The 1,153,433-nt window shown below is 33.3% G+C and overlaps 7 protein-coding genes and 2 long non-coding RNA genes across 14 annotated transcripts; 4 read left to right on the top strand and 5 right to left on the bottom strand.

Annotated features, from left to right (window-relative positions):
- Window positions 1-66,868: 66,868 nt before the first annotated feature.
- On the bottom strand, window positions 66,869-325,188 carry LOC118205670 (uncharacterized). The gene is made up of 4 exons (XR_015039892.1): window positions 325,038-325,188; window positions 229,706-229,779; window positions 182,446-182,555; window positions 66,869-66,977 (listed from the first exon to the last, which is right to left on the bottom strand). It is a non-coding gene; the product is annotated as an uncharacterized LOC118205670 (long non-coding RNA).
- Window positions 220,474-225,235, top strand: LOC118192111 (DNA-binding protein inhibitor ID-2-like). Its single transcript, XM_035363010.2, has 2 exons — window positions 220,474-221,001; window positions 223,991-225,235. The coding sequence occupies exons 1-2, from the start codon at window positions 220,663-220,665 to the stop codon at window positions 224,057-224,059; spliced, it is 408 nt and encodes a 135-aa protein (XP_035218901.1). The 5' UTR covers window positions 220,474-220,662; the 3' UTR covers window positions 224,060-225,235.
- Window positions 325,189-382,146: 56,958 nt separating the features above from the next.
- On the top strand, window positions 382,147-529,651 carry Cc2d2a (Coiled-coil and C2 domain containing 2A). Of its 2 annotated transcripts, XM_085812156.1 has the most exons (36): window positions 382,149-382,669; window positions 384,860-384,925; window positions 392,676-392,865; window positions 396,404-396,495; window positions 396,583-396,651; window positions 399,346-399,441; window positions 400,576-400,720; window positions 400,989-401,132; window positions 401,390-401,523; window positions 407,414-407,536; window positions 408,144-408,344; window positions 410,346-410,464; window positions 416,457-416,597; window positions 419,742-419,898; window positions 431,789-432,008; window positions 434,539-434,605; window positions 434,745-434,837; window positions 443,003-443,087; window positions 447,455-447,608; window positions 450,798-450,930; window positions 458,490-458,628; window positions 460,953-461,165; window positions 465,422-465,511; window positions 469,800-469,891; window positions 469,991-470,184; window positions 478,933-479,062; window positions 482,791-482,986; window positions 490,186-490,353; window positions 497,895-498,095; window positions 502,265-502,354; window positions 505,016-505,267; window positions 507,222-507,344; window positions 508,657-508,817; window positions 511,905-511,980; window positions 518,637-518,864; window positions 529,433-529,651. In XM_085812156.1, exons 1-35 carry the CDS (start codon window positions 382,628-382,630, stop codon window positions 518,841-518,843), a joined length of 4,803 nt encoding a protein of 1,600 aa, XP_085668282.1. In that variant the 5' UTR covers window positions 382,149-382,627; the 3' UTR covers window positions 518,844-518,864; window positions 529,433-529,651. The 2 variants fall into 2 exon arrangements, with proteins under 2 accessions (XP_085668283.1, XP_085668282.1); XM_085812157.1 differs by lacking the exons at window positions 507,222-507,344; window positions 508,657-508,817; window positions 511,905-511,980; window positions 518,637-518,864; window positions 529,433-529,651 and having other exon boundaries at window positions 382,147-382,669; window positions 502,265-502,362; window positions 505,016-505,180.
- Window positions 529,652-531,314: 1,663 nt separating this feature from the next.
- LOC146998976 (uncharacterized) lies at window positions 531,315-553,858 on the bottom strand. The gene is made up of 4 exons (XR_015039891.1): window positions 545,467-553,858; window positions 543,394-543,453; window positions 536,735-536,846; window positions 531,315-532,319 (listed from the first exon to the last, which is right to left on the bottom strand). It is a non-coding gene; the product is annotated as an uncharacterized LOC146998976 (long non-coding RNA).
- A 2,064-nt stretch (window positions 553,859-555,922) lies between these two features.
- On the bottom strand, window positions 555,923-608,746 carry LOC118192994 (inositol hexakisphosphate kinase 1-like). Its single transcript, XM_035364023.2, has 7 exons — window positions 608,607-608,746; window positions 608,152-608,289; window positions 587,447-587,573; window positions 584,575-584,719; window positions 577,051-577,226; window positions 567,076-567,251; window positions 555,923-558,421 (listed from the first exon to the last, which is right to left on the bottom strand). The coding sequence occupies exons 2-7, from the start codon at window positions 608,209-608,211 to the stop codon at window positions 557,816-557,818; spliced, it is 1,290 nt and encodes a 429-aa protein (XP_035219914.1). The 5' UTR covers window positions 608,212-608,289; window positions 608,607-608,746; the 3' UTR covers window positions 555,923-557,815.
- Aps (diphosphoinositol polyphosphate phosphohydrolase 1 Aps) lies at window positions 608,747-635,723 on the top strand. Of its 4 annotated transcripts, XM_035364024.2 has the most exons (6): window positions 608,747-608,864; window positions 608,997-609,294; window positions 621,343-621,498; window positions 621,881-621,965; window positions 629,464-629,567; window positions 634,169-635,723. In XM_035364024.2, exons 2-6 carry the CDS (start codon window positions 609,196-609,198, stop codon window positions 634,229-634,231), a joined length of 507 nt encoding a protein of 168 aa, XP_035219915.1. In that variant the 5' UTR covers window positions 608,747-608,864; window positions 608,997-609,195; the 3' UTR covers window positions 634,232-635,723. The 4 variants fall into 4 exon arrangements, with proteins under 4 accessions (XP_035219915.1, XP_035219916.1, XP_085668285.1 ...); XM_035364025.2 differs by having other exon boundaries at window positions 608,846-609,294; window positions 621,881-621,959; XM_085812159.1 differs by having other exon boundaries at window positions 608,853-609,294; window positions 621,881-621,959; window positions 629,464-635,723.
- Window positions 635,724-637,449: 1,726 nt separating this feature from the next.
- On the bottom strand, window positions 637,450-665,282 carry Arfrp1 (ADP-ribosylation factor related protein 1). Its single transcript, XM_035364026.2, has 8 exons — window positions 665,006-665,282; window positions 661,030-661,164; window positions 657,139-657,226; window positions 656,875-657,039; window positions 653,390-653,460; window positions 652,487-652,587; window positions 646,374-646,490; window positions 637,450-637,752 (listed from the first exon to the last, which is right to left on the bottom strand). The coding sequence occupies exons 2-7, from the start codon at window positions 661,120-661,122 to the stop codon at window positions 646,403-646,405; spliced, it is 606 nt and encodes a 201-aa protein (XP_035219917.1). The 5' UTR covers window positions 661,123-661,164; window positions 665,006-665,282; the 3' UTR covers window positions 637,450-637,752; window positions 646,374-646,402.
- Window positions 665,283-674,725: 9,443 nt separating this feature from the next.
- LOC118192998 (uncharacterized) lies at window positions 674,726-938,216 on the top strand. 2 transcript variants are annotated; one of them, XM_085812154.1, is made up of 19 exons: window positions 674,726-674,894; window positions 740,270-740,373; window positions 757,170-757,247; window positions 765,282-765,376; window positions 778,627-778,734; window positions 785,790-785,910; window positions 793,770-793,837; window positions 805,545-805,620; window positions 808,249-808,354; window positions 818,520-818,601; window positions 823,622-823,766; window positions 825,125-825,187; window positions 835,127-835,303; window positions 837,787-837,852; window positions 839,770-839,847; window positions 844,743-844,832; window positions 849,177-849,242; window positions 868,383-868,502; window positions 937,687-938,216. In XM_085812154.1, the coding sequence occupies exons 1-19, from the start codon at window positions 674,780-674,782 to the stop codon at window positions 937,927-937,929; spliced, it is 2,001 nt and encodes a 666-aa protein (XP_085668280.1). In that variant the 5' UTR covers window positions 674,726-674,779; the 3' UTR covers window positions 937,930-938,216. The 2 variants fall into 2 exon arrangements, with proteins under 2 accessions (XP_085668280.1, XP_035219919.1); XM_035364028.2 differs by lacking the exon at window positions 937,687-938,216 and adding an exon at window positions 875,358-880,514.
- Window positions 882,531-1,092,422, bottom strand: LOC118204658 (transforming growth factor-beta-induced protein ig-h3-like). The gene is made up of 12 exons (XM_085812155.1): window positions 1,091,930-1,092,422; window positions 958,678-958,776; window positions 952,391-952,455; window positions 946,416-946,564; window positions 934,597-934,773; window positions 929,852-930,155; window positions 926,371-926,580; window positions 921,703-921,892; window positions 906,660-906,786; window positions 903,639-903,775; window positions 899,060-899,225; window positions 882,531-885,534 (listed from the first exon to the last, which is right to left on the bottom strand). Exons 1-12 carry the CDS (start codon window positions 1,092,043-1,092,045, stop codon window positions 885,310-885,312), a joined length of 1,965 nt encoding a protein of 654 aa, XP_085668281.1. The 5' UTR covers window positions 1,092,046-1,092,422; the 3' UTR covers window positions 882,531-885,309.
- Between the last annotated feature and the right edge of the window lie 61,011 nt (window positions 1,092,423-1,153,433).

The following is a 1,153,433-nucleotide window of genomic DNA, read 5'->3' as shown; positions in this document are numbered from 1 at the left end:
AATCATGCTTAATTCTTTCTGGAATTTTTTCGAGGAAATAAGCGTTTAAGATTTACTTCGTAATTTTTAATACAGATATTTTGAGTTTTTATGTAATTTTGCTTTGTCGCGAAGTGAAAACTGAATTAATTCAATGAGAAATACTCAGTCCTATGTGGGAAAACTGTTTCTTTTTTGTTTTGCTTGCTTAATTTCTTTTATACATCGTTCTAGTTTTATTATAGTATTTGAATAGAACATGTGGCAACGATTGGATAATTCTTTGAATGATATCAATTTTGTGCAATCTGAGTTATAATATGAACGAAATATAATACTGTTAAATGAACCTAGCGCCAGAGTGTCGCTATAGCAAACAAAGTGAATTTTAAAGAATGCATTTATTCTATTGTGGTTTATGCGCTGTCGGCGAAGTAGGTTTAATTCAATCTAATAAGTTTAAATAAAATGCAAGAAAAAATGCGTATAATTTAATATTCCGTACAAGGAAGTCATGTGGTGTACACATCAGATTTTTTTTTTTTTTTTTTTTTTTTTTTTTTAATGATCTCGCTGAGTTTGCAGTTTATTAATCTTCTATTCCATTTACTCCTGCTGGTACAGCTTTCTTTGTATTTTTAAAGTATATTATTCAACATCACTTTCTTCGTACATACCCGCATAGAATTTAACAGCAAAATCACGGAATTTTTCAAACCAGCATATTATTAGAATCCAAATGTTACCATATATATGATAATTTGGGAACGCCGACTGCGATAAAAATAAATGTTTAAGCACAGATAGAAGATCCGTAATGAAGAGCGAACTTTCAGTAGAGGCGTTTTAATAACAAGCGATCGTAGCAGATTTAACTATTCAGTTTATTTCAGTTGGCATTTGTGGCCACAATTCACTTCGCATACTAGTTATGCCTATCCCACAACATAACATTTACGTTTTTGAGATTTTTGCGGTAAGATGAGAAGCAGAAAGAAACAATTAATTCAGAATGAATCAGTTTGGGTTTCAATACCATCCGATTGGACAACTACCATGCTCTAAAATCAATATTAGTCGTTTAACTTCCATTTACATAACTAATGTCATGTAAAAATCAAATTATATGGATTAAATATAGAAATAACGTAATCCACAAAAAGTTAATATAAGCAATTATTTTTGGAGTAGGAAAGGGAAATACCGAAATTAAAATGAAGGATTAAAAGGCTATTTTGCTAATTAGCCCAAAAGGTGTTAGGCCAAAAGGGCTATTAATTTCGCTTTTGGCATTTTGCGTCGATTCAGTATAAACGGAGAATCATTTTTCAAATTGTAGCCACCAAATATTATCGCCCTGTGTTACATTTAAAGAAATTAAATTATGAATAATCTGCATAAATGTATGTATGTTACTCGTATTATGATAAAACAACGGTACCTATAGAGCAATATACTTTTGAATAACGTAATACTTCACCGAAAGTGGGCATCTGGAAGCCCAAATTTGGAATTTGTTTTATTATTCATTTCATATTTATGAGTTTTTAATTGATAAACTCAATGATTTCAGAGCGAGCAATGGCAGCACTGTACAGGGAAAGGGGGAATTATCTTCAGCGCGCGAGACTGTGTGTCTTAAATTCTAAAGATATGCTCATTTTAAAATTATTTTGGGATATTGCTGTTGAATTGAATTTTATGGTTCAAGTGCGAAAAACATGACATTTAATAAATGAAGGTAATGCACAAAACGCTAAAAAAAAAAACCGCCCCTTTGGGCGTAATTTAAAATCTAAAGGCTTTTATATATATATATGTGATGTACCAGCTTTTGTCCGGAATAAATAGAATGCTGAAGAATCATAAATGTAGTCGTAGCTTAAATAATCAGACGATAAGTTTAAAATACAGGATCCATTACTTATTATTCAGGAGAAAATAGCAGTTACAAAAAACAGATATCCGGAGTAAATAAAAGAATTACTAATAACTTTTTGTATAAAGTTTACTGCATCCTGACATTTAAGAAAAAGCCCCCATATTCATTTTGCAAGTTATTTTATAGCCTCTGGAAAGGGAGCTTCCAAGAAATGACGTCATTAAAAATGAAAAGAACATACAGTTAGAATTTAAGTGTATTCTTACTATGGAATTTTATATATATATATATATATATAAAGAAAGAAAGAAAAAAGAAAAAAAAAATCTGAAATGTTTCAGATTTTAAATTACGTCCAAAGGGGCGTTTTTTAACATTTTGTGTGTTACCTTTCTTTATTGAATATCATGTTCCTCGCACTTAAACCATAAGATCCAGTGCAACAGCAATATCGCAAAATAGTTTTAAAACGAGCATATCTTTAGAATTTCCGATACAGAGATTTACGCGCTGGAGATAAAAATGTTTTTTTCTGCACAACGTTGCCATTGCTCGCTTTGAAATCCTTGAGTTTGTTAATCAAAAATTCGTCAAAGTTTTAAAAAATAGGAAATCGATCATAAAACAAATTTCAAATTTCAAATTGGGTCTTCCACATGCTCATATTCGTTGGAGGATTACGTTATTCAAAATTCGATGACTCTATGTACCGTTATTTTATGACAATGTGAGAAATACACATACATTTACGCAGATTTTCATTATTTAATTTCTTCAAATATAATGCAGGACTCTAACATTTTATGGCAACAGTTTGAAAAGTGAACCGACATTTATCCGTCCGACGCAAAATGCCAAAACGAAAACAATAGTCCTTCGGGACTCAAGTCCCTTTGGACTAAAGAAAAGGAAAAAAAAAATAGTTTAGATTTACGTAATTTTCATTAGCATATGCATAATTTCCTTATTAGTAATACGTGACGATAAAATTTAATGGCAGCATCTTTTATTTGCGAGACTAACAAACGGTCTGGTGCTAAAAATTCAAGCAAATCCAGTTCCCAAAAATTCCGAATTTTTTAGCCTTTTGCACTGAAACGGACTTTTTTTTTTTTTTTTTTTTTTTTTTTTTTTGTTGTTGTTGTTGTTGTCTCTATAACTGCAGTGTAAGGTCATACTTTTTTACAATTTTTTTTTAAATTTTGCTTCAGAAACAATATACTTCTTCAATGTTTATACTTCTTATGTTTCTTCGTGAATATTTAAAAGAATAAATAAAATCGCAAAGTAGCACTTATTTTGCTTTATTTTACCAGAAATTTATGTTTTAATTTTTTTTTACATTGTTTAAACAACTAAGTAAAAATTATTCCATTTTTACTTTTAGTTTCTGCGTTACAAATGCTTTGGGACCGACTGTTAACAAGAACTGTGTTTTATGGCTAGAAAATTCCTTTGACGTACTAAGTTTGTTTTATTTCTGCTTCTTTTTGTAATTTATAGCTTCTAATCTTACTTATTCACTTCCTCTTCTGCTCTCCTGCTAATTGAAAAGAATCTTCAGATGTTGAACATTTGCTAAACATGTGCTTCTTTTAATGAATAGACAGGAAACGTATTATTATCTGCAACTGCAACTGTGAGAGTGGAAAATTTGATAAGCATGTAGATTAACGAATGTACAAAACCCTGACTTTTCTCTTTTAACGATATATACGCATTGTGTCTTAATTTCAAAGCTGGCGAACCCTTCCGGCATGTCCCCCCCCCCCCAATAGAGATTCTAAAAGGGTAATCCTGGAACACAGAGCAGGACGGAAGTGGCCGCCAAAAAGTCAGCTGTTGCATTGCCGTGAATGGACAGCGCAGCCTAATGGAAAGGATTCCTGATCCAATGAGCAAGAGGCGCCAGCAAGTCTGCTCCACAGCTGGGCGACCTCACAGCTGACCTCGCCCAGGAGGACAATTTAGCATCCCCCCTGTTTATTTCAGGCACGTGACCCATTGAGACGGCCTTCGAAGGCTACAAAGGCCGATACAGAATTGGCAAGCCGCGTTCCGTCAATATCCTCAGGTTTGGACGCGGATTCCCCCCCCCCTCCACACCTTAAATCTTTCGCATCGCTCGTAACTGTGTGGCTTGTAGTGTTTTTTGTACGTGTATCTGAGTCCTGATTCTGACAGAGGTTTAATTAAGTGTAAATTAATTTAGTAATCCACTGCAATAAAAAAAAATTGTTTACCTTATTTTTTTAATATCACAGACGCTGTGTTCTCATATAGTACGTGGAAGTTTTATGCGGTCCAAAACGCTTTGAATAAAGAGTTTTAAAAAAAAAAAACACTCAAAGGTTTCAGTTTTTAAATTACGTCCAAAGGGGCGGTTTTTTTTTTTTTTTTTTTTTTTTTTTTTACGTTTTGTGTGTTACTTTTATTTATTAAATATCATGTTCTTCGCACTTAAAACATAAAATTCAGTTCAACAACAATATGGCAAAATAAAAATGACATCTTTAGAAATTCCGATACGCAGTTACGCGGGCTGGAGACAAAAAGGGCTTTTCCCCCCCTCCCGTGCAAATGTTGCCACTGCTCGCTCTTAAATCGTTGAATTTGTTAACCAAAAATTCGTTAAAGTTTTACAAAATATGAAATAGATAATAAAACAAGTTCCAAGTTCCAAATTTGGTCTTTCAGACGCCCAAATTCGGGTGGAAACGTACGTTATTCAAAATTGGATGGCTCTAGGTCACGCTGTTTTAACACAATGCGAGAAACATACATACATTTATGCAGATTCTTCATTATTTAATTTCTTTAAACATAATATAGGGCTCTAAAATTTGGTGACAACCATTTGAAAAGGGACACAGCCTTTTGAAGTTTTCAACGCAAAATGCCAAAACGAAAATAATAGTTCTTCAGGTCAAATTCTCCCTTTGGACTAACAAAAATATGAAATCTTTTAGATTTCGCCTCAAAATTTTCAGACCAAGAGATGTTCTGTGTTACCTTATGAAATATCATGTTCTTCGCACTTAAACCATAAAATTCAATTCAACAGCAAAATCGCAAAATATTCAAAAGAGTATATCTTCAGAATTTAAAATACACAGTTTTGCGCGTTAGAGATTTTTTTTTTTTTTTTTATTTTTTTTTTTTTTTAAATTTTTTCCTTGTACATCGTTGCCATTGCTCGCTTTGAAATCGTTGAGTTTCTTAATCAGAAACTCATTAATGCTTTGCAAAATATGAAATAGATAATAAAACAAATTCCAAATTTGGGCTTCCAGATGCCCACATTCGGATGGAGACTTAAGTTATTCAAAACTTGATGGCTCTAAGGTAATCATTATTTTATTTCTTTAAATATAGTGCAGGGCTCTAATATTTGGTGGCAACAATTTGAAAAGTGAACCGACACAAAATGCCAAAACGAAATTAATAGCCCTTCTGGGCATATTGCACCTTTGGGCTGGAAGATAATTCAGTAAGATTTTATTATGGATTTTGTAATTCATTTAAAGCTGCAATTCGAATAAGTAATGTTTAATGACTGTAAACTAAGGTAAAAGTCATATTTATAATAATTATGCATACGGTGTTAAGCTTGGTGGATTCTTTAAATTCTGTGACATTATTAAAGCCTATATTTGAAGTTTTTTAGATCAGTTAAATAATTTTTTACATAGTGCCTAAATAAATGTACCAGTAATTAAAGAATTATCATGTTATACCTAAATCGGTGTCTTCACGAGAGGGGGAAAGGATTTAGAAAAGTAAAAGGATAGATTTAAAATTGTAAAGATGAGACAAATTTTAACAATCATTTTAACACATATACATGTAATCTGCACCCCTATACAAATTAAAACCTTTAAACAGCTCTTAAAAATTTAGGCAAGAGAAGATTTTGAACCCTTTTTACATAATTTCGAAGGCTTTTGACTAGCAATTGACTGATATTGCAATTTTTATTATTTATATTAGCAATTCCCTGGATTGAGCCTTCCGACTTACAGCACATATAATAATAACCAAAAGTCATACTGACACTCAGCAGAATTTTTTATTCCCACCTCAAAAAACTATTTTTTTTATATATCTTCAAGAATATTCGATCGATATGTAACATTCCTCCTTATTATTTATTTTTAAACACGTGTTTTTAAATTATTTTTAGATAATTATTTTTCACGCGTCCTAATTATTATTTCTGTGGCACTATAGCAGAAAAAAAAGAAGGCTTAAACTATTATTATTTTTCTTAAAGAATTTACAATAATTATTCTTCATGGAATTTTAGACCAAAGAGCCCGGAAGGTCTATTAATTTCGTTTCGGCATTTTGGATCGAAAACTTTAAAAGACTGTACCACTTTTCAAATCGTTGCCACCATATATTATCGCCCTGTCTTATATTTAAAGAAATTAAATAATGAAGAATCTGCATAAATGTATGTATGTTTCTCTCATGGTGATAAAACAACGATACCGAGAGCCATCAAAATTTTATTCCATAGAATATGGGCATGTGGAAGCCCTAATTTGAATTTGAAATTTGTTTTATTATCGATTTCAGATTTTGTAACGCTTCAACGAATTTTTGATTAAAAAAAACTAAACGATTTCAAGGCGAGAAATGGCAACACTGTACGAAAAAAGAAATATTTTTATCTCCAGCACGCAAAACTGTGTATCGGAAATTCTAAAGATATGCTCATTTTAAAATTAATTTGGGATATTGCTGTTGAATTGGATTTTATAGTTTGAGTACGTAGAACATGATATTTAATGAATAAAGGTGACACACAAAACGTTAAAAAAATACCCCTTTGGGCGCAATGCAAAACCTGAAAGATTTAAGATTTATTTCCTTACTTTCCTGAGTTATAAAAATTATAATTTAAACAATAATTTCAGGTTACAGGAAGATAAAACTACATTAACACCGCTTCTTACCACACATCCGCGAAAAGGGTGGCGTGGCAAATGCGGTCAAGAGCAGGAGACTGACGTTAATTACGGAAGGGGAAAGTAAACGGCTGTGTCAGAAATCATAAGGGGAGATATATATTTTTTTAAAAGTGTTTTTTGGCTAGTTTATACATTCAAAGGAAAATACAAGTTACTCACTGAACTTCGCACATTAGTCTGAATAACCTTTAAACCCGATGAACAGTACATTTGTGTGACAAGGCGAGCTTTCTGACTGTACAATCTGTTTTACATTTAGCGAGCTTGTGCCGAATAAGTTTATTCGCTATTTTATGTAATTTCTGCAATATTTTGTAATTCTTTTATTTTTTTCATTTAAATTTTATTTTTTTAAAGATAATTTCTTTTTATTCACAAATATTTATATTTTATTTTTCTAATAAGTGAAACATTTAATTAAATTCTGATATTTTGTTTTCATAAGATAAAGTACGAAGCCTTTGTTAAAATTTTCATAGCTCACTGTAGTTCAGTGACCGTATTTTAATGTGCCATTTTACTCGCGAGTCCATTCATCCGATTTAAAACTTGGGAATGAATTAACAAATCGATCTTTCCATTCAATTGGTCCTATCGACTTGAATACAGTGAGCCTGAGTAAACGGGAAGTATCTTTCGTAAATATAAAAACCATTATAAGCGCATTTCTAAATAATAATTTTAAAATATAATTTTCACAGCTGTTTGACGCTGCTTTCATTTCTTAATTATAAATATAAATATATGTACTGAAAATTACGAAGAGAATAACACATACGTATCTGTTATTACGAGAATAAGTATTGCTAATGTATGCGATAGGGCTTGAAAACTAATTTTGATTCACATTCTTTTCTTTATGAATGACGAATATCTGTTTGCCATACACGTGATCAAATAGGGAATAAGTGTTTAATCCGTAAGATTATAAGTATTGATTAACATTTCATATAACTACTTTTAATTGAGGCTTTCTAAGAGCAACCCCCTTAATTTTGACTCGCAGCTTTTAATTTTAGACTAGGATATGAGCATAGAATCTACCTTTAAACAATGGGAATTTTTTTTTTAAACACTGTGGCATGACAGTGCTAGTAATAATAGTTTTAGCGTTTAGTGACTAGTAATAATAGTTTTAGCGTCACTAAGAATCATTTTCTGGATTCTCATATTGATTTTTTTCCAAAAGATATTAAAAGCTGCAATTGACGAGTATGAGCAATGCATAATACATACATATATAACGTAAGCATACCATAAAGAAAAATGAACCCCAACAAAAGCTGATCGATGCTATTAAACTCTGAAGAGGGGTTTATCAGAGGGAAAATGGCAATTAAAATCAATTAAAATTCCATTTAATTGATTTTAATTATTTATTTACTGTATCGATTTATTATTAATTCTAATGGATTGGAATATTTGAATATGAATTAGCTGAATATTTAAGAAAAATATTATGACTGCGAGAATAGGAAAAAAAAAAAACATTTTTTGAATATTTACTCTCTTATAGAATGCAGATAAATTCATTTTTACTCAATGAAAATCAAAATTTAGTAGCTAATTAATCTGTCCTGTATCGAGCACTTTAGGTCAGTGATCCGTATTAATGTGCGCTTTTTTTTAAAAAAAATTTAAATGTTTCAAGAATAATTAGAAAAGGGCATAACTCTCTTCTTACCCTTAAATTCTTCAATAAAAAAACTGCGTTTTCAGCTATAACCAAGTGAAATAATTTTCTAAATATAATTCAAAGCATGAAAAATAAGGTACATAAACAGCTTGGAAATGGAACTAGCATTGAGATTCTCTTTAAGAAATATGGTGAAGCTTAGCAGAAAGTCTACGAAGTGAAGTAATTCCGTAGAATATTTTCTCTTTATGATTAAATTGCACTCAATTATACTTTATAAACGACATGTAAATACTATTTAATGTATATGTGTGGATGTGTGTGTGTGTAGCTCACTAGCGGCTGAGCTGTAAAACCTGGCAGGTCGATCCGGGGTTCGAATCCGGATCGACGGGGATGGCTGTATTGGCGTTTTCGAGGTTTTCCCCACGTGTAACGTGCATAAGAGTCAGTTTTGCTTCGAAAGTTCTCCACGAGGCACCCTTACCCTTAAGCAAATAACCGTCGAATGCTTTGCTATAATCAAACAAACCAGACCAAACAATAGATATAAGTAGCTTAAAAACTGCTATATTTTACGTATACTTATCAAGTAATATTTCAATATATATAATGATTAAAAGAAAGGAAAAGTAGGATCCTAACTGATTGTATATAATGTAATTCCTATGAAGGCCCTAACAATTCTTTCTCACTTAAAGTCGTAACCCAAAAAGAGAACAAATTAAACTTCAGATACGTATACAATACTGAATCTAATACAAAAAATACAAAATATAAAAATAAATTATATATGTACGAAACCTAACTAACCATTTATATTGATATTACGTAAATATACGTATGGTAATGAACATTGTATAATAAAGATATTTTATACCTTGTTCTATATATGGTTCCATTTATATATACCTATACATAGATATATATAATTTAAGGATTTCATTTAAGGATTATAGTAGTAGTTAATACTACTACATATAAAACACAAAAGTGCATCAATAATGTATCTTTCAGTATTATTTAACTTCCTTCTTAAGAATTTTCGGCAGTCTAGTTTGCGTTATTTTATTCATAAGTCTCAAATAAAAACAATTATTGGTTATATGTCATTAGAAAATTAACCAAAAAGCAGCGACCACAATGTAATTGAGAAACAGTCCTTAGCCGTGAAAAGGTTGAAAGCCATTCGGTTATGACTATTATCTCACATAATCAGCTACTTCGCATACATGGAACATAGCATTCGAAATGAAAAACTCAATATTTACTACAAATTCATTCGTGTAACAAATATCTGTCTTTCTACACCTATGGCTTTAAAAAAAGATGTTATTTATCTTACAGTTTATCGTTAAGTAATACATTTTCATTGTACAAAACTGCATTCATTCGAAGAATTCAATTTGTATTTTCCTCTGTATAAAACTGAATGTAGAGAAGTTAAATGTAGAGAAGTTTAAACGACCCCCAAGACCCCGAGCAAGATTACTCCCTACTTTTCAGCCCCCCTGTGAAAATAGGGGTTCTAAATTTACGTCCTGACCGCATATAAGGGTATTTCGCGAAAAGTAACGAAGAGTCGTAAATAGAACATTGTCACATTTTTTCTTCCGTGACGAATTTCCCGCCTTTTAATGACTCTTCCTCAACAGGTGGGCAGAATGGTCTTTCAATGCATTATTAATGAAGTGCAGAATTGAAATCCTTCCTGTCAGAGCAATGCAAAATCAGTGATGCGGAATAGATGAAAATTTTCAAGCACTTTACGTGAAACGAAACCATTACAAGTTCTGCAGATCCAGATATTTGTAAACATAATCACTGATATTGTGATTATAAACTAAATTTTTCAAATATGGAGAAGGAAATAATATGCAAATCTTCTTCTTCAGTAGTCTATGAACGAAATGTAGTACAATAGTCGAATTCACTGGAAGGAGCTCCATGTAACAGCTTTACATATTATTAAAATCTTGTAGTTTAAATAATTTAAATAGATGAACATTAAGATATTTGTGAATGGCAATATTTGAAACCAGATCGAGTGCCACGTGCGACTCTCGCACGAAGAATGTAATTTATTTTTTAAATGTTAGAATATGTTTTTTCTTCTTGTTTGTATGTCGCCATTTTTTTTTTTTTTTTTTTTTTTTTTTTTTTTTTAGTGTTAAATAAAAGTTATTGCTGTGTTCCATCATTGGAGTTGCTTCATTTCGCCAAAGAAGTATTACAGTCATAATTATTTTGGAGGCACCGGCGAGATCGAATAATCGTGCGTATTTTTATTTTATAAGTTCATCACTGAACATAATATTAGTGATACCAGATTATTACTTCCTGTTCATATAGAATTGCTTTATTTTATTAGTTCATCACTGAACATAATATTAGTGATACCAGATTATTACTTCCTGTTAATATTGAATTGCTTTATTTTATTAGTTCATGACTGAACGCAATATTAGCGATACCAGGTTATTACTTCCTGTTGATATTGAATTGCCTTATTTTATTAGTTCATCACTGAACGTAATATTAGTGATACCAGATTATTACTTCCTGTTGATATTAAATTGCCTTATTTTATTAGTTCATCACTGAATGTAACTTCCTGTTGATATTGAATTGTCTTATTTTATTAGTTCATCACTGAACGTAATATTAGTGATATCAGGTTATTACTTCCTGTTAACATTGAACTGCCTTATTTTATTAGTTTATCACTTGAACGTAAACTTAGTGATACCATTTTAATGCTGTTTCTACTAGAGCTCAAAGGAAAAGAAAAATATCTGAAGAGCAGATCTTGGAACCGATGAAGGAAGAAAATAAAGCATCCAGAGATGTATTTGAAGAAGAAGTTAAATCACCAGAATTAAACGTGGAAGATGTTCACGAAAATTTGAAAAACGATAAAGAAATTAATATTGAGAATCATTTTGCAATGCAGCGTTATCATTATCTTTCGGCTTTTGATTTAATATCAAAGCCGCTACTAATAGACGAAGAAAACAATTGTCGAAAACAAATGACAATTGAATATTATCCGAAAGGCACAGATGAACTGAGGAAAGGCTTTGCTGTGAATTATAGCCGAGGAACTGGTCCAACATGGAAGAGATCTAGGCGCCGTCAAGGAAAAAAAGGAAGACTAATTTGAACACTGTCCATTTTCTATTTAAATGTGGTGTAAAAATATTTGTTTAAAATTTAAAATTTTCGGCCTGAAAATTTGGAAACTTATGAGAGAAGTTACCTTTTCTCTTTAAGCAAATGAGCAAGCCGAGCTTATTAAACTGTCTCGGGAAAAGTCTCTCCGTTGGGGGAGAGGTTGTAACAGCTTTACATATCATTAAAATCTTGTAGTTTAAATAATTTAAATAGATGAACATTAAGATATTTGTGAATGGCAATATTTGAAACCAGATCGAGTGCCACGTGCGACTCTCGCACGAAGAATGTAATTTATTTTTTAAATGTTAGAATATGTTTTTTCTTCTTGTTTGTATGTCGCCATTTTTTTTTTTTTTTTTTTTTTTTTTTTTTTTAGTGTTAAATAAAAGTTATTGCTGTGTTCCATCATTGGAGTTGCTTCATTTCGCCAAAGAAGTATTACATCCAGATATCTGAATGATGATAAATAGCCAGACTCGCTAGAATCATAGCATATCCGGCTATTTAAAAAATTCAGATATTTTTTAAGGCGAAATATGTAACTGCTGCTAATGCAAGCCGAGATATTTCTTATTTTTTGATAATATTTGATTCAACATCCAACAAAGTTTATACAGTTAAAAAAATGAAATACCTTTATTCCTTCATAAACTGGTGGGGGAAAAGATAATAAATATAAATTAAAAATAATGAGATTGGAGAAAAATGTTAAGATCAACTCCGCGAATTATCAAGAGCATATTTAATACCCAATTTTCAATTAATGAAGTACACTGCATTCCCCCCAAAAAAAAAAAACTGAAATGTTTCAGATTTTAAATTACGTTCAAAAGAGCGTTTTTTTTTAACATTTTGAGTGTTACCTTTATTTATTAAATATTATGTTCTTTGCACTTAAACCATAAAATTTATTTCAATAACAAAGTCGCAAAATAATTTTAAAATGAGCCTATCTTTAGAATTTCCTATATACAGTTCGAGATAAAAAGGTTCCCCCCCCCCGGTAGAGTGTTACCATTGCTCGCTTTTAAATCGTTGAGTTTGTTACACAAAAATCATAAAACAAATTCCAAATTTCAAATTTGGGATTTCAGATGACCATATTCGCAGTAGGATTACGTCATTCAAAATTCGATGGCTGTAGATACCGTTGTTTTATCACAATGCGAGAAATATACGTACATTTATGCAGATTTTTCATTATTTAATTTCTTCAAATATAATGCAGGACTCTAACATTTTGTGGCAACAGTTTGAAAAGTGAACCGACATTTATACGAGTGCGACACAAAATGCCAAAACGAAAGTAATAGTCCTTCGGGACTAAAATCCCTTTGGACTAAAAAAAAAGTTTCAAAGGTGTCAGATTTGCACGCTCGCCCAGGAGGGGGGAGGGGTGTTGTTAAGGTTTTCAATAATCTCGTTGAGCTCGCAATTTACCAGTCTGCTGTTACACTCACACAAACTAACCTTTCTAGCGGTAGCTCAAGAGGGTTATTAGTTTCAAAACAGCATTTTGTGCCGTTTCACTATACAGTGCGAATCACTTTCTAAATTATTGCCACGAAATATAATCGACCTGTATTATATTTAAAGAAATTAAATAATGAAGAATCTGCATGAACGTATGAATATCTCTCGCAATGGGAAAAAACAACGTTACCAGCAAAATTCTGAATAACATACTCCTCCACTCAAACATGGGCACCTGGAAACCCGAATTTTGAATCTAGAAATTGTTTTATTATCCATTTCATATTTTTTAAAACTTTAACGAATTTTTGATTAACAAACTCAACGATTTCAAAAGCGGGCAATGGCAACACTGTACAAAAAAGGAAAATAAATAAATAAATAAATAAACTATAGCGCGCGAGATTGTGTATGGGGAATTCTAAAGCTATGCTATTTTTAAGTATTTGTGATATTGCTGTTGAATTGAATTTTATGTGTTTAAGTGCAAAGAGCATGATATTTACCAAATAAAACCCACAAAAACGTTAAAAAAATGTCTCTTTGGGCACAATATAAAATCTGAAAGCTTTCATTTTTTTTCTTCTTTAGTGTTAGCAATTGCAAGTGATGCAGCTGCAGATTGGTAGACTGTGAACTCAGCGACAGAGCAAAAAACCTTAATAAACATTTTTGGGCGACCGCTGAAATGTAAAACCTTTCAGATTTTATTTATTTTATTTTCGTAACTGCAAAACTGAGAGGCATGGTCATTTTAGGGTTTATACAGTTGGTCCCATTTTGTTCTGAAATTCTGACCAATGGTTTCCGAAAAATCGTGCAAGCAAGAAAACTATGCTTACGAGAAATAGTTACACTTATATTTAAATCCCATAACTGTCTATTATTTTCTTAAAAAAGAAAAATACACTTATAAATTCAAGTTTGTAAGTATGCATAATTATACGTTGAAGAAAACCTGCATACATAATTATCATAATTTTAATTGGGACAATGGAAAATGTGGAGTCAAGATTTTCATGCAATTTCAAATTTTATTATAGTTCTAAAAGATTTTAGGTCAGAGGTATAAGGGGCCATTTTATGCAGATACTGTGTTTACGCAATTAATCAAAATTTCTTGATTTTCCAATCAGCCAATTCAGAGAAATCATGCACGGAAACAGGGTAATCCTATTTCGAATCTTAATTCGAAAATGACGTTATCTTGAAATCGCCTAAGCACACTACTTTCTGAAAATTAATAAACATACAGACAGACATGTTAATTAGTTAACTCTTTTAGCATGTGTAACTATATATTTGTATAAAATTGTATACCGAAGTACATACCTAGTTCAGGAAATTTAATATAAGGCATTTGCTAAAATGCAAATATAAATGAAACGTGTGGCTCTTTAAATCTAAAAAACTAAAGAGGTTTTTTTTTTTTTTTTTTTTTTTAGCCCAAACGGGACGTTAGTTCCGAATGGGATATTAATCTCGAAACGGCATTTTGCGTCGAAACACTTAAATGCATTACATCACTTTTAAATTGTTGCCACCAAATATCAGCGATCTGAAATATCCATCAAATTCTGAATAACGTAGTCCTCCACCCAACCATGACTCCATGGCAGCCCGAATTTTGAATCTCGAATTTGTTTTATTATCTATTTCATATTTTGTAAAACTTTAACGAATTTTTGATTTACAAACTCAATGATTTCAAACCAAGCAGTGGCAACAATATACGGAATCGAACATTTTTATCTCTAGCGCGTATATCGGAAATTTTAAACATATATTGTTTTTAAATATTTTGCGATTTTGCTGTTGAATCAAATTTTATGTGCAGTAAAAAATTTTGTAAGACATTTAAGAAAGTCAGGTAACATTTAAGACATAGTAAGAAAACAACATAGATATGATAAACTGAGAAAAGACTGAAAAAAACAGAAAAATGAAAATGTACGCCAACACATAACGCTGCGTCGGGAATTCTGCTTTAAAAATTTTTGTAATGTTCCTTGATTATCATCTTACAACATGCATCTTACAAGTAATGCATCTTACAACAGAGAGAATGATACTGCTGTAATCTTTCTCTAATAACGATGCAAAAAATACGATTCATAGTCATACATTTTTCAATCTGATGCGATATGGAACCCGCATAAAAAATTTCGATAGAAAAATAAGCTAATTCTTTCTCATTATATCAGCAAAAGTGGCACGCAGTTTTTAATGATTTTCGTCTTTCTAATCAAATGGTCCTAAAAGCTCAAGTTTCATCCAATATTTTACCCATATTCAATTTTAGCCGATTAAATGTTTCAAAAACTTTATCATAATTGATGAGATATCAATAACGCGAACAAACACACAAAAGACATTCTTCCTTATATGCATCGATTTCGAAAAATTTAAAAATTTTTTATTTACAAACTCTACGATTTGAAAGCGAGCAATAGAATAGTAGCAACACTTTTTCGAAATAAAACATTTTTATTTCCAACTCGCGAGACTGTTGCCACTCAGAAAAACGAGTGCGAAAATTAATGTTTTCGGCGTTTTTAATTAATATCTCGGCTGATTAAAGTCGTACGAAGATGGGAACAGTCGAAATGGCTTCCCACGAATTTTTGAAATAGGAAATAATATATTTAATGTTTGGTAATGCTATTTTTATTTCATCGTATAACTTAGAATTTTTTATTAACAAACTCTAGTATTTGAAAGCAAGCAGTGGCAACAACTTTCGAAATAGAGCAGATTTTCATCTCCAGCTTGCATAAAGTGACCACACGTCTCGATTTTGGCGGGACAGTCCCGCTTTTTAGGAAACATCTGCATTTCTTATTTTAAATGTACTGTAAAAATATCTTACCTATTATTTATTAATAAAAACACATAAAATAATAATAAAAAAATCACATAAAATGCATGCAGAGTAAACTAAATTAGGCGATGTAACGAGTTAAATTTACTCGGTGGTGTTCGAACATTGTCGTAACGTCTCGTCAAGGAATATGTAACGGAGGAACAGCTAGCATTAGCTGAAGGGCTATTTGCTTTCCACACCATAAACCACAATCAATTTTTCAGATCAATTGATTGTACGTCGCAAATGATCAAAACATTGTACGCCAAAAAATCTGCACGTGCAAGGACAAAAACCGAAGCAATTATTTGTAATGTTTTTTTCACCATATTCGTTTTCACAATTGCTGAAAGAATTAGATTAAATACCCATTTATATCCATATATTATGATGCTTCCAACCAGAAAGATTTAAAATTATTTCCCACAATTGTTAGATTTTTTGATCCAAAAACAGAAATTAAAATTAAAATATTAGATTTTGTTTCATTGCCGGGTGAAACTTTTTTTTCTCTCAATGGCAAATTGTGAACAGTTATTATTCTGTTTAAAATGAAGGAATAACTCCGTCCATTTTTTTGTCAGTTTCCACATTTGCAGACGACCAACATTTAATTTTTTCATCAGTAATGTATCTTTTTACCAATGACACCTCATCAAAGAGATCATTTTCGCAAATATTATTTTTCGGAAAACGGTTACTAATATATTAAAAAGATTTTTCCACATATTCCCGTAAAATCTCCTTTTTTAATGTCACTCAATGAAAGTTTTTAATATCCTCGAATTGAACTGTCCGTTCTTCAAGATATTCCAAGCAGTTATTATAAAAATTTCTGACTTCTTTCAGAAAATCAGGTCGTTTAATATGGCACCTTGTTCTTCTAACCTAGTGACGTTCTTTCGAATAACTAAAGAAACGTAATCGTTATCAATTCTTTCTCGCAATTTTGTTTTTTAAATTATTGATTTCATTTGACACTTCCGTAATTGAAATTTTGTCCCCTTCAATAATTTTCACAGCATTGTGGAATAATGTAGCTTGGTTGTGGATGAAATGAAGACAAATTTATGATGTGTCATTTTCAAAAACAGCTGCAATATTCTTGGACATTTATCTTGTGATAAAAAGTATGATTTTAATGGGTTCGTATATTTTTAAAATATTTTCTACAGGTGGTAAAAGAGCTAGCCATCGTGTTTTTCTGTAACCAATAATTCTTTTATATTCGATTTCTGCGCTTTCACAAAAATCTTCAAACTTTCGACACGTACAGTATATATATATAAAAATACGAATAAATTTTTGAAATAATATTTTCAACATCCACTGGAAGTAAGTCAGATGCTGTTTGAATATTATTGTGTAGAATGTGCGCTGCACAACCTACTCGAATAGTTTTTTGGTTCAAACGTTCGTTAAGTTTTGTAAAAACGTTATTGACCCCTCTTCTAGCTTTTCCACCAAAATTTGCGTTAGTGTCAACAATAAAATTATTGCCTATTTTCAAATTATTCCTTTTTAAAATAGCACTTATTGAATCTAAAATTATTTATAAAGTTTCACTCAACAGTCGCCCAGACGGTATAGTGGTTAGGGGACCTGACTGCGATACAGAAGGGCCTTGGTTCTAATCCCAGAGAAGGCATGGTTGTAACTGTCCGTCCCTTCATAGGGGGCAATGGTGGCCCACCTGTTAGGTTCCTCCATAATAAAGAGACTACCTCGTCTGGCTTTAGTATATTTTCAACAATTTGTCCCGCGCTCCGCGGCGTTTAAAAAAAGTCCCGATTTCTGGAAAGAATGCACGACAAGCTAGGGAACGGTGGGAGAATACGGTTTCCGGCGGCTATGTGGCTACTTCGCCAGGATATGAGTCTTATATATTATTTTTGTTAATTTTGTAGTGCCAAATTTTAATAATAACAAACAATTGTTGACAAATGAGTATCGAGAATTGCTTATAAAAGTTCGCATTGTTGATCAGTTGTTAGAATTCGACCACCACTGTTTGGACTTATTGGCAATGACGAAAACATTTTGTAACTGTCTCACAGACGATACACATCAAACTGCGTGCTAGTGCTAGTTAAACAAGTGATGTTAACAAATCAGCTATTCAGATAATTTAGGTACGTAATTTATTTATTTTATAAACATATAAATTTTGTAATTGTCTCGCAGACGATACACATCAAACTGCGTGCTAGTGCTAATTAAACAAGTGATGTTAACAAATCAGCTATTCAGATAATTTAGGTACGTAATTTATTTATTTCATAAACACATAAATTTTGTAACTCTCTCGCAGACGATACACATCAAACTGCGTGCTAGTGCTAATTAAACAAGTGATGTTAACAAATCAGCTATTCAGATAATTTAGGTACGTAATTTATTTATTTATTTATTTCATAAACACATAAATTTTGTAACTGTCTCGCAGACGATACACATCAAACTGCGTGCTAGTGCTAGTTAAACAAGTGATGTTAATAAATCAGCTATTCAGATAATTTAGGTAGTAATTTATTTATTTATTTATTTCATAAACACATAAATTTTCTTGAATTTAGCAGACAGTAAGTACTCTTATCATTTATATTTTATAGTGGCGGCAAAAGGTCTAGCGTCGGCCTTGAAAGTGACGCTTACAACGTTACGCCAAATTCAGAGGAAAAATAATACATACGCACGCACGTACGTACGTACGTACAGACGCCACGAAAAAAAAATCTCTTCTGAATCCATTTTAAATCAGTTTTATGATTCCTTTGGAGGGGAAAGAGTCCTGTATTTGTATTCTGTCCATACGTACAGATGCCACGCAAAAACATTGTTAAATTTTATTCGACAGCGGTCAAAATGGATATTTTCGTTGAAATGGTACCTGAAATTTTTCGGGTTACAGTGCTTCCTTTACTTCGTACAAGTAACCTTTACTTTTCTTCGTTCCTTTACTTCGTACAAGTAAAAATGAAAGAAAGATTAAAGAAATAATTTTACTTTATATCATAAATATAAATATCTTTTCTTTATATCATATACAGTAAGACCCCGCTTAACGCGGGGGATACGTTCCATCAAATTAGAGCGTAATGCGACACAGCGCTAAACGAGGCTATCTTTACATGTAAATATTGGGGTTAGGGGAAGATGGCTAGGAAATTGGTTAGGTATTAAATTTAAAAAGTATGTTTTTTTAATAAAAATAAAACCAAACATTTATTTCTTAAAGCCCAAATTAATACCACATTATTATTTCTTGCAAAAATAAAAACCAAATATAAATAAAACGAATATTCTAAAAAAAAAAAAAAAAAATTCTAAGTCAGTCATATTTAGTTAGCCTTCCGCGTTTTCAGTGTTCTGCCTTTTTGTGACAAAAGCATCTAATGTCGTTTGCCTTTTTCTCTTGCGTTGTTCTCTTAAAAGTTCTTCATAAACGGATAGAGCATCTCTAACACCATGCCTTACTTTTGAGCTCCTGTCAAAATTCGGATCATTTTCAGTGAATTGATCCATTATTTCAGTTACGGTAGACAAACTCCTTTTTACAAACGCCATCGAAAGTTCTTTTTGCTCTTCTTCTGAATCACTGCTGTCAACATTTTTGTTTTCTTCTTGTTCAGTTAATTCCTTGAGCTCATCATTAGAAAGACTAGCCGCTGCTTCTTGAATTATTTCTTCGACATCTTCCACATTTACCCATTCAAAATATGTCTGTACAATACCGCACCAAACAAGAAATACAAGTACACTCTTTCGGATATGTATTTGAAACCTATCGCTGCATAATATTTCGGGGAATCCCCGTATGCTGCGAGCGATTTCGTGGAATACACGGGTTGAAATAAAAGAGCGCTAAACAGAAACAGCGCTAAACGAAACAGCGTTAAGCTGGGTCTTACTGTATATAAATATCTTTTCTCAGATCAGTGAAAAATTTTCACCAAAACCACATGGAAATGAAACTTTAACTTTCCGGTTTCCCTCGTGATTCACCGCCAAGTGTTCATGACATCGCTTAACGACTCCAGAAGCAGCTGAAAGTTTCCATTGCAATCCCCTATGGAGAACCCATGGAGGTAGGAACTATGGGAGAACCAAATAAAACTGTCCAAGACTCAGATGAACAGATTATTCCGTACAATACCCAGAAAACAGATAACAATCGAAAGTGCTCAGTGCAAGTTAAAAATTAAAGTGTCCACCTTCCTTTTTCTTGCAAACGACACCGGAAAAAGTCCGCTCCCCAAGGGGAGTATGGTTAATTAACACGTACCCCCTTTCCACGATTTCGGTAGCGATCCCCCGCTCCCACCTGCTGCAGGCGATCCGCATTCCAACTCCCGTGAAATCGAAAGAAAAAGAACAGCCGCGCGCTCGCTGTCGCCAAGCGTCCGTGGGAAAACTAAACTCGAAACCTCTCCTTGTGTCTACACGGACGCCAACGGAGGTGCCGTCCGGTCTGCAACACACCTGCAACGGCAGCACTCCGTTCTAGAAGTGGGGCACACTCCCTTCCAAAACAAGCTTTTGGAACCTGCGGATGGCTGCTTGCTACAGACTCCCACCCGTTCGTTAACTCGCAGCGGCGGACATTCGACAAGTGGAGCTAACTGTTGATAATTGACGATCTTTTGACCTCTGACACGTGTGACGGGGGGGTAGGGGGAGAGGACGGGCGCGCGCTTCGCAGCATCGGACTGTACTTCGCATTGTGCGAAGAATTTTTGAGACTGGCGCCGACGACACGATGGCGCCATCTCACCCGCTGAGTCGAGTAATAGTGAATACTCACTCACTCCCCAATCGTTTGACGTTCTTTGGAATCGGTGGTTTATCGTCTGCATTCTTCAGTTTGTTTAGGATAACGGGGGGGGGGGGGGATAAGTTAAAGAAAATGACGCAAAAAATTATTTTCCGTCTCCGATTATCACAATAGGTTCTTATCGATGTTCAGCATTACGCGACTTCCGAGTGCTGGTATTTAACTCTCAGAATTTGAAAACGCTAAGGAATTCCTCGAGTTAATCGCTGGAAAAATAAAATCAAAATAGGCCAGAAAATACGAGTTTTGTATCATTAAGAAAACTTTAAAATGCTGCGTATTTAACTTTTAAGCCTTTTATATATATATATAGTATATATATTTCAAGAATTTCGGCGCAATTAACTATTTCCATTCTGCTGGTCTAAATCAGTAGCAAAATAAGACAAAAATATTTTATGTAATGATTTCTGACGACAGTTTTTAAACCAGTAAGATAATAACAGTTTTTGAATGCTTGATAACCTGATAATGACTAATTTGAAATAAGACATGAATTAACGGAAAAGATATTTTGCTTTAATAAATTTAAAATAAGGATAAATATCAAAATCTGTGCGTATCTGTTTGTTTGTGGCCTTATCTTCTCCGGAACGACAGGCAGTTGAGTTTCGAGAGAGGTACCCCCAGATTCTAAAATTTCGTGGAAAGCCATTTCAACCTTTCTCATCATCGTACGACTTTAATGAGCCAAGATATTAATTAAAAAAAAAACCTTCAAAACGCCAATTTCCGCCAGCATTTTTCCGTATGGCAACAGTCTGGCAAGCTAGAGATAAAATTCGGCTTTATTTCGAAGAGTGTTGCCACTGCTCACTTTCAAATCGTTGAGTTTGTTAATAAAAAATTCCCAAGTTTTACAAAATATGAAATAAAAATAGCATTGCCAAATCTTAAATGTATTATTATTATGTAAGTTTATGTTCTGATGTCGAAGAACGGACGCAATTTCATGTGACGTCACTGTATGTCGAAAATTTTTCATTAATGTCAGAATTTTAAATAAATAGTGTTGTGGACACTTTTTTTGTTTCAGATTAAGATAACTGACACGGCGTGTTATTGCTTCGTTAATTCTTTTACTGATATTGAGAAAAAGGCCGTTCTATTACTTTTAATTTAAATCATGACGTCATACGTATACGTATTAACCTGAAGTGTCCAAAGTTTTTGTTTCCTGGTTTGGCAACAAAAAAATATTTACGAATTGGCTATTGCTTGGAAAGAATGAACTGACATCATTCATATTGAAATGTTTTTATGCACTTTCTTTTCAGGTGTACATAAAACTCATAAATTTTGCTTTGCTCTCAGGTACCAACTTTGTATACAGTACATAAATTAATAGTTCAATTTTATTTTCAGTTTTTCTGTACATAGAACCTATAAATATTGCTTTGGCTGTAGACAGCCTGGCAGTCTTACCTGCTCGTAAATAAATAAAATGTGAAAGGTTTCCGCTTTTAAAGATCACTTAAGAGTGTTTAAGGTTTTTTTATGCTTTCGCTGACTTTATTATTAAACATTATTTTCTTCGCACGTACGCCAAACACAATTCAATGATAAATTACAAAAATTTTAAAAGCAACATAGAAAGATGAAACTCTTAGAAAGATGGTTTGCAAAACTTTTTTTTAAAATTTTTTTTAGACCAAAGGGCTAATTTGTCAACATGGGCTATTAATTTCGTTTTGGTATTTTGCGTTGAAAACGGGTTTCACTTTTCAAATTGTTCCTAGCAAATATTATCCCCCTGCATTATATTTAAAAAAATTAAATAATGAAGAATTTGTATCATAAGAATAAATTGAGTTTAATTTAAAAAATTTAAATACATATTTAATTAAATTTTCTTTGCGCCATTGCTGCAAGGAATGAAATTTAAATTTAAACAAATTTAAATTCTTAACAAATACGTATAAAAGTAAAAGGTAAAAAAGCAAATTTAAATTCTAAAAAAAGGAAAAAAAGCCAAAATTTAAAATAATTTAAAAATATGCAAACATGTAAAAGATTTAGTAGAAGGATTGTTATGTTGGCTTTGATTAACAAAATTCATTGTTTATAAATTTATTTACCGCCTCACTACTTAACGTCCACATTGGTGACCCGGACGTGATATTGACAAGCAACCGTCTGATTTTTTAAGGCACCAGAAGTTCTGTATTGTGCCGACGATCTCGCACTTCAGTCAGTGTCCGGTTGTAAGATATCCCGAAAAATACTCTATTCTTACAGTTATTTTCAATTTTGTAAATGTATAGCTGACATGAATTTAGTCAATGCCTTTATTTACATAGGGTCAAGAGTACGTTTTTATGAGTCAAAAATATAGTTAGTAATAAAACAACCTTTCTTGTAGATACATGTTTTAAGAAACTCGAAAGATTTAAAAAAAAAAAAAAAAAAAAAAAAAAGACTGTTTTGGTAAAGAGCTTTTAGTTCAAAGGTCGTTAGCCCAGAAGACCTATTAAATTCGTTTTGGCATTTTGCGTTGTTTCACTTTTCAAATTGTTGCCACCAAATATTACAGCCCTGTATTATATTTAAAGAAATTAAATAATGAAGAATCTGCATAAATGTATGTATGATTTTCACATTGTAAAAAAACAACGGTACCTAGAGCTATCCGATTTTCAATAACGTACGTCTCCACTCGATTATGGGCATCTGGAAGCCCAAATTTGAAATTTGTTTTATTGGAACCAGCCCTTTCGCCGGGATTCATACCTACGTCGAACTACCAGAGATCAGCAACCGCTCGGTCGGTGGCGGGCGGAAGCATATTCATCGAACAATTTAAGCGGTTTGAAATAGTCTCTAAATCTGGTGTACTTTGACATACATCAACCAAATTACAAACTGCACTTTTTTATACAATCTGAGGTATGACTAAAAATTTTACACTTTTTTTAAAAGTAATAAAACAAAACTTCAGATAGCCATGTAAAATGACTTCGAATCTGCCTTTAGGTTTCGAATTAAGATTAAGAATACATTAAGCATTTTTGTCTTCCGTAGAATTTTTTTTTATCTCACTTTTTTTAAAGTGAGATTTTTAAATTTTATTGCCATATATTGTTATTGCATAATGAATGCACTACATTGAGAACCACTAAATTAGAGGCGAGTATTTGAAATATTTTAGATGCTAACTGCAACCATATCTTTTCTTATCTTTTACGAGTTTTACAAACTACATATATTATTACTTTAATCGTATTTTTTATAATACCTTAACACGTAATTACATATTGCATTTACTATCCATTTTTAACCGTTAAACCATAAATATACATAATATCAGTGTTTTTAATAACGCATACCGTGTAAAGGTAGCAGCATAATTATTAAAATACTAAACCCCCTCCCCCCAAAAAAAGTATGTAAATCACATCTGCTCACATCAGCTTTAAAAAATTCTAATTTTCGCAGGCTGGGGAGGGGGAGGATGAAAATTAAAATGAAATTCTTCAGCGGATTGAGTATTTTGGCCGACAGCGCAAACCCGTGACCCGAACCGCAATTTATGCAACAGTCGCAGAATTTCTGCCACGTGCGCGGTTGCTTGTGGCAACGGTTACCGCGAGAATTCCGTCGCTCCCTGTGTGCTTTTTGATCACCCTATTAGGAACTGCGGTCCCCCCGCTCCCTTCCTACCCCCTTTCCTCCGCGTGACGCGAGGGAACCAGGTGTGAGCCAGACTGATCGGCGACGGCGGCGAGCTGCAAGCCACCCCTCAGCAGAAATTGCGTTTACGATGCTTGTAGATACGGTTAAAGTTAAAAATAAGCGGATGGCATATATTTTTTTTAATGTATAATTAATTCAATGAGCATGGGCTCATTCGTTCTCAAGAAGCATAATAACAAAATAAATAAATAAATAAAATATATAAATAACAAAAATAATAGCAAAATAACAAAAGTTTTTCAATTTTGTTTCTGCGTTAGAAACTAGGAAAAATGTACCAACTTTACTACAAGGACACTTCAATTCCATTTCCATTTTCATTGTCATAATAATAGTGTATAAATACCAAACTGAGAGTTTTATTTAGCTACTGCTTATAAGTCTTTGGCCATTGAGTCTGAGAATCCAAAAAGCTGTAACAAATTTGGTGACTGAGTTCCCAAAGTCCGATAACTGATCGTGGTGACTGCTTTAATAAGGAAGTACCTTTTATGTAATAGGCAACTAGCATAATAATTAAAGGCATTTTTGAGTATCATGAGAATAGAATCTTGATCTTAGTCACATGCTCGCTGCCACAAGATTTTAAAAAATAAATCTGATGTGGTCACTGCAAGACTTGTATGGCCTATTAAATTATTCAAATTTTTTGCTGCACTTATTTCCTCGAAATATTCTAACTTAATTAACCGATTACTCGAAGCAAGTCAAAAATGACATCAAAAACTGAAAATTTTGAAATTAAATATTCCGGTCAGTTTTTGTGGTATAGTCAAACTTCTTATTAGCTCAAAGGACCATTTGCCCAAGAACAGCTATTAATTTCGTTTTGGCATTTTGCGTCGACTCACTTTTTAAACTGTTGCCACCAAATATTACAACCCTGTATTATATTTAAAGAAATTAAATAATGAGGACTCGCATAGTGATAAAACAACGGTACCTAGAGCCATCCAATCTTGAATAACATATACGTCTTCACCCGAATATGGGCATCTGAAAAGTGCTAATTTGAAATTTGGAATTTGTTTTATCATCTAATATTGATATTTTGTCAGACATTTAAGAATTTTTGAATAAAAAACTCAACGATTCCAAATGGAGGAAAGGCAACATTGTACGAAAAAAATTATTTTTTTTTTTTACTCCAGCGCACCGAGAAAATCTGAAACCTTTCAGTTTTATATATACATATATATATATATATATATGTAATAATTTTGATTTTTTTTAATAATGAGTATAAAATATTAACCGAAAGATCGCATGAAAAGTTAGATTTCGTTATTTGTCGAAAATTATTATTATTATTATTATTTAATTTGACATTGCCAAAACATGAATATTTTTGTCACTTAAAACACTTCTGGAAGTATATGACTACGACCAACGATTTCGACAACGAAGGCAAGGCAACCTCTTATCACGCTTAAAGCCTGATAAGAGGTTGCCTACATATATATATATATATAAAATCGAAAAAGGGAGGTGCACAACAACTCGATGTTATAGCAATCCCATATATAAATTTTCAATATTCTACGGCTAATTGTTTTTGAATTATGCGAGGTACATACGTTACGAACCAATTCATTTTGAATCTATTTCACAATCCGTTTTGGAAATAAAAAAGGTTTTTTTTTTTATTCTGCCCTTACGTACAGACTTCGCGCAAAAAAACCGTCCAAATGGATTCGGGAACGGTCAAAATGGATTATTTTCGTTGAAATATGATACCCGAAATTTTTCACTATTGCATTACTTTCTTTATTTCGTACAAGTTAGGGGGGAAAAAGGAAGAAGAAGAAGAAGGGAGGGGGGAAGAAAAGCACATTGTGTTTTCAGTACAATAGATAAAATTGGTGTTTTACTCCCTCTCCCTCCCCAATTTTTTATTGGACATTTTAAATATTTGGAAAGAAAAACAAGAGATGAAATTTCCAGGAGAGTCAATGGGATATTTAGATGAAGGAAGTAAAAGGTTCATTCCATTACAGAAATGCATGTGAGAGCTATCTGCCTAAATGGAAATACATAGCGCTCGCATCTCCCTTTAGGCCTCCCTCGGTCGTAGACAGCGTTCTAAGGAACACTGGTTTGCATCCATGCTACAAAATTTGGTGCGAAATTTACAGAAAAAATTTATCTTGGCGTATTGTTTTTCAATTTGCGACAAGAATAATTCATCTTGCAAACATTTTAATTAATAGCAAGCTATTTTCCTTTCCTTTTTTTTAATTGTACACGAGCAGAAAAAAGTAATCGTTCATACTTTCAGATAATTTTAACAAAGCGCCATATGTAACGTGTATACGAGCCAGTTTCCCTTATAAAGCCCTCCACGAAGGCATCCCTTCCCTTAGGCAGATAGCCCTCGTGTGCTTTGCCATAATTAAATACACCACCACCTTTAACAAAGTGCGTAAGCCATATTTGGCGTTATTATCGCCTATAGAAAAAAACATACTAAATTTCAAAACGGGTCAATATGTATTCACGTATTTCCTAGGAAATTTTGAACAAGCAATTCTAATTTTTCGCAGGTCTACTTAGAAATGCATCTACTTTAGGACGATGATAAAATTTTATGGGTTACAATTTTTTTTGAAAAATTTATAAAAAGTATTTAAAAGTACAAATTTTAAAAATAAATCACAAATAATGGTTAATTTCATTTGGAATGAATCTAAATTTCGAATTCTGGAAGAAAAAATCAAGTAAGTTTTAAAACAAAAAATCTGATGTGTACACCACATGACTTCCTTGTACGGAGTATTAAATTATACGCATTTTTGCTTGCATTTCATTTAAACTTATTGGATTGAATTAATCTACTTCGCCGACAGCGCATAAACCGCAACAGAATAAATGCATTCTTTAAAAGTCACTCTAGTATTTGTTTACCATAGCCAGTATTATATTTCGTTCATATTATAACTCAGAATGCACAAAATTTATATCATTTAAAGAATAGAATTATCTAATGGTTGCCACATGTTCTATTAAAATAATATAATAAAGCTAGAATGATGTATAAAAGAAATTAAGCAAACAAAACAAAAAAGAAACAGTTTTTCACAGACGATTGAGCATTAAACATTCAATTAATTCAGTTCTCACTTCGCGACAAGGCAAAAATACATAAAAACTCAAAATATCTATATTAAAAATTACGAAGTAAATCTTAAGCGCTTATTTCCTCGAAAAAAATCCCAGAAAGGATTAAGCATGATTTAATTCGCAATAATAAATGAAGGCGTTATCTTTGTTGTTGCGAAGCTAAGTTTCTCTAGATTGGCAACAAATCCACTATCCTGCTGTTTCAAATGTAAACAAGCAATGGCCGCCATCAAGAAAATTATTAGGCTTAGCGACACTTAAACAACTTTATAATTGTTGATAATTCTAAAAATATTGCATAGAGATTTACTAAAGGCATAAAAAACTTAACCGGAAGATAAGAACAACATAATTCAATCATTTTTAAAGCACAAAATGTACAATTTACAAACATATAAGAGTAAAGAAACTGAGATTACCGAGCCGGGTAACAGAGTGGATATATATATACATATATTTATATACGTTTGGTGCGGCCGATTGCAATCCAAATACGAGGTGCACATCTACATGTTATACTAGTCCTATATACAAAATTTCAACGTTCTGAGGCTACTCGTTTTTGAGTTATGCGAGATACGTACGTACATACGTTCGTACAGACGCCGCGAAAAATTCTCTTCAGAATTCATTTTGAAGCAGTTTTATAATTTTTTTGAAGGAAAAGAGTATTTTATTCTGTCCTTACGTACAGATATCACGCAAAAACATCGTTAAATTGCATTCGATAGCGGTTAAAATGGATATTTTCGTTGAAATATGCTGCCTGAAACTTTTCGCGATTACAATACTTCCTTTTTAGTTCTTACAAGGAAGTAAAAAAGAGAGATTAATAAATATATCTATCAAATTCAATTAACCTTTCATATCAGCCAGAGCAGCGCATGCAGGCGATGTTTTTCTTTCGATTCTGGGCTTTAATCTCCAGCATCCTTGGTAGTTAATCTATGGGAACATGATCTCCAACAGCAACACTATATTAGCTGATTCTATCTATTTGGGTTGATGAATTTGTCACACCGTTCTTGCTTGCTTGCTGATTTTATGGGTTATTTAGAAATCTGTAACAGTTTTTTAGCCCAAGGAAACTAAACTGTTAACGAAATAAATGAAGGGCTATTAATTTCATTCTGGCATTTCGCGCTGAGAACTTTAAATGTACGTTTCACCTTCAATATTTTCGCCACTGAATATTATCGCCTTGTGTTATAGTTCAAGAAATTAAATAACGAAGAAGCTGCATAAATGTATGCATGTTTCTTGCATTGTGATAAAACCACGGTACCCAGAGCCTAGAATTTTGAATACCTAGAGCAATGAATTTTTGAATTTCGAATCCTCCACCGAATATAGGCATCTGGAAGCCCTAGTTTGGAATTTGTTTTATTATCTACTAGCAGCTTCGCTGCCTGCCTTCGTCTGGCTTTTAAATGTACCGGAAAAATGGCTGAAGGGAACACCAAACGTTAAACGTTTAAAAACTGCGTAGAATTTTACTCTGCAGAACAACTTCATAAAAAAAAAGTTATTACGTATAACAAAATTACAATGAAAAAAGCAATATCCCTTAATACAAATATTAATTATCCTAATAAATATATTAACCAACTTGCCTTTGCAAAATCTTAAGAACTCAAATGGTATAAAGGAGGTTAAGAACTTTGTTTCCTAAAACAAATCACTCAAAACTTTTCAATATCTTAAAAACGGTGAAATGAGCAATAAATAACATAAGAGAATACAAAAAACAAAAAATTCTGAAAAGCAAAGCATAATTAATGATATTTTATCTTATATTTTCAAGAGAAAAAAATTACAATAAAATAAGCTATATCCCTTAATACAAATATTAATTATCATAATAAAAAATTTAACCAACTTTCCGTTGAAGAAAAAAAAAATCATGCAAAACTTTTCAATATCTTACAAACAGTGAAATAAGCAAAAAATAACATGAAAGCAACTCAAAAAACAAAAAATTTCGCGCAGAATTTTACTCTGCAGAATAACTATGAAAAAAAAAGTATTTATATATAAAAAAAGACAATGAAATATGCCAATCTCTTAAAAATAGTGGCATAAGAAATACGATGAAAAATTGTTGCCAAACCCATATTTCTAAAAGAAAATTTAAAATGATGCGATTTCATGAAAAATTTATCAACAACAGTAAGAAAGGAATATTTAAGCCAAAATCCCATTTTTAAAGATGTGAGATGTGAGAAGTGTACTCGGAAGCTTCATTTAAAAAATTTTTTTTAAATACAAAATATTATCATTTTTCCAAAATTCTTTTTGTAAAAGCAGTCGCAAGATGAAAGTTTAACGTGTCCAAAAATGAAAGAAAAATAAACTGTACATTTTTAAAAATAAACTTTTTTAGAAAAAATCACGTTGAAAAGGTGTTAAGCTCACTTTGTTACATAAATTCGTATTTAATCGATTTATTGAAAGACGAAATTTATTTTAAGTTCGTAAAATAGCTAAGTGAAAATAGCCATTTCATGACGATGTGAAAATGGAGTGTGTAGAATAAAATCTCCCGTTCCTACAGCCCATTATGTCTCAAATTGACGCGATTTCGTCACAAAACATAAAATAAAAAAAATTCGAATTCGAATTTCGAAAAAATCGCTTCGAGGTGCACTGGCTCTTGTCTAGATGCACCTATGCACCAAATTTCGTAGCCGTGGGTCTATTAGCTTACGCGCAGCGCGAACGAAAGACACACACACACACAGACAGACTTTATTTAATTATATGTAGTCTATTTCATATTTTGTAAAACTTGAACGAATTTTCGATTAACAAACTCAACGATTTCAAAGCGAGCAATGGTAACACTCTACGGGGAAAAAATAAATAAATAAATAAAAAATAAAAGAACATTTTTATATCCAGCCCGCGAGACAGTATATCGGAAATTCTATTGAGATATTGCTGTTGAATTGAATTTTATGGTTAAGTGCGAAGAACATTATATTTAATAAATAAAGGTAACACACAAAACGTTAAAAAAAATAAAAACATCTTTGGGCGTAATATAAAATCTGAACTCTTTAAGATTTTTTTTTTTTTCTTTATATTCTCTGGTCAGTTTCAAGGGCGGTCGGCTTAAAGATGTGGAAGTCATAAGCGGGTTATCTGTATTTCTGTTGTCTATAGGAAAGATCTCAGATTCAAGTATGCAGGCCGAATGAACAACGTGAAAGCAGGCGACTGGGCGGATTTTTTTTAACAAAATTGTAGTGAATTTAAATAAATACATATAGTCTGATTATATGTGTATGTGTGGTGTACTGCGTGTTAGTTTATAATATTGTTATGAAATGTACAGGCGCTGTGAGATAGCTTTCCCGCAAAGCGGTTTAGCGTTGCCATAAAACAGCAAGGTTAGGCAGGGTTGCCACATTTGGCGAGAAATCGTCCATTTAACGACACAATTGGCGATATGCCATGGACGGATGGATTCTGGAACGAATTCTTACCGGTTTAGCCCAAAATGTTCTCGAACACAAGCCGAAAGCTATATAAACCCTGCTGGTCCACAGTTAATTAGTGCCTCGTCTAGAGTCTAACTGCTGTTCCGCAGTTAATATGTGCCTCGTCTAGAGCACATATTAACTGCGGAACATATAGCACATATTAACATTGTCTAGAGTGCGAGTGCCTCGTCTAGAAATTTTATCTAGTTAGTCCGTGAAGAGACGATCGAGTGGACAGCCGGCCAGCGAGTGCCCATTGTGTCGTCGAGTGCATCGAAGAGTCTCTTAGTGTATCGCGGTTGGTGCATCGTCGAGAGAGTGTGTTAAGCTCCGAAAACGACTGAACCGAAGAGTCGGGAGCTGTGCTTTGTGTCTCGTCGAGTGCATCGAAGAGTCTCTTAGTGTATCGTGGTTAGTGCATAGTCGAGAGAGTGTGTTAAGCTCCGGGAACGACTGAACCGAAAAGCCGGGAGCTGTGCTCTGTGTGTCGCCGAGTGCATCGCGAGTTGTAGTGTGGAGAGTCTCGAGAGTACGCGGAGTTCCGAGAACGACCCAGCAATGTCGGGAGCTGTACTCTGGTGCTTTGCAGTGAAGCTGTCTGCACCGTTATTGCCTCACAGTGTGAAGGCTGTGTCGCTGATTGTTCCAGCGTGTTTAGAGTAGATCTTTGACGACTGTAAAAGTGACGTTGGAGCTGTCCTCATTAATATTGGCTAAATAAAGTGTGTTTCGATACTTCATCAAGTGTCGTCGTTAGTCACTCCAAATCTATGAACTCCGTAACAGCTGGTGTCAGAAAAAAAAAAAAAAAAAAAAAAAATATGTTTGAAAATTATATTTTTAAAATTAAATTTGCCTCGAACGTGATTTAAATGATAATTCAGTTCACTGTCGAAATATACTTCTAGCGCTATAGCGCTAGTCTTTATCCACAGGTCCTCCAGCGGCCGAGCGGTAAAGTCGCTGAACAGTGGTAGTTCGGTTCCGAGGTTCGAATCCCGGAAACCAGCTGGCTGCATCAGCGTTTTACCCATGTATAAAGTGTTAATAATACGAGCCAGTTCCCCTTTATAAAGTCCTCCACGAAGGCATCCCTCTTTTGCGTGTAGTGCTTTAGGGCTGAACACGTAAAATACATAGTAACAGTAATCTCTTTCCATAGTCTAAGCCAAAGCCATCCGTGTAAAATTTCTAAAAATTTATTTATGAATGGCTCTTTATTGATGCAAGGAGTTATACTGTATAAATTTCTCTACAAAGACGCTCTTGTTTCGTTTTTTTTTTTTTTTTTTTTTTTTTTCTCGTTTCAGAACGTTTCACTTTTTCGTTTCATTCCCTTTACGGAGGCCCACCAGCGGCCGAGCGGTAAAATCGCTGAACACTGGTAGTTCGGTCCGAGGTTCGAATCCCGCAAACGGGCTGGCTGCATGGGCGTTTTCGTGGTTTTCCCCATGTGTAACGTGTATACGAGCCAGTTTCCCTTAGAAAGTTCTCCACGAAGGCATCCCTCCTCTTAGGCAGATAGCCCTCGAGGCTTTGCCCTAATCACACACACACACACACATACATTCCCTTTACGGAAAAAGTTTTATTATATTTCATCATAATTAAGCAAGACTCTTCAATCGATTCTTTAATTCTTCTACCTGAGAGCTGTCTCAATAAAATCTTATAATAAAAGACTGCAAATTTGAGTTTTGTGAAATAATGTTTGTTTACTTCCATGCCTCTTGAATTAATTTACACTTTTTCGTTGCCCTGCGTTGGCAACACGCTTTGGATTTGTCGTCGATAGACTTCGGACGCTGGAAAACAGTTGGCCTTTTAACTGTTCTAATACTTATTTTAAAACTTGATTGTGTTATTGTATTGTTACTAGATGTTTGCGTATGAATATTTTATCATTATGTCTTTACAGTTCGGTTTGTATAAATGAAATTTTTTTTGCACTGGATATTGGGTTCTTTTGAATAACAGCTATTATTTGAAAATGTATTTACATAAAATCCATTTATATACCCATAAAATAGCATTTAAGCATTTATTTCGTAATTCAATAAATTTGTAACTTATTGAATTTCTGTTTTTATCTGATAGCCATTTTCAGTAGTTTATTCTTCAGTTGAAACGATGTCGATAGAAAACAGCTGCGCCGAAAACATGTCGATGAAGTCAAATGGACAGTATAAAAGTCCTGAATTCGGTAATGGTAGTATACCACTTAAAGAAGAACGTTTAAAATGCTTTTTCCAAGAAATGATTCCATCCAAGTTGTGTTTCCTCGAATACGAAAGTGTTAAAGTCTTATTTCCCAAAGGTCAACTTTAGTTGCACAGATCTAAGCTCGGTTAAGGTTAAGAAATGATTTCCTTTACAACTTTGTAACTTTTGGGACTATGCATCGTTCCAGTTGCATTTTATTAAATTCTCAGAAACTGAACAGAAAAGAATTATGTAGATTTCTATAAGCCACTGATCGCATTTACAGAAACTTCTAGAACAAAATTTTAAGTGTTTCTAAGGACAATATAGTAAAAAAATTCAGCAAATTTATTTTTAGAGAGCTAAGAATGTATAAAAAAAGACTCAGATGAAAGATTTTAGCTGTTTTATTGATCACGTGTAATTAATCATTTTATGATTTCCGCATTAACCACTTATTCTAATAAGCACTCGGAAGGATGTGTTTAGGAGTTTCGGGGGATATTACGGGATGTCCTGAGGATGTGCGCATATCCCGCGACCAACATCCTCAGGATATCCCGAGGATGTTTTTGTGCTATGTGGGTAAACTACATGATTCGAAGACCACAAAACTTTAGTTTTGCCCCAAACTGTGACACATTAAAATTTTTAGATATATACCATAAAACTTAAAGTAAAATAAATATACCTGATGTTGACACCACATGGCTTCCTTCTACTCCCTCTTAAACTATACACATTTTTTGCTGCACTTCATTTCGTCGAATTTCATTAGAGATATATTTTTCATTCAATCGATTCAGTTCTACATAAAATCTCAAAACATCTTCATCAAAAACTGTAAAATACAGAAAAACCTAAAACATCAAATACAAGTAAAAAGAGTTTATTTTACTTATTTATTTATTTTGACAATTAAAATACTAAGCAAGCTACTACTGTTAAACAAGCTATTCGGCTAACAGACAATAAAACCAAATTGTTGATGCGCAAAGCTGAAAGTTAAACGTTCTGTCCCACTGAGCGAAAAGATACTAAAACTGGCGCGTCAACTTACTTAATTCACTGTACTACATGGAGTTTCAAATGTAAACAAATGGGGCCTCGTTAGGCCTAGCCGCCCTTAAATTATATTATTGATTATTCTACAACTATTGCATTATTATATTATTGATAATTCTACAACTATTGCATGCATATTAATTAAAGGAATAAAAACCATAACCCACAGGGATGGGCGAGTATTTTCGGTCGAGGACCAAAAATCGAGAAAAAAAAAATTTTTGGTGAGCAAGAAAATTTTTTCTAAAATTTTAAAAACAATATACAATTATTACAATTTAAATATGTTAATGAGATGAATGAAATTCCGATTTCATTTTTAAAAGTTCCTTATATTGAGGTTCGAAGTAAGATGTGCTGATTCTAAGGAACGAGGCTAAATGCTCATCTGCCGCTCTACTTTTGAAATAATTCTTTCTAAGTGTTATAGTTGAAAACACTTATTCCCATATAATTAAGATATAAGATGAGTATATAAGATGAAGGTCATCTTGATCCCATATATAAGATGAAGCAAACATAGCACTGACTTTCTGGACGTGAGATATTACATCTGGGAAACTTACATTCGATAATGATTTGTAAAACTCTGATACATAGTTAGAAACAACTGCTTGAGATGATTGTTAGATTGCAACTCAATTAATTCAAGCTGCAAATCTGACCTCACAGCTTCACAATTTGCTTTGAAAGGCATGGTAAAATTATCCAGTTCTGTTTGAATGGCACTGAAATCTTGAAATCTTCGTTCGAACTCAAAATGCAGTTTTTTCAAGCCATCTTTATAATTCTTAAGCTTTTCTTCATTTACTGAGGGTATTGAATTTAACCTCGGGAAAGAAGACAAGTCGTTCTTAGCTAGCTGCCTAGCAACAGATTAAGATTTTTCTAAGAGGTCTAATTTACCTATATTGTGTTCCCATGTGTCTGCTCTCCACAGCTATAACTAACAAAGAACTTCCGCTTTTAACACTTTACCGATTGAAAGCCGTCGATTTATGTTCTGTACAACAAAAATAGAGAAAGTAAAAATATCATGAGACCTTTGAAAAAGGAAGGAAAAAAATAATATTCAAGCAAAGTAGAAAAAGAGATGGATATATAATATACAAATATATATTTCTTTTAATTTGCCTCGGACCGACAAACTAAAATTCTATCCGACGGCCGGATAGAACTTTCCGGCTAGCCGTAGTTGGCCTGCGAGCCCTAGTTTGCCCATCTCTGCCTTAACCGGATAATACAGTTCAATCACTTTTAAAGCAAAAACTGCACCATTTTTTAACATATAAGAATAAAAACATAGAGTTCACCGTGCCGGAGAAGGTGGGTGGTTACATGTTTGGTGCTGCCGATTTCACCACAATGTAAAGTGGTAGCCGTAAATATGTATATAGTTTTATCCAACTTATTTTATGCTAATTCAGAAGTCAAACAACAAAAATCAGCGTTATATTTACAAAATTTTCACAGGACTAGTTTCTATGGTTTTACCGAACCACCATCCTCAGCTGCAAAACCGCAAATGAACAAGATAGGAAATAATGATTAGATAAGATAAGAAAGCCTGGACAAGAGTAAGCAAGTGGCGCCATCTGTTGGTGAAACCAGAACTAAAACATAATTTCTTTAAAGGCCGAAGGCAAAGTTGGATTGGAATTAGGATCGTTAACTAGAACAGAAAGATTTTTATGACTGTGAAATGCCTCTAGAAAATCCAGTTCTCCAATGGAAGATGTTTTTTGAATAATTTTGAATAATTTGTTGTTTCACTTCTGAATTAGTATTTATTCGGCGTGTTATTGTGTCTTAATTATTCTATGCTATTTAAAGCATTCTAATCAAGCATTTAATTGGATGTCCATGGCCAGGGATAGAAGAGCTTGGAATTCGATTCTGAGGAAGGCAAGCGCTGTCTGGCCATTGAAGAAGAAGAAGAATCAAGCATTTAATCATAGTATTTATCCAAGTAATTTTAACCCAGATTTATTTCGTGTTTGTGAATTTGTGTTTGTGGTTACTACTAAGAATATGGACTTCGTGCCTGGACAGGCAAAGACTTTAGTGTTATTTGTGTATAATTGAACACAAATTGAACACAATTGAACAAAGTGTATAATTGAACTCACCACGCCTACTACTGTGGATCCAACCGTATTGGCTAGTATCGGTCACGTGATACTCATACCCTGAATTCTCACGAATTAGATATTATTCTCTCGAATCTCTCACTAAGCAGTTTTATGTTCTTCAGTCAGGACTTGAATGATTTTCATGACTTAAAAATTGAAATTTTTGCTATTATGTTAATGTGCGCCACTTTTTTTGCTATTACGTTAATGTACGCCACTATTATGTTAATACGCCACTTTGTTAATGTACGCCACTATTATGTTAATACACCACTTTGTTAATGTTCGCCACTATTATGTTAATACGCCACTTTGTTGATGTACGCCACTATTATGTTAATACGCCACTTTGTTGATGTACGCCACCACAATCTACTCACAGAGTTTATAAACACACTACCAAGCTCCGATTGCCTGATCTCTCAGACTCTTATTTTCGCCTTCGGGTGAGTGATGTGATAGCGCCCTAAAATTTTTCTACAACCGTGAATGGCCGCATGGCAAGTTAGAATGATCAGGTTTAAACTCTAAGAAGTTGATGCCTTTAGTGAAAGTAAAGCATAAGCCGATTTCAATTTAAAAAAAAAAAAAAAAAAAAAAGGGAGGTGCACAACTGCATGTTTAGCAGTACCATATATAAAATTTCAACGTTCTACCGCTATTCATTTTCGAATATATTCATTTTCGAATATGCTAGATACATACGTACAGACGTTGTGTCAAAATACCTATGTTAGAGCAATGCTATATATAAATCTAATATATATCCTAAGCCGCGCTTTCGAGACATGAAAAACGCAATTTGAATTTCATCAATCAGCCTAATAGGAACGGGAGATACAGAACTGTCTGTCTATGTATATATGTTACGGTGAAACACCGAAATCTGGAGAACTGGAGAATGTCGACTTTCACCGGTGAATGTCAACATTCACATAGTCTCTTGGTGTATGTCCGAAATATTTTCCAAATACTCTTATTTCTGACTTACACGGGTCAATGTCGACATTCACCATGTACTAATGGTGAATGTTAAACATATAACAATATTATATTTTCTTCTCCGTAATTCAGTCGCGAATAAACGCACTTGAAACTTGAAATAAGAACTTAAGAACATGAGAACCTAAAACACACTGTTCCGTCTTTTTTGGTAGATAGGTGGCGCTTTTGATGCACGCCGATGAAAAATATATCACTTGACGCTTGAACATGAAGAATGACGCATGTCATATTTATTTGATGCTTGATTATGTTTCATGGCCGCTATAGGCGGAAGTAATATAAGTTTATCGTTAATAAATGTTATTTCTATGTTCTAAGAAATCTTGAAGTTTTGATTTGAAATTCTAATGCTCTCCCAACCTTGACTCCTGATACGAAACGATCTTTGAATTCACGACTCATGAAGAGAGACACACATACAAATTTACTGGTGCCGAAACCCGGGACAAGGGGAATTACCTTTTGAAAGGTAAGACTTTTGATTCATTTGTTCTTGGTATCGATCTTTGAAAACGAAACATAATGGATGATTTAGCAAAAGAGAAAAAGAAACGTGCTATTGTACGTAGTAAAGTTACTACACTTCTAAATAAAATAGAGAAATTATTATCGGAAGAATTAAGTAAAGAACATGTAGAAGATCTAAATTCATCATATGAATTGTTAATTGAATACCATGAGAAACTTAAAACTCTTGACTCAAAGATCGATGCTCTCATAATTGATGAAAAAGAATATGATAACGAACTACTTGTATGTGAAGAGTATGATGAAAAAATTATAACGTTTAAAGCTAAGACTGTTAGTAAAGTAAAGAAAATTAACAGTAATGAAGTTGTTGAAAGAAGTATAATTGCAACTAGTAATGGTATTAGTAGTACTCTGAATGGTAATAATGTTGTTACAAGTAGTGCTTCAGTAAAGTTACCTAAATTAAGTATTGAAAAATTTGCTGGTGATCCCAGTAAATGGCTCGAATTCTTTAATTCGTATGATAATGCTATTCATTCTAATCCAAGTTTATCTAAAATAGATAAGTTTACATATTTGAAAAGTTTATTATCTGGTTCAGCATATAATTGTGTTTCTGGTTATGCTTTATCTGAAGAAAATTATGATCTATGTATTAAAAGTTTAGAAGAGAGGTTTGGTCGTAAAGATGTTATTATATCAAAATTCATGCAGATGTTGTTACAGTTAGAACCAGTTAAAAGTTCTTCAAATGTTTTTGGGTTAAGAAAGCTCTATGATCAGTTACAAATCTGCGTTAGAAATTTAAGTAGTTTAGATGTTACTAGCGGTTCATACGGACAGTTATTGAACCCAATAGTTCTTAAATTGTTACCTGAAGATTTAGCTCTTGAATTCCATAGAAAAAGAACATCTAACAAAAATATAGAAGTAAGTGAATTAATAGAGTTCATTAAAATAGAAACTGAATGCCGAGAAGCAAGTAATTTGATTAATAGCTCAAAAGGTAATAAATACACAGGGGTTAATCCTAAACAAGGGTTAAAAAATTATAAAGTCAAATCACAAGCTTCTGCTTTAACACATCGGTAAAAATGTTTTGCATATTCTGCAAATCAAACGAACATACATCTGCCGGATGTTTGAAATTTTCCGACGAACAAAAACGAAAGAAATTAAAACATGAAGGTCGCTGTTACAGATGCCTTCTGAGATCACATTTGCGGTCGTTTTGTCATTCAAAAATACAACCATGCGAAAATTGTAACGACAAAAATCATAATAAACTTTTCTGCCGTTTGAAATCGAAAGAAATGGGAGATGTTAACTCCGCAGATACGCAAAATAAAACTTTAGTATCTACTTCCCACTGTAACACTCTAAAACCTGAAAATAGTGTGCTTTTACAGACATGTTCTGTTATTGCTCAAAGCAAAAATAAATCGAGAATCGTAAGATTATTAATTGATTCAGGTAGTGAACGAAACTTCATCACCCACAAGTTAGCGCGCGATTTAGAATTGCAAGTCATTAGAAAAGAATTTCTAACAATTTATTCGTTTGGAAATCAGCGCGGTAACTCGCAAGAATTTGATGTATATAGTCTAAAAATAAAAAATAAAAACGATGATCGCTGCCTTGTTGTAGAAGCTATAGGGATAGAATTAATATCATCAATAGAATTCCAGGCGCCATCAACATGTCAAACATTAAAGAATTTATGACTAAAAAGGGCTTGGAACTTTCGGATACAAGTCCCGTTAATGAGAACATAAATATTCTGCTTGGCGCGGAGCATTTCTGGTATATACAAACAGGAAGTAATTCAATGATAAATGATAGTTTGTTTATAGTACCGACCATATTTGGATACACAGTGATGGGTAAAGTAAAAAATAATAATACTCGAATTAATGCGTTGTTTTTATCTGCCGTTGAAGGGAACACATTTGATTTGCAGTCATTTTGGAAATTGGATTCGATAGGAATTGAAAATGAAAACAAAACATTTTCGGAAACTGATTTGGATACTATTAAGCATTTTAACGACAGTTTAAAATTTAATAACGGCAGGTACGAAACAAAACTCTTTTGGAAGGACAATAAATCACAACTCGCAGATAATTTTTTCGTTGCTAAACAACGATTTCTAGGACTTAAGCATAAATTAAAGGGAAATGATTTCCTATATAATGAATATGATAATATAATTAGAGAACAAGTTGAAAGGGGGATTGTTGAACAATGTAAGTTTGTTGAAAATGAACCTAACTGTTATTATATGCCTCATAGGTCCGTTATACGTGAAGGAAAAGTAACAACAAGAATAAGAATAGTTTATGATGCCTCTTCTAAGTCTGAAGGAGCTAAATCGTTAAATGAATGTTTGATATCAGGAATGTTTGATACCCTAATTTAAATCCTAACTTGTTGGATATAATTTTAAAATTTCGCGTACATAAAGTTGCATTTTGTGCAGACATAGAGAAGGCTTTTCACCAAATTCAAATTGATAGTGAAGATAGAAATTTTTTAAGGTTCTTATGGTTTGATCATTCTTACGACAATAGTGACAATAGTTTAGGCTTTAAGGTTTTCCGAATGTGCCAAGTGCCGTTTGGAATGACAACAAGTTCGTTTATTTTGTCCGCCACTATCAAACATCATATTAAGGGTTATGAAAAGAAATATAGCAAAGCTGTTGACATGCTAAATAAGTCCTTATATGTTGATGACCTTATCCATGGAGCAGACTCCGTTGAAGAAGTTTTCTCATTATCCACTGATGCAGTTAAAATTCTTCAAGACGCTGGTATGAACTTAAGAAAATTTGAATCAAATTCCGTATCTTTAAAAAATCATTGGCAAGATATTGGTTTAATTAATAAGGAAGATAATTTGGATAAGAAAACGTTAAAGGTGCTGGGAATAATTTGGGATTTGGATGAGGACACATTGAAATTAGATGTACAAGAACTTTTACAACCAGTTGACTGGAAACACGTTACGAAGCGAAAGGTATTACAGATTGTGGCAAAAATTTATGACCCAGTTGGATTCATTGCACCCTTTGTTATCAGAATAAAATTCTTATTACAAGAGTTATGGGAATTGGGTATTGATTGGGACACAATTTTGCCCAGTTATTTGAGTGAAAAATTTAAAACTTGGTACTTTGAAATTGAAGTTATTCTCAACTTGTGTATTCCTAGAAAATACATATTAAATGATGAATGTGGAAATTTCGATAAAATAGAGCTTTTTGTCTTTTGTGACGCCAGCCTCAAGGGATATGGAGCTGTTGCATATTTTCGTGATCCTGATTCTTGCTGTACGTCTTTTGTTCTTTCAAAGAGCCGTGTATCCCCACTTAAAAAATTAACCTTGCCTCGTTTAGAACTATTGGGAGCTATTATTGCCGCAAGAATAGTTAAATATTTAAGGAAATTATTTAATATCCAAGAAGATAATGTATTTTGTTTTAGTGACTCTAAAATTGTTCTTCACTGGATCAGGGGTACCGCTGATAAATGGAAACCCTTTGTTGCTAATCGTGTACGTGAAATACAAGATGTTGTATCACCTTCGCAATGGAAATACTGTAAGGGAAATGACAATCCGGCTGACATAGTTTCACGTGGATTAAGAGCTTCTGATCTAGTGGAAAATAAACTTTGGTTCAATGGACCAGTGTGGTTAAAAGAGAAAAATGTACCTTCATCATCTTTTGATCCTTTGATCGAGCCTATGGTGGAAGAGGTACAGGTAGAACAGCGTCAAACTACTGTATGTTCTGTTATTAGCCAAGAGGCTGAATTTGAATTGATATCCAGGTTTTCATCCTGGAAAAAATTGAAACGCGTAACTGCATGGTGTTTTAGATTCTGCCACAATATTAAACCTACATCTGTAAAACTCAAGGGTTTTTTAACAGTTCAAGAATTGGATAAGGCAAGCAATTTGATTTTTAAAATCATGCAAAATTCCGAATTTAGAGAAGAAATTAGACTTTTGAAAGCAGGGAAGAAATTGAGTCTCAGCAGTAAAATCCTGAAATTAAATCCTTTTCTTGATAGAGAAGAAATCCTTAGAGTCGGTGGTAGACTCTGTAACTCGAATCTTTCAGGAAACTCAAAGTATCCAATCATTCTTCCCAAAAGTCACCAAGTTACTGAATTGATAGTCAAACACTTTCACGAAGTGAACCTTCACGGAGGAGCCACATTAACATTATCTGCTCTGCGACAGAAATATTGGATCGTTAATGGCCGAGAAATTGTAAGAAAAATAATTTGGAAATGTATAAAATGTTTTAAAAATCGAACAAGCACATCCAGTCAGATAATGGGCGACCTACCTGCTTCTCGCGTATTGCCGGATAGAACATTCTCGAATACAGGACTAGATTTTGTAGGCCCCTTTTTAATTAAAGCTAGGAAAGGAAGAGGAGAAACGAGATATAAATGTTACGTTTGCCTTTACATATGCTTCACCACAAAGGCCATTCACCTAGAAGTAGTCAGTGATCTAACAACTGAAGCATTCCTAGCATCTCTGAAAAGATTTGTGTCACGCAGAGGAAAACCCAAGAAAATCTTTTCCGATAGAGGAACCAACTTTGTTGGGGCTGATCGAGAATTAAGAAGATACATAGCTACATTTTCCTCTGACGAAGCATTTCAAAACTACCTGAGCGGTGAAAATATTCAATGGATCTTCAATCCTCCTGCTGCCCCTCACTTTGGAGGCCTTTGGGAGGCTGGAGTGAAACAAATGAAGATTCACTTAAAGCGGACTATTGGTACCCAGGTTCTGACATACGAAGAATTTCACACCTTAATTACTCAGATCGAGGCGTGTTTGAATTCCAGGCCAATAGTTTCCATCTCATCTGATCCTGAAGATTTTAATCCTTTAACACCTGGACATTTCCTAATTGGGACTACATTAACAGCAATTCCTGAACCTGATCTTACAAATAATAAGCTAACCCCTGCTGAAAGATGGAAATTGACACAGCAAATTTTCCAGAGCTTTTGGAAACGTTGGTCTAGAGATTATCTTTCACAATTACAAGGGCATACCAAATGGTTGAGGGATAAACCAAATTTAGCCCTCAATGACTTAGTCTTGATAAAGGACGAAAATTTGCCTCCATTAAAGTGGCGACTTGGACGAGTAATTGAACTATATCCTGGTGCTGATGGAAAAGTTCGTGTTGTGAAACTAAAAACTTTATTGGGCGAAATGAAGCGTCCTATACATAAACTTTCCCGCTTACCATTGAGTGAATAAGACTCTAAAAAAAAAAACCATTAATTGTATATTCATAATTTGTGTCTTTATTATTATTATTAATTCAATTATGTTTCAGATTCAGAGAATGGACCACAATTGTGGATTATGGTAATTTAGCAGTTTCATTATTTTGTTTTCCTTCTAGAGATTGTAAGTATGTTTTATTTGTAAAATTTGTGCTAAATTTAATGTTGTTATTCAATTTAAATTTGTCATTATGCATTTTATTTTATATTATATACTGTTGAACTTTGGAAAACTTGTTTGAATCTAAAATTGAAGATTTTTATAATAATGTTGTAATGAACCAATGTTCATCGGGGCGGAGTATGTTCCGTCTTTTTTGGTAGATAGGTGGCGCTTTTGATGCGCGCCGATGAAAAATATATCACTTGACGCTTGAACATGAAGAATGACGCATGTCATATTTATTTGATGCTTGATTATGTTTCATGGCCGCTATAGGCGGAAGTAATATAAGTTTATCGTTAATAAATGTTATTTCTATGTTCTAAGAAATCTTGAAGTTTTGATTTGAAATTCTAATGCTCTCCCAACCTTGACTCCTGATACGAAACGATCTTTGAATTCACGACTCATGAAGAGAGACACACACACACAATACATTCAAAATGAGAAAGGAAAATAATAGAAGTTAAAAACTTACTTGATTATACAGTACGTTCTAAATGAGAAAATAAAATAACAGTAATAAAAAACTTACTAAATTATGTGATTCAAATCTTATTTATTGCAACAACTTAAACTATTATGGCACTTTATGACCTCTCTTTCCGACTTTCACCAAAGCATATCTGTGATTGTCGACATACACCGATGAGGGTCCGAATATACAAGAATGTAGTGCAATATTCGATCTTTCACCGACGTATTTGGTGAATGTTGATATTCTCTGGTGAAAGTCGACATTCTCCAATTTCGGTCTTTCACGGTAAACATATATACACCAACCCCTCTTTCCCAGTTAAAAGTCCTTACCTGGCTTTTATTTTCGCAATCATTGTTCCTTGTCATATACTTCCAACTACAGAAGTGTTTTAAATGATGAAAATATTCAACTTTGGGCAATGCCAAATTTAAAAAACATTAATTTTGGACAAAATATAAAATATAACTTTTTATGCTGACTCCCGGAATCCTTTATTTATCCCAGATTTGGGAAAGTTTTATAATCGTTATAAAAAAAGTAAAACTTCAAGAAGTTTGACTCCCATATGACACAAACCGACTGGAATATTTAATATCAAAGTTTGCAATTTTTTTATTTCATTTTGACAGACATTTTCCGATTTGATTTCCTGACAGACAGTCTCGCGCTCTGGAGATAAAAAACTGTTCCTTTTCGTACAGTGTTGCCATTGCTCGCTTTGAAATCGTTGAGTTTGTTAATCAAAAATTCGTTAAAGTTTTACAAAATATGAAATAGACAATAAAATAAATTCGACATTCAAAATTCGGGCTTCCAAGTTCGGTCAGAGGACTGCGTTATTCAAAATTTGATGCCACTAGGTATACCGTCACTTTTTTTAATTGCGAGAAACATACATATACATTGATGCAGATTCTTCTTTATTTAATTAAATATACTACAGGGCGATAATATTTGGTGGTAAAGTGAAGTGCCGTTTATAGTGAAATGCCACAAAATGTCGTTTGGGGACTAGCTACTCCTTTGTGCAAGGAAAAGGGAGGGATCTGATTAACAGAAGAACTTATAAATTTTTACCGATCTTATTACAGAGCTTAGTAAATTACATTGCAGAGATAAGACCAAAATTATCCAATTAAATTGCTTGCCAGTTTAAAAGTCATGCGTATGGCCAGGACTACTATAGTCAAAAGACCCTCATATTCAAGTAACGCTATGAGCTACAAATGTTATAGGCACACAATACGGTATGCGAATTACGAAATGAAATATTACGAATTACGAAATGAATTACGAAATGGTATATGAAAAATGTTAGAATTCAAGTTTTAATTCGAAAATTAACAATACAGAACTTTTATTTATTTTCATATATCTTGTACTTATATTTTTTTTCATAAGAATAAATTGAATTTAAATACAAATTTAATTAATTCTTTGCGCCATTGCTGCAAGGAATGAAATTTAAATTTAAACAAATTTAAATTTTAACAAACATGTGTATACGTAAAAAAGCAAATTTAAAGTTAAAATAATTAAAAAATGTGCAAACATATAAAAGATTTAATTTTCGAACTAATCTACAATATCATTTAAATTCAGATAGCATAAGTAAATCAAGTGCAAAACCAAACCATGAAAATAAATTTACCAATTTAGCAAATTAAAATTAATCTTAAAAAAAAAAAAAAATCGTGTCGGGGAGGTTTCTGTAGACAAGGGTTTCTAAAATGCATTGGTTTCTGAATTAATATTTCTGAAAAAATAATTTTTTTTAAATTAATTTTTTTTAAAAGTTTAATTTAATACTTGACTTTACATTGCTTATTTCTCAAAAGACTTCATTGGTATTTTCCTTTTAAAACTTTAATTTTTTGCACTTTAATTTTTAATTGCTAATTTCTAAAGGTACCACTTTATTGGTATTTCTTTTTGGACATTCTTCACTCTTTACTTTTGGTTTTGACTTTTACCCTTGCCTGCATGAATGACGAAACACGAATTGAATGATTGGAGAGTTAGGTTTGGACGCAACTTTCCCTTGATAAGTCTCTTTTAATTTGCTAAATTGGTGAATTTAAATGATATTCTAGATTAGTTCGAAAATTAAATCTTTTATATGTTTGCACATTTTAAAATTATTTTAACTTTAAATCTGCTTTTTTACGTATATACATGTTTGTTAAAATTTAAATTTGTACTTATATTTCATAGATTTGATTTTTTGAATTGACGAATCCCCATGGTGTATTTAGAGGGCCGGCAGAAGATTCGCCATTGGATTCATGCAGCTGATTTAATTGTTTGTTAGACTATTGATACTATATTAAATTTTCAGTTCTGAACTTCATTTTGCTTATCGTGCTTTTCATTTTATTATAACCAACAAATCCAGCATCTGTTATATCTGTTATTTTTAGCGTTCGAACTAGGATTTTTCTTTTAACTTTTTAAAATTTTGCAGCGCAATGCGCAAAGTTTTTGACCACATAGGTGTTTTATCGTTTGTTCTTTCTACTTTATTTTATATACACTTATGTCCATAAATTAAGGATAATTCGGAGTCACGCGAAAATCGAACTCTAAAATAAATATATCACCTGTAAAATCACTATACACATCTTCAAGAATCATATGCAAATTTTAGGAAGTAACCAGATGACACCGATGGTACGTCACAATGACGAGAGTGTAAGAGAGTGATATAAGGAATACAGGCGAAGAAGTAAAATTGTTCGCAGGCACTTTATAAACATTTCAGTGCAATAACCGAATAGTTATGACACAAAGGACGCATTTGGATGATTTTTTACGTGGTAGAATAATCGGCCGTCTGGAATGTGAGCGTACCCAACTGGAATTATCAAACGAACTTGGAATTGCCCAGAGTGTCATCTCCAGGCTTTGGCAACGATTCCAAGATGATGGTAATGTGAGTAGACGTTACAGCACAGGTCGCCCCAGAGTTACAACGCCGAATGAGGACCGGTATTTGGCGGTTACTGCCAAAAGAAACAAGCCAAGTACAGCCTCAGACCTGTCTCGTCAGCTCTCTTCAGCCACAGGTACGACATTTTCAAGGCAGACCGTGTACAGACGCTTAGGGCAGATTGGTCTATATGCTCGTAGACCTGTCAGATGCGTTCCACTTACTGCAACTCACTGTCGGCTTCGGTTAGCCTGGAGTAGAGAGCATACCGCGACAATGGGCTTGTGTGCTGTTTTCCGACGAGTCCAGGTTTAGCTTGCAGTCTGATTCTCGAGAGCTCCAGGTACCCGTTACCACCAAGGAAACATCACTGAACGACATCGTTACGGTGGTGCAGGAGTGCTCGTTTGGAGTGGAATTATTTTGGGTTCCAGAACTGACCTGCATGTTCAAATTGGAACCATGACAAGCCAAATCTATCGGGACGTCATTCTGGAACAACATGTACGTTTGTTTCGGGGCGCCATGCGCGCACAATTTGTGTGTATGGATGACAACGTCCGTCCTCACCGTGCAAACATCGTAAGCGAATGCCTTCAATCGGAGGATATCACCCGTATGGACTGGCCAGCATTCTCACCGGACTTGAATCCAGTAGAGCACGTGTGGGACATGCTTGGGCGACGAGTTGCAGCCCGTCAACCTCCTTCTACATGTCTACCGGAACTTCGGAGAGCAGTGCTTTTTGAGTGGTGTAATATCCCCCAAGATCAAATCGATAATTTGATACTCAACATGTCTAGACGTTAGACGGACTGTATTACATCGTCTGGGACACATACAATGTATTAACAATCATACCAACCATGTAATATTGGTTTTTTGTAAATAGGTGTTTTTTTGTAATTTGCTCCAGGGAGAAAAAATCGCTAATTTTTTTTTAATAATATCAAACATATAGCATCTTTTTTTGCTCTTTGCCTTTTGTTTAATAAATAAGCTTTACAAATAAGTCAAATTTGTTTTGCTTCTAACTCTTCCTTTGCCTGATTTTGCATTATCCTTAATTTATGGACATGAGTGTATATATATTATCATCTAGCGAGCTGTGGCCAAAGTAAAATGCGTAAGTTCTATGTGCACATGAGATGAAAATATATAAAAACATTTCAATAATGGAATCAGTCCATTCTTTCCAAACAACATCCAATTCCTAAATAATTTTTTTGTTGCCAAACCAGGAAACAAAAACTTTTGACACATCAGTTCAATACGTACACGTATGACATCATGATTTAAATTTAATGAAATGTAACAACTTTTTATCAATATCAATAAAAGAATTAACGTGGCAATAAGATGCCGTGTCAATTATCCTAACCTGAAACAAAAACGCTGCCAACAGTGCAGCAATTTATTTAAAATGCTGGCATTAACGAACGATTTTCGACATAGAGTGACGTTGCATGCAATCGCGGACTTTCTTCAACGTCAGAATATGACCTTACATAATAATTAGGTACTTAAAGTTTGGCAATCTATTTTTAGCCCATTGGAGCATTGGCTCAGAAGGGCTATTAATTTCATTTTGACTTTCTCAGTCGATTCACTATAAACGGTGAATCACTTTTGAAATTGTTGCCACCAAATTTTATCGCCCTGTATTATATTCAAAGAAATTAGATAATGAATAATCTGCATAAATGTACGTATATTTTTCTTATTGTCATTAACCAACGGTACCTAGAGCCATCCAGTTTTTAATAACGTACGTTTCAACCCGAATCTGGGCATCTGGACGCCATAATTTTGAATTTTGAATTTGTTTTATTATCGATTTCATATTTTGTAAAACTTTAACGAATTTTGATTAACAAACTTGTCGATTTCAAAGTGAGAATGGCAACACTTTACGAAAAAAAAAAAAAAAAAAAAATTTTTATCTCCAGCGCGTGAGACTGTGTATCGGAAATTCTAAAGACATGCTTATTTTTTAAATTATTTTGCGATACTGCTGTTGAATTCAATTTCATGGTTTAAGTGAGAAAAACATTATATTTAATAAATAGTTATGCAGATTCTCCAATTCCTTTTACATATAATACAGGGCGATAATATTTGGTGGCAACAATTTGAAAAGTGGACCGACATTTATAGTGAACCAACGCAAAATGCGAAAACGAAATTAATAGTCCTTCTCGGCAAATTGGCCCTTTGGACTAAAAATAATCATCAGCATCATCAATGCAGTTCTCTTAATGGGGATCGACAGGTTATTTTTGCCAAGTTTCAAATGTTACGGGTTTCTAAGTTAACGTGCAGTTTATAACCGTCTGATAATAAGATCGGTCTGTAGACCTTTTAAAAAAGGGGAAAAAAACTGAATGTCGAAGAAACTGATAATCTGTTTATAAAAAATTTCGGAAACTTGGGAAAATGAAGTACATTTTTGGTCTCTGGGATGCATGTGGCTTAAATGGTTTACGGCGTAAAAGGTGTCTATTCTTTTTACTTTCTTGTACGAAGTAAAGTACTACAGTCGCGAAAAATTTCGGGCATCATATTTCAACGAAAATATCCGTTTTGACCGATCCCGAATTCATTTGGACGACTTTTTTCCGTCATGGTACAGCCAGAACAATGGATTCTTCTTTTTCTTTTTTTTCTTTTTTTTTTCTTCCCCGAAGCGAATTGTAAATTGGATTTAAAATGGCTCCTGGAGGGATTTTTTTTTTTGTGACATCTGTACGTGCATACGTACCTACGTATGTATCTCGCATAACTAAAGAAGGAATAGCATCAGAACTTTGAAATTTTGTATATAGGACTGCAATAACATCTAGTTGTAGGTCTCCCTTTTTTATTGACATCGGCCATACCAAAAAATAAAACTCACTCTTAGAAGAATTTTATATTCCGATTTGAAAATTGTATTTAAAGTATAACAGTACCGTCAATTTCTTATTGATTTTTAAATGGCAATTTTAATAATTTTAACTCAGTCTTACCAAACAGCTTTTTAGTCTTCATTCTTACTTGAGTAAAAAGATGAAACACTTTCGCATCTATTAATTATTGTTAATTGATCAGAAGTTAGTTTGTTCCCCTTGGAAGGTCAATTAATTTCCGATCAATCACGATAATTACTTAGTTTGTTGATTGCACTTTAGTTTTAAATTGTTCCATTTTAAATATGCTAATGAGTAAATTCATTTCAATAGAATTCTAACCACTTTTTTTCAAAGGAGATAGATAATATTTTCAATAATCTACTAGAAAATAAAGTATGTATATATAAGTAAATAAGATAATTATTAGTAACAAATTGCGTAATACGTGCGCTAAAGGCTGCAAAGTAACAAAATAATAATTTATTTACTAGCAGATTATTGAATATTATATACCTATTCCGTTACTTGGCCTTAATTAATAGTCGTAGTCAGATAAAGTGTTTCAAATGATAAACATATTAATATTTTGGCGAAATAAAATTTAAAAAATTAATTTTGGGTTAATAGCGAAATATAACTTTTAATGCGGTGTGTCCCGCTTCCTATACTTATATTTAGGAAAATTTTATACTCGTTATGAAGAAAAAAAAAAAAAAAAAGCCCGATGGGAATACCTTGTATAGCCCATTAAATTATACACATTTTTTGCTGCATTTTGCACATTTTTTGTTGCAAATTCGTGTTTGCCCGGGAAAAACGAGCAATTCGCCCAGCGGGCATGAAGACAGACCTTTTGGTGCACAAAACTAAAAGCGACTTTCGGTCCCACTCGGTAAAAAGACACTGAAGTTGGTGCACTAACTGACTTAATTCTCTACTCTACAAAGAGTTTCAAATATAAACAAATGACAGCCTCCTTAGGCTTAATACTATTTTAAAACACTAAACTGTTGATAATTCCACAACTATTGCATGCAGCTTAATTGAAGTATTAAAATCTTAACCGGAACATTAGAACAACATAATTTATCCACTTTAAAAGCAAAAAATGCACATTTTACCAACATTTAAATATAAAAAACTTAGCTCACCGAGTGCGGTTATATATATATATATAACTTTTACGAATAGTCATAGTAGTAAAAATTAAACTCCAAAATAAAAAGACTAACCTGTCCTGAAGTTGCAAGATAAAAATGATCAATTTCAAAATGAAGTATAAAGGTGGAAAGAAAATTAAATTTAATGTCAAAAAGCAAATATAGCTACGTTTGATGCCTGCCGTTTGCAACGAAAAAGGGAAGTGCACAACTATATGTTACAGCAGTACCACATACAAAATCTTCAACGTTCTGAAGCCGCTGGTTTTTGAGCTATGCGAGATGGTGTGCGGAAAAAATGTCACCCGGAAAAAAAGGAAACGGAAAGAATGTCCTCGGAAAATAAGGAACGGAAAAAATGTCACTAGGAAAATAAGGAACGGAAAAAACGGAACTCTAAAATCTCGCCAAATAATGTCGCCGATTGGAGTTGGGGAAACCTGCCAAATTCTAATTTAACGGGCAGGGTTATAGCAGGCTCTCTTGAGGGAGGTTTTAAGGGTAAGACGTTGAGCTGGCTGCAGCTGAGCAAGGTCATGTCGATGGCAGGTTTATCCAACTTGCCTGCAGGAAAATCGTATGTTCTCCCTCGTTTCTTGCTTCACCCGTTTCCTTTAGGAAACCGACCCACGTCACCCGGAAGGCAAAAATTCATGGGGAGCAAATGTTTCTCTTCTGTTAAATACCAATAATTGCCGTCCTTGAAACTAAATTTCATCCATCCCTAACTGGAAGCTAACAGTTTGTTCACAGTAAAGTGTTGATAAATAACGAATTGTCAGTAAAGACGACACGCGAAAGCTGCTTGTTTGCAGGACTAAATAGCTTAATAATTTGATAAGCTGTAAAAATTTAAACAGAACTATTGGCGTAGTATAGTCTGTTATTTTTTATTACGGTTTAACGAATCTAGCAATAATATTATATTATGCATTCCGTTATTATTTAATCTATCCGTAATAGGAAATATAATTTTTTAAACATTAACGGTTTATCATCAGTTAATTTATAAAACGATAGGTATTTTATAGTGTCATTTTTTTACATTTTAACGGTTTATCATTAGGTGGGGTTTTTTTTTTTTTTTTTTTTTTTTTTTTTTTTTTTTTTTTTTAGTCCAAAGGGATTTTAGTCCCGAAGGACTATTGCTTTCGTTTTGGCATTTTGCGTCGGACTCATAAACGTCGGTTCACTTTTCAAACTGTTGCCACAAAATGTTAGAGTCCTGCATTATATTTGAAGAAATTAAATAATGAAAAATCTGCATAAATGTATGTATATTTCTCGTATTGTGATAAAACAACGGTACATAGAGTCATCGAATTTTGAATAACGTAATCCTCCAACGAATATGAGCATGAAGACCAAATTTGAAATTTGAAATTTGTTTTACGATCGATTTCCTATTTTTTAAAACTTTGACGAATTTTTGATTAACAAACTCAAGGATTTCAAAGCGAGCAATGGCAACGTTATATAGAAAAAAAAATACTTTTATCTCCAGCTCGCGAGACTGTGTATATCGGAAATTCTAAAGATATGCTTAATTTAACATTATTTTGCGATATTGCTCTTGAACTGAATTTTATGGTTTAAGTGCAAAGAACATGATATTAAATAAATAAAGGTAACACCCAAAACGTTAAAAAAACGCCCCTTTGGACGTAATTTAAAATCTGAAAAATTTCAGATTTTTTTTTTAAAAATATTTATCTATTATTATATTATATCAGTATTCATTACTAAGTGTTTATTTTACTAATAAAAGTGAACATATTATAGGAGAAGATGAAAACTGCTCAGGAATCTACAGGATGAAATTCTTAGTAAAACTAAATGGTTAACTGGAATTCTATCAGATTGTAGAGACATTAGGTTATTTTTCTTTTTTTTTTTTTAAGTCCAAAGAGACTTTGATCCTGGAGGACTATTCTTTTCGTTTTGCGATTTTGCGTTGAATCGCTATAAACGGCGAATCACTTTTCAAACTGTTGCCACCCAATGTCAGAGTCCTGCATTATATTTGAAGAAATTAAATAATGAAAAATCTGCATAAATATATGCATATTTCTCGCATTGTGATAAAACAACGGTACATAGAGCCATCGAATTTTGAATGACGTAATCCTCCTGCGAATATGGGCATCTGGAAGCCCAAATTTGAAATTTGTTTTATTATCTATTTCATATTTTGTAAAACTTTAACGAATTTTTGATTAACAAACTCAACGATTTAAAAGCGAGGAATGGCAACACTATACGAAAAAAGAATTATCTCCAGCGCGCGGAACTGTGTATCCGAAATTCTTCTAAAGATATGCTCTTTTTTAAATTCTTTTGCGACATTGCTATTTAAATGAATTTTATGGTTTAAGTGCAAAGAACATGATATTTAATAAATAAAGGTAGCACACAAAACGTTAAAAAAAACGTCCCCTTTGGACGTAGTTTAAAACCTGAAACCTTTAAGATTTTTTTTTTTTGTTTGTTTGTTATTAAGTTTTTTTTTTTTTTTTTTTTTTTTTTTTTTTTTTTTAAATATGAATGATGGTCTCTCAGCCGACTTCGACTTGACCAGAAGCAGTTGTCACTTTATTATGCAGTCACCTAATAGGTGGGCCACCTTCGCCTACTCTGAAGGGACGGACAATTAGAACTATGCATTCCCCTGGATTCGAACCCAAGACGTAAGGTATCGCAATTGGCTCCCCCAATCACTACACCGTCTGGGCGGCATTTATCATTAGTTAGTTTATAGAATATGATATTCTATACTAATTAATATAGTTATTTTAAAATAATTAGCTAAACCGGCTTGGCTAGTTCCCCCCCCCCCCCGCCAAATATTTATTTATTTGAGGAAATAACTTAATTATACGCTTTAACGGTAACATATATTTTACACTATATTTATTTTATATTAAAATTTTTCCTATATATAAATAAATACGGGCATACACGCAATCGAATCGGCTTAATGTACTTTCATTTACACAATAATGCACTTCAGAATGTGAACAGTGAACTTTCTTCTGGTGATTATCTTCCTATGATGATCAGTATTTCTGAGAACTTGGACATCGGTGCTGAGAGCTATTTCTCTAATTCGCAAAAGCCCAAAATCTTATAAACCTGTGGTCATCTTAGAAAGGGTTTACTGTACTTTCTGTCTCTAACTGTGGCAATTTATTGGTATGAAAAAATTTCTTGTAGTAGAATATAATCCATTCATGCAAGCCCTGTTATAAGAATAATTTAATAAAAGAAGCAAAATTATCATTTTATTCAAAATTGCATTTTTCGACCAAGGTAGTAAGGAGTTCTATCGGTTAAATGTTGCTATTTTCGATTTTTAACTTGCTAATTTAACATTTATTTATTTATTTATTTTTAGCCCAAAGGGGCGTTAGTCCCAAAGGGCTATTAGTCTCAAAACGAGATTTTGCGTGGTTTCACTTTCTGCGTTGATTCATTTTTCAAACTGTTGCTACAAAATATTATTGCCATGCATTATTTTTAAAGAAACTAAATAATGAAGATTCTGCATAAATGCATGAATGTTTCCGCATTTTCAAAAAACAACAGTACCTAGAGCCATCCAATTTTGAATAACGTAGTACTCCAACCAAACATGAGCACTTGAAATTCCGAATTTGGAATTTGTTTTATTAGCTATTCCCAATTCTGTACAACTTTAACGAATTTTTTAATTAACAAACTCATCGATTTAAAAGCGTGCAACGGGAACACTGTACAAAAAAAGAAATGTATCTCCAGCGCCCGAAACTGTGTATCGGAAATTCTTAAATTTTGCGCTTTTTAAATATTTTGTGATATTGCTGTGGAATTGAATTTTATGGTAAAGTGCGAAGAACATTATATTTAATAAGTAAAGGTACCACACAAAACGTTAAAAAAAATCCTTTTGGGCGCAATATGAAATATGAAAGCTTTCAGATTTTCCTTTAAATAATGAAAAATCTGCATAAATGTATGTATATTTCTCGCATTGTGATAAAGCAACGGTACATAGAGCCATCGAATTTTGAATGACGTAATCCTCCTACGAATATGGGCATGTGGAAGACCAAATTTGAAATTTGGAATTTGATTTATTATCGATTTTATATTTTGCAAAACTTTAACGAATTTTTGAGTAACAAACTCAGCGATTTAAAAGGGAGCAATGGCAACACTCTACGGGTGGGAAAAACCTTTTTGTCTCCATCGCGCGGAACTGTGTATCGGAAATTCTAAAGATATGCTGCGGCATTGCTATTGAATTGAATTTTATGGTTTAAGTGCAAAAAACATGATATTTAATAAATAAAGGTAACACACAAAACATTAAAAACACGCCCTTTGGACGTAATTGAAAATCTGAAAACTCAGATATTTTTTTTTTCCCCAGTGGCGTGGTAAAATGAATCATTAAAAACGAAGCTGAGCTTCTTAATTACATTTTGCAGCTTTAGAATGATACCGCTAATTTGATTATCCAGAACTCGAAGTATTGAATAAATTTGAGTTAAATAAAATTCAAAATTAATGCGAAAGAATTTTAGCAAATTTCGTGAGATAGATTATGTTCTGCTGTTCTGTAATTTTTAATTGGGACCGTAAAAGAAATGTTTCTTGATGAAGAGGTGAAAACTGTTGAAAACAGTCAATTTCCTATTTATGAGAAAATATTATAACTTTGGAGATTAAAAAGTACATATAAATATTATAGTTCTCATTTTTCATGTTTAAATAATTAGTAAGAAATATGGATTCTAACGCAGCAATTGTAGTGTATTCTAAATGAACTATTTATAACATTGTTATCAATGAAGCAACAATCGTATAATTAAAAAAATGAATGCAAAATTCTATCATTATTGTTTTGAGCTCAAGTTCTATGTTTCAAGAGCTTTCAAGTCTGAATTAATTACTTTTCAGACTTAAAATTGCAGTATAACTTTTGTATTTAAAATTTTGTTAGCAGTTTCTTAGCAGTTCTAAAACAAATATCATGCAGAATTTTAGCAGTATTAGAAAAGGACTCAAAGAGCTGACAAGGAAACTTCCTATCTTTTGCCTTTTTTAATTGTTTAAGTGTATGGAGTCAAAATTAAAGCTACTAACCAGTTTTTAAGGTTGTTATTAATTAAAACATCTGTAATTTTTAATAAGCATCATGTTTATGAGGAAATAGCAATTCAGATAATAAGTATTATCTGAATTATCGTTTCCTAGTCATTCCTAGTATCACCAGGGCCGGTGCCAGAGCATACGCAATCGGCGCGGCCGCACCGGGCGGCAGAATTGAGAGAACGCAAAATTTTTAGAACTTTGGAAAGAGCTGGGCGGCAGAATTTTGAAGTTCTAAAGCAGGCACCGTGCGGCAAAACGTCTAGCGCAGGCCTTGAGCATCATTCCAAGTCTTAGTAAATCAGCTTAGAAACTTAGTAAATCGGAACTTACTAAAATAGTCGATTTGTATAATTCCGCTAAGAGCGAGTATTGCTTAACTTAAAACAGTATAAAACTTGTTCTTTTCCTGCAGTGATAATTTTAAAAGTATAAATGAATTATTTTGTACACTTAAATAGAATTGGTGCTCGTTGATTGAACACGTTAACTTATTTTGTTATTACACATTGTACTGTAATTAATTTAAACTTTTGTTACCATCAATGCTTAAGTTAACTATAATGTTACTGTACTGAAATTAATTGCTTTTTCGTAGTCTGTTGTTGCATCTGCACTGCATTGTTAATATAATTAAATAATTTATTGTGCCTTTCTTTCTTAAATGAAATCTAATTCCATTGCATTATATTTTTTCTACGTGAATTCCTTTGCATTTCAAAAGCCTTATATTTTATTTCTTTTTGTAATAGATAGAGTTTTATGGATTTTTTATGGTAAGCCTGACTGGCTCTAAATCTCAGCGTGTGATGAATTTTGTAAGAAAAATGCTACTTTAAAAACAGGCAAAACTTAAACGAGAAAGGTCTGAGTTTAGTAGTAAAATTGTATGCATTTCAAAGAAATATAGAGTAACTGTTGTAATATAGAGTACATAAAGTTATTGGATTCTACACTTTAACTAGTAATTTTATAGAATAACGATTTCCTAATCGTTAAAGAATTAGAAAAGATGGCACGGGAAAGCCGCTAACTAATGTAGCAATAATATTATATGTTCTGTTTTTCTTTATTATTTATAAATTATTCTATTCGTAATATGAAATATATTTTTGGAGAGAATTTCCCTCTTACTATTAGTTAATTTATCAAATAACGAACTTATTTTAATCTCAAATTGTTTATTTTTCACTTTACCGGTCTATCATTTGTTAGTTAAAGTATAACTAATTAAAGTGTGAAATTATTTATCAATTACATACTTTAACCGATTGGCTAGTTATTTCATTAAAAATCAATGAAACAACTGAATTATACGCTTTAGGGGTAACATATATTTGTAAAGTTGCATCATTGATAACGTCCACTGGTAAGACAAGATTCATGATGCGAAACTTAGTTGAAAATATCCTAGTCCTATCTATTTTCATGGTTTAAAATTTTAGCCATTTATGGTGGAATATTTTCAATTATAATGTATTCTTGGCAGTTATTAATTATGAATGAAATAAATCCTAATAAGCAGATTTCGTAGCATTGCCCGCTTTTGTATTTGAATACAAATACGAAAGTGTTTCATTAGGCAAATATTTGATTAAAGGTATAATTTACAACTAAGTGAGAACCCATGAATCAAAAGTAATGTTATACAATGTCGCTTCTCAGAAATTATAAGTATAACACAATGATTTCTGAAAAATCAATCAAATTTCAAGTTATTCTGAAAATATTTTCTACAACAAAATTTACTTGACAGAGCCATCGCATAAATGCTGCTTATTATTATTAAATCGTCATTTTGAGGAACTGGATTAGAATTTCATACTTCTTTTCATCAGTGGCATTTTGTTGTTCACCTTATGTCATTTGGTGAACCGTACACAACTGTCCAGGAGTAATTTAGTCAGGTATTTTTTTTTTTAATGTTAATATGCAAAATATAGAATTAATACTAAATATGCATAAATTTTAGACTTGAGCCTTCTTGACCTGCTTTCGTGGTGTAGTGGTCTGCACGCTGGGCGCGTATTCCAGATATCCGCGGTTCGATTCCCGGAGAGGGGGTTGCTCATTTTTCAAGTCTCCCGCTTCCATAAAATATCGAATGTCTCTGCAATCTAAGTGAAGAAATATTCTACATAACAGACATTTAACTTTTTCTTATAATATAAATTTTGGGTGGGAACAGTTTTACATTGAGCTGAAAATAAGTTTATGTATTCTGCAGTAAAAATACATTAAAAATAAAAGTAAAATTTACATTCATTCAATTAATTATTTATGTGTACTGAAAATTGTTTTTTCATTTTATGTAAAATTTATTTGGCGAAATTGAATTTAGAAATTTTCTGCATTGGCTATAATTTTCTTCCTTCTGCAGAGATTGATATGTAAACGAGACATATTTTGTCGAATGCCGTTACAGCATTGCCGTATCCCTTTGTGTGAATATATTCAAAATTTTTAAATGCTATTACGTAAATTACAGCATTATATGTTACATGAAGGGGATTAAATTGAATCCAAATTCAAAATATTTACATGTCTTTTCACTCATATTTCTACCAATTTTATTTTCATAGGGAAAGTTACCAAACACTGATGATATAATAACATTCACAGTAATTTGTGTTCTATATTCTTAAGCAGAATACATAATGCAGCTCATCAGCGCTCCAGCGGTCGCCAGGGCCGTAGCTAGAAGGGGGCAAGGGGGGCATCTGTCCCTGGGCGCAGAATCCAAGGGGCGCCAAACTGATGTTACGACATTGTAGAATTAAATGTTTTCCATCCTCGGCAAGCAGTAAGGGGCGCGAAATCTTCAGTTGTCCCTGGGCGCTGAAAACCCTAGCTACGACTCTGGCGGTCGCTTAACACTGATAGTTCGACAGGGGCTCAAATCCCAGCAAACAAGCTGGTTGCAAGATAATTTAGTTATTTCTTCATGTGTAAGGTAAATACAATCAAGTTTCCCTTTCTCATACTTCGTTAACTCCTTCACGAAGGCATGCCTTCTCTTAGACAGACAGTTCCCGTGCTTTGCCATGATTAAAATAACCACCAAAGAAGAAATGAGGAGAAAATACAGTAGGTACTAGCTATTCAAGGGATAGAACAATTATTAATAGATGTAGAAGAGCATTTTTGAAATCATTTCTTGAGTACGAATTCCGGGGAGTTCTAAATCACCGAGAGTTCTTAAATGTTAAATAACTTCAGTGCCTTTAATTGAGTCTGAAAATTGGATTGATGGAGTTGAATTTTTTGAATTTTAAAATTAGCAATTTGCTAGAAAAGACGAATTTTCTGCTCAAGTGCTTGCAACAATATTGAAAATTCTAAATTTGCGAATCTATGGGCGACGTAGATCATTAATTACATCAAATGCTTCTAATAATTCTTCTAATAACTATTTTAGAGTTTAAGGACAGGTTGCGGAGACTGTAAATAATCTAAAGATATTTAGAAATACAACAAGATTTGACAGTTGAGGAAAATTGAAAAATACACTAATTATCATAAAAGATGAACTGAAAATAATTATAATGTAAGAAAGAAAAATTTTCTCCTTTATTTTTGTTTATTTTCACAATTTAAAAAAAATGATATAAATCTAAAATTTGGTTACTTAGGGAAATTGCTATAAATTAAGCATAAAACAAATCAGTGCGAGAATGGTTTTGCATACGAACTGCGACTGCAACACATTTCAACCAGTTTTAAACAACCCATGCAGCCAGCCTATTTGACGGTTTTCGAAATTTGGATCGAACTACCAGTGTTCTGCGCCGGCTTATTCACGTATGCATCCACAGGATACTTCATAAACGTTAGAAATGCGGAAAATCTCAAAAACACACATGTAGTCAGCCCGTTCGCCGTTATTCGAAAGTTGGACCGAACTACCAGTTTTCAGCATTTTGCGATGGCTGCGCCCGCTATATTCACATATTCATCCAGAAGATACTCCATACACGATACACTTGCGTAAAATCACGAAAACACCCATGCTGCCAGCCCGCTCGCCGGGATTCGAAAGTTGGTCCGAACTACCAGTGTTCAGTGCTTTTGCGCTGGCTGCGCGCGCTTTATTAACGTATGCGTCCCCAATATCATGCATACACGATACACGTGTGGAAAAGCATGAAAACATCCATGCAGGCAGTCCATGGGCCTGGATTCGAAAGTTGGACCGAACTACCAGTGTTCAGCGACTCAGCCGCTAATGGGCCATTGTACGAAATATAATCACGAATATTTTCTGGTTTATTATTCCAAGAGTAGATCGCCGGGATCGAACTACCAGTGTTCTGCGGTTTTGCGCGCGCTGCGCCCGCTTTATTCACATATGCATCCTGAAGACGCTGCATACACGATACACATGCGGAAAATCACGAAAACACCCATGCAATCATCCCGCTCACCGGGATTCGAAAGTTGGACCGAATTACCAGTGTTCTGCGGATTTGGGTGGGCTGCGCCCGCTTTATTCACGTATGCGACCAGAATATACTGCATACGCGATACATATGCCTAAAATTACAAAACCACCCATGCAGCCAGCCCATTCGCGGGTATACAAAAGTTAGACCGAACTACCAGTGTTCAGCGGGCTGCGCCCGCTTTATTCACCTAGGAATCCAGAAAATACTGCATGCAATATACACATGCGGAATATCCCCAAAACATCCATGCAGCCAGGCCGTTCACCGGGATTTGAAAGTTGGACCGAACTACCGGTTTACATCGATTTTACCTGAACTGATCCCGCTTTATTTTGGTATGAAGGCATAAGATACTGCATACACGTTACACATGCGTAAAATCAAGAATACACCCTTCCAGCCAGCCCGCCGTCCGGGATTCGAAAGTTGGACCGAACTACCATTTTTCAGCGGTTCTGCGCGTGCTGTGCCCGCTTTATTCAGGTATGCATGCAGAAGATAGTGCATAAACGATACACATGCGTAAAATGAAGAAAACACCCATGGAGTCAGCCCGTTCGCCGGGATCGAAAGTTGAACCGAACTACCAGTGTTCATCGGTTTTGCGCGGGCTGCGACCGCTTTATTCACATATGCATCCAGAAGTCACTGCATACACGATACACATGCAGAAAATCACGAAAACACCCATGCATTCAGCCCGCTCGCAGGGGCTTCGAAAGTTGGACCCAACTACCAGTATTCAGCGGTTTTGCGCGGACTGCGCCCGCTATATTCAGGTATGCATCCAAAAGATACTGCATACATTATGCATATGTGGAAAATCACGAAAACACTCATGCGGCCAGCCCGCTCGCCGGGATTCGAAAGTTGGACCGAACTACCAGTGTTCAGCGGTTTAGCGCCCGCTTTATTCACGTATGCAAGCAGAAGATACTGCATACGCGTTACACAGACAGAAAATAACGAAAACACCCATACAGCCAGACCGTTCGCCGGGAATCGAAAGTTTGACCGAACTACCAGTGTTCCGTGACTTTACCGCTCAGCCGCTAATGTGCCGTTGTATAAAGTGCAATCTCGAAAATTTTCGCATTTATTATTCAAACTGTAGATTCGTTATTAAAATTCCTATATTTTATATAAACTTCAATATAATCACACACAAAATTGTATCAATATATATATTAATGCAATTAATAATTCATAATTATTTATAATAAGAAAAGTTTCCATATACCATCTCCAAGCAACATATATTCAATTTAAAACCCTGAACGGAACTACCAGTGTTCAGTGACTTTACCACTCAGCCGCTAATGGGCCGTTGTAGAAAGTGTAATCGCGAAAATTTTCGGGTTTGTTTATTAAAACACTATATTCGTTATTAAAATTCCTTTACTTTTTATAACTTCAACAGAATCACACACAATACTATATTAATGCAATTAATAATTCGTAATTATTTCTAATAAGAAAAGTTTCCATATATCGCGTGGTTATAGGATCCATTTTAATTAGATTTTAAAATTTTAGTAAAATAAAAAATCTGAAAGGTTTCAGATTTTGAATTACGTCCAAAGGGGCCTTTTTTTTAACATTTTGTGTGTTACCTTTATTTATTAAATATCATATTCTTCGCAAACCATAAAATTCATTTCAAGAGCAGTATCGCAAAATAATTTTAAATTGAGCACATTTTTAGAATTTCCGATTCACAGTCTCACGCGCTGGAGATAAAAATGTTTCTTCTGTACAACGTTGCCATGGCTCGCTTTGAAATTCTTGAGTTTGTTAATCAAAAATTCGTTACAAAATATAAAATCGATAATAAAACAAATTCCAAATTTGGGCTTCCAGTTGCCCATATTCGCAGTAGGATTACGTCATTCAAAACTCGATGGCTCTAGGTACCGTTGTTTTATCACAATATTTGGTGGCAACAGTTTGAAAAGTGAAACGGACTTTCAGAGTGATTCGACGCAAAATCGCAAAATGAAAACAATACTCCCTCAGGGACTAATAATTTTGAAATAAACCTCTTAATTTTAATAACTGTGGTATTCTTGTTTTCAAACTTAAGTGCAAAATTAAACAATTGTTTCCTGTGCAGATACGTTACTTTTAATTAAAATCAAATGAGAAAAAAAATTATGCGAAAATTAATTAGCTAAAAAATTTAGTACTATTCTTATCGCAAACCGTAACTTGAAATTGCATCTACAACTGTTTCTTATACCAAAGCTGAGGATGAATTCGTTTTCTGTTGTGCGTCAATAAATGTTTCACTAAACCGCAGCTTAAGGCTATAACTACATGCGGTGCCAGGAGAGTAATTACTAAAGACCTGACAATGACCGACGCTGGACAACCCGCCTTTCCCCTGGCTTCCATCGCGAAAGCTTTCCGCTCTTAAACAACCCTCTATTTTTAACCTTAACGAAGAAACCATGGAGGTAGGCTCCATGGAAGAAACAAGCAGCCAACACATCTTCTTGCTTCTACTCGCACATGTTTCCGGTCATCCGAAGTTACGGTTGTTGAGATAAAACTTTTATCACCCAGCTTGGCGATCTTTCTAAACATGCCTTATATTTCCCATTGCAAACGAAGGGGGACATTTTTTCCGTTCCTTATTTTCCGGGGACATTCTTTCCGTTTCCCTTTTTTCCGGGTAACATTTTTTCCTACAACCATGCGAGATACATACGTACATACGTCACGAAAAAGGTCTGTTCTGAATCCATTTGAAATCCGTTTTGGGAACAAGAGTGCTTTATTCTGTCCGTACGTACAGTTAACACACAGATACATCGTTCAAATGAATTCTAGTCATGTCAAAATGGATCTTCGTTGAAACACGAGACCCGAAATTTTTCGCGATTATAATACTTCCTTTATTTCGTACAAGGAAATAAAAAATTATAAAAAGCTTGACTTCCTTACGACAAAAATTGACTAGGATGTTTTTTAATTTCAAATTAAAATTTTTGATGCATTTTTCAACTTGACGGATAGGTTATTTACGTTAGAATAACTGGAGGAAATACGCTTAAATGAAGTGAAGTAAAAAATGTTTATAATTTAATAAGCTATACAAAGGGAGTCAGATTTTGCTTCTTGCAGTTTTCGACGTAATTTATTCCATTTTCGATTACTAGTGAAATCAAGGGTTTCTATGTACGAAATTTTCGTCGTTATTTTCAAAACTGGAAAATCAGCGAATTCTTTTAGAAAGTCATCCACGAAAGCTAACATTAGACAACTTCCAAGTAATATGCCGCAGCTTGATATTTTAATCAAACCTTCCTACAACAAGTTGACTATTGACGACTGTGGTAACTAAAAATTAACTAGTTAAAATAAATTCGAGTTATTTCGCTAAAAATATTTCCAGTCAACCGACAACGTAAACATGTTATTTATAATTAAATTAGATCATGTACTACACAACTCAATAATTTTCACTAATACGTCAATTGACGTAAATACAAAAAGTACAATAAAAATACGATCTTGGAAAAAAAAAAAAAAAAGAAGTCTGAATAATTATCCGGCCACCTGGCTTTAGTAAAATGCCACTGCCGTCCAGTAACGTCACGAAACATCAACCCTTTTATCACGAACGGGATCTGCATTTACGCTACAATCTTGTAGGATAGTAATAATAATAAATAAAAGTACAATAATAAAGAACACTTAACGTAGAAAATAATATCTTCACGAATTCCGTTAAAAAAATTAGGACCTCTGGGGTATTAATGGTGGCGAAAAAACGAAGTAAACAACTGAAAAACTACTGATAAAAGAAGTCTCGAGCATATCCTATATCTCCTTAAATGCCTCCCCCCCCCCCTGTTCACACGAATTTACCGATTGTTGCACTTGCAGTTCGCACGCACGTGCGTTCCTCTTTCAGCAAGGCGCGCACCTGACCTGGGTGTGAGTCGTCTGAAGTAAGAGAACACAGGTGTGCTGCAGACACAGCGTCGCCAGCAACGGCGGCTGAGCTGTTTTTATTGCAAATGCAAAAGCAATCAGCGATGTTATCGCCATCTGTGGTGCGTCGGTGTCATTCCCGTTATTGCATTTGTAAAAATAACTTGTACTTTCGAATTGCCAAGTAAACAGTTGTTGAGCCGCTTAAATTTCATCTTCTTTTAAACGTCAATTATAAAAGAAACTGATAATTGATTTCAACGCATTGTGAATCTAAATGAAATTAAGATATTTGAAGTTTTAATAATAATTTCGTAGCAAAATGTTTCAAAGATGTAACAGATTCATTTCTGTGCTACGTCGTATGTGTATCGAAATGACAGAAGTGGTATTGTTGACACCAAATAATGGTGACACACAAAAAATAAAACAATGTTTACAATAAATATTTAATAAATATTACAATTTATTTCACCTTTTCGAGGACTTTAACATATTTTAAATACATCCATCAACTTACATTCTTATGAACAATCTTGTTCTTTCTTTAGGAAAATGTTCACTATAGCAACCATATGAAATTAAAAGTACGATAATGATATTTTCGTTTAGTTAAACTTTAAAAATGATTTTTAAATAAGTGTAAATTTCCATTTATTGTTTTTAATATTACTGTTAAATACAATTATTAACATTTAAATATTTTTAGAATTCTTAATACTTTTATACTCAAAGACAGTATTAATTAATTTTACCGACTATATGGATTATGTTAAAGATTATTTTAGCTCAAAGGGGGCTTTGTCCCTGAGGGATTATTGTTTTCGTTTTGCGATTTTGCGTCGAATCACTCTGAATGTCTGTTTCACTTTTTAAACTGTTGCCACCAAAAATAACTTCTACTTTCGAACTTATCGCCCTGTATTATATTTGACGAAATGAAATAATGAAGAATCTGCATAAATGGTATGTATTTTCTCGCATTGTGGTAAAATAAAGGTACATAGAGCCATCCATTTTGAATGACATAATCCTCCTGCGAATATGGGTATGTCGAAGACCAAATTTGGAATTTTTTTATTATCGATTTCATATTTTGTAACATTTTAACGAATTTTTGATTAAGAATCTCGACGATTTCAAAGTGAGCAATGGCAAAACTGTACTGAGGGGGGGGGGGGACATTTTTATCTTTTTATTTTATCTTTTCGATTTATCGCATCATTTTGAATCGTTTCTTTCTTTAAGAAATGTGGTTTTGGCAACAGTTTTTCATTCAGTTATATACTGAAACGCTGACTCTTGAAAATCAGCCCTGTTGCCACTTGGAAAAATGAGGGTGATAATTCTGTGTGGTTTTTAAATTTAATGTTTCTCTTGGACGTTTGTCGGAGCAGCCAACGGGAAGTTGCTTAATTTATTTATTAGGATAATTAATATTTGTATTAAGGGATATTTATTTCATTGTAATTTTGTTACATGTAATTTTTTTTTTTTTTTTTCTTTCCCAGTCCAAAAGGGCTTTGACCCTGAAGGCCTATTGTTTTCGTTTTGCGATTTTGCGTTGGAACACTATAAATGTACGTTTCACTTTTCAAACTATTGCCACCCAATGTTAGAGTCTTGCATTATGTTTGAAGAAATTACATAATGAAAAATTTGCATAAATGTATGTATATTTCTCGCACTGTGATAAAACAACGGTACGTAGAGCCATCAAATTTTGAATGACGTAATCCTACTGCGAATATGGGTATGTGGAAGCCCAAATTTGAAATCTGTTTTATGATCGATTTCATATTTTGTAAAACTTTAACGAATTCTTGGTTAAGAATCTCAAGGATTTCAAAGCGAGTAATGGCAACGTTGTACAGAAAAAACATTTTTATCTCCAGCGCGTGAGACTGTATATCGGAAATTCTAAAGATAAGCTTAAAATTATTTTGCGATATATTGCTGTTCAACTGAATTTTATGATTTCAGCGTGAAGAACAATATTTAATAAATAAAAGCAACACACAAAAATTTTTTAAAAAAACGCCGTTTGCTTTGAATAATCAGCTGACAATAATTACTAGTATCCGAGATTTAACTGCAGTTTGGAATTTCTTACCTTTTATTTTCTTAGTTTGGAATTAAGCGAAACTGCTTCATACTAAAAATCTCCATATTGTACATCAGTTATTGAATTTTGTCTGTACTTCAGAAAATGTCTAAAAATAAATAAAATATGTCTAATAAATTTCTGAAAGTGATTTTCTACGCTACATCAATAACAGTGCTGTTCTCTGCCTACCTTTAAATTCTACAGAAATTTTGCTGCGTCTAAAATTTTTTAAAAAAACGCCGTTTGCTTTGAATAATCAGCTGACAATAATTACTAGTATCCGAGATTTAACTGCAGTTTGGAATTTCTTACCTTTTATTTTCTTAGTTTGGAATTAAGCGAAACTGCTTCATACTAAAAATCTCCATATTGTACATCAGTTATTGAATTTTGTCTGTACTTCAGAAAATGTCTAAAAATAAATAAAATATGTCTAATAAATTTCTGAAAGTGATTTTCTACGCTACATCAATAACAGTGCTGTTCTCTGCCTACCTTTAAATTCTACAGAAATTTTGCTGCGTCTAAAATTCTGCTGCTTACTGCCTTTCATAAATTCTCAAAATTTTGCTATTTCTAAATTTTGTTTTCAGTGCTTCTCTAAATTCTAAAAATTCTCCCTTGCCTAGATTCTGCTGCCCCGCACCGGCTTTGGCACCGCCCCTGCATCAACAATAAATGTATTTATATTCTCTCAAAATAAAAGATATCTCCGATCCGAAATCCCGTGGTTTCTACTGTAGCTATGTAAACAAACAATATGTCAAACGTTCAGAGAATTATGTTCTGGTAGAATTAATAAATAACTTCCAAACGATCTATAAACAAAACAACTTCGCGTGTTGCCACATTTCCTTTGACTAAATAAAAACTGAATTCGACAGTGTCGTATCCTGTGTGGTTCAGCTGTACTTTATCTGTTAACAGCAACAAAATAGCTTATTTTTTGTCTATCCGCATACATTTTCAATTTTTCTTCCAATAAAATAAAAGTGGTGAGTACAATATTCTTTTCACTTCCTTGTACGAAGTAAAGAAAGTATTGTAATCGCGAAAACTTTCGGGTATCATTTCAACAAAAATATCCGTTCTGGAATTCCTTTAAACGATGTTTTTGCATAACATCTGTACACACGAACAGGATAAAGGACTCTTCATTCCGAAAATGGATTGTAAAATAGATTTAAAATGGATTCAGAAGATTTTTTTTTTTTTTTCGTAATGTCTGCACGTACATACGTGTGTATGTATTTCGCATAATGTCTCGCAAATTCTAAAGATATGCTCATTTTAAAATTATTTTGCGATATTGCTGTTAAATTGAATTTTATGGTTTAAGTGCAAAGAACATGATATTTAATAAGTAAAGGTAACACACAAAACGTTAAAAAAACGCCCCCTTGGGCATAATGTAAAATTTTAAAGTTTTCAGATTTTTAAAATTTTATTTATTTATTTATTTTGTTTGGACAATAATAATGTATTAGTCCAAAGGGACAATTTGTCCTGCGGGACTATTAATTTCATTCTGACATTTTGCGTCGAAAACTTTAAAAGCTATATCACTTTTCAAATCGGTGCCACCATATATTATCGCCTTGTCTTTTATTTAAAGAAATTAAATAATGAAGAATCTGCGTAAATGCATGTATGTTTCTCGCACTGTGATTAAGGTACCTAGATCCATCAAAATTTGAATAACGTAATTTTCCATAGAATAAGGGCTCTAATTTGAATTTGAAATTTGTTTTATTGTCGATTTCAGATTTTGTAACACTTCAACGAATTTCTGATTAAAAATTGAACGATTTAAAAGCGAGCAATGGCAACACTGTACGAGGAAAAAAAATTATCTTCAGATCGTAAGATATGCTCATTTTAAATTATTTTGCGACTTTGCTATTGAACTGAATTTTATTGTTTAAGTACAAAGAACATGATATTTAACAAATAAAGGTGACACACAAAACGTTAAAAAAACTCCCCTTTAAACGTAATTTAAAATCTAAAACCTTTCTGATTTTTTAGATTTATTTATTTTGTTTCGATAATATATATATATATATATAATGATGTATCAGCTTTAGTCGTAGCTTAAATAACCAGACGATAAGTTTAAAAAAACAGGATCCATTTATTATTGTTCAGGAGAAATAGCAGTTACAAAAATCAGATATCCGGAGTAAATAAAAAGAATTACTAATAACTTTTTGTATGAAGTTTACTGCATCGTGACATTTAAGAAAAAGCCCCGATATTCCTTTTGCGAGTTATTTTATAGCCTCTGGAAAGGCGGAGCTTCCAAGAAATGATGTCAGCCAATCCAGTTCGCTTTAAATATCTCCAGAACATTCTAAAACTGTACGTGTAGAAAAGGCGGGAAAAACAACTTGACTACGGGGCTGTGGAATTAATTCTACGTACTTTCAAATAAGAGAACGTCGCCATTAAAAATGAAAAGAACATACAGTTAGAACTTTAACGTGTATTCTTGACTATGGAATTTTATTATTACATATATATATATTTTTAAAATCATTGTTCATTTATGTATTTCAAACAGGCTTAGAATTTTTGCAAGAAAACTGATTGAATTCAAATCTGTGGCAACTCAGATTTTTAATTCATTTTAGTTTAATTGACTCACTTTTTTATTATTAAAATTTAATACATAAGGATTTTTTTCAGTAGGCTTAAACTCAGTCCTACTATTCCAAGAGATTTTATTTAGAATTTTCAATGAAACACTTTTAAGTTGGCAACAAGCACAAAAATATTTTATGTTCGGTATAATGAATAAAACTTATAAGAAATATTCTTTTGCATAATTTTTCAGTAAATAATCATATTTAAATAAGCAAGCAAAATTACTTATTTTACTTTCTTTTGACTAAGAAAACATACATTTCACACTGTTCTGATTCTGCTAGCGAACATAATTTTCTTTACGCTGATTATCTTTCAAGACTTCTTTCCTCGCGGATTCGAATAGCAGACTACCTTGAACACATATCGCTTTCATGCTAAATTCTCATTTTTCTGTGCAACACATGTCCTACGTATAATTTCCTGGAATCTGCGTTTCGTCATTGGCTCATAAAATTCTTCCTCCTTTTTGAATAATATTTAGATCGATGTCGACATAACACGAGTTTGTTGACTATAAAAGCAATCTCCGGAAGGGTAGTCCATAAATCAAAGTCCGTTGCGGAGATTAACTCGAAGGGGATGCTCCCCAAACAAATGCCGATTTAAGAGATACGGAAAAATCTCCGCCGATAACGCTCGGTGGCGCTGAGCTAAACGAGGCACTTGATCTTTTGCGTTATCTCCTATGTCTTGCTGTGTTGTTTAAACGTTCAGTTACAAGTTTGTCTATGCGGAGCGAGATACGTACCGGAAAGAAAGATCAGTAACATGAGTAATGGAAGGAAAATATAAATCAGATACTAATTTACGGTGCGGATTTTTTGGGTTAAATCATAAATTCATCACGCGCTCGAATTAAATGAAAAAGAAAACAAGGAACCGCATTAACTCTCGATGTATAGATGTATAATTCCGGATAATGAGAGATATCAGATGGGTTGATTCATCAGTATGATTTTCTAGGTAATGGCAATGTTTCAGTGTGGTTGTATTCATCATTCTCATCATTACTGGGCACAAGAGTTGGCAGTCATGATGACATACCATGCAAGGCTGTGCCAGAGCACAGAAGTTGGCAGTCATAGGCAATTGCAAGGTTGTGCAAGGGCACAAAAGTTGGCAGTCATAATAGCATACTGTGCAAGGCTGTGCAAAGGCTGTGCAAAAGTTTGCAGTCCTAGGCAAATATTTGAAGAAATTAAATAATGAAGAATCTGTATAAATGTATGTATGTTTCTCGCATTGTGATGAAACAGCGGTACCTAGAGCCATCGAAATTTGAATAATGTAATCTTCCATAGAATATGGGCGTGTGGAAGCCTTAAGTTGAATTTGAAATTTGTTTTATAATCGATTTCATATTTTGTAACACTTCAACGAATTTTTTGTTAAAAAACTAAACGATTTCAAAGCGAGCAATGGCAACATTGTACGGGGAAAAAACCTTGTACGGGGAAAACCATTGTACGGGGGAAAAAGCTAAAATTCTTCAACGCATATCCACCGAAATCAGTCACACCTCAAGTTTAAAAGTACACTGAAATGGTCGCAACTTACATCCGATATTAATAAATTAAAACAGCTTTTTACTATTACAAAAATAGATAAAGCAACTAATAACTTTAGCATTATATGAAAACAATTCTACGCTGAAATTATTCATAAAGAACTTCTCAACGCAACTACTTATCAATTGGCCAACCTTACAGAAACATCTATAATAAACAGGATTAAAACTTTTCATAAGAAACTCAATATTACTTTCAATGCAAACTACAACAGATTTACTAATCTTTATGCGATTCCCAAATTCCATAAAACACCATTAAAATTCAGATTTATAGCTAATGGAACTAATAATTACAAGAAAAATGTAGACTATTATTTTTCAATTCAACTTAATAAATTCTGTAAATTTATTTTCAATGATTGTAACACTAATCATAACTATTGCTGGATCATTCATAATAACACTCCTGTCATTAATACCATTCAAACCATTAACATCCAAAACATTAACTGCTATGATTTTGAAAACTTATATACCTCACTTCCTCTAGAAGAAATCTATACCAGTCTACTTGATCTGCCTAAACTTTTCCCTAATATGCTCAATATCATGACTTTTAACAAATGGAAAACCTACCTAAAATGCACACTTTTTCATAACTACATCAAGTTTCAAAATCAACTTTTTAAACAAGTCAGAGGATTGCCAATGGGCTTACATTCCAGCACCTCGATCTGTAATATCTTTTTATTTGTCAAAGAATTTAACTTCCAAAAAAATCTACAACCACAAGAGTTAAATTACTACAAACACACCTACAGATATATTGATGACCTTATTACAATTAATAATTTTGATAAAATTGAACACTCCGAGATTTATCCGAATTGTCTTACACTTAATAAAACTAATAATTCACAAAATAGCATAGACTTTCTAGATCTTCAAATCATTAACTACAAAAAAATTTTACTTTTTGACAAAACAAGAAACTTCAATTTCAATACTAACAAATTAATAAATTGGAACTCCAACATATCCAAAAAAGTAATTAACAATACTATAATTAATCAAATACAAAGAATTAAAACTATATGCACAGATACAATAGATTTACAACGCGAAATTTTGATCCTTATTAAAATTCTCAAAAATAATCTAATTCCCATTCAATTTATCAACCATTGCCTTAAAAGAGCAGGCGTTAAATACTCACTCTAAATCATTTAACTGATAGGGATATGATAATTTGTTCCTAAACCTGAGAAGGCGGTATAAGTTGGATGACTGTCAGTTGAAAGATTTGTATATAGTGTAATTACTCAATTGTATATATTGTAAAAAGCTAATTGTCTTCAGACATATACTGTTACTATACTGTTACTAAAAAAATGGGCCTATTTCATGCCTTTAGTCTGTCTATTAGCTCTTGGACAGTGAAAATTCCTTTTTCCTTTCTTAAATTCTTAATCATTGCGACACGACAATTAGCCAGAAATTAATTAATTTCCATTCACTAGTATTTTCAAAAAAATCTTAACAGACAGTCTCACTCAGATAAGAACTCCACAAAATACACCCCTCAAGAATTCCACGTCCCACCCACTACCATAAATTACTTCACCCAAGTCTTACCGACTGATATTATTCAAAGCCCCCACTGCCGCTAAGAATTTTCGGACACCCTACATTTATGAGTCAGACACGAAGAGAACACTTTGCCAACTCCTCCACTAGAAAGAATGTAAGTTACTTAATACCTTTTCTGGCCTTTATATCTTCATGTACATTCACTGATCTTATTTATATTATTTTTATATTATTTTTATATTGTCTTTGATTTGTTTTTACAAAGTTTGCATTATTTATCTTATTTTGTAATCTTCTATGTTTATTTCAACTTTACTTTGAATTCGATTTCATAATGACAATTTCCAATGTTTAATTTCTACAAATAATATAGTACTCAAATGCATAAACATGAAAGTGTCGGGGACGGTTATTCGAGTTACTTAGGATTTCTCTACAGTAATTGATTTTTACTCCAAATTGAATTGACTAAAATGCTTCATAGGAATAAGTTCATTGAGTATCAGCATTGGTTCATAATTCCTTCTATTCGCGGAAATATTTGGCCTGACTAGAATTGCCGGTTTGGCTTTAACTTATAACTCGAGTAAAGACGAAACACTTTCGTATTTACGTATTTTTATCAATTATTGTTCATCGAACGGGAGTTGGTTTGTTCCCCTTGAAAAGTCAACTAATTTCCGATCAATGACAATGATTACATGTTTTAATTTTTCCTTTTACAATTGAAATTTTATTCTTCATGATGATTTAACTCCAGTCCCTGTTAAAACATTATTAACATTTGGCTTTCAAATTACTTCAAAACATCTTTCAAAATATAACTTACCAGTGTGGATTCCCACTTTTAAAATAATTCTACTTTAATTAAACTTAGGAGATAATATAATCAATTAATCAATACTGTTTAGGAAATAAATTATTATTAACTAACTTTGCAGCAATTGCGCAAGTAGTAATAACTTGTATTCGCACTAAATGGATTTCAGATCATAGCGCGCGAGACTCCAGCGCGCGAGCGTGTCGGAAATTCTAAAGATATGCTCATTTTAAAATTAATTTGCGATATTGCTGTTGAACTGAATTTTTATAGTTTGAGTACGTAGAACATGATGTTTAATAAATAAAGGTAACACACAAAATGTTAAAAAAACGCGCCTTTGGACGTAATTTAAAATCTGAAACTTTTCAGTTTTTTTGGGGGGGGTGGGGATTGGGGTGGTAAAATTTAAGTAGAATAACTCCAATAATGCTGCTAATATGTAAGAAGAAATGACAGAATAAACCTTTTTTTTCTCACTTTCCTTGTCATGGTAAGAAATTATTATTAAAAAAAATGAAAAGATAAAAGAAAAGAGAAAGAAAAGAAAAAAATATAGTCTAGCCGTCGTAACTGTTTGTAGAACTTCTTCCACGCCAATTTCATCAGGTGTAAAAATCGTCTGAAACTTCTCTGGCGTCAGGACCTTGTGACAAACATACTACGTGTCTGTTCTTGCGTAACATTTCTTTGCTGATTAATCGAGTCGCTTTTTAATTTTGCCTCTCCTTCCCCCTCTGTTTTTAACGATTTCAGCGTCAAAACAACACGTGACTACAGTAAAATTCGAATCCACCGCATTTCTTCGAATTGTTGTTAATAATAATATGCTCAGAATATAAAATGGAGAAAGCGCATTGCTAAATTCTATCAATATTTTTACGAATTTTGTACATATGCATATAATTTTGGTGAAATAATATTTGAAAATATTTTAAAGAAATAATATTTGAAAGTGTAGTATTTTTCCATATAATATAACATGTAATACTTGAAAGAAAGATGTTCTGCCAAAAAAATAATGAATACAGGGGCAAATCTATTTAACATTCAGTAAGTGGCTATCGTCAAGGTGGCGATGGTTTTGGCGACTGATTTTTGTCGCCAAAAGTCGCGGAGCTTGGCGAAATTTATGTTCGGTCCCTGTACAACTGTCATTGGTATTGTAATTGAATAACTAATTGATCCCTATATGTAACTGTAACCGTATCCGGCCCTCACATGGCTTCCAGCTATTTCGAGAAGGTACAAGGGATTTTTCGGCGGCTGGCGGGGGGAACTATATAAAACCGGGGAGAGCTTCAGTTTCTCAATTTTTTAGTTCAGCGTGAGTTCGGAGTATTGAGATATCTCCGTCCTAGCTTCGATCTTTAGATGCGCTTTTCATTGCGTTGTGTTTAACGTTCTTAGTCAATTAGCAGTTTGTAGTGGAGCTACAAACTACAAACTGGATTTCTGCAATAATGTGATGAACTGTAAGAGCATTTTTGTGGAACGTTCCAGAACTATGAAGTGTTTGTTGCTTTGGGTAAAAAAAAATTTATTAACCTATCATCGGTTCTGTGTGCATTCAGTCTATTATGAACCCGTACGCACGCAACAATTTTCTTTTTGATTTTAATCTCTGGCAACATACTGTATACTTTTTCGCATGGTGAGGAGAATTCATAACCGAATGTTAGTGCATCTAATAACTTGGAAGATTCATGCTAGTACTCGAAAGCGGATGGCCTGATCCTATCCCACATAGCACAAAAACATCCTTGGGATATCCTGAGGATGTTGCTCGCGGGATATGCGCGCATCCTCAGGACATCCCGGAATATCCCCCGAACCTCCTAAACACATCCTTCCGAGTGCTTAATGTTACATCCCAGTATCCTCAGGACATCCTAACTAACTCCCATCGACAGCGTACGTGACGTTATTAGGATCTGAACTCGTACTTACTACATCGCCTCCCTGTGGAACGGTGCTTGCTACACCAGGGTACCTGAGCCTAGGCCCTACCCCTTGTAGAATAGTTAGTAGCTTCGAAAGTTGACATAGGATTAACCTGTCAAATTAGGATATAATTTTTACTTACTACATCCTCAGGACATCTCGGGACATCCCACTAACCTCCTAAACATATCCCATTATATCCTAAGAACATCCTATCTATGTCCCATCGACAGCGTATGGGATGTAATTAGGATTTAAAAGTCCTACCTATTACACCCTCAGGACATCCCGTAATATCACAGTTTCCTCCTCAACTCATCCTCCCGAGTGCTTAATGTCACATACCAGTATATCCTTAAGACATCCTATCTAAGTCCCACCGACAGCATATGGGATGTTATTAGGATCTGAAATACTAGTTATAATATCCCTTTAACCTCTTAAAGACATACTCTCAACAGCTTATAATGTCACATCCCAGTATAGTATATCCCCTATAGTAGGCCTTTTGACTTAAATCTTTAGCAATTATATACTTTATGCTTTTTTCGTGTGGTAAACAGGTTGCAGATTCTTCATTATTTATTTTCTTTAAATATAATACAGGGCTCTAATATTTGGTGGCAACAATTTAAAAAGTGATTCTCCGTTTATAGTGAATCAGTGCAGCATACCAAAACGAAATAAATAGCTCTTCTAGTGAAATAGCCCCTTTGGGCTAAAGAGCCCCCCCCTCCAAAAAAAATAGGTTATCAAGAGTGAGTTCAAAAGCACGCTAAGAGGGAGCATAAAAAACCTTAACAAATCCTTTTGGGTGACCGTTAAAATCTGAAACCCTTCAGATTATTTAATTTTTTGTTGGTGACTTAATACCACAATACGTATAATTAAAATTAATTTAATTTCATATTAATTAAACTCCAATTAATTTATTTCAAAACTCTAACTATACTGGTAGGCAATATACTAAAAAAATTGTTTTCGGAAGGTGGTCCGCAAAATATTTTAATTTATAAAATAGGTCCCCACTTGGATAAACATTTCAGAAACGCAGTTGTTCGAGAAGTGAATTCCATGGAATGAAAGACGGTTTCGAACAAACAGTATAGAGTAAAATAATAAAGAGCAACTCGTATTGAAGAAGATTCTTTTAGATGAAAGCCACTTTCCCCCCCCCCCTTCCACTCACGAAATAAGCAAGTGACCTTTACAAGGTAATAACTCAAAAAAGAATTTTTTTCGCGAGGGGGGGGGAGAAGAATACGCTTATATTCTTTCTTGTCTTAGTTTTAAATTACAGAAAGGAAAACCTGCTACATATAACAGGAACAACAGCGGGAGATTTGTAAACAGCAAACGTCATCAGAGATTTCATTTCGTAATTTGCTTGCAGTGGTGGCAACAGAATTTCGTAACAAGCAAGAAATTCTTAAGATATTTTTTCCGCCTACCTATACGGAGATGAAGTGAAGAAGAATTAATATTCAACGTTTAACAAATTCCTCATAACTCCTGATCTCTGACCTAGTCCACGTGCTTGTAAAGCCAACGAATTAATCGCTTTCGAGGTAAAGAAAGTCAAAATGAAATAGCATTTTCGTCTTCGCGGGGAAGATTATTAATGTTGTTATTATTTTACCACAATGACGAAAATAACGTTCAGAGTTATAGCGGATTTTCCTGGTATGCCGATCTTCCGCTTCTCAGTTGCCATTACACACGTCTCTAAAGTTTTAAATGAATACTATCTGTCCGGGCTTTTATAGTTTTCAACCAGCCGCCGATATATTTCTAGTACTTTCTGTTTCTCGAAGTTACTGGAAAGCAATATGAGTGTGGGATTACAGTTACAGCTAACAAAGCGGTTAATTATATTTATTCAATTTCAATACATATTGCGATGATACAGAGGCCGGACCAAATGGTCGCCAAATTTTTCGACTTTTGGAGATTTCTCGCTTTTTTCTGGCAACGGCTTTTGGCCATATCTCGCCAAATTACCGAGATGCCCATTTACTCAATGTTAAATGCACTAGTCCTGTATTGTTACTTTTCCGGCATAGCTTTGACTTAAAAATTTGTGTCGCGTTACATTACACAGAAAACTACAACAATTTGACATGTAACTGCACTAAAATCATCTATCTATGTACAAAATTCGTAGAATGTACATATTCATTCCGTTGATAATGAGATGCGTTTTTCGAATGAATTATATTACGCTTCTATTTGTACACTACGGGAAAAAAAAAAAAAAAAAAGGGGGGGGGGTGGACAGCACTATATCTCCCGTTCTACCGGGCCTATTGACGAAATTCAAATTGCATTTTCCACGACTCAAATTATGCTTAGATATTAAATTTTATAAGAAATTTGTGGAGAAATTTAAAAATTTATGTTGGCACATTTTTTTCAGTTTGCGCCAAGAATAATTCACTTCGAACTTCTTAATTAACAGCAACTTATTTTCCTTTCCCTTTTTTTCACTGTCCACGAGTGGAAAAGTTCATACTTTGAAATAATTTTAACAAAGTGCGTAAATCACATTTTCGTTATTATCGCTTATAAAATATGCCAAATTTCAAAACGCGCCAAAATATAAATTCACGTATATTACGAAATTTTGAATAAAAACTCTAATTTTTTGCAGGTAAGCTTAGAAATACTTGTACATCTACTTTAAAATGATGGCAAAAAATTTTCGGTTATAATTCAAATTTTTGTTCAACAAATTTATAAAAATTATTTAAAAATACAAATTTTAAAAATAAATCATAAAAATGGATGAATTTTATTTGAAATGAAGCTGCATTTCGAAATATGAAAGGAAAAATAAAATAAGATCAATAAAAAAAAGGAGATATTAATAAATATATATCATATTAAATTAACATGGAGGAGCTAAAATTTTGAGTTAATTTTATAAAACCTACTCATGCGATTTTCACAAAACTTGGCACTTTCGCATAATTTGGGTCCTAGAATCGTAATATAGAAAAAAATTGGCATGTTATTTCAGAAAAATTCCGATTTAGTGTCGGAATACCTATATTAGAACAATGTTATATGTAAATCTAATACATGTCCTAAGTCGGGCTTTCGAGACATAAAAAACGCAATTTGAATTTTGTCAATCGGCCTAGTAGAACGGGAGATATAGAACTGTCCCATCTTTTTTTATTTTTTCCTGCAGTGTACACTCATTTTTTAACGTTCTTCCTCTCCATAATGCAAATTATTTATTCTATGAAGGATTTAGAATCTAATATCCTTAATCTGATCTTCAAAGGAACACTCCAAAAGGAGATGGACGATCGGTGGGATATATTTTTCTGTTTTTCTGTTTTTTTTTTTTTTTTTTTTTTTTTCAGTTTTTTCTCAGATCACCATATCAATGTTCAGTTTTCTTACTAAAATGGCTTTACAAAACCTTTTTCTAACTAAGCTGTTTTTATTCCAAAGTGGCTAATTTTTGTTTTGCGAATTTCCGTTTTCCAAAACAATTTTCGTTTTACGATTTTGCGTTGAATCATTATAAATGTCCGTTTCACTTTCAAACTGTTGCCACCAAATATTAGAGAAATCAAATAATGAAAAATCTGCATAAATTTATGTATATTTCTCGCATTGTGATAAAACAACGGTATCTACAGCCATCGAATTTGGAATGACGTAATCCTCATACGAATATGGGCATGTGGAAAGCCAAATTTGTAATTTGTAATTTATTTTATGATCGATTTCATATTTTGTAAAACTTTAACGAATTTTTGATTAACAAACTCAAGGATTTCGAAGCGAGCAATGGCAACGGTATATCGGAAATTCTAAAAATATGCTCATTTTAATATTATTTTGCGACATTGCTATTGAACTGATTTTTATGGTTTAAGTGCGAAGAACATGATATTTAATAAATAAAGGTAACACACAAAATGTTAAAAAAAACGCCCTCTGGGGCGTAAACCTTTCAGTTTTTTCCCCCCGCAGTGTACTTTTTGTAATTAAAAACATATTGCTAGGCATATTCTTTATTACTAATTCCAAATTTTATTACGAAATTCTAAAGATTTGTCTGCATGGGATCCGAGTAAATTCTTGTTGCGGGAAAATCAGTTGCAACAGTATTTTGACAGCATCCTTCTGTTTGAAAAATGATTCGACACAGCAATGAAACGGATACAAAACTGAGGATTGAGGCTTCATTTAATTCCTTCGTAACGAGAACTAATCTTCATAGCTTATTCCAAGAATACATTCAATGCTTATACGAGCTGCTTACGTAAATGTAAATGTGTTGTTCTCAATTTAACAAATATTTTGACATACTGTTACTGATTTTGTATATATGTAAATAACTTGAGTGAAATTGTATGTGAAAAATGTAGTATTTTTTGTATAATGAGACAAGAAATACATGAAAAATACGATGCTTTGCCGGAAAAATAAGATTACAAGGGGCAAGTCTATTTAACATTGCCTAAATGGTTATCTCGCTAAATTGCGCCAAGCTGGCAAAGGTTTCGGCGATTAATATTTGTCACCATATTGGCAAAGAATCGCCAAAAGTCGCCAAACTTGGTAACCATTTGACCAAAGTCGCCAAACTTGCCGACATTTGGATTCGATCTCTATATTGGAATTGAATAAATGTAGATTGATTCCGTATGTAGCTGTAACCGTATCCGCCGCTTATATGTCTTCCAGTAATTTCAAGACGTGGAAGGTACTAGAGATTTCTCGGCGGCCAGGGAATTGGGACAGCATCAGTTTCTCAGTTGTTAGTTCACAGCTAAATTCGTAGTACTTGAGATATTCGTGAGAGCTTCGCCTTTTAGATGCGCTTTGCACTGCATTGTGTTTTACGTTCTTAGCAGTTTGAAGTTTAGTTACTGATTGTACTCTGTGTTACTGAGAAGAATTGTACGAGTTTTTTTTTTTTTTTTTTTTTTGTGGAAAGTTCCAGAACTGTAAAGTGTTTGTTTCTTCTGGTAAAATAAATTTTATCTAGCTATCGGTTCTAAGTGCATTCAATCCTTTACGAATCCGTACACACGATACGATATCAAGTCTGAGAATTTTTGGATTGCTACATAATATAATTTTTCACGAAAGTCTGTTCAAAGCCTCAAGTAAAGCATCACTTCCGGGAAAAAGGAGGGCGATCATTCTGTGCAGTTTTTAAATTTAATGTTTCTCTTGGAGACTGGACGTTTGTTGAGAGAAGGCAACGGGATGTTGGTTAATTTATTTATTAGGATAATTAATACTTGTATTAAGGGATATTTCTTATTTTATTGTAATTTTGTTATATGTAATAAATTTATTTTTAAATTTTCTCTCTCTCTCTCTTTTTTTTTTTTTTTTTTTTTTTTTTTTTTTTTTTTTTAAATGAAGTTGTTTTGCAGAGTAAAAGTCTGCTCAGTTTTTAAATTTAACGTTTGGTGTTCCCTTCAGGCTTTTTTTCGGTACATTTAAAAGCCAGACGAAAGTTGGCCGCATAGCTGCTAGTATTAAATAGGAGTACAGTTATGTTCGATTCATTTATTAAAATTAAACTACGAGTAGATTTTCTCGTATTAAATTCGATTTCTAATTTAATTTCTACGCATTTATTAAAATTTAATTACGTGTACAGTTTTCCTAATATTAAATTCGATTTCTAATTTAATTTCTACACATTTATTAAAATTTAATTACGTGTACAGCTTTCCTAATATTAAATTCGATTTCTAATTTAATTTCTACTCATTTATTAAAATTTAATTACGTGTACAGTTTTCCTAATATTAAATTCGATTTCTAATTTAATTTCTACACATTTATTAAAATTTAATTACGTGTACAGCTTTCCTAATATTAAATTCGATTTCTAATTTAATTTCTACTCACTTATTAAAATTCAACTACGAGTACAGTTTTTCTCGTATTAAATTCGATTTCTAATTTAATTTCTATACATTTATTAAAATTTAATTACGTGTACAGCTTTAATAATATTAAATTCGATTTCTAATTTAATTTCTACTCATTTATTAAAATTCAACTACGAGTACAGTTTTTCTCGTATTAAATTCAATTTCTAATTTAATTTCTACTCATTTATTAAAATTTAATTACGAGTACCGTTTTCCTAATATTAAATTCGATTTCTAATTTAATTTCTACACATTTATTAAAATTTAATTACGTGTACAGTTTTCCTAATATTAAATTCGATTTCTAATTTAATTTCTACTCATTTATTAAAATTCAACTACGAGTACAATTTTTCTCGTATTAAATTCGATTTCTAATTTAATTTCTGTACATGTATTAAAATTTAATTACGAGTACAGTTTTCCTAATATTAAATTCGATTTCTAATTTAATTTCTACACATTTATTAAAATTTAATTACGTGTGCGGTTTTCCTAATATTAAATTCGATTTCTAATTTAATTTCTACTCATTTATTAAAATTCAACTACGAGTACAGTTTTTCTCGTATTAAATTCGATTTCTAATTTAATTTCCACTCATTTATTAAAATTCAATTACGAGTACAGTTTTTCTCGTATTAAATTCGATTTCTAATTTAATTTCTATATATTTATTAAAATTTAATTACGTGTACAGTTTTCCTAATATTAAATTCGATTTCTAATTTAATTTCTATATATTTATTAAAATTTAATTACGTGTACAGTTTTCCTAATATTAAATTCGATTTCTAATTTAATTTCTACTCATTTATTAAAATTTAATTACGTGTACAGTTTTCCTAATATTAAATTCGATTTCTAATTTAATTTCTACACATTTATTAAAATTTAATTACGAGTACAGTTTTTCCAATATTAAATATGAGTTACGTTTGATTCATTTATTAAAATTTCAAAAATTAAGAATAAATCTTGCAGTACCAGATATGTTACATTAAACCTCTTAAGGGCTTTCTGCGACTTAAAAAGAAATTTATTTATTAAGAATGTAGGATCAGTATGACTTCATGCTCAGTTACAGTTTACGAGTTTCTATTCGCATGGCTTAAGACTTCAGCAAAGAACAAGTCTCTCAACTGATTAAACTGTAAATCAGTTATATTGGATCATATAAAAAGTCTCTGCGTTTCTTTGTCATTAGATGGTGTTGATGCCTCTACATCCGGCAACACTCACCCGATTGTCTCAAACGAACATGTGCTTAAAAGGTGACATTCAGCTTCTATTGTTTGCGAAAATAGTTTTCTAATTCGTTGCATGTCTAAAAAGTTATACTGATTTGAAAATGAGTGAGATATCTTAAGAAATACGTTATGTGATGCTTTTTTACTATAAAAAGAGTAAAAAGGCTGCAAAAACATGCCGAAAAATTTATGAAGTGTATGGTAAGAATGCTGTGAGTGAACGAAGGACACGGGAGTGGTTTACTGGATTCCGTTCCGGGAATTTCGATATCAAAAATGCACCTCGCTCTGATCGGCCAGTCACTGAAAAAGTCGATGAAATTTTGCAACTGGTGGAGCAAGACCGGCTGTCAGGAAATAGCGGAGGCACTAAACATCAACCACATGACAGTTTGGAATCATTTGAAAAGAGCAGGTTACAAAAAGAAGCTCATTGTTTGGGTGCCACATAAATTGCAACCTAGCGAAACCATCCATTCGGCCCTTGTACTGTGCACAACCTGATCATTAGAACGAAGCAATACAGAAAAAGCGACCAGAATTGGCCAAAAGAAAGGCAGTTGTGTTCCATCATAACAATGCGCGGCCACTAACATCTTTGATGACTCGGGACAAACTGACGGAACTTGGTTGGGAAGTATTGATGTATCCACCATATAACCCACCGTCTGACTACCATCTTCTTCAGTCTCTGCAAAACTCTGTTGATGGTAAAGAATTGGCCGACCGAAGAAGCCGCCGAAAATCACTCGCCCAAGATTTTCGGCGATAAGCAACGAAAGTTCTACACCGATGGAATTATGAAGCTACCCGAAAAATGGCAAAAGGTCATCGATAATAATCCTCAATACGTACTTGATTAAAACTGATTTTCAATAAAGAAAACTTTTGTTCAAAAATGTACCAAAAAAAGCGCGGAGACTTTTTACATGACCCAATATTTCTTTCTCAGACACGTAACTGCAAGCGTCTTCCATGCGACCGTTCTCCAACCCATCTATCTCTCCTACGAGACATTATTTTCAAATCTGTCTACTCCTTTTTTGAAAGCGCTTATATTCTATATTAAGATTTATTTATGATTGCTTCCACAACGGGGACAACAAACCGTCTTCTTCAGTCAAATACGTAACAATTCTGTCTCCAAATTATTCCCCCGACTCTTCACGGAAATGGCTGATTTCTTTTTGCAGTGTCTTGAAGCGTGCCAAACGGTTTTAGGTATATGTACATATATAAAAAAAAGTCCAGAGATGAATGAGAAGAAAGAACATCAATTTAACATCTCCGACAGAACTAAAGTTAACGGTAACAGGTTCGGAAGAGCAACGTGGAGTGGAGTGCTATTTTAGAACACCGGCAGTGTTATAAGTGCCCGATTGAGTTAATTGCCGCCGAAAAGACCACCTGTCGTACGTACTTCTCTTTGAGTGACGAAGCGACGTGTAGCAATTCATTTAAGTTTTTGCCTCTGAGTTTTTTTTTAAAACACGCATTTCCGTGCCTGACGTTGCAATATACAGTGACATTGGCTAATTCCAAGCTTAACTGCGGTTTATGATGGCAAATTTTTGCGTTATGTTGTAACCGAAGACTATTATTAGTACATTTATGCTATTAACGTACAGCTTTTGCAGCACGCGTTATAAATGAACGGAAAATTTTATCACGTCATACAGTACGATTTAGATTATTCGAAATAAGTGAACTATCGAGTCAGTCCACAAGTTCGTGCGCATAAAGAGTATGCGTGGAATTCACTATGACGCATTTACTAAAACAATACAATTTTGAACCTGTTGAAACTTGTCGTCGTTTGACTAACATATTATTCAGTTCATCACCAACTTTCGTAAATATCGAACGCATTTTAGTAACCACAGAAGATGAATATAGATAATCAGTACAAACGTGAATTCTTTTAATTTAATGTAAAAGCTGATGTATACACCACATGACTTCCTTGTACGCAATATTTAATTATACGCATTTTTTGCTGCCTTTCATTTAAACTTATTTCCTCGAATTTCATGGGAGATATATTTCTCATTCAATTAATTTAGTTCTCACTTCGTGACAAGGCAAAATTACATAAAAACTCAAAATATCTATATTAAAAATGGAAAAATATAGAAAAACATAAAACAACAAAACAACAAATTTTTTTTTTTTTTTTTTTTTTTTTTTAATTTACAATTAAAATTACAGTTTCTATGCAAAAACAAGCAATTCGGCCAGTGGGGAAGAAGGCAGATCTTTTGGTGCACAAAACTGAAAGTTCCCTTTTGGTCCCACTCCAAAAAGACACTGAAGGCATAGAAACTGACTTAATTTGTTGTGGATGCTATGCTGACGTCAATATATGGGATAATTTAATAGCTTAATTGATAATTCCAGAATGCATTAAGCATGGTTTAATTCGCAATAATAAAAGAAAGCGTCACTTTGTTATTGCGAAGCTTAGTTTCTTTAGATTGGCAACAAATCCACTGTTCTCTTAAGTTTCAAATGTAAACAAATATGGCTGCTAGGGTAAAATAAAATTAGGCTTAGCCGCACTTAAGGAAAACAACTTTTAAATTGCTGATAATTCTACAACTATAATGTGTACGTTAACTACAGTCGTAAGAACCTTCAGCGGAAGATAAAAACACAACATAATTCAACCATTTTTAAAGCAGCACAGTTTATCAACATATAAGAATAAAAATACTGAGCTCACTGAGCCGAGTAACAGAGTGGTTATATATTAATATTTTTGTTGTTTTAGATTTCATGTGTAATAAATTCACATTGTTTACAGTATTCCTGTTTTAAGTGTAGTTTTTGTTTTCAATTTGGTATTTTTCTTTTATTTGTTTTTCACTACTTCAACTTTTTTCACAATTTGTTTTTCACTACTTCAACTTTTTTCACAATTTGTTTTTCACTACTGTTTCACTACTTTTTTTCGTTTTGATTTTTAAGATTTTAGCTTATTACATCGGGTTAGTTCATAAGTTCGTGCGCATTAAGAGTATGCGTGGAATTCACTATGACGCATTTACTAAAATAATACGATTTTGAACCTGTTGAAACTTGTCATTGTTTGACTAACATATTATTCAGTTCATCACCAACTTCCGTAAATATCGAACGCATTTTGCTACCGATAGAAGATGAATATAGATAATCAGTACAAACATGCTGTGCTACATTTTTGATTTTCGTATGGCGAATCTGCCAGCTTTGCAACGATAAACATTAAGAGTGTACACGGTGAATACACTATTAGTGTAAGGACTGCTCAGAAATGGTTTAAAAAATTTAAAGTTGGAAAAAGCAGCATGGATGATGAACCCCGTTCAGGACGTTTTGAACTGTTAGAACCAAATCAAACGATTCATTTAGAAGTTTACAGTGAACAACTTTGCAGTCTAAACTCAGAATGGATCAAAATGCCACATCCTGCTTACTCCCCAGATATTGCCCCAAGTGCTTTTCACTTACTTCGTGTCTTACAAAATTTTTTTACTGAGAAAAAAATTAGGTTAATCTTTGGATTATGGTAACTTGGCGATTTTTTGGTGAAAATTTGGCGACCAACCCTGCTACAGCAACCTGCGCGTTTTTGTTTGGGCGCCATTTTGTCTTCACGAAGTAAAGGCTTTTTTTTTTTTTTTTTTACTTAAAATTTTTTTCAACAATCTGCTAGCCGAATTACGCTTATGCTAGAACTTTTATGGAACAAAAGTGCTTAATCATGACGAAGATTAGGTGCGAAATTGGGAGAAAGTGCAGAATCGCAAACTGCTTGCCGCGTTTTTAAGAAGTGCACATACACAGTATCCATGTACACGTCGACCTATTTTCATTTAAAAAAACATCCCAGAATTGCACAAAAATGGCATTGCGCACACTCTTGACTTTATCTATGTACACTGCTAAAGTCCTAGGCAGTAACCTTTATCGCCTTACCAAAATGTCGCCAAACTACCTGTTACCATATTTCAAAGATTAACCCAAAATTAAATTCTAAACAGGATGTACACAATGAACTTTCAAGTTTTCTTGCATCAAAACCAGAGTCTTTCTACAGCAATGGCATAAAAATGCTGCCTGTAAGATGGCGAGACATTGTAGATAATGGAGGAAAATATACAATTGATTAAAATATTATATTGTGCTTTTTATATTATTTAAATTTACCAAAAAATGCGCACGAATTTATGGACTGACTCAATAGTTCTGATATTTTGCTTTTCCGAATAACTGGTTTTCATGCAGTTATGGTTTGATTTTCAGATAATTTTTTTTTTTTATTAAAATAGGAGTACAGTTTTTATTCTTACAAAAGTTTCTTTCGGCAAAATTGTCCTTAACAGATTATTAAAGCTCTCGTTGAAATTTATGAAATACTATCAACTACGCGGCCAGTCTTCGTCTGGCTTTTAAATGTACCGAAAAAATACCTGAAGGGAAACACCAAACGTTAAATTTAAAAACTGCGCAGAATTTTACTCTGCAGAACAACCCACAAATTTTTAAAAAAATGTATTACATGTAACAAAATTACAATGAAATAAGCAATATCCCTTAATACAAATATTAATTATCCTAATAAATAAATTAACCAACTTCCCGTTGCCTTCTCTCGACAAACGTCCAGTATCCAAGAGAAACATTAAATTTAAAAACTGCACAGAATTATCGCCCTCCTTTTCGCAAGTGGCAACAGTGCTGATTTTCAACAGTCAGCAGTCCAGTATACAATTGAATGAAAAACTGTTGCCAAAACCGCATTTCTAAAAAAATGAAACTATTCAAAATGATGCGATAAAATTGAAAAGATAAAATTTAAAAAAAAAAAAAAAAAATCTGAAATGTTTCAGATTTTAAATTACGTCCAAAGGGGCGTTTTTTTAACGTTTTGAGTGTTACCTTTATTTATTAAATATCATGTTCTTTGCACTTAAACCATAAAATTCAGTTCAAGAGCAATATCGCAAAATAATGTTAAATTAAGCATATCTTTAGAATTTCCGATATACACAGTCTCGCGAGCTGGAGATAAAAGTATTTTTTTTCTATATAACGTTGCCATTTCTCACTTTTAAAGCACTGAGTTTGTAAATCAAAAATTCGTTAAAGTTTTACAAAATATAAAATCTATAATAAAACAAATTCCAAATTTGGGATTTCAGATGCCCATATTCGCATTCGTTTATCAACATATAAGAATAAAAGTACTGAGCTCACTGAGCCGAGTAACAGAGTGGTTATATATTAATATTTTTGTTGTTTTAGATTTCATGTGTAATAAATTCACATTGTTTACAGTATTCCTGTTTTAAGTGTAGTTTTTGTTTTCAATTTGGTATTTTTCTTTTATTTGTTTTTCACTACTTCAACTTTTTCACAATTTGTTTTTCACTACTGTTTCACTACTTTTTTCGTTTTGATTTTTAAGATTTTAGCTTATTATATCGGGTTAGTTCATAAGTTCGTGTGCATTAAGAGTATGCGTGGAATTCACTATGACGCATTTACTAAAACAATACCATTTTGAATCTGTTGAAACTTGTCATCGTTTGACTAACATATTATTCAGTTCATCACCAACTTTCGTAAATATCGAACGCATTTTACTAACCATAGAAGATGAATATAGATAATCAATTTTGTCATTCAAAATTCGATGGCTCTATGTACCATTGTTTTATCACAATGCGAGAAATAGACAATCATTTATGCAGATTTTTCATTATTTAATTTCTTCAAATATAATGCAGGACTCTAACATTTTGTGGCAACAGTTTGAAAAGTGAACCGACGTTTATGAGTCCGACGCAAAATCGCAAAACGAAAACAATAGTCCTTCAGGGACAAAGCCCCTTTAGACTAAAAATCTGATTCGAATTTTGAAAAAAGCGCTTCGAGGTGCACTGGCTCTTGTCTAGATGCACCTATATACCAAATTTCGTAGCCCTGGGTCTATTAGCTTACTCGCAACACGAACAAAAGACACGCAGACTCTTTCTATTATTATATGTAGAGATGTATATATTAGACTGAAATATGTAGGCTTAATAATGTTCAAAACAGGTTCTGGAAAACCTGGATTTTTTTCTGAAATTTTCTTCTTGCTGCCTAAATGCTGTTTTCGATATGAGTGTCAAGTTCAAAGTAAACATTTTACCAGACGCAGAGACAGATTTATACTTGATAAGGCCCTAAACTATTTGAGATATAGGGTCCTTTATAAATCTGTTTTAATACATTTTAATACTATTTATACTATCTTTAAATTTTTTTTGGGGGGGGGCCTAAGCTAAAGCTTGTGTACCTTATACATAAATCCGGCCCTGACCAGATGTGTAACCGTTTCCAATAAGTCGAAATCCAAGCACCAAGAAAGAAGTTAAAATATTTTTAATTTTCATTTTGGAGAGTTGAAGAAAATGCTTCTATAAATCTACATTTGCATATCAAGCTAAAGTTTGAACAAAGCCTAGATTTTGAATCTTCTAGTAATTGCAAGCCAGTTTCGAAACACACCGGACAGCAGAGAACAGAAAAGATACAAGCTAATGTTGCAATAACAAATATTCTATATTTCCTTTTGAGTCTCGAACATTGTTTCAAGTCATAACAACTGTAAACTCAAAAGTTTTTAATTTGGATGGGCTTGCAGTTGTCATGTTATCACAAACATTCCGAGTTCCTATGGTATAGCGATTACCATAAATTTTTAGATTTTGCCTTTGGAATCTTAGAATAGTTAAAATAATGCAACAAACGTTAAAAAGAAAATAAATACAAGAATCAAAGAGATAAATATAAAAATTAAACAACAAAAAAAAAAAAAAAAAAAAAAAAAAATTGAAAGGTTTCAGATTTTAAATTACGTCCAAAAGGGCGTTTTTTCAACATTTTGTCTGTTACCTTTATTTATTAAATGTGCGCTGGAGATAAAAATGTTTTTTTCTGTACAACGTTAACATGGCTCGTTTTGAAATCCTTGAGTTTGTTAATCCAAAATTCATTAAAGTTTTACAAAATAGAAAATCGATAATAAAACAAATACCAGATTTCAAATTTGGGCTTCCACATGCCCATATACACAGAAGGATTACGTCATTCAAAAGTAGATGGCTGTAGGTACCATTGATTTATAACAATGCGAGAAACATACATACATCCATGCAGATTTTTCATTATTCCATTTCTTCAAATATAATACAGAACTCTAACAGGGCCCACCAGCGGCCGAGCGGTAAAGTCGCTGAACACTGGTAGTTCGGTCCGAGGTTCGAATCCCGCGAACGGGCTGGCTGCATGGGCGTTTTCGTGGTTTTCCCCATGTGTAACGTGTATACGAGCCAGTTTCCCTTAGAAAGTCCTCCACGAAAGGCATCCCTCCCCTTAGGCAGATAGCCCTAGTGTGCTTTGCCATAATTAAATACACCACCACACACCACCAGAACTCTAACATTTGGTGGCAACAGTTTGAAAAGTGAAATTCAAGGACAAAGCCCCTTTGGACTAATAAAGCATAAATAGGCATGTAGGAAACTAAGAATAAGCTTAGAAGAAACCTAAACAAAAATCGAAATATTGTCAGTCATTAAGTCAAATAATTATTGCCAGAACAAGAAAAAGTACCTAGAATTAAAATGAAATGGTTTAGGACAATTTACACAAAAACAGGTAATAATAATAATAATAATAATAATAATAATAAAAGACCCAGTATAACACCAGTGTTTAGCTTTAAGTTGTGCCTTTTAAATGGCATTTCCCGTCTTTCTGGTTTCACTTCCGGTATAGTTAATTAGCTATATCTTCTCTTCTAATTATCATAAACATAAAATTGAACCATTTTTGGAATCTTAAAAAATTACTCTTCAAACTGGGCAATAATAATAATAATAATAATAATAATTTCGAATTTTTTCGCCCAATTGCCTTTTTAACATAGGCAAATAGTTAAGAAAGAAACTAAATAATGAAGAATCTGCATGAATGCTTGAATGTTTCCCGCATTGTGAAGAAACAACCTGGAGGCATCAAATTTTGAATAACGTACTTCTCCAACCGAACATGGGTACTGGGAAGCAAGAATTTTGAATTTCGAATTTGTTTTATTATCTATTTAAAATCTTGTAAAACTTTAACGAACTTTTGATTAATTCAACGATTTCAAAGCAAGCAATGGCAACACTGCACGGGAAAAAGAAAATCTCCAATACGTGAGATAATGTGTCGGAAATACTAAAGATATGCTGTTTTAAAATATTTTGGGATATTGGTGTTGAATTTAATTTTGTGTGTTTTAAGGGCGAAGAAATAAATTTTAATAAATAAAGGTAACACACAAAATGTAATGTTACAAAAACGCTCTTTTGGGCGTAATATAAAATGTGAAAGCTTTCAGATTTTTTACCTTTTTAAATTCTTTTCATGGCTAAATTCAAATCTTCAAAACAGTACTTATACAAAGCACCTAGTTTTCACTAAGCAATGATCAAACGGGTAAAAGTCGGTGTTTGAATATCTAATGATCGGTTGCCTTTAAAACTTTAAACTTCTTGTTTTATTAACTTACCTTGTTTTCTTTGGTAAGTAAATTTTCTGTATAGAACACCAGGCTATAAAAATGTGAAAAATGAAGAGATAGCGTAGTTAAAATTTTGCCTAATTAGTTGTTTACTTTAAGATAAAAACCAACGCCAGAGAAATATGTCGTATACAGCTTTATTATTTTTGATGACATGGCAGGTAATCTTGTGAAATGATTAATAAATAGAGAAAAAATAGCGGTCATTGAAAATCAGGATGCAGAAAAATTATAGAATCCGAAGTAAAAAAAAATATTTGAAAACAGTTGCTGCATGCGTATGGGTTCGTAATTTGAAAGCTTTTAGATTTTACATTAGACCCAAAGAGGTTTTTTTTTTTTTAACGTTTTGCGTGTTAACGTTTTGCGTTTTTAACGTTTTGCGTTTTTTTTTAACGTTTTGCGTTTTGCGTGTTTATTAAATATCGTGTTCTTAGAACTTAAACTGTAAAATTCAGTTCAACAGCAAAATCGCAAAATAATTTTAAACTGAGTATATCTTTAGAATTTCCGATACACAGTCTCGTGCGACGGAAATAAAAATGTTGTTTTTTTTTTTTTTCTTTCGTACAATACAGAGGCTGTTCACACATTTTTTAGACGATGTATATTGTATTCACAAATTACATAAAATTCTTGTGTTTTAAATGTTCTATTTGACATCCCTTATTCAGAACTATCTTTCGACACCGCAATAGGATAATAAATAGGATTTCTAGGATAGGATTTCCGCAATAGGATTTCTAGGATAATAATGCCTTTTGAAGTGGCAGAAGAGATATTCTATCCCATTCCTCCCGAACACGTTTCCAGAGTCCTGTTAGGGTTTTTGGACAACGTTTGATAATGCAGTTTTTCAAAGTCCGAAAGCACAAAAATCCATAAATGACAACATCGGGAGATTTAGTAGGGATATCAGTGAAGGGTTATGGTCTTGATACCAGTTTTTTGTTCCATTTCTTTTAGGAAATTTACAGTGGATTTTGATGTGTGACTGCTAGCTTTGCCCTGATGGAGTCTCACAGATGGATGGCACTGTGGGTAAAGCGATCGTATTTCATTCAGAAAAATTGGCGATAAAATATGTTTCTGATAGTATTCGGAGTTAATCTTGACATTTTTTTGCACTCTCTTTATTTTTAACTTGCCATTATAAGAAAAACCAACAACAATCATGAATCCCTGAGAAAAACTTTCTTTCGATTCTTTGAACCATGTACTTAACTTTTTTTCCTCCCCTTTTATGATAATAAATGGCTCTTTTTTTTTTGTTACAATCATTTAAATACACCCATGCTTCATCTATTGTGACAATTGTTTTCCATTTTTCTTTGGATAAGTGTTTCTCATATAGAATTCTGCAGCGTGTCCTGCGTTGGGCGATATGCTTTGGAAGAAGACGATGCACATTGCGTTTTTTCGCTTTCTTAAGATTTAAATCAACGTTTATCATTTTATTTACAGTGGACACCGAGCATTTTAATGATTTTGTAACTGTCCTTTGACTAGAGGGATTTTCTTTTAACATTAAACAACGTACCTTTGCAATAGTCGAAGATGTCCTTTTTTCCTTGGATACTTGCTTGGAACTTTTGACTCACTCGAGGCTCCAATTTAACGTTTGTTTCCTTTCTTGTTGATGATATTACCTATCAACGCTTTAGACATCACAAAACCATGACTCTCACATCCTTTTTGGATAATGGAGTATGCATATTTCTTTTCAGAAAGAGCGTAAATTTAGCCTTCGAACCACTGCTTTGTTAAATTCGCCATTTTGAATAAAAACAAAACTTTCAAGCCACAGACGATAATTTTGACTTTTAAAAATATATTACAACTGCAATTACTTCTTTTGCAGCAAACGATATTTTATTACCGCTTACCAAAATCGTCTAAAAAAATGTGCGAACAGCCTCTGTATTGCCAATGCTCGCTTTGAAATTGTTGAGTTTGTTAAACAACAATTCTTTAATTTCTGACAAAATACCAAATAGATGATAAAACAAATTCCAATATTCGGTGGAGGATTACTTACGTTATTTAAAACTGGATGGCTCTAGGTACCGTTGTTTCATCTCAATGCGAGAAACAAGCATACATTCCTGCGGATTCTTCATTATTTAATTTCTTTAAATATAAAACAGGGCTGTAACATTTGGTGGCAACAGTCTGAAAAGTGAATCAACGCAAAATGCCAAAACGAAATTAATAACCCTTCTAGGCAAACGCCCTTTCGGTTAATAAATAAAATAAAATAAAGATTTAAAAAAAATGTGAAAATCATCAGAATAAATGGAAATGGCAGTCTGAACTTGGATACAGATTTCAATTTAAAACTCGTTAATGGTTAGCCATTATAGTAGGCCTTAGTTAAGCAACAATTAAAGATATGTAGCATCAAATTTTATCTTTAATTTAAAGTGTGTTTGTTGTTCAAAATGGCAGACAAAACTTAGGGAAAAAATTTGTTATCATATTGTACTTCACCGTAAATAAACGCCACTGGGAAACTTGAAGTTTATTTATTAAAGAAAGCATTTCATTATTCAGGCTGCTATGCCTGTGTATTTTTTTATGAACCTTATGTGCACAAGACGTGCAACGAACATTTCTCTCAAATGCAAATATTTTGTATTTTGCCAGGAAGCAAACAATGAAAACAACAAATAATTTTTTCAAACACCTCGCAGGAAGACTTTTCTAGATACAGTACAAATTCTGTAATCCAGACTCGTCGGGAGTTCGGCGATTCCGGATTAGGGGTTTTTCCGGATTATAGATCATCAGTTTAAATATGGTAAGATGGCATGCAGAAATTATACACTTAAATATATGAAACCGTAATTTATGAAATAAAGAGCAATTATGATCTAAAGGGTATCAAATTTTACAAAAAAAAAAAAAAAAAAAAAAAAAAAAAGCTTAATATTTATTCGTTTACTTTATTAAACATTTCTTTCAACGCGCGCATGCGTAAAGCGTTATGCGCATTCTTTACGCGCATGCGTTAAGTTTGTGGCTTTGCGGTACAGATCGAAGGTCAGCTTTGAGGTCATTCTGGATAATGGACGTCCGGATTACGGACTTTGTACTGTATTAAAAAAGTTAACTCCGCAAGTGTGGCTATCAAATAGAAATTAACCGAAATTCGACAGGTGTGAAACAGGGATCTAAAATATCAGACTACAATTTATCTTTCCCGGAAATAAACTAAAAAATTATACGTCGGAAAAAGAAACCAATGCTGAAAATAGTATACTCAAAATTAATTTTTAGTGTAATTAAAGTAATTAAAAAAAATTTAAATAAAATGGGAGCAGGAGGGGGGAAGGACGGAAAGAAGAATAAGAAACCTTTTCCTCCATTAAACATCCTGAGTGCAGTTCCGTCCGTACAAATCAATCTTGAGGAAAAATTTCGCTATCTCTAACAACTGATCAACAGACTGCTTTTTTCGTTAAAAAGGGAACTTTAATAGCATATCGTGATAGTCATCTCCTCTTTCAAGAGCGTCCCTAAAAGTCGCATATTGAATACCCCGAAGCATAATCGGCCTCAAATTGAGCAGCTTAATGATCGGGTGAGGGAGAATATCAGGGAGAGAAACCCCACCTAGAGGGAAAATGACCCATTTGGTTTGGACCAGCAGCCTCTAATGGGATTTCTTCTGTATCAGATCTTCTATCTTTTGACTTCGCCACATGCTGTTGACTTTGCAATTGTAATCGTGGCTAACTTTTCACCAGCGCCTTATCAATTCATGACCAGCATTTTGTAAAAATGAGAAGACAAAGATAGTACTGTTATCTATCTCTTTATATAAAGAAGAAAGTATGTGTGTTTGTTCGCTAATAACTCTGTCACTACTATAGCTATCGTCACCAAACTTCCTAAATTCTTTTCTGGGTTCTGAAAAAGGTCGACATCCATTCCCTCCCCCCCCCAAAAAAAAAGCTAAAATCAAAGATATTAATTAAAAACTTGGAAAAACGCACATTTTCGCCCTCATTTTTCCGAGTGGCAACAGTTTCGCAAGCTGGAGATGACAATCTGCTTTATTTCGAAAGTTGTTGCCACTGCTCGCTTTCAAATCCTAGAGTTTGTTAATAAAAACTTTCTATGTTTTACGATGAAATAAAAATAGCATTACCAAACGTTAAATACATTATTCCCGATTCCAAAAATTAGTGGGAAGCCATTTCCGCTTTTCCCATCTTCATACGACTTTAATCAGCCGAGATATTAATTAAAAACTTTAAAAACACTAATTTTCGCACCTATTTTTCCGAGTGGCAACAGTTTCGCGCGTTGGAGATAAAAATGCTTTATTTGGAAACATTTATTTTTACTGCTCGCTTTCAAATCGTAGAGTTTGTTAATCAAAATTTTTTAAGTGTTTCGAAATCGATACATACAAGGAAGAATGTATTTCGCGTTATTTATATCTCATTATGATAAATTTTTTGCCACATTTAATCGGCTAAAATTGAATATCTGTGAAATATTGAATGGAACTTGAGCTTTTAGGACCATTTGATTAGAAAGACGAAAATCATTAAAAACTGCGTGCCACTGTTGTTGATATAATGAGAGAGAATTAGCTTATTTTTCTATCGAAATTTTTCACGTGGGTTCCATATCGCATCAGACTGAAAAATGTGTGACTATGAATCGCATTTTTTGCATCGTTATTAGAGAAAGATTACAGCGATATCGTTCTGTTTGTTGTTAGATGAATTACTTTCAATCTAACTTGACTTTCATTGGGTACTTCCGCTAGTATTAAAGTAAATGACGGCAGAGTACTCTAAAAATAGTACAACATTCGCTTCGCAAAGGGGGTTCTTTATTTTCTCTGATACTGATACTAAACATTTCAGTCAGGATTTATTTATTTATTAGTCCAAAGGGATTTGAATCCCGAAGGACTATTAGTTTCGTTTTGGCATTTTGCGTCGGACTCATAAATGTCGGTTCACTTTTCAAACTGTTGCCACAAAATGTTAGCGTCCTGCATTATATTTGAAGAAATTAAATAATGAAAAATCTGCATAAATGTATGTATATTTCTCGTATTGTGATAAAACAACGGTACATAGAGTCATCGAATTTTGAATAACGTAATCCTCCAACGAATATGAGCATGTGGAAGACCAAATTTGAAATTTGAAATTTGTTTTATGATCGATTTCCTATTTTTTAAAACTTTGACGAATTTTTGATTAACAAACTCAAGGATTTCAAAGCGAGCAATGGCAACGTTGTGCAGAAAAAACATTTTTATCTCCAGCGCGTGAGTCTCTGTATCGGAAATTCTAAAGATATGCTCGTTTTAAAACTATTTTGCGATATTGCTGTTGCACTGGTTTAAGTGCGAGGAACATGATATTTAATAAAGAAAGGTAACACACAAAATGTTAAAAAACGATCCTTTGGACGTAATTTAAAATCTGAAACATTTCAGATTTTTTTTTTTTTTTTTTTTTTTTTTTTATTTATTTATTTTAATAATTAGGAGAATTTTACGAAAAAGTTAAGCACAGAGTATGCTGTAAAAGTAAAACGTAATTTTTAGTATGATCCCGTTTATGAAAACATACTGTTTGTAAAATACTGTTATTGTATATATGTAAATAATTTTAGTGAAATTGTAGAGTCATAAAGTTGTATTGTTTCAAGCAGGAGACATGAAAAATAAGCAATGCCTTCTAAAGTGGACTTCTCAAATACGCGCCGAATGGGCTAACATTACACCACGCAGGTATGCAGAAAAGAGGGAGAAAATACCTTACATACTCCCTCTTTTAAAGGGCAACTAGGGATTACGGAACGTAATCCTGGTGGTGAAGTATCATCATCCACCACCTTTTCGTTCGGGCGCCACTGTAGAGTCATTATGTTATTTTGATGCCAGGAAACTGGAGAAAGGTGCCATGCCCTCGCCGGGACTCGAACCTGGACCTCAAGAAACGTGCCGAGTGTGCTACCGTTACTTCACGAAGGCAGGCAGAAAGGAAGGAGAAAACAACCTTATAAAATTATATGCGAAACTGTAGCATTTTTTTTGTATAATTTAACATGAAAAGCTTGGAAGAATCAATGCTATGCAGAAAAATAAAATTACGGGGGAAAGTCTATTTGGCTTTCAGGTAAAATGGATATCTCTCTAAAATGGTGAGATATCGCCAAAGCTGGCGATGGTTTTGGCGACTAACTTTTGTCAATAAAAATAGCCAAACTTGGTGACATTTTGATGCGGGCCCTCTATAACTAATTGTTGCTGTAACTGAATGACTGTAAATTGATCCTTATATATAACAGTAACCGTATTCGGCTCTTATATGTAACTTTAACAATATATGCCTTCCAGTAATTTCGAGAAATAGAAAGCACTAGAAATTTCTCAGTAGCCAGAGGAACTGTATAAAACCGGAAAGAACATCAGTTCTCAGTTTTCCAGTTCAGAGTCGACTATGGGGTGTCTATCTCTGTGTGAGCTTCGCTCATAAGATGCTCTTTGCACTGCATTGTGTGTAACGTTCTTAGTAATTTGAAGTGTATCTACTGATTGTGCTGTGTGATACTGACAGGAGCTGTACGAGTATTTTTTAGCCACAAAACGGTATTTTGCATCCAACCACTTTAATTACTTTTCAAATTGTTGACACCAAATATTATCGCCCGGTATTATATTTAAAGAAACCGAATAATGAAGAATCAACATGAGTGTATGTTTCTCTCATTGTGAACAAGCAACGGTACTAATAAAATTTTGAATAACATAGTCCTCCACTGGAGTATGGGCACATGGATGCCCGAATTTCAAATTTCGAATATATTTTATTGTGTATTTCGGATTTTATAAAAATTTAACAAATTTTTTGATTAAAAAACGAAGCAATTTCAAAGCGAGCAGTAGCAATATCATACAAAATAAAATATTTGCATCTCCAGCAGCGAAGCTGTCGATTGGAAATTGTAAAGATATGCTCTTTTTAAACATTTTTAGCACATTGTGGCGTTAGTCAAAATGCTCTCGAAACGTGTATGTGCCTGCAAATGAAAAAGCGCCCGTATGGGGGCGTAATGTAAAATCTGAAAGCTTTCAGATTATTATTATCTTTTAACTACTTTTAACTGTATTTGGTGTGTTAGGTTTTTCTGTAGATGGCGATTAATTTTTAAAGAAGATATTTTGAGTTTTTACGTGTTTTTGCCTTCCCGCAAAGTGAGAACTGAACTGAATGAATGAGAAATATATCTCTAAATGAAATTCGAGAAAATACGTTTGAATGAAGTGCAGTAAAAATGTGTATAATTTAAGAAGAAGTACAAGGTAGTCACGTTATTTAAGTCATTTCATAATTTTAAGAAAGGAAGTCATGTAAATAACTTAAAAAATTTTAGAAGTTATGTAACCAACTTAAATAATAAGCATGTAAGTAACTTAAATATTTAAAAAAAAACATTAATAAAAAAAACCAAGCCCCAAATTACAAACTGTAAACCTCATTAATTTCAGGGAAATAAATATTAAAATTAAACTATGCTTCGTCTAAAACTTTTGATTAATATATCTCTTAATATTTTATGTTTACCGAATAAAGTTCTTTAATTCTCTCTCGTTATATCAGCAACAATGGCAAGCAGTTTTTAATGATTTTTGTCTTTCTAATTAAATGGTCGTAAAAGCTCAAGTTCCGTCCAATGTTTCACAAATATTCAATTTTAGTCGATTAAATGGGGCAAAAGATTGATAATAATTATTAGAAATCAATAACGATAGCGAACAAAGACACAAACAGGCATTTCTCTTTATATACTATATATTTTAAAACTTACCAATTCTTGATTAACAAATTCTACGATTTGAAAGCAATAGCAATACTTTTAGAAATAAAACAATAGCAACACTTTAAGAAATAAAACGTTTTTATCTCGAACGCGTGAGACTGTTGCCACTCGGAAAAATGACTTGAAAATTAGTGATTTCAGAATTTTTAATTAATATTTCGGCTGATTAAAGTCGTACGAAGATGGGAACAGTCGAAATGGCTTCCCACGAATTTTTGGAATCGGGAATAATGTATTTAACGTTTGGCAAGGCTATTTTTATTTCATTGTAAAACTTAGAAATTTTTTATTAACAAACTCTAAGATTTGAAAGCGAGCAGTGGCAACACTTCTCGAAATAAAGCAGATTTTTGTTTTCAGTGTGCGAGATTGTTGCCACTGGGGAAAAATGAGTGCGAAAATTAACGTTGTCAGAGTTTTTAATAATATATTTCTGATTTCTTTAGTTTTTTTTTTTTTTTTTTTTTTTTTTTTTTTTTCTTGAAAAACGTGGACGTCGACCTTTACCAGGACCCAGAAAAGAATTGCAGAAAATTTGGTGACGATAGCTATAGAAATGACTGAGTTATTAGCGAACAGACAAACACACAGACTTTGTTTTTTATTTGTATACAAATAGTAAGTATATAAATAACTTGAATTTTTTTTTTAAAAAAAAAAGATTAACTTAAGAAATCAAGCCCCAAATTACGAACTGTAAACCTCCATGGAAATAAGTACTCAAATCAAACTGTGTGTCGTCTGGAACTTTTGATTAATATATCTCTAATATTTTATGCTTACCAAATGAAGTTCTAAAAAATTAACTATATAAATAGAGCTTAAACATCTGTGTGAGATTTCACGTAGGTGTGGGAAAAACCGAAACACATTTCGGGTGCTAATTACGCCCTTCTTAATTCGCCCACGAAATATGACTGTAGCAGGAATTCTGCAATAAATCTCGCGTAATGTTTCCGTTCTCTCTTCTCTCACATCGAGTTAAGAAAAACACACATGTTATTCCAACGCATTTTGCATGTCAAGTTAGAAACGTCTAAATCTTTACTGACAGGTGATACTCAGACGTGCCCTTCAAATCTGTGAAAATGTGCAAGTACTTCTGCTATATTTTCGTTAAGCTTTACACCTTTTTTTTTTTCTTTTTCATTTGTGACCCTGACCCATGTACGTTATGTTTGTTACCTCTCTGTTAAGTGTAACTGTGACCGCGGGAATGAAAATTGAACCTCCGAGGGTGATAGTTCTTTCTTGCGAGGGTTGCACGACAGATGTGCGACACCTGTTTTCCATCACGATGCCTCCGCTCAACCCTCCAACGATAAAAGGATAAAAATCTGATGTTTAGACTCCATTTTTTGTGCAATTTCCATAGAACAGTGTAAGAATTTCTTAAGTTCCTCGTTAGAAGGATTCGTAGAATGGTTAATGAAGGGCGTGTGTATACAGGGTGACTCAGAAATGCTGATTCTTGTCTCAAGTAATGTATAGTGCAGGGGTTGCCAAAGTGCGGCTCGCGAGCCTGATATGGCTCTCGCAGGCAATTTGTGCGGCTCGTGCATATAAAATATATGTACGAAATATGGTAAATTAAAACTATTCAGTGTCCAAAAAGAAGTAATTAATTAGTTTAGACTCTTTTTACAAAGTTTTATCAGGGATTTCTGTTCTGTTTAAAACCTCCTACACTACTTCTATAATGATGTAAATATGAACTTGTGGCTTTTAGAAAATCTAGATGCAGCTCTCGAACCATCCTGAATTCAAACGTGCGGCTCATACTGACATGAAGTTTGGCCAACCCTGGTATAATGGGTTGCTGTATAATGTCGTGAAAAACGGTGATTGGTATGGTCGTACGTGTTCTTAATGGATTAAAAGCACACAGAACTGATCATAGCTTGACAGAATTTATTTTTACCAAAAGGATCACTTCACAGTTCTGGAACTTTCCACAAAAGCACCCCTACAGCTATTCTCAATATTACACATCACAGTTAGCAGTTACCTCTTCAAACTACTAAGAATGTTAAACACAAAAGAATGCAAAGCGCATCTAAAAGGCGAAGCTCGCACGGAGATGCTTCACTACTCCGAATCAGCTTTGAACTAAAAACTGAGAACTAATGCTCTCTCTCTCAGGGTTTTATAGTTTTACCCCAGTCACTTAGACATCTCTCTTACGTTCCAATTCTCGAAATTAGTGGAAGGCATATAGGATTTAAATAACATAAAAACATAAAAAAGTAAAGTTAGTGCTATTAGTACTTGAATTTTCCTGGTTTGTAGCCATTTTGTGCTTTTCACTTTTAAAAGTAAAAAAAAAAAAAAAACTTAAAGTTTTCATATTTTATATTAGGTCTAAAGGGGCATTTTTACTTCCTTGTACGAAGTAAAAAGGAAGTATTGATTGTAATCGCGAAAAGCTTCAAGCAGCATATTTCAACGAAAATATCCACTTTGACCGCTTTCGAATGCAATTTAACGATGTTTTTGCGTGATATCTGTACGTAAGGACAGAATAAAATATTCTTTTCCTCCAAAAAAACTAAAAAACTGCTTTAAAATGAAGTATGAAGATAATTTTTCGTGGCGTCTGTACGAACGTATGTATCTCGCATACCTCAAAAGCGAGTAGCCTCAGAACGTTGAAATTTTGTATATAGGGGACTGCTATAACATGTAGATGTGCACCTCGTATTTTGGTTGCAATCGGCCGCACCAAACGTATATAAATATATTTATACATATATCCACTCTGTTACTCGGCACAGTGATCTCAGTTTCTTTACTCTTATATGTTTGTAAATTGTACATTTTTTGCTTTAAAAATGATTCAATTATGTTGTTCTTATCTTCCGTTTAAGGTTTTTATGCTTTAGGAAATCTGCAAGCAATATTTGTAGGATTATCAACAATTTAAAAGTTGTTTAAGTGCGCGTAAGCCTAATATTTAAATAACATGGCGGACATGTTTGTTTACATTTGAAACAGAAGAATAGTAGATTTGTTGCCAATCTAAAGAGACTAAGCTTCGCAACAACAAAGATAACGGCCTTGTATATTAATGTGAATAAAATCATGCTTAATCCTTTCTGGAATTTTTTCGAGGAAATAAGTGTTTAAGATTTACTTCGTAATTTTTAATGCAGATATTTTGAGTTTTTATGTATTTTTGCCTTGTCGCGAAGTGAGAACTGAATTAATTGAATGAGGAATACTCAATCGTCTGTGAAAAACTTTTTTTTTTTTTTTTTTTGTTTTGTTTGCTTAATTTCTTTTATACATCGTTCTAGCTTTATTATAGTACTTGAATAGAACATGTGGCAACGATTAGATAATTCTTTAAATGATACAAATTTTGTGCATTCTGAGTTATAATATGAACGAAATATAACGCTGTTAAGTGAACCTAGCGCCAGAGTGTCGCTATGGTAAACAAATATAGTGAATTTTAAACAGTGCATTTATTCTATTGTGGTTTATGCGCTGTCGGCGAAGTAGATTTAATTCAATCCAATATGTTTAAATGAAATGCAAAAAAAAAATGCGTATAGTTTAATATTCCGTACAAGGAAGTTATGTGGTGTACACATCAGATTTTTTATGCAGATAGTCATGTTCGTGTATATTTCTTATATAGAGAGTAATGCTCTGCATATTTCTTACATACTAACGTTGTTCGCACATTCATTTTTTAGACAATTTTCATTGTATTTACAGACATAGTTTACCTAAAATATTTGTGTTTGTAATGTTCCATTTGATAACCCTTATTCTTCACTATCTTCCGCAATTTTCAACACAATAAAACTTTTATTTAGTATCGGAAGAAGTATTTTATCCCATTCCTCTTAAACAGCTTTCCAAAGTCTAAGGAGGTTTATAAGTCGACGTTTGGACAATCCGCTTTTTAAAAGTCCGAAAGAGCTAAAATCTGCGGATGACACATCAGGAGATTTAGTTGGGATATGAGTGAAGGGTATGGCCTTGATATACGCTTCTTATTCCATTTTTTCCAGGAAATTAGCAATAGATTTTGAAGTGCGGCTAATGCAGTTTTACCCTATATAAAGTCCATGAGTTCTACTGATTGGTGTCACTGTGGGTAAAGAGAAGGTATTTCATATTTGAAAGATGCGTATAGAATATGTTCCTGATATTACGTGGAGTTGACCTTAATAATATTCTGCACTCTTTAATTTTTATTTGTCGTTAGATCAAAACCCATCAACAATCATAAATCCACCTGGAAAACTTTCTTTAGATTCTTTGAACCATGCTGTTAAGAATTTTTTTTTTTCCCTTCTCTTTCATGATAATTCATGCATCTCCTTTTATTGCAGTCATTTAAATATATCCAAGCTTCATCTACTGGGACAATATTTTTCTGTATTTGTTCGAATAATTGTTTCTCATAAAGAGCTCTGCAGCGCGTTTTGCTTTCGGCGATATGTCGTGGAGAAAGATGATGCACATCCATGGAGGTAGGAAAGGGAGGAGGGGCCATTCCGCGCTAGAAGTGAAGCACTGCTTTGAAGCTTGGGTCACCAGACGGGGTGTTCTTTGTTTACATTCAGAAGCTCGCTTGACAAGATTCTGATAGTATTTCGAAACACAACAGTTCCATAGAAATCGAAAAAGGGACACTCTCGCATGAAAGAAACATTCATAGTGTGATGGATAATAGCAATTTGTATAGTTTAATGACATTTACGCAAAAATCACATCTTTGTTATTTTTCGATAACTAACAACAGCGATTTTGATTATGAATTTGTTTTATAAAATTCTAAGCTGTTGAACTACAAAAATATAGATTTTAAGAAAAATGTTATGCTTAAAGAATGAAAGATACCTTACAGTACATTTAAAATTGTATACGTCTTTCGATACCCTTGATAGAGTATTCGCTACTTTTATTTTATTTTCCAAATGCCAAAATGTTTTAAATAAAACAAATTTTTTTTCACATCCATATATTATTTAACATGTATACCTTTTAAAATTTTTTAGAGGAGAGGCTTTACTGCTGCTCATTTTAAACTCATCGTTTTAATTTTATATATCTAAAAAATAATCACTTTGGGCTTACACGTTTTACTTATTTGAGTTAATTAAAAATAAAATTACCATCAAATGCTGCAATCCTCGTCAAAATTAATAAATATACACACAGATATGCCAATAAGTTAGCTTTCCCTTGATTTGGAACCACACATGTGCGGTCAAGATGATGTGACCATGTGAACGTGCTACATCATCAAGACAGCTTATTAAGAATTTGAAAATAGGGTAATCGACGGAGGTTAAAACATTTGTATATTCTGCCAAAGGAGGTCCGATCATGAATGGTCCTCTTATTGATTCCAGATTGTTAAATGTTCCCACGCAAGTATTTTTTTCTCGGAAATTCGAGTTTTATGCTGGCTTCTTAGCGTACGCAGGTCATTAAATTATTTATAAATGTATTTGAAATGAAGAATTTATTCACTTATAAACAACTGTGAAAGTACTGTGAAGAAATCTAATGATTAAATGTATCTAATTTATAATGATTATAAATGTTATCTAAATGTATAATAACCTTAATATTGAATTGTAAACATAAATTGAAATCCTGTTGACAAATACGTTATAAAACTATTTAAGCAAGAATTGTTCGTATTGGAAAGCAATCTGTTAAAAGGTATTGTAAAGCAAATGCTATGAGATGCGCACTTAAGAACGTAATAAAGAGTTTTGGAATATGTATTGTTGAAATGAAGGGTAAAAAAAAAAAAATCTGATAAGTATAATTAAAAGAATTATTCCCTTTACATTTTATAATAACTCAGTTACAAGTTTTAAGTAATACTTAAAAAAAAAAAAAAAAAAAAAAAAAAAAAAAAAAAAAAAAAAACAACTTATTTTATTCCCTTTCAGAAATGTTTAGAGAAAGTCGAATACTATTTAATACCTATTTAATTATTAGGAATTAGCGAAATACTTATTTAAAGTATTTCGCTAATTCCTAATAATTCTCTAATTTAAAATGAACCGAATAGAGCATTAATTATAAATTGACTTACATTTTTCGATTTAAAAGAAGCCAAAAAATCATGTCATATTTAAGAAAGTATTTTAGGAAGAAGCTCTATAAATAGAAAGAAATAATGCATAATTTTAATATTAATGATACAATAAACTTTGATCTTAATTTTTGTACCTTAACCGAATAAAATCGAATTACCTTAATTTTTTTTTCTAATGTAATTAACGAAAACTAGTGAAAATATTTCATTCAAATTAAACCATTCTGAGAAAACTGTCCTGTGAAAAGTATAGCATTTAATTCCGTTCAGAATGAAATGTTGTTTAAAAATATGTTGTTTTCACATACTTAGGACTCTGAAGTGTTGTAGAAAAAGAAAATATATACATTTATATGTATATTTGCGACGTAATTACAAAATATTTACACCCGAACGCGTCAAATCCCATAGAACTCAATGGTAAATGACCCAATGTTTTGGTCACCACGTAGGGATCGCCGGTGCTTCAGAGCAGGGTACGGAGAAACTTGTTTAGGGCGACTCCATCTTACTTCCTACCTCCATGTGCACATCACGTTTTTGTTTCCCTTTTTTAAAGATTCAAATAAGTATTAATCATTTTGCTTACAGTTAACACTGACTTGATTACGCAACTGTCCTTGGACTTGGAAGATTTTCTTTTAACATTAAAGTTCTTACCTTTTCAATTAAAGTTCTTACCTTTATTCGATACATTCCATGTATTTCTTGGATATGTACTGTAGATACATTAGGTTATTTCGAAGCAGGAGAGATGAAAAATGACCCTCGCCAGGATTCGAACTTCGGACCTCTCGAATACGCGTCGAGCTGTTCTTAATGACTCATCGTGACATCTCCTGAGGAGCTGTGAGAGGGGGACTGTACTCTTCGATTTCGCGAGAACGGGAAGAATTTTGAAAAACGCTGAAAGATGAATCGCGGAAACAGAACTAATTCCTACGAAGGCGGTAAAAATACCTTACAGTACTTGGAAAAGAATCTCTAAAAAGATTAGAGATTCTTTGCTTGGAACAATTTTTCTCCTTGAAGCCAAATGTTGACTTTTTATCCCCTTTCTTATTGGCAATATTATCAATCGTTGCTTTAGATACCGAAAAATCATGGCTTTCGCAGCAATTTTTAATAATTAAATACGAATAATTTTCTTCGGAAAAAACCCAAGCATAGACTTCCGTCCATTGCTTCTTTAAAAAGTGTCATTTCGCATGAAAACAAAACTGTCAAATAGCAGACGATAATTTACACTTTCAAAAATATAGTAGTTGCAACTAAAATTTTTATTTTTCCAAGCAGGCGATTTTTTTTTATAGCAATACAAATTCGTTTAAAAAATGTGCTTCTTATCAAGACAGTCATGTTCTTTCTTACTACAATTTTCCTATAAGATCAGAATCGTTTGAAGCTATGGGTAGTCGTTTTAAAGAGGTCATTCTGTTCAAAAGAATTATGATTTGGAATACGTAGCTGGGTTTAAATTCGCAATATTTGTTTGTATGTATACGAAGAATAAACAAATGCGTTAAAAAAGTGGCTAATTTTATTTTCTTGAGAAATTTTTCAAGCTATAATCTCTACATATAATGAAAGAAAGAGTCTGTCTGCGTGTGTGTGTCTTTCGTCCGTGCTGCTAAAAGACCCAGAGCTACGAAATTTGGTACATAGGAGCATCTAGACAAGAGCCAGCGAACTTAGAAGTGATTTATTTCAAATTTCGAATCAGATTTTTTTTTAAAATATTTTTTGATGAAATCGCATCATTTTGAATAGTTTCATTCTTTTAGAAATGTGGTTTTGGCAACAGTTTTTCATTTAATACTTTGTATACTGGATTGCTCACTGCTGAAAATATGAGATAAAATATTGCTTATTTCATGCTGCTTATTTTCTTTTGATTTTTGGTCACGCAACACGCACATCGAAATCTTCTTATTCTGACGCGCATGTGTCTCGCGAGGCATAACAGAAAGAATTTCCTTCTTTTTTCTTCTCTTCTCTCAAAGAGGTTTGTATATTTTGAATTGTGTCATCCACAAAGCACAATTTTGATTGGTTATTGCTTTCTGATGATAGCTTCATTCATTTAGAAATGTGGTTTTGGCAACAGTTTTTCATTCATTGCTTTGGATACTGGACTGCTGACTGTTTTCTCTTGAAAGTATGAGATCCATTGCTTATTTCTTTGCAGTTTTTTTGTATTATGTTTTAATCATATGTAATTTTAATCATATAAAAAGTTTTGCATGTTTTTTTTTTTTTTTTTTTTTTAGGAAGCGAAGTTCTTAACTTCCTTTATACCATTTGAATTCTTAAGATTTTGCAAAAGGGAAGTTGGTTAATTTATTTATTAGGATAATTAATATTTGTATTAAGGGATACTGCTTATTTCATTGTAATTTTTTTTACTATGTGATACATTTTTATTTATTTTATTTTTTTTTCTTTTTGATAAAGTTGTTCTGCAGAGTAAAATTCTGCGCAGGTTTTAAATTTAATGTCTAGTGTTCCCTTTAGGCATTTTTAAGGTATATTTAAAAGCCAGACGAAAAGTCTATAGTGGTCTATAGTCTATATGGTTAGTTACATTTGGCACCAGACAGAGTTTGATTTAAAGAACTTTTAAACTCCTTCGATCACTCTTTACAATGTGCTAATTCATACAAACTTGACCTCATTCAAAAGCTTTCCTTCGTCCGCAGAGTATTGTAAATTGTATCCTTTGCACCATTTCTCTCTCTCTGCCATCTGAGATTGACAACTAGCAAATAAAGAAAGCTTCAATGACAAATCCAAGTCCTAGGAATGTAAAACATAGCAAGAAGAGGGAAAAAAAGAAAAAGAAAGAACCTATTGAGTTGCATTATTTGGCAATGCGAGCAGTGCCGAGAGCGAGAATTGATCGCTTTTGTTTCAAGAACGAACACGTCCAACAGGTGTTCAGGAAAAAGAGCCTATGGGGAGGGAAGGAAAAAAAATCTTGAGACCCGAGTCAGCGCCACCTGTGGCGGTAGCCATCATGCGGTTTTGATCTCACAGTGTGTCATTGTTCAATCATTAAAGAGGGCGCTACGAATGATGCAGGTGCGAGAGAGTTCGCCCTTTCGCTGGCTAATCACAATTTCCGCGCACGTGCATCGATTAGTTTGCGGGAGGGGGGGGGGAGTTATTTTGTTTTCATTTTGCTGAAGGGAAGGACGTCAAAAGACCGAGAGGTGTGACATACAGAGAAACGTCGATTGGTACGGTACGTGCAGCAATATATGGATCGTCTTGGCATGTTGGAAGACCACAGGGTTTGAAGCAATTGTTCGCATTCAAGGCCGTATAATTTCGTATTGCTAAAGTAAACAGGGCAGGTATTTGCTAAATGGAAAATCCACTTGTACAATGTAGGAAAACTGATGAGTCTGGTTTTCTTTTGAACTGACACTGCAGGAAGCTGCAGACGAGATTTCATCATGAAGTGGGTTCTGCATCATTATCACCACTCGCTGCTTAGTATAATATTGAAACAATAGACAGGGGTTTACTGGGAATAAAAAAGTATCATGGTATTGTTTCCAAAAAATATTTTTTTTAGCCTAAAGGGGGAGTTTGCCCAGAAGGGCTATTAATTTCGTTTTGGCATTTTGCATTGGTTCACTATAAACGGCATTTCACTCTTCAGATTGTTGCCACCAAATAGTAAAGCCCTGCATTATTTTTAAACAAATCAAATAATCTGCATGAATGCAAGTATGTTTATTGAACTGTAAAAAAAAAGGGAGTTTGGAATTTATTTTATTATCTGTATAATATTTTCTAAAACTTCAACGAATTTTTGATTAGCAAACTGAATGATTTGAAAACGAGCAATGGCAACACTGTACTGTGTATCGGAAATTCTAAAGATATGCTCTTTTTAAATTATTTTGTGATACTGCTGTTGAATTTAATTTTATGGTATAAGTGCAAAGAACATGATATTTAATAAATAAAGGTAACACACAAAACGTTTAAAATACGCCTCTTTGGTCGTAATACCAAGATTTTGTAATTCATTTATTTTGATTCTGTAACTCGATAGAGATCATATCCTGAACAGTATGATATCTGTGTTATTTTAAAGAGTATTATAAACTCCATACATCTCTATATACATCATCTTTTCCACTTACCTAGTATACTGGTACTTTTCTATTTCTTTAATTGTATATAGCTTGGGGAATCATATATAAATAAATGACTGTCATTATATCTATTTATTTGCCCCAAAATGACTTAAGTCCCGAATGGTATATTAGTCTCAAAAGGGTATTTTGCGTCGAAACACGTAAATGCGTTGTATCAGTTTTCAAATTGTTGCCACCAAATATTATCACCTTGCATTATATTTAAAGGAATTAAATAATGAAGAATTTGCATGAATGTATGTATGTTTCTGGCACTTTAAAAAAAACATCGAATTCTAGATAGCATAGTCCTCCACCCTAATATGGACACCTGGAAGTCCGAATTTTGAACTTCGAATTTGTTTTACTATCTATTTCATATTTTGGAAAACATGAAAGAATTTCGAATGAAAAAACTCAATGATTTCAAAGCGAGTGTGGCAATGCGGTATGGAATAAAAACATTTTTTTTATTTCCAGCACCCGAAACTGTCTGTCGGGAATTCTAAAATAAACTGTTTTAAAATATTTTGTGATTTTGCTGTCGAATCGAATTTTTATGTGACATAAGCGTCAAGAACGTGATATTACATAAGTAAAGTAAACATAGAAAACGTTAATAATAATAAAAATATTGAATAAATAAATAAATATAAAAAATAAAATAAAATAAAAAATATAAATAAAAAAAAATAAAATAAATTTAAAAAATAAAATAAAAAATATAAATAAAATAAATTTAAAAAAAATCTGAAATGTTTCAGATTTTAAATTACGTCCAAAGGGGCGTTTTTTAACATTTTGTGTGTTACCTTTCTTTATTAAATATCATGTTCCTCGCACTTAAACCATAAGATCCAGTGCAACAGCAATATCGCAAAATAGTTTTAAAACGAGCCTATCTTTAGAATTTTCGATACAGAGACTCACGCACTGGAGATAAAAATGTTTTTTCTGCACAACGTTGCCATTGCTCGCTTTGAAATCCTTGAGTTTGTTAATCAAAAATTCGTCAAAGTTTTAAAAAATAGGAAATCGATCATAAAACAAATTTCAAATTTCAAATTTGGTCTTCCACATGCTCATATTCGTTGGAGGATTACGTTATTCAAAATTCGATGACTCTATGTACCGTTGTTTTATCACAATACGAGAAATATACATACATTTATGCAGATTTTTCATTATTTAATTTCTTCAAATATAATGCAGGACTCTAACATTTTGTGGCAACAGTTTGAAAAGTGAACCGACATTTATGAGTCCGACGCAAAATGCCAAAACGAAACTAATAGTCCTTCGGGATTCAAATCCCTTTGGACTAAAAATTAAAAAAAAAAATAAAGCCATCTTAATTAGAAAATTGAACATTGATATAAGGAACTGAGAAAACAGTAAAAAAAGCAGAAAAATGTATGACAACACTTAATGCTGAATTGGGAATTCGGAACGGATACTGCAATACTGCTTTTTAAAATTTTGTAATTTTGCTGTTGAATTGCACGTGGCTTAAGTGCGACGAAAATTATGCTTAACAATAAAGCTGAAAAGATACCCCCTCAAGGGAGGATGCGTAAGAGTAAGTGTAACAGCAGGCTGGTAGACTAAGAAGTTAGTGAGAGAGTAAAAAAACCTTAACCCTTTTGAGCGACCGTTAAAATCTGAAATCTTTCAGGTTTTAATTTTTCATACACGTAAAAAGAGTATGTTTCATTCATGCAACTTGACATGATTTTTTTTCAAACCAGATTAAGGCAGCATTTAAATATATAAAATAGAATTTTTCCTGTATATATATTAAAAATTCCGCTTCATGTTACTGCAAAAACTCAGAAATATACAAACAAAAATCTTAAAAGTAAATATATTAAAATCTCATTTTTTCTAATTATGTATGCATTTGTCACATTGTATGTATGCATGTATGTATTGTACGTATGTGTTATATATGCATGTATGCATTTTACGTAAGTCTGATCATGTGAAATATTGTTGAACATAATTCCATATCAGTGAAATAACTCTCGTGAATGTATTTAATTTAATGCTATTAAACTATTAACTAACTATTAAACATTTATAAAACTACCTAATTAATTTACACGTGAAATTCTGCCCATAGTTACGGATTATTAAGGCTATTTGCTTTTCATTATAATTTCAAATTTGTTTCATTTCTTCTTCAATCAATTCTCCGGAACAAAACTTTGTTGTTATTATCTTTTAATTCAAGTCCATTGTTATTGATCTAATCCAGATTTATGTGATACTAGCACATCAGCGGCCGAGCGGTAAAGTCGCTGAACACTGGTAGTTCTGTTCGGGTTTCCAATCACGGCGAATGGGCTGGCCGCATGAACGTTTTCATGGTTTTCCCCATGTGTAACACTGATACGAGTCAGATTCTGTTAAAAGTTCTCCACGGGGCATCCTTCCTTTTGGCGAATGCCACTGTGTGCGACACAGTAATAAAATAAAACAGGGGTTCTCAATCGGTGGTACGTATACCACTGGTGGTACGCAAGAGAAAAATAGGTGGTATGCAAAGAAGCAAAGTATTTTTAACTATTAAATTCAAAAATTAAAACCCCAACATCCTGACTGAGGTTTTTCTCTAACACTCGTAAATTTATGTGATATGAGCTTTATTCACGACTGGTGGCGGTAGTAGTATTTTGTAATGGTGGTACTAAAGGTTTTCAGTTTTTGTTTAGATGGTACGTGTAGTCAAAAGATTGAGAACCGCTGAAATAAACAAACAAACAAACAAAAACAAAAACAAAAAAAAAAAAAAAAAAAATCTGAAATGTTTCAGATTTTAAATTACGTCCAAAGGGGCGTTTTTTAACATTTTGTGTGTTACCTTTCTTTATTAAATATCATGTTCCTCGCACTTAAACCATAAGATCCAGTGCAACAGCAATATCGCAAAATAGTTTTAAAACGAGCATATCTTTAGAATTTCCGATACAGAGACTCACGCGCTGGAGATAAAAATGTTTTTCTGCACAACGTTGCCATTGCTCGCTTTGAAATCCTTGAGTTTGTTAATCAAAAATTCGTCAAAGTTTTAAAAAATAGGAAATCGATCATAAAACAAATTTCAAATTTCAAATTGGGTCTTCCACATGCTCATATTCGTTGGAGGATTACGTTATTCAAAATTCGATGACTCTATGTACCGTTGTTTTATCACAATACGAGAAATATACATACATTTATGCAGATTTTTCATTATTTAATTTCTTCAAATATAATGCAGGACTCTAACATTTTGTGGCAACAGTTTGAAAAGTGAACCGACATTTATGAGTCCGACGCAAAATGCCAAAACGAAACTAATAATCCTTCGGGATTCAAATACCTTTGGACTAAAAAAATTATAAAAAAATATGAAGGGATTCAGCTTTTAAATTACGTCAAATGAGCGTTTTTTTAACGTTTTGCGTATTACCTTTATTTATTAAATTCCATGTTCTACGTACTCAAACTATAAAATTCAGTTCAACAGCAATATAGCAAATTAATATTAAAATGAGCGTACGTTTAGACTTTCCAATACAGAACCATGCGCGTTGGGAAAAATTTTTTTTTTTTTTTTTTCCCGTTCAGTGTTGCCACTGCTCGCTTGAAATCGTGTAGTTTTTTAATCAAAAATTCGTTGAAGTTTTACAAAATACGAAATCGATCATAAAACAAATTTCAAATTTCAAATTTGAGCTTCCAGGTGCTCATATTCGCAGTAGGATTATATCATTCAAAATTGGATGGCTCTATGTAGCGTTGTTTTGTCACAATGCGAGAAACATACATACATTTATCCAGATTCTTCATTATTTAATTTCTTTAAATATAATACAGGGCGAGGATCTTTGGTGGCAACGATCTGAAAAGTTTTGGACGCAAAATGCCAAAATGAAATTAATAGTCCTTCAGAAAAAATTGCCCCTTTGGACTTAAAAATTTTAAAAAAGCTGATGTATACACCACATGACTTCCTTGTACGCAATATTTAATTATACGCATTTTTTGCTGCCTTTCATTTAAACTTATTTCCTCGAATTTCACTGGAGATATATTTCTCATTCAATTAATTCAGTTCTCACTTCGTGACAAGGCAAAATTACATAAAAACTCAAAATCTCTATATTAAAAATTGAAAGATATAGAAAAACATAAAACAACAAAACAATTTTTAAAAAAAAATTTACAATTAAAATTATAGTTTCTACGCAAAAACAAACAATTCGGCCAGTTGGGAAGAAGGCAGATCTTTTGATGCACAAAACTGAAAGTTCCCTTTTGGTCCCACTCCAAAAAGACACTGAAGGCATAGAAACTGACTTAATTTGTTGTGGATGCTATGCTGACGTCAATATATGGGATAATTTAATAGCTTAATTGATAATTCCAGAATGCATTAAGCATGGTTTAATTCGCAATAATAAAAGAAAGCGTTACTTTGTTATTGCGAAGCTTAGTTTCTTTAGATTGGCAACAAATCCACTGTTCTCTTAAGTTTCAAATGTAAACAAATATGGCTGCTAGGGTAAACTAAAATTAGGCTTAGCCGCACTTAAGGAAAACAACTTTTAAATTGCTGATAATTCTACAACTATAATGTGTACGTTAACTACAGTCGTAAGAACCTTCAGCGGAAGATAAAAACACAACATAATTCAACCATTTTTAAAGCAGCACAGTTTATCAACATATAAGAATAAAAATACTGAGCTCACGGAGCCGAGTAACAGAGTGGTTATATATTAATATTTTTGTTGTTTTAGATTTCATGTGTAATAAATTCACATTGTTTACAGTATTCCTGTTTTAAGTGTAGTTTTTGTTTTCAATTTGGTATTTTTCTTTTATTTGTTTTTCACTACTTCAACTTTTTTCACAATTTGTTTTTCACTACTGTTTCACTACTTTTTTTCGTTTTGATTTTTAAGATTTTAGCTTATTACATCGGGTTAGTTCATAAGTTCGTGCGCATTAAGAGTATGCGTGGAATTCACTATGACGCATTTACTAAAATAATACGATTTTGAACCTGTTGAAACTTGTCATCGTTTGACTAACATATTATTCAGTTCATCACCAACTTCCGTAAATATCGAACGCATTTTGCTACCGATAGAAGATGAATATAGATAATCAGTACAAACATGCTGTGCTACATTTTTGATTTTCGTGTGGTGAATCTGCCAGGTTTGCAGTGATAAAGATTAATAGTGTACACGGTGAACATACTATTAGTGTAAGGACTACTCAGAAATGATTTAAAAAATTTAAAGTTGGAAAAAGCAGCATTGATGATGAACCCCCTTTCAGGAACGTTTTGAACTTTTAGAACCAAATCAAAAGATTCATTTAGAAATTTATTGTGAACAACTCAGAATTGATCCAAAAAACTCCCACGATAGGTGAATATCAAGAAAGTGTTGTTTCATCGTGATAACGCTAGACCGCCTACTGCTCGAACAACGCTGCAAAAAATCCGTGAATTTAATTGGGAGCTTTTGCCACATCCTGCTTACTCCCCAGATACTGCCGCAAGTGATTTTCACTTATTTCGTGCCTTACAAAATTTTTTACTGGGAAAAAAATTAAATTCTAAGCAGGATGTGCACAATGAAGTTTCAAGTTTTTTTTTTGCATGCAAACCAGAGTCTTTATACAGCAATGGCATAAAAAAGCTGCCTGTAAGATGGCGAGACATTGTATGGAGGAAAATATATAATTGCTTAAAATGTTAAATTGTGTTTTTTTATATTATTTAAAAATTTATCAAAAAATGCGTACGAATTTATGGACTGACCCAATATACTATATAAAAAGTCAACTAATTTCCGACCAACAGAGATAATTACTTGCTTTTAATTTTAATTTAATTTCTTTTTCAAAGTTGGATTTTTGTCATTCATGATTTAATTCAAGTCCCCGTAAAACATTTTTAATCATTTACATTCAAGTTACATTAAAACACAATTTTCGGAATTAAACTGCCTACATATGAGTTCACTATTTTTGATACTTCTACTAAATTTATATTAGGAGATAAATATAATCAATATTTCTTTAGTAAATATGTATAGTTATAGTTTTATAGTTTTGGTGCGGCCGATTGCAACCAGAAAGGGTGGTGTGGTATATTCAATTATGGCAAAGCACTCTAGGGCTATCTGCCTAAGGGGAGGGATGCCTTTCGTGGAGGACTTTCTAAGGGAAACTGGCTCGTATACACGTTACACATGGGGAAAACCACGAAAACGCCCATGCAGCCAGCCCGTTCGCGGGATTCGAACCTCGGACCGAACTACCAGTCCAACAACCAGAAAGGGAGGTGCACAACTACATATTATAGCAGTCCTATATACGAAATTTCAACGTTCTGAGGCTTCTCGTTTTTGAGTTATGCGAGATACATACATACATGCGTACATACGTACTTACGTACAGACGCCATCTCTTCTGAACCCATTTTAAATCAGTTTTATAATTCGTTTCGGTAAAAAGAGTCCTTTATTCTATCCTTACGTACAGATGTCATACAAAAACATCGTTAAATTGCATTCGATAAGGGGCAAAATGTATATTTTCGTTGAAATATGATGCCCGGAATTTTTCGTGATTACAATAGATCCTTTACTTCGTACAAGAAAGTGAAAAGTATGAAACGCTTCAGATTTTAACGGTCACTTAAATGGGTTTGTTAAGGTTTTTCTACTATCTCGCTGAGCGCGCAATCTTCCAGTCTGCTCTTGCACTCACCGTTATTGTTTAACTTCTGTTCCCTCTTTTTAGCTTTATTACGGCATTAATAGTCGCATTTTTTTTTTTTTTTTTCCCAATTTTTTGTTTTAAAAGTCTGAGTGCGACTATTATGCGGGGAAATCCGTTACACAATATTGTACACTTTTGACGATTTTTCTGCTTCAAAACGGGGGGGGGGCGAGTATTAAGCGAGAGCGACCATTACGCAAGTAAACACGGTATTTATTAAGCATCGATTTCTTCGCAGTTACACAATACACAATTCAACAGAAAAATCACAAAACTTTTAAAACCAGCATGTGTTTAGTATTCCAAACGCAGTGCTAAGTATTGCTATTATTTTTAAGTTATTTCTCAATCCATCACACCAATATTCAATTTTCTTACTAGGATAGCTTTAAAAAGTTTTTACTTCTCTTTTCAGTAACAACATTTTACGTGTTAACTTTATATGTTAAATACCACGTTCCTCACGTTAAGGAGTTTTGGAAGCCAAAAATCTTCAAAACATGGTGATTTCGGATTTTTGCATTTTCAAATTCTCTTTTGAAATTTCTTTTTTTGAACATTTTGGCTTTCTAAAAATACCATTCTTTAATCTCCATGAAAATTAGAACTGTAAAAAATCTAGCTTAAATTTGTCATCGAATGCTTTGATAAATGAAAAGTTTTACATAAAAACGCGTTTTTCTCCAAACGTGTTTTTTTATACTCGATGTACCTTTTCTCAGGAACTAATGCTTACAGGTATCTAAAATTTTTATGGCTTATTTATTACGTCTCCTAATATTTACTGAAATGACCTTTTTGTGACAAACTAAGAAAAAAAATATTAAAAAAATAAATAAATAAATAAATAAAAAAATTTAAAAAAATTAAAAAAAAAAAATCTGAAATGTTTCAGATTTTAAATTACGTCCAAAGGGGCGTTTTTTAACATTTTGTGTGTTACCTTTCTTTATTAAATATCATGTTCCTCGCACTTAAACCATAAGATCCAGTGCAACAGCAATATCGCAAAATAGTTTTAAAACGAGCCTATCTTTAGAATTTCCGATACAGAGACTCACGCGCTGGACATAAAAATGTTTTTTCTGCACAACGTTGCCATTGCTCGCTTTGAAATCCTTGAGTTTGTTAATCAAAAATTCGTCAAAGTTTTAAAAAATAGGAAATCGATCATAAAACAAATTTCAAATTTCAAATTTGGTCTTCCACATGCTCATATTCGTTGGAGGATTACGTTATTCAAAATTCGATGACTCTATGTACCGTTGTTTTATCACAATACGAGAAATATACATACATTTATGCAGATTTTTCATTATTTAATTTCTTCAAATATAATGCAGGACGCTAACATTTTGTGGCAACAGTTTGAAAAGTGAACCGACATTTATGAGTCCGACGCAAAATGCCAAAACGAAACTAATAGTTCTTCGGGATTCAAATCCTTTTGGACTAAAAATCTGTAAGGTTTCAGATTATAAATTACTTCTAAAGGGGCGTGTTTTTTTTTTAACGTTTTGTGTGTTACCTTTATTTATTAAATATCACGTTCTTTGCACTTAAACCATAAAATTCAGTTCAATAGCAATGTCGCAAAATAATTTTAAAATGAGCCTATCTTTAGGATTTCCGATACACTGCGATTTGGAGATAAAAAGTTTCCCCCCTTCCGTAGAGTGCTGCCATTGCTCGCTTTTAAATCGTTGAGTTTGTTACTAAAAAATTCGTTAAAGTTTTACGAAATATGAAATCGATCATAAAACGTATTGCAAATTTTTAATTTGATCTTCCACATGCCCATATTCGTAGGAGGATTACGTTATTCAAATTTCGATCGCTCTATGTACCGTTGTTTTGTCAATTTGCGAGAAATATACATACATTTATGCAGAATCCTCATTATTTAATTTCTTCAAATATAATGCAGGAGTCTAACATTCGGTGGCAACAGTTTGAAAAGGGAAACGGACATTTATAGTGATTCAACGCAAAATCGCAAAACGAAAACAATAGCCCTCCAGGGACAAAGCTCCTTTGGACTTGAAAAAAAAAAAAAAAAAAAAAAAAAATACATATAAAAGAAAATTACACTGAAAAAGTACTAAATTTTACTATGCCTAACAAAATATTCTGCAATTTACTCTAAAATTCGAAATGTTTCAAAAGCTCATTTCAGTATAATCAGATAGGTATACTTTAATTACACAAAATATTTCAAGCGTGTACCTACAGCAGATTTTGAGAAAAGATACTGTTAGAGGTTACTATGCGTATTTTTATATTCGTTATATTATTTCTTTAAAAACCAAACCAGTCGCTTAAAATAGTGATCATAAAAAAGAGAAAGTACATAATGATTTTAATGAGTTCAGCTTGTATAATTTCATAAAAATTTTGAATTTTGAATACGTCTAATTAGACATCTTCTGATTTTAATACATACTTATTTAAATCTATCACCTTAAAAAAAATTCTTATGAATTGCGTTTATTGCCTTTAAATCGCTTAGTTAATTACGAGTAATCGCTTAGTTAATAACCTTTCAGATTAAATTTGAAAGTATCTTAGGCTTTGCTAAATGGCAACAGGCTGGCGTGTGCAAGATAAAAAATATTTTATTTCCGGACGCGGCAAATCATTAATTTAGCAGAGCCGAATTTGTTAATTAAAACTGAAAGATAAATAAATACCTTGCATTTTTACGAATGAATGACAACAGTCTCGCGCGCTGGAGAAAATATATTTTGTTTCGAGCAATATTACCACTGCTGGTTTTCGAATCGTTGAGTTTGCTAATCAAACAATACATTAAAATTTTACAAAATATGAAATAAGTAGTAAAAGAAATTAGAAATTCAGGCTTCCAACTGCACATGTTCGGGTGGAGGACTATGTTATTCAAAACTGGATTGCTCTAGTTACCGTCGTTTTTTCACAGTGCGAGGAACATATATCCATACATGCAGATTCTTCATTATATAATTTCTTTAAATATAATACAGGGCGATAATATTTAATGGCAACAGTTTGAAATGTGATTCGCCGTTTATAGTTAACCCAGGAAAAATCCTATTTCGAGACTAGTATCCTTTTTTTTTTAGTAGGGGGGAGTAAAAAAAGGAAATTAAAGGAAAGAAGAAGGAGGGGGAGAAAGTAAGTAATATTTCATAAGAATAAATTGAGTTTAATTTAAAAAATTAAATTTAAATACATATTTAATTAAATATTCTTTGCGCCATTGCTGCAAGGAATGAAATTTAGCCAAAATAATTTAAAATAATTTTTAAAAATGCAAAACATGTAAAAGATTTAATTCTCGAACTAATCTACAATATCATTTAAATTCAGAAGCATAAGCAAATCAAGTGCAAAATCTATCCATGAAAATAAATCTACTAATTTAATAAATTAAAATTAAATTAAACAATTTTTTTTAAAAAATGCATATGCGAATGATCGTAGAGTAGGCAGGAGACAGACTTATCGAGGGGAAGTTGCCTTTTTGGCTTTTTTCCTTTTTTTAGAATTTAAATTTGTTTTTTTACTTTTTTACTTTTATACGTATTTGTTAAGAATTTAAATTTGTTTAAATATATATATATAATTAATCAAGCAAAGTAGTAATTATAATTTTAAAAAACCAATTTTGGTCTAGAAAACATCTTGCGCAATATGCTGCAAAATAAGAAAAATATAAAAATTGTAGTGAGCTCGCCTTAAAGTTACCAAGAGCTGCTGCTCCAAAAGGTTCAACACGTTTTAAAAAAAATTAATACATATGAAAATCAAACCATTAGACATGTAAAACATTAAAAAAACAGAAAAAGATAAAAAGTATGCGGAAAATGGTAAATTAGCCCAATTCGACCTCCAAATAGGCTTTTCAAGGGAAATTTCATTTATTTGAACGTCGAATCAAGCTAACCCCATTACGCGTTTCGCCGAAACAGACAATTGAAACTTTTTCGCTAAAATTTTTTTTTAAATTTAGACAAAGTGTCTTGGAAATTTTAATAGTCTCAATTCTCTGTTCCAATTTCCCGACGCGTCCGCACAGAATGACACATTAAGGTGTTAACATATGCTAAACAATACCTAAACTTCCTAAATCTAGACTAAAATCAAAATTAAAATCAAAATAAAAACGAAAATAAATAGCGATGAGCTATTAGTCCTAAAAATACAAAAACAGATATATATATTATTGTATATATGAAAAATAAAAATAAATGTAGTTCACTCATTAAAAAATTCCATTAGAATAAGACATTAAAACGGGGTCCACCGCTGCCCTTGCTGAAGGAACAAATTTCTTTTTCTTCTCTAATTCACTTCGCAAACAATGAAAACGTGGTTCACTTAACCTTCCGGAAACCAAATTTCCCCTCCCCTAACCATTATTATTTCAACTCCGGAACTTTCGTTGTTAAAATGCCCCAAGGCGACAAGAATCCACCGCCAATTGTCGCCCATAAAACAGCAAATGAGGTCGAATTGTAGCTTAATTGGAGAGACAATTACACGAAGAAAGTGGTAGTCACATGGGGATTTTTGATTTCTTCTACCGGGTCCTTCGCGTAACTGGCGATCCAGGAACAGATGTTTTGCCGCAGAAACAGAGGCGGTGAAAGCCCATGGTTAGCAATTGCTCAACAATGGGAGGTTTCTTTGGCCCCCTTCGTGAGGGACCGTGTATTCTCAACAAATAATGTCCGTCGGTCGTGAAGACAGGATTCTGAACTTTGTTCCTTACCTGTTAACAATTTCAAAGAAATTGTTATAAAAAGTGTTACAAAATATGAAATCGATAATAAAACAAATTCCAAATTAGTTCTTCCAGATGCCCATATTCGGTGGAAGATTACGTTATTCAACGTTTGATGGCTCTAGGTACCATTGTTTCATCACAATGCGAAAAACATACATACATTTATGCAGATTCTTTATTATTTAATTTCTTCAAATATAACATAGGACGATAATATTTGATGGCAACAATTTGAAAAGTGAGTCGGACATTTATTTATAGTGAATCAACGCAAAATGCCAAAACGAAATTAATAGTCCTTCTGGGCAAATTGCCCCTTTGCACTAACAGTGAATATGAAAATAACAATAGGTTAACATAAAAACATCTAGTGCAATTAGTAAACATCAAATTTAATCTCGAAGAAAATACCAAAATGTCAACAAAAGCACTGGATAGTGACGTTACTGTACACTCCAGATTAGCCGGGGGGGATTGAATTAACCCCGCTTGGTTGTGAATTACCGTCAATGAGAGAAATATGCGTACATTAATGCAAATCCTTCATTATTTAATTTCTTTAAATATAACAGAGGGCGATCATATTTGGTGACAACAATTTGAAAAGTGAACCGACATTTAAATTTTTCGTCGCAAAATGCCAAAACGAAATTATTCTTCCTTCTGGGCTAACAAAGTATTTATAATATAGTAGTATTTATAACATGTATGAATTTTTATTATTTTTTTCACGAACCCGTTTTCTACGTGCACTCGGTTATAACGAGTATATATCGTGGTACCTTTCACGTTCTACAAACGAGTTCGACTGTATTAACAAATATTTCTAATATACATTCTGTGGTTCAGCCTGATTGTAGATGTTTTTCTCCTAAATTATTAATTATGCTTCCAGTTTTTTCCCTATATCAAAACATTTTCAAAGGTTTTACATATGGATATTCAGCTTATTCCGAAAATTATTTGATGTTTTATTTTATTTACATGTTTAAAACTCAAAGTTTCAAACTCAAACTATTCAGAGCTAAACCCGATTATTTGGCTGCTTAGATTATAAGGTATTTCTCCCACTTTCCTAGCGTGCCTTCGTGGTGGAACGGTAGCACACTGGGCCGGTTTTCCAGAGGTTCGTGGTTCGATTCCCGGCGAAAGCGATACATGTTTTTCATCTTTTCTGCTTTCAGTTAACCTAATGACTCTACAAGTGGCGCCCGAAGTAAAAGGGTTGTGGATGATGATTCTCCGCACCCAGGATTTGGCGACTAGGTCCCCTAAAACCCTATTCGCCCTTTAAAAAGGGGAGTATATAAGGTATTTCTCCCACTTTCCTAGCGTGCCTTCGTGGTGTAACGGTAGCACGCTGGGCCGGTTTTCCAGAGGTTCGTGGTTCGATTCCCAGATAAGGCGGATGCATATTTTTCATCTCTTCTGCTTTCAATTAACCTAATGACTCTACAAGATGAGCACTAAATAAAATTTCTTTTCCTGTTATTCTTCTAAATATTGCCAAACACATGTTAATTAAAGAAGGTAAAATCAGCTAAAGTCGCCTTTAACAAATTCAGTGTGATTAGTTTGTACAGTCACTAAGTTACTAAGAACCAGGAGGTGTGAAAAGTGTGGGATTTTCTCACTGGGACTCGAACCTGGACCTCTCGAATACGCGCTGTGCTAGTGTTACACCACGAAGACATGCTGGAAGGAGCGAGAAAATACCTTACAGGTTTAAGGAAACGACAATAATTACCGTTTTGAGACAGATTTAATAGTATCAAAGACAATTAAATATTTTAAATACAAATTAAATTGCTATTAATAAATTTAATTTACGTTGTATGACATTAAGAATTGTCTTTTTCGAAAGCGAAAGCCTTCAAAAGTTTTGGACTGCTACGTTTTCCCCTTATGTCCGTTAGTTTTTCTTCAAATATGGATTCATCATCACGCGAATTTGCAAGTATGACTGATACGTTGATCTTAGATTTTTAATTTATCTTCCACGCGGCCTTGCAAGTAACCAATTTTTAAGGTATCGTCATTCAAGAAAACAAAAAATCTTTTAATTTATTTTCCAAATTTAAGGTATCTGTAATTAGTTAATTGCTTAAAAAAGAGATTTAAAAGTACTAAGCTTTTGTGTGTAACCTTTATTTATTTATTTATTAAAGATCATGTTCTTCGCACTTAAACCACATAAAATTCAATTCAACAGCAATATCTCTATCTCTACATATAATAAAACAAAGAGTCTGTCTGTGTGTGTGTGTGTCTTTCGTTCGCGCTGCGCGTAAGCTAATAGACCCACGGCTACGAAATTTGGTACATAGGTGCATCTAGACAAGAGCCAGTGCACCTCGAAGCGATTTTTTCGAAATTCGAATTCGAATTTTTTTCTATTTTACGTTTTGTGACAAAATCGCGTCATTTTGAGGCATAATGGGCTATAGGAAAGCGAGATTTTACTCTACGCACTCCATTTTCACATCGTCACGAAACGTAGGCACTTAGCTATTTTACGAACTTAAAATAAATTTCGTGTTTCAATAAATCGATTCAATACGAATTTATTTAACAAAGTGAGCTTAACACCTTTTCAACGAGATTTTTTCTAAAAACGTTTATGTTTAAAAATGTACAGTTTATTTTTCTTTGATTTTCGGACATGTTAACCTTTCATCCTTGCGACTGTTTATACAAAAAGTGTGTGTGTGTGTGTGTATTTAATTATGGCAAAGCACACGAGGGCTATCTGCCTAAAGGGAGGGATGCCTTTCGTGGAGGACTTTCTAAGGGAAACTGGCTCGTATACACGTTACACATGGGGAAAACCACGAAAACGCCCATGCAGCCAGCCCGTTCGCGGGATTCGAACCTCAGACCGAACTACCAGTGTTCAGCGTCTTTACCGCTCGGCCGCTGGTGGGCGTTTATACAAAAAGAATTTTCGAAAAATGACAATACTTTGTATTTTTAAAAATTTATTTTAATGAAGCTTCCGAGTACACTTCTCACATCTCACATCTTTACAAATGTGATTTTGGCAAAAATTTTCCTTTCTTATTGTTGTTGATAGATTTTTGATGAAATCGCATCATTTTGAATAGTTTCATTCTTTTAGAAATATGGGTTTGGCAACAATTTTTCATCGTATTTCTTATGTCACTGTTTTGATGAGATTGGCATATATCGTTGCCATTTTTTATACATATAATACATTTTTATTGATGTTTTTTATAAAGTTGTTCTGCAGAGTAAAATTCTGCACGGAATTTTTTGTTTTTTGAGTTTCTTTCATGTTATTTTTTTGCTTATTTCACTGTTTGTAAGATATTGAAAAGTTTTGCATGATTTTTTTTCTTCAACGGAAAGTTGGTTAATTTTTTTAGTAGGATAATTAATATTTGTATTAAGAAATATAGCTTATTTCATTGTAATTTTTGGTACTACTTTGGTAGACGGTCGCACGGATTTTGGCAATTTTTCTTTTGGCGAGTAAGACAACTTATGGTAAACCCATTGCTGGATAAGTTATTTATGGTAACCGATACTTGTTGTCTTTTTATTTAAAAAATAATGCGTTTTATTATGCATAAATTCCGTGTTTTAAATATTATTTATTGCTTCTAAATATTAAAAATCAACTTAATTTTGCATTTTTATTTGAAATAAAATTTTGTTGTTTATAATATTTTATATAATTTTATGTTGTGGATGATGTAATCAATAACGTCACCTTACTTAAAACGTAATTGGTTTTATTAATATCTATAAATTTAATCTAATGTTTTAAACATTATTTATGGCTGTTAAATATTAAAATACAATTTAATTTCGCATTTGTTTTAAAAATGATTTTATTATGAACTATTTATTATGGTTAATTTATTTATTAGGATAATTAATATTTGTATTAAGGGATATTGCTTATTTCATTGTAATTTTGTTATACGTAATAAGTTTTTTTTATGAAGTTGTTCTGCAGAGTAAAATTCTATGCAGTTTTTAAATTTAACGTTTGGTGTTTCCTTCAGCCATTTTTCCGGTACATTTAAAAGCCAGACGAAGGCTGGCAGCGACGCTGCCAGTCATAAAATATTTAAAAACAGTAAAATAGCATATCTTTAGAATTTCCAACAGACAGACTCGCGCGCTGGGGATAAAAATGTTATTTTCCGTACAGTGTTGCCATTGCTCGCTGTGAAACCGTTGAGTTTGCTAATCAAAAATTCACTAAAATTTTACAAAATATGAAATAGATAATAAAGCAAATTCGAAATTCGGACGTCCAGGTGGCCGTGTTCGGGTGGTGGATTATATTATTCTAAATTTGATGGCTCTAGGTACCGTCGTTTTATTTTTCACAGTGCGAAGAACATGTACATATATACATACATGAAGATTCTACATTATTTAATTTCTTTAAATATAATACAGGGCGATAATATTTGAGAGCAACAATTTAAAAAGTGAAACGGACATTTATAGTGAAAAAACGCAAAATGCCGTTTCGTAATTAATAGCACTTCTGGGCTACCGCCCTTTTAGGCTAATAAATAAATAAATAATTAAAAATGTAAAAAAAAAAAATAGGATTTGTTTACGTGTTTAAAGAGTTATAGCGACTGCTGTTATAGTAACATTTCTTTCCGAACAGTTTTTGTAATTATAATGTGAATTCCTTATCCTTTTACTCAGTACTAGCGGAAGTAACCGATGTCAGTTAATTTAGATTGAGAGTAATGCATCTAACAACAGAGAGACCGAAGGAAAAAAATACTATTCGTAGTCATACATTTTTCAGTCTGACGCAATATGGAATCCAGATAAAAAAATTCGATAGAAAAATAAGCTAATTCTGTTTCATTATATCAGCAATAATGGCACGCAGTTTTGAACGACTTTCGTCTTTCTAATCAAATGGGCGTAAAAGCTCAAGTTCTAACCAATATTTCGAGTATATTCAATTTTAATCGATTAAATGTGGCAAAAAAATTCATCATAATTAATCAAAAATCAGTAACGCGAACAAATAAACAAACGCACAAACAGACATTCTCCCTTATATATACATAGAGAGAGAGAGAGATTTTGTAAATTTTTGAATAACAAACTCTACGATTTGAAAGCGAGCAGTAGGAACACGTTTCCAAATAAAGCATTTTTATCTCCAACGCGCGAAACTGTTGCCAGTCGGAAAAATGGGTGCAAAAAGTAGTATTTTTAAAGTTTTTAATTAATATCTCGGCTGATTAACGTTGTATGAAGATGGGAAAAGCGGAAATGGCTTCCCACGAATTTTTGGAATCGGTAATAATGTAGTTAATGTTTGGAAAGGCTATTTTTATTTCATTGTAAAACTTAGGAATTTTTTATTAACAAACTCTAGAATTTGAAAGCGAGCAGTGGCAACAAATTTCGAAATAAAGCAAATTTTCATCTCCGGATTACGAGACTGTTGCCACTCGGAAAAATGTGGGCGAAAATTATTGTTTTTCCGAATTTTTAAATGACCCAGAAAAGAATTGTAGAAAGTTTGGTGACGATAGCTATAGTAGTGACTGAGTTATTAGAGGACAAACAAACATACTTTCTTCTTCTTTATATTAAAGAAGTTTACTGAGTGAAGTTTACTGAGCATGTGTTTGGCACTTCCGAACCAAATTTCCCGCGCAAAAATTTCGCGCTTTGTGAACGTGCCCGCGCGTCCTGCAGTCTGGTACAGATGCTCTTCCGAAGGTGCAGAAAATACCGAAAAGAAGTTGTGGCTATTTTTCCCATGGTCCGTCGCCATCTGCTGCGACCAGCAGATCTCTTCACCTGCCGCGTTTTTTCACCTGCGCGCGTCTCGATACTTTTTATTATTAGCAGTCCTTAAGGACTGTTTTTATTTACTCCCGACTAAACCGTGGGAAATATTTCGCCATTGACTTTTCTGCCGCATTTTCCATTCTCTCCGGACAGCTTGGAATGTCTTGTTCGTTTGTTTATTCATATTTTGTTTCTTTTCTGTTTTCTTTCTGTCTCTGTTATCAGCACGTGTTCCACATTAATTCTCAAAGAACGCGAGCTGGATGAATTATATCCCAATGTCCGCTAAATGCTGAGCACGTACATACGTGCGTTGAGGCTTGGTAGGCAATTTCCTTTATGCGTAAATTAGTCGTATTATAGTACAATTAACCTCAGATGTTAAAAAGAAAATCTGCTGCGAGCTGTCTAATAATCATCTAATTTAATAAGAAATTTTAAAATGAATACCTGGAGAATTAAGAGTATAATATGTCGAAGAGGATGTTAGTAAAGTTTGAAAAAGTTAAACATAAACATTGTAAAATTAAAAAAAAAAAAAAAAAAGGAGTACTTTACTTTTTAAAAAGCTGCAATTTATTATGCAATCTATCAGCAATTTCGTATGCTGACTCTGCTTTAACATATGGCACAATTTTACGATAAGTAGTTACGATAATAAGAATTAATTTCCTGGAAATTAAAGAAACAGAAGACAAGCAAAGCGAATTGCAAATTCAAAATGTGTGCGTCCAGGTCACATGCTTGGGAGGACGACTACGTTATTCAAAATTTCATGGCTGTAAGTACCACTGGTTTTTTTTTTTTTTTTTTTTTTTAACATTGCGAAAACATGCATACATTCATGCAAATTCTTCATTATTTAATTTCTTTAAATTGTAGAGCCATTAGGATTATTTGGAAGCAGGCAAGATGAAAAATTAGCAACGCCTTCGCCGGGAATCGAACCGCGGACCTCTCAATTACACGCTGAGCGCGCAGACCACTACACCACGAAGGCTCGCTAAGAAGGCGGAAGAAATACCTTATAAAATATAATACAGGGCGATAATATTTGGTGGCAACAACCTGAAAAGTGATATGCCATTTATATTGATTCAACGTAAAATTCCGCTTCGAGAATAATAACCCATTTAGCTTTTTTTTAAAAAAAAACAATAATAATAAATTAAACCATTTTAAAAAAATCTGAAAGCTTTTAGATTTCTTATTAGCCCCAAAAGGGCGTTTTTTTAACGTTTTGTGTGTTACTTTTATTCATTAAATATCATGTTCATCACACTTAAACCATAAATTTCAACTCAATAGCAATATCAAAAGAGTATATCTTTAGAATTTCCGATATACAATCCCTATGCTTTGCTATGCCTGCCCAATTTGGACTTAGTATTCCTGTAAAACTGTTCGCAAAAAACTTCAAACTGCACAAAACTGTATTTTAAGACAAATTACCAATTCACCCTCGTACATTTGCAGCAATTGTATTCACACTGGACTTAGAATTGATCAACTTAGGACTGTCTACTGTAAACTTGCACGTAACTTCTTTGAAAGTCAAAGAAATATTCAAAACTCTGTGATAAAAATCCGTAATTACAATGTTAACGATCCAGCAAACGTAAAACGCCCTATGGCAATTCTGAGTGGCAATATTATATAACTGTTATTGCTTATATTTTGATTTTGCTTACCTCACTTACAGTAATATTGTTTGGTTACCTTGAATGAGTTCTGTTTCCACGATTCCTCTTTCCGCGTTTTTCAAAATTTTTCCTGTTCCCGCGAAATCGGAGAGTGCAATACCCCTCCCACAACTCCTCAGGAGATGTCATGATGAGTCATTAATTAATTAAGTCATTAAGAGCCGGGCAGTTTCTTAGTCTTCCTCGTGACTTAGAAGAGATATTCCGTTTATCCCTGGTCTCCGTTAGATTGAAGACGTGTCTTAGTTTAGGCTCCTCTTGAAATCTTAAGTTTCATTCCATTTGTAATTCTGCTACAATATTAGCTGTTATTTTGACATCTTATGTTAATCAATCTGAATGTTTTAGACATTATTGGAAATAAAAGGAAAAAAATCTTTAGCTCTTTATAAAGGTTATCAGTATCGAATTCAGAACACAAACAAGGAAAAATGCAGTTTATTGGATTTGCATAAATGAAAGAATTAAAAGCTGCAAAAGCGCAATTGAGAGCAAAGAAGTCGTCGTTTTAAAAGAAAGAACGTCGTTTCAGAACGAATATTTATTCTGAAAGATTTTATTATAACTCACATTTATGCAGAATTTTGGAAGAAAATTGTTTTTTTACTTTAGGAAACAATCTTTTAGTTCATTGCCAATATCATCGCAGAGTTGAAAACATTTCTCTCCTTTTAAATACAGTATTATCTGAGGTCGTAAATATTTTTCAATTGTTTCTTTTAAAAATTCTTCTTTTTGAATTAAAAAATTTTTTGCTTTCCTACCTTTCAAGAGAGGCCAAGGTCCACTCAACCCCCCCCCATGTAACCTCTTTGGGAAGGGGGTATTGAAGATTGATGATTTCACGGAAACAGGAATGATTTTGACAACCGCGGAAACAGGAATCGCGGAAAAAGTAAGACACCGGTTACCTTATTTGTTCAGTATTGTTGTTCCTCAAATTGTTCCTACGAATGCATCCCGCTAGACTATTTGCCCTCAACACCAGTGTTCTTGTATCCCAATTGCATTATTATTAGTGCATGTTTACCACCACACGTGTTAGATTTTGCATGCCTTTTACTTTTTGATAACCTCCCACCGAAAGATTCACACTTACCGTTTTCCTTGCTACGTTTGTTTCGATGCTATAGTTTATCTTTCAGGATGTCAGTCACCAGCTCGTTCTGCTCTCGTCCAGATGTGCATTTTCAGAGTTCTCACCGCACAGTTTCAGCAAACTTACTTCTTTTAGCTATCAATTCTATATTAATTACGCTTATAAGCAACACATTCAGCTATGGTTAAACAATTATCAGACTTTTAACTTCTTAATGCACCAATAATTAGGAAATACCCAATTCTTGTTCGATAGCGATTTGGGCCTGCGGCTCAAGTACCCGGGTGTGTACCCCGTTCTCCAGTGATACACAGTCTCGCGAACTGGAGATAATTGTTTTCTCCCCGTACAGTGTTGCCATCGCTCGCTTTGAAGTCGTTGACTTTGTTAACCAAAAACTCGTTAAAGTTTTACAAAATATGAAATAGATAGTAAAACAAATTGCGAATTTGGTCTTCAGGATGCCCATATTCGAGTGGAAGACTACGTTATCTAACAATTGAATGTCTCTACGTGCTGTTGATTATCACAATGCGAGAAACATACATGCATTTATGCATATTCTTTATTATTTAATTTCTTTAAATATAACACAGGGCGATAATATTTGGTGGCAACAGTTTGAAAAGTGATACGCCTTTTATAGTGAACCAACGCAAAATGCCAAAACTTCTGGGCTTTAACTCCCTTTTGGGATAAAAAGAGGTATTTTCAAAAGATGCCATCTCGAGAGGATTCAGTAAATTTTGCAGGGGCGGGTGAAGAAAATTGCAAGGTTGCCTATAATTAATTTATAATGTTGCGAGGCCCCAACTGTTCAGCAACAGTAGTAGTGACTGCTATAAACTGTAAATTACACAAACTCGTAAGAAGGGTTTAAATCCCTTTTTATTCCACTTCAGAAGTTACAGATGCGTTCACTTGACGCTCACAAACTACGCCGACCCGGCGGTTAAATAAAAATAAGAAAGTACAACTAAAAATGAATAACAGGATGAATCAATAACAAGTCACTACCTACGAGGCTCTATAAACGTGATTACTTAACCGCGTACTAAGATACAGCTGAGATTTCAGCAAACTTTCTGAATAAGAAGTTGAAAGATTCAACTAACTGCCGAAGTAGGCACACAGGCCGAAACGCGCGATTCTTAACTTTCTACCTAGCAACCTTCACGCTCGTGAATCAAGAAAGCACACTTACAATCTCGTTTCCCTTCTATTTAACTCAAATTACTTCTGCTAAAATTTGAATACTCTGCGCGTTCTACTACGATTTACATACTCTGGCATTGGCAATTCTAGGGAAAAGTAAAGGCTTGACAGGAAAGATAGCTTAAAATAAATGTTAGTTAAAATAAATATAAACCCTACAAATTATTGTAGCGAAGTATTTTTCGAACGTCATGTATTTGTAGGAATCGTAACACTACCACGTAGTGTGCAGTTTCATATATTAATTCAAAGGTATTCACACGGCATGAAAGTTGGTTCCTTTTCGCACAATTCTTTTTATCATCCGAACCGCCTCTGCCCATGCGTGGAAATCAGAATCTACACCCTCTCTAATTTAGGAACTAGGAAATGAAACAAATTAACCGCAGCTGCGAGAACGATTAAGATCGTAAACACGGACACTGTTATGAACCTACTCGTGATTGATATCCGGGCTTGTGAGAGAAGTCGGTCCACACACAATTCTTCTATCTTCCTCCCCCATCCTGACCTGAATTGGTGGTTGTCCCTGACTTCGGAAGCGATACTTTCCCCGCCGCACCTCCTCAGGATCGCCGCAAAAGATGTCAAGGGCCTCAGACGGCCTGCCGGGTTGCAGAGAAGAAGGAATTTCCTATTTCATTCTGAATAACGGGTTTTGTCATGCACAGTCAACAATGCAACTTTCGAAACATTGGCCAGGAAAAATATTTATATCTTTAAAACTGAAATCACTAACAAAAGTTACCCCTGTCAGACGTCTACTGTCAAAAGTAAAGATACGATCTTTCTATCCACAGCTTCTTTGAACATCCCAGAAATGTCGTTTACGTTACATTGGAGCAGAGAAAAAATTTAGCCCTTTAAATCAATTTCAACTACAGAAATTAAAAGATTGTCCCCTTCCCCCCTCCCCACACACACAGAGAGAGAAAAAGAGAAAAAAAAATCTGAAAGTTTTCGGATTATAACGGTCGTCCAAAAGAGCTTGTTAATGTTTTACTTCCTTGTACGAAGCAAAAAGGAAGTATTGTAATCGCGAAAAGTTTCAGGCAGCATATTTCAACGAAAATATCCATTTTCACCGCTATCGAATGCAATTTAACGATGTTTTTGCGTGATATCTGTACGTAAGGACAGAATAAAATACTCTTTTCCTTCAAAAAAATTATAAAACTGCTTTAAAATTTATTCTGAAGAGAATTTTTCGTGGCGTCTGTACGAAAGTATGTGCGTACGTACGTATCTCGCATAACTCAAAAACGAGTAGCCTCAGAACGTTGAAATTTTGTATATAGGACTACTATAACATGTAGATGTACATCTCGTATTTTGGTTGCAATCGGCCGCACCAAACGTATATAAATATATTTATATATATATATATCCACTCTGTTAGCCGGCTCAGTGATCTCAGTTTCTTTACTCTTATATGTTTGTAAATTGTACATTTTTTGCTTTAAAAATGATTGAATTCTGTTGTTTTTATCTTCCGGTTAAGGATTTTATGCCTTTAGTAAATCTGTGTGCTATATTTTTAGAATTATCAGCAATTTTAAAGTTGTTTAATTGCCGCTAAGCCTGTTTTTAATGGCGGCCATTGATGTTTACATTTGAAACAAGGAGACTAGTGGATTTGTTTCCAATCTAGAGAAACTTGGCTTCGCAACAACAAAGATAACGCATTCATTTATTATTGCCAATTAAATCATGCTTAATCCTTTCTGGAATTTTTTCGAGGAAATAAGTGTTTAAGATTTACTTCGTAATTTTTAATGCAGATATTTTGAGTTTTTATGTATTTTTGCCTTGTCGCGAAGTGAGACCTGAATTAAATGAATGAGAAATACTCAATCGTCTGTGAAAAACTGTCTCTTTTTTGTTTTGGTAGCTTAATTTCTTTTATACATCATTCTAGCTTTATTATAGTATTTGAATAGAACATGTGGCAACGATTAGATAATTCTATTCTTTAAATGATATAAATTTTGTGCATTATGAGTTATAATATGAACGAAATATATACGTTAACTGTTATATAATTATTGAATTATATAACAGTTAACTTAGTTTCCGTTATATAATTATTATATAAGTTAACTGCTATATAATTATTCATAGTGTTAAGTGAATCTAGCGCCAGAGTGTCGCTATGGTAAACGAATACTAGAGTGAATTTTAAAGAATGCATTTATTCTATTGTGGTTTATGCGCTGTGGGCGAAGTAGATTTAATTCAATCCAATAAGTTTAAATGAAATGCAAGAAAAAATGAGTATAATTTAATATTCCAATACAAGGAAGTCATGTGGTCTACACATCAGATTTTTTTAAATGACATACCTATTCCTTTCCATATTTCGATTCTACAACCCAAATTATGACGAAGTGTTAAGTTTTGTAAAAATCGCACGAGTAGTTTTTAAAAATTAACTCTCTTCAATGTTAATTGAATTTGGTGTACATTTATTTAATACCTTTTTTTATTTCCTTGCACAGAGTAAAGGAAGTACCGTTATCGTACAAAATTTCGGGTATCATATTTCAACAAAAATATCCATTTTGACCGGCCTCGAATTCTTCTGAACGATCTTTTTGCGTGACATCTGGACAGTCAAAAAAAAAAAAAAAAATAATAATAATAATATGGACAAAATAAAGGTTTTTTATTCCCAAAACGAATTGTAAAATGGATTCAGAACAGATAGTTTTGTGACGTCTGTACGTAGGTATTTACGTATCTCGCAAATGGTTCAAACTGAAGTTCCTTTAAAAATTTTTTTTCACGATTCAATTTTAAATGCTTCTAAGTCACTTCGTTCAACTATCATTCTACTAACTTTATCTAAGGAGATAATATACTCAATAATATATTAGTTAATAAATTATTATTTTATTGCTTTGCAGCTATTGCACAAGTATTAGAAAATTTGTTTCCATTTATTAATGTATTTAATTTAATTCAGCGTGGTCCAACCCGCGGGCCGCATATAGCCCTCTTATTCATTTTGTTGGCACTTGCCCTTCTTTGCTGGAAAAAAATGGTAGTTAAATATTTGGAAAAACAAATGACCCTTCTTACTGCTTTAAATAATAAATAATAAATATAAATAATTATCTATACATATAATAAAAGAAAGAGTCTGTCTGTGTGTGTGTGTGTCTTTCTTTCACGCTGCGCGTAAGCTAATAAACCCACGGCTACGAAATTTGGTACATAGGTGCATCTAAGCAAGAGCCAGTGCATCTCGAAGCGATGTTTTCGAAATTCGAATTAGAAATTTTTTTATTTTATGTTTTGTGACGAAATCGCGTCATTTTGAGACATCATGAAAGCGAGATTTTACTCTACACACTCCATTTTCACATCGTCATGAAACGTAGGCACTTAGCTATTTTTACGAACTTAAAATAAATTTCGTGTTTCAATAAATCGATTCAATACGAATTTATTTAACAAAGGGAGCTTAACACCTTTTCAGAGGAAATTTTTCTAAAAAAGTTTATTTTTAAAAATGTACAGTTTATTTTTCTTTGATTCTTGGACACGTTAAACTTTCATCCTTGCGACTCCTTTTACAAAAAGAATTTTGGAAAAATGATAATATTTTGTATTTTTAAAAAAAATTTTAAATGAAGGTTCCGAGTAGACTTCTCACATCTCACATCTTTAAAAATGTGATCTTGGCAAGAATTTTCCTTTCTTATTGTTGTTGATATATTTTTGATGAAATCGCGTCATTTTGAATAGTTTCATTCTTTTAGAAATATGGGTTTGGCAACAATTTTCCATCGTATTTCTTATGTCACTGTTTTTAAGAGATTGGCATATTTCATTGTCATTTATATATATATATATATATATATATGTTTTTTGAGTTGCTTTCATGTTATTTTTTGCTCATTTCACTGTTTGTAAGATATTGAAAAGTTTTGCATGATTTTTTTTTTCTTCAATGGAAAGTTGGTTAATTTTTTATTAGGATAATTAATATTTGTATTAAGGGATATAGCTTATTTCATTGTAATTTTTTTCTCTTGAAAATATAAGATAAAATATCCTTAATTATACTTTGCTTTTCAGAATTTTTTTTTTTTATTTATTTTTTTTTATTTTTTATTTATTTATTTATTTATTTATTTTTTTTTATTTTTTATTTTTTTATTTATTTATTTATTTTTTTTTTATGTTATTTATTGCTCATTTCGTTGTTTTTAAGGTATTGAAAAGTTTTGAGTGATTATTTTAGGAAACAAACTTCTTAACCTCCTTTATACCATTTGAGTTCTTAAGATTTTGCAAAGGGAGGTCGGTTACTTTATTCATTAGCATAATTAATATTTGTATTAAGGGATATTGCTTATTTCATTGTAATTTTGTTATACGTAATAACTTTTTTTTATGTAGTTGTTCTGCAGAGTAAAATTCTGCGCAGTTTTTAAATTTAACGTTTTAAATTTAAACTGCATAAATTTCCAGCCATTTTTCCGGTACATTTAAAAGCCAGACGTAGACTGGCAGCGAAGCTGCTAGTATTAAATATCATAAATAAATAATAAAAATTAAGGCTCGGACAATGAAAACTGCTTTAAACACTGTAAATTTAATAAGGGGAGGCTATTGCATTTGTGGACAATTTGGATACTGAGTTTGGTGATATTTCATTGTACAGTCAAGTGCGCTGGCTAAGTACTGGAAATTGTCTGTAACAATTTTTTGGATTGAATAATAAAATTCTTACTTTCCTCAAAAAAGAAAACGTTGGGCACGAGTAACAAGAAAAATTGGAAGAAATGCAGTTTTTAAATAATCTTACTTTTCTGACAGATTTAACAACCCAAAACTTGAAACTACAAGGCAGAAAACAGAATATAGCCCAGCTTTATGGACATATTGAATGCTTTTGCAAAAAACCTAATGTAATGCAAATTACACTGAAGGAAAATAATAGGGCACACTTTCCATTTTGTCAGCAGCTGAAAGAAGAAAACGACACAAATTTTAGTATGTTTCATGAAATAGTTACTGATATCAAGAAAGAATTCCAGGACTGATTCCAGAATTTTGACTCACTAAAAACGAAACGAAACTTCCATTGTTAAACATATAAGGTATTTTCTCCCACTTCTCTAGTGTGCCTTCGTGGTGTTGTAGGGTTTATATTTATTTTAACTAACATTTATTTTAAGTTTAAACTATCTTTCCTGTCAAGCCTTACTTTCTCTTGGAATTGCCAATGCCAGAGTATGTAAATTTTAGTAGAACGCGCAAGGATTCAAATTGTCAGCGGAAGTAATTCTGTGTGTGTGTGTGTGTGTGTGTGTGATTATGGCAAAGCCTTGAGGACTATCTGCCTAAGGGGAGGGGTGCCTTCGTGGAGGACTTTCTAAGGGGAACTGGCTCGTATACACGTTACACATGGAGAAAACCAAAAGGAAGTAATTCTGAGTTAAATAGAAGGGAAACGAGTTCGAAAGTGTGCTTTCTTGCTTCACGAGCGTGGAGGTGGCTAGTTAGAAATTGAAGAACCACGCGTTTCGGCCTGTGTGCTTGCCTCGGCAGATTGTTAATCTTTCAATGTAATATTCAGAAGTTTGCTGAATTATCAGCGGTATTTTAGAACGCGGTGAGGTTAGTTACGTTTAGAGAGCCTCGTAGTTAGTCACTTGTTACTATTCTTTTCTTAGTTTCTTATTTTTATTTTACCGCCATGTCGGCGTAGTTTGTAAGCGTCAAGAGCACGCATTTGTAATTTCTAAAGTTGAATAAAAAGGGATTTAAACCCTTCTCAAGACTTTGTCTACTTTCCAGTTCTCAGCAGTCACCACTATTGTTGCGTGCAGGTTGGAAGCTCGCAACATTACAGTGTAATGGTGTAGGGTTTATATTTATTTTAACTAACATTTATTTTAAGCTATCTTTCCTGTCAAGCTTTTACTTTCCTCTAGAATTGCCAATGCCAGAGTATGTAAATTTTAGTAGAACGCGCAGAGTATTCAAATTTTCAGCAGAAATAAATTCAGTTAAATAGAAGGGAAACGAGTTTGTAAGTGTGCTTTCTTGATTCACGAGCGTGAAGGTTGCTAGGTAGAAAGCTAAGAACCGCGCGTTTCAGGTTGTGTGCCTACTTCGGCAGTTAGTTGAATCTTTCAACTTCTTATTCAGAAAGTTTGCTGAAATCTCAGCTGTGTCTTAGTACGCGGTTAAGTAATCACGTTTATAGAGCCTCGTAGGTAGTGACTTGTTATTGATTCATCCTGTTATTCATTTTTAGTTGTACTTTCTTATTTTTATTTAACCGCCGGGTCGGCGTAGTTTGTGAGCGTCAAGTGAACGCATCTGTAACTTCTAAAGTGGAATAAAAAGGGAGTTAAACCCTTCTTAAGAGTTTGTGTAATTTCCAGTTCATAGCAGTCACTACTACTGTTGCGGGTAAGTTGGGGTCACGCAACACCACAACGGTAACACGTTAAAAGGGGGAGTATATAAGGTATTTCTCCCGCCTTCTTGGCATGCGTTCATGGTGTTGTGGTCTGCACACTAGGCGCATATTCCAGAGGTCCGTGGTTCGATTCCCGGCGAAGGCGGTTGCTAATTTTTCATCTCTCTGGCTTCCAAAAAAATCCTAAAGTCTCTACAAACAACCCCGTGGAGATTGAAGTATGCGAGGTGCTTTGCGACCTTCAAATAGAAATTTGTGATCTTCATGCAGATCCATTCTACCGGCCTAAAAAGTGTGGTGTCAACTGAACATTTCTGGAAGATTCCTAAAGAACCAAACTGCATAAATTTCCGAACTGCATAAATTCTCTTTGCAAATATTATCACTGTTTGGCAGTACATAGTTGTGTGAAAGTGCTTTTCCTGCTTTTAAACAAATTAAATTAAAAACGAGAAATCGCACTGAAAGTCCTTCACTGGAACCGAGCTTGAGACTTTGCCTTCCAGAAATTACAATGGACATTGATAAACTTGTGTCAAAAAAGCAGTGACAATCATCACATTAATTTCTAGACTGTAAAATAAAGTGATATATTAAACTAGTGATTTATTTGTAATTCTTTTTTTTTTTTTTTTTTCTTTAATATCTCTGGCCTTCATTCTCCTATACTAACGTTTGATTGGCCCTCGGGTAACTAAACGTTGAACCACACTGATTTAATTCAATCTTTGATATATATATAACAGTAACAGAGTGGGTATATATATATATATATATATACCCACTCTGTTACTCGGTTCCGTGAGCTTAGCTTTTATTATTCTTATATGTTGCTAAATTGCGCATTTTTGCTTTAAAAAGGATTGAATTATGTTTTTCTTATCTTCCGCTTAACGTTTTTATGCCTTTAGTTAATCCACATGCAATAGTTGTAGAATTATCAAAAACTTAAAAGTTGTTTAAGTGTTGTTAAGCCTAATTTTATTAACTATTGCAGCCATATTTGTGTACATTTGAAACTTAGCAGAATAGTAAATTTAGTCTTTCTGCAGCTTCAGTATCTTTTTGCCGAGTGGGACCAAAAGGAAACTTTTGTGCACCGAAATATTTGCTTTCTAACCCGCTGGCCGAATGGCTTGTTTTTGCTTAGAAACTGTAATTTTAATAGTACAACTTTCTTAATTGTTTTAACTGTAATTGGTATTTTATGTTTTTCTATATCTTTCAATTTTTAATGAAAATACACTCATGTCCATAAATTAAGGATAATTCGGAGTCACGCGGAAATTGAACTCTAAAATAAATATATCACCTGTAAAATCACTACACACATCTTCAAGAATCATATGCAAATTTCAGGAAGTAACCAGATGACACCGATGGTACGTCACAATGACGAGAGTGTAAGAGAGTGATATATAAGGAATACAGGCAAAGAAGTAAAATTGTTCGCAGGCGCTTTATAAGCATTTCAGTGCAATAACCTAATAGTTATGACACAAAGGACGCATTTGGATGATTTTTTACGTGGTAGAATTATCGGCCGTCTGGAATGTGGGCGTACCCAACTGGAAGTATCAGACGAACTTGGAATTGCCCAGAGTGTCATCTCCAGGTTTTGGCAACGATTCCAAGATGATGGTAATGTGAGTAGACGTTACAGCACAGGTCGCCCCAGAGTTACAACGCCGAATGAGGACCGGTATTTGGCAGTTACTGCCAAAAGAAACAGGCGCAGCACAGCCTCATACCTGTCTCGTCAACTCTCTTCAGCCACTGGTACGACAATTTCAAGGCAGACCGTGTACAGACGCTTAGGGCAGATTGGTCTATATGCTCGTAGACGTGTCAGATGCGTTCCACTTACTGCAACTCACTGTCGGCTTCGGTTAGCCTGGAGTAGAGAGCATGCATTGTGGACACCTCAACAGTGGGCTCGTGTGATGTTTTCCGACGAGTCTAGGTTTAGCTTGCAGTCTCATTCTCGCCGGACTTTCATATGGAGAGGTCCAGGTACCCGTTACCACCAAGAAAACATCATTGAACGACACCGTGACGGTGGTGCAGGAGTGCTCGTTTGGGGTGGAATTATTTTGGGTTCCAGAACTGACCTGCATGTTCAAATTGGAACCATGACAAGCCAAATCTATCGGGACGTCATTCTGGAACAACATGTACGTTTGTTTCGGGGCGCCATGCGCGCACAATTTGTGTGTATGGATGACAACGTCCGTCCTCACCGTGCAAACATCGTAAGCGAATGCCTTCAATCGGAGGATATCACCCGTATGGACTGGCCAGCATTCTCACCGGACTTGAATCCAGTAGAGCACGTGTGGGATATGCTTGGGCGACGAGTTGCAGCCCGTGAACCTCCTCCTACATGTCTACCGGAACTTCGGAGAGCATTGCTTTTTGAGTGGTGTAATATCCCCCAAGATCAAATCGATAATTTGATACTCAGCATGTCTAGACGTTAGACGGACTGTATTGCGTCGTCTGGGAGACATACAATGTATTAACAATCATACCAACCATGTAATATTTGTTTTTTGTAAATAGGTGTTTTTTGTAATTTGCTCCAGGGTGGAAAAAATCACTAATTTGTTTAATAATATCAAACATATAGCATCTTTTTTTGCTCTTTACCTTTTGTTCAATAAATAAGCTTTACAAATAAGTCAAATTTGTTTTGCTTCTAACTCTTCCTTTGCCTGATTTTGCATTATCCTTAATTTATGGACAGGAGTGTATTTTAAGGTTTTATGTATTTTTGTCTTGCCACGAAGTGAGAACTAAATTAATTGAATGAGAAATAATATCTGTAATGAAATTCGAGGAATTTAAAAGAAATGCAGGAAAAATTGCGCATAATTTAATATTCCGTACAAGGAAGTCATGTGGTGTACACACGTTAGCATTTTTTAAAATTATTTTAACTGTACTTGATGTTTTATGCTTTCTATATCTTTCAATTTTTAATGAAGATACTTTAAGTTTTTATGCATTTTTGCCTTGCCGTGAAGTGAGAACTGAATTAATTGAATGAGAAATACATCTCTAATGAAATTCGAGGAAATAAATTTAAATGAAATACGGGAAAAAATGTGTAAAATTTAATAAGCTATATAAGGAGGTGATTTGAGGTCCACACCAGATATTTCAAATTACAGTACAGTTATTAATGTAGCACTTTAGCGTTTTCTATAATGAGATGCATAATACATTATAGTACTTACGTAACTATGTACTGTAAAGAGTTAATGTGTGGAACAAATTATTTCAAAAATAAAATGCGAGCCTTCCAGCTAAAACGAATTTTTTTGAACAATTGATTTGATTTTTCGGTTCCTTGAGATTTATGTCAAAGAGAGTTTAGTATGTTTGAAATAAAACTCTCCTTGTAACGAACGCTAGCAAACAGCCTCATATACTGCAACGCCACCATATCGGACGCTATTCAAAACATCTACGCTCGAACTATTTAGTTTGAGTTTTGGCAGAGAACTATGAACATGAACTTTTTATTTTCATTTGAGTAATATTTCTTTGTGTTACTTCTTCTCAGTTTTGTCATGTAACTTTCTTTATGTAGTGTTTGTGTTTAATTAAATTCCTTTTGTTAAATGTTAAAGTTTGTCTGGTTTAAATTTTACCAGTTTTGTTTAACAACTTTACAGCTAGCCGTGGTCACAACGCTACATCCTCTAACTTATCTGAATTTTAATTACTGCTGGATATTTATATATCTGAAGTAAATAAATAAAAACATTTTTCTTTTTCAATATCTTGTTTTCTATGATATTCGTGAATGTAATACTCTAGTTCCCCTTTGTAAAGATTCTTCATTAAACTCAGAATTCGGGGTTCGAGCAGGGGGGGATTACCCTCCAATATTGGTTTAACTTCCGCCCCTCCCTCGATCTAGTTTCCCGCAGTTTCTGTTGCGATAAAAGAACAAATAAATAAAAATAAAAATGAAATTTCCCACCCTTCCCACCCTCGCTGGGGGTTCATCATTGGATTAAAAACATTCTGGGACCGCCGTTCCCATGGTAAAATGTCGCGTGCCGTCATCCAATTCTCAGGGGAGGGCGATCGTTTGGCATATGGTTGCAGCGGATGCCTGGCGCAGTGTGCTTTATTAAAGAAGAATGTCACCTCTTTGGCACACAATATGTTCCCTCGTATTGTTGGAACCGAATCTGATAGATGCACACATGACTTGACTTTCATGAATATAGTCTACCCTAGGCCCATCCTCATCGCCCATTTTGGCGGACGCCATTTTCAATCTTTTTTTATTAGCCCAAAGGGGACCAAAAGGGCTTAAAATGTATATATGTTTCTCGCATTGTGATAAAACAACGGTACCTAGAGCCATCCAGTTTTGAATAACGTAATCTTCCACAGAATATGGGCACCTGAGAAGCTCGAAGGTTGAATTTCGGGTTTGTTTTATTACCTATTTCATATTTTGTAAAACTTTAAAAAAACTCGACGATGTGAAAGAGGGCAGTGGCAACACTGTTCGAAATAAAACATTTTTATCCTTAGCACACGAGACCCTTGCCATTCGAAAAAACTGCCTGCAGATCACTACACATTTCCTCAAATGGTTGAATTAAATTGGACACGGGCACCCTTATTTCTTTTACCAGATAGATTTTTTGCTATATAGTACTTACTGATTATTACAGCGATCGTCCAAAATCCAGCCTCGCACAATTACGACGTCGAAAATGACATTTAGAAAGGGATATTACTACACATTTTCTCAAATGGTGGAATTAAATTGGACACGGGCACCCTTATTTCTTTTACCAGATAGATTTTTTGCTATATACTTGCTGATTATTACAGCGATCGTCCAAAATCCAGCCTCGCACAATTACGACGTCGAAAATGACATTTAGAAAGGGATATTACTACACATTTTCTCAAATGGTGGAATTAAATTGGACACGGGCACCCTTATTTCTTTTACCAGACAGATTTTTTGCTATATACTTGCTGATTATTACAGCGATCGTCCAAAATCCAGCCTCGCACAATTACGACGTCGAAAATGACATTTAGAAAGGGATATTCATTTTTTATTGAAATCCAAAATTCTGTCAATTCCATAATTCCATGCTGAGAAATTTAAGTTTCAAACTGCTGTCGCAAGATAACTCGATAAGAATCTTTTCTTCCGCAGACGAAAATTCGTACGGAACGCTAGTCTGAGTTACGTCAGTTATAGACGTACGTACGTACGTAAAGACGTCACGAATAGTACGTAAAGACGTACTTTGAATCCATTTTAAATCCACTTTACAATATGTTTTGAAAAAAAAAAAAAAAAAAAAAAATTATAAAGTGGATTTATAATCTTTATTCTGTATTATAAAGTGGATTTATATTCTTTAAAGATAATAATAAGATTATAAAGTGGATTTATAATCTTTATGCTCTTTATTCTGTGCGTACGTATAGATGTTACGCAAAAACATCGTTAAAATGGATCCGAGAACGGTCAAAATGGCTATTTTTGTTGAAATGTGATACCGGAAATATTTCAGGATTACAGTATTCATTTCTCTTCGTAGAAGGAAGTAAAAATGCTCCCATTTGCGGTACTACTTTGAATGTAAGTGATTTGTAAACGAGCTTTATTCTACTTTTACTGTAAATGAATGCATCTCTACATATAATAAAACAAAGAGTCTCTCTCTCTATCTGTGTGTGTGTGTGTCTTTCGTTTGCGCTGTGCGTAAGCTAATAGACCCACGGCTACGAAATTTGGTACATAAGTGCATCTAGACAAGAGCCACTGCACCTCGAAGCGTTTTTTCGAAATTCGAATTTTTTTTTTTTTATGCTTTGTGACGAAATCGCGTCATTTTGAGACATAATGAGCTATAGGAAAGCGAGATTTTACTCTACGCACTCCATTTTCACATCGTCACGAAACGTAGGCACTTAGCTATTTTACGAACTTAAAACAAATTTCGTGTTTCAATAAATCGATTCAATACGAATTTATTTAACAAAGTGAGCTTAACACCTTTTCAACGAGATTTTTTCTAAAAACGTTTATGTTTAAAAATGTACAGTTTATTTTTCTTTGATTTTTGGACACGTTAAACTTTCATCCTTGTGACAGCTTTTACAAAAAGAGTTTTGTAAAAAAGATAATATTTTGTATTTTTAAAAAAAAATTTAAACGAAGCTTCCGAGTACACTTCTGACATCTCACATCTTTAAAGATGTGATTTTGGCAACAATTTTCCCGTCTTATTGTTGTTGATAGATATTTGATGAAATCGCATCATTTTAAATAGTTTCATTCTTTTAGAAATATGGGTTTGGTAACAATTTTTGATCGTATTTCTTATGTCACTGTTTTTAAGCGATTCGCAGATTTCATTGTCATTTTTTTATATATATAATACATTTTTATTTTTTATTTATTTATTTATTTATTTATTTTTTCTTGATAAAGTTGTTCTGCAGAGAAAAATTCTGCACGGAATTTTTTGTTTTTTGAGTTTCTTTCATGTTATTTTTTGCTTATTTCACTATTTGTAAGATATTGAAAAGTTTTGCATGATTTTTTTTCTTCAACGGAAAGTTGGTTAAATATTTTATTAGAATAATTAATATTTGTATTTAAGGATATTCAGCCATTTTCCCGGTACATTTAAAAGCCAGACGAAGGCTGGCAGCGAAGCTGATAGTTATTTATAAAACTGGAATCAAATTTAGAAACCTTCACTACGTGAAAAATAATCAAAGAGGAACTTTATTTATTAAAAATAAATAAATTAAAATCAACAAAATCCGAAAGCTTTCAGATTTTACATCACGCCCAAAGGGGCGTTTTTTTTTAACATTTTGTGTGTTACCTTTACTTATTAAATATCATGCTGTTCGCATTTAAACCATAAAATTCAGGTCAACAGCAATATCGCAAAATAATTTTAAAATGAGCATATGTTTAGAATTTCCGATATACAGTCTCGTGCTCTAAAGATAATTTTTTTTTTTTTTTTTTTTTTTTTTTTTTTTTCGTACATTGTTGCCATTGCTCACTTTGAAACCGTCGAGTTTCTAATCAAAAATTCGTTAAAATGTTACAAAATATGAAATCGATAATAAAAAAAAATTCCAAATTTGGGCTCTCAGATGCTCATATTCGCAGTAGGATTACGTCATTCAAATTTGGATAGCTCTAGGTACCGTTGTTTTATCACAATGCGAGAAACATACATACATTTACGCAGATTCATCATTATTTAATTTCTTTAAATATAACACAGGGCGATAATATTCGGTGGCAACAATTTGAAAAAGGTGAAACGGATATTTAAAATTTTCGACGTAAAATGCCAAAACGAAATTAACAGACCTTCTAGGCTGTTTGGGCTAAACAAAAGTCTTTTCACATAGCAGGTTTTAAGATTTTTAATATCAATTTTTTCTCTTTTCTTCGTTGCTAAAGCCATTCGGAATCTATCTTCAACCCTCAAGCAAACGATGAAACATTTGTTCTCTGTCGTGGGATGACAGCTTGGCGATGCGAATATCCGCAAATGGCAACCCCTCAGTTCTGGACGCACGTGGGATTCCCCGGAAGATGCGGCGGAGGGGGCCCAGCTGCCGTGGGTGTCCCGTGGGAAAGGGCCTGCGTTGACACATGCTCGCGCGTGGCCTGCCGTTATTCAGGGCCCGAGGCCTTTTATCCGTTATCGACTATTACCGATCCGAACACATGCTTCATTCGTCGAGTATTTACCAGATGCGCTGGAGTTGACGGTTACGGGCAGCTTGCTGCTCTCGATTAATTATATAAAACCTCTTCAGTTACAGTAACAGCATACCGTTCCCACACCAAATAGTAGATGAATGGCATTTTCTATATATTTTCCTCTCTTCGAATTTAAGAACTGCCAGTATTACAACGGTCTACATATTTGAATTTGCCATAGAAGCTGTTTTAATATTACTAAAAGTTATTAGTTAAGTCAAAATTATTAGTTAATTATTAGTAAAAATTATTAGTTACGTCAAATAATCTTTAATTTTATTTCTCAGACTGAAGGCTGATTACCCCCCCCCGAAAATTGACGTAGATTGATACGATTGCAGTTTGAACGTTATGGGGAGGGGAGGAACTTGGGAAGGGTTTTATTATTATTATTATTATTATTATTTACTTAGAGGCAGGAGAAATAATAAATAGGTATCACTCAGTAAAATTTATCGCAACATAAAGATAAACAAATGGCACGTAATTTGCATGAATGTAGTTATCGTGAAGACCCCCTCTGATTTCACACGGTTTTGATCCTCCATAGAAATAGTCGTCCTAGAAGAAGCGATGTTTTCAAAAATATTAATCACATTCAGACGTTGTGATCTCGGCAGGAATGGTCACCTGAGGGATGTACTGTATTTTTACTTACCTGTACGAAATAAAGGAAGTATTGCAATCGCGAAAAATTTCAGGTGTCATATTTCAACGCAAATATCCATTTCGACCGCTCTCGAAACCATATGAAGGATGTTTTTACGTGACACCTACGGAACCTACGGAAAGAATAAAAGACTGTTTTTGACAAAAGCAGAGTCGTAGCTAGGGTTTTCAGCGCCCAGGGACAAATGAAGATTTCGCGCCCCCTACTGCTTGCCAAGGATGGAAAACATTTAATTCTAAAATGTCTTAACATCAGTTTGGCGTTCCTTGGATTCTGCGCCCGGGGACAGATGCCCCTCGCTAGCTACGCCCCTGGACAAAAGGGATTCTAAAATGGATTCAGAAGCGATACTTTTTCTTGAAATCTGTACGTATGTATGTATGTATCTCGCATGCCTTAGAACGTTGAAATTTTGTACATGGGATTGTTATAACATATAGTTGTGCACCTCCCTTTTTTTTTCTCAATCAGCAGTACCAGTCATATATATATATATATGTTACGGTGAAACACCGAAATCTGGAGAATGTCAACTTTCACCGGTGAATGTCAACATTTACATAGTCTCTTGGTGTATATCCGAAATATTTTCCAAATACTCTTATTTCTGACTTACACCGGTCAATGTCGACATTCACCATGTACTAATGGTGAATGTTGACCATACAAACAATATTATATTTTCTTCTCCATTCAGTCGCGAATAGAACGCACTTGAGACTTGAGATAAGAACTTAAGAACATGAGAACCTAAAACACACAATACATTCAAAATGAGAAAGAAAAATAATTGAAGTTAAAAACTTACTTAATTATACAGTACGTTTTAAATGAGAAAATAAAATAACAGTCATGAAAAACTTACTAAATTATGTGATTCAAATCTTATTATGGCGCTTTATGACCTCTCTTTTCGACTTTCACCAGAGCATATCTGTGTTTGTCGACATACACCGGTGAGGATCCGAATATACAAGAATATAGTGAAATATTCGGTCATTCACCGACGTATTTGGTGAATATTGATATTCTCCGGTGAAAGTCGACATTCTCCAATTTCGGTCTTTCACGATAACATATATACTATATGATATTTTGGGAGTCAGGCACATGAGTTCCGGACATTGCTGTGGCTGAGTGTTAAGGCAGCATCCAATGACGACACAGAAGGATTTCACTTTTTACTATTCCATATCTCCATTTCAATTTTCACCGCAGATTAATTTTACTTTAGATGAAATTCTCCAAATTACATATTCAATAGTGATTTAAACTAAGTACGAATAAATTTAGACTTTCTGCGTCATAACTATTCTAACAGCAGCAGCGAAGTGTTGTAGCGCAGGAGGAGAGAAGCAATCTGATGCAAAATGGCGCGACTTCGTTATTTATAGAAGCGGTTATATAATAGGCGCAAATGTTCTGGAAAGTACTGGTCTAGGAAAAAAGATCCTGACTTGCAGAAAGTTAATTGGAGGTTGCTTGTTCGCGTAGAGCAAAGAAATCGTATTTTTTATATTTTACATATACACTGGTGTGCAAAAATTAAGGACGAAGTCGAAAAATTAGCATATCAGCTGAACGAAAAGGCAGAGCGGACAGAAAGACCAATCAGGAGATTAAGTAAGTTGATGTACGGTAGCACATGCGCAGATATGCAGGTAGACGTAATGGGGGAGTGTCTGAGTAGTATAAAGCATGCTGTCGGTGTAAGATCAGTATTTCTGGCAAAGAGATTGCACGCCGTATAGCAGTTAAAATCACACCGAGTTGCTGCCTCAGCGAGAAATGGCGAATAATCAATCTGTTAGACGACATCTGGATGCTTTTACCCGAGGTCGAATCATTGGGAAGTTGGAGGAAGGCCGCAGTTTGACAAGTGTGGCTGCAGAGTTCGGAATTGCTCACAGCATCATTCCACGACTTTGGAGACAATTTCAAACTACAGAAACAGCTATTCGGGGGTTTAGTAGTGGTCGTCCACGAGGAACCACACCCGCAGATGACCGGTATATTGCCTTACAGGCCAGAAGAAACAGGCGGCAGACAGCGGGAGAAATCGCTAGACACACGACACAGACGACTGGACGATCGATATCGCGTTTTAACGTGGGCAGATTCAGTCTGAATAGTGATTCTCATCGCATACTCATCTGGAGAGAGCGGGGAAGCCGCAATCATCCCTCGAACATCATTGAAAGGGACAGGTATGGAGGTGGCGGTGTTCTCGTTTAGGGAGGCATCATGCTTGGTAGTCGTACAGACCTTCACATCTTCGACGCAGGTTCAGTCAACGGGACCCGTTATTGTAACGAGATTCTTCTTCCATATGTGCGTCTTTTTAGAGGCGCTATGGGTCCGCAGTTCCTTTTCATGGACTGCACCATGTCATCGCACAGTAGCTGCCGAACAGCTCTTAGAGCGTGAGGATATTGAACGTATGGATTGGCCGGCACGATCTCCGGATCTCAATCCCATCGAGCATGTATGGGATTTTCTAGGCAGACGCTTGGCATCTCGTACCTTACCACCAGTAACGATTCCGGAGCTTCGATTGGAGCTGCAAGACGAATGGGCAGCAATGCCTCAACAACTCATTGACACCCTCATTCTCAGCATGGGCAGACGCTGTGAAACCTGCCTAGCAGTCAGGGGAGATCATATCCCCTATTAAAGACCGGATGTTTCTTGCTGGACACCCATCACAGGGATGTTTCGACCTTCAGTCGCATTGCCCTCCACGCTACTTTTTCAATAAAGCTTCTTTTCATCCCTCTGATTTCTCTTTTAAGTAAGTGTTGCTTACATTACTCATGTCCTTACGTATTCGGGATCTTACGGTATTAAGTGTGTTGATTTGGAAAGCTTTTGTACAAAGTTATATTAAAAAACCGTCTTAATTTTTGCACACCAGTGCATATTCTCAATCTGTTTTCTGGCTCGGTGAACTTAGTATTTTATTCTTATATATTGGCAAATTGTGCCTTTTTTTTTTTTTTGCTTTAAAAATGATTGAATTATGTGGTTTTTATGCTTTGGTTAAGGTTTTTTTATGCCGGCAGTTAATCTACAAGCAATAGTTGCAGAATAATCAGCAATTTAAAAGTGGCGAGCTAAGCCTAACGATCCGCCGAGGCGGCTGGACCTCCTTGCAAAGGATGCATCGACTAACATCAACAGTGAGGTGATTCATGTCCCGTGGTCCAAGTCCCATATAAAATTTACACTGAATGCAATTGTCGATTCAAAGTGGCAAGAAGAATGGAATTCTGCATTGCAAGGCAGAAAAGTCCACGATTTTTTCCCAAGAACTGACAAACAGGCACTGCACTATGACCATGTTCTGAATCAGTATATCACAGGGCACGGTCCTTTCTTCACCTACTCACATGGCAGAGTCATGTGCCCCACAGATCTCTGCATATGTGGCAAAAAGGGGTGACCCTGATCATTACATATTTGACTGTAATCTAACAGACGCTAAACATCTGATTAAGCTTAACAACAATTAATACCATTTAAGAAACGCAATAAAGAACAGACACCTTACGGCCAAAATCAGAGACGTTCTTATACATATCCAAGGATTCGGACTGGACATTTGTCATAGCTAATGCTTATTCATCTCCGTGTATTACTAAAATATACTAATTTAATTTTTCTTAAATTTATTGTTCCAATAATTTCATTTTTCTGTGCAATGCTGATGGACGGGATCTCCAAAAACTTGCTTATTACACCTTCCGCCTTAGACAGGACATTTGTTCATACATTTAGACTTTTGGAAGCATCAGTTGTTGAACTTTTCAAAGACAGTCTTTTCTCAGTATGATTTGTGTACACTATTAATACCAGAAATCAGTTATCTCAGAAAGTCCTCTCTAGGGATTAATGGTAAAAAACGAGGGGCAGGAGATCCTCTGACCGCCCCCTCCCCCCACCGGGGTGTTCTCCCTCAAAATTGGGGTGGAAAGTTTAACAGTTAGCGAGGTTCAGCAATACCTCAATTACCTGTGGAACTACGGAGGTCCTGGCCTAGCTTCTACCAACGACTTCATATAACAGTATATTCCAGTATATATCTCGTATCTACCAGTATATATCTCGTTGGCTTCTTTACCTGTTTACATTTTGAAATTCAGTAGAATAGTGAATTAAGTCAGTTTCTGCACTTTCAGGGTCTTCTTGCCGAGTGAGACCAAATGCAAACTTTCAGTTTTGTGCATCGAAAAAAATCTGCCTTCTTTTGCCTGCTGGCTGAACTGCTTGTTATTGCATAGAAACTCTAATTTTAATTATAAAAATTGTTTTTTTTTATTGTATTTGGTGTTTCATGTTTTTCTGCATTTTACAATTTTTAATGAAGATATTTTGTGTATTTATGTATTTCTCCCTTGCCGCGAAGTGAGAATGAATTGAATGAGAAATATATCTCTAAGGAAATTCGCGGAAATAAGTTTAAATGAAATGCAGCAAAAAATGTGTAAAATACATTAGGCCGTGCAAGATTTGTTTTTTGATCGAAAATTGTATGTATTATATACAATCTGAATATTTTGAATGTAAAAAATTTATCGCAATAAATATGCAAAAAACTAGAGCAGTGATATTTCTCTTTTTGTAATGCAAAAAATTTGTGTCAAGATATTCTCTTTTCATAATTTTAAGTGCCTACGTTCATTGATGGATTACTTCAGTTAGAATTTGAGTTTATTTATAGAGTTTATAAGGTATTTCTCCCGCCTTCTTAGCGTGCGTTCGTGGTGCAGTAGTCAGCACGCTCAACGCGTATTCGAGAGGTACGTGGTTCAAGTCCCGGCGGGGGCATTGCTCATTTTTCAAGCCTCCTGCTTCCAAAAAATCCTAATGCCTCTACAAGTTTATGTATCCGATTTCATGAAACTGAACATAGAATTTCATTAAATGTTTAAGAGTATGTATGTTCACATAAATTTTGTTAGAAAAGTCATGTTAGTTCACATAAAAAGCGTACAGTGTTCTTTTAAGATGATAAATATTTATTCTAGATGGCCAGATGGGTTTCATTCATATTGGCGTGATTTAAAGTCTGTTCAAACTAGTGTAAAATATCTGACATGACTTCCTTCTGCAGCCTACTAAATTGTAAAAATATCTTTCTGCACCTTACTTAATCTTATTTCCTCGAATTATTGTAATATAATTAACGATCTCTCAAGGCAAACTGAAAATGACACTAAAAACTGCAAATTTTGAAATTAAATATCCCAGTCAATTTTTGTCATCAATGCATTTGACATTTAATTAAAAAAATCTGATGTGTACACCATATGACTTCTTTGTACAGAATATTAAATTATACGCATTTTTTCTTGCATTTCATTTAAACTTATTGGTTCGAATTAAATCCACATCGTAGATAGTGCATAAACCACAATAGAATAAATGCACTTTTTAGAATTCACTATATTTGTTTACCATAGCGACACTCTGGCGCTAGGTTCACTTAACAGTATTATATTTCGTTCATATTGCACAAACTCAGAATGCACAAAATTTATATCATTTAAAGAATTATCTAATCGCTTGCCACATGTTCTATTCAAATACTATAATAAAGTTAGAACAATGTATAAAAGAAATTAAGCAAACAAACAAAACAAAAACAAAAACAAAAACAAAAAAAGTTTTTCACAGACGATTTCTCATTCATTTAATTCAGGTCTCACTTCGCGACAAGGCAAAATTACATGAAAACTCAAAATATCTGTATTAAAAATTACGAAGTAAATGTTAAACACTTATTTCCTCGAAAAAATTCCAGAAAGGATAAGGCATGATTTAATTCGCAATAATAAATGAAGGCGTTATCTTTGTTGTTGCGAAGCTACGTTTCTCTAGATTGGCAACAAATCCACTATTCTGCTGTTTCAAAGGTAAACAAGCAATGACTGCCATCAAAAAAAAAATATTAGGCTTAGCGGCGCATAAACAACATTAAAATTTCTCGATAATTCTAAAACATTGCATACAGATTTACTAAAGGCATAAAAACCTTAACCGGAAGATAAGAACAACATAATTCAATCATTTTTAAAGCAAAAAATGTACAATTTACAAACATATAAGAGTACAGAAACTGAGATCACTGAGCCGGGTATCAGAGTGGATATATATTTAAATATATTTATATACGTTTGGTGCGGCCGATTGCAACTAAAACTCGAGGTTCACATCTACATGTTATAGCAGTCCCTATAATCTGTCTTCTTGCCTGCTAGAGTAGCGCTGAATCGTCTGTGAAAAACTTTTTATTTTTTACTTGTTTCTTTTATATTACATCGCTTTAGATTTATTATACTATTTGAGTAGAACGTGTGGCAACGATTGGAAAATTCTTCAAATGATATAAGTTTTTTTGCATTCTGAGGTATAAAATGAATGACATGTAACGCTGTTAAGTGAACCTAGCGCCAGATTATCGCTATGATAAATAAATACAGTAAATTTTAAAAAGCGCACTTATTCTATTGTGGTTTATGCGCTATCGACGAAGAAGATTTAATTCAATTCAATAAGTTTAAATGAAATGCAGAAAAAATGAGTATATTTAATATTTCGTACAAGGAAGTCATCTGGTGTACACATTAAATTTTTAAATGAAATTTACATTAAGCCTGAAATTCAATTTTTATCAAATGAACTTCGAAATATTCGTTCATTTGATAAACTTCCATCATCTTTGCTTATATAAAAAATGCAAACGCTTTCTAATTTGATAAAAACAGGATTCAACCCATTAGCATCAAATGTACTGAGGGTGTTCACCCATTTTTGTAACGATTTTGAAAAGATTTATACATAAACAAACCTCAGAATTTTATTTTCTAATATGTTCACTCTGATACCCCTTTTGTTGACCTTCGTATTACATCTTGATTTCCAAGATAAAAGTCCTTTTCTTAAACATCAAGTTTGATTTTGTACCACTTCTCCTTCACAGACTTCCAGAGTGCATCCAATGTTTTGGGATACCGCTTATAAAGAGCTTGTTTCAAAATTCCAAAAGCACAGTAATCCGTAGGAGACACATCAGGGGACTTGGGTGGGATGCATTTAAAGGGAATAGCTTCCATTCCGGTTTTATTTTGCATTTTTTCAAAAAATAGAGCAGTAGATTAAGGGGCATGGATTAGAACCTTATCCTCATGGAACTTAACACAGTGAAGATTGTTTGGATAAAGAGATAGAATTTCTTCTTTAAAAGGTGTTAAAACATATTTCTGAAAGTAATCCGAATTAATTTTGACATTTTTTTTTCTACTTTCCTCATTTTAAGTTTTCCGTTATAAAAGAATCCAGTAATAACCATAAAACCTTCAGCAAAACTTTCCTCGTTTTCTCTGAAACAACATATTGTTATGTTTTATTATTCTGACACCAGTTGTTACTTTTTTTTCCCCTCCTTCACGTTCGTACGAGGTTCGTTGATTTGGAGTGAATAACATCGACAACACTTGATGGAATATCGAAGCACACTTTATTTACCAATATTAATCAGGACAGCTCCCAAACACTTTTTGCAGTCGTCGAAGATCTACCTTAAACACGCTGGAACAATAAGCGACACAGCCTTCACACTGTCAGGCAATAACGGTGGAGACAACTTAACTGCAAAGCACCAGAGTACAGCTCCCGACTCTACTCGGTCGTTCTCGGAACTCTATGTACTCTCGAGACTCTCCACGCGATGCACTCGACGATACACAAGAGTATAGCTCTCGACTCAGCACAGTCTAAGACAAAACTCGACGATGCACTAAAAGACTCTCTCGATGCACTCGACGACCACCTCGACGCTAGACTTCGAGACACTCGCTCAATGACTGACTATTAGCTCGCTAGACGAGGCACACACTAACTGACTGCGAACCAGCAGGGTTTATATAGCTTTCGGCTTGTATTCGAGAACATTCTAAGCTAAACCGGTAAGAATTCGTTCCAGAAGTTTCTCCATTCGTCCCTGATATATCGCTGATTTTGTCCGCAAAAGGGCGATTTTTCGCCAAATGTGGCAACCATGCCTTCACTTGCAATTTTATGGCAACCCTAAAAATTGCTTTGCGGGGAAGCCATCTTACCGCGCCTGGACATTTCGTAACAATATTAAGTCTTTTTCTCCTCTTTTTTGTTAGTAAATCAATCTTTTTCTATTGCAATCAGATAAGTATATCCAAGCCTTATCAATTGTAACTATACATTTCCAATATTTTTCCTGTCAAATAATTTTCATACAGCAAACTGCACCTATTTTACGCTGAGAAATATGCTTCTTCGTTAGACGATGAACATCATGTTTTTTGTTTTGAATCAGATTTTATAATTTTGTTCACAGTTCCTGCAGAGGTATTTAAAGATTTTGCAATAGCTCTTTGGCTAGCTGGATCTTCCCTTAAAGCATGAGACGCGACTTTAAATTTAATTAGAGCTGTACGTATCCTTGTTGGGTGTGCTATTTTTTGCTTTTTTCCCAGTCAAAAGTAAACTTTGGCGTTTCTTTTCCTTTCATATGAATTATGTCACTTATGTTACGTGTAGAAATATTAAATCCATGCTTTTCACATCTTTTTTTAATAACTGAATAAGAGTGTTTCTCTTCGGACAGCGAAAAATTATAGCCTTCGATCCATTGTTTATTTTAAAGCTACATTGTAAAGAAAAGAATATTTTTAATGCTGCTGAAGATAACTAAACCTTATTCCAATTACAGGTTAGTCACGTTTGTATTTTAAAATTAATATTTAAATTCATGGAGAAAATCAAAATCGTTACAAAAATGTGTGAACACCATCTGTATATCAAAATCCAGAAAAGGGTTTTATCAAATGCGTATTTGTTGGTTTTATCAATGTGTATGTGAAAAACAACTGGTGACTTTAAGGGGACTCGTATACCTTAAAACCCATAAGATCTTCGAATATGGGACTGTTGCAAGAATTGGGATAACTTATTTATTTTAAAAGTAATTACTTCCGACATTTTACAGCTGACTACATAATATAGCTGCTTTCTGAAATAGTTATCAGAAAGTTTGTGTTGCCACAAATATTTTTATAATTTAATCCGCTTTGTGACAAAATATTTCGTCATGTTTCCACCTTGCGCGCACAGATTAAAACATTCTGTTGCATAATTTAATTCCATATTTAATATATAGCATTTGGAAACTACTGTGAACCAAAAATTTTAAGAATTTCATGTTAAATTTTTATTTTATTTGGAGTCGAGTTTATAAAATGTATTTTATTAAAAAAATCTGTATTGTTTTCTTGCATAATTTTTTTTATATTAAAATATTCATCAGATTTTGGGTTCAGTTAGAAAATAGTGTCCATGTAAAGAATTCCATCCAATTTCAAGTATGTACCATTAGCCATTTTTAAAATATCATGCGATCAAGTTGCAAACATGACGAAAAATTTTGTCACAAAACGGATTAAATTACAAAAATATTTGTGGCTACACAAACTTTCTGGATACTAGTTTCCAAAGCAGCTGTATTATGCAATCAGCTGTAAAAAGTTGGAAGTAATTGGTTTTAAAATAAATAAAATATCCTAATTCTTGCAATTCGAAGATCATAAGGGATTTACGGTGTATGAGCCCTGTTAATGGCGGAGTCCAACAACAAATGAGTACCAGTTTTGGGATTGATACTGATTTCGTAAGTTATCAGTTGGAGAGGGGGGGGGGGATTTTAAACCTCTTTAATGGCTTTAAACACAATCCAAGAAAGAAGCTAAAAAAAAAAAAAAATAGTAATAATAATGCGCAACTGTAATATAAATACCACAAATCTTCATTCCCAGTCACCCCTTCCATTCTTCACACTTCGTTTTTTTAAGAGCATTCTTTATCAAGAGAAAAACGTCATCCCGCTAATAAGTAACAGAACAAAATTTTATTTAAAAAAAATCAAAAAAAGACAATTTTTTTCCTTGGTTTCTTGGGTAGAGTGTGAGGGCCTGCAGAAGAAATAAGCGAACCGAAAACTGAACAGGTGATTTGGGAAGTGTGGGAAAAAGCGAACAGCTGGGTTCACAAGGTGAGAGCTTGGATGTTGCCAGATGCCTACACCTGCCCTCTTTTCTTAATTCGTACTGCAGACGATGTCTTTTCGGTCGCATACGCGTTACTGTGTTTACGTTGTGGACGAGGTTGGAATTTTGATGCGATTTTGGGCGGTATTCATTTTTTAATCATGCACACGAGCGTTCCTAATGAAGGAAATTTGCGGAGATGTCTTCCCTGACGGTGACGAGGGTTGTAATGCTAATAAATATAAATTATTTAATGGCTTTTTAGAAGATAAATGATAAAAGAAAATTGGAGGATTTTTCCTTAATTAACTTCAGATCGTAGTGAAATGTTTATGGATTGTTACAGTTTTTCAAAAATTATTCATTAGCAACTGGCAACGGTTAAAATGTATTTAATGAAGGTTTCGATTGCCAGGTGTATTTGCATTCTTCTCTAATCATGCGATTTAATGTATCTTTAAGTATATAGAAACGCATTTAAATATGTTGCCACGATCAACATAACAAACTGACTAAAAAGAATTAAATACTAATTGCATGATTTGCGAATTCTAAACTAAAAACGAACAGCAAACGATGTTTGAATTTTTTCAGTTATTAAGCATAACAGTAGTCGTCTTGCCTAATCATGTGATTTAATCAAGGAGGTTAGAATAGAAGGAGGGAGGGTTCTCCTCCACTATCGGGGATTGAAACTTCACCGAACAAGTGTTTGTAACTTCAAAATATTGCATTACGGCAGTGAAACGTACGTGTTTTTAAGCTGTTCCGTGCATGTATTTTCCACTAAAAATATGTAAAATTTATAATGAAATACTTCGCTATTGTTAGTTTTTTGTTTTAAAGTTATAAAGATAATATCCGTAATTTACTACGTACAGAATATCATTAACAAATAGTTCGAAATCTAAATGCATGTGCATAACATTAAAGCCTTTAAAAATAATGTTTCTGCATATTTCAGGAATTTGTTTAGGTTTTATTAGCAACCTGTTGGGTGTACTTTCCAATTTTTCCTTTAAGAAGTGATATTTCTGATTTATTCACAATATTGTAATTTATTAAAGAATCATTTAAAATATATTTAACCTGAAATTAATAGCAGATAATTATCTAAAAAAGTAGTCACGGGTTGCATTTTTTTAAATGAAAGTTTTAAATAGATTCTTTTCACAAACAACAACCCCTTATAACAACAAGAAAATAAATATTAATAAAATAAAACAGATTTATGTGAATTCAGTAATTTCAGTTTATGCGCGTTTCATATTTATGAATCTCAAATAAATTGCCTTGAATAAAGCTCAATTATACCTATACCTATATTTTTGGATACATCTTTCCACATGTTCAGTTGCGTAAATATTTTACTTACTTTTATCGCTATACTGCCCACAAATTTGTAAATTTATGCAAAAAAATTTTAACAACAGAAAAGTTAGTTTATCTTGATCAAATGCACAAATTATATTCCTAACAGTTCATAAAACTAACTAAAATAACAGTTCATAACTAAAATTATCAAACGAACTAAACAAAAACTATATACTACTACTATTATAACTAAAATAACAGTTCATAAGTAAGAATTAGTGTCTTACTTTTCATGAAAATTATCAAACGAATTACATAAAACGTTCAAATTATACAGTTTAAATTCTAGCATACATCATCGTATGTTAAGGAACAAAGATGCCAGCTATAAACAGAAACATTAAAATGTATTTAACATATTTTGATTATTATTAAGTCCTTTTTTTCACATCTGGAAAGAAAACAACATGACATTGTGATATTTTTTACCTAACTTATCAAATTACATAAAAAAAAAAAAAAGAAAATCAATACTTACGCGGAAAAGTTATCCCAGGAACCTTTTTCGAAAATCTGTTTATGCATTCATATACAACACAAGCTGACATGCTTCAAAAAGAAAAGAAGAAAAAATATTGTAATTACGGACTTTCTTGCACAAGTCACAACGATAACAGTAACATGGCCGCCAAGCTTCACCGTTTGAGTTGAACCTTCCCTCCTTCTATTCTAACCTCCTTGGATTTAATGTACCCTTAAGTACATAGAAACGCATTTAAACATGTTGCCACGATCAACATAACAAACTGACCAAAAAGAATTAAATACTTATTGCAGAATTTGAGAATTCTAAACTAAAAACGAGTAGCAAACGATGGCTGAATTTTGTCAGTTATTAAGCATAACTGTTAAGATAGTTATAAAATTGGTTTTTGTCATTTTCCCTGTTAATTATTAAGCTCATCATAGTATTTTTATTTATTTAATTTTTTTTTTTTTTCAATTACAATACCTTGGATACTCGGTTCAGAGATCAGGGATTATTTCTTTAAAATCAAAAAGTTTTATTTATTAGTCCAAAGGGACTTTGTCCCTGAAGGACTATTCTTTTCGTTTTCCGATTTTGCGTTGGTTCACTATAAATGTCCGTTTCACTTTTCAAACTGTTGCCACAAAATGTTAGAGTCCTGCATTATATTTGAAGAAATTAAATAATGAAAAATCTGCATAAATGTATGTCTATTTCTCGCACTGTGACAAAACAACGGTACATAGAGCCATCGAATTTTGAATGACGTAATTCTACTACGAAATACGGGCATGTGGAAGCCCAGATTTGAAATTTGGAATTTGTTTTATGATCGATTAAATATTTTGTAAAACTTTAACGAATTTTTGAGTAACAAAGTCAATGATTTAAAAGCGAGCAATGGCAACACTCTACGGCCGGGGGGAGGGAAATACCTTTTTATCTCCAGCGGGAGAGCGGAACTGTGTATCGGAAATTCTAAAGATAGGCTCATTTTCAAATTATTTTGCGTCATTGCTACTGAACTGAATTTTATGGTTTAAGAGTAAAGAACATGATATTTAATAAATAAAGGTAACACACAAAACGTTAGTCCAAAGGCGCAATTTGCCCTGAAAGACTATTGTTTTCGATTTGCAATTTTGCGATGAAACCTTTAAAAGACTGTATTACTTTTCAAATCGTTGCCACCAAATATTATCGCCCTGTATTATATCTGAAGAAATTAAATGATGAAGAATCTGCATAAATGTATCTATGTTTCTCGCATCGTGATAAAACAACAGCCATCAAAATTTGACTAACGTACCTAGAGCCACCAAAATTTGACTAACCAAACTAGAGCCATGAAAATTTGACTAACGTAATCTTCCATATAATATGGGTATGTGGAAGCCCTAATTTGAATTTGAAATTTGTTTTATTATCGATTTCATATTTTGTAACACTTCAACGAATTTTTTATTAAAAAAACTAAACGATTTCAAAGCGAGAAATGGGAACTTCATGCAGAAAACAAACATTTTTATCTCCAGCGCGTGAGACTGCGTATCGGGATTTCTAAAGATAGGCTCAATTTAAAATTATTTTGCGATATTGCTCTTGAACTGAATTTTATGGTTTAAGTGCGAAGATGACATTTAATAAATAAAGGTTACATACAAAATATTAAAAATCTAAAACCTTTCAGAATTTTTTTTTTTTTTTTTTTTTTTTTTTTTTTGTTTTTGTTATTTAAAAAAATTTTTTTTTCCTGTATTTTAAAAATTTTTTCTTTATTGACCTAAGTAGGAATTAGCATTTTATCACTTTGTTTACACTGACAGTTTTAATGATTTTGCAACTGTCTTTCCAGTTTACGAATTTTGGCCCACCAGCGGCCAAGCGGTAAAGACGCTGAACACTGGTAGTTCGGTCTGAGGTTCGAATCCCGCGAACGGGCAGGCTGCATGGGCGTTTTCGAGGTTTTCCCCATGTGTAACGTGTATACGAGCCAGTTTCCCTTAGAAAGTCCTCCACGAAAGGCATCCCTTCCTTTAGGCAGATAGCCCTCGTGTGCTTTGCCATAACTGAATAATCCAGTTTACGAATTTTCTTTTAACATTAAAGATCTTGTTTTTGCAACATTCGAAATATTCCGTTTTTTCCTTGGATACCTTGTATTTGGAACAATTTTTACACTTGAAGCCAAACATTGACGTTTTTTTCCGTTTGTTGTTTTTTGATAGCGTTTTTTGATAACTACGTAGATATGCATAATGATTTTCGGAAACAGCACAAACATAGGCTTTCATCCATTACTTCATTAAAAGCGCCATTTTGCATAAAAACACAGCGCAGACGATAATTTATACATCCAAAAATATAGCTCAAGTTAAAAAAAAAAATCAGGCAGATGATTTTTTTTAATAACTAAGCAAAATCGTCTGAAAAATGTTCGAACAGCTTCTGTAATATGACTATCTCAGCCTAGGATCGTTCTTAACCAGAGACATAATTCACCATGGTATATGTAAATTCTGCTCCTGTATATGTGGTTTTCGTTCAAAGTATTCTTATCTGCACAGAAATCCGTCACGGAAGCCTTGCAAGTACTTACACTATAAGAACCGAGATTGCCACTTTGTCGAAAACATGCATGTCACCGTTTTATCTGTTGATTTTAATTGCTCACTTGGCAAACAGAGTTATTTCTACACGGAGTTCGTAATCCTATCGCTCAGCACCTGCGTAGAGTCAACAAATAAATGCGTGTTCATGGGTAGATAATATTCGCCATTTTATGCTGGCATTTTTCTTCATTTGTCTTCTCATTTAGTACTTTGTTAGTTAGGAGGGAATAAATAACATAATATTCCCAAGTTAATTAATCATTTAACTAAATTTAATTTAATTATTCCATTCCAATTAAAAATCTGTGTGAATGCATTTTTACTTTCTTGTACAAAGTTATTGTAATTGCGAAATATTTAGGGTATCATATTTCAATGAAAATATACATTTTGACCGCTGTAAAATCTATTTCAATGATTTTTTTATTCGTGACATCTGTACATACGTACATAATAAAGGACTCTAAAACGAATTGTAATATGAATTTAAAATGGATTCAAAAGAGATTTTTTCCGTCACCTCTGTACGTACGAATGTATCTAGCATAACTCAGAAACAAGTAGCCGTAGAATGTTGAAATTGTATATGGGATTGCTATAACCTGTAGTTGTCCACTTCTCTTTTACTTTGCAATTGGCCGAACCAAACATGTATATAGTTACACAATTTTTTGAAAAATTTATTTTGAATGTCTCTTCTTTATTTATTTTTCTGGTATTGGTTTTGGTATATTTTTTCAGGTATTTATAATTTTACGTTTTAATTTCACATTTCTTTAATTCTTATTTTGTATATTTGTAGGATATTTTGAAATTTATTGCTGTAGAATTTCACTTTTTAGGGGTCTTTGTGTAAAATGGGTTCTAAATTTCTTACTTTTTGTGTACACATTCTCACCCTGTTTACCCTACTCGGTGAGCTCAGTATTTTATTCTTATGTTTGGTAAATTGTGCATTTTTTGCTTTAAATGTGTTTGAATTACGCTTTTTTTTTTTTTTTAATGTTCCACTTAAGGTTTTCATGCCTTTGTTTAATCTGTATGGAATACTTGTAGAATTATCAACAATTTAAAAGTTTAAATGGTGCTAGGCCTAACGAGGCCGCCAGTTAATTACATTTGAATCTTTTAGTAGAATAGTGAAGGAAGTCAGTTGGTGCACCAATTTCAGCGTCTTTTAGCTTAGTGGAACCGAAAGTTAACTTTCAGTTGTGTGCATCCAAAATTTGGTCTTCCTGCCTATTGGTCGAATTGTTTGTTTTCCCGTAAAAATTCTAATTTTAATTATAAAAATACTTTTTTTTAAACTCAATTGGTGTTTTAGGTTTTCCTGTCTCTTCAATTTTTAATGAAGATGGTTTGATTTTTTTTATGTATTTTTGCCTTGCCGCGAAGTGAGAACTGAATTGATGAAATAAGAAATATATCTCTAATGAAATTCGAAGAAATACGTTTAAATGAAGTGCAGCAAAAAATGTGTATAATTGAATAGGCCATACAAGAAAGTCCATGTGATGTCCACATCAGAGTTTTTCACATTGCGAAAACATACATACATTCATGCTGATTCTTCATCATTTAATTTCTTTAAAAATAACACAGGGCGATAATATTTGGTGGCAATGATTTGAAATTCGAGGAAATAAGTTTATTGATATGCAGGGGAAAATGCATATAATTTAATAAATAGGCCGTACAAGGAAGTCATGTGGTAAAAAAATAAGATTTCCCGAAAGGTACTCTCTGTTATGTGCAAGCTTCTGTTTTCGCTTAATATGTTTATATGTTGTTAGCAGTGTGTTTAAGAATGAATAATAATGATTAGAAAAGAATTAGTATGCAGCCTATATGACAGCGTATGATCATTCTATACCTAGTAGAAAGAAAATCAATATTTGCAAAGCTTGTTTTCTATAAAAATTTTTGTTACTCACTACATCCACACTAAAGCATGATCAGAGCTTAAACTGCGCCGTAGCCCAACGCCGGTACGTCGTAATTTTTGGGACATATTCTAATTCTAGCCAGAGCGTAAGGGAGCCCTAAATAAGAAGACACCGTCACTTTTTTTATGTAATTGAACAATTATATCAGTAGAAATTTGATCTAGAAAATTTTATTTTTAGCAATAAAATTATACAAAAAATCGTTTATTAAATTTTTTCTCTTTACATTTTATTTAATTTTAATTATTAAATTACTTTAATCTTTAATAATTTAATAAATAAGAAGAAATTAATTATTAATTAATTAAATTATAATTATAAATTAAATAATAATCAAAAGTATTGATTATTAATATCAATCAAATAACAATTAATTTGATACTCATTAACTAATTAATTTAAAAATTACTAATGATTTTAATAGACATTTTATTTATTTACTAGCGGAAGTATCCGATGCTAGTTACGTTAGACTGAAAGTAATGCATCTAACAACAGAGAGAACGATACCGCTGTAATCCTTCTCTAATAACGATGCATAAAATATGATTCATACTCATACATTTTTCAGTCTGATGCGATGTGGAATCCACATAAAAAATTTCGATAGAAATATAATCTAATTCTCTCTCATTATATCAGCAACAATGGCACGCAGTTTTTAATGATGTTCGTCTTTCTAATCAAATGGTCGTAAAATCTCAAGTTCCATCCAATATTTCACCTACTATATTCAATTTTAGTCGATTAAATGTAGCAAAACATTCATCAGAAATCAATAACGCGAACAAACAAACAAACAAACGCACAATACACAGGTATTCTTCCTTATATACTATATATAGATAGATAGATTTTGTAAAAATCGCAAAATTCTTTATTAACAAACTCTACGATTTGAAAGCGAGCAGTAGCAACTACTTCCGAAATAAAGCATTTTTATCTCCAACGCGCGACACTGTTGCCACTCTGATAAATGAGTGTGAAAATGAGCGCTTCCAGTGTTTTTAATTAGTATTTCGGCTGATTAAAGTCGTACGAAGATGATAATAGCCGAAATGGCTTTCCACGAATTTTTTAAACCGGGAATAATGTATTTAATGTTTGGAAATGCTATTTTTATTACATCATAACACTTTGAAAGTTTTTATTTACAAACTCTAGGATATGAAAGCGAGCAGTGGCAACAACTTTCGAAATAAAGCAGATTTTCGCCTCCAGCTTGCGATACTGTTGCCACTCGGAAAAATGAGGGCGAAAATTATCGTTTTCTTTTCGAGTTTTAATTAATATCTCTGATTTTAGCTACCTTTTTTTTTTTTTTGAAAAAAGTGGACGTCGACCTTTTCCAGGACCCAGAAAAGAATTGTAGAAAGTTTGGTGACGATAGCTATAGCAATGACTGAGTTATTAGAGAGCAAACAACACACTTTCTTCTTTATATACATAAAATAGATTTACGCTGACGGTCTTCTATAGGGCTCCGGCACTTCTTACTTTTAGAAATTAAGCCCTGGGGAGGATAATTTAAACGAATCGCTGCACAGAATGGGCAGCAATAGTGGCTATAAAAAAATTACAACGTTCTCAAAGTTCATCACATGGGTGCTTTACTGACATGAGCTAATAAAGATAATTTAAAATTTTTAATATAAATCTAGCAAGTTAAACTCAAACAGTTGTTTATTTCATGCTTCTGTCAAAGCGCATAGAATTTATAGCTTAGAATACTCGTATCACAAGCTAACAGCTTTATTATAGACTGATTTTCAGATCAGGATTTATACAATAATAAAATTTCAAACACGTTTTCGTTTTAATCATGATTCATTAAATACATGATTAATGAAAAACATAATTCATGAATCAAACATGATTCATCATTCATGAATTTCAAACATAATTTATGAAAAAAAAAATTAAGAAAATATCTAAAAGCTTTCAGATATTATATAACGGCCAAAGAGACTTTTTAACGTTTTGTGTGCTACCTTTATTGATTAAATATCATGTTCTTCGCACTTAAACCATAAAATTCACTTCAACAGCAACTTGCAAATAAGTTTTAAAATGAGCATATCTTGAGAATTTCCGATACACAGTCTCTCCCGCTGGCCCTGCCCCCTCTGTACAGTGTTGCCATTACTCGCTTTGAAATCGTTAAGTTTCTTAATCAAAAACTCATGCTTTACAAAATATGAAATAGATAATAAAACAAATCCCAAATGCCCATATTTTTCGGATTAGATGTACTTTATTCAAAATTTGATGGCTCTAGGTACCGTTATTTTATCCCAGTGCGGAAAACATACATACATTTATGCAGATTCTTCATTATATAAGGATTACCGTATATACCCGCGTATAAGTCGACCCCCCCAATTCGACATAAAAAATTCGTAGAAAATAAGAAACCCGCGTATAAGTCGACCCCCCACCCCCACTTCCGAAATCGATCGAGAAACTTCGAAATTTTTTTTTAAGTACTACATTTATTCAAAATCATCTGAGAAAAAAAAGTAAATATACGATAAAAAATACCTTGGTAAATAAACAAAATCAAACTCCTTCAACGTCCGATTCATGGTCAGATTCGCCAAACATTTCACAGAACTCTTCTGTCGTCATTGGCTCGTCATCACACATATTTTCAGTCTCGAACTCTGTATTATTACAATCACTACTAGAGCCTTCGTCGTCATTTTCACTTTCAGAAACAGCATCATCTTCCGTTCCGTCTAGTTCGTTGCTAATGCAACATTTTTTTAAATGATTTTATAATCATTTCAGAGGGTATTTCGTTCCAAGCATCTTTAACCCACTGAGCAATTAATGTAATATCGGGCTTTTTAATGTTCCCTCCCTTTGCAAATGTTGTAAATTTTGACGTGTACGCCTGTTAACAAAAGTATTTCATGAATGAAAAATAACTATCATAAAGACTTATACGTACGTAAAAACTATCTGCATTTCTCTTTTCTTGGCGTGTTGGCGAAACTTTTTTATTGCTCGATATTGATCAACCGATCAATATCGATCAATATCTTCGGGGGCCGAAAATTCTTTGGTTTAATCGAAACTTATTCTAGTTAAAGTATGAAACTCTGTGATTAGTTCGTCACATAATTTAAGTCATGAAATTACTTCAAGTAAGTGACTTATTTGATAAGTCGTCCAATTTGAGTGCGGGAAGAAAATAACTGCATTATATAAAGATATTTTTGAACTTCCGATTCTTTTAATTTTTTATGGCCCCGCGTATAAGTCGACCCCCCCACTTTAAAGTCTCTTTTTTGTCCAAAATATCTCGACTTATACGCGGGTACATACGGTATGTTAATTTTATTAACAGTTAAATTTTGAGTTAAACTTCCATTCCTATCGATTCTTAATTTCAACTTACCACTTCCGGCCAGAACGTAGTTTTAGAATCACGTCTGAATGCTAATGAGGAAGAGTGAAAGAATGTCTATATGTAGAAAGTCTATATCTTGTAGAAGTCCATAGTTTAACAATATTGTTAATTAGATCAGAATCTCCTTGTTCAATCATTTTTATGGAGCTTTTAAATTTTCACAGTTGATGGATAAATAGTTTATGATATTTTGAAGTTTATTGCGAAGGAAGTTGCTTTTTAGTGTTTGTCTGAACCAGAGTTGTGCCGATGTTGTGGTAAACGGCTTGAGGTAGAGATCCTTTGTGATTTCGCAGTTAAAGAGGTGATGATCAAGTGTGTGTGTGTGTGTGTGTGATTATGGCAAAGCCTCGAGGGCTATCTGCCTAAGGGGAGGGATACCTTCGTGGAGGACTTTCTAAGGGAAACTGGCTCGTATACACGTTACACATGGGGAAAACCACGAAAACGCCCATGCAGCCAGCCCGTTCCCGGGATTCGAACCTCGGACCGAACTACCAGTGTTCAGCGACTTTACCGCTCGGCCGCTGGTGGGCAGGTGATGATCAAGAGTGCTAATGTGTCCGCAGATACATACTAGGTTTGAGTGATGGAGACCGAATCTGTTAAGATATTCTGGAAAAGGACCATGTGAGGGGAGAAAGATGGTGATTGCTCTATTAGAGGATAATAATTTTCTTGAGGGTAAGGTAAGAATAGGAAAGTTCTTCTAGCTGTATTTTCCATATTAACATACCTGTATTTTCCGTATTATGTATAATTACATGGACAACTACATAGACTTTATATTTTTTTATTTTATGACTTGATTATTAATTTTACTACATATACACATAATACGTATGGATATTCTACATATTGCAATATATGTAGAATATCCATACGTATTATGTGTATATTAATAATCCATACGTATTATGTGTATATACGTATTATCCATACGTATTATGTGTATATTATTATGCTGTAGGTAACAATATATGCTATAATACCGTTATATACTACTATATAACCGTTCCAGGATTTAACGAATATTAAAAGAAAGCTAATCCGCGAATTCGCTACAATCAACAAGAGCAGTTTTCTAAACAACAACAAACTAAGCAACTCCTACGAGCTGAGATGTTTTCCTCCTTTTATAAGATTTTAAAAATCACGCGCTAGAATTTTCCAGTACTTTCTCGAAATCAAAAAGAGATATTTATTTATTTAATGCACGCGCTCTTGTATTTTCAATTTTCCGGCTTAGCTTTCTTTTAATATTCGTCACGTGCTGCACTGCGCGAGAAATAAAACCAATTAATTTATAATTGAACTAACATTAGCTTTTTAAATACCAAATTCGTAACAATATGAACATTCTACAAGATGTGGACTTCTACATATGGTCTTATATTTATATGTTGACTTCTACATAGACTTCATATTTTATTTTTATTTTAAAAGTTATCTAAGTTTCTAGAGACATTAGGATTTTTTGGAAGCCAGAGAGATGAAAAATTAACAACCGCCTTCGCCGGGAATCGAAACACGGATCTCTGGAATACCGGCCCAGCGTGCAGAACCACTATACGACACCGGACGCAAGGAAAACCGGTCGTGCTACCGTTACACCACGAAGGCACGCTAGGAAAGTGGAAGAAATACCTTATATACTCCCCTTTTTAAACGGTGACTAGGGTTTTAGGGGACCTAGTCGCCAAATCCTGGGTGCGGAGGATCATCATCCACAAACCTTTTAGTTCGGGCGCCACTTGTAGAGTCATTAGGATTTTTTTAGAAGCCAGAGAGATGAAAAATTAACAACCGCCTTCGCCGGGAATCGAACCACGAACCTCTGGAATACCGACCCAGCGTGCAGAACCATTACACGACGAAGGACGCTAGGAAAGTGGGAGAAATACCTTATAAGTTGAAAGTTATATTATGTATTCAACATTTCTAATTACTTATGTTTTGTACATTAACCCATTGTAACGTAATATGTAACCAATCGTAACGTAATGTATAATAATTGTAACCAATTGTAACGTAATATATAATATTTCACTAAATTGTTTTAATAAATGCCGCTGAGTTGCAGATGGTGGATAGTACCCATCAATAGAGCAGACAAAGCGAAAATCTAAATAATGGTGCGGTTGGTTTGTTGACGGTCTTCTGTCTTCTTTTGTCACACGAACTCAAGCGATGATTCGCTTATCAGTTCTTAAGATTCATCACTTTCATCTGTAAATTAGAAGTACACAGTGGAGAATCCTACAATTATTTAATTTATTTAAATATAACACAGGGCTTTGATATTTGGCGGCAAGAATTTGAAAAGTGATTCGCCATTTATAGTGAGCCAACGCAAAATGCCAAAACGAAATTAATATCCCTTCTGGACTAACGCCCTTTGGGATCCCCCCCCCCCGAAAAAAAAAAAAAAAAAAAAAAAACACTTTTGGTGTCCAAGTCTGAAAGTGATCCGTATTTCAGGAAACATAAAATAAGCATCATTATTAAGTATCACCCCCCCCTCTCAGACAACGACCCCCACAGAAGAATAAAATCATCAGGAATCGCGTCTAGACTACTAAGAGACAGTTCATTGTATCAATCACATTGTCAGGTCTTCAGTTAAAGTTAAATAAAATTTTCATTGTACGCATATCAAATTCAAGTGCTCCAAATGGAAACGTGTTACTCTTCTATCCTAATTAGCCTTCTGTGGAATAAGTAGGAAATTCTGTGGGAAAAAGTTCGTCGTTTCGACAGCTGATACGCTGATCAATGGTGAACATCTGGCGAGCATATTCTGGACATCAGTGTCTCTTTTCACCAAACTGCGGGTGGTACATCAAGATGACCACTCCTTCGCACGTGGCTTGCACGCACCTTTTCCGGAAGGGAACCCCATCTGTAGTTGGGATTCTTCTGTTTCCTGCCGGACTTGGGAAAGGACACGTCAAGGGTGAAATTTTCGTCTAAAATGTTTTAAGGGGTGTTGGAACCCTAAAATCTTCAAAAAATCGTGATTTCGGATTTTTGCATTTTAAATTCTCTACACTTTTATCTTTCTAAAAATACCATTCTTTAATCTCTATGAAAATTAGAACTGTAAAAAAATCTAGTTTTAATTTGTCATCTACTGCTTTGATCAGTGAGGATTTTTACATAAAAACGCGTTTTTCTGCAAAAGTGATTTTTTTTATATTCGATGTACCTTTTCTCAGGAACTACTGCTCACAGGTATCTAAACTTTTTATGGCTTATTTATTGGGTTCCCTAATATTTACTGAAATGAGCTTTTTGTAATAAACTTAGAAAAAAAAATTTTTTTTTAAATTTTATTGTGTAAAAAAAATGCTAAATTTCACTATGCCTAACAAAATATTCTGTAATTTACTCTAAAATTCAAAATGCTTCAAAAGCTCATTTCAGTATAATCAGATAGGTATACTTTAATTACATAAAAAATTTCAACATTGTATCTACAGCAGATTTTGAGAAAAGGTACATCGAAAATGGCCAATTTAACATTGTCGGTATAGGGGTTTCTGATACCCCTTAAAGATCCTTCATTTTGGGCGGAAATAAAAACGAAGAAAAGTGGAAGTCGCATTTTTCATATAATTCTAGAATTATTTTATAAAAAATTATTGCTTTTTACTTTCATGTGCGAAGTAAAGGAAGTATTTTAGTCGCCAAAAATTTCGGGTATCATATATCAATGGAAATATCCATTTTGACTGCTCCTAAATCCATTTGGGCTATTTTTTTCTTGACGTCTGTACGTACGGGCAGAATAAAGGAATCATTTTTCCAAAACGGACTGTAAAATGGGTTTTTTGGTGACGTCTGTACGTACGTACCTATGTATGTATCCCGCAAAATTCAAAAACGATTAGCCGTAGAACGTTGAAATTTTGTACATCGAACTGCTATAACACCTTAGTTGTGCACCTACTTTTTCTTATTGCAATCAGTAGTACCAAAAGTATATAAGATTAAGTTCAAAAAGAGCAAAAATTATGATTATTCTATCCTAGGAAAAGGTGTAGAGTGGGGAATATTTAATATAATATATATTAAGAATATCTAAGTTTTTTAAAAAAGTGGAAATTTAAATTAGTCAAAAATGGCTATCTAAGCTTTTTGTACTCAATGTTAATACTTGTGAAAACATTGGTGGAATCATTATAGTTAAAGCAGCTATGAAAATATTATAAATGAAAAAATAAATTAGCAAATAAAAAAATGAATCTTCTCTACTTAATGTTTCAAACAGATCTCGTCAAGAGGTAAGTACTTAAAACATTAAACCTGGTTGATTAATGAATACTGAATAACATGTTTCGTTCGTCTCGACACTGCAAACCTCTAAACCGTTATAAATTAATAAATATATATAAATATATATGTAATAATAAAATTCAATAAATAGTCAAGAATACACTTAAAATTCTAACTATATGATCTTTCCATTTTTAATGGCGACGTTCTCTTATTTGAAAGTACGTGGAATTAAATTCACAGCCCCGTAGTCAAGTTGTTTTTCCCGCCTTTTCTACACGTACAGTTATAGAATTTTCTGGAGGTTTTTAACGCGAACTGGATTGGCTGACGAAGCTGACGTCTTTTCTTGGAAGCTCCGCCTTTCCAGAGGCTATAAAAAGACTCGCAAAAGGAATATCGGGGCTTTTTTCTTAAATGTCACGATGCAGTAAACTTCATTCAAAAAGTTAGTAATTCTTTTTATTTTCTCCGGATATCTGGTTTTTGTAACTGATATTTCTCCTGAATGATAAAAATGGATCCTGTTTTTTAAACTTATCGTCTGATTATTTAAGCTACGACTACATTGATGATTCTTCAACAATCTATTTATTCCTGACAAAAGCTGGTACATCACATATATATAAATATATATTTTAGAATTTTAGAAGTAAGAGGAACATTTAAAAGCTTATGCTAAAAAATTCATTTGACTCTATAGTTCCTTAGCAAAAAAAGTAAAATCATTCAACATCTCGAATAAAGTAGTAAAAGCAAACTCGTAAAAACTAAATGTTAAAATTACAAGTCCGAGATGACTTCAAAATCAAAAAGGACTGTTGTAAAAATTAAACATATTACAAAAATACAAGATATGTACAAAAAATTGCAACAAATGATAAATAGGTTCGCGCCGGATTGATCAAGGGAAAAGCAGCTAAAATATCGAATCAAGTTAATACCTATAGCGCGTTTCTTATATATATATATACTAGCTGTACCCGCCCGGCGTTGCCCGTGCATTTAGAAAATGCAGATAAGTGAATAGCGCAGGAATAGTAGTGTAGGACATGTAGACTGTCTCTCTCTCTTCCCCCCCCCACAAGCTACAAAAAAGAAATGAATTGTAATTAATCGATTTAATGTATCGTCAAAACAGCAAACTAACGCTAGAATAAAGAAATCAATTGTTACAATCGAACGTTATTTGAAAACAAATAATAATATCAGTGAGTCAAAAAAACCGTGATTAATTAATTATAAATAATAAGCTACAAAAAAGAAATGAATTGTAATTAATCGATTTAATGTATCGTCAAAACAGCAAACTAACGCTAGAATAAAGAAATCAATTGTTACAATCGAACGTTATTTGAAAACAAATAATAATATCAGTGAGTCAAAAAAACCGTGATTAATTAATTATAAATAATTTTTTTAAAATTTTTCTAATTCAAAAATCGAAAATCGGGCTTCGAGGTCTGGTGGCCAGCCCCTTTGTGCTTCCGTATAAAAAATTCCAGGTCCCTGCGTGCGATAGATTTGGCTGGAGAGCTCGGTCAGACAGACAGACACATTACACTTGCTTTTATTATTATAGATGTATATATATTAATTTATAACTAAAGGTTTGTAAGAGGATGGCTATTATACATATCCAATCCCTTACAGGCCTTTTAGTTTCGCAATCGTTGGTCGTAGTCGTATACTTCCAATTACAGAAATGTTTCAAATGACGAAAACATCCATGCTTTGACAATTTCGAATTTAAAAAGAAACTATTTTTTCACAAATAACGAAAAATCAAACTTCTAATGCGATTTCTCGCTTCGTATACTTATATTTATGAATGTTTTATACACCTTATGATAAAGTTGTTAAGAAGTTTGATACCCGTACGAAAAAAGCTGACCAGGATATTTAATTTGATTTTAAAATGACATCAAAATTTGATATTTTTTATGTCATTTTCAACTTGCCTCGAGGAATCGGTTAATTAAGTTAGAATAATTGGAAGAAATAGGCTTTAATGAAGCGCAGCAGAAAATGTGTATAACTTAATACACACAGCAGTCACTTGGTGTCCACATCAGACATTTTTTTTTTTTTTTTTTTTTTTTTTTATGTGCAAACTGTTGTCACCAAATATTACAGCCATGCATTATATTTAAAGAAATTAAATAATGAAGAATCTGCATAAATGTATGTATGTTTCTCGCCCTGTGATAAAAACACCGACAACTACAGCCATCCAATTTTGAATAACGTAATCATCCACCCTAATAGAGGCATCTGGAAGCCCAAATTCGAAATTTGTTTTATTATCTATTTCATATTTTGTAAAACTTTAACGCGAATGTTTGATTAACAAACTCAACGATTTCAAAATGAACAATGACGACACTGTTCGGAAAAAAAAAAAAAAAAAAAAAGCATTTTTATCTCCAGCGCACGAGACTGTGTATCGGAAATTATAAAGATAGGCTCAATTTAAATATTTTGGGATATTGCTATATTGAACTGAATTTTATGGTTTAAGAACATGACATTTAATAATAATAAAAAAAAGTAACACATAAAACGTTAAAAAAGCGCTCCTTTGGACGTAATATAAAATCTGAAAGCTTTCTGATTTTTATTTTTTCCTTATCTTCGGGGGGGGGGAAACGAGGCAATATAATGTAACATGAAAATCTAGAGGCGAGGCTTTGTCAGAAAAGTAAGAATACAGGGTCTATATTCTTACTTTTCTGGCAAAGCTTCGCCTCTAGATTTTCATAAGTCTTCTTGAATAAATGGTGCTATCACTAAATTGGCGAGAAATCGCCTAGCTGGCGATGATTTGGGCAACTAATTTTTAATTTGGCGGTTTCGTTGACTAACTGATTTTTAAATACTAATTTTATCGCCAATTTTGGCGGTAAATTGTTAAAAGTCGTCTAGTTTGGCTATCATTTGGTTCTTCATATGCCTTCTAGTAATTTGGAGAAGTGGAATGTACTAGAGATTCTTGGCATCCGGGGGAACTATATAAGATCGGAGACAGCATAAGTTTTTCTCAGTAGTTGTTTAGTTGAACCTCGAGTACAGATGGTAGAGATATCTCCTCGTCAGCTTCACCTTTTAGATGGCTCTGAATAAGATGGCTCTGAATAACGCTCTAAGTCGTTATTCAGAGCCATCTAAGTCGTTATTCAGAGCCAGTTATTGTTTAACGTTCTAAGTCGTTTGAAGTGTACTTACTGATTGTACCCTGTGATACTGTGAAGAGCTGTAGGAGTATTTTTGTGAAAAGATCGAGAACTACGACGTCCTCCTTTCGGTAAAACAAATTTTATCAAGTTATCATCGATTCTGTGTGCACGCAACAATTTTTGAAGTCAGAAGTGGGATTGGACACAATATCTGCAGAAGAAGAACTAACTCTGAACTCTACAAATCTTTTAAAGAACTAGATATAGTAAAATATATAACGATTCAGAGAATTAAATGGGCAGGACACCTGTGCAGAATGAATGAAAATTGTGTAAGTAAAAGCATCGTCTCGGCCAGACCATTCGGCACCCGAAAAAGAGGAAGACCTAAACTTAGGTGGCTCCATTGTCTGGAAAGAGATTTGAGAATTTTAAAAATAACTAACTGGATGTCCCAGGTCAAGGTTAGAAGAGCTTGGAATTCAATTCTGAGGAAGGCAAGGGCCCATCCTGGCCTGTCTAGCCATTGAAGAAGTGTGATTGGATGCCACTGACAAGAGCGATGGAGAGGCAATTAAGGCAGCTGGTGGTTGCCTCTGTTGCATTCACAGAAGAGATTAAAGCGGACCAAGAACGACTGACGCAGGTCAAGAAGAAATGAAAAGAGAATTTAGTATCATAACAGAAAACAAATTCGAGGGTATTAAAGTCAAAATAGACACGGTTGAAAACAAAGTTGGAGAAATTCAAGAAAGATATTCTGTTGTCGAACAACAAATCGAAAAAATCCGATGTGTACACCACATGACTTATATTATACACATTTTTTGTTGCATTTCATTTAAACTTATTGGATTGAATTAAATCTACATCGTCGGTAGTGCATAAACCACAATACAATAAATGCACTTTTTAAAACTCACTATATTTGTTTACCATAGCGACACTCTGGCGCTAGGTTCACTTAACAGCGTTATATTTCGTTCATATTATAACTCAGAATGCACGAAATTTATATTATGTGAAGAATTATCTAATCGTTGCCACATATTCTATTCAAATACTATAATAAATCTAAAACGATGTATAAAAGAAATTAAGCAAACAAAACAAAAAAGTAACAGTTTTTCACAGACGATTCAGTATTTCTCATTCAATTAATTCAGTTCTCACTTTGCGACAAAGCAAAAATACATAAAAACTCAAAATATCTATATTAAAAATTACGAAGTAAATCTGAAACACTTATTTCCTCGCATAAATTCCAGAATTGATTAAGCATGATTTAATTCTCAGTAATAAAAGAAGGCGTTATCTGTGTTGTTGCGAAGCTTAGTTTCTATAGATTGGCAACAAATCCGCTATTTTGCCAAGTTTGAAATGTAAACCGTCATCGCAAAATTTATTAGGCTTAGCTACACTTAAACAGCTTTTAAATTGTTGATTACTCTACAAATATTGCATGCAGATTTACTAAAGGCATAAAAACCTTAACCGGTAGATAAGAACAACATATTCCAATCATTTTTAAAGCAAAAAATGCACAATTTACAAACATATAAGAGTAAAGAAACTGAGATCACTGAGCCGAGTAACAGAGTGGATATATATATACATATATTCAATTACTTCTGGTGCGACCAATTGCAACCAAAATACGAGGTGAACATCTACATGTTATATCAGTCCTGCATACAAAATTTAAACGTTCGGAGGCTACTCGTTTGTGAGTTATGCGAGATACGTACGTACGGATAGACGCGACGAAATATTGTCTTCAGAATTCATTTTAAATCAGTTTTATAATTTGGGGGGGGGAAACGTCCTTTATTCTGTCCTTACTTGCGAATGTCACGCAAAAACATCATTAAATTGCATTGGATAGCGGTCAAAATCGATATTTTGGTTGAAATATTATACCCGAAATTTTTTGCGATTACAATACTTCCTTTTTACTTCGTATAAGGAAGTTAAAAGAGTTTCTGCTACTGTTGCTAACGGTTTGGTTTGGTTTGGTTAGGTTTATTTCATTACGGCAAAGCACCGGAAAGTTAACTGCTTAAAGAGAAGGATGCCTTAGTAGAGGAATTTCTAAGGGAAACTGGGTCATATGCACGTTACACATGGAGAAAACCACAAAAAAAAAAAAAAAAAGCCCATTCATCCAACCTATTCGCCGGGATCTGAACCCGGAACAAACTACTAGTGTTCAGCGACTTTACCGCTCGGCCGCTACAGTTTCTAACGAAGTGGACCGTTTAAAGAAATCCATAACGATGTCTTGTCCCGATTCTGACACCTTTAAATTCATAACAATATAGTCTGATGCTGCTGTTATGTGTAAAATTAGTAACTTTGTTAGGTTTATCTACGACCCGGCGTTTTGCTTTCGTGACCCAGTCTTAGATTACGACTTGGCATTTGAGAAACGCTGCTCATTAATATTAACTGTGTAGAGACATTAGATTTTTTTTTTTTAAGGTAGAGAAGCGAAAACTGAGCAATGCCCTCGCCGGGAATCGAACCTCGACGTCTAGAATAGGTACCGAATGTGCTACCGTTACACCAGGAAGGCATGCAGAAAGGAGGGAGAAAGTACTGTTATGAAATGTATATGCGTGGTAAGATAGCTTTCCCGCAAATCACTTTTAGGGTTGCCATAAAATGACAAGGAAAGGCGATATTGCCACATTTGGCGAGAAATCGCCCTTTTGGCGACAAAATTGGCGATATACCATGGACGGATGGAGAATTTTCTGGAATAAGTTCTTACCGGTTTAGCCTAGAATGTTCTTGAACACAAGCCGAAAGCTATATAAACCCTGCTGGTCCGCAGTCAGTCAGTGTGTCTCAGAGAGTGTGCCTCGTCTAGCGAGCTGTGCGGAGTCGATCGAGTTGACAGCCGGACAACGAGTGCCGAGTGGGTCGTCTAGTGCACCGAAGGAGTCTTAGTGCATCGTCGAGAGAGCTTGTTGAGCTTCGGTTATGACTGAACCGAAGAGTCGGGAGCTGTGCTCGTGTGTCGTCGAGTGCATCGCGAGTTGTAGCGTGGAGAGCCTCGAGAGTACGTGGAGTTCCGAGAACGACCGAGCAGAGTCAGGAGCTGTACTCTGGTGCTTTGCAGGAAGCTGTCTCCACCGTTATTGCCTGATAACCTGAAGGCTGTGTCGCTGATTGTTCCAGCGTGTTTAGAGTAGATCTTTGACGACTGTAAAAGTGACGTTGGAGCTGTCCTGATTAATATTGGCTAAATAAAGTGTGTTTCGATACTTCATCAAGTGTCATCGTTATTCACTCCAAATCTTCGAACCCCGTATGAACATGAAGGAAGGATATAACGTAACAACTGGTGTCAGAGAATAGGAAAAACGCAACAGTACCTTATAACTGTTTACTATGTTCTTAATCCTTATTTATGTTTTTTAATTTGTAATAGAAGATCTCTGATGCATTGGGGATGGCGGGTTATTACCCTCCGTAAACAAAGAAAGGAGGAATGAAAACCTGGCACAATATCATTGGGAATCAGGCCAACATTCCCATGCTGTAGCGAAATTACTATGTAACGGTGAGAAAATCAACAATTGTTAAGCAAGTTACACTTTCTATATCGGAGCAACAAATGTGTCTCCTGTAACTCGTTCTATAGATGTTAGTTCTTTTAAAAGACGATGCTCTTTAACGCATAGTCGTTTTGTTCTTTGGAAAAGGTAATAAACTTTTTTTTAAAAAACAAGTACCTTACAAACAAAATCTAGAAGTCTTTTTTTTTTCCCTCCTCAAATCTGTTGCCCAAAAGAAAATGGTTCCCTTTTTAAAAATAGTTTAATGAAAGCCTAAATACACCAACTTTTTCTAATCGTAGAAGGATATAACAACAACACTAAATAAATAATTAAAAAAGAATCTTAACGGTTTTAGATTTTATATTATCCCCAAGGGGGCTTTTTTTTAAAGTTTGTGTGTTACCTTTATTTATTAAAAAACATTTTCTGCTCACTTAAACCATAAAATTCAATTCAACAGCAATACCACAAAATAATTTAAAAAGAGTGTGGTTTTAGAATTTCCGATACACAGTCTTGCTCGCTGGAGATAAAAATGTTTTTTCTCCGCCTTACAATGCTGCCGTTGCTCGTTTTAAAATCGTCGAGTTTCTTAATCAAAAACTCATAAATTCTTTATAAAATATGAAATAGATAATAAAACAAATTCCAAATTTGGGCTTCCAGATGCCCATATTCGAGTGGAGGACTACGTTGTTCAAAATTTGATATCTCTAGGTACCGCTGTTTCTTTACAGTGCGAGAAACATACATACTGTTACGGATTTTGTATTTAGTTAGCTATTTTTAGTAGAGTTATAATTAAAATTGTTTTATATCCCCGTGCGCCGAGACATAATTTAAGAAAAAGCTACGCCGGAAAAGTAAAAATACAGGAACACGCGCATTTAACATTTAATAAATTGTGGTGTTGTGTGGCCCCAACTTGCCCGCAACAATAGTAGTGACTGCTATGGACTGGAATTACACAAACTTTTAAGAAGGGTATAACTCCCTTTTTATTCCACTTTAGAAGTTACAGATGCGTTCACTTGACGCTCACAAACTACGCCGACCCGGCGGTTAACTAAAAATCGAAAAGTACAACTAAAAATGAATAAATAACAAGTCACTACCTACGAGGCTCTGTAAACGTGACTAACTTAACCGCGTTCTAAGATCCAGCTGAGATTTCAGCAAACTTTCTTAATAAGAAGTTGAAAGATTCAACTAATTGCCGAAGTAGGCTCACAGGCCAAAACGCGCGGTTCTTAAATTTCTACCTAGCAACCTTCACGCTCGTGAATCAAGAAAGCACACCTACAAACTCGTTTCCCTTCCATTTAACTCAAATTACTTCTGCTAAAAATTTGAATACTTTCCGCGTTCTACTAAAATTTACATACGTCGGCATTGGCGATTCCAGGGAAAAGTAAAGGCTTGACAGGAAAGATAGCTTAAACTTAAAATAAATGTTAGTTAAAATAAATATAAACCCTACAAAATAAATATCTCGTAATTTATATTTACAACTGAATGAATGTAATTGACTACTGTGTTAGCTGTGACCGTAATGCTACCCTTTTGCTTTCTAGAAATCTGGAAAAAACGGAAATTACCAAAACTTTCACGTGCCCGATTAAACAGCTTTAAAAAGCCGGAGATAAATATCTCAGTTCAATAGCTTACTTAGTTGCTGTTGATTGAAGTGAATTCGCGGTGAAAGCGGATTAGCGTTCTCTGCGCTTTGGATTGCGTTCTATTTAACGTTTTAATACACTCATGTTCATAAATTAAGGATAATGCAAAATCAGGCAAAGGAAGAGTTAGAATCAAAACAAATTTGACTTATTTGTAAAGCTTATTTATTAAATAAAAGGTAAAGAGCAAAAAAAGATGCTATATGTTTGATATTATTAAAAAAAATTAGCGATTTTTTCTCCCTGGAGCAAATTACAAAAAAACACCTATTTACAAAAAACCAATATTACATGGTTGGTACGATTGTTAATACATTGTATGTCTCCCAGACGATGCAATACAGTCCGTCTAACGCCTAGGCATGCTGAGCATCAAATTATCGATCTGATCTTCGGGGACATTACACCACTCAAAAAGCAATGCCCTCCGAAGTTCCGGTAGACATGTAGGAGGAGGTTGACGGGCTGCAATTCGTCGGCAAGCATGTCCCTCACGTGCTCTACTGGATTCAAGTCCGGTGAGAATGCTGGCCAGTCCATACGGGTGATATCCTCCTATTAAAGGCATTCGCTTACAATGTTTGCACGGTGAGGACGGGCGTTGTCATCCATAAACACAAATTGTGCGCCCATGGCGCCCCGAAACAAACGTACATGTTGTTCCAGAATGACGTCCCGATAGATTTGACTTGTCATGGTTCCAATTTGAACATGCAGGTCAGTTCTGGAACACAGAATAACTCCACCCCAAACGAGCACTCCTGCACCACCGTCACGGTGTCGTTCAATGATGTTTTCTTGGTGGTAACGGATACCTGGAGCTCTCCATAGGAAAGTCCGGCGAGAATCAGACTGCAAACTAAACCTGGACTCGTCGGAAAACATCACACAGGCCCACTGTTGTGGTGTCCACAATGCATGCTCTCTACTCCAGGCTAACCGAAGCCGACAGTGAGTTGCAGTAAGTGGAACGCATCTGACAGGTCTACGAGCATATAGACCAATCTGCCCTAAGCGTCTGTACACGGTCTGCCTTGAAAATGTCGTACCTGTGGCTGAAGAGAGCTGACGAGACAGGTCTGAGGCTGTACTTGGCTTGTTTCTTTTGGCAGTAACTGCCAAATACCGGTCCTCATTCGGCGTTGTAACTCTGGGGCAACCTGTGCTGTAACGTCTACTCACATTACCATCATCTTGGAATCGTTGCCAAAGCCTGGAGATGACACTCTGGGCAATTCCAAGTTCGTTTGATACTTCCAGTTGGGTACGCTCACATTCCAGACGGCCGATTATTCTACCACGTAAAAAATCATCCAAATGCGTCCTTTGTGTCATAACTATTAGGTTATTGCACTGAAATGCTTATAAAGCGCCTGCGAACAATTTTACTTCTTCGCCTGTATTCCTTATATATCACTCTCTTACACTCTCGTCATTGTGACGTACCATCGGTGTCATCTGGTTACTTCCTAAAATTTGCATGTGATTCTTGAAGATGTGTGTAGTGATTTTACAGGTGATATATTTATTTTAGAGTTCGATTTCTGCGTCACTCCGAATTATCCTTAATTTATGGACATGAGTGTAGTTTAAAATATAACTACTGTGTGATACTGTGATATTGGACTAATATCTTTGAGGGAAAATCCTGCGTTTTGTTATATTTCTTGGGATAAGAATAAATGTTAACTTTTTACTGGACTTGTGCATTCAGTCTGTTATGTGCATTCAGTCAGTTCTATGCACGCAACAATACATTTATGCAGATTCTTCATGATTTAATTCCTTTAAATATAACGCAGGGCCCTAATATTTGGTGGCGACAATTTGACAAGCGAAACGTCGTTTATAGTGAACGAACGCAAAATGCCAAAACGGAATTAATAGCCCTTTTGGATAAATTGTCCATTTGGGCTAAAAATGCAGCAGTATAAAAAATAATATATAATGAATAATATTAATAGTAATAATGATAATAATATATTTCTTTAGGGAAAAAAATTTTTAATTAAAAAATTATGAACGGTTTTTATTCTACGAATTTTATACATCAGTTTACCTTTTTAAAACCAGCTCGAAATATTACAGCACATTTTAAGATTTTATTAGCTACTAACATTAAACTTTCTATCAGTTTACACAGCTACAGGGCTTGGACAAAAATATGGAAACACCTTTAAAAAAACATGTTTCTTTGCTTAATATGGTGTAGGAAACCCGTTGGCATCCAAAACAGCTTGCAGTCTTCTCGGAATGGATAAATACAGTTCCTGTATGTTTGCCAAGGGAATATTATACCATTCTTCCTGCAAAACGGTGGCAAGTTCAGATAACGATGTTGGCGGTGGATAACGAGAACGCACTTTCCGTTCCAATGTAGACCACAAAGGTTCGATAATATTCAGGTTTGGTGACTGTGGTGGCCAGGGTAGATGGGACAACTCATCCTCGTGCTCAGAAAACCAGTCCTGGACAATGTGAGCTGTGTGAACAGGGGCTTTGTCGTCTTGGAAGACACCATCACCATCGGGGAACCAAGTTTGTACCATGGGATGAACTTGATTGGCCAAAATGTTCACATAAGTCTTGGCAATCATGTGCCCTGACACAGTTATCATGGGGCTAGCAGAGAATCCCGATACGGCTGCCCAAACCATAACATAACCCCCGCCATGTTTCACTCTTGGCAACAAGCAGTCTGTATTATAGGCTTGAGATGGCGTTCTCCAGACGTAAACTCGGCCAGAAGTGGGAAACAATGTGAAAGAAGACTCGTCAGACCCTATTACTCGCTTCCACTGCTCTATAGTGCAGGCTTTATGACTTAAACACCCCCTTTTCCTGTTACGGGCATTAGCATCACTGATGAGTGGCTTCTCAATTGCAGCACGGCCAGCAATTCCCTGTTTATGAAGCTCCCTTCTAATTGTTTTGGTACTCACAGGGTTCGGTAACACAACATTCATTTCAGCAGTAACTTTTGCAGCCGTGGTCTTCTTATTTTTCGTCACAATTGCCCTTAATGATCGTCTGTCACGATCACTCAGGACGCACTTTCGTCCGCGCTGTGATTTAGCAGATGATGTTTTTCCGCTTTTCAAATATGCGGAATAAATCTTCGATACAGTACCTCTTGAAACACTGAACACCTCGGCTACCTTGCTTACGGAAGCACCTACCATACGTGCTCCAATAATTTGCCGACGTTCGAAGTCTGTTAACTCTGACATAATGCAATGACAACCTCACATAAAAGTACTCCGACAACAACTGAACTGTTTAGCACATTTACGAAGTTGTATAGGTGGCGTCAGTAGTCAAAAACGCCAGCGCCACCTACATATTTCATTAAAATCAATCTTTCTTTTCAAACATACATTTCACAAGGTGTTTCCATATTTTTGTCCATCCACTGTATCATGCCTTCAGAAGGGCAGAGAACTAAGAATTCTTTATATATTTTCTTAATTTTTATTTATCAAGTCTGAAAGAAAAAAATTTGTAAAAGTTTTCAAACCGATGATAGTTGATCATTAACGAATGACAAAATTAGCCCCCCTTCCGGTTCATTTCAACATAACATGGTCTTCTTCTCTCAGGAGCAATTTATTGTATTGTTACCTTCTGTCAGGGGCCCACCAGCGGCCGAGCGGTAAAGACGCTGAACACTGGTAGTTCGGTTTGAGGTTCGAATCCCGCGAACGGGCTGGGTGCATGGGCGTTTTCGTGGTTTTCCCCATGTGTAACGTGTATACGAGCCAGTTTCCCTTAGAAAGTCCTCCACGAAAGGCATCCCTCCCTTTAGGCAGATAGCCCTCGTGTGCTTTGCCATAATTAAATACACCAAATACACCAACCTTCTGTCAGAATTTTTTTTTTCTTTTTTTTTCTGAAAATGAGAGATCACCCCTTTTTATCTACTGAAATGTATTGATGTAAATTCTTTTGAAATAGTGCCAAACAGAACTGTTCTCATAGTTTATGTGGCAGTCCTTATTGCATAAATTTACTTTTTATTATATTTGCTTATTATCCGCTTGCGTCTATTACAGGAATGATTCCTCCCCCCGAATGCTCCAGATATGTCGTGAAATCTATAAACATGTAGTAATTTTTTCGGTTAAAAATTTGAAAGGATATTTAAAAGGCTATTATCATGTAAACATAATATTTTCAGAAACTAGGAAATACAAGTTCTCTGAATAACAAGCTTGATTTACCGATTAATTATTACTAGTTTATTAGACAACGTTCAGTCTTACGTTAGTCTGGTAAATAAAAAGTGGTCAGGTCAATTCCAGAAAATTAAACTCAAATATGTCTTATTTATGACTCACTGCAATGTATCAAGTGTACAGAACCTTTGTACTCAAAATAACTCCAGCGGAAAGTTTTGTTTCGATCATGTTGGTATGCATTTCTTACATGTTATTATCATTTCCTTGGCTTTAATTAAAGAGGAAACAAATAATGGAATTACATGAAGTTAGCATCAGACGCGTTTTCTTTGTTGATTACATTAATGGAAAATATAGAAATAATATTACTACTAATTACGCAAAATAGTTTTAAACATCTAAGTTTGTCATTCGAATAATCAATATACTGTCATAACTTGAAAGTTAAATATAAATGAACTCACAGTTTTACAGGCCTCGTGAATAATCAGCGTATTAAGACAGTGTTTCTACATCTGTGGTACGCAGACGACAGCTGACCTTCGAAGTCTCTCCTTGTGGTTCTCTAACATTTCTGAAAATAAATAAATAAATTGCTTAGGTGTTTGTTGTTAAATTACTTAAAGCTAGAAGGTAAAAAAAAAAAAAATTCTGAAAGGTTTCAGATTTTATATTACGCCCAAAGGGGCGTTTTTTTTAACGTTCTGTGGATTGCCTTTATTGATTAAATATTGTTACGAAATGTACAGGCGCAGAAAGATGGCTTCCCCGCAAAGCAGTTTTTAGGGTTGCCATAAAATGGCAAAGGAAGGCATGGTTGCCACATTTGGCGAGAAGTCGCCCATTTGGCGACAAATTTGGCGATATGCCTTGGACGGATGGAGAACTTTCTGGAACGAATTCTTACCGATCTAGCCCAGAATGTCCTCGAACACAAGCCGAAAGCTATATAAACCTTGCTGGTCCGCAGTCAGTGTGTGTGTCTCATCTAGTTAGTCCGTGCGGAGACGACTGAGTTGACAGCCGGCCAGCGAGTGCCGAGTGGGTCGTTGAGTGCATCGGAAGAGTCTCTTAGCGTATCGCGGTTAGTGCATCGTCGAGAGAGTGTGTTAAGCTCCGGGAACGACTGAACCGAAGAGTCGGGAGCTGTGCTCTGTGCGTCGTCGAGTGCATCGCGAGTTGTAGCGTGGAGAGTCTCGAGAGTACGTGGAGTTCCAAGAACAACAGAGCAGAGTCGGGAGCTGTACTCTGGCGCTTTGCAGTGAAGCTGTCTCCACCGTTATTGCCTGACAGTGTGAAGGCTGTGTCGCTGATTGCTCCAGCGTGTTTGGAGTAGGTCTTCGACAACTGTAAAAAGTGACTTTGGAACTGGCCTGATTAATACCGGCCAATAAAGTGTCTTTCGGTATTCCATCAAGTGTCGTCGTCTTTCACTGCAAACCCACACGAACCTCGTACGAACGTGAAGGAAGAAAATAATGTAACATCTGGTGTCAGAAAAGAAAAACGTAACAATATGATGTTCTTCCCCTTTAAACCAAAAAATTCAGTTCAACAGTAATATCGCAAAATAATTTTTAAATGAGCCTACCTTTAGAATTTCCGATACACAGTAAGAGATAAAACTGCTTTTTTTTTTTTTTTTTTTTTTTTTTCCCCGTACAGTGTTGCCATTGCTCGCTTTGAAATCGTTCAGTTTGTTAATCAAACACTCGTTAAAGTTTTACAAAATGTGAATATAGATAATAAAACAAATTCCCAATTTGGGCTTCCAGATACCTTTATTCTGGTGGAGAAATACGTTATTCAGAATTGGATGGCTCTAGGTGCCGGTGTTTTATCACAGTGCGAGAAACATACATACATTCATGCAGATTCTTCATCATTTAATTTCTTTAAAATAACACAGGGGGATAATATTGGATGGCAAAAATTTGGAAACTGATACAACCTTTTAAAGTTTTCGACACATAATGCCTAAAGGAAATTAATACCCCTTCTGGGCTAACCCTTTTGGGCTAATAAATGGCGTGAAAATGTAATTTAGAAATGTCTCAACAAAATACATTAATGTAAATTAAATCCAGAGTCTAATTTGAAAGTCTTTAAAACATACTTTTTTTTTAAGTTCTTGATGTGGCTGGAAAATCACATATGATTTCCTTATGGCAAAAATTCACCAGGATATTTCAAATATTTGAAATTTTTTATGTCATTTTCAACTAGCACTGAGGGATTGGGAAGTCAAGTTACAACAATTCGAAGAAATGAGTTTAAATGAAATGCAGCAAAAAAAAAAAAAAAAAAAGTCACGTGGTGTCCACAACAGAATTCGTTTCCCTTGCGACACTTACTGAACAATCTTACATCTAACATCTATAAGCATTTTATCTGATAAGTCATGGGATTCTGAAACTTCCTCTGCTGCAATCACTAAACGTGATCGCTTCAACCGCCAGAACTACGACTACAGAAAGCAAGTACTATCTTGTCTAACCTTTTGATGCCACTTTTGTTTATCAACAAGAGCTTATTTGCTGCGCGATTTCTTCTCAGTGTCATTTTTATGTATCCATTTGGCGATAAGTGTTATCAGCCGCACTTTTGAGTCAACAGTTATACAGATAAATCACATACTGGTTCGTTTCGGACCACCCTGAAATCCCTCCCTCCCATTCCTGCATTTCCAGTGGAATTTTTTTGCTCGATAAGAGCTGGAACTGGTACTAGATTATATTTTCTAATCCGAGGTTCTGCAGAAGCCCAGGGCTCTTCGAGCGATATTTTTAATATTTTTTCGCGGATGGGTTCTTCGAAAGATGCTGTGAAGTTTCCGTTAAGGTTTTTTTTAAAGTTTTCTCCAGGATAAAAGTGTTCAGAAAGACTGAATTAGATAAAGATTTTTCAGCTTTTTATATTGGAGGAAACTTTGAAATAATGGTCATCTCTCAGAATACCTGTAAATACAGAGACTGTTCGCACATTTTTTAGACGATTTTGGTAAGCGGTAATAAAAAATCGTTTGCTGCAAAAGAAGTAATTGCAATTGTACTATGTTTTTAAAAGTCAAAATCATCGCCTGTGGCTTGAAAGTTTTGTTTTTATTCAAAATGGCGAATTTAACAAAGCAGTGGTTCGAAGTCTACATTTACGCTCTTTCCGAACAGAAATATGCGTACTCCGTTATCCAAACATGATGTGAGAGTCATGGTTTTTAGATATGTAAAGCGTCGATAGGTAATATCATCAACAAGAAAGGAAAAAAACATCAAATTGGAGCCTCAAGGGGGACAAAAATTTCAAACAAGTGTCCAAGGAAAAATAAAATGTTAATGTTAAAAGAAAATCCCCGTAGTCAAAGGACAGTTGCAAAACCATTAAAATGCTCGATGTCCACTGTAAACAAAATGATAAACGTTGATTTAAATCTTAAGAAAGCGAACAAACGCAATGTGCATTGTCTTCTTCCAAAGCATATCGCTCGACGCAGGACACGCTGCAGAATTCTATACGAGAAACACTTATCCAAAGAAAAATGGAAAACAATTTTCGCAATAGGGGATATAAGCATGGGTGTAATTAAATGATTGTAACAAAAAAAAAAAAAAAAAAAAAAAGAGTAATTTATTATCATAAAAGGGGAGAAACAATTTAAGTACATGGTTCAAAGAATCGAAAGAAAGTTTTTCTAAGGGATTCATGATTGTTGCTGGTTTTTCTTATAATGGCAAGTTAAAAATAAAGAGAGTGCAAAAAAATGTCAAGATTAACTCCAAATACTACCAAGAACATATTTTATCGCCAATTTTTCTGAATGAAATACCATCGCTTTACCCACAGTGCCATTCATCTGTGAGACTCCATCAGGACAAAGCTAGCAGTCACACATCAAAATCCACTGTAAATTTCCTAAAAGAAATGGAACAAAAGACTGGTATCAAACTGGTATAACCTTCACTGATATCCCTACTAAATCTCCCGATGTGTCACATATGGATTTTTGTGCTTTCGGACTTTTAAAAACTGCATTATGCAAACGTTGTCCCAAAACCCTAACAAGACTCTGGAAAGCTGTTCGGGAGAAATGGAATAGAAAACCTCTTCTGCCACTTCAAAAGGCATTTTATCCTGGAAATTGCGATGTCGAAAGATAGTTCAGAGTAAGGGATGTCAAACAGAACATTTAAAACACAAGAATTTTATGTAATTTAATATTGTGAATACAATATACATCGTCTAAAAAATGTGTGAACAGCCTCTGTATTAACAACAATAGGAATTTTTCTCGTGGCTATATCGTCTCAGAAACACGACCATCTCCGAAAATGTGTCTGAATGAGAATATAATTATCTCTGAAACACGACTATCTCTGAAAGTATTTCTGAATTATCTCTTAAGAACGCGTGTCGAAATTGCAGGTCACTTGTGCTTCTAGCCTCCTGAAATGTTATCATAAAAAAGGGGGGAGAGAGAGAGAGAGAGAACCAGAAAAAGAAAATCTGAAAGGTTTCAGATTTTCAATTTCGTTCAAAGGGGCGTTTCTTTAACATTTTGTGTGTTACCTTTATTTATCTAATATCACGCTCTTCGCACTTAAACCTTAAAATTCAGTTCAAGAGCAATCGCAAGATAGTTTTAAATTGAGCATATCTTAGAATTTCCGATACAGAGTCTCGCGCACTGGAGATAAAAACGTCTTTTCTGTACAACGTTGTCATTTCTGGCTTGGAAATACTTGAGTTTGTTAATCAAAAATTCGTTAAAGATTTACAAAATATGAAATCGATAATAAAACAAATTCCAAATTCCAAATTTGGGCTTTCAGATGCTCGTATTCGCTGTAGTATTACGCCATTCGAAATTTGATATGGCTCTATGTACTGTTGTTTTATCACAACGCGAGAAATATACATACATTTATGCAGAATTTTTCATAATTTAATTTCTTCAAATATAATGCAGGAGTCTAACATTTGGTGGCGACAGTTTGAAAAGTGAAACGGACATTTATAGTGAACCAACGCAAAATCGCAAAACGAAAACAATAGTTCCTTCAGGTGAATAGTCTTTATTTTGCACCAGGCACAAAGCCTCTTTGGACTAAAATAAAATAAATAAAAATAAATAAATAAAAGTCTGAAAGCTTTCACATTTTATATTACTACGAAGCGGGCGCTTTTTAATGTTTTGTGTGCTGCCTTTATTTATTAAATATCACGTTCTTCGCACTTAAACTATTTAAAATTCAATTCAACAGCAAGACCGCAAAATATTCAAAAACAACATATCTTTAGAATTTCCGTTAGACAGTCTGGCGTGCGCTGGAGGTAAAAATGTTTACAAAATAAGAAATAGATAATAAAACAAATTCCAATGCCCGTATTCCGGTGTCCAGATGCCCGTGTGTTATTTGAGATGAGACCCAAAAGTTACTTTTATTTATTAAATATCATGTTCTTCGCATTTAAACCACGAAATTCAGTTCAACAGCAATATCGCAAAATATTTAAAAAGAGCATAGCTTTAGAATTTCCGATATAAAGTCTCGAGCACTGGATATATATATTTCCGTACAATGTTCCCATTGCTAGCTTTGAAATCCTTGAGTTTGTTAATCAAACATTCGTTAAAGTTTTAGAAAATAAGAAATAGATAATAAAACCAATTCCAAATTCCAAATTTGGGCTTCCAGATGCCCATATTCGAGTGGAGTACTCCGTTACTCAAAATCAGATGTCTTTAGGTACCGTTATTTTTTTCACAGTGCGAGAAACATACATACATACATTTATGCAGATTCTTCATTATTTAATTTCTTTAAACGTAATGCAGGGCTGTAATATTTAGCGGCAAAAATTTGAAAAGTGAAATAGTGGACGACGCAAAATGCCAAAACGAAATTAGCTCTTCTTGGTGAATTGCCCCCTTTGGGATAAAAAAAAAAAATTGAATTACCCCCCCCCAACAATATAAACGTATGGGATCTTTTAATTGTAATGTAATTTAAAGAATTGTTTATAGCAAAATAACTTGTTTTTTGATACGGTAATCAGCAATGAATGTATAGTAGTAATAATTTTCATACGTATTGAAATTCTGTGACGCAGAATACAAGCCAGTTTCCTGATAAAGTTGTTCACGAAGACAGTCCTCCTCTTAGCCCTTATATACTTTGCTATAATCAAATAAACAAACCAAAACAAACCTTCCTTAGGCTGATAGCCCTCGTGTGTCTCGTGCCCCTCAATACACAAATAAACTTTAAAACCCAAGAAAAAGGTTTACTGATAACTGAAATGCAGAAAAGATAATAGCTTGCATAATTTTACTAAAAGCATGCAAACAGTATCAGTGCTGATTGAATATTCTTCGCTAACTATTAAACATAGTAATTTTGTTTATTTCGTTTGTTTTGTTAGTATTAAAATCAATGCACTGTTTGGCATGCGGATCACAGCAGAGTACAGAGTAAAGAGGTTGGGAGAGATTAAAAAAAAACGAGGGGGGGGGAGAGACCAAGGAATGCGGTAAAGAAGTTGCGAGTTAGAGAAGCAGGTGGTTAGAGAAGAGTTTTCCCACGCTAGCGTTAAGCAATAAAAACCTTCTAACAGTTGCTTGACTCGCGATGTATAAAAATGATTTAACATTTTCTTCGCTCGACATCTGGCGTTCGTTCGGGTTGGGGCACCTTATGGACTTCGCACTTGATTTTGCGGACTGCTGCGCGCGTTTACATCTTTTGTTTAACTTAGGCGCATTCCGTTGCAAAAGCTGTTGCGGAACTTGAGGGCGCAATGCTTAAGGTATCTCCAACCGAGGAAGACCATCACATATGCATTTAGATCTACAAAAGATTCCTTTAAATGCGGTAGATAATGAACTAAAAGAATATTACAGTTGCGTTATTTCGCAAATCGTAACAAAGTATTGTTGCATGCGTAGGTGTTCGTAATAGCTTGAATGCAGAAGTCGGATGAAAAGCTAAAAAAATTTATTCTAATAACAAGAAATATAACAAAACGCTGGAGTATTCCTCGAAGACATTCGTGCAATATCACAATATCACGCAATATAAACAGTAGCTATATTTTAAACCACTAAAATATTAATAACAGAACGCAATATAAAGCGCAGTTCTAATCTCACCGCGAATTCGCTAGTCAACAAACAACATTTATCTAAACAACAAATGAGCTGAGATGTTTCTCTCCGGCTTTTATAGCTTTTTAAATCGGCGCGCGAGACAGTTCTAGCAATTTAGTCAATTATATTTATTCGAACTAAACATAAATTAAAAGAGATATTTATTTACTAAACGTTAAATGCACGTGCTTATTTTTAATTTTTGATTTCTCTTTAAATTCGTCACGCGCTGCATTGCACGAGGAAATAAAACAATTTTAATTATGATTCTATTACAAATATCTAACTAAATGCAAAGTTCGTAACAATATTACTAATTAAAAAATTCTTTATTGAAAATCTACACTATTAAAATATGCGCGTGTCTGTCTATTTGTTTTTATGACATCACTTTCTCCGGAACGGCGGAGAGTTGAGTTTAGTTGAGTTGAGTATTCCTCCCCCCCCCGGATTCCGAAAATTCGTGGAAAGCCATTTCGACCATTCTCATCTTCGTACTGCTTTAATCATCCGAGATATTAATTAAAAAGTCTGAAAACTCTAATTTTCCAGCTTATTTTTCCGAGTGGCAACAGTTTGTTATGCTGGAGATAAAATTCTGTTTTATTTCGAAAAAGTGTTGCCACTGCTCGCTTTCAAATCGTAGAGTTTGTTAATAAAAAATTTGCAAGTTTTACGAAGTATGGAAAAAAATAGCGTTGCCGAACATTAAATATATTATTATTATATCCCAGAAAGATTATCCGATGGTGTAATTTTGTTTATTTATTTGTTGCGACGTCCATCCGAAATTTGATGGTTCTAGGTACCATTGTTTTATCACAATGCGAGAAATATATATACATTTATGCAGATTTATCATTATTTAATTTTTTCAAATATAATGCAGGGCTCTAATATTTGGTGGTAACAACTTGGAAAGTGAAACGCCGTGTATAGGGAACTAACCCAAAATGCCAAACCGAAATTAATAGACCTTCTGCGCAAATTGCCCCTTGCGCCGTTTTAGCACGTAATTTAGAACGTTTTTCCCAGTACATGCTGAGAACGTTTCGAAATCTACCAGGATTGTACGTTGAAATGTGCGTTTTAAGAACACGGTTATAATACGCACCGATTTAGCACGTCGTTTGGAACGTATTTTCTAGCACATGTTGAGAACGTTTCGAAAAGTACCAGTGTTGTACGTTGAAATATACTTCCTAAGAACACTCTTATAAAACGCACCGCTTTAGCACGTAGTTTAGAACGTTTTTCACAGTGCATGTTGAGAACGTTTCGAAATGTACCAAGATTGTGCGTTGAAATATACATTTTAAGAACACGGTTATAATACGCACCGCTTTAGCACGTCGTTTAGAACGTATTTTCTAGTACATCTTGAAAACATTTCGAAAAGTACCAGTATTTTACGTTGGAATGTACGTTCTAAGAACACGGTTTTAACATACACAACTTTAGCACGTTATGTCGAACGTATTTTATAACACAATCTGGGAACGTTTCAAAAAACGATTGTTGTATCAGGACTTGTAATCCTCTTCACTTGCTTTGGAAACATGAACTGTCCTGACTCGGAACAGGGAGCTTACTCAAGCTATGTTCAATAAATTGTGAAGTAGAGAATACACACAGGAAGGGTATACGAAACCCTTTATTTTTCTATCTTTACAGAGATTTCCGGAACTTCGGAATACAGAGACTAACCACTTGTGGTCTGAACGTAAGAATATAAAACTACTAACTAAAACTCTAACTAAAAACTAACTTTGGGTTAATATACAAGTGCCTAGCTTTAAGATTGGCCGTTATTTAACAAAATCCGTATGTAGTACAGAGAGCTGCTAAAACTACGATACGTTTAAATTATCAAGAGGACTAAACCTCTGGCCTTGAAGGCAACCAGCAACCGAGTAAAACTACTATGGCAAGCGGTTTGCAGTAACTCTTTCCTCTCTCTTGCTTGGCAAAAAGCCACAACTTAAGTACTTGGCGTTAGCAAGACAAATTTGCATAAATAAGTTAAAGCTTTTAATTCTGACCGGAAGTAGAAAATAAGAAGTGATAGTAAAGATTTAAAATAAAATAAACGTTAGTAAAACTTAGGATCCTTACAGTTGTACGTCCAAATGTACGTACTAACTACACGGTTGTTACACGCACCAGTTTAGCACGTTATATAGAGCGCATTTTATAACACAATCTGGGAACGTTTCAAAAAACACGATTGTTCTACGTCGAAATGTGCGTACTAACTACACGGTTGTTACGCGCACCACTTTAGCACGTTATGTAGAACGTATTTTATAACACAATCTGGGAACGTTTCAAAAAACACGATTGTTGTACGTCGAAATGTACGTACTAAATACACGATTGCTACATGCACCACTTTAGCACGTTATGTAGAACGTATTTTATAACATAATCTGGGAGGTGTATTCATTCATATATTTACTTTTTCTTTCATAAGAGCTATGTCATATTAACCCAAGAATGCGACGTACCTTTGGATTGCTATTTATCCGCAACTCCCCCTCTCAACACCTAACAGATTTAGATACCATCTCAGTTTCTGGAATAGCGTGACGATACTTTTTGCTCCATTTAAAAGCAATGGAAAAATAGCGTGAATTTTACGTATTGAGCTAAGGAGTTAAAAGATACCTTTAAAACGTGACAATCGTGAACGGCAACTACTCTTTTTCGTGTACTCCACCCCACCTTTTCCGTGAATCACGGAACACGTAAACGGGCAATGATTCCAAATCTGATGAACTCCATTGGTCACGCAGTAACAAGTTCACCTGCCTTCGAGAATCGTAATGTTGACTGAAATCTCACAGTTCCTGGAATTTGAATTTGTTTTTCCAGTACTTTGTTCGAGAGGAAATCTTGCAAGAATGCAATCGGAATGTTTGTTCTTGCAATCTTAATCGTGGGTATAACGAAAATTTGAAGAAATTGTTTAAATTAACTTAAATCATCACTGTGGTTGCAGCCATTGCTAATCTCATTTTTAGTGCCATGGAAACTTGAGTTTATATAATCGGATTCAGCTTTTACTTAATTTGTGGTAGACGCGGTATAGTACACTGATGCACAAAGTCAGTCATTATTGAATACAGTGTCTCATTAAAGTGATGGGACACTTGTGCTTTACAAAAGGAAACTGTAATAAAATAAATTTTAAAAAAATGTAAACATTTTTTGTGGGTGTTTTTCATACTTAAATTTAGTAACAATTATTACATAACATACATTTTCTCAAAATATTAAAATCTTAATTTAATAAAAATACAATTGTTTAGAACGGAGCAGAAAATGGCTCACTTAAGTGATGGGACACTTACTTTTCCATCAAATATTTATCCAAAAATTTTACTTTTTAAAAGGTTTTAATATTTTGTTGAATTTCCTTTTACTTTTAAAAGATTTAATCTTCTTGGAATGGATTCGACTAATTTTTTTGTGATTTCTGGAGTGATTTTACCCCGTTCTTCTTGAAGCACCGATTTTAATTCTTGTTTTTAAGAAATGGTGTGTTTTCGAATTCTTAATTCCAATTCTTACCAAATATTCTCTATGGGATTTAAGTCGGGAGATTATGGTGCTGTTTTTATTATTTCAGGACAGTTATACAGCAGCCAGAGTCTAACGTTCAAAGTAGTGTGCTTGGGGTCATTGTCCTGGTAGAATTTAAAATCGTTATGAAGGTTCAATTTTCGTGCTGAAGAGTTCAAATTTTGATTTAAAATGGCAATATTCTTGTACTGATCCATTATACTGTCAATAAAAACAAGATTACCAACTCCACCGGACGACATACACCTCCAAACCATAACTCCTCCTCCATCATGTTTTACTGTTTGCATCAAGTTCTGTTTGCGAAATTCTTTCCTGGGTTTTCTCTACACCAAAATTCTACCATCAGAACCAAATATATTAAATTTATTCTCATCAGCAAATACAACTTCATTCCAGTAATCAGAATTCTTATTTATGTTGGATTTTGCGAAAGCCAGTCTGAGTTTTCTATTCTTTTTACTTACGAAGAATTTTTCCCTGGCTGCTCTACAGTAATATACGGCAGATCGAATTACTCTTCTAATCGTCTCAGGATTAACAATTACTCCATATAATGCTTGTAAATCAGCAGCAACTTTAGGAGCACTCATTCTTGGATTTTTTTTTTTAATGCTTCGAACGATAATTCGCTTTATTCCATTGGATAGTTTTGATGGTCGGCCAGGTCTTCTTTTATCCTGAATCATACGATTCTTTTTATATCGTTTAATTATATTAAAAACTGTTGAATGACTCAAGTTAACTATTTCAGCAGTTTCTCTAATAGATTTTCCACGTTCAGTATGCAAATTAATAACTAATTTTCGAATTTCAGGCAAAGTTTCTTTTCGTTTAGCATTCATGGCTTCACAGAGCTAAAAAACACAAAAATTCTAAAACAAACTGGAGAGAAATACTGCAGACGATTTTATAAATTATTTATAATTCAGCTTTTGAGTAAAAGTAAAAACCACGAAAAATATTTTTATTGTAGTACGTAGTAGTATCTAATGGTGTCCCATCACTTATGTGAGCCATTTTTTGCTCCGTTCTAAACAATTGTATTTTTATTAAATTAATATTTAAATATTTTGAGAAAATGTATGTTATGTAATAATTGTTACTAAATTTAAGTATGAAACACACTCACAAAAAATGTTTACATGTTTTTTTAATTTATTTTATTACAGTTTCCTTTTGTAAAGCACAAGTGTCCCATCACTTTAGTGAGACACTATTTAAACTTTAAATTATTAGCGCAAAGGGAAATTTGCCCAAAAGGGCTATTACCATGGTTCTGGCATTTTACGCTGATTCACTATAAACGGCAAATCACTTTTCTAATTGTTGCCACCAAATAGCACAGCCCTGTAATATATTTAAAGAAATTAAATAATTAACAATCTGCGTAAATGTATGTATGTTTCTCGCATTGTGATAAAACAACGGTACCTAGAACCATCCAGTTTTGAACAACGTAATCCTCCACCGAATATGGTCACCTGGAATCCCGAATCTGGAATTTAGAATTCCTTTTGTTATCGATTTCACATTTTGTAAAAGTTAAACGAGTTTTTCATTAACACACTCAACAATTTCAAAACGAGCAGTGACAACGCTGCATGGAATAAAACATTTTTATCTCCAGCGCGCCAGACTGTCTATCGGAAATTCTAAACATATGCAATCTATCTAAACATATTCTAAACATCTTCAATATTTTTAGCCCAAAGGGGCGTTAGGTCAAATGCTGGAGAAACGGCTCTCGAAACGTCTATGTGTGTCTAAATGAAAAACGACACTCTGGGCGTACTTTTTTTGGAGGGGGGGGGTTAACTGGGGAGGGGCGTAGAAAAGTGAGTCAAAGTGTGGAAGCGTTTGACATGCCCGTTCTGAAGGATGTTGACTAGCATTTATGTTTCATATAGGAAAAATCCGAGAAAAACCCATACAACTAGTTCGTTCTCCGTACCCGGACGAACTACCAGTGTTCAACTTTCGTATCTACTCTGTAATCTGCTTACCGAAGAAAGAGTGCATGGTAATAGTAAAGGTTAATAAACAAACCAATTAAACTAAATAATAAAACGATCGTTAATTCTAAATATTTTAAAACCGATATTTGATTTATAGAAATGGCTTTAGAGTTCAGTTGTATCTAACAGACATGACATTTAATGGTGCAAGATTCTTCTCTTTCATTGGGGGGGGGGAAAGCGCGCCTAAAATAATATTATATATAAAAAATGTAAAAGCTTTCAGATTTTATATTATGCCCAAAGGGGCATTTTTTTAAAATTTTGTGTGTTATCTTTATTTATTAAATATCACCTTCTTCGCACTTAAACCATAAAATTCAATTCAGCAACAATATCGCAAAATAATTTTAAAATGAGCATATCTTTAGAATTTCCGATATAGAGACTCGCAGGCTGGAGATAAAAAAATGTTTTTTCTGTACAACGTTGCCATCGCTCGCTTTGAAATCCTTGAGTTTGTTAATCAAAAACTCGTTAAAGTTTTACAAAATACAAAATAGATAATAAAAGAAATTCCAAATTTGGGCTTTCAGATGGTCAGATTAGGTCATTCAAAATTAGATGGCTCTAGGTACCGTTGTTTTATCGCAGTGCGAGAAACATACATACTGTTGCCACTCCTATTGAATTTAGCATTTCCTGTTTGTTATTATTAGTCTAAAGGGATTTGAATCCCGAAGGACTATTAGTTTCGTTTTGGCATTTTGCGTCGGACGGATAAATGTCGGTTCACTTTTCAAACTGTTGCCATAAAATGTTAGAGTCCTGCATTATATTTGAAGAAATTAAATAATGAAAATCTGCGTAAATGTATGTATATTTCTCACATTGTCATAAAATAACGGTACATAGAGTCATCGAATTTTGAATAACGTAATTCTCCAACGAATATGAGCATGTGGAAGACCAAATTTGAAATTTGAAATTTGTTTTATGATCGATTTCCTATTTTTTAAAACTTTGACGAATTTTTGATTAACAAACTCAAGGATTTCAAAGCGAGCAATGGCAACGTTGTGCAGAAAAAACATTTTTATCTCCAGCGCGTATCGGAAATTCTAAAGATATGCTCGTTTTAAAACTATTTTGCGATATTGCTGTTGCACTGGATCTTATGGTTTAAGTGCGAGGAACATGATATTTAATAAAGAAAGGTAACACACAAAATGTTAAAAAACGCCCCTTTGGACGTAATTTAAAATCTGAAACATTTCAGATTTTTTATTTATTTATTTATTTATTTATTTTTTTATTTAATCGTTTTGTTTTGTAATTTTATTTGATGTACGAATCTGGCATCCAGTTTTGTTTTGGAATATTGTGATCGGGAAATTCCCGTTTTAAGTAAGCAGCAGTAAAGTTGCGTTACTGAAATACTGAATGTTTTTTCATCATTAAGATGTACGAATCGTTTGATCATTATACTAAATTCTACACGTAAATAGTCGCATTAATATGTATGTGTTTGTAAAATGAAATAATTTTTATATTAAACGAAGTTGGATTTCGAGTCAAAACACGTACATTTATGATGTGAAGTTGAACCTCTACCTGATTATTATCTTTATTTTGACGTAATTTAGTAAATCGCGATTGGCAACAGTTGAGTTTTTACATGTACGCTTTCGAGTTTGTTCTATAGTTTTACTTTTCGTTTTAAGTAATGAGAATAATGACTTTTTGAGATGTTTTTCATGAGTATTTAAGAACTGAAGAGTATTATTTTATGCCATTTATGTTCTGAGTATTGCTTTGAGGTGTGAAAGCTAAAACTAACACTTAATTAGACTTGTAAATAGAATCGTAATGTTAAACTGTTTGTGTTGTGACGAGATGTCTTTCATTGGATAATTGATTGTATACTCATTTTCCATCATAATTCTTCTGATATAGAAGGTAAAACGGGATATATGCAGATTCTTCATTATTTAATTTCTTTAAATATAACACAGCGCAATAGTATTAGGTGGCAACAGTTTGAAAAGTGAAACGGATATTTAATGTTTTCGACACAAAATGCCAAAACAAATTTGATAGCCCATCTGAGCTAACGCTCTTTGGGTTAAAAAAAAATTTTTTTTTTTGGAAAGAATTTTGAGAAAACCGCAAATCCCCACTCTCATCATTGTCCTTTTTCAGATGCCTCTAATCTTTATCCTCTTGACGTTCTTGTGAGCCTCAAGTACAGTTCTAATAGTTTTCCGTCAATGAAAAGGCGCCCCATATCCCCCCCCTACACGCGCACATAATTCAAAGAAGAATTCATAGACCCGATAAACACAAAACACCTAAATCTGTCTTCGGTTCGAGCTCGTTCTGCGCATCACGGAGCGGCGGTTTGACATTACTCATCAGTTCGGCCACCTTTTTATTTGTAAGCAATGCCTATGGAGATGGCAACAGAAAAGCGTGAGAACTCCGTGCTTTTCGGACGTGCGGCGCCACTTCCAAATTCCGGGACGGCGCCGAATTTCTTTCCGACTCAATGTGGCTGCCACCTTACGCCTTACTTTCCTACACTCCGCCCCACCTACTCCGCAGGCGTCTTCTAAGAACTGAACGAATAGTGTTACCGAATTTTTCATGCCGGCCTAGTAGAAGAAAAGGGAGTTTTCTCTCCGCTGTAATTTTATTTAAGGTCTCGCGCGCGCGTTAATAGATTTACGTACTTTCTCCCAGAATTCCTCACGACGGAGGGGATGAATTACAGACCATATTTTCTTCGTATTGGAAGCTGGAGAAAGAAGGGGTGGAGGGACAGCAGTGCAGTTCGAGGTGTTTAAATTGGTTATCGTTATTAGCCCAACGGGCGTTAGCCCACAAGGGCTATTAATTTCGTTTTGGCATTTTGTGGCGTTTCACTATAAATGGCATTTCACTTTTCGAAGTGTTGCCAAAATATTATCGCCCTGTATTATATTTAAAAAAATTAAATAATGAAGAATCTGCATGAATGAAACACGGTCACTTAAACTCAACTGCATCAATTACAAATAGTGCAAAACAAATTTCTGCGCATTATTACTGATTCTCACTATCTTATCCGCAATAAACTTTTACACAGAGACTTAAAACTTGAGACGATTCCAGATTACATCAGAAGATCCAATGAAAAATTCTTCAACAAAGCTGTGCAATGTTAATTACTCCCAAGTCTTTAATTATGAAATTCTCTTCGAAGATAGAAGCGTCAAAAAACTTGCAGCTCACACCTTAATGGGAGGAGACGACAATTTTTTCACTTAGCTCCTGAATCGGTAGCTGTTTATACTTCCAATGCATCTGATTTTGATTGAAGTTCTTCTGTAGCTTGAATATTACTCATGGTGAATTATAAAACTAATGCTGTGAGATTTTTCGCATTGTGATGATATAGTAGTGTTGTAAATAGGTTGCTTAGGTTGTTGTTGAGTTGCTGTAGTGTATTGCGTTGAATAGTTGTTTTAAAATTGTGTTGTATAGTTGTATTGTATTGTGTTGTATTTAGCACTATTGATTGAAGTTGTTTAGTTGTATTTGAATTTGTCATTGGAACTCTTGCTGTAGTGTATCTTCTCATACTGTTGTCATTGATTTGCATTGTCTTGGGTCCTCCTTGAAAGCTATGATCGCTCGTCACGTTTTGCGAACTTGTCCGATTGGATTGTCTTACTCCTTTTCGTACTTCTCTTTTTCCCCTTTTCTCCGTTTTCTCATCTGACATTTTCTCCACATCCGGATTTCTTTATATAGTGCCGTTGGGCTTTAATTCTGGAACCGACAACGTTGCTCTTCGCAATAGCTCGGTCAATTATAGAGTCTAAGTATGTTTCTCCCATTGTCATAAAACCACGTTACCTAGAGCTATCGAATTTTGAATAGCGTAATCCTCCACCCGAAGATGGGCATCTGGAAGTCCGAATTTGGAATCTGGAATTTGTTTTATTATCCATTTAATATTTTGTAAAGCATTTATGAATTTTTGATTAGCAAACTCAACGATTTCAAAGCGAGGCATGGCAACAGTGCACGAAAAGAAAAACATTTTTATCCCCAGCGCGCAAGACTCTCAGTCGGAAAGTCTTAAAGATACGCTCTTTTTTAATATTTTGCGATAATGCTGTTGAATTGAATTTTATGGTTTAAGTGCGAAGAACATCATATTTAATAAATCAAGGTGAAATACATAACGTTGAAAAAAATGCCAATTTGGGCCTGATATAAAATATCGAAACTTTCAAGTTTTTTTTATTATAATTATTATTTATTTAATTTTGTATTTATAGGCATTTTTGGCATTTTGTGGCGAAAACTTTAAATGTCCGTTTCACTTTTCAAATTGTTGCTTACAAATGATATCGCTCTGTATTTAAGAAATTAAACAAGGAAGAATCTACATGAATGTATGAATGTTTCTCGAAATTTGAAAAAACAACGATAAGTAGAGGCATTGAATTATGAATAACGTAGTCCTCCCCCCCCCCAAATACGGATATCTGAAAACCCGAATTTGGAATTTGTTTAATTGTCTTAAATTTGCTTTTGAAATGTATATTTGTAAGTGCAAAGAAAATTATTCTTAATAATAACGCTAAAAAGATAAAAAAATCAAGAGTGAGTATGACAGTGGACTGGTAAACTGCGAGATCAGCGAGAGCGTAAAATACCTTAACAAACCCTTTTCGGTGACCGTTAAAATCTGAAACCCTTCAGAATTCTTTTTTTTTTTTTTTTTTTTTCTTTTGGCCCGAACGGGCGTTAAACCCAAAGAGGTATTAGTCTCAAAACGGCATTTTGCGTCGTTTCAATTTCTGCGTTGGTTCACTTTTTGAAATGTTGGCACCGTATATTAATGCTATGTATTATACTTAAAGAAACTAAATTATGAAGAATCTGCATGAATGCATTAATTTTTCTCGCAGTGTGAAAAAACAACCGTACTTAGAGCCATCCAGTTTTGAATAACGTAGTCTTCCAACCGAATTTCCAACTTGGAAGCCCGGATTTTGAATTTGTTTAATTGTCTATGTCATATTTTGCAAAACTTTATCGAATTTGTGATTAAAAAACTGAACGATTTCAAACCAAGCCGTGGCAACACTGCCAGATTATACAATAAATACCGTGATATAGTTTGTTTTTTTTAAGTTAGAAAAACACCACTGGCTTAGAGTAATCGGCTGCAAGAGAATGCAGAAGCTGGAATAATTACGTTTAGGTACGTTAGGTTAGGTTAGGTTATTTAATGACGGCAAAGCCTCGAGGGCTATCTGCCTAAGGGGAGGGATGCCTTGCTGGAGGACTTTCTAAGCTGGCTCGTATACACGTTACACATGGGGAAAACCACTAAAACACCCATGCAGCCAGCCCGTTCGCGGGATTCGAACCTCAGAGCGAACTACCAGTGTTCAACGATTTTACTGCTCAGCCGCTGGTGGGCCCTCATTTAGGTAGAGTTGGCAGAATTCTAACAACGCTAGGCCAGTGCCAGAAACTCTCTTCGACTGATATCCAAGAGCTCTCAGCTTAAATACACTATAAGATAATTTGCATTTTGGTGAGGAACATGCAAAGAAGTTAAAGGAAAGATAAAAATCATAACAATTGATCACTTTTACAAGCTCTAAGAACGTTACAATTTAATTAACTAAAATGGTAGTCAACATATAAGGTATTTTCTCCCTTCTTTCAGCATGCCTTCGAGGTGTAAGGTTCGAGTACCGGGGAAGGTAGTGCGGATTTCTTCAGTTTCCTGATTTAGGAAAAAAAAAAAAAAAAAATCTGAAAGGTTTCAGATTTTAAATTACGTCCAAAGGGGCGTTTTTTAACGTTTTGTGTGTTACCTTTATTTATTAAATATCATGTTCTTGACACTTAAACCATAAAATTTAGATCAAGAGCAACATCGCAAAATAATTTTAAATTGAGTCTATCTTTAGAATTTCCGATACACGGTCTCACACGCTGGAGATAAAAAGATTTTTTTTCTATACAGCGTTGCCATTGCTTGCTTTGAAATCGTTGAGTTCTTTTAATAAAAAATTCTTTAAAGTTTCACAAAATATGAAATCGATAATAAAACAAATTCCAAATTTCAAATTAGGGCTTCCAGATCTCATATTCGGTAGAAGATTACGTTATTCAACGTTTGATGGCTCTAGGTACCGTTGTTTTATCACAATGCGAGAAAGATATATACATTTATGCAGATTCTTCATTATTTAATTTCTTCAAATATAATACAGGCCGATAATACATGGTGGCACCGATTTGAAAAGTGATACAGCCTTTTAAAGTTTTCGACGCAAAATGTCAAAACGAAATTAATAGTCCTTCCGGCCAAATTACCCCTTTGGACTAAAAAAAAACAAGAAAAAATTATAATGACTTTACAATGGCGCCCGAACTAAAAGGCGGTGGACAATAATTCGTCACCACCAGGATTTGGAGACCATTCGCCTTTTAAAATTGGGGGTATATAAGGTTATAATCATAATACAGGGAAGACCCAATCCTCCTAGTCCCACTGGACCATATGATTATAAAGGGACGACCCCCTCAAGACCACAAAAGGAAAGAAGAGAGAAAAAGAAGCTAATTAACTAAAAATAATTGGAGGTTAATTAACGAACTAAAAATAAGGAAGAGACATACAAACAATGAAGCACAACACCAAACATTCAAAATCCAAAAACAATTAAAAACCCCACGGGCAAACAGAGTGGCGGAAACTCTCAAGAAATATTCATTCACATGAATTTTCGGAACAGGCACAGGCACAGGCGGTCCAAAGCCATCGAGGAATTCCCAATTTAAATAACCTACAGAAGGTCAAACCGAATTCTCTACAGTATTACTTTAATAGCATATTATTTGTATAATCATAATTCTATTTAAACTATTAATTTATTAGTCCAAAGGCATTTGAATCCCGAAGGACTATTAGTTTCGTTTTGGCATTTTGCGTCGGACTCATAAATGTCGGTTCACTTTTCAAACTGTTGCCATAAAATGTTAGAGTCCTGCATTATATTTGAAGAAATTAAATAATGAAAAATCTGCATAAATATATGTATATTGTGATAAAACAACGGTACATAGAGTCATCGAATTTTGAATAACGTAACGAATATGAGCATGTGGAAGACAAATTTGAAATTTGTTTTATGATCGATTTCCTATTTTTTAAAACTTTGACGAATTTTTGATTAACAAACTCAAGGATTTCAAAGCGAGCAATGGCAACGTTGTGCAGAAAAAACATTTTTATCTCCAGCGCGTGAGTCTGTGTATCGGAAATTCTAAAGATAGGCTCGTTTTAAAACTATTTTGCGATATTGCTGTTGCACTGGATCTTATGGTTTAAGTGCGAGGAACATGATATTTAATAAAGAAAGGTAACACACAAAATGTTAAAAAACGCCCCTTTGGACGTAATTTAAAATCTGAAACATTTCAGATTTTTTTTTTTTTTTTAATTTACTTTAATAGTCCGACCACTATCTGAATTCAAATGTATTAATTATCTTTAATAATCATAGAAAAGAAGCTCCAGGACTGCCAATGACCGAAACCGGAAAAATTTAAGAATGCCATGTATCATATTAAAACTTTAGCAATTACTCCATTAAGAACAGAATATAAGAAAAATTTTAAAACTTTAAAATTTCAGAACATTTTAAAATCAAAAACTACAATTAAAAATTTAAGAAAAAATATAAAAATTCCATAAAATTTAAAATTTAAAAATAAAAATCCTAAAACTGAAAACCACCATTAATTTCGATAATTTAAATCTGGTAATCCATCAGGATTCTCAACATTTGCAAGGCCATATCTATGTAACAATCAACTGCATCTCCTCGAAATGTACAAAACATCCACAATGCATTAAATAAAACAGTACACAAAATTTCAAAATTTTCGTAGTAAACCTATAAATACTCATAACTGAGTATATAATACATATAATCAAAAGATAAATATACACAATACTAAACAAATATTCCAAATTCAACTCTATTAGAATTAATCAAATCCATTGCACATTTAGAATATGTTTTTAAGATTTCCAAGTTCCATGACTTATCTCCCAAACATTTCTTTCTCAAATTTTCCAATAAGGGACAATGATTCAAGAAGTGATCGGCGTTACCAAGTTGATGGCAATGACCACACAAGTCTGAATTTTGTAAATTAAATCTCGAGAGGTACGCGGGAAATCTTCCATGCCCAGTTAAAAACTGGTTTAAATCAATATTACTAATTGGTCGCATACCATTTTGGATTTTAATAGACTTCAAAAGACCCACGCACCTCTCTGATTCATTCCATCTAGTATTCCAAATATCATTATAAAAATTTTTCATGTTTCTAATTGCATAACTTCTCGAACCAGAAATTTCTATTATATTCACAATCATCATTAGTGGTCGCCTTTTTAGCCAGCACGTCGGCCCTTTCATTTCCAACAAAGCCAACATGGGCTAATAACATATATATATAAGTTAAGGGGTATATATAAGGTTATTTTCTCCTTCCTTCCAGCATGCTTTCGTGGCATAACGGTAGCACACTCGGCGCATATTAAAGAGGTCCATGTTCGAGTCCCGGCGAGAGCATTGTAGATTTCTTTAGGTTCCTCATATAAAACAAGTCCTAATGGCTCGACAAACTCTACTCTACTACTATAATTCCTACAAATGTATTGCAGTAATAAGAGGAAGGGGATGGTCCAAGCAGGATGGTCAACTTGCATAAAAGTGCTGGCACTTTTTTCAAGTGGACCATCGTTCACCAAAATCCAGCGATGTCAGCACCCTCACAAGTTCAGTATCGCGAAGAAAGCAACCTCCGTCAGAATTGCCAGGACGTCCATGTTAAGGTCTTGATCTCGGCGAATAGTTACCGACTTGCATAAAGGTGCCGGTATCTTCATACCGTTCTACGAAATCGTCTGGGTGGCAGGAGATGAAAATTCCTTTTGTTTATGCAGTTAAGTAAAGGTTAGATCCAACAGTTATGAATGTGCAACAAGCTAACGACGTCGGGATTAAATTTAATGTGGTTAAGATTTAGTTTCTCTTTCTATTTTTTAAGAGTCTTATAAGGTATTTCTCCCGCCTTCTTAGCATGTCTTCGTGGTGTAGTGGTCAGCACGCTCGACGCGTATTCGAGAGGTCCGTGGTTCGAGTCCCGGCGAGGGCATTGCTGATTTTTCATGTGTCTTGCTTCCAAATAACATAATATCTCTATAGTTTTTATGAAGCTTTTATTTCTTATCTTTTTTCCTGCATGATCCCTACAGTTTTAAAGTTATGATTAATGTTTCATCGATATCAAACAGTTATGGTTCAATGTTTAAATCGATATCAAACAGTTATGATTCAATGTTTCATCGATACCAGGCAACGCAGTAACCCTACGGTCAATTAATATTCCATGGAATATGCAGGAAGAGTCATTTTCGGACTTTTGTTTTGAGCTTCCGTTTCATCTCATATCCGGTACGAGATTAAACTTTGCTGACTTGATATCATCGGTATTTTTTTTCCCTCAAACAACGTTTCTAGATCACAGAGGAAAAGATATCTGCGGTTTTTTCCACCTCTGCGTTCTTTCCAAAACCAAACGAATGTCTTCCGCGAATTTTCAGCAAGAATCTGAATTCTGTATTTCATTCGGTAAGCGCAATTACATACTTCTTTAATGCTGTATGTATACCTCCCCCCCCAACAGGAATCATGAACTCTTACAGTCGTAATAAAAAAAAGGGGGGAAGAAAGAAAGAAAATATAAAGTTTTCAGATTTTAAATTACGTCCAAAGCGGCGTTTTTTTAGAATTTTGTGTGTTACCTTTATTTATCAACTGTTATGCTCATAATTAAAAATTGGGTATAAAATAGGCTCCTGATAATATGTGGAATTGACCATAACAGTTTTTTGACTCTCTTTAATTTTCGTTTGTCGTTATATCAAAAACCAACAACAATCATAAATCCACTTGAAAAAACTTTCTTTTTAGATTCTTTGAACCATGTTCTATGATTTTTTTCTTCTCTTTGATGATAATACATGGATCTCTTTTTATTGCGGTCATTTCAGTATAACCAAGATGCATCTATTGTGACAACATTTTTCCATTTTTGTCTAAATAATTGTTTCTCATAGAGAACTCTACAGCGCGTTTTGCTTTCGGCGATATGTCGAGGAGAAAGACGATCGTTTTTTCGTCTTTTTAATATTGAAATCGGCATTAATCACATTCTTTACAATTGACACTGAGAATTTTAATTATACAACTGTCCTTTGACTTCAAAGATTTTTTTTTTTTTTTTTTAACATTAAAGTTCTTACCTTTGCAACATTCAAAACATTCCGTTTTTCCCTTGGATATGTTTTTTGAAGAAACTCTTTCCTCGAAGCCAAATTTTTCAGTTTTTTCCCTTTCTTATTGACAATATTATTTATCATTGCTTTAGATATTGGAAAATCACGGCTTCCACAGCATTTTTTAATTACTAAATACGCATAACTTTTCTTCGGAAGAAGCATAAACAAAGACTTGCGTCCATTGCTTTTTTAAGAACGCCACTTTGCATACAAATAAAACTGTCAAATAGCAGACGATAATTTACACTTTCAAAAATGCAGCTGTAGTTAATTTTTTTTTTTTTTTCTCATCGAGCGATTTTTTTAATAGCAAAACAAAATCGTCCGAAAAATGTGCGAACTTACTTTACATTAATCACTTTTAGTCCATATCAGGGGTTCTCAACAAGGAATAATTTCATAGTTTCAGAGGGAATGCGGTCAAGCTATTATTTAGCTCTGTTCAGTGTTCAGTTTTACTGCATGAATTTAAAAAAAAAAAAAAAAAAAAAAAAAAAAAAAAAAATCTGAAGGCTTTTAGATTTTATATTACGCCGAAAGGGGCATTTTTTTTAACGTTTTGTGTGTTACCTTTATTTATTAAATATCATATTTTTCGCACTTAAACCATAAAATTCAATTCCACAGCAATATCACAAAATAATTTAAAAATGAGCATTTCCTTAGAATTTCCGATACACAGTCTCGCGCGCTGAAGAGAATTTTTTTTTTTTTTCTTTCTTGTACAGTGTTGCCATTTCTCGTTTTGAAATCGTTGAGTTTCTTAATCAAAAACTCATAAAGGCTTTACAAATATGAAATAGATAATAAAACATATTCCAAATTTAGGCTTCCAAATGCGCATATTCGAGTGGAGAAGTAAGTTATTGAAATTTGATGACTCTTGGTATAGTAGTTTTATCACAGTGCGAGAAACGTACATTTATGCAGATTCTTCATTATTTAATTTCTTTAAATATAACACAGGGCTCTAATATTTGGTGGCAACAATTAAAAAAAGTAATTCGCCGTTTATAGTGAACCAACACAAAATGCCAAAACGAGATTAATAGCCTATCTGGGCTAACGCCCTTGGGGCTAAAAAAGAAAAAAAAATATTTTTTTCAAGTGTCGGAGTTTAGCAACAGTGTCTATAAGTTTTGTTGTTTAATTAATAAAACACGTTAATAAGTAATCTAAATGTAAGTAAATATATACGTATTTTTTTATTAATTTTTATAAAGGAGGGAGGATGAAATTTTACCATTGGTGAAAAAGGTGTACGGAACAAAAAGCTTGAGAACTTCTGGTCTACATCATAGCTTTAAATTCAAATTGCCGGCGGGCTGAATGCAGGATTCAAAAATAGCTGACAGGCAAAAAAACTTTTTTTTTTCATCAAAATATATATATATATATAAGAAAAAAAAAGAAATACTTTAACTAAATTCTAAATTTAGCTTACTAAATATTTATTAAAATATGCATAAGCAATAATAATAATAATAATATAATACAAAGATAAAAATTCATATTTATTTTCTATCTGAAATCTAAGTTTTGGTACCTGCAAAATATTTTTGTTGGTTATATTTTATAATTCAAAAAATTTTGAAAGTTAAATGATTATATTTCAGACTGACATTTATTTCAAATAACTTTAATGTGTTTAATTAACCATTAAGTTCGTAGTTTACCTTAATTTAAACTAAAAAAAATTGATACGGACACCGCATGACTTCCTTGTACGACCTGTTAAATTATACACATTTTTTGCTACATTTCATTTAAACTTATTTCCTCTAATTTAATTGGAGATATATTTCTCATTAATTTAATTCAGTTTTCACTTCTCGGTAAAGCAAAAATACGCAAGAACTCAAATTATCTTCATTAAAAATTGAAAAAACATGGAAAAACATGAAACGCCACATAATTGAAACAATTAAAAAAAACAATTTTTACAATTAAAATTAGAGTTTCCACGCAAAAACAAGCAATTCGGCCAGCAGGCAAGAAGGCAGATTTTTCGGTGCACAAAACTGAAGGTTTACTTTCGGTCCCATTCGGCAAAAAGACAACTGTAGGTTCAGAAACTGAATTCACTATTCTAAGTTTCAAATGTAAACAAATATGGCTGTTCCATTAGACTTAGCCGCACTTAAACAACTTTTTAGTGTTTGATAATTCTAAAACATTTTGCATTCAGATTATATATATATATATATGATGTACCAGCTTTAGTCGTAGCTTAAATTATCAGATGATAAGTTAAAAAAAAAAAAAAAAAAAAAAAAAAAAACAGGATCCATTTATTATTATTCAGGAGAAATAGCAGTTACAAAATCAGATATCCGGAGTAAATAAAAAGAATTACTAATAACTTTTTGTATGAAGTTTACTGCATCGTGACATTTAAGAAAAAGCCCCCGATATTTTTTTGCGAGTCCTTTTATAGCCTCTGGAAAGGCGGAGCTTCCAAGAAAATGACGTCAGCCTCGTCAGCCAATCCAGTTCGCTTTAAATATTTCTAGAACATTCTATAACTGTACGTGTAGAAAAGGCGGGGAAAACAACTTGACTACGGGGCTGTGGATTTAATTCCACGTACTTTCAAATAAGAAAATGTCGCCATTAAAAATGAAAAGAACATACAGTTAGAATTTTAAGTGCATTCTTGGCTATGGAATTTTATTATTACAAATATATATACATAAATCTTGTACAAGTTGACTAATAGCAATTCACTATTTATTTTATTCTGCACATTTGCTTAACCAGGCCAGTTTGTATAGTTTTTTTCTTGCATCATTAATGCGTTTCTCATTTACTTTTAACCAGCGAATGCGTCGGGAAATGAACCAGACAAATTGAGACTTAAGTTTTAATAGGTTTTTTTTGTCGGTTTAACAGTCAAAAAGTTATTTCGTGTTCAGTCTCAATTCTTCTGTTTTATCGAAACGCGATATGGAATTAGCTGGATTCGAAGATCATTGTGCATTTTCCCTGAAGAGTCCGTAATGAGATTCGAATTAGGCTAATTTGCCATTTACCGCTTCTTTGTATTTTTGCTTATGTCTTAAATAAATTTTATGTTCAAATGTTTTAGAATTGTTTAAACTTTAGTCAACATTTTTTAACATTCAAATTTAATTTGAGTTTTACATTCACTTTTTATTTGTCAGTTTTCTCGTTGTAATTTCATTTTTCTTGTATTTAAACTTTTAATTGTAATTTATTTTTTAACTTAGTGTTAAAAATTATTCAGGGGAACCACAGTATCACATTTGTTTTAAAGCAATAGCATGAAGAATTTCTTTTTTACCTTGTTTTCTAATTTTGCAGCTCAATGCGCAAAATTCCTGACCGCACAGGTCTTGTTTAATTTGTTCTCCTTTCTTAAATTATATATATATTTGGTTGCTACCGACTGAAAAAAAAAAAGGGGAGATGCACAAATACACATTATAGCAGTCCCATATACAAAATTTCAACGTATCTACGACTCTCATTTTTGAGTTATGCAAGATAAAAATTTACGTACAGATGTCACAAAAAAAAAAAAAAAAAAAAAAAAAAAAACTGTTCTGAATTTATTTTACAATCCGTTTGGGGAAAAAAGAGTCCTTTATTCTGTCCGTACGTACACATGTTACGAAAAAAAAAAAAAAAAAAAGTCTTTCAAATGGATTCAAGAGCGGTCAAAAGGAAATAAAGTACCCGGAATTTTTCGCGATTACAATACTTTCTTTACTTCGTACAAGGAAGTAAAAATTAGTGTCCAAAAGCATATATTAGCAATCGTAATTCTTCTTCTTCGAGATTACTTACAATTCTATCCATCCCTTAAAATATTCTAAATTATTATTATCTGAGAGAATTTTTTTACTTGTACATTTATAGGTAGTCTGTTATAACATATCCCGAGTTTGAATGTCATTTGTAAGACGACATTTTACAAGAAATGCTGCTAAAAGTAATTAAAGATTGCTATTACACCCAACTGTGAATGTCCAGCTATTTACTGTGTCAAGGAACAGTAATATATCGGGATATGTTAAAGATTTATTCGAAATGAAAAACTTTTCTTAATAAAATAATAAAAACACTCGAAATGATTGATAGTAATGTCACCACAAAGAATAACGAGTGGTTTTAAATTACACTTAAAACTATATAATTACAACATGATTAATCTGTTTTGTGAAATACAATAATAGGAATGTCTTAACATTTAACTTCTAGCGATAGCTTCAGCTGTTGCCACATCAATGAAGTAGAATATAATCATATATCATTTGCAGACGATCAACGGCATCAATGCATAATGCCATCAATTTCTATTGACACGATACTTTTATTACTTCTTTTATATACAGTAACGAATACTAATTATTACAAAGTATATATACATTGTAAAATATGAACCATTCTTTTAATTAGATATATATAATCTTCATATTTTAGAAGCAAATAGAAAAATAATTACGTAGTTGTAATGAAGATTCCTAGAATTATCTTCTAGTACGAAATCCACAGAAATGTTTCAGTTTTAAATATTACTTTTATCATCATTCTTTTAATTAATTTCATGTTTTCAACATACTGAAAAAAATTTAATATTTCTGCATTTAAAGTAATTTTCAAACGAGGCTTAGATAAAGGTTAAAAAATTAATATTAAAGTTTGTAAAATAGCTTCACTGTCTCATTAATTTTTTGTCCAAAGGGGCTTTGTCCCTGACGGACTATTGTTTTCCTTTTGCAATTTTGCGTTGGTTCACTATAATTGTTCGTTTCATTTTTCAAACTGTTGCCACCAAATGTTAGAGTCCTGCATTATATTTGAAGAAATTAAATAATGAAAAATCTACATATAAATGCATGTATATTTCTCGCACTGTGATAAAACAACGGTGTACCTAGAGCCATCAAATTTTGAATGACGTAATCCTACTGCGAATATGGGCATGTGGAAGCCCAAATTTGAAATTTGTAAATCTTTAATTGATTTTTGATTATCAAACTCAAACAAAGATTTCAAAGAGAGCAATGGCAACGTTGTACAGGAAAAACAATTTTATCTCCAGTGCCTGAGACTGCATATCGGAAATTCTAAAGATATGCTGAATTTAAAACTATTTTGCGATATTGCTCTTGAACTGAATTTTATGGTTCAAGTGCAAAGAACATGATATTTAATAAATAAAGGTAACACACAAAATGTTTAAAAAAACACCCCCTTGGATGTAATTTAAAATCTGAAACCTTTCAGATTTTTTATTTTTTTTTAACTATTATTTTAAGACGAAAACTCTTTAAGGCATTTAAGTTATATACTGTCATACTGTAAGTTATTTATTTTAATATATAACAACGCGTTAGATATGAATAGAATGCTAAATATTAAAATTGGCTCATCTCTTTTGCGTATTAAAAAACGTTGAATTAGAATAATTGCTTTAGGAACTGTCACTGATTTATATTTTGCAATTGTTGCCAGATTATATAAAAACATCGTGATATGGTTTGTTTTTGAAGTTAGAAAAACGTCAATAATTTACACTTACCATTTTTCACTTCTCGTTATTGTACTTTACGTACCTGGAGTACTTATCTTCAAGTGATCTTCCCGATATTGCCTTCCACGAGCCATCCACACTGAATTTTTCAAACCGCTAATTTTTTAGCGTATTGCCATTCGATATGGCAGAAATTCCTTCTCTTTCAAATCAGGGATTTAAAAGCGATATAAAATGTTTTAAGGCAAAGTTTCTAAAAACCAATATTTTAAATCAATACAGTTTTAAAGTTAATTGGTTAGTGTGTAATGTTAATTAAAGTTAATTGGTTGATGTGTAATGCTAATTAGCAACGCCATGCTAATAGTTAATGATATAAAACAATGTATACAGTTTGTTAATTTATTTCTTTATATTTTAGTAGTGTCCTTGGTTCATATAATTTGTAAAGTATCTAACCTAATAGGCTTTTAAAGTAATTATACTCGGTAATTTTTATAAATATTTGCATCATTATTACAGTTAATAAAATATCTGTGTTATGCTTTTATTATTATGTGTTTCGGTTTGAACAGAAACTTTCCTCTGCCTATGAATGGCAACAGTCTGAATTTGAGAATTTGATTTTCGATTTGTCTTTAAGCAGTTTGAATGCTGCCGATGAGATGTTATGATTAGATTCTAGAATTTGTGATATTCAATTAAATTCGTTTTTAAACTAAATTGGGTATTTCGAATATAGAATTATCACTGAACCACTACTTGTAGAATTTTAGATACTGCTTGTCTTAAATAGAATTATTGTAGAATTTCGGAGATACGCAGCGCCATTTTGTCTAGCGAACATTATGTCATAATCATTTGTACTCTGTTTGATAGGGAGTTATATATGTAAAGCAAATTTCTAGATTGGCAATAGTCCCTTTTATTTTTAATTTTATGCGTAATTCGTGTTTTTGTCTCGAAAATAGTAGACTACTTAATAAGATATCAATTTAAACTGTGCAATTTCAAAATTCATCCGCATCATAAGATCTGAGGTAACGCTGCAATGCAAGACACCTCTTATACAAGCATTGAATAAGATTTCTATTGAAACCAACTTTTTTTTTTTTTTTTTTTTTTTTTTTTTAAAGTCCAAAGGGATTTGAATCCCGAAGGACTATTAGTTTCGTTTTGGTATTTTGCGTCGGACTCATAAATGTCAGTTCACTTTTCAAACTGTTGCCACAAAATGTTAGAGTCCTGCATTATATTTGAAGAAATTAAATAATGAAAAATCTGCATAAATGTATGTATATTTCTCGTATTGTGATAAAACAACGGTACATAGAGTCATCGAATTTTGAATAACGTAATTCTCCAACGAATATGAGCATGTGGAAGACCCAATTTGAAATTTGAAATTTGTTTTATGATCGATTTCCTATTTTTTAAAACTTTGACGAATTTTTGATTAACAAACTCAAGGATTTCAAAGCGAGCAATGGCAACGTCGTGCAGAAAAAACATTTTTATCTCCAGCGCGTGAGTCTCTGTATCGGAAATTCTAAAGATAGGCTCGTTTTAAAACTATTTTGCGATATTGCTGTTGCACTGGATCTTATGGTTTAAGTGCAAGGAACATGATATTTAATAAAGAAAGGTAACACACAAAATGTTAAAAAACGCCCCTTTGGACGTAATTTAAAATCTGAAACATTTCAGTTTTTTTTTTTTTTTTTTTTAAATCTCTCCCATGTTTCTTCTTGAATGTGTCATACACTTTTCTACTTCCTCGCTTCAAGCCAACACATCGCTTGCGCTCATGTGAATGATGTGACTCGGAATATGTATCTCAAGAAGTAGTTGTGCAGTAATAAATTATCTACCTACAGCTGCATTTGTTTGCAAGTTTTCCGAGTATATCTACGCAATGAACCTCTTCATATATGCTCTCTATATATGTGCATAATAATTTAGATTCGTTGATTGGGTTAACATTGATCCATAATTTAAAAAAAACTCGGAAGTCTTGGCAGATTTAAAATAACGTCTTTTTATTTTAGTTGACCAAACATTCCAGTAAAATAACATAAATAACTGCGACTCCTGTTTTTGTAGAATTGAATCTGTATCGCTGCATATTAAAAATATAATTTTGACGAGAGCAGGTGTTAACAGGAGAAGCAAAAGTGAAATGCAATGTGTTCTAAACGAAATCTTATTCAGAATGAACATATTTTACTTTCGATATCATTTCATTTATTGGCTGCCTGATCGCTTGGAAATTGTTGAGTTTTTTAATCAAAAACACGTTAAAGTTTTACAAAATATGAAATACAGAATAAAATAAATTCCATATTCTAAATTCGGGAATATTTATTATTATTGCCTTGTATTATATTTAACGAAATTAAATAATGAAGAATCTGCCTGAATGTATGTGTGTTTCTAGCAATGTGAGAAAACAGCGGTACCTAGAACCATTAAATTTTGAATAACGTATTCCTCCACCCGAACATGGGCTCCTATAAGCCCGAATTTTGAATTTCAAATTTGTTTTGTTATCTGTGTCATATTTTGTAAAACTTAAACGAATATTTGATTAACAAACTCAACGATTTCATGGGCAGCAGTGGCAACAGTGTGCGGAATAAAAATTTTTTTATCTCTAGCGCACAAGATTGTCTATCGGAAATTCTAAAAATGTGCTGTTTTTAAATATTTTTGAGATTTTGCTGTTGAATCGAATTTTATGTAGTGTAAATGCCAGGAACCAGATATTTAATAAATAAAGTAAACACACAAAACGCTAATAATTTATAAAAAAAAAAAAAATAAAAATAAATAAATAAATAAATAAATAAAAAAATGCCAGCACTGAATGCTACATCGGGAATTCTAAACGTATACTGCTATACTGCTTTTAAAAGTTTTGTAATTTTGCTCTTGAATTGTATATCGCGTAGGTGCGCAATAGATGATGCTTGGTAATAAAGCTAAAAAGACAAAAAAAGGAGGGATTAGAGTAAAGTGACGACACGTCCCGATTTTGACGGGACAGTCCCGCTTTTTGGAGGACTCTCCCGCGTCCAGCCGATTTTTAAAAATGTTCCGCTTTTTAGAAAACATCTGCATTTCTTATTTTAAATGTACTGTAAAAATATATTACCTTTTATTTATTAATTATTACAGTGAATGTAAAGAAATAAAAATACTTAAATAAAAAACACATAAAATGCATGCAGAGTAAACTAAATTAGGCGATGTAACGAGTTAGATTTACTCGGTGGTGTTCGATCATTGTCGTTACATCTCGTCAAGGGGGCCCACCAGCGGCCGAGCGGTAAAGTCGCTGAACACTGGTAGTTCGGTCGGAGGTTCGAATCCCGCGAACGGGCTGGTTGCATGGGCGTTTTCGTGGTTTTCTCCATGTGTAACGTGTATACGAGCCAGTTTCCCTTAGAGAGTCCTCCACAAAAGGCATCCCTCCCTTTAGGCAGATAGCCCCCGAGGCTTTGCCATAATCACACACACACACATCTCGTCAAGGAATATATATTGTTAACGGAGGAACAGCTAGCATTAGCTGAAGAGCTATTTGCTTTCCACTCCATAAACCACAATCAAAATTTCAGATCAATTGATTGTAAGTCGCAAACGATCAAAACATTGTACGACAAAAAATTTGCATATGCAAGGACAAAAACCGAAGCAATTATTTGTAATGTTTTTTCACCATATTCGTTTTCACAGTTGCAGAAAGAATTAGATAAATCCACATTTATATCCATATATTATGATGCTTCCAACCACAAAGATTTAAAATTATATCCCATAATTGTTAGACTTATTGTTACAGAAACAAGAATTAAAATTAGAATATTAGATTTTGTTTCATTGCCGGGTGAAGCTTCATAAATAATTTTTGATTCAATAAGTACTATTTTAAAAAAGAATCATTTGAACAATACAATTGTTGCCTATTTTGAGGATAACACAAATGCAAATTTTGGTGAAAAAGCTAAAAGAGGCATCAATAACGTTTTTACGAAACATAACGAATATTTGGACCAAAAAATTATTCGATTAGGTTGTGCAGCGCACATTTTACACAATACTATTCAAACAGCATCTGACTTACTTCCAGTGGATGCTGAAAATATTATTGCAAAAATATTTTCGTATTTTTATATATATACACTGAGTTCTTTTACCAGCTGTAGAAAATATTTAAAAAATATACGAACCATTAAAATCATACTTTTCATCACAAGATAAATGTCCAAGAATATTGCAGCTGTTTTTTGAAAATGATACATCATAAATTTGTTTTCATTTCATCCACAACCAAGCTACATTATTCCACAATGCTGTGAAAATTATTGAAGGGGGCAAAATTTCAATTACGGAAGTGTCAAATGAAATCAATAATTTAAAAACAAAATTGCGAGAAAGACTTGATAACCATTACGTTTCTTTAGTTATTCGAAAGAACGTCACTAGGTTAGAAGAACAAGGTGCAATATTAAACGACCTGATTTTCTGAAAGAAGTCAGAAATTTTTATAGCAACCGCTTGGAATATCTTGAAGAAAGGACAGTTCATTTCGAGGATATTTAAAATTTTCATTGGGTGACATTAAAAAAGGAGATTTTATGGGAATATGGGGAAAAATCTTTTTAATATATTAGTAACCGTTTTCCGAAAAATAATATTTGCGAAAATGATCTCTTTGATGAGGTGTCATTGGTAAAAAGATACGTTACTGATGAAAAAATTAAATGTTGGTCGTCTGCAAATGTGGAAACTGACAAAAAATGAAAAGAGTTATTCCTTCATTTTAAACAGAATAATATTCCTTATGAAAATATTTTGAAAAGTGTAGAACACGCGCTCTCTCTTCCAGGAACAAATGCAACAACAGAAACGGGTTTTTTCTAGTATCAATAAAATATAGAAAATTGAAAAAAACGCAGTTGAGCTTTAAAACTTAAAAATCTGTATTAGGCATAAAATATAATTTGACGAATTTATTTGAGAAATTTCATGACATTTTAATAAATGATCCGAATCTGTTGCAAAGTATTCACTCGGATAAAAAATATGACCGTGAAAGAAAATCATTTTTAAATAAAATTTTAAATTAATTAAAAAATAATATTCAAATTATTATTTTTCACAAATACTTTTATAGTTACCAATAGTTAATAATAAATATATTTTTTATATTTATAGACAAGTATATGAATGTATACAATAAAATATGTATTTTTTTAATTATTGGTCTGCTTTCATAACTAAATTACAGTTCTCATTTCATTACATTTGTTCCGCTTCGTCTCAATGAAAATGTGGTCACTTTAGGTTTAGTGAGTATAACAGCAGATTGGTAGACTGTGGATGCAGCGAGGGCATAAGAAACGTTAACAAACCCTTTTGGGGGACAGTTAAAATCTGAAACCCTTCAAATTTCCTTCGTTAAGATTCTCAGTGTCAGATAATGAAAGACTTTAAGATGCTGTTTGTAATAGGAGTGTTTCAATAACGTTTTATTCCAAGGTATCAATTATGTTCTACCTCCTTTGAGCTTTCGGTGACCATTATCAAAACGTACTTAAAAATTACATTCTGAAGCATATTGATTTAATAGTTACACAAAGGATGAGATTTGAATGTTTTGACAATTTTTTGCCTAATATTTTAATTTATGCTTGCTTTTATATGCTTTGTCGTCATATTCTGTTATGTTAAAAACACTTTCCACTTTCTTTTTTTTCTTTTTTTTTTTCTTTTTACTTCCTTGTACGAAGTAAAAAGGAAGTATTGTAATCGCGAAAAGTTTCAGGCAGCATATTTCAACGAAAATATCCATTTTGACCGCTATCGAATGCAATTTAACGATGTTTTTGCGTGATATCTGTACGTAAGGACAGAATAAAATACACTTTTCCTTCAAAAAAAATTATAAAACTGCTTTAAAATAAATTCTGAAGACAATTTTTCTTGGCGTCTGTACGAACGTATATACGTACGTGCGTACGTAAAGTAGAAAAGTAGTATGTACGTACGTATCTCGCATAACTCAAAAACGAGTAGCCTCAGAACGTTGAAATTTTGTATATAGGACTGCTATAACATGTAGATGTGCACCTCGTATTTTGGTTGCAATCGGCCGCACCAAACGTATATAAATATATTTATATATATATCCACTCTATTACTCGGCTCAGTGATCTCGGTTTCTTTACTCTTATATGTTTGTAAATTGTACATTTTTTGCTTTAAAAATGATTGAATTATGTTGTTTTTATCTTCCGGTTAAGGATTTTATGCCTTTAGTAAATCTGTGTGCAATATTTTTAGAATTATCAGCAATTTTAAAGTTGTTTAATTGCCGCTAAGCCTGTTTTTAATGGCGGCCATTGATGTTTACATTTGAAACAGGAGACTAGTGGATTTGTTGCCAATCTAGAGAAACTTAGCTTCGCAACAATAAAGATAACGCCTTCATTTATTATTGCCAATTAAATCATGCTTAATTCTTTCTGGAATTTTTTCGAGGAAATAAGCGTTTGATGTTTACTTCGTAATTTTTAATATAGATATTTTGAGTTTTTATGTATTTTTGCCTTCTCCCGAAGTGAGAACTGAATTAATTGAATGAGAAATACTCAATCGTCTGTGAAAAACTGTTTCTTTTTTGTTTTGTTTGCTTAATTTCTTTTATACATAGTTCTAGCTTTATTATAGTATTTGAATAGAACATGTGGCAACGATTAGATAATTCTTTAAATGATATACATTTTGTGCCTTCTGAGTTATAATATGAATGAAATATAATACTGTTAAGTAAACCTAGCGCCAGTGTGTCGCTATGGTAAACAAAGTGAATTTTAAAGAATGCATTTATTCTATTGTGGTTTATGCGCTGTCGGCGAAGTAGGTTTAATTCAATCTAATAAGTTTAAATAAAATGCAAGAAAAAATGCGTATAATTTAATATTCCGTACAAGGAAGTCATGTGGTGTACACATCAGATTTTTTTTTTTGGTGGTCCAAAGGGGCAATTTGCCGAGAAGGATTATTAATTTCGTTTTGGCATCTTGCGTTGGTTCATTATAAACGTTAATTCACCTTTCAAATTGTTGCCACTGAATCTTAGAGCCCTGTATTATATTAAAAAAAAATAAATAATGAAGAATCTGCGTAAATATAATTATGTTTCTCGCATTGTGATCAAACAACGACACATAGAGAGATCAAATTTTGAATAAATTACGTTTCCACCCGACTATGGGCATCTAGAAGCCCAAATTTGGTTTTTGTTTTATTATCTCTTTCATATTTTGTAAAACGTTAACGAATTTTTGATTAACAAACTCAACGATTTCAAAACAAGCAATGGTAACACTGTATGGGGTAAAAAAAAAAAAAAAAAAAAAAAAAAAAAATCTTCAGCGCGCGAGACTGTGTATCGGAAATACTAAAAGATATGCTCCTTTTTAAAATTATTTTGGGATATTGCTATTGAACTGAATTTTATCGTTTAAATGCGAAGAACATGATATTTAATAAATAAAAGTAACACACAAAACGTTAAAAAAAGGGCCCTTTGCCCTTAATCAAAAATCTGTTAAAGTATTACAAAATATGAAATTGATAACGAAACAAATGTCAAATCTTAAAGCTTTCAGATTTTTTTTTTCTCCTCCTATCATATTCTTAACTCTTTTATAGATGTTAGATATTTTTTTAGACACTCCATATGGAAACATAAAAGGTTTAAAATATTCAGCTTTAAAATGATGGTGATTTTATACAGGAGTTTCATTTGAACATTTCGAGGGAATATAGCCAATGTTTCTCTTCTTCATTTTGCAAAAATAGTTTTCTTTAAAATAAGGCAATACTCAGAGTTAGTATGAAATAGGCTTCCTGCAAAACTAGTCCCAAACTAAAGATCAATGTCGCTTAAATTTGAAGTTCAAACCGAAGTCCTTTATTCCTACTGGCTAAAAAAAAAAAAAAAAAAAAAATATTAAGAGAATAATTTTTTATTCAAAAATTTAAATAATCTCACCCAGTAAACTTCAGGACATACTTTAGTTTTGTAATTGTATTCTTTTAAAATTAAATAAAAAAAATCTGAAAGCTTTCAGATTTTACATTGCTCCCAAAGGGGCGTTTTTTAACGTCTTTATTTATTAAATATCATGTTCTTCGCACTTAAACCATAAAATTCAACAGCAATATCACAAAATACTTAAAAACTACATATCTTTAGAATTTTCGATACACAGTCTCGCGCGCTGGAGATAAAAATGTTTTTTTCTCTGTACAGTGTTGCCATTACTTGCTTTGAAGACGTTGAGTGTTTTAATCAAAAATTTATTGAAGTTTTACAAAATATGAAATTAAAAAAAAAAAGAAGAAAAGAAAATATATATATATATTGAAAGCTTTCCGATTTTATATTACGCCCAAAGGGAGCGTGTTTTAACGTTTTGTGTCTTACCTTTATTTATTAGATATCATGTTTTTCGCAATTAAACCATAAAATTCAATTCAACAGCAATATCGCAAAAAAATTAATAGAGCATATCTTTAGAATTTCGGATAGTCGGCCTGGCCGCGCTAGAGATAAAAAAGTTTTTTTTTTTTTTTAAAGTTGTTAATCAAAAATCCATTAAAGTATTACAAAATATGAAATCGATAACGAAACAAATGTCAAATTAGGGCTTTCAGATGCCCATATTCGGTGGAGGATTGCGTTATTCAAAATTGGAGGGCTCTAGGTACCGTTGTTTTATCACAATGCGAGAAATATACGTACAATTCATTCTTCACTTTTTAATTCCTTTCAATATAGCGCAGGGCGCTAATATTTGTTGGCAACAATTTGAAAAATGATTCGTCTTTTATACTGAATCCAAGCTAAATGAGAAAACGAAATTAATAGCCCTTCTGGGCTAATGCCCTTTGGGCTAAAAAAAAAAAGGAAAAAAAGTATAAGTCCTTGGCATTCGAAATAGTTATTCAATTTTTATACAGTTAATAATATGATAATTTATATAATATATAAAAAATAAACCTATCACTACTTTTAATGAATGCAATTTTTCATAACATGTATATACAATTTCTAGAAATGCAAATTTTACATTTTGATAAAATGGAATTAATGGATGAAACAACCTTTATTTGCAATTCTTATTTTAGAATTCTGATGTTCATTCTGCATAAAAAAAATTGTGCACTCGTAAGTATACAGTCAATATTTATTTTAATTCGAAATAATTTTTGCAATGTGAATTAAAACAAAAATAACTAAATATTTTTTTTAAAAAAAAAAAGGGATATAGCTCTCGGTCTCAATGTAATGCACATTAAAATTTTGGAAACTCACTGAGCCGGTTAAGATTTGCAGGTCGTTTTCCCACGACTGTTTGTGATTTTTTAATTTACTGCTGTGATATTATCTTAGTGCGAACTCATTTAAGAGTAAGTTATAAGTGTTGCTGGACGTGACCAGGTGTACAAGATTCCGGAGCACACCTGCAAAATTCGCTCTCTTGCAATCTTTCCCACGCAACTAACCATGCAACATCGTCGATTAATACACGACGGTAGCACAACAACAACATACTGCAATGATACGCCAGCTGCCCAGCATAAGAAACAGCTGTGTTTAGCAAAAAGAAGGAGCTTGAGAAAAACTTTCTTGGCTTCTGAGGATCTAATTTGATTGACGCATGCAACTGCCCGGACGATTTCTATTGGCTTGTCGGCTATTCAAGAGATGTGACAGAAAGCGACTCTGATTGGACGATAGAAAAGTGACGTGTTTAACTCCGCCTCCATCTTCGCAGTCTATAAAACACCGAAATCTTGCGGAACGGCACCAGAATTCTCTCTGATGATGTTTCTCTCTTTTAATATCGTTTGGATACACTAATACCGTGCTTTGCTTCTCTTCTCTGCTGGCTACGCTTAACTGGTTTGATTACACGATCGTCTGTTACTGGTAATTGCAATCTTCCATCTCCGTCATCATTTCCGTGTCGATCTGTAAACATGAAGGCGCAGTGTGATATCCAAATGGCTTCCAAGCAAGTTGAATCCAAAATCCTTAAAGGCCGTACGACAAAGGATCGCGACGTCACACATGAGGAAATGCAATCCTTACTGTTAAAGTTAAAAAATCTCGTGCCCAATATGCCGAGGAATAAGAAGCTTTCTAAATTGGAAATAATCCAGTACGTGATTGACTATATTTTGGACTTGCAAATAGCTCTGGAAACTCATCCTGCTGCTGCTGCTAGGCCTAATACTACAGTGTTGACGGCTATGAGTCCTAACAGACAACCTCTTGGAGTCCTATCGCCGGCAATAAATACCTGTGCAGCTCAAGAAGTAAGTTTTTCATTTAAATTTCATTATAAGTCCTTAAATCATTAACAGGCAATGTTTAATGCAAGCAGTTTAACCGCTGATCGAATGTGCTTACAAAATCGAAAGTATCTGTTTCAAAAATTTGAAATCTGAGCTAGTTATATATTTTCTTAGGACATAATGTTAATTTGAATATTCCAAATTTTGTAATGTGCGTATGATTGAATGTGTTATAGGGCAGCATTTTGCAATGTGTTATGCTGCTAACAAAATCGTTTTCGTTCGAAAATTGCCATGAAAACTGACTTCTTGCTTCTGACCAAGAGAACAGTATAAGAATTTAGCGATGTCAATTTATAAAATAAATTTCGTGTATTTTTTATTTTGAATTTCAGTAAGCTGTATTGCTTGCGACTAATTAACAGAAGGATTTGTGAATGGATTCTCTGGTTAATTTTGAAACTAGTATAGTAGTTCATTTGAATGTGTATTGCGACTAAAAAGTACATCTGATCTTGCATTAAGTTTGTGTGGCATACTTAATTTTGTTTTACTGTTACAAATTTGATTACGTTCTGCTTTGTTGTTGGAACTGTAAATTCCTCAGTAACCGATTTTTATCATTATGTAAGCATGGAGTTGATTTGAATAAGAAAATGTTTACGCTTCTAATTAATCTCGAGAAATAGAAGATAGAGAATAAGTCGAGAAATATTTTAATTGATCTCTCTCTTAAAAAAATTGCATAACGTAATTAATTAATTCAGAATTTTTGTAATGTAAATTGACATTTGGTGATATCTCAAGTTAGATTTTATTTGTAAATTAAATGAATGAGTGATTATATAAATTTAGTTTCTGGATGGATTTTTTTTTTTTAAATTCTGTATAGAAGGTTATTTTAAATATTGTGCGTAGGGAATAGTTTGATTTTTAGAACTTTCCATCAAATTAAAACATTTATGTACTGGATTTAAAAGCTAGTGATATGTATTTTTTTAGATGGTCTACTAATGTAATTAGAAAAACGGAAATTCTAGATGTTAAACGCAGCATGTGTACTAGATTTAGAAGCTATTTCTCTAAATGGTTTAATAATGTAATTAGAGAAACTGAAATTCTAAAACGTTAAACACCACGAAATAACTCACAGAATGATTTTATTTAATGGATAGAAGGTAAAGAACACTTTTTAAAATCCTTTTAATTGTGTATTTTTATAAATAATTAGATAGCTTAGTATCACTAAAAACGATTTAGATAAACAATAGTTCTGAAATATGATCAATGGGGATATGTTAATAGCGAAGTCGGTATGTTCGAATGCGATTTAAACGTAAATACGTGCCACTTAGCTTAATTTGTTAATCGATAAATTTCCTGCCTGGAGCAGACGGCTCTTCCGTTCAAAGTAGCGCCATCTGGTGTGTTGTGGTGCAGATGGTTAAATTTAATAAAACTCTTCCCACTGGATACGGATGGAGCCCGCATTTATAATGAAAATGTTCGTTGGACCCTCTCCGAAATCTCTGGCAGATGTGACCACATCTGCATCACGTTTAGTAGCCAGCTTCTTTTGTTGCTCAAAAGCTTCTGTTATGGAAACTTCCCCCAATTGATTAACATCTTTACTTAACATTGACTACATCTGCGTCCTTGTCATTTAGTTTTGTCTCCAATTTTTAAGAGCATCTGCTATGTACAATGGCACATGTGCGTGAAGTTTTGCAAACAGGCAGCACACTTTTTTATTTTTTAGAAGAAACACATTAAAAAAGCTTGGCCGTTTTTGTTAAGGACATGTTTATTATAAATTCACTGTTCTATTAAAAATATTCCATATTACATTTTCCAGATTATCCAAGCGAAATTTATAGAGTTTTATTTTTAGCCAATTTTTTTAATGCATTGCGTTTAAAATATATAAATAAATCCGTTATTGTACTTTACCCATGTAATTTTTTTTTAAATTCGTTTTAACTGTAATAATGTATAAAAAAATTAGTTTGTGAAGGAATTTTTTTTTATGGAAAAGCTTGTGTTATATGTATCTAGTTAACACATGAAATTAATTAAAGGACTAAAAAATAACCTGTGCTGCATTTGATTGCAGATAAAAAAGCACACGAATCTACTTTTAACTACTGTTTATTTTATTTTAACGTAAGGAACGATATACCAAATGTAAAATATCTTCTCTGTATCAATCAACCTTATTGTATGTTTTAAAAAGCATTCCTTGAACCTTAACGCCAGGTGTGCGATGACTCAGCTGAAAGAACGTAAAGAAATTCAAGGATTTTTTTTGTTTTTTTGTTTTTTGTGTGTGTGCAGTATTTTGGCACTGATCCCAGTTTGCTATTCCCCTCTAGTTCCCTCCGGAAGCTTGTCATTTTGGATATATTTATTGATTCTAAATATAGAACGAAGAAGTAAAAATGTTGATGTTTTTTTATTTTCCCAGATATTTGAGAACCAGCTGTTGTCTCACTTGTCTTGATCTGATTTTGTTTTAAATTCATTTTGAAATTTGCGCAGTTAGATTTTATAATCTGTACCTCTTTAAAATATCTCAAAGAAAATATAAGTACTTTTTTTGAATTTGGGAAAGTATTTGCATGTTAAATTGTGCATTAGCCATATGGCAATTACATGGACTACAAACAGTTTTGATTTTCCCTAAGCTGACTTATTTACATATTTATTTTAAGTGTGGATATATTGTAATGATAATGTCTGGATGACTTTTTTCTGGATGATTTGTTTTTCCACCCTATGGTTGAAAGTGGCTAGCCAGCATTCATAATCATTTTTATCCATTGGGTGTTTTCAGCCAACGTACTTGGATGTATCAAGATACCAGTTAGAGAATAAAAGAATTAAAATTTGTTGGCAGTTCTTTTTTAATGAAATGCTCAGGATAAAATATGATACTTTTTAGCAATAATTGACTGTTATTTTTAATGCTGGTCTTTCTGTGTACTTATCTCTTTCTTTTTTTTTTTTTTAGGTCAATCAAACAGAAAAAATTCCCATCATTGCTGACGTCATCAGTGCAAACAGACCTGTATCCTGTTAACTACAAATGAGCACTCAGCAACATCAGTGAACTGAGAGACTTTTGATGATATTGCTATTTGTATAAAGGTGTGGCCACTGGCCCATTTGCATAAACTAGTCTTTTTAATCTGTGGAATTTTAATAGCTGTTGTATCGTTTTCCCTTGTCACTAAGATCTCAGATGTCAGTGGTCATTTAACCAAGATTTCTTGGAAAACCTACTTAAAACAGATGACTGAATGAAAAATGAAATTCAACAGTTGTGAAGCATTAATTTTTATTCCAGTTTAATGTAACATAGAGTTAATATTGTATATTTTTTAAAATTGATATTGAATTGGCATTAACTAAAAGTTCCATAAAATTTTTAATTGAAGTCTTAAGTAATTGATAATAGTGAAACATTTTATAAAAATGAATGTAAAATTTTTTATTTAATACTTAAATTTTTAATTTTTGTAATTTAAATTTCTAATCTTAATAATTTTTAATTAACTAGCAATTTAAATTTATAGTATTTTCTCTTTCATCATTTTTATTGTTTGCCTTTTTTCTGGAATGAAGAAATTTAAGTTTTAAACTATTTTCATGGTTAATTGAGTTAACCTCATTGAATCTGTACAACCTTTTATCTAAAATTATGCTTCACAGATGCATTTTTCTTCAGTATATGTATATTGTGTATATATTTGAAATGTGTGAAAAAAGCTTGTTTTCCGGTTCATAATTGCATTTCTTTTAAAGAAACTGTGCATTTGCATGGAAAGCTTTGTAAGTTATTCTGTCATTAGTTATTATTTATAGAAGCAAATGGAAAGGGTTCCTTGAACAAATTTTTTTTTTTACACGTTTTTGAACTTCAAATGTATTCTTGTTAAAGAAAATAGTATGCAACTTTCCTTTTCTTGCTTAATGAACAAATGTATAATAAGAAAAATATATCTTCAAAAATGGATCCTAAGTATGTATTTTGTACTTTTTTATGTCGTGCTTGCAACGACAGCTGGGGTCTTATGTTCCTGGAGCATTTATAAAATGGCTTAAATCAGACATTTAATTTGTTATTAGTAAAGTAGATTTACGTACAAATGGTTTTGTGATATTTTCTGGCTTGCCAGATATTGTACAAATGTATGGAAATTGTAAAGTATAAAATTTAAAAATTAAAATAAAGAAATTATTTAGAATGGTGAAATTTGTTTTCCACTTTATTCTTTTTTGCTAGATAAGTATTACATTAGAAAAATGGTTTTTGAAATGTTTTTTTCTAGGGTCATTACTTTACAGGATATCAGGTGAGTATTGTAACATAAGGTGGTTTGGATCTCAGGTAAGTAATGTAATAAAATTCAGTGATTCTTTTGTATTCTTATGTAGTTAAACAGGTTGAAGCTGATGCTCAGGCACTGCATAAGGAGGATATGTACTATTGGCCTAACGTACATATGTTTATTATGTGATTAGTAAAATTTCATTTTTTAGTTTTTGAAATTTATCAAATTTTATGCAAAATTTAGGGAAAAGTAATATTCATTCATTCTTAAGAAGTACTAAAATTTGAAATTATAATTAAGTGATCAATTTAATCATGCACTATAAAACATTTCCTTATTGAATTAACAAGTACAGCATGAATAATACATTAGTAGGCTTTTGTAGAAGGAAGACATAGTAAGGTACATACAGTATTACTTATAAAAATGAAAAAAAAAGTATACAATTCTGAAGTCACCTATTTGTTATTTACTTACATACTTTAAGGTTTAACAAAATAAAACATCTAGAAAGGAAGTAAATAATTTGAATGTATCAAAATGATTGTAAGACTAAACATTATTCTACTTCAGTTAATTTGGAGAAGACATGTATATCTGAGAATGCAAAAGTAATTTCACTGCTTTATAGTTCTGTGGTATGTACAAAATGATGTAAGTGGAGAAAATAGATGTTGCAAATATACTGAAACACACTAATTATTTTTGTACATATATTTAAAAAGGATAAATGAATAATGTAAAGTGTTTCTCAGATCACTAACAATACTTTCATTTAAATGGAACATTTTACTCAAGTTAACAGTATAAGTTGGTAAATTAAGTTACTCATAAAATGTAATTTATTTTGTCAAAATTTGGATTTTCTGAAATAATTTTGAATAAAACAATTTTCATAGCATATCCTTAACAATCTTCAAATAATCAACAGTAATATAAACTTTTGAAAGGATTTTAACTTAATTAAACACAAAACATTTAAAATTACTATTGAAACAAAGCTGCAAATGCTTCATCATATCATTCTCATGGATTATTTTGCTTATTGTTGCAAGGAAAACAAGAAGTAACAAAATTTATTACTTAGCAGCAGTTTACAGTCATATTGGTCTAGTCTTATTATTTAAAACAATTTTGGTAAAAAAAAAAGTACTTAAAAGTCATGGTCATTATTGTAAACTGTGATTTTAATAATTTAAAAACATCCAATTTTAGTGCAATTAAACTACGTGAATTTTAAAATAGCTTCACACTAGTTTGATACTTATGAAATTTTATGCTTTTAAAAATATGTTCAGGAATTTAAGAGCAATATTAAGAAAGCTAACCTTTTTTTGTGTTTTGAAGTTCTGCCTGGTAAATTAAAACTGTATGAGAACTTAAGAAATACAGCAGGTATTAAAAAATGTTATCAGCATTATACAAAATCAATGAGGGAAATTGTACAGTAAAATGTTTCTCAATCATGACAGTGTTATGAAAGAATAAAGCATCTTGCATGTATCCAATTATTCATTTTTGTTATAGGCAAATAGAAAGACACAAAGTATATGCACATGATCTTTCAAAACATATTTTTATTACTTAAATTTTTTACTGAAACACATTCCAGAACTAAATTGTCCAATTTGAGTAAAAACTATGATTAAATTTAGAACATCACATCTATGAACTGTCCAGTTTGACTGACTAAAAAACTGTGATTAAATTTGGAACATTTATCTTATAAAATTATATCAAGTTAAAATTATTCAGATAAGAATTATGCTAATAATTACTATTTTAAGTATCAATATAAATATTTGCAATTTTTTTCACATGGTTAGTTGTATCTTATTATTTCAGCGAGATAATTAAGCTCATTCCTGTGAACAGAATCTTTTGATATATAGGTTTATGGTGTAGAACAGCTCAACCTTTTGCCTAGCGTGAACAATCTAAACAAAAATTGAAAAACTTTGCTACCACCACTACATTTTACAATGATTATTTTTCAGTTTCTCAATAGAAATATTAAAAAAAATATATTTTGCCATTTGCACAACCTATTAAGAATTGGTTACCATTTTAATTATCAAAATTTAAGTTATAATAATAAATTGCGAAATTTGGGCCCGTTTAAGAGAGATCAATTTCTTTATGTCTGGTCATATTTTAGGTAGCTTTAACCGGAAATTAGGATTTCAGTCTGTACTTTTTTTTTCCAAATCTTATGTGGAAGGAAATAAGTGTTCACACAAAAAGGGAATGCAAATTTAATAGCTTTATTTGAAATGCCTTTACTGAAACACATTAGGTATTTTTTTCAGTTCAGCCTAAAGTTAGTATGCGTGTTATTTTTGAAATCTTTCTTCAGTGTGAGTTAGGTCGCAGAAAATTTCTATCAGTTGTTGTTTGTTACGAGATTTTTGAATGTAATAGTTAAAAATGCTTTGTTTCTTTGTGTACCACCAATTGAGAATTACTGATGTAGAGTCATTAGGTTATTTTGAAGCAGGAGTACATGAAAAAGGAGCAATGCCCTTGTCGGGCTCGAATCTGGACCTCTTGAATACGTGTCGTGTGTTCTACCTTACACCACAAAGGAATGCAGAAAGGAGGGAGAAAAATGCCTTATATACTCCCCCTTTTAAAGGGCGACTGTTAATTAGGTGACCCGTTTCCAAATCTTGGTGAAGAATCATCATCCACCATCTTTTAGTTCGGCCGCCATTGTAGAGTCTTATTAGGATTTTTTGATTCAGGAAGACATGAGAAATGCCGATGGTCCGAATGGTCCGAGTCCCACCTGGATCTCTCGAATATGTGCTGAATGTGCTAACTGTAACACCACGAAGGCATGCGGAAAGGAGGTAGAAAATACCTTATAATGGCTGAAAGAGCTAGATGTAATATGTGATCAATGATAGTCTTTTTAATAATAATAATCTTGATTAGCAATAGAAGCATAGAAGAGAACTTTTTCAGAAATGTATATAATTGCAAATGATAAAAGAATGCCTGTAGCCAATGGATGGAAATTTCCTTTTTGCAGTTATCAAGAATTGAGGTAATGATTATTTTTAAACTCAACTTCAAAAGTATCAAATTTTTTCTCATTTTCTTTCACACGAATGGAAGGCCATGTTATCTAATGAAGACGCAAATGGATTTTGAACTAACTCGTATTTCTTTATCTATGTTTATTCAAAATAAAAATATAAGTAATGCTTTCTCTCAGATTTGCAGATACTGATATCCAAATTCCAGTTCATTTTTCAACTGCAACAGTGATTAAACATTTCAGAAGAACCATATTTTGCCACATCTTCGCAAATTTGAATTTTGTTTTCTTATCCATTCAGACCCTTCCTTTTGCAGCTGTGCCGTCAGTACATGAATTTTCCATGAAATTATGTAAAAGTATTACTTGGTCATTACCAGCCTAACCTTCTGGTGCTCCGTAATCAGGATTTCTGCGTTAAAAATTTTGTGTCACATCATATCCCAAACGATTTGTCACATCGTTTGGGAAGCATGAAGCTATTGCATAGTAGAAACAAGTATTTTGCTTTATAATCAGAATTAAACATAAAATAATACATTTCAAAGTAAGAATTGTAAATGCTTCATTTGCAGAAGAAATTTCAAACATATTAAGACATTTTTAAAGCAACACACTTAATTTTTGAAATTTCTGAAGAATTTTTTAGTTTGCGAGCAGTAGGTTCTTACCTTTTAAACATAACGGCAAGACATTTGATGATGGAATGAAAAGTCAACTTTTTATGAAATTAACATAAATGCAAACACATTTCAAGCTTAAAATTAATTAATATATTAATGCAAATTAGAAGAATCATTGAAAGTTTCCTGTAATATTCAAAACTGAATTAATTTTAAATTCAACAAAAAAATTCATTATTTTCTGAAATTGAACATTTTGTATCATTATCTAAATAAGGAAGATATTTGATGCAAAGCAGTTACAAATTATGAAATCAGTTCTTTATTTCATTTGATAACTGTAATAAACTGGGATAAATCTTTAAATATTAGAACTTGCACATAGTATAACATTACAAGTTAGTTGCATTTTTTATATATCTATCTACTATATAATTACATACACACAGTATGATAATAAATTAATTTATTTTTTAAAAATTTATATTACATTTTTTGTTTTATTTATTTATTCTTGATTGATGTTGCATTCATTTCCATTACATAACTTGAGTTTTTGTTTTTCTACATAAGTATTCTCCAGTAGTATCAAATCTGAATTATAATTACTTCAGAATTTCATACATAATTCATATAAGGATAATTTCATTATGATTTTCTAAATAATTTTTTTTATAAATAAAGCTAAGTTCATGCCATAAAATATTAATTTTAAGAATGCTTACCATAACTGTCTGCTTTAAAATAGTCTTTCCATTTATGGGAATTTATGTTTTATATTTCACTTCCATCTTCCATTCTACGAAAACAAGGACTACTGTTATGATTTTGATATGATAATAATTATAAGTAATAAATTTTATTTACTGAAAATTTTTCTTCTATGTATTCTAATTATTGCATTCCTTGTTGTAATTAATTCAATAGAGAACTTATTATAAAATATTCTTAACATAATTACTGTTAGTTTAAAAAAAGGCTCTTTAGAGCTTAAAAAATTTTTTTTTTATTAATAAATTCCTTTTAACTGTTTAACTATCACACTTTTGTCCCAATTAAAATAATTTTCAGGATATTAAATTGAATATTGAAGATTAAAACTAAAGCATTTCATTGGCAGCCTGCCATATGATGCCCAGTTTAAGTTCCAACAAATGAAACAAGCAAGTTGTTCATAAAGCATCAATAGAATTGAGTAAACTAAATTAATTTTAATATTTTAGTTTGACATGTGTACTACATATGTCATGATAACCTTCAGAAATAAAGGCTGTCTGCATAAGACTGCACATATTAAATATCTTTAACAGTTGATAATTTAATATGATCGGATATTTTTGAATCCATTACAGGCAAAGGCAATTTCAGCCATGGAGGCAGGAAGTAAGAGGAGTGGTCCTAACTGGTTTTCCCCATACACTGCTTTGAAGTACTGGCGATCTCTTCGTGGAGACCAAAACATTCGGTGAATTTCAGACTCTTTAAGTATGTGAAAAAAATACATTTTTAAACAACATTTCATTCTGAACGAAATTAAATGTTATACTTTTCACAGAACAGTTTAATTTGAATGAAATATTTTCACAAGTGTTAGTTATTTACATTAGGAAAAAAATTCAAGGTAATTCGATTTTATTTGGTTAAGGATTACAAAAATTAAGATCAACGTTTACTATATTATTAATATTAAAATTATGCGTTATTTCTTTTCTACACTCATGTCCATAAATTAAGGATAATTCGGAGTCACGCGGAAATCGAACTCTAAAATAAATATATCGCCTGTAAAATCACTACGCACATCTTCAAGAATCATGCAAACTTCAGGAAGTAACCAGATGACACCGATGGTACGTCACAATGATGAGAGTGTAAGAGATATAAGGAATACAGGCAAAGAAGTAAAATTGTTCGCAGGCGCTTTATAAGCATTTCAGTGCAATAACCGAATAATTATGACACAAAAAACGCATTTGGATGATTTTTTACGTGGTAGAATTATCGGCCATCTGGAATGTGGGCGTACCCAACTGGAAGTATCAGATGAACTTGGAATTGCCCAGAGTGTCATCTCCAGGATTTGGCAACGATTCCAAGATGATGGTAATGTGAGTAGACGTTACAGCACAGGTCGCCCTAGAGTTACCATGCCGAATGAGGACCGGTATTTGGCAGTTACTGCCAAAAGAAACAGGCGGAGCACAGCCTCAGACCTGTTTCGTCAGCTCTCTTCAGCCACTGGTACGACAATTTCAAGGCAGACCGTGTACAGACGCTTAGGGCAAATTGGTCTCGTAGACCTGTCAGATGCGTTCCACTTACTACAACTCCCTGTCCCCTGCGGTTTGCCTGGAGTAGAGAGCATGCATTGTGGACACCGCAACAGTGGGCTTGTGTGATGTTTTCCGACGAGTCCAGGTTTAGTTTGCAGTTTGATTCTCGCCGGACTTTCATATGGAGAGCTCCAGGTACCTGTTACCACCAAGAAAACATCATTGAACGACACCGTGATGGTGGTGCAGGAGTGCTCGTTTGGGGTGGAGTTATTCTGTGTTCCAGAACTGACCTGTATGTTCAAATTGGAACCATGACAAGCCAAATCTATCGGGACGTCATGCTGGAGCAACATGTACGTTTGTTTCGGGGCGCCATGGGGGCAAAATTTGTGTTTATGGATGACAACGCCCGTCCTTACCGTTAAAACATCGTAAGCGAATGCCTTCAATAGGAGGATATCACCCGTATGGACTGGCCAGCATTCTCACCGGACTTGAATCCAGTAGAGCACGTGTGGGACATGCTTGCCGACGAATTGCAGCCCGTCAACCTCCTCCTACATGTCTACTGGAACTTCGGAGAGCATTGCTTTTTGAGTGGTGTAATGTCCCCCAAGATCAGATCGATAACTTGATACTCAGCATGCCTAGGCGTTGTACGGACTGTATTGCATTGTCTGGGAGACATACAATGTATTAACAATCATACCAACCATGTAATATTGGTTTTTTGTAAATAGGTTTTTTGTGTAATTTACTCCAGGGAGAAGAAGTCGCTAATTTTTTTAATAATATCAAACATATGGCATCTTTTTTTCCTCTTTACCTTTTGTTTAATAAATAAGCTTTACAAAAAAGTCAAATTTGTTTTGCTTCTAACTCTTCCTTTGCCAGATTTTGCATTATCCTTAATTTATGAACATGAGTGTATTTACAAAGCTTCTTCCTAAAATAATATCTCAAATAAAACATGATTTTTTAGCTTCTAAGGTGCCTTTTAAATCGAAAATGAGTCAATTTTTAATTAATGCTCTATTTGGTCCATTTCAAATTAGAGTATCTTTTATTTTAATAGTGAACTACGTTAAATATTGGTGCTCATTTCCATGTACTTAACTTTCTCTGAATATTTTTGAAAGGGAATAAAAAAAAGGACTTTTTAAAAATATTATTTAAAACTTGTAACCGAGTTATTATAAAATGTAAGGGAATAATTCTTTGAATATTTCTCTGATCTTTTTTACTCTTAATTTCAACAATATGAATTCTAAAACTTTTCATTATTACTTCCTTAAGTATGCATCTCATAGAATTTGCTTTACGATACCTTTTAACAGATTGCTTTCCAGTACGCACAATTCTTGCTTAATTAGTTTTATAAACCTATCTGTGAACAGAATTTCAATTTATGTTTACAGTTCAATGTTAAGGTTATTATATATTTAGATAATATTTATAATCATTATAAATTTAGATATATTTAATAATTAGATTTCTTCCCAGTAACTTTCACAGGAGTTTATGAATGCATAAATCCTTCATTTCAAATACATTTATAAATAATTTAATAAATATTTACGTATTTTGTTAAAGGCAGCTACTTGCTTTTTGCAAGCATAGATATTTCATATTTTTCATTTTCGGCGTGTGCAAATCTTTAATTTCTGTGCATTCACTATATTTTTCGAGTTAAGTTATTTACAATAATTTAGCATATAGCAAAAATTTTACATAAGTGTGTGTGATTATGGCAAAGCCTCGAGGGCTATCTGCCTAAGAGGAGGGATGCCTTCGTGGAGGACTTTCTAAGGGAAACTGGCTCGTATAGACGTTACACATGGGGAAAACCACGAAAACGCCCATGCAGCCAGCCCGTTCGTGGGATTCGAACCTCGGACCGAACTACCAGTGTTCAGCGACTTTACCACTCGGCCGCTGGTGGGCAGTTTTACATAAGAAATCTATATTAATATAATTAATTAATTTTTAATTATGATATTAAGAGCAAATATTGTAATTCGCTCTAGTTAGACATTCTTTGTCTATGAATGAGACCTGCGTAGGTTCTCGAATTTCCGGGAAGAAAAGTCTTGCATGGAAAACATTTAACAATCTGGAATCAATAAGAGGGCCGACCATTCATGATCGGACTTCTTTTGGCAGGATACACAAATTTTTTCACCTCCATCGATTACCCTGTTTCAAATTCTTAATAAGCTGTCTTGATGATGTGGCACGTTCACATAGTCACATTACCTTGACCGCACATGGTACTTTCGCCGAATTCGCAAATGTATCTGTCTTCTGTTCCACACATTTGTGTAAAATTGTACATAATTTTACGCAAATGTGGGGTTACAAATCAAGGAAAAGTTAACTTGTTGGCATATCTGTCTGTATATTTATTAATTTTGACAAGGATTGCAGCATTTTTAGTTAACCCAAAGTGAACATTTTTCAGTTATATAAAAATGGAATGATGTAAGAAAGGCAAACTAATTAAACTTAAAAGGACCTGTGAGGTCAAGAATTTTGCGCATTAAGCTGTAAAATTTGAAATAAAATTATGAAGTAAATTCATCAAGCTATAGCCATGAGCTAAAGTGATACTTCGGTTCCTTTGCAAAATATTATAAACACAAAGTAAAGATCCAATTGTAATTTAAAATGTAGAAACACAATATGTGTGAAAAACTAATTAAGAAAATTAGAAAAAGATGAAAGCTTAACTTGATTCAAACTTAAAAGTTAGTATGTATGTAGAATAAAGTGTAAGCTATCTCAACACATATTAGAAAAAAACTACAAAAACATCATATTAATAAAACAATAACTACTACAAGCAGCGGTAAATGGAATAATTAGCCTAATTCGAATATCACTATGCACGTCTCTCCTCTAAAAATTTTTAAAAAGTACATGTTACAATAATATGTGGATACCAAAAACTTTTTTTTTATTTAAAACATTTTGGCATTTGGAACATAAAATAAAAATAGCGTATGCTCTATCAAGGGTATCGAAAGACGTATATAATTTTAAAGGTGCCATAAATTATTTTGAATTCTTTAAGCATAACATTTTTGCTAAAATCTATATCTTTGCAGTTCAACAGCTTAGAATTTTATAAAACTAATTCAGAATCAAAATCACTGTTGTTAGTTATCGAAAAATAACCAAGATGTCATTTTTGCTTAAATGTCACTAAACTATACAATTATCTATCACACAATGAATGTTTCTTTTATGCGGAAGTATGGAACTGTTGTGTGTCGAAATACTATCAAAGCGCTGTCAAGGGAGCTTCTGGATGTAAACAAAAAACACCCCGTCTGGAGACCTAAGCCTGGGAGTAGTGTTTCACTCATAGTGCCGGGTTGGCCCTTTTTTCATTCTTACCTCTATGGTTTCAGCAATACTTCCCCCTGAGAAAAATTACAAAAATTGAAATATATCTGATTATTTCAAACAATAAATACATTTTTTTTCTTTCTAGTTGTTTATATATTATAATGAAACTATATAAACAGGCTCCAGTTTCTATATGATTCGAGTTTTCTATAATGATGTTCACCTTAGAAATCATGACTGTTGGTTATATTCAACACCAATATTGTTTATGTTCTCAGATATGCTGCTCACGATGAGAGGTTTCAAACCATTTATTCCTGAAATATATGCGAGCCCACCAGCGGCCGAGCGGTAACGTCGCTGAACACTGGTAGTTCGATCCGAGGTTCGACTCCCGCGAATGGGCTACATGGGTGTTTTCGTGGTTCTCCTCATGTGTAACGTGTATACGAGCCAGTTTCCCTTAGAAAGTCCTCCACGAAGGCATCCCTTCCCTTAGGCAGATAGCCCTAGTGTGCTTTGCCATAATTAAATACACCACCACCACCACACACCACCTGAAATATATGCTGTGTTGCAAAAAGTGTGCTGCTCAGTAAGAAGATTTTAGTTACGAATATTACAAATTAGAAAGAAACGTGCTTATTGGAACGATTGTTATCTGTATTCTGTATATTATCGTGACTAGAGTCAGAAATGTATGTATGTATGTGTTTATATGTATGTGTGGGTATACATATATAGGTACGTACGTATGTATAGATAGATACATGTACACTGCAGAAAAAAAAGAGGGGAAGAGTTCTATATTTCACGTTTTACTGGGTCGATTGACGAAATTCAAATTGCGTTTTTCATGTCTCGAAAGCGCGACTTAAGATATATATACTAGATTTATATACAGCATATTGACATAAAATCGGACTTTCTATGAAATAATCTATCAATTTTTTTCTGTATTCTGATTCTACGACTTAAATTATGCCTCGATGTCAAATTTTGTAATTTTTGGTGAGAAATTTATGGAGAAATTTAAAAATTTATCTTGGTGTATTTTTTTTCAGTTTGCGCCACGAATAATTCACTTGGCGGAATTCTTAATTTATAGTAACCTACTTACTTTCCTTATTTTTCATTGATGCACGAAAGAAAAAAAGGTCCATCGTGTATTCTTTCAAATAATTTTAACAAAGTGCATAAACCACATTTTCGTTACTCTCGCTCATATTAAATACGCCAAATTTCAAAGCACGCTAAAATGTAAATTCACAAATATCGTACGAAATTTTGAATAAAAAAACTCTAATTTTTTGCAGATATGCATAGAAATTCATCGACTTTAAGATGATGTTAAAAATTTTATAGGATATAATTCAAATTTTTTTCCGAAAAATTTATAAAGATTATTTAAAAATATAAATTTTAAAAATAAATCATAAAAAATTGAAGAATTTTATTTGGAATGAAACTAAATTTATACTTATAAAATACTGGCGAATAAATTGTGTTTTCATTCTTCGTCAAATGTTGTCGTCAATCACTCCCGATTCAGAACGCAATACTATTACTGTGGGCCAAAAAATACAAATCTTGGATCATTTCGGCAATGAGACTCATTTATCTGTTCCTGCTTAAGACATTTAACCCTTTGCGGCACAGTGTGTCCGGTCTGGACACACCTAAAAATTTCCTTCTGTACGCACAGAAAAATTGAATGAAAAAGGTTTTATAAGTTACTATAGATTACTCCGAGCCTTCTTTATTTATAGTAGATGGCAGCTCAACACAAACCAGTCCATATATTTTAGCCATGTTTAGTTTTTCAAGACCCTCATTTTTCAAACAAATCTTCCAGATATTTTTAGGGTATAAAAGGAATTGTTTGAAAAGAAATTTATATGTTATTTTTTGGCTGTATGCTAATCTCCTTATTCTATATTAGTTTTAAATTTTTACCTTGAAATCTTGCCTAAAATCAAACGGCGAACCCTAGGTGTACCCAGACCGGGCTCACCGATCATCTAGGACAACTGAGAGTCTGTATTCTTTGTTTCTCCGCACCTCATCGGTCAGTTCATTGACAACAATGCTCGTTTCAGCACTCTTTCCGAAGCTCTATTCAATCCGTGTGTCCACTTTGGGCACAACCGCAGAATTAAAAGATAAATGCTATCTTCACAAAATTTTACTTGTGTACTCCTCTAGGCCTAATTAAACTGCCTACTTTTTTTTTTTTTTTTAAATCAGAATTCCAACTTTAAAAGGTAGCGTGCCGGAAAGAGTTAATGTTGTTAGACGAAGCAAGGGTGAATCAATAGGAGTTCAGCATATCCCACAAACAGTAAAATACCATCAAAAATAAATGTTTTCGAATTTTTTTTTTCACTGCTGATGCCACTGGAAGTCTAGTTCCTGTTGATAGAATGATAATATATATATATAGTATATAGAAGTGTTAAAACGTAAGATTGTGCCATTCTCAGTGGCGTAGCTAGGGTGGGGCAAGGGGGGACATCTGTCCCCGGGCGCAGCATTCAGGGGGCGCCAAATTGATGTTACGAAATTTTAGAATGAAATGCTTTCCGTTCTTGGCACAGAGAAAGAGGCGCAAAATCTTCAGTTGTCCCCGGGCGCTGAAAACCCTAGCTACGCCTCTGGCCATTCTCGAAAACTTTTCTGGGACATTTCAACATTCTGGGACATTTCAACGACTTTGCTGCATGCCACAATTCGAAATCTGTCAAAAGATTCATGTTAGAAAATAAAATTACTATGCTAGATTCGCTTGAAAATTCACCAGACTTGAATCCGTTCGAAAACTTGTGCCATATCCTAAAGAAACATTTTAGCACAATAGACTGTACGACAAAAAAACGCATGATTAAGAACGTTATAAAAGTGTCGTTCCGTGATAAAGAAGTGAAAAATATATCCACAAAACGATTAGATTCAGTGCCTAAGGCCGTTTATGCTAAAGGGCATATTTCCTATTAATTTTATTATTATTACCGTATATGGAGGTATATACTTAAATGATAAAAAAAATGATTTGTCAAAGTTAATTCGCACGCTATAGTACAATATGCACGGAAATTGATATTCTGGATCATCTTGTGTTTATCTGCATGACCTGCTTCTCCGCCGTTAGCCTGGATAGTCGAGAATAAGCTGCAGAAAATTAAATTTATGTCTGTACATACAAGTACATTGAAGATTAAATTTGTCTCAATTTTAGAATAGACTATAAAACCGTGCTATAAGAAATAAATAAATAAAGGTATAATAATCATATTTTTTTTTAATAACAATTAGGGTTTCTTTTCTCATAAACTGAGTAGTTCGTTTTAATTCTCCTAGTGAAGTGGTTTTCAGTTTAGAAACAGTCTTCACGCCTATTAAATAAATCGCCCATGTTTCCTGATTAGCAACTTCATCTATGGGTCCCTGGGAAAGAGGGGCTGTCTCGATTGCGACGTGCGCGACCTTGTAGAGACATTAGGTATGTTTTTAGAAAGAGGCAAGATGAAAAATTAACAACGCCTTCGCCGGGAATCGAACCGCGGACCTCTGGAATACCGGCCCAGTGTGCAGAACCACTACACCACGAAGGCACGCTAGGGAAGTGGGAGAAATACCTTATATACTCCCCTTTTTAAAGGGCGACTAGTGTTTTAGGGGACCTAGTCGCCAAATCTTTGGTGTGGAGAATCATCATCCACAACCCTTTTAGTTCGTGCGCCACTGTAGAGACATTAGGTGTTTTTTTAGAAAAAGGCAAGATGAAAAATTAACAACGCCTTCGCCGGGAAACGAACCGCGGACCTACCTCTGGAATACGGGCCCAGTGTGCAGAACCACGACACCAGGAAGGACGCTTGGAAAGTGGGAGAAATACCTTATAACCTCATAAATGCGTTTACAAATAAATAAAAAAAGAAATAAAATTAATTTTTCAAATTTCACATTACGCCCAAATGGGAATTTGTTTCATTTACAGACATATACACGTTTCCAGAGCATTTGGGCTAAAAATATTTCCAAAAGAGCATATCTTTAGGATTTCCGATAGACAGACTCGCTCGCTGGAGATAAAAATATTTCGCTTTGAAATCGTCGAGTTTTTTTTTAATAAAAAATTCTTTAAAGTTGTGCAAAATATGAAATAGACAATAAAACAAATTCCCAATTCGGGCTTCCATGTGCTTATAGTCGGGTGGTGGGCTGCGTTATTCAAAATTTGCTGGCTCTGGGTACTGTTGTTTTTTCACAATGTGAGAAACATAGACGCGTTCACGCAGATTCTTTATTATTTGGTGTTGTTGCTTACCCTCGAAAGATCTGACATATGTCACATCAGCTCCAGACGGTTGTTGACCACCAAAAAGTCAATAAGGGGATCGGATACTAAGTCTCCCTTAGAAAGTCCGATTCAATTCCAGTATGTAATTCGGTGAAGATAGATGGTCGATATTGTTACTTTCTCTGTTTTTGTTCTGTAAAACATAAATCAACGGAAATTGCAAGTACAGACAGCTTTCAATATGGGAATCCAACACAGGTGATTTAGACCTCTTAGAAAAAACTTAATCTTAACTTAAGGGGACTCATACACCTTAAACCCCTCAAGATCTTCACATATGTGACTGTTGCAAGAATTGGGATATTTTATTTATTTTAAAAGCAATTACTTCCAACTTTTTATAGCTGACTACAAAACATAGCTACTTTGGAAACTAGTAACCAGAAAGTTTGTGTTGCCACAAATATTTTTGTAATTTAATCCTCTTCGTGACAAAATATTTCGCCATGTTTCCACCTTGCGCGCATGATATTTTAAAAATGGCTAATGGTACATACTTGAAATTCGATGGAAGTCTTTACATGGGCACTATTTTCTAACTGAACCAACAATCTGATGAATATTTTAATATTGAAAAATTTTATGGGCGAAAACATTACAAATTTTGTTAATAAAATACATTTTATAAACTCAACTCAAAATAAAATAAAAATTTAACGTGAAATTTTTAGAATTTTAGGTTCACGGTAGTTTCCAAATGTTATAAAAGCTATATATTAAATATGGAATTAAATTATGAAACGGAATGTTTTAAACTGCGCGCAAGTTGGAAACATGACGAAAAATGTTGTCACAAAGCGGATTGAATTATAAAAATATTTGTGGCAACACATACGTTCTGATTACTATTTCAGAAAGCAGCTATATTATGTAGTCAGCTGTAAAAAGTTGGTAGTAATTGCTTTTAAAATAAATAAGTTATCCCAATTTTCGAAACAGTCACCTATTCGAACATCTTATGGGTTTTAAGGTGTATGAGTCCCCTTAATTATCTTAACTTAAAACTTAACAAGAAAACTTAATCTGTTTGCTGGGCATCTAGCTAAGAACGACTTGTCTCATTTACCGAGGATTAATTCAATACCGTCAGTAAATGAAGAGAAGTTTAGGAATTATGAAAATGACTTGAAAAAAAAAAAAAAAAACTGCATTTTGAGTTCGAACGCAGATTCAGAATTGGATATTTTTACCATGGCTTTCAACATAAATTATGAAGCAGGGAGGTCATATTTGCAGCCTGAATTAATTGATTTGCAATCTAACAATTGTAGAGTTCCCCACTTTGTAATCTAAGTTACTGTTGGAAGTGATATAAGAACTGATAAGCGAATAATCACTTGAGTTCGTGTGGCAGAAAACAACAAGATAGAAGGGTAAAATAACCCTTTATTATTCCAACTAAAGTTTAACAAAACTCCGTCTTGGAGTATACAATAAAGCCGACACTTCGGCTTGAACTTTAGATACTAAGAATTAACCTAAACTAAAGAGGTATAGCCGAAGCTATCAAAATTCTAACAGAGTTGGCCCCTTAACGTTAATAGACTGCGAAGCTATCAAGGGCCTAAAGTACGGCCGATCGTGATAATAGCTTACGAGAGAGTAGCCTAAAAAGACGGACGCCTGCAGCCAGAATACCTGGTATCTCTTTCCCTAAAACCGAAGAACTTCGCAGTTAAATACCGCTCTTCCTCATTATGTATTCAGACGTGATTCTAAAACTACGTTCTGGCCGAAAGTGGTAGGTTTGAAGTTAAGAATCGATAGGAAAAGAACTTTAATTCAAAATTTAACTGTTAATAAAATTAACATAAACCTTACACAATCATCTCAAGCAGTTGTTTCTAATATAATTGTTTCTAAATATGCCAAAGTTTGAGTTTTACAAATCATTATCGAAAGTAAGTTTCTCGAATTTATATCTCACGCCCAGAAAATCAGTTCTATGTTTGCTTCATCTTATGTATGTGAACAAGTGTTTTAAACCTTAGGAAGAATTATGTCAGACTGACAAATGAGTAGCATCGTTCCTTAGAATCAGTACATCTCACCTCGAACCGCAATATAGGGAACTTTCAAAAACGAAATCGCAATCTCATCCATCTCATTAACATATTTAACTTATAATACTTGTATATTGTTTTTAAAATTTTAGAAAAACTTATCTTGGCCCGCCAAACGTTTTCGATTTGTGGCCCGCGACCGAAAATGTTTACCCGTCCCTGGTCTAGCCAAAGCAGTCTGAAAGCCACGGTCATATTTGATTTCCAAGCAGAGAGCCAGGGGAGGTTCCTGTGTACCATTGGTGGGTAGGTGAAAAACGCCATATTATATTGATTTCAGATCTTTCATTTGAGTAAAGTTCTTGATAAATAAGCGAAGAGCCAGTGACCATTTCATTCTCACAGAACCTTGTTGTTGTTTACCCTCTTTGGCCAGTCTCTCAGCGATCTCATTACCACTAATGTTAACATGTCCATTGGAGGTGGACGTCGTGAACCTGAGAGATCTTCTTTACTTTAAGCAGAATAGATACACTGGTTTCATCGTTTGCGTAGGAGTTTGACAGACGATATAAATGCTAACTGGCTTAAATTTAAAGAAATAATACTAAACAATGCTAAGATATATATTCCTAGGGGTATTCCTATTGTGTCATTCTTCATTTATATTGTCTTTTGGAACCTCTTTAATGAAGAGAAAGCTCCTGATGCAAGGTATATCGACACTGATAATAATCATAGCTCTAGAGCCGAGTTAAAAGGGGTATCAGAAACCCCTATACTGACAATGTTAAATTGGCCATTTTCGATGTACCTTTTCTCAAAATCTGCTGTAGATACAAGCTTGAATTTTTTTCTGTAATTAAAGTGGTTACAGCCGAAAACATCGCGGCAAAAACATCGCGGACGAAAACGTCGCGGAGAAAACAACGCAAGGCGAAAACGTCGTGCTACAAAACATCGTGGGAGAAAACATCGCAAAGAGAAAACATCGCAGTTCTAAAACATCGTGGTACAAAACATCGTCGTCGAAAATAAAGCGGTTCAAAAACTTCGCAATTTAAAAACATCGTCGTCGAAAATATCGTGGTAAAAAATAAAGTATCTACAAATCATCGCATGACGATAACATCGCAGACATGCTTTTTCCATACATGCTTTAATAACTGTAAATGAATATTCCCATAAAGATTGAGCGCAAAATGGAAAGAAGGATAATTTTTACTTTCACATTTTTTTATTAACTAATAAATTTTTTCTGAAAAAGTAAGAAGGAAACTTAAGCATAGCAAATTAATGCAACTTATAGCAATTAATAGAATTTTAAACCGACATAGTTAACTAACAAAGGCCATTAATAAATCATTTTTTATAAAGTTTTTACTGGTAATTTTTCGTGAAAAGTATAATCCATAAGTTGCATTTAATTTTCTATGCTTAAGTTTCCTTCTTACTTTTTCAGAAAAAAATTATTAGTTAATAAAAAATGTGAAAGTAAAAATTATCCTTCTTTACATTTTGCGCTCAATCTTTATGGGAATATCCATTTACAGTTATTAAAGCATGTATGGAAAAAGCATGTCTGCGATGTTATCGTCATACGATGATTTGTAGATACTTTATTTTTTACCACGATATTTTCGACGACGATGTTTTTAAACTGCGAAGTTTTTGAACCGTTTTATTTTCGACGACGATGTTTTGTACCGCGATGTTTTCTCTTTGCGATGATTTCTCCCACGATGTTTTGTAGCACGATGTTTTCGCCTTGCGTTGTTTTTTCCGCGACGTTTTCGTCCGCGATGTTTTTGCCGCGATGTTATCGGCGGACACCAATTAAAGTATACCTATCTGATTATACTGAAATGAGCTTTAGAAACATTTTGAATTTTAGAGTAAATTACAGGATATTTTGTTAGGCATAGTAAAATTTAGCACTTTTCTCACACAATAAAATTAAAAAAAAATTTTTTTTCTAAGTTTATTACAAAAAGCTCATTTCAGTAAATATTAGGGAACTCAATAAATAAGTCATAAAAAGTTTAGATACCTGTGAGCAGTAGTTCCTGAGAAAAGGTACATCGAGTATAAAAAAATCACGTTTGGAGAAAAACGCGTTTTTATGTAAAAATCCTCATTGATCAAAGCAGTAGATGACAAATTAAAACTAAATTTTTTTTTACAGTTCTAATTTTCATAGAGATTAAAGAATGGTATTTTTAGAAAGATAAAAGTGTAGAGAATTTGAAAATGCAAAAATCTCGAAATCACAATTTTTTGAAAATTTTGGGGTTCCAATTCCCCTTAAATATAATAAATGATAACATTTTATTATTTAATTTCTTTAAATATAATACAGGGCCGTAATATTTGTGGCAACAATTTGAAAAGTTATTCAGACTTTTATAGTTATTCGACGCAAAATCCAGTTTTAAGACGAACAGTCCTTCTTGCCTAACGTGATTTGGGCAAAAATATACAAAGTACCGAAAAAGCAGAAAGAACTTTACTTGTGCAACTTCATTTTTGATAAGGGGGGGGCAAAAGCTTTACTTTTGCAATTTTGAAATAACAGTTTTAATAAGAAGTGAAGACTTATCAGAACTTTGCTTGTTCTGAAATTAGGTATTAAAGGAAAAGCATTAAAATACGGCGTAAGTATTTTAAAAAGAAGAAAAGATTTAGTTTCGCTCAAAATTGCAATCTTCGTCAGAAAGAGAGAATTGTGCGCGGAAATTAATCGTTGATAAAATGGCATTAAACACCACATAATTAATCAGATGGTCATATGTGATGGAAATTCTATAGAAAGTTGTGTGATTACTCAGAAAATTTAATTAAAAATTCCTATCTTTTATCTAAAACAAAAATCACACACACACACACACAAACATATATATATATATTCAAAGCCCCCACTGCCGCTAAGAATTTTCGGACACCCTACACTTATGAGTCAGACACTTTGCCAACTTCCCCACTAGAAAGAATGTAAGTTACTTAATACCTTTTCAGGCCTTTATATCTTCATGTACATTCACTGTTCTTATTATATATTATATTTTATATTATTTTTTATATTATTTTTATATTGTCTTTGATTTGTTTTTACAAAGGTTGCATTATTTATCTTATTTTGTAATCTTCTATGTTTATTTCAACTTTACTTTGAATTCGATTTCATAATGACAATTTCCAATATTTAATTTTTACAAATTATATAAAACTCAAATCCATAAACATGAAGGTGTCGGGGGCGGTTACTCGGGTTATTTCGGATTTCTCTACAGAAATTGCTTTTTACTGCAAATTGAATTGACTAAAATGCTTCTTAAGAATAAGTTCTTTGAATATCAGCATTGGTTCGTAATCCCTTCTATTCGCGGAAATATTTGGCCTGACTAGAATTGCCGGTTTGGCTTTAACTTATAACTCGAGTAAAGACGAAACACCTTCGTATTTACGTATTTTTATCAATTATTGTTCATTGAACGGGAGTTGGTTTGTTCCCCTTGAAAAGTCAACTAATTTCCAATCAATGACAATGATTACATGTTTTTAATTTTTACTTTTACAATTGAAATTTTATTTTTCATGATGATTTAACTCCCCGTTAAAATTTTATTAACATTTAGCTTTCAAATTACTTCAAAACATCTTTCAAAATATAACTTACCAGTATGGATTCACTCTTTTAAAATAATTCTACTTTAATTAAACTTAGGAGATAATATAATCAATTTATCAATATTGTTTAGGAGATAAATTTATATATATATATATATATAAAAGACGACGAAAAAAGAAAAGAAAGAAAAAAAAGAAAGAAAGAAAATCTGAAAGGTTTCAGATTTTAAATAACGTCCAAAGGGGCGTATTTTTTAACGTTTGTGTTACCTTTATTTATCACATATCATGTTCTAAGTACTCAAACCATAAAATTCAGTTCAACAGCAATATCGCAAAATTATTTTAAAATGAACATATCTTTAGAATTTCCGATATACAGTCTCACGCGCTGGAGATAATTTTTTTTTTTTTTTCGTACAGTGTTGCCAATGCTCGCTTTGAAATCGTTGAGTTTGTTAATCAAAAATTCGTTAAAGTTTTACAAAATTTGAAAAGATAAAACAAATTCAAAATTCGGTCTTCCAAGTGCCCATGCTCGGTTGGAGAGCTACGTTATTCAAAATATGATGGCTCTACGTACCGTTGTTTTTTCACATTGCGAGAAACATTCACGCAGATTCTTCATTATTAATGTCTTTAAATATAATGCATGGCGATAATATTTAGCGGCAACAGTATGAAAAGTGATCCAACGCAGAAAGTGAAAAATGCCGCTTTGAGACTGATAGATAGCCCTTTGGGTCTAACGCATCTTTGGGCTAAAAAGAACCTGCTCCGTTGGAAAATTTAACAAGCGTTCCACACTAAAATATTTTCTGCTCAAAAAAGCATTGCAAATTATTTTCAATTATTAAACGAACGTAAAATGCTAGATAGAATATCACAAACTACTATTTTATTACAACTTTTATGTAGAAGTATCATGAGAAATGAAAATCATTTTAAGGGTTCATAACAATGCTAAAACGCTTGACAAAGTCTTTTATGGATAGAAAAATGGAAGTTTCTGTTTCATATTCTTCGATCGACTGCGCTAGAAATTCGTTTCTCTTTCTTCTCGCGACATTTCATTGATTTTCCGCTTAGCAACGCAGGACTTCGAAAATTCTTTTGCGCATTAGGAAACCGAATATCCTTACATTTCTTTTTTTTAATAACTCTGCTCACAGGTGTTCGATGACTAACCCAGCACCCCTCCCTCTCCACTTCCGCGATGTTTGCGATCGTCTGCGTTTTCACACGCTCTCGCACGAAGAAAGCTTCTTTGCAGCCCCTCATATCTGTCCCCCCTCTCTTCGTAAGGGCAGGGCCGGGGTATCAAAGATATGAATTTTTATGGGGGATTGTCAAAGCGTTAGCTATCAAGAATGCGGCCGAGGGATTGGGGGAAATAGGGGCGAGAGAGGATCCATTGTCGTCAAAGGCGGTATATAGCTTTGACTTTTTGTAGCTCTAGTCGAGCTTCTGTCCGTTCAATGAAAGGGAACGGATATTTTTTAACAGTTCTCCATGCTACGTATTCCCCCCCCCCCATCGCCCACGGTCTTTTATACCATTGACAGACATATGTCCATCCGCATTAACATACTAGAGTCTGAAGTTTAAAATGTGCTCCGAAAGGCAGAATAAATTGCTTAAAATGTCCAAAATACTCCACAAAAATCTTAATCCGTGGAATAATTATAATTTACAGGTAGTTCAGAGCATGGCAAAAAACTTTACGGATAATTTATCGTTTTGAGGAAATTTTGGGTATAATTGAAATGAAAAGAGCTGCAGAAATGATAAAAAATAGCTCTTATTATACATATACTAGCGTCTTACACGGCAAGCAACATAAGGTAATTATCATAAAAATAAAAAATATATAATGATTTTAATGAAACCAGCTAAAATATTTAATATAATTAAGGTAAAATATTCACAGACATCTTATGATTTAAAGTCAATCAGATTAGCAATTAGAAATTGATAAGTCAATTAGAATAAAAATTAGAAAAAGTACAGAGGCTGTTCACACATTTTTTAGATGATGCATATTGTATTCACAAAACTAAATTACATAAAATTCTTGTGTTTTAAATGTTCTATTTGACATCCCTTATTCTGAACTATCTTTCGACACCGCAATTTCCAGGATAATAATGCCTTTTGAAGTGGCAGAAGAGGTTTTCTATCCCATTCCTCCCGAGAGTCCTGTTAGGGTTTTGGGACAACGTTTGGATAATGCAGTTTTTAAAAGTCCGAAACACAAAAATCCATAGGTGACACCTCGGGAGATTTAGTAGGGATATCAGTGAAGGTTATGCTATCAGGTTCAATGTTCCGTCTTACTTTCTTTGGGAACATGCACAGACCTGACTCGGAACAGGGAGCTTACTAAAGCTATGTTCAATAACTGTGGGAAGTAGACAAGATACACAGGAAGGGTATACAAAACCCTTTATTTTTCACTCTTACTCTTTACAATAATTTCCGTACTTCGGAATACAGAGACCAACTACTTGTGATCTGAACGTAAGAATATAAAAATATAACTAAACTCTAACTTAAATGTGGAATAATAAACATGGAAGATTAGCCTTATATTAACAGGAAGCCGTATGTAGTACAGAGAACTGTTAACACTACAATACGTTTAAAATTATCACGAGGATTAAACCTCTGGCCTGGAAGGCAACCAGCAACCGAGTAAAACTTCTAAGGCAAGCGGCCTGCTTCGACTAACTCCTTCCTCTCTCTCGCTTGGCAAAAAGCCACAACTTAAGTACTTGGCGTTCGCCAGACAAATTTTGCATAAATAAGTTAACGCTTTTAATTCTGGCCGGAAGTAGAAAATAAGAAGTGATAGTAAAGATTTAAAATAAAATAAACGTTAGTAAAACTTAAGATCCTTACAATGCTTACAAACGGGGGCATTATCTAGAACTAGCAACATGATCAGTACTACAGTTAATGCATCGAACAAGATTTAACCTAATACAGTTGGTACATTCGTGTCCAGCCTGACATTCTTTACCCAAACTGTCACGTGTTGTGTGCACAAGCAATGTGCACACACATGAGCGTGGCTACAATTATGCGTGCCATGACCACCAAAAGATTGGTAACGATAGCATCTCAGCACTTCTACAATTTTGCGAAGTTAACAGGAGGTAAAGCCTATAAACATTTTACCACAGCAATCGCAATTTTACGAGATAGTATCTATTTATGTTCTCTTCTATCAGGTAGTCTCTATTCAAGTTGAATCCTTATCTGATCGTCTAATTATTGTTCCAAGGCAGATGAAACCTGCAACCGATTGTGCAACCACTGCTATGAAGGTTTCAATTAGATCTTCAGCCGTAGAATTTTGTGGCACTCCGAAGACTATAATTGAGTCCATTTAGATTCTCTTATGGTAAGTTCGGAGCTGACATCATTAGAGGAAAGACGCGGGAACTCTAGCTTTTTGAGTTGCTCTGTTGAGGATCAACTAACTAAAAATTGATTGGATTTTATTGTCTTGATGTTCTGGATTGAAACAGCAATCGTCTGCAGATTAATCTTTGAGCTTGTTGACGATGTATACTGCGGGGAAAAAGAAGGGGGAGGGCAGTTCTATATCAGCTGTTCTACTGAGCCGATTAACGGAATTCAACTTGCGTTTTTCATGTCTTGAAAGCTTGACTTAGGATATACAGTAAGATCCCGCTTAACGCTATTTCGTTTAGCACTGTTTCGGTTTAGCGCTCTTTTATTTCAACCCGGGGATTCTCCGAAATTGTGCGCAGCGCTAGGTTTCCGAATAACATATCCGAAACAGTGTAGTTGTGTTTCTTGCTTTTTAATCATTTGAAACAACATTTGTTGACATTATTGTAAGTTTAAATTTGATATATAATACTATAAAGATTAATAATACAGTGACAAATATTATGTATGATCTTTAGTTTTTATCATGGGGGATAATACGAGTAAAACACAAGAAAAGAAAGCAACCAGAAAAAGGCATTTCACTGGAAACTCAAATGCAAGTGATTAGAAGATCAGATTCCGGTGAGCGTCAATCTCAAATTAGTGCTGCATTGAATTTGGCAACTTCAACAATAAGGACAATTCTTAAGAATACAGAAAAAATACTGTCATCGGCAACTGCAACTACGTCGAGCTCTGCAACTAGAATTACCCGTTCTAAAAATAACATTATAGAGGAAATGGAAAAACGACTGTCTATTTGGATTGACGACGAAATCGAACGCAATATGCCATTAAGCCAATCTATCATAATGCCTTCTTGACAAAAAGGCAGAAAATTGGAAACACAGAATAGACTGAATGATCTGACTGAGAATTTTATTTGTTTTTATAAGTATATATGTTTATATTGTTTTTATTTTTGTAAGAAATAAATGTTACGCTTTATTTTTATTAAAAAAACATTATTAAATTTAATACCTAACCAATTTTCTATCCACCTTCCCGTAACCCCATTATTTACATGTTAAGATAACCTCGTTTAGCGCTGTTTCGCATTACGCTCTACTTTGATGGAACGTATCCCCCGCGTTAAGCAAGTTCTTATTGTATATTAGATATACATATAGCATTGTCCTAATATAGGTAATTTGACACAAAATCAGACTTTTTCTTAAATAACATAGCTTTTTTTTTTTTTTTCAATATTTCGATTCTACGACTCAAACTGTGCCTAAATATTAAGTTTTGTAAAATTTGGTGGGAAATTTACGGAGAAATTCAAAAATTTACCTTGCCACATTTTTTTCAGTTTTCGCCAAGAATAATTCACTTAGCGAACATCTTAATTTGTAGCAGCCTATTTTCTTTTCCTTTTTCTCTTTGTAAACGAACGGAAAAGAGGTCATCGTTCATTGTTTCAAATAATTTTAACAAAGTGCGTAAACCACATTTGGCGTTATTATCGCCTATAATCAACATGCCAAATTTCAAAACGCGCCAATATGTAAATTCACGTGTATCCTAGGAAATTTTGAATACAAAACTCTAATTTTTTTGCAGGTATGCTTAGAAATATATGTATTTTAAGATGATGGGAAAACTTTTATAGGTTATAATTTAAAATGTTTTCTAAAAATTCATAAAAAATATTTAAAAATACAAATTTTAAAAACAAATCATTAGAAAACGGTCGAATTTTATTTGGAATGAACCTAAATTTCGAATTTGGGAAGAAGGAATCAAGTAAGTTTAATAACAAAAAGAGATATTAATAAATATATATCAAATTCAATTAATATTGAGGAGCTAAAATTTTGAGAGGTAATTTTTTAAAATCTACTAGCGCGATTTTTACAAAACTTGCCAATTTGGCATAATATGAGTCGTAGAATCGAAATATGGAAAAAAAAAAAAAAAAAAAAAATGGCATGTTGTTTTAGAAAAAGTCCAAACTTGCATCAAAATACCTACGTCAGAGCAATGCTATATATAAATCTAATACATATCCTAAGTCGCGCTTTCGAGACATGAGAAAAAAATAAGCTGAATTTTGCCAATCGGCAAAGTAGAAAGGGAGATATAAAACTGTCACTTTTTTTTTCAGTTGTACATGAAGGATTCTTAAATGTAATAGTAAAATACTGTGAAGTTGGTTTCCCAACTATGAAAGTCATAAGGCCGCAAAATTTTACAGGCAAAGAAAAGTTTAAGACATTATGGAAGAAATATATCGAAAAACTTATTACAGTTACGAGAAAAGAATTAAGTAAAGATTTTTAATTTAAACAAATTTTATAAACTGGAATATTAAGGATGGATAGAATGTGTTCCAAATGAGGCCGGAATGTTACAAATGGAGACTATTAAAAAATTTCAAAGCTCTACTTAATAAGAATGGATACTTAATTCGAAAATTTTATCACATAGTATCAAGCTATAACTAAACGTACCAATTATTGGTAAGCGTATATAATTAAACGTACCAATTATTGGTACGTTTAGTTATATACGTTTAATTGCGTTGTTCCTTAATCTTGAGGCCGGAATGTTACAAATAGAGACTATTAAAAAATTTCAAAGCTCTTTTTAATAAGAATGGATACTTAATTCGAAAATTTTATCACATAGTATTAAGTTATAACTAAACGTACCAATTATTGGTAAACGTATATAACTAAACGTACCATTATTGGTGCGTTTAGTTATATACATTTAGTTGCGTTGTTCCTTAATCTTCTAACTGGATCCGGCTTATTATTTTTTGCAGACAGTTAGAGCAATTTTATTAAAAGTAAGCTTGAACTTTCTATTATGTCAAAAAGAGTTTCCGATTCTGGAGCTGCCAAAGGATCTTCAAAGCGAAAGCATGTTTCGATGCCCATCAAACAAAAAGTGGAATTGCTGCGAAAAATGGATAATCGAGGGCTATCTGCCTAAGGGAAGGGATGCCTTCGTGGAGGACTTTCTAAGGGAACTGGCTCGTATACACGTTACACACGATGAAGAAAGTGACAGAGAGGTTAGTAAAAACGAAAAAATTTCGATTAACAAGTTAGTCGGTATTTTCGGCACAGCAATTACAGCACTTGAACAGCTTTGTAACTCAACAAGAAATTATGTCTGTTTATAGAATCAAAGAGAAAGTATTAGCATATAAAAAGACACAACTTAAACAACTTGCATTGAAAGAAATGTTTAATAAAGTAAACAAATAAATATTAATATGTATTTACAACTTTTATGTATTTAATTCAATATCTTTATTATATACAACAGAAATATGGATTTTATATATTTATCCATCTTTATAGTTGTATTATGTAACCAAAATAAAATGAATTTCATAATTCTTTCAATATTTTAATAATAATTTTTTATTAATTTAAAAACAAAAATCTGATGTGTACACCACATGACTTCCTTGTACGGAATATTAAATTATACGCATTTTTTCTTGCATTTCATTTAAACTTATTAGATTGAATTAAACCTACTTCGCCGACAGCGCATAAACCACAATAGAATAAATGCATTCTTTAAAATCCACTCTATTTGTTTAACATAGTGACACTCTGGCACTAGGTTCACTTAACAGTATTATATTTCCTTCACATTATAACTCAGAATGCACAAAATTTATATCATTTAAAGAATTATCTAATCGTTGCCACATGTTATATTCAAATACTATAATAAAGCTAGAACCATGTATAAAAGAAATTAAGCGAACAAAACAAAAAAGAAACAGTTTTTCACAGACGATTGAGTATTTCTCATTCAATTAATTCAGTTCTTACTTCGTGACAAGGCAAAAATACATAAAAACTCAAGATATCTGTATTAAAAATTACGAAGTAAATCTTAAACGCTTATTTCCTCGAAAAAATTCCAGAAAGGATTAAGCATGATTTAACTAATAAATGAAGGCGTTATCTTTGTTGTTGCGAAGCTAAGTATCTCTAGATTGGCAACAAATCCGCTACTATTCATTTTAAAGCAGTTTTTTAGTTTTTTTTTGAGGAAAAGAGTCTTTTATTCTGTCTTTACGTACAGATATCACGCAAAAACATCGTTAAATTGCATTCGAAAGCTGTCAAAGTAAATATTTTCGTTGAAATATGCTGCCTGAAGCTTTTCGCGATTACAATACTTCCTTTTTACTTCGTACAAGGAAGTAAAAATATTGAATTACGCATTTAATATGATTGTAAGGTAATAATTATAAATACGATAATGAAATGCAATATATCCATAATTATGTTACATAATTTTATTAATAAGATTCATAATATAATTATTATTTATATTAAGATAACTGCCATTAACACAATATATTCGTCACGTAATAATGCCTATATACTTGAAGATGTTGTAATAGGTAGAACAGTATTTTCGGAGCATTCTCAGCAATTTGAGCTGGCTACGCCCATGCAATACTATATATATGCTTCATGTCAATTATTATAATAATACTAATAAATTATAATAAAAATAATTATTATAATAAAGTGCTTCATGTGTATTATTATAATAATGCACATGAAGCACTTTTAACTGGTATACTGTCTTAGTTATGCAAAAAGAACAAAAATTATTTAATAATATTTTATATTTTAAAGAAAACTCGTGGCAACAGTAAACAAAACAAAACAGTTGCGATAATAGTTATTCTTATATTAATGACCTAATGACAAAAATCAGCTTTAAAAAGCATTCAATATGGCTGACCTTAATACAGTGTAGGAAAAAGCTTAATATAACTGAATATCCGTTACAGGGGTACAAGCCGAAAAAAATCAATAGAATTTCTAAAAAATACTATCAGATGAAAGAGAATAAAGATGTAGCTAAGGGATCGCACCATAATATCGTCAAATTATCGCCAAGTTTGTAGAGACGTTAGATTATTTGAAAGCAGGAGCGATGAAAAATGAACAATGTCTTCGCCGACTCGAACCACGGACCTCTCGAATACGCGCCGAGTGTGCTGACCACGAAGGCATGCCAAGAAGGGGGGGAGTATATACTCGTCCTTTTAAAGGCCGACTGGGGATTAGAGGATCCAGTCGCCAAATCCTGGGGGTAGAAAATCATCATTCACCACCTTTTTTAGTTCGGGCGCCACTGGAGACTTATTAGGTTATTTCGAAGCAGGAGAGATGAGAAATAAGCAATGCCGTCGCCGAGACTCGAACCGTGGGTCTCTCGAATACGTAGCGTGCTGACCACTACACCACCAAGGCATGCTAAGAATGCGGGAGAAATACCTTATAAGTCTGCCGGCATTTGGGGATTTATTACCAAACTTAGAGACAAATTTAACCACCAAAACCATCGCCAGCTTGGCGATATCTCGCCAATTGAGAGAGATAACCATTTACCTCACTGTTAAATAGACTCGCCCTTATAATCTTATTTTTCCGGCAGAGCTTTGTTTCTTCAGACTTCTCATGTTACTGAAATTATTTACATATATACAAAATTCGTAACACTCTTGTAATTAAATAATTGAAAAAAAAATACACTTCTTCAAAAAACCACTTTTCAGAAAAAATTCGTACGTTGTTTGTTCTCTGCTTCTTAGCTAAATTTTGTTTTAATGAAAACATGTCTTTTCGAGCATTAAAACATTTTCACGGTACACCTCTTTTCTACTCTGTGAGCAGAAAACTGCTGCAGTTTTTTACTCCCTTTTACGAAGTAAAAAGGAAGTATTGTAATCGCGAAAAGTTTCAGGCAGCATATTTCAACGAAAATATCCATTTTGACCGCTATCGAATTCAATTTAACGATGTTTTTGCGTCATATCTGTACGTAAGGAGAGAATGAAAGACTCTTTTCCTTCAAAAAAATTATAAAACTGCTTTAAAATGAATTCTGAAGAGAATTTTTCGTGGCGTCCGTACGAACGTATGTACGTACTATCTCGCATAACTCAAAATCGAGTAGCCTCAGAACGTTGAAATTTTGTATACAGGACTGCTATAACATGTAGATGTGCACCTCGTATTTTGGTTGCGATCGGCCGTATATAAATATATTTATATATATATCCACTCTGTTACCCGGCTCAGTGATCTCAATTTCTTTACTCTTATATGTTTGTAAATTGTACATTTTTTTCTTTAAAAATGATTGAATTATGTTGTTTTTATCTTACGGTTACGCCTTTAGTAAATCTGTGTGCAATATTTTTAGAATTATCAGCAATTTTAAAGTTGTTTAATTGCCGCTAAGCCTATTTTAATGGCGGCCATTGATGTTTACATTTGAAACAGGAGACTAGTGGATTTGTTGCCAATCTAGAGAAACTTAGCTTCGCAACAATAAAGATAAAGCCTTCATTTATTATTGTGAATTAAATAAGGCTTAATTCTTTCTGGAAATTTTTCTAGGAAATAAGTGTTTAAGTTATCGTAATTTTTAATATAGATATTTTGAGTTTTTATGTATTTCTGCCTTCTCGCGAAGTGAGAACTGAATTAATTGAATGAGAAATAATGAATGGTCTGTGAAAAACTGTTTCTTTTTTGTTTTGGTTGCTTAATTTCTTTTATACATCGTTCTAGCTTTAGTATTTGAATAGAACATGTGGCAACGATTAGATAATTCTATTCTTTAAATGATATAAATTTTGTGCATTATGAGTTATAATATGAACGAAATATATAAGTTAGCTGTTATATAATTATTGGATTATATAACAGTTAATTTAGTTTCCGTTATAAAATTATTATATAAGTTAACTGTTATATAATTATTAATACAGTTAAGTGAATCTAGCGCCAAAATGTCGCTATCATCGTAAACAAGTACTAGAGTGAATTTTAAAGAATGCATTTATTCAATTGTGTTTATGCGCTGTCGGCGAAGTAGATTTAATTCAATCCAATAAGTTTAAACGAAATGCAAGAAAAAATGCGTATAATTTAATATTCCAATACAAGGAAGTCATGTGGTGTACACATCAGATTTTTTTTTTTTTTTGTAAAGCTTTGTAAATATCTGAGAAGCTCCATCTCTTTTTCATTTTCATCTCTTTTCTCCACACTTCTTAACAGATCGAACCTGAAAAGTTATCCTGAAACCTCTGAAAACTAACAAGAATAAATCAAGGAAAGTTTAAAAAAAATTTTTTTTTTAGAAATAAAATTTGGAAATGGACGCGAACGCGACTGAATGTGAAACGTTGTTGAGATATTGTGTGATCAGTTTTAAAGAGTAAAGATAAAAAAATAATAAATGCTGTACGAGAAATGTTTCACAGAAAATGGGATTTTAATGATCAATACGGTAAAACTACAGTTCGGGAAAAATGAATGAGGAAATGAACAATGTGTCACAAATTTTGTACATATGTAAATGATTTTAATGATATTATATGTGAATTATAGTAGCTCTTGTATAATGTACCATGAACAGCATCAGAAATGCGAAGCTTTGCCCGAAAAATAGGATGGGAGGGGTATGTGCATTTCGCATTAAAGTAATTGGCGAGATAGAGCCAAGTTGGCGATGATTTTGGCAACTAATTTTTGTTACCAAATTTGGCGAGAAATTAGCAGAAGTCAGCAATCGTGGCGACTGTTTGACAACATTTCGGTCCTATACCTATGTAATTGTATCCGGCCCTAGGTAACTGTAACTGTAACTTCCAGCAATTTCGAGAAATCGAAGGTACTGGACGTTTCCCGGCTGATGAGAAAGGAAACTGTACAAGACCGGAGAGAGCATCAGTTTTCAGTGCTGGAGTACCACAATGATCGGTCTTAGCTCCAGCATTATTCAATACACTCGTATATCTAAACGATCTGCCGGAATCTGTTGCCGGAGGACCACATCTGCATGTTTGGTTGTTTTGCAAATATATCTAAATGATTTGTGAAACAACCAAACATGCAGATGACACTGTTGTCATATCCAGATCAATCAGGTCCCAATATGCAGTCGACAATCTGCAGTTTGGACTTAGTATAAATAGAACACTGGTGCAAACTATGGAAAGTCAAACTAAATGCTGTGTAGCATTTTTCAGAAGATATCGCAAAAGTCAGCAAGTCAATCTTAATTTACAAATTAATAATCAACTACTCCCAACAGCAAGCTCTAGAAAATATCAAGGAATCGTCTTGGATGAGCAGCCGAACGTTAAAGAACATGCCATGTACTTGACATATATATGACATGTCATATGTTTTAAAGAACATTAAACAAAGCAAATGCTGCATACATGGCCGTATACGACATGATAAGACGAAGATCTAAACTTCACATAAAGGTAATGAGAACCCTATATGTTTCCAATTTTTGATACGTCCGATATTGTTTTTACAACAGTTTAGACAACAGCACTCGAGAGACCTACATGAAAAAAGTCTAGACCTTCCGAAAGTAAAATTCGCCGCTCCAATCACCATCTCGCCTTGGTTCGTCAGACACATTCAATATCAATCTTGACCTTTCGCATGGTCTGTTCTACATTCTAACAAGTTTTCACAACTTTTTCCACCAACGTGATGAACTCAAATTCATCTTTTATTGTCAAATTGGAAAGTTATTATCCCGCAGTTGAACAACCATTCAAGAGATCTCGCAAGATTTTTTATAATCCAGCTTACTAATCTATCGAATGAATCTACTGTTCCAAGTTTTTCAACGATGAAGTTAAAGGCTTTATAAATCCTAACAAAGCAGGAAAAGGAAAAGAAGACTTCCGTAACATCGCTGGGAGTCCGAAAAAGGACATTTTGATGTACCTACAAATACTTCGGCAATCACAAATAATCAGATCGCTTTACAAGGTACATACAACCTTCACCTATCACCGTCACCGTTCAAATTCATCAATCAGTAGGCTAACCACGGTAGCTTGTGCATCACCACGATCTACGATCAGTTTTCAGACCCACGGTTTCAGGTAAATGTAATATCTGAAAGTATTTTAAGGTCTGTTGATGCAAAAAAGAACAGACGAAAATGACGAAACAAGATTGCGACAAATCACCCATTTTTATTTTCACACATATCCAATTAATTTGGCAGATACTTATTATTAAATTAATACTTACGTGTGAAAAATAATGCCCGGAATTTTTTTCGAGAATCTATTTGTGCATCCATATGCAATACAAACTGACATGCTTCAAAAAGTAAAGAAAAAAATGTTGCAATGACAGACTTCCTTGCACAAGTCACGGTGATAACAGGAAGATGGCCGCCAAGCTTCACCGTTTGAGTTGAACCTTCCCTCCTTCTATTCTAACCTCCTTGAAATTTAACCACCAAAACCATCGCCAGCTTGGCGATATCTCGCCAATTGAGAGAGATAACCATTTACCTCACTGTTAAATAGACTCGCCCTTATAATCTTATTTTTCCGGCAGAGCTTTGTTTCTTCAGACTTCTCATGTTACTGAAATTATTTACATATATACAAAATTCGTAACACTCTTGTAATTAAATAATATTTATTGAAAAAAAAAATACACTTCTTCAAAAAACCACTTTTCAGAAAAAATTCGTACGTTGTTTGTTCTCTGCTTCTTAGCTAAATTTTGTTTTAATGAAAACATGTCTTTTCGAGCATTAAAACATTTTCACGGTACACCTCTTTTCTACTCTGTGAGCAGAAAACTGCTGCAGTTTTTTACTTCCTTGTACGAAGTAAAAAGGAAGTATTGTAATCGCGAAAAGTTTCAGGCAGCATATTTCAACGAAAATATCCATTTTGACCGCTATCGAATTCAATTTAACGATGTTTTTGCGTCATATCTGTACGTAAGGAGAGAATGAAAGACTCTTTTCCTTCAAAAAAATTATAAAACTGCTTTAAAATGAATTCTGAAGAGAATTTTTCGTGGCGTCCGTACGAACGTATGTACGTACTATCTCGCATAACTCAAAATCGAGTAGCCTCAGAACGTTGAAATTTTGTATACAGGACTGCTATAACATGTAGATGTGCACCTCGTATTTTGGTTGCGATCGGCCGTATATAAATATATTTATATATATATCCACTCTGTTACCCGGCTCAGTGATCTCAATTTCTTTACTCTTATATGTTTGTAAATTGTACATTTTTTTCTTTAAAAATGATTGAATTATGTTGTTTTTATCTTACGGTTAAGGATTTTATGCCTTTAGTAAATCTGTGTGCAATATTTTTAGAATTATCAGCAATTTTAAAGTTGTTTAATTGCCGCTAAGCCTATTTTAATGGCGGCCATTGATGTTTACATTTGAAACAGGAGACTAGTGGATTTGTTGCCAATCTAGAGAAACTTAGCTTCGCAACAATAAAGATAAAGCCTTCATTTATTATTGTGAATTAAATAAGGCTTAATCCTTTCTGGAAATTTTTCTAGGAAATAAGTATTTAAGTTATCGTAATTTTTAATATAGATATTTTGAGTTTTTATGTATTTCTGCCTTCTCGCGAAGTGAGAACTGAATTAATTGAATGAGAAATAATGAATGGTCTGTGAAAAACTGTTTCTTTTTTGTTTTGGTTGCTTAATTTCTTTTATACATCGTTCTAGCTTTAGTATTTGAATAGAACATGTGGCAACGATTAGATAATTCTATTCTTTAAATGATATAAATTTTGTGCATTATGAGTTATAATATGAACGAAATATATAAGTTAGCTGTTATATAATTATTGGATTATATAACAGTTAATTTAGTTTCCGTTATAAAATTATTATATAAGTTAACTGTTATATAATTATTAATACAGTTAAGTGAATCTAGCGCCAAAATGTCGCTATCATCGTAAACAAGTACTAGAGTGAATTTTAAAGAATGCATTTATTCAATTGTGTTTATGCGCTGTCGGCGAAGTAGATTTAATTCAATCCAATAAGTTTAAACGAAATGCAAGAAAAAATGCGTATAATTTAATATTCCAATACAAGGAAGTCATGTGGTGTACACATCAGATTTTTTTTTTTTTTTTTTTTTTTTTTGTAAAGCTTCGTAAATATGAGAAGCTCCATCTCTTTTTCATTTTCATCTTCTTTCTCCACACTTCTTAACAGATCGAACCTGAAAAGTTATCCTGAAACCTCTGAAAACTAACAAGAATAAATCAAGGAAAGTTTAAAAAAATTTCTTTTTTTAGAAATAAAATTTGGAAATGGAACGCGAACGCGACTGAATGTGAAATGCGGTTGAGATATTGTGTGATCAGTTTTAAAGAGTAAAAATAACCAAATAATAAATGCCATACGAGAAATGTTTTACAGAAAACGTGATTTTGATGATCAATACGGTGAAACTACAGTTCGGGAAAGATGGATGAGGAAATGAACAATGTGTCACAAATTTTGTACATATGTAAATGATTTTAATGATATTATATGTGAATTATAGTAGCTCTTGTATAATGTACCATGAACAGCATCAGAAATGCGAAGCTTTGCCCGAAAAATAGGATGGGAGGGGTATGTGCATTTCGCATTAAAGTAATTGGCGAGATAGAGCCAAGTTGGCGATGATTTTGGCAACTAATTTTTGTTACCAAATTTGGCGAGAAATTAGCAGAAGTCAGCAATCGTGGCGACTGTTTGACAACATTTCGGTCCTATACCTATGTAATTGTATCCGGCCCTAGGTAACTGTAACTGTAACTTCCAGCAATTTCGAGAAATCGAAGGTACTGGACGTTTCCCGGCTGATGAGAAAGGAAACTGTACAAGACCGGAGAGAGCATCAGTTTTCAGTGCTGGAGTACCACAATGATCGGTCTTAGCTCCAGCATTATTCAATACACTCGTATATCTAAACGATCTGCCGGAATCTGTTGCCGGAGGACCACATCTGCATGTTTGGTTGTTTTGCAAATATATCTAAATGATTTGTGAAACAACCAAACATGCAGATGACACTGTTGTCATATCCAGATCAATCAGGTCCCGATATGCAGTCGACAATCTGCAGTTTGGACTTAGTATAAATAGAACACTGGTGCAAACTATGGAAAGTCAAACTAAATGCTGTGTAGTATTTTTCAGAAGATATCGCAAAAGTCAGCAAGTCAATCTTAATTTACAAATTGATAATCAACTACTCCCAACAGCGAGCTCTAGAAAATATCAAGGAATCGTCTTGGATGAGCAGCCGAACGTTAAAGAACATGCCATGTACTTGACATATATATGACATGTCATATGTTTTAAAGAACATTAAACAAAGCAAATGCTGCATACATGGCCGTATACGACATGATAAGACGAAGATCTAAACTTCACATAAAGGTAATGAGAACCCTATATGTTTCCAATTTTTGATACGTCCGATATTGTTTTTACAACAGTTTAGACAACAGCACTCGAGAGACCTACATGAAAAAAGTCTAGACCTTCCGAAAGTAAAATTCGCCACTCCAATCACCATCTCGCCTTGGTTCGTCAGACACATTCAATATCAATCTTGACCTTTCGCATGGTCTGTTCTACATTCTAACAAGTTTTCACAACTTTTTCCACCAACGTGATGAACTCAAATTCATCTTTTATTGTCAAATTGGAAAGTTATTATCCCGCAGTTGAACAACCATTCAAGAGATCTCGCAAGATTTTTTATAATCCAGCTTACTAATCTATCCAATGAATCTACTGTTCCAAGTTTTTCAACGATGAAGTTAAAGGCTTTATAAATCCTAACAAAGCAGGAAAAGGAAAAGAAGACTTCCGTAACATCGCTGGGAGTCCGAAAAAGGACATTTTGATGTACCTACAAATACTTCGGCAATCACAAAGACTCAGAACAGCAAAAATTATGAGACCGCTTTACAAGGTACAACCTTCACCTATCACCGTCACCGTTCAAATTCATCAATCATTAGGCTAACCACGGTAGCTTGTGCATCACCACGATCTACGATCAGTTTTCAGACCCACGGTTTCAGGTAAATGTGATATCTGAAAGTATTTTAAGTTCTGTTGATGCAAAAAAGAACAGACGGAAATGACGAAACAAGATTGCGACAAATCACCCATTTTTATTTTCACACATATCCAATTAATTTGGCAGATACTTATTCAATCATAATTAAATATGATAAATTTCTACGCACATTAGCTTTTAAAAAGAAATGACATAGGCAGTTGAGAAGCAAAGTGGTGCGAGGAAGACAGCAGCACTTAAGGGAAAGGAATGAAATCACATAATTTCTATTCCATTTAACCGCTGTTATACTGGGATTAGCCTGAGTGATATTGCAGGCTTTTTGCCACTTGTCTTCACATAAGGCATCCGGGAAGTAAAAAGATCTAGGAAGGTGTCATAAAGACAAGATATGAACAGTAAAAACGAATGTGGCTCATTGCCACTGAAGAATTGTCATCGTGTGTTGGTGTAAAATACAATTCAGCAAATAACATAAATAATAATTAAAGTCAGGATTTACATACAATCAAAAGTTATAAACAAATTCCAATTAGGTAAAACAGTGTTCCTTAAGATAAAAAATCCTGGGTAATGAATCTTGATTAAATAGAATAGTATGCAGTATATACACCGTGAAAAAGTACCGTGAAAAAGACCGAAATTGGAGAATGTCGACTTTCACCGGAGAATGTCAACATTCACCAAATACGTCGGTGAAAGATCGAATATTTCTTTACATTCTTGTACATTCGGACCCTCACCGGTGTATGTCGACAATCACAGATATGCTCTGGTGTAGGTCGAAAAGAGAGGAGTATGTGTACACGTTGTCAATGCAAAAGGAAATGTTCCACAAATAAATGCAAGTTGTAAAAGCAAGGGCCTCTTGTGCAATTCAAAGTGTCATAATAGTTTAAGTTGTTGCAATAAATAAGATTTGAATCACATAATTTGGTAAGTTTATAACTTCTATTATTTTCCTTTCTCATTTTGAATGTATTGTGTGTTTTAAGTTCTTATTTTGAGTCTCAAGTGCGTTTTTTTTGCGAATGAATAACGGAGAAGGAAATAAAATATTCTTATATGTTCAACATTCACCATTAGTACATGGTGAATGTCGACATTCACCGGTGTAAGTCAGAAATAAGAGTATTTGGAAATTATTTCGGACATACACCAAGCGACTATGTGAATGTTGACATTCACCGGTGAAAGTCGACATTCTCCAGATTTCGGTGTTTCACCGTAACATATACATGATTGTTGAGAAAAATTCGAAGTCCATTTGGAAAGCCTCGTCACGTGATCTTGGAGGATCCTTGTCATTGGCTGCGGACAAGAATCATAAAAAATGACATAGTTAATTCGCCAATGGTATTTATACTAAGTCTTACGTAATTGTAGAGACAAGCTACGATTGGCTAGTTTGAGGTTGTTACATCACATGGAAGGATCTCAAATTTGGGAGAACAGATAAATATAGGTGGAGAGTACCAAATCTAGAATCGTTAATTTTGAAGTCGCCAATTATTTTTAAAGCAGCTATCGTATTTGCTTATATCTTACATTGTATATACTTCTGGTAGTGTCGATTACTATAAAAAAAGGGAGGTGCACAACTAGATATCATAGCAATCTATATAAAAAATTTCAACGTTTTGCGGCTAATCGTTTTTGTTTTATGCGAAATATATGCTTACAGACGTCACGAAAAAAACCCATTTTGAATCCATTTTACAGCCTGTTTTGGAAGAGTCCTTTTTTCTATCCGTACATATAGTTGTCGCCCTCCCCCCCCAAAAAAAATAGTCAAAATGGATATTTCCATTGAAATCTGATAACCAAAATTTTTCGCAATTACAATACTTCTCTTACTTTGTACAAGGAAGTAAAAAACAATACACTCCTTACACTGTGAATCATTTATGCAACCAAAGAACTTCGGATTAAATGATCATTTCAGGTATTTAGATACAGGAAATTTTATAAAAATTTATCTTAGAATGAAAATTTTTAACACCCCCTCTCCCCAAAAGCGTTCAGATTTTATATTATGCCCAAAAGGAGCGTTTTTATTTAACGCTTTGTTTGTCACGGTTATTTATTAAATATCTTGTTATTCGCACTCAAACCACATAAAATTCAGTTCAACAGCAGTATTACAAAATATTTAAAGAAAGCATGTGCTTAGAATTTCCGATAGACAGTCTCTTGCGCTGGAGATAAAATTGCTAGTTTCCGTACAACGTTGCCATGGCTCACTTTGAAATCGAAATATTATTTCATATTTACAAAATATGAAATAGATAATAAAACAAATTCGAAATTCGGACATTCAGGTTCCCATGTTCCCATGTTCCCATGTGGAGGATTACGTTATTCAAAATTTGATGGCTCTATGTACCGTCGTGTTTTCACATTGCGAGAAACATACATACATTCATGCAGATTCTTCATCATTTAATTTCTTTAAATATAATACAGGGCGATACTATTTGGTGGCAACAATTTGAAAAGTGAAATGGGCGTTCATAATAACGCAAAAAAAAAAAAAAAACTGTTTCGAGACATAGCCCTTCTGGGCTATCGCCCCTTAGGGCAAATTATGATTTTTAGTTGTATGGATTTAGGAGTAATTCAAACAGAGAGTAAAATATAATTGAAACCCTTTTCCTAATATATAAATTTTTGACATTAAGAATATTACTAATAATAATAAGCATATACATGAAATAAGGAGTAGAAATCTTAAAGGAACGACGTTTAAACTGTTCTAGATTATTGATTGACGGAAAGATAACGGAATTTGAGGATGAGGAGGGGCAAGGAATATTTGGAAGCTATCGAATTTATAGATAGTGGATGACAGTTAACGGGGGTCTATCTGTCGGTTATCTAATTTTCTAACGGAATTCGATAGCTGTCAAAATAATGCTTACGGTTTTAGAATAAATATGAAATAAGGTAACTGTCAGTACGGATATTTTGAGAACTAGCTATTAATTCTCTCTGAGAAAGTTCTTTTTTAAATACTAATTCCAAATATTTTTTGAACCATCGTCTGCCATTTATATAAAAATTCTTAATGGTAGAATCTTTGCTAGGGAAAGGAAAAAATACAAATAATAATGTCTAAAAATAAAGCAAAATTTGGAGATGCTGTGAGAATTTATAATAATTTCAGTGCAGAATAACCCTCCCTTTTTTTTTTCCTGTCAACTTTATTCCTTTTCTGAAAATGTTAATTGATAAAAACTATAAGAATTCATCAGCTGATTTGTAAATATTGTTACGAAATTATAAGGTAATTTCTCTCTCCTCCCAGCATGCCTTCGTGGTGTAGTGGTAGCACACTCGGCGCGTATTCGAGAGGTCCGGGTTTGAGTCCCGACTAGGGCGTTGCACATGTTTCACGTCTCCTTCCAGAAATACCTAATACCTCTACAGTGGCGCCCGAACTAAAAGGTGGGTCAGGCGATTGGGTCAACTAATTCCCAGTCGCTCTTCTAAAAGGGAAGTATTTTCTTCCTCTTTTCTGCATGCCTTTGTGGTGTAATGGTTAGTACATCGGCGCTTATTCAAGAGATCCAGGTTTCGAGCCCTCGCGAGGGCACTGCACATTTTTCACATCTGCTGCTTCAAAAATAAGCAAATGACTCTGCTAAACTTCAAGTTACGGTAAGATAGCTTTCCCGCAAAGCGAATTAGGGTTTCCAGAAATTTACAAAGAAAGACAAAGTTGCCAGATTTGGGACGAAATCGCCCATTTAGCGATAGTTACGACAAAATTGGCGATATGCCTTAGACGGAGCGAGAACATTCTAGGACAAATTCTTACCTAAAGTTTTTCATTCGAATTCTAGAACGAAAGTTCGCAAAAATAGGTCAAAAGCTATAATTTTTGCGAATTATAAAATAAAGCTTAGTAAATTCGAAATAAACTGGCGACGGCAAGTTAGAAATCTCCCAAAAGGTGATTTTAAAAAAAAGTGATTTTGACCTATCACCAATTTGTTTCGCCAACGAAGACAAACTGGCAAAGTGTACACTTTTGAATCCGTGCGCATGCGCGACCGAGTGTCAGTAGCAAAGTCGTCTCTTAAACAGATAATCAGTTTGTTCGAGTGGCTGTATTTTATTTTGTTTCGCCAAGTTAATGGTGTTGCGATTTATTGACGAGTTGTAACAGCTTTAAATAGTATTAAAATCTTGTAGTTGAAATAATTTAAATAGATGAACATTAAGGTATTTGTGTATGGCAATATTTGAAACCAGACTCGAGTGCCACGTGCGACTCTCGCACGAAGAATGTAATTTATTTTTAAATGTTAGAATATGTTTTCTCTTTTTGTTTGTATGTCGCCATTTTTTTTAGTGTTAAATAAAAGTTATTGCTGTGTTCCATCATTGGAGTTGCTTCATATCGCCAAAGAAGCATCACAGAGTGTAGCAGATTATGTACCAATAGAATTTACCGTTCAACAGCGTAACATAATAAAGAATTTGGAAGAAGGCGGTATTTGTGTGATTGATGTAACTGTTTATGGACAGTCAAGATTTATTCCAGCATCCGTTTTTATTCATTTGGAGGCATCTTTATTCTTACAGTTAGTCAAAGTTCAATTAGAAGCTTTGAACATCATACCAATACAATAGCCAACTACTATGTTGGATTTTGTGTGAATTAGATTCTCTAAAGTAGGGGTCTTCAACCCGCGGCCCGTTTAAGGTATTTTAATAGACCCACATTTGAATTTAAAGAAAAATTGAAAAATTTTAAAGAAATTTTGATTTCAAGAAAAATTGCCTTATCAGCTTTTTGTCGTAAAAAAAAAAAGTATTCTTGATATTTAACGCATTTTATTGACATTCCTGTTATTATTTGGGATAAAATTTTCTGAAAATGACAAACTTTTCAAAAATTTCACCTTATCTTATGTAATATGTGTTCCATCTGAACTTCAGTTAGAAGTTATAGATTTACACTGTGACTCTGCAGTAAAATGCAAGTTTCTTGAAAATCGTACATTAATTAATTTTGTTCGAATACGTGACGGAAGACAAGTATCCAGGAATTCGTAAACACGCAGTCTTCATATCTTTTATCTTTGGCTTTGCCTACATATGTGAACAGAGTTTTAGTAAAAGAAAAAATCCCAAAATCAAAAACAAGAACACTGCTGACAGACAGACATTTGGAGGAAACATTTACGAATTGCAAAAACACAGATTAAACCGGATATTGAAGCTTTAATCAAGCAAAAACAATGTCAAATTTAACACTGAAACTAAAGTAACTACCATCTCTCCTAGTAATGCAAGTTTTTATTTATTTATTTATTTTATTGTAAATGCATTTTTTGATATCGTTCTGTACAGTCATCTTTATACTTTTTTTTTTCATAGTTAAAAAAAGTTGCAAAACATTTTAATTCGATTTCCGACTGTAGGATTGACTTTATGGAGCCAATGCATATGTTACGGTGAAACACCGAAATTGGAGAATGTCGACTTTCACCGGAGAATTTCAACATTCACCAAATACGTCGGTGAAAGATCGAATATTTCTTTACATTCTTGTACATTCGGACCCTCACCGGTGTATGTCGACAATCACAGATATGCTCTGGTGTAGGTCGAAAAGAGAGGAGTATATGTACACGCTGCCATTCAAAAAGGAAGTGTTCCACAAATAAATGCAGTTGTAAAAGCAAGGGCCTCTTGTGCAATTCAAAGTGTCATAATAGTTTAAGTTGTTGCAATAAATAAGATTTGAATCACATAATTTGGTAAGTTTATGACTTCTATTATTTTCCTTTCTCATTTTGAATGTATTGTGTGTTTTAAGTTCTTATTTTGAGTCTCAAGTGCGTTTTTTTGCGAATGAATAACGGAGAAGGAAATAAAATATTCTTATATGTTCAACATTCACCATTAGTACATGGTGAATGTCGACATTCACCGGTGTAAGTCAGAAATAAGAGTATTTGGAAATTATTTCGGACATACACCAAGCGACTATGTGAATGTTGACATTCACCGGTGAAAGTCGACATTCTCCAGATTTCGGTGTTTCACCGTAACATATACATATACAAATCTATAACGCAATCTCTTCGCTTAGAACAATTGTAATCTTGCAAAAGAAACCTCCCTTTTTTTATATAAATTTTCTGACTACACTATTTTTTTGACAGACACGTGGCCCGCGGATCTTTGAGAATTTATTGATGTAGCCTTCGGGCTTGAAAGGTTGAAGACCCCTACTCTAACTGGATTCGAAAGTGGTCAAAATGTTTATTTTCGTCGAAATATGGTACCCGAAATTTTTCGCATTTACAATACTTCCTTTATTTCGTACAAGGAAGTAATAAAATAAAATATATATATGTAAAATGTTTTATTTGTTCTGTAACATCTTCCCACTTCGCCGCTTAGCATTACACACAAGAACCTCTTTCTAAAAGAAAGATATATTGTCAATTTTTCTCCCATGGTGAGGACACGTACTATTGCAAATACGGCAATTTTTATTGCTCTAAAATTTCCTTACACCCAAAATGGAGACAAAAGATCAATACTTTCAGCAATGGAACATGATTAAATAACACTGGTTAACTAAACATGAATTAACACCCCCCCATCATATTTCCGGCTCTTTGTGCAACTCTCTTTGTCATTACACACTGCTTGTCCCCTTGAACGTCTGCAAAGTTAATGCAAGCCAGATGTTAGCTTTATCGTTTTATTTATGCTCGAAGGTTTAATTTTTGTATCTTTGTAGATTCGAGTTCATTTAGAAAATTTCATCATTAAGTACTAGTCTTACACCTATAATCAGGAAACCATTAGGACTTGCATTTCCTCTTCGTGTGATAGACATATTTTTCTAACATTCACCCGAACTGCGATGCTGAACCACGAATCTGTAAGAGTGATATGATTCACTTAGCACTAATGATTACCCACAGCTTCACGGCAGCATTGAAGAATTAATCAACGGGGGGGGGAAGAAAAGAAAAGAAAATCTGAAATGTTTCAGATTTTAAATTTCGTCCAAAGGGCCGCTTTTTTAACGTTTTATCAGTTAACTTTATTTATTAAACATCACGCTCTTCGCACTTAAACCATAAAATTTCAGTTCAACAGCAATATCGCAAATTAATTTTAAAATGTAAAAATAAAAAATAGTTTTAAAACGAGCATATCTTTAGAATTTCCGATATAGAGAATCGCGCGCTGGAGATAAAAATGTTTTTTTCTGTACAACGTTGCCATTGCTCCCTTTGAAATCCTTGAATTCGTGAATCAAAAATTCGTTAAAGTTTTACAAAATATGAAAACGATCATAAAACAAATTCTAAATGTCAAATTTGGGCTTCCACATGCCCATATTCGCAGTCAAAATAAATAAGTAGGATTACGTCATTCAAAATTCGATGGCTCTAGGTGCCGTTGTTTTATCAAAATGCAAGAAATTTACATACATTGATGCAGATTTTTCATTATTTAATTTCTTCAAACATAATGCAGGATTCTAACATTTGATGGCAACAGTTTGAAATGTGAAACGCATATTTATAGTGAACCAATGCAAAATCGCAAAACGGAAACAATAGTCCTTCAGGGACAAAGCCCCTTTGGACTGAAAATCAATGTTTTCAGATTTTGTATTACCTCAAAAGTGGCTTTTTGTTTTTGACGTTTTGTGTGTTACCTTTATTAAATATCATGATCTCCACACAATAAAAACAATTAAATAATAAAATTCAATTGAACAGCAATATCGTAAAATAATTTTAAAAGAGCACATCTTTAGAATTTCCGATACACAGCCTCGCGCGCTGGGGATATTTTTTTTCCCGTACAATGTTTGCTATTCGTCGATTTGAAATCTTTGAGTTTGTTAATCAAACATTCGTAAAGTTTTACAAAATATGATTAGAGACATTATGGGTATTTTTGGAAGCAGGAGAGATGAAAAATGAGCAATACCCTCGCCGGGAATCGAACCACGGACCTCTGGAATACGCGCCCAGCGTGCAGACCACCACACCACGAAGGCATGCCAAGAAGGAGGGAGAAATACCTTATACACTCCCCTTTCAAAAGGAAGACTGGGTTTTTTAGGAGACCCAATCGCCGAACCCTTTTTTAGTTCGGGCGCCACTGTAGAGACATTAGGTTTTTTTTTTTTTTTTTTTTTTTTTTTTTTTTAAAGCAGTACAGTTGAAAAATGAGCAGCGCCCTCGCCGAGAATCGAATCATGGACCTGGGGAATACGCGCCCAGCGTGCAGACCACTATACTACGAAGGCATGCTAAGAAGACGGGAGAAATACCTTATACCAGTGGTGTTCAACCTTTGGCCTCTCGCGAGCACGTTTTGGCCTACCGCGAGGCCAAAATGCGCTTTTCAAAACATCAACATTTTTTTTAAACATGTTTCCAATCTTATGTGATACATCTGAAATACTAATTTTGGCAAATTGGTTGGAGATGAATAATAATATTGGTTGAATTTTATGAAAATCAGAGAAGTGGAGTTTAAAATTGTTTTTCAGTGCAGTTAGGTTTTCCGAGTATTTCTGTGTTTCGATTGCCTTGTGGTTATTAATATGGCCTGATAAATTCTGAAAATGGGTGACATTTTTTTTCTTTCATCTGATTTATCCACAAATTTAACTTTATCTGAAAAGCAGTTGCAGTCCCAGTCAATTGAAAAAGGGTTTTTTCTTTTCCCTAGAGATCGTTCAGTCTCTTCAGTTTAGCTGTTATATCCGTGAGAAATACAACCGTGATACAAACGTCCAGTATCCAAAAGAAACATTAAATTTAAAAACTGCACAGAATTTTCGCCCTCATTTTTCCAAGTGGCAACAGTGCTGAGTTTCAAAAGTCAGAAAAAAAATGTATTACATATAACAAAATTACAATAAAATAAGCAATATCCCTTAATACAAATATTAATTATCCTAATAAATGAAATGACCAACTTCCCGTTACCTTCCTCTCAACAAACGTCCAGTATCCAAGAGAAACATTAAATTTAAAAACTGCACAGAATTCTCGCCCTCATTTTTCCTAGTGGCAACAGTGCTGATTTTCAACAGTCAACGGTCCAGTATACAATGGAAACTGTTGCTAAAACCGCATTTCTTAAAGAATAAATGTTTCAGATTTTAAATTACGTCCAAAGGGGCGTTTTTTAACATTTTGTGTGTTACCTTTCTTTATTAAATATCATGTTCCTCGCACTTAAACCATAAGATCCAGTGCAACAGCAATATCGCAAAATAGTTTTAAAACGAGCATATCTTTAGAATTTCCGATACAGAGACTCACGCGCTGGAGATAAAAATGTTTTTTCTGCACGACGTTGCCATTGCTCGCTTTGAAATCCTTGAGTTTGTTAATCAAAAATTCGTCAAAGTTTTAAAAAATAGGAAATCGATCATAAAACAAATTTCAAATTTCAAATTGGGTCTTCCACATGCTCATATTCGTTGGAGGATTACGTTATTCAAAATTCGATGACTCTATGTACCGTTGTTTTATCACAATACGAGAAATATACATACATTTATGCAGATTTTTCATTATTTAATTTCTTCAAATATAATGCAGGACTCTAACTTTTTGTGGCAACAGTTTGAAAAGGGAACCGACATTTATGAGTCCGACGCAAAATGCCAAAACGAAAACAATAGTCCTTCAGGGACAAAGCCCCTTTGGACTGAAAAAAAAATCCGATTCGAATTTTGAAAAATAGCTTAGGTGCACTGGCTCTTGTCTAGATGAACCTATGTACCAAATTTCGTAGTCCTAGGTTTTATGCGCTACGTGCAGCACCAAAGACACACAGACTCTTTCTATTATTATATGCAGAGATTTCTCTGTTTTAATTTATGGAATGCAACATAAGAACGGTGCATAATTCTCTAAAGTGCGGGCAAGGAGAAAATTTGCATTGAGTTTTCATTACTCTTAGGACTTAACTATGTGTGTAATGTATTCTAGAAAGCTCAGATTGTGTATTTTGTAAATTAAGGCATCCATCAAAAAGTTATCGAAGGCTTTGGCTGTATCGATAAATAAGCCTCTTGTGAATTTGTTATCCAGGCCTTCTAAAACATGCACAACCAAATACAGATGACCAAATGTAGATAAATTCCTCCGAAAGTTAAACTGCTGCGGGAATTTGAAACTCTTAGTAGAACGGTACAGGCATTAGGATTTTTTAGAAGCATGAAAGATGAAAAATGAGCAAAGCCTTCACCGGGAATCGAACCATGCACCTCTGGAATACGTGCCTAGTGTGTAGACCACTACACCACGAAGGCACGCTAAGAAGGCGGGAGAAATATTTTATAGAAATATTTTATACTTTCTCCCTCCCTTTCCGGCGAGGGCACTGCAAATGTATTTTGCATGTCTTCTGCTTTAAAATAACCTAATGACTCTACACAGTGAATTAAGTCCCATTTGGTGCACCAACTTCGATGTCTTTTTGCCCAGTGTGACCAAAAGTTAACTTTGTGTGCACCGAAACTTTTGTCTTCCTGCACGCTGGCCGAAATGCTTGTTAATTTTAATTGTGAAAATTTGTTTTCTTTAACTGTTTTAAAATGAATTTGGTGTTTTAGGTTTTTCTGTATTTTACAATTTTTAATTGAGATGTTTTGAGTTTTTATGTATCTTTGCCTTCCCACAAAGTGAAAACTGAATTGATTGAATGAAAAATATACCTATATTGAAATTTGAGGAAATATTTTTAAATGAACTGCAGGGGAAAATGCGTATAATTTAATATTCTGTATAAGGAAGTCATGTGGTGCACACGTCAGAATTTTTTTATTTTGAAGAAAAAGTATAAGTAATATAAGAGCAGCAAAAAATGTGTGTAATTTGTTAGGGCCGTACAAGAACGTTACGTGGTGTCTTCATCAGATTTTTTTTTTTTTTTTTTTTTTTTTTTTTGGCGGTATGCTTATCTGCATATGGAATGAAGCGTGGAAACTCTCAACTCTTCAAAGCAAACGATAATGATTTATCACAAACTGCATGATGAGATGAAAAAGCTATTTAAATATTTCAACTTATTTTTTTTTTCTAAAAACACAGTGTAATTAAAAAAATTTAGTTTCTGAATTTTATTAATTTCGAAAATTTCCTCTTTTTATATAGTTTGTTTTCTTCCTTCCCAAATTTCCATAAACTGAGAGAGAAATTACTAGGGCATTAGCCCAAAGGGGCTATTAATTTCGTTTTGGCATTTTGAGTGGATTCACCATAAACGGCGAATCACTTTTTAAATTGTTGCCACCAAATATTATCACCCCGAATTATGTTGAAGGATATTAAATAATGAAGAATCTGCATAAATGTATGTACGTTTCTCGTATTGTGATAAAACAACGGTACCTAGAGCCATCCAATTTTGAATAACGTACCTCTCCGCCCGAATATGGGCATCTGGATGCCCGAATTTGGAATTTATTTTATTGTCTATTTCATACTTTGTCAGATATTAGAGAATTTTTTATTAACAAACTCAACGATTTTAAAGCGAGGTATGGCAACACTACACGAAAAGAAAAATTATCTCCAACGCAGGAGACTGTATATCGGAAATTCTAAAGACATGCTCATTTTAAAATTATTTTGCGATATTACTGTTGAATTGAATTTTATGGTTTAAGTGCGAAAAACATGATATTTAATAAATAAACAAAGGTAACAAACAAAACGTTATATATATATATATATATATATATATATATATATAAAACCGCCACTTTGAGCACAATGTTTTTTAAAAAAAATTATTACTGTTATTTTTGTTCTTTTTAAATGTGATTTCGCTTAGAAGCGCATTGTACGATGGATTAATTAATAGTGTTAAGCGAGATTTTTCTGTATTATTTCCAAAAATTTGATATTTGGGATTATTATTCTTTCGTCCGTTTATTAAAATGTCAAGAGTACATAAGGTATTTCTCGCGTCTTCTTAGTATGCCTTCGTGGTGTAGTGTCAGCACGCTTGGCGCATATTTCCAGAGGTCCGTGGTTCGAGTCTCGGCGAGTGCATTGCTCGTTTTTCATCTCTTTTGCTTCAAAATACCTTAATGAGTGTACAGTGGCACCCGAACTAAAAAACGTGGTGGATGATGGTTCTCCACCACTAGCATTTGGCGATTGGGTTCCCTAATCCGCAATCGCCCTTCGAAGGGGGTATATAAGGTATTTCTCCCGCCTCCTTTGCATGCCTTCGTGGTGGGATAGTGGGCACACTCTATTTCTGAATTCGAAAGGTTCGTCTAGGTTCCTAGGTTCCTAGGTTCGTCTCGGAGATGGCATTGCCCCTTTTTCATGTTTCCTTCTTAAAAATAACCTAATGTTTCTACAAGCATAGAAACATTAATTTATGACTACAATTGTTTTGCAATTGTAGTTTTAATAATATACAGTGCGATGTATTCGAAAAAAAATATATATATAATTATGTGCAAACACGGTTCAAGTTATTTTAAATTTTCAAAAATTTCTCTTAATTAATTTACTATAAAACTTCTCTTAATTAATAGAAGATAATTAATATTATCTTCTATTAATTCAAAAATTTCTCTTTTTCATAATTAATTATTTCTCTTAATTAATCTCTTAATAATTTCTCTCTTAATTAATAATTCTTCTTAATTAATTATAATTGAATTAATTAACTAATTAATTCTTAATAATTAAGAATTAATTAGTTAATTAATTCTTCTAAATTAATAATTAATTTAGAAGAATTAAGAGAAATTTTTGAATTAATCTCTAATTAATTCAAAAATTTCTCTTAATTCTTCTCTCTTAATTGATAAGCGAGTTCAACCTCGTTTATTTGAAGTCCATTCTTTGCAGAGCTAACCATTTTGCATCGCCGCTTTTTGAGGTCTTTGATCTCGTTCGAAATAGCGCGAAGTCACGGTTACGATTGCCATCATTTCTAAGGACGGGGGTGGAAGGTAAAGAGAATGCAACCTCTCTCACTAGATAAAAATCATAAAAAATTCTAAAAAAGAAAAGGGGGGAGTAGAATAGTATTTATCCTGAGCTCAGAAAATGATTCTCGGAATCACGTGATGGATCAAAACAACTTTTGCACGAAAAGGGTAGAGGAGAGAAAACAAGTGGGTGGGTTTCTTAAAGGGGTCACCTCGGCCATTACCTCCGCACCTGGCGAATCGGCCCGACCTGACGATCGAGGTGCTCAGGCGGTGATCCAAATGATGCGGAACTAGTCACAATCATAGTAGTGTTCTTTTACGATATGGTGCACCTGTTCCTGTTTCCATTCCTTTATCCTCGGTATGGTACGAACAGGTGTTCTGCTTGCGCAATGAAAAAAGCTTTGTTCTTGGGGAGTTTTTTTTTTTTCCCCTTTCCACTTTTGTCTTTGTTTATTTTTTGTACTTTCTTAGAAACCTTTATTTAAGAGATGGAATGAAAGATACAGTAAAATTTATTCTAGGCATTCTTTTTTTTTTTTTTTTTCCTTCCTTCTGACAAGACAAATGTCAGTTTTTTTTTTTTTTTTTAACTTCATCTATTCATTTACTTTTCTGTTTCAGCGCTTATAAATACTTTTATCACGGAATTCTGCTAAACGTTTTTGCGTTTTTGGTCAGAATTCTACTGTTAAGGTAGGATTCACATATTATTATTTTTTTAAAAGGACATTTCAAAAATTTTATTTAAAAAAAATTGGTATGTTCACCATATGACTTCTTTGTACTGAATATTAAATTATAACGTATTTTTTGCTGCATTCATTTAAAGTTATTTCCCCGAATTTCACTACACATATATTTCTCATTCAATTAATTCAGTTTTCACTTCGCGGCAAGGCAAAAATACATAAAACCTCAAAATACGTTTATTAAAAATTGAAAGATATAGAAAAACATAAAACACCAAATACAGTTAAAACAATTACCTTTTTTTTTTTTCAATTAAAATCAGAGTTCGATTTAAGCGATTCGCCATACGAGCAAGAAGGCAAACGTTTCGACACAAAAAACTGAAAATTTACTTTTGGTCCCAACCGGCAAAAAAACACTGCAGAAACTGACTTAATTCACTATTCTGCTGAGTTTCAAATGAAAACAAATATGCCTGCTATGATAACAAAAAAAAAAAAAAAAAAAAATATTAGGCTTAGCTGCACTTAAACAACTTTTAATTGTTCATAATTCTACAACTATTATTGAAGTTTCTCATTTTGCTCTCTTTTAACGCTAGTTATCTTTTGTATTTGTACGTAATATCATCTTTATCCGGATTCAAAATTAATGTACTAAATAATATATTAATTTTGAAAGATATTCATCAATATTTCTTTTATCAGGAAAAGCACTTCTCCGAAAATCACTTCTGTCATTCGACCGTATTTAGAAATAGCAGATTGGGGTATGTGAAGGGGAGAACAGAAAACATGGGATATATCAAACTGGACTAATGTTAAAAGCCTGATGATGGTTCGAAGAAGGGTCGCTTAGAGGGATAGAATAAAGTCGGATGACGAGAGAGGTTTGCTGATGATAATGCGTCATCCATGTCAGTTGGTAAGCAAGATTTAATTGGATTGTTGTTTCCTCTATCAAAGCTTAGTTTCTTAGTTATCTAAGCTAAAGTTTCATATAATGGCATATCATAATTTAGTTTCACATATTTTTAGTACTATTTAAATGTTCATATTTCGATGAAAGATAGTTGTAAGGTTTATGCTAAGATTTTAACAGTTATCTTTAGCTATAGCTACTTTCCCGTCCCTCCTAATTTCAGCTTACAATTTCCTACCAGAATGTGTTTTTTAGAATCGCGGTTAATGAAAATGAGTAATAGCGGCATTTAAGTCGAAGTTCCACTGACTTCGTTAGAGAGTCAGAAATTCTGACTAGCGCGCGTTTGCCATTTGCCTACACTCTCTGTAAGCTATTACTAGGCTCGGTCGTATTTCAGGCCCTTGATAGCTTCGTCAGCGTATTTGATATCTAGGGGCCAACTACTTAGAATCTTGATAGCTTCGACTATATCTTTTTAGTTAAGTTTTATTTATTATTTCAGTTCAAGCCCAATTGGAGGCTTTCCTGTACGCTCTGAGAAAGAGGCCGACTGTTAAATTCTTACTTTGAGAAATAAAGGGCAGTTAACCTTGAGTTTATGTATCTATTCCTGAACTAAAGAGAATATTCGCTTACCTGTTCACGAGGTTACTATGCACTTGGCTGTTAGATAAGGTTGGAACCCCACACAGTTAAATTTTAATTTTTAAAAAATTTTAACTAGAAGTTGGTTAAAATTAAAACCTCCCTACTCCGAGCTCTCTATACATCGAACTACTGAGTGTAAAGGCTCGAAAATTGTTAAACATATTATTCAAGACATGGGGAAACGGAGTACGTGGAGGGGGGAAAAATAGTTCTATAAACACCGATAGGTGGCGCTGTACAACAGAACATATGCTGAAAAGGTATCAAATAATCATAAAAAAAAAAAAAAAAGAAAATGTACAGACATAAGGTATGGGAATATTCGTTTTTAATTTCTATTGCTGATATTAAAAGAAAAAAAAAAAAAGTTTAGAAACTTAAGTAACTGCAATTTCGTTCTCTGGCCATCTCGTTCTTCAGATCTTAATTCATGTGATTTTTGGCTGTGTGGTTACTTAAGACTCTTACACCTTAAAACCCATAAGATCTTCGAATATGTGACTTGCAAGAATTGGGATAATTTATTTATTTTATAAGCAATTACTTCCAACATTTTATAGCTGACTACATAATATAGCAGCTTTCTGAAATAGAATTCAGAAAGTTTTTGTTGCCACAAATATTTTTGTAATTTAATCCGCTTTGTGCAAAATTTTTTTATCATGTTTCCACTTGCGCGCGCAGTTTAAAACATTCTGTTGCATAATTTAACTCAATATTTAATAAATAGCTTTTATAACATTTGGAAACTACTGTGAACCAAAATCTTAAATTTTTATCTTATTTGAAGTTGAGTTTGTAAAATGTATTTTATTAAAAAAATATGTAAATTTTTCGTGCATAAAATGTTTTAATATCATTTAATTCATCAGATTTTGGGTTCAGTTAGAAAATAGTGCCCATATAAAGAATTCTATCCAATTTCAAGTATGCACCATTAGCCATTTTTAAAATATCATGCGCGCAAGGTGAAAATATGACGAAACATTTTGTCACAAAGCGGATTAAATTACAGAAATATTTGTGGCAACACAAACTTTCTGGTTACTAGGTTCCAAAGCAGCTATATTATGTAGTCAGCTGTAAAAAGTTGGAAGTAATTGCTTTTAAAATAAATTAAAATATCCCAATTCTTGCAACAGACACATATTCGAAGATCATAAAGGGTTTAAGGTATATGAACTCCCTTAAAAAATCTTGTTTATCGACGTCTGGTAACTTTGGCAGATTCGAAAGACAGTTTTACTCTGCATGTTAGAAGCATCTCAATCGACCAATTACGATCCGCAGTTGAACAAGCTGTCCACAGACTGCAGATTTTACATCAAGGAAACCATACTAAGCATCTTCCCTTGCAACGATAAGGTCTTTGTGATATGAATGTTTGGTACGTTCGAATAAAATGTGTTATAAAGTGTATTTTGTGTCTTTTCAGCATACGTTCTGTTGTACAGCGCCACCTATCCGTGTTTCTGGAACTTATTTTTTTTCACGTAATCCGTTTCCCCATGTCTTGAACAGTATGCTTAACAATTTTGGACCCTTTCCACTCAGTTGTTCGATGTATTGAAAGCTCAGAGTAGGGGTGTTTTAATTTTAACCATCTTGTATACGTAAAGGAACCTAACCTACTACACTTTCACCTTTAAGTTTGGTGTAAAACTTTACCCACATAGGTTTAATTTTATCGGAGATCTGTTCAGAAAGTAACATCTTTTCATGTTGCTTATGATGTAAAAAATCTTTGAATGATAAGGTATTCTTTTGTAAGCATCTGTATGAAAGCTTTTCTGTCAACACTGGATATTTGCTGAAAAGCTGTTTTTAAACTTGAATATACGTATTTCTGCTCTTAAAAAGTGTGACAAGAAATTTTAGGAACCTTTAAAAATAGAGTTTGATTATTGCTTCAGATTCTTTTATTTTTAAGGCTTTTCATTTTTTCCCTTTCAATTTTCTGCATGAACGTTACGTTATTTAGTCCAAAAGCTACCACAGTTCCGAATGGGATGCTAGTCTGGAAAAAGGTGTTTTGCGATGAATCACTATAAACGGCATATTACTTTTCCGATTGTTGTCACCAAATATTATCGCCCTGTATTATTTTATTTAAAGAAATTAAATAATGAAGAATCTGCATGAACGTATTCATGTTTCTCGCATTGTGAAAAAAGAAAGGTAAATAGAGCCATCAAATTTTGAATAACGTCGTCCTCCACCCGAACATGGGCACCTGGAAGCCCGAATTTTTAATTTCGAATTTGTTTTCTGTAAAACTTTATAACGAATTTCGGATTAATAAGAACAACGATTTTAAAGCCGTGATAGGTAGGAAAAATTAATATTTGTCTTGCCTGTTTAATATAAATACTCTTAATATTATCTTCAAGCTTAACGAGATTCTCTCAATTACTTCCGACTTAAACCTCACCAGACAAAAGAGAATCTATACTTTCATCTTTAGGCCCATCTTCACTTACGCTTCATCTGCATGGACAAATGCCACAGAAAATGTATTAAAAAACCATCAAATTATTTTGCAATTTATCGAATATTATTATTAACCTGCAAATTATCCTGAGATTCAACACGGGAGCGTCTTACTTCATTCGCAACAATAGTCTTCATCGTTACATCAAAATGCCACCGAAAAAGTATTAGAAAAGCCTGCAAATTATCCAAAAGTCTTATTAAAATGCAAAACCTGCAAATTATCCCGAGATTCGACACAGGAGCGCCACACTTCATTCGCTACAATTCTCTTCATCGTAACCTCAAAATTCAAAAAAGGAAATCAGTACCTCAACAGAATTAAGGATACTTTCTTCCGCGGTGCAGTATGCTGGTCAGTTGCGAACTTTGCCGAAAATTTAAATTGTGAAATTATCCGGGAAGATCTCCAGAATGTACCAGAATTTTCCCTACACGCTTTCGAAACACTTGGATAAAAGAATAAAACACAACATTGTGCCAACAAAATAAAAATAAATAAATAATAATAAAAAAAAAAACACTTGACATTTGAGATTTGATTTTTCGGTTTTATATGAATTTTCATGTCTTAAGGAAAATTTAATTGACTCTTTTTCCGGTTTTTGATCTCAAATGAACCAGGACAACGAAACATGTTTATCGAAATTTATGAAGTTTTAATTCATTTTTCTCCTAATAAGTTCTGAATTGGAGTTTCAGTGAAAGGAGATTAATTTTTATATTTTTATAATTTTTTCCCCTTTCGCATTTTTATTTTTCGAGTTTGTTTTACTATGAATTGTTATTTTAATTTGTTTAGATATTATGTTAAACCTCTTATACACGGTTGAAATTATTAATATTGTTACGAATTTGGTATTTAAAAAGCAAATGTTAGTTCAATTATAAATTAAATGGTTTTATTTCTCGCGCAGTGCAGCGCGTGACGAATATTAAAAGAAAGCTAAGCCGGAAAAATTAAAAATACAAGAGCGCGTGCATTAAATAAATAAATATCTCTTTTTGATTTCGAGAAAGTGCTGGAAAATTCTAGCGCGTGATTTTAAAATCTTATAAAAGGAGGAAAACATCTCAGTTTGTAGTAGTTGCTTAGTTTGTTGTTGTTTAGAAAACTACTGTTGTTGATTGTAGCGAATTCGCGGATTAGCGTTCTTTAGCTGTTTTGAATTACGTTCTATTGGACATTTGAGTAGTTAAAAGAAAACTACTGTGAGATATTGTAATACTGCGTGATAATTTGAGAAAATTTAAGCATTTTTGTTGTGATAATAATAAATTTTTGTTCATTTTTCATCGGACTTGTGCATTCATTTAGTAACGAATCCGTACGCACGCAACAATTTTTGGTGTCAGAAGTGGGATTTGAATGCCAATAACAAGAGCGATGGAAGAGCAGTTAAGGCAATTGATAACAGCCTTTGCCTCGTTTAAAGAAGAAATGAAAGAAGAGATAAAATCTAGCCAAGGAAAGATGGAAGGGGCCGTCAACTCTGTTAAGGACGAAATGAAAGCCGTTCAAGCTGGTCAAGAAAAGATTGAAGCAGGTCAAGAAGAAATGAAAAGAGAGATTACCTGCATAATAGAAAATAAATTTGAAGCTATGGAAGGCAGAATTGACACAGTTGAAAATAAAGTTGGAGTAATTGAAGAAAGAGTTTCTTCGGTGAAAGAAGAAATAGAAGAAAGAGTTTCTTCTGTAAAAGAACATATAGAAGGGAGAGTTTCTGCTGTGGAGGAACGAATTGAAGGAACAGTTTGTGCCGTCCAACACCAAATCGAACAACAAATTGATGAGAGAGTTTCTGAAGTTGCCAAAGAAATGGATACTTTAAAGAAATTCGTAGCGTCGGCAGGGAGCAGGAGTGATGATTTTAAATTCTTACCAATGCCTGCTCGTCCACCTCTGAAGCTATCCACATATGATGGGAAGACCTCCTGGCAGGTGTATAAGACACAATTTTCTATCGTGGCGGATGCGAATGGATGGGATTCCCAAGCTAAGGTCTGTCATCTCGCCGCTTCTCTAAGAGCCGACGCAGCGGATATCCTTCAGACTCTTCCCGAAAACAAAAGGTTAGATTTCGAAGCTCTGTCCGGCGCCTTGGAGTTGCGCTTTGGGGAGAAGTGTTTAAAAGACTACAGCAGGCTCCAATTAAAATCTCGTCAACAGAAGCCTACCGAAACACTTCAGGAGCTCGCCGCGGATGTTGAAAGGCTGTCCCATCTCGCCTTTTCGGAATGCCCGACAGAAACAAGGGAAATCCTGTCCTTGCAATACTTTATCGACGGCATCCGAGATACTGAAATACAGAAAGCTCTACGAATGGCGGATGTAAAAGATTTAAAAAGTGCTCTAGTGTACGCCATGAAATTTGAGGCAGCCCAGCAAGCCACTCGTCGAGACCGCCACCCAGTCAGAGCTGCTCAAGTCCAGGAGCCAGGGGATCAAGTCACCGTTCGACTTGACGATTTAACTAGACAACTGAACGCCTTGAGACGGAATATTGGTGAGAAGAAACCGACCGTTAAGTGCTGGAACTGCGGTGCTGAAGGACACATACGAAGAAACTGCAAAACACCCCAGGGTACTGATTTTAAGACCGCTTCTAACAAGCAGCAGGGAAACTAATTAGTGGCCATCTCGCGGGGCGGAGGTTGCCAGATAATGAAAAGCCCCCGTTTAAAGCGCTTCAGATTTCTGCAATGAGAGGCGGCAGTAATGGACTTTTCATAATAGGACATATTAATGGAGTTCCGTGCAATATGACTATAGATACAGGAGCCAACGTCACTATCATCCAAAAAGATTTGGCTCAACAACTAGGAAACAAACTTATCTGGACGCCGCCCTGCGTTACCCTCCAGACTGTGTCCGGTGAGAAGATCGACATCGACGGAAAAGTAAATGTTAACATCACGTTTGGAAGTGCCGCTTACCATCACACGGCATATGTAGCAGAGATCACTGATTCTTGCATACTCGGATTGGACTTTCTAAGGAAATATAATTTTTCCTTGGATTTTAAAAATAACGAATTGCATTCTACATCTGAGGACATAGCGTTATTTCTCGTTAATGATGAAGAAGTTAAATCTGTCTATAAAATCATAGCACAAGACTATATCACAATACCGGCAAGAACAGAAATTTTACTTCCTGGATCCATAGCCGAAAATAGAAATTTCCGCTACGGCATCATAGAATATCCCAATAACTGTAATATCCCAAAAGGAGTAGTAGTAGCCTCAACACTCGTCGACCTATCCAGAACGGTTATCCCGGTGAGAGTCGCCAATGTAACTGAAAAGTCGAGAGTTATTAAGAAAGGTGAAGTGGTTGCAACATGTACTCCAGTAACCAGCGTTGAAAGAAAGAGTAACATCCCAGAATCCGTGTCGTCAGAGAGCATTACATCGGAGTTATTGCAGAATGCACAATTAAACGATAAAGAGAAAAATGCTGCCGATCGCGTCATTAAAGATCTTCAAGTTGTTTTCTCCCGCTCGTCTTCTAACGTGGGTCGAACTAGTTTGACACAACATAGAATAGATACTGGCGATCATCCCCCGATCAAGCAACATCCAAGACGTCTACCGTTTGCTAAACAGGAAGAGGTGCGAACACTGTTAAAAGATATGGAAGAAGGCGATGTCATCGAGCCTTCAGCGAGTCCATGGGCATCTCCCATCGTTCTCGTCAGAAAGAAAGACGGCTCAACAAGATTTTGCGTTGACTATCACCGGTTGAATGAGGTTACGAAGAAAGACAGTTACCCTGTTCCTAGAATTGATGACATTCTAGACACTCTTTCTGGAAGCAAGTGGTTCTCAACACTTGATTTAAAGAGTGGGTATTGGCAGGTAGAAATCCATCCTGATGACCGAGAAAAGACGGCATTTACTACGGGACAAGGACTTTGGCAGTTCAAAGTGATGCCGTTTGGACTGTGTAATGCGCCGGCAACATTCGAACGTCTTATGGAGACTGTTTTGAAAGGCCTTTCCTACGAAGCCTGTCTGATATACCTGGACGATATCATCATCATCGGAAAGAGTTTTGAAGAGCATCTAGAAAATCTAGGAAAGGTGCTTCAGAAACTGAAAGAGGCCAATCTGAAGCTGACTCCCGCTAAATGCAAATTGTTTCGAAAGGAAGTGACTTACCTGGGACATGTCATCTCTGCAGAAGGTGTGCGCACGGATCCTGAAAAGGTATCAGCGGTTAAATCCTGGACGCGTCCCGAAAATGTCCATCAGCTGAGAAGCTTCCTAGGGCTTTGCACCTACTATAGGAGATTCGTGAAGAACTTTTCTTCCATCGCAAGACCACTTCACAAGCTGACAGAGAGCAAGCAAAGATTCTTGTGGACAAAGGAATGCGAGGATGCATTTAACAACTTAGAGGAAGCTTTAACATCTGCTCCAATCCTGACGTATCCTCAGCTCGACAGACCATTTATTCTCGACACCGACGCGAGCAATGAAAGTGTCGGTGCTGTTTTGTCCCAAGAAATAGACGGCCAAGAACGTGTAGTAGCTTACTGGAGCAAGTGCCTGTCTAAACCGGAGAGGAATTACTGTGTCACAAGGAAAGAGTTGCTCGCCATAGTCAAAGCTGTAGAACATTTCCATCATTATCTATACGGGAGAAAATTCCTCCTCCGCACGGACCATGCCTCATTGGCCTGGCTTTTAAATTTCAAAAATCCTGAGGGTCAAATAGCCAGGTGGATACAGAGACTCCAAGAATATGACATCACTATCCGTCATCGTAAGGGATCATCACACGGAAACGCCGACGCCCTGTCTAGAAGACCTTGCCAAGGAAGCTGCGGATATTGTTCCAGGGTGGAAGCGAAATACGAGCTGCTGACTCCGGTCGCAAGACAAATTACAACATCAACATCGGCTGATCGAGACCCGTGGAGTAATGATGAAGTCAGGAAAGACCAGCTGGAAGACCGCGACATTAAACCCATACTTGATTTAATAGAGTCATCAAACAGAAAACCTACATGGCAGGACATTTCTATCTGTAGTCCTACAACAAAACAATACTGGGCACTCTGGGATTCACTTCACATTCGAAACGGCGTCTTATACCGGAAATTCGAGTCGGATGATGGGAAGACGTTCCGATGGCAACTGATACTTCCAAGATCCCGGATTCCTGATGTCCTCAAAGAACTACATAACAGCCCTACAGGAGGTCACTTTGGAATTATGAAGACCTTACAGAGAGTTCGTGAGCGCTTTTACTGGAATAATGCAAAGAATGACGTGCAAAAGTGGTGCCGATCTTGCGATGCCTGTGCAGGTCGGAAAGGACCGAGGAAACGCAGCCGAGGCAGACTGCAACGTTACAACGTAGGTGCGCCTTTTGAACGTATCGCCTTTGACATCCTGGGACCTCTGCCACGAACTGCTGATGGCAACAAATACATACTCGTTGTCATTGATTACTTCACCAAGTGGCCTGAAGCTTATCCTATTCCTGATCAAGAGGCAGTCACAGTAGCTGAGGTAATGATACAGCACTAGATTTCCAGGTTCGGAGTGCCTCTTCAGTTACATTCCGATCAGGGAAGGAATTTTGCCTCGGCAGTAATCAAAGAACTATGCAAACTACTTGGCATTGACAAAACTCAAACGACGCCATTGCATCCCCAGTCGGACGGCATGGTAGAGAGGTTCAATCGAACCATCCTTAATAACCTCTCATTAGTGGTTTCCAGAAACCAACAGGACTGGGACAAGAAATTACCACTCTTTTTACTGGCTTACCGCAGTGCTGTCCACGAGACTACCGGCTATTCTCCATCACAGATGCTCTTCGGTCGTGACCTTCGTCTGCCTTGTGATCTATTGTTTGGCCGCCCTCCGGATGCTCCTTCATCATCTGAGGAATATATTCAAGATCTCCAGGCCCGGTTTGAAGTGATGCACAATTTTGCACTAGAGCGAGTCAACTTGGCGACGGAGAAGATGAAGACCCGATACGACACAAGAGCTACTGAACATCAATTCCACGAAGGAGACAAGGTGTGGTTGTGGAATCCGACTCGACGGAAAGGACTTTGTCCGAAATTACAGTCACCTTGGGATGGGCAGTACACAGTCCTAAACAGGCTGAATGACGTCGTGGTTCGGATTCGTAAGTCTTCGAACTCTAAACCTAAAGTCGTTCATTACGACAGGTTAGCTCATTACTATGGCCATAGTACATAATGTAAATAATTGTAAATAGTATAAGACCATGGTCCTTTTTGTTTTTAAATGTGTATTTGATTTGATTTGTATTTAGTATTTGATTTGTATTTAGTATTTGTTTTATATTTAGTATTTGATAGCATTTGATTTGTTCAAGTTAGTTATTGCATTTATTGTTCATGTTGTTTGATATTGTAATGTAATGTTTATGCCTCAGTTGCATTTATGCCACAGTTGTAAGTTTAGCTTCCTATCCAGGGATTGTACTGCCCGGGACGTGCAGTCCTTGGGAAGGGGGCAGTGTTACGAATTTGGTATTTAAAAAGCAAATGTTAGTTCAATTATAAATTAAATGGTTTTATTTCTCGCGCAGTGCAGCGCGTGACGAATATTAAAAGAAAGCTAAGCCGGAAAATTGAAAATACAAGAGCGCGTGCATTAAATAAATAAATATCTCTTTTTGATTTCGAGAAAGTGCTGGAAAATTCTAGCGCGTGATTTTAAAATCTTATAAAAGGAGGAAAACATCTCAGTTTGTAGTAGTTGCTTAGTTTGTTGTTGTTTAGAAAACTACTGTTGTTGATTGTAGCGAATTCGCGGATTAGCGTTCTTTAGCTGTTTTGAATTACGTTCTATTGGACATTTGAGTAGTTAAAAGAAAACTACTGTGAGATATTGTAATACTGCGTGATAATTTGAGAAAATTTAAGCATTTTTGTTGTGATAATAATAAATTTTTGTTCATTTTTCATCGGACTTGTGCATTCATTTAGTAACGAATCCGTACGTACGCAACAATATTGTTGAGGAATTGCCTTGCTTTGATTCCAATTTAATATTAACTTTAGATGCTTTAAAGTTTATATGTATATGTATATATATATTATCTATTAGCTCTTGGACAGTGAAAATGCCTTTTCCCTTTCTTAAATTCTTAATCATTACGACACGACAATTAGCCAGAAATTAATTAATTTCCATTCACTAATATTTTCAAAAAAATCTTAACAGACGGTCTCTCTCAGATAAGAACTCCACAAAATACATCCCTCAAGAATTCCAAGTCCCACCCACTACCATAAATTACTTCACCCAAGTCTTACCGACTGATATTATTCAAAGCCCCTACTGCCGCTAAGAATTTTCGGACACCCTACACTTCTGAGTCAGACACGAAGAGAACACTTTGCCAACTCTCCCACTAGAAAGAATGTAAGTTACTTAATACCTTTTCTGGCCTTTATATCTTCATGTACATTCACTGATCTTATTTATATTATTTTATATATTATTTTTATATTTTCTTTGATTTGTTTTTACAAAGTTTGCATTATTTATCTTTTTTTATAATCTTCTATGTTTATTTCAACTTTACTTTGAATTCGATTTCGTAATGACAATTTCTAATGTTTAATTTCTACAAATAATATAGTACTCAAATGCATAAACATGAAAGTGTCGGGGACGGTTACTCGAGTTTTATAGGATTTCTCTACAGTAATTGATTTTTACTCCAAATTGAATTGACTAAAATGCTTCATAAGAATAAGTTCTTTGAGTATCAGCATTGGTTCATAATTCCTACTATTCGCGGAAATATTTGGCCTGACTAGAATTGTCGATTTGGCTTTAACTTATAACTCGAGTAAAGACGAAACACTTTCGTATTTACGTATTTTTATCAATTATTGTTCATTGAACGGGAGTTGGTTTGTTCCCCTTGAAAAGTCAACTAATTTCCGATCAATGACAATGATTACATGTTTTAATTTTTCCTTTTACAATTGAAATATTATCCTTCGTGATGATTTAACTCCAGTCCCCGTTAAAACATTATAAACATTTTGCATTCAAATTACTTCAAAACATTTTTCAAAATATAACTTACCAGTATGGATGCACACTATTAAAATAATTCTACTTTAATTAAACTTAGGAGATAATATTATCAGTTAATCAATACTGTTTAGGAAATAAATTATTATATATATATATATATATATATATATATATATATATACAAACGAAACGTGCGTGTGTGTATATACATATATATATATCTTAACTGGCTTAAAAATTCTTAACCAACCTTTATTTTCGTAATCGTTGGTCGTAGTCATATACTTCCAGCAACAGAAAGTGCTGTTTTAAGTGAGGAATATATTAAAGTTTTGGCAATGTGGGAAAAAAAAAAAAAAAAAAAAAAAAAAAAAGGTTTTAGATCTTAAAATTATCTCCAAAGAGGCGTTTTTTTAACATTTTGTGTATCACCTTCATTTACTAAATATCATGTTCTTCCTACTTAAACCATGAAATTCAATTCAACAGCAATATCGTAAAATAATTTTAAATTGAGCATATCTTTAGAATTTCCGATACAGTGCGCTGGAGATAAAAATGTTTTTTTTCTGTACAACGTAGCCATGCCTCGCTTTGAAATCCTTGAGTTTGTTAATCAAAAATTCGTTAACGTTTTACAAAATATGAAATAGATCATAAAACATATTCCAAATTTCAAATTTGGGCTTTCGGATGCCCATACTTGCAGTAGAATTACGTTATTTAAAATTGGATGGCTCTAGGTACCGTTGTTTTATCACAATGCGAGAAACATACATACGTTTATGGATATTGTTCATTATTTAATTTCTTTAAATATATTACAGGGCTGTGCTATTTGGTGGCAACAATTAGAAAAGTGAAATGGACATTCAGAGTGAGTCGACACAAAATCGCAAAAAGGAAACAAAAGTCCCTCAGGGGCAAGTCCCTTTGGACTAAAAAAAAAAAAAAAAAAAAAAAAAAAAAAAATATATTATCGACAAAAAAATGTAACTTTTAATACGGTCTTCTGGTTCATTTGGGGAAGTTCTGAAAATATAAAATTAGAAGAAGTTTGACTCCCGTACAACAAAAATTGACTGGGATATTTAATTTCAATGAGTCCAATTATTGATGTCATTTTGAATTTGGTTCGAGAAATCAGTTAATTAAGTTAAGATAATTCGTGGAAATAAGTTTAATTGAAGTTCAGCAAAAAATGTGTATAATTTAATAGGCTGTACAAGGAAGTCGTGGTGTCCATATCAGATTTTTTTTAAGCAAATAACTACTGATTAAATTTTAAAGCTGAAATTAAAGAATTTATACTTTGACGAATGGTAACACCTTGAGTACCTAAGCACAATCATTTATGAAAAATATCTTATATTTCGTTCAGTGGCAACACTTGCAAGGCAAGTTAATGTATGGTAGGGTAATGTAACGAAACGGGTCAAAAATTTTGGGAAGAATTACTAATGTATCAAGTGAAACGAATTTATCGTTCGAGAAATTCTACTTTCCAGAAGTGAACTAACTCACTCTCATTCTGAATTATAATAATTTCATGCGAGAAGAAAGGAGGAGAAGGTAGAATACTCCCCCCCCCTCCAATTAAGAATTAAGCGACACAAAGAACTAAAAAGTAGCCCAATGAGAATATATTTCCTAAGACATTCAACCTGTCCAGTGAGTGGTCGTTTCCTCCTATTGTTCAGCATTCAAACGATTGTGACCTTGTTCCAACGCACCTGCGAATAATTTGTGTTCGACACGCCAGACTTGCACGCTACTGTTTCTCCGAGGAAGTAAAAAAAATATAAAAAGTTTGGCTTATAAACCATTCGTGCTGTACTATTGCATGGTCTCTGCACGAAAATTGCTGACCCATACGCAGTTACAACTCCACCATGCGCTATGGAAGTGATCCGAGACTTTTTTTCTTTTTTTTTTTAAGTATGCTGCATTTATTTTTTTTTTTTTTTAACGATTGTTGAATCGAATATAAAAACTGACAAAAAAGGGCAGAGTCGCGTAATGTCGATTTGCCACCTGTGCGCTTTCATGCGATAAGATTGCGAAAGTTTTGTTGCTGTTTTAAAAATGTATTTCATTTACCTTCGTGGAATAGCTGGCTTTAATTCGTCACACTCTCAGCAAACGAATTGGAATAAATCATATGCACATTTTCTAGGAAATAATGGTGCCGCAAACTTTTTAATACTCGGTTCAAAATCAGGCATTCTCATTTCAATATCAGAATTATTTTGAAAATTTCAAAATATTACTTACTAGGCGAAGTACCCGATGTCGGTTAAATTAGATTGAAAGTTATGTATCTAACAATGGAGAAAACGATACCGCTAATAATCCTTCTCTAATAACGATGCAAAAAATACGATTCAGAGTCATACATTTTTTACTCTGACGCGATATGGAAACCACATAAAAAATATCGATAGAAAAATAAGCGAATTCTTTCTCTCATAATAATAGCGATAATGGCACGCAGTTATAAATGATTTTCGTCTTTCTAATCAAATGGTTGTAAAAGCTCAGGTTCCATCCAATGTTTCAGCTAGTTAAAATTTTAGTCAATTCAATGTGGCAAAACATTTATCATAATTGATCAGAAATTAATAACGACACGCAAACAGACATTCTTCTTTATAAGTATAGATTTTTTAAAACTTAGAAATTTTTTATTAACAAAGTCTACGATTTGAAAGCGAGCAGAAGCAATACTTTTCGAAATAAAGCATTTTTATCTCCAACGCCCTAGACTGTTGCCACTCGGAAAAATGAGTGCAAAAATGAGCGCTTTCATAATTTTTAATTAATATTTCGGCTGATAAAATCGTACGAAGATGATAATAGTTGGAATGGCTTCCCGCGAATATTTGGAATAAGGAATAATGTATTTAATGTCTGGCAATGCTTTTTACTTCCTTGTACGAAGTAAAAAGGAAGTATTATAGTCGCGAAAAGTTTCAGGTAGCATATTTCAACGAAAATATCCATTTTGACCGCTATCGAATGCAATTTAACGATGTTTTTGCGTGATATCTGTACGTAAGGACAGAATAAAAGACTCCTTTCCTTCAAAAAAATTATAAAACTGCTTTAAAATAAATTCTGAAGAGAATTTTTTGTGGCGTCTGTACGAACGTGTGTACGTACGTGCGTACGTACGTATCTCGCATAACTCAAAAACGAGTAACCTCAGAACGTTGAAATTTTGTATATAGGACTGCTATAATATGTGGATGTGCACCTCGTATTTTGGTTGCAATCGGCCGCACCAAACGTATATAAATATATTTATATATATCCACTCTAATACCCGGCTCGGTAATCTCAGTTTCTTTACTCTTATATGTTTGTAAATTCTACATTTTTTGCTTTAAAAATGATTGAATTCTGTTGTTTTTATCTTCCGGTTAAGGATTTTATGCCTTTAGTACATCTGTGTGCAATATTTTTAGAATTATCAGCAATTTTAAAGTTGTTTAATTGCCGCTAAGCCTGTTTTTAATGGCGGCCATTGATGTTTACATTTGAAGCAGGAGACTAGTGGATTCGTTGCCAATCTAGAGACACTTCGCTTCGCAACAACAAAGATAACGCATTCATTTATTATTGCCAATTAAATCATGCTTAATTCTTTCTGGAATTTTTTCGAGGAAATAAGCGTTTGAGATTTACTTCGTAATTTTTAATATAGATATTTTGAGTTTATATGTATTTTTACCTTCTCGCGAAATGAGAACTGAATTAATTAAATGAGAAATACTCAATCGTCTGTGAAAAACTGTTTCTTTTTTGTTTTGTTTGCTTAATTTCTTTTATACATCGTTCTAGCTTTAGTATTTGAATAGAACATGTGGCAACGATTCGATAATTCTTTAAATGATATACATTTTGTGCATTCTGAGTTATAATATGAATGAAATATAATACTAAGTAAACCTAGCGCCAGAGTGTCGCTATGGTAAACAAGGTTAATTTTGAAGAATGCATTTATTCTATTGTGGTTTATGCGCTGTCGGCGAAATAGGTTTATTCAATCTAATAAGTTTAAATAAAATGCAAGAAAAAATGCGTATAATTTAATATTCCGTACAAGGAAGTCATGTGGTGTACACATCAGATTTTTTTTTTTTTTTTTTTTTTTTTTTTTTACCGTAAAACTTGAGATTTTTTATTAATAAACTTTAGGATTTGAAAGCGAGCAGTGGCAACAACTTTCGAAATAAAGCAGATTTTTATCTCTAGCTTGCGAGATTGTTGCCACTCGGAAAAATGAGAGCGAAAATAAGCGTTTTCCTGAGATTTTAATTAATAGCTCTTTTTTTTTTTTTTTTTTTTTTTCTTAAAGTAGATAATAATCTTTTCCAGGACCACGTAAAGAATTGTAGAAACTCTGGTGACGATAGCTATAGTAGTGACTGAGTTATTAACGAACAAACAAGCACACAGACTTTCTTCTTTATATATGTAGATAAATAAATTTTGATTAGTCAACGCAAATCCAAATCTCTCTTAAAAAGCTAAAATTCACAACATTATGGGTGCATACAGAATTACTATAAACTTAATGCAATTTTAAGCCTGAATTTTATACAGTTACAGTTCAAATTAGCACGCTACTCTTACATCTTTTACATATTTGCTACTAACCAAATTTTTTTTAGACTTCTATCGTTATTTCGTTCTTGTATTCACAGGCAACTGTTTTACTTTGGTTTATTCACATTCTAATTCTAAACTGATGTACTGCTACTAAGTAAAATTATAACGGCATAATTATAAATAGTTGTTCTAATTCAAAACAAATTACTCTGTAAGGTTTTTTTTATTTTGCCTGACAAATTATTTTAAGTCTGACGCCTTTCCTGGATCTTTCATTTCCTCCTCGCTTTTTGTCGCCAGGACGCAGATTTAAAGGTAAGTGAAGTGAGTAATTAAACGAGTGAATCTTGTAGTTTATTCAGAGCAAGTTTTCGCTCGCAGCGGTGAAGCATCTTAAAGCGGTTTTCTTATGCACATATGCACATTTTAAGATGCTTGTCAGGTTTTTCTAAAATAGCTGTAAATAATCACTATTTTAGAGAAACCGCGAAAGTGAATAAAGCATATAGGTATCTAAAAAAGTAGAGATATGCATAAGAAAACCGCTTTAAGACGCGTATTATAAAAAACACAAAATACTTTGTTTTACAATATTTAGGAACAAGCCCAGAAATAACATACACGAGACAGCAGCAGTATATATTTTAAATTAGTTTAATTGATAGTTTTGCTTATAAAACAACATCGAGATCAAAAATAAAATTACACACATGGCGAAATTTAAAATGTATATTTTTTTTAATATACTTTTGTTAAATATTAATGTTCTTAGAATTTAGCAGTACAAGCTAATGAGATGTCTTTGGACACCTTCGCGAAAAATCAGGTTCGCTAAATTCAGTAAATACTGTTGATATTTTTAGAGAATACTGAAGATCATCTTATAATGGTCAAAAACCTGGAAATACCGTCTGGGCAAACAGTTCGTGCTGAAGTGTTTAATGATATTGTTACGAAGTACAGACGCGGTGAGATAGCTTCTCCGTAAAGCAGGCTTAGGGTTGCTATAAAATGGCAAAGCAAGGCAATGATGCTACATTTGGCGAGAAAACGCCCATTTGGCGACAAAATTGGCGATATGCCATGGACGGATGGAGAACCTTCTGGAACTAATTCTTACCGGTTTAGCCCAGAATGTTCTCGAACACAAGCCGAAAGCTATATAAACCCTTTTGGTCCGCAGTCAGAGTATGTGCCTCGTCTAGCGAGCTGATAGTCAATTTATGAGCGAGTGTTTCGAAGTCTAGCGCGGAGTGGGTCGTCGAGTGCATCGAAGAGTCTCTTAGTGTATCGCGGTTAGTGCATCGTCGAGAGAGCGTGTTAAGCTCCGGGAACGACTGAACAGAAGAGTCGGGATCCGTGCTCAGTGTGTCGTCGAGTGCATCGCGAGTTGTAGCATGGAGAGTCTCGAGAGTACGTGGAGTTCCGAGAACGACCGAGTAGAGTCGGGAGCTGTACTCTGGTGCTTTGCAGTGAAGTTGTCTCCACCGTTATTACCTGACAGTGTGAAGGCTGTGTCGCTGATTGTTCCATCGTGTTTATAGTAGATCTTCGAAGACTGTAAAAGTGTTTTGGAGCTGTCCTGATTAATTAATGCTGATTAATGCTGTCCTGATTAATGCTGGTTGCGGAGAAAGTGAAAAAGTTATCTTGGTGCACTTTTCTCAGTTTGCGCCAAGAATAGTTTACTTAGTGAAATTTTTAATTTACGGCAACCTATTTTCCGTTCCCTTTTCACATTGTGCATGAGAGGGAAAAAAGTCACATCGTTCCTACTTTCAAATAATTTTAATAAAAACTGCGTAAACCACATTTGATGTTACTATCACTTTCAACAAATATGTCGAATTTCAAAACGCGCCAATATGTAACTTCCCGTATATCTTCGGAACTTTCGAATAAAAAAATTGTAATTTTTTGCAGGCATGCCCAGATATACTTCTACTTTACGACCATGACAAAAATTTTATAAGTCATAATTCAAAATGTTTTGGGAAAAATTTATAAAAATTATTTTAAAATACAAATTTAAAAAATAAATCATAAGAAATGGGCGAATTTTATTTGGAATGAACCTAAATTTTGAACTCTGGAAGAAGGAATCAAATAACCTTAAAAAGAGATATTAATAAATATATATCAAATTCAAATTTTTGTTCCAACCTTTATGATTACTATATATATACGTAATAATAAAATTCCACATTTAGTCAAGAATACACTTAAAATTCTAACTGTATGTTCTTTTCATTTTTAATGGCGACGGTCTCTTACTTGAAAGTACGTGGAATTAAATCCACAGCCCCGTAGTCAAGTTGTTTTCCCCGCCTTTTCTACACGTACAGTTTTAGAATGTTCTGGAGATATTTAAAGCGAACTGGATTGGCTGACGTCATTTCTTGGAAGCTCCGCCTTTCCAGAGGCTATAAAAAGACTCGCAAAAGAATATCGGAGCTTTTTCTTTAATGTCACGAAGCAGTAAACTTCATACAAAAAGTTATTAGTAATTCTTTTTTATTTACTCCGGAGATATGAATTTTGTAACTGCTATTTCTCCTGAATAATAATAAATGGATCCTGTTTTTTTTTAAACTTATCGTCTGATTATTTAAGCTACGACTAAAGCTGATACATCACATATATATTAATTACGAGTAATTAGTATATTTACTTCAATCTTTGAGTTCCGTCTGATTAAAATAAAAAAATCAAAATGCGAAATCAGTCGAAGAACAGCAAAAGGGAACCTATTAGCACCGGTTTGGGTTCGAATTCCGATTACCGAAAGGACTGAAATGAAATATATTTCCTACCATGTATAACAAAACTACAACACATTCGCAGAAAGTTCCCCCAAACTATTCCTTACTACATCATTTTCATCTTGGTATCTTTCGACTAATAGTCTGCAACTCGTTTTTCACTACGAAAATAGGTCGCAGTCAGAAAAGCAATTTTGGGAAGGGAAAAAACAACATTCCATCGTTCAGGTTTTAAATGAGAAATAGTGACAATGACTACGATAAAACACCGTAAACAATGGTGCCTTTTTTTTGGTTGAGAGATAAAAACTGGTATTTCCTGGAATGAAGAAAAAACAAAGTCTTTCTTTGATTTAACAGTGGACAGAAAAACATCTTAATGGGCCGTTATTTGTGAAAAGCGTTTTCGTTTTGCAACATTTTCCCTTCACTTCCCCTTCCCATATTCTTTCGAGATTTGTCTTTGGAAAACTGATCACATTGTTTTTGGAACAAGTAATGACTAATTGTTTAAAAAGCTGTATTTATGAAACACATTAATAATAATTTCTGTTGCTTTACTCTGTCATCCCACTTTTTACTTCCTTGTACGGAATAAAGGAAATATTGTAAGCGTCATATTTCAACGGAAATATCCATTTTAGCCGTCCCCGAAGTTTACAGTTTTTTTTTACGTGACGCCTGTACGTATGGACAGAATAAAGGTCTAATAATACAGTACTATAATCGCGAAAAAAATTTGGGTAAATAAAAATATCCATTTTGAACTTTCTAAAATCCAGTTAGACGGATTTTTTTTGCGTGACATTTGTACGTACGAAATAAAGGACTTTTTTTTTTTCCAAAATGGATTATAAAGTGGATTTAAAATGGATTCAGATGAGATTTTTTTTTTCGTCGCGTCTGTTGTACACTGCGAAATAAATAAATAAATAAAATAAAAGCAAAATAAAATTTAAAAAAGCGGGAGACAGTTCTATATCTCCCGTTCTACTGGGCCGATTGACAAAATTCAAACTGAGTTTTTTCATATCTCGAAAGCGCGACTTAGGATATATATTACATTTATATATATAGCATTGTTATAACATAAGTATTTTTACACAAAATCGGACTTCTGAAATAACATATCATTTTTTTTTCCATATTTCGATTCTACGACTCAAATTATGCCTAAATATTAAATTTTGCAAAATTTGATGCGAAATTTGCGGAGAAATTGAAAAATTTATCTTGGCGCATTTTTTCAGTTTGCGCCTTGGCGAACTTCTTAATATATGTCAACCTATTTTCCTTTCCTTTCCATTACGCCGGAACGAAAAAAAAAGTGACATCGTTCCTACTTCCAAAGAATTTTAGCAAAGTGTGTAAACCACATTTGATTATTTATCGTTTTCAACAAATATACCAAATTTCAAAACGCGCCAATATATAAATTCACGTATATCTTCGGAACTTTCGAATAAAAAATTGTAATTTCGGTTGATCTTTACATTATGGTAACTTGGCGTTTTTTTGGCGAAAATTTGCCGACCAACTCTGGTACAGCAACCCTTAATTTTTTTTTTTCCCCGCCGCCATTTTGTCTTCAGGAAGTAAAGACATGTTTCTTTTCTTTTTATCTACTGAACACTTCTTCCAACAATCTACTAGCCGAATTACACTTATGCTAGAAATTTTATCTAACAAAACTGCTTAATCATGACAAATATTCACTGCAAAATTGGGAAAAAGTGCACAATACCATACTCCTTACGCGTTTTTCAAAATAACACATACACATAAACCATGTACACGCCGACTTATTTTTACTTAAAAAAACATCCCAGAATTACACAAAAATGGCATTGCGCACGCTCTTCACTATATCCATGTACACTGCTTTTTTCTCATAAATTAGAAAAATTTCATGAAAATACATGACAATTTTCTGAATCTTTAAACCCGGTAAAAAGAACATATATGAAATTACCTGATCGCGAAAAAGTACATACCCTTTCCAAATATGAACATTTCCCCGTATAAAATAAATAAAATATCCAAAAACTTTTACCTCTACATTATCTATTATATTACAAACGTCACTAACTAATTCATACCTTTACTTCATTACAAATGGTTACAAATACTTAGTGTCAAATATTTAAATTATTTCCATGCACGTTTACGCAAATTACTTTACTTCCACCTTACATTTAGAACAATGCATAAAAATAATATCCTCAAATAATTAAAAATACTAACTTACCTATTCTTCTTCAGAATCTTGATTACGTGTCCGATAAACTTTTCTTATTTCTGTTTCAGGATCTTTAAAATCATACTTATATTTCACAGCAAGGTACCAGGTAAAATAAATAACTTAATAAAACATCTTTACTTCTATCTCGCACAACCTTAAAGAAACATTTATTACTACCCTTTTCAATACCACTAAATACCCATTTCGAATTCACTTTAGTTACGGCCATGGGATCCAAAAATTAAGGAACACTGTTTCACACAACACAGAATAAAGGCAAATACAAAATTTCCAGATTTTTTCCCGATTTCCCCCCTTTTCCGATTAAAGAACCGTAATTCGTCCATTAATATCACATGACATATCACATGATCTCTCATTTCCCTCACACAAAATAATGCGTAATCGGAACTGAGTACTGCTCACATTATTACCAAAGTCCCAGGTAGTAACCTTTATCGCCTCCAAAATGTCGCCAAACTACCAGTTACCATATTGTAAAGATCAGCTGTAATTTTTTGCAGGTACGCATAGAAATACGCCTACTTTAAGATGATGGTAAAAATTTTATACATTATAATTCAAAATATTTAAAGAAAAATTTATAAAAATTATTTAAAAATACAAATTTAAAAAATAAATCACAGAAAATGGGTGAATTTTATTTGGAATGAACTTGAATTTTGAACTATGAAAGGAAGAATCAAATAATCTTAATTAAAAAAAGAGATATTAATAAATATATCCCTCGAACGTTGACATTTTGTATATGGAACTGCTATAGCGTCTAGTTGTTAAACTCCCTTTTTTTATTACAGTCGGCAGAACCAAGCATATACGTATATATACATATATATATATATAGTATAAGTATAAAACAATTCTTTCGAAAACAAAACACAATCGTGCCTAGTATTTTCGCGGATTAAGCTTCAGAAAAATTATCATTAAAGACATAAAGTAAAAAATTTAGAACTGTTACGTTATTTTCTTCCTTCACGTTCGTACGGGGTTCATTTGGATTTGAAGTGAATAACGACGACACTTGATGAAGTATCGAAACACACTTTATTTACCAATATTCTCAGGAAAGCTTCAAAATCACTTTTTCAGTCGTCGAACTGTTATAAACACGCTGACATGTTCAGCGAAACAGCCTTCACACTGTCAGGCAATAACGGTGGAGACAGCTTCACCGCAAAGTACCAGAGTACAGCTTCCGACTCTGTTGGGTCGTTCTCGGAACTCCACGTACTCTTGAGACTCTCCCCGGGACGCACTCGACGATACACAAGAGTATAGCTCTCGACTCAGCATAGTCTAGGACAAAACTCGACGATGCACTAATTCGCGATGCACTAAAAGACTCTCTCGATGCACTAGACAACCACCTCGGCGCTAGACTTCGAGATACTCGCTCAATGACTGACTATCAGCTCGCTAGACTTCTCGTCTAACACTAACTGACTGCGGACCAGCAGGGTTTATATAGCTTTCGGCTTGTGTTCGAGAACATTCTGGGCTAAACCGGTAAAAATTCGTTCCAGAAGGTTCTCCAACCGTCCATGGTATATCGCCAATTCCGTCTCCAAACGGGCGACTTCTCGCCAAATATGGCAACCCTGCCCTCCTTTGCCATTTTATGGCAACCCTAAAACTGCTTTGCGGGGAAGCCATCCCACCGCGCTTGTACATTTCGTAACAGAACTAATACTATTTCACAAAGACCAGAAATTGAAATTCATAATTAATAAATTTCAAATAATCATATAAATGCAACAAATAATTTTAAAATGTTAAAACTAAAACATATCGGTTAATTCTGGATACAGAAAAGCAAGAATTTTTGTAGAAGAGAGATTTCAATTAATTTCAAAGTTCCTCCCTCCGATGAAGTGACACTGAGGTTGATTGAATTCCTCTTCTGTTTTTGCTCATTTTTCCATTAATTTCATTAATTTTTTGAAGTGGGGGTTTTGCTTGTTTGAAATGTTTTGGTTTTAACATTCTTAAATTCTTTGTTGCATTTATATGATTATTTGAAATTTATTAAGTATGAATTTCAATTTCTGGTCTTTATATAATATTAGTTCTAAATTTCTTACTTTATGTCTTTATATATTTATGTAAGAAAAATAAAGAATATGTAAAAGATTAAATTAGCAGCGTAAATTAATTTCCCTTCTCTATTCTAAAAATAGTAACCTTTATTTGCACAGCATCATCTTGAGAAAAATCTATGTCTATGTTTCTTACGTAATTCTGATGATGTAAATGAAACTAAAACAGCCAATAATAATTTTACAGCAATATTAAGTGTCCAATCAAAATGCTTTGAAAACCAAAATTAACTCAGTCTGACTTAAGATTTCATCCTGAACATTACGCATTTGATTTCCACGTTTCGGCCTAGCTAGAGTGCTGTCTGTGTGCTGCTGCTTTCTTGCTACAAAGTTGTCCAAAATGTAAGCCTTTTGGAACAGGTACATTTAATGTGCCGACTTGTGTGTAGCCGTACCCACGTTGCTGAAAATAAAACTGAAGATTTAATCTGCATTTGCCTCCAATTTCCTAGTCAATTATGGATCAACACTTCTACGTCATCCAAATTCCTCCTGCTCTTCAGTTACCTTTGTTTTTATTACATATATATACGCACACACACTTACCCGGCCTTAATTTTCGCAATTCTTCGTCGTAGTCATATATTTGGAAGTGTTTTAAATGACGAAATATTAATATTTTGAAAATGGCAAATTAAAAAAAAAAATCTGATGGGTACACCACATGACTTCCTTGTATTGGAATATTAAATTGGAATATTAAATTATACGCATTTTTTCTTGAATTTCATTTAAATTGATTGGATTGAATACAATCTACTTCGTCGACAGCGCATTAATCACAATAGAATAAATGCACTCTTTAAAATTCACTATATTTGTTTACTATAACGACACTCTGAATGCACAAAATTTATATCATTTGAAGAATTATCGTTGCCACATGTTCTATTCAAATACTATAATAAAGCTAGAACGATGTATAAAAGAAATTAAGCAAACAAAACGAGAAAGAAACAGTTTTGCACAGACGACTGAGTATTTCTCATTCAATTAATTCAGTTTTCACTTCGCGACAAGGTAAAAATACCTAAAATCTCAAAATATCTGTATTAAAAATTACGAAGCAAATCTTAAATACTTATTTCCTTGAAAAAATTCCAGAAAGGATTAAGCATGATTTAATTCGCAATCATAAATGAAGGCGTTATTTTTGTGTTGCGAAGCTTAGTCTCTCTAGATTGGCAACAAATCTACAATTCTGCTGTTTCAAATGTAAACAAATATGTCCGCCATGTTATTTAAAACGTAACCGCACTTAAACAGCTTTTAAATTGTTGATAATTGTACAAATATTGCTTCCAGAATAACGAAAGGCATAAAAACTTTAACCGGAAGATAAAAACAACATAATTCAATCATTTTTAAAGCAAAAAATGTACAATTTACAAACATATAAGAGTAAAGAAACTGAGATCACTGAGCCGGGTAACAGAATGGATATATTTATAAATATATTTATATACGTTTGGCGCTGCCGATTGAAACCAAATACGAGGTGCATATCTACATGTTATAGCAGTCCTATATACAAAATTTCAACGTTCTGAGGCTACTCGTTTTTGAGTTATGCGAGATACGTACGTACGTTCGTACGCACGTACGTACATACGTTCGTACAGACGCCACGAAAAATTCTCTTCAGAATTCATTTTAAAGCAGTTTTTTAGTTTTTTTGGAGGAAAAGAGTCTTTTATTCTGTCCTTACGTATAGATATCACGCAAAAACATCGTTAAATTGCATTCGAAAGCGGTCAAAGTGGATATTTTCGTTGAAATATGCTGCCTGAAGCTTTTCGCGATTACAATACTTCCTTTTTACTTCGTACAAGGAAGTAAAAAGGACCAATAACGAAATTAAACATTTTTTGCGCTCTTCCTGTTCCTATACTTATATTTGGAGAATTTTTATACTCGTTATAAAAAACAAAATTACAAGAAGTTTAATTAAACTGGACACATATGTATGTTCTTGTGGACAGACATATGTATATGGTGTAATGAATGTCCTTCTAGCACAGAGAAAATGCTGTCATTACACATTGCGTAAGATCATTCAATTTAGCTTCCAAATTAAAGCAACACCCAGTTTATCACTATAACACAATCAGGTAATTAAAGCAGATGTTCTTGTCAGAAATATTTACATATTTGTGATTTTATTACTCATGGTATTGAGAATGAGAGTTACAAAAGTTTGGATTTAGAGTCCAAAGGGGCTTGTCCCTGAGGCCGTTTTGGCATTTTGCGTTGTAAGCTTTAAAAGGCTGTATCACTTTTCAAATGTTGCCACCAAATATTATCGCCCTGTATTATATTTGAAGAAATTAAATAATGAAGAATCTGCATAAATGTATGTATGTTTCTCGCATTATGATAAAATGTCTGTACCTACCGCTATTCAATTTTGAATGACGTAATCCTACTGCGAATATGGGCTTCTGGAAGCCCAAATTTGAAATTCGGAATTTGTTTTATGTTCCGATTTCATATTTTGTAAAACTTTAACGAATTTCTGATTAACAAACTCAAGGATTTCAAAGCGAGTAGTGGCAACGTTGTACAGAAAAACATTTTTATCTCCAGCGCGAAACTGTGTATCGGAAATTCTTAAGATATGCTCAATTTAAAATTATTTTGCGATATTGCTCTTAAACTGAATTTTATGGTTTAAGGGCGAAGAACATGATATTTAATAAATAATAACACACAAAACGTTAAAAAAACGCCCCTTTGGGCATAATTTAAAATCTGAAAGCTTTCAGTTTTTTTTTTAGTCCGAAGGGGCTTTGTCCCTGAAGGACTACTGTTTTCGTTTTGCGATTTTGCGTTGAAAACTTTAAAAGGCTATATCACTTTTCAAATTGTTGCCACCAAATACTATCGCCTTGTATTATATTGGAGGAAATTAAATAATGAAGAATCTGCATAAATGTATGTGTGTTTCTCGCATTGTGATAAAACAACGATACCTTGAGCCCTCCAATTTTGAATGAAGTAATCCTACTGCAAATATGGGAATCTGAAAGCCCAGAGTTGGAATTTGCTTTATTATCGATTTTATATTTTGTAAAAAATGAATTTCTGATTAACAGACGCAACGATTTAAAAGCGTTCAATGACAACACTCGGTACAACTCTAATATACGCCCTAATTTCACCAAACGTGGCGATATGTGTTCTGCGCTGGTTTTTGGCGCGATTGCGTGTTCTATAGCAACCCTGTTGACGTTGAAAAATCTTTCGCTGGAGCTCGTTGGTTCGCCTCTGTGTCTGAGAAGATGGGAGGGAAAGATAAAATGGTAGTTGTTGAATTGAAGTTCGGCAAAAGGAAATATGATTGTGGCTACCCTGTTGAGAGGTAGTGGGTATTTGGAAGTGTGGAAAGAGGGTCTGGGAGATTATTTTTAATGGCAGTGCACGATAGAAGTAGGGATTTGTGATTTTATTTATTTTTGAACCATAGTATAAATTTTCTGGATAGTGTGTCTGGCTGTCATGTAAATACGATAGTGATTACGTGGCGGCATGCTAAAGGCGGTATGAAATTTATATTTCTGCTATTCGAAAACGCATTAATTCATGGTAAGTGCATTTTATTTTATCCTTGTTCTTATTTTGTAGATTGCTATGTTCATTGGTTCTTTAGTATGAATTTCTGTCGTTATTGTTGTTTTTTTTTAAATTGTTTGAAATTTATTTTAGTTTATTTTCTTGTTTAGTGTCTAGACTGTACAATTCGTATATGTTTTTTAAAGTTGAAACAGAACGCTGTGTACATGGTATTATTTGAAATTTATTGTTGTTATGTTATTTTATTAAAACGAGGAGTGCTTAGATCGTAGCTTCCTTCCTTGTCTAAATTGTGCAATTCGTAGAATTTTTTTAAAGTTTAAACAGGATGCTGTGTACATGGTATTCTTTGAAATTTGTTGTTGTTATGTTAATTTATTAAAGCGAGGTGTGCGTAGTTTGTAGATTCGTTCGTTGCCTACATTGTGCAATTCGTAGATGTTTTTTTAAGTTAAAACATGTCGCTGTGTACATGGATTCTTGTCAAATATTTTTGGTTAGAAATTTTACGTTTTTGCTGTCTAAATTTTTTGTTTTTGTTTCGGATTTTTAGCTAAATTGTGTGTTCAAAACGTAGTTTTTGCATGTGCGAAAACCGCGTTTTTGGAGACATTTTAGGCTAAAAGTTCAAAATGTAGACAAAAAATTTAGATAGTAATATGGCATCGTAAAGTTTCTCGCCAAATATTTTTGGCGAGAAATTTGGCGACTTGAGGGCGCATATCAGAGTAGTTCCCAACACTCCTATGAGGAGGGGAGGGGGCGGAACCTTTTTATCTCCAGCTCCCGGAATTGTGTATCGGAAATTCTAAAGATAGGCTCAATTTAAAATTATTTTGTGAGACTGCTGTTGAACTGAATTTTATGTATTTATATATTTTATGTATTTATATTATTTTAAGTGCAAAGAACAGGACAAATTTATAAATAAAGGTAACACACAAAACGTTAAAAAACTAAATTTGGACGCAATTTAAAATCTGAAATCTTTGAGTTTTTTTAATTTTTAATTTTTTTAATTATTATTTTAACTATCAATTATTTTACTATTTTATTTACTTATTTTTGTTTCTCTTCCCTGACGATCTTCTATAAAACTTTGGCGCTTGTAATTTCAAAAATTAAACCCTGAACAGACTAAAGGAAATTTACCTGGAATTACTAACGTAATCAATATTGTTACGTTTTTCTCTAATTCTTCTGACACCGGTTGTTGCGTTATTTTTTACTTCACGTTCGTACGGGGTCCGTGTGGATTTGGAGTGAATAACGACGACACTTGATGAAGTATCGAAACACACTTTGTTAGCCAGTATTGTCAGGACAGCTCCGAAACACGTTTTACAGTCGTCGTGAACTATTATAAACACGCTGACTCAATCAGCGACACAGCCTTCAGGTTATCAGGCTATCACGGTGGAGACAGCTTCTTGCAAAGCACCCGTCTCTGCTTTCCGGAGTGCAGCTCCCGACTCTGCTTGGTTGTTCTCGGAACTTCACGTACTCTCGAGACTCTCCACGCTACAACTCGCGATGCACTCGACCGACGACACACGAGCACAGCTCCTGACTCTTCGGTTCAGTCTTTCCCGGAGCTCAACACGCTCTCTCGACGATGCACTAACCGCGATACACTAACTGACTCCTTCAGTGGACTCGACGACTCACTCGGCACTCGCTGCCCGGCTGTCAACTCGATCCACTCCGCATGGATTGACTCGCTAGACGAGACACATTCACTCTCGATGAGAGACTGGAGTGTGCTTCATCGAGAGGGAGTGTGTGTCTCTCGACTGCGGACCAGCAGGGTTTATATAGCTTTCGGCTTGTATTCGGGAACATTCTGGACTAAACCGGTAAGAATTCGTTCCAGAAGGTTCTCCAACCGTCCATGGTATATCGCCAATTTTGTCGCCAAATGTCGCCAAATGGACGATTTCTAGCCAAATGTGGCAATTTTGCCCTCCTTGCTATTGTATGGCAACCCTGAAACTGCTTTGCGGGGAAGCCATCTCACCGCGCCTTTACATTTCGTAACAATATTCTTATTTGAAAGTTTTATTAAACCCATGTAAATATTTACAAAGAAGCTTTTGCGTAACAACATGTTATAATTTCCCGAAAAAAACTGCTTTCGAGTAAACGAATTTTCCATAATTTTCTGCTGACATTTAAACATCTGAAACTTTTGTAAATTTCCCTTTGAAAATGCTGCACTAAGCTAAACTTCCACAGACTTCACTGCTGTGTAAATAGCGAGCAATAAAAATCCCCTTTCTTATTTTTTAACATTCTTTATTTTTTTTATGAAGCGGGAAATTAGGGAAGAGGAAGAAGACAAATTGTTATCCCTAGCTTTAGCTCGGACACACTTCTTCAAATCAGGACCATTGGCTCTTTTCGATTGAAACTCTCTTCCCCTCCCAGAGGGCTGGATTCCCCTAATCCTTTTATAAATGGCGCTTTGTTCTGGTTGGAAGACCTCTAGATCAAATGTAAAGATGTCCATCTTGGGTACTGGCAAAGCCCATCTATACATCAGGATTACTCTTCAGATAGAAGGAGTGGTTAAAAAAAAAATCACAGCAGCATGAGGAGTAGAAGCTATTGTTCTATTAGTTCTCGAAACCTTCCTTGTCCCTGCTCTTTTTCGTTGATTTAGATCGTCCATATCTCCCTTTGGAGTGTTTCTTTGAAGATCAGACCAAGGATATTAGATTCTAAATCCTTCATAGAATAAATAATTTGCATTATGGAATGCCCGTACACTGAAATAGAGAATGTATAGAGAAAATGCCCGTACACTGCGGAAAAAAATAAAAAAAGATAGGACAGTTCTATATCGCCCCCTTTCTACTGGGCCGATTGACGAAATTCAACTTGCGTTTTTCATGTCTCGAAAGCCTGACTTAGGATATATATTAGATTTATATATAACATCGTTCTAATATAGGTATTTTGACACAAAATCGGACTTTTTCTGAAATGACATGCCAATTGTTTTCCACATTTCGATTCTACGACTATGCCAAACTGGCAAGATTTGTAAAAATCGCACGTTTTTAAAAAATCTCTCAAAATTTTAGCTCCTCCATGTTAATTGGATTGATATACATTTATTAATATCTCTTATTTTATTAAACTTACTTGATTCCCCCCCCCTTATGGCGGGCACTTGCCTATGTCGCCATTGGCCACTCCTAAGGTCAGATGTGGTGGTCGCTTTATTATGAAGGCACCTAATAGGTGGGCCATCATTGCCTCCTATGAAGTGACAGACAATTTTTACGTCCTTGCCTTCTCCGGGATTCGAACCCTTGGCCTTCGGTATCGCAGTCAGCCTTCCCTAACCACGATACCCTCCGGGCGGCACTTACTTGATTCCTTCTTACAGAATTCGAAATTTAGTCTTAATCCAAATATAATTCGCACATTTTTTATGATTTATTTTTTAAATTTCTATTTTAAAATATTTTTTATAAATTTTTCGAAAAACATTTCGTATTATCACCTATAAAATTTTTAACATCATCTGGAAGTACATTTATTTCTAGGCACACCTGCAAAAAATTAAAGTTTTTTATTCAAATTTTTCTAATATATACGTGAATTTACATATTGGAGCGTTTTAATATTTGGCATCTTTCTTTTGAGCGATAATAACGTCAAACGATTATACGCATTTTGTTAAAATTATTTGAAAGTATGAGCGGTGATTTTTTTCTCCTCTCGTCTGCAATGAAAAAGAGAAAAGGAAAATAGGTTGCTATAAATTAAGAAATTCGCCAAGTGAATTACTCTTGGCGAAAACTGAAAAAAAAAAAAAAAAAAAAAAAAAGCCAAGATAAATATTTGAATTTCTTCATAAATTTCTCATAAAATATTACAGAATTTAATATTTAGGCATAATTTGAGTCGTAGAATCGAACTATGGAAAAAAATTGGCATGTCACTTCAGAAAAAGTCCGATTTTTGTGTCGAAATACCTATGTTAGAATGATGCTATATAAAAATTTAATATATATCCTAAGTCGCGCTTTCGAGACATGAAAAACGCAATTTTATTTTCGTCAATTGGCCCAGTAGAACGGGAGATATAGAACTGTCTTTCCCTGCCCCCCCCCCGCAGTGTACAGAAGTAGGAATCAACATTTGTTATTCAATGTTCGTTTTTCAGGATACTGATTCTTCCTTCAGTACTAACTCAACTTTCTTTAATCCCTTCTGGAACACTTATTTGTATAAAGTATAGCTATAAACACTATTTGAACTCTCCCAAAAAATAATGATGAAGGGCAGTTTTTTCACAGTGGGTGATTAGATGTTCTGGACATCATATATTTAAGATGTTTTTTCGATATGTCTGATAAACCAAACATTGTAATTACTAAATGCGTTTAAAACTCTGAGATAAAATGAAATAGCAGTAACACTGCGCTGCATCAATTACTATGGAATTTTTATCAAGTGCGCCTTTTATTTATTTGTTTTTTGAATTTATATATGTGCACTCGTGGTCAAAAAACAAAGGCAATATTGTAGAATTGGATGCTCCTTCGATTGGCGACAAATTTTGTTCCATTTTAGTGATAAAACCCTATATTGTGGTTACCACGATAGTTTTAACTTGGTTTTAGCTTCTTGAGTTAAGCAAAATAGATGATGGGTACATAAAGAAAGTCAAGGCAGTCCGCAATGTCGAGTTTGTGCAATTCTTTGATGCTTTTAAAGTGAAAATAGATCGATGTATACATGAACAAGTAGTTTGTGCAATTCTTTGACTTCTTATTTTGATTTTCTGTAGCGGCCATCTTGAAATTGTACCTTCCTGGCGGCGATCTTGGCGTCAAAAAAGAATCGCCAAAAAAACAAGGGGCACCCAATTGTAAACTTTTACCCAGACAAACGCTAAATGAAAAGGTACCAAATGGACAACGAATAGCAGGTCACAGTGTGCCGCCAGTCATCTTCCCACGAGCTCCGACGTGCAGGAATGGATGCTACTGCCACAACAACCAATCAGCGATACCGTTACGAAATGCTCAGCAGCGGTAAGATAGCATCCCCGTAAAGCGGGTTTAGGGTTAGCAGAAAATGACAAGGAGAGTTATGGTTGCCAGATTTGGCGAGAAATCACCCACTTGGCGATATATTATGAACGAAGCGAGAACATTCTAGAACGAATTCTTACCAGTTTACTCACAGAATCAACAAAGCTTCAGAAAATACCGAAATTGTCTAGAACAGCTATTCTGAACCGGTGGTACGCAAGAGAAAAATAGGTGGCACACAAAGAAACAAAGTACATAAAAAAGTATTTTTAAGGATTAAATTAAAAAATCTCGTGAAGAAAAAGAACAATTGATAGAAATTTTCTGTGTCTGAACTCTAACTAAAGATTTCAAAAATAACACCCTTGTTAACTTTTGGCTGAGCTGAAAAAAAGAATTTTAAGGCATTTCAAATAAAGCTATTAAATTTTTATTCCCTTTTTGCTCAACCTATTTGTGTGAACAAGGATTTTCTTCCATGTTATATTTGGGGGGGGGGGAATAATAATAATAAAAAAAAAAATAAAAGTGGATTCTAATTAATTCACAAAGTGGATCCTAATTTACGGTTAAAGCTAAGTGAAATATGACCACAAATAAAGGAATTGATCTGTCTTAAACAGGCCTAAATTTCATAATAAATTTTAGAATTAAATATTATAACTTAAATTTTGATAACTAAAATGGTAACCAATTTTTAATCTAATATTTTTATGCGTTGCATATTTAATACAAATAGCTAACAGATTGTGCAAATGGCAAAATATATTTTTTGAAATCTTTCTGAGAAACTGAATAATAATCATTGTAAAATGTAAAAAAAGTACTAAAGTTTTTCAATTTTTGTTAAAAGGTTCGCGCTAGTCAAAAGGTTCAGAACCGCTGGTCTAGAAGACTAATGAGATTCAAAGAAGCTGATGTCGTATTAGTTAATCTAATGATAACATTCGTTAATATAATAATCTCTAATAGTGCAGTATATTTAAAATGGCATCTTATACAAACTGCCAAAACTACCGAGGCAAGGATAATGTTGTCAGAGGGGTTACGATTAGAGATAAAACTGGAACATATTAGCATGCAGTAATAAAACTGCTACTCTACCATTTGTAAATTAATTTAATTAGTACTTACATACGTATTATCGCAACCACCTTAGTAGAAGTCGCCAAACTCTGGCAGAACTATTTAGATAGTCATATGCATTCCAAAGTTGCAAACCAACGAATCACCTTTATCTACTGTAAAAATCGCCAAACTGCCCCAGTGTTGTTGCGATAGCACCTAAGTACCATAAAATTATTAATTTGATAGAATTAAATAAGTAAACCATGTTTGTATCTTGTGAAAGTTATAGTCCATTCAAAATAAAGAATTTAAAGTTTTGTCGTAGTTTCTTTTTCAAGGAACACTTATCTAAAGTATTGGCCTTTAAAAGCCCATATAAATTTTATTCGCAATCTTACTAATTGAAATCGAAAGTAGTGTTATTGCTGTTCATAAAATGAATTCTTAATAAAAAATTCGGTTAATCTTTGGATTATGGTAACTTGGCGACTTTTTAGCGAAAATTTGGCGACCAACCCTGCTAGTTTTGTTTTGGACGCCATTTTATTTTCACGAAGAAAAGGCATTTTTTTTTTTTACTCAACATTTTTCTTCCAACAATCGGTTGATCTTTACATTATGGTAACTTGGCGATTTTTTGGCGAAAATTTGGCGACCAACTCTCCTACAGCAACCCTCTATTTTTTTTTCCCCGCCGCCATTTTGTCTTCACGAAGTAAAGACATGTTTCTTTTCTTTTTATCTACTGAACACTTCTTCCAACAATCTACTAGCCGAATTACACTTATGCTAGAAATTTTATCAAACAAAACTGCTTAATCATGACAAATATTCACTGCAAAATTGGGAAAAAGTGCACAATACCATACTCCTTACGCGTTTTTCAAAATAACACATACACATAAACCATGTACACGCCGACTTATTTTTACTTAAAAAAACATCCCAGAATTGCACAAAAATGGCATTGCGCACACTCTTCACTATATCCATGTACACTGCTTTTTTCTCATAAATTAGAAAAATTTCACGAAAATGCATGACAATTTTCTCAATCTTTAAACCCGGTAAAAAGAACATATATGAAATTACCTGATAACGAAAAAGTATTTACCCTTTCCAAATATGAACATTTCCACATATAAAATAAATAAAATATCCAAAAACTTTTACCTCTAAATCATCTATTATATTATAAACGTCACCAACGAATTCATACCGCAACCATTACAAATACTTAGTATCAAATAATTAAATTATTTCCATGCACGTTTACTTCAACTTAAACGTATACCAAATTCCTACAAACATAAAATTCACAAAATAACTATCATTTAATTAAAATATCACTAAACCATGTACACGTCGACTTATTTTTACTTAAAAAAACATCCCAGAATTGCACAAAAATGGCATTGCGCACACTCTTCACTATATCCATGTACACTGCTTTTTTCTCATAAATTAGAAAAATTTCACGAAAATACATGACAATTTTCTCAATCTTTAAACCCGGTAAAAAGAACATATATGAAATTACCAGATCGCGACAAAGTATTTACCCTTTCCAAATATGAACATTTTCACATATAAAATAAATAAAATATCCAAAAACTTTTACCTCTAAATCATCTATTATATTATAAACGTCACCAACGAATTCATACCGCAACCATTACAAATACTTAGTGTCAGATATTTAAATTATTTCCATGCACGTTTACTTCAACTAAAACGTATACCAAATTCCTACAAACATAAAATTCACAAAATAACTATCATTTCATTAAAATATAATTAAATTCAAAAACACTACTTAAAATATAAATGAGCACATACATTAAATTAATAAAAATTACCTTACAATCCTAATTACTTTAAACTAAATCATTGCTAATAACAATTTTCCCAATAATACCAAATTCCTTTCCACCTTACATTTAGAACAAATGCATAAAAATAATATCCTCAAATAATTAAAAATACTAACTTACCTAATCTTCTTCAGAATCTTGATTACGTGTCCGATAAACTTTTCTTCTTTCTGTTTCAGGATCTTTAAAATCATACTTATATTTCACAGCAAGGTACCAGGTTAAATAAATAACTTAATAAAACATCTTTATTTCTATCTCGCACAACCTTAAAGAAACATTTATTACTACCCTTTTCAATACCACTAAATACCCATTTCGAATTCACTTTAGTTACGGCCATGGGATCCAAAAATTAAGGAACACTGTTTCACACAACACAGAATAAAGGCAAATACAAAATTTCCAGATTTTTTCCCGATTTCCCGCCTTTTCCGATTAAAGAACCGTAATTCGTCCATTAATATCACATGACATATCACATGATCTCTCATTTCCCTCACACAAAATAATGCGTAATCGGAACTGAGTACTGCTCACATTATTACCAAAGTCCCAGGTAGTAACCTTTATCGCCTCCAAAATGTCGCCAAACTACCAGTTACCATATTGTAAAGATCAGCTGTAATTTTTTGCAGGTACGCATAGAAATACGCCTACTTTAAGATGATGGTAAAAATTTTATACATTATAATTCAAAATATTTAAAGAAAAATTTATAAAAATTATTTAAAAATACAAATTTAAAAAATAAATCACAGAAAATGGGTGAATTTTATTTGGAATGAACTTGAATTTTGAACTATGAAAGGAAGAATCAAATAATCTTAATTAAAAAAAGAGATATTAATAAATATATCCCTCGAACGTTGACATTTTGTATATGGAACTGCTATAGCGTCTAGTTGTTAAACTCCCTTTTTTTATTACAGTCGGCAGAACCAAGCATATACGTATATATACATATATATATATATATAGTATAAGTATAAAACAATTCTTTCGAAAACAAAACACAATCGTGCCTAGTATTTTCGCGGATTAAGCTTCAGAAAAATTATCATTAAAGACATAAAGTAAAAAATTTAGAACTGTTACGTTATTTTCTTCCTTCACGTTCGTACGGGGTTCATTTGGATTTGAAGTGAATAACGACGACACTTGATGAAGTATCGAAACACACTTTATTTACCAATATTCTCAGGAAAGCTTCAAAATCACTTTTTCAGTCGTCGAACTGTTATAAACACGCTGACATGTTCAGCGAAACAGCCTTCACACTGTCAGGCAATAACGGTGGAGACAGCTTCACCGCAAAGTACCAGAGTACAGCTTCCGACTCTGTTGGGTCGTTCTCGGAACTCCACGTACTCTTGAGACTCTCCCCGGGACGCACTCGACGATACACAAGAGTATAGCTCTCGACTCAGCATAGTCTAGGACAAAACTCGACGATGCACTAATTCGCGATGCACTAAAAGACTCTCTCGATGCACTAGACAACCACCTCGGCGCTAGACTTCGAGATACTCGCTCAATGACTGACTATCAGCTCGCTAGACTTCTCGTCTAACACTAACTGACTGCGGACCAGCAGGGTTTATATAGCTTTCGGCTTGTGTTCGAGAACATTCTGGGCTAAACCGGTAAAAATTCGTTCCAGAAGGTTCTCCAACCGTCCATGGTATATCGCCAATTCCGTCTCCAAACGGGCGACTTCTCGCCAAATATGGCAACCCTGCCCTCCTTTGCCATTTTATGGCAACCCTAAAACTGCTTTGCGGGGAAGCCATCCCACCGCGCTTGTACATTTCGTAACAGAACTAATACTATTTCACAAAGACCAGAAATTGAAATTCATAATTAATAAATTTCAAATAATCATATAAATGCAACAAATAATTTTAAAATGTTAAAACTAAAACATATCGGTTAATTCTGGATACAGAAAAGCAAGAATTTTTGTAGAAGAGAGATTTCAATTAATTTCAAAGTTCCTCCCTCCGATGAAGTGACACTGAGGTTGATTGAATTCCTCTTCTGTTTTTGCTCATTTTTCCATTAATTTCATTAATTTTTTGAAGTGGGGGTTTTGCTTGTTTGAAATGTTTTGGTTTTAACATTCTTAAATTCTTTGTTGCATTTATATGATTATTTGAAATTTATTAAGTATGAATTTCAATTTCTGGTCTTTATATAATATTAGTTCTAAATTTCTTACTTTATGTCTTTATATATTTATGTAAGAAAAATAAAGAATATGTAAAAGATTAAATTAGCAGCGTAAATTAATTTCCCTTCTCTATTCTAAAAATAGTAACCTTTATTTGCACAGCATCATCTTGAGAAAAATCTATGTCTATGTTTCTTACGTAATTCTGATGATGTAAATGAAACTAAAACAGCCAATAATAATTTTACAGCAATATTAAGTGTCCAATCAAAATGCTTTGAAAACCAAAATTAACTCAGTCTGACTTAAGATTTCATCCTGAACATTACGCATTTGATTTCCACGTTTCGGCCTAGCTAGAGTGCTGTCTGTGTGCTGCTGCTTTCTTGCTACAAAGTTGTCCAAAATGTAAGCCTTTTGGAACAGGTACATTTAATGTGCCGACTTGTGTGTAGCCGTACCCACGTTGCTGAAAATAAAACTGAAGATTTAATCTGCATTTGCCTCCAATTTCCTAGTCAATTATGGATCAACACTTCTACGTCATCCAAATTCCTCCTGCTCTTCAGTTACCTTTGTTTTTATTACATATATATACGCACACACACTTACCCGGCCTTAATTTTCGCAATTCTTCGTCGTAGTCATATATTTGGAAGTGTTTTAAATGACGAAATATTAATATTTTGAAAATGGCAAATTAAAAAAAAAAATCTGATGGGTACACCACATGACTTCCTTGTATTGGAATATTAAATTGGAATATTAAATTATACGCATTTTTTCTTGAATTTCATTTAAATTGATTGGATTGAATACAATCTACTTCGTCGACAGCGCATTAATCACAATAGAATAAATGCACTCTTTAAAATTCACTATATTTGTTTACTATAACGACACTCTGAATGCACAAAATTTATATCATTTGAAGAATTATCGTTGCCACATGTTCTATTCAAATACTATAATAAAGCTAGAACGATGTATAAAAGAAATTAAGCAAACAAAACGAGAAAGAAACAGTTTTGCACAGACGACTGAGTATTTCTCATTCAATTAATTCAGTTTTCACTTCGCGACAAGGTAAAAATACCTAAAATCTCAAAATATCTGTATTAAAAATTACGAAGCAAATCTTAAATACTTATTTCCTTGAAAAAATTCCAGAAAGGATTAAGCATGATTTAATTCGCAATCATAAATGAAGGCGTTATTTTTGTGTTGCGAAGCTTAGTCTCTCTAGATTGGCAACAAATCTACAATTCTGCTGTTTCAAATGTAAACAAATATGTCCGCCATGTTATTTAAAACGTAACCGCACTTAAACAGCTTTTAAATTGTTGATAATTGTACAAATATTGCTTCCAGAATAACGAAAGGCATAAAAACTTTAACCGGAAGATAAAAACAACATAATTCAATCATTTTTAAAGCAAAAAATGTACAATTTACAAACATATAAGAGTAAAGAAACTGAGATCACTGAGCCGGGTAACAGAATGGATATATTTATAAATATATTTATATACGTTTGGCGCTGCCGATTGAAACCAAATACGAGGTGCATATCTACATGTTATAGCAGTCCTATATACAAAATTTCAACGTTCTGAGGCTACTCGTTTTTGAGTTATGCGAGATACGTACGTACGTTCGTACGCACGTACGTACATACGTTCGTACAGACGCCACGAAAAATTCTCTTCAGAATTCATTTTAAAGCAGTTTTTTAGTTTTTTTGGAGGAAAAGAGTCTTTTATTCTGTCCTTACGTATAGATATCACGCAAAAACATCGTTAAATTGCATTCGAAAGCGGTCAAAGTGGATATTTTCGTTGAAATATGCTGCCTGAAGCTTTTCGCGATTACAATACTTCCTTTTTACTTCGTACAAGGAAGTAAAAAGGACCAATAACGAAATTAAACATTTTTTGCGCTCTTCCTGTTCCTATACTTATATTTGGAGAATTTTTATACTCGTTATAAAAAACAAAATTACAAGAAGTTTAATTAAACTGGACACATATGTATGTTCTTGTGGACAGACATATGTATATGGTGTAATGAATGTCCTTCTAGCACAGAGAAAATGCTGTCATTACACATTGCGTAAGATCATTCAATTTAGCTTCCAAATTAAAGCAACACCCAGTTTATCACTATAACACAATCAGGTAATTAAAGCAGATGTTCTTGTCAGAAATATTTACATATTTGTGATTTTATTACTCATGGTATTGAGAATGAGAGTTACAAAAGTTTGGATTTAGAGTCCAAAGGGGCTTGTCCCTGAGGCCGTTTTGGCATTTTGCGTTGTAAGCTTTAAAAGGCTGTATCACTTTTCAAATGTTGCCACCAAATATTATCGCCCTGTATTATATTTGAAGAAATTAAATAATGAAGAATCTGCATAAATGTATGTATGTTTCTCGCATTATGATAAAATGTCTGTACCTACCGCTATTCAATTTTGAATGACGTAATCCTACTGCGAATATGGGCTTCTGGAAGCCCAAATTTGAAATTCGGAATTTGTTTTATGTTCCGATTTCATATTTTGTAAAACTTTAACGAATTTCTGATTAACAAACTCAAGGATTTCAAAGCGAGTAGTGGCAACGTTGTACAGAAAAACATTTTTATCTCCAGCGCGAAACTGTGTATCGGAAATTCTTAAGATATGCTCAATTTAAAATTATTTTGCGATATTGCTCTTAAACTGAATTTTATGGTTTAAGGGCGAAGAACATGATATTTAATAAATAATAACACACAAAACGTTAAAAAAACGCCCCTTTGGGCATAATTTAAAATCTGAAAGCTTTCAGTTTTTTTTTTAGTCCGAAGGGGCTTTGTCCCTGAAGGACTACTGTTTTCGTTTTGCGATTTTGCGTTGAAAACTTTAAAAGGCTATATCACTTTTCAAATTGTTGCCACCAAATACTATCGCCTTGTATTATATTGGAGGAAATTAAATAATGAAGAATCTGCATAAATGTATGTGTGTTTCTCGCATTGTGATAAAACAACGATACCTTGAGCCCTCCAATTTTGAATGAAGTAATCCTACTGCAAATATGGGAATCTGAAAGCCCAGAGTTGGAATTTGCTTTATTATCGATTTTATATTTTGTAAAAAATGAATTTCTGATTAACAGACGCAACGATTTAAAAGCGTTCAATGACAACACTCGGTACAACTCTAATATACGCCCTAATTTCACCAAACGTGGCGATATGTGTTCTGCGCTGGTTTTTGGCGCGATTGCGTGTTCTATAGCAACCCTGTTGACGTTGAAAAATCTTTCGCTGGAGCTCGTTGGTTCGCCTCTGTGTCTGAGAAGATGGGAGGGAAAGATAAAATGGTAGTTGTTGAATTGAAGTTCGGCAAAAGGAAATATGATTGTGGCTACCCTGTTGAGAGGTAGTGGGTATTTGGAAGTGTGGAAAGAGGGTCTGGGAGATTATTTTTAATGGCAGTGCACGATAGAAGTAGGGATTTGTGATTTTATTTATTTTTGAACCATAGTATAAATTTTCTGGATAGTGTGTCTGGCTGTCATGTAAATACGATAGTGATTACGTGGCGGCATGCTAAAGGCGGTATGAAATTTATATTTCTGCTATTCGAAAACGCATTAATTCATGGTAAGTGCATTTTATTTTATCCTTGTTCTTATTTTGTAGATTGCTATGTTCATTGGTTCTTTAGTATGAATTTCTGTCGTTATTGTTGTTTTTTTTTAAATTGTTTGAAATTTATTTTAGTTTATTTTCTTGTTTAGTGTCTAGACTGTACAATTCGTATATGTTTTTTAAAGTTGAAACAGAACGCTGTGTACATGGTATTATTTGAAATTTATTGTTGTTATGTTATTTTATTAAAACGAGGAGTGCTTAGATCGTAGCTTCCTTCCTTGTCTAAATTGTGCAATTCGTAGAATTTTTTTAAAGTTTAAACAGGATGCTGTGTACATGGTATTCTTTGAAATTTGTTGTTGTTATGTTAATTTATTAAAGCGAGGTGTGCGTAGTTTGTAGATTCGTTCGTTGCCTACATTGTGCAATTCGTAGATGTTTTTTTAAGTTAAAACATGTCGCTGTGTACATGGATTCTTGTCAAATATTTTTGGTTAGAAATTTTACGTTTTTGCTGTCTAAATTTTTTGTTTTTGTTTCGGATTTTTAGCTAAATTGTGTGTTCAAAACGTAGTTTTTGCATGTGCGAAAACCGCGTTTTTGGAGACATTTTAGGCTAAAAGTTCAAAATGTAGACAAAAAATTTAGATAGTAATATGGCATCGTAAAGTTTCTCGCCAAATATTTTTGGCGAGAAATTTGGCGACTTGAGGGCGCATATCAGAGTAGTTCCCAACACTCCTATGAGGAGGGGAGGGGGCGGAACCTTTTTATCTCCAGCTCCCGGAATTGTGTATCGGAAATTCTAAAGATAGGCTCAATTTAAAATTATTTTGTGAGACTGCTGTTGAACTGAATTTTATGTATTTATATATTTTATGTATTTATATTATTTTAAGTGCAAAGAACAGGACAAATTTATAAATAAAGGTAACACACAAAACGTTAAAAAACTAAATTTGGACGCAATTTAAAATCTGAAATCTTTGAGTTTTTTTAATTTTTAATTTTTTTAATTATTATTTTAACTATCAATTATTTTACTATTTTATTTACTTATTTTTGTTTCTCTTCCCTGACGATCTTCTATAAAACTTTGGCGCTTGTAATTTCAAAAATTAAACCCTGAACAGACTAAAGGAAATTTACCTGGAATTACTAACGTAATCAATATTGTTACGTTTTTCTCTAATTCTTCTGACACCGGTTGTTGCGTTATTTTTTACTTCACGTTCGTACGGGGTCCGTGTGGATTTGGAGTGAATAACGACGACACTTGATGAAGTATCGAAACACACTTTGTTAGCCAGTATTGTCAGGACAGCTCCGAAACACGTTTTACAGTCGTCGTGAACTATTATAAACACGCTGACTCAATCAGCGACACAGCCTTCAGGTTATCAGGCTATCACGGTGGAGACAGCTTCTTGCAAAGCACCCGTCTCTGCTTTCCGGAGTGCAGCTCCCGACTCTGCTTGGTTGTTCTCGGAACTTCACGTACTCTCGAGACTCTCCACGCTACAACTCGCGATGCACTCGACCGACGACACACGAGCACAGCTCCTGACTCTTCGGTTCAGTCTTTCCCGGAGCTCAACACGCTCTCTCGACGATGCACTAACCGCGATACACTAACTGACTCCTTCAGTGGACTCGACGACTCACTCGGCACTCGCTGCCCGGCTGTCAACTCGATCCACTCCGCATGGATTGACTCGCTAGACGAGACACATTCACTCTCGATGAGAGACTGGAGTGTGCTTCATCGAGAGGGAGTGTGTGTCTCTCGACTGCGGACCAGCAGGGTTTATATAGCTTTCGGCTTGTATTCGGGAACATTCTGGACTAAACCGGTAAGAATTCGTTCCAGAAGGTTCTCCAACCGTCCATGGTATATCGCCAATTTTGTCGCCAAATGTCGCCAAATGGACGATTTCTAGCCAAATGTGGCAATTTTGCCCTCCTTGCTATTGTATGGCAACCCTGAAACTGCTTTGCGGGGAAGCCATCTCACCGCGCCTTTACATTTCGTAACAATATTCTTATTTGAAAGTTTTATTAAACCCATGTAAATATTTACAAAGAAGCTTTTGCGTAACAACATGTTATAATTTCCCGAAAAAAACTGCTTTCGAGTAAACGAATTTTCCATAATTTTCTGCTGACATTTAAACATCTGAAACTTTTGTAAATTTCCCTTTGAAAATGCTGCACTAAGCTAAACTTCCACAGACTTCACTGCTGTGTAAATAGCGAGCAATAAAAATCCCCTTTCTTATTTTTTAACATTCTTTATTTTTTTTATGAAGCGGGAAATTAGGGAAGAGGAAGAAGACAAATTGTTATCCCTAGCTTTAGCTCGGACACACTTCTTCAAATCAGGACCATTGGCTCTTTTCGATTGAAACTCTCTTCCCCTCCCAGAGGGCTGGATTCCCCTAATCCTTTTATAAATGGCGCTTTGTTCTGGTTGGAAGACCTCTAGATCAAATGTAAAGATGTCCATCTTGGGTACTGGCAAAGCCCATCTATACATCAGGATTACTCTTCAGATAGAAGGAGTGGTTAAAAAAAAAATCACAGCAGCATGAGGAGTAGAAGCTATTGTTCTATTAGTTCTCGAAACCTTCCTTGTCCCTGCTCTTTTTCGTTGATTTAGATCGTCCATATCTCCCTTTGGAGTGTTTCTTTGAAGATCAGACCAAGGATATTAGATTCTAAATCCTTCATAGAATAAATAATTTGCATTATGGAATGCCCGTACACTGAAATAGAGAATGTATAGAGAAAATGCCCGTACACTGCGGAAAAAAATAAAAAAAGATAGGACAGTTCTATATCGCCCCCTTTCTACTGGGCCGATTGACGAAATTCAACTTGCGTTTTTCATGTCTCGAAAGCCTGACTTAGGATATATATTAGATTTATATATAACATCGTTCTAATATAGGTATTTTGACACAAAATCGGACTTTTTCTGAAATGACATGCCAATTGTTTTCCACATTTCGATTCTACGACTATGCCAAACTGGCAAGATTTGTAAAAATCGCACGTTTTTAAAAAATCTCTCAAAATTTTAGCTCCTCCATGTTAATTGGATTGATATACATTTATTAATATCTCTTATTTTATTAAACTTACTTGATTCCCCCCCCCTTATGGCGGGCACTTGCCTATGTCGCCATTGGCCACTCCTAAGGTCAGATGTGGTGGTCGCTTTATTATGAAGGCACCTAATAGGTGGGCCATCATTGCCTCCTATGAAGTGACAGACAATTTTTACGTCCTTGCCTTCTCCGGGATTCGAACCCTTGGCCTTCGGTATCGCAGTCAGCCTTCCCTAACCACGATACCCTCCGGGCGGCACTTACTTGATTCCTTCTTACAGAATTCGAAATTTAGTCTTAATCCAAATATAATTCGCACATTTTTTATGATTTATTTTTTAAATTTCTATTTTAAAATATTTTTTATAAATTTTTCGAAAAACATTTCGTATTATCACCTATAAAATTTTTAACATCATCTGGAAGTACATTTATTTCTAGGCACACCTGCAAAAAATTAAAGTTTTTTATTCAAATTTTTCTAATATATACGTGAATTTACATATTGGAGCGTTTTAATATTTGGCATCTTTCTTTTGAGCGATAATAACGTCAAACGATTATACGCATTTTGTTAAAATTATTTGAAAGTATGAGCGGTGATTTTTTTCTCCTCTCGTCTGCAATGAAAAAGAGAAAAGGAAAATAGGTTGCTATAAATTAAGAAATTCGCCAAGTGAATTACTCTTGGCGAAAACTGAAAAAAAAAAAAAAAAAAAAAAAAAAAGCCAAGATAAATATTTGAATTTCTTCATAAATTTCTCATAAAATATTACAGAATTTAATATTTAGGCATAATTTGAGTCGTAGAATCGAACTATGGAAAAAAATTGGCATGTCACTTCAGAAAAAGTCCGATTTTTGTGTCGAAATACCTATAATAGAATGATGCTATATAAAAATTTAATATATATCCTAAGTCGCGCTTTCGAGACATGAAAAACGCAATTTTATTTTCGTCAATTGGCCCAGTAGAACGGGAGATATAGAACTGTCTTTCCCTGCCCCCCCCCGCAGTGTACAGAAGTAGGAATCAACATTTGTTATTCAATGTTCGTTTTTCAGGATACTGATTCTTCCTTCAGTACTAACTCAACTTTCTTTAATCCCTTCTGGAACACTTATTTGTATAAAGTATAGCTATAAACACTATTTGAACTCTCCCAAAAAATAATGATGAAGGGCAGTTTTTTCACAGTGGGTGATTAGATGTTCTGGACATCATATATTTAAGATGTTTTTTCGATATGTCTGATAAACCAAACATTGTAATTACTAAATGCGTTTAAAACTCTGAGATAAAATGAAATAGCAGTAACACTGCGCTGCATCAATTACTATGGAATTTTTATCAAGTGCGCCTTTTATTTATTTGTTTTTTGAATTTATATATGTGCACTCGTGGTCAAAAAACAAAGGCAATATTGTAGAATTGGATGCTCCTTCGATTGGCGACAAATTTTGTTCCATTTTAGTGATAAAACCCTATATTGTGGTTACCACGATAGTTTTAACTTGGTTTTAGCTTCTTGAGTTAAGCAAAATAGATGATGGGTACATAAAGAAAGTCAAGGCAGTCCGCAATGTCGAGTTTGTGCAATTCTTTGATGCTTTTAAAGTGAAAATAGATCGATGTATACATGAACAAGTAGTTTGTGCAATTCTTTGACTTCTTATTTTGATTTTCTGTAGCGGCCATCTTGAAATTGTACCTTCCTGGCGGCGATCTTGGCGTCAAAAAAGAATCGCCAAAAAAACAAGGGGCACCCAATTGTAAACTTTTACCCAGACAAACGCTAAATGAAAAGGTACCAAATGGACAACGAATAGCAGGTCACAGTGTGCCGCCAGTCATCTTCCCACGAGCTCCGACGTGCAGGAATGGATGCTACTGCCACAACAACCAATCAGCGATACCGTTACGAAATGCTCAGCAGCGGTAAGATAGCATCCCCGTAAAGCGGGTTTAGGGTTAGCAGAAAATGACAAGGAGAGTTATGGTTGCCAGATTTGGCGAGAAATCACCCACTTGGCGATATATTATGAACGAAGCGAGAACATTCTAGAACGAATTCTTACCAGTTTACTCACAGAATCAACAAAGCTTCAGAAAATACCGAAATTGTCTAGAACAGCTATTCTGAACCGGTGGTACGCAAGAGAAAAATAGGTGGCACACAAAGAAACAAAGTACATAAAAAAGTATTTTTAAGGATTAAATTAAAAAATCTCGTGAAGAAAAAGAACAATTGATAGAAATTTTCTGTGTCTGAACTCTAACTAAAGATTTCAAAAATAACACCCTTGTTAACTTTTGGCTGAGCTGAAAAAAAGAATTTTAAGGCATTTCAAATAAAGCTATTAAATTTTTATTCCCTTTTTGCTCAACCTATTTGTGTGAACAAGGATTTTCTTCCATGTTATATTTGGGGGGGGGGGAATAATAATAATAAAAAAAAAAATAAAAGTGGATTCTAATTAATTCACAAAGTGGATCCTAATTTACGGTTAAAGCTAAGTGAAATATGACCACAAATAAAGGAATTGATCTGTCTTAAACAGGCCTAAATTTCATAATAAATTTTAGAATTAAATATTATAACTTAAATTTTGATAACTAAAATGGTAACCAATTTTTAATCTAATATTTTTATGCGTTGCATATTTAATACAAATAGCTAACAGATTGTGCAAATGGCAAAATATATTTTTTGAAATCTTTCTGAGAAACTGAATAATAATCATTGTAAAATGTAAAAAAAGTACTAAAGTTTTTCAATTTTTGTTAAAAGGTTCGCGCTAGTCAAAAGGTTCAGAACCGCTGGTCTAGAAGACTAATGAGATTCAAAGAAGCTGATGTCGTATTAGTTAATCTAATGATAACATTCGTTAATATAATAATCTCTAATAGTGCAGTATATTTAAAATGGCATCTTATACAAACTGCCAAAACTACCGAGGCAAGGATAATGTTGTCAGAGGGGTTACGATTAGAGATAAAACTGGAACATATTAGCATGCAGTAATAAAACTGCTACTCTACCATTTGTAAATTAATTTAATTAGTACTTACATACGTATTATCGCAACCACCTTAGTAGAAGTCGCCAAACTCTGGCAGAACTATTTAGATAGTCATATGCATTCCAAAGTTGCAAACCAACGAATCACCTTTATCTACTGTAAAAATCGCCAAACTGCCCCAGTGTTGTTGCGATAGCACCTAAGTACCATAAAATTATTAATTTGATAGAATTCAATAAGTAAACCATGTTTGTATCTTGTGAAAGTTATAGTCCATTCAAAATAAAGAATTTAAAGTTTTGTCATAGTTTCTTTTTCAAGGAACACTTATCTAAAGTATTGGCCTTTAAAAGCCCATATAAATTTTATTCGCAATCTTACTAATTGAAATCGAAAGTAGTGTTATTGCTGTTCATAAAATGAATTCTTAATAAAAAATTCGGTTAATCTTTGGATTATGGTAACTTGGCGACTTTTTAGCGAAAATTTGGCGACCAACCCTGCTAGTTTTGTTTTGGACGCCATTTTATTTTCACGAAGAAAAGGCATTTTTTTTTTTTTACTCAACATTTTTCTTCCAACAATCGGTTGATCTTTACATTATGGTAACTTGGCGATTTTTTGGCGAAAATTTGGCGACCAACTCTCCTACAGCAACCCTCTATTTTTTTTTCCCCGCCGCCATTTTGTCTTCACGAAGTAAAGACATGTTTCTTTTCTTTTTATCTACTGAACACTTCTTCCAACAATCTACTAGCCGAATTACACTTATGCTAGAAATTTTATCAAACAAAACTGCTTAATCATGACAAATATTCACTGCAAAATTGGGAAAAAGTGCACAATACCATACTCCTTACGCGTTTTTCAAAATAACACATACACATAAACCATGTACACGCCGACTTATTTTTACTTAAAAAAACATCCCAGAATTGCACAAAAATGGCATTGCGCACACTCTTCACTATATCCATGTACACTGCTTTTTTCTCATAAATTAGAAAAATTTCACGAAAATGCATGACAATTTTCTCAATCTTTAAACCCGGTAAAAAGAACATATATGAAATTACCTGATAACGAAAAAGTATTTACCCTTTCCAAATATGAACATTTCCACATATAAAATAAATAAAATATCCAAAAACTTTTACCTCTAAATCATCTATTATATTATAAACGTCACCAACGAATTCATACCGCAACCATTACAAATACTTAGTATCAAATAATTAAATTATTTCCATGCACGTTTACTTCAACTTAAACGTATACCAAATTCCTACAAACATAAAATTCACAAAATAACTATCATTTAATTAAAATATCACTAAACCATGTACACGTCGACTTATTTTTACTTAAAAAAACATCCCAGAATTGCACAAAAATGGCATTGCGCACACTCTTCACTATATCCATGTACACTGCTTTTTTCTCATAAATTAGAAAAATTTCACGAAAATACATGACAATTTTCTCAATCTTTAAACCCGGTAAAAAGAACATATATGAAATTACCAGATCGCGACAAAGTATTTACCCTTTCCAAATATGAACATTTTCACATATAAAATAAATAAAATATCCAAAAACTTTTACCTCTAAATCATCTATTATATTATAAACGTCACCAACGAATTCATACCGCAACCATTACAAATACTTAGTGTCAGATATTTAAATTATTTCCATGCACGTTTACTTCAACTAAAACGTATACCAAATTCCTACAAACATAAAATTCACAAAATAACTATCATTTCATTAAAATATAATTAAATTCAAAAACACTACTTAAAATATAAATGAGCACATACATTAAATTAATAAAAATTACCTTACAATCCTAATTACTTTAAACTAAATCATTGCTAATAACAATTTTCCCAATAATACCAAATTCCTTTCCACCTTACATTTAGAACAAATGCATAAAAATAATATCCTCAAATAATTAAAAATACTAACTTACCTAATCTTCTTCAGAATCTTGATTACGTGTCCGATAAACTTTTCTTCTTTCTGTTTCAGGATCTTTAAAATCATACTTATATTTCACAGCAAGGTACCAGGTTAAATAAATAACTTAATAAAACATCTTTATTTCTATCTCGCACAACCTTAAAGAAACATTTATTACTACCCTTTTCAATACCACTAAATACCCATTTCGAATTCACTTTAGTTACGGCCATGGGATCCAAAAATTAAGGAACACTGTTTCACACAACACAGAATAAACCCAAATACAAAATTTCCAGATTTTTTCCCGATTTTCCCCCTTTTCCGATTAAAGAATCGTAATTCGTCCATTAATATCACATGACATATCCCATGATCTCTCATTTCCCTCACACAAAATAATGCGTAATCGGAACTGAGTACTGCTCACATTATTACCAAAGTCCCAGGTAGTGACCTTTATCGCCTCCAAAATGTCGCCAAACTACCAGTTACCATATTGTAAAGATCAACCCAACAATCTGCTAACCGAATTACGCTTATGCTAGAACTGTTATGGAACAAAAGTGCTTAATCATGACGAAGATTAGGTGCGAAATTGGGAGAAAGTGCAGAATTGCAAACAACTTGCCGCGTTTTTAAGAATTGCACATACACGGTATCATACATGTACACGTCGACCTATTTTCACTTAAAAAAACATCCCAGAATTGCACAAAAATGGCATTGCGCACAATCTTGACTTTATCCATGTACACTGCTAAAGTCCTAGCTAGTAACTTTTATCGCCTTACCAAAATGTCGCCAAACTACCTGTTACCATATTCCAAAGATTAGCCAAAAATGCAGCTTCGTCAAGATTCATTACGGAATCAGTCATTCAGTTTTGCAACAGTGTAAAAATTCTGTATTTCTTAAAGTTAAAAATCAAAAGTGTGTATTTCACAGGTCATTTAAATTTTAAATCAAAGCTATTCGGCGTTCTATTATTACGAACGCCGTTAAATATTACACAGAACAAAGTATCAATGTAGTAAATCAAATTTACTGTGTACTTACATTCAATAAGGCTGCGAGTAGTTCTTCCATGAGAGTTAATCCACTAGTAGCTGCTCAAACACCAAAAATTTTAATTTCACAAGTTGCATACAAATACGAAAAATATACGTATATTGTAACACTTGTTACAGTTCTTCGCTTGATTACATCGCTACTACCTATAACTAAAACAAACAGCTACATCGTCTGTGCGCTGAATTAGCGCCCTCTATCTAGTCAGTTCGAGATTTCATTATTATTAACTTACTTTGCAGCAATTGCGCAAGTAATAGCAACTTGTTTTCGCTCTAAATGAATTTAAGATCATACTATATAGTATATGTAGTTATATAAGATAAAAAAATAAGTAAAAAAAAAAAAAATTGTTTAAAATTAGCAGTAACCTTGTAATTCTTCAATTTAATCTGTATGTATCCTCTTTCTATTCTAAAAGTAGAAATTGTTTATATTAAATTTTCTGGCTTGCATCTTTCCAAATAAATCTGCGTTATGCAATTTTGTGTAAACGGAGCAATTTTTCCTCCAATCAGATTTAATAATCTTTAGACCATTGGTTCTCATCGGGGTAATTTGTTTTGGATGCTAGGGGGCGAATAGCATGTTCTGATGTTCGAACTTAATTTTTAAGACTCTTCCAGAAGTTTATTAAATCGATTATATGGTTTACACCATTTGTTCCAGCAATAATTAAACGAACTTACGCGAAGGATTCTAATTCTAATCACGAATTTATATTTTAGTTAGGATGACCTTGAAGAACTCGACACTACCATTCTTTTTCGATTTCAACCTGCATAGCGCATGCGTGAGATATTTTCGCGCGCGTTTCTTCTATTGATTTTCTTCTCTTCTGTTTTTTTTACCTCAGTTTCGATTTTATTTAATTGTTCGGCCCTACTCACGACACGCGCGTAAATAGGATACCTTGTCGACGAACGGTCGTTAAATTTCACGACCCCAGTAACGGTAAGAACTTACGGTTAAATTGGCATTCGTCACCACTGATTCATGCGAAAATATTGCTGATTTCGAAACTGGATTGGGTAGAAGCCACAAATGGATCTCCAACTGATATACTATCGAAATTAACATAAAATTCGAATTCTGGTCATGAAAAATACAGCCGTGGATCTTACGGTAAGCACCCTTTGTCCAAAATTTCTATAATTTCTTTAAAATTAACCAATCGAATGACAGCTGTTAAAAGGCGTAAAACAAGTCGCACGAACAGTTTGTAAAATCCCATGAGGAGAAAATTTTAGCTCCTCCATGTTAATTAAATTTGGTAATTACAAAACAATTTAAAAAATATAGTATATATAACTATGCCTAATATTTTCGCACTTTAAGCTGCAGAAAATTATGATTAAAGACATAAAGTAAAAAATTTAGAACTAACATTTCACAAAGACCAAAATTTTGAAACACATATTTAATAAATTTTAAATAAGCTTATAAATGCAGCAAGGAATTTAATAAATGTAAAAAAACAAAACTTTTAAACAACCAATACCCCAGTTCAAAAAAATTCCTCAAAGAAATTAAAAGTAAAAAGAGCAAAACAGAAAAGTAATTCAGTCAACTTCAGTGCCACTTCATCAAGGTAAAGGAACATTGAAATCAATTGAAACTTTGAATTTGCTCTTTGAACTGAATTGATTGAATGAGTAATATATCTCCAATGAAATTTGAGGAAATAAATTTAAAGGAAATGCAGCAAAAAAATGTGCGTAGTTTAATAGACGGTACAAGTCATGTGGTACCCACATCAGATTTTTTTTTTTTTTTTTTTTTTTAATTAGAGATAATGTAGTATTTAGTCAATCGTCATTCCTTCCTTCTTTCCAGTTCATCATTCTTAAAGAATGTAGAATAGATGTGACGCTTTCTGAAGCAGATTATCAATTAAAAGTTAAATTTTCAATTAAAAAAAAAAAGAAAGAAAATCTGAAAGGTTTCAGATTTTAAATTACGTCTAAAGGGGCATTTTTTTTAACATTTTGTCTGTTACCTTTATTTACTAAACATCACGTTCTTCCTACTTAATCCCTCAGGGGGCTCACTTTTGTGAGTACGGGTGTGGCAATCCCGAGGTACCCTAGCCCTTCAGGGGATCATCTTCTTGGTGAGACGGGTGTCACGATCCTGGAGCCCCAGTGATCTGTCCTCTTTTCCGTCTCCTCTCCTCTTTGCTGGAACTTTTTCCCTTCTCTTCTCCCTCGTGGTTTCTCTCTACGGAGTTTGGGGCTCGTCACGAGAGACTGGAACAGCCCTTGTCTCTAGTCTTCGAGTGGCGAGAAAACTGCCCACGTGTTTGCCGTGCGTGGAGACCCGTGTCGCTGGAAAGGAGGGTCCTGGTAGTTGAGGGGCGAGGTACTGTCCCCAACACACTACTTTGGCCTCTGCTTCAGCTAAACGGGAGGCACCTTAGTCGTCCGCACGGGTGTCAATCGGCTGGTCACTAGTCCTTGTGTCAGTGGCTTGGGGTCAAGCTCTCGGGAGTACCTGCTTTCGGGAAAGCCGACTGTGGGGCTTCAGTTTGCGTATAGGTCCGGCTAGCCCTAACACAGGAATCTGTGTTCCCTTGTTGGGCTCCGTGGTGGGCGGGGCCGTCGGACCCGAATCTTTATTCTTTCACTATGGCTTCTTCTCATATCTACTTAATTAAAGATTTCGAGGTAACTCCAGTCATTCAAACTAGTTCTGAAACGTCTACAGCTAAACCAGTCACTCAACCTAGCTCTGAACCATCTACAAATAAACCAATCATTCAACCTAGCTCTGAAACGTCTACTACTAAACCAGTCACTCAACCTAGTTCTGAAAATTCTGCAAAAAAATTACGGACAGATGCAAATAAAAAAAATCATCACAATAGTCCCCGTTTCCTAGTCATCTCTAGTCCTTCTGGCGAAATGCATAAGATGTCTCCTTTCGTAATAAATAAATACATCCAGTCTTCTATTGGTGAGCCGAGAAACATAAAGCGTCTCCGCTCCGGAGACTTGCTTATTGATACAAACTCAGCCACCCAGTCTGCTTCTTTACTTCAGATTACTAAACTTGGGCAAGCGAATGCCACTGTAACACCCCATAAGTCACTGAACTATTGTCGTGGTGTAATCTCAGAATTCGACCTTCTGTATGTTTCTGAAGAAGAGATCGCTTCTGAGTTATCCGAACAAAATGTCTGCGGTGTAAGGCGGATCAAGATGCGTAAAGAAGGTAAGTTGATAGACACGAAACACGTGATCCTTACCTTCAACACGCCTGATCTGCCTAAGAATATTAAGGCCGGATATCTAAATATTCCTATAAGACCTTATATTCCAAACCTATGCAATGTTTCCAATGCCAGCGTTTCGGCCATTCTAAGACGTCTTGTCGTGGCAGCCTCACATGCGCCCGATGCTCACAGATTGGCCACGATTCTGATAATTGTACCGCTGCGCCTTTGTGTATAAATTGCAAGGGTGACCACCCAGCATTTTCTCGCTTGTGCCCAAAATGGAAATCGGAAAAAGAAATCCAGACTACAAAAGTTACTAGGAACATCTCTTACGCCGAAGCCAGAAGACTAGTCCAGAGCACACAGCTTCGACCGAATTCATCATACGCCAGTGCTGTTAAATCATATCGTACAGTCGCCACCCAAACATCAATAGGCACACAGACCCTACCAAATAAAACCCAACCGTCTACATCCAACAAGAAAAAAGAAAATGCAACTCATATAGTACAAAAGAAAGAAACAATTATTCAAAGTAAGCCGAAAACTGCCACACAAAAAATATCAAATAAAAATAGAAGTCGCAGCAATAGCTCTCTTGATGACATGATTTCTGAATCTGCGGATTCAGACTTTATGGAAGTGGAAGAGGGTCTGGAATTTCCCAGGCATCTACTTCCACGAAAAACAAAAGAACAGCACAGGAAAAACAAAAACCATTCATAATGGCCACCCTCGTGTCATGGAACTGTCGCGGTTTCCACCGAAATTTGCTTGACATCAAATCTATAATAAATGCGTACCATCCTGTGTGCTTAGCAATACAGGAAACAAATCTGAAACCAGAACACCATGCAAAACTTCGGAGGTTTTCTTTCGTCAGGAAGGATAACCTTGCAGGTGAGCGTGCCAGTGGAGGAGTAGGTCTCCTCTCCTCACTGGATTATCCCTCAAATGTACTTCCTTTGACGACATCCCTCCAAGTTGTCGCTACTCAAATAAATTTTGATATTGTTGTTTCATTTGTTTCTTTGTATTTGCCTCCAAATGAGCACATTTATCAGCAAGATTTAAATAATCTAATAGAGCAGCTGCCTGAGCATTTTATTATAATAGGAGATTTTAACGGCCATAGTCCACTCTGGGGTAGCAAAGATACAAATTGCCGAGGAAGACAAATTGAGCAGATGATCGAAGATCACAGCCTTTGTCTCCTAAATAATGGGCAAGATACATACTTCCATGAGCCTTCAAGGACATTCCACGCTCTCGATCTTGCCATCTGTTCACCATCTCTGTTGCCATTTTGCACTTTTAGTGTCGGAAATGACCTGTACAACAGCGATCATTATCCTATTTTTGTCTCTTGCACGAAGAGGAGCAAACCCCATGTCGAGATCCCCTCGATTCATACTGGACAGGGCAGACTGGGAACTCTTCTCTTCCACTGCAGAGCTCACAGATGAAATGGTAGAAGATGCGCATATCGATGACGCTGTTGAAGCTGTTACTAATACTATTATTCAGGCAGCTATGCTCTCCATTCCTAGAACATCAGGAAAACTACTAAAATATTCAAAACCATGGTGGAATCGCGACTGTCATGAAGCACTGAAAAAACAGAAAAAAGCATGGGGTATTTTTCGTAGATATCCTACTCTGCGAAACCTCATAGCTTTTAAAAGAGCCAAAGCAAATGCACGGAAAGTAAGAAGGCAGAGCCAGAGGGATTCCTGGATTTCATATGTGTCCTCAATAACATCCTCTACGCCTAGTAAGCGGGTTTGGGAAAGAGTTCGAAAAGCATGCGGAATGTATAAAGACCACTCACTTTCCTTTCTGGAAAAAGATGGCCGAGTGATTAGCTCCATAGAAGAAATTGCAAATACAATTGGTGAGACATTTGCTGCCGTTTCTTCCAGCCGAAATTACTCACCTGCATTTCTTTCTATCAAGCAACGCTCTGAGAAAAATCCCATCGCTTTCAACTCTTCCAACTTTGAGCCGTACAATAGAGACTTTACTATGGTTGAATTAAAGAGAGCTTTGTTGCAGACACATAGGTCTTGTCCGGGTCTGGATGGCGTGTATTATGAAATGCTAAAGCATCTGTCCTATAAGTCACTGAGTGCCCTTCTCACACTTTACAATAGAGTGTGGAAGGAGCGTACATTTCCCAGTGCATGGAGGAGAGCTGTTGTCATTCCTATTGCGAAGCCAGGGAAAGACCCGAGGAATCCCTCGAACTATCGGCCAATTGCCCTTACCAGTTGTGTTTGCAAACTGTTTGAAAAGATGGTAAACAGCCGCCTAGTCTACTTCTTGGAAAAGAATAATATTATATCGCCTTATCAGAGCGGTTTTCGACAGGGGAGAACGACCGTAGACAATATGCTTCTATTAGAGACATCTATTCGAAGAGCCTTTGTCAGAAGAAGTCACCTTGTCTCAATATTCTTCGACATTGAGAAAGCTTATGATAAGGCATGGAGATACGGTATACTCCGGGATCTTCACGAGAGTGGCTTGCGCGGCAACCTACCAATTTTCATACAGAATTTCTTGAACGCTAGAACTTTTCAAGTAAGGATTGGCTCTGTTTTTTCGGATGTTTTTCAACAGGAAGAGGGTGTGCCTCAAGGCTGTGTGCTTAGTGTAACGCTGTTCAGTTTAAAAATAAATTCTGTATTAAAAGAACTTCCTCACACCATCTTAGGATCACTATATGTAGATGATTTACAGACTAGCTGTCGAGGAGCAGACATGAGATACATAGAGAGGCAATTGCAGATGGCTCTGAATAAGATCCAAGAATGGTCAGACAAACAGGGATTTACTTTTTCGAAACAGAAAACTGTGTGCTTGCACTTTTGTAGGAAGCGAGGTCTCCATCCTGAACCTGAGTTATATCTAAATGGTACAATTATTCCAGTTGCGCCCGAAGTAAAATTTTTAGGAGTAACGTTCGACCAGAAATTGGCTTTCCTTTCTCATGTTTTAAACCTGAGAAAGAAGTGTCTCAAAACACTAAATATGTTAAAAGTGTTGGCAAACACCTCCTGGGGTGCAGAGCGTTGCTCCATGCTTCGCATTTACAGAGCGCTTATCCGCTCTAGACTGGACTATGGCTCAATTGCTTATGGATCCGCTCGGTCATCTGTTTTGTTAAAACTGGATCCTGTTCACCATCAGGGTTTGAGGATATGTTCAGGAGCCTTCAGGACTTCTCCTGTCCAGAGCCTGTATGTTGACTGTAATGAACCATCACTTTATCTGAGGCGTGAACAATTGTCCCTTTTGCAATATTTTAATATACTATCCCAACCTGAACATCCCAATAAGCTGTGCTTACTTGATGATGTGAGTAACGCGTTATTTGAAACACGTCCATCTTGTGTTCCTACATTTCTTTTAAGAGTTCGCCCTGTCATTGAGGAACTTTCCCTCTCTGATATGCACCCCCAAGCAGTACAGAATTTTGAAATCCCACCTTGGGAAAATGCACGGATTCAGCTTCTTGATGTTTTTAAGTATCATGTGAAGGCAAGCACTAACGAGATTATTTACAGACAACTCTTCGCTGAGCACAGGAACAAATATAGCAGTTATCTTCCAGTTTATACAGATGGGTCCAAGTCAAAAGATCATGTGGGGATGGCATATGTAATTAAAGACCACATGGAGGGCAGACGCTTGCACAATGCTTTCTCTGTCTTAACATCCGAATTAACTGCGATATATTATAGTCTTTTATACATCTCAAGGCTCTGCTACAAAAAGTTTATAATTTATACAGATTCGTATAGTGCTCTTAAATCAATAGAAGCTTTTCCTAATACTCAAAATCCAGTAATAGTGGATATTCTCAAAATACATATAAACTTAATGAATCGTGGGTATGATATCCTGTACTGCTGGGTTCCCGGGCATGTGGGAATAAAAGGGAATGAGCTGGCAGATATCACAGCAAAATGTGCTGTTGAACTGTCCAGTCGTCTCATCCCTTTTGCAGACATTTGTTGTGTTGTGAAACAAAAGATCCGAAAAAAATGGCAACAACTTTGGGATGTTCAGCTTCAAAATAAATTAAGACATGTAAAACCTAGAATTGAGCACTGGGAATTAACCAAAAATCGTAAGGAGGAAGTTCTTTTGACTCACCTCAGAATTGGTCACACTAGAGTGACACATAACTACCTTTTAAAAGCTGAAAATGAGCCTGTTTGTTTTAACTGTAATGTTTGTTTATCTGTTCGTCATATTTTAATTGAGTGTCCATGTTTTAATAGTCTTCGCCAGAAATATTTTAATAGCTGTGACTTACCTCTCGACCGTTTAATCGGAAGAGAGGTCAATTCTAATTTATTTTATTATTTAAAAGATATTGGCTTTTATTACCAAATGTAATTTGTTTTGAAGACTGTCTCTTGAATTTTAATATGTGCTTTTAACTTGTGTTTATATGACTTCATCCTCTGGATTTGGTACATTTATCTACTTGTTTTTATTTATTGAATTTTAATGTCATCAATTGTAATCATCTCATCTTTTGTTTGGCGCGTCATAATCATCTCTGGTTTTGCGCCATAATCACTCACTCACTCACTCACTCACTTCCTACTTAAAACATAAAATTCAGTTCAAGAGCAATATCGCAAAATAGTTTTAAAATGAGTATACCTATATTAAAGCAACGCTATATATAAATCTAATACATATCCTAGGTTGTGCTTTCGAGACGCAATTTGAATTTCGTCAATCGGTCCAATAGAACGGGAGATATAGAACTGTCCCCCCCTTTTTTTAAGATTCTTCATTATTTAATTCCTTTAAAAATAATACTTGGTGGCAAGAATTTGAAAAGAGATTCGCCATTTATAGAGGACGACGACATATTCCGTTTAGAGACTAACAACCTTTTTGGGCTAAAAATGCACATTTTTTTTTTTTTTCCTTTACAGTTATTTAAAAGAAGACTGAATGGCTAATCTTTGGAATATGGTAACAGGTAGTTTGGCGACATTTTGGTAAGACGATAAAGGTTACTAGCTGGGACTTTAGCAGTGCACATGGATAAAGTCAAGAGTGTGCGCAATGCCATTTTTGTGCAATTCTGGGATGTTTTTTTAAGTGAAAATAGGTCGACGTGTACATGGGTACCGTGTATGAGCAATTCTTAAAAACGCGGCAAGCAGTGAGCGATTCTGCACTTTCTCCCAATTTCGCACCTAATCTTCGTCATGATTAAGCACTTTTGTTCCATAAAAGTTCTAGCATAAGCGTATTTTTCGGCTAGCAGATTATTGGGGAAAAAAAAATGTTAAGTTAAAAAAAAAAAAAAAAGAAAAAGAAAAAAACATGCCTTTACTTCGTGAAAACAAAATGGCATCCAAACAAAAACTAGCAGGTTGCTGTAGCAGGGTTGGTCGCCAAATTTTCGCCAAAAAATCGCCAAGTTACCATAATCCAAAGATTAACCGACTGAATTTGATAGCTCTTCACGATCCCGACCATTGTCTTTGTCTCTTATCCTCAGGGCCGGATTTATGTATAAGCTACATAAGCTATAGCTTAGGGCCCCCTACTTATTTGGGGGCCCCCAAGTAATTAAATTACAGTAAAAACAGTATTAAAATATATTATAACAGACTTTTAAAGGGCCCCACATCTCAAATATCTTAGGGTCTTATCAAGTCTAAATGTGGCTCTGCTTATCCTTATGTCTTTTAATAAATATATGAGCTATATGTGTGTATGGGTGGCAAGGGTACAATGTTTACATCCATACCTTCTCCGCGATTCCAACTCGAACCCTTCGGTATCATAGTCAGCTTCCTTAACCACTATACCGTCTCATCACTTAAATGAGATATATCACTTTTCAAATTCTTGCCACCAAATATTATCGCCCTGTGTCATATTTAAAAAAACTAAATAATCAAGACTCTACATGAATGTACGTATGTTTATCTCGCAGTGTGAAAATATCAACGGTATCTAGAGTTATCAAATTTTGAATAACATAGTCCTCTAGCCGAACATGGGCAACTAGAAGCCGGAATTTGTTTTATTGTCTGTTTCATGTTTTGTAAAATTTTAACGAATTTTTTGATTAAAAGAATCAGCAATTTCAAAGAGAGCAGTGGCAACACTATACGGAGAAAAAAAAAAAAAATTTTATCCCTAGCGTGCGAGGCTGTTTATCGGAAATTGTAAAAATATGCTCTTTTGAAATATTTTTAGCCCAAATGTTCTCGAAACGTGTATGTATCTGTATATCAAAAATGCGCTTTCGGGCGTAATATGAAGTCTGAAAGCTTTCAGATTTTATTTTTAATTTTATATTTTGTAAAAATTTTATGAATCTTTGATTGACAAACTGAACTATTTAAAAGCGAGCAGTGGCAACACTGTACGGAATAAAACATTTTTATCATCAGCGCGTGAGATTGTCTATCGGAAATTCTAAATATATGCTTGTTTTAAAATATTTTGTGACTTTGCTGTTCAACTGAATTTTATGAGGAGTTAAGTGCAAAGAACATGATACTTGATAAAAAGAACATGATACTTGATAAATAACACTGGCACGCAAACGTTAATAATACAAAGACCAAAAAAAAAAAAAAAAAAAAAAAAAAGTTTTGTAAAACCATCTTAGTAAGAAAACTGAACGAAATATGACGAACTCAAAAAAATTTGGGTGGGGGGAATGTTATGACAACACTCAACGCTGCATCGGAAATTTTAAATGTATACTGCTATGTGCTTTTAAAATTTTTGTAATTTTGCTATTGAATTCTATATGGCGAAAGTGAGAAGAAAATGATGCATAATAATAAAGCTAAAAAGACAAAAAGAAATAGGTTAGCAGGATAGAGTGCAAGAGCAGACCTGTAGGCAGCTGACTCAGTGAGAGGGTAAAAAGCTTTAACAAATCCTTTTGGACGACCATTAAAATAATAACCCTTTCAGATTTATAATAAATTAATTTTCGTAGATACACTTTTTAACATACAGTGTCTCAAAAAAGTGATGGGACACTTGTGCTTTACAAAAGGAAACTGCAATAAAATAAATTTAAAAAACACGTAAAATTTTTTGTGGGTGTGTTTCATACTTAAATTTAGTAACAATTATTACATAACATACATTTTCTCAAAATATTAAAATATTAATTTAATAAAAATATAATTGTTTAGAACGGAGCAAAAAATGGATCACATAAGTGATGGGACACCATTAGATACTACTACGTACTACAATAAAAATATTTTTTTTTGGTTTTTATTTTTACTCAAAAGCAATTGGCAATAATTTATAAAATCGTCTGCAGTATTTCTCTCCAGTTTGTTTTGGAATTTTTGTGTTTTTTAGTTCTGTGCAGCCATGAATGCGAAACGAAAAGAAACTTTGCCTGGAATTCGAAAATTAGTTATTAATTTGCATATTGAACGTGGAAAATCTATTAGAGAAACTACTGAAACAGTTAACTTCAGTCATTCAACAGTTTTCAATATCATTAAACGATATAAAAAGAATCATATGATTCAGGATAAAAGAAGACCTGGCCGACCATCAAAGCTATCCAATGGAATAAAGCGAATTATCGTTCGAAATATTTAAAAAAAATCCAAGAATGAGTGCTCCTAAAGTTGCTGCTGATTTACAAGCATTATATGGAGCAATTGTTAATTTTGAGACTATTAGAAGAGTAATTCGATCTACTGGATATCACGGTAGAGCAGCCAGGAAAAAATTCTTCATAAGTGAAAAGAATAGAAAACTCAGATTGGCTTTCGTAAAATCCAACATAAATAAGAATTCTGATTACTGGAATGAAGTTATATTTGCTGATGAAAGTAAATTTAATATATTTGGTTCTGACGGTAGAATCTTGGTGTGGAGAAAACCCAGGGAAGAATTTCGCAAACAGAACTTGGTGCCAACAGTAAAACATGGTGGAGGAGGAGTTATGGAATGGCGGTGTATGTCGTCCGCTGGAGTTGGTAATCTTGTTTTTATTGACAGTATAATGGATCAGTACAAGTATATTAACATTTTAAATCAAAATTTGAAATCTTCAGCACGAAAATTGAACCTTCATAACGATTTTAAATTCTACCAGGACAATGACCCCAAGCACAGTGCTTTGAACGTTAGACTCTGGCTGCTGTATAACTGTCCTGAAATAATAAAAACACCCCCACAATCTCCACAATTAAATCCCATAGAAAATATTTGGCAGGAATTGGAATCAAGAATTCGCAAACACACCATTTCTTCAAAACAACAATTAAAATCGGTGCTTCAAGAAGAATGGGGTAAAATCACTCCAGAAAACACAAAAAAATGAGTCGAATCCATCCCAAGAAGATTAAATCATGTTTTAAAAGTAAAAGGAAATCCAACAAAATATTAAAACCTTTTAAAAAGTAAAGTTTTTGGATAAATATTTGATGGAAAAGTAAGTGTCCCATCACTTAAGTGAGCCATTTTCTGCTCCGTTCTAAACAATTGTATTTTTATTAAATTTAATATTTTAATATTTTGAGAAAATGTTATGTAATAATTGTTACTAAATTAAAGTATGAAACACACCCACAAAAAATTTTACATGTTTTTTAAATTTATTTTATTGCAGTTTCCTTTTGTAAAGCAGAAGTGTCCCATCACTTTTTTGAGAGACTGTATAAGCGTTTATGATATATTAAAAAAAAATTTTAAAGTCTCCAAAGTAGCACAAGGAAATGATGGAGTAACAAAAATTTCGCAAAATCACATACACATCAATTTTAATCGCACAAGTTTACCAAAAATAGCAAATACGAAGAATCGCAAGATGTGGCAACGCTGTCCTAGATATGAAAGAAAGACATTTTAAACAGAATTACCAGAATTAATTCGTTAGGATTATTAAAATTCTGTTAGCACAAACACTTCTGCGTCAGCTTTAGAATTCTACGTTTAATGTGCAAAGATTTATCGTCTGGAATGAAAGAAAGGAGCTGGGAGTGAACTGGCAGCAAAAGTAAACGAACCGAATGGACGACAATTTCTTTTACGCATTGACAGCGCAGCAGCGCAAGCAAGCGGGTGGCGTGGGGTGGAGAGACTGTGTCCTCTCTTACGGATTTCGGAAGTAATATTGCGACGTTCGCAATAAAAAAAAAAAAATAAATAAAAATAAAAAAAAAATACATAAATAAATAAAATAAAGTTTTATTCTTGGTGTGGAAAGCAAACTTGAGTAAGGTTTTATGGCTCCATTTGCAACAAACCTTCCGGACTCACAAACTGGGATAAAAAGAATACACTCGCGTGTTTGTGAACACGGATAAAAAAGAACAGCGCCTGGGATGCATTTCTGTAAGTGTAGTGTAAAGAAAAACGATGAAAATTTTTTTTTTTCACTTTCCTGGAGTAGCAGCCACTTTGCGCTCTGAGATTTTGGGGATTCACGATCCATTTGCGAGATTTCGTTGCGACTAAGTCTCACAGAACGTTAGTTTCTGGTAGTTCAAAGAATCGTCAAAATGTCCGCGTATTGTGTTCTACTCTTTCTAGACGAGCCGACGGGTGGAGAATTAAAAGCGGGGGGGGGGGGAAGCAAAGAGAGGGAAAGAAAGAAAGAAATCAAATCTATTTACTAAGCCAAATTAGATAGCAAAAATTCTAGCCGCTATATTGGGCATCAAAACGTATTTACTAGCCATTAAATATATATATATATATATATATATATATATATATATATAATTTATTTCCTAAACAGTATTGATTAATTGATTATATTATCTCCTAAGTTTAATTAAAGTAGAATTATTTTAAAAGTGTGCATCCATACTGGTAAGTTATATTTTGAAAGATGTTTTGAAGTAATTTGAAAGCAAAATGTTAATAATGTTTTAACGGGGACTGGAGTTAAATCATCACAAAGAATAATATTTCAATTGTAAAAGGAAAAATTAAAACATGTAATCATTGTCATTGATCGGAAATTAGTTGACTTTTCAAGGGGAACAAACCAACTCCAGTTCAATGAACAATAATTGATAAAAATACGTAAATACGAAAGTGTTTCGTCTTTACTCGAGTTATAAGTTAAAGCCAAACCGGCAATTCTAGTCAGGCCAAATATTTCCGCGAATAGTAGGAATTATGAACCAATGCTGATACTCAAAGAACTTATTCTTATGAAGCATTTTAGTCAATTCAATTTGGAGTAGAAATCAATTACTGTAGAGAAATCCAATAAAACTCGAGTAACCGTCCCCGACACTTTCATGTTTATGCATTTGAGTACTATATTACTTGTAGAATTTAAACATTGGAAATTGTCATTATGAAATCGAATTCAAAGTAAAGTTGAAATAAACATAGAAGATTATAAAAAAAGATAAATAATGCAAACTTTGTAAAAACAAATCAAAGAATATATAAAAATAATATAAAAATAATATAGAAAATAATATAAATAAGATCAGTGAATGTACATGAAGATATAAAGGCCAGAAAAGGTATTAAGTAACTTACATTCTTTCTAGTGGGGGAGTTGGCAAAGTGTTCTCTTCGTGTCTGACTCAGAAGTGTAGGGTGTCCGAAAATTCTTAGCGGCAGTAGGGGCTTTGAATAATATCAGTCGGTAAGACTTGGGTGAAGTAATTTATGGTAGTGGATGGGACTTGGAATTCTTGAGGGATATATTTTGTGGAGTTCTTATCTGAGAGAGACCGTCTGTTAAGATTTTTTTGAAAATACTAGTGAATGGAAATTAATTAATTTCTGGCTAATTGTCGTGTCGCAATGATTAAGAATTTAAGAAAGGAAATATTCTTCATTTATTTCAATAAGGCATGCTATGAGGAACGTGTCTGGAATGCGAAATAGAGTCACTTGTGAAAAAATATTTTATACATAAAAGAATGAATATTCAGCTTGCGAGGCATGGTGTTCGAAATACCAATTAAATGAAAATAACGTTGGAAAAAAGTACGATGGGTAGAAAATTTTGATCAACAAGTGCGCATTTTTAAAAATTTTATTTCATAGTTAGAGTAACATTTTCGAGACTGAAAACGGGACTTTGCTAATTTTTTCAAATCTTAACTAATAACTGTATTAAATAGTTGTGTTTCATATACAATACTGGCCATTAAAATTGCAACAGCATGAAGGAAAGCAAATACAAAAAAAAGATCTATATTGCACGTAAACAGTATGGCATGGAGATAAAATTATTAAATTTGTAAGTAGTTTAGCAGGGGATTTACAGGGGTGTGAAATTAGTAGAAACAACAACCACCCTTGGCATCTAAAACGGCCCTTACCCGGTTAGGCAGGGAATCGAACTGGGCTTGGATGACAGAAACGGGTAACTCATTCCATGCTGCTTTAGGTTGATGCCACACTTCATCAACCGTATTAGCTGGAGAAGGGTGGTGGGCCAGTCTCTCAGCAACCAATGACTAGATGTTTTCAATGGGTGACAGATCTGGAGACCGTGCAGGCCAGGACAACACAATCAAATACCCTGTGTATCGAATTTCAAGTATAAAGAGATTGAATATTAAATTTGAGAAATTGCAAGAATTTTCAAGGGATATTATGAAAGCAGTTAATAGTAATAGAGAAGCAATAGGAATTTAAACTTAGAAATAAAGATGAAATAAGAAAATATTAGGAATTTAAAATTATAAATAAGGATGAAATAAGAAAGTATTAGAAATTGAAAGTTAGAAAAAAGGAAGATAAGGAGACATTTCTTTCTTTCTTTTTTTTTTTTTTTTGATGTTTGAGTGTTTTATATGTAGTATGTGTGGTTATGTGTAATTTTGTTTTGTTTTTGCTTTTCTAACCTTGTAAGATTATTATTTTTCTCAGTTTTATTAGAATGAGTGTGAATTAGAAGATTTTAAATCAGCTTGCAACCATTTGTACTTTTATGGTTTGCTATGTTTCATTTTCTAACCTTTCTTGTTACTCGGAACTCGGGCTTGGTTTTTCGGGGGCTTATTTGATAGTTAGTGATTAATGTTTAACAAATTTGGATAATTTAAAGTTTTCTATTTTTGCGGGCACGGCTGGCTCCTCTTTTTTGTGTTAGACGGGCTTGCCCCTCTGGTAGTCATATGGCCGATTTGATCGGTTAGGGGGACTGGGGGTTGCGCCCACCTTCTGACCCTGCGTATCGAGGAAGGTCAGAACATGACGTGCAGCATGTGGTCCTGCATTATCTTGTTGGAAGATGACGTTTCGCAGGCCTCGAAGATAGGGCACAACCACTGGACGTAAGATGTCAGAAATGTACCGATCTACGTTCAAATTACGGTCGATGCAAACTACAGATGTGTGTGTCGTGCACCCATTGGCTGAGCAAACCAATACACCAGGTGCAGGGCCCCTATGCCGATAAGAAAGCAAGCAGGCGACATGCGGTATCCTCGGAGCCTCCAGACACGAATATGGCCATCAGAATACTACTACTACTACACTACAGACTGGGCTTCCGTCCTAAGGTAAATAAGGTCCTAAGGTATAAGGCCATCAGAATACTGCACGAAGAACCGGGACTCGTCTGAAAAGACGACCTTGTGCCACTCTTGTATCCAGCTCTATCGTTCAGCGCACCAGAGTCATCGTCTCTTTCTGCGCTGCATTATCAAGGAAAGCCGAAGTAATAGTCGTCGTGTTGGTAGTCCACGCAGCTGCAAAGGTCTATGGACCGTACGAGCGGATGGTGTCCGCCGATAACATCGCGGCAAAAACATCGCGGACGAAAACGTCGCGGAGAAAACAACGCAAGGCGAAAACATCGTGCTACAAAACATCGTGGGAGAAATCATCGCAAAGAGAAAACATCGTCGTCGAAAATAAAACGGTTCAAAAACTTCGCAGTTTAAAAACATCGTCGTCGAAAATATCGTGGTAAAAAATAAAGTATCTACAAATCATCGCATGACGATAACATCGCAGACATGCTTTTTCCATACATGCTTTAATAACTGTAAATTAATACGAGTATTCCCATAAAGATTTGTGAGCGCAAAATGTAAAGAAGGATAATTTTTACTTGCACATTTTTTATTAACTAATAAATTTTTTCTGAAAAAGTAAGAAGGAAACTTAAGCATAGAAAATTAAATGCAACTTATAGATTATACTTTTCACGAAAAATTACTAGTAAAAACTTTATAAAAAATTATTTATTAATGGCCTTTGTTAGTTAACTATGTCGGTTTAAAATTCTATTAATTGCTATAAGTTGCATTAATTTGCTATGCTTAAGTTTCCTTCTTACTTTTTCGGAAAAAATTTATTAGTTAATAAAAAATGTGCAAGTAAAAATTATCCTTCTTTACATTTTGCGCTCACAAATCTTTATGGGAATATCCATTTACAGTTATTAACGCATGTTTGCGAAAAGCATGTCTGCGATGTTATCGTCAAGCGATGATTTGTAGATACTTTATTTTTTACTGCGATATTTTCGACGACGATGTTTTGTACCACGATGTTTTAGAACTGCGATGTTTTCTCTTTGCGATGTTTTCTCCCACGATGTTTTGTAGCACGACGTTTTCGCCTTGCGTTGTTTTCTCCGCGACGTTATCGTCCGCGATGTTTTTGCCGCGATGTTTTCGGCTGTAACCCGAGCGGATAATGGTCGTGCTGTAAACATGTCCATTTCCCGACTAATGGTCCATGATCTGGTTGTACGGTTTTGCAGGTCTGATCTCACAATATGTCTGTCCTCTCGGACGATAGGTGGGCGATGAGATCCTGCATGCCGTTCAATATAACCCTCAGTTGATTCCATATTCGCATGACAGCGTTTGGATGTGAACCAGTGCGATGGACCATATCACGGAACGATAATCCACACTCTCGATAGGCAAAGAATCTGCCCCTATCGCATTCCGACACTTGCTGGTAAGCATTTCTTCTTATTATTCGAGGCATAACACGATATTCTGAGCAACTCCGACCTTACAAAGCGCTTTCTGATTGGGAAATCCACTATACAACTTTTCTTTTATGCAGATCTTCAGATGACGTTTCTCCCTCTTGTGTGGTCTAAATGGGCCGAAATACTAATCATTTGCATATCCCAACCTTAAAACGTTATCAAGAGGAGATACGTCAAACTCCATTGAACCCGGTTCCCTTTGAAAACCACTGCGTTTTCGTTATCCAGAATTAGCTGATGAATCATTCTAAATTATTTAATTTTAACAGTTCACCCGAAAATTTTGAATTCCTTCCCGACACAGCGCTAGCTCCGCTAGTAACAATTCTAATGTCAAATAAAGCAGAATAAATTAATTAAACACTTTTACTGAATTTAAAATATATACATAAAATAACTAAGAACATATATATAACAACCTTATATATATATATATATATATATATATATATATATATATATAATGTTGTATGATCTTAAATTCACTTAGTGCGAAATCGAGTTATTCTACTACTTGCGCATTGCTGCAAAGTAAGTTAATAATAATTGATTTGTTTTTGCAAAGATTGCATTATATTTCTTATATTTTGTAATTTTCTAATGTTTATTTCAACTACTTTGAATTCTATTGCATAATGCCAAATTTCCAATGTTTAATATTTACAAATAGTTTTGAATTAAGATGCATAAACACGAGGGTGTCGGGGGACAATTACTCGAGCAATATCAATTTTACTGCAGAAATTGCTTTTCACTCAAAATTGAATTAGCTAAAATGCTTAATCGCAATGAGTTCTTTGTTCTCTGCATTAGTTCTTAATCGCTTCTATTCACGGAAATGTTTGTCCTAGCATGAATTGCCAGTTTGGCATTGCCTTATTACTCGAGTAAAGGACGAAACACCTTCGTATTTATTTCTTAATTATTGTTCATTGAACGGAAGTTGGTTTGTTCCCCTTGAAAAGTCAACTAATTTCCGATCAATGGCAATGATTACTTGCATTTAATTTAATTACTTGCTTTTAATTTATTTCTTTTTACAATTGAAATTTTGTTATTCATGATTTAATTCAAGTCCCCGTTAAACATTTTTAACAATTTGCATTCAAGTTACTTTAAAACAATTTTCGAAATTGAACTTACTAAGTATGGATTCACTCTTTTAAGATAATTCTACTAAAATTAATCTTAGGAGATAATATAATCCATATTTCTTTAGTAAATAAATTATATATATATATATATATATATATATATATATATAAATTGTAGAAAGCTCGCCTTAATAGCTCATCGCTATTTATTTTCGTTTTGATTTTAATTTTAGACTAGATTTAGGAAGTTTTGATTTTGATTAACATATTTTAACACCTTAATGTGTCATTCTGAGCGAACGCGTCGGGAAATTGGAACAGAGAATTGAGACTATTAAAATTTCCAAGACACTTTGTCAAAAAATTTTTTTAGTGAAAAAGTTTCAATTGTCTGTTTCGGCGAAACGCGTAATGGGGTTAGCTTGATTCGACGTTCAAATAAATGAAATTTCCCTTGAAAAGCCTGTTTGGAAGTCGAATTTGGCTAATTTACCATTTTCCGCTTACTTTTTAACTTTTTCAGTTTTTTAATTTTATTTATGTTTTACATGTCTAATGATTTGCTTTTCATGTGTATTAATTTTTGAAAACGTTTTAAACCTTTTGGAGCAGCAGCTCATGGTAACTTTTAGGCGAGCTTTCTACAATTTTTATATTTTACTTATTTTGCAGCATATTGCGCAAGATGTTTTCTAGACCAAAATTGGTTTTTCATAAATTGTTATTACTGCTTTGCCTGATATATATATATACATAAATTTTGAATAAATAAAACTGATAGATTATATACAATCAACATATCAAATATCGGATTAGCGAAAATATGCTAATATTACTTTGTAGCATAGCTTTAGTTAGTGTTCTTTTCTAGATAAAGATAAACAGTAAAAGTCCTTTCAGATAGCAGAATAGTTTTAACTTTCATATTTAGCATTTTGGGTAACTAGTTCGAATTTAATTTTTTTAATTCTCGTTACAAAATCTAAAAATTCACTTTGTTAAATGATTCACGCCGATGTTGTTGTAGTACATGCCTTGTAACAGCTTTAAATAGTATTAAAATCTTGTAGTTTAAATAATTTAAATAGATGAACATTAAGGTATTTGTGAATGGCAATATTTGAAACCAGACTCGAGTGCCACGTGCGACTCTCGCACGAAGAATGTAATTTTATTTTTAAATGTTAGAATATGTTTTCTTTTCTTGTTTGTATGTCGTCATTTTTTTGAGTGTTAAGGGGACTCATACACCTTAAAACCCATAAGATGTTCGAATAGGTGACTGTTTCAAAAATTGGGATAACTTATTTATTTTAAAAGCAATTACTACCAACGTTTTACAGCTGACTACATAATATAGCTGCTTTCTGAAATAGTTATCAGAACGTATGTGTTGCCACAAATATTTTTATAATATAATCCGCTTTGTGACAACATTTTTCGTCATGTTTCCAACTTGCGCGCACAGTTTAAAACATTCTGTTTCATAATTTAATTCCATATTTAATATATAGCTTTTATAACATTTGGAAACTACTGTGAACCTAAAATTCTAAAAATTTCACGTTAAATTTTTATTTTATTTTGAGTTGAGTTTATAAAATGTATTTTATTAACAAAATTTGTAATGTTTTCGTCCATAAAATTTTTCAATATTAAAATATTCATCAGATTGTTGGTTCAGTTAGAAAATAGTGCCCATGTAAAGACTTCCATCAAATTTCAAGTATGTACCATTAGCCATTTTTAAAATATCATGCGCGCAAGGTGGAACATGGCGAAATATTTTGTCACGAAGAGGATTAAATTACAAAAATATTTGTAGCAACACAAACTTTTTGGTTACTAGTTTCCAAAGAAGCTATATTTTGTAGTCAGCTGTAAAACGTTGGAAGTAATTGCTTTTAAAATAAATAAAATATCCCAATTCTTGCAACAGTCACATATGTGAAGATCTTGAGGGGTTTAAGGTGTATGAGTCCCCTTAAATAAAGTTATTGCTGTGTTCCATCATTGGAGTTGCTTCATATCACCAAAGAAGTATTACAGCCTTGTTAAGCTGTTATTTACGTTTCCATTTTTTAATCATTGAAATTATGCTAAAGTTATTTAACCTTCTTACATATTTCATATTTTAATATAAGAAACGTTTAAATGTTTATTTTTGCTTCTCAGTTACTTCTCTAACTGACATACTTTGAAACACATTTAATCTATAACACACATTTCATTAATTTTATGCCAAACTTCATGTCAGTAAGAGCCGCGTGTTGGAATTCAGGAAAGTTTCAAGGGCCGCAACTAGATTTTCCAAAAGCCACGGCGGCCGAGCGGTAAAGTCGCTGAACACTGGTAGTTCGGGCCGAGGTTCGAAACCCGCAAACGGGCTGGCTGCATGGGCGTTTTCGTGGTTTTCCCCATGTGTAACGAGTATACGAGCCAGTTTCCCTTAGAAAGTCCTCCACGAAGGCATCCCTCCCCTTAGGCAGATAACCCTAGTGTGCTTTGCCATAATTAAATACACCAAAAGCCACGACTCCATATTTACGTCATTTTGAAAGTAGTGAAGCAGCTTTGGAAAGGAAAATCTGATAATTTTGTCTTTGCAAAAAGAAAGGAATTAAATTGATTACTTTTAGACACTGAGTAGTTTTAGTTTAACATATTTCATACATATGGATTTTATTTTCATATTTTCCAGCTATCGTTCTTTTCTATCCGTTGCAATGCCAATTATTATTTATGCTCCCTGGCAGAGCTTTACCGTGTGAAGTGGTATAGATCTGTTGTTGTGTTGTTAGTTATATCTGACGATTATGTCTTACTTGTCTGACGTAGTCAGCCCACAAATTTCTCGTGGCAAGGAGCGCAAGATTATGTCTGCCGTTGGCAACAGCCTTGACAGTACATAGTACGATTTAGCTCAAATCCGCCTCCAATTTTGATATAGAGCACACCGGGAGGACGAGTCGAAGGGTCTCCCACCCCTCTCCCCTTCCAACAAACCACACGAGAGGACTTTCGGCTCGCCGCATGTTTAGGGTGCCGCCATGCCGCACTGAAACTATATATTTACAAACATCCATGTCTCTTTCGGGATTCGAGCCCGGGTCTTTCGGCATGGCAGTCAACTACACTAACCACTGCACCGGTTGGGCGCGCGCATAGATCCAACACGTTTTATGTGTTACCTTTTTTTTATTAAATATCACGTTCTTCGCAAATAAACCATAAAATTCCGTTCAACAGCAATATCACAAAATAATTTAAAAAGTGCATATCTGTAGAATTTTCAATGCACAGTCTCTGGCGCTGGATATAAATAAAAAAAAAAATATTATTATTTTCGTACAGTGTTGCCACTGGTCGCTTTGAAATCGTTGAAGTTTGTTAATTAAAAATTCATTGAAGTTTTACAAAATATGAAATCGATAATAAAAATAATTCCAAATTTGGGCTTCCAAGTATCCAATTCGAGTGGAGGATTACGTTATTCAAAATTCGATGGCTCTAGGTACCGTGGTTTTTTCACAGTGCAAAAGACATACATATATTCATGCAGCTTCTTCATCATTTAATTTCTTTAAGTATAACGCAGTTCTGTAATATTTGTTGGCAACAATTTGAAAAGTGAAACACCGTTTACAGCGAATCAACGCAAAATGCCAAAACGAAATTTATAACCCTTCTGGGCAAACAGCTCTTTTGGGCTAACAATTCTGCATGAGAAAAACGCTGTAGGATGAATACGTAAATAAGTATGGTATTCATATTTGCTATATAAGTGCATTTATAAAAGTGAATTGTCTCCAAACAAATGAAATTTTTCTGTCAGCATCATCTCGTGAGAGATCTTGGTAACCAACGTCATCCATCGTCAGCTTCAATCACTCAGCATAACTTCGTTGCCATTCTTCGAACTCTATTCTGAGAAGTAAATAACACAGCGGCGACATGCTGGATCATTTTGCAACGCCCCACGAGGTGCAAACGTTGAAATAAATAATCAAGATCCCAAAAATAGATGTGAAACATGGTCTCGAGCGAGGCGTCGAGTTTTCTTTTGCGAAAGTCCGCGAAGAGAGGTCGAGAGGCGACATGGTGAACTCGAAGTGCTTTTTAAGGAAGGGATCCTCATTTTGTTTCAAGAAGTCAAGAGTTAATGTTTCTCGTGGCGCCACTTCCAGACAAATTACAGAGGCTCGCCTCTCTAAGTACCGGATTCGAAACGAAACTCGTTTGCTAAATTTGACGTTTTCCCTATTTCCTTCTCAAAAGCCTTTTTTTTTTTATTATTATTATGTTTGCTCGGGGGAGGGAAGGAAACCAAAACGCGGAAATGCAATTTTTGAATACAAGCTGGATCGTGTTTTAATGTCGGAATACTGTTCCAAGGACCTAAAAAAAAAAAAAAAAAAAAAAAAAAGACTTTTCTGCTTTTCTTGATGCAAGCAAGATTTCTATTGTACCATCAGAAGTATTGCATGGAGAAATATGATTACCTTCTTGTTTCGAGAGTTGACAGTGTAATTCTTTGGAACTTGAAAAACACAGCTTTCACATACACGAATTTGCTACTGTTGCCACCAAATATATTGCAAAAAAAAAAAAGTGGATATCAGAGCGTAATGAAGAAAGAACATTCCAAAAGCGACAGGACAGAATAGGAGTAAAATCTAAGCAGCTGGAATGTATATTATATCCATTGTAAAGGGCAAAACATTTTCCTTTTGTGCGAAGAACACTTAAATTATAATTTCAGAGTCATTTTTAGTCCAAAAAGGCGTTAGCCCAGAATGGCTATTAGTCTCAAAATGGCATTTTGCGTTGAATCAACTTAAATGCGTTGTATCTCTTTTCAAATTGCTGCCACCAAATATTGTTCCCCGTATTACATTTAAAGAAACTACTAATTAATAAAGAATTTGCATGAATCTGCATGTTCTCGCACTGCAAAAATAAATAAATAAATAAATAAATAAAATAAAGTTAAAATGTTTCAGATTTTAAATTACGTCCAAAGGAGCGTTTTTTAACGTTTTGTGTGGTATCTTTATTTATTAAATATCACGTTCTTCGCACTTAAACCAAAAGATTCAGTTCCCGAACAATATCGCAAAATAATTTTAAATTGACTATGTGTTTAGAATTTCCGATACACAATCACAATGCTGGAGATAAAAAGGTTTTTTTTTTTTTTTTTTTACTGTACAACGTTGCCATGGCTCGTTTTGAAATCCTTGAGAATGTTAATTAAAAAGTCATTGAAGTTTTACAAAATATGAAATCGATCATAAAACAAAATTCCAAATTTGAAATTTGGGCTTCCACATGCCCATATTCGCAGTACGATTAAGTCCTTCAAAATTTGATGGCTCTATGTACCGTTGTTTTATCACAGTGCGAGAAATATACATACATTTATGCAGATTCTTCATTATTTAATTTCTTCAAACATAATACAGGGCGATACTGTTTGGTGGCAACAGTTTGAAAAGTGATACAGCCATTTATAGTGTTTCGACGCAAAATCGCAAAACGAAAACAATACTCCCTTAAGAGAAAAGCCTCTTTTGAACGAATAATATATATTGTTGCTATATTAATTAAACAGCAATAAGAAACCAAAAAGGTTTCCCTTCACGCACGTTCCAAAGCACGTTCGAAGGACTAAAAAAAGGTTTTCTGCTTTTCTTGCTGCAGGCAAGATTTGTATTTCACCATCAGAATTATAGCCCCCATAGCACAGAACATCCTCAGGATGTCCTATTTAAGTCGCAATATCCCGGGACATATTTAGGATGTTCTGAGTATGTTGATTCTGAGATGTCCTGAGGAGATCGTAATTTAACATCCTGAGGATGTCTTATTTAAGTCGCTATGTCCCAGGATATGACAGCATGTCCTGAAGATGTTGATTCTCAGATGTCCTGAGGACCAATTTCACATCCTGAGGATATTCATACTGCATTATCCGGAGGACTTCGGTTGTCAAGTATTCTGAGGATATTTGTTCTCAAATTGACCAGTTTTAGTTTTTTGACATTGCACATCTGAAACCTGCACATTATTTAATTTTCATATATTTTCATATTTACTAAGTTGTTTCTAAGTGCTGTACATTAAAAATATTGATATGATTGATGATTTATTCTTGTTATTTTGTTATCAGTTTTAACTGCTATTTTTTCTGACGTTTTTTAAAAATTTATTTAGGCATGGAAAACATTTTTTTCAATGGATTAGCATTTCCTAGAATATTTGCTAAATTTTAAATAACATATATATTTTTTTAAAAAATGTTTAAATTACATGGATAATTGCTTGCAGATTACAAATGCTACTATAAATATAGACAAAATTAGATTTAGTTTTTACCGAACCATCATCCTCAGCTGCAAAAGCACAAATCTTGTGAAAATTTGAGAATATAACGCTGATTTTTGTTGTTTGACTTCTAAATTAATATTTGTTTGGCGTGTTATTGTATCTTAATTAATTGAAAAATTCTATTTTAAATTGATTATAGCTTTACAGAAATATTCTACGCATATCGAGTGACATTGACAAAGATTATGTTTTTAATTCTTTTTTATTACTAAAAAGTTAGAAATTAGAATCAGATGTTACGTTTACGAATCAGACGAATTACGTTTAGAATTAAAAACTTAAGAAATGAAGATTTATTAGAGAAACGAATTTCATTTGAGATATTAGATTTAAGCATCGCTTTTAGAACAAACGTAGGTTTCTATAAATAGTTCTTGGGTTCACCAAAGCAATAAATTGGTTTTACTGTCGTCATGAGCATATTTCTGGTTTCAAAACAGGAAACATGACTAAATATCGGGAAATTCTCTGAAAGACATAGCAGTTGAAGTTGCTATTTTTAGATATCCTTTGTTTTTCCTCGTGCTTTCATCATTAACTTAAACTGACGAATATTTTTTTTTTTTTATCAATTGCATCAATTTCATCTTATATTTTGATTGATTTGTTTGACAAACTTTATTAAAATGCTTTCAAATGCAATCTAAATGCCGTTTTAGTTTATTAATGATTTTAGTTATTTGTGGTTATTATATTTCTTGCTTTTCTGATATATATTGTTACGAAATGTAAAGGCGCGGTAAGATGGCTTCCCCACAAAGCAGTTTTAGGGCTGCCATAAAATGGCAAAGGAGTGAAGGGTTGCCATACTTGGCGATAAATCGCCCATTTGGCGATAAAATTGGAGATATACCATGGACGGTTGGAGAACCTTCTGGAACGAATTCTTACCGGCTTAGCCCAGAATGTTCCCGAACACAAGCCGGGAGCTATATAAACCCTGTTGGTCCGCAGTCAGTAAGTGTGTCTGTCATCGAGGGTGTGTGAGCCTCGTCTAGCGAGTCAATCCCTGCGGAGTCGATCGAGTTGACAGCCGGGCAGCGAGTGCCGAGTGGGTCGTCGAGTCCACGGAAGGAGTCTGTTAGTGTATCGCGGTTAGTACATCGTCGAGAGAGCGTGTTGAGCTCCGGGAAAAACTGAACCGAAGAGTCGGGATCTGTGCTCTGTGTGTCGTCGAGTGTATCGCGGGTTGTAGCGTGGAGAGTATCGAGAGTACGTGAAGTTCCGAGAACGACTAAGCAGAGTCGGGAGCTGAACTCCGGGAAGCAGGGTCGGGTGCTTTGCAGGAAGATTGTCTCCATCGTTATTGCCTGATAGCGTGAAAGCTGTGTCGCTGATTGTTCCAGCATGTTTATAGTAAGACTGTAAAACGTGTTTTGGAGCTGTCCTGACAATACTGACCAATATTGTGTTTCAATATTGGTTCAGTATTGTCAGGACGAAGTGTGTTTCGATACTTCATCAAGTGTCGTCGTTATTCACTCCAAATCTACAAACCCCGTACGAACGTGAAGGAGGGAATTAACGCAACAACTGGTGTCAGAAGAGGAAGAGAAAAACGTAACAATATTAAGCTTATTTCTCATGAATATATTTAAAGTCTTTTGTTTCTGAAATATATCTGAAGGAGAAAAATTGATTCACTTCCAATGAAAAATAAGAGCGAAGCAAACCCAAAGAATTCTGTTTTAAGTATAGAACGTACAGGGTGTATCAGTACAGCGTTGACAAACTTTCAGAAGAGATAGAGTACACCTAGACGATGGGAAATCACATGGGAGCATGCTCGGAAACACTTTTCAGGGCAATAGTGACAACACAAAAGTCAAATCGTCATTAAAAAGTAGGTGTTCGAAATAACGACCCCGGACCGTGATGAAGGCCTCAACTTTGGCGCATGGAAGATGGGCATCACGAATGGAAGATCGCTTGGAAGATGAATGACGCACGGTTCCTGCATCACGGTCCGGGTCGTAATTTCGAATACCTTCTTTGATTATTGATCGTTGTTTCTGGTTTTATCTTTGTTTTTGTTTACTCCGAATGATAAACACCTGTTGTTGAATAAACACACGTTGAATGTTTTCTCAGCTTATTCGTGTCTTCCTACCGCGCCAGGAAAGCGTTTCCGACCATGCATTCCTATGTGATTTCCCATCGCCTAGGCCAAGGATGGGCAAACTAAGGCCCGCGGGCCAACTCCGGCCCTCCGGAAGGTTTTATCCGGTCCGTGGATAGAATTTTAATTTGCTGATCCGAGGCAAATTAAAAAAATATGTATTTATATATTATATACCATCTCCTTTTCTACTTTGTTTAATTTTTATTTTTTTCTTCCTTTTTTTCAAAGAGCTGATGGTCTTTTTACTTTCTCTATTTTTGTTCTAAAAACATAAATTGACGGAAATAGCAAGCACAGACAGCTTTCAATTGGTAAAGTGTTAAAAACGGAAAGTCTATTAGTAATAGCTGTAGATTGGCGCCAAGAAGCGTTACCTCTTTCTCGGGGAGCAGACATATGGGAATCCGATATAGGTGAATTAGACCTCTTATTAAAAAACTTAATTATCTTAACAAGAAAATTTAATCTGGTTGCTGGGCAGCTAGCTAAGAACGACTTGTCTCTTCTCCCGAGGTTAAATTCATTACCCTCAGTGAATGCAGAGGAGCTTAAGAATTATGAAGATGGCTTGAAAAAACTGCATTTTGAGTTCGAACGCAGATTTCAAGATTTCAGTGCCATTCAAACAGAACTGGATAATTTTACCATGCCTTTTAACGGAAATTGTAAAGCAGTAAGGTCAGGTTTGCAGCTTGAATGAATTGAGTTGCAATCTAACAATCATCTCAAGCACTTTTTTCTAAATATACTAAAGTTAGAGTTTTATAAATCATTATCGAAAGTAGTTTTCCAAATTTTATATCTCACGCCAGAAAATCAGTGCTATGTTTTCTTCATCTTATATATGCGAACAAATGTCTTCAACAATGAACCTTCGAAATATTGGGTTGTTCGGAAAGTAATTTCGTTTTTTTGGGGAACCATGAAAAACAATTTTCGTATAATGAATAAATATTTTATTAAATTATATATTGGCCATTCTGGTCCAACACCTTTTGCCATCTTTCTGGCATAACATGATTCCTCGCTCATAAAAGTTTTGGTCCTTGCTGGCAAAAAACTGATTCAGGTGGTTTTTGACATCTTCATTTGAGGTAAAGGTTTTACCATCCAAAAAATTTTGCAGGGACCGGAACAAATAATAATCGGAAGGCACCAGATCTGGAGAATATGGTGGGTGTTGCAGTATGTCCCATTCAAGCTGTAAAAGCTTTTGGCGAGTGACCAAACTTGTATGAGGTCTCGCATTATCCTGGTGGAACACTACACCCTTCCTGTTGGTTAATTCTGGCCTCTTCTGTTTAAGTGCATCATTCAATTTGTCCAGCTGATGACAATAGACTTCCGAATTAATAGTTGTATTGTCCGGTAAAAGCTAAAAAAAAACCGATTCCTTTGAACCAAATGGACAGCATCACATTTTTTTGGTGAATGTTGGCTTTTGAAACGCTTTGAGCCGGTTCATCTTTTCTGCTCCATGACCTCTTGCGTTTCACATTGTTGTATACGACCCATTTTTCGTCCCCAGTAATAATCCGCTTCAAAAATGGATCATTTTCCTGACGTTTGAGGAGCGTATCACACACGTCAACGCGACGACACAAATTTCGCTCCGTAAGAACATGGGGCACCCACACATCGAGCTTCGAGGTTAAGCCCAGGCCTTTCAAGTGGCCATAAACAGTCGAATTCGACAAATTTAACCTCTCACCGATTTCTCGTGTGGTTATTTGCCGATTTGCATCAACTAATGCCTTTATCGCATCTTTGTCAGCTTCGACCGGCCTTCCAGACCGTGGTGCATCTTCGACATCAAAATTGCCGTATCGAAACTTTGCAAACCAGTTCTGGCACTGGCGTACTGTTAACACGCCTTCTCTATACACATCCGTCAATTTTTTTTTCTCGCTTGGACAGCATTTTTACCTTTTCTGAAGTAAAATATGACCCTAGAATCAGTACATCTCACTTCGAAACTCAATATAAGGAAATTTTAAAAATGAAATCGCAATTTCATTCATCGCATTAACATATTTAAATTGTATACTTGTATATTGTTTTTAAAATTTTAGAAAAATTTATCTTCGCTTGCCAAACGTTTTGTTTTCGATTTTTGGCCCGCGACCGAAAAAGTTTGCCTATCCCTGGTCTAGGTGTACTCTGTCTCTCCTGAAAGTTTGTCAAAGCTGTTCTGATACACCCTGTAAGGCATTCGAAACACTTTTTACCAGTTAAAATAATGCAGCAGTATAAAAAGTAATATAAATAGTATTAAAGTAAAAAAATTAAATAACATAAATAATAAAATAATTTTTTTTCTCGCTTGGACAGCATTTTTACCTTTTCTGAAGTAAAAAAGTAAAATATGACCCTAGAATCAGTACATCTCACTTCGAAACTCAATATAAGGAAATTTTAAAAATGAAATCGCAATTTCATTCATCGCATTAACATATTTAAATTGTATACTTGTATATTGTTTTTAAAATTTTAGAAAAATTTATCTTCGCTTGCCAAACGTTTTGTTTTCGATTTTTGGCCCGCGATCGAAAAAGTTTGCCTATCCCTGGTCTAGGTGTACTCTGTCTCTCCTGAAAGTTTGTCAAAGCTGTTCTGATACACCCTGTAAGGCATTCGAAACACTTTTTACCAGTTAAAATAATGCAGCAGTATAAAAAGTAATATAAATAGTATTAAAGTAAAAAAAATTAAATAACATAAATAAAAAATTAAGTAATATAAATGGTAATAAAATATATCGTATGGATTTATTACTAAATTATATTATTTAGATAGATTGCGAGGACCAAACTAAACCTAAGTGATCAACGGTCAGCTTTTAGTTTAGGCTTAATGGTCGACTTTTAATTTAAACTAGTTTTTAATTTAGGGTGCTGTTTTCCGGTTGAGCAATTTGTTGAGACGGCTGAAATACAAGATTTCCGCTCTCTTTTCGCGAATTAGAAATTCGTTCGCTCAGTATACTGAATAAGTAAAGTGAACGAATAGATCTCTATTTCTGGCACGTTTCCAACAAGAGCTGTCGTGAACTGTAAAAGAGCTGCAACTCCGTCCCGAACGCGTAATGGCAGACCGCACATTGAGTTGAACAGTGTTAAGCGAATTTCGCTTACTGCGCATGCTTGATGGTGTACCTTTGGCGCGGGGAGAAATATTGGCGACTAAGCAACCCTACGTTAGCTTATTTGTGATCTCCATGGCTGTCGAGTGTGTTCGAGTGATGTTTAAAATTGCAATGTTGTGGAACTTTGCTTATTAGTTATTTTAACGTCCATGCCGATTGCACTTGCTTATTTTTCTAATATATGTTTCATTTTAATTTGTCAATAACAGTGCATTTAATATTTGTTAACATATGTTCGTAATAATTCGTTATTTAAATGTAATTTGTTTACATGTTATAATTCAGTAATTGTAAACTGGAGTATCTCGCTTAGTTTGTTAGCGTATATTCGCGCTTTTATTTTCTCATTTCAAAGAATTTAATAACTAGCATTAAGGAATTGTAAAATTTCTTCAGTGTTATTTGCAAGTTATTTGCATTCTTCAGTGTTATTTAATTATTATATTCCTCAGTGTTTCTTTATGTATGTACGAATGGAACGTATGGTAAATCCTGAATTGTTTTTATTGCTTAAAAGTATAATGAATAAATTTTCAACTAATATATCCTAACTTTCAGTCTTTTTCTGAACGAAAATTTGTACAGTTCCAAAGGAATGTGCAGAATTTCATAAGTATTATATTTTACATTTTGAATGTAAACACTGCTTCACATTACTTCGCAATAATTTCAGCTTTCTAGTTGTTTCAGCAGTACAGCAAAAAATAGTATTTTAACACAGTAATTAATTTACATTTGCATTATACTCAACGAAGATTTAAACGGCAGATTCGTTTACAATTAGATGGCGATACATCTACCATATACCGTATTTATCTTCTTTTCAAATCGCGCCAACATAGTAATTACCCCAAATTGTTTTCTGGGCATGCGCAGTATGCAACATTCGTATAACACTGTTCAACTCAATGTGCGGTCTGCCATTACGCGTCCCGAACATATGGAAATGCAGTGTACCAACAGCACAACTGATCTTGACGCAGATCTAACTGGCTTACCAACGGATTGAAAAGCATTTCATTGCATTCTACTTCCTGAAATGGCCACCTAGAAGCTTGGACTTAAATCCTGTTGAATACCTTCAACTACCAGCATTCTTAATTGTATGTATAGGAAATGTTTAACAGGACATATCTCTGGTATACTTCCGTAGATCTGTGGGATCTAAGCCTTGATCCATGTAACAGCTGTTGTCAAGGCCGAAAATCCAGCAATTGATTAAGGATTAATTGGGTGCCCCTTCGATTGGCGACAATTTTTTAAAAATTTTGGCGATGAAACCTCACTTCTGGTTACCACGATAGTTTTAACTTTGCTTTAGCTTCCCGATTTTATTTAAATGAAAATAGATTGATGTGTACATGGACATATTTAAGGCAGTGCGCAATGCCTAGTTTGTACAATTCTATGATGTTTTTTTTAAGTAAAAACAGATCGATGTGTACATGGGCACAGATCTTGTGCAATTCTTTGACTTCTTATTTTCGTTTTGTGTAGCGGCCATCTTGAAATTGTGCCTTCCTGGCGCCGATCTTGGCGTCAAAAAAGAATTGGCAATAAACAAGGGGCACCCAATTGTAAACTTTTACCGCGTTTTTCACGTCTTGAAAGCGCGACTTAGGTTATGTATTAGATTTATGTACCATAATTGTTCGAATATAGGTATTTTGACTCAAAATCGGACTTTTTCTGAAATGAAGTGCCAATTTTTTTTTCCATGTTTCGATTCTACGACTTCAATGATGCTAAACTGAAAAGTTTTGTCACAATGGCACAAGTAGTTTTTAAAAAATTAGCTCTCAAAATTTTAGCTCCTCAATGCTAATTGAATTTGATATATATTTATAAATATCTATTTTTTTATTAAACGTACTTGATTCCTTCTTCCAGAATTCGAAATTTGCGCTTATCCAAATATATTTCGCGCACAATTTATGATTTATTTTTAAAACTTGTATTTTTAAATATTTTTGATAAATTTTTCGAAAAATTTTTATATTATATCCTATAAAATTTTTAACATCGTCTTAAAGTAGATGTATATCTAGGCACACCAGCAAAAATTAGAGTTTTTTAGTCCAAAAGTGCTTTGTTCCTGACTATTGTTTTCGATTTGTAATTTTTGCGTCGAATCACTATAAATGTCCTTTTCACTTTTCAAACTGTTGCCACCGAATGTTAGAGTCCTGCATTATATTTGAAGAAATTAAATAATGAAAAATCTGCATCAATGTATGTATATTTCTCGCATTTTGAGAAAACAACGGTACCTAGAGCCATCGAATTTTGAATGGCGTAATCCTACTGCAAATATGGGCATGTGGAAGCCCAAATTTGAAATTTGGAATTTGTTTTATTATCGGTTTCATATTTTGTAAAACTTTAAAGAATTTCTCTGAGTAACAAACTCAATGATTTGAAAGCTAGCAATGGAAACAATCTACGGGGGCGGGGGGACTTTTTATCTCCAGCAGGTGGAGCTGTGTATCGGAAATTCTAAAGATAGGCTCATTTTAAAATTATTTTGCGACATTGCTATTGAACTGAAATTTATAGTTCAAGTGCGAAGAACATGATATTTAATAAATAAAAGTAACAGGCAAAACATTAAAAAAAAAAAACCGCCCCCTTGGACGTAATTTAAAATCAGAAACCTTTCAGATTTTTTTATTCAAACTTTTCTAAGATGTACATGAATTTACATGTTGGCGCGTTTTGAAATTTGGCATATATATTATAAGCTTTAATAACGCCAAATATGGTTTACGCACTTTGTTAAAATTATTTGAAAATATGAACGATATCTTTTTTCCGCTCGTGTACGATGAAAAAGAGGGAAAGGAAAATAGGTTGCTATAAATTAAGAAGTTCACCAAGTGAATTAATCTTGGCGCAAACTGGAAAAAATTGCGCCAAGGTAAATTTTTAAATTTCTCACTTAAAATTGCAATATTTAATATATAGACATAGTTTGAGTCGTAGAATCGAAATATGGAAAAAACTTGGAATGTCATTTCAGAAAAAGTCTGATTTTATGTCAATATACCTATATTAGAACAATGCTACATATAAATCTGATATATATATATCCTAAGTCGCGCTTTCGAGACGCAATTTGAAATTCGTCAATCGGCGCAGTAGAATGGGAGACATAGAACTGTCCCCCACTTTCTTTTTCGCAGTGTATTTCGAATTTGAACACAAAAGAGGAAACCGTCTTTCCAGATGTTCATTATTTTTAGAAACCAGTTTTGGAGTCCTGGAAAAATAAAATTATTGCCACTTGAGGAAAATGTGTGTTCCAAGCCTCATGCGCAAGCAATGCATTGCACAACTACATCCTGAAGAATTAAGTATTTCCTTCTTAAATAAGCGCATATGTCTCCAAGCGGGGATAACTTATGATAAAATAATAACATAGCAAGTTTGTTTATTTTCCCTCGCTACTACGAGTATTTATATTCCTATTTTTAACAGTTGTAGAAATATTACGTATTTTTTGAAAGGAGAAATGATGAAAAATTAGCAACGCCTTAGCCGGGAATCAAACCGTGAATCTCTCAATTACGCGCTGAGCGTGCACCACGAAGGCTCGTTAAGAAGGCGGGAGAAATACCTTATACAGTTCATTTTAATATATGATATGATGTCCTATAACTTGAATTCCTGGGATGTTAATTCCTAAAGAAATCAACTAAGCGTAACTGTTTAGTGTAAAATTTAAGGGGCTAAACTGGTATCAGCTTTAAGTGTTAAGGTATCCGACCTCGTACAAAAGACGATTTTCGGTCAAAATTTCGATTTTTACTTTATTATATTATCTTAAAGAATATATCTTTGGCTATCAAATACAAGTTTCTGCTTGTTGATTGGTTAATTAGAACTGAAGTTATAAGCATTTTTCTGTAGCGGAATAAACCGGAAGTTCTAATATTCTGGGCCGGAAGTGAGCGTTTATATAGATATACTTATTAAGAAACCTTATTTATTATCAAGATTTTGTAAATTATAAACCTTCGTACTAAGTTTAGATATTTTGTAATACATTTTAAGAATCTGGCGGTAGTTTTTTCCCTTAATTTCGTATTTAGTTTGGCGCAGAGGGTATTCGACGTTGAATGGATGTGTTGCTGCTTTGTCGATTAGCGTTGACAAAGTGCTTGATTTGAAAGCTATGTCACATTTTTGCATCATTTTGCATCATTTGCAGCAAAATAAACAGAATGGAATGCAATCTTCAGCACGACATATGTAAAGCGTAACATAATTGTTCTACAAATTATAAAAAAGCAGCCTCGGGTATGGAAGCAGTTGGTGCTTATGCGCTTTTTGAATGACTTATTACATTACGAAAGCTGAAGTACACGGAGTATTATGAGGATGGGGATTCTAAGGGGTTTTTAACTGTGAAAGATTTATATGGTAAAGATTCGGTCAAGAAACTGGAATGCATTGACCATGTATAGAAAAGGGTTGGCAGTAGACTACGAAAAGTAAAAAAACTTCGCTCCTGAATTGAAAGGAAAAGGTAAACTGGCTAATTCTTTTATAGATAAACTGTAGAATTAGGAATTGCAATTAGAAGTAATGTGGAAACTTAATTGGGATGCAGAAGGTTGTACTAGCTGCTTGTTCCATTGTCGTTCTTCTTCGAAGCCAATGCTCTCCTCAATCAATGAGTTGGAATGTGCGATTGCAGAAATCAGGAAAAAATCAGGAAGAAAAAAGAAATCAGGCTAAAACCTCTGGTATATCAATATATGTTTTGATTAAACCTGCATATATGGAGTTGATTACATAAACAAGAGTTATTAAAAAGTGCATACATGGCAAAACTCAAAATATCAGGGAACGTTTTAATGGCATTTTATTGCAAATTGTTCCGAAAAGAAACATTCATAAACTTGCGAACATTAATGTTTGGAGCAAATGTAAGTTATTTAATGTTATTTAATGGTGGATTTGCCCACCAGCGGTCGAGCGGTAAAGTCGCTGAACACTGGTAGTTCGGTCCGAGGTTCGAATCCCGCGAACGGGCTGGCTGCATGGGCGTTTTCGTGGTTTTCCCCATGTGTAACGTGTATACGAGCCAGTTTCCCTTAGAAAGTCCTCCACGAAGGCATCCCTCCTCTTAGGCAGATAGCCCTCGAAGCTTTGCCATACTCACAAACACACACACACTCTTAATGATGGATTTATAGGTTTGCTTGAAGCATTTTCAAGGTTAGGTATGTATCCTGAATTTTACACTGAGCAGGGATTTCAAAAACATGATAAAGTGCAAAATCATGACTCTTGGCGGCATTCCACAAGTTTTACAAAAACCCAAATAACAATTTAAGCTTTGTTCGAAAGAAAAAGTGCAAAGTGTGTGAAGAAAAACTAAGGTATCAGTTACGAAGTAGGTGAATTTTAATTATCAGAGATGCTTCTTTCACTAAGAAATTGTTTTATGAAAACTTTAAACTTGTTTTCTTAAAAAATGTTTTTTCTGTAAATATTGCCAATAGTAACAGCCATAACTCAAACTTCTATCGATAAAATTAAATGATGCTTTCTATACATGTTTCATATAATCTGATGCATGCTCTGAAGCGGAAGATTTTAGAAATATTAATTAGAAGCTGAATTGTTACTTTTTATTTTTAGATTTTGGATGCAATAATAGCAAAATACGTATACAGTAAATACTATACATTTTGACATATCTCAAGAATATATTAATATTTTGCTTCATTGCATACAAAACAAGTGTAATTATAAAAACAAATTTAAAAAAAACTGCATATTTATACATAAATTTTTCACCGTGGTTGTTGCCGTAAAGGCAAAATTTAAGGAAAAATTATCTATTTTTTTCATTATTTCTCAAAATTAAAACTACTCATCCTTACGTTTTAAGCTGTTTTCATCAATTAATATGCTTATCTTCAAATTAATATGTTTATAGTTAAAATAAAAAACCATTTAAAAAAATGGTATCCGAACGAGGTCGGATACCTTAAATTAGTATCAGAACAACGATTTCAATGTTTTAAAAAATTTATGATTTTTATGTTTAAAAATTCTTTTAAGTATTTTTTTGTAATGGTGAATTCTTTGAAGAGCTAAACTATAATCTGAAATTTTCAATCTGTAGTTTATAAACCTTCCCTCATCCGCTAAACTATCTTATTCCGGTTTCGGGAAATTCTGCTTTATTATGTTAAAAACTTCTCGTTATTCGATGTAATTTAACTCATTTTTGATCTGTAAAAGAAAAATTCTTTCGCTTCATAACAGCGCCGACCTTGCTTACGGAGACTTCCCTGGCGGCAGAAATATGGCCTAAGCCAAAATAAATGCGATTGCCACGGAAGTAGTGATTAATGGCGAACTGTTGAATAATTCTAACTAAGAAGCTAAGACCCTTGCTTTTGCTTCAGTACGGCGAAAGGAAGACATATTTGATGACGACAACCAGTTATTTATTTAACAATGCATTTGGAGAATATTGTAGTGCGATTTTTATAGTTGTATTTTGCGGGTTCTCAACCAGAGGGGAATTTCGTAATTTCAAGGGCAATGCGGTCATCCTTTCATTTAGCTGTTAAGTATTCCTTTTTAGTTTATGAATACAATAAATAAATTTTATTCAAATTTTCATATTTACCAAAATTTTCTGTACTTTCATTTTTGTTTAATTTATAAAATATATAAAAGAATAATCCAAATCTTTATTAAGATATTATTAATTTAAAAAAAAGAGAGAGAGAGAAAGAAATTTTGAAAGGTTTCAGATTTTGACGGTCACCCAAAAGAGATTGCTAAGTTTTTTTACGCTCTCGCTGAGGTCACAGTCTACTATTCTGTTGTTACACAATCACTTTTCACGGCGAATCACTTTTCAAACTGTTGCCACCAAATGTTAGAGTCATGCATTATATTTGAAAAAAATTAAATAATGAAAAATCTGCATAAATGTATGTATATTTCTCACATTGTGATAAAACAACGGTACATAAAGCCATCGAATTTTGAATGACGTTATCCTGTTACGAATATGGGCATGTGAAAGACTAAATTTGATATTTGGAATTTGTTTTATTATCGATTTCATATTTTATAAAACTTTAACGAATTTTTGATTAACAAACTCGACAATTTCAAAGAGAGGAATGGCAACACTGTACGGGAAAAACATTTTTATCTCCAGCGCGCAAGACTGTGTATCGGAAATTCTAAAGATATGCTCTTTTTAAATATTTTATGATATTGTTGTTGAATTTAATTTTATAGCTTAAGTGCGAAGAACATGGTATTTAATAAATAAAGTTTAACACACAAAACGTTAAAAACCCCGCTTTGGGTGTAATATAAAATCTAAAAGCTTTCAGTTTAAAAAAAAAAAATTAAATAATTTTGTTGTCAAAGTGTGTTTGCGATTTATATTAAAGCAGAAATTTTTACTTTTTAGTTAATGTTTGTAGCAGAGAATTTTATCTTGTGGGAGAAAATTACCTGCAGCAATTTCAAGAATAATTAAATTTGTAGTCTATATATTTTCGTTGGCAATGTATAGACTTCAGATATATAGGCAATATGTAGACTTGTAGTTCATACTGCGTGATTTCTACTTCATAAGATTTCTCACTACTGTTTGAATCATTATTTCCAAACTCCAAAATGGCGCAATATTAACTTTTCATTAACAAAAGATGTCGGTTTTAAATATTCTATTTGCAACACGTGCATTAGCACAACAAAAATCATGCCATATTACAAATATTGAAATGCTTACTTCATAATGAAATTATACATTGTGTAGTAAACATTATGAAATTACTAAGTGTTGTGAAGTGTTACCCACTGTAAAATACTTCAAATTAAAGTGTTTTTCACGATCTTCCAACAAGCTATTTTAAACATTTCCTTTTTACTTCCTTGTACGAAGTAAAGGAAGTATTGTAATTACGAAAAATTCCGGATATCCTATTTCAACGAAAATATGCATTTTGACCGCTATGGAATGCAATTTAACGACGTTTCGCGAGACATCTGTACGTAAGAATAGAGTAAAAGACCCTTTTCCTCCAAAAAATTATAAAACTGCTTTAAAATGAATTTTAAAGAGAATTTTTCGGGGTGTCTGTAGGTACGTATGTAGGTATCTTTCATAACACAGAAACGAGTAGCCTCAGAACGTTGAAATTTTGTATAAAGAACTGCTATAACATGTAGATGTGCACCTCATATTTTGGTTGCAATCGACCGCACCAAACATATATAAATATATTTATATATATATCCACTCTGTTACACTGCTCAGTGATCTCAGTTTCTTTACTCTTATATGTTTGTAAATTGTGCATTTTTTGCTTTTAAAAATGATAGAATTATGTTGTTCTTATCTTTTGGTTAAGGTTTTTATGCCTTTAGGAAATCTGCAAGCAATAGATGCTGAATTATCAACAATTTAAAAGCTGTTTAAGTGCGGTTAAGCCTAAATTTTAAATAACATAGCGGACATGTTTGTTTACATTTGAAACAGTAGAATAGAATAGTAGATTTGTTGCCAATCTAGAGAGACTAAGCTTCGCAACAACAAAGATAATGCCTTTATTTATTTTTGCGAATTAAATCATGTTTAATCCTCTCTGGAATTTTTTCGTGGAAATAAGTGTTTAAGATTTACTTCGTAATTTTTAATATAGATATTTTGAGATTTTATGTATTTTTGCCTTGTCGCGAAGTGAGAACTGTATTAATTGAATGAGAAATACTGAATCGTCTGTGAAAAACTGTTTCGTTTTTGTTTTGTTTGCTTAATTTCTTTTATACATCGTTCAAGACTTATTATAATATTTGAATAGAATATGTGGCAATGATTAGATAATTCTCCAAATGATATAAATTTTGCGCATTCTGAGTTATAATATGAAGGAAATATAGCGCTGTTAAGTGAACCTAGCGCCAGAGTTTCGCTATGGTAAACAAATATAGTGAATTTTAAAGAGTGCATTTATTCTATTGTCGTTTATGTGCTATCGACGAAGTAGATTTAATTCAATAAGTTTAAATGAAATGCAAGAAAAAATGCGTATAATTTAATATTCCGTACAAGGAAGTCGTGTGGTGTACACATCAGATTTTTTTTATTCTTTTGTTGGTAACTTTCCCATTTTTTTAAAAAAATGATTGAATTATGTTGATCTTCTGCATACAATAATTGCAGAATTATCAACAATTTAAAAGTTGTTTAAATGCGGCTAAGCATAATTTTTCTTACCATAGCAGCCATATTCGTTTACATTTGAAACTTAGCAGAACAGTGAATTAATCATTTTCTGCACCTTTAGTATCTTTTTGCCGAGTGGGACCGAGTTTTGTGCAGCTGAAAATCTCGCTTGTTGCTCGGTGGCCGATTGCTTGTTTTTCTTAGAAACTCTAATTTTAATTATAAAAATTATTTTAACTGTATTTGGTGTTTTATATTTTTCAATTTAAAAAAAAAAAAGATATTTTGAGGTTTTATGTATTTCTACTTTATCGCGAAGTGAGAACTGAATTGATCGAATGAGAAATATATCTAATGAACTTCGAGGAATTAAGTTTGTACACAATATTAACAAAGCGAAAAGTGCGAAAGGCAGCGAAAAGTGCGTATAATTTAATATTGTGTACAAAGGAGTCCATGTGGTCTCCAGATCAGATTTTTTACTGAAACAAAATTTTAATATATTCTCAAATTCGCAAGATTTCGATTTGCAATAAAGCTTTTTTTGGACAAAACAGATTTACGGTGAAATTGGAAGTTTAGCGAAGAAGAAATTAAACGAACTGCTCTAAATTTTCTTCTGACTGAGAATCAAACCGCATGTAGCAAACGGCGATTGATTCTCAATGAAGAAAACTACCGTTCAAAGGACGATGCACGTGCTGAACATATCAGATTTTCCTTGCAAATATCAACAACGTTTCCATTTTAAACTTTGTCGTCTGGTAAAAGTTTTGCTTCGCTACATCGCCAAAATAGCACTAGCAGAACGGAAAAGAAGCACAGATGTCTTTTTCCCGCCTAAAACTCTCCCTACCTCCGGCAGCAGCAGCAGCGATCAGAAGAAAATCGTTTGGTCGTTGCAGTCATCTAATTTGCAGCTGCGTTCGCTGGGGGGGCGGCACAGCATGCGCGTGGGGGACTGAGCATGTGGCATTTCATTACGATTCACTAAACTTGTCTAAAAACGTGAACCCCCTTTTACTAATCAGTTTATTCTCGGAGAGGAAGGAAACAGAGGGGAGGAAGGGGGAAAAAAAAGAGGTTCTCTTGAGCATTGTCTTCCAGCTGCTATCTCCGCCCGCACGTGCGATGATCTGACACATTCCAAACGACGGCAGAGTCGTTCTTGCCATTATACACAGTCGAATTCGTGCTGCTCCGCTGTTGTTTCTCGCTGGGTCACTGGCGTTGAAATTTTCTCCTCTTCTCAATCCATTCACTTCTTTCACTTCAATTGAATGTTTATTTACAAAAACGAGTATAGAATGCAAAAGAAATGGCTTCACGGGAAGGGATTGGCTAATTTAAGCATCATTCAGAAACAACCCTTCATAGGAAGAATTCATACAACATAAAAATAAACTCAGTGCAAGAAACCACTGTATGCTTTAATTGGTTTCCAATTAATTAAAATAAAATTAATGTTTATAGAAAATCGAAAATAAAAATAATAAAAAAAAAAAAAAAAAAATCTGAAATGTTTCAAATTTTAAATTACGTCCAAAGGGGCGTTTTTTAACATTTTGTTGGTAACTTTTGTTGGTAACTGTGTGTTACCTTTCTTTATTAAATATCATGTTCCTCGCACTTAAACCATAAGATCCAGTGCAACAGCAATATCGCAAAATAGTTTTAAAACGAGCCTATCTTTAGAATTTCCGATACAGAGACTCACGCGCTGGAGATAAAAATGTTTTTTCTGCACAACGTTGCCATTCCTCGCTTTGAAATCCTTGAGTTTGTTAATCAAAAATTCGTCAAAGTTTTAAAAAATAGGAAATCGATCATAAAACAAATTTCAAATTTCAAATTGGGTCTTCCACATGCTCATATTCGTTGGAGGATTACGTTATTCAAAATTCGATGACTCTATGTACCGTTAATTTATGACAATGTGAGAAATATGCATACATTTACGCAGATTTTCATTATTTAATTTCTTCAAATATAATGCAGGACTCTAACATTTTATGGCAACAGTTTGAAAAGTGAACCGACATTTATCCGTCCGACTCAAAATGCCAAAACGAAACTAATAGTCCTTCGGGATTCAAATCCCTTTGGACTAAAAATCTGAAAGCTTTTAGATTTTATATTTCGCCCAAAGGGGCGTAATTTCAACGTTCTGTGTGTTGCCTTTATTTATTAAATATCATGTTCTTCGCACTTAAACCATATAATTCAATTCAACAGCAGTATCCCAAAATAATTTCAAAACAGCATATCTTAAGAATTTCCGATACAGAGACTCGCGCGCTGGAAATAAAAATGCCCCCCTCGTACACTGTTTCCATTCTTCGCTTAGAAATAGATGAGTTTGTTAATATAAATTCGTTAAAGTGTAAAGACAGGTACAGGTAGAAGCTAGGCCAGCACCTCCGTAGTACCACAGGTAATTGAGGTATTGCTGAACCTAGCTAACTGTTAAACTTTCCACCCCAATTTTGAGGGAGAACACCCCGGGGGGTGGTCCGAGGTTCTCCCGCCCCTCTTCTTTTTACCATCAACCCCTTGAGAGGACTTTCTGAGATAACTGAGTTCTGTTATTAATAGTGTACACAAATCATATTGAGAAAAGACTGTCCTTGAAAAGTTCAACAACTGATGCTTCCAAAAGCATAAATGTAAGAATAAATGTCTTTTCTAAGGCGGAAGGTGTAATAAGCAAGTCTTTGGAGCTCCTGTTCATCAGCATTGCGTAGATAAATGAAACTGATTGCGTAGATAAATGAAAGTGTAAAGACATTGGGATTTTTTGGGAGGGGGCCGGAGAGATGAAAAATCAGCAACGCCTTCGCCGGGAATCGAACCACGGATCTCTGGAATACCTGCTCAGCGTGCAGAACCACGAAAGCACGCTAGGAAGGCGGGAGAAATACCTTATATACTCCCCCTTTTAAAATGCGACTGGGGTTTTTATCGGACTCAATCGCTAAATCCTGGGTGTGGAAAGTCATCATCCACCATCATTTTAGTTCGGGCGCCACTGTAGAGACATTAGGCTTTTTGAGGGAGGCTGCAGAGATGAAAATTAGCAATGCCTTCGCCGAGAATCGAACCTCGGTTCTCTGGAATACCGGCCCAGCGTGCAGAACTACTACACCACGAAGGCACGCTGGGAAGGCGGGAGAAATACCTTATAAAAGGTATGCAAAATATGAAATAGTTAATGAAAGAAATTCCAAATTTGTGCTTCCAGATGCCCAAATTCGAGCGGAGGGCTACGTTATTCAAAATTTGATGTCTCTAATTGTTGTTTCTCAGTGCGAGAAACATACATACATTCATGCAGATTTTTCATTATATAATTTCTTTAAATATAATATAGGGGTCTAATATTTGTTGGCAACAATTTGAAAAGTGAAACCGCGTTTATAGTGAGCCAACATAAAATGCCAGAACGAAATTTATAGCCCTTCTGTGCTTATTGCCCCTTTGGGATATAAACAGTTTTTTAAAATAAGCTTTAATTTAACACTTTAACCGCGTGACACACCGGTGGATGATGATAGGTTTGTTTTGGAGGCCTTGTGATCCGCCGGTGGGTCGTGCCAACGTTCACGTTTGTGACTGCATGTACCCCTGGCGATTCACCTTTTCTGCAGTTTTTATATGAGAATACAAATTTTTCCTGCCTCCAAATCACTTTTCTAAAATTATTCCCAAATTACAAACCTATATAATTTCATAAATATGTTTATTACTCGTAAAAATGTACAAACTTATAAAATTTTGGGATTAATATTCGTTTTGTTTTCTTACAAAATGCTATTCTAAATACATGAATATATGCTGCACTGTTCTGGAAAACACAAAAATATTGTTCGAAAGTAAATAAAATTGATATAAAATACCATGTTGCTTCCCATGTATAATAAACATGCAGTTCCTTTTTTTAGCCCAAAAGAGACCTTAGTTTCGAAACGGTATTTTGCGTTGAAACACTATAATTTTATATAACATTTTAGTAGGCTTTTCACTTTTCATATTTTTGTCACCGAATATTATCGCCGTGTATTATATTTAAAGAAATTAAATAATGAAGAATCTGCATGTATGTATGCATGTTTCCCGCATTGTGAAAAAACAACAGTACCTAGAGCTATGCAGTTTTCAATAACGTAGTCCTCCACCTGAACACGGGCACCTAGAAGCCCCAATTTGGAATTTCGTATTTTGTTTTATTATCTATTTCATATTTTGTAAAAGCTTAACGAATTTTTTACTAACAAACTCGACGATTTCAGTGAGAGCAGTGGCAACACTGCTCCTCCCCAAAAAATTATCTCCAGCACGCGAGACTGTGTGTCGGAAATAATAAAGGTAGTATGTTGGTTTTAGGTATTTTGTCTTTGAATCGAATTTTATGTAACGTAAGGATCAAAAACATGATAGTTAACAAATAAAGTAAACACACGAAATGTGTATGATAAATTAAGAAAACAAAATGAAATGTTTCAGATTTTAAATTACGTCCAAATGGACTTTTTTTAACGTTTTGTGTGTTATCTTTATTTATTAAATATCATGTTCTTTGCCCTTAAACCATAAAATTTATTTCAATAGCAATGTCGCAAAATAATTTTAAAATGAGCCTATCTTTAGAATTTCCGATACACAGTTCGACACGCGCTGGAGATAAAAAGTTTTTTTCCCCCCCGTAGAGTGTTGCCATTGCTTGCTTTTAAATCGTTGAGTTTGTTACTCAAAAATTCGTCAAAGTTTTACAAAATATGAAATTGATCATAAAATTAATTCCAAATTTCAAATTTGGGCTTCCACATGCCCATATTTGCAGCAGGATTACGTCATTCAAAATTAAATGTCTCTCGATACCGTTGTTTTATCACAATGCAAGAAATATGCATACATTTATGCAGATATTTCATTATTTAATTTCTTCAAATATAATGCAGGACTGTAACATTTTGTGGCAACAGTTTGAAAAGTGAACCGGCATTTATAGGAATCCGACGGAAAATACCACAACGAAAGTAATAGGGGCTCAAATACCTTTGGATTTAAAAAAAAAAAAAAAAAAAAAAAAAAAAAAAAAATCTGAAATGTTTCAGATTTTAAATTACGTCCAAAGGGGCGTTTTTTAATATTTTGTGTGTTACCTTTCTTTATTAAATATCATGTTCCTCGCACTTAAACCATAAGATCCAGTGCAAAAGCAATATCGCAAAATAGTTTTAAAACGAGCATATCTTTAGAATTTCCGATACAGAGACTCACGCGCTGGAGATAAAAATGTTTTTTCTGCACAACGTTGCCATTGCTCGCTTTGAAATCCTTGAGTTTGTTAATCAAAAATTCGTCAAAGTTTTAAAAAATAGGATATCGATCATAAAACAAATTTCAAATTTCAAATTTGGTCTTCCACATGCTCATATTCGTTGGAGGATTACGTTATTCAAAATTCGATGACTCTATGTACCGTTATTTTATGACAATGTGAGAAATATACATACATTTACGCAGATTTTCATTATTTAATTTCTTCAAATATAATGCAGGACTCTAACATTTTGTGGCAACAGTTTGAAAAGTGAACCGACATTTATGAGTCCGACGCAAAATGCCAAAACGAAACTAATAGTCCTTCGGGATTCAAATCCCTTTGGACTAAAAATGCCAATACTTAAGGTTGCATCGACAGCTCTAAATGTATATTGCTATGCTGCTTGTAAAATTTTTGTAAGTTTGCTGTTGAATTATATATGGCATAAGTGCGAAAAAAATTATGCATAAAAGAAGGCTAAAAAGACAAAAAGAAATAGGTTAGCAGAATTGAATGCAATATCAAATTCATTGACTAATAGTTGAGCGAGAAACCTGAACAAACCTTTTTAGGCTACCTTTAAAATCTGAAATATTTCAGATTTTTTTTTTTTTCTAATTACATTCCGTCTTCCTATTTAGTAGGTTTAAGTAGGGATTAAAAACATATTGTATACATATATATTAGCTTATATTTGTCAATAAGTATTCCAATTTTTTTGGACTATTAACAAGAATCCAGCAGTTAGACAGTTACTAACTGTAGGGATAAAATTCATGTTCTGGTTAGAAAATTTATTGCTTGTCTAATTATTTTCGGAAAATAAAGTTGAGTGGTTGAGAGTTAGCTGTTGGAACCATAGATTCATGTTTTTATTTGTGTATAATTCAAGTTCAAAGGTTTGATTTAATTTAATTACCCTCAATTAGCGGCTGGACAAATTCTCTAACCTTAAGTTCTTTTAAAATTTTTTACAAAAAGTATAATAGACTTTTATTTCATTTTCTGAATCATTATTAGAGTTACATCCTAAATAAGAGACGTGATGATAATTCTGTTTAATAACATAAGGTTTAAAGAGCTAATAAGAATAGTTAAGAAAAACTCTATACTATTAGAATGGTATTTTTATTGGTCTATGAAAGACATTAATAATGTTGTGTAAAGTCTATGTCTCTTTGAAACATACACTATAGACTTTAAAAGGACTATTGAAGAACTATTTTCTCGCCTTGTGAAACAAAACAGAAATCAGAAGAAGGTTGTATAAGATCCTTTTATTCAAACATAAAATTAATAATTACCGAACTTGGGTTCACACGAAGCCAAGCTCTTCTGGCTTAACAAAACACGCAGTGTTTAAACAAATTCAAATTGCATATTATATTAACCTAACAGAATACAGTCAAAAGTCGTTAATCCGGACTCGTCGGGACTTCGGCGATTCCGGATTATCGATTTTTCCGGATTATAGATCATCAGTTTAAATCGCGTAAGATGGCATGCAGAAATTCTAAAATTAAAAATATGAAACCGTAATTTATGAAATAAAGAACAATTATGATCTAAAGGGTATCAAAATTTACAAAAAAAAAAAGCTTAATATTTATTTGTTTACTTTATTAAACATTTCTTTCAATGTAAGTTGTTTAAGTTGCTTCGTTTTATGTACGATCTATGTACGATCCTTTGGGAGCTCCAGATTCGGAAATTCTATTTGACATAATCGAAAGTTCAAGTTTACTTTTATAGTATTGCTCTTACAGTCTGCAAAAAGTAATAAGCCGGATCCAATTCGAAAATTAAGGAACAACGCAATCATCAACATTAACTGAAATAGATAATTAGATAATTTTAGCTTATACCGTTCGTTATACATAAAACGCGCACGCGAAAACGTATTCTGCGCTTGCGCACACGCAAATGCGCAGTCGTAAGAGGTCTTATGCGCATGTGTCAACGCGGCGCATGCGAGAAAGTTTTTAGCTTTGAGGTCCGGATTATAGATCATTCCGGATTATGGGTGTCCGAATTAACGACTTTTGACTGTATTTTAATGCGCAAGAATGGCTCTGGTATGTAGTAAACCGGCGAGACAAAGATAAATGGCTAGAACACTCATCCCCGGTCAACTCAAGTCGCTAATAATCACAGCACAACGTGACCTGGAATAGGCAGAAACGCTCTAAAAACAACTTCCGAAATTCTTGCTTATATTAGCACTTCATTCCATCTTAATTTGAATTATCTCTTGCTATCTCATTTACATTCGGGCATGAAAAGCGTGGGTGAAAAGAGAGTAATAGGAAAGTCTTTTAACTTAAAACGCGTTATTAGTTAAAAATAAATAGATATACCTCGAAATTGCATAAAATCATTTCAAATTACAAATTCAGTCTGGGCAAGACAAGAAACAATCTGCGTATATGCGGCCGAATTACACCGTCAAACGGCAAATATTGCCATGTCCTTTACAGAATATCCACATCAATTCGATCATCAATTTTTGCTTTTAAATCACCAGCCTCTAAGACCCGCATATTGACAAGTGAACAAATCCTCACAGAAAGTTTCTTTAAATTTTTTTACACCAAGAACAAACATATAGCGTTTTCGAGGGAGGGGGGCGGTAATCTGTTATGATTGCCGTAGAATGCTTATCAAATGAATGTGTATCATGGCCGTAGAATGATTTATCAAAACCTGTTGAAACTCCTAATTCAGGCAAGCAAAAGTATGGGTAATTGAGCAGACAAAGTAAGAATTATTCTAGATTGGCGTTATGCAGTCTCGAAAGCCACTTGGAACCAAGACTGCATTTTCTGCCTTTGCAGTCTTTAGGCTTTAGGCTTGCTTTTAGGCTCATAATGATCATTAATCATTAATCATTAATCACTAATCATTAATCATTAATGTTCATTATAAAGATCATCTAATTATATTCTTGAATTTAAAAACTTTGAATTATTATTCCAGAGACGGTATTTTGTTTACGGTCATGTCGCGTATTCTTATTAAGCATAAAGAGTGAATTATCAGCCGCTTCATTCATATTATAATTGTTTAGAAATTCTTAAAGATTTCAAAATTTAATGGGCTTTAAATAAAGGAAAAAATCATTTGCAATTTTGTCGATTTTTTCCATCTTAAATGCAGTTTTATTTTCGTTTAAAATTTGATGTCCAGGATCGACATATAACTATTAATTTTTGGTTTCGTCATAAATTGATTTTTTTTACGACCTCCAGTTTGATATACGTTGTCACAAATTTTAATTCCATCACCATTTCCTTTTTTTCTTTCTTGTTTATCAAACTTTATTCTAATATTTCTTTAACACAGCTACATAGAAGTGAGAGAGATACTTTTCTTGCAGCAATACAGGTATATTAGCAACAGCAATACAGTAAAACTTTAACTAATTTTTGATTAAAAAAATCAAAAATTTTAAAAAAGAAAATCTGAAAGCTTCCAGATTTTAGATTACGCCAAAAATGGCGTTTTTTAACGTTTTGTGTGTTACCTTTATTTATTAAATATCATGTTGTTCGCATTTAAACCACATGAAATTCAACTGAATAGCAATATGGTAAAATATTTAAAAACAGCATACCTTTAGAATTTCCGATACACAATCTCGCGCGCTGGAGATAAAAATGCTTTTTTTCCGTACAGTGGTCCATTGATTCCTTTGAAATCGTTGAGTTCTTATTCAAAAATTCGTTAAAGTTTTATAAAATTTGAAATAGGTAATAAAACAAATTCGAAATTCAAAATTCGAGCTTCCAAGTGCCCGTATTCGTTTGGAGGACTACGTTATTCAAAATTCGATGGCTTTGGTATTGTTGTTTTTTCAGAGTGTGAGAAAAATTCATATATTCATGCAGATTCTTTATTATTAAGCATTATTTAGTTTCTTTAAATATAATACATAGCGGTACTATTTGGTGGCAACAGTTTGAAAAGTGAATCAATGCAGAAAGTGAAACGACGCAAAATGCCGTCTTGAGACTCAATGAGCGCCCATGAGATCTAAGGCCCCTTTGGGCTAACAATTTCAAAGTGAACAGTGGCAACACTGCAGGGAATAAAAAACTTTTATTTCCGCTGCGCGAAACGGTCTATCAGAAATACTAAAGGCTGCTATTTTTAAATATTTTTAGCCTAAAGTGGCGTTAGTGCAAATGCTCTGGAAACGTCTATGTGCCTGTAAAATGAAAAAAGAAGTCCTTTTGGGCGTAATATAAAATCTAAAAGTTATCAGATTTATTTTTTTTATTTGAATGTTATCTTCTCGACAAAAATTACGCTTTCCAGTTCATAATGCTTCTTTTATTTATAAATTTTGAACCTTAAAATAGCTTTCTGATTCTGCCTTTCTTCCAAAGGTAAGAGGTAACAACATGCAGCTCATTTTGAACCTAGCGAAGACTGAGGATGTATTACTGCATGAAATATAGCTGCCTTTTTCAAGTCATTCATCCCCCCCTCTCTGCAAATGTGATCATCGTGCCCTAATGAGCGCGCAGATGAAACGACAGCAGGTGCAACCGAAGAAATTTATTCCCCCGTGCCTGCGTCAGCGTTTCCTAAATTCAGTTAGGCGTTTCGTTTTCCTGCTGAGCGTTAGTTAATGAGGGAAAAGTAGATGTACAGGCGATGATGTTTCTTCTCTGGCTTAACGGATGGAATACTTACAGGGTCATTATTTACAGGAAATTAAAATATTTTTTCCCTTCGTTCTTCAAATACATTGCGAATGCTTACGGAAGAAACATCAGTTACTAAGAAACATTAAGTGCTCAATTTTTTTTTTGAGTACACAATTTTGTAATTATAAAAATTCTTATTTTGCTTTCTTTATTTAAAGAAAAAAAAAAGTGAATTTTTAAAGCACTTGGTGAAAAAAAATATTACTTTTTAAAATTTGAACAAAATTTTAAACGCATTTTTATATTGTTTTGTAATTATCAAAAATTTTTGTTTGCTTCCTTTATTAAAAAATCTGATGTGTTTGTTCACCACATGACTTCCTTGTACGGAATATCGAATTATGCGCATTTTTTCCTGCATTTCATTTAAACTATTTTCCTCGAATTTCATTAGAGATATATTTCTCATTCAATTAATTTCGTTCTTCTCTCGCAGCAAGGCAAAAATACTTAAGGGGACTCATACACCTTAAAACTCATATGATCTTCGAATATGTGACTGTTGCAAGAATTGGGATAACGTATTTATTTTAAAAGCAATTACTTCCACCTTTTTATAGCTGACTACATAATATAGCTACTTTCTGAAAAAGTAATAAAAAAGTTTGTGTTGAAAATATATTTTTATAATCTAATTCGCTTTGTGACAAAATGTTTCGTCATGTTTCCAATTTGCGCGCACAGTTTAAAACATTCTGTTGCATAATTTAATTCTATATTTCATATATAGCTTTTATAACATTTGGAAACTACTGTGAACCAAAAATTCTAAGAATTTCATGTTAAATTTTTACTTTATTTGGAGTTGAGTTTATGAAATGTATTTTATTAAAAAAATCTAATGTTTAAATCTAATGTGCATAAAATGTTTTAATATCATTTAATTCATCAGATTTTGGGTGCAGTTACAAAATAGTGCCCATATAAAGAATTCCATCCAATTTCAAGTATGTACCTTTAGCCATTTTTAAAATATCATGCGCGCAAAGTGGAAACATGACGAAATATTTTGTCACAAAGCGTATTAAATTACAGAAATATTCGTGGCAACACAAACTTTCTGGATACTAGTTTCCAAAGCAGCTAGTTTATATGGTCAGCTGTAAAAGGTTGGAAGTAATTCCTTTTAAAATAAATAAAATATCCCAATTCTTGCAACAGTTACATATTCGAAGATCATAAGGGGTTTAAGGTGTATGAGTCCCCTTAAAAATTCAAAATATATTCATTAGAAACTGAAAGATATATATATTAGAGTGATTGAAACAGTCTACGACCAACAGAGTATAAGAGATGTTACAGTGATTGAAGAAGTGTGCGACCGGCAGAATTCAAGAGACGCCAGATACTTACATTTTTTTGAGTGTTTAACCTATTGCTTATTGATAAGTACCACAAAAAAATCGGAATCATAATTTAAATAACATCTTTGAAGACATCTTTCAAGGAATTCGAAGATATGAATTAAATTTTAAAACGGTGCGGAAATGCACAAATTTTCAGTAACCAATCAGGGAGCTGATTATAGCTCGTTAATGCACAAATATTCTATAACCAATCAGAGAGCTTATTACATCACGCCTAGAATTAAAATTATTTAAAAATTCATACATAATAAAATCATTTTTTAAAAAAATGCAAAATTAAATTGTATTTTAATATTTAACAGCCATAAATAATGTTTAAAACATTAGATTAAATTTATACATATAAAAACCAATTACTTTTAAAGTAAGGTGACGTCATTGGTTACATCACCCACAATATAAAATTTCATAAAATATGATAAACAATAAAATTTTTATTTCAAATAAAAATGCAAAATTAAATTGATTTTTAATATTTAGAAGCCATAAATAATATTTAAAACACGGAATTTATGCACAATAAAACACATTATTTTTTAAATAAAATGACAACAAAGTATCGGTTACCATAAATAACTTATCCATCAATGAGTTTACCATAAGTTGTATTACTCGCCAAAAGAAAAATCGCCAACAAATCGCCAAAATCCGTGCAACCGTCTACCAAAGCAGCACCGGAGTGGCTTCTAGGATGGACCAATGGACATCCAGTAATATTTCTGTCATGTCACATGACCCTTCGGGTGCTTTAAGATTTAAGCAAGATGGTTGAAAATATTTTGCCATGCAATTTTCTGTACGAAATAATTAAAGCATCGTCGATTTTTTCTGAAAATTTTCATTGCCAAGTTAGATCAAATATAAGCAATTGTGAAGATTTCACTACCTGGTTGAAAGCATTTGAAATAAATACAAATCCATGTTGGACACTCCTCAAAAATATCCATGTGAAATATTACTTAATAAATGGTAAATAAGATGAAGAAAGAAATATGTAATTAACATCTGAGCCCAAATGCTATCTTTACATAAAACTGTGCATATGAGAAAATATTTACACCAATTATATATGTAAATAGAAGTCAGCACTTTTTATTGCAGTCTGTATGAAAAAGATGTTCTATAATAATAGCCAATGCAGAATTTTATTCAAAGTGAACTTTACTAATTTGCATTCGTATACATTTAGTGTGTTAAACTTCCCATTCATTAACTGCTCACTGTTAAATATACTGTCTACACAAGAAATACTCAACAGAACGAATTTATCTTATTCACAACAAATATATTCAATTTATTAACATATAACTTTTATTGTTAACAATGGATATAATCAGGTTATACACAATATGTATTCTGAATCTTACACTTTAAAACTTTTTAAAATTCAGAAGAATGCAAGCACTGAAATAAGAAAACACTAGATTCACTGTAACACTTCCAGTCCTTCTCAGCTAAAAAAAAAAAAAAAAAAAAAAGTGATTTAAACGAAGAATTAGCAACCCTTGGAAAGTCCCTACATGTCAAAATATGATTGTTTAAGAACTACTTCACAAAATCTTGAGCTGTAATATAATTCAGTACAAATCTAAACTATTTAATTAAGTAGTAGTTATAAAACATTGGATTCGCTACTTTGAAAAGTATAAAATCTTGAGCTGTAATATAATTCATTCCAAATCTAAACTGTTTAATTATGTAGTAGTTATAAAACATTGGATACGTTATTTTGAAAAGTATAGTTTTATGATACATGATGCCAATGTAACGTCTGAAATTTCTTAGCACACTTTCTTAGAAAGAGAGAGAAAGATTCAATTGATATAGTTATCTAATATCATAATGTCTGAATGCTTCATAGATAGTAAAATCAAATAAAATCTGAAAATTTTCAGATTTTAAATTACGTCCAAGGGGCGTTTTTTTAACGTTTTGAGTGTTACCTTTATTTATTAAATATCATGTTCTTTGCACTTAAACCATAAAATTCAGTTCAAGAGCAATATCGCAAAATAATGTTAAATTAAGCATATCTTTAGAATTTTCGATATACACAGTCTCGCGAGCTGGAGATAAAAGTTTTTTTTTCTATATAACGTTGCCATTTCTCGCTTTTAAAGCATTGAGTTTGTAAATCAAAAATTCGTTAAAGTTTTACAAAATATAAAATCTATAATAAAACAAATTCCAAACTTGGGATTTCAGATGCCCATATTCGCAGTAGGATTTCGTCATTCAAAATTCGATGGCTCTATGTACCATTGTTTTATCACAATGCGAGAAATAGACAATCATTTATGCAGATTTTTCATTATTTAATTTCTTCAAATATAATGCAGGGCTCTAACATTTTGTGGCAACAGTTTGAAAAGTGAACCGACGTTTATGAGTCCCACGCAAAATGCCAAAACGAAAGCAACTGAAATCCACCAAAAAAAAATCTGAAATCTTTCAGATTTTAAATTACGTCCAAAGGGACGTTTTTTAACATTTTGTGTGTTACCTTTCTTTATTAAATATCATGTTCCTCGCACTTAAACCATAAGATCCAATGCAACAGCAATATCGCAAAATAGTTTTAAAACGAGCATATCTTTAGAATTTCCGATACAGTGACTCACGCGCTGGAGATAAAAATGTTTTTTCTGCGCAACGTTGCCATTGCTCGCTTTGAAATCCTTGAGTTTGTTAATCAAAAATTCGTCAAAGTTTTAAAAAATAGGAAATCGATCATAAAACAAATTTCAAATTTCAAATTTGGTCTTCCACATGCTCATATTCGTTGGAGGATTACGTTATTCAAAATTCGATGACTCTATGTACCGTTATTTTATGACAATGTGAGAAATATACATACATTTACGCAGATTTTCATTATTTAATTTCTTCAAATATAATGCAGGACTCTAACATTTTATGGCAACAGTTTGAAAAGTGAACCGACATTTATCCGTCCGACGCAAAATGCCAAAACGAAACTAATAGTCCTTCGGGATTCAAATCCCTTTGGACTAAAAAAAAAAAAAAAAAAAAGTGGTGGATGAAGATCCACCACCAGGATTTGGCGACTGGGTTCCCTAATCCTCAGCAGCTCTTTAAAAGCGAGTTATATAAGACATTTTCTTCCTTCTTTCTGCATACCTTCATGGTGTAACGGGAAGCACACTCGGCGCGTATTCGAGAGGTCCCGGCCCGATCTCGGAGAGGGAATTGCACATTTTTCACGTCTCTTGCTTCAGAATAATGTTATGAAATGTACAAGCGCGGTAAGATGGCTTCCCTGCAAAGCAGTTTTAGGGTTGTCATAAATAGTAAGGAAGGCAGGGTTGTCACATTTGGCGACAAAATTGGCGATATGCCTTGGACGGATGGAGAACCTTCTGGAACGAATTCTTACCGGTCTAGCCCAGAATGTTCTCGAACACAAGCCGAAAGCTATATAAACCCTGCTGGTCCGCACTCAGTGTGTGTGTCTCATCTAGTTAGTCCGTGCGTATATAAAAATGAACAGGTGTCCGAAACACGTGACCGAAAACGTCGTGTTCCTGTTCTCCAATGAGAATCAAGCGCCGCTGCAGGTCATCTGGCATAAATTAGCCAATGAGGACAAAGCAAGATCGCGGTTGTTTATCGTTCGTGCCGCCAGTGACTAATGCTTTCCTGAAACAGCTTAAGAAACTGGGATATTTTGCATTAGTTATGTCTGCGAAATATATAAAATGCTCATGTACTTTTCAAAAATCGTACACAGATGACTTTCCTTCTATTAATTCGTCAAGGAAATGTAATATTGCAATATGCATCGTTTACCATTGCGATTTTTCAGTTTCGCACTGTGTAAGGACTGATGTTCTTATACATGTGCGTACACAAGGACAACATAAGTTGTACTGGAAAAAAAATCAAACTTTTCTGTGGAAACAAAGGACCAGAAAGTTAATAATGCAGCATACTTGTTCTCTGCCTTTTTACTGGAGCGCAAGCTGCCTCTGAATGCATCGAATCATGCTGCAGCTTTTTTAGAAAAATATTTCTCTGCAGTAAAATCAAGTGCAAAAACAAAAACTGTTTAAAGTTAAAAACTAAAAAAGTTTTTAAACGTTTTTATTTTCATATATTAATTACTAAGTTACTATTCAAGGTTAATACATCATTAAAAATATTTTTTCTTTCTGCTGCACATATTTTTATTAGTCAAAAACATGTTATTGAAAAATTCTCCTGATTTTTGAGTGTCGTAGGTTGGCAAGTAGGACTATAGAACAGATACACTGAAAATTACGCATTAACCAACCACCGTTGCCTATAGAATTTTGCCGCTCCTAAATCCTACCGCCCGCTGCGACCGCACTGTTTGCATAGATCTGGCGCCAACCCTCTACTTAATGACTACATGACATTATTTCCGAAGATTGATATCCGCGAGATTGCAGAAGTTAGACTTGATTTGTTGTCCAGCAGATGGTCTACTATTTAAGAGATCATGCATATCATATGGGTGATTAAACATTTACAGTGATCCTTGGAAAGACTGCATGCAAGTTGCAACTATTGATAACCTTGGAAATTTTTGCATTCTGATGATACTTGGACTTATTTTTATAATTCTAAGACCAGGGTTCAGTTCAACAACATGACGGATGGAGCTGGTTTGATCGTCACGATCAATTTACAAAAATGCTGGCACATGTTTAAATCAGCCATTGTTCGTCAAGATACAAAGATCTCTTGACATAAGGACACAGAGGTGTGCAGCATCTTTTTGAAGTTCAAACAACATCGCGAAGAATGCAACCTTATGATGGCAGGACGACCACGAGATAACCTTTATCTTGGCGACTTGCATAAAGGTACCGAGATCTTTTCCATAAAGTATCCAGCATTATGAAATCGTCGAGATGTTAAGACATGAAAGTTCCTTGCTTGTATGCTACTGAATAAATAATTGGATCCAATGATTATGAATTTCCGAACGAGCTAACAATGACGGATTAAGACGATAGGTTTAAAGAGTTTAACGTTAGTTTATGTTTCTCATGTTTTTTTTTTCGGGGGGGGGGAAATAGAGGTGCCATTAGATATATTTCTTTCACTGAGTTGACTGAGTTTTGTTGCAATTATCATTAATGTTTCATATGTTTTTTATATAAAGTAAGGAGATCGTGCTATGCCTTTGGCGTCTTGATAAATGTCCCGAATTCTTGATAACCTATCCGCTTCTTGTCAGTGGGCTAACAAAAGTGGCGAGGAGGGCGGAAAAGGCAGTACGCTCCTGTGACACAGTTTTTGGGGGAGGAATTTTTTGTGTAAAACATTATTTTATGGATCATCGAGGCACGCAGAAATAATGTCATGTGAAAATAATATGAAAAAAGTTTTTACTCTAGATAGAGTATTCAAAGAAATCACCAAGTGATTTTAATGGCTACATATTCTTGTTACACCTTTTTTATTCCGACGAAATTTTCGAATGAAAATTATGAATATCAAATAAATTATGATGACAGTGCCGTTAATAATGAAGAATTCTTTGTTAAGAGAGATGTACTTTAAAAGTTTTATTTCCATTATCGCTAGGAAAATGAAACAGAGACATGAGAGGACGGTCCTTTTGAATCTTCAGAATAAAATTCCAGTTATTGCAATGGTAATGAGAAGAGTTTTCTAAATAAAAACCATTTAAGGAATATTTAAGAACTATAAATGCCTATTTTGCATTAAAAAAAATTCTGTGGTATTTAAATTATAGCCACTGGAGCAATCAAGTAAACTTCTACGAGTTTACCTAATCAAGTAAACCTAAATTTATTTCTCTGCATGAATTTTGACATTTTGTATATCGGATAAGGTTATATCAGAATAGGCGGCAAATTCAAGGAACGTCCAAATGACAGAAAAAGGGAGCGTCCCAAGCAGCAAAAGCTCTAGCTATGCCAATAACAGAAACATATATACCAGAGTTTCTTGAACTTTTTTCAGTCGCGACCACTTTTTTGACTAAGATTTTTTTCGCAACCCCCAAGTCCCCATAATATTTACGAAAATTTTGCGGGACCCCCATAAATGCATTCCTCAAATCACACACACATGTGTGTGAACCTATCAATTTTTTCACTTGTACTGTAATATACTATTGTAGTTTTAGGTCATTAACTTTAATTTCTAATTTTAAGACATAGAACAATGAGAAAATTTTAAATAAGTAACAGACGAAATGACAGCGTCAAATGCAAGGCAAGTAAAATGAACGCTTTTATTATAAAAAGAATGCGTCGAAAGGTTTTCCTTATGTCTTTTTTGTCTGTGTTGTCTTACCTTTATTTTCAGATATTTGTGTAAAAATATTTGGTCATCGTAAAATTATAATAAGTTAAAGAAATATGGAATCCGCTACATTTTTTTGGCGACCCGCTTGGGAGTCGCGACCCACAATGTAAGAAACGCTGATGTAGACCAAAGAAATGCTCGTGGTGTATATTGCTTGTGGCTTGTTTTGTGCAGATACGACATGAAGCGTTCAATATTTCGCTCAACTCTTCTCTTTTCCCGTTACTATGGCACAAGAGTTGAAAATGTAAACATTCTTGATAACGGAGATAAATGATTTTAAATCCGTCTGTAACATTGGCACTTGCCTTATTTTCTGATTCTGCATAGTTAATTTAAAAATAGGCATTAAAAATTGCTTATGAGGCTATGCAACGAGCATAACAGTTGATAAACTGCAACTCTTTCAGAGTGTTCTTTTTCCTTTTTTCGATGTTTTTAGTTCAAAATGATGTTGCAGTTGTTTATAAAAATTATTCATAAAAAAGAAAAAATTCTTACGCAACAACATGCGGTAGTTGTTTTTTTCCATTTAAAAATATAATAATCTGCAGTATGATAGAATTGTTAATGAATATGGAACGCGAACTGGGAAGTTAATGCTTTAATTCAGTGAATATTTAATTTTTAATCATAATTACTCTTCTTTCCCAAAAATGTGAATAGGAATAGTTTTTTAGATAAATTAAAGTATGGATTCTGTCCGTGAAGGAAGAGTTGAAGCAACAATTGAGGTATTTGTCTATATGAACTATAGTTCTTATTTTAATAATGTGCTTTCAAATATAAATTCTATATTTCTGATTATTGTTCTTATACAAAAATTCTGTGTTACATGATACATACATTTATTATGTTCAATACAGTAAATAAAGATATGTACATTGTTGGGTATTTTTTAGTTAACAAGGTTCTACTTAGAACCAGACGTAGATGTTGGCATAAAACATAATTAGAAATAGCAATGGCAACCTTAAGGATATATATATATATATATATATATAAAGAGAGAGAGCTTCATAAAAGGAGTGGCTGTTCTATTAAATCTTTGTAAATAAGAAGTCATACACTTATTCCATTAAACAGTTGTATAGCAATTACAGAATTCTAACAACACACAGAATTCTAACAAGTAAATTACAGAATTCTAATAGCTATTATAACCAGAAACTTAACAGTTGTAGAAAAGAAATGTGCAAGCATTTGAATCAGAATTTGCTTTGCAAACCTTTCTTTTCCTGACATGATCTTTCCTTGCAGAGAAATTTTGGTACTCTAGTTGCAGAAAAATACAATTTCATTTTGCGATTTTTCTGAGTCGTTCAGTGAGATGATACCTTTGTTTGAAAGAACTTACTTGCGACCCTTTGTCATTTTTAGAAGTTTCCAATTTATGTAATCCGTACTCATTTTTTTAAAGCATTTAAAACTGAAATTGAAAGTGTTAAAGGAAAAATGGTACTCTTCCGTTTTGCCGGTGCAAACGATAAAGTCGCCAATAATGGTACAACTGATGCCAAACAGAATATCTTCGCTGGTAACCTTTTACGCTTCATTTTCAAAACAAGTCGCAGCCATTTCTTATCAGATTGATTGTTTCTTTCAATACTGGCATAAAATTACATAGAATTTTTACAAGATAGTTAAATTTTATGCCCTAAGACCATTCGCGGTGATCAAGTCAATTAGAATGTAATCACCCATTCACCAGAAGGTGAAAATATAGAAACGCAAAATCAAAGGTTAAATTCATCAATTCTAATGAGAATGCATTAGTGAAGTAAAGCACTGCGGTTTTACATAATTTCTGAGGAAGCTAGTCACACGAATTGAAATAATTCTTGCATTTAAACTAGTATTCCAAATTAAGATTTAACTTGAAATTAATGTAGATAATTACTGAGAGAATTAGTTTTTTGTAGCATAGTTAACGTGAGATGAGATCACTTGGGATAACGTGATAAGAACCAGTGAATCAGGATATTGAACAATGAAAGCATTGTAAATTCTTTTTTCAAATTTATTGTCTTTATTTATTGGCTTTTTACAAAATTTTAAACCATATTAAAATGTTTATGCCTTCAAAATAAAAAATTCTTAGAACTAACATTTGTTAGCATTTTTTATGTGTATACTGTATGCTGTCGCCAATAAAGTCTGCTTGGCAAGATTCGCGCCGGCGAAACGGAAAAGTACCGGAAAAATTAATGGATTGAAGTTTATTCTTCCTGTTTATTCATACTGACATCATCACATATTTACTGATGAGAGGAAATGAACAGGTTACCCAACTTGGTGCACAATTACAATTGGTGTACCCTTAACCAAAAAAATGCCTAATATCTCTCAGAAGTTTTATGTTTCCAAAATTCTGCATTACTTTATTATATTGTGAGTTTTAATATGTATGTGTGTAGTTTCAGATCATGAAAAGTCTAGCACATTTCACTTTTTAAATTTTTTTCTCTATGCTTTTTAAATTGTTTATATTTAAAAAATGCTTCTTGTATGAAGATATAGTTTTATCCAGATTTCATTATTTATTCATTAAACATCTTATTCACTGAATTCTTTAAACTTAATACATGTATTACATTTTAGTATTTTAATACATTTAAATATGCATGCATCATAGTAAAAATAATAATATGCATTTTAAGAATCATGTTTAAATTACATCAAAACCTTCCAAGCAAAACTTTTTTATGCCAGTTTTTTCCTGTTGACAGCCAATGAAAGTAACCAGTATTTTTCAGAACATATGTAATCATCAATCATGATCTTTAAGGTCTATAAAATAAAATTGTCTGAAGCTGGACAATAATCTTGAGGCATTATAATAGTTCTTCCAATTAAAGTTTAGATTACCTGCAGTTTTATTTATATGATTTAGTCACAGCAAGTTTTTTTTGGAAAATTTACAGACTTTGTCAGAGATTCCTGAAAATATCAAGGAGGAATTAAAAAAGAAGCGGCGAAGATTGAAAGAGGTATGTATGTGCTTCTTGTTAACTTTATTAAATGGTTATTTATAAGGAAATACATATTAATTTACTTCAATTTATATCTGCTGTGGTATATTTTGACCCTTTATATCACTCAAACATTGACTCAACAAATAAACACTTTTTGATTTAAAAAAGTATGTAATATAAATTTTTACTGATGTCAGTTGAATTAATTTTTCTACATTAATTTATAACACAAGTATATTTAAAGAAAATTAATTATTTTCAGATTTTCTAAATATAAATTGTCTAATTAGCAAACACATTTATATTATATTAATAAACAGTTAAATATATGCTTTATATTTCATCTTTATCCATTGTCACACTGATTTCTTATACTTGGCAGTGTTCAGCTTTGTCATATAATAACAATATTTCTATTATTTGAATAAACATTCTTCCATTTTCCTGCTGCCATATCATTACTGGGATTGTTTCCATATTATCATTGTTATTGCTGCTGTTGAGATAGTCATATATACTTTCTATCACTGAATTACAATTTCTAATTCATATTTCAATAAGAGTTCTTTTTTTCATTTGTATATGCTTTCATGAGGAAATTATTTTTGCCCCCCCCCCCCCCCAGGTGTGCAGGATCTATTCCGGGAAGTGTTATTTGTGATATTAAATTAAATAATAAATTATTTTTTATGTCATATATAATTTTTAAAATAAGATATTTTTCATAACAACATGTAGATTGATTCTGCATATAAAATTAAGTCTAAATAAAAAAAAAAAAAAAAAAAAAAAGAGTAAAAAAAAAGTAAAAAAAAAAAAAAAATGATGCCGATCTAATGAGCAAAAATTTTTAAAATGGTGGCAATGCTAAAAATTTCATACAAAAGCAATCAGTCAATTTAATAAAAAAAGCAAGGAACATCAGTAATAATACACTTACTATTAAGAAATCCTTCTTTATGCACTGTCTTTCTTCCCATGTACACAGCGATTTGTTTTTCATTTGAAAAATCAAAGTATTCCACAAGCTTGGCTCTGTGCACCTTTTCCATTGTGCACTGGTTGCAACAAACATGCTGTGCACATACTTGAGTTGCCACATGAATACTTTATACAGTCAAAAGTCGTTAATTCGGACACCCATAATCCGGAACGATCTATAATCCGGACCTCAAAACTACAAACTTTCTGCGTCGTATTGATGTAAACGCATAAGCGTTTACGTGTGCGCGTAAGACCTTTACGGCTGCAAATATGCGTGTGCACATAAAACGTTTACGTATGCGCATTTAATGTATAACGGACAGTATAAACTAAGCTAAAATTATCTAATTCAGTTAATGTTGCAGATTGCTTTGTTCCTTAATCTTCGAATTGGATCCGGCTTATTATTTTTTGCAGACTGTTAGAGCAATTTTATAAAAGTAAGCTTGAACTTTCGATTATATCAAATAGAATTTCCGATATATATTTGCTCATATGTAAAGGATCGAAAGCGAAAGTATGTTTCGAAACCCGAAATCTGTTTATCAATTTCACGCTGCTCGGCGGGGGGAACGCCGCAGCGCGAAATGAATTGGAAGTTGATCTGTCAGCACTATCCTTATCTTCAGGGCAGATGTTTTTATTTTATTTGGCTTATAATTCCTTGCTAAATGTAGTATTTCATCTCGATGTACTCCATCTTTGATACGATTTAAAACAAGTTCCTCGTTATTATAATTTGCTTCCGATAGCGAAGAAAGTGACAGAGGTTATTGTAAACGAAAAAATTTCAATTGACAAATTAGTCGGTATTCAATTCAGACACAGCAATTATAGGACTTGAACAGCGGAACTTTTTAAACTAAACAAGAAATTATGTCTGTTTAATAGAATTAAAGAGAAAGTATTATCACATGAAACGAAGCAACTTAAACAACTTACATTGAAAGAAATGTTTAATAAAGTAAACAAATAAATATTAAGCTTTTTCTTTTTGTAAATTTTGATACCCTTTAGATCATAATTGATCTTTATTTCATAAATTACAGTTTCATATTTTTAATTTTGTAATTTCTGCATGCCATCCTACCAGATTTAAACTGATGATCTATAATCCAGAAAAATCGATAATCCGGAATCGCCGAAGTCCCGACGAGTCCGGATTAATGACTTTTGACTGTAGTAAACATATGCTAAAACTTTGCTTTCAAAAGAGACAAGAGTAAGGTAATCCACAGAACATTCCACTTTTAGAAAGCTGTCCTCACTTGAAAAATGCTTGAGAAACATTGTTCTCCATGTCCAAATGATCTTCATGAAATATATTAAATAACATAGAAACTGTCACTTAAAACTGTATTTTAACATAAAAAATCAACCTACTCTTACATTTAACAGTAATTTTACATTACAGCAATTTAGCAATCAAATATCACACGGTTTTCTTCTTGTAGCAGTTTTAGCAAATTTCACATCATTTACTAACTTTTGGGTGATAGTTTAAAAAATACAGTTTTTAAAATCATTGGCTTGAAAGGTTGTTCTTCATATTAATGTTATTCCATGTCCGTATACCATGATTCCTGCCAGGACAGTGTAGCTTGCTCAGCCACTTTTTATGGAACGGGGCCAAATTGAAATAATTTTTTTTCCACTTAAAAAAAAAAAAAAAAAGCTTAATACTTATTTGTTTACATTATTAAACATTTCTTTCAATGTAAGTTGTTTAAGTTGCTTCGTTTTATGGGATAATACTTTCTCTTTAATTCTAGAAATAGACATAATTTCTTCTTCAGTTAAAAAGTTCCGCTGTTCAAGTCCCGTTAATTGCTGTGCCGAGAATACCGACTAACTTGTCAATTGAAATTTTTTCGTTTTCACTAACCTCTCTGTCACATTCTTCATGTCTTTATCCATTTTTTGCAGCAATTCCACTGCGTTTGCGCACATGCATATGCGCAGTAGTCAAGGTCTTACGCGTACGCGTAAAATGCCTGTGCGCATGTGCCAACGCGGCGCATGCGCAGAAAGTTTTTAGTTTTGAGGTCCGGATTATAGATCATTCCGGATTATGGGTGTCCGAATTAACGACTTTTGACTGTACTGGTGTAAATGGAATATAGTGAATTGCACAATGGTGCTTTAAAAATTAGAATTCAGTTTTTTTTATATGTATCCGTTAGAAAGCATTTTCATCATTAATACATATATAAAAACAAGGAGCCAAAATCAAATTGATGGTAAATGCCATTCTCATCCATGTCAATAATGTAAGTACTAGCATTTACTTAATTTTTAGTTAATAAAACAAAGAGTATCCAAACTCTAATAGCCTTGAATTATTGAAAACGAATTTAACATTTCTCCTATCAACTTAATTGATTAATACTAATATCTTCAATATCATATTAATTTTAATTAATTGTATGTAAAAAATCTAAGCATACTGGTACAGTCAAAAGTCGTTAATTCGGACACCCATAATCTGGAATGATCTATAATCTGGACCTCAAAGCTACAAACTTTCTGTGCATGCCTTGCGTTGACGCATGCGCGTAAGACTTTTACGTCTGCGAATACGCATGTGTGCACGCGCATAATACGTTTACGCTTGCGCATTTAATGTATAATGGACGGTATAAGCTAAGCTAAAATTATCTAATTCAGTTAATGTTGCAGATTGCGTTGTTCCTCAATCTTCGAATTGGATTCGGCTTATTATTTTTTGCAGACTGTTAGAGCAATTTTATAAAAGTAAGATTGAACTTTTGATTATGTCAAATAGAATTTCCGATATATATTTACTAATATGTAAAGGATCTACAAAGCGAAAGTATGTTTCGAAGTCCATTAAACCAAAAGTGGAATTGCTGCAAAAAATGGATAAAGGCATGTCATTCGTTTCTCAAACCATTCCGAAATCTGTTTATCAATTTCACGCTGCTCTGCGGCCCGGGGAGGGGGGGGGAACGCCGAAACGATGCGGCGCGCAATGAATTGAAAGGTAATCTGGCACTATCCTTATTTTCAGGGCAGATGTTTTTATTTTATTTGGCTTATAATTCCTTACTACATGTAGTATTTCATCTCGATGTACTCTGTCTTTGATATGATTTAAATCAAATTCCTCGTCATTATAATCCGCTTCTGGTAAAGTAAAGAGAAAGTATTATCACATAAAACGAAGCAACTTAAACAACTTACATTGAAAGAAATGTTTAATAAAGTAAACAAATAAATATTAAGCTTTTTTTTTTTTTGTTTTTTTTTTGTAAATTTTGATACCCTTTAGATCATAATTGTTCTTTATTTCAGAAATTACGGTTTAATATTTTTAATTTTATAATTTCTGCATGCCATCTAACCAGATTTAAACTGGTGATCTATAATCCAGAAAAATTGATAATCCGGAATCGCCGATAATCCGAAGTCCCGACGAGTCCGGATTAATGACTTTTGACTGTAGTAAACATATGCTAAAACTTTGCTTTCAAAAGAGACAAGAGTAAGGTAGTCCACAGAACATTCCACTTTCAGAAAGCTGTCCTCACTTGAAAAATGCTTGAGAAACATTGTTCTCCATGTCCAAATGATCTTCATGAAATATATTAAATAACATAGAAACTGTCATTTAAAACTGGATTTTAACACAAAAAATCAACCTACGCCTACATTTAACAGTAATTTTACATTACAGCAATTAAGCAGTCAAATATCACATGATTTTCTTCTTGTAGCAGTTTTAGCATTTTTCACACCATTTACTAACTTTTGGGAGATAGTTTAAAAAATGCAGCTTTTAATAGCATTGGCTTGAAAGCTTGTTCTTCATATTAATGTTATTCCATGTCCGTATACCAGGATTCCTGCCAGTACAGTGTAGCTTGCTCAGCCACTTTTTATGGAACAGGGCCAAATTGAAATAATTTTTTTCCCACTTCTTTTCCTTACCAGTGAACAAAGCCAGAAATGTAAACGACAGAAGCATTCTTATTCTTTGCTTGAGGCATGTGTTAAAAGTCATGCGACACGAAATGTCACTACTGGAATTTTTAGCACTCTGAAGAAGATCCAATTATGTGAACATCTTTTATATTGTAATGCATTTTATAGAATGCCAAATTTCACCAAGTCCCCCTTTTAAAAGTCAATAAAATTAAACTTTAAAATAACCTTGAATATAGCAAAGCATGAATTTTTAAAATGAAAGTATTCCCAGCTAAAATAATCAGAGTTTGATTCTTTTTAATATTTTTTTCACTACTTTCAAGATGTTCAACTATTTCACCTATTCTCAATATATCATAACATGCTAAGTTTGAATTGACATTAAAGAAACATTATATGACACCACAGAATTCATTGATTCAATTTCCCGATGAGTCCCGACGAGTCCGGCTTAACGACTTTTGACTGTAATGACATTGTTGGTTTGCTCACAAATATTTTCACAACATATTGCTTTGCTTCATGAATACTTTTTCACATGAATATTTTTCGTAATCAGAAAGTATTTTTAATTGTTTTAAATACATTGCTTAATTTATTTAAACTTTATTTTGCATCTATGTAAATGAAAAACTTTTTTCTAAATCTGTCTGGTGCTTGAAAATGTACATACATTAATTACTGGTGTGTGATTATTAAAATATGATTCTTGGGGTGTGGGTAAATGAGGTCTTTTCACTGCCTATAAATTTATCAACGTAAACTTTTCTGCTGATGTTCACATGTTTTAGTAATAAACAGTTTAAATGAAATTAAAAATAATTTTTTTCTAAATTTTTCTAAGAATTTGATTACAAAATTTACAATTATAGACTAAAATTAATGGCATAATTCATCTGGAGGTTCAGTGAAATTGAAACATATATATATACTATATGAATAATAGTTAAATTTCTGTGTGATTAGACATACAAAATTAGGCACTCTTCTGTTATCAGGATTGGATTCAGAATCATAGGTATTGTATGCACATATGTATGTATATTTGTGTGTACACATACATATGCATGTGCATATATATGTAGTGTGTTAAGTAAGGGCCATTTTATTGCATACACTAATAGGTGGCGTGCACTCTACGAGTGCTACATCGAGTGAGTCGTGTCCCAATATACCTTGGAAACAACTGTGCTCAGTTGCAGCTGTATAGATAACCTGTACAGTCTGTTCTGTGTCTTTAAAATGTTCAAGATTATCAAATCGCTCACCCTGCGGGAATTACAGTCAGTGATACATTTTTTTTCTGCAAGAAATCTGTCCACTGCAGACATTCACTGGCAGATTTGTGAAGTTTACGGAGCTACTGCCATGAGTGCATGCAAAGTGCGTAAGTGGGTCAGAGACTTCAATGCTGGCCATGACAACTTCTATGATGAATCCTGCTCTGGTCTCCCATCTGTGATCCCAGACGATGTGGTGGCTTCAGTTGAAGCAAAAATTCTTGATAATAGATGTTTCACCATAAGCACTCTTTCAAATGAATTTTCTGAAGTGTCTAAGTCAGTGCTGTACAAGATTGTTTCTGTAAAGCTAATGTTTAAGAAACTGTGCTCCCATTGGGTCCTAAACTTCTAACAGAGGACCACAAAAACAAAAGATTTGAGTGTTTTCTGAATTTTTTGAATTGATGATGTGATGCCTTGTTCAGATCGTAACAGGAGACGAAACATGGGGTTCACATGTCATGCCCGAATGGAAGCAACAGAGCATGGAGTGGAGATACACACACACACTCTCCTGTAAGTGTCAAGGCCAAGCAAACCCTATCCAAGTGCAAGATCATGGCATCCATGTTTTGGGATTGGCATGGTATTTTGCTGGTTTACTTCATGTAATGTGGAACCACTATAAATGTGGTAGCCCACAGCCAAACCCTGTGAAAGCTATGCAAAGCGATTCAAAACAAAAGACGTAACTTGCTGACAGAGGTAATTTTACTACTTCATGACAAAGTGAGGCTTCATGCCTCAGCTCAAACCCGAACTTTATTGGACTCTTTTGGCTGGGAAGTTTTGAATCCCCCCCTATGGCCCAGAGCTTGTGCCCAACAATTTTCATCTTTTGCACTATCTCAGACATCATCTTGGTGGCAACCACTAAAACAATGATGAAGACGTGAAATGGCTGTGACCTCTTGGCTAACAGAGCAGGTGGCAAGTTTCTATGAAGAGGGTATTAAAAATCTAGTTCTAAGATATGATAAGTGTTTAAACAAACTTGCCACCTATGTTGAAAAATAAAGAAATGCGTGTAAAATCTGGAAATAAATTTGGTTTTTGAAACTTTATTTCTGAATCCAGACCCGTTAATGGAAGCGTACCCAAAATTATGATTAAATTGATGATTATTAAAAGGTAGCAAGTTGATATGGGGAAAAAAATCTTAATATTGCTTCAGTAAAGTTTTATTACATCAGAAAACTGTTAATATAAAGCTGTTTATAAAAATCAACCTTTGGAGTTATAAAAAATATTTAGATTTTATTCATTATGTATTAAAGCTATTAATTTACCTGCCTGTATTTTAATAGTGTTCTCAAAGCATTCTTTTCTCCACAAAATTTTTTAGTTTCATTCTTTCTTTTGGTGATGAATATGTCATAATGGTTTGGGTTTTAGAAATGACTTATAAATTTGTCTTTGTATTTAATAAATTTTCATGAGGATATTTCAGTTTTAATATTTTACGTGCAATTTTAGTTTGTGAGTTTTTAATTATTTAAAAAAAACTCTACATTTTTTGTCATTTAATCAAGAGAAACTCACCTTTTTAGAAGAGATCCAAGACTTCTCAGGAAATAAATAGCTTTGATTTAGAAGCAATAGAACCAGACACTGCTTCCGATATTTCTTCAAGGACTGATTCTGTGACTAAATTACCTAGATTTCTGCCAGAACTTGGAAAACACCATTTGTTGAAAGGAACAGAGAAAAATTCCATTACTAGTGAAATTTCATCTGATGGTAATCATTCATATTTTTCATATAAGAGATATTTTTTAAAAACTTTTTGAATTAAAACTTAGCTTTTTTTTATATTGTTTTGTTATATATTGGTGTACATTGTATAATGCAACATTTGCTAAATTTCTTTTGATATTTCTTTAATATATTTGCACAGAATTTAATTTATGAAATTATTTTTCTTGCTGAAATATGTATATAATGACTATTTTGTGTAAAAACAAACCTGGCAATATTATGTGGTTAAAGTTATCATTAATTTTGATTATGCATTATGTATATGATAAAAGAACAGATGTACTTTTCATATAAATAATTTCTGAAATGTTTTCTGTATTTAAAAAGATTAGGGTGTACAACTTACTACAGGGGTTTGTATCAATATTTAGTTCTCATTTAAATTAATTTTTACAGATTGGTTTATTTAACCATTTTAGTTACTATATATTTAAATTTTATTGTTTAATCAAGAAGCTGAGAACGAATAAGACAGGTGATTAAGCTAAAGTTTTTCTAAAAGCATAAGATAGTATATGCTTTTGCTTTAATGAAAAACTAGACTGCAACTTAGCTTGCTAATTTCATGTGTTGCTTAATATCATTTTGTTTATCTAGCTAAATTAGTCAGAGAAATCTAACTTTTGAATTATTTGAACAATTGTGCTAATGCAGTTGTATTTATTATTATAAAATATCCATTGCTTTCTTTTAAGAAATGTTTGATCTTTTGTTTATGGCAGTATTTTAAATTATTATCATATACATCCAAATATATGAAAAGATTTTGTTGCAAAAATTCAACAAAAATTTGGAACTATAAGTCGAATTTAAAATTACCCTATAAATCCAGCTACATGTATTGCCAAAATTATGAATAACTTAGTTAAACCTAAAAGATTAGCTGAATTTAAGTGTTATTTCGTTTTCAGTTTCTGTGTGAAAAGTCATGGGGGCAGCATTATAGAAAGAAAGGGCATTTTTTATTTCTAATAGTCTCTTTATCTCAATTATCCCAACTTTTGAGCAAGTGCATCATTTGGTGCTTTAGTAATACAGTCAAAAGTCTTTAATACGGATGTCCATAATCTGGAATGATCTGTAATCCGGACCTCAAAGCTACAAACTTTCTGCACATGCGCATAATATCTTTACGTATGCGCGTATGCGTTTATGCATGGGCATTTAATGTATAACAGATGGTATAAGCTTGACTAAAATTATCTAATTATCTATTTCAGTTAATGTTGCAAATTGCATTGTTCCTTAATCTTCTAATTGGATCCAGCTTATTATTTTTTGCAGACTGTTAGAGCAATTTTATAAAAAGTAAGCTTGAACTTTCAATTATGTCAAAAAGAGTTTCCGATTCTGGAGGTGCCAAAGCATCTACAAAGCAAAAGCATGTTTCGATGTACTGCTTCCGATAGTGAAGAAAGTGACAGAGAGGCTATTGAAAACGAAAAAATTTCGATTGATTGACAAATTAGTCGGTATTCTCGACACAGCAATTATAGGACTTGAACAGCGGAACTTTGTATCTGAACAAGAAATTATGTCTGTTTAAAGAATTAAAGAGAATGTATTATCACATAAAAAATGAAACAACTTACATTGAAAGAAATGTTTAATAAAGTAAACAAATAAATATTAAGCTTTTTTTTTTTGTAAATTTTGATACCCTTAAGATCATAATTGCTCTTTATTTCATAAATTGCGGTTTCATATTTTTAATTTTATAATTTCTGCATGCCATCTTACCAGATTTAAACTTATGATCTATAATCCAGCAAAAAAGATAATCCGGAATCGCCGAAGTCCCGATGAGTCCGGATTAAAGACTTTTAACTGTATGGCAAATTGTTTCTGAGCTGTGTTAACCATTCTGGACCCAGACTCAAGACTTTTCCTCCTCAATTGCACTCTCATTTATACCAGCAAATACAATTCTCCAGTTCTGTTCTATAAAAATGCCTTAAAAAAATGTACTTATGTTAAATTATGCTAGTTAATTATATCATGTTAGTTTTAAATTAAAAATCACTTTTGCTGTCCAGTGCCTAGATGATCTGGAAAATGACATTGTTACGAAATGTCCAGGCGCGGTAAGATAACTTCCTCGCAAAGCAGGTTTAGGGGTGCCAGAAAATGGCAAGGGAAAGCAGGATTGCCACATTTGGTGAGAAATTGCCCATTTGGTGACAAAATTGGCAATATGCCGTAGACGGATGGAGAATCTTCTAGAACCAATTCTTACTGGTTTATGCCCAGAACATTCTCAAATGCAGGTTGATAATCAGTGCTCATTGCCTAGTTGAGTTCGTTAAGAGTGCGTGTCTCGTAGTCTAGTGCCGAGTGCATCGAGAGTGTCTCTTAGTATATCTCGAATTAGTGCATTGTTGAGTTTTATTTTAGAGTGTGTTGAGCTTCAGGAATGACTGAACCTAGTCAGGAGGTGTACTCTAGTGTATCGTCAAGTGCATCGCGAGTTGTAACGTGGAATGTCTCGAGAGTAAGTAGAGTTCTGAGAATGACCGAGCAGAGTCCGGAGCTGTACTCTGGTGCTTTGCAGTGAAGCTGTCTTCACTGTTATAGCCTGATAGTCTGAAGGCTGTGTCCCTGATTGTTCCAGCATGTTTATAGTAAATCTTCAATAATTGTAAATGTGTTATTGGAGCTGTCTTGAATAATACTGGCTAATAAATTGTGTTTCGATACTTCATCAGATGTCGTCATTATTCACTCCAAATCCACAAACCCATACCGTATGTTCGTAAGAAGAAAATACGTAACAATATTATCTGAAAGGTGGATGACAGTGCCTAAAAGATGTATAGTAAGGCAGATCTGCAAGATAGATGATAATGATGAAATTGAAGATGATGACATTTGCTCAGAATTGTTTCAAGCAAAGACTTTGTAGAATTAGTTGAAAATTTCAAGAATATTGAACTACTGATGTTAAGAAATTTGCTATCAATGTATATTAGGAATAACTAAAATAAAAGTTATATTTTTTTCAATTATTTGATTTTTAATATTTTTTTTTCAAATTATTTGCAAATTATTTTGAACTTGTATATGAGCCAACTCTAAAACTTCAATAATAAAAAAATTGCTAATTTCTCAGTTCATTTATGGAAATACTTAATATTTAAAAATATTTACTTTTTTCCTGTTTCTCAGTAAGAATAATTATTTTCATTTCAAAACTAGCTAGGCTGGCTTTAACATAAGCGTGGCAACTACATTTGTTTTTAAAGATTTATGAAATTAAAATAAAATATTTCTTTGGAATGAGGGTCTTTGGAACCAGGGGGCAGTTATCAGTCATATACTTTAATTGAACAATACTGCATTTTCTTAAGGTAAAGAGGTAAAATGAAAATTTTTCTTATATAATTATAATTGATATGCATAGGGGTGTAACTTTCAAACTTGGAAAAAAAAAAAAAACTTTTTAAAATTGCATGATGCATTAGTTATTTGTAATTTATTAATGAAATATAATATCGGTATAATTTTTTATTTATTTTTTTAGTGTCTAGTGGTGAACAATTAAGACCTATACCTCCCCCAAGAAAAAGCAAGAAAATTTATAGTTTAAAAGAAATAACATCATTACAGTCAAAGGTACAGTAAGATCTTTATAGTACTCAATTTTGTAATAATTCTGATTTTTATCTAAACTTCTAACTATATATGTAATATATATTTCAGTCAGATGAAGATGTAGTACAAGAAATCAATAATGTAGAAGAAAATTCAGAAGATGTTCCTATTCAGAAAGTATGTGATTTTAAAACTAAAGATTATAATTGTCTTCTTAATCTTTCAGTCAGAAACATTGACATGAATAAAGTAAAATGTATCTGTTTCTGGGATTTTCTCAAGTTTAGGCTGATATTTTTATGTATTGATACTTTTTGTTAAAATTTATCACCAGAAGCAAAATACACAGTTTTTAAATCAACCATCTACTGTTACAGATAATTTGGTTGTCTGCATAAATACTTTTTTTTAGAGAATTGATGTTCATTTAAATTCTCAGAAATGTTGATTGGTTTCATAGGTACCTGTTTTAGGGATGTGTGTGCTTGAGAAGTTTAACTGTATTTAGTAGTATTATGATTTTACATTTGTAAGTTAAAAAGAATTTGACTATTTGATTCTTTGTATTTTTACATATCATTGGCAAATCAGATGTCGGACATTATCAGTTTTTATCTGCGAGGAAGAAAGCAAATTTTATAATCTTTCTATGAACTGTTTTATCAGTTAAAGTAGTATTTTTTGGAATCTCATTCTATAAAACTTAAGTGAGCAGAGTTAATTTATGTAACCAAATTCAATTATCACTCCTTTTCATAAAAATGATCAATCTAGGCATATGGAAGCTGCACAGTTGGTTCACAGCTGTCTTCCAGAGTTTTCTCATTTATGATTTTTCAAATTGCTTTTTGATCAATTGTCTCTTTTGGTTGGTAGTTTCAGACATACAATTAATTGTTAAGTGTATCAATTAAAATGGTAAAATCTACAATGTTCCTCGATACTTTGTCTGGATATGTCAAGGAACCTAGTGAACTAAGTAGCAAATTATCGCTGAGTTCCAATACTCAGTTATTACAGAGACTTGAAAAGGGTTAAAATACCTTTTTATTCACTCAAATAATAAGAGATGGCCCCTTTTGGGGCTTACAGGAAAGCCTCGACTTGGGCTTTTTAAATCAGGATAAGAAAATGAGAAACTAATCTAATACCAAACCGAATAGATTTAGCTGAAGCTAGGCATTAATCTAGCCGGCAGTTCTCAACAGGCGCATGTAATACGACCGAGCGTAATAGATTCAAGAACGAAGCAGCTAGAAGGCAAACATGCACCACTCAGGATTCCTAAGCACACCCTTTTGAAGTAAGTCAAACTTCCTTTAAATACTTCTTCTAACTCATTTGCATTCAACACAATTCTAAAAACTCATTCTGGTAGGGTGTTGTGAGTAGGAAACAAGAATTGAAAGGAAAAGGTTTCAAAATTAAAAATAACTCTTATAAAATTAAAATACTCATTACAAGTCATATTAAACTTGCTTTATTGTTTCTTTTGCTATGGTTTTGTTTTTCATTACTAAACCAATATCTTCAAACCATGCTGTAGCTTTTTAGAGACTTCAAAATATCTCTTACATTTAGCATTCATATTTCTGTAATTATCAAATTTGCTAGTGCCCAATTTTGTTTAAATTTGGTGTCTTCTGTTACATTGCATGATTTTGCAAACAGTAGTAGTGTTGCATTTTATATAATAATAAAGTCCTTTGAAAACAAGTTGCTTTGTTTTTCTAAACTTAATGCTGAGTTTTGAAAAATGTATCTGGATAATCTGTTTGTTATGGCTTCAAAAGTTTCATCTTTTTTCATACCACGTATGTTTGGAGACAACATGGATTAAAATGATCCAAAAATGTGCTTCAATAAAATTTTGTACTTTGTAAATAGTATTATTTTTTATTATTTCCAATGGTAAGTACACAGGACAGCAGATAACTTTAAAACAAAAAGAAATGAACATAAAGTTAGAAAGATGTCAGTTAATCCATCAACTTAAGTCTTGCAATTCAATTTTGCTCCCATAAAGATACAGGAGGCAAGGTGAGTAATGTCAAAAACCTCTCCAGAGTTGCACAAGGTACAAGGAGGATCTGGAGCCAAGTTAATTTTATAAAGGTGTTTCAGGAGAGAATCATGGCCAGAAAATAGTCGTAACAGTGCCAACGATTTATCATGAGGCCACTCAGGAATATCTTGAATGTGATTGAACCAGGGCTTTTGATTACTTCTAGTAGCAACATTTCTAGAGAAGGAACTCATTAATTATTGTCTTAATAGATTGTCTTAATAGTGTCCTTTTAATTATTGTCTTAATAGATTGGTTGGCCAGTTTCAGGCTATTTAGCTGTAAAACAGAAGCTACCCTTTTTGCTAGAAAGTCGGTGGTCTCATTCCCCTCGATTCTGCAGTGGGCGAGGATCCACTGCAAAACAACTGTTTTATTACAATTTGATAAACATGCCAAAAAACTGAATTGTCGATATCTTTCATACGTAATGGACCAGCAAAGTTTATGGCCTGAAGAGCTGCTTTTGAATCCAAGAGAATCACCACTTTAGGAAAACATTCCAGTTGAAGAAGGACTAACTGGATAGAAAAGATTTCTCTGTCAAAAGTGTGAGCACCAACAGGAGAGTAAAACGGAAAGAGCTTTAAAAAAAAAAAAAAAAAACACCAACTCCTGTTTTGGTACAATCTTCTTGTAAATAGTATAACTGCTTCAATTTAGAAATTTCAGTAACATTAAAAACTTTGTATTATCTTATTTTTTAAATAATTAAAATCATTATTTAATATGCTAATTCATTGGCTTTTTACTATTTCAAATTTAAGTTGAATTAATTGTTATATATTTTGACATTATGTTTTCAGGAGGAATTAAATAAACTGTATGCAGAATGTCATCCTAGAGCACAAAGAAGAAATTTAATGAAAAGAGATATTAAAAAGAGGGATCATGTAGCTGAGGTATGTTTTTAAGATAATTGCATATGTGTTATTACAATTTGCATTTTTCGTTTATGAATTAAAACAGCTTGTTCGTTAGCATGTAAGATGAAATATATGATATTTATGCATAAAAGTGTTAATTTTGTTTTTTTATTTAGTTTAAAATTACTTAGCTTTCTAAATATTCATAGTTTATAAAACTGATCTTGAGATATCAGTATCTGTGCACATAATATGTAATATTTTTTTGTAGTTGTCCTAAAAGTTATTCTAATTTAATTTTTTAAAACTAATTCATAGTTAATAAAATCAGTGTTTCTAATTATTAATGAGCATCATGCCATAATCATCTAATTATTAATAAATCATCAGTGTTTTTAATTATTAATGAACATCAAAATCTTAAAGATGTTATAAGCACTGTATAGACATAAAGTTGATTTTCTTTGCATTAAAAAAATATTTTTATGATATCCCTTAATACATTTTACATCTTTTGTTTTAAGGTAAATGTTATAAGCTGACAGCTAAATAATATGTTACAGGATGAGATAGCAAGGAAAACATGTTCTTGCATGTGGATAATATATATCTGTCAAATGATATTTATTGGATGTTATGGATCATCATTGTTTTTAATTATTAATGAGCATTGAAATCTTAAAGATGTTATGAGCACTGTATAGACATAAAGTTGATTTTCTTTGCATTAAAAAAAATTATGATATTCCTTATGTACATTTTACAGAAGATATATTTCAGGTACTCTTTTTAATTTTGGTAAGCTTTTATTGCATATAAATAGAAAAAAAAATTAAAATTGGCATAATTAGGTAAAATGTTTAAATTAAAAAATATTACATGTATCAACATTGCGAATATAGTTAAAATGAATGAATCAGTGTGCAATAAAAACGCCTCAAATTTTATTTTAGGAGATGATAACATTTTTTCTTATCATTCTATTATTGATATATAGAAGCAAATTTCTTATATTTGTGTCAAATATCATTCCCATTTGTATCATCCATTAAAAATAAATTTGTTTATTAATGTTTTCATTGTGAACATAGCTAATTGTGAATATTTGCAGTTTTAATTGCTATAAAAATTAAGAATAAGCGAAGCATGCCAACCATATTTGTTTTTTAGCCTTTTACTGAAGAAACTACTGATCCTGCTGAAAAAAATGAAACTGATGCTTTTGATTTTTTCACATATAATGAAGAACCACATACTGTATCTTCAGAAGTAACTCCTTCAGAAGCAGTTGAAGAAATAACTCAAGAGGAGACAGGTAATTAAATGGAATTTTTCACGAAATTATTAATTAACATGAAATTATCATTAACTGCAAAGTAGCTGTATAGAAAAATTGGTTTCTTATAATTTGTTTAAAAACAAGTGTTTTTATTAGTTTTCTGGATAAAACACAATCATAATTTTTTAAAAAAATTTCAGTTTCTCATTTAAAAAGTAATTTATGTCTCTGAATTAAAAATTTATCTTTCTTATGCAATTAATTAAAAATTTTTTTGCTTAATCTTCTGTTATTTTTGTGCTAGATTCTGTTGGTCTTATTAAAAAAGAACTCCAAGAAAAGCTCACAGGTATAGATATCACGAAGCGTGAAGGAGCATCCTATATTCCATTTCATATTAAAATTGAAAAGGAGAAAAATTCCTTTTTTCATCCATCTTTTAAACCAGGTATGTGAATGTAAATATGTGTGCATATTCATGCATTTATCGTCATATATTTTGCTTACTGGAGTAATTTCTGTAGGGAAGTGCATTAAAAAGTGCATAAGATAAATATTTGTTGGAAAATTTTTTAAATACTTAAATAAATTTCTTAATATCAAGAAATGGTTTGAATTATTGAATACTTATTTGAAATTATTGATTAATAAGGAATCTAATATAAATGCTGAAATATATCTTTTTTTTTTTTTTTTCATTTTTAGTTCCAGTTAATTTAAAGATACCAGAAGGTATGCAGCCAAGAAATTTGGCCGATGAAGGTTTTTTTGTTGGGAAAAAACCATCTGTACCTAAAAGAAATATTAATAAGTTAGAAAATCGCTTACTTACTCAAAAGGTATGTTGAATTTTAAAATGAAAATTCCTTATTATTTTCATGCATATTTTTCATACTTTTTTTATCATCTTAATTCATCAAAAATCAAGAGGCAAAAAAATGCAGTTTTAAGGGGAGGAACATCTACATAAAAGTAAGCTTGACTATAAAAATAAATATTTATTTTTACTGAGTGCATTTATTGGTAAGTCATGATATTATAAAATATTTAACCTTTTGACTACTAATGGGACATATATGTTCTACTAAAAGTTTAAAAAGTACTTCGAATCTTCCAAATGCTGGGGATCATCTTCCAATAATTGAAAAATCAAGACTTCGCCATGCTCGTTGTACACAAATGAACATAGAGAAAAGAACAAATATCAGTTGCCCAACGTGTAATGTTGGGTTACGCAAAGAATGCTTTACCCTGTATCATATAGATATAGATTTTGAATTTCTTGAAGAAATAAATAATGTTGAAATATTAAGTTTGAAAAATGTAAAGCATCCTGCATTATATTCAAATCTTGATTGGGATAAGAAAGTTCCTTCAGGTGAAGGCTTTGAAATTTTTACTGATGGTTCCAAAATTGCAGGAAAAATTGGATGTTCTTTTGTTGCTTTCTCAAGTGGAGAAATAAGTACTGTTCAAAAATTTCGTTTAAGTAATAATTCTTCAGTTTTTCAAGCAGAAGTTTACGCTATATTAAAGTCCTTGGAATGGCTCTTGAGAAAGAACTCTCAAGAAGAAGTTAATATTTATTCAGACAGCCAAAGTGCAATTCAAGCTATTGCCGCTTCTAAGATTTATACGGATTTGGTTCTCAAAACATTTAATTTATATTTGGAAGTTTCTAAGAAAAGAAAAATTTATTTTCATTGGATTCGTGGACACATTGGTCATTAAGGGAATGAACTTGCAGATTTATATGCAAAGCAAGCCTCTAAAAAAGAGGTTATAGATGAATTTCTTCCAACTTCGATTGTTTCGTTTAAAAATTCATTAAGGATTAAGATAATACAAGTTTGGCAATCCTATTGGGACAAAGAATTGAAAGGTAGATTTACCTATAAGTTCTTAAAAGAAGTTAATACAAAGAAAATTTTTGGAAATAGTTATCTGAATCAATTCCTTACTAACCATGCTCATGTTCCGTATTACTACAATAGATTTAATATTAAATCTATAATGTGTCAATGTGGATCTAGAGAAGCAGATGTGGAACATGTACTTAATTGTGCTTTATTAAAAGATAGATGGTGTAGATTTATACCAAAATTGAGATTTGAATCGGATGTTGTCAAAATATATATGGACGAAAAATCAAGAAAAGGAATACAAGATGTTATGAAAAATATTACAGAAACAGAAGAAGATTTGTTTTTAAGTTCTCAGTAAAGTTAATTAATAAGAAAAAGACTTTTGTTAAAAATGTATTAAAATTATTATAATATCTTCTTAAAAAATATTATGTAACATTGTTAAAAATTGTTGCAATTTAAAGTTCATTGAGATAATGAAAAATTTTTTTATGTTATATTGTATTTAAGTTTTGTTTTAATAATTATATTGTATTAAGAGTAATCAAGAAGATTGTAAATTTTGTTTTTGTAAATTTGTTTTCAATAAAGATATTTGTTGGTGGTGTCAACTTGTCTTTTGTTAGGGGACGAGTACAGTATGGTGGTTATATTAAAGAAATGAGTAGTTCCATTAATCCCTGCATATACCGCAAGGTTCGCAGGATTTATTAACCGGTCTTACCCTGTATCATATGATGTAAAATCTATTTCGTATAATAAAGCTTTCCATAATAATAGGTGTGCTTATAGTAATAATAATCGCTACATGTGGGATATATGTATCCCACCATTAACTAATGCTGGGATAGTCTCCCAGTCTTTGGCTTGAAAACCATTTGTCAAAAAAATCTTAAATTTACCTTATTTGTGATACACTTGCATGGAAAATGGAGTAAAAAAATTTTTTTTTAAATTTCATAGTCAAAGGATTAATGTTTAAAAAAATGTGAAAATTTTCCTAGTATTGTAGTCATACAAAATTTTTTTGAAGAAATCCACTGTGATCCACACCAGGATTTGAACTCCGCACCTCTCAATTGCTTGCTGGACATGCTTTCCATATACACCACAAAAGCACGTGGTAAGAAAGGAGAAAAACTTTACATATTTCTCCACTTAAAGGGTGACTGGCAAGGAGGGTTTTTTTAAGTCAGGAAATGTGAAAAATCAGTGATGATTTTACCTACCCAGGATTTTAACTCTAGATTTCCTGATTACTAGCCAGACATGCTTTCTTATTAGACCATCAAAGTACGCAGTAAGGAAGTAGAAAAGCCTTACAGTATATCCAATACTTTCTTGTCTGTTCTAAAAGTAAAAAGAATATTAATTAATAAAATGTAATTAATAAAGAAAGTTAATTAATGGAAAATATATTCATATGCTATAATGAAATAAAGAGAAAATTACTCTTGTGATCAGTATATTGAATCAAAATATTAAATATGCATTTCTAATTTTTTGTAGGGGGGGATTGATATCTTACTTTCAAGATGTTGCATTAAGCCACGATGATAAAAATACCATTCTGTTAGAATTTTTCAAATAGTTTTTTTTGTGCTTATTACGTGCAAAAAGGCACTACACAGTTCCTTTAGGCACTACACGGAAAGGGAGGGATGCCCCGTGGAGGTCTTTTTAAGGGAAACTGGCTCATATCCACGTTACACATCGGGAAAAACACGAAAACGCCCATGCAGCCAGCCCCTTCGCTGGGACTCGAACCCTGGACCGAACTACCAGTGTTTAGTGTCTTTACTGCTCGGCCGCTGGTGGGCCTTTTCAAATAGTTGATGAAATTAATTTCCATGTCTCCTTGATCTGTTCATATGTTTTTTTGAAGTTGGTTATTTTACCAACAAACATCAAGTTATGATTATTTCTAGCCATCATTCAACATAAAAGTTTCAAATCCCATTCTTGAAAAGAAAATATAGTGGGCTTACTTTTGAAGTAAAATGTTTCAACTCAATAAAATTTAGTATGTTTCATATTATTGCTTTGAAAGTAATAATCTTCTGCAGAAAATTTTACCTTTAATCTTAAAATTATAATTGTATATACTTTTGTGAAAATATGGATACAGTTTAGTTTGTACATTTTATTCCTTATTTGTGAATATATTTAAATAAACAAAACTCATAGTTTTGCTTTAGGTTCAGCCCTGATTAGAAAAATTGAGAGTTTTTGTTTTCGGCATTTAAAAAAAAATATTACTTTACCTTCTTACACAGAAAGTTTTATGCATATATACTGGTAGATTAAAAAATTCTTGAAATTTCTATCAGATATTATTCCCCCCAAATAATTTTTATGTATATCCTTTTGCAACATTTTCATATGAAGTGAAAGTAATTTCACATTTAATTGTCGAATTGTATGGTTTTTAGCAATCATTTAGGGAAAACAACTTTGCATATTTTCATTTATTGATAAAAACAAAGTTTGCATAGTCATCAGATTTTTTCATTTGGAAGCACTCTGCAGCAGAAATCAAATCTAAATTATTGGGTGGTTTTTCTTGGAAATTCATTCTTTTCACACATTTGCATAACTGACGAGTCATGTCCAGGATGTCCAGAAATGAAAATCAGTGACATGGTTTTAGCTAATGGATGAGTACAAGTGTGTGAATCTGAAGAAACCATAAACATCTCTTATGATTGAGAATTACATATTTTGCAATTTTGGCTGAAAAAATTTACTGAAAGATGGGCTCAATGAATAAAATTGGGATTACTATATACTAGAAGAAAAATTTCAGTTAGAAGAATGTCTTGGGCCCAGTGAATTGTTTCTAATAATTTAATTCTCAGGAAAGGTGATGGCATCAGTTTTTGGAATGTCAAAGGAATTTCGCTTATAGTTTGCGGTGAAAAATGAAAAACTGTTACTAGCCAATACTGTGCAAAATTTTTGGTCAATTTAAAAGTAGCATTTCGGGAGGGGGGAAACCATCAAGGAGTGGTCAAGTGTATTGCAGTGATATTGTTTCATTAAGGTAATGTACCTGCTCATTCAAATGCAGAAGAAATTATTAGGCACAACAGAAGTAATTAAATATGAAGTTCCAGAGTTTTCTACATCCATTGTGTTATTTTCTGTTATCTACATCCATTTGGCTCCCTTGGATTTTCACCAAGACCATAGATGGATATCTTGGGGAGCTTGCCGAAAATCACTCCCTGGAGGGAATCAAAAAGTTGAAGAAATATTGGACTAATGCATTGAATTTCAAGGGGATTATACTGAATCAAGTTTGTATACTTTTTCTTGTCATTCTGGAATGTTTATAATCAATATTTTGACTGCTTAATCTTCCTTGGTTCTATAACAATTGAAAATTTAAATCATCACATCTAATACACAAATGTGTGTATAAATATGCAATATTTGAATAAATTCTGAAACTGAAAAAAATCCTAAAAGTAGTTTGAATGATATAAAAATGTATCCAAATATATATTATATAGTGAAACATGCAAGTTTTAAGCGTTTTAGTTTTACCATATAGCCAAAGACAGACATTTGATCTGATTAAAAACTCCATTTGAAATATTTTACTTATAAGATTATTCGGTACTATTCGGTTTCGAGGGCCGTAAAAAAATTGCAGTGAAAATGTACACGCAAAAGCGCCAAATCTAGCAAACGCTCCCAATTTAACAGTGCGCCAAATCTAGCGTACGCGCCGATTTCAGATTGCGTAAGTTTATATAGTTCTATATTTCTTTATTATTCTAAAGATGCCATTGAAATACTAGTTTAATTTTTAAATCCTTTTATGATTTTAAATCCTTTTTTGATATCCTACAGTTTTAAAAATTTCGGAATTGCCCATGACGAAAACTCGGCAATAGAATTTTGGGTAAAGTGCAGAATCACCCACTGGTTGACGCATTTTAAAGAATTGCACATACTCGGTATCCATGTCCACATCGATCTATTTTCACTTAAAAAAAATCCTGGAATTGCACAAAAATGGCACTGCGCACACCCTTGATTTTATCTATGTACACATCGACCTATTTTCACTTAAAAAGTAAAAGAAAATTGACAAACAATCCAATTGTTTTTACCCTTGTAAAAAGCGGCAAACAAATAAGTGAGCGATTCTGCACTTTGCCGAGAATATTTTCAAAGAAAAGGCATCATTCATTATAGAAAAGTACGTTTGAACAACCAACGAGATGAAATTATGCTTTAGGGATAAGTCGGTAGCGAAATAGCGATGCAGGCATCTATTCGGGTATGTTAAACAATTTTTATATAAATTATAATAATGATCTGAAATAGTTATTTACTCTTATGCTTCCATTGAGTCATGTTTAGCCTTTTTCATATAAATTATAATAATAAAAAAGTATTATATGAAATTAACCTTTCATCTAAATTAAAACATCAATCTTAAATAGTTATTTACAATTATACTTCCTTTCTTGCCGCAATTATTTTTGGCAGCATTGGCATCAACAATAGTTTGGCAATTTTTTACGGCCCTCGAAACCGAATAGTACCGATTATTCCTTTTAATTTTATGTTTTTCCATACAGAAATAAATTTAACTATGAAATTTTACTGAGTATCATTATGAAATGATTAAAATGATGTGTGCGTGCAAAAGGATCCAAAGTTAAACCTGACATTAATTTTATTGCAATAGTGAAATAGTCTTATTTTCATCCATATTCAGCAATAAATGCAGCAAAACAGTGTACTGCAATGATTAGTCAGAAAGCAATAGTTTCTATGATGATCTTTGTTTTTAAACATGACTTCTGTCCTCTGGCAAGAAGGTTATTCTAATTGTTTTGTTTTATAGGAACTGCAATGGTTTGGAGAAGATGGATGTGTAAAAATGGCACCTGATCCTGTGTGTAAGAGTCCAGCTCGTCTAGTGATTGAGGAAGAAATGGACACATTTCCTGCTGTTGAGTATGTTAAGGTATTGTGTTACATTTCTTGCAAAGTACTATGAATCTTCTAAATTATTATGGATGTTATCCAAAATGTAGATTACAATAATACTGGAGGCGATTCTGTGTAGTTACAGTGCATGGAAAATGCAAGATTGAGATGATAATTTTTATTATATGTATAAATGCTGCTTAGTTAGATAAAATGATTACACAATTTAAGAATAATTTTATAGTTTGTCTTATATGTACTTAAACTAATAATTTTATAGTTTATACATTTTGTATAACACTAGAGTTTAATACTGGAATGAAAGAAATGAAATGCAGTAATGTTTTTAAAATAATTAACTCTTTCCTGACGAGAGTTGTGTTTTTAAATAAAATAAGAATATATATTTACATTTAAATACTATAACATTTTCTGTGTTGTTCTGTATTCTGTGTAAAATTATCCAAGTATATCTAACATGTGTATCTAAAAATATCTAATATCTTCTGAATTCTATGTAAAATTATCCAAGTTTAAAAATAATATGACAATTTTAATTTGAAATTAAAAATAATTTTTGCAGTTTAAGATTATAAATAACTGTTTCACTGCTATGTTTCAAAATGATTTATTTTTCATTTTAGGCTTCACTCAATTCAGATAAATGGAAACTGAATGTGAAGAATGACAAGGGATATCAGTTAGATTTAGATATATCATCCATTTCATTTTTGCATCATCCTCTTTTCAGTTCTGAGCATATAATCGAATCTCGTTTGATTCAGATGTGTGAAAAATATTCATGCAATGAAAAGCTGGATTTAGTGAACACTCTAAAACAAAATGTTAGTATCATCAATATTTCTTCATTAAAAGATTAAAAATTTTTTTAAACTTTCAGCATATTTAGTCCTAGATTTTTTTGGCGTTATGCTTGTAGATATGACTCAGTTTTAACTACATTGTTCATCTAAAGATAAAAATGGAAATAGGAATTTTATATTATTTATTTAATTATGTCTTTCTGAAGTAATAATTTTTTTTAATGTTCTTGAAAGAAACATTTATAAAATCTTGAGTGTTTGCTCGTACTGTTCGAAATTGCTGTTGCCATATGTTTAATCTTATTTTTTCCTCAAAAGAAAATTTATGTTTCTCTTAAATCACTGGTTGAAATATCTATTCCTTTTTACAAAATAATAGTCACCTGCTATGGTTGGAATTAGTATTGTAGAGTCATTAGGTTAATTGAAAGCAGAAAAGATGAAAATATGCAACTGCCTTCGCCGGGAATCGAACCACGGACCTCTGGAATACCGGCCCAGCGTGCTACCGTTACACCACGAAGGCACACTAGGAAAGTGGGAGAAATACCTTATATACTCCCCTTTTTAAAGGGCGACTAGGGTTTTTAGGAGACCTAGTCGCCAAATACTGGGTGCGGAGAATCATCATCCACAACCCTTTTAGTTTGGGTGCCACTTGTTGAGTCATTAGGGTAATTGGAAGCAGAAAAGATGAAAAATATGCAACCGCCTTCGTCGGGAATCGAACCACGGACCTCTGGAATACCGGCCCAGCGTGTTACCGTTACACCATGAAGGCACACTAGGGAAGTGGGAGAAATACCTTATAGTATACAATAGAGCTCATTCTTTCACGTATTTAGTGGTAGTGACTGCAATATGTGACATAAAAAAATGAAAATAGAAATGTTAATATTATTTTTAAAATTTATTCTAAAGCAAAAATTCAAGTTTTGTTATATTTTTTAAAATTTTATTATTTTTAAAAATTGAATTACTATAATTTTAAGAATTTTTTTTTTTTTTTTTTATTTTGCTTGATTTGACTCCCCCCCTTTTTTTTCTTTTTTTTGTCAATGCTACAGTCAAGAAATGTCCTTTCCTAGCTGATGTAAATTTATGTTTTATAGAGTTTTTTAATAAGAAATTAGATTTGAAAAATTATTCCTTGCATCTTGGTATGCTTTTCAGTTGCTGTGAAAAGAATGTTTATGAAAATGATAGTATGGATTTTTTATAGTTAATTTCTCTATATTTGATATATTATAACACACTGTGCATTGCTATGTCTATTGTGCTATTGATAATTTTTCACTGTACTTTTAAACTTAAAAGTAAAGTCCATTTTGTGAAAAAATATAATTAGCCGAAAAAAACTATTGGTGCTCATTCTTTTATTTTACAATAAATAATAAATGGCATATTTGTAAACATCATCATAATTATATACTACATGTAAATCTAATTAATATATAGGCAACTCGCTTTTAATGGTGAATTTCCAATTTGAGCAAGTTTGCTTATACAAGTCCTTGGTGATTAGCAATGAAGGAAAAAAACTGCTTTCTGAAATTTAATAAATGTCATTCCAAGAACTGCTACTATAGGTATACATTAATTGAGGCTAAATCTGAGTGTATTTATTTTTATAATGGCATGATAGTAAGAGGAACTAAATTACATTAGAATCTATTGTTATTGCATTAATAGTATAGTTCTGAAGTTCTAAAACTATTTCTAGTACTAAAAATTGCTTTTGAGAATGAAAGGTGCTTTTAAGTAAGCATTAATTGAATAATGAGTTGCCTTTCAATGGAAGTTTGTGTAACTGAACACTGAAAATTTGATTCTTTGATAATATTTTCTTACTAATGATGAGTTTCTTTCGGTGTCTAAATAACATGGTGAATTTTAGAAGATTCATTTATAACTTGGATTGGCCTCTCTGGAGTGATCATTTTATTTTATTTAAAAATTTTTATTTTTAGAGAGAAAAGGAAGTGTGGCAAAAATTAATTGAAAGACTGTGTTTTATTTTAGCTGAAAGCTCTAAGGTCTGCTGCTACTAATTTGAAGCAGAGTATGGAAAGAGGGATGGAAGAAACTGCAATCAATAATGAGAGACTGGCTCGGTTAAAGCAATATCAAAATGACATCAGGTGTGATACAGTAATATTATGTTCCAGAAATTTTTATTTTCAATAATAAAATAATTTTTTCTCTGTATTGAGTATTTCTAACAAAATTTTTTTATAGTTATAAATATTTAATTTTCTTTGTTAAGTTTTGTATATAACACTTCTAGCTTCATATAAACTATATTAGTTTAGTTAGCTTTTTATATTAGTTTTTGACAGTGAACTAAAATTTAAAAGCCATTGAATTTTTAATTTTATATTTGAGAAATAAAAATTTTTAAAATTATTTGAAATGGGAATTTTGCTAAAGCTGGAATTAAAAAAGACTGCCCGGTGGCAAAGTGGCTAGCGCGTAGTGCAGCTGCACCACAGGTCCAGGGTTCTATCCCCAGGCTGGGCAAGGTTGACTCAGCTTTTCATCCCTTGACTGTATAACGTTGCGCGCCTCCAACTTGCACGCAACCAAGAGGTGACTGTGAAAGCTGTATAAAACACAGAGTCTTGTAAAGGGTTTAAGTCCCTTTTTATTCAACGTAATAAATTACAATTGCGTCCTCTTGACGCTTACAGACGGTGCCAACTCGGCAGTCAAATAAAAATAATAACCTGAAAAGAAAATAAAGACAAGATTCTAACTACGAGGTTCTCTAAAATAACTAACTCACCGCGTTTTACAATACGCCTGCTAATTTAGCAGACTTGAAGCTCACTGGAACGATTACCACTACTTCCCGCCAAGCACATAGGCCACAATGCGGGGTTCTTCAATTCTCGCTAACTACCTCCGCGCTCGTGCAGTAAGAATATCACATACCGAACTTGTTTCCTCTCTATTTAAATCAGAATACTTCCGCTGATAATTTGAATGCTTGCGCGTTCTACTCAAATTTACATATTCTGGCATTGGCAGTTCCAGGGGAAAGTAAGGCTTGACAGGAAAGATAGTTTAAACTTAAAATAAATGTTAGTTAAAATAAATATAAACCCTACATTTGCTGCTGCCAGAATTTGGAAAACTTACAACAGGTCGTTTGTAGGACCTGCTTGTAAAACGCGGTGAGTTAGTTATTTTAGAGAGCCTCGTAGTTAGAATCTTGTCTTTATTTTCTTTTCAGGTTATTATTTTTATTTGACTGCCGAGTTGGCACCGTCTGTAAGCGTCAAGAGGATGCAATTGTAATTTATTACGTTGAATAAAAAGGGACTTAAACCCTTTACAAGACTCTGTGTTTTATACAGCTTTCACAGTCACCTCTTGGTTGCGTGCAAGTTGGAGGCGCGCAACGTTATAACTGGGTCGATAAAATAAGTACCAAGTTCGCTTGGGGACTAAACACCGGGAGGGGGGCATCCTGCGACAAGCTGATCACTTGCCTAGAGCATATGCTGACGCACTCCAGGGCCTAAGGTCAAAAAAGCAGATTTCGGGGCACTGTAGGCCATGGCCCGCTAGGGCTGTTGCACCACTGAGTTTAGTTTAGGAATTAAAAAAATTACAAAATGGATTTTTGAGGACTGAAAATTTAGAACTTTGTTATACTTTATGCTTCATGAATCTGAGGAATTTCTAATTCTGAATCTTTCTCTCACATTATTAATATTTATCATTTATAGGCTGCAAAAACATTTTAATTCAAATTCTGAAGCATTCTTTTAATATAGAAGTTAATGCTCTTCATATCAAACATTGCAAATGTCTAAAATTGAATGAGCTTTTTCAAAAGAGCTGCTACAAACCTTTCTTGAAAGTAGACTGATTCAAAACCTCGAATGAGTTAAAGAAAGAATGTTGAAGTGCCGCAATAATGCAATACATTTTAGAAGGCTCCTGATGAACTTAAAAGTACTTCATGTGATGACTTCTTTTAGACTGTGCACATGAAGTAGACTGTATCACAATGAATGGAAGGAAACCAGATATAATAGTTGTATTTATTTTATAAGTTAATTAGTTTGGGGTTCAGATGATTCTATTTGTCGTAAACTTTGTATATATTTTTTATATCTTTTTTTTATTCCATCTCAAAATTAATAAGCAATTATATGCAACTCAGAAAATATGACATGATTGATTAATTATTTCTTGCTTGTAAAAGTGGTTTTTCTGTATGAGAGTAGAATATACTTTTTTCTGGGTGATTAGTTTCAGTTCACAGCTACTGAAATTCATTTCAGAGGAAATGGTTTTTATCTGTAAAAATTTTCTTCTGAACTTGAAGATAAAGCTAAGATTTAAGATGTGAGAGCTATTTAAATGTAAAATCTTTCAATGCATAAAGGATAAACTTTCTGCTAAGAGGTCCCACAGTTTTCAAAAGTTCTAAATTTCATTTCATATAATGGTGCAAATTGAAATTGATTGCTCCAAATGAAATTAATTTTAAAAGTTCTGAAAATTAAAACTTTGAGCTAGAAGTTAAATTCAATTGTCATCAACAAATGAAAATACAGAAAGGTTATTGTAATTTAAAATAAAATACTATTACCTAAATTTGCATTCTTACATGGAGAATTAATTGAAAAGAGGAAATTTAAATATGAAGATACTACAGTTCAATGAAGATATAAATTTTGAATAAATCTGTTGAAATTGAGAAAGTAAAATTATATAAATATACTAATACACCATTTGTAGGTATAATTTATATGTTTTGGCACCATTTCCCTTTTCTGTGTCTACATTTTCATTTAAGGTTTAATATCTCATCCATCCATAACATTATCATTCTTTAATGTTGAGTTAATTTTTTGAGATAATACTTATGCCTAAATTAGACTGTGTTTTTTTATCACAACTAAGGTGTAGTTTGTTACTCTTTTACTTTTCATAAATATGATATCTTAAACAAAAATAAACAAAAATGATACATTTTCATTTATGCAAGATGATGTACTATGTATGCCCCATAATTTTTTGTTGACGGGAATTCATTAGTTAATGGATCAAACTTGGCTTATAATTCAACAAATTAAAAAAAAAATTTTTTTTGGGTGGGTGAATGGAGGGAATCATCTTCAGATTTAATAATACTCTTATAATAATGGTTTGACATTATCATATGAATATTATAATAATCTGTTATACATTATAATATGTTATGTGTATTATGTATGACATATTATCATATGGTAATTGTTTGGCATTATCATATGAGTATTACGATTTTTAGGTAATAAATTTCTCCACTAATTAAAATTAATGTGAATTATCTTGAAAATTTTCATCATGTGGGCTGTTAGAATCTTCTTTGTTAAGATATTTTTTAAAAATGCACTTTCTTTTCTTTTCTCCAGTTCCCTCCCCCCACTTGATGTTTGCAATATTGATTTCTGACTTTTTTTTCATCAGTTTCCAAAATGTAATAACTGAAATTATGTTATAACTGAAAAATATAATAATTAAAATTACATATTGATATGCATTTACAAAGGAAGGACTAAAAAATATTCCTATGCCATGTATCACTTTAATTATTTGTTACAGCACTGTTAATAAATAAAACTATTGTTAATAAATATCAAGTTTTCCAAATAAACCCTGTGTCAACTTCTATAGATCTGTGTAACAATTCATGCTGAAATATGATGATTAAATTATTACTTTACAGACTTGTGGAAACATCTACTCAAAAAAGGAAACAAAGCTTATGCAATTAAAATACACCAACCAGTTAAATATAATACTATTTTGAATTGTATTGTTATATTTTAGTATAGAACTTACTTTTTCTGTAGACTACATCAAATAATGTTCTATCATCCTTTTTGTATCCATTTCTTTATGTTTATATGAGTCAGTTTTTCTCAGAATGTCTTTCATGAAGGCATCCCTTCCCTTAGCAGATATCCCTAGTGTGCTTCACCATTCAATAAACTAAACAAACCATTTCTTTGTATAACACACATAACTTGATATAACTTTTCTAACTACTATCACTGATTATTTTCCTGCTCCTTATATACATTTCTCCTTCTTCCTGTTACATAAGTGTACCTTTTCTTCTGCAAGAACTTATAATACTATTAAAATTAAATTAAAATGCTAAATATATTTATTTATGATACTCAAATAATATTTCCGTAATATATAATATTTATTAGATATTAAATTAAAGACATTTTTTTAATAAAATAATATTGCCAAGAATGCGAGGGCTATCTGCCTAGGAAGAGGATGCCCTCATGGAAGACCTTTTTAAGAGAAACTGGCTAATATATATTACACATGGGAAAATACATGAAAGTGCCCATGCAACTAATTTCTTCACTGGGGGCTTTGAACCCAGGTCAAGTTACAAATGTTCAGCGATAGTACCACTTAGCTGCCAGTGAGCCTTCTTTGATTATGAATAAGAGAGCCTGGTTTGCCATATTATTAAAAACTCTGTATATTGGTGCTGTTAACCAATAACCTAGGTTTACTTAATTTTAAAACTGGCCCTGTGTCTCTTTCACTGGAGCGCTATACAGCTTAGGAAGCAGTTTAATTTCCCACCCCCTCACCCACTAGCAACTGAGTGGTAGGTCGCTGAAAAAAGGTATTTTGACATAGGTTCTATTCCAGGCAAACATGCTGGTTGCATGGGTGTTTTTTTGGTTTTTCCCATGTGAAATGTGGATACAAGCCAGTTTCCCTTAGAAAATCCAGCCCACCAGCGGCCGAGCAGTAAAGTCCTGAACACTGGTAGTATGGTCCGAGGTTCAAATCCCGCGTACGGGCTGGCTGCATGGGTGTTTTCGTGGTTTTCCCCATGTGTAACGTGTATACAAGCCAATTTCCCTTAAAGTCCTCCATGAAGGCATCCCTCCCCTTAGGCAGATAGCCCTAGTGTGCTTTGCCATAATTAAATACACCACCACCCCTTAGAAAATCCTCCATGGAGACATCCCTTCTTTAGGCAGGCAACCATAGCAAGCTTTGTCATGACCAAATAAACCCAAATCAAACCAATCTTTTATTTATATATTTTATTAGTCCAAAAGGGCAATTTGCCCAGATGGGCTATTGATTTCATTTTGGCATTTTGCGTCGATTTACGACAAACATTGTTTCACTTTTCAGATTGTTGCTACCAAATATTATCGCCCTGTATTATATTTAAAAAAATTAAATAATAAAGAATCTACATAAATGTATGCATGTTTCTTGCATTGTGGTAAAACAACTGTACCTAGTTCCATCAAAATTTGAATAACGTAATCTTCCATAGAATATGGGCATGTAGGAGCTCTAATTTGAATTTGAAATTTGTTTTATTATCGATTTCATATTTTGTAACACTTCAACAGATTTTTAATTAACAAACTGAATGATTTCAAAGCGAGCAATGGCAACACTGTACAGGAAGAAAACACATTTTTATCTCCAGCGCACAAGGCTCTCTATTGAAAATTTTAAAGCTATGCTCATTTTAAAATTATTTTGTAATATTGCTGTTGAACATAATTTTATGATTTAAGTTCGAAGAACGTGATATTTAAAAAAATAAAGGTAACACAAAATGTTAAAAAAAATTCCCTGTGGACGTAATTTAACATTTGAAACCTTTCAGACTTGATTTTTTCAGACTTAATTTTCAGACTTAATTTCAGACCTTTCAGAATTAATTTCAGACTTTTAATTTTTTTTCCTTCTTACATTATAAAGCATAATTTATAATACTTCTTCTTTCTCCGAGAAATGCTTTTCTTATCCATTGCATTTTGCTATGACAATTCTTCCTATATATGTTCTTTCATGCTGTATGTTCTATCTATGCTGTATGTTCTTTCATAACAGTAAGCAAGTGTCATAATATTTTTTAAAAAAGCATATGAATATGAAATTGGTCAAATTGCAGTCACTAATATCTGTGGCATTAGTTCTGTATGAATTTGATATGCACTACTTTTGAATGGAAATGAGAAAAAAAATCATTAGAAAATATTGTTGACTTTTTCTGTGTTATTGATATGTTGATTTTTCTGTAGAATGCATTAGATTGTATATCATTCTTCTTTTAAATCTTAAAAGGCAAACAAAAAAAATTAGGGATGTGAGAGAAGCTGAACAACTGTCTTTGTGGAAGACTATTTTAAGTACATGGGAAGAGTTGAAGAAATGTCGTCAGAATCAGGGTTTCACATCAACGTCCTTGAATCTTATGATTAATGAGTATGACAATTTTATTTATTATTTCAGTTTTGAATGTTTGTTATTTATAACTACTAATATTTGAAAATTATACATTCAGAGTATTTAAAATGAAATGTATCACTAAATATCTCTTAAACCATACAGATAGCCCTCTAGGCTTTGCCATAGTCACATACACACTCTTAAACCATATAGGCTACATTTAATCTAAAATTATTCTATTACTTACCTTAAGCAGAGGTTGTGAAGTCATAATAGTTTATTCTAGGGAGGCAAAAATACTTTCCTGTATGGTTTTCATTATAATTAATTATGTATAGAGGTGTTAAATATTAAAAGTAAGTAATTGCAAAGAATGATTATTATTATTCTGCCTCAGTTTTCCTACATACCTTGATTCTTCATGCATTCTTTCAATATTATATTGCAGAAAATTAAAAAGCAGTTGTACTTTGTTAGCACTGAAAGTGGTTCATAGTAATTTCTGTTAGCAAAAAGCAGGTAAGAATTTTCCTACAGTTAATGAGCTGACTCTTTTCTGATTCTGCATGATTTCTATACAGGACTTCATCTTATTTTAAATTAGTCTTTAAAATTAGCAACTGGGGAAGATAAGTCATACACATCCTTTTCAGTATTTCCAAAATTTTTGCTGTTAAATATGTACCATTGATTGTCAAACTTAACTTTTTCAAACCACTTTTGTAAAGCACCTTCAAAATGAATTAAATGTGTGCCAGATTGAAAATGATTGAAAGAAATGTTTTTTCATTTTAATATGAATGTAAAATTTTGAAATTAAAAAAAAAGTAATTTTGATCCAAGTTTTTTGGGGGTTTTAATTCCTTTAATGATTCAACTTTTTAAAAGTTTGCATCTTTATTTTCAAAAATGAAGCATTTTCTTTTCTTATAAGCCATTTTACTTAAATAAATAATAATAATAATAATAATAATAATAAAAACACCTCAATGTTTAATAGTTTGTAACAAACGAAATAGGAGGAGGATGAACAGCCATAGAAGAAATATCCAAGTGCATAACTGGAATGAAAAATATTTTACATGACCACATTTAATATTTTTGTAATCTTCATTGTTTAGTCAAGGGTAAGGTCAGTGCTCTAATTCAAGCTGGCAGAAATTAGCAAAATCATATAAGAAAATTTAAGAAATATGATAAAATGGTAAAAACTAATTGAAATGGGAAATTTTTTTTATTTGGGAAATTTTTTTCATAGTAGAGAAATTTATACCACATGTTATTAAGAACATTTCTGGCCCATACAATAATTGTGTGTGCAGTGCAGGGAATAATAAATGTAAAATGTAAAGAATATGAATAAAATTTCATTTTATCTTTTTATTTTATGAATTAATTTTAATGGTATTGCCTAAGATTTACTTATCTGTGGCTATGGAAAGTAATGTCAGTTAATTGCAACAATATCATCGAATATAGTGTAATTAGATATTCTCTCACAAAATTCTTTGAAATATCTGATAAGCAATTTAGTTTCTTAATATCTTAATTAAACTATAAGTGATTATTGAATTTGACTTTTAAATTTTAAGTTTCAAGTTTAAGTATAATCATATTGCAAAAAAATTCTGTAAATGTAGTTTTTTTTTTTTTTTTTTTGGAAGTCCAAATAGATAGACATATTTTTGCATTTTAAGCTATAATTCAGCTAGTTATTTAAAAATAAATTATAGTTAAATTTCATTTAAAACTTTTTTAAATGCACTGCTATAGTTTTATATTAGAAAGTAAAGCAAGATTAGATAGGGATTAAAGAAATAGACTACACAGTTTTTAGGTTATTTGGCAATGTTACTTGATTAACACTTCTATTTTTACTTTCAATTTTAATTAAAAGAATAAATGATACTTTAAAAAAGATGATCAAAAACCTTTTTTATCGTTTCCCCCACCCCAAAATCACAGATGTGGTCTTCTATTTGCAAGTTTCCTGTCTAAAATAATCTGCCAGTCTAAAAATAAATTTTGCAGTATTAGATACAAGCTAGTTGCAGTTTTGCAATATATGGTTTAATGATATCTATGGTTTAATAATTGTTTTGATTCATCTGATTTGGAATGCATAAGAATTAATAAAAAGTCATTTTTATGGAACTTTTTTTATTAGTCCAAATGGGCTTTGTCTCTGAGGTACTATTGTTTTCCTTTTGTGATTTTGCATGGAATCACTCTGAATGTCTATTTCACTTTTCAAACTGTTGCCACCAAATGTTATCGCCCTGTATTATATTTGAAGAAATTAAATAATGAAGAATCTGCATAAATGTATGTATGTTTCTCACATTTTGATAAAATAATGGTACCTAGATCCTTCCAATTTTGAATGATGTAATCCTACTGTGAATATGGGGATTTGGAAACCCAAATTTGAAATTTGGAATTTGTTTTATTATTGATTTCATATTTAGTAAAACATTAACAGATTTTTGATTTACAAACTCAAGGATTTCAGCAAGCAATGGCAACGTTGTACAGAAAAAACATTTTTATCTCCAGTGCATGAGATTGTGTAGCAGAAATTCTAAAAATATGCTAAATTTAAAATTGTTTTGTGATATTGCTCTTGAACTGAATTTTATGGTTTAAGTGCGAAGAACATGATATTTGATAAATTAAGGTAACCCACAAAATGTTAAAAAAAAAAAAAAAAAAAAAAAAAAAGCCTATTTGAATGTAATTTAAAATCTGAAATCTTTCGGATTTTCTTTTTTTTTTTAAATAAATATTTTTTTTTCTGTGTACTTGTTTAAAATTTCAACTAGGAAACTAGTGAACACAAATATTTTGTATAATATGCATCATACTGAAAATAGAATTTATATGATTCCTTGGATTAAGATCTCCTTGATCACTGATATGAGTCTCATGATTATCTTTGAATGTATCCCTTTACCATGCAAATGATTCTCATTTGCTGTTAGGCTACATTATACAAACATGTAATTGATTCCAGTATGCTGTTTGGATACATTATTCTTCTACGAAAGACTTCTGTTTTTTCAACAAATAAATTAGTTTCAAGCATTTTTAGCATTATCATATTGGTTACTTGATAATATAACATATTTTATATTCTATAGTATGTTCTTAAGTTCTTAAAATGCTTGTATGTATTTTTAGAGAAAAATGTGATGAAGCCATTGAAAAAGAAGAGTGGGAAAGAGAACTTCTTGATGAACTAGAGGAAGAAATGGAAGATTATGAAGCTCGCTCTGAAAAATTATTTGAAGAGTATGAAACTGCAATGAATAAATGGAAGCAATGGAATAAAGCTCAGGTATCATTTTGCAGTTATGTACTTCATTCTCTTTTAGATAATTTAATTGCATATGTTTATGCAGAATTATTTTAAAGTTGTTTTTTAAGTAATAGGGGACCGGAAAGTAATGTCGCTTTCTTACATTAAATTCACATGAACAAATTTTTAACACGTTTTTATTTTTAATCAATAATGTAATCACCCTCGTTACCAAAAACCTTTTGCCATCTAGTGTGCAGATTTTCAATCCCCGGACCAATATAAATCAATTGGTTTTTGAGTAAAATATCTCAAAATGGCATTTTGGACATCATTGAAATTTTCAAATTTTTTGCCACTAAAAAAATGTTGTAGGGATCGGAATAAATGGAAATCCGAGTGTAGGATATCGGGCGAGTATGGTGGGTGATGCAGCACTTCCCATCCCAATTCATTCATTTTTTCCAGTGTCCGTCTTGCATTGTCATGTTGCAGAATGATGCCTTTTCTATTGACAATCGCCGCATATTTTTTTATTAAAGATTGGTTCACTCGATCTAACTGTTCGCAATAAAGATCTGCATAAGCATTTTGTCGAAGTTTCAGCAATTCAAAATGAACAATTCCACGAATACTCCACCAAACACACAGAAGTGTCTGTTTGGGATGTAAACACTTTGTAACCCCTATTAAAACTGCCTTTTGCGTTTTGGATTATCATATAGGACCCATTTTTCGTCTCCAGTAATCAAATGATCAAAAAACGGTTCTGTATGGTGACGTTGAAGCAATATGCTGCATGTGATGGATCGGTTGGCTTTGTTCTCTTCGGACAGATTATGGGGGACTCAAACACCCGCTTTGCTTATTTTTCCATTCTGCTTTAAATGTTCTTGGATGGTCGACCAAGGTTGGTTAAGAGTGTTTGACATGGATTTGCTTCCACTTCTGCCCTTAGCATGTTGTTGTTGACATGTGCAGAAATGACATTACTTTCCAGTCCCCCTATTATTTGATAGCATTAATGAAATTAATATGAAAAATACGTAATAATTTCATCACATCTCATCCTATTTATTGGCATATGTTTTTAAAACAGAAAGAAATGGAATATTTTTTTTTTCTGTAAAATAAAGCTGTTCAGAAATAAAATGAAAATTTTCATCTTTACCGCTGGGCGGCCCACCAGCGGCCGAGCGGTAAAGTCGCTGAACACTGGTAGTTCGGTCTGAGGTTTGAATCCCGCAAACGGGCTGGCTGCATAAGTGTTTTCGTGGTTTTCCCCATGTGTAACGTGTATACGAGCCAGTTTCCCTTAGAAAGTCCTCCACGAAGGCATTCCTCCCCTTAGGCAGATAGCCCTAGTGTGCTTTGCCATAATTAAATACACACCAACTTTTTTTTGGTTAAACTTATTTGATTCTTTCTTTCAGAATTCGAAATTTAGGCTTAATCCAAATATAATTCGCACATTTTTCGATTTATTTTTAAAATTTGTATTTTTAAATATATTTAAAAATTTTTTCCAAAGAAATATATTCTTGATCGTTATTATCAAAGATAGGCAGTTTTTGTTTAAATGAATATAGAATATACAGTTGAAAGTACAAAAAAGGAAAAATTTATAATTTTCATCAATATTATTTATTACCAAAATTTTTTAATAAACAAATAACTTAATGAAGTAAATAATGAGCACTAATAATGTTTTATAGTGTGAAAGCACTCAAAACATCTACCTCTATGAAGAGGTATGCCGCAGAATTTACACATAAAACAAGTTTCACTTCGCACATTTTGAGATGTATACACTCAACATTCTCTTGTGTAAATGTTTTCTTTCTGGTTCCAACAATTTTTTCTAGAACGTGTTTTTTCATATCCATTGACAATATTCCTGGTTTTACATATTGGTGCATTTTGAAAGTTGGCATATTTGTTATAAATGATAATAACGCCAAATGTGATTTACGTACTTCATCAAAAGTATTCGAAAGTATGAGCGATGACCATTTTTCTGCTTGTGCACAAAAAAAGGGGGGAGGAAAACTAGTTGCTGTAAATTAAGAAGTTTGCCAAGTGAATTATTTTTGGTGTTAACTAAAAAAAAAAAAAAAAAAAAAAAAAAAAAAAATTGCACCATGATAAATTTTAAAATTTTTTTCCAGAAATTAATATCTAAGCATAATTTGAATCGGAGAATCAAAGTACGGAAAGAAAATTGGTATGCTATTTCAGAAAAAGTCCAATTTTGTGTTAAAATAAATATGTTGGGACAATGCTGTATATAAATCTAATATATATCCTAAGTCACACTTTCAAGACATGAAAAATGCAATTTGAATTTCATCAATTGCCATCAATTGTAGAAGAGATATAGAACTGCCCCCTTTCTTTTTGCACAGTGTACATATTACAGGAATAAATTATAAATGTTTTTATAAAAGAAGGTGCATGCATGTGTCTCTGTGTCATGTAAACTTATTAATAATGCATTACTTATTTTGATGCTTATTGTTTATATAGTTTAACAGATTATGTGTGGCAATAGTAATAGATATTCAAGTTTAAGAATGATGTAACAACACTACCAGAGTCTTGCTTTTTTCTTTCATGATAATCAAGTTTGTTTTCATTGTAACTGATTCTATTATGTAAAGTGTTTTAATGATAGAGATTATTTCTAAATCTATGATGCGAGTCTTTAATTAAAGGCTACTTTCTGCTGAAGTGTGATTTATAATTTTAAGAACTGAAAGCTGAAAAAGTCGGTGATACTTTTTTCTCGTAAGCTTTAACAAAACTGAGAACAAAGTGGAAATGTTTTTGTAAGTACTGGCTTCAGGAATGATGTACTTTTTTTAATCTTATTATTTTACAGTTTTATGTGCATATTAAATTAAGAGATGTTGGCTTGAAATCTTCACATGTAGAATATTCAGTTTCATTAAATTCATTGCCAAACAATCTCACTGAGAGTAGATTTCTTTAGCTTTTGAAACTTCAGATGTTTAAAATTAATATTACAGTGTTTTATTTCTTTTACTACAATATTTAGCCTTTATAAATATGTGACATTTGCTATGAAATAGAGATGATTATATTTGTTATATCAATTTCTCATTTTTATTAAAAATAAAATGAACTTAGTATCACAAGTTGACTATTAGCTTGGTTCATAGATTCTGCAAATGTCAGTGAAAGGTAATTAGGTTAATCTTCGGATTATGGTAACTTGGCAATTTTTTGGTGAAAATTTGGCGACCAACCCTGCTACAGCAACCTGCTAGTTTTTTTTTGGATGCCATTTTTTTTTCACAAAGTAAAGGCATGTTTTTTTTTACTCAACATTATTTTTCAACAATCTGCTAGCTGAATTACACTTATGCTAGAAATTTTATGGAACAAAAGGGCTTAATCATGACGAAGATAAGGTGTGAAATTGGGAGAAAGTACAGAATCGCCCACTGCTTGCTGCGTTTTTAAGAATTGCATTGCACATACACGGTATCATCCATGTACACGTTGACCTATTTTCACTTAAAAAAAATCCCAGAATTGCACAAAAATGGTATTGTGCACACTCTTGACTTTATCCATGTACACTGCTAAAGTCCTAGCTAGTAACCTTTATCACCTTACCAAAATGTCGCCAAACTACCTGTTACCATATTTCAAAGATTAGCCAGTAATTAATATACAAATATTGCTATTGAGCTGAAAATCCACAAAACAGCTAGATATTAAGTATCTAGATGAAATAAAACATGCCTGGATTGCTCTCCATTCAGAATGTTGCCATTTTTCTTTTATGCCATGCCCATATTTACAGTCTATAAAGAATTGAAATGGAAAAATGAATGAATCTTCTTTTTGATCAGAGACATTAGGAATCAGTGGTGACAATATGACTTTTTCCCAGAGCTATTGCAATTGACACTCCAGAGATTAAGTCGCCCTAAAGCAGGTGTGTCAAATTCAGTATCTCTGGTCGGTCAAATAGTCATCAGTGTAATATAGTACTGGATGCAAGGGGGGGAAAGTCATTTTTTTACTTAATAATGTATTTTAAAAATGAGGAAATACATAAAGTATTTTAAGTTAAAATAACACACTGAATACCAATTGAAGGGCTTGCAGGAAAAAGGGTGCAGCTCCACTACATTTTGCATTCATGGGTCTTTTTTCTTAAAAAAAAAACAAAAAACAAAAAAAAAAAAAAAAAAAAAAAGTTCTTTGCATTGGAGTAGCTGTAAAAATCATTTAAACTAGCACTTTTAATGAGGGCAAATGTTTAAAATGTAAGTTAAAAAACAAATTTTTGAAATTTTTAAAAAAATTTCCGGAAATTTAAAAATATGGAACCTTCTTGCTGCAAGCCTTTCAATTATTATAGGAAATAAAGCATCAGCATAATATTCATAAATCTGCAAGACTAGTTTTGAAGGTTTAAATATAGAACCTTCTTCTACAGCTGAAGAAGAAGGTTCTATACTTAAATCTTTGAAACTAGTTCTGCAAATTTATGAATATTATGCTGATTCTTGTAGCTTTAACTTCTCCAATATGTAAATTCTTATTCAAAACTGTAGTTCTTAAAAAAATAAATAAATAAAAAATAAAGAAATTATAGTAGTAGATGGCCATTTCTTGTTTCTTTCCGAACACCTGGCATTTTTTTCTTGCAACCAGCTTTCAAATGTCTGGAGACATAAGAATAAGAGTTCTAGGGGAGATTTCTTCCTTTTCATAAGAGTAGCAGAAAAGGATTCTCCAGTTTAGGTTTCTCCAGTTCTCCAGAAAAGGATTCTCCAGATTGTTTTCTAAACATCTTGCTGTGATTTTTAACCCGTAACAGGGGAGGTGAAAAAGTTTAACATAACAGGGGACGTGCAGTCTCAGAGACCGCACATTATAATAAATTTTTAAAAATCGTCTAATTAAAATATCATCATGATATTTCACTTAGATGTTCTTTGAACATTTTACTCTGGAAAGAAAATATGTTTTTACACTTTAAAGTGAAATTAAATTTTTCCCAGAAAATTTCCCCATAGCCTTAAATTTTTCGATGAAAATCATATGCTGTGCTAAATTCTATAAAACTAAAAATAAGAATGCATCTATTTTGAATTAACTATTTTACTATATTATTTAATATTTAAAGCAAATTTTAACCGGAGAAAATTGCATGTAGCACAATACAGAAAAATTTTGATGGAACTTGAAATATCAGTATCTCACTGATTATCTGATAGCAAACAATTTAGTTTTCATCTTCTTTAGCACATTCATTGCATAACTTTTGCGTGCATTCCAAACAAACAGGGTCTTGGCAAGATAAACATAAATATGCTGTCTTTCTTTTCTTGCTTGGGGGGCTCAGACGACATGTTCTCCTTGATTTTAATTTTGCTTCTTTTCTACACTACTCCACATCCTTAGACTCAGCTTCTTTTCCTAAAATCCACTTTATCGTCAGGTACAATTCTCGATTTATTCTTGGATTTTTCACTTTCTTGTGTAGTAGTGGTTGGACTAATTCTCTTGCTAATTCTTTCAAAAACACCATTCTGGTCATAACAGGGTTTTGGTTATAACCTTGGTGCAAAATGTATGCGTTTACTCTACTCATATCTACTAACCAGTAGAAAAGAGCCGTAGGCCAACGCATTGTTCTCCTACTACAGGAATGGAAGAATATTTTTCATCTAAAGCATCAACACCACCTTTGGTTTTGTTATAAAAAGCAATTATTTTAGGTTTCTGTGTTTCCGAGTCTTTTTCTATCAAATGATGACATCAAAACCACTGCTCGCCTCTTCTTTGGAACAAATGAAATCAAGGTTATGTTCTTAGTAAATCCATACAATGTTGAATTCTTTTTTCTTGACTTAGTACATGGAAGAAAATCTCTCGAAATTTCTTTTTTATTTTTTTTTAACAGTTAAAACGTATGTCAGTCCATTTTTCAACAGTTCTGTGGTAAGTTCTATGGAAGAAAACCAATTGTCTGCTGTTACATTCCAGTTCGTATTAAAAATTGGTTTGTTCAAACGCAGAACAGCTTGACTTGGTTTGCTGAATTTTTCCAACTCTCTTCTACGCTAATTTCATCAGAGTCTTTTCCACAATAAAGATAAGCATTGTAAGAATAATTTTTCTGGGCATCAGTCAAACACATAACTTTTAATCCATATTTCACAGGCTTTTGGGGCATATACATTTTAAAGCGACACTTTCCTCTGAATCCAACAAGCATTTCATCAATGCAGATGCAAGTGCCTAATGTGTACACTTTCTGGGAGTTATAAATGAATAAATTCATCACTTCAGAAATAAGTGCTGCCAGATCAGATTTCTTTCGTTCTTCCCTATCATCTGGGTTATCAAATTGCAAATTTGAAAGTAAAAATTTAAAATGTTTCATTGACGTAACTGCACGAAAAATATTGCGGCCAGTTCCATCTGTGGCAAATAAACATTCAATATCCTCATGATTGGATTTGAAGACTGATGTGTAAATAAGTATACCCAAAAGAGCTCTCAATTCATCAACACAGGTACAGTCAATTTCACCTTTAATCAGACCACATATATTTTTTATTTTTCTTTCAATTTTTAGATTTGTCCATTTCACAATTATGTTTAAAATTTCGTCAGTAAAATGTAGTTGCCATTCATTTTTTGGATCTGAATTATCAATTTTTCCGTAAGGTCTTAGTCCAGGAAGTCTTACGATATAGTGAGCTGGCCTTCTAACTTTTCGATTTGGTTCAACGGATGACCATTTGAACCAATTTTTTCCATAGTAGTATTTTACGGAATTAGTTGTTTCTAGATCAGAGAAATCATTGCTGTCTGCAGAAAATTCAGAGTCTGTTGAGAGGGCACTTTCGCAGAAATTTTCTTCATAGTCATCTTCTTCTCTAAAATCACTTCCAACTTCGTCTAGAATTTTTTTCAGTTCTTCTGCATAACTTGGATCAGAAGGATAAATGAATCTCCATGGACCTAACTTCAGAGCCATGTGTTCACTGCTGCTGAAAATTGTAACACTGAGAGGAAGGTGAGGTCTCACAGACCGCTCTAGAAGAATTTCAACAGATACACTTGCCAAAGCATTATGATAGGAAGGGGTCAGAAAGAAGGTCACGAAACGTGAAGCTAGGGGAAGAATCCATTCAATTGGACAAAGCATGCAATAGGGCTGATGTGAGGAACATGTGGCGCGGTTCGTCAGACCGCACGTCTCCTGTTATGGGTTAAGGTTAAGTTCACATCCAGTAAATGTGGCAACATGCTATTGATTTCTACAGTCAAAAGTCGTTAATCCGGACTCGTCGGGACTTCGCCGATTCCGGATTATCGATTTTTCCGGATTATAGATCATCAGTTTAAATCTGCTAAGATGGCATGCAGAAATTCTAAAATTAAAAATATGAAACCGTAATTTATGAAATAAAGAACAATTATAATCTAAAGGGTATCAAAATTTACAAAAAAAAAAAGCTTCATATTTATTTGTTTACTTATTAAACATTTCTTTCAATGTAAGTTGTTTAAGTTGCTTCGTTTTATGTGATAATACTTTCTCTTTAATTCTATAAACAGACATAATTTCTTGTTCAGTTACAAAGTTCCGCTGTTCAAGTCCCGTTAATTGCTGTGCCGAGAATACCGACTAACTTCTCAATCGAAATTTTTTCGTTTTCACTAACCTCTCTGTCACATTCTTCATGTCTTTATCCATTTTTTGCAGCAATTCCACTTTTTGTTTGATGGACATCGAAACATACTTTAGTTTATTACGATCCTTTGAGAGCTCCAGAATCGGAAATTCTATTTGACATAATCGAAAGTTCAAGTTTACTTTTATAAAATTGCTCTTACAGTCTGCAAAAAATAATAAGCCGGATCCAATTCGAAGATTAAGCATCAACGCAATCATCAACATTAACTGAAATAGATAATTAGATAATTTTAGCTTATACCGTCCGTTATACATAAAACGTGCACGCAAAAACGTTTTCTGCGCTTGCTCACACGCATATGCGCAGTCGTAAAAGGTCTTACGCGCACGCGTAAACGTCTATGCGTATGTGTCAACGCGGCGCACGCGCAGAAAGTTTTTACCTTTGAGGTCCGGATTATAGATCATTCTGGATTATGGGTGTCCGAATTAACGACTTTTGACTGTAATCACACAAATGGATTTCTCCTCCTTCATCAAATCATAGAAAATATTTTCATATAAATGCTTTTTCTATTCTGTGATAACACTGTTATTTTTCTACAAGTAATTAAAAAACTGTGTTTATGCCATTACTTCTTACTGGTTTGTTTTCACATTAGCTCCAATAAACTTGTCAGCCATTTTCATGTTTGATACTCCATCTCATCAGATGCTTTCTTAAATCATTTAAAACATGTAAATTATATTGAGTTTCAACTGTTCTTCAGATGACTATATAAGGTATTTCTCCTGCCTTCTTAAGGAGCCTTCATTGTGTAGTGGTCTGTATGCTCAGCATGTTTGAGAGGTCCACAGTTCGATTCCTGGTGAAGGCGTTGCTAATTTTTATCTTCTCTGCTTATAAAAATACCTAATGGCGCGGTACTGCACAACTGAAAGTGACACATGCAAACCTATGGTTTTGCACACTTGAGATGTGCAGTTGATTGTTACAGAAGATTTGTCCATGTCCAGATCTTTGACATTGGTAGCAAATCGTAGGTCTTTTTCCAGGTATGTATTTCCTAATTTTCATCTGAAGGTCAGCAAGAGACTTGGCAGAATAAATATTTCTTCTTTCTTCAGTTCTGCAAGGTGAAGCAAAGAAAAGAGGAAGTTTCTTAATTCCATCTGGAATTTGTTTCAGGAGTTATTTAACTTTGAGTACTGGAATACCTTTGCCACAAAGCTCCTTCATTATATCTTCTTCAGTCATTTCCATCAGGGGTCCACAAATGACAACTTTTATTGGAAACTGATTCTTACTTGTGCTGAAATGTGCTGAACTGCACTTCTTAAGACCAGCAAGTGCATTTTCAGGCTTAGCACTTGAGGCAAAGTTGACTGTAACTATATCCTTAGATAGCAATCCGGTATTATTATCACATCCATAAGTTGTGAAAAGCTTCTGACTTCCTTCTGGAAAAAGGCTGTTTTTACGTAGTTTATGCATAGTAAAGTATTTGAAACTTTAAAAAAATAAATATCGTTAAAAATAATGGATTAATTTTTTGTTGAAAATGTTGTTTTTTAAGATGGCAGGCAAATGTAAATAAATACATTTACTATGAGTATAAAATACTAAAGTAAGGTTAAATTATTACTTTCATATAGCTAAGAAATAGAATAAAAACACCGCTATAAAAACATTGCACCAACATTTAATTGGATTATAATATTACTTAAATTGAATATCAAATTAAAAACATCATACCAACTTTTAAAAGAATTAAAATATTACTTGAATTGAATATCAAATTAAAAAACCATACTAATGTTTAAAAGAATTAAAATATTACTTAAATTCAAATCCTTTAAAATAAGTTTTATAGGATATAATTATTTAACGTTAAAACATATGTGGCAATAAATGTCTTGGCAATTTTTGAAAACAGTGTATCAATTTTTTTAATAAAAATTGAAATATACAATTTTAAAGTAAAAGAAAAATATGTACTTACATTGAGTATTTAACCTGTCATATATTGATAAGTACCACAAAAAAAAAATCGGAATCATAATTTAGATATCAATGAAAAAATTTGAAAAATGTAATATAATTTAAAAAGTGTAATCTAAGAAAAAAATTTGAAAAATGCAATCTAAGGAATTTGAAGAGCTGGATAATAAAATTTTAAAATGGTGCGGTAATGCACAAATATTCAGCAACCAATCAGGGAGCTGATTACAGCTCGTTGATGCACAAATATTCTGTAACCAATCATGGAGCTGATTACATCATGAATGGAATTAAAATTATTTAAATAATCATACATAATAAAATCATTTTCAAAAATGCAAAATTAAATTGTATTTTAATATTTAACAGCCATAAATAATGTTTAAAACATTAGATTAAATTTATAGATATTAAAACCAATTACTTTTAAAGTAATGTGACGTCATTTATTACATCATCCACAACATAAAATTCCATAAAATATTATAAACAAAAAAAGTTTTTATTTCAAATAAAAATGCAAAATTAAATTGATTTTTAATATTTAGAAGCCATAAATAATATTTAAAACATGGAATTTATGCATGATAAAATGCATTATTTAAAAAATAAAATGACAACAAAGTATCGGTTACCATAAATAACTTGTCTAGCAATGGTTTACCATAAGTCGTATCGCTTGCCAAAGAATATCGCCAAGTTCCGTGCAACCGTCTACCAAAGTAGCACTAACTATTGTTAAGGTCGAACACAACTAAGGCATTGAGGATTCCGTTGTCATTGTAAGCTTCTTTTGATCTTAGACCAGAATTTATCCTCATTAATCCTGTTCACTGTAACAGTAAAAAAATTGTTAGCAATACTTTGCCTAAGCTTAGGTATCGCATTGTCATACACAAGTTGGGATTCTCTCGGCACAGATTTTTGTCTTGAAAAGAGAAGACAGAAGGAATGGTTATAAGCGCAGAGAGAAGGTTCTATTATGGCACATCACTGGCATTGATAGTTAGACATTGCTATTAAATATGACATGAAATTGTAAATAATATTGAAATGGCTAAATTACAGTACTATTATTGACTGAAACACGTAAATTCATGACTTAATACTTTCACTGCTGTTCAGACATATGAGGGGGTGTTATTATATAATACCTACCATGGAAATGAATGTGTTAATTATGTTCGAGAAATGACAAGAAGTAAAGTTACTATTTATTCTTATTTACTAAGAGTAGTTTAAATGTTAACAGTATGTTCTGCTTGTAAGGAAATTTAAATTTTCAATGGCATTATTAGCCCAAAAGGTCTCAAAATGGGATTTTGTATTAGTACTTTTTTTTTTGCACTATGAAAGGTGTATACCACTTTTCAAATAGTTGCCACAAAATATTATTACTTTAGATTGTTCTTAAAGAAATTAAATAATGAAGAATCTACATGTATGTATATATGTTTATTGCATAATGAAAAAAACTTTACCTAGAGCTGTCTAATTTTGAATAACATAGTCCTTCACCCTAACAAATGCACCTGGAAGCCAGAATTTTGAATTTGTTTTATTATTTGTTTCATAGTTTATAAAACTTTAATGAATTTTTTATTAACAAACTCAACAGTTTGAAGGAGAGTAGTAGCGGTACTGTATGGAATAAAACACTTTTATCTTCAGCACATGAGACTTTCTATTGGTAATTCTAAAAATGGCATATCTATAAATATTTTACAATTTTGAATTGAGTTTTGTATGGTGAAAGTCCAAAGAACATTATATTAATAAAAATCTTAACACATAAAACGTTCATAATTAAAATGACAAACAATTTTTTTTGTTAGCCATCTTGCTAAGAAAACTAAGTATTGCTATGGTGAACTGAGAAGAGACTGAAAAAGTATAAAAACATATGTCAACACTTAGCAATGCATTGGAAATTCTAAAAATATGTTGCTATGCAGCATTTAAAAAATTTGTGATGTTGTTGTTGAACTGCAAGTGGCGTAATTATGAAGGAAATGATGCTTACTAATAAAGCTAAAAAGATTAAAAAAAAAAAAAAGTGAGGTAACAGGAGCAGACTGATAAGCCTTTGAGCTCAGTGAGAGCAAAAAAAAACCTTAACAAACCCCTTTGGGCAACCTTTAAAATCTGAAACCTTTCAGTTTTGTTTTATAATGAACTTGTTTGTACTGTTATTATATTTATAATGAACTTGTTTGTACTGTTATTGATTTTAGAAATTAGCTAAAAAAAGACAAAAGCTTCGGAGAAAGCTAGAAGAAGAGCCTGATGTGGAGTATGATAGTGATGTGGGAGATCTACAGGCTACAAGGTTTGAAGATGAAAAAATTTTGTCTGAGCCAGAAATGGCAAAACCAAAACCTGTTTCAAAATTCAACTCTGCAATTACTTTGGAGAAACTAAAGCATAATGCTCTTCAAATGAGGAAAAAGCCAGGTAATTAGAATAGACTTTAGAATTGGAACTTTGAAAATTCAAGGACATGAATTACTTCTTCCAAAAGTGTGAACTGTAATCTGTGTACCTAATCTATTTTTTATAAGATTGTCGATTATATTATATTAATTGAAACAAATGGGTGAAATTATGGTTTACTTTTGTCACATAGCTGTTTCAAAGACTATTATGAAAAGTTATAAAAATACTGTGTATGCATTAATCATTATTATTGCCTAGGAATTGTAATGGATGTTTTATAACCTGATTTTTAGTTTAGCTATGCAATCAGGAGTTTCTGGATTAGCTAAAAAATTGTGCGTTGTTGTCAGTGTACTTCAGCATTTGTTGTTTCTTAAGATTTTAGCAATTTAGTTTTAACCACTCCAATGCAATTTTATCAAATGCCTTTTTTTAAAAGAAGAATTGAGCTTGCAAGATTGATTTAGATGTTAGTGTTAAAATCAGTTTTTATCAGGTGAATTTTAACTTTTCATATAAAGATTAATTTTTTAATGGAATTGCAATTATTTTTAAAAACAGCTTACTTTTTTGTTATGTTAGCTGTGAGAAATACATTTTTCTTCACTTCCATCAGTAAACCGTCAATCCTTGTGAAGGTAATGTGATTTTGATTGAAAATAAGTATTTGTTGTTGTTGTGCCCATATTACATGGAACAATGGTTGCTAGAGCCTACTCCAGGAGAGGTTGAACTTCTATTTTCTACTCCCAGTTTTGAGGGAAGAGCACTAGGGGGGATCTGCGGGTCTCCTACCCCTCTCCACTCCCACCTATCCACGCGAGAGGACTTTTGGTTTGCCGCATATTTAGAGTGCCACCATGCCACATTGACATGATACATTTACAGATTTATAGTTGGCTCCACTAACCACTATACCATCTGGGGGACAAATAAGTATTTAAATTATATAAATTGCCATATTGTATTTAATATTTTTATTCATTTTACTGCTGATCTCTCTAAGAAATCCATGAATATTCAGCAGCTCTAAAATTTTCCTTTGTAATACAAATCTAATAAGTAAAATTAAAGGAAGGAACTATGTTTCAGTTATCATTAAATGACCGTGTGTATATAAAATCCAAAGTGTATATTAAGTGTTAATATACACACTGATACTGATAAAAGGAGTATACTTGACTACTCGAGAGAAAAGCAATAATAGTTTTATTGAAGATTGACATTTATCTATATCCATTCTGTTCTTTTGCTCATTGAGATTATCTGGTCCCCCCCCCCAACCAGAAAAGGGGAAAAATTAGATGTGTGCTCACTGGGAATCAAAACATGCATCAGGGTGATTGGTGAGGAAGCACAAGACCAAATCCGGATGGTTGTAAATCATTATCCACAATACTTTAGTTTCAACACTATTGTAATGATTATTAGATTTTTTTTTTCCAATGGGAAACATAGAAAATCAGATCCACTGTCACTGAGAGTTGAACCACAGTTCTTTCAACTTTTATTTAATGTACTAGCAGAATATCAGAAGAATGCTCTATTTCTTTATATGCTTTGATAGAATCAGATATATGGGTCTAAGAAAGCATGAAAGCTCAATAAATTTAGACCAAAAATTTATGGGTGAAAAATTTTTGCTTATCTATTAAGTAAATAGATCTGCAAATACGGTCAATAAAAATCATGTTTTTATATGTCTTCCAGTGTTGCAATATTGATATTCCTTTGCATTAAAAATTTCTAGATCAAACCTAAGTAACTCTTGATCTGCAGAAATGATTCTTTAATTCTTGAGAGTCAATACTGAATACCTTTAGTAGTTATTTCTATTTCCATGCGTCTCATAAACATTTTTCTTGGAGATGTTTTTGGACTCTTGTTACAGTAACTTGCAGTTTTTGAAGTTAAATTTCAGATTAACCTGCATACAGATAATTAAAAAGAACATTATCAAATTTTACTAATTTTTTAATTCTTGAAAGGCTAAATTCATTGATGCTAACTTTATTTCATCAGCTATTGCATTTAATAGTGAATTACAATATAATTTTCATTCTGTGAAATCTGTGGTAATTTATGTAAATAAAACTGGTTTACATTTAAAAGCTAAAAATGTAGAGTTAAATGTAGGAGAATTTTGTTTATTTACTATATAACTAAAGTAGGAAATAAGATTGCGGACAGAAGATTTTTTGTACTTTGAAGAATAAGGACTGATATCAATGTTTTACAAATTTATAGCTTTTGTATAAAACTATTGTCAGTATAAGATTGAATTTTGCATAATTGGGATATGTTATTAGAGTAATATCTTCTTAAGACTGAAAGCTTGATTACTAATCAATATTCCAGATATATTAGAATAATATTTCTCTTTTAATAACATTTACAGATAGAAAAAAAAAAAAAAAAATGCATGTATTATATTCTTTGATTTTTTCAACTGTTTCTTATCATACCTGTTAACTTTAAAAATATTATTGAATGAGAAGTTAATATTATATATGTTCTTAAAATTTTATATCAAATTTGATGTATTTAGGTGCTCCTAAACTACATATTTCTGTCAATCATGATATTCCTATCACACCTTTGAATCAGTGTCCGAGGTATTGTATGCTGTCATTTGTTTTTGTTCTGATTTTTCATGTTTTTTGTAATTTTAATTTGTTAAGTTATTTTTCTTTTGCAACACTTGTCAAAATATTTTATTGCTTCACTTTTGATAGTTACCAAAATATTTTTAAGGCAAGAAGTGCAAAGAAGAAATGCAGTTTCCAAGAAAAAACTGTACTTCAAGATTATGTATAATAGCAAAAAAGTATCTGAAACTTGTGAAAGGTAAGTGTTTTTTTTTTTTTTTTTTAATTTTTTCTATTATAAATTTCAAAAGATAGATTTTAATCTTTTTTTAAACATTAAGCATTTTAAAAAACAATCAAGTCTGCAACTATTGAGAAGCTTTTTCATTTCCCCTCCCTGTCATCTGTTCTATATATTTCAGACTATATTTGAAGTTGATAAGGAAATATTGTTTTAAAATAAAAAATTTTTAGTTGCTTTATTATATTTAAATAATATTAAAAGTTGTATAAAATATTATTTTCCATACGGTGTTGCCATTGCTCACTTTGAAATTGTTGAGTTTGCTAATAAAAAATTTGTTAAAGTTTTGCAAAATATGAAATAAATAATAAAACAAATTCAAAATTCAAAATTTGGGCTTCCAGATGCCCACATTAGGGTGGAGACATACGTTATTCAGAATTTGATGGCTCTAGGTACCATCATTTTTTCACAGTGTGAGAAATATACATACATTTATGCAGATTCTTCATTATTTAATTTCTTTAAGTATAATACAGGGTAATAGTATTTGGTGGAAACAATTAAAAAAGTTATAAGGTATTTTTTCTGCCTTCTTAGCTAGCCTTCGTGGTGTAGTTGTCAGCGCGCTAGACGTGCATTTTTAGAGGTCCGTGGTTCGAGTCCCTGTTCGGGCGCCACTTTGGAGACATTAGGTTCTCTCAAAAGCAGAAGACATGAAAAATGAGCAACGCCCTTGCCGGGACTTGAACTAAAGACTTTTTGAATATGCGTCGAGCGTGCTGACCACTACACCATGAAGGCAGGCTAAGAAGGCAGGAGAAATACATTATAAAGTGATATGCCATTTATAGTGAACTGATGCAAAATGCCGGTTTGAGACTAATAGCCCTTCAGAGTTGATGCACCTTTGGGCTAATATTAATAACAATAATAATAACAACAACATTAATTAAAAAAAAGAGCGAGAATTTATCAGCTGAAGAATTTTAGCATATTATGTAATTGGTAAGGAAGGATATGTGGTTTGAACATAAGATGTGCTTAAGTGAGGCTATAATTATGATAATGTTTTGTGCAGTGTTGGAATATTCAAAGGAAATATTATAGTCCCTCTTTTAATTTGGTACTTTTTTGTTAATTGATTGTACACATCCTTTTTGTGTTCGTCAGATCTCATTTTATTAAGTGTTGTTATCCCCATAAATATATTAAGGAAGTGACTAGAAAGAAGACTAAGTGATTATATTTGTATTTGTGTAACAGAAATTAGAAAAAATATTACTCCGATAAATGATTAGTGGCAAGTATTAATCCAAAAGAAGCAAAATGTACTATTTGACAAAATGTTTTTAAAATTCAGTATATGGATGTTTTAGCAGTAAGACAAGATAAACAATAAGATCATCATACACACAAAAAAGTACTGCATTATCATCCATTTGTTTGATTGATAAGTTTATCATAAAAGCAAATTCTAAAGAAGATAGAATAAATGCTCGAAAATAGTTTAAATATACCATGCAATTAAGCACAACCATTCCTGTAACTCACTTGATTGTAGTTTGAAATTAAATTTTAAAAATTCACTGAGATTCCAAAGTAGCTAAAAAAATATCTTACAATAGAACAAAATCTGAAGTAGTTGCTAGAAATGTGCTTGGTTAAAAGGCGTTAGGAATAATTTTGAATGAGTTGAAAAATCATGATCTATCTCTGTATTTTTATCTTCAAATAAAAAAGACATGAAAATATCTCCAGTGAGAATTCAGTGTTATGGCATTCAGTACATTGAATTATATAATTGACTTTTTTGAATCCAGATAAAAATGCAGTTGGAATGTTCCAGTGTTTGAAAAATAACATGAATAATCTACAATTAGAATGAGAAGGATTTTTTGTTTTAGTGCAGATAATGCAAATTATAATTTTAGAATAATGTGTTCTTTAAATACCAACATCATTGCATTAAATGAAGGTGTTTTAAAGCTAATTGCAGTATTTACACTGTACATAATACAGTAAAATGTAGTATGAGAAACATAAATGTGAACATGGAAAGTATTGCTTTAAAAATCTTCAGTAATCTTTCAATGTCAGCAAAGAGACATGAAACACTGGAAGCACTTAATTTATTTTTAGAAACAGAATTCCACGAAATTCTTGAGCATGTGTCTATTAGGAGTTTTATTTGAAACCATGTATTAGAAGAATTTTAATTACTTGTAAAGCCTTAAATTCTTATGATCATGTAAAGTATTCTCCTGATTTCATATAAAGCTTTGAATTCTTATTTCTTAAATAGAGTAACTGATTGTTCTAACCAATTATTCGAATAGCTATACTGATAATAATTTTATAAAGTTAAACCAATAATACTGAAGTATAATTATTGTTCTTACAATATATAATGTCAACATTCAGCTTAGCTGTTGAAGAACTAGAGAACAACATTCCATTTAGTGCAGGCCCACCAGCAGCCGAGCGGTAAAGTCGCTGAACACTGGTAGTTCGGTCTGAGTTTCAAATCCCACAAAAGGGCTGGCTGCATGGGCGTTTTCGTGGTTTTCCCCATGTGTAACGTGTATACGAGCCAGTTTCCGTTAGAAAGTCCTCCATGAAGGCATCCCTCCCCTTAGGTAGATAGCCCTCGTGTGCTTTGCCATAATTAAATACACCAACACCATTTAGTGCAGATATTTTCATTATGTTGACCAACTTAAGAAATGAGCTTAATATTTTTTGCATTTTTTTTGGCTTCCAAGTTCAAATTTGACAAAATTAGATAATGCAGAATCTCAAAAGAACATTGATGATTTTCAGTTATTTCTTTCTTCAGCCAACAACTTATTTAGAAGAATACTTTGATGAAAATTCTACATTTGACAAATTATCATTGTAAGTCTATTAAATAATTCATTTTCATCAGATTTTGTTTTCAAAGAACAGATTTGAAACAGATTTTGTTTCAAATTTATCAACGTTTTTGAAGATTTAAAGCTAAAAGAAAAGCTGTATTTGAGTTTGTATGACCTTTTTCTTGATGAAATGTTAATTAAAAAAAATCCTCCACTTTTCATAGTTCTGAATATTATAGATGATCCAAAGCATTAATCCATAGTTAAAGGCCAATGATTTTAAAAAGTGCTGATTATAAATATATGAATATTTGAAAAAAAAATTCCTTTGTGTTTTCAATTCCTTAGTATCATGTCAATTAAATAGAGAAATGGATGAAATAGACGTTCAGTTTAACTTACAAATTATTTACATATTTTAATTCAAAAGAAAGTTGTTCAGAATTTGTTTCGAAAAAAAAGATTCACATTTTCTCAAATTTTAAAAAACCCGAAGTTTAGTTTTAAAAGTTTCAAATACAAAGTTTTTCTGTATTTTTGAATTGAAGTTTTTAAATTAATTCCTAATTATTATTCTAATAATACTCCTTTTGGGTTTAATAAGTTGATATATTATTACCTATATTACTAAAGTAAAACTTTTTTTGGTTGTCTTCAGAATTTTAAGAAATTGTTCATTTACATGAACATCAGCTCTAAAGTTTTATTCCATTAATTTACAATAATAACAAAAGAATTACTGTAAATATATTTTATATTGTTCTCTGTTGCAGGTAAATAGAATTAGTAATCCTAATTATACCTTAGATACTTTAGAAGATTGCCTTTTTCTTATTTCTGGGCTTCTTTAAAAGTTTTGTATGGTAATGAATTAAACTTGTAACATTAAATAAAGCATCTTTCCTGAGGAATTTGAAGCATATCTGAATATAAAACAGAGGAGCTTTTAAAGCCCTTAATTCAACAGATATTAAGATTTTGATCTTCTGAAAATTACTTAAAAATGATTATAAACTTTAACAGTAAATGTAAAAGTGCAAGATAGGTTCAAATTACATAATGCAAGAAAACTGCGTAGTTAGTAATTTAGGATTTCAAAGAATAGTTTTCTTTTTTCATGGTAAGTTATGAATTTAGCAATTTTAGTGTCTGTCTTATTAGTACCTGTTTTAAAGTATGAAACATTTAGCTGTGATCAAGGCTTAAATTCAGCTTATGCCTGTTTCTAATACTTTCAATGTTTGAGTGAAATTACAATTTCAGCCAAAGCACACCAGAGTTTCAAATAAGACAACTCTGTTGTAAACTGAATTCCAATATGTACAGAAAATAATACTACCAATACAACATTTAATTTAGCTGCGAGTAAAACTGATATTAGTATTAAATCTGGAATGAAACACTTCAATTTACCCGGGAAGAGCAAAATTAGTGAGCAGCTTCAGCAGCTGAGGAAGAAAGTTGCTCAAAATGCAATCCCATCATGAAGTGAAATTTTTATGGACTGTATTCATATGACAAAAATGTCTTGAAGTGGATTAGAAGGCAAAATAAAAATCATAGTTTAGCTGTGAAGAATACTAATCAAAATAATTACTTCTGTATTATCTTTCTCCTGAACTGTATAACGGGCAGTGGAGGGTAAACTGCAGGGTGAGGGTTCGAATTCCATGCAAGACTTCATTGCTTATGTGCCCTTCCACCTTCTTGTGAATGTAATATCAGAGTACTTGTCTGTTACCCAGTGTAACATTCAGGCCGTTCTCGATAATTGCATGAGAAGCAAATATCTAGTGATTTGAAGAAAAGTAAAAAGAAAACTTACCTTTTATCCTCTGTATTGTCTGATTATTAAGAATTTATTCACTTGTTTAATTATTCCATTTAATTTTTATCATTTTAATTTGCTATAAATTAATTTTTTTTCATTTAACTTTTATATTTTAATCCATTACCAGTTTACTTATTATTAGCTTAATTTATTGATATTTTATCCTTTTATATTTCATTTAACTAGTCATTTATTTATTAGTCCAAAGGAGCAATTTGTCCAGCAGGACTATTAATTTCGTTTTGGCATGTTGTGTGGATTCACTATAAGTGTTGTTTCACTTTTCAAATTGTTGCCAGCAAATATTATCTTAATGTATTATATTTAAAGAAATTAAATAATGAAGAATCTTCATAAATGTATGTATGTTTCTTGGATTGTGATAAACAACGGTACCTAGAGCCATCCAGTTTTGAATAACATAATCTTCCTGAAAATATGGGCATCTGGAAGCCCAAATTTGAAATTTGGAATTTGTTTTCGATCAACAATTTCATAGTTTGTAAAACTAAGGAATTTTTGATTAACAAACTCAAGGATTTCAAAGCGAGCCATGGCAACGTTGTACAGAAAAAACATTTTTATCTCCAGCGCGCGAGACTGTGTATCGGAAATTCTAAAGATAGGCTTATTTTAAAATTATTTTGTGATATTGCCCTCGAACTGAATTGTATGGGTTAAGTGCGGAAAACATGATATTTAATAAATAGAGGTAACACACAATATGTTAGAAAAATGCCCCTTTGGACGTAATTTAAAATCCGAAACCTTTCAGATTTTTTTTTTTTTATTTATTTATTTTTGTTCACCATCCCTGACCACCTTCTGCAGAGCTCTAGTGCTTCTAATTTTAGTATTAACCCTTGGTTATAATATTAGAACTCGATTCCCGGGCAGGGCAATTTCGTCTTAGCCTTTCATCTGTTGATTTCCATCACTCGGGTCAATAAAATGAGTACCAAGTTCGCTTGGGGACTAAACAGTGGGGGTCTTGCGACAAGCTGACCACTTGTTCAGGGCATATGCTTATGCACTCCAGGGCCCTCGGTCAAGAAAGCAGATTTCGAGCACAGCAGGCCTTGGCCCATTTGGGCTGTTACGCCACTGAGTTTAGTTTTTTTAATATTAGAACTCGATTAAAGCTTTTCACAAATGAGTACTCAAGAAGAAAACTTCAGTTAAATATGGAACATAAAATATATGTAAAACTTTGTAAAGATGCCATAATAAAAGCTTACCAAATTCTGAGAAATTTCTTTCTTCTCATTCAAGTCTTCCCAAAATTTTATTTCATATATTAAACAATAGTCCTGAGAATTATTTGTGTTGAATATTTTGTATGTTTCTATTGAGATTGAAAATAAGCTTCTACATGAATCTATATCATATGTAAATACTAACAATACTCATGATGTGACAAGTGAAACTTAAAAGATAGAATTGCTGATTTTGCCAATATCAGCATTAACTGTTTGAGCATTCGACTTTTATTATATACTAAGATGAATCAGGAATTAATTTACTGATTATGCTTGGAAATATGTTACAGTGAGATTTGCATAAACCAAACAGAATTGAATTATGACTCTATAATATGACTGAACAAATTGAAAAAAATTTCTTTTCAAATTTGGTGAATTAAATATTTTTAGTATGTGCAATTTGTTATTTTGATAAACATGTTGTTATTATGATATGTGCATTTCATATTTTAATGCATATGGTGTTAACATATGATGCTAACTTACATTGCTTAATATAACTTTTTAAAAATGTGGTGTGTCAAGCATTATGCCTCTTATGCAAATTCAAGAAATGTCCCCTAATTTTCTTATTCCAAGATTGTGCACTCAAGAGTTAAAGGGATACATACATAAATATTTAAAGGGAATCTTGTATGGAGACAGAGAGATATATATGAGAAAGAAAAAATACTGCAGATAAAAAATTATTTCAAATTGTTCAGACAAAAATGGAATACATACTGTGTGAATTTTAGGTGTTTAACTGTACAAAGATAAATTCTAGAGAAAATTAATATGAAATTAATGAAATATATTATGTCTAAACTTTATTTTCTGCTTACTAAACTGAAAATTAGTTCTTTCATTTATCGCTAAGCAATTTTTCTGTTAATTCAATAATAATACATACAGTGGAGTTTTGTGTCTTGCTAAAAAATCTTAATATGGAAATTTCATTTGCATTCTATATTAAAAAGAAAATTCAAACAAGAAATTTTCTGAAAAAAAATTAGCAAAAGCTAATAAATTTATTGCAAGTAACAGAATGTGTGTTCTGCAAATTTATGATTTTGTCTGCAGTTAACATTTTAAAAATGCTTTTTAAAATAAATCATGCATGATTTAGATATGAAATTATATTTATACTTATTAGTGTATATATGTATGTCATATTAAAAGCACAAGGAAAGACGGAATACTGTGGAATACCATATTGAAGAAGAATTTTGATTGCGTAGTATTTAAAGAACTTGGCAGTCGAGGCAGTTTTAATTCCATTTTTATTTCCAATTGATATTTGTGGCCACAATCACTTGGCACTCTAGTCGTGCCTTTCCACAGAAGATTTACATTTTTGATATTGTTGGGATAGAAAGCAAGCCAGCGAAATTACATCTTAGCACAGTAGAGAGCAAAAGCTGAAGTGCTTAGTTATGAAAGATGGAAGCATGCAAAGAGAAAAGTTTTGGTTTACAATTATTACGTCATCAGAGTTGCGCGGGCCATAGAGTGATCTAGAAATGATGCAATGCAGAGAAGTTTGTAGGGTTTATATTTATTTTAACTAACATTTATTTTAAGTTTAAACTATCTTTCCTGTCAAGCCTTACTTTCCCCTGGAACTGCCAATGCCAGAATATGTAAATTTTAGTAGAACGCGCAAGGATTCAAATTATCAGCGGAAGTATTATGATTTAAATAGAAGGAAACGAGTTCGGAGGGTGATATTCTTACTTCACGAGCGCGGAGGTAATTTGCGAGAAATTGAAGAACCCAGCGTTTCGGCCTATGTGCTTGGCGGGAAGTAAATCGTTCAAGTGAGCTTCAAGTCTGCTGAATTAGCAGCGGTATTGTAAAACGCGGTGAGTTAGTTATTTTAGAGAGCCTCGTAGTTAGAGTCTTGTCTTTAAGTTCTTTTCAGATTATTATTTTTATTTGACTGCCAAGTTGGCACAGTCTGTGAGTGTCAAGAGCACGCAATTGTAATTTATTACGTTGAATAAAAAGGGACTTAAACCCTTTACAAGACTCTGTGTTTTATCCAGTTATCACAGTCACCCCTTGGTTGTGTGCAAGTTGGAGGCGCGCAACGTTACAAGTTATTACGATTTTAGAATAAAGAGGAAGAATTAATGTTTATAGTTATATTATAATTCTGATCCATATAATTTTATATATTATAATTCTGATTCATATAATTTTATCTTACATGTATATATATAATTTGTCTTAATTTTTCATTTTTAGGAACCTAAATCAGGATTTTAAAGCAATTTGGGGACAAATTTTTAAGATTCAAATTGTACAGTATCCCCTAAATCTCAGAATTGAGGTAAATGTTTACTTTTTAAAGATGTTTTTGTATATGAATATTTGTTATTAAAATAGTTGTTATCTTAAGATGTTGTATATTAACATATTGCAAACTCATTATGTCGTGATCTGAAACATAATGATGACTTAACATTATTGTTCCGGATCATTTTTTTTTTTGGTAAATAAAGTGAATTTTAAGGATTTAAAGAAGAATTCAACATTACAATTGTACCTAATCATTCATATTTAATATTAAACTTCAATAAAATCTAAAAAGAAATCAATTAAAAATCTGTACCGTAGACTCCCAGTCAACCAAGATAATACTGAGTACAATGTGTATGGTTAAAACAAAGTCATAGGTAATCATCAGAAGGCAATTAAAAAGCACAGGAAAGCAGAGTAACTGATATTATTATTAATAGAAAACTTTGATTAAGAATTGACCTAAATTTTCAAGCAGCTCAATTGAGAATAATATTTGGCTGTAAAAATTAATTCATTATTCAAAGCAAAAAGATCATGCTATTTATAATGGAAGAAAAAATATCATTAGAAATGAAAGAACTAAGTTATAACTAGATTTAAAGAACGGTGCTGTTGTCTTGCCCTTTTAAGTATTTGAGAAAGATTTAATGATAAGAAACTGAAGTCACTAATTTTGAAATACCAGATTAATTAATGGCAGTACAATTGATTTATTTTTACAGCTGAGCAGTCAAGTTTAGTGAAGGATTAAACAATGTTTATGTATTCTGGAGTATGAACAGCTATGAATAAAAACAACTCTCAAATACTATAACATCATCTGTTATTACTGCTATTTTTCCATGCATTCTCTTTTTCTTTTTTATATTTTTATAATCAATTTTATCTATGCTGAGGGGTTTTTTTTAATGGTAATTTTTTCATCATTCCACGATAAACAATTATATATTTTATAGATAGAACTGAATTAATCCACAATTTGTTGAACCTGCCCCTGGTTAATTAGGAGTGTGCTGTATTTTAAAGTAACTGAATAATACTTTTTTTTTTAGTGTGCCTTTTTTTAAGCGTGAAATTTTAAGTTTTAAATATTAAGATTGCTGTTTAGTCTAGAATTTACACTGTAATCATTATATATATCGGCATCTCTAAAAATTCAGTTTAATATTAAAAAATTAAAGTAAAATATTGTATGATGAATAAGGTTGTTCAGATCTGAGACAAATCAAAATATTGTTGCTACAACTTTGTTGAAATTGATTAACATTTGGTTTATTATAATTCTGAATAACTACTAAATATCATCTGAAAATAAAGGTAAATTTTTGAAGTAAATTTCCAGATGTTATCATTCTTTTAAATGAACTTTATAAGTTGAGTTAATTACATAAAAAAATGTAGTTACCGTTTGCCTGAAAATGGATACTCTGATTAAGGGCTTTGAATTATGTATATTTGCATCATACAGCAAGAGAATAGTTCGAATGTCATTGTTATCATCCCATTTTACCTTTGACGTAAAATCATTGATGAAACTATATTTAGACTTTAGGCCATTGTTGAGCTCTTGAATTGGAACTTTAATAAAGAGATGTATGTGTACAGGATGTTTATAAACTGTTTCAACAAAATAAGAGAAATGATAGTATTTAATCTATAGCAATGAAACCTAAAGCCAAATTATACTCAGAGTATCAGAAAAGCATAATGTTAAATGCCCAAATTGAACTCTCAACAGCGTGTATGTATGGGGGAGATTATTATTTGCATATTCCTGAAATGTGTAACCCCCCATTTCTTGAAGTTGTTTCAGACAATGATATCATGGTGGTAATCTGAAGCATTGAGGATGTGACACTTTTAAACAATATTTGTTTCAATTAGCTTTCTATTGAACTTTGATGAACCAATCAGCTCCAACTTCTGGAGCTGCTTCTTTTCACTTAAAATTTGCATGGGCAAATGTTTGATGGTAATATTCTGGAGATGTCCTACATAGATCCACCCTAATCATTTGCAAAGATTTGGTGCCTCTGCATCAGAATGGTACGTGGGCCCCAGGAAGGCGTTGCTACTCTGAACAGCTAGTGTAAGAGGCCTGTACCTATTTACTCAGGGTAAATAACAGGTGGCCCCTGCACTTCTCCAGTGTCATGTGCTTTTTGTTGTTATTCAGTTTCTAAAATTTCCTGAAAAAATTTATATTTGATTGAAAGTGATATATTTAATGTCATATTCTTTTTACTTAATTTGTGTTTACATTTTGAGGATATGTGATGCTGCTTTCTAAAATTATATGTATTTTTTTTTTTTTTTTTTTTTTGTAAAATGTGTTGTATTCATGCTTTTTCATTTCATCTTTGTGAGCTGAAATAAGTTGTGCAGGTGCATACACAGTTAGAGAGCACAAGAATAAATTGAAATCTACTGAGAGGTTGTTTTTATATCAGATGCAGTAGTGAAATCTACAAGGTGCACCCATAAAGTAGTCAGACAAATTGAAAGACCAAATAATAAAAAAGTGAAAGAATAAATGCATGTTTAGGAAGAGTGGCAACGTAACTTTTCTTAAAGCCAGTTTAAACTGCTTATTTTTTTTTGTTTGCATATCAAAATGCCAGAGTCATTTTCATTTACTGAGAACACATTGTACAAGAAATTTGCTTAAAAATGGAACAATGTTACAACATTAAATTTTCTTATAGATAGGTAAATCTGCTACCAAAATGTTAGATATAATTCAATCAGTATATGATGATGTGTAATAGTCAAGAACACGGTATAGAGTCATTAGGTGAATTGGAAGCAGAAAAGATGAAAAATATGTAACCTCCTTCGCTGGGAATTGAACCACAGACCTCTGGAATACTGGCCCAGCGTGCTACCATTACACCACGAAGGCACGCTAGGGAAGGGGGAGAAATACCTTATATACTCCCCTTTTTAAAGGGTGACTAGGGTTTTAGGGGACCTAGTCACCAAATCCTGGGTGTGGAGAATCATCATCCACAACCTTTTTAGTTCGGGTGCCATTTGTAGAGTCATTAGGTTAATTGGAAGCAGAAAAGATGAAAAATATGCAACCGCCTTCGCCAGGAGTCGAACCACAGATCTCCGGAATACCGGCCCAGCGTGCTACCATTACACCACGAAGGCACACTAGGGAAGTGGGAATAATAGCTTATAACGGGTGTATGAGTTGTTGAAAAGCATTGAAGATGAACCAAAGGTCAGGTGCCCTTCAGCCTCAAAGAATAAGGAAAATATGGAGAAAATTCTTTCTTTGATAAAATCTGATAGACTCAGCAACTTGCTTGAGATAAGCAAAGAAAGGTGTAGATTAATTTAAATTGAAAATTTGAAAATGAGAAAAGTTTGTGCTTGATTTGTGTCACAGATTTTTACAGAAAATCTTGCTGTGAAGATTTACTGACTATTACAAGACAGGACAATTTCTTAAAGTGTGTAAAAATGGAAGTATATTTTTTAAAGCAGGAGATGAGACCTGATATCTACAATATGAACCCCGCCCTCCAAAAAAATAAGATGATGTGGACTGTCCTTTCTTGTCAAAAAAAGCATGGATGTCGAAATCAAAGGGGATACTGATTGCATTTTTTTAATACAAGAGGATGTATTCACATGAATTTTTCTTTTAAAAATAAATAATTTAATTAGTATTTTTACAAAGAGGTGCTTTTTCAGTTAAGAAACAGCATAAGGCAAATTACAAAGGATTTGTTGATTCTTGGCAATGCTTTCTTTCACACAATAATACTAGGGCCCATAGAGCATTGTCTGTATAATGATGTTTTGCTAAGCATTCAACTGCAGTGATAAATCACCCACCATATTCTCACAACTTATCGCCAGCTGTTTTTTACTTTTTCTGAAGCTTAAAAGGGCCATTAAAGGACAGAGATTTGAAAACATCTCTGATATCAGAACATATGTTATGCATATTTTGTGAGTGGTTATTTCCAACACACATGAACAATATTTTAATGACCTGAAGAAACACAGGAAAATTTGAATAGATTCCTCTGGCTATCCAAACTAAATATATTTTGAAGCAGATAAATTTATTTGAAGGTTAGTAACATTTTCTTATTTATAAGAAATTGTTCGGTTACTTTATGGTTGCACCTTATATTTGGTTAACATAACAATCCTTCTATAAGTTATTTTTATGATTTTTGTATCAAATTATTATTTCCTTAGATTCAATCTGAATTTAAATTGGTATTTAAGTAAAAATCATATTTTACTTAAAAAGGGGCATTTTCAAGTAAAATAATATATTGTTTTTTAATTTTATTTCTGAAAGCTAAGCTATTATTTCACAAAGAACTACAAATGTTTCTCTGCTTTCATTGTCATTTGTTGTACTTTTAGATTTTTGAGAGTGGGACTTTTTCTGGTAGCCACTTAGCAGAGTTATATATTCCTATTCCAGCTGCTTCTCAAACAGCTTTGAATGCAAAGCTTATTGATCATCAGTTTAGTTCAGATAAAGCAGTTCCACCAAAGTATAATGCAGTTGGAAGTGGTAAGAATTTAATTTGTATTTTACAAAATGGAATTATTAGATTGTGCTTTGTAATTAGTAGGGTTCCCACCCCTAGTATTGCATCTGAAGTTGTGAACAAATATGCTTTAATTTCGGGTCTTAATTATGTGATTATTTGTAGATTACGTATTCTTATGTTAAACTTATTACTTTTACTAGTTCTCTGATATGCTAAGACTTATTTAAATATGTAGCATATATGTACACCAGTTATAAAACTAAAAATCAGCTGAACAAATTCTTTTTTGTACAAAATGATATATAAAGTCAATTCTGTCAGAAATTAAAAATCTGTAGTGTAATAACATGTGTATATATTTGTTGCAAAAACTTTCATACGAAATTATTTTTTTAGAAATCTTATTAATCTAATATGTATTTGCATATAACTTGCTATACATTACTTGAATGAGAAATCAGTGATATACAAAAAGCAATAAAATATGAAATGTTGTGATCTATGCACTGTAAAGTTGAATGCTCATATATTTACTGCCCGCTCTACTCATGATCTACTCCAGGCTTTCTTAAACTTTTTTCAGTCATGACCCCTTTTTATCATTGAGCTTATTTTGTGACCTCAAGACCCCATAATACTATTTACTAAAATTTTGTGGGACACCATAAGCATTGCACAAATCTGACACATGCGTGTGTGAAACTGTCAGCTTTTTCACTTGTACTGTAATATATTATTGCAATTTTAGGTCATAAACTTTAATTTCTAATTTTAACACATATAACAATGTGAACATCTTAAATAAGTAACAGACGAAATGAGAGCGTCAGGTGCAAGCAAGTAAAATGAACGTTTATTATAAAAAGAATCCATCAAAACGTTTTCGCTTTTTCCTTGTCTGTATTGTCTTATCTTTATCTATTTTCAAATAGATTGTGTAAAACTATTTGGTAATTGTAAAATTATTATAATAACTTTAAGAAATATCCAGAACTGTTAAAACTTTTGGCAACCCACTGCTGCCGGTCCCGAGGCCTCTATGGGGGTCACGACCCACAGTTTAAGAAATTTTGATCTACTCTAATAACAATATTAAAGTAGATCATAAAATTTTCTTTATGGGAGTAAATAATTATAAGTATTTAAGGAAAGAAAGCTAGGAGTTTAGTGGCAAGAAAGGAGAAAGAGTACATGACATTCAGATTCTATTTCCTGGGTTGTGCTTCGTCAAAACTAACTTAGGCAGATAATCCTCATGTGCTTTGCCTAAATTAAATAATTTAATTAAGTCATTATTTACTGTTTAATTAGAAAACTTTATTTTATGTTCTCTTTTTGATGCAGCTATCATTTCAACTAGATAAGGGGTCTTCAACCTTTCACGCCCGAGGGCCACATCAATAAATTCACAAAGATTCACGAGCCACATGCCTTTCAAAAAAATAATATAGAAATATATATATAAAAAAGGGAGGTTTCTTTTGCAAGACTACAATTGATTCTAAGCAAAGAGATAGTGTTACAGATTTGTATATGTATACATTGGTTCCAAAAAGTCAATCCAAAAGTCGGAAATCGAATTAAGATGTTTTGTAACTTTTTTTTAACTATGAAAAAAAAAAAAGTATAAATATGAATGTACAGAACAATATTACAAAATGCATAAAAAAAAAAAAAAAAAAACTTGCGTTATTGGCGTGAGATGGTAGTTACTTTGGTTTCAATGTGAGATTTAACATTGTTTTTGCTTGATTTTACTGCAGAGTCACAGTGTAACTCTATAAATTATAATAATAAAAATCTAAAATATATAACACATATTACATAAGATAAAGTGAAATTTTTGAAAAATTCTTTATTTTCAGAAAATTTTATCCCAAATAATAACAGGCATGTCAATAAAATGTTTTAAATATCAAGAATAAGAGGGAAAAAAGTTATTTTTTACGACAAAAAGCTGATAAGGCAATTTTTCTTGAAATCAAAATTTCTTTAAAATGTTTCAATTTTTCTTCAAATTCAAATGTGGGGGGCCACTAAAATACCTCCAGTGGGCCACGGGTTGAAGACTCCTAAACTAGATCATACTATCATTCTATTTATTTTTTATGCATCTATACTATTTTCTAGTTAAATATTTAATTCAGTTGATGTTTATTATTTTATTTATCAACACAAATTTTTAACTTTTTTCTTCATAGCATTTGTTTAGTTAATGTATAAATATTTTATGAAATGAATATATATTATTGCTTTCTCAAGATTTATGAATGAGCTACTGAATGAACATCTTAGAAAGTAGGAAAATCTAACTATTGTGGAAACGTATTCCCTGGACACATACATCAAAGACATCATATCATCATACGTGTATATCATAACAGCATACATCAAAGATATCTTTATTATTGTCAAAGGTATCACTACAGAATTTTTCAGAAACAGGGATAAATTTCATATCATTCATCAAAAATACTGTCCCAAATCACTCGTTTTGAATGAGTGAAATTTAAAAGTGATTTTAAAATCAGTACACTACTTGTGCTGAACCACTAATTCTGTGCAAGGAAGATTTGCATGCTTTTATTGAATCTATTGGGTATCCTCTAATCATTATAAACCCTTATGAAAGGTAATAGCAGTGGAGAAAATCCAGAAATCTGCAATTCCTGGCTGATAGAGGCAGTATTAAGTAGATGTTAAACATTAAGCACTTTGTGGAAGTCTATCATTTAGTGATATTTTCCAAAGATGTCATTAAGTGTTTTCTCCCAAGGCAGTTACAAATTATTGTGCCTCTAATCTTGGTATAGGTAACTACTTATTTAAAATTGGTACATGAACTACAGCATGGCTCAATGATTATATACATATATATATATATGTAAGCATATAAAGCATTAACATTTAAAATATTTATATTATGTTACTGTGATGTAAAGCAATATTTACTTATGATTAAAGGAGTCTCAGTCGTTCAAACACAGTTTAGAAGCACCTCAGATGTGTGTGTGCAAGTATAATTAAATTAAGTGTGCTTACCTATGATTGTATTCCAATTAAATTTTTTAAGAAGTTTTTATTCTCAGTAAAATTATGACTTAACTAATTTAAAGAATCAATTATTTTTATGAATTTATCATGAATTTAATTGTTACTTAAGCATTCAAGAACATGTTAAACTTAGTAAGTATTAATACTTTTTAAAGGTGTTTCATACAAATATGAAAATGGAAATGAAATGGTTTTATTAACCAATGGCATTTTGAAGTGTTCTCTAGTCTGGGGAGTTTCTGAAGATGGAACAGTCTTAGTACCTCCAAAAATTGAACTGTTGCCAAGGTGAGAGATTCTCGTATTTAAAGTAATATAAGTTTTTTTATTAGCAGTAAATGATTCCATGACAAACTTTGCAGAATTCATCTGTTAAGGAAATGGTTTTTTTAAATTCCAAAATAATTATAGAATTATACAGATTAAAGTTTACGTATGGATCTTCAATTTCTGCCTGCAATAAATATTTTGAGAGGGGGGATGCTTTTTAAAAAATGCGATAAAAATAGCAGATGGAAAGAATAAGGCATATTTCTTTTTTGTGTTTCTAGAGTATTAAGGTTTTCATGTTATTGGGAGGTTATTATGTGACACTAATATTTTTTAATTAATAAATTAGTATTTGTGTCATACATATGAAGTATCTGGCATTTTTAATTCAAAGAATGTGCATTCTGATCTATTTCAACTGAAAAAGAAAAAAGGAATCAGATAGGGGGTGAGAAGAAATGCTGTTCAATAATTCTCTTTCAAATTGCATTTGAATTTTAGTTTATGTATTACCTCTTTTTTATGTTGCATGAATTTGCCTATCGGATTGCTTCTATTTAAAAAGGTGCTGTAGTTTTAATACTGTTGCAATTTGGGGGGAAAAAAAAAGTGCAGATAAATGTTTTATATTTTTAGACACTTTTTGCTTAGTTGTAATTGTGATACTTCTGATATAATTTTTCTGTGTAAAAGCTGCATATTTTAATGAAACAGTTTAAAACAGTGCATTTTACATTTATTTTATTTTGGTATAAGATACAGTTGGATTCTTTTTATCTAATATCAAGGAAATATCTTTTGGATAACTCCCTTTTTTACTTCCTTGTACAAAGTAAAGGAAGTAACTCACGAAAAACTCCGGGTATCATATTTCAACAAAAATATTCATTTTGACAGCTATCGAATGCAATTTAACAGTGTTTTTGTATGACATCTGCATGTAAGAATAGAATAAAGGACTCTTTTCCCCCAAACGAATTATAAAACTGATTAAAAGTGGATTCAGAAGAGATTTTTTATGGTGTCATTACCTGTATGTACCTACATATGTATGTATCTCGCATAATTCAAAAATGAGTAGCCTCAGAATGTTGAAATTTTGTATATAGGACTGCTATAATATGTAGTTGTGCATCTTCCTTTTTGGTTGCAATCGGCTGCATTACTTTTACAAATTAAAAGGGGTGATAGTACTCATCCAGATGAGCAATAACTAGAGCATAGGGTCACATTCCTGTTTGAGAGGCAGAAAAAAAGAATATTAGAATTCCAATCTGAACTTACAACAGCGTTGGGAGAGCGAATGAATGAGACCAATTGTTGCCTAATCAATTTAGTGACAAACACACAGAGAGTGCACAAAACGGATAAAACTGGAAACTTGGCGTTCGAGTGTTAATTCGAGCTCAGACTTTGATGGCTAACACTCAAATGCAAATATTTAGTTGGCAAGGTATCAACCTCACAAATAATTGCAACAAGTTAATTATCTAAATTATTAGGGGGGAAAACTGCCTTTATCAAGTATAAGTAGCAATTGTTTTTCTCTTAGCCATCTTCTATCCCATCTTCCTGGACTTACTCTGCTGCGCCCATTCTACTTGAAACGCCCATCTATGGAATACAAAGTTCTGATGGCCGGAATGCAGCATGAGCTTTTCATGCTAATCTCTGCATGCAACGGATGTTGGAGTTAGTTGATAGTATTCAGCCTTTGATTACATAATTAACTTGTAATCGTGTGCGAGGTTGAGACCTTGCCAACAAAAGATGTGCATTTGAGCGTTGGCCATCAAAGTCTGAGCTCAAGTTAACACTCAAAAGCCAAGTTTTTGGTTTTATCCATTTTGTGCACTCTCTATGAGTTCGTCACTAAAATGATTGTGCAATATATGGTCTCGTTCATTCGCTTTCCCAAAACTGTTCAGATTGGAATTCTAATATTATTCTTTTCTGCCTCTCAGAGTAGAATGCGACCCTATGTTCTATGGTAATTATTGCTCATCCGGATGAGTACTATCACCTTTCTTAATTTGTAAAAGTAATTTAGAATCACCCTGTATACCCACTCTGTTACTCGGCTCCACGAGCTCAGTTTTTTTCTTATATGTTTGTAAATTGTGAATTTTTTGCTTTGAAAATGAGTGAAATATGTTTTTCTTATCTTCTGGTTAAGGTTTTTATGCCTTTAGTTAATCTGCTTGCAATAGTTGTAGAATTATCAACAGTTTACAAATTGTTTAAGTGCGGCTAAGCCTAATTTTTGTTTACCATAGCAGTTATATTTGTTTACATTTGAAACTTAGCAGAATAGTGAATTCACTTTTTGCACCTTCAGTGACTTTTTGCTGAGTGGGGCGAAAAGTAAACTTTCATTTTTGTGCACTGAAAAATCTGCCTTGTTGCCCCCTGACTGAATTGCTTGTTTTTGCATAGAAACTCTAATTTTGATTGTAAAAATTGTTTTTTTAATTGAATTTACTGTATTTAGTGTTTAATTTTTTTCTATATTTTTCAATTTTTAATGAAGATATTTTGTGGTTTTATGTATATTTACCTTATTGTGAACTGAGAACAGAATTAATTAAATGAGAAATATAACTCTAATGAAATGTGAGGAAATAAGTTTTAAGTGAAATACAGGAAAAAATGTGTATAATTTAATATTATTTATGAAGTCATATCCTGTACACATAAGAGTTTTTTAATAAATGGAACTGTTTTTCACAATTAAAAATAGAAAATATCTATTACAAGTATCTATTACAAGTATATTACCAAGCAAAAGCATATTTTTTTTTCATTATGTTACTTATTTTTTACATAAAAATATAACAAACTTTTAAGAAATGAAGCTTACGCAGCGCCTATCAAGGAACACTCCAAGTAACAACGTTTTTAGCTTGACTCGTTGTTGCCACACGGCAAATCTTAATAACTATTCAAAACATTACATCATGTTGCCACTTAGAAAGTCTTAATAATTATATAGAAACATTAAATTATGCTCCACTACATTACTCCCCCTCCAGTAACTGTGTTACGATTTAAGAGATTCTGGTTGTGGAGTAATGTAGCGTAAGCTAACATTAGAATTAAAAATACTAAATACAAGAAATAAATACAATTAAACATATTCAATAATAGAGGTTAGGAAAAATATTCAACATTGTTACTAAAATGTAAAGGACGTTTTATTAGTTGTCCAGTTCGTGAGACTCGAGATCATTCATCATTGGTCTCAGATTTTAACAAAGTCTGAGTTTTGGGCTGGGTGTCAGAAGTTTCTGGTTTCAGCCTTTGCTCACCTGATATTAAACAATAAGCTGGCTTCAGCCTGTCAATCAAGATGTTTACTTCCATTATCCAATGTTACGGTCACCAATCTTTTAATGTGGATTTGATGAATAAGCGAAATCGAAACTGATCAGCCAGAGCATTTCATAAGTGAAATAAAGGCTTTTATTGGTCTTAAAAGAAGCAGCATATTTATTTTTACAATTTCCATTTTTGTTTGCAACATATTACTTATTTTTTACATAAAAATAACGCAGCGCTTATCAAGGAACACTCCAAGTAACGACGTTTTTAGCTCGACTCGTTGTTGCCACATGGCGAATCTTAATAACTGTTCAAAACATCATGTTGCCACTTAGGAAGTCCTAATAATTATGTAGAAACATTAAATTATGTTCCACTACAGTACTATGGTAAAAATTTCTCATTTAAAATATGCTGTATTTAAATAAAATGTATTTAAGGAAACATTCTTATTTTTGATATTTGTTTTTGCTGTGACTTATCTCACTTGATTGATAATAATGACAGAAACAAGTCCACAAATTTTATCGTGCAGGATTGTGTTTGTCATTGGCATGGCTCTTGTGCACTTTATAGGTGACAATATGACTTTGGCGAGCTGTGTCCCAACTTCTGGGACAGATCGAAAAGTCTGCTATTCCTCTTTCCTTACTAAGAAACCTCTCAAGAGGACTTTCAGCTGGCTGTGTATTTTAAGAGCTGCATGCCAAAAAAGCACTGAAAACTTACAAACAGCTAATCCTTCTGTGTGATATAAACCTGGGCCCAGCAATACAAGCTGGCAACACTGAACTGGGTGGCACTTCTAATACTTTTAGTTATTTAATTGATTCAAGTCTTCACTTTCAAAACACCTTTCATAGAAAGTTGTCAACATCATTGGTCACTCATTAATAATTTTCTGCTTGTGGAGAAGGTAAAAATTACGATGTTTTTAAGTCATTTTTATTATTGTTTCAAAATCTTTGTATTTTTTTTTTTTTTTTTTTTTTTTTCATTTTGGGTAATTAGCAGTATTTAGGTAACTTTTAGTACGATGCAGATTTTGATTGAAATAATCTGTAAATGAATGTAAATACCTGAAATCATTTCCTGAGTATAAATTTATTTAATTGTTCATTATTTTGGTTTGTGATGTATTGAGATCACTTGTTTTTATTGCAAAAATATGTATTTATAGCTAAAGAATGAAATGACAAAATAAGGTTAGTTATCAGATGGAAAATTTGTCACTTCCAGTCTTTTTTTATTGTGCAGGATTATCGTTATGTTGTTTGAATGTGTCAAAGTACAAGAAGACTCTCTGCCAAAGGGAAGAAATGTCACATTTTGGAGGGTTTCCTGGGGGGAACTGTCTTGTATTCATGTTACACACAGGGAAACTACAAAAACCAACTTTGCAGCTAGCCTGTTTATCTGAGAAAAACTTAGTAGTAGTATCCAACAGTTTTGACCACTTGGTCACTGGTGGGGTTAATGGAGTTATGCACTCATGGACTGAATGTTAATTTTTTTCACCATTTTAGTTAAACAGCATGTTACTTTTGTCTGTTTTAGTAATTTTTTTAAAATTAATTGTTAAATTCAGAAATATTACTTATTAGTTTAGAGACTTTTCATTTCAGGGTGTTGAGCATCATATATTTCTAAAAATACAAATCTGCATTTTGAGATATTTTGGCTTTTACCATTTTTCTCATATACACTCTTAGACAAAAAAAAAAAAAAAAAAAAAAAAAAAAAAAAACGATGCACTGTGACTCCGAGAAGATATAAAGCAAATTGGACACAAATTGATATGCATACAGGTTTCGACGGAAAATGCAAAATTTTAAATTTTGGTTGCCAATGAATGAACGGCTGTCGCTACAGCACATCTAATCTGAACAACTGGCATGGTGTTTAAGAGGAAACAGGTCAAAAATTCTTCACGAATTTCATTCCATGTACTCTGGTAGACAGTAACTATGCCTCACATACAGGTGTGCGAACGATATGCGCAGATGTCAGAATTTGAGAGAGATTGTGTAGTTGGGCTTATTGTGTAGTTGGTCTTATAGGCGAATAGTTGGACATTTGAGCAGGAGCGATGCCACTATTGGATGATGTTGGCAGGAACGGGTGAACCATTGCCGCACACAGCGTCAAGAAGGAAGCGGTAGGCTTAGAGAAACGACAGAACGTGAAGCCCGAGCAATCGTCAGAGTAGCACTCACAGCCCCAGATGCATCATTATCCTCGATTGTACGTGCAACTAGTGCTTCAGTGAGCCAAGGAGCATTCATAGACGGCTCACAGAAAGGGGTCTGAGGTCATGACGCTCCTTGCGCTGACTACCATTGACCTCTGTACAACGTCAAGCCCGTTTGCAGTGGTGTCGGGCTCATTCACACTCGAATGTCACTGACTGGAGTAAAATAATTTTCATCAATGAGTCCTGCTTTGAACTGAGCCCCGAGTCTAAAGATGCCCCCGACAGCGGTGTGATACCAACCTGTCTTTCAGCAGACAGCAGCAGACCCGACAGACATTAAATGAAATGGCACCCCAGACCATCACTCCTGGTTGTCAGCCTGTCTTTCAGCAGACAGGCTGACAACCAGGAGTGATGGTCTGGGGTGCCATTTCATTTAATAGTAGAACCCTTTTGGTTGTCATCTGTCACAGCCTTACAGAACAGCAGTACGTCGATGAAGTTATAAGGCCTGTTGTGTTGCCCTTCATGTCACGCCACCCTGGACTTACATTTCAGCAAGATAATGCCCACTCCCACACTGCACATGTTTCTACTGCTTGCCTTAGTGCTTGCCGAACATTTCCTTGGCCAGTAAGGTCACCGGATCTATCTCATATTGAGCACTTTTGGAGCATTATGGGCAGGACCCTCCAACCAGCTTGGGATGTTGATGATCTAACGTGCCAGTTGGACAGAATTTGGCATGACATCCCTGAGGAGGACATCCGCAACCTCTATCAATCGATGCCGAATAACTTCTTGCATAAGAGCCAGAGGTGGACAAACGCGTTACTGACTTTTTCACTTTATGAAGCTCTATCACCTTCAATAAATCATCCAATTTTTCTCAAACTGTAATCATTTGATTTTCTGTACATGTACTGATTTATCTTCTACCAATTTTCGTCCCATTCGGATAACTCCTTCTTGGTGCGTTGTCTTTTTTTTTGTCTAAGAGTGTACTTTTCTTCATGTCTCTCAAAATTTAATAACATTTTGTATATATTAGAATAATTCATATGTATTCAGCTGAAAACAATAAAGAGAATGAGTTATATTTCAGAAACTGGAAGTAATCATCATTTCCTAGGCTGCCTTTATTTTGTCCAATTGTACTTATACAATTTAATTGCTTTGCTGCCATCCCATTAATCTATACATGTTATATAGTACAGTACAAAGTCTGTAATCCGGACATCAATTATCCGGAATGATCAATAATCCGGACCTCAAAGCCACAAACTTTTTTTTTCTGTATGCTTTATGCATGCACGTTTAATGTTTTCTGTATGCTTTACGCATGCACGTTTAATGCGTGTTTAGCACAAAAAACGAAGCAACTTAAGCAACTTACATTGAAAGAAATGTTTAATAAAGTAAATAAATAAATATTAAGCCCTTTTTTTTTGTAAATTTTGATACCCTTTAGATCATAATTGCTCTTTATTTCATAAATTACGGTTTCATATTTTTAATTGTATAATTTCTGCATGCCATCTTACCAGATTTAAATTGATGATCTATAATCTGGAAAAACCCTTAATCCGGAATCGCTGCAGTCCCGACGAGTCCGGATTACGAACTTTGTACTCTACTATTTTTCTTTTCTTTAATATTTCTTGTGAATTAGGACAAAATGTCAGTGTTATTTATTTTCATATCGAAGAGAGACCACGTTTATATATGGTAGACCATGTTTATATATGGTACATGAAAATTTTATGTGTGATATTTATTATTATCCATAATTTCAAATATCAGTCATAAATTTTGAAATTTCTGATTGACAGATGTAATTTCATTCTGAAAGACTAGTAAGATATGTAGTTATATTGAAAAGTAAAAATTTTAATCTGTTACTGAAAAATGTAAAAAAAGTATTGTATTATTATTTATAAATATGGAACATTTTATATTTATTTATTTATTAAATTATTAAAGTTTACGGTAGTTCTTTCTACATTATCAAGCATAATGTTTTAGCCTAAACTCTCTTTCTTTAATTTCTGTTCCATTTAAGGGATGCGGGGAGAATGACTTCTTTTTCCTATCTAACATCTCTAAGGTTCTCTAACATAGAAAAGTTACACCAGTGGATTAAAAATTCAAATTTGGATCCTCATAATCCTGAAAATGCTGCTTTATTTCATTTATTCCAAGTAAGATTTATCTTAAGTTATCTGAATTTGTTTTTCATTATTCAGAAAATGAATTATCAGATAATTTTGTCTGAAAGATAGAAAAAATTTTGCATGTCATTTTTTTAATTAAAAAGTGCATTTCCTAAAATTTATGATATTGTTGATAATATTTATCTCTATAGGAATCAAAGAACTCTCTGAAGGGCTTATTGAAATTTGTAGTTTGGCTCATAAGAAAAGTTTCTGAAATTGATGTGCACACACACACGAACACACACAGTGACATATACATCTAAGCAAAAACATTACATTCAATCTTACAAGTGACTGATCATAGATGCTTTGAGTCATATTTATCAAGTGTTTCTGAAAACGAAAGATTCACAATTAGTCATAGCGACTTATAATACTGTGAGGAAGTAAACACCACAAACTGCCAACAGGATGTCAACAGTCAAGGTCAGTGATCAACATGAGAAAAATTAATGAAAGTTAATGTTCTTTTCAGAAATTTACAAATGACATAAATTACAAAACTTATTCGTTGTTAGAATGACATGCTATGAAATAAAGTGCATTTAGCCCTTCTTGTATGAGACAGAATTATTGTGAAAAAATTAGAGTGCTCATGGCCAATTCCTATTCATCTTCAAAAGTGTACAGTAAGCGTGTGTGGGCAAGAGCTGTTGACTCAACAGGAAAAGGTCATCTTGACAAATTCTTTTTCCCCCTCTTGGTAATATCCGTGTAATTAGATACATATTCATTACTTACATGTAAAAGAAAGGGCACCATGTCATTTCTGGAAGAATGCCAAGTTAAAGTGTGAAGTTTTATTATATGAATATATATATTTCATGCACTTATAGGAAATTATATGGAAGGCACATAAAAAAGGGCAGTTCTATACATCTTACTTTTGTTAACTGTTCAATAAAATCCAAATTCCATTTTGTCATGTCTCAAAGGAAGGACTTTAGCTACTGTTTTTTTTTTTTTTTTTTTTGTTTTGTTTTGAAATTTTTGTCATGGGCTTTTTTCTTCATCTGTGGCTCTGGGTGTAAAGCACCATAAATGGAGAGATGAATGACATATCATTTTTCTAGGTAAATCACATTTCTGACTGCAGCACCTGTCATCTTCAGTCAGTCTGCTAATGGACTGAATCTTGCATCGTGCATTGTCACCTGTTACTGTGTTGTCCTGCACCTGTTACTGTGTAAAGTGATTTTGGATTCCAGCTCCATTTATGCCTAGTACCATTTTCATCTTCAGAATCCAACTTGGGGGCCAGCTACCAATAAGTCAATGCATGCCTTCTATCATATGCAATATTTTGTTAATTACTGAATGATCAACATGTTTTCTTCTTTAGCCCATGCTATCACTGATATATTGTTTATATCTGAAGTTATAACAGATCTGCAACTGTATGCTGTTACTGGATTTTTCCTGAATGACATGAATACTTTTAATCCATGGGGCCAGCTACCAATAAGTCAATGCATGCCTTCTATCATATGCAATATTTTGTTAATTACTGAATGAAAACATGTTTTCTTCTTTAGCCCATGCTATCACTGATATATTGTTTATATCTGAAGTTATAACAGATCTGCAACTGTATGCTGTTACTGGATTTTTCCTGAATGACATGAATACTTTTAATCCATCACTGCTCAAAGGCAGCAGTGCCAACCCATTGGGGTGCAAAATGAACTTCAGAAATGTAGAAACCAGATAAACTGATGTACTCCAAACATGCATCCAATATCTTTCTGTATATTATCAGTTCTCGCCATTTATTGTGGCTAACATAGATATAAACTCCTTTGTTTTTGCAAATTGTAATCATCAGTTAATATCATGAGTTTATCTGTATAATAAGTATGATTTCTATGGCTCTTGTGTTTTATACCACTGCTTTTTTCTAACCACCTGTGTGTGTATGTTTGTAAGTATTAAAAGGTTTACTGTCTGTGTGAGAAAGTCAGTATCAAATTTAGCTATTTCATTTTGCATAAATTCTAAGAATTTGTGGGTTAAAAACAATTTTTAGCTTTGTTATATCATTCATTTTGTAGTTCAGACACATTGCTATCCTGTTACAGTATTCTATGGCACTAATTCCCTGAACAGACACTCCTCTTTTATATATTTTTTAATTTCATAGTATTAAGTTTTTTCTGTTCCAAAATGAATATGAATTTATTTATTTCTGACATATATGTGTATATATTTCTTTATTTTCTTAACATGTTTCCTAACACAGTCATGTATTCGTATGTATTTCTACATTGTAATGATAAGAAGTATTTTATCTTACTGAAAGTTATTTTCAGGATTTAGGACTAGATGAAGATAGTGCTGAGGGAAATTCTGATGTTTATAATTCAGAACCATTGTTAGGAGAGTTTGATTTTTGTTCCATGGAAGAAATTGAAAATAACAAGCGTTTCAAACTCCTACAGCTAAGAAATCATGATATTTCTCAATTTCGTAACTTAAGAATGATTCCTGCTGATGAGAAGGACCTGAAAGATGACATGATTAAGGTTTCAAAATCCTTTTATTTCTACTGCAATATTTATTGATTTTAGGCTAGAATTATGATGAGTTTTAAATTATATAAAAGAATAAGAGTTTATAATTACAATCGATATCCAATTTTTTAATTAATGGAATCTGAAATATATTTTCAGTTTATGGTACTACATAAGTTTCTTTAATATTAATTAAATTATTAATTTTTTATAAATATTTTTTAAATTTCCAAATTATGGTATTATAGTGTCGCAGATATAATCTTCAACAGCTTGGAAAACTTTAAATAAGCTAAAGGTGATATAAATATTTTTTAAGTTTGTTAACCAAACAAAGCATGTTTAATTAGATAAAAACTCAAATTATTTTGTTTTATTAAGTGTTTTTAAAACTGAAATATTTTTATGAGAAAATAACACTGATCAACAAAGATTTAATCTTGGAATAATTAATTTTCTATGTATTCATGTCCTCTAATTCAAATATGTATTCAAACTTTTGTTGTCACACTTATCTTTTGAATAACATTACTTGATAATACAAATATGCTTCCCAAGATGAGCAGTTATATTAAAGTTTCATTGTTTCATCTTCATTGTTTCTGTAAGATGCCAGTATAGAAAAGATGAGAATTTTCAAATTAAACTAAGACACCAGGGTATTCCATGTAGGCTTTTCCTTAAACAATTAGGAAATTATTTCTGGATTAAAAGTTTGATTATTAATTGATTGCAACTGAAAAACTACATGACAGCTTTACAGGAATGTTTACAAAAATTTCCTGGGGAATCTGAGAAGTAGCAAAAGTAGTGGATGATCTATTGAAACCATCTACTACTTTTACTTACTGCTATGAACTACAATATACTTAGAAAATTTCACTTTTTATTGTATTACCTAGATTTCGTCCATTTGAATCTTGAAGCTATAAATAAAGATAAACATAGTGAATACTTTTATTATAAAATTTCTGACACCAAGAACGGGTAATGTCTGTAGGAGACCTGTAGTTTTTTTTTCACGTGTAATGTAACTACTTTTCTTAGAATTTTTCTTAAAAATTGAAGCTAATTTTTCTTAGAAAACTGTCAGTAAAGGCATCCTTCCCTCAGGCAGATATCACACATATGCTGTGTCTTAAATAATTAATTAACCAATCAGCTTTCTGAGTCTAAGGTATAGATTTCTTTTGCTAGCATTAGCTGAATTTTCAAGTGAGGTGTTTCTTAGTCTAAGGGCATCATAAAGTTATACAATTTCCTCTTTTATATGATTTCCTTTCTCATATTTCTATAATTTGTCAAATTTGCCATGAAAATTTGTTGCATGACGGGAGAATTATGAATACATATTTGATTTCAGCAGCAAAAGTATAATTAGATTTACTATCATGACACTGTTAAATGAAAGCACTGCTCATCTTGACACTGTTAAAAGAAAGAAAGCAGCATAATTGGATAGATTGGGAAATGTGTAAGGAAAATAAACACGCTAATTAATTTCCAGTGTGCATATATTAATAGAGTACTTGTAATATGTGCATTTTCATTAAATCTTTTTGTGACCAGTGATGTTCTATCCAAACATCAGAAAGAAACAGAATAATAATAATAATAATAATAATAGTAATAATAATAATAATAATAATAATGAGTATTATTTGTAAATGTACTTCTACAAATACAAAACATACATTATTTCATATATGCACATGATTTCAAGACTTAATAATTAATGTGTAATTATTTTAAATTATTAGGAAAAATATAAGGTAAAAACAGTATGTTGTTGTTTCAATTTAAATGGAGAAGAAGCATTTATTTTAATTGAACTTGATTAAAGTATTATTATTTGCTATTTTAATTAAATCATATAAAATACTAGTGATGAGTTCTACTTGAAACTATAATATCATCTAAATTAGATGCTAATATAATGAGTAGCTTGATCTGAAACAGGTTCTAATCCACATTAAGAGGTAACAAAGTAAGCTGTAGATTGATATTTAAGTTTTATAAACATTTAATTTTATGTTAAATTTCTTTAGTATGTGCTTATTCTTGTCATGATACTTGCTCAGAGCAGAGGTTTATGCAAGTTTTACAGCAAGCAGGATAGTCTAATGCATAATAATATAATCTTAGCTAGTAGCTTAGTGGAATTTGATTTGCAGAACTGCAGCTTGCTGCCACTTTCAGACTAGTAGCTTATAATTGACGAAGTTTTCACAAAGTTTGCTAAGTTTTAGGAAGTTAGGTAGATCTTTCTCTGTGTATTACAAACCTAAGGTAGTTTCTCTTGTTATAGTTATGTTTTAGCATTAGTGTATCAGCAAGTAGCTATTGTGAACTGTCAACCAGAAGCGGCTTAGTTTAGTTATTCCTATTGGTTTGTATCATCCTCAAGTCAGGGGGGGATTTGTTTTAGGTTTTAGTTTTTAGTTAGTTTTACTTTGAGTCTAAACGTGTCTGTTAATAATTAAACAATAGCAGAAACAACAATCTGTTAGACATAACTGTTTATTCTAATGCCAGCCATAAATTTGGGAACAAGGAATTCCCAATCAGTTTTAAAACTTTAGAAATTATAATATTGTTATGAAATGTTCTGGAGCGGTAAGATGGCTTCCCCATGAAGCAGTTTTAGGGTTGCCATAAAAGAGCAAGGAAGGCAGGGTTGTCACATTTGGTGAGAAATCATCCATTTGGCGACAAAATTGGTGATATGCCATGGACGGATGGAGAACCTTCTGAAACGAATTCTTACTGGTTTAGCCCAGAATGTTCTCGAACACAAGCCGAAAGATATATAAACCCTGCTGGTCCGCAGTGCAAGTTAGTGTGTCTCATGTAGTTAGTCCGTGCGGAGACGATCGAGTTGACAGCCGGCTAGCGAGTGCCGAGTGGGTCGTCGAGTGCATCGAAGTGTCACTTAGTGTATTGTGGTTCCTGCTTTGTCAAGAGAGTGTGTTAAGCTCTGGGAACGACTGAACCAAAGAGTCGAGAGCTGTGCTCTGTGTGTCATCGAGTGCATTGCGAGTTGTAGTGTGAAGAGTCTCGAGAGTACGTGGAGTTCCGAGAACGACCGAGAAAAGTTGTAAACTCTACTCAGGTGCTTTGCAGTGAAGCTGTCTCCACCGTTATTGCCTGACAGTGTGAAGGCTGTGTCGCTGAACGCGTCAGCGTGTTTATAACAGTTTGATAACTGTAAAATGGATTTTGGAGCTGTCCTGATTAATTATTGGTAAATAAAGTGTATTTCAATATTCCATCAAGTGCTGTCATCGTTATTCACTCCAAATCCATATGAACCCCATACGAATGTGAAGAAAATAATGTAACAATATGAATAAATTAAAGTTAGCCAGCTAGATTGAAAAACAAAGGATAAGGGAAGCAGAAACCAGTAAATGGATAAATGAATGAAGAAATCACCAGACAATTGAACCATTGGGACAACGAAGTACTTTTCAGTTCATAAAGGAATCCTACAAATTAATCTCACAAGCTGCAGCCATATCACTAGCAAAAATAGCAATAAGGTAATGATGTTGCTTTCAAAATTTCTATCTGCTTGATGCCAAAATTGTTCAAATTTAATATACAAATGATAAGTTCTAATAAGCTAGTTATATTTTTGTAATGACACACACACACCTTCATATATGCTTTTGCGCCTAATTTGACTACTAAAACTTTACTCAGTTACATTAAAAAATTTACTTGATTTTTTACTTTTCTGTACGGCAAATGGTTAAAGACTTTTGAAATGAAGCACTTGTATTTCAAATTTAAGGCACAGAGAAGTGTTCTTATTTTTATTTTATTCTCAATTATACCCTTTTCTTCTTTTAAATATGAGGATTTTATGATTCTATAACCAGCTTACATTTTCAATTTTTAAAATTTGAGGTTACTTTCTTTTCAAGAATAGATTTATGATTTTTAATTTTGTAAAAGTAATGCAAAAAGTGACATTTTTGAACCTGTAAATCAATAAGAAGCATTTCCTGAAAAGTGGCTAGAATAAACTTGCCTTATTTTCAATGAAATACTTCAGGTTAACATTTTGATTTAAAAGAAGTAAGAGTTAAAGAAAATGTGTTAACTGTGTAGATATTTTATTGTTATATATTTTTCATCAGTTAAGGGCAAGTTTAGATAGTAAATTATGCTTGTCTCACTTTCAGAAATGTCTTAAATTCGTATACATATGTATAAAATATTAAGCTATTCATATTTGCTAATATATTGTGTTTTATATTAAGGCTTTATACCAGAAACCTGAAGATGATGAGAGAAAAAATGAGGTAGAAAAGGCTCCTCAGAGAGAAAAGGCAAAAATGCTCATGCAGAAAGTTAGTTTTTATTTGCTGTTAAATTAGTACCATGTAAATATTAATTTTTATCGTAATTGTTTAATTTTTAAATATAAATGATTATGCATGTTAATATTACTTTAAAAAATGCAAGATTAACTTAATCTTTGAAAAATTTAATGTTTGACAATATTTATAAGCACCTGTCCGTTAATGTTAAAAGAATAGCAAATGGAATATTACATAGTTAACTTACTGAAGGTAATAATAATGGTGTTACTCTTATGTAATTTAGTATTAATAGAAAATTACTTTCATATTAAAATGTTTAGAAAGATTGTCTCCTTAAACTTCATGAGTTTTAAATTAGGTATGTCTTGCTTGCGTGGATGCTATGCTTAAACTACTATCAGTTATACTCAACATAAGACCTATTTTTCAAACACTTTATATTATTGATTGCATTAGATCTTTTAAACATTAAATCTTGATAATAAATTTTACTTAACAATTGATTCATTTGCTTATTTTTGAAAATATATATAAGAATTTTTATTTATTAGCTGCTATTACATTATCATAGTAAACATATTCTAGGTCAAAGGTGGAGAACCTTTTTATCATGAGAACTAAAAACTAAACTCAGAGGCATAACAGCCCTAATGGGCCAAGGTCTGGTGCCCGAAATCTGCTTTCTTGACCTTGGGCCTCAGGGTGCATAAGCATATGCCCTGAACAAGTGGTCAGCTTCTTGCAGGACCCCCAGTTTTTAGTCCCCAAGCGAACTTGGTACTCATTTTATTGAACCAAGTGATGGAAATCAAGGGATGAAAGGCTGAATCAATCTTGCCCAGCCCAGAAATTGAACCCCAGACCTGTGGAGCTGCTGCGTGATGCGTTAGCCATTGCGCCAGCAGGCCTCTTTTATCATGAGAGGCCACATTTAAATTAAGCATCGATAAAGGAGGCTGCATAATTTGATATATGTATAAGTGCGACTTTTGTGAAATTATTATAGTTTTTGTATAATTTTATCACTTTATTGCATTCTATAGAAGTAATGCAAAAAACCATCAAGTCATTTATTAAAATACAAATTTACAATATGCAATATTTTTCTATTCATGTAAGGCTAATAACTTATTAAAACATTAATATTTTTTATTAAACAACTACATATATTTAAATACTGTTTCAAATAAAAATAACAAAGTATTTTTCAATAAATTTATTACATTATAAAGAAAAACAATAGAAAAGAAATTATTTGTATTAATTTATAAAAAAACCAACATAGCAACTGTATGTAAAATACTGTTAAAATCCGATGGAAAATTTAATTTAGTGGGATATTTGCATTTGTTTCTTTCCTGAAAGTAATTGAATATTTGCATCTAGCTTCATAACACACAGCCTTAGTAGACTGTCTAAATGAGCATATGTAATTTGTGATCTTAAATTAGTTTTAATTTTTGTCATGAGAGAAAGTGTTGACTCGCAGCAGTAGGTACTTCCTAAGCAGGAAAGTAAACGGTGTTCATGGTCTCATGGGCATGGATATTCAACGGCATTTTTCTAGATTTCTATGGGATCCTTTTCAGCATCAAAAAGAGATTTGAGGATACTATTTTCCCCCAACTCATATACAGTCAAAAGTCGTTAATTCGGACACCCATAATCCAGAATGATCTATAATCTGGACCTCAAAGCTTCAAACTTTCTGCGCATGCACGTAAGGCCTTTACGGCTGAGAATATGCTTGTGCGCGTGCGCAAAATACGTTTACGAGTGTGCGTTTAATGTATAACGGACAGTATAAGCTAAGCTAAAATTATTTAATTATCTATTTCAGTTAATGTTGCAGATTGTGTTGTTCCTTAATCTTAGAATTGGATCCGGCTTATTATTTTTTGCAGACTGTTAGAGCAATTTTATAAAAGTAAGCTTGAACTTTCGATTATGTCAAATAGAATTTCTGATATATGTTTATTAATATGTAAATGATCTAGAAAGCGAAAGTATGTTTCGAAGTTCATTAAACAAAAAGTGGCATTGCTACAAAAAATGGATAAAGGCATATCCTTTGTTTATCTAAACTTTAACGTTTGTTTATCTTTAACGCCGCGGCGCCGCGCAATCAATTGGAAGTTGATCTGTCAGCACTATCCTTATCTTCAGAGCAGATGTTTTTATTTTATTTGCCTTATAATTCCTTATTAAATGTAGTATTTCATCTCGATGTACTCCATCTTTGATATGATTTAAATCAAATTCCTCGTCATTATAATTCGCTTCCAATAGCGAAGAAAGTGACAGAGGTTATTGAAACGAAAAAATTTCTATTGACAAATTAGTCGGTCTTCTCGACACAGCAATTATAGGACTTGAACAGCGGAACTTTGTAACTGAAGAAGAAATTATGTCTGTTTATAGAATTAAAGAGAAAGTATTATGACATAAAACGTAGCAACTTAAAAATAACATTGAAAGAAATGTTTAATAAAGTAAACAAATAAATATTAAGCTTTTTTTTTTTTTTTGTAAATTTTGTTACCCTTTAGATCATAATTGTTCTATATTTCATAAATTACGGTTTCATATTTTTAATTTTGTAATTTCTGCATGCCATCGTACCAGATTTAAACTGATGATCTATAATCCGGAAAAATTGATAATCCGGAATCGCCGAAGTCCCGACGAGTCCGGATTAATGACTTTTGACTGTACTCCATTTATAGTTCCGTGTGGATATATATACTAAGTGTGCTTCAAATATATACTAAATGTGCTTCAAATGCCATAGGAGAAGTGTGCTCGTCAAAATCTGAAAAATCTTCACTATATTCTTCTGTTAAAAAGTCCAAAATACTTACATGCTCATCAAATGTTTTATTTTTACGTGTTTGCTCATTCAGGATTTTTGCTAGTTCCGGGAAGTGTTCTGCAGATATATCCAAGTAAGAGAGCAATGTTTTGATAAATGTTAATTTTTTTTTTCAAATGCTTGGATCCTTTGCCACATTTCATATATGTGCTTTGTTTTACCTTACAGGTAAAGATATAAATTGTTTTGTTTTGTTATAATATCAGACAAAAATACAGTGTTTCTGCAAAATGCCTCATTTGATAGATCATATAGTTTTCCCTATTCTTGAAAAAAGTTTAAAATTCGTCATCATAAAGTTAAAGCTTTAAATAAAAGTTAGTTAAAGTTAAACCTGCCTGTTGATAGCCAGCGAACCATACAGTAGTATTGTAGATCAGCACTGTACATTTTCTCGTCTTCTCAATTTAGCATCTGCCAAAATTCATGATGATGCATTGCATTTACATGAATATAGTTGACAATCAAAATAGTTCTATTCAGAGTGTCTTGCAAAATAGTTATTTTTGCGCAAAAGTTTTGCTGATGAAAAATGCAGTGAAAAATTCCCCAAAATATGTTAAAAATTTATCAGTGCTTCATAAAATTGTTGGCTGATGAAATTTTACATCTGCGTTACATGCGCAATAAAAACTAATAAAAGTTAAATTTTTACTTTAAATCATTAAAGATGAATAATTATAGTTAATAAGTCATTAAAGGTGGATAATTAAAGTTGTATTAAATTAGTGTAAAGAAAATGTCAGAGCTATAGTTGTTGAGCTTAACTAATATTATTAAATTAAATATGAATTAGCCTCAATAAAATTGTCGTGCTTGTCGGAATGGCAGATACATCACACATCACGTGATTGTAAATTTAACAATTTTATTACCCATAAACATGACTTTTATGTACAAATGACTTTTATGTACATGATGTTGATATTATATGATTTAAGAAAATAACTCTGAAACACAGGTGTTCAGTACCTTACAAATTAAATCAGCCCCGCTGGTTAAACTCGAAATTCCAACTCGGGCATAAACGCTCTACCACACGTTCTGCAGACAACTCGGGTCTGTCTCATTTGTTGGAGTCTTACCTCAAGGGATGCGACTGATTGGCTGACTACTGCCAGATACATGACAAAAATATTATGATAACTCTTCCTTTCACAGTTTTCAACTTGTTAATTCTTTACTAGACTGAAATTCAGGGAAACTTTTAATTTTCTGTATAGTTGAATTGAGTTCAAATGATTATAGAAATATTTATTGGAAAGTAATTTTTAATTAAAAATATTAAAACAAGTACTTTCCTTTTTTATAAAAATTAATAATTCATATTTTTATCATAATTTAAAAAAAGTCATCAAATTTTTGAAAAAAAATTACAAATTTGCTTAGTACTTTCATGTGTATGACATGCATGTAAATTGATCTGCCATAATACATCTTCAGGTTCGTGAAGAAGTTGCTGAACGTTTTTATATATCCCAACATCAAAAAATGCTTGAAGATGTTGTTGTTGAAGAAAAAGTTCCCAGCATTGGGTATTACTTTTTATGACTTATATTTAGTTTTATACTAAGATTGTAATTTTCATGTTAATGTGGTTTGTGATTAATTAAACATTTTTTTTCTAATTACAGAATGATAGGTTTTAGCCTCTTGAAACTTCTTCAGACAAAACGCCCTTTGTATCCTGCAAGAAAAGAACGCAAGAAAGTGATTTGTGCTATTGGCAATATGAATGTCAAAATTATTATTAAGATACTACATGCCACAAATGTTCCTGTGAGAATGGATGTTAGTCCATTTGAACAAAAAGAATCATCTTCTGAAGGTAGGTTTTGTTTTTGTTGAAAAAATTTGAATTGAAAAAATTTGAATTAAAAAAATTTGTACTGCATTTTTGGACCTTTTTTTGTTATAGGATGACATAGGGGCAAAAATTTTCTGAACATTAGAAATGTTTCATAGGTTAATATTCCTATAAACAAAGAAGTGAAATTGAATAGCACACATTAAAAATTTATTATGGATAAAACTTAATTTTGAAAACAAGAACGATATTATAAAATATTAGAACAATGCATTTAATTTAACAATGACAAATGAGCAATAATGTTGCTTAAGATTTGATGAGGTAGTCTTTTCTTTTCTTCCAACATCTTTATATGAATTCACATAAAGAAGAATATGCATAATTTTTTATATAAACTATGCATAATAACATGATACTAAATGTATTTTGCTATGCAAAATACATTTAGCATCATTATGCATATATCTTTCTATAGAAAATTGTTTGGAAGATGTCTTCTAAAGCAGGGTTTCTTAAACTTTTTGGTGTAGAGACCTTCTAATATTTACGAAAATTTTATGGTACCCCATAAACATTATGCAAGTCCGACACACACGTGAGTGAAAACATCAGTTTCTTCACTTGTACTGTAATATACCATTGCAGTTTTAGGTTATTGACTTTAATTTTTAAAGTAAACAGAACATTTCTATTATAAAAAAAAATGCATTGAAATGTTTTTGTTTTTTCTATGTCTGTATTGTCTTATCTTTATCTATTTTCAAATTCATTATGTAAAAATATTTTATAATTATAAATTTATTATAGTAAGATAAAGAAATATCAAAATTGCTAAATTTTTGGCGACCTCCTACTACAAGTCCTGCGACCCCAGTTATGACCCACAGTTTAAGAAACTCTGCTCTAAAGTAAACGTTCTGCATTCATATATGAAAGTTTACACATAAAAAACAAAGATAGTCTAATAAGTTGCTTTAGAGAGTAACCTAGAGAAAACTGACATTTTTAAAAGTATTTGGTTGCATATTGTGTGTCTAAAAAGAAACTAAACTCCTTAAATAAAATATAAGATACAGTCAAAAGTCGTTAATTCGGACACCCATAATCCGGACCTCAAAGCTACAAACTTTCTGCGCATGTCTCGCGTTGACGCATGCGCACAGGCGTTTAAGAGTGCGCGTAAGACCTTTACGGCTGCGAATATGTTTGTGCACATGCGCGTTTAATGTGTAACGGAGTTATAAGCTAAGCTAAAATTATCTAATTCAGTTAATGTTGCACATTGCGTTGTTCCTTAATCTTCGAATTGGATCCGGCTTATTATTTTTTGCAGACTTTTAGAGCAATTTCATAAAAGTAAGCTTGAACTTTCGATTATGTCAAATAGAATTTCCGATATATATTTACTAATATGTAATTTGTATCTACAAAGTGAAAGTATGTTTTGAAATCCGAAAACTGTTTATCAATTTCACACTGCGGATTGGAAGTTGATCTGTCAGCACTATCCTTATCTTCAGGGCAGATGTTTTTATTTTATTTGGCTTATAATTCCTTACTAAGAGTAGTATTTCATGTACTCCGTGTTTGATATAATTTAAATCAAGTTCCTGGTCATTATAATTCCCTTCTGATAGTGAAGAAAGTGACCCAGAGGTTATTGAAAACGAAAACATTTCGATTGACAAATTAGACGGTATTCTCAACACAGCAATTATAGGACTTGAACAGCGGAACTTTGTAACTGAACAAGAAATTATGTCTGTTCATAGAATTAAAGAGAATGTATTATCACATAAAAAACGAAACAACTTACATTGAAAGAAATGTTTAATAAAGTAAACAAATAAATATTAAGCCTTTTTTTTTTGTAAGTTTTGATACCCTTTAGATCATAATTGTTCTTTATTTCATAAATTACGGTTTCATATTTTTAATTTTGTAATTTCTGCATGCCATTTTACCAGATTTAAACTGATGATCTATAATCCGGAATCGCCGAAGTCCCGACGAGTCCGGATAAATGACTTTTGACTGCATCATGTGTTTGCTAAAACTGAATTTTTTTTTTTTTCCCCCAAAACAGCCTTCTTTTTTCATCATTGCTGAATAGTAAAACTGGAGAGTAAGGTGGATATCTGATGATATAAACTTAATGTTTTGCAAAACATTGTATAATATAATGATTTTATGAATTACAGCATTGTCATGGAAAAATTGTCAGCTTACTAGCTTTCTAGAGTCTGGTGTAATTTCTAATAAATCTCCATTCAAAATTCTCCTGAGCATCCTTCTAATACTGTCTGGTGTAATTTCACCTTTTGGAATGAATTTGCAGTGAATTATTTCTTTTATTATTTGGTACTAAGATTTTCATAATGAATTCTAGTGCTTGATGGAATGGCTAGATTCATTTCATGGAATTTCACAGCTTCTAACAAAATCTCTTTAACATAAAAAATATGATTAATATATACCATTCTGTGTGCTTGGCAGTACAGGAAACAAAGTTAGAACTTGAACAACTAGCACAGAAGCATTCTTTCAACAAAAAGAATTCATTCACCCAAGAAAGATAATCTGATACATGAGCATGTCAGTAGAGGTGTAGATCTTTACCTCACTTGACTGTCTATCAAATGCATTTGACAATGTGCCTCTGAACTCTCATTATGCAAACAAACTTGCAATTTCTTTTTTTTTTCCAGTTCCTTTAGTTTATTTACCCCAAATGACCATATCGATCAACGATATTTACTATCTTATAGAGCAGCTGTCTGAAATCTTTATCAAAATAGGGGCCTTAAATGGTCATAGTCTGCTATGGGGAAGTAAGAATAGAAATTCTAGAGGCAGACAAATTGAACAACTGATCGAAGATTATCATTTTTCTCTCCTCAATAATGAACAAGATACCTGTATCCTTGAGCTTACAAGGGCTTTTCACGCTGTTGATTTGCCATGTGTTCACTATATATTTTGCCCATATGCCTTTAGTATTGGAAATGATCCTTACAATAAGAGTAGTTTCCATTTTTACTTCCTTGTGCGAAGTAAAAAGGAAGTATTGTAATCGCGAAAAGTTTCAGGCAACATATTTCAACGAAAATATCCATTTTGACCGCTATAGAATGCAATTTTGCGTGATATCTGTACGTAAGGACAGAATAAAAGACTCATTTCCTCCAAAAAAAAAAAAAAAAAAAATTATAAAACTGCTTTAAAATTAATTCTGAAGAGAATTTTCCGTGGCGTATGTACGTACGTACGTACGTATCTCGCATAACTCAAAAACGAGTAGCATCAGAACGTTGAAATTTTGTATATAGGACTGCTATAACATGCATATGTGCACCTCGTATTTTGGTTGCAATCGGCCGCACCAAACATACATAAATATATTTATATATATATCCACTCTGTTACCCGGCTCAGTGATCTCAGTTTCTTTACTCTTATATGTTTGTAAATTGTACATTTTTTGCTTTGAAAATGATTGCATTATGTTGTTTTTATCTTCCGGTTAAGGTTTTTATGCCTTTAGTAAATCTGTGTGCAATATTTTTAGAATTATCAACAATTTTAAAGTTGTTTAAGTGCCGCTAAGCCTTTTTTTTTATGGCGGCCATTGATTGTTTACATTTGAAACAGCAGACTATTGGATTGTTGCCAATCTAGAGAAACTTAGCTTTGCAACAACAAAGGTAATGCCTTCATTTATTATTGCCAATTAAGTCATGCTTAATCCTTTCTGGAATTTTTTCGAGGAAATAAGTGTTTAAGGTTTACTTCGTAATTTTTAATACAGATATTTTGAGTTTTTATGCATTTTTGCCTTCTTGCAAAGTGAGAACTGAATTAATTGAATGAGAAATACTCAATCGTCTGTGAAAAACTGTTTCTTTTTTGTTTTGTTTGCTTAATTTCTTTTATACATCATTCTAGCTTTATTATAGTATTTGAATAGAACATGTGGCAATGATTAGATAATTCTATTCTTTAAATGATATAAATTTTGTGCATTATGAGTTATAATATGAACGAAATATAATACTGTTAAGTGAATCTAGAGCCAGAGTGTCACTATGGTAAACAAATACTAGAGTGAATTTTAAAGAATGCATTTATTCTATTGTGGTTTATGCGCTGTCGGCAAAGTAGATTTAATTCAATCCAATAAGTTTAAATGAAATGCAAGAAAAAATGCGTATAATTTAATATTCCGTACAAGGAAGTCATGTGCTGTACACATCAGATTTTTTATCTCACATGAAAAGGAGTGTATCCCAGTGAAGATCTTTTCGCTTTTTATGTGATATGACAGACTGGGAATTCTTCTCTACACTTGCAGACCTCATTGAAAAAATGGTAAATTATATGCTTGTTGATGATCTGTGAAAGCCATTACTGATCTTATTATTCAGGCAGTTACAGTCTCTGTACCTGTGACATCAATAGCTACTAAGATATTTAGAACCATAGCTGAATGCTAAGAAATACCAAAAATGTTGTTGGTGTTGTTGTATTTAATTATGGCAAAGCATGCTAGGGCTATCTGCCTAAGGGGAGGGATGCCTTTCGTGGAGGACTTTCTAAGGGAAACTGGCTCGTATACACGTTACACATGGGGAAAACCACGAAAACACCCATGCAGCCAGCCCGTTCGCGGGATTCGAACCTCGGACCGAACTACCAGTGTTCACCATCTTTACCGCTCGGCTGCTGGTGGGCCCAAAAATGTTGTAAATGCCAAGAAATACAAAGACAATAGAGAAAAGCTTGGGGAGCTTTTTGTAGGTACCTCACTTTGTCAAAACTTACGGCTTCCAGAACAAATGGAAGACGAGACAGCTGAGCCAGAGGAATTCATAGATTATTTTCTGAATCATCAATAACATCCTCTACTCTAAATAAATAATTATGGGAAATAGTTAGAAAAAGATGCTGATTACTCATATAAAGACTACTCATTTTCCATTCTGGGAGGGGATGGCTGAGTGATTAGCACTACAGTAGAAGTTTATTAATGAGACCTTTGATACCATTTCTACAGGCAGCAACTATCCACCAGCATTTCTTTCTGGGAAGCTGCAGTCTGAGATAATTCCTACTTGGAGCCATAAAATGGTGATTTTAGCATATTTGAATTAAAAAGAGCTTTGTGACAGAAACACAGATCTAGTCTGGGTCAATTATGATATAGTTTGGATAGATCTACTCTGGGTCATTTATGATGATGTCAGTTATGAATTGCTGAAGCATTCATCCTGTAGGTCACTGATCGCCTTTTTCACTTTTTACAACTGAGTGCGGAAGAAGCGTACTTTTTGCAGTGCATGGAAGAAAGCTACTGCCTATCCTATAGCTAAGCCAGAGAAATAACGAAAGAATCTCTTTAACTTTCAGTCTGTCACATAGCAAGTTGCATTTGCAAACTTGTGGGAAAAATATAAAATCACTTTGTTATTATTTGGAAAAGAACAACGTAATCTGGCCTTATCAGAGAGTTTTCAGTAACGGTAAAATGTCTATTTATAATACGCTGCTTTGAAAATCTTCACTCGTAAAATCTTTGTCAAAAGAAAGCACCTATTTTCTGTCCTTTTTGACATTGAAAAGGTCCTGTGCGAACTAGCGTTGTGGCATTCTATATGATCTTTGTGCCAGTGGTGTATGCAATAACCTACCAATTTTCATAGAATGTTTTAAATGCATGAAATGTGTTTAAATGTTTTAATGTGTATAATCAGGAAATGTTTTAAAGTATTAAATGTTCTAAAATGTATTGGTGAATACTTCATGGATGTGGACTATTGGTCTTTGTTTCACATTCACAGAGTACTCGGCTACTATAGACTGGACAATGTCTTTATTGTGTATGGATTGGCATGATCTTCAATTTTATTGAAATTAATTTTGTCGACCATAAACTCTGTATGCTAGTTTTTGTGAATCAGCAATACAGCTGGGACGTGACCAATTACTGTTCTTCATTACTTCAATATACTATCTCAGCCTGACTTTCCTAGTAAGGTATCTTTGCTTGATGATATGGGGGACTTCCTGTTTTAAGCATGACCATATTGAGAGCCTTTTTAATCTTTGAGGGCTTACTCACCAGCTGAAGAATATTGCATTTCTAATGTATATACTGAGGCAGCAAAGCATTTCGAAATATCACCTTGTGCAAAAGTGCAAATTTGGCTTTTGGATGTTTTCAGTTATCTTGGCAAAAAATACTAGCAAGATTGTATATCAGCAACTTTTTTTTTACATAGTAACACACGGCAGTTCCGATGTATATGGAAAAGTCAAAAGCAACTGGTCATGTCTGAGTATTGTTTATAATAGAAAACCATATGGAAAGAAGACAACTGCACGATTCTCGTTCATTACTCACTTGCAAATGAACTGCTGTGTGTTATGGCCATTTATTCATATTTAAGTTAAGTCGTACAAAATTCATAATTTATTCAAACTTGTTTAGTGAGCCAAAAGCTTCTGAAACATTTTTCAACACCTAGAATTCAGTTTTAGAAGTTTTAAAGCTAAATTAGAAATTTAAGTAATTACACATACCAGATTCTTTTAATACCTGGTTTCCACACACATGAGGAGGGATAACAGGTAATGAACTGACAGGCATCACAATAAAGTCTGCTGTTGGCTCATTCTTTTCAAAGATATCATCATGGGGAATCAGACAAAAAATTATGGCTAAATGACAGCTACTTTGGGACATTCAGACATATAATAAGTTGATAAATATAAAGCTAGAGTGAAGTATTGGTAGGTTAGTAGAAGCTGTGCAACTTAGGATTGATCACTCCTTGAACTGTATGTAATTGCCTTCTGAAAACCGACAGTGAACTGAAATGGTAAACAGTTAATTAGAGGAAATCAAAATATTCAATGTTGTTGTCTTGTCAATGAATTTCACTGAAAAATGGTTGCCAGAGCCTCAAGGAGGTTAGACTTTTACCCCAATTTTGAGGGACAGCACCCCAGAAAGGGGACCACAATCTCCCCTACCACCAAACCACACAGTAGGATTTTCGACTCAGCATATATTTTGAGTGCCCCATGCCGTAAAGACACTATACATTTACAAACATCCATGCCTTCTCCCGGATTTGAACCTGGGCCCTTCGGTGCAGCAGTAGGCTCGCCCCCTAACCACTATACTATCTGTGTGACCAGAGCAGTTGTGGACTCAGATGAATGGAGTTTCGGATGTCTTCAAAATATCATTAGTTTGAATCAAAAGTGTATAGAATTCAGGATTTTCAAGAATTATATCTCCAGTTATAACTGAGCTGTTTGCTTGCTATATATAAAATTTCTTATAAAAATTTATATAAAATTTCTTATAAAATTTTATATATAAAATTTCTTATAAATTTTTATATAAATTAATTTTTTTATTCTTATAAAAATTACCTAATTTATATAAAATTTCTTATAAAATAACAATATATTCGTTAGAAAGTCAGTGCAATATTCAGTACCTGGGCTTTTCGGTCCTGCAGTAGGCTCATTAACCACTATACCGTCTAGGCGGTAAAATATTCCTTTTTAAGTTTGTTTTACAATAATAAATAGTTTTGCAAAATAATAAATTTATTAACCCCTTAACTGCCACGGAAAACGTGCAAGATTTATTTCCCAGTGCCACGGTTTTTCACACAGGCACACATAGTTATGTAGTATATTAGGGGAAAATAAGTGCAAGTTTTACTTTCTAAAAACTGTTTACTTTCACAAAATAAAGAATAAAAGAAAAAAATAAATGCACAAAATTTAATGTTTTGAGTAAAAGTATAATAAAAAGATGTAAGTATCATAAAAATGATGTTTTTATCATAAAAAAGATCCCTAAAATGGAGTTTTGATCAATTCATTTTTAGACCAGTAAAGTGTAATACCAGGTTTTAGTGTTATACCTTATGAAATCAATATGCCTAAAAAAACATATTTCTTCTGAACTGGTTGAATGCCATGATTTTGTTCTTGATTTTTCGTTTGCAAGGTGTTGGTTTATATACTGGTTTACAAAACGGTTAGTTTCAGTAACAATATGAAGTACGAGCAGTTCATCAAAAAATAATTCAAGAAAGATAAATGGGTTTGAAACATACGTTATATCTTCCTTTATTCCTGGAACCTACTAGAAAAAGTAAATGAAAATGGAGGACACAGAATAAAAAAAAAAATACGTTTTACTCAAACAACACCAGCCAATACCGAGTAGTCATTACTTTCATTGCTTTAGACACACCCCTCTTTCCAATTTCTCCCCACACTTCTATGAAATAGTATCCTCCTTCACATACTTTGTCAAGGTCATTGTGGTGTTGCATTCCAAAGCTTTGTGAATAATTTTACGGGTAGCAGCGCAAAGCAAATGATAGTATTTTGGAAGGCCGTATATATATATGCCCGTGGCAGTTAACGCATCGGCTGAGCAAGGCATATATAACGCCCGTGTATATATATATGTATATATATATATATACATATATATATATACACCCATGGCAGTTAAGGGGTTAAAGATTATTAGATGTATCTGAATTTAGTAGGCTTACCATTTCTAGAACCTATCAAAATCTGTCAAGTCTTGGCTAATCAAATCAAATGCTCTGTGCGTATAATGATTTTACATGTCATTGTGGTTTCATAGTGCATAAATTGCCTTTCAAAATTATTTGTAGATATGTAGAGTGAAATATCCTTCAAAATTTCATTCTTAAAATTACTTTTCAGAAACAGCAATTCACATTGAAAGTCAAGTGCAGCCTTTTGTAGAAGTAATGTTTCAAAGAGTTGCTGTTAAGACTGGTATAGCTGATGGACCTCATCCAACATGGAACCAAGAATTAATACTTCCATTTCAGTAAAGTCTTGAAATTCATATTTTTATATTTTATATGCTGCTGATTGATTACTATTTGAAATTAAATTAATAACTAAATTTGAATTATAAAATTATTTTTTCTCAAAAGTTAATACTAATTGTGATTTTTAAAAAGTATCACTGTCATCATCAGTATAATGATCCTTTCAAATCTTGGTGATTTTCTTTGATTATTTTGCAAATGAAAATATTTTCATTTTTAAGCATTTTCTTGAAATATTTAAAGAAAATGCTTAAAAATGAAAATATAAAGTATAATATAAAAAGTGAAACTACTTTCCAAATCATAAACATTTCAAACCCATATTTCAACATTTTCATTTGTTTAAAACATTTTTTAAGTAAAATATAACCACAAAATATACACCATTTAAAATTAGTTTTAATATTTAAAATTTTTTTAAATTATGAAATTGCATAGATGTTTCACTTAAAATATGTAAAATTACTTAAATGTTACCTTGCTTTATGAGAAGAACAATTATTGAACATTTGTAGGTTTAAAAAATAACTTATGGAATGATAATAAAAAAACCTAAAATGTTACATCAGTGTATGATAAGTGTACTATAATTCACTAAATTCATTTATATAGAAGAGATCTACATTTAGCGTAGTTTCGTTTTCAAGAATCAGGAAAGCGTTGTTCACATGGAAAGCCTGAGAACGTACTATGAACTGGGGTACATTGAGCTTTTTGTTTCATTGTTAACAGGGTAGTGAGAGTTGCAGCAGAGTAAGGTGTAAGAATTTTTCAAATATCAAGATTTTATCATCTATTTTGTATAATGGTGAAGTCTTGAAACACAAGGATATATTCAATAACTTACACTCACTTTTTGTCTGTTTTATATTTCCTCAGAAAGCTTCCTGCAAACTTGGGTGCTGTTACAAAATTAAAATCATATTTTTCTGCAGTCATTACACAAAACAAATGCTGAATGCTAATTAAGATTTTCTTTTTTAAGTCTCACCTCTCTTTTATGGGGGGGAGGGGGTAAAAGTGAAACTACTTTCCAGATTATTTTTGATTGTAAAATCAAGTAATAACACATAGGCCTTTTCTTACAGTGGTGTGATGTAAAAGGATCTTATGTAAGATGGAGAATGTCTGTGTTCTTTATTGTACAAAGATTTTGTTACCTACCTCTAAAATTCTTTATCATTGCAATATAACCTAGTACAGTCAAAAGTCGTTAATCTGGACTCGTCGGGACTTCGTCGATTCCGGATTATAGATCATCAGTTTAAATCTGGTAAGATGGCATGCAGAAATTATAAAATTAAAAATATGAAACCGTAATTTATGAAATAAAGAACAAATATGATCTAAAGGGTATCAAAATTTACAAAAAGAAAAAGCTTAATATTTATTTGTTTACTTTATTAAACATTTCTTTCAATGTAAGTTGCTTCGTTTCATGTGATAATACTTTCTCTTTAATTCTATTAAACAGACATAATTTCTTGTTTAGTTACAAAGTTCTGCTGATCAAGTCCTATAATTGCTGTGTTGAGAATACCGAATAATTTGTCAATAGAAATTTTTTCGTTTTCAATAACCTCTGTGTCACTTTCTTCGCTATCGGAAGCGAATTATAATGACGAGAAACTTGATTTAAATCATATCAAAGACGGAGTACATCGAGATGAAATACTACATTTAGTAAGGAATTATAAGGCAAATAAAATAAAAACATCTGCCCTGAAAATAAACAGACAGATCAACTTCCAATTCATTGCGCACCGCATCGTTTCCCTCCCCCCGCAGAGCAGCGTGAAATTGATAAACATATTTCAGAATGATTAGATAATCAAAGGATATGCCTTTATCCATTTTTTGCAGCAATTCCACTTTCTGTTTAATGGACTTCGAAACACACTGTTGTTTTGTAGATCCTTTACATATTAGTAAATATATATCGGAAATTCTATTTGACATAATCGAAAGTTCAAGCTTACTTTTATAAAATTGCTCTAACAGTCTGCAAAAAATAATAAGCCTTATCAAATTCGACGATTAAGGAACTACGTAATCTGCAACATTAACTGAATTTGATAATTTTAGCTTAGCTTATACCGTCCATTATACATTAAACGAGCATGCGTAAACGTATTATGCGCATGCGCACATGCATATTCGCAACCATAAAGGTCTTACGCGCACGCTTAAACGCCTATGCGCATGCGTCAACGCGACACATGCGCAGAAAGTTTGTAGCTTTGAGGTCCGGATTATGAGGTCGAATTAACGACTTTTGACAGTACTATATTTTCTTTAATTTCCTTTTTTTTTTTTTTTTTTTTTTTTTTTTACTAAATTTATCAAAAGGAGAAAATCAAAAGAGAAAATTATGTGAGTAATTTAATTTCTGAAAGAAATGATTGCAGTAAGAACATACCAAATGACAAGTAACCATAGATAAACTACAGGTAACTATCACAACATTATTTCTTTAATAAAAACTTGCATTCGAATAAGAATACATATTAATATTACAATATCTAACAAGGTGCCTTCATTTCTACTTCCTGTAGCTTGAATCTCACCCATTTTTATTGCCGTCCCTGTTACTCCTTACACCTTGAATCATACATAAATAATTAGAGATAGTGAATGTGCATTTGGATTCAACGAAACATTATATTTAATACTTGTTTGTATTTGCTTCATTGGGATAGGTCGTTTCTTGTCTTAGGTGAGAATAAAGTTCAACAGTTAGGAGGTAAAGTTTTGGTGTGACCTTTGCAAGTAACCTGCTTGTTTTTTTTTTTTTTTTTTAAGTAAGATAGAAACAATCACTACATGGGCGAATTAATAAAATTTTCTTTTTAAACCAATGGAGGGCCCTCAGCCGGATTCTTTTTGGCCACTACTAAGGCCAGAAGTGGTGGTCACTTTATTATGGAGGTACCTAATAGGTGAGCCACCACTGTCTCCTATGAAGGGACAAACAGTTACAACCATGCCTTCTCCGTGAAACGAACCTGGGCCCTTTGGTATCACAGTAGGCTCCCCTAACCAGTAACCATCTAGGCGGCCATTTTAAAATATAAGGCAGCTCATTCTCTGAATGCATAGAGGAAGGGGAAAAATTATGCAAATATTTTTTAAATTTTCAGAACCTGATGCTAAAAAGGTAGGTTGGGGAAATATGTGAGGAAATATGGTAAATATGGCCTAGCAGTTTTAATGAGGAAGTATGAAAAATACACATTTTACTTAATTTCAGAAATAAACTGGTAGTTATATAATATTGAATGGTAGAATATTTCTAATGATGAAATAAATAGTGTTGTAAATAGTCAACTAAGAGTTAACAGGGATTATAATAGGGGTACAGATATTGTAAGCAATTTATTAACTACTCCAAAACTTGAAAAGGAAAGCATGGATATTGAAAAAATTCTAATTTAGCCTTAGCAAAAAGATTCTTTTTTATCTCGCTTCTTTTTACCTCTTTCAAAAAAGATAAAATTGCTTATTGTGTAAGTATAAAAATTTACTTGGATAATTAATTGAACTATGCTTTAATATAGAAAATTTCCTACTAAATGAAAATTATTTACTTTCGATTTGAGAGTGTTGTTTGTAAATACATTAAAGTGCTATCTGTAGGTTACTACATGATTCTGATAATTTATGTTTATTTTTATTTTATAATGCAAGTCATAACAAAAGTTAACTTTGCCTTAAAATATTTTAGGGCACCTAATGCTGACTATAGTCCAACTAGTTTAGAATCAGTTAAAGATATCATTTATATCAACCTTTTTGACGAAGTTGCAGTAGATCTCTTAGAGGATGATAAAGAGAGAAGTACAGTGGTGTATGAAAGACTGGAAAGACGGTGGCTTGGAAATTTAAAAATTCCATTTACAACTTTGTACTTGAATTCAAAGGTAATAAATATTCTTGTAAGTTTTTTTATTGTATTTAAAAGTTTGTAAATTGAAAAAAACAAACATTTTTAGATCATCAACAATGTTTAATTTGTATATGCTTAAATGATTATTATTGCTTAAATGATTATTATTACTTAATTGCATAAAATTCTAAATTCACAAACTGCATTACTATCTCACTAGAATGTGTATTTTTATATTACAGAAATGTTACAACTTAGTTTAGTTTAAATGATTATTGGCTAAGTTAAAACAACAAGAATCAGTGTAATGTTTGTAAATTTTGCAGAACTAATTTTGATGGTTTTACAAAATTTACAAACATTGTGCTGATTCTTGTTGTTTAAGTTCTCCAATAATCGTTATTCGGTATGCTATTTTAACCTAGATTATAGTTTAAACGCTTAAAATGCTTAAAGAATGGAAATTTCAGTTATTTCAGATCAGTGTTTCCTAACCCTTTTGACAAGTGGAACCTTTTTTAATGAAAATTTTTGTTGTGGGACCCGTGCTTTGCTTTAGTGATATGGTTTTAATGCAGCATTCTGTAAATGGATTATTTGCAATAAAAATGACAAGTATTTCAAATAATATTTATTTGATTCAAAAAGTAATTTCAAAGTAATCCAAAAGTTCTTAAAATAATACAGTCAAAAGTCGTTAATCCGGACTCGTCGGGACTTCGGCGATTCCGGATTATCGATTTTTCCGGATTATAGATCATCAGTTTAAATCTCATAAGATGGAATGCAGAAATTCTAAAATTAAAAATATGAAACCTTAATTTATGAAATAAAGAAGAATTATAATCTAAAGGGTATCAAAATATACAAAAAAAAAAAAAAAAAAAAAAAAAAAAAAAAAAAAAAAAAAAGCTTAATTTTTATTTGTTTACTTTATTAAACATTTCTTTCAATATAAGTTGTTTTAAGCTGCTTCGTTTTATGTGATAATACTTTCTCTTTAATTCTATAAACAGACACAATTTCTTGTTCAGTTACAAAGTTTCGCTGTTCAAGTCCCGTTAATTGTTGTGCCGAGAATACCGACTATCTTGTCAATCGAAATTTTTTCGTTTTCACTAACCTCTCTGTCACATTCTTCATGTCTTTATCCATTTTTTGCAGCAATTCCACTTTTTGTTTGATGGACATTGAAACATACTTTCGTTTTGTACGATCCTTTGGGAGCTCCAGAATTGGAAATTCTATTTGACATAATCGAAAGTTCAAGTTTACTTTTATAAAATTGCTCTTACAGTCTGCAAAAAACAATAAGCCGGATCCATTTCGAAGATTAAGGGACAATGCAATCATCAACATTAACTGAAATAGATAATTTTAGATTATACCGTCCGTTATACATAAAACGCGCACGCGAAAACGTATTCTGCACTTGCGCACACGCATATGCGCAGTGGTAAAAGGTCTTACGTGCACGTGTAAGCACCTATGCGCATGTGTCAACGAGGCGCATGCGCAGAAAGTTTTTAGCGTTGAGGTCCGGATTATAGATCATTCTGGATTATGGGTGTTCGAATTAACGACTTTTGACTGTATACTCAAACAGAACTTAAATTTAAATTTTAATGAGATGAATGCTATTGCTGTTTGTTATCTCAGATATCCTTAATATTAGGTTTTATGGATGACAGTTGAATTCTCATATCAGGTTCTGCATCATATCTGTTTCTGTATTTATTTTTCGTCGACACATAAGCTGAGAACACTGTTTCACACATGCATATAGCTACAAATAGTAAAAGTGCTAACATGGCCTCTTATGACCATTGAGGCAAGTCATCAATCAAATTGCACCAGAATTCCACTAATGACATTTATTTAAATTTTTCTTCCAACAATGAATAACGTGTCATTTCAATAAAAGTTTCATATACTTTGGATATTGGTAGTGATTTTTTTTTTTTTGGTTTTAAAACTATTCTCAGATTTCATCATTAGTTGACCGAAAATTGGGGCTCTATCATCACAGTGGAAATTTCTGTTGTGTCATCTTCATTTACTATTGTTTCTTCACTAATTCTATTAATTGGGAAATTTTAGCTTCTGTAGTATTCAAAATCTATGCCAAAATAAGGTTGTTATTTTGCCTAATTTTCAAATTCTACTTCCTTAAACCTATATTGCACCAAGGCCAAAAAGCAAATATCAAATATGCTTTCACTTTGCAGGTCCTACTACATCTCCAGAATTAAAAACTTTTTTCAACATAATTAAAAATTCAAATGAAATTTTGATAAGCTAGCTGTAATAATAACATCTTGCAAAAAATAATAAGCTGGATCAAATTAGAAAGTTAAAGTAGGGCACAGTTTGCTCCATTAACTGAAATTAAGTACTTTGGAATATAATTCCTTCTCTCTTTTCCATTGCTATGCCAAGCTCCCCCCCCCAAAAAAAAAATCCCACTCCGAACAAATAAGTCTTGAGACTTCATTTATTGTTTGGGTGAGATGAGCTTAGAAAATTTTACCCCCTCCCCCACATAACCAACAAAGAGGTGAAAGTGTGGTTGTGGCTAACATCAATCTCAATGTACTGTCATTAGACATGACGTGATTTCTTAGCCATCAGGTGTTTGGAAACAGTATACAGGAATCTCATCAATTTCTGTTGGTTCTGTTCTCTCCTTATCTCATCAGTTTCTGTTTGTGGATTTCTTTGACACTGTCTTTATTTTTAATGCGTTAATTTATTTTATGAAATTTCTAGCCTTCAAATTTATTTCTTTTGCATAAATTTTCATGAGCTGTATTTAGACTTCAACTTTGGTTTTGCTTATTTAAGTATTTAAGTCTGAACGAAAGAAAACCGTCTTTGCTAACTTGATTTTTTTTTTTTAAATAACCACCTATTCCATACCAACTCTAGTAGGAATTACCTCTTAAATGCAATTTGGATTGTTTCATTTCTTGTAACAATCAATGTTTCACAGTCACCATTCACTATGCTACTTCACTATCAGTTTTCTTTTGAAGTCTTGTCTCCAGTGTATATTTCATTTTTAAACTTTTTGCTCAGGAATTCGTTAAAAAAGGGAAGGTGTTTCATTGAGACTGTAAATGTTTTTGGGACGGAAATTTGCACATGAATTTTCAAGTTATCCAATCCATTCTATTATCAACTGAGGATTCACTGGTTTAGCTTTATGCAAATTGACTTAAATGACAATTTTTTAGCTATTCATTTGAAGCTTTCAAATTAATTTTCCCAATGAAATGGTAACTTCTGTAGGTTGTGACAAAAGAATCCAGGAATATTGTTGTGTGTGAAGGAAAATAAATTAACTTTATTAATTTCAGTGTTCTTACATTTTTATGATATTGCAGATTCAAAGTTGATTTTCTTTATCGTTTGCCATTGCATACTTATCCAATCTATTTTTTTCGCAGTTATAGAGCATTTATACACTTGTTTTATTTTTTCTGCAACATAAATTATTAAGATTTTTTGTATTTAAATTTATTTTTTGTATTTAATGTCAATTTTTTGTATTTAAATGTCAGTCAGACTATGAATCAAAGCACTGACTCAGATAACTATTTCCATCAGCATTGACAAAATCAGCCAAAGGAAACAAATAGCTATTCTGTGTTCATTGGTGCATAATCTATTCTCAGAATAAATTATAACATCCTAATTGCAATAAGAAGTATACAACATTAATGGTAAAATTGAAAAAACAGTTCCCATTAAATGAATTTTTTCTTACACAACATCTCCTTTTTGTGAAATCTGAAAAAAAGGTTAAAATACTTATGATATTGCATTACTTATTACCTTTCTCATATTGAAGTATGCTAGTTGCTTTAAATTTCTTAAAATTTGTATCTGTAACTACCTAAATTTCTTACTTTCTGTTAAAAAAATGTATCACAGAAAGAAGCATTTCCTTTATTCATATTTTTTTAATATCTGCTTAAATAGTTGAAATTCAAGAAAAAATTTTAATCAAGATTTTTTTTTCTGTTTTTTGGCAAGAGCATCCACTAAAGTAGGGAATTCATTAATAGAGGTTCAAATGTAAAAGTAATTTCAATCTTAAGTTTAATTATCTGTGTTTTTAATATCTTCTCTCCTCCCCCCCCCAATGAATTTTTGTCTTAATTTTATTTGCTATTCAGTTACATTATTAACTCTCGAACAAAATGCATTTATACTTTAATTATTTCTTAAACATGAATTTCCTTTAACAAAAAGTAACTTAATATCTTATATGAAATAAAACCCTCACTCACAAACTTTGTTTAACTGACACTGAAATGCTCTCGAACAAAATGTTAATTATTTCAAATTTACTTGAAAATATTTTTTTTAAAGTTTTCAAAAATAAGTATTTTATAATATAGAGAAATAATTGCTTGATTGAAATAAACAACTGAGCTTAAAATGAAAGTTATGAAATTTATTTTAATGTATTTGAAAGTACAGTCAAAAGTCGTTAATCCGGACACCCATAATCCGAAATGATATATAATCTGGCCGTCAAAGTTACAAACTTTTTGTGCAAATGCATTGACGCATGCGCGTAATACCTTTACACATGCGCATATGCGTGTACGCATGCACATAATACGTTTACCCATGCGCGTTTAATCTATAAAATGGACGGTATAAGCTAAGCTAAAATTATCTATTTCAGTTAATGTTGCAGGTTGCGTTGTTCCTTAATCTTCGAATTGGATCCAGTTTATTATTTTTTGCAGACTGTTAGAGCAATTTTATAAAAGTAAGTTGGAACTTTCGATTATGTCAAATAGAATTTCCGATGCTGGAGCAAAGGGAAAGCATGTTTTGATGGCCATCAAACAAAAAGTGGAATTGCTGCAAAAAATGGATAAAGGCTCCTTTGTTTCTCTAACCATTCCAAAATCTGTTTATCAATTTCATGCTGCTGTGCGTGTGTGTGTGTGGGGGGGGAAACGTCGTGGCGCGCAATGAACTGGAAGTTGATCTGTCAGCACTATCCTTATCTTCAGGGCAGATGTTTTTATTTTATTTGGCTTGTAATTCCTTACTAAATCTCGATGTACTCCATCTTTGATATGATTTAAATCAAATTACTCGTCATTATAAATATCACGAATACAAATCAAATAGTTTTCTGGTTGCAATTTTCTAATTTCGGCTATGCGTAATGTATGCTTTATGCATGCGCGCGTTGAAAGAAATGTTTAATAAAGTAAACAAATAAATATTAAGCTTTTTTTTTGTAAATTTTGATACCCTTTAGATCATAATTGCTCTTTATTTCATAAATTATGTTTTCATATTTTTAATTTTATAATTTCTGCATGCCATCTTTCCAGATTTAAACTGGTGATCTATAATCCGGAAAAATTGATAATCCGGAATCGCCGAAGTCCCGACAAGTCCGGATTAATGACTTTTGACTGTAGTATTATTGTGGAAAACTTTGTATTCAATAAAAATGAGCTATTTTTTCTTTTTAAGAAAACTAATCTGACTATATGTTATCAGGCAAATAATTCTGTATAATACAGTCAAAAGTCTTTAATCCGAACGTCCATAAACTGGACCTCAAAGCTACAAACTTTCTGCGCATGCATCAACGCATTATGCGTTGACGCATGCGCATATGCATTTATGCATGTGAATAATACGTGTGCACGTGCATGTTTAATGTATAATGGACGGCATAAGCTAGCTAAGATTATCTAATTATCTATTTCAGCTAATGTTGCAGATTGCGTTGTTCCTTAATTTTCTAATTGGATCCGGCTTATTATTTTTTGCAGACTGTTAGAGCAATTTTATAAAAGTAACCTTGAACTTTTGATCATGTCAAGAAGAATTTTCGATTCTGGAGCTGCCAAAGGATCTAAAAAGCGAAAGCATGCTTCGATGTCCATCAAACAAAATGTAGAATTGCTGCAAAAAATGGATAAAGACATATCCTTTGTTTCTCTAACCATTCCGAAACCTGTTTATCATTTTCATGCTGCTCAGCTGGGGGGGGGGAGCCGTCGCGGCACACAATGAACTGGAAGTAGATCTGTCAGCACTATCCTTATCTTCAGGGCAGATGTTTTTATTTTATTTGGCTTATAATTCCTTACTAAATGTAGTATTTCATCTCGATGTACTCCGTCTTTGATATGGTTTAAATTAAATTCCTCGTCATTATAAATATCACGAATACACATCAAATAGTTTTCTGGTAGCAATTTTCTAATTTCGACTGTGTGTAATGTATGCTTTATGCATGCGTGCGTTGAAAGAAATGTTTAATAAAGTAAACAAATAAATATTAAGCTTTTTTTTTTGATACACTTTAGATCATAATTGCCCTTTATTTCATAAATTGCGGTTTCATATTTTTAATTTTATAATTTCTGCATGCTATCTTACCAGATTTAAATTGATGATCTATAATCCGGAAAAACCAATAATCCAGAATCGCCAAAGTCTTGACGAGTCCGGATTAAAGACTTTTGACTGTATATTTTTTTTAACAATGGCGGGCCCTCACCCGAATTTGGCTTGACCACTACTAAGACCAGAAGTGGTGGTCATTTTATTATGGAGGCACCTAATAGGTGGGCCACCTTTGCCTCCTATGAAAGGATGGACAGGTACGACCATGCCTTCTCAGGGATTTGAACCCTGGCCCTTTGTGTTGTAGTCAGCTCCCCTAACCACTATAACAGGGGTTCTCAGCCGGTGGTATGCTTACCTCTGGTGATACACAAGAGAAAAATAGGTGGTATGCAAAGAAGCAAAATATTTTTAATTATTAAATTCAAAAATTAAAACCCCAACATCCTTATTGAGATTTTTCTCTATACTCATAAATTTATGGGATTTGGTCTTTGTTCAAGAGTGGTGATGGTAGTAGTACTTTGTAGTGGTGGTACTAAACATTTTCAGTTTTTGTTTAGATGTGTTCGTCAAAAAGTTGAGAAATGCTGCATTATACCATCTGGCTAGCCAGTTTTGTATTATTAAGTTAATTATTTATCTGGTAGTACTTATGTAGTAAGGTAAGTACTTATGTCATCTCTGCTATTAGGTTTATTTTAAATATATTTTTTATGTTTAGATGAAAGTTGATGCTGCTTTCACCAGGAATTTTCTCACTGTTTTCATATGAAGTGATAATTGATTGATTAATTATATGTGAGTTTCAATTCATAACTTTTGTTTCTTTTATAGATTGAAGGTATGTTTAGAATTAATGTCCCTCCAGTTCTCCTAAGCTATCAGAATGAACCCAGGCCTTGGCTGTCAGGCATGCCAGGTGTTTCATCAAATCAAACATATCTTTCATTTTTTATGACTATTGAACCTTGTCTACAGTTACCTGATGTTTTCAGGGATCAGGTAATATAAAAAATGTGCATTTAAAATTTCTCCTAAATTTGATGTTAAAAATGTGATGTTAATATAGTAAGTGTTTTCAGTGTTATCATTGACACTGCTTTGGGGGGGGAGTTAATTTATACGAGGGCTATCCAGAAAGTAGATTACGTTTTGGAATAAAAAAATAAACAAAGTATAGGAAACAAATTTTATTATATACAGATGAAAGCCACACTCAAATACTACTTTTCTACATAGTCACCATACAAATTAAGGCATTTATCGTAGCGATGTACGAGCTTGGAAATTCCTTCATCGAAAAATTCGGCCGCCTGCGCCTTCAACCACTTCGTTACCTCTTCTTGCAGCTGTGCGTCGTCATCAAAACGCTGCATAGCCAGCCACTTCTTCATTGCTGGGAATAGGTGGAAGTCGCTCGGTGCCAGGTCGGGACTGTACGGCGGATGAGGAAACAACTCCCACTTAAAAGATTCAAGAACTTTACGAGTGACATTTGCCGTGTGGGGCCGGGCGTTGTCGTGAATCAACAAGATCTTAGAGCTCAACATTCCTCTGCGCTTGTTTTGAATTGCTCTTCTGAATTTTTGGAGAGTTTGGCAATACCTTTGAGAGTTTATTGTAGTGCCTCTTTCCAGGAAGTCCACCAAAATTACACCTTTTCTGTCCCAAAAAACAGTCGCCATCATCTTCCTTGCCGACATTGTTTGCATGCATTTCTTGGGTTTTTGGGGAGAACTTGTGTGCCCCCACTGCATTGATTGCAATTTCGTTTCACAGTTCACATGTTTCACCCATGTTTCGTCACCAGTAACGATGCGATCGAGTAAAGAGTCACCATCCTTATGGTAAGCGTCCAAAAAGTTCAACGCTGCAGCCATTCGCTAATTTTTGTGGTCTTCTGTCAAGATTTTTGGAATCCATCTTGCACAAAACTTGTGGTAACCAAGCTTTTCGCTGATGATTTCGTGCAACAAACTTCGCGAAATTTGTGGAAAACTCAAAGAAAGTTCCGTTATTGTGAAATTTCGATTTTCACGGACTTTAGCATCGACTTTTTCGAGAAGTTCGGCGGTCACTATGCTGGGTCTCCCACTTCGATCTTCGTCGTGAACATTGGTTCGGCCATTTTGAAATCTTATGACCCACTGACGCACTCCACCTTCAGTGATAATGTTGTCCCCATACACTTCACGAAGCTGCCGATAGATTTCTATCGGTTTACAGTTTTTTGCAGTCAGAAACCTTATTACTGAGCGCAGCTCGCGGGATTTTCAATTAACGCAGACATTTCAAACCGTCACAGTATCTGAACGGAGCACAGCACGAACCTCTCACTAGCACGGCTAGATGCAGACTGAGCTGCGCAACGCTCTGACCCCAAGATGGCCGCGCTAGCCCCGCCCCTAGCGGACACAGACGGAAACGTAATCTACTTCCTGGATGGCCCTCGTATACTATTTCAGCTATGTTATTATTTGAAAACTTAAGTTTTTTTAACAGAATAGATAAACAATTATAAGCTTAAATTTAAATAAGCAATATATATATATATATATATATGTATAATTAAGGTGGGGAACAATTAAAATACAATCTTATGTGACACTGGTTGTCAGTTTTGCATTTAGTTAAATGCAGTGGAAGCTTGAGATACAAGTTTAATTCGTTCCAGCATTGAGTTCGTATAGCGAATTTCTTGTATCTATAGAAACAAACTTCCCCATTGAAAATAATGGAAATTCAGTTAATTCTTTCCTCACCTCTAAAAATATCAATATAAAAATCAAGTTTCCTAATAAATAACACTGGTAAATAATATAACAGTAGTTTATCTTTATGATAGCTTCTGACACTGACCTTTTAACTGCTTCTCATTAATCCACACCAACAACAGCTTCTCAACATCTAGGAGTTTAGGATGGTGCTTGGAAGTAATTTTAATCCCTCCGGCTACATCAAGTTTCTTAATTTCTTCCTGCTTCTTTAGAATGGTGCGGGTCATTGATGTCAAAAGGGAGTAAGTCTTCGTCAATTCTGTCACTCTTATACCATGTTTATGTTTATCTGTGATATCTTTCTTAATTTCAATGGCCATGGCTTCCTTATTTTTCTTTGCAGCACCATCTGAGGCAACCTTCTGAGCACCTTCTTGAGAGATGCCGTGAAATAAATATTTTCACGTTAAATATAATAAACAATTAACTCACAAGTGCACAAACACGTAGATCAAAGAACACCGAGTGATCTGATAAGGGGTTACCCGAGTCCAGCCCTATTGAGAAATGGCACTAGCATAACAACAGCCTGGCTCGTTGCTAGAGTCAGTGCTCGTATTTAGAGACAAATGTTTCACTCATACTTTCCTCATATCTTGAATTTCTCGTATATAGAGGTGCCCATATCTCGAGGTTCCACTGTATTAGGACTAGACATGAATGACATGTTTGTTGTCTCTTTGTGACAAAGAAAGAACATATTATGATGTAAATGTGAAAAACTGCTTCTTGAAATGCACTGTACATTCACAGTTGAATCTAAAGCCATTTTTTAACTGAATTTCGCATATTTTTAAAGCTGACAATTATTTCTTACAAGTTCTTATAGAATTCCAAATAATATAGCAAAGGATATTTTAAGATGTATGCTTTTTGAAGTGTACTAATTTAAATTTTTAATCATTATTATCTTTCTTTCTTGTACAGTTCTTTAATAAAAAATTTTTATTTTTCACATCGTTAATTGTTTTTTCCTCTGGTTTTTATGAGTTTATTTGTATTTTTAAAGTGTAAAATATTTGTAATTCATTCTCATAGACATCATTAACGCAACTGTTTGAAAGAAGAAAATTAATATGGTCTGCATCAAATACTGAGAGACAAAAAATTAGCGTAGTTTAATTTATAGGTTTGTGGTTAAAATACATTAAATTTGTTTCATCTCAATATTTCAAAAATTCAGCTTTAATTTAAAAATTTTCTTACATTTCTTGCATATTATTTTGATTTCTTTTGAATCATGTTAACCCTTACTAGGACGACGCGGCATGCGACGAAGTGAAAAGTTCCTTCGTTGAAACTGAATTCGTTGCTACTCATACGCCACTTTATATTCCACAATTATTTTTGTATGTCTGAACATTGCTAAGAGATAGTGCGACTAGTCCTAGTTTCTTCACAGTTTTTGCCGTGAGATTTCCTACCTTGAATATCTGCGTGAAATCTGTTAGAATATGTGTAGAAATTTAAAAAAACCATTCCAGATATTTTTGATATTCATAACCAGTTTTTTTTTTGATAAAGTAAGCAAAAAAATTTTTTTTGTTGATTGAATAAATGATTTTGGTTTTGTGATAAATGTGGTTTATATGCTTTGATGTCCAAGGCAGGTTGTAAAGCTGTTTTAACGGCAAGGTTGGAAAACCATTTTCTAAAGCATTTTTATGTAGTTTTAATAATTATTTTAAGTAGATATTTATATTAAACATATCAAAACAATAGAGTTAATAAATATAGTATATAGTATCGCACTGTTTTTTTTTTCTTCTTTTTTGTTCTTTTTTAAATCTAAAACTTGAATGCTTTACAGGGAAAACTGGTGATCGGTTGATGGGATATCACATATTTGACCACCCATGGGTCCATCAAAAACTGCTTTCTGTGAAGAATATTTTGCATTTTCAAATTTAGGAAAGAACATATATTAATTTTCAGCAATAAAAAATGCTTTTGGGTCAGAAATTTGAAAAAATATCCAACCAAGAAGGGGAAAGTTTGCTATTTCAAACACTTGCCTTTTTCCATTTATGCAGGGCCCACCAGCGGCCGAGCGGTAAAGACGCTGAACACTGGTAGTTCGGTCTGAGGTTCGGATCTCGCGAACAGGCTGGCCGCAAGGGCGTTTTCGTGGTTTTCCCCATGTGTAACGTGTATACGAGCCAGTTTCCATTAGAAAGTCCTCCACGAAAGGCATCCCTCCCTTTAGGCAGATAGCCCTCGTGTGCTTTGCCGTAACTGAATAATCCAATCCAAAAAATCCATTTATGCAGGAATAGCAAATCTTATCTGAAATTTTCCCTTTCAAGTTGTTTTCGATTTGAGTTAACAAGACTGATATAGGAGAGCAACACTCTTTTCAGTGGAAGATCACACATCATTAATGAAGAGTCTTATCAAGTTGTAGATCTGATTTATTATATTACATTAAATATGACAATGTCTCATTGACAAAGGTGAAATGAACAGATGCATCTTACTAAGCATACCTAATAAATGCATAGAAAATAGGAATGCTCCATTTGTCTGCTGAAATTGCTTCCTTTAAGATTTTATTTAAATTATGAATACTAACATTTCTAATAATTAATAATTTATTTTTCTTACATTTTGTTTTATTAAATGTGCACTGATAATTTTCATAAATTTTAAATATTATATTCTCTAACAGAAAATGTTTGCACAAAAATTAGCCAAAAGACACCATTAAGTGAAAAGCCAGAAACTCCAGTTTTCGTTGGCACTGTGTTTATTATGGCTTTAGTATATGCTATTTACGTTTAAATCATCTATGCAATGGCATGATAAAGGGGAGCCACTTCTGCCACATTTTACAGTTGTAGTCTGTTTGTGTGTATGCATATTACAGTTGTAGTCTGTCTGTCTCTCTCTTTCTGTATATATATATTGAAAATAAAGCCCTTTCTTTTGGCATCAAAGCTGAGTTGTTTCCAATACTTTAGAAAAGAGAAGGCAGCATTGTCAGAAATCAGGATAAAATTTTCTTTGATTAAATTATTATTGAATAGCTGTTGAAGGCTCTAAGCAAGGAGTGCCTTCATGGCAACATTTGTAAGGTTAGAAGGAGGGATATCTTCACGAGAACTTAAAGGATATTGGTATTTTAGTTTGCTACATTATTTTACACTCATGTCCATAAGTTAAGGATAATGCAAAATCAGACAAAGGAAGAGTTAGAAGCAAAACAAATTTGATTTATTTGTAAAGCTTATTTATTAAACAAAAGGTAAAGAGCAAAAAAAGATGCTATATGTTTGATATTATTAAAAACATTAGCGAATTTTTCTCCCTGGAGCAAATTACAAAAAAAAAAAAAAAAAAAAAAAAAAAAAAAAACCCTATGTATAAAAAAACCAAAATTACATGGTTGGTATGATTTTTAATACATTGTATGTCTCCCAGACGATGCAATACAGTCTGTACAACGCCTAGGCATGCTGAGTATCAAATTATCGATCTGATCTTGGGGGATATTACACCACTCAAAAAGCAATGCTCTCCGAAGTTCTGGTAGACGGGCCGAAGTTCTCCGAAGTTCCGGTAGGAGGAGGTTGACGGGCTGCAACTCGTCGGCCAAGCATGTCCTACACGTGATCTACTGGATTCAAGTCCGGTGAGAATGCTGGCCAGTCCATACGGGTGATATCCTCCGATTGAAGGCATTCGCGTACGATGAAGATGGGCGTTGTCATCCATAAACACAAATTGTGCGCCCATGGCACCCCGAAACAAATGTACATGTTGTTCCAGAATGACGTCTTGATAGATTTGGCTGGTCATGGTTCCAATTTAAACATGCAGGTCAGTTCTAGAACCCAGAATAATTCCTCCCCAAATGAGCACTCCTGCACCACCGTAACGGTGCCGTTCAATAATGTTTTCTTGGTGGTAACGGGTACCTGGAGCTCTCCATATGAAAGTCCGGCGTGAATTAGACTGCAAGCTAAACCACGACTCATCGGAAAACATCTCACAAGCCCACTGTTGCGGTGTCCACGATGCATGCTCTCTACTCCAGGCAAACCGCAGGGGACAGGGAGTTGTAGTAAGTGGAACGCATCTGACAGGTCTACGAGACCAATTTGCCCTAAGCGTCTGTACACGGTCTGTCTTGAAATTGTCGTACCAGTGGCTGAAGAGAGCTGACGAGAGAGATCTGAGGCTGTGCTCCGCCTGTTTCTCTTGGCAGTAACTGCCAAATACCGGTCCTCATTCGGCGTTGTAACTCTGGGGCGACCTGTGCCGTAATGCCTACTCACATTACCATCATCTTGGAATCGTTGCCCAAACCTAGAGATGACACTCTGGCCAATTCCAAGTTCGTCTGATACTTCCAGTTGGGTACGCCCACATTCCAGACAGCCGATAATTCTACCAAGTAAAAAATCATCCAAATGCGTCCTTTGTGTCATAACTATTTGGTTATTGCACTGAAATGCTTATAAAGCGCCTGCGAACGATTTTAGTTCTTTGCCTGTATTTTTTATATAACCCTCTCTTACACTCTCATCATTGTGATGTACCATCGGTGTCATCTGGTTACTTCCTGAAATTTGCATATGATTCTTGAAGATGTGTGTAGTGATTTTACAGGTGATATATTTATTCTAGAGTTCGATTTCCGTGTGACTCTTGAATTATCCTTAATTTATGGACATGAGTGTAATATGCAATCAATTAATATGAAATCAAATTTATTGAGGTGTGCCTATAGTCTTAGAAATTGAAGAATTTGTTAATTATTCAATATACCTAAATTATGTCATCTTATAAGTAAAGTAACATATTAAAGCAAGTTTCAAAATAATAGGAAAATATCCACTTTTTAAGATACCTCTATCATTATTACTTCCAAGCTGTTTCTATCTTAATTTAAAATTTTCGGTTTCCTGGTAGGAGATGTTGGGTTTTATTCTAAAGAAGGAATTAGATTTTATTGGACATCTTATTTCAAACTAAAAATTTGTACATTTACATTAATTTTTAAAGTTTCAGAAAGTAAGATAATCTGATGGTGCAAAATTTTTGAGAATATAGTTAATGTGTTAAAATTTTTAATTTTACTTGTTTTAATTTTTGCAGTATTTCTAGTGTGTTTTGTTATGTGAAAAAAAAATAGACTCCTTTGTTGATACATACTATGTTTCATGTGTAGTTTGCTTAAGCTGCGACAGTTATTTACTATCCTGCTGTTACATGTCCCCTCCAAGAGGAGGTTAATAATAGATAACTCCATATTCCAGTATAACAATTAATTCCTGAAATAGCTTTATCTTTAGGTGAAGGCTTCCTTTTAGTATTGCTTAACCCCTTACTGTTTCTTGTTTCCTTACTGTCATGTAGTTTCATGGCTCATGCTAATTTATTGAGAGTTTTTTCTTTGAGACTCTTGTAGAGAAGTGAGAAATACATATTTCATTGTTTCAAATTCATACCTATTAATTTGTGTGGTACTTACTCACTTTCACTTTTAGAATTTTTTCTACAATTTTTACATGCCAGTGGACCATTAAATAGGCTGAATAGATTTGCTCAAACTGATCATCTATCTTCAAGCTGTGTTTTCCGTACCACTGCATGTAAGGGAGAAAAATGTATTATGTGTGGGATGATCCATTTTATCAACAAAGACTAAAAAATTTTTTTCTTCACAGGGAATTAATGTTAAGATTTTAAGTTTAGTTTAATATATGAAAAAAAGATGCATTATATCTTTTATAAAATACAAATCTTGCTAATTTCATGTAGTATGACAGTGGAGAACCAGAAAAAGTGTTATCTGAAGTAGAAAAATGGCGTCAAACTGTTATTCCTCGGTATCCCGATCGAATGATAAAACTTATGTCTGTGGATTTGAGTGGAAAATGGATATTCATTACTCGATTTCTGCGTCCACTCGCTCCTCCCGAAGAACTGGTAACTGGCAATAAGGACTCAATTGAAACAATGGTAAGTCTTTTATAATTTTTTTTTTATTTAAACGTAGTTTAAGCAAATTAAGAATGATGAAATTTTTCCTTTTACATTTTTAGTTATTTCCTTATTGCACTTTACATTTTGCTTAGCTTTGTAAAAGTAATTTCTTAAGTTGCAATAAATGTTTATGTTTTTCATTGCAACAGAGAATATAGAATTTAAAAAAATTATTGTCAATGCAGATTTGTATGTTTTAAAAAATAATTAAATTACCTATAAATTCATCCCCCTTGAATGTAAAAATATGTTTCAAAATATCAGCCTATGTTTTAATTTTCAAAATACTCATTTTCATGAAAAGTACAGCAGTCATACACTTTTTTTTTTAATATAATCTCATTTTAAAATGCAGAAAGTATTGACCACTACTCCTTTCCTTTCATATTAACATTACTTACAATTCCTATAAATCAATCAATATGTCAACTTGTTCAATATTTTGCAAGTTTAGCATAAAAATTGTTTGTAAAAATTTTTTTCCATGCTGTACATTTTACTTGGTGTAATGGTTTATGCTTTCCTTTATTGTTGTTTTGCATTTATTATAATTATAATTTAAAATTATATCTAAGTATAGAAAATATTTAAATGATAGTGAAATGAGTTTTAACTTAGACATCTATTGGAGGGATACAAAAATGGTAGTTAAAAAGAAGAAAATTTTGTTGTTGAGAGCGATAAAGGCTTAAATTACAATGAGATGGAATTGAACCATAATATTCTGAAATAATGTTACCCAATGATGGATGACTTTACTAATGATGAAATGAAGATAATTTCTGTAAATAATAAAAAGTACCATTATGTAAATCTTATGTCAGGGACATTTCTGAAGAAATTGAAACATTTTTATGAATAGTTGAAAGGAATGTGGTTAATGAAACGTAACACTATTCTAGTCTACGCTATTGAACATTTACCTGAAATGCAGGTAAAATTTGAAAATCGTAATGCTCAGTTATGTAAACAACAGCAGTGTTAGTAATTTAGTCTATAAAGATAAGGAAAAACACTAATTGACATTCCAAATGTTAGCTAGGTTCAATATGCATCTCACTTTACCTGAGCATGTGCTACTTGTGAAATTGTTTTATTGTTATCAATCAAACACAGCTGCTACTGGTGATGAGTTCAGAAGTCATAACAACTTATGTAAAGGCCCTATATCAATTAATGCATTGAAATGCATTCCTCCAGAAGAAGAATCAAGATTCTTAGCTGTTCATTTTGGTAGAGAGCAGTAACCAGATTCAGACCAGACAGTTACTAATGCCAGAACTGCAAATTTGGATGGCATCCATGGGACCGTTGCTGGTAGCAGCAGCGCCCGGGAAACGGCATGAGAATTGAATTTGAATCTTTCTTTGGTATGGGAAATGTTGTGGAAAGTTCTGCACTCCTACCCAAACAAAATAAGCTATGTGCAGGAATTAAAACACAATGATTATGAGAAATGGGTGGCATTTGCTCTGACATTTCTTCCCAGGATGAAGGTTGATGATGCTTAGCCTTGGGAAAATTTTATGGGAAGGTGAGCCATTTTCATCTAAATGGGATTATTAACATTCACATTTCTTGATTTAGGGCATCAATTCCATGCAGTTCAGAAAGTCCCTTTGCATTCACAAAATGTCATTGTTCGATGTTGCTCTCAGCAGATTTCATAAGCTGACCATTCTGTTTTTAGAACTTTATTGTACCTGTACCATTACTACTCAAAGATATCGTGATATGCTGACAAGTTTTGTCATTCCACAACTTCAGCAGAGGCAGTTGCTGCATCAGTTAATTTTTATGCAAGATGGAGAATCACTTCACATTGATCTATCAATACAGTGGCTGTTGTGGCATCACTTTGGAGTTTCAACCTTGATGACCTTAAAGGACAGCATGATATGGGCTGTACTGAGCACTCCTGATAACATGTTATGTTCAGCCATCGCGAATGTTATGTACAGAATGTAATGAAGAAGAAGAGTGGTCACATTGAAAGACGTCTATATCCATGCCAAAGAAGTGCTTTTATTGAATAAAGTGCTATAGTACACTGAAATATCATCGCTGTAACCTTCTGGGGCAGTTCATTTGCTGTATTAAAGCGGTGTTGCCATGAAATTTCTTCTTTGCTATTGATTTGTTTAGTTCTCAGCTATGTAAACTAGAACAAGCACTACATTTATCCTATTGGCAACTTTTATCATTATTTTTTTCAAGGATTCTTTTTTCCTATGTCATCATTAGTTCCTGTACTAAATTTGGTGGCATTCCAGGTGATAGATCGAGCTACATTGATCTCTGAGTAGTGTCAGTTTAAAAACAAACACCCTGTAGTTTAATACTTTATCGAGTCTTTAATAAGTATAATTTTGTGGCCATTTTCCGAACATGGAAAAAGCAATAACTCCATAACTATAATTTCAACAAAGAATGTTAGAAAATTTATTATTAATAAATTTTATGGCCATCAACAATATACTGTGGCTTGTAAAACTTAAGAAGAAATAGTACGATTTTCATCTACAGTATTAATTTGGAGTAACTTGAATTTGGGAGGATCATACATGAGGTACTTCAGGTGATATTGAAGTGTTGAGGAAAATAAAACATTAAAAATAACAGATTCAAAATACGCAAATAAATTTTACTCAAAACTAGTTATATTGTGTTCGTTATAGTGATACTGGTATTTGCTGTCAGAAATTAAACAATGAGATTACCTTAAAAATACAGCGCATATTTTGCATTGCATATACATGATTTAAATAGTATTATGGAAACTCATTGCAATAACTTTGTCTGTTCACCTGTCAACTCTTTTTTTTCCATTGTCGAAAAGTTATTAATTGTTGTGGGTATGTCATGAATGTGTTCCCGAAATATTTCAGATGTCTTCAGTTACATTCAGATGATGTATGAATTTGAGGGAGAAGAGAGCAGGCCAAACCATTTGAGCAATATTATGACTTTCTAATTGCATTTCAACGACTGCAATACAATGGGATGTCATACTATCAAATCTAAAGATTAAAAGGAGGCCAATGCACATGAGAAATAATGGCATTTACATGTTATACTGTACTAGAATCCATTATCTGAAGCTTTGTATGTGCATTTAGCATAATTCCTTCTCTGGGGAGAACATTTGAATTACTAAATTAGTCTATTTCAGTAACATCTGCAGGAAGAATATCGTGTACCAGTTTCTTGCCTGTTTAGCTGATTTATAGATTTACTACTGAGACTAAATCTCTTCTGATTTGTAAACAGCACCTTACAACATTTCAGTATTGTTTTGTCTTTGTGTTCATTGAAATATTGCAATAGATGACACCTAGAAACTAATGTTAAAAAATTTAATTAGACTTAAATTTTCAATAAGACGTATTGGCTACCAGGATCATACTGATCGTTTGAAAATTTATTCATAAGTACTTCTGCTTTTATTGTTGTGACTAAAATTTTAATATTCACCAGCTTCCTAAGAAAAGTGCTTTAAAATTTCCAAGCTTTTGAAGTGTAAGATTTGTGTAAGGCATCAGCCTCAGTTTTAAAGATTATGCTTTCAGATATAATGTTGAGGTTGTAATGCTTAAAAATATCATTCCTTTAGTTTTGCATGCCATTGTATACTTTATGAAGTAAATTAGTTGATAAGAGAAAGAAAATGAAAAAAGAGTTAAAAATCTTTTAAAGGTATGCAGTAACTATAGCATGCTAATAAAATTTTTAATGAGTTATGGGTTGTAGTGAAAATTCTTGGTAAAATGTTTTCCTATAATGCTTGCTTTTAGAGTTCATATTATCATACAGACTGATGCATAGCACAGAAATATTTTCATAACGAAAGTATTTTATGATCCAGCAAAAAAATTTGAGAAGTCCTGGACTAAAAGATTTATACAGCCTTCTGAAGATCTTAATAAGTTTACAGTCTTTCAGAAGTACTGAAGAATATTCTAATAGCATACTAGTTCAATCTTCAGCATAAAGGAATGTTTAGACATATTATCATGAGAAATTATTAAGATATTACTCTATAATCCAGTAGAATTTTATATTTTTGTACAATTCTATTGAAAATTTAAATGAGATTTGCATACAAATTAATTATCTTACTGAATAAAATTTTGATTTCTCTTTAGGAACTTTTGGCTCGATTTGTCTCCCTGATTCCTACAGTATCTGACAGCATTGCTTTTCCAGGATTATGTGATATATGGAGTACATCTGACGTAAATATGTATACATGTATTTATATATGCTTGTTTAGGCAAAACAACAACCTTATGTTTGGCATAAATTTTAATTGAAATTATGTTAGTTTCCGGGGCAAACAGGTACAAGTCCCTCTTTATTAAGAGCAAAAAAATTTTGCAAAGAAGGTTGATATGTTGTAAGTTGATACTAAGGTGTATTGTTTCACCAGGAATACAGTTATTAATATAGCTCTTGCCTGGAATCGGAGGTGATTCTGTTTTAGGCCTGATGAGATGAACATGCATGAAATGAGCTTCCAAAGAGAACAAGTTAACATATGGAAGGGAAACTATAGTGACACTTTGCCCACTGTGAGAAAATAATCTGAACCTTTTCAATAAAGGCTGAAGATTCTTAAAGATTTCATCTCTGATTTTGGTTCTTGGGAATTTCTAGCATATCTTGTCAGTGATATATAAGCCGGACTAAAAAAGTATTAAAATTTTGGGTATTAGAACATGAATTTTGTGTCAAAAAGAAGAAATAAACAAATGTTTGATAGCTAATAATAGATAAAAATTCAATCAAAGTCTGCAAAAGTCATGCATAAAACTTCTTCAATTGGTGAATTGCATTCTCTTAAAGCTTTTCACATTCAAAAAAATTTATCTTGGTTAGTAAATGATATTAATTCCAATCAAGTCCTTCATAGTGTTTCTAATATTCTAATAGCTTAATTTTTTGTTTTTGTTTCTCAGCCAAGACTACATACTCATGAATTTACACATTTTCTTTTAATCAACCATGAACTCCAACTATCCCTATATGGGTAAACTTAGCAAATTAAGATCCTACAGCTGACACTCCATACAGTTGACCAACGACAATGCATCATAATTCAGCGTACTAGCTTGAATGTATGTAGTGTAAATAGCTGTATATATTTTTCTCATTTCTTCCTTAGAATTGCACATTGTTAATAGTATTTGTGTTGTTTTCATATACTGTGTATTTCTCTATTGCTACAAACAACTCAAGATTCTTCCATTTATTTCTGCCATGATTTTTAAGTCCATTTTATTACAATGTCTGATCTCAAGTCTAAAATCACCACAGGGGGATGGCGACATATGACTGTAGCATTCCCATACTGCCCACACTGCACTTATCACCACCAGCTTGAACATACACCATTTTCTTGCCGTAAATGGTGGCACTAATTAGTGCTTATTTTCTAAATTACTGCTAACTGCCCCTATGCACATGCAAATTATAGGTTAAAGACCACAGTTTCTAAATGCCTACATACGTCATGATCAATAGTCCCTTCTTTCAACATTCTTTTGTTCCTGATAAAGAAGGACCCGTATCTGTTCTCTCTTGAAATCGTTTTAGTTAGAGTTTTAAGTAAAATCTGTGCCAAACGCAAGGTTGTTGTTTTGCCTAATTTTAGGTTTTATTTTCTGTGTTTTTTTCTTTGTTGATGTGCTTGTGTATTTGTAATATATTTATAAATTATATTTCTCTTCAGTGGTATGTTAGGAAGGTGTACAAATGGTGAAAAAATAAGAAACACACCAGTTATAGAAATAGTTAAGGCTCTTAAAACTCCCACGATTTTTTTTTTTATTTAGAAGTTGAAATCAGATTTCCATTACATTTTTTTAATATTATGGCAAAATTTATTTTTTAATAATGTGATATTTGACACATTATGAGTTTTTTAACATTTTTTGGTTTACAACTGCATGTGATTGGAAACAGTATGTAAATTTAACGAGATTTTACAAAAAAAGTCATTTCATGATTTTTTTGAAGACTGAAGATCAAAAGCATTTAATTAAAGGAATGAGTAATAAAAAAATCAGAAACTTTAGCAAACTAACTAGAAGACAATGCCTCAATCAGCAACCAGTTAAATGACAAGATCTGTAGTATGGTTTTAAATCCAAAAAAATCACTACTGATAGTGAAGAAAGTGACAGAAAAGTTTTTAAAAATAAAAAGATTTCAATTGACAATTTAGTCAGAATGCTCAGTTGGCAGTTACAGGACTTGAATAATGAAATTTTGTAACTGAACAAAAAATTACGTTGATCTGTAAAATCAAAGAGCAAATATTTGCGTAAAACATTAAACAGCTTAACAATTTATATTGAGAGAAATGTTTAAAAAAACAATAAATAAATATTGAATTTTTTTGTAAATTTTGACTCCCTTAAGATCATAAATGCTGAATAATGGAACTTTGTAAATGAAAAAAAAAATATCTCTATCTGTAAAATTAAGGAAAAAGTACTGGCACAAAAAATGAAACATCTTAACAAATTTACAGAGAGAAATGTTTAATAAAACTGACAAATAAATATTGAGCCTTTTTTTTTGTAAATTTTGTTTCTCTGGAGATCATAAATGCTTAGTTATTTCATAAATAACTAATTCTTGTTTTTAATTTTATAATTTCTATATGTCATCTTACTAGATTTAAACTGGCAATCAAAAATCTGGAATTGTTGACGATTTTGTATCTCGGACTTTGTACTCTATATGCAGTGCATTTTTGAGTTCATCACATGTAAATACAGAATTATATATGAAAAATATTATATGTGAAAATGTAATTATATATGAAAACTATTTATCAAATGTATATTGTAGCAGGAATATTGTGTTTAGTTTTGTTTATTCTATTATAGCAATTCCTTCAAATGTTAACTGGGGATGAAGAGGAACATGCCATTCTTTTGTGCAATTATTTCCTTCATCTTGGGAAAAAAGCAATGCTGCTGTTAGGGTCTGGAGTCCCAGAAGGACCAACGGCTTATGTTGCTACTTGGGAGAAATCAAAAGATGTGCTTGTGTGGAATGCTTCAACTGGAGATCATTTCAGTGTCAGAGATAATTACTGCCCCCTTCAAAGTGTTGGATGCTTAATCAGTCCAGATAATGTAATATGCATTTTGAAATATTAAACAAATAAACTGAAATATTTAAAATGCACTATTATTCATTTTAAATGAGATTTTTTTGTGTTATATTCCAAATTACAATTGTCCTCCAATAAATGAAGTTGCATTAAAATTTTGTTTTGTATTATTTAAAATTTTATTTAAAATTTTTTTTTTATTCTTATATATATATATATATATTCAAAAAATGAAAAGTTATTATTATGAAAAATGAATGACATTAAGAAAGCTGTATAATTCTATTTTATTTTATTTTAAGTGTTCATAATGTGAAGTATCTCCAATTATTCAGAATTAATTTCATAACTAGTATTCACAATGTTTGTAATATTATTTGAACAACATACTGTATTTTTAAAATGCACTACAAGGCTAAGTGTTTGTGATGATGGCAAAGACTCGAGGGCTATCTGCCTAAGGGAAGGAATGCCTTCGTGGAGGACTTACTAAGGGAACCTGGTTCGTATACATGTTACACAACCACAAGGTTTAGAAAGTCACAAATATTATTTTAAATGATGAACATTTAATTATATGTTTTCATGAAGAGAGAAAGATCTCTTAAAGATCTTATCTCTAATTTAATTTATGAAGGATGTGGTTACAGTAAGAACATAACAAATGAAAAGTAGTCGTTGATAAACTGTAAGAAATTAGCACAATATTAGTTCTTTAAAAGAAACTTACATTTTGATAAGAATTCATAGTAATACTATTATACTTTCCTGTGATTTGAATCTCATCCATTCTTACTGCTATCTCTGCCACTCTTTAGACTTCAAACAATCCATAAATAATTAGAGAAGGAGAATGTGCAGCTTTCTCATCGAAATCATAGACTGAATGTCAGTTCATGTTTCCTTCGCAGTGATTGGACATTTCTTGTTTTAGGCTGGCATAAAGTTCAGCAGTTAGAATGGAAAGGTTCAGTGTAACCTTTGAAGGTAGTTTGCAAGGGTTTGTCTTTGTTAGTAAGACAAGAACTAGTACTACATGCACAAATCTATTTAAAAATTTACAGGAATTCATTCTTTGTATGCATTGAAAAAGGGGACAATTATGCAAATATTTTTAGAATCTTCAGACTCTGGCTCTAAAAAGGTAAGGGAGAGAAATATGGTATGCCTTATTTGTATATGTAAAATGGGATAAATTAATAATCTGGGTCTGTTAGTTTGTAATACAACATGTATATATTTACATTTAAAGATAACAATGGTAAATTACTTCAAAGAATTATTTACATAAAAATCTGAAATGAATAATTATAAATAATGCTTAAAAGCAAAAAAATGTGTTACTTAAATATAGATGTGTTATTCTTTGTGTTTCAGATTACATTTAAATAGCATGCTTACTAAGTTTCTTTCAAAAGCTTCCATTTATAATCCACCCATTTTATCAGAAAGGCCAAAAAATATTCTTCTTTGAATTCTAACTGTATAAGAGGGAGGCAGAACTTTGTAAAACTTCTGAAAGAGTTTTAGCAAGGGAATGTTTTCAAATCATTTTGAACGTTTAGAACTTAAATTATATCTTTGATATATTTATTTGCTGTATATGCCAACAAGTTCTTCAAGATCTTCTATTTCATTAATAAATTTTAAAAGATTATTCTAAAAAATGTAGTTGTTAAATTAAAAAGTGGATATATTAAATAAAAAAGGATTTAAATAATCATAATATTGCTCTTTATTGCATACAAAAACAACTAATTTCCATGGCATTTGAAACAAAGAATAATTCTTTTTGCCTTCAACTAGAAGTGATATTATTATATGCTATGCATAATTTTCTTAGAATTAAAAATTACAGTATTTACTTATTTGTTTTGGTAAGACATTCCAGCTAGTATTTGTTATGATTTATAAAATTTGATTTGACCTTTCTTTAATTATTTATTTTTTCACTGTGCTTTTTTTTTACTTTTTAGGTTTGGGCCAATATCCAAAAGAATAATCATCCTTCTAGAATAAATTTTGATTTGAATAAAAGTGGGGAATGGAAACCATTTTTTAGTCGTAGCTTTCCGAATCTTGGACTAAGAAGTATACAGGTATGTGTATTACATATAAATAATAAAATGAGCAAATTTTTATTTATACTTTTCCATACTGAGAACCAAGAAAAATCAAATCTACAAATGAATTAAAAACAGAGAATTAATAACAATATTCTGTTAATATTTTTGCAAGACATTCACACAGATATTACAATTTAATCAAATTTCAATTTAAAATTCTTAATACCATATTATGTTTCTAATCTTGGGCTAAATTTTACATACAAGAATTCTAATACTTTATTAACATTGAGCCTGTTATTTTGATTAGCATAGATATTTAGGAAGTTTGTTTAAATGCATAATATTAAAAAAAAAATCTGTGCAATGTGTGAACATTTTAATTAATGTATTAATAATTAATTCATTTTGCAAATGATAAACATGAAGAAATCAAATTTACTTCTGAGTAATTTTAAATTGATTATCTTCTTAAACTGGGCTCACTTTGGAACTACTGGTATGAATGGGCTGATAAACTAGCTTAAAAAAAGACTGAAATTTTGCAATCAAATAATAGTGGTGTACCATTTACATCAATGAAAAACATAGTAAACAATACCCAGAGGAAAAATTTTGAAGTTAAATGATTTGAAGAAATTAAGAATAAGTGGAAGGACTCAATTTGTAATATGCCAGACTCTCCCAGATCCATCGCAGTTGTGGCATTTCATTCGGAGACTGGGCATGATTATTTTGCTAAACAACTACACTGCATTGGTATATATGACAGTTCCTTGTGTCCAACCAGAATTCTGATATGGACAGAGATGATTTGCTAAAATGTTCCTCATTGAAGGAAGAAAACCTACACAGTCGCTATTGGTAGGCTAGAAAGTTGATGCATTTGACATCCAGAGACTAATTTATTATTATCAATGCTTAATGTAGTCATTTAATATTCTATTTCCCAGTTTTGATGTAGTTATTGTTCTTGTAATGAGGTTAATTACTGTTTTGTCTTTTGTATTTCTATTTTTGTATTTTTTTTTTCATGCTTTAATATCGTCTTTGATGCATGGGGGCCAATAATATATAATCAAGTGCCTTTGCAATAATAAAATAAAACTCCTTAAAATGTATTTTTATTATTTTGCACAGGAAAAGCCATTCATTCTTTTTCCTGTTTGGGTTGGTTCACTAAAATTATAAAATTGTTAAAATTCATTGATTTCAAAGTCCTCGCCCAGTTATGTCTGTTTGAGGCTTTGTGAAATGTTGTTCCTCAATTCTTTAAAATTCGGTTTAAAAAAAAATTTTTTTTTTTTGCTAATTATGCATTTAAGTGACTTTTTCTCCTTTTAAGCCAACTGCTTTAAATTATAATTCTACTGATCCTGATTATGTTAAAAATCTGGAAGAAGGCATACGAAATAATCTTGAAGAAACCATTATGAAATGGAGATACAAAACTACAACATCTTGGAATAGCAACTGCAATAAAGTTTTGTACAAAATATTAACCAGGTAGGTACATTTGCAAGCAGCAATTTCAAATAGGTTATTTATAAAATTATTTTCATATTTTATCTCAATGTTATATAAAATAAAACTTTAAAAGGATTTATAATTTGCCTTTTAATATTTTATTAATGTAAGTATGAATTAAAAGATTAAATTTGTATTAAATGTGAGTGATGAATTAAAACATTAAAATTTATATTACTGTAGACTCCACTTAATGTGATAATGCCTGTCCATCTGTTTTGATAATATTAAGTGATGAGAAAATATCTTTCAACATATTGATAGAATTTAACTAATTTAATATAAATATACCTAGAAACATATAAATACTTGCTTTTACTGCATTTTAATTAGAAAAAAGGTCATTAATAGTTGATTATCTACAATTGTTATATAAAAGTTCATTCGTGGACTGTGCATATTCATAATGTTTCCTGAAATTATTTGACTGATGCTGAACCCTAAAATTACTTCACCAATGTTGATCTTAATACCTGTAGTGCATCTTACCATTAAGGAAAATTCATCAATTTTGTCATTATCATCTTCAGAATTTTTATTGTATGATGTGTTTGAATTTGTTTGAGAAAGTGACTGTCAAGGTATCTTCTGTCATTGATGCTGCAACTTTAGTTTTTACACCAAAATTCACTCTATTGTTAAATTCGTCACATTTTATATTAGTTTGAGAATTTGAGACATTCTTTTCAGTTTTTCAACTTCTTCCATTTTATCATTTATTAAAATGTTTAAAACAGTTCTTTATTACCTTTTCTGAGACATGGTATCAACAGATACAGCAGCATATCAGGCAAGGCTAGTTTCCCTTGCTAATTAATTTGCATTTATATTAGTGTCATGTAAGTTATAAAGGAATCTAACACATATTTTATGACAATAATGTTCTTTCATCGCTGTAATAATCCCTTAATCATAATGACTGGATTATGACTTTGATATTTGTTGGCAAATATACAACTTCAACATGTTTAAGAGTGGCATTTATTTGCTGCACAATTTTCACGAAGAAGAAGGATATCATTCTTCAGTTTGTTATCCCATTTTAAAACTGTCAGGTACACAGATTATAAGTGTGCTATGTCATATCAACTGCTATTCTTTTTAAGCAAACTTTTTAAAGCGTACTTTTATAACCTGTTACATTTCTTAAAGTATGCTGCTCCAGTGTTTGAGCTAAAAGTGCATGTTGCATTCATTACAATCAATTTTGCATAAATTACAGAAATGAAGAATAATAAATGTAAGAAATATTTAACCCTTAAGAAATCATACTAACTGTATTGTATACTGCTGGCCACCGTAAATGCAGCACCCTGAAGGAAGCATGCAAATAACATGAAATTTACAACATGCATTAGAGGAGGTGAGATATGCAAATGATTAAAATTTCAGTGCAGACAGACATCACGTATGCCTGTGGCGCCACTTCAAAGCGCTATTTAAGGCTTTGAGTTTTTGACGATTTCAAGTTGGGCAATTGTGTTTTTCTTGTGGTTTTTCGAAAAAAAAAAAAAAAAAAAAAAAAAAAAAAAAACGATTAATTATGCCTCATAGTAAACAGCGATCATTGTTTGATCAAGTATCCGAGTTCGACGAAGGATAGTGGCTTACCAAGAGTGTGGATTATCTTTCAGGGAAATTGGTAGTCGTGTTGGCTGAAACCAAACAACTGTAATGTGGATATCTGACGTGTTTGATCGCATCCACCTCAGTGCACCACTTCACGTGATGATAGGAACATTGCACGCATGGCAGTGACGGATTGCTCAGTCACATCACGAACCACAGCACAGCACATTCAGTCTGTAACGCATCATCCAGTGTTTATGCGTACCATTGGACGCTGTTTAGAGCAGAGTGGTCTGCCCACAAGATGTCCATTGCTTCGTCTACCCTTGACGCAGAACCACTAACATCTCTGCCGCCAATGGTGCGATGAAAGAAGGATGTGGACAGCAGAATGGAATGAAATTGTCTTTACTGACGAGTCATGCTTCTGTCTGCAACACCACAATGGTCGGATTCGAGTCTGGAGACATCATGGAGAGAGGATGCTGAACAGCTGCGTTTATGCATCGCCACACTAGTCCTGCACCAGGTATTGTGGTATGGGGTGGTATTAGATATCACTTCCTCTCACTCCTCTAATACGCATTGCCGGTACTTTAAACAGCCAGCGCTACATCCCCGATGTGTTGGTGCCAGTTGTCCTTCCTTAACTTCAGGGCTTGCCCACAGACATATTTCAACAGGATAATGTGCGACCACACGTGGCACGCATTGTCCAAGGGTTCTTTGTCAATCGCTATATTGAATTGCTTCCCTGGCCAGCTCACTCTCCGGATCTTTCACCGATAGAAAACATGTGGCCCATGGTTGCTGAATAATTGACCCAGATTACATCCCAAGCTGCCACACCAGATCAATTTTGGCAACGTGTGGAAGCTGCTTGGTCTGCTGTACCCCAAGAACACATCCAAAGTCTCTTTGAATCAATGCCGAGGCGTGTGGCAGCAGTGATCTCCGACAATGGCGGCTACTCTGGCTACTGATCCTGGAAGGAATTACAGTTCACAGAAGTCTATAAATTTAATCATTTGATACTTGATCAACATGTTATGAACTATAAATTTTGTTGTGATATCTCTTGTCTTTCTTGGTTCTGCAATTTGGGTGGCCAGCAGTATATATTAAAATTGACATAATTTAAACAAACTGAACAAAAATAATCTGAGAGTTCTCAGTGTCACATATCTAGTTGTAAGTGTAACATAATATATGTAACCATAACTGTACTATAGAATAGTAGCTACTAATAGTAGAATAAACAAAGTTTAGCTTGAAAGCTCACCTGTTTTATTCCTGTAAAATTGATAAATGTTATCAGCACCACACTTTCATTTATGTAGCAGTTTTATTATGTGAATTTATTTTAATGATACATTTTTCTTGACAACTGAATTTAATATCACTAAATATATTTATAATATATAATATACATGAATATAAATTTACATGATATTTAATTTATACTGCAAAGATTTTTAATGCTTTTGTTTATTACAGACTTGAAAGAAATGCTGGTAGAACAGCTAGTGATGATTCCTTGCAAGAATTAGAACAGATACTTCGTACGCATAAAGTTAGTAACATATTTTATATGCTGAAATAAGCTTAAAAATATTTTGAGAATTAATGAAATAGTATAATTAACATTTTGTAAAGTATTTAATATATCTAAATCTTTTATGCAAATTCAACTAAGAAGCAAAATCATCATTACTTTACAATAGTAATTTAAAACAGAATGAATAAATATTTCCCGTCCCATGTAAATTTTACATTACTTGATGTAAAAAAGATCATGAGCAATGGCCCACATGAATTTATAACTTCAAAATTTGTATAAATTACACAACAGAACAATTCATTAAGCATACATTTGTATATAAAATACATATTTTAAGATCAAATGACTTCTCTTCATCAATATTATTTTGCGTAATTTACATAATACTAGAGATTAAAATCGCAATAACAACCTTGTATTTAGCATACATATATTAAAACACTCAATCGATTTTGAGGGCAGTTAAAGGTCCCTCCTCATCAGGAGAACGAAATTAATGAGGAGGGACCTTTAGCTGCTCTCGAAATCGATTGAGTGTTTTAATATACGTACGCTAAACACAAGGTTGTTATTGCGGTTTTAATTATCACATTGGCATGTTTTTCTTCTATTTTAATATTAGAGATATTTAGAACTGAATACCACTCATATGATTCTCATACAGAAACTCCATTAATAATTGTTTTGAAATTTGAAAATTTTGACCAGGATTCATTTGTATTTATTAATTTTAATATTATACTTGTACAGTCAAAAGTCTTTAATCCGGACTCGTCGGGACTTTGGCGATTCCGGATTATCGATTTTTCCGGATTATAGATCATCAGTTTAAATCTGGCATGCAGAAATTATAAAATTAAAAATATGAAACCGTAATTTATAAAATAATGAGCAGTTATGATCTAAAGGGTATCAAAATTTACCAAAAAAGAAGCCTAATATTTATTTGTTTACTTTATTAAACATTTCTTTCAACGCGCGGATGCGTAAAGCATACCTTACGCATAGCCGAAATTAGAAAATTGCAACCAGAAAACTATTTGATTTGTATTCGTGATATTTATAATGACGAGGAATTTGATTTAAATCATATCAAAGACGGAGTACATCGAAATTAAATACTACATTTAGTAAGGAATTATAAGCACAATAAAATAAAAACATCTGCCCTGAAGATAAGGATAGTGTTGACAGATCAACTTCCAGTTCATTGCGCACCGCGACGTCCCCCCCCCCGCGCAAAGCAGCGTGAAATTGATAAACAGATTTCGGAACGGTTAGATAAACAAAGAATATGCTTTTATCCATTTTTTGTAGCAATTCGTTTTTTGTTTGATGGACATCGAAACATACTTTCGTTTTCTAGATCCTTTGGGAGCTCCAGCATCGGAAATTCTATTTGACATAATCGAAAGTTCAAGCTTACTTTTAGAAAATTGCTCTTACAGTCTGCAAAAAATAATAAGCCGGATCCAATTCGAAGATTAAGGAACAACGCAATTATCAACATTAACTGAAATAGATAATTAGATAATTTTAGCTTATACCGTCCGTTATACATTAAACGCGCACGTGAAAACGTATTCTGCACTTGCGCAGACGCATATGCTCAGTCGTAAATGTCTTGCGCGCACGAGTAAAACGCCTATGCGCATGAGTCAATGCGGCGCATGCGCAGAAAGATTTTAGCTTTGAGGTCCGGATTATAGATCATTCCGGATTACGGGTGTCCGAATTAACGACTTTTGACTGTAGTAAATTAAAATTATTGAATAATTTTAAATTCTCATCATTTTTGCCTGATTTTAGTTGTTCAAACTTTCTCTTAGTTTTAGTAGTTTTGCAATTAAATATGATTTAATTTTTATGATTGCTTCTTCATTGTTTATTATCTGCATAAAAGTTTTTTGCATTATAACTTCTTGGTCAAATCTACTGGTTTTCAAAAATTAAGGAAAAATCACAAGAATAGTGGATAACTCCTTCAAAAATAATCCAATCCATATAAAATTTGAATATGTTGTCAAATAAGTACTGCTGAGTAAACCTGCAGTATGTAAATTAGTAGTGCTGCAATCAAAATACGTCATCTGTGAGGAGCATAAAATTGCATGTTTCAGAGTATGGCCACAGATTTCACTGTGATACTGAGATAAGAAATCTGGGGTAACCAATTATTAACATTGACCAAGCATCATTTGCCAAAAGAACTGCGATGGCAAGGTATTGGGAGACTAGAGGCAGGACAATCAGATAAAAGTGGCCAGATGGATAAATGTGAGTTCTTCTGTGGTTCACAAACTCACAACAATTTCTAACCACAGATTTGGCATCCAGGAGGTTCAGCCAAGGACACCCAACTACTACAATGAGTGCTGATGACCTATATTTATTATTATGCACATGAAGAGTAGAACCTCAATTCAACTTAGATCCTCCTTTGCTGCAGCCACTGGAAGGTTGGTGTCAACATCAACCATGTGTAGAAAGCTTCACAAAGGACGTTTGTACGCGAAGCAACCAGCCATTTGTGTTCCACACACGTCACGTCATAGAAAAAATATTTGAGGTGGGCACGTCAACATGTCTACTGGACAGCTGATCAGTGGAGGGTGTTCTCTATGGATGAATCCAGGTTTAGCCTCCAAAGTGATAGCTGGCACTATTTGATTTGGAGAGAACATGGAACCCATCATCATCCATCAAACATCTGTGAAAGAGATGAATATGGAGGAGGTAGTGTTTGTGTTTGTAGTGGTATCTCTTTGGGTGGATGCACAGATCTCCACATTTTTCCATAGGAACAATGAATGCTCATGCATATACATATGACATCCTTGATGTTTATGTGCACCCTTATGCCAAGGCAATGGCTGATAATTTCCTGCTACAGGATAACAATGCTAGGCACAGGGCTTGCATCGTGGATGATTATCTTTAGCAGCAAACAATTCAGCACATAGAGTGGCCAGCTCGATCACTGAACATGAATCCTATTGAGCATATTTGAGATGCTTTAGGAATACATATACTAGGTGCTCTCAATTCTTCTCTTTAGACCCTTGCCATGCTTGCAACTGCTTTGCAAGAGGCAATGGCTCTCACTTCCTACGGAACTGATAGATTGCAAAATTGACAGCATCATACATCGCTGTATGTGTTCTATTGCTTCTAGGGAAGATCTTACTCCATATTGAAGATAATTTTCCTATACCAAACTGACACATCCGATTTGTGCATTTTATGTATATGCTAATTTCTATAACACCAGAATTGTCTGGTAATTTCTTTTCATGTTTTTTTATACCTTACTATGTTTTGTATACTGTGAATCAGTTTCATTAAATTCCACATGTAACTTTTTGAGTAATCATCATTTTTGTGATTTTTCCTTAAATTATAACCAGTGTATATAAGCAAATCAGTTCCGGTAAAGAGAAATTTAGTACTTCAGAATTTATTTTCAGTATCTAATCTATTTAAATCTTGTGTGCAGTAGAGGACCTAATTTAAAGCAACAAAAATCAGATGTCTTTTTATCTAAACATTATCTAAATTTGTTAGGATCTAAAATGTTACATCTGCTGTGTAATATATTAAATAGCAGATCTGTACATTTAGCAATAAATATTTAGCATATGAATAATTTATAAAATAAATAAAATGTTTATGCAGTCAGCAAAAGATCAAGCTAAGTTATTTAGATATGTATAGTTTTAATTGCACTAAATAAAAATAAATAATGTAGTGACAGTGATTGAAATTAATAATGCCTGAATATTTATGAGGCATCAGCCAAAATGATGCTAGCAAGAAATGCAGTTTACATGTGGAAGCTTGTTTATTTTGATAAAAATTATGAGTTTTAATGAAGTTTTAAATTTATGAGTATTAAATAGCACCACTGATACTAAAATATTTGTTTTATTATTTATTTGATTATTAATTATGTAGCAATGTATTTAAATATATATATATATGTATAATATATTTAAATATGTATACCTTCTTCAAGAAGAATTACTTTACTTCATTAAAATCTTACAAAGCAATCTTATTCCAAAAACAATCATTAAAAATTCCTTAAATAAAGCTGGCATTTACCTTTTATTTTAGGTTACTTGGTTTGGAGATATGAAATTTTTTACCCAAATCCGATAGGAAGGTAGATGATAGATGGCTAAATCAAGTGATTCTAATGTAAAAATGTAACATAGTTTCTTGATACTGCATCACTTTTTTCTCTCTTGAATTGGCACAGAACTTCAGTTAATTTAATAAATTTATTATTTAATATCCCTATCCTTTCATTAATTTTAAGGGCCAATTTCATTTCGAACTCGCTTTTTAGCTTTCTAGCGCGAAGAATTACGACTTTAACTAACAAATTGCTGATTTTTCCAATTTCAACCTGCTTTTAGCCAGATCAGCACTTTCTTTGATTTTCACCATTTTTTTTAAAGTCTTCACTTTTTAAAATGACTTAGTCTTGAGCAAGACACCATTTTGTAAGAGTTGCATCCTTCCTAACCCCCCTTTTGGCCCCTATGTTTTTTACCCCACAGACCGTTTAGTACCATTGGCTACTACACTTGTTTTCCCCTTCAACATCATCTCACCCAGTTGGTGAAATTTGACTGCTTTTCTATTCTGGAAGCATTTTTTTTATTTCATCTAATTCTGAAAACCTTTTTTCGCGACATTTATTCACTTTAATCTGAAAAGGCTATCGCAATAGACGCAGGTATGTCATTTGTTTTTTTTCTTCGCCTTTGGTTTTAGAAGGACCCATTTTGTGTCTTTTTTTTATTTTTAGCAAAGTTTTTAGTCTTCGATTTAATAGAGCTTACTTTTAATTATGTATTTTTATGACTAATAGCTTTTAAGCTGTTTATTTTAATTGTACATTTTTCAACCCAGGCTACCTTGTATAGGTTTTTCTTTCATCCATTTCATCGTTTTCTATTTTGTGCCTTAAGTTCAATTTTAATTTAAATTGCAGGCACGTCGGGAAAAGAGATGAAGCTATTGAAACATAGCTAAAATAAGATAATTTAATTAATGAATTACCACTTTCAATCTCAATTGTTTCGTTTGACGAAACATGCCTATGGTATTAGCTAAATTGGAGTTTTCTCACACTTTTCCCTTGATAAGTCTGTGTGAAACCTCGAATTGGGCTAATTGACTATTTATTGCAATTCTTTGTATATAATTTCTTTTTCTTTAAAATGTTTTTGATTGTTTGCAAACAAAATATGTTTTTTAGATTTAAAAAATTTTTTTGGTCTTTTCTATTTTTCAATTTTGTTTTTGTAGTTTACATGGTTTAGTAGTTATTACAGCAAGTTTTTTCACGTAAACTTTAACTACTTTAGTATTGTATTATTGTTTGTACTTGGTGTTACATGTGTACTCTGGAACTGCAGTATCAAATGTACTAAAGCATTAGCAAATTTTAACTTTCCTCTTCTGTGCAAATATTTTAAAATTTGTGGCCCAATGCGCAAATTTTTTTACCAAATAGGTCTCTCTTTTTAGTTTACTACTCTCTACTTTTATAATTATAAAATATATCAATTATATACTTATTAGCTCATCATTATTTCCTTTTGGATTCAATAAATTTAAATGAAATTTCATATATTATTTAATAAATTGCAGCAACATTTTTGATGATATAATTATTCTGCTTAATAATACATATAATTTAAACTGAGTGTGGTACTTTAATTTATAAATTATTTTCATTTCCTTAAAATAAGAATTTTTTACTTAAAATAGATTTTTTTCCTGTTTCGAATTATTGAAGTAAATAGATTTAACATTGGTTTTAGTGACCAGAAATGTTTTCTTACTCTAATGTTTTAAAATACTTCTGGTTATTTCGTTGTTATTATTCTTTCTATTATTTTAATATGGTTCGTCTGCCTTGATTTTGGTAAGATATGGGCATGTACAGTGCAACTTTAAAATTTTAAATAAATTCGGAATTTGGAGAAAGCAACATTCTTACTGTTTAACTTTTAATGTGTAATCTTTGGAAGTCTATAAAACATTTGGCATGTTCATACAGCTACTTGTTTTGTATAGAACTCATCTTTTGGAAAAAATTTTAACACCATAACTGCTGCATGACCAATCAGTGGATCTGATAGATTTATTTTTGTGTGTGTGTGTGGGGGGGGGGGGTCATGTGATCCTCATTTATTATATTTTTTACCTCTTGTTTTTGCAGAAGTTTTTAATCCCAGAAATTTATAGTAAGTACAGTTCAACTGTGATAAGTTGGCAGATGTCCTTGGGGCCATTCAGTTTTAAGTAGGGGCTACTAGGTTAGGAATGCTAAAAGCAGATGATACTTGTCCACTGTAATTTTTGCAAATGATTCTTTTGATTGCAACTGTTATGCTTACTAATGGTTATAACTTTATCATCAATTTCAAATTATAATTTCTAACAACAACAGCAGCAGGAAAAAAAAAAAAAAAAAGCGATACAGCTATTTATAGTGATTTGATGCACAATACCATTTTGGGACTAATAGCCCTTCTGGGTTTATGCCCCTTTGGGCTAATGAATTTAAGTGATATTTATAATAGTTATGAAGATAGGTTACAGCATTATAATTATAAATGTTCCTAAATTTTTACATCTTTCATCAACAGGTGAATGGATTTCCTTTGACAATGCCATATACTGACAATGATGCTGTTGTGGAAAGTGTCTTTGCTACTGGTGTTCACCAAACAGAAGATAAAAATGCTGAATTTTCTTTAGCTGTATATATCCATGCATATCCTTGCTCAGTTCTGGCTGTATGGGTATATGTTGCCACTTTGATACGCCGCCGGAATTCAGATGACACAGAGTAAGATCAAAAACTTCAATATTTGGTAAGTTTCCTAACTTTGCAATTGATGATAAAAGTCATCTGATTTCCATGAGAAATTTTACCAATTTTATATTTTTAGTTTAAATTTAACTGAAGATATTACTACTTACATTTTATGGATTAAGCCAGCTAATTCCTTTCTCACTTTATCGATAATCAAAATTTTAGAAAATCTGAATCGTGGTGTGGTGTTATTTCATAATATGTATCTTCAAATGTGTAATTTTTCAAATTAGTAATGTAATTGTATTGGCTCAGTTTCTCTTAATTTGAAATAATATAACCCTTTCAGCCTTGGATTTGTTTTAAGAATAAGTGTGTGTGGGTTCTACAAAACGTGTCCATTGGCAGCATATTAAGAAGTTCCTACTTGAGTTGTAGAAACTAGACGTTGTGGCAGTTGCCACATCAAGTGCTGCTCATATTAATATATCCCAATATTTTACCTTCATTTAAACATTTACTGCTAATACTAAAAAATTCTGAGAGAGATTTATATAAAATGCTTTTATCATATTTATGGTGACCGGAAAAATACTCACAGGTATAAAAGCTCACAGGAAAAAAGCCCACAAGGAAATATGCCCACATAGGAAAAAGCTCACATGGACAAATGCTCACATTAACCTTTTCAGGGGCGATAAATAAAAGCATGAACACTGTAGTAAAATTTTGCATGTACTGTAATATTTTATACCACTGCCCCTGTATGACATTTTTTTCCCCTGTAACTGCTAATAATTAATTTTTGTTTCTTTACTCTATTTTTGCATTTTTTTGATGTGTATCTGTAGAAATTGATGTTTGAAGGTCGTTTTTCAAGTTTTGAGCCAAAAAAGTTGTAAAATTTCTGCAGAAATTAAAAATTTTAGAAATAAAATTAACATTTTTAGGCACTTTTAATGATGCATCTCAATTGAACATAATGAAGCAGCCTTCAGAAAGTCTCCTAAAACCACAAATTGTTGCGAAGGCTCTCATAATGCACTAAATTCATTATGTAATTGTAGCCATCCCAGTATGTGGTTTTTATTTGACGGAGTGAAAAAAGATTTAGCCTCTCAACATTTGTTATTAGCTAATGTAAATACAGGATGTGCTGAAGTAGAAAAAAATAAAACATGAAAAACTTACATTTGGTAATCGTGAATCATGTTAGAAACTATGATGAAATCAATAATAAAATTAAGTATTTTAAGTAATTTTAATAAAATAACCATTCTAAATTCTCATTCATTATTCTTCTAAATGCTTATATTAAAAAATGTGTAACTTATATTTATTATTTTTTTAACAATTAAAATTATAATAATTTTTAACTGTATAATTCTGTTTCATGTTTATTTCCTTTCTCCTCTCCTTTTAATTCAAAACGGCCCATTTGTTAATTTTATGTAGCAACTGAATCTAGTCATAAGTTATAAAGTTTTTGAAATATATACCATAGATGTTTTGGTAATTTAAATGATTTTTCTTTAGAAAATTCAGTAGGTGTATGATGTTCAAATCGATTAATTAATGTAGGGATATTTCTATGTGAATTATTTATCAGTGGGCTTATTTCCATGTGAGCATACTTCTGTGTGAGCTTTTTTTCCATGTGAGCATATTTCTAAGTGAACATTTTTACATGTGAGCTTTTTTCTATGTGGGCATATTTCAGTGTGGGGTTTTTTTTTCAGTGAGTATTTATACCTGTGAGCATTATTCCTGTGGGCTTTTTTCCTAGAACTCATATTTACATAGCTGCCAATTCGTCTGGTTTTTCATCATATCTCACTGCTTTTAATAAGGAAAGTGTTTCTCAGCAATAAATGAAATTTATTGAATTAATAAAACTTAAATAGTGCAAATTCCATTCCTCTACTTCAAGATATTTTCAGCATGCTTTCTCTTACAAAATTCTATATAATCTGCTTGTTTTTAATATTTGTAGAACTACTTAAAAGAGATTCAGTGTATAATCAGTTAAAAAAGTATCTGTATCATTTAATTTTGTGTTACTTTAATATGTGATGTAGTACTAAGTTCATCCATGCAGTAGTATGTGAATTAATTTTGTTTTCATCATATTTAAAATACTTTGATTTAAAAGCTTTCCTTTACTACTTAGGATTTTCTCAGTATAAAAGAATAAGAAAACTATAAAATGAAATTAATTAAAGAACATAAAACTTAAAACATCTAATTAAATTTTAATATATTTTACATCAAAAATCATATTACAAATAGTCCAGTTACTTGAATTATGTATTATAAAGTGAGTAAAAATCAATATCTCTATATAAATCTTTTGAAATAATGTTGTCTAACATTAAAGCTTCCCAGAAACTCTCAATTTTCACATTACAACCTCCAGAGTTTTCATATTTCAACTTGGCAGCTGGGTATTTATGTAAATTAGTTAAGTTTTACGCTTAAATATTACTTTGAAGACTTTAATTATTGTGTATGTGTCAAGATTGTATTTACTGACTACACTGCAATTCAAAATAGCTTTTTAAAAAAGAAACAACAGTTAACATGTTAACAACAGTGTCATAGTTACTTGGCATATAGGCAGTGGTACTAGTGTTTTCACCATTTTTATCAATAGAAAATAATTGAAAAGTGAATGTATATACATCTTTTTAGATGTCAGGTAATGCAGTTAAAATTTTGTTTCTATTTTTGTGAATTAATTTCTGAAGAAACTTATTAATTATTTTTAAGTTACCTTAAATCTAGTACTTACTTTGAAAACCATAGAGGTTTTATGCTATAAAATTTGATGTTAATAAGGTTATTATTTGAAGTTAAGCAATCAAAAAATAGGAAAAATCATCACTGTATGTAATTTTACAATTTATATTTATAATATAATTAATTATAAATGCAATTAGAATTATATGTATAATAACTGTAACATATAATTAAATCAATTAGTATTCATAATTTATCTTTCCTTGAAAAAGGTACATTTTTATTTATCATATAAAATGCCATCCTCAGAAAATAGAATTCCATGTCATTTGGCGTCAGAAATGTTGTCATTTGGTGAAGTATGAGGTCTTTAATCTACACTATCCTCCAAATGTTAAGCAACAGCTTGTTTTTCGTGTCTAATTTAAGAATGAAGCAACATAGAAACAAAAAATTTGCAAGACAAGTTCACTAAACAGTTCTTTAATGAATGTGACATAGAATGTTTCTAAAGTTCAACACAAACATGAATTACAACAAAAAATTTCACTCTTGACAGAGAAATTCACTTTTGGAGAAATAGTATATCACAGTTTTTTGAGGAAAAATGGATTCTAATAAAGAATGTGTCCACCCCATAGCTGCATAATACATTGGCAGCAGTGACTTTCCATGCTGTCAATTAAGTTGTCAGTCAATGAAATGGGAAGCAACGACCAGACACGTAGTAATTCAAGCTCATCTAATGACCTTGGAGGACTTAAAGCAACAACCTGTCTCCCACTGTAGTTCCAAAGATGTTCTATCGTATTCAGGCTTGCAGATTGAGCTGGCCATTCCATCCGCTCCATACCATGGCCCTCAAGATATTCTTCAGCAACCTGAGCTCAGTGCGGTCGTACATTGTCGTCCATCAGAAGAAATCCAGGACCAATAGCAGCGACATATGAGTAGACATATTGATCAAAAATCTCGTCTTGATATCTCACACCAGTCAAAGTTCCTCATGAAACACATGCAGGTTAGTGTAACCACTGAGAGTGATCCCAGCCCAAACTATTATTCCACCACCTCTGTAATTGTTTCTTTCCACAATATGGGAATGGTTGTACCTGGTGCATTGTTCCCTCCAGATCAGCTGATGACCTGAATCACTCTCCAGTGTGAACATGGACTCGTCTGTGAAGAAAACAGATGTCCATTGTTGACTGGTCCAGGAGATGTGCTCTCTTGCCAACTTAAATGGACACCTCTGTGTCCTCGGGTCAAGGGGACACAAACAATTGATCATCTTGCATACAGACCTGCATTGTGCAGGTGTCTGCTCAGTGTAGTAGCTGAGATTCTTGTTCCTGTTACCACTAAATGATTTGCCATGAGCTGAGGCACAGTAATGTTATTCCTCTTTCGGGCCGAAAAAGCTAAATAATGGTCTCATGCAGGCTTTGTAACTCTAGGTCTGCCTGGAACATGTCTTCTAAACACAGAATCCTCGGATTCAAATTGATTGCATAGTAGATGGGCAAGAGACATTGAGACTAGCAGCATTAGCTTGTGACATCTCCATTTCCATCCACCCGATCGTCCATCACCTCAATGAATTGGGCAAATGACTTCTCCTGGGTATTGTCCACAAAACTATCATAAAAACTGAAGATCAACACTCATGAACAAAAATTTTTGCATTTTTTCTCCAACTTCTATATAAGTATTCATTTCTATAAAATAAAAATGAATATTTTCTTAAACTGCATTACTGTCATGCATATGAACTGTTAATTTAAACGTTATTGACATTTTTGTAATGGTGAGCTTTGAAAAACATGCTGTTCCTTAACTTTTGGAGGACAGTGTATTTTCCATATCCGTCACAAATAGCAGATTCTTAGAATGTTACCATTTGACAAAGCATAAGATCTTTATCTTTGAAAGTTATGCAATCTATTATTGGTTGAACTTGGTATTTACATTTTAATTACTTTGTAGTTAAAACTACTGTTAATTCTGCAGTAATTGCAGTTATAATACAATGCAATTTTGAGTTGCAATATGATTGAAATAACAGTTATAATTTGGCACAACAGTAGCCAAGGTTAGATTAGACTTTTTATTAAATAATGGTTATTTCTGCATATCTTTATAATTTCTCTGTATATAACATGAATAGGAACCATTTTCTCCAAGAAACTCTTCTACAAGGTCATCGCTCTTCTTAGATGTTTTGCCAAATTCAATTTCACAAACAATTCATGCATATTTTTGCTTAACAATTTACACACTTTTATTTTAATCTGAAATATTTCCTGCATATAAAAGCAGCCTATAACAAAACTTAATTTATTATAAATAAATGTTGTGTTTAACAAAGGTCTAATTCAAGTTGAATATCATTACTGTAAGTTGGAGTTCATATCGTAATTAAGTATGAGAGTCTCAAATAGCAAATAAAGCTATTTTATAAATAAAATATAAAGAAATTATAAAGAAATATAATAATTTATAAAGAAAATAAAGTCACTTGCAAGCACTTAACAGTATTGTGCATTTTTTTCCTACATGAAGCTGTGGAAAGTAGTTTATGCAAGTGCATTTACTTGTAAAAAATTTTATATATTCTATTTATTTAAAATATATGTTGTATTTAATAAAAAAACAAGTTCATAATTAGTATTCTTGTTGAGACTGTTGGTACACATAGCAATTAAGCAGGATTATTATGGATGGAAAGCAGTCATTTTTCTACCAGTTAGGAGGAATAGCGATTGAGTTGGATAAAATTATTTAGCCCTGTTTTCAATCCCTTTGAGGAATCAGGAAGGCCAAATGATTATTTATTCATCTGAACAGATAAATTATTCATTATTTTTTAAAATTACACAAGCCTTTATATATCTCCTTAATTAAAATGATCATAAATATGCCTTTCCTTAACAAAGTTATATTTATTTATTTCTATGATATAACTAAAATTAGTCCTTTTAAATTTTAATTATATTTCTACATTTATATAAATTTATTTTGTTTCTTTCACATATTTACTGAAAATATATATATTAGTTAATAAAGGACTGAGGACTAATTCATAATTTATGCCATTTAGAAACTGTAATACATGTGCAGGATAAGGCAGACGGAATATACTAATACTTTTTTTTTACAAGCAGCAATATTTCTATGTTTTTAACAACTTGTTATCTAAAATGGTGAACCATCTCAGATACCGAGTTTTACTGTAATTTATAATATTGATCATGATTTTCCTAGGTTATATTACTTTAAGGAACAATTACTTTCATAACTAATTACAAGCTATAATTACAATTACACTGTAATTGTCAACATACTATATACAGTTACTTTGCAAGTACAAAATAACTGATTATCTTTTGCTCAAGTGTAATAATCTGGCTATTATAATTCAGCACTCTTTATGTTTTTTCACATTCTTAATTTTATGTCTGTGCAGCTGGTAATTTATTACAAATTAACATTCACGTGGTGCCAAGGCAACTCATTTCTTTTTTTATCTCTAAGAAAAGAAAATGATTAATCATAAAAGAATCTAATAAGCCGATTTCATTAGGCAATTATTTTAATACGCAGTGAGTATTCTTGAAATTATTAGTTTGCAGACTGTAAGGATATTTTAATAAACATTGTTTTTGAAATTGCGAAACAGAATATAAGAATTCGCCTGCCCACTTAAACGCAAGATCTGTTTCCATATTTTAAAATACGTAGCATATTTTTGAAGGGCCGTTTTGTTATATACAATAATACATTTCACGTGAGCGGCTATGAGCGTTTGCGTCGTTGCCGCCCACGCGAGACTCAGAATCTTTGGAAACAACTGTGCTCAGTTGCAGCTGTGTAGGTAACCTGTAGGGTCTGTTTGGTGTCTTTAAAAGGTTCAAGACTATCGAATCGCCTGCCCCGTGCGAGATTCGGTCAGTGATACGTTTTTTTGACTGAACCTGTCTACAGCAGACAGTCGCTGGCAGATTTGTGAAGTTTCTAGAGCGACTGCCATGAGTGAATGCAAAGTGCGTTAGTGAGTCGGGGACTTCAAAGTGGGCTGCGACAATGTATTTAATGAGTCTAGCTCTTGTTGCCTATCTGTGATCACAGACAATATGGTGGCTTCAGTTGAGGCGAAAATTCTTAAGAACAGACCGTTCATCCTTAGCACTCTTTTCAAATGAACTTCCTCAAGCGTCTAGTCTAGGACGTGAAAACAGCCGTGACCTCAGGTTTATCAAAACAGGCGGCAAGTTTCCGTGAAGAGGGTATTCAAAATCTAGTTCTAAGGTATGATAAGTGTTCAAACAAATTTGGCAACTATGTTGAAAAATAGAGTAATGTACGAGGGCCATCCAGGAAGTAGATTACGTTTCCGTCTGTGTCCGCTAGGGCGGCCATCTTGGGGTCAGAGCGTTGCGCAGCTCAGTCTGCATCTAGCCGTGCTAGTGAGAGGTTCGTGCTGTGCTCCGTTCAGATACTGTGACGGTTTGAAATGTCTGCGTTAATTGAAAATCCCGCGAGCTGCGCTCAGTAATAAGGTTTCTGACTGCAAAAAACTGTAAACCGATAGAAATCTATCGGCAGCTTCGTGAAGTGTATGGGGACAACATTATCACTGAAGGTGGAGTGCGTCAGTGGGTCATAAGATTTCAAAATGGCCGAACCAATGTTCACGACGAAGATCGAAGTGGGAGACCCAGCATAGTGACCGCCGAACTTCTCGAAAAAGTCGATGCTAAAGTCCGTGAAAATCGAAATTTCACAATAACGGAACTTTCTTTGAGTTTTCCACAAATTTCGCGAAGTTTGTTGCACGAAATCATCAGCGAAAAGCTTGGTTACCACAAGTTTTGTGCAAGATGGATTCCAAAAGTCTTGACAGAGGACCACAAAAATCAGCGAATGGCTGCAGCGTTGAACTTTTTGGACGCTTACCATAAGGATGGTGACTCTTTACTCGATCGCATCGTTACTGGTGACGAAACATGGGTGAAACATGTGAACTGTGAAACGAAATTGCAATCAATGCAGTGGGGGCACACAAGTTCTCCCCAAAAACCCAAGAAATGCATGCAAACAATGTCGGCAAGGAAGATGATGGCGACTGTTTTTTGGGACAGAAAAGGTGTAATTTTGGTGGACTTCCTGGAAAGAGGCACTACAATAAACTCTCAAAGGTATTGCCAAACTCTCCAAAAACTCAGAAGAGCAATTCAAAACAAGCGCAGAGGAATGTTGAGCTCTAAGATCTTGTTGATTCACGACAACGCCCGGCCCCACACGGCAAATGTCACTCGTAAAGTTCTTGAATCTTTTAAGTGGGAGTTGTTATCCGCCGTACAGTCCCGACCTGGCACCGAGCGACTTCCACCTATTTCCAGCAATGAAGAAGTGGCTGGCTATGCAGCGTTTTGATGACGACGCACAGCTGCAAGAAGAGGTAACGAAGTGGTTGAAGGCGCAGGCGGCCGAATTTTTCGACGAAGGAATTTCCAAGCTCGTACATCGCTACGATAAATGCCTTAATTTGTATGGTGACTATGTAGAAAAGTAGTATTTGAGTGTGGCTTTCATCTGTATGTAATAAAATTTGTTTCCTATACTTTGTTTATTTTTTTATTCCAAAACGTAATCTACTTTCTGGATAGCCCTCGTATGTAGAATCTGAAAATAAATTTGGTTTTCAAAAATTTTCTTTCATTTGGTTTTTTTTTTCAAACGGCCCTTACGTAAAAAACACCCCTTGTATAACATTCACTGATATTTTTTTTTTCAAAATTCTTTTTTGTGACATCATTTGCTACTTATTTTTTCAATTAATTTATAAATTTGTTAATATAATGATAGAAATAAACTAAAGTACTTCACTTCTACTTCAGTATTTTGTTTTAATAGACACAGGCTCAAGAAAAAGTTATGCAAATTGATAATCATCAATAGTCATCTTTGTTAAGATGGCCAATATTAGCTGAAACAGTGGTCATTATTTAGTGTACATTGCATTAAAATTTAAATTCTTGCTGCTACCATACTAATTTTGAAAGTAGCCTGAAACCATATTAGATTTTTATATGTAGAACAGCTTAGCTACTTTTCATGCATATATATGTGATGAAAAAGAAGTAGCAGTGTTGATGGCATAGATTTTAGATCCCTATTGAAGAGGAAACTTGACAGCAAAGTAATATTAAATATTCAATTTTATTTCAGTTGACATATGCAGCCACAATTTACCTGGCCAGTCTAACCGTGCCTAATTTTTGATATTCTTGCAATAGGAAGAGAGCAGAGCGAAATAGAGTCCAAGCAGCAACAGATATAGAAGCAGAAGTGCGCAATTATCCAGTATGGAGGTTCACAAAGAGAAGGTTTTAGTTTAGGTTGCTTAATTAGAAAAAGGTTTCAGTTCCTGACATTCTAGGTTCAGGTTCTGAATTAGCTAGGTGATCAGCACTATGCAAGCTATGTGATATAGATTGATCTAGAAATGATGCAAAAATCAGCTTTTTAATTTAGTAATAGCCTCTTCATTCCTCATTTTAAATTTGGGTATTTCCTCTCAGTAACAGAAATAACTTTTCTGGACTGCATCATTTCTAGAACAGTCTATGTTACATGGCTTGAATAATGCTGATGACATAGCTAATTTGTAACCTAAGAACCTGGAATTTTGAGAACTGAAGTCTTTTTCAAATCAGCAACCTAAACCAAAACCTTTTGTTGATGAGTCTATATACTGGATAATTGCGCACTTTTGCTTCTATCTCTGTTGCCGCTTGGGCATTATTCTGCTCTGCTCTCTTCCTATAACAACAGTATCAAAAATCACATTCTATGCTATCAGCATTGCTATGTCTTTTCCATCACTGCAACAGCCACTTTGTAACACATCACATTAAAAATTCCTCCTCGCTTCTGTTTCATTATTTCTTGCATTTTTAGCATTAAAATAATCCTAGGGAATCTCACTTATGCTGCATTTAATCTGCAAAGGGGGAAGAAGATATGAAAGTTATGGTATTTTCTCATATTTTCAGCACGAACTCCTTTAAAAATTATTTAGGATTACTGGGATAAGTTTCAGAGTTGACATGGATCAAAAATAATTTTTCATTATTGATAGAATTAACACAGCAAAACAATAGATAAGGAATTATCACACTTCCCCTTGCATTCTATAAGTAGTTAGCACTGGAAGATACATATTTGAATTCCAGCGAGGGCTTAATTGATTCTTCACATTTCCTGGCTCCATAAAAACCTAATGTCTGTACAAATGTTAATAGCCTCAAAAGATAAAAAAAAGTTTCACGCAGACATTTTTTAAGTTATAGAATTTATAAACCAGTATTATCTAATTGTCCTGAATACTTATATAAATTACTTTTCATACTTGCATATTAAAAGGGTTGAAGTAATTTTGAAGTTAAAATTATAGGAATTAAGATAACTGTAAAACAATTTTTTTAAAAATGTTGTCGTAAAAAATAAGTTTTTATATGTAGAACCTTTATTTATTAATTTAAGAGTACAATTTACAACACTGTTGTTACAATTTTTAAATTTTGATGTATTTAATGTTTATTGTATTTTTAACATATATGTGCATTTTTATCTTTTACTCAAGTCATTCATCAGCTTACAGTATTACAGAATATATTATATAAACTTTATTCTTTAAGTTTGAAGTATTAATACTATTAAGATGTTCTTTAAATTAGATTTAAATTTTAAGAATTTCTTTTTCACATCCAAAAAAGTGAAATCACTGCTTATATATGAGTACTCCCTACTGCATCAACTTAGTTAAGAATTTTATAGGCACAGCATTAAAAAAATAATAATGCTCTTTTTTCTTACCCATAGGTATAAGAAAACTAATGATGAAGATACACAGTTAAAAATCTCTCATAATTAATTCAACAAGTTTGATGTGCCTTGTCTACTGAATATATCAAAACATCTAAAATTTTATATTTTCTAGTCATATACTTCTATTTATTTTAGAAATTTTTCTATGTGAATGAAAACTGGGTGTATTTTTTCATCTAAAGAGTTTTTAATAAAATAAAAATCCAATCTGTTTACAGTTTTTAATATAAAATTTAAAACTTAGCAACAATAACAATTCTACATGTAAACTATGACAAGATACACTCAATGTACAGAATACTATAAATTTTGAACAACCAACTAGTGCAATTTCAAAATCAGTAATTGATACATAATACTGAAATATTATCAAAACTGATACATCAATAATGAAAGGGGAAAAAGTCGTTCACAAAAGTGTTCACATTAGAAATGCTGAAAGCATCAAACAAATGTAGTTTTTTAATAACTGTCAAATTAAAGGCAGTACTTACTTACTTATTCCTTTTTTTTTTTACACAAGTCTGCGTAAATGATTGCAACAATTAATGCTTTTGTATCTCTACAGCTACATAAACGAATTACAACACACATACATCTTTTTTGGGTTGAGGATTGATAATAATAAAAAGAAATGAATATCAATGTTTTTAATTTGAAAAGATGACTAATTTTTTGAAATTGAAGAAAATTTGAATTTAATGTTAGGATGAAACATTTCTGATAATTTTTACTTCAAGTATCTTCTGAATTCTGAAATATTTTTAGTAAAAATCCCTTCATTGCAATTATCCTAGAAAAGATTAAACAGAACGAAAAAATTTAGCTTTATCTGTTTCAAACTGGGTAGAGTTGTACTGTCACTTGTTAGGTGTCCATGCCAGTACCAGATGCTATCTTGCACTCTGTGCATCATGATAAAATTCTTCTATTTACTTCCTGTTTGATTTTGTCAAGTTTTATATATATATATATATATATATATATATATATATAAAACTTGACAATATATATATATATATATATATATATATATATATAGAATAGTAGTAGGTAGGAACATTGCAGCAACCTTGCTAAAAAGTTACCAGGAGCTGTAGCTTCATGAAATGTTGTAACATAGTACTACATAGACAATAAGAAATTTGCCTGGTAAAACTGGAAAAACTGTATAAGCACGATAAAATTGCCAAATTTTAGTGCTGGAAGACTTGCTATTGCACGAAAAAATTAATTAATCTGACTGTTGTGTAATGTGAAAAGTGACTCACATGAAAAAAAGATGGACGGAAAAAATATATATAAATATCAGGTAGTTACAAAAACATGGATTATAAATGTCAATATATAAAATGCCTATGCATAAAAAATTAAAATTAAAATTGCCAATATATAATATGCCAATACATAAAAATTAAAACCAAAATTAAAAAAATAATAAAAAGACACAAAAAGCATCAAAAACTAGCTACAAAAACAATAATTAAATAGCGGAAGAATGGTATATTAGCCCACTCGCACTCTCAGTTGGCTTTTCCGTCCATCTTTTTTTCATGTGAGTTAACTTTTCACATTACACAACAGTCAGATTAATTAATTTTTTCGTGCAATAGCAAGTCTTCCAGCACTAAAATTTGGCAATTTTATCGTGCTTATACAGTTTTTCCAGGCAAATTTCTTATTGTCTATGTAGTACTATGTTACAACATTTTGTGGAGCTACAGCTCCTGGTAACCTTTTAGCAAGGTTGCTGCAATGTTCCTACCTACTACTATTCTTTCAAATCTTTTTGCAGCATTATGTGCAAAAGTTTTTGAGACCAGATAGGTCTTTCATCTAATTACCAGTTCGCTTTACATTTTCTTTTTCAATTAATATATATATATATATATATGTAAAGCATTTTCTGTTCTGTAACATAATTAGGGATTTTTTTTTTTTTTTTTAATATTATCCACAAGAATTGAAATTTTATCTCGCACACAGTGCAAGAACACTTTTATCTAGCTAAAGGTACAATAGTTATATAATAGTTGAGTTTAAATTAAATCACTTCTATTTACAGTGTAAAACGAGAGATACAAGCATTGATTATTTTAGTTATTTACAATAAATTATTAATATTTGTAGAACTAATTATCTTGAATAAATCTACTCATCTGAATATGTAGTACATTTGACAGAGGAACATAAAAGTGGAAGTGCAGTGATTTAAAAAAGAAAATGCATAAAAAGGTTTATATAAACTTATACTGCACATTAATATACATATATTAGAGACATCAACACAAGTCTACCAATACACCAAAGAATTGTAAACTATATAAATTTATGCTTTTATATACTTATTTTAAAGCATTAAAAATGTAATCTTAAAAACATAAAAATGTATTATTTTGAGAATCTAGAAGAATCTAAAATACAAAAATAAAATTTTTTATGGAAATGATAAATGCTTGATTTGCTTTTTCTTGTGCATAATATTTTTTTTTTCATTCTAAAATTCATTAAACATACGTGTGAAATATTTGTTTTCACACAATTTTGTAAATTGAGATCTTCAATCAATAATCCATGTTAAGAATATATTTTCAGAAATTTTTTCTGAAAACATAACATTATAAAATATTACTTTCAGCTACCTGACTTCTAGAGGAGTTGCATGATGCTAAACTTGTATTATTCTGCTCTGCTCTCTTCCTATAACAACAGTATCAAAAATCACATTCTATGCTATCAGCATTGCTATGTCTTTTCCATCACTGCAACAGCCACTTTGTAACACATCACATTAAAAATTCCTCCTCGCTTCTGTTTCATTATTTCTTGCATTTTTAGCATTAAAATAATCCTAGGGAATCTCACTTATGCTGCATTTAATCTGCAAAGGGGGAAGAAGATATGAAAGTTATGGTATTTTCTCATATTTTCAGCACGAACTCCTTTAAAAATTATTTAGGATTACTGGGATAAGTTTCAGAGTTGACATGGATCAAAAATAATTTTTCATTATTGATAGAATTAACACAGCAAAACAATAGATAAGGAATTATCACACTTCCCCTTGCATTCTATAAGTAGTTAGCACTGGAAGATACATATTTGAATTCCAGCGAGGGCTTAATTGATTCTTCACATTTCCTGGCTCCATAAAAACCTAATGTCTGTACAAATGTTAATAGCCTCAAAAGATAAAAAAAAGTTTCACGCAGACATTTTTTAAGTTATAGAATTTATAAACCAGTATTATCTAATTGTCCTGAATACTTATATAAATTACTTTTCATACTTGCATATTAAAAGGGTTGAAGTAATTTTGAAGTTAAAATTATAGGAATTAAGATAACTGTAAAACAATTTTTTTAAAAATGTTGTCGTAAAAAATAAGTTTTTATATGTAGAACCTTTATTTATTAATTTAAGAGTACAATTTACAACACTGTTGTTACAATTTTTAAATTTTGATGTATTTAATGTTTATTGTATTTTTAACATATATGTGCATTTTTATCTTTTACTCAAGTCATTCATCAGCTTACAGTATTACAGAATATATTATATAAACTTTATTCTTTAAGTTTGAAGTATTAATACTATTAAGATGTTCTTTAAATTAGATTTAAATTTTAAGAATTTCTTTTTCACATCCAAAAAAGTGAAATCACTGCTTATATATGAGTACTCCCTACTGCATCAACTTAGTTAAGAATTTTATAGGCATAGCATTAAAAAAATAATAATGCTCTTTTTTCTTACCCATAGGTATAAGAAAACTAATGATGAAGATACACAGTTAAAAATCTCTCATAATTAATTCAACAAGTTTGATGTGCCTTGTCTACTGAATATATCAAAACATCTAAAATTTTATATTTTCTAGTCATATACTTCTATTTATTTTAGAAATTTTTCTATGTGAATGAAAACTGGGTGTATTTTTTCATCTAAAGAGTTTTTAATAAAATAAAAATCCAATCTGTTTACAGTTTTTAATATAAAATTTAAAACTTAGCAACAATAACAATTCTACATGTAAACTATGACAAGATACACTCAATGTACAGAATACTATAAATTTTGAACAACCAACTAGTGCAATTTCAAAATCAGTAATCGATACATAATACTGAAATATTATCAAAACTGATACATCAATAATGAAAGGGGAAAAAGTCGTTCACAAAAGTGTTCACATTAGAAATGCTGAAAGCATCAAACAAATGTAGTTTTTTAATAACTGTCAAATTAAAGGCAGTACTTACTTACTTATTCCTTTTTTTTTTACACAAGTCTGCGTAAATGATTGCAACAATTAATGCTTTTGTATCTCTACAGCTACATAAACGAATTACAACACACATACATCTTTTTTGGGTTGAGGATTGATAATAATAAAAAGAAATGAATATCAATGTTTTTAATTTGAAAAGATGACTAATTTTTTGAAATTGAAGAAAATTTGAATTTAATGTTAGGATGAAACATTTCTGATAATTTTTACTTCAAGTATCTTCTGAATTCTGAAATATTTTTAGTAAAAATCCCTTCATTGCAATTATCCTAGAAAAGATTAAACAGAACGAAAAAATTTAGCTTTATCTGTTTCAAACTGGGTAGAGTTGTACTGTCACTTGTTAGGTGTCCATGCCAGTACCAGATGCTATCTTGCACTCTGTGCATCATGATAAAATTCTTCTATTTACTTCCTGTTTGATTTTGTCAAGTTTTATATATATATATATATATATAAAACTTGACAATATATATATATATATATATATATATATATATATAGAATAGTAGTAGGTAGGAACATTGCAGCAACCTTGCTAAAAAGTTACCAGGAGCTGTAGCTTCATGAAATGTTGTAACATAGTACTACATAGACAATAAGAAATTTGCCTGGTAAAACTGGAAAAACTGTATAAGCACGATAAAATTGCCAAATTTTAGTGCTGGAAGACTTGCTATTGCACGAAAAAATTAATTAATCTGACTGTTGTGTAATGTGAAAAGTGACTCACATGAAAAAAAGATGGACGGAAAAAATATATATAAATATCAGGTAGTTACAAAAACATGGATTATAAATGTCAATATATAAAATGCCTATGCATAAAAAATTAAAATTAAAATTGCCAATATATAATATGCCAATACATAAAAATTAAAACCAAAATTAAAAAAATAATAAAAAGACACAAAAAGCATCAAAAACTAGCTACAAAAACAATAATTAAATAGCGGAAGAATGGTATATTAGCCCACTCGCACTCTCAGTTGGCTTTTCCGTCCATCTTTTTTTCATGTGAGTTAACTTTTCACATTACACAACAGTCAGATTAATTAATTTTTTCGTGCAATAGCAAGTCTTCCAGCACTAAAATTTGGCAATTTTATCGTGCTTATACAGTTTTTCCAGGCAAATTTCTTATTGTCTATGTAGTACTATGTTACAACATTTTGTGGAGCTACAGCTCCTGGTAACCTTTTAGCAAGGTTGCTGCAATGTTCCTACCTACTACTATTCTTTCAAATCTTTTTGCAGCATTATGTGCAAAAGTTTTTGAGACCAGATAGGTCTTTCATCTAATTACCAGTTCGCTTTACATTTTCTTTTTCAATTAATATATATATATATATATATGTAAAGCATTTTCTGTTCTGTAACATAATTAGGGATTTTTTTTTTTTTTTTTAATATTATCCACAAGAATTGAAATTTTATCTCGCACACAGTGCAAGAACACTTTTATCTAGCTAAAGGTACAATAGTTATATAATAGTTGAGTTTAAATTAAATCACTTCTATTTACAGTGTAAAACGAGAGATACAAGCATTGATTATTTTAGTTATTTACAATAAATTATTAATATTTGTAGAACTAATTATCTTGAATAAATCTACTCATCTGAATATGTAGTACATTTGACAGAGGAACATAAAAGTGGAAGTGCAGTGATTTAAAAAAGAAAATGCATAAAAAGGTTTATATAAACTTATACTGCACATTAATATACATATATTAGAGACATCAACACAAGTCTACCAATACACCAAAGAATTGTAAACTATATAAATTTATGCTTTTATATACTTATTTTAAAGCATTAAAAATGTGATCTTAGAAACATAAAAATGTATTATTTTGAGAATCTAGAAGAATCTAAAATACAAAAATAAAATTTTTTATGGAAATGATAAATGCTTGATTTGCTTTTTCTTGTGCATATTTTTTTTTTTTTCATTCTAAAATTCATTAAACATACGTGTGAAATATTTGTTTTCACACATTTTTGTAAATTGAGATCTTCAATCAATAATCCATGTTAAGAATATATTTTCAGAAATTTTTTCTGAAAACATAACATTATAAAATATTACTTTCAGCTACCTGACTTCTAGAGGAGTTGCATGATGCTAAACTTGTATTATTCTGAGAATTAATAAATTCTTAGAATAACACACTTATTATAATTTAAATACAGTTTAAATCTAACATTTTACATATATTTTAAATATATCTGACTATAATGATGAAATAATTCATAATAATACTCACTACTAATGCCACTTAGGTTAGGTAGTAAAGGCAAAGGAAGTAGTATTATTCCGCTAACTCTAACTAAATTAATACAAAGTGAAGAGATGAAAATTTTAGTGATGATTTCTAAAAACGGTTAGATATTTGTACAAACTATCTTTTTGGTATTTTACAGCTTATTACGAATCAATACAAAGGAGAAAATTCTTTAGTGAATTGCTAATTGTATTACTCTCGTCAAAATTTTGTAAATGTTGCTTATTTGAACAATATAAAAAATTTTAATCAGGCTAAAGCCAATATTAAATTGATTTGGTTTCATAGGAAATGATACAAATGCTACTTCCTTTTATTTATTCATTTCACTTATACACAGTTTCTAACCTACAAGACAGAATACTTTTGCTTCTTGAGGAAGAAATTCCGTGTTCTTATCTCCCTTGAAATAGTTTTTCTAGCAAACTAATGTCCATCTAAAGTTTATTTTTGCCTAATTTTAAATTCATTATTGATGCGCATTTTCTTTTATATGTCATAAGAAGAGTATTCAGATTTTCAAAATTTTAAACAGGCTTTTACTACATAAATAAAACTTAAGAACAAAGGATTACTCGAAACTCGCAAACTACATATATATACACACACACATGTATATTTTCATATACTTGTGTTTATTTTGCCTTTTAATTTATTATCATGACTGTTTTCATCAAAAAGAACAAGTTGAAAAATTTAAAAACAAAATACAAACCTCTCAAATCTTAATGGCCTTTATATCTTTCCATACAACGTTGACAGTATGCATATAGCAGCAGATATTAGAATATTCATTAGCCTTTCTCATTATGCATATATACTGTGAGCTGAAAGCAGACCATTTATTTTAAATTCTAATTTAAAATGCTTCTTATCTTACTTATTTATGTGAGTGATGCATCTTATTATGGTACATTTACTGAACATCAATACTAAAATTTAAACCTTCACCTGGATTAAATTGAAGAAGTTTAAGTAATCATTCAAATTACAAATAATGTTTAGGAAGAAAAATACAGTCATTCATCAATAGAAAATTAAGAAGTTGTGCTTCTTTTAAACATAACATAAATTTAAAGAATTTCCCAAATTCTATCTGAATTTATCTCTGCTGCTCAATTAACATTGCCCTCAAAATTCTCAGATATATTACTATTCCTGATGAACCAATAAAATAGACTTTTATTATCTTTAATAAAGTTAAGATGCTCCTTCTGAAATTCTAATCTTCTCACTTTTTTGTTGAATTATTCATTATCCGATTTTATTTTTAGAAACAAAAACTTTGAAAGTATCTGAAACAGTGCTAAAATCTAAGGTCCTTTATTCTCGGCAAGACAAACTGTATATTTTTTCAAGGTGTCTGAAAGTGTTCTGGAGATTTTTCTAACCATTAATACAAATTTCTCCTATATTGTTGCTCCATGCAGTGTTCCAGTGAGAAGATATTTGTACTGGCAATAACTAAAAATTATAGACTAAAATAATACTACACAATTTTATTCCACCTCTTGTATCATTCTCAACAAACACTATATAACCTCATCAAGTAATTAATAATCCTTTGATCAATGAGCTCTGTTAACTGTTGTAACAGTCATGGGTGACAACAAACCATGAAGTAACTTATAAGCATATTTAAAAATGAATCTTGAAAATTTTTAAAATAAATTAAGAATAAACTGAAAATGGAAACTTTGAAAAAGGTATAATTAAAACTGAAAATGTAATTAATAAGCCAAGTAATTATTAATTACATTTTCAATTTATTCTTGATTCATTTTTGATGTTTTCATTTAAAAATTTTTCAAGATTCATTTTTTAAATATGCTTATAAGTTGCGCCATTTCAATAGAATTCTAACTACCTTTATCAAAGGAGATAATATCCTAAATAATCCAATATTAAATAAATAATTATTTTATTACCATTTCAATAGAATTCTAACTACTATTATCAAAGGAGATAATATACTAAATAATCCATTATTAAATAAATATTTATTTTACCATTTCAATAGAATTCTAACTACCTTTATGAAAGGAGATAAAATACTAAATAATCCATTAGTAAATAAATAATTATTTTATTACTTTGCAGCTTTTGCACAAGTAGTAGACATTTATTACGATTAATTAAAATGTTTACTTATATATATTAAGAAGGACCATATTAAGGTTAATTTAAAAAGTACATTGCAGTTTGATTCACAAATTCGAACCAACTGCTGACTTTTCTGATGTGTAAAAAGAAATCCTTTTCATGTTTTTAAAACATATTCTATGCACATATCAATCTAAATTTTTTACTTTTGGTGACAGATGTATGATTGCAATGAAGAAATTACTTCATTAGATTAGATCTAATGAAGGACAGGGGCTAAATCTAAGTGTCTGCAAATTATATAGAAAATAAGTTTAATTACAGAACTGAACAACTTTTGTTAATGAAAAAAAAAGGACTTTGATTATTAATATTATTTACAAGCCAATCTATATCTAAGAACTAACTTGATAGAATGAAAAAAACTGCCTAAAATTTTGCGTATGCCATGTCTTCTCAAAAATAAGATCTAGCATGATTTTTCAGGTTACTACTATTAGTCCTATTTCTAAAATATGCTCTAGTTAAAGACTGTCAGCCAGACAAATGCCTTATTACATGGAAGCCTTATTACTCAATGATCAAGTACAGATGCAACATACATGTACATCTGAAACAAAAAGGACATTGTTGCAAAAAATTAGAATTTTCAGTATTCAATATGTAACATTAGCAAAAGATGTTTAGCATTTGATTCAATAATAAATTTAAAGGATGATAAATTTTGATGCTCAGATAAAATGTCTGCACAAAGAAAGAACTATTCCGTTGACTCCAAGAAAAAAATAATCATACAGTTTTCTGCAAAGTGAAGCTGAATCGACGGATTGTTAAAAAATGGTGCCACAGTGCAGTAAGCTCAGTCAACAGGTCAACAAGGGAAATGCCAAGACGTATAAATTTTGGATCTGGTCGGCAAACATTATTTCCTGAATTGGAACACATTACCTGTGAACGGACTGCTAACAGAGAGATTATCTGCAATATACATTCCCAACACTGGTCATGAAAGTGCACACATTATCTGCATTTTGGCAATTGTCTTGATGGAAACTCCCTCTAATCATCTCTACGAGCAAGAAACAGGAAATTTAACATGTTTCAGGTACTTATGTTCTTGAAACTGAAAAAACTTGGTGCACACAAGCAAACAATCAGTAAGTGGATTAATTTATTTCTACTACTTGTTCCGCAAGGTGGCCACAGAGGTATGCTAGCGTGGGATTCTGCTAGCGCTCAGTGTGCTAAAACCATAAAGAACTTCCTTGTGGAAAGAAGAATTAATCCAATAATGATTCCTGCATATCTCCAAACTCTTGATATCACAATGAACAAGCCATTTAAAAACCATTTGTGCAGAGGAATCAATGACAATGTTAAAAATAGAATGGAGAGAAATCAACAAAATGGGATAAAATAATAGACACCTGCATTGCCAATGCCCTCCCTTTAAGCAGGCTTTAAAGACAAGAAGAGCTCTATTGTTCAACATGAGAGGCTAGGGCTCTAGCCAGTCTTGGAAGTCTCAGACTCATTGGCCCTAACCATTCCAGCCTTAGGAAAAATAAAGCTGCAAAAAATTTAGGCTGGAATTTATAATTTGGAGCTTTATGGTGATGTTCAGAAGATGATAACATGGTTGTATTAGAATAAATGATTTTGTTCATTTTTGAATGTTTCTGGAACATGAATATAAATGTATTTCTTAAACCTTAAGAAATGTGTTCCTTCAACAGATGTTAATTATTGTGCATGAAAAATAAGACATCCCCAGAAAATAATCCTTAGGGGATCTTTAGCAGTAAAAATAAATATAAGACCGAGTTTTACTTTCGGGGAAACAAAGCAATTGTGCTTGTTCAAACATAAAAGCCACTAGCTGGAGATAAAATTTTTTTTTAGCATGTCTCTCTTCACCCCCTCGGAAAAAAAACAGTAATGAACTACATTTATTTATTCATTTGTTGCAGTGTCTAAAGTATATTTAATGTAACAATTTTTTTGTTACACATTAATAAAACAATCATTAAAATTCTCATACTATAATTTTTTAATGGAAAAAGAATATTAATAAGGCATGCTTGACTAATCTGTTTGGCATCTATGCATAAAATGTAAACTGAATTTTTGTTTTATATTCATATATATATGACCCATTCCTCATGAATTATGTATGAATTTTACTCACAGAAACTATTAATGGCGTCTTGCTGCATGGAATTAAAAGCATTTTTAATGTTACAAACCTGTGGCAAAATTAATTTGAAACATAATAACCCAACTTCATTAAATTTATGTCTAAAATCCTTTTAAAGGAATTACTGCCAGCTTTTGAAACGTATTAAACTTCAAAATATTTGATAAACTTATTACTAAATTATTTTTTAAGGAATCATTGCTCACTTCAGAAAGCAATGAATGCAGTACTGAACCCTTTCTTTTAATCCAATCGCTGTTCTTCATTTTATTTAAAAAAATAAATGAAATTTCTCAAATTTCTCAAAATTTAAATACATTTATTGAAAAACAGTCATCGTTTTATATAAGTTCATCTGGGTACTCTAATTATTCATTCATTTCTTGAATAAATCAACAGTGAGATCTGTCTAAATATAATGCAGGAAACTTTAAAAAAATAATCATTATCTATAGATCTTGTTTCCTTAAATACTGATTCCAATTATGACATGAATTTCCAATTATGAAGTTTCTCAAAGTAAGAAACAATTTTGTGAGAACAGTTACAATACTGGAACTAGGGAGATTCCATAACTATAAAATCTTAGTTCATAAAGCAAAAGTTAAATTAGAAAATAATTAGTATATTATGCTATGTATTAATGAAATAAGCTCTACACTTATTATATGCAAAATTTGCCAAGCTATTTGTAATTAATATTAGTAATATAGGGCAGAAACAAATTTAATAATAGTGCTGTTTTACCTAATACACAACTATTGATAACTAAAATTAGCAACTTTTATAGTTACCCTTGGAGCTTAAAAATTAATTCATTTCAATCAAAAATATGTAGTGAAATGTAATCCATGTGAGGCAACTCATTCTTTAACATATCTGTGGATTCTGCACATAAAGGTTTGGAACATTTTATGTTTACATGTTAAAGTCTAATCAATATTATTCTAATTGGAATTTTCAGTTGATGGAGGCCGTACAAAAAATAAAACCTACAGCTACCATTTCCCCCAAACAGCTTATTTTAAGTATGTATGTATTGAATGTGTGTGTGTGTGTATATATATATATTAAGAAAACCAATTTATCCAACTGATTAATTAGGGAGTTAAAAAATATCCAAGCAGTAATAAAATATGACTTAAGAAAATTATATTTATATTAATAAATTTCATGAGATTAACATCATATGGAATTATTAACTTAACACACATAAAGCATATTAAAAAGTTTCAAGTTAATCCTTACAGTAAAATTTAATTTATAAAATGATAAACACAATTTTTTATAAACATTAATATATATTCCACACTGATATAAAAATAAGAAATTCAAATTTTTGAGGCTATGATTAGAAATAATTAAAATTAAGGCAAATAGAACTTAAATTTAGATATAAATAAAATGAAACTGAACAATAAACATCAACAGTTATGTCTATTTATTATCATGAATAATGGAAAAATAACTACATCTATTATTTTTAATTGCAATACAAACATTTTAATTTTATACATATTTAGAATAAAGTTACACTGTTGACTAACAGTGCTATTTTATGTCTGCTGTGCTAACACTTATGAAAATGAAAATATACTGAATTTTAAGAAATCGTTTAAGAATATTAACAATATAATTAAAAATAAAATCGAAGAATTATATTTAAAAATTGATTTGAGGCACTTGAAAATTACTGTTATTACTATTATTATTAATAATACCAAGTTCCTACTTATTTTATTTTCATCTCAAATTATCTCTCTGATGAACTATTTCACAAACAATTAAATCTGAAACTTGATATTTGACACAAAATATAAAAAGAACTATGTAAAATTAATATTAAAGACAACATGAACACCATAGATAACATTGACAATAACAAGAACACTATAGAAAATCTCAGCTCTAAAAATGCACAAAGTTTAATACAAATTGAAATTTCAAGTTTTCTTACATAGTTTTATAAAAACAATATTTATTACATTTGATAAAAATCTGATATATTGTTTTCTATAATAGATATATGCTCTATGCTTTCTTGTTAATAATTTAAACACTAGACTAATTAAAATATTAACTTTTCGCAATTACTTCCAACATACTTTTATTATCAATAGCACACAGGACTGGATTAAGCAATAACAACACATACTAATGGCTTCAAGAGGGCACCACAAAAAGTCCTTGGGAACCAAAAAATTTCCCACTGCCGGTTTACCGTGGAGTGCATGGTGCAGCTAAACCAAAACCAAAACCAAAAGAGAAACAGAATGAAGAAAAAAAAAACCAAAGCTCTTTTTAAGTGCTTAGGCCTCTAAAAGTCTTTATTTTGGCCCTGATAGTACATCTAAGTTTATGCTGCTACAGTACAAATAATAAATAATAAATAATTTAGCTTGCTTTGAAGCAGTGGTTCTCAACTGGGGTCATGCAAAACCATATACGAAATGAAAATTATAAATACATATAATTTCTAACTAATTTATACCTTTCATAAATAAATTAATTTTAGTCTTTAAATGCATAAATCTAATATTACTTCTTCAAAAAATAATGGATAAATGATAATCTAGAGCTACAATATGGAGTATGATATTTGATAGAAAAATTTTGTTACATAATAGGGTGGCCATAGCGCAGCTTTCATGCAAATAAAATCCATATGTAAAATAAGGTAAACTAAAACTACTCAATGTAAAAACATTTAATTTATTTTATTTCTTTTTACAAAGTTGTCAGAAGTGTCTGTCTATATGAAGCCCGTTTCACTACTTTTTAAAATGATATAAATATGGACTTGTTGCTTTTGAAAAATCTGAAATGTTCCTGAATTCCAACAACTCTTACTGATACAAAGTTTGGCCGTCCCTATTGTATGTGATTTTCTTGCATTTTTAAGTAAATGACAGTTTTATATTTCTGACACAATACATTTTTAATAGAAGAAAATGATTAAAAGCCACAGGATGGTGTCAAAAGTATATTTTATCAATAGTTTCAATTCCAAATTGTGATATTTATATTTCGGTTTGGTTATTAAATACAATTAAAGCAATAAAAATACAACTTACATGATTTTTGAGATACAAATTAAAAGGACCTGATTTCTTTCACTGAACAGCTGCTAAAATCTATATAAGTAAGCATGCAAGCAAATTAAAATAAATCACATGTTTCTTGGACAAAAATCATCTATTTCTTAAAGTTAATAAAAATAACAAAAATGGAGATTATTTTACTGGACAAGAAAAATCACATAATACAAAATATGTATACTAAGAAAATGCACTACTTTTCCTGAATATATAGGCAATGCTTAGAAGCAAAGTTAATTTCTAGCAACAATTAAAATCCAAAATTAATTTCTATAACAAATGGAATCAAATACAACTTAAATTTGAGAAAATTTCATTTTTTAGTGAAAAAATATTCAAAGGTGATTTTAAATTATATAACATTTAGCTCAAAGGTATTACAACATACAGCAGCCTAATTCAACTCATTACTTTAATTTTATATATTTCATTTATAAAAAATATTAAACGAATACCAAATAAAAAATTTTCAATTTTAAACAAAACTCAGTATGGAAAAAAAAAAAAAAAAAAGAAAAAAGAAAAGATGTCAGAATGCATATTTAAAAAATTATTCAGCTAGCAAAAAAAAAAAAAAAAAAGGGGGGGGGCTGCAATTAATGGCACCAACAACATGTAAATATTTTTATAGGAACATACTTAGTACTCCAAATATTTTAAAATTTTCATACAAATAAACTTTACTCATCATTATTAAAGTAAATCCTACTTATTATTTTAATAATATGTGCTATAATACATAACTTGCTGTTCATCTTTCCCCTCTTGAGAACGCAGTAATTTTTTAGAATTCTATCTTTGCTCTCCAGGCTTTGACAAGCAACCAGGAGAAAGGAATTCCATCATACAGAAAGCTCTTGAAGGGGATTCAGGGAAAAAGTTGCTTTTCAATAGATAACATCACATTGTGGTCTCCATGGAAGCAAAATGGCGGACTGTTTGACAGAAAAAAAAAGGGAACTGATACTCTTCAAAAGTTTTATAGAGACCTTCCGCTCCACTTTGATAAACTAGATATAAAGAGCATTTTCAAGCAATCAATTTCATCATGTGGCTTCCCACGCTGCTGGTTGATCTTAGACTGACTAATTCACCTGAATGTGTTCTGTGTGACTCTGAACAAAACATGACTGCTGCTCATTTGGACGAGTGTTTTGCACCAAATGATTCGCATTGTAGTATTGTTAAAAGGCATTGGAGAGCATGTCGCCTAAATGACCTGATGGTCAATGGCCTGACATTTGTTTAGTAATAATAGTATTATAATACATGTTGGAAAAATATTAAATATGATATGGCTTTTATGATTCTAGGTGAATTTAAAAAATTATAACATGATACCACAGTTCCATTGGGTATGAAAAGGACAACACAACTAAAATTAGCTTAACTTTATTATTTAAAATAATTGCACTGTTTGAGGTTGGCATGATGGTTAGTAAAAGGCAATTGTGCATTGATGTGATCAAGTTCAAATTCCAAATAAGGTATGAATGTTTATGATTGTGGTGTCTAGGAAATAAACACTTAAAAGACACACACACTTATTTATCTCAATGCACTCTCAGAATGTCAACTGTCTGAGGCATAAGACCCTAAAATTCCATCACCAATGATTTACACAATCGTGACCACAATGAATATAGGTGGTATGCAAGTCTCACATCTTTACTTATTCCATTCAAAATAAATAAATAAATCTGAAAGGCTTCAGATTTTAAATTACGTCCAAAGGGGCGTTTTTTTAATGTTTTGTGTGTTACCTTTATTTATTAAATATCATGTTCTTTGCACTTACACCATAAAATTCAGTTCAATAGCAATGTCGCAAAATAATTTTAAAATGAGCATTAGAATTTAGAATTTCCGACACACAGTTCCGCGTGCTGGAGATAAAAAGGTTCCTCCCCCCAATGAAACAATGCTTATCTTGTATCAACGCAAAATGCCAAAATGAAATTAATAGGCCTTCAGGGCAAACTGCCCCTTTGGACTTAGAAAAAAAAGAGAGAGAGAGGAACAGATAAGCTTTTTAAAACAGCAACTTACTAGATAAGGAACTCTTATAATTATCTCATCTTAATTGCTTTTATTGGAGAAGTTACGAGCTATGAGGTCTAATTTCTTTTCTTGAAGAACAATATTCACAAATTCTCTACAGTTACAAATGCATAGTCAATAGAAACAGAAAATGGCAGTCACGAAATAAGATTATTTGGCATATTTATAGATCATTAATAAGATGTGCTTGTTCCTAGTGATGACTTCCATAAACATAGTCAAGTACAAAACTTGCAAGTTCCAAATATGATTACAGATAACAATTTTGATAAATAGTACTATATAAATTATTTTTCTGTCCAAAAAGGATGACAGTGATATTAAGTTTGTACTTTTATTTATACACAGCAGAAAATGTTCAAGTAAAATTGAACTATTTCTGCCTCTTAAGAGATCTATTATATTTTTAATGATAACTGTTATAAAACTATGTTTTTTATTAATCTTAATAACTGTAAATTAAAAATATTCATGCAAAATATCATAAAGACATTCATTAAAATATTTTAGTCAGATTACCTATAATTTTCATATGAATTTGTAATAATTTTAACACTTTTAATAGAATACTACAAAACATTGAAATGCAAATTACACATATTTAACAATTAATATACACTTTTCAACTATACACATATTTAACAATTAATATACACTTTTCAGTTATAATACTGAAATACCTTCAATGAACAGTATTATAAAATTATATAATTTTGAATTTATATTGCAATAAATAATAGCTTCAAATTTGCATGCATCAACAAGTGGTTTACTTCCCCATAGGGGCTTCTAATGTAAAACTGATAAAAAAAAAAGAATGGTACCTTTTACTTTAAAGTGCACACACAAAATAAAATTAAAAAAACATTGAATTAAAATATTTCCAATAAGCTTGGAAATGCATACAACAAAATTACATTTGTAGATTTGTATATTAACTGTAATTAAACATACTAACATGAATAATTATAGAGATAATGTATCTCAAGATATAAGTAAACATTACAATTGCACTAATTAACCAAATTTAAACTGCACAGAATAAATGTTTAGCATATTTATTATGTACAAAGCACTTTTAGAAATTTCCTTCTCAAAAATTAAATACTACAATCAGTTTCAAATAGTAATATATTGTGGGTAAAAGTATGTTATTAATGTACCTATTTTATTATTTTGAAGGCAGAATATGTAAATATTAATTCATATTTAATAAATATCATTATAAATGCTCATTTTGTTTTTGAGTTCTGTGAATAAGAATCATAAAGTTGATTTATAAATGCACATTTTATCTGTTAGATTGCAACCAGTACTGAATGGTCTTAAATGAAGCTAATAAAAAAAGAGTGAATATATATTACATCCAATTATGTAATCAATAACTAATAAAATAATTACTATATATATTCATAATAATACTGTTTTAAAGATATTTAAATCATATATGCATGTATAAATATCATGGAATATTAAATACATTGGGAAAAAATTCTGAGAATGTAAAGTATTCTCATCATATGATTTGTCAATTTTTTATATGAAAATGGATTCTAAAATATTTATTTCTAGTAGATAAATGGGTAAAACTATATTTCAAATGTTTTCATGAATCTACTTAATAGATGCCAGTGGAATAGGAAATATGGGGAAATTAATATGCAGATATCTTTGTTCCTTAGCAGCTTAAAGTATTTTTAAAACTTTTTTTGATCCCTTATTTTAATCATATTTTCTAACTATCCTCCACTTCACCAGTGGCTCAGTTACAGGTGAATCCTGGGTTTGAAATCAGGCAAATGGTTGGATGCATGATTGATTTTTTGTGATCTCCCTATGTCTAATGTGAATATAAGTCAAGAATGTTCTTCCCAAAGGCATTCCTTCACATATGTAGATGTGTGCTTTGCCGTATTAAATAATCCAACATCTAACTACCTTCTTCCCCAGAATTTAATTTTGACATCATATATACAAAATATATAAACACACAAAATATTAATTTAGGATAAGATTTATGAACAACTAAGAATTACTAAACATTTAATAAATAAACTAATTAATAAAAAAGCATAAAAATATATGCTACTTAAAAGTTTCTTTATTTTCCATTTAATTCAAATAACCTGAAATAATTTCCTTATTCAAAGCTAAAAATTTTTTAATGTAAAGGATAATATTTATTTATTACCAAAGAAAGAATTCTGTCTGAGTTTGCTCAAACATTATCTGATATTTACTTGTTTTTAACATTTTAAATATTTTAATAAAAAATTACACTGCTTTGATCTGGCACAATCAGCAATTTTACAATACAGTTTGCTCTTTATTTTGCCTTTATTATAATTTACATACTAAAATTATAATTCAGAAGATGTATCTAAGACATAAAACTTTTACTCTCAAAATAACTGGAAATCAGAATTTATGAACTATTAATATGAATATACTTAAGATATATTCCATTTGACTTTTTCTGAGAAAAAGTTTTAGTACCTCCTTTAATGGAGACTAAAAAAAATTTTTTTTGAAGTGCTATAAACTCATCTCTCAAAGTTCAAAAGATCAGAAAAAATATTCAAAAATAAAAAAATTCAAAATGAGATAAAATTAGAAAAATGTGTTATTCATTTTTATAACAAATTTAATATGATACTAACAACAACATAAAATACTATAGTATTGCACAGAAAAACTTCATAAAAATTCTCAGAAAGCTGTTAAACTTGCTTAAAAATATTCCGCTTATCTTCAGATTTTAAAATCTGAATAGGAAATTACTGTTCATTTACATAGATGAATTACTCATTGTACATTTGTAGGAATTTCTGTGTTGATCTGAGTAACTGACACTAATTTCCATATCTTTTAATAATAATTATTAGATAATTTTGAAGCCAAAGAACTCAGTACCTATCATTTTATGATACAATTTTTCATACAGAATTTTCCATAGAACTTTTTATACAGTAACATTTTATTCTCAAGCATCTGTACTATGTTTAAAGCATTACATAATACTTTTTTGTTTCAATAATCTAAAGTTTTGGCATTTTTCCTTGATATTTTATCATACAAATTTGAAAAGACAAACAAAAAAAGACAACTGTGAACAACATTTTGTCAAAACTTGAATGGACATAAATTTACAACTCATAAAATGCATTTCATTATATCTGTGCAATCATTTTCATTTTAAACGTTGATAAAATAATGTATGAGAAATAAATGAAGAGAAATGAGATTTTTGGCAAAAGCATTTCATTTAAATGCTGTTTATCTTCACAAGGATAAAACAGTACCTAAATTTACTGTAATAAAATTTTTTATTAAAAATAGGCAAATAGGTAAATGATGATTTAAGTGCAGATGAAAATAAACATTTCTTTTACTTCTCCTCAAAAATAGGACAGAGAAAAGAAAGAAAATATTCCATTACAAACAGAAATTACAGACAACTAGTTCAGAATATCAAGGGTTCTTTATCTTTTGACTTAAAGTTTTGGATTTTGATATCTGAGGATGATTTTAGTATTTGTAACATCATAATAGTTTAATTTTAATAATCGTTTAATTTTTCTGTTCTAGACTGTATAGACATTTCACAATTCTGAAAATAGAATTTTTGGGTAGTTACAAAATTTTAAATACAGATTTTCAGTCTTAGCGTAGTATATAATTTAATTTGCATTTAGATAAAATCAAAAAGTTTAAAGCTATCTAACATTATTGAAAAGCAATAATTATGAAAAAATTATAAAGGTTTGCATGGATAATTCATAACATTAAATTAATACTATTGGAAATAAATAAAACCATAGAGGAGAGAAATAAAAGATTTGGTATTCATTGTATAGAAGAAAATAATGAGTAGAAATCAACAAAATTCTGTGTATACATTATTTAAATTTTACCATCACATAAAATAGGTATAAATGATAATGACAGTGACCACAGTAACACTTCTATATTATGCTCTATCTCTCGGAAGTTATATGATGAACATAAATGATCTTTCGGCATTAAATATTCCTATATCAATAATTCTTAACCAGTATTATACGAGGGCCATCCAGGAAGTAGATTACATTTCCGTCTGTGTCCGCTAGGGGCGGGGCTAGCGCGGCCATCTTGGGGTCAGAGCGTTGCGCAGCTCAGTCTGCATCTAGCCGTGCTAGTGAGAGGTTCGTGCTGTGCTCCGTTCAGATACTGTGACGGTTTGAAATGTCTGCGTTAATTGAAAATCCCGCGAGCTGCGAGGTGCACTCAGTAATAAGGTTTCTGACTGCAAAAAACTGTAAACCGATAGAAATCTATCGGCAGCTTCGTGAAGTGTATGGGGACAACATTATCACTGAAGGTGGAGTGCGTCAGTGGGTCATAAGATTTCAAAATGGCCGAACCAATGTTCACGACGAAGATCGAAGTGGGAGACCCAGCATAGTGACCGCCGAACTTCTCGAAAAAGTCGATGCTAAAGTCCGTGAAAATCGAAATTTCACAATAACGGAACTTTCTTTGAGTTTTCCACAAATTTCGCGAAGTTTGTTGCACGAAATCATCAGCAAAAAGCTTGGTTACCACAAGTTTTATGCAAGATGGATTCCAAAAATCTTGACAGAGGACCACAAAAATCAGCGAATGGCTGCAGCGTTGAACTTTTTGGACGCTTACCATAAGGATGGTGACTCTTTACTCGATCGCATCGTTACTGGTGACGAAACATGGGTGAAACATGTGAACTGTGAAACGAAATTGCAATCAATGCAGTGGGGGCACACAAGTTCTCCCCAAAAACCCAAGAAATGCATGCAAACAATGTCGGCAAGGAAGATGATGGCGACTGTTTTTTGGGACAGAAAAGGTGTAATTTTGGTGGACTTTCTGGAAAGAGGCACTACAATAAACTCTCAAAGGTATTGCCAAACTCTCCAAAAACTCAGAAGAGCAATTCAAAACAAGCGCAGAGGAATGTTGAGCTCTAAGATCTTGTTGATTCACGACAACGCCCGGCCCCACACGGCAAATGTCACTCGTAAAGTTCTTGAATCTTTTAAGTGGGAGTTGTTTCCTCATCCGCCGTACAGTCCCGACCTGGCACCGAGCGACTTCCACCTATTCCCAGCAATGAAGAAGTGGCTGGCTATGCAGCGTTTTGATGACGACGCACAGCTGCAAGAAGAGGTAACGAAGTGGTTGAAGGCGCAGGCGGCCGAATTTTTCGACGAAGGAATTTCCAAGCTCGTACATCGCTACGATAAATGCCTTAATTTGTATGGTGACTATGTAGAAAAGTAGTATTTGAGTGTGGCTTTCATCTGTATATAATAAAATTTGTTTCCTATACTTTGTTTATTTTTTTATTCCAAAACGTAATCTACTTTCTGGATAGCCCTCGTATATAGAAGAACCATCGGCTATTATATTACAACAAAATTATTAAATCTGCAAAAATAATACTCCATATTTTTGAAGTTTTTCAAATACAAATTAACAAAACTAACGTAATGATGTTTACTTCAGTTTGGAAATTAGTATTCATAATACTGAAGCATTCGCAAAAAGCTACATAGATCAACATGTTTAATAATAATAACCATAAAGCAATACTTTCGAAAACACAAATATTTGCAAGCAAATTTTTAACAATTCTTATATATTAAAAGAGCATTAATAATAATAATAATAATAATAATAAAAGGATGCATAACACATATGAAACCATAACTTATACTTTTCTAAAGTAAAACATTTTTTTGGTTATTGTTATTTGCTTCTGTTTTCAGGTATTTTACATACACAAATTCTATAACTAAAAACACAACAGGAAATATTTAAACAGCACGGAAAAGAAAGAATAACATGTAAAGCTTCACTCATACAACAGTGGCAATTTCCACATTGGAAAATAGATAAGGAAATATACATGATGTTAATACATAGTATTTGGTTAGCTTTACATGATTCCTCTGAAGGAAAAATACAACTAACACATTTTCTATGTGTTAGTTACTTATGCTATAATTGTCTAGCAGTTTTACATAATTTTTAATTAAAAAATAAACAAAGAAAAATTCTTAGCGGTAAGACTTATTCTTATGCATATATATATATACAGTCATAAAAAAAAACTTCAATTTAAATTATATGCTAAACAATACTGCAATTTTGATGACAACAAAAGAAATGATAAAAACCAATGATTATGTACAAAAACTTTTGCAGTAAAACTTCTTCAGAAGTGTTTCTGAATTTTAATTAAAAATATAAATAATTCTTTGTAATATCTGTACAGAGTTACTTACATCAAGGTTAATTAATATCTGAGAAAGACAAAAATAACAATGAGTAAGTGAAAAACAATGACTTTAAAATATATAAAAGGACATCAAAATTTACTACAACAGATTAAATATGTCTTATCAAAACTGGAAAACTTCTTAACTAATTTTCATTATCATACTTGCATGATTAAAATTTGCTGTTACCATTTAAGTAACTTAAATGATCATTGGTACAGTAACATGAAATGTTGACTAGGAATTTGTAAAACACAATTTTCATGCAAAAAAAAATAAAATAATCCTGACTGCTAAAATTAAGACTAAATTCATAACACACAGATTAGAAAACCAATATGTGAATCATATTTGGAAAATATGAGCGATAAAAAATTTGCCGACATTATAAAAAATATTTTTAATAGGAAGTGGAAAGAAATAGAATAACACACACCGGGAAGGAAACTTGAGGAATATAAAAACCTTTATACATATATTATAGATCAGGACTTTTTTATAGAAATATTGCCTAAAGGTCTTAACTATACCTAGCTCTATCAGAGCAGGCCACTTTAATTGGCTACTATCAAAGCTTTAGACCATGGCCAGAATTCACATTTTAGTGTTTCCAGTGATAAGACAATTAGATATATCTACATGAATTATATTTCAAACAACATTTTAATACTCTACATAAATTATTTACATTCTAAAACAGGAAATGAGAACAATTATTTTTATTATTCATTTTACTAAATATAATATGTATAAACATGTGATGATAAAATTCATAAATTAATTGTGCCTATGCTTAATGAAATTTCTTCCAGTTCTACTAAACTTATTCTAGAATTATTTTAAAGAATAAAAACATACATCACAGTTAATAAATGCAAAAACAAAATGTGGTTGAAGACAATAAATACTCTAAGAATAGGTTTTGCAATGATATAAAATTAAAACATTGAAAATGGTACATATTTTACATCTTTTAATAGAAAGTAAAGTAAAGCAAATCAATCACAGATATGTTAAAAAATAGTCATGATTTTGAAATCCTTTCATTCATTCATTTTACTAAAATTTAGATTCTTCCCATGAATATCACCTGAGTCAAAAACATTAAATAAATACAATCATTCTTGACTCAAACACATTACTTCACAGTTATTATCACAATTCAAAGCTAAAAAGCCACTTTTGTTACATATCATTTAACTTTGTAAAATATATAACTACTAGAAATGTAGTTCCTTACAGCTTTCACCAAGGTATTTACAATAATAAATATCAACCATACACAGAACTAAAACACAAAAATAACTGCATAAAATAATATTTCAACAATACTGAAATTTATAATACTGATTTCATAAATGCCAAAAAAGCAAAAGACTAAAAAACAGTCAGGTTTTAATTAAAGATCTAAAAATGTCAAACGAGATTTAATACGGTTTCAACATAAAATGAGATAAACAGGGTTGACTGAAATAATTCTCCAATCCAGATTTGTTTACATGTTATTTTACTAGAAAATTGCACTTTTGCTTTTTGCAGCCTCTTCTAATGACATCGTAACATAGCTCTACACATAACTCTTATATAGTTTTGCACACACTCTAATAATATATTCATATTTATTATAAAACTATAATTAATGAGTAATCTGAAATGCAGCCAAAGTTAAAATAAGATGCACAGCATATAAAATGTATAACTTATTTCAAACAAAATACTAATATCTTATTTTCTCTATTAATTTAGATAAGGAATTACACTGATCTCTCCTTTAAACTAATTCTACTCACTTCCTTTACACTGTACTTCACCTGCTATTCACATGATGAAATTTTGAAATAAATAATTATTTTTTGTCAGTAATTTGGGAAGATTTAACAATGGTATACCTAATAAATAGTAGATTCTGTAAAGATTTAAAAGAAAATTATGATTAAAAATTTTTTAAAAGAAATCAACTGAAAGTTTCTTAAATGAATTTTCTTGCAGAAATCTAATAAGTTAATGTTAGCACATGTGTTACATATAATATTACTTGTGAAAACTTTACTTTCAATGATTTGTAAAAACAGCTAAATGCATATAAAAGTAAATGAATAAATGTAAAGCAAAAATAAAATAATGCTTACAACATACTACATTACTTAAATACTACAAAATGCATATCAAATACTTTTCATTTTATGCAGACCTAAAAAACATCCAATATAAAATTTATTTCTACATTGATTAAAAAATTTTTTTTATGATTTAGACTAACAATTTGTGAAGAGAGAGAAAAAAAAAAAACTTAGAGAAACAGTTATGTTTACTTTACTATCAAAAAAACTATATGCATATTTTTTACAGATTCTTGAGATGCTTTCATAAATTACTTTGCATAACATTAATATTTGATAATTATTAACATGAATACCAAATTACAGTAGATTTACAGATAATATAAATTTAAAAGTGTAAATTTTGAATAACAGAATTTAAGCAATTAAGGATAATTAAGGGTATATTCTACTTATAAAACTTATTACTAAAACAAATTTAGGTACTTTTCAGTTAATGGAGCACCAGTCGCCAGGTATGATAGCCTATTTATATCATGTCACTGCCCAGTTAGTATAGCAGCTAGTTACCTTGATTATTGTAGCGATGGGCCGAGGTTCGAATCCCGGCGAAGGCATGGTAGTAACTGCGCGTCCCTTCAATAGGAGGCAATTTTGAACACTTAATTGGGTGCTTCCATAATGAAATGGCCACCAAATCTGGCCCTTGTAGTGGTGCAAGGCTAATGGCCATTAATATGTATATATTTATATATATATATGTAATAATAAAATTCCATAGTGAAGAATACACTTAAAATTCTAACTGTTTTTTTCATTTTTAATGGCGACGGTCTATTATTTGAAAGCACATGGAATTAAATCCACAGCCTTGTAGTCAAGTTGTTTTTCCCGCCTTTTCTACACGTACAGTTATAGAATGTTCTGGAAATATTTAAAGGGAACTGGAATGGTTGATGAGGCTGGCGTCATTTCTTGGAAACTCCGCCTTTCCAGAGGCTATAAAAGGACTCGCAAAGGAATATCGGGGGCTTTTCTTTAATGTAACGATGCAGTAAACTTCATAAGAAAGTTATTAGTAATTCTTTTTATTTACTCCGTATATCTGATTTTGTAAATGCTATTGCTCCTGAATAATAATAAATGGATCCTGTTTTTTAAACTTATCGTCTGATAATTTAAGCTACGATTACATTTATGATTCTTCACCAATCTATTTATTCTGGACAAAAGCTGGTACATCACATGTATATATATATATATATATAGAGAGAGAGAGAGAGAGATAAATACATAGAGGCAAAAATTAAAAAAAAAAAAAAAAATTAAACCTATCCTGTACTATAGTTGCAGGATTGAAGTAAAATAAACTTAAAACATCTACAGTTAAAAGTAAATTGGAGTCAAAGCAAGGCAATTCCTCAACAATATTAATAACTGCATTCTTGTAATCCGGTAAAACATAAAATCTAAACAATTCAAAATAAAAATGATCACAGTAATACAAACTCGAAAACTAAAAATGCAAAAGGGAAAAATATATACAAGATAATAAAAATATAAAATCTCCCTTTATTGAAACTCCAATTCAGAACTCATCAGGCGAAAATGACTTAAAGCTTCATAGAAGTTGATTAATATGTTTCGTTCTCTCGGTAAATTTGAGATCAAAAACCGGAAAAAAAAAAAAGAAACAAATTTACATTACATAAAAACTCTTATAAAATCATAAAAAGTGAATCTCAAATGTACCAGGACCCCTTTACAAAGATGCAATTATTAATATTGTTGAGGAATTGCTGTGCTTTGACTCCAATTTACTTTTTAATTTTAGAGAGATAGATGGATATCGATATCATATCATGAACAGTTATATGATAACATCATTGAAAATAAGAGGGAAGAATGAACAAAACAGCATCAATCCATGAATTTTTTCTCTTAGATTTTCAGTTTCTCAAGTGGATGAATTGGCAACTACTGGATACAAGTATCTTCAAGTTTAACCACAAATACAATATCACTGATCCTGATTTGCAATACCATGTGAAAAATGATTAAATAAACATCAGTACACCTCTGGTCACTACCATTTAGATCCCTAATTCATCGAATTCATGTGATGATGAATGCATGAAAACACACAAATAGGTAATACTTTATTAAAACAGCTGCCTTTGGCCATTCGTCAGAATTGGAAGATAAATCACCAGAATTGATAAACTTGCAATAATAGTAAATGTGTATTAATAGTTCTGTGTTGTATAATCAGAACTAAATTAACCACTAAGCAAAATAAGCATGTGCTTAGGCATCAAGGATAGAGACACCATAAAAAGATTCTTGAAACTCAAAAAAAAAAAAAAAAAAAAAGCATCATAAAAATTTCTCAATGCCAGTTTCTGTGGAATGTATGGTGCAGCTAAACCAAGACTGACAGAAAAAAATGAAGAGAAAAAACGGTGAAAATGAATGTGAGAGCACCAAAATTTCTGAAGTGCTTAGGTCCTCTAAGTCTTTATTTGGCCATGCATATAATATATATATGTATCATGTTTAATGCACATGATGTTGAAATTAAGCAATTTTTGTGATGATTCTCTGATATTTTTTAAGCGAAAAGAGATTGCTGCATACATGAGGAGAACAACAGTGTCGTTTTCCCCATGTACACAGCCACATTGACTTGTTTTTCCTCCAAAAAAAAAAAAAAAAAAAAGAAAAATCAGATAACTGCATAAATTTGGCATCACACACAGCCTTCGCATTGCAAACATTACAAATTTTATATATCATATGATATGCTATGGTTTTCCATTTTTTTTTAAGGTTTCTATAGTATTTTTGGTACTTATATATTATTCCACTACCCACGAAAGTTGGCAGAGATCCTCCAAAGCTGGGTCAACCATTAGGTGGAATTCTAATTCATAATTTTATTTAATAAACAATTATTATTTGCTTCACTTCATTTTTGTGCTTTGTTAAAAGGCTTTCGTTGATTTATATCATTTTGTTAGGCCCTCCAATTTTCCCAGAAGATCTATTTAGAATGCAATTAACACAAAATTCCTTTAGGTAGTTATTTCAGTTTATTACTGTTCTGTTGGCAATACTCAGCCAATCACATCAAAAAAGGTACGATCCCATAACTTTAGAAATAATCCACTGCTTGCTGCTTTTGATAAGAAAGTTCCAAATTCTAATCTTTCTTTTTCAAAATGCAAGAAAAATACAGGAACAGCAATTAATTTATATCTTTGTTAATAAAAACAAAATATAGCTTATCAAAAAATCAATCGGTGTTCCAAAAAAAAAAAAAAAAAAAAAAAAAAAAAAAAAAAAAAAAAAAGCACAACAAATGTTATGCGTGCATTGTTAACTCATGCTTATCTATAACTGGAACTAAATTGTGTTGGTTGCCAACAATTTCATAAAATGTGAAATAATATATAAGCAGCACATTTTCTAGTTTCTTTTTGCCATGAAGCTTTATGTATTAATAAGGATGCTATAGTTAAATTTTGCACCAATGTTTATGTCTGCAGCTAAAATGGTGCACCATTAACAGAAAAGCTCATACTTTTAAACATTTTACTTAGAGCATACTGATCAACTTGAAAAATATATTTAACTGTAATACATAATTTTCTTCTTTTGTACTCAAATTTTTCAAGATGTATTGTGACTTGTGACCATATAAATTCAAAATTGCACACATGATTAACAATGTAATTTTCAAAATTTCTATTAGAATAATTAGGTAAGGATGTTTATTTCAATAAAGTTCAATAAAGGCTTAAGAATCGAGGACACATACAAATTTGTTCAGTTCTTGAGCCCTTGGAAGAATAATGAGAGAATTACAGTACATCCTTAAATCATTAAGATATATAAATGCCGAGTAACATGTCTAGAAAACAACTTCTGGTTTTTCGCTATAACAGAAATAAAAAAAAATTGTATATAAATAGAAATTTATTTCTCTGTTCGCTGAATCTCTTTTAAATGAGCTATAAGATTTTCTAAACCAAATAAGTAACCTTCATCTGGGCCTTCATGAGTCACTGGAGGATTAGGCATCTTACTATGAGTTGAATGTGCAAAATCAATCATACACAGATCTACAACAGGAAGAGATTCTTCACATTCTGCCTTCTCTATAGATTTGCCAATTTTATGATTTATACACAAAGTTGTATCACTAGAAGCTGAACCTTTATCACAACATTTAGATTGAGATTCTTTAGTTTCTTTTTGTTTATCTGCAATATTACCATTATCAGATAGTTGTAAAGTTATACTTTGCTCCCCGCAAGCATTTTTATTATTTCTTATATAATGCTCTGAATTGCCATCATATATTATCAGTAGGGAGCTAGTGAAAAAACGGAATGTATTCAAGCTTTGGACCACAGAATATAATTTGTGTAACTTTTCAAGAAGTGCAGATATAACACACTGACGTACCTTTGTGCCGTCATATAAAAAGTTGTAGAGAGCTTGGTGAAATCCATCTACAGTTAAACTGCGCCCATAATACTTGTTATGGCATGTATAACGACCAGATTCTTGATGATATACCTAAAAATTAAATTTGGAATATAAATCACAGAAACAATGTACTTTAAAAGATTTTTAAGCAGAAGTCAATTCAAATGCAAGGCAGACTAATTTTCACTACTTCAAGGGGAGTTAATTTTTAAAGATTTATATTTCAGGAACAACAGAAAAAAATAATACTTCCTAACACAACTTTCAGAGTAATAAATGACAAAAACAAATGACTACAGTAAAATTTCTCACCTTTTTTCAGAGCCAAAACCATTAATTTAAATGGTGGAATTCATAATTTTAAGATCTTTTTAATTTTCTCTACGGGATTTATTACATTGTGGAGATTCTGATGTAAAGAATTATGTTACTTCTCAATAACATTCAGCACTAGCCAGAACCAGCAAGACAAAAGCCCTTCAACAACAAAAAATAATTTCAAACAAAACACAGAACACAGAAGAAAAATCAATTTTTTTGCACTTTTTTTCATTTTAAAAATTTGTTGGCTTTCTCAACTATTGTCATATCCTTTTTCTACCATTTCACAATCATATAAATAATTTTCAGTTGCCACTGTTCAATTTTCAGTTGTTTCCATTTAAAATTTTAGTATAATTAAAATTCCAATAATAAAGAATGTTTTCTGAAATGCACAAATACTTCCTAATGAGGAATTTTTTCAACGATTAGAAGTCAACGTTTGTTTCAGAATGGTACTTAAGAGCTGAAGTCTTTAAAAAGTAGCCCATGGCCTTCCATAAATTAATTTTGAAGAACTTTGTCAATTCACTTTTTTGAAAAATTCAATAGCAAAGAATTTTACCGTTTGGCTGTTGAATTAGCAAAAAATAATTAAACTGTGCAATTACGGACTTTTATTAATCCTGAAATAAAATTTTTGCTTTTTAAAAAACTACAATGCATGTTTTGTGTAGTAATTATAAAACTGCAAGATTTTTAATTTTGAAACATAACATTTATTATTTTATTGTGCACAATAAATACAGTACAAAGTCCGTAATCCAGAATCATCGGGACTTCGCCGATTCCAGATTAGGGATTTTTCCGGATTATCGATGATCAATTTAAATCTGGTAAGATGGCATGCAGAAATTATACAATTAAAAATATGAAACCTTAATTTATGAAATAAAGAGCAATTATGATCTAAAGAGTATCAAAATTTACAAAAAAAAAAAAAAAAAAAAAAGCTTAATATTTATTTTTTTTACTTTAATAAACATTTCTATCAACGTAAGTTGCTTCATTTTTTGTGCTAATACTTTCTCTTTAATTCTATAAACAGACATAATTTTTGTTACAAAGTTCCACTGTCCTGCAATTGCTGTGTCGAGAATACCGACTAACTTGTCAATGGAAATTTTTTCATTTACAATAAAGTTCTCTGTTACTTTCTTCACTATCGGAAGCACACATGGGTAAACGCTTTACTGGCTTCACGTGCATGCATAGCGGGCGGGCGAATCAAATGCGCATGCGTAAGTTTGTGGCTTTGAGGTCCGGATTATAGATCATTCCGGATAATGGACATCCGGATTCCAAACTTTGTACTGTACACTATTTTGCTATTTACTTTGATCATATGGATAATTTCTATATCATTAAGCAAGCAGAATTTATATAAATAGATATATGCCATGATGAAGATTACATGTTTGTGTTTGTTACATTTAACACAGTTTGAATAAACACAAAACCTATATTTCTTCATAAAAAAAAAAAAAAAAAAAAAAAAAAAAAAAAAAGCTTTCTTATATACATGCAAGATAAAAATATGTAAATTAAAATTCTATTTTAAATGTGTAATAGTTCCTATATCCTTTGTTTTAATTTGGATATTTTTCCTTTCTATATTAAAAATAACAAATGCTTATACATTTCCTTTGGACTGCTTCATTTCCAGATTAATCCACACCGATTCATGATGCAGAAAATTATGCATATAGATACTGAAGCATACATAGTAGATCCATAATGAAAAGCAAATTTGACAGCCGAGATAGATTTAATAAAACACAGTTGTGGCAGAGTTAATATTTTTTTTTATTGACATTTATGGACACAAATAGCTTGGGACTTTAATTGTGCCTATTTAAGAACATTTACATTTTTGAAATCATTGCGATAAAAAGAAAGCAGCGGAGTAGCAGCCTAGTTAGGCTGAGAAGCCGAAGTGAAGTATGATGTATGCAGGATGAAATCCAAATTCAGAGTAAGTTAATTTCACTTTCAAAGGCTTTAGATTGGATAATTAAAGAAGTTCTAAAATTATTATTGGTTGTTGGGAGTTTTAGTTCACAAAACTATTTATATCACCAGTATTATGTAAAAGTCACATGATATAGATTAATCCAGAAATGACGCAGAGCAGAGACATTTTATTATACGCCAAAGCTATTTTTAGAACAGAAGGAGGAATTACCTACATAAAACGAAGAATTAAAAAATTACTGAAAATTTAAGTTAGACTTTTGATTTACATATTTTTTATCTTTTATATATATATATGTATAAACAAAAACAATTTAATGAAGGGCAAGTTAATCGCTGCCCAGACGGTATAGTGGCTAGGGAAGCCTGACTGTGATATTGAAGGGCCCGGATTTGAATCCTGGAGAAGGCATGGATGTAAAATTGTCTGTCACTTCATAGGAGGTAACAATGGCCGCCTATTAGGCGCCTCCACAATAAAATAGCCATTACTTCCTGCCTTAGTAGTGGCCAATGCCACTATGAGCAAGTGCTCGCTGTTTGGGGGGGGGAAAGACAAATTAATTTTAAAATCAAAACTATGCACCCATAAGCTGCATTAATTCAGTAGCAATGGATCTTAAATTCAAAACACAGTCCGAGGAAATTTAACCCTCCGAGCGTTACGCGTTTAGCTCTGAAATTTCAAAGTTCCTCAAAATGTCATGAATAAGTGGTATTTTCTTGATTTTAATTGAAAAATGGCTCTCTCATTTTGTACCTTGATTCCTTTTCTTCCAATATACATCCAAACCAAAATCAGATACATTAAAATCTAGCAGAAATTTTCATATATAATGAATATAGAAGGCAGCCTTCTGTGCGGAATTTTCCGGCCGTAACGCTGAGAGGGCTAAATATCATATTCAAATTTGGAATATTGAATTGGCATAAAAAATTGCTCATGCAAAACTATTGTAAAAAATAACAAGAAAAGGGAAGCCCTTCCAAAGCCCCCCCCCCTTTGAACAAACTAACACTATGCAAAAACAAATTTTATACAAAAATTACCACATAAACAAGATAATTGCAAAAACGTTCCAAACAATGATAAAGGCAAATGGATGGTACATTTCCTTGTACATATTTGCCTGGGGGTTGGGTGTATGAAGAAAAAGCTTGTTTCTGAATATAATTATAAATTTTCAGTCATTCTTTGTGCAGCATTTTACATTTTAGAATTCGCATTCATTTTTGATATGCTGTTTAACTGCATTTAAATTTTGGCAAGGTGCCTTTCAATTGTAGCCTGTATGGACTGGACTGATGAATCCACATATTGATTTAATTTACATTTTCCTGATTTAAGATTATTTCCATGTGCTTGTGCATTTGTTAGTGCATTAAACAGGCCTTCTTTTATGTTTCTTCATACAACAATCCTCTGACAAAGATGCAGCAACATAAAATTATAAAATCCATTTGCCTTTATTTCTTTTTGCACTTATCTTGTGTACATGGTAACTTTTGCACAAATTTTGATTCTGCACAGCATTGATTTAACTGAGAATTCTGGAGCAGTATTCTCATATTCTCGCTAGTTTTTTGCATTAGCAATTCTTTTTGTACCAACTCATTATTCAAGAATTGAATATACTACTTAAATTTGCTTGGATTGTGTTTTGAATTTAATACATACATAATATGCAAGGTGTCTATAATTAAAGAACCCTATTTCAGAGCTGCATATAAACGAAACCATTGATCAGAAAATAGTAAAATTTTGTGGCAGACTTAAATGAAGGGATAAAAATTTCTTTCAGAGGGGAAAAAAAAAAAAAAAAAGTTATAAATAGCATCACCAGAGGGCATTTTATTAATAAATTATACATTTAGGCACACCTTTACAATAGTTTTACAATTTTACAAATTTTGTTAAAAAAAAAACATGTTTCACATGAAGGCCATCATTTTGAACTACCATCTGAAAGTGCAAGATGGCATGTTCCACAACTGACCGAAGTGTGTGCCGAGAAATGTTCAGCACATGGTGCGTGAAATGCTGGCTTTAAGGTCAGGTAAAGATCTTGGATTGTCACAACTTACCAGATGTTTCAAATGTTTCTAAATCCGAAAATCACATGGATTGAGGTTTGGGGATTGGAGAGCAACACATCGGTTATCATTTTCCAAAGGTTTTCAGCATTGTTCATTGGACCTCTTAGAATCCCCTTCAAATTTCTGTAGAGCAACTACTGCCGAATTACTGTTGTGACAGAACAATTTTACTAACTAAGCACGATCTAGTAAACTTATTATCATTGTGAACAACATGAACATTTAAAACAAAGTCTTCGCATATGTATCTAGGTCTTATAACAGCTGCTGCATGACGACAAACATTTGCGCTTTTTCTAAAGTAAAACGCCCTTTGTTATAGACACCTTGTTTATGTGTAACACAAAAAAATCAGCAACTAAAATTATAACTTAAATTAGCAACAGCCCCAAAATACTTAATTTTAATTTGGGTATCTCCTGTTTCTGTTCTAAATTGCTTATAATACATTTTTCTGAATTGCCTCTTTCTAAATTAACTTATTTCATGCTTGCTTAAGTAATTCTCATGGAGGTAAGAAGTAAGATGGAGTGGTCCTAACTGGTTTCCCCAATACCCTGCTTTGAAGCACTGGCGATCCCTTCGTTGGTGGCCAAAACATTGGGTAATTTACCATCAAGTTCAATGGATTTTGACATGATTGGATGTAAATATTTTGTAATTATGTCGTAAATATACATATAAATGTATATACAGTACAAAGTCTGTAATCCGGACTCGTCGAAACTTTGGTGATTCCGGATTATGGATGATCAATTTAAATCTGGTAAGATGGCATGCAGAAATTATATAATTAAAAATATGAAACCGTAATTTACGAAACAAAGAGCGATTACGATCTAAAGGGTATCAAATTTTCCAAAAGAAGAGGAAGAAGAAAAAAAAAATATCGCTTAACATTTATTTGTTTACTTTATTAAACATTTCTTTCAATGCGCGCATGGGTAAAGCATACATTATGCACATGCACATTCTTTACGTGCATGCATAAAGCATACCAAAAAAAAGTTTGCGGCTTTGAGGTCCGGATTATAGATCATTCCAGATAATGGATGTCCGGATTACGGACTTTGTACTGTATTTTTTTTTTTTACAATACTTCAGAGTCCAAAGTATATGAAAAGAATGCATTTTTAAACAACATTTAATTCTGAAAGGTAATAAATACTATACTTTTCATAGAACAGTTTGCTCAGAATGGTTTAATTTGATTGAAATATTTTCACAAGTTTTTGTTAATTACATTAGAAAAAAAAATTAAGGTCATTTTATTTTATTCAGTTAAGGATTACAAAAATTAAGATCAAAGTTTATTGTATTATTAATGTTAAAATTATGCATTATTTCTTTTCTATTTATGCAGCTTCTTCCTAAAATAATTTCTCAAATATGTGTGAGATTATGGCAAAGCCTCGAGGGCTATCTGCCTAAAGGGGGATGCCTTCATGGAGGATTTTTCCAAGGAAAACTGGCTCATATACACATTACACATGGAGAAACCACGAAACGCCCATGCAGCCAGCCCATTCGCGGGATTCGAACCTCAGACCAAACTACCAGTGTCCAGCGACTTTACAGCTTGGCCACTAGTGGGCCCTTTCTCAAATATGACATGATTTTTTAGCTTTTGATACATCTTTTTAAATCAAAAAATATAAGTCAATTAATAATTAATGCTCTATTTGGTCCATTTCAAATTAGAGCATCTTTTATTTAAATAGCGAAATACTTTAAATAGTACTTAACTTTCTCTGAATATTTCTGAAAGGGAATAAAATAAGGATTTTTAAAAAATATTATTTAAAATTTTAAACTGAGTTATTATAAAATCTAAGGAGAATAATTCTTTTAATTATCAGATTTTTTACTCTTTATTTCAACAACATATATTCCAAAACTCTTCTTTATTACTTTCTTAAGTATGCATCTCACAGAATTTGCTTTATAACACCTTTTAACAGATTGATTTCCAATATGAACAATTCTTGCTCAAATAGTTTTATAACTTATTTGTTAACAGAATTTCAATTTATGTTTACAATTCATTGTTAAGGTTATTATATATTTAGATAATATTTATAATCATTGTAAATTGACCGCACATGGTACTTCCGCCGAATTCGCAAATGCATCCGTCTTCTGTTCCATACATTTGTGTAAAACTGTACATAATTTTACACAAATGTCTGGTTACAAATCAAGGAAAAGTTAACTTATTGGCATATCTGTGCATATATTTATTAATTTTGACAAGGATTGCAGCATTTGATGGTAATTTTATTTTTATTAACACAAATAAGTAAAATGCGTAAGTCTAAAGTGTTTATTTTTGAGATATATAAAAATAAAATGATGAGTTTAAAATGAGCAACAGTAAAGCCTCTGCTCTAAAAAATTTTAAAAAGTATATATTACAATAAAATGTGGATGTGAAAAATTTTTATTTTATTTAAAATATTTTGGAGTTTGAAACATAAAATAAAAGTAGCGAATACTCTATCAATGGTATTGAAAGGTGTATACAATTTTAAAGGTACCGTAAGGTATTTTTTTTCTTTCTTTAATAGCATAACATTTTTGCTAAAATCTACATTTTTGTAGTTCAACAGCTTAGAATTTTATAAAACAAATTCATAATCAAAATCACTCTTCTTAGTTATTGAAAAATAAACAAGATGTGATTTTTGCATAAAAGTCACTAAACTATACAAATTGCTATTATGTTTTCATTTATGCGGAAGTGCCCCATTTTTTGATTTGTTGGAATTGTCATGTGTCAAAATACTATCACAGCACTGTCAAGAGAGCTTCTGAATGTAAACAAAAAACACCCCATCTGGTGACCAAAGCTTCAGAGCAGTGCCGGTTTGGCCACTTCTTCCTTTCTTACCTCCATGGTAATTCTACAATGCATATAGCTCTTATCCAATCAGATTAAAGAAACTTTAGTCTAAACATATCACATTGTTGTAGCTTTTTTTTCTGCTCCACCTAGCTGCTAGCCGGGCATAGTTTGCTGCTCTGCTTCATCCTTTGTCTTAGACATTAGTGTACAGAATTGTGAGATGCATATCCTACCCATAACGACGAAGAACATATGTCCTAAAAATAGGTTATTAAGAAATAAAATTTTGTGTGGAAATGATGGCCATATCTGCCTACAAATACCATTCTTCTAACATTGCAGTAATGCCAAATTATTACAATACAAAGAACCATCACCAATATATTGCAGCTATTCACTAATCATCCCACTGTAATGATTCTATGACAATTGAATCTATGCTATTTCAATAAATTTCACTTTCTGCATGTCTAACAAAACATCTCTCTGGGAAAATATATATATATATATTCATTTATCTGTGATTTCATAAGTGCTTCAAAACTTACTTGGAGTCTATGGAATACTCTTTGAAGTGTTTCAAAGCTTTAGCAGTACAGTCATTAATTTGTATTTACAAGAACTGCTGATATAAAAAATCAGCCGAGATCCTCAATTACGAGAGCCATTTATTTTGTATGTGCGCCTTATTAAAGTGGAACAAAATTCAAATATGTGCAATGACCCTGAGATGCCTGTTTTAAAGTTTTAAAGTTTGAAACACTCGTAGGCTATGACCCCAGTTTACCAGTTTATGACCCAGTGCCAAGTTTTATTTAAGCCTAAAATTATTACTTTTTATTATAAATTAATTTTAATTGGTACATGATATATTAAAATATATGAGTTTAATGATATATTAAAAACTTTTAAGTATCAAAAAGTAGCACAAAAAATGACGGAGAGGTGGAAATTTCGAATAAATTTTAGTGGCACTGATTTGTCAAAAGTAGCAAATGCAAGAAAAAGTGTATGATTTGGCAACAATGTATCTCCCTTGATCTATCAGAACATATTAAACTAAAAAATCCCCAAAATGAAATTTCACAACTAAGTTTTAACACATGCATTCTGCCAGTGCATCATTACCATGCATAGCATAAGTCTCTTTATGTGCATCTGCAGTTCTTTGTTCTTTTAATTTTGTGGGAATAAAAAAGTAAATATAACAACAATGTTATACATTTTCCCCCCTTTAAAAATGGCTTTCAACATGCTATATAAATATTCCCTAATTCTGATAAGTTTTACTTAAAGCACATGCAAAAATATGTCTATTGAAACAATGACTCTTCAAAAAATTGTTTAGAATAATGATAAAAGGAAAAATAGAACACTGTTTCTGGACAATCCAATATTCAACAGTTTCTTAATTTAAAAAATTTTACAAGTCCTTTAAAGCAAAATATTTTAAACTTCACTTGACAAATGCAAATAACGAATTAAATTCAATGTGAGTTTAAATTACCTGCATTCCAGATATTCTTATTCCAAGAATAGCTGATGTTGAAGCAGCTGCCTTTGCCGTGTGTGAGGTTCTTTTAGCAAGTGAAGCAGTGTCTCCATATTGTCTTGTTCCCATCTTTATATCCAAAATGCAGGGAAATTCAAATTTTGAAACTCGGTTTTCAAGTAATATATATTCTGAAGGAACAGAAAAGTAAGTGAAAAACTATTTAGCAGATGAAAGATTTCAGGAATCACAGGAAATTGAACTATGCGGCATTTTGTATCTTACCAAGTGCAAGATAAAACAGTTCTGCATGCATTCAACTCCATTAAGCAATAGACTCTAAAAATTGGAGGAGGAAAAAAGAGAGCAAAGTTAGTGCTCTACTCCTTGATACCATGAAGTAAGAAACAAATGTTTTCACAAACCTGACTAAAACAATGTGGAAAGCTTCATACTGTTATATAAAAAAATTAATTTCCTTATTTTTTGTATAAAATTATAACCCAATGTTCACAAACATTTTAATTCAAACATCACATTTTTAAAATTCATCCCATCCAACTAAGCTTGCTTCTTATGCCACAGAAGACTGGATGTAATGCAGAAGCGGCTGCCATCTTAAGGTTACTTATAATCTATTTCTGTAAGGAAGCAGTAACATTAGTTTCTTTCTGAGACACTTTACATGTTTAATATGCCACTAGTTGATTGTTCAAAAGTATTAAAAATCTAAATTTAGAAACTTAAGCCCTTTTCCTTTAGTGCAGATAATTGTCATCACATTGTGGAATATGGATGTCATAAGAAATTGAAATTGCTGTAAAGGTAACAAGTAACGTTTGAATTACTATTAGAAACTACACCCTGTTTATCAGCAATAGATTTATATTATTATTATTATCCATATATACATAACTGCTCAACTACGATACAGCTCCAACTATCAAGACTTCAGTAGCAGGAGTTGATAAAGTCGCTATGCAATTAGGTTTCTTGTTCGAATCTTTTCAACTGATTTAAATAGTATAAGAGGATAAACACAGAACTGCACATATTTTCAGGAAACTAATAAGTTTATTTAGATGAATGTTTACAATATCAAATTGGTCTGAAATGCTTATTTAATAAATAAAAGTATAAAAATTAATTTAAAACTAATTACACATTAGTTCCAGGCCACCTGCCTTTCATTCGGCAAGTCATTATTTTCTTATGACATGTGCTTCTTTTCTAATAGCAGCAAGCTAAATAAAATTGACAACATTATATCAATTCTCTCATGTACAAGGAACTTTGGTCTTATAATACATATGCAGCAGTTATACAGAAAAAAATTATTTTCCCCCCTTTTTTGGTGCTTTTGTATTTATTTATTTTATATTTCTTTATTTATCCTTCTGTACAGTAAATATTAAAAGATAATTTTATATATATATACACACATAATTTCAAACTACATATAAATAAAATGAATTTTGTTTTATTTGAGAAAGCAGGACCGTATTAAGTATTGAGGAAAAAAAATAATTTATTAGTTTAATTTTGAAGAAAAAATGCATTTTGTGCTATGTTTTACAGAAATATTTATTATTTTTGACAGCATAAACTCTCTTGAAATATAACAAGGGATCAAATTATTTGGAATTTTAAAATCCATATGGGTTGTAAATCCATTTAGTCCAGATATTTGGAGTTCACCGTGTTTATCATGATCAGCTGAATTGACTTCTAATACACTAAAATCCCAGCATTATACCAAGTGGAAAGCTGAAGTAACTCAAATATATTAGAATTTTAGGAAAATTTAGTAAATGAGAGATTTGAAATGGCATCATAGAGCTTGTTATATGCAAACATTGGCACTAAACAGTGTGATTTAGCACCAATAACAGATAAGCAAATGTCACAGCACAATCACAAGAAGTTTGTTTTGTAAATATAACGTATTTGTATTAAATATAACGTATTTGTATTTATATATACGTATTTGTATTAAATATAACGTATTTGTATTTTGTAAATATAATGCTGATTTTTGTTGTTTGACTTCTGAATTAGTATTTATTCGGCATGTTATTGTGTCTTAATTAAGTTTGTTTTGGTTTAATGTAAAAGACTAATTCTTGATAAGCCAGTTAAATTTTTTTGAAGAATTATATAATTTGCATTTTCCCCTCGAATTTGGAAAAAAAAAATTCATATCTGGGATAGCATCCAATGGGGTATTTTTAAAATTACAGGATCCAGGTATTTAAAAAAAGGGGGGAGGCAAAGAAAGAAAGAAAAAAGGCTGCAACGCACAATTTTCAAAACTGAATAATAGCAAAGGAGAACTGATGAGCATCAATTTAAGTTTTTTTATTCTATATCTACTTTTGTATCTGTTGATTATTTAACTACTAAATAAAGAACAAGCTGTTTGCTTAAACTTCTAACAGAATAATTGGTGACTTCCCACCAACTTTCACATTTGGCAGGATTTCATAATCAGATCAGATGATTTATTTTCATGTTTAAGGCCTGCAAAATACCTCACTTTTTTATGCTGGAAATGCAGACTTTTTTTCTAAATCTTACATAATTTTAAACATAGGCCTTTGATATTATAATTTTAAACATAGGCCTTTGATATTATAATTTTAAACATAGGCCTTTGATATTATAATTTTAAACATAGGCTTTTGATATTCAAGTTGGTAACAAACGAGATGATTGTTTTTATAATTTTAGAGTGGAAATTTTTTCCATTCATTTTGCTTTCCTAACTCAAATTCCAAATGATTGGCTGAATCACTGGCATTTCCCGAGCGTTCCAGATAATCGAGCTTTTACTGTAAATGATGAGGCCAGTTCAGCATTTTAAAATACTACGATGATTCATCTAATAACACCAATTCCCCCGCTGAGCAACTTAACACTTGATGAATGGATACTAAATATAAATATCTCCAGTTAAGTCAGAGATCTTAAATTTTGTTGCTGGAAAGAGCTCACACAGTTGAATCTTTATGAATTTGCACAGAGATTCAGCTATGTGGCTAAACCAATTGCACTTAGTTCAGCTTTTCTGGCCAAGAATGGTTCCTCAGTTTGCCCTTACAACTAATAACACTTGCAGCAATATAATGAACCCAAAGACCACCATCTAAGGTTTCAAATAAATTTCTTCTGCAAAGACAGGTACAAGCAATAAAGAACTACTTACTCACACATCTGTACTGTTATACTCTTAAGAACTAAAGAGAGTTTGAAAGAGAACAGTTTAAATAAATATTTCTAGTGCTGCTTAATGTAACTAGTAACACTATGTAAGGAAAAACTGCACTGCAGTGAAACCTCTCTAAGAAACCATATATGGTTCCAGATGGTTTTGGTCTTCTCTGGAGGAAAGTAGAAGCAATAAAGGAAAACACTTAGTGCTCCTTAGTGAGTTACTTTTATCAATTTTAATTAGTAGTATAGTAAGAAAAGTAACATTTCTGTTACACTTACAATTTTTTTCTTTTAGTTTGGTACTTATTAATTAAAATTACTTAGTTAACATATATATAAAAGAATTCCCGCAATTCTTTTATTTACTCCGGATATCTGATTTTGTAACTGCTATTTCTCCTGAATAATAATAAATGGATCCTGTTTTTTTAAACTTATTGTCTGATAATGTAAGCTACGACTAAAGCTGGTACATCACATATATATATTTTGAGTTCTCCTAAAGTTTGTATATATTGTAGCATATTTTGGAATAAGATGTGATAAACATTTTAGCTTTGCAACCAAAGACAGTTTCCTATGGTGATCTCTTAGAAATAGAATGAAATATCCTATTATTCATTACTTAAACATAGTCCCTCAGTCTTCACTTCAATGGCCAGCTTTTTCCTTTTATATCCATGCACATAGCATATTTCCGATGTCCTAATTAGCTCCTCTGTAATTCCCTTGTCTTTATGGCTGAGACTTGCTATGGATAATCTTAAAAATTGCTTAGTATTTCTTCAGGCTTCTCATCACATCAGAACAAATTCTCTGCCACTGTTAGAATGTAAAATTGATGATGGTCAAATGCAATGAAAATATATTCATGAGGTTACATGCCATCTTCTTTAGCATCTTCAGCATCATATTCTTGAGAAACCCCAACTTAGTGAGATGATCTTGACATACCATTATAAACTTCAATTCCTCATCAGGATATATGACTAAAAATTGATAAGATCAAACTGATAACACAAACAAAAATCTTAAAAAACAGTCTTGATTAATAATGTTTCTTGTACTTGTGCAAGACAGTTTTTTTTTAAACATTCTATCACAGTGTTTCTCAAACTGTGATCCACCGACCATAGGTGTTCTTGTAGCCTGCACACGTGGTCCTCCTAGACTTGCAAAAATGTCATACTACACTCACGTTTGTGAAAATTGCAACACCATGAAGGACTTACGCGAGTGAGCTGAAATTTTCAGGAAATGCAAAGTAGCGCATGATATGCAAATGATTAGAATTGCAAATCCGTAGCGCATGCGTATGCTGAGCAGCGCCCTCTGAACGGCTGATGGATCCGAATAAATAGACGGCTGTAGCGAGGCGTGTATGGTTATCGGTGGTTATCTGCTAATGGTAAACGTTAACTCAATCTGTACTTATGCCTCGTCGACGAAAGAGAGCGAGATTTGAACAACTTACAGAGTTTGAACAAGGAAGAATCATCGGCCTTCGTGAAGCTGGATTGTCGTATCATGCAGTAGCCTCTCGTGTGCAGCGTAACAGCAGCACAGTGATGCGCGTTTGGAAGCAGTGGACGGACGAGTGTCGGACAACTCGGAAATCCGGGAGTGGACCCCGAAATGTGACGTCAGCTCGCGATGATAGACACCTGGTCCGCATGGCGCGGACGGACCGTACAGCTTCCTCTAGACAATTGGCAGCACTGTGGTCAATAGCTACAGGTGTTTCATTGTGTGCTTCATCAATTCGTAGACGTCTGCTGCAGTGTGGACTGCGCGCACGGACTCCTTTATACAGGATCCCCCTAACGCACGACCATCGCCGCCTGCGGCTACAATGGGCCAATCAGCATAGAGACTGGCGTGCTGATTGGCAGCATGTCGTGTTTTCTGACGAATCCCGCTTTAATTTGTGGTACCATGATGGCCGCATTCGTGTCAGACGCTATGAAGGTGAACGCCACCTTCCGGAGTGCATTATCGAACGCCACAGTGGACGAACACCCGGAGTTATGGTCTGGGGCGCCATAGCATATCATTGACGATCTCAATTGCTACGAATTGTGGGCAATCTGAACAGCAACCGGTATATCCGTGAAGTTCTACAGCCCGAAGCTGTTCCCTTCCTTCAAAGCTTGCCAGGCGCTGTATTTCAACAGGACAATGCCCGCCCTCATACTGCTCGGATTGTTAAATCCTTCTTTGCAGCGCAGCAGGTACAGCTTCTTCCTTGGCCTGCGTGTTCCCCGGATATGTCGCCAATTGAACATGTGTGGGATGTCATTGGTCGGCGCCTTGCTCGTGATCCTCGTCCTGTTGCGTCTGCAGACGAACTTTGGGTACGCATACAAACGATATGGAATGCTCTTCCTCAGTCAGACATTCAAACTTTGTTTGACTCCATGCCACGTCGTGTAGCAGCACTTATTGCGGCGCGTGGTGGCCACACAAAATACTGATTCTGATCTCTTGTTCTTGTTTGTTTGCTTTGAACATTTAATCATTTATTTGTACCACTACCACTCAACTGTGTATTAAATTGCATTCAATTATGACGATTCCTTCTTGGTGTTGCAATTTTCACAAACGAGAGTGTATTTATAAATGAAATTAACAAAATTTTACTTCATTTCTTGCTCATGACATGTGACTAAGTACACTGGCATATCGTTCAGGTGTATTTTCATAACTAAATGAACTAAATCACTGCCTACAAGATAACTTTTGGTAACCATGAGAAATTAAAGGAGTCTGAGAAGAAACTTCGTTTTGTGGATTAGTTATGTAAAAACATTTTCACCATTTCCAACCTTAGAAGGTTTTTTTTTAGAAAATTGTAACATTATTGGAAAAAGAATAATCCAATGACATTTTGCATCTCAAAACTTTAAAAGCCACAATCTAAAACTTATTTCTCAAGGGGTAAATTTAGGAATATTTATGGGTTGTTGATTCTTTCCACTGTGATTCAGAAAATAACGAACTGACGTTGAATGAAAGAGAACAGTTAACTGAACTCTTGAATGACACCAGACTTAAAACGAAATTCCAAGCAGAAAGTGTAGTTAATTTCTGGACCTTATTACAGTTAAAAGTCGTTAATCCGGACTCGTCGGGACTTCGGCGATTCCGAATTATCGATTTTTCCGGATTATAGATCATCAGTTTAAATCTCGTAAGATGGCATGCAGAAATTCTAAAATTAAAAATATGAAACCGTAATTTATGAAATAAAGAACAATTATGATCTAAAGGGTATCAAAATTTACAAAAAAAAAAAAAAAAAAAAAAAGCTTAATACTTATTTGTTTACATTATTAAACATTTCTTTCAATGTAAGTTGTTTAAGTTGCTTCGTTTTATGGGATAATACTTTCTCTTTAATTCTAGAAATAGACATAATTTCTTCTTCAGTTAAAAAGTTCCGCTGTTCAAGTCCCGTTAATTGCTGTGCCGAGAATACCGACTAACTTGTCAATTGAAATTTTTTCGTTTTCACTAACCTCTCTGTCACATTCTTCATGTCTTTATCCATTTTTTGCAGCAATTCCACTGCGTTTGCGCACATGCATATGCGCAGTAGTCAAGGTCTTACGCGTACGCGTAAAATGCCTGTGCGCATGTGCCAACGCGGCGCATGCGCAGAAAGTTTTTAGTTTTGAGGTCCGGATTATAGATCATTCCGGATTATGGGTGTCCGAATTAACGACTTTTGACTGTACTGGTGTAAATGGAATATAGTGAATTGCACAATGGTGCTTTAAAAATTATAATTCAGTTTTTTTTATATGTATCCGTTAGAAAGCATTTTCATCATTAATACATATATAAAAACAAGGAGCCAAAATCAAATTGATGGTAAATGCCATTCTCATCCATGTCAATAATGTAAGTACTAGCATTTACTTAATTTTTAGTTAATAAAACAAAGAGTATCCAAACTCTAATAGCCTTGAATTATTGAAAACGAATTTAACATTTCTCCTATCAACTTAATTGATTAATACTAATATCTTCAATATCATATTAATTTTAATTAATTGTATGTAAAAAATCTAAGCATACTGGTACAGTCAAAAGTCGTTAATTCGGACACCCATAATCTGGAATGATCTATAATCTGGACCTCAAAGCTACAAACTTTCTGTGCATGCCTTGCGTTGACGCATGCGCGTAAGACTTTTACGTCTGCGAATACGCATGTGTGCACGCGCATAATACGTTTACGCTTGCGCATTTAATGTATAATGGACGGTATAAGCTAAGCTAAAATTATCTAATTCAGTTAATGTTGCAGATTGCGTTGTTCCTCAATCTTCGAATTGGATTCGGCTTATTATTTTTTGCAGACTGTTAGAGCAATTTTATAAAAGTAAGATTGAACTTTTGATTATGTCAAATAGAATTTCCGATATATATTTACTAATATGTAAAGGATCTACAAAGCGAAAGTATGTTTCGAAGTCCATTAAACCAAAAGTGGAATTGCTGCAAAAAATGGATAAAGGCATGTCATTCGTTTCTCAAACCATTCCGAAATCTGTTTATCAATTTCACGCTGCTCTGCGGCCCGGGGAGGGGGGGGGGAACGCCGAAACGATGCGGCGCGCAATGAATTGAAAGGTAATCTGTCAGCACTATCCTTATTTTCAGGGCAGATGTTTTTATTTTATTTGGCTTATAATTCCTTACTACATGTAGTATTTCATCTCGATGTACTCTGTCTTTGATATGATTTAAATCAAATTCCTCGTCATTATAATCCGCTTCTGGTAAAGTAAAGAGAAAGTATTATCACATAAAACGAAGCAACTTAAACAACTTACATTGAAAGAAATGTTTAATAAAGTAAACAAATAAATATTAAGCTTTTTTTTTTTTTTGTTTTTTTTTTTGTAAATTTTGATACCCTTTAGATCATAATTGTTCTTTATTTCAGAAATTACGGTTTAATATTTTTAATTTTATAATTTCTGCATGCCATCTAACCAGATTTAAACTGGTGATCTATAATCCAGAAAAATTGATAATCCGGAATCGCCGATAATCCGAAGTCCCGACGAGTCCGGATTAATGACTTTTGACTGTAGTAAACATATGCTAAAACTTTGCTTTCAAAAGAGACAAGAGTAAGGTAGTCCACAGAACATTCCACTTTCAGAAAGCTGTCCTCACTTGAAAAATGCTTGAGAAACATTGTTCTCCATGTCCAAATGATCTTCATGAAATATATTAAATAACATAGAAACTGTCATTTAAAACTGGATTTTAACACAAAAAATCAACCTACGCCTACATTTAACAGTAATTTTACATTACAGCAATTAAGCAGTCAAATATCACATGATTTTCTTCTTGTAGCAGTTTTAGCATTTTTCACACCATTTACTAACTTTTGGGAGATAGTTTAAAAAATGCAGCTTTTAATAGCATTGGCTTGAAAGCTTGTTCTTCATATTAATGTTATTCCATGTCCGTATACCATGATTCCTGCCAGGACAGTGTAGCTTGCTCAGCCACTTTTTATGGAACGGGGCCAAATTGAAATAATTTTTTTTCCACTTCTTTTCCTTACCAGTGAACAAAGCCAGAAATGTAAACAACAGAAGTATTCTTACTCTTTGCTTGAGGCACGTGTTAAAAGTCATGTGATTCACTTTACGACACCAAATGTCACTACTCGAATTTTTAGCACTCTGAAGAAGACCCAATTATGTGAACATCGTTTATACTGTAATGCATTTTATAGATGCCAAATTTCACACTTTGCCAATAATGTACACCAAGTCCCCCTTTTAAAAATCAATAAAATTAAAACTTTAAAATAAACTTGAATATAGCAAAGCATGAATTTTTTAAATGAATGTATTTCCAGCTAAAACAATCAGAGTTTGATTCTTTTTAATATTTTTTTCACTATTTCCAAGATTTTCAACTATTTCACCTATTCTCAATATATCATAACATGCTAAGTTTGAATTGACATTAAAGAAATATTATATGACACCACAGAATTCATTGATTCAATTTCATGTACTTCAAAGGGATAGCTTTGTATCAAGTCCAGATGTCCCAGCAACATATAATCAAGAAGTTTATATGAATGCACATGTTTTACATGCAAAAACATTAAGCAAATGTATGGTAAATAGTCCATAGGACAATTTTTTAAATTGAGAATAGGTATGAAAAGTTTCATTAATTCTTGAGTGAATAATAAGAAAATAACGCTGTAATAATACACACTTATTTTTCTGGTAAGATACATTCCATGTTAGTTATGTTTATGAATTAAACTTACATAATATCTTTTAATTAAAAATTAATTCCTAAAACTAGCAAATTTGAAATTAGTTTATTACATGTATACAGAAATTTTTAATTACAGTTTTGGAACTAAAAAGTCATGTTATTTAAACAGTCTTAGACTAATATCAGTTTTGTAGAAAAACTGAGCATTTTCAGATGACTTTTCCATTTTAAGGAACAAAAGTATTCTACGCCCTTTGTCTGGAAATATATCACTAAAAACAGATGAAATCAAAAGGAGGAGAGAAAAAGCAACACTTATAGCATCATCTACTAAACAAAATAAGAATGCAAAGAAAAAAAAAAAAAAATTCCGAACAAGCGATATCTATCAAAATGCACAGTTTTTCTGCAAACCCAATGCTAATCTTAAGACTGGAATTTGCCTAATTTTAGATGGAATGCTTCTTTTTCATAAACCATTTTAACTTATTATACATTGAAAAATCTCACTTTGACTTATAGTAGATGATGATTTCCACAATTTTTTCATTTGCTCTTGATGGCAGTGGATTACCCAAGGATTAAACAATTTTCCATTTTGACCCTGTTCAATATTGCTTTCTTCTTTAGCTTTTTTTGCTTCAACACTCTCAATTTGAATATTCCCAGACTGGCATAAACGGATTCTGCACAAATATTATAAAACATTTCAACTAAACGTTAAACACAATATATTTTTTTCAAATTACTTAAATTCTTAATTATATATTAAAATGTTTAGTATTAACATTTCAAGCACTTTTTATTTTAAAAACAGTCCATAAATAATATTTTGCATTCATTTTAAGCATATTAAACTACTATAGCATTTGTATGACAATATAAAAAATACAAACACAATATATTTACACAAATATGGTATATTCTATACTTGATAAAATAACAAAAATATATTTACTTTATGAAATAATAAAATATATTGGCTTGATTATAAAAAGTCTCGCATAATACGATGACTGGGTATTTTAGATGATTTTTAAGACAGATTTTGCATATAATATAGTCTGATATATATAAGTTTAACGTATTGAAGATTTTCTATAGGAAAGATATTAGTCTGATTACCACACACAACAGCAAAATTAAATAAATATGTTTTATTTTAATGCAAAAGCTAGACAATGAATGATATGTTAATGTTAGGTTCTAATTTTAAGTCCTGCACTCTTTTTAAGTTTAATATGCTAAAAAGGTTTCTTTAAAAAAATACAGAGACAGAACAAAGTTGCATAATCAAATTTTACTAAGAAAATATTACAAAAATTCACTTTTATGCATCCAAGCAATTTCTGAATTTTGTTTCAATTGATAATAAGGCAGTAAATCCATACTTACATAAGCATATTATTGTAAATGGGATGAGCATATAAATATAATATTTTAATCCTTTTTCATTGTAGTTTTGCTCTTGTATATTGCTGTATTTTTTATATTCTTTTATTTATTTATTTATAGTTTTAGAATGGCAGTTTTATGGTATATTCTAATTTTTGACCACATCTTGCATTCAAGAGTTTATTTGCTGCAAATAATTATACACCTTTTGATTCTGAGTACAATGGCTTTGGAATTTAAAAAAAATCTCAATTAGAAGACGAGATGTAAACAATTCAGTTCCTACACCTACTTCCTAAAAGTCACCTGTGACATTTGGAAAAATCTCACTTTACTCAGCAACTTTCTGGAAGTTTCATGAAAACACATTTGCGAAACCCTACATTCCATTCTTCCAAAGTTTCCAAAAACCATGCCACAAAATATAAATATGAGTCAGAGAACTAGGGAGTTCAGTTGTGAATGAGCTATGAGACATGGTAAGCTGAACTAAAAGTCAGGTGATTTGGCAAGACTGATTTGATGAATTTGATGAGTGAGAGTGATTTGACAAACTGATTTATTTCATGTGCTAAGGAGGAAATGGTAAATATCCACATTCTCATATTAATGTAGATGTCAAACAACAAAAATCAGCGTTATATTTCCAAATTTTCACAGGACTAGTTTTGATGGTTTTACCGAATCATCAAACTCAGCTGCAAAAACGCAAATGAATGAGATAAGATATAATGATAAGATAAGAAAGCCTGGACAGGAGACAAGCTACTGGCACCATCTGTTGATGAAACCAGAACTAAAACATAATTTTTTTTAAAGGCTTAAGGCAAAGATGGATTGGAATTAGGGTCGTTAACTAGAACAGAAAGATTTCTTTGAAATGCCTCTAGTAAATGTGAAATGCCTCTAGAAAATCCAGTTCACCAATGGAAGATGTTTTTTGAATAATTTTGGCAGCAGAAAAATCAAAAGTGTGATTTTCGGACTAACAATGCTGGGCAACAGAAGACTTCTGTGTTTCCTTTTTTCTAACATATGCCTTATGTTCCTTAACGCGAAATTTTAAGGCTCTCTTAGTTTGGTCAATGTAAATTAAACCAAACTGGCAAGGAATCCTGTAAATACCCCAAGAATTCATATCCGAAATGGAGTCCTTGCATATGGAACTTGGAATTTTATTGAAGGGAGAATAAACAAGCCGAAAGTTAAATTTCTGCAAAATACGTGCAACTTTATAGGTGATTGATGGAAAGAGGGGAATGACAAGAGAATTTTTACAATCTCCTAAAACAAGAGTGTGCCTTTTGGTGTGTTGAGATGGGAATTTCTTAACTGCTTGATTAATAATGTTGGGTGAAAAGCCCCTGTCAATAGCTACTGCTTTTAAATAATTCAGTTCTTCATCAAGGGACAGTTTGGAGGAGCAAACTTGAAGAGCACGGAAAACATAGGAATAAAATGAATCTAACTTTCGTTTAATCGGATGACATGATTTGAAGTGTGGTGGTAGGCAAACCGATGAAGGTTTACGGTAAACCATAGTACTGAAGTTGGATGTGTTACGTGTGACCAGAATGTCGAGAAACGGAAGGGAATTGCAAGTCTCAAGTTCAAAAGTAAACTGAATAGCAGGATCAATGGAATTCATTGTTAAAGAACTTTATTTAAATCATCTTTATTAACCTTCAAACAGGGTAAAATTATCGTCTACGTAGCGGAACCATGCCAGGAAGTTTAAAGTTTCAAACAATTTTGATTCAAAATAATGCATGTAGATATCAGCCAGGATGGGACTCAGGGTGCTTCTCATGGCTAATCCCTCAGTTTGCTTGTAATATTTATTTTGGAAAACAAAATGCATTTATTTCAAACAAAGTTGAGTAAGAGAAATAAGCTCATCAAGAGAAATGAAATTCGAAAGTCTGGTTTCTAGACATCTTAATGCACCCTCCACTAGAACATTGGTGAATAATGATTTTACATCAAAAGAAACCATGAGTAAATTTCTAGGAGAAATATGTTAAACCTTTTTTACTAATTCTATTGAACTTTTTATGGTCTAATAAAATTGAAAATTTAGAATTTAAATATTTAGCTAACAGATATGAGACAGTACCTAAATTTGATACAAAAATGTTCTTTCCATTGTTTCCATTGATCCTGCTATTCAGTTCACTTTTGAACTTGAGATTTGCAATTCTCTTCCGTTTCTCGACATTCTGGTCACACATAACGCACCCAACATCAGTACTATGGTTTACCGTAAACCTTCATCGGTTTGCCTTCCACCACACTTCAAATCCTGTCATCCGACTAAACAAAAGTTACCTTTATTTTATTCCTATGTTTTCCGTGCTCTTCAAGTTTGCTCCTCCAAACTATCCCTTGATGAAGAACTAAATTATTTAAAAGCAATAGCTATTGACAGGGGCTTTTCACCCAACATTATTAATCAAGCAGTTAAAAAATTTTCATCTCAACACACCAAAAGGCTAACTCTTGTTTTAAGAGATTATAAAAATTCTGCTGTCATTCCTTTCTTTCCATCAATTAGCTATAAAGTTGCACGTATTTTTCAGAAATTTAACTTTGATATGATACTTATTCCTCCTTGTGTAAAAGATACAAACACAAGAAAATAATCACCATTATAAAGATCATTCCCAATACTAAATGTACAAAAGGGCAAAAGAGATAGTGAACAGATGGCAAGATCAAGGACTACCAAAAACATAAAATATTCTTGTAGGTTCATGGACATAGGTATCCTTTCCCCTACTCAACAGCCAAAGGGCAATGACCTTCAGTCATCTGCTCAATAGGTCTGAAGTCTTTTAATGTCAGTGAGATTCTAGTGGAAGCCACGACAACTCCATGAAACAAGAGTGGTCAATATGTTCGATGTTTGTTTTTCCTATGCTGGTTTCTGCTTTATGAGGAAGTTGGTGCCTCAGGATGTCCAGTTTTTTGTACACATCATATCATCATCAAAGCTCAGATTTTCAGAACTAATATTTCCAAAGGAGGACTTGGATTTCTGGTAAGTCAGGAGTTTTTTTTTTTCTTTCGTGTTTTCAGTCTGATTATTTTTCTTCTCTTTACCAATAAGTATTTTTGATACAGATGCTACTAATTTCTGCACTTCATTTCCTTGTAAATTTTGAGCTGGCTGTTATATATATATATATATTGTTTGCATTGTTTTGTACTGTTTTGTATGCTTATAGATTTTACTGCACTGGAACAATAAGCTTTTGCACAGATGGAAATCTGTTACTAATTTTGTTTCCTCTGCCAAAAAAAGCGGGGGAGGATTTGGCCTCTGCCCAAAAAAAAAAAAAAAAAGGGGTCTTTTTATCACCTGCATGTATCTCCTTTTCAGACTCCATTTTGGCACAGCTGAGAGAATGCTACATGTTCTCTTTTGTAATTAACGCACAGTGGACTGGCATTGCAAATAAAGCCATCATGGCCTTTCATAGAGCAATGCATTCATCAGTTTACCACAAGATATTTTGAAGTGATAAAAATGCTGCCACTGAAAGCATTGTGAAATTTTTGGTATGTAATATCTTATGGGGGCAGCGCAAGTACCTGGCTTTAATACTTTTTGCCAGATTAGGTCAGATGAAGGTCAGGATCACTTGCTTCATATTTATAAAGTGACTTTCTTAATGTAACATGATACACCTAGCAGCACAAACATTCTGGTCGGACAAATCAGAGACAATTTCCTTTTCTGCTATAAAGAGGAAGTCCCTCTCTGAAATTACGCCTTGACAATGATTTTAAGTTTTGTGCTCTGAAACAATTATGTCAATTAGCCCAAGCTTTTTAATACAAGGACTATAACGGATTGAGAACAAAAAGAGGTTTAGACAAAATGACTATATATTGCAGCTGTCTGATAGTTTTGTGTTCACAAACATAGAACTGTATATACTTCTGAATGAGAATAGGTGACTTTTTGCAGACCACCTATTCAGTTGTTAATAACCAGAAATCAAGGCCTCTTTTAATCTTTGTTTGTATTTACATTTATCTTGACTTTTTCAGATGGAACAATATCAGTAGAAGTTATGTTAGTTAAAGAGGCCATAATTTAATATTAAGAAAAATCTGAACCTGTTGATCCCAGCCACCACTGATTCCAACACGGAGATGCAAATTTCTGCACTACAGCTAACTGGATCTATACAGTCTGAAGCCCCACAGGCAGCTTTTTTGAAAGCAGGAACTCCAAAAGCTTATCTCCAAGCCACAATTTATAAAACACAATTTATAAAAAAAGGGTAAAAAGAAATGAGGAAAGATCACTGGGCTCCAGAATTGAGACTATTTCATAAAGAGGGTGATTCCTTACAGTACCTTGGCACTGCCACACTCATATTTAGAAAGAGTGAACTCAGCTTTTTTTATTGAAATTTATTTATTTATCTAATTTATCTAACACAAGAACTAGTGAACAGATGATTTTGACTAGTGGAGACAGCTAAGTGCCTCCCATTCCATTCTAAAGAGGCCAAAGCAGTATTTTGAGGACAGTACCTCAACCAGTATGACCCTTGCTTTCAGACTATGGCAAATGCTTTACTATGGCAAATGCTTAGGCAGTTTTCTCTCCATGAGAAATTAGAAAAAAGGGATGTAACAGAATTTCACTTTGTGCCCCACCATCTGAAAAGGAAAACCACAAAGAAGAAAAAACTGGAAACACAATTTATAAAAAAAGGGTAAAAAGAAATGAGGAAAGATCACTGGGCTCCAGAATTGAGACTATTTCATAAAGAGGGTGATTCCTTACAGTACCTTGGCACTGCCACACTCATATTTAGAAAGAGTGAACTCAGCTTTTTTTATTGAAATTTATTTATTTATCTAATTAAAGAAGATAGAACTAAAAATAAAGTAAATAATATTCAAATATATATTGTGCCTATGGACCTTGATAATGAAAATATAACAATTGCTAGAGTTTAGATTAAATACAAGAATTAAAAGTTCTGATATTGGACAAAATTTTCAGTTTTCCTCCCTATATGTCTTCTGCTGGTCTATTCCACTCATTGACTATATTTACGGAAAAGGTTTACTGTTCTGACAAATAGCATAGAGTATTTGTTAATATAAAAACATTGTGGAATAAAAACAGAAAAAGACATAATAGCAATGCTGTTTGGTGTAGAACATAGATCCATATTGAAGAGGAAGAATTCTGATTGTGTAGAATACCGAAATGCTGATCTACAATGAATAAGAAACTTGGCAATCGAGGTAGATTAAATCTTCATTTTTATTTCAACTGACATGTAGCTACAATTTGTTTGGCACTCTAATCATGCCTATTCAAGAACACATTTTTTGATACTATTGCAATAGGAAGAAAAGCATAGCGAAACAGCTTCCAAGCAGCACAGAAGATAAAAGCAAAGTATGCATTTATCCAATATGGAAGATCACCAAGAGGAAGGTTTTGGTTTAGGTTAGAAAGCTTTTAGTTTTCAAAGTTTAGGTTCCCAACTAACTATGGCATCAGCCTTACACAAGCTCTGGCACAGATTTATCTAGAAATGATGCAGTCCAGAAATGTTATTATTTTTAGAATAGAGAGACGAAATACTCAAATTAAAAAAAAAGGAATTAAAAGACTATTACTGAATGAAATTATAAAGCTGATTTAGATATTTTCTATATTACATGTATATGTATGTGTGTGTATGAAGGGTGCGAAAAAAAGATATTTGAGCCTTTCAAAACTAATTAAAATCAAAAAGGTAATTTTGATTTAAGACTGCTTAAAATAATTACTAAAATATTAAATATGAATGAAAAATTACAGCCGTTGAGAACAAAATTCTACCTATAAAGGATTATTAATGTCTCTTTTTAAATGTAATACCATTTCCTGACTACAGTGATACATATTCAATGGAACATTTATTAAAGACATCAGTAGAAGGAAATTAGGCTGGCACTTTACATACAGTACAAAGTCCGTAATCCGGACTTGTCGGGACTTTGGCGATTCCGGATTAGGGGTTTTTCTGGATTACAGATCATCAATTTAAATCTGGTAAGATGGCATGCAGAAATTATACAATTAAAAATATGAAACCCTAATTTATGAAATAGAGCAATTATGATCTAAAGGGTATCAAAATTTACAAAGAAAAAAGCTTAATATTTATTTGTTTACTTTAGTAAACATTTCTTTCAATGTAAGTTGTTTAAGTTGCTTCATTTTTTGTGCTAATACTTTCTCTTTAATTCTATAAACAGATAAAGTTCCACTGTTCAAGTCCTATAATTGCTATGTCGAGAATTCCGACTAACTTGTCAATCAAGATTTTTTCATTTTCAATAAAGTTCTCTGTTACTTTCTTCACTATCGGAAGCGTGCATGGGTAAACGCTTTACTGGCTTTACGCGCAAGCGTAGCGGACACGCGCATCAAATACATGCGTGTTTGATGCTTGCGTAAGTTTGTGGCTTTGAGGTCCAGATTATATATACATCATTCCGGATAATGGATGTTCGGATTACAGACTTTGTACTGTATTTCATTATTGCTTTCAGTTGCTGCAATATAAATATAAAAATTAAAAAAAACTATAAAAATATTAAAGCACCCACTCATACCTATGTTTAGTTTTATGCTCATTTTCTGCAAGTGAATTGTGACGAGAGCCTTGTCTTTTGGGTGAAGTTTTGTATGTAGATGGCATATAAGCCACTAAATCTAAATAACCATCCACAGCTTCTGAAAATGTAACCTCTATCACACCTAAATATAAATTAATAAGATAAAGCATGTAAGTGGAACAACATGTTCTAAATTAAAAACTACAGACTCTTAAAGAATTTGCTATAGATGTTAGAGATACAAAACAATGAGCCTTATCTGAAAATATGGTACTTTTTGATTATCCACACTTTGACTGAAATGTAGACAGTTACATGGCAACCCATAATGTCACCAAAAGATATTTGTGCAAGAACCTAGCAAGAGCATAGCACATCTGTTTCTGCTGATGCTCAATGCCAAGTTTGTGCAATTCTGTGAATTTTTATAAAAAAATTTAAACTAATTGCTATGTACATGGGAAGAATAACAGGGATTGGGGAACCTAAAAAGGTAAATGTTTTATTACAAATGTTACTTGCTTTTTTATTTTGCTTCATTTAATTTATTTTTTCTTGTTTTACTGAATGATTGCTCTAGATGGAATTCTAAATGCATTACAATTTTGAAAATAACTTTAATAAAAAAATTAATGACCAAATTTTTGGTGGGATTATGGATAATCGGAAAGTACTGAGAGCATTAATATAAAAATACATTTAATACTAAATTCCTAATATCAACTAAATATGCTCTTGCTTCATTACCTATAAAATGTACATATTTTATATTACTATATTACACTAAGTTTGTTTGCACCGAGAAAATTTAATAGAGAATGCATGATTTATCTTTCCATAAAATCACGGATAGTAAATACAGATAGTATGACTTTTAATGTCCTTAATGCACAACTTGATTCAAGTGAACTGAGGTAGCTCTATTACATCACATACAATCGACGAAGACTGATAATTCTGTTTTGTTCTAAAACTTCACACAAACACTTAAATGGATTATAGTCACAAAGTGGCCAAGGTTTGTTGTTATCTTGTCCATGAATTTCATGGAAGAATGGTTGCCAGAGCCTCAAGGTGGTTGGACTTCTACTTCTACACCAGAGTGCCCCAGTCCAAGGGTCTCCCACCTCTCTCTCCTTCCACCCCACCATACAAGAGGACTTTTGGCTCGCATTACATTTAGAGTGCCCCCATGCCGTGAAGGCACTGTACATTTACAAACATCCATGCCTTCTATGGGATTCGAACCTGGGCCCTTCAGTATCACAGAAGGCTACCCTAAACACTATACCGTCTGGGCGGCAGTGGCCAAGGTGTAATGCGACAAAACTGTTGATCTGTTCTTCCAACTACTTAGTAATTAAACAAATTGCATGAAAAAGTGTATTGCTTTGTTGAAAGACAGCAGCAATGTGTATTCATTCATATCCTGCAGGTATACATATTATCAGTTAACAAGTCCCTCATGAAGTTACTGCTGAGTGTTTGAAGGGCAATAACTAATGCACCTGAATGTGTCAGAAAAATGCTTCCTAGACTATAGCATCTAACCTACTGAATTCCAACACTGCAATCAATGGATACAACTTTATAATTGTTTACAACATACACAAAATTAATAATTTGTATGATACCAAAGGAAATAAAATTTATCATCTCAGTGAACCTTCTTTCCCCTTTCTGATGATCCATGTTTCATGTGGGTCAGAGTTACTTGGCTCAAATTTAACAGACAACCACAGTGGCTGTTTCTGAAATGCTGGCCACTGCCCTCCAAGGTCCTACTATCTGGTCATGGTAAAATTAGCTGAAGTTAGAACATTTCTCCACCATTAGAAAACAAGTATCAAATTAAAGAACAGAAAAGTAGTGGACCACATAAATAGTAACCTTCGGGTGAGAATGATACGTGATCCTTAATTATTGCTCTTTCAATACACAGAGCACACACGGAATTATATTGTCTTCACAAGATAATCATAAAACTGATCAGGTCCAAGTTAAGCATTAGCAAGTTTAATAATAATAATAATTAATAATAAATTAAACATTGTTTATTTACCTCTTTGTGTATGATATACATTTCTGTCTAATTATTCATCAGTTTACAAAGAAATTCTAAATATGCTACTGTCTAAAACAACACTTTTAAAACCTTTTTCTGCCCCTTAGCAGAATGTTAAAAAACTAAAAGGATATCAATTCCAATTCATATCAGCAGATAGAATAAATAACATTATTTTAATTCTTTAGCTCAGAATTGTATTAAATATGCTTAAAATAATGACAAATTTCAAGACATTACCAAAGGTGATGAATGCACAAAATTAGTACCTCATTTAAAAACCAACATCTAGTAAATGTACCTTTCTTGAAAAATGTAAATAATTCGCCTTAATGGTTATTGTAAATTTTAACAGAATTACTTAGATAAGAAATAACATCATGTGAATTAATATTCTATGAGAATTCTATGAAACATAATTTTGTCATAGTAAATATACTGGCAACACATATAATAATGCTGTAAATTATTTTCATTTACATATCATAATCTCATATTTGTGGCATGGCCCATTTTGAATTTAAAAATGGTGTCAATAAAACTATAATACATACCATTAATTTTGATAATAAGCATCAATATCAAGCCATCAAGATAGCTTTTTAGAACTGCACAGACATGTTTCTAATAACATGATTTATAATAGAAGAATATGTTCTCCTGCCACAGGAGAAACTACTGTGCTTCTGGAGAACTTGATTAGTGTACATGTAAGAGATAGTTACACAATTTCTTTAAATAATAATGAAATAATATTTCTACTCTTCAGATACTTCAAAGATTATGCACAAATTTTTTACAAACCTCTGTATTCAGCTAAGAATTCTTTTAATTTATCAGGTGCAGTTTTATAAAAATTTAGTTCTTGTGGAATCAAAGGTTTGCAAATGGTATCCTCATCCAACTGAAGCATAGAAGAATGACCACCAACCTGAAAATTAAAAAGGCATCTTTCATTAAACAGATATATTGTGAAGGAAAAAAATATGGCCAAGAATAGAAGTCATATTAATGTCCACATGCACAAAATATATTTCATAAATGATTAACATGGTAACTGCCTTCATATTTTTATCACAAAATAAAGAACTGTTCTGTTATCAGGACTGGAATCAGAAATGTATGAATGCATTTGCGTGTGTATGAATGTATGTACATAGATGTGTAGAAACTTCATTTTTTACTACCTGGATTGCCTTGTAACCATGGGAATGACAGCTATAGCAGATGGTTCCAGTCACCCAATTTTTTGTCTTCACTACATTTCAGTTTATTTGCTTAACAAAGAGCATGCGAATGAAAGCTGACTTAGACCTCCACACACATATATTCGTACTTACATAAATACATACTTTTTTGGATTTGATCTTGATAACAGAACAGTACCCAAAATAATTTACATTAAAAGCCTTATATGTTTTGGAGTACGAAGCAATTAAAGATCCCACACTAAAAAAATCTACAAGCTTTAGAATGGAAGTAAATTTACCATACGATGCTTTATTCTCAATACAAGTAAAAAATGCAGATTATATATTAAGTATAGAATTACTTTTTAATTTTAAGTGTTAGTTTTAATCGAATATTTATTAAGGCAGGAATTGTAGTTTCAATGTATAAGTACACTCAGATAATAGAAAAAATTCATTATCATATATTAATTTTTTTGGAAAAATGCAAATAACTAGCAGTAAAATTTTAAGGCAATTACAAAGACCGCTAACTAATAGCTCCCAAAAAAGCTATTAATTATTTGCTAAATATTTAAATTTTGATTAAAATCCAACTTGCAATATGTAAATCATTGCTAAATTACATCAACAAATAAGTTATAATACAACACAAATAAGTTAAAAACAATGCAATAAGTTACACACTACAATACAATTTATAATACGAATAAGTTAAAAGAAATACTAGAAAAGAATAAGTTAAAAGATACAAACTAGAAAAATATTTCACTATTTATTAAATTAAATATTAATGGCATTTAATTCATAATTTCTCATAATAGAAATTTTTACATCAACATAATTAATGCTGTAAATTATTATATGTTACATGCTAATGTTGTCATATATATATATATATATATATATATGTGATGTACCAGCTTTAGTCGTAGCTTAAATTATCAGATGATAAGTTTTTTAAAAAAAACAGGATCCATTTATTATTATTCAGGAGAAATAGCAATTACAAAATCAGATATCCGGAGTAAATAAAAAGAATTACTAATAACTTTTTGTATGAAGTTTACTGAATCGTGACATTTAAGAAAAAGCCCCGATATTCCTTTTGCGAGTCCTTTTATAGCCTCTGGAAAGGTGGAACTTCCAAGAAATGACGTCAGCCTCAATAGCCAATCCAGTTCGCTTTAAATATATTATCAGAACATTCTAAAACTGTACGTGTAGAAAAAGGCGGGAAAAAACAACTTGACTACAGGGCTGTGGATTTAATTCCACATACTTTCAAATAAGAGAACGTCGCCAATAAAAAATGAAAAGAACATACAATTAAATTTTAAGTGTTTCTTGACTATGGAATTTTATCATTACATATACAGTCAAAAGTCGTTAATTCGGACACCCATAATCCGGACCTCAAATCTACAAACTTTCTGCGCATGCGTCAAGGCTGCGAATATGCGTGTGCGCATGCGCATAATACGTTTACGCAAGCGCGTTTAATGTATAACGGACGGTATAAGCTAAGCTGAAATTATCTAATTCAGGTAATGTTGCAGATTGCGTTGTTCCTTAATCTTCGAATTGGATCCGGCTTATTATTTTTTGCAGACTGTTACAGCAATTTTATAAAAGTAAGCTTGAACTTTCGATTATGTCAAATAGAATTTCCGATATATACAGTCAAAAGTCGTTAATCCGGACTCGTCGGGACTTCGGCGATTCCGGATTATCGATTTTTCCGGATTATAGATCATCAGTTTAAATCTGGTAAGATGGCATGCAGAAATTACAAAATTAAAAATATGAAACCATAATTTATGAAATAAAGAAAAATTATGATCTAAAGGGTATCAAAATTTACAAAAAGAAAAAGCTTAATATTTATTTGTTTACTTTATTAAACATTTCTTTCAATGTAAGTTGCTTTGTTTCATGTGATAATACTTTCTCTTTAATTCTACTAACAGACATAATTTCTTGTTTAGTTACAAAGTTCCGCTGTTCAAGTCCTATAATTGCTGTGTTGAGAATACCGACTAATTTGTCAATCGAAATGTTTTCGTTTTCAATAACCTCTGGGTCACTTTCTTCACTATCGGAAGCGAATTATAACGACGAGGAACTTGATTTAAATCATATCAAAGACGGAGTATATCGAGATGAAATACTACACTTAGTACGGAATTATAAACCAAATAAAATAAAAACATCTGCTCTGAAGATAAGGATAGTGCTGACAGATCAACTTCCAATCCGCAGCGTGAAATTGATAAACAGATTTCGGATTTCAAAACATACTTTCGCTTTGTAGATACAAATTACATATTAGTAAATATATATCGGAAATTCTATTTGACATATAATGGATGACATATAATAAAAAAATGGATAAAGGCATATCCTTTGATTATCTAATCATTCCGAAATATGTTTATCAATTTCACGCTGCTCTGCGGGGGAAGGGAAACAACACGGCGCGCAATGAATTAGAAGTTGATCTGTCAGCACTATCCTTATCTTCAGGGCAGATGTTTTTATTTTATTTGTCTTATAATTCCTTACTAAATGTAGTATTTTATCTCGATGTACTCCGTCTTTGATATGATTTAAATCAATTTCCTCCTCATTATAATTCGCTTCCGATAGTGAAGAAAGTGACACAGAGGTTATTGAAAACGAAAAAATTTCGATTGACAAATTAGTCGGTATTCTCGACACAGCAATTATAGGACTTGAACAGCGGAACTTTGTAACTAAACAAGAAATTATGTCTGTTAGTAGAATTAAAGAGAAAGTATTATCACATAAAACAAAGCAACTTAAACAACTTACATTGAAAGAAATGTTTAATAAAAAAAAAAACAAATAATAAATATTAAGCTTTTTTTTTTTTTTTTTTTTTTTTTTTTTAAATTTTGATATCCTTTAGATCATAATTGTTCTTTATTTCATAAATTACGGTTTCATATTTTTAATTTTATAACTTCTGCATGCCATCTTACCAGATTTAAACTGATGATCTATAATCTGGAAAAATCGATAATCCGGAATCGCCGAAGTCCCGACGAGTCCGGATTAAAGACTTTTGACTGTATATATTATAAACTTCTAAGTTGCCCCCCTTTTTTAATACTTTATTTAATTTTTAGGATGCATTGTAGAGTCATTATATTTATTTTGGAAGCAGGAGAGATGGAAAATTAGCAACGCCTTCGCTGGGAATTGAACCGCAGACCTCCGGAATACGCACCCAGCATGCAGACCACCACACCACAAAGGCATGCCAAGGCAGGAGAAATATCTTATAGCATTAGTATAATTTAATCTGTTATTCCTCTGATTTTCACTATATTTGTTTATATTTTATTTATTTACAGTTTATTTAGATTTGATTCAAAAGCTATGAAATAAATAATTTACAAATAAATAAATTAATAATTATATTGATTTACAGATGTTTTGTCATTTTTACAGTTTAATTTTTAATTATTTATCATTTTATTTATCTAATTTTGCTCTTTCTTATTACCTTGTGTAGGATTCCAATACTTCTAATTATAGAAATTAAGTCTTGAGTAAATAAAAAAGCATAATGATGTATAGTGAGTGTTGGCAAACTTTAGTCACTCTTAAAAATAAGTTCTTATCAGATGGAGACAAATCTCTATGAAACCATGAAAAGGAAGTTGCTATCATTTTAATGACACGGTATCTAAAGATGGAATCCATTACACCTAACAGTATAAGAGGAGTGGTCAAACTTCAAGGTTTGGTTTAGTTGATTATGGCAAAGCACACTAGGGCTATCTAAGGGAACTGATGCCATATATATATTATAAACTTTTTCTAAGGAAAACTGGCTCGTATACATGCAGCCCATCCATGCCCATGCAGCTAACTCGTTTGGTACGGATGGGGGAATCAAACCCAGCTCAGAACTACCAGTGTCCAGCGATTTTACCGCTTGGCTGCTGGTGGTTTGCCAAACTTCATGATAGTAGGAGTCATGTTAGAATTTAAAAATTTAAGATCCCAAACTAGATTTTTCAAAATCTACAAGTCTATAATAGATAATGAAACAGGATCAGATTGAATGGAAAGAAATAGTTATGTAAGATGTAAAATCAGTTACTTACTTCTTTGGAAAGAAGTAAGTAACTGAGAATTTCACATTTTTAATGTATTTATATAAAAATATAAACAAATCATTCCTGCTTCTTCTGCTCCATATTGAATGAATAAATTGATGGTTTTTGTTGAAGATTAATTTACCTTCTAATAATATTTGGCAACATTGATGTTATTTATTTAAAAGATAGAGTTCCTTCATCTGGCATCTTCAGATTTAGTTAACAATCTCTGGATTTAAAAAGTTATTAAAAGCTGTTGGATATTCACTAAAAAGAGCAAAAAGAATAATTATAAACAACTTAAAAAGCATGATTAGTAGTGACTAGATTTAACTACAGAAAATTATGGTAGAATACATCGTCTCGACGAATTCAGTCCAGCAACGAGTCTTGCAACAGCAGTTTACAAAATAATTTTTTTTTAATGTAAAAACTGCATATTCAGATGAACACTTAAATAAATCAACGTACTAACAGGTTATCCCATTGACCATGAAACCGTTGCCAAGCAGCATGATTTAGCACCAATTATGCATAACACAACGCATTCATACCATCTTACTTTCATTTCATCTAATCTTGCTTCATTCTTGATAAGTTATGTTTTGTTTTTATGAATAAAGATATAAATTAACTGTTGTTATTGCACTTTTTTTTGGCATTCTGGGAAGGGAAAGATTAAAATTTAGAGCCTGCCTTCCACAGAACAGCAAGCACTATATTATTTTCAAATTTATAGGATCTTACCACCAAAGAAGCATGTATGACATGATATGATCAGCTGAATATAGCCAACAAAAGAGTAATAAATTGGAACAATTAATTATCTGCAGGAATGTTATACTTACAGCATTCTAAACAGAACTTCTGATGAAACCAAGAAGCCTAATAAAACAGTAGAAATTGGCAAAATCTTTTTACAAAGCACAAAAAAAAAAAAAAAAAAAAAAAGCAGACAAATCCTTATTGTTTATTAAAAAAAGATGCTCCAGTTTCTTTACAATTCCACAGGAATGATTGACCCAACTTCAGTGTGATCAACAGAATAATATGAAAGTATCTAAATCAATTTACATGGAACAACAACCTGGTTTGATCTCGGATTTCAGCTAAGTATATCTTGTGAACAAAAGTGTATATGGATTACCACAGTCAGGAAGATGCTGATAGGAAGAACTACGCAAAATTCTCAGAAAAATGAATTTAACAAAATTAAAAATTGATTCAAGCATTATATTCCATTGTAGTTACAAATACAATCCCAGATGCCTTATTGTAGCAGCTTATGTAAATGGTTTGACTGTTACTGGAAATTCAAATTCTGAAATAGAAGACTTTAGCAGTCAGAGTAGATTGAAGGATGCTCCTTGTATTATCGCAAAGTTGTTGTTTCATTTATCATCAAGTTGTTGTTTCATTTATGGTATCCTGAGAAGTTAAATGTTATGGAAACCCTATTATTACATAATCAATTGCATTATTGCAGTAAATTTTGAATGATGGGAAAAAATTTGTTAGAGTGTGTGTTAGTTAGGAAGTACATTGCTTGTTTTGTGGCTTAGGCGGTAGAATGACTGAATGTGGTAAGATTAATTTGAAGTTTTTTTACGATTTGGAAAAGAAAGGGAGAAAACAGCATTAATTGACTGGTGTGCAAATGAAGGTTTACTTAGTAGCCATTATAAGTGTCCTGTTTGCAGGAAGGAAATGCGTATGGTCGAACGTAAAGATCCTTCCGATGGCTTTGAATGGGTTTGAAGCGAGAAAGGTTCATGCAAGAAATGCCACCGGCAGCCTGACACTACGGAGGATATTTTTTACTCTTATTTTTGTGAATGTATGTGGTGACGCCGATATACGGATTGTAGTTCAGATAACTGTAGGAAGTTTTTGAATGCTGTTAAGGAATTTTGTGTGTCACAGACTGAAGACGGAGAAATTTCTAAATAAGGTAAGTGGATATTTGCTTTGTCTAGTGCTTATATGCATAAGATGAATTTCCTTTTTTATGTTATTTTATTGTTTGATTTAAAACATAGTTTATTGAGATTGTGTATTTTTTGTTTGGCTCTACAGTAGAACTGGGTGCTCCTTTGAATTTTTAAGAGAAAATAGTTTGATGTGTACATGGACGAAGTCAAGGGCATGTACAATGCCAAGTTTGTGCAATTCTCTGATGTTTTTCAAGTGAAAATAGGTCAATGTGTGCATTTATAAAGTCAAGCGAGTGCGAAATGCTAAGTTTGTGCAATTCTCTGATGTTTTTTCCAAGTGAAAATAGGTTGATATGTACATGGATACCGAGTTGGTACAATTCTCTGACTTGCTATTTTGTCTTTGTGTAGTGGCGATTTTTGTGCCAAAAATCACTGTTACACAAAGACACCTGAGTAGGGTCATTTATGGGTGCCTCTTGGTGAAAATTGACAGTACATGGATACTGAGAATTGCCAAAACTCAATATCCATGTACCACCAATTTTTGCCAACAGGCACCCATAAATATATTTTTACTGACTTCATCTCTTAATTTTTTAAAATAATTCAACTTGTGAAAAGTTACGAAAACACCAATTGTTGAGAACTAACATCAGACATCAATCTGAAAAATTTATTCTAAGTAAACTATATAACTTAAGTCTTAAAAACTGTGAAATGAATTAATACAAGCTTGTTAAGATTCTATGAATATTGGATCAAAATCTTTATGATGTAACATTTCCCCCATCCGTACCAAAAAAAAAAAAAAAAAAAAAAGTCAGGAAAGCAGTAGGTTTATTAATATGCTTAACAATAGGCTAGTCATAGCTTTCTCTATTTGTAATTTGTCACAATACAATACATATCCTAAAGAGAATTATTGCAAAGTAGTGAATAGGCTGTTTAAATATATTGAAAGAACGCAAAATGCTTATCTAACATATACCTCAAATGATGGAAAGTTAAATGCTGTTTCAGATGCAAGCTAGGTACCGGTAAATCATATTGAAATTATTTTATTAAATTCAGTAAAAATTTCATAAATTGGAAATGCAACAAACAAAGAAAAGTTGCTCTATCTAAAATGGAAGTTGAACTCCTAGCATTCTGCAAATATACATATGAAATTAAATGGTACATCAATTTGATTAAGATAAGATGATTTAAAAGAGAAACCTATGGAAATAAAAATTGACTACCCAGTGTTAACCCCTTAAAGTGATATCTCAACGAAGTGAATTTTGTACTCGCAGTAAAAACCGGTCTGAAAAATGTTATTGTCTGCTTCAAATACAGTTAGTTTCCCTGCCTAACACTTTATTTCTCCTCTCTGTGAAGTACTGTCTTAAACCACAAACCTAGATGCTGACACCTAATTTCTAAAGCATCGCAAGCATCCAAAGAAGAGAGGGAAGTTTTGTTCTTCAGCAGAACCTCCCAAGGTTGAAAATTTCTATTATTACTTCTTTTGTAGCACTGAATGCTAGCAGTTGTTTTGATGGTGGGGAAGGAAAACATACTTTGCAGTGAAAACTGCAGTTACTTACTTTTTGTGCTTGGGTTAGTCCTAAGTTAAACGTTTGAGGAAACAGAGTATACTTGAGTGAATGACTGCACGATGGTTTTCTGAACCCAACGTAACTTGAGCAAATTAGGGAGAGGGTTAAAAAACTGGATGCAAAATACAAAATAAAGTAGTGACTCAAGGCACATTAAACTAAAAGATTTCTTTGCAAAAGACAAATATGAAATTGAGGCAGAACATCATTTAGCTTGTGTGTTCTTTAAAATCAAGAAACAGACATTTGAACCAACTAGCTACCAACTGCAAAACTGAAAGGTGAACTCTTAAAATACGGACATAAGTGAATGATTAAAACTAAGACTTTTTAGCACAAATAAGAGGGAAAGGGGAATTAATGTCATTTATTTATAATAATAATAATAATAATAATAATAATTAAAAAAAGAAAGAAAGATTTAGTTTTTAATACTTGAAAATTGAGTTTCTTAGATCAGGCATCTGTTGAGGATGTTTTTTGTGTAGAAAATGGTTTAGCTGTGGTAAATGTTCTTTGATAAAGCAGTTTTAGATATTTCATTTTAATGGTTATATTTGAAATATTTGATATTTAGAAATATAAAACTTAAAAAAATTGAAATTATTGCAAAATAAAACTTAATGTTCTTTTTCAGACAAGAAAACATTTTCTTTTTGTTTATCTTCCATTCTCTTTCTTTACTGACTGATTTTTGTATGAAAATATTGAAATTGTAAGAATATGGGATGATCATTACTAATACAATAACTTAAAAAGTTTTCTATTTTATTAGGAAAAAATACAATACTATTGGGCTGTTCAGAAAGTAATTTCCTTTTTTCCCAACAGAGGGCTAAAGTTTATTTTCCACAAAAATTTCATACTGCATACTCATTCTATATTCTGAGAGCTGATACAGCACGGCTTACCTGTGAAAAAGTACGATTGATTCTATATAGTAGTTTTTGGTTGGTGCCCTTTCAAATATGAAAAATGAAAGGCAACATTTTCGCATATTTTACTTTTTTACTATTAGAAAGGTAAAAATGCTGTTAGAGGAAGAAAAAAATTAACTGATGTGTATGAAGAAGGTGTATTGACAAAACACCACTGGCAAAACTGGTTTACAAAATTTCTATATGAGAAAATAAGATGGTAAGGAATTATTGCACTTCCCTGGATGTGCTCTTGTATCTTAAATAGTTCCAACATACAGCTCTGTTAAGAAGATTTAGTGTTCAAATTCCAGAAAAAGAATAGTTAATTTTTTATGGTTCATGTTGAAAAATGCCTGATTATTTCTACAGGATAGAAATAAGCATGAGGGGCACATGACATTTATTAATTAAAAAAACTTGTTATCCCACCATTCTACTATATCAAATATAACATCCAAAGGCCTAAAAGCCTCACCCCCTCCCTCACAGACACTGGAGATTGACATGTGGTCACCACTGTTTCACAATGCCTACCAAGCTCCTGGGATCCTCAAATTTTTTTGCAGGTGTCCAGGTCCAGCTATTTGCACAGTTCCTTTCCTTTTTAAATTAAATTCAAAAAGTTTCCATATGTTGTTATACGTAGGCTATTCAGAAAGTAAGGAACATTTCCGTCTGACGTTGCTAGGCGCGCGCCGATCACATATATTTTGGTGTCTGCGTGCTCGGCATCTCAGTCGGCGTCCAGCCATCACAACAGGAACATTTCCATGCTGCCCGTTTTTTCGTTATTCAAATTTAAAATGTGTGCTGCGATTGAAAATCCCGCAAGTTGTGAGGTGCAGTCTCTGATACGGTTTTTGTTGGCAAAAAAACCTAAAACCTATGGAAATTTATCGGCAAGTGTGTGAAGTGTACGGAAACAACGTAATGAATGAAAGTTCAATCTGGAAATGGTGCATTCAGTTTAAAAAATGGCCGAACTAACGTTCACGATGAAGAGACGAGTGGACGCCCTAGCACTGTGACTGATGAACTGAGCGCTAAAGTTGATGAAAAGATTCGTGAAAACCGCCGTTTCACAATAACGGAGCTTTTGCCTAGTTTTCCACAAGTTTCATGGACTTTGTTGTTTGAAATTGTCACACAAAAGCTAGGCTACCGCAAATTTTGTGCAAGATGGGTGCCGAAATTGCTTATAGACCACCATAAAGGTCAGCGTATGGGGGCAGCTTTGACATTTCTGGATGCCTATGACAGACATGGTGATTCATTACTGGATCGAATCGTAACTGGTGACGATACGTGGGTGAGATACGTGAACTGCGAGACAAAATTACAGTCCATGCAGTGGGGACACACAAGTTCCCCCAAAAGACCAAGAAAATGTTTGCAAACCTTGTCACCTAAGAAGATTATAGCGACTGTGTTTTGGAATAGGCAAGGTGTGCTTCTGATTGATTTTATCGAACGTGGTGCCACAATAAACTCTGAGCGGTACTGTCAAACTTTGCGCAACCTTAGGAGAGCAGTTCAGACGTCCAAAATTTTGTTTTTGCACGACAATGCCCGACCTCACATGGCAAACCACATTCAAGAACTCCTTAATTCATTCAAATGGGAGGTTTTTCCTCATACGCCCTATAGTCCCGATCTTGCACCTAGTGATTTTCACTCGTTTCCAAGAATGAAGAACTGGCTAGAAACACAGAGCTTTGACGACGACAAGGAGCTGCGGGTGCGCGTCACTGAGTGGCTGAGATCGCAGGCAGCAGAATTCTATGACGAAGGAATTTCAAAGCTTGTCCACTGCTATGATAAGTGCCTCAATTTGTTTGGTGAATATGTAGAAAAGTGCAATTTCAATCACTCTTTCTGATGCATATAATAATTTTTTTTCTTGTACTTAGTTTCTTTTTAATTCCAAAACGTTCTTTACTTTCTGAATACCTCTGGTATAAGTGAGTGGTAACATATACTTTTTTCAAAGGAAAATACAATGTTCTGCATTTCTCAGAAGATTTACAAAGTCAAATACAGTACAAAGTCTGTTATACGGAAGTCCATAATCTGGAATGATCTATAATCCGTACCTCAAAGCTACAAACTTTATGTGCATGTGTAAATGCATAATGCATTTACGCATGCACGTTTAATGTATAATGGACGGTATAAGCTAGGCTAAAATTATCTAAGGCATTTCAGTTAATGTTGCAGATTGTGCTGTTCCTTAATCTTCTAACTGGATCCGGCTTATTATTTTTTGCAGACTGTTAGAACAATTTTATAAAAATTAAGCTTCAACTTTCGATTATGTCAAAAAAGAGTTTCCAATTCTGGAGCTGCAAAAGGAACTACAAAGCGAAAGCATGTTTCGATGACCATTAAACAAAAAGAGGAATTGCTGTAAAAAATGGATAAAGGCCTATCCATCTCAAAATTATGTGAGAAGAATGGCACTGGAAAGTCCACTATATATGACACGAGAAAAAGGAACTTTTTAAATTTTTTGTGAAAGCATCTTAAACAACTTACATTGAAAGAAATGTTTAATAAAGTAAACAAATAAATATTAAGCTTTTTTTTGTTGTAAATTTTGATACTCTTTAGATCATAATTGTTCTTTATTTCATAAATTACGATTTCATATTTTTAATTGTATAATTTCTGCATGCCATCTTACCAGATTTAAATTGATGATCTATAATCTGGAAAAACCCCTAATCCGGAATCACCGAAGTCCAGACGAGTCCAGATTACGGACTTTGTACTGTATAGTTAAAGGAAGAATGGTGCTTTCTGATTATCTACACCCCAACTAAAAGTTCACAAAAAAGTTTGATAATGGCAACCTACAGGTTCGCCAAAAAGCATTTATGTGGCAACCAAGGTATGTGTGTGTCCTTAAGAGCATATTCTAGAATACCTTTTGAACAGCAGGCACCATTTACTTTTTCAATGTGAATTATAGTTGGATAAAGTTAATAATACATGCACATAAAAAAGAGATCAGTCGTATTTTGCTTTGTGCCAGCATCTGTGTTGGATGCAATTTCTATTTCATTAAAAATGAGAAAACTGTCACATAGAATTTTATTGAAAACTAAAACATTTTTATTATGATCGCACACGTTATATGACTGGCAGGCACCATGGAGCCCATGGGCACAGGGTCGGGAATCTCCACTCTAAATGACTTTCTACTTCTCCTGAAATTTACACCAGTATTCCTACAAACTACGATCTCTAACAGTTATAGAAGTATATAAGACACCTAGATCATATATACTGAGATCAGGAGGAATGGTATGTAGAAGAAGTAGAAAAGATATTAGAGATTAAAGAAAACAGTTCAGCTTCCGAAAGGAATATGAGAAGAACAGAACACGAAGTTACTGCATAGAAAACAATTGCCTCTTTTCAAGAGCTAAGTTTAGAAGATTAATTACTAAACTTCACTAACTCAGAAGAAAAGAACAGTGATAAATATTAATACAGTCAAAAGTCATTAATCCGGACTCGTCGGGACTTCGGCGATTCCAGATTATCGATTTTTCCGGATTATGGATGATCAGTTTAAATCTGGTAAGGTGGCATGCAGAAATTTTAAAATTAAACATATGAAACCGTAATTTATGAAATAAAGGACAATTATGATCTAAAGGGTATCAAAATTTACAAAAAAAAAAAAAAAAAAAAAAAAAAAAACTTAATATTTATTTGTTTACTTTATTAAACATTTTTTTCAATGTAAGTTGTTTCAGTTGCTTTGTTTTATGTGCTAATACTTTCTCTTTAATTCTATATAAACAGACATAATTTCTTGTTCAGTTACAAAGTTCCACTGTTTAAGTCCCGTAATTGCTGTGCCGAGAATACCGACTAACTTGTCAATGGAAATTTTTTCCTTTTCACTAACCTCTCTGTCACTTTCTTCATGCCTTTATCCATTTTTTGCAGCAATTCCACTTTTTGTTTGATGGAAATCGAAACATGCTTTCGCTTTGTAAGATCCTTTGGGAACTCCAGCATCGGAAATTCTATTTGACATAATCGAAAATTCAAGCTTACTTTTATAAAATTGCTCTAACAGTCTGAAAAAAATAATAAGCCGGATCCAAATCAAAGTTTAAGGAACAACGCAATCTGCAACATTAACTGAAATAGATAATTAGATAATTTTAGCTTATACCGTACGTTATACATTAAGCGCGCATGCGTAAACGTATTATGTGCATGCACACACGCATATGTGCAGCTGTAAAGGTCTTACGTGCATGCGTTAACACGACGCATGTGCAGAAAGTTTGTAGTTTGAGGTCCAGATTATAGATCATTCCAGATTATGGGTGTCCGAATTAACGGCTTTTGATTGTATACTATACTAGAACCTGGATCTCCAATGGGTAATCATTATTTTCTATGCAAAAGATTTTTTGTGGAAACAGCCATGTATTAGTAGTGTTTCGGTTTGACTAGAAACTTTCACTCTGCCGATGTTTCAGTTTGATTAGAAACAAACTTTTCTCTGCCTCAGAATGGCAACGGTGAGAACTTGACTTTCGATTTGTTATGATGCAACTCGAACGCTGCTCATGAGATGTAACATTAGATTCGATTCTAGATTAGATTAATTTTAGTACTTAATAAATCTTTTAAAACTAGATTGAGTATTTTATCATAGAATTATAACTGAACCACTGCTTGCAGAAATTTAGATGTGGCATTTAGATACATCGTTACATTCATAGTTAGATTAGTTGGGCAACGCCATCAACTTGATTCTATTAGTGCACATTAGTGCATAGATAAACAACTAGAGACAAATGTTCATTATGTTTAGAATTTGAAACGCTGAATAAATATGTGATCTTTTATTATGTATTAGAATTTTATTACTTTTAGCTATTATTACAGTTTATTTTGATTTGTAAGTTGATTCAATGAATGAAAAGTTCCTTTTTGAACATTTGGCAAAGCAAGGTAGGACTTCTGAGGAAATTACTTTTGCTTTTTCTCTTTTGTAATGGACATGTTGAAAGCTAAGTACACTCAGTTTCAGTAGCAAAGCGAAGGGGGGCAAGGGGCTGTATGATGCCCCGGGTACCACTCGCAGAGAGGCGCCAAATGGTTTCCAAACAAGACTTTCATCATATCGCTGTGTTTTTTTCGGGGTGCGTCAAAAAGGTATTTTGCCCTGGGCACCAGTTATGCTCACTACTCCTCTGCTCAGTTTAGATGATTATTATTAAAGCATTATAAAATTATGAAAAATTGAAATCATTTTATCAAAGGAATCGAAACTTCATGTGTTAGAAATTCTCAGCATTGTAAGAAATTAACATGCGGCAATGTTGTATTCACCAGTGATATCATCATTACTTAACGAAACTCTTTGTGTGTGGAAAAGATTCAGAGTTCTTAACTGAAAGCACAAAGAATCTGAAACAGACGGTGATCAAAATAATGGAGATTACTTCTATTATTTTGATCCTTAGTTATTTTTATTTTTCCTTAGTTATTTTTATTTTTACTTGATGAAGGAGAGAAGCGAGTCTCTATAGACACTAACTGTTTTGGAACTAATCAGCTGTCGAAAAGTTACAGCTCAGAAGGTACCCGACTTTAAAAATCACAGTAAATCTCCACCAATTCCACTGGCATATTCTTTGATTTTAATTACAGAAGCAAATAACTTTATATTTTGTTTAGTTTCCATAAATCATACGACTGCTATAAAGGTCGAAAAATGGCAGAAGATGGACAAAACATTGTATAGAAGAGGCAGAGTTATTTCCTTTGCTTATATCAGGGTCACAGGATAGCTAAGTGCCAGAAAAATGTTTCATGTGGGGGAAAAAACATCATGAATGCCTGTGGGATAGCTCTACAAGCGGAAAAGAACAGAGCAGTCAAATTCCTCTTTAGGCAAAACATTGAACAATTTTTCAAAGTCACCAAATGTTCTACTTCAAAATTTAATTGTTACTTTTAGAAGGCAAATCAGTAAACATCTATCACAGGTTATAATAGATTCTGCTTCCCAATGATTATATATTTTACAGAGCACTGCAGCAGAAAAATATTTAGAAAAAGGTGTTAAAATGTCTGTCACTCCTTATTTCTATGGGTATAACATACCACAATATTTTCACCACATTTATATCCAGAGCTGAAGTTACCTGTGGTAATGTGCCTTCAATCATTACTAGGGAACGGGTAGATAAATCAGTCAAAAATAGTATTAAATGTAATGATCAAAATTCTGGTCCTGCTGAAATCTTAATAAGGGTTGATATAGTGGGTAAGTTAATGATGGGAGGCTTCCGACTTCTAACGTCGGGACTTGTCACCATAGAGATGAAATTAGATCGGATTATAATGGGTAAAAATAGCATTTCAGAGACCTTGGGTCATTTAACATTATCAGCTACATCAATGTTGAATAAGGAAGTGCTAATATCCGACTTATAACCTCTTGATTCAATAAGGATTTTAGAACCTTCTGAATAGAAAAATCTATTAGAGTTGCATGCAGTTGCAACAGAACAATTCTTAAAACACAATTATAGTGAATGGTGGAGGTTGCTTTCAAGTAAACTTACCACTACTCGAAAACCATGTACCCTTGCAGGATAATTTTGATTTAGCTACTAAAAGATTAATTAACACAGTCAAATGGCTGAAACTGAAAAACCTACATGAAGCTTATAAGGAAACAGTATTAAAAGAATGGTAACAACAAGGAATAAGTGAAAAGACACCGGATAGTGAAAGTGAATTACTGTGGTATTATTTACCTCATAGGCATATTGTAAAAGAAAACACCATTACCATAATTAAACCTGTTTTTCAATGCTTTAGTGAAGCAGAAAAGAGCACCTAGTTTAAAGAATGTATTGAAAAAGGAATGAATCTCAATGAATTAATTCATTCAATTATTAATAGATTTCATATAAAGCAAATTGACATTATATCTGATATCCAGAAGGCTTTTTTCACAAATCAGCATCCATCCTAGAGATAATCTAATATAATTCTTTGTGGTACAGATTTGATGGATTTTTAAAGTACTTCCGACACTATACAACCGTTCTTGGTGTTTCCTGTAATCCACGTTTTACTGGCCTTATGATTCATTATCATTTGGAATGCACTTTGAATGGAACAAGTGAAGAAAATTACAAGTATCCTTTGAAAATCGTAAAAAAGCTGAAAAATAGCTTTTATGTGGATAACTGTTTAACTAGTATCAGTAAAAATGAGGAATTTCATTAATTTATATAAGCTGATACATTAGGTGGGAGAAAATTTAATCTCCATGGTTGGGAATATACCAATCCTTTAGATGACTAGCAGCAGACACATTCCCAGCAGACAAACCAGTCTGCTAGGAATGTGTTGGGAATGTAAAAGCGATATGCAATATGTAATCTTGCGAATGTAAATGAGATGCTTTGCCTATATATTTCTACCACTTATTGAAGACCTGCTGGAAAAGATGACTAAAAGATCGGCTAATCTTTGGATTATGGTAACTTGGCGATTTTTTGGTGACCAACCCTGCCACAGCAACCTGCTTTTTTTTTTTTGGATGCCATTTTGTTTTCACAAAGTAAAGGCATTTTTTTTTTTTTACTCAACATTTTTTTCCAACAATCTGCTAGCCGAATTACGCTTATGCTAGAACTTTTATGGAACAAAAGTGCTTAATCATGACGAAGATTAGATGCGAAATTGGGAGAAAGTGCAGAATCGCCCACTGCTTGCCACGTTTTTAAGAATTGCACATACACCTATACATGTATCCATGTACACGTCAACCTATTTTCACTTAAAAAATCATCCCAGAATTGCACAAAAATGGTATTGCACACACTCTTGACCTTATCCATGTACACTGCTAAAGTCCTAGCTAGTAACCTTTATCGCCTTACCAAAATGTCGCCAAACTACCCGTTACCATATTCTAAAGATTAGCCAAAAGATCAAATTTTAGCATTTGTGAATAAAATATTTGATCCTCTTGGAATATCTTCTCCGGTTTTAGAAAATGCTGATGCTTTCAAAAAGAGATTTGGTTGATCTTTATAATACGGTAACTGGTAGTTTGGCGACATTTTAGAGGCGATAAAGGTTACTACCTGGGACTTTGGTAATAATGTGAGCAGTACTCAATTCCGATTACGCATTATTTTGCGTGAGGGAAATGGCAGATCATGGTCATGTGATATTAATGGACAAATTACAGTTCTTTAATCGAAAAAGGGGGGAAATCGGGAAAAAATGTGGAAATTTTGTATTTAGCTTTATTCTGTGTTGCGTGAAACAGTGTTCGTTAATTTTTGGATCCCATGGCCGTAACTAAAGTGAATTCGAAATAGGTATTTATGTATGTGCTCATTTATATTTTAAGTAGTGTTTTTGAATTTAAATATATTTTAATGAAATGATAGTTATTTTGTGAATTTTATGTTTGTAGGAATTTGGTATACGTTTAAGTTGAAATAAACGTGCATGGAAATAATTTAAATATTTGATACTAAGTATTTGTAATGCTTGCGGTATGAATTCGTTGGTGACGTGTATAATGTAATAGATGATTTAGAGGTAAAAGTTTTTGGATATTTTATTTATTTTATATGTGGAAATGTTCATATTTGTAAAGGGTAAATACTTTTTCGCGATCAGGTAATTTCATATATGTTCTTTTTACCGGGTTTAAAGATTGAGAAAATTTTCATGTATTTTCGTGAAATTTTTCTAATTTATGAGAAAAAAGCAGTGTACATGGATATAGTGAAGAGTGTGCGCAATGCCATTTTTGTACAATTCTGGGATGTTTTTTTAAGTAAAAATAAGTCGGCGTGTACATGGTTTATGTGTATGTGTTATTTTGAAAAACGCGTAAGGAGTATAGTATTGTGCACTTTTTCCCAATTTTACAGTGAATATTTGTCATGATTAAGCAGTTTTGTTTGATAAAATTTCTAGCATAAGTATAATTCGGCTAGTAGATTGCTGGAAGAAGTGTTCAGTAGATAAAAAGAAAAGAAACATGTCTTTACTTCGTGAAGACAAAATGGCGGCGGGGGAAAAAAATAGAGGGTTGCTGTAGGAGAGTTGGTTGCCAAATTTTCGCCAAAAAATCGCCAAGTTACCATAATGTAAAGATCAACCAGAGATTTTGCCAAGAATATCTTGGATCTTTAAAAATATCAAAAAATATAATAAGTCATCTAAAGCAGCAGTTCTCAACCTTTTGACTAACGTGAAACATCTAAACAAAAATTGAAAATCTTTAGTGTGTGTGTGTGTATTTAATTATGGCAAAGCACACTAGGGCTATCTGCCTAACGGGAGGGATGCCTTTCGTGGAGGACTTTCTAAGGGAAACTGGCTCGTATACACGTTACACATGGGGAAAACCACGAAAACGCCCATGCAGCCAGCCCGTTCGCGGGATTCGAACCTCGGACCAAACTACCAGTGTTCAGCGACTTTATCGCTCGGCCGCTGGTGGGCTGAAAATCTTTAGTACCACTACTACAAAGTACTACTATCATTACCACTCTTGAACAAAACTTCAGATCGCATAAATTTACGAGTGTTGGAGAAAAAACGGTACTTACGTATTAACGCAACCAGGCCAAAATTCGCATAAATCGCCAAATTTGGCGACCCTACTTACGGCAACCCTACGTATAGACGAAAGTTTATGTGTAAAAAGAAAAAATAACACTGGGCGTGTACTACCACAGCAATGGATTTTCGGCGGAATTTGCCGAGAAAAGAAAGAGACTTTTTTGGTTACTGTACTTATTAATTTTCCTAAACTATATTTTTATTTTTTGCACTGTGACAGTATTTTACTTTTTTTGTATTTTTAGTGCTTTGTATTCTGTTATTTTATTGGTATTCCTCACCACTTACGTATGCAGTTTAAATTTTAGCATTTTCTAAAAACTTTTTTTTATCATTTAATTCTTGCAAAGTTAAATTTTCACATTGCAAGATGAGAGGATGATAAATACTAATGTACTATGCGGGTGCCTGTATCTCCAATGCATAATAATTATTTTTCACATAAAAGAATTTTTGGGCAACAATGATGTATTGTTGATTAGGTCTAGAATTCGAAAGAGAGATTAAACATATTATCTTTAAATATGTATTTGAGATTCTTCAGAGTTTTACTATTTTCATGTTCTTATTGGAATTTATTCGGATTTGCTATTTGATTCAAAGAATGAAGCCTCTCTTTTAGAACAGACAGTGATCAAAGAACTAGAAGTGGTAGAGTGATTAGAAAGCTGCCCAAAAATTTAGACTAACTTGCGAATTTTTCAAAATAAGGAAGATGTAACTTGTAAATGGTAGCATTTAGTCTCAGTTCTGAATGTATGTAAAACATGGAGTACGTTAGTATTGCAACTTTGTATAATACATACTATTTAATATTCTCCAGGGTTTCAAATAAATAGTTTAGACAGACACTCTTTATTTTATAATCCTGATGAATTTTTCCTCTAGTTCTATGAAAACAGAAATGTGTTTTACATGAAAAACTTCTTAAAAAGCAATATGCAGAAATTCTCGAAGTAAATTTTTCGATAATTAAAACTGTTTCAGTATAAATTTTAATGACCTGGCCGATTGTTAAGCAGCATTGCAAATGCAGATGGCGCCACGAGTACCGATACACGCAAATGAACCGACACGTCACAGAGACCCGATGATTTGCGCACAGCGCTGGAAATGTTTGTTTATGTTATGTCGGCAGCATGCACGTAAGATAAGTTTTCTATTCCAAGGTCCTAATTTAAAAAAGAAAAATGTTCAAGACTATGAGAAGACCCGTAGAATATGAATGTGTCAGAATTGCTTTCAATCAAAAAATAAATACCCACAATGTTTTCATAATATTAAAAAAAAAAACACTTTTCTTAAGAATTTTACAAAATATTCCTTATTTATAAAAGCACAAAACAAAAGATCTCATTTAGCTTCTACGCCTGTGATAACTTTTAGTCACGAATTATAAGCGAGAGGAAAATTAAAAATTCGAATTAAACTCACTCAGATTTGAATATGAGTGTATACACATAGAATTAAATCCTTCATCTAGACTTTAGATTTAATCATTAATTAATCTGTGAGTCAAATGACTTTTTTTCTAAAAACATGCGACTCATAAAAGTGACTAATAAATATAATACACATTCCAAAATGCATGCAACAATAACATATAGCTATACAGATTAAGACCTCAAATATTCATAAAAATTCAACAATTTTCATGAAAAATGTCAATAACCTGATTACAGATACTGTTAACCGTTTACTGTTTTCTAAAACAGACATATTAATTCATATGAGTTTTATGCTCTGATTAAAAGTATTTTCTATTTTTAATTAAACAATATATAATTTTTGGCTAATTACTTTTCAGTTAGTTATACACATAAAGCCCAAAATACAATATTATGTGGTATTAATTTTATATTTCACAGACGTATAAATTCATACGAATTTTATGTACTAATTAAAAATACTTCGCACCTTGAATTAAACAATATATCATTTTTTGGCTAATTACCTTTCAGTTACATACACACATAAAGCCCAAAATATCATGTGATATTAATCTTATACTTTAAAGCATACTAAACTTTTGAACAAAGAAGCAACATTTTCAGCTAATATTATTAATTAAAAATGGACTCACTTGATGAATAAAAGGTTCCAATTGTAAAGGTTCGTTAATACCTCCAGAATCAGCTGCCATGCTCTACAACTCCACGCAATAATATTTTCACGGTACATCCGAACATATATCCTACTTTTCTGTTTCGTTATCTTGTCACTGAAATAATACAGAGATACATTAAATCACAATTTAATTTAATGACACATATTAGTTATATCTGATCGTCAATATAGGTCAATACAGGTTGACGATTACTTGAATATTGTCTCCATGTAATAAATAATTCACATAAAAGTTCATGCACAAATTAAAAATACTCATATTGAACACATATGACCTGAAACAGTCTTAATCCGTTTAATCCAATGTCAAAATACCAGTTACCGCATTGAATAAAATTTTATTTGACAAGACTATTTCTAAAGTACCTATAAATTTAAACAGGTGAGAATAGAAAAAATATTAATACTAACCTATATATTAAAAACTCTTCGCAAAATTGGACCCACTAATTTCACACTTAACAAATATCCCACATTCATACAGAGATAATTTCGAATGCATTAATTTTCTAAACATCAGGTCATGCATAGAGGAGAATCGACGGTGTCACACATTTTTTGCTGCTGCATTCACTGCGGCGGTTGTGACGTAAATGTCGGTTCTTGGCGTGGATGATTTTCAGCAGGGATAAGTTAACGCATGTTGGACGAAAAGCATACATCCTTGAGGTAGGTGTTCGTAGAAGTAAATACTTCGTATGTGTGAAAGGCTCTACGAAATATTTCGATTATACTGAAGAAATCTTTTAAATTTATCAATGCCAATTCACAAATTAATAGATAAATATTTTCTTTACGAAGATGAGTGGATGTTACATCCTGACTTCAGGAGTAATCAGAAGAGATCCTGAATCTGCACTGCTACGAAAAGATCTTGCGCTATCGAGTCTGCAACTGCAATACCTAGTAAGAAAAGCGGAGAACATGGCTACGTAGCCCGCAACCGATCTTACTACTTTTAGGCATTAGTCAAAATATTTTTCTTTTCACTCTCTATAAAATGGTGAAGGAAAAACCAAATTCCACCAGAACATATGACGAAGATGGATTTAGGCGCAGAGCTGCTTGTCTTTGTGTAAAAGATGAACAAGAGACTGAGGTTCGTAAATACATATCATGTACATTTATTTAGCATTTTTGTCCTTTCCTATATATTTCTATACCATTCTAGAATTTATTTAACAACATATTATTAACAAATGTACTCTCTTAAGTTCCGCGATCTTCTTCTGACTTTAAGGCTTATCCGATTAGAATATTTTACATGATTATCTTACTCGAGAAACCTTCAGTATTTATGAAAATATTGTCTTTTATTCACATTATATTATGAACGTAATTAATAAAGTACAATTTGTGTAAAATCATTTGTTGAGAAATATATTCGCAAAGGAACGTGAGAACATTGGTCTCTAAAATTTTGCCTTTATCCTTATCTCTATAGGATTAGAAATGGGCTCAGCAGCGAGATGCAAGAAATGTCCTAATGACTAACATTAAAAATTTGATTAACCTTAATAGTTGATGCATTAGCGATCTGATTAATATTATTCTAGAATCATAAAATCATGATTTAAAATTTTTTTGTATAGCATTTCATATTTTAATTTATTGCAAAAAAATGCTGTGAATTGTTAAAAAGTTATATGTATATGAATGTTTTTTGGTAATGTCTTTTTTTTAAGACCCATATTATAGATTGTGATTTTCTAATACATAATCACTGTAAATTTTTCAGTATGTTACTGAACTGTGAAGATTCTTTTAATTTATTTTGCACTTTGCAATAATGTTTGTCAGCTCTATGCTCAGTGATGTCTGAAATTAATATATTTTGCATCCATACATACTGGCAGAAATTATATAACATATATTCCAGTTGCAGTGTTAGTAGTATATAAATGTTGGTGGTAACTTGGCATGGTAGATAAAATCGTTTTACCTTATTTGCTAATTTTTGTTTGTTTGCAACACAAATTTCCTATGTCCTGTTTCCTCTACATTATTTTTGTTGTGAAAGCTTTTTTTAGGTACTAAAAAAATCTACCAAAATAAAAAAAATAATAATAATAATAATAAAAAAAACAAGATATTTAGTGTTTAAATGCAAATAGAGAATTTGTTCATGACTGTTAGATTTTATTCCTTGTTTTTATTTGATTATTTTTAGTGATTGTTTAAAAAATTCTCCATTTTCACTAAATTAAATCATTTTTATATCCTCATTCTGCTTATGTCAGTATTTTCTAATTAACGATTACATATGATAAATAATTTAGGTATATTTTCCATATTCCAAGTGTACACATTATAGAAAGAAATTACATATGTGTAAAGTAAATGAGTGTTAACAGTACAGAAAATTTTGTAAACTCATGAAAAGGCCAAAATGTCTTCTTATAAAAACTGTTTAGAAATACAGGAGAAAACGGAAGCTGCTACATGTTTAAAATGCATACCCAGGCGCGTTAAGCACAGAAAAGATGCCTGAGCATTTTCCCTTTCAAATACTGCCAAGTCAAAAAACATAATTTTATGAACTTCTGATAGATACAAATTAGAAGAATATTTTATTAGAAATAATTTTAAAATTTTTATACTCTGATTTCAATTTTCATATAAATAGTATTTTTGATACACTGGCAAAGAATTAATAAAAAGCTTAATTTCCTTTCTCTTAGTATAAACCGAGTACCTGAAATAAGAAATATAGTAGGTAAAGAGCAATTAATATTTAATGGAAAAGAAATTGGGGAAAGTGCAAAATCGCCCACTGCTTCGCGCATTTTTCAAAATTGCCAACTTGAAAATAATAAGTAAGAGAATTGCACAAACTCAGTATCCATGTACACACATCAACCTATTTTCATTTAAAAAAAATCGGAGAATTGCACAAACTTGGTATTGCACACTCTGTTGACTTTGTCCATGTACACATCGATACACGCTTATAAGTGGGCGATTCTGCATCAACTTGAAAATAACAAGTCAAAGAATTGCACAAACTTGGTATTCATATACACATTGACCTGTTTTCACTTAAATAAACATCAGGGAATTGCACAAACTTGGCATTGCGCATTCCCTGGACTTTGTCCATGTACACATCGATATGCACCAGTGATTCTGCACTTTACCCAAGAAATATAACTCTTCTAAAAGCAGAGTGTTTTTATAATCTTAGTCATTTGGCTGTACCACATTGAAAAAATATAGTTTGACAAGTTGCCATTTAATGACTGCAAAAATAATTTGACAGTGAGAGGAACGTAACATTTTGTATAATTGCTTTCTGTAGCATTTTTTGGTTAATCTTCGGATTATGGTAACTTGGCGATTTTTTGGCGAACATTTGGAAACCAACCCTGTTACAGCAACCTGCTAGTTTTTTTTTTTTTTTTTTTTTTTTTTGATGCCATTTTGTTTTCACGAAGTAAAGGCATGTTTTATTTTATTTTATTTATTTTTTAAATTTTTACTCAACATTTTTTTCCAACAATCTGCTAGCCGAATTACGCTTATGCTAGAACTTTTATGGAACAAAAGTGCTTAATCATGACGAAGATTAGATGCGAAATTGGGAGAAAGTGCAGAATCGCCCACTGCTTGCCACGTTTTTAAGAATTGCACATACACCTATACATGTATCCATGTACACGTCGACCTATTTTCACTTAAAGAAAACATCCCAGAATTGCACAAAAATAGCATTGCGCACAATCTTAACAGTATCCATGTACACTGCTAAAGTCCTAGCTAGTAACCTTTATCGCCTTACCAAAATGTCGCCAAACTACCTGTTACCATATTCCAAAGATTAGCCCATTTTTTTTTTTAAATTTCAAATATAGCAGTAAAAGTAACAAAGATGTACAAAGTTATTTTCTATTTAGTATTTTTCAACCTCATAATCTAGTAAGCTTAAATTCTTGAAATGCCCATATTTAGGAATTCCTACTTGAAAAAAGAACCTAAGAAAACTACCTGGAAATTTACCGCCTGTCCAGGGTAGTGGTTAGCAACACTGACTGCTGTACCGAGGATCAGGGTACGAATCCTGGAGAAGGCATGTGTATTGTCCGTGCAACATGGGGCCACTGTAAATATGCAGCTAGCTGAAAATCTTCTCGAGAGGTTGGTAATCGGGGAAAAGGTGTTGGAGAAATTAGGACCCTTGGGGTGCTCTCCATCCAAATTGGGGAAAGAACTAAGCAAAGTTGTACTGTCACCTGTATAGTGCTCAAGGCATTTGCCAATGACATGCTCAATCTTGCACTCCTTGGCATGATGAATGTTGTGGGCTTGTTTTGATATTGCTGTCAGACAAGTGAGATAAGTCAAACACAACCTGGAAATTTAACTGTTGCTTACTTAACTAAGTGGTTACTTTTCCATTATGTCTTTTTCTATTAGGACATTTCACTTTCGTCCATTGGGCAAGCTGCAGTTGTGGCTAGCAGTACTTGCAAGACCAGAATGCAGAACGGCAACAAGAAGGAAAGTATGTAAAAATATAGGGTAGAGTAGACGTTGAGGCACCCCTTGTATTATGGCGAAGTTGTTGTTTGATTTATCGCCAAGTTGTTGTTTCATTTATGGTAGCCCGAGTAGTTGAATGTTATGGAAACCCTATTGTGACGTAATCGGGTGCATGATTCTGGGAAATTTTGAATCATGGGATGTTTTGTAAGTGTTTTTGTGGTGTGTGTTAAAACCGTTTAGATGGATTTGAATGGGTTTGTAGGAAGAAAGGTTCAGATGGTCACTATGTGAAGCGTTCGATCAGAAAGAGTACCTGGTTTGAAAAAAGTCATTTGAGTATGATTGATATTTTGATTTTTACGTGGCTCTGGGTGTACGAAGCGAACCCGAAAATCATGGTAAGTGAATATTTGCTTTTGGTAGTGCTTAAATGTATAACATGTTTTCCTTTTTTTATGTTATTTTATTGTTTGGTTTAAAATGTATTTTATTGAGATTATGTATTTTTTGTTTGCCTATATTGTAGACTTCGGTGCTCCTTTGACTTTTTAAGTGAAAATATATCGATGTGTACATGGACAAAGTCAAGGGAGTGTGCGATGCAAGTTTGTGCAACTCTGGGATTTTTTTAAGTGAAAATAGGTTGACGTGTACATGGATAAAGTTAAAAGAGTGTGCAATGCCATTTTTGTGCAATTCGGGGATTTTTTTTAAAGTGAAAATAGGTCGACGTGTACATGGATAAAGGAGTGCGCAGTGCCATTTTTGTACAATTCGAGTGGTTTTTTTTTAAGTGAAAATAAGTCGATGTGTACGTGGATACTGAGTTTGTGCAATTGTTTGTCTTGTTATTTTGGCTTTGTGTAGCGGCGATTTTTGGCGCAAAAATTGCCGCGAGCCAAAATAACGAGTCAAAGCATTGCACAAAATTGGTATCCATGTACCACTAAAAATCGTTCAGTTTCGCCAAGGGGTACCCTAAACTATACTTTTACCAAAATATATTTAAAGGTACCCCTTGGTGAAAATGAGCTTTTTTTTTTTTTTTTTTTTTTTTTTGTGTGTGTCATTCTTGTTTACGTCCTATGCCCTCCTCAGTAAAATGGTATCCAAAACATAATTAAAACAAAACATATCTAATCTCAATAAACTGCATTTTAAATCAAACAAGTAAATAACATAAGAAAGGAAATACAGTCAAAAGTCGTTAATCCAGACTCGTCGGGACTTCAGCGATTCCGGATTATAGATCATCAGTTTAAATCGCGTAAGATGGCATGCAGAAATTCTAAAATTAAAAATATGAAACCGTAATTTATGAAATAAAGAACAATTATGATCTAAAGTGTATCAAAATTTACAAAAAAAAAAAAGTTTCATATTTTTTTGTTTACTTTATTAAACATTTCTTTCAATGTAAGTTGTTTAAGTTGCTTCGTTTTATGTGATAATACTTTCTCTTTAATTCTATAAACATACATAATTTTTTGTTCAGTTACAAAGTTCCGCTGTTCAAGTCCCGTTAATTGCTGTGCCGAGAATACCGACTAACTTGTCAATCGAAATTTTTTCGTTTTCACTAACCTCTGTGTCACATTCTTCATGTCTTTATCCATTTTTTGCAGCAATTCCACTTTTTGTTTGAGGGACATCAAAACATACTTTCATTTTGTACAATCCTTTGGAAGCTCCAGATTCAGAAATTCTATTTGACATAATCGAAAGTCCAAGTTTACTTTTATAGTATTGCTCTTACAGTCTGCAAAAAATAATAAGCTGGATCCAATTCGAAAATTAAGGAACAACGCAATCATCAACATTAACTGAAATAGATAATTAGATAATTTTAGCTTATACCGTTCGTAATACATAAAACGTGCACGCAAAAATGTATTCTGCGCTTGCGCACACGCAAATGCGCAGTCGTAAGAGGTCTTACGCGCATGTGTCAACGTGGCGCATGCACAGAAAGTTTTTAGCTTTGAGGTCCGGATTATAGATCATTCCGGATTATGGGTGTCCGAATTAACGACTTTTGACTGTACATGTTATGTAATCTATGTAATACAAAACGGAAATATCGACTTATTTAAAAATTTCTGTTTCTTCAGTATGTGAGGCACACAGAATTCCTTAACAGCATCCAAAAACTATTTATAATGATTCTAAACTGGAATCTGTATATTGCTGTCGCCGTAGGCAGCATTGCCAAGTTAGTTTACTGTAAGCGTAAGCAGTTAAATAGAAATAGTAATAAAGTGTTTTTGGTAGTGATACAGAGAGTTGTTACTTACAAACCTAGGACAGGAAAACATTATAATATCTATTTAAACATACATATGAGACCAGTTCGATTGCTTTGTTTTAGTTGTGCTGTTTTGTGTTTTCATAAAGAGTCACAAAATGGAAAGATTTTAAATAAGCAAGTCAGAGGGATCAAGCCTCGACAAGTGGCTGGGGAGCAAAACTGTGTAAATATTGCAAATATGATGGTAGCTATTTGAACTTTGGTGTTATTTCAGTAGAAGTAAACAACGAAGAAAGATCGCAATGTGTGCTCTGTTTGAAAATTTTATCTTTTGAGAGTTATTTTGGAATAAGCTAAAATGACATCTGGAGACCATTCACCCTACCATGTTTGAAAAATAGTGCGAATGTTTTAGTAAGAAATTGCAAAATTTACAAAAACAAAAAAATCATGTTCACCCAACAAGCTTCAGTAATTAAGACACAATAACACGCCGATATAGACACAATAAATACTAATTCAGAAGACAAACAACAAAAATCAGCGTTATGTTTACAAAATTTCACAGGACTAGTTTCGATGGTTTTACTGAACCACCATCCTCAGCTGCAAAACCGCAAAAAGCTTCAGTACCTAGCAATGCACAGCTAGCATATAGGATGACGAAGTGCAAGAAATCTCATAACATTGCAGAAGAAATTATTTTACCTGTTGCTCTCGGTATAGATAATTTTATGGTAGGAGAATCAGCGGGAAAACTAATTACAAAGGTACCTTTACCTAACAACACTATTAGTGGAAGAATCCATTATATGGCCGAGGATATCGATGACCAATTAATGGAGAAAATGAAAGGCAAGGAATTTGATCTACAATCTTAACCTCTTTTTTCATAATTACTTTATAACCATGAATTCAGAAGTTATATGCTTCACATGTTGTTGAAGTGTAATTTGGGGGGAGGGATGAATGCAAGTAGATTTTTAATAAATGCATGTACCACAGTTAGTTATTGCATTTTTTTTTTTTTTTTACTTGTGAAAATGTTATCAAAAGTCATTTGTACAGTTTTAATTTTTTTTTTTAATCATAAATTCTACAATAACAAGCAAAGTGATTCTTTAAATCCTGGCAAACAAGCAAGTAAGTTAAGATGCAAATTTGTTATTTTTTTGCCAGTTATATACTGGCAAACAGCAATTTTGTTGTCTTAAATATCTTGTTTGTTCTTAACTAACTTTTGGCCTCTGAATCCCCAAATAACCTCATAATCTTCACAAAGAATAGTTTTTTTTTTTTTTTTTTTTTTCCATACAAAGGCTACATATACTTATTGCAAGTTAAATTTTGTTCATACAAATAGTAAAGTTTTTTTTCCAAATGGTAAACACTCATGTTAAGGTAAAAAATTTTGCTTATTATTATTATTATTATTATTATTATTATTATTATTATTTTTCTGGAGTGTTTAATCTGTGGACATTCTTGCTTGATGCTCCAGCAATGGTTAGTCATCATACGTACATTCTGTATATTCTTGGTACCATGCCTCCATAATCTTCAAATCTGGGTGAAATCGTTCACTCTGCTCATCACTTGCTGCAGCAAGAATTTTCGTGAAGTTTTCAAGATGGAAATATAAAAAATGCAATTTGATGCTCTTCATGTTGCAACTAAGCATTTTGAAGTTCTCCAAAAGTTGCTGGACAATTTCTTTGTAATTTTGTGCTTGTGTACTTCCAAGAAAATCTGTGACAATGTTTTTGAATGCCAACCAAACTTCTTTTGAAGTTCTGTCATTGTTCTGTTGAAATGTTCATCTTTAAAGAGCTGCTGAATTTGAGGACCATCAAAAATCATCTTCTTCTTTAGATTGAGTTTGTCAGGTATCGAGCACCTCTGCTAAATAACATTTTGTGCCAAATGCCCTAAACCCAGTGCTTGTTACCTCCATTTGTTTGGTTTGCCCACTTTGTTTATAAAGTGTAACAGCCCCATAATAGAGCTCAGGTGTAACTTTTAAGTACTGAGAATTCCTAAAGTGGTGTACATTATCAAAAGTTCAAGGTCAGTAGCTGTTTCCCCAGTAAATGTTTTTCAGGATGTTCCTCAGTGAGTAGAGCTATTTTAGTAGTAACCACCATAAGAGCCTCCCTAAAGGTATAAGCTTCAGATCTGTTTCTTTTGGCAGTCTTTGGGGCTGTATTCTGCTCTATCTTTTGAAGTTGCCTTTTTTCACCTTTCCCTAAGGTTTTTCAACCCATGTACCTTTGCAGATTTTCAATTCTCGGGCATGTTTTTTTTTTTTTTTTTTTTTTTTTTTTTTTTTGGCTTAGTACATTCTTTTTTGATTTTATTTAGAGAGGCAGTCATGCTTTTAACGGCTTCCTGCCCTTCTCCAGATGTGCATTGGGCAGAGGTCATTTCTGCCTCGCTCGATGAAGGATTAATTTCTGCTCCTTCGATTCATTTCCTCTGGGTTTTCTTGTTTTGAAGAAAAAGGTCTAATTCAGAGGTTTATGTCTGCAAAAGCAGAATTTATAGTTATATTGTCATTTTAAGCCATAAATAAACTAGAAAAGAAAGTACAGGATAAATAGGTCCACCCATTATTGCCTGTTACTTTGTAAGACAAAATACTGTAGATATTGCCAGGCATTCTAGACACTATAACCGCAGTGTCATTTACCCTAGGCACAGGTTGCCTAACACCAGGGTTACAAGAGGGGGTTCGCGGCTTTTTATTTATTATTCGAAGCTATGCTGTCGGATAATACAGGACATCTAGCTATCCACCACCTACCGACGTGCCTGGTAGGCACTCAAGCCCCAGGGCCATCAAATGTACTGGGCTCTTTTTTTTTCAAATAGGCCAGGAAGTGCCAAGATGAGATACTTGAAAATGTTTCCTTCAATTGACAAAGCTTTCACAAATTGCTTCGTGAGGCCAGTTTTACATGCAGAGATGGAAATATAATGTTCTTTTTGTCACAAGTGTCTGATGTAGAATGTTTGGATTATCATGTTTCAGATCAGATCTTCACGGCCAATTTGACTGCACCCAATGCTTCTCACGAGCTCTGCTTTCCCACACGCGCAGAAAACAGAGATACTTGGTATACCCACGTTATTAGCCAAGGAGGAAGCAGACCATTTTGAGGTCAACACAGATGATCCATTGGTGTATGTGATATAACAGCAAATAAATACTCTCTTTATGTGTTTATATTCTTCACATAAGCAAACTGAATGGCCTATTAGAACTGCACCAAATATATTTCCATTGTGGAGGAGGAACACAATTCAAGCTCCACTTTGAGCTATTGAAGGACAATAGACATTGAGTTGCATTATAGGTTGAAATTCCCAACTCTTCTATCAAATCATGCACATTATGGCTGTATACAACTTCAAAAGTGTTGCAGAAACAGATTTTGTCTTGATCAAAAGTAGGATACCTTAATTCCTTTTTCAAGTAGTTTTTATCGTGCAGTCTTGATGCTTTGAAGTCCCAAAGATTTCGATTGATTTCCCAGAGGAAATCAGAGTTTGCTTTGAAGCTCTTTTGAAGTCTCAAATCTTCTGCCAATAAATGCTGGTCAAATCCCTTATCTTAACGAAATCATTTTCAGTTTCAAAATCTTCATCGTTGGGGTCAGTTGGATATTCACCAGAATCGTATTCTTTTATTTCCTAAGAGGGTAATTCTTTGAAAACTGGCACTGGGAGTATAGCTGGTAGTAAACTAGGATTTTCTAATTTACATTTGTTTTTCTTTTTATATCCTGATGTTTTCACTATGCAAACAAGTAACGACCAACACGAACACTGATGGTCGTCACTTTCCATATAACAAACATTTGAGTGATCTTTGGGCTCTCACCAAATCGTAGGTTTACCAGAATGGAAATTTAGAATATGTTCCTTTCATCCACATCTGTGAACTCTAAACACACTACTTGTGCACTTTGTGAGGGCCCCATGATTTGTCTTGGTCACCAATTTTTCACTTTAAAATAGGCAAAATAGGCTTGCCTGATAAATGTACTGATCTTTGTCTTTTGACTGAGTAAAATTACCCCATATGTAACAAAACAAATCAAGTCTGTGTAAGTACTTAAGACAAGGACTGGCAGGTGCAGGATTAAGGAAACGTTTCAGTTTATGTACAGATAAAAACTAAATACTGCTAATTTTGTATGCAAACAAAAATTCGGATTCCATGTTGAAATGCACTTCACTATAGTAGAGGTCTTGCTATAGTGTCTTGGGCGTAATTGAATTAGTCTAGACAAGTATACACCTGTCATTGGTCTTCTATAGCATCATTCACCCGGTGCCACTCAGAGGGTTTTTTTGGCCAATAAGAAATTAGTAGTACTTCTTATGACCCACACTTAATGCCGCAGAGCATGATTACATCCACATAAAATGTAGGCAAGAACTTGATGTGGTAGAAGAAAACTAACTACAATTTTGAAATGAGCATGCCTAGTTAACTCTTAAACAGCTTAAAAATCTAACTTGACAAAAATTGTGTTACAAATTTATTCCCCAGTGTTTGTTGCTTCAAGAAATATTTTTCAGTTCTGTGACTGTAATCGAACTTGAAACAAGAATTGCATAATTAAAAACTGTAGCATTGTAACTCTGAAACTGAAGTAAAATACTACTGTCCTGTGGATCACATAATGTCAAATGCATTGGAATCTTAATCTGTAACGGCAGAAATCATTTCTGTGAAACAAACTCATCAAAAGTTAAAGTACATATATACAGTGGCTCACAAAAATGATTGGGCACTTTAAAATTTTGTATTCTTTTAATGAACATAAAAACTAAAAAATATTTTTATTTTCTTTATGTATACCTTCAATATATTTTTATAAAAAATACATTTTCAAAAAGATGAAAATTAAATTAAAAAATCGTTACCTTTTGTTTAATGAGGAAAAATATTCTCACAAAAGTAATCAGACACTTTTAGTAACAGCCAAAAATAACAAAAACTTATATTTTGCTTTTTAATGTCTTATAGGATTACCTTTACACTTGATCACTTCGTTTAATCTTTTGGGCACTGAGTCTGCAAGTTTTTTTTTTTTTTTTTTGTTATTTTTTGACTTATTTTATGCCATTCCTCTCGAATCGCTGCTTTCAGTTGCTGCTGCAAAGATATGCTCTGTTTTCGAATTTTTGATACTAGGTCCTGCTGGATATATTCAACAGGATTAAAATCTGGCATTTGGATTGGTGCCTTAATTACTTTTGGACACTTACATAACAGCCAAATTCTAACATTGTCCATAGTATGCTTTGGATCAATGTTGTCCTGGTAACATTTAAAACTATTTTATATAATAAAGTTTTGTGCTGACGATGCCAAATTTCGGTTCAAATACTAATCCATCATACCATAACTTCTCGTCCATCGTGTTCTCCCAAAATTCTTCTTTGGGTTTTTGTCCACACTAGCCACTCCTCCATGTGAGCCAAAGATGTTAAATTTGCTTACAGTCTGCAAAAAATAATAAGCCGAATCAAATTCGAAGATTAAGGAACAACACAATCATCAACATTAACTGAAATAGATAATTAGATAATTTTAGCTTATACCGTCTGTTATACATTAAACGCGCACGCAAAAACACCTACGAGCATGTGTCAACGCGGCGCATGCGCAGAAAGATTTTAGCTTTGAGGTCCGGATTATGGGTGTCCGAATTAACGACTTTTGACTGTAACGCATAATAATATCTAAAACTGTAGAATTACTTTAATGAAGTAAATAGGCAATTTTTCTAATAGATTTCCTCTTTCTTTTGATGCAAATAAATTACTAATTTGTGGGTTTCTAACCATGTTTCCTTTTGTGATCGAGCCATTGCAAGAAAATATTAAACTAATGAATATTTTTTAAAAAGAAAATTCAAATTATACAAGCAAACAAATTTTAGCCTTTTGCGTAGCTTCCTTATCCAAACTAATTCCACAAAATTTAGTTTTTTATTTATTGCAGATAATTTTAACTAGAAATTATAAAAAATGTCCAATTAATTTTGTGGTATCTCTTTTTTTATTTATTTATTTATTTATTTTATTTTCCATTTCAGCCTAAAATGTTATTTTTTTAAATTTACTGTTTTGACTTAAAATTTTCAAATTTATTTTATACAAAGAAAGAGAGAGAGCTAAGAAAATATGTATTCAGAGGGAAAATATGCTTTATTATTTTATTTCAAAGCTTTTCTCCTATTACTTAAAAAAATAAAAAATTATAGTGGCCGATCATTTTTGCAAGACATTGTATATTTAATTTTAAGTAATTCTTATTTTAAGAATATTGTATGCTTCTGTTTTAAAAATCTTCTATATAAAAACTTCTTGATTAATTTCATCAAAATTATAACATTTTAGGTATTGTTAGTGACAAGCAGCAGAGCGCCTGAAAGATGGATTGTTCCTGGTGGAGGATTAGAGCCAAATGAAGAGCCTAGTGTTGCTGCCATTCGGGAAGTAGTTGAAGAGGCTGGTGTGAGGGGGCACTTAGGCCGATGCCTTGGCACTTTTGAAGTATGATAAGTCAACTTTTTGTTAAAACAATATTTGTGAAATAAATGAATTTAAGATAATGTTCTTTAATGACAGTAGATGTTAGATTTTTGTGTGTGTTTATTGACGACTTTAAAAAAAAATGGGGGGGGGGAGATGATAAATCGCTGAATTAGAATTTGAAAGTAAGAACTTTTAGTTAAGGTTATTATTTGTTTTAAAAATATGCAAATGTATATCTGTTATGATAATTTGTAATTTTATTCTTTTTTCATCATAATTACTTTATTTTATTTGAAAATTATTCTTTGTTTTGACTTAAATTTTTATCTTAAAGCTTATGTTTCAAAAGTATAAAAATAAATTGTTTCAAACAACATTTAAGTATTAAATCTTTTCCTAGAATCCTGAGCGAAAACATCGAACATCAGTGTTCGTGTTGGTCGTCACTGAAGAGCTTGATGAATGGGAAGATTCCAAAAGTATAGGTACATTTATTCATAATATGTAGTGCATATATAAATTACAGTAAAATTTAAAGTTTTCTCTTGTCTTTCTCTCTCTTTTTTTTTTTTTTTTTTTTTTTTTTTTTTTGTGGGGAGATGGCGAATAGATGTCTCATTGACAAGGTGACATTTTTTTTAGTATGAAGAATTTTTTTTCAGAAATTGCTCATACTTATATACTGACAATTCTTGTCACTCTTAAATCCATTTATATGTTATGTATTAGATTAAAGTCCATTTCACATTTTACTGTATATTTATATATGTATAATTTTATTATTGCAGAAATAGATTTTTTTTCTTGCTTTATTACTCTTATGCATTACATAAGAGTAGATGCTGAATGTTGAGTTTATTTGTTTGAGGTTTTATTGATTCAATTTTCTTAACATAAAGGTAATCATATTTGTGATAGAATATTTATTTAAATTGATTTTTAAATATTTTAGTACATTTCATATTTAAAAATTTCTTATTTATTATATTAGAATTTTTTTCTTTATTAGTGTAAGTGTTAAAGATTTGAATCTATTTTTGGCCATTATGAATTGAAGCATTAAGACTAATAGTGAGAGCATGTTTTTCAGTCAGTAATCAGTTACACATAATTACTATGCAGTACATAAAACCTTAATTAAAGGACATTGTTACATTCATAATATTCATAATCGACCAACTAAATAACTACAAATAATTTTTTCCCCCTTGAATCAGTAAAGCTGGTGGATCACCAAAAATGCAACTGGAAAATAATCTTCAAATGTTATGTACTATTTTTTTACTCCTTTTTTTAATCCAAAGCACTTTATATAGTTTAGGAAAATCAATTTTAGAAATTTTTCTGCTAGTTATCATACATCCAGAATGCTGAGGACTTCAGTAATTACTAGAGAAATAAGTGCAAAGATTCTGAAAAATACTAATCTCATTAAATGTACTGAGCTTGCATGGTTAAGATGGATTGAACTAAGCATTGAGCATAAGCCAGTAAAAGATACTATGTAATATATTACAGTATATCTATTACATAGTGTGTAATATATAATTTTTCATAAGAATAAATTTAATTTAATTAAATAAATTTAATTTAAATACAAATTTAGTTAAATATTCTTTGCGCCATTGCTGCAAGGAATGAAATTTAAATTTTAACAAACATGTATAAAAGTAAAAAAGCAAATTTAAAGCCAAAATAAAGAAAAAAAAAAAGCCAAAATAATTTTTAAAAAATGTGCAGCATATAAAAGATTTAATTCTCGAACTAATCTACAATATCATTTAAATTCAGAAGCATAAGCAAATCAAGTGCAAAACCAATCCATGCATGGATTGGTTTTGCACTTGATTCGAGAATTAAATCTTTTATATGTTGCACATTTTTTATTTTGGCTTTAAATTTGCTTTTTTACTTTTAAACGTGTGTAATATATATATATCCTGTTGCATATTATGTAATATATATTACATATGTATTTATAGTATACATATGTACCGTTATCTGCCACTAGAATGAATTAATAATTTATTAACATAACTTATTTAATGATTATTATATTAAAGTGTGATATGCATCAGTCAAGCAATATTGAATTATGACTCTAGGATATAAACTTATCTGAAAAAATATTCTTAGACCTTAAATCTGATCAATTTAAAATTTTTATTGTGCGTGTTTCTTTATTTTACATGCTGTGTAATATTATTTAATAGTATGTTAATACACAAATATTATAGCCAACTTTTGGACTCATGTAATTCTAACTTCCATTCATAATTTTTTTTTTTAAATTTATTATTTGGCAGCATGACCTTTATGAAAACACAGGATACATCCCTGCTCGATGGGGGAAAAGTATTACAGTCAAAAGTCATTAATTCGGACACCCATAATCCGGACCTCAAAGCTACAAACTTTCTGTGCATGCCTCACATAGACGCATGTGCATAAGACCTTTACGGCTGCGAATATGCGTGTGCGCATGCGCATAATATGTTTACACATGCGCGTTTAATGTATGACGGACGGTATAAGCTAAGCTAAAATTATCTAATTCAGTTAATGTTGCAGATTGCGTTGTTCCTTAATCTTCGAATTGGATCCGGCATATTATTTTTTGCAGACTGTTAGAGCAATTTTATAAAAGTAAGCTTGGACTTTCGATTATGTCAAATAGAATTTCCGATATATAGTTACTAATATGTAAAGGATCTACAAAGCGAAAGTATGTTTCGAAGTCCATTAAGCAAAAAGTGGAATTGCTGCAAAAAATGGATAAAGGCATATCCTTCATTTCTCTAACCATTCTGAAATCTATTTATCAATTTCACGCTGCTTTGCGGCGGGGGGAGGGGGGAGGACGCCGCGGCGCGCATTGAATTGGAAGTGTTGATCTGTCAGCACTATCCTTATCTTCAGGGCAGATGTTTTTATTTTATTTGGCTTGTAATTCCTTACTAAATGTAGTATTTTATCTTGATGTACTCCGTCTTTGATATGATTTAAATCAAATTCCTCGTCATTATAATTCGCTTCCGATAGTGAAGAAAGTGACACAGAGGTTATTGAAAACAAAAAAATTTCGATTGACAAATTAGTCGGTATTCTCGACACAGCAATTATAGGACTTGAACAGCGGAACTTTTTAACTGAAGAAGAAATTATGTCTATTTCTAGAATTAAAGAGAAAGTATTATCCCATAAAACGAAGCAACTTAAACAACTTACATTGAAAGAAATGTTTAATAATGTAAACAAATAAGTATTAAGCTTTTTTTTTTTTTTTTTTTTTTTGTAAATTTTGATACCCTTTAGATCATAATTGTTCTTTATTTCATAAATTACGGTTTCATATTTTTAATTTTATAATTTCTGCATGCCATCTTACCAGATTTAAACTGATAATGTATAATCTGGAAAAATCGATGATCGGGAATCGCCGAAGTCCCGACGAGTCCGGATTAACGACTTTTGACTGTAAACCTCTTTGTAGTTTCCAAAATTAAGAATTTTTATGGCAGAACTTTGCAGTGTACTTGGAGAAACCTAAAGCTTAACTCACTTTTAGACAAAAGAGGCATAAAACAACTCCCTATTTTAATTAATTACTAAGGCAAAAATTAGTTTTCTCATGTGGTTGCAGCTGTATGTTGATGTGTACTATTCTCCCATCTTATATTCCGACTCAAAGACATTAACAGCCGTAATAATCTGGATTAGTAGAATAAGTCTATACTTTTATAATTCCTAAGTATTAATATTAAACTTCGTATGCAACAGATGAGAAAGCAGGGGATACTAATTAATCTTCTAAATTTTTAATTCTCATATTTGAATACATTTCCCTGCATTAAAACTGGGTATATTAATCAATATTATACCCTAAAAAAGATAATATGTGAAATTTGCAGTAATTGAATTTGGCTGTTGGAGAGTTTTAGTGACTGTTAAAGAGTGTTTGTGGAAGAAATATATGAAGTGATGTCATCTCGTACAGTGTAGTTTTATATTGTAGTTCAAGTGGAGTTCAAGCATCTTTTGCTTATTTGGCATGATACTATATTTTAAGTAAAAATACTTCAGTTTCTTTGACTAGAAACTGGTCACTGTCTTGTCTCAATTACTGTATTTTCCAGATATGTCATCCTTTGACTCCTGTGTAATTTTTTTCTGTCAAGCCTATGGTATGAATGACAGTTTACTGACAGTTTTGAGCTAACCATAACAAGATGACAATTAATCTATGATAGATAGTGAAAAAAAGCACTCTGTTAATGCTTCCATTAATGTAGAAATGCTTGAACAAGTGTATGTATTAATTTGTAGGCGACTTCCCAGTATTTTTTGGAATTTCAATAGAATTGCATTACACACCTTCTTCTGCTCTTTTGAACATAAAAGTATTTATTTTTAAACTTAATAACTAAGCAGTGATAAAAATATGTTAACACGTTAACTGCCCAACATGAGATAACTCGTATTAGTGCTCAGGATGCTCAATAGAGTTAGTTATCTGGTAGTTTCTTGTCTTGCCACTTTTGCGCTGCTACGAGTTACTTACTCACTTAGCACTTGTTTTAGCTGTACTGAGGCGACAAGTCAAAGCATGTCTGTACGAATCAACTCGTAGTGAAGAGCTTGGTCTAACAAAAGCAGACTACGAAATAATTCATAGGGCCCTTTAAAAAAAAAAAAAAAAAAAAATCCTGTAAGCTTTTTAATGATTTCTATGAATCATAATTAGTATTTTTAATAATATAATATGATTAAATCAATTTGGCTTCTCGGACTGGAATCCAAAAAGTGCTGTGGCAGTCAACATTTTAAAATCAGCAGTTAATTGTGGGAGAATGATTTAATATCATATCAAGTATTGTAAGCATCCATCCTCTACCTGGAGACATATCTCTGCATGTTTAACAACTTTTTTTGGGGAGGGGGAATGCATTTTAACATTTTTTTCTATAAATGATATTAACCCAGAGATTACTTCTGATTTGTCAGTGCATTAATTTTACAGTATTTTTGTAACTTTTGTATTTCCTCTGTGTTGCAGTAATGGTCCAGCCAAGGACACTGATTTTTCACCATAAACATTTACTCCTTCTGTATATTATGACATATTCCTCCTTATGCTGCAACTGACAGGTTAATGCAAAAATAACTATTAAAGCCTTCAGTAATACCATCTGCAAAAATTTCTACATTCTGCTTATTGTTTTTGAGCACTCTGGTTTTACATATTATAATAGCTGAAATTGTGTATAATAGATATTATAATAATGCTTTAAGAAGTTAAATTACTAATTAAAAAGTGGAATAACCTGCTGAAAATCTTTATGAATTCTGAGGAAGAAATGCTTTAAAGTAAAAAGTCACAAGAAAAAAATATATGTATACAGTGAAAAACCTACCTTGAATAACCACCCACTGCTCCAAGAAGATTTTAATTTCTGTAGAAATGGTAACATTAGAGGAGACTATCAGTGATTCTGAATATCACAATTTAATTATATTTTCACAAATACTTGTACTTTATAGTGGTTGCTGTTTAAAAGTTTGTTATATTTTATTGGTTGACAGCAGATGCTTCTGTATCTAGTTTCAGAAAAGTGATCCATACTTTCAAGATACAGAGTAGTTTCAGATTATGATTGTATGCTATCCAAGAATTTAATTCTTAAAGAGTCATTCTGTTAGTTCTGTATTACTAATGATAAAAGAATTATTGTAAAACTATGGTAATGTGCTTTATAAAATTCACAGAACTAATGTCTGTACATCAAATTTGTTATTTTTTTTTAAATACAGTTAGTCCACAAATAAGAATGATTTACTTTTATGATGGAAAAAAATAAGGTTAACAATTTTAAAAAGTTGTTGAATGTTATTGTGAAATATTTGAAGGGGGAATACTCAAGCAGACGACATTAACAAATTTTCTGATCAAAGGAGTACAGCTGAATGAATCATCCAAATGAATAATAGTTGTTGTTTTTACCTGATACCTGTTGTTTTTATTTAAAGACATTTATAAGATTTTTGTGTGTTTGTTGAATTTAGGAAGAACATGCTAATTTTATGAAATATGTATTATGTGTGTAGGTTTATAAATAAGTACACTGCAGTCCAAAAGTTAAGGAACAGCATATTTTCTAAAGCTCACCATTACAAAAATATTAGTAACATTTAAATTCACAATTTATATGTATGATAGTAACAAAGTTTAAGGAAATATATGCAAAAAAAAAAAAAAAATAGCTACCACTTTTGTTTTATAGAAATGAATACTGATACAGGTGTAGGAGAAAAAATGCAAAAATTGTTATTTTTGTTCGCAAGTGCTGATATTTAATTGCTATTAGCAGTTTTGTTGACAATATCCAGAAGAGTCTGTCAATATCCAGGAGAAGTCGTTTGCCCAATTTGTTGAGGTAGTGGGCAGAAATGGGGATGTCACAAGCTGATGCTCCTAGATTTCTCAATGTCTCTCTCAGTGTAGTCCAGCGACTATAGAATCAGTTTGAATCCAATGATTCTGTGCCTAGAACATATGTTCAAGGCATATCAAGAGTTACACAATCTCCGGAAGACTGTCATTTAGTTCTTCGAGCTGAAGGAGGAGTGACATTACTGTGCCTGAGCTCATGACAGATCATTTAGTGGTCACAGAAACAAGAATCTCAGCTAACAGAGTGTGCAGATGCCTGCACAGCACAGGCTTATATGTTAGATGACCAGTTATTTATGTTCTCTTGCTCTGAGAGGATACAGGAACACGGAGGAGAACAAACACGTGGACCACTTTACAATGGGCTTCTTTTCTCTTCACAGAAGAGTCCAGGTTTATACGGGTGAGTAATTCAAATTGTCAGCTGATCTAGAGGAAACATGACACTAAATACAACCAATCCCATATTATGAAATGTCACAGTTAACAGAGGTGGTGGAATAATGCTTTGAGCTGGGATCTCTCTCGGTGGTCACACTGACCTGCATGTATTCCATGATGGAACTTTGACCAGTTTAAGATAGAGACAAGATCCTTGATCCATATGCCGCTGTTATTGGTCCTCGATTTCTTCTGATGGAGGACATTGCGCGACTGTGCTGAGCTCGGGTTGCTGAAGAATATCTTGAGAGTCATGGTATGGAGGGGATGAAATGACCAGCTCAATCCCCAGACCAGAATCCGATACAGCATCTTTGGGACTATCTTGGTAGACAGGTTGCTACTTTAAGTCCTCTTCCAAGGTCGTTAGCTGAGCTTGAACAAGGATTACTCTATCTGGTCACTGCTTCCCATTTCGCTGACCAACAACTTAATTGATAGCATGAAACATCACTGCTGCCAATTTATTGCAGGTAGGAATGGACACATTCCTTATTAGAACCCATTTTCGTAATGTTACCACTACACTCCCCCCCAAAAAAGCTGTAATGTACTGTTTCTCTAACACTCCCCCCCCCCAAAAAAAGCTGTAATGTACTGTTTCTCTAAGACTGGAGTTTTCTGCCAAGGATGCAATTTTTTGTTATAATTCATGTTTGTGTTAAACTTTAGAAAAATTCCATGTCGCATTCATTAAAGATCTGTTTAAAGAACATGTCCTCTCAATTTCGTGTTTCTCTGCTGCTTTATTCTCAAATTAGGCGCAAAAACATGCTGTTCCTTAACTTCTGGAAGACGGAGTAGTTTTAATTGCTAAGTAAGTTTATACATTCTTAAAACTATTTTATGTTAAATAAAATCCTAAACTACAAAAATACTATCAAGGATACAGTAAATCCCCAAATTATATCAGAAATGACTTACAATGAGTCTGCTGGAACAGCTCAGGTCGTATGTCAAGAACTATCTAATACAGAGTGGAATACTATTTTATAAATTATTCATAAATGTTTATAATATGTACTAATAGATTTTAAATTTGGTAAAAAGATATCTGACATATATGTTAACAAGTGTATTTTCAATTGCAGGTCGTAAGCGAAAGTGGTTTCCTATTGATGAAGCTCTTGATCTTTTGTCCATACATAAGCCTGTACAGTGCTCCTATCTAAAGCTGCTCACAAGGAATGACAAGGTCCCATGACACATTTTCTTATTTGTAAGATACATGATGCAAATAATAAAGGATGCCGATATACAACCACCATAAGCATCAAAGTGAAAATCTAAATTGTGTTTTGCTTTTAGTAGGTGTAAGGATCATATTTCTGTTGTCTGCTTAGACATTTTTAATCTTAATAATGCAATTTACTTGATGTGTACTATAGCACTTTGTGATTGAAAATTATAATAGTAGTAAAATAATGTTGCAGATTTTTTAATACATCGTATGTGTGATATTTTTTGTTTCATATAAGCATAAATGTCTTAAGCAAAAAGAAGTAGAATATTTATTTTCCATTATAAATGATTTAATGAACAATTAAACATTCTTTCACTGTACATCATTCAGTTATATATATTTCAGGTACACTGTATTAGTGGCAGCTAGAATAGAAATTAATAACTGCTACTGTAAATACAGAACTTTCAATTTGTTAGTGTACTTAATATATATCTTCTAAGAGAGTTCATAATTAATATTTTCTCTGCAGGATGAAGCAAAATTTTATTTTAATTGATATCATAATCTGTTTGTTATGCCATATTATTTTGCACTGTTAAAATACTTTTTTATAAATAAATAATCAAAACTCTAAATGAATCATTATATAAACATCTTGTTGAATGTTTACTATAAAAGTGAAACACTCCCATTAAAGTCGTTAATCTGTAGAAAAACTTAATATATTTGATTGTTTTTATCTTCATAAGTTTAAAAAAAATTATGAAGAAATCTTTCCTGTAACTAGCATTCAAAGTTTTTATTAGTCCTTCATGTTAAAAAAAAAATGATTGATGATTTTCTGGATGGGGGGAAAAAAAAAAAAAAATTAGATGTTGCTGCCAAACAGGTGAAAATTTAAATCGGGTTAAAATGTATTTGCTTTATAAGTTTTATTACAGAATGTATCTGAATGCATCATGTTCAGATAGGTAGATGATTTTAAATCATGTAAACCTGTATGAGTGATTTATTTTCAGTTTCTAAACATAATCTCAAAATTAGATGAAAAAAAAAAAATTCTACTTTATTATATGTTCCTTCTTTAAATACTTATAGGCAGTTACTGTAAAGATACAGATAAATTGTTATAAAAAATATTGGCTTAAAATAATGAATATACTTTATATCTACTTTGATGTTTTTAAATACATAAAAGATAAAAATTTGATTTAATTTTAGTTTGTTTTTAAAATTAAAAGCTAACTATTTAAGCTTTATTAATATAGCCCATATTAACTGTTATTCTGCTGTATAAATAGACATTCAGTGTTTAAAAAAAGGCATTATCTTTGGAGCTATATTCAAATGAATATTTAATGTTTAGTTTTTTTTATCTCATTTATATTGTTACTTTAAAAAAAAAAGTATCTAATAAGAAAAATAATTTTTAAAAGTTCTCAATATTGTGAGTCCTTTGAAAAATTCCATTTATTTTCTGAATAATTCTTTTTATATATTTATAAAAAATCATCATATGTGAAATTGGGAGTACTTACTTTGCATTAATAAAAATGTCATTATCGTAACTATTGAGCTAGAATTTAATCAACTTCGCAAAAAAATGAATCACAATTTAAAATGTACCATATGTCACAGCAAATATTAGTATAATCATGAAAATTATTTTAAATTATACTATGAAATGTATATTTAGAAAGCATGACGAAATTTCTAAATTATCTGAAGTTTTATTTCAGAATAGTGTAAATATTTAAACATAGTTATTTGTTGCTGCTGTTTTTGTTTGTTATGAAAGTTAAAACAAGCATTTAGAAAAGATGAAACAAAAATATATACTTGAAGAACTGTGATGAATGATAATCTTTGAAATTCTGCTTTTACGATTTGATGTTCTATTCTGGTGTGTTGTATTGTATATACTGTTCTGGTGTGACTTGTATAATGCTATTCTTTTCCTAAAAGTGTTTTAAAAAAAAGAGTCCTCCCCCTTTTTTTTAAACCTGTGGCTGAAAGTTTCAAATAGTTTTTTTTAAAAAAATCTGAAATGAAATTGAGTGAATGTTTGAGCTAATGAAAGATGATGCTTATTCATCATTATTTACTTAAATATGTTACAGTACAGTTGAACAGTTCTCGAACTCTAATCTAATTTTTAACTAATTGCCAATTTATTTTGTTTTAATTATATAGATTCACACATAGAATTACCCAAATTATGAGAATAAATAAAAAATGTTCTTTTACAGAAGATTACGAAATGACCATGTCCTTCAATACACAAAATCGCATGACAATATTACTTCTCGTCACTTTTTTCGAAGTGCTATTGATTAGGTATCACACATGCTGTTTTTGTTCGTCTTTCAGCTTCTGCCAGAACAAGACTATGTTCTTGCATGAGATTTATGGTGCACTGCATTTGTTATTCTGCTATGTAATACACACGATTACTTAACCCAAACCACAAACAGCAGTATTTGTCAATGTTTTTCATTTTAGAGTAAATAATATTCACAGAGAGAGTATGGGGACTTCAGATTTTGTTTTGCATGATGAAAGGTCATGAAAAAATTTGGCAACTTGTTAATTGAAATAGGAAATATACTTAAAAGCTGAAGTTGTAAAATTACTTTATGCTTGAAAGTTACCAACTTCTCTGTATTTTTTAGTAGTTGATTAATTTGTTCAAATTACTAAAATTAATGACTAAATATTCCTAATTGCTTATTCATTTTATGTTTTTACAAATATTATTAGGTATCTGTAATTTTGTGAAAATCAAATTAAATACATTTTATATACCACCTGTATCATAATATTTATTGATTTTTTTTAAAAATAGAAAAGTTAAAAGGAACATATCATACACATTGCAAATTTTACTGCTCACTGATTATTATTATTAATAATTATTTTTGGTGGGAGGGGGGGTAAGAATGAATGCTCAGATGTTTACTCAATTTCAACTCGGAAGAAAAAAAAATGTAATTATTACCCTTACTGGAAGACTTAAAAAATACCTCTTAGAATTTGTGTAAAGTTCTTTCAGTATTTTTAGCAAAACTGTGTCTAAATATATCAAGGTACATTTCAAGCTAAAAAATACATTTTGAAGACTATAGTTCCCAAATAATTTGAATATGTGCAACAAATATCTAAATGTTATGTTGAATTTCTGGCACAGTTATTTCATAAATATACTTTTAATGCAAAAATGTATTATTTGAATATTCAGGACCTTCATTGAGTAGTAACAGTTGATTAATAATGGCAGATGTTAGAAGTATTCTGTAGATTATTTTGTACATAAACTAGTCAAACTGCTGTGTTCCTCGTATTATATTTATTTGAAAATACTATTTGAGATAATTATATGCTATGTGAGGTAAATTTTTATAGAAATTTTCAACTTTTATTTAAAAAATGCAAGTCTTAATGCCATAATTCATTGTTTGTGATTGCTCAGAATATTTAAATATAGAGTTAGCATTATACTTCTAGTAAAAATGTCATTTTGGCAGTTTCAGGTTGTCGTTTTTATTATTACTGCTTGTATTTTTCATCTGTTGTGAAAGGGAATCTGAGTCATATCAAAGAGTTTGACTAAATTTCAAATAACTTGATAAAGTTTAATGAAAACTGAGTACATAATAAAAATTTGTAATTTTTTTAATACATATCTGTAGTATTTGTTTCTGAAGGTACTTTTAAAATGAATCTTATAAAGTGAATAAATCTAGCAGTGAATATGCTGCAAATGTATATATTTTATTAATATTTATGAATATATTTTATGTGATATTTGCCATAGCAAATTATGCAAAGTATATGTTTGTTGTACAATGATCAGCATCTTTGAATATGTTTTGTCTCTGTGTTTATCTGTTATTTGTATAAATTTTTAAATTTCAAAGAGCACAGTATAATGTATCTTATCAGCAGTCCTTTTCATCTGTATAAGTACAGAGCACTATTGAGCTCTAATAAGATAAGTCTTCTTCTAATGAAGTATTTTCTTCAGTTTGAATTTTGATTTAGATTAGCAGATTATTGAATAAGCATTGCATTAAATTTTCAGAAAATGAAAAAAAAAAAAATTTTTTTTAATTAGACTTAAATTTTCATTTGATGAACATGGTGGTTGTTATTGGAAAGATGTGCTGTTTTAAGTGTGATGTTTATAGAACAGTTAATATATCATTATTTTTTTCTCCCCTTACCAGAATTTAAATTTATGTAATATTATGTAAAAATTCACTATTTTCTTTACATAGAACTTTATTTGCCTAGGATAAAAGTGCATAGTTAAAAACTAAGTAGGCAGTCCCTCCCACAGTTTTCAGCTGTTTAATTTTTTCAACAGCTTAAATGTTTTTCATATATTAGGTTTTAAATTTTTTAAGTGTTAGACTTAACCTTTCAGTGTTATGAATGATAGATCTCTTTTTTACAGGAGTTGTACGGAAATCTGTTGAATTTTATATATTAATGATTTTGTGTGATACTTAGTTCATATTTTATATATTCAAATTGAATTATTTTCTTGTGAAATTAAAATACTGTTCTGTTGTTTATTTCATAAATATATTTTGTAATAACTCTTTTAGTATCCAGCAGATGATGCTTGTGAGGCCAAAAAATGCTTGGTATGCACCATTTCAGGCAGATGATATAATTTAGCATTTTGGAACTCAAAGATGGTTAAGTACTAAACATGTCTGAATCACTGATGTTAATAAAGTCAGATGAATCTTGCATTAACATCTGATGTCTTTCTACAGCATAATACCTGTATAGGTTAATTTTAATTTATTTTATGAGTATTATGCTACATATAATTAGGTGTCTTATTGGATGGGTGCATCGTGCAAGTACTTGCATGGCTGAAAATTAATCTTTTTCATTTAACACAGCTATGTATTCAGTTATAAAGCTTGGATATACATACTGTAAAATAATATATTTGCAATAAAATGCAGGTCCATACCACCAGAACATGATAAAGCGTGAAAAAAGTACATCCTATACAAAATTACATATACAGATTTGGATTTTCGGTTAGCATGTTTCATTTCATTGTCCATTACATTGCAATTCTGAAATGCAACGATTCAAATCTTAATTGAAATACGAAACATCATAAAACTACTACTATGGTATTTTTCCAAAAAGTTATTTTTAAAATTTAGACGTACAGCTTTTAATGTACATAAATCACATTTCATTTATTTTTAAAATATTAATTTATTGGAAATTAGATTTTAAAATATATGTATAAATCTTGAATTGCTAATGTGTATGCTGCAAAAAAATTTCTTGCACTGATTTAAGCAATAAAATGTTAAAAAAAAAAATAATAATAATAATATAGTCAAAAGATCTTTTTTACACTAATGTTAATATAAAATAAATATTCACATTATATATATATGTGCAAAGCAATTATTTGTAAAATAATATCACCTTGTCTCCAAATTTTTAGCCATTCTAAATCATTGCAGAAGTTAATGAAATAGAAAGTCCAGAGCTTTCAGAATTGAAATATGAAGCCATTATGAGTTTATGAAAAACAATAAACCACAAGTGAGCATACACACAAATGTTTCTTAGCAACTCATGTGTCCTGTTTTTGATCAAAATTTTCATAATTGTTATGGATATAAATATAGGACATAAAAATTTAATAGTTTTGAGCTGTTAAGACATATCATTAAATGTAGCATGCATACCATGGAAGGATATATATCACGTAAGTAAAGAAATATGCATTTCCAAAAATTTCAGAAATCAAGTCCCCCCCCCCAAATAACGAGGAAAAATTAGCTTATATAAAAACCAGTATTTCATATTTGCTTTATCAGTTAACTTTTTTAAGCAATGTTGCAAGTTCATATTAGTGTCTATTTAATTTAAAAAAAAAAATAAAAAAATAAGCAAATAAGAACTAGAGAAAAGCAAAATACAAAATTTTTTAAACCACCTGTTTGTATTCAATAAAGTACTTTTATCATGTGCAAGTAAGATGTACGTGCACTTTAATTTTATATTTGATAAAACCTGTGCTAAAATGGAGGGAAGAAAGAATTAAGGTTAAGATCCTAAATATAAATTTATATTCTAATCATACTAGTAAAAAAAAAAAAAAAAAAAAAAAAAAAAAAACCTCTCCCCCTTTTTTGTGCTAAATTTTATGCATCTATTTCCAAAGATTACAGATTTTTTTTAATCAGATACTTTTGGCAGTGATAGGCATCTTGGGTACTATAAGAGTTAACACCAATCACTTTCATAATTTAATTCATTTTTTATGCACTGAAAGGATATCTTTCTGAATCTCAATATCATAGTTTTCATTTTGCATCACTAAATTCATTGCTACTAAGTCCCAATTTCAGTATGTTGAATGTATATGTGTCCAGTTTTCCATAATAAAAATAGTACTCTAATAATGTTTTGATTTTTTTCTAGTGTTTCTCTTTCAAAATTGCAGGAAATGGAAATAGGTTCATACAAACTGGCCCTTAAAATTATATCAAGCATTTCTGACACTAGTTTTAAAAAGTTGTTTGTTAGAATGTCATTTCTAGATTCATTTTTTAACAAAGGTAGTAAGTAATTATTAATACACTTTGCACAAAATTGAATTTGTGGATTTCCCTAAATAAGCAATATTACTTAGTTTAAAGATGTACAACTTGAATGCCTGAACTGATATATAATGATGTGTAAACTCTGCGAGCATACACACAAAAAAGGGAGGGAAAAAAGAAAGGGGAAAAATTGCTGCATTTAACAATATCGTACGCAGAACTAAAAATATAAATATTGATACAAACCAACTCCCCAAAATGTAACTTAATCTGAAAAGATATAAAGAGACATATGTCTAATTTTCTTTTACAAGAAGCCTGATAATTAAAAGTTATGATGTAAGTTTATTTTCAGAGTTTTATTTCATTTAAAGATGAAAAATACCATTTTCAAGCAATTCATATTAAACCATCAAGCTTTTGATATTTGTGATGCAATTTTACTTACAAGACTCTAAGATGAAAGTTTTAGACTTCTTGTGGTTTTCCTTAGAAGTATAAACTTGTATATATAGTTACATCAGTTTATTGATAAATGGATCATTACATTACTGTGTACTATAATCAGCAAATGCTACTACATACATACAGTGATTATTGAATACTGTATTCTAGAATACTGCTGGAATTGCAATACATTGTTTAAGGAAACTGCTTCCACAAAATCAGTTCTAGAAAAAATATAAAACATTATTTAATAAATTTCTTTTTATGCTTTTGATAATTTTTAAGCTGTTCACTAACTGTAGTTCGTATTGACACGATGCACTTAAGTGGATGCTTGCAAGTAGAGCAGGTATTATTTTCTACATAGCTGTTCATGGAAATTTTTGCTCTAAGCATAGAATACATGGACTGAAATACATAATACAGTGTCTTGTGTAAAATGGTCCTCAGCATCTTTGAGTACACTTTTTTTTACATATTGGCAGCTTTTTTAATTGTATTTATTACTACTTTTTCTATTATTTCATGACTTGAATTGTAAATTCATTTTTGTTGCCCATTATGAGCTTTTTTTACACAATATAATAACCATGCAGCAAATTGGGGAGTGGGGGAACCAGCATTCTAAATTCTAGATGATCAATTATTCTCACATTATTTTTATAATAAAATAGCAGTTAATGGTTTTTAATTTATTAAAACGTGTTTTAGCTTTAGATATAGTTAATTTGAGAAAAACTTCTTTAGAAATACATTTTTGACCTGATTGAGATTCATCCATAAAATTCTAATAATATAATATCTTTATAGAAGATGGCTTGAATAGGATAAGATGCAAAGTGTTGCATGCATAAAGGTTGATAGGTTGCTAAAATTTATTTTATCAACAGAAACACAGAACGTTCCATAGAAATACTCTTATAGGTGTTCACAATATCACGAAGTACAATCTGTAGTTTTACTTCAAACTACTAAGGAGAACGTTAAACACAATGCAAGGAAAGCACATCTAAAAGGTGAGGCTTTCAATACTCCAACGTTGCTGAGAGCTAACAACTTACAAGAACAACTAAGAGCAGATACTCTCTTCATCCTTATATAATTTTCACCCAGTCGCCGAGATATTTCTAGTACTTTCTGCTTCTCAAAAATTACTGAAAGACAATATGAGGATCGAATTATTGTTACAGCTAATTATAGCAATCAATAACATTTATTCAATTATAATGCCTATTATGGTGATACAGAGACAGGACCAAATTGTCACCATTTTGACAAATTTGGTGACAAAAATTAGTTGCCAACTTGGCGATATCTCACCAAATTACCGAGATACCCATTTACTCAATGTTAATGGACCTGTATTCTTACTTTTCTGGCATAGCTTCTCTCTGTAGATTTTTTTTTTTTTTTTGTTAGATTACACAGAAAAATGCACAACAATTTCACATATAATTGCATTAAAATCATCAATTTATGTACAATATTTGTAACAAAGGAAAAGCTAAGTTTGATTAGAGCAGTCTTGACCAAAATGACAAATGAGTTGAAAATGCTTTAATTACAGTTAGTAGAATTTTAGAGTAAAATCTTGTGTAGGCGTTATAGAGCTTAAAAAGATATATTCTACCAAATGTGAAGGGAAAACTATTGACTTGGTTAAAACATCCACTTCATAAATGGTTTTATACTAAGAAAGGAAGTTGAGATTGCCAATAAACTTTATGTGGAATTAGAAGGATTATAATTGGTAATTAAGTCATATTTTAAAAAAAATGGGTCCAGGTTAGTGTATGAAACTACTTATGAGGGATCAGGAAATGTTAATAGATTAGGGGAATTAAAGAATGTAATATTTTCTTAAGCAATAACTTTATAGCATATTCATTGCTGGTGAGGTAAATTTTTATGAAACTACTTATGAAGGATCAGGAAATGTTAATAATAGATTAGGAGAATTAAGAGAATGTAATATTTTGTTAAGCAATAACTTTATGGCATATTCATTGCCGGTGAGGTAAATTTTTTTGTATGATTATAGCAGAAAATGTTGCAAAGGGGGTAGGAAAATAGCAAGGAATAAGATAACCATACACATTGTCTTTCCTTATGTTAAAAACTTCTCTATGCAGATAAGAGAAAATAAACAGCCTATATAATTTGTCTCACTTTTGCTGAATGTGAAGATAGGATAAAATGGAAAAACTGTATTATTACAATATAAAAATATTTTGCGTGTGTGTGTAACGATTATGAATTATTTTATTTTCATTTTAACACAGATTGTTTCATAAAAAAAAGTTTGCTTCCAAATCAGCTGAATGCAGACTTTATTGATTCTAATAAAATTCTGAAAGCTGCTGTTTTACTCAGAACAAATAAGCCTTTATCATTGCCGCTCACATCGTACATCTTAGCATAAGTTATGAAAATTTGCAGTTTAGGGTGTTTTAAAAAATTATTCACGTATAATTGCTTTATAATTACTTAAAATTTTGGGATCATATACAGATATGTGAAGTTTCTTAATATAAATATCTGAAAGCTATCTTTTAGGCACAAAAAATATAGAAGCATAGATTTTATTTTCTCTATGTGATGAAATGTGAAATTTTTTTTCATCCTACAAAATTCAATTTTTATGACTTTTAAAGTGATTTTTTTTTTTTTAATTTGAAGAAAAGAATTTGGTCATATGATTTTAAAATTTCTTCATGACCAATTTTTTGGATTACTGATACAAAGCTTTTTCTAGGACTTGTGGAATAAACAGGATACTCATTAGAACTTTAGAATCGGGAGGTGTGTGACAGATACTCTGCATAAAATTTTTGAATTTTTTTACCAAAATATTATATGATATCCTAAAACCCTATCTGATTGAATTCACTTTTCAAATTGCAACCACACCTTATAACTATATTTCCAAGGCATAGTTAATCTGGCAGTAACAATGAAACAGTAATAATTCCATGATTATGGAGATTAGATTGTGCTTTTAGTTAAAATAAGAATGAAAACGTTTTTGCATTATCTTTTGTGAATGCTCCAAAGTGGCACCCCCAAAACAATGTTAGTTTACTTTAGGTTGTATTTGTGAAATTTGAATGCAGGAGTTGCATGAAGTTTTCATATATATTATAAATACAAATCAATTTATTTTATAAAGCACTTCATGAAGGCATCCCTTTGCATTTGCAGACAATATTTGCGAAAGTCAAATCTAGTCATTGGTCAAAGGATTATAGAAACTAAAACACCAATTGAAAGCAGGAATATTCATTGTACAATATTGTTTACACAAATAAAATATCTGCTGAGTTGTATAAAACTGAACCTCAAAAGGTTTGCTCTCCTACTGGAAGCCAAATTAAAAAAAAAAAAAAAAAAAAAAAAAAAAAAAAAAAAAAATTGCCAAACTATAAAACATATTATTGCAACAAGAAATTGTCTATGATAACTGAAGCAGAGGGGAAAAAAAGGCTTGCAGTCCCTTAAAAAAATACGTTCCTGAAAATTTAAAGATCTTGATTATGGGCATTCAGTATTAACAACTTAATTGAAATATTCATAGTAATAAATTTCTCGAATTTTAATATTTATTATATACTTTTTGTAAATATATTTATAACAATTATACTAAGAAAGTATACTAGTAAGTTAGTATTATACTAAGAAATGATGTCATTTTAAAATCCAAACCAGGACTTTAAATCCTCAATTACTCTTCAGTTTTGCTAGATCTTTGAAATGAAAAATAACCAATAAACAGTTTAAATCTTTTTCTTGTGCATTAAATATTAGCCTGAAGAGGCTATTAATTTCGTTTTGGCATTTTGCATCGGTTCACTTTTCCTGCATTATATTTAAAGAAATTAAATTATGAAGAATCTGCATGAATGTATGTTTCTCGCACTATGAAAAAACAACGGTATAGTTCGACCGCCCCATCCGCGACCATGAGCGCAAACACGCATGCGCCATTCGAACCGAATTATTCTCAAACTAGGTTGGAAGGATGGGGATTTTCTTTCCCTACAGCATAGGTCTTTCCGGAGAAGAGAAGACCTTTCATGTCACAGCAAGCCGCCCCTTTTGGACGAGTCTATGTGTTTTGGCAGAATGCCAACCAGGGTTGCGCTTCAGACGGTCGAACCATACCTAGAGACATCAAATTTTGAATAATGTAGTCCTCCATTCGAATATGGGCATCTGTAAGCCTGAATTTGATTTATTATCTATTTCATATTTTGTCAAACATTAAATAATTGTTGATTAACAAATTCAACGATGTCAAAATAAGCAATGACAACACCGTACAGAAAAAAAATTATCTTCAGCACACAACATTATGTATCAGAAATTCTACAGATATGCTCTTTTAAATATTTTGTGATATTGCTGCTGAGTTGAATTTTATATTTTAAGTGTGAACAATATGATATTTAAATAGTAAAGGTAACACACAAAAGATTAAAAAATGTCCCTTAGGATGTAATATAAAATCTGAAAGCTTTCAGATTTTTTTAAATATTATTTTATGTTTTTTACTGTAAAATTTGATTAGTTTATAAATTTAAAGATCAGTTTAAAAACATACATAATATACTTAATTATACATTACATATTTATTTTATTGCTGCTTTGTTTTAGCCATAGATACCAACTTTGAAAATAAAAGCCAAAATGTTTATTTATTATATTAGGCAACTTTAAAAAGTCTGCTAATAAATGACATAATTTATACTGCATATTCAAATTATTGAACTAATTAGACACAATATTGATATAAAGTATAGTAAGTTGGCATTTACTACTTTATTTCACATCACTGTTGCAAGTTAATATGTTAGCACTTAACTCATTAATTTTTCATTTTAACTTACATTTTTTTGGTTAACTGTGTTTGATTTTATAATTTTCTTAAAATTTCATATTGATGAAAATCCAAATAAAAAAAGGTAAACTTTTTAAAGTGCTTTTGTGCTCAATGGAAATAAAATAAATATGCACAAAATTGTATAAGTAAACTTAATAATTCATCTTTTCTTAATATTTAAAGGAAACTGAAATATAAATATTTATCTATTAAATACAAGCAGAAAAATTAACGAACATTACTTATTAATGATTAATAAAGTCTTTATAAAATATTGTAAACCAATATAATAGATTAAAACATTTTAGATAAAATTTTTAAAAAAATACTGGGAAAAAATGAATTTACATAATTTGGGAATTTTAAAGATGATATAATCATTTCTCTAGCCATTTTTTAAAGAATTTGTTATCAAAATAGTTTTCATGATATTTTCTTTCCTTTCAATATATGAGCAAGCAACAATGGCAGAACTACAGCTATCGAGGCCTGGGTGGAAGTCTTCCTAAAGTCCCCCTTATTGGAATGATCACCATACAGAATGTCAGCACAAATATATAATTTAATTGATTTGGAAAACAAGAAATCTTAAGATTAAAGAATAGCTTACATCTAATAAATAAACATATATTTAAAAAAGTGTAACTTTTCTGTCAATAAAAAAAGGTAAAACTGATTTTTTGCAAGCTTTGTTTTCTGAAAATTTTTTTTAGAGATCATTAAAATTAATGTTTTTAACTAATGCATTTTCAGTGGCAAAGATTGCCATTGTCTTACTATTGATTGAAGACAGCTTCTAACCAGCTTGAACTTTGCAAAACTGTTGAAGCAATTGAAACATACACTGTCAAAAAAGATTGTAGAGATTCAGTTGATAGGTTAACTACAAAATACTCTGAAATCACCAGTTTGAAGAAGAAAAATACTAAAAATTGTATATCTTCAAAGGATACTCCTTGTTTATTATTATTTTTTTTAATGATTTTTGCTCCTTAAAAGTCTAATTTTGGCCAAAATATATGGTCCTTAATTATGCTCATCCGAAATGCCCATCTTTTTTGTGTGTGTGACTGTCTTTTTGAGTGTGAAATGATATTTTGGATGAATACAGATTTGAAAGAAAGCCATCTCAGACTGGATTTGTAAACAATAAGGAACAATCACCCACCCTAGAAAGGTTTTAGGGTATATGATTTGTTGCTCACCTAACCTTTCAAAACAAATATTATAAACAAGAATACTGTCTGTATACTTGAAAAATAATTTTTGGACTCAAGTCTTGACTACTGTGATAAAAGGTAACAATCATTCAAGAAAGTCTAAAAATTATGCCAGTTTGGATAAATTTTGTTTGTATTGTCATGTCTGACGATTTTAAAATCAATTTTGTCTAAAAAATTTTGATTAGTGAATTCCTTGATTTTTGAATAATTATGACATTGTTAAAACAATGACAATAAATTTAAATTATGTTTTGGAGAAAATATTTTTATATCCATCATGTTTTAATATGTGGATCTTTTTTTTTTGGCAATTTTTTAATATCTTGATTCTAAAATTTATACGAGATAAACGTTTTTGAATTACCTATTAGCAAAAATGCGATTAGCTATTATGATTATGTAAAAAAAAAACTTTTTTTTTATGGTAACAGTTTTTTTGTGTGTGTAATCCTTTTAAAATATTCAGATATATACTAGCATTCTCTATAAAATTCATTTTACATTTTTTAAAATTAAATTGACCAATTTTTTATTCTCATAAAGCAGGCAAGTATTTTACTGGCTAAAAATGCCCTGACAAAGTGAAAAATGTATCAATGGTAATATTAATACAGAACAGACAGAGTTTCTCATACTGTTTGGAGAAATTTTGGGGAAATGTGTTCATTATGGTTCCTGTTATTTAGAGTAATAAGAGCCCTCATGTTAATGGTCTGTGACAAAGCTGCAAGCCTACTCGGATCTATTTTCATGACAGGTGGGCTATAAGCAAGTGTGGTCAACAGTGCCTTGTCACTTGGCTACCAAATTGTGAAAGAGCTCCAAGTAATCTTGTTGCTTTGGTGCAGTTCAATTACAAGAGAGCTATTGCTATAATTTAGTTTTGGTTTGGCTTGTTTGATTATGGAAATACACATATGAGCTATCTGCCTAAGGGAAGGGATACCTTCATGGAGGACTAGCTTAGGAAAACTGGTATTAACATTATGTATGGGGAAAACCATGAAAATGTTCATGCTGCTAGCCCGTTTGCCAGAATTTGAACTTGAATGCCCAGTTGCTAGCATTTCGTGTAAAGTATACTTAAAAGTCAATAAATAAAAAATAAATGAATGCATAATTTTTATCGAAGGATGAAATGCACTTCACTCCCATTACTGAATTTAATACATATTGTTTCCAATTCTTCTATGATAAATTTCAGTGAATAAACAATATATCCAAATTGTAAGATTTATATATGGATTGCCAGCAAAGCAAAAGAGATTTCTTCATGCACAAAATAAATATGGACCTTTTTTTTTTTTTTTTTTTTCTTTTTTTCTTTTTAAATTCTCTATAGAGGTAAGCCCTGCCATAAGCAGATAACCCTACTATACAATTTCTTTATTAAGTTATCCTAAAATTTATAGGTTGGTGTGCTATGTAATGATTTTCTGCCTTTATCAGATAGAAACACTCTGAATTTTGAATAAAGGTGGCATGAAATTATTAAAAGGACAACAATATTTTAAAATCATGTCAGAGTGTACAAGTTCCTAAGAACTATAATCAACAGAATGCATCAAATCAAATGCCACACACACAAACAATCAAAAATTACAAATGGAAGAAACTGGGAGTTGAACAGTCTCTCTCGTATCATTATGAATTAAATTCTGATATCATCAAAATACTACATGGATACAATGATTTAAATAGAAACAAGGTGTGTGTGCATGTACATAAGAAGATACTAAATGTCCAGTTTACAATCACAGATTTACTTTTAATAGACCTGTATTTGGCATTCATTTCAGCTTCTCAGTTTTTTCCAGATGTCATCTGTATCTCTACAAAAGCTTAAAAGTATAATAATAACATATCTTGGAATACGACTTCTGCATACTTTATGTAAGTATCTACATATTAATTTTCATGATATTTATATTTTCAGGTACAAATTTTTTCGCATATACATAGAGAGAGAACCTGATGCAAAAAGCACTCAAAATGACAATTATCAAGAACATAAGTTGCTTTAGAGTAGGGGTTTTTAACCTTTCATACCCGGAAGCCACATCAATAAATTCACAAAGATACACAAGCCATGTGTTTGCAGTCAGAAAACGTATATAAAAAAGGAGGTTAGTTTTGCAAAACTACATTTGATTCTAAGCAAAGAGATAGTGTTACAGATTTGTATATGTATACATTGGCTTCAAAAAGTCAAACGGAAATCGAATTAAAATGTTTTGCAACTTTTTTTCAACTATGAAAAAAATAAAAGTATAAAGATGACTGTACAGAACGATGTTCCAAAATGCATTTACAATAAAAAAAAAATAATGAAAAAACTAACATTACTGGCAGGAGATGGTAATTACTTTAGTTTCAATGTGAAATCTGACATTGTTTTTGCTTGATTAAAGCTTCAATATCCGGTTTAATCTGTGTTGTTGCAATTCATAAAAGTTTCCTCCAAATGTCTGTCTGTCAGCTGAGTTCTTGTTTTTGATTTTAGGATTTTTATTTCACTAAAATGATGTCACATATGTAGGCTCTGCCAAAGAAAGAAGACACGAAGAGTGCATGTTTACGAATTGCTGGATACTGGTCTTCGCTCGCGTACTTCGAATAAAAATCAATTAATTAATCAATAGAGGATTTTCAAGAAACTTTCATTTTACTGCAGAATCACACTGTAAATCTATAAATTCTAATTATATACATAAGATAAAGTGAAATTTTTGAAAAATTCATCATTTTCAGAAAACTTTATCCCACATAATACCAGGCATGTCAATAAAATGTTTTAAATATCAAGAATAAGAGAGAAAAAAAAAATTTACAACAAAAAGCTGATAAGGCAATTTTTCTTGAAATCAAAATTTCTTTAAAATTTTTCAATTTTTCTTCAAATTCAAATGTGGCCACTAAAATACCTTAAACGGGCCACGGGTTGAAGACCCCTACCTTAGAGAGTCTAATTCACACAAAATCCAACATAGTAGTTGGCTATTGTATTGGTATGATGTTCAAAGCTTCTAATTGAACTTTGATTAACTCTAAGAATAAAGATGCCTCCAAATGAATTTCTTTAATTTAATTGCTTGTTACCAGTTTATTAAAATGGAAGATTATAAAAATGAAATGTGGAATAAAAGGTTGGATTCAGCCAGTGTGGCAGAAAAGATTGTTAAAATATTTTTAATTTGGTGAATCGAGTTCTAATAATTTTCTAAATAATTTATAATTGTTTAGTAGCAATTTTATTGCTCATTTAGACAATGAATTCGCTCTTAAATTGTTTCAATCCTATCATTTCATGGAATCATTAAAATGCAAACCTTATCGACTAGAGGTGTGTATAAAAGCTTGTGTAAGTTGCCGAATCTTGTCCAAAAAACCTCTTAAGAACTACTCTTATATTAACCAAAAAAAAAAAAAAAAAAGTTAAAAAGCCTACATCATACTTTTTGTTGAAATGTACATTTAACACGCATATACTGAAAAAATTAATTTTTATTTCAAGCAAATTGGAAATTCAGTTGTCTCAAGATTTCAATCCACTTGATTTACAAGCATCTCAAAACATTAACATGGATGTTTAAATGTTATTTATTTTACAGATGAAAATATAAATTAGTAAAAGGAATATATATGATAAAATCGATATATAAAGATTATTTACAGTAAATATTCCTATGACTACAACCAGTGCTAAGAATCATCATTACGTCTTGGAGGTCTTAAAGTGTTTCTTCTGACACATTGCACAACCCATTCTATACCTTCATGAACTCCATCCCTAGAAAGATGAATAAAATTTTTGTATATAATAAAAAAAATATAGATGTGTAAAAAGATGTTTAAAAAATACCGAGTGCAGGGTTTGATTTACTGCCCAATGATTTTTAATAATAAAACTCTTTTTTCTATCTAATAAATGGGCATAAAATTCTGGACTGGAATACTTGACAATATATCCAATACAAATACAATTGAAAATATATTTCTGAAAATTAATTTTAATAATTTCATACTTTTTTAAATTTTGATCAAATTTTTAACATTTACAAATGTATTACCACTTCTTGCAAATTTTAATGATAGATTATGGATGACATTTACAGAACAATTAAAAAATCTCATAATAATACATTTAATGTTGTATTTATCCATTTTCCCCCAATAAATTATTTATCAGTATTGCATATAATGCTTTAAGATGAAAATTTTATATTTAACATATTTATCACGTTTGACCTGAACTTTAATAAAACACTCTTTGAAAGAAATATGCAGCAAAACCAAATGATTCTCTATTTTACTAAAAAATAATTTAAATCATCAAGAAGTACATTTACTAGTTTCAAATCACTATATTATAATTACTGCTCCCCCTAAACTCACATTTGGCTATCCTTCAAAATTAGTACAGACTTAAAAGAACCAGCCCCTCCCCCTAGCACATTGTAATTGCACTCTATCCATTATCATCTCCACTGCAGCCAATAGCCAGCCTCCCCTGGTAGCAACAAGAAACTTACTTCATTATTCTTGCCTCTCCCTCTTATTGCAGTCGCCAGTACAGCACTCAGCTCCACTCTATGGGATTATATATCTGAACGATAGACTCTTCTTCACCATCTTCTCCATCTACACTCTTTAGGACTTTGCCATACTACAAATTTTCTGACTGCCAAATTAGTTTCCTCAAGACTTTGCCATTTTCCAAATTGCTCCATCATTACGAAATTGGCTACACAGCTATATCATTTCAACTTTCTTACCACACTGCCATGCCTAGCCAATGTTCAGAAACTGAACGACCTCATTACACTGGGATAAGGCCTTGCCCATGCACTCAAGGAAACTGAACTTGTTCACCGAAGAAATAAGTTTATTAAGCAATCACGGATTGATCAAATTAAAAAAATAAATTAAAGATCTTATTTTTTACTAAATATCAACATTCTGGTTATTATACAAACTACTATCTGACTAAAATGGAAGATAAATTAAAATTTCCTGCTTAATTCAATAGCAATTCTTGCTAAGATGCATGCATGGTAATGATACTTATATTGTAATAGTTAAAAAAACTTTCTAAGATTGTAAAATGAATATTTTACTGCATGTCTCAGCAAATCTTCAATCATTTGCAGATACCAAGAAAACATAAATCAATTTCAGTAATGGTTACAAGATATCTTACAAATACAAGATTTTTTTCATAAAAAAATTTAATTATATTTAAGTAGTTACAATAATTTTACTATCATTTTTTCCTTAAAATTAGATACATTTTAGATCAGGGGTTCACAACCTTATTCTCTACAGCAGCGGACAAACGTTAAACGATCGGCAGAGGCTATGGTGTCAACCCTATGCCCGTTGGCACCATAGCCTCTGCCAATAGTTTAACGTTTGTCCGCTGCTGTGAGATCACAATAAAATTGTTTTAGTTTTCAATAAAATTCTAAGTGAAAGTTTTCTCATTTTTAATGACATAGAAATTCTGTCCAACACAGATACCAGCATAAAGCGAAATGTGACTGATCTCTCTCTCTCTCTCTTTTTTTTTTTTTTTTTATGTGCATGTATTATTAATGCTAACTGTAAATTCACCTTTAAAAAGTAATTGGCACCCGCCGTAGAACAGATATTCTAGAATGTGTTGTTAGGAAGAGTGACATATCAACTCTTGCTAAAGCCAATTTAAACTGGATATTTTGTCATTTGCATATAAAAATGACAGAGTTATTTTCATTTACTGAGAAGACACTGTACAAAGAAATTTGCTTCAAGATAGAACAACATGGCACCATTAAATTTTGTTACAAATTAGATAAATCTGCTACCAAAACATTTGAGATAATTCAAACAATTTATGATGATGCATCGTTATCAAAAACATAAGACATATGAGTGAAACAACCACTTTAAATTTGGGTGCAAAAGCATTCAAAACAAACTAAAAAGGTGCCCTTCAACTTTAAAGAATGAGGAAATAGAAAATATTTGCTCTTCGGTAAAAGCTGAAAGACATATAACAACTCAGCAACTTTCAGACATACTTGAAATAAGCAAAGAAAGCTGTAGGTTAATTTTAATTGAAAATGAAGGAAGTTTGTGCCCAAATTTGTGACCTAGATTTTGACAGAACAAAATGAGAAAAGCTTGCTGCGAAGATTTACTGACTACTGTGACACAAGACAAGTTGTTAAGTGTATCGTTGCGGCAGATGAGACTTGGTGTCTACGATACGATCCAGAAACAAAAAGACAAAGTGCACAGTAAAAAAGACGACTGTCTTTTCCCATACAATAATAATCTCATACAATTTTTCCTCGTTCAAAACAGTAACACTATTACTTATATTTCCGTCTGCCACGCTGCCTAAAAGCACAAGCTTTTCAATTAAATCATGTATGGTATCATAGTGAAAAGCAAACAGTATCTGGAAACTGTATAAAGAATGATTTAATTAACTAATAATAACTGGCTGGAATGTGACTTGCGATGCCCTTTTTATTGCATCCGTGTGACAGAGGTCTCTCTTGAATCAAAGATAGAAAACTAGCCTCATTTATGTTATGTATCAGATATTTTCATGACAATTATAGTTGCCAATCTTGAAATATGAAACTTGGGAGTTTCTCAAAGGTCTTCATTGTCATTTCAAAAAAATTCCAAACTGTTTTACATTCACTTTGTGATGCATGTTTCAGGTTACTGAATATTTTTAACACAATTCTGGTGTAAAATGTATTAATATTTAATTACGTATTTGAATTTTATGTTCTTTAGCTGATTTCATTTTGTAATTATCTTTAATACAAATATTAACTAATTTTAATTAAACATGGGCTGAATTTTTATAAAAAGTTCTACTAACATCTACAGTAGATTAAGACAACTCAAATCAAATAAAATTTAATAAAAAATATTATGCTGAAAATCACAAAGGGTTGGGTGACAGCAATTGGCACAATTTAAGTTTAATTAATTTAATAAATTTAATTTACAACTAGGAAATATGACATAAAAGTGAATTTCAATATTTTTCTCAAAATGTAAGTTTTAATAGTTTTCTCACAATAGCAAGTATCTACATCCACTACAGAGATAATTTATTTTCACACCTCTTGTAACTGATTTAAACCTTTTCATTGCCTGGCATCGGCAATATTTTTTCGTGTTATATGTCATAGAATTTGGTCGCTAGAATGAAGCTGACCTATAACTATTTCAATATTTATTTTTAATTGAACTGTGTTGTCAGATTATTATTAGATACATCTATATGGATATTTAGCTATGGAATGCTTGCGATTTGATTTGAGACAGGTAAGTGCATTTTTTATCTATACCTAAATTTGATCTTTGAAGTTTTTATATACGTATTTTGTACTGTCTTATTCAGTTACAAAGTTTCATTGTTCAAGTCCAGTAATTGCTGTGTTAAGAATTCCAACTTGTCAATCGAAATTTTTTGTTTCCAATAACCTCTCTGACCTTTTCTTCACTATCCGTAACGGTATTTTTTGGATTTAGAACCATACTACAGATTTTGTCATTCATTAATTGATTGATGATTGAGAAACATTGACATCATAATGAAAAACTTCTTTCATATAATCTTCATTTACTACCTCTTCTCCAAATTTCTTTACAAAATCCGTTAATTGGAAAATTTAACCTTTGCTTTGCGATATCCAAAAACCTTTAAAATTAGCGGCTATCATCATCAAATTTAGCTATCTTTACATATTTGGCTATGCATCACGAGCTTGGCGACTAACGACAAGTTGTTCCGTTAAATTTTATCTTGCTTCTATCGTGCACTGAGACAATTAAGCCTAAACTGTATTAGTTTAGTTATTTATTATACTTATGTCTATTTCTGGCACATGCTTGAGGCTTATCAGAGTTCTGAATAAATAATTTTCCACATATACTTAAGCCTTATTGAGGGCCAGCGCTAGGTATCTTACCGCCTGATGCTGTCTCTGTGGGTCCTAAATTTTGCGACTCGGTGCGGCCATACGAGCCCTAGTGCTGGTTCTGGGTTTATGTGAATAACAAATCAGTTATTCTTAATTCAAATAGCCCTAAATATAATCTTTGGGCCTATGAATATCATCAACAAAATCTATTTTTAACATATGGAAAGATATAATCATCATCATCATTTAATAAAGCATCATTATTGTTTGTATAATAAATAATGATCTGCGAGGTTGGGGCATCAGGGCTATAAAATATTAGTAGGTACAAAATCAACGATGTTTCCATCTAGAATGTTTTCGTTTGATATGTATGCCAAGGAGATATGCAGCTATGGAGCCAAATTATTGATCACACAAATTTATACTAAATTATTGTTTCTTCAATAACGTGGTATTTATTTAGTGCGGATGAAAAATTAAGAATCGGGACTCTCCATAAGTTTTATTTATGGGGGTTGAAATGAAATGCGCATGCGAAAAGCATTGAAAAAAAGTGTTTGGCAGTTTTGAGGTCAGGATTTCAGATCATTCTGGATATTGAACATTCGGATCTCAGACTTACTAGCTCAGACTTACATACTGTACTAGCTTTTCGAGATATTGAAATAATATATTTAGCTGAACAGTGTGCTTGGAAAGTAGCTTCCTAAGTATATAGATAATATAAAAAGAATTTAATGTATATAAAAATAGCAGTGCTTACAGAAATTCCTATAAATTTGCATATAGATTAATATTTTAAAAGATTGTTATCTGACAAAAATTAAGAGTCATGCAGTCCTAAAGTAATTAGAACAAAAAAGAACTGATTTCTTTAAAAGAAGAGAAATGTTCTTCTTTGGGAAATTTACTGCAAACTTAAAAATTAGGGTCTTAATTTAACATTTGGTATCACAATTATAATCATGAAGTAACTAAATGTATTTTTTTAATTATGAATAAAGATAAATATAAGAATAAATTTAATTTATCATCAACATTCTTAAAGTTCCGAAACGAAACATTATCACTGCTACTAAGAGTTCTCTTTAAAGTTCTTATCCTCGAAGGTACTGCTTTAATATTATAGTTTAAGAACTAAAAGAGACTATTAAAATAAACTAGAAAAATTTTTATAACTACAACAATAATTTATTCTATTCTTTTATTAAATAACATCTCCCCATTTTTTAATATTCAAACTAAGTATAATTAGCCTTAGCCATATAACATTAAATATAGCTTTTGAAGAACTTCACAATGATATTTTTTTTTTCACACACACAAATAAATGAAAATAAAAAAATAATACATAAATAAAATTTTCAGATTTACCACTGAAACATAAAGTAGAAAAGCTTGCTTTTGACTTGTGCCCTTTCATTTATGTGGGCTTTTATCAATATGGCCTTTTATCATTGTGCTTTCATCAATATGGGTATTTATCACATAGGCAATGTGGGTATTTATCACATAATCAGAGTGAGGTTATTTTTATGGGCTTTTGTTGTATGCTCTTTCACCCAGTGGGCTTTTATTTGGTCATCCCTAAAGACATATCATGAAAGTGAAAAAAGAGTGTACAGAAAAATATAAAATATACTATTAAAAGAATGTGATTATGATATGCATGACTGCAACAGCTAGTCTGATATTCACTGGTAAGCTATTATCAATGAAAATAAAATGGTGCCATTACTAACAAGTTACTGTCTGCAGAAATTAGAAGCATCAGTTAATGTTCAAGTTGCATTTCTTATACTATACACAAACATACTTTACACAGAATAATGCATCAAGATAATTTTACCCATGTAATGCTGAAGTGGCTAAAACATGGCAGTCTCTTCTTCCAATGAGATGCTTACTTTCCCGAAAAACTTCTTTTATCCTATTAACTGTCAAACATTTCTACAGGATAAAAAAAAAAAAAAAAAAAAAAGGAGAAAAAATGAAATAATAGATAATTTATAGTAATTATGAAATGTCTGATATTTTTTAATACTGATGATATCAATCTCTACAGCAATCAGAACACATTATATGGGCTTGATATAAATTACTTCTCTTATTCATTTATACCATATTATGAGCATAATTTTCCTAATACAAGCTCATGCTTAAAAAAGAATTTAAAAAACAAATAGAAAGTTAATGAAGAATTTAATATTATAATGGAAAAGCAGTAGCTTTCTTCCCTAATTTATTAACTCTGAAAATTACTTCAAATCTTTTATTTTAATATCATCGCAAACAGTGTGATATGTTAGCTGAAGTAACTGATAACTGATATGGCACATTAACTGAATAACTTGTACATATCAAAATATCTTCTTAATTAAGTAAAAGAATAAATGGCGAGAAAACCAACAAAACGTACATCATTATAAAAGTGGTCCTTTAAGGACCATTGTGCTAACAAGTAAGATTGCCATCACATGTTCTGATCAGAAGAATTAGAAGCTGACACAGTGTCAAAAACATTTTTGTCAGAGAGAGATATTGTAAAAATAAAACTAATTATACTGTAAGATCATCATCTTAATACTGAATGCATTTTCTATATATAGAACAGTTAGACATTTCTAAAGGAAATGAGTTATAACTAAACTAGTTTAAAGTGTTTACACTGTTTTAGATATAATCATATTTTCATTTTCAATCATAGAATTGACAAAAGCATGATTAAGACATTTTTGTTAAATTTACTTACAGGAATATCTTGCTTGTTAGCAACTAACAAAAGTGGAACTCCAATAAGGGCATGATTTGTAATCATTTTATCTAAAATTATTAAAAACAAAATCTTTACATACATATATTTATATATAAGAAACAATAGTTTATCATTAAACAAAGTGAATAAATACTACCATAAAAATTACTCGCTCAAAGAAATTCCTACCATAAAATAATAGTTGTTTATAGTTAATTACGTATTTTATGCAGCACAATTTATTTAGTACTGAAGTTTTCTTGGAATCATTTATTAATGCTTTTTTTTTTTTTTTAATTTGCTAAGAACATAATCTACATTGCTGGATGCAAAGAATATTGAGACAGCATATGTTGGAGGTTGGAAAATTTAAAAGCACTTCACTGAAATTATTAGGCAGTAGAATAAATTTCAAGCTCAATATAAGCACAGCACTTGGATCCCTCAATTATAACCAAACTCTTAATTTACGAATATGTGTCAGTTTTATTCTGTTTTGAGCAGAGTGTACAAAAAGTATAGGAAATTTGTGTTCATTAGTACTTGCTGCATAATTGAAAATTGTTACGAAGATCTGCTATAAATGGAAGCAGCACAGATAATACGTACATGTATCAAGGTCACAATTTGTGTTTTACAAATAAGTATACTGTTATTGCCTTTCAATGCTCGTTGAGGAGTTTGTCTGAAATATCTACACTGTTTTTGTGTTTCATGACTCATGTGAGAGTGCGGGCATCATCTGTATCATGATGATTATGACTGCTGGAAGGTCACAGTTTTGTCCAATATCTTGCAAAAATTATCAATGATTTCTGAGCAAGCCTATAATTACAATTATGATGTGATACTTAATGCCAAGTCAAGAGTATAAGTGTCAAGATGGTGTGTGGTTTTCTAGTATGGTATGAGCAAAAATTTGAAAGGATTTCATTGAAATTTCAAAGTAGAAACTTATCAACATCAGCCAGGAGAAATTGAGTAAATAAACTGCAGTTCTGCTTCTTATTCAAGTTCATATCATAAAAAGACAATGAAGTATTTTGATTTCTCAGTTATGATCAAACTTGTATCTAATGAATATGTTTCTTTTTTTTATTTTCTTTTTAGCACTCTGTAGGGACAGTATTATAATTTTGTATTTATTCATATTTGCCACACAGAGGAAGAATGATGTTACAAAGTTCAGATGCAAGTACAAGCACCATCGATAATAAATAGATGTATTAAGGTGATGATCTATATTCTAGGAATAAGCAGCTTGCTGTCCTGTCAACAATACTGGTGTTAGAATTTGTCTGAAAAGTTCACAGTATTTCTGTAATATATGGTTTCTGTGAAAGTGCAGGTATTTCTACTGTCAAGTTGGCTAAGACTGCTGGAAGGTTACAGTTTCATCCAGAACCCAAGATCTCATGAGAATGATTGAAGATTCCCAAATAAAAGTTTCAGTATTGATGGATAACTGAGTACTCAACCAATGATTAACTCTGAAAACCATGAACTGTGTTACCGTTATGCCTTTTTATGGTTCATCTCACTGAAATCCTGGACTGTATTATTTGGATAGTATAAAGTGGGAGTTCTCGATCAGGGGGAATTTCATAGTTTCAGGGAAGAATGTGATGAGCCTTTTATTTGCCTGCTAGGTATTTAATTTAGGAATATGGTTGGTTTATGTGATTATGGCAAAGCCTCAAGGGCTATCTGCCTAAAATCCCTGAGATGCTTTCGTGGAAGACTTCTAAGGGAAACTACTTGTATAACACGTTACACATGGGAAAAACAAAGAAAATGCCCATGCAGCCAGCCCGTTTGCAGGATTTGAACCTCAGACCGAACTACCAGTGTTCAGCAACTTTACTACTCGGCCGCTGGGGGACCAGTTTAGGAATATGAAAACTACATTTATTCAAATTTTGGTATCTATCAACCTTTTCTATACTTTTTCTTGCTTAATTTATAAAATACATTAAAAAGTCTTCTTTGATTTTTTCTAGATTTATATTAATTAAATATTTTAATATTAAAGTTAAAAAAAATTTTTAATAAAACAAAGATAGCAGCTTGGCACTCAACTTTACTTACATAAGCGCCATCTATATGATTTGCAGAACACACTTACATCACTTAGGAAATACTTTTACAGACCCCAACGCCATATGGTAGGTAAGTTAGAATTAAAACTAACTATTTACTTGCTTTTAAGTATTTTTTATGTAGTATTTAAGTATTTTTTTGTATTTGTTTTTTATAAATTATGAATTAGTTCTTTTTAGTTTCTTATTGGTTTATATAAATTATGTCTAGTTCCTTTTTAGTTTCTTTTTGATTGATATGCATATTCGTGTCGGGGAGGTTTCTGTAGACAAGGGTTTCTATAATGCATTGGTTTCTAAATTAATTTTTCTGAAAAATTTAATTAAATTTTTTTTTTAAATTTAATTTAATACTAGACTTTACATTGCTTAATTCTCAAAATACTTCATTATTGGTATTTTCCTTTTAGACCTTTATTTTAATTGCTAATTTCTCAAGGTATCACTTTATTGGTATTTCTTTTTGGACATTCTTCAATACGTATTTACTTTTGGTTTTGACCTTTACCCTTGCCTGCAGAGTCGTAGCTAGGGTTTTCAGCGCACAGGGACAACTGAAGATTTCGTGCCCCCTACTGATTACCAAGGATGGAAAACATTTAATTCTAAAATGTCGTAACATCAGTTTGGCGCCCCTTGGATTCTGCGCCCGGGGACAGATGCCCCCCTCTTGCTACGCCCCTGCTTGCCTGCATGAATGACGAAACACGAATTGAATGATTGTAGAGTTAGGTTTGGAGGCAACTTCCCCTTGATAAGTCTGTCTCCTGCCTGCTCAACGGTCATTCACTTATGCATTTAAAAAAAAAATTTTTTAGATTAATTTTAATTTGCTAAATTGGTGAATTTATTTTCATGGTTTGGTTTTGCACTTGATTTACTTATGCTATCTGAATTTAAATGATATTGTAGATTAGTTTGAAAATTAAATCTTTTATATGTTTGCACATTTTAAAATTATTTTAACTTTAAATTTGCTTTTTACGCACACAATCATCTTTATAAGAATTTAGAATGAGTTGATTCATGTAGATACCTCATATTTAAAATGCAAGGCACTAGATTGCTTTTTATATGGGACACCTTATATAAAAATGTTAATGATAATTTCTTTAAATGTCATTTTTACCTCTCTTAAATATTCATAAAGCTCTGCTTGTTTAAGTTACTTTTTAAACCAATTACGTTTTTTTCACTTTTAGTCAAACTGATCTACAAATGTTAATAATGTTTTATCAGAATGGTTAACAATCTTTTGAAAGTAATTACATTCTCTAACTGTAAAAAAGTACAGTATTATAAAATATCACAGTCATTATTTCTCTCATGGTAAAAAATAAAAAAAACATATCACTAAATGAAGCAAAATGTATATTTCTTTACCAAAAGCCTCCTTGGATTCTTGTAACCGATCTATATCGGAAGAATCTACAATATACACAACTGCATGACACTCTGCATAATATTTATCCCATAATACTTGAAGATCTTCTTGACCTCCAAGATCCCAAAAATTAAGGCGTACGCCGTGCATATCAATGCGGCCAACTGTTAAGAAAAAATACAAATTAATTCTTTACTCTCATTCCAAGATAAGAAATTCATAGAAACACTGATAGATACATTTTTATAAAATTGTATACTCACTGTTTAAACCAACAGTTGTAGTTATTTTTGTTGGATTCAAACCCTTATAATTTTTGGAGAATTTTGTTTTTGTTTGCTCAAGAAATGTCTACAAGAGAAAAATAAAAAAACTTTATCCGTGAAAACTTTTATTTTTTAATACAAAAAAAAAAAAAAAAAAAAAAAAAAAAAAAAAAAAAACCGATACTATTCTGTTTTGAGGACCGTAAAAAAATTGCAATGAAAATGTATGCGCAAAAGTGCCAAATCTAGCAAACGCGGCCATTTAACAGCACGCCAAATCTAGTGTACACGCTGATTTCAGATTGCATAAGTTTATATAGTTCTATATTTCTTAAGACGCCATTGAAATACTAGTTTAATTTTTAAATCCTTTTTTGTTATCCTATGGATTTAACAATTTCGGAATTGCCCATGACGAAAATTCTGCAATAGAATTTTGGGTAAGTGCAGAATCATCCACTGCTTGACGAGTTTTTAAGAATAGCACATACTCGGTATCCATGTACACATCAACCTATTTTTACTACAAAAATAATTCTCAGAATTGCACAAAAATGGCACTGCGCACACCGTTGACTTTATCCATGTACACATCAACCTATTTTCACTTAAAAAGTAATTGACAAAAATCCAATTATTTTTACCCTTGTAAAAAGCGGCAAACAAATAAATGGGCGATTCTGCCTTTTACCGAGAATTTTTTCAAAGAAAAAGCATCATTCATAATAGAAAATTATGTTTGAACAACCGACGAGATGAAATTATGATTTAGCAATAACTCGGTAATAAGCGAAATAGCGATGCAGGCATCCATTCAGTTATATTTAGGAATTTTTATATAAATTATAATAACGTTCTGAAATAGTTATTTACTCTTGTGCTTCCATTCAGTTATGTTTAGTCTTTTTTGTATAAATTATAATAATAAAAAAGTATTATATGAAATTAACCTTTCATCTAAATTAAAACAACAATCTTAGATAGTTATTTACTATTATACTTCTTTTCTTGTGTTAGGGTTGCTGCAATTATTTTTAGCAGCACTGGCATCAACAATAGTTTGGAAATTTTTTGCGGCCCTCAAAACCGAATAGTACCAAAATGCAATTATGGAAAATAAATTTTGCATGTATCATTATTCAATAAAATATCACAAATTTAATATTGTCTCAGAATTCGTACACATTTATACACACTGAAATTAAGTACTTTTAAGAACTGCTAATGGAAAAAAAAAAAAAAAAATTAAAGACCTATCAGGAAAGGGAATTGAATAAACTAAAGCGATTATCTACATCTGAATTTCACTTGTGTTAATACCGTTCTAAGAATTAAATAAATCAGTAAGTATCTGCATTATTAGAAAACATAATCTTATACTTAGTGTAACTATAAAACAAAACAAAGAATAAAATCATCTTTGTAAAATTAATCACTTAATTAGCATTAAATTACAAAATTCATCCAAAATTTACACTGATATTCATATTTTACCTTTATAATAATACCACATATTTTAACGAAGATTAAACTTCAGTAACATTTAATTTTATGATGATTCTTTCTTTCATGCCTCATTTCGTCATATACTCGCTCAGTCCAGAGATTTATGCAAATTTTATGTCAAGTAATATAGATTAAAAGAGAAGTAAAACCATAACCAGCATGGTTTGTAAAACAAGCTTGGCTGTTGCTACCATTGCTGCTTGTCTAGACAGAGACCTCCTGATCAGAACAGACCCGAGTGCCTGATATTGGCAAGAATGGTATGTGTTGAAAGTTAGTTGCACTTTGTCTGTATGACCCGGTCATTTTTAACAGAAAACTGACACACATTTGAATATTCTGAAACAACACCATGGGGAGAAACTAAACAAATACAGAAAAAAAAAAAAAAAAAATGAAATTAATTTTTAAATAACTAAAGTAGATTTTACTTTTATCAAGAAACGTTCCAGAAGCTGTGCTTTGTAGCATTTATTATCTTATTTATATTCAGAATCAAAATATTCCTAAGACACCATTATTCATTTCCATAAGGAAATAAAAATGTTTTACTTTTCCGTTTTGACGGCTCAAATCTCGCCAAGTAGACTTTATTGGAGACAACATACAGTATACACATAAAAAATGTTAGTTCTAATAATTTTTTACTTTGAAGGCATAAACATTTTAATATCGTTTAAAATTTTGTAAAAAAGACACTAATTTAAGAATTTACTATGCTTTCTTGGTTCAACATCCTGATTTGCAGGTTTATATCACACGACCCCAAGTGACCATCTCACGTAAACTATGCTACAAATATCTAATTCTCTCAGTAATTATCTACATTAATTTTAAGTTAAATCTTAATTTGGAATACAAGTTTAAAATCAAGAATTATTTCAATTCAATATGAATAGCTTACTCAGAAATTATATAAAACCACAGTGCTTTACTTCGCTAGTGCATTTTCATTAGAATTGATGAATTTAACCTTTGACTTTGCCAATTTTCGCCATCAGGTAATGACATCCTAATTGACTTAATTACCACGAATGGCCTTAGGGCATAAAATGGAACTCTGGTAAAAATTCTATGTAATTGTATGCCAGCATTGAAAGAAACAATCAATCTGATAAGAAATGGCTGCAACTTGTTTTGAATATGAGGCGTAAAAGGTTACCAGCAAAGATATTCCGTTTGGCATCAGTTGTACCATTATTGCCGACTTTAATGCCTACGCCGGCAAAACGCAAAAGTACCATGTTTTACTTCATTTCTATTTCTTAATTGCAATTTTAATATAGTGTCACTAATTTATCAATTTTTATTATGTTTGTAAAAATTAATCTTTGAAAAATTCATAAATATCCAGATAAAAAATTTTGTATCCGAAATGATCTATAAATCTCGACATTTAGTGCCACATAATAAAAGAAATATCTCAAGAAAGCAAAGGGCATTTCCAATGTAAATGAATTCAAATGATAACCCATCAAATACATAAATAACAAAATGGCAATGAAGCGAAAAATATTTCTCCAATACAGTTATTCAAACTCAAAATAGCAGTTGTAGATGAGTAAAATTAAGGATCTCTTACCTATTTGGCCTAAAATTAAGGACTTTAAAGGACGAGAAATCGTATTTAGTAGCACATAATAAAAGAAGTCATATCTCAAAAAAGGAATGGTGGTTTTTGACGTAATATTCCATGTGCATTCTCAAACAAAGAAATACAAGATGTTAATATTTCAATCAAGGCAGGGCCTCCTGGCCTATTATAAAGTAAGAAAGAATTTAAATGATCCATCAGATACATATTTGACAAAGAATCATAAAATATTCCGGCCCACCAGCGGGCGAGCGGTAACATTGCTGAACACTGGTAGTTCGGTCCAAGGTTTGAATTCCCCAAACGGGCTGGCTGCACGGGCGTTTTCATGGTTTTCCCCATGTGTAACGTATATACAAGCCAGTTTCCCTTAGAAAGTACTCCACGAAGGCATCCCTCCCTTAAGGCAGATAGCCTTCGAGTGCTCTGCTAATCAATGTAATCCACACTCAAAATGGTAGTTGTAAAAACCAAACAAAAATGGCAGATGAGTAAAATCTGGACCAAAGTTAAGGACTTTTAAGGAACATTAATAAAATCATTTCTAAAAAACCTAAAGACTTTTTAAATAGTTTTAGGGACTGTACGAACCCTGTTTCAACTTGAATAAAAAAAAAGGTTCAACACTTAAACAAATTTTTTTTAAATAGTGTTCATATGACTTATTACTGGAAATATATGCAAATATTTTGAAAAAGTACCTACAGATACCATACTTTTAAATTTATTTAAGAATTTAATTAATATGGAAAAAATCAATAAAAAAATTAAATATATTAAGAACTTACAGTTTTTCCAGCATTATCTAATCCAAGTATAAGAACAAAGTATTCATCTTTTTGAAATAAATACTTCCAAAGTCCATATAAGAGAGTATACATCACAATGACTAAAACAACTCAGCAGTCTTCCTATAATTTCATCTGAAATATCAACAATGTTAAGTGAGAAACTTGGAATATAATTTGAAGGCAAAAGTGTCTGTAATCTTTGATCTTAATTACATGCAAGAATTTCTCATTTGACATGATTATTAATATTTGTGAAATTAAACCTGTGAGAAAGATAAATTAATATCCATGTAAAGAAATCAAGAAACATAATAAAAGTTTTATAATACATGCACCTGTCCAGTAAAAAGGTCTTTCTTTTCCAGCAACTTCAACACACTTGCTCCCCAAGTTAGTATTGTGATTTTAAAAATTATTTCCTGTGGTTTAAATTTAATGTACATATACTTTGCTGTAATTAAAAATAGAAATCGCATAAAGTTTTATTTAAATTAAAAATATTTTCTGAAAATTTTGGGAAGAAATACGAATAAAATAAGTATGAATGGGAAACAAATGATCCGTATCAAAGCCAAAAAGACTAAGCCCCTCCTCATTAACTTAAAAAAACCACAAATTTCATGTGCCAGATGAAAAGAAACTAACACTGGACATATACCAGTGAAATTTAGATCCAATCAGTGTACATTTTCTAGCACAAGGAAGAAACCTCATTGAAGAAGATACATGTGGCAAAACGTGCAATGTGGGCATGCATGTACCAAAAAGACAAAACATGCTTTGAACAACGTCACAAAAAATATTTGTTCTTTGAAATTAAAAAAAAAAAAAAAAAAGTTTCCTCCACTCTCTTTTTTTTTCTTATTGTACTGAGTTTTTTAATCCACGTAGCCAAACGTCCTTAATATGTAGGTACTTTCACTGCTATAGAAAAATTACATAAATGTTTATTTTTTTAATTTTTTCTGACGATTTACTTTGTAAAATAATGTAAAAAATATATATATTATATATTATGCAATTCCTACATGCATTTTGTTTTAAATTCGTAAATTTCGTCATTTATTGGGAACGCGCACGAAGAAAGGTAAGTTTTTTTTTCCCTACTTACCTCGGTAAGTTTCAAGTCCTAGACGTGCGGTGGTTTCACAGTGCGACCACCACCCACAGAACAATGGGCAAGAGTAGATTTTTTTAAATTCATACATTATTTGTCTCTAGGATCATAATATTAAATTTTTAGAGTTTTTAGTTAAAAAAATTATAAAAATAAAATCGCGCGCGTCAAACGGTTAAACATATATACATGCATACAGTTCTGGATACGGTCCTGTTAATAGAACAGTACCAAAATTACGAACACCAAATGCAGCAAAATTATAGACACAAGTAAATTTAAAAAGAATATCACTGAATGGCATTTAAGAGAGAGAAATCAAGTTTAAATCAACTATTTACTAATTGATCTTTTAATGCATATTCAAAATGTCAAATTCCATCCCTAAAATAACAGAATTAAATATTAACACGCTTGGAATGTTTCTAAAATTTAATGTTTTATACATCTATAAAATTATCATATATTACACAACTTTATAAATAGTGAAAATTACTCAAGTATTACATTCAATAGCCTAATCTTAACTGTATGGTCCCTCTTGATTTTTTTCGAAAAAAGTCACCAAACGGTATTGGTTGTTTGTGAAATCTAGAAGCCCACTGCGCTTTTTTTTTTTTTTTTTTTTTGGTAATAGTAACACTTTTGTATGGACTCGGGTTTTTGGTTCTTACTATTCTTTTCAGTTGCTGTGTTTGCTTGCACGTGCGTGGTATGGTTTTGGATTTTGAACTTGCTATTATTTTGCTGTAGGTACCATCATTTGAGTATGTCCGACATGGGTAAGAGGATGAATGTTGATTAACAGCAGATGAGCCGAAACGATGAAAAATTTAATTGAATTGCTTACCTGGAGAATGGAGGAAATGGTGGTAAGAAGCCTAAGCATATGCACATGAAAAAAGGTATGTTAAAAAATTAAACGTTTAATTTATTTATTCGTCTGTGGGTGTTAATTTTTGTTAAAGTAAGTAATTTTTGTTTGTTGTTTAATGTTTCTATATTAGGAAATATGTATTTTTTGTTATTTGTTCGTCTCTGTGTGTTAAGACAGCAGCAATTTTGGCTAATCTTTAAAATATGGTAACAGGTAGTTTGGCGACATTTTGGTAAGGCAATAAAGGTTACTAGCTAGGACTTTAGCAATAATCTGAGAAGTATACGGTTCGAATCACAGATTATTTTGTCTCAGAGAAATGAGAGATCATGAGACATGTCATGTGACATTTTTCCGGAGAATTCCGATCGTGATTTTAGCTAATAAGCACTTAGAAACAATTTCGCTGCTAAAGTGCAGAATCGCCCACTTATTTATTTGGCGCTTTTTACAAGAGTAAGAAGAATTGGATTTTTGTCAATTATCTTTGACTTTTTAAGTGAAAATAGGTTGATGTGTACATAGATAAAGTCAAGAATGCCATTTGGATGTTTCTCGGATGTTTTTTTTAAGTGAAAATAGGTCAACGTGTACATGGATACCGTGTATATGCAATTCTTAAAAACGCGGCAAGCAGTTTGTGATTCTGCACTTTCTCCCAATTTCGCACCTAATCTTCGTCACGATTAAGCATTTTTGTTCCATAAAAGTTCTAGTATAAGCGTAATTCGGCTAGCAGATTGTTGGAAAAAATGTTGAGTAAAAAATAAAAACATGCCTTTACTTTGTGAAAACAAAACTAGCAGGTTGCTGTAGCAGGGTTGGTAGCTAAAGTTTTGCCAAGTTACCATAATGTAAAGATTCACCGCAATTTTTTTTTCTGGTTACTTTGTTTTAGCTTCCTGATTTTGTTTAAGTGACAATAGATCGATGTATACATGGACAAAGTTAAGGGAGTATGCAATGCCTAGCTTAAGCAATTCTCTGATGTTTTTTTAAGTGAAAATAAGTCGATGTGTACATGAGCAAAGTTAAGGCAATGTGCAATGCGTAGTTTGTGTAATTCTCCGATTTTTTTAAAGTGAAAATCGGTCAATGTGTACATGAACGGCGAGTTTGTGCAAATCTTTGATTTCTGTACTGGCCATTATGAAATTGCCTATCGATCCTTCCTAGCACCGATCTTGTGGTCAAAAAAGAAACGATTTGCCAAGGAGCACCGTAGAGTAAATTTTTATCCATTCAATAGTATTTTAAGCCCTGATATAAACACTGTGATTTTCAAATGAGTCAGAATTAATATATAGCAATGCGTTTTAATTTAACCACCAAATGGAAGAAACAGATCACAGAACAACATATATATATGTATATATATATAAATTTCTTTTTGGATAATTTTATTAACTAAGTATCTAAATACACTTTCCTGCACTCTATTTACAACTTTTCAAATTTCTTAGATCATTCAACATTTCACAATATATAAACTATAAAAAAGAATAATAAAGCTTAGTACGGATAAACTCTCTACCCAATTAAAGATTCATTTGTGTTTGGCAATCTTGGTACAATTTTATTAATCTAGTTTCTAACATTCATAGAAATATAAACACAACGAATAATTGTCTATGAAAGATAATGGGTTTTGTACCAAATAAATATAATTTTAGAAGATAACATAAGCTGAAATTGATATAAACTAAATTACTCTCACCAACGTTGATACAATTCTTTGTCTAATCTCGTAGTACTAACATTAAGTATAAATCTGCATTATATTTTTCAGAAAAAGTTATAATCACAAGACACCAATGTTTATATTAACAGCTGGATTTCAAAATTCCGCTTGAAATCTACATCTATAAAAAATTTTAGAATACATACTTGTGCTGCCAAATATATTGAAGTATATGATACATACACATTATACAGTAATCAAAGAACTGTAATAATCTATAAAAAATCTTTATACTTACTTTTAGAATTTTTCTAACAATACAAAATAGACATTTCTCCAGTAAGCAATAAATACGTCAAAAAATTGAGATAATGAAAATCACTTTATTTGCATCAAGAGCTCTTAAAATTCACAGAAATAACAAAATATGGGTGCAGGAGAAGACATCAATTAAAGTGGTAATTAACTATACAACTTTAATACAATTAGTAATTAATTACACAACGCTAATATAATTATGCAGCCTGTCACCTGTTGTACGAAACGTTAACAAACATCTCTAGCCGTTACTCTTATGAGTTGAGTTGAAACTGCCTGCTGAGTATGCAAATTATTTACGTGAAGAAGTTTAAAGGCATGTTCTTCGGATTCATGGGTGCCGCCATTGTACTAGTCATTTAAGAAATAATGCAATCTTATCAGACATACCATTTCCATCTCTAGTAATATTGCATTTATATCACTTTGTGATGTTACATTCATGTCACTTTGTAAAGTTGTATCAAATTCGTATAATGACGTTACATTATTGTCGTAGTGGGACTTCACTAGATCATCACGGTGTAACTTCACAGCAATGTATCAGCGTAATTTCGCATCAACATCACAGTGTGTCTTTATATTAACGTCTCATAGACGTATCAATATGTCATCTTATGACTACAACTTCACTGCGATGTTGTGTGACTTTACGTGGAATGACAGTTATGTTGCAATTGTCTTAGCGACACAGCGATATCGCCATGCTACTGGGTATGCAACTCGCAATGAATCTGTGATTGCAGTCACCTGTTAGACTATTTCTAGGACTGCATTGCTCTTCGGTAGCCTTCTACTCATTAGGGGCTGGAAGGGAATGAAAAAAGCAGTTAAAAACGATACTGGTGGTTTCAAAAATCTAAAACACTTCGATATACGTTTAATGCACTTTCATATTTCAAACAAGTGCAGATTTAAATAATTTATCCTCAATCAAGAATTAGGCTTCAGTAAGAGAATCGCAATGTATCCTTGATCAAAGGTTTCTTTTCAAGCCTACGTTGCAAACTGGTTATGCATTTCTTTTCTTGACAAGTCATGATTTTTATGGTATCCATTTCTGTCGTATTAACTACTATGAAGCTTTCTTGTTTGCATTCCTTGTAACTCTGTGATACGACTGAATGCGCTAATACTGATGGTGTTCTGCACTCATTTGTTTTAACTGCATATGTAAAAGGTACAACAAAACCAGAAGGCAAATGCCATAGTAGACAAACGCTTGGCATTTGAAAATAATAAATAATTTATTATTTTTTAAGTTTGTAATACAAACGTAAAAGAAACCATCTATTGAAGTCAATGAGCGTTATTAGGAAATGAAATATTTTTATAACTGTAATAACATTTAATATTAATTTGTGGAAATAAACAAACAAAGTGTACAATTATATCTAATTTTTTTTATCATGGCGGAATTGGGGTCATTGAAGGGGGGGGGAAGTGGCACCAGATATCAATTAACCACTACTAAACTAGCAGTATCATTAATGTGTAATGATAGGAAACATTGATTATTCGAACCTCACAACATATCTCACTAACAAGTGTCACTTGCATTACAAAAGTCATTAAAGATATTCTGAGGCTCAATCACTTGCCCAGTTGTTGGAAACACGAAATTATATTCAGTGTACTCTCGATTTCCCCGCGGGGGATAATCCGGCTTGTCAATTATCCTTACCTAGCGTTGCCCACGCGTACACTCATCGTTGTGAGCGAGAGTGTATAAGAAACAAACACGCGAATGTTCGATTATGGAGAAAGATTTTTCCTCTTTGATTTATCTAATTGTGAAGAAGTGGAATAATAACTGAAGTTGTATTCGAAAAAATGGCAAACCTAAAATTCTTTGAAAATGTCGATTGAGAAAACGAGGAATGGCTCGATGGTGATTCGACTGAACTGAGATTTCAGTGAGTGATGCGAATATCGTTTCATATGTCCCAAGAACAGAAGATACAGACAATAGCATTGAATAAAACAAGTGAAGAAGGCACTGACAATTACAGCAATCCTGAGACAGCAATGACTTTCTGTTGAAACGCTGTTGGACTTCGTCGACCAAATAGGATCAAAATACAATGATAAAATATCATTTCGTAAAATAATCATTAAAATATTTGAAACAAATATTTTAAAGCTATTATTGGCTGTCTGTCTCGAACAGGAGATCAAGGGAAAGAATACCATATAGCGTTCTTCTCAATGTAGATGGTTCTTGTCAATGTAGACGTTCTTGCCTAACATCTTGCCAATGTACCTTTTACGTATCTAACGGAAACTCAGCCATACGGAGCAAATTTCACATTTTGTAAAGCATTTATGAGCTTTTCATTAAGAAACTCAACGATTTCAAAGAGGGTTAATGGCAACACTGTACGAAAAAAATTTTTAAAAAAATTATCTCCAATACGCGAGACTGTGTATCGGAAAATCTAAAGGTATGTTCTTTTAACCATTTTGTGATATTGAATTAAATTGAATTTTATGGTTTAAGTGCGAAGAACACGATATTTAATAAATAAAAGTAACACACAAAACGTTAAAAAAAGTCCCTTTGGGCGTTATATAAAAATCTGAAAGCTTTCAGTGTTTATTTATTTATTTATTGTTTCCTTCCTTCCTGACAGTCTTCCATAGGGCTCCGGCACTTTTAATTTTAGAAATTAAGTTCTGCGCTACATTACATAACTAGCATGTCAGTTTGCTTCTCTGAGTAATTTACTAAGTGGGGGTGGGGAACTTGGTACTTTTTATTTCATTTCATTTCCGCAACACTATCATGAAAACTGCCGAATTAGCAGATATGGGCTGACATGACTATGCAGAAGCTTTATTCTGTAAGGTATAAGGTATTTCTTCCGCCTTCCTAGCATGTAGTATAGTGGTCAGCGCACTGGCGCGTATTCCGGAGGTCTGTGGTTCGATTCCAGGCGAAGGGTTGCTCATTTTTCATCACTCCTGCTTCTAAAACAACCTAATTGTCTTTACAAAGTTATTTCCTCCCTCTTTTCCGCATGGCGTCGTGTTGTAATTGGAAGCATCCTCGAATCGTATTCGAGATTCCACGGTTCGAAGCCCGGAGAGGCCACTGCACATTTTTCAGATCTCTAACTTAAAAAAACTACTAATAACTTTATGATTCTTATATAATAACGCTTCAAGATTTGCAGTCATACATAGCAGTCCGAAATCTTTATGTTGGTTGTAAGAAGTTGCCGAAGTTACCTGTACATGAAAAAGCATTCTGAGGAAATATTTTTTTAAACCTTTCTATGAATATGCCGACAGAGTCAGTACCGAACAAAAATTCTCTTTATTTTTTTACCCTTGCATCTCTTTCACTATTGCTGGACGATCATCCCTTCCCTCCTTTCCCAAACTCAAAAAACATATATGCATCTATTTAAATTTGGATTATTTTTTAATGTATCTTATAAATGAGATACATTCCGCAAGAGAAGAAGAGGAAGAATGACCTTGCTTGTTTGCATTAGCTGTACATAAGTCACGTGATCTCTGAGGTCATCTGCATTGTTTGTTCACAAAAGGTATACATAAGTCACGTGATCTCTGAGGTCATCTACATTGTTTGTTTACAAAAGGTATACATAAGTCACGTGATAAGTGAGGTCATCGGAATGTATCTCATTAAACAAGAAAAAGCATAGGAAATGTTGATAAATAACAAAACCTGAATAATTTTGAGTCCAAAGAGCAATTTGTCGTGAAGGACTATTAATCTCGTTTTGGCATTTTGCGATAAAATCTATAAACAGCGAATTACTTTTCAGACTGTTGCCACAAAATATTAGAGTCCTGCATTATATTTGAAGAAATTAAGTAATGAAGAATCTGCATCAATGTATGTATGTTTCTTGCATTGTGATAAAACAACGGTACCTAGCTCCACCCAAATTTGAATAACGTAATCTTCCATAGATATGGCAGAAATGGGCAAAAAAATTCCATAGATAAATTCCATAGATATGGCATAAAGTTATTAGTAGTTTTCGATCGCGGGACAAAAATCGGAATAAAAAAAATTTTGGCAACCAAGATAAATTTTTCTAAAATTTTAAAAACAATATACAAGTATTATAATTTAAATATATTATTGAGATGAACAAAATTGCGATTTCATTTTTAAAAGTTCCTTATATTGAGATTCGAAGTGAGATGTACTGATTCTATGGAACGAGGCTAAATGCTCATCTGTCAGTGTACTTCTGAAATAATTCTTTTCTAAGGTTCATAGTTGAAACACTTGTTCACATATATAAGAGGAAGCAAACATAGCACTGATTTTCTGGGCGTGAGATATTAAATTTGGGAAACTTACTTTCGATAATGATTTGTAGAACTCTAACTTTGTCATATTTAGAAACAACAGCTTGAGATGACTGCTAGATTGCAACTCAATTAATTCAAGCTGCAAATCTGAACACACTGCTTCACAACTTATGTTGAAAGGCAAGGTAAAAACAGTCACTTCTGTTTGAATGGCATTGAAATCTTGAAATCTGGGTACTGTTTATCTTCTTAAAAAATTTTGTCGGTCTGATAATTTTTTACAAAGACTTTCTGTATTTTGTTTTCTTCAGAGTCGTAGCTAGGGTTTTCAGCGCCCAGGGACAAGTCAAGTTTTCGCGCCCCCTACTGCTTGCAAGGATGGAAAACATTTAATTCTAAAATGTCGTAAAATATTTCCAGGTCCATTCATCATTAAAAGCACGACACTCTGAATCAACGTTTTTAGTAGCCATTTCGGGGTTGAAATATTTTGCCAATAATCCCCAAAAAGCACTAGCTAAGCTGTACTTTTAGTAATTTTACCACTATTCACAATGATGCTATATGTCTGCAATCTTTTCATACGCAGTCAATGATATTAGAACTCGCGCCGAAAGAAAAAGCCGCTGTGTGGAGCTTAAAATGCACAGTCTGCCACATGTCAGATCTAATTCACCTATAATGAATTCCCACATGTCTGCTCCCCGAGAAAGCGATAACGCTTGTTGGCGCTAATCTACAGCTATAACTAACAAAGAACTTTCCGCTTTTTAACACTTTACCGATTGATTGATTTCTGTGCTTGCTATTTCCGTCGATTTAGGTTTTGTAGAACAAAAATATAGAAAATAAAAAGATCAGCAGTCCTTTGAGAAAGGAAGAAAAAAAAATATTTAAACGAAGTAGAAAAGGAGATGGATATATAAATATATATTTCTTTCAATTTGCCTCCGACCGGCAAATTAAAATTCTATCCGCGGGCCGGATAGAATCTTCAGGCGGGCCGTAGTTTGCTCATCCCTGGAATATGAGTATGTGGAAGCCCTAATTTGAATTTGAAATTTTTTTTATTATCGATTTCGTATTTTGGCCCACCAGCGGCCGAGCGGTAAAGTCGCTGAACACTGGTAGTTCGGTCCGAGGTTCGAATCCCGCGAACAAGCTGGCTGCATGGGCGTTTTCGTGGTTTTCCCCATGTTTGACGTGTATACGAGCCAGTTTCCCTTAGAATGTCCTCCACGAAGGCATCCCTCCTCTTAGGCAGATAGCCCTCGAGGCTTTGCCATCATCACACACCACACGATTTCGTATTTTGTAACATTTCAACGGGTACTTTTCCGTTTCGCTGGCGCAAATCTCGGCAAGCAGACTTTATTGGCGACAACATACAGTATACACATAAAAAAAGTTAACAAATGTTAGTTCTAAGAATTTTTTATTTTGAAGGCATAGACATTTTAATATCGTTTAAAATTTTGTAAAAAGCCAATAAATTTGTAAAAAGATATTAATTTAAGAATTTACTATGCTTTCATGGTTCAACATCCTGATTCGCTGGTTCGTATCACGTGATCCCAAGTGATCTCATCTCGCGTAAACTACACTACAAAAATCTACTTTTTTCAGTAATTATTTACATTAATTTTAAGTTAAATCTTAATTTGGAATACAAGTTTAAATGAAAGAATTATTTCATTTCGTACGAACAGCTTACTCAGAAAGCGCAGTGCTTTACTTCGCTAGAGTGCTTCACTTTCTCATTAGAATTGATTGACTCTTGACTTTGCATTTTCTATATTTTTGCCTTCGGGTGAAAGGTGTGATTGCATCCCAATTGACTTAATTACCGCGAATGGCCTTAGGGCATAAAATTTAACTATCTGGTGAAAATTCTATGTAATTGTATGCCAGTATTGAAAGAAACAATCAATCGAATAAGAAATGGCTACTACTTGTTTTGAAAATGAGGCGTGAAAGGTTACCAGCGAGGATATTCCGTTTGGCATCAGTTCTACCATTATTGGCGACTTTATCGCCTGCGCCGGCAAAACGGAAAAGTACCTTTCAACGAATTTTTCATTAACAAACTAAACGATTTCAAATCGAGCAGTGGGAACACAGTTCTGAAGGGGGGGGGGAATTATCTACAGCGCGCGAAACTATGTACAGGAAATTCTAAAGATATGCTCATTTTAAAATTATTTTGCGATATTGCTGTTGAACTCATTTCTATGGTTTGAGAACGTAGAACTATAAGGTTCTACTCCCGCCTTCTTGGCATGCCTTCGTGGTGTGGTGGGCAGCACGCTCAGCGCGTAATTGAGAGGTCCGTGGTTCGATTCCCGGCGAAGGCGTTGCATATTTTCATCTTGCCTGCTTCCAAAAAATACCTAATGTCTCTACTGAACATGATATTTAATAAATAAATATAACATACAAAACGTTTAAAAAGCACTTCTTTGGACCTAATTTAAAATCTGAAAAATTTCAGATTTATTTCATTATGTTATATATATATACTATATATATATGTAATAATAAAATTCCATAGTCAAGAATACACTTAAAATTCTAAGTGTATGTTCTTTTCATTTTTAATGGCGACGTTCTCTTATTTGAAAGTACGTGGAATTAAATCCACAGCCCCGTAGTCAAGTTGTTTTTCCCGCCTTTTCTACACGTACAGTTATAGAATGCTCTGGAAATATTTAAAGCGAACTGGATTGGCTGACGAGGCTGACGTCATTTCTTGGAAGCTCCGCCTTTCCAGAGGCTATAAAAGGACTCGCAAAAGAATATCGGGGCTTTTTCTTAAATGTCACGATGCAGTAAACTTCATACAAAATTTATTAGTAATTCATTTTATTTACTCCGGATATCTGAATTTGTAACTGCTATTTCTCCTGAATAATAATAAATTGATCCTGTTTTTTTTTTTTTTTTTTTTTTTTTTTTTTACTTATCATCTGATAATTTAAGCTACGACTAAAGCTGGTACATCACACACACACACACACATATATATATATATTACATTCATAAACTAAAGCTAAATGCTTAACATCTAAACAAAAGACTGGTCGCATTACTCCCTTAAACTGTAACATCCCCCCCCCACCGTGCTTGAGAACCCCTGGCTTAGAGTTATCGCAGTTCTAGGAAATATTTTAAAAGTTAAGAAAAGATAAGTTACCCAAATGATACTAAATTTTATCTCACAGCTACTTCAGTGTAACAACATTTTCCCCACTTTGTTTAGATTTTTAAAATTAATATGAGAGTAAGATTATATGAGAATAAATTAATTAATACGAAAACAGAGAGAGAATAATATGATTACATTGGATTGGATTATGTAATTCAGACACAGTCCACGAGGATTTTCTACCTCAGCACCTTAGGGATGGAATATGAAGATCTTTAATGCCCTCTTCTTGTACTAACAGCTTCTTGAAAGGACTTTAGTTCGACAGGTTTTTAAATATAATCTTTCTATGAAGACACTACGCTACATCGCTTTAAATGATGGGATGATATTAGAAAATTTTGCATTGTGAAAACTTAATATTACAGTCTAACGTTCCAAAGAAGCGCTAACTGTTAATTAATTTTTTTTTTTTAAATTTAAAAAAAAAAAAAAAAAATGTCGAAAGCACTTAAGCACTTGCCCTAATGCCATGTTATGCTAAATATATTAAAAAAATATATATATCTTTTGAATTTCGAAAAGACAGTCTCGCGCGCTAGAGATAAAAGTGTTTTATTCCCTACAGTGTTGCCACTGCTCACTTTGAAATTGTTGAGTTTTTTAACCAAAGGTTTTACAAAATATGAAATATGTCATGAATCAAATTCGAAATTCCAAATTCGGGCTTCCAGATGCCAATGTTCGGGTAGAGGACTATGTTATTCAAAATTTGTTGACTCTAGGTACCGTTGTTTTTTTGACAGTGCGCGAAACATACATACATTCATGTAGATTCTTCATTATTCAGGTAATTTAAAGAAGATGCAGGGGGGGTAATATTTGGTGGCAACGATTTAAAAAGTTTTTATATTATTAACTTAAGCTGGACTGGCCAACGTACTTTTAATATTGAAGGTGAATGAAAGATCTAATACGACATTCGATTGATAATAACGTCTATTTATCGCGGAAATAATTTTATAGTAAAGTAAAAAAAAAAAAAAAAAATATTACGCCCAAAGGGAATTTTTTTTTACGTTTTGTGTATTACTTTTATTTATTAAATCTCATGTTCTTCTCACTTAAACCACAAAATATTCAGTTCTGCAGCACTATCACGAAATAATTTCAAAAGAGCATATCTTTAGATTTTATCTTAGAATATCTTTAGAACACAGTTTCGCTCGCTGAAGATATATTCCCCCCCACGTTAAGTTTTCCAAAATAAAATTCCGTTAAGTTCGTTAAAGTTTTCCAAAATATGAAGTAGACAATGAAAGAAAATCTAAATTAGGGCTTCCAAAATGCCTCTATTCGAGTGGATAATTACGTTATTCAAAATTTGATGGCTCTAGGTACCGTTGTTTTATCACAATGCGAGAAACATACATGCATTTATGCAGATTTTTCATTATTTAATTTCTTTATTTTAAATATGAACAGGGTGATAATTTGGTGGCAACAATTTGAAAAGTGATTCGCTGCTTATGGTGGTTAACGCAAAATGCCAAAACAAAATTAATAGTCCTCGTCAAATTGCCCCTTTTCCCTAAAAAGTTATTAACGAAGAGTTTTAATTCCGAAAAGAATTTGAAATAGACAATCTCGAAGAAAATTTGTTTCGTGGTGTTTAAAAAAAAAATTGGATATTTGGAATTATAATTTATCGGTGAAATAGACGCTAATTTCTAAAAATATGTATGTGGTTCATATACAGTTTGAAGATTACTAGTAAATTTGACCACATTTAAGAAAATTATAAATAATTAATAATAAAAAAAAAAAAAAAAAAAAAAAAAAAAAAAAAAAAAAAACGAAATCCTTGACGGGTTTTTTTAATCGTGATAGATATTCATCACACTAAGATTATGTTGATACACTTTGCAGGGGTTTGCTAAACAGAGAAAATCATTAAATTCGAATTCGTTACATTGGGATTCGATTGTACTGAACGCTTAAATTTATAATGATAAATGCGCTTAAAAAAAGAACTTGATATGAATTTGAGCTTATGACATAAAACTTCACGGTTTGAAGACACGAACATAAAACTGAATGAAAGAGAAGGGGGGGGGATGACAAGATCGAAACAAACCGTTTCCCTTTCGTTGGATGAATCTCCACCTGCATGACGTCACAATTCCTCTGTTTGTGACATCACTCATAGAATTTTGCAAACGACCGTTTATTTTTCATTCGTCCTTTTTCGCATCAGGTTAGTGTAAACAGCCTCTTCTACTCTCTGGGTTACTGTGTTCTTCGAAAGAAAGAATGTCGATCGGTGGTGGTGGACTTTGTTTTTTGATTCGTGTCCCAACACAGGAATACGAAAAAGATATTTATGATTCTCGAAGCAGGACCCTGCAAGTGCCGGCTCCGACTAACGGTAAGTTAAATTAATATGCAACTTACTTTTTTAATTAGTTTGCTGTGCAAAATTATGCCAGTAGCAAATAATAATAAAGCGGGAAACCCTGTGCTTTGTAAATCTTGAAATAATTTGATGTATTACAAACGCTGAATAATTTTTCCTGATGCAACTATTTTTTTTAAGAATTCAGTAAATAAAGGAGATATATATATACATTTTCTGTTTTTAGTAAAAAATTTTTCCTCTTTGGCAAGTATATTTTAGGATAATAGTAATAGAGAAGTGAAATAATGTTACTGTAAATAATTACTCTGTTTGATGAAATTTCGAATTTATATCACTTAAGTATTGTTCTTATTTTCCATATAGTATGGTAACTACTTGAAATAATTTAAAAACTAATGATTTTTTTATTTCTCTGAAAAGTTTTACGTTGAGTGAAATTTGTTTGATTCTTCATTTTTGAGAGAGAATTCTCCAATGAAGAATTGTAATCTTATATAATCAGAAAAAGGTAATATATCACTTTAAATGTTTTTTTCTATTTATTTATTTATTTATTTTTATTCTAAGGATAAAAATACATATTATTTTGAAAAATAGAATAGCGAATTAAGTCATCCATTTGGCGCACCAACTTTCAGTATCTTTTTGCCCAATGAGCTAACTTTCAATTTTGTGCACCACAAATTTTGTTTTTCTGTCCAAACTGCTTGTTTTTGTGTAGAAACTAATTTTAATTCTGAAAATTTCTTTTTTAACTCTATTTAGTGTTTTAGGTTTAGATTTTAATAAAGATATATTGAGTTTTTATGCATTTTTGCCTTCCCGCGAAATGAGAACTGAATTGATTGAATGAGAAATATATCTCTAAAGAAATTCGAGGAAATAAGTTTTAGTGAAATTCAAACCAAAAATATGCATAATTAATAGGCTGTACAAGGAAGTCATGGCCGTCCTCATCAAATATTTTATATTTGTCTAAACTTTGCTTAATTTCGTTGTTTAATTTCGTCAGAAGTGCATTTTATATTTCATTTTAGGTAGGAAAATTAAAATATTTTATTTTGTATAATTGTTTAAAATTTGCTTTTAGGTAATACTTTAACGAGTTTAATAGTATCGTTGGTACAGAGTGTTTAATCAAACTGTTTGTATTTTCTGAATTTCAGATATCTTATAAACATTTTCAGGCGTTTCGAAAAATTTTATTTATTAGCGTAAATTTAGACATCTGTGTGTAAAAGACAGTTAGTGTGTAAAAGTATCTCCTACTCCCCAAAAAGTAGATTCCGTAAATAAGTTACTTTTCTTTTGAAAATTAAAATGTAATTGCGAATACAATATACTGACTGCTGACATCAACAATTCATCGTGACTATAAGATTTAATTCATCTTACGTCTGTACAGTTTAAAAAATAAAAACTTAAAAAAAAATACTCTATTTTCTGACAGGACAAAATTCGAATTTTTTTCGAGCTAAATTTGACACAATAAAAGTCGATTTTTAAGTTAACAATAAAATTCAAGCCATTCGAAACTTTGGAACGTAATGAAACAAATGAAAAGTGTTTTTGAAGTTACATGGACAGTAATAGGTTCTTGCATTTTAAATTCATTTAACATACGAAAATTTTCGAATTGTCTTGCATGCAGTAGAAAATTCAATAGTCTTGATATTATCTGTCTAAATATTATCTGTCTTAATATATTCTGTGCAATTTGACGTAAATATTTAATACATTTTCGATTTACAGTAGCATAGCAATAATATAAGAAAGCGTTTTTCCTTAAGGTATCTTGACAGAAATTAAATCTAGAAACTGATAAAATGCCATATCTAATATGTAAATTTAGATTCTATAATTAAATTTAAAAACAGATCACTATTATAAAATGAAAAATATATTTTATTATTTGAAAATAATAAAATACAAAAAAAATTGAAATATATTAATGGATTTTGAATTTTAAGACTTTAGACTGTTTATGGTATTTATGGAACTTTCAATTCTTCAACAAATTATCCATCATTTTCAAATTATGTGCAGCTGTTATTAGCCCAAAGGGCGTTAGCCCAAAAGTTCTATTAATTCCGTTGTGGCATTTTGCGTTGTTTCGCTCTTTAAACGGTTGCCACCAAATATTAAAGCCCTGTATTATATTTAAAGAAATTAAATAACAAAGAATCTGCATAAATGTATGCATGTTTCTCGTATTGTGAGAAAACAACGGTACATAGAGCTATCCAGTTTTGAATAACGTAGTCCTTCACCGAATATGGTCATCTGGAAGCCCTAATTTGGAATTTGTTTTATTACCTATTTCATATTTTGTCAGACATTAAAGAATTTTTGATTAACAAACTCTACGATTTCAAGGCGACACTATACGAAAAAAAATCTGTTGTATACACCACATGACTTCCTTGTACGGAATATTAAATTATACGCATTTTTTCTTGCATTTCATTTAAACTTATTGGATTGAATTAAATCTACTTGGCCGACAGCGCATAAACCACAATAGAATAAATGCATTCTTTAAAATTCACTCTAGTATTTGTTTACCATAGCGACACTCTGGCGCTAGATTCACTTAGCAGTATTAATAATTATATGACAGTTAACTTATATAATAATTATATAACGGAAACTAAGTTATACAATCCAATAATTATATAACAGTTAACTTATATATTTCGTTCATATTATAACTCATAATGCACAAAATTTATATCATTTAAAGAATAGAATTAAGTAATCGTTGCCACATGTTTTATTCAAATACTATAATACAGCTAGAACGATGTATAAAAGAAATTAAGCAAACAAAACAAAAAAGAAACAGTTTTTCACAGACGATTGAGTATTTCTCATTGAATTAATTCAGTTCTCTCTTCGCGAGAAGGCAAAAATACATAAAAACTCAAAATATCTGCATTAAAAATTACGAAGTAAATCTTAAACACCTATTTCATAGAAAAAATTCCAGAAAGAATTAAGAATGACTTAAATAAATTGGCAATAATAAATGAATGCGTTATCTTTGTTGTTGCGAAGCTAAGTTTCTCTAGATTGGCAACAAATCCACTAGTCTCTGTTTCAAATGTAAACATCAATGGCCGCCATATAAAAAAGGCTTAGCTGCACTTAGACAACTTTAAAATTGTTGATAATTCTCAAAATATTGCATACAGATTTACTAAAGGTATAAAAACGTTAACCGGAAGATAAAAACAACATAATACAATCATTTTTAAAGCAAAAAATGTACAATTTACAAACATATAAGAGTAAAGAAACTGAGCCGGGTAACAGAGTGGATATATATATAAATATATTTATATACGTTTGGTGCGGCCGATTGCAACCAAAATACGAGGTGCACATCTACATGTTATAGCAGTCCTATATACAAAATTTCAACGTTCTGAGGCTACTCGTTTTCGAGTTATGCGAGATACATACATACGCACATACGTACATAAGTTCATACCAGACGCCACGAAAAATTCTCTTCAGAATTAATTTTAAAGCAGTTTTATAATTTTTTTGAAGGAAAAGAGTCTTTTATTCTGTCCTTGCGTACAGAGATCACGCAAAAACATCGTTAAATTGCATTCGATAGCGGTCAAAATGGATATTTTCGTTGAAATATGCTGCCTGAAACTTTTCGCGATTACAATACTTCTTTTTTACTTCGTACAAGGAAGTAAAAAAAAAAAAAAAAAAAAAAAAAAAAAAAAAAAAATCTCTAGAGCACGAGACTGTGTATCGGAAATTCTAAAGATATGCTCATTTTAAAATTATTTTGCGATATTGCTGTTGAATTAAATTTATGGTTTAAGTGCGAAGAACATATTTAATAAATAAAGGTAAGACACAAAACGTTAAAAAAACCTTCTGGGCTTCGAGGGAGAAAATACCTTAAAGTGTATGTGAAATTATTATTATTATTATTATTATTATTATTATTATTATTATTATTTGCTCGATAGATAGCATTATTTTTACGGTTTTTGGGGCCTGCCAGCGGCTGAGCGGAGTCACTGAACCCTGGGATACTGTTCAGTTATCGGAAAGGGATTCAGAAACGTATTAATGTAGGCTCGTGTGTATGTATGTACGTATGTGCATATATATGCATATGTATACACACAGATACATTCGTGCTTATATATATGTAATAAAAATAAAGAATATGTAAAAGATTAAATTAGCAGCGTAAATTAATTTCCCTTCTCTATTCTAAAAATAGCAACATCTATTTGCACTGCATCATTTCGAGAAAAATCTATGTCATATGACTCTTACGTAATTCTGGTGATGCAAATTGAACTAAAGCAGCCAATAATAATTTTACAGCAATATTAACTGTCCAATTAAAATGCTTTGAGAACCAAAACTGATTCAATTTGACTTAAGATATCATCCTGGATCCGCTTTGCCTTAGCTGGACTGCAATCTATCTGCTTCTTCTTTTTTGCTGCAAATCTATAAAAAAATGTAAGCCCTTTGGAACAGGCACATTTAATGTGGCGACTTGTGTGTACCCGCAACATGTTGCTGAAAATAAAGCTGAAGATTTAATCTGCCTTCGCCTCCAATTTCCTAGTTATTATGGATCAACACTTCCACGCCATCAAAATTCCTGCTCCTGAATTTATTACATATATATATATATATGCATACATGAACACATCCATCCATCCATAAATGCATACATACATAGTGTTACGAAATGTACAGGCGCGGTAATATGGCTTTCCCGCAAAGCAGTTTTAGGGTTGCCATAAAACAGCAAGAACGACAGGGTTGCCACATTTGGCGAGAAATCTTCCATTTGGCGACAAAATTGGTTATAACCAAGGACGGTTGGAGAACCTTCTGGAACGAATTCTTACCGGTTTAGCCCAGAATGTTCTCGAACACAAGCCGAAAGCTATACAAATCCTGCTGGTCCGCAGTCAGTCAGCAGAGTGTGTCTTGTCTAGCGAGCTGATAGTCAGTCATTGAGCGAGTGTCTCGAAGTCTAGCGCCGAGGTGGTCGTCGAGTGCATCGAGAGAGTCTTTTAGTGCATCGTCGAGTTTTGTCTTAGACTGTGCTGAGTCGAGAGCTATACTCTTGTGTATCGTCGAGCGCATCGCGTGGAGAGTCTCGAGAGTACGTAGAGTTCCGAGAACGACCAAACTGTACGGAAGTCGTACTCTGGTGCTTTGCAGTGAAGCTGTCTCCACCGTTATTGCCTGACAGTGTGAAGGCTGTATCGCTGAACGTGTCAGCGTGTTTATAACAGTTCGACGACTGAAAAAGTGATTTTGGAGCTGTCCTGAGAATATTGGTAAATAAAGTGTGTTTCGATACTTCATCAAGTGTCGTCGTTATTCACTTCAAATCGAACCCCGTACAAACGTGAAGGAATAAAATAACGTAACAATGCGTACATACATTTCTGGATACGTACATCCCCTGATAACAGAGCACTACCCACTGGTATTTCGGCTTGGGGCTCAAATCCCGGCGAACGGCTAGCTGCATGAGCGTTTTCATAATGTGTAACTTGCAAGTTAGTCAGTTTCTCCAAGTCCTCCACAAAGGCATCTCCTCTAAGGCAGATAGACCTCGAGTACTGTGCCGTAATCAACTAAACAAAACCAATCTTACGGTTTTTGAAATAGTGCGTTTGCGCAGAAAAATATCTGTTACTGCCCAAAAGGAACTACATTTCCTTTGAAAGTATTTTTAGCCTGTAAATAAGCTCCAATGTTAAACTGTTTTTTATCATTTGCTAGTCATATCCTCCCTCCATTAATAAGTCGGTGCGTGTTCAAAGTATACGTTAAACCCTTGTTCCCGGAGGTTTGTTGCAAAGCAAACTCTAAATCAAGGTTAAGCAGAAAATTAAAAACAAAAATTACTCTTTGGAAGTTTGAGAGTGAAATGAGAAAGGAAGTCCTTGCTGTTACGCTATATCCGTCTTTATTGTGATCATTTAAAGGCAGAGAGAAGGCCATAGTGAGTATTAGAAAAAAAAATGCATATCGGAATTTTCTAACTCATGTTATTCACTAAAATTACTTTCTCAGTAATTCAATTTTGATATATTTCACTAATGTATCGAATCAATCATCCATATATCAAAATTGGTGTCAGGAACATCTATTTGCAGTTCTTTGTTGCGAATGTTTTTAAAAACATTTATGATAAAATCTTTGCATTCAAAAATTGCTTTCAGTACCTCAACACTTTTTTTTTTTCAACTTCAGCAGAATTTGGTTAATCTTCGGATTATGGTAACTTGGTAATTTTTTGGCGAAAATTTGGCGACCAACCTGGACGCCATTTTGTTTTCACGAAGTAAAGGCACGTTTTATTATTTATTTATTTATTTATTTATTTTACTCAACATTTTTTCCCAACAATCTGCTAGCCGAATTACGCTTATGCTAGAACTTTTATGGAACAAAAGTGCTTAATCATGACGAAGATTAGGTGCGAAATTGGGAGAAAGTGCAGAATCGCCCACTGCTTGCCGCGTTTTTAAGAATTGCACATACACGGTATCCATGTACACGTCGACCTATTTTCACTTAAAAAAACATCCCAGAATTGCACAAAAATGACATTGCGCACACTTTTGACTTTATCCATGTACATTGCTAAAGTCCTAGCTAGTAACCTTTATCGCCTTACCAAAATGTCGCGAAACTACCTGTTCCAAAGATTAGCCCAGAATTTTATATTAAGTTCCATCGAAACTGGGCGATATATAAATGGAAATAAAATTTTAAAAAAAAATCTGAAAGGTTTCAGATTTTAAATTACGTCCGAAGAGGCGTTTTTGTAACGTTTTGTGTATTGCCTTTATTTATTAAATATCACGTTCTTCTCATTCAAAGCATAAAATTCAGTTTAACAGCAATATCGCAAATTAATTTTAAAATGAGCATATCGTTAGAATTTCCGATGCAGAGGCTTGCGCGCTGGAGATAAAAAAAAATTTTTTTTTCGTATAGTTTTGCCATTGCTCGCTTTGAAATCATTTAGTTTTTTAATCAAAAATTCGTTGAAAAAATACAAAATTTGAGATCGATAATAAAACAAATTTCAAATTCAAATTAGGGCTTCCACATGCCCATATTCTATGGAAGATTACATTATTCAAATTTTGATGGCTTTAGGTATCGTTGTTTTATCACAGTGCGAGAAACATGTATACATTTATGCAGATTCTTCATTATTTAATTTCTTTAAATAAAAGACAGTGCGAAAGTATATGGTGGCAACGATTTGAAAAGTGATATAGCCTCTTAAAAGTTTCGACACAAACTGCCAAAACGAAATTAATAGTCGTACAGCAGGGCAAGTTGTCCCTTTGTACTTAAAAAAAAAAAAAAAAAAAAAAAAAAAAAATCTGAAATGTTTCAGATTTTAAATTACATCCAAAGGGGCGTTTTTTAACATTTTGTGTCTTACCTTTCTTTATTAAATATCATTTTCCTCGCACTTAAACCATAAGATCCAGTGCAACAGCAATATCGCAAAATAGTTTTAAAACGAGCATATCTTTAGAATTTCCGATACAGAGACTCACGCGCTGGAGATAAAAATGTTTTTTCTGCACAACGTTGCCATTGCTCGCTTTGAAATCCTTGAGTTTGTTAATCAAAAATTCGTCAAAGTTTTAAAAAATAGGAAATCGATCATAAAACAAATTTCAAATTTCAAATTTGGTCTTCCACATGCTCATATTCGTTGGAGGATTACGTTATTCAAAATTCGATGATATTGTGAAAATATCACAATACGAGAAATATACATACATTTATGCAGATTTTTCATTATTTAATTTCTTCAAAGATAATGCAGGACTCTAACATTTTGTGGCAACAGTTTGAAAAGTGAACCGACATTTATGAGTCCGACGCAAAATGCCAAAACGAAACTAATAGTCCTTCGGGATTCAAATCCCTTTGGACTAAAAAAAAAAAAAAAAAAAAAAAAAAAAAAAAAAAAAAAAAAACTGAAAGGTTTTAAATATTTTAAATTACGTCCAAAGGGGCGTTTTTTTGTGTGTTACTTTTATTTATTAAACATCATGTTCTTTGCAATTAAACCATAAAATTCAGTTCAATAGCAAAATAATTTTAAAATACGCCTATCTTTAGAATTTCCAATACACAGTTCCGCGCTCTGGATATAAAAAGGATTTTTTTTTATTCCCGTAGAGTGTTGTCATGGCTCGCTTTGAAATCCTTGAGTTTGTTAATCAAAAATTCGTTAAAGGTTAACAAAACATGAAATCGAAAATAAAACAAATTCCAAATTTCAAATTTGGTCTTTGACTTGCCCATATTCGTAGGAGGATTACGTCATTCAAAATTCGATGGCTCTATAAACCGTTGTTTTATCACAATGCGAGAAATATACATAAATTTATGAAGATTTTTCATTATTTAATTTCTTCAAACATAATGCAGGATTCTAACATTTGGTGGAAACAATTTGAAAAGTGAAACGGACATTTATAATGATTCAACGCAAAATCGCAAAACGAAAACAATAGTCCTTCAGGAACAAAGTCCCTTTTGAACTAAAGAAAAAAAAAATCTGAAGGTTTTCAGACTTTATATTACGCCCAAACGGTCGTTTTCTTAACGTTTTGTGCGTCATTATTAAATATCATGTTCATCGCACGTAAACCATAAAACTGAACTAAACAGCAATATCACAAAATAATTTAAAAAGAGCACATCTCTAGAATTTCAGATTCACAGTCTCCCGCCGTGGAGACAAAAAAGTGTTTTTTTTTTTTTTTTTTTCCCGTACAGTGCTCGCTTTGAAATCGTTGAATTTTTTAATCAAAAAATCATAAATGCTTTAGAAAATATGAAATAGTAATAAAACAAACTCCAAATTTGGGCTTCTGTACGCCCATATTCGACTGCAAATATACGTTATTCAAAATTTGGTGTCTCTATGTGCCGTTGTTTTATCACAGTGCGAGAAACATACATACATTCATGCTGATTCTTCATTATTTAATTTCTTTAAATATAATGCGGAGCTCTAATATTTGGTGGCAACAGTGTCAAAAGTGAAACGCCGTTTTGTAGTGGACGATGCAATATGCGAAAACGAAATTAATAGCTTCTATAGGAAAATTGCTCTTTTAGGCTAAAAAAATGTTAAATATGAAATTTATGAGTTGACTAGGAAATTCTCAGATTTTATTTAAATGAAACATGTTTCACCGGAATAATGAAAATACTCATGCTGTGAAGCATTTAAGATAAAAACATGTAAAAATTCTTTCAGAGTTCATTGAGTTGTAAATCTTCTACATAAAGAAACTTAAAATAAATTTGTCTTAAAGTTAATTACTTACGTTACCAGTAAGTACGCATTAAAAAAAGTGCTTTCTAAAATTTTTCAATCTTGTTAGCAAAAGATCATTGAATGTGTTCAATATGTTAACTTTTGATAATTAGGTCGTTTGTCTGAGTATATCACAATTATACAATAGCCATATAATTCCGAGAAAATATGAGCTTTGTAATATCCACATGCAAACAGTTACATGATCAATATAAAGAGTTACAGATTTAAATCATTGTGTCGTAAAGAATACTTACACAGGGCGGCGTATGGTATTCAGATAAAGAAACAGTGATTTTTGCTTCCTTATATAAAGTAAAAGAAGTATTGTAATCGCGATAAATTTCGGCTATCATATTTCAACGGAAATATTAATTTTGACCGGCCTCGAATCCCCTTCAACACTTTTTTTGCGTGACATCTGTACATATGAACAGAACAAAATGGATTAAAAAATTGGATTTAAAATGGATTCAGAAGAGATTTTTTCGTGACGGCTGTACGTACGCATGTACGTATCTCTCATAACTCAAAAACGAGCAGCCTTAGAACGTTGAAATCTTGTATATAAGACTGCTATATCATATAGTTGTGCACCTCTCATTTTCGTTGCAATCCAGAGCAACGAACGAATATACCCTGTTAGGAGGCTCGGTGAGCTCAGTATTTTTATTCTTATATGTTAGTAAATTGCTGATTTTTTTCTTTAAATGTGATTGAATTATGTTGTTCTTATGTTACGGTTAAGGTTTTGTGCCTTTACTTAATATGCATGCAATAGTTATAGCATTATCATCAATTAAAAAGTGGAATTGTTGCTAAGCCTAACGAGGCCGCCATTTGTTTACATTTGAAACTCTTAGTAGTACAGTGAATTAAGTCAGTTGGTGCACCAGCTTCAGCGACGCTCCGGCCATAACTTAAAACTTTGGTGCATCACAAATTTGGTCTTCCTGCACGTTGACCGAGGTGCATATTTTCCCGTACAAACTTTAATTTTAATTGTAAAAAATGTTTTTTTTATTGTTTTTAATTGTATTTGGTGTTTAAATTTTTTGTATTTTATATTTTACAATTTTTAATGAAGATGTTATGCGTTTTTATGTATATTTGCTTTGCCGGGAAGTGAGAACTAAATTGATTGAATGAGAAATATATCTCTGACGAAATTCGAGGAAATAATTTTGAAACGAACTCCAGCAAACAATATGTACAATTTAATAGCCCGCACAAAGAAGTCCACATAAGATTTTTTTTTTTTGGAGAAAGAAAGAATATCCTATTTAAAAATTAAAATTAATATTAAAATTAAGCTCCTTTAGTTATTTGATACAGTGTCTCACAAAAGTGATGGGACACTTGTGCTTTACAAAAGGAAACTGTAATAAAATAAATTAAAATCATATAAAAATTTTTTGTGAGTGTGTTTCATACTTAAATTTAGTAACAATTATTACATAACATACATTTTCTCAAAATATTAAAATATTAATTTAACAAAAATAAAATTGTTTAGAAAGGAGCAAAAAATGGCTCGCATAAGTGATGGGACACCATTAGATACTACTACGTACTACAATAAAAATATTTTTTTTGGTTTTTATTTTTACTCAAAAGCAATTGGCAATAATTTATAAAATCGTCTGTAGTATTTCTCTCGAGTTTGTTTTGGAATTTTTGAGTTTTTTAGTTCTGTGCAGCCATGAATGCTAAACGAAAAGAAACTTAGCCTGAAATTCGAAAATAAGTTATTAATTTGCATATTGAACGTGGAAATTCTATTAGAGAAACTGCTGAAACAGTTAACCTGAGTCATTCAACAGTTTTCAATATCATTAAACGATATAAAAAGAATCATGTCATTCAGGATAAAAGAAGACCTGGCCGACCATCAAAGCTATCCGATGGAATAAAGCGAATTATCGTTCGAAATATTAAAAAAAAATTAAGAATGAGTGCTCCTACAGTTGCTGCTGATTTACAAGCATTATATGGAGTAATTGTTAATCCTAAGACTATTGGAAGAGTAATTCGATCTGCTGGATATCACGGTAGAGCAGCCAGGAAAAAATTATTCGTGAGTGAAAAGAATAGAAACCTCAGGCGTTATTTTTGTGTTGCGAAGCTTAGTCTCTCTAGATTGGCAACAAATCTGCAATTCTGCTGTTTCAAATGTAAACAAATATGTCCGCCATGTTATTTAAAACTTAACCGCACTTAAACAGCTCTTAAATTGTTGATAATTGTACAAATATTGCTTCCAGAATTACGAAATGCATAAAACCCTTAACCGGAAGATAAAAACAACATAATTCAATGATTTTTAAAGCAAAGAATGCACAATTTACAAACATATAAGAATAATAAAACTGAGATCGCTGAGTCGGGTAACGGAGTGGATATATATATAAATATATTTATATACGTTTGGTGCGGCCGATCGCAACCAAAATACGAGGTGCACATCTACATGTTATAGCAGTCCTATATTCAAAATTTCAACGTTCTGAGGCTACTTGTTTTTGAGTTATTCGAGATACGTACGTACATACGTTCGTACAGACGCCACAAAAAATTCTCTTCAGAATTCATTTTAAGGCAGTTTTATAATTTTTTTGGAGGAAAGGTGTCTTTTATTCTGTCCTTACGCACAGATATCAAGCAAAAATATCGTTAAATTGCATTCGATAGCGGTCAAAATGGATATTTTCGTTGAAATATGTTGCCTGAAACTTTTCGCGATTACAATACTTCCTTTTTACTTCGTACAAGGAAGTAAAAATAAAGCATCCACAAAGCATCGCATGACGATAGCATCGCAGACATGCGTTTTTCGGGGTTTAAAAGGTGTAATTCATGTTATAAGGTATTTCTCCCGCTTTCCTAACGTCCCTTTGTGGTGTAGTGGTTCTGCACGCTGGGCCGTGCACGCTGGGCCAGAGGTCCGTGCAGGGGCGTAGCCAGAGGGGAGCATCTGTCCCCTGGCGCAGAATCCAAGGGCCGCCAAACTGATGTTACGACACTTTAGAATTAAATGTTTTCCTTGGCAAGCAGTATGGGGCGCGAAATCTTCAGTTGTCCCTGGGCGCTGAAAATTCTAGCTACTACTCTAGGTCCGTGGTTCGATTCCAGGCGAAGGCGTTGCTAATTTTTCATTTCTTCTGCTCCGAAATATATTCTTAATGTCTCTAGAATGTAATGATTTGTGAAAGCAAGAAGGAATGAGGAATATTTTCAAATTCGGATCTTCCCAATTACTGATATAAAAGCGAACTAGTGTCATGCTACAATGGCCAGCCACAGTGACCGAGCGGTAAAAATCACTGAACACTGGTAGTTCGATCCAACGAATGAGATGAATGCATAAGATTTTGATAGTTTTCCTGATGCATAACGTCGGTATAAGGCAGTTCCTGAAGCCTATGTTCTCCACAAAGGCATCCTTCTCCTTAAGCAGATAGCTTGCCATAAGTCAATGAATCCAAATTCCATATTAAAATTATGTTGCTGATATGTTTTGCAATAACTAACAGATCAGCATGCATACAGTGTTAATGAAAATGTTAATGACACTTTAAGAAGACGAATAAACTGAACAAGACAAGATTTTATTATATTTTCACTAAAAGATTATCAGATAAATAAAGGTGAAAGAAAATAATATGATAAGTTGATAATTAACAAAACACTTTTAACAGAGGTAACCTTAAGCACTTACTCATCTTCCATTTCCTAGTCTTTTCTCAGATATTTTTCATGAAAAAATGCCAATAAAACTTTAAATAAGAGTTTAATTAATTAATGACCTTTATTAGGTAACTAAGTAAGCTTAAAATTCCGTTAATTGTTATAAGTAGATTTAATTTCCGACTCATTTTCAGTTTTTGAATGCTTAAGTTTCTTATTTTTTCAGCAAAAAATTATTAGTTAATTAAAAAAAAAAATAAATGCAAAAGTAAAAATATTCCTCATTCTTTCTTGCTCTCATAAATCACTATGCGAATAAGCATTTAAAAATTTTAAAGCATGTAAAACATATGTCTGCGATGTTATCGTCATACGATGATTCGCAGGTGCTTTAGTTTTACCACGATATTTACGACGACGATGTTTCTAACTGCGAAGTTTTTGAACCACTTTATTTTCAATGACGTTGTTTTGTATCACTATATTTTAGAACTGCGATGTTTTCTTCTTGCTTTCTTTTCTCTCACGATGTTTTGTCCGAAAACATTTTCTCCTTGCGTTGTTTTCTACGCGACGTTTTCTCTGTAGCCGAATTATTAGTTATTTTTTCGAAGTCAGAAACAGGAAAAATTAGCCATGCCCTTGCTGGGATTTTTTCGATTGCTAGCGGAATATGCTACTATGAACATACGATATGTAAGGGGGAAGGTGAGAATTAAATGTAATTTTTACGTTTTCATTCTGTAATGGATAAAAGCATAGCATCAACCTTAGCAATACTCAGATTGTCATACAGTATGCTTTATTTAGAAATGGAAAACACTCGTATTATTTAATTTCATAGCATCATATGATTCAAAAGCAAATTTCAAATTTTAAAAATCACTCGTAAGGGCTTCTGTTTGATGTTTTTTGTTTTTACTTCCTTGTACGAAATAAAGGAAGTATTGTAATCACGAAAAATTCCGGAAGCCATATTTCAACGAAAATATCCATTTTTATCACTATCAAATGCAATTTAACAATGTTTTTCAAAACGTTGAAATTTTGTATATAGGACTGCTATAACATGTAGATGTGCACATCGTATTTTGGTTGCACTCAGTCGCATCAAACGTATATATATATATATATATATATATATATATATATATCCACTTTGTTACCCGGCTCAGCGATCTGAGTTTTATTATTCTTATATGTTTGTAAATTGTGCATTTTTTGCTTTTAAAAATCATTGAATTATGTTGTTATTATCTTCCGGTTAAGGTTTTTATGTCTTTAGGAAATCTGCAAGCAATATTTGTAGAATTATCAACGAAAGTTGTTTAAGTGCTGTTAAGCCTAATTTTTAAATAACATGGCGAACATATTTGTTTACATTTGATACAGAAGAATAGCGGATTTGTTGTCAATCTAGAGAGACTAAGCTTCGCAACAACAAAGATAACGCTTTCTTTTATTATTGCGAATCAAGTCATGCTGAATCCATTCTGGAATTTATTCGAGAAAATAAGTGCTTAAGATTTATTTCGTAATTTTTAATATAGGTATTTTGAGTTTTTATGTATTTTTGCCTTGTCGCAAAGTAAGAACTGAATTAACTGAATTTAGAAATACTCAATCGTCTGTGAAAAAACTGTTTCTTTTTTGTTTTGTTTGCTTAATTTCTTTTATACAACGTTCTAGCTTTATTATAGTATTTGAATAGAACATGTGGCAACGATTAGATAATTCTTTAAAAGATATAAATTTTGTGCATTCTGAGTTATAATATGAACGAAATAGGATACTGTAAAGTGAACCTAGCGCCAGAGTGTCGCTATGGTAAACAAATAAACTGAATTTTAAGGAATGCATTTGCGTGGTTTATGCGTTGTCGGAGAAGTGGGTTTAATTCAATACAGTAAGTTTAAACGAAATGCAAGAAAAAATGCGTATAATTTAATATTCCGTACAAGGAAGTCATGTGGTGTACGTATCAGATTTTTTAAAAATTTATTTTCGATACACTTCGAGTGAGTGAGAGAGTCATGCGCAGTAACAAGAACTCCAAAAATGGAATACCGTTGCTAAGAAATTAGTTTGAAATTGGCCAAAACGAACATAACTACCAGCTTTCTCCAAATACATTTCTGGAGATAATTGTTTACAAGCGAAGAAAATTATAAGTCCCGTTCCTGCACATGATCTATGTACGTATTTACTAAGTGAAATATAAGTACACATGATTTATTTACGAAATCTTTTTGACCTAGTTTTCCTTTTCTTGTCGACTAATAACTCAGGAATTTTTCTTTTCCCTATTTTCACGACGTTTGCGACATGATCATCACGCTATATTGTGTATGTTTCTTCTACTTTCACGCGAGACAACAGCTGTGTTTCTTTTAAGTTGGAGTATGCAACTACTGTATTTTCATGCGAAGGCGAATGTGATGTAATGATATTCATATGATTGATTCCAGAATGTGTTGCAGTCGATAAATAGTCTGTTACCAAGAAAAGCCATTTCTTTGTCAGTTTTCGTATCAAAATAAAAATCATAAATAATTCGACGGTTTAATTCGAGGAATACTTTTCAAGTGTTGCTACTCATCTGAGAGGCGAAACATGCCACTAATTGAACTTAGATTCCTGAACATCCTACGGAAGGCAGGGTATCAAATCACTAAAAGACACATCAAATCAGAAAAGGCAAGTTCAACACGCCCAAAGATCCCATTAGAGATAGCCGACTTGTGGAACTTGGATCTAACTGAGCTAGCTCATTTCACATTCACTTAAAATCCTGACAAATGCTTAGCTCCTGACAGGAGCAGATGGAGATCGCTTACTTTTACTTGCATTTGGTTTCAGACAGTTTTTGTCACGAGCTTTGAGCTGTGCATTCTTTTGTATTATATAACATTTAATCTATTGTTGCGTGCGTACGGGTTCGTTACGAAATGAATGCACAAGTCCGATGAAAAATGAACAAAAATTTATCATTATCACAACAAATATGCTTAAATTTCGTAAAATATTCGTGCAGTATTACAATATCTCACAGTAGTTATCTTTTAACTACTCAAACGTTCAAGAGAACTTAATTCAAAACAGCTAAAGAAAGCTAATCCGCGAATTCGCTACAGTCAACAAGAGCAGTTTTCTAAACAACAACAAACTAAGTAACTACTACGAACGGAGAGGTTTTCCTCCTTTTATAAGATTTTAAAATCGCGTGCGAGAATTTTCTAGTACTTTCTCGAAACCAAAAAGAGATATTTATTAAATGTTACATGCACGCGCTCTTGTATTTTCAATTTTCCGGCTTAGCTTTCTTTTAATATTCGTCACGCGCTGCATTGCGCGGGAGATAAAACTTATTTTATAATTGAATTAACATTAGCTTTTTAAATACCAAATTCGTAACACTATGTATCTATACACATATAAAGAAGAAAGTCTGTTTGTTTGTCCTCTAATAACTCTGTCACTACTATAGCTATCGTCACCAAACTTTCTACCATTCTTTTCTGGGTCCTGGAAAAGGTCGAAGTCAAAAAAAAAAAAAAAAAAAAAAAAAAAAAAAAAAAAAAAATGTAGCAGCTAAAATCAGAGATATTAATTAAAAACTCGGAAAAACAATTATTTTCGCCCTCATTTTTCCGAGTGGCAAATTGTGTGTTTTTTTTAAACCTTTTCTGTGTTATCTTTATTTATTAAATATCATGTTCTTTGCACTTAAACCATAAAATCACATTCAACAACAATATCTCAAAATAATTTAAAAACAGCATATCTTTAGTATTTCCGACACGCAGTATCTCTCTGAAGATAATTTTTTCCCCCGTAGAGTGTTGCCATTGCTCGCTTTGAAATCGTTGAGTATATGCTAGTCTGAGGAACGTTATGTATATTGCTGGTAATACAAGACTTTCTATTAGAAATAGAAATTAAATTACAGCAGCCAAATCATTTTCAAAAAACTTTTTTATTATAAAAGAATGCGATTTTTACTCGAAGACTTTTTTCAGTTGAGAAAATATCTGCCTATTTTATTGACGTGAATAGCTAATAGACTATGAAACATAAATCATATAACATGGGTCGAAATTTTTCAGCTATGTTGCATAGCAATTTTCAAGGCCAAGATTGCTTAAGGATTCTTACCACGCTACATTGCGTGTGTAATTTATTTCTTATATCACCTGCTTAGTTCACAGTCTATGATTTTCACTACAGTTGATTTCTTTTTTTCTGTTCGATTGAATTTCTATTTGCTGCCAAATTGTTCGTTCTTTTTTGAAATAAAAAAATAAATGAAAGCTTTCAGATTTTATATTATGCCCAAAGGAGAGTTTTTTAAACGTTATATATATATATATATAATATATATATTATTACATATATATATGAATATATATATGTAATAATAAAATTTTCCATAGTCAAGAATACACTTAAAATTCTAACTGTATGTTCTTTTCATTTTTAATGGCGACGTTCTCTTATTTGAAAGTACGTGGAATTAAATCCACAGCCCCGTAGTCAAGTTGTTTTTCCCGCTTTTTCTACAGTACAGTTATAGAATGTTCTGGAAATATTTAAAGCGAACTGGATTGGCTGACGTCATTTCTTGGAAGCTCCGCCTTTCCAAAGGCTATAAAAGGACTCCCAAAAGGAATATCGGGGCTTTTTCTTTAATGTAACAATGCAGTAAGCTTCATACAAAAAAATATTAGTGATTCTTTTTTATTTACTCCGGAGATATGAATTTTGTAACTGCTATTTCTCCTGACCAATAATAAATGGATCCTGTTTTTTAAACTTATCGTCTGATAATTTGAACTACGACTACATCTTCACAAATCTATTTATTCCGGACAAAAGCTGGTACATCACATTTATATTATAAAATATAATTTATTTATTAAATATCATGGTCTTCGAACTTAAACCACATGAAATTCAATTCACAACACTATCACAAAATATTTAAAAGAACATTTCTTTTAGAATTTCCGATACACGGTCTCGCGCGCTGGAGATAAAAATGTTTTTTTCCATACAGTGTTGCCATTGCTCGCTTTAAAATCGTTGAGTTTGTTAACCAAAAATTCGTTAAAGTTTTGCAAAAAATATGAAAACGATAATAAAACCAATTCCAAATTCCAATTGAGGTCTTCCAAATGCTCATATTCGGTTGGAGGAGTACGTTATTCAAAATTGGATGGCTCTAGGTACTGTTGTTTCTTCACAATGCGAGAAACATTCATGCATTCATGCAGATTCTTCATTATTTAGTTTCTTTAAATATAGTACATGGCAATAATATTTGGTGGCAACAGTTTGAAATCGACGCAAAATGCTGTTATGAAATTAATAGTGGCTGATGGGCTATTAATTAAAATAATAATTTAATAAATTATTAAATTTATTAAATTATTAAATATTATGAATTAAATAAATTATTAAATGTATTAAATTATTAAACATTATGGATTAAATAAATTATTAAATACATTAATGATAAATTATAAATTAATGATAAATAGTTAAATAAAAGAAATAAAATATCGACCTCGGGCTCCGACTGGACTTATAATCATTTTTATAGAAAAACTGAGAAACAGCTCAGGCGTCCTCCAGCTGATTTGACAGTTTAGATATAGAGTATAACATATATTTCGATTGGGGGGCTATTCTTTTTCCATCAATCAAGTAGAAAAACGTAAAACAATTGAAGCGTCACTAATGAAAATAGAGAGAATGCTAAAAACAATATGCCAACCATTCTTCCATGTAATATGGACACCGCAAAAACAACAACTTAACAGCCATTTATTTTCAAATCTAATGTAAAGACATGGAACCGGAATAAAATAATAATTATTATTATGGGCAGAAGTAAGAAGAATGTCAACAGAGCGAAGCTTAAGGAGATTATTGTCGTAAGAAAACAAAATTATTGATATTATATTTTTAACCGAATAAAGATCTGATCTTGATGCTCCTTAGTGAAATAACCTCTGGCTATCAAAGTTGTGCTGTTTGTAGGATATTTCTCAACAAAACTAAACCATCTGAACTTATTTTTTTCGAGGTAAAAATAGCAATATGTGTACTTCGAATAATAAAACAGAAGGTTTTATTGAAAAGAACAATAAATATTTAAAAGAACAGGGAGGAAAATCATTCATTCGAAATGCTTTCTGCTATCAACAATTTTATAGAAATAAAATGTCTAACGTAAATAAAAAATATTTAGCGTATCGCGCAGCAGCTTCACAGGTCCGGGGTTGGAACCCCGAGCTGGGCAAGGTCGACTCAGCCTTTCATCCCTTGATTTCCATCCTTTGGGTCGGCCCACCAGCGGCCGAGCGGTAAAGTCGCTGAACACTGGTAGTTCGGTCTGAGGTTCGAATCCCGCGAACGGGCTAGCTGCATGGTCGTTTTCGTGGTTTTCCCCATGTGTAACGTGTATACGAGCCAGTTTCTCTTAGAAAGTCCTCCACGAAGGCATCCCTCCCCTTAGGCAGATAGCCCTCGTGTGCTTTGCCATAATCATACCTACCAGCTTTTACGAATTTTTCGTAATTTTTACGAAAATGCGTTTGTCTTTACGATTTTACGATCGTAATCCATTTTTTACGATTTTTTCCTTTTTCAAGTGTTTTTGGTCGAAATTTTAGAATTTTTCGCCAATTCAGCGATTTTTGCCAATTGCATCGTGTTTTACCGCCAACTACCGACTACTTCGAATCCAGTAACCTGCGGTTTCTCCCAACTCGCCGCTTAACCAGCCAATCCAATGCGCTGAACTTGTTTCTCCCACTCTTTTCTTTGTGGGCGCCAGTTTCGGCCTGCCTACAAAGCCGAATTTCCAATAATTAAAGAATCCTTCAAAGGAAATAACTATGCATTTTTGCAACGTGTGCGCCTTCATAATAAGTCACGGTGAAAGAAGCGACATTGTGAAGCATGTTAAGTCTAAAAATCATGAAGTTAATGCTTCGGCTTCGACAACGTCAAAGAAAGTGGATGATTTTTTTTCAAATTCGGCTGCGAATTCGGATGCCGATGTCATTTTGGAAGAGTGTTTGTTTACTGCATTCCTCATCGAACACAACATGCCGCTAAGCGCTGCCGATCATGCCGGTCAACTTTTCAGATGGATGTTTCATCTTTTGACAAATTGAAAATTCATCTTTTGAAAAGATTCGTTTTTTTATTGATAAATTTCCATTTTTATTAACAATTAAAGAAAATGAATGCCATAATGATGCTTTAGATGAACTACAGAACCAATTTTCTGCTGCACAGTTTGAAGACTTTGCCAGTTCTGGAGAAGATAGACTTGATGTCCTCGTTGGTGCCTTAAAAAGAATAAAAAGAGTTCATGGAACACCAAAATATGATAGACTAGCAAGGGTTTTTATGTGCTATTCTCGTAATTCCACACAGTAAAGCTGAGTGCGAGAGAGTCTTCAGTGTTGTAAAGAAAAACAAAACTATGTTTCGTTCTTCAATTTCACCAAAAACTCTAGAAAACATTTTAATTGCTAAATGTTATGAGGAAACTAATTGTTATGACAGGAATTTTCCAAAGAATTTTTGGCTAAAGCCAAAAAATGCACTCTAAATTCATTGCAATAATTTTTTTGTGTAACATTAAGTTCTTGTTTTATGTTTCCTAATAAATTTTTTAGTTACTACTTAACTGAGATTTACTAATGTAAGTATAATTTTCTTTTTTCTATTTGTATAAATTGTTATTTTTTCAATATCAAAGCATGATATTAATTCTTCGTGTTCTTCTGAATTTTGGAGAAATCTTCTGAATTTGGGGGAGAAATCTTCTGAATTTTTATTTTTAGAGTTTGGCAAGTATGCATAATTAAATACACACACACACATCCCTTGGGTCGATAAAGTGAGTATTAAGTTCGCTTGGGGACTAAACACTGCGGGTCCTGCGACCAAGCTGACCACTTGTTCAGAGCATATGCTTACGCACCCCGGGGCCCACGGTCAAGAAAAGCAGATTTCAGGGCACTGCAGGCCTTAGCCCGTTAGGGCTATTTGCGCCACTGAGTTTAGTTTAGTTTAAATAAAAAATATTACAGAAATAGAATGTCTCTAAATTTTGTATCTTCAAAATTTCTAAAATTAAAAATAAAATCTTAAACCGACATAAATATTAAATAAAAGTTTTATGGATATAGGTCCCTTCCCTTAAGAAGCAGAAAGTTTTCTCCAAAATTCTAACATTCTCCAAATTCTAAAAGTAAGGAAAAATTTTAAAATGATGTAAATATTAAATAAAAATTTTATATGCCCTTTTCTTCAGAAACAAAAGGTTTTCTCTCAAATTCTAAAATTCTCCAAAATTGTAAAGTCGGGGAGAAAAGTGTTACACTGACGTAAACATTAAATGAAAATTTTATTAATATACACAATTTTTCATCAAAAACAAAATGTTTTCTCCAAAATTTTAATATTAGGAAACAATTTTAAAGTAACGTAAATGTTAAATAAAAGTTTTTTTAACACAGCCCTTTCTTACAAAAACAAAAGCATTTCTCCGAAATTATAAAATTCTTCAAAATAATATAATTAGAAACAAAAAATATTAAACTGACCAAAATATTAAAAAAATATTTAAAAATACAAATTAAAAAAAAATAAAAATCTGAAAGTTTCCAGATTTTAAATTACGTCCAAAGGGGCGTTTTTTTAACATTTTGTGTGTTATATTCATTTATTAAATATCACGTTCTTCGCACTTAAACCATAAAATTCAGTTCAAGAGCAACATCGCAAAATAGTTTTAAATTGAGCATATCTTTAGAATTTCTGATACAGAGACTCACGCGCTGGAGATAAAAATATTTTTTTCCTGTACAACGTTGCCATAACTCGCTTTGAAATCCTTGAGTTTCTTAATCAAAAATTCGTTAAATGTTTACAAAATATGAAACTGATAATAAAACAAATTCCAAATTTCAAATTAGGGCTTCCACATGCCCATATTCGTAGGAGGATTACGTCATTCAAAATTCTATGGCTCTGGTACTGTTGTTTTATCACAATGCGAGAAATATATACATACATTAAGCAGATTTTACATTATTTAATTTCTTCAAATATAATGCAGGACTGTAATATTTGGTGGCAACAGTTTGAAAAGTGAAACGGGCATTTATATTGAACCAACACAAAATCGCAAAAGGAAAACAATAGTCCTTCAAGGAACAAAGTTCCTTTGGACTAAAAACAGAATGTCTCCAAAATTTATTTCTTCAAAATTCTAAAATTAGGAATAAAATCTTAAACTGACGTAAATATTAAGTACAAATTTTATTAATTTAAGCCCCTTTTCTTCAGAGAGAAAAGTTTTTCTGTAAAATTCTAAAGTAATGTAAATATTAAAAAAAAATTACATTAATTTACAGGCGTTTTTCTTCAGGACAAAAGGATTTCTCCAAAATTCTAAAAGTTTTCAAAATTCCAAAACAGATCACTATAGTATTTTTAAGGGACCTGTATAGATCGCTTAAAAGCCTTAGAAACACAGCTTTGCAAATATTTTATATCGAATTTTGATTTCAAAACGTTATGTTGAATTCAAAAACCATTTTCGATTGACAATTAGTTGATGAGATTAATCGTCTGCTACATGAAACCCAAGAGGAATTTGTTGAGCTGTCGAGCAACGAAAACTTTTCACAAAAATACATTACTGATTTTGGATCGTAGCTAGAAATGAATTTCCCATAATTCCTTAAAATGACATTAAATATTCTTCTGTCATTCAGCTCCAAATATTTGTATGAAACTACTTTTTCAACTTAAATGCTTGTTAAATCCAAAGATCAACTCTGCGTTGAAGATGTTTACTTTGCCGAATATTGCACCAAAATTTAATTTATTATGCAGCAAAATACATCCCATTAAAACAGGTTTTTCTTTCATTCATTTTTAAATGCTTGAAACAAATCCTAAAACTATTACTTTTCCTATTGTTTACTGAAAAAAAAAAAAAGTTATTTATGCAAAAATATTAATTTTTATGTTTTAGTTTATATTTAATGCCTGAGGTCTTTATAATTCCTCATGTTAATTTGCCTATGTCTTCTTCCTGCGTTAAAATCTACTAATATATGAATCTAAAGTGCATCGTCTGAAAACTAATCCGCGTTATGTCATCTTATTACTTCTGCAGTGCGGTCAGCTCTTGTCCAATTATAAGGTATTTCTCCCGCCTTCTTAGCGGGCCTTCGTGGTGTAGTGGTCTGCAAACTGGGCGCGTATTCCAGAGGTCCGTGGTTCGATTCCCGGCGAAGGTGTTGCTCGCGTTTCATCTCTCCTGCTTTAAAATTAACCTAATGACTCTGCAGTAGCCCCGAACTAAAAGGGTGGTGGATGATGATTCTCTACACCCAGATTTGACGATAGCTTCCACTAAAAACCCCAGTCGCCCTTTAAAAGGGGGAGTATATAAAGTATTTCTCCCGTCTTCTTAGCGTGCCTACGTGGTGTAGTGGATTGTACGCTGGCGCATATTCCAGAGGTCCATGGTTTGATTCTCGCCGAAGGTGTTGCTAATGTTTCATCTTTCCTGCTTCCAAATAACATAATTTTTCTACACAATCACCGTTCAAAATTTGAACAAAGAAACCAACTCTATAAATACTCCTCTTCTGAAATGCGCAGCAACATTCCTGGCTTTTTCTGAATTAAATAAGCTTGAATTGCAGTCGTTAATGACATTTCATTTTACTCATTTTTGATTTGTTTTCATTATTCACATTGATATATTAGCTATTGGATATGGGATTATTCACATTGATATATTAGCTATTGGATATTGGATCACATTGATATATTAGCTATTGAAGATATGGCAGCTATTTTATCCATTGGAGTTTGAAGCCCCAGGCACACATGCTAGTCAACTAATTTAAACTGTAATAAATTCTGCAGATCTCTTGAGATTAGATCACAGTCGATACATAAGTTGACTTAAAGGCAAAGAACTTAGCAGACGTGGCGTAGGTACAACACATTGATTTAATTTCGTGAGAAATTATTTTTTAGGCCACATATTCTTCTTACGCATCATCGTTAAGGACAGCACCCCCACAATCTTATGTAACTATTTACATCTCCAGACAATGGACCTCACAGAATGGAATGACAGGGTAAGCAGAGCTCGTGGAAGGCAGGAAAGTTTATGCGCATTTCCAGCAGAGGGATATTTGATATTTATAGAGTTAATTTCTTTGCTTCAGTTTTGAACGATGATTGGATTGCTTAAAAGTAATTTATACCTCTTTAAATCTGTGTTCTTTGAACGCAGTGAAAATACACAGGGGAAAAATTAGAACAGAAAAAAAATCCCTACTACATGATTCATGTTCCTTCCACCCTATTTCATAAATAAGTTGATCCGAATAGCGCATGCGCACGGAGTTGAATTATATAAACTCGAAATTTAAAATAAAAAATCTGATGTGTACACCACATGACTTCCTTGTACGGAATATTAAATTATACGCATTTTTTTTTAGCATTTCATTTAAACTTATTGGATTGAATTAAATCTACTTCGCCGACAGCGCATAAATCACAATAAAATAAATGCATTCTTTAAAATTCACTGTATTTGTTTGCCATAGCGACACTCTGGCGCTAGGTTTACTTAACAGTATTATATTTCGTCCATTTTATAACTCAGAATGCACAAAATTGATATCATTTAAAGAATTATCTAATCGTTGCACCATGTTCTATTCAAATACTATGATAAAGCTAGAACGATGTATAAAAGAAATTAAGTAAACAAAACAAAAAAGAAACAGTTTTTCACAGACGATTGAGTATTTCTCATTCAATTAATTCAGTTCTCTCTTCGCAACAAGGCAAAAATACATAAAAACTCAAAATATCTGTGTTAAAAATTACGAATTAAATCTTAAACACTTATTTCCTCGAAAAAAATTCCAGAAAGGATTAGGCATGATTTAATTCGCAATAATAAACGAAGGCGTTATCTTTGTTTTTGCGAAGCTAAGTTTCTCTAGATTGGCAACAAATCCACTATCCTGCTGTTTCAAATGTAAACAAGCAATGGCCGCCATCAAAAAATTTATTAGGCTTAGCGGCACTTAAACAACTTTAAAATTGTTGATAATTCTAAAAATATTGCATACAAATTTACTAAAGGCATAAAAACCTTAACCGGAAGAAAAGAACAACATAATTCAATCATTTTTAAAGGAAAAATGTACAATTTACAAACGTATAAGAGTAAAGAAACTGAGATTACTGAGCCGGGTAACAGAGTGGATATAATATATAAATATATTTATATACGTTTAGTGCGTCTAATTGTAACCAAATTACGAGGTGCACATCTACATGTTATAGTAGTCCCATATACAAAATTTCAACGTTCTGAGGCTACTCGTTTTTGAGTTATGCGAGATACGTACGTACGTACGTACATACGTTCGTACAGACGCTCTGAAAAATTATCTTCGGAATCCATTTTAAAGCAGATTTATAATTTTTTTGGAGGAAAAGGGTATTTTATTCTTTCCTTACGTACAGATATCACGCAAAAACATCGTTAAATTGCATTCGATAGCGGTCAAAATGGATATTTTCGTTGAAATATGCTGCCTGAAACTTTTCGCGATTACAATACTTCCTTTTTACTTCGTACAAGGAAGTAAAAATAAAACAAGATTGTTAGCTAAAGATGAATTCAACACGACTCTTCCTAAGACTGCAAATTTTTGTCATTTTTTATTCGTGCAGATATGAATTTTAAATATAGATTATCAGCTAACAAATTTAATACTGAAAGGTATGATATAATGTATGACTGTGATTTTTGAAAATTCTACATTAATGTTTTCCCCACTAACCGAAAATATTGCATCGGTAATTTGTTGAATTTTTTGATGGTTTTATTAGCCACATGTGCTAATAATGCAGTAGCAATAGCTGATATAATAATGCTGAAACACTAATATTCATGTAAATTAAACTGAGCCTTTAATAAATAACTTCTGCAGTATCTAGCAAGAGATAGCCTATCTTTAGCAATCCAAGTGGAAGGTCTCATCTTTTCTTATCTTTTCAAAACTACAAAGTTGCCGCATAGTGGCCGGATTTGTAAAATCTTCTAAAAGCGATTCAGTTTCCTCATAGTGACGCAAATCTTATCTCTTATCAGCGAATTATTCAGTTTCTAGGATAAAAAAGACTTTATCGTATGCCATGAGCTTTATGTTGACTTTATTGCTTTTTACACTGTCACAATATTTAAAAAAAATGCATTGAGGATGGAACACATCTGGCTTAAGTCCGTAAATAATATTTATCTTCTTATTCTAAGAATGTCCCATTCATGTGTTGGACATCCTAGGTATTAGAGATGCTGAAAACGTGAATGAAATTACATTCGAAATAACGTTTCTTTACAGCTTTTGAGTTTTCGTTCCTTCAGAGATGGAAACTGTAGAATCTAATAAGAAATGCTGCATGTCATTAAATAATTATTATAATGTCATTTCTTTGTCTCTAATTGAAGACTGACACTGAGGTTTTACAATATAACTTTGACATTGAAATATAACAGTTCAGTATAAATTTGACCTTGAGGTCTTCAATATAAATAAGACATTGAAAAGTTTTTCAAATCTTTCTTTTTTTGTAATTTATCTGATAAGAAACAAAATTGAATGCAGCACACCTATGTAAATTGTAAAATTAGGAACGAATCTTAAATTCACATGAAAAAAAGTTTTATTAACATAAGCCCCTTTTCTTCGGAAACAAAAAGTTTTGCCCAAAATTCTAAAATTAAGAAAAAAACTTAAAATGGCGGAAATATTAAATAAAAGTTTTATCAACATAGGCCCGTAAGGCCTATGTTGATAATTTAATAATTTTTATAATTAATAATCCTTAATAAATTTAATTTTATCAACTTATAATTTTTATCAACATAGTCAAATTTATACGTAGTCATTTTATTAACTTATAATTTTTATCAACATATCTTTTTGAGTGGGATCTTACACCACTCAAAAATCAATGCTCTCCGAAGTCCCGGTAGACATGTAGGAGGAGGTTGACGGGCTGCAACTCGTCGGTCAAGCATGTCCCACACGTGCTCTACTGGATTCAAGTCCGGCGAGAATGCTGGCCAGTCTATACGGGTGATATCCTCCGATTGAAAGCATTCACTTACGATGTTTGCACGGTGAGGACGGGCGTTGTCATCCATAAACTCAAATTGTGCGCCCATGGCGCCCCGAAACAAACGTACATGTTGTTCCAGAATGACGTCCCGATAGATTTGGCTTGTCATGGTTCCAATTTGAACATGCAGGTCAGTTCTGGACGTTCTGGAACGTTTGGGGTGGAATCGAGCACTCCTGCACCACCGTAACGGTGTCGTTCAATGATGTTTTCTCGGTGGTAACGGGTACCTGGAGCTCTTCATATGAAAGTCAGGCGAGAATCAGACTGCAAGCTAAACCTGGACTCGTCGGAAAACATCACACAAGCACGCTGTTGCGGTGTTCACAATGCATGCTCTCTACTCTAGGCTAACCGCAGGCGACAGTGAGTTGCAATAAGTGGAACGCATCTGATAGGTCTACGAGCATATAGACCAATCTGCCATAAGCGTCTGTACACCGTATGCCTTGAAATTGTCGTACCAGTGGCTGAAGAGAGCTGACGAAACAGGTCTGAGGCTGTGCTCCGCCTGTTTCTTTTGGCAGTAACTGCCAAATACCGGTCCTCATTCGGCGTTGTAACTCTGGGGCGACCTGTGCTGTAACGTCTACTCACATTACCATCATCTTGGAATCGTTGCCAAAGCCTGGAGATGACACTCTGGCCAGTTCCAAGTTTGTCTGATACATCCAGTTGGGTACGCCCACATTCCAGACAGCCGATAATTCTACCACGTAAAAAATCATCCAAATACGTCCTTTGTGTCATAACTATTCGGTTATTGCACTGAAATGTTTATAAAGTTTTTGCGAACAATTTTACTTCTTTGCCTGTATTCCTTATGTATCACTCTCTTACACTCTCGTCATTGTGACGTACCATCGGTGTCATCTGGTTACTTCCTGAAATTTGCATATGAATCTTGAAGATGTGTGTAGTGATTTTACAGGTGATATATTTATTTTAAAGTTCGATTTCGGTGTGACTTCGAATTATCCTTAATTTATGGACATGAGTGTACATGTACGTAAGGACAGAATAAAGGATTCTTTTTCCTCAAACGAATTATAAAACTGATTTAAAATGGATTGAAGAGATTTTTTTCGTGGCGTCTGTACGTATGTACCTTATGTATGTATGTATCTCGCTTAACTCAAAAATGAATAGCCACAGAATGTTGAAATTTTGTATATAGGACTGCTATAATATCTAGTTATGCACCTCCCTTTTTGGTTCCAATCAGCCGCAACGAAAGTATGTAAATATACACATAATTTATTTACTAAAGAAATATTGATTATATTATCTCCTAAGATTAATCTTAGTAGAATTATCTGAAAAGAGTGAATCCATAGTTAGTAAGTTTAATTCAGAAAATTGTTTTAAAGGAACTTGAATGTAAATTGTTAAAAATGTTTAACGGGGACTTGAATTAAATCATGAATAACAAAATTTCAATTGTAAAAAGAAATTAAAGTAAAAGCAAGTAATCATTGCCATTGATCGGAAATTAGTTGACTTTTCAAGGGGAACAAATCAACTCCCCTTCAATGAACAATAATTAAGAAATAAATACGAAGGTGTTTCGTCCTTTACTCGAGTAATAAGGCGATGCCCATATTGGCAATTTAAGTTAGGCCAAATATTTCCGTGAATTGAAGGGATCAAGAAACAACACCAGGGATAAAGAACCAACTCAAGAACCGGTTACTTTAAAACAATTTTCGGAATTAAACTTACTAACTAAGTTACTTTAAAACAATTTTCGGAATTAAACTTACTAACTAAGTTACTTTAAAACAATTTTCGGAATTAAACTTACTAACTAAGTTACTTTAAAACAATTTTCGGAATTAAACTTACTAACTATAGATTCACTCTTTTTAGATAATTCTACTAAAATTAATCTTAGGAGATAATATAATCAATATTTCTTTAGTAAATAAATTATTATTAACTTACTTTGCAGCTATTGCGCAAGTAGTAGAATAACTCGATTTCGCACTAAGTGAATTTAAGATCATACAACATTAAATATATATATACAACATTAAATATATATACACATATATATATAACTACTATGTTACTCGGCTTCTTGAGCTCAGTTTTTTTTTTCATTCTTATATGCTGACAAATTGCGTACTTTTTGCTTTAAAAATGATTGAATTACATTGTTCTTATCTTCCGGTTAATGTTTTTAATGCCTTTAGTTAATCTGCATGCAATAGTTATAGAATTACCAACAATTTAAAAGTTGTTTAAGTGCTGCTAAGCCTACTTTTTTTTTGCCATGGCAACGATATTTATTTACATTTGAAACTTAGCAGAATAGTTAATTAATTCTTTCTGCACCTTCGGAGACTTTTTGCCGAATGGGACCAAAAGGAAACTTTGCACCGAAAAATCTGCCTTCTTGCCTGCTGGTCGAATTGTTTGTTTTTGCGTAAAAACTATAATTATAATTGTTTTTTTAAATAGTTTTAACTGTATTTCGTGTTTTATTTTTTTTTTTATTTATTTTTTTCTATATTTTTCAATTTTTAATAAAGGTAATTTGAGGTTGTATGTACTTTTGGCTTGTCGCTAACTGAGAACAGAATTAATTGAATGAGAAATATATCTCTAATGAAATTCGAGGGAATAAGTTTAAATGAAATGCAGGAAAAAATGCGTACAATTAAATAGGCCTGTACAAGAAAGTGATGTGGTGTACACATGAGCGTTTTTTCGGTATGGAAAATTATCTGGTGTGTGTATTTAATTATGGCAAAGCACACTAGGGCTATCTGCCTAAGGGGAGGGATGCCTTCGTGGAGGACTTTCTAAGGGAAACTGGCTCGTATACACGTTACACATGGGAAAAACCACGAAAACTCCCATGCAGCCAGCCCGTTCGCGGGATTCGAACCTCGGACCGAACTACCAGGGGAAATTATCTGAAAACGAATAATAAAGTTCATAAATAATAAAGTTAATATATTAATGAGTAATTAATATATAACAATAAGCTCTTAAATTATATATTAATAATAGGTAATAAAATAAACATTTTTTTTATCATCGGGAAGTGAAGAAGCAAACATCTACATTTGATCGATATCGGTAAAGGGTAATAGAATTTAGCAATATTAATGCATAGAGAAAAGTGCAGTTACAGTGAAGGTTATTTCAATAGGTATTAATCTAGTGAATGGCTTTGAGCGGTACGGAAAGTATCTACATTCTAAATGTCTTCTGTAATGCGATTCATTTCCATCTTGTAATTGACAGATCTGTGTGTTTGCTTCCTTTGTTTCTCAGAATAATAGAACGTGTGACATCCAATCATTGCTTTTTACCATTCAATCAGCATCCAATGATTCAGCAATATGAACTGCGGCTGTGCTTCCTAGATGCGATTGTACGTATCATTATGGTTTTGCATGTGTCATTAACGCTTGCGAAAAAGTAAGCGCATTGTTACGCAATATTTATGAACACTTCATGGCATCAGGATAATTCCATACAATTCCAAATCTTAAGACCTGTTAAAGTTTTTGTCAGAATTGTCTTTAAGTACTAATAAATAAAAGTTCGTTAGATTTTACTTCAATCTCAGCTTTAATTAATTTTTTTCCTTTTTAGCTATTAATTTCGTTTTGGCATTTTGTGGCGTTTCACTATAAATGGCGTGTCACTTTCCAAATTGTTGCCACCGAATATTAGAGCCCTGTATTATATTTAAACAAATTAAATAACGAAGAATCTGCATAAATGTATGTATAGTTCTCGCTTTCTGATAAAGCAATGGTACCTAGAGCCATCCAGTTTTGAATGACGTAATCCTACTACTAATATGGGCATGTGGAACCCCAAATTTGGTTTTTGGAATTCGTTTTACTATCCGTTTCATATTTTGTAAAACATTTATGAGTTTTTGATTAACAACCTCAACGATTTCAATGCGAGCAATAGCAACACTTTACGGAAAAAAAAATATCTCCAGCTCGCGACACTGTGTATCGGAAATACTAAAGATAATCTCTTTTTAAATTATTTTGCGATATTGCTGTTGAACTGAAATGTCTCTGAGTTTTATTTCCGATATTTCTGGAGAAAGTGAAACAGATATGTGAAAATGCAGTACCTTGGAACTTTCGCAGTTTATTGAAAATTAAATCTCTAAACAAAAATTCCAAACATTATAATATTACTGCGAATTTTTTTCTCAATTGCTTTGAGTCTTACTAGTTGTTATGAAATAGCAACCATTAAGAAATATTTAAGATCTATAAATATATATGTTACGGTGAAACACCGAAATCTGGAGAATGTCGACTTTCACCGGTGAATGTCAACATTCACATAGTCTCTTGGTGTATGTCCGAAATATTTTCCAAATACTCTTATTTCTGACTTAATACTCTTATTTCTTTTTATCTTCTTTTTATCCAAATACTCTTATTTCTGACTTTCTGACGGTCAATGTCAACATTCACCATGTACTAATGGTGAATTTGAACATATAACAATATTATATTTTCTTCTCCGTTATTCAGTCGCGAATAAACGCACTTGAAACTTGAAATAAGAACTTAAGAACATGAGAACCTAAAACACTCAATACATTCAAAATGAGAAAGGAAAATAATACAAGTTAAAAACTTACTGTACAGTACGTTCTAAATGAGAAAATAAAATAACAGTCATAAAAAACTTACTAATATATGTGATTCAAATCTTATTTATTGCAACAACTTAAACTATTATGTCACTTTATGACCTCTCTTTTCGACTTTCACCAGAGCATATCTGTGATTGTCGACATACACCAGTGAGGGTCCGAATATACAAGAATGTAGTGAAATATTCGGTCTTTCACCGACGTATTTGGTGAATGTTGATATTCTCTGGTGAAAGTCGACATTCTCCAATTTCGGTCTTTCACAGTAACATACATACATTGGGGGGCGGGAACAGTTCTATATCTCCCGTTTTACTGGACCGATTGTCGAAATTTTACTTATGTTTTCCATGTCTCCAAAACTCGACTTAGGATATATATTAGATTTACATATAGCATTGTTCTAACATAAGTAGTTTGGCACAAAATCAGACTTTTCCTGAAACTACATACCAATTTTTTCCATATAGTTCAATTCTACGATATAGTTCAATTATGCCAAACTGCCAAGTTTTGTAAAAATCGCAGAAGTAATTTTTTAAAAATTAGCTCTAAATATATTAGCTCTTCCATGTTAATAGAATTTGGTATATATTTATTACTATATCTTTTTTTTTATTAAACTTATTTGATTTTTCCTTTCACGTTTCGAAATTTAGGTTAATTCAAAATAAAATTTGCACAATTTTTATAAATTTTTCGAAAAAAAAATTTAAAATATATAAAATATACGAACATTTTTACCTATAAAATGTTTACCATCATTCTAAAATAGATATCAAACTTGAAAAGCTCACCTGAAAAATTAAGAGTTTTTAATTCAAAATTTCCAGCTCGCGAGCTAAGCACACCTGAAAAATTAGAGTTTTTTATTCAAAATTTCCTAAGATATACGTGAATTTACACACTGGCGCGTTTTGAAATTTGGCATATTTCTTATGAGCGATAATAACGCCGAATGAGGTTTACGCACTTTCTTAAAATTATTTAAAAGTATGAACGATGACCTTTTTTCCACTCGTGTAAAATCAAAAAAAGGAAAGGAAAATAGGTTGCTATAAGAAGTTCGCCAAATGAATTATTCTTGGCGCAAACTGACAAAATGCGCCAAGATAATTTTTTAAAAGTTTGAACGATGAGCTTTTTTCCACTCGTGTAGAATGAAAAGAAGGAAAGGAAAATAGGTTGCTATAAGAAGTTCGCCAAATGAATTATTCTTGGCACAAAATGACAAAATGCGCCAAGATAAATTTTTAAATTTCTCCATAAATTTCTGACCAAAAATTACAAAATTTAATATCTAGACATCATTTGAGTCGTAGAATTGAAATATGGAAAAAAACTGGTATGTTATTTCTGAAAAAGTCCGATTTTATATGAAAATACCTATGCTAGAACAATGCTATATATAAATCTAATATATATCCTAAGTCACACTTTTGAGACATGGAAAACGCAAGTTAAATTTCGATAATTTTCCAGTAGAAGAGGTGTAAATCTGTCTCATTTTTTGTGCAAGGTGTATATTTTTGTATTTAAAAACTATTTCTATACTGTTTGCGTAACAGCAAATGAAGCAATCAAGTAGAATTCTAAAATATTTTGCGGTTTTGTGAAGAACAAAACAAGCAAAATAATAGTGTAAGTTCTCTTCACCGCTTAGCCATTTTCGCGGAGTTTCGCCAGTCTGAAGTAACATAATAAATGCAAGAAGAAAACAGCACACTCTTCCATCTTATTCCTTCTTACGGAATCATCCGCTAAGCCATTGCAGTAATTACCGAGACATTCTTTTTGATTGTATTGGAGGAAAACATAATCTGTAAGTCTACAGCGGAAAATGGAAACATTTTTGCTTTAGAACTAACCCATCTGTCATACATAATATTTTTCTTCATTTTTCCTTCGGAGTAACAAAAGAAGGAATTTTTTTTTTTTTTTTTTCTTCTGTCGTGCATTTTTGCCGAGTCAAGAACTGTTTTGGTCTCCTACCGCCGCAGGTGGGGAGACACATAACGACACTAACACTTGCGGAAACGCAAATTCTGTGTAAAGACTGAATGACAACTTACCTTGAACTCTACCGTCGAGGAAACGTAACGCTTGGGTGAACGTACAACTCTGCACACACAAAAAAAGACAATTCTATATCTCCTGCTTGGCCTACTGAAATTTAACTTGCCTTTTTCACGTCTCGTACTCGCGAGTTAGAATATATATCAGATTTTTATATAGCGCTGCCTCAACTCAGGTGACAGAAATCGGAATTTTTCTGTACGACATACCATTTTTTTCATATTTTTCTTTTCTAAGACTAAAATCATGCCAGAGTGAAATGTTGTAAAAATAGCACACGTATTTTTACTTCCTTGTACGAAGTAAAAGGGAAGTATTGTAATCGAGAAAAGTTTCAGGCAATATATTTCAACGAAAATATCCATTTTCACCGCTATCGAATGCAATTTAACGACGTTTTTGCGTGACATCTGTACGTAAAGACAGAATAAAGGACTCTTTTCCTCCAAAAAAGTTATAAAACTGCTTTAAAATGAATTCTGAAGAGAATTTGTCGTGACGTCTGTATGAACGTATGTATGTATCTCGCATAACTCAAAAACGAGTAGCCTCAGAACTTTTAAATTTTATGTATAGGACTGCTATAACATGTAGATGTGCATCTCGTATTTTGGTTGCAATCGGCCGCACCAAACGTATATAAATATATCTATAGTATATATATCCAATTTGTTACCCGGCTCAGTGATCTCAGTTTCTTTACTCTTATATGTTTGTAAATTGTACATTTTTTGCTTTAAAAAATGGTTGAATTATGTTGTTCTTATCTTCAGGTTAAGGTTTTTATGCCTTTAGTAAATCTGCAAGCAATATTTGTAGAATTAATCAACAATATAAAAGCTGTTTAAGTGCGGTTAAGCCTTAAGTTTTAAATAACATGGCGGACATATTTGTTTACATTTGAAACAGCAGAATAGTAGATTGGTTGCCAATCTAGAGAGACTAAGCTTCGCAGCAACAAAGATAAAGCCTTCATTTATTATCGCGAATTAAATCATGCTTAATCCTTTATGGAATTTATTCGAGGAAGTAAGTGTTTAAGATTTACTTCGTAATTTTTAATACAGATATTTTGAGTTTTTATGTATTTTTGCCTTGTCGCGAAGTGAGAACTGAATTAATTGAATGAGAAATACTCAATCGTCTGTGAAAAACTGTTTCTTTTTTGTTTTGCTTGCTTTATTTCTTTATACATCGTTCTAGCTTTATTATAGTATTTGAATGGAACGTATGGCAACGATCAGATAATTTTTCAAATGATATAAATTTTGTGCATTCTGAGTTACAATATGTTCGAAATGCAACGCTGTTAAGTGAATCTAGCGCCAGAGTGTCGCTATAGTAAACAATTAGAGTGAATTTTAAAGAATGCATTTATTCTATTGTGGTTTATGCGCTGTGGACGAAGTAGATTTAATTCAACCTAATAAGTTTAAATGAAATGCATGAAAAAATGCGTATAATTTAATATTCCGTACAAGGAAGTCATGTGGTCTACACATCAGATTTTTTTAAAATTAGCAATCAAAGTTTAACTCCTAAGGGTTCATTGAATTTGGTATATTTTTACTAATTTCTCTTTTTTATGAAACTTACTTGATTCTTCATTTCCCAGTTCGACATTTGTGTTGAATCCAAATAAAATTCGCAGATATTTCTTGATTTATTTTTAAGATTTGTATTTTTTAGCAATTTTTATAAATTTTCGAAACATTTTTTGAATTATAAACTAGAAAATTTTTATCATCACCTTAAAGTAGGTATTGTAGGCCTACCTGAAAAAAATTACTGTTTTTTTTTTATTTTAAATTTTCAGAAGTGTCCTTGACTAGGTGCGTTTTGAAATTTAGCATATTTATTAGAAGCGATAATAGCGCCAAATGGGGTTTATGCACTTTGTGAAAATTATTTCAAAGAATGAAGCAAGCACCTTTTTTTCGGTCTGTACTCAACGAAAGGGAAAGGAAAATCGGTTAAATCAAATTGAAAATTTACGTTAAATGAAATATTGGTGCTACTTTGGTAGACGGTTGCACGGATTTTGGCGATGTTTTGGCGATTTTCCTTTGGCGAGTAATACAACTTATGGTAAACCCATTGCTGGATAAGTTATTTATGGTAACCGATACTTTGTTGTCATTTTATTTAAAAAATAATGCGTTTTATTGTGCATAAATTCCGTGTTTAAAATATTATTTATGGCTTTTAAATATTAAAAATCAATTTAATTTTGCATTTTTATTTGAAATAAAAATTTTATTGTTTATCATATTTTATGAAATTTTATGTTGTGGATGATGTAATCAATGACGTCACCTTACTTTAAAAGTAATTCGTTTTAATATGTATAAATTTAATCTAATGTTTTAAACATTATTTATGGCTCTTAAATATTAAAATACAATTTAATTTTGCATTTTTTTAAAAAATGATTTTATTATGTATGAATTTTTAAATAATTTTAATTCTAGCCGTGATGTAATAAGCTCTCTGATTGGTTATAGAATATTTGTGCATTGGCGAGCTGTAATCAGCTCCCTGATTGGTTACTGACAATTTGTGCATTTCTGCGCCGTTTTAAAATTTAATTCATATCTTCGAATTCCTTCAAAGATGTCTTCAAAGATGTTATCTAAATTATGATTCTGATTTTTTATTGTGGTACTTATCAGTAAAGAATAGGTTAAACACTCAAAAAAATGTAAGTACATATTTTTCTTTTATTTTATAATTGTATACTTCAATTTTTGTTAAAAAAATTAATACACTATTTTCAGAAATTGCTGAGATAATTATTGTCCATATGTTTTAATGTTAATTATATTCTATATAACGTATTTTAAAGTATTTGAATTTAATAATATTCTAATTCTTTTAAATGTTGGTATGATGGTTTTTAATTCGATATTCAATTTCAGTAATATTTTAATCTAATTAAACGTTGGCGCAATGTTTTTATAGCGGTGTTTTTATTCTCTTCTTTGCTATATGAAAGTAATAATAACCTTACTTTAGTATTTTATACTCATAGTAAATGTATTTATTTACACTTGCCTGCCATCTTAAAAAACGACATTTTCAACAAAAAATTAATCCATTACTTTTAACGATATTTATTTTTTTTAAGTTTCGAATACTTTACTATGCGTAAAAACAGCGTTTTTCAAGATGGCTGACGTTTTTAAAAATCGCGCCAACAATTGCGCCAACGTAAACCGCCAAAAATCCGTGCAACCGTCTACCAAAGTAGCACCGAAATATTTTTAGCGCAAACTGAAAAAGGTGTGTCAAGATAAATTTTTAAATTTCTCGGTAAGTTTCTCATCACATTTTACAAATTTCAATATTTAATCTTAATTTGAGTTTCAGAATTGAAATACGGAAAAAAAATCAGTGTGTCATTTCAGAAAAAGTCCGATTTTATGTTAGTAGCTATGTTAACACAATGTTATATATAAATCTAATGTTCATCCTAAGTCGCGCTTTCGAGAGAGGAAAAACGCAAGTGAAATTTCGTCAATCTGCGCAGTAGGAAAAGAGACGGTCGCCCCCCTTTTTTTTGTGCGGTGGTTTTCAGCATTAATATTCAATTGTCTTCGTAAAGCGGACTAGCAAAAACTGTGTTCTGCACTTGATTTGTCATTTCATTATTTTGTTTTCAACACTACTACTAGTTTTCATACCTTTTTAAACTTCTGTATATTTACATTCTAACGAAAGTTTACACGAAAGAAAAGAAAACCTTATTTTAAATGCTCTGAATGCTGATAAGAATTTATGTTATTGAAATTGAATTTATGTCATGAAAAATATTTTGTAAAAGTGTGTGGTGCAGCGTGGCCCCCAACTTGCCCGCAACGATAGTAGTGACTGCTAAGAACAGGAATTACACAAACTCTTGAGAAGGGTTTAACTCCCGTTTTATTCCACTTTAAAAGTTACAGATGCGTTCACTTGACGCTCACAAACTACGCCGACCCGGCGGTAAAATAAAAATAAGAAACTAAAAATGAATAATAACAAGTTACTACCTACGAGGCTCTCTAAACGTAACTAACCTAACCGTGTTCTAAGATACAGCTGATATTTCAGCAAACGTTCTGAATATTAAGTTGAAAGATTCAACTATCTGCCGAAGCAAGCACACAGGCCGAAACGCGCGGTTCTTCAATTTCTACCTAGCAACCTTCACGCTCGTGAAGCAAGAAAGCACACTTTCGAACTCGTTTCCCTTCTATTTAACTCAAATTACTTCCGCTGACAATTTGAATATTTTGCGCGTTCTACTAAAATTTACACACTCTGGCATTGGCAATTCCAGGGGAAAGTAAGGCTTGACAGGAAAGATATCTTAAAATAAATGTTAGTTAAAATAAATATAAACCCTACAAGTGGTAATGTGATATTCTTGTTTAACAGTTTTTCCGCTAGTTAGCCCAAAGGACCGTTAGGCCCAAAGGACTAGTCTCAAAACGGCATTTTGCGTCATTTCACTTTCTGCGTTGATACACTTTTCAAACTGTTGCCACCAAATATTATCGCCCTGTATTATATTTAAAGAAACTAAATAATGAGGAATCTGCTTAAATGTATGAATGTTTCTTGCAGGGTGAAAAACAACGATACGCAGAGCCATCACATTTTCAATAACGTAGTCCTCCAACCGAACATGAGCACTTGGAAGCCCGAATTTTGAATTTCGAATTTGTTTTATTATTAATTTCAAATTTTGCAAAACTTTAACGAATTTTTGATGAACAAGCTCAACAATTCCAAAGCGAGCAATGGCAACACATTAAGAAAACAACAACAATAATAATATTAATAAAACAGTTCTATCTCCAGCTTGCGAGACTGTGCATCGAAATTCTAAAGATATGCTGTTTTTATGTATTTTGCGATATTGCTGTTGAATTGAATTTTATGTTGTATAAGTGCAAAGAACATGATATTTAATAAATAAAGGCAACACAAAAACCTCCGTTTTGTCCGTAATGTCGTTAAAAAAAAAAACGCCCTTTGGGTCGTAATGTAAAATCTTTTTACGAAAAGGGCGTTAGCACAGAAGGGCTATTAATTTCGTTTTGGCATTTTGCGTTGGTACACTATAAATGTCTGTTTCACTTTTCAAATTGTTGCCACCAAATATTAGAGTCCTCTGTAATATTTAAAGAAATTAAATAATGAAGAATCTGCATAAATGTCTGTATGTTTTTCGAATTCTTATAAAACAGCGGTGCCTAGACCCATCCAATTTTCAATAATGTAATCCTCCTGCGAATATGGGCATCTGTAAGCCCAAATTTGAAATTTGGAATTTGTTTTATGATCGATTTCATATTTTGTAAAATTTAAAAGAATTTTTGATTAACAAACTCAAGCATTTCAAAGCGAGCAATGGCAACATTGTACAGAAAAAACATTTTTATCTGCAGCGCGCGAGACTGTTTATCGAAATTCTAAAGATATGATCATTTTAAATTTATTTTCCGAATAACCTTTCGAACTCAATTTTATGGTTTAAGTGGGAAGAACATGATATTTAATAAATAAAGGTAAAGCACAAAATGTTAAAAAAAAGGCCCCTTTGGATGTAATTTAAAATCTGAAACCTTTCCGATTTTTATTTATTTATTTTTTAAATTTAGCTTGTCTTCATTTCGTACAGTTTTCTAGCCTCATTTATTTATCCTTTTTGTAGGGATAACTGTAGGGATAACTGTGTAGTATTAATTAAAATTTTCTTCAGACCTTATCAGACTTGCAAGCGAATTCCCCTTTCATCTATTTACTACAGTGTGCAAATTGATTGGGACAAAGTGGTTTTACCACGGAATTTTAAGTTGGTTGCCAGCTGGCGCCAGCAGTTTTATCTGCCTTAATGTCATTTGAATATGTGCTTTTGAATAGTTAGAACCAGTTTAGACAATAAATTAAAATTATTGTACCATTTTTAAGTTTGTTTCTGTAAGAAGATGAAGTTACTTTTGCATACTGAATTAAGTACATTTTTTATTTGTTCATTTAAGTGTACTAAAAAGGTATATAACGCTAGAAAAAGAACAATGATTATTGCACTTGACAATCACACACCCTACGTCTTTTCATGTTCTGCGTTGATTTACTTTTCAAACTATTGTCAGCAAATATTATCGCAATCTATTATCTTTAAAGAAACTAAATAATGAAGAATTTGCATGAATGCCTGAATGTTTCTCGCATTGTGATTAAACAACGGTACCTAGAGCCATCCAATTTTGAATGACGTAATCCTCCGACCGAACATACGCACTTAAAAACCTGAAATTTGAATTTGGAATTTTTTTTATTATCTGTTTCAAATTTTGTAAAACTTCAACGAATTTTTGATTAACAAACTCAACTCAAAGCGAGCGATGGCAGCACTGTACGGGAAAAAAAAAAGATTATCTCCAGGGCGAGACTATGTACCTTAAATTCTAAAGATAGGCTGTTTTGCTGTTTTTAAATATTTTGTGATATTGCTGCTGAATTGAGTTTTATGCGGTTTAAGCGCGAAGAACATGATATTTAATAAATAAAGGTAACGTAAAAAACTTTAAAAACAAGTTGGACGTAATATAAAATCTGAAAGCTTTAGGATTTTATTTTTTTATATTTTTTGGTATTTATCTTGAATGTATTTGATTAGTTTACCTGGTACTTATCTTGAAGAAAACTTTATCAGTAAGCATTTGGAATGTAATATATGATCATTCTAATGTTTATCTTGTAGGGACATTAGGTATTTTTTGGAAACAGGCAAGATGAAAAATTAGCAACGCCTTCACCGGGAATCGAACCGCAGACCTCTCAATTACGCGCTGAGCGTGCAGACCACCACACCACGAAGGCTCGCTAAAAAGGCGGGAGAGATACCTTATAATCTAATTAAACTTTACTTACGGTACTTAAAGCTAATTTTGTCGGATTATACAACGTCGCATGTACAAGTTAAATATTTTACTTGCAAACAAAGAATGAACTCTTAACAGAAAAATCTGATGTGTACACCACATGACTTCCTTGTAAGGAATATTAAATTATACGCATTTTTTCTTACATTTCGTTTAAACTTATTGGATTGAATTAAACCTACTTCGCCGACAGCTCATAAACCACAATAGAATAAATGCATTCTTTAAAATTCACTCTATTAGTTTACCATAGCGACATTCTGGCGCTAGGTTCACTTAACAGTATTATATTTCGTTCATATTATAACTCAGAATGCACAAAATTTATATCAATTAAAGAATTATCTAATCGTTGCCACTTGTTCTATTCAAATACTATAATAAAGCTAAAACGATGTATAAAAGAAATAAAGCAAACAAAACAAAAAAGAAACAGTTTTTCACAGACGATTGAGTATTTCTAATTCAATTAATTTAGTTCTCACTTCGCGGCAAGGCAAAAATACATAAAAACTCAAAATATCTGTATTAAAAATTACGAAGTAAATCTTAAACACTTACTTCCTCGAATAAATTCCATAAAGGATTAAGCATGATTTAATTCGCGATAATAAATGAAGGCTTTATCTTTGTTGCTGCGAAGCTTAGTCTCTCTAGATTGGCAACCAATCTACTATTCTGCTGTTTCAAATGTAAACAAATATGTCCGCCATGTTATTTAAAACTTAAGGCTTAACCGCACTTAAACAGCTTTTATATTGTTGATTAATTCTACAAATATTGCTTGCAGATTTACTAAAGGCATAAAAACCTTAACCTGAAGATAAGAACAACATAATTCAACCATTTTTTAAAGCAAAAAATGTACAATTTACAAACATATAAGAGTAAAGAAACTGAGATCACTGAGCCGGGTAACAAATTGGATATATATACTATAGATATATTTATATACGTTTGGTGCGGCCGATTGCAACCAAAATACGAGGTGCACATCTACATGTTATAGCAGTCCTATACATAAAATTTAAAAGTTCTGAGGCTACTCGTTTTTGAGTTATGCGAGATACATACATACGTTCGTACAGACGTTCGTACAGACGCCACGAAAAATTCTCTTCAGAATTAATTTTAAAGCAGTTTTATAATTTTTTTGGAGGAAAAGAGTCTTTTATTCTGTCCTTACGTACAGATGTCACGCAAAAACATCGTTAAATAGCATTCGAAAGCGATGAGAATGGATATTTTCGTTGAAATATGCTGCCTGAAACTTTTCGCGATTACAATACTTCCTTTTTGCTTCGTAGAAGGAAGTAAAAAAGGTAAAAATGAATAGTTAGACAGAGTCCTAAGTTAAACATAATGATCGTCTGTGATGGCGAAGATACTTAATACATAGGAAAGATAAAAGATCATAAGATTAGCATAACCATCACGAAATATTTCAACATTTAAACTATATACTGACCATAAATATTCAGTTCACGTGAAGTTGTCGTCAGATGGATTTTGCAAGAAGTGTATCAAGTGTGTTTGTTATGTTGCAGTGGAATTTTACTAGGTTAACAAATGGAAGCTTTTTGTTGGTTTTTTAATGGTGCTAGGTGACCCATTATTTTTGTAATCAAAATTACCATACAGGACTTCACAACGTTTCAGCAAACAAAATGAAATAATGCTCTTGTTTTCATCAAGTGCCAGTCTTATCACTATACATATTTCCCGTGATGTTAGAATCTTTTTATAAATAGTGAAACTTAAGTTTTGATTTATAGCTTTCGTAAACTTAAGATTGAACAAGGGTTCATAAAATAGTTTTAATTTTTCAACGAATCCCTACTTTAAAATTATTTTAGTTACTAGTTAAATTTTTTTTTTGCGATTAGTTAAATAATATGTTTTAATTCTCTAATAAAAGAATAAAAAAGTTTTTATAAATTAAGTTTTTAATTAAAATTCATAAAATAATTAATGAACTAAAGAAAAATAATTTATCATCTAGTTTAATGGAGACAAGAGATTAAAAAATTCTCTTTACAAAATTCATCTACAATTTTATATCTTTTGTAAAAAAAGCGGTGGGAATTTTTCATAAATTTATAAACATAATGGCTTATACTTTAGAAGATCCAATTCGATTTATAGATTTCGTTATTTAAGCTTCCACGTTTTTATTATTCCTGATATAAAACTGTAGATGAATTTTGTAAAGAGAACTATTTTATGTTCCTCATTAAACTATATAATGAAATGTTTTCTTTTTTTATTTCATTAGTTATTTTATGAGTTTATTAAAAACCTAACTTTTTTAAAAAAAATTTTCGTCTTTTTAGTCTAGTAATTTCCGCAGCATTCAACTTAGTTCCAGATCAATAGTAACCTTTTTAGGAAGAAGAAAATTTCTTACATTCTCTCCCCACTTAAAGGAGACTGGGAAGGAGGGAGATCACCAAATAAAGGTTATGACGAATTATCGTCCGTTACATTTTAATAGTTCGGGCGCTACTTGCAGAGCGATTTAAAAATTTTTCAAAGCCGAGAAATATGAGTAATCAGGGATGCTTTCGTCGGGATTCGAACTCCGGACCTTTCAACTGTTAGCCGGACGCGCTTCTAATTACACCACCAAGGCAATCTATAACAAAAGAGAAAATTTTTTACAACTAAACTTTAAGGATGCATATACAATAAGATTTTAAAGCGTATCATAAAGATTTGATTTTAGAGGAAATTCGTTGTGTTGTTCTTTATTTTCAGGAGCGGGAATAAAAAGAGAAGAAATTTACAGAAAAATTCAAATTTGATTCCTAGACAACGTTTTTGCATTTTTGATTTTATTTACATAACTTTCATTTTTTTTCATTTCTTTACATAATTGGATTTTATTTACATAATTTACGCACATATAGTTAATCCAAAGGTGTAATTTGCCCAGAAGGACTATTAATTTCGTTTTGGCATTTTGCGTCGAGTCACGATAAGCGTTGCTTCACTTTTTAAATTGTTGCCACCAAATATTATCGCCCTGTATTATATTTATAGAAATTAAATAATCAAGAATCTGCATGAATGTGTGTATGTTTCTCGCATTGCGATAAAACAACGGTACCTTGGGCCATCAAAATTTGAATAATTTAATATTCCATAGAATATGGGCATCTGGAAGCCATAATTTGAATTTGAAATTTGTTTTATTATCGATTTCATATTTTATCAACGAATTTTTGATTAACAAACTCAACGATTTCAAAGCGAGCAACGGCAACACTACGAGGGCGGGGGTAAATCTCCAGCGCGCGGAACTATGTATCGGAAATTTTAAAGATATGCTCATTTTAAAGTTATATTGTGATATTGCTGTTGAACTAAATTTTATTGTTTAAGTATAGAACATGATATTTAATAAATAAAGGTAACACACAAAACGTTAACAAAACTCTCCTTTGGTCGTAATTTAAAATCTGAAACCTTTTAGATTTTTTTTCATTATTTAATTTCTTCAAATACAACGCAGGAAATTTGGTGGCAACAGTTCTAAAAGTGAAACGGATATTAATACTGATTAATATTAATTAAATTAAAATTTAATTAAATAAAAATCACAAAACGAAAACAATAGTCCTTCAGGGACAAAGCACCTTTGGGCTTAAAAAAAAAAAGAAATATAGCTAAAATCAGAGATATTATTTAAAAGCTCCGAAAAACGATAATTTTCGCTCTCATTATTCTGAGTGGCAACAGTCTAGCAAGCTGAAGATGAAAATCTGCTTTATTTCGAAAGTTGGTGCCACTGTTTGCTTTCAAGTCGTAGAGTATGTTAATAAGAATTTTCTAAGTTTTACAATGATATAAAAATAGCGTTGTCAGACATTAAATATATTACTCCCGATTCCAAGAATTCTTGGCAAGCCAGTTCCACTGCGTAGGACTTTAATCAGCCGAGATTATAATTAAAAACTCCGAAAACATTAATTTTCGCTCTCATTTTTCCGAGTGGCAACGGTCTCGCGCGTTGGAGATAAAAATACATTATTTCGAAAAGCGTTGCCACTGCTCGCTTTCAAATCGTAAAGTTAAACTATATATATATAAGGAAGAATGTTTGTGTGATTATTTGTTTGATCGCGTTATTGATGTCTGATTAATTATGATCAATGTTTTGCTACATTTAATCGACTAAAATTGATTATGAGTGAAATGCTGGATGAAACTTGAGCTTTTAAGACCATTTGATTAGAAAGACGAAAATCATTAAAACTCTCGTGCCATTGTTGCTGATATAATAATAGAGAATTAGTTTATTTTTCTATCGAAATTTTTTATGTGGGTTCCATATCGCAGACTGAAATATGTATGACTGTGAATCGTATTTTTTGCATCGCTATTAGAGAAGGATTAGAGCGATATCGTTCTCTCTGTTGTCAGATGCATTACACCTCAATCTAACTTGACTGCCTTCGGGTACTTCCGCTAGTAAACAAATAAAATGATTAATAAAATAATTAATTATTAAAATCATTAATTAATTAATGATTAGAATAATTAAATAATTAAAATTTAATAAAATGTTTGGAGATAAACAAAAATTTGATAAGTAAAGGGTAAATAGTTAAATAATAAAATAAAGTATTAAACCTTCACTTATTTGGCGTTGCGGCTGGAATTTAAATTTCACACAAAAGCTGAGAAATAGCTTAGCCGGTCTCCTGTTGAATTCAAGCCCTGATTATAATGTATAACTTCAAGGAATGATAGAAATAAAGCCCATTCCTTTTTCCAACACACCAATGAAAAGTGTTAAAATGGTTAAAGCGTCGCTAATGCGACTACAGAGAATGCTATAAAAAGCAAGAAAATCGAGAGAAAATTTTAACGGATGATGTGTAAATATGAAAACAAAAAGAGAGCTCGGTAAAGCCATCGAAACTAGTCCTGTAAAAATTTGAAAATATAACGCTGATTTTTGTTGTTTGACTTCTAAATTAAAAAAAGAAAAGTCTAAAATCCATTGTTAATCTCCTAGAAAAATGGAACAAGAAACGGGAATCAAGGACGTACCCTTATAAGGCATTTCTCCCGCCTTCTTAGCATGCCTTCGTGGTGTAGTGGCCAGCACGCTCGGCGCGTATTCGATCTCGCATAAAAAAATACGTAATGGCTCTACAGTTGCGCCTGAACTAAAAGGGTGGTGGATGATAATTATCCACCACCAGGATTTAGGGGCTGAGTCTCCTAATTCCTAGTCGCCCTTTAAAAGGGAAAGTATATAAGGTATTTTTCCCGCCTTCTTAGCATGCCTTCGTAGAGTAGTGGTCAGCACGCTCGGCGCGTATTCGATAGGTCCGTGGTTCGAATCTCGGCGAGGGCATTGCTGATTTTTGACATCTCTCCTGCTTCAAAATAACTTTACTCTCAAAAATAACTTTACTTCAAAATAACGTTACTTCAAAATAACTTTACTTTGAAATATGCTGCCTGAAACTTCAAAATAGCTCTACACCATGCAATCATATCCCTACCAAATCTCCTGGTGTATCATCCGCGGATTTTTGTGCTTTTGGACGTTTAAAAAGCGGATTGTCCAATCGATCTACAACCCCTCTTGGACTTTGGAAAGTTGTTCAAGAGGGATGGGGTAAAATACTTCTTCCGATGCTACAAAAGGCTTTATTGTCTTGGAAATTACGGTGGAGAAAGAAAGTAAAGAATACGCGTTATCAAACAGATCATTTAAAACACACAAATTTTAAGTAAAATATTTCTGTAAATATAATGAAAATCTTCTAAAAAATGGGCGAACAACCTCTGTAATTCGAATCGACCCAATACGCACCTGGAATACGCACCCAGCGTGCAGACCACTACACTACGAAGGCATGGTAGGAAGGCGGGAGAAATACCTTATCTGCTCCCTCTTTTAAAGGGCGATTGGGGTTTAGTGGACCCACTCGCCAAATCCTGGGTGTGGAGAATCATCATCCACCATTCTTCTAGTTCCGGCGCCACTGTAGAGACATTAGGTGTTTTTTAAAGCAGGAGTGATGAAAAATGAGCAATGTCCTCACCGGGACTTGAACCACGGACCTCTCGAATACGCGTCGAGCGTAGTAATAGCTTAGAGAGAGTGTAGCCAAAAGGCGAACGCGAGCTAGTCAGAATCTCTGACTCCCTAACGAAGTCAATGGAACTTCGAGTTAAGAACTCTTCTTCCTTCATTTGCATTCAGCCGCGATTCTAGAAACACACTCTGGCAGGAAATTTGTCAGCTGAAATTAGAAGGGATAGGAAAGTAGCTTTAACTAAAGATAACTGTTAAAAACCTAAGATAAACCTTACAAGTTAATCTGCATGCAATAGTTGTAGAATGATGAACAATTTAAAAGTTGTTTAAGCTCTACTAAGCCTAACGAAGCCGCATTTGTTTACATTTTGAACTCTGTCCTTACGTACAGATATCACGCAAAAACATCGTTGAATTGCATTCGATATCGGTCAAAATGGATATTTTCTTTGAAATATGCTGCCTGAAACTTTTCGCGATTTCCTTTTTACTTCGTACGAGGAAGTAAAAAGAGCGGTTGGATTAATTTTAAATTTGGATAATTTAGTTATAATGCCACAAAAGCCGCTTCAATTGGTATTTATAATACACATATTAATACTTATGAAATATGAAAGAAAAACAAAAGTCCTTTTCTGAAGTGTAAAGATGACAATAAGATAATTCTTTCAAAGAATGCACCTTTTTCTTTTGCAAACAATAACGCAATCTTCCAAAACTGTTGATTGCTTAAACTTGCCGCCTTCTCCGAAATTCTGATCAGCAACGATTCGTTGAGCAAGACCTTAGCGCCAATCTTTTTCTTTTCTGATAACGGACACATCTCTATTGATCTCGTTTCTCGCACTGTAAAAGTACAATAGAGCTGGATGAAATTCAACCTTCTCCCGGTGTGAAATACCCGGCTTTATGAACTTCCTGCTGCTATAAAAGCTGTCAGGAAAAACCTTGATTTTGGCTGAATCGAGGACATCAACCTTATTGTTGGCGGGAATTTTTTCCACTTTTCTTCTTAGTGCTTCTGCTATTTGCTTTGCAGACGCGTCCGTGTCCATTCTGAGAATTGAGGGGAAATTGAATGAGTTCAATGCAATGCAAAATATGCAAAGAGACTTACTTAATTCTCATTTTACCCAACCAAGTTAGCTCGTAAAATATTGCTTCCGAAAAAGTAACAAAATTCTGTCTAGGTTGGTGCAATATAGTTTCATCTTGTAAGGTTCACTTTGCAAGGTCATGATTAGATCTTTTTCAGTAGCGAAACATGAGCTTCTACAGATTATTGTACCTTAACCACGGATAGAAATCAAAGTTTGTTGAATAAAAGATGGCAAAGTTTAACTACAGTTATATCGTTTAAAGTAGATTGTTTATTAATTATACAAAATTTCAATATTTTATGATACATCCCATTAAGATTTCTTCATTTTTTACTAAATAACTTGGTTTTTGACTTAGTTTGAACTTTATATATTTCTATTTTTTATATTAGTCTGTCACAGAAGACAAAATAATATAGCTCATCTTCTATTTACTTGCTCTTGTTTGTACTCCTTGTACGAAGTAAAAAGGAAGTATTGTAATAGCGAAAAGCTTCAGGCAGCATATTTCAACGAAAATATCCATTTTGACCGCTATCGAATGCAATTTAACGATGTTTTTGCTTGATATCTGTACGTAAGGAAAGAATAAAATACCCTTTTCCTCCAAAAAAATTATAAATCTGCTTTAAAATGGATTCCGAAGATAATTTTTCAGAGCGTCTGTACGAACGTATGTACGTACGTACGTACGTATCTCGCATAACTCAAAAACGAGTAGCCTCAGAACGTTGAAATTTTGTATATAAGACTCCTATAACATGTAGCTGTGCACCTCGTATTTTGGTTTCAATCGGCCGCGCCAAACGTATATAAATATATTTATAAATATATCCACTCTGTTACCCGGCTCAGTGATCTCGGTTTCTTTACTCTTATATGTTTGTAAATCGTACATTTTTTGCTTTAAAAAGGATTGAATTATGTTGTTTTTATCTTCCGGTTAAGGGTTTTATGCCTTTAGTAAATCTGTATGTATTTTTAGAATTATCAACCTGTATCTATTTTTAGAATTATCAACCTGTATCTATTTTTAGAATTATCAACCTGTATCTATTTTTAGAATTATCAACCTGTATCTATTTTTAGAATTATCTTTAGTATTTTTAGAATTATCAACAATTTTAAAATTGTTTAAGTGCAGCTAAGCCTAATTTGATGGCGGCCATTGCTCTTGTTTACATTTGAAACAGCTGAGTAGCGGATTTGTTGCCAATCTAAAGAAACTTAGCTTCGCAACAAGAAAGATAACGCCTTCATTTATTATTTAAATCATGCTTATTCCTTTCTGGAATTTTTTCGAGGAAATAAGCGTTTCAAATTTACTTCGTAATTTTTAATACAGATATTTTGAGTTTTTATGTATTTTTGCCTTGTCGCGAAGTGAGGACTCAATTAATTGAATGAGAAATACTCAATCGTCTGTGAAAAACTGTTTCTTTTTCGTTTTGTTTGCTTAATTTCTTCTATACATAGTTCTAGCTTTATTATAGTATTTGAATTGAACATGTGGCAACGATTAGATAATTCTTTAAATGATATACATTTTGTGCATTCTGAGTTATAATATGAAGGAAATATAATACTGTTAAGTAAACCTAGCGGCAGAGTGTCGCTATGGTAAACAAAGTGAATTTTAAAGAATGCATTTATTCTGTTTTGGTTTATGCGCTGTCGGCGAAGTAGATTTAATTCAGTCCAATAAGTTTAAACGAAATGCAATAAGAAATGCGTATAATTTAATATTCCGTACAAGGAAGTCATGTGGTGTACACATCAGATTTTTTTTTTTTTTTTTATTTCTACCTTTCTATTATTTTACTTTATCCTATTCTGTTTATTTATTAGAATGTCGCAGAAAATTAACATTAATTCAGGAAAAATTAATCTATAAGTGGGAATTCTATTTTCTGGAGGAAGTTTACGAAATTTCTCGAATATCTTGTGAGGGTTATTTTAAGCTTCCACCAGTTATTTTAATTTTTAAACGTGCTTTACTTTCTATTTTGGTTAGCCACCCACTGTTCCCTACCAGAATAAGTTTTTAGTATCGCGTTACATGTAAATAAGAAAGAAAGAGTATTTAAAGGAAGGTTTCCCTTACTTTAAGAGAAGACCTTAGGAGTTCTTAGTGGCATGTGTTTGACGTCAGGCTGCTTCGTTGTTTAAAACCTACTTTAGGCCGTGTTGAATGTGGCCGCTGATATTCGCCGCTTAAATTTAATGAGAGCAAACTACGACAGATAGACTACTATCTATCGAGCCAACTACAATTACCGATTTAATCTCTTTTCACAACCAATATTTATATTTAATAGTCGAAAACTGGATGATAAAAGTTTCTGTCCAAGAGTTGATTTTTATTCAAAAGAAAAATAGAAAAGAAATCAGAAATTTTCTTTTCCTTACTTCCTTTAAGTATTGTAATCAAGGAAAATTCCGAGTATCATATTTCAACGAAAATATCCATTTTTACGGCTACTGAATGCAATTTAATGATGTTTTTGTGTGACATCTGTACGTAAGGACAGAATAAAGAACTTTTTTCCAGAAACGAATTATAAAACTGATTTAAAACCCTCTAAGCGGCAAGGCCGTATATATACGGCCTAGAATATTTATTGTGATATCTGTAAGAACGTATATATACGTGCATATCAAAATATGTCAACGAAATTAAGGCAATATATCAAAAGAAATCAAATCCAGGTATGAAATACCAGGAGAGTTTTTGCATTAAAATCAAAAAAATATAATTTGTTCTCATAGAAGTTTTGGGAAATTGGTGCTTTCTTAGCGAAAATCCTGGCCGCCCAGAGGGTTAAAATGGATTCAGGAGATTTTCTTTGTGACATCTGTACGTACGTATGTATGTATGTACCTCGCATAACTCAAAAAACGAGTAACATCAGAACGTTAAAATTTCAGTTTTTTTTATTCTTACATGTTGGTAAATATTTTGCTTTAAAAATGATTATGTTATTCTTATCTTCCGATAAGGTTTTTAATGCCTTTAGTTAATCTGCATGCTATAGCTGTAGAATTATCAACATTTTAAAAGTTGTTTAAGTGTGGCTAAGCCAAATTTTTTTTTTTACCATATCAGCCATATTGGTTTACATTTGAAACTTAGTAGAGTAGTCAATTAAGTCTTTCTGCATCTTCCGTTTTCTTTTGCAGCCCATCAGCGGTCGAGCGGTAAAGTCGCTGAACACTGGTAGTTCGGTCCGAAGTTCGAATCCAGCAAACGGGCTGGCTGCATGGTTGTTTTCGTGGTTTTCCCCATGTGTAACGTGTATACGAGCCAGTTTCCGTTAGAAAGTCCTCCACGAAGGCATCCCTCCCCTTAGGCAGATAGCCCTAGTGTGCTTTGCCATAATTAAATACACCACCAACACCACACCGTGTCCTTTTGCGGAGTTGTGCCAGAAGTAAAATTTTTAGTTTTGTGCATTATAAAATCTGCTTGCTGGCCGAATTCCTTGCTTTTGCGTAGAAACTTTAATCTTAATTTTAAAAATTATTTTTTAATTGTTTTCATTGTATTTGGTGTCTTATGCTTTTCTATATCTTTCAAGTTTTTTGAAGATATTTTGAATTTTTATGTATATTGGCGCTGCCGCAAAGTGAGAACTGAATTAATGGAATGAGAAATATATCTCTAATGAAATTCGAGAAAATAAGTTTAAATGAAATGGAGTAAAAAATGCGTATAATTTAATATCCCGTACAAGGAAGTCATATGGTGTACACATCAGATATTTTATTTTTTATTTTGATGACGATTTACAAATTTGTCTCGAGATTATTTAAATTTAATCTTATTCTTTAAATTGATATGAGAACTACCCTCATGTCCATAAATTAAGGAGGAAGTCAGTTCTGGCAAGTAAAGGTTCAGAAACAAACCAGACGTGATTTATTCATTAAAGCCCATTTATTAATCGAAATATATAGAACAAAAATGATGGTGTATGTGTAATACATACAACCTTGAATTATTTTCAGCTGTGAAATGTTTAAAGACCTTACATTTGACTTCCGAACAAAAACGTGCTGGGCAATAATTTGTAACCCCTGAATCTTATGATTGCCTTCCCGCCTCTCCATTCATCTTTAAAGTGGGGAAGAATACAGGAACTTTCTCCTTCTTTACTGTATACTATCATAATGTAATTGGAAAGCTCATCCGGCTAGCAGTCGAAAGGTCCGGAGTTCGAGTCCTGGAGACAGCACTGCTCGCTTTTTGTGGTTCCCGCTTCGAAAATTAAATTCGAAAACTTAACAAGCCGCGTCTAAACCAAAATGTCATAGAGCAAAAACTCTTCACTGCTTCAATTTGGCTACTGAATGTCTTCCTCCCTTAAGTGGGGAAGAATGCTAGAAATTATCGCCTTCCTTGCCAGCGTGCTTTCTTTGTGTAATATTTTGCGATAATATTTGTTGGCAACAGTTTGAAATGTGCAACGGACATTCAGAGTGATTCGACGCAAAATCGCAAAACGAAAACAATAGTCCCTCAGGGACAAAGCCCCTTTAGACTAATAATCTAATATATAATATATTTAATCTAATAATTTTAAAATCACTAAAGAAATAAATTTTAATATATTTCTTTAATTATTAATTACTTTAATCATTAATTATTTTAATGATTAATGGTGGTAGTGGTGTGGTGGTGTATTTAATTATGGCAAAGCACACTAGGGCTATCTGCCTAAGGAGGGGGATGCCTTCGTGGAGGACTTTATAAGGGAAACTGGCTTGTATACACGTTACACATGGGGAAAACCACGAAAACGCCCATGCAGCCAGCCCGTTCGCGGGATTCGAACCTCGGACCGAACTACCAGTGTTCAGCGACTTTACCGCTCGGCCGCTGGTGGGCCGTAGTGTTTTCTACTTTGAAAAATAACCAAATGACCCAACGACACCGAATTAAAAATTTCCTTTCTTGAATTTTTAAGATTTATATAATTTTAAAAAATTTGATAAGATGTTTTAAAGTATTTTCTTCCTCCTTCTAACACGCGTTCGTGGTGTAACGTTATCACACTCGGTGTGTATTCGAGAGTCCAGATTCGAGTTCATTTTTCATGTCTGCTGCTTTAAAAAAAACTAATGACTCTACAGTGGCGCCCGAACTAAAAGGTGGTGGATAATAATTCGTCATCACCAGGATTTGACGATTGGGTCCCCTAATCCCCAGTCACCCTTTAAAAGGGGTTGTGTGTAAGATATATTCTCTTTCCTTCCAGCATGCTTCGTGGTGTAACGGTAGCACGTCCGGGGCGCATTCGAGAGCTCCAAGTTCGAGCCCCGGCTAGGGCATTGCTCCTTTTTCATGTCTCCTCCTTCCCCCCCACCAAAAATAAACTATTGACTCTACAAAGATGTAAAGCATTTTGCAGCAAAACAAATCGCCGAATATGAAAATTAAGTCTTTGAAGTTTACATGTTAAATATTAGTAACAATGGAAAAAAATATAAAAATTTCATTAAAAGCATTATGCTGACGAAATGGTTTACTGGAATCCGAGAAACACAAGGGCAGTTTTTCTGTAATCATTGCACAATTAAGAAAATGCGTGAGTTAGAGATATAAACAATAAAATAAAATTCTCTTTTTGAAGAATTCATTGACAGAACTCGTACTTCGAGAAAGTTAATTAAATTTTCACTCAAACAAAGAACAATCATAAACTTACAAAAACTTAGAAAATAAATTTCATAGATAAAATTACGAATTATTTATTGTACACTCAGGGAAAAAAAAAGCATTGTTCTAACATAGGTATTTTGGCATAAAATCAGACTTTTTCTAAAGTGACATACCGTTTTTTTTTATATTTCGTTTCTACGGCTCAAATTATGCCTACGTATTAAATTATGCAATATTTGGTAAAAAGCTTGTCAAGAAATTAAAAATTTTATCTTGGCACACTTCATTCAGTTTGCGCCAAGAATAATTCACTTGGCAAAATTCTTAATTTATGGTAACCTATTTTCCTTTCCTTTTCGTTGCGCACGAGCATAAAAAAAGGTTCATTGTGTATTCTTCCAAATAATTTTAAACAAGTGGCGTAAACCGTATTTGGAGATATGATCGCTTATAACAAATATGCGATGATATATAAGTTCATGTATATTTTGAAAATTTTGAATAAAAACGTCTAAATTTTTGCAGATGTGCCTAGAGGTGCATCGACTTTAAGGTGACGGTAAAAATTTTATAGGTTATAATTTAAAACATTTTCATGAAACGTATAGAAATTTTAAAAAATACAAATTTTGAAAATATATCAGAAAATATTTGCGAATATTTTGAAATGTGAAAGGAGTTGAGTAAGTTTAATAAAAAAGAGATATTAATAAATATATACCAATATATATATCTTAAGTATATATATATCCTAAGTCGCACTTTCGAGACATGAAAAGCGCATTTCGTCAATGGGCCCAGTAGAACGGGAGCTATAGATTCGCCCCCCCCTTTTTTGTGCACGATGTACACTGCGCGAGAAAAAAAAAAGGGGGGGGGCAGTTCTATATCTTTCATTCTACTGTGCCGATTGATGAAATTCAAATTGCATGTTTCATGTCTCGAAAGCGCGACTTAGTATATATATTAGATTTATATATAGCATCATTCTAACATAGGTATTTTGACACAAAATCGAACTTTTTCTGAAATGACATGCCAAATTTTTTCCATATTTCGATTTCTACGACTGATGTCTAAATATTAAATCTTGTAAAATTTGGAGCGAAATTTACGGAGAAATTAAAAAATTTAATTTGGAGCGAAATTTACGGAGAAATTTAAAAATTTATCTTGGCATATTTTTTCAGTTTTCGCCAAGAATAATGTGTTTGGCGAACTTCTTAATTTATAGCAACCTATTTTCCTTTTCTTTCTTTCATCGTATATAAGCGGAAAAAGTTATTGTTCATTCTTTCAAATAATTTTAACAAATTGTGTAAATCACATTTTCGTTATTATCGCTTATAATAAATATGGCAAATTTCAAAACGCTCCAAAATGTAAATTTTGAATCAAAAACTCTATTTTTTTGCAGGTAGGCTTAGAAATACATCTACTTTAAGAAGATGGGAAAAATTTTATAGGTTTTGATTAAATTTTTTTTCGGAAAATTTATAAAAAATATGTAAAAATACAAATGTTAAAAATAAATCATAAAAAAAATGTGCGAATTATATTTTGACTAAGCCCAAATTTCGAACTCTGAAAGAAGGAATCAAGTAAGTATAATAGAAAAAGAGATATTAATAAATATATATATAAGAGATATTAATAAATATATATTAATAAATATATAATAGAAAAAGAGATATTAATAAATATATATCAAATTTAATTAACACTGAGGAGCTAAAATTTTGAGAGCTAATTTTTTTAAAAACGACTCGTGCGACTTTTACAAAACTTGTCAGTTTGGCATAATTGGAGTCGTAGAATCGAAATATGGAAAAAAAGTTGATATATCATTTCAGAAAAGTCCGAGTTTGTGCCAAAAATACCTATGTTAAAACAATGTGATATATAAATCTAATACATATCTTAAATCGCGCTTTTGAGACATGGAAAAGGCAAGTTAAATTTCGACAATCGATCCAGTAGAACGGGAGATATAGAACTGTACTTTTTTTGTGTGTGCAAAGTGTACAACCGTCATTCTTGACAAAATTACTGCTCTGGCTTCTTTGGGCTTGCCACCTGCAGAAATCATATTACACCTGAGAGTGCAATTTATATGAGCGGGAATCTATCACATTTAAGTTTGGTTTGGCTTATTTAATTACAGCAAAGCACACTAGGGCTATCTGCCTAAGGGGAGGGATGCCTTTGCGGAGGACTTTCTAAGGGAAACTGGCTCGTATACTCGTTACACATCCGGAAAACCACGAAACCGTCCATGCAGCCAGCCTGCCCGCGGGATTCGAACCTCGGACCGAATTACCAGTGTTCAGCGACTTTACCGCTCGGCCGCTGGTGGGCCTGTACCACATTTATGTCTTAACTGAGGTACTTTAGATTTATTGCCAGTTCCTTAATCCTTACAGAGAAGACAAGTGTCGGAATTGGTTTTTCCTGAGTTAGCAGATGTTACCAGTAAATAAAGGAGTATTACTTACTTTTCTAAGTTTCATTATGCAGGCATAGAAAAGTTGCATAAATATAAGAAAATAGATTTAAATACATAATATACACTTTTATTTTAGTATTGTTGCTTGCATACGGTTTCGCAATAAATTGAATGAACAAGTTCGATGAAAAGTTAATAAAATGTATCATTATCCCAAGAAATAAAACAAAATGCTGAAATTTCCTCAGGTATATTCGTACAATATTGCAATATTTCACAGTAGTTATATTTTAAACTACTAAAACATTTTACAGAACACAATTCAAAACAGAAAAAGCTGATTCCATTTCACCGCGGATTCGCTACAGGAAGAACTAAGTAAACAACTGAATTGAGATGTTTTCCTCCAGCTTTTATATGCTTTTTAAATCAAGCACGAGAATATTCTGGTATTTTCTCGACTTCTCCGGAAAGCAAAAGTGTACAATTACGAGATATCTATTTATTAAATGCGCCTGCTGCTGTATTTTTAATTTTTTTGGTTGTAGCTTTATCTTCAAATAAGTCTCCTGCTGCATTACACGGGGATATAAAACAATTTTAATTAATTCTACTAAAAATAGCTAATTAAGTACAAACATCGTTACAATATAATTAGTTCTACATGCGTCGTAATATAAAATACTACGATCAATTTTGATGTTAATTTCCAAAAGAAATAAGGGAGATTACTTACAGAAGTACGAGTATAATGTATGAAACTTTTAGGGAAAGCCCATTTTTATGAATTTATTAAAGATATTTATTATAGTAATTTACGATAAGTTAATATAGAATTTAATGAGAAATAATAATATATTCTTGCTTTATGACAAATTAAAAAATTTTAAGTCAGATATTCTACTTATTCATAAAAGAAATCAGATGTGCAATGGGCCCTTTTAAAGAAAGATATTCATACTGAAGTACGTTTGCTAAAACCATTTTTATTCTTTTACATTTCGGCAAACCTTCTTTGCTTCCTTGTACGAAGTAAAAAGGAAGTATTGTTATAGCGAAAAATTTCAGGCATCAAATTTCAACGCAAATATATATTTTTACCACTATCGAATCAATTTAATGTTGTTTTTGCGTGGCATCTGTACGCAAGGACAAAATAAAGGACTCTTTTCCTCCAAAAAAATTATAAAACTGCTCTAAAATGAATTCCGAAGAGATTTTTTTCGTGGCGTCTGTGTGTACGTACGTATCTTGCGTAATTAAAAAACGAGTAGCCTCAAGAACGTTGAAATTTTGTATATAGGACTGCTATAACATGTAGATGTGCACCTCGTATTTTGGTTGCTATCAGCCGCACCAAACGTATATAAATATATTTATATAAATATATATCCACTCCGTTACCAGGCTCAATCAAGTTTCTTTACTCTTATATGTTTGTAAACTGTGCATTTTTTGCTTTAAAAATGATTGAATTATGTTGTTTTTATCTTCCGGTTAAGATTTTTATGTGTTTAGTAAGTCTGTAAGCAATATTTTTAAAATTATCAACAATTTTAAAGTTGTTTAAGTGCCGCTAAGCCTAATATTTCTTTTGATGACGGCCATTGCTTGTTTATATTTGAAACAGCAGAATAGTGGATTTGTTGACAATCTAGAGAAACTTAGCTTCGCAACAACAAAGATAACGCCTTCATTTATTATTGCGAATTAAATCATGCTTAATCCTTTATTGAATTTTTTCGAGTAAATAAGTGTTTAAGATTTAACTGAATTAACTGATTTTTTAAGAAGGGAATTAATTGAATGCGAAATACTCAATCGTCTGTGCAAAACATTTTCTTTTTTGTTTTGTTTGCTTAATTTCTTTTATACATCGTTGTAGCTTTATTATAGTATTTGAATAGAACATGTGTCAACGATTAGATAATTCTTTAAATGATATAAATTTTGTGCATTCTAAGTTATAATATGCACGGAATATAATACTGTTAAGTGAACGTAGCGCCATAGTGTCGCTATGGTAAAAAAATAGAGTGAATTTTAAAGAATGCATTTATTCCTTTGTGGTTTATGCGCTGTCGGCGAAGTAGATTAAATTCAATCAATAAATTTAAATGAAATGCAAGAAAAAATGCGTATAATTTAGTACTTCGTACAAGGAAGTGATGTGGTGTACACATCAGATTTTTTGCTTTAAAAATGATTGAATTATGTTGTTCTTATCTTTCGGTTAAGGTTTTTATGCCTTTAGGAAATCTGGAAGCAATATTTGTAGAATTATCAACAATTGAAAAGCTATTTAAGTGCGGTTAAGCATAATTTTTAAATAACATGGCGGACATATTTGTTTATATTTGAAACTGCAGAATAGTAGATTGGTTGCCAGTCTAGCGGGACTAAGTTTCGCAACAACAAAGATAATGCCTTTATTTATTACTGCGAATTAAATCATGCTTAATCCATTCTGGAATTAATTCGAGACATAAGTGTTTAAGAGTTACTTCGTAATTTTTAATTTATACATTTTGAGTTTTTATGTATTTTTGCCTTGTCGCGAAATGAGAACTGAATTAATTGAATGAGAAATACTGAATCGTCTGTGAAAAACTGTATTTGTTTTTGTTTGTTTGCTTAATTTCTTTTATACATCGTTCTAGATCTATTATAGTATTTAAATAGAACATGTGGCAACGATTAGATAATTCTTCACATGATATAGATTTGGTGCATTCTGTGTTATAATATGGACGAAATATAACGCTGTTAAGTGAACCTAGCGCCAAAGTGTCGCTATGGTAAACAAATATAGTGACTTTTAATGAGTACATTTATTTTATTGTGGTTTATGCGCTATCGACGAAGTAGATTGAATTCAATCCAATAAGTTTAAATGAAATGCAAGAAAAAATGCGTATAATTTAATATTCCGCACAAGGAATTTATGTGGTGTACACATCAGTTTTTTTTTTTTTTTTTTTTTTTTTTTTTTTGTGTATGTGTGTGTATGTGTGTGTGTCTGTTTAAGACGAATCGGGAAAACTCGAGAGATTTAAAGTCAAAATTGAACTTCCACTCAGCACTTTGAAAACACGGGACTGTATAACAGTTCAGAATTGGAATTAAGCAACTGGTCTAAGCTGCCTTTTATGTACAACCGTAAGCAAAATAAAATTCTTTCTTTTACAAATGTTTACAAGAATATTCATACCATCATTGCAATATGACGTCACAAAGACACACTGTTATGGAATTTTGGAAGCATTAACTTCTTCAGCGTCTAATGTTACTCATTGTTCCTTTTCTCATTCCCAAAATTTATTATCCACGAAAGCATGTACTGTATTCAGACCTGTTTAAATAAGCATACTTGCTCTTTTAAGACATTGCTGACTACGAACAAGGTCGGTCGTAAATCAACGATATTTTGCATGTCATGTGACAGACCGCTGTAAAAAAAAAAAAAAAAAAAAAAAAAAAAAAAAAAAAAAAAAATGAAATAGCTTTTGTGCACGAAATATTCATACAGAATTTTTATTTTTTGTGTTATAAGAGCAAATGCTTTAAGTGAAGCATTTTTTTACAATGTTTAGTCAGTTTTTACAAATAAGTATTGTAAATGCGAAAAAAATTCGGGTGTCATATTTCAACAAAAATATCCATTTTGACCGCTACTTAATGCATCGGCACAATTTTTTTTTTTTACCTGACATCTGTACCCATGGACAGAATAAAGCACAGTTTTTTTCCGAAACGGATTGTAAAATGGATTTGGAATAGATTCAGTAGGGATGTTTTGGTGACGTTTGTATGTACGTACGCACGTACGTATGTGTCTTCCACAACTCCAAAACGATTAACCGTAGAATGTTGAAATTTTCCGTATGGACTGCTATAACATCCAGTTGCACGCCCCTTTTTCTATTACAATCGGCTGAACCAACTCGGTTAGCTCTGTTTTCTTATGTTGGTAAATAGTGCAATTGTTTGCTTTAAGAGTGATTGAATTGTGTTATTCTTATGCTACGGTTAAGGTTTTTATGACTTCGCATGCAGTAGTGGTAGAATTACTAACAATTTAAAAGTGCAAAGAGGTTATCACATATGGCTACTGTCCCTGCTAGATGGGACTTTTCTGAGAAACGAGATTCTGGTAGCATTGGTTTAAACGGGAGGATTCCTAGAAAAAAGAGCCACGCCTAGCTACGGAAACGATGTCGCGGCTACGCGGGATTTTTTTCAAACCTCACCGAAAATGTCTCGGCTGGACATCAGTCCTGGGTAGAGACAACCAATCAGACGAAAGTTCTGCTTCTGAAGGATCACGTGATTCCAATTTGAGCGATAATCGATTACTGTTTGGGCGTTCAAGTCTTTGTAGTAAGTGAGAATGGTAACCTAGCTACGTGTGTTTCCCGGAATTGTGCGGGTTCTGAGAATTGTCCCTTTTGACGTCAAGTCCCTCGTAGCAGAAACATAGTGTGATTGGGACCTAAGTGGAGCTAAACCTAAAGCGGCGTAAATTTGTTTACATTTAGAAAATTTTAATGGTATAGTTGTAGAGATATTAGGTTAATTTTGGAAGCAGGCAAGACGAAAAATGAGCAACGTCTTCCCCGGGAATCGAAGCACGGATTTCTGGAATATGTTCCCAGCGTGCTAAACACTACCCTACGAAGGCATGTTAAGAAGGCGGGAGAAATACCTTATATAGTGAATTAAGTTAGTTGGTGCACCAGCTTCAGTGGCGCTTTGCTCAGTGGGACCATGTGACAAACCGCTGTAAAAGTTAAGTTAAAATTTTAGCGCGCTGAGAACTTTGTCTTTCCAACTGTTGGGCGAGTCGTTGGTTTTTTGCGGTACAAGCTCTAATTTTAATTGCAAAAAAATTTTTAACTGTTTTTAGCTTTATTCGGTGTTTTAGTTTTATTTATTTATTTATTTTTTGTATGTTTTACAATTTTTAATGAAGGTGTTTTAAGTTTTTATGTAGTTTTGCTTTGTGCGGAGTGAGACCTTTAATGATTGAATGAGAAATATATCTCTAACGAAATTCGGGGAAGTAAGTTTGAATGAAGTGCAGGAAAAAATTCGTATGATTTAAATAGTCCGTGCAAGTCGTGTGGTGTCCACATTATATTTTTTTAGTTTCATAAGAAAGAATCCGAAAAATCAGTTTGGAAATGCCAGTTTTAAATGTTCTTAATCATATGCAAATTTTTTGATATGATTAGATAATAGAGATTAAAAAAATTTGAAAGTATTATACTTCTGACAGTACAGTTAACTGAGCTATTGTTTTCAAGAACTGTTACACTGAGTATTGAAATATATTCTCATTTCTTCTTCTTTTCCTCTCATTTTCTCTTCTTTGTACGAAGTAAAGGAAACAGTGTAATGTCAAAAATTCTCGGGTATCATAGTTCAACGAAAATATCCATTTTGACGGCTATCGAATGCAGTTTAACGATGTTCTTGTGTGACATCTGTACGTAAGAACAGAATAAAGGACTCTTTTTCCCAAAATGGGTTACAAGGACAAAAGGATTTAAAATGGATTCAGAAGAGATTATTTTCATGATGTCTGTACGAGATACGTACATACATACGTACGTGCATTCGCATAACTCAAAAACGAGTAGCCTTAGAACGTTGAAATTTTGTATATAGGACTGCTATAGCATGTAGCTGTGCACCTTAAGTTCCGGTTAAGGTTTTTATTAATTTAATTCCGGTTAAGGTTAGTTAATCTGCATGCGATAGTTGTAGAATAATCAACAATTTATAAGTTGTTTAAGTGCTGCTAGGCCTAATTTTTGTACCACAGCAGCCATATTTGTTTATATTATAAACTTAGCAGAACAGTGATTTAAGTCATTTTTTGCACCTTCAAGTGCCTATTTGCGGAGTGGAACCAAACGTAAACTTTCAGTTTTGTGTAGACCGAAAACTCTCCCTTCCCACTGGTCGAATCGCTTGTAGAAATTGTTATTTCAGTTGTTTAAACCGTATTTGGCGTTTTATATTTTTCAATTTTTAACAAATGCATTTTGAGGTTTTATGTATTGCCGCGAAATGAGAGCTGATTTAATTGAATGAGAAATCCATCTTTAATGAAATTCGAGAAAAGAAGTTTAAATGAAATGTAGCAAAAAATGCGTATAATTTAATATTCCGTACAAGGATGTCATGTGATCATGTGTCATGTGGTCAAGTCATGTGGTGTACACATCAGATTTTTAGTCCAAAGGGACTTGAATCCCGAAGAACTATTACTTTCGTTTTGGCATTTTGCGTCGGACTCATAAATGTCGGTTCACTTTTCAAACTGTTGCCACAAAATGTTAGAGTCCTGCATTATATTTGAAGAAATTAAATAATGAAAAATCTGCATAAATGTATGTATATTTCTCGTATTGTGATATTTTCACAATATCATCGAATTTTGAATAACGTAATCCTCCAACGAATATGAGCATGTGGAAGACCAAATTTGAAATTTGAAATTTGTTTTATGATCGATTTCCTATTTTTTAAAACTTTGACGAATTTTTGATTAACAAACTCAAGGATTTCAAAGCGAGCAATGGCAACGTTGTGCAGAAAAAACATTTTTATCTCCAGCGCGTGAGTCTCTGTATCGGAAATTCTAAAGATATGCTCGTTTTAAAACTATTTTGCGATATTGCTGTTGCACTGGATCTTATGGTTTAAGTGCGAGGAACATGATATTTAATAAAGAAAGGTAACACACAAAATGTTAAAAAACGCCCCTTTGGACGTAATTTAAAATCTGAAACATTTCAGATTTTTTTTTTTTTTATTTATTTATTTTTTATTTTTTATTTACATGATAGATTTGTAATAATCGTAGCCAATGATAAATGCACATTTTGAGCCACCATTAATTATTCACGAGGTCTTTGGATTTTGAGAAATAACGAGACAACAAGAATTAGCAACAACAAGAATAAAAAAAAAATATAAATCTGGAAGCTTTCAGATTTTACATTACAAGGGACTTTTTTAACGTTTCGTGTGTTACCTTTATTAATTAAATATCATATTTATTAATGTTTTTCGCACTTAAACTATAAAATTCAGTTCAACAGCAATATCGAAAACAAATTTTAAAATGAGCATATCTTTAGAACTTTCCATACATAGTCTCGCGCGCTGGAGATTATTTTATTTATTTATTTATATTTTTTTTCGTACAGTGTCGCTATTGCTTGCTTTGAAATCGTGGAGTTTGTTAATCAAAAAATCGTTATAGTTTTACAAAATAGGAAATAGCTAATGAAACAAATTCCAGATTCTAAATTTGGTCTTCCAGATGCCCATATTAGGAGAGAATTACGTTATTCAAAATTTAATGGCTCTAGGTACCGTTGTTTTATCACAATACGAGAAACATACATACATTTATGCAAGATTCTTCATTATTTAATTATTTTTAAATATACTACAGGCCGATAATATTTGGTGGCAGCAATCTGAAAAATGAAACGGACATTTAATGTTTTTGACGCAAAATGCCAAAACGAAATTAACAGCCCTTCTGGGCTAACGACCTTTGGGATAACAAATTATTTTTTTAGATAACATTGCTACATTAACAGAATAATTCTACCTTTCTTAGAAATTATAAATTATTTTAAGGTAATATTATTAATGTTCTTTACTATCCGTTAACCAAATGGCGCCGAAGTTGAATGAGAAGTTTCGTTTTATTTATACACATTTCTCCAATAAATTCAACTACTCGCAAGTTATACAAATCAAACTGTAAATATTTAATAATTAAATATCCATACGTAAACATCTAATAATAATACGATAACAAAGCTCAATTAAAAATAAATTTTAAAACAGTTACAAGTCATCGAAATTCTATTAAGTTCAATGCTTGACAACTCGAAAGCGTGTTGCCAACGCAGGGTAACGAATAGATATAAATTAGCTACGAGACTTATGAAAGAAAACGATACTAAATTAATTAATTACATTTTCTTCGAAATATGATACTAAATTAATTAATTACATTTTCTTCGAAATATGATACTAAATTAATTAATTACATTTTCTTCGAAATACGATACTAAATTAATTAATTACATTTTCTTCGAAATATTTTTCTAAGCTAGTATTATATTACGTAGATAATTATATTTGCTTAGGAATTATAAACTATTTTCTTCGGTTAAGTAATTCTACGAAAGCTATTTTATAAACAAGCCTCATATTAAATAATTATATGACTACTCTAAACAAGGCTTAACATAATTTTATGAGAGGTATAAATAAAACAATCTTTTGATTATTAAAGTTTCAGGAATAATTATTTTCATTTTATAATAAAAAAAACTTTTTGCTTCAAATGCAAATACGGTTTTATTGTTGAGTTTATTATGGTTCTGTAGAATTTCTTCACGTTTTGATTGTCAGCTTACCAGCCCGTTGTTTTGCCCATGGCTCTTAATTCTTTATGTTCCTATAGCAACTTCTCCACATTTTGGTTGTTAACGTGCTACCCCATTGTTTTGCCTACTGACATCTTATAGATAACAAGAAAGTCTTAAAGATTCTGCCTGCAACCCAATGTGGTCATAATTTTCCCTATAGCGAATTCGTGGCCCTATTATAATGTATTTTTCCTGCCTTCTTAGCGTGTCTTCGTGGTGTAGTGGTCTACACGCTGGGCGTGTATTCCAGAGGTCCGCAGTTCGATTCCCGGCGAAGGGGTTTCTAATTTTTCATCTCTTCATCTTCCAAAAATTATCTAATGTCTCTAAAGTGGCGCCCGAACTAAAAGGATGTTGGATGATGATTCTCCACACCCAGGATTTGGCGATTGGGTCTCCTAAAAACTCCAGTCGCCCTTTAAAAGGGGGCGTATATAAGGTATTTCTCTCGCCTTCTTAGCATGCCTTCGTGGTGTGGTGATCTGCACGCTCGGCGCGTATTCCAGAGGTCTGCGGTTCGATTCCCGGCAAAGCTTTGCTAATTTATCATCTTTCCTGCTTCTAAAAAAATCCTAATATCTCTACAAGTTTAATATAATTAGTTTCCAGAAACCGAAAACGTTGAATTTTTCTCAACAAAATTAATTTTAATTTTATTTATTACAGGATCCGTAAACGGAAGTGGTGTACCGAGTCTAAAGGAAAGTTTAGATTCATCAAAGTCTGATGAGACGGAGGTGAAAACAAGAATATCAGAACCTCTCGAACAGGTAATAAATTTAATTTTTCCCTGTAGAACGATGTTTTAATCTGATTTCCATTTACTTAGCAAAAACCGTCAGTTAAGGCATCAGTTTCAAAATGATTAAAAGAATTAATATAATGGGATTCATTAAGCAAAATTTAAGCAGGAATCAATTAGAGCTGAAAATAATAAAATTAATTGGAACTAGTTAAGTAAACACAGAAAAATGGAATTAATGTAGTAAAGATCAATGATTTCTAGGTTCATCTTCACACAGAATCTTCACATAGAAATCGTTACCAAAAATGGAATTAATATACTGAAGATTAACGATTTCTATGTGCAGATTCTGTACTCAGTTTATATCTTCCAAATATGAGAAATTACTGCTTGGAATTTCTTTTTTGGAAGATATAAACTGACTACAGAATCTTCACATAGAAATCGTTAATCGTTATCAAAAATGGAATTAATATAGTGAAGATTAACGATTTCTATGTGCAGATTCTGTACTCAGTTTATATCTTCTAAATGTGAAACATTACTGCTTGAAATTTCTTTTTTTTGGAAGATATAAACGGACTACAGAATCTTCACATAGAAATTGTTAATCTTTACCAAAAATGGAATTAATAATATATTGAAGATTAAACGATTTCTATGGGCAGATTCTGTACTCAGTTTATATCTTCCAAATATGAGAAATTACTGCTTGGAATTTCTTTTTTTGGAAGATATAAACGGACTACAGAATCTTCACATAGAAATTGTTAATCTTTACCAAAAATGGAATTAATAATATATTGAAGATTAACGATTTCTATGTGCAAATTCTGTATTCAGTTTATATCCTCTAAATGTGAGAAATTACTGCTTGAAATTTCTTTTTTTTTTTTTTTTTTTGGAAGATATAAACTGACTACAGAATCTTCACATAGAAATTGTTAATCTTTACCAAAAACGGAATTAATATATTGAAGATTAACGAATTTCTATGTGCAAATTCTGTACTCAGTTTATATCTTCCAAATGTGAAAAATTACTACTTAAAATTTCTTTTTGGAAGATATAGACTACAGAATCTTGACATAGAAATCGTTAACCTTTACTAAAAATGGAATTAATATAACAAAGATTAACGATTTCTGTGTGCAAATTCTGTACTCGGTTTTATCTTCCAAATGTGAAAAATTACTGCTTTAAATTTCTTTTTTGGAACATATAAACTGACTACAGAGTCTTCATATAGAAATCGTTAATCGTTACCAAAAATGGAATTAATATAGTGAAGATTAACGATTTCTATGTGCAGATTCTGTACACAGTTTATATCTTCCAAATGTGAGAAATTACTACTCAAAATTTATTCTTTTTTCCTAAAGGAAATCAAAGATAAAACAATTCAGTTTTGTAAAGATATTCTCTAATGAAAAGCTCAACAGACTTTTTATTGCGTCGGATGGTAGAAAAGCCTTCAAGGTAATATGAATCATTTAAAATAAGTACACACACATAAAAAAATAGAAAAAAAATCTGAAAGCTTTCAGATTTTACATTACGTCCAAAGGGGCACGTTTTTTCACGTTTTGTGGGTTACCTTTATTTATTAAATACCATGCTCTTTGTACTTAAACCATAAAATTCAGTTTAACAGCAGTATCGCAAAATAATTTTAAAATGAGCAAATCTTTAGAATTTCCGATACACAGTCTCGCGCGCTGGAGATAGAAGTGTTTTTTTTTTTTTTTTTTTTCATTACAGTGTTGCCATTGCTCACTTTGAAATCGTTGAATTTGTTTGTCAAAAATTCGCTAAAGGTTTAAAAAATATGTAACCGATAATAAAACAAATTCCAAATCAAGGTTTCCCATATTGAGGACTACGTTATTTAAAATTGGATGGCTCTAGGTATCATTGTATTTTCACATTGCGAGAAAAATTCGTGCATTCATGCAGATTATTCATTATTTAGTTTCTTTAAATATAATACACGGCGATAATTTTTGGTGGCAACAGTTTGCAAAGTGAACCAACGCAGAAAGTGAAAGAACGCAAAATGCCGTTTTGTAACATATAGCCCTTTGGGTTTAACGCTTCTTTGGGGTAAAAAAAAAAAAAAAAAAAAAAAAAAATCTGAAATGTTTCAGATTTTAAATTACGTCCAAAGGGGCGTTTTTTAACATTTTGTGTGTTACCTTTCTTTATTAAATATCATGTTCCTCGCACTTAAACCATCGCACTTAAACCAGTGCAACAGCAATATCGCAAAATAGTTTTAAAACGAGCATATCTTTAGAATTTCCGAGATACGGAGACTCACGCGCTGGAGATAAAAATGTTTTTTCTGCACAACGTTGCCATTGCTCGCTTCGAAATCCTTGAGTTTGTTAATCAAAAATTCGTCAAAGTTTTAAAAAATAGGAAATCGATCATAAAACAAATTTCAAATTTCAAATTTGGTCTTCCACATGCTCATATTCGTTGGAGGATTACGTTATTCAAAATTGGATGACTCTATGTACCGTTGTTTTATCACAATACGAGAAATATACATACATTTATGCAGATTTTTCATTATTTAATTTCTTCAAATATAATGCAGGACTCTAACATTTTGTGGCAACAGTTTGAAAAGTGAACCGACATTTATGAGTCCGACGCAAAATGCCAAAACGAAACTAATAGTCCTTCGGGATTCAAATCCCTTTGGACTAAAAAAAAAAAAAAAAAAAAAAAAAAAAAAAAAAGCACCGTGAAAGATATTGCGACGAAATTTGAAGGAACATATAATGTAGATATGAAAGGTTTCCGAGCATTCTTTATGCTGACATAAAAGCCACCTTATATCATGCGCTGCAAAGGAAAAACAATGGCTAAATCTACCATAGAGAAGGCGTTTTATATATTAGAATTTAGCGTAACGAAATCCATTACGTTGCCCTGTAGAGATATTAGGAAATTTTTTGAAGTAGGAGACACGAAGAAATATGTAATGCCTCGTCGGGACTCGAACCACGGACCTCTCGAATACACGCCGAATGCGCTGACCACTACACCACGAAGGCACACTAAGAAAACGGGAGAAATACCTTATATACTCTCCCTTTTAAACGGAGACTAGGGGACCCAATCGCCAAGTCCTGTTGGCGGAGAATCATAATTACCCATCATTTTTAGTTCGGGCGCCACTGTAGAGACATTAGGATTTTTTTGAAGCAAGAGACGTGCGCCGGGACTCGAACTTTGGGCCTCTCGAATACGCACCGAGCGTGCTGTCCATTACACCACGAAGGCACGCTAAGAAGGCGGGAGAAATACTAGCGCAACATAAATTTCTTTCAGGGAAATCACTTCCAGACAGAAAATAAATCTAAGATCGTTTCAAGAAATTTTAAAGTATGGCTTGTTTGTGCGAAAGTGCTTGTTTGTGCTGCCCTGGTGGACGTTGCGTATGTGAAGAATAAACTGAATATATATTCGCGTAGATGCCTTCTAACTGTGAAAATCAATAACAGGAATAAGTATTCAATTTTAAGTTCTCCCAATTGAAGATTTTGCAGAAATGGTTGACTTGATTAAATTCAAACTGAAATTATTACTAGGGCTACAGCTAGGTTATGCGCAACTTATCACGTAATGTATTCTTCATTCTAAATTCTGCGAACGTTTCTCACCTGAAATCTAAAAATTTTGTCATCACAAAATTTTTTTTCTCTCGATGCTGCCACGCATGTTGCATCAGCTCTAAGCCGATCTTGATTGCCTCAACATCGAAATGAGCTTGACAGAACAAAACAAAGCTTCTCCACTGTAGGCGTGGTTATAGAATGAGTCATGTGACACACAGCTACTGCCTACATCGCTACCCGAATTGATGGGGAAAACCATATCTGAAGCATGGACATATTCTTTCAACTGTCATATCCATATCTTTCACTGAAGTAATACTTCTTTTGTCATAACACTTTCTTAATTCAGAGTAAGGTTTTCTGCCTCACTGTCTCTTTTTGAGGTATACTAGCGGATAAGCCCGCCAGATGAGCGGGCTGTTGCCAAAGCAAAATGTATAAGTTCTACGTATATTTGAATTAAAAATGTATAAAAACATTTCAATATTAATGAAATCAGTTCATTCTTTCGATGCAACAACCAATTCGTAATTAATTTTTTGTTGCCAAACCAGGAAACAAAAACTTTTGACACATAAGGTTAATATGTATATGTATGACGTCATGACTTAATGTAATATAACAACTTTTGCTCAATATCAATCAAAGAATTAACGTTTCAATAAGATACTGTGTTAATGATACTAAGCTGAAACAAAAAAAGTCATTCTTTTTTTACGTTAGAATACGACCTTATGTAATAATAAGTAAAAATCAGTCTGAAAGGTTTCAGATTTTATAATTACCCGCACAAAGCGGCTTTATTTAACGTTTTGTGTGTTACCTTTTTATCGAGTTCTTCGCACTTAAACCATAAAATTCAATTCAACAACAATATCACAAAGTAATTAAAAAAGAGCATATCTTTAGAATTTCCATTACACAGTCTTGCGCGCTGGAGATAAAAATGTTTTTTTACCCCCTTACAGTGTTGTCATTACTCGCTTTGAAATCCTGAAGTTTGTTAATCAAAAATTCGTTTAAGTTTTACAAAATATGAAATAGATAATAAAACAAATTTGAAATTTGTTGATCAAAAATTCGTTTAAGTTTTACAAAATATGAAATAGATAATAAAACAAATTTGAAATTTGTTAATCAAAAATTCGTTTAAGTTTTACAAAATATGAAATAGATAATAAAACAAATTTGAAATTTGTTAATCAAAAATTCGTTTAAGTTTTACAAAATATGAAATAGATAATAAAACAAATTTCAAATTCCAAATTTGGGCTTCTAGATGCCCATATTTGGGTGGAAACGTTAAGTTATTGAAAATTGGATGGCTCTAGGTCCCGCTGTTTTATCACAATGTGAGAAACATGCATACATTTAAGCAGATTCTTTATTATTTAATTTCCTTAACTATAATACAGGGCTCTAATATTAGGTGACAACAATTTGAAAAGTGATACCCCGTTTATTGTGTTTCGACGGAAAATGCCAAAACGAAATTAATAGCCGCTCTAGGCTAACTCCCTTTGCGCTAATAATACATTTAAAGTTTGGCACTGCTATTTTTACTTCCTATTTTGTAAAACTTACAAATATTTCATTAACAAACTCTACGATTTGAAAGCCAGCAGCAGCAATACATTTCGAAATAGAGCATTTTTATCTCAAACGCGCAAGATTGTTGTTGCCACTCGGAAAAATGAATGCGAAAATTAGCATTTTCAGAGTTTTCAATTAATGTCTAGGCTGATTAAAGTCGTACGGAGATAAGAATGGCCGAAATTGCTTCGCACGAATTTTTGCAATCGGGAATGATGTATTTAATGTTTGGCAGTGCTACTTTTATTTCATATTTTGTAAAACTCAGAACGTTTTTTTAAGAAACTCTACGATTTGAAAGCGGGCAGTGCAAAACTTTTCGAAATAAAGCAGATTTGTATCTCCAGCGTGCGAGACTGTTGCCACTCCGAAAAATGAGAACGGAAATTAGCATTTTCAGAGTTTTTAATCAATAGCTCAGATAATTAAAGTCGTACGAAGATGATGAGAATGGTCAAAATGGCTTCCCACGAATTTTTCCAATCTGGAGAGGGGGGGGGGTTACCTCTGTTGAAACTCAGCTTCTCGCCGTTCCGGAGGAGATAATGCCACAAACAAACAACATTTCAGATAGAAAAGAAATATAAATTTCAATTTTTACAAAATCAGCTTATTGCAATCTGTTCCACCTTTTAATGTTTACCACATAATTTTAAATCACTGCATATATGTAAAATATATATACCTGTAGAGTCATTAGGTTAACTGGAAGCAGAAAAGATGAAAAATATGCAACCGCCTTCGCCGGGAATCGAACCACGGACCTCTGGAATACCGGCCCAGCGTGCTACCGTTACACCACGAAGGCACGCTAGGGAAGTGGGAGAAATACCTTATATACCTACCCACATATACATTATTAATAATTATACTACTCTTTAATAATTAATTAATATTAAACTCTTAGTTAATATTAAACATTGAAGAATCTTGTATGTATGTATGAATGTGCGTATGTTTGTTCCACGATATGTATGTACTATATATATGTTATACGATATATCACTTCCACGATATAATATATATATTTCCATGATATTGTTGCGTGCGTACGACATCCGATGAAGAGTGAATAAAATTTATTCTTATCACAACAACAAATAAAACAAAATACTGAAATTTTCTCAGAGATAACCGTACAATATCGCAATATTTCACAGTAGCTTTATTTTAAATTATTAAAACGTTTAATGGAACTCACTTCAAAACAAACACAGTGAAAGCTAATCCTATCTCACAGCGAATTCGCCGCAATCAATAACAGCACCACGTAAACAACTGAACTGAGATATTTTACCCCAGCTTTTATAAGCTTTTTAATCCTGCATGAGAATATTCTGGTATTTTCTCAGTTTTTCTGGATAGCAAAAGAGTACAATTACGAAATATTTATTTATTAAAATGTTAAATGCGCATGCTCCTGTATTTTAATTTTTCCGACCTAGCTCTCTTTTCAAATAAGTCTCGTGTTGCTTTCGCAGGAACATAAGACAATTTTAATTACAAATTCTACTAAAAATAGCTAAATAAATACAAAAACAGTAATATTATATATGCTGTTCCACATATGCATTTCCATGATATATATGTTGTTTCACTATATGCTCCACGATATGTACGTGTGTGTATTTGTTCCACGATATATTTACCGAAACTTGCTTCAAATTTAAAAAAAAAAAAAAGGCTTAGATTTAAAAAAGAAATAAGTTGCCGGTCGACAAAGCGTAAGATTTTTGTTTTTAAAATTTCTTCAAGAAACTTAGAGACTTTGAAGGAATATTTGCCACTGCCCGAAATAAAAATATTTTATCTTCCACAGGAAAGTATTTTGCCATTTGGCAAAGCTTAAGATATTTAATTTTCTTTCAAATACAACTCGTCTGTTATCGGTTAACGAGCAATAAAAGCAATAAAAACATCTCGTAATGTCTATTATTATTAGTTAATAGCTGGACTCAGTAAAATAATTATACTTTTTTTCTATGATAACTATTTTAAGCGGCTGGGCGTAAGTGGCTAGTGTATGTATATTTATACAGTGAGCGTGTATATATATATCTATATATATATATATATATAGATATATATATGTGTGTGTGTGTGTAATGAAAGCACAAATTTTGGAAGCACTATGCGCAGAAAACATGAATGATTTGATTTAGAATGCGGCACAAATTTGCTTTAAAATTTTCGGTGAAACAGAACTTTTCCCATGATGCACTGTGAACATAGCTTAACAAACTCGTGTAGAATTTTTCATAATTAGAACTGGCCGAAGAATGTAATGACAGAACACTTTTGGAGACACTGAAATACGAAAACTGAAACGTAGATGCGTAGAGATACTAATTGCGTAGATACTTGAAGCTTAGAGCGTCCATCCATTTTTGAAGAAGGAGCAGTCGAGCCGGATTAAATTCCTTTTATTTATTTAAATTCACTTGTGGCCACAATTCACTTGGCACTCTACTCGTGCCTATTAAAGAGCATTTTCAATTTTGATATTATTCCCATAGAAGCGAAAGTAGCAGCACACACATAATTGCAGAAAGACGTCTAGCCAAGAGGAAAGCATAAGCAAAAGTGACGCATCAGTTTGTAAGGATCTTAAGTTTTACTAACGTTTATTTTATTTTAAATCTTTACTATCACTTCTTATTTTCTACTTCCGGCCAGAATTATAAGCGTGAAGGAGTTTATGCAAAGTTGTCTGGCGAACGCCAAGTATTTAAGTGTGGCCTTTTTGCCAAGCAGAGGAGAGGAAGCCGTGAGTTCGAAGCAGGCCGCTTACCTTAGAAGTTACGCAGTTGCTACTTTGCCTTCCAGGCCAGAGGTTTTAATCCTCTTGATAAATTAAACGTATTGTAGTGTTCACAGTCTCTGTGCTACATACGCTTTCTGTTATTATAAGGCCAATCTTATTCTAAAGTTAAATTAGAGTTTAGTTTTATTTTGATATCTTTTAAGTTAGACCCCGAGTGGAGGGTCATTGTATTCCGAAGTACGGAAGTCATTGTATATAAAGAAAAAAATAAAGGGTTTTGTATACCCTTCGTCTGTATCCTGTCTACTTACTACAATTAGTGAACATAGCTTTAGTAAGCTCTCTGTTCTAGTTAGGTCATTGTATGTTTCCGAAGAAGGTTAGAAGAAACATTGAACCTGATAGTGGCGCCCGACGAAGAATAACCATGGCCGAGTTTCAAGAAGAACCTGTGCTGCCTGCAGAAACAGCTCAGAATCCAGAAATGCCAGCTGCCGCCCTGGAAGGATTTGGGTATATTGTCCAGACCATGCGCGCTTCGATGAAACCAGAAGCAACGTTTAATGGAAACTCACAGGTAACCAGTTTTTTGGAAAAATTGGATGACCACTTCATGCTCTACCCCGTGCACGAGTTTCAAAAAGTTACCTTAGCTACCAGCGCTTTGAGGGGCCAAGCGCTTAACTGGTTCAAATGTATCGGCAGAAGTCTCTTGGGTCAAGCAGGAAGTCCCACCTATACCTACGAAAATTTCAAGACTGCCCTACAAAAAGCCTTCCCTGTTGTAAGGCATCGTGCGAAATTAGAAACAGAACTTTTCAGTATATATCAACAAAGAATGGAAAACCTCTCCAGGTTTATTTTAAGAAAAATTCACGTTTTCAAGCTCTTGTATGGAAACCGTCCGGATCCTGAAATAATTCAAGTGATTTTGCCGAGGTTACTACCCCAAGTGCAAGACTTTATTGAATTGAGAAATCCGACTACACTGGAAAAATTATTTGAGCTAGCAATCCAGTTTGAAAGTAGAAGAACGGCGGACGTCGAAAGAAGACGCCAATATCAACAGCGAAACCAATTTGGTACGCCAAGACTACAGCAAACTCAAGCACATGGCTACGGAGAAAAAGCGAATCAGTGGGCAAGGAAACCCGAGCATTCAAAAACAGCCGGCGAACGTCGACAGTTCAATAGCAACCCAGGAAAAAAGTCTCAAGGCCAGTGGAGAAAGAAGGAAAGCACCGAAAGAAAAAATAATTTAAACTAAAACGGATTTCTGCTGACGAGAGGGTGCGGAAATCCGAAGGCCACGAAAACCCCTCTTCCTACAAGTTAAATACAGTAATGGTGAAAAATTTAACTCTTCCGAAGATTGAAGTCTTGGTAAATAATATCCCGGCCACCGCACTCCTGGATACCGGCGCGCAGTGTTCCTGTGTGGCAGAAGTCTTTTTTAGAAAGTATTTTCGCAAATACCGCATATATAATGCGGATAATACAACAGTATTAGCGGCGCAAGGAGAACAATGTAAGTGCGTAGGTAAAGTACCTTTGTACATCCGTATCAAGGACGAACAAGTAAAGGTGATGTTTTTTATAGTAAAGAATTTGCAAGCACACTTAATACTAGGAATAGACTTTCTTTCAGACGCACAAGCTACACTGGATTTTAATGAAGCGTCTCTTAAGCTGACGATGAAGCCAGTGCGTGTAGAAAAGGTTGAACCGCCAAGGGTAAATCTCGACCACCTGCCTAATGACGAGCAAGATAGAATCCGACAAGTGGTAAGTGAATTTGCTTCCTTATTTAGTGATATTCCAGGATTTACCCAGGTTACTAACCATAGTATTGACACCGGAGATGCATTGCCGGTTCGTCAAAAACCATACCGGTATGATAAGAATAAGGAAAAAATTATAGAATGGCATATTACCGATATGCTACGTAAAAAGATCGTAACGCCTATCTCAAGTAGTTATGCTAGTCCGGTGGTTTTATGTAAGAAAAATAATGATTATCCTTTGGAGCATCCAAAAAGGTGGAGATTCGCTATTGATTACCGTAAATTAAATTCCATAACGAAATATCCGGTATATCCGTTACCGATTATAGAAGAAATTTTAAGGAACATAAAATCAACCAAATTTATGACAACTTTAGACTTAACGAATGGTTATTTTCAAATAGGGATCAGGCCTGAGGACGTGCCTAAGACTGCTTTTATAACCAAGTCTGGCACTTATGCATTTTTGCGAATGCCGTTTGGCCTTTCAGGCGCCCCAGCAACATTTCAGCGATGCATGGACATTGTGTTAAGACCTGTTCTCGGAAAGTCCACATTTATCTATTTAGACGATATCATTATTACTAGTGATAATCTAGACCAACATGTACAGGATTTAAGACAGGTGTTTTCTTTATTAAATGAGGCCGGTCTAAAAGTTAATGTCGAAAAATGCAAATTTGCAGCCCCTGAATTAAAATATTTAGGTTACAAAATATCGCAAAAAGGGATCGAGACAGATGAATCAAAAATAATCGCGGTACAAAAGTATCCCACTCCAAACACGGCAAAGAAGCTCTCTTCTTTTCTAGGACTTTGTTCATATTATAGGTCCTTTATAAAAGATTTTGCGGCTATCGCTGAGCCATTGTTAAAATTAAAAAGGAAAAAGGCAAGATTCTCGTGGACGGCCGAAGCCAATAGTGCTTTCGAAAAATTAAAACAAGCATTAACGCAAGCCCCTGTGTTGAAATTTCCTGAAAAGGATGAAAATTTAGAAATTTCAGCGGATGCTTCGGATTATGCGGTAGGAGCGGTACTTTCGCAAAATCAGCAGCCAGTAGCATTTTTTAGCCGAACTTTAAATCAAACACAAAGAAACTATTCCGCGACCGAGAGAGAGGCACTTGCAGTTCTGTTAGCAGTGCAAAAGTTCCGAGTCTATTTTGGAAAGGCGCCGATAACAGTATATTCTGATCATGCGGCGGTAACTAGATTGTACTCTGGAAAAAATTTATCCCCAAGGTTAATAAGATGGGCACTCAAGCTGCAAGAATATAATCTGGTAATCAAGCATACCCCCGGAAAGGAAAATATCGTAGCAGATGCCCTGTCACGAATTAAATTAGACGAACAGGGTAATACCGTAAAAGTTGCAATGCTGACAGCGTGTACAATAAATTCCCGAGAAACTGTAATAACCGAACTGGGTAAGGATCCTGAGTTTGGAAGTATTTATGAGTATTTGAAGGATCCTGAAAATTTTAGCCACCAAGATATTGTGGCGATAAGAAATAGGGCGGCCCATTACGAACTAATAGATGGTCTATTATTTTATACAAAAACTACGAATTCCAACAACGAATTTCGACCTGTTATCCCAGCTAGTCTTAGATTAAATATCCTGCAAGAGCTCCATGACAGCCCTTTAGCTTCTCATGCTGGTATTCGAAAAACTACTCAACGCGTACGCGAGGCAGTCTACTTTCCTGAACTGCAAAAGTTAACAAGGGCGTATGTCCAGTCCTGCCCAACATGTCAAGCCGTTAATTATATTAATTTCCGCCCGGCCGGGTTTCTAAATAGTATTAAATCCGAATTTCCAAATGAAATAATCGGTATCGATTTATTGGGCCCTTTCCCAAAAAGTCAGTTAAACAAAAGTCGCTATCTCCTTGTTATAGTTGATCATTTTAGTAAATGGACCGAAATTGTTCCCTTAAAACGAGCCTCCGCGAAATTAGTTACCGATTCTATTTTAAATAAATATATTTTAAAATACGGGGCGCCCCTAAAAGTTATATCGGATAATGGTCCTCAATTTGTAAGTAATATATTTGAAGACATGTGCCAAAAACTGGGCATACGTCATTTAAAAATGGTCCCGTATCGGCCGCAATCAAATATAGCGGAACGGGTCAACAGAAATATAGTGAAAATTATCCGTAGTTATGTTAAAAATTTTCATAAAAGCTGGGATAACTATGTCAATGAATTTGCTTTCGCCCTTAGGACCGCAAAACATGATACAACGGGCAAAACTCCTGCTGAGTTATTTCTAGGCAGAAAGATTATGACACCGTTAGATAAATTATTTTATGTGCAACAAAGAGCCCCAGAATTTAAAATGGGTGATATAGAAAAACTAATTAAGGAAGCAAAGAAGAATACGGAAGTAGCACAAAGAAAACAGAAGCTCTATTATGATTTGAAACGACGGGGAGTAACTTATAAAGTAGGGGATGAAGTACTAAAAATTAAGCATTCACTTTCTTCAGCACCAGAAGATAAAACTGCCAAATTTTTCCCACGCTTTGAAGGACCATATGTTATAGAAAAAATAACTCACGCTGTTGTAGTATTAAAGGCAAGAAATGGCGAAACCTGTTCCGCAAACATTGACCAGATAAAACCATTCTATGACCGTAATAAAATGCAAATCTTTTCAGATCTTTTGCAGGATCCGGTACGGCAGACACCGCAGGTACAAGTTCCAGAGGTGGGAAAACGACAAGTACAAGGGCAAGCCAATGAGAGACAGAAGCAAGTGAAAAGAAAATTGCCCCGCGGAAAAATTGAAGGTACAAAGAAAAAGAAGTCGTTCCACCGTCCAAAAAACAGAGTTCACGAACACCCCCAGAATGAAGAAGGGAGAAGGACGACGTATGTGGAAAAGACCGGGAGAAAGGACGGCAACTATAACCCGGCTGTGAAACGGAAGATTGACTCATCCGACAGAACTCTCCGCAGCAAAAGTCGCCGAACTGCGGAAGGGCCATCAGCGGCGGAGGAAAAAGTACAAGAAAAATTTGAACGGCCAACAACGAGGTCCAAGCAGGATCACGACAGAAGTTTCCCGGTTCCACCAAGACCAGCTGCCTTCAAGCGGCCAAGACCACAAGCAGAGGACAGAAGGAAGATGTTCAAGGGTGGCCGTAGTGGTGAAAAACGGAAGCTTCCAGAGGAAAGCACTGAAGGGCGAGCCCGTACAAGAAGGAGGATCAACCAAGCAACGGTCTGCAGCACCTTTAAAGACTGGGCCCAGAAAAGGATGTCTGAATATTACAAAGATAAGTAAAATTTTGTGTTACTTTACAAACTTAAGTTAATCTTTCATTCTTACTGCAAGTGGCAGATTTGAAGAAGTTTTACCTCATGCGAGGTCTACCTTTATCGCCAAAAGGGCGAGAAATGAGTTGTGACCGATTTTCTTATTATGTTTTTCAATTACTCGCGCGTAAAACTAAAGTTGATGTATAATAGCGTTGTATAAAGACTTAAATATTGTAAAAAGTTATTATATAAATTTTATTTAAAACATTCTAACAAGAAAGAAGTTTTAGTCTGAAAGACTTTTTGAAATGTAGTATTATTTCAATGTAGAAAGAATTGACACTTGCTTTGAAAAGAATAGAAGTTAACAATGTACTACTAATGTATGTTTTCAAATGTGTAAAATTAACGGCATCTTGATATGTTCTTGTATACATGTGAACTGTTATTTTGAATGTTTAGAAATAACGTGATATGGTAAAAGTGAAAGTAATGTTAAAAAATTTGTTATTCGTGTGACTGTAAAGATTAAATCATGCTGAATATGTGTTAAAGGTTGAATGATGTAGTTAGGCTCTCTGACGCTACACTTTAGAGTTAGCCACTTTCAGAATAGTACCTCAGGGTCTAGAGTTGAAATTAGGGTGTGTTAAGAGGTCTCGTATGTTGAATTTTAACACGTTAGTGTTTTGATTGTAGGAGGAAGTGTTGAACACATAGACAGAAACACATTCGTGTTTGGTGTTTTTACAACACATGTCAGAGAGCACGGGGAGAGATAATTAAAATAGTCATGAATGAAATAAGAATGTTAAGAAAAGTATATTCTATATGTTATTTGCAATGTCATTCTGTAACATTTCATTAAACTAGTTTTCCTTCCAGATCTCTGGAAGGAACCAGAATTGAATAAAGCTCCTGTTTTGATGCACTACAGATGAAAAAGAAAAAAGATTGTTGTATATTCCGGGAGCTGCTATTGTAACAAATTTCTTTCTTTTAAAATTTTCTAGTTTCTAGCTAAGTTATGTTTGTAAAAGTTTGGCCTCGCGTTAGTTTCTAGAGCTAAAAGTTTTCAACAAGGTCGTTTTAGACCTCAGTTTCAAACTAATTAACTCTGGCGGGAAGTATGTAAGGATCTTAAGTTTTACTAACGTTTATTTTATTTTAAATCTTTACTATCACTTCTTATTTTCTACTTCCGGCCAGAATTATAAGCGTGAAGGAGTTTATGCAAAGTTGTCTGGCGAACGCCAAGTATTTAAGTGTGGCCTTTTTGCCAAGCAGAGGAGAGGAAGCCGTGAGTTCGAAGCAGGCCGCTTACCTTAGAAGTTACGCAGTTGCTACTTTGCCTTCCAGGCCAGAGGTTTTAATCCTCTTGATAAATTAAACGTATTGTAGTGTTCACAGTCTCTGTGCTACATACGCTTTCTGTTATTATAAGGCCAATCTTATTCTAAAGTTAAATTAGAGTTTAGTTTTATTTTGATATCTTTTAAGTTAGACCCCGAGTGGAGGGTCATTGTATTCCGAAGTACGGAAGTCATTGTATATAAAGAAAAAAATAAAGGGTTTTGTATACCCTTCGTCTGTATCCTGTCTACTTACTACAATTAGTGAACATAGCTTTAGTAAGCTCTCTGTTCTAGTTAGGTCATTGTATGTTTCCGAAGAAGGTTAGAAGAAACATTGAACCTGATAAGTTCATAGAAAGAAGGGAGAGAGTTAAAAGTTTAAGTTTTTTTTTTAGTTTTACTTTGCAATTTGGTGATGGGTCAAGAGGCATCTGCATTAAGGGTTACGTAAGATCGCATGATTAATTTGAATGACACAGTTTAGACTTACAGCGCTATTTTTAGGACAGATAGATGAAGTTCCCAAATGAAATAAAAAATAAAAGAGGTTATAGTGACTTAAATTTAGAAGTTTGCTTTCATATTTTTTATTTTACATATATATATATGTGATGTACTAGCTTTTGTCCGGAATAAATAGATTGGTGAAGAATCATAGATGTAGTCGTAGCTTAAATTATCAGACGATAAGTTTAAAAAACAGGATCCATTTATTATTGGTCAGGAGAAACAGCAGTTACAAAATTCATATCTCCGGAGTAAAATAAAAAGAATTACTAATAACTTTTTGTATGAAGTTTACTGCATCGTTACATTAAAGAAAAGACCCCGATATTCCTTTGCGAGTCCTTTTATAGCCTCTGGAAAGGCGGAGCTTCCAAGAAATGACGTCAGCCTCTTCACCCATTCCAGTTCCCTTTAAATATCTCCAGAACATTCTATAACTGTACGTGAAGAAAAGGCGGGAAAAACAACTTGACTACGGGGCTGTGGATTTAATTCCACGTACTTTCAAATAAGAGAACGTCGCCATTAAAAATGAAAAGAACATACAGTTAGAATTTTAAGTGTATTTTTGCCTATGGAATTTTATTATATCTATATCTATATATATATATATATATATATATATATATATGTCATAATTACGGGGAACGTAGAAGAAGAATCAGCTTGCAGTCGTTTTGGCTAAGAGTGAAGGCTTATAGGCAACTATAACAAAACATAAACTTGACGAAATTCCCAGTCTTTATTTCCTCGCATATACATAAAATCATCTCCATAGATGTTTATCCAATCATAATGAAATCCGAGACATTTCTGTGATTCAATTACAACGAAAACACGATAAATTTCTAAGTACATTTATTCTTAATATTAAGACGCAGGCAGTTTAGACCGAAAAGCAAAGCGAGGAGCTATTAGCAAGGTGGAAACTATAAAAAGAGTGACGCAGTTTATTTTTGAGCGGTATTTGTACAAAGTACATGCAGAAAGTACTCTAAGCTATGATTGGTTAATTTGAGGATGTTATATAATCATGGAAGATTCTCGAATTTGGGAGAACAGATGAATTTAGAGGAAGAGCACAAATTTAGAATGTTAATTTTGAAGTCGCCAATTATTTTTTAACCATTTGCGGCACAGTGTGTCCTGTCTCGACACACTTGAAAATTTCCTTCTGTACGCACAGAAAAATTGAATGAAAAAGGATTTATAGGTTGCTATAGGTTACTCTGAACCTTCTTTACTTATATTAGATGGCAGCCCAACACAAACCAGTCCATATACTTTAGCCATATTTAGTTTATTAAGACCCTCATTTTTCAAAGAAATCTTACAGATTTTTTTTAGGGTATAAAAGAAATTGTTTGAAAAGAAATTGCTATGTTATTTTTTTTGACTGTATGCTAATCTTATTATTCTATATCAGTTTTAAATTTTTACTTTGAAATCTTGCCTAAAATCAAACGGCGAACCCTAGGTGTACCCAGACCGGGCTCACCGATAATCTAGGACAAATAAAAGTCTGTATTCTTTGTTTCTCTGCATCTCATCGGTCAGTTCATTGACAACAATGTTCGTTTCAGCACTCTTTCCGAAGCTGTATTCAATCAGTGGGCCCACTTTGGGCACACCCACAGAATTAAAACGATAAGTGCTATCTTCACAAAATTTTACTTGTGTATTCCTCTAGGCCTAATTAGACTGCCTACCTTTTTTTTTTTTTAAATCAAACCCTTAGCATGCCGGAAAGGGTTAAAACAGCTATTGTATTTTGTTATATCTTAGATATATATAGTTATACAGTATATATATTTATGGATCCATAAATTAAGTTTATTGAATTATGAAGATGTTAAAAAAGTATATACACATATACTTTTATATATACGTATTTTTCCTTCCCCTCTTTAATTTAGATATTAAAAAAGTCTCTAGAAGAACTAAGGATATTTGACGCTCTTTGGGTTTTAGACAAAGACGAGAAATTTCATCAGGTAAGTTTTTTTCTTCATTTATTGCTTAGCAAAATTATTAAAAATTTGCGAAAGCTACCTCTCTCAAGATATGTTAAATTTAGATCTAATTTACAGATTATTTATTAAAATTGAGGTGTTGTCTCAGTAAGATTTAAGGAATGCAAACTTTTAATGAAATATAGCTACCAATTTAATAATGCAATACAGATGTTAAGTATTTTTCCGTGCACATAATATCAAGTTACTCTAAGAGTACTGAAAACTAAAACTGTTACAGAAATACTCTTCGGATATTTTTATGTATTACATGATCCTAGAATTTACAGGCATCAAAAGCTTAAAATTCATACGACGATAAATTTTTATTAAATTTAATTTTAGTGACAGAGTTCTTTCCGGCTAATTAATTAATTAATTAATTAGTTTACCGTTTCGTTTCATCTGCTGCTTCTCTTTTATAAATCTGAATTTTTTTTTAAAAGCAGACATTATTGAGTCTAAATCACGTATTTATTATGTTAATATGATTTTTGTCAAAAATTATTTAACAGAATTTCGTATCAAAATCGTACGACAAGATTTACGATCAATATTGCTTAGCTGCTGATTAGATTTTTTAGGCAACACAGACGGTTTGGAAAAGAGATATATTCTTTCTAAGTCTGCTTACGGTAATAAAAATAGATGTTATCAGTAAGTTTATTAAACTGAGAAAATATTAAACGATTAAAAAGCTAGCGGCCGAGCGATAAAAGTCTCTGAACACTCGCAGTTTCCCTTAGAAAGTCCACTATGAATGCAGCCCTCCCTACCGTGTAGTGCCTTAGCAGGTAAATAATAGTAATAATGCACTACTTATAAATTGTAAAATCCCATTAGAAGAAGAGATGTATATGTTATTGTGAAAGACCGAAATTGGAGAATGTCGACTTTCACCGGAGAATGTCAACTTTCACCAAATACATCGATGAAAGATCGAATATTTCTTTACATTCTTGTACATTCGGACCCTCACCGGTGCATGTCGACAATCACAGATATGCTCTGGTGTAGGTTGAAAAGAGAGGAGTATATGTACACGCTGCCATTCCAAAAGGAAGTGTTCCACAAATAAATGCAGTTGTAAAAGCAAGGGCCTCTTGTGCAATTCAAAGTGTCATAATAGTTTAAGTTGTTGCAATAAATAAGATTTAAATCACCCTAGGTGTACCCAGACCGGGTGTAATTTGGTAAGTTTATAACTTCTATTATTTTCCTTTCTCATTTTGAATGTACTGTGTATTTTAAGTTCTTATGTTCTTAAGTTCTTATTTTGAGTTTCAAGTGCGTTTTTTCGCGAATGAATTACGGAGAAGGAAATATAATATTCTTATATGTTCAACATTCACCATTAGTACATGGTGAATGTCGACATTCACCGGTGTAAGTCAGAAATAAGAGTATTTGGAAAATATTTGGGACATACACCAAGCGACTATGTGAATGTTGACATTCACCGGTGAAAGTCGACATTCTCCAGATTTCGGTGTTTCACCGTAACATATATACAAGGCCCCCCCACTACCATTGACGATGTATTAGTCTTCTTTCACGAAAGTACGAAATAAGAATTCTCATAAAATTATTATGAAGAAAATAATGTTGTGGAATTTCGAAGTGAACAAATGAAGAAATTCAACTTAAAATTCAACAGAAAAATATAAAATTTTTTGCTGACCAGTTCTATTAAAGCGTTGTTGTTACCGCTAGTCTTTCATTGGAAGTTGCCGTTTTCTTACAACTTCATTGGAGGCGTGAAGAAATCTGTTCCATATCAAACCATTCTTTTTACAGTCAAGTGCTTCCTCTTCAAAGTATAATTACTACAACTTTCACTGAAAGTGTTAGCTATGAAAGCAGTGATTTGATAATGTTAGATTGAGTTTCAACGAAACTGCAGTCTGCAATAAATTTCAAGTTCTTGTGCCAATTTTTTAATTCAATATCTTGAATTATTTTCTCTTACGAATTCATATTTTGAATACTACACTCATGTCCATAAATTAAGGATAATTCGGAGTCACGCGGAAATCGAACTCTAAAATAAATATATCACCTGTAAAATCACTACACACATCTTCAAGAATCATATGCAAATTTCAGGAAGTAACCAAATGACACCGATGGTACGTCACAATGACGAGAGTGTAAGAGAGTTATATATAAGGAATACAGGTAAAGAAGTAAAATTGTTCGCAGGCGCTTTATAAGCATTTCAGTGCAATAGCCGAATAGTTATGACACAGAGGACGCATTTGGATGATTTTTTACGTGGTAGAATTATCGGCCGTCTGAAATGTGGGCGTACCCAACTGGATGTATCAGACGAACTTTGAATTGGCCAGAGTGTCATCTCCAGGCTTTGGCAACGATTTCAAGATGATGGTAATGTTAGTAGACGTTACAGCACAGGTCGCCCCAGAGTTACAACGCCGAATGAGAACCGGTATTTGGCAGTTACTGCCAAAAGAAACAGGCGGAGCACAGCCTCAGACCTGTCTCGTCAGCTCTCTTCAGCACAATTTCAAGGCAGACAGTGTACAGACGCTTAGGGCAGATTGGTCTATATACTCGTAGACCTGTCAGATGCGTTCCACTTACTGCAACTGTCACCTGCGGTAAGCCTGGAGTAGAGACCATGTATTGTGGACACCGCAACAGTGGGCTTGTATGATGTTTTCCGACGAGTCCAGGTTTAGCTTGCAGTCTGATTCTCGCCGAACTTTCATATGGAGAGCTCCAGGTACCCGTTACCACCAAGAAAACATCATTGAACGACACCGTTACGGTGGCGCAGGAGTGCTCGTTTGGGATGGAATTATTCTGGGTTCCAGAACTGACCTGCATGTTTAAATTGGAACCATGACAAGCCAAATCTATCGGGACGTCATTCTGGAACAACAAGTACGTTTGTTTCGGGGCGCCATGGGCGCACAATTTGTGTTTATGGATGACAACGCCCGTCCTCACCGTGCAAACATCGTAAGCGAATGCCTTCAATCCGAGGATATAACCCGTATGGACTGGCCAGCATTCTCACCGGACTTGAATCCAGTAGAGCACGTGTGGGACATGCTTGGCCGACGAGTTGCAGCCCATCAACCTCCTCCTACATGTCTACCGGAACTTCGGAGGGCATTACTTTTTGAGTGGTGTAATATCCCCCATAATATGCCCCATGATCGATAATTTGATACTCAGCATGCCTTGGCGTTGTACGGACTGTATTGCATCGTCTGGGAGACATATAATGTATTAACAATCATTTCAACCATGTAATATTGGTTTTTTGTAAATAGGTTTTTTTTAATTTGCTCCAGGGAGAAAAAATCGCTAATTTTTTTTAATAATATCAAACATATAGCATCTTTTTATGCTCTTTACCTTTTGTTTAATAAATAAGCTTTACAAATAATTCAAATTTGTTTTGCTTCTAACTCTTCCTTTGCCTGATTTTGCATTATCCTTAATTTATGGACATGAGTGTATTTAACTTACTAAATGAGATTAAAGACAAATTTAGGTATTTAAGCTTGAAATGATTATTGATAATCATAAATCGTTTTAACGTCATTGTATTGAAATAATTGATATCAAATGTGACGTAAGTGTAAAGAGAAAGTCGTAATAACGATTTACATGTAATGAAGTTATATTTAATATCATCTGCCAAACAGTGTCTGCTATACTTATAGAGTGAAGAAATATGAAATATTGTAAAGAAAGAAAAGATTAGCAAACGTAGGGCAAATTTTATTAGTTTATTCCAAATATTAGTTTAGAACAAAATAATCAATAAGACCCATGGAACATCACTAACAGGTAACGGTAACGCTATTGTTCTTGAACAGTTGGCGATGCCAAACAGCAGCTTAATAAAAAAAAATCATTGCAGCAAAGTTTTGTGGGTTATTAGACTTTCCAGAGGAGTGCAAAAGTTAAACAGATTTTCATATTAATATAATTTACAAAAGTTAGCTTTTGGAGAAGGCATATAACGGGATATATTTGATTAAAGAATGCATTGATTGCCAACAGGTGTCCACTGGTTAAGAGAATAGAATTTATTATTATTGATCAGCGGATTTTCGGAATTTGGCACATTTTTATACATTTAACCCTCTTAAGGCTATCTTCAGGAGTTGTTTAGAATATCAATAATATCACTGAAAGTTGACTTGAGTGAATTTGTTTTTCGCATAAACGTCTCCAAAATTCTCTTTAACACGCATTATTCTTAAGACTATAAAACTTCAGGATATAAACGTTTTCCTTAAAAGTATATTAAAAATGGCATTTTGAATTTCTTTGTATAATCTTAGATTTGCTTTTACACTGGAACGTCTAAGACGCCGTGCAGAAATGTTCCACATCGACTCAAATCATACCATAAGATCCTCAAGATGTGAAAGTATAGGGCACGTGAGAAAAATCATTCAAACTAGGAATTTAAAGTATAAAAAGACACTTTATTGTAAAGGTAGCTCCGGGCACAACTGGAGAGGAGACAGAAAGGTTCATGTGATACGCGCCTTGCAAGAAAAATTCAACATTTAGAAGGGGATATGATCACTCCTGACTGCGATACAGGAATTAATACGTCTGTATGTGCTGAGGAGAAGACTGTCAAGGAACTTTTTTGAAAACGTTACCCATTCCTCTTTCAGTGCCATTTTCAGCTGCAGATGCGTTGCTGGGATTTGGTCACGTGTTGCACACGTCTTCCGAGGAGGTTCCATACGTGTTCTTTGGAATTTCTGTAGGTCAATCCATACGCTGGATATCATCCTCGCCAAGAGCTCTGCTACAGCTTTACTGTGCAAATATTTGTATTCCACGAAGAGGAAGCTTCTAGGCAAAAGAACCTCAGTACAATAGCGGACACCAGGTGATTGAATCTCTTTTAGAGATGTGGAGTTCAGTCCATCTACAAAACACGGCGCCTCCTAAAGAACTCCAACACCTCCCAAATGGTTCCTTTCGATGATTTTGGAGGACTGTTTGCATTTTGCCTTCTGTCTTCAGATGTGTATTCTTCTAGAATCGCTCGACAGACTAAATCAAATCTCATCCGTAAGCAGCACTCGCACTTCTGTTGTATTCATTTCCTGTGTTCCCGGCAGCACAGAAACCGGAGTGTTCGATGGGTAAGCATTAATGGCACACACCGTGCTGGTCGTCGTGTATATAGATCACATTTGTGCAGCCTCCTGGCGATGGTAAAACGTGGCCACGATAACCAGTTGCATGAGCCTTGATATTTTCCTCTGTTTGCTTCCTGTCCTCGCCATTAAGACAATATACCTGTCGTCCACCGTCGTTGTTGCTCGTGGACGAGCACTGCTAAACGCTCAAACAGCTTCCTAACTTTTGAAATGTTCCACAGGTCTGTGAAACGATGTTGCGACTGTATTTTTCCGCTACACGTTTTAGACTTCGTCCTTGTTCCAGCTTCCCAATAACACGATTTTGGGTAAAGTTATCCAGACCGATGTGTCCTGGATTGCTTGTTGGCCATATGACATGGTAGCAGCAACTCGACGTCGACGAAGCCGAACACCGTGCAAGAGTTTTAACGGATTTCCAAGCGTGCACCGCTCATACCAGCGGTTTTCAGACTAACGCGTACCATCTAAACAAAAATTGGAAACCTTTTGTACCACCACTACAAAGTACTACTACCACCACCACTCTTGCATAAAGCTCAGATCGCATAAATTTACGAGTGTTAGAGAAAAACCTCAATCAGGATGGTTGAGATTTTAATTTTTAAGGTTAAAAATACTTTGTTTCTTTGAGTACCACCTATTTATCGCTTGAGTACCACCGGTTGAGTACCCATGCTTTATACCATTCCCCTGAATCATATGCCATCATGTCCTATCGTACCGGTTACAAACCTATTTCCTGCTTGGTCTCTCGGTCCATTCTGTTGCCTTTTCCTACTTTTATGCTAATTTTTTTATGTTGTCTTCACGATTTGCTCACCGTTGGTTGTACAAAACACCTTACAAAGATGATTGGAAACGAATACGAAAAGCATATTGAGATAATCTGTTTTTATCATTCCACGGAGAATTCCTAGATAGCCGCTAGCCTAAACAAACGTTGTGGTCCATGGTCCAAAGGCTCAACTTGTAGATACATTGGTTATTTAGAAGATAGATAGATAAAAAATGAGCAATGCCCTCGCCGGGAATCGAACCATGGACCTCTCGCATACGCACCGAGGGTGCTGACCACTACACCACGAAGGCATGCTAAGAAGGCCGGAGATATACCTTATAAACTCAGACTAGTCCTCGAAGACTTAGAAGGTAGTTACCACCGATATAGCGCATAGGTCTGGAGGAAAATGTTATGAAAGCAAAAGGCACTTAAATTTCAGGATCGAAGAGAAATAAAATTTCCACTTTACTAGCTTCTTGATGCATTGCTCATGCAGCTTTGCTACATTTGATATATACTCTTTCGTCAGCATTATACTACAAGGCGTGGACTACAGAGGATGTTCACACATTTTTTAGACGATGTATATTGTATTCACAAAACTAAATTACATAAAATTCTTGTGTTTTAAATGTTCTATTTGACATCCCTTATTCTGAACTATCTATCGACACTGCAATTTCCAGGATAATAATGCCTTTTGAAGTGGCAGAAAAGGTATTCTATCCCCTTCCTCCCGAACAACTAACTTTCCAGAGTCCTGTTAGGGTTTTGGGACAACATTTGGATAATACAGTTTTTAAAAGTCCGAAAGCACAAAAATCCATAGGTGACACATCGAAAGATTTAGTAGGGATATCAGTGAAGGGTATGGCCTTGATACCAGTATTTTGTTCCATTTCTTTTAGGAAATTTACAGTTGATTTTGATGTGTGACTGCTAGCTTTGTCCTGATGGAGTCTCACAGATGGATGGCACTGTGGGTAAAGCGATGGTATTTCATTCAGAAAAATTGGCGATAAAATAGGTTCCTGATAGTATTTGGAGTTAATCTTGACATTTTTTTTGCACTCTCTTTATTTTTAACTTGCCATTATAAGAAAAACCAGCAACAATCATGAATTCCTTAGAAAAACTTTCTTTCGATTCTTTGAACCATGTACTTAAATTTTTTCCTCTCCTTTTATGATAATAAATGGCTCTTTTTTTGCTACGATCATTTAAATACACCCATGCTTCATCTATTGTGACAATTGTTTTCCATTTTTCTTTGGATAAGTGTTTCTCATATAGAATTCTGCAGCGTGTCCTGCGTTGAGCGATATGCTTTGGAAGAAGACGATGCACATTGCGTTTTTTCGCTTTCTTAAGATTTAAATCAACGTTTATCATTTTATTTACAGTGGACACCGAGCATTTTAATGATTTTGTAACTGTCCTTTCACTAGGGAGATTTTCTTTTAACATTAAACAACGTACCTTTCCAATAGTCGAAGATGTCCGTTTTTTTCCTTGGATACTTGTTTGGAGTTTTTGTCCCACTTGAGGCTCTAATTTGACGTTTTTTCCTTTCTTGTTGATGATATTACCTATCGACGCTTTAGATATCACAAAACCATGACTCTCACATCGTTTTTGGATAACGGAGTATGCATATTTCTCTTCGGAAAGAGCGTAAATGTAGCCTTCGAACCACAGTTTTGTTAAATTCACTATTTTGAATAAAAACAAAACTTTCAAGCCACAGACGATAATTTTGACTTTTAAAAACATAGCAATTACTTCTTTTGCAGCAAACGATTTTTTATTACCGCTTACCAAAATCGGCTAAAAAATGTGCGAACAGCCTCTGTATAATGTGTTTTTTACCAGTTAGAAATTATTATCCAGAATTATTTAATGCTGGTCAAATCGATAAATAAATACAATTGTTTCTTTGCTATAAATTCAACAAGTATGAACCGCTGAAAGGTTTTTAAACATCCAAGGCATATCTGATAAAGACACGTACAACACGTATCAAACGTTGACTCCTTAATTAGTTCACTTTTTTATACTTTTCAGGTGACCTTCACGTGCAGTCCTGGATTGCCATGCGATCTCATACTGACGTCACTAGCTACTAATGGAATAGGGATGTGTAAAGGGTCGTCTCTAGTGTTGGTATTCTATTAAATTTTCAATGCTAATCTTTTATTTCATAATTAGGAGTAAACCGTAATAAATTAACTTTTTAATAGCAATATAAGCTCAAAGACAAGGAAATTAAATATGAAGCCAGATAAAATTTTCAGATTTTCAGAGGGGGTTATCTTTTTTATGCCCCCCCCATTTTCTCAAGAAGTTTTGAGGGCAGTTTGGAACTAACATGAACACTTTCCCTTATATTTAAGTCAGTGGTAGGCTGTTCCAAAAGAAAGTGCCTATTTTTGTGAAATCAAAATACTTAAAAAATACAAGTCTGTTATGTTTAGGATGTTTCAAATATGCTAAAGGTTTACTAAATTTATTTTTGTATGTAAAGGTGTTCCAAGATATTTATTTTATGTTCCAGAATTTAGTATCTATTTTGGCTCATTTAAAAAAAAATATCTTTACTTTTGAAATTCCATTATAATTACGAGGGTAAGTTGAAAAATAAGTTTCCCCTGTCGACTGTGGTCAGAGTTGTGTATGAAAGTCAAAAAATAGAATGAGACATTAAAGATATGACATACCTTTATTTTTCCACATAGGTACCAAGTACATTGAGACATTTGCCATATCGCTTGATAAGCTTCAAAAAGCCCTCCAGGAAAAAATCAGGGCTTTGCATATGGAAGAAGCGTTGACCGGGTTGTTTCACTTCAGTATTGCTTCCAAAGCGCCTTTCCCCGAGATTTTTCTTCAAAGCCGGAATCAGATGGAAGTCGCTCGGTGCGAGATCAGGACTGTATGGCGGATGGTGTAGGCGCTCCCAACCAAGAGTTGAAATATGGTTTTGAGTTGCCGTCGCCGATTGTGGTCTGGCATTGTCATCCAACAGCAGAACGACAGATGTGAGAAGGCCAGGCCGCTTTTTCCGAATCGCCTCTTTCAGTTTGTGAATAATGTTGGGTGAAAAGCTCCTGTCAATAGCTATTGCTTTTAAATAATTTAGTTCTTCATCAAGATGAACAATAGCTATTGACAGGGGCTTTTCACCCAACATTATTAATCAAGCAGTTAAAAAATTCTCATCTCAACACACTAAAAGGCACACTCTTGTTTTAGGAGATTATAAAAATTCTGTTGTCATTCCTTTCTTTCCATCAATTAGCTATATAATAAGTTGCACATATTTTGCAGAAATTTAACTTTCGGGTTCTTTATTCCTCCATCAATAAAATTCCGAGTTCCATACTCAAAGACCCCATTCCGGATATGAATTCCTGGGGTATTTATAGGATTCCTTGCCAGTGTGGTTTAATTTACATTGGCCAAACTAAGAGAGCCGTAAAATTTCGCGTCAAGGAACATGAGGTGTATGTTAGAAAAAAGGAAACACAGAAGTCTTCTGTTGCTCAACATTGTTGGTCCGAAAATCACACTTTCAATTTTTCTGCTGCCAAAATTATTCAAAAAACCTCTTCCATTGGAGAACTGGATTTCCTAGAGGCATTTCACATTCAAAAAAATCTGTCTCTTCTTGTTAACGATCCTAATTCCAATCCATCTTTGCCTTTGGCCTTTAAAGAAATATAATGTTTTAGTTCTGGTTTCACCAGCAGATGGCGACACTTTCTTATTCTTGTCCATGCTTTCTTATCTTATCTAATCATTATTTCCTATCTTGTTCATTTGCGGTTTTGCAGCTGAGGATGGTGGTTCGGTAAAACCATCGAAACTAGTCCTGCGAAATTTTTGTAAACATAACGCTGAATTTTGTTGTTTGACTTCTGAATTAATGAACTGCATTAGTTTAAAAACTGAAAATTAGGAAAATTGATGTATCGCAAATTTTACTAAAAAATTACTAAAAAAATTAGTAATTTTTAATCGAGAGAATATATAATTGCATTACAAATTTTTAGAAGCATTTCACTTTCGTAAAAATCTTTCAGTTTTGGTTAACGATCCCAATTCCAATCGATCTTTATGTTCAACTTTAAGGAAATTACTTCACAATAGTTTTCGTTTCTCGTCAATAGATGACGCCAGTAATATGACTTCCTTTACCTTATCACTGGCTTTTCTGAAGCTGAAGAAGAAGGTTCTACAGGGTGTTCCACTCAAAATAGGCCCCGGGAAAAGTGTGATAGAAATATTATAACAGAAGGAAATGAAGCCAAATTTTTACATACCATGCTTTTATGTTTGAGAAATGAAAGTGCATTGGAAGAAATGCTGGAAGTGACCTGTATACACAGTTAAACACTGTCTTGCTTTTCGTGTATGTAGATTACATGTGGTAGAGTGATGAAGCGTGGTTCCACTTGTCAGGATAACGTGAACTAGCGAAACACACGTTTATAGAGTAGTGACAACTAGCATGCAGCCGTAGATACATTTCTAGGCACACCTGCAAAAAGCTAGAGTTTTTATTCAACATTTTCTAAGATATACATGAATTTACATATTGGCGCTTTTTTAAAATTTCACTAAGCGATAATAACGCCAAATGTGGTTTACGCACTTTGTTAAAATTATTTGAAAGTATGAATGATGACGTTTTTTACTCTCGTCTGCAAGGGAAAAAAATCTGATGTGTGCAGCACATGACTTCCTTGTACAGAATATTAAATACAAGCATTTTTTCTTGCATTTCATTTAAATTATTGGATGGAATTAAATCTACTTCGCCGACAGCGCATAAACCACAATAGAATAAATGCATTCTTTAAAATTCACTCTAGTATTTGTTTACCATAGCGACACTCTGGCGCTAGATTCACTTAACAGTATTAATAATTATATAACAGTTAACTTATATAATAATTATATAACGGAAACTAAGTTAACTGTTATATAATCCAATAATTATATAACAGTTAACGTATATATTTCGTTCATATTATAACTCATAATGCACAAAATTTATATCATTTAAAGAATAAAATTATCTAATCGTTGCCACATGTTCTATTCAAATACTATAATAAAGCTATAATGATTTATAAAAGAAATTAAGCAAACAAAACAAAAAAGAAACATTTTTTCACATAAATTGAGTATTTCTCATTTAATTAACTCAGTTCTCACTTCGCGAGAAGGCAAAAATACATAAAAACTCAAAATATCTGCATTAAAAATTACGAAGTAAATCTTAAACGCTTATTTCCTCGAAAAAATTCCACAAAGGATTAAGCATGATTTAAATAATAAATGAAGGCGTTATCTCTGTTGTTGCGAAGCTAAGTTTCTCTAGATTGGCAACAAATCCGCTACTCAGCTGTTTCAAATGTAAACAAGAAAATGGCCGCCATCAAATTAGGCTTAGCGGCATTGAAACAACTTTAAAATTGTTGATAATTCTAAAAATATTGCATACAGATTTACTGAAGGCATAAAACCCTTAACCGGAAGATAAAATCAACATAATTCAATCATTTTTAAAGCAAAAAATATACAATTTACAAACATATAAGAGTAAAGAAACTGAGATCACTGAGCCGGGTAACAGAGTGGATATATTTATAAATATATTTATATACGTTTGGTGCAGCCGATTGAAACCAAAATACGAGGTGCACATTTACATGTTATAGCAGTCCTATATATAATATTTAAACGCTCTGAGGCTACTCGTTTTTGAGTTATGCGAGATACGTACATACGTTCGTACAGACACCACGAAAAATTCTCTTCGGAATTAATTTTAAAGCAGTTTTATAATTTTTTTTGAAGGAAAAGAGTCTTTTATTCTGTCCTTACGTACAGATATCACGCAAAAACATCGTTAAATTGCATTCGATAGCGGTCAAAATGGATATTTTCGTTGAAATATGCTGCCTGAAAATTTTCGCGATTACAATACTTCCTTTTTACTTCGTACAAGGAAGTAAAAAGGAAAGGAAAATAGGTTGGTTTAAATTAAGAAGTTCGCCAAGTGAATTATTCTTGGCGCAAACGAAAAATATGTGCCAAGTTGAATTTTTGAATTTCGCATCAAATTTTACAAAATTTAGTATTTAGGAAAAATTTGAGTCGTAGAATCGAAATATGGAAATAAATTGGCATGTCATTTCAGAAAAAAGTCCGATTTGCTGTCAAAATATGTCTATAAGAACCAGTGGCGGGTCTTGGCTAAAATTAGTGGTGGGGCTGTTACAAAATAATTCACCCTTTGTTTTAAAATTGTCTAAAAGGAAACAAACATGTATAAAAGGAAAATTTATTTTGAAACTTCATGAAATCTTACAAGGAAAAAATTAAACATTTCTTAATGACTTTAACCAAATTGTTACAGTTCAATCTTTGTCTAATCATTTAAAAATGAAATCCATTCTTCTTGTTTTAATTTGAACGAAAAGATCAGTAATTTTCTCCTTGATCTCTGGATAACAACTGAGGAAATTTTTCTTTATTGAAAGCAATACAAGCGCATTTAGTCTGCCCAAATTCTTAGTGCTTCTTAGAAAAGTTTTCATTCTTTTCAGAGTTGAAAAACAGCGTTCTGCCTCTGATGTAGTCCTGGGAACTCTCAATAGAATTTTTATCAGTTTCATAATTTCACTAATAACATCATCTAGATTATTTTCGAAGATAAAGTTCAGTAGCTCAATTAATTTGCAGTATTCATGGATATCAGACCTACAATAAAACACTTTTAGTTCAGTTTCAAGCTTTTCTTTGTCAATCATTGGATATGCTTCAGTGGACAGTTACTATTTCTTCTGTAGAATGTTGTTTCCTAAGACTAGCGAAGCATTTCTTGTTTAACAATTTAGCAGCTGCTAAGTGTTTAGTGGAAGAATATCTGTGCATTATATCAATACATAGTTATAAAGTCACATATTTCCTTAGCTTTTGCCATCAAGGTCTTTGAAAAATTCTCGCAGTACTTTGAGTTTCTTAATTCTAAAATAGCAGTTTTGAAATTTGTTATATATTCGTTAACTTTAAACGTACTAATTTCTGGATTGCATTTAGTTATATATTATTTCAACATGGGGCATCTGATAAAAAAGCTGTAACCAAAACTTGAAATTATCATCATTTAGATATTTTAAAATTCTCGTTGCTTTTGCAATAGGAACAGTTGTTTCATTTCTTGTTGTTGTTCTGCATTTGATATTCATTGAATTTCAATAAGGCAATTTTAAAGGTTGCGAATTTTCATGAACTCTGTTTATGGTCTGTATGATGAAGTTCCACCTTGTGGAGGAATACTACACACGAAGTTCCACCTTGTGGAGGAATACTATACTCTATAAGTAAAGAGAGTAAAAAGAAATCACGTTTCCAACAACATGCCAGAATTTCGGCACTGCACAAGCGACAATGCTCTTTTCTCTGCCTGGCTCGCGTGCTGCTTTCTGTCTGCGCATGCGCAGAACAGCCAACACTACGTCACTGGAACTGTGAAGCGCGCAGTTCCAAACAAAGACTTTTGTACCTTTTTCACAAAGTGGTAGAAGGCTACTGACATGAAGCTTAAGGATTATGTATTGTAAAAGTATAAGGAAAGAATTAAAGACTAAAATGCACACTGTATTAAATATTAAAAATAATACAGTCAAAAGTCGTTAATTCGGACACCCATAATCCGGAATGATCTATAATTCGGACCTCAAAGCTAAAATCTTTCTGCGCATGCGCCGCGTTGACGCATGCTCATAGGCGTTTTACGCGTGTGCACAAGACATTTACGACTGCGCATATGCGTCTGCGCAAGCGCAGAATACGTTTTCGCGTGCGCGTTTAATGTATAACAGACGGTATAAGCTAAAATTATCTAATTATCTATTTCAGTTAATGTTGATGATTGCGTTGTTCCTTAATCTTCGAATTGGATCCGGCTTATTATTTTTTGCAGACTGTAAGAGCAATTTTATAAAAGTAAACTTGAACTTTCGATTATGTCAAATAGAATTTCCGATGCTGGAGCTCCCAAAGGATCTAGAAAACGAAAGTATGTTTCGATGTCCATCAAACAAAAAACGAATTGCTACAAAAAATGGATAAAGGTATATCCTTTGTTTATCTAACCGTTCCGAAATCTGTTTATCAATTTCACGCTGCTCTGCGCGGGCGGGGAACGTCGCGGCGCGCAATGAACTGGAAGTTGATCTGTCAGCACTATCGTTATCTTCAGGGCAGATGTTTTTATTTTATTCGGCTTATAATTCCTTACTAAATGTACTATTTAATCTCGATGTGCTCCGTCTTTGATATGATTTAAATCAAATTCCTCGTCATTATAAATATCACGAATACAAATCAAATAGTTTTCTGGTTGCAATTTTCTAATTTCGGCTATGCGTAAGGTATGCTTTACGCATGCGCGCGTTGAAAGAAATGTTTAATAAAGTAAACAAATAAATATTAAGCTTCTTTTTTTGTAAATTTTGATACCCTTTAGATCATAATTGCTCATTATTTTATAAATTACGGTTTCATATTTTTAATTTTATAATTTCTGCATGCCATCTTACCAGATTTAAACTGATGATCTATAATCCGGAAAAATCGATAATCCGCAATCGCCGAAGTCCCGACGAGTCCGGATTAAAGACTTTTGACTGTAATAAGTGAAAATAGGCAGAGTCGTAGCTAGGGTTTTCAGCGCCCAGGGACAACTGAAGATTTCGCGCCCCCTACTGCTTGCCAAGGATGGAAAACATTTAATTCTAAAATGTCGTAACATCAGTTTGGCGCCCCTTGGATTCTGCGCCTGGGGACAGATGCCCCCCCTCTAGCTACGCTCCTGGAAATAGAGGGTGCTGCAGTTCCACAGTGCTTATTACAAGCCGCCTCTGATAAGAACAATGCTATATAAAAAACTAATATAGATCACAAGTTGCGCTTTCGAGACATGAAAAACGCAGTTCGAATTATGTCAATCGGCCCAGTAGAACGGAAGATATAGAACTGTTCACCCCTCCCCCAGTGTGCATATATTAGTTGATGAATTACGTCAGTTCAAAGTTAAGCTGCACTAAAAAAATTCTCTGATATGGATGAATTATCAAAAACTGGAGCAACATAGACTAAAATTAGTAGTCTTAGTCTTTATAGTCTTTTTTTCTCTCAGCGCGTGTAAAGAGAAATTTTACGATCTTAACAAGAATGAAGCTTTCTAACCATTCGAAATGGCGGGAAAAATCTGTGAAGCTCAGCTTACATGACGCCTACTATAAAGATATAAAGTTATTTTGCAGTTACTGCCTAGACTTTCTTATGTAAAACTTAAATGAAAAAGTCACAAAAAATTAAGTTTATTACTAATTAGTTTATTTACTTTGAAATACATTTGAAAATAACATTATTGTTGAAAATGCTGTTCGGAAAATGAACCGTTCTTGTTTTTCGGTGTCTGCCGAAAACATCGCGGCAAATACATCGTGGACAAAAATGTCGCGGAGAAACAAAGGCAAGACATAAACGTCGTCTTGCAAAACACCATGCGAGAAAACAAAGCAAGGAGAAAACATCGGCGTTCTAAAACATCGTTATCGAAAAAAAAGGTTCAAAAGTTCCGCAGTTTATAAACATCCATGTCGAAAAAATCGTGGTAAAAAATAAAGCACCTAAAATCATCGTATGATGATAATATTGCAGACATGCGGTTTTCAGGATTTAAAAAATTTTAAATGCAGAATTCGTCGCATAATGAATGCTATGTGACACGAAGTCATGATTTTTACTTTTGCATTTCATATTTTTGAATTAACTGATAAATTCTTGCTGAAAAAATAAGAATAATATTTAAAAACTAAAAAAATGAGTAGAAAAATAACGCTAGGTAAAGTAAGCAGTTAATAGAATTTTAAACGAATATTGTTAACTAATATAGGCCATTAATTAATTATCTCTTTTATGAAAACTTTACTGATATTTTTCGTGCAAAATATAGTCCAAAAATAAGAAAAAGGAAGATGAACAACTGCATGCTGTTACATTCATTAAAATTGTTTAATTAATTATCAGATAATAAAATTCTGTCAACTGCTATATCTAGCGTTAGTTTTCTAGCCATTTTCAGTTTCTGAATGCTTAAGTTTCTTTCTTAATTTTCAGCAAAAATTTATTAGTTAATTCAAAAATACAAAAATATTCCTGATTTCTGCTTCATCTCACAAATCATTATGCAAATATGCATTTACAACTTTTAAAGCCTGAAAAATGCATTTCTGCGATGTTACCGATTTTTATTGATGATTTTTGTAGGTGCTTTATTTTTTACCACGGCATTTTCGACGTCGATGTTTTAAACTGCGAAGTTTTTTATTAACCTTTTTCCCTATAACGATGTTTTAGAATTGTGATCTTTTCTCTCACGATATTTTGTACGACGACATTTTCGTCTTGCGATGTTTTATGTTTTCTCCACGACGTTTTGGTCCGTGATGTTTTCTCCTGTAACCCTGTTTCATAGAAGTAAGTTTGGTTATGAAAATATTATCCGGCAGTATTTAGCCAGTTAATTTGGATAAATGGGGTTTTACTGTATAACAAATGCAAGTGTATGTCTCCCCACATACATTCCTATGCAAATTAAAATAAAGAGGTAGTAAATAATTAATAATTTAAATAACTAGGTATGTGTGTATGTATATTGGGTCATATAAAATGTCTCCGTGCTTTTTTGGTACATTATTGAACAAAAAATTTCTTTATTGAAAATAAATTTTAATCAAGTACATATTGACGATTATTATCTAATATCTTTTGCCATTTTTAGGGTAGCTTCATAATTCCATCGGTGTAGAACTTCTATGGTTTGTAGTCGAAAAACTTTGGGCGAGTGATTTTCAATAGCTCTTCGGTCGGCCAATTTTTTACCATCAAGAGAGTTTTGCAGAGATCGAAGAAAATGGTAGTCAGACGGTGCAAGGTTTGGGATGTATGGTGGATGCGTCAAAACTTCCCAACCAAGTTCCGAGTTTCGAGAACTTGTTTCGAGTCATCAAAGATGTGTGTGGCCGCGCATTGTCCTGATGGAACACAACTCCTTTCTTTTTATTGCTTCGTTCAAACGGTCGAGTTGTGTACAGTACAGGACCGAATTGATGGTTTCACCAGGTTGCAATTCATGTGGCACCCAAACATTGAGCTTTTTGTTGTAACCTGTTCTTTTCAAATGATTCAAATGTAGGTGATTCAAATGTAGTTGATTTCAAATGTAGTTAATGTTTAGTGCCTCTGATATTTCCTGACAGCTTGCGAGACGGTCTTGCTCCACCAGTTGCAAAATTTCATCGACTTTTTCTGTGACTGGCCGATCAGAGCGAGGTGCATATTTGATATCGAATTTCCGGAACGGAATCGAGCAAACCACTCCTGGGTCCTTCGTTCACTCACAGTATTCTCATCTTCCACTTCACAAATTTTTCGGCATGTTTTTGCAGTCTTTTTACCTTTTTTATAGTAAAAGAAGCATCCCGTAACATATTTCTTCAGATATTTCACTCATTTTCAAATCAATATAACTTTTTACACGAGCAACGAATTAGAAAACTGTTTTCTCAAACAATGGAAGTGAATGTCACCTTTCAAGTACATGTTCGTTTGAGACAATCAGATGAGTGTTACCGGATATAAAGGCATCAACACCATCTAGTGGCAAAAAGCCGCGGAGACGTTTTATATGACCCAATATAATCTCTACATATAAATAAAACAAAGAGTCTGTCTGTGTGTGTGTGTCTTTCGTTCGCGCTGCGCGTTAGCTAATAGACCCACTGCTACGAAATTTGGTACATAGGTGCATCTAGATAAGAGCCAGTGCACCTCCAAGCGATTTTTTCGAAATTCGAATTCGATTTTTTTTATTTTGTTTTGTGACGAAATCGCGTCATTTTGTGACATAATGGGCTATAGGAAAGCGAGATTTTTACTCTACACACTCCATTTTCGCATCGTCATGAAACGTAGGCACTTAGCTATTTTACGAACTTAAAATAAATTTCGTGTTTCAATAAATCGATTAAATACGAATTTATTTAATAAAGGGAGCTTAACACCTTTTCAATGGGATTTTTTCTAAAAAAGTGCATTTTTAAAAATGTATAGTTTGTTTTACTTTGATTTTTGGACACGTTAAATTTTCATCCTTGCGACTGCTTTTACAAAAAGAATTTTCGAAAAATGATAATATTTTGTATTTTTAAAAGATTTTTTAAATGAAGCTTCCGAGTACACTTCTCACATCTCACATCTTTAAAAATGTGATTTTGGCAACAGTTTTCCTGTCTTATTGTTGTTGATAGATTTTTAAAGAAATCGCATCATTTTGAATAGTTTCATTCTTTTAGAAATATTGGTTTGGCAACAATTTTTCATCGTATTTCTTATGTCACTGTTTTTAAGAGATTGGCATATTTCGTTGTCATTTATATATATATATATATATATAATACATTTTTATTGATTTTTTTTATAAAGTTGTTCTGCAGAGTAAAATTCTACGCGGAATTTTTTGTTTTTTGAGTTGCTTTCATGTTATTTTTTGCTTATTTCACTGTTTGTAAGATATTGAAAAGTTTTGTATGATCTTTTTTCTTCAACGGAAAGTTGTTTAATTTTTTTATTAGGATAATTAATATTTGTATTAAGGGATATAGCTTATTTCATCGTAATTTTTTTCTCTTGAAAATATAAGATAAAATATAATTAATTGTACTTTGCTTTTCAGAATTTTTTGTTTTTTGTATTCTTTTATGTTATTTATGGCTTATTTCATTGTCTTTAAGATATTGAAAAGTTTTGAGTGATTTTTTTTAGGAAACAAAATTCTTAACCTCCTTTATACCATTTGAGTTTTTATGATTTTGCAAAGGGAAGTTGGTTAATTTATTTATTAGAATAATTAATATTTGTATAAAGGGATATTGCTTATTTCATTGTAATTTTGTTATACGTAATAACTTTTTTTTTAATGAGGTTGTTCTGCAGAGTAAAATTCTACGCAGTTTTTAAATTTAACGTTTGGTGTTCCCTTCAGACGTTTTTACAGTACATTTAAAAGCCAGACGAAGGCTAGCAGCTAAGCTGCTAGTAGAAGTATAAAATAATAGAGAAATCGTATCAAGATACAGTGCTACTTTGGTAGACGGTTGCACGGATTTTGGCGAGTTTTTGGCAATTTTTCTTTTGGCGAGTAATACGACTTATGGTAAACCCATTGCTGGATAAGTTATTTATGGTAACCGATACTTTGTTGACATTTTATTTAAAAAATAATGCGGGTTATTATGCATAAATTCCGTTTTTTAAATATTATTTATGGCTTCTAAATATTAAAAATCAATTTAATTTTGCATTTTTAGTTGAAATAAAAATTTTATTCTTTATCATATTTTATGAAATTTTATGCTGTGGATGATGTAATCAGTGACGTCACCTTACTTTAAAAATAATTGGTTTTAATATCTATAAATTTAATCTAATGTTTTAAACATTATTTATGGCTGTTAAATATTAAAATACAATTTAATTTTGCATTTCTTTTTAAAATGATTTTATTATGTATGATTATTTAAATAATTTTAATTCTAGGCGTGATGTAATCAGCTCTCTGATTGGTTTTAGAATAATTGTGCATTAATGAGCTGTAATCAGCTCCCTGATAGGTTGCTGAAAATTTGTGCATTACCGCGCCATTTTAAAATTTAATTCATATCTTCGAATTCCTTCAAAACTGTCTCCTTCAAAGATGAATGTTGTTTTTGATAAGTACCAAGAATTTTTGGTTTCGGAATCAAAAAATTGTCCTTTGAGACCTTATTTTCGCCAGCCTGGCTTTCCTAATCAAAGATTTATTTATAAATTCTTACAAGGGTCAGAGGAAATTTATTTTAAATTTTTGAAGGAAACGTCGCTAACTGTTTCTTCAATGAAGTGCGAAAATGTAGATCACAGATGAAGACCGTTAGAAGAGCCGATTCTGAGACGGCCGTATATGATATTGTGGCCATGTTGGAAGAAATAACCGCTGTAACGGTAAGAAAATTATTAGACATTCCTCCTTTTTTACCGACAATAAACTAATTGCTGTCATTTTAGCTCTAGTGTACGAAGCGTTCTTGTTTACTTATTTTAAAGTATTTAATTTAAGTAATATTTTAATTCTTTTAAACGTTGGTATGATGGTTTTTAATTCGATATTCAATTTATGTAATATTTTAATCCAATTAAACGTTTGCGCAATGTTTTTATAGTGGTATTTTTATTCTATTTCTATGCTATATGAAAGTAATAATTTAACCTTTCTTTAGTATTTTATACTCGTAGTAAATGTATTTATTCTATATAATATATATATATATATATATATATATATATATATATATTATATTCTATATAACGTATTTTAAAGTATTTAAATTTAATAATATTCTAATTCTTTTAAATGTTGGATGATGTTTTTTATTTCGATATTCAATTTCAGTAATATTTTAATCTAATTAAACGTTGGCACAATGTTTTTATAGCGGTGTTTTTATTCTCTTCTTTGCTATATAAAAGTAATAATAACCTTACTTTAGTATTTTATACTCATAGTAAATGTATTTATTTACACTTGCCTGCCATCTTAAAAAACGACATTTTCAACAAAAAAATTAATCCATTATTTCTAACGATATTTATTTTTTTTTTAAAGTTTCGAATTTTTTACTATGCGTAAAAACAGCGTTTTTCAAAATGGCTGACGTTTGTTGAAATCGCGCCAACAATTGCGCCAACGTAAATCGCCAAAAATCCGTGCAACTGTCTACCAAAGTAGCACCCAAAATCAATATAGCTAATATTTTTCTATTGTAACAGATCTTTGTTATAGTATTGCGTACGCTACTGCATAAAACTTTCCTAGATTTTAGGCTGTAATATTGAGAACAAATCTAAAACGGCAGTTTCAAGTTTAGTCTTCAAGTATAATATTTTCAATAACTAAATAAAAAATATTTTGAAATATTTTAAATCAATTTAAAGTTATTTTTAATGGAATAAATATAGTTTTTTTTTTTTTACTTTTATGGCATAATATTTTGTGAACTATAGAATTAAACTGAATTAAAGAATTTGAAATTAAAGAATTTAACTGAAAAACTGATTAGTTTGCTGATATTTTTTAAGATTCGTGATATGAGATAAAACATTCATTCCTATTTAAATCGTTTCAGACAAGTATTTTATTACAGTAAAGTAGATTTCTGTAATAGTAAAGTGAAATAATATAATTTTTTAGCAAGTGAAGTTAAATGTATGAATGTGTTTGAATTTTCAGTGTTCTACCTTGTACCGTTTGGCTGCAAGACGATGGGGATAATTCTACTCAAGGATCTCGTGATAACGAGACCAAATTAAGTTTTATTAGCGAAGAAGAAAAGAAAAGGTAATTTTTATGTCTTTTAATTATATAACACCCAAAGACGTTTCTAGCATGTTAGTAATTTCAATTCACACGAGATTGAGTTCAAAATTCTAAAACAATTTTTACTCTTAAAGACCTCGAATATGTATATTTCAGCTCACTAACGTAAACCGCACTCACGTAAAATAGCTGTCGAGTCATTACGATTTTATTATCTTGGAGATGTAAATGTGCAGTATCCCCGCCAGGTGTCGAATCCTGGACCTATCGAATACGCATGGAGTATGTTTCCAATTACACCAAGAAGGCATGCAGAAAGGATGCGAAAAATACTTTATAAAGCATCACAGAAAATTTAGAGGGACACGTTTTCAAGGAAAAGGGGATTGCACTTAAAATTAGATTTAGAATAAATCGATTTGAATATTATTTAAAATAAACAGTTATGACAAAGTAGGCAAGTATTTATTAATCATTCGGCATGATTTTGGCTAAGAAAACTCAAAACTACCATGATAAAGAAATTATAATTTTTTAAATTTTAATACCAAAACACCCCTAGTACTTTATATAATCTATTATTTATTTATGTACGTTTAGCATATTGCCTTAATTTATTGGACATACATGCACGTATATATACGTTTATTTCAGGCCGCATATATACGGCCTAGATATAATACCAAAATACCCCTAGTATTTTATAATATATTATTTAAGTACTTTTAGCATATTGCCTTAATTTATTGGACATACTTCAAGATGCACGTATATATACGTTTCTTTAAGACATCACAAAAAATATTCTAGGCCGTATATATACGGCTTTGCCGGTCATAGGGTAATTTTTACTAACCGAACACAATTACTATTTCTTACTTGCACCTATTTTATAGAAAAACGAACTCAAATTTCAAAGCAAACGTTTTTGGCAAGAAATGTGATAATAAAGATAATAAACAGCACTTTAACCATTAAATTCTTCACAGACGGTGAAAATTCAAATAATCTTAATACCCGAGAAATTTCGTGGTATTTCGTTTCTAGGTAAAGCGACGTCGAAACGTCGCTAAAACAAGGCAAACGTTTTTATAAACGCAATATTAAAATAGAGAGGGTGCTACCGACACTTTATTTTCCCTCGCAAATAAATAAATAAATAAAAACTAAAACTAAAAATAAAAAATAAACAAATAAATAAAATTTGCTAATTGTTGTTGTCTTCTCCATGTATTTCATATGTATTTGCCAGAGCCTCAAGCCTCTGGTTGGACTTCTACTTCCACCCCAGTCGAGAGGAAGCACCTCGAGGGGGGTGATCCATGGGTCTTCCCTCAGATGGGACGTCAACTGTTCTTGCGGTTTTCGCGGGGAAGACGCGGTCGCACTTCATTACCTGCTCTCCTGCCCTCTGACAGAGCACCTTCGACAGCAGTTCTTTCCTTCCGACTACATCACATGTCTTGTGAATAGACTGTTCACGGACTATTACTGCAACAAGAGCATCTTAGAGATAATGAAGCAAGTGAATGAAAATAATTATATCCAAGAAACTACAGATTAATGTAAAATGTAGAAAGGCGGCCTAATCGTCATATTGCTAGCAATGACTAGGATGACTTCCTAACCCTGTAGTGCCATTAACTCAGTTTGGCGGAACAGGTTAAGTAAAGTGACTATATCCCTCTTCCCTACCACCAAACACGAGAGGAATTTTGCCTAACCATATATTTAGAGCACTCCCATGCCGCAAAGACATTTTACATTTAGAAACATCCATGTCTTCGCCGGGATTCGAACTCGAGCCTTTCGGTACCGAAGTAGGCTCCCCTATCCACTAAACCAGTGGTAATCAACCCTTTTTTAGTGCTGGGACACACAAGGCAGTTTAAGAAAACGAAGCAGACACCACATAACATTTCTGTCCCGGGTGATATTCAAGCCATCCCTTGGCGATATTATCACGTTACCCTTGGCGATATTATCACGTTACTAGTTAACGCTAGCCCTAAGGGAAAAAAACGCGCCCTCATAAAGAAGATAGGAAAAAAAAAAAAAGGATCGAGATCGAAAAAAATATACTGTTGCGTTATTTTCTTTTCTGACACTAGTTCGTACGTTATTACCTTCTTTCATGTTCGTACGGGGTTCGTGTGGATTTGGAGTGAATAACGACGACAGCACTTGATGGAATATCGAAACACACTTTATTGGCCGATATTAATCAGGACAGCTCCAAAATCTCGTTTACAGTTATCAAAGATCTACTATACACTCGCTGGAACAATCAACAACACAGCCTTCCCACTCACCGTAAAATTCAACTCATCAGCATTATCGCCAAAAATTTTTTAAATGAGTATATCTTTAGAATTTCTGATACACAGTCTTGCGCGCTGGAGATAATTTTTTTCCATACAGTGTTGCCATTGCTCGCTTTGAAATCCTTGAGTTTGTTAATCAAAACATCGTTAAAGTTCATATTCCAAATTTGGGCTACCAGATGCTAATTTTCGGTGGATGATTACGTTATTAAAAATTGGATGGCTTCAGGCACTGTTGTTTTATCACAATGCGAGAAACACGCATACATTCATGCAGATTCTTCGTTATTGAATTTCTTTAAATATAATACAGGGCTGTAGTATTTGGTGGCAACAGTTTGGAAAATGAAACGGACATTTAAAGGCTTCGACGGAAAAGGCCAAAACGAAATTAATAGCCCTTCTGGGCTAACGACCTGGAAGCTAAAAGAGCTTACTTTCCTTCATAATTTTTTTTTTTTTTACTCTGTAATCAGTTATCTAAGAATTATTATTTAATTGTTGAAATTTCTCTCTTTATGTGAAAGATTTTAGAAATTTTTCTGCTTTCAATCGAAGACAGTATTTTTCTTTTCAAAACTATCCTTATGACATAATTGCTATTTATTTCACTTTCGCCAGTTACAAAATTTCTTATATTCTTCATAGATTTAACTTCTGCTCTTAAAGATTTCAGACAAAATTCGAAGTCTCAGAGAACGTAGAATATACTTTCTAGTGCGTTTTATGATGCATCCATCAACATCTATCAAACTAGCTTTTGATATTTTTCCTTAAGAAATGTGAATATCATGTCAGAAAATCAAAAATGAACAGATTTTCGATCACTCATCATTACATACAGTGTCTCACAAAAGCGATGGGACACCTGTGCTTTACAAAAGGAAACTATGGTAAAATAAGTTTAAAAAACATGTAAAAATTTTTTGTGGGTGTGTTTCATACTTAAATTTAGTAACAATTATTACATCACATACATTTTCTCAAAATATTAAAATATTAATTTAATAAAAATACAGTTGTTTAGAACGGAGCAAAAAATGGCTCACATAAGTGATGGGACACTTACTTTTCCATCAAATATTTATCCAAAAATTTTATTTTTTAAAAGGTTTTAATATTCTATTGGATTTCCGTTCACTTTAAAAACATGATTTAATCTTCTTGGGATGGATTTGACTAATTTTTTTGTGATTTCTGGAGTGCTTTTACCCCATTCTTCTTGAAGCACCGATTTTAATTGTTGTTTTGCAGAAATGGTGTGTTTGCGAATTCTTGATTCCAATTCTTGCCAAATATTCTCTATGGGATTTAAGTCTGGAGATTGTGGTGGTGTTTTTATTATTTCAGGACAGTTATACAGCAGCCAGGGTCTAACGTTCAAAGCAGTGTGCTTGGGGTCATTGTCCTGGTAGAATTTAAAATCGTTATGAAGGTTCAATTTTCGTGCTGAAGATTTCAAATTTTGATTTAAAATGTCAATATACTTGTAATGATCCATTATACTGTCAATAAAAACAAGATTACCAACTCCAGCGGACAACATACACCCCCATACCATAAGTCCTTCTCCAGCATGTTTTACTGTTGGCACCAAGTTCTGTTTGCAAAGTTCTTCCCTGGGTTTTCTCCGCACCAAGATTCTACCGTCAGAACCAAATATATTAAATTCACTCTCATCAGCGAATGTAACTTCATTCCAGTAATCAGAATTCTTATTTATGTTGGATTTTGCGAAAGCCAGTCTGAGTTTTCTTTCGTTTCACTTACGAAGAATATTTTCCTGGCTGCTCTACCGTGATATCCAGTAGATCGAATTACTCTTCTATTAGTCTCAGGATTAACAATTACTCCATATAATTCTTGAAAATCAGCAGCAACTTTAGGAGCACTCATTCTTGGATTTTTTTTTAATATTTCGAACAATAATTCGCTTTATTCCATTGGATAGCTTTGATGGTCGGCCAGATCTTCTTTTATCCTGAATCATATGATTCTTTTTATATCATTTAATGATATTGAAAACTGTTAAATGACTCAAGTTAACTGTTTCGGCAGTTTCTCTAATAGATTTTCCACGTTCAATATGCAAAATTAATAACTAATTTTGGAATTTCAGGCAAAGTTTCTTTTCGTTTAGCATTCATGGCTGCACAGAGCTAAAAAACGCAAAAATTCCAAAACAAACTCGAGAGAAATACTGCAGACGATTTTATAAATTACTGCCAATTGCTTGTGAGTAAAAATAAAAACCCCCAAAAATATTTTTATTGTAGTACGTAGTAGTATCTAATGGTGTCCCATCACTTATGTGAGCCATTTTTTGCTCCGTTCTAAACAATTGTATTTTTATTAAATTAATATTTTAATATTTTGAGAAAATGTATGTTATGTAATAATTGTTACTAAATTTAAGTATGAAACACACCCACAAAAAATTTTTACATTTTTTTAAATTTATTTTATTACAGTTTCCTTTTGTAAAGCACAAGTGTCCCATCACTTTTGTGAGACACTGTATCTCTCAAACATTTTTTGATATCCTGTCAGAATTATTTAAATTACTGCAGTTCGTTATTTAGACCGCCGATCGTTTGTTATTAAATTACTGCAGTTCGTTTTCGTTTTTCGCACAGTGTTGCCATAGCTCGCTTTGAAACCGTTTAATTGTTTAATCAAAAATTCGTTGAAGTGTTACAAAATCTGAAATCGATAATAAAACAAATTTCAAATCCAAATTAGGGCTTCCGCATGCCCATATTCTATGGAAGATTACGTTATTCAAATTTGGATGGCTCTAGGTACCGTTGTTTTATCACAATGCGAGAAACATACATACATTTATCCAGATTCTTAATTATTTAATTTCTTTAAATATAATACAGCGCGATGATATTTGGTGGCAACGATGTGAAAAGTGATACAGCCTTTTAAAGTTTCGACGCAAAATGCCAAAACGAAATTAATAGTCCTTCAGGGCAAATTGCTCTTTTGGATTAAACATTTAAATGCTATGTTTAAGCACATGATTTATTTTTAACCCTTCCATGATTGCGAGATTAAGCAATAATATCTTCCCAAATGTGCGCGGTATCTCCCAGTCATAAATTTGTAATGCGAACTCGTCCGTTTGTGCTTATTGGGGTGCATGAACGGAACGCGAGCTGAGCTCTGATGATGAGTTTAAGTAAAAGAGCAAAGGGATAAGTAAAAGGCTTCTATAATTAGGTTTTGAAAAAAGTATTAACTTGAAAGTATTTTTTTTAGTATAAAACAATTGAACCAATACAATTTAAGTAAAAAATATAAGTACTATTCGGTTTCGAGGGCCGTAAAAAATCGCCAAACTATTGTTGATGCCAATGCTGCCAAAAATAATTGCGGCAACCCTAATAATTGCGGCAAGAAAGAAAGTATAATAGTAAATAACTATCTAAGATTGATGTTTTAATTTAGATGAAAGGTTAATTTCATATAATACTTTTTTATTAGTATAATTTATATGAAAAAGGCTAAATATGACTGAATGGAAGCATAAGAGTCAATAACTATTTCAGATCATTATTATAATTTATATAAAAATTGCTAAACATAACTGAATGGATGCCTGCATCGCTATTTCGCTACCAACTTATCGCTAAAGCATCATTTCATCTCGTTGGTTGTTCAAACGTAATTTTCTATAATGAATGATGCCTTTTCTTTGAAAATATTTTCGGTAAAGTGCAGAATCGCTCACTTATTTGTTTGCCTCATTTTACAAGGGTAAAAACAATTGAATTTTTGTCAATTTTCTTTTACTTTTTTCAGTGAAAATAGGTTGATGTGTACATAGATAATGTCAAGGGTGTGTGCAGTGCCATTTTTTTTGCAATTCTGAGATTTTTTAGTCGAAGTAGGTCGATGTGCACATGGATACCGAGTATATACAATTCTTAAAAACGCGTCATACAGTGGGTGATTCTGCACTTTATCCAAAATTCTATTGCCGACTTTTCGTCATGGGCAATTCCCAAATTGTTAAATCCATAGGATATTAAAAAAGGATTTAAAATTAAAAAAGGATTTAAAAATTAAACTAGTATTTCAATGGCGTCTTAAGAAATATAGAAGTATATAAACTTAACGCAATCTGAAATCGGCGCGTACGCTAGATTTGGCACGCTGTTAAATGGGTGCATTTGCTAGATTTGGCGCTTTTGCGCATGTATTTTCGCTGCAATTTTTTACGGTCCTCGAAACGGAATAATACCAAAATGGGGTAATATAAGTCTCTAATAAATCAGACTGGATCGAATTTAAAGTAATAAATAGAAAGCGTTATTATTCTCTACAACGTTTATTGACGAACACCAAAGACGAACAGCTACATAACACAATTATGATATCACAGTTTCTTTTTACAAATAAACACTACTGCCATCTATTGGCAATCTGAGGATACGTAATTATAAACTCATATTTAACACTATTTATCTAATGAAAGATATCTATTAAAAACTTATAAAGCCCTCAAATTAATTATTAAAGCAATAACTAATTAGATACAAATATCAATACAAGTGTCTCGAGATGGCTGAGGTTCTTTAGAATATTCGCATTCAATATTTTCTGAAATTCTTGGTTTTAAGCAGTGTATAGATCTATCGTTTCTGAGAATCTTGTTGTCTGATCATCTTAATATTTTAATTTATACCCAAATTAATATTTTTTTTACTCATATAATGCTTAGGTTTATTGTGTTCTTTACAGCGACAGTGATGTGTCTACACTTTCGAAGACAAAATCGGAAGTGAAAAAAGCTTTTCGGAATTTTAGGGACATGCAGAAAAAGTTCCTTAAGACAGTAACTGCCAGACTTACCGTGGCACAGGTAAAGCAATTTTATCTTCTGCTGATATTACATACGCATGTTCAGAAATGAAAACACATTCTGTATTGGTAAAACTTGCAAATGGCGATTAAAGATAAAAATTCTTGATATTAACTCATGCAAAATAAATCTTGATATTAATTCTGGTTTTTCTAACATGAAATTATGTTCTACCGAAAATGAAATATTATGATATTGGATAGCAGATTTAGGATTCGTAAGTTGACGAATTAGGGAAATTGTTTGGATATGTATTTAATGTTTATATTTCTTTTCTTTTGCGTTGTATATTTTATCAGTATTTAAATCATGTTATTATTAATACACGATAATCTCGTTACTGGCAACATATTTTATTTTGATACTGAATTGGTGTGAATGGCAACAATATATTCTATATTTATTCTTTTTAGTACGGAATAGTTTTCTCAGCCGCTTTGTGCTGTAGGCATTTTTCGGTTAAATAATATTTATGTTTTTAGAGCGATAATAAACTTTGTCCTTTTAGTTGAAGGCGACTAGAAATGCTAATGAAATAATATTTATGTTAGTTAACAAGCTGCTTTATATAAGTTTAGAAAGATTAAGAGTGGTTCTGTGATTGTAATAAGAAAAAAAAAAAAAAAAAAAGAAAAATCAGCAACAGATTTGGCCAAATAAGCATGGTAGATTTTACACTGCTGGCCACCCAAATTGCAACACCAAGAAAGACAAGAGATATCACAACAAAATTTATTTAGTAGATAACATGTTGACCAAATATCAAATGATTAAATTTATAGACTTCTGTGAAGTGTGGTTCCTTCCAGAATCAATAGCCAGAGTAGCCGCCATTGTCGGAGATCACTGCTGCCACATGCCTCGGCATTGATTCAAAGAGACTTTGGATGTGTTCTTGGAGTACAGCAGACCAAGCACACGTTGCCAAAGTTGATTTGGTGTGGCAGATGTAATCTAAGGCAATCGTTCAGCAACCATGGACCACATGTTTTCTATCGGCGAAAGATCCGGAGAGCGAGCCGGCCAGGGAAGCAATTCAATCTGGCGATTGACGAAGAAGCCTTGGACAATACGTGCCACTTGTGGTCGCGCATTATCCTGTTGAAATATGGCTGTGGCAAGTCCTGAAGGTAAGGAAGGACAACTGGCTCCAACACTTCGGAGATGTAGCGCTGGCTATTTAAAGTACCAGCAATGCGTATTAGAGGAGTGCGAGAGTGATATCCAGTACCGCCCCATACCATAATACCTGGTGCAGGATTAATGTGGCGGTGCATAACGCAGCTGTTCATCATCCACTCTCCACGGTGTCTCCAGACTCGAATCCGACCATCGCGGTGTTGCAGACAGAAGCGTGACTCGTCAGTAAAGACAATTTCATTCCATTCTGCCGTCCACATCCTTCTTTCATCGCACCATTAGCGGCGGAGACGTCTGTGGTTCTGCGTCAAAGGTAGACGAAGCAATGGACGTCTTGCGGACAGACCACTCTTCTGTAAACGGCATTGAATGGTACGCGCAGGTACTGGATGATGCGTTACAGACTGAATGTGCTGTGCTATGGTTCGTGATGTGACTGAGCGATCCGTCACTGCCATGCGCAAAATGTTCCTATCATCACGTTAAGTGGTGCACTGAGGTGGATGCGATCGAACACGTCGGTCCGTCGTACACACCTGCATCCAACGGCCACATATTCGCATTACAGTTGTTTGGTTTCGTCCAACACGACTACCGATTTCCTTGAAAGATAATCCACACTCTCGGTAGGCCACTATCCTAGCTCTGTCGAACTCGGATACTTGATCAAACTATGATCGCTGTTTACTACGAGGCATAGTTGATCGTTTTTTTTTTTTTTTGAAAAAAAAAAAAAAAAAAAAAAAAAAACCACAAGGAAGACATAATTGCCGAACCTGAAATCGTCGAAAACTCCAAGCCTTAAACAGCGACATGAAGTGGCGGCACAGGCGCGCGTGATGTGCGTCTGCGCTGAAATTCTTATCATTTGCATATCTCCCCTCCGCTAATGTATTTTGTAAATTTCATGTTATTCGCATGTTTCCTTAAAGGGTGTTGCATTTACGGTTGTCAACAGTGTACTTAAAACTGCAAGTTTTCAGTATTTTAATTGTGTAAGAGATTAGGTAGCACCGTTATATCTATAGATAGGCAATTCTATATCTTCCGTTCTACTGGGCCGATTGACGAAATTTAACTTGCGTTTTTCATGTCTCGAAAACGCGACTTGGGATATATATTAGATTTATATTTCGGTTTTACGACTCAAATTATGCCAAACTGTCAAGTTTTGTAAAAATCACACGACTAGTTTTTTAAAAATTAGCTCTCAAAACTTTAGTTAATTGAATTTGGTACATATTTATTAATATATTTTTTTATTAAATTTATTTGATTTCTTCTTTCACAACTCAAAATTTAGGTTCGATTCAAATACAATTCGCATCTATTTTGTGATTTGCCTTTAAAAAATATATATTTTTAGTAATTTTTACAAAATATTTTTTATTATAACCTAAAATAAAAAAATTTGCCATCATTTTAAAAGTAATGTATTTCTAAGTAATGCAAAAAATTACAGCTTTTTCTTCAAAATTTCCAAAGATATACGTGAATTTATATATTGGCGCGTTTTGAAATTTCGCATATTTGTTATAAGCCATAATAACGTTAAATGTACTTTATGCACATTGTTAAAATTATTTGAAAGAATGAACGATGCACCTTTTTTCTGCGTTGCTACTTTGGTAGACGGTTGCACGGATTTTTGGCGATTTACGTTGGCGCAATTGTTGGCGCGATTTTTACAATCGTCAGCCATCTTGAAAAACGCTGTTTTTACGCATAGTTTTTATGCATGTTTTTACGTATTCGAAACTTAAAAAAAAATAAATATCGTTAAAAGTAATGGATTAATTTTTTGTTGAAAATGTCGTTTTTTAAGATGGCAGGAAAGTGTAAATAAATACATTTACTATGAGTATAAAATACTAAAGTAAGGCTATTATTACTTTCATATAGCAAAAAAGAGAATAAAAACACCGCTATAAAAACATTGTGCCAACGTTTAATTACATTAAAATATTACTGAAATTGAATATCGAATTAAAAACCATCCTACCAACATTTAAAAGAATTAGAATATTATTAAATTCAAATACTTTAAAATACGTTATATAAAATATAATTAACATTAAAACATATGTGACAATAATTATCTCAGCAATTTTTGAAAATAGTGTATTAATTTTTTTTAACAAAAATTGAAGTATACAATTATAAAATAAAAGAAAAATATGTACTTACATTTTTTTGAGTATTGATAAGTACCATAAAAATCGAAATCATAATTGAATCGGATCTTTTAACCATCTTCATCTGTTATCCACATATCTCGCACTTCATTGAAGAAACAATTAGCGAAATTTCCTCCAAAAATTTAAAATAAATTTCCTCTGACGCTATTAACAATTTAAAAATAAATCTTTGATTAGGAAAGACAGGTTGGCCAAAATAAGGTCTCAAAGTGCAACTTTTTTATTCCAATACCAATAATTCTTGGTAATTACTAATAACAGCATTGTTCTTCGAAACGGAGATATCCATTCCATTTGAAATCTGAGGAATTCGAAGAGATGAATAATAAAATTTTAAAATGGCGCGGTAATGCACAAAATATTCAGTAACCAATCAAGGAACTGATTACGTCATGCATAGAATTAAAATTATTTAAATAATCATTCATAATAAAATCATTTTTAAAATAAATGCAAAATTAAATTCCATTTTAATATTTAACAGCCATAAATAATGTTTAAAACATTAGAGTAAATTTATAAATATTAATAAAACCAATTACTTTTTTTAAGTAAGGTGACGTCATTGATTACATCATCCACAACATAAAATTATATAAAATATTATAAACAACAAAATTTTCATTTCAAATAAAAATGTAAAATTAAATTGATTTTTAATATTTAGAAGCCATAAATAATATTTAAAACATGGAAGTTATGCATAATAAAACGCATTATTTTTTAAATAAAATGACAACAAAGTACCGGTTACCATAAATAATTTATCCAGCAATGGGTTTACCATAAGTTGTATTACTCGCCAAAAGAAAAATCGCCAAAAAATCGCCAAAATCCGTGCAACCGTCTACCAAAGTAGCACCTTTTCTGCTAATGCACAATGAAAAAGGGAAAGGAAAATAGGTTGCTATAAATTAAGAATTTTTCAACTGAAAAAAGTGCGCCAAGATAAATTTTCTAATTTCTGAGCAAGTTTCTCTCTAAATTTTACAAAATTTAATATTTGGACATAATTTGTACCGTACAGTCGAAAAATAACAAACAAACAAAAAAAAAAAAAAAAAAAGTGTCATTTGAGAAAAAATTCGACTTTGTGTTAAAATACTTATGTTGGAACGGTTGCTAAGCATAAATCTAATATATATCGCAAGTCGCGCTTTCGAGACATGTAAAGTTAAATTTTGTCAATCGGCTCAGTAGAACGGGAGATATAGAACTGCCCATTTTTTTTTGTGAGTGTACTTTCGAAACATTCGTTATTAAATTAAAAGCAGTGTTAGTAAGACAAGATCATATTAATAAGCTATATGCGCAAAATAAACAACTGGAACAAAAGAAAATTGCTTATATTGAATCAGGATGCTTGCTCATAAAGTGAATTTTTTCGGATTGACCAGTATGCCATTTAGACCTTTTGTTGGCTGTTTGTAATTAAATTTATCAGATTTAAACTCTTTTTAATATTTATGTGAGCAACTTCTGAAACGATATTTTAAGGTCGACATTTCGATGATATCGATATTTTTGCAAGTTGCACTGGTAACGCTGATCCAGTCGTTGTTGTTGCTATGTCTTATCTCACTTGTCTGACAGTAACATCAGGAAAAAATCCACGAAATTTGTCGTGGAAAGAACTGCAAGGTTGCGCTTTTCTTTTGGCAGGATCCTTGAGCACCATACTGGCGACAGTTCGACTTTGCTCAGTTCCGCTCCCAATTTTTATTATCCCGCCCTTCTTTCCCTACCACCAACCTCTCAAGAGGACTTTTGGCTCGCCGCGTATTTAGAGTGCCCCATGCCACACAGACACTATACATTTACAAACACCCATGCCTTCTATGTGATTTGAACCCAGACACTTCGGTGCGGCAGTCAGCGTCGCTAACCACTATCCGGTTGGGCGGCTGATGCACTTCGAATTATGGTAACTTGGCGATTTTTTGGCGAAAATTTGGCGACCAACCCTATTACAGCAACCTGCTAGTTTTTTTTTTTTTTTTTAAACTGAAAATTTTTCCAACAATCTGCTAGCCGAATTACGCTTATGCTAGAACTTTTATGGAACAAAAGTGCTTAATCATGACGAAAATTAGGTGCGAAATTGGGACAAAGTGCAGAATCGCCCACTGCTTGCCGCGTTTTTAAGAATTGCACATACACGGTATCCATGTACACGTCGACGTATTTTCACTTAAAAAAACATCCCAGAATTGCACAAAAATGGCATTGCGCACACTCTTGGTTTTATCCATGTACACATCGATCTATTTTCATATAAAAAGTCAAAGAAAATTGACAAAAATCCAATTCTTCTTACTCTTGTAAAAAGTGCCAAACAAATAAGTGGGCGATTCTGTACTTTAGCAGCGAAATTGTTTTTAAGTGCTTCTTAGCTAAAATCACGATTGGAATTTTCCGGAAAATGTCGCATTACATGTCTCATGATCTCTCATTTCTCTGAGACAAAATAATCTGTGATTCGAACCGTGTACTTCTCAGATTATTCCTAAAGTCCTAGCTAGTAACCTTTATCGCCTTATCAAAGTGTCACCAAACTACCTGTTAACATATTCCAAAGATTAGCCCTTGTTTTATTTACTATATCAGCTGTTACAATGAAGTTATTTGCGAAAATTACACCTATTTTGTCCAAGACTCGTGAAAAAAATGACCACTTCTGATGGTTTAGTGTCAGTGACCACTGCCCACCGAACACATCCCTACAAATCAGTCTCTATGGTACTCATGGAAACAGTTTTTCTTTTTCAAGCAGAGTGCAACTTTGCATTTGCTGCATTCCCACACTGTTCTTACAGACATTTCTTGGTGCTGCAGAGTGCACATCGTCGTGATGATGTCTTCCATGGCTGATGCATCAACTGGCTTATGTTTTTTGACTGCCATCTAGTGAGCTACAAGGGAACTTCAGAAACGGTCCGTCTTTAAAACCATTCACACGAGTGAGTAAGACGTTCAATAGGAAAGGTGGATACTGTAGGTTACCCATCGCCCTTCAAATTGTAATATAAATTTCCTAAGTCCTGTCATCAATTTCCTAAGTCAACTTCAACTTCTTCAACTTGAGCTTTTTCATATTTGTACTACAGGGAAAGTTAATAGCTGACGTTAGAAGTGAACGTAAATTTCTATAATCAAGCAGATGTATACATGAAATGAGTTTAAATAAGATTATAGTAACACGTAATAAATATATATCTTTATATATATAAGCGGATAAAGTGTGTGTCGCCGATAGTTTATTGTTGCCACTCGGAAAAATGAGCGCAGAAATTAAAGTTTCCGCAGTTTTTAATTAATATCTCAATCGATTAAAGTCGTACCAAGATGAGAACGATATCGATGGATTAAGAGAATTTTTTGGAATCCGAGGATATGCGTCTCGAATTTCAACTCGGCGCAATTCCGCAGATATTCGAGAAAAAATAATTTGGCACGTAGCCAAATCCCTCTAATAGGGAAAACCCAAGAAAGAAAGTGGAAAATGCAGGGAAAACGTACGGGAAAATTAGTTTTCAATTAATTTCTCGGCTAATTAAAGTCCCAAGAAGACGGGAATGGTCAAAATGGCATGCCACGGACCTGCGGAATCCAACAGTGTGCTTCACTAAGCCCGGGAGCCAGCCGTTTCAGAGGAGAGGATGTTACTTTACCCCCTATATATATGCGGCTTAAGTGTCTGTTTGTCGCGGATAGTTTATGTTTTGCTTGCATAACTGTACTAGCCAATGGGGTGAAGTTGCCAAGACACAGGGTTGCCGTTTCAGTTGAGACGTAGACAATTTCCTATGAAAGCTTGCCTTTGCTATGACCATAAGTCTCAGGGCAAACGCTTAAGCGTGTTGGCATTTTTTTACCTGAGCCTGCATTTGGACACGGTCAACTTTATGTTGCCTGTTCAAGAGTTCGTGAAAGAACGGACGTAAAATTAAAAATATTGGATGGTCCTCTGCAAGGCGAGCTTAAAAACGATGGAAAGATCTACACAAGAAATGTTGTGTACAAAGAGACCTTTGACATGTGAATTGACATTTCACTAACATTTCATAAATCGCCTTTATTGATTGAGCTAGCGGTGGGCTCTTAAGAAATGTACCGCCAATGGTTTCCTTCATTGTACTCTACTTTAAGCAATTAAGCAAATAGAAGGGGGAAACTCCGTGGGGCAGTAAGCAAAGGGGTGTCCTCGCCGCCTGCCCTGGGTAATTCAGTTTGAATTAGCAGACACCTTAGCACAAATTATTTTAATTATAATTTATAATATCTAGAACAGCGGTCATTTCGTATGACCGCCGGGCTTTCTAGTAGCTATATAATCAAGCTAGTTCTCAAAATAATTGCAGTTTTTCTTAGTGAAGCAAGCCTTTTCGCAAGTGTTTGAACTGTAATTAAATTTTTGTGCACATTGTTTTTTTAACATAGAAATAAAGATTATGTGAATTAAAAACCTTAAACTACATTTAGTGCTTAAAAGGTAAATGAAATAGGGCGTTTTATTCACAGGTTGTCGACGGAGTGCGAGCGGGTGCTGAACCAACATTTGACTTCATTATGTTTGTTTTAATTGCCAGGTGAGTAACATTTTAAAAATTTTATTTACTTTTTAATTTTATTTATTTACTTAATTTTTTGTGTTCTTACATCTGATCTTTTCATCCAGGAAAACAGCGTGCTTTATTGACTTTAAATTTATTTACAAAAATTTATAAATTAGTAGGTAAATTTAATTTGCTTTGCTTGATTTTCCTTTTTATTGTTTTCTCAAGTTATTGCGCAAACAGATATGCAGGTATCTTAATATTTGAAGGTTATTCTTTGTTTAATTTAGTTGGGAGTGACAGATATTAACGGCCTGGCTCTTTCGCTAAATAAAAAGAAAAAATCTGATGTGTACACCACATGACTTCCTAGTACGGAATATTAAATTATACGCATTTTTTTCTTGCATTTCATTTAAACTTATTGGATTGAATTAAATCTACTTCGCCGACAGCGCATAAACCACAATAGAATAAATGCAGTCTTTAAAATTCACTCTAGTATTTGTTTACCATAGCGACACTCTGGCGCTAGATTCACTTAGCAGTATTAATAATTATATGACAGTTAACTTATATAATAATTATATAACGGAAACTAAGTTATACAATCCAATAATTATATAACAGTTAACTTATATATTTTGTTCATATTATAACTCATAATGCACAAAATTTATATCATTTAAAGAATAGAATTATGTAATCGTTGCCACATGTTTTATTCAAATACTATAATACAGCTAGAACGATGTATAAAAGAAATTAAGCAAACAAAACAAAAATGCAACAGTTTTTCACAGACGATTGAGTATTTCTCATTCAATTAATTCAGTTCTCACTTCGCGACAAGGCAAAAATACATAAAAACTCAAAATATCTGTGTTAAAAATTACGAAGTAAATCTTAAACACTTATTTCCTCGAAAAAAATTCTAGAAAGGATTAAGCATGATTTAATTCGCAATAATAAATGAAGGCGTTATCTTTGTTGTTGCGAAGCTAAGTTTCTCTAGATTGTCAACAAATCCACTATTCTGCTGTTTCAAATATAAACAAGCAATGGCCGTCATCAAAAAAAATATTAGGCTTAGCGGCACTTAAACAACTTTAAAATTGTTGATAATTTTAAAAATATTGCTTACAGACTTACTAAACACATAAAAATCTTAACCGGAAGATAAAAACAACATAATTCAATCATTTTTAAAGCAAAAAATGCACAGTTTACAAACATATAAGAGTAAAGAAACTTGATTGAGCCTGGTAACGGAGTGGATATATATTTATATAAATATATTTATATACGTTTGGTGCGGCTGATAGCAACCAAAATACGAGGTGCACATCTACATGTTATAGCAGTCCTATATACAAAATTTCAACGTTCTGAGGCTACTCGTTTTTGAGTTATGCGAGATACGTACGTTCGTACATACAGACGCCACGAAAAATTCTCTTGAGAATTAATTTTAAAGCAGTTTTATAATTTTTTTGAAGGAAAAGAGTATTTTATTCTGTCCTTACGTACAGATATCACGCAAAAACATCGTTAAATTGCATTCGATAGCGGTCAAAATGGATATTTTCGTTGAAATATGCTGCCTGAAACTTTTCGCGATTACAATACTTCCTTTTTACTTCGTACAAGGAAGTAAAAATGATTAATGCACAATGAGATAAATATTGCCTTTTTAAAATGTGTATTCATTATATGTGCTCATAGAGTAAAAGTCTGTATGTTTGCTTGTCCTCTAATAACTCAGTCAGTATTATAACTATATTCACCGAACTTTCTGAAATTCTTTTATGGGTCCTGGAAAAGGTCGATGTCCACTTTTCCCCCAAAAAAGTAGCTGAAATAAGAGATATTAATTAAAAACTCGAAAAACGATCATTTTCGCCTTCATATTTCCGAGCGGCAACAGTTTCGCAAGCTGGAGATGTCAATCTGCTTTATTTCGAAAGTTGTTGCCACTGCTAGATTTCAAATCCTAGAGTTTGCTAATAAAATATTTCTGAGTTTTACGATGAAATAAAATTAGCATTGCCAAACATTAAATGCATTATTCTCGATTCCAAAAATTCGTGGGAAGCTGTTTCGACTATTCCCATCTTCGCACGACTATAATCAGACGAAATATTAATTAAAAATTCTAAAAGCTCTCTTTTTCGCAATCATTTTTCTAATTGGTAAGAGTTTCGCGCGTTGGAGATAAAAAATGCTTTATTTCGAAATGTGTTGCTACTGCTTCCTTACAAATCGTACAGTTTGTTAATCAAAAATTTGTAAGTTATACAAAATCTATACATGTAAAGAAGAATGTCTGCTTATGTGTTGGCTCGCTTTATTCATTTTTGATTAGTTACGATCAATTTTTGCCTCATTTAACCGACTAAAATTGAATATGAGTGAAATATTGGATGGAACTTGAGCTTTTACGACCATGTGATTAGAAAGACGAAAATTATTAAAAACTGCGTGCCATCGTTGCTGATACAATGAGAGAGAATTAGCTTATTTTTCTATCGAAATATTTATGTGTTTCCATATCGTATCAGACTGAAAAATGTATGACTATGAATCGTATTTTTTGCATAGTTATTAGAGAAGGATTACAGCAGTATCGTTCTCTCTATTGTTAGGTGCTTTACTCTCAATCTAACTGCTGGCATCGGGTACTTCCGCTAGCTGCTGAATATGCATTACTTGTAATTCAACTTTAATGTATTACATTAAACATAATATTTTTGAGTATTTTTAATGTATTACATTAAACATGATAATCAACTTTAATGTATTACAAAACATGATAATATTTTTGAGGTTTTCTTTACATACGGGTTCGTGAATTTGGAATGAATAACTACGACATTTGATGAAATATCCAGACACAGTTTATTAATTAGTATTACTCAGGACAGCTCCAAAATCCATTTTACAGTCGTCTAAGAACTACTATAAACACGCTGAAACAATCAGCGACACAGCCTTCAGGCTATTAGGCTATAATGGTGACGACAGCTTCACTGCAAAGCACCAGAGTACAGCTCCCGACTCTGCTCGATCGTTCTCGGAACTCTACGTACTATCTCGAGACTCTCCACGCTACAACTCTCGATGCCCTCGACGATACACTAGAGTACAGCTCCCGACACAGCTTTCAGGCTATTAGGCTAAAATGGTGACGACAGCTTCACTGCAAAGCGCCAGAGTACAGCTCCCGACTCTGCTCGATCGCTCTCGGAACTCTACGTACTATCTCGAGACTCACCACGCTACAACTCTCGATGCACTCGAGGATACACTAGAGTACAGCTCCCGACTCGGTTCCGTCGTTCTCGGAGCTCAAAACACTTTTAAAAGACAAAACTCGACGATGCACTAACTGTCGATGCACTCGACGACCAATTCGGCACTAGTCTACGAGACACTCGCTCACTAACTATTAACTGACTCGACTAGGCACACTGGCTGTCCGCGTACCAGCAGGGTTTATATAGCTTTTGGCTTGCATTCGAGAACATTCCGGGGCAAACCGGTACGAATTCGTTGCAGAAAGTTCTCCATCCGTCTATGGCATATTGCCAATCTTGTCGCCAAATTGGGGAATTTCTCGCCAACTATGGCAACCCTTCCTAGCATGCTTTCATGGTGTGGTGGTCTGCACTCTGGTCGCGTAGACTAGAGGTTCGTGGTTCGATTCCCGGCGAAGGCGTTGCTCATTTTTCACTTCTTTCTGTTCCAAAAAAGTCGTAATATCTCTACAATGGCGCCAGAACTGTGGTGGATGATAATTCTCCACACCAAGGATTTGGCGATTGGGTCCCGTAAAAAACACCAGTCGCCTTTTAGAAGGGGGAGTATATAAGCTATTTCTCCCGCCCTCTTAGCGTGCCTTTGTGGTGTAGTGGTCTGCACGCTGGGCGCGTATTCCAGATGTCCATGGTTCGATTCCCGGCGAAGGTGTTGCTCATTTATCATCTTGCCTGCTTCCAAAAAATACTTTATGTCTCTACAACCCTTTCTCTTGCCATTTTCTAGCAACTTTGCGGGGAAGCTATCTTACGCAGCTGGACATTTCGTAACAATGAGAAAAAGTCTGCAGTAGTCGCCGTGCTGAAATTATGCTGAAATTTACAGTGCTTCTTTATGTCATAATCTTGCTGACTAACCGACGTAAAATGATTAAATACAAATACCTGCATACGCCAAGTTCCTGAGCTGCGACACGACTCAAGATTATTAAGAAAACTGAAACTACTGTGTAGGACGTTCCATGGTACTTTTATTATAATGCACATGGATGCTTTTCAATTATTTTGCGGCTATAAAAGCCCTTTTTATGATGAAAAATAATGCATTAAAACCGAAGCAAGACTGCACGCATGGGCTGTTTGTAGTAAAAACGGAATGTTTCAATGACTGCTGTTAGGGCGAAAGCGGTTTTTATTTTCGATATATTAACATGGAATGCTGTTCGAAATTTTCTTACCCACAATGGAATTTCTGTATTGCAGCATTTTTAGAGAATTTTCTAAATTCCTAAGACATTTGTAAATTGGAATATTTATCTGAAGAAATGTCTGATTCACGAATAAACTAAGAACGACGTAAGTAATTTGTTTCGACGAAATTATTAGGACGTTTTATAGCTGTCGTAAAAGTAATGTTTTATGCTCAGAAAGAAATGATAAGAAACTCAGTTTAGCTTTAACACTCATATTATTTACAAAATTTCTCATTTCTAGTCTCAAGAGAATTTAATCCGAAAATATAAAACACATTTGAGCAATGGTATATCTACCGATGAGTTTTAAAAATGCGCAATTATTTGTTTAGTTACAGATTTAGCAGAAAAGTAAAACTGTTGCTTTATCTCTATATAGTATAATAAAAGAAAGAGTCTATCTGTGTGTGTCTTTCGTTCGTGTTGCGCCGTAAGCTAATAGACCCAGGGCTACAAAATTTGGTACATCTGTGCATGTAGACAAGAGCCAGACCACCTAGATACGATTTTTTCAAGATTCGAATCATATTTTTTTTTTAATTTTATCTTTTTTAATAAAATCGCATCATTTTGAATAGTTTCATTCTCTTAGAAATGTGGTTTTGGCAACAGTTTTTCATTCGATGCTTTGTATACTGGACTGCTGACTGTTGAAAATATGAGATAAAATGCTGCTTATTTTCTTTTGATTTTTAGACATGCAACACGTACATCGCAATCTTCTTATTCTGACGCGCATGTGTCTCACGAGGCACAACAGAAAGAATTTCCTTTTTTTCCCCTTTCTCTCTCTCTCTCGCTCTCTTTATTAGCTAATGGCAAATAGGTTTGTATATTTTGAATTATGTCATCCACTAAGCAGAATTTTGATTGGCTATTGCTTTCTGATGATAGTTTCATTCTTTTAGAAATGTGGTTTTGGCAACAAGTTTTTCATTCATTCCTTTGGATACTGGACTGCTACTGTTTTCTCTCGAAAATATGAGATTTATTTATTGTTTATTTCATTGCAATTTTTTACTTCCTTGTACGAAGTAAAAAGGAAGTATTTTAATCGCGAAAAGTTTCAGGCAGCATATTTCAACGAAAATATCCATTTTGACCGCTATCGAATGCAATTTAACGATGTTTTTGCGTGATATCTGTACGTAAGGACAGAATAAAAGACTCGTTTCCTCCAAAAAATGATAAAACTGCTTTAAAATTAATTCTGAAGAGAAATTTTCGTGGCCCTATCAACAATTTAAAAGCTGTTTAAGTGCGGTTAAGTTTTAAATAACATGGCGGACATACTTGTTTACATTTGAAACAGCAGAATTGTAGATTTGTTGCCAATCTAGAGAGACTAAGCTTCGCAACAACAAAAATAACGCTTTCATTTATTATTGCGAATTAAATCATGCTTAATCCTTTCTGGAATTTTTTTTTGAGGAAATAAGTGTTTAAGATTTACTTAATTTTTAATAATTAGTAATTTAATTTTTAATAATTAGTAATTTTTAATACAGATATTTTGAGCTTTTATGTATTTTTGTTTTGTCGCGAAGTGGAAATACTCAATCGTCTGTGAAAAACTGTTTCTTTTTGTTTTGTTTGCTTAATTTGTTTTTTACATCGTTCTAGCTTTATTATAGTATTTGAAAAGAACATGTGGCAACGATTCGATAATTCTTTAAATGATATACATTTTGTGCATTCTGAGTGATAATATGAATGAAATATAATACTGTTAAGTAAACCTAGCGCCAGAGTGTCGCTATGTTAAACAAATAGAGTGAATTTTAAAGAATGCCTTTATTCTATTGTGGTTTATGCGCTGTCGGCGAAGTAGATTTAATTTAAAAGTTTAAAAGAAATGCAAGAAACAAATGCGTATAATTTAATATTCCATGCATGGAAGTCATGTGGTGTACACATCAGATTTTTTATATTATATTTTAATTATATATAATTTTAATTATATAAAAGGTTTTGCATGATTTGTTTTTTAGGAAACAAAGTTCTTAACTTCCTTTATATCATTTGAACTCTTAAGATTTTACTACGGGAAGCTGATTAATATATTTATTAGAATAATTAATATATGTATTAAGGGATATTGCTTATTTTACAGCAATTTTTTTATCTATGATACATTTTTATTGAAATTTCTGGGTTGTCTTTTTTTTTTTTTTTTTTTTTGATAAATTTGTTTTGCAAAGTAAAATTCTGTGCAGGTTTTAAATTTAATATTTGCTGTTCCTTTTAGGCATTTTTATGATACATTTAAAAGCCAGACGAAGGCTGTCTGCGTAGCGGCCAGTTAGTTTGTAAACGTAATGATTATTTAAAGTACTGACCGTTAAATAAAGTATAAATATTTTTCTAAATTCTGAGTATAGCTTGCAAAGTTTTATTAAAATTTCTAATCATTATTTTCCTAAACGTAATTTAGAAGGAATTTTGGCTTTCCCCAGTTCATGATGTGGAAGTGTAATTGCTAAAACATCCAATTGGTTAATGGAAAATACGTAGATTGCATTTGACGAGGGTATAATTAATTTCTCACGCTTCCGACTCTGAGAAATACTTAGAAAATAGAATAATTAGAGAAATATTGCGAAATATTTTTGACATCACTCAGCAATGAGATCCACCTAGACCTAGTCCGTCTAGCAGCTCGTAACACGGTTTTCATAGTCTCTCGTTTCAGTGGGAAGCACGGAAGGCTAAAAGCTCCAAGGACCACCATATTATTTAATATCAGCAATCACACAGCCCGAGACAGACTTGACATTGGCCCATCAGCGGTCGATCGCTAAAGTCGCTGAACACTAGGCGATCGGTCCGGGGTTCGAATCCCGGCAAACGAGCAGGCTGCATGGGCGTTTTAGTAGTACGTGTTCACGCATATACGAGCAAGTTTCCCTTACAAAATCCTCTACTAAGGCATCCCTCCTCTTAGGTAGAAAGACCTCGAGTGACAAAGTTAAACAAACCAAACCAGACTAGACTTGACAACGATTCACCGCATCTGGAAGATGTTAGTATTGAAAAGACAAATTAGGAAGATGGTCTGTATATACAGATGAAGCAGCAAAAAGCGCCAGACCCGCCGTGCTAGAAATGATGTCACAAGGTCTTTATTTCAAGTTTTTCAGTTGTTCATTAAATATTGCGAAAAGTATAATTTAGTGTAATGTACTCAAATTTAAAAAAAGAAAAGTGTACATGGCTAGTATAGTTATCGAATTTTGAAAACGAAAATCAGTTACGATAAATTTTAATACGTCTACGTATTTTTGTAAAACTGTTTTTAACATACTGTTGCGTGATAATAGATATATTGCGTTGTCATAATAGACTGAATGCCCAAGCCTGATGAAAAATTTATTCTTATCTCAAGAAATACACTCATGTCCATAAATTAAGGATAATGCAAAATCAGGCAAAGGAAGAGTTAGAAGCAAAACAAATTTGACTTATTTGTAAAGCTTATTTATTAAACAAAAGGTAAAGAACAAAAAAAGATGCTATATGTTTGATATTATTAAAAATATAAGCGAATTTTTCTCCCTGGAGCAAGTTACAAAAAATCCTATTTACAAAAAACCAATATTACATGGTTGGTATGATTGTTAGTACATTGCATGTCTCCCAGATGATGCAATAGAGTCCGTACAACGTCTAGGCATGCTGAATATCAAATTATCGATCTGATCTTGGGGGATATTACACCACTCAAAAAGCACTGCTCTCCGAAGTTCCGGTAGACATGTAGGAGATTGACGGGCTGCAACTCGTCGGCCAAGCATTTCCCACACGTGCTCTACTGGATTCAAGTCCAGTGAGAATGCTGTCCAGTCCATACGGGTGATATCCTCCGATTGAAGGCATTCGCTTACGATGTTTGCACGGTGAGGAAGGGCGTTGTCATCCATAAACACAAATTGTGCGCCCATGAAGGCCCGAAACAAACGTTTATGTTGTTCCAGAATGACGTCCCGATAGATATGGCTTGTCATGGTTCCAATTTGAACATGCAGGTCAGTTCTGGAACCCAGAATAATTCCACTCCAAACGAGCACTCCTGCACCACCGTAACGGTGTCGTTCAGTGATGTTTTCTTGGTGGTAACGGGTACCTGGAGCTCTCCATATGAAAGTCCGCCCAGAATCAGACTGCAAGCTAAACCTGGACTTGTCGGAAAACATCACATAAGCCCACTGTTGCGGTGTCCACATTGCATGCTCTCTACTCCAGGGTAACCGCAGGCGACAGTGAGTTGCAGTAAGTGGAACGCATCTTACAGGTCTACGAGCATATAGCCCAATCTGCTCTAAGCGTCTGTACACGGTCTGCCTTGAAATTGTCGTACCAGTAGCTGAAGAGAGCTGACGAGACAGGTCTGAGTCTGTGCGCCGCCTGTTTTTTTTGGCATTAACTGCCAAATACCTGTCCTCATTCGGCGTTGTAACTCTGGGGCGACATGTGCTGTACCGTCTACTCACATTACCATCATCTTGGAATTGTTGCCAAAGCCTAGAGATGACACTCTGGGCTATTCCAAGTTCGTGTGATACTTCCAGTTGAGTACGCCCACATTCCAGACGGCCGATAATTCTACCACGTAAAAAATCATCCAAATGCCTCCTTTGTGTCATAACTTTTCGGTTATTGCACTGAAATGCTTATAAAGCGCCTGCGAACAATTTTACTTCTTTGCCTGTATTCCTTATAATATCACTCTCTTACACTCTCATCATTGTGACGTACCATCGGTGTCATCTGGTTACTTCCTGAAATTTGCATATGATTCTTGAAGATGTGTGTAGTGATTTTACTACTAAAACTACTAAAACGTTAAATAGAACGCAATCCAAAGCACAGAGAACGCTAACCCGATCTAACTCGAATTCGCTACAATCAACAACAAAAACAACTAATAAACAACTGAACTGAGATGTTCTGCTCCGGCTTTTATATGCTGTTTAATCATGCACGAGAACATTCTGGTATATTCTCGAGGTTTCTGGAAAGCAAAAATGTACAATTACGAGATATCTATTTATTAAATGTTAAGTGCCCGTGCTCCTGTATTTTTACTTTTTCGGCGTAGCTTTCTCTTAAAACTCGTCACGCGCTGCATCGCACAGGCAAATAAAGTAATTTTAATTACAATTTTACTAAAAATAGCTAGTTAAATACAAAATCCGTAACAATACTACTATAGTTATATGCGCTGTATTAAACAAGGAGGAATAAAAAAAAATATATATAAATTCACATTTTGTATTACGCCCAAAGGAGCGTTTTATTCACGTTGTCTGTGTTACTTTTATTTATTAAATAACATGTTCTTCGCACTTAAACCATAAAATTCAGTTCAACAGCAATATCCCAAAATAATTTAGAAACAGCCATATGTTTAGATTTCCGATACGTATTGCGAGCTAGAGATAAAAATGTTTTTCTCTTTTTTGTCTCCCCCCTCCGTACGGTGTTGCCATTGCTCGCTTTAAAATCGTTGAGCAAAAATTCGTTAATGTTTCACAAAATATGAAATAGGTAATAAAACAAATTCCAAATATGGGCTTACAAATGCCCATAATCGAGTGGAAGCCTACGTTATTCAAAACTTGATGTCTCTAGGTACCGTTGTTTTTTCACAACGCGAGAAACATACATACATTGATGGAGATACTTCATCATTTAATTTCCTTAAATATAACGCAGGTCTCTAATAATTGGTGGAAACAATGAAAGCGAAACGTCGTTTGTAGTGAACCAATGCAAAATGATAAAACGAAATTAGAAGCTTAGAAATAATTGCTTAGAGAAGCAAATTGTCTTTTTGTGCTAAAAAGAAGAAGAAGAAAAGAAAAAGTTCATGATTTATTTTTTACAAATACAAATAAATTATTCATAAAGATTAATTTATAAAACATTTAAAAATCTGAAATTCTGAGATATATTTTAATGCGAGTCTTACATTCAAATCAAATAAGAAGAATATTTGAAGAAAAGCAATGCATTTACATTTGTGATACTGTACGAATGAAACACTGTATAAATTACTTTATTATTTGTTTTGTTGCAATTAAATGTTGACACTGAATATTTCATTTTTAATAACGAGAGTATTTACGAAGATAAAAATTGATATCTCTAATTATATACTGGTCTACTTATATAAACTTCAGAATTCATAATAGTATATAATGAATAATAATATTGATATTAATCTGTCTATTGATATTAATCTTAAGATAAAAATATATATTCATATTAAGATAAAATCATTGAAAATCTTAAGATAAAATTATTGAAAATCTTGAGATAAAAATTATTAGTATCGATCTTAAGATAAAAATTATTAGTATCGATATTTTTACAAATACAAATAAATTATTCAGAAAGTTTAATTTATAAAACGTTAAAAATCTGAAATTTTGAGATATATTTTGATGCGCAATCTTGCATTCGAATCAAATAAGAATATTTGAGGAAAAGCAATGCATTTACATTTGTGATACTGTACGAATGAAACACTGTATAAATTACTTTATTATTTGTTTTGTGGCAATTAAATGTTGACACTGAATATTTCATTTTTAATAACGATTACGAAGATAAAAATTTCTATCTCTAATTATATACTGGTCTACTTATATAAACTTCAGAATTCATAATAGTATATAATGAATAATAATATTGATATTAATCTTAAGATAAAAATATATATTAATCTTAAGATAAAATATATATTCATATTAAGATAAAATCATTGAAAATCTTAAGATAAAATTATCGAAAATCTTGAGATAAAAATTATTAGTATCGATCTCAAGATAAAAATTATTAGCATCGATCTTAAGATAAATATTCGTTGAAGATAAAAATTATTAGTATCGATCTTAAGATAAATATTCGTTTAAGATAAAAATTATTAGTATCGATCTTAAGATAAATATTCGTTTAAAGTAAAATTTTTTAAGATAATCTTAAAATAAAAATTCATTTAAGATATTCATGGGAGATAAAAATTACTGAAAATCACTCCAATTTCGTAAACAGAAGTAGTATTTAAAAGAACAGAAATAAATCATCATAACTGATATGTATGCAATTCTAAATTCTCTGCTATGAAATATTTTATCTTATTACACATTTTGTGTGTCATAGTTTTTCATCTAATTTTTATTTCATATAAGAAAAAGCTTAAGAATTATCTTCTTCTTATGTTTTTAGTATGATTGCTGCTCTGGGTCTGCTGGAGAACAGTTCTGTCATTATTGTAGCCTCCATGCTCATCTCACCCATCATGGTGAGTAAACTATGGTGAGTACCCAAAGCGTTGGCGGTACTTAATTGAGAGAATTTATGAATTGAGATGAAATGTTAAGTTTACAATTTCAAAGAACACAATTGAAGCTTTTAATTTAACTGTCTTTAATGATATTCCAGTTCATCAGTGCGGGAGGGTGATCAAATTCTTCGAGGTATTTTTTTATTGATTTAAAACGGAAAATATAAAATTCTTTTTTTTTCCATCTTGACTTCGAATGATGGATTATTTAGCGTTCTTTTATAACATTTGTTTTTTTAACAGATTTTTCTCCCAGAAAAAAAAATTCTGAAAGGTTTCAGATATTAACGGTCGGCCAAAAGGGTCTGTTAAGGCTTTTTATACTCTTGCTGAACCCACACTTAAGCCATGTAAAATTCAATTCGAGAGCAGAATCACAAAACATTTAAAAGCTGCATTATCTCTTGAATTTTCCATAGATAGTCTTGTGCGTTGGACATAAACATATTTTATTCCATGCAGTGTTGCCATTGCTTGCTTTGAAATTGTTGAGTTTATTAAGCAAAAATTAATTAAAATTTTATAATATATGAAATATAAAATTCCTGATTCAAAATTTGACCTTCCAGGTAAACATGTTAGGGTAGAAGACTACGTTATTCAAAATTTTACTGCCCTAGTTACCGTCGTTTTCCCACAATGTAATGAGCAGACATGCATATTCTTCATTATTTAATTTTTTTAAAAATAATACAAGGCAATACTATTTGGGGACAAAAATTTGAAAAGTGTTTATAGGAAACCCATGCAAAATACCATTTCAAGACTAATACCCTCTTTTGGGCTTTAAAAATTAAAATAAAATAAAGGCCGTGTAAGAACTTTTAAACCGGATGAGGAGTTAGGCTATGTATATATATATATATATATATGTAATAATAAAATTCCATAATCAATAATACACTTAAAATTCTAACTGTATGTTCTTTTCATTTTTAATGGCGACGTTCTCTTATTTGAAAGTACGTGGAATTAAATCCACAGCCCCGTAGTGTTTTTCCCGCCTTTTCTACATGTACAGTTATAGAATGTTCTCGAGATATTTAAAGCGAACTGGATTGGCTGACGAGGCTGACGTCATTTCTTGGAAGCTCCGCCTTTCCAGAGGCTATAAAAGGACACGCAAAAGAATATCGGGGGCTTTTTCTTTAATGCAACGATGCAGTAAACTTCATACAAAAAGTTATTAGTAATTCTTTTTATTTACTCCGGATATCTGATTTTGTAACTGCTAATTCTCCTGAATAATAATAAATGGATCCGGTTTCTTAAACTTATCGTCTGATAATTTAAGCTACGACTACATCTATATTTCTTCAACGACCTATTTATTCTGGACAAAAGCCGATACAACACATATACATATATATAGCTGATACATATACATATACATATATATATATATATAGAGAGAGAGAGAGATTACGTTTAAAAGTAGCAAAAGAAAGTAAAGAAATCTGTTAAGCTTTCAAATTTCACCCTAAAGGGTGCATTTTTTCATTTACACATACATACACATTTTGAGAGCATTTAGCGTAACGTTCCTTTGAGCTAAAAGCATTTTAAAAAAAGCATATCTTTAAAAAATGCACAGTCTCGCGCGCTAGAGATAATTAATTTTTTTTTTTCTTTTGGGTATAGTGTTGCCATTGCTCGCTTTGAAATCGTTGTGTTTCTTAATCAGAAACTCTTCATAGTTTTGCAAAATATAAAATAGGTAATAAAACAAATTCCAAATTTGGGCTTCCAGATACCCATATTGGAGTGGAGGACTACATTACTCAAAATGGAATGTCTCTAGGTAGCGTTGTTTTTTCACAGTGCGAGAAGCATACATGTAGTCATGTAGCTTATTTATTATTTAAATTCTTTAAATATAATGCAGGGCGATAATATTTGGTGGCAACAATTTGAAACGTGAAACGCCGTTTATGGTAAGCCAACGCGAAATGCTAAAACGAAATTAATAGCCGTCCTGGGAAAATTGCTCGTTTGGGCTGAAAAATTTCATTACTTGTAAGGGATAATTTAAAATAAAGAGAACTTCTCTGAAGATTTAATTTTGAACAGGCGCTTCTTTCGCAGACGAGATTCAGGTGACAAAATTAAGGAAAAACGATCCTTCTTGCATGGCATATGCAGTAATCATTCATATATATATCTTAATTTCACGATGTAAATTAAAAGAATAAAAAAATTGCGTGAAACCGTAATAATCAGTACACAGTTCAGGATCGAACCCTGTAATCGCATCGGTTAAACTATAATGATTTAAAACTGTTTAATAATTTGTTTTAAAAGTTTTATTTTCAACACATAATGTGTAGTTTAAAATTTTTACTTGAATTTGGCTTTTTTTTTTCTGCTTTCTTTCCCCAAACGTTTACAATTAGTTCTTCTATAGAAAATTCTTCTCACATTTCTACAGAAATAATAAGTCGATGTATTTAAAAGAAGTGACATATTTTACAAGATAATATCTTAAATCCTTTCAACTTTCTAGCTCCTCTTATAAGAGAATTGGGGGGGGGGATCAGACTTTACTGCATTTGGTTGCAACGTAATTTTTTTTTTTTTCATTTGCAGGGTCCTATTCTGGCCGGAACGTTCGGAGCTGTTATTCGGGACAGGAAATTGCGAAACCTCGGTATTAAGACAGAGATATTGGGTTTATTTCTTTGCGTCTTCATAGGTAAGTCAAAGGTCAAAAAAGATATTAACTAATGTTATATAATAAGACCAAATTTGTACTAAATTTAAGATGCGAGGTCGGGGGGAAAAAGTTCTATATCTCCCGTTCTACTGGGCCGATTGACAAAATTCTAATTGCGTTTTTCATGTCTGGAAAGCGCGATTTACGATATACAGTGTTTCACAAAAGTGATGGGACACTTGTGCTTTACAAAAGGAAACTGTAATAAAATAAATTAAAAAAAACATGTAAACATTTTTTGTGGGTGTGTTTCATACTTAAATTTAGTAACAATTATTACATAAAATACATTTTCTCAAAATATTAAAGTATTAATTTAATAAAAATACAATTGTTTAGAACGGAGCAAAAAATGGCTCACATAAGTGATGGGACACCATTAGATACTACTATATACTACAATAAAAATATTTTTTGGGGTTTTTATTTTTACTCAAAAGCAATTAGCAATAATTTATAAAATAGTCTGCAGTATTTCTCTCCAGTTTGTTTTGGAATTTTTGTGTTTTTTAGCTCTGTGCAGCCATGAATGCTAAACGAAAAGAAACTTTGCCTGAAATTCGAAAATTAGTTATTAATTTTATTAAATTTTATTAATTCGAAAATTAGTTATTATTTAGCTCTGTGCAGCCATGAATGCTAAACGAAAAGAAACTTTGCCTGAAATTCGAAAATTAGTCATTAATTTGCATATTGAACGTGGAAAATCTATTAGAGAAACTCCTGAAGCAGTTAACTTCAGTCATTTAACAATTTTCAATATCATTAAACGATATAAAAGTAATCATATGATTCAGGATAAAAGAAGACATGGCCGACCATCAAAGCTATCCAATGGAAGAAAGCGAATTACCGTTCGAAATATTAAAACAAAATCTAAGAATGTGTGCTCCTAAAGTTGCTGCTGATTTACAAGCATTATATGGAGTAATTGTTAATCTTGAGACTATTAGAAGAGTAATTCGATCTGCTGGATATCACGGTAGAGCAGCCAGGAAAATATTCTTCGTAAGTGAAAAGAATAAAAAACTCAGACTGGCTTTCGCAAAATCCAACATAAATAAGAATTCTGATTACTGGAATGAAGTTATATTTGCTGATGAGAGTAAATTTAATATATTTGGTTCTGACGGTAGAATCTTGGTGTGGAGAAAACCCAGGGAAGAATTTCGCAAACGGTGCCAACAGCAAAACATGGTGGACGAAGAGATATGGTATGTCGTGCGCTGGAGTTGGTAATTTTGTTTTTATTGACAGTATAATGGATCAGTACAAGTATATTGACATTTTAAATCAAAATTTGAAATCTTCAGCACGAAAATTGATCCACCACAATCTCCAGACTTAAATCCCATAGAGAATATTTGGCAAGAATTGGAATCAAGAATTCGCAAACGCACCATTTCTTCAAAACAACAATTAAAATCGGTGCTTCAAGAAGAATGGGGTAAAATCACTCCAGAAATCACAAAAGAATTAGTCGAATCCATCCCAAGAAGATTAAATCATGTTTTAAAAGTAAAAGGAAATTCAACAAAATATTAAAACCTTTTAAAAAGTAAAATTTTTGGATAAATATTTGATGGAAAAGTAAGTGTCCCATCACTTATGTGAGCCATTTTTTGCTCCGTTCTAAACAATTGTATTTTTATTAAATTAATATTTTAATGTTTTGAGAAAATGTATGCTATGCAATAATTGTTACTAAATTTAAGTATGAAACACACTCATAAAAAAGTTTTACATGTTTTTTTAATTTATTTTACTACAGTTTCCTTTTGTAAAGCACAAGTGTTCCATCACTTTTGTGAGACACTGTATATTAGATTTTTATATAGCATTGTTCTAATATAGGTATTTTGACACAAAATCGGGATTTTTCTGAAATAACATACCAATCTTTTTTACATATTTCGATTCTACGACTCAAATTATGCCTATATATTAAATTTTGTAAAATTTGGTGGGAAATTTACTGACAAATTCGAAAATTTATCTTGGCAGAATTTTTTCAGTTTGCGAATTCTGTTGGCGAACTTCTTGTGGCAACGCATTTTCCTTTCCCTTCCATTATGCTGGACGGAAAAAAAAAAGGAACCTCGTTCCTACCTTTTTACATGGTTTCATGAGCAGAAAAAAAAGCTACATCGTTTCTACTTCCAAATAAATTTAGCAAAGTGTCTAAACCCCATTTGATGTTTTATCGCTTTCAACAAATATGCCAAATTTCAAAACGCGCCAATATATAAATTCACGTGTATCTTTCGGAAATTTTGAATAAAAATCTGTAATTTTTTTGCAAGTACGCTTAGAAATACGTCTACTTTTAGATGATGGGAAAAATTTTATACATTATAATTCAAAAATATTTTTGAAAAAATTATAAAAATTATTTAAAAATTAAAAAATAAATCTTAAAAAATGGGTTAATTTTATTTGGAATGAACCTAAATTTCGAAATGTGAAAGGAAGAATCAAATAAATTTAATAAAAAAAAAGAGAGATTAATAAATATATATACCAAACTCAATTAACATCGAGGAGCTAAAATTTTGAGAGGTAATTCCTTACAAACTACTCGTGCGATTTTTACAAAACTTGGTAGTTTGGCGTAATTTGTATCGTAGAATCGAAATATGGCAAAAAATTGGTATGCTATTTCAGAAAAAGTCCAATTTTGTGTCAAAATACCAAAATATAACAGTGCTATATATAAATCTAATACATATCCTAAATCGCGCTTTCGAGACATGAAAAACGCAAGTTGAATTTTGTCAATCGGCCCAGTAGAACGGGAGATATAGAACTGCTCCTCTTTTTTTGTGCGCAGTGTACATGCTACACAACGATTAGCATTTTAACGACCCATAAGGACCGATGAAGTGAGATGCTATAATAAATACTTGTAGTATTGAATCAAGATGAAAAAGAAATTTATTATGAGTCGTCATACTGAAGATTGTGTTGATGCGAGTCGAAGCTAAAATGTAACGTATTTAAGGAGAAAAGGTAAGGTAAACTACTAACTGACATCAATTTAACATTTGCTTAAAAAAATAATTCTGTTTATGCGAAAAGCGAAATACCATTGAAGTTATTCTTTATTTAATAGAGCTTGAAATACGCTTGTTTAACACAACAGCCATTTTTTTCACTCGCGATCTCAATATCTTCGCCTGCGCATCAGTGGTTTGAAGATTCAGTGGTAATGCAACTTTCAATAGTGTGGTGGTTCATAGTATTACATAAAATTTCAATTAAGGCAATCAATAAAATATTAATTAAATAGAATAATATTAAAATATCAGAAATCTCACATCTTCCATCAACTGTCTGAACACACTCAATGGCGCTCTCAGCGTCCTTAGCGAATTTAACCCTTGACCAAAGAAAGTCTATGTAAAGAAGGAAAGGCTCCATAGACGTAATGTAAACCAGTTTGTCTTCTATACCGTTACAAAGAAGAGGGACAATTCGCCAAGAGATTTGGCGAGGAAACCTGTTGGCGAGAATTTCCCCCTTTGTGATGTACCTGGCCGAGATTTTCCACCTCCGCCACGTGTACAGGAAATTGAGGAAGACGGGTTAAGATGAATCGTTTTTTGACTTTTCGCCATAATTTAAACTCGAATTTCCCTGCGTTTTTTTGCTTTACTAGTTGAACTTGTATTATCCATATCGCAGTTTGATGTCTGATTTTATATCTGTCAATATGTAGGGGGAAAAAAAAATGGAGTCACACAGCTTTAAACTCTTGATAAACGTGACCGTCGAACCTGTTCAAACTTCGACATCAGCTTCGAGCTTTGGCGCTTTTTTGGCGATAAATATTTCACGCATGCGCAATTGTGTCCCTTTTCGTTCGGAGGGAGCCACTCCTGCTGCTGCGAAGCTTTCCTTCTTAACAATACATAATCTTTGCTCTAGCGTTACGCGGGTTTTACCACCGCCCAACCGGGATAATGGTTAGTGACTCTAATTACCATACCGAAACGCCTGAGTTCGAACCTCGGAGAAAGCTGTGGTTGTTTGTAAATGTATAGTGTGTCTGTGCGGCATGGAGGCACTCTAAGTATGCGGCGAACCGAAAGTCCTCTCAAGCGGTTTATCCTCTCAAGGGGTTTTCGTTTTGGTAGGGGAAGAGGGGTAGAAGACTCTCCGGACCCTTACCCCCGGGGTGCTGTTCATCAAAACTGGGGAATGAACTGAACAAAGCCTAATTGTCACCAATATGGTGCTAAAGGCACTTGCTGGCCCACCAGCGGTAAAAGTCGCTGAACTCTGGTAATTCGGTCCGAGGCTCGAACCCCGCGAACGAGCTGGCTGCATGGGCGTTTTCGTGGTTTTCCCTATGTGTTACCTATATACGAGCCAATTTCCCTTAGAAAGTCCTCTACGAAGGCGTCCCCTATCTTAGGCAGATGGCCTTCGAGGCTTTGCCATAATCACATAAAAAACAACCAAAATCAAACCAAGCTGTTGCCAACGATGGACGTAGTCTTGCACTTCTTGACGCGGTGAATTTCGTGGACAAGTTCTCAGGTTGTTGTCAGACAAGTGAGATAAGTCGCAACAACATTATTATCTTAATAAACATCTTTTTCGGCAACAGTTTTCTTCCCTTTTAATTAGCAAAATTCAAATTTACAAGCTCTATTAAATAAAGAATAACCTAGTTTTCTTTATTTTTGAAACTGCAAGGTGACTAAAAATCGAATAGAAAGAAAAAGTTTATTTAAAACTGAATTCTTTTGAATACGAGTAAAATCTAGAACTTTAAGAATTTATTAAAAAATGGAACATTCTAAGCACGTTTGTATAGCAATTAAAACTACTTTGCTATGGTGGCTACAGTCCTTTAAATTTCATAATGATTAAATGCTTATTTTGAATATTATGTTATTTTTCATTACATTAGCTTGAGACACAGAAACTTCAAAATTTAACAAACTATGAATACACGTTGATAAGCTTGTAGAGTCATTAGGTTATTTCAAAAGCAGGAGAGATGAAAAATGAGCAATGTTCTCCCCGGGACTCGAACCACGGACCTATCGAATACGCGCCGAGAGTGCTGACCACTGCACCACTAAGGCATGTTAAGAAGGCGGGAGAAATACCTTATACAGTCAAAAGTCTTTAATCCGGACTCGTCGGGACTTCGGCGATTCCGGATTATCGGTTTTTCCGAATTATAGATCATCAATTTAAATCTGGTAAGATGGCATGCAGAAATTATAAAATTAAAAATATGAAACCGTAATTTATGGAATAAAGAGCAATTATGATCTAAAGGGTATCAAAATTTACAAAAAAAAAAAAAAAAAAAAAAAAAAAAAAAGCTTAATATTTATTTGTTTATTTTATTAAACATTTCTTTCAACGCGCGCATGCGTAAAGAATACATTACGCATAGTCGGAATTAGAAAATTGCTACCAGAAAACTATTTGATGTGTATTCGTGATATTTATAATGACGAGGAATTTGATTTAAATCATATCATAACGGAGTACATCGAGATGAAATACTACATTTAGTAAGGAATTATAAGCCGGATAAAATAAAAACATCTGCCCTGAAGATGAGGATAGTGCTGACAGATCAACAACTTCCAGTTCATTGCGCGCCGCGACGTCCCTCCCCTCCCGGCAGACCAGCGTGAAACTGATAAACAGATTTCGGAATGGTTAGAAAAACAAATGATATGCCTTTATCCATTTTATGCAGCAATTCCACTTTTCGTTTGATGGACATCGAAACATGCTTTCGCTTTGTAGATCCTTTGGCAGCTCAAGAATCGGAAATTCTTTTTGACATAATCGAAAGTTCAAGCTTACTTTTATAAAATTGCTATAACAGTCTACAACAAAATAATGAGCCGGATTCTATTAGAAGATTAAGGAACAACGCAATTTGCAACATTAATTGAAATAGATAATTAGATAATTTTAGCTTAGCTTATACCGTCCTTTATACATTAAATGCGCGTGCGTATACTCATTATGCGTTTACGTATGCGCAGAAAGTTTGTAGCTTTGATGTCCGGATTATAGATCATTCCGGATTATGGACGTCCGGATTAAAGACTTTTGACTGTATACTCCCCCCTTTTAAAGGGCGACTGGCGATTAGGAGACCCAATCGCTAAATACAGGTGGGAGAGATTCATCAGCCACCACCTTTTTCAGTTCGGGTGCCACTGTAGAGTCATTAGATTATTTCGAAATCAGGAGAGATTAATGAACAATGCTCTCATCGGGACTCGAACCACGGACCTCTCGAATACGCTAGACTGGAAGCTGTTTCTGCAATTTTTTGTTTTAAATATAAAATTAAGTACTTGGTTTTTAGGAGAACATTTCATAATGCGCAGTATGTGAGTAAATAGGAGGATTATGGAACACATGCGTCTAGTTTAAACGTCAATCTTCGTTGTGAGAAGTATTAATGGATTAAATCTGTGCGAATTTATTATTACTAATAGGAGTATTCCTCTGTAAATAGTAAATTAATTCCAAAATCCCACATGATAAAAATTTTAAACTCAGACGCTTTGAACTTTCAAGTGTTGGTATTACAATCGAAAAGGAATTTAAATATTGTTTTTAATACAAGCTTTCTGAATTGAAAAAACTTATCTTGAGTTCTAAGATAAATATATTTTTCTCATGCCTTTGTAATTACTATATGTTAAAATTTCGTATATTTTAAACTGTTCTTATGCCTTTGTAACAATTCTAAGTATTCCATTTTAATTGACAGTATGTTATGCAAACAAAATATTTCTGAACATTTAAATACCTATGAATTGAAAATTTGGAGTAATATGAATATTTTATTAGTCTCTGTTAGATTTCAAAAGCGTCTAAAAATACACCAAAAAGTGCATGCATAATTTTTCTCTCATTTGCCCGAACATGAAGGAAAAAATGAAATTTAAAATTTTTGGCACCATGATAAATCTATGATTAATTAAAGTACATTAATTAGCAAAGAAACACAAAAATAACACAAAATTATAAGAATGAGCTTTTTCGAAATCTTTTTCATTCTAAAAATTTAAAAAATTGCAAGATTAAACTGTTTCCACAAATTCTGGAAGGAAAATGCTTCAGACAATAGCGCAGAAAGTCAAAGATGTTTCACTTAAGGGGTCTCGTACACCTTAAACCCCTTACGATCTTCGAATTATGTGACTGTTGCAGGAATTGGGATATTTTATTTATTTTAAAAGCACATACTTCGAACTTTTTACAGCTGACTGCATAATATAGCTGCTTTGGAAACTAGTAACCAGAAAGTTTATGTTGCCACAAATATTTTTGTAATTTAATCCGCTTTGTGACAAAATGTTTCGTCATATTTCCATCTTGCGCGCATGGTATTTTAAAAATGCTAATGGTACATACTTGAAATTTCATAGAATTCTTTATATGGGCACTATTTTTAACTGAACCAAAAATCTGATGAATATTTTAATATTAAAAAAAAAAAAAAAACAAAATCTGAAATGTTTCAGATTTTAAATTACGTCCAAAGGGGCGTTTTTTAACATTTTGTGTGTTACCTTTCTTTATTAAATATCATGTTCCTCGCACTTAAACCATAAGATCCAGTGCAACAGCAATATCGCAAAATAGTTTTAAAACGAGCATATCTTTAGAATTTCCGATACAGAGACTCACGCGCTGGAGATAAAAATGTTTTTTCTGCACAACGTTGCCATTGCTCGCTTTGAAATCCTTGAGTTTGTTAATCAAAAATTCGTCAAAGTTTTAAAAAATAGGAAATCGATCATAAAACAAATTTCAAATTTCAAATTTGGTCTTCCACATGCTCATATTCGTTGGAGGATTACGTTATTCAAAATTCGATGACTCTATGTACCGCTGTTTTATCACAATACGAGAAATATACATACATTTATGCAGATTTTTCATTATTTAATTTCTTCAAATATAATGCAGGACTCTAACATTTTGTGGCAACAGTTTGAAAAGTGAACCCACATTTATGAGTCCGACGCAAAATGCCAAAACGAAATTAATAGTCGTACAGCAGGGCAAGTTGTCCCTTTGTACTTAAAAAAAAAAAAAAAAAAAAAAAAATCTGAAATGTTTCAGATTTTAAATTACATCCAAAGGGGCGTTTTTTAACATTTTGTGTCTTACCTTTCTTTATTAAATATCATTTTCCTCGCACTTAAACCATAAGATCCAGTGCAACAGCAATATCGCAAAATAGTTTTAAAACGAGCATATCTTTAGAATTTCCGATACAGAGACTCACGCGCTGGAGATAAAAATGTTTTTTCTGCACAACGTTGCCATTGCTCGCTTTGAAATCCTTGAGTTTGTTAATCAAAAATTCGTCAAAGTTTTAAAAAATAGGAAATCGATCATAAAACAAATTTCAAATTTCAAATTTGGTCTTCCACATGCTCATATTCGTTGGAGGATTACGTTATTCAAAATTCGATGATATTGTGAAAATATCACAATACGAGAAATATACATACATTTATGCAGATTTTTCATTATTTAATTTCTTCAAAGATAATGCAGGACTCTAACATTTTGTGGCAACAGTTTGAAAAGTGAACCGACATTTATGAGTCCGACGCAAAATGCCAAAACGAAACTAATAGTCCTTCGGGATTCAAATCCCTTTGGACTAAAAATTTTATGCACGAAAATATTACAGATATTTTTTAATAAAATACATTTGATAAATTCAACTTTAATTAAATAAAACTTTAACAAGAAATACTTAGAATTTTTGGTTCACGGTAGTTTCCAGATGTTATAAAACCTATATATTAAATATGGAATTAAATTATGCGACAGAATGTTTTAAGCTATGTGCGCAAGGTGGAAACACGACGAAAAATTTTGTCACAGAGCGGATTCAATTATAAAAATATTTGTGGCAACACAAACTTTCTGATGACTATTTCAGAAAGCAGCTATATTATGTAGTCAGTTGTAAAAGTTTGGAAGTAATTGCTTTTAAAATAAATAAGTTATCCCAATTCTTGCTACAGTCACATGTTCGAAGATCTTATGGGTTTTAAGGTGTATGAGTCCCCTTAAGGTTAAAATTTGAGAAATCGTCGTTTCTCGCCGAGAAACGTATTTTGCATATATACATCCGAATAACTCGGGAACGGCTGGATGGTATTTCAAACCGCTTTCACAGTACCTCGCATTTAGGTGGCTGAAGAAGCCTATGAACGCATTTCGTTCTATTTCAGTTTTTGAGACTTGGGTGTTCGACCGTGTTTCCAATGTTATGTCTATGGGAGCATTGGATGGAGTAAGGAATAGGAGCAAAGGATAAAAATAAAGATTTCGATGTTAAACTGTATCAGCGTCTTTTGGCCCGGAAATGCATTCGATTACAGCAACTCGGATCAAAATCGCTTCATTATTTCCCGAGGTTTAATTTTCATAATTTTCAGCTGTCTTGAAAATATTGTTTATTTGAAAAACCTCTACTGAAAAATGCAGCGTAACAGTTTTAAAATATTTCTTAAAATTTTGTGAATTATGAAATTCGCCTGCTGCTTTAAATTGAAATCTGTTACCAGGATTAGTAATTTTAAAAGTAGTAAAGTTTGCTTATACATTCAGATCTTTTTTTTTTCTAACAAGTTTGACATCATCAAAAAATTTGATTGATTTTTTGACATCATCAATGTTTTCCTTTTTTTAAAAAAAATTTGATTGTTTTTTTTTTGACATCATGAATTCTCTCTTTTTTTAATATGATTGATTTTTTGACATCATCAATTTTTTCTTTTTTAAAAAAATTTGATTGTTTTTTGACATCATCAATTTTTCCTTTTTAAAAAATTTCATTAATTTTTTGACATCATCAAATTTTTGACATCATCAAAAAATTAATCAAATTAAAAGAAAGCCTAAATAGAAATTCCTTACTTCTTTAGTTTCTATTTAGGCTGATAATATCGCATAAGGATTTTCTTTTATATCTTTGAGTAACAACTTAATTTTTTCAGTTTAGTTCCTAACTTCATAGTTTCAAGTTCTGCTAATAATTATTTTACTGTTAGCAATATTTTCTTCAGAAAAATTTCCAGGAGGCATGTGCTTATATTGTTATTTTCTGTGTCCATTATAGGCTATATATTTGGTCTCACCAGCGAAGGTATCAACAGTGTCTGGGGAAGAAGGGAATGGCCTAATTCTGAGATGATTAGCAGGTAATTGTGGTAACCTTTCCAGTTCAGTTTGGAATTATCCGTCACAAAGTTAGTTACACTTCTAAGTTGGAGAATAGTCCCACTAAAAATGATTCTAAAAGCAGCAGAAAGTAACTGTTTATTAGATCTTCAAAACATAATATATAGATGAGAAAAAAAATCGAAATATTTTTACCCCTACTTTTTAGAGAGTTCGTCTAATTCCACTAACGAAGCTATCAAGGGTACGGCCGAACGTTGTAAGACTTTAGAGAGACGTGGCCAAAAGGCTAACGCGCGCTAGTCAGAAACTCTGCTTCTCTCTCTCGAAGTCAGTGGAACTTCGTCATGAATACTACTCTTGCTGATTTGCATTATACGCGATTCTAAAAACACATTCTGGTAAGGAATTTGTTAGCTGAAATTAGGAGAGATAGGAAAGGACCTTTAACTTAAAAATAACTGTTATAAACTTAGGCTAAAACTTACATGTTTACTGATGAAAGTAGCAGTCAAAAAAGTGGCTAATGATTTTAATGATAATAGTTTAACTTTTGTAATATTATTTTATTACTTTTTAGTCCAAAGGGACTTGAGTCCCGGAGGACTATCACTTTCGTTTTGGCATTTTGCGTCGGACGGATAAATGTCGGTTCACTTTTCAAACTGTTGCCATAAAATGTTAGAGTCCTGCATTATATTTGAAGAAATTAAATAATAATGAAAATCTGCGTAAATGTATGTATATTTCTCACATTGTCATAAAATAACGGTACATAGAGTCATCGAATTTTGAATAACGTAATCCTCCAACGAATATGAGCATGTGGAAGACCAAATTTGAAATTTGAAATTTGTTTTATGATCGATTTCCTATTTTTTAAAACTTTGACGAATTTTTGATTAATAAACTCAAGGATTTCAAAGCGAGCAATGGCAACGTTGTGCAGAAAAAACATTTTTATCTCCAGCGCGTGAGTCTCTGTATCGGAAATTCTAAAGATATGCTCGTTTTAAAACTATTTTGCGATATTGCTGTTGCACTGGATCTTATGGTTTAAGTGCGAGGAACATGATATTTAATAAAGAAAGGTAAGGTAACACACAAAATGTTAAAAAAACGCCCCTTTGGACGTAATTTAAAATCTGAAACATTTCAGATTTTTTTTTATTTTTTATTTTTATTATATTAGTTTCTTATTAGCCCAAAGGGCATTAGTCCAGAAGAGCTATTAATTTCATTGTGCCATTTTGCGTTGAAAACTTTAAATGGCGGTTCACTTTTCAAATTGTTGCCACCTAATATTTACATTGTTACATTTAAAGAAATTAAATAATGAAGAATCTGTATGTATGTATGTATGTATGTCTCTCGCATTGTGATAAAACAACGGTATCTAAAGCCATTTAATTTTGAATAACGTAATCTTCTACCGAACACTTTAACAAATTTTTGATTAACAAACTCAGCGATTTCAAAGCGAACAATGGCAACGTTGTACAGAAAAAAACCTTTTCTTTTCCTCCAGCTCGTGAGACTGTGTATCGGAAATTCTAAAGATAAGCTCAATTTAAAATTATATTGCGATATTGCTCTTGAACTGAATTTTATGGTTTAAGTGCGAGGAACGTTTATTAAATAAAGGTAACAGACAAAAGGTTAAAAAAAAGGTCCGTTTGTGTGTAATGTAAAATCTGAAAGCTTTTAGATTTTCGTCTTTTCCTTAGTATTTAGTTTTTTATTTTATTAGTTTCATATTTATTTTATTAACATTATTTGATTTTGTTAAATAATTTTTCTAAATTGTTTAATTTTCTCATAATTTTTAAAATACTCAGAATTGTAAAATCAGAAAATTATAATCTTCTCAGAATCTCAGACCTTATGTCAAAAAGTATCCACTAACAACTCTGCTCATCAACTTTGCATTACTCTTCGTGAAATATTCCACAACAGTGCTTTAATTTATCAAAACTTACGCAGCTTCAAAATCCTTTATGGTGTCGTCTATGTTGTACATTTAACAAAATTTTATACTTCACAGTAAAAAACCTCTGTAACATGTAACATTCTTTGTAACAGTGTATTTTACACGTAATTATTTGTAAACGTGTAAGAAATTCTTTATAACATTTATATCACAACTATATCAAAATTTTGTATTCAAAGAATATTTTTTTAAAAAATAAAAGCTACTAAATGAGAATAAAAAGGTGAAATCTTTCAGTCGGAGCAGCTGCTCATTCTGTGGTTTCCTGTGTACTTAAGTAGTAGATGAACATTCTGAAAGTAAAGATAAACTAGCGCAGTGAGTAAAGGCTTAACATTTAATCAAAAATAAATTTAAAAAATAAATAATTAAAAAATAAGTAACAAATTTAAAATCTGAAATCTTTCAGATTTTATATTATGCCCAAAGGGGTATTTTAACGTTTTGTGTGTCACCTTTATTTATTAAGTATCACGTTCCTCTCACGTAAACCACAAAATTCAGTTCAACATCGCGAAATAATTTTAAAATAAGCGTATCTTTAGAATTTCCGATACACAGTCTCGCGCGCTGGAGAAAAAAAGTGGCGTCGTTCCTACTTTCAAGTAATTAAATATATATATATAGTACAAAGTCTATAATCCGGTCGTCCATAATCCGGAATGATCTATAATCTGGACATAAAGCTACAAACTTTATGCACTTAATGCGTTTTCGCATGCGCAGTTAATGTATAACGGACGGTATAAGCTAGGCTAAAACTATCTAAGGCATTTCAATTAATGTTGCAGATTACGCTGTTCCTTAATCTTCTAATTGGAACCGGCTTATTATTTTTTGCAGACTGTTAAAGTAATTTCATAAAAATTAAGCTTGAACTTTCAATTATGTCAAAAAGAGTTTCTAATTCTGGATCTACAAAACGAAAGCATGTTTCGATGTCCATTAAACAAAAAGTGGAATTGCTGCAAAAAATGGATAAAGGCCTATCCGTCTCAAAATTATGCGAGAAGTATGGCATTGGGAAGTCCACTATATATAACACAAGAAAAAGGAACTCTTTGAATTTTTTGTGGAAGCATCTTAAACAACTTATATTTAAAGAAATGTTTAATAAAGTAAACAAATAAATATTAACCTTTTTTTTTTTTGTAAATTTTGATACCCTTTAGATCATAATTGTTCTTTATTTCATAAATTACGATTTCATATTTTTAATTGTATAATTTCTGCATGCTATCGTACCGGATTTAAACTGATGATCTATAATCTGGAAAAACCCCTAATCCGGAATCGGCGAAGTCCCGACAAGTCCGGATTACGGAATTTGTACTGTACATATAAAAAAATATTAAAAAAAAGTATGAAAGGTTTCAGATTTTAAATTATGTCCAAAGGGGCGTTTTTTTAACGTTTTGTGTGTTACCTTTATTTATTAAATATCACGTTCTTTGAACTTAAGCCATAAAATTCAGTTCAATAGCAATGTCGCAAAATAATTTTAAAATGAGCATATCTTTAGGTTTTCCGATACACAGTTCCGCGCGCTGGAGATAAATTTTTTTTTTTTTTTTCCTTTACAGTGTTGCCATTTGCTCGCTTTGAAATCTTTTTGAGTTTGTTTATCAAAAATTCGTTCAATTTTTACAAAATATGAAATAGATAATAAAACAAATTCCAGATTCGAAATTTAGACCTGCAGATGCCCATATTCGGGTGAATACTTACGTTATTCAAAATTTGATGGCTCTAACAAATATGCGGGTTCTTCATAATTTAATTTCTTTAAATATAATGCACGGCAATAATATTTTGTGGAAACGATTTGAAAAGTGAACCGACATTTTTCGTGAACCAACGGACGATACGAAAACGAAATTAATAGTCCTTCTGGGCAAATTGTTTCTTTGGACTAAAAATCTGATGTGTACACCACATGACGTCCTTGTACGGAATATTAAATTATACGCATTTTTTCTTGCATTTCATTTAAACTTATTAGATTGAATTAAACCTACTTCGCCGACAGCGCATAAACCACAATAGAATAAATGCATTCTTTAAAATTCACTTTGCTTACCATAGCGACACTCTGGCGTTAGGTTTACTTAACAGTCTTATATTTCGTTCATATTATAACTCAGAATGCACAAAATTTATATCATTTAAAGAATTATCTAATCGTTGCCACATGTCCTATACAGATACTATAATAAAGCTAGAACGATGTATAAAAGAAATTAAGAAAACAAAACAAAAAAGAAACAGTTTTTCACAGACGATTGAGTATTTCTCATTCAATTACTTCAGTTTTCACTTCGCGACAAGGCAGAAATACATAAAAACTCAAAATATCTGTATTAAAAATTACGAAGTAAATCTGAAACGCTTATTTCCTCGAAAAAATTCTAGAAAGGATTAAGCATGATTTAAATAATAAATGAAGGCGTTATCTTTGTTGTTGCGAAGTTATGTTTCTCTAGATTGGCAACAAATCCGCTACTCAGCTGTTTCAAATGTAAACAAGAGCAATGGCCGCCATCAAATTAGGCTTAGCGGCACTTAAACAACTTTAAAATTGTTGATAATTCTAAAAATATTGCATACAGATTTACTAAAGGCATAAAACCCTTAACCGGAAGATAGAAACAACATAATTCAATCATTTTTACAGCAAAAAATTTACAATTTACAAACATATAAGAGTAAAGAAACTGAGATCACTCAGCCGGGTAACAGAGTGGATATATTTATAAATATATTTATATACGTTTGGCGCGGCCGATTGAAACCAAAATACGATGTGCACATCTACATGTTATAGTAGTCTTATGTACAAAAATTTCAACGTTCTGAGGCTACTCCTTTTGAATTATGCGAGATACGTACGTACACACGCACGTACGTACGTACATACGTTCGTATAGACTCCACGAAAAATTCTCTTCAGAATTCATTTTAAAGCAGTTTTTTAGTTTTTTTTGGAGGAAAAGAGTCTTTTATTTATGTCTGCATTAGAAGTGCACATTATTATCTAATTATTTTTTCAGGGGTGTAGAAAGAAGTTTATGGATAGGCATATTTATTGCACTTCCTTCGGGTGCTGGTGTAGCGTTATCTGTGCTAGCCGGAAATGCAGGATCTCTGGTGGGAGTAGCCATCTCTGCTTCGCTGTTGCCACCTGCTGTGAACGCTGTGAGTATTCCCGTTAATGATTTACTTTTCGCAGTGTTTTTGATCTCTTTCCATGATAATGATTAAGCTATATTTCAAAGTGTATACTCTGTCACTTCATAAGAAGATCTTAGGACACTCAGAAAATCCTATAAGTTTCCTACAGATGTATTTATACTATACTGGTTCAGTTAGTTCATTAGATCATACAGTTCTATGAAACAGGTGATATTTTGGTTATATATTAGACAATATGTTTCCTGTACGTAGGCATATGTTTTTGTTTTCGTCATTTTTACTCACATCGCTGCAGAAGAGGAATCTGTGTATAATCTTCGAAAATATAGTTATGAGAATTTATTTACGTTACTCCAGTTCTTGTTGCTTATAGCTGGCCTTTTTAAATTCCTACTATTAGCTCACACTCCTATATTTTGTTCAAATTTTCAGTCATTAATAAAATACTTTTCATTCATCCACTCAAGTTCAAATACACTTTTTTAAACTTGTAGTGGATGACACTTGATGTTAATACTAAAATATTTTTTTGGATTTAAAAAAATTTTCTTTGTTGACAATTTTTTTATTTAATTAATTATTAATTAATTAGTTTTCAATCGTTAATAAAATACTTTTTATTCATCCACTCAAATTCAAATATATTTTTTTAAACTTGTAGGGTAGGACACTTGATGTTAATACAGTTTTTTCATATATTAAAAATGTTTAAAATTTTTAATTAATTTTTTTTGTTTTAATTTAAAAAAAATTTTTCTTTGTTGACAAATTTTTGATTTAATTAATTAGTGTTCAATTGTTAGTCAAATACTTTTTATTCATCCACTCAAATTCAAATACTTTTTTTTTAAACTTGCAGAGGATGATGCTTGATGTTAATACAGTTTTTTCACATATTAAAAATTTTAAATTAAAAAACTTTTTTGCATTTAAAATTTTTTTTTCGTATTTTTAAATTTTTTTTGACCTAAATAGGAATTGACTTCAAAAAAATTTTTTTTATATTACTTATTTAGCTCTTAATTTGCAAACGATAAAATGAAAAATTAGAATCTGTTTAAATATTTTATTTTCTAAACCAATATTTTAATAAAGCAATTATTTTGCAATTCCTTCCATGATCATATTTTACATAAAACATGCTGATAAATATTTCATAATTAAATCCATAATGAGATTTTTATAAGTCAAATAATTTTTAATGTTTTAGGTTTAATTTGAAAACATTATCTTCCAATGCAGTGTTGTTTTTTTTTATCAAGCAGCATCATTTTCTTAGAGTATTTACTTTTTTTTTTTAATTGAGAAACATAAATATTTGGAATTTAGAGTAAATATTTATCTTTTCTTTTCTCTTTCAGGGTTTATTGTGGGGAATGGCAACCATTAAAACACTTCGTGCTCAAGAAGAACAGTATCAGTTTGTACGCTTTAACTCTGTCTGATCAATATTTTTGTTATAGCTGTTTCTGTTATTCTGTTGTATTTCTTTTTCCTCTCTTTTCTTTTTTTTTTTTTTTTTTTTTTCTTTTTAAATATGCAGTATGCGATATTTTATAAATTTCAATAGCATATTTATGACATTTGGTGCGCTAATAATTGTTATTAATTAATTTCTTTCTCATTGTCATCAGATAAAAATGAGATATTAATGAATTTTTTTATCATTAAAGTTTTTTCAAAATAGAAACTATGTTTTTTTACTATATCTGAAGAGTAAACTGCATTTTAATGTTTTCATATAGAAAATTGGATATTAATTCGGAATACGAGGCGTATTCGGAAACTAAGTACCGTTTTGAAAAAAAAAAAAAAAATATTAAAACAATTTTTTCGAATCCAATTTTATTTTTACATGAAAATACATGTTTTAAACTATTTTTCAACATAGTTTCCGCCAATGATCAAACACTTGTCATAGCGGGTGACCAGTTTTTGTATACCATCGTCAAAGAAACTTCCCGATAGTTTCGATAACCACGACTCCACAGCATTTTTCGTGTCATCGTCAGATCCAAAGCGCTTGCCACCAAGCTCGCGCTGCATGTGCAGGAACAAGTGATAGTAGGACGGCGCCAAGTCCGGGCTGTACGGCGGGTGATCGAACTGCTCCCAATGAAACTGTCGAATTAACGATTGAGTGACACCAGCAGTATGGAGCCGAGCATTGTCATGGAGCAACACAATTCCTGTACTGAGCATTCCTGTTCGTTTGTTTTGAATGGCACGCCTTAGTTTTGTTAAAGTCTCACAATATCGTGCCGCATTAATGGTTTCACCTCTGGGAAGAAATTCAGTAAGCAAAACGCCTTTCCTATCCCAGAAGACAGTGCACATGATTTTTTGTGGTGACTTTGTCACTTCGAACTTTTGTTTTTTCGGAGAATGAGTGTGTCTCCACTCCATCGATTGTTGTTTCGATTCTGGTGTGAAATGACACACCCAAGTTTCATCACCTGTCACAATTCGGTTTAAAACGTTTTCTCCCTCATCACTGTAGCGCGTGAGAAATGTCAGAGCACTACCAAGTCGCTTTGTTTTGTGAACATCAGTGAGCATTTTTGGAACCCACCGGGAACAAAGTTTGCGATAATTCAAGCGGTCAGACACAATTTCGAACAAAACAGTACGTGAAATTTGTGGAAATGCCTCTGAAAGATAAGCATTGTGAAGCGTCTGTTGTCATGAATTGCTTCATCAACTTTCCTTTCCAAATCATCGGTGACAACAGAAGGCCGACCACCCCGAGCCTCGGCGTGGACATTTGTTCGACCTGCATTAAACATTCTTACCCACTTTCTCACCTTTCCATCACTTATCGCGTACTCACCGTAAACTTCTGTCACTTGACGATAAATTTCGACCGGTTTAACATTCCTCGCGTTCAAAAATTTAATCACGGCACGAATTTCTCAGGCAGCGGGAGAACTAATTGTCTGAAACATTTTGAATGTGCACAGCAAACTGAAAACACAACATAGAGCAACCAAAATGGCGACAATTGAAAGTCAGTGAACAAGAAAGACTAGTGCGCATGCGCGGGACGCCTACCACAGCACTGCGATGGCGCTAGAATGAAACGGTACTTAGTTTCCGAATACGCTACGTATATAGATTTAATGTGCTCTTAAAAATAATTTTAATGGATGATTTAATTAAATAAATACATTTTATATCCTATATTAATTTTTTAAAAGAAAATATGTAGGTGCAATATTTACGACCATTTTTATCACTATAGTAATTTGATAATTAAAATTTCTGTAATTGTAGAGTTTAGCTATTCTGAAAGAATTTTGATATAAATGAATCGTGCCTTATTATATCAAATTACTACATATTGAGTTTTGATCAACATACCCTGATAGTTGTCTTCCCCTTGAAGATGTACGTAACATGCTACCTAAATTTATTGATGTAATCGATACCAATTATCACTTTGATGATTTAAATATCATTGTTAAATTTCACCTGTACTTTTAACAATTTGGTACTAGAGTAAGCGATGTAATTTTCGAAAATCAAATGAAAGGACAGAAGCTTATTTGATATTTGACATCCATCAAAAATTTCACATTTGTTTTATTGCCTATTTCCCTACTTCCGAAATTATTTTACAATAGTATATCTTATCATTTACAGTAATAACTGCCATTTAGATACTTCGTAATGTTTTTAATAGTGCACTGATAAGAAATGATATAGATCTTCGTTCTCCTTCTCATGAATAAATCTGGAAATCTTATTTATAGAATTTTATCGAAACTTACGACGAATGTATTTATCCATTTAAGTACTAAGGTTGTGATCAATGGAGAAAATAAAATGATATTTTTCACGAAATTTAAGCTCCGTTTTTCATGTCTTAAAAGCGGACTTAGGATATATATTAGATTTATATATAGCATTGATCTAACGTAGGAATTTTAACACAAAATCGGACTTTTTCTGAATTACATATTGATTGTTTCCATATACCGATTCTAACCCTTTAACTGTCAAGTTATTTTGATGATTTGGGTACACAAATTGTCAAATTTTTTTATTGCAAAAATCAAATGTTTAGTACAAAATAAAATATTCTTAAGTAGTTAAAAATTGATATTTTGAAGTACATAGGTAAAATTTTTAAAGTTTTGTAGCCACTGCATATTTGCTTGAGGAGGCTGCCACTCAACATGGCAGTTGTAAAGTTCGCTTCTAGTGGAGCATTATTTTCTAAAAATGAAAAAAAAATTATTATTTTCTAAAAAAGAAGTAAATATAAGTGAATACCTATTAGTAGTTCAGTAATTCAGTCTTGTGTGGTACAACTGGAAACACTTTTCCAAGCACAAACCAACTCCACAATCACTACACCAGAATCGTGATTCCTTCCTTATCTTTTCCTCATTTTTATCCTTTCTCGAACAACACACTTTGCACTGTCTTGTAGGCGCACGTTTCGCAGGAGTAGGAGGAATATGGGATATGAAATGTCGTTCAGTAAGACGGGCAGGGTTATCTATTGTAGGTGGTCTGCCAACATTCTTTTGTCCAGAAGCTGCATCATTATATTTATGTAAAAGCTCTTCTACAACTTGGATTCGAAATTCTAGAAATGTAATATGTTTCCCAACTACATTTTTATAGAGTAAATATGATTTCCAAAGTACCTTGTCTAGTAAATGTAAAAATATCTTTTTATAATATTTTTTCTGACGTTTAACGGATTGTTGGATGAAAGGATATTTCCTAATCACAGCGATCTACACCACCCATAGTTAGACTGCAATTAGAAACAATCTTCGCCTTGAGTATATCTCCATTTTTTTATTTTTGAGGCTGACCATGGAAGTATCATGAATACTGCTCATCAAACACACATCCTTCATCTTCGGTTGAAGAATCTAAATCATCTATATAACGTTTCAAAGAACTGGACGCCATTTTACAACAAAAAGATCCCATGCATTTTGAACGAAAGAACTTATAACCTCTAACCTTTGAAATCTTCAGTAAAGTGCTGTCATCTATTGAAATAAGCGCACATTAACTTTTCCCGAGATACAGTCGGGTTTGACAAAGAGATGAAGCCGAAATAAACGTCTCCCGATATATATTCGGGTATAACAATACGATGCACTCAAAAAAAAAAAAAAAAAAAAAAAAAAAAACCCACTCCGAGTAATACTCGGGCGTGACATTTTCGAACACCAGTGCTGTGCCCGAGATTATCTCGGGCATGACAGTTAAAAGGCTAAGGCTCAAATTATGCCTAAATATTAAATTTTGTAAAATTCGGCGAGAAACCTAACGATAAATTTATAAATTTATCTCGGCGTACTTCTTCTCAGTTTCCGCCCAGAATAATTCACTTTATGAAATTCTTAATTTATGTAGTAACCTATTTTCTTTCCCTTTTTTGCACTGTGTTCAAGCGAAAAAAAAGTTTAAAAGGTTCATTGTTCATTCTTTCAAATAATTTTACCAAAGTCCGTAAAGCACATTCGTCGTTATTATCGCTTATAACAAATATACCAAATTTCAAAACGCGCCAATAAATAAAATCACATATATCTATGAAAATTTTGAATAAGGAACTCTAATTTTTTACAGGTATGCCTAGAAATACAACTAATTTAAGGTGATAATAAAAATTTTACAGGTCATGTTTCAAAACGTTTTTCGAAAAATTTACAAAAATTACTAAAAATGCAAATTTAAGGGGACTCATACACCTTAAAACCCATAAGATGTTCGAATAGGTGACTGTTGCAAGAATTCGGATAACTTATTTATTTTAAAAGCAATTACTACCAACTTTTTACAGCTGACTACATAATATAGCTGCTTTCTCAAATAGTCATCAGAAAGTTTGTGTTGCCGGAAATATTTTTATAATTTAATCCGCTTTGTGACAACATTTTTCGTCATGTTTCCAACTTGCGCGCACAGTTTAAAACATTCTGTTTCATAATTTAATTCCATATTTAATATATAGCTTTTATAACGTCTGGAAACTACTGTGAACCTAAAATTCTAAAAATTTCGTGTTGAATTTTAATTTTTTTTTTTTTTGAGTTGAGTTTATAAAATGTATTTTATTAAAAAAAATTTGTAATGTTTTCGTCCATAAAATTTTTCAATAGTAAAACATTCATCAGATTGTTGGTTCAGTTAGAAAATAGTGCCCATATAAAGAATTCCATCCAATTTCAGGTATGTACCATTAGCCATTTTTAAAATATCATGCGCGCAAGGTGGAAAAATGGCGAAATATTTTGTCACAAAGAGGACTAAATTACAAAAATATTTGTGGCAACACAAACTTTCTGGTTACTAGTTTCCAAAGCAGCTATATCATGAAGTCAGCTGTAAAAAGTTGGAAGTAATTGCTTTTAAAATAAATAAAATATCCCAATTCTTGCAATAGTCACATATTCGAAGATCATGAGGGGCTTAAGGTGTATGAGTCCCCTTAAAATTAAATCAGAAGTTAGTTGCGAATTTCATTTGAATTGAACATAACTTTCGAAAAGCGAAAGAGGGAGTCAAGTAAAGTTAATAAAAAAAAAAGATATATTAATAAATATAATGTATAACAAATTCAATTTGGTTTGGAGGTAACATTTTGAGAGCTGAGTTTTTAACAACTACTCGTGCAATTTTTACGAAAGCTGACACTTTGGCAGAATTTGAGCAGTACATTTGAAATATGGAAAAAAAGAATCCGCATGTTATTTCATAAAAATTCCGATTTTGTATCAAAATGCCTTTGTTAGAACAGTGCTACACAGAGTGTACCGGAAATGTTGCGACGAACTTACAGGGGAGGTAGCGCATATCATAAGGATTAAGAATTGCATAGGAACCCATGCCCGGAAATGTCAGGAGTAAGTGGTAGCAGATGTAGAAGATGGGAAAAGAAACAGAAGGAATTAATTTGAAACATTTATTGGACATGAATACAAATGGTGTACGACAGCTTGAATGTCACAACAGATGATTGAAGTCTGCACCATCAGACGCCAAATATGCCTGATCAGATCAATTGACTGGTTAGGGCAGCATATAGCAGCAATTACTGCTTTAACTATCTCGTTTGGGAATTACCCTAAGGCGTCGGTAGGTAATTTTGAAAAAGGCGATTAACGCCGCGCCGTATAAGCCAGGTACTTAGCTAGTCATGTACTTAGTGTACGTAGTTTGAGATTATTGAATAAATCTGGAGAAGCATTTGGTAAGTCCTCATTGGATGCCGCTCGAGCTGTGAATTCTCTTCACTGAGATGGAGTGATGGTTCGTCGGAGCCAGTCACGTGGTTGGTCACCCACCCAAGTACTGACCCCGAGAGGAACTTCTTGAATATGGATGTTCAGATTGAGATAACTGGCATTTCCAAAGTCCAAAGTCTAATCTTCAATTTCTGCAAACTTCATCAGAGTTAAGGAAGCTCGGAAACCTGCAGCAAACTTCTCCGCAGTGTATCTTCTTTAGTTACAGCTGCACGTATCTTCTCTATACTTGCGATGAATGTACTTAAGAAATTTTTAATCTTCTTATCTTGCAGCCAAGACATTGCTTCCGACATCTCTTCGGGAGGAGGCTGAATTCGCTTCTTCGCTCCTTCTTCGTTCTCTCTTTAAGATAACTAAAAATCTTTCTTTTCCGCTTTTGCATCAGAAATGGTCAGCTGGGGAAAATCTGCTGGAGTTGGTACTAGCATCTTCTATTTTGGCATAGTTCTCTTCCTGTAGAAACGTTTTTTATACGCCGAACAACCTCGATAAGAACTCACATGTGCTTCAATACAGAAAATACAGGTGGGCTTCTCTTCATCTTTTAACGGGCATAGCCTTACTTATGTGGGATTTCCCCCACTTATAACACCGTTCAGGATTTGAGCAGAGGTGCTGGGAATGCCCATATTCCTGGCACCGGTAGCACTGCAGAGGTCTCTTTTTCGGTACGAATTTTTCAATTTTTATGTTCAGTCCGAACATACTATTGAGCTGGTGCATCGCAAAACCCGCCGCCGTCTTCTTCAATTCCACTAAGAATATGGGAAGCTTCTCAAAATTATTCTTGCGACTTCTTCGAAACTGTTTCACCTTCATCGCAGGAAATTTCCTTTTTTCCAGGTCCTGTAGAATTGCTTCTTTAGTTACAGCATTTGGTAAATTCTTTATTACCACTCAAAGCGATTTTTCGCTCTGCAGCTGGAAGGAGTGATAGCGAATACTTCGTTCCTGAAGTATTTTCGTAGCATTCTTGTAGTCGTCTTTGTTCTTCACGTTGACGTAGATAGAAGTAACCTTTATTTCAGTTTCAAATTCGTCCTCACACACTTATACAAACAGTTCATGTACTTTCAATCAATCCGGAGTTTTCTGCTGCAATACAATTGGTGAGGGCGTTTCTTCGTAACTTGTTCCTCCTTCGTCTGCATTAGCTGCCGTTTCAAGGACTTGGAATCTACTTTCCTTGTAAATCTGCATCGGTTCTTCAATCTGTTTATTTTTGGCAGTCTTCTTCGGGGAAATCCATTTTTTAACTTCGGTTGCTTTGCTTCTTCACTTTTTTTCTCAGGAATCAGTCCTTTTTCGGTAGTGACTTGTCCAGAGTTCTGTGGGTTAGTTTTCAGTAATTGCTCAGGGGTAGAAGCCTTTATGACTTCGAGCATTGCATCAACTCCACGAACTTTGAAGATTATTTTCTATATATCTCTGCCTTTCTTTCTGTTCTTAATGAGGTTGTCTTCATTTCCGTTATCCTTGTTCAGTCTGCTTCTGCGCTGATCCTGTATCCATATCCATCGTTTTGGCCTTCTTCGCTTTACCTTTCTTCATCTTTAACCACAAAGTCCTCTTTCCTAAGTGGTAACGTCTTGTTCGAATAAAAGGAGCTTAAGGAATCTCTTTCACTAAGGTTGTCATCTTCATCAGATTAGTCTCGAGGTGTCCTATATAAGGGCATTTTACCCGCAAGTAACTAATCAAAGAGTAGTAATATAATTATTGACCTCTTACGGGACTGGGTCAGTTCAAGTCAAGAATGAAAGAGAAAACTGCGATACGACCTACCTGTTCGCTGTCACCGCTACGAATATGATCGTTGCCTGAAACCGATGCACCATTTATTGCCGGACATGTTCAAACCCACCGGCAGTTTCTTTGATTGTAGCAGCTTCGCAGGTGAGTCTTGCCGTCAGATGCATTTCACACACAACAGCATCGTGATGTACGACGCTTTTGATGGCTTCCCACAAAAAGAAATCAAGGCTTGATAAATCCGGTGAGCGTGGGGGCCGGAACGAGTCCACCACGCCCAATCCATCGACGCGGGAATGATCTGTTCAAATGGCTCCGAACATCAAGTCCAAAATGAGCAGGGTACCCATCATGTTGGAATCCCATGTTGCGCCTCACATTTTGTTGAACATTGTTCAAGCAAATCGGGAAGAACCTGCTCCAGAAAGATTCAATAATTCGCGGCGTTCAAATGGTCCGGTGTCAGGCATGTTTTGTGTCTGATGGTGCAGACTTCGAGCATCTGTTGTAACATTCAAGCTGTCGTATACCATTTGTATTTATGTCCAATAAACGCTTCAAATTAATCCCTCTTGCTTCTTGTCCTATCTTCTACCTCGGCTACCACTTACCCCTGATATTTCTGGGATAATATATATCTTAAATGGAGCTTTCCAGATATGAAAAAGCACAAGTTAAGGGGGCTTATACACTTTAAACCCCTTATGATCTTCGAATATGTGACTATTACAAGAGTTGTGATATTTTATTTATTTTAAAAGCAATTACTTCCAACTTTTTACAGTTGACTACATAATATAGCTGCTTTGGGAACTAGTAACCAGAAAGTTTGTGTTGCCACAAATATTTTTGTAATTTTATCCGCTTTGTAACAAAATGTTTCGTTATGTTTCCACCTTGCGCTCACGATATTTCAAAAAAATGGCTCATGGTACATACTTGAAATTGGATAGAATTCTTTATATGGGCGCTATTTTCTAACTGAACCAAAAATCTGATGAATGTTTTAATATTAAAAAAATGTATACACGAAAACATTACAGATTTTTTAATAAAATACATTTTTATAAACTCAACTTCAAATAAAATAAAAATTTAACATGAAATTCCGAGAATTTGTGGTTCACAGTAGTTTCCAAATATTATAAAAGCTATATATTAAACATGGAATTAAATTATGCAACAGAATGTCTTAAACTGTGCGCGCAAGGTGGAAACATGACAAAACATTTTGTCGCAAAGCCGATTAAAGTATAAAAATATTCGTGGCATTAAAAACTTTCTGATGACTATTTCAGAAAGCAGCTATATTATGTAGTCAGCTGTAAAACGCTGGAAGTAACTGCTTTTAAAATAAATAAGTTACCCCCATTCTTGCAACAGCCACATATTCGAAGATCTTTCGGGTTTTAAGGTGTATAAGTCCCCTTAAATTTAGTCAATAGGCGCATTAAAAAGGTAGATGTAGAACTGTCCCTTTTTTTTTTTTTTTTTTTTTTTTTTTGTGTGTGTGTGACAGGTATTCATGTTGCATGGTACATTACCATCTAGAAAATCATTATTGTATCTTCCTTCTACATTATGCTTGAGGAAAAAAAAAAACGAACATCCTATTATCTGCCTTTTATGATAATTGAATTTAAAATATAATTCTGTCCCTTATATAGTCTCAACAAAATCTTTGAATATGTAAATATAAGATTTAATGGTTTGCTACGATATGGACACATCTAATAACTTAAAACATAAAATAAGAATAAATAATATTTTTGCTTAGAAGCTTTTGTCTGGTTTCTTTTCATAATTTGCAGTAGAAGTCTGCATTCATTTAAAATTATTTCAAGTATTATATTTGATGAATTATTCAAAGCGTAAATCTGCAGCCTCAGTTTATAAGAACCATAGAAGATATGTGGTTTTTAATGAACTCTGCGAGCATATATGCTCTTAAAGCTTAGCCTTCCAGCTTGAGTCGCCAATTTATAGATTTTCGTTCATAATTAATCTTCTAATGTGGCTTAAATTCCTGGTCATCTGCCATTATCGCTAAAATATATATCATCGGTACTTTAGCAGTTACCAATCTTCTTTATAACTAGGACTGAAATTTTTTGAGTTTCTCAGCCAAGCCCTTAATTAAGCATTTCATTATATTAGCCCTCACGGATATTATACAGAAGTAAATATTTACATATTTTACATAAGATCTTTACTTTTTTCTGTTTGGAAGACTATTAATGCTGAGGCAATTTACTATTACTGTGGATATGTGTATCTTCCGAAGAAAGATATAATATGACTTTAATTCTGTTTATTATTGTTTTGCGACAGGTACGCGTTGAAGGAGTAACTCACCTGCTGAAACCTTCTCTTGTACCTCCTGAAGCGTATGAAGTCAACTACTTTACAGAAATGGATAGGGAGTGCGTTATCTTAGGTTTAGTTTCTCTAGCTCTGGCACTAGTCAACATCGTCTGCATATTCTTATCAGCAGTTGTCGTACTTAAGGTAAAGTAAGAGGAACATTCCTTTTTCCGCTATATTGAGGGAACTCTGTAACTGCGTTATTCATTAGACGTTTTCAGCCGTCTAATAAATTAAATCTGCTTGAATAAAATAAATAAATAAATAAATAAATTAATTAATTAAAAGTAAATAAAAAATCTGAAAGAATTCATATTTTACATTACGCCCAAAGGGACGTTTTTTTAACGTTTTGTGAATTACCTTTATTTATTAAATATGACGTTCTTCGCACTTAAACCATAAAATTCAATTCAACAGCAATATCGCAAAATAATTTAAAAATGGGCATATCTTTAGAATTTCCGATACGCAGTCTCGCGCGTTGGAGATAAAAAAACGTTATTTTTTCCTTACAGTGTTTCCATTTTTCGCTTTGAAGTAGTTGAGTTTGTTAATCAAAATTTCGTTAACGTTCTAGAAAATATATAATAAAACAAATTCCAAATTTGGACTTCCAGATCCCCATATTCGAGTTATTCAAAATTTGATGTCTTTAGGTATCGATGTTTCTTCACAATGCCAGAAACATACAATCATTTATGCAAATTCTTCATTATTTAATTTCTTTGAATATAATGCAGGTCTCTAATATTTGGTGGCATCAATATGAAAAGTGATTTACACTTTTATAATAAACCAAGGATGTCAAACTCGCGGCCCGCGGGCCGCATGTTGCCCACAACAAATATTTTTGCGGCTCGGCCAATATATAGGCAAATAATAATATATAAAAATAAAATAACTTATCGACGAAGAAAACAATGAAATGTTTACTGCTAAGTAATTAACGATAATTTATTCAGTGTTGTTAGATTACTCACAGCGAGATGACACACACACACTACTTAAATTACAAATGCGTGTGAGTAGCTTGCGTTCAGCTATCTTCGGCTTTTGGGGGACACGTGCACTCAGAACTTGTACCATCCCCCGATAGCCGAACTCATGGTCTCAGTTTTCCAATCATAGTTTTGTACGATAGGAAAAGATCATATCATTAAGAACATGTTTGACATAATTAAAGCATTCAAATGTCAACTAGTTCTTTGGGAAAACCAACTTAAAAATTAAGATTTGACGCACTTCCCGACGTGCAGCATGAACAAATCAAGTTTAGATGATACTTGTTCGTATCAAAAATACGCAGAAAAAATTGCAAATTTAACAACTGAATTTGAAACGAGGTTTAATGATTTTAGTTCCCCCGAAGACAATTTTTTTTTTTTTTTTTTTTTTGTTTTCTTCGATTTTCTCAATAAGTATTGACTCAGTACCCAGCCATATGCAAATGGAGCTGATCGAGATTCAATGCAACTCAAATTTGAAAGCAAAATTCATTGAAGTGGGCGTGCCTGAATTTTACAAATATTTACCAGCCAGGTTTGAAAATACTCGAAAATTCGCATATGAAATTATTTCCGTGTTTGGTAGCACTTATCGGTGCGAGCAGTTATTTTCAGTCATGAAAGGTAATAAGTCTCCTATTAGAAACCGTATTAATGATGCTCACCTTGGGTCAGCGTTGAAAGTTATCACTGCAAACAAAATTTCTCCCGAAATAGGAAAGATAATAGCAGAGAAGAGATGTCAAATATCAGGACGTAAACATTAAATTTTTCTTGTTCTTTTCTATATAAATATATATATATGTTTATTATTGTATTATTCGAAATAAATCTACGTTTCTATGAATATTGATTTTTTTTTTTTTTTTTCTTTGCGGCCCGCCTAAAGTTAAGCCTTATTTGTTTGGCCCAAGTGCACCTATGAGTTTGACATCCCTGGACTAGATGTTGAAATGCATTACTTAGCAGTCGCGGTTGGGATGATAACAGAGAGGTACATAGCTTATACACGAATAGCGTATATAAGCTATGCACTGAAGCTAAATTGAAACGAAGAACGTGAATGAAGCTAACTTGAAACTGTTGCATAAATGACTGGAGCTCTGGAACTGATAAATTACTGGATAGTTAAAATGTCATTTTATTCCTGGACGACTAATTTCATAGTACATATTTTCCTGACTGGTACAATACTAGAGGTGCTCTAAGCTCATCAAATTTTTATATACACATCACATTTTAAGAGTATTTTAGTTCAAATAATAACAGATACAGCTGGGCGAAGAGACCTTGGTTACTCAAGCAGAAATCAAAGAGTGACTGCGTACTTTAGCAGGCGTATACATAAGCTCGGGAGATTTTCTTTAGAGCGATTGGGCAAGAGCTTACAGCATTGCGGATTACTGCAGAACTAATGACGCAAAAGGCGCGGTGCAGATCCTTTGAAGGGGGTTCTATTTAAATTAAAATTAGGAATTAAAAATCTGTTGTCAATTAAATTAGTTATTTTGTTAATAGTTGCTTTTTATGTTTTGTATCTTGCATATATATATATGTAATTTGTTGTATACATTTGCAGCTTCGTATAAATAATATTTGTATATATGTATAACTCTGCAGATCAAAGAAGTCGCTCCGAGACTAAGCATGTCAAAAACATCTCGGTTTTGGAAAGAAGATATTAAAGTAAGCTTTGAACTCATTTTTTCAAATTTAATATTTATTATATTAATATTTCGCAAAATATAAGAGTTTTCATTCATGCTTTATATGTAAATATTGATCACCGAAGTGAAACACTTTTTTGGGGGGAAGAGGGAATGTAAAGCTCCGTTCAGACGGTGGTATAAATGTCATAGAGTTATAGTCATAAGGCTTAAAATGCGAGAGTTTCGTTCACACTTGCGATACAAAGTCTAAGTTGTAGCCAATTAGAGAAGCTAAACTTCCGCATGCGTGGATGTGTCTATAGCTTTTTCGGTTTTGCGCATTCGCTGTGATTCGTCGACTCTTATACCAAGTAGGCATAAGGTTGAAAACTTCGAACTTCATACCAAAAATCCTAAACCAGTTTTTGTTGCGTAACAAGATCTGGTTACCTAGCAACAAAGCTCAGTTATGACATTTATACTACTGTCTAAACGAAGCCTAAAAGGTGAATGAAATATTCTTTCTGGTTTAAGGATTTTAATTTTCTGTTTATTCGCGGCTGAAGGCTTATCCTGGAAGCCAAAAAATGTACAGAGGCTGTGCGCACATTTTTTAGACGATTTTGATAAGCGGTAATAAAAAATCGTTTCCTGCAAAAGAAGTAATTGCAATTGTACTATGGTTTTAAAAGTCAAAATTATCGTCTGTGGCTTGAAAGTTTTGTTTTTATTCAAAATGGCGAATTTAACAAAGCAGTGGTTCCAAGGCTACATTAACGCTCTTTGCGAAGAGAAATATGCATACTCCGTTATCCAAAAACGATGTGAGAGTCATGGTTTTGTGATATCTAAAGCGTCGATAGATAATATCGTCAACAAGAAAGGGGGAAAAAAACGTCAAACTGGAGCCTCAAGTGGAACAAAAATTCCAAACAAGTATCCAAGGAAACGGACATCTTCGACTATTGCAAAGGTACGTTGTTTAATGTTAAAAGAAAATCCCCCTAGTCAAAGGACAGTTGCAAAATCATTAAAATGCTCGGTGTCCACTGTAAACAAAATGATAAACGTTGATTTAAATCTTAAGAAAGCGAAAAAACGCAATGTGCATCGTCTTCTTCCAAAGCATATCGCTAAACTCAGGACACGTTGCAGAATTCTATACGAGAAACACTTATCCAAAGAAAAATGGAAAACAATTGTCACAATAGATGAAGCATGCGTGTATTTAAATGATTGTAGCAAAAAAGAGCCAAAAGGAGAGAAAAAATTTTAAGTACATGGTTAAAAGAATCGAAAGAAAGTTTTTCTAAGGGATTCATGATTGTTGCTGGTTTTTCTTATAATGGCAAGTTAAAAAATACAGAGAGTGCAAAAACTGTCAAGATTAACTCCAAATACTATCAGGAACATATTTTATCGCCAATTTTTCTGAATGAAATACCATCGCTTTACCCACAGTGCCTGTGAGACTTCATCAGGACAAAGCTAGCAGTCACACATCAAAATCCACTGTCAATTTCCTAAAAGAAATGGAACAAAAAACTTTTATCAAGGCCATACCTTTCACTGATATCACTACTAAATCTCCCTATGTGTCACCTATGGATTTTTGTGCTTTCGGGTTTTTAAAAGCTGCATTATCCAAACGTTGTCCCCAAACCTTAACAGGACTCTGGAAAGTTGTTCGGGAGGAATGGTATAGAATATCTCTTCTGTGACTTCAAAAGGCATTATTATCCTGGAAATTGCGGTGTCGAAAGATAGTTCAGAATAAGGAATGTCAAATAGAACATTTAAAACACAATTTTATGTAATTTAGTTTTGTGAATACAATATGCATCGTCTAAAAAATGTGTGAACAGCCTCTGTACGACTAGTTTTGTAAATTTATTCCAACTATAGATATTATTCATATATTTATTTTTATTGAATTTATTTATTTTTATTGCAGATTGCTCGGGACTACAATACTTCCATGCCTGTATCGGAAGCAGACGAGCTGGGAAAACAGTTCCTTGCGGAATGGGCTGTGAGTACTTAAAATTGCTCATTTAAATCCTACCTTTCTAGAAAACAATAATAAACGACGAAGGATGTTTCTGGAATTCAGACAGAATTATCGAACTTCTCAACTGGGACGTCCAGCACTAGTCATATATACTTATTTTAAAATTTTAATTATTTATATCGTCAGGATCACGAAACAAAACTTTTGTGCAGAGGGTATCGCCTTTAAACATCAGGCATGTCTTTGGCTTGAAAAAAAAAATCGAATTTCGACTTCTACATTCATAATTTTCACATTTTTATTTTTTAGAATGTGCAATTCTTTCTTTTAATTTAATGTAAAACATCGAAAAATAATGCAGAAGATGCATGCGGATGAAAACTGCAAACAACGCACATTCGTAATTTTGACGTCGTGTCAATACTAAGTTAAATTTGCAACAGAATACGAGGCGTATTCAGGAACTAAGTACCGTTTTGAAAAAAAGACAAAAAAAAGTAAAACAATTTTTTCGAATCCAGTTTTATTTTTACATGAAAATACATGTCTTAAACTAATTTTCAACATAGTTTCCGCCAATGATCAAACACTTGTCATAGCGGGTGACCAGTTTTTGTATACCATCGTCAAAGAAACTTCTTGCCAGTTTCGATAACCACGACTCCACTGCATTTTTCGTGTCATCGTCAGATCCAAAGCGCTTGCCACGAAGCTCGCGCTTCATGTGCAGGAACAAGTGATAGTCGGACGGCGCCAAGTCCGGGCTGTACGGCGGGTGATCGAACAGCTCCCAATGAAACTGTCGAATTAACGATTGAGTGACACCAGCAGTATGGGGCCGAGCATTGTCATGGAGCAACACAATTCCTGTACTGAGCATTCCTCTTCGTTTGTTTTGAATGGCACGCCTTAGTTTTGTTAAAGTCTCAAAATATCGTGCCGCATTAATGGTTTCACCTCTGGGAAGAAATTCAGTAAGCAAAACGCCTTTCCTATGCCAGAAGACAGTGCACATGATTTTTTGTGGTGACATTGTAACTTCGAACTTTTGTTTTTACGGAGAATGAGTGTGTCTCCACTCCATCGATTGTTGTTTCGATTCTGGTGTGAAATGACACACCCAAGTTTCATCACCTGTCACAATTTGGTTTAAAAAGTTTTCTCCCTCATCACTGAACCGCGTGAGAAATGTCAGGGCACTACCAAGTCGTTTTGTTTTGTGAACATCAGTGAGCATTTTTGGAACCCATCGGGAACACAGTTTGCGATAATTCAAGCGGTCAGACACAATTTCGAACAAAACAGTACGCGAAATTTGTGGAAATGCCTCTGAAAGAGTTGTTATTGTGAAGTGTCTGTTCTCATGAATTGCTTCATCAACTTTCCTTACCAAATCATCGGTGACAACAGAAGGCCGACCACTCCGAGCCTCGGCGTGGACATTTGTTCGATCTGCCTTAAACATTAAACCCACTTTCTCACCGTTCCATTACTTATCGCGTATTCACCGTAAACGTCTGTCACTTGACGATAAATTTCGGCCAGTTTAACATTCCTCGCGTTTAGAAATTTAATCACGGCACGAATCTCGCAGTCAGCGGGAGAACTAATTGTCTTAAACATTTTGAATATGCACAGCAAACTGAAAACACAACATAGAGCAACCAAAATGGCGACAATTGAAAGTCAGTGAACAAGAAAGACTAGTGCGCATGCGCGGGACGCCTACCACAGCGCTGCGACGCCGCTAGAATGAAACGGTACTTAATTTCCGAATACGTACATTTGAAAAACGAAGCTTTTTTCATAATTTAAAAGCATTTTCTAATGTTGTTAAGCGCCTTTTTCCTACAACATTTGCTTAACTTTCTTTCTTTCTTTTTTCCTCCTCTCCCGAACATTATTAGCTCCATGTTTCTTTCCACAGACCCTTCCCCTTTGGTTGTAATTTGCAGTGAAAGGGAAAACATAATTTGGATTTGTTAAAATATTTTACCCTTGATTAGAGATTACGATTTTTGGAATTTGATAAGAATCTAACTGCGTTAAGCCGTGCATTAAATTTAGCTTTAGTAAATTTAGTTTGGAATTTGATAAGAATCTAACTGCGTTAAGCCGTGCATTAAATTTAGCTTAACAGGGCAAGTTTTCATTGTGTTATTTCAATTAGCAGTACTAGTATTTACTCATATTTTCATTTTACGGGAAAATTAATCTAATTACAGATTATATATAAAACTTCTGCTTATGTATTAAGTTATTTTTCATTAACTAGTGTACATAATTTTAAAATAAAATTTCAAGGCCAGCAGACTATCGTTCGATGAATGGGTGTTTCAAACTTTGCATACTAAATAAATTATAAGGCTCTTTGATTGTTGGTTTTCATATCCAACGAAATCGTTATTTATATAGATCTACATCGATTAAATTTTCTTGCACAATTTTATGAATTTGTTTCTTAGAGAGATAAAATTGTTAATGATAACCTGCATCCATGAAGCTTAATACTGAGCAATTTTATTTACTTGTTTGTTTATAGTTAAAAAGAGTGCAAATTTTAAGTATCCAAAAATAATATTGTTACGAAATGTACAGGTACGGTAAGATAGCTTCCCCGCAAAGCAGTTTTAGGGTTGCCATAAAATGGCAAGGGAAGGCAGGGTTGCCACATTTGGCGAGACATCGCCCATTTGGCGACAAAATTGGCGATATACCATGGACGGATGGAAAACTTTCTGGAACGAATTCTTACCGGTTTAACCCAGAATGTTCTCGAACACAAGCTATATAAACCCTGCTGGTCCGCAGTCAGAGAAGAGTGCGCCTCGTGGAGAGGGTGAGTTAGAGAGTGCCTCGTCTAGAGTGTGTCTCATCTAGTTAGTCCGTGCGGGGACGATCGAGTTGACAGCCGGGCAGCGAGGGCCGAGTGGGTCGTCGAATGCATCGAAGAGTCTCTTAGTGTATTGCGGTTAGTGCATCGTCGAGAGAGTGTGCTAAGCTCCGGGAACGACTGAACCGAAGAGTCGGGAGCTGTGCTCTGTGTGTCGTCGAGTGCATCGCCAGTTGCAGCGTGGAGAGTCTCGAGAGTACGTGGAGTTCCCAGAACGACCAAAGCACAGTCGGGAGCTGTACTCTGGTGCTTTGCAGTGAAGCTGTCTCCACCGTTATAGCCAACATGCCAACTGTTAAGTAGGCTTCGTATTGTTAAGAAATGTCAAGGCGCGGTGAGATGGCTTCCCCGCAAAACAGTTTTAGGGTTGCCATAAACAGCAAGGTAATGCAGGGTTGCCACTTTTGGCGAGAAATCGCCCATTTGGCGACAAAATTGACGATTAACATTCTGGGTAAAACAAGCCGAAAGCTATATAAACCCTGCTGGTCCGCAGTCAGTCAGTTAGTATCGAATGTGTGTGCCTCTCCTAGCGAGCTGATAGAGAGTGTCTCGTCGAGAGGGCGAGTGAGAGTGTGCCTCGTCGAGTGCGAGATAGTTAATATCGAGTTGGTGTCTCGTCTAGCAAGTCAATCCCTGCGGAGTCGATCGAGTTGACAGCCAGGCAGCGAGTACCGAGCGGGTCGTCGAGTTTACCGAAGGAGTCTCTTAGTGTATCGCGGTTAGTGCATCGTCGAGAGAGCGTATTGAGCTCCGGGAACGACTGAACCGAAGAGTCGGGAGCTGTGCTTTGTGTGTCATCGAGTGCATCGCCAGTTGCAGCAGGGAGAGTCTCGAGAGTACGTGGAGTTCCCAGAACGACCAAGCAGAGTCGGGAGCTGTACTCTGGTGCTTTGCAGTGAAGCTGTCTCCACCGTTATAGCCTAATAGTGTGAAGGCTGTATCGCTGACTGTGTCAGCGTGTTTATAGTAGAGCTTCGACGACTATAAAAAGTGACTTTGGAGCTGTCCGATTAAGATTAGCTAAATAAAGTGTGTTTCGATATTTCATCAAGTAGTATCGTCATTATTCACTCCAAATCCACACGAACCCTGTACGAGCGTGAAGAAAGCAAATAATGAAACAACTGGTATCAGAAGAAAGCGTAACAACACCCACAAGGCTTAATCCTCTCTTTTGCCTGTCTTGTCCAAACTTAAAATTTTATCTTTCGGTTTCCCATTATTCAGTATTTAATATTATGTTTTCCTTGTTTATGCCTTTTTTTTTTCTCTTTTATTATTTATTTAATCAGTTGCATATGGGTATCTGTCTAAACACAGAGAAGAATCTTTGAAGGATTTTGTAAAGGAAACTGGCTATGTTAAGGATAAGTGTTATGCTAACCACCCAGAGACGATTGATACCTTGAAACAGGAAATCTAAGTTGCCATTCATGCGACTGGAACCCAAATAATCTAAAATGTACTGGATAATTGGGTTGATCGGATGGAGTACTGTCAAGCCGGCCGTGGTAGTCATTTGAATGATGTTGTGTTTCATTCTTAAATGAAAATCTCCAATATTTCTAATAAATTCATAATTTTGAAGAAATATTCATTAGTTTATTCAAATTCCAAAAGTAAAATGGCACCCCCTATATAATCCTTTACAGCAGTGTTTGGCAAAATGTAGATACGACCCGCCAGTGAATCAGAAGACAAACTTTTCTGGATAGCAATTTTTTCTTTGTTTTGCTATAAATTTACACCCATTTTAGTAATAATTATCACCTGATTATTTTTCAGTATTTATTTTTTACATTATTTATCTCCTATTCTTCGTTTTGTTGAGTTTCAACAAGCAGTTCAAGAAGAAAAGAGATCATACCTAGTTGAATCTGTCTCTCGAGTTTTATATTGAATCGCTACGCTTAAAAAATACTCCTTCTTCACTTGTTTGTGTAGCTTAATAATTACATACTTCTTATTTTAAAATTTGGAATTTCAGACGGGAAGTAAGATGATATTAATTTTTTTACAGACTTTAAATGGCTTGGAACCCAATGCCCTTCTTAGCGACGACGCCGAAGCTGCTTTGACCAGAATGGAAACGCTGAAAGATATTATGCAGGTGAGAAAATATTTCATAAAATGTGATTCTAATGTGTGAAATTCATCCTTCCTTTCGTGTTAATTTCAGATTAAATATTCTAGCACATTTCACCGAAAACAATAAACAATCATTTTTCTTTAAGTGCTAAATTTTAAAGCAGTTTTGTTTTTGCATGATGCTTATAGTTTGTTCTTTTAAAAAAATCTGATGTGTACACCACATGACTTCCTTGTACGGAATATTAAATTATACGCATTTTTTTCTTGAATTTCATTTAAATTGATTCGACTGAATTAAATCTACTTCGTCGACAGCGCATAAACCGCAATAGAATAAATGCACTCTTTAAAATTCACTATATTTGTTTACTATAACGACATTCTGAATGCACAAAATTTATATCATTTGAAGAATTATCGTTGCCACATGTTCTATCCAAATACTATAATAAAGCTAAAACGATGCATGAAAGCAATTAAGCAAACAAAACAGAAAAGAAGGAGTTTTCCACAGACGATTCAGTATTTCTCATTCAATTAATTCAGTTCTCACTTCGCGACAAGGCAAAAATACATAAAAACTCAAAATATCTGCATTAAAAATTACGAAGTAAATCTTCACTTATTTCCTCGAAAAAATTCCACAAAGGATTAAGCATGATTTAATTCGCAATAATAAATGAAGGCGTTATTTTTGTGTTGCGAAGCTTAGTCTCTCTAGATTGGCAACAAATCTACAATTCTGCTGTTTCAAATGTAAACAAATATGTCCACCATGTTATTTAAAACTTAACCGCACTTAAACAGCTTTTAAATTGTTGATAATTGTACAAATATTGCTTCCAGAATTACGAAAGGCATAAAAACCTTAACCGGAAGATAAAAACAACATAATTCAATCATTTTTAAAGCAAAAAATGTACAATTTACAAACGCATAAGAGTGAAGAAACTGAGATCACTGAGCCGGGTAACAGAGTTGATATATATATAAATATATTTATATAGGTTTGGTGCGGCCGATTGCAATCAAAATACTAGGTGCACATCTACATGTTATAGCAGTCCTATATACAAAATTTCAACGTTCTGAGGCTACTCGTTTTTGATTTTGAGTTATGCGAGATACGTACGTACATACGTTCGTACAGACGCCACGAAACATTCTCGTCAGAATTAATTTTAAAGTAGTTTTATCATTTTTTTGGAGGAAACGAGTCTTTTATTCTGTCCTTACGTACAGATATCAAAACATCGTTAAATTGCATTCGAAAGCGGTCAAAATGGATATTTTCGTTGAAATATGTTGCCTGAAACTTTTCGCTATATTACAATACTTCCTTTTTACTTCGTACAAGGAAGTAAAAATGCAAACATTTTTCGTTAAAAAACATTAAATAATTTCTTTTATTAATTCTGGAGGTAATTTTTATACTACAAAAAGCATTCTTTATCAGAAAATGTTCTGAATGGTCTCATGACTTGTAAATATGATAATTTCAGGTTGTAACTGCTCAAGAAAGTATATCTTACGTTAACCGTTTTAGTTATGCAATGATTGAATGAAACAGTAAATTAAAAGAAATATGGATGACATCCAAAAGGAGTTCAAAATCGCTGTTTTGATTTATATTTCAAACAAACGAAAATTTTTTAAATAAAAAGAAAGATAGTTTTTCTCGTTATTTTATACGTGAATGATACATTCACATGTGAAACAAATCAATTCCATTCTTGTATCTTTTATAAGTAGAAAATTTCATCTCGCAACTTAAACTCTTAGAATATTAAAAGTTATTGCCGTCTTTCTCTGTGTTGTTATTAATAATCTACTATTACATCTTCACAGTAATATTTCGCCGCTAAAAAACACATTCTTTCGTAGCTGAAGTAGATCTCCTTTTTATAATAACATTAGAGTTAAGTTATTAGACAACTGACTGAAAAATAAAGACCACATTATGCAGGGATATTAGGTATTTTTTTAGAAGCAGACAAGATGAAAAATTAGCAATGCCTTCGCCGGGAATCGAACCACGGACCTCTGGAATACCGGCCCAGAGTGCAGAACCACTACACCACGAAGGCACGCTAGAAAGGCGGGAAAAATACTTTATAATTTGTGTGGACATCCACAATCTATTATAGATCATTTAACTATCGTGGGGAAAAAAATAAAATCTGAAAGCTTTCAGATTTTAAATTACGTAAAAAAAGGCATTTTTGTAGCTTTCGTGTGTTACCTTTATTTATTAAATATCATTTTCTACGTTCTCAACCCATAAAACTCAGTTCAACAGCCATATCGTAAAATAATTTTAAACTCAGCATTTCTTTAGAATTTTCTGATACAGAGTCTCGTGCGCTAGAGATACATTTTTTTTCGTACAGTGTTGCCCTTCCTTGCTTTGAAACCGTTGAGTTGGTTAATCAAAAATTCGTTGAAGTGTTACAAAATATGAAATCGATAATAAAAAACAAATTTCAAATTCAAATTAGGGCTTCCACATGCCCATACTCAGTGGAAGATTACTTTATTCAAATTTTGATGGCTCTAGGTACCGTTGTTTTATCACAATGCATACATACGTATGTATGTTTTTCGCGTTGTGATAAAACATCGCATTGTGATAAAACATACATACAATGAGAAAAACATACATAATACAGATTCTTCATCACTTAATTTCTTTAAATATAATACAGGGCGATAATATTGGGGAGAAACAATTTGGAAAGTGATTTGCCGTTTACAGTTTTCAACGCAAAATGCCAAAACGAAATTAATAGTCCTGAGCAAATTTCTCCTTTTGACCTTGAGTTGAAAGTCTGTCTCAGAAGATTTTCCATTTAGATGCAAAAGCTGATACAATTTGTCTATTTACTATGATTAATAATTGATTACGAACAAAAGGAAATAGTTTGGAAAGCATTCGTATTCGCTGCTGAGTTTGAATGCTATTTTGGTTAAAAAGTACGGCAATTTTAAAATTAGCCAAAATCAAACATTAGAATTATATATACTATATATGTGTATATATAAAAAGATTTTTGTAGCTTATTATTGGATGCTATTTCATGTAACCTTTTTTATTGACTTTTTAGTCCAAACAGGCAATTTGCCCAGAAGAGCTATTAATTTCGTTGTGGCATTTTGCATTGATTCACTGTAAACGGGGAATCACTTTTTAAATTGTTGCCACCTTATATTATAGCCCTGTATTACATTTAAAGAAATTAAATAATGAAGAATCTGCATAAATGTATGCATGTTTCTCGCATTGTGATAAAACAACGATATCTAGAGACATAGAATTTTGAATAGAATCTGAAATCCCAAATTTTATCTATTTCATATTTTGAGAAATATTAAAGAATTTTTGATTAATAAACTCAACGATTTCAAAGCGAGCAATGGCAACACCGTACGGGAAAAAATTATCTCCAGCGCGCGAGACTGTGTATCGAAAATTCTAAAGATATGCTCTTTTAAATATTTTGTGTTTGCTCTTGAATTCACTTTTATGGTTTAGGTGTGAAGAACATGGTATTTAATGAATAAAGGCAACGCGCAAAATGGGGGGGGGGGGAACCGCCCCTTTGGGAGTAATATAAAATCTGAAAGCTTTCAGATTCCTTTTTTTTATTATTATTTACTTTATTAACTTTTTTCCTCCCCAGATTGTGGCAGATTTTATTTGCGCATTGATAAACATGTTTTTTATTTTTTTCGTATAATTTGACGCGTGTCGCTTTCATTTTGCTGCACTGGTGTTACAAAAAATTTATTTATTTTATTCTTATGTGTTGGTAAATTGTACACTTTTTGCCTTAAAATGACTGATTTATGTTGCTCGTATGTTCCGATTAAGGTTTTTATGCTTTTAGTTAATCTGCATGCAACAGCTGTAGAATTATCAACAATTTGAAAGCTGTTTAAGTGGTACTAAGCCTAACACGACCACCATTTGTTTACATTTGAATCTCTTAGGACAATAGTGAATTAAGTCCGTTCGTTTACCAACTTCAGTATGTTTTTGCCGAGGGGGATCAAAAGGAAATTTTGTGCACCAAAAAAATCTGCCTGTTTGCCCGCTGACCAAATTGCTTGTTTTTGCGTAAAAACTCTTAATTTTAATTGTAAAAATTGTTTTTTTAATTGTTTTAACTGTATTTGGTGTTTTATATGTTTCTATATTTTTCAATATTTAATAAAGACATTTTGAGGTTTTATGTTTTTTTGGCTTGTCGCGAAGTCAGAACAAAAATGATTGTTTTTCTTCATGTTTTTGGATAAATAATACATTAAAAATGTTTTATTACTTTGTTTCCATGTTTAGAAATTCATGCTTTTGTTTTTATAGGATGTCGAAACTGACGAAGTCTTTCAAACTGTCGCCCGTTCTGTGAGTAGCGTCGCCGATCCAAGGGTAAGTATCGTTGAGATCTTGCCCGTATAGAACTCTTGTGGTGACATTTTATTTCTCATTCGTGTATTCGAAACTGTATGAAATAAAAACTAAGCACGCTAAGCAGAATGTTAAAAATAATTCAGAGGTTAAAAAAAAGTTTTTTAGTGTCACGTACATTAAACTTATTTTGCTTTTAAATCGTTTCTTTTGTGCAAAATTACTGTTTTTTTTTTTTTTTTTTTTTTTTAATTTTATTTCTACGATTGCAAACAGAAATTCTGGAAAGCTCTGTCTGAAAAATTAATTATTATTATCTTTCTCATATTCTGTTCTGTGATTTCTAACCGAATGATGAAGCCAGAAAAGAATTAAGTAATTCTTACTATTTTTTCCACATAAAAAATTTGACAAAGTTTTTAATGTTATCAGAATTGGACTTAAGATAAAACAAATAGAAAAAGATTAAAGATTAATGGGCATTTTTTGAAGGAGTTTTGAATTTATAAGAAGCTTTGAATTTTAGGAGTTTTAAATTTGAATTTCGAAGGAGTTTTGAATTTTAGTTTTTAATCTTTGTTTTAATTCGAAGGAGTTTTGAATTTATAAGAAGCTTTGAATTTTAGGAGTTTTAAATTTGAATTTCGAAGGAGTTTTGAATTTTAGTTTTTAATCTTTGTTTTAATTCGAAGGCGTCTTGAATTATTTTTGAAAGGAAGAATCATCAGAAGAGAACAAATTATTTCCATTTCCCTCGCTTTTTTTGGTAGTATTTTTATTAGGTACTTTTTATGTATGAATTTATTCAAGGTATTTTAATCTTACGCATAATAGAAATTTATGAAAGTGTGCAAGGTAGAACTCTCTCATGCATATTTAACATCAAGTAAATGTTTCAAAATTATGTATGTTATGAGCTTCATTTTTGTGACACCCAAACATTTATCAGTTTCAATAACTTTATTATTTTCTGTGTCAACATGCATTCATATTTTATATTTTACTTTTTTATTGTCCCCGAGGGACTATTGTTTTCGTTTTGCGATTTTCCGTTGAAACATTATAAATGGCTGTATCACTTTTCAAACTGTTGCCACCAAATTTTATCGCCCTGTATTATATTTGAAGAAATTAAATAATGAAGAATCTGTATAAATGTATGTATGTTTCTCGCATTGGGATAAAACAATGGTACGCAGAGCTATCCAACTCTGAATGACGTAATCCTACTGCGAATATGGGCCCAAATTTGACATATGGAATTTGTTTTATTATCGACTGGCACAGCCTTTGTCTGGCTTTTAAATGTACCGGAAAAATGGCTGAAAGCAACACCGAACATTAAATTTAAAAACTGCTTAGAATTTTACTCTGCAGAACAACTTCAGAAAAAAAAACTTATTACGTATAACAAAATTACAATGAAATAAGCAATATCCCTTAATACAAATATGAATTATCCTAATAAATAAATTAACCAACTTCCCTTTGCAAAATCTTAAGAACTCAAATGGTATAAAGGAGGTTAAGAACTTTGTTTCCTAAAAAAATCACTCAAAACCTTTCAATAATATCTTAAAGACAGTGAAATGAGCAATAAATAACATAAAAGAATACAAAAAACAAAAAAAATTCTGAAAAGCAAAGTATAATTAATGATATTTTATCTTATATTTTCAAGAAAAAAAATTACAATGAAATAAGCTATATCCCTTAATACAAATATTAATTATCCTAATAAAATTAACCAACTTTCCGTTGAAGAAAAAAAATCATGCAAAACATTTCAATATCTTACAAACGGTGAAATAAGCAAAAAATAACATGAAAGAAACTCAAAAAACAAAAAAATTCCGCCCAGAATTTTACTCTGCAGAACAACTTTATCAAAAAAAAAATCAATAAAAATGTATTGTATATATAAAAAAATAACAATGAAATATGCCAATCTCTTAAAAACAGTGACATAAATACGATGAAAAATTGTTGCCAAACCCATATTTCTAAAAGAATGAAACCATTCAAAATGATGCGATTTCATCAGAAATCTATCAACAACAATAACAAAGGAAAATTGTTGCCAAAATCACATTTTTAAAGATGTGAGATATGAGAAGTGTACTCGGAAACTTCATTAAATTTTTTTTTTAAATACAAAATATTATCATTTTTTTTCAAAATTCTTTTTGTAAAACCAGTCGCAGGTATGAAAGTTTAACGTGTCCAAAAATGAAAGAAAAATAAACTGTACATTTTTAAAAATAAACTTTTTTAGAAAAAATCCCGTTGAAAAGGTGTTAAGCTCACTTTGTTAAATAAATTCGTATTTAATCGATTTATTGAAGCACGAAATTTATTTTAAGTTCGTAAAATAGCTAAATGCCTACGTTTCATGACGATGTGAAAATGGAGTTTGTAGAGTAAAATCTCGCTTTCCTATAGCCCATTATGTCTCAAAATGACGTGATTTCGTATTTCGAAAATATCGCTTCGAGGTGCACTGGCTCTTGTCTAGATGCACCTAGTCTAGATGATAGTTCTAGTCCTGTCTAGATGTACCAAATTCCGTAGCCGTGGTCTATTAGCTTACGCGCAACACAAACGAAAAACACACTGACACACACACAGATAAACTCTTTCTTTTATTATAGGTAGAGATTTCACATTTTGTAAAACTTTTAACGAATTTTTGATTAACAAACTCAAGGATTTCAAAGCGAGCCATGGCAACGTTAAAAAAATATTTTTATCTCCAGCGCGTGAGACTGCATATCGGAAATTCTAAAGATAGGCTCAATTTAAAATTATTTTGCGTTATTTCTCTTGGACTGAATTTTATGGTTAAGTGCGAAGTATATGATATTTAATAAATAAAAGGTAACACACAAAAATTTTAAAAAACGCCTTTTTGGACGTAATTTAAAATCTGAAACCTTTCAGATTTTCTTTTTTTAAAAGCTTTTTCTATTTTAATTTCTAAGTAAAATAATACATTAAGTAATAAATAGAAGAAGCACTACTGAAGTGGATTCTTTTCGGAAAATATTCTAACATACTAATGTGTTACGAAATACTTTTGACACTTAAACAAAATCGCTCGAAAGTTTCTACGAACAAACCTACAATGAAAATAGGTAAAGACAGCATACGAAACCTTTATTCTTAAAAACAGTACAATGGCCATTTCTTTAACGGAGTGTCACTGTATATCAGTTTTTGTAAATTTAGAAATGGTTGTATAATATTTGTAATATTGTGGGGGTTTATTTTAATTTCCTAATAGTTATTTTTATTTTTGAATAAACTTTCCTTTAATTGCTTATTTCCACCTACAGTTCCCTGCCAGAATTGAGTTTTTAGGATCGCGTTTTATATAAATGATAAGGATAAGGATAAGGAACGGGGGAGGTGGGCACTATGCCTCTACCATACGGTTAATTAGTATAGCACCACGTCCACCATGATCTAGAGAACCTTTAAGACAACACTAATTCAAATACGTGAGTATATAATTGAAAATAAATTACTGATTACAAACAATTATGGTATACCTTGGCAGTAAAAATTGTTACATTTGTGTAAATAACAGGTTACGATACATTTAACATAATACGATGTAATTAAGAAGTGATATGTGTCATTGCATAAGACTTCTAACAAGTGATATATAATTATACTTAATGCATGATACAGCGCGAGGATAAACTCCCGAAGAGGAATCTCCAGTATTTAAGTTGAAATGCCCGTCACTTCAGTAGAAGATCTTAGAACTTAGAGCTTAGAAGAGCATTCTTCCTTCTGGCCACGTCGTTGCTTTTAAGACATATCGTATGGCCGTATTGTTACTTGCCTGCTAATACGAATCAGGTTTCGCGGGCAGTAATTTGGAAACCCTTGCTTTAGAACGTTAACATTTTGGACTTAAGCGAGTTTTGTTGTTGGCTTTTCATACATGTATGCTGTTAATACATGCTCCCTCCCCCCCGGAGGTCAATGAACTTTCTTAAGGGCCAACTCTGTTAGTTATTTGTTATTTCTGTTCAGCGTCGGCTGGTTTTTAATTTAGTTAGCATTAGATTAGTTTCGTATTTTCTAGCTGAAGTTAAATCTCGAGTGGAGGCTTCATGTAAGCCCCTGTGAATATTTTGAGTTGAACGAAAGGGTAATTTATAACCCTTCTTTGGACTTCTGTCGTAGCGTTAGAGCTCAGCTATTAGTTGCTAACAGTTCTTAAGGATTCTAGCTGCTAAAGGCTATCAGGTTCAGTGTTCCTCCTTACTTGCTTGGGGAACATTCAAAATCCTGACTCGGAACAGGGAGCTTACTAAAGCTATGTTCAATAAATGTGGGAAGTAGACAAGATACACAGGAAGGGTATACGAAACCCTTTATTTTTCACTGTTTACAATAATTTACGGACTTCGGAATACAGAGACCAACCACTTGTGGTCTGAAAGTTGTAGGGTTTATATTTATTTAAACTATCTTTCCTGTCAATCCTTACTTTCCCCTGGAACTGCCAATGCCAGAATATGTAAATTTGAGTAGAACGCGCAAGCATTCAAATTATCAGCGGAAGTAGTATGATTTAAATAGAAGGAAACAAGTTCGGTGAGAGAGAGTTATTCTTACTTAGCGAGCGCGGAGGTAGTTATAGAGATTTGAAAAACCCCGCGTTGCGGCCTATGTGCTTGGCGGGAAGTAGTTGCAATTGTTCCAGTGAGCTTCAAGTCTGCTGAATTAGCAGCCGTATTGTAAAACGCGGTGAGTTAGTTATTTGAGAGAGCCTCGTAGTTAGAATATTGTCTTTAATTTCTTTTCAGGTTTTTATTTTTATTTTGACTGCCGAGTTGGCACCGTTTGTAAGCGTCAAGAGAACGCAATTGTAAATTAGTACGTTGAATAAAAAGGGACTTAAACCCTTTATAAGACTCTGTGGTTTATACAAGCTTTCACAGTCACCTCTTGGTTGCGTGCTAGTTAGAGGCGCGCAACGTTATATTGGCGCCCGAACACTTATCGAACTGAAATGGCCGAAAACTGGATGGAAGCCGCTGGACAACACCAAGAAATGACAACGCAGTTAGAAGGATTTGGATACCTGGTCCAGACTTTGAGAGCATCAATCAAGCCAAACGTCTATTTCGACGGAAAAAATTCGGTGTCCGTATTTTTAGAAGGTATAGAAAACCACTTTCAGCTCTATCCTGTGCCCGAAAGACAAAAAGTTGCTATCGCCACATCAGCACTAAGAGGACAGGCCGCGCTATGGTGGAAAAATATAGGCAAATTTCTTCTAGGTGAATTTGGAAGCCCGACGTATACTTTTGAAAATTTCAAAAAATCGTTAGTAAAGGCCTTACCCATAGTGAAAGATAGCGCACGGCTGGAAGCCGAGCTATATAGTTTCTATCAACGGGATACAGCACAATTGACGGACTTTATTTTACGAAAAATCAAGCTAACGGATATGTTGTATGGGAAAAAACCCGATGCGGAGATTATTGAAATAATATTACCAAGATTGTTACCCGCTGTCCAAGACTACTTTGAAATTAGAAACCCAACCACATTGCAGGAACTTTTCGAATTGGCGGTGAAGTTTCAAAATCGGAGAATCGCGGAAAGAGCGAGAGGGGAAACATATTCTCAAAGTACCAGAAGGAAGGAGGAAACAAGAAATGGAAATCGCTCATATGGGGGAAAGAACTATCAAGCTAACGCATCGAAACTTGAAGGGCAAGGCCCAAAAAGAAAATTTGAAAATAAGCATCCGCGTACCCAGAAGACACAGATTGAAAGGAAAGCTTTAAACGACTAGAGGGGCCTGTGAAAGGGAGGGTCCAGACCCCGGAAGTTTTAGAAAAACCCTCAAATAGACATCTAAATACAGTCATCGTAAAAAACTCACAGCTACCAATTATACAAGTCCTGGTTGGCGATGTACCAGTAGAAGCCCTCATCGATACAGGGGCAGAAGGCAATTTCATGAGTGAAAAGTTCTTCAAAAAGAATTTTTATAGGATACGACTCTTTAAAACCAGAAATACGGAAATTATAGCGGCGCAAGGAAAAACATGTCACTGCATCGGGAAAGTAGCATTAAACGTACAGGTAAAAGAGGAAAATCTCAAAGTATTAATTTTTGTGGTGAAACACCTCCAACACTCTCTTATTTTAGGTATGGACTTTTTAAGGGCCGCGAGGGCCAAATTAAATTTTCAAGATAGTTCCGTGGTGCTGGAGATGGACCAGAGGGTGGTGGAACCGGTGGAGACACCTGAATTGGACCTTAGCCATTTGAATGACCAGGAAAGTAAAGCAATACAGCAAGTGGTGAGTAATTTTTCTCATTTGTTTTCAGAAAAGCCGGGAAACTGTCAGATTGTAACTCACAATATTCAATTAAATGCCGAAAAACCTTGTAGGACTAAACCTTACCGCTATGACAAACAAAAAGACGTAATCATCGAAGAACATATTCAGGAGATGTTAAAGAATAAAATAATAACGCCCATAAATAGTGAATACGCGAGTCCAGTCGTACTATGTAGGAAAAAGAACGAGTTTCCTCCTTCAGATAAAAGGGCTTGGAGGTTTGCTATCGATTATAGAAAACTAAATAGCATAACTAAATTCCCAGTTTACCCTTTGCCGGTTATAAACGAGATCATTAGACAGATCAAATCGACGAGATATATGTCTACTTTGGACTTAACGTCTGGCTACTATCAAATAGCTATGAGACCCGAAGATATACATAAAACCGCGTTTATAACAAAATCGGGCACTTATGCATTTTTACGCATGTCTTTTGGGTTGTGTGGGGCCCCGTCAACATTCCAGAGAGCTATGGACATTGTTCTAAAGCCTGTCCTAGGAAAATCAACTTTAATTTATCTAGATGATATAATTATAACGAGTAGTACGTTGGAACAACACATTAGTGATCTCGAACAAGTTTTTAAATTATTAAAAGAGGCCGGTCTTACAATTAACGCCTCAAAATGCAAGTTCGCAACTAAAGAACTTAAATATCTCGGTTATAAAATTTCGCAAAAGGGTATAGAAACGCAAGATTCAAAAATAAAAGCTATTAAGAATTTCCCACCGCCCAACACCGCCAAGAAACTTTCGTCTTTCCTTGGACTATGTTCTTACTATCGATCTTTCATAAAAGATTTCGCTAATATTGTTGAACCACTCTTAGTAATCAAAAGAAAAAAGAGTAAATTTACGTGGACAGCGGAAGCTAACACGGCTTTTGAAAGATTAAAAGGAGCGCTTATTAATGCCCCTGTTTTAAAATTCCCTGAGGGGGACGAAAACCTGGAAATTGCGGCAGATGCATCAGACTATGCGGTGGGCGCCGTTCTTATGCAAAATAACCATCCGCTGGCATTTTTTAGTAAAACATTGAATCAAACACAAAGGAATTATACAGCTACAGAAAGAGAAACATTAGCCGTATTAATGGCTGTACACAAATTTCGAGTTTATTTCGGCAAATCGGCAGTAACTGTCTTTTCGGATCATGCGGCTGTTGGTAGACTTAACTCGGGAAAAAACCTAACGCCCAGGTTAATAAGATGGGCTTTAAAACTCCAAGAATATAATATCACAATAAAATATAAACCGGGTAAGGAAAACAATGTAGCTGACGCACTTTCTCGTATAAAACTGGACGAGGAAGGTAATGAACTTAAATGCGCTGTGTTGACTTCAAAAATTTTAGATTCTAGAGATACTGTTATTACTGAACTGAAAGCTGATCCTGAATTTGGAAATATCTATGCTTATTTGAAAGACCCCGAAGGCTTTGAACATACAGATATCGATGCGATAAGAAATAGAGCAAAAAACTATGAAATAATAGATAATTTATTATTCTATACGAAAACAACGAACGAAAATCTTGAGTATAAGCCAGTCATCCCAGCCTCGCTTCGATTAAGCATTTTGAGGGAGTTGCACGAAAAAAAAACAGCGGGCCACCTCGGGGTCAGAAAGACTTTAAAAAGGGTACGCGAGGCGGTATATTTCCCGCAATTATACAAAATAGTAACGGCGTATGTCAGGTCCTGCAATCAATGTCAGTTAATAAATGATATTAATTACAGCCCGGCCGGGTACTTAAATAGCATTCGCGCTACATTTCCGAATGAAATTTTAGGCATAGATCTCCTTGGTCCCTTCCCCCAGAGCGAGTTAAATAAAAATCGTTTTCTTTTAGTAATAGTAGATCATTTTTCAAAATGGATAGAAATTGTTCCACTTAAACGCGCGTCAGCCAAAACAGTCGCAGATGCATTCTTACACAGATACATTTTAAAATACGGTGCACCGATAAAAGTCATTAGCGATAACGGAAAACAATTCATTAGTCAAATATTTGAAAACATATGCAATGGACTTGATATACGCCATATCAAAATGGTTCCGTATAGACCACAGGCTAACATAGCAGAAAGAGTTAATAAAAACATTGTAAAAATAATTCGCAGTTACGTTAGCACACATCACAAGCGCTGGGATGGCTACATAAATGAATTAGCTTATGCTTTAAGAACGGCACATCATGATACTACGGGAAAAACTCCAGCAGAATTATTTTTAGGCAGAAAGTTAATTACGCCTTTAGATAAATTATTCTTTGTGCAACAAAGAGAGCAGGAATTCAAACAAAAGGACGTGCAAAAACTAATTGATCAGGCGCTTAAAACCTCGGATACGGCAAGAAATAGGCAGAAAATTTATTACGATAAAAAACGCCGTGAAGCAGATTTTAAAGTTGGTGATAAAGTATTGAAACGGAAATTTTCTTTATCAAGTGCCCCAGACAATTTTATGGCAAAGCTAGCTCCAAAGTTTGAAGGCCCCTATGTAATTCAGGAAATCAAAGGAGTAGTTTTATATCTTAAAAACGAGAGAGGGGAAATCTGTAAAGCAAGTCCCGACCAGGTGAAAAAATACTATAATCCCAATGATTTTGAAATCCTTAAAAGTTTCTTGCAGGACTCAAGTCTAAACGAAATAGAAGGGCCAGAGACTGCAACAACTATTCCACCACCCAAGAAACGGAGAACTGAAGAGAGACCTAGCACTTCTACAACCCGGACGTCGGTATCAAAAAGAAAAAATGATTATCAAACTCCGGCGTTTAAGAAAAACAAAAGTACAGATGAACCGGGTAAAGAAACCGTGGTAAAAAGAAAAACACCACCTACAAAGGATGGCAGGAGGAATTACACATCAAGAAGAACGCGCACACGGCCACAGAGTCAGGTGCCAGCAAGGCCGCCGTTCCGGAAACTGAAATGCCAACAGGAAGCACAGAAGTACGAGGAACAGAAGAAATTCAAGGACTCCAGACCGGAGGACGTCAAGACCAGCCGTCCCAGGCAGAAACGCAAAAGCCAACAACCAGATGATTACTCCGTCAAGAGGCCAGCATGTACAGGACGCAAAAGAAAGATCAACGGGGACGACAATTGGAGATCAACAAGGAGAAGATTGACATCCATGACACCTCTAACTTGGGATCAATTTTGTCAAAAACGGATGACGGAGTTTCAAGCATCAAAAACTCAAAGATAAGTTAAAACCTTCTATAAATATTTTTCTCTTTTGTTCCGAAATGTTATGCATAAGTACGAAGTTCTATGTTTTGACGAAAGTCAATATGTCTCGGTTGAGACTTAGTTTTGTTTTACTTTATTTAGCTAAGGCAAAAGTATTATTTTCTTTAAGTGTAAAAGCTAAAAACAAGCATTTTCTGTTGGTCGAAAGACTAATTCTGTTATGTTAAAGCCAAAATTTGGCCGGAGATAAAAATAACTTCGTATTCTTGTATGTACTAATAAGAATTTTAGTTTCAGTGCCGCCAGCTTGGCGAAGGATGAGTAAAGTAAAAATTTATTTTCTCTTATTCATTTTATGGTAAATTGTAAAAAGCATATGTATTAAATTTTTGTAAATGTATGTAAATACTTGCATGTTATGTAAAAGTAGAATTTAGTCTAGAAGCATAAAATTGTAGATGCTAAAAGTGAATGCTTAAAAGCAATGAAGTCAAAATTTAAGTATTAAACTGTAAAGTCATGCTTTAGAGCGAAAGCCTGCATGTTTAAAAGATGAATGAGGGGGAAGTTAGAATGAATGTGTTTTGTAGGGTTCTCCACCTACATTTGAATTTTTAAGAATATTAAAGTAGCTCATTGAGTTGTAGAATGTCGAGTAAGGTGTGTCTATTTTGTCGTTGAATTCTAATAAATCATGGTGGTTAGGGGAAGTGTTGTAAGACTAAAACACGAATATTCCCGTTTGACACCACACACGGTGGAGAGCCAGGGTAAAGTTAAATTAATGCTTGAAAAATTGAATGAATGTGAAGTAAGCAATAACTAAGAAAAACGAAACGTTAAAAACAAAAATTTATTGTGTCAAGAAAGTGTAAATTATAATGTATGTAGAAAGATACTGATACTTATTCCTTCCAGATGCTGGAAGGAAAGACCAAGATTGATTGATGAAGTCCAGGAAAAGTTGCTGTAAGAAGAAACCTTTGTAAAGAGTAACAGAATTTTAATTGTTACATAAGATTATTTTTGTGTAAACGAGGCTTTCGCCAGTTAGTTCAGAATTAGATAAACTTACAACAGGTCGTTTGTAGGACCTGCTTCCAAGTTTTCAAAATTCTGGCAGCGGCAAATGTAGGGTTTATATTTATTTTAACTAACATTTATTTTAAGTTTAAACTATCTTTCCTGTCAATCCTTACTTTCCCCTGGAACTGCCAATGCCAGAATATGTAAATTTGAGTAGAACGCGCAAGCATTCAAATTATCAGCGGAAGTAGTATGATTTAAATAGAAGGAAACAAGTTCGGTGAGAGAGAGTTATTCTTACTTAGCGAGCGCGGAGGTAGTTATAGAGATTTGAAAAACCCCGCGTTGCGGCCTATGTGCTTGGCGGGAAGTAGTTGCAATTGTTCCAGTGAGCTTCAAGTCTGCTGAATTAGCAGCCGTATTGTAAAACGCGGTGAGTTAGTTATTTGAGAGAGCCTCGTAGTTAGAATATTGTCTTTAATTTCTTTTCAGGTTTTTATTTTTATTTTGACTGCCGAGTTGGCACCGTTTGTAAGCGTCAAGAGAACGCAATTGTAAATTAGTACGTTGAATAAAAAGGGACTTAAACCCTTTATAAGACTCTGTGGTTTATACAAGCTTTCACAGTCACCTCTTGGTTGCGTGCTAGTTAGAGGCGCGCAACGTTATATTGGCGCCCGAACACTTATCGAACTGAAATGGCCGAAAACTGGATGGAAGCCGCTGGACAACACCAAGAAATGACAACGCAGTTAGAAGGATTTGGATACCTGGTCCAGACTTTGAGAGCATCAATCAAGCCAAACGTCTATTTCGACGGAAAAAATTCGGTGTCCGTATTTTTAGAAGGTATAGAAAACCACTTTCAGCTCTATCCTGTGCCCGAAAGACAAAAAGTTGCTATCGCCACATCAGCACTAAGAGGACAGGCCGCGCTATGGTGGAAAAATATAGGCAAATTTCTTCTAGGTGAATTTGGAAGCCCGACGTATACTTTTGAAAATTTCAAAAAATCGTTAGTAAAGGCCTTACCCATAGTGAAAGATAGCGCACGGCTGGAAGCCGAGCTATATAGTTTCTATCAACGGGATACAGCACAATTGACGGACTTTATTTTACGAAAAATCAAGCTAACGGATATGTTGTATGGGAAAAAACCCGATGCGGAGATTATTGAAATAATATTACCAAGATTGTTACCCGCTGTCCAAGACTACTTTGAAATTAGAAACCCAACCACATTGCAGGAACTTTTCGAATTGGCGGTGAAGTTTCAAAATCGGAGAATCGCGGAAAGAGCGAGAGGGGAAACATATTCTCAAAGTACCAGAAGGAAGGAGGAAACAAGAAATGGAAATCGCTCATATGGGGGAAAGAACTATCAAGCTAACGCATCGAAACTTGAAGGGCAAGGCCCAAAAAGAAAATTTGAAAATAAGCATCCGCGTACCCAGAAGACACAGATTGAAAGGAAAGCTTTAAACGACTAGAGGGGCCTGTGAAAGGGAGGGTCCAGACCCCGGAAGTTTTAGAAAAACCCTCAAATAGACATCTAAATACAGTCATCGTAAAAAACTCACAGCTACCAATTATACAAGTCCTGGTTGGCGATGTACCAGTAGAAGCCCTCATCGATACAGGGGCAGAAGGCAATTTCATGAGTGAAAAGTTCTTCAAAAAGAATTTTTATAGGATACGACTCTTTAAAACCAGAAATACGGAAATTATAGCGGCGCAAGGAAAAACATGTCACTGCATCGGGAAAGTAGCATTAAACGTACAGGTAAAAGAGGAAAATCTCAAAGTATTAATTTTTGTGGTGAAACACCTCCAACACTCTCTTATTTTAGGTATGGACTTTTTAAGGGCCGCGAGGGCCAAATTAAATTTTCAAGATAGTTCCGTGGTGCTGGAGATGGACCAGAGGGTGGTGGAACCGGTGGAGACACCTGAATTGGACCTTAGCCATTTGAATGACCAGGAAAGTAAAGCAATACAGCAAGTGGTGAGTAATTTTTCTCATTTGTTTTCAGAAAAGCCGGGAAACTGTCAGATTGTAACTCACAATATTCAATTAAATGCCGAAAAACCTTGTAGGACTAAACCTTACCGCTATGACAAACAAAAAGACGTAATCATCGAAGAACATATTCAGGAGATGTTAAAGAATAAAATAATAACGCCCATAAATAGTGAATACGCGAGTCCAGTCGTACTATGTAGGAAAAAGAACGAGTTTCCTCCTTCAGATAAAAGGGCTTGGAGGTTTGCTATCGATTATAGAAAACTAAATAGCATAACTAAATTCCCAGTTTACCCTTTGCCGGTTATAAACGAGATCATTAGACAGATCAAATCGACGAGATATATGTCTACTTTGGACTTAACGTCTGGCTACTATCAAATAGCTATGAGACCCGAAGATATACATAAAACCGCGTTTATAACAAAATCGGGCACTTATGCATTTTTACGCATGTCTTTTGGGTTGTGTGGGGCCCCGTCAACATTCCAGAGAGCTATGGACATTGTTCTAAAGCCTGTCCTAGGAAAATCAACTTTAATTTATCTAGATGATATAATTATAACGAGTAGTACGTTGGAACAACACATTAGTGATCTCGAACAAGTTTTTAAATTATTAAAAGAGGCCGGTCTTACAATTAACGCCTCAAAATGCAAGTTCGCAACTAAAGAACTTAAATATCTCGGTTATAAAATTTCGCAAAAGGGTATAGAAACGCAAGATTCAAAAATAAAAGCTATTAAGAATTTCCCACCGCCCAACACCGCCAAGAAACTTTCGTCTTTCCTTGGACTATGTTCTTACTATCGATCTTTCATAAAAGATTTCGCTAATATTGTTGAACCACTCTTAGTAATCAAAAGAAAAAAGAGTAAATTTACGTGGACAGCGGAAGCTAACACGGCTTTTGAAAGATTAAAAGGAGCGCTTATTAATGCCCCTGTTTTAAAATTCCCTGAGGGGGACGAAAACCTGGAAATTGCGGCAGATGCATCAGACTATGCGGTGGGCGCCGTTCTTATGCAAAATAACCATCCGCTGGCATTTTTTAGTAAAACATTGAATCAAACACAAAGGAATTATACAGCTACAGAAAGAGAAACATTAGCCGTATTAATGGCTGTACACAAATTTCGAGTTTATTTCGGCAAATCGGCAGTAACTGTCTTTTCGGATCATGCGGCTGTTGGTAGACTTAACTCGGGAAAAAACCTAACGCCCAGGTTAATAAGATGGGCTTTAAAACTCCAAGAATATAATATCACAATAAAATATAAACCGGGTAAGGAAAACAATGTAGCTGACGCACTTTCTCGTATAAAACTGGACGAGGAAGGTAATGAACTTAAATGCGCTGTGTTGACTTCAAAAATTTTAGATTCTAGAGATACTGTTATTACTGAACTGAAAGCTGATCCTGAATTTGGAAATATCTATGCTTATTTGAAAGACCCCGAAGGCTTTGAACATACAGATATCGATGCGATAAGAAATAGAGCAAAAAACTATGAAATAATAGATAATTTATTATTCTATACGAAAACAACGAACGAAAATCTTGAGTATAAGCCAGTCATCCCAGCCTCGCTTCGATTAAGCATTTTGAGGGAGTTGCACGAAAAAAAAACAGCGGGCCACCTCGGGGTCAGAAAGACTTTAAAAAGGGTACGCGAGGCGGTATATTTCCCGCAATTATACAAAATAGTAACGGCGTATGTCAGGTCCTGCAATCAATGTCAGTTAATAAATGATATTAATTACAGCCCGGCCGGGTACTTAAATAGCATTCGCGCTACATTTCCGAATGAAATTTTAGGCATAGATCTCCTTGGTCCCTTCCCCCAGAGCGAGTTAAATAAAAATCGTTTTCTTTTAGTAATAGTAGATCATTTTTCAAAATGGATAGAAATTGTTCCACTTAAACGCGCGTCAGCCAAAACAGTCGCAGATGCATTCTTACACAGATACATTTTAAAATACGGTGCACCGATAAAAGTCATTAGCGATAACGGAAAACAATTCATTAGTCAAATATTTGAAAACATATGCAATGGACTTGATATACGCCATATCAAAATGGTTCCGTATAGACCACAGGCTAACATAGCAGAAAGAGTTAATAAAAACATTGTAAAAATAATTCGCAGTTACGTTAGCACACATCACAAGCGCTGGGATGGCTACATAAATGAATTAGCTTATGCTTTAAGAACGGCACATCATGATACTACGGGAAAAACTCCAGCAGAATTATTTTTAGGCAGAAAGTTAATTACGCCTTTAGATAAATTATTCTTTGTGCAACAAAGAGAGCAGGAATTCAAACAAAAGGACGTGCAAAAACTAATTGATCAGGCGCTTAAAACCTCGGATACGGCAAGAAATAGGCAGAAAATTTATTACGATAAAAAACGCCGTGAAGCAGATTTTAAAGTTGGTGATAAAGTATTGAAACGGAAATTTTCTTTATCAAGTGCCCCAGACAATTTTATGGCAAAGCTAGCTCCAAAGTTTGAAGGCCCCTATGTAATTCAGGAAATCAAAGGAGTAGTTTTATATCTTAAAAACGAGAGAGGGGAAATCTGTAAAGCAAGTCCCGACCAGGTGAAAAAATACTATAATCCCAATGATTTTGAAATCCTTAAAAGTTTCTTGCAGGACTCAAGTCTAAACGAAATAGAAGGGCCAGAGACTGCAACAACTATTCCACCACCCAAGAAACGGAGAACTGAAGAGAGACCTAGCACTTCTACAACCCGGACGTCGGTATCAAAAAGAAAAAATGATTATCAAACTCCGGCGTTTAAGAAAAACAAAAGTACAGATGAACCGGGTAAAGAAACCGTGGTAAAAAGAAAAACACCACCTACAAAGGATGGCAGGAGGAATTACACATCAAGAAGAACGCGCACACGGCCACAGAGTCAGGTGCCAGCAAGGCCGCCGTTCCGGAAACTGAAATGCCAACAGGAAGCACAGAAGTACGAGGAACAGAAGAAATTCAAGGACTCCAGACCGGAGGACGTCAAGACCAGCCGTCCCAGGCAGAAACGCAAAAGCCAACAACCAGATGATTACTCCGTCAAGAGGCCAGCATGTACAGGACGCAAAAGAAAGATCAACGGGGACGACAATTGGAGATCAACAAGGAGAAGATTGACATCCATGACACCTCTAACTTGGGATCAATTTTGTCAAAAACGGATGACGGAGTTTCAAGCATCAAAAACTCAAAGATAAGTTAAAACCTTCTATAAATATTTTTCTCTTTTGTTCCGAAATGTTATGCATAAGTACGAAGTTCTATGTTTTGACGAAAGTCAATATGTCTCGGTTGAGACTTAGTTTTGTTTTACTTTATTTAGCTAAGGCAAAAGTATTATTTTCTTTAAGTGTAAAAGCTAAAAACAAGCATTTTCTGTTGGTCGAAAGACTAATTCTGTTATGTTAAAGCCAAAATTTGGCCGGAGATAAAAATAACTTCGTATTCTTGTATGTACTAATAAGAATTTTAGTTTCAGTGCCGCCAGCTTGGCGAAGGATGAGTAAAGTAAAAATTTATTTTCTCTTATTCATTTTATGGTAAATTGTAAAAAGCATATGTATTAAATTTTTGTAAATGTATGTAAATACTTGCATGTTATGTAAAAGTAGAATTTAGTCTAGAAGCATAAAATTGTAGATGCTAAAAGTGAATGCTTAAAAGCAATGAAGTCAAAATTTAAGTATTAAACTGTAAAGTCATGCTTTAGAGCGAAAGCCTGCATGTTTAAAAGATGAATGAGGGGGAAGTTAGAATGAATGTGTTTTGTAGGGTTCTCCACCTACATTTGAATTTTTAAGAATATTAAAGTAGCTCATTGAGTTGTAGAATGTCGAGTAAGGTGTGTCTATTTGGTTGTTGAATTCTAACAAATCATGGTGGTTAGGGGAAGTGTTGTAAGACTAAAACACGAATATTCCCGTTTGACACCACACACGGTGGAGAGCCAGGGTAAAGTTAAATTAATGCTTGAAAAATTGAATGAATGTGAAGTAAGCAATAACTAAGAAAAACGAAACGTTAAAAACAAAAATTTATTGTGTCAAGAAAGTGTAAATTATAATGTATGTAGAAAGATACTGATACTTATTCCTTCCAGATGCTGGAAGGAAAGACCAAGATTGATTGATGAAGTCCAGGAAAAGTTGCTGTAAGAAGAAACCTTTGTAAAGAGTAACAGAATTTTAATTGTTACATAAGATTATTTTTGTGTAAACGAGGCTTTCGCCAGTTAGTTCAGAATTAGATAAACTTACAACAGGTCGTTTGTAGGACCTGCTTCCAAGTTTTCAAAATTCTGGCAGCGGCAAATGTAGGGTTTATATTTATTTTAACTAACATTTATTTTAAGTTTAAACTATCTTTCCTGTCAATCCTTACTTTCCCCTGGAACTGCCAATGCCAGAATATGTAAATTTGAGTAGAACGCGCAAGCATTCAAATTATCAGCGGAAGTAGTATGATTTAAATAGAAGGAAACAAGTTCGGTGAGAGAGAGTTATTCTTACTTAGCGAGCGCGGAGGTAGTTATAGAGATTTGAAAAACCCCGCGTTGCGGCCTATGTGCTTGGCGGGAAGTAGTTGCAATTGTTCCAGTGAGCTTCAAGTCTGCTGAATTAGCAGCCGTATTGTAAAACGCGGTGAGTTAGTTATTTGAGAGAGCCTCGTAGTTAGAATATTGTCTTTAATTTCTTTTCAGGTTTTTATTTTTATTTTGACTGCCGAGTTGGCACCGTTTGTAAGCGTCAAGAGAACGCAATTGTAAATTAGTACGTTGAATAAAAAGGGACTTAAACCCTTTATAAGACTCTGTGGTTTATACAAGCTTTCACAGTCACCTCTTGGTTGCGTGCTAGTTAGAGGCGCGCAACGTTATAAAGTAAGAATATAAAAATATTAACTAAACTTTGGAATAACAAACAAGGGCCTCCGAGAAGATTGGCCGTATATTAACAGGAAGCCGTATGTAGTACAGAGAACTGTTAACACTACAATACGTTTAAAATTATTAAGAGGATTAAACCTCTGGTCTGGAAGGCAACCAGCAACCGAGTAAAACTGCTAAGGCAAGCGGCCTGCTTCTACTAACTCCTTCCTCTCTCTTGCTTGGCAAAAAGCCACAACTTAAGTACTTGGCGTTCGCCAGACAAATTTTCATAAATAAGTTAAAGCTTTTAATTCTGGCCGGAAGTAGAAAATAAGAAGTGATAGTAAAGATTTAAAATAAAATAAACGTTAGTAAAACTTAAGATCCTTATAAGGCTACAAATTTAGCTAGAACATTATAATATGCTTTATAAAGATGATGCATGACAGAAAATGTATTTATAGATTGGTTATTAGTTAAAGCGCATGTTAAACGTTCGGCGGACTGGATTGATAGAGCTCCAGGACTTCAGTTTGGAGACCGTAGTTTAGAATGTTAAAATTTTGGACTTAATTAAGTCTTGTTGTTGGCTTTTCAGATACGTTTGCTGTCAATACATGTTCCCTCCGAGGCGGGGGTCTTCTGTGGAAAAATTAACATCTTCGCAGTGACCAGAACCATCGTTTATTCGGTGGTAGGTCCAGAGTGAGCAGAGACCGTATGGTACTGTCTTGCTTGGTTGTGGGGACGTTATAGGTTGAGATATCGAAGGTTGTCCTTGAGAGTTTGGCTCCCCTTGGTCAGGATGGTATATGTCAAACTCTGTTCTAAGCTTTTTTTGTGGATGCCAGCCGTCGAGAAAGCTTAGAACACAGTTCGGCATCTACCACCCTGACCAAGGGGATCCAAACTCTCAAGGACAACCTTCGATATCTCATCCTATAACGTCCCCACAACCAAAGGGCAGACAAGACAGTACCATATGGTCCATGCTGACCCTGGACCTGCCAGCCGTCGAGAAAGCTTAGAACATAATTCGGCATCTACCACCCTGACCAAGGGGATCCAAACTCTCAAGGACAACCTTCGATATCTCACCTTATAACGTCCCCACAACCAAGGGGCAGACAAGACAGTATCATATGGTCCCTGCTGACCCTGGACCTGCCAGCCGTCGAGAAAGCTTAGAACATAGTCCCGCCATTGTCATTGGTCGTCCACCATTGTCATTGTATTGCATTTGCCAGATCTTATGAAACAAAAGTCGTCCGTCTGGGTTGACCGGGAGAGGGTTATACTATAGGGTATTTTCTCCTTTCTTTCTGTATGCTTTCGTGGTGTAACGATAGCACACTCGGCGAGTATTCGAGGGGTTTAGGTTGTTCGAGTCCCGGCAAGGGAATTGCTCATTTTTCGTGTTCCCTACTTCCAAAATCGTATTGATTCTACAATGTCTCCTTGGATGGCTTCCAGGGGTTGCTAAGGCGGCCATCGAACCAGCCAGGTCTGGGTGCCCCTTCGTCCTAGTACACTACTACTTCGTCCTAGTACTCAATACATGTTGAATATCAATGCTATGTACTTTACACTCATTTAATTTTTTTTTTCTTTTTCTTAGCCACTCAGCCAGCGTTTTAGTATATTGCCAGTCACTCCCCCCGCTTCCACTACGTCTCCTACAAGTCAACGGAAAAGTGGATTGAGGAGTTGGTTAAGATCTTCTTTGCAACCAACAGAGGTAAATTTGAATGTTTATTAAACCGTGCGATTGCAAAAGTTTATTTATAATTATACATAATATATATATATATTATGTATGCCGTCGAGAAGCTGTATACTATACTACTATATATACTGCCGTCCTCTATGCCCTTAAATGGATATTGAAAAGCAATTTTGCAAGAAATTCTAACTTCTATATTTTTACAGATTGCATGTCTTGTTTAAATGCACTTTATAATGCAGAAAATAATAATGGTCTGATTATCGATATTAAAGATCTTTTCCAAAAACTATCCTTATCCTTTAATATTAAGTTTGGTTGGGTTAAAGCCCATATCGGAATATACGGTAATGAGAGAGCGGATGTGCTCGCAAAAGAGGCTGCCATAGGGAGTGTTTCGGGGACGCCTTATGTTCAGGGTTAAAAAAAAATAGCAACTAAAGTTATTTATTCGTTTTATTTTAAACAATGGCAGTTACAATGGAATTCTTCTAAAAGGAAAAGTCGCTATTCAAAACATTTAGAAGTGATTAGGAAAAAAAAAATTATCTTTAATGATTTTGAAGTTAACCAGTTTCTGACCGGACATGGGCGTTTCCCGGGATACTTCGCTAGGTTTAAGATACAGAACGACGATAAATGTAAACTATGTGGTCTGTTTGGTGATGCTAAGCATTTCCTCGAGGTCTGTCCCTACTTTGATGGCTTGAGAAACAATAAAAATATTGATTTTGAAAATCCCTTTTTATGTTATAAAGATTTCACACAATTATGTAAATCTGTGATGAAATTTATTGACGGTGAGCGCCGGGCAGTGGGAATCAAGTGTATGATATTTGCATTTTATTGCCATCACTAATTAGTATATTTTAATAATTTGTTGTTACCATTGTTTGTGTTTATTATTCGCTTATTTGTTTTTGTCTTTAGTGTCTGCTCTTGTCTAAATGTTTGTATTTTTATTCTATTCTTCACTTTTATGCTTATAATTATTATTTACACATGATTATTCTCATTTAGATATTTTGTGTTTCATTTTTTCATTTGTTGAAATGGGCATGGCCTGTCATGACCATAAGACCGACTTGTTTGGTTAGGCGGGTCGGGCTGCTCCCGCTACTGATACTTATACTACTATATATACTTTTGATGTAAGAGAATGATTCAAGTAAGATTTTGAGAGGGTTTTTTTTCCCCTCATTTCAGTCAAATTTAATGCAGTATTAATATAGCATGAGATTTTTACTGTAATTAAATTACAAAATTCATTCCAGTAATGAAACTATTACATTTAATCTAAGCATACTTTAAACTAGACATTATGAAGCCTTTACCTCAACCGTAAACTGGTCGAGATTAATTAGTTCAAAGGGGTTTGTCCATGAAGGACTATTGTTTTCGTTTTGCGATTTTGCTTTGAAAATTTTAAAAGGCTGTATCATGTTTCAAATCGTTGCCACCGAATACTATCGCCCTGTATAATATTTGAAAAATTTAAATAATGAAGAATCTGCATAAATGCAAGTATGTTTCTCGCATTGTCATAAAACAACGCTACCTAGGACTATTCAATTTTGAATGACGTAATCCTACTACGAATATGGACATCTGAAAGCCCAAATTGGGAATTTGGAATTTGTTTTATGATAAATTTCATATTTTGTAAAACTTTAACGAATTTTTGATTCACAAACTCAACGATTTAAAAATGAGAGATGGCAACACTCTAACGGAGGGGAGGAAACCTTTTTATTTCCACCGCGCGGAACTGTGTATCGGAAGTTCTAAAGATAGGCTCATTTTAAAATTATTTTGCGAATTGCTGTTGAACTGAATTTTATGCTTTAAGTGCGAAGAACATGATATTTAATAAATACCGGTAACATACAAAACTTTCAAAAAAAACGCCCCTTTAGACGTAATTTAAAATCTGAAACCTTTCAGATTTGTTGTTGTTGTTTTTTGTTTGTTTGTTTACTTTTTCTTAATTTCGTAGCATCGATAAAAAGAAAGACATGAAACTGCCTGAAAATTGAAATACGTTTTGTTGAAAAAAGCAGCGTGGATCTGTCAGAGTTGCAAAACCAGCAGTCATCTGTAATTAATACCGTATTTCCTCGCGCATTTCCCCCCCTCTTTTTTTCACTAATTTTGTCCCCCGAAAATCAAGAGGGGAAATTATGCGAATAACTAAATTACTAAAGGAAGCGGTTACAGTAAGAACATAAAAAAATGAGACGCAGTTACGGTTGAAGTGCAGGTAACTATCACAATATTATTTCTTAAAAGAAATCTACATTCCAATAAGAATACATAGTATTATTAACATTATAATACCAAATTAGATATTTTCATGTCTACTTCCCTATAACTTAAATATCGACCATTCTTACTGTTGTGTCTGCTACTCCTTAGGCCTTAAATCATCCATAAATAATTAGAGAAAGTGAATGAGCAGCTGGCTCATAGAAATCGTAGGGTGAATGTCAGCTCATGTTTGCTTCGCTGTGATGGGTCAGTTCTTGTATTAGGCTGTTATAAAGTTCAACAATTCGAAGGAAAGTTCGGCGTGACCTTTACAGGTAGTTTGCGAGATTTTGGATGTAGTAGCACGAAAATAATCACTACGTGGATGAATCCATTTTAAAATTTGGGAGTTCAATCTCTGAACTCATTAGGGAGGGGCTTGAGGGCTCATTAGGCAATTGAGCGAATATTTTTTACTTTTCAGAATCTGGCACTGAAACGTTAGGGGGCAATATGGGAGGATATGCGGTAATTATAAATATATAAACAACTTTTTAATTATTCAGAATTACACATTCGGCTTCAGAGATAAGAAATACGATGAATTTGTTTTATCTAACCGAGTCATCTTTCATGGAGAATTTCCAATTAAACCAGTGCTGCTTATTAATTATTCTCTCTGTTCGAAAATTAATATCAGATATGCAAAATTCATTTAGAATTTAACAGTTTTATTTCAATTTTGGGAACTCTACCAAATAAAAAACATTTAAAATCGTAAAAACAACCTTGTATTTAGCGTAGGTATAATGAAACACTCAATCGATTTCGAGGTCAGCTAAAGGTCCCTCCTCATCAGGAGAAAGAAATACCTAGAAAGAAGAAAATAAAGGAGAAGGAGTCACAGAAACACGTGGTCCTTATCAGCACTGCTTTTGTCTAAAAAACATTTGTTAGCTGAATCAGACAACCAAAGAATACTACGCCATTTTCTTTTTTACTCTGAACAATGGCTAGCAGGAAAAGAAATAAAACCCCTATCATTTCGAACTTTAATATTAATTTAAATATAAATTGATGTATGAAAATTTCGGGTTTGCTACCATAAACCGCAAATGACAAAATGGCAAATAACATTCATAATGTCCATTTTGAGGTTTTTTAATTACATCGAAAAAGAAATATGTAAGCATAATGGCCAAGAAGTCTTCTGAAAAGAGGTTCTGTAATGTGTTGAAAATGTTTGGAATAAAAACAGAAAAAACGTTCACTGGCAAAGCTAACGTTGGGTAATGATGAAACCTTTCTATGAAGTTTAAAAGAAGTTCCAAAATACCAAAATTCCTTTCGGGACCTTTAAATGTTGATATGATAACAGAAAACTCATTCTTTGTGCCGACATTTCCTTTTAGAAAGTTTAGCTCCATAAAGCTGAAATTTGAACGTGCATGACTTCCTTCTTTTTACTTCCTTATACGAAGTAAAGGAAGTATTGTAATCGAAAAAAAAAATCGGGTGTCATATTTCAACGATAATATCCATTTTGATCAATGTCGAATGCAATTTATGGATGCTTTTCAGTCACATCTGTACGTAAGGATAGAATAAAGAACTTTTTTTCCCAAAACGAATATAAAATGAATTAAGAAGAGATATTTTCGTGACGTCTATACGTATGTACGTACGTACGTATCTTGCATAACTCAAAAACGATTAGCCTCAGAACGTTGGTCTGCTATAACATGTAGCTGTGTACTTTTCGTTTTGGTTATAATAGGCTACACTATATATATATATATATATATATATATACTCGCTCTGTTACTCGGCTCGGTGAACTCAGTTTTGTTCTTGTTATAAGTTGGTAAATTGTGCAAATTTTTTTTTGCTTTAAAAATGTTTGAATTGTATTGTTCTTATGTTCTACTGAAAGTTTTTATGCCTTTATTGAATCTGCATGCAATATTTGTAGAATTATCAAGAATTTAAAAGTTGTTTAAATGCGGCTAAGCCTAATGGAACAGCCATATTTTTTTACATTTGAAACTTAGCAGAAAAGTAAATGAAGTCAGTTTCTTTAATTTCAGTGTCTTTTTGCCGAGTGGGGCCAAAAGTAAACTTTCAGTTTTGTGCACTGCAGAATCTGTCTTCTTGAACGCTGGCCGAATTGTTTCTTTTTGCATAGAAATTCTAATTTTAAGTGTAAAAATTATTTTTTTAATGAGATACATTCCGATGACTTCATTGATCACATGACTTATGTATACCTTTTGTAAACAAACAATGCAGATAACCTCAGAGATCACGTGACTTATGTACAGCTAATGCAAACAAGCAAGGTCATTCTTTCTCTTCTTATGTTGCGGGATGTATCTCGTTGTTTTAAGTGTATGTGTTGTTTTGTATTTCTTCATATTTTTTAATTTTTAATGATGATATTTTGAGTTTTTGTGTACCGCGAAGTGAGGGCTGAATTAATTGAATGAGAACTATAACTTCAATAAAATTTGAGGCAATAAATTTAAATGAAATTCAGGAAGAAATGTGTATAATTTAATATGCCGTACAAGGAAGTCGTGTGGTGTCCACATGAGATTTTTTCTTTACCTGATGTTGCAATTTTGTCTCTGCAGCACCATGTATTTATTTACAACAATCGTTGTAATAGATGAACTAACCGAATAAGTAAAAGTAAATTTAAAAAATATGGAAGTTAAAAGGTAAGAAAAGAATTTATTGGTATTATAGACTTTTAATGGAATGTGTAATGGTGTCATTAAAAAGTAATTCTGACATAATTATACACATTGAACAGAAGAAAAAAAAAAAAAAAAAAAAAAAAAAAAAAAAAAAAAAACTTTCAAAATACATTAATATCAGCTGTAATCCCGAAGTATAAATAAAGCTAAATGCTGTCTTTATGTATAATTTATGTACCAAATTAGAAAAAAAAATTTTTATAGATGGAATAACTACACTTATGTCCATAAATTAAGGATAATGCAAAATAAGGCAAAGGAAGAGTTAGAAGCAAAACAAATTTGACTTATTTGTAAAGCTTATTTTTTAAACAAAAGGTAAAGAGCAAAAAAAGATGCTATATGTTTGATATTATTAAAAAAAAAATTAGCGATTTTTTCTCCCGGGAGCAAATTAAAAAAAAAAAAAAAAAAAAAAAACCCTATTTACAAAAAAAACCAATATTACATGCTTGGTATGATTATTAATACATTGTATGTCTCCCAGACGATGCAATACAGTCCGTACAACGCCTAGGCATGCTGAATATCAAATTATCGATCTGATCTTGGGGGATATTACACCACTCAAAAAGCAATGCTCTCCGAAGTTCCGGTAGACATGTAGGAGGAGGTTGACGGGCTGCAACTCGTCGGAAAAGCATGTCCCACACGTGCTCTACTGGATTCAAGTCCGGTGAGAATGCTGGCCAGTCCATACGGGTGATATCCTCCGATTGAAGGCATTCGCTTACGATGTTTGCACGGTGAGGACGGGCGTTGTCATCCATAAACACAAATTGTGCGCCCAAAACAAACGTACATGTTGTTCCACAATGACGTCCCGATAGATTTGGCTTGTCATGGTTCCAATTTGAACATGCAGGTCAGTTATGGAACCCACAATAATTCCACCCCAAACGAGCCCTCCTGCACCACCGTAACGGTGTCGTTCAATGATGTTTTCTTGGTGGTAACGGGTACCTGGAGCTCTCCATATGAAAGTCCGGCGAGAATCAGACTGCAAGCTAAACCTGGACACGTCGGAAAACATCACACAAGCCCACTGTTGCGGTGTCTACAATGCATGCTCTCTACTCCAGGCTAACCGCAGGCGACAGTGAGTTTCAGTAAGTGGAACGCATCTGACAGGTCTACGAGCATATAGACCAATCTGCTCTAAGCGTCTGTACACGGTCTGCCTCGAAATTGTCGTACCAATGGCTGAAGAGAGCTGACGAGACAGATCTGAGGCTGTGCTCTGCCTGTTTCTTTTGGCAGTAACTGTCAAATACCGGTCCTCATTCGGCGTTGTAACTCTGGGGCGACCTGTGCTGTAACGTCTACTCACATTACCATTATCTTGGAATCGTTGCCAAAGCCTGGAGTTGACACTCTGGGCAATTCCAAGTTCGTCTGATACTTCCAGTTGTGTACGCCCACATTCCAGACGGCCGATAATTCTACCACGTAAAAAATCATCCAAATGCGTCCTTTGTGTCATAACTATTCGGTTATTGCACTGAAATGCTTATAAAGCGCCTGCGAACAATTTTACTTCATTGCCTGTATTCCTTATATATCACTCTCTTACACTCTCGTCATTGCGACGTACCATCGGTGTCATCTGCTTACTTCCTGAAATTTGCATATGATTCTTGAAAATGTGTGTAGTGATTTTACAGGTAATATATTTATTTTAGAGTTCGATTTCAGAGTGACTCCGAATTATCCTTAATTTATGGACATGAGTGTATATAGGAACAAAACTCAAGCATAAAATGTCAACTTATTTTGAGTTGGAGAGAGGTTTTAATAGATTATACATCTAGTAATTTGCATAACTTCTGGAAACTTACATATTTATATTGTATTTCGATTCCAGAATGGTACTTCCCATCAACAGCTGGATCCAGTGCTTAAAGATGTTGAACTTAGACGTCCACATCCACAGTCATCAGTCGGAGTCGGCTCTTGCATGCCATCTGGTTCCAGGAGTAGTGTTGCCCTCTTAAGGCAATCTTTGATAAACGCTGACAACCCTTATACACTCTGGCCTTCGGCAAGCACAGAAACCAGCAATAAGGTACGATTCTTGGTTACGCCAGTACCAGAAGAAGCTCCTCTTGGCGTTCCGACATCACCGGTCCGACGTAGAGTAAGCCGGTTCCTACAAGATCCTTGTGTTATTCTCAAGGAGACTACTTGCTGACTAACTGCGCTTAAGGCTGGTTCTTAATTATTACACCGAGCAGATAACTTAATACTTCATTGCAGTCTGCTAAGACATCATTTCAACAGATACCACATACATTTTTCTCATTTCTCATAAAAATGTGTGCAGGTCACGAAAGAGATTTCCGGATTTTGTCTGAGAAAGTTGAAAAGCCAAAATATTTTAGGCATCTCTTGACTGCAAAAATTATTTATTGTTCAGAATAATTACTAAGTCCTGAAAGGGCAATCAAGTATTGTTTCAAAAGCAGGACTTGCTCTTATTGTCAAGTTATTCTGGGCATGTACTTGGGTAGGCTAATTTGCAAATCATACTTTGGCAGAAATCAAGCTTCCTGTTAAATATGGGTCATATAAAAAGCCTCCGCGCTTTCTTGGTACATTTTTGCACACAAATCATTAAAAATCAATTTTAATCAAGTATATATTGACGATTATTATCTATGATCTTTTGCCATTTTTCGGGTAGCTTCATAATTCCATCGGTGTAGAACTTCTATGGCTTGTCGTCGAAAAACTTGGGAGAGTGATTTTCAGTAGCTCTTTGGTCGACCAATGTCTTACCATCAAAGAGAGTTTTGCAGAGACCGAAGAAAATGGTAGTCAGACGATGCAAGGTTCGGGCTTATATGGTGGATGCATCAAAACTTCCCAACCAAGTTCCGTCAATTTGCTCCGAGTCATCAAAGATGTGTGTGGCCGCGCATTGCCATGTTGGAACATGGCAATGCGCGGCCTTTCTTTTGCCAATTTTGGTTCAACTTCTTTTCTTTTGCCAATTCTGGTCCAACTTCCTTTCTTTTGACCAATTCTGGTCGCTGTTCCTGTATTGCTTCGTTCAAAATGGTCGAGTTGCGCACAGAACAGGGCCAAATTGATGATTTCGCCAGGTTGCACCAGATTGCAATTTATTCTGTGCCAGCTTCTTTTCTTTTGGCCAATTTTGGTCGCTGTTTGGTTCCACCAGAGCAACCAATTCTGGTTGCACCAGATAGCAATTTATTCTGTGCCAACTTCCTTTCTTTTGGCCAATTCTGGTCGCTCTTTCTGTATTTCTTCGTTCAAAATGGTCGAGTTGCGCACAGAACAGGGCTGAATTGATGATTTCGCCAGGTTGCACCAGATTGCAATTTATTCTGTGCCAGCTTCTTTTCTTTTGGCCAATTTTGGTCGCTGTTTGGTTCCACCAGAGCAACCAATTCTGGTTGCACCAGATAGCAATTTATTCTGTGTCAACTTCCTTTCTTTTGGCCAATTCTGGTCGCTCTTTCTGTATTGCTTCGTTCAAAATGGTCGAGTTATGCACAGAACAGGGTCGAATTGATGATTTCGCCAGGTTTCACCAGATTGCAATTTATGGGGCACCCAAACACTGAGCTTCTTTCTGTAACCTGTTCTTTTCAAATGATTCCAAACTGTCATGTGGTTGATGTTTAGTGCCTTCGCTATTTCGTGACAGATTACTTGCCGATCTTGCTCCACCAGTTGCAAAATTTCATCGACTTTTTCAGTGACTGGCCGACCAGAGCGAGGTGCATCTTTGATATCGAAATTTCCAGAACGAAATCGAGCAAACGCCTCCTGGGTCCTTCGTTCACTGACAGCATTCTCATCATACACTTCACAAATTTGTCGGCATGTTTTTGCAACCTTTTTATATTTTTCATAGTAAAAAAGCATCACATAACATATTTCTTCAGATATTTCATTCATTTCCAAATCAATATAACTTTTTACACAAGCAAAGAATTAGAAAACTATTTTCACAAACAATGGAAGCCAAATGTCACTTTTTAAGCACATGTTTGAGACAATCGGTTGAGTGTTGCCGGATACATAGCCATCAACACCATCTGGTGGCAAAAAAACGCGAAGACTTTTTATATGACCCAATATATGGATGTTAGGAATATTAAATTTCGAACCGAATTTTAAAATTTAGTGAATTTCCAAAGGATTCTTTTGCTTTTACTTTTAGAAAACGCTGGAAATAAATAATTTTACTTAATTGTGAACTAAAATTATTGGTTCCGAGATAGAAGATCAAATATAAAGCAATTTTTCAAATACTAATCCAAAATATCCAGAATATATGGTTGTAGGTATTACAGCATTTCTGCAGTTAGATTTACTGTTTCTGCATTTTTACTTATTTGTATGGGATAGTTTTTGAATGTTTTCTCTCTTTTTTTTTCAAAACCCCCTAATGAACTATAAAATAAGTATCGATACTATTTTGCTTTTTGAAAAGCTCCTTTCCATTTCACAGTATTTTGTAAAATGCCTTCTAAAATTCGTAAAATGTTGTTTATCTTAGATTTCTTGAAAATAAATTTTCGTCTTTAATAAATCTGAAAAATGTTAAAGCAGATCATATATTTAAATCAATTTTGTATTTAATTAATTAAAAATGGGCCCACCAGCGGCCGAGCGGTAAAGACGCTGAACACTGGTAGTTCGGTCTGAGGTTCGAATCCCGCGAACGGGCTGGCTGCATGGGCGTTTTCGTGGTTTTCCCCATGTGTAACGTGTATACGAGCCAGTTTCCCTTAGAAAGTCCTCCACGAAAGGCATCCCTCCCTTTAGGCAGATAGCCCTCGTGTGCTTTGCCATAATTAAATACACCAAATAATTAAAAATGATTAAAACCAAATCCTGTTAAAACTAATTATGTCTCAGTATTTGAAAGCAAAATTACTGAAATTTTGTATTTTCAATAATTTTCGTACTTTTGGCGCAATTTATTACATGCACACTGCGGGAAAAAAAAAAAAAATAAAAAATGGGACAGTTCTATATCTCCCGTTCTACTGGGCCGATTGACGAAAGTCAAATTGTGTTTTTCATATCTCGAAAGTGCGACTTATTATATATATTAGATTTATATATAGCATTTTTCTAACATAGGTGCTTTGACACAAAATGGGAGTTTTTCTGAAGTAACATACCAATTTTTTTCCAAATTTCGATTGTACTATTCATATTATGCCTAAATATTAAAATTTGTAAAATTTGGTGCGGAATTTACAGAGAAATTCACAAATTTATCTTGGCGACTTTTTTTTCAATTTGCGCCAAGAATAATTCACTTGGCGAACTTCTTAATATATGGCAACCCATTTTCCTTTTCCTTCAACTGTAAAGGACCGGATAAAAAGTCACATCGTTCTCCCTTCAAATAATTTTAACAAAGTGCCTAAACCGTATTTGATTTTATTATCGCTTTCGACAACGATGCCAAATTTCAAAACGAGCCAATATATGAATTCACGTATATCTTTGGAAATTTTCAATAAAAATTTTTCATTTTTTGCAAGTATGATTAGAACTACATCTACTTGAGATGATGGTAAATATTTTATAGATTTCAAAATATGTTTTCGAAAAATTTATAAAAATTATTTTAAAATATAAATTTTGGGGCGAATTTTATTTGGAATGAACCTCAACTTCGAAATGTCAAAGGAAGAATCAAATAAGTTTAATAAAAAGCAAATATATATACCAAACTCAATTACCATGGAGGGGCTAAAATTTTGAGAGCTAATGTTTTAAAAACTACTCGTGTGATATTTACAAAACTTGTCAGTTTGGCTTAATTTGAGTGGTAGAATCGGAATATGGAAAAATATTTTTATGTTGTATCAGAAAAAGTCCGATTTTGTGTCAAAATATCTATATTAAACTATATATATAAGTCTAATACATATCCTAAATCGCTCTTTTTAGACATGAAAAACGCAAGTTGAGTTTCGTCAGTTGGCTCTGTAAAACGGGAGATAAAGAACTAATTAATTTTTTTCTCAATGTACATGTATTTTAATCATTCCATTTCTTTCCAAAACTGTAGGTCCTTTAGTATTACTCCGTGGATTCTTAATTGACAGACATTGGGGAAGATTACAATGAAGGAAAATTAAATGAATTCATATGCTTATGCAATGAAACTGAGCGCAGAAAGTTCTAAAAAATATGTAATTCTTTTAGGTATTGTTTAAGTCGAACTAATCTAAATCACCTGGTTTGCAGTCAGTGTCTGTACGTCTACGGAAACATTAGTTGTGATATGTTTCATATACTATTGAAACAAAAACAAGTTCCTTTCAATCATCTTCCGTGTTAATTTTGTCTATCTTGTCTTTTCTACATTTTTTAAAAATAAAATATCATGGTATTTGTGAGAGCTGTAAAATGAGTGTTAAAAGAATTTACCGTATTCGAAATTTTGTAAAATGTGAATAACCCATGTTTTATGGTCTTATCCAGACCTCCACTGATGATTCCATTAATAATAATAATAATACAATTAAAAATATTATGAGAATAATTCCTAGGTATTTATTTAGAAGAAATAAAATACAACGTTATTAAAACAAGAAGAAATTTATCAAATTTCTATCTATGCTTTTATTTAAGCAAACATTTAATCGACGATTTCTTTTTTATCTAATATCGTTTGGCAGAAAAAGTGAAATTCTATATTCAGTGAGCGAAACAAGTTCCGAATTAAATTACCTTACATTATTTTGAGTTGTAAAATGATGTTGCCAATGCAGGTCAAGCTAATAATTTAAACGCATTTTAAAAATTTCCAGGGCAGCTGTATGCTACAGAAATTTTGAAAACGTTTTTCAACTTTAAATTTTTGTTTAAAAGGTTTTGAAAAAGCTTGGACAATTTTTGTTTATGTTCATTCAAAATGATTTTATTATTTAAATGTATTTATTTGTTAGCCAAGAATTATCTACTGTCTTTCTATGCTTATAATGGAAGTCCTTCGTAAAATAAAATTATTTTTGTTTTTGTTTCTTGTCTTGTTTTATTCTCATGGCCTGCGTATATTTTCAAGAAGAGCTGTATAATTACCGTTGAATTTATATTTAAAACTTGTAATAACAAAAATCTGATAGATCTAAGAATGTTTTTATTACGAAGTCGCTTTGTTTTCGTTTTGCGATTTTGCGTTGAATCACTATAAATGGCTGTACCACTTTTCAAACTGTTGCCACCAAATACTATCTCCCTGTATTATATTTGAAGAAATTAAATAATGAAGAATCTGCATAAATGTATGTATTTTTCTCACATTGGGATAAAACAACGGTACATAGAACCATCGAATTTTGAATTACATAATCCTACTGCGAATATGGACATGCGGAAGCCCAAATGCAAATGTGAAATTTGGAATTTCTTTTATGATCAATTTCATATTTTGTAAAACTTGAACGAATTTTTGAGTAACAAACTCAACGATTTAAAAGCGAGAAATGGCAACACTCTACGGGGGGGGGAAACTTTTTATCTCTCAGCGTGCAGAACTGTGTATTGGAAATTCTAAAGATAGGCTCATTTTAAAATTATTTTATGATATTGCTCTAGAACTGGATTTTATGTTTTAAATGCAAAGAATTATGATATTTAATAAATAAAGGTAACACACAAAACGTTAAATAAAAAACGCCCCCTTGGACTTAATTTAAAATCTAAACCCTTTCAGATATTTAAATTTTTTTTTTTAAATTTTAAATTTCAGTATAATCTTAGATATGTTTTCTTAGGTATGTTATATAAATCTTAGGTATGTTATATAATCTTAGGTTAGGTAATCTTAGTATAATCGGTCGTTTAACAGTAGAAATAGAAATGCAAAAGAATAAAACTGAATTATTTCTTTTTTCTCTTTTTACTTCCTTGTACAAAGTAAAAAGGAAGTATTGTAATCGCGAAAACTTTCAGGCATCATATTTCAACGAAAGTACCCATTTTGATTGCTATCGAATGCAATTTAACGATGTTTTTGCGTGACATCTGTACGTAAGGACAGAATAAAAGACTCTGCCCCCCCAAAAAAAAATCATAAAACTGATTTAAAAGGAATTCTGAAGATAATTTTTAAAATTAAATTTTATATGCTTCTCTTATATGTCTCTTATATGTTTGTAAATCGTGCATTTTTTGCTTTAAAAATGATAGAATGATGTTGTTCTTATCTTCCGGTTAATGTTTTTATGTAATCTTTAGTAAATCTGCCTGCGATATTTGTAGAGTTATCAACAATTTAAAAGTTGTTTAAGTGCGGGTATGCCTAATTATTTTTGCCATGGTGGCCATGTTTGTTTACATTTCAAACTTGGCAAAATAGCGGATTTGTTGCCAATCTAGAGAAACTTATCTTCGCAACAACAAAGATAACGCCTTATTTTATTATTGGGAATTAAATCATGCTTAATACAGTCTGGAATTTATTCGAGGAAATAAGTGTTTCAGATTTACTTCGAAATTTTTAATATAGATATTTTGAGTTTTTATGTATTTTTGCCTTGTCACGAAGTGAAAACTGAATTAATTGAATGAGAAATGCTGAATCGTCTGTGAAAAAAAAATTGTTTCGTTTATTTGCTTAATTTCTTTTATTCGCTTTAGATTTATTATAGTACTTGAATAGAACATGTGGCAACGATTAGATAATTCTTCAAATGATATAAATTTTGTACATTCTGAGTTATAATATGAACGAAGTGTAGCGCTGTTAAGTGAACGTCAGAGTATCGATATGAAAAACAAATACAGTGAATTTTAAAGAGTGCATTTATTCTAATGTGGTTTATGCGCTATCGACGAAGTAGATTTAATTCAATCGAAAAAGTTTAAATGAAATGCAAGAAAAAATACGTATAATTTAATATTCCTTACAAGGAAATCATGTCGTGTATACATCAAATTTGTTATGTAAGTATTCTTATATTATCTGAAAGTGTAGGATACGTAAGCTACAGAACAACTGAAAGTGTTAACTACAAAACAACTTCTAACACAAGTATTTTTAACAAGGTAGTTTTAATTGGAAAAATTACATTTACTAACATAATGTTTTAGTACAAGTTGTTAATAAATAATACTTACAAAAGATGCATTTTTACACTTAATGCCACATTTTGATATGGCTAACGTGCAAATACATAATGAAGTTCAAAATGACAGTAAAATTCGTTTGGTCAATCCAGCGATAACAGTAATATGGCACAGCTAAAATGGCAGAAGTCCGAGAGATTTTAAAGAATCGCAGTTGAAAACTGAGAGTATATACTGCAGTATTTATGTAATTCGACGCTGCGTTATTAAGCAAATAAACTACCCATCCACTACTTTTTTCAACTGCAGGTTTTGTTGATTTTCTTTTGCATTCAATAAAAATATTTTTATTTACATATCTGTAAACAGGTAATAAATAACTATAAAAGAATTATAATATAAATTTGGTTTTAAAAATTTCTGCTTTTAATAATCTGATCGTATTCTTTTATGCTTCTTTTAAAATTTTAAATAAGCAAATTGTAAAAAATGCCTATTGTCTTTTTTTATGGTTTCATTGCTTCTTCTATCTTTTTACATTATTGATAATTTTATTGTAGCATTTTACAGCTTTAACTCTTTTATATAGCTAAATTACACAGAATAGAAAAAAATTAAAAACTAATAATTTTTAAGAAGCATCAATTTAAATTTCGTTGGAAAAATTTCATTTTTCTCCCATAAGTTTCCATATATATATGAAAATTTACTAGAAGAAAATTTTTCTAACAAGTTTCTGAAATTATGTCTCAGTTATATGAGTTAGACTGTAGAGTTATATGAGTTAGACTTCTAAACTGTAGAGGATTTAAGAAGTAAATTTAAATGTAATATACAAATTTAAAAAGAAAAGCGATATTGATAGACTTTCTTTTTATTATTAAATTCCTACTCTCCTTATATCTTGCTCAAATTTTCAATCGTTAATAAAATTCTTTTTATTCCTCCACTCAAGTTCAAATACATTTTTTTAAAACTTGTAGTTGATGACGCTTCGATGTTAATACAGCTTTTTCATATTCAGTTAATACAGTCAATTCCTACTTATTTATTCGCGTTTATCGGAAATAAAGATATGCTATTTATATAAGACTTACAAATAATGACCGTTTATTAGGAATTCTTACGTGCTGTAAAAATTAATTTTATATCAACTTATAAATAATAGTACACGACTGTGAGAAATGGGATTCTAATATTTAACAAAAATAAATGGCAACAGTAAGACAGAGTTCTAAAGATTTTTAAAGTGTATGGAATTAAAGAATTGTAGTTTTATAGAGTTAGATGAAACGGATGTAATGTCCCATTAATGTAGCGAAAATTCTCGCCATATTTCTATGTTAACGTAATAATAATATACGTTTAAAATATAACCCTTCAAAATGTCTCTTGTTTATTAAAATAAATAAATAGCACTGTAGATTATGCAGTAATATAATCTAGGACGAAAACTCTTCGCAGTAGGTCAAGCATACGTCTCCTTGAGTCGTGTGAAATTATTAGATGGAATATTAATTGAAGAACTGGACTGCTCGAATCTCACTGGAAAGATTTCTTGCAGTAATGAAGCATAATTAGAGAGAGATATAATGAGAAATTATAGACCACCATCAACTTAGAGTAAATTAGAAACAAAAAATGTTAATAATGTTAATAAAAAGTAACCAAAATAAAATTTTTCTTTGTTGACCTACGTAGGAATTAATTATTTTTAATATTATTTGTTTAGATTAAAATTATGAAATAATGTAAGCAATATTTTGTTCTATATCACTTGACATTTAAAAGCTCTTACGAACTGCAAAATAAGGAACTTTGATACTATTCCGTTTTGTGGACCGTAAAAAATCGCCAAACTCTTTTTGATGCCAGTGCTGCCAAAAATAATTGTGGCAACCCTAACGTAAGAAATAAAGTATAATAGTAAATAACTATCTAAGATTATTGTTTTAATTTATATGAAAAGTTAAATTTCATATAATGCTTTTTTATTATTATAATTTGTATAAAAAAGGCTAAACATAACTGAAAGGAAGCATAAGAGTAAATAACTATTTTAGATCATTATTATAATTTATATATAAAAAGGCTAAGCATAACTGAATGGATTCCTGCATCGCTATTTCGTTACCGAGTTATCGATAAAGTATAATTTCATCTCGTTGGTTATTCAAACATAATTTTCTATAATAAATGATGCCTTTTCTTTGAAAAAATTCTATTGCAGACTTTTCCTCATGGGCAATTCCCAAATTGTTAAATCCATAGGATATCAAAAAAGGATTTAAAAACTGAACTACTATTTCAATAGCATCTTAAAAAATATAAAACTATCTAAACTTACGCAATTTTGAAATCAGCGCGTACGCTAGATTTGGCGCGCTGTTAAATGAGGACGTTTGCTAGATTTGGCGCTTTTGCGGATACATTTTCGCTGCAATTTTCTACGGTTCTCAAAACGGAATAATGCCAGAACTTTTTTTTATGAGTAAACATTCTTCAATATAAAAATTACACGGTTTAAAATGTTTTGGCTTGTGATAGGAAAATATATTAATTCTCGCAAATAATTAATGCCCTTTTGAAATAGGAAATTGGACAGCTATTTGGAAAAGCATGTAGAGTCGCATGGCTTGCTAAGATTTGCCAAACTTCGTTAATGAGAGTGTTACCTCAATTTTTGTATGTGTGTGGTTGTTTGACTGAAAATAAAGTAAAAAATATTTAACGCGTACAGCAGGAGATCACGATTTTCTTCTTCCTTCCGGCACCAAAACTTGGTCGATGCAATGAACAATTCCGTCTTTGGTGAGAACATCAGGTTCGATAACGTGGGCTGAATTTACCATGAGTCCATTCTTTTCTTTGTGAACCTTCACAGTCTGGTACTCTGTTCGAACATTATATTGCAGCTTGGTGTGGATGGAGCCTGTCGAGAACATGTTGTCCACTACATGATTCTGCACCATCTAAAACGAGACATATATAATTTAATAGAAAGAACAGCTTATTGGGGATCTAAGCGGAACACAATATGGAAAAGGGATCTAAATGTATATAAAGAATGGAATAACCCTTTCCGACACGCTACCTTTTAATATTGGAATTTCGCCCCTACACCCCGCCCCCAAAAAAATCTGAAAGTCTTCAGATTTCACATTGCGTCTAAAGGGGCGTTTTTTTTTAACGTTTTGTGTGTTACCTTTATTTATTAAATATCATATTCTTTGCACTTAAACCGTAAAATTCACTTCAACTGCAATGTCGCAAAATAATTTTTAAATGAGCCTATCTTTAAAATTTCCGATACAGAGTTCCACGCGCTGGAGATTAAAAGGTTTCCCCTTTCCCCGTAGAGTGTTGCTATTGCTCGCTTTTAAGTCGTTGAGTTTGTTAATCAAGAATTCGTCAAAGTTTAAAAAATATAAAATCGATAATAAAACAAATTTCAAATTTTGGGCTTTCAGATACCCATATTCGCAAATGGATTACGTCACTCAAAATTGGATGGCTGTAGGTATACAGTCAAGAGCCAAAACATTATGACCAGCCCTACATTTTCCGATGAACGCGCCTGGATGACGTGGAAGGCACGTGATCAGGTAGAAGTGGTATTTAACTGGTGCTGGAGAGTCTGAAGAATCATTCTTTCACTTACTTCTGTGTGTGATGGGAAAGGCTGCAGACCTAAGCGACTTTGATAGAAGGCAGATTGTAATGGCTCGAAGTCTCGGAACAAGTATTTCCGAAACTGCACGATTCGTGGGTTTTTCGCGATCTACAGTTGTTAGTACGTATGAAAAGTGGATGAATGACGGTGAAACCAGCAGTAGACGACATGGTGTTGGACATCCACACGCTATCAAAGAAAAAGGTTGTCGGAGACTGTCTCGCATGGTGAAGCAAAACCGGAGCCAGACAGTGGCTCAGCTGACAGCCGAATACAATGCAGGGCCAAGTAGAAAAGTATCGGAGCACACTGTTCAGCGGACACTGTTGGATATGTGGCTACGCAGCAAACGTCCCACTCGTGTGCCTTTACTGACCAAGCGTCATCGCCATCTGCGCCTGCGCTGGGCCCGGGAACATCGCGACTGGTCCATGGATCAGTGGGAGAGAGTTGCCTGGTCAGATGAATCATGGTTTGTCATTCATAACGCCGATGGCCGTGTCAGGATACGCCGTCTTTCAGGCGAACAGTTGCTCCCTCAATGCACAGTAGGTCATATACAGGCCGGTGGTGGCGGTATTATGCTCTGGGGGACGTTCTCTGAGACCCATGGTTGTGGGAGAGATGAATGCTACAGGGTATCTGAACATCATTGCGGACCAGTTGCACTCTTACATGGCCTCTGTTTTTCCAGCTGGAAATGGAATGTTCCAACAGGACAACGCCCAGTGTCACAAGGATACAAATGTGTTGGAGTGGTTCCAGGAACATGATGCTGATTTCCAGTTAATGTCCTGGCCGCGTAACTCACCGGATCTCAATCCGATAGAACACATTTGGGATGTCATGGGACGGCAACACAGAGGTCAAAGACCGCCAATTCGCAATATCTCGGATTTGCATGACCATCTATCCATGGCCATCTATCAAGGACTTGTGGCATCCATGCCAAGGCGGGTTGAAGCTGTGTTGCGCGCCAAAGGTGGCCCAACTAGTTATTGACAGATGGTCATAATGTTTTGGCTCTTGCGTGTAGTTCGACCGTTTCAACCGCAACCCTGGTTGGGATTCTGCCAAAACACGTAGACTCGTCCAAAAGGGGCGGTATTACTTGCTGCAACGTGAAAGGTCTTCTCTTCTCCGGAAAGAGCTATGCTCGAGGGAAAGAAAATCCCCACCCTTCCACCCTATTTTGAGAATAATTCGGTCCGAATGGCGCATGCGTGTTTGCGCTCATGGTCGCGGATGAGCTGGTCGAACTATACAATTGTTTTATCACAATGCGAGAAACATACATACATTTATGCAGATTCTTCAATATTTAATTTCTTCAAATATAATACAGGGCGAAAGCATTTGGTGGCAACGATTTGAAAAGTAATATAGGGTTCCAACGCAAAATCGCAAAACGAAAACAATAGTCCTTCAGCGACAAAGCCCCTTTGGACTAAAAATGGTAGACAGTCTAATCAGGCCTAGAGGAGTACATACAGCACTTACCGTTTTAATTCTGTGTGTATGAAGTGTTTCCTGAAGCGGGCATCGAAAAGAGTGCAGAAGTGAGCATTGCTCGGAAGCACGTAATAGATTTTGCCTACGATTAAAAACACACTACATTCTAAATACCGTAGCAGATTAAGCATTACCCAGGGTGTGCCACAGGGAGGCCTGCTACTCTATCCCCGTCCCCCCCAAAAGCTCTTCTTGGTAATATGATGATTACATGCATATAAATGAGAAAAAAAAATAACTTGAGTATATGATATTTACATTTCATATTTACACCTTTGTGTATTGTTTTTTCGTGGTGGTACCTTTCGATGAAAGTGACACCACATTTACAAATGCACAACCCAACATTGCATGTTTTGCACATGTACCGGGATCCATATCAAATACACTATCTGAAAGCAATTCGTGTAGCACTTTCAGTGCTTCAGAAATGGCCAGCCCTTTCGTAACCATTTGCAAAATAATTAAAAATCAGAAAAAATAAACTAATATTATATTAATAATAGAAATAATTAGAAAATAATAATTAGAAAAATTTAAACTATAAAATAAAATTGAATAAACCGTTTACAACTCAAAACTGTCAAAACGTAGCGCTAACAAAACTTCTTTGAACGAAAGCGAAAGAGAACTGCTCTAGTGAAAAACCAAACAGCTGACTAATAAAATTACCCCTGACCTTCAGAAAATCACTCCAACAATTTCTTAGTTGATAACGAAACCTGCCCTTCAACAGCAACAAACAAAAAAAAAGGGGGGACATGAAATACAGATGTGGACCCACCTTTCTATTGTGAAGACGTAGAGCTGCAGTGAAAAAAATACAGTTGTTGTTTTGGTCCTAGTCGCTTAGTGAGCCCCCTCTGGGCACACCTGATGTTCGTCGTTCGATTTTAGGCATTATTTCAAGGTCAAAATTTAAAACTACTATAGAATAAGAAGATTAGCATATAGCCAAGAAAAATAACATAGAAATTTATTATCAAACTATTCCTTTTATATACTTTCTTTCTTTTCACCATCGACGGAACAGCTGGCCCACTGGGTTAGGTGCTTTTCCTTTTATATACTAAAAAATATCTGGAAGATTTCTTTGAAAAATGTAGGTCTTTAAAAACTAAACATGGCTAAAATATATGGACTGTTTTGTGTTGTGCTGGCCATCTAGTATAAATAAAGAAGTTTCAGCGTAACTTATAGTAAACCATAAATCCTTTTCATTCATTTTTTCCTGTGAGTACAGAGGGAAATTTTTAGGTGTGCCCAGACCGGGCATACCGTGCCGCAAAGGGATAAAAAATGGAGTGATTCAGATCGTAGAAAGGACTACTTAGAAAACACTGAAGTCTGGATAAAAATGAAAACCAAAACCGATGAAGACCTCTGTCACATTCTTTTGGGTTATGGTAGATTCCCGGCTTACGTAAACAAATTTAAAATTCAAGAAAACGCTAACTGTTTACTATGCAGAAAGCTGGTAAATAACAAGCACTAGGTGGAAGAATGTTATTAGGTATTTTCTCCTGCCCTTCGTGGTGTGGTGGTCTGCACCCTGGGCGCGTATTCCAGAGGTCCCTGGTTCGATTAACGGCGAAGGCAGGACTCCTTCTTCTGTCATTTTTCCTTACTCCTGCTTCTCAAAAATTCCTAATGTCTCTACAAGTGGCGCCTGATTTAAAAGAGTGGTGGATGATGATTCTCCACACCCAGGATTTGGCGATTGGGTCCCCTAAAAACTCCAATCGCCCTTTAAAAGGGAGAGTATATAAGGTATATCTCCCGTCTTCTTAGCGTGCCTTTGTGGTGTGGTGGTCTGCACGTTGGGCGCGTATTCCAGAGGTCCGTGGTTCGATTCCCGGCGAAGGAATTGCTCATCTTTCCGACTTTCACAAAATGAAGCAAAATACATAGCAAAAGAAATTATGGAAAAATTAATAAAACCCCGTTCGCAATTGGAATAGAACAATAACAAAGAACAACCCAATATGGCTGCTGGAGACTTCGTTTATTCATATTGTGTTGTCCTATATATTTTTTCCTTCGTGGCCAGTCTAGAAAAGCCACAAGGCGAGCTTGGGCTTGCCAGGAAATTGGACCGGGCCATACCTACACACCTACATAATTTAGACGACAGTATTTTCAACTTTCACAACTGAAGACAGAAATATTAGTTGATGCAAGAAGCCAGCCATCTTAAACTCTAAAATTAAGCAAAATTTATAAACTTTTTATGTTATTTAACTCAAATATCTCGTAATTTTAGCTAGAATGCAAATTAATTAATTTGTCAACTCCTGCTAGAATTAATCTGTCGACTCTTGCTGTCCCATTTTTGTCAACTCCTGCTAGAATGCAAATTAATTAAGTATACGAACGCATTGAGTGTTCCTGAGTTTCAGAAACAGCTTTTGGTAGCCTTGCTGATCGTTCCTTCATGACGCATCCTTGCTGCTTGAACTGATGCATCGGCTTTAGTTTTGCCAAGCCGCATTTGCTTCAAGAGTATTTAGGACCGAGTGAAGACTAATTTATATATGTGCTAATTGTGTTTCACATTATAGTTTGACTTAAACGATTGTTCTGTTTACCAACAAACTGCAGAAATTAATTATGTTTCCGTTATACTTTTGAGGTTTATGTAACAGTGAGGTTGATGTGTTGATAAATACAAGGTGATCCAAAATAAACCGAACGAGATTTGTGAAAGCAGAAACCAAAAATCATTAGTGTATTCAACGTAGCAACAAGCAATAATATCAACGCATCAAGCAACAATAATATCAACACATCAAGCAACAATAACAACAAGCAGTCATACACACTGAACTTATCTGTCATCTACTTGTATAATAGTGACGTACAATTCATGTGTTTTTCATTTCCTTTCGGTTTAGTTTATCTTGAGTCAAACCTGTAGGTTTTATTTTTAATCTTAGCTTGTATTTGCGGATAAGATTCGTTTTTTGTCTTTTCGAGTAGTTTGGAAGTACAATAGTGTAGAACTGTTAAAGTTATGCCTCAAATTGGAGTAATTTCAGATGCATGTGCATTTTCAGGGAATTTGATATAGCCTATCTTCATTAAAAATGAAAATTCTATCAAATATTTTTGCTTCTTACTGAAGACAGAGTTTTACAAACTCTCTTGATAAACTTAGAGGTTATCTAAAAGTAATAGGCATCTAAAGTTGAATTTTACCGAGTTATAAAAAACTGAATAAAAAGTTTTATAAATCTCAGTTTGATTGAATGTACGCGTACACTTCTAAGCCATTCATTCTTGCTTTAAAAAGTTTTAAAGTTTAATTTAACACAAAAAATTAATAAACTTTAACCACTTATTGCATTTTTGAGATTCTAAGACGCCAGTTGATCATAAGACACTTCCCTTAATTTCAGTCAGTACCACACCTAAAATATTTGATTTCAATAAAATGCAATGAATAAATGAAATAAAAGAGATTGCTGAAATACGCATAGACATTTTGGCATTTTGAGTTGAAGACTTTAAAAGGCTGTTTCACATTTCAAATTATTGCCAACAAATATTATCGCCCTGTATTATATTTAAAGAAATTAAATAATGAAGAATCTGCATAAATGTATGTATGTTTCAAGCACTGTGATAAAACAATGGTACCTAGGGCCATCAAATTTTGAATAACGTAATCCTCCACCCGAATATGAGCACCTGAAGCCCAAATTTGCAATTAGGAATTTGTTTTCGTATTTATTTCGTATTTTGTAAAACTTGAAAGAATTTTTGATTAACAAACTTAACGATGTCAAAGCGATCAATGGCCACACTGTACAGAAAAATAAAAACATTTTTATCGTCAGCGTGCGAAACTGTGTATCGGAAATTCTAAATACATGCTCTTTTAAAATTATTTTGTGATATTGCTGTTGAATTGAATTTTATGCTTTAAGCGCGAAGAACATGATATTTAATAAATAAAGATAACACACAAAACGTGAACAAAAGCCCCTTTGGGCGTAATATAAAACCTGAAAACGTTCAGATTTTTTTATTCTCTTTTGTTATTATAATAAAATTATATTTTTAAATAATAATAGCGCCTATTTATTGGTAGATACGTTATTCGTAAATTCATTTGGAATCTAATTCCATCAGCTGTCGATAATTTTGTATGCCAACTTTCAAACGAAATTATTATTCATTTTCACCGCCTCATAAATACATGGACGTTTTAGCTATTGACTGTTGATAATACAATAATTTTTAAATGAATAAAGCAAGTCGAAGCAAATCTCTGAATGCAGCTTCCAAAGCGCACGAAAAAATTCGGGGAAATTGGGATTATTCCTTAGATGCTGTGGCAACATCAGCCAAATCGTTTGTTTTGACTCAGAAAACGAACGCATTCGGATGAAAACAGCTGAGCTGTTATGAATATTTTATCATAATTTAGATGGAAATAATAATTGATTTATTTACCTCCAGTTTGGAATACTCTTTGTATTTATACTTAAACTAAGCACAAACTTAGTGTTGGAATTCTTCAAGCTTTTTCAAAATTATGAGCCGGATTGTAGAAGATGGAATCAAAGAGATAACGTGAGTTTCCATTTTTGTGTTAAGAGATTTAAGTTCTTTGAAAGTTTTACTTTCAACAAATGTTGTCAAAATGCTATTCATTTTGCACGGAAACTGTGTCTTACAATCGAAGAAATACGATAATAGCTAGAAATAACATATTGAAGAAATGCATACTAATCAATGCTAAATCAACCTTTTTTTTCGGTTTTAATAAATAACATGATTTTGTTTCTGGTGAAAATTACTCTGCGCACAGAATAAATAAATCTTCCAGAAATAATTGCGCACAGAATAAATTAATCTTCCAGAAATAATTGCGCACAGAATAAATTAATCTTCCAGAAATATATTCAACAAAAGTAAATTCAATAAGACGAGCTGAACGAAGGATAAAGAACGAAGAACTTATACTTATTCCTAAACGCATTAAACCAGCATTTCTCTCTTTTTTTTTAAAGTTGGAACCACTTTTATAAATTAGAATGTTCTATTGACCATTTATCCCCCTACCAAAGCAATTTTTTCACAATATTTTGTTCCTAATATAATTATATTTTAAAAATAAAATTAATTAGAGTAATTTAATTTATATTTGTATTAAATAATTAAGTTAATAGAACATTTATATCTGTTTTTAACTATAGAACATTTCTAGAGTTTTGATAATATTTGTCGTATTAACTCCGCCGATGACAGATTGAGAAACGCTGAATTAAGGTATTTTCCTTTTGAATTAAATGCGAAACGAAACAGAATTTTGCTAATTACTAAAACTTTCGCTAGTTATTGTATTGTATCAACAGGTAGGAGGGGGTATCCTAAGATTTCAATAAAAGACGTGCTGCTGCACACCAATTTGTTTAAAATTATATCAATAAATTTAAATTAACAACATATATATTTGAAATTTGTCTACAGTATTTACATATTAACATAGTTCTTAACCTCCTTTATACCATTTGAGTTGTTAAGAATTTACAAAGGGAAGTTGGTTAATTTATTTATTAGGGTAATTAATATTTGTATTAAGGGATATTGCTTATTTCATTGTAATTTTGTTATACGTAATAACTTTTTTTTATGAAGTTGTTCTGCAGAGTAAAATTCTACGCAGTTTTTAAATTTAACGTTTGGTGTTCCCTTTAGCCATTTTTCCGGTACATTTAAAAGCCAGACGAAGGCTGACTGGCTATTATATAATAAAAGAAAGACTCTGTCTGTGTGTGTGTGTGTGTGTGTGTGCTTTCGTTTGTTCTGCACGTAAGCTAATAGACCCAGGGCAACAGAATTTGGTACATAGGTGAATCTAAATAAGAGGCCCGTGCACCTTGAAGCGATTTTTTCAAAATTCGAGTCGATTTTTTTTTTAAATTTTAGCTTTTTCTCATGAAATTGCATCATTTTGAACAGTTTCATTCTTTTAGAAATGTGGTTTTGGCAACAGTTTTTCATTCAATGCTTTGTATAGTGAACTGCTGACTGTTGAAAATATGAGATAAAATATTATTAATTATACACGCAACACGCACATCGCAATCTTCTTATTCTGACGCGCATGTGTCTCACCAGGTACCAACAGAAAGAATTTCCTTTTTTTCCCTTTTTCTCTTTATTAGCTAATGCCAAAGAGGTTTGTATATTTTGAATTATGTCATCCACAAAGCACAATTCTGATTGGTTATTGCTTTCTTGATTGATAGTTTCGTTCTTTTAGAAGTGTGGTTTTTGTCAACAGTTTTTCATTCATTGCTTTGGACTGGTTTTCTCTTGAAAATATGAGATTTATTGCTTATTTAATTGTAATTTTTTTATGTTTTTAAGTATATGTAATTTTAATTCTATAAAAAAAATTTTTGCATGATTTATTTTAGGAAACAAAGTTCTTAACTTCCTTTATACCATTTGAATTCTTAAGATTTTGCAACGGGAAGTTGGTTAATTTATTTATTAAGATAATTAATATTTGTGTTAAGGGATATTGTTTATTTCATTGCAATTTTTTATATATATATTACATTTTTATTAAAATTTCTGTTTTTTCTTTTTTTGATAAAGTTGTTCTGCAGAGTAAAATTCTGTGCAGTTTTTAAATTTAATGTAATGTTATTAGCATAAAATAATGCAAAGTATATAAAAGAATGATATACACATTATAAAATTTTAAATTCACTTTAGTCTGAATTGGAAATTTTTAAGTTAATGTTTACAAACAATTTACAGTGTCTCAGAAAAATGTTCGCGTGCTCATGACCTTCAGTGAAATATCTCTTTATTCATTAATAAAAATCAATATTTTAGAATGAAAATGTTTTAATAATATCTATAAACTTCTCTTAGCAAAACTACACCAATTATTTTATGAACATATTAAAACGTTTTTTTGGAAGAATCATTAATAAAAAAGTAACAAAAAAGTTACTTCACGAAAGTCTTCGTACGGTTTAAAGAAATCTGTGTATATTAGTAAATATTGTAGTATTTCCGTCAGTTAGTATTTTGTAATATATACTGTAGCATTTATGACAGCTTTTAAACGTCTGGGCATAGAGTTAACCAATTTATTTTCTTGTAATATCTACATCAATGTTCCTCCATTCTTCAATCATTACGTTTTTTAGTTCGGTTTTTCTTTTAATGCTATGTCTTCATACTCTAACTTCTAATTCTCTTGGGTTTAAATCTGGTTTCTGAGGTAATATTTTTAGAACTTGTGGATGATTATAGACATCCAAAAGGCAAACGTTGAGAGCCATGTTCTGACGATCGTTCCTCTGATAAAAAAATACAGTTATTTACAGTGTCCAAATTTTGGACGGATAATTTTAAATTATCCTTTAAAATATTTGAATAAATAGCATGGTTCATTGTGTGATCAATAAATACTAAATTATTTAATCCTGATGCTGACATGCACCCTCACGCTAGAACACCTCCACTGCTATTTTTTTACTGTTCCAAGCGAGATTTTGGGATTAAGTTCCTCATTTTCTTTTCTACATACATCCATTGGAATTAAAAATATTGAACTTGCTTTCGTCTGCGAATAAGGCATGATTCTAATGAGCTTCGGGCTTATTTACCATTGACTTTGAGAAGAAAAAAACCTAAGATTTATATTTTTTTGCACTTCCAAAATTTTTCATCGAGCAGAGCGCCCACATAATTCAGCTAATCTAAGCACTTGTCGAACAGTTGTAAGTGAAACTGAAGTAGGAAAATTTTCAGTAAATTCTGTAAAAATCTTTGCAACACTCAAACGTGAATTTTTTACAGATTTTCTAACTATAAATGTTTGATCACGTTGAGTTATAAGGTATTTCTATCGCCTTTGTAGTGTAGTGGTCAGCAAGCTCGGCGCGCATTCGAGGTTCGAGTCCCGGCGAAGGCACTGCCTCTCCTGCTTCGAAATAACCTAATGACTCTACAATGGAGTCCGATCTAAAAGGGTGGATGAATATGATTCTCCACACCCAGGATTTGGCTACTGGTTCCCTAAAACCACAGTCGCTATTTAAAGGGGGTATATAAGTTATCTTTCCTGCCTTCTTAGCGTGCCTTCGTGGTGTAGTGGTCTGTATGCTGGGAGCGTATCCAGAGGCGAAGGCGTTGCTCATTTTTCATCTTTCATGCTTCCAAAAGATCCTAATGTTTCTATAAGCTTAGAGAATAAATTCTGAAACGGAATTTATCTACCTCTTTGAACCAAAGTCTCTTTGACGTCATGCAGAGCTGACTAAAACGAATTTTATTGGCTGTCGACTGTATTTATATGATGATTCTCCACCCCCAGGATTAGCGGCTTGGGTCCCCTAATCCACAGTCGCCCTTTAAAAGGGAGTGTATATCAGGTATTTCTCCCGCCTTCTTAGCATGCCTTCGTAGTGTAGTGGTCAACACGCTCGGCGCGCATTCGAGAGGCCCGTGGTTCGAGTCCTGGTGAAGGCTTTGCTCATTTTTCATCTCTCCTTCTTCGAAATAACCTAATGACTCTACAGAGTCACGCCGAATCGTCTTTGCCCGATAACATCTTCTTACTTTATTTTGGATCCAATTTTCTTCTTTAAAGCACTGTATCGCATACTGCACCGTATAATGGGATAAATTTACTAATTTAGCGATATCCCGAATCGAAATTCCATCCTTATAATAAAAAATGATCAATTTTTGAATGCTGTCCGTTGCTTCGTTTCGACTACAAGACATTTTTAAACATTAAATAAAATATAACCAAGTAAGCAAGGAAAAGATAAAGTCAAACAATTTTTTAAACGTCACCAAAATGAAATGAAATTTTGATCACTTTTGTGGCGTGTTTTATCTATGCTTCCTTACATTCTCAATTTTTGAAAAAGAAAATAAGTCAGTATTAAAAATTTAAAAGTTTGGTTTTATTCAAAAGTACATAGAGATCATATGAAAAAATATTAGGCTTTATAATTTCGGGTTATTGCGCTTTTTCTGCAAATTTTGAAAGTGTGCGAAAGCTTTTGTGAAACACTGTATACATCGGAGAGTCATTACTGAATTTCGCTTGGTTTATACGTATAGCATTATGTATATCTTCCTAGTGCCGATAAAAACAGACTCTAGTAGTGTCTACGTTGATAATGGTAAAACTAGTGAATCAATCTTTAAATTTCATTCTTAAATAGCTGAACTACCCGCGGTTGCCCAGGCTTGACGCAGAGTGAAGAGGTTTCAGTTAGGGAGATGGAAGCAGTTTTTTTTTTTAAATTCTCGGGTAAACTGATTTTCCTCAACAGCTCTCTGCAGTGCATCTCTAACACTGGTATCCAGATGTACAAGATCACTAGAGGATGCCCACAAAGGTCTTGTTTAGGACTAGTCTTTTGGAACCTAATTGCCAATTGAAATGTTTGTCCCCCACACGCTTTCCCAGGCCTATGCCGACGATTTCTTGTTGATCATGCAGAGCATAAGCCGCAGGGTAGTACAGGAATACTCAAGCAATTCACTTATATTGTTCAAAGAACGGGTGGATAAATTTCAACTGAAGATATCGATGCAAAAATGCAAAGCACTTTACATTCCAAACCCAGGAGCTTTGCTCAGAAATACTAGATACCCAAAAATAGGAATATGAAATACTCTTTTTCAAATTTTGTACTTTATCTATTCAGTTGACTTTTGGTAACTGTTGTAGTTTACTATTTCGCTCTTTCTTATTGTATTGTCTTTTTAAGTTGTATTCCTTCAAAATTGAAATAGTTTTCAAACGTATCAAGCCAAGAGGCATTAAAAACAAATAATCCTAAATCCACTGCTCTTGAAATTTAAGACTCACAGCGCCTACATTTCTCTTCGTTAATGAAGTCATCTTAACCAATGTTTGATCGCAAATTCACAAATGTACGTAGAGACTGGCAACTACTTTCAGTGGTAGTGAGCATGATCATATTGACGGCAACAGAAGAGTCAATAAAGTCATGACCACCAACCACTGGCAATTAAAGGTGAAATTCCATTGGGGAGGAAGGTGGAAATGAAAATGAAAAATTTTTAAAATGGGTAAAAAATTCTGAAAACAGAAGTTTTACAAAATTATTCATTACAACTGTGTGTATTCATTTTTAAAGAGTTAACGGCCACATTCTGTGGTATTAGGAAAAGTCGTCGCGGGCCATACCAAAAATCGCATGGAAAATGCACCAAAAAACGCATGGAAAAACACAAAAAAAGGCATGGAAAAACATAAAAAAAGCATGGAAAAACACTAAAAAACGCATGGAAGAAACAAAAACAAAACCCAAAAAAAAAAAAAAACCCGCATGGAAAAAACACCAAAAAACGCATGGAAAAACACCAAAAAAGGCATGGAAAAACATAAAAAGCATGGAAAAAACACTAAAAAACGCATGGGAGAAACACCAAAAAACGCATGGAAAAACACCAAAAAAGGCATGGAAAAACATAAAAAAGCATGGGAAAAACACTAAAAAACGCATGGAAAAAACACAAAAAAAAAACCGCATGGAAAAAACACCAAAAAACGCATGGAAAAACACCAAAAAAGGCATGGAAAAACATAAAAAAGCATGGAAAAAACACTAAAAAACGCATGGGAGAAACACCAAAAAACGCATGGAAAAACATAAAAAAGCATGGAAAAAACACTAAAAAATGCATGGGAGAAACACCAAAAAACGCATGGAAAAAACAAACAAAAAAAACTCGCATGGAAAAAATACCAAAAAACGCATGGAAAAACACCAAAAAAGGCATGGAAAAACATAAAAAAGCATGGAAAAAACACTAAAAAACGCATGGGAGAAACACCAAAAAAAACGCATGGAAAAACACCAAAAAAGGCATGGAAAAACATAAAAAAGCATGAAAAAAAAACACTAAAAAACGCATGGGAGAAACACCAAAAAACGCATGGAAAAAACAAAAAAAAAAACCGCATGGAAAAAACACCAAACATAAAAAAACACATGGAAAAAACGGAGGAAAAAGCATGGAAAAAACACCAAAAAACACATGGGAGAACACCAAAAAAACGCATGGAAAAACGAAAAAAAAAAAAAAAACCCGCATGGAAAAAACACCAAACATGGAAAAACACATGGAAAAAACGGGGGGGGGGAAAGCATGGAAAGAACACCAAAAAGCGCATGGAAAAAGGACCCGAGCCATGTGATGCACATGCCTGCTTCAAGACGATGCTCCTAGGGGTAGGTGATAAGTACAGTTGCAAGTATACATACATTTATAAATACGTTGGTCCTTACCTTCTTTAGCCTCTTCCTGTTTTTCATAAGTGAATTCAAGTTTTCTTCTCCTAGTTTCTCGAAGGCTTTGTTAGTGGGGACGAATATAGTAAACGACTTGTTCGTGCTTGTATCCAAGAAATGAGGCTCGAATTCTTGTACGTGATTAATAGCATCCGCCATCATGCTGAAAAATAAATTAGAATAAATGTCATTCAATAAAGTTAAAAACCTAACTTTAACCCCCTGCGCTCGAGAGGCGACTCTTGATCGCCACTCGGTTTGACCAGTGGTAACGATATTTATTAAGGTTTGGTTTGGGAAATATCGCCTTATGAGTGTATTCAACAATACATGCGTATATAAGAACTGCGAATCTCTCGACAATCGTAGCAAAAGGAATACTATTTTCAAAAATGCGGGGCCCAATAAGCATAGACTACGATGAGCTCGATTTTTCGTTTAAGAGCGAAATTACGTCTATGCATTGACGATAGATAGCAGGAAAGCATTGATGAAGATAGCTATGGAAATAAGAGATGTAAGAAGGCGAAAAATCAGTGTAATAAGATAATGAATGTAAAAGCGACAATGATTCCGCAGAAGAGACAAAAAATTCAGAATGAATAATGTGCACAAAATCCGAGCAAATACCGCAAATAATATCATTTGTAACCGGCGAAAAAGCCGTAGGTATCTTCAGACAAAGAACCATTAGATTTCTTTAACCCGGCGGAAGTCGCACCAAGAAAAGTTACTAGAGTGGGCGCGTGGGGTATCACATACCCCAATATTTAAAATACAATAAAAACAGTATTATTTAGTTTTAAAACTTTTTTTTTGTTCTCGTGTATTATAAATAAGTGAATAATAATTGGGTTTCAAAAAAATTAATTTCCGAAATAATCTTAGGATTAAAATTAAGATAAATGAAAATAATAAAAAAAAACAAACATCATGCCTGTAAGTTTCATTGCATCTCTAATACACCATGCTTATTTTATTTCTTCCCACTTTGAACGAAATACATTCATGTGTTCTTGGCACAGAATGTTTTCACATTTTAAATATTGCATTAACGTTCTTCTGTCCTTGGCGCGAGGGCAAAAAATTTATCACATCTTTCATATTTAGTTGTTTCTAATTTCATGTATTCGTTTTAATTCTTCGTCGAAACTTCTGCGTTGTTTTGCATGCAATACGTCAATTTCTTGGAAAAGTATTAATCTCTGATCTTTGTTCAATACTTTTTTTCATTAATTGTAAGGCTAAGTCCTTCAAAAACAGACTTCTGTTTCTGGTTGGTGGATTAGCAGTTGAATGTAATATAATTCAAGCATTTATTACAGCAACATTTAGTGCAGGAAAGAAAATTACCATTGGCCACCTCCTTGTTATTCTGGTAATTGAATAATTGGCTGACATTTCATCCCCCATATCCACTGCTCTTTTAGTCATATTATTCAAACATATAATTCCTGACGTTTTATTTTCTCCAATAGTATCATCTATAGTATGATCGTTATATAATGTTGAAAGCATAAGAACAGTTTTTCCTTTTTTAGGAACATCAGGAATTAATGTTTTATCTTTTTGGAAACCAAAACATTGTAGAAAATATTCTTAGTTTCATCTTCAGTTTCCGAAATGCAATCTTCATCGCTTTCAAATATTTCTAATAAGTCTCACATGCGTTGCATCTCCAGTTCATAGGGACTCATTCTTTTTACAATAATGCAGTTAGAAATTTTTAAGAATTTAATGTCAAGTACTTTAAAATCACTTGTGAGTAGAAATATTTACTGTTACACTCTAGAAATAAATTTCTGAACTAAATATTCAGTCAGAAAAACACTTACACGGACAGGCGCATGGGGTGTGTCATACCCCAGTTCCAACAAAATACCGATAAATATTTTTCTGAAACACACAGACAAAGAAAAAGCTGTTCTGAAAGTCAACCACAACTAGAAATTCAGCTACTAAAAGCATCACAGAATTTCAGTTTCACAAGTTAGGAATATTCCACTTTTATGTAGGGTTGGGGTATGATACACCCCACTGCCTTCCCGCGGGTTAAACGTGTGTGAAATTATTTTTAGTTAGCCGTAAAAAATTCGCCAAATGTACGAAAAATCGTCTCGAGTTGCTGGTTTACCCGAGCGAAAAAGGCCTCAAGCGCAAAGAGGCATTTTTATTCGCTTGTTTTCCCGCTGAACAAGTTTAATTTACTTAAGTCATTACATACAAAGGTATAAAAATTTAAGTTCACTTTAGACGGTTAAAAAAAATCACCAGACATATACGTTCTGTTGATGAATATTAGTCATACGTCTGTTTTCTCTTTATTTCCAAACTTAGTTTTGTTTTGTAAAAAACAAATTGTTGTTTAAAAGAAGTGTGAGGTGTTTGAAAGAAGTTTCTGATATTTTTAAGGAAGGAAAATAGAAAAAAGAGCTTCTTTTGAAAAAAGCTTTTATTTAAAACACATGAAATAATAAGCGAACTAGAAATGGAAAAATAATTTATAAGGTATTTTTTCCTCCTTTCGGCTTTGCCTTGTAAAGTTGTTACCGTGAAAGACCGAAATTGGAGAATGTTGACTTTCACCAGAGAATATCAACATTCACCAAATACGTCGGTGAAAGACTGAATATTTCACTACATTCTTGTATATTCGGACCCTCACCGGTGTATGTCGACAATCACAGATATGCTCTGGTGAAAGTCGAAAAGAGAGGTCATAAAGTGCCATAATAGTTTGTTGCAATAAATAAGATTTGAATGACATAATTTAGTAAGTTTTTAATGACTGTTATTTTATTTTCTCACTTAGAACGTACTGTATAATTAAGTAAGTTTTTAACTTCTATTATTTTCCTTTCTCGTTTTGATTGTATTGTGTGCTTTAGGTTCTCATGTTCTTAAGATCTTATTTCAAGTTTCAAGTGCGTTTATTCGCGACTGAATAATGGAGAGGAAAATATAATATTGTTATATGTTCAACATTCACCATTAGTACATGGTGAATGTCGACATTGACCGGTGTAAGTCAGAAATAAGAGTATTTGGAAAATATTTCGGACATACACCAAGAGACTACGTGAATGCTGACATTCACCGGTGAAAGTCGACATTCTCCCGATTTCGGTGTTTCACCGTAACAGAGTGTAACAGCTTAAATATTGTTATTAATCTCTCGTGCATTTGAAATAGATGAATAATAAATAATGTACAGTTTACTGGCAATATTGAAATGCAGGCTCGAGAGCTGCATGCATTTTCTCGAACGAAGCATGTAATTATTTTTTTTTTAAATAAGTTTTTAAAATATGTTTTATTTTCTTGTTTGTTTGTTGCCATTTTTTTTAGTGTTAAATAAAAGTTATTGCTGTGTTCCATCATTGGAGTTGCTTCATATCGCTAAAGAAGTATCACAAGAGTCATTAGGTTAATTGGTAACAGAAAAGATGAAAAATATGCAACCGCCTTCGCCAGGAATCGAACCACGGACCTCTGAAATACCGTCTCAGTGTGCAGAACCACTACACCACGAAGGCACGCTGGGAAAGTTGGAGAAATACTTTATATACTCCTTTTTTTAAAGGGCGACTAAGGTTTTAGGGGACGTAGTCGCCAAATCCTGGGTGCGGAGAATCATCATCCACAACACTTTTTTATTTCGGGCACCACTTGTAGAGTCATTAAGTTAATTGGAAGCAGAAAAGATGAAAAATATGCAACCGCCTTCGCCGGGAATCGAACCACGGACTTCTGAAATACCGGCTCAGTGTGCAGAACCACTACACCACGAAGGCACGAAATACCTTATAACGTTCGTGGTATAATTGGAAGCTGATTTCACGCATATTCGATAGGTCCAGGTTCGATTCCCAGCGAGGGCATTGCTCATTTCTTTCTTTTCCTTAATTCGAAAAATTCTATAAGAGTTCTACAGTGGCGCCCGAACTGAAAGATTGATGGATGATGATTCTTCACTATCAGAATCTGGCGACTGGGTCTCCTAATCCCCAGTCGCCCTTTATCCCTCTATAAGAACCTATATGTCCGTGCATATTAATATACATCAAAGAAATTATGGCAATTCTTACTGCAATATGAATGAAACAATCCTATTTAATAATATCGATCGGTAAAAGATGAATTTTAAATCTATGCACAAGAAAAGGAATCAGTTTATATAGCATGTAACTTTTAAGTTCTGTAATATTATATAGCGGTATATATAATATTATATAGCAGAATGCTGATTTTAGCATTATTTTTAAACGGAACTTCCCTTTAATACTGAACGTTTAGCAGGAAAAAAAGATTTTGTGTATCAAATAGCTCCTTGAAGAGAGCAAAACTGTAATTAACAGTAAAACTGTAACTAAGAGTAAACCGTATGAACATAAACATTTTAAAAAGCAATTTCGAAATGTCACGTGACAAAATGGTATTTAACACAACATTACATTAAAACTGCGCGAGATTAGAATAGCAAATGGAAGACTAGTGATTTTAAATAATAAATAAAATGTAAACCATATGTTAAGTAAATTCATTCATTTCAAAGAAATGTATTTAAGATACATGCCTGTATTCTTCTTTGCTGTGAAGCAGTTCCATGAGATTGTGACTTGGTGGCGTGAGAACCCTGTCGACTACGTGGAGAACGCCATTTTGGCCTTCTATATCAGATTCTTCAATAATGGCCGATTCGACGCCAATTTCCTAAAAAATAAATAACTTTTAGTGCATTTGATATAAAATACGCTTTTTTAATATTTGAATTTATTTTTTAAAATTCTTAATGTTCTAGCTTATTGATGGTCAAAGAGCTTCTCACCAATCTATTTTATTACGAGCTTCATATCATATCACGAAATGTTATTCAGTTCATTTTATTTTACTAATTACTCAAGCAGGAAATTTCTGTTGTATATTTGAAAGGGTTTGTATAGATCTGTCAGATTTGCTTCACGTTTATTCACTTCCAAACTTCAGCATTGGGAAGAAATTACAAAACGAAAGCAAAATTCTGTATTATATGCTTAGTACATAACATATAATTTAGACACTTATTTTAGTAGCTACAACAACGTAATTTAAAGTATATTAATTTACATAAATTAGATGTATTACAAAAATAAACTAACGATTTAGATTATGGAACCTATTTACTGCTTTCAAATGTGTCAGTTTATTCAAAAATTAAATCTTGATTAAACTCGAAAAATGAACTAATGTTCTGCCTTATGGTAATAACATTCGGAAAACTGGTCGTATCTGAAGCGCATGGAGGATGAATTAACTACTTTATTATTTGCTAATTAACTACTTTATATTATATAATCGGAAGCACTAACTTTATATTATATCCACGCGTATTTGATAGGTCCAGGTTTGATTCCCGGTGAGGGCATTACTCATTTTTTCCCTTTCCTTAATTCGAAAAATTCTATAAGAGTTCTACAGTGGCGCCCTAACTGAAAGATTGGTGGAGCAGCAATACTAGAATTTAGAGAAAATATCCACTTTTATGGGCTCAGTCACTGTCAGTGATGGTAATTGATGGTAATTAATTTAACAGGAAGAACTTTCTGAGAATCTTGGTTAACACTTGATGTTAATTCCTGTGGGCCGCTGCACATACTAATGCATCACACAAGTAGATGATAAACATAATATCTCTTTCTCGTAATTAACAAGATTTATTTTAGAACATGGCTCCTTTCCCGAATATTTTAATAGGCATGGCATCAGGAACACCGATCTCTTTGAAGAAACTGGGACCCTAGACCAGAGGTCCCTAACCTTTTTGTCCCTAAGAGCACATTCTAGAATATCTGTTGGACGGGGGCACCGTTTACGTTTTCAAGGTGAATTTATAGTTGGAGAGAGTTTAATAATACATGCACATACGAAAAGAGATCTGTCGCATTTCGCTTTGTGCTGATATCTGTGTTGGACATTTGAAACAGCAGAATAGTAATTAAGACACAATAACACGCCGAATAAATACTAATTCAGAAGGTCAAACAACAAAAATCAGCGTTAAGTTTACAAAATTTTCACAGGACTAGTTTCGATGGTTTTACCGAACCACCATCCTCAGCTGCAAAACCGCAAATGAAGAAGATAGGAAATAATGATTAGATAAGATAAGAAAGCCTGGACAAGAATAAGCAAGTGGCGCCATCTGTTGTTGAAACCAGAACTAAAACATAATTTCTTTAAAGGCCGAAGGCAAATTTGGATTGGAATTAGGATCGTTAACTAGAACAGAAAAATTTTTATGAATGTGAAATGCCTCTAGAAAATCCAGTTCTCCAAAGGAAGATGTTTTTTGAATAATTTTGGCAGTAGAATTGAAAGTGTGATTTTCGGACCAACAATGTTGAGCAACAGAAGACTTCTGTGTTTCCTTTTTTCTAACATATGCCTCATTTTCCTTGACGCTTGAGCCGTATATTGTGTTATGACTTCCGAAATTTAGATATATCCCACAAAAAAATGTTTTCAGCGACGAAACATGCATTGAACTTAGAAAACGTTTCGATATTAATCACAGAAGTATTTTTAGCACTTTCCAGTTTTTTACTTCAACATTTTACATTTTAAAGAGTTACATTTTACAAATCGGAATGTCAATCATTTAAGATAATTGTTAATGTGAAAAATATTCAAAAATTTATTACGAAGTTAATTTCACATTTTATTGGAATCATTATTGAAGACAACTGCCATTACTACGAAAAGTCTTGAGATATTCATCTTAATGTTTCATTGCGTTCTGTTTAATTATCTGTGTCTAATTATCTGTGTTTAATTAAAGTCTCTGCTAAAACATGAATAATTACAAAATGTGGGTTCAATACGCATTGTTTACTCGTAAGATTTCTCTTAGTGTGAATAATCAATTATTTTAATTTTGGTACCTTTTCTGAACTTCATATTTTTTCTCGCCAAGATGCAAATTATGTTAAATGAAGAGAGTATTTAAACAGGTGGAAACGAGAAGGTCAGACAGAGCATGATTTCGCTAGTGTAGCGTAAGTTTACTATTTTTTCCTCCGGCAGTTAGTGGCTGCTACGTATTCTGGCCGTTTATTAAGTATATCGCCGGTGTAAGTTACTGAGCAGCCGGTATAGGTCTTTTGGCATTTAAAAATGCAGGAAAAAATATACAAAGAAGTAAAAAATATTTAAAAGAAAGCCGTTTTGAACTCATGAGAACTGAAAAGTATTTGCTATGTTCCGTAGTCTGTAAAGTTAGTTTCTTTCCATACAAGGTGCAAGTGGGAAATTCTTATATTTACATATTCTGTTTCTATAATTTTTATTTGTATTTGTATTTTATAACTTTATAAGGTATTTTCTCCCTCTTTTCTGCATGTCTTCGTGGTGTAGCGGTAGCACACTCGGCGCGTGCTCGAAAGCTCCAGGTTCAAGTCCGGGAGAAGGCATCACGCATTTTTCATGCCTTCAGCTTCAAAATAACCTAATAAATCTACAATTTTTATAATAAATTACTTTTCCCAAAAACGTTTCCTTTGTCGCTGCAGTTGCTGTCTTCTCTTAATACAAAGAATTGTATAAATTCGGTTGCACTCACCTTTCGATAAACCTTAAGTCTGAGAGCATTTTCGTCATCTATAGAGTCGACCTTCTGATTGTCAGATATGCTTTCTGTCTTCACTCGTCCGATGACTACGTGATGTTTCATCAGCTCTTCAAGCTTCCTGTTTGTAAAAAGTCAATTAAGTAGACACAGTCAATAGCTGAATCACTAAATAATCTAGCAAATTAAAAAAAAAAAAAAAAAAAAAAAAAAAAAAAACTTCTTAAAGGGAAATTCAAAGCTTTTGTAGCAATATTTTAAAACTGGATTCAGTTCGCTAAGCAAGGCTATTACATTACAGTTTTGGTGTTAAAATAAAAAACGTTAATAAAAAATTAAATAATAGTAAACATTGCTGCGAGCTACGAGTTCGTAGAAATCTCTTCAAATATGACCCTAGATAAGGAAGCAAAAATTAATAGTCGGAGTTGACAGAATAATAAAAGCTATAAATAAGTTGAGGAAAATACAGAAATAAGGCAAGTTCTCTTACGAAACTGTATGCAACAAACACACAAAAAATATCGTAGATTACCAAAAAAGCTTATAAATTATTTCTCCCCCCTTCTTAGGGTGCCTTCGTGGTGTTACGGTCTGTATGCTGGGCCGGTATCCAGAGATCCGTGGTTCGATTCCCGGCGAAGGCGTTTGCTAATTTTTCATCTTGCCAGCTTCCAAAAATGCTAATGTTCCTACAAGCTTAGAGAATAAATTCTGAAACGGAATTTATCTACCTCTTTGAACCACAGTCTCTTTGACATTATGCAGAGCTGACTAAAACGAATTTTATTGGCTGTAAAGTGCATTTATATAGTTTTACCTAGTTTTCTGGAAGGTTCAAGAAAAATCACTGTCAGAGGTTCGGAAATACGTTTTTCTAAACTTCCAAGAAGTCATCAAAATGGCAAGAAATTTTTAATGTCGACAAGTTAAGAATCAATATTGTCGCTAAGTACCGTTATGAGAATTTCGTTTTAGACTTCGGATTCTAAATGATCTGTTTTCTACAATTTGAACGTTGCTGAATTTGGAATCACAAGATCAGTAATTCTACGCAACATATACAAAATATGCGTAATACATAGCCAGAAATTTAGTGCACAAAAAATGCATCCTATAATTATTATACAATGTGCAACATTTAAGCAAATAACTTATAACGTTGCGCGCCTCCAACTTGCACGCAACCAAGGGGTGACTGTGGAAACTGTATAAAAGATAGTCTTGTGAAGGGTTTAAGTCCCTTTTTATTCAACGTAATAAATTACAATTGCGTGCTCTTGACGCTTACAGACGGTGCCAACTCGGCAGTCAAATAAAAATAATAACCTGAAAAGAAAGTAAAGACAAGATTCTAACTACGAGGCTCTCTAAAATAACTAACTCACCGCGTTTTACAATACCGCTGCTAATTCAGCAGACTTGAAGCTCACTGGAACGATTACCACTACTTCCCGCCAAGCACATAGGCCGCAACGCGGGGTTCTTCAATTCTCGCTAACTACCTCCGCGCTCGCTAAGTAAGAATATATCACACACCGAACTTGTTTCCTTCCTATTTAAATCATACTACTTCCGCTGATAATTTGAATCCTTGCGCGTTCTACTAAAATTTACATATTCTGGCATTGGCAGTTCCAGGGGAAAGTAAGGCTTGACAGGAAAGATAGTTTAAACTTAAAATAAATGTTAGTTAAAATAAATATAAACCCTACATTTGCCGCTGCCAGAATTTGGAAAACTTGGAAGCAGGTCCTACAAACGACCTGTTGTAAGTTTCTCTAATTCTGAACTAATTGGCGAGAACCTCGTTTACACAAAAAATATATCTTATGTAACCATTTGTATACTAAAATTCTGTTGATCGTTACAAAGCTTTCTTCTTACGGCAACTTTTCCTGGACTTCATCAATCAATCTTGGTCTTTCCTTCCAGCATTTGGAAGGAATAAGTATCAGTATCTTTCTACATACATTATAATTTACACTTTCTTGACACAATTTTTGTTTTTAAACGATTCGTTTTTCTTAGTTATTGCTTACTTCACATTCATTCAATTTTTCAAGCATTAATTTAACTTTACCCTGGCTCTCCACCGTGTGTGGTGTCAAACGGGAATATTCGTGTTTTAGTCTTACAACACTTCCCCTAACCACCATGATTTGTTAGAATTCAACGACAAAATAGACACACCTTACTCGACATTCTACAACTCAATGAGCTACTTTAATATTCTTAAAAATTCAAATGTAGGTGGAGAACCCTACAAAACACATTCATTCTAACTTCCCCCTCATTCATCTTTAAACATGCAGGCTTTCGCTCTAAAGCATGACTTTATCTACAATTTACTACTTAAATTTTGACTTCATTGCTTTTAAGCATTCACTTTTAGCATCTACAATTTTATGCTTCTAGACTAAATTCTACTTTTACATAACCTTCAAGTATTTACATACATTTACAAATTTTTAATACATATGCTTTTTACAATTTACCATAAAATGAATAAGAGAAAATAAATTTTTACTTTACTCATTCTTCGCCAAGCTGGCGGCACTGAAAGTAAAATTCTTATTAATACAAGAATACGAAGTTATTTTTATCTTCGGCCAAATTACATTTACATACAAAATTTTAGTCTTACAACACTTCCCCTAACCACCATGATTTATTAGAATTCAACGACAAAATAGACACACCTTACTCGACATTCTACAACTCAATGAGCTACTTTAATATTCTTAAAAATTCAAATGTAGGTGGAGAACCCTACAAAACACATTCATTCTAACTTCCCCCTCATTCATCTTTAAACATGCAGGCTTTCGCTCTAAAGCATGACTTTATCTACAATTTACTACTTAAATTTTGACTTCATTGCTTTTAAGCATTCACTTTTAGCATCTACAATTTTATGCTTCTAGACTAAATTCTACTTTTACATAACCTTCAAGTATTTACATACATTTACAAATTTTTAATACATATGCTTTTTACAATTTACCATAAAATGAATAAGAGAAAATAAATTTTTACTTTACTCATTCTTCGCCAAGCTGGCGGCACTGAAAGTAAAATTCTTATTAATACAAGAATACGAAGTTATTTTTATCTTCGGCCAAATTTTGGCTTTAACATAACAGAATTAGTCTTTCGACCAACAGAAAATGCTTGTTTTTAGCTTTTACACTTAAAGAAAATAATACTTTTGCCTTAGCTAAATAAAGTAAAACAAAACTAAGTCTCAACCGAGACATATTGACTTTCGTCAAAACATAGAACTTCGTACTTATGCATAACATTTCGGAACAAAAGAGAGAAGAAAAAATTTATAGAAGGTTTTAACTTATCTTTGAGTTTTCGATGCTTGAAACTCCGTCATCCGTTTTGGCAAAATTGATCCCAAGTTAGAGGTTTCATGGATGTCAATCTTCTCCTTATTGATCTCCGAGTGTCGTCCACGTTGCTTTTTCTTTTGCGTCCTCTACATGCTGGCCTCTTGACGGAGTAATCGTCTGGTTGTTGGCCTTTCCGTTTCTGCCTGAGACGGCTGGTCTTGACGTCCTCCGGTCTGGAGTCCTTCTTGAATTTCTTCTGTTCGTCGTATTTTTGTGCCTCCTGTTGGCGTTTCAGTTTCCGGAACGGCGGCCTTGCTGGCACCTGACTCTGTGGCCGTGTGCGCGTTTTCCTTGATGTGTAATTTCTCCTGCTATCCTTTGTAGGTGGTGTTTTTCTCTTTACCACGGTTTCTTTACCCGGTGCATCTGTATTTTTGTTTTTTTTTTTAAACGCCGGAGTTTGAAAATTATTTTTTCTTTTTGATACCGACGTCCGGGTTGTAGAAGTGCTAGGTCTCACTTCAGTTCTCTGTTTCTTGGGTGGTGGAATAGTTGTTGTAGACTCTGTACCTTCTATTTCGTTTAGACTTGAGTCCTGCAAGAAACTTTTAAGGATTTCAAAATTATTTGGATTATAGTATTTTTTCACCTGGTCGGGACTTGCTTTACAGATTTCCCCTCTCTCGTTCTTAAGATATAAGACTACTCCTTTGATTTCCTGAATTACATAGGGGCCTTCAAACTTTGGAGCTAGCTTTGCCATAAAATTGTCTGGGGCACTTAAATAGCATTCGCAGATGCTATTTAAGTGCCCCAGACTTAAATAGCATCTGCGAATGCTATTTAAGTGCCCCAGAAAATTCCCGCTTCAATACTTTATCCCCAACTTTAAAATCTGCTTCACGGCGTTTTCTATCGTAATATAGTTTCTGCCTATTTCTTGCCGTATCCGAGGTTTTAAGCGCCTGATCAATCAACTTTTGCACATCTTTTTGTTTAAACTCCTGCTCTCTTTGTTGCACAAAGAATAATTTATCTAAAGGCGTAATTAATTTTCGGCCTAAGAATAATTCTGCTGGAGTTTTTCCCGTAGTATCATGATGTGCCGTTCTTAAAGCATAAGCTAATTCATTTATGTAGCCATCCCAGCGCTTGTGATGTGTGCTAACGTAACTGCGAATTATTTTTACAATGTTTTTATTAACTCTTTCTGCTATGTTAGCCTGTGGTCTATACGGAACCATTTTGATATGGCGTATATCAAGTCCATTGCATATGTTTTCAAATATTTGACTAATGAATTGTTTTCCGTTATCGCTAATGACTTTTATCGGTGCACCGTATTTTAAAATGTATCTGTGTAAGAATGCATCTGCGACTGTTTTGGCTGACGCGCGTTTAAGTGGAACAATTTCTATCCATTTTGAAAAATGATCTACTATTACTAAAAGAAAACGATTTTTATTTAACTCGCTCTGGGGGAAGGGGCCAAGGAGATCTATGCCTAAAATTTCATTCGGAAATGTAGCGCGAATGCTATTTAAGTACCCGGCCGGGCTGTAATTAATATCATTTATTAACTGACATTGATTGCAGGACCTGACATACGCCGTTACTATTTTGTATAATTGCGGGAAATATACCGCCTCGCGTACCCTTTTTATAGTCTTTCTGACCCCGAGGTGGCCCGCTGTTTTTACTTCGTGCAACTCCTTCAAAATGCTTAATCGAAGCGAGGTTGGGATGACTGGTTTATACCCAAGATTTTCGTTTGTTGTTTTCGTATAGAATAATAAATTATCTATTATTTCATAGTTTTTTGCTCTATTTCTTATCGCATCGATATCTGTATGCTCAAAGCTTTCGGGGTCTTTCAAATAAGCATAGATATTTCCAAATTCAGGATCAGCTTTCAGTTGAGTAATAACCGTATCTCTAGAATCTAAAATTTTTGAAGTCAACACAGCGCATTTAAGTTCATTTCCTTCATCGTCCAGTTTTATACGAGAAAGTGCGTCAGCTACATTGTTTTCCTTACCCGGTTTATATTTTATTGTGATATTATATTCTTGGAGTTTTAAAGCCCATCTTATTAACCTGGGCGTTAGGTTTTTTCCCGAGTAAAGTCTACCAACAGCCGCATGATCCGAAAAGACTGTTACTGGCGATTTGCCGAAATAAACTCGAAATTTGTGTACAGCCATTAATACGGCTAATGTTTCTCTTTCTGTAGCTGTATAATTCCTTTGTGTCTGATTCAATGTTTTACTAAAAAATGCCAGCGGATGGTTATTTTGCATAAGAACCGCGCCCACCGCATAGTCTGACGCATCTGCTGCAATTTCCAGGTTTTCGTCCCCCTCAGGGAATTTTAAAACAGGGGCATTAATAAGCGCTTCTTTTAATCTTTCAAAAGCTGTATTAGCTTCCGCTGTCCACGTAAATTTACTCTTTTTTCTTTTGATTACTAAGAGTGGTTCAACAATATTAGCGAAATCTTTTATGAAAGATCGATAGTAAGAACATAACCCAAGGAAAGATGAAAGTTTCTTGGCGGTGGGAAATCCTTAATAGCTTTTATTTTTGAATCTTGCGTTTCTATACCCTTTTGCGAAATTTTATAACCGAGATATTTAAGTTCTTTAGTTGCGAACTTGCATTTTGAGGCGTTAATTGTAAGACCGGCCTCTTTTAATAATTTAAAAACTTGTTCGAGGTCATTAATGTGTTGTTCCAACGTACTACCCGTTATAATTATATCATCTAGATAAATTAAAGTTGATTTTCCTAGGACAGGCTTTAGAACAATGTCCATAGCTCTCTGGAATGTTGATGGGGCCCCACACAACCCAAAGGGCATGCGTAAAAATGCATAAGTGCCCGATTTTGTTATAAACGCGGTTTTGTGTATATCTTCGGGTCTCATAGCTATTTGATAGTAGCCAGACGTTAAGTCCAAAGTAGACATATATCTTGTCGATTTGATCTGTCTAATGATCTGGTCTATAACCGGCAAAGGGTAAACTGGAAATTTAGTAATACTATTTAGTTTTCTGTAATCAATAGCAAACCTCCAAGCCCTTTTATCCGAAGGAGGAAACTCGTTCTTTTTCCTACATAGTACGACTGGACTCGCGTACTCACTATTTATGGGCGTTATTATTTTATTCTTTAACATCTCCTGAATATGTTCTTCGATGATTAGGTCTTTTTGTTTATCATAACGATACGGTTTAGTCCTACAAGGTTTTTCGGCATTTAATTGAATCTTGTGAGTCACGATTTGGCAGTTTCCTGGTTTTTCTGAAAACAAATGAGAAAAATTACTCACCACTTGCTGTATTGCTTTACTTTCATGGTCATTCAGATGGCTAAGGTCCAATTCAGGTGTCTCCACAGGTTCCACCACCCTCTGGTCCATCTCCAACACCACGGAACTATCTTGAAAATTTAATTTGGCCCTCGCGGCCCTTAAAAAGTCCATACCTAAAATAAGAGAGTGTTGTAGGTCTTTCACCACAAAAATTAATACTTTGAGACTTTCCTCTTTTACCTGTAAGTTTAATGATAATTTCCCGATGCAGTGACATGTTTTTCCTTGCGCCGCTATAATTTCCGTATTTTTGGTTTTAAATAGTCGTATCCTATAAAAATTCTTTTTGAAGAACTTTTCACTCATAAAATTTCCTTCTGCTCCTGTATCGATGAGGGCTTCTACTGGTACATCGCCAACCAGGACTTGTATAATTGGTAGCTGTGAGTTTTTTACGATGACCGTGTTTAAATGTCTATTTGAGGGTTTTTTTAAAACTTCCGGGGTCTGGACCCTCCCTTTCACAGGCCCCTCTAGTCGTTTAAAGCTTTCCTTTCAATCTGTGTCTTCTGGGTACGCGGATGTTTATTTTCAAATTTTCTTTTTGGGCCTTGACCTTCGAGTTTCGATGCGTTAGCTTGATAGTTCTTTCCCCCATACGAGCGATTTCCATTTCTGGTTTCCTCCTTCCTTCGGGTACTTTGAGAATATGTTTCCCCTCTCGCTCTTTCCGCTATTCTGCGATTTTGAAACTTCACCGCCAATTCGAAAAGTTCCTGCAATGTGCTTGGGTTTCTAATTTCAAAGTAGTCTTGGACAGCGGGTAACAATCTTGGTAATATTATTTCAATTATCTCCGCATCGGGTTTTTTTTTCCATACAGCATATCCGTTGCTTGATTTTTCGTAAAATAAAGTCCGTCAATTGTGCTGTATCCCGTTGATAGAAACTATATAGTTCGGCTTCCAGCCGTGCGCGATCTTTCACTATGGGGAAGGCCTTTACTAACGATTTTTTGAAATTTTCAAATATATATGTCTGGCTTCCAAATTCCCCTAATAAAAATTTGCCTATATTTTTCCACCATAGCGCGGCCTGTCCTCTTAGTGCTGATGTGGCGATGGCAACTTTTTGTCTTTCAGGAACAGGGTAGAGCTGAAAGTGGTTTTCTAGAGCTTCTAGAAATACCGCCACCGAATTTTTTCCGTCGAAATGGACGTTTGGCTTGATTGACGCTCTCAAAGTCTGGACCAGGTATCCAAATCCTTCTAACTGAGTTGTCATTTCTTGGTGTTGTCCAGCGGCTTCCATCCAATTTTCGGCCATTTCAGTTCGATAAGTGTTCGGGCGCCAATATAACGTTGCGCGCCTCCAACTTGCACGCAACCAAGGGGTGACTGTGGAAACTGTATAAAAGATAGAGTCTTGTGAAGGGTTTAAGTCCCTTTTTATTCAACGTAATAAATTACAATTGCGTGCTCTTGACGCTTACAGACGGTGCCAACTCGGCAGTCAAATAAAAATAATAACCTGAAAAGAAAGTAAAGACAAGATTCTAACTACGAGGCTCTCTAAAATAACTAACTCACCGCGTTTTACAATACCGCTGCTAATTCAGCAGACTTGAAGCTCACTGGAACGATTACCACTACTTCCCGCCAAGCACATAGGCCGCAACGCGGGGTTCTTCAATTCTCGCTAACTACCTCCGCGCTCGCTAAGTAAGAATATATCACACACCGAACTTGTTTCCTTCCTATTTAAATCATACTACTTCCGCTGATAATTTGAATCCTTGCGCGTTCTACTAAAATTTACATATTCTGGCATTGGCAGTTCCAGGGGAAAGTAAGGCTTGACAGGAAAGATAGTTTAAACTTAAAATAAATGTTAGTTAAAATAAATATAAACCCTACAAACTAAATAAAAATAACACGCAACATTATACAAAAAACATCTTTCAATCGAATGGACTCGGATATTTATTGAAATCTACAGCAATATATTCTTCATATGCATGGAAAGCTGCCTGCTATATTCTTCATATGCATGAAAAGTATTTACAGGATATTCGAACGAATAACTTGTAAATATCGGACGAAACAGATGAAATATCTGTTAAATGCTTCGTAATAATCGTAAATTCAGTACATCAATTTCCAGTAGAAGACTCAGATTAATTTTTCATTCAATTTTGGCCGAGGATTCATATAGGAGAGAACAGAAAAACCAGGAAATATCCACATTCTTCCTAATATCCACATTAAGATTAGATTTTGAATTTCTTTAGTGGACTGAAATTCCTTGAGCTTTATCAGGTGCAATGAACAATTAAAACATTTTTACTAGAAAACTCTATTTCATCACATGCAAGCTAGACCCCTGAAAAAATTGTTAATAACAATAAGGTATTTGAGACTCGAATATAATTAAGTTTCATTAATTAAACATAAAATTTCAAATTCTAGTATTTTTATAAATGGCAATTTCAAAACAAGGCTTATAAATTAATATCATTCTAGTGTAAGTGAATAGAAATTCCCATTCAGAAAATCAGCATGTTGGAAAATAGACTAGAAGAGAAACACGCTAATGCGACAATCAAAATCGTAAAAACAACCTTGTATTTAGCGTAAGTATAATGAAACACTCAATCGATTTCGAGGGCAGCTAAAGGTCCCTCCTCATCAGGACAAAGAAATACTTAGAAAGAAGAAAATAAAGGAGAAGGAGTCTCAGAAACACGTGGTCCTTATCAGCACTGCACATGGTTATAACTGGATTTTTAATCAGAGTTGCACTGGTCGCCTACTTTTATTGAGCCAGGCTATCTGATCAAGCATAAAGGACAAGAAAAATTAGCGAAGTTAAAATAGGGAGCGAGGGGCAAATGCACCTTCACGCTCAAAATCTGAGTTTCAAATAATGGAAAGCAACCACTGAATGGATTTTTATACCCTCTGGTAGTACCAAACGCGAGGAGGTAACGCCATCTATCGGCAAAAATAACTGAATTAAGATAGTAGAATTTTAAAGGCATTAGGAAGGACTGGATTGGACTTCAAATCATTAACTCAACCTGCAAAATCTTTGTGAATGTGAAAAGCCTCAAGAAAATCCAATTCACCTATGGAAGAAGCCTTTGGGATAATTTTTGCAGACCCAAATTCAAAATTATGGTTAAATGTCCAATTATGATACGCTATTGAAGACTTGTTAATTTCGCCTTTTCTGACATAAGATTCATGTTCCTTGATACGAAACTTCAACGTTTTTTTGTTTGGCCAATATATCTTAAACCACACTGACACGATCTACTATAAATTCCCCAAGAATTCAAGACAGAAACGCAATTTTTTAGAATCGAAGGGTGAATTTTATTAATAGGGGAGAAACCGACTTGAAAATTGAATTTCTGGAGAATCCGTGCAATTTTATAGCTAACAGAAGGATAAAATGGAAGCACGACAAGGTCATTAATATTATTTATAACAGTGGAATGACTTCTTTAATGGGAATCTGAAAACTTTTTAACGGCTTTATCAATAATCACGGGAGAAAATCCACGGTCAATCGCAACTTTCATGCCATGGTAATTATAACTTAAAAAGATCAGTTTAATAAAAAAAAACCCCAAATCTAACTTTTTACACGCTCTCGCAGTCTACATACTAATAATTTGTAAAAGTGTATACTTATACTAAAGAAATAAAACCTTATTTGACTCCATAAAATTGATTGAGGAATTTAAAGTTTGCGATTTTTAAATAGCTTCAGGGCCAGAAGAGAACAAATCGCCCTATTTGAACAGTTGGTTAAAAAATAACTTTCTATGATTGAAATTTGACTTTTTATTTTATTTAAGGTCCCTGAATAATGTTCCTTTTTAATTTAATAGGATGTAATTTAATTTATAATGTTGCGAAATGCCCAGCTGCGGTAAGATAGTTTCCTCGCAAAGCGAGGTTAGGTTAGAAGGTGGCAGGGAAAGACAGGGTTACCAGATTTGGAGAGAAATTGCCCATTTGGCGACATCTGCCGACAAAATTGGCGATATGCCATAGACTGAGGGAGAACACTCTAAAACGCATTCTTAGCTGCTGCTGCGAGAATGTTCTCGAAGGCAGGTCAAAGCTATATATATCCTGCCTGTACGGGGAGTAGGAGAGAATGTTGTGTTGAGTCGTAGTGTTTTGAGTTCAGAGATTAGCTTGAGAGCGACCAAATCGAGTCGGGAGCTGTACTTTAGTGATTTGCTTTAAAGCTGTCTTCACTGTAGTAGTTTGAAGACTGTGTTGCTTATTGTTTCAGAGTGTTTATCGTAGTTTTTAGGCGACTATAAATGTGTCTTTGGAACTCTCCCATGTAATACTGGTGAATAAGTTGTGTCTTGATTCTTCCTCAAGTGTTATTGATGATAACACTTGAGGAAGAATAACACTTTCCTCGACAATAACACTTTCCTCGACACTCTGCTTATTATTGTTAGTCACGTGATCTGCTAACATCAGAAACTTTGCTCTAAACCTATATTTCATTTTTTATGATGTACAAATTTAACCTTGCGATTTAAAAAATGAACATGATTTCAAACTTTTAAATTAAATATATCGGTCAATTTTGATGGTAAAACACGTATAAAGTACCACTTTGCCAGTAAAGCATATATCAAAATGCGGTAACGTCTCAATCTGCAAAACGCTCTAACCTGTCTTTGCCAGTGACTTCCGAAAAAAAAAAAAAAAAAAAAAAAAAAAGTTATTCTCTCCTCTCTAAAGACGTAAACCAGTAATTCTGCAAAGACTTTTGATTGCGTTATCTACTTATGCTAAAACCTTTAGGTATATTTAAGGAATTTATAAATTTATTGGGAATTTTCTAAGAGGCACTGGTTCTTCTTTATGTTATACAGGAAGAAAACCGCACAAATATCCATGCAATTTTATCCTTCTCTGTTGTCAAGAATCTACACCTAAAAGCAAGGTTCTAGCAATTGTACACGAGAATCCTGTTGCTAAAAATCTCGAAATTCATAAGAAAATTAAGAATTTCGAATCTTAAAAAAAAAGTCTCAAGAGAAATTCTTAAAAGTTTCAAGAATTTAACTGAATATAAGGAACACACACACACACACACACACACACAAAAAAAAAAAAAAAAAAAAAACCGCTTATTTGAAATATTACGACTACCGAGAACTGAAAGCTATTTTTTTTTTCAAACTGTATAACGCATTTTTAGCTCCTGATTCGGCTATTATAAAGTAAAATGGAATCAATTAAATGAAATACATGAAATGTATATTAAATGATTTGAAAAAAGAAAAAAAAAAAAAAAACTCAGATTACGGAATTAAGTTCAATGTTTTCATGCGAGGAGTTTTGACTGAAGTTATGAAATGAAGTGACATCACAAGATCAGCAACTGTTTTAAAAAACAGCAATTTTATCGTCTAATCGAATTCAATCTAATTTACTTAGTATCACACAGAACTAAGAAGGATATTCTACTTAAATGTAGAATGAAATTTCATAAAGCAAATTACGTATCGATCAATGCTATAATGTTTGTGTGGATCAATGGTATAATGTCCTTTTACCATGATTATGGAGTCTCATATTTAACGCCTCAGAGGCACATCACAAAATAACCTCGAAAATCAAACTTCTGCAAAATTGATGATTTTAGATAAATCAAAGCCAACGTAAGCGAGAAATTCTCCGATTCGGGAATGTATTTATGTCTTTAAACACAAAAACCTATGGAGTAGATAAATCAGTAAACTTTAAAAATGTGTTAAAATTATTTAATAAGAATGTTATTTAACTACTTAATAAGAATGCTATTCGGTTATTTAATAAGAAAGATTTTAATTATGTAATAAGAACGTTATTTAATTATTTAATAAGAACATTTAGAAGCAAATATTACTACATTTTCAATGTAACTATAAAATTAAGTAAACATAAAACTAAATATTTTTTATTTTTATTTTACATCAATTTCTTACCTCATTTTTACTTCCTTTTACGAAGTAAAAAGGAAGTATTGTAATCGCGAAAAGTTTCAGGCAGTATATTTCAACGAAAATATCCATTTTGATCGCTATCGAATGCAATTTAATAATGTTTTTGCATGACATCTGTACATAAGGACAGAATAAAAGACTCTTTTCTCTAAAAAATTATAAAACTGCTTTAAAATGAATTCTAAAGAGAATTTTTAGTGGCGTCTGACGTACGTATGTATCTCGCATAACTCAAAAACAAGTAGTCTCAGAACGTTGAAAGTTTGTATATAGGGGGACTGCTATAACATGTAGATGTGCACCTCGTATTTTGGTTGGAATCGGCAGCACCAAAAGTATATAAATATATATATATCCATTTTGTTACCGGGCTCAGTGATCTCAGTTTCTTTACGCTTATATGTTTGTAAATTGTCCATTTTTTGCTTTAAAAATGATAGAATTATGTTGTTCTTATCTTCCGGTTAATGTTTTTATGTAATCTTTAGTAAATCTGCCTTTGATATTTGTAGAGGTATCAACAATTTAAAAGTTGTTTAAGTGCGGCTAAGCCTAAACATTTTTGCCATGGTGGCCATGTTTGTTTACATTTAAAACTTGGCAAAAAAGCGGATTTGTTGCCAATCTAGAGAAACTTATCTTCGCAACAACAAAAATAACGCTTTATTTTATTATTGGGAGTTAAATCATGCTTAATCCATTCTGGGATTTATTCGAGGAAATAAGTGTTTCAGATTTACTTCGAAATTTTTAATATAGATATTTTGAGTTTTTATGTATTTTTGCCTTGTCGCGAAGTGAGAACTGAATTAATTGAATGATAAATGCTGAATCGTCTGTGAAAAAAAAAATTGTTTCGTTTATTTGCTTAATTTCTTTTATTCGCTTTAGATTTATTATAGTATTTGAATAGAACATGTGGCAACGATTCGATAATTCTTCAAAAGTTATAAATTTTGTGCGTTCTGAGTTATAATATGAACGAAATATAACGCTGTTAAGTGAACCTAGCGCCAGAGCGTCGCTATGGTAAATAAAGATAGGGAACTTTTAAGAGTGCATATGTTGGTTTGTGGTTTATGAGCTATTGACGAAGTAGATTTAATTCAATCCAATAAGTTTAAATGAAATGCAAGAAAAAGTGCCTATAATTTAATATTCCGTACAAGGAAGTTATGTGGTATACACATCAGATTTTTTTCTACTGCGAAAGCAATTGTTTCTAGTAACTAGATATTCTCGAAAATTTCGGAAGGTAAAGAAGACCTTGAAAAAGAAAAACATTAGAAAAAACACAATCATTGTTAAGTTCCACGCATTAGGCAGTAGGCGCTGTTGACAAAAAGCAGATTTTGTGCACTTGAAACTCACCATTTAAAAAAAAAAAAAAAATACTTAGGAACACGGTAATCTACTTAATAAATTACAGCATGCATTTTGCCTTTTTTAGCCCAAGGGGCTATTAGTTTCGAAGCGGCATTTTGCGTTGTTTCACTATAAATGCCCGTTTCACTCTTCAAATTATTGCCACCAAATATCACGCTGCCTTAAAGAAATTAAGTAATGAATAACCTGCATGAATGTATGTATGTTTCTCGCAGTGCGAAAAAATGGCATTACCTAGAGCCATCCAGTTTTGAATGACGTAATCCTCCACCCAAATATGGCCACCTGGACGCCCGAATTTCGAATTTGTTTTAATATCTCTTTCATATTTTGTAAAACTTTTATTACAATTTTTAATTAACAAACTCAACGAATTCAAAGCGAAAAATGGCAACACTGTACGGAAACAAAAACATTTTTATCTCCAGGGCTGGAGACTTTGTATCAGAAATTCTAAAGATATGCTGTTTTTAATATGGGCACCTGGACGCCCGAATTTCGAATTTGTTTTAATATCTATTTCATATTTTGTAAAACTTTAACGAATTTTTAATTAACAAACTCAACGAATTCAAAGCGGAAAATGGCAACACTGTACGGAAACAAAAACATTTTTATCTCCAGGGCTGGAGACTTTGTATCAGAAATTCTAAAGATATGCTGTTTTTAAATATTTTGTGATACTGCTGTTGAATTAAATTTTATGAGATTTAAGTGCGAAGAACAGGATATTTAATAGATGAACATAACACACAATACGTTAAAAAAACGCCCCTTTGGGCGTAATGTAAATTTTTTTTTATTTTCTATTTTTTTTTTTTTTTTAAATTTATAAGCTGAATGTAAAAACTTACAATTAAAATTCATGTTTGAGACTCTCATTGCAAATTATAAATTTATAAATGACAACAATTATCGTACACTTGAAATACTTTTTCTCTGCACTGAAAGAAAAAAGAATTTACTTACTCCTGGTTATCATTTATAAGAGTGAAGTCCTCCTCTGGCATTTGATTGAATGCATAATTAGAAGGCGCAAACACTGTGACCGTGATGTTCGGTTTTTCCAAGTACGCTTCCACTCCTGACTTCTTGAGCAAACGAGAGAAAGTTGAAACAAGTTCAGGTCTTGCTTCCAGCAAGGCCATTACACTCCGAGCTGGCGTTAAGAAAAAATATTCATTACAAATGAAAAAAAAAAAAAAAAGTTTTTTTCTTATTCAACAACTGACAAGAAAACTAGAAATGAGTATCTGTAAAAGTGTGAGATGTAACATGCAAATTCATCTGTTAAGAAATAAAAGGATGATGAAAAAATATCATTTGTTCAAGTAGGAGGAACTAGGAGCAAGTAAAAAATAAGGAAAAACTGAAATTAGAATGAAAGATGTTTGCGGATATCGGAAATTTCAAGAAAATCTCGGGATAAAAAATGTGGCACAAAAATATTTAGAAAATGGACATGATACGAAAAGTGGTGAAGAACGGTAGAGTTTTGTGAATTTATTTTTGAGAGCACTTTTCGTATTTATTAATCAGAAATTTATTTATTTTGATAATTTAGATGAAATATATATATATATATATATATATATATATATATGTAATGATATTTTTAAATCAATTGATTAAATTAAATTCTAATAATATTGCTTAATAATGTGTTGGCGATGCTCTACCTAAATTGCATCCCTGTTCCTAAATTTTGGCGAAATCCTTTCTTTAGTATAAAATATATTAACATATTGGTGCCCGCCAAATCGCCAAACTCATAAATCTGTCATATTACATAAAGTCCTTAAGAACACTCCTGATGAGAAGATAGCGTCACCTCGTGATTTCAATTAATATCGCTGATTGGATGAGCCTCGTGACGCACACATATGTATAAATAGGGCTTCTGCTCAAGGTACGATAAAAAACGCTTGTGAGATGGATGCTAAAATGAACCTACCACTTTATATTCCAAAATTTGTCTCATTCCTGTTGCCCCGGCTGCACAAAACAAATAATGTATGAGAAATTACATTTCATATATATATACATTAAATAATAAAAAGTATAAAAGTAAAAAGGATAACAAAGTACAGGGACTTTTAGTATTGATTCCTCATAAAATTTAACTAATCGAAATTTAGAATTCAGTACTGAAATTTTGCGAAATAAAATATCTACACAAAGACGAGACAAGCACAAGGACTGAAATGAGGACAGTATTCTCAAGTAGCTGTTGAGGCATCGAGGCCCATTCATATTGTTGCGTCAATCACAGGTACGGAATCGTTGCTGACGGCACGTATTCTATCGGATTTATGTCCTTAGACCTCGCAGACCAATCCTTGCTTTGAATATATTCACTCTCCAAGAGCACTGCGACCGCTAGTGTAAGAAGGTGTAGCATTATCGTCCATGAAAAGGAAGTTCAGCTAAACAAACGCATGCAATGCAATAGGACCTCAGTGCAAAGCGGACACTAGTGATTGAACCTCCTTGGAAGATGTTGCATGTAAGAACGGCTATAAAGCAGGATTCCACCTCAAACGAGAACTCTGGCACCTCCAGAACGGTCCTTTTCGATGATGTCGGAGAGGTAACTGCGTGTATAAATCAGTTTCCAGATGTGTATAAAGCCCACTAGCGGCCGAGCGGTAAAGTCGCTGAACACTGGTAGTTCGGTCCGAGGTTCGAATCCCGCGAACGGGCTGGCTGCATGGGTGTTTTCGTGGTTTTCCTCATGTGTAACGTGTATACGAGCCAGTTCCCCTTAGAAAGTCCTCCACGAAGGCATCCCTCCCCTTAGGCAGATAGCCCTAGTGTGCTTTGCCATAATTAAATACACCACACCAGACGTGTATAAATCCAGAATCGTTCTTCTCTCTATCGGTTCTCATCCACGAAGAGCACTCAACCTCACTCCTTTTTGTCTAGTTCTCGTATTCCCGGCACCACAGGAAACTTCCCATTAATGGCACACTTCGTACTGGTTGTCGTACCTTGTACCACGCTTGTACAGTCGCCTGGCCAACTGCGAAATTTGACATCGAAAGTCCAGTAGACTGTTTGTTGCCTTGAGATTTCTTCTACTATATACTGCCTGTTTCTTCTCCCTTGTAGGATAATATACTGATCGTCCGCCACCGTCGTTGGTCGTGGGCGGCAGCTGATGGATATTTGGGCAGCTTTCCTCCTGCCGTTCGAAATTCTGTCGAAGCTCGTGAAACGACGCTTTGAGCAATCCCGAACTTCCCCGTCACACTTCGATCTTTTTGCAACTTCCCAACGATCCCCTGTTGACCATATCACGCATTACTAAAATCACTATACATCATTCAATAACTTTCAGCGAATAGTTGAATGAAGGTTGTCCGTGTGCAATTTAGAATAATTTCGGTTATATTTGAGAGCAAATATAACCAAAATAAATTATCATTTCGACAATACTCCTGCCCCTACGCCCTATACCATATATGTGCATGTTCTACTGTACTAGTCCCAAGACTATTTCCTGATTATTCTTCAGTCCGTTCTGTTGCCTTGTTCCACTTTTATGCTAATTTCTTCACCTCGCCATTAATTTTTGCAGGTGCAGGTAAGTGTATTTCAGCATTTGAGAGCAAATATAACCAATTAGTTAGTACTCTCAAGTTTGAAAGAAACATATGATCAGTTTTATGGGGAGAAACGAAAAATGCTGCTTTAAAGCGTGGGGAATCAAGAATACCTTTCTGTTGCTATAGTATTTGCTTGCTCAGAAGCATTTGCTTTTCCTGTAACAATCAGATATACGTAAAGGATCCACGATAATAAATCACAATTTTTAATTGTATTTCAGCTTTATATTCATTTTAATATCATTCTAGCACTTCATCGCAATTTTATTCCTATAGATATATATAGGGGTGTAAAGTATGCATTATCTGAGTTGATGCCTTTCAACAAGAGTCTCCAATTAATTGGCACTGCTCATGCAAATATTTCAGTATTGGAGTTTAGTCTTCTGCCATTCATGGAAGTCAGCTAAAAGGCAGAAAACGATTTAAAGCAAATTCGTATTTTGTCTTCAGAAAATTGGCAGTCATATGTAGAGTGATCATTTGAAATGACTTGGCAGTTTAGTATTGATTTTTAAGTATCTGCACTAGCGTTAAAATGTTAAAACATTGCACTAATTTTTGTAAATAACGTATTAAAAATTCTTTTATTTAGAAATCAGTGAATTATTGTGTTAAGTAACAGGTACTGTAAAGTACCTGTTACTTAACACAAAGTAAAGTCCTTTTTAAGTTGTTTTCAAATTCGAAATGGAGTCAACTAAAGCATTAAATACATCTCAATTTTGAAAATATATCTTACACTAAGGACTATAGATTCCAATTAAAACATTAAACTGAAAACAAGATGAAAGGACATTTCATAGTGATATCAATTAAACAAACTTTAGCGCTTTCAAAATTTGAAAAATCCTATAGTTAATTACACTGGTATACAAAAATTAACGAACTTTTAAAATCAAGTTAAAATTTTGCTACAGGACCAAAGAAGTAAAATTTGTCTCTAAATATTTAGGAAACATATTGAAAACATAATACCTCTTTGTAAATTTAATTATGCTAAAATACTCTACTGAAACCAAGGTTATGCTCCAAGTGTGATTTGTATGTAACTTATTAAGATGTGTTTTGGAATTCTTTCCATTTCTTCAAAGCTTCATTCATGGTTGCGGTTTGCATAAACTTTTCCTTTCCTTGTAATGTTGCGCGCTCCCAACCTGCACGCAACAATAGTGGTGACTGCTATGAACTGGAAAGTATACAAAGTCTTGAGAAGGGTTTAAATCCCTTTTTATTCAACTTTAGAAATTACAGATGCGTGCTCTTGACGCTCACAAACTACGCCGACCCGGCGGTAAAATAAAAATAAGAAACTAAAAATGAATAATAACAAGTGACTACCTACGAGGCTCTCTAAAACGTAACTAACCTAACCACGTTCTAAGATACCGCTGACAATTCAGCAAACTTCTGAATATTACGTTGAAAGATTTAACTATCTGCCGAGGCAAGCACACAGGCCGAAACGCGTGGTTCTTCAATTTCTACCTAGCCATCTCCACGCTCGTGAAGCAAGAAAGCACACATTCGAACTCGTTTCCCTTCTATTTAACTCAGATTACTTCCGCTGACAATTTTGAATACTTTGCGCGTTCTACTCAAATTTACATACTCTGGTATTGGCAATTCCAGGGGAAAGTAAGGCTTGACAGGAAAGATAGTTTAAACTTAAAATAAATGTTAGTTAAAGTAAATATAAACCCTACATCCTAACTAAGATAAAAATAAATCGAGGCTTATTTCGCTGAAACTTATCGAGGCTATTTGGTTTCACTATAAATACTTTAAAGACTATTAAAATTTTAGAGCAAGAACCGTGAAAAATTCAATTGCGTTTTTCCATGGATTCCGATAACGGATCTTCAGACTGATAACTGAATGTGTTAACAGTTTTACACCACAAAATCATGTGAAGACGAATGCAATAAATCTTTATAGTCTCCACTCCGCCCTGAAAAGTATATTCCCCTCTGCGAGAAAAATGTTACAATTGAATTATGAAAGTGCGTTTGCATTGAAAACTTACCTCTGTCTGGGACGAGAACTTTGGAGACAATGCTGATGACACCATTCTGTGCAATGATTTGCTCAGAACTGACCTTGCCATCGTTGACATAAACTCCAGACTTATTGCACGATAACTCTAGTCTTCCTCCATCTACATTCTTCATCTTATGTGTGTCGATGACAGCGGGTATGCAAACAGTGTGGGGAATGATATGATTCTTCATCAACGCTGTAAAATAATCATAAAAGTTTGAAGCATCCAGTTTAAAGCAGTACTAGTTTACTATCTAATTACTCCTAAAGATGTAAAAGCATGCAAATAAGACTCCTGTGTGGAGACAGGCAACATAGAAGAGAGCGCTGACCTTTAGATAAAATTAATCTTTGATAAGATTAGATCATTAGATAAGATTAATCTTTAATAAGATTAAATCATTAAATAAGATTAATTAGATCAGACCGCTAACCTTAGATAAGATTGATGAAATCACACTTATTATTTAGATTTTTTTTATTTTTAATTTTGTAATTAGCGTCATCGTCTATTATATTTTACGAAAAGAATTGCGCACTTATAAATTGATGTAAAAGAAGCACGTTAAATTTAAAACTAGGCAAATTCAAATATCAAATTCTCCAAGCATTATTTCTTCCGCAGAATATTTTTGCTGTCTTGTACCAAGTTAAAGGAAATAGTGTAATCACGGAATACTTAGGGTATCATATTTCAATGAAAATATACATTTTGATCGCCCTTTTGATCGCCCTCGAATTCACTTGTACGAATTTTTGCGTGATATGTGTACGTACGGATAGAATAAAGGATTACGCTTTACAAAACGGATTCTAAAATAGATTTCAAATAGCTTTGAAGTGATTTTTTTTCGTGACATCTGTACAAATGTATATATGCATCACGCGTAACTCAAAAATGATTAGCCGTAGAGAACTGGCATTTTGTACATGGAACTGCTATAACATGTAGTTGTACATCCCCCTTTTTTGTAGTAATCGGCAGCACAAAACGTATATACATATACCCTTTTGTCCCGGATCTGTGTTTTTATTCTTATATGTTGGTTAAACTGCCCATTTTTTTTTTGCTTTACAAGTGACTAAATTATTCTGTTATTATGTTCCGGTTAAGGTTTTTATGTTTTAAGTTAATCTGCATGCAATATTTGCAGAATTATTATTAACTTAAAAGTGTAAATGGCGGTTACGCCTAACGCGGCGCTGTTTGTTTATATTTGAAACTCTTTGTTGTGCAGTGAATTAAGTTAGATGTTGCATCAACTTCAGTGGCTTTTTGCCCGCTGAGACTGAAAGTTAACTTTATAAATTTTTGTGCACCAAAAAATTTACTTTTCGCCCATTGTTTTAAAGTACAAACTCTAATTTTAATCGGAAAAAAAAAATTTTTTTTAACTGCATTTAACTGTATTTTGTGTTTAATGTTTTTCTGCATTTTACAATTTTGCCTTACCACAATGTGAGAACTGAAATTAATGAACGAGAAATAGAACTCTAATGAAGTTCGAGGAAATAACTTTATTTGAAGTGCAGCAAAAAATGTGTATAATTGAATAGGCCGTTCAAAGAAGCCATGTGGTGTCCACATTATTTTTTATCTTTGTAGTAAAAGAGACTTCTTTACTACAAAGATTCTTACAAAATATACGAGAGGATGTGACAAATATATGCCAGCACTAAACATATTCATAACTACGAAACTGTATTAGAAAGATAATTTCTATAATAATTTATGGAATTTTGCGGTCCTATATAAAAATTTTGTATTGCAGGATGAGACACAGGTCATGCCTGAAGCTCAGTTTTGGCTTGAGCAACATGTCATAACACCATGCATCGAAAGGGAAACAGGGATGTTCTTCCCCGTATGATTTTCTTTCTTTGGCGATGATCGTGCCAAATTTCTGTATTCAGGAAAACTTAAACCGCATATTATAAGTAAAATTTGGCAAATCCAATAATTCTTAAGGTATCTGCCTACGTTCGGAGCACTTTTCTTTTAAAACATAGGATTCTGATGAAATATATATTTATTTAGTCAAAATATGATATCATATCATGAAAATAGGTAAATTTTTAGGAATATTTTCATAAATTTTTGAAATATATGCAATTTTATGCACATTTTTAGGAGAATTTAACACTTACGTTAAATTTCGCATATTTTTTCCCACAGCATAAATTTCAATTTTATTTATACTGTATACTACTACAACACTCATCTGTGTTATGAACTAAAATGTTTATGATATTTCTAAAATTAACTGAAATATGTGTAATTACATGAAGAAACACAGTTTTTTGTAAAATATTTCTTATCGTTTTATATAGAAATACTTATAAAACAATCAAATTAATAAATATAACTTAGATTGTAGCTTAAAACCTAGTAAATAATATAGAAAATACTTTAGTGAAATTTAATAGAGATACCTTTAAAACATTTTGAGTAATTACATTTCTTGTATGTAAAAACACTAGAAAAATTAGTTTTCCAGAAAACGCATTTAAAGATTTCACATCAACAGAAAAACTGTTCTGTTGTATTTACACACTTAAAATTCTCCACATTTATACATCACACCCTCCATATCTTTATACTTAAGTAATTTTGATTTTCTATTTGATTTTAATTTTTTTCTGGCTACTTTCGAAGTGAGCGACGAATGACGTTTCGAGTTCTTTATTCTTTCGTTATCAATTCCAAAGTAATTTTTAATCATTTCTTGTTCAATTGATATGCCTAAATGTTCAAACACAGGAAGTAATCCAAGATACCCTGAATTAAAAATTAAAACTGCTATACTATATGCACCCAGCAACATAGTCTTTATACCTAATCGCAATGTTGCCAGACACAGTTCAAAAAACCGCAATGTTGCCAGTCCCAGTTCCAAAAATTAAGGCAAATAATTATTACCAGAAACAAAACAAAAAAAAAAAAAAAAAAAAAAAAAAGTATCCAGAATTAAAATGAAATGTTTTAGCACAAGTTTACACACAAACAGGTAAAAAAAAAAAAAAAAAAAAAAAAACACGGATAGCAACATTGTTTACCTTTAAGTTGAGCCTTTTAAATGGCACTTCCGGTCTTTCTGCTTTCACTTCCAGTGCAGTTAATTGGCTATACCTTCTCTTCTAATTATCACAAACGTAAAAATGAACCATTTTCGGAATCCTACAAAACTGACCTTTCAAATTGAGCAATTAAAAAAAATCGAATTTTTTCACCGAAATCGTTTTTTTAACGTAGGCAGATAGATACCTTAAGATATCTAAATAAATTGCAATAAACCCTCTTCAAATTTTTAACTGTGCCCGTATATGTTCTACTTCATTTCTTCATAACATTGCCATAAAAATGATCATATCTATCCTTATCTATACTTATCTTCACAACAAAACAATACTAAATTCGTTAAACTCCAAAAATAAAGGTAATATAATGCTCAAAAGCGAATTCTTACCTAATCTTGCATCAGGATCGTTTGTTATTCGGTCTAACTCCAGGGCGCTTATGCTCTGGAATGCTTCATCCGTTGGCGCAAGAAGGGTAAATGGTCCACCTCGCCGCAGGTCGTTCACATAGTTCGATTGCAGCATGATCCGTGACATCTCTCTAAAACGACCATCATTGAAAAGGGCTTCTGGGATAGTGGGCCGTCCTGCAGGATTGGATGGTGGAACTAGAACCTGATCGATGAGATGGACGATGCCATTTGTGGCTTGCTGATCTTTGCGTACTATTGGTGCGCAGTTGACCGTCATCATCTAGAACCGAAAGAATATCGTACATATTTATTACCAAAAATCTATCGTTGCATACAACTATGCAAGTCAACGAGAATAAAATATGCTTCCGAAGAAGTTTTGGTTCTTTTACATAACTACAAATGATGCAAATATTTGCAAAGGAACTATAAGATTTATGATAATGCATTGATTTGCTTTCGTGAGGCAATTTCGTATAGTCAATTGTAACAGAAGAAAAAGAGTTGCTCTGTGCAATGAGATTTGTAAGACGTTTCATAATTTTTAGACCAAAGGACGTTAGCCCAGAAGAGCTATTAATTTCGTTTTGGCATTATGTGGCGTTTCACTTAAAACGGCGTTTTTCTTTTCAAGTTGTTGCCACCAAATAGTAGAGCCCCGTATTATATTTAAAGAAATTAAATAATGAAGAATCTTCATAAATGAATGTTTGTTTCTCGCATTGTGGAAAAACGATGGTACCTAGAACCCTCAAATTTTGAATAACGTACGTCTCCACCCGAATGTGGCATCTGGAAGCCCAAATTTGAAATTTGTTTTATTATCGATTTCCTATTTTGTAAAACTAACGAATTTTTGATTAACAAACTCAACGATTACAAAACAATAAATGGCAACTCTGTACGAAAAAAAAAATTTTTTTTTTTCATCTCCAGCGCGCGAGACTGTGTATCGAAAATTCTAAAGATATGCTCTTTTTAAATTATTTTGCGACTTTGCTGTTGAACTGAATTTTATGTTTAAGCGTGAAGAACATGATATTTAATAAATAAAGGTAACACACAAATTGCTAAGTAAAAGCCTCTTTGGGCGTAATAGATTTTACTTTTTATTAAGTGTTTTAGATCGAATTTTGCTTTCAACTTCTTAGCCACGCTTGCTGTAATGAAGAAGGAAGAGTGAGCTTATAATATCTGAACCATGATCTATGCAAGTTTTTAGACTATCCGAGCATCTACGAAAATTTTGTTTCAGCAAGATAAGTGCTTACGGGAAAAACGTAAAATTGGTAGCAGTACCAACTGCAATGAAAAACGATTGTAAATTGACCATTTTCACTGTTTGAGTACAAACTTCAGGATCTACTTAATTTTGAAAACTGTAAGTCTTTTACCCTTATTTTTTTACTGTAGAATTTGATAGGTAATTAGTAGACACGTCCGGAGACAAAATATTATCTCTAAATAGAAAGACAGATAATATTTTGTTATTTAGTTTATTTTGAAATAAAAAAATAATATTATTAAAATAAACACATAATATTTACGCAAAATTAATATATTATTTATACCTCGATAAAATATTTTAAATGTTGTAGCATTCTTCCATTTTATTCTACTAAACTAAGTGTTGAGAAACCTAGTGAACTACTAAAGCGAATGATCATTTAAGTTCAAGAACAGAAACGTAAACTCGAGAAGGGTTAATTACACTTTAAGTCAGTGAACTTTGACTTAAATACTTTTTCCTTCTCATTTGATTCTAAAAACTCATTCTGGTAAGGAATTGTAAGCTGAAGCCAGAAGAGATAGGAAGGGTAAACTAAGTAACTGTTATAAAATTAGCATATACCTTACGATGTATTTCAGGAATGCATTTATACGTATTTGAATACATTTCGATTTCTTCCTAATAGTTCTATTAAAAAAAGTGCATAATTTTCTAATTCATTTATTTACATCACACTTTCAGTTAAAAGTATGCTAAGCAAAATAATTTTAATCATCCCGACACATCCATTTACAGAATTTACATTGATACTGCAATTCTCTCAAATATATTAAAATTCTAACTAATATTATAAATGCGAATGTGAATTTGTTTGTTACGCTTTCTCGCCTTAATTACTTAACCGATTATCATGAAATTTTCAAGAAATATTTTTGATATATTACAAAAGGTTATCCTAATTAATATTATAAATACGAATGTGAGTTTGTTTGTGTATTTGTTTGTTTGTTTGTTTGTTACACTTTTACGCCTTAATTACTTAAGCGATCATCATGAAAGTTTCAAGAAATATTTTCGATATATTAGAAAAGGTTATCCTAATTAATATTATAAATGCGAATGTGAGTTTGTTTGTTTGTTACGCTTTCATGCCTTAATTACTTAACCGATCATCATGAAATTTTCAAGAAATATTTTTGATATATTAGAAAAGGTTATCCTAACTAATATTATAAATGCGAATGTGAGTTTGTTTGTGTGTTTGTTTGTTACGCTTTTACGCCTTAATTACTTAACCGATCATCATGAAATTTTCAAGAAATATTTTTGATATATTAGAAAAGGTTATAGGCTATAAAATGTCTTCGTACGACTTTAATTAGCCGAAATATTAATTAAAAACTACTTTTCCCCTACATTTTTTACTTACTTTGTTGGGTTTTTCCCTATTAAAGGGATTTTTCCAATATTAGAAAATGTTATATAGTTTATAAAATGTTTGCGTAGTTTAAGCCACGCATTTGCACGCGCAGACAAATTTTTACATCGTTTAACTTATCGTTACGAAACTTTCAACATTTAATGTTTATGCAACGACAATCATTTTAAGCTATAGAACATGAGCATAGTGTGTACCACTCACTTATGACTGTAGCTTGACAAATTACTTACATTTTAATTTTGATATACTTTTTGCATCCTTTTATAGCAACATCTGTTAATTGTTTAGGAAACTACGAATGTCATACTATACTTAATATTACGCCTGTCACACGTTAGAGTGCACTGGTATTATAGAGTAGGTCTTCTCACAGAGAAATGTTTATAGTGTCACAACTGAAGAAGGAACGGTTATGATTATTTGAAATCGCATATTTTCTATGAAATACTTTTATTGTTTTCATTTTTCGAATAATTATTTTTCGTTTGTAAGACAATTTTTTGTATAAGTTGTATATTAAGTACTTTTTTTACTACGATCCTAACCAACATCTGTTTTAATTTTAGAGGAGAGATATATCTTTTTGTTTTTTTCTTTACTAGAACGCCCACCAGCGGCCGAGCGATAAAGAGTCACTGAACACTGGTAGTTCGGTCCGAGGTTCGAATTCCGCGAACGGGCTGGCTGCATGAGCGTTTTCGTGGTTTTCTCCATGTGTAACGTGTATACGAGTCAGTTTCCCTTAGAAAGTCCTCCACGAAGGCATCTCTCCTCTTAGGCAGATAGCCCTCGAGGCTTTGCCATAATCACACACACACACTTTACTAGAGCTATTAGGTATACCCTCCCATAAACTTCAATTGAAACTAAATGTGCCGGTTATGCTTATGCGAAATATAGATGCACCTCTACTGCGTAATGGAACGAGGCTTCGGATCACACAATTGGGGCAGAATATAATCGGTGCCACTATTTTAACAGGTGTAGGAAAAGGGGAAACTGTTATTATAACCTCGAATCCCAATCTTTCTCACTGACCTACCATTTCACTTTAAAAGACTGAAGTTTCCAATCAAACTTAGGTTTGCTGTTACTATTAACAAAGCTCAAGGGAGTGCATTTGGAAAAGTCAATGCTTCTCCCATGGTCAACTTTATGTTGTCTGTTCGCGTGTATTCAAATCCAGGAATCAGAGCCGAATGGAAAAACATATAATGTAGTATGCAAAAGCATCCTAGAATAACACTCTTATTCGTGCTCTTCTGAAAAAGAATTAATGTTCTTAACGTTTTGTTAATACTTTAAAATTTTTGAAATCTTGGTAATGAAAATTATTTATTTTTGTAGTGAAATATCTTAATAAAGCATGCTTTTCAATTTTTTAAATTATATTTTAGTTTAAAAATTTTTTAGAAAAAAAAAAAAAGAAAAACATACGATAAGATTGCAATGTTTGATATATCCAAATCGGATTTTAAGAATTATGCAGAATAGCGTCTTAGCGACATCAATATGGATTTCTTTTTATCTCAATGAAGAAGTGCAGTATTTACTAAAATTTTACGAGGAGAGTATTTTTTACTTAAAAAATAAGTAATAGTAACTAAAATTTTATCCTGATTATCCTAGTCAGGCAATAACCCCTCCTGCCTACTACTCAATACTCGGAAAAGGCTTCTCACGTCACTCATTCGGATAGATGATAAATAAGAGCCCAATTTGTGTATTTTATCTCTCAGAGCCAAAACTGTCAGAGTACGTACAGTTCTTTAGATGGTATAATAAACAACTTCTGGAAAGGGAAGATGTAGTGCGGTAAAAGAAACCTGTTACCATGACTGTCATTAAAAGAAAATAAGATTAGATCTTTACGAGTTTTGTTGGAAAAACAATTTTAAAAGAATGCTTTTAAGCTTTTAAGTAACAAAATCTGATTCTATTTTATAATTTTATGTAAAGCTTTAAGCTGTTACCTACTGCTGAACTATATATTATTAAATTTTACTAACAAATTTTATTAAAAAAGAATAAAGATAAAATGTGACGTACCCCATGGTTATACCTGTTGATGCGGACGGTGTTGCCATTCAGCGTTTCCACTTCTTGCTCACCCTTGAAATCCTTTGAGTGCAATTTCCGACCACCAACCACATGATGCAACAGGAACGGTGACTCTTGCTCCAGAAGACTAACTCTTAAAGATTCCTGGTCAGCTGGAGTGAGTTGCTGTTAAGATTAAAAAATCTGATGTGTACACCACATGACTTCCTTGTATTGGAATATTACATTATACGCATTTTTTCTTGTATTTCATTTAAACTTATTGAATTGAATTAAATCTACTTCGCCGACAGCGGATAAACCACAATAGAATAAATGCATTCTTTAAAATTCACTCTAGTATGTGTTTACCATAGCGACACTCTGGCGCTAGATTCACTTAACAGTATTAATAATTATATAACAGCTAACGTATATATAATAATTATATAACGGAAACTAAGTTAACTTTTATATAATCCAATAATTATATAACAGTTAACTTATATATTTCGTTCATATTATAACTCATAATGCACAAAATTTATATCATTTAAAGAATAGAATTATCTAATCGTTGCCACATGTTCTATTCAAATACTATAATAAAGCTAGAACGATGTATAAAAGAAATTAAGAAAACAAAACAAAAAAGAAACAGTTTTTCACAGACGATTGAGTATATCTCGTTCAATTAATTCAGTTCTCACTTCGCGCGAAGGCAAAAATACATAAAAATTCAAAATATCTGTATTAAAAATTACGAAGTAAATCTCAAACGCTTCTTTCCTCGAAAAAATTCCAGAAAGAATTAAGCATGATTTAATTGGCAATAATAAATGAAGGCGTTATCTTTGTTGTTGCGAAGCTAAGTTTCTCTAGATTGGCAACAAATCCACTAGTCTCCTGTTTCAAATGTAAACATCAATGGCCGCTATTAAAAACAGGCTTAGCGGCAATTAAACAACTTTAAAATTGCTGCTAATTCTAAAAATATTGCACACAGATTTACCAAAGGCATAAAATCCTTAACCGGAAGATAAAAACAACCTAATATAATCATTTTTAAAGAAAAAAAAATACAATTTACAAACATATAAGAGTAAAGAAACTGAGATCACTGTGCCGAGTAACAAAGTGGATATATATATAAATATAGTATTTATATACGTTTGGTGCGGCCGATTGCAACCAAAATACGAGGTGCACATCTACATGTTATAGCAGTCCTATATACAAAATTTCAACGTTCTGAGGCTACTACTCGTTTTTGAGTTATGCGACGTACGTACGCACGTACGTACATAAGTTCGTACAGACGCCACGAAAAATTCTCTTCAGAATTAATTTTAAAGCAGTTTTATAATTTTTTTGAAGGAAAGGAGTATTTTATTCTGTCCTTACGTACAGATATCACGCAAAAACATCGTGAAATTGCATTCGATAGCGGTCAAAATGGATATTTTCGTTGAAATATGCTGCCTGAAACTTTTCGCGATTACAATACTTCCTTTTTACTTAATACAAGGAAGTAAAAAACATGTTATATAAAAAATTAACACATACAAACCCATATATTGCTCTTCGGTATAATTCACATATTAATGACAATTCAGTCACCGAAAGAATAAATTATTTAAAGTGCTTTGGAGAATCTCAGAAATAGATGTCAGGAATCTGAGCACATTTTTTCGAATATTTCATTTAGAAATGAACTGTAACCTCCATGCGGTACTGTAGTCAGTAACGCTGATTGCCATACCGAAGGACCCACCCGGAACGGAAAGTAAGTTCCATTATCAGATTATATTCGTGACTGGACAGATGAATGACCCAACAAAGCGGACCGATGCCAGTGGCATGCAAAGCAACATCATTTGTTTTTGTTTTTTTTTAAATTCAGGTTAAATGAAATCAATAGGCATCCACTATCCCTTTCGCTAAGTGTGGGGAGTAAATTACAACTGGGGCTTCAGTCACCATCTAATAAAAATCATTCCTGAAATAGTTCAAAGCATCTTTCGTCAAATATAGTTTCCTAAAGTATAGTCATTAGGTTTATTTATGGAAGCAAGAGTTATAAGGTATTTCTCCCACTTCCCTAGCGTGCCTTCGTGGTGTAACGGTAGCACGCTGGGCCGGTATTCCAGGAGTCCGTGGTTCGATTCCCGGCGAAGGCGATTGCATATTTTTCATCTTTTCTGCTTCCAATTAACCTAATGACTCTACAGAGTCATGAAAAATGAGCAGATAATCGAACCGCGTACCTATGCAATACGCGCCCAGCGTGCAGACCACTACACCACGAAGGCACGCTAAGAAGACGGGAGAAATACCTTATATACTCGCCCTTTTAAAGGGCGACTGGGGTTTTAGGGGACCGAATCACCAAATCCTGGGTGTGGAGAATCGTCATACACCACAATTTTAGTTCGGACACCACTGTACAGCTATTAGGTCATTATGAAGCTGGAGAGATGAAAAATGACCAACGACGTCGCCGGGAATTGAACCACGGACCTCTGGATTGCGCGCCCAGCATGCAGACCAATACACTACGAAGGCGGGAGAAATACGGAGGCGGAGTTTACGACTGCAACGAATGCCCTCCGAATCTTAGCCGGGTTACTACCACTCTCTTTACAAGCTGAAATCAATGCAACCATAGCCAGAGTCCTTCAACTTAAAAGGACTACAGCACATGCCGGAATAACATACGTACCTAATAACTATGAAGAAAAATCTCTTAAATATTACAAGATACTTTCTCTCTCTTTTCCTGGGAAAATGGCAGCCTATTTCATGAATTTCAGTCATGTACGTTTGTGGGTTTTTTGTTGAATTGACAGAATGAGTCACTTTTAGTCCTGTAAAAAAGGAATATTAAAAACCTCATATCAATTGTAATTATGGTTACGCTTGAAAAATTCGCTGTATTTCGGTATGTATCGAAATATAGCGGTTATATGCTCACTATTTTCTACCGTCTGCATCTTTATAAAAATTAATAAACTGCCTTTCGCTTTTACTTTGTGTCTAAATAATATATTTTCTTTGTAAGGATATTGAAATTTCTAATAAAAATAATTGTATTTCTAGCATAATAGATTACCTCGAATTAAGACTACCGGTATCGTCGCTCACTGCCGTGCCGAGGGTCCCAGGCTCGAATTCCGCAGAAGGAATGATTGTGAAGGTATAGTGTCGGTGCGGCATGGTGGCACTCTAAATATGCGGCGAGCCGAAAGTCCTCTCGTGTGGTTGGGTGGAAGGGGAGAGTATCAAGATGGCATTCATGTATCAAGATGTATCAAGATGGCATTCATGTATATGTGTGCTTAATAGTGATAATATTATTTTGTGAAATTCAGTAATTTTATTTCATGTATACATTATTCTTGATAATGAACTATATCAGTATCTCACGCTCCCAGCCATAAAATTTTGTACACATGTCATTCTGATAAATATTGCATGTGTGTAAAAATGTCTACCTGCTGTATATTTAAGTGATGCATTTAATAAGCTTGTTTCTTTGCCTAACTTTAAATGCATATATATCTATAATTGTGTATATACCTCATTCTACTTACCATTGTGGGCATGTGTGATGGATATATTATTTATATTCAGCCATTGCAAGTTTTCAAATTTTATCCTTGATATACAGAACTGAACGTTTTCTTAAGTATATATTGTGATTATGACAGTTATTATTTTTTTTTGTGTGCTGTTAAAATATATTTTATGATGTGTCACTTTTATTTATAACAAAAAGAGTGATTTGATTAATAGCTTTATCAAAAATTTCATTAGAAAAATTGAAGTTTCTCTAACACTGAAAATGGTGGTGTGTGTGATTATTGCAAAGCCTCGAGGGCTATCTGCCTAAGAGGAGGCATGCCTTCGCGGAGGACTTTCTAAGGGAAACTGGCTCGTATACACGTTACACATGGGGAAAACCACGAAAGCACCCATGCAGTCAGCTCGCTCGCGGGATTCGAACCTCGGACCGAACTACCAGTGTTCAGTGGGTTTTACCCCTGAGAATGTAAATTGCTGCAATGCACTTAATTCAATTACTAGTTTCTTGATGTTAACATCAATGAAATTTAGAATACAAATGAAAGTGTAGAGAAACACACCTGTGTAATATTAAAATTAGTCAAAAAAGCAACTTTGGTTTTGAGTTTCACTCAAAATCTATGCCACAGTAAGACTTTTTTTTTTTTTTTTTTTTTTTTTGACTCATAATTTTACAATGTCTTTGAATATCTGCAATGCAAATACTGCACAGAGATCAAAATCTGCATTATTTAAACTTTTATTGTTTAAGATTTCCTAAAAACAGTTATTTAATAATTAAAAAAAGTTCTTCAGTATGTAAAATTTAATCTCTTTAAGTAATATTTTTACTTTAATCTCTTTAAGTAATATATTTTTACTCCAATGTCGTGGAAACAGATATATAAATTTTAGATCACGGTGTATTAATATGTTAATTACATCTTTGATAAGGGATACTAAATTATTTTTTGGCCCAGTACAGCCGATAGAAATATTTTGAAAATTTTTCATTGAAATAGTACATGATCTGAAGCTATCTGTTAACTTCTTACTATATAAATAATTAAAAAATAAGGTGTATACTCTGAATGACCTTTAAATTAGAATAAATAGTTGTAATGCGTACAATTCAGAATAGCGCATGTCTAGATGAAAGCAGGAATTAAAATCGAGACCAAATAGTGTGGAAAAAAAAAAAAAAAAAAAAAGGTGAGATAGCTTAAAATTCCATGCTTTCCTTCTAATTAAAATATTTTTACTAATAAGAAATCAACAATTTCTGACTGCTATGGATTAATCGTTTTCAACTTTGCATATAACAAGACAGAATTCGTTTTTGGTACTTTTCCGATCTTCGTAAACATCGCAAAGTGCAGCAGAATTGTAGCGCCATCTTGCGGTCAGTAGGAATATCACGCAGGCAACCGAAAACACAAAAGAATATTTTCGCACTGGCAGGCCTTGAGTATAAGTTGGCCTTGGCCTTTTTCCAATTTTTTAATTTAAAAAAAAATTAAAAAATTCTTACGGTAAATTCATCTTTGAGATGTTAACCTGTTATCTGAAGTCTTCAGTTTGATTAATTATTATGTGCAGACGCTCGTATTTATCCTTCTGCTTCAGGTTAAGAAATTTTTGGCATTGCTCTGCGCAAAACAAGCGCAAAAATCTCCCATAATAATAACATTAAGTTCTTAACATTAATGATTGATATATCACCTTTGCAGGCTATGGGCTAATCCTCCATGAATAAGTAATTAATTTATTTTTGACAGGTGCTGTTATCTAATATATAGTATTAAAACGTATCCCTATATTTGACAGATTGCCATTCTCAACTTCTTTCAAAATATTTAATAAACAACAAAACCATGTGGTGTATAATAGCTTTCATTAAATATAATTTCATTAATAGTAATCTAATTTATATAATTTTTAATAAATGGAATTTGATTTAATTAAATAGTTAATCAATTTTAATAAATATAATTTAACAAGCTGAAATGCAAAGTTAGTCATTTTAATTAAAAAAATTAACTTCCAGTTTGAGTTTTTCGGGTTCTCTTCCCTTGTAGAGACATTCGGTATTTTTTTGGAAGCAGGCAAAATGAAAAATGAGCAATCCCCTTCGCCGGGAATCGAACCACTGATTTCTGGAATACCACCCCAGCGTGCAGAACCACTACACCACGAAGGCACGCTGGAAAGGCGGGAGAAATACCTTATATACTTCCCCTTTTAAGGGAAGACTGGTATTTTTTTAGGGGACCCAGTCGCCAAATATCCTGGGTGTGGAGATTCATCGTCCACCACCCTTTTTGTTCGGGCGCCACTGTAGAGACATTAGGTATTTTTTGGAAGCAGGCAAGATAAAAATATCCAAAGCCTTCTCCAGGAATCGAACTACAGACCTCTGGAATATGCGCCGAGCGTGCAGACAACCACACCACGAAGGCACGCCAAGAAGGCAGGATAAACACCTTACATTTTAACTAAGCTGTAATCCTTTCAATCCCAAAAATGATTTCTAGGTCATGCATAACGTAAAACCTCTCACTAGTGTGATTTCAATGACGCAATACACCCGCCTTTGGCTGTAACGTGAAGTATAAAAATATACATTCTACGAACATACAGTGTTAATTTTCCAACATTTAACTTTGCCTGCCTTCCTAAGGAAAGTCTGCAAACATTTGACAGGCAACCGTATGTTTTCATAATGTGGTGTGAAACGCAAGCTGACAAGGATATTATTATTCAAACTGGCAACCATATCACTGACCATAAAAATGATAATCGGTAATTATGCAAATTGGCAAGCATGTTACCAATTCCCTTTGAGCATTCTCGAGTTTAAGAATCAATGATATAGTTGCCAATCTGTAAAAATGGTTTTGAAATTTAAGCATAATTAATACCAGTTTTTTTTAAAATTATGTATCTTCTGTATATAAAATGAAAACGACAATGTTTACAGATTACTAGGCCTTCTAAAAGCGTAAACGTGCAAAGAATCAGCCGTGCCTTCACCGAGATTTGAATTGCAGGTAAAATAAATGTAACTTTTTAACTCGATGAGTTCATGGCGCTCACTTTCAAAAGCTTATGAAGAAAGCTTAAAAATCAGAAGTTTTCAAAAAAATTAAAATCATCCCAGCAAATGCTTATAAATATACTTTGGCGTGAAATTTTATATTCAGCATTCTTCGCAATGTTTTGCTTAAGATACCTGCAAATAGTAACTATTTTTAGAAAATTATATTTTTCAATTCCTTTTGGAAAGTTAATGTTTCTATGAACGTAGTTTAAAAAGGCCTTAGTAATTTATGTGTTTAAAATCATGCATGAGTACTAATTTCATGCTTTTTTTTTTAAGTCTGAAAGGTTTCAGATTTTAAATTACGTCCAAATGGGCATTTCTTTAACTTTATTACCTTTATTTATTAAATATCATGTTCTACGTATTCAAACCATAAAATTCACTTCAACAGGAACATCGCAAAAGAATTTTAAAATGAGCCTATCTTTAGAATTTCCGATACAGTCTCGCGTGCTGGAGATAAAAAATGATTTTTTTTTCGTACAGTGTTACCATTGCTCTCTTTCAAATCCTTTAGTTTGTTAATCAAAAATTCGTTGAAGTGTTACAAAATATGAAATCGATAATAAAGCAAATTTCATATTCAAATTAGGCCTTCCAAATGCCCATATTCTAAGGAAGATTACGTTATTCCAATTTTGATGGCTCTAGGTACCGTTGTTTTATCACAATGAGAGAATCATGCATACATTCATGCAGACTCTTCATTATTTAATTTCTTTAAATATAATACGGGGCGATAATATTTGATAGCAACAATGTGAAAAGTGAAACAACGCTTATCGTGAATCAATGCGAAATTCCAAAACTAAACCAATAGTTCTTCTGGGCAACTTGCCCTTTTGGACTAAAAATTGTATACAGAGAAAAGCTGTTATTTGGTAAGATTTGCCTTAAAATATCAAATCAAATTCATATTGGAAGAAAACTTTTATAATGAGAAAATAATCGTTTAATTTTTTTATTCAAAATTGCCGAAGATGTAGGTGAATTTATATATTGGCGCATTTTGAAATTTGGCATATTTGTTGAAAGCGATAATAACATCATACGTGGTTTAGGCACTTTGTTAAAATTATTTGAAAATAGAAACGATGTGACCTTTTTTCCGCTCCTGCACAATGGAAGGGAGAGGAAAATAGGTTGCCATATAATAAGAAGTTCGTCAAGTAAATTATTCTTGACGCAAACTAAAACAAACGCGCCAAGATAAATTTTTGAATTTCTCCGTAAATTTCGCACCAAATTTTACAAAATTTAATATTTAGGCATAATTTGAGTCATAGAATCGAAATATGAAAAAAAGAATGGTATGTCATTTCAGAAAAAGTCCGATTTTGTGTTAAAATTCCTATGTTAGAACAATGTTATATATAAATCTAATATATATAAGTCGCGCTTTCGAGACATGAAAAACATAATTTGATTTTCGCCAATCGGCCCAATAGAACGGGAGATACAGAACTGTCCTTTTTTCTTTCGCAGTGTACGTACGAACATTTCTCCGAGCTCCAACGTATAAACGCTTCGAGTAGAAATTCTGTTCTGCTCGATGCGTTTATACGTTGGAAGTGTTCAATATGTAAAAATAATCATCTTCCCAAGAGACTAGAGGCAACTGTTTTATTCGATGGTATGTTCAGGCTCGGCAGGAACCGTAAGGGTACTACCACGTCTGTTTCGGCCTGTCTTGGGTGGCTACATCTCACTGTAAGATATGCTCCAGATTTCGAATAATAATCGTGTATGCTTGGGTTAGAGCCCCAGTCTGGTTCAAGTACTTACGAACAGAGTAAAGACTCTTTTTCCAAAATGAACTGAATGGATTTAAAATGGATTTTTTTGTGACATTTATACGTACGTATGTATCTCTATAACGCAAAAACGATTAACCGTAGAACGTTGGAACCCTTACCGCCTTTATTTTCGCGATCGTTTGTCATGGTCATATACAGGGTGATCAGCGAATAAGCCCTGATTTCAAAATTAAATATCTCTACAATAAAGATCGATAGAATTATGCGGTAAACTGTACGTTTTTTAGCAAAACTGTAAAAATGGTGTACAAAAGTTTATAAAATTTAGTTATGAAATTCGTTAACAGATGGCGCTCTAATCTCAATGACCTATCAATAGCCTTTAAAATGTACTTCGAAGTCGAAAGTGATCAGTACAACTGTTTGCTAGTGAAAAGAGGCTAGCGTAGAAAGTGAAATAATGTATTCCATTGAACAACGTGTATTTTGGTTCTGGAATTTCACCGATTAGAACACAGTCCTACGGCAACACGTCGCAGTTTTCGAAACCGATTCAATGTTCCAGTTGGACACGATGCGAAAACCCTTCGCATGCTGTTCGCGAAATTCGAATGGACTGGCAGCGTGACTTATCATCGAAAGGGAAATGTTGGGCCTAAGGAAACTATAGTCAGCCCTGAAAATGCAGCCAAAGTTTCTGGATTTGTTCAGCAAAATCCTAGGAAAAGCATCCGATGTATTGCATCAGAGACAGGTTTGAAGTACATGAGCTCACAAAAAATATTTAAAAATAGCCTACGGCTGTTTCCATACAAAATCCAAAGTCATCAGACCATACCCATGAAAGCTGTGCAACAAAGGGTTGACTTTACGAATCAGAGTCTAACAATGATCGACAACGGCAGATTTGATGTGAGCTGCATCTGGTTCACAGATGAGGCACATTTTCATTTGAATGGAATCGTTAATAAACAAAACTGGAGGGGTACCGAAAATCCTCATTTGTGTGAAAACAAAGTACTGCATTCGCCTAAAGTTATGGCATGGGCTGCGGTATGCGCCAGAGGCATTATCGGACCCTTTTTCGTACGAGAAACGATAACTACTGAACGTTACGTTACAATTTTGGAACAATTTGTCAGCACTCAACTAGCGTTGGAGGATTGACCAGATATTGACTGGTTCCTGCAAGATGGGGCTCGACCACATCGAACAAATAAAGTTTTTCACTTTCTTCATGAATACTTTGGGAATAGAGTAATTGCGTTAGATTATCCTCAATTTACTGACACAGGAATAGCTTGGCCTCCATACTCTCCCGATCTGACTCCTTGTGACTTCTTTCTGTGGGGCGCATTGAGAGACGCTGTCTATCGAAATAATCTTGCTACTCTAGATGAGCTTGAATCGTTGATTGGTGGTTGCATGTGATTCCATTTCCCTCCAGACATTGCAAGACGTGATGTCAAATTTCATTGTTCCTTTACGCCACCTAACTGTTTCGAACGGTGAACATTTTGAAAAAGTTGTATTTTGATTGCAAAGGCTGCTCCACTTTATTTTTTAACTAATTTTTTTTACTCTTTTCAGAGAAAGTTTTCAGTGCAGAGCGCCATCTGTTAACGATTTTCGTAACTAAATTTTCTAAATTTCTGTACACCATGTTTACAGTTTTGCTAATAAATGTACAGTTTACCGCATAATTCTACCGATTTTTGTTGTAGAGATATTTAATTTTGAAATCAGGGCTTATTCGCTGATCACCCTGTACATCCAGTCAGGCAACTTCAATTTAACAAAAAATTAAGGAATAATGAAATCCAATTTTTAATGCGGTCTACCTGTGCCTCTACTTATATTCGGGAAAGTTTTATACTCATTATAAAAAAAATAAAATTAGAAGAAGTATGACTCCCATGTAACAAAAATTAATCGGAATATTTAATTTCAAGATTTGTAATTTTTTATGTCATTTTCAACTTGCTTTGAAACATCCGTTGATTATTAATACCAGCCTAATATAAGGTAATACTAAAGGGTAATACTTGAATAAAGGTCGATTTTTTTCTAGTTTTCAAATTTTTTTGCAGGTATAGAAATACATCTACTTTAAGATGATGGTAAAAATTTTATAGGTTATAATTCAAATTTTTTTTTTGGAAAAATTTATAAAAACTATTTAAAAATACAAATTTAAAAATTAAATCATAAAAATGGGCGAATTTTATTTGGAACGAACCTAAATTTCGTATTGTGAAAGGAAGAATCAAATAAGTTTAATCAAAAAAGAGAGATTAATGAATATATATCAAACTCAATTAACACTGAGGAGTTAAAATTTTGAAAGCTTAAGTTTTTAATAACTACTCGTGCAACTTTTACAAAACTTGGTAGTTCGGCGTAATTTGAGTTTTAGAACTTTTTTTTTTGTGTGTGTGTGTGTGGAGTGTACATGAAGCCAGACGGGCATGAAGCTCATGCACGATTATTATTCCAACGCTGAAGTGCATGTAATAGTGCGATGAAGCGATCTGAACCCGAGACAGAGCTAACAGTACTCGTACGGTCCCTGCTGAACCTGAAGGTACCACAGAATAGACGCTTAGCTAGAACAACCGTGGGTTCCTCCTATTGAAACTCCGGGGGGCTTAATGGCAAACCGCACATTGAGTTAATCAATGTTAATGAATTTGATGATCAATGGTGTACCGCTGACGTGGGAGAAAATACTGGCGACTAAGCATAAGCAACCCTACACAAACCTGTTCGTCATGTAGGTCTTATCGACTGTTTACAATTGCAACAGTCTATTTCATTTTACTTACAGTAATTTGTTTGACCTTTAATTCAGTAATTTAAACTAGATTTAATGCTTAATTTGTTAAAGCATATATGAATGGAACGCATGGTAAATACTCAATTGTTTTTATTCCTCAGAAGTATAATTAGCTAATACATCTTTTAATGTTTCCTGTTCTGTAGTCCTTTTTAAAAGAAAATTTGGGTAGTTTACAATCGACATTTACACTCCAAGTAATGAAGCAACTTACAACCTGACACTTTTTAAAACCTCGAGCTGTTTACGCCCAAGATAACACAATATGAACCATATACCGTATTTATGTTCTTTTAAAATTGCGCCAAAGTCGTAACTGCGCCAAATTCTCTTTTGGGCATGCGCAGTAAGCGAAATTCGTTTAACATTGGTCAACTCAATGTGCGGTTTGCCATTACGCCTCCGGGAGTGTGTTCAACGTGCAGACGTCAGGCACAAAAATCGTCCAGATGGATTCGAAAGCTGTCAAAATGGATATTACCACTAAAATATGGTACCCAAAATGTTTGGAGATGCCAATACTTAGTACAAAAAAGTAAAAATAAGGTAAGAAATTTAAGAGACTTACATCGAAGGCTTCGTTCGTTGGGGCGAAGAGAGTGATCGCTTGCCCCGGTCTTCTCAGACGATCAGCCAGTCCTGCTTCGTGTAGGTAATCCACGAAAACTGTCGCTCCCAGATCTCGAGCTGTTCTGACAACATCTGACATGGGTTTCACTTTGGGAAAAGAAACAGTTCAAAACTTCATTAAATGATAAAAAAAATTACCGTATTGAAATAAATGTAACGACAGACTACAGTGATGGGTCTAACATAAGAGTATGCATATAATACAATGTAAAAAAAAATGTAAATAATTCACTCAATTTATATAAAGGTAAACATAGCGTCAAGCTTGAACCACAAACAACGTCTTGTAAATTCCAATTTTTAACTTGCAACAGCTTCTTTTTAAGGAGAGATAATTTGTTTGATGTTCTGATGAGTTATAACCAACACGCGATTAACTGGACTGCGGATTAATCGAGTCCTGTCTTAAAAAGAACGTTAAAAGTTTATTTTTTGGAAAACAAGGGAAAAAGTTTTGTTACAAACTATCAGCATAAAATAAAACTGTCTACAGGTAAGGCAGAAAGGAAAAGGAAACGAGAGAGATAACAGCAGATGATATCAGAGTACTTTTTATTAATTTTTTTATTATGTGCTCCACCATTAGGCACTATTGTTGCCCGTGGAGAACTTTTGAGGACAGGGAACCTGACACGTATCCACGTTACACATGAGGAAAACCACGAAAAGGCCCATGCAGTCAGCCCGGTTGACAGGACACAGACCCCAACCGAACTAAATGTTCAACGGCTTTTGCTTTTCGGGTTGTAGTGAGCTATGTCAAAGTATTTTGATTTTATTATTTATTCTTTGCGAGCGTATCGCAGCTTTTTTATCTTTAAATTCGTAATTTAACTACATGCACTCTGAAATATGTAAACACTAGCAGCCTTCGTCTGGCTTTTAAATGTACAGGAAAAATGCCTGAAGAGAACACAAAACGTTAAATTTAAAAACCGCGCAGAATTTTACTCTGAAGAACAACTTCATCAAATGAATAAATAAAAATAAAAATAGAAAAATTTTTAAAAAATCTGAAAGATTTCACATTTTAAATTACGTCTAAAGGGCCGTTTTTTAACTTAACTAAAGGGCCGTTTATTTATTAAATATAAAAATGTATTATATATATAAAAAAATGACAATAAAATATGCCAATCTCTTAAAAACAGTGACATAAGAAATACGATGAAAAATTGTTGCCAAAACCATATTTCTAAAAGAATGAAACTATTCAAAATGATGCGATTTCATCAAAAATATATCAACAAACAATAAGAAAGGAAAATTCTTGCCAAAATCACATTTTTAAAGGTGTGACATGTGAGAAGTGTACTCGGAAGTTTCATTTAAAAATTTTTTTATAAATACAAAATATTATCATTTTTCCAAAATTCTTTTTGTAAAAGCAGTCGCAAGGATGAAAGTTTAACGTGTCCAAAAATCAAAGAAAAATAAACTGTCCATTTTTAAAAATAAACTTTTTTAGAAAAAACCCCGTTGAAAGGTGTTAAGCTCACTTTGTTAAATAAATTCGTATTTAATCGATTTACTGAAGCACGAAATTTATTTTAAGTTCGTAAAATAGCTAAGTGCCTATGTTTCATGACGATGTGAAAATGGTGTAGAGTAAAATCTCGCTTTCCTATAGCCCATTATGTCTCAAAATGACGCGATTTCGTCCCAAAACATAAAATTAAAAAAAAAAAATTCGAATTCGAATTTCGAAAAAATCGCTTCGATGTGCACTGGCTCTTTGTCTAGATGCACCTATGTACCAAATTTCGTAGCCGTGGGTCTATTAGCTTACGCGCAATGCGAACGAAAGACGCACACACAGACAGACTCTTTCTCTTATCATATGTAGAGAAGAGATAATAGAATAAAAAATGAAAAGTTCTAACCAAATTTTTACGTGAGTTTGTGCTCATTGAAATATTTCAAGCTCTCTTATTAATACTGTTCCTTATTGCATTTCTAACTTTATTTGTTTCGAACAACTTTTCTTCTTTTGTCATTTATGATGTGCTCTTTTTGTTCTGAAGACTGATTTAATTTACGTAGCCAAATAACCTTATTCTTCACATTAAATAGCATCAAAATACAGGCAAATTTTAATATCATTTTCCTGTTTCTTATAACATGGATTATTCATTTCTCCTGAGCATTTTTAAATTTTCAGAATAACCGTGATTTTAAGTTAACAGTGAACGTTGTCCTCAGTGTTACTCAACAGCATCGAGATAATGACTGCACAGTATTTTTTAAGCCGCTTTTCATGACATGAAGCAAGAAATTTTTTAGCAAAGTTAGTTAACCATGTGTGTTTGAAGGATGCATCTGCTGCAGAATAGTAATTTTTGCTGCATACAATGTATCTAGAGTAATTAAAATTCTCAGCTATGGAAATCATGCCATCATTACGTTATGCTGGGTTTCATTTCATCGTATCTTTACAGTTCTCAGAAATTTACCTCTAGTTTTATTGTTTGTCAATAGATGGCAGCACTATGAATCTGACATTGGTCTGAAAGGTTGCATCGCAAGCATACGTCTAGCTGTAGTCGCAAACTAGGCGACTCCCGAAACAATTTTTATGCGACCCACGAGCACATTTTAGATATGTATTTGCTGCAAATGCGATGTCAAAAGTTTTCGGATGGATAAGGCTATGGAAACAATGATAAAACTGTAACCATTATCAGCGGACAAGCTCTGAATCATCGAGTTTGTTGCATCTCTTGAAGAAATTGAAAATGAGTGTAGAGAAATTATTAAAGTGTAACAAGGTGAGGTAGTTATGTACAGGAGCAAAATTAAAACAATTTTTCGCTTTAATAAATGAAATAGAGATTTTCGTGATACAAAATAATTAAACAAAACCATTGGTGAGCTATATAATATTATATTGATAGCAGATTTAGCCTATCTTGTTGACTTGACCAAACATTTAAATATTCCCAATAAAGAGCTGTAAAGAAAGAATAAACTTATCATTCATATATATGCTTGTATTAAGGGGACTCATACACCTTAAAACCCATAAGATGTTCGAATAGGTGACTGTTGCAAGAATTCGGATAACTTATTTATTTTAAAAGCAATTACTACCAACTTTTTACAGCTGACTACATAATATAGCTGCTTTCTGAAATAGTAATCATAAAGTTTGTGTTGCCACAAATATTTTTATAATTTAATCCGCTTTGTGACAACATTTTTCGTCATGTTTCCAACTTGCGCGCACAGTTTAAAACATTCTGTTGCATAATTTAATTCCATATTTAATATATAGCTTTTATAACATTTGGAAACTACTGTGAACCTAAAATTCTAAAAACTTCATGTTAAATTTTTATTTTATTTGGAGTTGAGTTTATAAAATGTATTTTATTTAAAAAATTTTTAATGTTTTCGCCCATAAAATTTTTCAATATTAAAATATTCATCAGATTGTTGGTTCAGTTAGAAAATAGGGCCCATATAAAGAATTCCATCAAATTTTAAGTGTGTACCATTAGCCATTTTTAAAATATCATGCGCGCAAGGTGGAAACACGGCGAAATATTTTGTCACAAAGAGAATTAAATTACAAAAATATTTGTGGCAACACAAACGTTCTGGTTACTAGTTTCCAAAGCAGCTATATTCTGTAGTCAGCTGTAAAAAGTTGGAAGTAATTGCTTTTAAAATAAATAAAATAACCCAATTCTTGCAACAATCACCTATTCGAAGATCATGAGGGGTTTAAGGTGTATGAGTCCCCTTAAAACTTTTAAAATTGCAATTATAGGAACACAATTTGAATCAAAATATTTCGTATATTCCCTACCTTCTTAAATCCTGCCATATTATTGCAAATCAAAAATTTCAAAAATATGCAAGAAAAATAGTATTATTACTACAAGAATTTGAAGAAACATTGATTGATTTTGAGGATTTATAGTTCACTTTTACATTATTTTCGTTATCATTAAAACGAAAGTGAATAACGCACCAGAAATTCTACAAATGGAGTCATTAATTTAAAGAATCCGATTGACAATTGAGAATCTATAGTCCTTGATGAAAATAGTTTCTAGTAATTTTTTTTCTGAGGTTACAAACCATAACAGAATTGAAATGCTATCAAGTGTCAAGTTGTAGTAAGAAAGAAAAAGGTTATAATTATTTACATATAAATAAATGTATTTTTTCTGCGTGGTTATAAAAGTGTAATAAATAAAAGAAAGAAGGGTGCCATTATTTATTCTCAAATTTTGTATAATGAGAAAATTTTCTTTAAAAATTTTAAATGTTTTCACCAAAAGAATTTCTTGCAGATACCAACATTTTGATTTCAGATAATTAATTACAAAATTATTTCCTTTGCGTATTATTATTTATTATGCTTTAATAATTATGTGTAAGATATTAGACACCTAAGGGAAACAGAAAAGGAATTTAACCCCCCCCCCTCCACAAAAAATAAATGAAAAGAATTTTATATTTTCAAGGTCAGAAAATTATGATAAATAAAAAGTGAGTATAAACAAAAACATTGTAGAAAATACATCTCAATATTATTTAAATAAATTTTCAATAAAACCATGTTTCAGGTAAATTAAATTTTAAAAATTTAATTTATTTTAGAAGCATATTATAGACTCGCACACAACATACCACACTTACATGTCACGTGAAACATCAGGTTATAAAGGAGTAACATCTATACATAAGGTGCATATACGGAGCACTATATTTTTGTGTGTTATAAATAGGTTTTCCAACTATATCTTATTTCATTGGATTATCTGTTTAAAGTTAAACAATTTGATTTAAGAAATTATTCACTGAAGTAGTTTGTTTTTCCACTTGTCTTTTTTCACTTTCATTTTCAAAACTTTTCAAAGAATATAATTCTTTTTTAAGATTATGAAGCAGGCACATGAAGAACAAAAAACACAAACTGGAAACACAAACTTTATTTAATCATAGCATTTGTTCAAAGTGTTTTCATATGAGTAAGACTAATGTTCAAAGCATATTACAGCGTGTAGCGGTAAAGTTTTCTCGATCATTTGCAGAAATATGATGCGATGACGTAAATGCATATATTCTAATTATTCGAGAGATCGAAGCTTATTCTTCGCTGCATCAAAATTAACAAGTGTTAACTAACATACCAAGAGAAGGAAAGATATATTTTAAGATTAGCTCAATGGAAAATTGGGCGAAAATAAATTAACTTTTTTTCAAAAAAATATTTTCAATAACATTTTGAAGAAGTCTATTAATACAAAAAACTTAAGCACACATTGATTATTATTACAAGACACATACATGATTTAATGAAAAAATATGTGCGTATTAATAACAACTCAAAATACTCAAAATAACATGGAAAATATTGTTGCGTGCGTACGGGTTCGTTACGAATTGAATGCACAAGTCCGATGAAAAATGAACAAAAATTTAATATTATCACAACAAAAATGCTTAAATCTTCTCAAATTATCATGCAGTATTACAATATCTCACAGTAGTTATCTTTTAACTACTCAAATGTCCAATAGAACGTAAATCAAAACAGCTAAAGAACGCTAATCCGCGAATTCGCTATAATCAACAAGAGCAGTTTTCTAAACAACAACAAACTAAGCAACTACTACGAACTGAGAGGTTTTTCTCCTTTTATAAGATTTTAAAATCACACGCTAGAATTTTCTGGTACTTTCTCGAAATCAAAAAGACATATTTATTTATTAAATGCACGCGCTCTTGTATTTTCAATTTTCCGGCTTAGCTTTCTTTTAATATTCGACACGCGTTGCACTGCGCGAGAAATAAAACCATTTAATTTATAATTGAACTAACATAAGCTTTTTGAATACCAAATTCGTAACAATATATTAAATTTAAGTTTATTACGTTCAGAAAACTAAAAACTCTTACCTCCCGTGCAACCATCTTGTCTGGGTATTTGGTGATAACCTTCACAGCATTCGTATCTCAGAACTCTGGAAAAGAAAAATAGGAATTTTTAGATTCATAGTTTTTTTTGGGGGCGAGGGGAGTTAGAATCAATGAGCAAACAAAAAATCATCAATGCTCTATCTAGGATTTAAATTAGGGACCTTCCAGTTCCAGCTGGACGTGCTATCGGTTACAACACAAGAAGCACGAGGAAATGCAATAATTCCTTATATCCTCCATCAGTTGAAGAATTGACTGAGGAGAAGACAAGATTCAGATGACCACGGCTAGGTGGAGAAGAATTATTACCTACCTCATTTTAGTTCGGAAGCCATTGTAAAGACATTAAATTTTATTTTTTGTCAGGAACGTAAAAAATCAGCAATGCTCTTGCCCGAGTTCGAACCAAAAATCTTTCAGTTACTGGTTGGACGTACTATTAATTACACCGTGACAACACACACACGTGGCAATATGCGATAATTCCTTATAAATTATCAATTACCTGAAAACATACATATTAATTTTAGAAACGTCTGTAACTGAAGTCTTTCAATTTTTAGTGTCCCAGTCCCATTGCGTTTTGTTATGTTACTAGAGCATATATCATTTCCGTGATAGCGAATTACTAAAGCTCAGAGATGTTGCCATTCGATATGGCTTACTTTAGTTTACTTTTCAAATCATAGCTATACGTTGCTTAACTAACTATAAGTGATTTAAAAGCAATATATGTACTTTTTGCTGTTGTGGATGGTATATGTCCTTATTATAGTTTTGTATTATGAGTATTAGTGTTATAGTTAGCTCTGTACTTTAGTTATCAAGATTTATTGCTGTAATATTTCAACATTTATAAAAAGTGGTTCAATATTAATCATCTTTCCCAAGTTTTACACTTTTCAACTTACTATCTATGCACCTCCTTCTCTTAGGGCTTACCTTAAATATCTTTTCTTCAATAAATTTATAATACTCCTTTTCTTATTATTTTCTTATTATTAATTATAATACTTTTTTCTCATAGCTATGAGATTATTCCTTAACTATAAGATAATTAGTTAGAAGATTATTTAATATAAGATGGTTAATATTTTTAGTCCAAAGGGATTTGAATCCCGAAGGACTATTAGTTTCGTTTTGGCATTTTGCGTCTGACTCATAAATGTCGGTTCACTTTTCAAACTGTTGCCACAAAATGTTAGAGTCCTGCATTATATTTGAAGAAATTAAATAATGAAAAATCTGCATAAATGTGTGTATATTTCTCGTATTGTGATAAAACAATGGTACATAGAGTCATCGAATTTTGAATGACGTAATCCTCCAACGAATATGAGCATGTGGAAGACCAAATTTGAAATTTGAAATTTGTTTTATGATCGATTTCCTATTTTTTGAAACTTTGACGAATTTTTGATTAACAAACTCAAGGATTTCAAAGCGAGCAATGGCAACGTTGTGCAGAAAAAACATTTTTATCTCCAGCGCGTGAGTCTCTGTATCGGAAATTCTAAAGATATGCTCGTTTTAAAACTATTTTGCGATATTGCTGTTGCACTGGATCTTATGGTTTAAGTGCGAGGAACATGATATTTAATAAAGAAAGGTAACACACAAAATGTTAAAAAACGCCCCTTTGGACGTAATTTAAAATCTGAAACATTTCAGATTTTTTTTATTATTATTATTATTTCATTTATTATTTACTTTTAGCATATCTTTAATATTTATATCTAGTCTACATTTTACATTTTTCTAAATTTCTTTAATGTTTATTCTATATTTAGTGTTTTTCTCATTCTTTTTTAATTTGGCTTAATTATTTCTAAATTATATATATCTAAATTCTTTAAATGTATAATGACATTTTGTATTATATAATTTGGTTATTCTTCAAAATTAATATATAAAAATCAGTAAACATAAATTTTCAACTTAAGTAACAATTCTCTAAATATTTATGTTATGAGCTTTATTGTAAACATTGCCATCTATGTAAACATCTATGTAACAATTCTATAAATATTTATGTTATGAGCTTTATTGTAAACATTGCCATCTATGTAAACATCTATGTAACAGTTCTCTAAATATTTATGTTATGAGCTTTATTGTAAACATTGCCATCTATGTAAACACCGCAAGACCTGTATAATATGTCTCTGTATGTCATATGTATATTTGCACAACCATTGTAACTTTGTAAAATTTTATTTCAAATAAATACCGCTGATAGCGGATGGTAGATAGTTTTCATCAATATAGCACAAAAGCTGAGAGTCGTAATGGTGGTGCAGTTGCTCTGTTGATGGTCTCCTGTTGTGGATGGTGCCGTTGTCCTCAGAGTAGGAGATTTTCAGCAAACACTGCCTGTGATTCTTCACTGTACGTTAATGGATGAACTTATTACCCACCTTCAGCCATTGTTCTTACATAGACAGGTGCGAAAATGGATCTCAAAATGAATAAGAGGGCATAGTTACAAGGAGAAATAAACGCAGTGTACATAGTAGTTGCTGTCATTGGGCATAACAAGAATTTCCTGTCAACTTCATTATCGGTTTTTTTGTTTCCTTCAAATTTCTTCAATAAGTCACTCGAAGAACTAATAGCTAAAGTGTTTTCCGATATACGGGATAATTGCAACTCACATCGATGGTTCTGAGAAAGATATATGAAAAGAACCACATACTCACCAGGTTTATACATTCTCTACAAATATTCAGTATGTGCCCCTTTGGTGACACGACTCACGTCCAGACGAGCCATACATATTGTAGCATTGTTGTCCAGATGTTTGTTCTGTCAATTGACCAGATGTTCGGAATATCGCAAAAACTGCATCTGAAGTCAATAAACGACAGCTTTAACTATATTACTGGACTTATTCTGAAATTGTTTCTCAGCAACTCTCGCACCTTTTCGTCCACTGATTCAGTAATGGATACAGAGCAAGCTGTGCATTACACGACATAATTTTGAAGTGCTTTTGAGCCCTCAGGAATGCCCCGCATGAGCCCACTTCATAAAAGAATCCCATGTCCACGTAAACATCGACCCGCCAAAACTGTACAAATGTTCACATTGCCCGTATTCTGTTGATACCCAGCGATTCAAACATACCCTTTGATTTCAAGCGATTGAAGTTTCCCTTCAGCTTGCATTCGCTATAAATATGAACAAGGCAGAAGAGCAGTCATTTAGTATGGTAGGTATTAACTTTGACATGCAATGCTTTTCACGAGGTCAAATATACTGGTACGTTTTTCTCTTCTGACACCAGTTGTTGCGTTATTTTCTTCCTTCACGTTCGTACGGGGTTTGTATGGATTTGGAGTGAATAAGGACGACACTGGATGAAGTATCGAAACACACTTTATTTACCAATGTTAATCAGGACAGCTCCAAAACACTTTTTACAGTCGTCGAAGATCTACTATAAACACGTTGGAACAATGTCAGGCAATAACGGTAGAGACAGCTTCACGGCAAAGCACCAGAGTACAGCTCCCGACCGTGCTTGGCCGTTCTCGGAACTTTATGTACTCTCGAGACTCTCCGCGCTACAACTCGCGATGCACTCGACGACACACAGAGCACGGCTCCCAACTCTTCGGGTCAGTCGTTCCAGGAGCTCAACACGCTCTCTCGACGATACACTAAGAGACTCCTTCGGTAAACTCGACGACCCGCTCGGTACTCACTGCCCGGCTGTCAACTCGATCGACTCCGCAGGGATTGACTTGCTAGACGAGACACCAACTCGATATTAACTATCTTGCACTCGACGAAGCACACTCTCACTCGCCCTCTCGACGAGGCACTCTCTATCAGCTCGCTAGGCGAGGCACACACACTGGATACTAACTGACTGACTGCGGACCAGCAGGGTTTATATAGAGCTTTCGGCTTGTTTTACCCAGCATGTTTGGGCTAAACCGGTAAGAATTCGTTCCAAAAAGTTCTCCATCAGTCCATGGCATATCGCCAATTTTGTCGCCAAATAGACGATTTCTCGCCAAATGTGGCAACCCTGCATCATCTTGCCGTTTTATGGCAACCCTAAAACTGCTTTGCGGGGAAGCCATCTCACCGCACCTTGACATTTCGTAACAATACGAAGCCTACTTAACAGTTGGCATGTCGAATAATTAGAATAAATACTCCTGTATTGTAATACTACATTAGGAAGAGAAAGCTGGGAAGAGTAAGCTACTATATTATTAGTGTTACTGAAGTTAATACGTATTTACTTCTAAAATATACATATGGTTTTCCCCATGTGTAACGTGTATACGAACCAGTTTCCCTTAGAAAGTCCTCCCCGAAGGTGTCCCTCCTCTTAGGCAGATAGCCCTCGAGGCTTTGCCATAATCACACACACACACACACACACACACACACACACACACACACACACACTAAAATATACATGACCATTCTGCAGCGAGATACATAATATTCAAAAATTATTAACTGGATATATTTAAGTTAGGTTAGTTATATATGCTATTAGAAATAAAATGAGGTTTAAAATATTAAGAAACGAGTTTGTTTTTAAATCCTCATTTGTTATGAAATACAATGAACATTTTAAAAATAAAGATCTTTCAAATTGTGACACTTTGGCTCTTTGACAGCTTGCATGGAAGGCAGACGCTTTTGAGAATTAAATTCCAAATTTTATTAATAAAAGAAAAAAAAAACTGTAGAATAAACATAAAATCCGTACAGTTTCCTGACAAATAGAGAGAAAGAAAAGAAAAAAACTGCATAAATTTTCTGCACTTAAATATTGCAGATCTGCACTTAAATATTGCAGATTCCTTTTCATGAGGGAAGAGAACCCGAAAAACTCAAACTAGAATTTAATTTTTTTAGTTAAAATGACTAACTTTCCATTTCAGCTCGTTAAATCATACTTATTAAAATTGATTAATTAAATTTAATCAAACTGCATTTATTAAAAATTATATATATTAGATTATTATTAATGAAATTATATTAAATAAATTATATTTAATAAAAGCTATTATATATGCCGCATAGTCTTGTCGTTTATTAAAACTTTTGAAAGAAGTTGAGAAAGGTAATCTGTCAAATATAGGGATACGTTTTAATACTAATTAGATAACAGCACCTGTCAAAATTAAATTAATTACTTATGTATGGAGGATTAGCCCATGGCCTGCAAAGGCGATACATCAATGATTAATGTTATTACTATGGGAGATTTTTGCGCTTGTTTTGCGCAGAGAAATGCCAAAAAATTTTTATCTGAGGCAGAAACATAAATACGAGCGTCTGTACGTAATAATTAAATCAAACTGAAGACTTCAGATACCAGGTTAAATTAATTTAATTAATTTACTTCGAAAATTAATTTACCTCGAAAATTAATTAAAAAATTCAACTTTACTGATGTGACGTGACGTCATAATCTCATTTTTCATGACGTTACTTCCTGACATGTAACTCTTGTATACTACTGCTATGAAGTGTCCAGCTGCGGTAAGATAGCTTTCTCGCAAAGCAAAGGGTTACCAAAAAGCGGCAAGGAAAGACGGAGTTGTCAGATGCAGTGCAAAATCCCCCATTTGGCGATAAAATCGGTGATATGCCAAAAGCGAAGCGAGAACATTCTAGAACGAATTCTTACCGGTTTCCCCGAGAATATTCTCGATGGCGGGTCAAAAGCTATGTACACTCGGTCTGTACGCAGAGTAGTAGTGTTGTGCTCAGTGGTAGTGTCTTGAGTTCAGAGATTTGTATTTTAGTGCTTTGCCCTGAAGCTGCCTTCACTGTTGTTCACTTGTGTTGCTGATTGTTTCAGTGTGTCTGTCGTAGTTTTTGGACGACTTTGACGCTTCCTTGGAACTATTCTGTATAATACCGACGAATAAATTATGTTTTGATTCTTCATTAAGTTTTGTCATGAGTCACCCCAAATCCACGAACCCATATGCAACACTACATAACCATCTTTTAACTCAGAAGTACTATTTGTTTCTTACTTCATATTTATATCTTTGTAATTTCAGTGAGTGATGTGCGAGTAATCGCTAAAAGGCGCCAAATAGCATGGCTGCAATTTTCTATGAAATTTAGAAAATCGATAAACGGCGCCAAAATAGCATGACTGCAATTTTCTATGAAATTTGGAAAATATTACTTAATTAGGTAATTAAAGCTCATAGAAACCACATTTTTATAAAATTCAGTTTCACTCTATATTAAAAAAGTATACTATATATAAAACTTACGTTTTTGCTCCACAAATTTCTCGATTCATCCAGTATTTGCATTCCGTCCAGTATTTCTTATTAGTACCCGGGACTTCTTCAACGGCGCATGTATTCGGCCTGTAATAAGAAACGACTTTTAGAACGTGCAAAAAGTTAAGAATTTTCTAGTAATAAAAAGTAAAAATCCTATATATAAATCCTATAAGGTAAAAATTCACAACACGTATACATACATATACATCGTGTTACTAAAATCCTTACCCGGCCTTCTTGCGTTTTGACACATTTCACTTAGCCCACGAATTAGAACAAGCCCACAAATTTTTCTCGTGCCAAAGAGTACCAGATTGCGTCTTAGCCCACGAATAGCCCACGAATTTCTTAGCCCACGAATTTCACTTAGCCCACGAATTAGAACAAGCCCACAAATTTTATCGTGCCAAAGAGTACCAGATTGCGTCTTAGCCCACGAATTAGAACAAGCCCACAAATTTTATCGTGCCAAAGAGTACCAGATTGCGTCTGTCACTGGCAAGAGTCTTGAGCACCTGACAGTTCGACTTTGCTCAATCCCCCCCCCCCACAAATTTAGAAAGACAGCACACCAGGAGACGATTCTGACGGTTTTCCAGCCTCTTAAACTACCATCAACCTCTAGAAAAGAATTTCGGCTCGCCGTATGTTTTTAATGCCTCTATGCCATGCCGTACAGACCGCAAAATATCAAAGCAAATCTAGTAGCCCTTCAGGGCAAATTACGGCTTTGGGTTAATAAATGAATTTGAGGAATATTAGAGCCCTGCATTATATTTAAAGAAATTAAATAATGAAGAATCGGCATAAATGTATGTATGTTTCTCGCATTGTAATAAAACAACGGTACCTAGGACCATCAAATTTTGAATAATATGTCTCCACTCGAATATGGGCATCTGGAAGACCAAATTTGGAATTTGTTTTATTATCTGTTTCTAATTTTATCAACCATTAAAGAATTTTTGATTAAGATACTCAACGATTTTAAAGCGAGCTATGGCAACACTGTACGGAAAAAAAAAAAATATCTCCAACGCGCGAGACTGTGTATCGGAAATTCTAAAGATATGCTCTTTTAAATATTCTGTGTGTTGTTGAATTGACTTTTACGGTTAAATTGCGTAGAACATGATATTTAATAAGTAAAGGTAATACATAAAACGTTAAGAAACGCCCCTTTCAGCGTAGTATAACATCTGTAAGGTGGTTCAGGTGGGTGTTTTTTTCTGAATTTCATTTTTTATTTACTTTTTTTTATAAAAATTTAGGTTAGAGCCTGGTTTCTGCAGTGTAGCGTATTTTGCAGTTTTTATCGAAATAACCTGTCAGCTTCTTAGTAAAACATAAGTTTTATTCTCAATTCCACGAAGATAGATCATTTAAATACAATTCTATTCATTACAACTTCATTACAGCTTACTATTACAGTTTCTTTCTCTATATATTTTTCATACATCTATCAGGTTCAATGTTTCTTCTAACCTTCTTCGGAAACATACAATGACCTGACTAGGAACAGAGAGCTTACTAAAGCTATGTTCACTAATTGTAGTAAGTAGACAGGATACAGACGAAGGGTATACAAGACCCTTTATTTTTCTTTATATACAATGACTTCCGTACTTCGGAATACAATGACCCTCCACTCGGGGTCTAACGTAAAAGGTATAAAAATAAAACTAAACTCTAATTTAACTTTAGAATAAGATTGGCCTTATAATAACAGGAAGCGTATGTAGCACAGAGACTGTGAACACTACAATACGTTTAATTTATCAAGAGGATTAAAACCTCTGGCCTGGAAGGCAAATAGCAACTGCGTAACTTCTAAGGTAAGCGGCCTGCTTCGAACTCACTGCTTCCTCTCTCTCTCTTGGCAAAAAGGCCACACTTAAATACTTGGCGTTCGCCAGACAACTTTGCATAAACTCCTTCACGCTTATAATTCTGGCCAGAAGTAGAAAATAAGAAGTAATAGTAAAGATTTAAAATAAAATAAACGTTAGTAAAACTTAAGATCCTTACACATCTACTAATGGTAAAACGTTTAGAATAACAATTAAAAAAATTTTTTTGATGTTGCTTAGCAACGATTACAGGATAGAAATATGGCGTTGCCACTCCAATATCGAGGATAATAAATATAATTTGTTAAACAATGAAATATTTTCTCTATTTTCTCTGTTTTTTATTTTTCTTATTTATATATTATTTATATATATTTAAAGGTATCTCGTTAAAACGTTTTCGTTGGTCATCGTATTAATAATCCACTTTCTTCTTAAGATAAATTTCATAGCAAAGTTATCTCTCACATTTAGATATGGAATTATCCTTCCCGTATTTTATATCCAGACACATAAAAATCAGAAAAAAGGAAAACCCTTTCGTTATTTCTCTCTGAAGGTGACTTAGTCATTCATGAATTTTCTGCCGAGTCTAGAAATCCGATGTGAGAATCCTCAACTATTTATGAATATTATCAAAACCAGTTCCTGCCGACCGCTCTTCAGCATTGTCTACGACCAAACAAATAAAAAAAATTGACCGCATCCTTATGTTGATTGATACTGATACGAGTTTTTGCACCTGTTGTCAGTTTTTTTTTCAACTATCTACCATTCTTAACGCGTCACTTGACAACAAGATGGATATTCAGTTGAAGGACCTCAAGACGAGAGGGCTAAAAATAAAAAATGGCTCACAAGAGACTATTTTATACTTCTTTTCACCTCGCATATCATGGCAACTTCGTCTTCCTGCACTCATAAATTGTTCCTTAAGGAAGTTTATAGCATCCTTATTTTGTAGGGTACTTAGTAGCTTCTCACATATCGTTGTGATATTTTAAGTAGGGCCACCCTTCTTTCCATGAGTAAGATCAAACACCTTTTGGAGGTGCGCTAAAGGTCTCAGTGCTCTGGTGCTATTTAGAGAATAATATAAACATGGAACTGCGAGTTTAAGAATCGAGATGAAAAGGGGAAAAAGTAAGTTTCAAAGATATCCAGTATGGTTCTGCACAGAGAAATCAATACCATTTGATATTTCAATGCATTTTTCAGGGAGGGGCATTTATGAGAATAGAGAATTCCTATACACAAACAAAAGTTGTTTTGTTGCTGTTGCCAATGCTCACTTATCTCACCTCTAGTCAGCCCAATCCCACGACATTCCTGCAAGTTTGCACCTATCGTTGGCAACAGCCTTGAGCACCTTACAGGTGACAATGCGATTTAACTCAGTTCCGCCCTTAATTTTGATGGAAGCACCCCGGGGGGGATGGGTGCGAAGATTTGTCACCCCTCTTTCCCTACCACCAAACTCTCCAGAGGACTTTCGGCTCGCCGCATATTTAGAGTGCCCCCATGCTGCACAGACACTATACATCAGTAGTATCAGAAGCGGGCGCAGCCCGTCCCGCCTGACCAAACCAGTTGGTCTTATGATCATGACAGGCCACGCCCATTTCAACAAAAGATTGAATTTTTGGATTATTCATTTATGGCAAAGCACACGAGGGCTGTCTGCCTAAAGGGAGGGATGCCTTCGTGGAGGACTTTCTAAGGGAAACTGGCTCGTATACAAGTTACACATGGGGAAAACGCCCATGCAGCCAGCCCGTTCGCGGGATTCAAACCTCGGACCGAACTACCAGTGTTCAGCGTCTTTGCCGCTCAGCCGCTGGTGGGCCATTTCAACAAAGGAAAAAAAATGAAACATAAAATATCTAAATGAGAATAAGCATGTGTTAATAATAATTGTAAACATAAAAGAGAAGAAAAAGAACAAATACAAACATTTAGACAAGAGCAGACACCAAAGACAAAAACAAACAAGAAGAAAATAAAAACGCGAACAACAAACACAAACAATGGTAACAACAAATTAGTAAAATAGACCAAATAGTGATGGCGATAAAACGCAAATATCATACACTGATTCCCACTGCGCGGCGCTCACCGTCAATAAATTTCATCACAGATTTACATAATTGTGCGAAATCTTTATAGAATAAAAAGCGCTTTTTCAAAATCAATATTTTTATTGTTTCTCAAGTAGGGACAGACCTCGAGGAAATGCTTAGCATCACCAAACAGACCACATAGTTTACATTTATCGTCGTTATGTATCTTAAACCTAGCGAAGTATCCCGGGAAACGCCCATGTCCGGTCAGAAACTGGTTAACTTCAAAATCATTAAAGATAATAATCTTTTTCTTAATCCGTTCTAAGTGTTTCAAATAACGATTTTTCCTTTCAGAAGTATTCCATTGTAACTGCCATTGCTTAAAATAATACGAATAAATAACTTTGGTTGCAAATTTTTTTTTTTTTTGAACCCTGAACATAGGGCGTCCCCGAAACACTCCCTATGGAAGACACTATACATATACAAACATCAATACCTTCTCTGGGATTTGGGCCCGCGCCTTTCGGGACGGCAGCCAGCGACGCTAGCGACTGTACCGGTTTGGGAGGCCAAACATAAGTAGAGAATGTTCACTTTTCTAAGCTACCACCTTCACAAATTATCAAAATCATTTGGAACTGCGTGTGACTATTTAGAAAAGGTTCCTTATACCTTTAACTATGCAAAAATTCTACTCCCGTTTTGGGAATAACGGTTCTGTTTCCAACCACATGAATGATCTTATGATAATTATCACAGTCAATTATTTTATAATAATTACCACAGTCAATTATCTTATGATGTTATGCCAATTTTAGTTTAATTGAAAATAAAAACGGTGCTTTGATTACTGAAAAGGCTTGAAATTTGGAGTTAAGAGTAACTTGAAGGTAAACTGGTAAGGTTGAAATTTCTTAAATGCTTTAAAATGTGTTGAAAAATTTTTACCGATACGGTGTGCAATTGCAAGTGGCTTTGCAAGGATTTTCTGAATCATGATTAATTAAAGTACAATTTAGTACAATTTGTTAATTAAATTTAATTTAAGTTACGTGTATTTTTAACATAGTCTAGTCTTAGTTATTTTAAATCGCTCGGTTTTTAACTTAAATCAGCTTTCAGCTTCTTACTTCCATGTACGAAGTATTGTAATCGCGAAAATTTTGGAGTATCATATTTCAACGAAAATACCTATTTTGACCGCTTTTCGAATGCAATTTAATGATGTTTTTGCGTGACATCTGTACGTAAGAACAGAATAAAGGACTCTTTTTTTTTTCTCAAACGGATTATAAAATAGATTTAAAATAGATTCAGAAGAGGTTTTTTTTTTTTTTTTTTTTTTTTTTTTTTGCGTGATATCTTTTGAGCATGCCTACGTGTGCTTAAAAGCTGACTGTATCTCTCTCTCAGAACTCAAAAACGAGTAATCTCAGAATGTTGAAATTTTGTATTTAAGACTTCTATAGCATGTAGATGCGCACTTCTCTTTTTGGTTGCAACCGGTAACACCACAAATATATACATATATACATGTATATCCACTCTGTTACTCGACTCCCTGAATTCAATTTTTTTTTATTCTTATATGTTGGTAAATTGTGCATCTTTCCTTTTAAAAATGATTGAATTATGTTGTTCTATCTTCCAGTTAAGGTTTTTATGACCTTTAACTATGCAAAAATTCTACCAATTCTACTCTGCATGCTGTAGTTGTAGAATTATTAACAATTTAAAAGTTGTTTAAGTGCGACTAATACTAATTTTTTTTTTTTTTTTTTTTTTTTTTTACTATAGCAGCCATAATTGCTTACATTTGAAACTTAGCAGAATTTTGAATTAAGTCAGCTTCTGCCCCTTCAGTGTCTTTTTTCTAATTGGGGCCAAAAGTAAACTTACAGTTTTGTGCACCGAAAAATTTGTCTTCTTGCCGGCTGGCCGAATTTCTTGTTCTTGCGTAGAAACTCTAATTTTAATTGTAAAAATTGTTTTTTTAATTGCTTCAACTGTATTTGATGTTTTATATTTTTCTGCATTTTTCAATATTTAATAAAACTATTTTGAGGTTTTATTTATTTTTGCCTTGCAGCGAAGTATGAGAACTGAATTAATTGAATGAGAAATGTATCTCTAATGAAGTTCGAGGAAATAAGTTAAAATGAAATGCAGCAAAAATGCGTATAATTTAATATTCCGTATACAAGGAAGTCATGTGGTGTACAAATCAGATTTTTTAATATAATTATTTAGAAAACTGAAGATTTAAGTACTTGTTTTATTCATGTTGAACTAATTCTTTGTTTTAGAAGATTTGAGACAAGTATAAGTTTTATTGTTTTAACTTATTTTAAGAGATATAATTAATTCTTCAACTCTGATTTGTAAGCTAATGTTATTTAGCAGCAGTTCGTTAGACATACAGCAATTGTTGAAAGAACTTTGCTATAGCTTGCATTTATTTTTCTATAGAAGTATAACGTTATAAAACAGTAAAACAATCGTAAACTGCACAGTTATTTCTTATAGATTTTAAACATATCTAAATTTTTTTTCTCCCGAATTTTCTACTTATTATTGAAAAGAAAGTTTATCAGAGTTTAGTACTTTTTTCCATTAATTTGTTAGGAAATTTCTTCTATCACTTGGGGACTTTAAGAAGATTAGTTTTTAAAATCAAATCAGAGTCTCAGGCAGGGCTACGCTACGAAACTGCAATTTCATTCTCTGACTCTGCTGCCTAAGCAGTACTTCCCGGAGTAATAACAGAATTCTTTATGGAGCTTGAGAATGGATGCTACATGAAATATGCCCTTCGTAGGAGGTCTTAGATGGTGAAAAAAAAAGAAGCAGCTTTTTTTTTTTTTTTTTTTTTTTTTTTTTTTTTTTTTTTTATGTGTTTTTGCCGCAGCTAGAGTCGTCACGCATCCGGTGCCGTCTGTAGAATTAGAAGAAAATCCAGGTAGGAGAAAGAAGGGAAAGATGAATGTTCCCAACTGTGAAAGTAGCATTAGCTTCTTGGTAGCACTGTCCAATCCAAGCAACATACGAGATAGGAAAATATGTAGTATTTAAGAACTTGCATCATGAAGCGTAATACGTAGTTCGGGTATGTGTTGGTGAGGCTTGAAACCGATTGCTAGATGACAAATACTTTTTGCCGCAGAAGATATGCAGCATAAGGACGAATGAAAAAAATCTTCCACTAAGATTTCATAATTTAGAAGTGCAGCGGAGTTTGCAGTAGCGTTGGCTGCCGGGGGCCTTCTATTAGCAATTTACATTAAACTTGTTTAGGTATTCCTTTACCGTGTCAGTTTTCAATTCATACAGCAAATTTTAATTTCGTATGAAGCAAGAGGCAACGAAGATATTCCGCAACAATTTGCAATTTCTTAAGCTTAGTTTCTTCCCCACTTGCCCAGGCAGGTGACGCATAAAAAAAGATCGGGGGGGGGAAATGATAGACTTATAAAGACGTAACTGGCATGACTGAACAACTACACAGTCAGTTGATCGTCACTTTGCCATAGGCATACGATTTCATAGAATCTTAACCTGTATCAGTATCAGTATCAGTAGCGGGCACAGCCCGACCCGCCTAACCAAACAAGTTGGTCTTATGGTTATAACAGGTCATGTCCATTTCAACAAATGAAAACATGAAACATAAAATATCTAAAAAAAACTTTAAAAAAAACAAAATCAGAAATGTTTCAGATTTTAAATTACGTCCAAAGGGGCGTTTTTTAACATTTTGTGTGTTACTTTTCTTTATTAAATATCATGTTCCTCGCACTTAAACCATAAGATCCAGTGCAACAGCAATATCGCAAAATAGTTTTAAAACGAGCCTATCTTTAGAATTTCCGATACAGAGACTCACGCGCTGGAGATAAAAATGTTTTTTCTGCACAACGTTGCCATTGCTCGCTTTGAAATCCTTGAGTTTGTTAATCAAAAATTCGTCAAAGTTTTAAAAAATAGGAAATCGATCATAAAACAAATTTCAAATTTCAAATTGGGTCTTCCACATGCTCATATTCGTTGGAGGATTACGTTATTCAAAATTCGATGACTCTATGTACCGCTGTTTTATCATAATACGAGAAATATACATACATTTATGCAGATTTTTCATTATTTAATTTCTTCAAATATAATGCAGGACTCTAACATTTAGTGGCAACAGTTTGAAAAGTGAACCGACATTTATGAGTCCGACGCAAAATGCCAAAACGAAGCTAATAGTCCTTCGGGATTCAAATCCCTTTGGACTAATAAGAATAATCATGTGTAAATAATAATTATAAAGAATCTTAACCTGTAAATTAAATACACTTGCCATTGGCTTTTTGCGGTAATTAAAAAAGAAATGGTGTTAACGCCATCATCTGAGTCCGTTCTTGAAATAGCCAGGCAATTTTCATAGTCAAAAAGCAATTTATCCTGCCATCCGTCACATCAAAGGCAATGAGATGGCATTTCATTGAAGCAATTAAGATAGAAAAACGTTCGTAGAAGCAATAATACTAAAAATTTTCGTAAAAGCGCAATTTTTTAGGCATATCCATGATGGCAAAGAGAAACAAAATATAGCAAGAATGATGGCATTTTTGAATTTGATAAGCAATTAATGCTGCGTCCTTCGTGTGCGAACCATTCATGGTAGATGGCCTTCCTTTAAATGAGCGTAGGAGCGAAGAGAGCATAAAGTCACGTGGTATGAAGCGGCCAGTAACGTGATTTCTGTTGTTGAAAATCTAAATGTGGAGAAGGTATAGTATCTTTACCGATATTTTCATCTCCCGATGGGTAAGAAACGGTTGATTACGCAGAAGCCCACTAACCCTACCGACCTGAGGAAAAGTTTGTCTTCCTGGAGGACTTTCCTTTGTTTTCCTGGGCCACTTTCCTAAAAAGTAATTGTTCGTATGTATGTAACTCGTGAGAAAATCCACCAAAATCCCAGCCTAGTATGTGTCGGGATTTGGATCTGAATCAAAATGAAATGATCATGATCATATTAACTGAGTAGTAAGCCTCTACTCCTTTAAGGTATCTGCCTACGTTCGGAGCACTTTTTTTTTAAAAACATAGAATTCTGATGAAATATATATTTATTTAGTCAAAATATGATATCAAATCACGAAAATAGGTAATTTTTTAGAAATATTTTTATAAATTTTTGAAATATATGCAATTTTATGCAAATTTTTAGGAGAATTTAAGACTTACGTTAAATGCCGTATATTTTTTCTCACAGCATATATTTAAATTTTTTTTATACTGTATACTACTACAACACTTATCTGTGTTATGAACTAAAATGTATATGATATTTCTAAAATTTACTAAAATATGTGTAATTACATGAAAAAACACAGTTTTTTGTAAAATATTTCTTATCGTTTTATATAGAAATACTTATAAAACAATCAAATTAATAAATATTACTTAGATTGTAGCTTAAAACTTAATAAATAATATAGAAAACATTTTAGTGAAATTTAATAGAGATATCTTTAGAACATTTTGAGTAATTACATTTCTTGTATGTAAAAACACTAGAAAAATTAGTTTTTCAGAAAACGCATTTAAAGATTTCACATTAACAGAAAAACTGTTCTGTTGTATTTACACACTTAAAATTCTCCACATTTGTACATCACACCCTCCATATCTTTATACTTAAGTAATTTTGATTTCCTATTTGATTTTAATTTTTTTCTGGCTATTTTCGAAATGAGCGACGAATGAATTTTCGAGTTCTTTATTCTTTCGTTATCAATTCCAAAGTAATTTTTAATCATTTCTTGTTCAATTGATATGCCTAAATGTTCAAACACAGGAAGTAATCCAAGATACCCTGAATTAAAAATTAAAACGGCCATATATGCACCCAGCAACATAGTCTTTATACCTAATCGCAATGTTGCCAAACCCAGTTAAAAAAACCGCAATGTTGCCAGTCCCAGTTCAAAGAATTAAGGCAAATAATTATTGCCAGAAACAAAAAAAAGTACCCAGAATTAAAATGAAATGTTTTAGCACAATTTTACACACAAACAGTTAAAAAAAAAAAAAAAACACGGATAACAACATTGTTTACCTTTAAGTTGAGCCTTTTAAATGGCACTTCCGGTCTTTCTGCTTTCACTTCCAGTGCAGTTAATTGGCTATACCTTCTCTTCTAATTATCACAAACGTAAAAATGAACCATTTTCGGAATCCTACAAAATTGACCTTTCAAATTGGGCAATAAAAAAAATCGAATTTTTTCGCCGAAATCGTTTTTTTAACGTAGGCAGATACCTTAAGGTGACAATATAATAGAGTATGACATCCGAGTTATCATCTTCCTGATACTACATTTCGCTCTGTGGCCATAGATTTGTGATGCCCCATTTTCTCTTTATCGATTTTCTAAAGTATCATCTCCACTTTCTGGAGTCGAAGACTATGATTTACTAAAATACTTACTTCAATACTTACGCTTCGTATTTTAAATACTGCGAATTTCATGCAGGTGATTCCAACATCATGTTGATTGCATGACGTGGAAATGTTGGCTTTTCCTTGTTTAGCAGGTGACAGGTGACGGAGGACGGGGGCGCCTGGTGTCTAACATAGGTAAATAGGCATATGCCCCGCGTCTTCCACTGTGTAGAGGCAACAACTCCCTGGAGCCCCATGAAGACATGCAGATTACTAAACCTCGAAGGCACCCTGGGAAAGCGAGAGAAATACCTTATATACTTCCCTTTTTAAAGGGCGACTAGGATTTTAGGGGACCTATTCGCCAAATCCTGAGTGCGGAGAATCATCATCCACACACGCTAGGGAAGTGGGAGAAATACCTTATAAGTTTAGCTCACAAGTACTCCATTGGCGAAACGGTCAACAATATTTCTGGTTAGCTAATTGAAAGTTTGAGTTTCATTCTCAGTGAGGGTACCATTGCTATTCATAATTTCTGTTTATAATAAAATTATGATTGAGAGCCTAATCCCCGGGAGTTTATTAGGATCTTAAAAGTTAACATGGCCATACAAGGGCTAGACTACATGTAGTACATTGTAAGAACGTGAGACAACTGAAGGTTATGGTTACAGAGGTAGAACAAAATAAGACATAAACATAAAACATAATGCTAAAACTGCTAAAAATCCTTGTTTAGCAGTCAAATCTTAATTTATCCTTTCAGTTTTCGTTCAGGATTTTGTTAAAAATTAATGAATATTTTATTCCAGTTTTTTAGACGGAAGCACACATAGTCTTGCCTTAATATATCGTTAAGAATTTTGTATATATGTAAATAATTTTTGTAAAATTGCATGTAAATTGCAGTATCTCTTGTATAATGTAACATGAAAGGCTTCAAAATAATAAGCTTAGCAGGAAAGATAACGCTACAGGGGTAAGTCTATTCAACATTGAGGTAAAAATGGATATCTCTCCAGTTTGGCGAGAAATCCCCAGAAGTCTCCAAACTTAGAGATCATTTGGCAACATTTGGGTCTTGCACTTATGTAATTGTAACTGGTTCAGAGAAAAATCACCAAAAGTCGCCAAACTTAGCAGTCATTTGGCGACCTGGTCCGACTAACTGTAACTGTATCCGGTTTTATGTACTGTAAATGTGTATGCCTTTTAACAGTCTCAAGAAATCGAAGCAACTGGAAATTTCTCAGCGGACGGAGGAAAACTAGATTACGCTAGAGAGAGCATCAGTTTAGTTCTAATTCAGAGTTAAGTTCAGAGTATTGAGAGTAATGAGAGATCACTGTGAGAACTTGTTCATTTGAGAATTTTTGTCTTGTTCTCAGTAGTTTGAAAAGAAAACAACTGATTGTGCTCTGTCATACTAAGAAGAGCTATACGAGTACTTCTGTGTGAAAAGTTCCAGAATTGTATAGTGTTTTCCGAAAAAAAAATGAAGTTTATGAAGCTATTATCGGTTCTGTGTGCGTTCAATACATTGCGAACACGTTTGCACGTAAAAATATGCTTAGGCTGAAGTTGAAAGAAAATGTTAAATATTAAGGTAAATATTTATGTACTGAAAGAAAATAAATGATGAAACCTGACGGAATTCTTTTTAGAACTCTATAATAGAATAATAATTAATATGTATGTAATAATAAAATTCCATAATAAAGAATACACTTAAAATTCTAACTGTATGTTCTTTTCATTTTTAATGGCGACGGTCTCTTACTTGAAAGTACGTGCAACTAAATCCACAGCCCAGTAGTCAAGTTGTTTTTCCCGCCTTTTCTACACGTACAGTTATAGAATGTTCTGGAAATATTTAAAGCGAACTGGATCGGCTGACGAGGCTGACGTCATTTCTTGGAAGCTCCGCCTTTCCAGAGGCTATAAAAGGACTCGCAAAAGGAATATCGTGGCGTTTTCTTAAATGTCACGATGCAGTAAACTTCATACAAAAAGTTATTAGTAATTCTTTTTTATTTACTCTGGATATCTGATTTTGTAAAAGCTATTTCTCCTGTATAATAAATAATAAATGGATCCTGTTTTTTTTTAAACTTATCGTCTGATAATTTAAGCTACGACTAAAGGCGGTACATAACATGTATATAAACATGTAACAGGAAAGAATATTTATTGCTATGTGCAGGCGCATTAGGTATTTTTGGAAGCAGGCAAGATAAAAAATTAGCAAACGCCTTCGCCGGGAATCAAACCACGGATCTCTGGATACCGGCTCAGCATATAGACCACTCTGCCCCGAAAGCACGCTAGGAAAGCGGAAGAAATACCTTATATACTCCTCTTTTTAAAGGGTTAGGGGACTAGGGTTTTAGGACTAGGATTTTAGGGGACCTAATCGCCGAATCCTGGGTGTAGAGAATCATTATCCAACACCCTTTTAGTTCGGGCACCAGAGTAGGGATAATAGGTATTTTTGGAAGCAGATAAGATGAAAAATTAGCAAATGCCTTCGCCGGGAATCGGTCCACGGACCTCTGGATACCGGCCCAGCATGCAGACTACTAAACCTCGAAGGCACCCTGGGAAAGCGAGAGAAATACCTTATATACTCCCCTTTTTAAAGGGCGACTAGGGTTTTAGGGGACTTATTCGTCAAATCCTGGGTGCGAAGAATCATCATCCACACACGCTAGGGAAGTGGGAGAAATACCTTATAAGCTTAGCTCACAAGTACTTCATTGGCGGAACGGTCAACAATATTTCTGGTTAGCTAATTGAAACAGTTTGAGTTTCATTCTCAGTGAGGGTACGATTGCTACTCATAATTTCTGTTTATAATAAAATTATGATTGAGAGCCTAATCCTTTGGATGTACTGGCCGTGCAACCAAAAAAACACATATGCAGGAATAGCTAAATTACTCGTATTTTTACCATTCCTAAATATGAAATCGCTCACCTTTTTTTTTTTTTTTTGAGGTGCCAGATGTGGTGCTAAATTACGTTTAGGAGCAGAGAATTTTAAAGTAAATTTTAAAATTTCAACCATAGTCTTACCCAGAGTTAAAAATAGCACATTTATCAGTTTCGTGTTGCTGATAAAATATATTATTTTGACACAGAACTCCTGAAAGATTTTTCAAACTTCGATTTCTGCACAGAAATAAATAAATTTCCTGTTGCCATAGTTATGAGTCATAGTTTAAGAAAAGGAAATGACACTGAAATGCCTGTTCTGAAAAAAAAAAAAAAAAAAAAAAAAAAAAAAAAAAAAAAAAAGAGATTGCAACAGGGATTTTAAACAGGCATAATCCTGGTCGACTTTTCTTTCATAATGATATTTTGAATGTGGAAATTGTTCATTTTTGTACTTCTACAACCGTATTATTTTCTATGAGAGAAAAAGTGCTTGTAATATTCTAGATACGAAATTTTGATAAGTTTTGTATTAATTAGCATAAGCAATAAATTATAAAATCGGAATAGTTTGAAACCAAAATCACGTATTAATCAAATTTAATTTCTTTAAATTTCCGTTTTTATTCTATGAATTCACTGGGATATCGTTGTCCAAATTAATCAAATCTTTTAAATTCAGAATAACGGCCATGATTACATAAGCCTTTAGAAGAAACGTCTTCGCAGCTTTAAGAGTAATAAATCAAGAAAATGACCCAGCTTAACCAAATATATGTTAAGTGCCATATCTCCTGAAAGTTACAACCCGCCTTTATTCTCCTAAAAAAGATACAACAGGTGATGAGAGAGCGTTTCTAATCTATGGGTATTTGAAAGAAATTATAGCGTTCTAAAAACCTAGAACACGAATAATCCATCTAAAATTACATGACATTCTAATCACTCCAAGACAACGGAAATGCCAAGCCAAAAACAAAATAGAAACACACGCCTGCTGTTGATGGATCTATGTTATCCAGGCGAGAAGCAGTTCAAAAATAACAGCTCGGCTATTTTTTCCATCAGAGAGGATCTGTGTGATGGAAAAAACGTGGAAAGAAGGTTAAAATGTCAGAATAACTTTGCCTCCTCCTTATAAGACACGAATACATTATTTTAATGTTAAATATTCTTAGATCTTGGACAAAACTACTCATTTAATGAATGCAGCGAAAAATATGAACTCGATCACCACCCTAATATGATAGCCGCTAAAAGGGATCAGTTACGTCTAAAAAACGTAAATATGCTCTATAACATAAAAAGGCGCATCAAAGAGTTATCTGAATGGTAGGAAAATCGGTAGGTGTAAAGTACATGTATTGGAAACGAAACGCTAACAGTATCATAGAAACTGAATATTTTATTTAGAAAATACACCTTCGAAAGCAAAATAATAATAATATAGCGTTGGCCCACCTGTAGCCCTGATGCAAGCTGTTTCTTATCCGGTTGGGTATTGACGGTAGAGTTGGCGGATGTCCTCTTGCGACATTTATTGCCATACACGTTTCAGTTGAATAGTTAGATCGGTCAGTCCGTGAACGGTCAGGACACCTGCTCATCAAAGTCCAAACGTGCTGTGTTGGAGAGAGAGAGAGATATCTGGCGATCACGCCGGCCAAGGAAGTCGAGAAGCACGAAGACAAGTAGTAAAAAGGCATGCCATGGGCGACTGGACATTATTCTGTTAATCAATACATGAGAGGAAAGGCAAAACTACGGGGCGTAGAATTATAAAGGTGTCACTGTGCTGTAAGGGTGTCACTGATGACAACTAAAAGGTCCGGTTATCAAATGAAATGGGACTTCCTACTATAACTCTTGGTTGTTGGGTAGTGTGGCGGGTGGCAGTTAATTGAGTATCTGGTCAGTATCTCGACTTCTACAGACACTTCTCCGCCGATCATCGGAGCTCATTTGGAAGCGGTACTCATGGCTGAAAACAATTCTACGCCAGTTCGTGAGATCCCAGTTCGAATGGGCCCGGCATCGCCGCTACCGAAGGGGCTGTCCGTGTGCAGCTGTGAGAGGCAGTCGGCAGGCCTGTCCATGTGCAGAGGGGGCATGTGCGTGGTGTACCAAAGGGCCTGCCCGTGCGCAGCGGTGAGGGGCAGTAGAATTGTAAAGGTGTCACTGATGACAACCTAAAATGTACGGCTATCAAATTAAATGGTACTCCCTACTATAACTCCTGCTTGTTGGGTAGTGTAACGGAGTGTAGTTAAGTGAGTATCCGGTCATTATCCTCGACGTCTACAGTCACTTTCTTTGCTGATCATTGGAGCTCATTTGGAAGCGGGACTTATGACTGAAAACAATTTTACTACAGTTTGTGAGATCCCAGTTCGAATAGGCCTGCCACCACTACCAACGTGCCTGACGATATGCAGCGGTGAGGGAACAATCGGCGTAATGGCCTTTGTAATCTCATGCATATCTCTGCAGTGACCATTGATAGGTTCCCTGAATCGCCTGTTAATAGGCATTGTAGTTTTGTGGACTTTGAGTTTTGGAAGGGTTTGAAATGAAGAAGGAAAGTAACTTGAATCACAGTTAGACATCGTATCGTTAATAAAGGACGCATCAGGTCTATGAAACCCTACAGACGATCACTCTGTTGTCGCTCTCGGCAGACCGATACTTTCTTGACAGCATGGTTCGTTCATTCCAGCCATCATCGTCGAATGGTATAATCGCGTAGATGCGGTTTGACCACACTGCTTCATTTAGTCCAATTGCACGTTCTCTCTCAAATAGTAACATTTGCTTATATTATCCACGAACCTGTCTGCGAGGCATTGGTATTAGTGATGAGTCGGTACTACCGAACCGGGTATTTTGTAACGGGTACTTAGTTGTAACGGGTACTGAAAATCGGTACATTCAAGTACCCGTTACTTCAGTACCGAAATCGGTACTTTTCTGTATTCGTTACTCTGTACCGAAACGGGCACTTTCCGGTATTCGTTACTTTTGTACCGAAACGGATACTTTTCGGTATTTGTTACTTCTGTATCGAAACGGGTACTTTTCGGTATTCGTTACTTCTGTACCGAAACGGGTGCTTTTCGGTATTCGTTACTTTGTAACGAAAATATGCGTTTCGGTATTCGTTACTGGAGGATCGATGAGGGTTCAGCTCACTTCGGTTTTGGTACGAGGACAGTAGTATCTGGTTGTATTTGCGAAATGGTGATATGCGCTCCTTGTGTCCATGAATGGTCTGCTCTTCAGACACTTCCTCAGTTGACATGTTTTCTGATATTAGAAATCTTACTCCGTACAGATAAAATCAAACACGTGGTGACGTGGCAGAGTTCCTTCAGTGCGCAAAATCGTTAGCTGCGTATTTCGGTACTCCAAATCGTTACTAGGGCATTTCGGTACTCCAAATCGTTACTAGGGCACTTCGGTACTCCAAATCGTTACTAGGGTACTTCGGTACTCCAAATCGTTACTAGGGTACTCTGGTACAGCAAACCATACTAGGGTACTACGGTACAGCAAACCGTTACTCCGGTATTTCGTTACTTCGGTACTTCAAATCGTTACTTGGGTACTCGGTACTTGAAATCTGTTTTCGGTACTTTTCAAAGTAACGGTTACTTGAGTAACGGGTATTTTGTACCGGGTACTTGTCTGTACCCGTTACTTAACGGGTACAAGAATGTACCGAAGTTGCCCATCACTAATTGGTATAGTCCACATGGATCGACGAAACCACATTCCCATGGAAGTTATGCTTTAGCATTGGAATGTCCTCTATTTTATACACCATCTGAATGCTCCGCTGCCATGCGCTAGAGCTCCAACTAATCAGTCATTGATTGCAAAAATTAATCATGTGCATATTTTATCGTAAGGTGTGGGCGTATGCAATTTCATCCCATTCGGATAAATAACTCCTTCTTGGTACATCTCTTTTTATGTTACTAGAATGTAAATAAAGTTATTGAACATCATCGATAATGATGTTTTCTAAGGCTACTTTTTTTAATTGCTACAAAAGACCAAAATCATCTAGACTCGGGGTGGTCGTTTTAGAAAAGTTTTGCTGTGTCTAAAATATGGTTAGTTAAAGTTTTTTGTTTAAATTCATAAGCAGCTTTAAATTTAGTTATTAGCTTAATTGAAATTACAAGTTAAGAAATTGAAAATCATGAGTTAGAAATAAAAACTAACTCTGAGATTTCTAATCTTCTGACGTTCTGAGTTTGAATTTTCTTTCTGTGTAATTAGTACGCAACACATAAAGAAGAAAAAAATTATATTAAGAGTATATGAATCAACTGGACTTGTTATTTAATTAAGGAAAAGTACGCCCGGGCTATCTGGCTCTATCAAAATAAATAAACAAACGTTTTTTAAATAGCATTGGTAGTAGTAGGAGAATAGAGCAATGTCTGCTGAAAATTCTGATGGAATACCTGACAAGTGATTTGAATCTGTGTCGAAGATTTCCAAAAAGAGATTAATGCATTGCCAGTCGTAGCTAAACTAATTTTTAATAGGGATACAGCGGAGCATTAATTCGTAGATTTAAGCTCCCATAGAGAATATTTGTATCTGCAGGTTGTAATATAATTTTTTAATTCTCGCTGTGTACTAGAGCCATAAATAACGAAAATAGTGTTACGAAATGCCCAGTAGCGGTAAGATAGCTTCCACGCAAAGTTTAGGGTAGCCAGAAAATGGCAAGGGAAGTCGGGTTGCCAGATTTGGCGAAAAACCGACTATTTGGCGATATGCCATGGGCGAAGACAAAACATTCTAGAACGAATTCTTCCCGGTTTACCCCAGAATGTTCTCGAAGGCAGGTCAAAACCTATATAAATCCTGCCTGTACGCAGAGTAGTAGTGTATCGCAGAGTTTTTTCTTGAGTGTGTTGAACTCCGAGAGCGATCGACGGAGTCGGGAGCTGTACTGTGGTGCTTTGCCGCGAAGCTGCTTTCACCGTTATAGCCTGAAAGCCTGAAGGCTGTGTTGCTGATTGTTTCAGCCTGTTTGTCGTAGTATTTCGAGGGCTGTAAACGTCATTTTGGAATTGTCCTGAATAATACTAGCTAAATAAATTATGTTTTGATTCTTCATCACGTGTTATCACCAATCACTCCAAATCCATGAACCCGTAGAACGCAACTATATATACTGTGCATTTGTATAAAGAAGGAATCGTTGAATAAACAGATTCAATGTGCACCTTAGGTTTTCTAGGCATCATAACCTATTTAATAACCCAGGTGTTGAGTTAATTTTTTGGATAAAGGCTATGGACTTAATTTATTGAAATGCTATGAATAAACAACACGAAATGATCAAAAATATATATTCTTGAAATTAAAATTTAAACAAATTTGAATTTAAATTATAACAAACACGAATAAAAGTAAAAAAGCAAATTTAAAGCCTTAAAAAAGAAAATAATAATGATATTGTAGATTAGTTCGAGAATTAAATCTTTTATATGTTTGCACATTTTTTAAAAATTTTTTAAAAAATTATTTTGGCTTTTTTTCTTTTTTTAGGCTTTAAATTTGCTTTTTTTCTTTTTTTAGGCTTTAAATTTGCTTTTTTACTTTTATACGTGTTTATTAAAATTTAAATTTAAATTTGTTTAAATTTAAATTTCATTCCTTGCAGCAATTGCGCAAAGAATATTTAATTAAATTTGTATTTAAATTTAATTTTTTAATTAAATTCAATTTATTCTTATGAAACAATATTCTTGAAATTACTAATTTTACGTCTGCGACCAGTTGTTTAAACGATTCAACATTAATACACTAAATTGGGTAAAATTTAAAGAATTAATCTGTAACAAATAAAGCAACTTGCACAAAGTTCTAGAGGAAATTAATGTCTTTATAAAGGAAACAATTTATGCGTTAATTAAGTTCGCTAGAAGCTGAGAAAAAGAACACTTTTTCATCTGCTCCCCAAAAAAGAAAATTTTCACCTTCTAGAACGTTTCGCTGTGAAGCAAAAGAGGGTATGTGCATTTAGATACTAATTTCAGATATGCAGAATAACGGAAATGAAAGAAATTCCTTAATGGTCTTAAATAAAGAAGAAGCAGAACATTGTTTTTTATTTTTATTCAGTTACGATAATTATTACGGTGACAAAGGGACCGAACCAAAATATCGCCAAGTTTTGGGGATATCTCGCCAAATTCCCGAGAGACTTATACTTGAAACAATTACTGGACTGAAACTTGGGCATAATTAACTCATTAACCTAGAAATAATTCATTTAATTTCTATATTAAGCACAACATAATGTAAAGCACACCTAAAGAAAAAGCTAACCCGGAGATATCTCACTTCCCACTGAACTAGCAACTCGCAACAACAATAACTAAACAAGTGAGTGCAGGTGCTCTCTCCAGCCTTATATACACTGGTTATAAACACTGGTTATAACACTGGTATACACTGGTTATACTATAACCAGTGTATAACCAGTGTATACCAGTTATACCAGTATATACCATATACTGGTTATACCAGTGTATAACCAGTATATACACTGGTTATAACACTGGTAAATTAATGAAAAATCACAAAAATCCCGATTCCTCAAAAAGTTACATGTAGAATTTAATGAAACGTACCCACAATATACAACACATAGTAAGGTATCATATAACATAAAAAGAAATTATCAGACAAATATGGTAATATAGAAATTAGCACATGTATAAAATGAAAAAATCAAAGGTGTCAGTTTGCTATAGGAAAAGTACCTTCAATGTGGAATATGATCGCCTCTAGAAGCAATACAGCACATACAGCGATGTGTGATACTTTCAATTATGCGGTCTATTAGATCCATAGGAAGCGAGAGCCATTGTTCTTGCAAAGCGGTTGCAAGCGCGGCAAGGATCTAATGGGACGGATTGAGAGCAGCTATACGTCTCCCTAAAGCATCCCAAACGTGCTCGATAGGACTCAAGTCCCGGGATCGAGCTGGCCACTCCATGCGCATAATTGTTTCCTCTTGAAGATAATCATCTACTATGCGAGTTCTGTGTGGTCTTGCGTTGTCGTCCTGTAACAGGAAAGCATCACCTATTGTCCCGGCATATGGGCGCACATAAACATCAAGGATGTCATCTCTATAAATCTGAGCATTCACGATTCCCCTTGGAAAGACATGGAGGTCTGTGCGTCGACCCAAAGAGATGCCACCCCAAACACAGACACTGCCTCTTCCGTATGCATCTCTTTCACGGATGTTTGACGGATGATAACGGGTTCTGGGTTCTCTCCATATCAAATAACGCCTACTATCGCTTTCTAGACAAAACCTGGACTCATCCGTAAAGAGAACCGCCCTCCAGTGATCAGGCATCCAGTGGGCATGTTGTCGTGCTCACTGAGAACGGTCCCTCCTATGGCGTGACGTGAGCGGCACACAAATGGCTGGTCGCCTCGCATACAGACCACCTTCGTGAAGTCTTCTACGCACAGTTGACGTTGACACGAACATTCCGGTGGCTGCAGCAAGGGAGGATCTAAGAAGAGTCGGAGTAGCGGTTCTATTCCAGCGTGCATATAATGTCAAATATCGGTCATCGGCGCTTGTCGTAGCAGTTGGCCGTCCTTGGCTGAACCTCCTAGATGCTGAATCTGTGGTTTGAAATTGCCTCCAAAGTCTATGAACCACAGAAGGACTCACATTTAGCCATCTGGCCACTTCTGTTTGACTTTGTCCTCCTCTCTCACAATGGCTCTCCATCGCAGTTCTGCAGGCAAATGATGCCTGGAGGTCATTGTTACGAATTGGCTATCTCAGATTTCTGATGCCACTATCACAGTGAAATATGTGGACTTTTATGCTCCTCGCAGATGATCGATTCCGAAAGCAGCGCCACTAATTTGCATATCGTAGTTTTACTCAACTACTCTTACTTGGCAACATTTTCAAATTTTACACGGTTTGGCTTATTTTTGAGGGAGTTATCGCTATTTTTGTGATTTTTCCTTAATTTTTGATAACCAGTGTAGTTTTCAACCGGCCGCCGAAATATTTTTAGTACTTTCTGTTCCTCGAAATTACTGGAAAGCAATACGAGTGTCGAATTGCGGTTGCAGCTAATATAGTGATCAATTACATTTATTCAGTTAAGATACTTATTACGGCGATACAGCGACTGGACCAAAATGTCGCCAAATAATCGCCAAGTTTTGCGACTTTGGGTGACAAAATAAGTCTTGAAAACCTTTGCCAGCTTGGCGATATCTCCCTAAATTGCCGAGATACTCATTTATTTAAATGGACTTCCTCGTGTATTCTTACTTTTCCGGCGTAGCTCAACTCTTTAGATTTTTCATGTTATCTTATGCAAAATCAATACAACAATTTTATCTATAATTTCATTAAAATTACCTATCTAAATACAGAAATCATAACATTATTTTTATTATGCGATGCTGAGTAACATTAACTCCTAATATTATTTTAATGTAAATTGCTTTAGACAAGTAGCGTCTTACAAGGTTTGGCTTGTTATATCATGCAATTTTTTTTAGCACAAAGACTAATAATTAGCAATTTTTATTAATAATTTTTAATAATTAATAATAATCAATAATTATTAAAAAATCAATAATAATTAATAATTAATAATTTAATTAATAATAATTAGCAATTAATAACTTTTTATTAGCTCAGAAACTCTATTAATTTTGTTTTGGCATTTTGCGTCGAAACCTTTAAAAGTCTGAATTAATTTTTGAAATTATTGCCAACAAATGTTAGAGAATTATATTAAAGAATGAATTATATTTAAAGAAATTAAATAATGAAGAATCTGTATAAATGTATGTATGTTTCTCACATTCTCAAAAAACAACGGTACCTAGAACCATCCAATTAGGAATAACGTACGTTTTCACCCGAATATAAGCATCTCGAAGCCCAAATTTGGAATTTAGATTTTGTTTTATTATCTATTTCATATTTTGTAAAGCATTTATAAGTTTTTGATTATGAAACGATTTCAAAGCGAGCAATGGCAACACTGTATGAAAAAAAATAAATAAATAAAAAAAAGTTTTATCCGTTGTGAGTGACATAGTGTATCAGAAATTCTAAAGCTTTGCTGTTTTTAAATTATTTTGTGATATTGCTGTTGAATTGAATTTTATAGTTTAAGTGCGAAGAATATGATATTTATTAAATAAAGGTAAGACACAAAACGGTACTATTTCGTTTTGAGGACCGTAAAACAATTGCAGCGAAAATGCATGCGCAAAAGCCCAAATCTAGCGTACGCGCTGATTTCAGATTGCGTAAGTTTATATAGTTCTATATTTCTCGAGAGACCATTGAATACACCATTGAGACACCATACTATTTTAATTTTTTAATCCTTTTTTGATATCCTATGGATTTAACAATTTGGGAACTGCCCATGAGAAAAAGTCAGCAATAGAATTTTAGGTAAAATGCGGAATAGCCCAACTGCTTCACACGTTTTTAAGAATTGCACATACTCGGTATCCATGTACACAGCGACCTATTTTCACTTAAAAAAATCTCAGAATTGCACAAAAATGGCACTACGCATACCATTGACTTTATCCATGTACACAGCGACCTATTTTCACTTTAAAAAAAAAATCTCAGAATTGCACAAAAATGGCACTGCGCACACTCTTAACTTTATATATGTACACATCGATCTATTTTCACTTAAAAAGTAAAAGAAAATTGACAAAAATCCAATTGTTTTTACTCTTGTAAAAAGCGGCAAACAAATAAGTGGGAGATTATGCACTTTAAAACCGAGAGTTTTTTCAAAGAAAAAGCATCATTCATTATAGAAAATTATGTTTGAAAAACCAACGAGATGAAATTTTGCTTTAGCGATAACTCGGTAGCGAAATAGCGATGCAGCATCCATTCAGTTATGTTTAGCAATTTTTATATAAATTATAATAATGATTTGAAATAGTTATTTACTCTTATGCTTCCATTCATTCATGTTTAGCCTTTTTTATATAAATTATAATAATAAGAAAGTATTATATGAAATTAACCTTTCATCTAAATTAAAACATCAATCTTAGGTAGTTATTTACTATTATACTTCCTTTCTTGCATTAGGGTTGCCGCAATTATTTTTAACAGCACTGTCATCAACAATAGTTTGGCGATTTTTTACGCCCCTCAAAACCGAATAGTACTTTGAGAGTAATATAAAATCTGAAAGCTTTAAGATTTTTTTGGCATTATCGTAAATTTTATTGATTTATTTATTTTATGTGCTGATGCTATCGATTTTTATATAGACGTACGATTTATTGTAAATATTGCTATCTTCTGCGTTACTAAAGACTAATTCCGTATTTTGGTGGATGCCAACGAATTTGTTTTCGAATGGACAAATTTTGTCTTACTTTTTCTTTGCCAACTAGGCTTTCGTCTTATTTTTCTGCTTGGCAGACTAGGTTTTAGCAAAATGGCAATTACTTTTTTCTTATTTAATTAGTTTATTTTTACTGTATAAAATACAAATATAATGCTCTGCTACAAAATGTAAGGCTACTAGAGGGTGAACGGGTAAAATTGCTGAACGCCGATTTGCTTTGAACATACCGACTGCGTGGGCGTTTTCCATGTTTTCCTTGTGCGCCGCGTGAAAGTGTTCAACTTTCCTATTAGATGTGGTGTGTGGTGTATTTAATTATGGCAAAGCACACTAGGGCTATCTGCCTAAGAGGAGGGATGCCTTTCGTGAAGGACTTTCTAAGGGAAACTGGCTCGTATACACGTTACACATGGGGAAAACCACGAAAACGCCCATGCAGCCAGCCCGTTCGCGGGATTCGAACCTCGGACCGAACTACCAGTGTTCAGCGACTTTACCGCTCGGCCGCTGGTGGGCCCTTTCCTATTAGAAAGTGTTTCACCAAGATAGTCCTTTTGTTTGGCAGAACAGTCTTAAGTGTATTTTGCCATAATTAAATAATCTAATTTACATGAAGTTTTAAGCTTCTGTACCAGGCATAAATAATTTCTTTGACATGCTGAGATTTCAAATATACAGAAGGGAAAACAGTGCATATAGTTTCATAATTTGAAACCGGTTTTAAAATTTATAAAATTTTTAATTTAAATACTTTGCTTACTATTTAATTGAATGAAATCCTCGCTGAAAAATATTTCAGCATATATTTAATATAATAAAAGTATGTATGTAATAAAAACAAAAAGCTAATTTTACATATAGTGATAAAATGGATAAAAGAATTCTTCATTTCATATTATTCAAGGGATAAAAGTATTCGTACGGGTAATATTATGTTCATATTGAAATAAAGGAAAACATTTGAATATTTAATGCAATATTCTTATGCATTACTTATGACATTAAGATAATTTAGGCATTGAATTTCCTAAACGTTCAAGTCCAGTTCTTTGTTAATTTTCCTCATTTTTGAACTTAATGATGCTTAAATTCATGTTATTTGATACTTAACGCTTTTGAAGTCCCTCCTCTCACACGTATATTCGCCTGAGTTAGCATATGGTGACAGTGCAGTGTTTCCAGAATATGGGGTACATATTCTATAGAGAACACTTTTTCTCACTTCGGGGTTTGTGTCTGAAATCATCGTCTTGTTGAGACTAAAATGTTTTCAGGAAACTCTAATTTGTGCGCATTTTATTTCAGCGGTCAGATAACCATATTAGTTAGAAATACCTTCACTTAAGATACAAATTTCCGACACTGTTTCTAGCCCCACACAAATAGATTTCCACCAATATATTTTATTATGACTTGCATATTTTTTTTCTTTGTGACTTCAGGAAATTTCCTGTTGGCTAATTAATGTCTAGCTGATTGCTAAATATTGAATTTACTTTAACTCCAAACGAATTTGGGGTCCTAGTGGTAAAGTTGCTGAACACTGGTACTTCCGTCCTAGGTTTCGAATCCCGAAATCGGGCTGGCTGCATTTACGCTTTTGTGGTTTTCCCCATGTGTAACGTGTATATGAGCCAGTTTCCCTTAAAAGGTCCTCCACGAAGTCGTCCCTCCCTTTAGGCAGATAGCCCTCGAAGATTTGCTGTAATCACATAAATCAAACACATTTCTTGGCGCTGAAATTGTTTAGCCTTGTTAATAAACTCTTCCGAAGTTTCTACTAGTGGCGAAATGCTTAAAACCGGAGAATACTGGTAGTTTGACCAGGCTTTGAGTCCTGGGAATGGGCCGTCTGTATGGCTGGTGTTCGAAATTTTCTCCATTGGTAACGTGAGTGAGTATAAGGTAGTTTTCCTTAGGAGATGCTTCACGGTGTCCCTTCCCTTACGCAAATAACCTTCATGCGCTTTGCGCATTCAGATAACCTATCCTCAAATTCTTTTTCCAATTCTAATTTTGCCCACCAGCGGCCGAGCGGTAAAGACGCTGAACACTGATAGTTCGGTCCGAGGTTCGAATCCCGCTAACGGGCTGGCTGCATGGGAGTTTTCGTGGTTTTCCCCATGTGTAACGTGTATACGAGCCAGTTTCCCTTAGAAAGTCCTCCACGAAAGGCATCCCTCCCCTTAGGCAGATAGCCCTAGTGTGCTTTGCCATAATTAAAAATACACCAACACACACCAATTCTAATTTTTTTTTTTTTTTTTTTTTTTTTTGTTAGCTTTACTACTGAATGGTTTCTGTTTAGCTACTCAAGCACGATATCCAGCGCACTTGCCTAATTATTTTCTTCTTGTGTCTCTTTTAATTTCTTTCTTTTGTAGTTTCTCGAAGTTTTAATAATAGGGGGACCGGAAAGTAATGTCGTTTCTGCGCATTTTTGATTAAGAAACTCAGCGATTTCAAAGCGAGCAATGGCAACACAGTACGGGGGGGGGACTTTTCTATCTCCAGCGTGAGAGACTGTGCATAGGAAATTCTAAGGATATGCGCATTTAAAATTATTTTGTGATATTGCTGTTGAATTGAATTTTATAGTTTAAGTGCAAAGAAGATGATATTTGATAAAAAGTAACACACAAAACGTTAAAAAAACGTCCATTAATCGTAACATAGTATGAAAACCTTTTTTTTTTTTTTTTTTTTTTTTTTTTTTTTTTTAGTCCAAAGGGATTTGAATCCCGAAGGACTATTAGTTTCGTTTTGGCATTTTGCGTCGGACTCATAAATGTCGGTTCACTTTTCAAACTGTTGCCACAAAATGTTAGAGTCCTGCATTATATTTGAAGAAATTAAATAATGAAAAATCTGCATAAATGTATGTATATTTCTCGTATTGTGATAAAACAACGGTACATAGAGTCATCGAATTTTGAATAACGTAATCCTCCAACGAATATGAGCATGTGGAAGACCCAATTTGAAATTTGAAATTTGTTTTATGATCGATTTCCTATTTTTTAAAACTTTGACGAATTTTTGATTAACAAACTCAAGGATTTCAAAGCGAGCAATGGCAACGTTGTGCAGAAAAAACATTTTTATCTCCAGCGCGTGAGTCTCTGTATCGGAAATTCTAAAGATAGGCTCGTTTTAAAACTATTTTGCGATATTGCTGTTGCACTGGATCTTATGGTTTAAGTGCGAGGAACATGATATTTAATAAAGAAAGGTAACACACAAAATGTTAAAAAACGCCCCTTTGGACGTAATTTAAAATCTGAAACATTTCAGATTTTTTTTTTTTTTTTTTTTTTTTTTGGTCAGACGCAGATTTGTTGCAGCTTAAAATGTAAGCTGCAACAAAAGACTGTGGAAAACAATTGCTGTTGCTTTTACACTCTGTTTTCTTCTTTGAAGATGATTTTGGATTGAGATCAAAAACAACATTAGAGCCATAAACCTATACGCAGCGGTTAATGCTATTCGTTGCTATGCTTATTTTAAATGTACATTGAAAGCAATTTAATTGATTGTAACTGAAAAATAATAAAATATTATATTTGAAATGTAATTTAACTGCAAAGAATACGATGTGTAAAATATTCGTATCTCGAGATTTCACTGTAATTCGTATTGAATTTTTTTAATCGTAACCGCTCTTGAAATAAATTTAGCTTCATAGTTTTCAGCTGCTTTTAAATGATCAAATCGAATCCTAAGCGTATAGTTTCGAAAAGATGTTTACAAACAAATATTTGTTTTGCGCTTTTCGTTTTCTGAAGGAATAACGTATTGTTACGAATTTTGTATTTACGTAGCTAATTTTAGTAGAACTATAATTCAAATTGCTGTATTTCCCCGTGCAACGCAGCGCGAGACAAAGTTCGAGAGAAAAATATGTCGGAAAAGTAAAAATACAAGAGCACGTGCATTTAACATTTAATAAAAAGGTATCTCTTTAATTTGTATTGGAACCGAATAAATGTAATTGGCCACTATGCTAGCTGTAACCGCAATTCCATCCTCTTATTGCTTTCCAGAAATCTCGGGAAGCAGAAATTACAAGAAATTTTTTGCCACAGATTGAAAGCTATAAAAGGCCAAAAAGAGAGCATCTCAGCTCAGTTGTCTGTTTAGCTATTGTTGTTACTGTTGCGAGTTCAGCATGAGATTGTATTAGCTTTCCCTTCGCATTGCGTTGTATTTTAATGCTTTTAGTAGTTAAGTACAACCACTGGTATATTACGTGATATAGTGAACACTTGTACGAATATCTCTGAGCAAACTTCCAGCGTTCTGTTATATTCCTTTTGATAAGAATAAATTTTATTACCCCTTTTATCGGACTTGTGCATTCAATCCCGCAATGAAACCGTACGCACGCAACTGTATGCATATTTAGCTTAGTGAATATACAGGGGTTGGACAAAAATATGGAAACACCTTTAAACAAACACGTTTCTTTGCTTAATATGGTGTAAGAAACCCGTTGGCATCCAAAACAGCTTGCCGTCTTCTCGGAATGGATAAATACAGTTCCTGTATGTTTGCCAAGGGAATATTATACCATTCTTCCTGCAAAACGGTGGCAAGTTCAGATAACGATGTTGGCGGTGGATAACGAGAACGCACTTTCCGTTCCAATGTAGACCACAAAGGTTCGATTAATATTCAGGTCTGGTGACTGTGGTGGCCAGGGGAGATGGGACAACTCATCCTCGTGCTCAGAAAACCAGTCCTGGACAATGTGAGCTGCGTGAACAGGGGCTTTGTCGTCTTGGAAGACACCATCACCATCGAGGAACATAGTTTGTACCATGGGATGAACTTGATCGGTTGATCGGCCAAAACGTTCACATAAGTCTTGGCAGTCATGTGCCCTGACACAGTTATCATGGGCTGGCAGAGAACCACGATATGGCTGCCCAAACCATATCAGAACCCCCGCCATGTTTCATTCTCGGCAACAAGCAGTCTGTATTATAGGTTTGAGAAGGCGTTCTCCAGACGTAAACTCGGCCAGAAGTGGGAAACAATGTGAAAGAAGACTCGTCAGACCATATTACTCGCTTCCACTGCTCTATAGTCCAGGCTTTATGACTTAAACACCACCTTTTCCTGTTACGGGCATTAGCATCACTGATGAGTGGCTTCTCAATTGCAGTACGGCCAGCAATTCCCTGTTTATGAAGCTCCCTTCTAATTGTTTTGGTACTCACAGGGTTCGGTAACACAACATTCATTTCGGCAATAACTTTTGCAGCTGTGGTCTTCTTATTTTTCGTCGCAATTGCCCTTAATGATCGTCTGTCACGATCCCTCGGGACACACTTTCGTCCGCGCTCTGATTTAGCAGATGATGTTTTTCCGCTTTGCAAATATGCGGAGTAAATCTTCGATACAGTACCTCTTGAAACACTAAACACCTCGGCTACCTTGCCTACGGAAGCACCTACCATACGTGCTCCAACAATTTGCCCACGTTCGAAGTCTGTTAACTCTGACATAACGCAATGACAACCTCACATATCAGTACTCCGACAACAACTGAACTGTTTAGCACATTTACGAAGTTGTATAGGTGGCGTCAGTAGTCAAAAACGCCAGCGCCACCTACATATTTCATTAAAATCAATCTTTCTTTTCAAACATGCATTTCACAAGGTGTTTCCATATTTTTGTCCATCCACTGTATATCTTAGTATCATTAAAAAAAGCAATGCTTACGCAGGGTGGAATCATAAAATAATATATCTTTAATCTAATAATATATTTATGAATCTGGTTATGCTAATAAAAGAGGGCTGTTTTGCTCTATTTAGATAGTTTAATGATGATCAGCTGTGATTCTGAAGGAATTCCTTTTGCTCAATTACAAATTATTAATAACTCATCGAAATGCCAAGTAATTTTAATATAATTTTTGATAATATAAAAAAAAAAAAAACATAGCTTGGTAGAGTTGTGGAAAATTTGCACAAAATATTCAGTTTATACTTCAGACTGATTATCCAACATGTTTCGATTCAAATACAATAAAATTTCACAAGCTGACCATTTTCTGTAGGTGACCATTTCTGAAAGTGACCAATATCTCTGTCAGATAATAAAATAAACGTAACATAATAACAACAAATAAGCATCAGTGTTAAACTTCAGTGACAATCATTCTCACTTCCCAAAAGATCGAAAATGAATGGAACTACAGGTGACAGGTGACGGAGGACGGGGACGCGTGGTGTTTAACAGAGGTAAACAGGCATATGTCCCGCGCCCTCCCCTATCTACCGGGGGTTTATTGAGATCTTAAAAGATTTATTACATTGCCATACAGGGGCAGATGAGAGATACATTGGCTATTTATATTGTATTACAGATTATAGGTTTGCAAGGTATACGTTACATAACATACTGGTTACACATTTAAGAAAAAGAAAAAAAAGAAAAAAAAAAAAGAAAAAAAATTATTAACATAAAACATACATGACATGACACATAAATACTATTACTAAAGAAGGTACATGCGCTTAGCAGAAGGAAGATACTGTATTTCCTTAGATGCAGAGGAGTATTACATTCACTTAAGACCCTGAATTAGTGGGGTTGGCATAGGTCTTGCCCCAGGGCGGTTATCTGGCTGATTATTCTGCAGATGGTATTCACTGTGCCTTTGTTATTAACTATGAATCGTTTAAAGGCTATTTGGTTGTCTGCTGGCAAGTGGAGGTGATTATCCTCCGTGAGCGGGCATTCAAAGATGTAATGGTCTGGAGTTCTGAGCGACCCACAGACGCACAAGCCTGTATTAGAGATACCAAATCGCTCAAAATAGGTGGGAAAGGGCTCGTGCCCCTAGATGTAATTAGTGATGGGAGGTATGGAGTATTGGCGCTCCATTTTTACTCTAGGCAGAAATAAATTGGTTCTGCGACCCGTATCACAGGTCTCCCATTCAGCTTGCCATTTCTGCAGACCTTTTTCCTTAAGAGTTCTCCTGAGATACGAGGGTGGCGCTGGAATAGTTACCATCTGTGCAGCTATGTTGCTTGCTGCCTCCTTTGCCAGTTGGTCAGCTGTCTCGTTACCCTCGTTGTTAACGTGTGCCTTAGTCCATATTAAATTTACAATTAGTTGAGGATGTGATTGTAGAATATTCTGGAGGTCCGCTACCAATGGGGAGGTGTGGTTATGGTTGACTATGGTTCTGCAAACAGCATTGAATGGAACTACAACTGGACTACTCGTCTCAGATAGGTTTCACTGTCTGCAATTGGTAGTTTTAAAGCAGGATTTAAAATGCAGAAGCATCATCCCGGCATAGTACAAAAGAACAGAGAATGCCAGAGAACGCGTGGATGTTTTTAAGTGTTTAGTATCATTGCGGCATGGGGGCAATTAAAATACTGTCGAGCAGGAAATCATCTTTAGAGGTTGGTGGTTAAAGACGAAGAGTATAAAACGCTGTGATCCGTATCTCGGATATTAAAACTAGGACAGAGCCGCCTTCTTCTCGCGAATATAATTCGGCCATTCCCTGCGATTCACCATAGGCAATGTTCTCGGAGATAAGAGTGTCGAGACATTAGTTTATTTCGAAGCAGGAGATATGAAAAATGAGCAATGCTCTCGCCGAGACTCGAACCTCGGACCTCCCTTTAATTTGCATTCCATTACAAAAAGCAACAACCTACACCCAACTCTGTTCTGGATCCATCTGGAAAAATTTGTAATAAATTAGTCGGTAAGTTTGTAACCAAGTTTTCCGTGAATAAATATGCTGGATGAATGTTTTGATTTGTCTGAGCAAAAAAAGCAGAAGTAATCCAATATTGAGAACATTTAGAATACCTAGTGCTTGAGACGGATGAAACGTTTTTAGTACACTGGTGTGCAAGAATTAAGGACGAAGTCGAAAAATTAGCATATCAGCTGAACGAAGAGGCAGAGCGGACAGAAAGACCAATCAGGAGATTAAGTAAGGTGATGTACGGTAGCACATGCAGGTAGACGTAATGGGGGAGTGTCTGAATAGCATAAAGCATGTTGTCGGTGAAAGATCAGTATTTCTGACAAAGAGATTGCACGCCGTATAGCAGTTAAAATCACACCGAGTTGCTGCCTCAGCGAGAAATGGCGAATAATCACGACATCTGGATGCTTTTACCCGTGGTCGAATCATTGGGAAGTTGGAGGAAGGCCGCAGTGTGACAAGTGTGGCTGCAGAGTTCGGAATGGCTCACAGCATCGTTACACGACTTTGGAGACAATTTCAAACTACAGAAACAGCTATCCGGGGTTTTAGTAGTGGTCGTCCACGAGGAACCACACCTTTCAGATGATCGGTATATTGCCTTACAGGCCAGAAGAAACAGGCGGCAGACAGCGGGAGAAATCGCTAGACACACGACACGACGACTGGACGACCGATATCGCGTTTTACCGTTGCCAGAAGACTGCACGGTGGTGGTCTGTTTGCAAGACGCCCTGTACGGTGTGTACCTCTAACGCTTGCCCATCGGAGAAGACGTTCTCTGTGGTGCCGGGAACACCTCAATTGGAGATACAATGAATGGGGACGAGTACTCTTTACAGATGAGAGCAGATTCAGTCTGAGTAGCGATTCTCATCGCATACTCATCTGGAGAGAGCGGGGAAGCCGCAATCATCCCTCGAACATCATTGAAAGAGACAGGTATGGCGGTGGCGGTGTTCTCGTTTGGGGAGGCATCATGCTTGGTAGTCGTCCAGACCTTCACATCTTCGACGCAGGTTCAGTCAACGGGACCCGTTATTGTAACGAGATTCTTCTTCCATATATGCGTCTTTTTAGAGGCGCTATGGGTCCGCACTTCCTTTTCATGGACGACAATGCACAATGTCATCGCACAGTAGCTGCCGAACAGCTCTTAGAGAGTGAGGATATTGAATGTATGGATTGGCCGGCACGATCTCTGGATCTCAATCCCATCGAGCATGTATGGGATTTTCTAGGCAGACGCCTGGCAGCTCGTGCCTTACCACCAGTAACGATTCCGGAGCTTCGATTGGCGCTGCAAGACGAATGGGCAGCAATGCCTCAACAACTCATTGACACCCTCATTCTCAGCATGGGCAGACGCTGTGAAACCTGCTTAGCAGTCAGGGGAGATCATATCCCCCATTAAAGACCGGATTTTTCTTGCTGGACACCCATCACAGGGATGTTTCGGCCTTCAGTCGCATTGCGCTCCATGGTACTTTTTCAATAAAGCTTCTTTTTATCCCTCTGATTTCTCTTTTAGTAAGTGTTGCTTACATTACTCATATCCTTACGTATTGGGGATCTTACGGTATTAAATGTGTTGATTTGGAAAGCTTTTGTGCAAAGTTATATTGAAAAAACCGTCTCGTCCTTAATTTTTGCACACCAGTGTATTGCAGAGTTTACCGCCGTAGTGAAGTCTGTATAGGTGCAGATTATGCCCTCAATGAATATAATATCATCATGCAACGTAACGTTATAACACTATTTTTTTTTGCAGTGATGCGCTTTTGTAATACTGAGATTTTCTTTGCTAGAATTAGCCGCAGTTACATCGAGGCAGATGCATAACGTCCAAAAGGGAAACTCCAAACTCTTCCGTCTTTTAAAGGTAGATTAATGTGTTTATCTCATATTCAAGCTTTCGATGACCGAAGGGTGCTGAATTAAAATTATCAACATCGTAAATGAATCTCGCAGAAGATACGTGATCAATTTGTAAAATGTTCCTATTTCAATTTTATCCGTGATTTTGCTATTAAGTTTTAACATATGAAGGGGCGGATCCGTTTATACCGAATAAAAAGTGTTACTAAACGGCAGTAATTATTTCCAGAGGGTGAAGAATGATTTACGGCTCACTGCACAGTAGTCTTCAAGTGTCTCATTAAACACTGCCTGCTTTCGTATGCTACTCAGCACACCATTCAACGCACAAATAAAGATTTGACTGTGCCTTGCGGATGAAATAGCACTTCCCGCACCCTCTAGTGACAAAGACTTTGCTTTTACATGACATTCGATGCCCGAGAGCTTAATAATTGCAAAGATACACGCCGACAGGGGGCGTTCACAAATGACAGCTTTGATATCTCCGACAGGACATATCAATTTCCGTTTTCTTGACAGCTACCTCAGGGGAACTAATTAGGCAATCACTGTCCAGGCCTGTTGAACTGGAACCTGAACTATTTTATTAATGTTGTAAATAATGAAAGCGTACACTGTAAAGTCTTGACTGCAGTAAATGCCCGATAGTGGCCAAGTAAATAATACAACAGTGCATATAGTTTCTTCCAGAGTCTAGTTAAAAACGGTTAAGGGGACTCATACACCGTAAAACCCATAAGATCTTGGAATATGTGACTGTTGCAAGAATTGGGATAACTTATTTCTTTTAAAAGCAATTACTTCCAACTTTTTACAGCTGACTACATAATACAGCTGCTTTCTGATAAAGTCATCAGAAAGTTTGTGTTGCCACAAATATTTTTTTAATTTAATCCGCTTCGTGACAAAATTTTTCGTTATGTTTCCACCTTGCGCGCACAGTTTAAAACATTCTGTTGCATAATTTAATTCCATATTTAATATATAGCTTTTATAACATTTGGAAACTACCGTGAACCAAAAATCATAAGAATTCCATGTTAGATTTTTATTTTATTTGGAGTTGAGTTTAAAAAATGTATTTTATTAAAAAAAATCTGTAATGTTTTCGTGCATAAAATTTTTTAATATTAAAATAGTCGTCAGATTTAGAAAATAGTGCCCATATAAAGAATTCCATCAAATTTCAAGTGTGTACCATTAGCCATTTTTAAAATATCGTGCGCACAAGGTGGAAACAGGACAAAACATTTTGTCACAAAGCGGATTAAATTACAAAAATATTTGTGGCAACGTAAACTTTCTGGTTACTAGTTCCCAAAGCAGCTATATTATGTACTCAGCTGTAAAAAGTTGGAAGTAATTGCTTTTAAAATAAGTAAAATATCCCAATTCAACAAATCATCGCATGACGATAACATCGCAAACATGCTTTTTTCAGGTTTTAATAATTGTAAATGGATATCCCCATAATAACTTGTGAGGGCAAGATGTGAAGAACGATAATTTTTACATTTTTTTATAAACTAATAAATTTTTGTTGAGAAAATAAGAAAACTTAAGCATAGAAAATTAATGCAACTTATAATCACTTAATAGAATTTTAAAGCGACATAGTTACCTAAAAAAGGCCATTAATAAATCATTTTTTATAAAGTTTTTACTGGTAATTTTTCATGAAAAGTATAATCTATAAGTTGCATTTAATTTTCTATGCTTAAGTTTCCTTCTTACTTTTTTAAGCAAAAATTTATTAATTAATAAAAAAATGTGAAAGTAAAAATTATCCTTCTTCACATCTTGCGCTCAGAAATCATTATGAAAATATCCATTTACAATTATTAAAACCTGAAAAAGCATGTCTGCGATGTTATCGTCATGCGATGATTTGTAGACACTTTATTTTTTACCACGATATTTTCGACGACGATGTTTTTAAACTGCGAAGTTTTTGAACCGCTTTATTTTTGACGACGATGTTTTGTACCACGATGTTTTAGAACTGCGATGTTTTCTCTTTGCGATGTTTTCTCCCACGATGTTTTGTAGCACGATGTTTTTGCCTTGCGTTGTTTTCTCCGCAACGTTTTCGTCCGCGATGTTTTTGCCGCGATGTTATCGGCGGACACCGCGCCGTTTAATGTGATTAGAATCGTTCACGGCTATTTTAGTAACATTAGCCGAATGGTAATATTAAACCTTTTGGAAAATGTCCTCAAAATAACAACGGAAGTTAACTAATTTAATATAAATACAGTAAGAGACATATAAATAAGTATTTTCACAGCATTTTAACTACGAAAAAGGTCATTATAAAAGGATTTTTTGCAAGCTAAAGTTCATTTAGCCACTGGTTTATAAAGTTTCTAGAAATTATTTGATCGATGCTATTCAACTAATCTGACTATTCGGAGGGCGTTCTTTATATCAGTGTTACCGTGAAAGACCGAAATCAGAAGAATTTCGACATTCTGCGGTGAATTTCAACGTTTACATAGTCGCTTGATGTACCGGGTGATAAAAAAGTCAGTATAAATTTGAAAACTGAATAAATCACGGAATAATGCAGATAGAGAGGTAAAAATTGACACACATACTTAGAATGACATGGGGTTTTATTAGAACCCAAAAAAAGTTCAAAAAATATCCGACAGATGGCGCTGGACAGCAAAACGTCAGTGACTGCGCATGAAAATCGTACACCGATATGTTACAGAATCGCATCGTCCTCATCCTGGCTGATAAACACCTGCTGGAACGTACGATTTTTATGCAGGATGGCGCTCTACCCCATATTGCTAGACGCGTGAAAGATGTCTTGCGCGCGTCGTTTGGTGATGATCGTGTACTCAGCCGCCACTTTCGTCATGCTTGGCCTCCCAGGTCCCTAGACCTCAGTCCGTGCGATTATTGGCTTTGGGGTTACCTGAAGTCGCAAGTGTAACGTGATCGACCGACATCTCTATGGATGCTGAAAGACAACATCCGACGCCAATGCCTCACCATAACTCCGGACATGATTCACAACATTATTCCTCGACTACAGCCATTGTTGAGGAATGATGGTGAACATATTGAGCATTTCCTATAAAGAACATCATCTTTGCTTTGTCTTAATTTGTTATGCTAATTATTGCTTTGCTGATCAGATTATTGCTTTTCTAATTATTGCTTTTTTAATAAAACCCCATGTTATTCTAAGTATGTGTGTCAATTTTTACCTCTCTATCTACATTATTCCGGGATTTATTAAGTTTTCAAATTTATACTGACTTTTTGATCACCCGGTATGTCCGAAATGTTTGCTAAATATCCGTATATCTTAGTTAACCGGCCATTGTCTACATGGATAAAAATATATTTGTACTCCTCTTACAGAATAAATGTCATATGAATCATCCTATAAAGTATTTCTCCCGCTTCTTAGCATGCCTTCGTGGTGTAATGGCCAGCACACTCAACGCGTATTCGAGAGGTCCGGGGTTCGAGTCCCGGCGACGGCATGGCTCATTTTTCATCTCTCCTGCTTTCAAAAATACCTAATGTCTCTATAATCCGTTTCTTGTTCTTCGATGTCTGGACAGAAATGGGTGGGCTCTGGTCTTCTCCAGGCATCTCTACTATTGGCGCCTGTTTCCCAGTTTTTAACCTTAATATGTATTAAGATCTTTTTCGACACAATTAATCCATCTTAGCAGGGAAGTCTACCCCGAGGTCTATTTCCCATGAGTTTTGCGAGAAAAATTTTCTTGAAGCGACGATCTTCATTCGTTCTAGCCAGATCGCCAGCCCATTTCAGTTTCTGTAAATTGACGAATTATACAATATCAGGTTGTTCGTAAATTTTATAGAGCTCTAAATTAGATTTTCTTTTCCATGATACCATTCACTTGGATACCACCAAGAATGCAACGTAAAATCTTTCGCTCAAAAATTCTCAGAGCTTCCTCATCTTTGCCTTTGGCCTTTAAAGAAATAATGTTTTAGTTCTGGTTTCACCAGCAGATGGCGCCACTTGCTTATTCTTGTCCAGGCTTTCTTATCTTATCTAATCATTATTTCCTATCTTGTTCATTTGCGGTTTTGCAGCTGAGGATGGTGGTTCGGTGAAACCATCGAAACTAGTCCTGTGAAAATTTTCAAAATATAACGCTGATTTTTGTTGTTTGACTTCTGAATTAGTATTTATTCGGCGTGTTATTGTGTCTTAATTAAACGCTTACTTGTTCGAAAATCAACACCCTATTACTCCGGGATAGCAATAAAACGCGGACTAGCTAGCAATAAAAAGTCTCTGATGCATAAGTCAGAGACAAATCTAATAAGACGTTTCTAAAGAAGCAATTTAGTTCTTAATTTAAGAAAGCTGGATTTTAAATAACTCTTCAAGGCATAAAAACATCTATCCGCAGCAATGATTCCTTTATATATTTCTGGGGCACCACATTTTTATTATTTATCTCCGTGAATTATCCGTTTAAGCTAATAAAATTTTTTCATGTAGAAAATTTTTAAGACCATTGCCTTTATTAAGCCATTTTTATCAATCTCTTCGCTACTGTATGATACTCTGACATTGAGTTTCATAGCCTGTAATCCCCTGCTCACGTAATTTATTTCCTGCAAAAAGTTCTGCGATTCATTTGCAACGGCAGATCGTTCCATTCCACCATTCTGTGGCCCTTAAGGGTCCCAAAGGAACGTTCAAGTCATCTAAATATCATTTATCATTGGTGGATTTTTGATTCCAGCTCTAATTAACTCTTGCGTGCCTAATCGATGAAAAACCTATCATCGACCAATCCCGTCAGGTAGCGTGACTCAATCTTGCGTAATTATCAAGCTCGAGGCGTGATGCGGAGAATTTAAACTGATGCCGGATATTAACTCACCAACACCCTTTAAGCAGAATGTTTACCGCTGCACGTTTTCCTCCGAGTCATTGCCTCGTTAATCGTTCAAGTGTTTCTATTACATTCAAATTAGGACTCATAATAAAAAGTTAAGTGTTATTTATGTTTGCAAGAACAAAATGACATACCTTAATTACTCGTATATTCCCACTAGGCTCAAATTCTCAGTTTGAAGACAAGTTGTCTTAGTTATTATCAGATAACACTCGCCTTATTTTTCAAGAAATAGGCCAAAATAACAATGTACTATATAGCTATGGATGTTCTTTGCATCGGTTTCAATTCATTGCATCTGCAGACGCTGCTATCTAAATTCATCTATCCAGTATGCGTTATATACAGTGGCTCCCAAAAGTTTTCGTACACTTATGATTTTCATTGAAAAGGGCTCTATCCATTAATTAAAAGTAAACTTTCTGAATGAGATTTTAATAATAAGAGCTATAATCTATTCGTAACAAAATTACATGAAATATTTTAAAATATAGCGAAGCTTTATTTTTAAGAAATTAATAGTCGAAAAATGACGAACATTTTATCTCACAAAAGTCTTCGTACACTGAAATATTTTTGGATAAAATCAAAATTAGAATTACCGTTTGCCGCTTTTTTTTAATTTTTGCATTGTGGTGGCATTTAAAAAATCGTTTGCTTTAATTTTTTATTGTTTACTTAATAATATTCTATTTATTATTGATAAATGGGTCGCAGTCGTAAAGAAATTACATACAGCATTCGAAAATTGATAATTTTTCACCACAGTAGTGTTAAATCAATTCGAAATGTCGCTAATTTAGTTAATTTATCCCATTCTGCAGTGCAGTATGTGATAAAACGCTTTAAAGAAGAAAATCGGATTGAAAACAAGATAAGAAAAGGTCGATCGGGAGAGTTAACTAAACGTGATAAGAGATTTATTATTAGAAAATTTGTGAAAAGCCCACATTTGAGTGCTGTAAAAGTTTCTGCAGAATTTAATGCAAAGTTTTCTACTTCAATTTCACCTTAAACTGTTCAACGAGTTCTCAGAGAAGCTGGATTATATGAGCGTTGTAAAAAAAAAAAATTGTTAGTGAGAAAAACTGAAAGCTTACGCTTTCATTCGCAAAATCAATGATAAATACACCCGAAATGTACTGGAATAATGTCCTATTTGCTGACGAAAGCAAATTTAACAATTTTCGTTCCGATGGTAGAATAACTGTATGGAGAAGAAAAAATGAGGAACTTCATTCTAAGAACTTAGTTGGAACAGTTAAGCATGGCGGTGGAGGTGTTCTTGTGTGAAGGGGGGGGGGCATGACAGCATCAGGACTAGGTAATTTGGTATTTACTGATGGCATAATGAATCATTCTCTTTATTTAAATATTTTAAGAGACTTATTTAAAATTATCAACCCAAAATTTGGGTATTGGAAACAACTTTATATTTAATCATGATAACGATTCTAAGTATACGGCTCTCAACGTTCGCCTGTAGTGTCTCTATAATGGTTACAGTCGAAAACATCGCGGCAAAAACATAGCGGACGAAAATGTCGCGGAGAAAACAACGCAAGGCGAAAACGTCGTGATACAAAACATCGTGGGAGAAAACATCGCAAAGAGAAAACATCGCAGTTCTAAAACATCGTGATACAAAATATCGTTGTCCAAAATAAAGCGGTTCAGAAATTTCGCAGTTTAAAAACATCGTCGTCGAAAATTTCGTGGTACAAATCATCGCATGACGATAACATCGCAAACATGCTTTTTTTCAGGCTTTAATAATTGTAAATGGAGATTTCCATAATGATTTGTGAGCGCAAGATGGAAAGAAGGATAATCTTTACTTTTATATTTTTTATTAACTGTAATAATTTTTTGCTGAAAAAGTAAGAAGGATATTTAAGCATAGAAAATTAAGGCAACTTATAGCACTTAATAGAATTTTAAACTGACATAGTTAATTAACAAAGGTCATTAATAAATCATTTTTATGAAGTTTTTACTGGTAATTTTTCATCAAAAGTATAATCTAAAAATGTTTAGAAAAAGGAAGCTACGTAACTGCATGACCTTATAAAAAATTGCTAATTGTGAGATTATTTTCTTCACTTTTGTCAATCTAATACTCTTATAATGAAAATTATTTCTTGTTCTGCTTCAGATTATTCTTAAGTATTAAGTTTCCTTCTTACTTTTTCAGCAAAAATTTATTAGTTAATAAAAAATATGAAGGTAAAAATTATCTTTTTTTCCATCTCGCGCTCACAAATCATTATGGAAATATCCATTTACAATTATTAAAGCCTGAAAAAAGCAGGTCTGCGATGTTATCGTCCTGCGATGATTTGTCGATACTTTATTTTTTACCGCGATATTTTCGACGACGATATTTTTAAACTGCGAAGTTTTTGAACCGCTTTATTTTCGACGACGATATTTTGTACCACGATGTTTTAGAATTGGGATGTTTTCTCTTTGCAATGTTTTCTCCTACGATGTTTTGTAGCACGGCATTTTCGCCTTGCGTTGTTTTCTCCGCGACGTTTTCGCCCGCGATGATTTTGCCGCGATGTTATCGGCGGACACCCTCTATAATTGTCCACAGGTTTTGAAAACACCACCTCAGTCGCCAGATTTAAACCCCATAGAACATATTTGGAAACCCCATAGAACCCCATAGAACATATTTGGAAAACCCTATAGAACATATTTGGAAAGAGCTGGAGGTTAGAATACGAAAACACGACATCAAAACGAAAAGCGAACTCAAAACAGCCATGATGGAAGAATGGATGAACATTGATACAGAAATTATAAAAAAAACTTATAAAATCTATTTCCAGACGTTTAAAAGCTGTTGTGGATGCTAAAGGATATCCTATTAATATTAATTTAACGAAAAATGAAAATATTTACTAATAAGTCAAGATTTTTTTGAAGTGTACGAAGACTTTTGTGAGATAAAATATTTGTCATTTTTTTGATTATTAATTTCTTAAAAATAAAAGTTTCGCTATAAATCTGGCTCTGCAGATTTAGAATTGGTAAAAAATATTTCATGTAATTTTGTTAAAAATTTTCTAATAATAAATCTCCCATCTCGTTTAGTTAACTTTCTCGGTCGACCTTTTCTTACCTTGTTTTCAATCCTATTTTCTTCGTTAAAGCGTTTTATCACAAACTGCACTGTAGAATGGGATAAATTAACTAAATTAGCGATATTTCGAATTGATTTACCACTACTATGGTGAAGAATTATCAATTTTCGAATGCTGTTTGTAATATCTTTATGACTGCGACCCATTTTTCAGTAATAAAATAGAATATTATGAAGTAAACAATGAAAAATTAAAGCAAACGATTTTTTAAATGCCACCAAAATGCAAAAATTTTAAAAAGCGGCAAACGATAATTCTAATTTTGTTTTTATCCAAAAATATTTCAGTGCACGAAGACTTTTGTGAGATAAAATGTTTGTCATTTTTTTTATTATTAATTTCCTAAAAATAAAGTTTCGCTATATTTTAAAAATATTTCATGTAATTTTGTTACGAATAGATTATAGATCTTTTTATTAAAATCTCATTCAAAACGTTTACTTTTAATTAATGGATAGAGCCCTATTTCAATGAAAATCATAAGTGTACGAACACTTTTGGGAGCCACTGTATTCCATTACTGAGAATGATCACAAACTGATCAAAAGTTTTTGTCTATTAGCTGTACCATACAGAGCATCAGTGCAGGATTTAAAGTATAAGCTACACAAGCTATATCTTAGGGCCCCTACTTTCTTGGAAGATACCCCCCTCCAAAATTAAAATTTAATATAAAAATAGTATAACAGACTCATGAAGGGTCCCGCATTTCAAATAGGTTAGAGCCTTACAAAGTCTAAATCTGGCTCTGCAGAGCATTAAGTCTCGCAAGATTGAATTATATACTTAGTTACATGTAGCATTTTGCATTAATATATCGCTGAAAATTCTAATTGGATTTCATAAGGGACAAAGTCCAGCTTCGATTCGACGTTAATATTAATTTTGTAGCCAAAAGGGACAGTTTGCCCTGAAGGGCTATTAATTTCGTTTTGTTTTGGCCTTTTGCGTAGTCCACGGCAAAACCATGTTTCACTTTTCTATACGGAATGAATGTACAGTTTTTCAAGCAGAACTTCTGTGCATTTATCTTGCCGTCAAATGGATCCAGGATCATGGGACAACATCCTCAAAGTACCTTATTTGTTCTGATTCTCTTTCTTCTCTTCAACTTTTGAACAGTATTACCAGCTGCGATAAATTAGCTATCGAAACCCTAGTAACTGTTAGTTCACTTAGAATTAGAGGTATTGATATCTGCTTTGCTTATGTGCGTCCTCATCATGGTTTCTACGGAAATGAAAGAGCTGATTTCTTAGCTAAAGATGCCTTAAATTTACCCATTGATATCAACATTTGCATTCCAAAAGAGTTATTGTAAGTCCTTTCATTATAAAAAGCTTTTAGCTATGTGGAATGAGGAATACATTTCATCTTGTAATGCTGAAGTCACCAAAAAGTTCCTTCCTTCTATTTACCATAGACTGAATTCCGAGTCTTTCCTCTCGTTAAATTTTAAAGTGTCTCAGTTTTTATCTGGTCACGGTAAATTTGCAAGTTATCTGTTTCGTTTTAATCTACGATCAAACAATTTATGTGAATGTTCAAAAAGAGTTCCTCAGGATGTGGAGCATTTGATTTTCTCGTGCCCTACATTGGATGGCCCTAGATTATACTTACAGAAAGATTTGAAAATGTTCGGAGTGACTTGGCCAGTGAACTTACCTGTTTTCGTGAAGTCCAGACTGCTGTTCTCTGCTTTTGTTCGCTTTATTTATGCATGCAATTTTTAATGTTTATTTATACATGTAACCTTTAATGTTCCAGTTAACTTACTTCTGTAAGCCCCGTGTTGTACATATGTGGTGCACGGGGAGTCTGTATGTTCTCAAAGTAAAAAAAAAAAAAAAAATTGTTGCCACCAAATATTAGAGCCATACATTATATTTAAAGAAATTAAATAATGAAGAATGTGCATGAGTGTACGTATGTTTCTGGCATTTCGAAAAAACAACGGTACTTAGAGACATCAAATATTTAATAACATACACCTCTATTCGAATATAGGCATCTGGAAAACCAAATTTCGAATTTGTTTTATTACCTATTTCATATTTTTAAAACTATAAAGAATGTTTTATTAATAAATTCAACGATTTCAAAGGGAGCAATGGCAACACTGTACGGGGGGAAAAAAAGTTTTATCTCCGCGCGAGACTGTGTATCGGAAATTCTAAATAAATTCTCTTTTTAAATATTTTATGGTATTGCCGTTGTATTGAATTTTATGGTTTAAGTGCGAAGAATGTGATATTTAATAAATAAAGGTAACCCACAAAACGTTAAAAAAAACGCCCCTAATGTAAAATCTGAAAGCTTTCGCGTTTTCTTTTTATTATTTCATTTTATTCTCTTATTTATTGTGCTTCTGTATTCTCATTCCTCATTTATCTTTAAGTACAAGTCCTTCTTCGTTTTCTTTTCATTTCTTTTGCGTTGAAGACATGACCTGTAAATTAATCTCTTGATCACTTATAATTTAACTAGAAAGCCTGGCGGTCATATAAAATGACCGCTGTTCTAGATATTATAAATTGTAATTAAAATGATTTGTGCAAAGGTGTCTTCTAAATTAAACTGAATTACCCAGGGCAGGCGGCGAGGACGCCCCTTTACTTACTGCCCCACGGGGTTTCCCCCTCCTACTTGCTTAATTGCTTAGAATGCAATGAAGGAAACCACTGGCGGTATATTTCTTAAGAGCCACCGCTAGCTCAGTCAATAAAGGTGATTTAAACAATGAAATGTTATTTCACATGTCACAGATCTCTTTGTACTCAACATTTCTTGTGTAGATCTTTGCATCATTTTTAAGCTCGCCTTGCAGAGGACCATCCATTATTTTTAATTTTACGTCCGTTCTTTCACGAATTCTTGAACAGGCAACATAAAGTTGACCGTGTCCAAATGCAGGTTCAGGTAAAAAAATGCCAACACGCTTAAGCGCTTGGTCCTGAGACTTATGGATGGTCATAGCAAAGGCAAGTTTTACAGGAAATTGGCTACGTGCAAAATTCTTTTTTCTCGAATATCTACGAAACGGCGCAGAGTTGAAATTCGAGACGCATATCCTCGAATTCCAAAAAATTCTCCGAATCCATCGATGCCGTTCTCATCTTCGTACGACTTTAATCGGGCGAGATATTAATTAAAAACTGCGGAAACGTTAATTTCCGCGCTCATTTTTCCGAGTGGCAACAATAAACTATCGGCGACACACATTTTAGCCGCTTATATATATATAAAGATTCACAACTTCCATTCAACAAGAGGAATTTTCGTATGATAGACGCAGTCAAAATCTATGCATAATGCTCAACGATAGGCAATGATGTAATGTAAATCTAACGATAAGTATACAAATAAACAAATAGGTTTAGAAAGCCTTAAATGTTTAATGATTTTTCTTCGTTTGATGAATGTATCTCTTCATCTGATATTGACGAAATTTTATAGCTATATTACATTTTAACTTCATACTAGAATTTTAATTTGAAATCAACTTCACACGAAAGTTAAACTTTTCTAATTAATCTACTATAATATACTAGCTTTTACTTTTATCTGCGTCATTAAAATCCTTCTATGATACACGTTCTGTATTTGAAGATTCTTTTCTCGGGGTTTTTATTTCTTTGAACTTTTGTGGCAACATTGCTCTCAGGCAGTTGAGATCGTCTGGGCCGCCATGAGGAGAGCTTGTCTTCTCAGTTCTCGATACGAAACTGTATAACTAATTGTAAATAATTTGTATATTAAAGTTCGTGTTGTGAAAATGTTCGTGTTGTGAAAATATTCGTGTTGTGAAAATTTTCGTGTTGTGAAAATTTTCGTGTTGTGAAAGCAGTCTGCTAATTCGACGGATATCACGAAACAATACAAAATTATTAAAAATTATTTATTTGCTTCCTAACCTACTCATAAGAAAAATACTCGAGGTAAAACCTATAAGTTAAAGTTCCTCAGTGTGCTTAAATGAAAATTTAATCTCTTTGTTTCATTTATAAACTTTTTCTTCGACACTTACAGAAAAAGTATGTAAAAATAATTATAAACTTCATTTCTTATTGCAGTTTGACACTTGAGGCCATTTAGTTACATAGCGTAATTCTCCCACCTTCTTAGCATGCCTTCGTGGTGTAGTGGTCAGCACACTCGCCGCGTATTCGACAGGTCCGTGGTTCGAATCCCGGCGAGGGCATTGCTCAGTTTTCATCTCTTCTGTTTCGAAATAACCTAGAGCCCAGCAGCGGCCGAGCGGTAAAGTCGATGAACACTGGTAGTTCGGTCCCAGGTTCGAATCCCGCGAACGGGCTGGCTGCATGGGCGTTTTCGTGGTTTTCCCCATGTGTAACGTGTATACGAGCCAGTTTCCCTTAGAAAGTCCTCCACGAAGGCATCCTTCCCCTTAGGCAGATAGCCCTCGAGGCTTTGCCATAACCACACACACATATAAGTTTGTAGTATATAACTTCCTAAAATTATCTAAACTAGAAAACGTATATCGACGTCGCCAGATAAATTCACAAAAATAAGAGTGAAAAATATCCTACGTATTCCGGACTGTCCGGAAAATTGCTACCAAGTAATAGTAAGCCTTCATTTACACACCAGTCAATGAATGCACCTTTCCCCTTTCGTTCCATGCCCACCAGCGGTCGAGCGGTAAAGTCGCTGAACACTGGTAGTTCGGTCCGAATTTCAAATCCCGCGAATAGGCTGGCTGCATCGGCGTTTTCGTAGTTTTTTCCATGTGTAACTTGTATACAAACAAATTTTCCTCAGAAAGTCCTCCACGAAGGCATCCCTCCCCTTAGGCAGATAGCCCTAGTGTGCTTTATCGTAATTAAATAAACCAAATCGATATAACCTAATGGTTCTACAGTGGCGCCCGAACTAAAAACAAAATATGGTAGATGATGATTCTCCACCACGAGGATTTGGCGATTGGGTCCTCTAATTCCCTGTCGCCCTTTAAAAGGGGAAGTATATAAGGTATTTCTCCTACCTTCTTAGCATGCCTTCGTGGTGTAGTTGTCAGCATACTCGGCGCGTATTTAGGAGGTCCGTGGTTCGAGTCCCGGTTAGGATATTGCTCATTTTTCATCTCTCCTACTTTAAAAAAATGCCTAATATTTCTACAGTTAAAATTTACAAAACGTTTATTCATACTAACTCGAGTATGTTATTTTTATTTAAGTAAACCCCATTTTCCCTTTCACATTACGCAATACGCAATTAAACCAAGCATAGTACTACACTGCATAGGTAATTAGATTATGTCAGCCATTTACTACCATATTTCAGAAAAATCGATTTCGAAATAAGCTTGAAGTGTCCTTTAATTGCATGAACCATTAATAACGCTGAGTAGATTGTCAACTGCATTACAGACAAGAAAAATAAAACTGTTTTATTTTTCAAATATTGACAGCTGCGTTTACAAATTTCTCTGTCATTCTATTTTCGATGGACATTTGTACAAAAGAAATAAACCAAGCGGCGAGTTTCTCAAGAGCAGACAAAACTTTTGCCCTGATTAAATTGACCTCATTTAAACTGCATTAAATGACGGCACATTTATCTCTGCATAATTACAGGAAAGAGAGCAGCCAGCAGATAATTTCGTAATTTACCCCTAAATGAATACCTGCTTCTAAAAAACCCCAAATAATCCTGACATTTCTTTAATGTTGCCATTGCAAAAGTACAGAAAAATAAAAACTAGTGCCGGATGAAAGAACTGTCAACCGTCAATACATCAAACACAGTCTTTAATATTTACAGAAAGATAGTTCATCACCCTTAATTTTAACGAAAGAGAAAGTGCGTGTTCTGTTTTTGCATTGCCCACCAGCGTCCGGGAGGTAAAATCCTTGAACACTGGAGTACAACCTCTTCAGCGAGGGAATACGTTCAGATTTGTAATAGTTGTCCACGGGATGGCTTCATTTTGTGAAAGCTTCGTTTTCAAAACTAGAATACACTACCTTGGAAATATTCTGGATCTGAAGCAGATATTACACGGAGTTCTGGTTTACTAGCATGAATATTTTGATCCCTCGATAATATTTATGATTTTAACCCGGCGGAAGTCGCACCAAGAAAAGTTACTAGAGTGGGCGCGTGGGGTATCGCATACCCCAATATTTAAAATACAATTAAAAATAGTATTTAGTTTTAAAACTTTTTAGTCCAAAGGGATTTGAATCCCGAAGGACTATTAGTTTCGTTTTGGCATTTTGCGTCAGACTCATAAATGTCGGTTCACTTTTCAAACTGTTGCCACAAAAATGTTAGAGTCCTGCATTATATTTGAAGAAATTAAATAATGAAAAATCTGCATAAATGTATGTATATTTCTCGTATTGTGATAAAACAACGGTACATAGAGTCATCGAATTTTGAATAACGTAATCCTCCAACGAATATGAGCATGTGGAAGACCAAATTTGAAATTTGAAATTTGTTTTATGATCGATTTCCTATTTTTTAAAACTTTGACGAATTTTTGATTAACAAACTCAAGGATTTCAAAGCGAGCAATGGCAACATTGTGCAGAAAAAACATTTTTATCTCCAGCGCGTGAGTCTCTGTATCGGAAATTCTAAAGATATGCTCGTTTTAAAACTATTTTGCGATATTGCTGTTGCACTGGATCTTATGGTTTAAGTGCGAGGAACATGATATTTAATAAAGAAAGGTAACACACAAAATGTTAAAAAAACGCCCCTTTGGACGTAATTTAAAATCTGAAACATTTCAGATTTTTTTTTTTTTTTTTTTTTTTTTTTGTTTTCGTGTATTATAAATAAGTGAATAATAATTGGGTTTCAAAAAATTAATTTCCGAAATAATCTTAGAGTTAAAATTAAGATAAATGAAAATAATAAACATCATGCCTCTCAGTTTCATTGCATCTCTAATACACCATGCTTTTTTTTATTTCTTCACACTTTGAACGAAATACATTCATGTGTTCTTCGCACAGAATGTTTTCACATTTTAAGCATTGCATTCACGTTCTTCTGTCCTTGGCGCGAGGGCAAAACATTTATCACATCTTTCATATTTAATTGTTTCTAATTTCATGTATTCGTTTTAATTCTTCGTCGAAACTTCTGCTAATGTTTTGCATGAAATACGTCAATTTCTTGGAAAAGTATTAATCTCTGATCTTTGTTCAATACTTTTTTTCATAATTGTAATGCTAAGTCCTTCAGAAACAGACTTCTGTTTCTTGTTGGTGGATTAGCAGTTGAATTTAATATAATTCAAGCATTTATTACAGCAACATTCTGTGCAGGAAAGAAAATTACCATTGGCCACCTTCTCGTTATTCTGGCAATTGAATAATTGGCTGACATTTCATCCCCCATATCCACTGCTCCTTTAGTCATATTATTCAAACATATAATTCCTGACGTTTTATTTTCTCCAATAGTATCATCTATAGTATGATCGTTATATAATGTTGAAAGCATAAGAACAGTTTTTCCTTTTTTAGGAACATCAGGAATTAATGTTTTATCTTTTTGGAAACCAAAACATTGTAGAAAATATTCTTAGTTTCATCTTCAGTTTCCGAAATGCAATCTTCATCGCTTTCAAATATTTCTAATAAATCTCACATGCGTTGCATCTCCAGTTCATAGGGACTCATTTATTTTACCATAATGCAGTTAGAAATGTTTAAGAATTTAATGTCAAGTACTTTAAAATCACTTGCTAGTAGAAATATTTACTGTTACACTCTAGAAATAAATTTCTGAACTAAATATTCAGTCAGAAAAACACTTACACGGACAGGCGCGGGGGTGTGTCATACCCCAGTTCCAACAAAATACCGATAAATCTTTTTCTGAAACACACAGGCAAAGAAAAAGCGGTTCTGAGAGTCAACCACAACTAGAAACTCAGCTACTGAAAGCAGCACAGAATTTTAGTTTCACAAGTTAGGAATATTCCACTTTTATGTAGGGTTGGGGTATCATACACGCGCCTTCCCGCGGGTTAAGAAAATCAATCTATCCACGACAAAACTCTGGAGCCAGTTTCCCTTAGAAAGACCTTCACGAAAGCATTCCTCTCTGTAAGCAGAACCCCTAGTGTGCTTCACCGCAATAAACTAAACCGAAACAAAGCTCCAATAACAATCGTTGCAAATTATCTCTGTAGGATATTAGTAAATGCATTAGAAATGTTTGTGACCATTGGGATTTTCTCTCAAGGACTGGCAAAGAATTTATGTAGAAGTTATTCTAAATCTGAGAGTCCTGCCATTTCCAAGAATTACGCGCGAATAGGGTTGATATAATAAACATAACCTGCACGCCGAGTGGGAAAGCCCATTTTAAAGATTATTTTAATACCAATTTCTCTATAATATTTTATATTTGTTTTTAAATGTTGTAATGTGTACTGTAATGTATATAAGCAGTTGTAAATGTCAGTGTGTACTTACGCAATCAGATTGACACGCAATGATTAACGTAGTGATTATCTAAAGCAGTGTATTAAACGTAATGTACATAAGCAGACGTAATTGTAAGTGTATATTGCAATAATAGTGTTCTGAATGTAAAAATGTCATAAATGTAAAGCAAGCGCGTTCCCCCCTTTTTTTTTCAAATTAAGGATAGTGTTTTTAAATATTTTAATGTGTAATGTAATGTATATAAGCAGCTGGAAATGTGTGTAATTATGCAAATAGATTGAAACGCAATAATTAATGTAGTGATTAACTGAAGCAGTGTATTAGACGTAATGTACATAATCAGACGTAAATATAAGCGTGTATTGCAATAATAGTGTCTTAAACGTAAATGTGTTGTTCTAATTATAAAACAAACAAGTAGATGTAAAAGCAAGAGTGTTTCTAAAAATTAATGATATATATTTTTTTTTAATTTGTCATGTGTAATGTAATGTATGTATGCAGTAGTAAATGTAAGTGTGTAGTATGTAAGCTGCTAGTATGTATAAATGTAAGCTGCTAGTATGTATATACACTGACTACCAATAAGTATTTGGACACCTATGCAAATGACGATATCTGCGGTCTTAAGGTACGTTACGGACTCTGCCGGTATATATCGTGTAGGAAACAGCATCGGCTTTAGTCGCATGCAAGACGCCTCGCAGTTCGGAGCTCTCTGATTTCGAGAAAGGTATAATTATCGGGTATCACAAATGTGGCCGATCCTTAAGGGACATATCTAGCGATCTGAAGTACTCAAAATCGACAGTGACCTATGTGATTAAGAAGTGGAAGGTGAGCGGTGATTGTCGGAATGTGCCCCGAGTCAGCAGACCAACGAAACTGGGAGATAGAGACCGACGAGCGCTGTCCAGAGAAATTCGGAAGAACCGCACCCAACCGATGACTCCGGCAACGGGCATCCGGGAGTTTTTTGTTTGTAGTTTGTTTTTCATTGTTTCAATGAATACCATCCGTGAGGAAGCACATCTGCTTGGTTTTCATGGTCGTGCTGCTGCCCATAAGCCTTTGATCACAAAGTCCAACCGCGCTGCTCGGTTAATGTGGTGCAAAGCACATCGAAATTGGACCGTAGATCAGTGGAAACGGGTTCTTTGGAGTGACGAATCACCCTTTACCGCTCGGATGGCAGGGTCTGGGTCTGGCGTCTACCTAGAGAACGTCTCCTTCCAGAATGCATTGTGCCAACAGTCAAGTTCGGCGGAGGGTGGAATTATGGTCTGGGGGTGTTTCTCCTGGTATAAGCTGGGACCCTTGGTCCCCATTCATGGTAAGCTCAACTCCGATGCCTACTGCATTATTTTGGATGACAATGTGCTTCTTACGTTGTGGCACTTTTACGGGTTGGACCCCTGTTACTTTCAGGACGACAATGCCAGTTGTCAAGTTTCGACGTTAACCAAGGCTTGGTATGGTGCCAATGGAGTTCGTAGAATGGACTGGCCTGCCCAGAGTCCAGACCTGAACCCTATCGAGAACCCCTGGGACGAGTTGCATCGCCGAACTCAGGGGTACACTACCCGTGCAAAATCGGTGAAGGAACTTCTATGTCTTCTCTAAGCGGAGTGGAAAAAAATACCACTAGCTGTCATACAAAGACTTGTGGAAAATATGTCCCGGAGGGTCCACGCTGTAATTATCTCTCGTGGAGGCTCTACCAACTATTGATTTTGAATAAAGTTAGTTTTTCTTTTCTATCACAGGTGTCCAAATACTTATTGGTAGCCAATGTATTACAAAAGGCGCACGGAAAGCTCTACGACTCTTCGCGTTACTTGTTGTACTCATCATTATCGAACCTAATGACAAGTATGCGTCATAATGCATTGCTAGGACATTTGGGAATTATTATAGCTTATTTTAAAATTTGTCTCGAAAAGCTTTAAGATACAGTTCGCAATATAAAGTATTGTTGGTTGGTTTATTCCATTATGGTAAAGCACACAAAATCTATCTGCCTAAAGGGATGTATGCTTTCGTGGAGGACTTTCTAAGGAAAACTGGCTCGTATACACGTTACGCATGGGGAAAACCACGAAAACGCCCAAGCAGCCAGCACGTTCGCGGGATCCGAACCTCGGACCGAACTGCTACAAGTGTTTAGCGACTTTACCGCTTAGCCGCTGGTCGGTCCTGCAATATAAAGGGAAAAGGAATTCAACAAGATAAAATGCATGGGAAACAGCTTAAAGTGGGCATTTTAACATGATGTTACTGCACAAGCCCAACGTATTAGAACATCATGAAGGCCAGCAATGGTAGTTCCCATGGGCCGGAGTGAGTGTATCGTTTTACTATTACATATTTAGATCTTCGATCAGATAATATTCCCATTCAAAGTGCTTATAATAAAACTTAAATTTGACTTATTTCATATGCATTAAAATTAGCCGTATTGTGAATACTCAAAAATGAGTTGGTACTTTTCCGTTTTGCCGGCGCAAGCGATAAAGTCGCCAATAATGGTACAACCGATGCCAAACGGAATATTCACGCTGGTAACCTTTTACGCCTTATTTTCAAAACAAGTCGCAGCTTTTTCTTATCAGATTGATTGTTTCTTTCAATACTGGCATATAATTACATAGAATTTTTATCAGATAGTTCAGTTTTATGTCTAAGGCCATTTTCGGTAATTAGGCCAATTAGGATGCAATCACAGCTCTTACCCGAAGCCGAAAATATAGAAAAGGAAAGTCAAGGGTTAAATTCATCCATTCTAATGAGAATGCATTAGTGAAGTAAAGCACTGCGGTTTTACATAATTTCTGAGTAAGCTATTCGTACGCATTAAAATACTTCTTGCATTTAAACTTGTGTTCCAAATTAAGATTTAACTTGAAATTAATGTAGATAATTACTGAGAGCATTAGATTTTTGTAGAGTAGTTTACGTGAGATGAGATCGCTTGGAGTCACGTGATATGAACCGGCGAATTAGGATGTTGAACCATGAAAGCATATTAAATTCTTAAATTTAATGTCTTTTTACAAATTTATTGTCTTTATTTATTGGCTTTTAATAAAGTTTTAAGCGATATCAAAATGTTTATGCCTTAAAAAAAATTCTTAGAATTAAAATTTTTTATGTGTATACTGTATGTTGTCGCCAATAAAGTCTGCTTGGCGAGATTTGCGCCGGCGAAACGGAAAAGTACCAATGAGTTATTTCTATTGTTTACGAAGACAAAATTCGTGGATTATACAAAAGAATAATTTCCGAAATTACTATATCCAGTTACTTCGGATAAATGAAAGGTAAAAAATAATTTGTGCTGCAAAATCTTATTAATAAATAAAGATAAAATTATTTTTACGTTGCATACATTGTTCGTAAATTCATCCATTGTCAATAGTTCTGATTTTTATTTGAAGTGGATAAATTCCGCTAAATAAAAACAGTAACAATCTTCCAGACTTTCCTTCAAAAAGAAAAAAATAATGAAGCATCCTAAAATATCACTTTGATAATTTTTTTAAATACAATATATAAAAAGAATTATTAGTAAAGTATTGATATTTGTAGAGTCATCAGGTTATTTTCAAGCAGGAGACATTGAAAATGAGCAATACCGTCACCGGGAATCGCACCCGGACCTCTCGAATACGCGCCGAGTGTGCTGGCCATTACACCAGGAAGGCATGCAGAAAGGCTTGGAAAATACCTTATATACTTCCCCTTTTAAAGAGCGACTTGAGATTAGGGGACACAGTCGCCAAATTCTAGTGGTGAAGAATTATTATCCACCACCTTTTAGTTCGGGCGCCACTGTAGAATTTTCGATGCTCTCGAATACGCGCCGAGTGTGCTAACCTTTAATACTGGAACGAAGGAGAAAATCCCTTATATATTTCTCTAATAATTCCCTGTAATAAGATAAAAATTTCTAAAATAACACATTGCTATAATTCTCCTATATACAAGAGCAGTTATGTTAAATTGGAACTAGCTATGAACTAGGTTCACTGATCTACGAGATAAGTTGCAAAATGTGTCGGCGAAATGAAACTGGAAAGTTGATGTTCTGGAAAAAATAAGAAAAGTAATTCAGGCGAATTGCGATTCTCTGAAATCGAAAGTATATTCTAATTTGATTAATTCAACAAACGTCCTTTTTTTATGTAAGCAAGTATTTTTGTTTACCTGTACGTTCGGAAAGCTTTAGCAACCACAGCAAATTTATCACCAGCTTCAGTCAAATCGTTCTGAGGAACTATTTTGAAATTTGTCTTGACTACCCAAGTCGCAATCGAAAAACCAGAGTCCATTCGTGAATCATCGATCATATTCACCTCCCCCGTTTCACTCCAAACAAGTACATTATTGTTGCGAGTAAAGTAACCGCAATTCAGAAACATTTGCTTTTTTATCAATTGAGGTTGACCATTTATGGTCAAAGGAAACAAACATCCGCAAGTAAAATTTCGGAGCAGTTTTTGCTTTAGGCGCACATCTTCTTTTTCTGCAGAGCATAGTTCGAAATTCTTTATGTGAAGCATTTTTTTAAATAGATAAGAAATATTTAATTAAATGAATAAATTCCTTGCTTAAAAACTAGAAAAAAAAATCTGAAAGCTTTCAGACTTTATATTATGCCCAAAGGGACGTTTTTTGTAACGTTTTGTGTGTTACCTTTATTTATCAAATATCATGTTCTCCGCTCTTAAACCATAAAATTCAATCTAACAACAAAATCGCAAAATATTTAAAACACCATATCTTTAGAATTTTCGATACAAACTCTCGCTTGCTGGAGATAAAAATATCCCCCCCCCCGCACAGTATTGCAATTGCTCGCTTTGAAATCATTGAGTTTGTTAATTAAAAATTCGTTAAAGTTCTACAAAACATGAAATAGATAGTAAAACAAGTTCGAAATTTGGGCGTCCAGGTGCCTATGTTCGGGTAGAGGATTACGTTACTCAGAATTTCATGGCTCTGGGTACCGTTGTTTTTTCGCAAAGTGAGAAAAATTCATGCAGATTCTTCATTATTTAGTTTTTTTTAATATAATACATGGCGATAATATTTGGTGGCAACAGTTTAAAGAGGCCTACCAGCGGCCGAGCGTTAAAAGCCACTGAACACTGGTAGTTCGGTCCGGGGTTCGAGTCCCGGCGAATGGGCTGGCTGCATGGGCGTTTTCGTGGTTTTCCCCATGTGTAACATGGATACGAGCCAGTTTCCCTTAGAAAGACCTCCACGGGGCATCCCTCCTTTTCCGTGTAGTGCCTAAGGGCGGAGCACGTAATAAGAAAAAAAAAAAAAAAAAAAAAAAAAAACCAGTTTAAAAAAAGAATCAACGCAGAAAGTGGAACGACTCAAAATGCCGTTTTGAGACTAATAGCCCTTTGGATGTAACGCCCCTTTGGGCTAATAATTTTACATCATTTTCACAGAAATTATAATTTTTGGAAATTTTTAAACTAACATAAAATAAACTTTTTTCACGAAATACAGTTTCGTTCACTGTGCTGTTATTTAATCTTAATTTGTAGTAAATTTACATGAATATTTACTTAGTTAATTATTTAAGTCAGTTAAAAGTATAATATTGTCTGAATACAAAGTATGATGTTTACTCTGCATTTAATGCGAAAAATGGTACTTTTTCGCTATAGTTGCCTCGGAAATTGTATCGCCAATCAGCCGAGATATCTCGCCAAAATCTGGCTGCGTGTTCTTGTACCTCGCCATATGATCGGTAAATCATCACCAGCTGCCTTAGGAAACGACATGTGAGTATTATTGCTATTATTATATACTGTGTTGTTTATTTTTACATTCGCGCTTAAATCTAAAACCCCCCAATACGGTTGGGGGCCTATATAACAAAGAAATACCGAAAAAAATTATCTAATTAGACATAAAAAATGTTAAAAGTTTAATTGCAGTAACAGACGGTAAGCATTAATAGAGTTAACGGATCGTCAGACTGTAATTAGAATGAATCGAAAACGAGTACAGCTAGAAAGAAATGTTCAATAGTCTTACCTTTTTTGGCTATTGGTGAGCCGAGTACTGTATAAAACTTTTGTGAATCTAAATTTAAGTTTTTCTTAATTTTAAACATGTGTTTGCTTTAGAGAAGATATGTAGGCATCTGTAGTGATGTATAGAATATTTTTTGCCCTGGCGTTTTCAAAAATTAATAAAAGGATATCTTGTAATTACCGTATTTGCCGGCGTATAAGACACACTTTTTTACTTCCTTGTACGAAGTAAAAAGGAAGTATTGTAATCGCAAAAAGTTTCAGGCAGCATATTTCAACGAAAATATCCATTTTGACCGCTATCGAATGCAATTTAACGATGTTTTTGCGTGATATCTGTACGTAAGGACAGAATAAAATACGCTTTTCCTTCAAAAAAATTATAAAACTGCTTTAAAATTAATTCTGAAGAGAATTTTTCGTGGCGTCTGTACGAACGTATGTACGTACGTGCGTGCGTACGTACATATCTCGCATAACTCAAAAACGAGTAGCCTCAGAACGTGGAAATTTAGTATATAGGACTGTTATAACATGTAGATGTGCACCTCGTATTTTGGTTGCAATCGGACACACCAAACGTATATAAATATATTTATATATATATCCACTCTATTACCCGGCTCAGTGATCTCAGTTTCTTTACTCTTATATGTTTGTAAATTGTACATTTTTTGCTTTAAAAATGATTGAATTATGTTGTTTTTATCTTCCGGTTAAGGTTTTTATGCCTTTCGTAATTCTGGAAGCAATATTTGTACAATTATCAACAATTTAAAAGCTGTTTAAGTGCGGTTAAGTTTTAAATAACATGGCGGACATATTTGTTTACATTTGAAACAGCAGAATTGTAGATTTGTTGCCAATCTGGAGAGACTAAGCTTCGCAACAACAAAGATAACGCCTTCATTTATTATTGCCAATTAAATCATGCTTAATTCTTTCTGGAATTTTTTCGAGGAAATAAGCGTTTGAGATTTACTTCGTAATTTTTAATATAGATATTTTGAGTTTTTATGTATTTCTGCCTTCTCGCGAAGTGAGAACTGAATTAATTAAATGAGAAATACTCAGTCGTCTGTGAAAAAGTGTTTCTGTTTTGTTTTGTTTGCTTAATTTCTTTTATACATAGTTCTAGCTTTATTATGGTATTTGAATAGAACATGTGGCAACGATTAGATAATTCTTTAAATGATATACATTTTGTGCATTCTGAGTTATAATATGAACAAAATATAATACTGTTAAGTGAACCTAGCGCCAGAGAGTCGCTATGGTAAACAAAGTGAATTTTAAAGAATGCATTTATTCTGTTGTGGTTTATGCGCTGTCGGCGAAGTAGGTTTAATTCAATCTAATAAGTTTAAATAAAATGCAAGAAAAAATGCGTATAATTTAATATTCCGTACAAGGAAGTCATGTGGTGTACACATCAGATTTTTTATATTTTGAATACAGTTTGTTTTAAAAAGATATAAATGAGTATTTGACTACTTTTGGAGTTGGTGAATAAAATTATATGCGGTGTTGATATGGTAATCTTTTTATTTATTTATTTATTTTATAGTTCAGTCAAACATCCTTGGAATAGTAATATTTTGTGTGCGTCTTATTACGTTGAATCAACCGAGGACTAATTACAGTTGTATTACTTATACCATACTCAAACTTTTAAGTTATGGGTGAGGGCGAAAAGGACTTTAACGCGGCACTGACCTTAACCATGAGATTCTTATTTGAGTTAATGTATCGGGAGCAGCGTTCTAAAAGCTTTTCAGATATTTTAAATATCCGCAGTTCTATGCCTCCATTAATCTTAATTCATTAAATTCTCTAACTGATTTTTCGTTTTCTAATTTTACTGGTAAGTTGCTTAATTCGTACAATTATAAATTTCTAATTTCTAATTTCTAATTCTAGAAATTAAAAATTTCTAATTGTACGAATATCTGTTATTTTTCCCATTGGATTTTTCCTCAACTAAAACCGTATCGTAAATATATTAACGATTATTTTTATGCTTTGAAATTTTAGCCAGATCGTCAGCTTTTGGCGACATTTGAGTCGGATTCCGATAACAGAAACAGTACCCTCTATTTCCTGACTTTAATTACTAAGTCACTGATAGGCTTTAAACTCACGGTACTATTCCGTTAAAGCGGCGTCCGTCAAAAATGCATCACTTTTTTGGGGTCACAAATATAAATTTTTGGGAAAAGTATAAAATTATAAAATAATAATAGAGTTCAAAAGACTAAGAAAAATTACTTCTGTAAAAAGTAAATTCTTTAAACTTCATAATTCTTAAAGTAAGTAATTTTTCTAAAATTTTTTAATCTAGACTATTTTTTAATCTAGACTAATTTTTAATCTATCTAACTATTTTTTAAATTTTTTAATCTAGAGTATTCTACACCTAAATAAAAAATAACAAAACAAAACGAAATTTAATCTAAAGTAGCGTAAAGAATATTCTACATATAAATAAAAAAATAATGAAACAAAAGGAAATTCGATCTAAACAGGTGGCATAAAATTACAAATATCATTCAGTATTACAGAAAAAATTTCAGTTATTGAATATAACCCACATCACATAAATTCTATCAAATATGACTCTAAACGGTAGTGCCCCGCTGAAACGAGTAGTGCCCCGCTGAAACTTGTTTCTTCATTTAGCTCACAATCGTTCCACAGTTTGGGTTCGCCAACCAGTTTCGGGAAGCTACAAAATTATAACTGTGATTCACAGTGAAATGTTCAACATTTCTTAATTCCTCTTTATTATATCCTTTCTAGCAGTCTGAAAATATTATACTGCCATCTGCGATGTTTTCCTGAATGGCAGTCATCAATGTTGTAGAGCAACGATCGGGAAACGGCGACCAGTAAACATTCTTTACTTTTCCGCATAAACCCCCGAATACTCTTTGTTCCGAAAGAACACATCCAAAGTTGTTTTTGTCTTTTTGTGAAAAAACTTTCGTCAATTTCTACGGTTTTATTTCTTTTACGAGACATCAAACTATTTGCACATACCTCCCTCAAGTAGTTGTTCTAAAAGTACTGTCCTATTATGGCTGATTTCTAACTAAAGTCGGCAAAATTCAATCGACGTCAATTCCTGACACCGCCGATAGATAAAACGAACGGCACCGAGGAAAAAAAGACGCGAGCCTTCAAACCATGTTTTGATTCTCAATCCTTTTTCTTTCCACAGCAAGAACGTACGTAAGAACGCCCCGTAGGAGCTTTGTTTGAGTCAAAAGTTAACTTCATCGAATGATTTTCAGAACAACGTCAACTGCTATGAATTATTCCTTTGCCCTGAAGGAATCTTATGGCAGCCTCTTCGTCATTAGGTAATTTCCAAATTGTGTAGTCCATCGTACTAAAACAAAATGGCGAATTATGGCAAAACAAAAAATAACGTGTGATGATATTTCAAACGAAAATTGGAAATCTCGAGCCTCGATAATTGTTGTGTTATTGTAGCATTGTTTTTTTTTTTTTTTTTTTTTTTTTCTCTCTCTCTCTCATTTTTCTTCATTTTTAACTGACGCCGCTCTAACAGAATAGCAACAAACTCAACGGCTTAGATTACCTGTTGCTCAAATGAGCAGCAAATCTTTGAATTGACACTACTTGAAAGACAAGAATCGAAACGCTTTATTTCAAGTGTATCTCAATTTTCAGTAAGTATTGTTTTGAATAACTAGCCGATATTAAATTGTGAGGATTCAGCAAGACAGCCTCTGTTTTGGGTAATAATTCAAAGGTTAGGAAAGCCGAATTTTATACTTTTAAGTAAACTAACTATCTGAGATAGTAAGGTGCAAGACGCTTTTTATATTATTCCCTTCTGGATTCGCTTGCTTTAATCCTTTTGATTCCATTGAAACTGGTTTGTCGTTGGATACCAGTAACATTTCTTTGTAATTATTTTAATTGTAGACAGACGTGTTTTTAACGTATAAAAATATACGATGCTTTAATTGTCGACAGAAGTGTATTTAAAGTATAAAAAGTATATGATGCTTCAGGAAACAGCAATATTTATTCTTAGAAACATCTTATAATTACGAATCTCGTTATCTGCATAATTAGTATTTGTTTCACCGGTGAAGCCAATTAGGCTCATGATTGGCATAAATATTACTTTTAGGCGCACTTTTTTAATTCTATTTTTGATGCTGTATTAAAGCTCCTATGTAATTAGTGTCAATACGGGAGCAAGAGTAGCATGCCAGTTTGAGTTATTAACCAACAACTTGACATACTACGCTTTCGTCTGGTTATGTTATCTGTTTACAGGGTTTAACAGAATTATAAGAGTGTTTGATTTTACACAGCTTTTAAGTTTACGCGAGTTATTCCGAACAAAAATTAAGCTTTTAACCAACTGTTTACTCATAAAGCGCAATGTCGGCGGTCACCGATAACCGGTAGTAAGAAATTCATATATCCGCACTCTGATAAGAAAATGATATTGATTCATATTGTTTCCGCATAGTAATAGTATTTCTGTAAAAATAAAAATACTCTTGCGTACGTACGGTTTCGTAATAGATGGAAAGCACATAGATCCGATGATAAGTTAGTAAAATTTTATTTGGCACAGCTTCAGTATAGCCCACCCAGAATTTTAACCAAAAAATATCGCCAAGAGGTGGCGATAAATGATATGATGTGGTAACCCATACTATTCGCCAAGATATCCATTTACTCATAGTTAAATGCACGTGCCAATGTATTCTTACATAGCTTCTCTTAAAATTTATCTCGCGCACGGGGAAATAAAACATTTTTTAAATTAGAATTGTACTAAAATTAACTATTCTACACAAAATTCGTAACACTATTTTCGGCGATTATTTAACGCTCAGATATTGTGGATAATACTGTTTTGGAGATCAGATTTTTGCATTTAGTTATGGATTGCTCTAAACCTGCTGTTAGTAATGTTGTAATTAAGTATCGAGAGATTTTAAAGGAAAATTTAAGGTGGGAGTTTTCAAACAAGCGTAAAAACTTAGTAAAGCAAGGCATTCCAAACAGATATTTTATGTATCAATTAACAAGAGAGTATGAACTTTTTAGAGGATTTTTAATGGATTGTGGATTACTGAAGGATCAAACTTGTTGTGAAAAATGTAAGATACAATGCAAAGGTATCTTACATTTGGGAAAGACCAAGCAAAGGTAAGATTCTCCGGCATTGTTTTTAAAATTACATCCTTTTAACTTTAATCACTTTCATTAATCATTCCTTAATATTTCTTTCTTTTAAAATCGTGTATAATAGTCGCAAATTTATTCCTATTATCCACGATTTCTGGTGAAATCAAGATGGCCGCCATTTTTGAAACACGGAGTTTCGTCGAAAATCTAAATGGCAACCATTTTTCGAAACAACGTATTTCATGTGCTTTCGCGCCAAAACAAATTCGCCAAACTTTAAAGGTGGGCTACACTGAAGCTGTTCCTTTTATTTTATCAAAATAAACACTTCTAAGTTCTGAAATTTTCCGCAGAAATACTCGTACAGGCGTTTACAGTATTCACACAGTACAATTAGTAGTTGCGTATCACACTACTAAGAACCTTAAACACAACGCAACAATGCAAAGCGCATCTAAAGAGAAAGCTAACCCCGATATCTCAGTTCACGCAGAACTAATAATTCGCGACAATAACTAAGCAACTCAGAGCAGAATAGTTTTTAACCATCCGCCGAGACACTTCTAGTACTTTCTGCTTCTCGAAATTACTGGAAAGCAATACCAGGGTGGAAGTACGGTTACAGCTAACACAGTGCTCAATTACATTTATTCAGTTTTAATATATATTACGGAAATACAGGAACCAAACCAAAATGTTGCCAAATGGTCGCCAAATTTGGCAACGTTTCGCGATTTTTCGCCAAATTACCGAAGTACTTATTTACTCACTGTCAAATGCACCTGCTCTCTCTAATGCATTTAAAATGCATTTACTCTTACTTTTCCGGCATAGTTTCGCTTTTTTATCATATTGCGAAACAGAAACAGACTTTTCATGTTAGACACAGATGTTTCATGTTAGAAAATAAATACAACAGTTTTACTTATAATTCCACTAAAATCATCTTTTTATGTACAAAATTCGTAACAATATCATATAGAATTATTTTATGAGTGCAGGAAAAAAGTAAATGGACTGCAGTCTTGCTGTGTACTAAATAAAATCTGTGGATGGTGTAAGTGTCTGCACATCGTGTAAGAGAAATTTAGCAGTGAAAAGTAAATAAGGAGAAAGGAAGTAAAGTAAAGCTGAAGTAAATAAGAAACAGCGAGTAAGGAATAAAGAGGGTTAAAAAAGCATCTAAAGGATGGGTGCTAAAAAGAGCTGCACAAAAAGCGAAGAAAAAAGAAAGTAGAAAAGAAAATATAGTATGTCTCGGCAATACCATTCAGAAAAGGGTCTTGCGATTTGCCTCGCCAAAATTTGGCTACGATCGGACCACAAAGTTGCGCTGGTTATTCTTTTGGAATTCTGAGCCGCGTTTCTATCTGCAACCTTTTAGAATAAAACATTCGTCAGTCTCTCAGATAGCCACTGCTGTAAAAGTATTCAACCTGCTTCGCTTTTGTGCTTCGTCAAGGCTTCCAGCGGTTTCCACTATTTTGTTAGACCCTCCGCTCTTTTAAGAAATTCTTTTTAGGATGCTGTTAAGTGCAGACTTCCCGCAGGTAATTTTTCCAATCTATTATCGTTTTGTCGACCATTGAACAGGTGCTAATTCTCTAAATTAGCTGTAAATAAACCGGATAGTAGTCACAGATGTGATTCTACAGTCCTCAATCTCATTATTATTTTTTTTTTCTTTTCAAAAATTCTATTCTCTCTCTTTTTTTTTTTTTTTTTTGTTTTTGTTTTTATTTATTTATTTATTTATTTTTTTTTTTTTTTCAAAAATTCTTCCCCCCCCCCCCGAAAAAAAACGCATTACAGTCGATTTACATCCTTGTTCGTAAAATCAAAAAGAAGCTTGACTTAGACTCTATAATTGACCGAGCTATTGCGAAGAGCAATGTTGCCGGTTCCAGAATTAAAGCCCAAGGGCACTTGATGTAAAGAAATCCGGACGTGGAGAAAATCTCAGAGGAGAAAAGGGGAAGAAGAGAAGTACCAAAAGGAGCAAGACAATCCAATCGGACAAGTTTGCAAAACGTGACGAGCGATCATAGCTTTCAAGGAGGACCCAAGACAATGCAAATCAATGACAACAATATGAGAAGATACACTACAGCAATAGTTCCAATGACAAATTCAAATACAATTAAACAACCTCAATCAATAGTGCTAAATACAACACAATACAATATAACTATACAACACAATTTTAATACAACTATTCAACGCAATACACTACAGCAACTCAACAACAACCTAAGCAACCTATTTACAACACTACTATATCATCACAATGCGAAAAATCTCACAGCATTAGTTTTATCAATCTCCAAGAATAATATTCAAGCTACAGAAGAACTTTAATCAAAATCAGATGCATTGGAAATATAAACAGCTACCGATTCAGGAGCTAAGTGAAAAAATTGTCGTCTCCTCCCATGAAGGTGTGAGCTGCAAGTGGTCTGACGCTTCTATCTTCGAAGAGAATTTCATAATTAAAAACTTGGGAGTAATTAACAAAGTCACATTGCACCAAAAAAAAAAGAAGCTTGTCGAAAATCAGTCGAATTTATTATATTACGATTATCCACAATTGACGCTAAATCACACTACTTGGTGATATTTTCACGGTCGACGGGATGACACATAAATACCCAAAAAAACTTTCAAAGTAAAAGACATTTTAAATGTAATGGATAAATTGAAAATTATAAACTTGTGAAAAAATTTTCTTGGTGAAAATGAAAGTGAAATTGATAATTTATCAGAAAACGAGTAATCGGAAAACAAGGATTGCTGTTCCCCCATAGCACAGAACATCCTCAGGATGTCCTATTTAAGTCGCAATATCCCGGGACATACTTATGATATCCTGAGTATGTTGATTCTCAAATGTCCTGAGGACATCTTAATTTAACATCCTGAGTATGTTGATTCTCAAATGTCCTGAGGACATCTTAATTTAACATCCTGAGTATGTTGATTCTCAAATGTCCTGAGGACATCGTAATTTAACATCCTGAGGATGTCTTATTTAAGTCGCTATGTCCCGGGATATGACCGGATGTCCTGAATATGTTGACTCTCAGATGTCCTGAGGATTTCACCAATTTCACATCCTCAGGACATTCATATTGCATTGTCCGGAGGACTTAGGTTGTCAAACATTCTGAGGATATTTGTTCTCAAACTTACCAGTTTTAGTTTTTGACATTGCACATTATTTAATTTTCATATGTATTTTACTAAGTTGTTTCTAAATGCTGTACATTAAAAATATTGATATTGATGAATATTGATATAATTGATGACTTATTCTTTTTATTTTGTTATTAATTTTAACTGCTATTTTTTCTGACGTTTTTAAACATTTACTTAGGCAGGAGAAAAAGATTTTTCAATGGATTAGCATTTTCTAGAATTAAATAGCTAAATTCTGAAAGCATTTTCTAAATTAAAAGCTAAATTCTGAATAACATATATTTTTATAAAATATGTTTAAATTACATGTATAATTACTTGCAGATTACAAACGCTACTAAAAATATAGACAAAATTGTGGGGGGGGGAGGTCACTAATTACACGACGGAAAAGGCTTTTCAATCGTGCACACAGTTATTGATACTGAATTTACAGTCGTGCGATAATTTCGCAGGAAAACGAATTCTCTCTAATGACTATCCAAGATTATATATAATTATATATACATAAGAATAAACCAATGGAGTAATCAGGTACATAAAATAAACAAAACATTTCTTGCGGTAATGTAACAGTAAAAATTGGTCCAGATTATGTGTTTAAGATTAATTTTTAAAAAACAAATCTGAGAACATATATTTCCTTCCTACTTTGAAAACAGAAACTCAAAGCTGTCTCTGCATATACGCAACTATTCTGTTTATCCTATATAGAGCATTTTATTATCAGTTCTTCGTATTTCTTATTTTACATCTTTATTGCTCTTGAGAAGTTGCGAGGTTTCCTACGAAAATGAATGAAAGTTATCGAGCTTATATACTGAATGACTTGAGTGAAGTAATTAGAAATTTTATTTAAAATTTTCGGATAAGATTGCTGAGATTACAGGACCGTATTTTCTTTATGCGCATAAAATTATGCTATGTTTTTAGTTGATTAAATTCTTTTAATTTTTAGCCTGTAGCTCAGAAAATTTCGAAACGACATTTTGCGTTTTCTCACTATGTCCCTTTTCAAATTGTTGTCACCAAATATTATTGCCTTGTATTTTATTTAAAGAAATTAAATAATGAAGAATCTGCATAAATGAATATATGTTTCTCGTACTGTGATAAAACAACCGTATCTAGAGACATCTAATTTTGAATAACGTAGTCCTCCATTCGAATATGCGTATCTGGAAGCCCAAATTCGGAATTTGAAATTTGTTTTATTATCTATTTCATATTTTGTAAACCTTTAACGAATTTTTGATTAACAAATTCAAAGATTTCAAAGCGAGCAATGGCAACATTGTTACGAAAAAAATAAACAATTTTATATCCAGCGCGCAAGACTGAATTTATCTGAAATTCTAAAGATATGCTCCTTTTGATATTGGTGTTGAATTGGATTTTATTGTTTAAGTGCGAAGAACATGATACTTAACAAATAAAGTTAACACACAAAACATTAAAAAAACGCCGCTTTGGGCATAATATAAAATTTTAAACTTTAGGGATTTTTTTAGTCCAAAGGGGCTTTGTCCCTGTGTTTTCGTTTTGCGATTTTGCGTCGAGTCAGTCTGAATGCCCGTTTCACTTTTCAAACTGTCGCCACCCAATATTATAGCTCTGTATTTTATTTGAAGAAAGTAAATAATAAAGAATCTGCAAAAATAAATGTATATTTCTCTCATTGTGATAAAGCAACAGTACCTAGAGCCATCAAATTTTGAAGACGTAATCCTACTGCGAATATGGGCATCTGGAAGCTCAAACTTGAAATTTGGAATTTGTTTTATGATCTACTAGCAGTTTCGCTGCCAGCCTTTGTCTGGCTTTTAAATGTACCGGGAAAATGTCTAAAGGCAACACCAAACGTTAAATTTAAAAACTGCGTAGAATTTTACTCTGCAGAACAACTTCATAAAAAAAAGTTGTTACATATAACAAAATTACAATGAAGTAAGCAATATCTCTTGATACAAATATTAATTATCCTAATAAATAAATTAACCAACTTTCCTTTGCAAAACCTTAAGAACTCAAATGGTATAAAGGAGGTTAAGAACCTTGTTTCCTAAAAAAAATCACTCAAAACTTTTCAATATCTTAAAAACAGTGAAATGAGCAATAAATAACATAAAAGAATACAAAAGACAAAAAATTCTGAAAAGCAAAGTATAATATTATACTTTAGTATAATATCATTAATATTAATGATATTTTATCTTATATTTTCAAGAGAAAAAATTACAATGAAATAGCTATATCTCTTAATACAAATGTTAATTATCCTAATAAAAAAATTAACCAACTTTCCGTTGAAGAAAAAAAAACATACAAACAGTGAAATAAGCAAAAATTAACATTAAAGAAACTCAAAAAACAAAAAATTACGCGCAGAAGTTTACTCTGCTGAACAACTTTATCAATAAAATGTATTATATATATATAAAAATGACAATGAAATATGCCAATCTCTTAAAAACAGATACATAAGAAATACGATGAAAAATTGATGCCAAACCCATATTTCTAAAAGAACGAAACTATTCAAAATGACGCGATTTCATCAAAAATCTATCAACAACAATAAGAAAGGAAAATTGTTGCCAAAATCACATTTTTAAAGATGTGAGAAGTGTACTCGGAAGCTTCATTTAAAAAAATTTTTTAAAAATACAAAATACTATCATTTTTCCAAAATTCTCTTTGTAAAAGCAGTCGCAAGGATGAAAGTTTAACATGTCCAAAAAGTCAAAGAAAAATAAACTGTCCATTTTTAAAAATAAACTATTTTGGAAAAAATCTCGTTGAAAAGGTGTTAAGCTCACTTTGTTAAATAAATTCGTATTCAATCGATTTATTGAAACACGAAGTTTATTTTAAGTTCGTAAAATAGCTAAGTGCCTAAGATTCATGACGATGTGAAAATAGAGTGTGTAGAGTAAAATCTCGCTTTCCTATAGCCCATTATGTCTGAAAATGACGCGATTTCGTCCCAAAACATAAAATAAAAAAAATTCGAATTCGAATTTCGAAAAAATCGCTTCGAGGTGCACTGAGTCTTGTCTAGAAGCACCCTATGTACCAAATTTTGTAGCCGTGGGTCTATTAGCTTACGCGCAGCGCGAACGAAAGACACTGAGACACACACACAGACAGACTCTTTCTTTTATTATATGTAGAGATTTCATATTTTGTAAAACTTTAACGAATTTTTGATTCACAAACTCAACGATTTAAAAGTCAGAGATGGCAACATTCTACAGCGGTGGGTGGGGGAACTTTTTTATCTCCACCGCGCGGAACTGTGTATCGGAAATTCTAAAGGTAGCCTCATTTTAAAATTATTTCATATTTTGTACGAAATTTTGATTAACAAACTCAAGGATTTCAAAGCGAGCGATGGCAACGTTGTATAGAAGAAACATTTTTATCACCAGCGCGCTAGACTGTGTATCGAAAATTCTAAAGATATGCTCAGTAATTATTTTGCGATATTGCTCTTGAACTGAATTTTATGGTTTAAGTGCGAAAACCATGATATTTAATAAATAAAGGTAACACGCAAAATGTTAAAAAAACGCCCTTTTGGTTTAATTTAAAATATGAAACCGTTCGGATTTTTTTCCTTTTTATTTATTTTTCTCTTTCTATTTTTTTAAATGTTTAAAATGATTTAATACTTTACTTTAACAGATAATTTGGTAATTAATATTGTCTAAAAATAGTTCTTATTTTTGTTAGGTGTTGCACCCTTTGGTTTTTGTAGATTAATATCATGAGATTTATCAAAATTATCAAAATTTAAATTTATCGCATTCTCGCTGAGATTCTTTGAAATCTCTACAGAAGAAGGTTATGGATTTTATGCAAAGCAGCTGTATATACGAAAAGCTGCTGTTCATAATCTGCTAGCTATGCATATAAGTGGTAAACCGTCCATGATTGACTAGAAAACTCAATAAAATTCCCCTCGCGTGACAAAGATTGCAGTATCAAAGATCTCATTTATCAATCATTTTTTCACTCGCTGAGTAAGTGGTAGTGCTCGGCACTGCTTGTAATTTAAGCAATCAGATCACATTTTCAGATGTAGCGCCTATCCATCATATACCCTATCCTAGATAGAATAATTTAGAGTGGAATAACATGATTGTTCAGTCCAGGAATTAATAGCCATACTTTCCTATCAAGTATACTACCGAAAGAGGTGGAGGAGATTATAATTTCAGGCGAAGTTTTGCAGGATGGATGATCTGTTTGCGTACGTCGATGTGCTTCCTGTCTTTTATATCTCATGTCGATGTCGGGCAATAAGAATAATGAAGATGTCAACGTAACCTAATCAAATTAATTTTCTTTCTTTTTTTTTCCAAGTCATGTCAGAATGGTTATCTAAAAACTTTCATTCAGTTGAAAACATCATTTTATTTTCATATTTCATGGGTAAATTCTTCTGTAGGTATTGATGGAAAATTAAAATCGAAAAAAAAAAAAAAAAAAAAAAAATCCAGAGCTTTTCGTAATTTAAATAAAATTTCATTTTAGCCTTTAAAAACAGCATCTTTGTTTTTACATAACTATCATACTTATTTGTTACCTTTTACTTATTTTTAATAACATAAATTTGGGCCTTCTTAGCGTGCCTTCGGGGTGTAGTACTCTGCATGCTGGGCGCGTATTCTAGAGGTGCGCGGTTCGATTCTCGGCGAAGGCGCTGCTCATTTTTCATGACTCCTGCTTGCAAAAAAACACCTAATGTCTCTACAGGCTTAGGCAACGATATTCCTGGAACATACAAAGTAGCAACTTTTTGAGCTGAACTCGTTGTTGCCACACAGCGGATCTTAATAACTTTGCAAAACCATTAAACCATGTTGCCACTTATAAAATCTTAATAACTATATAAAAACATTAAATTATGTTCCACTGAATTAGTTCTGTTTCCGCGATTCCTCTTTCGCGTTTTTCAAAATTCTTCCTGTTCCCGCGAAATCGGAGAGTACAGTCCACAGTTCCTCAGAAGATGTCCATGAAGGTAAGAAAGAACTTCCTACCTCCATGGAGATGTCACGATGAGTCATTAAGAAGAGCGGGGCAGTTTCTTTATGAATAAGTCTTCGTTAAATTGAAGACGTGTATTAGTTTCGGCTCCTCTCGAAATCTTTAGTTTCATTCCATTTGTAATTTTGCTACAATATTATCTGTTATTTTCGCATCTTATGTTAATCAATGTGGATGTTTTAGACATTATTGGAACTAAAAGGGAAAAAAACCTTTAGCTCTTTATAAAGGTTATCAGAATCGAATTTAGAATAAAAATAAGGAAAATGTAGTTTATTACATCTGCAAAAAGCGCAATTAAGACCAAAGAAGTCGTCATTTTAGAAGAAAGAACGTACTTTTACAACGAATATGTTTTCTGAAAGATTTTTATTATAACTTACCTTTATGCAGAATTTTGTAAGAATATTGTTTTTACTTTAGGAAATAATCTTTTAGTTCATTGCCAAAATCATCGCAGAGTTTGAAAATCTCTCTCTCTCCTTTTAAATACAGTATTAGCTTCATTCATGCAAAGATCTGAGATCGTAAATGTTTTCCGATTATTTCTTTTAAAATCTAAAAATTTTTTGGCTTTCTACATTTCGGGAGAGGCCAAGCGCCACTCGACCCCCCACTATGTAACCCCTTTGGGAAGGGGGTAATGATTTCGCGATTTGGGAAGATTGATGATTTCGCGAACAGGAACGTTTTTGACAACCGCGCAAACAGGAATCGCGGAAAAAGGAATACACCGTTCCACTGCACTTCTCGCTTTTATTGTAATTGAAATTATTACTCTATTGTTTAGTCCTGAAATTAAGCACGTGCTGCTGTCAGGAAAATCTGACAACATGATGTTGAGGTAAAGTATGCCTGTCTCATAAGTCGCTTCTTTTATTCTATTGTATGGTGATATGATTTTTGTATTCCTAACAACGCTGCTGTCGAACGCCGATTTTTTTATCAAGCCCATGGAATAGTTTTACTACATTGTTGGATGCTGAAGTCTTAATTTGTTTCGCTGTATGCCATTTTGTGGCTGTATGCCATTTTGTGCTTTTCACCTTGTACAGAATTTCTATGAGGTAGGTTTGCTCTTCGAAATCCTCCAATTAGGTATCCGTCTAATTAAAAAGATAATACTCGAGCGCTTTTCAGAAATAAATTAATCTATTAAATCACACTTACACAACATTTTCTGATCAGTGGTATACTGTTTAGCTAATCCTGTTTGAAAATAAAATATTCAACTTAAAATAAAATATCCGATAATTTTGAAGAACATCAAACTTTGATCAGAATCTTAATGACTAAGATACAATAACACGCCGAACAAATATTAATTTAGAAGTCAAACAACAAAAATCAGCGATATATTTTCAAATTTTAACAGGATGAGTTTCGATGGTTTTACCGAACCATCAGCCTCAGCTGCAAAAACGCAAATCTCGCTCAATTCTCGTTCTTATCTCGTTCATTTGCGCTTTCGCAGCTGAGGCTGATGGTTCGGTAAAACCATCGAAACTAGTCCTGTGAAAATTTGAAAATATAACGCTGATTTTTGTTGTTCTAAATTATCAGATCTTAATGGTTTATTTAACAGAAAAAGCTTGTAAGGTTTATCTTAAGTTTTTAACAGTTATCTTTAGTTAAAGCTACTTTCCTATAACTTCTAATTTCAGCTTACAAATTTCCTGGCAGAGTGCGTTTTTAGAATCGCGGTTAAATGCAAATGAAGGATGAGCAGTATTTAAGGCGAAGTTCCACTGATTTCGTTAGAGAGCCAGAGATTCTGACTAGCGCGCGTTTGCCTTTTGGCTACACTCGCTCTAAGCTATTACTACGCTCGGCCGTATTTCAAGCCCTTGATAGCTTCGCTAGTTACTTAACATTTAAGGGCCAACTCCTGTAGAATTTTGATAGCTTTGGCTATATAACTTTAGTTAAGCAGTTTTGTTTAAGTTTTATGTTTGATTTTCTTAGTACACTTGAGTTCAAGCCCAAGTGGAGGCTTTTCTGTACGTCCTGAGAAAGGGCCATCTGTCAACCTTTATTTTGATCAATAGATGGTAATTAACTCTTCTTGAGTTTACATTTCTGTTTCCTGAGTTAAAGCGATTATTCGCTTACCAATTCTCAAGGTTCCACACACATAGCTGTAACTTTAAGGTAGGAACCTTATAAGCTTTCAAAGATGAAAACTTCACATCCAAAATAAACATAACATCTTAGGCGTAGATTCTTCTTGTGAAGGTAAACTCGTAAGAGATGCTCTCTTTTAACTGGCAGCTACTCAGCAACTAGGGAGAAGACCCCGTCTTGCATATAGACCCAAAACCACTTTCTTTCCTTGGTATAAATCTCCATCAAGGTTAGGCTGGACTTTACTGCAGCTGTTACCGAACTATTCCTAGAGTTGGTCTACTGGAGTTGAATCAGACCGGATAGGGCTGGTGACTGGAAATCCCATTCGTCAAACATCCTTTCAGAGATCCTTCGGCAACCTTGCTTCGCCGTTAACAAACCGGATTAGGGCTTATTTTCGGGGAAGGGCAAAAATAAAAGTATATTTATATATTTTTATTTAATATTTATTTTACACCGAATACAGAAATTTAAATTTATTCAATTACAGTCATGTCATCTTCTTCTGGAACATCGTCATAAATAAAATTCTGAATTATATTCTGATTTTCTTCTAAATCCATTTCCTGTTGAATCGTTGGTTCGAATCTCTCATGTCTTGCGCTATAGCTATCGTTAAATGAATACTTCTTGTTTAAGTAGCCTCTTCGTAGTGCATTGGAAACATCACTATCAGTTATCTTGTCCCATGAATTTTTTACCCATCAATCACCCCTTTTGATTTTCGACTCATTCTGTGGGGGTTGGAAAAAGGTCGCTGCGTCGTATGTGTCTCGGGGGTTACGCTTCAGCCCAAATTTCACCCCGACGAGAGTTGCCGACGCTAACGGATGACGATGCCTTTCCTGTGAACGTATCTCTCTCGAGGCAAATGGTGAACTGGTTAAGATAAATTCCAAGAATTAATTTGAAACGAACTGTAGAGGTAAACAATTAATTTCTCGGAATATTTTGTTTCAAACATTTCTCTGAAATACGAGTATTAGGAAAGCTAAACGTATTATTACTTATACTTAATAAATCAACAGCATTTTTGAACGAATTCTTTTTGTCACATTATTTTAACTAGGGATTATTTTCGGGAGATGTCTTATTTTACAAAATTGTTCCGAAAATCACGATAGGGATTATTTTCGGAGGATGTCTTATTTTACAAATAGTTCCGAAAATCACAATAGGGCTTATTTCCAGAGGATGTCTGATTTTCATAAAAAGACGGTAATATGAAATATAGTTTCATCTGAAAGAAAGATGCGGTTTAGAACATCGTTTCATTTTCGATGCGAGATAAGATCTCCACAGCAAATGCTGCACGTTGCGGCCTATCATTTGGTTGCAGTTTCTGCACATTCTGCATCTTATATGAGTGCATCCTCAGTTTCCGATTAAGAACATCATGAATAGTTGATCGTAGCATAGATAATTTAGAAGCTGCCTGCCTGATCGACTGACGAGGGCTCCAAACGAAAGCTTGTCGAACATCTTCCACACGAATGTGAACGCCGATCATCTCCTTATATTTCCCGTACACTTCCCGTTTTGAGAAACGTTTGGTGCCACTTTTTTATGCCCTTAGCCTGGGGTGGATTTCTTTTATAAACTGTATGAAACATGCTGTGCACTTTTACTACAGATTTGTGTTCTGCATACCACTGAACAGTTTACGCCTTCTCTTGCGGTGACGCCATTTTTCCGTTTGTCGGCGCAGCAAACGCGCAGGTGCGTCAAACTAGAGAAAAAAAAAATATTGTCACCAAACTCTACGAATTCAGCTCCCACATACGGCCAATAATATCACCCTCGTAGCGCTAAAACTTTGTTTTTAATAGACTGTCCAAAATAGGTACATTTGATTCGGACACCCTGTATAATGGGCTTGACATTTGAGTAATGTTTATAAAGAAAAATATCAAGCTTTCTTTTTACGGAAATAGAACACTTTTATTTCCCTTCATCCAGACATTAAAATAAGAGCTTTCTTTAATTATGTACGAGGCCCACCAGCGGCCGAGCTGAACACTGGTAGTTCGGTCCAAGTCGCTGAACACTGGTAGTTCGGTCCGAGGGTCGAATCCCGCGAACGGGCTGGCTGCATGGGCGTTTTCGTGGTTTTCCCCGTGTGTAACGTGTTTAAGAGACAGTTTCCCTTAGAAAGTCCTCCCCGAAGGCATCCCTTCCCTTAGGTAGATAACCCTAGTGTGCTTTGCCGTAATTAAAATAAACCAAACCAAACTTAATTATGTACGGGTACAACATTCTGTCTGTTTTATTTTAAGATTACTTCAAAACACTGTAATAGCTTTCGGATCTATACACATCTGTGGAACTTTCTTTTTAAGAAGATAAATTTATTATATTTTCCATTGGAATAACATATGGTATTTCCGATATTAATTAAAGTGTATAATCACCAATATTGAAATACTCTACAGAAATGGTGGTGGGGTGTATTTAATTATGGCAAAGCACACTAGGGCTATCTGCCTAAGGGGAGGGGTGCCTTCGTGGAGGACTTTCTAAGGGAAACTGGCTCGTATACACGTTACACACGGGGAAAACCACGAAAACACCCATGCAGCCAGCAGCATTCGCGGGATTCGAACCTCGGACCCAACTACCAGTGTTCAGCGACTTTAGCGCTCGGCCGCTGGTGGGCACCCTACAGAAATGAATGATCGCAAAGTTATCCCACATTTGTCGCATTTGACTTCAAATGCGAATAATACAATCTAATACGGCATAAGATTTTTTTTTTACTTCAACTATAGCTAAAGTAAAGTTGACATTTTCTCTTGTCGAGAGGCAGAGGTAGACTTGCTATGTTCGAGCCATTTGCTAAAGCTATTAAAAATGCTAAAATATTTCACAAATTTCGATTTTGCATAAGATAGCAATTTATGTGATAGATTTATGAGGTAAATGATGAAGTCTTTGTTATTATAAGCTTTAATTTGATATCGAATTAAACTCGTTGTCCTTCGAAATTATTTTAATACTCTGCGATTTTTTTTCCAGTTTTGTAAGCGCTGTCACCATGCTTGTCATGAATTATTCACATGCTGAGAGCAAATGTCCATATTCGCTGATGGAAGGACTGGTCCTTTTCCGGCGCTCGCGTGCCCACGCGAAATGTTAATCGAGCATCATTAGGTGAACAGTGCAAAGAAAACCACTCGTGACTAATGGCTAGAGTCAGAACAAGAGACGGATTCAAACGAGAGGGAAAAAAAAAGGAGCTGTCGTCGAGACGTAGATTGAAACAATGAAACTTTCTCACGATCCTGAACCGAAGCAAAAAGTTTTTAATCTTAATTTCTTACTTTCTTTTTTATTTAATTTTTTTCAGGATTTTATTTAATTTTTTAAGATTTGCTTTCATTTATTTCCATTTGTTGAGCTCAATGATTTTAAATTTATTTTCCCAAACTCCTTTAAATTTATCACTGGGGTACGGGGGAAGTTTTTAAAAATGTACTACAAACTTATATGTGTGTGTGGTTATGGCAAAGCCACGAGGGCTATCTGCATAAGGGGAAGGATGCCTTCGTGGAGGACTTTCTAAGGGAAACTGGCTCGTATACACGTTACACATGGGGAAAACCATTAAAACGCCCATGCAGCCAGCCCGTTTGCGGGATTCGAACCTCGGACCGAACTACCAGTGTTCAGCGACTTTACCGCTCGGCTGCTGTACGAACTTATATGAAAAGAACTTATTTTCTCAGTTCTGGATGACCCGCGAATTGCGGATGGCAATGTTTGAGTTCTAAGGTACCATATACTGTATACATTATAATATATTGCCGCCCAGACGGTAAAGTGGTTGGAGGAGCCTGTAGAGTCATTAGGTTAATTGGAAGCAGAAAAGATGAAAAATATGCAACCGCCTTCGCCGGGAATCGAACCACGGACCTCTGGAATACCGGCCCAGCGTGCTACCGTTACACCACGAAGGCACGCTAGGGAAGTGGGAGAAATACCTTATAAGCCTACTGCAGGAAAATCCCGGAGAAGGCATGGATGTTTGTAAATGTATAGTGTCTTTGCGGCATGGGGGAAGTCTAAATATATGGCCAGCCGAAAGTCCTCTCATGTGATTTGATGGCAGGGAAGAAGGACGGGATACATCTCCCACCCGGGGGTGCTCTTCCTCAAAATTGGGGTGGAAAGTAAAAGACCAACCTCCTTGAGAGAATGGCAAACATTTTTTTTTTTTTTTCTTCTACGAAATTACAGGGACAAGACTACAACAATTACAACATTATAATATATTGTTGCATGCGTACAGGTTCGTAATGCATTGAAGTCCGATAAATGAGTTAATAAAAATTAAATAAATAAAATCTGAAAGTTTCCAGATTTCAAATTACGTCCAAAGGGGCGTTTTTTTAACGTTTTGTGTGTCACCTTTATTTATAAATATTGTTACGAATTTGGTATTTAAATAGCTAATGTTAGTTCAATTATAAATTAGAGGGTTTTATTTCTCGCGCAGTGCAGCGCGTGAGGAATATTAAAAGAAAGCTAAGCCGGAAAATTGAAAATACAAGAGCGCGTGCATTAAATAAATAAATATCTCTTTTTGATTTCGAGAAAGTACTAGAAAATTCTAGCGCGTGATTTTAAAATCTTATAAAAGGAGGAAAACATCTCAGTTTATAGTAGTTGCTTAGTTTGTTGTAGTTTAGAAAACTGCTCTTGTTGACTGTAGCGAATTCGCGAATTAGCTTTCTTTAGCTGTTTTGAATTACGTTCTATTGGACGTTTGAGTAGTTAAAAGATAACTACTGTGAGATATTGTAATACTGCATGATAATTTGAGGAAATTTAAGCATTTTTGTTGAGATAATAATAAATTTTTGTTCATTTTTCATCGAACTTGTGCATTCATTTCGTAACAAACCCGTACGCATGCAACAATTTTTGGTGTCAGGAGTGGGGTTGTACTCGAATCGCTTCTTCTCTGCTTTTCCTTGAACTCAACAGCCATCCGCCAGACCCGACTTCCAAAGGCAGCTGGATTACACCCCCAAAAATTGTTGCATGCGTACGGGTTCGTTACGAAATAAATGCACAAGTTCTATGAAAAATGAACAAAAATTTATTATTATCTCAACAAAAATGCTTAAATTTCCTCAAATTATCATGCAGTATTACAATATCTCACAGTAGATATCTTTTAACTACTCGAATGACTCCCATACTCGAAATTCTGTGATACTGGAAAGCCATATTCCTTCTCTCTTTGTATTCTGATTATGTAGAGTTCTGCTCTTTTTTCATTCTGTCCTCGAGAATATTTCTTTACTTTGCATTTCAAGAACTAAAAGAGACTTAAAGCTACCCTGTTATTGCTAAAAAATATTTATTATTTTCTTTCATTTTTTAAACAACATCTCGTTGTTTTTTTAATATTGAACCACACGTGTAATTCATCTTAGCTGTATAACTTTAAAATAGTTTTTGAAGAACTTAAGAATAAACTCATACACACGCACACACACATGAAATAAATAAATAAATATAAAAAAAATTTTTAAATTGAAAGCTTTCAAATTTTATATTACTTCCAAAGGGCCGTGTTTTAACGTTTTGTGTGTTACCGTTATTAAAATTCAGATCAACAGCAATATCACAATATAATTTAAAAAGAGCATATGCATAGAGTTTACGATGCACAGTCTTGCGGGCTGAAGCTATTTTTTTTTCCCCAGTACAATGTTATCATAGCTCGCTTTGAAATCTCTGAGTTTGTTAATCAAATTTCGTTATAGTTTTACAAAATATGAAGTAGATAATAAAACAAATTCCAAATTCTACATTTGGGCTCACAGATCCCCATATTCGAAGGGAGGACTACGTTTTTCAAAATTTGATATTCTAAGTACCGTTGTTTTTCCATACTAAGAGAAACATATATATATACATTCACGCAGATTCTTCATTATTTAATTTCTTTAATGCAGGGCTCTAATATTCGGTCGCAACTATTCAAAAAAGGGAAATTTCTTTAAAGTGTGTGTGTGTGTGTGATTATGGCAAAGCCTCGAGGGCTATCTGCCTAAGGGGAGGGATGCCTTCGTGAAGGTCTTTCTAAGGGAAACTGGCTCGTATACACGTTACACATGGGGAAAACCACGAAAACGCCCATGCAGCCAGCCCGTTCGCGGGATTCGAACCTCGGACCGAACTACCTGTGTTCAGCGACTTTACCGCTCGGCCGCTGGTGGGCTCTTTAAAGTGAACCAACGCAAAATGTACAAACGAAATTAATAGTCCTTCTGGGATAATTGCCCCTTTGTGCTGATAAATCAAATAAATTTTCGGATTTATCATCTAAATATTATAGCCAACTAATTAACCCAGAAAGCGGAAAAGCTTGTTTTCGATCTAATAAAACAAACGAATAATGTAGTGATCAAACATATTTTTGACAGACAGGTATCTCGTTTATCGTACTAACAATCATAAATACATTTTATAATGTTATAAAGTCTGGGAGTCTTGAGCAACACCTTCGCCGGGAATCGAACCACGGACCTCTAGAATACGCGCCGAGCGTGCTGACCACTACACTATGAAGGCATGTTAAGAAGGCGAGAGAAATACCTTATATACTCCCTTTTTTAAAGGGCGAGTGGGTTTTTAGGGGACCCAGTCGCCATATCCTGGGTGTGGAGAATCATCATCCACCACCTTTTTAGTTAGGGGCGAGAATGTAGAATCATTAAGATTTTTTTTTAGAAGCAAGAAAGATGAAAAAAAAAGCAATGCCTTCACCGGGAATCGAACCACGGACTTCTGGAATACGCGCCCAGCGTGCTGACCACTACACTACGAAGACAGCTAAGAAGGCGGGATAAATGCCTTATAGTATGACTCTGAATCGTATTTTACTAGAGAAGGATCACAGCGGTATCGTTTCGTCTGTTGTTAGTCTGTTATTACTCTTAGTCTAACTTAATTGGCATCGGCTACTTTCGCTAGTAATAAATATTACGCAATCCACATGGGAAAATACGTAAAAAAATATTTTCGGATACATAGCAAGATAAAAGAAGGCGCTTAACCTTTTGAGGCCGGGGCTTTGGTAGCAGTAAAAGCTACCAAAGAACGGGGAATCTTGAACCGAATGCTTTCCCCCCTTTAAGAAATCATCTCCTATTTGCAAAAAAAATTCTTGTGTGTACTTTAATGGATTCTCAGAGGGGTGCATCTATGTCGCAAAAGGAAGACCTTTGAAAGAGATAAGTGGTTAAAACCCTAGGGACGTCAAATTTGACATTATACCCCACTTTTCAGCCTGGAAAATGGGGGAAAAAGACATGGCCCCTAAAGTGGACAACCCCGTCTTTTCAAAGAGAGGACTCTATGGTCACTATAATGGCCATCCCGTCTTCAAAAGGTTAAGTTCACCAATTTTTCACTGAGTTTTTATGTGTAGACCTAAATACTCAGAATAAAAGTCCTCGCGTTTCTCATCATTCAAGTTCATTATCCTTCGGGCCTCACTGAAATATCGCAAGGATGAGTAATGAAATGAGAAGCTTTATTGTTATTAGCTTTACAAGAGCAGCTATAAAATCACAACAGAGAATGGTCTTATAATGCAATAATCTGGCCATCAAATGGATGTTGCAATCTTCGGTGAATAACTGACGGACAGACTCCCATTAAAAATAAAAAATAAATTTTCATTTTCTCCTAAACCCATACTCTCCCTCAGTATTCTGAGAATTTGAACGACACCAATCTGTGCCCTTTATGGTAAGAAATCTAATTATCTTTAATAAAAAGGATATTTAGTCGGGATGGAAATTCCACTGTTTCGCGATTAATTTTGATAGAGTCACGTGACCATGCCGAAAGGAAACAAGCATTCTCACAATTCATCCGTGACCTAGTGTCTGCCCAAACGGCCGCCCACAAACCTTTGCTATTGTTACAATCGAGAAGAGTTCTGCTTTACGACATCGTTAAAAAAGAATCAAATCTAGCCCACGCTCTTTAACAGTGTTTGGGTTGTTTCACTGGCCAGATGTGTCACAGATGTCACAGGATGACCTTGCCGGGACGACTAGTCTCGATAAAAAGCAAAAGGACTTCAGTCGTTTTTTAATATCACATTTTGTTGAGAATATTGTTTACGATAATAATATTCAGATTACGTAGGTAGGTGATAGTGTCATAAAATTTTCTTTCAATTACAGACCCCAATTTAAATCATTATTTCAAACGATGGAACGTTACGAAGGCTCTAATCCCTAAAAACATTTTATACACATTTTATTTGAAACATTATCACTCACGATCATCGACTTCCCAATTATTTGCAAGAGTGGCATGTGCACTTTTGTGGGTGAGATAAAATACGTGACGAATGCAGACTAAATGCATTCAACCCCTAGAGGGTTCAAAACAATTTTGTAATATATGATAATACATTTAATGACGACACTTTTATATGACAATGTATTTAACCCTTAAACCCCTATAGCATTATGTTTCCGCTATGCTGGACCGGACGTCGAAAGGAACAATTCTCAGAACCCGCACATTTCCAGGAAACCCACGTAGCTAGGTTACCATTTTCCCTTACTACAAAGACTTGAACGCTAAACAGTCATCGATTATCGCTCAGATTGGGATCACGTGATCCCTTAGAAGCAAAACTTTCGTCTGATTTAGTTGTTGTTCTCTACGCGGGACAGAGCTGCAGCCGAAACGTTTCCGGCGACGTTTTAAAAAAGTCTCGCGTAGCCGGTACATCGTTTCCGTAACTAGGCGGGACTTCACTTCCAGCGGGACTCTTTTTTTTTCTAGGAATCCTCTCGTTTAAACCAGTGCTTCCAGAATCTCGTTTCTCAGAAATGTCCCGTCTAGAAAGGACCATCGCCAGATGTGATAAGGGTTTTAGAGGTATCATGTAATATTTTTTTTAAAATGGTTCTGAATAATTCATTAAATAAACACTCAGAATTCATTTTAAATTAATTATTCTAATGCAAAAAAAATGAAGTAATTGTTATTTTAAAAAAAATTTGAGTAGTAGAGAACTGGGAAAACTGGTATTTGTATTGTCACTTTGTCCAAAGCCTAAACCAAAGGCAATTCATCATAATAATAATGCTACCGCCCTTTGAAAAAATGTTAAAGCGTGTCGCTCTTTCACGCACTGTTACAAAACGCCTAACTTGGCACGGGACATTGCAAATATTTGATAAACCCCTATATCAGAAAATCGTAAAATATCTGGTTGTAAAGAAAGTTTTCCGCCAAAAAACGTTCTTAATAAAATTAGGGGAAAAAAAATAGTGTCGAGTGGGGATAACTGTCGGTTTTGTCCATCCAAAATTGCTCACTGGCAGATTTCTTGTTTTATGATTGTAACTCTAGTTTTAGTTGTAATTTTTTTAACTCTTTTTAATTTTTCTTTTGAAGTTTTTTTTAACTCTTTTGGTTTTTCTGTATTTTACAGTTTTAAATGAATGTCTTTTGAGTTCTTATCGATTTTTACCTTCTCGCGAAATGAGAATTGAATTGTTTGAATGACAAATATATCTCTAATGGAATTCGAGGAAATAAGCTTAAATGAAGTTCAAATAATTTGTATAATTTAATAGGCCATACAAGAAAGTCATGTGGTGTACGCATCAGATAATTTAAATTTAAGAAAGGATTATTCGAAATCGACTTTGTTAGTACTCTGAGAATTAAAGAATAACAAAATTTCGCTGCTTTTAAGGAAATGGCCTTTTTTACCGCTTCCGTTAAACATAGACCTTGACGTTACATGTAATTTTGGGAATTAAGTCAAGGTTCAAATCTTGGTTTGGTTTTGAACTTAGGATAACTTTGCATAAAATTTGCATAAATTATAATTTTAAAAAAATGCGTAATGTGTGTGTGTAATTATGGCAAAGCCTCGAGGGCTATCTGCCTAAGAGGAGGGATGCCTTCGTGGAGGACTTTCTAAGGGAAACTGGCTCGTATACACGTTACACATGGGGAAAACCACGAAAACGCCCATGCAGCCAGCCCGTTCGCGGGATTCAAACCTCGGACCGAACTACCAGTGTTCAGCGACTTTACCGCTCGGCCGCTGGTGGGCTAAAATGCGTAATGTATCAGTTACAATGGAAGCTAGAAAATTGTAATATAAAAACGGAAATTCGTGTTCATATTCAAGAAATCTCATAAAATTTTCACTCTCTCATCACTTCGAAAAAATATTCGCCGAAATTATAACTGAAATAAAACTACTATCATATTTTTAATTGGCTGTACAACTTATCGCAAAATCTGTATTCGATTGGTCGGCCGACAGGTAAAATCGCTGAACAGAAATGGTAGTTTGACCTGGGTTTGGTTTGGTTAGGCTAAGTTAGGTTAGGTTATTTAATTACGGCAAAACTTCGAGGGCTATCTGCCTAAGGGGAGGGATGCCTTCGTGGAGGACTTTCTAAGGGAACTGGCTCGTATACACGTTACACATGGGGAAAACCACGAAAACACCCATGCAGCCAGCCCGTTCGCGGGATTCGAACCTCGGACCGAACTACCAGTGTTCAGCGACTTTACCGCTCGGCCGCTGGTGGGCCGACCTGGGTTTGGATTCCAGGAAATAGGCTGGCAGCATGAGCACTTTCGTGGTTTTTTGTTGCGTAACGTGGATACGAGTCAGTTTTACTTATAAAGTCCTCCTCGAAGGCATCCCTTCTCTCAAGCAGATAGCCCTCGAATGTTTTGTCATAATCAAATAAACCAAAACCTAATTTTTCGCATTTTCAAATTTTCTTCAGTTTAACTTTCTAAAAGCACCATTCTTTGAGCTCTATGAAAATTAGAACTGTAAAAAATCTAGTTTTAATTTGTCATCGTAATGAATTTAATGCAATAGTAATGAAAGCATTTTTCATAAATGAGGATTTTTGCATAAAAACGCGTTTTTCTCCAAAAGTGATTTTTTTATACTCGATGTACCTTTTCTCAGGAACTATAGTGCTCACAGATATCTAAAATTTAAAGATATTTAAAATTTGTATGCCTTATTTATTATGTTTTCTAATATGTACTGAAAGGAGCTTTTTGTGATAAACTAAGAAAAAAAAAATTAAACAACTTTTTGTGCGAGAAAAGTTCTAAATTTTACTATGCCTAAATATTCTGTAAATTATCTAAAATTCAAAATATTTCAAAAGCTCATTTCAGCATAATCAGATAGGTATACTTTAATCACGCAAAAAATTTCAAGCGTGTATCTACAAATTTTGAGAAAAGGTACATCGAAAATACCCAACTTAACATTGTTGGTATAGGGGTTTCCAACACCCCTTCATGTCCTGTTTTTAATTCTGCTTTGGGTAACTTTTTTTCGATGTTTCTACTACAGTGTAGTAAGGAATCTCAACACTTTAAATTTTTCAGAAAGCTACGGAATTAAGAAATGTACACAAAGATGAGAAAATATCAAACTATATATAATTATTTGAACAATTTACTTCAATTATTTCGATGCTACAATACAAATTATTATTAATGATCTACAAAGTAAGAGATGCGTATAATTAGAAATGAAGATTGGCGACTACAAAATCATCATTCTGTTATAGAATTGTTATTATTGGGAAAAAATGATTTATTGTATGGTCCAAAAAGAAGTATAGTTATAACTATACTTCCTTTTGGATGCTACTTACTCGTCGTATCTGTTTTCAGGGAAATTGATCTGTGTAAAATATGCATCTTTACCAAAGTTCACCAGCGGCCGAGCGGTAAAATCGACGAGCCAGTTTTCCTCAGAAAGTCTTCCACGAAGACATACCTCCGATTAGGCAGACACACCTAGAGTGCTTTGCCATAATCAACTAAACCAAAAACCAATCTCTTTACCAATGATATTAAATTACATTTAATTTATATGAGGTTAATTCTATGAAATGATTTGACAGAGACCAACAAAATCATAAGTACTATTCCGTTTTGAGGACCGTAAAAAAATTGCAGCGAAAATACAGGCGCAAAAGCGCCAAATCTAGCAAACGCGCCCATTTAACAGCGTGCCAAATCTAGCGTACGCGCTGATTTCAGATTGCGTAAGTTTATATAGTTCTATATTTCTTAAGACGCCATTGAAATACTAGTTTAATTTTTAAATCCTTTTTTGATATCCTATGGATTTAACAATTTTTGGGAATTGCCCATGACGAAAAGTCTGCAATAGAATTTTGGGTAAAGTGCAGAATCACCCACTGCTTGACGCGTTTTTTAAAGAATTTCACATACTTCGGTATCACATCGACCTATTTTCACTTAAAAAAAAAAAAAAAAAAATCCCAGAATTGCACAAAAATGGCACTGCGCACACTCTTGACTTTATCTATGTACAAATGGACTTATTTTCACTAAAAAGGTAAAAGAAAATTGACAAAATTCCAATTGTTTTTACCCTTGTAAAAAGCGAGAAACAAATAAGTGGGAGATTCTGCTTTTTACCGAGAATTTTTTCAAAGAAAAGGCATCATTCATTATAGAAAATTATGTTTTAACAATCAACGAGATGAAATTACGTTTCAGTGATAACTCAGTAGCGAAATAGCGATGCTGGCATCCATTCAGTTACGTTTAGCAATTTTTATATAAATTATAATAATGATCTGAAATACTTATTTACTCTTATACTTCCATTTAGTCATGTTTAGCCTTTTTTTATGTAAATTATAATAATAAAAAAGTATTATATGAAACTAACTTTTCATCTAAATTAAAACATCAATCTTAGTGATAAGTGACGGAGGACGTGGGCACTGTCCCTTTACCTTAATGGTTAATCAGTAAAGCATCACGTCCGCCATTATCCAGAGCCGCCAATGGGGTTCGCTGCCGTCCAACTGCCCGGGTCCCAGTGTTCATCAATCTTAGATAGTTATTTACTATTATAATTCATTTCTTGCATTAGGGTTGCCGCAATTATTTTTGGCAGCACTGGCATCAACGATTTTTTACGGCCTTCAAAATCGAATAGTACCGAATCATGAAATGAAACATTTCTTTTTAAATCTTGTGCGATATCGCAAAAGTAAACTAAAAATTTTCTTTTGTTGGCTTCAGATGATTTTCTATCAAATGAGAGTAAGTTTATTCACAAATATTAAATGAACAGAATTTCATTTTTTCATCTTTTGAGAACTTTTTTTTTTTTTTTTTTTTTTTTTTTGCTTGAAACCGCTCGGTTTCACTCTTGTCAGATGCTTGTTACAGCTGATAGTTTCTGTCTTCTGTAAAATCGATGCTCCTCCACATTCTTCAGCAGAAGTATTATCTTTCCATTAATTATCTCGATTTTAGGTAAAATGTACACAGGTTTTGAGTCATAGAGCTAAATTGATTACGAACCAAAGCCATATTAAGTTACGATTAGATATATTCTCAATAAATTATATTTTCATCCTCAAAAAAGGTTCAAGGTTTTCTTCTAAATTAATACTAGCCTTGCTGGGGGAATATTCTGTTATTGTTGTATATCAAATGATAACATTAATAGCATAGACTTTTATGATTCCCGTTTCAAAACTTTTTCCTCCCTTCATTGCAGATTTCTTTACATTCATTTCTAACTGAAATGCACAACATTCAACGAACTGTTGATTCGATAAAAATGAAAAATATTACAAATTAAAAAATAATAAAAAAATAAAATCTGAAAGCTTTCAGATTACGTCCAAAGAGGCGTTTATTTAACGTTTTGTGTGTTACCTTTATTTATCAAATATCGTGTTCTTCGCACTTAAACCATAAAATCCAATTCAACAGCAATATCACAAAATATTTTTTTAAATGAGCATGTCTTCAGAATTTCCTATACACAGCCTCGCGAACTGGAGATAAAAATGATTTTTCTGTACATCGTTGCCATGGCTCGCTTTGGAATCGTTGAGTTTATTAATCTATTCGTTAAAGTTTTACAAAATATGAATTCGATAATGAAACGAATTCCAAATTAAAAATTAGGGCTTCCAGGTGCCCATATTCGGTGGAGAATTACGTTACTCAAAATTAGATGGCTCCAGATACCGTTGCATCATCAAAATGCCAGAAACATACATACATTTATACAGATTCTTCATTATTTAATTTCTTTAAATATAATACAGAACGATAACATTTGGTAGAAACAATTTGAAAAGTGTAACAGACATTCAAAGTTTTCAAAGCAAAATGTCAAAACGAAATTAATAGCCCTTCTGGGCTAACACCCTTCGGGCTAAATAATAATTTTTACTTCCCTGTACGAAGTAAAAAGGAAATATTGCAATCGCGAAAAGTTTCAGGCAGCATATTTCAACGAAAATATCCATTTTGACCGCTATCGAATGCAATTTAACGATGTTTTTGAGTGATATCTGTACGTAAGGACAGAATAAAAGACTCGTTTCCTTCAAAAAAATTATAAAACTGCTTTAAAATTAATTCTGAAGAAAATTTTTCGTGGCGTCTGTACGAACTTATGTACGTACGTGCCTATCTCGCATAACTCAAAAACGAGTCGCCTCAAGAACGTTGAAATGTTGTATATAGGACTGCTATAACATGTAGATGTGCACCTCGTATTTTGGTTGCAATCGGCCGCACCAAACGTATATAAATATATTTATATATATATCCACTCTGTTACCCGGCTCAGTGATCTCAGTTTCTTTAGTCTTATATGTTTGTAAATTGTACATGTTTTGCTTTAAGAATGATTGAATTATGTTGTTTTTATCTTCCGGTTAAGGTTTTTATGCCTTTAGTAAATCTATATACAATATTTTTAGAATTATCAACAATTTTAAAGTTGTTTATGTGCCGCTAAGCCTTTTTTTTTTATGGCGGCCGTTGATTGTTTACAATCTGAAACAGCAGAATAGTGGATTTGTTGCCAATCTAGAGAAACTGAGCTTCGCAACAACAAAGATCACGCATTCATTTATTATTGCCAATTAAATCATGCTTAATCTTTTTCTGGAATTTTTTCGAGGAAAGAAGTGTTTGAGATTTACTTTGTAATTTTTAATATAGATATTTTGAGTTTTTATGTATTTTTGCCTTTTCGCGAAGTGAGAACTGAATTAATTGAATGAGAAATACTCAATCGTCTGTGAAAAACCGTTTCTTTTTTGTTTTGTTTGCTTAATTTCTTTTATACATCGTTCTAGCTTTATTATAGAACATTTTAATAGAACATGTGGCAACGATTCGATAATTCTATTCTTTAAATTATATAAATTTTGCGCATTATGAGTTATAATATGAACGAAATATAATACTGTTAGGTGAATCTAGCGCCAGAGTGTTGCTATGGTAAAGTAAATTTTAAAGAATGCATTTATTCTATTGTGGTTTATGCGCTGTCGGCGAAGTAGATTTAATTCAATCCAGTAAGTTTAAATGAAATGCAAGAAAAAATGCGTATAATTTAATATTCCAGTTTAATATTCCAATACAAGAAAGTCATGTGGTGTACACATTAGATTTTTTTTTTTTTTTTTTTTTTGTAATTGCAAAGTTCTTTAACTGGATTAAAATGGCGCTAAACACATCTGTCCCAGATAACTGGTTGCTCCTACTCTTGACTTCTTCAAGTCTTGAAAAATCAGTAATTCATCATGACTCTGATAGCTACTTCTCTTTTCATTAATTCTTCCGCGCGGCGAAGAAAGGTCTCCAGGAAATGAAATAAAATAAAAGGAATAATATTAGTCTTAGAACGTGATGCCAAACATACTTTGTCAGAAGACAGATGGTAAATTTCAAGGTTTTCCGATCATTTTCTGCGAACAGTATGTATTTTTGTGTCATGGTGAATTCAAAGAAAGCTGCAAAACGTACCGACTGACCTTCGTCGTTGAAGCAGGGTATCATTTTAGTCTGGCTAATCATAGTGTTCCGACGTTAAAACGTTTTACGGAGGAAGGTCTCACAAGTTTAGAGTACAGTGAATGAATGTTTATTGTTATATGCCAGTATTCAAGGATTCTGATGAATCATATAGTTAAGGTGATGGATCAAAATTGTCCTTACATCCGAGCTAAGGTTAACTTAAATTAAGTAAAAAGGGAGCAGGCCAATTAATTAAATCACTTTAAAATTAGAGAACACAATTTTTGTAAGTTTTACAAAATATGATATAAAAAAAATATGAGAGCTTTCAGGTATTGTATTACATCCAAAGGTGCATTTTTTTTCATCCACAGATATACAGTGGTGGCCAAAATTGTGGACACTTTTTGAAATTTTTATGTTTTTGAACTTTGTATGCTTATAGAACACGTTACGTTTCACAAAATGCAAACTTGTACATATCATTTTAAAGAGAATTTATTACTGAATTCAATACAAAACACAAAATTCAATTATTTGCAATACAAAAAAAAGTTAAACGATAATAGTTATCGATATACATTTGATAGTGATGTTTGCAGTGAGTTATCAGTACTTAGTAGGGTACCCTTTATTTTTGATTACAGCTTTATATCGACGTTTCATTGAGCTGACAAGAGTTTTAAGCTCTTCTTTCGTTATTACATGATGCCAGGAAGCAATTATAGCCTCAGTTAGTTCCCTTTTATTTGATGGGCACCTCCTTCCGACGAGAGTTTTCAAACGGTGCCACAAATTTTCGATAGGATTGAGGTCAGGACTGTTTCCTGGCCATGACAACAATTTAATGCTCTTTGTACGAAACCACCCTTTCGATATTTTGGCCGTGTGGCAAGAAGCAGAATCCTGCTGAAAAATAAACGAAGCATTGTTGGGAAAGAGATCTCTGATGGAAGGTAGAAGTTTTGGTTCTAGAATAGTGTTCTAGAATAATTGAAATTAGACAATGTATTTTCTGGCATTCAGTGTCAAATCGAGGACATGAAGGCGACCAATACCATCTGCTGACATGCATGACGATATTATAACACTAACTGGGTTCTTCACAGTTGCTTGAATGCAGTCAGGATGTAGCTCTTCTCCTATTCTACGTCTTACATATTTTCGCCCATCACTACCCAATAACGATATCTTAGTTTCATCACTCCATATAACTTGTGACCACTGATCATCTGTCCAATTAATGTTTTCCTTTGCCCACTGCAGTCTTTTCTTTCGTTTCTGAAAATTAAGATAAGGCTTTTTTCTTGGAATTCTACCTCTCAGTCCAACATCTGTTAATCTTCTCCTGATTGTTCTTGAACTGACAGAAACACCAGCATCATTCAGATCACTTCTGATGGCCGCTGATGACATTTTTCTATCTTGGAGACATAGTCTTTTTATTCTTCTGTCATCAATAGATGTGGTGCACCTTTTTCGGCCTTTTCCTACTTTGTTTCTTTATTGAATTTGTCTCCTGATGTCGTAAACAAAACTTTCGGACTCCAGATGTAGTCACTGAACCACCCACCTGTCTTGCAATTTCAGCATAGGAAAGACCACTTTCTCGTAACACAATAATATTACATCTCTTTCTAGGTGTCCAATCTACTCTTTTATTTCATGTCATTGCTTCTTGACTAAATATTAAAAATTTTTACAAAAATTCCTACTTGTAATTGCAGTGTATAAGAAACAGATCCTCCTTCTATAGAACAAAGCAAAATAATGGTTTCAAGTGTAAACATGATGTCATCTTCTACTGGCAGTTACTAACATTTGATTGGTTCTCAGAACAAGAACAGTGATTGGCCAGGAAAGCTAGACATTACAAACCACTTCAAAACTTTGTTTTTTATTTATATTAAAGTATTGCAAATAATTGAATTTTGTGTTTTGTATTGAATTCAGTAATAAATTCTCTTCAAAATGATATATATAAGTTTGCATTTTGCGAAACGTAACATTATCTATAAGCATACAAAGTTCAAAAACATGAAAATTTCCAAAAGTGTCCACAATTTTGGCCACCACTGTATATGTTACCGCGAAATTAGAGAATGTCGACTTTCACCGGAGAATATCAACATTCACCAAATACGTCGGTGAAAGACCGAATATTTCACTACATTCTTGTACATTCGGACCCTCACCGGTGTATGTCGACAATCACAGATATGCTCTGGTGAAAGTCGAAAAGAGAGGTCATAAAGTGCCATAATAGTTTTAAGTTGTTGCAATAAATAAGATTTTAATACCATAATTTAGTAAGATTTTTTATTACTGTTATTTTATTTTCTCATCATTTAGAACGTACTGTATAATTAAGTAAGTTTTTAACTTCTATTATTTTCCTTTCTCATTTTGAATGTATTGTGTGTTTTAGGTTCTCATGTTCTTAAGTTCTTATTTCAAGTCTCAAGTGCGTTTATTCGCGACTGAATTACGGAGAAGAAAATATAATATTGTTATATGTTCAACATTCACCATTAGTACATGGTGAATGTCGACATTAAACGGTGTAAGTCAGAAATAAGAGTATTTGGAAAATATTTCGGACATACACCAAGAGACTATGTGAATGTTGACATTCACCGGTGAAAGTCGACATTCTCCGGATTTCGGTGTCTCGCCGTAACATATATACATATATGTTTCGAGAGCATTCAGGATAACGCCAAGTCGGACTAAAACTATTTAAAAACAGCATATATTTAGAATTTCCGACAGACAGTCTGAAGCGCTGGCGATAAAAATGTCTTATTCCCTACAGTGTTGCCACTGTTCGCTTTGAAATTGATGAGTTTGTTAATCAAAAATTCGTTTAAGTTTTATAAAATATGAAAGAGATAATAAAACAAAGTCCAGATTCCAATTCAGGCTTCCGGGCCCACCAGCGGCCGAGCGGTAAAGTCGCTGAACACTGGTAGTTCGGTCCAAGGTTCGAATCCCGCGAACGGGCTGTCTGCATGGGCGTTTTCGTGGTTTTCCCCATGTGTAACGTGTATACGAGCCAGTTTCCCTTAGAAAGTCCTCCACGAAGGCATCCCTCCCCTTTGGCAGATTGCCCTCGAGGCTTTGCCATAATCACACACACACACACCAATTCAGGCTTCCATGTGCTCATCTTCGGATGCGGGACTACGTTATTCAAAATTTGATGACTGTAGTAGCGTTATTTCTTCACAGTGCGAGAAGCATACATACATTCATGAAGATTCTTCATTATTTAGTTTCTTTAAATATTATACGGCGCGATAACATTTGATGACAACAATTTGAAAAGTGATTCGGACATTTAAAGTGATTCGAAGCAAAATGCTGTTTTGAGAATAATATCCCTTTTATCCCTTTTTTTAAATAACGCTTCTTTTAATCCCTTATATCTTTTTATATACCTTTTTTAAATCCCTTTAATCCTTTTATTTTTTATCTTTTATCCTTTCTATTTCTATCCTAATACGCCCGTTTGGGCTAATTAGATTTTAGTTTGGTGTCGAAATCGAACTCAAGTTGAACTTCTGGTATTCTGCGATCTTAACCACATTGGTTTATGTGATTACGGCAAAGCCTCGAGGGCTATCTGTTTAAGGGAAGGGAAGCCTTCGTGGAGGACTTTCTAAGGGAAACTGGTTCATATACACGTTACACATGGGAAAAAACACGAAAACGCCCATTCAGCCAGTGCATTCGCGGGATTCGAAGCTCGGACCGAACTACCAGTGTTCAGCGACTTTACCGCTCGGCCGCTAGTGGACCCGCGGTCTTAATCACAACCACTCCGCCACTATTGGGGCGCTTTTATGGAAGAACGCATGAAAGAACCTGACACTTACTTATCTTCTTAAAGAAGCAAAAGACCTGACACTTACTTATCTTCTTAAAAAAGCAAAAGCATCAAAGATATATATACAGTGTCTCAAAAAAGTGATGGGACACTTATGCTTTACAAAAGGAAACTGCAATAAAATGAATTAAAAAACATTTTTGTGGGTGTGTTTCATACTTAAATTTAGTAACAATTATTACATATCATACATTTTCTCAAAATATTAAAATATTAATTTAATAAAAATACAATTGTTTAGAACGGAGCAGAAAATGGCTCACTTAAGTGATGGGACACTTACTTTTCCATCAAATATTTATCCAAAAATTTTACTTTTTAAAAGGTTTTAATATTTTGTTGGATTTCCTTTTACTTTTAAAACATGATTTAATCTTCTTGGGATGGATTCGACTCATTTTTTTGTGATTTCTGGAGTGATTTTACCCCATTCTTCTTGAAGCACCGATTTTAATTGTTGTTTTGAAGAAATGTTGTGTTTGCGAATTCTTGATTCCAATTCTTGCCAAATATTCTCTATGGGATTTAATTGTGGAGATTGTGGGGGGCGTTTTTATTATTTCAGGACAGTTATACAGCAGCCAGAGTCTAACGTTCAAAGCACTGTGCTTGGGGTCATTGTCCTGGTAGAATTTAAAATCGTTATGAAGGTTCAATTTTCGTGCTGAAGATTTCAAATTTTGATTTAAAATGTCAATATACTTGTACTGATCCATTATACTGTCAATAAAAACAAGATTACCAACTCCAGCGGACGACATACACCCCCATAGCATAACTCCTCCTCCACCATGTTTTACTGTTGGCATTAAGTTCTGTTTGCGAAATTCTTCCCTGGGTTTTCTCCACACCAAGATTCTACCGTCAGAACCAAATATATTAAATTTACTCTCATCAGCAAATATAACTTCATTCCAGTAATCAGAATTCTTATTTATGTTGGATTTTGCGAAAGCCAGTCTGAGTTTTCTATTCTTTTCACTTACGAAGAATTTTTTCCTGGCTGCTCTACCGTGATATCCAGTAGATCGAATTACTCTTCTAATAGTCTCAGAATTAACAATTACTCCATATAATGCTTGTAAATCAGCAGCAACTTTAGGAGCACTCATTCTTGGATTTTTTTAAAAATATTTCGAACGATAATTCGCCTTATTCCATCGGATAGCTTTGATGGTCGGCCAGGTCTTCTTTTATCCTGAATCATATGATTCTTTTTATATCGTTTAATGATATTGAAAACTGTTGAATGACTGAAGTTAACTGTTTCAGTAGTTTCTCTAATAGATTTTCCACGTTCAATATGCAAATTAATAACTAATTTTCGAATTCCAGGCAAAGTTTCTTTTCGTTTAGCATTCATGGCTGCACAGAGCTAAAAAACACAAAAATTCCAAAACAAACTGGAGAGAAATACTGCAGACGATGTTATAAATTATTGGCAATTGCTTTTGAGTAAAAATAAATACCCCAAAAGATATTTTTATTGCTTACTTCAGACGATTTTTGTTGCATAGTACGTAGTGTCCCATCACTTAAGTGAGCCATTTTCTGCTCCGTTGTAAACAATTTTATTTTTGTTAAATTAATATTTTAATATTTTGAGAAAATGTATGTTATGTAATAAATGTTACTAAATTTAAGTATGAAACACACCCACAAAAAATTTTACATGTTTTTTAAATTTATTTTATTGCAGTTTCCTTTTGTAAAACTCAAGTGTCCCATCACTTTTTTGAGACACTGTATGCAGAGACAGAAAGAGCTTTTTTAATGCAGCGGTTATTTAATTTAATATTGTTGTTAATGATGATTTATAAGAGTAATACCCCTGCCTGAATTTTTATTCATACAGCAAGAATATTTTGGTGGTTTATAAGCCAATGGGTTTGCATGAAAAACTAACAGGTCAATTATATTAACTTTTATATTATTTTAAATCCATCTCCTCTCTAGATTGAGGAGAAAATTAAAATAACATTAATGTGCTATTAGTTTTGTGCATGGTATGTATTATAGTCAGAAATAATTTCAAAATTATGCACGAATGCAGTCTGGTGTTTGAGAACAGGTGAGTCACATCTCTGCACAAACCAAACTTTAAAATGAAAGCTGCCCTTTATTTATAGTAAATTAATCGATCGTTAATTTACTCTAAAAAAATAACCCATCATTATTATCTTGTCATAGCCTAATGAATGCTTTAACTTGTTAATATACTTTATTATTATTATTTACGTGCTCCGCCCTTGACACTTACACAGAAAGGAAGGGATGCCTTAGTGGAGGACCTTTCTGAGGCAAACTGGCTCGTATACACGTTACACATGGGAAATACCATGGAGGTAGGAAAGGGAGGAGGGGCCATTCGGCGCTAGAAGTGAAGCACTGCTTTGAAGCTTGGGTCACCAGACGGGGTGTTCTTTGTTTACATTCAGAAGCTCGCTTGACAAGATTCTGATAGTATTTCGACACACGACAGTTCCATAGAAATAGAAAAAGGGACACTCTCGCATGAAAGAAACATTCATAGTGTGATGGATAATAGCAATTTGTATAGTTTACTGACATTTACGCAAAAATCACATCTTGGTTATTTTCCGATAACTAACAACAGCGATTTTGATTATGAATTTGTTTTATAAAATTCTAAGCTGTTGCACTACAGAAATATAGATTTTAAGAAAATTGCTAAAAGAGATCTGCCAAAATTCATTTTCTAGAAGATTTGAAAAGTTTGAAACTTGATGGCTAAATGTAAATATAAAATTATGTATGTTAAAATATTTGTAATTAGGCACATAGGTCAGATTAAGTTTTTATTAAATAGAGAACGCATGCAAGGGCTATCTGCCTAAAGAGAGAGATGCCATCGTGGAGGAATTTTGAAGAAAAACTGACCTTTGAGTGGGTATTAAAAATAATACTTATAATTTTCATTCAAATTATATTCATATATATTTTTTATGTAAAACTTTCGGGTGTATGCTAAATTAGTGTAAATTACTTTACACGAAAAATATAGTGAATGCACGGAAATTAAAGATTTGCACATGCCGGAAATGAAAAATAGGACATATGTATGAGTATTTATGCATGTGCTTGCAAAAAGCATGTATCTGCCTTTGACAAAATACTTAAATATTCATTAAATTATTTATAAATGTATTTGAAATGAATAATTTATTCACTTATAAACAACTGTGAAAGTACTGTGAAGAAATCTAATGATTAAATGTATCTAATTTATAATGATTATAAATGTTATCTAAATATATAATAACCTTAATATTGAATTGTAAACATAAATTGAAATCCTGTTGACAAATACGTTATAAAACTATTTAAGCAAGAATTGTTCGTATTGGAAAGCAATCTGTTAAAAGGTATTGTAAAGCAAATGCTATGAGATGCGCACTTAAGAACGTAATAAAGAGTTTTGGAATATGTATTGTTGAAATGAAGGGTAAAAAAAAAAAAATCTGATAAGTATAATTAAAAGAATTATTCCCTTTACATTTTATAATAACTCAGTTACATGTTTTAAATAATAATAAAATTAAAAAAAAAAAAAACTTATTTTATTCCCTTTCAGAAATGTTCAGAGAAAGTCAAATACTATTTAATTCCTAATAATTCTCTAATTTAAAATGAACCGAATAGAGCATTAATTATAAATTGACTTACATTTTTCGATTTAAAAGAAGCCAAAAAATCATGTCATATTTAAGAAAGTATTTTAGGAAGAAGCTCTATAAATAGAAAAGAAATAATGCATAATTTTATTATTAATAATACAATAAACTTTGATCTTAATTTTTGTACCTTAACCGAATAAAATCGAATTACCTTAATTTTTTTTTCTAATGTAATTAACGAAAACTTGTGAAAATATTTCATTCAAATTAAACCATTCTGAGAAAACTGTCCTGTGAAAAGTATAGCATTTAATTCCGTTCAGAATGAAATGTTGTTTAAAAATATGTTGTTTTCACATACTTAGGACTCTGAAGTGTTGTAGAAAAAGAAAATATATACATTTATATGTATATTTGCGACGTAATTACAAAATATTTACACCCGAACGCGTCAAATCCCATAGAACTCAATGGTAAATGACCCAATGTTTTGGTCACCACGTAGGGATCGCCGGTGCTTCAGAGCAGGGTACGGAGAAACTTGTTTAGGGCGACTCCATCTTACTTCCTACCTCCATGGGAAAAACCATGAAAACGCCCACTCAGCCAGCCCGTTCCCGGACCAAACTACAAATGTTCAGCGATCTTACCACTCCGCTGCTGGTGGGCCGTTAATATACTGTATCTTTGTAAAAATTTTATTTCATACATTACAGTGTTAACCTCTTTATACCAGTAACTTATTTACTAAATGATTTGAAAATAATAACCTCATCATTTAGAATATCTTAGATTAATGCTGAGTTTTAGAAATAAATTCAGGATGATTCATCGAGTCCTAACTAACGATAATACACAAAGGGGGGGGACTACGTCCAATGTACGCTTTCCTAATCATCATGTTTAGATGTTGCTCAAAATTCCTAACCTATTGAAGAGAGCACTGCGAAGAACTTCCGCTGATATAATGAAAAGTTCCCCCCCTTTATTTATTGTTTTTAATGTCGAGGAGTTCTGCGAATTCTATCGAGGAGTAATACTCAATCAAAAGATCTGAGCCCAAATAACTAAAGACTAATAAGGATTATAATCCCCAATTAATATTAGTAGAACCTTAGAATTATTATAAGAGCATTTGCGGAAAAACTGAAAAATAATCAAAACGTCAAGGAAATTTGGCGTAAAATACTCAAAAGGGAAAAAAAAGGGAGGATTAGTAAGTAGTAATCCTCCTCCCTTTTCCCTCCTGGCCCACCAGTGGCAGAGCGGTAAAGTCGCTGAACACTGGTAGTTCGGCCCGAGGTTAGAGGGCAGGCTGCATGGGAGTTTTCGTGGTTGTCTCCATGTGTAACGTGTATACGAGCCAGTTTCCCTTAGAAAGTCCTCCACGAAGGCATTCCTGCCCTTAGGCAGATAGCCCTCGAGGCTTTGCCACAATCAGACACACACACACCCTTTTCCCTCCGCGAAGTAAATTAAGGATTAATTTACTTCGCGGGAGACGAAGGGAATCCTTTTGTATTTTCCCATGGCAGGCAACACAAGGAAACGTACAAAAGAAAAACGCCGGGAAAATATACAAAAATTATAGAATGGGATGCAGAGTGTATATAATATGTAATGACATGTAGAATAGTAGAATAGTAGCAGTATATGTGTCACTGGAGCAGCCCATTGATTGGTTGTATCTAAGAAAGGAAGATATTCTGCAATATTCTTCCAGATGAATAGATTCTGCTAGATTTTTGACACTAAGCCTTGATAGAAAAATGGGAAAGAAAGAAAGGAAAATTGGAGCAAGTAATGCTCAATCAAAAGATCTGAGCCCAAATAACTAAATACTAAAGATTAATAGGGATTATAATCCTCAATTAATATTAATAGAACCGTAGAATTAATCCGTTATATTTAAAATTCATAATATTACTTCATTATGCATAGCTCTTTTTTTTATTTTAATCTCTTAGATTTTATGCTATTAAAATCTGTGCACATTTGTGTGTTTGAGACATAGTCCCGCTCCAGAAAGGCGGGGAGTTGAGTTTCGAGAGAGGCACCCACGGATTACAAAAATTTCGTGAGAAGCCATTTCGTCTAATTTCATTTTCGCAAGACTTTAATCAGCCGAGATATTGATTCATATCTCTGAAAACGCTAATTTTCGTCTTCGCTTTTCCGTGTGGCAACATTCTCGCGCGCTGGAGATAAAAATCTGCTTTATTTCGAAAAGTGTTGCCACTGCTTGCTTTCAAATCGTAGAGTTTGTTTAAAAAATTTGTATGTTTTACAAAATATAAAATAGAAGTAGCATTGACAAACGTTTAATAAATTACTCTGGATTCCAAAAATTCGTAGAAATCCATCTCTTCTATGCTCATGATCTTTTAATAGGTCTTTAATCAGCCTAGATATTAATTAAAAACTCTGAAAACACTAATTTCCGCAGTCCTTTTTCGGAGTGGCAACAGTATCGCGCGCTGGAGATAAAAATCTGCTTTATTTCGAAAAGTGTTGCCACTGCTCGCTTTCAAATCGCTGAGTTTGTTAATAAAAAATTTCTAACTTTTACAAAATATGAAATAAAAATAGTATTGCCAGCATTAAATATATTATAATATACGGTCATATTCTGATGTAGAAGAAAGCACGCGATTGCATGTGACGTCATTGTATGTCGAAACTTTTTTCGTGGATGTCAGCATTTCAAATAAACAGCTGCTGTTGCCAACTATTTTTGTTTCAGATTAGTATAATTGACACGATATGTTATAGCAACGTTGATTCGTTTACTGATATTGAGAAAAAGTTGTTATATTACGTTAATTTAAATCATGACGTCATGCGTATTAACCTGAAGTGTGCAAAATTTTTGTTCCCTGGTTTGGCAACGAAAAATTATTTACGAATTGGTCATTGCTTGGAAAGAATGAACTGATTTCATTCATACTGAAATGTTTTTATACATTTGATTTTCAGGCGTACATAGAACTTATAAATCGTGCTTTGGCTGCAGCCCGCTAATTATTATTTTAAAATTAATTTGTAGAATACGTTTAGGACATATCAAAAGTCTTGTTACAGAAATGATTTAATGCTAATTGTTACCATACAGAAGCAAACAGGGAATGAAATCCATTAAGGAACTGCCATGCGCAATCTAACGCAGAAGCGTTAAAAAAAGAAAAAGAAAAGCAACTTGCTGGAACACATTAATTGCTCTTACTGCAATGAAATACACCCGTTAAACACCCAACTCGTAAAAAAAAAATTACAACACGGACTTGAAATGATAAGAATTTGTCAACGAGTAAAGAATAAATCTTATGATTCATGATAGCACTACTGAAAGACCTTCACGGTTCTCCTTCAAGGTCTCATTTATGTGAAACCAAATACCCATTAGAAACGCGGAACGGGAATCTTAGATATAACTAAAACTAGAGCTTTTTCGTTGCAGGTTGCAATTCGAGTTTCATTTTTAAAATTAAATTTTATTTCTTAAATTTCTTTGGCATCCTTTGCTCTGTGTTGTCGGTTATCTGAGTTCTTAATTCACTTTTTGAGGGATAAAGTTCACCGATGAGTGAAACTTTTTGTTATATTTGAAACAACCTTTAATAATTAGCTACTTGTGTTTGGATTGCGTCCCTCTTTACCAGGTTGTTGTTGGGTCTCCCAGACGGTATAGTGGTTAGGGGAGGTAAACCGCTGAGTTGGCTTCTAACCCCCAGTGTAGATACAGTGGATGGACAAAAATATGGAAACACCTTGTGAAATGCATGTTTGAAAAGAAAGATTGATTTTAATGAAATATGTAGGCGGCGCTGGCGTTTTTGACTACTGACGCCAACTATACAGCTTCGTAAATGTGCTAAACAGTTCAGTTGTTGTCGGAGTACTGTTATGTGAGGTTGTCATTGCATTATGTCAGAGTTAACAGACTTCGAACGTGGACAAAGTGTTGGAGCACGTATGGTAGGTGCTTCCGTAGGCAAGGTAGCCGAGGTGTTTAGTGTTTCAAGAGATACTGTATCGAAGATTTATTCCGCATATTTGAAAAGCGGAAAAACATCATCTGCTAAATCACAGCCGAAAGTGTGTCCTGAGTGATCGTGACAGACGATCATTAAGGGCAATTGCGACGAAAAATAAGACCACAGCTGCAAAAGTTACTGCTGAAATGAATGTTGTGTTACCGAACCCTGTGAGTACCAAAACAATTAGAAGGGAGCTTCATAAACAGGGAATTGCTGGCCGTGTTGCAATTGAGAAGCCACTCATCAGTGATGCTAATGCCCGTAACAGGAAAAGGTGGTGTTTAAGTCATAAAGCCTGGACTATAGAGCGGTGGAAGCGAGTAATAGGGTCTGACGAGTCTTTTTTCACATTGTTTCTCACTTCTGGCCGAGTTTATGTCTGGAGAACGCCCTCTCAAGCCTATAATACAGACTGCTTGTTGCCAAGAGTGAAACATGGCGGGGGTTCTGTTATGATTTGGGCAGCCATATCGTGGTTCTCTGCTAGCCCCATGATAACTGTGTCAGGGCGCATGACTGCCAAGACTTATGTGAACATTTTGGCCGATCAAGTTCATCCCATGGTACAAACTTTGTTCCCCGATGGTGTGGTGTCTTCCAAGACGACAAAGCCCCTGTTCACGCAGCTCACATTGTCCAGGACTGGTTTTCTGAGCACGAGGATGAGTTGTCCCATCTCCCCTGGCCACCACAGTCACCAGACCTGAATATTATCGAACCTTTGTGGTCTACATTGGAACGGAAAGTGCGTTCTCGTTATCCACTGCCAACATCCTTATCTGAACTTGCCACCGTTTTGCAGGAAGAATGGTATAATATTCCCTTCGCAAACATACAGAAACTGTATTTATCCATTTCAAGAAGGCCGCAAGCTGTTTTGGATGCCAACGGGTTTCCTACACCATATTAAGCAAAGAAACATGTTTTTTTAAAGGTGTTCCATATTTTTGTCCAACCCCTGTATATCCATGCGGAATTGGTTACCAACTCGGCGGGAGTCAACCACTAGCTACCAGGCCGCAGCCCTGGGCAGCCTCGGCTGAGCAGACGACATTTATAAAATGCAAAAAAGAGATATGCATATGCATACAAGACACTTGAAGAAGAGTACAAGAAGGTACAAAGAAATATATACATACGCAAACAAGGCACTTGAAGAAGAGTACAATCAAAATATATGTATATACATATAAATACAAACTCATACAGATATATAGTACACACTTACATAAACAGATATTCCGAAACAAATAAAAGTATACATACTCTCACTCATATTGATATATACACCCATACATATACGTTATCATGATAGTTAAAGTTTACATGAAGCATGCCTTTGAGGTACGCGTGATCCTTAGTATAAATTAAGTACCATAAGTAAAAAATATAAACATGTACAGATACATTACAGCTTTCAGATACAATACGAACTTTATGCATGAAAACCTGGCACAGCATAAATACAAAATTACATATTGTACATATATATCACATACTCTATTGCTGACATATTGAACTAGCTTATATAGACTTTTATGACTACTGTCTTCCAGTGTCAGAAGAGTAATTGTTAGTACAGTAGTCAATTATTGTTTTCAGTTTCCGCTGGGCAACTCTATTACTTTGTAGATTCTGGAGCCCCGGGTTCGAATCCCAGAGAAGACATAGATGTTTGTAAGTGTATAGTGTCGGTACGGCATAGCGGCACTCTAAATATGCGGCGAGCCGAAAGCCCTTTCGTATGGATTGGTGGGAATGGAGAGGGGTGTGAAACCCCCGGATCCCCCCCCCGGAATGCTCTTCCTCAAAATTGGGGTAGAAAATAGAAGGCCAACCTATGTTTGAAGTAGGCTATGGCAACCATTGTTCCATATAATACGGACAAGACAACAACAACAAAGCACTCACGGGCTATCTGCCTAAGGGGAGTATGCGTTCGTGGAGGACTTTCTGATGGAAACTGGCTCGTATACACGTTACACATAGGAAAAACCACGAAAGCACCCATGCAGCCAGCCAACTTATGGGATCCTAACCTCGGACCGAACTACCAGTGTTCAGATACTTTACCGCTCGGCCGGTATGAAAAATTTGGATTAAAAATGATTTCTGCATACTTGGATACATGATTAACAGCAACCAGTCTAGACGAGGTAGTTTCCTAACTCCTCAGAAAATATCTGCACAATGTAGTTTGCTTAGTACGAATTGCTTTATTTTTATTTCATTTTTACATCCTTTTACGGAGTAAAGGAACTATCGTAATCGCGAAATATTTCGGGTATGATATTTCGACAAAAATAACCATTTTACCCGCGCTCGAATTCATTTAAACGATGTTTTTGAGTAACTTCTGTACGTACGGAAGAATACAGGACTTTTTTTCCAAAACGGATTGTAAAATGTATTCAAAAAAGATTTTTTTTTTGTGCCATCTCGCATTACTCAAAAACGAGTAGCCTCAGAACGTTGAAAGTTTGTATATGGAACTACTATAACATGAGCATCCCTTTTTAGTTGCAATCGGCTGCACCGAACGTAAATATATAAGTATAAACGCACAATGCGGAAACTAAATAAAAATCATAATTCAACGGAAATATCTTCCGACGACTTCGAACCCAATATCAACGCACAGCGGTTTGCCAGAGCAAGGGATATGTCACGTGTCATCTGTCAATCGTGCATGCCAAAAAATGGCTCAAGACCTAAGGAACGATCTGCAGTCATTGCGTCCAGTCAGTGTATTTCAAAGTGCTCCATTCAAGTTTCATTTCGCACGATGGAGAAGAAGTATTAGATGATTATTAGCAATATCATTATACAATTAAAGAAAAGTACTATGTTTACTGTATTCTGACTTAACACCCTTCTTTAGTCATCATAAGTTATTCAAGAAGAGATACTGAATTATTAAGAAGAATAGTTAATATTAACGAAGACTGCTTGGATACAAGCTCTAGTAAGTGTGTTAAAACTACCGTTAAAGGTTCGTTTATCGGTAGTTGCAATGTTAAGATCAAGTTCTTTAAAATTAAATTAATCGTTTCTAGCCCAGAAGGGAAATTTATAGCCCTTCTGGGCTATAAATTTCGTTTTGGCATTTTGTGTTGGTTCACTACAAAATTCTGAATCACTTTTCAAATTGTTGCCACCAAATATATTAAAGAAATTAATATTTAATATTAACGAAGACTGCTTGGATACAAGCAAGCTCTAGTAAGTGTGTTAAAACTACCGGGTAACGTTCGTTTATCGGTAGTTGTAGTGTTAAGATCAAGTTCTTTAAAATTAAATTAATCGTTTTTACCCCAAAAGGCGTTAGCCCAGGAGGGCTATAGATTTCCTTTTGGCATTTTGTGTTGGTTCACTACAAAATTCTGAATCAGTTTTCAAATTGTTGCCACTAAATATATTAAAGAAATTAATATTTAATATTAACGAAGACTGCTTGGATACAAGCAAGCTCTAGTAAGTGTGTTAAAACTACCGTAACGTTCGTTTATCGGTAGTTGTAGTGTTAAGATCAAGTTCTTTAAAATTAAATTAATCGTTTTTACCCCAAAGGGCGTTAGCCCAGGAGGGTTATAAATTTCCTTTTGGCATTTTGCGTTGGTTCACTACAAAATTCTGAGTCACTTTTCAAACTGTTGCCACCAAATATATTAAAGAGATTAATATTTAAATATTAGTGTTTAATTAATTAATATTTAATAATATTAATACTTTTTAAATATTTAATTAAATTAAAGAAATTAAATAATGAAGCATCTACATATATGTGTGTTTCTCGCATTGTGATTAAGCAACGGAACCTAGAGACATCCAATTTTGAATAACATAATCCTCCACCCGAATATGGGCATCTGAAAGCCCAAATTTTGGAATCTGGAATTCGGTTTTATATCTATTTCATAGTTTATAAAACTTTAACGAATTTTTGTTAACAAACTCAACGATTTCAAAGCTCTCCATTAATGAATGCATCTTCAAGCACGAAAATTTTATGTGCGCGAGGTTTCTTTACATTTCTTATTCGTGTTATGTTGGAAGCATAGCAAGGCAAAGACGTTACAATGTCTAACGGTATTTTTGCGTTGAACGATTTTGAATGTCTGTATTACTTTCCAAACCCTGTTTTTGAATCCGTCGGGGGGACAAAAAGATCCTTTTTGGGCGCAATGTAAAATCTGAAAGCTTTCAGTTTTTTATTTTGATTGCCATTAAATTCAGATTGTTGCCATTAAATGTTATAGCTATGTATTATATTTAAAGAAATTAAATAATGGAGAATCCGTATAAATGTATATACGTTTCTCGCATTGTGATAAAACAATGGTACCTAGAGCCATCCAATTTTGAATAACGTACCTCTCCACCCGAATATGGGAAGCTGAAAGCCCGAATTTCTTTCATTATTATTTCATATTTCGTAAATATTTATGAGTTTTTGACTAAGAAATTGTACGATATCAAAGCCAGCAATGGCAACACTGTACGGGAAAGAAAAAAACATTTTTATTTCCAGCGCGAGAGACTGTGTATCAGAAATTCTACAGATATGCTCTTTATAAATTATTTCGCGATATTGCTGTTGAGTTGAATTTTTTTATTTAGGAATTTTATGGAAAGACATTAAATTTGATAAATAAAGGTAGCACACAAAACGTTAAAAAACCACCCCTTTGGGCGTAATGTAAAATCTGAAAGCCTTTAGATATTTTTTGTTGTTAATTTTTTATTTATTTATTTTTAGAATTACTTGGTTTTCTATTCCCATAAATACAGTGTACAAAAATGTTCGTAAACCTATCAGGTTCAATGGTCCGTCTTACTTTCTTTGGGAATATGCAAGGACCTGACTCGGAACAGGGAGCTTAGTAAAGCTATGTTCAATAACTGTGGGAAGTCGACAAGATGCACAGGAAGGGTATACAAAACCCTTTATTTTTCACTCTTTACAATAATTTCCGTACTTCGGAATACAGAGACCAACTACTTGTGGTCTGAACGTAAGAATATAAAACTATAACTAAACTCTAACTTAAATTTGGAATAATAAACGTGGAAGATTGGCATTATATTAACAGGAAGCCGTATGTAGTACAGAGAACTGTTAACACTACAATACGTTTAAAATTATCACGAGGATTAAACCTCTGGCCTGGAAGGCAAACAGCAACTGAGTAAAACTTCTAAGGCAAGCGGCCTGCTTCGTCTAACTCCTTCCTCTCTCTCGCTTGGCAAAAAGCCACAACTTAAGTACTTGGCGTTCGCCAGACAAATTTTGCATAAATAAGTTAAAGCTTTTAATTCTGGCCGGAAGTAGAAAATAAGAAGTGATAGTTAAGATTTAAAATAAAATAAACGTTAGTAAAACTTAAGATCCTTACAAACCTAGTGTCAAATGCGTAGATTTAATTTGTTGGGAAATTGAGAAACAACTCTCACGAAACAGTAGTTCCATAGTATCAGAGTCTGTTTCTACAGTAAAGATCAGTTGTTTAACTTGGCTTTCGTATTTCAAAATAACTGTCCAAAAATATCTAAAATACACAGACAACGGTAAGCAAAGGTTTAAAGAATATGCATCCTTTGGAAACTTTCAGCGTGGAGGGAAATGTGTGTTTTTAATGTTATATATTTTCTGAAAGAATGATAAGTAACTATAAAACATTCATTATTTCTGTAGCTACAAAAAAATATAAAATCTGCAAATTTTATAACAAAGATTATTAAAAGCTGCAAAATCTTTGATATGACATTCGTAATAAACAATGTCATAGTTTTAAAATTTCAAGTACAGTAGAACTGTAATTATCCGAATTGGGACGGACTCCATTCTGATAATTGGATTTTTTTTCAAAAGAAGGGTCTACGTTCACTTTAGTTAAATACTGTACGTACTGTATGTTGAAAATGAGAGAAAAAAAAGCTCTTGTTGCGTGCCGTACGGGTTCGTAACAGATTAAATGCACCAGTCGATAAAAAATTAATAAAATTGATTCTTATTTCAAGAAATAAAACAAAATGCTGAAATTTCCTCAGAGCTATTCGTACAATATCGCAATATCTCACAATTATATTTTAAACTACTAAAGTGTGAAATAGTACTCAATTCAAAATAGAGAAAACTAATCCGATAACAAGAACTAAGTAAACAACTGAATTGAGATGTTTTCCTCCCGCTTTTATAAGCTTTTTAAATCATGTACGAGAACATTCTGGTATTTTCTTGATTTTTCTGGTTAGCAAAAGTGTACAATTACGAGATATATATTTATTAAATGTTAAAAGGCGCGGGCTCCTGTATTTGAACTTTTCCAGCGTAGCTTTCTCTTCAAATAAGTCTCGTGCTGCATTGCACGAGAATGAAATTATATGAAACAATTGATAAATATATGGATATGAAACAATTTTAATAAATTGTACTAAAAGTAGCTAAATAAATACAAAAACCGTAACACGAGTTTAAAGGAAAAAAAGCTTTTAATTAATTAAAATGAAGAGGCAACACTTTTGCGTGCTTATTATATAGCGTACTGTATACGCTATACAATACTTACAAATGCTGAAAGTCATTGCTTGCTAAACATCTCGGTCAAAGTTGCATGTGGTCACACTCGGGCTGACGCTCCATCCACTTCAAGGCCGGCAACCGTTTCACTAGCGGTTGGTCTCGTGTCTGCTTCAACCTCGATATTAAGCTCATCTTCTTTCTCGACACTTTCAATAAGTTTATCATCATATATAATTTAAAACCCATGATCTGACGAATCACACGCCATCCATTCTGCTGCATCCTCAAAACTAACTTCTGAACATCCAAGCAATTTGCAAAAGAATGTTTCTTAATTTCTCACGTGACACGTCATCCTCATCTTCTCCCTTTCCTTGAGCTTCTTTTTCCCTTTTACTCTTTTTCTTTCCCTTCTTCAGTTGATTCCGAAAGACTCTGAAATTCTAAAAGCAATTCGGATAATCAGCGATTTGGATAAGTGGAGTTGTACTGCTAAAACATTCGTTATCTCATCTCACTGTTACTTTTCATTCCATTGTCACTGGTAAATTGCTGGTCCTACTGGGCAATTGCTACAAAGTAACAGTTTTTTATACCATAAAATTGTAATTAATATGTGAAGTAGAGTGTTTTCCTTTTTTTTACTTCCTTGTACAAAGCAAAGAATGTAATGTAATGGCGAAAAAGTTTTCGTGTCATATTTTCAACGAAAATATTAAATCCGTTTTGGCAGCTCTCGAATCCCGTTCTACTGGGCCGATTGACGAAATTCAAATTGCGTTTCTCCTGTCTCGAAAGCGTGACTTGGGATATGTATTAGATTTATATATAGCATTGTTCTAATATAGGTATTTTGACACAAAATCGAATTTTTTCTGAAATCACATGCCACGTTTTTCCATATTTCGATTCTACGACTCAAATTAAGGAAAGAAAAATAGGTTGCTATAAATTAAGAAGTTCGCCAAGTGAATTGTTCTTGGCGCAACCTAAAAAATGCGCCAAGACAAATTTTTAAATTTCTTCGTAAATTTGTCTCCGAAAATTACAAAATTTATTATCTAGCCATATTTTGAGTCGTACAATTGAAGTATGAAAAAAAATTGGCAAGTTATTTCAGAAAAAGTGAAATTTTTGTGTCAAAATACCTATATTAGAGCAAAGCTATATATAAATCTAATAAACATGCTAAGTTGCGCTTTCGAGATATGAAAAACGCAATTTGAATTTCGTCAATCGGCCCAGTAGAACGGGAGTTATAGAACTGTTTCATTTTTTATTTCGCAGTGTATGTACATACATATATATGTCTACTCAAAAATGAGTAGTCATAGAACGTTGAAATTTTGTGTATAGGGCTGTTATAACATCTAGTTGTGTTCTTCTCTTTTTCTTTGCAATCGGCCGCACCAAAAGTATATATATGTGATGTACCAGCTTTTGTCAGGAATAAATAGATGGTTGAAGAATCATCAATGTAGTCGTAGCTTAAATTATCAGACGATAGTTTTAAAAAACAGGATCCATTTATTATATTTCAGGAGAAAATAGCAATTAAAAAAATCTGATCTCCGGAGAAAATAAAAAAGAACTACTAATAACATTTTGTATGAAATTTACTGCATCGTGACATTTAAGAAAAAGCCCCGATATTCCTTTTGCGAGTCTTTTTATAGCCTCTGGAAAGGCGGAGCTTCCATGAAATGACGTCAGCCTCGTCAGCTAATCCAGTTCGCTTAAAATATTTCCAGAACATTTTAAAACTGTACATGTAGAAAAGGCGGGAAAAACAACTTGACTACGGGGCTATGGATTTAATTCCACGTACTTTCAAATAAGAGAACGTCGCCATTAAAAATGAAAAGAACATACAGTTAGAATTTTAATTGTATTCTTGACTATGGAATTTTATTATTACAAATATATATATATGTTGTATGATCTTAAATTCATTTAGTGCGAAAACAAGTTACCACTACTTGCGCAATTGCTACAAAGAAAGTTAATAATAATTTATTTACTAAATAATATTGATTAATTGATTATATTATCTCGTAAGTTTAATTATAGTAGGATTATCTTAAAAAGAGTGAATCCATACTAGTAAGTAAAATGTTAAAAATGTTTTAACGGGGACTGGAATTAAATCAGGAATAACAAAATTTCAATTGTAAAAGGAATAAATTAAAGGCAAGAATTAAATTAAATGCATGTAATGGCTGTAAGTCTAAAGAGGCCGCCATTTGTTTACATTTGAAATTCTTAGTAGAATAGTAATTCAGTTGGTGCACCAATTCCAGTGTCTTTTTGCCCAGTGGGACCGAAAGTTAAGTTTAAATTTCGTGCACCGAAAATTTTGTCCTCCTGACCCCTGGACGAATTGCTTGTTTTTGCGAGAAACTCAATTTCAGTTGCAAATATTGTTTTTTACTTGTGTTCGATGTTTTAGGCTTTTCTGTATTTTATAATTCTTAATGCAGATGTTTTGAGTGCTTAAGTAATTTTGCCTTTTTTGAAAGTTTTTGCAAATAAATATTATAAAATCCTTAGTTTTGAAGACTTTAACTTGTGACGTGATTTTAACTTAAAAGTATTTTTAGTTTTTGTGTTAACAACACATAGCTTTCTAGAAATTTCATTTAACAACAGTCATATCAGATAAAGAAATACTAATACTTACCTACAGGGGGGGGGAATTATTTAAAAAATAACGCAAGTGTTAATAGGTTGCATAATATCCCTAATACGGAAATCTCAAATTCGAACAATTTTATATTTAATAAATTCAACACATACTGAGATATAAAGACAATATTATTAAAATCTACATAATATGACGGAAAATGCGTATTTTTGTACGCATTTCTTACTTACGTATAAACAGCAAACATGTCTTATTAGTGTCAAATAGTAAGAGAAGTACAAAGGATTTCAATTAACCGGGGTAATACTGAGAACGCAGTCCTACAGCAGTCGAAAACAGTCACATGAAAGAGAAATAACCCATGTTATAACTAACTGAAAAAATATTGTTAACAATTTACCTGTAATTTTAAGCAGTTTAGTCTACTTAATTATGTAGACTATATCGGCTGACTGTAGAATGAATAACGGCTACCAGACAATGATTTTGTCTCCCACCAGTGTTGGTGCTTTTCTGAAATGATGTTAGCAACGGAAATGTTACGCTCATTAGTAATAATAATATTTCATGTATTATGCGGAGAGCATAACTATTTAAAAATTTCCCAAGACAAGCAGAAGTTACTCTTTGTATGTACAGTGTGATCAGCAAATAAGCCCTGATTTCAAAATTAAATATCTCTACAACAAAAATCGATAGAATTATGCGGTAAACTGTACATTTATTAGCAAAACTGTAAACATGGTGTACAGAAATTTAGAAAATTTAGTTACGAAAATCGTTAACAGATGGCGCTCTGCACTAAAAACTCTTTCTCTGAAAAAGAGTAAAAAAAAAAAATTAGTTAAAAAATACAGTGGAGCAGCCTTTGCAATCAAAATACAACTTTTTCAAAATGTTCACCGTTCGAAACAATTAAATGGCGTAAACGAACAATGAAATTTGACATCACGTCTTGCAATGTCTGGAGGGAAATGGAATCACATGCTACCACCAATCAACGATTCAAGCTCATCTAGAGTAGCAGGATTATTTCGATAGACAGCGTCTCTCAATGCACCCCACAGAAAGAAGTCACAAGGAGTCAGATCGGGAGAATAGGGAGGCCAAGCTATTCCTGTGTCAGTAAATTGAGGATAATCTAACGCAATTACTCTATTCCCAAAGTATTCATGAAGAACTTTATTTGCTCGATGTGGTCGAGCCCCACCTTGCAGGAACCAGTCAATACCTGATCAATCCTCCAACGCTAGTTGAGTGCTGACAAATTGTTCCAAAATTGTAACGTAACGTTCAGTAGTTATCGTTTCTCGTACGAAAAAGGGTCCGATAATGCCTCTGGCGCATACCGCAGCCCATGCCATAACTTTAGGCGAATGCAGTGCTTTTTCTTCACACAAATGAGGATTTTCGGTACCCCAAAATCTCCAGTTTTGTTTATTAACTATTCCATTCAAATGAAAATGTGCCTCATCTGTGAACCAGATGCAGCTCACATCAAATCTGCCGTCGTCGATCATTGTTAGACTCTGATTCGTAAAGTCAACCCTTTGTTGCACAGCTTTCATGGGTATGGCCTGATGACTTTGGATTTTGTATGGAAACAGCCGTAGGCTATTTTTAAATATTTTTTGTGAGCTCATGTACTTCAAACCTGTCTCTGATGCAATACGTCGGATGCTTTTCCTAGGATTTTGCTGAACAAATCCAGAAACTTTGGCTGCATTTTCAGGGGTGACTATAGTTTCCATAGGCCCAACATTTCTTATTCGATCATCAGTCACGCTGCCAGTCCATTCGAATTTCGCGAACAGCATGCGAATTGTTTTCGCATCGGGTTCAACTGGAACATTGAATCGGTTTCGAAAACTGCGACGTGCTGCCGTAGGACTGTGTTCTAATCGGTGAAATTCCAGAACCAAAATACACGTTGTTCAATGGAATACATTATTTCACTTTCTACGCTAGCCTCTTTTCACTAGCTAATAGTTGTACCGACTTCGAAGCACATTTTAAAGGCTATTAATAGGTCATTGGGATTAGAGCGCCATCTGTTAACGAATTTCATAACTAAATTTTATAAACTTTTGTACACCATTTTTACAGTTTTGCTAAAAAACGTACAGTTTTCCGCATAATTCTATCGATCTTTATTGTAGAGATATTTAATTTTGAAATCAGGGCTTATTCGCTGATCACCCAGTATGAAGGAAGGAAGACCGACAGAGAATCGGAATGCAGTTAAGGGGACTCATACACCTTAAAACCCATAAGATGTTCGAATAGGTGACTGTTGTAAGAACTGGGATAACTTATTTATTTTAAAAGCAATTACTACCAACTTTTTACAAATGACTACATAATATAGCTGCTTTCTGAAATAGTAATCAGAAAGTTTGTGTTGCCACAAATATTTTTATAATTTAATCTGCTTTGTGACAACATTTTTCGTCATATTTCCAATTTGCGCGCACAGTTTAAAACATTCTGTTTCATAATTTAATTCCATATTTAATATATAACTTTTATAACATCTGGAAACTACTGTGGACCTAAAATTCTAAAAATTTCATGTTAAATTTTTATTTTATTTTGAGTTGAGTTTATAAAATGTATTTTATTAAAAAAATGTGTAATGTTTTCGTCCATAAAATTTTTTAATATTAAAATATTCATCAGATTGTTGTTTCAGTTAGAAAATAGGGCCCATATAAAGAAGTCCATCATATTTCAAGTATGTACCATTAGCCGTTTTTAAAATATCATGCGCGCAAAGTGGAAAGTTGGCGAAATATTTTGTCACAAAGAGGATTAAATTAGAAAAATATTTGTGGCAACACAAACTTTCTGGTTACTAGTTTCCAAAGCAGCTATATCATGAAGTCGGCTGTAAAAAGTTGGAAGTAATTGCTTTTAAAATAAATCAAATATCCGAATTCTTGCAATAGTCCCATCTCTCTGCCAGCTCGCCCAAAAATGCCCTGCTTGTGGAGCTCGCTTCTTATTGTTTTGGTACTGACACGGTTTGGTCACGTTTGCGACTGCAGTCGTCCTATTTTTCATCCCAATCCTTCTGTCATTATCACTCAACACATATTTTCGTCCGCGCTGTGATTTAGCTGATGCGGTTTTTCCGACTTTCCTGCAGCATGAGCTAAAAATTTTAGATTCTGTGCCTCTTTGAAACATCAAATATTTCAGCTACCTTGATTACGGAAGCACCCACCCAACGGAGCCCCAACAATTTCTTCACTTTCGAATTCATTTAACTCCGACATGATGTACTCACAACAGCAAGAGCACTGTCTCGATAACGAATGACACTTACAACTTACTGAGGATGTTGTACAGGTGTGTTAGTGAGCAAACACGCCAGCTCCACTAACAGCTTTTGAAAGAATGAGCATTTCAATTCAAACATGCATTTTCTGAGGTGTTTCCATATTCTTGTGCAACTCTTGTAGCTCTCTCATGAAATAATAGGCCTAGAATCTTCTAATAACGGCTGTTTTGCAAATGCGAGATAGACCAAAGCTGTCACAACATAAGAAAAATTACCATTCCAACTTTGACTGCTTTGTTAATGTGCTGTCCTGCTAATGCGAGGCAGACCAAAGCTGTCACAACACAAGAAATGAACATTCTTACTCTAACTGCTCTGTTAAGGGGATGTCTCAAATAAACTTTTTCCCGAAACAGCCTTAACGATTTTATTCGTGATTTCGAACGAACCAGAAATAACCTTTTCGCATCATTCCATCTCAATCCTCGTTTTCCACTCCTTAGTGCAATCTCAAAGGAGGATGAGTTTATGACTAATCACCCTCCGTTCGTTATACATAAATATAAAAATGTAAATAGGCAAGAGTCTAACAACCAGAATGGAAGTTATAAGTACAAATGATCAAGTCATTGACGAGAAACTTCTATGAACATAATGTTCCACTTGAGCTAAATAGCTGATGGCTAGGAAAATGTTAGCTGTTTGCTGATTTTAAAAATAAAAGCCTAATAACAAAGGGAAACCTCCTTATGAATTTCCTGTCTAATAACGTAGATGAAATAAAGCTGCTTCTTAAAACGTTTTTATTGTTCAGTATTGCTTTGTGGTTGATTCATTGGTATATTTTAAGCAACAACATTTTGAACGTTTAAATTTCTATAACCTAGAATAGTGTAGCACGTATGTACCACGCAATTAGTTTGTATATATGCATGTTGCATATCTAAAAATGCAAATTATCCAGATGCCGATGATATTGTATACAATGAGTTTATTATATTAATGACCATTGCCTTCGAAAATTGAAATGAATACATTAAGGCCATTCAGTAGGAAGTTGAATTAACTGTTATTAACAGCTTGTGCGAAGGCGTATTGTGTAGGCAAGGCAGTGAACTTGAGCTACCAGTAAATGATGTTATCAGACCATGGCACGCGTAGAAACATGAGAACAATTCTAAAACATTGTGCTGTCGCGAAAGGACACCAAGCAAGAGCAATGAAGCGTTGTACGATATCTCTTAACCGAAGAGTGAAGACTTTATTGACAAATGAGATTAGAGTACGATGATATGTGTATGAGTTCTACATAAGTATACATAGAGAGAGACAGAATGGACAGCGAAGACGGAGACTAATGCTACTAATGCAGAGGATTCGTCTCGACTGGATTCAGCAGATACGAAAGATAGCCAGCCAGATAGAACTTAAACTGAAAAACCGGCCCATCAGAATCAAATAGAAAGTATCATACCAGACATCAACACTAGATAAGCACATTACATCAATCCTGATGAATCATTGAATGTTCATCAAGCTTTCAATGAAATTCCGAGAAGCACATTGTAAAATGGTATGCAAGATATTGGTGCCTAAAACAAAAGAAAGATATGTTGATACTTACTAAGACATTCTCCATCGATATGAGACTGATTATAAACAAGATTATCACTAAATATGAGAGTTGGATACCATTTTGAGGGAAATTAAGTTCTGGAATTCACTTGTCTGAAAGTAATATCCGAACAAGCTCACGGAATTCATCATGGCAAGGAGTGCAAGATTGCGCCTGTGGTTGGCTGGTCCGAGGATCTCCTACCAACAACCTCTCGGAAGGACCTTTGGCTCGCCATATATTTAGAGTGCCCACATGACGCACTGACGCAGACATTTATCGCTAACTATTATTATCCCGTTTGGGCGGCGTATACTTTTATAGATATAAAGACTTATATATAAATTTTTGGTACCGCCGATTGCAATATAGAAGAAAGGTGCACAACTAGATGTTAAAGTTGTGTCGAATATACAAAACTGAACATTCAATAAAATTAATTCTATAAAAATTAATTCTATAAAAATTTATAGAATAAACATTCAAAAGATAGTCGAATATACAAAACTGCAACATTCTACGTCTAATCGTTTTTGTGTTATGCGAGATAAACGCGTACGTAAGTATAGACGTTGTAAGATTCTCACTAGTGTATTTCTGAGTTGCTGTAGGTAGTGACGAATCTTAAGAACTAGTTAGCGAATAATCGTTTAAGTTCGTGTTGTAAGGATCTTGAGTTTTACTAACGTTTATTTTATTTTAAATCTTTACTATCACTTCTTATTTTCTACTTCCGGCCAGAATTAAAAGCTTTAACTTATTTATGCAAATTTGTCTTGCGAACGCCAAGTACTTAAGTTGTGGCTTTTTGCCAAGCGAGAGAGAGGAAGGAGTGATTAGGAGCAGGCCGCTTGCCATAGCAGTTTTACTCGGTTGCTGGTTGCCTTCAAGGCCAGAGATTTAATCCTCTTGATAATTTTAAACGTATCGTAGTGTTAACAGTTCTCTGTACTAGGCCTTTCTGTTAATATACGGCCAATCTTCAAGTAAACACTTGTTTATTAATCCAAAGTTAGTTTAGTTAGAATTTAGTTAATATTTTTATATTCTTACGTTCAGATCACAAGTGGTTGGTCTCTGTATTCCGAAGTCCGGAAATCATTGTAAAGAGAGAAAAATAAAGGGTTTCGTATACCCTTCCTGTGTAACTTGTCTACTTCCCACATTTATTGAACATAGCTTTAGTAAGCTCCCTGTTCCGAGTCAGGTCATTTAATGTTCCCAAAGCAAGTAAGGAGGAACACAGAACCTGATAGTGTAACAAGAAACAACAAGATGGAAGGGTAACTAACCCTTTATTATTCCAATAAGATTTAACGAAACCCCGTCTGGGAGTGCACAATCAATTCCGACACTTGAGCTTGAACTTAAGAGACTAAAAATTAAACTAAAACTAAGATTAACTAAAGAGATATAGCCGAAGCTAAATCAAGATTCTAATCGAGTTGGCCCCTTAACTCTATTTGACTACGAAGCTTATCAAGGGCCGAGCGTAATAACAGCTTTGAGAGAGAGAGAGTAGCAAATGGCAGACGAGCGCAAATCAGAAACTCTGATTCTCTCTAACTCTGCAAGTAGACTTCGCGGTTTAAATACCGCTCCTCCACATTAAGTATTGAGAATGATTGCAAAACTACGTTCTGGCCGGAGGTAGTGAGTTGAAGTTAAGAATTTGACAGGAAAGGAACTTAAAATTTAACTGTTAATAAAATTAGCATAATCCTTACAACGTGACCAAAAAAAATAAATAAATCCAGGAAAGGCTAATGAGATTCGTCCGTATTAAATGGCTACATATCTTCAAAAAGAATTCATTTCCCGTGATATATTACTGCTTACGCGTAATGTACTAAATTAGATAGGACATAAGTATGTTGAATAGCAATATTATAATTATTTCCGTGTTTGAGATAAATATTCTGTAAAAGAATGTTTCAGTCTTTCATTGAATGCAATAATATATTGCTACGTGGATTCTAGTATTGCATGGGGCGTTGAACTAATATTCCGTAGTGTTCAGCAGTGTGTACAGAATTCTGCGTTTTTTATCTTGCCTGCACAAGGTGTTTACAGAGGCTGTTCGCACATTTTTTAGACGATTTTGGTAAGCAGTAATAAAAACTCGTTTGCTGCAAAAGAAGTAATTGCAATTGTACTATGTTTTTAAGAGGTCAAAATTATCGTCTGTGGCTTGAAAATTTTGTTTTTATTCAAAATGGTGATTTTAACAAAGCAGTGGTTCGAGAGCTACATTTACGCTCTTTCCGAAGAGAAATATGCATACTCCGTTATCCAAAAACGATGTGAGAGTCATGGTTTTGTGATATCTAAAGCATCGATGGGTTATATCATCAACAAGAAAGGAAACCAACGTCAAATTGGGGCCTCAAGTGGGACAAAAATTCCAAACAAATATCCACGGAAAAAACGGACATCTTCGACTATTGCAAAAGTACGTTGTTTAATGTCAAAAGAAAATCTCCTTAGTCAAAGGACAGTTGCAAAATCATTAAAATGCTCGATGTCCACTGTAAGCAAAATGATAAACGTTGATTTAAATCTTAAGAAAGCGAAAAAACACAATGTGCATCGTCTTTTTCCAAAGCATATCGCTCGACGCAGGACACGCTGCAGAATTCTATATGAGAAACACTTATCCAAAGAAAAATGGAAAACAATTGTCACAATAGATGAAGCATGGATGTATTTGAATGATTGTAACAAAAAAAAGAGCCATTTATTATCACAAAAGGAGAGGAAAAAATTTAAGTACATGGTTCAAAGAATCGAAAGAAAGTTTTTCTAAGAGATTCATGATTGTTGCTGGTTTCTCTTATAATGACAAGTTAAAAATAAAGAGAGTTAAAAAAATGTCAAGATTAACTCCAAATACTATCAGGAACATATTTTATCGCCAATTTTTCTGAATGAAATACCGTCGCTTTACCCACAGTGCCATCGATCTGTGAGACTCGATCAGGACAAAGCTAGCAGTCACACATTCAAATCCCCTGTAAATTTCCTAAACGAAATGGAACAAAAAACTGGTATCAAACTGGTATAACCTTCACTGATATCCCTACTAAATCTCTCGATGGATTTTTGTGCTTTCGGACCTATGGATTTTTGTGCTTTCGGACTTTTAAAAACTGCATTATCCAAACGTTGTCCCAAAACCCTAACAGGACTCTGGAAAGCTGTTCGGGAGGAATGGGATAGAATACCTCTTCTGCCACTTCAAAAGGCATTATTATCCTGGAAATTGCGGTGTCGAAAGATAGTTCAGAATAAGGGATGTCAAATAGAACATTTAAAACACAATTTTATGTAATTTAGTTTTGTGAATACAATATACTTCGTCTAAAAAATGTTTGAACAGCCTCTGTAATAGCAATTATAATTCTTCATCATCGACATCTGCATAATTTGCCTACAACTGACTTGCATTTGTATAAGCATTACCAAGTATTCATGTTGTCATGATTTGTTTTGTATTTAATGCTGTTTTAGCTACCTTTTCCATATTTTCACTGGGTCTGACGCATAGAGGATTATTTCCGCTGGCATATGCTAAGCTCAAAGTTTAGAAGTGAGGTAGTTCTTCGGTTAGTAACATAACACTACTGGGTCAAAAAAAGAGCGCCCAGCACTTTCATTGCTTCAGTGTTACCTTTCCATGTAATACGAGCTCATAGAAAGTTCTGCACGAAATCATCCTTCCTTAACACAGAGTTCCCAAATGATTTATAGTAAAATAAAATAGAATGAATAACACTAAAATAGTTTTGTAACTAAAGAATGTTTTAAATATGATGGTGAAAATAATTTTCAGGATGTAAATCATTAACACAGAGTTCCCAAATGATTGATAGTAAAATAAAATAGAGTGAATAACACTAAAATAGGTTTGTAACTAAAGAATGTTTTAAATATGATGGTGAAAATAATTTTCAGGATGTAAATCATTAACACAGAGTTCCCAAATGATTTATAGTAAAATAAAATAGAGTGAATAGCACTAAAATAGTTTTGTAACTAAAGAATCTTTTAGATATGATGCTGAAAATAATTTTCAGAATGTAAACATTTTGAAAAACATTGAGTTAGATTTTTCAAAATTAAAAAAATAGCTTTTCATAAGAAGCTAGGGAAAACGTATTGCCCTTCCGAAATTCTCTATTGCTTGATAGAAAATTCTATAATTTAAAAAAACGCAAAAATTAATTCACTTTTTTTTAAAGTTTATTTTCGGATTCACAATGATCTCCTAAAAATTTTTATAGAATTAATTCATGTTCATTCCTTTTTCAGCTTACATATATATCATCAGAAAAATTAATATCGTTTACTTACTGTAAGAAATAAGAAAGCTGTTGAAAATGATATTGTTACGAATTTGGTATTTAAAAAGCTAATGTTAGTTCAATTATAAATTAAATGGTTTTATTTCTCGCGGAGTGCAGCGCGTGACGAATATTAAAAGAAAGCTAAGCCGGAAAAATTAAAAATACAAGAGCGCGTGCGTTAAATAAATAAATATCTCTTTTTGATTTCGAGAAAGTGCTGGAAAATTCTAGCCCGTGATTTTAAAATCTTATAAAAGGAGGAAAATATCTCAGTTCGTAGTATTAATTTCTCAGACCAAGACTTCACTGAATTGTGATATCTACTATTTCAAGATGCATTGGGCTGTGGACAGTTCACGGGAGGGTGACTCCCAGGTGACTACCACTGTCCAATCTGTGTTTTACAGAAAGGATGAATTTGAATATTTTGTTTAGCTAAGCTGTTGCACTTAGTTGTGCCATTTGTCTTCATTTAGATCGTGATATTAGTTTAATTATTCCAATCTAGATAACCTGTTTCAAAACTTGATAATTATTAATATTTCCAATATTTCTCATTGTACGCGTAAGCTGGTGACCACCCGCCGTGACATTCTCCTGCCAATCATCTCCCTTACTCCACCTACATTTCACAAAATTTGACAAGTTTCGCCTAGTTGGCGCGGCGTAAATCGCCTTAATTAAAAACTTAAGTACCAACGCCTTAGGGCAATTTACCAACAGAGACGGTTAAAGTAGCGGTTGGCTACTAATTGTCGCCTAGCCATTGACTCGATTTCGATTTCAGTTCGTAGTAGTTGCTTAGTTTGTTGTTGTTTAGAAAACTACTGTTGTTGATTGTAGCGAATTCGCGGATTAGCGTTCTTTAGCTGTTTTGAATTACGATCTATTGGACATTTGAGTAGTTAAAAGATAACTACTGTGAGATATTGTAATACTGCATGATAATTTGAGAAAATTTAAGCATTTTTGTTGTGATAATAATAAATTTTTGTTCATTTTTCATCGGACTTGTGCATTCATTTCATAACGAACCCGTACGCACGCAAGAATTTTTGGTGTCAGAAGTGGGATTTGAATGCCAATCACAAGAGCGATGGAAGAGCAGTTAAGACAGCTGATATCAGCCTTTGCTGCATTTAAGGAAGAAATGAAATTGGGCCAGGAATCCGTTAAGGAAGAAATGAAATTGGGCCAAGATTCCGTTAAAGGAGAGATGAGATCCGTTAAAAAGGAAATGGAAGCCGTTCACGAAAAGTTGGAAGCTGGTCAAGTAACTTTTAAAGAAGACATAAAAGCTGTACAAGAAAAGATTGAACCAGGTCAAGACGAAATGAAAAGAGAAATAACCTGCGTAATAGAAAGTAAATTTGAGGCTATGGAAGACAGAATAGGAGCTGTCGAAAATAAAGTCGGGCAAATTGAAGAAAAGGTTTCTTCTGTCAAAGATGAAATAGAAGATAGAGTGTCGGCTGTGGAGCAACGAGTCGAAGGAAGAGTTTCGGCCTTCCAACAACAAATTGAAGAAAGAGTTTCTGCCGTCGAACAACAAATTGATGATAGGGTTTCTGCTGCCGTCGCCAAAGAAGTTGACAGCCTAAAGAACTGCATAGCGACGGTAGGAAACAATTCTGAAGGTTTCAAGTTTTTATCGATGCCTGCTCGTTCCGTTCTGAAACTATCTACATATGATGGGAATACCTCCTGGCAGGTGTATAGGACACAATTTTCTATCGTTGCGGATGCGAATGGATGGGATTCCCAAGCTAAGGCCTGTCATCTCGCCGCTTCTCTGAGAGCAGACGCAGCGGATATCCTGCAGACGCTTCCCGAAAATCAAAGGCTAGATTTCGAAGCTCTATCCAGCGCTTTGGAGCTGCGCTTCGGCGAGAAATGTTTAAAAGACTACAGCAGGCTCCAATTAAAATCTCGTCAACAGAAGCTCACCGAAACGCTTCAGAAGCTCGCCACGGATGTTGAAAGGCTGTCACATCATGCCTTTTCGGAGTGCCCGACAGAAACAAGGGAAATCCTGTTCTTGCAATATTTCATCGATGGCATCCGGGACCCTGAAATACAGAAAGCACTGCGAATGGCGGATGTTAAAGATCTGAAAAGTGCTTTAGTGTATGCCATGAAATTTGAGGCAGCCCAGCAAGCCACCCGTCGAGATCGCCATCCAGTCAGAGCTGCCCAAGTCCAGGAGCCAGGGGATCAAGTCACTGCTCGTCTAGACGATTTAACTAGACAACTGAACGCCTTGAGACAGAATATTGGTGACAAGAAACTGACCGTAAAGTGCTGGAACTGCGGTGCTGAAGGACACATACGACGAAACTGCAGAACACCCCAGGGCACGGATGCTAAGACCGCTCCTAACAAACAGCAGGGAAACTAATTAGTGGCCATCTCGCGGGGCGGAGGTTGCCAGATCATGAAAACCCCAGTTTAAAGCGCTTCAGATTTCTGCAGTGAGAGGCGGCAGTAATGGACTTTTCATAATGGGACATATTAACGGAGTTCCCTGCAATATGACGATAGATACAGGAGCCAACGTTACCATCATCCGAAAAGATTTGGCTCAACAACTGGGAAGCAAACTTATCTGGACGCCGCCCTGCGTTACCCTACAGACTGTGTCCGGTGAGAAGATCAACATCGATGGAAAAGTAAATGCTAACATCACGTTTGGAAGTGCCGCTTACCATCACACGGCATATGTAGCAGAGATCACTGATTCTTGCATACTCGGATTGGACTTTCTAAGGAAATACAATTTTTCCTTGGACTTTAAAAATAACGAATTGCATTCTACATCTGAGGACATAGCGTTATTTGGAGTCAATGATGAAGTTAAATCTGTCCATAAAATCATAGCACAAGACAATATCACAATACCGGCAAGAACAGAAATTTTACTTCCTGGATCCATAGCCGAAAACAGAAATTTCCGCTACGGCATCATAGAATATCCCAATAACTGTAATAGCCCAAAAGGAGTACTAGTAGCCTCAACACTCGTCGACCTATCCAGAACGGTTATCCCGGTGAGAGTCGCCAATGTAACTGAGAAGGGGAGAATTATTAAGAAAGGTGAAGTGGTTGCAGCATGTACTCCAGTAACCACCGTTGAAAGAAAGAGTAACATCCAAGAATCCGTGTCCTCAGAGAGAATTACATCGGAGTTATTGCAGAATGCACAATTAAACGATAAAGAGAGGAATGCTGCCGATCGCGTCATTAAAGATCTTCAAGTTGTTTTCTCCCGCTCGTCTTCTGACGTGGGTCGAACTAGTTTGACACAACATAGAATAGATACCGGCGATCATCCCCCGATCAAGCAACATCCAAGACGTCTACCGTTTGCTAAACAGGAAGAGGTGCGAACACTGTTAAAAGATATGGAAGAAAGCGATGTCATCGAGCCTTCAGTAAGTCCATGGGCATCTCCCATCGTCCTAGTCAGAAAGAAAGACGGCTCAACAAGATTTTGCGTCGACTATCGCCGGTTGAATGAGGTTACGAAGAAAGACAGTTACCCTCTTCCTAGAATTGACGACATTCTAGACACTCTTTCTGGAAGCAAGTGGTTCTCAACACTTGATTTAAAGAGTGGGTATTGGCAGGTAGAAATACAGCCTGAAGACCGAGAAAAGACGGCATTTACTACGGGACAAGGGCTTTGGCAATTCAAGGTGATGCCGTTTGGACTGTGTAATGCGCCGGCAACATTCGAACGTCTTATGGAAACTGTTTTGAAAGGCCTTTCCTACGAAGCCTGCCTCATATACCTGGACGACATCATCATCGTCGGAAAGAGTTTTGAAGAACATTTAGAAAATCTTAGGAAGGTGCTTCAGAAACTGAAAGAAGCCAATCTGAAGCTGAGTCCCGCTAAATGCAAATTGTTCCGAAAGGAAGTGACTTACCTGGGACATGTCATCTCTGCAGAAGGTGTGCGCACGGATCCTGATAAGGTATCAGCCGTTAAATCCTGGAAACGTCCCGAAAATGTCCATCAGCTGAGAAGCTTCCTAGGGCTTTGCACCCTACTATAGGAAATTCGTGAAGGACTTTTCTTCCATCGCAAGACCCCTACACAAGCTGACAGAGAGCAACCAGAAGTTCTTGTGGACAAACGAATGCGAGGATGCATTTAACAACTTAAAGGAGGCTTTAACATCTGCTCCAATCCTGACGTATCCTCAGCTTGACCGACCATTTATTCTCGACACCGACGCGAGTAATGAAAGTGTTGGTGCTGTTTTGTCCCAAGAAATAGACGGCCAAGAACGTGTAGTGGCATACTGGAGCAAGTGCCTGTCTAAACCGGAGAGGAATTATTGTGTCACCAGGAAAGAGTTGCTCGCCATAGTCAAAGCTGTAGAACAGTTCCATCACTATCTATACGGCAGAAAATTCCTGCTCCGCACCGATCATGCATCATTGACCTGGCTTTTAAATTTCAAGAACCTTGAGGGTCAAATAGCCAGGTGGATACAGAGACTCCAAGAATATGACACCACTATCCGTCATCGTAAGGGATCATCACACGGAAACGCCGACGCCCTGTCTAGAAGACCTTGCCAAGAAAGCTGCCGATATTGTTCCAGGGTGGAAGCGAAATACGAGCTGCTGACTCCGGTCGCAAGACAAATTGCAACATCAACATCGGCTGATCGAGAACCGTGGAGTGATGATGAAGTCAGGAAAGACCAGCTGGAAGACCGCGACATTAAACCCATAATTGATTTAATGGAGTCATCAAACAGAAAACCTACCTGGCAGGACATTTCTATCTGTAGTCCTACAACCAAACAATACTGGGCACTCTGGGATTCACTTCACATTCGAAACGGCGTCTTATACCGGAAATTCGAATCGGATGATGGGAAGACGTTCCGATGGCAACTTATACTTCCAAGATCCCGCATTCCTGATGTCCTTAAAGAGTTACATAGCACCCCTACTGGAGGTCACTTTGGAATAATGAAGACCTTGCAGAGAGTTCGTGAGCGCTTTTACTGGAATAATGCAAAGGATGACGTGCAAAAGTGGTGCCGATCTTGCGATGCCTGTGCAGGTCGGAAAGGACCGAGGAGACGCAGCCGAGGCAAGCTGCAACGTTACAACGTAGGGGCGCCTTTTGAATGTATCGCCATTGACATCCTGGGACCTCTGCCACGAACTGCTGATGGCAACAAATACATACTCGTTGTCATTGATTACTTCACCAAGTGGCCTGAAGCTTATCCTATTCCTGATCAAGAGGCTGTCACAGTAACTGAGGTAATGATACAGCACTGGATTTCCAGGTTCGGAGTGCCTCTTCAGTTACATTCCGATCAGGGAAGGAATTTTGCCTCGGCAGTAATCAAAGAACTATGCAAACTACTCGGCATTGACAAAACTCAAACGACGCCATTGCATCCCCAGTCGGACGGCATGGTAGAGAGGTTCAATCGAACCATCCTTAAAAACCTCTCATTAGTGGTTTCCAGAAACCAACAGGACTGGGACAAGAAATTACCACTCTTTTTACTGGCTTACTGCAGTGCTGTCCACGAGACTACCGGCTATTCTCCATCACAAATGCTCTTCGGTCGTGACCTTCGTCTGCCTTGTGATCTATTGTTTGGCCGCCCTCCGGATGCTCCTTCATCGTCTGAGGAATATATTCAAGATCTCCAGGCCCGGTTTGAAGTGATGCACAACTTTGCACGAGAGCGAGTCAACTTGGCGACGGAGAAGATGAAGACCCGCTACGACACAAGAGCTACTGAACATCAGTTCCACGAAGGAGACAAGGTGTGGTTGTGGAATCCGACTCGACGGAAAGGATTTTGTCCGAAATTACAGTCACCTTGGGATGGCCCGTATACAGTCCTTAAAAGGCTGAATGACGTCGTGGTTCGGATTCGTAAGTCTTCGAACTCTAAACCTAAAGTCGTTCATTACGACAGGTTAGCTCATTACTATGGCCATAGTACGTAATGTAAATAATTGTAAATAGTATCAGACCATGGTCGTTTTTGTTTATAAATGTGTATTTGATTTGATTTGTATTTAGTATTTGATTTGCATTTAGTATTTGATTTGTATTTAGTATTTGTTTTGTATTTAGTATTTGATAGCATTTGATTTGTTTAAGTTAGTTATTGCATTTATTGTTTATATTGTTTGATATTGTAAAGTAATGTTTATGCCTCAGTTGCATTTATGCCACAGTTGTAAGTTTAGCTTCCTGTCCAGGGATTGTACTGCCCGGGACGTGCAGTCCTTGGGAAGGGGGCAGTGTTACGAATTTGGTATTTAAAAAGCTAATGTTAGTTCAATTATAAATTAAATGGTTTTATTTCTCGCGCAGTGCAGCGCGTGACGAATATTAAAAGAAAGCTAAGCCGGAAAAATTAAAAATACACGAGCGCGTGCGTTAAATAAATAAATATCTCTTTTTGATATCGAGAAAGTGCTGGAAAATTCTAGCGCGTGATTTTAAAATCTTATAAAAGGAGGAAAACATCTCAGTTTGTAGCAGTTGCCTAATTTGTTGTTGTTTAGAAAACTACTGTTGTTGATTGTAACGAATTCGCGGATTAGCGTTCTTTAGCTGTTTTGAATTACGTTCTATTGGACATTTGAGTAGTTAAAAGATAACTACTGTGAGATATTGTAATACTGCATGATAATTTGAGAAAATTTAAGCATTTTTGTTGTGATAATAATAAATTTTTGTTCATTTTTCATCGGACTTGTGCATTCATTTCATAACGAACCCGTACGCACGCAAGAATATAAAAAATTGCAGATTTTGAAATTAAATACCCCGCTCAATTTTTGTCGAACGAGAATCAAAGTTTATTTTTTTATGACGAGTATGAAACTTTCCCAAATATAGTATAGTATAGGAACCAAAGACCGCATTAAAACTTAAATTTCGTTATTTGTCGAAAATAACTTTCTTTAAAACACTGCGGTAACTGGAAGTATATGTCAACGACTGCGAAAATAAAGGCCGGGCAAGGACTTTACATATACTTTTTTTTAGTCCAAAGGGGCTTTTGTCCCTGAAGAACTATTGTTTTCGTTTTGCGATTTTGCGTTGGTTCACTATAGAAGTCCGTTTCACTTATCAAACTGTTGCCACCCAATATTAGAGTCCTGCATTATATTTAAAGAAATTAAATAATTAAATATATGCATAAATGCATGTGTATTTCTCGCACTGTGATAAAGCAACGGTACACACAGCCATCGAATTTTGAATGACGTAATCCTACTGCAAATATGGGCATGTGGAAGCCCAAATTTGAAATTTTGAATTTATTTTATGATCGATTTCATATTTTTCGAAACTTTAACGAATTTTTGATTAACAAACTCAAGTATTTTAAAGCGAGCTTTGGCAACGTAGTACAGTAAAAACATTTTCATCCCCAGCGCGCGAGACTGTGTATCGGGAATTCTAACGATATGCTCTTTCTGAATTATTTTGTGATATTACTGTTGAACTGAGTTTCATAGTGTAAGTGCTAAGTACGACACAAGTATCGTTTTTGAGTTATGCGAGATACATACGTAGGCACAGACGCCACGAATAATTCTCTTCAGAATTCATTTTAAATTAGTTTTACATTTTGAGGGGAAAGAGTCCTTTATCCTGTCCTTACGTACAGATGTCACGCAAAAACATCGTTAAATTGCATTCGATAGCGGTGAAAATGGATATTTTCGTTGAAATATGCTGCCTGAATCTTTTCGCGATTACAATACTTCCTTTTTACTTCGTACAAGGAAATAAAAAGAAACTAATCTAATACTAACTAAAATAGACTTAGTCGGAGCTAGACACAAGTATCTAACGCAGTCAGTCCGTAATTTAAACAAGACGGCGATCAACAGCGAGGCACGTACAATACGGCCGAGCGTAATTAAATTCAAAAACGCTGTAGCCAGAAGGTAAGCACGCGCTACTAAGGACTCCTAAGCACTCTCTTTCGCAGTAAGTTGAACTTCCTTTTAATACTAGTTTTAACTCATTTGCATTCAACGCGAATCTAAAAACTCATTCTGGTAGGGAGTTGGGTACTTTTCCGTTTTGCCGGCGCAGGCGATAAAGTCACCAGTAATGGTACAATTGATGCCAAACAGAATATCGCTGGTAACCTTTTACGCCTCGCTTTCAAAACAAATCGCAGCCATTTTTTTATCAGATTGATTGTTTCTTTCAATACTGGCATGCAATTACGTAGAATTTTTACCAGATAGTTCAATTTCATGCCCTATGGCCATATTCGCGGTAATTAAGTCAATTAGGATGCAATCACACCGCTCACCCAAAGGCGAAAACATAGAAAAGGCAAAGGGTTAAATTCATCCATTCTAATGAGAATGCACTAGCGAAGTAAAGTACTGCGGTTTTACATAATTTCTGAGTAAGCTATTCGTACGAATGGAAATAATTCACGCATTTAAACATCTATTCCAAATTAAGATCTAACTTGAAATGAATGTAGATAATTACTGAGAGAATTAGATTTTTGCAGCGTAGTTTACGTGAGATGAGATCACGTGATACGAACCGGCGAATCAGGATGTTGTGCGATGAAAGCGTAGTGAATTCTTAAATTAACGCACTTTTTACAAATTTATTGTCTTTATTTATCGGCTTTTACAAAATTTTAAACCATATTAAAATGTTTATGCCTTCAAAATAAAAAATTCTTAGAACTAACATTCGTTAACATTTTTTATTTGTGTATATTGCATGTTGTCTTGTCATGCAAAGTCTGCTTGGCGAGATTTGCGCCGGCGAAATGGAAAAGTACCGGGAGTTGTAAGTGGGAAACAAGAATTGAAAGGAAAGGATTTCAAAATTAAAAATCTGATGTGTACACCACATGATTTCCTTGTACGGAATATTAAATTATACGCATTTGTCTTGCATTTCATTTAAACTTATTGGATTGAATGAAATCTACTTCGCCGACAGCGCATAAACCACAATACAATAAATGTATTCTTTAAAATTCACTCTTTGTATTTGATTATGTATGAATTTAACCCTTTGCCTTTTGTATTTACCATAGCTACACTCTGGCGCTAGATTCACTTAAAAATTATTACTGTAACTAAGTCCTATATACAAAATTTCAATGTTCTGAGGCTACTCGTTTTTGAGTTATGCGAGATACGTACGTACATACGTTCGTACAGACGCCACGAAAAATTCTCTTCAGAATTAATTTTAAAGCAGTTTTATAATTTTTTTGAAAAAAAAGAGTCTTTTATTCTGTTCTTACGTACAGATATCACGCAAAAACATCGTTTAATTGCATTCGATAGCGGTCAAAATGGATATTTTCGTTGAAATATGCTGCCTGAAACTTTTCGCGATTACAATACTTCCTTTTTACTTTGTACAAGGAAGTAAAAATAACTGTTATAAAGTTCACATGCACCTTACATATTAATTTTGTTTAATCAGAAGTTCATATTTTTCAGTTTGTTAAAAAGTATATAAATGGAACAACGAATAATTTATCGAAAGGGATTATCTGCAATTCTGTTGCATTAATAATAAAACCAGTCGGTACTTTCGTATAATCGCAACCACCTTAGTAGAAGTCGTCAAATTTTCAGATGTGCCAAAGTCTGGCAACCATAAGAATAACCATTCTTAACACAATCACGCGTATAACAGTTTTTCAATCATGCAATGTCGCCATTTTCCTATGCGTTCTTTTTGTTGTACTTGAAGATCAACGTTTTTATAGACAAATAGTTTCATTCTAGCATTAAACTCGATTTTAAAATATGCTTTTGAAGAAATTGGCAGCAAAGGAAAAACTGCGGTAGAAATTCTGCAGGAATACAGCATTTTGCCTCAAAATGGCGAAAGAGAACAATGATGAGATGCGTTAGTAAATAGCCAGCTCGCAATAAAGAGGTTCCTCGATATCATGATTGTGCAATTCTGGGATGCTTTCCATGTGAAAACAGATCGCTGTGTACACGGGAAGAAGAACAGGAGAAAAAAATTACAGAGGATATCTCCGAAAAATTGTACTTTTTAGTATTAATACTCGTACGTTTTTACTATTTAATATAAAAATTTTATTTTAAATTTCTAAAGTATGTTTCCTTTTGTTGTGTTGGTAATTTTTCAGACTTACAATAAATATCAATACATTGTAAATCATTTTTTAAAATGTCGCGAAAATTGCTAGCCAAGGTGGTAGCGTTAATACGTAAGTACCAACCACTCTACTTCAATAAAAAATTTTAAATATTTTCTACAGGCTATTTCTTGTATAATAACTCTAAAATTATCTGGATTCGAAATATTCTTATTGCATATACGGCTACTTATTCTTCATTCTAGGCCCAGTAAAATAAAGCTTGTTGTTCATTGGTTTACGCATATAATACTTAATTTTGTTAAAAAAAAAGAAGACGATTTTATATTTCGATTACAAGACGATTTTGCATTTTACGAGGATTTTACATTTCATATTCTGAACGACAGAAAGAGTTATTAAAACAAAATAAGCTTCGTCTGAAAATAAAGTTTCTCTATTGCATTAAAATCAATACATTTTTAACCCACAGAAAAAAGACAAACGTTATTATCTAGATTTTTTGGAAATCCAGATGGGCTGCATCTCAATTACTCTGGATATTTGGAGTTTTGTTGCATTTAAAGTAGCAAAATATCTCTGAGACGTATATACGTAGGGATTCCAGACCATTTTGACCACTTGAGGAGGTAGTATTTAGACGCCTTAGAGTATATGGTTTGTGCAAATAATCATCTTAATGCACATGTTTTATGATTATCTTAAGATAAGATAAAGTACCAGACCGCACTCAGAAATGTATGTATGTATGTATGTATGTATGTATGTATGTGTGTGTGTATGTGTGTATACACACACATATACGTACGCACATATATACATATACACGTGCATACATACATACATACATTTCTAAATCTATTTCCAATAACAGAATAGTACACAAATTAAGGCTTTAAATCAAGTTCTCAGTCAGTGTTTTATTATCCGGCAAAATTTACATTTAATGAAAAGTTCGATCGATGCATTACACAAGAGAGACTATTATTTATTTCTAACTGCATCAAAATTATTTCTAAAACCGTGAAAAACTCGCAAATGATACTTACGCCATCTTTTGAGGAAACAGGCAAACATTTTCTTGCGTTAAAAGTGGTTGAAAAAAACATAAAACAAATAATTGTAATTACAAGTACTTTGAACCACCCAATGACTTATTGACTAAAAAATGCAAAACATTGCTTATTTTCCTTCTGTTGTGATGGTTGAAAGGGGTAGCTGAGTAGATGTTTTGTGATTTTACTCCTGTAAATAAATACGCACACATTTCTCACTGAAATATTAGGCTGTTTCTCTTGAAAACCTGCTTAGGTAGATGTTCTTTCCTTTTGTTTACCATGAGAAAATAGACTAACTTGTTTATGGGGGCAGAGGGAGCAAATGAAATAATCCTAAGGCCCTCTTCATTTTCGAAATTAAAAGGCTAACTTTTAGGAGTTCAAGCTGTCGAATACTTTAAATTTGGACATTTATTAAAGTAAGTCTTAAAGGAAAGAAGTTGTTCAGGAATTTAGAAATTTGACTTTTAGTCGTTGTATAGGTATATTTCGAGAAAGTCATTAAATAAATGCTGCCTTAAGTTTCAGCTCCTCAATTTCATCCACAAGATCATCAGAACATTACTACTGTTCCATGGTTTACTATTATAAACTACTAAAAGTAAATACAATAAATAAACAAATACAAGAATAAATTTTTTCTTCATTTCTCAGAAAATTCTTTTAAGAGCTCATTTTTATTAAATTATTATTTCCTTTGTATTATTATATTTATAATTAACTATTATTAATTATTATTATTATATTATAATTAATTATTATTTATTTTATATTATTATATTTATTTCATGCTTACTTAATTTTAGGTATTTTGCAAATGAGAAATGTTTACATTTTTCTAATAAACCTACTAACTAAGATATTGATTTTTTATAGTAGCGCTAGATTAAAATATTGATTTATTATAATTGGTGATTTTTATAATTGGTGATCTTGCAATTACTATATTGGCATTTTTCATGCTAAAAACGTTTAAATCGCTTAGTTCGGTGTTTGTCATCTTTTTACCCCATACATTCGTTTCATCACTGCTATCCCTCCTTTCCAAAATTCGAAAAATAAATAAATACATTTATCTAGATTTAGGGGATTTTTAACAAGTTTTATAAAATGAACAAAAAGTAGAAAATGTTGATAAACACCAAAACTTGAACGGAAACATTTGTTTTATACTTGAAAGCTAAATACTTAACAAACATCTAAATAAAAGGCTAACTGAATTCTTCCCCTATATCTTAAACCACTCCCAGGCGGAATCTCCCCTGTTTTAGTTGAACCCCTCATTTAGTTTGATTCCAATAGAAACTTCATAACGAAAATATTTTCGCTATGAGGCCTGTGTTAAAGTATTTTAGAATATCTAACTATATAAAATAATTTATCTATTCATCATTCATTTTTCTACTACATGAAGTAATTTACCTATTCAGCATTCCTTTATCTGCTAAATAAAATAATTTATCTACTCATCATTCATTTATCTACTAAATAAAACCATTCATCTATTCATCATTCATTTATCTACCTAAATAAAATAACTTATCTGTTCATAATTCATTTATCTACTAAATAAAATAATTTATCTACTGGATAAAATTATTTATCTATTCATAATTCATTTTTCTATTAAATAAAATAATTTATCCATCATTCATTTTTCTACTGGATAAAAAAAATTTATCTATTCATAATTCATTTTTCTATTAAATAAAATAATTTATCTATTCATCATTCATTTTTCTACTAAATAAAATAATTTATCTATTCATCATTCGTTTATGTACTAAATAAAATAATTTATCTACCGCATAAAATAATTTATCTATTCATTTGTCTGTATAAAACGGTATAAAAAACATCATTATAGGTTACTTTATGTTACGGAACTTAGCTGGGTTAAGCTCATTTTATGCGATGCATCTGAACATCAAACTTCTAAAATTAATATCTGTTCGGCTTTTTATATTCGTTCACAGACACATCAGCGATATCAAAAAGAAATTGCAGTCGCCATTTCACCCGTAATAAAAGCATTCAACGAATTTGCAATTTTTGCTATAAACTCAGCTTAAGGAAAATATTTTCATTTTAAGGTTTTACAATATCAGACAGAAAATTTTTTAAATGCTTGAATATTAGCACACTAATTTCTTAGATTAAAAATAAGTTGAAAACTAAGTTTAGATACAAAGATGAAATTTTTAAGGAAGGAGGAAATATTTATTTTAATTGATCAATTTTCGTTTTTAATACCATAATTTCTAAATAAACGATTAAAATTGATAAAGTTTCTTAAAACTATGCAATGAATATTATATAAGCATTAAAAAATCACTGGAAAATCCAAGTAGAAGGATCAATGTAGAAACATTTTATTATAGAAACTAAAGAGAATCCACAAATTTGAAACTAATATTTTAGGTATTAAATCAATCTAACGAACTTACTAATATCAAATGTTGGTAATGCTTCAATTATAATAGAAGAAATAATGAGAAAATTAATTAAATCTAAAATTATATGTATGTATTTATTTAACCTTAATCCTGAAGTGATTAATTAGAGATCAGATGATTAATTAGATGAAGATGATGACTTAAAGTGATTATCTGGTCTTTCACATTCGAAAAGTATAGAAATTGAAATGAATTTTTCAGAAGTGTTCAAGACTTATAAAGGAATATAAAAGGATTAATAAGCATTTACAGCGCTTCAAAAATTATATATATTAATTTAATACACGAATCAGTATACGTCCACTAACACTAAACAGTATAAGTCCTTAAATATTTGACGTCATGTTTGGGAATTTAAATTTACTTTTATACTGCATATAGAAAGCAATGCAATCTGTAACTGTTGAAGAATAAGTTATGTAAAAGAAATGACAATACATTATTTATCTTTTCAAGTAAAAATTAAAAATTTCGCATTAATTTTAGTGTTTTCAGACGTTCTGGATGCAATTAATACACTTTTAATACATTTACGAACATGAAATTATTAATGTTCGTTTACAACAAGCCCAAATCCTGATACTAAAATACAAATATGAAGATTTTCACGAATGTTTATTATTTTAAGTTCCTTTTTTTAGTTATATGAATACAAAAATTATTGCTCTTTCAACATTTAGACAAATCGCATTATTCGCTATTTTTATATTTTTGATGGAACATTTACCAACCAAACTTTTGAAAATTCACAGAAATCCGTAAGAGATATTACGACACAAAATAGATTTACCGGATCTGTATGGATATAAATTTAAGCTCCACTTTGAAATAAGTAATAATACAGAATGTTATAAAATTTGCCTCGTAAGCTTTTTAAATAAATGGGAAAACGTAGACCTCAAGAAAAATAAATGTGCTTTAATTATGCTTACTCCCCATATCAATAAGCTCAGCTGAGATGGAAATTTTAGTTTTAAAAAGCAAAAATGACTGTATGTTACCCCATTGTATACGTCATTATCATCAAGTTCAACAGAAACCTGTAGGTTTTCGAGCTATATGACCAAAAACAAAGTTTGTGCTAATATTGTAACAAATCCTATTTTTAATAAAGAATACCATTATGTAAAATATTATTTAAATGTAATAAAAATTCTGCTAGCTATAAATTTCAGTATTAGATTAGTTTTATTACTATAGATTTCAATATTAGATAAGTTTTATTACGCTACTAGCAGCTACACTGCCAGCCTTCGTCTGGCTTTTAAATGTACCGAGAAAATGCCTGAAGGGAACACCAAACGTTAAATTTAAAAACTGCGCAGAATTTTACTCTGCAGAACAACTTCATAGAAAAAAAAAGAGAGAGAGAGAGAGAAAAAACAATTTTTTTTAAAATTTATTATGTCTAACAAAATTACAATGAAATAAGCAATATCCCTTAATAAAAATATTAATTATTTTAATAAATAAATTAACCAACTTTCCGATGCCTTCCCTTAAAACAAACGTCCAGTATCCAAGAGAAACATTAAATTTAAAAACTGCACAGAATGATCGCTCTAATTTTCCCAAGTGGCAACGGTGCTGATTTTCAACAGTCAGCAGTCCAGTGTACAGTTGAATGAAAAACTGTTGCCAAAATCACATTTCTAAAAGAACGAAACTATTTAAAATGATGCGATAAAATCGAAAAGATAAAATTTAAAAAATTTTGATTCGAATTTTGAAAAAATCCCTTCGAGGTGCACTGGCTCTTGTCTAGATGCACCTATATACCAAATTTCGTAGCCCTCGTCTATTGCACGAACGAAAGACACACAGACATTTTCTTTTATTATATGTCGAGAAGAGATTGATTTCAGTATTCGATGCAGCATTTTAGACAGAGACGAAAAAACACTCCACTTTCTATTCCAAAAAAATACAAGCCTTTTCTTTAGACAGATATCAAGTCTTTAGAAAATTATTCTTTGTTCAAAATAGCGTTAGCAATTATTTTTTTCACATTTCAAGCTGTAGTTTAATTGAGAGAACTATAAAAAATTAAGGACTTTAGCTATAAATATTATACGATGGTATCTGAAGAGAATTATTTCAAAAGTTCTTTTTCACAATAGGCAATTCACGAGAAAAATGGTATAGAGTAGTAAAAGAATAGCCTTTCATGAAAAATGGCATCAGTTTAACTTTTTAATAAAATATAAAATTAGAATAATAAATTTAATAAAAAGAAACTTTCTTAGTCTTGAAATCTAAAGAGAGAAATAAACAATTAAAAAGATTACATACCCTTGACTCTGAGCAATCTTTAAATGCCATTTTGGGATACGTTTAGTCTCAGCAACCGAAACAAGTAACTTGAAAACAAATGCAATAGCACACAGTTTCCATATTCTTGCGATCATTTTATTTATTTATTTATATTCGCGGAATACTTCACCTTTTTCTGAACGAAAAACCAATTTCTCCAGATCGCGTTAGAAGAAGATGACAGAAACACTTTCTCACGGTGCTCCAGAAACCACTTAAATGGCTTACTTCCGAAACCTTCGATCAGGTCGGGTCTCTCTTCTGTCTCAACCAGGAGTAAGTAGTTTCTGAAGTATCGTCTGCTTCTGAGAGCAGAACTTTAGGGAAAGATAATGCACGCGGCCGGCCTCTAAAAAGTTTCGCCGGCGAGAGTGGGCGAGGACTTGGAGGCCGTGACGTCACATTGATTGACGGACGATGACTGAAGCCTTAATTCGTTCGACCTCTCCGCCGTCAGGTGAGTTTTATTATTGCGGAGAGGTTGCAAGTTCGTATGCCGTTTGCTGGCTACTACTGGGGTTTCGGTTTTTCTTTTACTTCGCTTGTAAATTAGTGCTTATTCGTCAGTGTTCTTGAATTGCTTTAATTACGCCTGTCGTAAACTTGTCTCTTGAAGTGTGAATGACTTCGTTAAACCTAGATGGCGCAGACGACGCTGTTGCCATTTGTAATATATTTTCGGTGAAGATCATAATTACGAAATCATTTTTATTTGCATCTTTTGAGTAATAAAAGATATTTACATTTAACTCTGATAAAAAAGGATTTCAAAGCTTTTTCTGTGGCAGTTTTTTGTATCAAAAATATTATTATACACACACACACAAAAAAAAAAAAAAAAAAAAAATCTGATGTGTACACAACATGATTTCCTTGTACGGAATATTAAATTATACGCATTTTTTCTTGCATTTTATTTAAACTTATTAGACTGAATTAAACCTACTTCGCCGACAGCGCATAAACCACAATAGAATAAATGCAATTTTTTAAATTCATTTTGTTTACCATAGCGACACTTTGGCGCTAGGTTTACTTAACAGTATTATATTTCGTTCATATTATAACTCATGCACAAAATTTATATCATTTAAAGAATTATCGAATCGTTGCCACATGTTCAATTTAAATACTATAATAAAGCTAGAACGATGTATAAAAGAAATTAAGCAAACAAAACAAAACAGAAAGAGTTTTCCACAGATGATTGAGTATTTCTCATTCAATTAATTCAGTTCTCACTTCGCGACAAGGCAAAAACACATAAAAATTAAAAATATCTGTATTAAAAATTACGAAATAAATCTTAAACGCTTATTTCCTCGAAAAAATTCCAAAAAGGATTAAGTATGATTTAAATAATAAATGAAGGCGTTATCTTTGTTGTTGCGAAGCTAAGTTTCTCTAGATTGGCAACAAATCCGCTAGTCTCCTGTTTCAAATGTAAACAAGAGCAATGGCCGCCATCAAAATAGGCTTAGCGGCACTTAAACAATTTTAAAATTGTTGATAATTCTAAAAATATGGCATACAGATTTACTAAAGGCATAAAACCCTTAACCGGAAGATGAAAACAACATAATTCAATCATTTTTAAAGCAAAAAATGTACAATTTACAAACATATAAGAGTAAAGAGACTGAGATCACTGAGCCGGGTAACAGAGTGGATATATTTATAAATATATTTATATACGCTTGGCGTGGTCAATTGAAACCAAAATACGAGGTGCACATCTACATGTTATAGTAGTCTTATATACAAAATTCCAACGTTCTGAGGCTACTCGTTTTTGAGTTATGCGAGATACGTACGTAGTACGTTCATACATACGTTCGTACAGACGCCACGAAAAAATATCTTCAGAATTCATTTTAAGGCAGTTTTATAATTTTTTTGAAGGAAAAGAGTCTTTTATTCTGTCCTTACCTACAGATATCAAGCAAAAACATCGTTAAATTGCATTCGAATGCGGTCAAAGTGGATATTTTCGTTGAAATATGCTGCCTGAAGCTTTTCGCGATTACAATTCTTCCTTTTTACTTCGTACGAGGAAGTAAAAAAGTTTGGAGACAGCATCAAGAAACAGAAATTTTGATAATGATAAATAGGTTTTTTTTGTAACAGACCACTGAGAGGTAATTTTTCCATTTAGTTATTGGTCATCAGTTAAATGCCGCTAAAAAGTTATAAATTTTGCTATTTCGATAAATGACTTTTTACTTTATTATTTATAGGAATAATTTTGATAAATAAATAAATAAAATTTCTTTCACAGTGTAATGAAGTTTTAAAGAAATCTCGCCGTTTTGGGGTCGAACAACCAACTTTTTTCAAGCAGGGTTATTTTATGCGCGAGGTTTCTTTACATTTCTTTGTGGAAATATGTTCGCAGCCTAGCAACGCAAATATGTTACAACAGGCTATAGAAACAGTTATAAGACTATAAAAAATTTTGTACCATATTTATAAGCCCTCATAATTAATAAGTTCATTTAAATTGCCCCAGTGTTCACAAGTTTCGTTAAAAAAGCGCTCAAAAAATTAATTTTAAAACTAAAAGATAATGATTTCTTTGAATTTACTCTTACTTCTCAATTTCCTTAACATTTTAGCTTTTTTTTTAATTATTTATTTATTTATTTTGAATTCAAGCGAAGAAACGTAAATGAATTTCAAAAAGTAACTAAAATTTTTCATAAAACAGAATATCTATGCAATATTTGCATTTATATTTATGAATGTAAATGAAATCAGTAGATTAGTGAAAATTTAAATTCCGTAAATTAGTACGATTTTTAATAGTTGATTAGATAATGGCTACGATTTAATAAAATTTCTAAAGAAAAAGAAAAAAAAAAAAAAAAAAAGGAAAGGGACGAAGGAGTAAAAAAGACATAAAAGAAAGAAAAAAGTTTCAGTGTTCTGTTTCGTATTCTAATCATTCAGCAGTGAATTGCACATTTGCAAAGATCTGTTCCTCTTCACGACACTCCTTCGTGGTGTTATCTGAAACGCTCATTGGGTAGTTACTCTGGTCCGACGAATACCTAACTGATGCCCAAATTTAATTTTAAATTTAAAATAATTCTAATACGCGCGCTGTATCAGAAATTCGAAAGATATGCTCAATTTAAAACTATTTTGCGGTATTGCTTTGAACTGAATTTTATGGTTTAAGTGCGAAGGACGTGATATTTAATAAATAAAAGTAACACACAATATGTTAAAAAAAAACGTCCCTTTGGACGTAATTTAAAATCTATAACCTTTCAGATTTTTACTTCTTTGTACGAAGTAAAAAGGAAGTGTTGTAATCGCGAAAAGTTTCAGGCAGCATATTTCAATGAAAATATCCATTTTGACTGCTTTCAAATGCAATTTAACGAAGTTTTTGTGTGATATCTGTACGTAAGGACAGAATAAAATATTCTTTTCCTTCAAAAAAATTATAAAACTGCTTTAAAATGAATTCTGAAGAGATTTTGGTTGCAATCGGCCGCACCAAACGTATATAAATATATTTATATATATATCCACTCTGTTACCCGGCTCAGTAATCTCAGTTTCTTTACTTTTACATGTTTGTAAATTGTACATTTTTTTCTTTAAAAATGATTGAATTTATGTTGTTCTTATCTTCCTGTGAAGGTTTTTATGCCTTTAGTAAATCTGTATGGAATATTTTTAGGATTATCAGCAATTTTAAAGTTGTTTAATTGCCGCTAAGCTTTTTTTCAATGGCGGCCATTGATGTTTACATTTGAAACAGGAGACTAGTGGATTTGTTGCCAATCTAGAGAAACTTAGCTTCGCAACAACAAAGATAACGCCTTCATTTATTATTGCGAATTAAATCATGCTTAATCCTTTCTGGAATTTTTTCGAGGAAATAAGCGTTTAAGATTTACTTCGTAATTTTTAATACAAATATTTTGAGTTTTTATGTATTTTTGCCTTGTCTCGAAGTGAAAACTGAATTAATTGAATGAGAAATACTCAATCGTCTGTGAAAAACTGTTTCTTTTTTGTTTTATTTGCTTAATTTCTTTTATACATCGTTCTAGCTTTATTATAGTATTTGAATAGAACATGTGGCAACGATTCGATAATTCTTTCAATGATATACATTTTGTGCATTCTGAGTTATAATATGAATGAAATATAATACTGTTAAGTAAACCTAGTGCCAGAGTGTCGCTATGGTAAACAAAGTGAATTTTAAAGAATGCATTTATTCTATTGTGGATTATGCGCTGTCGGCGAAGTAGGTTTAATTCAATCCAATAAGTTTAAATAAAATGCAGGAAAAAATGCGTATAATTTAATATTCTGTACAAGGAAGTCATGTGGTGTACACATCAGATTTTTGTATTAAAAGTGCGTGTTATACGCAGGAATATACGGTACATATTTTTAGCACTAGTGCCAAAATTCCAAAAGAAATGTGCAATAAATCACAAAAACTTCAGGCATTCGAATTCGATATGTCTTTTTACTTCAATTCTTTATAGTTAGGTACATAAACGAACAATAAATGAAAAACATTTTAACCACATTCTTTAATAGAATGCTACAGCAAAAAGCCTGACAATAAATCATTTGTGGAAGACAAAAGGAAAACAATAATATATTTTAATAAAGCTAAGCAAACAAACATCTGTGACAGCTTGGGGTCCGGCGTTTATTCGAATTCTGAACATTCCGAGTGCTGTCTGAAAATACATCCAAAGTAGATGTTAGATGGAATGCCAGCTTATAGCGTCTTCATAGTGTTATTATTATTATTATTATTATTATTATTATTATTGTTATTATTATTGTTATTATTATTGTTATTATTATTGTTATTATTATTATATGCAGTTATATAGAGAGATTTTTCGCTCATTTTGACAGTTTTGCTTTGCTATTAAAAAAAATCGTCTGCTTCGAAATATTTTTTAACTGCAACTGCATTTTTGAAAGTGTAAAAAATTATACTCTGCTATTTGATAATTTTGTTTTCATGCAAAATGGCGCAATAGACGGAAAGCTATGTTAGTGGTCTTTCGAAGGAAATTATTTGTATTTAGTTATTAAAAAATGCCATGAAAGAAATGATTTTTCTGCATCTAAAGCAGCGATATTGTCAATAATATGGCTCTATTTATTCAAAATACATATCCAGAGGAAAAACGGAATGTTTCGAATGTTGCAAAACTTAATGTTATTAGAAAATCATCGAAGTCAAAGAACAGTTGCATAGTTATAAAAATGATAAGTGCCGATTGTAAACAAAGTGATTAATGCTGATTTGAATCTTACAAAGGCAACAAAACTTAATGTGCATTTCTCCACGACATATCGCCGAAAGCAGAACGCGCTGCAAAAGTCACTATGAGAAACAATTATTCGGACAAAAACGGAAAAATGTTGTCACAGTTCATGAATCTTGGCTATATTTAAATAACCGCAATAAAAAGAGATCCATTTATTACCATCAAAGAGAAGAAAAAATCTTCGATTAATTTCATGATTCCAAAAATCTAGAGAAAATCTTTCAAAGGGATTTATGATTGTTGCTGGTTTTTGATATAAAGAAAAACAAAAATTAAAGAGAGTGTAGAAACCTGTTAAGGTCAACTCTACATATTATCAGAAACATATTTTATACTTAGTTTTCAAATAGGAAGTATCTTCTCTTTACCCACAATGCCATCAATCAGTAGAACTGCATCAAGACAAAGCAAGCAGCCATATATCAAAATCCACTTTTAATTTCCTGGATAGGTTAGGTTAGGTTACGTTATTTAATTACGGCAGAGCCTCGAGGGCTATCTGTCTAAGGGGAGGAATGCCTTCGTGGAGAACTTTCTAAGGGATTCGAACCTCGGACCGAACTACCAGTGTTCAGGGACTTGTACCGCTCGGCCGCTAGTTTTAACTTCCTGGAAAATATGGAACAAGAAACGGATATCAAGGTCATAACCTTCTCTCATATCCCTACTAAATCTCCTGATGTATCATCCACAGAATATTTGCGCTATTGGACTTTAAAAAAGCGAATTGTCCAGGCGTCGACGTAAAACCCTCTTCAAACTTTGCCAAGTTCAAGAGGAATGGGATAAAATACCTCTGCCGCTACTAAAAAACAGCTTTATTGTCTTGGAAATTACGGCGTAGGCAGATAGTGAAGATTAAGAATTATCAAATGGAACATTCAAAACGCAAAATCTTTAGGTAAAATATTTCTTTAAATACAATGAAAGTCGTCTAAAAAATGTGCAGTCTTACTACATTAAGCACAATTTTCCAACTATACTTTGAGAACATTCTCTTAAACATATACATTATTAACAATTTAATAAACATAAACAATTTTATTTTATTTCTTCAAAAATATGCTTGCGGTATTCAATTTCTATCAGCAACCTTCATCGCTGCTGTCAAAGGGCGTTCTGCCAGCGCAAGATGGATTGGAATAACATTTGGTTCCTTTGGAGAGCCACTACGAATATTATCACCCTATACCCTCTGGATGAACACTCAGAGTTCATCAGAGAGTTCAATTATTAATAAAATATTTGAAAGTAAGATTTTTTAAACATTGCTACAAAATTGTAATAATTACTTACTTCATTGATAATTAAAATTCAAAAATTCATGAAATTATTCTGTGTTAAAATCCAAAATGGCAAAAAGAAATTTAATGCAATATTAAGACTAAAAATTACTTAATAAGCACTAATGCAAAGTATGGCAAGTTACCACTAAATTAATATTCAAGTAATGGTATCTATATATACCAAAACATTAACTCAGTTTCCATGTACATTGAAAACCTCTCAAATACGTTAACTGAAAAGAAAAAAAAAAAAAAAAATGTAACACAATTTGAACTACAAATTTTTAAATGAAATAACAGATATACTAGTTCTGGATCTATAAGTTTTATAAAAGCTCTATTGGTCTTTTAATTAGTAACTGCTTAAGATCTTATAAAACTATTGCAAGGATTATGTAAATTCTATTAACAGTTAAATTTGGAGTTAAACTTCCTTTCCTGTCGCTTCTTAATTTTATCTTACCACTTCCGGCCAGAAAGTAGTTTTAGAATCATGTCTGAATGCTAATGAGGAAGAGCGGTATTTAACTGTGAAGTTCTACTGTCTTAGAGAGAGAGAGATACTAGATATTCTGGCTGCACGCGTTCGGCTTTTTAGGCTACTCTCTCGTAAGCTATTATTACGCTCGGCCGTACTTTAGGCCCTTGATAGCTTCGCAGTCAATTAGCGTTAAGGGACCAACTCTGTTAGAATTTTGATAGCTTCGGCTAAGTCTCTTTAGTTCAGATTAGTTTAGTTTGGTTCTTAGTCTCTTAAGTTCAAGCCCAAGTGTCGGCTTTATTGTAAAACTCCAAGACGGAGTTCTGTTAAATCTTATTTGAATAATAAAGGGTCTTTTAACCCTTTCCAAGTTTATTTATTGTCTCACGAACTCGAGCGATTATTCGCTTACTAGTTCTTAAGAGTCTTCACTTTTAACTGTAACTTAGAATTACACAGGGGGGGGGGAATACTACACTATCTCTATTAGGACTAGTGTTTCTTTTAACTTGCTTTGGAAACAGGAATGGTCCTGAATAGGAACAGGGAGCTTACTCAAACTACGTTCAAGAATGTGTGATGTAGACAATACAAGCAGGAAGGGTATACGAAACCCTTTATTTTCTTTACTTTACAGGAATTTCTGAAACTTCGGAATACAGAGACCAACCACTTGTGGTCTGAACGTAAGAATATAAAAACTACTAACTAAAACTAACTATAAATTAGTATACAAGTGCCTAGCACTAAGATTGGCCTTTATTTAAAGAAAGGTACGTATGTAGTACGCCGAGCTGCTAAAACTACGATACGTCTGCAATTATCAAGAGGGCTAAACCTCTGGCTTTGAAGGTAACCAGCAACAGAGTGAAAACTCGTAAAACTACAGTGGCAAGCGGCTTGCTTCCAATAACTCCTTCCTCTCTCTTGCTTGGCAAAAAGCCACAACTTAAGTACTTGGCGTTAGCAAGACAATTTGCATAAATAAGTTAAAACGTTTTAATTCTGGCCGGAAGTATAAAATAAGAAGTGATAGTACAGTTTTAAAATAAAATAAACGTTAGTAAAACTTAGGATCCTTACATCTCTATCAGGAAAAGTTTCGATAATTCTACCAAGTTTTGTCATGTAGTTTATCATCTTGTATAATCACTACGTCACCAGTTTTGAATCTGTCAGGAAATCAATGGAATCTGCTTATTTCAGCGCATTGTCATGATGGAACACATGACACATGGTGTCATGTGTTCCATCATAACAATGTGTTCATGACGCATGTCATGTGTTCCATCATGACAAAATGGACACACATGAGTATGGCACGCACTCCTCGTGTGGCACCCAAACATCGAACTTCTTTTTGTAGCCTTCTCTTTTTAAATGATTCCAATTGGCCATGTGGCTGATGTTTAGTACCTATGGCACGCACTCCTCATGTGGCACCCAAACATCGAACTTCTTTTTGTAGCCTTCTCTTTTTAAATGATTCCAATCGGCCATGTGGCTGATGTTTAGTACCTATGGCACGCACTCCTCGTGTGGCACCCAAACATCGAACTTCTTTTTGTAGCCTTCTCTTTTTAAATGATTCCAATCGGCCATGTGGCTGATGTTTAGTACCTATGGCACGCACTCCTCGTGTTGCACCCAAACATCGAACTTCTTTTTGTAGCCTTCTCTTTTTAAATGATTCCAATTGGCCATGTGGCTGATGTTTAGTACCTATGGCACGCACTCCTCGTGTGGCACCCAAACATCGAACTTCTTTTTGTAGCCTTCTCTTTTTAAATGATTCCAATCGGCCATGTGGCTGATGTTTAGTACCTATGGCACGCACTCCTCATGTGGCACCCAAACATCGAACTTCTTTTTGTAGCCTTCTCTTTTTAAATGATTCCAATCGGCCATGTGGCTGATGTTTAGTACCTATGGCACGCACTCCTCGTGTGGCACCCAAACATCGAACTTCTTTTTGTAGCCTTCTCTTTTTAAATGATTCCAATTGGCCATGGGGCTGATGTTTAGTACCTATGGCACGCACTCCTCGTGTGGCACCCAAACATCGAACTTCTTTTTGTAGCCTTCTCTTTTTAAATGATTCCAATCGGCCATGTGGCTGATGTTTAGTACCTATGGCACGCACTCCTCGTGTGGCACCCAAACATCGAACTTCTTTTTGTAGCCTTCTCTTTTTAAATGATTCCAATCGGCCATGTGGCTGATGTTTAGTACCTATGGCACGCACTCCTCATGTGGCACCCAAACATCGAACTTCTTTTTGTAGCCTTCTCTTTTTAAATGATTCCAATCGGCCATGTGGCTGATGTTTAGTACCTATGGCACGCACTCCTCATGTGGCACCCAAACATCGAACTTCTTTTTGTAGCCTTCTCTTTTTAAATGATTCCAATCGGCCATGTGGCTGATGTTTAGTACCTATGGCACGCACTCCTCGTGTGGCACAAAAACATCGAACTTCTTTTTGTAGCCTTCTCTTTTTAAATGATTCCAATCGGCCATGTGGCTGATGTTTAGTACCTATGGCACGCACTCCTCGTGTGGCACCCAAACATCGAACTTCTTTTTGTAGCCTTCTCTTTTTAAATGATTCCAATCGGCCATGTGGCTGATGTTTAGTACCTATGGCACGCACTCCTCGTGTGGCACCCAAACATCGAACTTCTTTTTGTAGCCTTCTCTTTTTAAATGATTCCAATCGGCCATGTGGCTGATGTTTAGTACCTATGGCACGCACTCCTCATGTGGCACCCAAACATCGAACTTCTTTTTGTAGCCTTCTCTTTTTAAATGATTCCAATCGGCCATGTCGCTGATGTTTAGTACCTATGGCACGCACTCCTCATGTGGCACCCAAACATCGAACTTCTTTTTGTAGCCTTCTCTTTTTAAATGATTCCAATCGGCCATGTGGCTGATGTTTAGTACCTATGGCACGCACTCCTCGTGTGGTACCCAAACATCGAACTTCTTTTTGTAGCCTTCTCTTTTTAAATGATTCCAATCGGCCATGTGGCTGATGTTTAGTACCTATGGCACGCCCTCCTCATGTGGCACCCAAACATCGAACTTCTTTTTGTAGCCTTCTCTTTTTAAATGATTCCAATCGGCCATGTGGCTGATGTTTAGTACCTATGGCAAGCACTCCTCATGTGGCACCCAAACATCGAACTTCTTTTTGTAGCCTTCTCTTTTTTAATTATCCAATCGGCCATGTGGCTGATGTTTAGTACCTATGGCACGCACTCCTCGTGTGGCACCCAAACATCGAACTTCTTTTTGTAGCCTTCTCTTTTTAAATGATTCCAATCGGCCATGTGGCTGATGTTTGGAACCTATGGCACGCACTCCTCATGTGGCACCCAAACATCGAACTTCTTTTTGTAGCCTTCTCTTTTTAAATGATTCCAATCGGCCATGTGGCTGATGTTTAGTACCTATGGCACGCACTCCTCATGTGGCACCCAAACATCGAACTTCTTTTTGTAGCCTTCTCTTTTTAAATGATTCCAATCGGCCATGTGGCTGATGTTTAGTACTTATGGCACGCACTCCTCGTGTGGCACCCAAACATCGAACTTCTTTTTGTAGCCTTCTCTTTTTAAATGATTCCAATCGGCCATGTGGCTGATGTTTAGTACCTATGGCACGCACTCCTCGTGTGGCACCCAAACATCGAAGTTCTTTTTGTAGCCTTCTCTTTTTAAATGATTCCAATCGGCCATGTGACTGATGTTTAGTACCTATGGCACGCACTCCTCATGTGGCACCCAAACATCGAACTTCTTTTTCTAGCCTGCTCTTTTTAAATGATTCCAATCGGCCATGTGGTTGATGTTTAGTACCTATGGCACGCACTCCTCGTGTGGCACCCAAACATCGAACTTCTTTTTGTAGCCTTCTCTTTTTAAATGATTCCAATTGGCCATGTGGCTGATGTTTAGTACCTATGGCACGCACTCCTCATGTGGCACCCAAACATCGAACTTCTTTTTGTAGCCTTCTCTTTTTAAATGATTCCAATCGGCCATGTGGCTGATGTTTAGTAACTATGGCACGCACTCCTCGTGTGGCACCCAAACATCGAACTTCTTTTTGTAGCCTTCTCTTTTTAAATGATTCCAATCGGCCATGTGACTGATGTTTAGTACCTATGGCACGCACTCCTCATGTGGCACCCAAACATCGCACTTCTTTTTGTAGCCTTCTCTTTTTAAATGATTCCAATCGGCCATGTGGCTGATGTTTAGTACTTATGGCACGCACTCCTCGTGTGGCACCCAAACATCGAACTTCTTTTTGTAGCCTTCTCTTTTTAAATGATTCCAATCGGCCATGTGGCTGATGTTTAGTACCTATGGCACGCACTCCTCGTGTGGCACCCAAACATCGAACTTCTTTTTGTAGCCTTCTCTTTTTAAATGATTCCAATCGGCCATGTGACTGATGTTTAGTACCTATGGCACGCACTCCTCATGTGGCACCCAAACATCGAACTTCTTTTTGTAGCCTGCTCTTTTTAAATGATTCCAATCGGCCATGTGGCTGATGTTTAGTACCTATGGCACGCACTCCTCGTGTGGCACCCAAACATCGAACTTCTTTTTGTAGCCTTCTCTTTTTAAATGATTCCAATTGGCCATGTCGCTGATGTTTAGTACCTATGGCACGCACTCCTCATGTGGCACCCAAACATCGAACTTCTTTTTGTAGCCTTCTCTTTTTAAATGATTCCAATCGGCCATGTGGCTGATGTTTAGTACCTATGGCACGCACTCCTCGTGTGGTACCCAAACATCGAACTTCTTTTTGTAGCCTTCTCTTTTTAAATGATTCCAATCGGCCATGTGGCTGATGTTTAGTACCTATGGCACGCCCTCCTCATGTGGCACCCAAACATCGAACTTCTTTTTGTAGCCTTCTCTTTTTAAATGATTCCAATCGGCCATGTGGCTGATGTTTAGTACCTATGGCAAGCACTCCTCATGTGGCACCCAAACATCGAACTTCTTTTTGTAGCCTTCTCTTTTTTAATTATCCAATCGGCCATGTGGCTGATGTTTAGTACCTATGGCACGCACTCCTCGTGTGGCACCCAAACATCGAACTTCTTTTTGTAGCCTTCTCTTTTTAAATGATTCCAATCGGCCATGTGGCTGATGTTTGGAACCTATGGCACGCACTCCTCATGTGGCACCCAAACATCGAACTTCTTTTTGTAGCCTTCTCTTTTTAAATGATTCCAATCGGCCATGTGGCTGATGTTTAGTACCTATGGCACGCACTCCTCGTGTGGTACCCAAACATCGAACTTCTTTTTGTAGCCTTCTCTTTTTAAATGATTCCAATCGGCCATGTGGCTGATGTTTAGTACCTATGGCACGCCCTCCTCATGTGGCACCCAAACATCGAACTTCTTTTTGTAGCCTTCTCTTTTTAAATGATTCCAATCGGCCATGTGGCTGATGTTTAGTACCTATGGCAAGCACTCCTCATGTGGCACCCAAACATCGAACTTCTTTTTGTAGCCTTCTCTTTTTTAATTATCCAATCGGCCATGTGGCTGATGTTTAGTACCTATGGCACGCACTCCTCGTGTGGCACCCAAACATCGAACTTCTTTTTGTAGCCTTCTCTTTTTAAATGATTCCAATCGGCCATGTGGCTGATGTTTGGAACCTATGGCACGCACTCCTCATGTGGCACCCAAACATCGAACTTCTTTTTGTAGCCTTCTCTTTTTAAATGATTCCAATCGGCCATGTGGCTGATGTTTAGTACCTATGGCACGCACTCCTCATGTGGCACCCAAACATCGAACTTCTTTTTGTAGCCTTCTCTTTTTAAATGATTCCAATCGGCCATGTGGCTGATGTTTAGTACTTATGGCACGCACTCCTCGTGTGGCACCCAAACATCGAACTTCTTTTTGTAGCCTTCTCTTTTTAAATGATTCCAATCGGCCATGTGGCTGATGTTTAGTACCTATGGCACGCACTCCTCGTGTGGCACCCAAACATCGAAGTTCTTTTTGTAGCCTTCTCTTTTTAAATGATTCCAATCGGCCATGTGACTGATGTTTAGTACCTATGGCACGCACTCCTCATGTGGCACCCAAACATCGAACTTCTTTTTCTAGCCTGCTCTTTTTAAATGATTCCAATCGGCCATGTGGTTGATGTTTAGTACCTATGGCACGCACTCCTCGTGTGGCACCCAAACATCGAACTTCTTTTTGTAGCCTTCTCTTTTTAAATGATTCCAATTGGCCATGTGGCTGATGTTTAGTACCTATGGCACGCACTCCTCATGTGGCACCCAAACATCGAACTTCTTTTTGTAGCCTTCTCTTTTTAAATGATTCCAATCGGCCATGTGGCTGATGTTTAGTAACTATGGCACGCACTCCTCGTGTGGCACCCAAACATCGAACTTCTTTTTGTAGCCTTCTCTTTTTAAATGATTCCAATCGGCCATGTGACTGATGTTTAGTACCTATGGCACGCACTCCTCATGTGGCACCCAAACATCGCACTTCTTTTTGTAGCCTTCTCTTTTTAAATGATTCCAATCGGCCATGTGGCTGATGTTTAGTACTTATGGCACGCACTCCTCGTGTGGCACCCAAACATCGAACTTCTTTTTGTAGCCTTCTCTTTTTAAATGATTCCAATCGGCCATGTGGCTGATGTTTAGTACCTATGGCACGCACTCCTCGTGTGGCACCCAAACATCGAACTTCTTTTTGTAGCCTTCTCTTTTTAAATGATTCCAATCGGCCATGTGACTGATGTTTAGTACCTATGGCACGCACTCCTCATGTGGCACCCAAACATCGAACTTCTTTTTGTAGCCTGCTCTTTTTAAATGATTCCAATCGGCCATGTGGCTGATGTTTAGTACCTATGGCACGCACTCCTCGTGTGGCACCCAAACATCGAACTTCTTTTTGTAGCCTTCTCTTTTTAAATGATTCCAATTGGCCATGTGGCTGATGTTTAGTACCTATGGCACGCACTCCTCATGTGGCACCCAAACATCGAACTTCTTTTTGTAGCCTGCTCTTTTTAAATGATTCCAAATCGGCCATGTGGCTGATGTTTAGTACCTCTGATGTTTCCTTACAGTTTGCGTGCAAGTCTTTCTCCACCAGTTGCAAACCTTCACCGACATTTTCGGTGACAGGCCAACAAGAGCAAAGTGCGTCTTTGACTTCGAAATTTCCGGAACGGATTCGAGCAGACCCCTCCTGGCACTATTTTCACTCACAGCATTCTCAACGTACACTTGACAAATTTTCAACATGTTTTTGCAGCAGTTTTTTTTTTCCTTTTATATAGTAGTAAAAAGCATCACATAGCGTATTGTTTCAGATATTTCACTCATTTTCAAATCAATATAACCTTTTAAAAGAACAACGAATTATAAAACGATATCTTCACAAGCATTGGAAGCTGAATGTCACCGTTTAAGCACATGTTCGTTTGAGACAATCGCGCCGGATATATAGGCATCAACACCATCTAGTGGGAAAAAACCGCGAAGACATTTTATATGACCCAATATTTATATATGAAAGAAAAATAAAGAATATGTAAAAAGATTAAAATAGCAGCGTAAATTAATTTCCCTTCTCTATTCTAAAAATAGTAACCCCTCTCTGCACTGCGTCATTTCGAGACAATTCTATGGCATGTGATTCATACCACAGCCAACTCTATAATGGCCTTGAAGGCGCTAAAGTCACGTGATCCAGATGGTCGATGTGTGTGGTTGTGAAGTATGTGTTCGTGGATTTTTTGGATGTTAATTTTGCTATTCTAAGTGATTTTAAATCTCTTAAACTAAGGTAAATAATATTTTTATTTATATTTCGTTTTATACCTTTTTAATTTTTAGATTTATTTGGGAAAATTTATAGCTGTTCTCAATCGTATTCAAGTATTTCGTTTTAACATAATGTCGAATACATTTACTCTAGTTTGAACATTTTGCATAGTATTGTTTTGAATATTTGTTTGGTATAGTACATTAGGAATTCTTTATTTTGATTATTTCTTTCTAATAGAATATTTGACAGTCTATCCCAATAAAAGAAACTTTATCACCACAAACATTTCAGGCATTAATAACAATTACAGACGCATTCATTCAATTGATTCCACATTTGTTTTAAAAGTATGAAGCTGAATACATATTGTTAGGAAAATTTCAAACTGATGCTACGGAATCTCGTTTAGGAATCTATCGCCAAATGTCAGGTTCAAATTATTAAATAAATGACCTACAATTATTAGAAAGTGAGAAGAAGCTTCATTTTAGAAACAATATTATAACTTCATCATCAAATATGAATGTCCCTTTTCCTAGATTATGATAAGGATTCTATCTTTACTTTTGCGAATATTAATGATTATTCAAATTTGCTGATTAATGATTTTTTTATAGGAAATGTTTCTACTGATATTTTAACAGTGCTAGTTTAGATTACAGATTACGATGCCGTGAAAACATTAAGGGTGATAAAATGCAATATTTGCCAGGACTGGTTGCAAAATATTCATTCAGTAGATACGGCAGATGATATTTTTGGTTTTCTGAAAGAATTAGATTTTCTTAAAGAATTTTACTTATAATTATTTTAAGACAAACTATTATTTTCAGCAAAGTTAAGCTCTGGGATTATAGTGAAGAGAAGGAGATCGACTATTTCGATTCACCTGACCTTCCGAAACTGATTTCGCTTCAAGGCCATGATACAGTCGGCTGTGGATTCATACATAATTACGATGATGTAAATGGAACTTAACCTGCCAATAGTAATTTTAGAGGAATATTAACTATCCAATCAAAATGCTTTGAGAACCAAAACTCACTCACTCTGACTTAAGATTACATCCTGAACATTGCACATTTGCTTTCCACGCTTTGGCCTAGCTGCACTGCTGTGTGTCTGCTGCTGATTTCTTGTTACAAAGTTATCAAAAATGTAAGCCTTTTGGAACAGGCACATTTAATGTGCCGACATGTTGCTGAAAATGGTAAACTGAAGATTTAATCTGCTTTCGCCTCCAGTTTTCTGGTCATTGCTTCTGAGTTTGAATATATTACATATATATCAACAAATACAGTTTGTGAGCATTTTTGTATGTTTTGCAATTTTTGCTGCGGTTTTAATGCAACAATTTCCAAAGATCCCAATTTTACACCGAAGTAGCTTTGTTTTGAGCTTACAAGATTTAAATTTAAACTGCCTTAAAAAAGAGTGAGATATTAAGATTGCATCCAGGTGGTAAGACTCTTTGAACCGCCACTCATCACTGGAAAAGTTGGTTCCTAAGTCCCCTGCCACTTACTCAGTTTGGACCCATTCGAAGTGTAGTGACTTCAGTCCTTGTTAGTTACTTGGGAATCTACTATTAAGAAAATGAGAAAAATTATACAAAAGATCACGCTCGTAATCATTTATAATGCATAAGTGTATATAATTAAGTGTAATTTGTCATTTGAGATATTAATATTCATTACTAAAAACGTAACATTCATTTCTGTGCGAGCATATATGTCGATTTTTTTCTTCTTCTCCACGTCGCTAACAAAGGAAAAAATGAAATATAGCCATTTTCCATCTCATAAATTGAAACTATTTTTCTTTCTCAAATCTCGCAAGAGCTTCAAAATGACTTAAATCTAGAAAATTTCAACGATGGAAATTTTAATTGGAACTTTTAAATTAAAAAAATTTTATATTTCTTTTTAACCTCTTTTACTACCTGTCATGTTTTATTTGTACTTTTCACATCATTAAATAAAGAAAATAAATAAATAAAAATAAATAAATAAAAATCTGAAATGTTTCAGATTTTAAATTACGTCCAAAGGGGCGTTTTTTAACATTTTGTGTGTTACTTTTCTTTATTAAATATCATGTTCCTCGCACTTAAACCATAAGATCCAGTGCAACAGCAATATCGCAAAATAGTTTTAAAACGAGCCTATCTTTAGAATTTCCGATACAGAGACTCACGCGCTGGAGATAAAAATGTTTTTTCTGCACAACGTTGCCATTGCTCGCTTTGAAATCCTTGAGTTTGTTAATCAAAAATTCGTCAAAGTTTTAAAAAATAGGAAATCGATCATAAAACAAATTTCAAATTTCAAATTTGGTCTTCCACATGCTCATATTCGTTGGAGGATTACGTTATTCAAAATTCGATGACTCTATGTACCGTTGTTTTATCACAATACGAGAAATATACATACATTTATGCAGATTTTTCATTATTTAATTTCTTCAAATATAATGCAGGACTCTAACATTTTGTGGCAACAGTTTGAAAAGTGAACCGACATTTATGAGTCCGACGCAAAATGCCAAAACGAAACTAATAGTCCTTCGGGATTCAAATCCCTTTGGACTAAAAATTCTGAAAGCTTTCAGATTTTATATTACACCCCATGGGGGCATTTTCTTAGCGTTTTGTGTGTTACCTTTATTTATTAAATATCATGTTTTCTGCTCTTAAAACATAAAATTCCGTCCAACAGCAGTATCGCAAAATAATTTTAAAATGAGGGTATCTTTAGAATTTCTGATACTCAGACTCGCGCGCTGGAGATAAAATGTTTTCCCCGTTCAGTGTTGCCATGGTTCGCTTTGCAATGCTTGAGTTTAATAATCAGAAATTCGTTAAAGTGTTATAAAAATATGAAATAAATAATAAAATAAATTCCAAATTAGGTCTTCCAGATGCCCATATTCGCTGAAGGATTACGTTATTCAAAATTTGGTAACTCTAGGTACAGTTGTTTTATCACAGTGCGAGAAACATACATACATTTGTGCAGGTTCTTCGTTATTTAATTTCTTTAAATATAACACAGGGCGATAATATTTGGTGGCAACAATTTCAAAAGTGATTCGCTGTGTATAGTGAATCGACGCAAAATGGAAATATGAAAAAAATTGGTATGTTATTTCAGAAAAGGCCCGATTTTGTGTCAAAATACCTATGTTAGAATAAAACTGTATATAAATCTAATATATATCCGAAGTCGTGCGAGACATGGAAAACTCAAGTTAAATTTCAGCAATAGGTTCAGTAGAACGGAAGATATAGAACTGCTTTAAATTGTAGTATTTATTTCAAAATTCAATAATTTCAAAAGTGATTCGCCATTTATAGTGAATGTATATGTTACGGTGAAACACCGAAATCTGGAGAATGTCGACTTTCACCGGTGAATGTCAACATTCACATAGTCTCTTGGTGTATGTCCGAAATATTTTCCAAATACTCTTATTTCTTACTTACACCGGTGAATGTCGACATTCACCATGTACTAATGGTGAATGTTGAACATATAACAATATTATATTTTCTTCTCCGTCATTCAGTCGCGAATAAATGCACTTGAGACTTGAAATAAGATCTTAAGAACATAAGAACCTAAAACACACAATACATTCAAAATAAGAAAAGAAAATAATAGAAGTTAAAAACTTACTTAATTATAAAGTACCTTCTAAATGAGGAAATAAAATAACAGTAATAAAAAACTTACTAAGTTAAGTGATTCAAATCTTATTGATTTCAAAAACTTAAACTATTATGGCACTTTATGACCTCTCTTTTCGACTTACACCAGAGTATATCTGTGATTGTGGACATACACCGGTGAGGGTCCGAATGTACAAGAATGTAGTGCAATATTCGATCTTTGACCGACGTATTTGGTGAATGTTGACATTCTCCGGTGAAAGTCGACATTCTCCAATTTCGGTCTTTCACGGTAACATATACATTATATAGCCTGCAGGAGATAAAAATGTTTTTTTCTTTTCGTGAATGTTGCCACTGTTCGCTTTTAAATCGCTGAGTTTTTTAATCAAAAATTCGTTAAAGCTTTAAAAAATGTGAAATTGTTAATAAAACAAATTCCAGATTTTGGATTCCAGATGCTCATGTTCGAGTGAAGGACTATTTTGCTCTTCACCCGGACTAAAACACCCGGTCTCTGCATGCCGTTGTTTTTTCACAGTGCGAGAAACATACATACATTCATGCAGATTCTTCATTATTTAATTTCTTTAAATATTATTCAGGGCTCTGATATTTGGTGGCAACACTCTGAAAAGTGAAACGCCGTTTTACAGTAGACGACGCAAAATGCCAAAACGAAATTAGTAGTCCTTCTGGACAAATCCCTTCTTTCGACTAATAAATAAGATCTTTTTCTTACGTTCAAGTATTATTCGGAGTTCTAAATATTGAATTCTTTATGAAAGCAATTCAGAATGTCTTTTCTGGTAGCAAAATAATTTTGCAACATTTATCTTTCTTTAGGAAGTGAGCCACCGCTGTTTTCTTAAATGTAATTTTAATTGAAATCTACATCCCTCCTTGAAACATTTGGCTCCTAGAGCGTTGTTAATCGAGCATCGTTAATCAGTAAATTGCACCCTAGTTGGGATAAGCCGCACCCAACGGAAGACCACCCAATCATCGCTTCTGGGCGGTCCATCGCCCAGACGGCAGGGAGACGTGTGCAATGAGCTAAAGTGACAGTTTTCGGTGATAAAAGAAATTTAATATTTCACACATCTCTAGATAAAACACATATTAACCTAACTCATATTCTTAGCTCGTTCTGAAAAGGAATATGTATTTTATATTATATCCACGTTAGAAAATTTGGAATGATCCTGATTTTGTAATGGCTTTTTAGTTAGCCAGGAAAAGCTAATTCATATTTGCAATAAATGGAATCTTTTTACTTCCTCGTATAAAGTAAAAGAAGTATTGCAATCGCGAAAAATTTTCGGTATCATATTTCAACGCAAATATTCATTTTGATCGCTCTCGATTCCATTTGAACGAAGTTTTTGCGTTAGTCTGTACGCTTCCTTGTACGAAGTAAAAAGGAAGTATTGCAATCGCGAAAAGTTTCAGGCAGCATATTTCAACGAAAATATCCATTTTGACCGCTATCGAATGCAATTTAACGATGTTTTTGCGTGATATCTGTACGTAAGGACAGAATAAAATACTCATTTCCTTCAAAAAAAATTATAAAACTGCTTTAAAATAAATTCTGAATAGAATTTTTCGTGGCGTATGTACGAACGTATGTACGTACGTCCGTACGTATCTCGCATAACTCAAAAACGAGTAGCCTCAGAACGTTGAAATTTTGTATATAGGACTGCTATAACATGTAGATGTGTACCTCGTATTTTGGTTCCAATCGGCCGCACCAAACGTATATAAATATATATATTTATATATATATCCATTCTGTTACCCGGCTCGGTGATCTCTCTTCGCAACAACAAAGATAACGCCTTCATTTATTATTCAAATCATGCTTAATCCTTTCTGGAATGTTTTCGAGGAAATAAGCGTTTAAGATTTACTTCGTAATTTTTAATATAGATATTTTGAGTTTTTATGTATTTTTGCCTTCTAGCGAAGTGAGAACTGAATTAATTAAATGAGAAATACTCAAACGTCTGTGAATAACTGTTTCTTTTTTGTTTTGTTTGCTTAATTTCTTTTATACATCATTCTAGCTTTATTATAGTGTTTGAATAGAACATGTGGCAACAATTAGATAATTCTATTCTTTAAATGATATAAATTTTGTGCATTATGAGTTATAATATGAACGAAATATATAAGTTAACTGTTATATAATTATTGGATTATATAACAGTTAACTTAGTTTCCGTTATATAATTATTATATAAGTTAACTGATATATAATTATTAATACTGTTAAGTAAATCTAGCGCCAGAGTGTCGCTATGGTAAACAAAATACTAGAGTGAATTTTAAAGAATGCATTTATTCTATTGTGGTTTATGCGCTGTCGGCGAAGTAGATTTAATTCAATCCAATGAGTTTAAATGAAATGCAAGAAAAAATGCGTATAATTTAGTATTCCAATACAAGGAAGTCATGTGGTGTACACATCAGATTTTCTGCAAAACGGATTGTGGCATGAATTTCAAATGGATTCAGTAGGGATTTTTCTCGTGACGACTATACGTACGTAAGTATGTACGTATGTATCTCGCATAACTCAAAAACGAGTACCCTCAGAACGTTGAAATTTTGTATATGGGATCGCTATAACATGTAGACGTGCACATCCCTGTTTGGTTGCAATCGACCTCATCAAAAGTATATAAGTATATGTATCTAATTGGAAAACAATCCTTTCGAAAACAAAATATAAACATGCCTAGTATTTCCGCGCATTAAGCTGCAGAAAAATTATCATTAAAGAGATAATGTTCACCTCTTTATGGAAGTTGTTGGATCATAAATATTTTACTTTTACTCCAGCGTGCAAACACGACACAAATATTACATCTTTAGAACACAATTATAATAAAAAATAATCGCGTGTTGCCACATTTCTCAAACAAAATCACAGAAAACTTCATTCATTTAAAATGAGAAATAAATTATTTTTAGCTTTTTACGAATAATAGGAACGCTCTCTTTCCGCGAGCAGTATGTCATAACACATAAAATAAGAAATTTAGAACTAGTTTTTTACAAAGACCAAAAATTGAAATTCATAATTAATATATATAGTAAAAAATCTGATGTGTACACCACATGAATTCCTTGTACGGAATATTAAATTATACGCATTTTTTCTTGCATTTCGTTTAAACTTATTGGATTGAATTAAATCTATTTCGTCGACAGCGCATAAACCACAATAGAAAAAATGCACTCTTTAAAATTCACTCTATTTGTTTACCATACCACTTAACAGCGTTATATTTCGTTCATATTATAACTCATAATGCACAAAATTTATATCATTTAAAGAATAGAATTATCTAATCGTTGCCACATGTTCTATTCAAATACTATAATAAAGCTAGAATGATGTATAAAAGAAATTAAGCAAACAAAACAAAAAAGAAACAGTTTTTCACAGACGATTGAGTATTTCTCATTTAATTAATTTAGTTCTCACTTCGCGAGAAGGCAAAAATACATAAAAACTCAAAATATCTATATTAAAAATTACGAAGTAAATCTCAAACACTTATTTCCTCGAATAAATTCCAGAAAGAATTAAGCATGATTTAATTGGCAATAATAAATGAATGCGTTATCTTTGTTGTTGCGAAGCTAAGTTTCTCTAGATTGGCAACAAATCCACTAGTCTCCTGTTTCAAATGTAAACATCAATGGCCGCCATTAAAAAAGGCTTAGCGGCAATTAAACAACTTTAAAATTGCTGATAATTCTAAAAATATTGCACACAGATTTACTAAAGGCATAAAATACTTAACCGGAAGATAAAAACAACATAATTCAATCATTTTTAAAAGCAAAAAATATACAATTTACAAACATATAAGAGTAAAGAAACTGAGATTACTGAGCCGGGTAACAGAGTGGATATATATATTTATATATATTAGATATTTATTATACATATATTTATATAAGTTTGGTGCGGCCGATTGCATCCAAAATACGAGGTGCACATCTAAATGTTATAGCAGTCCTATATACAAAATTTCAACGTTTTTGAGGGTACTCGTTTTTGAGTTATGCGAGATACGTACGTACAGATGCCACAAAAAATTCTTTTCAGAATTCATTTTAAAGCAGTTTTATAAATTTTCTTGGAAAGAAAAGAGTCTTTTATTCTGTCTTTACGTACAGATCACACGCAACATCGTTAAATTGGATATTTTTGTTGAAATATGCTGCCTGAAACTTTTCGCGATTACAATACTTCCTTTTTACTTCGTACAAGGAAGTAAAATGTAGTAAATCACAAAAGCGTGAGGCCTAGTCGGTCAAAATTGCGCGTTGAGCTGCAAATTTTTTTTAAAAGATTTTAAAGAAGGAGAAAACTCAAAAGTTACTAGACAAAGCTTTCTTAAAAGATTTCTAAAATAAAGTTAAAAAACTAAGAGACGACCTGTGCAATTGCTGCAGGTTCGAAAATAATAAAAATTCAAAAGAATAGAAAATAGTCAGAGCTTCAATGCAAATTTACAATTTCCTTCCTAAGAAGGCCCTAATTTCTCGACAATAGTCGTATCCAAAGGTCGTTTGGGTAGGACTGTCTTCGAGATAATAAAAATGTTTTATTCCGTATAGTGTTGTCACTGCTCCTTTTGAAATCGTTGAGTTTGTTAATCAGAAATTCGTTATTTTACGAAATATGAAATAGAGAATAAAACAAATTCGAGATTCAAAATTTGGGCTTTCAGTTGCCCATGATTACGTTATTGAAAATTTGATGACTCTAAGTGTCGTCGGTTTTTCACAAAGCGAAAGACATACATACGTAGCGTATTCGGAAACTAAGTACCGTTTCATCCTAGCGCCGTCGCAGCGCTGTGGAAGGCGTCCCGCGCATGCGCACAAGTCTTTCTTGTTCACTGACTTTCAATTGTCGCCATTTTGGTTGCTCTATGTTGTGGTTTCAGTTTGCTGTGCGCATTCAAAATGTTTAAGACAATTAGTTCTCCCGCTGACTGTGAGATTCGTGCCGTGATTAAATTTTTGAACGCGAGGAATGTTAAGCCGGCCGAAATTTTATCGTCAAGTGACAGACGTTTACGGTGAATACGCGATAAGTGATGGAATGGTGAGAAAGTGGGTACGAATGTTTAATGCAGGTCGAACAAATGTCCACGCCGAGGCTCGGAGTGGTCGGCCTTCTGTTGTCACTTATGATTTGGTAAGGAAAGCTTATGAAGCAATTCCTGAGTTGTCACAGAGGCATTTCCACAAATTTCACGTACTGTTTTGTTCGAAATTGTACCTGACAGCTTGAATTATCGCAAACTGTGTTCCCGATGGGTTCCAAAAATGCTCACTGATGTTCACAAAACAAAGCGACTTGGTAGTGCCCTGACATTTCTCACGCGGTACAGTGATGAGGGAGAAAACGTTTTAAACCAAATTGTGACAGGTGATGAAACTTGGGTGTGTCATTTCACACCGGAATCGAAACAACAATCGATGGAGTGGAGACACACTCATTCTCCGAAAAAACAAATGTTCAAAGTGACAATGTCATCACAAAAAATCATGTGCACTGTCTTCTGGGATAGGAAAGGCGTTTTGCTTACTGAATTTCTTCCCAGAGGTGAAACCATTAATGCGGCACGATATTGTGAGACTTTAACAAAACTAAGGCGTGCCATTCAAAACAAACGAAGAGGAATGCTCGGTAAAGGAATTGTGTTGCTCCATGACAAGGCTCGGCCCCATACTGCTGGAATCGTTCATTCGACAGTTTCATTGGGAGCAGTTCGATCACCCACCGTACAGCCCGGACTTGGCGCCGTCCTACTATCACTTGTTCCTGCACATGAAGCGCGAGCTTGGTGGCAAGCGCTTTGGATCTGACGATGACACGAAAAATGCTGTGGAGTCGTGGTTATCGAAACTGGCGGGAAGTTTCTTTGACGATGGTATACAAAAACTGGTCACCCGCTATGACAAGTGTTTGATCATCGGCGGAAACTATGTTGAAAAATAGTTTAAGACATGTATTTTTATGTAAAAATAAAATTGGATTCGAAAAAATTGTTTTAATATTTTTTTTTTTTTTTTTTTTTTCAAAACGGTACTTAGTTTCCGAATACGCCTCGTACATTCATGTAGATTCTTCATTATTCAGTTTCTTGAAACATAATGCAGGGCGGTAGTATTTAGTGATAGCAATTAAAACAGTGGAATTCGAACTTTTACGACGATTTTATTAGAAGGACGAAAATCATTAAAAACTGCGTGCAATTGTTGCTGATATAAAGAGAGAGAATTAGTTTATTCTTCTATCGAAATTTTTTATGCGCCTTCCATATCGCATAAGACCGAAAAATGTATGACTATGAATCATACCTTTTGCATCGTTATTAGAGAAGGATTACAGCGGTATCGTTTTCTCTGTTGTTAGATGCATTACTCTGAATCTAACTCTGTTTCCCAACGTGGGGCCCACGCGCCACAGGTGGGCAATTCGATTGTTAAGGGAGGCAATTCGAAAAGGGACTCATCCAGAGTTTTAGGACAAGAGGCGTTCAAATTTCCAAATTTTCTTCAAGAAGAAGTCGAAATTTTAATTTTTATTCTCAAAGAACAGTGTAAGAGATGTATACGTAAAAAAGTTTCTAAATTGCGGTTCATTTTAAATATTTTATAAAGTATTTTCGCTGTAGACATGGACATTTAAATGCTTAGATATTTCTTCCTAAAGCCTGTAGGGTTTATATTTATTTTAACTAACATTTATTTTAAGCTGTCTTTCCTGTCAAGCCTTTACTTTCCCCTGGAACTGCCAATGCCAGAGTATGTAAATTTTAGTAGAACGCGCAGAGTATTCAAATTTTTAGCAGAAGTATTTTGAGTTAAATAGAAGGGAAACGAGTTTGTAGGTGTGCTTTCTTGATTCACGAGCGTGAAGGTTGCTAGGTAGAAATTTAAGAACCGCGCGTTTCGGCCTGTTACTACTTCGGCACCTACTTCGGCAGTTAGTTGAATCTTTCAACTTCTTATTCAGAAAGTTTGCTGAAATCTCAGCTGTATCTTAGAACGCGGTTAAGTTAGTCACGTTTACAGAGCCTCGTAGGTAGTGACTTGTTATTTATTCATCCTGTTCTTCATTTTTAGTTGTACTTTCTTATTTTTATTTAACCGCCGGGTCGGCGTAGTTTGTGAGCGTCAAGAGCACGCATCTGTAATTTCTAAAGTGGAATAAAAAGGGAGTTAAACCCTTCTTAAGAGTTTGTGTAATTTGCAGTTCATACTACTACTGTTGCGGGCAAGTTGGGGCCACGCAACATCACAAGCCTATCATTCAAGATTCTTTCGTGAACACTTCAGTTTTTGAATATTAAAATTTATGTATATGCTAGGGGGCATAAGAATTTTAGAGAGGATTAGGTAGGGCAATAGCACAAAAAAGGTTGGGAAACACTGATCTAATTTAACTGGCATCGGGTGGTTCCCGCTAGTAAAGAATAAATTAAGCTTATTGAAAATGATTTTCTGAAAATGGTGACAGTTCATCCAATTTAAAAGTGAAAAATATCGCTTTTCTTGTGCATTCTTGCGTTAGAATCATTGCATTAGATAGAAATATGAAGTCTCTCAAAGAAAAGAATGACATTTTATTAAAATATTACCCACTATTTTTTTTAAAACCTCGCCAAAAGGAATTAAAAAATATAATAGTATTAAAAGTGGGTAAACCATGATCGGTCAGTTAAAGATCATCCCATTTTTGCCCATTACCATCCATTAAACGAAAACGTCTTCTCAGATATATCATTAAAGCAAATTTAGATTAGTTAAATTACTGAACAAAATAGCAGTAATTAAAAATTATAAACTTAAACAGAACAAGGCTAACACTTCTTATTTACCTTGAAAATTGTGCTAATGAGGACAAAAAAAGGGCTTTATGATAACGATGACTCGCACTTGTGTGTGGGTTTCCAGATAAATGGTATTTGTAACATCTGTCTGGAGCTTATTCAACGCAGAGTGCATTTGCATAGCACATCAATAAGTGGGCGCTTAACAAATGCAGTGTCTCGGTATGTTTTTGATGAAATACATCATTATATACATGCTTAATAAGAAAAAGATACTCCTTGTCAGGCTAGATTATATGCTTGAGATGTTTTGTTTGATAACTCTGCACTCATTATTCTGTTTTATGAAATCAAAATCAATTTTTGTTTATTTATGGTATTCACGAATCCTTGTTGAGTTGTTAAGAATTGTTGTCATGTTTTAAAAGACCGAACCTCTACGATGATAGCATTTTGACATAGGCACAACAACAACATGAACTGATAAAGATTTCTTTCTAATTCCGTATGAATTGAGAAGTTAGAAAAATGTCTAATGAATTTTTGTTAAATATTTACAACGTATTTGCTGTGCTCGAATTGTCGCACAGCTCATTATATCCGTAAGTATTCCTTTTACAACTAAAAATATTCCAGTGGAAAATTTATTATTTTATAAAAATAAATTTATATTATAAGATATTTCTCCCGTCTTCTTAGGGTGCCTTCGTGGTGTAGTGGTCAGCACACTCGGCGCGTATTCAAGAGGTCCGTGGTTCGAGTCCCGAGTAGGGCATTGCTCATTTTTCATCTCTCCTGCTTCGAAATAACTTGATGTCTGTACAATATAATACCAAAATGCTGTATTTAATTTAAAGACGCCATATTATATGAATCATAACATAGTTGTAACGACACTCTTCCGCCAGAAAACGTTCTGAATAATGTTAGGGGGGACATGAAAGTAATACCTTTAGTGAGGGTAGTAATCACCATCCAAGTCTATGATTTCTGCGAACATTTTGGTAGTTTTTCAAAGCCTTCGGTTCAGAAGCTGCGAGTCCAAAAACAGATTAACCCCATTTCGGGAGTCCTGCGCATAATGGAAGATAGCACGAGCTGCAATCGTGGAAAAAGGTCGAGGTTTAGAGGGATGTCGGGGTTATATGGCAATCGTGGAAAAAGGTCGAGGTTTAGAGGGATATCGGGGTGTGTCAAAAGATACGATTCGAGTCCGTATAGAGTCCAGCTGAGGAATGCAGAACACGTCGTCTTGAATCTTGATAGAACATTACCCTTTTGCGCCGGAACTCAGTTCGATGTTTTTCCTTGATACCGTCTTTTTCCGAAAATAAGACACTGTCTTACTTTCTTTTTTGGTTCAAAATTCACGCTAGGGCTTATTTTCGCGGAAGGGCAAAAATAAAAGTATATTTATATATTTTTATTTAATATTTATTTTACACAGAATACAGAAATTTAAATTTATTCAATTACAGTCATGTCATCTTCTTCTGGAACATCGTCATAAATAACATTCTGAATTATATTCTGATTTTCTTCTAAATCCATTTCCTGTTGAATCATTGGTTCGAATCTCTCATGTCTTGCGATATAGCTATCTTTAAATGAATACTTCTTGTTTAAGTAGCCTGTTCGTAGTGCATTGGAAACATCACTATCAGTTATTTTGTCCCATGAATTTTTTACCCGTCAATCACCCCTTTTGATTTTGGACTCATTCTGTGGGGGGTTGGAAAAAGGTCGCTGCGTCGTATGTGTCTCGGGGGTTATGGTTCAGCCCAAATTTCACCCCGACGAGAGTTGCCGACGCTAACGGATGACGATGCCTTTCTTGTGAACGAACGTACCTCTCTCGGGGCAAATGGTGAACTGGTTAAGATAAATTCCAAGAATTAATTTGAAACGAACTGTAGAGGTAAACAATTAATTTCTCGGAATATTTTGTTTCAAACATATCTCTGAAATACGAGTATTAGAAAAGCTAAACATATTATTACTTAATAAATCAACAGCATTTTTTTACGAACTCTTTTTGTCACATTATTTTAACTAGGGATTATTTTCGGGAGATGTCTTATTTTACAAAAAGTTCCGAAAATCACAATAGGGCTTATTTTCGGAGGATGTCTTATTTTCAGAAAAAGACGGTAGCAGCGTCAACATGGACTAGCACCTCGCTGTACACCTTACTGTCGAGAGTTTTGCTCTTTTCCGGACACTCTTTGTGGATAATACTTCGGCAATTCCACCAGATAGAAAGCATGATCTTTTCGTTAGTCAAATTGCGCTTTGCGTCGCTGCCGACTGGCACATCGGGCGCAGACCGACACCCTTTTCGGCCTGTGCTGTTGAAGTAAATCCACTTTTCATCCCAAGTGACGATCCGGTCCGGAATTTTGTCCTTGCGTTGATATTCGAGCAGATTAGTGCAGGCCCGAACACGTTTGTCCTCATCTCACAAAAGACTCGTTTGATGAGGACACGTTTGTTCTCATCTGACAAATGACACGTTTGATGAGGACACGTTTGTTCTCATCTGACAAATGACACGTTTGATGAGGACACGCTTGTCCGCATCTGACAAATGACACGTTTGATGAGGACACGTTTGTTCTCATCTGACAAATGACACGTTTGATGAGGACACGTTTGTTCTCATCTGACAAAAGACTCGTTTGATGAGGACACGTTTGTTCTCATCTCACAAAAGACTCGTTTGATGAGGACACGTTTGTTCTCATCTCACAAAAGACTCGTTTGATGAGGACACGTTTGTCCTCATCTGACAAAAGACTCGTTTGATGAGGACACGTTTCTCCTCATCTGACAAGACTCGTTTTATGAGGACACGTTTGTTCTCATCTCACAAAAGACTCGTTTGATAAGGACACGTTTGTCCTCATCTGACAAAAGACTCGTTTGATGAGGACACGTTTGTTCTCATCTCACAAAAGACTCGTTTGATGAGGACACGTTTGTCCTCATCTGACAAAAGACTCGTTTGATGAGGACACGTTTGTTCTCATCTGACAAAAGACTCGTTTGATGAGGACAAGACAAAAGACTCGTTTGATGAGGACACGTTTGTTCTCATCTGACAAAAGACTCGTTTGATGAGGACACGTTTGTTCTCATCTGACAAAAGACTCGTTTGATGAGGACACATTTGTCCTCATCTGACAAAAGACTCGTTTGATGAGGACACGCTTGTCCTCATCTGACAAAAGACTCGTTTGATGAGGACACGTTTGTTCTCATCTGACAAAAGACTCGTTTGATGAGGACACGTTTGTCGTCATCTGACAAAAGACTCGTTTGATGAGGACACGTTTGTTCTCATCTGACAAAAGACTCGTTTGATGAGGACACGTTTGTTCTCATCTGACAAAAGACTCGTTTGATGAGGACACGTTTGTTCTCATCTGACAAAAGACTCGTTTGATGAGGACACGCTTGTCCTCATCTGCCATGAGTCGGCTCATGCGGCACCCAGCGATTGAACTTGTACGTCACGTTTATGCGATGCATAGCGCGACTAATGGACATGGCAATAACATCTAACTGCTTTGCAAATCTCAAGGGGTTGCATACCGATCTTCTCGCACACGTTCTCGCAGGCGGGCCTCATCAGCATCGGTGGGCCGATCAGAGCGCTTCGCTTCTTGAGTGTCATAGTCCTTGCTTTTGAACTTTCGGTACCAAACCTTCACAGTGTCATATGATAGAACATTAGTACCTAAAGTTGTGATTGATGACACATGATTTGCTGACATTCTGTAGCTGACGTTTTGCAACAGAACTGGAAGTAAATGATGATTCTTATCCGGTAGCATGATAATTCCATTTCAGACTCCTTGTAATTGTTGATAACGATTTTCATTTTACAAATTTTACAATACAGTGTTCTAAAGAAAGTCTCTCTCTTTCAAATGCCAAGGATCTTTTGGCAAAATGGGATTAAGCATGCCGGTGCGAACTGTTTGGGCCGACGTTATTTACGGTGGCGGAGGAAACTTTCGTTAAAACCCGATAGTAATGGAGCATAAGAAAATTGCTGATCTATTGTATAATCAATAAAAATTTTGCATTACATAAGTTACCAAGTGTTCGCAGTGATGAGAAACTCAAAATACTGATAATCTTGACCAAACTTGTGGTTACAATTGAGTAGCCATGCTCTGATGCAGTGTAGGTAAATCCAGTAGCTGATTTAACTACTAATAAAATGCAATAAAATGTTGCATCAAACTATATAAATATAACAAAAATATATTTCCAAGTGCAAGGAACGTCATCCTTTAAGAATAGGAAATTAAAATGTAGAGTTGCTCAGAATTACAGTGAAGAATCGTAAGAACTAATAAGCGAATAATCGCTTGAGTTCGTGTGACAGGAAACAACAAGATAGAAGAGTAAAATAACCCTTTATTATTCCAACTAAGGTTTAACAAAAACTCCGTCTTGGATTGTACAATAAAGCCAACACTTGGGCTTTGAACTTAAGAGACATATAAATATATATATAGAATATTTATTTTATTTTTTTTCTCATGTTAGAATAATACTAAAGAGGTATACAGTAAGACCCCGCTTAACGCTGTTTCGGTTTAGCGCTCTTTTATTTCAACCCGGGGATTCTCCGAAATTGTGCGCAGAGCTACGTTTCCAAATAACATATCCGAAACAGTGTAGTTGTGTTTCTTGCATTTTAATCATTTGAAACAACATTTGTTGACATTATTGTAAGTTTAAATTTGATATATAATACTATAAAGATTAAGTGTATACAGTGACAAATATTATGTATGATCTTTAGTTTTTATCATGGCTGATAATACGAGTAAAACACAAGAAAAGAAAGCAACCAGAAAAAGGCATTTCGCTGGAAACTCAAATGCAAGTGATTAGAAAATTTAGATTCCGGTGAACGTCAATCTCAAATTAGCGCTGCATTGATTTTGGCAACTTCAACAATAAGGACAGTTCTTAAGAATAAAGAAAAAATACCGTCATCGGCAACCGCAACTACGTCCAGCTCTGCAACTAGAATTACCCGTTCTAGAAATAGCATTATAGAGGAAATGGGAAAACGACTGTCTATATGGATTGACGACGAAATTGAACGCAATATGCCATTAAGCCAATCTATCATAATGCCTTCTTGACAAAAAGGCAGAAAATTGGAAACCTAGAATAGACTGAATGATCTGACTGAGAATTTTATTCGTTTTTATGAGTATATTCGTTTACATCGTTTTCATTTTTGTAAGAAACAATGTTTGGTTTTATTTTTATTAAAAAAAAACATTATTAAATTTAATGCCTAACCAATTTTCTTATCCATCTTCCCCTAACCCCATTATTTACATGTTAAGATAGCCTCGCTTAGCGCTGTTTCGCATTACGCTCTACTTCGATGGAACGTATCCCCCGCGTTAAGCGGGGTCTTACTGTATATGGATATGGCGAAATGCGGTGGACACTCATTGTTTAACCATTGGCAATGTGGGTATTGTCCAGACACACTAGATATCCAGATAAATTACAACCCACAGGACTTACAGGGAATCTTGCTAGGCGTTGCTTGCAATGCTTTGTATTTTACCGGACCGCGGGCAGTACCTTTCTTTTTCCCTTAAATATACACTAGTGTTTATAGAGTTGGTGCCTTTCGCACGTACATGCTATGGAGTGCAGCTCCAGGTTTGCTTGCATACTATGTTTTAATCAATAGCTTTGTTATATTATTCTAGGTTGTGATGCATAGCTCAGTGCCTGTTGTGGAAAGCTCATTATAATTATGATTTTTTTTCGGAGATGGATGTTCTTGGTAGCGTATCTAATAAAGGGAGTCACTTCACTCTCTGAATTCGGAACTTTTAGATGATGTTCAGCTGTAAGGGGGCATTTGAATATATAATGGTGGGGACTGCCTCTTTCTCCACATGCACATTGATTTGAAGTTGCTAGTTTCCTTGCGTAGAAGTACGTGGGAAAAGGGCCATACCCTGATAAGAACCACGTTATTTCTCTAGTTATTAAACTGGGAGCAGTGTCTACTTTTGGGAACAACTGATAAGTCCTTCTTCCTTGTTCGGCGTTGTCCCCCCCCCAGTTTTGCCATTCAGCTTTAGATTTGTTGGTTATGATTATTTTAAGGTGCGAGCCAGGCCATGGTACTGATAAATTTTGTGCATTTTGACCCCTATCGGCTTCTTTGGATAGGATGTCAGCCTCCTCGTTGCCTTTTGTCCCTGCCTGTGCCTTCAGCCAAGTGACAAAGAAGTGTTGGTTTTGTGATGCTGAAGTTCTTTCTGTAATCTCCTGGATTAATTTTGATCGGTGGCGCGGGTTTGCGATGGCATGCATTGCTGAAAGCCTGTCTGTAAAGATGTGTGCTGCTTTTAAGGAGTTTGTGAGGCTAGCGGAAGCTATCAAAAATTCTAACAGAGTTGGCCCCTTAACGTTAATAAACTGCGAAGCAATCAAGGGCCCAAAGTCCGGCCGAGCGTGACAATAGCTTACGAGAGAGTAGCCTAAAAAGACGGCCGCGTGCAGACAAAATACTTGGCATCTCTCCCTCTCTAAGACCGAAGAAATTCGCGGTTAAATACCCTCTTCCTTATACTGTATTCAGACGTGATTCTAAAACTACGTACTGGCCGGAAGTAGTAAGTTGAAGTTTAATCAACAGGAAAGGAACTTTAACTCAAATCTTAACTGTTAATAAAATTAGCATAATCCTTAGAAAAATTAATGTGAAAGTGCATTTAATATTTCAAATGAAAAAATTTAAAAAATACTAAAATGTTTTCTTAAAAGATTGCAAAACTCCAACATATGCGATGGATGTTTTCAAATTTCAGTGTTCACTTCTGAATAAAATTGCTGAACTTTACGTCGATAGAAATGTGTCGTGGAAGTCATACCAAAACCAGGAATGTATCGTTTTTTAAATAAATGAATTTCTAAGTTTATAAAGGTATTTCTCCCGGCTTCTTAGCATACCTTGTGGTGTAATGGTCAGCACACTCGATGTGTATTCGAGAGGTCCGGTTCGAGTTCCAGCGACTGCATTTCTCATTTTTCACGTCTCTCGTATGAAAAAATTCATAATGACTCTACAGTGGGGCCCGAACTAAAAAAGGTGGTCGATGATGATTCTCCATCACCAGAATTTGGTGACTGGGTCCCCTAATCCCCTGTCGCCTTTAAAAGGGAGAGCATAAAAAGTATTTCTCCCGTTTTTACTTCCTTGTACGAAGTAAAAAGGAAGTATTGTAATCGCGAAAAGTTTCAGGCAGCATATTTCAACGAAAATATCCATTTTGACCGCTATCGAATGCAATTTAACGATGTTTTTGCGTCATATCTGTACGTAAGAACAGAATAAAAGACTCTTTTCTTTAAAAAAAATTATAAAACTGCTTTAAAATTAATTCAGAAGAGAATTTTTCGTGGCGTCTGTACGAACGTATGTACGTACGTGCGTACGTACGTATATCGCATAACTCAAAAACGAGTAGCCTCAGAACGTTGAAATTTTGTATATAGGACTGCTATAACATGTAGATGTGCACCTCGTATTTTTGTTGCAATCGGCCGCACCAAACGTATATAAATATATTTATATATATATATATACACTCTGTTACCCGGCTCAGTGATCTCAGTTTCATTACTCCTATATGTTTGTAAATTGTACATTTTTTGCTTTAAAAATGATTGAATTATGTTGTTTTTATCTTCCGGTTAAGGATTTTATGCCTTTAGTAAATCTGTGTGCAATATTTTTAGAATTATCAACAATTTTAAAATTGTTTAAGTGCCGCTGAGCCTAATTTGATGGCGGCCATTGCTCTTGTTTACATTTGAAACAGCTGAGTAGCGGATTTGTTGCCAATCTAGAGAAACTTAGCTTCGCAACAACAAAGATAACGCCTTCATTTATTATTTAAATCATGCTTAATCCTTTCTGGAATTTTTTCGAGGAAATAAGCGTTTTAGATTTACTTCGTAATTTTTAATATAGATATTTGAGTTTTTATGTATTTTTGCCTTCTCGCGAAGTGAGAACTGAATTAATTAAATGAGAAATACTCAATCGTCTGTGAAAAACTGTTCCTTTTTTGTTTTGTTTGCATAATTTCTTTTATACATCGTTCTAGCTTTATTATAGTATTTGAATGGAACATGTGGCAACGATTAGATAATTCTATTCTTTAAATGATATAAATTTTGTGCATTATGAGTTATAATATGAACGAAATATATAAGTTAACTGTTATATAATTATTAATACTGTTAAGTGAATCTATTTTAAAACTTTTTGCCAGAGTGTCGCTATTTTAAACAAATACTAGAGTGTATTTTAAAGAATGCATTTATTTTTTGTGGTTTATGCGCTGTCGGCGAAGTAGATTTAATTCAATCCAATAAGTTTAAATGAAATGCAAGAAAAAATGCGTATAATTTAATATTCCAGTTTAATATTCCAGTACAAGGAAGTCATGTGGTGTACACATCAGATTATTTTTACCATGCCTTCATGGTGTAGTGGTCAGCACACTCCACGCGTATTCGAGAGGTCCGTGGTTCGAATCCCGGCGAGGGCACTGCACATTTCTTCATGTCTCCTGCTTCGAAATATCTTAATGTCTCTACGAGTTGTTTTGAGATGTTTTACATAGTACCAACGAATAGTATTTCTGTGCGAAGGAAATGTTATACCAAACAGTAATATCAGATTACCAATGAAAGTATATATATTTTCAGTGAATCATGTAAAATTTGCTTTATTATAATTCAGTTTTTCCTACCATTATAAAAATTTTAACATGTTTTTCTCAAACAACTATTTTGCAGATTTTTAGTTTTGGCATGGTGGTGTTAGTATTTCAACGTGGCAAAGTAAAATTTCTGGAGAAAAAGGCACTTTTTCAAGGATGGAAGTCAGGGAAGGATACACGAAAAGCGATAAAATTAGAAGTAAGAGAATTCATTTTTCAAATGAATTTTTATTCTTTGTTTTAAATCCAAAATTCTGAAATATCTAGCATATAGCATTTCTATTTCTCTCTATAGTAATATAGATATAAAAAATTTGTATGCGTATTTTTACAATGGTTATTTGAATTACGACACACATATAAAATTTGTCAAGATCTGGATACCGAAAGTTGGCTAACAAAATCTTTACTAAATTCTCCTTTACTAAAGAAAGATAGCAAATTAGATAAAGAAAAATTGTAATTTATAGAGTTATAACAATATCACGTGGTTTTAGTTTTATTGTCTTTTTGAAAAGGAGAACTAATACAGTAAATGTTTAATATATATTGAATTCGGTATTTTAATTTTATTTTAAACCTATGAGAAAACTTTTGCCCTTAGATATTCTTTTTTTCTTTTTTCGTGGTATATGAATTTGTTAATTCTGTCGTATTTTCAATTTCATTTATGAAGTTTGTAACGCCTGCATAGGTTCCAACTACTTATACAAAATAGTAAAATTACAATAAGATGTTACGTTTGATCTGTGTAGTGAACAACGCCATCAGAAAAACTAACCATCAAGCAGACAGAAAACAGAATTAAAACAATTTGAGTTTCCTACCATTTGTAAGTGGTCAAATTAAAAATACGAACACAAATTTACCAACCAACCTGAACCTGGTTTCAACACAAAAACTTCCTTTCACAATAGGAATTACCGTATTTATGCGAATCTAATGCGCCATCGAATCTAATGCGCATCCCCATTTTAAAACTTTAAATAATAAAAAAATTGTTTGTCGGCGAATGTAATGCGCATCAATGGTATGAGGAATTTATTGAATCTTATTTTATACAACAATGGATTTGTATATAAACTATCAATCAATGGTATGATAATTTTATTTAAATTTAGATACCATATTTTATACAACAATGGATTTATACATAAAGTAACAGAACATAGAATTAACCTATTAGTGGGCTATTGTTATGTGAAACAATCATTGTTAATTACCACTACCGTATATACGGTACATATCGTACAGTATGAACATGAAATAAATAGTAACATTTCTATCTAGCTAACAGTTTCTACAATCAGTGATTAATAGTAAACGTCTTTATTCACTATTTTGATGATAACTTTTTTAGTCCCCTTCTCCGTAATGGTGTAGTTACGAGGCATATCAAACCAAATTGGCGTCTCGTCAGCGTTGCCAATTTGCCCCATTAAAAAATTCTTTTCCTTCCGAAGTGTGATGACATACCGCTAAAATGTTAGTAGTTTTCCCTCAAAATCTGCAGGAAGCTTTTGGCATATTGTTGTACGGCGTCTTAGAAATAAGCCCATCCGCTTCATAAACCGATCCACCCATCGACGGCTAGCTTTAAACTCTCGTTTCGGTATTCCAAGAACTTCAGCCTCCTCTTTTGCTTTATTTCTTATAGTGTCGGTAGTCACAGGTTGTCCATTCTTCCTCCTTTCACGTACAAATTCCAAAACTTTTTCTTCAATTTTAGGGTGTCTTCCTTTGCGAGGGCCAATGAATTTCTTTCTACTAGTTTTAGTTGCAAACAGTGCCAATTTCTATTGCCGCCACAAGGAACATTGCTCCCAGCTACGTTAAACTCTCTCCCAGCCTTTCTATTGCCATTTCTTTCAGGATAAAGAATTACTTTACGTTTGAAAGTAGCGTCATATGACATTCTTCTCTGCTTGCCCTCCATTTCGTGACTACGTACTCTGCAGTATGCAATAATGTGTCAACGATAAATGTAACGGTAAATGTAGTCGAGAAATACAGTAATCCATTGTTACGATTTAAATTCTGTTGACGTCATCGGCGAACTTTGCACTTGAATCTAATGCGCCATCGAATCTAATGCGCACCCCAATTTTGAGTACTACATTTGGCCAAAAACGATGCGCATTAGATTCGCGTAAATACGGTAATTCAACAAATTAATATTAAAATAGTAAAATAAAATTTTAAAAAGTCTGAAATCTTTCAGATTTTATATTACGCCTAAAAGGACATTTGTTTAACATTTTGTGTGTTACTTATTAAATATCCTGCCCTTCGCACTTAAACTATGAAACTCAATTCAATAGTAATATCGCAAATTAATTCAGAAAGAGCATATCGTTAAAATTCTCGATACACAGTCTCGCGCGCTGGAGATAAAAATGTTTTTACTGTACAACGTTGCCAAAGCTCGCTTTGAAATCCTTGAGTTTGTTAATTAAAAATTCGTTTAAGTTTTGCAAAATATGAAATCGATCATAAAATAAATTCAAAATTTCAAATTTGGGCTTCCACATGCCCATATTTGCAGTAGGATTACGTCATTCAAAATTCGATGGCTCTGTGTACCATTGTTTTATCACAGAGCGTGAAATACACATACATTTATGCATATATTTAATTATTAGTCCAAAGGGATTTCAGTCCCGAAGGACTATTGCTTTCGTTTTGGCATTTTGCGTCGGACTCATAAACGTCGGTTCACTTTTCAAACTGTTGCCACAAAATGTTAGAGTCCTGCATTATATTTGAAGAAATTAAATAATGAAAAATCTGCATAAATGATTGTCTATTTCTCGCATTGTGATAAAACAATGGTACATAGAGCCATCGAATTTTGAATGACGAAATCCTACTGCGAATATGGGCATCTGAAATCCCAAATTTGGAATTTGTTTTATTATAGATTTTATATTTTGTAAAACTTTAACGAATTTTTGATTTACAAACTCAATGCTTTAAAAGCGAGAAATGGCAACGTTATATAGAAAAAAAATACTTTTATCTCCAGCTCGCGAGACTGTGTATATCGGAAATTCTAAAGATATGCTTAATTTAACATTATTTTGCGATATTGCTCTTGAACTGAATTTTATGGTTTAAGTGCAAAGAACATGATATTTAATAAATAAAGGTAACACTCAAAACGTTAAAAAAACGCCCCTTTGGACGTAATTTAAAATCTGAAAAATTTCAGATTTTTTTTTTTAAATTTCTTCTAATATAATGCAGGACTCTAACTTTGGGTGGCAACAGTTTGATAAGTGAAACGGACTTCTATAGTGAACCAACGCAAAATCGCAAAACGAAAACTATAGTCCTTCAGGAACAAAGCCCCTTTGAACTAAAATTTATCTCCAGCGCGCCAAGACTGTGTATTGGAAATTCTAAAGATATGCTCTTTTTAAATTACTTTGTGATATTGCTGTTGAATTGAATTTTATAGTTTTAAGTGCGAAGAACATGATATTTAATAAATAAACGTATCACATAAGACGTTAAAAAAACGCCCCTTTGTGCCTAATATAAAGTCTGAACGCTTTCAGATATTTTTCCTTTTTTTTCATTTATTTTCTTTTAATAGTGTTACGATTTATATACTAACAGACAGAACTTAAATCTCTTTGTACAGTTCTGAGTTTTGCAAGGCTTATAGCTTCTTGGCGTTTGTCTAGGTTTTTATTAGTATTGTTCAGACTTAAATCAAAATTTTCATCTGATAAAAGTTTTATGCATAAACAGCCACCAATAAATCATATATATTGTTGTTCGAATTGTTAACTACTCTTTCGTGACCCTATCTCATCAAAAACCGATCTCGTATTTTAAATGTAAACAAGAAAAGATTGATTATATCGTACGAACGTGATTCGAAAAATGTTAGACACTGCACGAATACATCTGCTTTGGGAATAAAAATATGCGTATCGAATTTTTGCTAGACAGCCGTAAAGTTTTATGATTAATAAGATAAGTGAATTCATGACGATGAATTTGCATATTTTAACATGAAATTAACGGCCAGATCTGCAGTGGCTTTCAAGTTTTTCAAAATCGTAGACATGGCTTTTGAATTGGAGAAGTTTGGTACTCAGAACATAGTATTGGATAAGAAATGATTCATTAATAATAACTTCTGCTGAATCATGTGCATTTGTATATCCAATTTAATTTATAACATTAAAATATGGCATTTTATATTAATTGCATATACAACATAACCATAATACCATTAAAATCCTCTTTCAGAGAGACTGCGAGCACAGACGATTTGATGTGTACACCACATGACTTTCTTCTACGGAATATTAAATTATACGCACTTTTTGCTGCACTTCATTTAAATTTATTTCCTAGAATTTCATAAGATCTATCTCATTAAATTAATTGAGCCGTAAAGTTTTCTATATTCGCGGTAAGGCATACATAAAAATTCCAAATATCTTCATTAAAAACTGAAAAATATAGAAAAAATAAAACATCAAAAACAATTAAAACAATTAAAAACAATTTTTACAATTAAAATTTGAGTTTCTGCGCAAAAACAAGCAATTTAGCCAGCGGGCAAGAAGGCAGACTTTTAGGTGCTCAAAACAGGTTTCACACGGTAAAAAGCCACTGACGGTGCATAAACTGACTTAATTCGCTATTCTACTAAGTATCAAATGTAAACGAATATGGCTGCTATGGTAAAAAAATTAGGCTTAGCCGCACTTAAACAACTTTTAAATTGTTGATGATTCTACAACCATTGCATACAGATTAACTAAAGGCATACATACCTTAACCGGAAGAAAAGAATAACATAATTCAATCATTTTTAAAGCAAAAAAAAATGCATATTTTACCAACATATAAGAATAAAAAGAATTGAGCTTTCGGAGCCGAGTAATAGAGTGGATAATATATATATTTATATACTTTTTGATGCGGCCGATTGCAACCAAAAGGGGAAGTGCACAACTACATCTTATTGTAGTATTATATGCAAAATTTCAACATTCTGTGGCTACTCGTTGTAGAGTTAGGCGAATATATACGTACATGTGTACGTACAGACGTCACGAAAACAATATCTTCTGAACCTATTCTAAATCAATTTTATAATCTGTTTGGGAACTAACTAGAGTCCTTTATTCTGTTCTTACGTACAAATGTAAGGCAAAAACATTCTTAAATTCTATTCGATAGCGGTCAAAATGAATATTTTCGTTGAAATAGGATACCCGGAATTTTTTGTGATTATAATATTTCATGTACTTCGCACAACGAAGTAAAAATGCTATTTTTGGACTGCTTTCATTGTTGAGGGTACAATAAACATAACCTGAAATGCAACAGCTGATTTATTACACTTAGATATTGCGACATTATTTTATGATTTTATTACTATTTTGTAAGCTTTGTAAAGTTTCCATGGAATTTTTGGTAATTTCCGATCACAATAAAATCCCAGGTGATAAAGTATTAATTTTCTTCTTCAGCGAAGATTGGGACTTTAACAGTTATTTTAGTGAATTTATTAGTATTTTATGCAAGGCATTGGTTTTATATTGAAAATGAATATATTTTTTGTCATCTGCACCCATTATTAACCCAAAAAGGCTACTAATTTCGTTTTGGCATTTTGCGTTGAAAACTTAAATACACGAAATCACTTTTCAAACTATTTTCGCCAAATATTATCACCTTGTGTTACATTTAAAGAAACTAAATAATGAAGAATTTGCATGAATGAACGAATCTTTCTGGCGTTGTGAAAAAACAACGGTACCTAAAGCCATCCAATTTTTAATAACGTAGTCCTCCACCCGAACATGGGCACTAGGAAGCCCGAATTTTGAATTTCGACTTTGTTTTATTATCTATTTCATATTTTGTAAAAGTTTAACGAATTTTTTATTAACAAACTCAACGATTTCAAAGCGAGGAATGGCAACACTGTACGGATAAAAACATTTTTATCTCCGGCGAGACTGTGTATCGAAAATTTTTAAGATGTATTGTTGTTAAATATTTTGTGATAATGCTGTGCAAATGAATTTTATGTGGTTTAAGCGCGAAGAATAGGATATTTAATAAATAAAAGTAACACAGAAAACGTTAAAGAAAAAAAGAAAAAGCGCTTTTGGGCATAATATAAACTTTCAGATTTTCTTTTCTTCCCCCCCCCCCATAATATCCTCACACTTTCGTTAGTAATCCTACTCATTAAAGACCTCCGGCTCTTTAAACTGAATGAGAGAGCTTACAATCAATTTTTGTTTTCTCTAAGAAAGTTTAAGCTAATGTAAAATATTTTCAGCAAACGAAATCTCGTTTCGTACTTGGACAATTTGATTCACTGTTCTGGCTTTATGCCTAACCAATAATGTTCTTTTCAAGTCTTAAAATCAATTCCAATTAATTTCGAATGTTAGTTTCTTTTAAAACTTGAAATGTAATATAGTTATTTCCGCTGGTGATGCCGAAGTATTGTTTATCAAAGGTTAACATTATTTTAAGGGAAAATACATAGAAACATTCCATTCCATTTCCTTCCTTGCTAACTTCACAGTTATGAGCAATCAGATGGTATTTCCGAGTTCAAAACTTTAGCAGCTTGAGAGAAAGCATAAAAACGTAACACATAAGAATATTTGCGATTTAAGAGATTTCCTTATTGTGAGTAAGCGAAATTTAACCAGTTTCGTTCGACGAATTTCTTTTTGGATCCGGCAGTGGGCGAGACGACCACAACTTCCTCTCGACCTTCGCAAGCGGCAGAAGAAAGTGTGTTTTTCTTCTTTCACTCGTTATTTAGTTACGATGTTATCACATCCTTTTTCTCGCATACTGTCCCAAAATGCCAAAATGAGATCACGTCTTTTCGCCTGAATGGTCGGAATATTTGGAAGGAAAGGGAAAAAAGGAGTTTTAGCTTTGGGACTGATTCGCCTTTTGATATTCCTTTCGTGTAAGATGTTGCTACGGTAATCATCTGCGAACAAGAAGTTGCAGTTATAACTCTGAATCGCCTGATTCAGCGTCTGCACTTCCAGCTATCCTCAAAAAAAAAAAAAAAAAAAAAAAAAAAAGATTGCAGGACAAAAAAAAAAAAAAAAAAAAAATCTGAAAGTTTTCAGATTTTTCAGTTACGTCCAAAGGGGCATTTTTTTTAACGTTTTGTATGTTACCTTCATTTATTAAATATATTCTTTGCACTCAAACCATAAAATTCAGTTCAACAGTAATGTTGCAAAATAATTTTAAAATGAGCCTATCTTTTAGAATTTCCGATACACAGTTCCGCGCGCTAAAGATAAAAAAGTTTTTTTTTTTTTTTTTTTTTTTTTTTTTTTGTCTCCGTGGAGTGTTCCCATTGCTCGCTTTGAAATCCTTGAGTTTGTTAATCAAAAAATCGTTAAAGTTTTACAAAATATGAAATCGATAATAAAACAAATAATTTCAATTGGGCTTTCAGATGACCATATTCGCAGTAGGATTACGTCATTCAAAATTGGATGGCTCTAGGTACCGTTGTCTGATCACAATGCGAGAAACATGCATACATTTATGCAGATTCGTCCTTATTTAATTTCTTCAAATGACTTTGACATTTGGTGGCAACAATTACGCAAAACGAAAACAATAGTCCTTCAGGGATAAAGCCCCTTTGGCCTGATAAAAAAAGAAAGAAAGGAAAAAAAAAAAAAAAAGAAAGAAAGAAACTTCCCTTCCTCGAAAAAAGAAAGAAAAATATCTCAAAGGGTTCAGATTTCAAAGATAACCCAAAAAGATTTGCTAAGGTTTTTTAAGCTCTCTGTGAGCTCACAAGCCACTAGTCTACAGTTGCTCTCCTGCTAACCCGTTTCTTCGGCACGTACAGTTTAACATAAAAACTGCAAAAACGCAATAGGTCTATATGCTTCCAACTCGAAACAAAATCAGAAAAAAAATCTGACAGCTTTCAGATTTTATATTACGCCCAAAAAGGCTTTTTTTTTTTTACCTTTTGTGTGTTACCTTTATTTATTAAATATAATGTTCTTCGCACTTAAACCACATAAAATTAAATTCAACAGCAATATCACAAAATATTTAAAAACAGCATATCTTAAGAATTTCTGATACACAGTCTCACTGGAGATATTTTTTTTTCCACAGTGTTGACATTTCTCGCTTTGAAATCGTTGAGCTTGTTAATAAAAAATTCGTTAAAGTTTTACAAAATTTGAAATGAAAAAATTTCCAAGTTCAAATCCGGGCTTTCCAGTTCCTATGTTCGAGTGGAGGACTACGTTATTCAAAATTCGATGGCTCTAGGTACCGTCATTGTTTTCATTAATGCGAGAAATATTCATCCAGATTTTTAGCTCAAAGGACGTTACCCAAGAAGGGCTATTAGTTTCGTTTTGGCACTTTGCCACGAAATTTTTAAAAGTCTGAATCACTTTTTAAATTGCTGCCCCCCAAATATTATCGGCCTGTCTTATATTTAATGAAATTAAATAATGAAGAATCTGCATAAATGTATGTATCTTTCTCGGTAAAAAACTCGGTTGTGATAAAACAACGGTACATAGAGCCAACCAATTTTGAATAACGCAAGTGTCCTCCCGTCCAAGTGGAATTTGTTTTATTATGTATTTCACATTTTGTAAAGCATTTATGAGTTTCTGATTAAGAAACTCAACGATTTCAAAGCGAGCAATGGCAATACTGTACGGCAAAAGGAAGCATTTTTATCTCCAGCGCGCGAGACTGTGTATCGGAAATTCTAAAAGGTTTGCTCACTTTAAAATTATTTTGCGATATTGCTCCTGAGCTGAATTTTATGGTTTAAGTGCCTAGGACATGGTACTTAATAAATAAAGGTAACACATAAAGCGTTCACAAAACGCCCCTTTGGGCGTAATGTGAAATTTGAAGGCTTTCAGATTTTTTTAATTCATTATTTATTTTGGTTAAATACATATTGTTTGGTGGCAACAGTTTGAAAAGTGAATCAACGCAGAAAGTGAAACGATGTAAAATGCCGTTTTGAGACTAATATCTCTTTTGGGTCTAACGCCACTTTGGGCTAAGAATTTTAAAATGAATACAATAGCATAATATGTTTAGAATTTACGATGCAAGTTGTGGCATCCTTTTTTCTATTTTTTTCAGTCTTTTCTCAGTTTATCATATCAATATTCAGTTTCCTTCTTAAGATGTCTTGCAAAACCTTTTCTGTGCTTTTGTTATTAACTTTCTGTGTATTAACTTTATTTATTAAATATCACGTTCTTCGCATTACTCCACAGAAAATTCAATTCAACAGCAAAATTACAAAATATTTAAAGACAGGACATCTTTAGAATTTACGATAGACAGTGTCGCGCGCGAGAGATAAAAAATATTTTATTCTGTACAGTGTTGCTAGCTTTTATACTGTTAAGTTTGTTAATCCAAAATGAATTTAAGTTTTATAAAATATGAAACATAAAATTCGAAATCCAAAATTAATTTTGATGGCTCTATGTACCGTCGTTTATTCACAATTGGATGAACATACATATATTACATGCAGATTCTTCACTCTTTGATTTATTTAAAAACAATACTGGGCGGTAACATTTAGTGGCAACAGTTTGAAAAATGATTCTCCGTTTATTGTCGACGACGCAAAATCCCATTTCGAGAATAATCGCTCATTCGGGCTAACGTCCTCTTGGGCTAAAAACTTACAGATTATAGTTTGATCTTTTGAAGAATCTATAGTGTTACGGATTTTGTATTTAAATAGCTAATGTTAGTTGAATTATAAATTAAATTGTTTTATTCCCCGTGCAGTGTGGCGCGTGATGAATATTAAAGAAAAGCTAAGCCGGAAAATTAAAAATACAAGAGCACGTGCATTTAACATTTAATAAATATCTCTTTTTGATTTCGAGAAAGTTCCAGAAAATTCTCGCACGCGATTTAAAATCTTATAAAAGGAGGAAAACCTCTCAGTTCGTTGTGATTCTAGTTTGTTGTTGTTTTAAGAGTTTGTTTAGAAAACTGCTCTTGTTGACTGTAGCGAATTAGCAGATTAGCTTTCCCTAGCTGTTTTGAATTAGGTTCTCTTGAACGTTTTAGTAGTTAAAAGATAACTACTGTGAGATATTCTAATACTTCACGAATATCTGAGGAAATTTAAGGGGACACGTACACCTTAAAGCCCATAAGATCTTTGAATATGTGACTGTTGTAAGAATTGGGATAACTTATTTATTTTAAAAGCAAATACTTCCAACTTTATACAGCTGACTACATAATATAGCTGTTTTCTGAAATCGTGATCAGAAAGTTTGTGTTGCCACAAATAATTTGATAATTTAATCCGCTTTTTGACAAAATTTTTCGTTATTTCCACCTTGCGCGCACAGTTTAAAACATTCTGTTGCATAATTTAATTCCATATTTAATATATAGCTTTTATAACATTTGGAAACTACTGTGAACCAAAAATTCTAAGAATTCCATGTTAAATTTTTATTTTATTTGGAGTCGAGTTTATAAAATGTATTTTATTAAAAAAAACCTGTAATGTTTCCGTCCATAACATTTTTTAATATTAAAACATTCATCAGATTTTTGGTTCAGTTAAAAAATAGGGCTCATATAAAGAATTCCATCCAATTTCAGGTATGTACCATTAACCATTTTTAAAATATCGTACGCGCAAGGTGGAAACGTGACGAAATATTTTGTCACAAAGCGGATTAAATTACAAAAATATTTGTGGCAACACAAACTTTCTGGTTATTAGTTTCCAAAGCAGTTATATTATGTAGTCAGCTGTAAAATGTTGGAAGTAATTGATTTTAAAGTAAAATAAAATATTCCAATTCTTGCAACAGTCACATATTCGAAGGGTGTTAAGGGATTTAAGGTGTATGAGCCCCCTTAAGCATTTTTGTTGTGATAATAATAAATTTTGTTCATTTTTCATCGGACTTGTGCATTCATTTCGTAACGAACGCAACAATATTTTAAAAAATATCTTAAAATGAAAATCATAGTTAAAAAATGTGCATTCTGACCTCGTATAGAATATTTATACCATATGGATTTCAGTTGAATACCTTAAATAATTTTAAGCTATTAGTTATGATAAGCTCCCTGATAAGGATTAATCCTCTAGAAATTAAAGATATACAACATAAAATGTTATGTTTAAGATATTCAGATGCATTCAGCGCAGGTTTTGTAAAATGTATAATATAGAAATACTTGAATAATACAGGGTGTTTATAAAGTCCCGGACCCAATTTGATGTGTAATAACTCATAAAATAATAAAGATAGATTAAAATTAATTACATAAATGGTTAGATAGACTCAAAAAGTTTCATGACCCTTGTCAATGAACTTCCACGTATGCTCCCTTCGTCGCACGGAGAATATCAAGTCGATATTCAATTTCACGCCAGGTACCGGCAAGGATATCGGCATCCACAGAGGCTGTTGCGGTTGTAATTCTGTTTTTTAGGTCATCCATCTTCGACACTCTCCTCCTGTAAACGTAGTCCTTTACAAATCCGCAAAGGAAAAGTCCAGCGCGATATATCAGGTGATTTGGGTGGCCAAGGAATTGGACCTCCTCGCCCAATTCATCTTCCTATAAAATTGTTATTCAAAGAACTACGAACGATGGTACCCCAATGAGGTGGTGCACCATCTTGTTGCAAAAAGACATGGGGCTGAAGCTCTGCGTGGTTCCTGCAACAGAGTGCTACAGACGGCGCATTTGCTGCGTAAGTATTGTTCACGAATGAAGCATGCTTCACACGTGAGGGAGCATTCAGTCAGCATAATGTTTATGCGTGGGCTTTGGAGAACCCTCATCCTACGCAACCACATGCAGCTCAAGAGCGTTTTTCGTTCAGTGTTTGGGCCGGCATTCTGGGTAACTACCTTATTGGACAGCGTCTTTTGTCCAGTCCTTTGGACAGTAGGCCATACCTGATCTTCTAAAAGTCCTGTCCGAACTTCTTGACGCTGGACATGTTCCCCCGTCGTTGCGTCGTTCCATGGGGCACCAGGGATGCCCCGAACTTATCATGCATGGACTTTTTGTTCTCCGGTCACATGAAGTTTGGTGTACGAGACGCCCGTTCCTTCAGTTGAAGACCTCATCCCTCGAATATCTGTAGCTGGCGGGAGGATATGTGACATGCCAGGAATTTTCCGGGACGTAAGGAATTCCATGCAGCACCGCTGTTAGACGTGCCAGACGAATTCTAGTCGTAATTTCGAACACCTGTTTTAGTACTATAAGGTATTCGGTGCCCGCCGATAACATCGCGGCAAAAACATCGCGGACGAAAACGTCGCGGAGAAAACAACGCAAGGCGAAAACGTCGTGCTACAAAACATCGTGGGAGAAAACATCGCAAAGAAAAAACATCGCAGCCCTAAAACATCGTGGTACAAAACATCGTCGTCGAAAATAAAGCCGTTCAAAAACTTCGCAGTTTAAAAACATCGTCGTCGAAAATATCGTGATAAAAAATAAAGTATCTACAAATCATCGCATGACGATAACATCGCAAACATAACAGGCTTTAATAACAGTAAATGGAAATACGGTTCTCATAAGGATTAGTGAGCGCAAGATGTAAAGAAGGATAATTTTTACTTTCACAGTTTTTTATTGACTAATAAATTTTGCTGAAAAAGCTAAATTTTTGCATTAATTAATTAAATGCAATTTATAGATTGTAATTTTCATGAAAATTACAAGTAAAAACTTTATAAAAATGATTTATTAATGGCCTTTGTTAGTTAATTATGTCGGTTTAAAATTCTATTGAGTTCTATAAGTTGCATTAATTTTCTATGCTTAAGTTTCCTTCTTACTTTCTCAGCAACAATTTATTAGTGAATAAAAAATCTGAAAGTAAAAATTATCCTTCTTTCCATCTTGCGCTCACAAATCATTATAGGAATATCCATTTACAGTTATTAAAGCCTGAAAAAAGCATGTCTGCGATGTTATCGTCATGCGATGATTTGTAGATACTTTATTTTTTAGCACGATATTTTCGACGACGATGTTTTTAAACTGCGAAGTTTTTGAACCGCTTTATTTTCGGCGACGATGTTTTGTACCACGATGTTTTAGGACTGCGATGTTTTCCCTTTGCGATGTTTTCTCCCACGATGTTTTGTAGCACGACGTTTTCGCCTTGCGTTGTTTTCTCCGCGACGTTTTCGTCCGCGATGTTTTTGCCGCGATGTTTTCGGCTGTAACCAAGGTATTCATCCCGTTTTCTTAGCATGTCTTTGTACTGTAATGGTCCGCACGCACGCTATTCCAGAGGTCCGTTGTTCGATTCTCGGCGAGGGCGTTGCTCAGTTTTCACATCTCCTGCTTCGAATTACACTGGCGCTCGAACTAAAAAAAAGGTGGTGGATGACGATTCTCCGCCACCAGGATTTGGCGATTGGGACCTATAATCCCCAATCGCCCTTTAAAAGGGGGTATATAATGTATTTCTCCCGCTTTCTTAGCATGTCTTCGTAGTGTAGTGGTCTGCATGTTCGACGCGTATTCCAGAGGTCCGTGGTTCGATTTCCAGCGAGGGCGTCGGTCATTTTTCATCAATCCTCCTTTCAAAAACAACCTAATATCTCTACAGTGCAATCTTTCAATAAAATGTTTTCTGTCTCATTAAATGTGTTCCTGTGTCTGTTCTTTTTTTCTGCTTCTTTGCACCATAGCTCGCAATTACGGCATTTGCGACCCTGCTTTCTTATATGATTCCGAGTCGTCTCTGTTCCCCTTATACATGCTGCGAGTTTGTCGGTCTGGTAGAGAATCACCCTGCATATGTAGATATTACAAATTTTAACTTCTTGTGTCTTCTATTCTATTAACGTAAGTTTTCCTTGGACTTTATTCACCCAAACCCACATTTGTAAAATGTATAAATGTTCAGAGATAAATAAAGTCGGTGGTCGATTTCAGTGCATTTTAGTGATTGTGTGTTAAAAGCCCAAAAATAAGCTGCACAAAATGTGCTTACTGTGATAAAGATTCTCTTTTAAGTAAATGATGTCATTAGTTAAAAAACAACCAACATTAAAAATACGAATTTCAAATATGAATTATATAATAGTTACCTGGAAAGGTACGGCATATAAAAGTTTTATTTTGTGAATAAAATTACAATCAATCTACGTCGTCACAACCATTAAGGAAATTGAAAGCTGCAAAATTTTAATTTTCTATTATAAAACTCAATTACTTTATCTCTTTCGAGAACTGTTAATCATCGCTTCAAGATAATAGTTATAAAATCCGGGAACTTAACCTAGTGCCAAGGTTTTACAATAGTTATTGCTCTTGATTAATATGATTAGAAACGAAGACATGACAAGGGCTTTTAGATATTAATCTGCGTGTTAAAATGCTGTTTTTCTTCGAATCGTTAGGTAGTGGCACAAACTCAAAAAAGCAGTTATGAAGTTAATTTATTCTTTTTCAAGTTTTCCCTGATTAAATTTCTTGAATTTCTAGTTTTTTGGAAGAATAATTTTACTATTGATTGAAATAGTTGGCAACAGAGTTTTCTCTGAGTGCGTCATACTGTTTATGAAAATAAATGAATTACAATACAGCGCAGAATACTGATTGTCCGAAATGAACGAGTATGAATGGTTGCCCAGAAGTAACACAAATCAGTTGTTTCTCCTGTCTAATACTGCTCTTTTCTTTTGCAAATGCTTCTGTCCTATATTTTCCATACGAAATATGAGAATTTTGAGTAATCAGTTTGCTTAGACCATGAGGCAAACACAATTAATTTGTTTTACTACCTTTATAAAGTACTGTAATCGCGAAAAATTTCGTCTATCATATTTCAACGAAAATATCCATTTTGACCACTCTCGAATACATTTAAACAATGTTTATCGTGATATCTGTACGTACGAACAGAATAAAGGACTCTTTTTTTTTTTTTTTCCAAAAACGAATCGTAAAATGGATTCAGAAGAGATTTTTTTGGGGGAAATTCGTATGTATCTCCGAAATATCAAACACTAGTACTCGTAGAACGTTCAAATGATGTATATGGGACTGCTATAACATCTAGTTGTGAACGAACCGTCTTTTTCGTTGCAATTGGGCTACAAAAACATACAGTGGTGGCAAAATTGTGGACACTTTTGGAAATTTTTATGTTTTTGAACTTTGTATGCTTATAGAAAATGTGTCGTTTCGAAAAATGCAAACTTGTATGTATCATTTTAAAGAGAATTTATTACTGAATTCAATACAAAACACAAAATTCAATTATTTGGAATACAAAAAAAAGTTATATGTACTTTAATATGAATAAAAAACAAAGTTATGAAGTGGTTTGTAATGTCTAGCTTTCCTGGTCAATCACTGTTCTTGTTCTGAGAACCAATCAAATGTTAGTAACTGCCAGTAGAAGCTGACATCATGTTTACACTTGAAACAATTCATTATTTTGCTTTGTTCTGTAGAAGGAGGACCTGTTTCTTATACACTGCAATTACAAGTAGGAATTTTTGTCAAAATTTTTAATATTTAGTCAAGAAGCAATGCAATCAAATAAAAGTGTAGATTGGACACCCAGAAAGAGATGTAATATTATTGTGTTACGAGAAAATGGTCTTTCCTATGCTGAAATTGCAAGACAGGTGGGTGGTTCAGTGACTACATCTGGAGTCCGAACGTTTTGTTTACGATATCAGGAGACAAATTCAATAAAAAACAAAGAAGGAAAAGGTGCACCACATCTATTGACGACAGAAGAATAAAACGACTATGTCTCCAAGATAGAAAAATGTCATCAGCGGCCATCAGAAGTGATCTGAATGATGCTGGTGTTTCTGTCAGTTCAAGAACAATCAGGAGAAGATTAACAGATGTTGGACTGAGAGGTAGAATTCCAAGAAAAAAGCCTTATCTTAATTTTCAGAAACGAAAGAAAAGACTGCAGTGGGCAAAGGAAAACATTAATTGGACAGATGATCAGTGGTCACAAGTTATATGGAGTGATGAAACTAAGATATCGTTATTTGGTAGTGATGGGCGAAAATATGTAAGACGTAGAATAGGAGAAGAGCTACATCCTGACTGCATTCAAGCAACTGTGAAGAACCCAGTTAGTGTTATGATTTGGTCATGCATGTCAGCAGATGGTATTGGTCGCCTTCATGTCATCGATGGGACACTGAATGCCAGAAAATACATTGACACTATTCTAGAACCAAAACTACTACCTTCCATCAGAGATCTCTTTCCCAACAATGCTTCGTTTATTTTTCGGCAGGATTCTGCTCCTTGCCACACGGCCAAAATATCTAAAGAGTGGTTTCGTACAAAGAGCATTAAATTGTTGTCATGGCCAGGAAACAGTCCTGACCTCGATCTTATCGAAAATTTGTGGCACCGTTTGAAAACTCTTGTCTGAATGAGGCGCCCATCAAATAAAAGTGAATTAATTGAGGCTATAATTGTTTCCTGGCATCATGTAATAACGAAAGAAGAGCTTAAAACTCTTGTCAGCTCAATGAAACGTCGATGTGAAGCTGTAATCAAAAATAAAAGGTACTCTACTAAGTACTGATAACTCACTGCAATCATCACTATCTAATGTATATCGATAACTATTATCGTAAAAATTTTATTGTATTGCAAATAATTGAATTTTGTGTTTTGTATTGAATTCAGTAATAAATTCTCTTTAAAATGATATATACAAGTTTGCATTTTGTGAAACGTAACGTTTTTTATAAGAATACAAAGTTCAAAAACATAAAAATTTCCAAAAGTATCCACAATTTTGCCCACCACTGTGTGTATTCGTACTCTGTTCTCGGTTCGGTAAGCTTAGTTATTTTTATTCTTATAGGTTTGATATATTGTGCTTTTTTTTTTTTTTTTTTTTTTTACTTTAAAACTGATTGAATTGGGTTATTTTTATGTGCTGGTTAACGTTTTTATGCCTTTAGTTAATTTAAATGCAATAGTTGTAGAATTAGCAAGAATTTAAAAGTGACGCTAAACCTAACGCGGCCGTTATTTGAAACTGTTAGTAGAGTAGTGAATAAAGTCAGTTTGTGCACCAAAATCATTCTCACTTTTCACAGTGTGACTAAAAGTTAACTATCGGTTTTGTGTACCGAAAATTTTGCCTTCCTGCCCTTTAGCAAAATTGCTTGTGTTTTTGTGCAGCTTGGGTATATCTCGCCAAATTACCGACATACCCATTTACTCAATGTTAAATGTATTGGCTCCTGTATTCTTACTTTTCCGGCATAGCTTCTCCCTCTATATTTTTTTCTGTTATATTACACAGAAAAATAAATAATTTATCATAGAATTGCACTAAAATCATCTAGCTATGTACAAAATTCGTAACACTGTTGATGTATGTTTTTATCATTACTTCGTAATTACAATATTTGCTTCTTGGAAAATTCTTTTTTGTCATTTTTCTTAAAACGCAAACTTACGTATATGTGTCACAGCGAAAAAGTAACTATATTCATATCAGTCGCGAGATTATAAAGACTGAAAAATACTGAGTTACAGAATTTTTCTACAAGAAAAGAAATTCTGCCTTTAAAAGAAAGAATAATTAATGGATCATAATATTTACTTTCATCGTACATTTTTCAGCACATTACTTTGAAAGAAATAATTTGCACATTAGAAGTGTTCGCAGTAATTCCAACCAGACCCCATGTCAACAATGGAAGCAAAACAAAGCATACATTTATTGTGCTGCCTAAAAAAGATTTCTCTCCCTCCCAAATTTAGAATTTTAGTGTTATTGCAACATCGACCGAAAAAATAATGCTAGGAACAAAACATGTGTCTTTTCGGCATTCAATGTAAAGAGTGACGAAAACAGCAAGTTGAGAGTTCCAGTGAATGTAGTACCGGTTATTTAAATTATATCTGAAAAAAAAAAAAAAAAAAAAAAAAAAAAAAAAAAAAAAACATGATCCATTTTATGATCTTATTCATAAATAATTAGTTATTTAAAAATGATAGCTACCTTACAATATAAAAACAGGGTTCACTCTGAAATAACACAATTATAATAAAATGTTCTGAAATTCAGTTCTATGGAAGCATCTGTACTTTTAATTATTCTTTTAATCAACCCTTTCGGTCCTAATATGCACATACGTCGCAGAGATTAGATTTCATACCCTATTGGTTAAATAAAACCCACTTTTAACTGGGTTTATACCTTTGCAGTCTTTTTATGGTATAAGGTATTTCTCCCGACTTCCTAGCGTGCCTTCGTGGTGTAGGGTTCTGCACGCTGGGCCGGTATTCCAGAGGTCCGTGGTTCGATTCCCGGCGAAGGGGGTTGCTAATTTTTCATTTCCGCTGCTTCCAAAAGAATCCTAATGGCTCTACAGTGGCGCCCGAATTAAAAAAAAAAAAAAAGAAAAAAAAAAAAAAAAGAAAAGGGTTGTGGATGAAAAGGGTCTCCACACCCAGGATTTGCCGATTGCGTCTCCTAAAAAATCCCAGTCGCCCTTTAAAAGGGGGAGTATATAAGGTATTTCTCCCTCCTTCGTAGAGTGCCTTCGTAAAGTTGTGGTTCTGCACGCTGAGCCGGTATTCCAGAGGTCCGTGGTTCGATTCCTGGCGTAGGCGATTGCTAGTTTTCATCTTGCCTGCTTTCATAAAAATACTTAAATGTCTCTACAGTGGCGCCCGAACAAGGGTGTTGGATAAGGATTCTCCGCACCCAGGATTTAGCGATTGGGTCCCCTAAAAACCCCAGTCGCCCTTTAAAAAGGGGAGTATATAAGGTACTTCTCTCGCTTTTCTAGCGTGCCTTCGTGGTTTAGTGGTTCTGCACGCTGGGCTGGTATTTCAGAGCTCCGCGGTTCGATAACCGTCGAAGGCGTTGTTAATTTTTCATCTTGCCTGCTTCCAAAAAAAAAAAAAAAAATACCTTATGTCTTTACAATGGAATTAGGGAACAAATATATGACTAAAGAAATCTGGCATATCTTTAGATTGCAGATGGTGCGCTTTTGTTTTTGAGCACACCGATTACTTAAGTTTTGATTTGTCAATTTTTTACTTCCTTGTACGAAGTAAAAAGGAAGTATTGTAATCGCGAAAAGCTTCCGGCAGCATATTTCAACGAAAATATCCACTTTGACCGCTTTCGAATGCAATTTAACGATGTTTTTGCTTGATATCTGTGCGTAAGGACAGAAAAAAAGATTCTTTTCCTCCAAAAAAACTAAAAAACTGCTTTAAAATGAATTCTGAAGAGAATTTTTCGTGGCGTCTGTACGAACGTATGTACGTACGTATCTCGCATAACTCAAAAACGAGTAGCCTCAGAACGTTGAAATTTTGTATATAAGACTACTATAAAATGTAGATGTGCACCTCGTATTTTGGTTTCAATCGGCCACGTCAAACGTATATAAATATATTTATAAAAATATCCACTCTGTTACCCGCCTCCGTGATCTCAGTTTCTTTACTCTTATATGATTGTAAATTGTACAGTTTTTGCTTTAAAAATGATTGAATTATGTTGTTGTTATTTTCCGGTTAAGGGTTTTATGCCTTTAGTAAAACTGTATGCAATATTTTTAGAATTATCAATAATTTTAAAATTGTTTAAGTGCCGCTAAGCCTAATTTGATGGCGGCCATTGCTCTTGTTTACATTTGAAACAGCTGAGTAGCGGATTTGTTGCCAATCTAGAGAAACTTAGCTTCGCAACAACAAAGATAACGCCTTCATTTATTATTTAAATCATGCTTAATACTTTCTGGAATTTTTTCGAGGAAATAAGCGTTTAAGATTTACTTCATAATTTTTAATACAGATATTTTGAGTTTTTATGTATTTTTGCCTTGTCGCGAAGTGAAAACTGAATTAATTGAATGAGAAATACTCAATCGTCTGCGAAAAACTGTTTCTTTTTTGTTTTGTTTGCTTAATTTCTTTTATACATAGTTCTAGCGTTATTATAGTAATTGAATGGAACATGTGGCAACGATTAGATAATTCTTCAAATAATATAAATTTTGTGCATTCTAAGTTTTAATATGAAAGAAATATAATACTGTTAAACCAGAGTGTCGCTATGGTAAACAAAGTGAATTTTAAAGAATGCATTTATTCTATTGTGGTTTATGCGCTGTCGGTGAAGTAGGTTTAATTCAATTTAATAAGTTTAAATAAAATGCAAGAAAAAATGCGTATAATTTAATATTCCATACAAGGAAGTCATGTAGTGTACACATCAGCTTTTTTTAATTTTACAGTAAGTTCAATTATATTTAAGGCATACTTAATAGGAAGTAATTTTCAATGTTCTTATTAAGTAGTAATTTAACATTTTTAATGTCAGATTTAAGAACTTTTGAATAAAATCTTCTGTGGGATATATTGTTCCAATCGTATTTAACAGTGGATTAATAACCAGTGATCAAATTACTACGTGCTGATATATTATGTCTGTGTTATGAAACATATATGAAAATTTCTGTTGTATATGAACTAGTGTATGTGACAGGGTCTGTTTTGTAATATTCCCATTATATATTACCGTAAATTTTAGTTTTGTTTTCTGAGAAAGGATAATATCCTAGACGATTGGGAGAAATAGTCCCAGCTAATTATACGATTGGGACATATTGTCTGAGAAGATTTCCAGGAAACGGGAAAAATTAAAAACTTTAAACTCATATTACACTTTTTTAATATCTCAACATTAATTAAACTAATTTTCATAGTTAAATTTTAATTATGCAAAAGTCGATTCGAAAGGGTTTTAGTCAAGGTATATTCTCTAAACGAATCGGTATAATCCAAGTTTGCTGAAATTTAATAGATCTTAAAGAACTGCATGCTGTGTTAATTCTGGGAGAGATTCTGATTATAACCTGTTCAAAAGTTTCAAGTAGAACAGAATATTCTGAACGTAATATTGGAAAATGAATTTCACAGTTGGTTGATCATGGTAATTATAATTCTTTTGACAAACGCACCAATCTAATATACGGGGTGGTGATAAAAAAACTTCCCCTATATATGAACCCCCAGCGGCCTGTCTGCTCTATCAATCGAAACGAAATTTCAAATATTGGTATTTGCAAGTATGCGCTCGAGATTTTCAAGATTTAAGTAATACCCACCATTTTCCTGCGCAGATTGTTCAGAGCATTGAAAACCATAAATGGCGTTGAACGGATACACGTATGACTTTGATCTTCTCTTGAGCTATGTGGACACTCGTGTCCAGGTGGGCTGAAGGAAGCCGACAATTCTTACACGTATGACTAAACCTGCTGGCGTAAAACATTTGCAAAGAGATGCTCACCATTCCTCATCAGGTAGGATGAAGATAGCAGGTGGTCGCTGCGGTTACTGTGGAGGGATGAAGCGCATTTCTCCTTAACTGGGAACTCAAAATCCGTGAACTGCATTTGCTGGGTTGACGAAATTTCTCACTATGTGGCAGCTATCGTAAGGGTTACCAGGCTGGGTCAAACTTCAACACTCTGGGGTCATAGTTATCATCACTCGGACTACGAGGAGCAAAACAACTGCAATAACTTTCATACAGCAGCTTTTAATCTCTCCGACGGTATCAGTATAAACGACCAACCAATTCAGAGGTACAGTAATAACCTTTTCACAGATGGCTCCAAAACTGAGAATGGTACGGGCAGCACCTTCTGTAGACTGGAAAATGGAGTTGTAACATTCGAGTGGAAAAGGAAATTAGGCTCGAACAACTCGGTATACCAAGCAGAGCTTCTAGCTATCAGTGCTGCAATTAGATATGCGAACACATGTCAACAAGAGAAATTCTCTATACTCAGTGATTCGGCGTCAAGTCTGGCGGCTATCGCAAGTCAAAACAGCCGGAGTCCTTTGGTATACCGAATTCAGAAACAGCTTCTGACAATGCCTATTTCGCAAAGACCCACTTTAAAAGGAGTTCCCGCTCACACAGGGATTCAAGGCAATGAAGCCGCTGACCTACTGGCCAAGCAGGCAGCCAACTGCACGGATATATTAGAAAGACCAACTAAACTTCCTTGGTCTCATATTAAGCGAACAACTTTGACAAGTCTGCTACAAAATTGGCAAAGTAGATGGACAGAGGCAGAGGTAGGACGAAGGACATTTCGCTTACTGCCAAAAGTTAACATGGAAATAAAGACCCACTGTGCTAGCCTAACACAGTTCTTGCCAAGTCATGGACCATTCGCAGTATACCTGAACAGATTCAGACTTAGGGATACTCCTTTCTGCGAATGCGGAGAGGAAGGCGACACGGACCATTATTACTTCCATTGTGTACATACAAGAACCTGGCACTTGAAGAAACCTGCGCCTGGGCAATGTGGACGTCTAACACACTCAAAAACAGAATAGCCTTTGATAAAATAGAGAAAATCTCAAGACACTGCCCTAAGCAGAAACAACCGTGGATAATATTATGACGTTTCAAATGTTCAGAACTTAAAGCAGATAACCAGAATAACGCTTAGTGCCTTGCAGTTATGAATATGTAAAAGCTGTTATTAGTATATAATATTCAACCTTGTTACTCTGGAGTCTTCCCCGCCTTGATGGTATATAATGCCGTTTGGTTCATGTCCGTGGTCGGAAGCCATCATAGTGGTGCACTCACTCTCACTATGTGGCATCAGTGCCATTACATGTGGTTAAAATTGTAGGGTCATTAGGTTATTTTTAAAGCAGAGTGATTAAAAATGAACAGCGTTCTCGCCGGGAGTCGAACCACGGACCTCTGGAATACGCGCCCAGCTTGCAGACCACTGCACTGCGAAGGCATGCTAAGAAGGTGGTAAGAAGAATATATAAGGTATTTCTATACCTTATATATTCCTCCACCCTTTCAGTTTTTGCGTCACTGAAGAGTCATTAGGTTAATTTTTTAAAGGAGAGATGAAAAATGAGCAATGCCTTCGCCGGGAATCGAACCACGAACCTCTGGAGTACGCGCCCAGCGTACTGATCACTACACTACGAAGGCATGTTAAAAGAAGGCGGGAGAAATACCTTATAAAGTAACCATCGCAAGCACATTCATTCTCGGTCCATTCTTCTTCGAAAAGGGAACTTCCATAGGTGTGATAACGTTCTTCATCACAAGTGCTCACTGTAAAACAAACATTGTTGCAGATTTACTTAACTTTAGAACTGCAGCAGCGAAATGTCGTTAATGATTTGTAGGATGCATGGAAATTCTCCTTCACGCGCTGCTACATGTGTTCGACAAGTAGTGCAACCAGCACTTGCATCAGCATCTCCAAGATAATATGCATTGAACTTCGTGGCCATTCCCGATACGCAACCTCACTCTGGTGGGTTTCTGGTTCTGAGGTTTTTCTCAAATCTTAAAATGTACAAACCAAATCCAAGAGATTTGTCAGAATTGAAAGATGCCATGAAACTTTAAATTATACAGATTCCTCCTGCGATGCTATGTTTGTTACTGTTGCCAACAACCTCCCGCATACAATGCATCACTCTCTGCGAAAGTGGGCATGCTGAAAACTTGTAATTCCGATACAATTACCCTCTCCTAGATTGTGTAGTCATTTGTTCTTTACAATGCTCTTTTTACTTCCTTGTACGAAGTAAAAAGGAAGTATTGTAATCGCGAAATGTTTCAGCCAGCATATTTCAACGAAAATATCCATTTTGACCGCTATCGAATGCAATTTAACAATGTTTTTGCGTGATATCTGTACGTAAGGACAGCATAAAAGACTCTTTCCCTCCGAAAAAACTAAAAAACTGCTTTAAAATAAATTCTGAAGAGAATTTTTCGTGGCGTCTGTACGAACGTATGTACGTACGTATCTCGCATAACTCAAAAACGAGTAGCCTCAGAACGTTGAAATTTTGTATATAGGACTGCTATAACATGTAGATGTGCACCTCGTCTTTTGGTTGCAATCGGCCGCACCAAACGTATATAAATATATTTATATATATATATATCCACTCTGTTACCCGGCTCAGTGATCTCAGTTTCTTTACTCTTATGTGTTTGTAAATTGTACATTTTTTGCTTTAAAAATGATTGTATTATGTTGTTTTTATCTTCCGGTTAAGGTTTTTATGCCTTTAGTAAATCTGTCTGCAATATTTTTAGAATTATCAACAATTTTAAAGTTGTGTAAGTGCCGCTAAGTCTTTTTAATGGCAGCCATTGATGTTTCCATTTGAAACAGGAAACTAGTGGATTGGTTGCCAATCTAGAGAAACTTAGCTTCGCAACAACACAGATAACGCATTCATTTATTATTGCCAATTAAATCCTGCTTAATTCTCTCTGGAATTTTTTCGAGGAAATAAGTGTTTAAGATTTACTTCGTAATTTTTAATATAGATATTTTGAATTTTTATGAATTTTTGCCTTCTCGCGAACTGAATTAATTGAATGAGAAATACTCAATCGTGTGTGAAAAACTGTTCCTTTTTTGTTTTGGTTGCTTAATTTCTTTTATACATCATTCTAGATTTATTATAGTATTTGAATAGAACATGTGCAACGATTAGATAATTCTATTCTTTAAATGATATAAATTTTGTGCATTATGAGTCATAATATGAACGAAATATATACGTTAACTGTTATATAATTATTGGATTATATAACAGTTAACTTAGTTTCCGTTATATAATTATTATATAAGTTAATTGTTATATAATTATTAATACTGTTAAGTGAATCTAGCGCCAGAGTGTCGCTATGGTAAACAAATGCTAGAGTGAATTTTAAAGAATGCATTTATTCTATTGTGGTTTATGAGCTGTCGGCGAAGTAGATTTAATTCAATCCAATAAGTTTAAATGAAATGCAAGAAAAAACGCATATAATTTAATATTCCAATTTAATATTCCAATACAAGGAAGTCATGTGATGTACACATCAGATTTTTTGCAAATATTTTACATCGGCAGTTTTTGTCACACGTGAATAGTTCCAAAGCTATTCGCGGTTTTTCAGTGCGCTGATCAATTTGCGAAAAAAAAGTCGGTGTTGCCCTTCGAAAATTTAAAAATGTTTTTACTGTAACCGTAGCAGGGAGAACTGCTTTGTTTTAAATCATCACATTTTCGAGCGCATAGTTTCAAATAACAATACCTGAAACTTCATTTCGATTGGGTGAGCGAATAGGACACTAAGGGGTTCGTAACCATTTTGCATTTTCTGCACCGCAGCCCAGAAACTATTTGAAGGCATAATATATTTATTATGCCTTCAAATAGTTTCGGTTTATTTTTTCAGATAAATATAAGCTAATTTAGATATAACTATCCAATTAACCTAATTAAAAGAAAAAGGTTGTTCAGGAAGAGAAAATATAATATGGGAAATATTATGAACTAAACTAAAGCGTTACCTTGGCTTCTAAACAATAATACACTAAAGGAAAGGAACATATTCTGAGAATTACCATCTTTATCTATGAAAAGTCTATACTATTAAAATCTGTGGTCGTCTGTCTGTTTCATTTTGGCATTTTCTCCTCCACAATGGCGGGGAGTTGAGTTTCGAGGGAGAATTACTCCAGGATTCCAACAATTCCTGGGAGGCCACTTCGACCATTCTCATCTTCGTAAGACTTTATTTAGCCGAGATATTAATTAAAATTTCTGAAATCGCTAATTTTAGCACTCATTTTTCACAGTGGCAACGGTCTTGCACGTTGGAGATAAAAATCTGCTTTATTTCGAAAAGTGTTGCCATTGCTCAACTTCAAAATCGTAGAATTTCTTTAAAAAATTTCTAAGTTTTACAAAATATGAAATAAAATGAAATTAAATGTAAACAAGCAATGGCCGTCATCAAAAAAATCATTAGGCTTAGCGGCACTTAAACAACTTTAAAATTGTTGACAATTCTAAAAATATTGCATACAGATTTACTAAAGGCATAAAAACCTTAACCGGAAGATAAGAACAACATAATTCAATCATTTTTAAAGCATAAAATGCACAATTTTCAAACATATAAGAGTAAAGAAACTGAGATCACTGAGCCGGGTAACAGAGTGGATATATATATACATATATTTATATACTTTTGGTGTGGCCGATTCCAACCAAAATACGAGGTGCACATCTGCATGTTATAGCAGTCCTATATAAAAAATTTCAAC

The sequence above is a fragment of the Stegodyphus dumicola genome, chromosome 2 (assembly GCF_044657685.1).
Source record: "Stegodyphus dumicola isolate Sdum_Otavi_A_Nest chromosome 2, ASM4465768v1".
NCBI classification, from domain to species: domain Eukaryota; kingdom Metazoa; phylum Arthropoda; class Arachnida; order Araneae; family Eresidae; genus Stegodyphus; species Stegodyphus dumicola.
The sequence above is the reverse complement of the archived record's forward strand: the minus strand, read 5'-3'. Positions and strand labels throughout refer to the sequence as shown.

Excerpts from the sequence above, each read along its gene's own strand:
- Cc2d2a (XM_085812156.1), top strand. The coding sequence starts at position 382,628 with ATGGATTCTGTCCGTGAAGGAAGAGTTGAAGCAACAATTGAG. Across the intron at positions 450,931-458,489 it reads AAAATTGAACTGTTGCCAAG|GGATGCGGGGAGAATGACTT; the intron begins GTGAGAGATTCT and ends GTTCCATTTAAG. Across the intron at positions 470,185-478,932 it reads AAAAGAATCATCTTCTGAAG|AAACAGCAATTCACATTGAA; the intron begins GTAGGTTTTGTT and ends ATTACTTTTCAG.
- LOC118192998 (XM_035364028.2), top strand. The coding sequence starts at position 674,780 with ATGTCGATCGGTGGTGGTGGACTTTGTTTTTTGATTCGTGTCCCAACA. Across the intron at positions 835,304-837,786 it reads CAGCAGTTGTCGTACTTAAG|ATCAAAGAAGTCGCTCCGAG; the intron begins GTAAAGTAAGAG and ends ATAACTCTGCAG. Across the intron at positions 849,243-868,382 it reads GTAGCGTCGCCGATCCAAGG|CCACTCAGCCAGCGTTTTAG; the intron begins GTAAGTATCGTT and ends TCTTTTTCTTAG.
- Arfrp1 (XM_035364026.2), bottom strand. The coding sequence starts at position 661,122 with ATGTATACTCTCTTATATGGACTTTGGAAGTATTTATTTCAAAAAGAT. Across the intron at positions 657,227-661,029 it reads TAGATAATGCTGGAAAAACT|ACATTTCTTGAGCAAACAAA; the intron begins GTAAGTTCTTAA and ends TTTCTCTTGTAG. Across the intron at positions 657,040-657,138 it reads TACAACTGTTGGTTTAAACA|TTGGCCGCATTGATATGCAC; the intron begins GTGAGTATACAA and ends TTTTCTTAACAG.
- LOC118192994 (XM_035364023.2), bottom strand. The coding sequence starts at position 608,211 with ATGGCAGCTGATTCTGGAGGTATTAACGAACCTTTACAATTGGAACCT. Across the intron at positions 587,574-608,151 it reads TGGAACCTTTTATTCATCAA|GTTGGTGGTCATTCTTCTAT; the intron begins GTGAGTCCATTT and ends TTTAATTTTCAG. Across the intron at positions 577,227-584,574 it reads GAGCATAAAACTAAACATAG|AATCCGTTTATGCCAGTCTG; the intron begins GTATGAGTGGGT and ends ATATTTGTGCAG.
- LOC118204658 (XM_085812155.1), bottom strand. The coding sequence starts at position 1,092,045 with ATGATCGCAAGAATATGGAAACTGTGTGCTATTGCATTTGTTTTCAAG. Across the intron at positions 934,774-946,415 it reads CAACGAACGAAGCCTTCGAT|CAACTCACTCCAGCTGACCA; the intron begins GTAAGTCTCTTA and ends TAATCTTAACAG. Across the intron at positions 926,581-929,851 it reads CGATCCTGATGCAAGATTAG|CGTTGATGAAGAATCATATC; the intron begins GTAAGAATTCGC and ends ATTATTTTACAG.
- LOC118192111 (XM_035363010.2), top strand. The coding sequence starts at position 220,663 with ATGAAGGCGCAGTGTGATATCCAAATGGCTTCCAAGCAAGTTGAATCC. Across the intron at positions 221,002-223,990 it reads ATACCTGTGCAGCTCAAGAA|GTCAATCAAACAGAAAAAAT; the intron begins GTAAGTTTTTCA and ends TTTTTTTTTTAG.
- Aps (XM_035364024.2), top strand. The coding sequence starts at position 609,196 with ATGGTGAAGGAAAAACCAAATTCCACCAGAACATATGACGAAGATGGA. Across the intron at positions 609,295-621,342 it reads AAGATGAACAAGAGACTGAG|GTATTGTTAGTGACAAGCAG; the intron begins GTTCGTAAATAC and ends ATAACATTTTAG. Across the intron at positions 621,966-629,463 it reads GGAAGATTCCAAAAGTATAG|GTCGTAAGCGAAAGTGGTTT; the intron begins GTACATTTATTC and ends TTTCAATTGCAG.